General features: G+C 33.8%; 12 protein-coding genes and 3 long non-coding RNA genes across 34 annotated transcripts; 8 read left to right on the forward strand and 7 right to left on the reverse strand.

The window, feature by feature from the left end:
• The first annotated feature begins 4,410 nt into the window (after nt 1–4,410).
• tei (irregular chiasm C-roughest protein teiresias) lies at nt 4,411–362,767 on the forward strand. 5 transcript variants are annotated; one of them, XM_011069762.2, is made up of 11 exons: nt 4,415–4,969; nt 8,567–9,103; nt 129,138–129,173; nt 215,445–215,784; nt 216,258–216,490; nt 245,737–246,078; nt 278,988–279,110; nt 291,813–291,959; nt 295,019–295,291; nt 354,661–354,839; nt 360,640–362,767. In XM_011069762.2, exons 2-11 carry the CDS (start codon nt 9,007–9,009, stop codon nt 360,874–360,876), a joined length of 2,007 nt encoding a protein of 668 aa, XP_011068064.1. In that variant the 5' UTR covers nt 4,415–4,969; nt 8,567–9,006; the 3' UTR covers nt 360,877–362,767. The 5 variants fall into 5 exon arrangements, with proteins under 5 accessions (XP_011068065.2, XP_011068064.1, XP_087272952.1 ...); XM_011069761.2 differs by having other exon boundaries at nt 4,417–5,022; nt 216,255–216,490; XM_011069760.2 differs by having other exon boundaries at nt 4,417–4,969; nt 216,255–216,490.
• Nucleotides 253,184–467,781, reverse strand: LOC147910437 (uncharacterized). 6 transcript variants are annotated; one of them, XM_087416829.1, is made up of 5 exons: nt 466,375–466,749; nt 401,409–401,492; nt 315,805–315,926; nt 311,697–311,866; nt 297,148–298,722 (listed from the first exon to the last, which is right to left on the reverse strand). In XM_087416829.1, exons 2-5 carry the CDS (start codon nt 401,484–401,486, stop codon nt 298,706–298,708), a joined length of 387 nt encoding a protein of 128 aa, XP_087272955.1. In that variant the 5' UTR covers nt 401,487–401,492; nt 466,375–466,749; the 3' UTR covers nt 297,148–298,705. The 6 variants fall into 6 exon arrangements, 3 of the variants coding, with proteins under 3 accessions (XP_087272956.1, XP_087272955.1, XP_087272957.1); XM_087416830.1 differs by lacking the exons at nt 297,148–298,722; nt 311,697–311,866 and adding an exon at nt 253,184–261,747; XR_015548473.1 differs by lacking the exon at nt 311,697–311,866 and having other exon boundaries at nt 313,352–315,926; nt 401,330–401,492.
• Nucleotides 282,035–284,756, reverse strand: LOC105154314 (uncharacterized). 2 transcript variants are annotated; one of them, XR_847173.2, is made up of 3 exons: nt 282,832–284,756; nt 282,700–282,754; nt 282,035–282,622 (listed from the first exon to the last, which is right to left on the reverse strand). It is a non-coding gene; the product is annotated as an uncharacterized LOC105154314 (long non-coding RNA). The 2 variants fall into 2 exon arrangements; XR_015548476.1 differs by having other exon boundaries at nt 282,035–282,754.
• On the forward strand, nt 379,462–405,981 carry LOC105154351 (clotting factor G beta subunit). The gene is made up of 5 exons (XM_087416827.1): nt 379,462–383,572; nt 392,625–392,805; nt 400,559–400,863; nt 402,211–402,362; nt 404,493–405,981. Exons 1-5 carry the CDS (start codon nt 383,479–383,481, stop codon nt 404,661–404,663), a joined length of 903 nt encoding a protein of 300 aa, XP_087272953.1. The 5' UTR covers nt 379,462–383,478; the 3' UTR covers nt 404,664–405,981.
• On the reverse strand, nt 408,917–410,214 carry mRpS11 (mitochondrial ribosomal protein S11). The gene is made up of 4 exons (XM_011069764.2): nt 409,849–410,214; nt 409,396–409,624; nt 409,213–409,278; nt 408,917–409,114 (listed from the first exon to the last, which is right to left on the reverse strand). The coding sequence occupies exons 1-4, from the start codon at nt 410,082–410,084 to the stop codon at nt 409,007–409,009; spliced, it is 639 nt and encodes a 212-aa protein (XP_011068066.1). The 5' UTR covers nt 410,085–410,214; the 3' UTR covers nt 408,917–409,006.
• dpr12 (defective proboscis extension response 12) lies at nt 415,977–710,135 on the forward strand. Of its 5 annotated transcripts, XM_011069766.2 has the most exons (8): nt 469,763–470,501; nt 470,609–470,779; nt 555,284–555,381; nt 591,386–591,576; nt 603,704–603,865; nt 646,058–646,192; nt 679,963–680,173; nt 692,929–710,135. In XM_011069766.2, the coding sequence occupies exons 3-8, from the start codon at nt 555,306–555,308 to the stop codon at nt 693,039–693,041; spliced, it is 888 nt and encodes a 295-aa protein (XP_011068068.1). In that variant the 5' UTR covers nt 469,763–470,501; nt 470,609–470,779; nt 555,284–555,305; the 3' UTR covers nt 693,042–710,135. The 5 variants fall into 5 exon arrangements, with proteins under 5 accessions (XP_011068069.1, XP_011068072.1, XP_011068068.1 ...); XM_011069767.2 differs by lacking the exons at nt 469,763–470,501; nt 470,609–470,779 and adding an exon at nt 415,977–419,578; XM_011069770.2 differs by lacking the exon at nt 470,609–470,779 and having other exon boundaries at nt 469,762–470,501.
• A 163-nt stretch (nt 710,136–710,298) lies between these two features.
• Snx6 (sorting nexin 6) lies at nt 710,299–714,562 on the reverse strand. 3 transcript variants are annotated; one of them, XM_011069758.2, is made up of 11 exons: nt 714,347–714,562; nt 714,161–714,211; nt 713,775–713,990; nt 713,296–713,417; nt 713,086–713,222; nt 712,695–713,002; nt 712,427–712,609; nt 712,186–712,203; nt 711,496–711,559; nt 711,212–711,297; nt 710,299–711,132 (listed from the first exon to the last, which is right to left on the reverse strand). In XM_011069758.2, the coding sequence occupies exons 1-11, from the start codon at nt 714,350–714,352 to the stop codon at nt 711,082–711,084; spliced, it is 1,242 nt and encodes a 413-aa protein (XP_011068060.1). In that variant the 5' UTR covers nt 714,353–714,562; the 3' UTR covers nt 710,299–711,081. The 3 variants fall into 3 exon arrangements, with proteins under 3 accessions (XP_011068060.1, XP_011068059.1, XP_011068061.1); XM_011069757.2 differs by lacking the exon at nt 714,347–714,562 and having other exon boundaries at nt 714,161–714,340; XM_011069759.2 differs by lacking the exons at nt 712,186–712,203; nt 714,347–714,562 and having other exon boundaries at nt 714,161–714,340.
• A 2,144-nt stretch (nt 714,563–716,706) lies between these two features.
• On the forward strand, nt 716,707–719,682 carry eEF1gamma (elongation factor 1-gamma). Its single transcript, XM_011069756.2, has 8 exons — nt 716,707–716,837; nt 716,965–717,114; nt 717,749–717,812; nt 717,897–718,039; nt 718,344–718,646; nt 718,721–719,038; nt 719,119–719,271; nt 719,352–719,682. The coding sequence occupies exons 1-8, from the start codon at nt 716,826–716,828 to the stop codon at nt 719,505–719,507; spliced, it is 1,299 nt and encodes a 432-aa protein (XP_011068058.1). The 5' UTR covers nt 716,707–716,825; the 3' UTR covers nt 719,508–719,682.
• Nucleotides 719,683–720,496: 814 nt separating this feature from the next.
• Nucleotides 720,497–722,155, reverse strand: mRpL49 (mitochondrial ribosomal protein L49). Its single transcript, XM_011069755.2, has 3 exons — nt 721,528–722,155; nt 720,953–721,136; nt 720,497–720,842 (listed from the first exon to the last, which is right to left on the reverse strand). The coding sequence occupies exons 1-3, from the start codon at nt 721,621–721,623 to the stop codon at nt 720,568–720,570; spliced, it is 555 nt and encodes a 184-aa protein (XP_011068057.1). The 5' UTR covers nt 721,624–722,155; the 3' UTR covers nt 720,497–720,567.
• Nucleotides 722,156–740,063, forward strand: east (enhanced adult sensory threshold). Of its 3 annotated transcripts, none has more exons than XM_011069753.2 (7): nt 722,156–722,663; nt 723,640–727,869; nt 728,461–728,536; nt 729,120–729,382; nt 729,525–729,680; nt 729,775–730,097; nt 730,209–740,063. In XM_011069753.2, the coding sequence occupies exons 2-7, from the start codon at nt 723,664–723,666 to the stop codon at nt 731,905–731,907; spliced, it is 6,723 nt and encodes a 2,240-aa protein (XP_011068055.2). In that variant the 5' UTR covers nt 722,156–722,663; nt 723,640–723,663; the 3' UTR covers nt 731,908–740,063. The 3 variants fall into 3 exon arrangements, with proteins under 3 accessions (XP_011068055.2, XP_011068056.2, XP_087271571.1); XM_011069754.2 differs by having other exon boundaries at nt 728,461–728,494; XM_087415445.1 differs by lacking the exon at nt 722,156–722,663 and having other exon boundaries at nt 722,670–727,869.
• Nucleotides 740,064–740,145: 82 nt separating this feature from the next.
• On the reverse strand, nt 740,146–856,367 carry LOC105154309 (hypothetical protein). 2 transcript variants are annotated; one of them, XM_011069751.2, is made up of 3 exons: nt 855,383–856,367; nt 745,582–745,918; nt 740,146–745,297 (listed from the first exon to the last, which is right to left on the reverse strand). In XM_011069751.2, exons 1-3 carry the CDS (start codon nt 855,456–855,458, stop codon nt 744,703–744,705), a joined length of 1,008 nt encoding a protein of 335 aa, XP_011068053.1. In that variant the 5' UTR covers nt 855,459–856,367; the 3' UTR covers nt 740,146–744,702. The 2 variants fall into 2 exon arrangements, with proteins under 2 accessions (XP_011068053.1, XP_011068052.1); XM_011069750.2 differs by lacking the exon at nt 855,383–856,367 and adding an exon at nt 778,956–779,909.
• Nucleotides 800,901–817,862, forward strand: LOC147910438 (uncharacterized). Its single transcript, XR_015548477.1, has 2 exons — nt 800,901–805,855; nt 805,998–817,862. It is a non-coding gene; the product is annotated as an uncharacterized LOC147910438 (long non-coding RNA).
• On the forward strand, nt 839,801–847,897 carry LOC147910439 (uncharacterized). Its single transcript, XR_015544056.1, has 2 exons — nt 839,801–839,948; nt 840,753–847,897. It is a non-coding gene; the product is annotated as an uncharacterized LOC147910439 (long non-coding RNA).
• A 12,240-nt stretch (nt 856,368–868,607) lies between the features above and the next one.
• Grx5 (Glutaredoxin 5) lies at nt 868,608–869,830 on the forward strand. Its single transcript, XM_011069748.2, has 3 exons — nt 868,608–868,814; nt 869,074–869,215; nt 869,517–869,830. Exons 1-3 carry the CDS (start codon nt 868,734–868,736, stop codon nt 869,711–869,713), a joined length of 420 nt encoding a protein of 139 aa, XP_011068050.1. The 5' UTR covers nt 868,608–868,733; the 3' UTR covers nt 869,714–869,830.
• On the reverse strand, nt 869,245–878,415 carry LOC105154308 (uncharacterized). Its single transcript, XM_011069749.2, has 7 exons — nt 874,104–878,415; nt 872,185–872,361; nt 871,488–871,822; nt 871,201–871,347; nt 870,682–870,930; nt 870,357–870,619; nt 869,245–870,253 (listed from the first exon to the last, which is right to left on the reverse strand). Exons 1-7 carry the CDS (start codon nt 874,368–874,370, stop codon nt 869,931–869,933), a joined length of 1,761 nt encoding a protein of 586 aa, XP_011068051.2. The 5' UTR covers nt 874,371–878,415; the 3' UTR covers nt 869,245–869,930.
• Between the last annotated feature and the right edge of the window lie 983 nt (nt 878,416–879,398).

Here is an 879,398-nt window from a genome sequence, read left to right on the forward strand (position 1 = left end):
TTTTTAAGATTTTTTGCAAGAATAATTTCTGATGAAATGTTAAAAAAATTTTTTTAAATTTAAAAATATTTTTTAAAAATTATGGAATGAAAAATTTTAGAATATTTTAGGATTCACTTGTATGAAAAGTTCTGAGAGATGTAAATTTTTCGAATATTTCTGAATAATTCTGAAAAATACTATATTCCAATTCGTATAAAAATTATAAAAAAAAATTGTCGCCAAAGATGATCTTAAGATTCTTTAAGACCTAAAGATTTTAAATATAAGATCCGACGATGAATATCAGTTTAAGGTTTTCCCATCGTTCTTTGTTCATAAGTGTACCGAGTGCAGATCACATAGGATAAACTTGCGGCGAGTATTATGGCCACTGTAATTTTCAATAATTGGAAAAATTGGCTAAATGGAGCGTTTTTGTAAGCATTTTGAAAGTTTATGGTCATCTTTTCCATCGTAAGACTATCTTACTTGAGTTCACTTTAAGCTCGATCTACATATCACGCAGAACGCGGGTCGCAGGCGTACTTTTGTGGATTGGACTTTACATTGCGAGCGTCAGTATTTCGCATTTCGCGCCGATTGTCAGTCAAAAGCAAATTGCCTTCGCGATCCGTCACGTTTCTAATCGGGAACGAATCACACGCGCCGACGAGCGTCCAGAGCGCCAGGAGTGACGTCGTGCGATGTTTGCATCGCCATGCGTCGCATCAATTCGCGCGCCGATCGTAAATCAGTTGCGAAATCTCGATCGCGTCCCGCGGCCGCCATTTGCAGTTGTTGCTTCGTCGCGGCGTCATGGCGGCTTGTCTTTCGTATTTTAGCGCGTACGGTTGTTGTCTCGTCGCGAGAGTGTCATTCCGCGTCTGATTGAACGCAGAAAGTGCTGGATGTCGAGTGTTTATCGCGTCGCGTGTATATGTGTGTATTTGTGTGTTTGTGGAATATGTATGTGATGCTATCTCCTGTGACCATTATGAGAATAAAGATCCTTCGAGACGACCGATTTGGGGTTTAGGCTGGATCATTTCACCTTTCGGTAAACTTCAACTCACTGTCTCTCTTTTACTCTCTTATGCTTTTACTCTTTTACTCTTTTGTTTATCCAATAGATAAATTATCCCAAAGTTTATCTGAAGATGGAACAATCGGCCCTGAGTCAGTCGTAATGTCATTGTTTGGCGAGATCACCTGAGATCACCAGTTGGCTGTCTGTGGCAATACCGTGGTGAGTGAACGTTATATTTGCCTGACTTATATATATCTCCGTTTCAATGTACATAGTTCAAAAATTTGAATTGAATTTAACATTTTTATGTGCCCTAAATAGTCTACTCAAATTTTTTTGTGTTAATTAATACAAGTTGAATATGTTAGAAAGCAACATAATATTATGTATTAAAAAAATTAACATAAAAAAGTAATACTGGCACAATTTGTAAGCAAATTGTGGAAGCATATTTTTTCAGTAAAATTAACATTTATTATATATATACGTTAAATTGACACGTATTTATCTTAGAGATTATGTTTTAAAATATTATTTTTATGTTATTTATTCACTTACTTATAACTTCTGTTACTTTGACACCAAGAAATATTGAATATCAATTCAGTATTTAAATAATGTAGTCACATTATGTTAAATTAACACTCAAATACGTTAAAAATTCAAATAAAAATTTAACAAGGACTTGAATGAACTCTTGAACACGAATACAAAATATTTTTTATAGTATACTCTGGTGAAAATTTTTCTCAGAATTTTTCATATAATTTTTTAGAATTTCTATATAATTTTTCAGAATTTCTCTTTAATTTTGTAACTTTCTCACATTTTTTACGAATTGGAGCATTTCTCAGAAAATCTACATTTTTTTCTCAGAATTTTTCATATGTTAATTATGAAATATCGTAAGATTTTTAAAATTTTTTATAAGTATAATTTTTGATGAAATGTTACAAAATCTAAAAAATTGAAAAATACTTTTTAAAAATTATGGGATGAGAAATTTAAAAATATTTTAAAATTCACTTGTATGAGAAGTTCTGAGAGAAGATGTAAACTTTCCGAATATTTCTGAGTACTTCTGAAAAATGTTCCAATTCGCAAAAAAATTATGAGAAAAATTTTCATCAGGGTAGCTTTTTTATTAAATAGATTAGCTTTAATCGAATCAACTAACTCTTTATCTTCTTTTTCTAATTCTTAGACTTTAGATCACATTAAACATAAATGAAAAGCACAGGGAATAAGAACAGGAAATAACAGGTTTCAATCAATCAGAAACCTTGTATTCTGTATATAGGTTGAAATCTGTTATTCTCTGTTCTTATTGCCTGTGCTTTTGAATTGTGCATTATGCTTTGGAATTAGAAAAAGAAGTAAGTTAAAAAGTAAGTTAAATCGAAATTAAATAAATGGCCATTAATTTTTTGTCTAAATCATCTATCACAAATGAGCGAAAATCAAATATTTTATCCTCAACTTCATCTAATCGACTAATCTACCATTAATCAAAAGAATTTTTATTATCTGAGAGAATTTATGGATCCTCCAAAAATATAGTTTGCTGATTATAATCTCATACTCGATTTGAATACTTAATTAATTATGCAATAGACTATGCATAATGTCGAGTCTAATTTGACACATAGGACTGCAAATTAATATTAATAACATCTATTAATATTAATATTAATAGATGTTCATTCAGTGACGATAGCGATAACTTAATGCTTTTCATATTGATGAAATTACGTCGAGCTTTTCAAACTGAGAGACATGACATCGTATTCTTAAAAAATAGTGTATAACGAAGGTATATTAGAGAAATCTATAATATATAATACATATACTATATATAATACGTATACTAATATTTTTACATTTTTGTATGCGATATTTTTCAAGAATAAGACTTCTATATTTTTATAATACATTACATTGAAAGAAATATTAAATTTTAATGGACATTTTTGTTTAAATAATTCTAAAAGTAAATATCTACACGTAAATACTAAATGCAATATATCGTGAATATATTATTTGATACAAAAATCATTAACTTAATTTAACTATCACCTTTTTTATTGAATAAATGTTTATTTACTGTAAGTAAATGTTTACATGATACTATTTAAACAAATGTATATTAAGATTTATTAAATGTTTTTTTTAGTGTAGCACGCTAGACATTCGACCACCTGAATCAGAGATCAAAGGAACAACGTAACCTAATCTCTTGAGTTAAACAACATTATTTTTAACGCATATGTGTCAAAATGTAAATCAATTCATTTCTGTGCTTAGTTTCAAAATAAATACGTGAACTTAATAAATAGTAAATTACTTTTGGGTCAAATTTAATACATTTTTTAGAATTAAATTTTTGAACTATTATTTTTATTATGAAATATTGAGTAGGAGTAGTGGCAATTTATAGAAATGATTAAACATAACTCAAATTAGGTTATAATGACTTAAAAAACAATGGAATAATTACAAATTAGAACAATTAACTCAAGAAACACAGAAACTGTATTATATTTGACTCAAATTTAATTTATTATTTACTAAGTGTACGCTAGAGACTCTATAACAGTCTGGCCACGAATAATTTTGTCAAAACAAGAGTGAAAAAGAGAAGGGTATATGTAATTATATACTGTTTCTTTCTAATTTATATTATCTTACTTATTCTTATTGAAGTTGATAAAAATGACGAGCTAATCAAGAGTTTGTTATCTCATGGTCAAATTTTGTTATAAGCTCTCCAGTGTATACATTAATGTAGACGTGGTTCATTTTAAAATAAAAAAAAATGGATTGATTTACATTTTGTCACATGTGGAATTAAAAAGAACATGGAAAAGTTAAAAAGAATAAAATATTATTCAACTCAAGGGACTGGGTTACCATTGTTCCTTTCATATCCAACAGAATGAAAGAGAATCGAAAACAATAGAAATAATTACCACAGATGTAAGTTTTAAAAAAACGTTAAAAAAAATATGCCACGCTTTAATTTTACCATTTAATCATTTCATCTGCGAAGATAATGGAACTCTTCGGAGTTGAAGGTTCAAACCACGGCTTCGCGAGCTCGGCCGTCCGGATATCTCGATAATAATATCGTAAGCATCCCTTGATCCGAACGCGTCTGTGATTCGCGCGGTCCCAACTCGACAGTGGTAGTATACACACGTACAGAGGATCGCATAGAAGCGCCTAGGGTGGCGTCGTCCTCTCCGGAGCCGAGCGGGGTCAAGGGGCAACGGAGAAGGGAGGGTGGAGGGCAGGGGAGGGGGAGAGAGAAACGGGTAGGGCGATAGACGAGGGGTGGAGAAGCGCAGCGGGTGGCGCGCGCGGCGCTCGAGAGCGGTGGTGGGGTCAGCGCGGCAGGGGAAACGTAGCACAGTCGTAGCACGCGGGTTGCCGAGAGTGGCACATAGGCAGGGGTAACGGCCACCACGCCGGTAGGGGTGGCAGTGGATCCCTCGAAAGTCCGACGGTGCTTCTCTCTCTCCACTCTCAGTCCCGAGAGCGGAGCCAAGAGAGGCGGGAGAGCGCGACGCGCACTTCGAACCTCGCTCGCTCGCTCGTCGTATCCGCGCCTCGTATATCTTGTATTCCGCGCGATAACGTGCGGACCGTCGGTGTTACGTTTCGCGTTACGTTCGTTACTCTCTTCCGCGTCTGCCGTGTATGCGTGACGTTTACGAGCGTGACGTCTCCTCGCGATCTTTCGCACACGTCGTTCGTTGCGACCGCGACGTAAGCGAGACGTCAAGGTGTTGTGGAATCTCCGCTCCCTCGGGTTGGTTATTCGCTGCGATACCAGAGAGAGAGTGCGTCAAATGATGCCTCACCCTTTTCGCTGTGCTGTGAGAAGGGTGGACTAATCTTGCAAAAGCAGTGTCGAAAGGATTGCCGTCATCGAGGAAACGTCGCTCACGCTGTCTCCTGGTGAGAGGGGATGATGTGGACGGCCGCTGGACGGCCTTGGAGCAGATGTCCGCGTGTGTTTTATAGAGCGAAGGGTGGACCGAAGCGCAACGATTATCGGAGGAATCTGAATTTTCCTGTTACTGCTAATGAAGTATTGCGACTGACAATGATGTCAGACAGACAGAGAGAGAGATAGAGAGAGAGAGAGAAAGAGGGAGGGAGGGAGGGGGAAGAGAGAGCTCGTCGTCAATCGACCTCGCGCTGCACCGACTGATCCGAATCGCAAATCCTTGAAACTTTCCGTGAGCTGAGCTTCCCACTTGAAAGGAACGGCGCGATGCTCTCGGTAGAAACACGAGAATCGCACTCGTCCTCTCACGCGAGATCGATCGTCACGTGCTCCAGACGGCTGCCGGAATTCGCGTGCCGATCGCGGAAGCCCGTCACGTGCCTCTCGCCGCGAAGGAGGGTGGGTCGAGCCGCGTCGGGTTCTCGATTATCCTCGCGTTCGCTACCTCGCGGGATGCAGTTCGATTTTCGTGACGCGCGCGCGAATTTTTCTCGTTCCGTTTTTTTATTTTTTAGTTCTTTTTTTTTTTTTAATCTACCTCCATCACAGGACGTTTCAGTGCGCGCTTTCGAAACACGACGACCAAGCCTGCCAACGATGCTCTCGACGCATCCCACGTTACGCACGGATTACGTTTTATCCTCCTCTGTCCAACCTTTGCTCTTCCCTTTTCCTCTCCCCCCCTCCCCTCTCTTTGAAAAAGAGTGCACGCGAGTTTGTGATTTGACGTGAATGGGATTTACGGGCAAAGTGACAGCTCGCTGCCGGTGACGTACGGTGCGTCCTTAAACGTCGATGATACATGTTGTTCGCGATATCTGTCGTCTCTCTCGTTCTTTTTTTTCTGAATATCATTTCGACCCTCCTGGGCGCAAGGGGTGGGGCAGGGATGAGAGAGAACGTGACACGGGACCCTCGCGCGCATCGGGCGGCCACGGGAACAATCGTAGCGCAGGAACAACACGCGCGTAGACGAGCGGTTCAAGGGTCGTCGGGACACAAAGCAGCCGTGCCATGCATATGCACGAGGGACTTTGTGTACCCAGTTTGCGGCCTGGTGATTACAGGTGGGAATAAACCGATACCGAGAGATACTGTTGCCTAAATACGCGTCGTGACCCACTTCCTCAAGTTTCGGACATCCGCCTCTCCGTTCTGCCGGCGAGGTACCCACTCACCTACCTACCTAAACGTTGCTGGTTTCCCTCGTCTCGTAATGCGAAATATCAACATTTGCACGTAGAAATGTGTGTGTGTGTGTGCGCGCGCAAATACGACGACAAAAGTTAGGCGTTTAATTTTACGAACGACGTGAAATGGAAATATCCCGCGCGAATTTTCAGAACGAATACCGCGTCTCGTCATCTGTTGTTTTAGAATATAGGTTTTGAAAAAATGCCGTGCGAAAAAAAAAGAAAAAAATAACACTCGATGAGATCATATAACGAGATCGAAACGGTTTCTCAGTTATTTCGAGCGATAATACTGATCTCTCAATTGCTGTTTCGTTTTGCTCTACATTTAGTTCGGATGTCCCGATATTATTTTATCTGAACGTACATTACCACGAATATGAAGAACGATAATTTACGAGCGACTTTTTTAATATTCGAAGCACGCGGAAGCGCGTATCGGTGTATCAATCCACAAGTACGACCGACCTGCCGGGACGATCAATTTAAAAGGCCGTCCGTTTGCACGAAACACGAAGATGATTTATGTCCACGTCCGACGCGAATAACGCTCGCTCGCTCTCGCTCTTTCGTACGCGGATTCGGCAGCCGACGGTACGAAATTATCCGAGATATCTCAATTAGCCGCGTAAATCATCAATTGATTCGAAAACCAAACGATAAATGATTCGCGCTGTATCCGCATTTTCCCGACTACGGGATATCATTTTCTACAGAATTTTGCGCTCAATGAAAACGGAGACGTCGCTGTAAATCAGCTGATCGCGATCATCTCGTTTCCGCGCGAGTTGCGATCAGTGATTTCAGACAGAGATTCTGTAAAATCCTATTAAAGATTACGAGTCGATCGAACGTGTTGTGAAATACAATGGCGATCGCAGAGTATTATATATGCGTGCGTATTATTTATCGCGGATTTGAACACTCGTTACACGCACGCGTTTTATTACAATTGGTGTAAATGACGCGTCGATGAAGCAAGTAACTTATAATAAGTATTTCTGATGAAATATTTCATTGCAACGCGTGAAAAATTGCAATATGATAAATACAGTCAACGATATTATTATAATCACGATTCTTTTTTTAAAAATCATTAATTTTCATTTTCATCCATGTAAATTAATTTTAATCTCGGTTCAACTTATCTTCATTTTTTTTTAGTTCTAAGAGTTGTGTTCATTTCTATCAATGTAGATTAACTTTAATCTCGGTTTAATTTACTCTTTATCCTCTTCTAATTCTTAGGCTCGATTGCACTAACGTTACTTCAACTTTAAGCGAGGCTTAAAACTTTCTCCTTCTCTGTCTCTCTCGTTTTTAGAGAGAGAGAGAGAGAGAGAGAGAGAGAGAGAGAGAGAGAGAGAGAGAGAGAGAGAGAGAGAGAGAGAGAGAGAGAGAGAGAGAGAGAATGTGTTGTAAGTCTCACTTAAAGTCAAAGTAACGTTGATGCAATCGGATTTTAGAACTAGAAAAAGATAAAAAGTAGGTTATATTAAATATGATATCTTTTAAGATCGTAATGTGAATACACAACAAATCAAAAGGCTCTAGCCTCAAGCTGGATCTTTAATGTTTAAATAATTCCATGTGAATTTATATATTTGTATCCGAATTTCAGTCTTGAAATACAATTCTAACAAAGAACTAGAGCAGTAATGTCATAAATTAAATTGACAGTTTAATAATATTAATTGATAATTTAATAATATTAATGTTTATAAGCATCTTAAAAGATATTACTAATATGATGTTGATAAGCATCAAACCAAAAAAGTAAGTTAATCCAAGAGATTAAAGTTAATCTATATTAGTAGAAATGGCCATCAGAAAAAGATGAAAAGTAAGTTGAACCAAGATTAAAGTTAATCTATATTAGTGGAAATGAGTACATCAAACTTACCGAAGTGATTTTCTTTTAACATATTAATCCGTAAATCACTGTACACGTACATTCAACAAATATTGTGCTTGGCCAAGTAATCTAAGACAGCGGATACATAAACCAGCGGGGACTAAATCTGGCTCAGGAACACGTTACAAGAAGAAACGACCGACGAGCTCTTTCTTCGCCGAACGGAATTCATCTCGACATGTAGTCGCGTCGCTTACAACGCTTTAGTGTCCAAGTTTAACGAGTGTCTTACGGCGACATTACGCCCAAGGGAATTCGACCAGATTCTTCCAAAATCCGATAATCGGGCTGTGCATTCGGCAGTAGTGAATCAATCCGGTTTACCTTAGAGAGAAAACGTACCATCGCGATCTCTTTTATACGCAGGAGATTAGTAGCGATCGCGTTGGGAAGTCGGGTCGTCGATTTCCTGACGCGGAGCTTTTCGCAAATTCCAGATTCCTCGGTGTCGTCTTGTGTCGATTATTGATTCTCGTGGTCTAGCCTGTGAAGTGAAGATTCGCGCTGCAGAGAGAGAAAGAGAGAGAGGGGGAAAGAGAAAACACGACGATTTGGTGCACGAAGAGATGCGCGACGCGGACAAGAGGTCCGATTTTGTCGCGACGGAACTGCAGCTTCCTCGTGCGGTAGTGCATCGTCGATGCTGAATCGCGTGCTTGGCACGTACGCGGTGGTGGTGGTTCTCGAGTGGACTCTTTCGCGCGGATGACAGCTGGACGTTTTCGCCGCGGGGGTGACAGTGAGATCCTCGAGCTCATTGTCAGTTGAGCTGAGAAGAGACGAGTCTCTCGCGTCGCCGAGAGTTCGAGACACGCCGTCGGTGATATCCGACGAGGACTACTGCGCGAATCGGGTGGTGATCTGTAGTGATGCCGTGATGGGCTGCAGCTCGAGATCGTTCTTCCTGACCACGCTCCTCCTCGTGGCTGGATTATTGTCGATCGCCCTGTTCGCCGAGATATCTTGCGCGACACGTAAGTCTCTGCTGTTATATTTATGGGAATTATCGTGAATAAATTTTGCAATTGATTTATAAAAAATTCACTTACGCACTTTAGAAATAATTGTTTTTTCTAATAAAGAAATAGATATAAAATTTTAAATATTTATACGTGGATATTATTAAAAAATTAGGTTATTTGAAAAATAATAGATATGAAAATAATAGAAATGTAAAAAATTAAATTTGGAAAATATTAAAATAAACGTATTAAAATTATTTATTATATTAATTTTAATTTTTATTTTGTTTTTCTCGAAATTTAATGTACGCTGTTTATGAAAATTCAGGGCATGTATTTAAAATATTAATATATTTGACTTGCATTCGTGAATTTTATGATTAATCAATTAAATACGATTTCATTGTTTTTGATTTAATGTGATTTAATCGGCGTAAAGAATACACGAATGCAAACAATGCGAATATTAGTCGAATTTGAATTTTCATATATTTACGAGAATTGACCTTTGAAAATTTTTATTAGTCGGAGCGATAGTCGGAGCAAATTTGTAATTTGTGAAAGATTGCATTTTATTATAAATTTAATTGCAATTTTGATGTAGAAAATGTTAATGATATTGTTGCTTTTATATTCATTATACATATAATAAATGGAGGCACTCGTTAACTTGGCTTTTCACCCGTTATTGCATCTTCTGCCTTTGTGAAACTCTATCGATATTATCATGTTAAGGGCAAGATGATCATATAATGAACGATAAATGCATAACTTGACTGTAGCGCCGACATGAAAGATTTCAGTTACGCAATTCAATAATGCATGTACGCGCGATAAAGACTTATAATGCGAATTGACCTAAAATATTTTATAACTTTTATCCGACGTAAATTTCATGATGTACGATAAAAATCTCAATGCACGAATAAAATTTCTCTTTTATATAACATATAGTAACATTTCAACATTGTTTATAGTAACATTTATTACTTAATGTCAAGCTTGGTAAAAGAATTAAAATGATAATAGAGAATGAAAAATGTAAATTAAAATAGTAGAACTCGTAAACATAAAGAATATAAAGCTTTGTCCTTTTTTAATGTAATATTTTGGTATGCAACTCTTACAAATAAAAAAATAATGATAAAAAAGAAAATAAATAGTATTAAAATATTACTATAAATTAAAAATTCAATATTTAAATGCGATTTGGTATTCAACATGATAACTGCATATGCATTGATTTTTTTTCGTATATAAAATTTTTGTCGTATATAAATGATTAAAACGAAAAAAAGAATTTTATAATAATTTCTGAGAGAGAACACTTGACATTTCCGCATGTGGTGGATTTTTCAGGGAAGGAATAATGTTAAAATCTGTCCTCTCGATTGAAAGCGACGTCCGAAATTATGGCAGATTACGCGAGTGTACTGCCTCGTATCTTTTTTTTTGTCCGCGGTCTTCCCTCTCGAAATACAATCGCATAATTGCGGGCGATTAGCATTCCGCTCAAGGAGATCGCGGAGATTCCGTCGTATCCGGCCGAGGAAGCCTCTCATTAGACTGCGTACCGGAACTCGATGGGTCTAATTATTTTCCGAGTGCCTGCAAACTCGGAGAGATTCGCGTTTCGGGGGTGATTCGAATCGGGGTCACGCGCATGCATCGATATCCCTTTCTCAGTTTCTCTCTTCGTCTCTCTCTCTCTCTCTCTCTCTCTCTCTCTGTCTCTCGTCCACATATCTGTTTCCCTTGTACACCCTTAATGCCACGTTCGCGCATGTACCGACACGCGCGTGTACAGCCGCAAACTGTTCCTCTGCTCCTGCACGAGCAGCCATTCCTGAAATAGATACGCGCGAACATATTTCGCGAACAGTGCATGGAAGTTGTGCTCGTGTAAGAAGAAGCATGGACCCGTATCTATAACTTGAAAGTAGTAACATTTACGCTCGGCTTTATGAGTCGTGCGAAAATGTTTATGGCTTTCGTACATACGATAAAAGTTGCCGTAAACACTTATTTTGGTTCTCTCATACGACATCATCGAAGGAATGTACTTTCTGTATCCTTGTATATACTGACAAAGATGCGTATTCGTATTGTAAGAGAGATAAAAATAAATTTGCTAAACAGAGAGAGATATTTTTTATATCTGTTAGGAAAAATGCAATATGAGACACTTTTTTTTTTCTCCGTTATATCAACAATGTAAAAAAATATAATTATGCGTATAGAGATTTGGACGAATTCGACCATATTTATTGAAATATCAACATGATCGAATAATACGAAGCTTATACAAATTTTTTGAATTAAATCCGGCTGGCATTTCAACAATTGTCACGCCGGCTTTTGGAAAATGATTAAAATTGTTAAAAAAGAAAAAAAAAAGCATCGAATGAAAAACTCGGGGATATCGCACGTGATGATGAAATGGCCTGTTTAGTCGAGAGCGTACGTGAAAAGATAGGGACGACGCAACGAAATATAATCTCCCCTTCCTTGCTGTGTCGGATCGCACTGGATTGTCAGGGGTTGAGTCCTCGGTGGATCATGGTGGGTGAGGGAACGCGGTCGCAAACGAGAGGAGCGAGGAAAGGGATGACGATGGCTTCTCGCTCAAAGGAACGCTGAAGCGAATGGGATGCGGACGTCGTTGTCACGACCAGGCGTGAGGTCGCTGATATTCCCTTGTCTTTTATTAAGGAGGGCTTCCTTTCTACGTTTGCGCCGCTCATTCCTCCTTTCACACTCTCTCGTTGCTCTGTTTAGTGGTCGCTGCCGATGTTCTTTTCTATGTGCTTCTCTCTGTCCGTCTCTCGTTGTACCAACACCGCCGCAATATACCCCTGCGAATAATGCTATAATTATTTCTCTGTCCCTTTTTTCTTTACTTTTTGCTTTCTCTCCATCTATCTCTCCCTATCTCTATCTCTATCTCTCCTTTTGTCTAGGTTCATCTTTGTACTCTCCACAAACGATTCTTTGCACCCTGTCCGCCCCGCCATGTGTTGCTGTTTTTTCCTCGTGGTCATTAACGCGCAGCAAACCGTGCGATGAATGTTTAATTTCGACTTCCTCCGCGGTCCACGAGAAATTGGTGGATCGCTCGCACAGTATTTTCGCTGAAATTGAAGTCCGGAAGGTTTCGGATTTATTTAGCGATAAATTAAAAAGCCGTATTAATGATAGTATATTCCCGTGCAATAAAATGAAGTGAGCGCTATAAACGAGAGATATTTAGAACAATTAAACAATCGCGATTTATAAAATAATGAATAAATAATTCGCTAAATTTGAATCAGTGGATAATCACACACTGATATCAGTGCCAAGTATGCCACTGGTAATCTGTGACTATCCACTGATTCAGATTTAGAGAGAATATATCAATTTAAAAGATGATTTCTTTTTCAGAGACGTTTAATATTTTCTAAAACTATTATTCTCAATCTTAAACGATGAGTTCATTCGATGATCAAGATTATGCGTTATAAATATTAATTTTAATTTCACTACGAGGGTTGCTATGATACTGCATCCCCAAGAATGCCTCAAAAAATACTGCTTGATATTGTTCTATATATGAGAGAGAGAACTTTTGGAAGATATCCACGTACAACCTCGTTTCCTTCCTTTACTTCTTCGGTTCTTCTCCCAGAAAACTTCCTTGCTCTTTTTTCCCCGACCAAGCGATCTTGTCGTCTCGAATTCTTTGCGTTTATTCTGGACCTCTCTTTGAGATAGTATGTAATTATATTTGTCCCGGTATATAATACAGTGTTTTTTTTCCTCCCCTGTCATTATGTAGGCATTACGTACTTCAATAAGATACGTTTGATTTTACAGAGGAATAGCAGCACATAGAGGCTTCGTTTTGATCAAAAGCGTCGCTTTAAGAGTCCGCGTCCTACGCCACCTTTCAAAGTACCTTTTTTTTTTATGTTGTAATATTGGCTTTTGTAAGAACGCATCCAACCGTTATAGATATATCTTAAATGTTACACGCTTCGTTCTTCATCTATTTCGCTTTATAGTTAGCTATCTTAACCGTGCTGCTTTGTTCGATATTTTTCTTACTTCACGTTTCTTATTAAACGTGGTACAAATAAATACCATTAATGATGTGATCATTTCTAAGATGATAACGAGATACGTTTGTGTTCCTTCGCACCGTGTTCTTTATTACTACTAACTCGTCTGTCTACGATCTCTCTCTCTCTCTTTATGCAACACCATATTTTTACATTCTTTATGTACTTTCGCGGTCTCTCGCTTATTATGCCTTCCTCTATTCTTCTGAGTGGACATCACAGTTTCCACTGTTTCATTTTCTTTATCATGTTCTCCATTTCTCTCTCTTCCTGCCTTTTGGTGCGAGGTTTCCTCTCGCGCGTTTCACTCTATAAACTATATTTCTATTTCGCGACTATTCTTACATTTTTTGTAGATACCCATTACTGTCGTGTATGTCGAGATTTTTCAAAGCGTGACACGGATTCGCAGGTAGTATCCTAGACTGTCTCACTTTCTGGGTCACTCTCTCTCATCCCTTACAAACGTCGCAATAAAAGTTTGCGACTTCTTCGTAACGCGGGCACACCTGCGGTCTCCTCTCTCTCTCTTCGTGTGTTCTTCGCTTTACCCTCGTCCCATATCCGACGAGATTGATAACGCATCTTTTTATAGTTCGGATCGAACGGGGCTTTTTGTCGCTCGTTGAGGCGTCTCGCAAAAAAGTCGGTTCCGTCATCAGCAACGCCGCGGAAATCCGTGTAAATGCGTCGTCGATAATCTAAATGACGCGAAGAAATCTCTTTTCTCTCGGCGGCTACCACATTTCACGAAGAATGCAAACGGGAGAAAAAAAAATTGAGTGAGCGCGCTGGCTACATCGAGCGAATGCGAAAATCGATTTTAGTCGCGCTCGACTTTTATACCGCGTGCAAATAAACGCTCGTTACAGGCGGCAAATTTTTCCCAGTTTCGTGCTTTAACGAGTGACTTATAGGCAGTAAACAATACTTGCGTAGCCACGTTTGTAGCAACGTCACGCCATTTCTCTGGATTCCGACATAACAGCCAAATAAGAAATTATTATCTCTCTCGCAGCACCTCGTCCAGTTTGTATAGTCATGATGAAAGCGACATGTTGACCCCTTGCGAATATATATATTCGCCATATATCTGATTTTGAGAAATAGATATCGAATAATAGTTAAGATAGATAGGACAAACCGAAACTCGCTGGCAAGTTGGTATCGCGTTCCATTTACGTATTTATGGCGAAAGAAACAATGGAAAAGTTACCGTAAAATCTCTTCTAACATTGATTCTCTCTAAGTTTTATTTAAATCTCAAATGAGTACAGTATAATAAAAAAAAATCTAATTCAAGGAGAGGTAAATTTTTCGAGTGTTTCATCACTTCTTATTCATGTTATTCAGTTTTTTCAGAAAGTAAATCTAAGTGACGTATTGTTAAAAAAAATATCTGTTACTATACATGTTATTTTAAATAGTAATTAATTTCAAGAGCTGACAAAATTATGTATACCAATGTCCAATTTTTATGTTTACTAATGCCTCAGTAATGTCCATTAATGCCCTAATAATTTCCACTAATGCCCTGGTAATGCCCATTAATGTCCTAGTAATTCATGCCACTTATTATACTTACAATTTTCTTAAGTAATGTCTAGTAATGTCTCAAATCTGTACACCGTAATTTAGTGACTTATTCCTCGATTAATTTGTTATGATAAAATGATTAAAATCAGACGTATGTAAGGACGTTGACTCCATATCTAAAAAAAAGTTTCGGCAAAAGTTTGACTTGCTGTATTACGCATGTGAACATTCTAGTAATAACTTAATTCTGACAAAACGTTTTATATATTTCTATATTTTTTATTAAAACTAAAATAAATTACACTTGTTTTTCTGTAACATTTTGTTATTTGATCATTACAAAATAATTTTAAAAGATACAACCTTTACTAAGAAATATATATCTAGGTACTATCTGTTTTTTATTTCTATGACGCTTTCATTAATTTAATATAGAGTTCATAGGAGTAACTTAAATCGCAATATGTATCAGTTTATTGAAGCAAATTGGTTACAACATTGCAGTATATTCATATTTTATTTACTATAAAGAAACTATACAGTGTACAGAACCATTCCTGGCATGAAAATGTAGAGATAGGTTCTCTATCATATCAGTTTTTTATCATATCACATTTTAATCATAATAATTAATTATTTTAAAAAATCTAATGACGAAATTGTGAAAATATCCCAACGAATCTCTGAATTTCCCACTCGTGTCACGATAGTTCCCGATTAGATTTTGTACTTTGAAAAGAAAAAATCATTTTGGATGGAATTGTAACGTTGATACATTATTCTGACTATAGTCATGAAAAAAATATCGTCACGTAGGGACAATATGCTATAAAATATTACGAACCTCATATAAATCCTCGTGGCTCTCTGTCGCACAGTTTATCGACTCAATTCGTGGTGTGCAGGGCAGACGTTTTATCGTCCGTTACGACAGATGCAAAATTGATCAAATTGTGAATTTTTTTCACGACCGTTCACCGATCGCGATTACAAAATCATTGACCGCCCGCCACTCTAACGTAACGTAACGCAACGCAACGCAACGCAACGTAACGTAACGCAACGCAACGCAACGCGGTGTAGCGGCGGTTTGCGATGCCGATGCGCCTGGTCTCGTTTTATTGGCGTTGCTCATCCCGGCGTGAACGGGCGATATTACGCATTAGAGATTACGCTTGTGAGCCGAGCTCGGCGTCGGATCGCGTTCGTTTTCGCGAAATCATCGAACCGGGAGCAATCGATACGCGGCTCCGTGAAATTATGAGCATCATCGCGCCGACGTTTTATCCATCCCGAGGATTTATATTTTGAAAAATCCCTCGGCAACGAGCACATCGTATTGCGTAACGCTCCTGTATATATTATTCTTTCGCCATGTGGGATGTGTGAATTGAGATAAATGCATTGAATTGTATATAAATGTATTAAATTCTCTCGATAGTGTACAATATACCCACGTTAGATTTAGTAAATTAAATGGATATCGAATTTGAAAATTATGAAAATGTTTTTACACGTGGAATGTTTTTTCATGTGAGTCTTATCAATTTTATTTGAATCTTAAACATACAAATTTATTTAGGATTCAATAAAAAAAAGTTTCGATAAATCAATACAATAATATTGCGTATGTCATTGCATTTAGAAATAAAGATATATATTTTATAGAAAATATTTTTGCATTCGTTACAATTGGAAATCCTTGTTATTCTTGTTATAGTTTCTAGCGTGCGTAATCAAGGACAGTAAGTTCAGAGTTAGAATTGCAGTTCGGGGCTCTAAGTTTGACGACGCTGTTTGAGACAATTAGCGTCTTTGACGTTAACGACATTAATAATTAATAATCGATATTTCGAAATTTAGCAACTTCGTGCCGCGGCTTCTCTCCGTAACATTAGTAATCGTATTCACGGTTGAGTTGAAATACAATGTGCTCGTCGATCCATACTTGCGAATATATTAATTGCATGCTTTTGATAAGAGCGCAAACAACAATGTTATTGGAATATTAACGCATCAACGAGAGCGTAGGTTATTGTGTGACTGCGGTATTCCCAATTGTACGGTACGATTGTTTATAAAATCCCGCATTGTTACGATTGGATAAGAGAATGTTGCAAGAGAAAAATATTTGCTTTGAACAATGTAAAGTTTGAAAATTGTCGATTTGATGGATTTATTCTAAGAACTAACAATAAGAATGATTTTTAAACGATATCGAAAATCGAAACGTTCTTTGCCTATCTTATTCTCGAAAACAATCTGCCTGTTACTTAGAAAATAAGATGAATTTTCGTGCGTGACACTACTTTTTCATTTGATTACATAATAAAACTGAATTTCCGTTATTATTTTTTTTATTAATCCTATGTGATAAAAATATCCTTGTGTTATATTTCTACATGTCTAATATTTGAACAAGACTATGATTGTGCTTGTTACTAGTTTCTGTGGTCGGCGAGTATAACGTTTGATGATCGACATTGTCGCTGTCAAGTCGCGTTGCAATACAGTTAAATGAAGCACAAAACAGTTCATCTTCCGCTTACGTCATCGCTTTTAAACAATGGACATCTTTGATATTTCATTAATAATCCGTGATAGACATTCAAACCCCAAACACTATTCACTACTATTGTAACACTGTCCTCATTGTCTATTTGATGTCGATGTGAGTGAATTTTCGTTGCTTAACGTATCTATCATACTCTATTGCATAATAACTATAGCGAATTATTTTCATTGATTTAAGTTAATTACACCGGCATTGATGTTAATAGTTATTTATCAAGCATTGACAAATAAATTGAGAATGGTCGCGTTCTTCTGTTAAGCGTTAATGCTTTCGGTTGTCAAATTGGAAAAGAAATTTGGACAATTTTATGTAATTTTGTCATTCTTATAATTCCATTTATGTATAAATGTTTATAACAATGACAAAATAATGTACAATTATATCACAATTTTTTATATATAAATGAAATTATATATAACAATAATAAAATTATATAAAATTGTGTTTCCATTTTTATTCATATATCGTGCAAATTATCTTTCAATTGTTTGTTTTTATGGACATCTCGATATTTTCCTTTCTAAATCTTCTACCACCATATCTAGATACGTAGTCATAATGTGAATCTTATAAAAAGAGCATGTCAGCGAAATACTGAATAAAGTTTCATATTTCGAGATACAATGTAATAGTGATATTTTGGTTACAGAAACATAGAGCGTTTAATTGATTGTGTGAAGTAAAACAATCAACTCTCGTGAAATCTACACTAAAATATTGTACAATTGTTATGAAACACGTAATATTACATACGCGATGAAATAATTGGATGTTTGCGTATTAAACTTCTTTGTCCCAAGTGACATAAGATCAAGTTGAAAATGAATTACTTATCCTGCAGTTACTCTGTTGGGGAAATGCTTTCTCTTCTTTGTTGCATTTAACGCAACACAATACTATATAGCGACACTTGTAAATAAACTTATTAAGATTGTGCGTACTAATTACTGAAGTATATAATTATTGAAGCAATGTTTTATAATTTTCTTATCTGATATCTATTCGAAATCAATAAGTTGCTTTTATTCAAGATAAGATGGCATCATATGACGATGTTTTGCATCTTTTAATAGTTTAGTACTCGTGACCGTGTTTCGAGGAATAATATTACGACATACGATGTAATTAGCATCGTGAACCTACCAGTTTGAGTTTTGCTATGCGAATAATAACAAGGCACATGATACACAAAGCAAATACTAAAGCCCTACACCGCAGTAACAGTCTATGATAGTAATAGTTACGAAATAAACGTATGCTAAATATTTTATTTCTTGTATTTTAACACTTAACTTTTCATATGTTAATTGTGGCACATTTTATGCTTTGTTTTATGGATTCATTAGTCCATTTTAAGAGAACGATTAGTTCTGTTCGATGACTAATTGAAATGAGAATCTTTCTGTGTGTCATCGTTATTGTTTGCAATGTGCTTGTGACTAGAAAGCATGAAGTACTATTATATTTTATAGTTATTATGATAAACGATTGTTACTTTGGATTAAAAATTCATAAATGTGATTCATAAGTATCGATGCTACTTATCGAATCGTATTGTCGACGATATTTTCCGCGATTTATTCATTTGAAGTGGGATTTGGAACGATATAGAGAATGGGACATTATTGTTGTTTTATAATATTTTTACATTTATCTTCTTAGCGATGCTTTGAATATATCTGAAATAGCGTTGTACATTTTTAATTCAAGTTTATCAATTATTTTGAGATTGATAACGTCAAATAACATATACGAATATCGAATTTACATGCAAAATCGAGAAGAAGTATTATGTTGACTATTGATAATATGATTAATTTGAAATAGAAAAAAAGGAATTTAGAATTATTTTATAATAGATTTGATATATCCCATCTGAGAAACCTAGCATGAGGCTTTAATGTTTGCCTTTGTTCACACAGCATTCTCTGTATTTGTATAGCGAGACTTAAGTCAGCAGGTAACGATGAGAGCTGTTCCGTGTGTTATCATGTTACTTTTCGAATGGGGTTATGAGAAATACTGGAAGATACAAGCGGCATTGTATATCGTATCTCATAATTATTGCAGTAAGCGATTAAGGATTTGTAAACGTATCGAAGATACAATTCAACTTTACTATTAAAGTCTAAATTCTCTTACCTTAAGATTTAATAATAATTTTATCTCAAATTATATATTAGGTGTTGGAATTAATTCGTAGCGTTTTACAAGTGATGGGAAGTACTTTCATTAATGTATTTTTTAATGCTCATGTGAAATAAATAACATTCTTTCATTAAAAACTTAAATTAAAGAAGCATAATTTGAAATATGTTCAAACTCAAGCAAAAAGATAATTTGACAATTGAAACTAGATTTAATTTTATAATTGAAGCTGTAGTTCGTAAATATTGTAAAAAAATAATTCATTTATAATTCATTCTCTAAAATTTTTAGAGTGAAATATCCAATTTTAAAGATTGAATTCTTACTCTTGATATTTGAGTTATTTTTCTTCAGTACTGGCTCAATTGTCATTCTTTGGACTTAGATTTCATTCCAAAGATCTTAGACATTATATATTAATTATACATTAGACAGTTAGACATTATTTATCACGCTTCTGCTTCTATTTCAAATGAATAAATTGTGAGAAATATACGTAATGTCATTAATATACTGTTTCATAAATGTTTCAATAAAATTTTTTAAATGAATTCTCGTATTTAAATATGTATATTATCTACTTTAATAATCAATTTTAATTTTAATTGTTAAATTTAAATTATTTAATTCTTTTAATTAAATGGCTGATATTAATTATTTTATTTTTTATAAATAATTGAACCTATATTGTGTTTAAAAGATTTATTTTAGTTTCGATCAAAAAACTATTTAGAACTGTGTCTCAAGATCGATAATTTTTTAACTCAGTTCTTTATCAGAAAGGTGAGAGTGTAAATGCAGAATTTAGTGAGTAGTCAATAAGTAATTTTATTGCATTTGTCTCCGTAATTTGTAAGGAAATCCCAAATAGCGATTCCACTTTTTCTTCTTAGTACGCTCTATCTTTCCAACATTTGGGCGTCGGGATGTCAGTGATTGCGGCAATGTCATGCTTGCGCTTTGCGCTGATAAACGGGACGTTACTTGCGCGTGCTGCAGAAAAGTGCTTTCAGACAGCCGAGGAGATTTACGAGTACGATAGGCGCTTCGAAACGCTGAGCTGATAAAAAGTCCGTCACTAAAAATTTGTGAATTTTCGACCAACTTATGAAAAACGAGTTTTCCTTGTCAGAGAAGGAGGGGGGAGGAGAGAGAGAGAGAGAGAGAGAGAGAGAGAGAGAGAGAGAGAGAGAGAGAGAGAGAACAATAAAATGAAATAGTATCTGACAATAAGTATTGAATGAAATGAATGTCGATATGTCTAATAAGTATCGATGAAAAAACAAGAGAACGAGAAATAAATTTATTACAAAACTATAAGTACATTGTATACCATTGTTTTTAAAATAAGATATGAAAAGTAAGGAAATATTAATTTTACCTTCTTATTTGATTAGTATAATATTGATTGCACATGACTAATTTTATTTTAATATATTAATTTGTGATATTAAAATATGTGATATTAAAGTATGAGAGATGTTGCATATTATTAGTTAGATAGAATATAGTATGGAACTTGATAAGTCCTCAATATTTGTTGTTTGTAATTGGATATTGATATTAATAATTATGATTTATCGTGTAATGTTACCTAACCAGATTGATTTTATTATAACGTTAATCAACGAATGAAATGGTATCTAGCAAAAACAGTAGTATATTTTATAATATTTAACTTAATAGAGAGTTATCAAATTATTAAGTTATTAAATTATTTTAATCAGTCACGATTTAGTTAACTGAAATAAAAATATTAATTATTTGGAAATTTTGATAAAGTGGCTGCGTTTTATTTAAAGAATTGTCTTTTATGCATTGAAAATTTTAAACAAAATTATTGTATTTTTCATATGCATTTATGGACATTTTGAAATTTAATTGCATATTACTTGATTGAACACATTACCTGATTGATTATAACTTAATGCCCATTTCTATCAATGTAGATTAACTTCAATTTTAACTTATTTTTTATCTTGTTTTAGTTGAAGAATTAGAAAAGGATAAAGAGTAAGTTATTCAAAGAGTAAATCAAAAAATAAAAGATTAAATCAAGATTAAAGTTCATCTACATTGGTAGAAATTGACATAAGTCATGATATAATCCATATAATTTTATTGACACGATTTATCGGATATTTAATCAATCCGCATTAGGATTACGTGGTTGTAAAGTTTAATACGCTTAGAGATGCATATATCGTGATGTGTGATCTACAATTTTATCATCGTCGTTATGTTCTAAAGATCTTCATTCAACATCAGAAATCCTTACATCTCTTCTTCTCTCTCGTTCATGGGACTAACGTTTTCTCCGGAAATGACGGCTGATCCGATCATTTATTTTACGCGTGAGGACTCATTTCTCCTGCATTACATCAGGCCGCTGGGCAAGATTTATGTATTTTCGAGGATAGAACGTAGTATCTGCTTTATGACTCGGCAGATGAGCGAAATGGCTTCCCATCCTCGTCGCCGCTTCTCGCCGTTTCTCCTATAGAATCCCGGGGGAATCTTTTCTGGCAACGACCACGTTGCTGTGCACGACTAACGCATCGACAACTTTTAATGTTCCCTTTTGATTTGCTATCTCGTCCTCGCCATTTCTCTCTATGTATTCCGTACAGTTTATCTGTTCCTTCTCCATCTAGCGACGATGGTGTAGGAGAGAAAAATGGGTAGTACATTGGCGTGTCATTCGGCCCGCAAAAGAATTCTTTCTCTTTCTTTCTTCCTCCGCACGAGCAATGCTTTTATATATGTGTGACATACACGACATGGGGAAATCGACATTCTTCAAACGACTGTATCGTTCGCAATTGCATACAGCGGCATTTTGCATTTCCGAATGGCAAGAAAGAGCGAACGAGAATGCGATACGTGATTGTGGGAAATCGACCGAACAGTCGTATACCGATCTCCGGATCGAATGAGCTATACTTGACTTGTCATTTTTGCTGTCATCGAAGAGACGCCAGAAATCTCCATTGAAGTCTTTGAATGTTTGTATTTTCTTTTCACAAATCTTGCAGGGATTTGACAATAATGGCAACGCGTTACTGTTAGAAATTCATTGACATGTTGCTTTTTCATTATTTACTATCTGCGCTTTTCTTGTCGGTGAATTGAACGAATTTTAAAAATGCTTGATAGTATTTATGCAATATATAAAAGCACTTTCAATTTTCAATTGACAAACAACTCTAGTTACATAATCAATAAACTCGAATCGATACTGCAGTTACGCGAAGAAAAGTCACGTCAATTCTTTCGATATATATATATATATATATATATACCAGATAAGTGTGCTTATAAGTTGTGCTTGCGAAAAAGAAATGAAAAGTTTCTGTATTTCTTTGGATTATATATTTGTCAAAAAATAAGCATTAATAAAAAATGTAAAAATAAATGTAGAACATAAAGATGTCAGAAAACAAATTTTGAAATAACTTTAAAAGATAAAGATGCAATTAGTTTTAAAAATATTTTTAGATGTATTTATAAATTATATTAGGTGTTGGAATTAATTCGTAGCGTTTTACAAGTGATGGGAAGTACTTTCATTAATGTATTTTTTAATGCTCATGTGAAATAAATAACATTCTTTCATTAAAAACGCTACGAATTAATTCCAACACCTAATATTATATATTTTTAATGTGTTTAATATAACTAGCTTTTTTATACGATATAAAATAAATTTGAATTACTATTTCGTTCGTTTTTGTACGTTATGTATGAGTCTTTCGATTTTAGAAATGACGAATTCGTGATCGATTTAAAAAATTCAATTGGTTCAATTTGTTCGGTTATTTTAACAATATGTCCAAAAAAAATCGTGCCCACAGTTTTAATAGAATATTCAATGTCGTGGTGATGGAGTCTTGCGCGATGATATAACAGTCACTTCTAATCTTTTGATCCACATTTTCGATGCACGTGAGCGTGTGTACATACATATAAAGCTTCCGCGTAAATTTCGCGCTCGTCAGTATGAAAGTTTCAGTGTTCTCGGTGCACTTTTCATTCTGAAATTTTCATGAAGGCGCATTGATCCGCGAACGATTCATCGGATGCGTCGACATACGTTTTATATGCCGCAACAAATTTTACGCACATTTGTACGTGATAAACGTTTGCAAGTCGTCAGCATATTGTTGCTGTCAGTTTGCTAAAAGCATCGATTATTGGAAGAGTTATAACAATTGCTCGACAATGTTATCGGTTTCGATTGCCTTTTGACCTATCGTTCGCCGTATTCGCGGCAATATTCGTAGAGCTGAACTGAAACGGATGGAGACGCAAACTACACAATTAACGTAGCTAATGCGAATACTTATGGTAAATAGTTGACACTTTCCCTACAAGTTGCTATATAGATCGGCGAGTATCGAACATTAATATTCGCGATATTGGCGCATATATCAGCGTAATATACACAGTAATTTGTAGTGGCACAGGTAAATCGATCCCAAATAAATAAATGAGTAAAATAATTTTATTTTACACACATTTGTATAATATATGTATTTATATTTAATATATAACAGTATCACATATATAACAGTGAGTGCAAAGTATTCATACAGGGGAAATTTTTACAAAATGCCTTATTATAGAGAAAGTAAACATTAATTAGCAATTTATTAATATAACGAGTATGTTCTCTTTTAATGTAAACAAAAAAGCTTCGCACAAAAGTAACCGTATTCGTGATTTTAGAAATTAAATTTCTCGACTGTACAAATAATTTTTTTGGTCCAAATAATACAATTTTTATTTTACTTATTATCGAGATATTATATTTTAATTTTTACACATCTTTTTAAGTAAAATAATTTTGAGAAATAAATTCATTTTATTCTTTGTTGCTAATTAATGATTACTTTTTAAAAATAAGATTTTTTTAAAAAGATGTCTCTGTATGTATTATACGAATATATAATACGAATATATAATATTTCTTGCACTTACTGTATATAGTTAGACATAGTAAACGTTTTCTTACATTTAGAAACGGATGATTCGAATTAAATAATGAAAGCAAGAAACAAGTAATTGCTATATTTTAGAAGGCATATAAAAGACGGAACACTCGACACAATTCTCATTCTTCACTTTTTTCTGCCTAGAGCTTTTGCACATTTCATACGAGCAGTCTCGCCAATCTGCACAGCGTCGAGTATAGGGGCATTATCTCTCTATAATAATGGCGAGTGCACGAATCGATGGAGAGACAAAAGCAGAGAGTCAGTGGGTGGCAAAGGGCGTAAAAGCGAGTGAGAAGGAAGGCGGAAGGGAAAGTGGGAGAAAGAGAGACGAAGGAAGCGAGAGATAGAGCCGGACGCGAGCTGGGCGTTGCATTATCGTTATATTTACGCTCGGACAAGTCTGTTCAATCGTTATGGATATATATAAGCTACACGGTAGAAACGAGCAAGCAGACCTTCCGTGTTGTTACTCCTATGAGATGAGCGTCCTTGCTTGCTTTCTACCCGTTAATGCTCGGCGCTTCGAGCTTTTGAAAGATAATTGCACATAATGTATAGAAGCTCAATTTATAATTAGTGTAATTTAAAATTTGATTTTTTTTGTACCGGTTGCACATAATTTACCCTCTTCTTCTACTCTTCCGTAATAATAAAAGAATTATTTTATTTTTCAAGATGTATAGAATTATTTTAATTAATTTAGGTACATTTTTAGTATATTAGATAATAAACTTATATTTGTTATTTTCAAAATCTTTTGGAGTGAAATATCTCACTCCAAAAGACTGAAAATTGAACCAATCTTGAAAAAGAGTAGAAATATTTTTATTCTTGAACAAGAGTGACAGATTTTCACTCTTTATGGGAGTGAGATTTCATTTCTTTTCTTTTGGAGTAAGATTTCGCTTTTTTTTTTTAGTGAAAGTCACTCAAGAAATAAAGTCTTATTCCAAAAAAGGAGTGAAATTTTATTTCTTTAAATTTCACTCTAAAAGAGTAAAAATCTGTCACTCTTGTTCAAGCAGTGTGAAAAGTTTTCACTTTTTTTAAAAAGATTAAAAAAAAATATTTTTTAAAATTGAGTCCAAAGAGCCCTGACTCAATTTTCACTCTAACAGATTTAGGGAATATAGATATAAGTTTTATATAAAAAAATACTAAAAATCTAGTACATTACTAAATTTTATATACATATTATCGTGTGAAAAATGATTTTCATGTAGTATAATTATATACATTTATTCTTTGCAATTGTCAAGAATAGGATTCAGTCAAGAATAGGAGACAAAGAACCTAAAATTTCGCATCGTTTAGAAATCTCTCGGATACCAACATTTGTTACGTCTGCATCTATATTGCTTTGTGTCCTTCGATTGCGCGCAAATTACATTTTTATTCATTGGAATCTGGGAAAATTCTATTGGCGCACGCCGGTGCGAGTTTACGTGAAGCAAGCGAGCGCGCGTACTTTACCACGCCATGCATGTAAAACGCCTCCTCCCATTGTAAAGTATTTCGGCAGCAGTGTTTTTCTGGGAAATCGAATCAGCAATGGACCGGCGCCGTTTCATCGCCGCCGGTTGTGATTTAACGCGTATCCCGCCTACGCCGGCAGAGCGCTTACAGCATTGGAAACGCTTCATTGTCGATTGTGTGTCGCACTGAAATCGAGCCTCAGGATCTACTCTCCTCTCTCGCTGAATATCGTTCGGCAGTGGCGACGGCGCGGACGGTAGCGGCACTCGAAACGGCACGGCGCATCTCGATACGCCGGAGTATTTGACTGATACAATTGAAACATCAAACATACAGAACTGATTGATCTCCCTCCTATACGACGTAAAAGAGAATGCCCGGTGGAAGTGTCAGCCGTTTAGTCGTGCGCGCGGAATCGCATTTGCGTCATACCAACGAATATCCCCGCGCAATCGAATATGGTTGTTCACCACCGATGGGTATAGTGGTGTATTTTCGTTTTTGTTTCTTCTTTCTTTTTCTTGTCGATTGTTTTATGCGTGATTTTTCCGCCTACGTATGAAAGTTGCACAAACGATTCTTTTATATAGGTAATAGAAACCGATTTAGTAAATTTTGAAAAATAATCTTTTTCTCTGTAAAAAAATAATGTTACACTATATATCATAAAAATTAATTACACATTTTAATTTAATTGAGAAATTAATCATTAAATTTTAATTTTATAAATAGTAAGTTATTATTCTCGTTTATTTTTGTTTAAAAAAAAAAATATTTGAAATAAAAAATTCTTTTCAGACTTTTCGACTCTCGGATCATCCTAAGTGTAAAATTAAATTAAAGGTACTCAATAATTGTTTAACAAAGTAATAACAAATATGATATGAATGTCACTAGAACTCATTAACTGTCGTCAATTGTTAAAAGCTTAATAAGCATAAATATCATTTATCATATTTAAACCAAACGTTTAAAATTATATTGCAATTATATTAAAGATGTCAAATTGCGACGTGCTTATGCTTAGATATTATGAGAGCCGTGTATTTAGTAATATATATTTTTAGGGCAAAATAGTTTTTTTATATATGTATAAATATTCCGAGCGAAATTTTTTCATTATCCTTAATTCCTTAATTCAAAATAATTCTGATCTAGTCCTCTACTCTGTAAAAATCTATAATTTGATACTGTTATACAATAAGATATTTAAATATGGGAATATTTCAGCTCTTTGGAAAAATATTTTAATTTCAATTCTAAAAAGATCTTGCACAAAATGATTTAAAAATCAGAATTTATTATATAATCAATAACAAAATATTCTTGCAAACATGTATATATATATATATATATATATATATATATATATATATAATCTTTGTACGTACCTACTATACGTATAAATACATGAGTACACATATTGCGCATATCCACATATTCATTAAACTAATATGCTTTGTTATATATAGAATGCACATAATATCAGTGCTGATAATATATTTTATTATCTCCGTTCTAGGGCAACTGTCCCAATTACTGTGCCTGTCCCTACACTGAAAGCAAAGATTGGTTGCTGCAACAATTTAGATAGTAAAATATGGCATAGCATTTTTATATGGCTACAGTAATCAGATTTTGGCTGTAGCGGCAAATTTTTAGTTGTGTTAACCTATTCGCAATGTATATGATTTCGATAGGCTAACACAACTAAAAATTTACTGCTACAACCAAAAACTAATTGTTGCAGCCATAAAAATGCTATGCCATATTTTACTATCTAAATTGTTGCAGTAACTAATCTTTTTTTTTAGTGTATTAGTTTGCTTTTGTATTTCGATAAATCATAAAGAAAATTAGCACAAATAAATAAGGAAAAACATTTTTTTTTGTTAAATTAAATTATTAATGCATACGATACCGAAGATAATATTTTATTTTTTGAGTATCAAAGTATTTTAAATATTTTTCGAAAGATATGAGGAATTTATGTGAATCCAATAATACGTATCGCAAGATCACATTTTAAGCTTGTCCCTATTAATGTGTCCTGTATTAGAGCTGAGAACGTTGTGAATGTACTTTGAAATAAATATAATTGAAATATTAACATAAACAATTAGCTTAAATTTATTACCTGTTTTAGTAACTATATATTAAAATGAGTCAAATGTGGATAGACACACAAATTAGGGGCACATTTAATAGAGCCATCGCCGCTTAGAGGATTCATTAATAGGGACAAAAACATGTTTTCTATTTTTGTCAAAAGTATTATAAAGTACTAACATTTTTTTTAAATTAAAGAAATAATTATAAGAAAAAGAAGTAGTAGAAAAAATCAATGATTGCAAGCAGATAAAATTAAAGCTACAATATTTAATAATTAATTTAGTAAGCAAATTGGCTGAAAGATACATTAATAAGGGCAGTTACCTTATGTAATTCTCGTAACATCCGAGTGAATGGCATCGCCCAAGAATCCTCCTCCCTCGTAGAATTGTTCCAAGCATTCCATTATATTCCTATTCGATGAATCGACTACACACGCACCATGTGTCTCCTACGACATATACATAGAGGTTATTGCACGACGGACAAAAATATACGGAGTCGCGAAAGCCGATTTACATTCTGTATTTAGAACAAATGTACGCCGCGTACATACTCGTGCACGCTCGAGGAATATGCATCTACTTATGATTTTATCTATAACAAAATATGGAATGCAATAATTGCAATAATTTACGAATGAATTAATATAGAAAAGAAATACAAATATTCTGGAATTGGTGTACTTGTTTTCTTTGCGGGAATTCTTTGATCAATTTAAAGTCGATCTTTTAATATCGCAAATATAAGTATGTGTCGTACAGTTTGTTTGAACTATAAGACAATTATACAAAAATATTATTAGGCATGGCATCAAAACTCGCTTTGACCGAATATAGTCTCTGCTTATTTGTGTTATGTCAATTTAATTTTACATCTTTCTAATTTTTAACATGAAACGTTCCAATATCTGAAACTTAAATTTAATTTTACATCGTTGAAGTAAAACCAATTAAAAAATAATTGAGAAATTATCAATATTTCTTTAACATCGAACGTAAAATATTGCTATTCTGAAGTACCTATGTAAAGTATTGATGTTTCATACTTGATAAAGTAGGGGAACGAATATAATATCTCGCGATAATATGTAATGACTGAGTCAGTCGTAGAGAAGATTTATGAAGCGGATCGAATGGATCTACGATCGAGAGACTTCTTTCATCCATAAGTACTTGTAATGGACTGTTTCCGGTAACGCGATTGACTTTAATTATGGGCCCCCCGAAAAGAATCGACGCGCCTTGAATGCTGCGGGCTATTAACTTTAATGGCGACGCAAGGGAAGATACAGTTTACAATGAGACATTAAAAATAATTGAGACCGCTAGTCTCTCGACTGTCTTCGCTACGTTGCGCGATTGCATCGTCGTTGTTCGTACAGCGTAGTCGCTATCGCGTGGCATATACAGCGCAACTGCAATACACGTAGGTCGATGTAAATGGGAAGCGAGGCGAAAAAAGTTAATTGCGTGTCAGCATAAATAACGCTCGTTTCGGATGTGCAGCACTGTTGTAAATTTCATCATGTCGCGACCACCATCCCCGCGAAGGAAAAATCGCTTCTTCCGGCCCACGGTAGATTAGGTTCACCGCGCGCGATTAGGTGCATACCGATAGCGGGATTTCAACTTCGCCGGCGGTCACGAGAGTCCTTCGGAACGCTACGTGGTTAGATTATTTTTGTAGGACTTGCGCGAGAGAGAGAGAGAGAGAGAGAGAAAGAGAGAGAGAGAGAGAGAGAGAGAGAGAGAGAGAGAGAGAGCTGCCAAGGACGCCGGTTCGCGAAATTGGTTGTACGAGAAATCAATTCCGGGTTGTGCACCTTGCGTTTTCCATTACTCACCGTGGCTCAATTCTATCTAAATGAAATGGAAACTTTCGCTGTGCCAACGTAAATGTTATCTTCGAAGTGTGCGCAGTTTATGTAAAAGGTAGAGCGCCGTTACGGAATCGTAAAGAAGCAATCGATCATACTGTATGTTAAACGGAAGTGCAGATATACCTTTTATATCCAAGCAGGAAACGTTGAGAGAAGCTTGGAGCCATAGTATTGGTTTAAGAAGTAGCGGTATATTTAACACAATTAATGCATCGATTATATGAAATGAAAAATTCAACCGTTTAATGTATTAATAGTAGGATTAAACCTTTTCGATGCAAATTCGTGAACGAAAATAAATAATTTCATCCTATATTATATTTAATTGAAAGATATAAATTAAAGAATTTTTTTATTTGAAAGAATTTATAGAAATTCCAAAAATATAGTTTATCGATTATACTGTGTATTGATTCGAATGGAGAACTAAACTATTGGAGAATATCACAAAGCATTATATTTAATCCAGCTTGTAGGACTGCAAAAAGTTAATTTTTTAATATTTTATTTAAATATTACTTTAATTATCATTTTTTTAAAAACAATATATATGACTAACATCAGTTGAATTCAGTGTTTCTCTCTTCAAATTTTTTTAGATTATTAATTATAAGTTGTTTAATTAGTATTTAATTCTTTTTAAATAAAATTCACACAGAATATATTATTAGGCAAGATCCATCTCGACTGAATATTGCTATCTTCGTTTATTTGTGTTTAAATATTTCTAATATATTAGGTGTTGGAATTAATTCGTAGCGTTTTACAAGTGATGGGAAGTACTTTCATTAATGTATTTTTTAATGCTCATGTGAAATAAATAACATTCTTTCATTAAAAACGCTACGAATTAATTCCAACACCTAATATATATTTTTAATGCAAGTTTAAATCGTCTTAATTAATTTGTATAAATTTTAATGTAAAAATTATTTAAATTATTTTTATATATTATTTATATATTATAATCATATTTATATAGGAAACAGTAGAATCTAATAAGATTGAATAGTTAAATTTTCCGAATGAATCAGTAGATACAGTAGGTTGAATATAATTACTTATGTTTATTAACTTTTAAAGGGGACGAAAAAAAGGAGTTGTTATGACGATGAGACTTTAATGAGGTATCAAATAAATTTAAAAGCTTTCACTGCAAGCTCTAAGTTAATAGTCTCAGAAATGAACGACGGAGAAGTCCACGAGATAAATATTTTATATTTTTCCCGTGGCAATAGGTATGCAAATTCTCGTTAATGTTCACAATTCGTTTAATTCTCGCTTGTTTTTCTCGCCTCGTAAATAACCGCCATGGAAATGAACTATGTCAAAACTGACGGGAAAGTCTCACAAATTTCCCATGACCGGGTGTACGCATAAAACATGTGTCGTGATAACATTCGGACGATATCGTTTAAACAACATCCTACGGAGTTGCCACGTGCTTGACGATAAATAACATTTGTACCCGGCATCGGTTTCCGCCGGTTTGCCGTTGACACCATTTATTTCTGATTAATTGAAAAGCTCGTGTCACCGTCACGTGTCGCCTGACGACATTGCGCCGTGCAATTTGCCCTGACACACTTTTCGTTTTTTCTTCATCACTTGGCCTTCGTTCCGGCTGACGGGTCGCCATATCGTAAGTTCCATATTTTTTCTCTTCTCGCGAAAATCGCGTCGCGAGTTTTTCATCACATTCGTTTGACTTCGTGTCGTCGACTCGTTTTCGTCACCAAGTCGCGACTTTATTATTAAGGATGTATACCCCTCAGGTAAATTCGGCGTGACACAACAATGAATTATTTAGCGATAGAAGAACTTCGAGGATATCTCTTTATGTCAAACGATATTTTCTCAATCTATTTCAGGTCAAGGATGCAAGTACGATATTCGCATAATCCTTTCGTTACGAAAACGATTTATTTAAAATAATAAAATGAATTCGTTTTGAATAAATAAATTAATTTTTATTTTCTCTCAATTTTGTAGAATTAACGTAGCACGAAGTGTGAAATATTTTTGAGCTTATCAGGTTATGATATAAATAGGTAGCATGAAATCAAGTAATTACGCAGAGAAAATATTATATATATTTTAGCGAAATAAATGTATGTTATAGGAGAGCATCGTGCGTTCAATATTTATTCTGAGTGAGATTACAATAACGATTCGCTGTTTTAATTTCATTTTCTATCTCACGAATCCATTTTTTCCTGCTTTATTAACATAAATTTGAAGTATTAATTAAATTTGCGTATTATATGTGTTTCGATTTTTTATAAGCAGAGTCAAATAAAAAAAAGTATTGCTATATCTGTTTCGGAAATGGTATAGGTGATAAAGATGCGTAGCATTGGAAATACATTAGAGAATTCCTATATATCAAGTGAAGTGGATAATACATTTTGAAGTAAAACAGAGGTACTTAATAATAATTTCAAGATTATTGCTATAATGCACTCGTTTCTCGATTGGTATTAAATTACGGATGAAACTAGAATAATAGCATTCCGCGTACTTGATCATACTTCTTCCGCGCAGTCGTAGGAAATTACGGGAGCTCCATACCTTTGTTGAAACCAGATCATCTCGTAATAGCGATGAAATTAGTCTACCTCTCACAATCAGCTGCACTTGCATTGGTAGAAACTCACGAGATATAAATTATACGTGAAAATGATCTTGACTATCCATTTTAAAGATTCCATATATATATATATATATAAAGATCTAAATCTTTATATATATATATATATATAAAGATTCAATGCAGAATTATGAAATATTTTAATATCTCAATTATACTATTATTATACTGAACATTATTGGGATATCTTTGGAATGATTTGCATACTAAACTTTTTTTTATAAAATTATAGCTAGTATAATTTTACCAAACAATTGTAGCAGTTTTATTAGATTACGCTGAATTGAAACTATAAAATTATTTATTTTTTTTAAAGTGAACAGAATTTATATTCCATTAGAGAATAAACTATTCTGGAAAAAATGCAAAAAAATGTATGTGATTATCGAACCAAATACAGATAATATAACCGATAAAATAGCATTACAGAGACAATATAACTGATAAAATAATATCATGGAAACTAATGCACTTACTATTGTACATATGGTTCACTTACATTCGCTTTGATCACATAGAAACTGTTGCATTAGGTATAAAGACATCTCCGCAAAGATTATGGCGATCATTAGTTAAAATTGGTTAACCGTGAAGTTCGATTCCAATTATGCTGTCTCGTCTGGATGGATATATGATTAATTAAAGTGAAAGGCAAAATTGAAAACAATTTTAATGGTACATGGAGATAATTGACGTACAGATAATATATGAAAAGGATGACAAATAATGTTAGATAGATGTTTTGCATATGACATGATTAATTACTTGTATAATGCTCGTTTCTATCAATGCAGATTAACTTTTCGGTTCAATTTTTTATCCTTTTTTAATTCTTAGAACTAAGAAAAGATAAAGAGTTAATTAAATCAAGATTAAAATTAAAGTATATTGATAGAAACGGGCATAAATAATACCCGTATACTGTTAAATCTAGTATCAAATTTAACTTAATTTAAGCCGTCACTGCTCCTCAATATATCATTATTTTATATTAAAGCAATGATTGAATTTGAAACTATACAGTGTCAATTTGACATTATTGGTGACTTAAATTAGATTAAATTTGACACTATATATTTAACAGTTTACATGCGCCTGTAGTTTAAATTCGGAGATCTATATCTTAATATATTGAGGCTTATTGCGATTGCGATAAATTTAATTCAATATAAGAGATTTATTTTGTTGTATTCTCGAAAAAGCGTTTATTATCGAGCAGAATCCTGATGATAAATCGATTTCACTTTTTGAAATATACTTCTTTTTGAACACACGACGATTTCATTTCGTGTAAATACTGCCGATCAACTTTTGCGGAAATGGAAGCGCACAGAACAATCTGCTACGTTTTGTTGGAAATCGCGCGAATTCCGTTTTCCTTATTGAGAGACAATTGTGTTAAAATTTCATTTGCGCGAATGGATAGTTACGTCCCAGTACGGGGTTTATTGCATTGTGAAAATAAATTATTCGCGGAAAGTGCCGCGGTGGCACTCGCAAAATCTCCCTTCGAGCGACGGTCCTTGCGACTGGATTTCCAGAATCCGGCAGGCATTTTGACTCGTTGTATGGCATCACAAACTTCGTTACGACCGTGTTTGCCACAGATTTTAACTAACATGCGCCATGTCGCATCGCACCTGCAATTCAATCTCTTATCTCCCAAATCATGATCATGGATGTACTCATGCATTTTTCAAAATTTATACATTCTGCATCTTATTAATCATATATGCATTTGACTATATACTTGCACGAGTAATTATTATTAACATCGAGTAATTATTATTACAGTCCTTGTTTTTTCCTTTCTATTATCTTGACCGATTTTTAACTTTGCATTAATACTTACATATTTTAAAAGAATAAAGTAATAAAGAAAAATAATAATTTGTAATTACTACATTAGAATTAAAGTTAATTATTAATTATTACTAAAGTTAAAATAAGTTTTTGTGAAAAGTTCGATAATCAAAGTGCAGTTCCTAGAATTATCCAACATCAGAGCAACACTTTGAAATTATTGAATTTAAAACCAGCTTTGGTTGGTGGGATTACGTTTAATCCTTGCATCATTCTTGCAAGAAAGATCGCGAGGAAGACCGTAAGATGTCTGAATTACTCTTTTGCTTAAATGGAGCTAGTAAATAGTGGGAGGAAATTTATTGCATTGTGGAAATGTCTGTACCTAGACGCGGAGAAGAGAGGAAACAAGTAAAGGCTACGAAGGGAGTAAGACTCATACCATAAAACTGTTGCCAGTTAAAACTATCTATTCTGATTTTTATCCTAAGAGGATAGAATGCAGAGCTGGATCGTTCCTCTTTTTCACTGCGACTGGATACTTGTTTTTCTCTTTTTATGTAGCCGACCATAGATGGTAAAACTAGTAAAAGAAAAATGGGCATCAAAAAGAATAAATTTTTATAGAGACCTATCTATACTAATATGTTAAATGAGATATAATCATATTTAAAGAACATATAATATTTAAAACCTTCATCTAGTGATGTTATTTTTGTTTATGTCTTTCTTATTCTAGAAAAGAAGGTTTTATCAAATTAAATATAGCATCCACTATTTTATTACAATATTTTTTTTAATTTTACAAAGGATAAAATACAAACAATTATACTATATATTATTGAAATAGGCGTTAAGTGTATTACTTTTACTTTTATTTGCAATTTATATTATTTTACTTAATTTTTAACTATACAAAACCTGTGTAAGACGGATCAGCGATCCCGCAACTAATTAGATGAGATCGTTTAAACAAGATCCTGCGTGACAACAAATCGTACTCGGAAATAATTGCATTGTCATCAACGAGAGGTTTATGGAAATTCGTGGCTAGACACTTGGCTAACGGTAACCCGGTATAACGAGGCGCGCACTGATGTTGGACGACAAATTATCGCGGCCTGTTGTCTACGTCACCCGCGTTACCTACGTTGCGAAGGCGAGTAATTTGCATTTAGAAGAAGCCCGTCTCCGGCTGGCAGCATTAATCTGATTTTTCTCCCGTAACCACCGCAGTTTTTAACTGACGCCTGTCATGATGAGCGCATTGCAGAATTTTCCGTTCTGCTCATTTTTTCGTCCTCCAGACATGCACGTAATTATCACGCGGAGATGAATATGAAGGGTTGGAATGCATCTAATAAAAAGATCTAAGATGGCTGAATTATCCAGATAAAATAATTCATGCAAACACAATGCATGAAAAAAATGCAGAGCTTTCTCAATAAATAGGGAATTAATACTGAAAGATTAATTTTGTTCTAATTAAATATAAGAGAAATCCTATATTCGGTCGAAATATATCTTAAGCCGATATTTGTAATCTATTCTTTTTTAAGACTATTTTAACTAATATTTTAAGTGATTATGATATCTTAAGACTGTTAACTGTATAAATTGATTATTATGAATATCGGTTTTATATTACTTAAATACATATTTCTGTGTGAATATATATATATATATATATATATATATATATATATATATATATACCTAGATTTTTGATTCTACTTTGCACCTAAATCTTTATCGATCTTGAAACGCAATCATGAGCAGAATCAAAGTAGTAATATCACTTATTAAATTGACAAGCAATTTAATAATATAATAATTGAGCATCTTTATAAAAATATTAATAATCTGATGTTAATGAAAATCTTAAATCTACGAATTTATAAATTATAATTGTTTAATTTCATTCTCTTTTGATTTTCCATGCATTGTTTATACATATATATATTTATATTATTATTAACAAATTACAAGTGTTATTTTTAAGTATTATTCTATGAAAATTACAAAACAAAAGAAATAACTTTCTAATTCGCTGATAAATACAAGCTGCAGAACACGAAATTGATGACACATCGATATGTTTACGATGGATAAATTTATTTGGAACATTAATTTCTTAATATTTAACGTCACACAGGCAGTACTTAAGAAATTATCTAATTATAATAATCAATAAGAAGTTAAAGTTTATATGTATCGAAAATGAGATCGTTTTGCACATAATTATTATTGCGCGGATAATCCAGTGTCGTTTTTCCGAGTTAATGTAGTTTTAACGCGCGTTTCCCAAACCATGTTCAAGCGAGTAATGAAACTTTCCTGATCAATACCTCTTTCATTTTTCATAGCAGTAGACGAACTATGTTTTCTTGCCCGATTCTCTTTGCAGTACCGCAAGCAGTAGAACTTTTGTCGATGTGTATTGTTCATGAATCTTATGCTATCAATATCTATTTTTGGCATTTACGTTTAGCATTGTTTACATCATTTAACTTCATTTAATTAATGTTATCGAGCTAAGAAAAAAATTTAATCATTGTAGTATCTAAATTTATTGCGAATTACATATGTTATATGTTAAATTATTCGAAATGTTTAACATATTTTCTGTAATTTCGAACAGACTTTCATTATTAAAGACTTAATTAATTAAAGATTTAATTAATAAATTATTGATATTTCGTTCACTGATTAGGTATTAAATTGTATTATGCTTTAATAGATTTTAATATCTCGAAAATAGTATTAAATCAAAAATATTGCTATCTTGAATAATAAATTCTTTATTCTAGACTACATATTTATACATATTTTTTTAGTATCATATATTAGAATTAATCATATAACATTATCTTCTTGTTGCGAAGTTTTTTCTCGTTTGTTGCAACTAATGCTATCCATATCGCAATGTACCAGTACTCTTGACAAAAAGTATGAACATCTATTAAATTTAAGCACACACAGCCATTACTCTGCCACGCACGAGTCATTAAAGATTTTTACTTACGCGCGTTTTATCGCGTTTGTCAGTGAAAAATAGAATCGCATGGCCGCTCGCGTGTGCGGCGGTGATGAAATTTACGCGAGTCTACATCGCCGCTCGTTTATTCGTTCATTCGACTCGCAACTCGAGTTGTCACGGTATAATTTGTCACATTATATGTACCCGCCATTGTAACGTAAATCGCAATATTTATTTGTCGCTTTCGCGACATTTACTTCTTTAAAAAGTGATTCGCGTTATCGAGAAGCGATATTAAAAATCGAGAAAAGCTAATGAAATTGCTTTCATACTGTAGGGATGTTTATAGGATGCTTACATTGTCCGTAGACATACCTATATGCAATAAGATTTGTTAGCACGACATTGTATTAATATATTAAAAAATAATAACAGTTCTAGTAGCATTTTTTTTTCATAGATCTACTGCAGTTACATATAAAAAAAATTCCGCATTTTTTATATTAAAAATTGAAAATTACAGCATAGAACTCTGATAAAACTGTAGTGATAACTGTTAATAAAATTGCGATAAATCACCAACACAACACTTTTTTTCCAGGTGTCGCGCGCGCATGCTGTTTTTTTTGTATTTAAAATGTATTAAAATTGATAATTGATCTCAAATTTTGATCTCAAATTACATGTATTGATAGAATTCGGAAAATATTAACGGGAATTGTAAGCAAAAATGGAAATATTTATCTTTTCTTGTACTTTAGAAAAATGTCATGTTAGATTCGTGAAATTAATATGCTATATTTTCATTTTCCGTTTTTTAGTGTAAAAAAGGCAGAACTTTGTTTTATTTTTATAAGGAACTGTAGAATTGTGAAAATGTTGCTGGAATTGTAATTTTTTTTTATATTAATAATATGTCGTTCTAACTTTACAGATTCTATGGAATATGCAACTATGCTGCTTTGATTAGTCTTTGATACAACATTCAGAAATAATTTTGTATATCTCTCTTTTTTAGGAAATAGTTATTGATATTTCTGTAATTTTAAACTTGAAATATTATTTTCGAAGATTGAATTACATTTTTAATTTTCTTAACATAATATTCAATATTTTCTTTTTGTATACAAACTTTTGAAGTAATTTCAAGTAGATGTTTTTTTAAATAAAATCTTGGATGCTATTTTCTTATAATTTTCAGAATTTGTTTGAATTGATTCGATATTTAAATTAACAAGTTTAAAAGTGAAATATTTAAAATTAAATGTAGAATCAACTTTTAATCTTTATTTGTCAAACGCTACTTTACTTTATTTCAAACTATTCTTTTAGTTTGCAATAAAATATGTAAAAAATAATTTTATTTTTATGCTTGTAAATTTTTATGTTTATGCTCAAAAATTATAAGTACTTTGACATTTTTTGTTGAAAATATTCTAAAATCAGACGATCATGAAAGACAACACACGAGGCGTTTTATACATTATGAATGATTTTGATGTTGTGTATCATACGGAAATAAATTTTTCGTTTTTTATTGCCACCTCTTGCTGCAATTTCTGTCTCTAATTTGCCATGAGAATCAAACAACAAGTATACGTTCACAGAAATGCAATGTGATGGACAATATTGTCTCACGGAAATGGAGAATTCCTTCATCGGTCAAGTGATTTGCCGTAATTGCGGATTTTCGCTTCTCTCTCTCTCTCTCTCTCTCTCTCTCTCTCTCTCTCTTTATCCTTTCTTTTACTTTTACTCTCTCTTATTGCTAGCTTTTGCCCTTCCTTTATCTCGAAAGCTGAATCGTGACACAATAGGGCGACCAAGCATGGTCTTAATATTGCGCCGCTAAAAAATGCCAAACAAATTCTGTAATCGTGCATTTTTTCGTTCGCTAATTCTTTATTTTTAAAATCTTTCTCTCTCTCTCTCTCTTGCTTCCACGGTACTCAGCTTGCAGCGACAATGATTAAAAGCGCGCACTCTGTGAAACGTAATTGGATGATTCTGAATATAATTATAATCTTTTGATTCCTTCGCTGTCCCTCTGTGCAAGGCGCGCGATAAATAAAATTATAATAGTTGGTTACAAATTCCGTCAGAGAAAGAGTTGTACACGGAGTGCTTGTAAATTTAATTTAGTGACATATGCGGTATGCTATAAATTCTAAGCGGTCTGCTTTTGATGCGTAATCCTAGTTATCGGTTTATTGGCAATTCCGATTCCGATTGCAAATGCGCATCATTTCCGCGTTTGTATATACATACGCAGTTGTGTTGCATTGTTTGATCAATTATGTAACATGATATTACAGTTATAATACAATGTAACATTACAATATCATATTGCAATTTATATATTATAATGATTACATGAATGTCAACTATGGATCGTTTCATGTTATCGTGAAATGGATCGTGGCGCATTATATAATATATAATTAATTATATAATACAATTAAATTTTATATATAATATTATACAATATACACAAAAATAATAATTTAATTTATTATTTTATAATTATTTATATTAGTAGAGTAGTTATAATTATTTATATTAGTTCAAACGTAATGACCTTTCTTTCAGATTAAATTTTGGATTATATTTAAGTTCAAGATGAAGAAAATCATTTGTCAAAAAATATTCCGTATATATTTTGGAAATGTTACCTCTAATATACATTAATCAGAACTATAGTGCTGTAACACTATCGAAACGAGTTAATAGTGAGAGGCGACATCAGTATCGAGTAGCGCGACTAAGAAAATGAACCGACAAAGTCTTCCGATATTAAGTGACGCGCGATGCAAATGCAGTCAAAGACCGGTGAGCACTTTAAAGTCCCCTTTAAGAACGCGACATTGACAAGGAGTCTATATATATATATATATATATATATATATATATATATATATATATATATATAGATAAAAGGATTATTTTACGCGATGTCGATGAACCCAGGCTTCGATCCGTTCGCTCCGTCCTCACCTCCGAGCTTGTCTGATATCGACGATATGAGACTGCCTGCATCACCGGCAATTTTTATCGCGCATTTTAACACGCTTCTCAAGATAACGCGTTCCTTAGTCTACCTCGCCATCTCTGCCGTCTTTGGCATGATAGAATACACATTCTATGCTAAAAATTGCACTTTCGACATGCTTTTGTTGGTATTTTTCGATTAACCATTGCCTCATTGTTATTGTCGCTGTTGCTGCTTTGCCAAGAAATTGAGACGAATCGCATCGAAGATATCTAAAACGTGGTGCGGTATTAAATTACTTTCACTAACCGGTTGGTGGAAGAATTATGAGGCACGACGATAAGAACGAGCGGAGTTGCAGAGTGTAGTAATAAACGTGCAAGATTCTCGTCCCATGTCTCTTGGGTGGCAGTAGTTAATTGAGCTCCTTTCCTTTTTCTCCGCCAAAATTAATTTCGATTTTCTTTACCGTTTTCAACGAACGCGACAACGAAATGAGAAAAACGAGAAATTTTCAGTTTATAAAGTTGCTCGTGGATTTTGTGAAAATATATAAAAGATGAATCAAATGCTGCTGTCTAATGTAAATTAATTGAACGTTTGCTTTTTTATATGAAATAATAGTAAGAAGTTAAAAATGGATTATTTGGAATCGGCGTTGTTATAATTGTGCTAAATTAATAACGATATTTTCGTATAATTAATTTATTTATCTTTCACAAACAAATTGATCATACGAAAATATTGTTATTAATTTAGCGCAATTATTACCGATTCCTAATAGCCCATTTCTAATTTCTAAATAGCCATTGTTTTAATTACAAGAAATCTAATTTCGTTTTAATTATTATATAAAATAGATCTTTTTTTATTATATATAACTTTTTATATGAGAGGAATAAAACATTACAATATTATTTTGATAAACTTGATGTTCTGGAAACATTACTTGCATATTTTTTATAACTTTTTAACATTTACAATTAGATCTAATGTTGGATTATTTTAATTTAATTTATTGACTAAAATTTACATTATAATGCGAATTATTTCGTGTCATTAGAAAAAGAGTCTGGTTTCATCAGTTGGATTTCTAGTGGAAAATGGACAAATCACATTTTCTGATTATGTACTAGAATTCGAGATAATTAGATGTCTAATTATGAGAAGACCAGAATTCTGGTTGATATAGTCAGAATATTTTGGTTCGTTTATTTTTAGAAATTTGTTTCCGTATGCCATTGAAGAATTAAAAAAATTTTATTTTTTAATTTTGTAAGAATCTTGAAAAAAAAAGACGATTAGTTGTGATATTTAATTAAAAGATACGATTAAAAAATTTTATCGGACTTGTGGAAATGACCTGATTCTGTAGTTTGCTTCTCCTTTTGTCGGAATTTCCGGAATACGTGAGCACTGTTTGCGAAGTTTGAACGACGAAGCCAGTTTTTCAATTTGCCATACGGACGCTGCGTGCGATAATACGTCGAATTTTTTCGGATGCCAACGGCATTGCAAAGCTTTCCCGATCGAACGATTTCGGCGACGTGAAACGCGAATGAAAAGAACTTTAGAAAACCCGTTAATAGACTGTTGGACGGTTAAAACTTCCAAAGAATTCCATCATGAGGATGGCTATTGAACTAGAGATTTTTGAGGCCAGTAGAAGCGAGAATTTGGAAAGTGCAGTGAGAAATTTAATTTACTCTCTAGTTTTTAGTATAGGTAGGCTTTTTTTTTATGTTATATGTAATTCATGAGATGTTCTTGAAATAATATGTTAGAATAGGTATTAGAAAAGTGTTTTCAAACATTACTTTCACAGTATATATTTTAACATGTAATAGTATTTACTAAATATTTAAATTATAATCTATTACTTTCTAAAAAAAAATGTCTAATATTTAATACCTTACAATCTTTAACTATCACTTTAAAATAAATATTTATACTAATGTTGATTAGTGTATCTACATATTTAAGATTTCCAAGTGCTTTATATACCGATTATTTAATTAACAAAAGTTTTTAATAAAATTTAATAAAATAAGGCATAGGTGAGGACGACTCAAGCACCTAAGTTTTTCCTTCGTCCATTTCTATCATAAATCGTCGTCTTTGACGACGGAATGTTTACGGTCCCCTCGACAGACCTAAGAATTCTTGGCAAGCCGACTAATGGGCTGTTAAATGTCTGAAATTTCGGAAAAACTTTTTGTTGTCGCAGACTCACTCATTTCTCACTCACTTTCTCGTCTACGATCTCCCCACAAAGAAAGGAGAAAGAAGGGTTGCGCTTTGTGCCGCGCACAGGTTCGGGCAAGAATCCACTGGGAAGTTTAGCAAGGTTGATTAGTTCATCAATCAATGACGAAGTGTTTACCGCTTCGGCATCCGATCAATTATCGACTGATCCGTAGCGTCGATCGACGCGAAGCGTCGCGGCACTCTACTTCGCTTACGTCTCGAACGTTTTCGCAATTTTGAGGCGTCGCGAGGTCATTGATTGATCGTCGAAGTCAACTTTCTTCTCTGACGCGTTATCCCTTCTTCTTTCCTTGTCCTTTACTATCGTCTTGTTCGTCCATATCGAGTTAATCGACCAAGTGCACTGTCTTAAGAAATTGCTTCGCCGCAAACATTTCTCGGGACGTTCAGTTATTTTCTTTTTTGACATAACTGCATCATCACGAAAATCCATCTTTTTAACGATTATAGGTATCTCTCTTATTCGATACAAATATATCTTTATGAGAAACTTCGAATTACATATATTGTTCACATATAAATTCTTGATGCTTTTAATTTTTCTGCACGAGAAAATAATGAGATAAACTGATAAATTTTTGTGCAGCAGGATAATTTTTTTGCTTTTAATATTCAGTAAAATTAATAGCACAGTACAGTTTTAATGTACTGTTAAATTTTCAAAAAGTAATGTGAATTAAAACGTATTGTTACAGTCAAGAAATTTCTTTTCTTTATAATAATTTATATACATATTTTTAATTCTGACATAGGAAATTGATTGCAAAAAATCATCTTACAAGAGAAATGAAGGTTTATACGTAGATATAGATAAGTTTTTGTAATATTAAATGTTGATAATTGCGACGTGTTTCATACTAACGTAAGCTGCTTTAATAGGGATTAATTATACATTGAAACTTCTCATAGGAAAATATGGAGATTGAGATAATTTTCGGATTATAAGTTGTAAGGTGGCCGATGGTATCGCATATAATTTGTGCACGGAACATTTCACGCCAATGGCAAAACATGGTTGATAATAAATGTAAGAAATAAAGATATATTAAATATTGATTAAAATTTTTATGAAATAATGTATGTATTAAATTTGTATTCGAATAAACAAGTTTGTTAAGTAGGTATTAAATGTAAATAGAATAATTTTATTCATTACATATATTCCAATGTAGGTATATATGTGATGGCTGATTTAATCATCGAATTCTATATATATATATATATATATCATTTTTATTAGAATTATTTTTATACGATACTTTAGGAATTTTTTATATTTTAATATGTCAAGTATTTTATATGTAGAGCTGACGTGTAGTTAATTAATTTTAGAAGAGAACTTTTTTACAATTTTAAAAAATAAAAAATAAAAATAAAATGAAATTATCGCAGAAAATGGTAACTCAACCTTTTTTTCTTGATTTATTAAAATCATACAATTTTTATCTTTCTAGAGATGTAAAAATGTGGCAATAATAAATCATTTTGTATTTAAACTTCTCGGTTGAGATATAATAAATTTTTATTTGTCAAATTATAAATATAAGAATTAGTATGGCACCTTTATCGAAATTAATTTGAAATGAACCGATATGTTCGACACGTATTTTGCTGCACGTAAATATTTCGCGGAGTTAAGACCGGATTTTGCATAATACATAATGCATATAGCATAAGAGAATTAATTAATCAGAATCTTTCATTTCATGAAAAAAAAATACTCTGATTGATCGATTCTTTTATGCTTTATGCATTAAAACATTATGCAAAGGTCTGTGCTCTTCCCTTTATAGTTGGTACAGAGTCCATGAGTGTTTATAACGTACTGCATGTTGCGTCGTTGTGTTCGGAAGGTCGCTGTGTTATCATATGCGTCGAAGTTCGAGCAAGATGGTAACACGATGCATCCCGCTCTGGATTCCATCGTCGTAATGTCGTCTCCTCCCGTCATCATTCCTGATCATAACGTTATCGCAACAAGGGGATGCAGCATTCCTTCCATAGTTAGGGCCTCTCTCATCAACTTCTGGTTAAGTGAATCGACGATTAACTCGCAGAAGTGCCAACAGTAGTTCAATGTATCAGAACTCTCTCTCTTCTCTCTTTCTCTTCTAAGGCAAACTGTGTTTACTCGTTGCAATTGTAATGGCTGATTTAATCATCGAACTTAACCAGAGAGATTGGTGAAAGAGGTCCTTAACCCTCTCGCCCCGATTTTCATAGTTCAGACGTTTTTTTCCGATCTCTTTTCACTTATTGCAAAACATCTTTTGTGCTACGATCTACGACATTTTAGACTTTCTAATTAAAAAATTCTTTTTTCAATCTTCAAACGATTAAAAAAAAATTAATTAAAATCGATGCACTACAATCTGCGATACAAGCAATAGAAAACGCTGGGTTACAAATACCCGGATGTGGGTAGATAGGGAATGATGAATCAAGTCGCGCTGATTAACTATTGTTTTTAATGATTCGTAGACGTATCGAGATGATGATTATATAAAAAGTAAAAGCGGAATTGATATAACGGAAGGACAATTGCAAATTATTGTTTTGCGATATTTACGAGCGGCACTTTTGAAATCAAATGTATTTCTTACATTACGCTCTGAATCTTTTGCCCGCTCAAATATACCATTTCTAAATCGAAAGTATAGATTACTTTGGGATTATGCTTTATATCGAGCATTTTAATAATAATTGGAAACACAAAGAATAGAAAATAATTATGTTACAGTAAATTTTATATTTATTATTTTTTAGCAATGATAAATTGACAAATGCGTGCCTCTTTGCGTTCCTTTCTGAAGTGTATATATATATTTGCATTATATTTACGCCATTGACAATTTGTTGTTATTTGTACAAGTTTTGTATTGAAGAGTCGTGCTGCGTTATTACCTTTCGAATCGTATAAATAATGACAAACAATGAGGTTGAAGTGCGATCATCTCTCACGAATAATCATTATCATCCCACGTGATTAACTAATTTGTAAACATATATATTTAAATGGCGGGAGAAGCGCGTGAAGCGCCACATGATCATTGTATTTTGATTATTACAGCGCATGCAAAGCGCCACATAATCATTATATTTTGATTATTACAGCACGCGCAATAGTAATTAATCGTATTTTCGCGAATGTTGTGTTGTGGAATCGAGAAATCTAAGAGAAAGAGGAGATCTAGATGGCATTGGGCAACAGTGAAACAACAATGGTATCAACATTATTTACATGTTATTTATGGATTTAAATTAAACGTTGATAGTTTTATACGCGTAATAATTACTTTTTGAGATATTAAATGTACTGGATGTTGATATCGAGGTTGATGTTATGTAGATGTATTCGTATTTTACAGTTCAACATAGTTTGTAACATAGTTTACTCCATTATTGTGCGTTATATCGGTGAGTCAGAAATAATTTAAATCTGAGATAATGGATCTATGAAAATTGTATGAGACATACATAAAAGATATAGACGTATATCGAGCGTATATCGAGCCATATATCGTATAGTAATAGTATAAAGAATAACATCAATAATAGTAAGAATAATAGTAATAAAACAGTAATAATATAAAAATAATAGTAATAATAAAACAATATTTCTTAGGCCCGATTGCATCAACGTTACTTTGATTTTAAGCAAGGCTTAAAACTCTCTCTGTCTCTGTCTCTCTTTCGCTTACGTTTCTTAAAACGAGACGGAGAGAATTTTAAGTCAAAGTAACATTGGTGCAACTGGGTCTTATGCATACATTGCTTATGGATGGTTAGAACACATTAATGATAATATTTGTAATTCTGTAGTATGTAATAATTAAACAACGTATATGTAATTTATTGTGCATATAAAGATGCACAAGTATGAATAAATCTTAAAATAGAACCTGTTATATAATTTATTGGCATATTGAATAATATTTATTATTATTCATCGTTAGAATTACGATATTCGCTAATCATTTGTATAATACATGTTAACAAACGAGAAAGCAATGATATAATACATTTGATGGTGCAGTAATTTTCATAAAATAAGAACTGTGTTTAAATATAAAAATATTATTCTTTATTTTTTGTTAAGTACTTTATATAATGAGAGATTTTCTGGGTTAAGAAAATTATGAAAATGTAATATTTTAATCATTTAATTTAATTTAATTTAATTTAGTTTATTGCTATATGAAAAAGACTTACTGTTAACAGAGTAATAGATATAAAATATGATATAATAGATTATACATTATTATAGATTAACATAAAAATAAATACAAGACAGCAGTAGATAATGTGTATGTAAATGATAATTGGATTATTTTTTAATTGAATATTTAGTATTTTATTTAGTATACATGCAACAGAACATATGTATAATATCTGTAAAGTACAGAATACACGTAATATCTAACTCAAGAGATTAAAAGATAAAATTAATTAAAATATCATCTGATCTGTTATGAACTTGCAAATATTACGCGATATATCATTGCAATGGTTAACTTTGTTTCAAACTTACCATAATCTGACTGGATCTATCTGATCTTCATATTTTTATATTACAATTTACTAATTGATTTGTAGAATTTCCATATTCTTTCAAATAAATTTAAGTATCGTGCGTTGATTGTAAGACATTTTATTAACAAAAAAAAAAAACAAAACTTTAGAAATATTAATACATATATTGATTCTCTTGTAAGTGCTTATAAGAATCTATTTACTTATTTAAATTTTATTATATTTAGGAAAAATAAAAAAAAGGAAAAATGTAAGTGTTCACATTATTCGTATATCAAATTTTATCGCATAACGTACAATAAACGTAATATTATAATGATTGTTTGTGACGTGTACTTTATTCTTTAGATACGGGGAAACGAACGTTATGGCAGATAAATAATTTCCGTCGACGACATGAGTGGTTGGGAAGGAAAAACTTGTGGGGCGGCTTTACAGGTATGGGATACGACGATGTACGAATTTATGAAATGCGCCGCCTCGCGGAGGTTTTACGGGCTCTCGATATCGTAGAGAGGGCTGTGCGAGACGTAATTTACGGTCGCATACGCGTGGCAACGGCGGGAGTAGACAAGTAAATAGTTGAGAAATTTTAGTGGCGGATTAAGGCCCGCAGAAATTGAGCGGCGATGCGATGTCTGAGGCGACTTAGTTATCTGCGGGCGCGGCTCAGTCGTTCGGCGCAAGTCTTCTCACGTTTCCATTATTCTAAGGCCGCCGGCGAGAAAGTTTCCGCCACCCTTCCATCGCGCGGGGGAGGAAAAGTTTCGCAATCAAAATAAGAAGACACGAGTAGCAAGGCGGAATCTATCGGGCTGAGGTTTTTACAGAAGAGAAAACAGATGTACGCGATGCCATGTACGCGGTATACAGTCAGAAGTTACGGAAGTCACGTGTACGTCACCGTGCACGTTATGTCTCCGATGTAACAGGGTTGTAGAATTACGTTCGATCATTCAAACGTATGTATGTCGTGACATAGATTTTAGGATAAAATGGAAGGAATTTATAGAATAGATATAAGAGATTTCAGAATTAATTATTTCAATGTACAACGAGATGAGATTAATGAGTAATAATTTAAACTTTATTATTTAATAAGATTATTCGTTTATATTTATCAAAATTGTGCTTTATTATTAAGGCTTTTTTCAGAAGAAACTTATTTGTTTCCATTAAGAAATCATTGGTAATAATCTTCGATAATTTTGTTAAAAAATCGATTTTGTTAAAAAATCGATTACAAAGAATCATGAATGAATGAAATTGTGTATTTATAGTTTCGGGGCATCCCGTGTATTCAGAGAATAAAGTTACTTCGTCGAGAAGGTGATGGTATACGTTGTAAACCTCAAACCGCGGTACATGTAGGACCACGTAATTAATTCGTTTGTTCTCAAAATCGTTCAGTCGAGGCAGCGGATACGCGCGTATATACGTAAAGGAATACGTATCGTTACTCGAAGCACCCATTTCCGTGGCTCGCTTAATCTACATTTGGGAGAGAGGGTGGTGAAAGAGGGGGTGAGCTTCGAAAGCGCTTCTCTCGTTCGGATCGCGATGCTATTTTAGCTCCTGAATCTGGTATTTTCTCCATCGTAGGTACGTATACGACGTATCTACCTATCTACCCTTCGGTTACCACCGAAAGGAGGAATCGTGATTTGTATCTCCCCAGAATCGGCGGCACCGCGATTGGTCGATCACAGAACCGCCGTGACTGTCGAATAAATTTCCCCTCTGCGATGTTCGTGGGGATAACGGGGATAACGATCCTCATAGAGAGACTGATTCGGTGGATTGAGCGTTGAATTGTGGCTTCGTTGCCGCTTGTGCATAACTCATGATAAATTTGCGATCTCATCCCATTGTGCTCTTCATCGTTGCTCGACATTGACAAGATCTTCCACACTCTTGAAAAAATACGCAATCTTTTCTTCTCATTGGCGTTCTCGTTTCGTTATGAAATTTTTCCTTATTGAGGGAGATATTGAATTTTTTATTCCGAGCTTCTATACAATAGCAGATATGCCAGAAATTTTGGAAATTCTTGCATATCAGTACGAAAATTTGTATTAATATTGAAGGAATTATTGATAAAATTATAGGAAAATAAGATTGATTTTTATTGCAATATTTTATATATATATATATATATATTTAAAATTAATGTGAATAATGAGTATTTTGTTTATAATACTTGTTTAATATATAAATTATTTGCACAAAGAAAAATGTAAAAATGTGCTCTAGAAAAATTGAAACTATGTGAATATGAAAGTGCATAAATCCTATGTATTTAATTTTCCAAATCGATTGTTATTAATACATGGGGGGGGGGGCTGACTGACAGCTCATTCAGCCCCTACAAAACATTTGTTTTTAGTTAAACGAAATGAGTGCAAAAATTTTTTTTGCGGATTTTGAGAGCGCATAAATAGCGTATTATTATATAATAATTTATTCATTAAGATTTGATTAAGCGGGGGCGGGGGGGGGCAGCTAGGCAGACGTGAAAATAGTTTATAAAGATGAACGAAGGATAGGGGAATACATACGTAGAACACCTTGCGCGTATGAGGGTGAAAGAGATAAGAGAGGACACTAAATCACCGCCCTAACTCCCATTTACAATTGCTTCGGTTGTCCTCGTTATCACCTCGACGCTGCACGGATTAAGATTTTTGTCCTAGGGAGATCAGCATTGTTTCCAAAAGGAAGAGATAAACGAAAAATATGCCGTATATTTAACGTTAAAATACTTTCAACACGAGCCTTCGTATTTCCGTTAATTTTCTCACGTAAATCGTTTCAGTTTTTTTTCCCGAGCATTTCTTTTTATTCAAATTATTATTTATTATTTAAAGTAATTTGAATTACTTTGAATTTTTCACGAATACATCTCTATATGAAGTTTTGAAATTGATTATAAAATGTAAACTACAGTTGATCATAAAAAGTACAATTTCTATATCTGTAGTAGATATCTCATGTGTATTTATGCAAAATTACAAATAATATTTACTGAAAAACAGATCATAACTCGAGGATATGTCCACGAATTGAGTTCACACTAATGGTGTGTTAATTTTAAATTTACATGTTTGCGTATTGCGAATGAAGAAAAATATATTTGTCATTCGGAACGACGTAAATGAAAGGAATGAAATTGATCTTTTCTCTCATGAGCTTCCATGCGAGGTCGATGCGAATGGCACAGCTGTCTTTCCAATATCACACTAGCACCGCCTTTCATAATCGTCACCTCAAATACCGCATTTTCCAATTCGTACTGTGGCGACAGCGCACATTGCAACGGCTGCAAACATTTTTCGTGAAAATAACTGAGCCGCAGGCAAGCGGAATCGCTGAAAATTTTAGAGGACTGCCGACCCAGTCGAGCCGCGCTTGTTGAATACGAGTGGATTTACATAAACAAAACAGCGAAGCCACTTTTTTATCGAGTAACGTTGAAAATCTTGCGAGCATGATGTGTAATACGTCCTCGTATCAAATATTTTCTATAGTATCGCGGAAGAATGATCAGCCAATCATGACACGCGCTTATCTCGGACATCGGCATCGATAAACCATCTTCGTACATTCCGAATCCTCGCTCGAGATGCTTTAAGGGAGCACGTTCTCGCAATTTTTCTATGAGTACTAGTATCGTGGAAATATATTGATACTGGCTTACTGGCGTAAAGTTACCTTTTGCGATGTTGGGAATTATTGCAAGTGCAGATAGTTGCTCTTTCTTGGTAAAAGTTGCGTATAATATTTGCAAAGATATTTATTTTATTTGGAATCTTATTTGGCATATACATTTAACTACACACATGCATACGTTTATCTATTTTTGTTGAATAAAATAAAGTTGAATAAAATAAATCGAGAGAGAATAGTCTCATGTTTTGCAATTGGCACGTTATGCAAGTTTCCAGTATAATATGAATATAATATATATATATATATATGAGATAAAGTTAATAATTTCAATTTTTGATATAATGTGACGTTTGGACAATTAAGGAAAAATTACAATCAAAAATTACAATTCCCGCATTACATAATGAATTAAATTCGTAACTGTGCAAAATATTGCAAACATCAAATATCATATATGGAATAATTATTAAATGCAGGTCATCACGCCACAAGAATATTTCAATAAATCTCATTGGAGAAATAATTTACTGCATAATATGTTCTTTTATCGCGGCGTTTACAATATAAATCATGGTACTGCTCGAAATTACGTGCGCAATTAATTCTCAGATATAATATATGTATATAGCAAACACATATATATGTAGGTACATAATTCCAATGTATTTCAGACCGATACGTATTTTCTCGCATTTAGCTGCGTATTGTAGTGCGAGAGAGGTTTCTGCTTCCTCCAATACGCATATTCTGATACCCATAATAATCGTATAATACGATCGTTCAGTTAATTCCACAGGGACAGTCATTTCAAATTGAGCCTATACTTATCATCACGCGAAATATTTCAATCCGCCTCGTCGATAATAATTGGCCGGGATACGGACATTTTCCAACGATAAAAATGACTCTGGTTGGGATTTTCCTCGATTCTCATAATCCGCACCGGCTATATCGATTTTGGAGAAGTTATTAATGATGGTACTTTATAACGTTTTTATATGCTCGCACATTTCTCTTTCCGTACTTTATGTGAGATTTTAATATATACTAAGTTTAATAACTTATCATTTTTATTTTAATTGGCGTTTTTATTATACATACATAAGAAATTTTACAAATTTTGATATTTAAAATCTAATTTTTAAACATTTTTCCATAGCGATTTATATCAATTGTAGTTAGTATTGTTAATATCAATTGATATTGCTACGTACATATAAAATAGATTTTTTAAACTAATACGGAGTTCATTAAGACTTTGAAGTATTAAAAAATACATAGATGTGAGAAAGAAATTTTAATAATCTTCCGCAAAAAAGAAATTAAAGTATGTTACCTCTTGGGTTCTTAAACATTTTCTTTCTGTTTGATATTTTACTTCATTTTCTCCCATGAAGAAAAATTTTAAAAGAAAAATTCAAAGAGATTAGTTAATTGTATTATTATAGATTGTCCGATATTAAGTTGCTGTTGTACTTTCACGCGCGCAATGTCGGATTACATATCGCACCGACCTCGTTCTCTCGTCGACCTCTGTCCCTCGTGATGTATCGATGTTTTTCCGCCGGCGATCCCCAATTACCGGCTCGCCCAACGAACAGCACAGCGGACGGGAATTTTCGCGAACGAGCTGGAGCGAGGATATAAGCGCGTGCACACACGCGGAAATATTTTGCGGCGGAGGGTGCCTCCGCCTGCTCGCTTAGACGCGTATCCCGCGCGGAACAAATGGCCGGCGATATCTCGGGGCTCTATCGCGTCTTCCCTCTTATTTTCAAAATACTTTATTTCACGCAGCAGATTGTACCTATAGAAATAAATCCGCCCGCTTGAGCAGATAGTTGCTGCGATAACTCACGGCGACCCCGTTCCTCTACCTACCCTCTCCTCTGTTCTACCACCGTCGTCATTCCCGAGCGCGCCACCGTTTCGTCGTAGCTTATTCTCTCCAGTTCAAAGTTCTATATTCCACCCGCTTACACCCTCCTCTTCCACCTCGCGGTACCTTTTTCTTGCTCTGGCAGATGCTCGACCTTTTCCACCATCGTCGAACCAACGAACTTCAGCCTCGCGTCGCGCATTTTCCCAAACCCTTTCCGCCTCTTTTCCTCCTCGCTGCGTCTAGTTTTCTTGTTTCCTTCACCATTCACCAATATTTTCGTACGCGGAGAGTCTGGACGGATTTAGGAAATTGCTGGTATTTTTCTCCGCGGTTCCCACCTTCGAATCGCGAAACGACGACTTTTAACTCTCGTATGATTTTGTACGTTTGCTCTATCGAATCAATTTCTTTCCCTAAATCAAGAATTTAATTATTAATTTAGTTTAATATATTTGGCCACTTTTTTACATCTTATTGTTAGTTCAATCAAGGTAAAAACACTATAATTCACTTGCATTTATTGTATAACTGTTTATCTAAAGAAAAAAAAAAAATAAAAACGCGCGAATTGTAATAGATTCGCAAAGAGGTTACTGAAATATTTTGATTAGCCATATAATTTGTATCCTTGTTAAGGTGTATTCTCGTTAAAGCATCTGGGTATTTTTCATGCTATTTGTGGTCTATAAAATATAGAGTCACATTGCAATTTCTCGAGTGAGACACATTTGCGCATAACGATGAAATTGTCAACCGACACACTTCTGTCGGTTACACGTTTTATATAGTACACGCGGTGGCCGTTTTAGGTCAGCGATGCAGCAGCTGGACCACCAGCTTCGTCATGCATGTCCATCTGCGCTTTTGGTCCACGTCAATTGACGCGTGCGTTAGTCGCGTATATATGCGTACGTGTATATATGAGAGAATCGTTGTATGGCTCGAACGTATTTTCGTAAAATTCAGTACGAGAGATTTATGATTAAATTCAACGGATGCGATTTCAGGCACATCCCAGACAAGTTCGTTTGTATTTTCACCGCCACTTTGCTATTGAATGAAAAAACTGAAAATTGTTGATTCGCGTTTTCAAATTAATACGACAAAATAGGCTGCTTGAGTACTCACAGCTGAAATTATATTATATAGTAGAATATGTTACTGTGCTTCTGTAGCTGTAATATTATGTAGCTTTAGTCTTTTCATAATATATTGAGAAAAAGAACTGCCTAGATTGTGCCTGGCCAAGCTCGTCTAGTGAAAAGGCCCTTTCATCCGTAACTGTTCACGCTGTTAGTTCTTCCTAATGAAAACATGAACTGATCGTAGATATAACGTGCACATGTGTATGCAATAATTTATGGGTGAGGTCTCAAGTCTGTTTTTTTTTCATCTCTTTCTCTCTTTTTCTCTTCTTCAACAAATCGATATGGAGAAAGAAACATTTTACTTACGAATAAGAATCTAGATATATCTGATTTATTTAAATAATCAGTCGCGCTTGTATATAAAATTAAATACATTACATTATTTATAAGCGCAATAATATATTTTTTAATTGTACCAACAGTCGTATTTATCGAATTAATCAAAGATTTGTTGCTTTAATTAAGATTTATTTAAATTAATTTTTTTAATGAAAAATAATTATGAATTTTAAAATTAATAACAGGGCGACTTTTTCTCCATATCAATTAAATTATAATCTTATTGTCTCCAATCTTATATCGAATACATAATTCGAATAATGCAAATACATTTATCACGTCAATAAAAAAAATTGCGTAGAATCATGTAGAATGTTATAGAAACGCGATCGCGAAACGGAGATCGCGATCGACATGGGCGGAAGTGAATCTAGAATATTACAGCCGTATTTCTTGCGCCGTTCTGTGGATCGAAGAGTTCAGCTTTCTCAAGTGGAAAGTAGTTCGCAGAATAAAAGATGCCGAAGTTAGATATATGTCTTCCAACATCGAAGGTGATTTGAATGGCGAAAAGATTAGTTGATACATTTTTTAAATTTGGATAGTAGGATAGTAAGATGATATGATATTTTCGATAGAGAGATGAACAGAAACGTTTTCTATTCGTCTCTTCACAAAAATAGAAAAATTATGATGAGTATATCAAAAAGGAGTGAGAAACGAAGAATCTCATAACTGATTCTGGAGTAAACTCACCGCTGCGTGTCTTCTCGAAAGAAGTTCAGCTAGCGAGGATGAGAAAAAGGGAGGAAAGGACGAATGAGGAATAGAGTGACAGAAAGGAGCTCAGACGGAGAGAGACGAATCTAAATTCAAATGAGAACCGACATACTAGCACGCAAGAGCCAATCTCAGTCGATGTTATAGCCTTCCTTTCCTCGCCTCGGTTCTCTGGGATCTTATGCCAGCGTTCGGCTTCGTATCACCGTAACGGCACGTCAATATCAGAATACCGGAACAAGGTTAACGATACCGAGCCTTCACAGATATCCTACACAGAACACATTGGCGTCTGACAGTCACTCTGAAGCGTTGTATTGTGAAGGTGAGGTCGCACCTGATCGAGCTTCACTTTGCGTCGTCGAGCTTATCGATGATATGGACGACACTGTTCATTCGATGTAAAGCGATCGATCAAAGCGGTTGCCTTATAGTCTTGCATAGTAAATGTCAATACCTGATATATAAACTGTCGAAACATATCTTAAAATCATGGCTGTTGTCATTGATACGAACATATAGGGTTATTTTGTTTTATATTATTTATTATTAACTTTATTTGTAGTTTATGATTATTTATTATTAGCTTTATAATAATTATATTACACGATTTATTTTAAAGATTTAATTTCTTTGTTACATGAAATTATCTAGAAGTTTAAACGTAATATTCTATTTATAAATAAATAATGAAAATAGAAAACGCACATTTATAATGAAATTCGACTCAACGATTTTTTATTTTATTTGTGTATGATAATTAATAATTAAAATAGAGTTTCTTGCAATTAATAAAATATTTAGAGTTACATTATATTAATACTATGTATTATTACAACGCGCAATGTAATAAAATTAATAAAATAATTAATATTTGTTTACTACATTAAGATTGAATGTCGAAAGGGAAATAATAAAAATAATACACATATAAATGGAAGGACAGCTGCAGCTTTATGCTGACACGAAATCGATGTTACTGTCACGTTCTTTTTTGACAAAATCCGGATCTAAGTTTGCAACGGCTCAGAATCATACTCTTATATTTGGAACGAGTTATCGGAGGATATCACGTGGTGACGTGACTTTCAGTACGTTATTTTAGCTTCGATAGATTTGCACGTTTCTTACTTGAACAGATTGACTCTCTCTCTGATGATATCTTTTATTAATTTATACTTGATTAAAAACATCTTCAAGAGCAACAAGTTGTATATATAAAAAAATTATTATATAATACATTAAGTTACAAGTTTTTATTAATCTTACTAATTAAGTTACAAGTACTTATCAATCTTGTTAAAATTAAATCACGGAATTAAATCTAAAAATTTACATAAAACATAAAAAGGAACGTTATTAAATTAAAGCGTGAGCTTGTGTCGTACGTAAAAGAAATTACAATCGCGTAAACTATAAAATAGGTGAGACGTACGGAATAGAGCGTCATTTTTAATGGAGAGTTAGGTCAGACGGTTCCTCGATATAAATTTCCGATTCCTTTCTCGCTCAGCTGGCCGCAATGTGCACCGCATGCAAGCTCCAACGGAGTCTGGGACTGGAAAACGGTAATTTCCCCTTTCGTTTTACGCTCCAACGTTTTCCGACCGTGACTATACGCGCACTAAATCGATCGGCGATCGGCGATCTGCGCGTATTTTCGCACTGCCGATCGCTCACGCTTGCGATTTCCGCACCGTCCGTAAAAACACATTCGCGATCCGTCGCGTACGATCGCTTAAAAGCAAAAATAACTCGCCCTGGGTCGTTGATGCTTTCACATCTCCTCGACAACGAGTGCAACAACGGACTTCGCGAGCTCGGTGTGTGTTTTAGCGACGCGGTTTAAAAGGTTATGAGATTTCCGATCTCCCTACCGGTAAATCGAATAATCTTATTTCGCTCTTTTGACGAGGGATAATATAGAGTTCGATGAGGATGTTCTGAGAGAACTTGTTCTGAGTGTAAGGAGAGAAGAAAAGGGAATGAAATATCTTTTACAGAACTACATTAATAATGTGATGTTATACTTTTATAATGGAACAGTATTTCATTTTGTCTTCGCAGAGAAGCTCGGATGTCTTAACGCAAATAAAAGTAGTGAATAATGAAAACAAACGTTGTTTTATAATTATTCTTATTATAAAAGCATCAGAATTTGCGAGCTTTGAAAATTAAATTAAGCATCTTGGTGAAGGATATTCTGATATAAAGTTGATTTGAAATTAGATATTGAAATTGGATATTGAAATGAGTAAAGTGAGATATTATTATCTATTTGCAAACATTCGTGTATAAGATCGATCGATTTCAAATTTATCCAAGTATTTCTGAAATGAAAAAAAAACTTTTATGTGTGTGTGTGTGTGTGTGTGTGTGTGTGTGTGTGTGTGTGTGTGTGTGTATATATATATATATATATACAGGGTGCGTCACCAAAATCTGGACAAATTTCAATTCAAATTTTCCGCTATACTGTGCCTCCGCCAGAGATTGTTATTGGCGTTCAAGAAAGCCTGATGCTTCTAGTAAACAGTCATATTCTCAAAATGGCCGTGATGTTGAAACCAAGTGCGGAGTATAATCGAAGAGCCGCGATCATCGAAGACCTTCGCGCCGGGCGCTCAGCAACGGAAATAATTCGGTTCTTTGGATACCCGAGATCCACTGTTTATGACGTTGTGGCAAAATATACGGCTTTAGAACAGTTCAACGAAGGTTCCAGTATGCCAGCGAGGAAGAGTCACTCGAAAGAACGCACCGCGAGGATCCCTGCAGTCGTTGAAAGGGCTCAAACGCTGATTTCGGATGACCCAAGGCAATCGTTGCGAAAATTAGCATCGATTGTTGGTGTAAGCGAGCCAACAATGCGTCGAATTGCCGAGGAGGACCTTTGATACAAATCGTACACATTAAAGAGGCTCTCTGAGGCTGCCACGACAAGGAATTGTTCGATTTGTCCGGATTTTGGTGACGCACCCTGTATATATATATATATGTTGATAACGCTATGTAACAGCAATGTTTATTTTAAGAATAATAAAACAACTGTTATTTTGCATTATTTTTAGAGAATCTTTACAGAAGATTTGCTTTTGTACGTTTAAAATTTCCAATTAAGGTTTAATTTCGATTTCGGTTAATTTTAAGTTAATTACTTATCATTATAGTAACATTCTTGAAACAAAGTTCCAAAATTTTGTCTAGCGATATTCCTGAGCGCGCATTATTAAGGAAACGTTTTCTTCCCTGCATAATAGTACTTAAGACGTTCTACTCTACTATCATTCGTATCTATCTTCTACTCTCTCTTGTCTTTGTTTCCTTGACTTTGCTATTACCGCGGCGCGGACCATTCACGATGTTTACTCTATCGACCATGGCGAATCCGACGATATATGCCGTCTTCTAATTCTACAATATACGTTAATGTCGGTTGAAGCGAAGGTGCGCCAACAAATCTTCGGCTAATTCCTTGAAAGATATCTATGAAGGGTCAGACGGACGAAGAGGGTGAATCTAGATGGAAACTAATGAAACTTAGGCTTTAACTTCTCCCCCTCTTTCTCAAGAAATTTACGGAATAATTTAGATATATTTTCTAATATTTTACAATTATATATTGTATACACATGGTGTATATGTATAGCAGAGGACATTTGCCATTATTTACTTCATTGTATTCGTTTATGAGAGCACTTTTGAGAAAGAAATACTAAAAGATAATTAACTTTATATCTCTCATCATTCTTCTTATACATATAAAAAGAACAAGGTAACAAAGATGTATTGACAAGAAATAATGCCATTCTTTAATCATAATATGTCATATTATAGCCATCATTGTGTATTATATAATCAAATTAAAATTTAATCAAAGTTATTGCTGCACTGAAAAAAATTTAATCAAAGTTATTGCTACATTGAACAAATTTCTAGTTGAAAATGGATGAATTAGAATTTTCTTAAATTTGTTAGACTTTTAATTAAGATAACCGGAATTCTGTTTGATACAATATTTCTGGTAAAATCTAGAATTCTTATTTTTATCATAATAGTTACATCAATCAGAATTCTAGTTATCTCAATTAGAATTCTAATAGATTTAATCAGAAAATTTTAATTCATTCATTTTTCATCTGAATTACTATGTATTTAATCCAACCACAGATCTTTTTTTTCAGTGTAGCACCGATTGCTATTATTAGCTTTATTATAATCAATAAATTAAGAATAAGACGTCATACAATTCTTTTTTATTTCTGATTTATTGATAAGCTTTATACAATTACAATGAATATGATTTAAAGGTGTAGCAATGTGAATGATATAATACATACCTATATTGTTTTACGCTCTATCAAACTCTGTATATAAAAAAATAACTTTAGTTTGAGCTTTGACTGAAAAATGATCAAAGTTCCAACTTGAGTAGTCTTTATTGTGCGTACGATACATGCCTATATTCCCCTCTTCTTCCCTCTTATAGCTGAATGCGACCGGAACTTGGTCAGCTCTCCGACTGAATTTTCCTACGTCGCCCCCTTTGTGCCATACCCCTTTTGTCCACGATCTTTGCCAGTATTATGAACGGGCTAACTGGGGGGGGATTGGCGACTGGCCGAGAGCGAGATCGAGTCGGCTACAACCACGAACGAATAAAATACGGCTGCGCTGGCTCGCCGCGCCAGGAAGTAGCTTTTCCCTCGGAAAATGGCCTGCGCGAGATTTTCTGAATTTAACGTGGATGGCCGACAGAACACACACACACACACACACACACACGCACACACACACACACATTCACCATTTCTCTCTCTTTCTCTCTCACTTTTTCTCCCTTTCTCCCCCTTATTACTCTCCTCTCTTTCTTTCTTTCTCCGTCCTCTGTGTCATCGCTTGACTATTCGTCGCATACATAAGCGCAGTGTAATACAAACGTAGATATATATATATACGTATGAATAAAATACTTTGTGTATAATATTTTAGAAAGAAAATAAAAAAGTTTGATTTAAAAATATCACATTTATTATTTATAATTATACGAAATAGTTTGTCATTTATTGTTTTGTCTATCAGTGCGTAAATATATGTGTTTTGAAAATATTATAAAATTATTTATTATTATATGATCAGAGAGAGGATAGTGTCTATAATTTTTATTTTTATTTAATATACGATATAACGATCATTTAGGCTTAGTTTTACAACTCATGATTAACTCTTAATCGAGGTTCAACGTATTTCTCATCTTTTTCCAATTTTAGAATTGGAAAGAGATAATGAATAAGTTGAACCTTAGTTAAGAGTTTAATTAATCATGAGTTGTAAAACTGGGCCTTAATATATTTGTTAACAATAGATTATCTATTTTCATTAAGCATGAAAATTTAAATACACAACGTATTTAAATATAACATTTTAAGGTTTGAACATAAGAATTATTATACTTATTTAGTCTTAAGTTACAGACGTAAGTGCAAGTATAAACTTCGGTGTGACTTATTGTCTCTTGGAGACACAGCAATAAGTCACACGTCATACGCAAAAGCTTATGTGTTGCTTACGTCTATAACTTAAGACTAGGTAAGTATTACGACAATTCTTATGTTCAGACTTTTATGGGCTAGATTTACGAATTTCCACAATTTTTTTTATAAATATAAATTATCATTTTTCTTCTCCCTTTTCTCTTTTTTTCTCTTCATATAATTTTGTTAAATATAATATTTATAAACCAAAAAAATAATCATGATACTAGATGAGGAAAGAGATGTGTAAAAACAGTTAAAAACACATTTTAACTAGAAAAAACATTAGTGCGACGTAATAGAATGTATTAGTAAGTTTCGAATCGCACACAACGGGTTCTTAAAAAAATATTCTCTTGCTGCTCGTGCAATTTTGAAAGAAAAATTTTGGCGACGCCCATGGCTACATGTAATCTGCGGACATGGGATATGGGACTCCGATTCGGCCAAAAGGCTCGGCGAGAGGGAAAAATATTATTGCGAACCGCATCCGATTTCTCGTAGTGGTTCGCAGATCGAAGCAGCTCGTTTGTTATAGAAGAAACACGTAGCTATTACGTACTCACGCCGAAAAGTAAAGAAAAATAGTATAAAAATGCGAGACCTTTGTATTCTTGTATTTTTTTATTTTTTCCTTTGACTTTAATTTTGTTATTCCATTTCTACTATGTTTTAGAGACGCGCTTATGTATAAGACAAAGATTGTTTTTGCGAATATTTTTTTAGTTAAATGCACTAATAATAGTTTAAGAAATGAATAGATGCATTTATTTAAAACATTAATGTTACTAATATTATTTTTTTTATAACAAAAATTCTATTTGTAATTATATTTACATTATTTGATTACATTGCTAAAAATGTACGTTATTTGATTATACTACAAATACTATTAATAGAAGTCAATATACCTATAATATAATAAATTTTTTTTTATTTTTCTGCAATTAGTTTGCAGTTTTATATGAATAACTTCTCTACTCTTTTATACAACAGAAAATTACAATATGCAGTTAAAGTTTATGCTTTAAATAAAATACACAGTGATTATGAAAATTCATAAATTTAACAAAAATAAACTTATATGTAGATACATTATATATGTAGATACATATAGTTATGTGATTTTTGTGCATACGTCAATATTACATTTATACAGACTTTTGTTATGCAGATCACAAATTATGTGATCTATATCATGTTCATAAAATAAATTATATTTATTTTAATTATTTGTAAAATTGTAATAAATGATTAAATGAAAGAAAAGGAATTATGATTCGCAGATAATGATTGCATGCATTTTTTTCGGTATAAGAATACGTATAAGAATTATATTAATATGCGTGAATGTAACAGCATAACGAAACAATTAAGCAATAAATTAATATTTTATTAAAAATAAGAATTATTTTATAAATTGAGAAAACGAAAACAATAATAAGTAGCTATACAAATTTCTTCATAAATTATATTAAAAAAATAATTTAAGCGTATAAACTATGTATGCTTATTCATTATTGGGATGTTTAGAAAGTCTTAAATTCTACGATGTTTTTTCTTTTTTTTGGAAAAATGGATTCATTTTAAATAGATTGCAGGAGGCAGATAGTGTTAGTATTTTGATTTTATCTTTACAACGATAATAACGTTCTAATAAATATATCCGCGCTGGCGACCGCGTAATCGGAAAATATTTTCGATTATCGAAACTGCGGTACATTTGCATGGCGCCAGTATTGACCGGAACACTTAATTACTGTAAAATGAATTTAAGTGGTGGCCTGGCAATTGGCGAATTCAGTAGTTCGATTATTAAATTGTTTCCATTGGGAGGCAGAAAGAGAGAGAGAGAGGGGAGGAGAGAGAGAGAGAGAGAGAGAGAAATGGACGAGAAGAGAAATCGAAACTCACTCTCGAAATAAAACTCGCAGAATGTGATCACGTTCGACAGCGAGTGGGATCGTGCGTGCTCTCCGTGGGTGCATTTTTCCGCATACAAGCAATAATATAGAGGAGAATTTTTCGTCGTTCGACAGAATTGATCTCGTTATTATTAGCGCGAGAAACGTAATATCTGGTCTGCGCGTCGTGACTAATCGCGGCTAATTAAATCACGGTGGCCTGATTTCCTTCGTTAACGCCGCGCCGCACGTGTTTCCGGCCGAACGCGCGTTTAGATAGATAGATTGACACTTTAATCAACCGATAGCGTGCAAGTCCGTTTAAACATGCGGAAGCATCGCGGAAATTCCCGCAATGCGCTTCTCGTTTTCAAACGAGGACACGCGGAGTATCGCGTTCCGAAAGAGTAACTTAACACACACATATACATATAAATATATATACATATATATATATATATATATATATATATACGAGAGAGCAGATATGGTTCTCGCGAGAATTTATCGAATTTAACACGTTGGAAGTTTGCGCGCGGATGTTGTCGAGTGCGCAATGTAAAAGATTGAAAACTCGAATCCCGAATGCGAAATGCGAATTAGTGCGGCAGACGGGAAAAATTCTGAGGTCTTCGCGTTCCTGCTTCTTTTGCGAAGATATTTATTACGACCAAGAGATATAATTTTAATTTGAAGCACGTAAAATGTGATGCAAATTGAAAGCCATGTTTGTGGTAAAAGTAAATTAATAAAATAGTTTAATTTAGCGATGTTTTCCATCTTAAATATAAATTTTGTAGTAAATTAATTTTGTTCAGTGTAATGTAAATATAAATTATTCTTGGTAAACATCTAGAATTCTAACACACACACACACACACACACACATTTTTAAAAATATTGATTATTATATTGTCGTTTTGTATAATGCAATTATATTTCACGTTGCTATTTAATTGAATCTCTTACATTAGATCGAATTCACAAACACATTCAGTAAATGTATGGTGAAAGTATGTATAAGACCACAAAAAATTATTACGATACATTTGTCGCCAGATAAAGCTGACGGATTCTCATCTCTTATTGACATTGAATGCGATCCTATTATGTTAGATAAATCAAACTCAGCGACAAACCACAGCTCCGTAGTTTTCGAACGCATACGTCACGCATATGGATATGAATCGTCCAACGAATGCGGAGTGATCCCACGTGGTTAAACAAATCTGAAAATGTGAAAACAAATCTGCTTTGAAGTCCGGGCACGACGGCAGATATTAACTTTTTCAGATTCCCGACGCGCGTCGCCCGCGGTATATTCGAAACACGAGGGCCACCCCATCCCATCCCTCGTCTGCACTCCGGTTAGCAGTATGTATACTCGGTGGCGGCATATATGAGAAGTATAAACTACACAGATAGCGCAACGCAAACGTACCCTTCACCCTCGTTGTTTCCTATGTGACGCCTCTTTCGTGCTCTCTTCTCTCTCTCTCTCTCTCTTCCATTCTTCCCCTCGGAATTGTCTCCCCGCTCGACCTTCCTCCTCACGTTTGCATCATCTCTCGTATATTCTCTTCCCGTACTACTGTCCCTCTTTCTCCATTCGTTGGTCCCGCATCTCCGACGACTGTGCAATGCTCACTCGCGACACAAACAACGCGCACTTCGGAATACTGCATGGCCGATGTAACGAGCGAAGTTACCGTGGCTACAACGCAGTTACAAGCGCACACGTTGCAACTGCGACGATGGTCGACCAGATCTGCGGCTCCCTTTTTACTGTCTCCGTACTATTCTCTTGTACCAATGCAACTGTATACTGCCTACAGGCGATTTTCCGTCTTCTCGCGAATAATCCTAAAACGCGGTGGTCGCGACACAATGAAATACCATATATCATTGTAAATTACATGCGCGAATATAGAATTAGCTGGTTTTATCATGAGCATTTCATTTTACAACGAGTTTTGCATACGCCGCATCATTTTTGACTTCTCGTCGCGCGAGGTCATTTAATTTGTTATCACGATAAATTTTAAACATGATTTCGCGCGATGCAAAATATTTCTCTCAATTATTTGATATCTTGGAATACAAAACGTATGCTATTGATAAAACCTGTTATTGATACTTTTTTTTTTATTTTTATGTTTGTTCCAAAATTTGATCGTATTCGCATAGTTGATTTTCTAGTATAATATTTTTTATCATTTTTTCGTTTGCATGACTTGTTTGTTTCTTTGGCCAACAAATATTTGTAATTAATTTAATTCGTTGATATATGTTAGTAGCGTGCATTCTGTACAGTAAACCTCAAGTAATTGTGTTTAGATTTAATTAAAGCCGCGAGTTTTGCATCTCAGTCTTACTTAGTAACCTGATAATTATTTACGTTATTTACAACAGATGTAAATTAATGAAAACGATGCTGTAAATTAATTAGGAGAAGCCCGGAGACAAAATGGACGCCCTGGGTAAAGCGAATACCTTTTATTTTCGCTTATCTATCTGAGATTGGGCTATGAGTCTCTAGCAGTTGAAAGAATGATCGACCAGCGACGCTATGAAAATACGAAACGAGATATGATTGCGTTCGTTTGTGTTTAATAGAGACATATAGAAAATTGAGTGTTTTCTTGTGATTTTTCCTTAGGTACGTAGCTTAATTATTATCTCTAATTGTTTCTTAATCAGTGTGAATGATTTTTATAAGAATTCTGTGTCTTTAAACGTATATTTGAGGTTAAAATTTTTTACTTGGTGTTTCAACTTATTCTAATCTTTCCAAATTCGCGCCAGATAGGTCCTTTGGGCAAAGCGGGTGGGGGCAAAGCGGATGATCCATCCTCTTTACTCGGTATATGATTACAATGAAAATACTGGGAATACAGAGGGACAGACGACCTTTCGAATGTACGAAAAGCACGTATTTGTTTACATTTCATTTTTGTTTATTTTTTGTCAAAATATGATGATTTGTTCATAATTACTGATTTAATGCAGTCATTGCATCAAATGGTCCATAAAGGCTGCACTACATATAGAGAATTTGATAGTTACTTTTGTGACGATTGAAAAGACCGATTCTAATTTTTTAAATTTCATTTGCATTGCTCGAGATCCATTTGCTTTACCTAGGGGAGGTCAGGCAAAGCGGATGGTTTCTCTTTTTTTATGTTTTAACTAAAATATTAATATTCAAGTTTTTTAATTTTTTTTATTTTATTTCAAAGTTAAGTCCTTTAAGAGATTTATGGGGATAAAAATGTTCCTGATTTCAATTTTAATTGTCATTTTTTTTTCTCAACCTTAACACATCCGCGCTGCTCCCCTCCGGGCTTCCCTTACATATTAGATTTATTTTTAAATTTATATGCATTAATTGAATCGTTCATTTTAAGAAAGCGAAGAATCGACTTATGACAGTTATAAAAAAATTGAAGAGCAAACTTTTCTTTTGTAATAAAGCAGAAACATGTATAACATAATTTCTGTATTTTTCATTTGTACTTTTTCATCGTTGTGGATAAAATATTTATTTTTTTATATTTCTGCATCTTATATTTTCTCATAAATTTCAATCAGTTTGATACAATTTATATCAATTATTTGAATTTTTCACGCTTTTATTTATCACAATTTATTAAATTAAATATGTCGACTGGTACTACAATAATAACAATGACCATCGCGTGTATATCTCATTAATGGTATGTGCACCGTAAAATCTTCTTGGTACGTGTATCGTTTGCAGTATCTCGTAAACTAGGAAATTCATACCTTCGATTTCTCGTTTCATATGTTCCTGCAGAATCAGTATTTTCCAATGACCTATAGAAATACGTGGTATCTAGTATTGTACCGTGACCTATATATAGATGTCCATAGAGCAGACGCGCGTACGTATATAAAGTCGCTCGTAAGCTTCGCACCATCGTGCAGCAAATACCAATCACCGCTCGATGAGCTCGCTCACGTTCCGTTTTTCAAAGTAATCCAGATCATCGAATCGATGCGAGAGGAAAAAAAATTCACGTTCCGACTGTGTATTCCAACCGCGATGGATTATCTCGTCGCGCATCGTTCGTTTCGCGCGCGTTCCCTACGTTATCTAGCATCATTCCCGATTCGTGCAGTCGAGCGGAATTCTGATTTCCGATCGTTCAGATCGGAAGATATCATCGTTTCTGGGACACATTATGACAGCGATCGCTTCGTCTGCCATGCTCTTTTTCTGTGTCTGCGACTAATTGCTTAAGGATGTATGATAAATATTTCAAAATAACAAAAAAGTAATGAATGCGATAGATTATTCCAGATTGTATTTAAAAGTGATATATAATGCTTTACAGACTGATTTTTATCACTTGAATCAGAGGTTAATTCAATAAGTAATGCGGTGATTGTATAGACTGCACAAAAAGAATTAGCTTTGTACGTTTGCTAATTGGCAACACGACGCACGAAAGTTCACGCCGATATAGTGGCAACCCGCCGCACACAAAAGGTCTGTTCGCGTTGCTTGTACTTTTTGTACTCGGTACCTTTGCTTTCTTTCTTTTAAACGCTTGAGTATATATTTATCTTGTTTTAAGGATATAAAAAAATTACAGATTATTTTAAATCGCATTTAAAAGTAATACAACGTATTTTTAACGCTATAATTATGATCGCCAAGAGTTACAGAATAGGGGCCTCTTAGTGACGGTTTAGCATTTGGATCAAGTTATTTTAAAATAAGAAGTAGTATTTTTTAATCTCTTTTCTGCTATAATAGAAATGTATGGAAATGCATTATAAAATAAATGACAAAAATCTATATTTTTCATCATATTAGGAAGATTTTCAACGAGAATATAAAGATGCGCACTCAAACATTATCATATACAAATTAATAAAGATAGTACCACTTGAGTTTCACTTTTTAATTTGGTACAACAGTTTTTTTGATACATACTCTTAACTCCTTTTTATAGTGTACTTTAAACATTTGAGGTAATGGCTGTAATATCTGTACAAGATATTTCAGCCGAGCCAAGAATTTCTGTAAAAGTCCTTCTCACTGCGTTGGCCTTTATACATATATGGCGTATAAAGTAAAATAGATGAACTTCTGTTTTACTTTATACGCGCATTTAAGTTACTCTATTGAAAATGATTTATTGATGTCTGTCCTAAATCGTGAATAACCGTAACTTTCCGGGGATTTCCGTTTCGCGGTATCCCATGAAGGAGACTGTATTGACGAACGTTTCGCAAATGGCGGACGACCAGGGTCATGTTACGTCCTGGCATCCGCTTCGTATTACTTTGCCCGTACGGTAATTCCGACTGACGGGGCCGCGTGTGCGAACGTCACGTTGCGTTCTGCGCTTCGTTTGGGACGGACTCTGATGCACGTTCGTGGAGCGCACTACCTGCCCATACTATGTGACGCGATCGGAGCCGCTCGGGGTTGACGTCACCGGTAACAGATGCACCGTCGCACCGATAACGCCTGTGATATTAATGCCGATGACGGTCTACCGCGTGCACGAATCGCTCGTAACCACCGATAGAGTGATTTGTTCGGTATTACAGACGCCGGTAACATCCGTTGCAATATCCGCGATATTCAAATACGAGTCTTAATAGAACTTTATTGAAACAAATATAAACTTTTGATTTGTTTCAACGCGTACTGTAGACAAAATGTATGTTCTTTTCAAAAAACAAATAATAACAAACCAAGCAAGCTCCTTAATTTACTTAAACAAGTAAGAGAACAATCATAAATCTAATTTCAACAAACATTTCGATTTTAATCATTTTCATTGTAAAAAAATAATCGAGGTAATGTGATAAAAATGATATATTAGATAGCGTTTGATATTATAATATAATTAGTTATAAAAAGCTCGATTAAAAAAAGTTTAATAGTTAGTATGATTCTTTCATTTTTGATACTAGAATTAAATATGAAAGCTTTCTATGTTATTTTTGCAACGTCGAAATTAAAATGTCATATCTTTTTATTATATTATATTTTTATGAATTTTTCATGAAATGATTTGTGTACATATATGACAAAAGAATTTGTAATAAGTTGTTACAAGAATTTCACTATATGAATATGAATTATAAAACGGTGATATATGTAAACGAACAATAAAATATGTTTCTGCGGAAGAAAATATGTTATTCTATTTTGTGAAATTTTTGACAAAGTGTACAAACAATATATTTAAACAACTGATATAATCGGTTTTACATAATTTACAATTTTGACTACAAATATAACAGATGACAGTAAAAACTACTATATACATGTTCTATATATAATGTAACAGCACATTTATTTTGTTATCGATGTGTTGTATAATTTATATTGCACTGGAAACATGCGCGATTCTATTTTGTTACATTAATTTTAAACTGGCATTACATTCTAGAAAATATATTTCTCTCTTTCTTTCTCATTCTCTTTCTCTTTCGTATTCACAATTGCATATATTTAATATATCTTTCTACTCCACGGAACGATTTTACTGAAGTGTCTAAAAATTTAGCTAGATTTAAATTTATGTATAAAAAATAGAGTTATTGAAAGATACTCTTTTTTTTTAGAAAAATAGATTTTTTTTAGATCGTTAAAATAATTATGCGGAACGCTTAAATGTTGATGATAATATTGCAAGAAGTTTTAATATTCTAGCAATCTCGTTTAAGCGTTTTACATTTATTTTGATGGCAAATAAAGTTATTTTCAGCTTTTATGTCGAGCTATTTTTATATTTTAGCACAATCGTTCTTTCCGTGCATCATTTATTACATCATGAATAATTAAAATTTTTATTTATAAGTTCCTATATGTATATTACTTCTTTCTTTTAATTATAACAATTTTATATTTTTTTAGTCTTGTCCCTACTATTAATTTCTTCGAAACTAATATTTATTTTTAACGACATATCTCAAGAAATTAATTACGACCATTGGGCGTGCTAGATTTTCTTCGTAAAAAAGCTCGTTTATAGTTTTGAATCAAGAATGTCACGTTAGGAAGAATTTGAAATCCGAAATCGATCGACTTTTGATAACTCTAGATACAGGATGATCATATTGTCACAACAATAGGAAGTGACTTAGGTAGCAACCCGGGGATGAGTTGTCCGTGGGTCAGAGATTATTGCCGATTGTCGTGACGGCAATATGTTTCGACAAATAAATCTACCAGAGTGGAATGTAAAGTGGGAAGAGAGAGTTGGTTGATCGTTCTATGGGATGAGGGGATGAGAGATGAGAATGCTGAAGCGATGTGTCCCGGAAATCGACGTGGTTGGTGTTAGCGAGGATAAGTCGCGACAAGGATAAGGAATTTTAATGCCAGAATAGCGTCAAGGCAGAGATAGTTTTGAGAGAGACGTTTTTACTTGAAAAGATTTTTCGATTTACCGAGGCACATTATGACGTTGACGAGATGTGATTAAATTTTATCATGTAGTGGTGTATATATCCAGTATATCGTAGTTTTTTTTTTCAATAATCGCATATATTGTTGATATTTTATTTTTGTACTCACGTTATTATTATTCGTGAACGACTAAATATAAGTCATGTTTTAAATAGTATATGTGCAACAAGTTGAGCAGCTTGGAGTTTGCATTAGCATTAAATCTTTTTAATTTGACATAATTAATTAATGCCATAATGATTTGTATTCAAATTTAATTCTTTTAATTGCGATGTTGAGAGAAGAAAAGGTCTAAATGTTTGTGAATTACTTTTATTGTATAAATAAGGATCTTAGAGACACAGTTTAATTAATTACATGTGAAAAATTTCACTGCTTACAACGAGACATTTTGTCACTAAATTATTGGAAATACCTGTTCCATTTATAGCGTTATTGCGAGAAGAAGCGAGAACAAAGCGTTAAAGAAATAAAGGCGGAGTTTGTAATTTCGCAAAACGTAAAAATTACAATGGCGATTCCGCAGAAAGTATTTGCGAAACGATTCCGAGCGCGGCGCAGACAATTTGATCTGTTGTCATTGGAAGGACTTTGAAAATAACGTGGGCGCGGTTTATAGCGCCAACGACGCCGGTGTGGAGAAGCAATTAACGATTTCTAAATAGTCCAATTAAGTCTCGCGATTGGATTACAGCTGCTGCCACGCCGCGCCGAAGGAAAATGAAAATCTAGGAGCGCAATCGGAATCGTTGTGCTGCCACATTCAAGACCGTTCGTTTCCGGCGGATAAATTCCGAAGGAGATAAACGGGCAAGGTTGGATAAAGAAGGAGTTTTATAAGAAACTGCAACTCGAGCTTTAAATGTACGCTACGTAAGTGCTTCCGTGCACATTGGAAAGCGTTTCTGCCTTCAAGCTCGCTCGACGATCGTTCAACGAACGTTTCGACTTCTTCAAAGAATTTCTAGGGTTGAAGATCTCAACGATGACAGTAGTGAAAGCAGCCGTTTAAAGAGCAACGCGAATGTAAATATCGACAGATACGTATATAGGTGTGGTCCATTTGGTGCTTCAAATATTTCGAGCATTTGATTGATCAATCAAGAGAAAGAATTTTATTAATTGATCAATCAAAAAATGTTTTTTTGATTTTATGTAGTCTTACAATATACATTACATAATTCATACATTCTAGTAAAATGTGTCGGAAAAAGTTAAATGTATATAATATAGATATCAATCCCATTTTTAGTATTTGAACACTTTGTCCTCCTTTTAACTGATTTAAACGTCATCTGTAATGTATTCACAAATTAATCAATTTATTTTTCCTTATCTAATTTTTGTTTGTTATGGTAAAGATTTTTAGATTTTTCTTCAAATTAACCGGACCTCGTACGTGTTACAACTAATACGTTACAACATCCTTCCCAACCCTTTTCGAGTCAGGTTTCCAACAACTTGTCGCGCCTGGCCGAGAGTACTCCAGCACGGCACGGCGTGGCGCGGCGTGCCGGTAAGAAATTCGCGGTTCCCGGTGGAAACGAGGCCATGACAAACGAGATATCTCGGTGGCGAGAGGCCCGGAGTGGCTCCGGCGGAAAGGCGGAGCGCTAAATGGAATATAATCAAGATACAGAGTTAGCGAGTGTGTCGGGGACGGCGCAGTAACGATGGCGTTGCCGCATGTATCTATCCGCTGGCGTTACGAAGGTGGTGGACCGCGGGGGTTGCGGGGATCGCAAGGGTGAATGGTGTCCGTGCGTTTTCGTTGACTGTTACTTACGGGCCATTTAGCCGCGATTATATCCAGTCCTCTGATTTAACGCGCAAACGCAGGCTATGTTCTCTCGCCAGACTGGGTAGCCACGTCTGTGGACGCCTATCGGCGCGATGCGTTTCGTGCCAAGTGAAATGGAGGAACGTATTTCACCGATCTTTTCTTTAGCGAAAATTTCATCGCTAGTTTAATTAAGTTAGCAGTTTAACTTTGGGATTATATAGCGTAGATTTAATATGATGTCTACTGTACCAGAAGGTTGTCTCTATTGCTCGGCCGTTGGTTCTTTCTTAGCGCACAAAAAGTTACAAAAGAGAATGATACACCAGGAAAGAGAAAATTTTAATTTTAAGTAAATCATGCGAGAATGAACGAAAAAAAAAAACGTTTTTATGTTAAAATTTGTGTATTTTTTTGTTAATATATAAGAACATATATTTCATATAAGGTTTGTTCGAGTATAAGATTATTAATGTTAATAAGATTGACATTGAAATTTGAAAGTAAAGACTTTTAAAGAGAATGAAAGAAAAACAGAATTTTTTTAGTTTTAATTTTTTAATTTTTTTTAGTATGAAATATACATGTAAATTATTGTAATAAAAATTTTATCGAAGATTAATTATTACAATTAGTAATATCAAATGCTGCAATGTTACATATGATGATTTATGATATGATTATTTTTTTCTTTGAGAGAAAATTGACTTTGGGATTTTGTTAAAGAATATAATTTTCTTCTCCCTCGTGTTACACAGTTTTTTTATCTTTAATTTTTTGTTTTACCTTCCGGCATTCGCGCTATCATATAAAATATAACAGACTTTTGCCGAGAAGCTGCAGTAGAAATTCCTCTTATAATTATTTTATCCGTGCTTATACTACCGGTAATCCCTACCGTACTCAAATTAATTAAAAAACTAATGCATAAGCAAATAGTATGATAAATTTTAATTGTTGTCATATTAACACAGAATTTCAAAAAATGATGATTGTTTAGTAAAGTGCCAGTGTTTCTGCGTCGAAAATAGTGATGATTAATAAAAAGTTTACTAGATAATAACACATATTTTTACGTTCATTACACTTGAATGAAATATATATTTCTTAGTATTTTTTGCATTAAGCTTAATTTTGTTGTACGATTAAAACACAAAAAATTTACAAACGAAATTTGTAAATTATTTCTTCTTATATAATTATTCCTGTCCACGAAAATTTTATTTTTCTTTGAAAACCAGAAAGATTAAGTACTTATTAAGACGAATGAAAATTAATTAGTTGTTTGCATCTAACAAGTATGCTTTGATTGCCGAAAGGAAGCTTCTACGGCAAATTCCAGAATGCGGCGGAATTATTACGAACCTGTATACATAGTTACATAGTTTTGAGCACTAAACGCAAGCGTGTCCGTGGCACGCTTCAACTCCCTCGACTCTGGTTAATTCGAACGCAGTGTTTGGTGAGTCTTGGCGCGAGTTTACGCGCCGACTTAACTTTTCGCAGTACGAGGCAACGGCAGTCGACAGACTATGATTCAGACGACAGTGATAATTAAAGAATTGCTCGGATTAGTTGGGCAGTTTGTCTTTCATCGTATAAAATTGTAGATGCTTATTATCAATAGATAAGTAGATATAATAGGCTCTACTGTAATATCGTTTAAGATTGTGAATACGATAGAGGGGAGGACTAAAATAATAAAAGAATTCTAATAATTTTTTATAGCTAATGTTTATAAGTACTTATAATTATTTGTTACGTATTTTCACAATTCTTTAGATATGTTTTTACTAATTACTTTATGTTTTTTTAGAATGATAACGCTATAATGTTATTACCTTTGTAATAATTTTGCTACTAATTTTGCAAATCATGTTATACTACTCTTTTTTTCATATATATTTAACATACAGATTTAAAAAATTAAACAATATAATATATTATAGGATCGTATATGTGCGATAATACAAACTATAGAAATCAAAATTTTAAACGATCTAGTTGGATCTTAATGCTTGTATGATTCTTATGTGAATTTATATACTACGTATGTAGTTCCTAACTTTTAAAAAATTAATTTGTGTGTGTGTGTGTGCGTGCGTGGTTTTATTTTGTAACATTATTATTAACTCTTAATACATATGATGATTTTTTTATTCTTTACAATATACAATAGATTATTTATATCCCGGATTAATTTTCATAACTTTAACAAATATACAAAAATTATTAATGATTTTTACCCTACTTTAACATTTTTAGAAAGTATTTATAAAATTGTGTATTTAAAAAAAATGTATATAAATTAATTACTTGTTTAATTATAACTAATTACTAATTGTTGCGTCTAGTTTTTCAAAGACACGAATGCTATATTAATGGTTAAATCAATACGATTCTGAAATGAATATCAAACATCGAGCAATGAGATGCTACATTTAAATATAGCATATATGTAGGGATAAATGAAGGCAGATTAAATCATAATAAAGTTTTCGCATATATTTTCAATTCGAATTGCTGAAACGTACCTAATAATGCACATGCATGCATCTCCAGGATAGTACATGTGTTAAGAGTTGCAAACATTGGCCCCCAGAAGTTTTCGGTCTGTAACTTTCTCAGAGCACGATCGATACTTACAAGTATTCTCGGTGATAGTTACCATTTCGCGCAGTAACTAAACTTGCGTTTCCTCTCCTAGTGGAAGCGAGTTGGTTCCTGATTAAACCATGAATACTGAGAATAGGGAACATCGTAGCTCAACCCTCCTGTCTCCCTCGTTCCCCTCTTCCATGTCTCTCACAACTTTGCTGTACCCCGCATAGAATCGCAAGTATCTACATACGTATCCTGACGAGAGATGGTTTGATTTCCCGCGAAAGGACGTCAGAGGGGAAACTGCGCGTACGCGGAAATTTCATATAGCCGACTATCCAGCAGTCGATTTAACTTTCGATGGAAAATTGTGTCCGTATTGTATGCTGGATTACATCGACTTCCAGTGCTCTTGAAAATTTACAGGACGATAACTCTTTAAATGGATCAAATCGACATTTGGCGGTTACGTTTCAAAGAATGGAGTGTTAGTTTTATCGATTCTGATAAGACACGATTTTTTTGTATTTTTCTTTTGTCGATAATTTGCATATAATTTTTGTATACTAATAAAATTGCTGTATGTATATTAGAACAATAATTCAACAACTAATTAAAATTATTTTTCTGTTATTTTTGGTATATCGATAAAATTATTATTTTGTTGTTATTTAAAGTAACAATACATCTTAAAACAATATAATGGTAATTCCACAATTATTTATTATTTTTTGATAGATGTGAATTAACATAAAATATTATTTGATAATAATTTTAAATTATTGTAAATTAAATCCTTTTTCTGATATACTTTTCTCAAGTGAAAAAAATATTGTAAATATACAATAAATTGAAATCTTTAGTTATATAAAAAAATATTTATTATAAATTGAGACCTAAAGAATTGTGAGAAGAATTAAACTCAATGACGTTTTAGTTTCTGAAATTTACGAGTAAAGCGATAGTCTTAAGACATTTATTCCACTTTGTTCCACGATACACTCCAGGATCTGCACATGTTCCATGCGCATTCCGTATTCGTTGAGAGGTAGTGACCCGAACAACCTTAATCCTAAACTGGTTACGACTTCCTAACTTGTGATCCTAGTGCGCCGCCTCACAATCCGATACGTAATCCTCGTGCAGGTTGTAGTTTCCGAGGCACATTTGCAAGGGCTCTTCTTCGACTCCATTCGTTCCTGCTATTTAGTCTGTCGTCGTTGCAGTCTAAACGATACGGAAGGGGAAAAGGAGATTGGTGTGCGCTCGCGAATACGACTTAATATGGCAAACGAGGTAATTAGACATGATTTGAGTCTTAGAGCAATTTGTATTAATTTCTCGGATAATTCCTTTGCGGGGTCGGATCGCAACAATGGGACGTGTCTCATTAGCGAATGTCGCCAAGATTATTTTATGTAAATCGATGCACATCGAACGATGAGAAGACTCGAGAGTTTCTTGATTCCTTAGTGATGCCGGTAACGACGTCCATGAAAGCTAGCTAGGAGGAGCCGAGAAACGTGGCGGACGAGATGCAAGAGGCGCTTGGCGGAAACTTTAAATTGTTCTCGCTTCTAACGGGCATACGAAACATTCCGGCAACGTGTGGTGCGCGTTATTGATGCCGGGAGCGGTGAACTATACGACACGTTCTTGCGCGAAACGTAACTTCGCGGAATGCCTTCTCAACCATGCGCGAGATCATCCCTTGAAGATCTTTTGCGACTCGCAAGATTATTTTTTTTTCGATGCTATTTAAGTTATCAAGAACTAAAACTTGACGCTGCGTCTTTTAATCGAACGACATTTTACTGCATTTCTACAATTACGACAATACTCCGAAAAAAGCCAGAATATAATCATAGATATTTTACATAGGTATTTATTTTATTATGCAATTTTAATAAAAAGGTTGATTTATTTATAAAAATACTTCAGTTTTATTACACTATTTGTATTATTAATTGAAAAGTATCCAAAAGATTCTTTCTCAGATCGTAATTCGATCACTGAAAATTTCTTTTTTGTGGTACCTGTATAAATTTCATATTTTACTGAAATTCTTGTTGACTAGTTGCGACCTAACGACTTATGTCTTTATGTTCCATAGTAACCTGAAAACCTGACCGCTCCCTGTAAGTGATTTTCACACGGTAAATTGTTTTAACCTGTATCGACACTATCGTGAGCCACAGGCTACGGTAAACGGTTTAAAGTACGGCCGCGCTCCGGAATTTATCGGTGGCGATGACAGTAATCTGGATTGCCATCCACCCCGGCACAGCTGCTGACAATAATGCCGTGTCGTGGTCGCGCGCGCATAGTATATATCTCCCGAATTTTCTCGACGTTTATGGATTTTTTACGCAGTAGCGTCCATGCCAGCGTGTACCAGTTTCGCATTAAACCTGTCGCGCGCGGTTAAAAAAAAATGTGAAAAAAAAAGAGAAGAACAAAAAAGCGCCTGCGTATCCCTCGTCGAGAGCGTTGAATCGGGAAATTTATGACGCCGGTAAAAGCCGACGTGGCCAAGTTTACAAAATTAATCCAGATGCGCGACCAAGATTTACCGTCCTTCGTCGCCTATCGGGAATTATGCGCGCGCGAAAATCTAATTAACGTCGTGGACGGTACCATCCTGTTTCGTACTCTTGATTATCGCCGATAATACGTGTTTCTTGGAAAAACGATGGTGATGCAACCTTATCGTACCGCTCATTTACTCTTTATATTATAAAATGAATAATGGAAATTATATCTCGGATATTATGTAAGAATAATTACGTAAAACAATTAATATTGTAGATATATTTGATGTTTTGTTATTTTTAACACTTTTTTTAAATAACACATCCAATATTTTCATCAATTGAGTGTATAAATGAGATTCCGCTTAAATTTCTTTTTTTTTTTACTGTTATTGATTCATTAAGAACGATTTATAACGGTCTGCGAATGAGAAACATATAATATAAAAAAAGAAATTATTGCCTTTAATTATCTTACATAAGCACTTGTGATACTTAAAGGAACAATTATTTTCTCTTTTTGAATCGAACGTGCTGGCGACCCTGTCAGCCCTTATGCACGTTATGTAACTTTCGCTGTTTAAACATTTGCAACGATCGTGATGGTGTTTGCGGATACAACGAGGTCGCGAGGATAGAGCACTACGATGCAATGGAATTGCTTTTGGAATATAAGGTTCCTATGTTACATTAACGATGTCTGACGCAAAATAACTTTGTTTCTCGCGTGCAAACAATTTTTCTCTAATTCTCTCTCTTCTCTCTCTCTCTCTTTTTCTCTCCTCCTCACCGTTATCTCTTAATTTAAATTATTTGGTCGCGTATAAATAGTGCATGTGTATTTTCGGGAAAAGCCCGAAGTCTTGCACAGAGTGCAGAGTATTGCCGCAAATGTGGCTACGACAATAGAAGTATTTCTGTGGTGCTTCCGGCGCGCGCATTTAAACTTCATCACGAGTGACGCGATTCTGTGTGATAGAATGAAGGCTTGTTCTATTATACGAAGGAAAGCGAAATTTTGAAGTACATCCGAGCCCCGAGGCATGATAATATGATGTCACGAAAAATAAATTCCGCTACATAAAAGCGCTATTGTTTATATTATAAATAATGCAATTTCATTGTTGATATTGATTCATCAAGAAAACATTCGATATATATTGTCATTTTCCCTTTGCCTTATTTTGAGAGGATTGAAGCAAATATCAGAGTTATTTGTCTCCTCCAAATGCGAGTTTTAACGGTATTTGTTTAGGCGAGAGCTTTTAAACGTAAATATCCTGTGTGTTCGAAAACGGAAGGAACAAAAGTACGAAGATGTACGGAGCGGTTGAAAAAGGCCAGAATCACCATTTATAGATCAGAAAGTAAAATATGCGGAGCTTTGGCGGAGAATAGCACAAAAACTGGACACTCGTCTTACTCTCTTAATTTATCATGGAGTCCGTAATTACTGCTTGGCCGAACAAGAATTTCTTGCTCGACATGACGTCCTCCGAAGAGCCACAGAGTGGAAAGCCATTCTTATGCAATTTAAAAGTTTTAATGACGTCGAAGCTCGGAGATAGCCAATATTCACTTCGTTCCGTCACTTTTTCCTGTATCGTCGTCAGCTTTCCGTTTTTTCTACTTGTTTTCCTTTGTTTCCTTTCTTTTCTTCAGTGCGCATCGCAGCCACTTTGCTTTGAAAACTTACTCGATTCCTCCGTCTGCCTCGCTATCACATCGAACGTCGTTCAGTATTCATAAAACTTGAGCCATCGTCAACCATCAGTACAATTTTATAAGCGCCAAGTATTAACGCAGTTTCCGTCGATGTCAGTTCGACTGCATAAATTAAGGAAATGTAATTTAAGCAGTTCGCAAACTTGTGATATCGCGAGCAGGGGTAATTTATCATCGGTTCCAACGTCTTTCTTTGATCACCGATGGGAGCGCTTACGGTTCACCCTCGTCGTATAAAATATGCATACGGTAATCACTTAGGGAGCTAAAAAAAAACACATTGTACAAAAAAGGAAAGCAAGTTCATGTTGCAAATTGTTGTGTATTATCAAAATTATGCATTATAAATCGGTGCGTTATAAACTGAATTTGCAAGAGTTGAAAAAGAGTATGATGTTCCTTTTGTGTGTAATGTCTGTTCACATATTCACAAATTGCAATTTGTTTTTTTGTTAAAATGATCCTTGTAGCTTTCTCGATTTTTATTAAATTTGACTTTATTCTCAAGTAATTAAGGAATAAAATATTCAAACATTTCTTTTATAGAACATATTTTCACGTGTTATTTTATCTGTATTTGTTAGACGAATACTTTATTAAGTATTTAAACCGATAATTGATCTTAATTTTATTTTCCTTGGAATAATTTGTTTTGAATAGAATGTTAAATAATAAATTGCCAAAGCAGAATTGCCGAAGACGAATCTGTCGTGGCTTTTTAACGTTAGGAAATATAGTTAGGAAATATAGAACATTTTGATTAGCTGTTAGGACGTCTTCATTAGTCAAGAAAAATGTTGAGCCGTAATTTTTTTCAATAGGTAGTTTGCCTCGTGTCTTGAGTGTACTTATTTCTTACAGACTTTAAAAGTTTACGTCGGTTTGGTGTGTTGGCAGTAATCTAACGAGAGCAAGAAATTTCGGAGAGAAACCGAGGGGAAATTAATGAAATTAATAATCCACGAGGCGTAAGGAACTAGATGTGTACGCACGCGCACGGAGAATTCGCAAGATGAAAAGGGTGTAGAACCAACAGTTCCAGGATGTGGAATAGACGAGGGTGGAAACATCAAGGTTGAAAAGATTTTCCCCTTTAAGTCCATGAAGCAGTCTACGTTCCATGAATTTCCCTTACTTTGATCAGAGCCAGCAGTGTGATTAATTATTTTTTACTCAAAGAAATGCGTCGTTGTTTTGTCTCAACTGCTCTGAGTCATCGAGAGCGCCTCTTGTCAAGTGTCACGCTTGTCATTTGCACATGCCCGCGTTTACGAGTACAACCTGCTTGGACAAGAGGCAATTAGTACCAAGCTAATTCATTTGTGATTGTATTCACAATAATGAGTCTGTTTCCGTGGTTGTACATAATTTAAAGAAAGTTCTTCGACTTTTGTAGTTGTATTGTTGTTTATTAATATACTAATTTCACTATTTCACTAAATTCTTGATTCGTAAATACATCTTAAAATGAAAAAAATATCAGTAAGTCGCTTTGATTATTTTCATAATTTGATAATTTCTTATTATTTTTGAATCAATTTTAGATTAAAAAAAATGTAGATATTAACGTGAATCAATTTTTACCAAAAATATTTAATAAATTGAATAAATTTTATTGTTTATATGATTTTAAATGGTTTTTACTTTAAGAAATTAAATACAATAATTAATTTTAGAAGATATTTAATATCGGAAATTGAATAATTGTGCCAGATAAGTTATTTTCACCACAGAAAGAAAATTGTTGACGATTTTTTTTATCGACAAAAGCATTTATAATAGCAATTTATTTGATCGCAATTTATTTGATCGGACAAAAGTGGAACATTTCGTACGCTAAATCAATAATGCCAGGACGCATTGCGAAGATACAAGATGAGAAAATAATATAATCGCTTATTTTCTCATAGAAAGCGCGTTCACATTATTGAAAATCGACACGAACCTAATATCCTCGCGAGAGCCATTCTTGACTTATTCTCTCTATTTCTCTTCTACGCTTTCTCTCTCTCTCTCTCTCTTTTTCTCTTTCTCTTTCTCTTTACTCGCTTTGATACTCACGTAAGCTCACAATCCCACCGATTTCGCGTGGATTAGCTCGATGCAAAGGCAGCTTTAGCCCGTTGATACGATGCAACTTAAATTACATGTGAGCGAGACTGCGCTCGATCACCGATTAAATCTTGTGCAAGCGAACGCAGGGCGGATCATTTTAATTAAAAGAAGCTCATTCGCAGCGAAGCGGAGAGAACGAGACTAAAGTTAGGATTTGTGGATTTCCGAAAAGTTATCGCTATCCATATTCCTGGAATTATCGCTTAGTGTCGATACGCTCGTGTCATTTTTAATGAATTTTAACATTAGACAAAAGATTTTGAAAAATGCATTTGCATTAATTATACAATGCAACTACGAGAAATTTCTCGCTACGCTGCACTTTAAAAGTTGATGATTTATTATTGTCTGGATTGTGAAAATCGCATTTCCAAATTTAAACAATTTATCAATATTGAATAAATTTGAATAAATTTTCTCTAGACTTTAAAGAGAACATTTTTTTTGAGAGGAAATTGTTTGCAACTTTTAATGATTTTTATTTAACTGTTAGTATACCTAATTAAATTTTATCTTTTTACGTGCCATTAGGGAATTACATCTATTGAAATCATTGATATTATGTTTATTTAAATATATTCTTATCTATCATGAAGCAATGTTTTTGAATTATCATTTATTTTTCGATAACTTTTGCTACATTTTTCCTTCCGGTTGCATTAGATGGCAAAGCAAATCTCAATATTTTAAAAGGAAATTCGCGAAATTGCTTCTAAATTATTCGGTTCGAGATTATGTGATATTAACTTATCCGAATGTGTTCTACGGAAATAGATTGGATCATCTGCTCTCTATAGTTCATGTATTATTATGCAAGGTCCGATTTACCTTTGAGTAGGGGATTACAGAGTTACTATTTTATACTTTATACTCTATTCGAGCGCCACCGATACAGATACTCGATATTCGTCAGGGCTTCAAACACGCTACAAAGTAGCGGAACATTTTCGATTCTGCCAACAAATTCACAAAATTCGATAGAAAAACTGATTTGGAGATCAATTCATCAAAAAGCTTGCATTCATGTAAACATGTCGATTTGAGTTTTCAATTGAGACATATAGAAAATTTTATAAATCACATATGAATTTTTAGATTAATTTTTTCCTTTATTATTATTAATTTTTAATGACGTTTTTGCGAATTTGAAATATTTAATAATTAAGTTAATAATTATTCATCATTTTAATATAAGAATAATATATGGCCCGCACACGCATAATGAACAATCGTAGTTTTCGTTGTTTTTATTGTATTGTTTTATAATTATTTATATACACTATATAAAGATATAGTTTATACATTACACGTATCTCATTTATAGCAAGATGTAGAATTGATCGTTTAATCAATTATAATTGATGAATAATTTTTATTATTTAAGTATAATACATATACAGTTTTAAAAAATGGATGAAGAGGAAGAAAGTAAATTAATGAATTGAATTATTTATATATTGCAATAAAAGTCATGGAAAATCTTTGTTATAAAGAGTTTAATTAAAAAAATTATAAACCGATCGATTTTGATTGCTTTTTTTAGTTTTAAGATGTAATATGCCAATTATGTTTTACATACGATTCTTCTGTTATGCTTTTAATTTAGAATTTTAAATTTATTGCAATAGATTGGACTTAGAATTCCAAGTATTACTCGAGCTTCCGCTCAATATCGCAGATGCCGTTCTAGAGAATACCTAAGCATGCTTATAATCTCTCTCTGCACTACTTATCGATAGTGCCTATACATATATATATAGAGGGCTCCCACTTGACGCGTACCGTTCTGCATTTCTTAATAACGATAAATCTTTCATATTTGCGCCGCATTACTGCATTTACGATCGAAATTTTCTAGATATTGTTCACAAAATAAATAAACGTATCACGGATATAAGATGGTATAAAATATTATAATATTGTATTTATATTATTATTGATTTTTTATGACTGTACGTTATAATATTTCAAGATAAGACGTACATATACAAATTCAAATACACATCATGATATTTGCAAATTGGCATGTTCTTCGCTTGTAGCCTCGTTGGTTAATATTGCAACCTAAAGCAATGTCGAACGGTGAACGACAGACCTTTTCGTATATCGACCTAATGCGCTGCATCCTCCTGCGACGCGTCCTCGTACAGCCCTCGTCGGTTTTAATGCTAGCGACGGAGCGTGTAACACCGGGTGCGATATCTAGGACAGGCGAACGTAGGTAGGTAACCAATTCAATAACGGGGCGTCTAAACACGGACCCGGTACGACCGCTAATGGTTAGCTCGTGACGTAGCGTCAAGTATTCCCTCGCTCTAACGTTCGTTTGCCTCCTCGTCCTCTCCAACCCTTCTCTCGATGCGTCCCCCTCGTTCCCTCTCGTTCTTCCCTTCCGTTTGCACCACCGCAAGCGCAGGTTCCCCGTGCTTTGCCATGCTGGTAGACGGGTACACGTATAACCAAACGGTGTTATGGGCATGTTCTCATGTCAAACCGCAACCTAACGACCTTAGGCGGTTAATGGTGGCGCTTGCTGTTGACCCCCGCTTACCCCTGTTCTGTGATAAATTGCTGTTAATGAAGCCGTCGCGTTTCTCTGTCATCCGCTTTCGTAATTTCGGCTTTAGTCCATTGTTGTTGTTGTTGTTGTTGTTGTTGTTGTCCTATACTTGACTTAGTTACGAAAGCGGCGTGCCTTGTCGGCAGGTCCGGAAACGATGAAGCATATGTGATCGAAACATATGTGGTTTGAAAATAATCCTCTGTCTAATTGATTCTCTGGAAAATGAATAGTCAAAAGCCGTTAAATATGTCACATATGCGTTGTATTATTATCAATGTCGACATGATTATTCATTAATATGAACAAAAACAAATATAATACATTCAAATGTGTTGAATTAATTAGTGATTTTTTAAAAACAATTTCTTTTTATTAATGAGATGTTGGTACATTTTAGCTCAAATTATTATTTTTCACTGTTCAAGAAATTACAGAATAAGATGATAATATTGCTGCACTATTATCAATATGGTATATTTAACATGATGGTATATAATATTTGGATATGTTGGATTAATTAATGGTTAAAAAAAATTTTTTATATTAATGAGATGATAACATTTTGGCACAAATTATTCTTACTTTTCAAGAAATTACGGAGCAGAATTTGTTTCGGACATCTTTATGTAAAAAAAACTGCATGTATACACAGAAAAAAATTAAATCTGTATTTTAAATAGAAGACAATATCTTTTCGCATTATTCGTAACAGAGGTTGCAAGTCTTATTAAATCTCTGGCGCGGAAATATTACCTCTTGGGATTCACCCCTCGTTCTATCTCGCGGATGTCATGTACTTTCGATTTACTGGTCCATCGTTATTTTCCCGGACCGCATTGACTGCAGTCTCTGACGTGGTATTTGCATCGGGTCCGCGACGACAGAACCATCCCTGGCCGCGTTCCAAACAAAAGTACCCTTTCCGGTGCTGCAGGCATCACTTAACGCCATGAGTGTCGTCGACCGTCTAGCTGGAAAGGAAGTGGTTAGAAGGCGCGCGAATTAGAGACTGCCCTCTTACTCTACGATGCTTTTTCTCTTTCTGTTTTCTCTAGTCTTCTCTCACATTCTGGCAAACAATATTCGTACTGAATTGTACTATTTGTTTCAAGGATTGGTATCCTTAAAAAATATCTCCCATGTGAACGCGATATGTTTCAAGTCCTCTGTGAATGACGGTGATTGCTCTGAAAACTTTGCTTTAAATTTTCATATGATTTTGAAAAGTGCAGTTTAAAACAAATGAGAAATTTTGAAAAAGTACTTTTTTAAATTGAAAGATAGACTTTTGCGAATTCCCATTTTGCTGCAACGTGACTGATACAATAGACAGATTCACATCAGACGTGCGAAATACTTTCCTAGTGCAAGTGCTAAATTATTTATTAACGCTAATGTCTCCAGGATGATATTAACTGTAATAATTGTAAAGGATTTTAATTTCAACAATATATATTAAAATTCTTTATAAAAGTGAGGATTGCGGGAAAATTCTCTCTTTAATATACACTGAAAAAAGTGCATATAATTTTACATGAAAATTACATGCTTATGACTGGAAAATTACTTAAATTACTTAAATATGATTGAAAATTTACTGGAAATTGTAAATTACTAATCATATTTAGATTTTCCGGTCGTAAACATGCATGTAATTTTCATATAAAATTACATGCATTTTTTTCAGTGTATTTCGAGATTATCGTGAAATGCGAATAAATAATTTTGTATTATTGATAAAAAAGTGTGAAATAACTACGTTAAATATTGAGTGAAATAATTTCAATCAAATGTTCAGTTAATATAATTAAATAATTTCACTTTTTTAATATTTAATAATTATTATCAAATGGTTGATTATGTTATGTTTGATATACTTATTAAAATTAGAAAAGTAAAATTTTTTTCATTTTATTAATCGAACATTTGATTGAAATTAATTTATTCAATATTTATCAGTTATTATCTGCAGATTTTTTTTTTAACAAGAGAGTGTAAGTAATTATTGTATATTTTAATTATGTACTTAATCTATACTTCTTACTATATTTTATTGTAATTTCCATGAATTTTGGAATTGGCGAACATTTTTTTGCGAAGATACGAGGACGATATTGATGTCACTCCGAATTCATTCCGTAAAGTTCTCCCATAGCACTAACCGATATATTGCAATAAAACGAGGCCACGTACCAACGTTGGTGCAATCGACGCAATTTCGGAAATCTTGGAAATCTCGGTCGCGGCTCGTCGAGATCGATATAGTTGATTTCCTGTTCAGAAGGCTCATCTGTACGTGCACCTGTACCGGAAAGTTTCGGATTTATATCGTTACGCGGAATTCTCGACCCATGCCCTATCAAAAAGTCATCAAAGTGTACGTTCAAATTCTGCCGCAATCCGCCACAAATACCGCGATCTGTATTACTCGCTTTATTTTGTCTTGTGACGGAAATTTTTTTTATTCTTTCTTGCATTTTGTCTGCATAATTCCGTTTTCATTTTATCATCTTTTTACTTAATTATTATAATAAATAAGGTATAGCTTTAAAACTACAGAAAGTTACCTTTGCTATTTTACCAAACTAATGAAAATGATAATGATCGGTATTATAATCGGGCATGAACAGATCATTTATATTAAACTTACAGCGATCTCTTCGCGATCTCTTCCTACCATCGTTAGAATTCCGAAAAGGTTGGTTTCGATCTCGTTAGATAAGCGAAAATGTGTAGTGTATTTGTGGGACGCCGAGAGACTTCTTAGCGCTTTTGATTTAGCATTAGTGTTCTCGACATGATGTCGAGGCTTTGCCAGAAGAGTATGAGAAAGCCAACGATATGGCAGGAGAAGAGCCCGAACGCAGGATACGAAGTTCGAGGGTGCGCAAGCCGAAAAGAGAAAACAAGAGAAAGAGTAAGAAAAGGGAAGGAAGGGAGGGAACGACATCGTTCCTCGTCTGCATCCTAATTACCTCATTTTGCCGGAAACTGCTCGGAATCCAGGATACTCAGCCACGGTTAGGTTTCAGCGCCCGAACTCATCCTCGCGTCCCAGCGTCGGAGAGAGAGAGGTGGTCGCAATTCCTTCCCTTATACGCCGCCAAGGAGGGAAAGATGGAGTGTAGGCCGGCAGTGTAGGTCGAAAAAGGGCGAGGAGGATGGCGGGGATAAGGGACACGAGGCGGCGGAATGGCTTTCATAAATCTCCGTCGTAAAAAGGGGATTTATTTGGGAGGGGATGCGAGGGTGGCCTTTCTCTCCCTCTCCCCTCCACCCCTTCTTTTTCTTTTCTCGCGCGAATCCCGTCCTTCTATCGTCTGTGTGTCGTAGACTGCGCGCGAAAACCGAGCGCGACAGACTATCTCGTTAGCTCCCGCGATAAAACGTTCGTTCATCTGCCGATGTCACTTTTGGCGAAATCACTTTAGAGTCGTCCCGACGATGGTGCGACGCGCGACATTCGCCCTCCGACTTTGCTGCCGCGTTTTCCTTAATTCCCTTCGCCCTCGTCTCATCTCCGGTCGTCGTATCTCCGGATAGGCCGACGCGTTTTTACGGCGAGCTGTATTCAATCGACGTCTTCGACGTCGACGGACAAATCCAGGCCCGGTGACGTTGATGGACGCTCCGCGATTACACGAAATGTCATCAGGCTGTTTTCACTTATATTGCGCATTAGCGATGGTTATATTGTCATAAATAAAAACGCGCGGTTGTCTCGTTTTCCAACGTCACAAAACCATTCTCACATGCATTAGTTAAAGTTGACTAAAGTTTAATTAGGATTGAAGCTCATCGAAATCGACATAATTTCAATAAACTGAATTTTCAACGCTGCAAAAGCATGATTTCTACATTTTTCATGACAACGGAAACGCAATGTAGTTGACACGTAAATGACATTTTGCCACGTTTATAATATAAAAAAAATTGAGAACTCACACATATCGAAATTACGCCAGGTTTGTGATTTTCGTTAATATTTATATAAAGAGTGCATTGCACAACTGACGGATGAAGAACGATTATTTCAATTCGCGCGCCTCTCTGCGTGGGGACGAATTAATCGGAGAGTGACGTATTAATTTTTCGCGACAGTCAAATTTAATGGCTATCCATCCACAAAAAGTAGGAACGACATGCACGATCGACGCACTACTAAATATGTAACGAAAATATGTGCAATATTTTTGTATCGATAATGCTCCCCGGATGCTCGGCGGTAATGCGGGCATCGCGCCGCTGCAAACAATGAATTAATTGTACGTTGTAGTTTATTAAACGTTCTTTTTTCCCCCAGTACGTTTCCACGCTCTCATCACTGTTGTGCTCGTCGATGGTGCACCATCGTAGCATGTCATTTCCTTCATTGGATGGTTTCATTATCTGTTGCACCGCGGGCTACCATGTACGCGGAGTTCAACCGGGGTCACGTTGATAGAATCCGAATATTCCGCGGACCAACGACGGAAGCGCGGTGGCCGAAGGGCATGTTTTTAATATACCGCACTGTGGCTGGTTTTTTGTTTTATCAGTAGAACAGAGAATAAGCGTATCTATGGAAACGAGATCTTATTCATTTTGCTTGCATGATACTTGTCGAAATAGCATTACAATTTTGCGATTGATCTTTTGACGTAGCTAGTATCTGATAATTCGTGCTCGATTGCAAAAAAAAGAGAAATTATTTTAAATTTTGTATACAATATTATGTTTTCTATATGAATTGCTTTTAAAGCACACATTTTCTCTAAAAAAACCTAGCAAAATTAAAATTAAACAGAATTATTTCTGCTTTATTAGAAATGTTGATCTTCGAATTTTGCTAGATTGAAAATTATTCGTAAAGAAATGTTAGTACAACAAATTTTGTTCTTTAATAAATTGTTCATGCTATCTGTTTTATAACAATTAAGAGAGATTTATAATTAAAAATTGAAAGTTTTTTTTCTAAGGAAAATATATACATATTCTGTAATATAATCTTTTCCAAGAGCGAAAGAAGAGTGAATCTAAATTTCTCAAAGAATTCGGAGAACAAATGCATGTGATTTTAAATTATGATTTAAATATGATCCTAACGAGAAATTTCTTGTTTAATAGAAACAAATATGATTTAAAATTTTAATTCACGCACGTTTTCTTTGCAATGATATTTACATTTCTAGAAGTATTTTAGAGAAATATAATGCAAAGTCTTGAAAGAATTTTGTAACTAAAATACTTTAATTAAAATAAATTGTAGGATGTTCGTAATAGTTGCGTTGGAAAATAACAGTGTTAGATTATTTCACGCCTACTCGTCTAATCCGAGTCTTGCTAAAATCTAACAAGCGTTTCAACCGAATTGCAAGCTTTTTTTTACATCGCGGTCAAAGGTTCATTACGTAGAGAACAGGATACATTCCAATTTGTTATATCTTGAGATCAAGCTGCATGTTTCAGACATACAATGCATTCATCTAGATTCTCAATGCATTCTTTCTAGATTTTTCGGCGTTTAGCCACGAATGGATCAGATCGTTGTGCATCCTCACATTGATATCGCGAGGTCGTCTTTGTCGAGGACTTTCCACGACGAGAAAAATCCGTTACGAGGAATGTGAAGAAGTTTCCTCTCGTCGATTTTCTTCGGAATTTTCTTCTTTTCCTCATCCGCGCGAGATAGAAAGTGCTCGCGATTCGAGTACGAGTTAGCGTTGGCTTTCACGCGGAGAATCGTTAGTGTCAGACCGCGAGTTTCCCGCGGCACTCAGAAGTGACATTGCAAGACATCGAGATGTTCGGAAACTCCAACTCGAGCGTCCTTGACCGAAACCTATCTGCTGTAGGCCTCGTTCTCGTACTAGTAGTAGAGAAGACTCTAAGAGGAGTTTCTTCTCTCAGCTATTGGATAAATCGCAAGGGAAACTGAAGATGGGAATACTTCTACAGGACAGGATGGCAGACAATGAGATTCGTCTGCGTACAGAATTGGAAGGCTGCGATCGGATGATAGTCGAAAGGTATAAGGCGCTTGGGAATAAGCTACGACAATTTCTCCAGGGGATCTCCCGCAAGATTCACGTTCTCGTCGAACGAATAAGAAGTGAGACAGAGCCATTTCTTTCCTCATCGCGCAACAAAACGAAATCTTTGCGCATCTTTTAAAACAATGTCGGTCGGCAGCGCGGAAATTGAATTTGTCCTGCACGCGGAATCGTCCTGTAAGCCGAGATGCCGAGACCCTTCGTCCCTTCGAGAAAAATACTCCGCTTTTGCCGGATTTTAATTTTGATTTATATGAGTGCTGCTCTGGAGCCCGACACTTTTGCGACGACACGCGGCGTAGCAAACTTACGAGAGATTCAAATCCGGAAATAGGTATCGCAGCGTTCAGACACGATGTTTGAAGAGCGGGGAAATGATATTCTGACTGAGGAATGCTCTTTTATCGTGTCGGCTTGAGAATTTTTCGTAGCAACCAGAAAATGGGGAATTTACTGAAAGCAAAACCCATTTTTCGTAGTAGAGAGAGGCAAAGAGGGACGAAGAAATACAGAAGAAGACGTGGATGAGAAGCTATCTACGTTACTACGTGGTAGATCGCCCGTGGGCTATGTAACTTGCGACTGGTGAATTGTCATGAGACGCGTATCAAAGCTAGCTGGAGGGGTTGAAGGATAGTCTGTAGTTTGGCAGACGACTTTGGTAAATATATGCGGAAAGTTGTCTGGTAGAGGTACTCATGATTTTGGAAATTGCCACAAGCTACACCGCGAGAACTGGCTAGAGTAATTTTCTCTAACCTTGAGAGGTTGCATACATATGTGCAAACGGCCCAGAAGTTATGATTAATTCGTTCGTTTTCCTTTCATGAACATAGGTTCTCATTTAGAGATCTACTAAATACAAGAGCGAACTCATCGTCAGATCGACTTTTCTCTGTTATTTCATGGAGAGATATCAGCACTGTTAAGTCTGTACTATGATCTGTAAGCCCATTGGAAGATATTTTATGAGAAATTTTTATGGAACGTAATATTTATATAAGTAAAAAATTATTTTTACCGCAATTTCGTATGGCAGTTGAAACCAAATTTATTGCTTTGAAATATTGATATTTCAAAGCCATAAAATTGTTCCTGCATTTACTTACTGTAAATCGAAACAAAACAATTAATTAAAAATATACTTATTTGTACAATGTTGAAAATTTGTTGCATTCTCCGAATTGAAAATGTTTAGTAGGAGGCAATAGAATTCGAGATTTTGTTTTGAAATCGCGGATTTACTCGTGTCAACTCGCTTGTCATCGAATCACCGAGGTGCAATTGTCATCACGTTTGTAGAATCTTGCACGATAATTTAACGCGTTACAGTGATTAGAACGAACGCCGTTGGATCCCGGTCAATCAGAACATTCGGCGCACTCGGTTGGGTAGTTTACAGCAGCTAGACTGCTGGTTACCGGAAACACGGTCGAAGTCGGACAGAGCGAATACTGGCTTTGTGCCAGATTGCCGTAAGAGTGCTTGCACTTACCGGTCTCCACTATATATGGCACAATAGTTTCTCGTTTTATTACTTTATTGGACATGGTAGTCAGTTTCGGACTTTATTATGTCCGATACATCACGCTCTTCTTCTGGCGCTTGTCCTTTTACGAGGTCTTCATAATGCATCATTTACTTGAACAGCGCTTTTTAGATATTGTATTTCTTAAAGATAAATTGTGCGACGTCAAATCGTTTATTCGTTCATAAATATGATTTTTATTACGTATGTAAATTTTTTCATATAAAAGTTCTCGGACTTGCTATTAGTTTTTTTTAAAGCGAAATTTAAAATTAGTAAGCATGCACTTTCTTCTTTAAATTTTTGATTGCCCTGTTTGATTGTAATTGCAAAGTGGTGCTTTTTGTAATTAACGTTTCTCTTTGACATTCCTCTTGATATTTACTTTTATATGTGATACGCTTTTATTGTGATAATCAGAGAGTCATGTGCAAACACGAGTATGTGTGTATACGTATGTGTGTAGATTTATAATCTACCCGGTATTCGGTGTAACTGTGACACGATGAACGGTCAACACCGACAGTAATTCCTAGGATGGTACTCAGTATATTCTGCAAGCTGAAAGCGGCCTTTTTGCAGATGCAACTGGAATTATTAGCATCGTGTGACACTCGTTGTTCTTCTTGTTATACCACGCCATGCTGACTGTCCCCCACTTAGTACGAGTAATTTGTTGTGTTCATTATTTACGTATGTCCGGTATGACAACTTACGGAAATAACTAAAATTCATGCGAATGAACGAGTAAATATTTCCTCAGGCATATTAGGATAATGAAATATTAAATATGAACTGCAAACAGAAAAATGATTATCACCCATAGCCGTGAAACATGTTACGCTATTGATAAAATTAAGTATGAGGAACATTCTTATTAAAAAAAAAATCACCTTTTGATTATATTTTAAATTCTTAATTACTTTTACATATTTTTAGCGCGTGATTTTTTAATTAAAATGAGTTATTTATATAGATTACCAATGTCATTTTATATAGATTACCAATATGAATCTTTATTAAATAAAAGTATTTATTAAATAATACATAAAAATAGCATTATATTGAATTGCATTATATTTGATTGTCAAGATTTTTTGATCATGATTTTTGAAAGATGATATTCTATATGAAAATGGTCAGCAAATTTGAATTTATCGGCATAACAATTTGTCAAACTTTGAAAGATATAACAAGATATGATGCTCGTTAACGATTTTCTATTTGTCCTCAATATAGCTTAAAGATCACATGTTCTGCTATGACAAGATCGACTGATTTGCTAATGGAGCAGATTTAACGAATAATGATTTAACGATCACTTTAACGAAACGAATTACAAAAATCACGTGTATTTGAAACATCCAATGCGCATACCCACACATACACACACACACACACACACAACACACATATATAATATAACCATATCTTACATATTTTTTATTTTATATATACATATATCACATACATTTATCATACAATATAATATTAGGTATTGGAATTAATTCGTAGCGTTTTACAAGTGATGGGAAGTACTTTCATTAATGTATTTTTTAATGCTCATGTGAAATAAATAACATTCTTTCATTAAAAAACGCTACGAATTAATTCCAACACCTAATATTATATACACTATGTGTACAGTCAATCCGAAAATTTCAAGATTTTGTTCTTGGGTCATGTCATAAACATCTACAATAAAAAATTTTCTCGAATATCTGCTTAGCTTCTGTATCTTTAATCGTATTTTCTTAATGCACATCTTTAAAATTCCATTTTAATGGTAATTCGATAATCGGCGATAGTCGCGTCTGTCTCGTGTTCTCTATTTGATGTCTATTAAGACAACGGATTTCATTGCCCCAGGATGACGACGACAACGAAAGTCACTCGGATTCTAACAAAACCAATTTGTGGAAACCTTCGGCCACGTAGAGCCGACTATCTCCCAGGCACGCCGGACGTTGGTGCGACGTACAGACGGCCGGTCGTTAAGTGCAAGGATCACGTAGCTCTTTGATAAAGTTCCGGGTCGTTTCTTTCGTTACGAGCGTGCACGCCTAGTTCCTTATCCGAGGGAACTTTGCGCGTGTACTTATCGAGCGCGCCGGACATGGGGCATTTCTTACCAAGCTGGTCCGCACTGATAAGGCGACACCAAATTTTTCTTGCCGTCAGAAACGGATTCTTTAATAAATTTCAGATATAGTTGACGTATATGATATTTCACACTTCCAGTTGATATCATTAAAGTGATGTTAATGATTAATGATCGAGAAAGTAACATTGAAGAGATATATGTGAAAGAAATTGAAAATTTTATGCAATATAATTCTCGATAAGTTAAAAATAAAAATCTTGCTTTGATATGTATAAATGTTACTATTGAACGAATATTATTTTACTTTTGCAGTATACATATATAGTATATATATAATATATGTAATGTTTAAACCTAATTTTAAAATTTTACTGTATTTAAAAAATAATAGATAAATATATGAAACATTTTGCAAATATTGAAATTAGTATTGTGAAGTATTTTCTGAAACAAAATGATAGCAATTCTTTTTATCGCAATACAAAATTATCTCTATCTAACAGTCGTGCAAATTCATCCTGTTGGTGGAAGGCAAAAATGATAAAAAGATCTACATCTCTCTCTTCAATTTGCAGATATTTTTGTGTTTGTTAACTTCTTTTTTATTTCGACTATCACTGGTGCATCAAGTTGGATTTTGTCGAGCTCGTTTCTGTTGAATATCTTTCGTCTATGGGATGTCGTCTATGGGAAGCCATAGACGACGAAGAGAGAAGCGAGACAACGGCCGCGTTAAAAATTAACGCTTTTCGAGATTAACGATGCCGGGAGGACTGCAGACGCGTCCGAAAATGCGGGCGAATGAGTTACGGACGGGACGTTAAGTCTTGTAGATTTTCATTAAGTGCTAACGCCGCTGGGTACTCTGCTGCAGCCACCCCAATGGCGTGGCAGCGCGTACGGCAGCGCATAAGGGGTGGGGAACTAAAAAATGAGAAGGTCGTATTTTCCGAGTTCAGTGCGTCCGCCCTTTGGTATGTTAATTCATTGCCATGCCATGCTTCCTACCTTCCGCTTTCTCTATCTCGTGCCTACGTCATCTCTCTCTCTCTCTCTCTCTCTCTCTCTCTCTCGTTCTCTTTTTCTTTCTCTTCATCTCAGCATCTCGTGCCGTTTATATCATCGTTCCAATTCTGTAATGTAATCTGTAATAATAGGACATCCTCAGCGATTTCATTAACGGTAAATTCAAAATGCAAGCTTAATTCGAGATAATGAAATGATGCGGTCCGTTTGTCACTTACATCTGTTTTTGAATTTTTCATGCGAAGGCTGTGCTCTCGCTTAAATGCCTGATGTTTACATATAAACAATCAAATAATAATTGGAAATTGTAAGACTATTCTCACTTATTTTTTTTCACATATACTACTGCAATTTAATATATTTATTTTGTATATAAATTTATATTTGTTTTTGTTTTATATATAATAGATCTATTATAACTTTTTAAAAAATTTATAACATTCAAAAATGATGTAAATAATATTAAAATCTGCGTTATAAATATGCTTGAATAGACCTAATTTCAGAGCAATTAATTTCGGTCTTTAAGCAGTTAGACTAGATTAGAAATACATCTTCCTTCTCTCTCTCTCTCCTCCTCCCCCTCCCTCTCTCTCTCTCTTTCTCTAAAAGGTTCACAACTTAACGATTGCCGTTGTTCAATAATTCAAAGTAAAGATTGGTGCAAAGTTTTTAATGAATCGCCTGAGTTTCTTACTGGTTCTTAGGTGCAGGAGAACGTATCTTTTTATCGTGCATTTTATGCGCAAATGATCGCTAACTTTTCCGCGCGTAATCTCGATTAAAATTACGATCGACAGAATTTGTATACCGAAATATGTGAACATTTATTATATTTATATTGATATAAATAATAATATTATTATTATTAATCTTAACATTTACATTTAAGTCTAACATTCGCGCACATTTAATTCGTTAAATACAATTTTTGTGGATTTAATTGTAAGATTTGTGAATACCAAATATTTCTACCGTATAAAATATTGACGTATTTTTATCTGTAAATTTTAATATTGTGTTTTACGTTTGTTATAATGTTATTTATTTTGTCAACATGAAATAACTGTTTATTTAGAATTGTTTGTATTATCTTAAGATTCAGAAGATGCACTGTGTGCCTCCGTAATGGAAATAACAGCATGTATTGCACGCGGTCGCGGTAGGAATTATTTTGGCAACGCGAATTAAGACGAAGCCTGTCCGCGGCTTCGTATAAAGTTGCTTGAACACACCGACCGGTTAATTGACGTAGTTGTAAGAGTATCCCGGAAATGTTGATTGCTTCAGCAAGTTTCTAACGTTCAGTCAGCACGTCAGTTTGTTTCGTGCCGCTGACCAAAGTTCGTAAGAGCGCAGGTGCATGCCAGGCCACGTATAAAATAATAGCTTCAAGAAAGTTTCATAAAGGCGATTAGATTCTACGGAATGTATCGCCAAATCATATTTATTTGCGTTTCTCCTTCGCGTTTAATTAAACAAAAATTGGCAGCAACATTTGTCACAGCACTTATACAACACAGCACTTAATATAATAATTTTACTTTTACTTACGTTATACAATAATGAGAGATATTATTACCTCAGCTTAAGTATTAACTTCAATGATTCTAGTTTTATATCCATTTAGTCGTTTTAGTAAAAGAAATTTTAATCATTTTGGAAACGTGTATATTATAGAAATTATTTCTCCTTCATATTTCATTTGAAATTAATCTAGTAAATATTCATGCAATAATTGTTGAAACTATATATGAGAAATATCTTTATTGCATGCATAGTTCATACGGATCATAGTTTGTACGGAAAAAAATATCTACGTAAAAAGAGAAGACTTTTTACAATTTCGATACGAGAAAAACTTTTCTGTCATTACTGCGATGCGCGATGCTTATATACAGATGTCCAGCCATTCCCGTTTGCATTGTATTAAAAGTCGAATATCGAAGTCTGAAGTTTTTTTTTTGCCATTCATTGCGTATCTAGCGCGCGACGGCCATACGCGGACTTTATAGGACCAACGTGACGGGAACACCGAAACGCTCTTGACTAGAAAACGTCGAATAGCAGCTCACCTCGCGCCGTAGAGCGATCCAAACGAAATTTGACGCTTAACGAAACTCTAGTCACAAAGGCCCGGGCTGTCAGCAAATAGCCTATTCACGGGTTATCCCCGGAATTCGACACTGAGACCCGGATCGCCCCGCGTTAACACCGGATGGATATTCTGCCCGGGTGTTGCCTTAGGCTACTCTAGGATGAAGCTATGCCCATAAAGCTGTAACATTCCACTTTATCCTGCTTTGTGCTTATAACGGCCAGAGTGCTTGTTAGACATTTATAGCGAAATGTGTTATCGAAGGAGGGTCATCTCGGCGCAACGCAATTTGACGCAACATTGTACGATAGGCGACAGAATTAATGCTGCCCGTTAACTCAATGTTTCCTTTCCCATCCGTTACAAGAATTTATCCTTGGATTTTAGTACATCTTCATATTCCCATATATTACTTGTATAAAATTTACGAAAAGTCACAAAATTTGTTTAAAATAGTACATTTACTTCAGCCAGTGTTGAAATAGTCATATCATTATTTAATATATTCTCGCAAATTAATATAAATTAATATAAATTATTTAATAGCAGAATTGCAATTTTCCAAATTTTTGTTGCAACAATTTATTGAATTAGTACATCTCGTATATTTATAGACTTGAAGCTTACAGAGAGTTATAAAATTTGTTTAAAACAATATTTACTTTATTGAAATAGTTAAATTCTTATTTTTGATATATTGTCTAATAATAAAGAAATTAATGCAAATTATTTAATAGCAGAATTATATTTTCTCTTTTAAATTTTTGTCCAGTTTTTGTTCAGTTCTTTCCTTTGTTTATCTCGTTCTTTCTCTTTCCCTCTGTGGTTTAGATCTATATAACTCTCGGCGCTTCATTTATCATCACGATGAAAAAGAACGTTTCGGTGCGCCTCGCCGAAACTTCCCCTCGAGATATCCGTTACTCCGGACTGTGCGTGGTAACGATACTGACACCAAATGTAACCTCGGGACTGCTCCGAAAATCGGTGTACAGAAACGCGCGCGGCGTATCAGAGCGAATTAAATTTCGTCTTCCGTCTGGCGAGATCGTCTTCGTCTCCGCCTTAATGCCGGGCGGTTATCTCGCCGCAGATAACGAAAGCTGACGTTCTCCCGAGATAACGAAAATGTCCCCAAAGTACGGCACCCGACGGTAGATATATATATCCGGTGATGGTACCGACCAGAATCGCGGAATTTGCTCATCTATTCCACAGGGGAGCAGACTTGCGATTGCGCGACGTCGCGGGGGAGAGGGATGGAAAGGAGTGACGCGGGGCAAGAAATCGCAAAAGAGTAGGTCTTACACATACACAGTGGGTGAAGTCAACTGAATCTCGTTTTCGTTCTTCTTTCCTCGATAACCGGGTGCATTTGATAAGGATGTGGGGGCATCTTCGAGACCGTCCAATATTGAGCTGGGTCTGGAACGTGCCTCGAATCTCGTTGATAGCAGTAGCTTCGACTATCTTGTTATTAAAACGCGTAAAAAAAAATATTATTTATCAAAGTCAAATTGGTGGCAGACGGGTGCAGCTAAAATGTAATATTTTTATCGAATCTCTTTTTTTATATTTTATTTAGGTATATATATATATATATAGTTAGTAAACGTTTTTTCTAATGAAAAAATTTCTTTCTTAAAGACCTTACGGTTGCACAGCATCACGTAGATTAAATGAGAAAAGCACGAGACGACATGACTTGAGGATTAATGATACTGAAGTAGGTATAGCAACGAAGATTTGCATAATAAGTAAATGGTAAATAGCAAATGATAAATTGCTATAAGTTGGTAACTCATAATCGAATCGTAAGGTGGAAACGGAAGCGTTCTATGTTTTCATTTACGGAATAATTTTCTGATATTGCAACACGTTCATTGTATTTGTCAGTTTTTTTTTTAAATCCCATAAAACATAATAACTATTGAGATTCAAAAGATCAAAGAAGTAAGTTAGTTATTCATCCAACCAGCTGGTTATTTGGCGTAAAAATAAAGTCAAAAGAGAACGCGATTTTATCTTTATATTCGATTTAGCTCCACTGTGAATAATATGATTTTTACGTTTGTCATTGCGCAATGTTAAAGTTTGTAACTTCACCGTGAATGGTTCTTATAGCCGGCAGTAAACTTTTTAACGATCGATGAGAACATTAACGGACTACCATGATAAGCAGCATCATAAAGAGTGTTTTATAACTGACGAACCGGAAAATTACGACCATATCTAATCGCAAATTATGTAAAAACGGTGTCGCTGTCAGGAAACGCTTATTTGTGAGAGGCAGCTTAATTGATGATGAGAAATCGGCACTTGTCCGGTTTATTATTCCCTACGGAAGAAACATTATAAATGCTAAATCGACGTGTGCTTTATATATCGCGTCTCGCGTGCTAATGATTCCTCGATGACGCGAGAGTTATAAACTCAGCTTGTGCGTACTTATTCAGATTTATCGTCACGTTACAAGTCATAACTTCCTCGTCAGCCGCGTTATTCGAGAATCGGATCGACCTACTTATCACTCGTGCGCTTGCGCCACTGAATATGTGTTCTCGGTCACTGTATATTCATCGTTAACATATTTAACATAATGCGCGATGGGCATCTGTTTCGTTTTACGTCCAAGTTACAATTACATGGAGTGTACCACCATAATTTTAGATTGTAGATATGTAAATATGCTTTAACTTCAACCATCAATACTCGAAAATAACAAACGTATATATTTGCCCCATTTGAGAACTGTGAAGTCACCGTAAAAAATATATATATAAATAATTAACTGTGGAGTTACTGTAAACAAGATTTATAAACAATAAATTTCCTAATGTGTAATGAAACAGTCTCTTTTCTCGCCAGAAAGAAAGATATTTTGCGATAACAAATGAAAACCTGATTTTAATTTGTCTGTGCATAATTTACTCTTTGAGAGGCAGTGGGACGTCTACGTCTCATCTTTTTGTTCTTAGTTTTTTCTATATTTCTATCTATTTTGGAATTTGTATGCGCATATTACTTACTTTTTAGACTCTTAGGAATCTAAGTTATGCAACTTTCATGAAATTACGTTAATTTATTTATTTGCAGTTTTATTATAAGCAATTAAAAAACTTGTTTTTTTTTAGAATGAATTCGGCTATTTTTTTCAATTAAAACATTAAGAAATATAACATCTTTATTAATAAAAAAAGTTATAAGCAATGGAACAAGCAATAAGAAAAGCATTAGAAAAGCTTAGACGAAACCCGAGCATATGAAAAAGGCGTTTAAAAATTTATACCTTATCTCTTTCCGATATTTGAAAATATTACAACAAATAATGAAAAAAAATTTATACAGAAGTCGATAAATATATATCTCGAAATCTTTAACAACCACAGATTGACTTCTATATAGTCTTCTGTATAAACTTTTCACTGTTTGTTGTACAATATTAATTAAAAGAGTCTATAACTCATTAGTTTTTAATTTAATTTCATTATTATTGAAAATATTATTAAGTATATATAACAGTTTAGATAAAATAAAAGGAAGAAGAGATTTTAATTGTAATATAAATTTAGACATCTCGAGATATAATTAAATTTAAAGAATTATATTTTTTTCCGCGAAAGAGAGAGATTTAAATATAATTATTTCTCCAGAGCTGATAACTCTTTTCCTTTTAATTACTTTATCTTTAAACAGATTTAAATTACGCGAATAGTAAAAAGAAGCTTGCACGTTTGACGATTAAATGGCATTTATATAACATTGAGGATCATGATCTACTCTGTATCATGTGGCCGGCAATTAACAAGAAATTTCAAACTTGCGGAGAAAATCTGTTTTCAAAGCGATGACACTTCGAGATATCGGATAATATTTGACGATGAATTAACTGTTACCAGGTTGCCGTGCTCTACATACCGTGTTCTATAGCATCCGCGCGCATCGATTATCTCTGCTCCAATTACCCGTGGATAATAAGCGGTTCGTATCTCGTAAAGAGGCAGCGGCGATCATATCACGTTCTCGAACGCGATTCTAAAGTGCAAATGAAGAGTAAAACCGTTCTATAGAGGGATATGAGGAGGAATCAGATCAGCTGGCTGATTCATGGCGAAATTATAAGTGAAGTGCAGTTCCGTATCTATCGTGCACTTCACGTGTTTAGCGTGTCTCGAGTAAGCTAATATCGACGATTTTCTTGGTATTGCGCGAGCTAACTTGAGAGAGAGAATACGAGCACCGGCAACAGGGTAGCGCTGTTTAGGACAGCTCGCAATCAAAGGAGGTGTCTGCAGCCGACCGACGTCGGCAACTGTATGACGAAGAGGCGAAGGAAGATCCCCGAGTTAAGCACTCGAGACAACCGCAGGAGCTGCGATTTAATATTAACGCGGACGACGCGGCGCGCCGCTCCCGACGGCGTTGATTACACTCCATTGTGCCTCTCTCGCGCCTTCGGTAATCTATATATGGCCGCGCGCGCATCGCCGTGTGATGCATATACCGGTCCGTATATCAAATGTGTCCGTACCAACGGAAGCGGGGACCAGGACCATTCACGCCGAGCGAGGCGAGAGAGAGAGAGAGAGAGAGAGGAGCAGGACGAGGACGAGGAAGAAACAAGCAGATAACGGGGCGTTTCTGAATTTCGGAATTTCGGGCGGATCTCGTTGCCGAATGGACTGGCTTTGAATACGTATTCCCTTGGTCTCGATCCTCCCTTCCCTCCCGTGTCCCTTTCGTGCGAATATTTCCTCCGAAGATACCCTGGGTTTCATCACGTTCGATTTTTCGACCTCGCTCGTTGCGGTTCCGGAATCCTCTCGCGATTTACCTACGAATCATTTTTTGCGATCGCGGAGTTTCGCAAACACGCTGGGTTTTATCGATGTTGTATATATCTCGGAACCATCACATTGAGAATAGACTACGTCGTCCATCTAGATGGATTTCAGTACTTCCGTATTAAACAGAGTGATCTAGAAATCGTTCATCGATGAAAATCGTTTGTTTCTAGAAAATGATTCGATTGAATTGATATTCGCTTTCTTATTTTCTGCCAAGTTATTTCATTGTCCACATGTAGAAAAGAATTATCCCTATTCACAATTATCAACAAAATGCAATAACATTCGCTAATCGTTTACTTATTTGAATGTCAGTTCTTCTGTGGCAGTTGAATTGAAATATCAAGCTTCACTGTCGTGCGTCATGTCGTGTATACGAAGCACCCAGGTGCGTTTATCGAAAATTGGAAGGCAGAAGAGCAGCGGAGAATATGGCGGTGTCGGCACAAGAATGGCGCGTGATTAGTATGTCTTTCGGGATTGATATATATCCCTGGAGAAGAACGTGACCGCGTTTGCAATCAACGTGTCGCTCCTCCGGGCTCAAAATCGTCATCGCCACCTGTCGATTGTGCAATTTGCGTGGTCGCGCGTCAACGCGGCACAGATCGACGACCATCGAGTCGAGTCGAGGACGTGTCTCGATGAAAATTTAATTACTCTTCGGGTTTAGCTAAATTCGTACATTCACCGAGCCAGAAAAGCTCAGTTAATTTAATTAGAGAATTTTGCTCAATTTTCAAAATGGCAAGGAAATATTGTTTCAAATTTTTTTAATTTCTAGAAAAAATTTTTTTTTTATTTATAGATATATTTGTTGTTTGAAATTTGAATATAATTTTGTGAATATAATATCACCTTGGATGACATCTTTTGCGTATTTTATACATAGGGAATAAGAAGATAAGATTTTTATGCTTTGGAAAAATAGTTTATTTTGAGTACTCTTTTTTTCTTATTGTGAAATTCTTGTGTCGCTGATTATAAGCTTAGATAGAAATGTTTAAATTTGAAATAATGAATTGCAATCCATCTATTAATTATTATAGTATCTGTGCAGATATATGAAAAAATTTAAATCATTTAATTTTTTTCATTTGCGCGATGAATCTTTCTTTTCCTTTGTCAATTATTGATATCACGCTTGCGCGGCGTTAACAAGAATGATTTCTCTCAGATCAAAATGGTTATGCGAAAGTGCGGAACGATTACATTTTAACGAAGTTGTTGGAAGTAATCAAAAGATTTCACGATAGTTTTTATAAAACGTTGCAGCGTAACGATACGTTTGGCGGTAATTTATTTCTCGTCAGTGACAGTCTGTTCCAGTTGCTTTTATCGTGTCATTGAGTAAAGTGGGGCATAGCAACTCGGAAAGCAATTGTACAGCATCGCTGCGATTGAAATTGTAATTCCGTAGTGTTTCCTCTTGCGCCTATGGTAATTTTATTCTATTTAATATCGTCATTTAAATTGCAATTAAATATGATACATATAACCAGCCGAATGGAGCAAAGATCGTTTTGTACGCGCATATTTCTCATATATTCAACTGATGAGATAAAGGTATACAGTCCCATTTATCTCAGAAACTGTGTCTGAATATAAATCTTGTTTGCCGAGTAAAGTGTGCGTTTTCAGCATGTACTCTTTGTTCAGTTCGTGGCAATGTAACGTGACTAGCCGCGTCAGCTCGTGCATTACATGAGCGCTCTCTTGATAATTTAGTAGTACGTCCGGCTTTCGCCGTTGGCGTAAAATCCATTAATTTTCTTTCGGACGCGATGAATATACCGGCGTGACGTAAATTAAATCGTTATTCGGATTTCGCGCGGTAAAATTAAATGCGAATTTAAACAAAATCCTCTTTCGTGCCCCGAGCTCGCGCGCGCGTACGTATAGCTATAGATTTTACGTTGTAGCTATGTAATTTAGCTTGACACTTGTATTCAGAGCGTGTCGGATTGCTCATGGAATTACCGATAATTTTATTTAAATCCTGCAGTCACGGATTGGCTCGTCGCCCGACATGATAATTGTACGCTTTATTTTTTTCCAGGGACTTTATTTAATGTTCTTTATTTCGAAGATTCGAATATTTGTTTGGAAGATATTTTTGTTATTGTGTTGATTGATTATATATGTCAAAACTGAATTCGATTACGAGCTGTTAGTTTAGTGGGGCTTTCATTGTTATTAGCAAATTAACAAGTTCACCAATTAGAGATTTCCGAGGGGCGTGCCGAGAATTTTCCTACATATAACGAGGTACTTCCATCAGCGAATTAATAAATGATTCAATGATTCTGGAGCTGCTCCGCGTAAAGTTACGTAAGACGTCGGAGGACTTTTCGCGGCGCGTAAATGTTTAATTGAAATTCTGTCTCCTGATTCATCCGTCCTGATCCATCGTTCTCTTAAACAGGAGACATTTAAAATACACAGATATCTTCGTTTATCAGAAAAGATACTTCCCCATTTAAGGAAAATTAATCACGAAGGATATCTATACTCAGCTCGAGAAATTATTAGTTGCGGTAAGATGACTTAATTGGGTATGAAATGAGCTGCTGGATTATAATTGTGAATTATGAATCGAGATATCGCGTCTTTCGACTGTGCTTTCTTGCAGAATTTTGAGTGATTATTTTAAGAAAGGCAAGTTTTGTTCAACAAGTATCACGAAAGATTTTATCTAATGACTGTCGTTTATAATATATTGTATATACTCTCAAAAATATCGATGTTGATTTAACACCATATGATGTCTATATAATTCTCACTGTGATATTAATATGAACATCAATATGATATTAAATTCACACCATGATGGTATAAATATTAACACCAATACGGTGAGAATTATACAAATACCGCTGTACATTCTAAAAAATATCGATAGTATTAAATTCACATTGATATTTTTTTGACTGTACAGATTTTCTATTTAGATTTCCACTATGTAGTTTATTTTATTACAAGTTGGGTAGACCATTTGTTGGTTAAACTTAACCGGTGCGAGGTTAAGTTTTGCAATTTCGTAAGTTACATATTACCGGCATCGTGCAGCGGATGTTTCGAGGCAGCTTGCTATTCTCATTCACTGCACGATTTGCTGACGGGCAGAAAATGTCCATCGATCAATGGTGTCCGGCCTTCAAACATGCGTTCGTCTATATACTTGTCTTGACGCAAGATCAAAGCGAGGGGACCAGTTGAGTCCTCAGGGTCGGCGACCTCCAACTATTCTCGGCTTTGCTAGAAGGATGTTGCCAGCTAGCTTCGATCTCTCACTGCGGCGAGAATTCTCCTATGGCAGAGACATTGACATAGTGGTACTAGCTCTTGGTTAAAGGCGACTCACCTCTGACCCTCCAAGTACCGTCAGATTAAGGGATGAATACACGTATAGACATTAAACCGGCGCAATGGCCGGTGTGTCGACCGAGAGGCTGAAGGGAGGAACGCCGCCTGATTAGCATTCTAAATTGAAGCGCTGTGGTCGAACGGTCATCGTGGAGCAGGTCCAGTTTAGGTTGGGGGTAATTCAGAATAGACCCTCTCCTACCCTTCCCTGAGCACCAACTCCACGCGCTCTAGACAACTCCATGTCCATATCATCGTCAGTCTCGCTCACTCGCTCGCTTCCATTCTCTCGGTTCTGTCCTTTACGGTTCTCCGCGATCGGCTCATCGGTTAGATCGGGCCTACGCTATGCACCGCAATAGGTTAGACATTTGCATTAATCGGCAACCCTTCGTGTAACCGTACTGGACTGGACTGATACCGATTTCGATTCCGCTCTATTCTACTCTCTGACTGATTGCGACATAAAGTATTCGAGTACTTTGTATTGCTTGAGGAATTGACTGAGCTACGATCACTAGTTTCTTTTCTATCGTTATCGTAGTCCTCTTCTATTAATTTCACTTTTTCTCCTTGTTACGACTTTTGTAACAAGAAGAATAAATTCGTTCGTTTTTTTGTAAGATTGTAATTGATTTATCTTATCGATAACTCTTTTTTTTTCAAATGATACAATGTAATATCTAAATTAAAAATCTATATAAAATATTTGATTTATTATATCAAACGTAATCTATTCACAATATAATGAAGACAAAAAAATATATTTAAATATTTATAAAGATGTTTTAAATAAATAAAAATATTGATTTATAATAAGGAAGAAAGTTATAAACTCATAGTAACAATAATTTGTTTTTATGTTGTGACAGCTAGATTAAATTCATATATATAGAATATTTGATATCAACTATTTGAGGTTGGCTAATTAATCTAATTAGTCATATTTATTTGAAACAAGTTAAAATTGTATATTTAAGTAGATTACGATTTTGTCATATATTATTTGCAATCTTATTTTACAAATGTTTATGTTTATATGGCCATCAATTTATGAGTTATCAATTAAATAAATTCAAAAAGTTATCAATGCAATAAAATACGCTTTTGAATTTTCTCAAGATTATCATAAATTTATTAAATAAACAGGTGCTTGAAATACATATTTTATTTTTTTGTATTTATTGATTTTTTATAATTTTTGCATATTGTGTGTGTCACGTTTTGAATATAAATTTAATTAATTAACTTATTGTCAGTAGAAGAACGTTTTTCTGATTGTGATGTTTGGTTATTGAGATAATGGAGCATAAATAATGCATATAGACCATAGAAAATCAAGAGAATGCGCAATTTGCTACGACATGAAGATAATACAGTCAGTTGTGTGGTGTAATAACCACCAATCATAACGAGTAGGCTGTCTTGTGAAGAGAAATAGGAAGGATGAGACGGAGAGAGACTGACAAATGACCGACGATCCTGTCTTGTAAAAACAGTTGCACTGGCGGCCTTAGTCTCCCTTTCTCCTTTCCGACTCTGCTTCATTCATTTCCTCATCTCGCGGCCATTTTCTACGCATTCTGTAGTCCCCATGGCAACGCCCGCTGCGGGTGATTATAGCCGGTACTGGCTAAAGCCTTCCTTAATTAACACGGACTTAAGCCATTTTCGTAACGACATCGCCTCTCTGGTATACCTTACGTAACGCAGGCGACACAATGTTTCGCACATATGCGTATATATGTATAATTTTATTATATATATTATTTATAAAAATGTATTATCTTTGAATATTTTTTTAACTTATATATTTATTTAATGTTTAAACATGCTTTCTAATGGTTTTCAAAAAATTTGTTTTCTAATGGTAGATATATAATGCGAATGAATGAAATTTTTATGTAATATCCAGCTGCTAAAATGTAAAAATGTTTAAAAATAACAATTTTTTAAAATTTCTTTATTAAAAATTTTTAAAGAATTTATCGCTATGAGATGTATTACTTCTCGTAGCGATAAAATAAAGATGACATAAGTATTTATATTGTTTGTTAAATATATGATAATAGACTTTAGACATTTCTCTATAATAAACATAATAATTTTAATTTATAAGTAATATTAATTTTATCTAAAAACTGAAGACATAATAACATATTTTAAAAGATAGTAAGATATTTTAGATAAACTTGCTATGTAAGACAGAAACAGACTTTTATTTCCGGAATTGAAAAATAAGAATAAATTATCATATTATACAATTGAAATTTATATTTTTATGTTACATACTTTTAGCATTAGATTATTAATACTTTTCTAAGATGTCTATAATAAATATCATTATTGTTAAATTGCTTGTCAATTTAATTTGTGATATTATTCTAGTTCTGTTAAGATTGCATTTCAAGACTTAAAATTAAATTCGGCGCAGGATACGTACATTGAATACGTATATACAATTCACACCTTAGAATTACTTAAGCACTAAAAATCCAGCTTGACTGTTTAAGGCTATTTCCTAGTTATTGCACATTTTTTTAAGTGATGTTTAAGGTAGAATTAAAAAATATTCAATACGTTGTTCGTACGCGCTGCTATAGATGATCGATTATATTTTTTAATAATAATAGTACTTATGAATTTATTTATTAATAGAAAAATAATATTATCATAAAAAAGCGATAATATGATTTACATAAGGTAACGATAAATTGATTCACTTTCTATCTGTATGTAAGAGCCGCATACATTTATTATATCTTCAAATACACACTCAGCAAAAGTACATGGACGCATACATGTATAAAAGGGACCTATAATAAGGTGCAAACATTGCCGTCTGTCTTGTTTGCCTGACGATAAATTTACCTTCCATAAGATTAAAGAGGCAGACGCGTAGGATCTTAAAGAGACGCCGCTGAGTCGATAAGCCCAAAATATCCGGCGGAATATCCTAGCCGAATATGTAGGTCTTTTTTTTGCACGAGTATCTCGTGAATACAAACAGTCGGTTTGTGTAACAAAAAGATAAAATGTAGTATGTCTCGAATGATATCGGTCAGAGATGTAATTTTGAAGTATTACGTAATTATTTCGCGCCGTTACTCACTGAGTATTCGAAATTTCTGCCTTTGTGGCGGTAATTCGCACATGTACACAGGATACGATATAATTAGCGGACTTAATACGTCCGAGTTAACATTTCCAAAACGCTGAACCGAGCCTTCACTCGCAGCTGCCAGCGTGGAGCAACTATTAATCGTCGCTTAATGCCGACAAAGTTTGATTATCAGTAGTGGAAGAGCTCTCTTTCTCTCTCTCTTCCTCCTTTTCCTTGCGAAACTGGGTTAAATTTTGCTTATGGCGCAAAATATCATTTAATATCTTTGTCGATCCCGGTTTTGGAGTGACTGATGATTACGGAGCGAAGACGATTTTGAAAAACTATCGGTGCATTGATCGATCGTAGCGCGGACACGAACACGCGCTGTAATTTCCTACTATGCTCTCCTCGGAATCAGGTTGCACAACCCGTGACAGCTTACGGACAAAGCCGTCGCTCGTTATCCGCGATCGCACTTGCTTATATGCTGTAGTTCAGGATGATATAGGGGCCGTCGTGAAATATCGTTCACGCCCGCCATTATCGCGAATAAGCTCTTGCATATATGGATGTAAGGATGTACAAGGCTAATCGAGTCGAGGCCGTTTGTACGGGACTACAGCTTGATTGCGCTTCAAACGCCTCGTAATATTTTACTCTGTCAAACGTTTTAGTCGAGATTGATGCGCAGATTCTAAGAAGTTCGATGCTTTTGTTATATATTGTATAACAGACACGGATGATTAATACAGAACTTTCTGCAATGTTGTAGCATGCATTTTCACGTTCGAGCTGAATGAAGGGAAATAATATCGTCTTTTAGAAATTTATTAACACATCAAAATTGTTTTAGATTATGTAGGGCGCTTAAATTTTACTTTGAAATTCTTTTAATATCGACAGTGTTGTATTAAAGCATGACTTGAATGGGTTCAGGGTGGCAAATTTTTAGGGGTCTCAAATTTTAGAATTTTTTTTTAATTGAGCATTGAAATAATGTTGTTTACAGATTATTTAAAATTAGTAAATAAATAAAATGATTTATTGTGAAAAAAATTGCTTTTTGTTCTTCATATCGAATCCGAAATTATGAGCTTTAAATAAAACCGATATTATTCTGCATTAAAATGCAGAAAAAAGCATTTTTTATAGATTAATAAATTTATAGACTTAATATGCCTACTCATTAGATTTTTAAATTTTTATATTTTTATTGTTTTTTTTTGCAATTTTTATACTTTGCGTGCGCGTGCGAATAAATAAAACATTTCTTAAATCAAAATTTTTAAATCAGTTTTTAAATTTACCAAGGTGACACATTTTATAAAAGAGCGATCGAAATATTTCAACCCATGATAGATGCAAAACGGGTTAATGCAGCCCCTGATCAATGACGTGACTAAAAATAATATGCGATTTTTTTTATTCTATAAAAAGAGATGTATCACTTCATATACAATATTAACAAATAGCTACTGTATTGAAATAATATGATTAAAACATTGACAAACAAAACATACAGTGCAATATGAACATGCGCATGCAATTCCACGTTGAAAAATACGCGTGCCACTCGGGACTGCTTATATACATTTTATCGCGATGAATTCATGAAACGTGCGATAACGATATCTCGCTTGACGTTTTTCTTCGTATACCTCGTGACGTGTTTCTTTCATGTGGGTGAGTATCCGCAGAGTCACTTGAGGATAGCAAATATGGCACTATCATCTTTATCTGTGTACGGTTATATGTAATTTTCTGTCTTTGTTGATATTTTTTTTACATGAGTATATTTATTTAATTCAGAAAATGCGTATGAACGTAAAACATATAAACTGTTTTTTTTTCTATTTTTCTTTTCAATTTTTCTTAAATTCTTAATTAGATAATAAAGATATTCTTCAATTTCTAATTATCAAATAAATTATATTTTTTATTTTATCTTTTTAATTTACAAATATTCAAAGTCTTTTTTTAATCGATACCTATTATAAAGTTAATAATTAACTTTAACTACTTCTGGAACATGATTGAAATTATACGGAGCGAAAAGAAATAAGGCATTTGAGTTCTCGTGCCTTTTAGTACGTCGCTTTGTGGACGGTGAAGACCATCAGTTATTTGGCCAATGGTTTCAACGGAGTTTAATTCAGCTTTATTTGCATTTTGCTTCTTTGTCCTTCAATTAGAGAGGGAATAGTAGATGTGACCTTTGATTACGATGATCGCGATAGAACACAGAACCTGGTGATCTTTGTACATTAAAAGTTATTCGCCGATGGAGTCTTTCGATGGGGGAACAGAAGTTTCGGGCACCTTCTATTTAAGGCTGGCACAGTGACAGCTCATGAAAGGGCGTACTTTCCACACGGGCATAATTTAATGAGAAAGCTGAATAGCTCAGCGACTTTCTTCCGTCGAGCAAGATTAGCGATAACAAAAGATTACGTAGGATTGGCGCTTCTCCCCTAGGCTAATAAAAGCGTCTTAAGCTATTCAATCGATTATGTTGAAATATTAATATTAATCATTAGCTGGGTAATTATATCGTGGTTATTACACTACGTGATTATTACAAGTTTCCAAGCCGTAGATAAACAGATTGATTGCCGTGAAATGCAGGAAAGTTTTATTAATCGAAACTTAAGATAGCTTTTGTCATGCTACAAATTTTTCTAATTTATCTGAAATTATAACATCAGAAACATTAAATTTACGATTAGACTTACACAAGCCAACAAACTTGGAAGTAAATGAGAAAATGTGATCGCATACATAAGTTATATATTGTATATTCTAAATCAATTTTACATAGAGAAGAAATTACGCGATGCTTTAAAAAATATATTAAACTTAAATATATATTCGAATAATTATAAATTAATTATGTATATCAATGATATTTTTCTCTTAATTTAATATCGAGGTATATACATATATAAATATATAATTGTAGAGAATTGGGCTTGATTGTATTACATTTCTCTCCAGTCAATTTTTCATCACTGACAAAAATGAGATGCTGCGTAAATCATCCATCGCGTTTCTCAGCTTGAGTTTATATGCAAAAGTTATCAACAAAAACTTTAATCTAGTAGCTCGGCTTCCTTAATTAGTTTTTCAAGGAGATGCTCTTAAGAGCTAATGAATCAAAACGTCGCTAACTTATATAAGTCACGCCGTAATTCTCCAGCTTATACATTACGTAAGGTGCGTTTTAATTTAGCGGATCGATCTGCCGATAGATAATTATTTAAGCTGCCTGCATGTCGATCCGTTCTCGTTATAAGGGTGCAAAGCCCAAGGCGATTGGTTGCGTTACGTTGGTCGTGACGTAACTCGCGCGCGCAGTTTAATTAGATAATCCTTTGTCACGCTTGCGTATCGTATTTGTACCTCGTTTGTGCTTGCTTGTGGATTGCAGTTTGTATCTTGAAATGTTGGTACTATGACGTAACGCGAAGTTCTGGAGTCAACATATTTAAAGTTTTAAGCACACGGTCCGCCCAACGCGACGCGACGCGACGTTGACTGTCATTTGCGGCTGCATGAAATAAATGAAATGGTGACAGAAGTAGAAAAGTATTCTTGGTCTTGGCAAGTAAGAAATTTTTGTTGTATCTTTTTATTACGTTATGTTCAACAATCAATAATTACAAATTATGAATTTAAATTAGAGGTATAAATTATTAAAAATGTTACGATAAAAGAAATATATAAATAAATTATCTGTGTATAAATTTCTATTTATACATTGTTAGTATATACAATGTAAAACAGAGAGATTTTATTATTAATGGCTTAAATTAAATGTATAATAATATTTCTAAGAAAAAAAAACAAAGTAAAATATTTCAGGAAATATTAATTAATTATATTGAGAGAGAGAGAGGGGGGGGAGGGGAGAAAAATTAATGCTTTAACAATTAATGTTATGATGAGAATAGAAAATATATTATAATTAATAACATTAAAGTAACTTTATATAAAATCTATACTATTCTCTTTCTGGATCTTGACGTCTAGCATTATTAATATTTTACATATATGACCAGCTTAGTAAAGTTACAGCGTAATAGTGATTTAATATCACTTATACATTCGCTATTCGCTCTTACACGCCACGCATATTTTATAACGAGATTAGCGGACTTAATCTTAGATAAGGGCGGAATATAGGGAGATAGTATTAGGATATAAATCTATATTACCTAAATAGTCCATAAGTAAGCTAATATAGTTCTTACTTAGCATATTATTAAGATTTCCTTTAATTTTATATGTTCCATTGTTTACGGCGTTATATAAATTAAATTAAACAAATTTTAATCAAAAGTATATTTTTACTATGTCGATTTAGTAAATGTAATTAAAAATAAGTAAATGTTGATATGACTCGTAATATACATAGCAATATACATATAAAAATATGATCAATAATGAGCAAATTTAGAATTTTATAAGTGCTAAATAATTTATTTATACGATAATTTTTATTTACTAATAAAAATGGCAATAGTATTAGATGTTTTGTCTGTACAGAATCTTTTTTGAAATGTACATGAAGATTTACATAAATAAAATATTATAAGATATTAATATTTTATTAATCTTATTTAATATTTAATAAACATAATTAATATTAATTATTATGGATTGAAAACTAATAATTCCCTCGATATTAAAAGATGTAGAATATCTAAAGAATACAGACTACGATAATTAAAGATCTATGGTTGCCTTTGACTTGATTCTGCTTGCTATTTCGAAGAGCATGGTTGACCGCGTCGACGCACCGACAGAATTTGAATCACACGGACCCGTGGGAATTTATCAAAGGCCAAATATAGCGAAAACTGTCAGTCCGCGATACCGGCCCGTTCGCCGCAGGGTGCATATGCGCACTGTGGGGCCGCAGATGTGCGTACAGTATAAAATACGTGCGTGCTATATGTACGCACGCATCCGAATACAATCTCACGGGGATAGCGCGTTACACAGACACACGGTAATTTATCCCGCGGAAATGAAAAAAAGGGGTTTTCGCAAAATTTGACGTGGGAATACGCGCTGCCCGCCGCAGACACTTCGACGCTTGCGAGACAGCCTCGCGAACCAAACAACATTGGAGAAAGATTGCTTAATTAAAAAAAAAAATTATATTGTGAAACAAATATTTTTGTTGTATTATATTATATTAATACATCACATGAAATTAAATATTAAGGCATATATCATCGCGAATGTATTAAGATATCGTATATATTCGAAAGTACTGTGTTTAAAATGTTTAAAGTTTAAAGATTAATTTTTATTTAAATATTTGACAGAAAATACATTATAAAAACATCAATATACTTTTCTAAAACTATAAGATATCATAATATTTTTTAAATTGCAATTTAGTTTTCCTTTATTGAGTGTCGCAATGGTACTTTACAGAGCATTGAACCAACATGAATATATGATGTCACGTGGGAAAATTAAATAACAATTTACTCGTTTATTTTTCTGCAAGTTATTACTTCTGCTTTAGTTAATTGTTACTTGTTTGTTAATTTTATATGAAAATTAAACTTATGTTAATTATAAATCAATTTAACATATGTCTCTCCGACATTATAATTTTAGGTGTTTCTACACTGAGAAACAAATGCTATTGATTCAATTAAAATTTATATTACGGACTGTCACTAACATAAATAATTAATTCATGTATATTTTTATTGACATAAAGGCCTTGATTATTGAAATAATAATTTATGCCTTTACGTAAATAATAAAAAATATACATGAATTAATCACTTATGTTAGTGACAGCCCGTAATATAGATTTTAATTGAATCAACAGCATTTTTTTCTCAGTGTAGGAAAAATAATATTCGACAGTATCTATATCTGTAAAGAGGTTCGCTTAAGTATCCGAAAAGCTTTCTTACGTTTTGCAGCAATCGATCTCACATGTTTGACATAAAAAGTCAATGTAGGCATGCAATTTTATGTGCTGTTATGTGCTAATAGGTTAATACCTATCGTTCTCCTTTTTATCGCGTACTTGGTTATGTCATGACTGGTTCTTCGTTATATCGTGACTGAGTCTCGCGTTCCTTTTTCAGTTACTTTTATGGTGTATGTGTACTGCAAAGAGGTACTAGTGCTAGTTCCAGTCGGCTAGCATGACGGATGCCTCTCATCCGTCAGGATCAACGATCCAATCACGTTGCAGAGGAATAAATCACACCTGTTGTCACGTGAAAGAACCGCTTTCATTTGAACGATCCTACGAACATTCGCTTGACAGTTTGTCAATTAATAGTGGTATCTAATAACTCGATAATATGAGAAAATAATTTCCTTAACTTATTATATATATATTTATTAATTTATCTTTATTTTTCAGTTGCTTATCTTATTTTTAATTTTGTAACATTTTATTTATATAAAAATTATAAAATATGTAACATTATTTTTGATATTAAATATATTTTTATATTGGTACAATTAATGAAAGGTTTGTCGTTGTTTATTTAAATTATTTTATTATTGAAAAATATTGTAATGTTACGTTTATTCTACTATCATTGCTCTTGATTATTTCGGTTGCCGAGTGATGGAAAGCTTCCAGACCTTCCACAATATTATAGTTACCTATTTATCGCTGGTGCGCCCCTTTAAAACCTCGTTAATTGCCAACGTACTGACGCCTGCATGCTACCCGTGAAGACTTAATCTATGCGATCTACTTCTCGCGATGAAATGAACCACGTAAGACGTGCACGACAGCGCGTTAATTAAGACGATGGATAGTGGAAGGGCGTACAAAGAATGATACAGTTTCGAGATAGATAAGATCTCCATTTATTAATTGCATCAAAGAAATTTTACCAAACATTGCACTGCTTTCATAATATTACATTACATATTTTTTATATTCTTTTATACTTATTTTTAATATTTACAAAATTGCATATATTCCCCATTTTAATTCATGTATTATAGCGTGATTATTATCGTCCATTTTGCTATAAAAATTACTGGAAATTATTGGAAAGAAATCAGTCTTCGACGAAGATATTGGAGAATTATTGTCGCGGATAATTATCGTTCTTTGATCATTCAACGGTATGTTCGCATGAATGCGAACTATAATATTTTCCGTTTGGGAAACTGTCCGCGATTCCGCGGAAATCATGATAGCTTCGTTTCGAATGCTGATCGTGCGGGGATTCATGAAATCCGCGGTCCTCCGCATTGATGCAAAGTTTCGATTGTGGTTACGCAACTCGATGTCCAGCATTCGGCATATCGCATAGCTGATCATTGATTCGAGATAGATACGCTATTTCTCGCCACATGTAGATCAGCTTTTGCGTTTCCATTCCTGTATTTCCATGTATTTCCTGTACGCCGTATAAAAAGGAATATCGTCGTTAGTTGCGTTTGTTGAGCGTAATGCATAGTTTGAGTAATATTGTGGAATAAGTGATTTTTTTTCAGACATTTCTTTTCAAACAGATCATTTTGGATGCTCAGTAGAACCTGTTCTTCAAAACGAATTCAATTTTAACGAAAAGATAAACGTTATTTAATCTATATATTTAATACATTTATTAATCGACCTGAGAGGACAGTTTGTAAGACATTATCTGTTCATTTTGTCTCTATTTTATACTTCTCATCGTTGCTGTTCGATATCATTTTTTTGTGGATGTATACATTATTCGTAATCGCTTCATTGTATGGATTTTTTGAAAGAAAGTTGCGAATTGAACATCAAAAAATCATTTGATATTCAGCTGTATCTTTTGCGGTATGCTGAAGGGTGTTTGCTGACTGAAAGTATCCGATAGGTTAACCAACGTCACTGGACAAACACATAAAGCGATTAATGAGGCCCTGCGTGCGTAGCGCACTTGTAAGCTGCGCGACTTGAATAATGGATGGGCTGACAAGTCAAGCTCCGCGATATATTCGGACGATCTTTCTCCGTCTTCTCGATTATCTCTCGGTTTCCTCTTTCCGTCCGTTCGTCACGTTTCTTCGTGATTTTCAACCGCGCAACCGGTCCAGTTTCTAAAAAGACAACGAACGTGCGTTTTACTTGAGACCAGCATTGCAAATACGTAGTTCATTTATACGTTTTTCTAATATATTGTATAATTTGCTAAAAAGGATGAATAAAATATATCGTATCTTTACACTCTCATTAACTTATAAATAAATGATTAATAATCTAAACTTCTAAAACACATGATAAATGAATGAATTTCTGCAATTTTAATATCTCCATTCGAAGCAAAATTAATTTTCTTATATTATATATAATATATTATTTTTTCTATATGTTAATATTAATATATAATACGTATTCAATCAATATGTGAAAACATTCAGATTCGAGTTTTAGAAAGAAATTGAAAAAAGATAAAGCAATTCGCCGTGCCGAAGTGCACAATCCAATATCCCCGAAAGGAATATTGCTAATTTAATTTTAATTCTCGCCATTGCTCACAAAAATTTCCCAGAAAGAGGAATTCAATTAAACTTTGCCTTCTTGATTTCAATGTGGTCGATGTTGCATCTTACTCATTGGGTAAACTTCCGGAAGGTAAACTGAATTGTGAACAAATTCGTGCTACAAGTACAAGCTATAAGTAACGTACAACGATTCGAGGTTCCTCGAATCGTCATTGCCAAGCAGATATCAGAGATATCGAATTTCGCTTTAATGGGCATCTCGTGTTCAAACCTGAAAAGAAGAACTGCAGACGGACGAACGGTCGAGTAGATAGATGAAGTAACGGATAGTGTCTTGAAGTTATTTAATTAGAGAAAGGCGACTGGCGTCGCGGAGAAAAGGGCGGAGGTACATAGCAAAGGGTGGCCGGAAAAGTGGAGCTACGAGGTGAGCTTGTATATACGCTGTATATTGGGTGTACCGGACTTAAAACAGAACGTCCTCTCAATTCTCATCAAATGTCTTTGTTGATGTTTGTTTAGTAAAAATTAAATGCTGATGATAACTATTCAGTTGCAGCAAACAACTGTTTGTTGTTTAATATTAAATACACATATGCAATTCAAAGAAAGAATTTTATATTAAAAGAGAGCGACAAAGAAAAGAAGAAAAGGAGATAAAGGTAAGAGAGAAAAAGAAAAATTTTAATTTAGTTAAAATTAGCTAGAAAATAAAGAACAAATAAATGGAACAAACAAATTTTTTACCTTCAACTTTTAGTCTGAAATAACTTCATAAATATATATATATATATATTATTTGTAGTAGAAATGTCATTTTTCTTGGATTAATCTCCTGTTCCAAAAAACACTTAGTACATCCGAAGACACCCTATATACAGACTAGAAGGACAAAAGGACGAGGAAGTAAGGTACGGTTGTATCTACAGTGAGAGGTCGTGCTCGAAGGCGAGTGGAAGGTCTGAGAACACGACACAGCTGTAATGATAAATGAGATTCGAATCATTAATTAACACAGGACCTTCGGGTGGAAGGTATGGCTCCGTGCTTGCATTGGCTTTTACCGCGTTGATGGCTGTCAGCTTAGATTTAGATAACGATAGACCACCATTATTATCGTTCTTCCGTCGAAAATGGCAATTGTTATAGCATCTCGACTGCGAGGAATGTAAATTAACTGATTGGTAATATCGAAAGCAAGAAAGTACAAAAAAATACTTCTCTTTCACAAAATCAATTTTTATGAATCAAAATCTTTATATTATATGAGATAATCCAAATTATATTAGTTAGTATATGAATTTGTATTTGTCATAATATGATTATTTTTAAATTTTAATTTGAATTAGTTTTTAACTAAAAGAATTTTCGAACAAACGATGAAAGTTGGAAATTTTTATTTTTATTATAAGACTACAATATTGTATATAGTTTATAATAATAGGCAAGTTTTATTTCTAATAATAATTCAGATTATAGTTATTTGTGAATCGGATTGTAGAGATTATATTTCCTAAGAATTAATAAATAATCCTTGTTTGCTATTATATTGTTAAATTCGATTCATGTTAATTAATAAATATTTAGATAAATGCTTTTCTGCTAGTAGTTCACACAGACATTCTCTCTCTCTTTCTCTGTTGCATAAGTAATTTTATATTTTATATTATATCACACACGTATCTCCTGTACCATTTATTGCTATCAGTCCAAAAATCGTTCAGATCTTCTTCTAACAAAAGTAAATCCATCAAGGAGTTTGAACGAGTGCTGGAATGAAGCGTGGTTTTCCGCAATTTTCCAAGGTTTTCTAGCTATCGTTACTTTGATTTCATACCACGGTTCTCCGTCTCTTCAATATTGCCCTGCGACACTGTCTATCCCGAGGCATTGTGAACGAAATTCTTATCTTAGACCTCGTCACGTTGGAACCTCTCCAAGAGATTTTTAACGCGACGATTTTGTGCGGACAAGAAACTTTTCGTAAATCACGTATGTTATTGCGCTGTGAAGTTGCGTTCACATTCGTGGATTTAAAGTGCGGACTCCAGAAAACTGCCGGACGAGAACTTTACTTATCCGTGCAAAATTAATAGTATGCGGAAATCATTTTTAACATTTTCGACAGAAACGAAATCATATATTTCCGTTGAAAGTGCTTGCGTAGTTTTCAAATTAAGCAATCAGCATATAGAAATAATGAATTGTGTCTTTCTCACTAATACTCTGATAATATCGATTATGCATGATATAATTTTGCTAAAAGATTGATGTTAGTGGCATTTATATTTGAGAGAACTTTTCATTTGTTTAATACTTGAAATAAAAAGACTAAAAAGAACAGTATTCTCTTTACCGCTTTTCTCTATTATTTTGAAGTTTACATGACCTTTTGTATAATGTATACTATTTTATTATTATTTGATAATAAGAATCCTATTTTTGTTTTAATAGTCCATTTTAAAAACGAATTTATTATAATTTTTGCTATTTACTGAATAAGATCTGGAATATCATATTATTGATGAACGAATAAAATGAATAAAATGAAACGTGTAAGTTAATTTCTAGGTAGTAAAAATATGTACGGTATATTTTAATAAATCCATATATCCAATTTCATTATGTATAATTTATGTCGATCCATTGCATTATAAATTAATATAATATTGGGAAATTTATATTTTATAGAGTAAAATATTTATATAAATTTTTGATAATTAAATCTCGCTGTATGCTGTTGAAGAGTTCAGTTTGCTGTTTCGAATCTGGGGATTGATCATATCTGCTTGATTAACGCACGTGTCATACATTTTCATGTCATAACGCGATAAAAGACGAATAATTTTCGTGACATTCGTGTCAATCAAAGAGAGCTTTTTGGGAATCACACGACCGGCACTTTGTAAAGCTATTCAGTGCGATTTCATCGTTACGACACCCGTCCTCGCCGCTCCCTCCTCCAGTATAAACAGCTCGCGGCGATAGCCATGCGATTTTACGGAAAGTCCCGCATATCAGGATTGTCGTAACCGTCGCGAGCGCGTTCCGGTTTCCTCGGAGACCCGAGACTAAAGGTGTCTCGTACCATTTCTCGCCCCGCCTTATCACGCGCGGGCGCGATCGATCCGGTTCGTCTTCGGTTCTCGCTCATTTATATTCCGCTCGTCTGGCACAGCTTTTGTCTTTCCTAGGTGATGGTACCGGTGCGTGGGTAATCTCGTTGCAACGGCGAAGTTTCACGTAACGATTTGACATTCGCCTTATAAGTACGCCTGCCGTCAGAGAATCGAACCCACCCCCTCATAATGGCGTCAGTGATGAACACGGTTGCGTAAGCACTCCATTCGTTCCCCGGAGGTTTCGTTAATATCAGTTTCACCGGTCGCTTACGTAACGAGCCAATTCCCTGCCAGTGACTTGGGAAGGTTTCCCCTTCCGCTACTTTACCGAGGCAAATCCGGCGCTCGCGCTCTAAGCCGCCTGTGATTAACCCTTCTGGCGCTCCTAAGCGACTACTTCGCTTGGTTTCACCCGGTTTGTGTCAATTCAACGAGAGTAATCGCGGCACATCGATTAGGCTGTTTTCATAATCAGTGATGTAACCAAGCAATTCGCCGACATTTGGAGCTACCCGTTTGCATTTGTTATGACATATCTGATTTAAATGATACAAATTTTTTTAAGGATTATTTATAGGGAAAAAAGAGATTACATTTAAAAATGTAAAATGTGCATTTGAAAATTTGAGCGTATTTAAGTAATTCAAACGTTCCGTACGATGACAGAAAATTCTGTTGTTCTTTCCGATTCACGGTAGTGATATTTTGACAGAAGCGGAAATTTTCTAAGATTATTTAACTCTATAAAGTGCCAACTGTAATAACAATGGTTTCAGGAATGAAACAACTAACTCTGAAGATTGAGCGAATCGAGAACGCGACACACCCTTGCCGTAGAAACAGACTCGTAAAGCGTGGTATTGTCTTCCTGAATTGTCATCCGAGAGCTTATTTTACGGGAAACGTTAAATCTCGCTCCGTACGTCGCGCGTGTATATATACGCCGACAGATTCAGTTTCACTTTAACGATTACAGCGGCGCGTTCGGAATTCTCCATGGGGGATGTTTATGAAGCCTCACGTTCCGGCATATTTATTAGCGCGGTTATTCACGCCCGTGCGTCGTTTAAGCAACGCTTCAATTTTTATCATCGGTCATGCGTGTAATCGCGTAATCGCATTTTACGCACGATCGTACAAATAATTACGGCTACAGTATATACTGTACTAGTACGTTAATCAAACTGTTAGTATGCGTTAATTCTTTGTGTATATTTCACTTGATTCCTTTACAGAACGAGGAACGATTATGTGTTCTCTCGAAATTATCTCCTTTATCCCAGAAATTCTTTTAATTATAAAGTAAAATGAAAAGGAGGAAATAAAAATTCTTCTTACGTTTCTTTCTTCGGAGGAAATCTCGTTATAAAAGGGTTAACTCTCTTGGAAACTGTTTATGGGCGATTTATATCTGTGAGAGAGAAGTACGCGGAGTCAGGCAATGGAAATTTCTTTTCTAAATGTTTCTAAATGTACTTACATATACTTCTTATATTTACTTTTCTTCGGTTTTTTCCTGAGATCTTCTTTTCGCGCGAATGTGTTCCTTCATTACGGTCTCTCATGAGATTTATTTTATCTCATCTGACGTGAGTTAGCAAATATACTTAACGTTTACTTTTTCCGGATGTCCCTAATAGTACGTTTATTGACTTATAATTAACATTTCTCCAAGACTTTTTATGGGTGATAATTTACATACACTTTACTGTTTTTCTTTGAATGTTAATTTGCAAGAATTTGAGATCAAAAATAATTTTTTTCTTTGGCTATTATTCAAATGCAACATATTTTTAACAAATCGAATCACATAGTTAATTTCTGCAAATTAGACATAATTTTGTTTAGATTTTAAAATTAGTAATTACATTATTTTTTATCCTTTTTTTTATATAAAAATTTAGTTTATCTTTTAATAGATAAACATTGCTATGTTATTATTATTATTTACTAAAACTATTTTATGCTAACTTACTTTATCCAAGACTTTATGTTTTTAATACATTTGCTTATTACATATCTATTTAGATTTAAAACGAGTCTTATATATTTTTTACGATCCGACAATTACGAATTAAATAAATAAATTGAAATATATATCTTTAAGCGTATTTTTCTACCTTTTCTACATATGTTTCTACATATTTGTTTCACATTTTGATTTCTTTCAATGTATGCAATTCTTCAACAAACGATATGCAAATGCATTAGAAAATAACACCATTTGTAGTGATATAATACTTGCAATGGAAACTACTGTGCAAACTACCGATATTGGTTGGAAAACACGTACTCTCGCCATTGCATCGACAAATTTTCGCTGTGCTTGGCACGATATTTCTTAAACATTTCAAATAGCGCACAACATTATACGATCTTAGTTTTGTCATGCGAAGTCTTAAAATAGCTCTTTTTTTCTAGTAGAAATTCTCATTAATATTTTAAGATTGTAACTATAATCTTATTTTATGATATAAATAGCACATAAAATTTTATCGTGAAATTTTTGTATACTGTTTTTAACACAAAAAAACAACACGTATTGTTTTTTTTTATCATTCTTTTTGATTTTTTTAACAACAAATATATTTTTTATGTCCAAACTGTATTTATCAAAAGTTCAAGAAATATTTTACGTTTATACATTTTTCAATGCATCGTGTTTCTAAATTCGTACTTCCGCTGATTTATACCAAAATGGCCGCGTCGCGGTTAACTGGAACGCATGCCTTTCTCCATTTTCATCCATATTCCTTTTCGCTTTACGTTCTCCATTCGTAGTTTTTTGCTCTTTATGCCGGTCATTCGGTTCCATTTCGCGCGTTAGCTGCCACACGCGTTCACCACCGTAACATTCTCATCCGCCGAGCCGATTTGGGAATATCACCGTCATGCGTACACACGTGTGCGTATGCACGAGATATGTCACAGCAATTTCGAATGAAGTTTTGTACTTCCAACGATGTAGTTGGCGCTTCGCTATCGTCCGTAAACGAGCGTGCGAGCGAGCGAGCACGGCTTATATGAACATGAAATTGGTAAGCCCTCGGTGTTGCAAACTCGTTATTTTTCTACGTGACTTGACGCCCATGATTTGTCTTTTATCGATTTTCACGCGTCATTCCAAAGCCGATATTTTGCTTATTGATCATCCTGAGAGAGCCAAACACTACAAGCAATATTTATCAAGTTTCATATTCATTATTAGATTTCCATTTGAATTTCCACACATATCGACATAATCTTTTTCGTACATTTCCTATATATACACACACACACACACACACACACACACACACACACAATATATATATATATATATATATATATATATATATATATATATAGATTTTTTAGTATCGATATAGTTTCTACAAAAAATATGAGAGAGAGAGAGAGAGAGAGAGAGAGAGAGAGAGAGAGAGAGAGGACGTTTAAAAAAATTATTTTGGAAATTATTTTAGAAATAATTATTCCTTGAAAATTCAGCAGAATTTTTTCGTACAATTATATAATACGATTTCTGAAATATTATGTTTCTTGTAATATACAATGTAATACATGTACGTATATATTTCATAAATTGAATGTTTATCTTATGACATGGATTGTGTTACTGCAGCTGTACAGTATACTTCCTCACAGCTATTTGTTGTGAAATGCACATATGCTGTTAAGCATAACATAAATATTCCATTATTTGAATGAGATATTAATTTCTTTCTGAAGTACGTTTTGGATTGCGTTCCCTTTGACAGCTTCGCTCAGTTTTTATATATATAATGGATATTCCATTCCAGTGAAACGGTAAATCTGTGATTTTTTTTTTGTTTTGTGTCGATCTGGTGTCAAAGGCAGGACTCTCGTTTCGCGTTTTTGAACATAAAGCTATAAACGCGCTTTTATTGAAGATATTATGCATAATATGTTAGAATAATATAGTAGATGAGAAATACTAATATAAGATAAGAAAAATCAATCTTATGAATCTAATAATAATGTCTATATGCATTAGTATTGTATAAGATTGCACCCAATTAGCGTGCGAAGAATATTTCTGATTTATATTTAATATAAATCGTGTATTGCTATACATATTATATGTTTTTTTTTGCATCTTGTATTTTACATGATTCTAAAAATATATCAGATTTTCAGAGAAAATTATGAAGAGTATTAACGCACGTTGCACATACTTTTAAAAAATTTCTATTTAAATTTGACTATTTTGTTTGCCTTTTTTATAACTATTTTCAAAAGCAGAAATTATTTTCAAGCGTATTATGGCACGCATGAATTCGTCCGCTTTGTGAATTTCATCAAAATGGAATTGTGAGGTCTTATTCACGAATTCACAAATGATCTCGAAATATTTTGAACTAGTTATTGAATGAACTAGTTTTAAACTCGTAATTGTATTGAAATATAATCTAATCAAAATTGTTCATTCTATATTACACAACTATATTTATTCTAATACTAGGCACTTAGTTTTTTAAAGAAAGCAAATATAATAAAATATATCTTTGTATGTAATATATATCCTGTTATTTCTTAATTATTTCGTGAAACGGAATTTCTTTAAAGACGTTACCAATAATTAAATTGGCTGAAAATATCTTCAGTATCATAATTGCTTTATTATCACAGCAGACGGTGTGTAAACGAATACTTTCAATCAATTTACAAAAAAAAATGTTATCGAGTACATTTAAAAAATTTGTATGTAGTTATTTTTAAAATGTATCAATAAAAGTTGTTAGAATTTTCCGTAAATATCTTGATATTGAAATTCTTTAAAAATGCCAGTTGATTCGCTTTACTTTAGTTCAGTATAATAACGAATCCTGTATATGCGCCAAGCGAGCGCTTCAATATCTAAATTTCTCTCGGGGAAAAACCAGTTTTTCTACCTTTCAAAAATGGTCACTCTATATATACATATACATACCCATCACTTTTCACAAATCGTCCCTCGAATAATAACGATAAATCGAACGGGTTCGGTTAAGAGCGAAACGTGGTCGAACATCGTCGGGCACGATCTCGTAAAACAAATCGTGAGTTTCTTTTTCCGGTATCGGCTCGCAAAGTACGGTCATCATACTTGGAAACGGTGTATATCTATCGTCGCGCATATATAGGTGAAATATTTTGCGGCTTCGGAGGTGTTAAGGAACCGTCTCGAGAATATCATTCGCCCTAGTGGTAGTTTCGCTCTCTCCCTCTCCCCTCCCCCTCCCTCTCTCCTTCACCTTTGCCTCTCGATCGTTCGTAAGGGTTACCGCCGTCGTTTGTTCGTTCGTGGGGTGCAAGGCGCTTAAGTTGGGTGCGATCTCTTATCGACGCTACGAGCAGCGCGAGTCTACCCACGTTTCCCTTATCTTTCTCGCTTCTCCTGCTTGTGGAACTTACAACCCTACTCATACATACGTATGATACATATTGTCGTTTGAATGTACGAGCTATACGCTGGCAGTAGCGAGTTCGCTTATGAATGGTCGCTATCGACTGTCGTCGTCCATGTTGTCGTCGTCGTCGTCGACGTCGACATCGTCGTTGTCGTTGTCCCCGATGACGACGTTTTTCATCGTTTTTCCATGTGACTCTCGCGTGATCCACATGATCCTTTTCCACAGATAACCCTCGACGTTTCTCCTCGATGTTACTTGCACGATGATCGATTCTCGCTCGTATGCTATGTTCGTTCTCGAGTCTCAACGATCGCTTCGGACTCCCGAACGTCGTAAATCGAGTGAACGGCAATCGATTAATCATCGTCGTACGTTCTTTCGTTTCCGACTCGAATTTACGGAAGCGAAACTTCGGGCTCACGATTGTTTTAGGATCGATTGTACTAGCAGGTGCGCGATATGTCGAAAGAGCGAACTAGATGAACACATGGGATATGATCTGAAGGCGATTTCTTCCACGGATGTTGATCGTTCCGCGCTGTATATAGAAGGGAGGGAGTAAATGACATAAGAAGCGATTGAACGCTCACGTGTAACGCAGGGAATTTATATTTTGTAATGTACCGTTTGTTCATCTTTATTGGAGCAGTTACTTGCTTACAGTCGCATTTATAATTCTGATATAGTCTGACTATTTAAAGTTTATTGTGAAAGATATTTACTCGTTTTTGTTTGCATACAGCTTTATAATATACCATTATGTAATTTCCGTTCATTTTCTTATATATATATATTTTTAATTATATTTATATCTTATGATTGTAGTTTGCTTATTGTAAATATTGAAGTTTTTAATTCATTACAATAAAAATTTTTGAATAATGTAAAAAGGAGATATATATTGTGTGTTGTGTTTGCGTGCAGTTTATATGTTATGTCTTAAAAGATTTGCATCCTTTATTACGACTTGAAGTTTATAAAAGAATTAAGTAGGATTAAAAAAATGTGTGACGCTAACTTCTATTTACAATTTAAAACATTGTTTTTGTATACAATTTTTGTATTTTTCTTAAGAAAGATAAAACAGAAACAAAAGTTAGTAATCATAGTAATCTCGACATTAATACGTTGTACTTTAATTATTATAAAAATTGTAATAATAGCGAAATGACTGTAAAATGTATAAAATTTCCATTGTCTTTAAAATGACAATATCATTCGCTTCCAAAATCGCTTTGTTAAAGCCAAATATTGTTCTTTTTCAAGTTTGAAGCAAGAAGCTCGTCGATCGGAATCCGACTGTAGGAACTGTAGGAACGTGCATACTTACCAAACTATCGTCTGTTCTCTATAACTAACCGCTTCGAAAAACTCAGTTAGCCGGACGAAGTAGTGAAAGTTTTCCAAAACTTCAACGGCGCGGAACGAGTGAGATTGAAATATATTCGATTCGCTTTTCCTTTTTCTCCTCTTTCCCACTCGCTTCCTTCGTTCTTCACGTCAGGATTCGTTACCTTTATCCCGGTGCTCTATGTCGGATTTGTAATTCGGCAACTCAGAGACCGGACCTGACGTTGAGTTCAAAAGCAGATAAAGTTCAAACGTGGCTGCGTATGCCAGAGAACTAATTTACACGGTTCAATTTTAATGGTTAGAATTCCAGATGAAAATTATCCAAAGTAAAAAAAGCCGTTGATCGTATAAAGTGGAAGAACTTTAATTCCTTTTAAATTGGTAACTTTGAATCTTATTTTATCATAGCCTATTCCAGATAAAGTTAAAGAGTCTTTATTTCTCTCTTTTTCTCTGTTTTTTAACTTATATATATATAAAACTGAATCTATGTATGATTAGCAATATTTTTAATTTACTTAAATGTAAAATAAATAATATAAGGTTTGAGAGATAAAAGAAAGTATAACATTTTATTTTACAGAGATACAAATTTATCTTAATTTTAAGTATCTACACACAAAGAGAAAGAGAAAAAGGGTACGTATATTCTTTTTTAAATACAATTAAATATTTGTTCTAACTCACTACTTATTAACTCGAATTTAATAACATTCCTATTTTATAAGATCAAAACATTTTAAGAAATTTTCTCAAGTAATATAAAGTATGTCTGCATATGTCTATTTATACTATCTTTTTGTAAACAAGCAGAAAATAATAGCGCAAATAATATCTAAAACAGATTTGTATTTTCGTTTATTGTGTGATTATCCGCGATGGATTATCCAAGGGAAAACCGTGTAAACATTTTATCCCAAGTGACTAACGTATAGTAAAGCGTTGGAAAGCTTCCTTCTGCAGTTGATTATATTGCGGGGATACGCAACTCAAATTTTATGTGTGTATGTATATATATATATATGTATAATAAAACAAACTACATCAGTTCTACACATTCAATTAAAGTTAATTGAGTCACATTATTAACTTTATTTCAACAGTTTTATTACATTATTAGTGATACAGATAATACTGATTTAGAGAAAGTTAATTTTCTGTTAGCAAATTGCGTATGTGTACTATATTAATTAAAATAAAAATTATTTCAATTGATATTTTAATTAGCTGCAAATATTATATTCAGAGACTTAAGATCGCGTATTCTGTTTTTAATATCTTTATGTAATATTTATTATAAAATATAAAAAATGCACTTCTAATTTATAATTGCAAAACATTTTTTTTCTAAAATAAATAGATAAATATGAATGAATTTTAAATTTTTCTTAGATTAATTTTAACTAAGATTAGTACATGTTCACAAATTAAAAATTTTAATCTTAGTTTAATATTATGTTTTTTATCTTACATTATGTGTATTAAAAATTTTATGTAATGGTAATGAAATAATATTCACATTACAAGCAATAATATGTATAAATATTATAATAAATATTGATATTAATAAATGATACTATAATACATATAATAGGCAATGAGAAACTATATTTTAATGAATACAAAAAAAATTAAGAAAGTATAAAAGTATTTACAACACAAAATAATGTGTGCATGGGCTTACACATTGATAGGGATGCAAGTGTTTTAATTCTGCTTATCTCTTCTTTTGCTAAGTAAAGAGTGCAAGATGAACACGTGCGAAAAATTTTATCTCTTTCGGAAGAGAGCTTGTATGAAACATTTCAGAGGTGCAATGCTTCTCACAACTATATCAGTCCTAGAGGAATACGAGAGCGCGTAAATCCGTAAATCGGCTTGTTACTCATCGCAGCTCCCCTTGGCAATTTTTGCATGAAGGGCTATCAGGTTGTTAACGTTGAAGTGAAGAAGATAAAAAAGGAAGCTACTGGCACACTATATGCTTCGCAAAATGAGGAAGACAGACAGGCTGTTATTTATGAAAACTAATAAAATTTAAGCTTTTAATCTCAGTTAAAAGAAAATTATGTGACATAATTGCGAAAATGTCAATCTTTTATATATATATATATATATATTTTTCAAATTTAGGATGACAGAAAAGACAGTTTCTTTAAAACACGTTCTTAATTTTCTTGTTTGATCGTGATCCTACTGCGTTAAAATGTTTAGTTGAAAAATATCAAGAACTGCACGCTTTATAAATTTATACAGCAATTAATTGGTTGGCTTTTGTGGTAGGTTTCGAATATTTCGTAGAATTAATCTAGTTGAGCATGCAATCCAGGATGCAGCTGTGAAAGTGCCGCTGCAAGGGTTACATGAGGGCCTCAAGGGCTACAACTCGTAGAATTCGAAAGTTTAGATTGCACCTCCGTGCCTTGGTCCCGACCAATTGGTTTAGTAGTTTCGACCAGTATAACAATGGCGGAAAATGTCGAAATCAGAACGTACTGGTCATGGGAGCGATCTTGAGACATCTCAAACAAACTTTGTTATTCTGTTTGCTTCAACTAAAAACGTTAACATTACAGAATACACGTATATATTGTGCTGCAAGTATCGTTTAATTGTCGAGTCTTCTTCAGAGAATTAAAAAAATAATTTTTGGTTTTTTTCTTTTGTTCTTTACAAATAATGTTTTTTAATAAATTTTATTTTTAAATATATATTTTAAATTCGAATACATATTGATCCCCTATAGGAAATATTGAACTTTGCACAATCGATTTTTTGATTACATGAATTCTGATTGATAAATTTCTCAATCTGTAAAGAATAAGTAAAATTCAATTCAACTTCGATGTTAGTAAAAACTCGTTTTTGGAGTTTTCACAAATGCATATATAAAAATTTTTTCAGCTCTTTATACAGTTTGGAACAATATAAAAATCTGCACTAGAATTCAAAGACTCAGGTTGCAGACGAAGAATAAAAATTTTACATTGCCGACGAAGGATCGATGTTTGAAATTTTGGTGTTTAAATAAATCTAGTGTAAGCTTTTTTTATATATTGAAATCAATAATTTAACTTAAGAGTAGAACATGTTATTTATGTTACAGTATTTCATGAACGTAAATCTCGTACCGTCAAAAATAAATATTTTTTTTATCTGAGTACGAAATTGATAGTGAGTGCGACTATTTACAAAGTAAAACCGCAATATACACTAGGTATGTGTACCTACCAGCTAACCAAAATGTTTTGTTTTGTCCTGTAAATTGTTTTTTTGAAGTTGCGTTAAAATTGTTTTAATATTAATATTTCTTTTCTTTACGAAAATGAATTTAATTTGTGTGTAGAATTTGATCGGTAACAATTATATTTTTATAATTTGCGATACTATAGTGTACATATCCAAAGTAATTTATTAAATTTTGTTATATGTTATTCCTCTCCTCTCTGCTATATTAATTATTAAGAAGATAATATACGCGTTAAATGATCATTTTCTTTCTAATTCATTGTGTATTAGAAATGTAAAAGAAATTCTTTTTCTGTTGCAGGTTTAAGACAGCGACCTACGGATTCTCCGAGAGGAGGTGAGTTTAATTAATCTATTTTTTAAGAAAAAATGACCAATAAAAACGAAAGTATGTCTTTCTTCGGATATTTACTAATATAACTGGAACGATGCTCGCATCGCGATATTTCTGATATTTAATATCTTAATATTGTAACATATATATATATTTTAAATGCAAATTCCGGAAAATTAGCGAAGAATTAAATTTTTTGGAAAAGTGAATAATAATGATATAACATTAAATTATTATTTCGTTTATCAAGAATGTTTCTATCATTTGTGTTCTACGGATTATGCTTACGTTGCAATATTAATTACATTTATTATCACTGTATTAACGTAAAATAATAATATTATCATAATTATTATCGTAATAATGTTTATTATTCATCACGATTATCGTGCCACCGATTGAACATGTAACCATGCGATTTACACCGCCGCGCGCGTGGACTGTGTGTTACATCAAGCGTATGTAATCCGGTGCGCGATAAAGAATACAGATATCGATTCGATTTAACAAACTGTATAGGCATAAAATTTAATTCGGAAATGCGTCCGCACGAAGTACTAAAAGCGCGCGTACTAAACGCGAGTGCTAAAACTCATGATCACTTGTACTACATTTCGATGCGCTCATTAGCGTAATTAGCGTAAGCTATTCACGTTTCTGCGGGCCCAGGTCGACATGGGACAAACGCTGGTATGTTACTTCATTAACTTGCGAACCATAGGACTCTAAACTAAAAATATTAAAGCGTGATTAATTATAAAGCGCATTATTAAATTTGATTCTCGTAATTTTTTATCGTGGCACGCACGATACGCACGCGGGACGTGCATCATATTTCGCAATTGAACATCAATTCTACATCATACAAATCTTTTAATTGTATTTTCTAACTACAAGGGAATAGAGCGTAGCTGCTACTGTGTATTTTGAGCTATTTCTCTCTCTGCATCATATTTCCGCACAGAATCCGCTTTAAAAGCAGTACCATGCTTTGCAATCGCACGCTGCAGCACAAAATGACGCGTTTGAAGAGAATATGTTATGGATTTTGTGACGAGCGCTATGAGTGCTTTATTGGTACATTACGCCTGTACAAACGGCCGCTCGCGTTTTACGGTCAGTCAGGGGTTTCACAGAAGAAAATTGAAGCGGGGTGTTAGCGGCTTTTCGCGTGTTCGTTTCGGTGCAGTCGAAGCTATCTCCACTCGTCGTTAAAACGCGCCAATTTTTCAACTTTCGACTGTGCTGCGTTCATAACGCTAAAAAATACACGATTGTTGTAGGTGCGGCACGCGAATTATTTCCGATGAGTTTCAGTTTGATTTTTATTCGGATCCGTGACATATTACTCTTTCACGAAAACAATTGAGTTTGATCCACACGCGTGTAAACACGCGCTCTACTTCAACCCTAATTCAGATTGCCATTAATCCAGTTGCCGATTTTTATTCCTTTTTTTCTGATTGTGCAATTGTACTCAACGTAAACGAATTTAATTTATAGCTTTCGCACATAGATATATAATTAAGTTCGTGCCACTTTATGCAGATATGCTTACATATGAAATGAAATAGGATAAAAGTGAGTTAATTTTATTAAAATGTTATTATAATCATCTTATATGTTCTAAGGATTTACTGAAAGATAAAAAGTGTAACGATTCTTTTTAATCATGTCTTTAAAAATAACAGGTAACAGAATGAGTGAAGTTTTATCACGACGATGATTGACAAAAGACGTTTCTTTTTTATTATACACATTTTTTATGAGCGGCAATCTATAGTAATGTAGCGCGTGACGTTATTCAAATTGAATCGTTCGTACCGATTCGTAGTCATCGCCATCGTTCGCTCTCGATAACGCTATTTCGCTGATTTCTCGAGTCGCGAACTCGCGTTGCGCTGGAAATTCGCTATTTATCGAAGAGGACTAGAACGTCTCTGGCGCGAGTCGTTAAAAAGTAATGTATTCTGTTAGCGGCACGGAATACCGAAAAGAGGAAAGAGGGATCCTTTTATGCCAGCGGCTTGTACGGATGTTTTCGTCAAAGGACACGCATACCGTATCTTCCCTGTATAGCTGTTCTGAGGAGGGTGGAAATCTCTTGAACTTGGATCGCTCTTGCTCTCTTGTGGAAAGCTAAATTGCCCCCGTCTTCTCCGACGACACCGCTGAATTTTTAGTTCATTTCTGAAGTGTTCCGCTATCACGTTCATTTTCGCGGTCGCCATCGTAGACGTCTGACGAATCAGACGCTCAGCTTAACTGAACGTTCGATATTTCGTAGAGTGTGAGAGTGAAGCTCTCTGCATGTAGAAATACTGTTTAAATTGATGATTATATTCATATATTCATTATAAATATAATCTAAAATAGCTATTTCAGAATAAGAAAAAAGATATACATATATAATAAAATTGTATTAGTTTCTTTCCAAACGAAAAAAAAACATTTTTATTTTTGTTAGAATGTATTATTCCTGCTTTAAAAAGATTTTATTATCTCAGTGAAAGAGATTTTATTTCAATCGTTAGTAATCTAAAAAAGATTGCGTCTATAATGTGTGCAATAGGTATTGAAAAATATTGACATAGATATTCAACTTCTCTAATATACTTGTATACGTAAGTATTGAAAAGGTTTCTTCTACTTGTATGTAAATGAAAGAATTATTTATTTCAGACAAAGTATCATGCACTTAGAGAAAAAACGTAATAACGACAACTAAAAAGGTGACTAGTTATAGCAGCATAATGGACGTAATTGAATAATTTATTTTGTAGTTGTTGAAACTTTATAAAATAATTTATTCATCTATAAATTTATTCACAACTATATACAATAATTCTACATGTAAAACTTGTATAGTTGCTATTTTTATAATATAATTGCTATTACTATGTTTTTCTCTGAATTCACAATTTAATTTGAAATAAATCTTTTTTCATTTACATCAAGTAGAAGAAACATTCTCGTATATATATATATATATATATATATATATATATATATATATATATATATGTATATTGGAAGAATATATCGGAAAGTTGAGTATCTATGTATCAGTATTATTTCAGTACCTATTACATACATCAAAAACATGATTTTTTAGATTATGAACAATCGAGATATCACTAAAATACTGACATTTTCTTTAAAAAGCACAGAAATAATACGTCTTTGAAAAATAAATGTTGTTGTCGTATTCCATTTTAATTGGTTTAGTAAACGGACTTAATTCAGTTTAATCTGTAAATGTGCAAAATGTTTTTAAACGACCTTTGTCTGGTTCGTATTTATTCGTAATTCATCTTTTTCGCGACGTAGACTTCATTACAACGTAATATTTTATTCAAATTCGCGGTAAGATGATATCTGTGAACACCAAACGCAGAGATAAATCCTGTCGAGTGCGCGATCGATTCATTCGCCAGCAGAATGGTTTAATTTAAATAGCAGCGACGGAAGCTTCCTACGTAATTACCGTTACAACTGAGGTTTTGTTTTGTATCTACAGGATGTGCGACACAAGGTGTGCAAATGTCATACTCATTTCTGATGCGAACATTCAATCTTGCTGTAATTAAGACCGAACGATACTTGCCGCTTTGTAAAAGTTGCGATTGTTTTGTGACAATTGCAACGACGGTGAACTTAAAAATTGACATCAAGAAAAACTCGAGTTGAAAGTTCTGATATATATTTTAAGATGCGAGGTTTGTGAGAAAATTAATCTTATTTTCGTGATTCTCTCTTTCAAATATTTATACGCATTTTGTCACTTTGTTTTATTATATCACGTGCAATATAATGATTTTCATCATACGTTAGTAAAACATTCCACGTATAAAAAGCTACTGCAAACTTTAATAGTAATTGTGATTCAAAATTACTTTATAAAAGTTACTGATTTTAAAAAATAACGTGTCATTATTGTTACTCAAAAATTATTATTAATATGAAAAAGTAACTTGTTATCATTATTTGGAAAGTTGTTACTATTCCGTTACTTTTTCTCCGAATTTTTGTAACTCCTTTTTTAGAGTGACATCCAATTGTCTTGGTCACATAATTGATCAATACGAGATCCAGAGTAATTTTAATAGTTGTAGTTAATTGCAACATGGCCAAATATAACATTATCTTTCTCTAAAACTTGTTTATGCACATTTCATACACATGTATTGTATAAAATAACGATAAAAGTAATGATTTATTCATTTCCGTTACCAAAAAAGCTTCTACGTTATCATTAATGTTACAAATAAAGAAATGCATCGTCGTTATCCACTCATTATTAAAAAAAGTAATTATAACGATAACAACATTACAAGTAACGCGTTACTTTCCAGCTCTGCTGTCAATTTAGGCGGATTCGTACAAACATATGTTAGCTTATGTAAAGCCTATAAAAAGTTATATTAAGTTCCATTTTACTCTTAGGAGAGAACATTATTCTTAAAAGTTGAATTTAACGTTTCTCACAGCCGAATTTCTGTCGTCGCAGAAAACTCAGAGATCTTCACTTGAATTGCCCTAATAACGTTATTCAGCTACATTCTATTTTCGCGTAAGACCTTTGACGATTCCCTTCGTGTGTTCGCGCGTTGTATACCTAGGAGACTCGAGTCGCCGCTTTTCACGGTGGGTAACGTTTGAATCTACCCCTCGTATCTAATTCTGTTTAGCGGAGTGACCAAGATACGTTGACGGCGCGACGCCGCACACTGTGCTGCGTCACACCACGTCGTGGCGTTCCCACTTGCGGGAAAGTTTAAATTATCCTGTCCGCTGGGAGGAAGCATTTCTCTTCTCCGCGGGGAAACGACTCGGATTGGTCGAGTCTGATTAGTTCGGTGGTCCCATGCCCATTTTATCCCTACTTTACTTTCCACTTTATCTGTTTCTCTCTCTCCCCCCTCCCTCTTCTCTCTCTCTCTCTCTCTCTCTCTCTCTCTCTCTCTCTCTCTCAATACTTAATTTTCTCCATTATTCATTTTGAACAACCTCAAATTTTATTTAATAGATTTAAATTTAGGCGTAATAAAATCTTGCAAGACAAAATAACTGATTATCTTGTGCTGTACAGAATTTTATAAAAGATCATTTATTTGTATGGCAATACAGCTGTAGAATAAAATTTGTTTGAAGATTCGAAACGATCAATCTCTAAACGCATTCAAGAGAGTATTTTTTGTTTTGGTTACTTATTTAACAATAATCCTTAATTGCTGTTAAATACATATTCTACATATACATTGTTTATTCTTTTTTATATGTATAATTTCTTTCTTTGTAATACTGACATTTTACTATTATACTTTCTGCCTCAAATGTAATTTGTGTCTGAACTTGAGGGAACACTGTCTTAGAGCGTATAAATAAATACATAATTCTATTCTATTTTCTCTCTCTATTTTTCTTTCTCTTTCTTTTTTTTTCTATTATTTTTTTCTGTAGTTTGATAACTAACGTGTTAGACTAAAGAGATTGGCAATAGTGTATCCAGTCAAGATGTTGCTACAACTTTCCTTTCTAATCAGAAATCGCAAGATCTGACAACGGCTGATATTCATTTCGAATTTCCTCACCATCTTTCTCCTCTTTTATCTTTTTTTTTCTCTTTACACAGATCTTCTCCTCTTCCTTTTAATACAGATACGAAGCATCGTACTGCGCTCCGTATAGCTACGGAATAACGGTGTTCCTCGCTTTCTGTTTAATCAAACCTCTTCGACTAACATCTCGATGGTTTCGGAAACCCGTATCAATTCACATAATGAACGCCCGGAAGGTGTAGAAGCGGCTTTATGGGATCTCGAAGCCATCTCCCGAGAGACGCGGTCGGCTTGGTTTAATCAGCTGGCGGATATTCCTACGATATACACAGCAAATTTCGAATCCAGTCTCCAAAGTGGCGGAGCATAATACAAATGGAATTTCTCTAAGTCATCGGAAGTTTCTTAACGCACATATTCGTGCAGTAGGAATAATCACCTGGAAATTTCTTTAATAGAAAATTGCCACAACATTCGTTGTATGATAAATCGAAATATTTCACTATTTTAAAAGCTGCAAGTGATAGAATTTGTCTAAATGGAATATGATATGATGAATGGAATATTTGAATATGTAGAAAAGTTGGACGTATCTCAATTAGAACTACTCATAAATATACCGTGCGAGTAAATGGACGGTATTAATTTCGTTATGTGTACGCGGAATATGAAAATGTGTAATGCAAAATGAATGTCCAGGGAGTCGCCACCTGTGGTGATGATCTGGATTGGGCCTTGATGCGTCGCAAGCGATCGCGTCGTGCCGCTGCCATAAACTATCGCTTCCGGTAAATCACGTTCCATATCTCTCGGCGTTGATGTGTATCGCGCGAATTAATATTTATGGCATTACGTTGACCGTGTCCTCCCTAACGCGCGCTCACGCTGGGATGCGTTCTCCGAGTAAGGGAGGATGGGAGTGTTAGGATTGACACGAGATTGCATTCGTATCAAAATGCGCGCTGCGTAGATGTCAGGCGCGCTCTATCCTTCTCGCTGGTCCACGTCGCTTCGAAACGGCGCGATGTGAAAACGGAAAAAAAAAAAAATACATCGAGACGAAATAAACGAGATAGATATGAAACGAATTCGACGAACCGTAGAGTATACATCAAAGAGTAGCCATGAGGGCGAGAGCGCGAGAGGCGCGAGTTTCCCTTTTGTATGGATTACCACGGTAAATGGGATGCAGAATAAAAACTGCTGGATTACTTTCAGCGATTCATCATGTACCGATCAATCGCGACACAACAGATGCTCATGCAAATTTTAGATCTTGCGTAATCGGTTTATATATATATATATATTTTTTTTTTGACATTTAATCATGGAATCAGATTTAACTTTCGGTTGCAGGATGCTGTTCAATTTTAGTAACTACGTTGTAGTTGTTTTGATACAATACAGTGTCGCGTTGCATCAACTTATGTTTTTGATCAAAAAATTCCATTAGAGGATTGATATCGAAAGTTAATGAAGTAAAAAATGATATCGAACTACATTGTAACAATTTCATACAAATTTATTATAAAAATAATCACAATGTGGCGTGCCGGTAAATATTTTTTATTTTCTTCATTCTTAACTCTGCATAATTTAAAAGTAATTTTGCAATTTTTTCGTGTGACACAATTTCTTGCAATTTAAAAAGTTTTAATCACGCATTTAAATATCTAATACAGAAAATAGACTTGTAGAGACTTGTAGAGACTTGGTATAATCTTGTTGCGATTGAAGTATCGTACAAAGAACGTGTTGTATTAGCGTCGCAAGTAGCGGGAGGTGCAGAAATTTACTTCGAGATAAACGTGGAAGAACGTGGTGCGCGACTATTATTATTCTCATGTAGATCTGCAAAGTTCTGCGGCGTGGATCTGTTGAAGAGCGATAACGAGGCGAGGAAAGCGCACGAACTTGCTTCTCACTGAGACGCATTCTACGCTAATTCGCTCGAACAGCAAGTATCGTCAGTACCAGATGTTAGACGGCGCCATTCGACTGAGCGCCCGCATTTTGATCTAAATTTTATAACGGAAATTATAACTCTAAATTCATCTTAAGTCGACGCGACGGCGCCGATTAAAAATTTTGAAGGTAGAAAAGTCATATAGCGTATTGAAGATGTTTAATATTTCTCAAAAGACATCTTTAAAATTTTTTTTTATGAAAACAGGATTTTATTAGAGACCTTTAATTGAAATTTTTGTCAAAATGAAACAGAATAGTCGAAGTGAAAAGAATATGAAAAATGAATATTGATTGTAGTTGGTGGACGTTGAATAAAACTAAAGATTATTCATATCTGAATAAATCTGAAGAAGCAAGAAAAGATTGTACAGATTAATAGTAATGATGTTACAATCTTTACGATGCCATTCTTACGGAAAAACAGATTACACATTACAAAAACAATTACAGGAACCAGTTAACTTAGCTAGGCATTAAAGTGGAATTAATGCAGTTTCGTAGTTTTATTTGCGCTTTCTTTCGTTTGTTTCGCGACTTAATTACCTCTTGTTTCCGCTCCTTCTTGATAGACATTTTAAATTGGGTTACGGATAAATCTTCTCTCATTTTTACGCTCAATAGTTTTCTTTTAAATAATTCTACAAAAGTACTCAACCAAAGTACTCAGTAACAAAACATTAATTCTTACAATTTTCGAAAAAAAGTAATGAATTTATGATGCTTTCAAGATTTTCGATCAGACTAAAGGCAAGCAAAAGCGGATTGAAAAACTTTGAGGATTGCCTGTCGTTGGCTGCAGTGTTTCTAAAGGCGTAAGTCAGCCTTTCATGCACTCTTCTTCCCCCAACGGCGCAAGTACCGTCGATACTCGTCAGTAATGCAACTCGCGCTATTTAATACCGGACCGACGAAGTATTTCCCGGGACCGTAGGGGTGAAACTCAATTAACAAAGTGGCTCGTCATCGTCTCCAACATCGAAGCGAAATCCGTTTAATGCACTTTATCTTTGTTGCCGCAGCAACGGAAAGCACTTGAAATCCGTTTAATACACTTATCTTTGTTTCTACAGTTTACGGGGACCGTTTTGCTTTTAACGTTTATTAAGTTACTGCGAAAGCGTGGCAAGACGTGAAGCGAATGCGTCGGCATATACAGACGAACAGATAATTTTGTCAACGGCAGAGGTGTATCTATTACATTTTTACACATACGTTTCACGGTCTCCCTTTCACACATCTCTTCCTTTTCCTTTCTTTCATTACGATGTGCTTCACCGTATTGACTTCGTGTAAGACAAAAATCAGTCGACGAAACAAGAAAAAACTTTATGATAAAGAAAAACTTGATGAGTTTGCAGGCATAAACAGGCTTCGAGTTTAGTTCAAATTTTAATATCTTTTCAAATACCTCGCTTGTAAAAATAACCCGTGTAAATGGCTTGGTAATTTAAAGCCAAGTTTTGGTTGAATTGTTTCGTCTATTTTTACAGCGTGAGAATCTCATCGTGGATCGATCTTATACATCTTGTCGCACAAAAACTTGCGAGATTTTCTCAAAGGGCGGACAACAAGAAGGAGAGCGGGTTCGAGCACCCACCGGGGCTCTCGATGGATCAGAGAACTTCTTTGTACCACCGAGTGGATTCCTTCGTCACATTCGACAGGTGCGCGCACGCTCGAGGCTGAAAGTAGACAGCACTTCGCGCGGAATTCCACTTCGACTTTTATCCCGAGGGCGTTTCGAAACCTCCGGAAAAGCTCGAGTCCTCGCTAAGTCCTCATTTTATTCCCCTACTTTTCTCTCCTTTGTCACGATTAATTGCGTCGAATAATTTCTGGATTCCGACATGGTACTCGTTCCTCGTAAGCGACTCGTTGGCGAGATAGACGCGAGTCATCGGCGACGACAACGACTCGAAATTTGCAATTAGAGAGACGGAGTACCTACGGTGAAATCGCGTCCAGCTGGTCCAACCATGGGAACGAACATGGACAGTCGGCCGCTTAATGGAGACAATTTATTATTTTCAACTTCCGAGCAAACCGTACAACGGGTCGCCTCTCACGTTTTCTCTCAGTGCGAGAAAACTGTTATGGTGATGGATCGTAGACCGAGAACCGGACGGGAACGCGGGAGAACGGAGATGTGCAGTGGAATGAAATCGACCAGAAATGAGGGCCGAAACTAGGTGAATACGGGGGTTAACATAGCCAGGGGTGGAGTCCAAAACGATTATTTTACCGCATAATCGTGCACCAGACAAGTTCACTAGTCGGGAAATCGAGAGAACTACTTTCGTCAGAACTACTGATAACTTTGATACGTACCAACCCAATGTCGCTTTTACGTCTTCATTCGCGCTTTGATGCGTTTGAGATTACTCCGATTTTGCTACTGTTCTTTATATGCAAATTTTTTGCGAAATATATCTCTCTCTCTGGTGATAGGTATCCACATTTAGGGTTGCCATTGTATCAAATCCCCGTGAAACATTAATTAATATAGTAATATTATAGCAATGTTATAATTTCCTACTCAATACTATAACTATTATGTACAACTCGTGTTATATTACATTTATATTGTTGTGTTGAATGAGAAATTATAATATTGATGTAATGTTGCTGTTAATTTGTGTTCTCTGCAGGTAATAAGTAACTTTACGAGATAATGTACAGTTATATATATATTCTAATACAAAAGGAAGCATTAACCTTTACAATATATGGGTACACTATAATCCGTCGAATTTTTTCATCTATTCAGAATGATTAAAAAAAATCTCTAAAAATTCATCAACATACTTTCAACTTTCTAGAATAAATATTGAAAAATAATAAAATGTATTAGGTGTTGGAATTAATTCGTAGCGTTTTTTAATGAAAGAATGTTATTTATTTCACATGAGCATTAAAAAATACATTAATGAAAGTACTTCCCATCACTTGTAAAACGCTACGAATTAATTCCAACACCTAATAGTATAATTTATAATTATCGGAAGACCCAAAGAAACTTGCACAAACAGGAATCGCTCGGTCACCAGTGACTCTTCTATGGTATGTAAAAAATATTAGGTGTTGGAATTAATTCGTAGCGTTTTTAATGAAAGAATGTTATTTATTTCACATGAGCATTAAAAAATACATTAATGAAAGTACTTCCCATCACTTGTAAAACGCTACGAATTAATTCCAACACCTAATAATTAAAGTTAAAAAGATTGAATTCGAAAATTGAGAGTCATTTACAAATATATTAAAATTTATATTCTAATAAGAATTTCCTCTCAACGTGAATATACGTGGTGTTTCCTCTTCAACGATAGCGCGCAGCGGAATACCGATTCTCGGATGCTCGTATCATTATCTCGACCATGCAAACAACGCAACCACAGTCGTACATCTATAGACGCTACGGACAAACTACAGAACCGTCCAACCTTTAATGCATCGCCAAGCGATGTTGTTTGTCAATGGCAACGGGACAAGAGGGAACTACAAGTGCGCGCGCGGGCGTGCGTTCATGCACACGGGCACATATGCGTAATACACGTGCCAGAGTTACCGGGAATTGCGAGTCGCAATTTGCTACAGCCGGAATTCGTAAGGGTAGGTCTTGAATACAGCCGCGGGGGTGTGTCGAGCTAATTGGCTGCGGGGGCGAACTGGGCCACCGACGGTTTACTACCGCCACCGGCAGCGTGGCATTTTGTATCGCGTGTCGTGTGCGCGAAGTTTCCGACATCGGTGATTTTAATTGCGCTCGGAAAATCGGTTTGTGGCACGTTCGGGCGACGAACGCGTCGGACTATCGGATCCCTATTTGAGTTAAAAATGACGAAAAATGAATGACGCGCGCGCGAAAACAAACGGCTTTACGTTACGAGAGAATAAGAATGGGATCTCTCGTGGGATTTCTCTTTTAATTTTTATTTTAAGACAAATGGTATCTCCACCATGGTATTGTTTTGTGATTCATAATTGCGCGACTCGAGCCTTTACTCGCGAAATTATTCTAATTTGGATTGTTGAGCGTTGTTATCTACTCAGTTAGTGTTCACGTATGTTTATTGAATTTGTGATATTTAGTGTTCGATTCATATTATTGCAATTTATGCTGGCGGCGTCATGTTATTATACAATTTGCGATTATTATGCGCGTGTGATACACACATTCTGATATTCGGAACTGAATAATTTCTTCATCGGCTCATAGGCTCACCTGTCATCGACATGCAACGCGCAAATCGACGGATATTGAATCGCTGAACTTCATTCGATCTTGCCGATGGGTGAAACGCGGGTCGTACCATGGCGAACGATTTCAATTTCACTCTCGTTATCGATCTGCCGCACGAAACGAGAGTAGGCGTGCATCACGCGGAATTAAAAGTTTATCGCCCGTTTCTGGAATACGTAATAACTTTAACGTATGATATGCCGACTTGCAGCATGCGAAAAATTATTAATTCGGTTTAGGATGGTTTAAAAAAATATAAATTCCGTATTTCTTTTTAAATAATTTCTGGAATTAATTTGTCCTTCATGAAATGTCGAATTGAATAATTTTTTTTATGGTCGAAGGACATCTCTATGTATATATACAATAGAATTTTAATTTAAATCATCGTAGTTTCAAAGAAATTACGTCCAATCAAAAGCTTTTGATCAAGAAAAATTTATTGCAAATGAGTCAAAGGATCCATGGATAAAAGGACTGACGATAGTCGCAGAATACTTTGTAACATACATGTTATATTTTACTCGCTTATTCTGCTACTGGCATATATTCAAGGAATTCCAATACACGTTCGCAATTACGCATGATATATATTGTTAGACGTGCTTAGAATATGAAAAAGCTCGTTCGTATTCATTGCTGGGGATATCGTTCGCTGCAGCTGATAATCTTAACAATATTTGTTATTTTGATAAATATCGGAAATAACAGGCTAATTTAATATCTAAACAAAGAATTATCGGACGTATTAATCTTTATAAAAAATTGGATAAAATATTTCATGTTTTATGGAAATTGAAGATTGATTAGCTCTTTAATTCCATACAATTTCTTACACCATCGTTTGCCGCTGTACACTACAATACACCTTGACATTAACGATCCTCTGAAATTAAGTGCACATGGGTGTTTTTCACGAGCGCGGACGTCGCCGTTAAATATCTCGCTCGGTCATGTCCGGCGTACTTTAGAGAGACGGTCTGAAGGTTTTATTTCGATTTCGCGCTACATTTATCGATTAACGGCTATCTTGAGAGCGGCTGCGGACTACTCGAGTCAATTTGTCGATGGCGAAAACGTAGAGCTACGAAGAGGGAGAAAAAAAAACGAGGCACGCGAAGGGCTAAGAAGGTCGAGAGGCGAAGATTTTCGTACTTATCCCTTATTCTGCGGCTAAGACTGAGTAGGAGCGAAATTTCTGCCGTAAGGACGAGAGTTGTGACACGGAGGGGTGCGATCTAAGGAGCTAGAGGGTGAAGTAAGGAGTAAGGAGAAAGAGAGAGAATTGTGATAGAAAAGAGGGTAATTGGTCTGGCAAGAGAGCGTCTCTTGTCGTCGCTTTTTCAGACAATTCCAGACGGACATTTTAGCCACCGTCGTCGTTTCCTCTCGCCTCTCTAATCCTCGTTTCTTTCGTTATGACGCTTCCGGTTTTGGCCGTTCTTACTACACGAGCATGAAAATATTCTCTTTTGCCTTCAGACAATCTCGTAATCTCTCTTTGAACGGTAGAGATAGATATGCAAATATTGCAGTAGATATTATGAAAGCGGAAATTCCGTCATTTCGAGGGTTTCCGATAATCTTATTAGTCTTCTATAATTTCACGATTTGTGCATTGGGATTTTTGCTGTCGTCATGTTGAAATATAACTGAATTTATAGATGTTGAAATGCGTTTGAGGTAGAAAGAACGTTCTTAAATTCATGATCGTATCAAATTATATCTTGGTCGAAAGTTTCACGATACGGTAATCTGTTAAAAAATACTTTTTATTATTTATAAACACGATTGCAATGAACTTTTATAATTGATTGTTTCTGACCGTTTTGTTTTATGGATATTACGATAATTGTTCGAATAAATTATTTAATATTGTTTAAATATTTTATTTGCAACTCCATTAAATCTTGTTATATTATTCCTTATCAATTCTTTATTTTTCAAAGAGTATAATTATATAATTTTTTTATGTTTCTTTAAAAACACATGTATGAAGAAGTATATTAAGTATGATTGATAAATAGTGATTTATGTGAAACGATTTTGTCATTTTGCGTTTAATTATGACCGAGAGATATCGATATTGTACCAACAATAACTGTACTATGTTTCGAGATTAAACAGCACCGAGTGCAATTGTTTTTGAAATGAGGTCGTAAAGACTCGATTCTGCGTTTTCCAGGCGTGAAAGTACTACTAGCTGTCAATATTATCACCGCTTTACCATCTTCTCTTTTTTTACAATTGAGTTAATGCCTTGTGTTGAACGAGTTCTTTCAACTTCTGTCAAATCATTATTAAATCGTGACATTAACGTCCCATTCTCGGAAAGCTCGAGAGAACCAATAAAGTGGATTCTTATTTCAACAAAAAATTTAATGTTTTTTAAATTATTTCCTAATTCAGAAATATAACAGTCATTAAGTATTACGTTGCTTGATATAAAATCGAATATCATTTCATTTAATTATATAAGAATTTTACATTATTATTATTTTTTTTTAAAGATACGCGTATAACATGAATATTGAGATCTTTATTAAAAGGAATGCAATCGATCTATATATAGGTACATGAATATTATAAATTTTATTAATTATATTATATTAATTGAAACTCCGCGTTTGTAACAGAAGAGATCGGTATTTAATTTCTTCAGTTCAGTCGTTACCTTATCTAATAAAAATAATTTTCATCTGTCACTCATATGCTTTCGTGATCTCCCGACATCGCATGAGATGATTTTTCTTCTCGAATTATTTTCTGCTTTATACGCCATACAATGGCCAGTAAAGTGCCAAGATGAGTTCTCGTTTCAGGAGATCTTATTTTCGAACTTTTGTGCACCTAAATTGGTAATTTCGTCATTGTTAACCTACTGAAATCGGCTAATATCGAAATTTTTTTAACAATCTATAGAAATTTCATTTCGAAACGACGCATAGAAAACAAGCAGCAGAAATAGATTACCCGAACGAGAGGGATTTTCATCGAATCTTTCAAGTATATTGCGAACATTCGAGAAAGCAAACAGCGTTGTTTAATGAGCAACGGAAATAGAAGTAGTTAAGCTATTCATTTTGAGATTCATTAGTCTAAAAACTATGTAATTAGAGTGTTTTTGTAGTAATTAGATACAAAGTAATGAGATAGAAACCAACAAAACAAATAATCATATAAATAATTGTCTTTACTATAATGATAAAATTACAAATTATGTATGATATAGACAATTGATGAAATCAATGACAAATAATATAATGACATAATATATATCATGATGGAATTTATATGAAATCAATAATATTACCGCATGTTTCCGCCAATTAACCAGATGTTTAACAATGCACAATCATAATTTAATGCTTCGTAATGTAACTTTTCATTTTATAATCGAGCCTTATTTGCATATTTTTAACGAAGCTATAATGTGAACGAATTGTATGAAAAGATTGAATTACATGAATCATGCAATAAATACGAGTACGAGCAAATGATAATTCGACGTAATAAAAATGTAACGACGTTAGAATTTATTTCCGTGATATGAAAATTTATGCAGGTGCTATTGATTAATCGTCTCATATAATGGGTAATGGCAGGATGTGACGTTCGACACTGATTCTAGTTGCGATATTTTATTGTGATACGAAATCATGCCGTCAGCATATTTCGTTCGGTTTCATTATGTGCCAGTCTCTTATCGCAGCTAAGCTCTGAAATGTGAATATATAGTTTGCTATTTATAGAGAGGCGTCCAATTGAATTTTCGTGTCTCCGGGCAATTTCATTGGAAAACAATTATTATTCTGACTCGCTACAAGTTGTCACCAAAAACGTTAATTAGATTGTTGATTAATTTAGAACTATTATAGATTCTCATAATTTTTAAAATACTGCACACTGAGAAAAAAATGCTGTTGATTCAATTAAAATCTATCTCTAACATAAGTGATTAATTCATATATATTTTTATTGATATAAAAGTTAGATTATTGAAATAATAATTTATGCCTTTATATCAAGAAAAAAATATATGAATTAATTACTTATGTTAGTGATAGCTCGTAATATAGACTTTAATTGAATCAACAGTATTTTTTTCTCAGTGCATATTTTAAAAATGTAATATTTAGATATAGTATTTTGAAATTTATAAAATATGAAAGGTAATAGAGAAGAGAGGGAGAGGGGGAGAGTGAATGAGTGAGTGAATGAGAGAAAGAGAGAGAATGAGTGAGAAATATGTATTTTATAAGATGCATTTTTATTCTAGAAAATGGAGAAATAATTGTGAAAGAGAACATTTTAGGGTTGAAAAGATTATATTATTTATTTTATAAATAATATAAATAACACATACATATATTGAGAATAAATTTGGCGCCATTGTAATGGTTGCATTTCAAATTATCTGATTACTGAAGTATTAAACGCCGAATTCAATTTATTCATTTCACTGAACACGTTTCCAGAATTTCTCCGATAATGTCAAGTGTTTCACTACTAACGTTTTTAACAATAATTACTTCGATGTCCGATTCCATTCGTTATTTATTCATAATTATTCGTCAGGTACAATTAAAGATTCAATCAATTATCCAGATTCGAAATAATAGAATTCTAGTCATAACGAGATCGACAATTCCAATGTTAATTATCGTGCGCGACATCGCTTAGTATGCACTAAAATTTGATTTGGTCTCGACTCGATGTTTCACTGCACATACATTTAAATTGAGACGTTTCCGCAAGTTACCGGTGGTTATCGCGACAATTTTGACCGTGACTTTCCGCAACGTATTCCGGTGTGGCGCGGCGCCGCATCTTCAAAGCGTCGCGTTGGTTCCTGCCGGGGGCAGTTTTAACGAGAGTTGTTTCGGGGTTGTTTTGGCAATTACGAGGAAATTACGCAGAACAGACCACCGCGTCGCTGTTGTGGCGTTATAAAAGCCTTGTCGGAGGAAGCCTTGCCTCGCTTATGAGCGACGGATTAACGTTCAATTTACTTGTCAATGACGAAATCACAGTTTTCGACAGCACATTTTGGCTCTCGTTTGTATAATATACAAAAGGTTGAATTATATTGATAGGAATTATCATATATTTTTTACGAAATACTATAATAATAATAATTATATTCATATGTTTACGATTAATGTTTATAATAAAAAAGTACGATTTTTGTTCCTTTAATATTCCTTTGTTTTTTATAAATCTATTGCAAAATTAACTTGAGATCCAGAAAAATCATGTTTTATGCCTTGAATGAACTTTTCAAATGAGAGGCGGATGTTTGTCGGGAAAAATAACGCATTGAAATCAACACTTTGTCGGACGCATGTCGAGTATTGGATGTATCGCGATCAGGTTGATTATTTATTCACGATATATTGCCGTTTATTTCATCGGCCATTGTCAATTACTCAGTGCGGTGCCAATAGACAAACAAGTGAAAAGTGGCAATCACATAGTGCTTTCCATTATGTCTTCAAAGAGCGTTGCACCGATATCGATATAATATTAATCTATAATTAGTATGCTGCGATATTTAAATACATGTTCAGCGCTGGATGTACGTTAAACATTCAAGCGTTGGCATTACAGCAAAGTCGACTGCTATTTTAAATTCCGTTAACGCAGCTGCGCTTAAACGTGCGGAATATGGGTCGCAAATGTAATATTCCAGCGCATATCGTACCCACGTGCATTATATTGTTTGTAAATGGCAATCGGCTAAATAACAAACAACGCTCTAATTTATTACGATATTGTATTGTGACCTCGCAGTTTTTTTCGCCATAATCAAAACTAATTCTGCGTGTAGAAAAAAAGTGGAAAAGATAAAGGGAGAGATAAAAAATGTTTCTGTTTTATCTGTCATTGTGTTTATTGATTCCTCTAATAGAGGGATCAGAGGATTAAAGATTATCTGTTATAGGAGATCTGTAATATAAGAGGCGCGCGCGCGCGTACATACAGTAGTTTGTTTATAATTAACTGATGTAGTTTATGATTAATATTTACTGATTTTTTAATAATTGTGCAATTATGTGCTCTGCTTATCACGAAAAGAAAGTACGTATATTGCATCGAGATGGACGTTGGTAATACGCTTTTTCAGTTCTTAAAACGGACAAATTTCTTTGAGAATTTATTTTTACACTCGTTTTGAAACGCGCTTTCTTCTAACATGATGCAAAAAGGCACAGAGGAGACTGTGGGATAAAATATCAACCATCAATCATTTTTCCCGTTATTCGATAAATTCAGATATGTCAAAACATGAAAGCGAGAACGAGGAAGCGAGAGAGAGAGAGAGAGAGAGAGAGAGAGAGAGAGAGAGAGAGAGAGAGAGAGAGAGAGAGAGAGAGAGAACAAAAGAAAGAAGAGGATCCCGTTGTTTCTCCTTTATTTTTTATCCCAGTGATAAATCTCGACAGTACCTTGACATGCTAGCAGATTTAGCGGAAAAAATTCGTGACGTTTAACAAGGGGTCATTTTGCGCATCTCGCTCTCTTACATGAACAAATAACTCCTGGACAACGTCAGAGGTACACTTGAGAAAATATACGAATATTCCTTTCGACCACGTCTCTCGTTATATATCCGCTTTGCGTTAGTAGGTGACTCTGATGAGACGATGAAATCCAGATGCAGACGAATACGGTGTGTTATATCATGTAACCGGCGTATACTTTTTTCTTTCTGAATCTTTCAGATGTACTACTCGCGTTTAGATCAGTAGCTGATGAATAGTGAATGCTGTGTAACAGCTAACTCGCTTCTCAGATTTAATCTAACGCAACTAAAAAATATAGTATATACATATATTGTATACAATATATGTTGTACATTATTATATATTGTTGTACATGTTTATAGTTGAGCAATATTTCAATACCATCGTATCATTGATTATTAAAGGCTTACATTTCACTTAATTACTATACTCTCCGAGATTCTTAGGTGCTAAAAACGCGCAGAGCGACATTCATTTTTTGCTGATTAATAATATGTTGAGTAAAATGAAGTGTGAGTAAAACACAGCAGAGGTGAAAGATTTCGCAACTCAACGAGAGTTCAAAGAGTGAGAACGTATTTCTGTCAGCTCCTCTCTCGTCTCTGCTACCCCTTTTCACCGTCTCTTTGTGTGCCTTTAGGAAAATGTCACCTGCACACATAATGACATAACATATATATATATATATATATATGTATTTGTTAACCGCATTAAGTCGGTTTGAGTCGAGGATTACCTTCGTGTACACACCTTTTGCAAATTCTAAGAACGTTTCTTGACAAGTAATTATTTCCGTTAATTACGAAATTGTTGATTTCAAAATGCAACTGTGACTTTTGCGTTATATTGCAAAATTTATACAATATAATTTATTATAACATCTTTATAATTACACCTATTAACGTAAAAATATAAATGTATTTACATGCATTCTTCATTATTGTGATTTGCTTTTTGGAAGAAAGTAAATTCTTGAATTTCTGAGAGTTTAGCCTTCAGATACTTGTACGTTCCGAATCAACAATTTCATTTACTTGTGTGTCTTTTTTTTTAATTTAAAGAGTTTAGAGCCACGTGCAGGCAGGAGTGGAAAGGGAGTTACTTTTAAACACAATTAAATTTCTCCAGTTCTCCGTTTTTAAGAGTTTGAGTTTTTTTTCTCGCGCACTTTTTTTATTTGCCCTATTTTTTGCCTATATAAACATTCTACTGATTGTCAGTAGACAGAACGGAAGTACACAAACGCCGTTTCTGCGGACTGACCTCAATTATTATTACTTGTTCCTGCCTTCACTAACTAAGATACTAGAAACTACAAGTTGTAATTACATCCAAAGGGGCAGCTCTCTCGATATGCTCTGTACAACTATGAACTCGAAGAGCATTCGTGAGGGAACAGTCATCGGCGTTTGTCGAATAATTTAGGGCGTAACTTCACAGAGATATGTACCATACTATCATACCGGCACAAAACCGTTGCGTTTGTTTGATGTATCATATTACAGAACGAGGTACTCTACTTTGTAATATCCTTGGAGGGATGTGTGTTTCGCGATAGAGTGTCTATTTTTATCAACGCGACCTCATTCTCATGGCTGAGTGCACTAAATGTCACGTATTTCTTATATCATATATTTCTTATCATTTTTCTCTTCTTAGAATTCTCTTGATGTTCAGCATTATTCAACAGGATGCATTAAATGTCTTAATTATTAAATTTTAAATCAAAGATTTAGTTAAAGAATCTTTTATACATATATTTTGTTATAATATAAGTTTTATCAAACTTTCGTAATTCTCACTTACTTGTTTCATAAATTATGAATGCTTTATTATCGGAAAATTGGATAATTCTTATTTCTAATGTCCATAGTTCAGAGAAACTATACGATATCTAGGACATTGCATAAGTGATTAAATAGTCAGTTGCGACGTTATTTTTTATGTATGATAATTGATTGACAGTTCATTGATTATTCGATTTATTATTTATTCACGACGATACTTCGAACATATGACTAACAATAAGTATATCGAACATTTGTTACATGAAGACGGCAACGACGGATTTTTTGCGATGAAGCTCGGAAATTTTAATTCTTTCCTTACATAATATATAACGACATGATGGATTGTCGCGCACTCACTCGTTTGTTCTGTACACTTGCAGCTGCAGCAGAATCGATAGCAGTAGTTTTATCGTAAAAAGTTCGGCGAATTAATGACACGAGAAACGGTTTCAACCAACCTCGATGGCTGAAAGTTTACGACGTATCGTTGAGATTGGCGGTACTTTCTCTTTCTGTGCGCAAGTTCGGCTATTTACTGGATCGATTTTACGCGGCTTGTGATCGTTGACATTGGACATATTTCAATCTATGCCCCAGTTGCAGCGTGACGCGCTTTTCGAGTTTTGCATGCATCAGAAATCTGGGACTGCTGGCGCGCCGTATGACCGTCCTATTTGATTTCACTTTCGTCTACTTTTTTCCAACTGCAGCTGTCGCTTCGGGAAATTGCGAATTCTCGGAATACGGTGTGCCTTGATTGAAGTCTATTTTAAGAGTTCCTATGATTAAATCGCTCGCTGTTTAAATGGGATAGCATTGCAGGATTAAAAGATGCCCGTTGCAGATTTGTTATATACAAACTAGTATGTCCAATAAACTTTGATATTTTTTTAATGGATTGCACGACTTTCGTGCAATAACTTCTGTGAAAGATAAAAGATTAGGTAAAAACATGAATATGTAACTTTAGTATTTTATATTTAGAATAACTATGTATACGTATAATACGTTATCCTTTTTATCAATCACATATCTTATGCATATATCCTAACAGAAACGTATTTATTTTTCATGCAAATTTATCCCGCTGCTGTTGACTTTGAATTAAGTCGAATCTAAGACTTTTAGCGTTTCTCTGCGTTCTTCCTCGCTCACTTCCAAATCTTTCGGTTCTTTTGAGAGCCGATTTTAGTTTCGACTCACAAAAGTTAGGAAGATCCGATTAAGGATAGCGGTAGCTACATGAAGTTACTTGAACGGCATCGAAAGTAGTTACGGCCTGTTCTGGCCAGGCTTGATCCATTGTATCGACACAAAGAGATCTATGTCAATGGATTAAATGATTAAGCCCAGCTTAAATGTCCAGACGTAGTTGAGTCTTGTTCAGTTGTGGTAGGATCTTTCGATCGGCAGCTTCCTTTTGCTAATCTTCAAGATCTGATCGTAAGTGCGATATGGCACGATATGACCCATTAAAAGAACAAACGGAAGCGGTAACTTTTATCGCGAAATGTAATATCGCATTTCTCACGTTTAAATGTTTCAGATAAATTACTTGAAAAAAACTGAGATATATATATATATGTATTGTGTATATACATATATTATATAGATTGTGCCATGGATTTGCTCAACTGATTCGTGATCTTAATAATTTTTACGTTAACCTCGAGAAAAATTGAAAATTGACAGAAAAATTAAGAAACAGAATTTCAGTCACGTTTACGTCATTCGCGGAAAATGCAATTCGGACAAATTGCAGACTTTTTTCGAAGCTATACGTGTTTGACGGGCGAAACTAATGGTATAAATACGACGAAAGTTCTACTTTGCTTCTAGTTCCATCTTGATCGTTTCAGCGAAATTACATTGACGTTGTTCCGACACATGCCAAAGGTCAATTCACACGACAACCGATCTCTGTGTGGTCCACCGAGAAGAACGTGAAACGAATACGACAGCACCGCAGTTTCTGCTTTGTTACCACCCATTCCTTCTCTCGGTTTCCTTCGGAGTTATAAAGTTCACGTAACGCTCCGAAAGCGAACGCTCGTGTATAGAAGAAGACATCGGAAGCGAGGTGCATTGCCCGATTCAATCGTTGCTATACGGAACGCTATCCCTTTGTGTCGCATAGGTGCTTCCTCTCGAGATCAATGTAGCGTCGAGTTCGAACTTTTTCCGACGTAATGTTCAAGTGCGTTTACGGTGAATTCCAGTCTAAAATTACACGAACAAGACAAGTACACAGAAAGAACGATTTTGCTGAAATATTTAAAAATTTAGCTATATATAGATACAAATTTGAAAATAATTTTGCTGGACTATCAAAATAATTACATAGAACTCTCAAACATGATAGGCAACACTTTAAAAAGTTTCGACATTTTAGCAACCAGCATTTTGAATTACCTGCATTATATAATTATTTTAGCTTAATAAAATTATTTTCAGATCTATATCTAAATTCTCAAATACTTTTTAAAAGTATTTAGAAGTTTAGAAATTTTTAGATGTATTGATATAATAGTATATTATATGAGTTCTGGAGTTTACTTCATTATGAGTCCAACATGATATCCAGATATCTATTAGGATCAATTAATTAATGCTGACATATTCTTTAAAGCGATAACTAGACACCTAATAGATTGTAATTGATTCAGATGAGTTCTGAACTGTGATGCGAACATGTACTGTAATCATCGCCTGTGACATCTGCGCAGGATTGTATGATACATGACGCCCCGGACGCTGTTGGACACAGTAGGATTTCTGAAGACCGATGGGATTCCGTGATTCTCGACTATCGCGTGACAAACTAGTCTCGTAATCGTGACTCTGCAAAGACAAAGACATATACTCCCAAGAAAGAACGACTACTTAGCTTGGTCGCTTTGGGTGGTCTGGGCATTTGGAATTAATGGGCAGTTATATTTCACTGCCATTTTCTAGCATTATCAACGTATTCTTCAACGGCAATTTTAAATTGCTTGCATTTATATCCCTTCGCGCGATAAATGATTACTTAATAATCTTTTTAATAAAGGCAAGGCCTTCGAAATTAATTTTAAGAATTTTTCAAGTTATTTCAAGTATTTTCAATAGATGTGTTAAGGTTGTTAATGTGTTAAGAATGTCAATAAATGTATCATATTTTTATTTATATTCTATTTCTTATATTGAATATTATTATTTCAAATATTAATGATGATAATATCAAATAATTTAAGAATAAAGTGCGTGCAAATAATACATATTTGTCATCATACAAATTTTCCTTAAAGTTATATAAATTTACTGTTTACTCGTACCTGTTCAATGTATTAGTCAATCTATACGTATTTCGCTCTTAAACAAATCAAACTTTATTTGCTACCAATTGTTTTCTCGAATTGTTTGTTTCACGATATTTGCTTGTTCACTTTCCTTCTCGTGTCTCGGCTCGTGAGAATTGCTTACTCCCCTACCAGGATGCCGAAGATAAAGTGAATCTCTTAGGATGTGAACTTTCTCGTAGGGAGACGTGATATCGTCAGCGGGTCAAATACTAAAATATTCACGTTTATCGCCTCGACAAATGCGAGCCTGAGAGCTCTGCATATTCTTCAGCGTAGGGGAACAGTGTCAAGACATTATCCCGATTTTGTGCACTCGGATGAATCCTATTTTACCCTCTTTACGCATCAAAATGTGCCAAGTTCTCCAGATATCCGTCATGATATCTGCCTTATTAAGAGTTTGTCGTGTCTGATACTTTTGGAAGGACAAATATCAGTGCCAAATGGCAACGCGCGCAATTTGTTTGCATTATTCTGACGTATCCCGGATCACCGCTGCTGTTTGCGCACAAAGTAACGAAATGCATTTCTTCCACACATCACTCGCAAACACATTTCTGCTCTCTACTGGTCTTATTTCATGTTATCATTGCGAAAATGAAAGTCCTGAAAATGTTTAATGCACTTTGAAAGACATGGCACATAATTTGAAAATATTTTAGAGGGACTTCACTAAAATTAGTAGAGAGTAACACTAATATTAGTATTCAATCATTTATATATATTTATAATATTGAATGATATTATCTTTAGAAATAAAAAGATTCATACTTCATAAAAATATGTGCACAATCTTGTTTGAATTTTAATTTTGCAATGTGTACAATTGATCCAATATACGTACAGTGAAAAAATCGGAATTAAATATTTTATATAATTTTTATTTTGAGATTTATCACTATTTTTTTATTTTATAAAATAACCGAATCCTACCTACTTTGTGATTTTTTTCTAATTTTTTTTGTCTAAAATTGAAAATTGATGGTCAGATTTAAAAAAGGAAACATTTCTGAACGTTAAAAAAATATGAATACAGAATAATCATCTTTTGGTTAATTATAGAAAGCAATAAACTAATACTTATCTACAAAAATATACATAATACACCACGCCTACAATGTCCTACATTTTGCTTTATTGATAATAACGGAAAGCAATAAACTAATGCAATCAACGAACAGCCTACATAACTTTACTGTTTACTAATGAAATCTGTTAAATTCATCATGTAATTATCCATGAACAGCAAGTAGAACATATTGAATACCGTATCATGCAGAATCCGAATTACCTTATATGAAACTTATAAAATATTGCTTCATCCAATCGGCACACTAACAATGCAAATTGCAAGAATAGCTTCATCATTTATCATCTGGATGACAGGCTCGATTGGCGGATTATAAAGTAGGTTTTCAAGAATCTAAATACTCGCCCACGCACATTTAGCCGATAGCATAAAAACATTCATCGCCGGAGATTCGCCTCGTAAAAATTTGCACGCTTCGATATGATGCGATGGTACGGATAATTTTACATGAAGTCAAAAGATCTCTGCAAATACACCTCATAGAATCTATCTGCTGTGAAGATATTTGTTCTTTTATCTACTGCATTGGAGCATTATTTACAACGACGTGTTCTCTCCATGTTTGATGAAAGTCGATTCGAAGATCGTGCAAAATAAACGCATGTCCGAAGGAAATTTGAGTGCAAGGTTTTTCAAGGCAGAATATTCCGATGAGTGCCCCGACGATCTCTTTTTCCTTCCATATAATAGGCGGCTCGCATAGGAAATAGCGGAATATCGTATGAGGCATCTCAGTATGCGAGCCTGTGTCTACGGCATCTTGTCGATATGTAGATATTCCTCGTCGATTTTTCCTACGGATTTTCTACGGGCCTGCAAAATTCGCGTGAATTTAAATTCGACGCGGCCACGTCGTCGCTCGGTAAGACTCGTTTCCGACGCTCGTGACCTCTCGTTAATATTAAACAGATTTTCGTTCGGCCATGACAGGAGTCATTTGCTTGCGTGATATATCGATAAGCGACACGAAAAATTTAAAGTAATATAAAACGGAAGGATGGTTTAGATACTTTAAATGTCACAAGGAGATTTGAACATTTATATCGCGAATTTATTTCTTGCGAATTCTTTTATCGCGACTGCAGAGCCGTAAATAGTTTTGATTAACTTTTTGCGATTCAATCTGTTTTCCGGGAATGAGTGAAAAGATTAAATATTTCGTTCTCAAATGAATCTAATCGACTAATCAAACATGAATTAAAAAATTTTTATTACTTACTTTTATTAACTTTTATGATGGAATTTACGGAGATTTCAAAAATATAATTTTCTGCGTATATAATCGCATGCTGGTTTGAATGAAGAATTATGCAATGCGTTATGTTGAATCCAATTCGATAAAGGACCTCAAAGGTTCTGCGTCGAATGATGTTGTATTGTATGATTCAAATTGTATAAATTTTACATCAAGGAATTTCCACAAACTCTAAATTATGACAGATAGTTATATCAAATTTACTCCGGAACATGATATTCTGCGATATTTGATCATACTTTAATGATTGATCCTCCAAAGTAATATCTATACTAAATACTAATGTAATAATACCGAACATTCGTAATAACTCTCCATATATTCTCTCATTCAAACAAGTGTAGGTAAATTTGGTGATATATACATACGTTTGATGATCATATAACTTATTAACTACAATTAGTAGCAGCGACTCGTATTAACGCGTGAGACAATGTTAGAGCTACGTGAAACTTCGAAATAATACGATTTCAAACTTTTCGAGAGAAATGTTCTAATAAAATTATCCGTGCCTTGCGCGCGTCTTTGCTCCCGATAATGCATTCACCGTAGAGAGCATCGAAGAAATTATCTATCAATATTACTTTATCGACAACGACGATGACGAGGCGATGGTGCTGCAGCACAAATTTGTTTTTCATACCTTTCGATTTTAGCTACTATAATATTTACTATAATAATTCTACAAATTTTTTCAATGAAATTCTTTTATTTGAAATTTTGAAACGCGAGCATTGATTGGAATGAATACCTTTCATACTTGTACCTTATTTATTGTTATCATGCTCGCTAAAAATCAATAGGAAACAAAAATATTATCAATAGAAAATAAAAAGTAACACAAAATGAAATGTTCCAAAATGGAATTAAATAATTAAATTGTCAAAATCTCAAATATCATCTCCAACAGTTAAGCTGAATGATTTTTTAGTTATATTTATACATATCTTGTGCTTTGTACATGACAATTGTCGACAATGCGTGAATGAAACACACGCGAGTTTGTCACGATCTCCGATGCTATTCCTGCATAGTGTAGGGACTATAGAGTGAGGAATTGTGGCCGTGGGCCAAAAATAATTTCGACGTGTTATCCCACAACGGGTCTCCCTGAGAATCACGTCAGCCGGCACTCGCCGTCAAAGGATTGAAAAAGGAAGGCTGAGAGGCCGCGAAATATTTTTCGGCGCCCGACGTCGTGTTTTTTTTCAACAAAGTGTGAACAACCTTTCAATGCGTATACAAACTTTCGTATGTCTAACGGGAGGGCAAAAGATACGCCGTCGCTTCTTCCATCAGAGTTTCCATTCTCTCATCGAAACTGCCACTTTCTTTTATACCATTCCCCATCCACTCTAGATGAAGGAGAAAGAAGGAATGCCTCCATCCACTTTGTTCTTCGTGGAACTCTTTCGACGAAGAGCGCCGCGGGGGCGATATACACGAGGATAGGACAAGAAGGAAGAAGAGTGACGTGGGTAAAAGGTTCGAGATTTAGCGGAAAGAAACAAACAATAAAGTGAAGGAGTCGAAAATATCCTGGAAGGACACGAAAAGTGTGCCTCGTATAGCGCGTAAAGATCTATAGACAAACATACTTGTCACATATGTATAACATGTATACGTGATGTCTTGAACTTACCATATTTCTTTCAACGAATCTGAAATCGAACAGCTTCTTGCCGAAAATTTGATTTGACATGACATAGTAGAACTTAACTTTCAACATTTAATATTTTACTAACGGAGCTTCAAAAATTCCAAAGACGTCTAAGGAAATTCCATCTGAACTTTGATGAAAGTAAAAGATTTTGTTATCTTGGACTTGTTTCATATTTTTAGTCATTCATATGGAAGCGAGCAACATTTCTCCGAGCCACCAACATTGACTCCTTGTCTATAATGCAAAGTGTATTTCACATCTGGGACACCCTATGCAGAGGGATTCACGATACTTCGATGTCAGCGGTTTGTTGCTCGAGGGATCGAAGATGGTCATGTCGGTTACGAAGGTAGAGAGAAGACACATGTGTGACGAGAAGGAAGGAACGTACAAAAGAGAAAAGGTCGATGCTTGGATACATATTTTATAGGGCAATCACTGCCGACCCTTATCTAGGGTTTGCTCGGTTATCTGCTAGCTAGCTTTAGCGCTCTTCATGCGTCTTTACTTATCTTCCATTCCCATGAGACTTTTTGAACGAAATGACTGACCCTAGTCAAGTGGCTCGAAAAGATTTGCGCGTTTATTAATGAACGATGTAATGTTTCCCTGAATGTTCTTTAGCTTATGTTTTATAACTATAAATCATTCTTGCATTATTTTTTATGCGAGAATTCCTTTTATCGCTCTAGATAATTTCAACATTTTTTATAATAATTAATGTAAGATATTTTATTACTTTTTAAAATAATGGAATTGTTGTTTGAAATGAAATCTGTTTTATTATGAGATAATTTGTAAAAGATAATGAAATGGACTTAGAATAAAAAAAGACATGTTTATCCCGGGGTTTACTCTTTTAATTATAGCTGAAAGAATGGATCCTTTAAATGCTTTGAATAATTTTTATGGAAATGTAAATAAAAATATTTCTGTGCAAAAAATTATAAATCTGTTAAAAATATTATGATATAATTTTTATAAAGACGTGTGGTAAAATTCCAAATCTCTAAAGAGAATTTAATTGAATTATATGTGAAAATTAAATTCTTATTACAATCTGTTTTGTAGAATATTTTTGTTTTGACATATTTTCGCGATGAAAAATTTATGAGAATATGTTGTTATGTAATATTTTAAGCTTAATAGCTGTTAAACGAAATGACAAATTATGAATTTACATTGCACGTTTTAAACATTTATGAACAAATAATTATATCTACATATGCCGTACAATGTATGATATAAAAAATATACAAAAATGATATAAATCTGAAAAATCGGGTGTGATAACAGAAAACGCGGTGGCACCTATAGAAGCGGTGATGGAATATTTGCGAGCCATACCACAATTCGCAGCCGCGATATTTCGAACGTGCAAGAGTTTTTAGCGATACTCTATTGAATTCGTGTAGCGCACTTTATACGAATATGTTTGATTTCCTACCCTTGCCGCGTTTGAAAACTTCGCTCGGGAATGTTTGAATGGACCGTAAACGAGAACGATTCCACGGTCTGCCGTGTGAAACTCGGAAAAAAGCTAGCACCGCCTGTCGAATTGACAGAGTATGGCGAGAGAAGCAAAAGATTAAACGCGAGAGGGCGAAAAAGAGGGAATCCACAATCGTCGTTTGGTCAGTCCGTGGCAAAAATTTTTTGATACTCGAACAACTGTGGTTAATAACATCGCAATGCACCATATACACAGTGAAAAAAATATAACAAAGAAATAAATTCCTCTAAAAATAATTGTTTATATATATCATGTTTCTCAAATCTTTTGCATTACAACAATAATTCCCGCGATGTGGAATCGATTGGAGATAGTCGAATTTTTAGATAAAGCCTGAAAATGAGAGCATGCGAGAGAGAAATGCAAAAAACGCAAAAATACGAGAAATGTGAAAATAATATAGGAAAGTGTTACTGTATACGCAAACTGGAGCAGGTTTCACCCGCCAGGTCAGTCTGCTTCGTCGAATCTACATTCCCTGAGGCACTAAGAATATTGCATCTCTTTGTCGATGCACAATCGTCTTTATGCGAGCGCTTCTTCCTCTCCCATTCTTCTTCCTAGCTTCTTTCTTCCCTTAGATCTCACAAAAAGTCGAAGAGGCATATCGCGTAACTTGAAAATCGTTAGCATTATTGAAATTATGCAATCATCGGTTTTTAAGAGTTCTCATATTATTCGATTTTTGTGGAATTTCAAATATAATTAAGAAACGCTGGAGTTGCAAAAATTTTGTTACATTTGTACATATTTTATTTTAACATTATATATTACTTATTATTTTTATGAATTAATTGTTATATGCATTTTTTAAAGAATATTATCTTAAGGTGATTATAAGACGCAATTGTTATTAGTGATTGTTTACGTGCTTCGCGAAGGAGAAGGCTTTGCTTGTTTCCTTTGGCAAACGAAAGTCGATTAGATCTGCGCTTTATGCGCAATCTAGAACGGTTCGCGAAAGCGAAAACACACACACACACACACACACACACACACACACACACACACAATGTCGAACGAGGCTCACGTCTTCGACATGCGCGGTGAAATTAATTCGGCACCTCTCACCAAGTACTTAGACAGTGGAATTAACGAAGCTTGTATGGATCAGCCAACTCAAACGCAATTAACTCAGTAATTGTTTTCCGTAAACAATTCTGAAATTACCTGCTTTGCTTTTCAATGTAGTCTTGCCATCAGTACGATTTGATGTGACTTTCATCTTTGACGTGCATTACAATTATGACGCGTGAAATATTTTCTGTAAAAACGTTATTTTCCATTATACATATTATTATAATTTTATTTTTACCAAACCACAGAGAAACGTAATTGCTATTTACGGACTTATTAGTAAAAAATCATCAGATGCACTTGTTCAAAAGATTAAAGTTGAAGAGAAGCATTTCCTTTTTTTTGCTGTATTTGGTAAGAAGTGCACACGAGGGTGATGAAAAGACGGTAATGATGTATATCTGGTTTGGTAGCCGTGTACGATTAAATGACCGAGAATATCAAGCGCCGCAAAAAGCGGCGGTGGATTTATAATTTCGTTGGCAAGCGTAGCTAGGGCGGAAACCGGCGCAAAAAGTCCGATGTAATTTCCGCTAAAGTAACTGCAAAGTTCGCAAACGTCGTACTGTCTCTTAGAAATTTTATGTTCGACTTACTACATCTCGGGCGTTTTCGCTCATGAGAGGCGCGCTACTGAATACGGATGCTTTTTTATGTAAATCACCGCGACCGAGATAGAAAACTTGCGGTTTGGTGTAGGTACATTGCAAAGGTACACGATCAATAAATTGGCGCTGTGCATGCACAAATAAAAGCGTTTATTAAGATGTGACAGTCCATAAAGCATAGTATCCGTAAAGCATAGCAAGTGCAAATAAGCGGCAATTTTACCGCGAGATATTTTTCCTATTTTTTTCCATAATGTATGCGATGTCGTAAAGCCGTTTGTTTTGAATCATGAATATAAGGATTTAGAATAAAAAATTGATAGTTTGGAATAAAATAAATGTTAAAAGATTTGTGAAAAGAATTAAAGTAGATTTAATTTTATTCGGTATTAAACAAAGTTAATTTTATTCTTCAACTAGTTGAATAGAATAAGAATTTAATCTGATTAAACTCGTTACTTGTACTAACGAAGTTAGAATTAGTCCAGTAATTACTTTTATAATTTATTTACTTTATACTTTATTTGCTTTATATCAAACTTATTTATCAAAGTATAGGCTAATCAAAATGAAGTGTTCAGAAGTTTAAAATGAATTGATACACATTTTATCTCTAATAAAAATCATCACATTCTGTAAATATCTATATTAAAAATTAAGCTAAGATTCTTTTAATATGTAAAGATGTTTTAATTCCCACATTGATCCCGTAATTTTCATTTCAAACTATATATTTAATTTATTATAAATATTAAATTTGTTATAAAATGTATATATTAATTTATTATAAATAATATAGCTTATAATGTTATTATCGAATGTTTAATAAAATGAATAAAATAATTTAGTATTGTTAGAAATGTATCAAATTCTTGTATTTAAAATAGTAATGTAGAAAAATTGCAAAAAATTAATAAAAAGCAACTAAAAAATAACGATTAGTTACTTTTTAAGTAACTATATCTGTGTTACTTTTCAAAATCAGTATTTTATAATGGTAATTAGTTATTTTTTTTGAGAGAAAAAGAACTAGATAAACTGTAATTTAAGATACTTCTAAAAAGTAACCCTCCCAGTCCTGAAAAATAAATATATATAAATATGTCTTTTAGTATTTTTTTATATATTACAATTAATTTATTTTGGCAAGATAAATATGCAATCCACATTTGAGTGTGAGATACATCGGCAATGGATATATACATATAAATAAGTATAATCTCTTGTTAAATATCAAAGGATATATAGAATTCTTTCAGAGCTACTTTCCAGTCGGCGTTAATTCGCCCTTGCAAGAATAAAAAGCTTGGAAGCTGCTTCCGTCTTATGTTAGAATTTCTTCTTTCTCAGGCTAGTGAATCACCTCGATGAAGATTCCAAGGGTGGTCTTCACCCGTTGATGATAAGCGGCCTCTTTCCTGCGTCGCGGCTTCGCGACCGCTCCTTTACACAGCACGACGCAATGCGCTGCCAGGTGGTGACCATGTAAAATGCATGAGGGTCGTGTACGGCGTGTATACGAGCGCCGCCGGCTGGTAACCAAGCCCCTTTCCCCTTCTTGAATGTGGGAATTAAAACGCAATTTCCCGCACAAAGCGGGACAGTTTATGCTGGGCCCTTCTTTCTCTCTCGGTCCTCTTTTCTTTCCACTTTCCTCATCCTCCGCTTCTTCCACTTCACCACCGCCATCTCTCCAGAGCGGTGTCTGCTTAATGAAGCTTTCCCGCGAGGGCTCTCCTTCTTTTTGCTTCGCCGCAACGCATTACACGCCGCTTGCAAGCAGCGCGTTGTTCCGTCGCGAGCGCTCTGCGTTCTTCCCCCGTTCCGCTTCTGTTTCTACTTACTCGCCTTGTCTTTTTCACGACAGTCGTGACTACACTTTCCAACACTTTTCGTCGACTCTCTTAGTCGCACTTCCGTTTCTGCGGTCGTTTACATGAAAGTCGCCTTGGTACCACGTCGAGTGGTTAAAGGACGTTTCTAGGCGGACCATGTACGACCCTTGAGAATGATATTTTCTTCTTTTCTCAACGAGTTTCAACACGCCTAACATGCCTGTTAGTTTGATAGTCATTCCATGACTTCTTAAAAACGTCCTGAAAAACAAGAATTTGTATTTTTTGAAAAACGTTTTGTAGAAATCAATTCCAAAGAGTTTGTTCATATTTTAATATATTTATGAAAAATTAATTATTATTTATTTTTCTTTGTTACTCTGATCTATCAGTTATCTGGATCTGAACTTGTATTATAAACTTTCAGTCCTTTTCATTAACATTAACGCACTTCATACAACTTGACTTTTTTTTTTGCATTTGTGAATAAAAGTACTTTGCATATAAGAAGCATTTGCTTTGAGTATCGTTTATACTAAGGAATGTGTAGAACATTTTATTCATACCCAATTTAAACATAAACTTCTCATTTGAACACACATCTTGACGACAAGGTAAAACCTAGGACTGTGAATAAACTTAGCTTCCTTATTCATGTAAAACGGAGTTTATACTCGCCGTTTCCTGAATATGAGTTTATACTCCACTTTCTTCATACAGCCCGTTGTCTCGCCTCTGTCTCATCCCATTTCATCATGCGAGCGTCCTAAGTCTGCAAGTGCAAACCTCCAACGTGTTAGAAGGACGTGCTAGGAGCGAAGTCAAGAGGCGACCAACGGTGCTCGAGGAAAATCGAGTGAGAATGAGGCGTGTGCGTGTGTGTGTATGTGTATGAAGTCGAGTGAACGGAAGGGAGGATTTCGAGATGGAAGTAAACTCGGTTAAGGGGTCGCCCGCCCTCTGCGAGGGTGCCGTGGCCTGAAAGAATTGCTGGTTGTTGCCTGTTCAGTGGATGAATGCGATTTTCCAAAGAATTCAACCGTTTACGTCTCTTTCTCTCTCCGTCTATCTTTCTCCTTCTTCTTTTCTTCCGAGTATAAAACTGCATTCACGCAACTACATACGGGAACAGGTGTACAGGGTGCTTTCGACGGATTGTCGTCGTAAAGCGTGATAAAGTTGGCGCGTACGAAAGTAAAGTATATGCCATAAACTGTTTCTTAGTTACAACAGTAGAATTTTATGTTACACAAAGTATTGTTTACTTTAATACGCTTTCTATATCCGCTAATAATTACAATAAATTCTTTAGCGCGTGATGTCAAAACTAATTTCTGAAAAATAAAAACAAATTTTCTCGAGTATTTATTGTATAAAAAATATAAGCGACATTAGAAAATATTAGAAAATATATATCTTCAGAATAATAAAGGAACAGAAATAATAATATTATAAGTTCTACTGTCCACTCGGAGATTTTGTCGATTCCTCACGTCGCGTCGCGTTGTTGTCAAAATGACGTCAAAAGAGTTCGGTGGTATCTTTAGAAGTCACGTTTCGCTTCCAATATTTGTATGTCAACGCGAACTTTTGAAAGAAGACGTTTCGAAATGCATACATGTATCATATGCAACGGCGTGCGACTAAACCTGCGTTGGTGGTTCTGTCCGCAAACTCATGCGACGTTGTCGCACGGCATAGTTGCTCGATTACGCTAGATACATCTTGTGTATGTGTGCACACATACACGTGTACACACAATAGAATGTACCGTACGTGCCGTTGGTGCCAGCGGCTTCTCGCGCGTATGTTGTAAAAGCGTAAAGGGACGTAAATCTAGCGTCGACATAAATTCCTTTATCGCAGCCGTCTAGCAGCGAGAGCGCGGCCAGTTTCTTACTTTTCTCCTTACTGCGAGTCTCTATAGGGTTCTTACTATCCTCGGCGACATGCGTTTCCAGGATAACGGAGACTCCATAGCTCCGCCGTGGCGAGCTACGCCGCCGCCCTTAGCAAATATTAGTTGTAAAATAAATCTGCCGAAGTTGGAACCGTGCCCCGAACGATAATCCGTTGTTTACTGCGGGGAATAGAGGTTCCAGTTAACAAAACGACGCGTAAAAATATCGTATTGTCTTCGATCCTATAGAGATCGTGCTCCAATTTTGCAGTTCCCGCGGTGTTTGTTACGTTAAATACACCGGTACGATACATAACGTACTCTCGCGTGAGAAAAATTGGAGCATACCTGATATAAGTTTATTAAACTCTATCCATCATCTTATACTAAGACAGATTTTATATTAAAATTACGACAAGAGGTCTAAGTGTGATTAATATTCTTAATTATGTTATATGTTTTCGCATCTCGGATATCATTTAATCGAAAGTCAGTATCATTACCGCAAACTCTGTAAATTAAATCTAGGAAAAAAGATATAAAAATTAGAAAAAAATCCCTAACGTTTTTTTTTCCAAATTATATTTAAAATTTTCTCAAGATTCGTGTTACTAATGTTGATTATGTGCAGAATTGGCATCGTCTAAGTTTTGTTTTCAATGACTATATTATTCTTACATAATTGCTCGCGTTGGAAAGAATAACAAGAAAAATCTTACCTAAAAGAAAAACTGAAATGGAGAAAGAGAGCAAAAATCACTGCTTTCGTCAAGGCAATCAATAATCAAGCGGATGTTTCTCCCACGCTTATTTCTCCGATTACCTTCGTATTATCTAGAAAGTCGCGGATAGGGATGGCTTTGGAATAGGTGCGGGATACACGTCGCGCCAATTAGCAGTTCGCGAATGTCGCTCGAGCGGCAATCGAGACAACGGAATAAGAGGAAACCAATTATCTACCCGAGCGAGTGGCTGGCCGCCAACGCAGTTGTTTCCTAATTGCGCCAACGTCCGGCCATTGCGCTACGCTCCGTACACACCCCTACGGAAGCGGCACCCTCCGATCGAGCAGGGTAAACTTTGCCCGAATTTGCGTTTGTCCAACGCGTGACGGCAGCTTTTCACAGTCTACGTGATAGGAATTCCATTCTGAAAACGTGTTTTGCCTGAGTAAGTTCCATATCTCCACTTGAAAAGATCATTTATACTTTGTTAAACGAGTAATTTAATCGTATACTGGCAAAAATCATGTTTTTTATAATCGTTTTATATATATATATATATATAAAATATATATATTGTAATAAGATTTTTATTAAAACTGTTAAATTGTTTTCATATTGTATATATATTTTACTGAAACTCTGCATCTATACATCGTATTCTTCTTTAAATTATTTCTCTTACAATAATGTTAGAAAAATGTAGTTATTATCTGTGGATATAATTATTAAAAGATTGGAACTCAAGCCTTCAGGCTATTTTGTGTGTACCACGCGAGCAATTTATATGGAATTTTAGTACCGCCTTAATGTTTCTAATTTAGTTACTTCTAAGAATAATTATAATATTAAAAAGGTAACAAGATTTTCTGTATAACTCATTGTTCTAATTTCTGTTTTTCAAAGTTTTCATTATCAAAGTTTTCTTCTTTCTCTCTTTTATTCGTTTCCATTGAGAAAAGATTTTATTTTTTTTTAAGAGAAAAAGGTGTTTTTGTGTTATTCCATAGTTAATATTTTAAATAAAAAATTTTTTATATCATGTATATATATTTTTTTTGTTAAAAAACAAATTTTTATCAGCCTTTAAATGAAATTTTTTAAGTATCATGTAATATTAAAAATTGTGAATATGTAAATCTAGCAGTTATTTTTTTTTTATTAGCCATGTCATGTAAAATGGAATTTTCTACCATGTTTATCTTCTATTTTTTTCAATTCCTTTCTAATAAATATTAATGATGATAATCAAAATATTTTGTATTTTCTCCAAAAATTCTATTTTCTCACTTTTAGGAAAAATACACAAAATTATTGAAAAACAGATTTTTAGTGGATTAGTGATATCGTTACACGAATTAAGATTCCTAATATGTAACTTATATAAATATGTTTTATCATATTTATGCAACAAATGCGTAACAATCGGTAAATTAAAAAGCATCTATAAAAACACGAATGTCCATCTTGTTTCTACAACATTAAATTGTAGCTGGATAGAATGTAACTTAAAAGTCATCTGGAAAGTTTCGCCTTCGTCCAGTATACATATAATAAACGTCCAACGCAATGTCGAAGATACCGTGTACCTACCATAGTGATAGAAGGAATATGACGAGAGAAGGTCCGATAACGCGATTCGCCGTTCTTATAACAAAGAGCGCTTCTTCCAGCCAGTGCACATATCGCCAAGACTGCACATACTTACATATATCAACGCGAGCCACGTGTGTCCAGCGAGATACGTACATAACATGAATGCCATATGCCCTTGCAATATGTTGGTGGATGATGATATAAGGATAGAGCGAAGAAAGCGAGGGACATACGAGAGCGAACGAAAGAATTCTCGCTCCAAGATCGAACTATGGCCTATCTTCCTCTGACAATGGTGCGCGTAAAACAGGTAGGACGAGAAACGGCGTCTCGTTGATACAGGCTAGGAAGTGAATTTATGGGAGTTACCGAGTATAAGAATAAGGAAAGGCGGCCATCTTGCCTTTACGTCTCCGTTTTATTATCCTATCTTACGATTTGCATAAGGTGTGCCCGATTGCTTTTTCCTTCTTTCAATTTTCCTTATACTTGCAATCCCCCTCGCTATCGTTTGGCAAAATGTCCTCGTTGGTGTTTCGATGTATCACACGCTATGTCAAATATTTATAGAAAACGATAGCATAGTGCGAATTTCGCTTCTCACACGAGAAGTTGGAATACTACACTCTAAATTTTTGGAAGTGAAATTTCGCAAAGAGTGATAGTTACGCCAGTCCGACAGGAGTGAAATTTTCACTCTTAGAGAGTGAAAAATCACTCCAAATGGGAGTCAATTTTCAATCTATGTGGAGAGTGAATACATTTCATTCTCTGGAGGGAGAGGCTGAAATTTCAGTCTGATAAATATTAAGTTTAATCTCCTTACATCTAATCTAAGAATTATTAGGCTCATTCGACGATGTTTTTGCACAAAATGAACGAATATGACAGAAAAAAATGTCGCTCTGTCTCGCGAAACGAGATATTAATTATTAAAGGTGATTTTTTAGATTAGGTTAAGAAATTCATTCCTGAAGGAGTGAAATGAAGTTCATTCCTTGCCGGATTGACGCAACTATCACTTTTCTTGGAGTGAAATTTCACTTCCAAAAATTTAGAGTGTAGATAAAAGTTTCAAGAAAATTTTTTTGAATTAGTTAAAAAATTGCTGAATAATATCAAGTATTTATTTGATCTCATTAAAGTGATCATGTTACATTGCTTTTTAAAAAGTTTAATTAAAATTTAATTAGTTTTAAATTTTATTCAAAATATATACCAACGATTAAATATAAGCACATCTAAGAGATAGCCTCATTGTAACTGTATGAAAGAATTATTTTTATTTGGAACAGCTTTATTTAGAGGTATTTCCTTATTAAGCTATATAAATTCCGCCTCCAGAGATATTAAGGAAGTTTATCTTCCTAAAAGTGTTAATTAAGATTAATCGATCCGTACACAAGATGTTTTCTTATACGCTTGCTCACGATGCTATCATGGTTAATCAAAGTATAATAATTAAGTGTTCAGCAGGGAAAAAGGTTTTATACACGCAACACACATATACGCACGCACACATATAATACATATTACATTAAATCAAATTATCATCTTATTAGGCGTTATCCTTCGAAACTTGATATCGCACATTCCAGTTGCATCTGATGCTCGATGCTGACACACTTATGAACAGCATTCTTTCTCGTCCTTATACCTTTCGCCTTCGTTTCACGTCGAGCATTTTCTCGGTATTGCTCCGTGCGTCTGACCTGATTCGCCGGATTCCACTGAAACGCTCGACTTACGTCTGACATAGATTTCGTTTTACTACTGCGCTCCGTGATCTCTCATATACATATTTGACTCTTCAAGATTTACGGTAAGCATCATCATATAACTCCTGCATATGACTTCTATTATATATTCTACAACGAGGAAAAGGGGATATATTAAAATTGCTTGATTTTTAATTGCATTAAATAAATAATATAACTGAAATGTGGAATATTCTTCTTTGAATGCTCGACAGTTTTCAAGTAATTTCATATATGGTATTTGAGTTGCGTATCTACAAAATGTACAAAAATGTATTACATTCTTCACAAATATCGGCGTTAGCAACTCCATTGTTCAAAAAGTTAGTTATCCTTACAAAATCTCGTTTATATAGAAAGATATCGATTTATACTCAAACAAAGAGTGTTTACCGGAATATGCGCAGTAGTTAAGCAATATCCGTAGCCTAGTTTAGATACACCGTAAAAGTTGGCGCAATCAACGCAACAGACATTTTCGTGAAAGCCGAAGTACGCGCTTGTTTGTTCAGGATTTCGCACCGATGGAAAGGAAGAATGCGCCTTTCAGGACGGCGTGCTGGAAGTAATTCGAAGAACAGGTAACCGTTAACTTCGAACGCGACTTTGAGCGAGATCAAGCGCGCTGTCGAGTATTAATCATGCGTAATCTCGCAGAGTTGGTGCGACTGAACCTCGATCTGGTTCCAATTAAAGGGCCGCGGGAAGCCCTCGGAGGTAAATTGGCACCGGGTGCATCCCCGGTTCGTTGACTTTAATTTCGACATCGGAGCACCTCCCGTGGCTCTCTCGTTCTCTTTCACCCCACCGACTCGGCACTCCTCCTCCGCACTCTCCGCGCCATCGTCCTTTTTCTCGCTTTATCTCGCGTTTCTACAGTTCCGGACGAGTCGGCGACCGCGCCCGGAATCGACGACGTTTACGGAAGGACGCCTGTAATTGGATGGTCCCACTTTATTGACGGTAGAATTAGCCGCCTCGAACGTGCTTCTCGAAGCACGAGACGCTCGGTGCGGTATTCCGGCCGCGATCCCGATTTCCGGCGAATTTCCGAGGACGTTGCAACTGCCATTTTAGAATTTCCGTTTACGCGTGATGGATCTGTCAAAATCGTTCACGCGATCGGTCACGCGCCCGTTCATCACGACCGTAGTTTTCGTCAAAAACTTCCTGAAAATTATCCGTAATAAAACATTATTTATTAAATATTGCACTTTTACGATGCACTTAGCAGATATGCCACGCATGCGACATATTAAGATGTTTCTTCGGCATCGAGAAGGATTTTACTTCCTATTTTGAAATTTGCATTTCGAGAAATATTTTACATTGATGTTGCAGTGAGTGTTTACATAAAAAGTAAAACACAATTGTTCTGTCTTATATATAATTTATAGAAAACGCAAAAATTAACAATTAATAATAGATATTTATTTCTAAATTTTATTGAAATGGAGCGCAGTGACGCTTCTTCATATTTATAATCGTCATTTTCTTTTTATTAGAATCTTATATTTTGTTATATATATCTATCTTATGATAATCGAGATTCATGTAATCAAGATTCATCGAAATTCCTTTTTTGGCAAAGCAGAATATGTATTATAGACTTTCGGAATGAGAGAAGCCGGACAAACTATATTCGTGTATAGACTCCCTTGCATACTCAGCCTCGAGTATGGTAATATCCGGTGGCACCTGATGGAAGTTCCTGTTTTTCCGAAGTCGCGCCCTATTAAAGTTTTCCTGCCTGCCTGTATGTCGGGAACAAGAGTGAGTTCCTAGAGCATCCACGGACCACAGGATCGGATGGAATGCGGCAGGATGAGCGAGATAGAAACAGAGCGCGCAGAACCGGATTGTAAATTAGAATCCCCATAAAGCGTAAACCAGAACGCGGTACGGGGGTTGCAAATGGCGCCGGAGTCTCAGGGGTGGTTTACGTTACGAAGGGTGCGAGTGGGAACGGCAGACACACAAACGTAGCCGGATAGATGGCTCGGGTTGCTCTCCTTCTCTCCTCTCTCTCTCTCTCTCTCTCTCTCTCTCTCTCTCTCTCTTTTTCTAACAGTGCAGATTGTTAGTAGACATTCGGAACTTCTTACTGGCGGGTATTACTTCGCCTTCGAACTTTTGTCAATGCTTTCAAGCGGTCTAGCATTCACCGTTTCGCTCTTTTCTTCCGATTTCTGCGACATGCGGCTTCTCCCTTATTTCTAGGACCATGTAACGATCGCGTATCGACTTTCTTACACGGACGCGTGCGCGCAGAAACCGACAAATCCTGCAGAGTCCGCACATTTCTTCCGACTTCGTTCGTCATTTCCGTGGATTTCTTTCCTTCCTACGTGGATTTTTCTTTCTCCACGGTTTCGGATCGTTGGCTCCCGGCTCCTATCTCACAGCCGGGAATTTCTATTCAGCTGCATAGGAGAAATACGTAGGATCGACGGGAATTTAATTAGTCGAGAAAGGACGGACGGCATTGAAAGATTTCGACCGCGCACGCCAACGTATATGTGCAAGCTTGTGTGCGATGGAAAGATGTTCCTCTCGAGAGCAGACTACGAGGGTCGTAGGCTCGAGGGAAGCGCGATAAAAAGGAGCCGGTGTCATTCTTTTTTTTATACGAAACTCGATAAAAAGCGGAAACGCAGTTCTCGTCGCAGGATAGATAGAACGATATGAGCTCTCGAGCCTCTTCATGAGCGATAAAATAAAGTGCGGCGTAGTCGCTCGATTTGTAACGTTACGAGTGTTAAATTACAGGCCGTGTGATGACAGAGGATAGTCGCCTTTTATGGCGAATAATAATGCGAAGTGCCAGTATACGTGACAATTTCTGAACGGAGAAATGCGTCTAATGTCGATCTCCGACTGTTTTAGGATTTGAACTTTGTTAGTCAGTTTATTCGTTTACAGTATTATAAAAAGAAAGATTGGAGAAACGCTGACTTTACAATCTATAAAATAATCGATGAATATTTCTATAGAAATTGTTTTTCTCACATTTTTACTTGTAACGCCGAGCACGATTTTAAAATCTTAATTAAATTATCATTTCCTGATTTCCTTTTTTTACAAATAGTTCTTTCGTCCTTTAAAATTCATCATTATATTAAATTTTGCAGAAGGTAAACTTTTTGAAACGGTTATGGGACAAAAATTATATAGGTATTATTACGCTGTTGCTGCAATCTGACAGTGTATTTTGCTTCATATAAGGATTGATGTATCGAATAGTCAAGACCATTGTTAATTCTGCTGTATAATACATGGAATGGCGGATGAACGGCCTCCAAGTCGGGTCGCAGTTATACCACAATGCAACTTCCGTTTGTCGCGAACCATCAATATATAAAGCTCATTGAATCACGCTCACCATTCGAGATTGCAGTATTTACCCAACAATACAAAGGCTGCTTTAATCCGCGCCGTCACTTGCGCGCGAATTATGCTATTAACTCTCAAGCCAGTAGTCCTGAAAAATCCGCAACGAAGAAATAAAATATTAAAGCATAATTTATTCATTATATTCTTGCTACTTCCTTTATAGGATAATCATGAACAATTAATTACAAAGTTTTTGATAACATTGTGTGAAATAAATCTTTGGCAAGCAGAATAAGAGTTTTATAATACAAAAGAAGTCTCAGTAATAAGAATATTTTATTTTTTGTGATAGCTTTTTAAATTTAAAAAATTTTAATGCTTACCGATTTAATTAATTATTTCGTAGGAAAGATGGAAGGATTCAAGATTTCTTTGTAAAAATTAGAAGTTTAAGTAATTAGGAAAATCATATAGTGTACATAAACGTTTTTACATGTTACAATGATCTATTTCGATATAGTATTGTTATTATTATTAAACGTTAAATTTATGCTGCCATCAGTTTCATTGGTATATACGATGCTCGCGACGCGTCTTGCCGTGCAATTCATCTGTTTCCGATGCATACAGAGGCCGATATGGATGCCATTAGACGACGATGCGTGATGCTATCGGCCGTGTAAACACGCGTGTGCGCACGTCGACGTGAGTTATGCTCAATAAATCTCCGACGAGGAGCCGTTGATTCAGGTTTTCTTCGGGACGGTCTCGCCATTTTCTGGTCGACCACTTAAGGATTTACGACCGTTCGGATTTGCGCGCGAGATATTTATGCTCTTGTCGGGCTGTCGCGGTTAGCTGCGCCAACAGCGCGCGCGCCGATGAGGCTCGATCGCGACAATTCGATCCGGCTTTATCCACGGTTAATTCCAGGAAGTCTACGCTGCCGGATTGTAATTGAATCGTCACGCATCGTGTAAGGCCATTGATTACTTCCCACAGATTCCCGAATTACCACGCGCACCGATCCCGATCGTCGCGCGATGCCTGTCACGCGTCTGACTTTACTGCTATTAGTCGTTGGATTTACATGGCTCCTACTTGACGATAAAAGATTATTTCCCGAGGAAATAAAATCTAAATCAATTCTTAAATGAAAAAGTTTTTGAACCGTACAACAAAAATGAGTAAGAGATAAGATTTTAGCATGTGCAATTCTTATAATATGTCATCAGATAGAACAGAAGAGAGAGAGAAGGTGATAATGGTATGGATCTCTGCTGATGACGTGGATTCTAAAATTAATTAAAATTTTGTTATAATTAACATTATCTTTTGCAAAAAATTGTTAACTTTGTTTTTAAATGGATGTTAAAATCGTGAAACAATTGCTTCCATGATTGACGTAACTTTTCGTTGACATTTTAACTAATGTTTATCTATTATGAGATATACCAATGTTTTTTTGTATGATTTTTAATGTCCAGGTTTATAACGCGGTTTAAAGGTCAATAAGTAACAAGTTTATACTTTAAATTAATTCTTAAAGTTGTTTATTATTCTCCTATTTTGAGTAGATAAAAAAGTTTGAATACAATTATATTAGATATCGCTGGATAATTAAATGTAAATTTTGTCAGTGGTTCCTTACCAAAATGGATATAAGCCCCAAGATTTTTAACGAGAAACACAATGTAAGATATTGCTTTTTATTAAAAATCTTTGTAGCTATCATTTTAAAATGATTTTAGGAAGTCCCTAAAGGTATCTGCGAAGAAATATTCGTGATTCATATTAATGAGGACATAATTGACGCAAAAGTATTGCTAGGAAAATAAATTTATGAAAATAAATTTTTGAATGATCTGATGATATCTTAACTTATTCATAATTTTCTATGAATCCGAGCTATTTGGACTTCATAAATAGATCTAAAGAAAGATTTTCTGAAGGCTCCACTTTACCACATTCAAATATAATCACATCACAATAAATCATAATAAATCTTTTCATTTAAACAATTTTTCCTATTCTGTGATTTATTTTAATGATTTTAGTGTGTTTTATATTAAGCTTAATCAATAAGTTATTGTTTGAGATATCATTCACTTGAATATAACTAAAAAATAAAGAGTTACACAAAAAGAAAAAAAAATCAAATGAGGATCCATTTTATCACATTTTCTTCTAACATTATGGAATTGAACAGTTAGAATTAAAAGATATAATTTTTTAAATAAAATAGATACGAAAAATAAATATCATTTACAAGAGATCCACGCTGTGTTTACCAATTACAACACGTGATTTAATACGAAAGTATTTTCGTACATTTGAAGATATTTAATGGTTCTTTGCGTTAGTTACGCGTATAACATGGTGCGAAATGTCGACTCTGTACAAACACTTGTAAATTAAAGTAATATACTTTTGTGCTGCCCATGTCGGTGAAAATAGCGCGGCGTACGAAATACGGGAGCCACTCGCGGCTTACATCGCGCCGTGCTGTGCGTTTAATGCATATCGGAAAAATAATGCGCGAGGTACTTGTCGGTTTTTATTTCGCTGTTATGAAAATTGCATTCTACAATGATATAGAATAGTACAATAACAGTAAATAATGCGGATGCTCTGGATACAATAAATAATTTATTTGGCTTATGAACTTTTGTAAAGAAATAATTTATAGTATATTCAAATCTAATAGCAATTATGTATATAAAAATACTTGAAGAAAATTAATCTATTCCTTGTTTCAATGGTTGCTATATTTTACAATTCAGGCCTGTTCAAAATTTAATTCGCGAGCCCACCTCTCCCTCATTTCGTTGAACGAGACAGATAGAAAATAAAAAAGAATAAACGCTAGAGCAGCTAATCACTGAACAGAGCTTTAGTGTCTTTTTATTTTCTATCTATCTCATTCAACGAGATGATGGAGAGATGGGAGCGTTTAGCTCGCAAGCTATAAAGTTTCGGATCTCTTTTACGTTGTAAAGCCTGTATGACAGTAATAAATAATACGAACTAGAAATTAAATACCTATAACGGTCGAAATTTGATTTTTAATGCTTGAGTAATAAACAATTTATATCACGTGTGAGTTTAATACAGGAATTATAAAAGTTATGAACCTTTGTGTAACATTATTTTATGTTATAAATTTTGTATTATTTTACAATTTATTGGATTATAACTCGTATCACTTGTTGTGATTGAAAGTTAAATAAAAGTATTTGTATATACGCGTGTATCTTTCAGTTAAATATCGGTATCTGATGGAATTGACTATTGCGAGGTATCATGCCGTTATTAATAACATTTTTGTTTCAATCAAACCAACGTAAATGACGTTGAAAAATACATCCATTTCTTGATGCAATAGATAGAAAAAAACCTTTGCTTTATGATCCGCGCACTCAATTAAATTTCGTAACAGTATTCCTCTGATTTGTGCTGCATCGATGCACGCTTCGAATGTCACACGCAATATTAGAGTTATGAGTAATATCTACTTTGATGCCACGTTTCTATGATCCCGTCGCCATTTTTCCCTGTGCTCTTTATTGAAAGGATAAAATTCTCATATTGCTACGATGCGTCGTGATTGCCCGGCGTCATTTCATTTTTCCAATAAACTCTGCCAAGAGACGATCACTCGGTCTTTTGCCCTCTTTCTCTTTCATCTTTTTCCCTTTTTCACGTCGCTCTTGGATTATGGCGGGAAGAAAGAGGAGAAAAAGAACGATGGGAAGAAAGAGAGATGCCAAAGAGAGGCTAAGAGGACGGAAGGAAGGAAGGAAGGAAGGAAGCGAGCACGAAGAAGGAGTGCCTGGTGAAGTGTCTCGGGGTCGGGGAGCGATAAGCAGATTATCCATCATGGAGCCTGTCAGATCGTATAGAGAACCTGCCGCGGGTGAAGAACTTGCCTTCCATCCTACTAACTTGTCATAATATTAATGTTCCTGCGTCTAAGCCGGCTATTTATAGGATAATCTAGGGATACGAGAACCGTTCACCGAAGCATCCCGCAAAATTGTTTTGCCTTTCGCACCCATCATAATCATCTGTCAGTTCCTCGCAGTTTCTTCAATTTCATTATCGTCGCAATGCCTTTCGTTTCGTCGTTCAACGGCTTTTTATAACGAGATGTCGTTTGTTGAGTCGTGATATTACTTTACACATAATTTTATCGGCTTTTGATGATGTAAAATACCGATTCGCGACACTCCTACGTTTCCGAACGTAAAATTGGAAGGATAAGATAATAAGAATAATGTGAGCCCCACTATTTCTTCTTCAGAAACAGAGACTGTCCAGAGAGGGAGAGGATCCAATCCAAGTGGAGAAAGAGGGGGGGGGGGGGGGGGGGGGGCAGGGGGGGAAGGGGAGGGGAAGAGGTCCGGTAGCGAACGGTAGAGTCGGAAAAGCAGGAACAAATTCGTCCGTGAATTACTCGCCTTCCTGAATCCCCGCCGGCGGGTACCAACCTACCTGCAATAATTTATTTCCCGTGGAATTCGTTGCATTCTAACGGGGTGATAAATTAAGAGAGATTCAATTGTTTCAAGCGAGCGAGTCCGCGGGCGGTCGCCGTCGAGTCCGAGGACTTCGGAGGCAAGTATATAGGCAGACAGGTCGGCGGACGGGCAGGGATATCAGGGAGAATCGGGCGCAATGATCATTTCTTCCTGCTCTGTTCGCAAATTCGGCGAACTTTATTCGCTCTCGAACATGGATAAAAGGGGATGAGGGAGAGAAGAGAGAGGGGGAGGGGGAGGCAAACTCCTTTTTTCTGTTATATAGCGTAACGTTGAAATTCTACGGCGAAGAGCGGCCATTGTGTCGGCCGATCGATATCGGCTTGTTACAGGAATCGTAATCCCGAGCGCGCACGCGAAAAGACGCGGTTTTTATTTTCAAATATAAAATAACACCATAATATCAGAGGCGGCGTGCAGGAGGTAGCCGGGATAATAATCACCGCACGAGCGAGCGCGCACGAAAGCCGCGGTAATGCGCGGGGAAATATTATGGAAATATGGCACGTATTATTGGACGTATTTACCGACGTTCGTTCGCCGGCGAGCTGCCGATGGAAATGTCCGAAATGTCCGAAAATGCCTCTGATCCCGCGGAGGAACTGCTTGATGTCCGATGGATAGAACTATCCATATAATGTTTACATATATATATATGTATTTTATAGATTAAATGCTTTTGCCGGACATTTTGGTTGACGTGCAGGAATTTATGCGTGCAGCTGCCCTCTGTCAAGTACGCACAAATATACATATAATTATCAGTACTTTTCATTTTGACATATTTGTATCGGCGTATTTTAATGTACATGTCAAATGCAATATATAAATGCGCTCGCGATCAAACAGTAGCATTTCATGGTGCGCAAATGAGTGATACTACAAATAACATAACATTCCAGGCTTTGTAGCAACCTCTGACGTACTGAATTTGTGAAATTAAATTTGTAGAGAGACCCACATGTTTTCCCATAACATATAATACTATTTTTTTATTAACTTTCCGTCTGCAATCTGGATTTTTGATGTAAGCGAAATTTCACTCTTAAATTTCTCCGAAATATAAATGAAATCTGGCATCCCTTCCTAAAATATCTTGTTAAAATATTATTTAGTAATGTAATAGAAATGTTGAAAAGTAAATCTGAATTTTTCTGAAAACATTTTTTGAAAACTTAGAACAGCAAAAAACCTTAGGCTGAATGGTGGAAATAAAAATATGATTACAGACAGAAGATTAAGAAACTTTTGTAGGAAAAGTGGAATTAAAGAACTTTTAGTCGTATCTTTAAATGTTAATGTATAGTATTTTTTAAATTTGATTCCTCTAATTTTTGTATATATTTATATGATGTATTGTATGAAGAAAATATATCTTTGGAGCTAGCTTTTTATAAATATATCTTTGAAAAAGTAGAAGTTCTCCGTTTTCTTGAAGAAAAACTGTGTATGAGAAAGAGCGATGCAGACTATTAATATAATCAATCTCACCACGTCTACAAAATTTATTATACTTTCAGTTCAAACTTCTGACTAACTTAAAATAGTATCTTCCTTCTCCTTTTATACAAAAATCGGTGTATAATATTATATTCTTTAAAATTATCTCTTAAGGTTATTTTATCGAGTTATCTGTGACAATTTTAATAGAAATCATTCAATATCGACTTACGAAATCAATATTAACTTACGAAAATAGATGCGTATTGATCTCGATCATCTGGATAAGGATTTATCATTCGACGTTGCGCCGCGAATAAAGCAATCGAAACGCGACGAGAGTTTGCGCCACAAAGTGGAAGTCCGGAGTCTTGAGGACTCGAGGAATTCTCACAGTGTGGCGTAGAGGATTGGCGTTGGTGCTGTTTAATCGGGCTGGAAATCGTGTTAGACGATTGCGGGTGCTGCGCGTACCGCTGTGTCGCGCTTTGCATTCCCGATATAAATTGGGAGCAATTACGTCGTTTGAAGTGGGCCATTAAGCGAGGCAATACGGGCGAGAAGAAAATCGCCGTAAAAAGGATCGGCGAGGGCGAGAAAAGAGAACAGACACCTTCTCTCACCACTTTACGGAACACAAAGGATGGTAAATAAAGGATCTCGCAGAAAGAGGCGAGAACGAAAGTACGGCACTACCATCTCTGCATGTGTGACGTGCAACGTGCATGCACGTGTGTGCGTTTGTTTACAGGATGTTTCACACAAAATAGTCGTGTATGTTCCTGCAGGTTTTTAAATTCATTATTAAATTTCCATATCATTTTAGCAAATTTTATGTATACAGTTTATTTGTCATAATACTAATATAGCGATTTGTATACAATTTCTTAAGTATAATTTATTGTCACCAATAATTCCATTCTTGCCCAATATTATTTGAAATATTTTATATAACACATATAAGTAGGTCAGTGAATACATATGTACGCAAATGTGTGTCTTAAAGATCACTGAGAAAAATAAGTACGAGAAAGCGTGAGTTTGTTCCTCGTTTTCACGAATACCTGAAATCGTGTCGCGTCGCAACCGCGAGGTCGAGAATGCGCCACGACTGTGCAGGGTAGACTGGAATTTTCAATATTGTGCCGGGGGATTGCCCTGATTAATGAGACGATATGGCTTCCGGAGACGTTGTTTGGTGCTGCATGCGGTAGTGCTGCGTGCGCACAATGAAAGCGTGCGGAAAGACACCGTCCAAATACCCTTGAGATCGATTCGCATACCGCACGCGATTTTTCGCGAAATACGACAGTTTGAAGCCACAATTAAAGGGAAAAGCGGGAGCAGCAAAAAATGTAGGATGCAAGCTCAGGTTCGTTACAAAGAACTTTGAAATTATCCTTTTCTGGTCATTAACAAAAGCTATCCCCCCCCTCCTCTATCTCTTTATTCTCCTTTTTTCCGTATTAATTAAAATTGCATTATTGAAACAGCACTAAATATTGTCAATTAAGTCTCTTTTTAATTTTATTTTTATTTAGTTGCACATCTTTAGTTTTAACAATTTTGATGACAACAGAAAATTCTAAAAGTATTTAGTAAGAAAACGTAAAGTATTATTATACAACTTGTTTAATTTTTAGAGTAACTTTTTTTGTGGAAAGATTTTCTTTTAAAAAAGAGAGTAGGAGGTAATTGTTTTTAGCTATTATACATATATACATTTCGTAAATGTTACATGCACACGAGAATAACAATTTTGATGAAGTATCCAAAAATAGAACTAGATGCAGATTTGAAAATAATTTTATTGAATTATCAAAATAATTATGTAGGAATATATATCAAGCATGATAAACAATTCAGCAAAAAATTTTGACATTCTAGTAATTCTAGTAACTGCAGTTTCTACATAATTATTTTCATAGTTCAATAAAATTATTTTCAGATCTGTATTTAGATTTTTAGAATTTCAACAAACCGTTCGTGGACAATATATATATGTTGGTAGTATACGATTCTATTGATGCATGCACGCGTACGACAACTACATTCAACAATTTTACGTATTGCAACAATCTGGTATGATGTGGAAACGGAATTTTATTTTTGTCATGAAACTCAGGTGAATGCATTATTATGGATGCGTTCGGTTTACTCGCTCACACGCTTTAAGTACTTGTGATCATATCTTTATCGTGCATTAAATGTAAAACAAGAATAAAAGTGATGACAGCGTCAAAAATCGAGCACACAATCTTCATATAGAAGATGTATTTTTGTCATCACAAGTATCAGAAAGATAAAATGAAAGATAATACCGATATATTATTTGCTTTGATATTGCTGCACAAAGGAAAAATGGTTTATAGTGTTATTACGTGCGTCACTTAGAGCGAATAACGCGATGCAACGAGTTTGTTCGAACGTCACGAACGAGCGAAATTATTACATTCGCGTCATGCAGTAAATTCTTTCGACACGTGTATATATGTAGCAAACGTGTGGATTTTATGCACCATTTTATATTTGCAACGTTATGACACAACATTGATCCGGAATTTTATTCCTCTCGCGGAATTCAAGCGAGTGCGTTAGATTTCGCAACTGCATTTTAATTATTGTTTGTGATAATAAATAATGTAATTGTACAATTAAATTACATAATAGGCACAATTGACAATTTTGAAAAGTTAATATTTGGGAAATATATTGAGAAGAATTATCTCGATAATAAATGGTAAATATCGTTTACCATTAGCAATGCCAATTTGTAATTTGTAAATAATTACCCGCCGGCGAATATGATGATCAAATGATTTATGCAACGTGAGGACGCTCGTCGAAATCTGTGGTGTATCAATACTGATTGTTAATTCAACAAATAGCGCTAGGATAATAGAGATCCATTATACAGCGCAAATTCGCAATTTTGAAATGTAGGCGAATATACCTTCGTTTAATCTTGATCGTTCATTTTTTATGACAAAGTTGAAACGAAAAACGAATCGAAATGGATTGCCTTTGTGTCTGAACATAACGTAGACCTGATGAAAGACCCACTTTTCGGCATTTTACAGGAGGAATTGGCTGATCTGACAAAATTGCTTCGATTACTGAAGAACCCAATATTGAACAATCTGACGCATTTTAACATTTAAACGTATTGATAATCGGACAATATGTTTGAAAAAGATCTTACGAAAATTGATTATTGATTGAATTGTTGATTTATTAACTTATATACTTGTGAATTCTACATTGAATTATACGAATGAAAAAAAAAAGAAAAGAATTAATTTGTTATAAAGCAACATCAGTGCAATTTATAATATTGATATAATACGTTTTGCAAATTACATATTTATTAGAAAAAAAAAATTTAACTAAAAAAAATTGCTATACAAGTTCATACACGAAATTGAGGATTGTAGATATTTTTACAGAAGGTTTAGATGTGATTTTGAAAAACGCTCCAGAAGGATAAGGCAAGAGGCTCCGGAATTTACCGTCCTCCTCTTCTCGGAACGGGAATACCCAGCCGTATTCCTGGCTGGGAATATCGGCGAACGGTAAAAGAGGAGCTTTCCGCAGGAGAATTCTCCGATACGAATGCCTGCGGGAGAAAGAGAGTAGAGAAGCGCCCAGCGCCTCGTTTAATTCGCAGCAAATGGTGTTAGTGTGCGCGGCCAGGAACACGCCGAGAAGGCAACCTGTTAGGAAGAGGTCCAAAGAGAGTATCACGAAAAAAAGAGGAAGACGGAGGGGAGGGAAGAGAGGGAGAAAGAGAGAAATATCCGCGATCTGTGAGATTGATTCGTGATAAATTCGAAGGATGTAATGTTGTTTACGTCGACGTAACTGGCCGATATTTCTCTCGATATCTTCCTTCTTTCTTTCTTTCTTTCTTTCATTTGTTCTTTCATCGATGCCAAAATCCAACAACGTTTCCGTTAATCTATTACGTCTGATATGTTGTTGCATTTGGATGACGATATATATATATATATTATTCTTCATAAAATTAGATTATTTGATAGCTACAATAAAAATAATTTAGTTATTATAAAGGAGGTGCAAGATTAACTTGTTTTCAGCCTTGCTCATATATTTTCCGGAACTGTTGAAATTATTATTAATTTCAAATTTAAATTTGAAATATAAGTTAATATGGTACTAATTAAACCACGATGAATGAAACAAGTCTCTCAGCAATATAAGATATTTTATATTATTTTGACAATAATATCTTAAAAGTAAAAAGAGATCAGTATAATCAATTGCAACCGTACAAAATAATATTTTATATTATTTAATATTTAATATTTAATATTATTTTTTATATTAAAAATTTCATTTTAATACTTCATTTCTGTAATAAACGTGTGTTATTGATGAAAATTCGGTACTTCTTATATTGTTTAATTAATTTCAAATTCAGTGCTGTATTTCAGTCAAATAAGAATATATCAAATTTTAATTCATGATACCTTTATTATAGAAGTGAATTATTAGAATAAAATTTTAATATGAATTATTAATTACTATTCATATTAATAATTTGCATTAAATTTTACATCAATAATGATCAATTATTCATATGAAAAATTACTCTAATTACCTCGAACTTTAATTTTCAAATAATTCTAAATAAATTTATGAATTTTATTAAAAATTAAAAAAAAATGACTTATAGCAGATAATAATATCATATATAATTAAAATACTTTCCGATTTGTCCATTGCGTCTATTAAACAACAATCTACATATTAAATAACAATTTATTTATTTCTCAAGATATAATAACAGTTTCCTTGGAAGAAAGCCTTCTATATACATCGTTTCTCTCAGAGGTTTCTTAAAGCTCTAAGCTCATTGTTAGTATCGAATATCCGACACTGTGTGTCTTCACACAGTGTCGCGTTGTACTCTTATTTCTAGCGACGAGTTGCGTGTGCACTTTTTAGGATTCAGCCCCGCGTTCGCGTCGCGCCGACTCGTGCGCCAATTATATCCGGTTCATCGAGAGTAATTCCGGCCGCAGCCTCGCGCGCACGTATGCCCGCGCGAGCGAACGCGCGTTCGTGCGCGGGTAATACCGTCACGTATTACTCTATGTACGGGCGGAGTTGCCCGAAGGGACGACACGTTAATTTGTCTCTTGTCTCCTTGCCTGCGTACCACGAACTCGATGCGATGCGACGCGACGCGTCATATCTCGGTGAGCAATTTTCGATGACGTCGTTGGGTGCAACATGCGCGAAAGCAAAAAAATCATCGATAGATCATTAGCTAAATTCTGACCAATTTCGATTAATTATTTCGACCGGTCGAAATGTAATTGGAAGCTCGACTGTTGCGATCAAATTAATCTTGCATCTACCTATTATATCCATTAAGGCTAAATTTCTCGAATGTATATTTACATTATTTATTTATTAAATAGGATGGATTTGGAAACTTTTCTATGTTACATATTACAAGATTATTAAATTTATGAATTCTCTCTCTCCTATTTTTATACCGTTTTGTCTTTCCAATGTTTCAATAATAAAGTAAAATATTATATATTATAAAAATTATAGTTTTAGTTATTTTATGTAACAGTTTTTATTTCAGTAATTTTATGTAGGATAAGCAAGCAGCAGTAAATATTCCTTTAAACCATGCCTCGTTCTTTCGCATATGTATCGATTTTAAATATGCATTTGCATCCCTACTTGACCTACTCTCAAGTACTTCTTACCACGTATTCGTTCCAAATACAAAACGGTCATACATGTGCTCGATATGAAAATTGCTTTTCCATAAAAAGGGCAGATTCCTGTCTTACAAGAGGAATAAATTTCGATTTACTGTTTCTATTTACGAGGGTATCTTTTATTTGCTACGATAAGGGACTCTTTCATTGTCGCAATGTTTACGCGAAATATTACATAAATTCCCATAAAAGTCTTTACGTTCAACTTAAAAAAATGCAATAACGAAATTATGAGATAATTCATGCATGAAGATTTCTCTCTCTCTCTCTCTCTCTCTCTCTCTCTCTCATTTTTTATGCAACTATACGTGTACTTTGTAATTGCATTTTCTGTACCTTCTAAATTCTTCTAGAATATACGCATTATAAATCTATTTAATATTTCATTCAAGAAATATTGGAGATGTTTGAATAATGAAAATATAAAGTTACACATATAATAAAAATACAAATATAATAAAATAGTGTGTTATATTTATATTATTATTAATATTTACTATTTAATGTACATAATACAGACAATAATGTACATAAGTAAATTACATATGTACTGAATAGCAGCATAATTCTAAATGACATCTATACCTGCGAGAAACTTCCAAAATTTTGTCTTTGAATATCGCACAGACTGCACTTACGGCGTATAAGCCAACAGCCATATTATTCTAGAAGTTCAAGACAGTTCTGATCTTACGGATCTGTAAGAGGAAACGATAGAAATGCGATAGAGGTCGACAAGACAGCGAAACGAGAGTACGAAACTTTGAATGAAGAAAGCGACAGGAATTCCGTAGCGACGGAACGATGAACGCGAGGGAACGACAATGGAAGTCAATCAGATGCGTGTGCTTGCGTGAGGGTGGATCGGTTCGATTATCCGGTACAGAGCCCTCCTAGAGACGATCAGAGCCATTCATATCTCTCGGGCTATATCGAAATTTTGCACTCGCAGCGGGCCGATACGGACGCCTATTTCGGCGTGCAGCTAGTTTAGACGCGACGCGATGCAGCCAGGTTGAGAGCGGGTGAATGTTGCAACGACATTACCGTAATAGGGTCCGATTAAGATGTAAATTCGGGGCTGGGTCTCCCCGACAATTTAACCGGGTAACCGGGCTAATATTAAATAAAATGCAGGTCGAGTTGCGAGGAGAGGAGAGTAGAACATTGTGTGTGTGTGTGTGTGTATGTGAGAGAAAGAGAGTGAGAGAGAGAGAGAGAGAGAGAAAAAGCGCAGAGGGAATGTTATTATGTGAAAGAGAGAAGAGGAGAGAGAGAGAACGCGGATAGAGAGTAGGAGAGTGAGTCGTCAACATGGCTTTGCGCGGTGCAACGCTTGAAAGCGGGTAATTTTCATTTGAGAAATTGTTATTAAATTCTGCCGCTCTGCCTCGGGCGTTAGCCTCTGTCTGCCCTTATCTTTTCCTCATTGCTTTCCGCTTTCCTCCCTCTTCCTACCGCATCACAGGCGGCTTTCTCTTCTTCTCCCTCTCACCAGCGTCTTTCCATTCGCTTTAACAACCTTTTCTCCGTCCGCACGCGATTGCACACTATAATTTTGACGAGCTACTGTCCCACTTTCCATTCTTTCGCAAAAATATCCTTATGCGTAATTACATAATTTTCTGCACTACGACGGAACAACCCGAAGAAGATTTCGCTTAATTCTTATGGTACCTTCCAGCGAGTTTGTAATACGCGTATAAAAGGGTAAAATTTTTCTCGCAGCGCGAGTCCCGAATATTAAAACTTTTCACACGTATTATCTGAATACTTTATTCAGACACGTGACACGACAAACCACTTGAATCGCAATGTCTAGGAAAGAATGGCAGCTACAGCATGAAAGCACTTGTTTTAATGGTCACGCGCGAAGAGACATTTTCACGCCGCGGAATGTTATCTGTGTCAATAAGTTCCTCGCCTGTTCCTCGAGGACAGAGCGTAAGTCGGCTGTCTAAGCGTCGAGGGCGGCGCGGCGCGGCGCGGCGCCGCTTACACGTACACGTCATATAACAACGGGAACGTAATTATTTGAGCTCATAAAAGTTATCCGCGTAAATTCTCCAAGCTACTCGCCCGGGCGCAAACTTTGCCGACTTCGCCGAGTCGTTTATTACGATAGAAACGAATTATGGAATACTTGTAGCAGTTCTCGGATCTTCTCTTTGCTCGCGCGATACAGCGACATCGTTGCGCCCGTCCAATTACTTTCGAAGATACCTCGCCGCTGAATAATTCTTGAGCAAAATAATTTGATGGCTACTAAAAGCTTTTGAAATTTTTCGTGATGGCGAACCCCTTGCCGACCTATCCACCGCACTTACTTGCGGCTAATGTAAAAGTAATCAGATTAGACTTTGATTTTAACTTCCAGTTTCGTCGTTCAAATAGTTCCTAAAAAACGGTTGATCCATCAAGCCACTCTTTTGATCGTGGATTATGAAACAGAACCGTCTAAACAGAACTTGGATTACATGGCAGCAATGTAAATCGCATAAGCAGCTTGTAACTTAATCGCTTAAAGATAGATGTTCGTTCGGTTTCATCAGATAGGATCTCATGGATGATGATTAGCAAACCAATCTTACTGACGAATGCACGTTAGAATACGATAGCTTTTTACAGAATAATCAGAATGTTTAAGTGGAGATACTTTATCATCTCTTCTTACGATAAGAGTTCATTCATTGACTCTATTAGCGCTGATATCAAATATAGATTTAATTACAATTAATATCCAAAAGAGTTGCGAATGTAGGAAAATATATGATGTCTTTATTTAGAAGAAAAGTTGCACTACTCATTTTATCGTTTATATATGTATATATATATATATATATATATATGTCTTTGTTATTTGAGTAACTTTCATGAAGGTGTCTTTTGTTGTGATATATATAGGAATTGAACATGAAACACATATTGGTTAAGATTCTGAATTACAACGATCTTAGATTAATGCGAATTCCTTTAACCTGAGGATGTAAATAGCTGAATTAACAAAGATAGGAATGATGAGTTGGCAGAATGTAACGAGAAGTAATAAAGAAAAGGTGAATGGAACTGTGAAAGGAACGCTGGAAATTAGTATATCGTGGCCAAGATATCTTTGAGTAGTATTAATGGTAATGGGGGGATGGATGAGAACCATATCAGTCCTCTATGTGTCTAAATCTAGTAAAAAGGTCACCTAAAGAATTCTTCTCTGCTATGCTCATCTGCTATGATGTAAGTCAGTCGGATTACGAAATTATCCTTACATATGAGGTTTGAACTTGCGAGCTATCGGTTATGAGTCTGTTGCTCTTACACGGAGCTACACGACATCCCCATCTTTTTCAGTAACTCATGAAAAAGTATAAAGGCATGTCGATTTATTAATTTGGAATAAAACGTTTGAATTGTGATTATGTGTTTTGTTCTCATCGAAGTTAGGATATATTGTATAATGCGAATCTTCGCTCATTTAAAAGTACACACAGAGGAAATTATCATTTCTTGGATTTGAACATAATTTCTTTAAATTAAATAAATTTTATTTGATTTTAAAAAATAATGTTTATGTAATCAACGAAACTTTTTCACAAATCAAAGAAATTTTTTTCTCTAACCGTATAGGAGGATTTCTTTAAATCGGAGAAACCTTCTCTGGCTATACTAAATCCAATAAGACTGATAAAATATAAACTAGAAATTGTTAACTTAATATTATATAAACGCGAGTGTTTTTTAAGCCTCAAGAGAAAACAAAGACTTTGTACATATGTCACACAATTCGTGCACAATTCTAAATAAACCAATGGTATTGAAGAGAAAAAGAACAGACAGATGTACGAATGCACGTTGCTAACACTTGTCGTCGTCTATTTTGCAACACGATAAACTCGTGATGACAAAGCCAGACGTGACAACGGAATTTCTCAGACAACAGTACGTAAGTGGTCGTCAGTGGTCCGAGAAGTCGGGAAGCCTCAGAAAAGTGCAAATAAGATTAGATGCCCCGTAGCCTGGGAGTCTCACCTTTCACCGTTCGTTGACGGGAAACGAAGGCAACGCGAACTCGGTGCTAGATGGAGAAACCGAACGATAGCAGACGCAAACTAATGCTCGTCCGCCGCGGCGTGTTCTCCACGTTCTCGCGAATCGATCTTCCCGCGGCTGCGGGAAAACGCCCTGGCTGTCGGTCGCAGTTGCGACGTGTGCAACGTGCGCGATTTATCGCCGCTGCGCGTCGATACACGCTTTTGCAACGTGCGCACGTGCTCATGACCGATCAGAATGCGTGCGCACTAACGGAACCTACATCAGATATTGTGATACGCTGAATCAACAGTTCCTTTGGATAGCGAATTCTTTGTCGAATTTGATATCGCTCGCTCTTTATCGAAAGTTTCAAAATCCGTCATTGTAATTTTTGAACTTTGTAATTTTCACATTTTAAATATGTTGAAGAATATATATTAATAAATATTAATAAAAGTAATATTGATAAATTTATTTAATATTAATAAAAGTAACGTCAATATATAATTAAAAGAAAGTTTTCGTTTCTGCACGTCCTGAAACTCAATTCATCAAATTTGCTTGCTGTCTCTAATACTAAATAATTTAATAATTACATCTGTATAATGAAGAGCTTTCTTTTATAAAGAAATTTATTCCAAAGTCACCAGAGAATTTGTAATCAAGAGAGAATGAGCGATTTATGATATACTCTGTAAACGTAAATAGTGCTATATATTTATTAGAATACAATACAAACATCTTCGAAATCCTTCATATTAAGCAACCGAAGCGGACATATTCGCTGAAATTAATTGGATTCTGCAGTATTGATTATAAATTTTTTTAACGAATATAAAATACACTTTTTACACTTCACGCACTAATAACATCCAAAATGATTGGACAGAAATTATATTAAATTATCAGTTTTAGATTTTTATTGGCATTTTTATTCAATATTTCTCATTAACATTTCTGCGAAGCGTGCACATCGAATGGTAAAATTTACTCGCGATTCAATTTGTGAAAATTTTGTCGTGTCTTTTTTTTTGTCCCTTTCCAAGAAGAATACGCATCCCAATGGCTTATGCGTTGCGAAAGAAGTTTTGCGTGCAACAGAATCGGCTCCGATGTGACATTTATTTTCAGAAAACACTTCTGTGGTAGTGCAATGCGACTAAACGAATTCCTCAGAGATTCGTGCGCGGAACTATCGTAAAAATATATAACGAAGACAGGAGGCCACGTTATATCCTTGATTAAGGCCAATTTTATCACAGCCGAAGAATGCAATTACTATTTTCACTTATTGCAGCCATGACCGGTTAGCGCATCTTTCGCCGAGGAGCGAAAGTTGTCTCGTGCATGCGCGAGTATCGGTTTTCGAAGTCGTCTACAGATGGCCGTTCAATTATCGGTTTTCGATAAAATTGCTGTGATACATTACATTGCGCCGTATCTATTATGACTCGACTGCACATCGTTTATTCTAATTTTACAGTCAAGTTACCATATCTTCGTCATTAGTCGCATCACGATGGATGACTTGCCGGTTCGATCTACGCATCAAATGATCAAGAATCGATAGGAATATAAAAACTGACGGTGTAATTTATGTTTGTGTGATATTTTTTCTCTCTGCCAGAGTGTAGTAATATATGTGATATTCAAAATCTATTGAAATATATATTTTGGTTTAGCAAGCGTTATATTTTATACTCGATACGCGCGCGCGTTACATTTTATACAAGTTTTATTTCCAATAAATTGAAGAACGGTAATTATTCGTTGCTGTATTTTAACATCAAATGCTATTTAATACTCAACAAATAATTTTTTAAATGTGACATTAAAATAAGAAATTTGAAATCAGTCTTATCTAAAATAAATTTCTTTTCACGTGAATAAATCGTTTATTTTTTTCAAATTTCTTTAAGTTTATTTTACTTATTAGAATGTATATTTATCTTTACTTATTTCATATTTTAAAAGTAATTTTTGTATACACAATCGTCAATTTTTTACTTCCGAATTTATCTTTTATGAGAAATGCATAGTCCGGAGCGTATCTTGAAAAGCAATTCGAAAAAAGACAGAGAAATAAGGAAATAATACTAAATACAATGTATTGTACGTTATCACCCGCATTTGTTTGGAGGTCTGTATGCCTTCGATATTATAGGTACAGTGATTCATATTATACACTCGCGCGGACACACACGCTCCTCCTGAAATCGATCCCGCAGACAAAGGGATAGCCAACGTTACACATGAGTGCGGCGCCATTTCTCGTTACCGTTACCCGCAATTTAACACGCGACTACGATTGCGGCGCGTGACGGCCGTCAATTTTTGTTCGTGGCCGATTTACTGTAGGTACACACGTTACTCTCGGCGTGCGAGGTTTTAAATTCCCGCGAACAGCTCAATTTCCGAACTTCCCAGCTTACAATTAGTACAATAATTTCTGAGCTTTGTTCAGACTCTTTTCACGCACGTCTCTCTTTCTATTTTAGTTTTTTTTTTATACACCTCATTTATTTTACAAGAGGAATTTGTCGAACTCTCTGAATAACCTCGATTTATCTTGATATTGAATGCGACATGATGCGATATTAAATGCAAATGCGCACTGCGAACGGTATAAGTGAATAATCTGTGAATAATTTTTGCTATTACGGTCGCATGAAAAACGTATCGCACATCTGGAAAACAGGTTACATCGTATACGAGTTTCAATCATTAATGCAGTTGGTTGATTCTATATCGATAGTGTTGAATCGTAAATGCGAACATGATTGTAAACAAAGGCTCCGTTACAAAGGCTTCGTTCATTCCCGAATGCGAAGTGCGAATATGAGCCATTGAATTTTCTGTCAACAGAACGGGTGCGCTCTTTATCGCATTGGCTGCCTCGGTAGTCTATATATATATATATATATATGTCTGCCCGATATTTCGTTCCATAGTAGTGACGTTTCTCGCTGGGATTCATTTGAAAGGACTGTTATTTGGACATAGAAAATTTTTACCGCGTTAAACCTTTCGCTGCTAGAACCTTTAATTCCGGATATATTCTTCATTGTTTACATATATTTGGATTTTTCAGTACGTAAAATAATTCAATATATGTAGATGATCATCAATTAGTGGCGATTGTGGCATAGAGAGTTGCGTGATTGCTCTTTGTGCAAACATTCGGGTTCAAATATACCCAGAACACACATCAAATTTTATTGGATCGCCACCTCTCGGAAGATAATGGGAAACCACCGACAGTATTTTTGCATAATTACAACATATCAAGTTATTCTTTATGTAACACATTTATATGTTATATTCGTATACTTTTCTAAATGTATAAATTAAATAATATGTATTAACGTTGTAAGTTGTAAGTTTAAACGTGTAAATTGAGAATAATTTCTTATACTACGTTTAAAACAACAATTCCTTATAATCCGTATTTAAACAACGAAGTGTTTTATTGTGTTATACATTTTAAAAATATGTACACTATAAACGTTATTTATATAAAATTAAAATATATTACACGGTTATACATTTTAAAATAATACAAATAAGCGTGTTGCCTCAAAATTACACACTGAGAGAAATATTTTAGTACATATAATTATTTATTTTCTTGATATGCGACTAACAAAAACTTTCTTACTTTTTTATTTCAAAAATTGTATTCTAATCAAAATTTGGTAATTAAATTTTGATTAGAACAATCCAATTTTTAAAAAAATTAAGTCTTTATTACAGTTACATATTAATAAAATAAATGGTTACATATACCAAACATTTCTCTCAGTGTACAGGAAAAATGTATTAAGTTAACACATTCGGACTTAAGTGGACTTCTTCTGATATACAGCCAGAGAGAAATTCGGCGTTAAATCCATAGATTCTACATATCAAATATATGCAGAATAAATCATCACGTTTCTGATAAGAGACGACAGACTAAAATATGATCATCGCTCAGGCTTGGCTTGAATTAAGACAAATGATTTGATTCCTCAATGTATCAAATACTCGACGCTATTGTTAGTAACACAATATTGATAACGAACATTGAAAGTCCGAGGAACGTACCGTTCTAAACGAATGGTCGTAGCGTTACGGTGTGCAGGGGTTTACTTTCCTTCTTTAAGTAAAGTTATCGGTGTAGGACGGAGTCGGATCGAATCGCATAACGTCACGTCGCGCGACTTATGGCGCTTTAGGTGCTAGATGCGTTGACAAAGCGATTTGCCTCTTGTTACCTTTGTCACGTACGCGAGCAAGGCGCTCGCTAAGTTGCTGGAAGGCCGAAGAAAGCTCGGGGAGCTAAGAGTACGCACGGGGGTGGCACGAAGAACGAGTTTCCGAGTCGCGCACGGCGTGGCGGCGGCTTCCGCTCCCGCTGTTTACCGAGCACGTAATCGACGCCGGTGCCTTTACGACATTCCAAAAATAGTGTAACGGGTGTGACATTCGTACATCTCGCTTGATTCCCCGCGCCTGCGGGGAATAGCAATATGTTTGTGGTGAAACGCACCCTTAAAATGGCGAGCGCATGTCAAGATACCGTATCGATGGAATCAGTCGCGCATTCTTCTTAATTGAACGTAAATAAAGCGAGAGCGTGTTCATGTATTGGTATTAATGTCTTATAAATCTTTACTCTCTGATGGCGAAGTTTAATTAATTTCCATTTTAAATTCGGCCCGAATTAATCATAATTTGATAACTTAAAGTATAGATTAAAAGGGCTTAGGAGTCAGCGCGGAAGATTTTTAATCGGAATTTATTTTTAATATTTTTGCGCATACTTTAAGTTTTTAATTTCGGATTCCTTTCTATTGTTGTTGTAATTTAATAAAATTCATTTATAAAATTTGACTCGATCATCGCTCGATTTTTAATATTTATCACTCATTGTTTATTTGTGATTTTTTTCATTGATCTAATTTAAAATTTGAATTAATTAAGACGCATAAGTTTTCATATATTTTTATTAAAAGAGGGATAATAAAGTTATACGGTAATATGATTCAGTTTATATATGAGTTGAAAATGTTATTTTTCATTTTGTATACGAGAATAATTTATAATAAAGAATTACAATGATATATTTAGGTACTGTTTTATATTCTCCTTGATATTTATACACTGAAAACTGTGTATCTATTTAATTGTATTTAAAACTTGAATTAATTAAGACGTATAAGATTTATATATTTCTATTAAAAGAGAGTAGATATTAAAGTTATACGGTAATATGATTCTGATTATGTATGAGCTGAAAATTATTGTTCATTTTGTATGCAAGAATGATTAATATTTAAAAATTGCAATTATATATATTATCGTTACAATTACATTATATTTACCGTTATATTCTCCTTAATATTTATACAATGAGAACCATATATCCTGGAAAGTTAATAATTACAAAGTTAATATTTTCTCTTTTACATACATCAAATTGCAATCATCAAATTCTTATTCTGTTTTTGATATACAATCATTGCAATTTGATCTTTGAAACTCTATTTATCTATCGAAATCTATTCGTAATCGAAAAGAAGCGAGTTTCTTGTTTGGAAATCACAGCAACGGGATAGACATTATTTTCCTTGCGAATTGATAACGGCTGTATCAAATTTACATAAGCAAATTGCTATTACGCGTGTTAAACAAGATAGGTACGACTGCGCGCTTCGAATGAGAAAACGTACGCTCATTTGCGATAGCAATAATAAACTTCATCGAAGAGGAAGAGGAAGAGCGAGGTGACCCCGACGTAACCCTTTCCCTCTGTCCCCGCGCCCAACGAAAATCGAAATGATTTTTATTTAAAGAAAAACAAAAGCTACGCGCGCCGCATCGGCGTTCTCGCGTAGTAATAACAGCGCTTGCTGTCGGGTCGACGGGTGAATCGAGCCACGGGTATCGGAAAACGCTAAATATCACGTTCGCGTCCCCGCGGCACTCCGTGTTTCGTGTCATTCATTTTATTTGATACCGAACGCGAGAGCGGATACAGTCGCGGCAACCGGCAGAACACGGAAAAATCGCAGATGCATCCGACTGATCGTGACGAAATTGCGCTTCGCCATTTTCCTTAATAAATTTGCATGCGTTAATTACTTCGTTCCATCATCAACGAACGAATATTCGTGCCGCTCGATGTTGCATCCATTTTACGTAACAAGATTTCTTTTTTCGTTTCCTTTCTTCGATTTAGATGTTGCATTGAGATTTTTTGAATGAAAATGCAGAGCATATCTCTCGTCGTCGTCGTCGTCGTCGTCGTCTTCGAATAGAGTTAAGTATTTGTGTTGACGTCAAATATTTTTCTATGTATACCTGTATAATGTAGACGAGCGGTTTTTATAAAGAAATGAAAAATATTAAATGACTAACACTAAAGCATTGCAATAAATGTAGAAATTCGGCAAAAGCAGAGAGGAATTTGATAGGTACGCGGGATTGAAAATGGAGCGAATTCCATTCGTAGTGATGAATAATGACAACGTCAAGATAATTGTACCAACGCGAGAATATTCATTGACACATTTTGGCGTTATATTGAAAATATGATATAGAGCTTTTGAGAGTTATGCGAATACATGGAAAATTGCTGCGCTGAGCGGCAATTTTACCCGATGATTCGGACGATTATCGATCACGCTCCGGATATAACGGCTCGGAGTTGGAAATCAAAGATTTTACTCAAGCCAATCCCAATTCTATTTATCATGCCGTCGCGTCGCTTTGATATGCCGCTTTCGATCCGAATCGCAACCCGACAGCGATCGTAATTCCGCAACGATGCGGACGCGCGTCGGAACGCGCGCGCGTCGAAAAGAGGAGAGGAGAGGAGAGGAGAGGAGAGGAGAGGAGAGGGAGCGGTAACGAGCGATTGCGCATACGAAGAAATTACACCGCGAAATTGCACGGAGCGATAAATCCACGCGCATTAATCGTTACGTCGTTACGAAATAGGAAATTAAGCGCGATCGATGGGAATCGTCGGGCGTCGTCGGGACGAAACGAGACTACCGTGGCTGAACGTCACCGTAACCACGGTAGTGGCACCGATACATTTTTCAATACCCGTAATTTCTGAAGAGTGCACCCAGCACCCGCCACCACCGCCTCTGCACCATCGCATCATTGCCGTTCGCGCCGCCCCGCTGCCGCCGGCCATCCGCGATATCGTTTTCTATAATTCCTCCCCCAACGGTAAATCACCGCGGCATTACCGTTATCGGAAACTCGGGGCCTGATTAATCACGCCCCAGAAAATCCTGTTTTTCCTCGCCGCGAAGTAGAAATTGCCGATGAAATATTCATGCGCGCTTCAAACAGCTGATTTTGCGCAATTTAAATGACGCGTCCGTTAAACGGGGACATATATAGATGGAAAAGCTCCCGGCGCTCATTTATGCTCGATTTTTTTCACCCCCTCTTTTACCCTCGTTATTTCTATTCGTCTCGTTCAATTGGATTTTGATGCAGCGTCTCTACAGAGTGTATCATTCGTTTCGTTCGCTCGTACACGTGCCGGTTAAAATATTCGTCGCTATGAATAGTAATCGGACAGTGCGCCGATATTCCGTGCCGCATATAAATATATTATAGGCATTATACGACGATATTTGTTAACCAAATCTCGTCCGATTCCCGAGTATTTACGCGTCCGGCTATTTTTTTTTCCTCTCAGCCGTGTTTTATATGTACAGCCAATAAATAACGCCTAACGATATATGTGCGTGCGCGCACGCGTTATAACCTCGCGGTAGACGATTTCAGGTGGAAATGTAACAATCTGCAAAGTCTATTACATCGTTAATCGCGGATGTTATTTTCGTTTCCGTCGTCGACATCGCGTCAGGGCGTTTATTTGCTTGCTCGCGTGCGGCTGAACCTTCGACAGCATATAAATCAATCTCCGCGCGATCGCATAAATCTTTGTGGGGGCACAGCCTATATGCACGTATCTCACGTGTTGCGGCACGTTTAATGATCTGTGATCGTATTTTTCAAATATTGCTCATAGGAATAGCGAGAGAGAGAGAGAGAGAGAGAGAGAGAGAGAGAGAGAGAGAGAGAGAGAGAGAGAGCACTTGATGTGCCGGATATTCTTTGCGTTAAAAGCTATCCGAGGCGACCGTTGTTTATACGATGACTGATTCACCCGTAAAAGCACATTTTATGTAACGTCATTCGAAAAATCGAATGGACTTATTTGAAATATGACGTATTTCAAATAAATCAATGTCCGTGTATGTCGTTATAAAATAGGCAAACGCAATACTAAAATGTATAAAATGTCAACGGAGCGTAACTAATTGCTGCCAAAATACATCATTTGAAATTGATTTTACCGATATCAGTACATGAGTATACGTTCAGGGGTAACAGAGGCGCCTGTCCTCCTTTTCTAAATTTTGCCAGAGAGAAATAAATTATGAAAATCACTTTTATGACGAAAATGTCATTGGCCATGCATTATTTGTATACAAAAGTTTGTTGAAGATTGGCTTTACATAATATAATATAGAGTTTTAATAAGTGTAGTAAAAATAAATTTTTATTTCTTTCATTACCGTTGACTGAAATCTTGGATATGTCTATTCATATAATTTTTTCTAATAATAGTATATCTACTAATATATTACATGTTTCAAATCAGTTTTTTTTATTTTAACACAATTCATTATTAGCTTAATATATATTATGAGTTATATTGGAAAAAGTCAGATTGCATTAATCGAAATTCTAGTGGAAAATGGAAAAATCAGAATTTTATAATTAAATTTATATTAAAAAGAATTTATTAAATCTTAATACATATTTCTCTAACTAAACATTTACTTCCAGTAAATGAATATTTACTTAAAATAAAAAATCAAATTAATTCTTCTTGTACCAAATACTTAAATGTGTATATGTTTATATTTAGTAAATATTTATTTAAAACTATTCAAACTAATATTTTTAAAAATTTAATATTTATTTTCAATACATTATAATTCTAGTCAAGATAACTAGATGTTCAATGATAATAAAAATTCTGATTGATATGATCAAAGTCTACTGATTCGTTCATTTTTTACTGGATTTTTCTTCGTGTACGTTTTTCTCCAAAACATTACATGGAACGCTTACGGAATAAATTGGCCATTTCTCGTAAAAGACAGCCGATTTCAGAATCGAAGCTTGTACGAGTATTGGTCCTCTTGTATGTGTCGAACCGGAACCAGCGATTCTTCACTGTCTTCTAAGGCATTCGCTGCAGACCCGGTCGTTATGCGAGATACCGCTGACGGGAAGGAGGGGAAAGGATTATTCCTCTAAATTCAACCGGAGCTATTACATTATATTCAGGATTTACTATCACCTCTTTGTCAGCGTTCAAAATGGGCAAGGTGTGCCCCGCAGGGTCCGGGATTATTTGCGAAGAATGGGAAAGGTGAACCACGCCAGGAAACTAGTGCGCCACACGGTTGCTCTATTCTCGAATAGAACTAGTCGGGTTCGCGTTTACAACGGAAGACGCATTCAATCTGGCAGATGAAAAAGCTATTGAGCCTTGAACTTTTTTATATAAAGGCTTTCTCTCTTATCCTGCAACATTCTTTTCGCGAACCAAGTTTATCCAAAGAAAGGGTTCTGCATTGACGAGTCGCTTATGCAAGATGTATAAAATGTATATTATTACTATATTTTCAAGAAAATATAATTCATCTGATATAGTATTTTTGATGTAATTGGAAGTTGAATAAAATTCATATTATTGTCCTTTGATAATGTAAGAAAGAATACGATGTATTTGTAAATTTTCTTTTGGTACATGAAACCATACAGAGCTAGAAAAATTTATTTGAATTTGAAACTCCTATTTGTGTTTATTGAAATAATTAACTTTGAATGACAATTATTTTGTTTAATCCCAAAAATTTGGCTTGAATGCAAATAATTACTTTTCTTAATTTAAAAAAATTGATCTGATTGGACTATTCCAATGACTACATTTATTTAAATTAAAAAAAAATCTTTCATACTCTAAAAAATGTAGTTGTGAATTTAACTCACGATATATATTTATATAATTCTCACCGTGTTATTATTTGTATTATCATTATGATTTAGATTTATTCATCGGTGTAAATTCACATCTGTTGATGTAAACATCAGAGATTTTAAATCTGTGCCATAATACAATATTAATATCAACGGTGAGAATTTACACTAGGTAAACATCAACCTAGTATTAAATATATATTCATATTGAAATACACAAATTTCTGTATTAAGCTATCATATTTTTAGAGTACACAAATCGATGTAAAGATGTGTGTGTTTAATAAAAATATATAAACAGATTAAATTACGAAATTCTCAATATTTTGTTGTGCTGTTTGATAAAATATGTATTAAGCATTTTATTATTCAAGATATTTGCATTTCACTTTTATATTTCATCAGTATGCAACAATTTTAATATGCATCAGTGTATATTAGTGCGTCCCACCGAATTCGCTATAAGATGAATTTTATGAAAAGTCTACAAATAATATTATTCCGTAACAAATTAGGATTACAACCGCGGATGCTTGCGGTTTGTGTTTTTCGTCAGACTTGTAGATTTGTTCAACCGCGGCGTACCGGCTGCGGTAGCACGGTCCCGTTTAGGCAGAAGCTGCTGAAGTTTGCTGTCGAACTTGGCGAACGGTCGTCACAAGGGATATCCGTCGTCTTTGAAGCGTGAAAATTGCACGAACAATAGGACCATGTTGCAAGAAAGAGATGGAGCGACAAGGCAAATGATGTCGGTGTCGGTAGGAACGAAGGGGTAGGAGGAGGAGGAGGAGGAAGAGGGAAGAAGGAAAGGCTGTGAACCACAGGGAGATGATGCGGTTGGAGGCCGGAAAAGCCGATGGGGGTGGAAAGGAACGACTCGCTTTGCCGTGAAACTTGGTCCTCCGCGCGCGATATACTTTCCACGGAGTTTAACCGCATTCGCGCTCGTCGGCAGCAGATTTGTAATTCGCCGGCACACGTCGTCGCCGACCTTTCTACTAGATGACCTACTTTGCCGGTATTTATTTACGACGTCGTGGGAGGAACTTATAAACGGCTCCGCAGGGACTAGAAATGCGCTTTTTAGTCACTGAGGAAACCGCGAACAGATGCCGGTCGTTGAGAAAAAAGTCATGCGACTAGCGCTCTCATTGCCTTTTGACGGTTCTCTCGTGGATCCACACCAACGTCGTGTGAATGACGATTTTATTAGGTCGTAGCCGAAAGGCGCTTTTAAAATTTCTTTTCTCGCCTTCTCTCGTTGAAAACTTTTCATTTTTTCAACAGTACGTTAAATAAAAGAAAGAGATTATCAAAAGCTAGAAGTTGATGAAAAATAGATCATTTTTTCATGAAATATCTTTCGAGACGATAATTTTTTCTAGTGTATTCCGAATTCGTATTATATTGAATGATCGAAAATGAGGAAGAAATTGCATCGTATGTGATCTAGTTTTAAACTTTAAGAAGAAAGAAGCCTCAATAAATTATTATCTTACATTTATTGTTTTATATAAAAATGTTGTAAATATGTTGATTTCTTATTTAGATTATAATTATATGAAGTATAAGATAATCATTAAATAAGAAAGAAAATTACATATGTCCTGTTATAAGCTAATTTATAATAACGTGAATGCCATTATTCCTTCAGAGTCTAATTAATGCAATTCCATTTTCCTTGCTTTTATTCGTCAAAAGCTACCATTTTCATTCTTATTATAACAATTTCCATTTCTTCGTACCATGAAAAGCAAAGAAAAGTAAAGCTCTTGAAAGCGGAAGTCAGCGATGCGTGCTTAAATAATTCGAGAAAGTTGGTGGGTCTGGCTTCTATTTTACAAGTATTATATATATATATATATATATATATATATATATATATATATCTTACGATATATGTATGTCTATTTTTTTATTTTTATACCGATCAGTCAGGCTTGCATTGAAGACAGATTAATTGTAAAAATTCTTATAATATCTACAGAAAGTTTAGCAATTGTTCATCAATTCTCTTCCTCCAGTTAGAGACTCTAATCCGATCTTTGCTTATTCTTCAATATTTCTCTTTTTTGTTATTAATTAATTTACTTTTGATCAATTTAAGATATTTCCCGTAAATTTTCATCATAATTAATTACTGTCGTGATGATGTAACAGAAATCGCTAAACTGATCTTTATCTCTAAAATACTTAAATCAATAAATAAAAATTTTGTTATGTTTTTACGATATAATTTTACGATATGACTTTCTGTATCATTTTTACAAAATTTTTGAACAACATAATGTAATAAATTATGTCAACAACATTAATACTTTATATTCATAATAAATACGAAAGTGGATTGAAACGTGCAACTATATGTGATAGACTAAAACTACTTGATGGACATTGCGTTGCGACTATGTAGATTTGAAGGAATTTGAATCAAAAGTGAGCATAGAAAGAATACGAAATGTAAAAACGTCATCTGAAAGATTTCGTTTGCAAAGATCCGTTTTTCTTCTGTGCAATGGCATAGTATTTCCTCCAATCTTTACCTTCCTTTATAACACTTTTATTGAAACTCCGTTGTTATTTCAGACAGTTGGAGATAAATTTCATTTACATTGAAATTTGCATCTTTGAATTTACATTTAGTTATAGCAGCGAATTTAATTGAATACTATAGTAAACGCGAGCGCAGGTTACATTTTTGTCACCTTTCACACGTTAACTATACAGTCGTGCTGTAAATGAAATTTTACTTCAGCAACGAAGAGCCTTATGTCACAGCGCCAGCAAACTGCTGGTTAACACCGCTTTAACTTTGATATCATATTCAGCTTTTTAATGACTCACTTAATAGCGTTATCCATAAGTGTGTGTCGCAAGCGAAACGCGTTTAAACGTTATATCGTAAAATGGTATAAGTATTGCAACTAAAGCAACTTCAAAGGAATTACTTATACAAACAAGACATTTAAATTATATATTATAATTTATAATAGACATTATAGCTCCATAATTTAATAAGTGTATTTAAATTTCTTTGTGTTAAGCTACCGTATTTTTTTTTTTTTTTTTACGGAATCTCCTGATTAGGTGAGATTGGCCAGCTTCTCTGAAATTAATGTATATTTCTTATGCGAAATCGTGATTCCTTCTCAGATCTCTTCTTCTTTCATTTTTTTCTTCTGTGTTTGACTCTCCCTTCGATCTTTCATAGCTGATAACTTCTTTAAGTTTGCATTTGAAATGACTTCAAGAACTCCAATGCAGAATATCATCGCATTTTTACAACGATTTGTGTATTCAGAAAGACCAGGAAATTATCTGCTGCGATATTTTAAACTATTTTTTATCGGCTTTTATCAATTATGTCAATTATAAAATACCGTGTGAGAAAATCTACAAAAAAAGTAAAGGCACAAATCAGTCAATGAAATATATATTGTGTCTACTTTTCATATTAGTCATCCAAAAAATAATACAGGTATGATTTTTTAATCATTTTAGACATTAAATGATATCATTAGCTCTCTTGCTATTATATGATCGTGTATGAAGTACAAAAGAGTATAAAAGTATAAAAGCATAAAAGAAGTTATTAAGGAATAATGATTTTATAAATATATGTATATAACTAGAATGAAATAAGTGTACAGAGTTTTAAAATATTCTTCAAATGCCGCACATCAGCAAACGATCCTGTTTGTTATATGAAAAAGCGTTGCGAGAGAACCTTGCGGTTCAGCCGATATCACCTTTACTCGGGGCACCTATATTGTACATTTCATCGGGAACGAGCTTTTCTTCGAGGAGTAACTATCGGACGGGACTTGACTTGTTTCCATTACGTCCGTAACAACGTGTTCTCGCGACTTCGTCGTCTCGTTATTTCCTCCGCTTTCGTTTCATAGGATCTATGACGAGGATATCGCACGCGGAGCTTGCGCAATGGAATCGAACAACGGGCAACGGTGATGATACTGCTCTCCAATTTGCGACTCGAACTCCTCGAATCTCCTCATCCGGAAAGACACGACAGAAGTTTCCCTTCTTCCCTTCCTTCTCTCTGAGGACAACGACGAGATATCTATTAATAGCCGCCCGTCTCTTGACACTGTGTTCTCATCGGCCGAACTTTATAAACGCACGCCGGAAACCTCGTCGCTCACGACGCTCACGACTTGTTTAGACGTTCCGCAAAGTGTTCCGTATTTCGACATCGAACGTTGCGGCACAGAACAATGTCAGAAGCGGAAGACGCCGTCAGAAATGCCTCGTTCATGGTGGAGGCCTCATTTCCGTGTGCATCGCTCTATCGACGTTTTCGAGCGCAGGAACAGTTGCCCGCGCTTGCACGGGTAAATGACACACGCGTTGTAACTTCCGGCAACTGCTGGCGTGTATATACATACATATATACTAGAAATTCTCTAATAACAATAGTAACATCAAACATTTGATTGTCAACATTTTCTATAATTATTTAGAGATATTGCTTGTTAAAAGTTGGTATAATTTAATAAAAAATATGAAAGCTTTTATATTTAAAAACTTTATATTTTTACATTTTGCATCTATTTATTGAAGACATCTTTTTAATGGAAATCTGGAAGTTAAAAATTCAATTATCTGTAAAAAAAAGATGCTAAATTAGTAATTGTAAGCTTTAATTTTTATTTATTATAATTTTAGAGGATTCATGCTTGTTTAAATTATTTTAAATAAATATATCTAAAAAGTAAAAAAGTTAGCAAAAGATTGTTTCAATGCACATTTTTGGTTTGTTTTTGATAATCTTAAAAAATTAAACTCATAGCATAGAGAAGGTTTCAGAAAAATATCTACACTTTTAGCAAAATATTTGGATGAAATATATCGCGTTAGTGTTTCCCTTTGCGATTAACAAAAAAGGCAACTGGTCTTATATAATAATATATTTAATATTATATTATATAATAGTATTATGTGATAATATTTACTATATATACATTAATATTTACTTGAAATATATTTTTTGACATTTCGATATTTTATAGTTAAACAAAATACTTCAAATAATATTTTTCATAGGTCCATCCTTTACATAAATTTTTTTACTGAATTTATTTCAATTTTTCTTCCGCTCTGATTGAAATATTTATATTACAATCAATCTTCAACGATTTTCAATGAACTTTAGTACACATGAGCGTTTAACTTTTCTCATAAAAATGATTTTTATAATTTAATTATTTCTCCTTGTCAAAATTTAGGGAGCCAAGTGCCACCCTTTATTTTCCCTTGCGTATATCCATGAATATAATTTCATCATTTAAATACGTCGTTAAAAAGTAATTGGCAATAACGAATCAATAACATTCTCGAAAATTTGTCATAGCATGTAACAAAAAAATTAATGATTCCTTTCTTATCATGAATTAACGATATTTTTCGAGCATTGACCTCGCCTATGTTGATCGATGCTGCATTGTGACGCGAGCACAATGTGACCCGCCGCAACGACAATTCTATTAGCCACGGGTGGATATACAAAATTTTTTATTCCACCGGTTTACGACGTGCACGGCCGTATTACCCATCCACTTCGTCCGCGTTACGCTCGACGCCATCCTTTCACCTCTTTTCCGTCTTTAACGCGAGCGCTCGTCCTCGCTTTTTCTTCGCCGCGACGCGGCGAGTCGTTCACCACCAGTGCAATTCCCTCTGCGGCGCTAAATGTGTAAGCGATAAAAGTATCTCTGTTGGGAGAGAAACGTGTCGTTTTATGTACCCTCTGCATTTCCTAAAGGTTCGACTAGATATCCGTAAATTCGTAAACGTTTTTAGGGAAGATCTCCCCATCTGAAGAGAGAGAGAAACGTCTTTGTGCATATCCCATTCAATGACATCGGAGAAAAATCTATTACGATTATTATTTTAAACCATTCCACGAACGTGTTTTACCGTATCAAATTGTCGGATTTTAGAGTGTATGATCGTTAAAAAAATTGACGACTAATTACTCGAGCGCAAATAAATAAAATACCGATTTATTATACATTTATTGTAATGCCATATTGAAAATCATAAAATAACAAATTTTATTCGTTAAAAGAGACGAAATAAAAGTGATATATAAACATATCGATTTTTGCTAACTCTGATTATTTTTTTCTTCTTTATTACATACTAATTCAGTTTGGCAAAGGATATGCAGATATTGATTTTTGTGTCACATGGAAAATCGAGTGTCGGTGCGATAACAATTACCGTTAAACGACGGACGATGAGCGCTCGAACGGGAATACGAAACACGGTCCTGTGCAGCCACCATCAGTACCTCATTAATAACGTCAATCACTCGTGGCACCGGTGATTTAGCAGGATCGCACACACAGATATACGACAAGTCTCTCTCTTTCCCTCTCGTCCTTCCTTCGTCTTCTCTTGGAGATCAACGAGCTTTCGCGAAAGAGAGAATAATGACGCTCGACGTTGATCTTAAGCCGAGTTCATCCGCTCGCAAAATTGCGATTAACGAAGACGCTTTTCTTCGTGTCCCGACGACCGGCTAACCGATAGCGGCGAAATTAAGTGCGACGCTTATTTATGCACCCGCAATTGACGGTAACAACCAGAGAGTGTCCGTTATTAAACACCAGCTGGCGAAATTTCCGTCCGGAGTAAACTGCAAGCAGGAGCGTGCCCGCGGTGTAATCTTAAGTGGAAAGCAATGCTCTCCCATTACACGGTGGCTTGCGCTTTAATTAATCTTTCACTGCTATCGGAAACTCGCAACTAGACCTGAAAGTATCCGCTACCGGTCGTAAATAAATAAAATGGCTTCCGATAGCTGGTTCTGACCAGACGGGGCAGCTAGCATGCCTTTCTTACGTGCATCAGATCCCACAAGGGTCGTATCGGAAAGGGAATCTATTAGTTACATATGCCCTGCCGTAGAGTAGAATAAAAGAGACACGTTTGAAATCTGTGTTCCTTTAAATCACGTTTATCAATCGCAATTGTTTCCTAAAGTTAAATCTAAGACTACATTCTGCAATTTATATAATAATTTGGCTCAAAATTGAGTATAAATAGGTACGCTCAAATATTTTAGAGCTTCAACGTTTATTCTAAAACTTACGAAGATCTATTTTCGATGTTTTAAAAAGTTTGGAAAAGAAAAGTTTGGAACAGCATATTGACGTTTCGATTTCACCATAAATTTGTTATACGTATCCGAAAAATTAGCCTTGCTTTATCATTCAGTAATTCAAAGTTCAAAAATCGCACAGCCAGCAGCATCGATCTGGAGTCTCTTCCTTTCCGTAATTTATAACGAGAAGCTCACGTCTGCTCGGCAATTGTACCCTTCTCAGTTTGCTAAAACGGATTCCCACTTGGCATGGGCGACCGGAAACTTGCGCACCGATTATGCAAAATGATCGAACGTAACGGTAACAATTAGATGGAAGTGCTCGTGGGGTGCTAGTCTAGCTAGCTAGCTCGCGAGCATTGGTACGAAGATCGTATTCGTTTCCTCCCTTTTCTCAAGAAGCTTTGGACACCGCAGGGGGTTGATTTCCGGTCTGGCACTGCATGAATCTACACGCATTCGGCACGGAGTCCGGATCGCTGTTCTCTTGGCTGGGCTTCAGAAAACTCGCGGAAACCGTAAGCTCCACTTGGCAAGTGAATCAATCATTCGGTATCTCTCGAATGCTGGGCCTACAACGCGCGTTCCAAGCGATTTGTTCGCTGCAGAGATTTCTTCCGAGTCTGTGACGTGGCCCGCAGCCAGAATGGACCCTTTCTGATGGCTCTAGCTTGGCACTCGAAAGATATATCCATCGTTAAAGATTCGGCGAATAATAGTTAACACTTTCAACAGCGATTGTTCATTATTTTCTGATTGTAGGGGCTATATATCGCGCTTGTATGCAGCATATGTTATATATATATTTTTATCATTACCTATACAAAAAGAACGGCTGATGGATGTAAAAACTTTAGCTAAATATAAATTTGAAAATAATTATGTTGGACGATCAAAATAATTATTATTATAGTTTGTCTTATGATTACCCACAATTCTCTCGCAGAATCTTTTTCATCCGAATCAGGAACTTTATTAAATACTTGATAAAAACTTGATAAAAAATCTTTTCTCAATTATTTTGTCGAAGCATGTATATGATTGTTCACGAAAAAATTCTATAATTTTAAGTTAATCCAAAATTATTGTATTACACGCAAAAATTATTCAAGCCTTTATTCACAATATATTATTTTATTAAACGCTAATATTTGGATTATTTACTGTACATTCGTATATCTCAAGATTCGAGAGATCTGTTTCCGAATACGCTCGCATTTCGACTATCGATTCCTTGGAACAATATCCATATTGCTGTCGGAGGAATAGTCACGCTATCGGGAATGTTTACCAGCGGAAGCCGTCCAATCAGTGCGAAACCCTCCTCTCCTAACATTCGCCGTAGGTCCACTCGATCATACGAGTGGGTCGGACGATGAGGTCCTTCTCTCGGTATTTTTACGGTCGGGCAGCGATGTCGGGACGACAGTGAGTGTTCTACAATTTAATTTACATAGTCCACGTTCCTTCTGCGTCCGTACCACAGATCGCGTTGCTAGATCGAGTCCTTGTGTGTTAGTAACAACGTTACGCCCTCGTAATCATCGGGATCGCACGCGGCTCGTGGAACGCGCGCGGCCGACGCGTTACCGCGGAATTAATCAGTCTCTATCTATATTAGAAGGCATGCCCTGCGGTCAGATTAGAATCCCGACGGATCCGTTACGTAGACGGACAGCTGTGTCCGTTAATGGAGCCCGATCGGTGATCGTACGCCGGCTATCCATGCGATAGTCACTAATTTGCCACATCGAGCAGGATTTGGTGCATCGCGACAGTGAATAATCTCGCAAGAGCTCATCTTGTGAAAGAGCTTTATTGCATGAGTAGCTTATCAATTATATGTATATATATATATATATATATATATATATATATATATATATACATACATATATATATATATATATACAATATATATATATGTGTGTGTGTATATATTTTCCCGTTAGACACATAAATCCGTTTCTCCAAGGATTATTAAGAATAATCAATATTTTTGCAGCAATTTAATGAATAATTGGTTTTATTACTCGTATACACATTGTTTCTAAAAGTTATGTTTCCTCGCAGATTCGAAATGCGTTACCCATGCAAAATTTAACAAAGTAACGCATTTCATAACGCTGTAGATTAAATTTTAATTAAAAAATATATTGAAGATGTGTGTTATGAATAGAATGATTTGAGTAGAATGACTTGAAGTAATGTTGAGATTGTTCCACTTGATTATATAAAAATCATTTTATGCAAGCAAGTTATCGACAATCGTAAGAAATAGTATAGAATATAATCTCTTTTTTTATTGCTTCTGTGTAAAATAAATATCACTGTATTTTTTTCGACATGTACAACTGCGGTCGCGCTACCTGCAATACCGGAGACAGATATCATAAGGTAGATATCAGCGGGAGACGCCGCGGCAGCCTCGACTTTATAATTTCAGATTTTTATGAGGTTTGTCGTGCACGCCTGACATCTGCGCTCAACAGAGAAAATGCAGGATATTTACTGAGGAAGCAAACACGGACACGGCAGGGAAAACACGGAAATGCAAGGAGCGCTGCAAACAATGTGTTACTTCTCATACAAAAAACAGAATTGCGCTCCACATCCGTACTTTTTCTTTTTGCAAGTTTAAAAAAGAACTCTCTCTCTTTTTTTAATGCAGCTGTCTAACTTTTTTTTACGAAAGCGTTTTTCAAAAAGCGTTTATTTTCATTATATAAGTTTCGTATGCCAACGATATATTACATGTTATTTAACTTAAAAATTATGTGAATGATTTACTTATTATTATAAACTATTTATTATTACTTCAGTCATATATAGATTATGAAACGTATCATAAATAAGATTACCGGTTTTATAAAGGAATACTTTATGTAGCCGTGAGTTGGAAAAATCGACTTAGGGATGAATATGATTGTTTGCTCCAAGAGGGAAGTGTCTTAAGGAATGTAGCAAAAATTGAAAAGATTGAATATGATATGCATAAATCCTATGTATTTGATTTTCCATATCGATTAACGCGAGGGCAGCTGACAGCCTATTCAGTTCCCCCACAAAATTTTTGTTTAGCTATAAAGAATAAAATGAGCGTAAAAATTTTTTTTGCGGATTTTGATAGCGCATTATTATATAACTTATTCATTAAGATTTGGTTAAGTGGGGAGGTGAAGGGGGGGGGCTGACAGACGTGAGAAGTCTCTTAAGGGTTGCAGCGCAAAAATCGAAATTGCTTGGAAATAATAGCGCATAGGTCGAAGATATATTTTGCATAGCTAGATATCGTAATTTTGCAATTTTAAATGATTTAGGGATGAATATGACAGTTTGCTGAGAGGGACGTGCCTTAAGGGATGTAGCGCAAAAATTGAAAATATGTGAATATGAAAGCGCGTAAATAGCGCATAATAAATTTGCATAAATGCCTTTACTTTTTGTTGCCGGATGGCCGATGCAGTTATTGCTAAGATTTAAGGAAGTTCTTGTATCGACTTTTGCAAAGACCAAGATATCTTCAGCATTATCGCATGCGCTTCTCGAAATGTGACGGTTATTTACCCTGCGGGATATGGAACCGAGCTTAACTAGGAACAATGCAATTACGTTCGCGCACTGTTTGCGATCGCGGATGAACGAAATTGCGTTAGCTGCTGCGGGATAATATAAAAATTGTCGATGCGCGGTGCGGCATGGAGTTTTAAGGCAACAGCAATAAGAGAGAGCGCAGTTTATAACATATCGACGATGCTTAAAAACAAATGGATTCCCGAGAGCCCCGGGAATGTTTACGGTCGCCGGTGGTTACCGTTATCGTCGTATTGATCGTAACGATTTCTAGTTACCTGCACCTGGCTCAACACGTGAGAGGCGGTCCTTTACGTGCAAGAAGAGTTGCCTCTTGTTTTTCTTGCTTAGTCGATACTCGCTCTTTGCTGGATTCGCTTTAACGAAGCTTTCCTCCTTTTTTTTCGTTTGATGGGCGATAATACTGCGGCTTAGAATAAAAACTGATAAATGACTCGAATCTTATCGCGAATTATCGCAATTGCATATAGTTTTGCAATAGGGATAAGATAACATTCAACGGTACATAAATTTTGGTTTTAAAAAATTTTCTCCAGTGTTTATAGAGAACTTTTCAAATATTCTCTTTTCTCTTAATTACACACATGAAAGAGGGAAAGAATATACGCGGAAAATATTAGGTACTGGAAAAAGTTCGTGCGATTTTCTTGTTAACATGGCAATGAACTGAATTCAGTCGAATTTTAGTCAGTAATTTGCAAATGTAATGCATGAAGTTGATATTAGTAGAAATTTATATTTATGTCGTTAGTATATATGATATTTCCTCCAATTGTTACAATAATTCGTTGTTTATATAAAATTAAAGACGGATAGCAAAAAGTTAAAAATTCATGCTTTCGTGCTCTCTGAGTTTAAACTTGGAAATACAATAGTAAATACAACAAAACGTATTTGTAGTGTGTGTAGGGAAGGTTTTATCAGCGAAAGGACAGCACACAAAAATGGTTTAAGCGGTTTAAGGAAGGCAATGAATCGCTAGAGGCTAAGCCGAATTCGGAACGTCCATCTGCTATTGAAGATGGCGAATTGCGTGAATATATACATTCAAATCCAGGAAAAAGATGTGTGTGCAAATGTTATGAAAATAAAATTATTTTTCAAAATAGTTTAGAGTGTTTGAATTTTTATTTAAAAATCCATACGAACTTTTTTCAGAACTTTTTATGATATATGTATAATATCTAATATAATATATTTATTCCTATATACAATCAATTTAACCTACATGATTAATGACCGCAAAATCACGCTGTTACTTTTATATTCACGGAAAAAAATATTTGGTTGAATTAATTAGAATTCTAGTAGATTGGGAATTAGTTACTTCTAGAATTCTGATAGATTTTGAAAATGGTTATTCCAATCAGAATTCTGATTTAACCAGAAATCTAGTAAACTTAACTAGAATTCTAGATCGTTCATTTTCCACCACAATTCCAGTTAATTCAACCAAATATGTTTTTTCCGTGTTCCTATATAATCAATTTAAGCTACATGATTAATATCCACAAAATCGCGCTGTTACTTTTTCAAATACTGATTAATTATAGTTCATATTTAAAAGGTTCATCCAACATTTATATCTAAAGGTTAGTCCTGTCAATCCAAATCTGTCCAAATTGGCACGGACATTGCGGCCACTAGAATTAGTACACGCGGATCAGAGCGACAATCGGCTCGTAACTGCCACCACGACGAGAGAGTATTACCGAGAGCTTAGCGAGGGATGACACCGTGAATGGGGGGTAAAGGGTAAGGAGGGATCGGCGAGAATCGAAGATAGGAAGAGATACGGAGTAGAGTGGAGATATGCGGAGGGCAGGAACGCGAGCCCCCGACCGAGAATCACTCCCCGTTGCCGTCGGAGATGATCGTGCTGCGAATTCCACGCGAAAGATAGATTCCCTCGGCGATATATACCTGGCGATACCGAATCCTCCCGTTTGCTCCACGTTTGCTTGCTCTATTTCTCTTCCACTCGCCTCTCTACGTGCTCCCGGGACGTCTCTGATCTTTGCTGCTTTGTATACACAGCAAGGTCACCTCCGCATCTACCAACGGAGCGTAGACGAACGTAAAATCCATTTCACTCTTAACATTCGCGACGCTCTCTTCTATGCGGTGCGATTGCCGTCCGTGGCTGCGGCGACATGCGAAAGCCTCCGAGGACCCTCGAAACTTTTCATCAGCGACGGACGGTGCTCGTTTCTCGGATCTGAATGCGGCGGGATGAGACGGGGTTTCGTTGATACGTTCTGGGACCGGATATTCCCGGGCAGCACAAGACAGGTGACTATAATCGGACAAACATAGAATATGACGTGTGCGTTACCGCGGCGGCGAAAGACGCATAATAAAATATCGCTCCTCTTTTTTTTTTCACTCTCAGGCACACTGTGTGTATTTTATTCGTTGCTGCCGCGCGTTCCGATTACGCGCTTTGATCATGTTCAGATTAATTTTCGTTTCGCTTCCATTCCAATATCGTAGCGAAACACGTGATAGAATTCCCTGTTGACCTAATTACAACATTGCGCGAGTATTCGTTGTATTAATTTCTGATCAATCATTTCTCAGTTATAGATAACACAACAAAAGTTGGTAAAGGATCGAATATATTGTATGTATTATTTATGATTATGATATTTGATAGGTTAAATATTGAATTACAACTATCATATTACATCATGTATATTAATTTATAAAGAAGATACACATACACACACACACACACACACACACACACAGAGAGAGAGAGAGAGAGAATGAACCTAGTAACTAGGCTGGATGAGATAATTTTCTTTTAAGAAAAACGGAAAAAGTGATAGAGAAAAATCATCCACTATTTAATATGATCAACTTCATTTTGTGATTGTATTTTTTCGATCAAAAATTTACCGATATACTTGTATTAATAATAACTTTATCGTTATCTACTTTATGTATAAATGTATTATGGTAAAGTAATTAAATGAATTTTTTTCTTATTAGTGTTTTTAAAAAGTAACATGTATTTGCAGAAGATTTATTTCAAAAATAACTTGAACAAATTACAGTAAGTTATCTTTATATGACTAATTTGGTAATGTTATAAAAGACAAAAATATATTAGAAAACATTTAAAATGTCATGGTGATATTTGAGCATTTAACGTAAAGTAATTTTGCGACATATAAAATGTGTAATATCTGACAAAGTATACTTTTTATTAAAAATATATAGGTAATTTCATTTGTTTTAAAATGTAGTTGCAAATAAATCGGTGCATTGTTTTAAAAAAAATGTAAGAATAATAAATTATATTAAATAGTAAAGGTTTTCCTCTACTACTTTTGTTCATTTTGTTTTAAAAAAGGCTATTATTCAACCCAGTTACTAGAATTACGATGTATGTATGAATACAGCATTTCACACTGGTTTTATCGTACGAATATAATAGAAAATGCATAAGCTAAAAACTTTTATGCATTTTTGATAAGATCGTATAACTGAACTCGAGAGTATTCGCACTCAAAGTATTTCTTGACAGAAAAATCATTTAGAATTTTAGTCGAATCGTAACCGAGTTAAACCGAGAGAGAGAGAGAGAGAGAGAGAGAGAGAGAGAGAGAGAGAGAATAAAATTAGTGGTTTGATAACGTAAAGTAGATAACAACTAAAGAGGAACGCTACTTTACGAAACTTGGTTCATGCAGCGCATAGTATTTCGCAGCACGAAGTTACAAAGCTTGCCCCTCGTTCGTAACGTTCGACAAATCTAATGCTTTGGGGATTGCTGAAGTTTACCTGCTCCTCTTTCCAAATTATCGGAATTCCCATAGCGAACTCGCATATTTCACCTTTGATGCGCGATGCGAGAGAATAGCAGCGACGTACGTTGACGGCGCGTATGTGAAGAGAAATTTACCACTTCGTGGCGACGAAAGCCTCGCGCATAGCGGAAAAGGAGTTTATCCGGTGTCACGAGGTGACAAATCCTCTTAACCGCTTTACCGTCTTGCATTGTCGCGAATCGCAATGCATCAACATTGCGCACAGAAAAGCACAAATCGAGCGAATTTAGTGCTCGATCCCTCTCATTGATGATTGACTATAAACAATAAATGCCGTTAATTTCGCCAAATGAGAATGAGGAGACATTGTTCGTAATACATATTGAAAAAAAACTTGTGGTTAACACGAACTGATAGCTTATGTGTGTTTTGCTAATAAATCAATATGCACTGAAAAAAGTTGATTGAATTAATCTGAAATACGTTTAATCAGACTGTTTGATAATCAAATATGAATGATTTATAATTTTGATTAAAATAACCAGATAAATTTAATTTCATATATATTTATATTCTAGTTACGATAATCAAACATACTTTTTACATGAATTTTGGTTGCAAAAACTTTTAATTAAAATATTAGATTATTTTATTGTGATAACCAGAAATTTTGTTTAATTTTATCAATACTTCTTTGATCATTACATATGTCACATTAATCCAATCATGCTCTTTTTTCTCTTATAGTCGTAATAGTCAAATAATTGAATATTATTATATTATACTAATCAAACTTTAACTGATTACTTAAATATTCTGATTAAACATTAAAATATTTGATTATAAAAATCAGAAATTCTGTTTAGTTCCACCAAACTTGTATATTTAAAACTTATGTGTTATTAATTTTAATAATTGATTATTTTTTCGTAGAATAGATATGTATTCTGGAAGCGGCAATTTTGTGTCGAACGATATAATTGTGTGATGGTAACAAGTTTCCTAAGCATGTATCAGTTTCTATCATAATCAAAGGTTCATCGCCTATGTCGTGTCCCCGACTGGATATACGGCGTGGCCGCTGTAAATTCGTTGCATCGTCCTATTCGCAACGTTCCTTTGAGAGGGTCTGACCCATCAACGTATATTTCGCTTGGCCGCCACTTTCACTTTCTGCCATAGCGACGTGCTCAGATACAGATCGCGGTCTGTTGACATCTATTGATCATGACATGAATAATGAATGGATACACCGCCTGAATAATGCATGCATCAACGTCGAACAACATCCACTCGATAGCGGTGTATAACTAGTAGGGTGTACTATTGGGAACGTTGATGAACAGAGGCCACTCGCTATTGGCCAGCACCATGATATCGCTACGTGACTACGCTCGCTACAGGTCGATATATTTTCTTTTGCGTCCAATATAGCTAAAATCATTTTCGTTCTTGTCCTCGGAAGCGATGAATTTCATTTGATTTCCATTGTCGAAATGTCGCTTCCATCTTTTAACCGCTAAATTTTTGTACGACAAATATTTATAGTACGTGAAATCGAATTTTATATGAATTCTTTAAGAAGTCTAAGAAATTCATCTTCGTTATCTTTATTGAGCAGTATATACAATATATGTAAAAAGAATAGAGCTAGCAATTGGTATAATAATATGTAATTATGATAGATAATTTTGAAATAAACTTATTATAAAGTAAACTATACTGTTAAATTCACAATATCAAATTATATTTAAGATATTTTTAATCATTGGTATCACCATTGCTTCTATCTATAGTTCTATCTATAGTATATTAATTTGATTAAAACAATGGAGTTTAACTCAAGAAAATGATTAAATTTGCTTCAGTTTATTATTTACTAAACGCATACGTTAATATGGACGATGCTTATTTTGAAACTAACCACAAAAAGTAATTGATTTATATTTTAACACACATAGAAGTTAAATATAACAAAATATTATTTTACTGAAGGAATTGGATTACCATTTTGCAATTAAGATTCATAATAAATATAATTTAACATTCATGAAATATATTATATTTATTATGATAATAAATCAACGACTGTTTAATCGCAAAAATAAAATATGCTACAAACGCATTCTTTTGTTGTAAAGTTTCGTCTCTTCGTAGCTCTGAAGAACTTCAATTTAATAGTTCTTGAGAAATACGAAGAACTTTAGTTGTCAGCTCGTCTTCTGCGGAGTCTGCAGCTTCGTGAGGACTTTACACGGCTAGTAAAAGTAGAATTGGAGTCCTGTTACTTGCGTAGAGTATTTATTTCTTCTTGATACTAATACTCTTCTAGTAACTTGCATATTTGCACACTTGCATTGCATACTAATTAAATAGAGTTCTAAAATTAAGCAAGAGACCTATCAAAAATAAAATTATTTTACTATCTAGAATATCTCTTTCACAAATAATAAAAAGAAATTAATTAAAGCTGTCATCAATCTCACATGATTGCATTCTTTTAGAACAAGGCTTTTTAACCAGCATACTGTGGCCTGCCACAAAAGGTCATTTCAAAGAAGATGAAAAAGAAGTGAAAAAATTTAGAAATAAATAAAAAATCGAGTAATTCGAAGTAAAAAATATTTTCAAAATTGTGAAAATTATCTAAATTATATTCCATTTCATCTCATTTTGATCTTATTTTAATCTTTATGTTTATTTCTGAATGTGTTTATTTCTGAATGTGTTGGCGATATTTGTTAAACGACAGGCTGACAACAAGCACTCAAGCATGTACACCTAATATTGCATTTCGACAAATTTAATTCATTCTTTAGTAAAAAAGATTGAAAAATGCTGATTTAGAATATTACATACATTAATATATATGTATTTTTATTTTCTGTTCCTATTATTTTCAACTTTATTTTTGCAAATTACTTTATATGTACATATTTAAAACTACTTTATATGTACATATTTATTTTTAGAAAAATTAAATTTTTTCCATGATATTATAAAGATACTTGTTAACAAAGAACGAAAGAACAGAAGCTCGTCTAAAGAAGTATAAAGGCTAACGTTGCAGTTGTAACAAAAGTTCAAAAGAATGGAGTATGTGCTTTAGCCGTTAGGCAAGAGAGAACGTTAATGAAAGAGCCACCGTAGAATTGCCTCATGGCACGCAAACAAGTTGAGCTGTCGGTCACCCTCAACTATACTGGCTTGCTACAGAGGGATTGCGGGACTCGCGGCTGCAGGATGAGAAGGCGAGTCCCGGGAAGAGAGCTCTTAGTTGCGTTAGGTTAGGTTAGGTAGTTGCAGCTATTTGCGGCTCATCGGAACCATAATTAGTTTTCTCCGTGAAGTCTTGGTCGACCAAGCTTGATAGGCAAGCAGTTTTAGGTGAGGGTGACCGAGCGTGCGGAACGACGCCTCCTCGCCGGATGGAAAGTGTCTTTCGCAACGTTCTTGTCGCGGCTTTATCGAATTCCAGAGCCGCGCTAACTCGATCAAGCCTCAGTCTCTTCAGAATATTTACTTTCCGGGGGGGTGTGAAAGCGTGATAAAGGCGGACAACTAATCCCGTTTATTGTTTTACCGTAACGGGCGGCTGGAAAATTTATCCGCCCTTTGAATTTGGGCGGATGCAACGTGTCCCCTCTTTCCAGGTTTGCTCAAGAGTTTAATAATACAATCCGTTTATTAAAATGCATATCTGCACTTTTCGTGTCAGGATTAAGTTTTAGAGAACATTCATATTGCAAAAAGAACGTAAACTCTATGATCGAGGGTTTTATGTATTATAATTGCATTAACTATTTAATTATATATAACTCGACATACAAGTACATTATATCCTAATTAATCTCCCTGTCCGTTCAGTTAATCAATCGCGGCCGGGCGTAAAATAGTTACAACAGTACGTGGTAAATACCGATAATAGTTGAACTCGTGGTCGAAGCGTGGTTTCTTGTCGAGAGGTCACGCGACGGTTTATCCAGGAATACATAAAACCGGGACGCGCTGTCAATGTCAATAATAACAAAAGCGCGATAAGGCGACACGCTGTAAAAGGAGCGAGAAAAAAACTGACGAAAAATGAAATCACAGTAACTTTCTTTAATGGTGGCCACGTCAGAGAGGCTGATGCCATTATACCTCGTCGTTGTTACAGGTTCCGTGAACGAGGCTGGTGTTTTTGCGCTACGAGGCAGGCAAGAGGGTAGCCGGCGTTCCAGGCGAACTACCACCAGCACGACGAGCACAACGACGACGTCCGGCTCGACATTGATACCTCTACCTGACGAAGTAGTGCAACCCGCGGCCCTTTTGGCCCCCGAAGAGGAGTCATGGTCTACCAGTTCTTCCACCACAACCAACATTGCTCTATCTTCAGATATGGCCGACACGTCATCCAATCCGCCATTGGAACTTGTAGTGAAGCCTCATAGTAAAGTCATCTTACCCTGCGAACTGGAAGGAAATTACTCGAGATTATTACTGCCGGGAGCAAGGTAACACGCGTGTTCGAATTAAATCAATCTGTCGTGATCATGTTCGTTAAAACTCACTTCGAAGAGTTAAAATTGAAGTATATCTCAAATATTTTAAATGAAATTTGTCTAAGTGAAAAAAATATCATGTTCAAACTTCAAATAAATCGCATAACATAATACGCAATCGTAATCTCTATCTTTTTTTTTGTAATATTTAAAGTAAGCTTTTATGTCTTTTCATCGCGTGTATGTCTATATAATAATATCCTCTCATCATATTAATGCATATTAATATCCGGTTTCACTTTATAATAACGGTAACTTTTGCCTTGAATACATTACGGTGAAATTATTCCCTTTACGGAAACAAAGTCGCCCCCTGTGATAGTAATGCGGGGATACGGCTGAAGTGTCTTTGTCGCCTGAAGATCGGGCGTAACGAAGTTTGTTAGGTGAACTAATAATGCGGACGCTGCGCTCCTTGTCAGAAGTTACAGAATACGACCGGCGACGTGGCTACACGAAGGTAGTCCGGTGGATATGATCACGATAGACACGAGAACGGAAATGAGCGGAACCGGGCACCGGTACATCGGCGACTCGACAACCGCAGCACTGCACATAGACAACGTCAGATTAGAGGACGATGGTGTGTGGGGCTGCACGCTGGAGGATGACCGGGGGAAGATTCTCTTCGGCAAACCGGTGAAGCTGGTCGTGCTCGGTAAGTATCTCACGATATGCTCTCCGATGTTCAATTTTTTTAAGATGAATTTTTTATTGAAAAATTAAGTCCATATAGGTCACAACTGCGTTCATTTTTCATTTGGCTGTATTTGCTTAATAAAGGACGGTTTTGTCGGTATATTTAAAAATTTAAGTAGATTTAAATTAAAAAATAATTTTATTGGAGTATTAAAATAATTATGTAGGAACTCAAATTAGTTGTTGAAATGTCAAAACTTTTTGCAGTATTGCGTAAGAGATTCTTACGTAATTATTTTGACAAAATTATCTTCAGATTTGTATCTAGTTAAATTTTTAAATATTTTAGTAAAGTCGTTCTCCTCACGTTTATGTTTTAATATAATCAGTATTATGCGTAAAATTTGATTGTTATGCTTATTGATTACTACTGCGTAAATAATTTGTGAATATATAACTCATGAATTATGAATCGTGTTATATACGAGTGAAGGAAATGTCTCAGGTGATGTAGGCACACATATGTTAAATATTTTATATAGTTTTAAAATCGTCAAAGATTTATACATAAAAACGGTTTGAAACATACGTTTATTTATTTTAATGAGTGATTCTCGACATTGATATATTGATTTATAATTTGTGCGCTCGATATTATTCGAATATTTTTAACGATTGCATCAATTGATTACGTCAAAATAAATGTATATAAATCAAAATAATATTCCCTTTTTTATATAAAGAATTTTTATCTGAGTTTTAGAAAAAAATGGCGAATTTTTTGGATATAACGCATTTTTATGTGCGCTCTGAAAAAGTGAGACGTATGTGAATTTTTCCGAAAACGTGATGCTATCTTGCATAAAGCCTTTCAATTTCGCGTGAATGATTAAATTCTCGCAAAATTCCGACTGACGAAGTTTTTTTTAGGAACGTGCCGGATACATTTAGGAGCAATAACATATGAGAGAAAAATTTTTCCGGGACGTATAATTGAGAAGGTAAAGTTTTAGCGTTCCCAACATTGTTCACTTTTACATTTCACATAATCCTTTTTTAAAAACCATTGTCATATTCAAATAATCAAAGACATTTATTATTCAATTCTAAAAATGTTAGAATTATTTTGTCATTTTTGTAAAAGGATAAAAAAAATAGGAATTTTCATTATTCGATAAAACGTTAATTTCAAGGCAATTTTCTAAAATAGAAATAAATTGTAAATATCCAATTTTTCTAAAAAATATTTCTTTCCTTTTAATATTATATTTATACTTTGTTGTGATTTTTTTCAACAATATTTGCTTCATCTATCTTATAACTTAGTTTTGATTAAAACTTGATTAAAAATTTTTACACAAGGTGGATATTGCGCGACTTGCTGCGATAAGAAACTTCTTGGCATTTCTTACTTTTGTTACACCCAAATTTAAGCAAGTGGGTATCGTACTGGGTAAAAGTGTTGCCGTCCTTAAGAATTTTCAGCAAGTGGGTCGGATCTCCGGAAATCGGGGGAAGAGACGTTTCAAGCTGCCTGAGCCACTGGTAATGGCAGAATTTATGCATATTAATTCGCGCCACTTGGACCCAGCGGTCGCATCGCTACGACATGAATATGCATTTGCCCTAAAAGTTTGCCCTAAAGCATTTTATCTTCCATTATTTTTTTCTTTTTCCTTTTCGCTAGATGGACGCGTCATTCGTTCTACCGGCTGCACTTCTACCTCTCTGCGACGAGGTGTATACAAGTTTACGCGAAACAATCGCGCCACCAGTTGACGCGCGCGTGACGCTCTTCGAAAGCTCACGGTCCCCGACTGAATAAAGCTTGCTTCGTGGTTTTGCTCTTCGCTCTCTGCTCCATTTTTAATATCCAACCGCTAAACAGAACGAGGAGCATAGCGAGCTTTTATCTCCCGTGGCGCGGTACGTTCACTCGGGGCGTGACGCGTGTGTAGTTGTACACTCTCGTCGCATACATTTTTGTGCCTCCTTCTCTATGCACCATCTGATTATTCCTGGTTTACAGCGATGTTTATTTTTCGGTTCCTGCACGAGTATTTTGCACTGACAACGGCAACCAGCGGTATACTCACAACTCTGCTTAACACGGCACTTTTTAACGTTAACATAGATGTAGGATATTATTTATACTATATATGGAAAGATTTTTGTGATTTTAATATGATCTTTTTATGAAATATTTTCAAACTGTCTAAATAGACGAAAAAGGATTTTTTGACATTAATTTCTTGCGATTCATAAAAATAAATTTGTATGAGAATGATGACGTTGAGAGAGAAGCAGAAGTCTTTAGAAGAAATACAATACTTGATATTAATTACACAATTAGAAATGTTATCTTATTTGTTAGTATCTGAGAAGTTTAATTCATATATGTATAACTGGCTTATAAATAAACGCTCATGTGATATCGGAAAATTGATTCAGACTGCTGCAGAATAAATTCTGGAAACGTGACCAATTACTTTCTTTCGCTTCCCGATACTTCGACTTATTTCGCGTATCTCAATGAACTGCATTCGACTTCATAAATCTCTAGATTTATATCTTCCGTATTGTGCCTTTCGCAAACCGGTCGAGTAAATATGAAAGAAGAGCGCTAAAAGTTGCCTGCCGCATGAAATATGGCACCGAAATCCGCGCAGCGCACGATAAGACGTTGAGCACACTTAACGTCTACCCTGGCGAAGTCGAGAAAAACAAATCAACCGCGAGTGTTCCAACCCGGAAGCGCGCGTCCAGCACGCCAATGCGGCCAAAGTAAGCTTTCATTGAAATGCAATGGCTTGTATTTCTTTCATACTTTGTTTTGTACATTATACCTTGCCATACACATTGTTCTGTGAATCGCAAAATCAAGATGAAAGATGTACGAAAGATCGCGATTGTGCAGTTACATTAACAATCGAATAACGCAACAAACGTTAGATTTCATGCGATAAAAATGTTTCAATTATTTAATTAAAATTGTATATATATCACTGTCAGTTTGCATTCGTGGAGGATTAATAATATAATTATAATTTACTTATTTTGAAAAAAAAAAACAAACAGAAATAAATGGATAAATAAAAGTATATAAACAAAAAAGTTAAATAATGAATAATTAACGACATATTAATTAATAATGAACAATGTATTAATTTTGTTTATTAATTATGCATATTAATTATATTTATTTCATTCTAACAACATCGGGATTGTTGTGTCGGATATTGTTTCGGCTTTTAGGAGCTCTATCGATTATCAGAAAATTTGAGTCAATTTACGATAAATTTAATGGTGGTCACAATGTCGGACCGATGTGACACCTTTTGACAATAATTCCATAATATACGTGGTATACGTTGATGATTATCATGTTTCTCCGGCTATCAAACTTAGCTTTAGTTATGTAACGCATACCGCATGTTGCTATATAATAGCTGTAACATAAAGCTGTATGAAAATGAGAAAATGTATAAACTCAATTTGTAATATAGAAATTTTAATTGAGTCCCGATATTTTGGTGCACACGATATTCAATTATGAATACTTTGTTTGTATCAGTTTAAACGGCACATTTCTTTGGGATTAATATTGTCAAATGCATATTGACAGAGTCATTATAATTTTGCAATTTATTACTGCTAATTTAAAATGCAGAGCATCAGATCGACGAAGTTCGTTAATCAAAATGCATGACGATAAAAGGGATTACGGCGTACTAACAAATATGAAATGCAGATAAACAGCAATAATTGGTAAATATGATGTTAACAGAAATAAGTTATAAAAGATTATTTAATAGAATTATAGAGGATTAAATAGAAAACTGAGTTAATAAATTTTCTTTATTATGCTTGTTAAAAGAGAATTATATGAATACAAATGTTTAAACGCATTGTTTTTGATAGTATCTCGCAAGTGTGTAATCTCAATACTATTGCATGTCTTCTATGTCGAAAACTGGATCAATTTAGAAAGTGAAACAAGTTTTTATTTATAGATAACTTTATAACGCATCATGCTCTCGAAATTATCATTTCCACTTTTCATCAATCATTGGAATTTCAGTTTTATTCCTCAGGCAAATAATAAGGGAGGAAGTACAGGAGTAACGTCCGTCTGCGGCTGATAGGGACAGATTTGCCTAGCGTTACCTGGGTGCTTGACGTCGAATCCGCGAGTGAGAAAAAGTTGAGAATAATGCACGTTTTATGCGGTTGCCAGGTTCCCCGTATTTTATTCGACAAATAGACAGGGATGTTAAGGCGGTTCATCCTTAACCCGCGCATTGGGCACAGACTATGGCTTCCTCAAGATTCATCTTGAAACTATCCACACACATACTTGCGCAATCTCTCATGCGCCTCTTCAAAGCGCCTTTTATATTTTCTCTCATTGCGTTTTTTTTTTTCATATTAAATCGAGATTCGAATTACGAATGTAACGAACGTTTCTTTCGCTTCCTGTATTATTTTCTACTTCAATACTAGTTATTATTCGTATCGTTCGTATCTTATTCCTTCCGATCTCTCGTTAACTTCCTTTGTATGCGATTCTTATTCTCTTCTCTATTTTTTTAAATGTTGCATATATACATACATACATACATTCGTACATACGTACATGTACACACACATATATATATATAAAATTTATATTTATATTTCTGAAAATAGATAAGTTATACATACAAAAGTTTTTACATATAACACATATATTATGTATATGTGTGTATATATATATTTTTTTTGCGTAAAAACCTTTTGTTTATGTATTTATCTACTTTGATATCAAAGTTGAATTTGCCCGCACACCAAGATAATAAATATAGATTTTTCTACATCTTCCACTTTCTATTTTCTTCGTTGCTTCCTTCGTATTTTTCCTTTTTTTCTCTTAAAGGAAATCCAATTTGCTGCCATCCTTTCCTGTTTGCGCGTGTTGTGGAAAGATCTGACATCCACATTTAGCAGCTTACCGGCACTTGCAATCGTTATCACTCGATCTTTTCGATTTTTCATTTAATCCTCCATCGTTTCTCCCTACCTTCGTAGCTTCGCGCCGCTTTTTTATCCCTTTCTTTCAAGTTGTCTTTTTTTTCTCTTTTTACCTTTTATCTTTCGTTTTTTCTGCGAGCTACCACTCTATAAAGCTGACAAGATCGGTATAAGGTACAGAGAAATCTTGTTGTCTGGCGCGAACAGAGGGCATTCCACTGTCTGACCAATATCGAACTACTCCCCTTTTGGCTGACTATACGCGTGTCTCTCTACTGCTGCCGGCCAATGGCGGAACTCCATCGGTGTACATATAGAGCTACGTCAACGAAATTCGTGGCATTCCGCTCTCTCGTATCGTCTTTCGATTGCGCTCGACGTCGCGGCGCTTTTTGATTCATGTACATATCGATACCGTTGCTGCCTCGAGCATGTTCGACCTCGAAGCGATTCGAGGAAATTGAGATCCTTGTCACAATGTTTTACGATTCTTTCTTAAAAAAATTATGTCCTTAAATGTCGATGAAACGGTAAAGTTTATTTGAAATTTTTGCTGTTCTATATGCGTATACAACATATACAAAATTTATATCATTGTACTATTAGAAAAATTACTTTATAAACTTATGCATGTAATTTTATTTATTTAATTTATTATCAATATTATGTTACTTATTATATAAAAATTGCTACATTTTAACTTATTTTATTTAAAGGAAGTATTACTATTTTAATGTCTCGATTAAAAAAATGCATAAATACAAAAACCATCGGGGACGACTTGAATATTTTAGTTAAATTTATTTTTATGCTTCCGTGACAATTAATTATTCGTTTTCACGAGGACAATTATCACATTCATTATTTTCTCGCGCGTGATAGTGTTCGAAAGTCGAAAGTGCACAGTTGACTCATTCATATCTCTTTTTTTCCTATTTTTGTCATGCATTTTGTTGCCATGCGGCGAAAGGAAGAGTTTACCAAAGGGACCGGCGTTGCTCATTGTTTCTATCGTTGTCATCGCTCAAAAGAGCGGAAATGTTGCACTGTCTGAGTACAAATCCGCGTGTCGTGAATAGGACGGAGAACATTTATACGAGGCGCTCATGATGGTACAGGAGTTATAATATAATAGCAAGTCGTGAGCGTGAAACATGCCGACTGCGTGCAGCTTCGCGTATAAGTTTCGAATGTGGGAAGGATTGTCTCTTTCCAACTGAAAAAAAAAATGTATCGATGCAGTGATTGCACGCTTTGTACGTACGTCGTACGTATATACGAGAACGTGGTCTTTTTGTCACTCGACAATTGGTCGCGAACGTACACGTTGACGCGATTTATTCGTGACTTTGTCAGCAGGCTGGAACGATTAATTAATTTTCGGTAATTTAAATGTAATTGTCGGACGTGAAGGTACTCAAAGCTGTTAAATAAAATCAGTAATGCGCTGTAGCGCGCGCATGAAAATAATTGAGTTTACTGATGCTACGTGCTGTTAAAGTACTCTCATTAAGTTCATCATCACTGTTTGTGATTTATTACATGTTATTTATGATTGATTAGAAGTAATCAACGGCAATGCATTCGGAAAATGCGTCAGTCGGAAGTTGTTTTATGATTCTGTTGTGCTTCCACTTCACGTGTGATGAAGTGGAATCGCAACAGATATGTCGCCCTGATTGTTACGTGTCTAATTGTTGCTATCTCAACGGATTTTGACATTATTCTGTGATATGTGAAGTAAATAAACAATATATTTTTTATGTTATTATATCAGTAATTTATTTGTTCTCATAAATGCAATTTGTTTATTAATATGTAATTATTCGTGATTATACTGTAATTTTATACGTAAATAACTTTTTTATTCTATATATATTTTCTTTGCATGTATAGTATAACATTCACATGTGTGTGTGTGTGTGTGTGTGTGTGTGTGTGTGTGTGTGTGTGTGCGCGTGCATGTGTGTGTAATTTGTAATTAATAATTTTATAATTAATCGTATAAGATTTGTAATTATGTTCGTCATAAGGCTGCTATTATATAAAGTTAAGCTGCGTAATACATTGCAAATGCAGTAAATATTTTAATAATAGCCCAGAATTGCCCCATTTATGTTTCAAGTTCATGATTTAATAAAGTGAATTTAGCGGCTTGCAAGGATTTGCAAAATTTGATGCAAATGCTATTCGCGAATAATTCGCTATGTCGAGTTACGTACTCTCGTAATTCTCCATACAGGCTCAACGCCTTTACACTCAAGTGCAACGTTAATATGCTCTCTCGTATGTGGAAGTCCATGGAGTCAGTGCACGATATGCGACTCGTACGCACACTTAGACAATCATTGTTCCAGACCAATAGTACAAGGGGACAGTGGGACTGGGCTTTAACGCAGGTGGAGTAAATTAGCGCATCAAAGCCCAGCGCCATACTACTACACTGCCCAGTGATTATTGACGCGAGCCGAGTATTGGCCACTAACTACCCATTGAGTAGCTGAAGGTTGCCTCGTAATTAATGGAACAGTCAATGGGAGCATCCCCGAGCTGTCGTCGCATCATGATGTAGCATTCATATTGCTTTCTGACGTATTTCCAACAAACGCTAGTTTTTGCTTCGTCCGCAATGATACGTTGTTTCGAAAGAGTGGTGGCCCAATTACGAAAATTTTATTAAAATCGCTATAGCTCACGTTATCTGCAACTCGTTGAATTTTATAATTAATAAAATTCTGCTGCAGCGTTATTTCAATTACAACGTTATAGTTATTACATTTTATTAAAAATATGTGTGTAAATAATAATTAATGAAATGGCATTTTTTCTTCTGATTTTTTAGCAGCATGATATGCGACAAACGAATCTTTTTATTGACTTTGACAATAAGATTTACGAGGCTTTGAAGCTCTATATGTAAATGTACTGTTGTCCATTTATCTCGTGCTAGTGTTCTTGCGAATAGCAGATTGATCGGTGTAAATTGCATACGCATTATGTACCAGGTAATTGCCCATTTATCTTGAAAGACTGGTTTACAATCGCGTCGCGATACCTGTATATAGGTAGATAATGTAGCTGAAGACCAGCACTGTGTGTCTTGTGATTTATGTGGTGCAAAAGAGCAGCCGTGTTAATCGTGTAATTAAGTTGGTCACTGATTTGGCACTCTAGCTCTCTCATGACATTTCGAATTTTCGACAACGTTCCAAAGTTTGAATTTCAAATGTAATTAATGCCGAATTAAATACTATGCTAATCTCTCCGTACGTTTTATATGTAAAACTGGTCCATCGCGTAATGCGGGATTTCAATATTTTATTACGCAATATCGGCTTCTTTCACGCATTAGCTTCGACAGAATTAAAATAGAAATTAATTATTAACGTCCACGAACAGGATACAATTGTATTATAATCTCCTTTTAATGCGAAAAATTTAATATCGTTACACTTTAAAAATTGTCACATTTTTTTCTTTCTATATATTTTTGTTTATTACTATATTCTTTTGATTTATTAATTTTTTATTATTATGTCAGACTATTTCAAGTATGTACAATTATAAGTATCGAATACAATCATATTGACGATCAGACTGTAAAGTACAACATACACATAGATGAGAATCAAAGAAAGCTATCTTAAAAGCTGCCTTTTCGCTTTTCTTCTCCTTTTTTGTTCTTTTTACTCTGCGCTCTCTCTCTCTCTCTCTCTCTCTCTCTCTCTCTCTCTCTCTCTCTCTCTCTCTCACTCACACCATCTCATCGAACATATTCGAGTGTGTGCGTAACGTAGATGTGTCGGGTAGTCCGTATTGAAGTGGAGTGGCAAGTCAATAACCCCGAGCTTCCGAGCGGCGGTGCACTCGAAGGGCTGTCAGTCGAACCGAAAGCTCTCCTGGCTTTACGACGTTATCGTCCGTGTGCATTTAGCGTCGGTCAGCGATATGCGACGGCCACTGTTTCCGGTGTTAAAGAAAGTGCACTTTGGCCCGTGCTACGCGCTAGTTGCCACGAGCACGACGCGATTAACGATCTGCAATGAAAAGCGCTTCTGTCGCGGAAACGCTTGTTGAGCAAGCGCTTTTTCTACTAGCGCACGGTTAGATCTTTGTATTAAATCGTATTATTTTTTTTATATTGTTGTATCCGTTGATTTGTTATCATTTAATATGTAAGTAACAATTTAATCGTTTATCATTTTTGCAATTCAACTTTAATTGTGGTTTAATAAGTCTTGAACTTTTTTAAACTTTATTTTACGATTTTTTTTTTAGCACACATTGTAATATTTTGATAATATTACAATTATTAAGTTTTCTCTTTAATTTTGATAATATTTATTGCTTTAAGCTTCAATGTGAAGTGATATACCAAACACATTATTAAAAAGTAACAGGAATAAAAAAAGTGTATTTAAAAAAAAATTATGGACCCGAGTTTACCCTATTTAGTTTATTATCGCTTATATAGCTTTATGTTAAAAGTGTTTGCACATTCTTATGCAGTTAGTAGAAATGTTTGTGAGTTCAAAATAATCTTGTTTCTTCTCGATTAGATTATACTAAAATCCGATATACGGCTAAAGTTCGATACAATCGTTACACTTAATATTTCGTGACGCTGTAAGTCTGCCGAAGTCGATAACAAGATTTATCAAGACGTAAGATAATGCTTCTTGATCTTTTGAGCCCGGTTTACTGCACCTTCTTGGAAATAAATGGGTTATACTGGCTTCGTTGACTCGCTTCATCCGGCAACTTAATTAATCGCTTGCGCACTATGCGTCCGCTCTCATGGTGATACTGGGAATGGGTATGCACCGCAATACACATGCCATTGTTCTGTTTTCTGGCCTGCTAGGAACGCGATAATTAGTTGGCTAGGACTGGTCGTTCGGCTGCTTGTTCAGTTGCCGCGCAAACAGCTGCGGAACAATCTCTGGTGTTCGATAGGATTTAATGATGAAGCAAGACCGCAATCCCATTCGTGATCTCTCGGCCGCGCATATTTGTTTCACGATGTGTGATGGTAACGCGGCCAAGTTAATCTACGTTCTCTCGCATTCTTCTTTTTTCATGAATCGAATGATAAGTCTTTAGTTGTTTGAATTTAATAAAGTCTGAAATTTTCATAAAGTTTAGTTATAAATAAGCATAATAATCAAGTAGACATATTATAAAAGATTTTTAAGAATGATATTTAAACTTAATTCGAAATGGGTTACATTTATTGTTTTTTTCTTTTTTACTTTTACAATCAGTCTACACCATTAATTCTTTGATTTAAATTAGATAAAATGAACATTATGATCATTTTTTCATCGCATGAAATTCTTTTTTTTATTTTTACTTTAAAAAAAATTTCTTTATCGATGTTTAGAGACTTCGATAAAAAGAGAATTAAAGTAAAAATAACTCAAATTATTGTACTCAAATTTTTATAGAATTTCTTGTATAATTTCCATAACGACAGGCAATATTATTTGAAACATTATTCATTCTCGGCATACTTATTTTGAAGAGAACAAAAAGTATATATTTTTTTGTACATTCTTGTGTTTGAGATATAGTAAATACCTTTCGCTCGAGGATTGAAGGAAAAAGAAGCGTCATTAAATTATATCTGCGCTGTTTCCTAGCGTTTAATTTTAAGAAGCAAGAAAATCCCGACGCTTTTGTGATATTCCGTGCTTATACGATTCATTCCTATGTGTGAGCTTTACACTTTATAAGTTGATAGCAGAGCTCAGTGATGATGTCGGTTTTATACAACAGATTCAATATAAATGTTTGCCAGTACTTTTTTTTGCGTATTTAATTTTATGAGGTTATTTGAGAACGTAGTTTTATCTAAAATTCAGGATTTCTCACATTAAATATATATATTATATATTATTATATTTCTAAATATTATTATATGTATTAGGTGTTGGAATTAATTCGTAGCGTTTTTAATGAAAGAATGTTATTTATTTCACATGAGCATTAAAAAATACATTAATGAAAGTACTTCCCATCACTTGTAAAACGCTACGAATTAATTCCAATACCTAATAATATTCTTAGTTTTAAACTCCAAATTAATTGTGTATACTACTAGATTGTTAATAAATTAAACTTTTGGTTTTAATATACAAAAACGATTTTTACATATAAATTTATTTACAGATAACGATAATTATTTCTAAAAAATGAACTCACATTATGATCAATAATCGTTCGCCATTAGTCTGTTAACTGTCTTAAATTTCGTCTTGATATTATTTAGGTTCTTTAGATGCGAAGAACTCACGACGGCCTCAATTTGTTCAACAATTTCGAATCGTCCTCGCAAGAAATGTTTTATTGAGCGAACCAAGTTGTAGACAAACAGTACAAGATCAAGATTGTATGTCGGGTAGGATGGAATGTAATTTCGATGCCGTCTAGACGTTTAGAATGATACCGAGACCAAATCCAGCAGTTTGCAGATGGCAAATGCTTACTGAACTTTATTTGGAGTCTTTATTTTGAGAAATAATTGTCATTCAGATATAATATTTTTGAGGCTTCCACGAGTACTTTCTATATAAAGATTATGCGTTTCGCGGATTTTCTCTATCATTCAGGTAATTTTAATATGTTTCTTATAATGATATTATTTGTAACATTGTGTTTGTCGCGTTACTTGCACTTTTTGCACTCAAAAATATATCTTATTTTAAGTGCACAAATTTTTGTAGATTTTAGGCAGCAATGTGAATAGATAGATGTTATATTATTATAACTATTCATTGCTTTTATTCACTTTCGTATTAATATTATCAATCTAAGAGATGACACATATATGAGTAACGCTCTTTACAGCTTTTTCCTCCGTAGAATCGGAACTTTTGTGAAGCTTAAAAAGGATGCCTATATAGATGAGAGCGTATTGAAAAGTCGAGAAACCAATTCGAACGACATAGATCCAAAGCTACCTCTGGTATTGAGTATCTATTCAATCGGTCTCCACGGATCTGATTTCCGTTTATTACCACGTTGCTCGAGCAGTATCACATCTTCAGTTAAGCGAAAAATCGAAGCGGATATAAAAGTAAAAACAATTTCACGGCTGTATTTCATCTTGAAAATTTAATAGACATATATATATATATATATATATATATACACACACACACATGTATTAATATATTAATTCGTAATATTGCAAATAAATTGGTTTTTTACATATTGCTAGTTTGTCGTTCTTTCTCTCAATCGTACTTTTTATAATTTTTATATATATACTGTATATATTGAGCTTCTCTATATTTTCTTAAAATATACGCCCTATAATTCTTTGATTAATAATATATATATACTAATTTATATATTACTTTACTGCGTATTATTTATTTTCTAATTAAATTTAATAATACATAAGTAAAATAACGTAGTATATGTACGCAGACAAATATTGTTCTTTATACAAAAATATGAATAAGGAATTATGAATATCGTAATAATTTGGAAAAAACATTGATTAGACAATACGTTGATTAGACAATACATTGCAGCTTCAGAAATATGTCTTTCACGCGGGAATTTTCACGAATAGACAACAAAACTGATGCATTGTGCACTAGTGGAGAGGAGCGGAATTCCATTGACATATTTCCGTTGCAGGAATTTGACGTAACACTTTCAATAATTTGCGTGTGTGTGAGTGAGTGAAATACAAAATGAACGTGACGCTGATTTTAATTCAAGAAATTGACAAAAATCGCGCATCGCTGTTTAATTATTATGAATTGATAGAATTATTCGTATTATCTTCTCTCACGAAATAAAAATATAACCACAAAAAGTAACGGTTGATTAATCGTATTATTGTTTTATGATTACATTTTTATTTTAAGAGGATAAATCAAAAGACTCTGTCGCGCGCGCGAATGAAATATAATTTTTAAATAAACTCTTTTATAATGAATTATAATAACGGAAACGTCAAATTATTTTCGGATATAGTTTAATACTATTGGAAAATTGATTAGCGTAGACACAATTAGAAGCCAAATTTTGACTACTTTAGAAATGATAAGATTCCTTCGATCTAGCGTAATTTCGATTGTTTATGGTCAAATTCGCAATATATATATAATATATTATATATTAATATATTATATATATATATATATATATATATATATATAAAGATTTCGTAAGTCTTCGATTCTTGTCGCTTTTTTTTTATGCAGTGGATGTGAAAAATTAATTTTACTTAATCATAGATTTTCCACAAGTTTATTTTGTTTGCATTTTTATGAGAAATAAAAATCTGCATATTATTTACTTTACGATTTTATAATCAAATTATTCATATTTGATTATATAAAATAATCTAAATGCACAATTAATTTTATTGTACATTTAATTTTATCATGTAAATAATGTATAACTTTCTCAGAATCAATATGATTTCCCTGCAACTGATATACTCGTATTAATATTATACATATATTTAAGGTGTGCGAATAGTTCGAATTTGAATTAAATAAAATCGAATCCAGGTGGATTACCAAATAAATTCGAAATTTCGAATCATCATGGTTCGATTTCGAATTCATCTATTTTATTTGCTTTATTTTAGTATAAATCCGGGAAAATTTAATTCAAATTTAATTCGTTTTAGAATAAAAAAGATTCAATTCGACCTCACAAAATGCTTGATTCCACACTCCTCTATTATATATATTTATTTCTGATAGAAAAAGACTTGACTATATGAAATAAAATTTTTAAAGAGATATTAATTTCAAGACATCTCAAAACAAATCTAAGATTGCTATGCGCTTGTGTATATACGTGTGTGCGATTCGTAAAAATTATGACATAAATCACGCATTCTTCCATTTCCAAATATCCGCGCCTTTCTCCTACTATCGTACAACCAATTGTCAATTTTTCTCTACGTCGTAGAACTCGCACCCTATCAATAAGATCGCTCTCGAAGAGATTTGCCAGCGGCGAGCGATGGATGGAATACGATGGATGATAAATATAGGGCGGCGTCGAGAATAGGGGGACGTGTATAAAGCACTGAAAAATTGACACCACCCTGCTGAGGTAACGAGCGATCTCTACGAAGTATATAACGTCAGTCGTTAGGAGATTTCGTCCTTTCACCCCTCGCTTTGCTCTTCCCTCGTCTCGTCGGCTCTTCTTACCATCTCTCGTAACATCTCTCCTAGTCGCACATGCCTCACACCCTCTTCGTTTTATTGCAAGTACGTGAGAGATTAGCGAATTAGCCGCGTGCAAAGCATTGCTGATCAAAGCCTACAAGAAGCGTCTCCGGCTATAGGGACCATAATCGTCTTTCTCTCGGGAGGAAACTTACTTCCCATCGTAATATTCGTGTCTTTTGTAAATGCATGAGCGAGCAAGCGAAAGAGAAGGAGACGGAGACGCATAATTAATCATGTAAAAAAGTTAATTTCAAGTTACCTCTGCTATCATGATATCGAATTATAAAATAGAAAAGCTAAAATTAAAAGAGGTTTATTATAAGGTCGATGATTTTTCTCGTTACAAGAAACAATCCTTCATCCTGTTGCTTTATCAATACACAAGTGGAAGCTCGTAACAAAAAACTTTCTCATTCACGCGATCGTTATTGACAGCGAGAAGTAGTCTTGCCTGTCTGCAATAAGAATCCAGATGCTCAGGCAAGATCTTTATTAACTTTCCAGTTGGATCAACACGCAAACTATTTTTCCGTATCTGGCGTGCTGCATGGATAAGATAAAACTCCAGATGGGATAAAACCACTTTCAATTTTCTCTTAATACCGCGGATAGAGTCTCGTGTATCTCGAATTACAGGCAAAGGCAGAGTGTGATTGCCACTGGAGTCTCAGTAGTAAAGGAAAATCATTTCACGCTCCACTTATCTTGCTGCTTTCCGCCTTACTAAGGATAGATCGTTAGCATCTTGTTCTCCATAGAAATATTTTACTGTGATGTTAACTGTTTATCGTATTCATGTATCGGTACATTTTTTAATCTCAAACGCGTTCTAACAACATTTTTTTACATCTGATCAATTTCTACAGCTTTTAATATTGTGACAACGTAACGAAACATTAAATATGAAGAAAAGATTTATCTTACTATATAGATTTATCTTTGTATATGGAGAATTAGTCTTTTTCAAGTACAATTTTTGGAACCACCCTGCATTGAAAAAAGGTCTGATAATAGTTATTAAATATTGGATGAAATAATTCCAATCAAATGTTCGATTAATATAGTGTATGTATAATTTAAAATAATTGTACTTTTCTAAATATTTAGTAAATATTACCAAACGATAATATAACTATTAGGTGTTGGAATTAATTCGTAGCGTTTTTTAATGAAAGAATGTTATTTATTTCACATGAGCATTAAAAAATACATTAATGAAAGTACATACTTCCAATCACTTGTAAAACGCTACGAATTAATTCCAACACCTAATAATTATTTGGTAATATAATAAAATTATTTTTTATTATATTAACCGAACATTTGATTGAAATTACTTTATATCCAAAATTTGGTAGCTATTACTAGATTCTTTTTTCAATATGTTTGTATAACGTGTTAATTACTTTCAAAATTAAAACGCTAATATCATTACCGCTCAAAAAAGATTGCTTCGGATCTCTTTTGATTTTTCCTTGATCCTGCGTCTCTTAATGCTGAATATAAATGCGCTTCGCGTATCTCGAAAAGTGTCGCACGAAGACGACGCAGTAACCCGGACTAGTAAAGGAAAATCATTTCACGCCCGACTTGGCGGTTCCTGTCCTAGCGGGAGTAGTCGATCGTTTCGCGTCTCGTTAGCATCTCATCCATCGCCCGTGTCTGCCTGCCTGTCGACCGCTGGCGGGCGAAATTTCGCAACGTGCCGTGCTGTTCTGTTCCCTCGGGCACGCTCCTCTCTCTTCTCTCTTTCTCTGCCGCCTCCTCTCCCATTCTCATCCATTCATGATCCATCGAGAGAATTCGAGATTTCCTCCGAGGAAATGCGTGCGAAACTAGCACAACGAGACGTGTCGCAATGTATAAAAAGCGCATCGACTGTGAATTTGTCAACGATAATAAAGCCGGGCCTCTTCACCAATAAATGTCGATTGAGATTGTGTGTCGTACGAATGCGGCATTTTTATTGCCTAATCAAATGCGCTCGGATGCCTATATTTATTTATCGTCTTTATAAAATTTTTGTCAAAGTACACGTTACGAGATGTCCTGAAATATAGCGGTGCAACGCAGCGAAAAATCCTCTGTTAATTGCATAATTTTAATTAACGGTTTTGCGTTTCACGAAAAATTATAGAAACATTTCTAATTCTTCATCATTACGCAATTGCAATCATAGTAGTCTTATTAAAATTGAATCTTTTCTTCAGACGGTAATATTGAAAGTTTTAATACTGCTTTTATTTTTTACACAAAAATGGTCTTTTTTATAATGAAAAATATTTACATGGTCATGTATATATCTTATAAATTTGATTGCATAATGGTGTCCAATTATTTATAGATTTATTCTATTTATTTTTCTCATCTTTCTTTGTTCATCTTTATTAATCCTTTGAGGGACGTATACATCCCATCTTTTTGTTCTTAGTTATTTTCATATTTTTGATCTATTTTGCAGTTTATATGCATATGAGTAGTTTTTAGATTCTTAGGGATCTAAGTTGCAATTTTCATGAAAAATTACATTAATTTATTTATTTGCAATTTTGTTATAAACAATTAATGTAAAAAAACTCGTTTTTTTTTTAGAATAAATTCTTATACGTGCTAGAGCTCTGAAAATTTTTATGCATGTACTCCATATCTATAATATATATATTTTTCAGAATTTTCTGCTTGCTAGTTTTTCCGAAAAAAAATTTCGGAACTTTTGGAAAATAGATCTTTTAAGTCTATTTTTCTTTTATTATCTTATTATTTATTCTTTATTTTGTAATTCTGACATAAGAATCGTAATCAGCGTCCTCGAAACCCATAGATGACCTATGATTTCAATAATTTGTTTAGAAGAAAAATGCGTTCTCCTCAAAGGGATTTGGTTAATCCTGTTGATCTGTTCATCTTTATGATTATATACCGTTTAAGTTAAAAAGCTTTACAAAATAAAAAAATTTCACAAAAAAGATCTTACATTAATGAAATTATTAAATATTAGAGATTAAAGTTTTTAAATAAAATATTAGTAAGAAAATAAATTATATTTTGAATTAAATAGATTCAAATAGACAGCAGAATTAAATGTAAGTTTTATTTGGTTTCTATTGGTGATATCATCTGATATTTTTACACAGTAAAGTCTGATATCTTTAAGATTTGAAACATGTATGGCGATGTTTCATAGTCGAGAGGCTGTCGCGGAACTTATACGTCGATACATAAGTTCAGAATTTATTCACGACCCTTCGATATACTTCGCGGAAAGTATCCTCGCAAAGTAATCCGCGTCGAGGCAAAAGATAATTTAGTACTTGTTTTAAGTCAGGCACGATGAACATTTTCCTCAGATATAATAGGGAACTCTGCGTTGGACTTTTATCGTGTGCGCGTTAAAGCGACGAAGTTAGCCTCGAGCCGATAGAGCTGCTCTGCTTTATAAGAAGCAACATTTCTTTCGTATGCCTTCCTTGCTGGGATATTTGCATTTTAAAAGAATCCTTCCCTATCCCATTCAACGTGCTCGAGAGAAACCCTTGAAAAATTCGAAACTGTCAGGCTCGATGTCAGACTACCCCTCATGTCAGTTCACTGTAATTTGTGGCGCCTGTAATAAAATTTCGACGAGTCTACCAACGAAAGTCATACTATTCAATCGTTAACCTTCATTGTGAAAAAATAATATGAGTTATACAAGAGAAAACCGGTGGCGATTCATCTCAATAAATGAGATGTAATTAATAGGGATTTTATCACGGTAGATTAACGCGTAATTAATAGGAAACAAGAACAAGATTTTAACTCTTAACTTTTGCGCAGTTAGCTAAAGAAGTTTGGGTTACCTTCGCAGTATTTTTCTCTGAAAAATTGAATTTTAAATGATATAAAATACGACACTTAAAAAATTCACTTAATATTTTTTTCTAGATTTATTATTACAAAAAATATTTTCTATTTAGTCATGATCATTTATGTTTTGCTTTGCAAATTGATCGTTTTTTAAACTTTCGGACACAAACAAATAATTTTTTAATCGCTATATGCTACATTTATGTTAACAATGAATAAGACAGAATAAATGTGAATATTTAAGTGAATTTATTTGTTCTATTACAAATGATATACAAGAATGACAATGCTAAATAACTTTATATATTCGTTTCTGATGATTCGTTTCTCCAAACAAAAATATGAATTGTATAGGATTCATAGATTGTGGAGAAATACAATGTATTTACCAGTTTCGCATAAACTGTTCAAAGAATTTACAAGCGCCCGCTTTTGGTTGTTTAAAGAATTTGCAAGCGCCCGCTTTCGGTTGTTCAAAGAATTTGCAAGCGCTCGCTTTCCATATCAAAGGAGTGCAGATACTATAGGTACCAATTTTGCATACAACCACGTCCAATCGCTCGCAGGTTCCCCATGTTCGTAATGAAACATTAGACGGTCCTTTTGTACCTGTGCTTCCATTAGCTTTATATCAATTAGCGGATCGTATAAAAGTTAATTGGCGTTTCAAGGGCGGAAGAATTTTTTCGGCTCCCCATTCACGCCGCCATTTGCGAAAGTCTGACGTTCATGGCCGCGGGCAAGAGACAGGAAAAGGGTGACTAAGTAGCCCAATAACGGTAGGGCTTTGCGTTTCATAGTTCACGGTCGGAAGCCAGCTGTTGTGAGAGGAATTTCAGGCCGTCTCGGGCCGAGGGAATGCTCAAAGACCGTAGAACGGCAAAGTGAAATATGGCGAATTTGCCTTGGAAATTATTGCGATAAGTCTGAGTGGCACTTAGGGGTTCCAATTACACACGAGGACGACGTTATCGCAACACGCGACGAAATCCGAATTTGGACGTATCACTAGTCATTGTATGGAGCATCGTTATTCTCGGTGCTTCAGTTGTTGTCGGATCTGACGATCGGCAGATTCTCGAAGATATATCTCAATGATAATGCGACGGATGCATGGAAGGAACGTGTGTGGAAACGACAGCTGACGAGATCCGCGAATATCGTATCAGCAACGAAGCTTATTCGCGACGCGAGCATTGAATATAAGCATCGAAAAAAAAAAAATATTTTGTTACATTGACGATCTGAAGAATGAATAGATCGTGGATAGATTTGAAAAGCTGTATCGCAAATAAATTTATAATTTGACCTAGAAATTTCAGATTGTCACAAATTTAATTGTAACATGAGCAATAATTCACGTCTCAGACAAAGCTGAATTAAATCCTTGATATACGTAAATAGCTCAAATTATGGACTTGTTGTGAATGAACTTATTTACATATTTCTCTTACTGAAACATGGAACTCTTTCTTTCTCCATAGTGCGTTCCTTGTAATACGATGGCATCTACTTATTGATTATGCAAACAGATTGCTTGCAACTGCGATATCGCACTGGAATATCATTGACATTCTCGAGTTAATCATTGTCAGTTTGATTTAACATATTAGAAGATAACTTTGGAATTGAGAAACTTCACGAAAAGAGGAACTTCGTGAAAGTTCCGCCAAACAATTAATCTGTGTCAAGATGCTTTACACATTTTTTCAATTTTTGCGTTATGTAAGTGAATATGCATATGTGAATAATATGTCTTCTTGATATTTAACAACCACGTGAATCCAATTAAATTAAAATCCTCGCTAATCTCGTGTTGAATGTAAAAATATTAAATATATTGTATAAAATATTAGGATAAAAATAATAAATTAAATTGTAATGACAGATCGCTGGACTTTCAACAGCGATGTATCAATGATGCTGGCCAAGATCCATTACTGAATTTTTCGTACGCGAAGACTTGACTTTAAAGCTTAGCGTTCCGAGCGCGATACGTGACACGTCCCGATTAATGTAGACAAAAAAGGAGATTCTGTGCCACGGGAACTCGTTTTCCTTCGAGTATTCACTGTTCGAGTATGTGCACCTGTTGCGCATTTGTTGCGCACGGCGAAACGCAACGGATTATTCTTTTTGGCGGCGCGTATCGCCGCGTCAAACATCAAGCATTCGTATGCAAACGCATTTCACTTGCGTGCAACGACTTCTAAACACGTACTGCTACGAAATTCGGCATTTAACTTATGATCGTGCGCGTTCTTAACTTTCCCTATTATGTTTCATGCCTTTCTTACAAATACAATAGAATAGACAAATCATGAATAAGTTAATTGTAAAATCAATCTCAATAATGATAACTTAAATATCAGAAGATTTTCTGTATATAAAATTTGTATAAATGTTATATATTTTATTTTAAAAATTGATTACAATTTAATTTTCATTTTATTTAATGGAATTTACAGTTAAAATAGAATTAATTTTATATAAACTTTTATATATATTTTATATAAACACAATATAAAAGAAAATTTATATTTTTATTAATATGATATATATATATATACAATATATTAAATTAAATAAATATTTTATAAAATATTTTATAAAATTGACAAATAATACCGTTTTACTGTTACTATTATTTCTATTGTATTATCATAGTTCATTTGAAAAAAAAAAGACATATATACATTAAATATAGCTGAATATATAAACAATATTCATATATTTTATATTAAAATAATGTGCAATAAAAATATGCAAGTATATGATTCATAAAACAAATATAAATAAAAATATTTAGAAAACTAAATTTAATATTGATTTTAATATCTATTATTTTTAGGAAAGCTGAAATATTCATTATTGCAAATAAAAAATATGGTATATTAATTATTATTTTAATCTGAGTTGTTATATCCCGGAAATCTAATTATTCAATAATAAGATTGAAAATAAGACCGTCTATGTTAGATACATTACTTTAAATACGAAGCGCCATTACGATCTGAATGTTAAGATATTGAACTATGATATATTTTCATTTAAATGAATTAATTTCAGAAATTATAATTGCGTGCCGATATGGTAGTCGGACTTTCAACGCAATCAATCTGAAATATTAATAATCCCCCAAATTTCCCAAATTTAATCTTACAAAATTTCTCACAATAAATTTATTACAGTTTTTAAAATTAAATTTGAGAAATTTGGAGGGATTATTAATATTTCAAATTGATTGCATTGAAAGTCCGACAACCACATAATATCGGCACGCAATTATAATTTCTGAAATTAATTTATTTAAATGAATATATGTAATAGTTCAACATCTTAACATTCAGACCGCAGTGACGCTTCGTATTTAAAATAATGTATCTAATTAATTAACTAATCAATTAATTTAATAGTACATTACAAGTCATATGATTTTACGCGAAAAAACGTTCAAACAAAAATATGTTGACTTGGGCATAAAAATGATCTTATTTACAATTATATAAAATATGGTTTTTTAAATATTAGGAACTAATTTAGAAATTAAACTTTTTTATGATTTTTATTAAATATAATATAAATATTATAGGAACATTATTAAGCATCACTGATTTCGTCTCGCTACGTATCTGATTTATTAAGGCTTGATCTTTTAAATAAGCTATCGATGGTTAAGAACGAGCGATCGTTTACACTCTTCCACGCCAAGAAGCATTGACAGCGTAATATACCGAAAGTATACCGTCAACACAGATTAATGGCAGGTCCTAAATGTTTTCGGCGGTATGAGCGAACATTCACCTAACTGGGAAACGTCACGCGCACAGAAAGCCGGAACGAGGATAGCCTATGGTTCGAGATTCTCCTACGATCCGCAAAAAGCGAGCAACTGAAAGAAGGAGCTAATCTTTCCGCACCAAATACAGTGCCGACGAAGAGAATCTCGTGGACGGTGAAGTCGATTGAACGCAGTGATGCGTGCGAGCTTGATTCTACGGGAAGTTTTTCTCCGAAGAAATGGCAGGAAATCTTAGGTATTTATCGGTCGTTTCTCTTTGTAACACGTGTGGGATTGTTTTGTCAAATATGATTATATTCTCCAAAACATATATATATGTGTATATATATATATATATATATATATATATATATATATATATATTTATAAAATTAAAGATGAAATATCAGATGACATTCTTAGGCGAAAAAATGTCTTTAATTATTATGATTCTCTGATATAAAGAAACAGATTTATTTTTGATAAAATTGAAATGAAACTTCTGAATACTAAAAATATTATTTTATTACAAAAAACTGTTTCATTTATTTATCTCCGCTTCTGTAGTTATTTTTGAAAAAGCAAAACTGTATAATAATATCATAAAACTGTATAATATTATCAGATATATATATATATATATATATATATATATATCTTATCATAAAATAGAAAATAGAATCCTTTAATGACTTTAATCGCTCGAAATTATGTTACGCTGCAAAATATAGAGACTATTACTCCGAACGTATAAAGTCGGTGGACGGTTAGTCGTGAGAACGTGCTGCATTAAGCTCGTTTCGCCAGTCATAACGACAACGTAAAGTGCGATTTCACATCTCCTAAATAAAAGCTTGCGCAAAGTTTTACGGTCCCCGACGGGCACTCGAAGCACATCGATGACTCTTCGGCTTATTGACAGTTCTCATTGTTAGTAAGCCGGATACTTATCAACGGAGATATGGGCTAGACGCATGGTCGATTAATTATTGGAAATAGATCTCCGCGTTCGATTGGATTGCTTGCATTGATTTATTCCATTTGTATTTGCTCTCTTAAGAGAGAAGTTTACGAGTCTCGATGTTCGACGAATTTATCGGCGTGATTTTATCGTAATTTTGATCTGCTGGAACTTAATAGACTTTAATGGTATGATTACGTTTTCGATGAAACTGGAGAAACTGCATTGATTGTAAAATCAATGCAATTTAATTTTCCATCATTTTTATTTTGTTTTATATTTATTTCCATGTTCTTTTCTTATTAGCAGCACAAGAAAAATGTTAATTGAATTTTTTGTAAACAATTATTAGGCGAGGTACTTTTTTTATTCATACGTAGCCATCTCATTGAGCTAAATCTGTGAAACGAAGTATCGTGTTTAATAATTGTCCGTTATTGCGTTGTTCATTATTGCATTGGAAAAGTATTTGAGAAAGAAGACGGGTCGTTAAGGCGTAAACGCTGCGGCGTTTAAACGACTTTCAAAAACATTCCACTCTTCTCGCGGAGGCGAAATTACCGAGACTTGCTCTGAATATTTAACGTTTCCTTCGAGTTTCTTGGATACCGGAGAGAGGTGGCGTCTCGAGACAGACATACCTTCCGTCTCGGCATGCGCCAGTATTGCTACGCGCATTTAAGAACTTCCTTGTCCCGCGTTGATTCCTTCATTACCAGAAAGTGAAGTCTTTCTTCCTTAATCTTCAAGTTATTTTCTCTAAGGAGAGCATCGTCCCTTCAGTAATTAAATCAAATTTCGAAAGAATTCGCGCGCTCGCGGCTCTTCTACACACCAATTCTTCTACACAACTTTAAAATATTTTTCAATCTTCAATGCTTGCATGTAACAAGTATTTGTGTACCGCGCGAGTACTTTAATATACTGTGTTAAAGAATTTTCTTTTGCTATTCTATTATTTATTATTACTTCTCTTTACGCAAAGAAAGAATAGAATTACATTTTCTTTGTTTAAAGAAAGAACATAACAGATATCTCTTATTTAAATTGAATGTATTATTTTATGTTATTTTAATTAGGTATGCACATATAGTGAAGTTATAGACTATTATAATTTAATTATTAGCATTATTAATGTTTTGTATTGCATATTATGATTGTTTCCTAATTAAAGGATTAAATGAGTACAGATATATGTTTCGGAAATAATAATTAAAGTTTATCAATTTTAATTAAATTATGACCATAATGACGTCATTCTAATGCCATCTAATGCTATCTGTGGATAACGTAATTATATGATGTAAAACAAATATATCAATTAAATCAGAAGAACTTAACTTTTTTTATAAAATGTTAAATTTTTTAAAATAAAATATAACATGACTATTTGCTACTGTAAATATGACAACAATTTTATTGCGGGCAACACGTTATAGTGTTATTGTAAAACCTTTATGCACGGATGTTTGTAAACGATAAACGCAGTATCGTATCATATACCAAGCAATTTGTTTGCTTTCCTTACACATAACTTTCTTTCTGATCCCAAAGCAGGACGAAGGGCGTGCTCTCGATATTATGAAATTTTACGGACTCTACAGGGCGAACTGGGATTCTCTTGGGGCATATATGGCGCCATATGCTGCGAATGCGTTTCCATCTGCGTCTTGGGAATGTTTTTGGCGTTATGTTTCCGTATTAACACCTGCTGTGAACTTCTTCGTTCTTCTCCGCCCATCCGAAGCGTTCCTGGAACGTTGGTATGAGTTTCAATGTGACTCGTACATTTTCTAAATTCACCATGGCGTTGGGCGTAACCCATGACGACCCAAGGAAAATTTCTTACTGAGACCCTATTCAGAAGCTCCTTTTACAGTGATGGCCAACGTACAATGTTGAATCTTTGGAAGCTTTCCAAGATCGTGAATTACGCGATTATTTCTTGAAAATTCAAGCGTATCGTGTCAACTAGAAAATTTTTAAAAGTCACCTTTAACTTCTGAGCATAAATTTGCCATATTTTTATAGCTTAAACATCTCACAATTAAATTATGAAATTTATATCTTAAACATAGAGTTGTTTAGAGTTCGACTTGCATTAAGTCGAATTCAGACTTATAAATAGATTATAAATAGATAGATTTTAATGTTAAAGTTTAATTGTATACTTCTTTCACTTTCAACTATAATCGACTTATTGGAGAGGAAACTAATAATTCGACGCAATTCGATAGATTTTATTACCGCTATCGTAAAAAGGTTTAATTACGTAATTCAGATCAATGCGAACATTGTTGGATCAAATGCTGCTTAAGCTTTTTTCTTCTCATCTTTTTATTTTAAACGGTCCATATGTTCAACCTTCGAACGTGTTGGGAAAGGATTAAACCCTTTTCACCTCGTTTCGAGCGAGCAAAAATATCTCTGTCCATGCTAATACCCGCTGGCGCGATATTTTGCTGCCCCAATCTAAACCTTTAATCTTTATTGGTGAAATAAGTAAAACATAGCTAACAAACTTAACTACTAACTTACGGGATACAAACACAATAAATAAACAAACAAATACAATAATGTACGTTATTTTTTCAAAATCTTGAATTACTTACTTAATTTTTTTTCCAAAAAAAAGATTATATATAATTTTTCATGGTTTTATTACTAAAATATCAGTAGCATTAGTAATATTCGATGAAAACAACAATTCTCTTCAAAGAAAAATTATATTGTATTACATACCGTGGAAATATAGTGGTATTTAAACGCCATTTATTTTTCTCGTTCTAACAGAGAGATTATATTCATATGTAACAATGTATTTCATATTTCGAGATGTTAAATCTCACATTAATATGATAATTAAGATATCTAATATCATACGTATTAAAACACAAATTTATGCGGATGCGCGAGCAACGAAATACTGTACTTTATGTTACGGAGAGAATTTCATATTTTCAGTAAGATCCGATTTTACAATCTTTCAATGCCCATGGAGCAGCATACGTTCGTAGGGAAACATATAACCGTATTCGTAGAACGGCGCGAGGACCTTTCTTTCCTCCAAACCTTTTTCTTTTCTCGATTCGCGATCGCGTTACATGGTTCTGGAATCTTTCCAAGGAGCCGGCTCCACGATTTTTGAGAGCGAAGATTGAAGCGGAAAGTATATGCAAAGTATCTTTGGATTTTCTGAGATTTTTGATACGTTTTTGGGTCTTCTTGTTACTATCGAGGTACAATATGGACTACAATCTTCTCGTTGTTATGTGAAGAATTTTTTCAAAGTTATACTATTTCAAGTGAGGCATATCTATCGTCGCTTTAACAAAAATGTTTTAAGTAACATGTATGATAATACGTAAGATTTCAATAAAAAATGCTACAAAGAAAATCTCTTTACTTCTTAAGAAAACTTCCAATATTATAAGAATAATTAAACTTATTTAGAATAATTGTGGTTATATTTTCCAATGCTATAAAATTCGATAATCTCAAAATTCCCACCAATTAACAATATCCTAATTGTTAGTTACAATTTCCCATTCAATAATATAACTGTTACATACAATAAGTTACGTACAATATTATATTACAGTTACATTATTAAGTAGGAAATTATAACAGTTATATTATGTTAGTTGATGTTTGCTGAATTATTAACAAATCATACATACTATTACTGACTTTCCTTATTACTGCAATTAATTTAACCTGAAATTAATTTAATCTGAAAAGTAATATTGTATATTAATAAGCAGGATAAATAAAATAATAATATATGACAATAAATAGAAATAAAAATATAACTTATGCATTACAGAAAAAAATAGAGAGATAGAGAGAAAGTATACAATAAAAGATGCTCATTACATTGTAGTGGACTAAACTTCCAATAATACTGTGAAATCAACAAGTATTAAATTCATTTCATTTTTATTATTGCTCATTCAACGTTTCTGACTTTCTAGATTATTAATATCATGTAACATAAAAAAAATTAAAGTACGATAAAAAACCAAAATAAAAAAATTTTTTATATCTACTAGCTATTATCGCATATGTAAAAAAAAAACTCTAGTAAAGTACATAAAATTAAATAAAGTATAAGAATATGATGTACATCTCAATGTACTCGTTATTAATTTTATATATTTAGTTAACAAATTGAAAAAGAACACAGCCTCGGCCATATTATTAAATCTCATGGTATTATTAAATTTTCCGTCATGCCTGCGCCATTTTACTCGGTGCTGCAGGTGCTGCCTGCGCTATATTTTATTACATTAAATCATACTGGAGATACAATTACAATTTCTGTCTTTAGAAAGCTTTGCACGTTTCCTCTTATTCAGCGACCTATTTCGAGAACGTCCCTACCATCCGTCTTGGCAAGGCCGACAGTACGAGAAAATTTAATGAACGTGACTAGATCTTATCGAAGCGCGGCGGGAGTATGGCGAAGTCAACTTGGAACTGGGGAAAGATTGGCAGCGCGCACCGTGTCGCCAGTTTATATAAGACGACACACTGACTTTTACAAATTTTCTCGCGCCGAAAAGCAATCCACTGCAGTTTGCCTTATTCTTTTACATCTCCGTCGAATAAGAATTACTTACCATAAGAGTTACTCTTGTAATTTAACTTTCGGATAAATCGTTACTTTCCTCGAAGCATCGTTCAAGTTCACATTCTTCCATCGTAGGTTTAAATAGCGTTAAATAGCTTTTCGGTTTTCTCTCCCTACAGGATTACAATTTATTACCAATCTTAATGGACGATAAACCAGCAATCTGTGGTACAGTAAGAGCTTGCAAAAAATCGAAACGGATACAACGAGTCCCAAATGAATAGAGCGCGGACGGAAAACGGGTTAAGTTATATAACCGAATTTACTGACGTCTACTTTAGAGTGTTTACGCCTCTCACGAGAATACCCCGGATACCGGACGATTTGCATCGTTAGATTTTAATTACGCATAAGTTCCGGACGCATTTAAGAGTCGAGGGCAGAGCGAAAAAGGAAAGGGGAGAAAAACGGGATAAAAACCTGAGTTTCAAGTACATTAAAGCATCTCGCTGGTTTCCTAGGAGATTCGACGTAGACAAACGGCCGGATTACTTCTCTCACGAAGCGAAAAGCGCGGCCGGATAGAACGGTGAGTTACTCTTTTTTTTTTGTTTTCAAAGCCGACTCCGAGTTGCCAGCCAGGGCTTAATCAGTTGTTAGCCCAACCTGGCCAATTGAAAGTTGGTGAAAATTAAAGAGAGCTTCAAGGGACGGTATCCGGGCTAATCCCTCAAGGGACTCGCGATTCGCGCCGGCGATTAAACCGTGTCGCAAAATGAGAAAAGGAATCGTACCGGGAAGTTACGCTTTCGTATCGACGTTGTCGTAAAAGCCAGTTCGCAGCGTGCAATGTCGCTCTGTAAATTGCGGCTCTCATATGTTGTACTTTCTGCCTCTCGCTGCGTCGCAGTGTCGCGTAAAAAGTCGCCGTACGAACGACTTTAATTTACGTCCACGAGCAACGATAGCACGTCTGAGACTAAAAACTATTCCACGCGTGCGTTTGGTAAATCTGATTAAATGCAACATTGCACTCGACTGTAAATTGCTCGCCTGAGACGTTAACGCTGCATCTCATCCTACATGCTTGTAATATATACTTTATGATAGCCACGTCGCTAGGAAGCGACAACAAAGTTGCTTGATTATAAAATGATTGCGGGAAGATTTTGTTATTTATTTTTCGTACTTTAAATAAATGCAAATATAAAATACTTTTCTTCTGGGCAGAATAATTCCTGTTTCTATGGCTTACGGTGTTCGCCGCAGTAGAATTTTCATTATTATGATAAAAAAAAAACACGATATATTATTATTACTCAAAAAGAGAGTTTTGTTGAAGCATTTAAAAATTTAGCTAGATACAGATATGAAAATAATTTTGTTTGGACTATCAAAAGAGTTGTGTAAAATATTTAAATTGGTTGCTAGAATGTTAAAACTTTTTACTTTTGTACCTTTGTCATCTGTATCTATTATCATCAACGTTACACATAACTATTTTGATGATCCAACAAAATTATTTTGGGATCTATATGTAGTTAAATTTTTTAATATTTCAATAAAATTGTTCTTTCCATATATGTAATATAGTTAAATATGATTTTATTTCACACATGACACAAATTGTGCATTTTTTACTTTACGTTTGCTATCTAAATTTTAACTATTCAAAATTTTATTAAATGGCTTTTATTTTTTAGAGTTTTAAAAAATTTCGATAGTGTCGACCAGCAATGACCATCATGGCAATTAAACGCGTTCTGTTCCAGAGATTTTCGGATACTATCAAATCTTTTGCACGCCGCAATAACTACTCGCGTTCGTCCCGATTTTTCAGCGTCACTAATTGAAGCGGTTTCCGCATGGTTCCTTGTTACAGAGGCACCTCGTGGGACGTATCTGCTGATAGATGGCCGCCGGCTAGATCCTGGAAACCAGTTTGTGCCGGTGAAGGAGGGCTCGGAGCTCACTCTCGAGTGCGCGGCTGAGGGTGGAAACCCACCGCCCATCCTGGCGTGGGGCATGACCTTGTCTCAAGCCACTTTAGACGGCCCAGAACAACCGCCAGACAACCTCACTGTATTGCCCTCAACATCCGGCAGACGCAGCGGAGCTCACCTAAAGGTCTTGAGGGGACATCACAACGCCACTATCGTTTGTGTCGCCCGCCACATTACGCTGATGATACCAATGAATGCCAGCATTCTGCTCGACGTCCAATGTGAGTATCGACAATACGAAATTGCATTAACTGTATTACGTTCAAAATAATCTTTGATGCGAAAATGACGAACGCAATTCGTCTTTTATTTATCTTTTTCTTAAAACTAAATAAATTTAAGAGAGTAATATTTTTCTTTAATAAAATTGAAATTATCGTTTCTTGTTACTCTTTAATTTATTAAATTTCTTAGTAGAGGCACTTTGAGTGATTTTTATCAAAATAAATTGACTAAAGATCAAAAATGGAGTTTTGTCATCTGTTTACTTCTCTGAAAATATTTTTTTTTAATTTTTAATTTAAAATATCTATATAATTAGACTTCTCTGAAAATTCACAACAAACCGGTACGGCAGAATACAAAAATAACAGAAAATAATCAGCAGTTATCATACATATGCATGAGTTTAAATTGCGTTTTGAGATAGAGCCAGTGTGAAATAATTCTACCACAGGTCGTTTTTACTCAGGAATTGACGGGCGCACGAGCCAGGGAAATTTCCGCGATATTAAACCTAGTTGCGCGCTATCATGCCGGAAATGAGTAACGAGTAATGTGTGTTGAGGGCGGCAGACGAGTCGTGTGCCCATCGAAACTGAAATATAAACTTAATTAAGTCTGAATCCGGCGGCACTTGCGACTTGTTTTAAGTGAGCTCGTGAACTGGGAAGAAACGACTCCGTGTTGTATTTGAAGTGCGACGACCGTGTTACAAGAGCCTGCGTAGAAAGAGGTTGCGGTGTCGGCATTGGGGAAGTCTCGGGGTGAGCGACTTTCAGGGGTGACGCCGTGTATTATGCGACGTGGAGGTAGTTTATTTTGCGTCGTTGCGCCTCTTTCGCCACTCTCGCATCCAACAGTCGCGGTCGGAAAGTCTCCCCCGATTCGCTCTCTTCGTCGCCCCTACTTTGGGGAGTGGCCCAAGTCACCGAAAGAAGCTTCTCCAGCCGGTTTCGAGGCAAACTCCGAGGGATTAACGGGAGTTCCGCAGCGCGGACAAAAACCGGTAGAAGCGTGCGAGCGCGCGCTCGCACCACCCCTGCGCTCTTTTTACCGCACGTCGCCTCTTCGGGCGTTTAGGGGAGGCTCGTCGAGGCGAGACCGCGAAGATATATCACCCGAAACTGGTTTCCTCCGCCTTCTCTTCTTCTTCAACAGGAGAAATTCTCGGTCATCTCGTTTTCGCTCCTGTGAGATACAGAGCAGAGCGTATTCGCGATCCTCGTTCTCGATCAGTTTCCCAAATTAAAAGTAAATAAGGAGTGATTTTTCAGATATCTAGTTTTTATGTTGAAAGGAAATACATCATACGTGGAAAATACAGCATTGTGTTGGAAAACGAAAATTTCGAATAACTCAAAGTATAATTCTTGAAAAAATAATTCAGTAATTCTTGGATCTTGCATTATGACGAAGCTATAGTCTTATAAGAAAAGAAACATTACTTTAATTTCAATAATAATAAATTAGGAACTTGTCTGCATTTAGGACTGACGAACAAATGTCCTGTTATGAGCCACAATTTGGGAAACTCTGCTCCAGATTATACGAAGTCTGCCTCAAATTCCGCCGTTGCGGACAGTTCTTCTTTGTGGTAGGTGCAAGGAGAGCCCATTGTACGCCGACATTACTTCGCTCTTTTAATCCTTTCACGCCTGTCCAAACGTCGCGTCGTCCGACGACCCGAGGCTGAACGAGCTTCCCGAGAACTTACTCCACGAAGAAGAAAGTTCGCTGCGAGTCGTTTAACCGCTGGGGAAAAAGATGGCAAAGATATCCGAGACACGTGAATTTTCCGTCGGGAATTTTCAAGGACACCACCGATCGATTGCGTGATTAATGTTGCCGTCTTGTAATGAACCTCGAATGCTCGTCTTGGGAATGATACTTATCTAACAAACTAGATAGGTAACTAGAATTTATTTCACGTTGGAGTATCAGATTTTTCGGAAAATATAATATAAAGATGAAAACGTAAATGGACGAAAAAAATAATAAAATAAAATAAACGATGCACATTTTCAATTTGTTTAATATTCATCGCAATTTTTCTCCTCGCAATATTTTCTTCAACTTGATTTGAGAATTTTCGCGCTCGTCATCGAATTTGCGGTGCGGATATCTAATTTCAAAGACGATACGGGCATGAGCAGTCGGGCTGAAACGTCTTGAGGATGCAAATTTTCTAGACGAACAGCTTGCACGCTTGGCGTCTTAGACGGAAGAGAGAATGCGGGTGCCTTACGGGCGATAGTGATATCGTACCGATCGGCTGTACGTCTTTCTTCTCTCTCTCTCTCTCTCTCTCTCTCTTTCTTTACTTTTTTGTCACGAATTTATTCCAGCCGTACTTACGTACCTCGGCTGTCGCGCCGAGGACAGGACAGAAGAGGTACATTTGTCGGCATCTGAGCGAGCAAATTTTCCGGTAGAACGGTCGCTAAAGGCGCTTGGGATGTCCTGGGACGCCTTTATGATACCGGGGCGAAAGGGGAACCCACGTGGTGACCCACTTTCCATATCGTTGCGGCGCATCGCCGTTTGTCATTACGCGTAATGCAGGCTATTACCGGTTGTCATCGCTGGGTCCCTCCCCGTCCCATATCGAATAAATGATTTTACTTTTAAATCGCACCGCGCGGCCGACAACGCGATTAATCATCGTGGCGCGTTTGTCGTTCCGAGTCGAGTCGCGCGGGCGGATGCGACCGCGGCTATTTTACATAAGTTCGACTCTCCCGACTAAAGTATTCGATTTGTACTTGCCGGCGACGGCCGGAATCGCGATCGGATTCGCTATAAATCACGCTGATTTTTGGCGACATTCGTTATTTGCAACTGACCCGTATACGCGCGGCGGCAACTTCCGGAACGGTCTCCACAGCCCGACAGTGCGCTATGAATATGTAGCGAGCGTAGCCGTAAAATTGTAACCGCAGTTGGATACACGAGCGAGCAAGACAAGCTTCATCTCAATGCTCATTCTAATCGATCTATGCGTGTTCGTTTCGTTAAACCGAAGATTCGCGCTATGAATGATGAAGAAGTTTCGGAAAAAGCTTATTATTCTTTTATGCGGTAATTATCAAAGTATCCTGAAACTTTGTCCATCTTAATTCTTAGCGGATATCGTCGGAACTTCCAACTTCGACATTCTTAGGCTTTTATGTACAAGTTATAAAAAGTGATTAAATTATTCGTTGTATCATAAAGTTCAACAGATATCTAAATCAAGTATATACTAAATAGTATACAGCTATTTTACTTTTACTGATATTGTTAAAATAATTTATTTAATTTAAATAAGTTTGTATACTTTTGATAACACTATATAGATTATATAGAAAGTTATTTTTTGTATGCTCTGATATATTCATTATTGTTGTTTTCATTATTATTGAGCTATACGGCATAAAGAGTTCTAAAAGGGAAAACGATATTCTCACGGAGATGTAATCTCGCAAAGCTTTGTATTAAATCGTCAGTTATGATAACAAATAATAACACTTGTATGTATTTGCACTTGGAATACTGAAGTACTAATTGGCACTTCAGGAATCTCTACATCGTGCCGTTGTTGTCGTACGGAAACACTACTGAGTCGTCCTTGTTAGTTACAATGAGAATTTAATCGCTCTGAAAGAGCACACAAATGCAATAGTATCCTACATAAGTTATGACAAAGCACTGTTTGCACAGTCGCCATTCGTAATCCGATTTCAGCTTTGAAGAAGTAATTGCTGCAGATTTGTCGGGTCAATGTGTCAAATAATTAATGCTCCGTCGACGAGTAACTCTCTTCTGTGCATATATTACGTTCAAAACAATTATTAAAATACATTAATAGATTCTTGTTTATCACAAAAGAAAAAATATTCGATATTTACAATAAATCTATTAAATTTATGACTGCAAAAATACGACTGTTATAGATATTGAATAACAATAGGAAGCAAAAAAAGAATAAAAACTTCAATATTTTTTTATTTGATGATATTGAAAAGTATTGTGCCATGTCTTGCTTACAACTATTAATTATTTAAATACCTGAATATATAGGTTGCTCGAATTTTTTGGTCGAGATTTGTTTCCTCAGCCATGAAGAAGATATGCAAATAACGTAATCATCATGCTTATCGTGTTCGACTTCTGAAACTTTTTTGATCACTCTCAAACGCGACGTATTTGATGCGCGTAACGTTCAGAGAAGGACCAACATTCGTTTAAGTTCGCGTGAAAGTTCACGATATTGGCATGGTACTTCGGTTAATAAGATGCAAAATACTTGGGAACTAGCCGTCGCCAAAGACGACAAGCGGGCGAAGATCAATATGCATTCTAGTCATGAAACGTAGAAGTCTCGTCAAAATGACATAATCTACCTGCAAAAATTACAATCGTATTTACATAAATTTCAGAATGTACGCCTAAGTCAATTTTTATTCTGAAAAAAGATATTATGAATCTTTCTATGTAGCAAATACGAAAATCTCGATTTTTTTAGATTATATTAATAAAAAGTTTGATATAAACTCACAATTTTTTGACATTTAGTACACGTATTTCAATCAAAATGTTCTTTTGTATAAATTAATTAACGTGAGCAAAAATTAAAAGTAATTTACCTTAGCTTTAGCTTTTGTAACATACCTTGATCAGAGACTGTATTTAACTATCATCTAAAATCGTAAAATACGATATGGTATTTTACTTCTAATTTTTAATTTTATCACTATTTGATCAAATTTATACTTTTGTTATATGCTTGCCTTTCATAAAATCCGTTTTATTAAAAATTGTTTTCTTTCTCTTTGTCTCTCTTTCTCTCTCTCTTCTCACACGTCTCTTTTCTACATTGCAAAAAAAAGCATGAATAAATAAATCATGAGATTGAACGTTGAAAACTACTGGCATTTTCCAACATGCAACAATTGTTTTATCGCACCTGTCAACAATATTTACTAACGACAAACAACGAGAAAATATTTTACTTGAAATTGCAATCCCTGTCAACTTTTTTTTCATTAAATCCATGTGTATTGCAACCATGTCGTTGCGGAATTTAGCTATACTCACTGTTATCGGTTTTGGCAGGAAAGATTCGTTACGCGACGATATTGGTGATTCGGGTATACCAATCAATCGGCATAATTTAATGAAAAACTAATGCGGCATAGCCGGCAGCTCTCTCGTACGATGCTTCTTAAATATGCCAAATATCAACAGGTTGTTGATTTTACTGACCGTGTTCCCCGGTTATTTAGTTCACCTTTAGACAGGTACCTGCGTGTGTGAATGTGAACGCCCATAGGTACTTGGCATGGGATACATCTATGCGTGACTGCTTTCAATATCCGAGCACACACACACACACATACACACACACACACACACACACACACACACACACACATATTTACACGCACGTATGTGCGCACGTACATAAATATATATATTTCGTTATATGCAAACATGGAGCTGTTTACTTGTCCTGCAGGTTTTTAATTATTCCTTGCAACTCACGTGCAAACAACTGGAACCGTCGTTGTTTTACAATGCACGACGCATGTCTCATCACTCTGTTATCGGTCATTCAAGCCCATGGACAATCAATTATACCCATTCGAAGCTATATGGACTGTCGCGCGTCCGCAAAACTCGTATATTTGTTGTGTGACGTGCCCGTGTAGGACATGATATATACGTCATGATTAGCGTTTACGTAACACGATTTACGAGATAAAATACAATCCCATTGCGTATGCTTAAACGCGTATTAGTTGAGCTATGAACGGATATGATTACGGACGGTTACAAGGGTCATCAATATTTTATATGACATTTAGCTCACCGATATCATTTGCAATTTGCGCGAGCACGAATGGCGCTCCATTGATTTGACAGGTTGTTACGAATTATTATTACTGCATGTTTTGCTCGTAATGCCAAGCGACTGTATTCCTGACTAATTCATTTCGTGTAATTCGCCATCCATTGGGCTGGATGGCATAATTGTGAGGGCATCCAGACGCGGTAATGAATCTCAAACACGATTATTGTTGGGACACGCAGCGTAACTTCGTTCATTTCAGCGAGTTCCGAACGCAACAATCCATTTGCGTCCAAAAAAAGTAAATTAGAAAATACAATTCGAAGTCTTTGATCTTAAAATTGTATACACCACACTCGATGACAATTAGAATTGCGCGCTATTTGTAGTCACAGTCAATTTAGAACATCGCACGTTTTCGATGACATTAATATCGATGGACATCTTCTAATGCGCAGCTGTCACTTAACGGCTTTAGTTTTTTTTTTTTCACGAGCACTTTTTGCACGACCGTACTTCGCAGAGCGTGTCGCAAAAATTCAATTCCGCGATGCGTTTTGTAGCGCTGTCGTACCGAATTTTACTCGTGCGATATTGTTTTTTTCAAGAGTGCACAAGTTAGCTCGTCGTCGACAATGCACAATTCGACAGTAAATGTTGTATATTTTGATAAAAAAGGGAAATAAATGATACGGCGATATATATGACATACTAAATAATTTTCACGTTCGGCTATTGAAATATCACATCTGTTATTAAATATAATATTATTTAAATGCGTTGCAATAAATGATTTTCAAATAAAATTACATTTTCTATAGTTCCATTTCACAATCATAGAATCTGAAAAGTGATCATTTTCTCTTATTGTTAGTTATTTATACAAATATTTATACGTTATTTAATTTTATAATTAAAAATATTGTATTATTGTAAATAATAAATTTATAGAAATTACATAATCTCATACAGTTATTTATATATATATATATATATATATAAATAATATATAAATATCTGTAATAAATAACGTTATATTGAAATATTACAAACCGCGTGAAAAAGTTATTAGCGAAACAAGATACATTTTAGAATTATTTTATAAAACTATCAGTTAATTGTAATTACAATTCGATCGCTGTAGTTTTAGGGAAAGATAAATATACTCCGTAGAAATGATAAATATTTTATTCCTGTTGAATATTATTATCTATTAAAGTCTTATTTAAAAACTTGCGGAACTAATAATATTACATTAATGTTATAATTTTCTATTCAATAATGTAATTATTATCTACAATATTATATTACATTAGTATTGTTGAATGGGAAATTATAATAATATTGATATAATCTTACTGTTAATTTATGTTCTATGGAAAGTTTATTAAAATATTATTTAATACATATATGTTACGTTAAAACAGATATGTTTATACATGTTAGATGAAATTTCTTCAGAACACATACGAGTCTTTATATTAATATTCATCAGAATATTAATTGCATCTGTCGGCAAAATTACAAATATATTTTCGCAATGCGCTTGATCCGCCGATGCAATTATTCATTGCGATCACGTGTGACGGCAATTTCGCGTAAAAAGACTTTTCAGTTGATCCACAGCAGTCGATCCGCCGGCAAACTAGTAGGCCAAAAATTCGATTGCGGTCACAGTTGGGGGAATCTTATTAACAAACGAGCCCCAAGGGACTTTCTACCGAACATACCACATGTCCGTCATTTCAGCAGGATGATACGTGGTCCGTGAAAATGATGCGATTGGATCGGACGGAGACACGTGTTTAATAAAACTCGTCGTGCGCGAGATCGAAAGAGCCGTGGGCCAGAATCGAAGCCATGGAGAGATCAGCCGGGATTAGTTGAACATGCTGAATCCACTCGTTCTCCGAATGCATGAAAGGGACACCTATAATTACATTCCCCTTACGACGAGAGGGCGCGAAAAGCCTTGACGTGAATGACGCCGATACCTCTTTTTCAAAAGGGGCGAATTGACGAGCTTTTGCTCTCGGCGTTTTCTTTCCTCAGCAATTCCCACGAGGAAATTATTCGCGTACATGAGATGTGGATCGGTAAATAATCGTTACGTTTTTCACTAAATAATATGAAATTAAATCGTATTGATATAGACAAAAGGAATTATCTTGCATTTAATTATATTTTGATTGAATAAGGTTATTTGTACGAGTTACCATTTTAGCGCATACTTTCTTGAAAAACGTGAATGTATTGTCATCAATTACTCGTTACGCAATTCTGCTTGAAGAGCTTCTATGGCAAGTCGAGATGTGGGTTACATCATCGCTGCATTAATTATATCTTCCTGCATGAACGTGATAAATTGATATATTTCGAGTTATACGTTTCATTTTAAGGTAGAAGCTCCACCTCGTTTTCAAACTCAATTCCTTTCAGTTATTTATTTACCGTTAAAGCGATTCCGCGGTTATACTCCGGAACTCCTCAAGCATTCATTCGCGTGTAATGGATACCTACACTTAGATACGTACACGTGTATTCGCATCGAAATTCATATTGCGGTATAAAGAAAGACGGGAACAGGAGAGTGGTTGTACTTTTTTAATGGCTGAATCTGATGTGAGCGCGGAGAAAACTTTCCGCGTGGTCCATTCCTTACACCCCGATTACCGTAACGTTACAGCAAATGCGAAGTGCAGCAAATTAGAGAATTTTTTCTCTCTTTCTCTCTCTCTCTCTCTCTCTCTCTCTCTCTCTCTCTCTCAGTATCTCTTTGCCACGATGCGAAAACACGACGCGAAGGTGGGTTTTTCTCAGACTTCTCTCCACCGCGCGCGTGGCAATTTAGTTTCGAAGGCGGAACTTTACGGAGGATCATCTTCTCTCTTAACATTGCGAAGTATGCAGGTAACGAAGAAGTTACTTCTCTCCGCACTCTCTCCTCAGACCCTTAATAAACTCTGCGAGTCTTTACCGGCTCTACACCCATTTTGCACCTACTATTAGCATAGTTCGTACATGCAAGCGATTTTCCGCCGTTTTCAAATTCATTTGAAACATGTGTAACATATTTTAAATATGAAAAAATTATTTGAAAGATTTCGACGGTATGGATAGAAGAGAGAATATTCTAGCTTAAAATTAATCTTTGTGGATTAAAGCGCTTGTTTTGTTCTTATTTAAATTTGTATGTGTTATCTTTAGACTTTTTAATTCAGTGTTCATTATATATACTTTTTTATTCTAACTAAAACTATGAAAATGTTTATATTTATTGACTGCAATACTTATGTTGCTTGCGTAATTTTTTAATAATAAATATTTAAATACTGTGCTCCGACGGCGTTTAGTTCTCATTAATTATGTTTCTTTTGTTGATTAAAAGTAGACATATATCTGTAATTAATTGTATTTATCATAAAATAATGCAACTTTTGAATTTTTTTATCTACCTTGTTAACAATTCCATTATTCTCGTTTGTACTGTATTCTTTCCATATTTTCACATGATATGTTATTGTATTGGTCTATATAAAAAGTCAGTGAACATTATTCTTTCATTAGAAAGACATTTTGTATGCCCGATAGTAAAGAAATTTCTTTGACAAACAATATAAGTAGCCCTATCGACCGTGTCTAGATAAAGTGCTTACAACAATGGCACATCGTTTGCGTATTCATTGGCAAATCTACCATTCCTTCTGCAATGGCAACGCCCGCGCGTCAATGTCGCCCTCGATCTTCATAAGTTTCTTCCCCTTTTTCCCTCGTTTTTCTCCTTAGCTGTCGTCAGCTGCTTACTCGAACCAAGGTTCCCTCAACTTGTTCCATCCATATCGTGCTTGTAGATACTCTCAATCAATCATATTTAGATCCAACCTGTGCTTCACGATTCATTTGTATGGACTCTTCCGTGAACATTCATGCGTTCGCATAAATATGCTTGGAGATCACATATGTGTGTAATTCACACGCGCTGTGTTTACGATGCAAAGTTTTTCATGCAAAAACAACGGTAAATAACGGTAAATTTATTTTCATTTTCTTGTGTGATACAAAGTGATGTTTTCTTTTAACATTTTTATTCTATTACAATATGGAACATTCATAAAAATATATTTAAATAAAAAAGAAACATATTATTAAACATATAATTAGTTATACCTTCTTCAATCGAAAAACACATTATTCGGAGATTTTTTTCTTGCAATTCCTATAAAAACTATAATATGTTATTGTTTATTACATAATTCGTTTTTTCCATATTTGAGCTAATTAAGTGAAACTTTTAGAATCTATAAAGGATGTGATTTTTTTCAGATATAAAAAAATAAAGATTAAGAGATAAATCAATGTATAGTGAGGATTATTATATGAACCTTACGAGATATAAAATCGTTGCACGTTTTCCAAGTGATTAGGCAGTAACTGAATACTCGAGAGTATTATGCAACTGGTTATCGAGTCAATGAGAAACAGTTAACTGTTTAAACGATACGGTGGATTATCGAAACCGTTCAGTGCTGTGATTTATAATGGCACGATCAACTTGAAAGGATTCTACGATCGTTTCTCGAAGCTAACCCCAAACTTAATCTATCTGATCTACGATGAAAATTCACGCCGCCGTATACGAAGTTGCGTAGTTTAGATACCCCTCAGGTAGATCCCAGTCATTCCGTCGGCGTAGAATGGTTTGAATCGCGAAGCGAAACGTTTGAGGTTGAAGCGATCGGCAGAGATAGCGAATCCCGGATTACTACTGCTATTGCCATTAAAGACTATTTTCCACGGAGATCTGACCGATTTCGCTTTACAATGGCCCGGAGTAACAGAGCAGAAATAACAGGTACTTCCACGTTCGGATGTGTGCTCGGTCTTCCATCCAATCTCTACGTTTATATGTTAATGAACATTAAGATTATAGCTATTTACGTATGCTATATTAAAGGCTATTATCTATTAATACAGAGTCTGGTTAAATATTTAATATGGAAAATAATGCCAATTAAATATTCGGCTAATATAATCAGAAATAATTTTACTTTCCTAAATATTTAATAAGGATTACAAAACATAATAATATAATCAACCGTTTAGTAATACTTATTAAATATTTAAAAAAGTAAAATTAGTTTTGGTTATTATATATTAACTGAACATTTAGCGTTATTTCACTCAACGTTTAGTAGCTATTATCAGACTTTTTTTTGAGTGTATAAATAAATTCTTTTTTTCAGTGCAACAACTTGACTATAACAGATCTCATATTGAAAACAGAGTGTGGTTATAGCCACCAAATGTTTAGATAATATATCTAAACATAATTTTACTTTTACAAATATTTAATAAGTATTACCAAACAATATTATTATATAATAGTAATACTTAATAAATATTTGTAAAATTATATTTAATTATATTACCTAAACATTTGATTAAAATTATTTTACTCAACGTTCGGTTGCTACAATCAGACTCTTTTTTCAGTGCATTGTGATTTAAATGTCATATCAAAATTGTGATGTGTAGAGCAATTTATGCAAGGGCATTGGGATTCAAAATATTATTTGATTTTTAAAATTATAATTAATTTAAAAATTAATGAAAATGGTAAATAGTAAAATTATAATTAATTTAAAAATTAATGAAAAATTATTAGTTAATTTTTCATTACGTAATTACACTAATTTTTTAAAATAAATTTTGGACGAAAAAGATGTCTGTAGAGAAAGAAGAATATTTATATATATAAGTTTATCTAAAATCTCTTTCAAAATAGAGAATATAAACGGAATAACTATGTCTAAGTAAACCAATTTGAATCTTTACGATGATTATACTGTGTTAGTGCATATGCCAAAATTGGCAATCAACTAATTTTCCACTAGCTGGATTACAAACCGCCGTAACTGCTATGGACTATTGTTAGTTTACAAAGCAAAAGCCTTTAGTGATGTTAACAGTTTGCTTCTATGTGTTAACGATCATTCGCCAATATAGGCATGTGCGTTTACACGACTAAAATCTGGTAATTAAGATGCGTTGATACCAATTCAAAACATTTAGCGAAGATAATAGCATTCACCTGAGGCATTTAATGGAATCAAGTGTAACTAATCATGACATTGCAAAATCATAAATTTGTTAGATAAATTGAAAATTTGAGCATTAATGAGTTAATTCTAACATTTCCTTTTCGAAAACGATCGGATTTTGATTATTAAATATATATATTATTTATATGAGGCGCGCACGTATTTATTTTCTTTCTTTATATGCTTGGTAATGTTAAAGTTAAACGTATAAGAAACATTGAAAGTGTTGAGTTACGTTTTAACTTGCACGTCTGAATAGTAGAAAAACTATTGAGAAGTTTCTTCGCTAACATAGACGAAAGCCATTAAAGCAAGCACATTGAAATTAGCGGTTATGTCAATAATGTTCTCTACATTGACAATTTCCTCTATATTGTCGTCCATCTTTCGCACAACGGGTGTGGGTAACGTACCACGACCGCTGTTCGACGATGGATTACAGAATGAGTAGTCGAAATGAGTTAGAGCCGTTAACGACCTGCTTTCACTGAAGAACCGCGCGGGTTACGAACGCCTCATAAATGTCATGTACCGGAAGTCATTCGCCGCCGAGATGTGTAGTATCGATAAATTCTTGTCAAACGATCCAGAACTCTTGATGAAGACCGATGAAGTTAATATATCGAAATATAACGAATTTCATATTTCGAGTGATATTTCAAGCGAACATATAATTTTTGTAATATAAATATGACTATATTTGAAAGAGAAAAATTGTGGAAAGAGGAAATAATCGACAAAACTATTGACGTTCCGTTTATTTCTCAAAGTCATCATTAATCATCCAACAAATACGTTCAGCGCCGTTCAGGTTTATTGAGATACGTCTACCAGCACCGGTCATCGTTAGATTACGGAATGAACGGCGTTATTGCTCCTAATGATCGGCTTTCATCGACTATTGCCGATATGGAGCGAGCCGCGAACGTGACCTGTCCGAATTCATCGGGCAAAGAGAGGCGAGCCGGAAGACGAAGTGTGGCGCAGTTTCTATTATCGACTACGAGTACCTGTGCTGATGGTTTCTCTCCATTTCGCGAAGAGGTAGATTCGGCGTGCGCGCGCGCGCGCGCGCCATGAGTTTCCCGATCACGTCAGCGCCCAAAACTTGGTAGGGTTTAGTACGTGCCATTTCTCCGAGGTACCTGCGTGGTGGGACTTGTAATTGATTTACAAGGCTCGCTCCGCGAATGGCGGAGGAGGCAGGAGCTGGAGTTTCTGGGGCGGACCGCGAAGATGTCTTCCGCTATCCTGTTAAAGGGTCGACCCCTACTGCGTTGAGAATCTCACGGGAAGATCCTCCTTCGAGCGGCTTTTGCGCTCGATCATGAGGAATTAGTTAGGAGATGTCCTTTGGAACCTCAGGCAATAAGGTTTCAGGCAGCGAAGAGCACACGAATGAGGCAGAGATCAGATTATGGCAATACAAGTCGGATATTAATGTTTTCTCTTTTCCTTCCTACATTCTTTTTTTTTTAGAAACAAGGAACATTATTAAAGAGACAATATTAATGTCAATTTATATAGCAAAAAGGGTTTGTAACAATTTCGTACAGTGATATCATAATTTTCTCGTTGCTGTACTATTTCTGTGCGTTTTAATGATCAATTCAGCTATTTAGATCAACCAAAATTTAGAGACATGAAATAATTTAACATTCATAACATAGATTCAACCAAGCATAAAATTAATAAATTGTTATAAATTGAGCAAATTTTATTTTTATATTTTGTAATATCTTGTTTCTAAAATGCGAGTGTTTTGTATGGAACAAAAATCAAAAACGTGTATTTAAAATAAATCAAATTGTATGTTATGCATATGATGTTTTTGAAAATGGATTTCAATATCCGATTCAATAGATGCACCTGCTTTTTGTTGGAAGATAAAATCTTTATCTCTCTATGTGAATATTATATAAATGGAAAAATGTATATATACTTTTACATTATTTAAATAAAACTTAATCTAATACAATTTCGAATTTCTCTCTTATAAAGTTGGCGTAAGAAAAATTTATGATATCGAGTTAGAACGATGATTAAAAATAGCAAGATTATCTTGGATGACAAAGAAACATCTGTAAAATTACAAAAGTCTAGAACAATAACTTTGGATACTTTATCTATTGTATTTCACTTGCTTCAGCAGCAGCAACTTCATTTATATCTTAGGAAATCATTGTTATCAGGGGACGTCGGAATAGCACAGAAAGAAATCTCATCAATCATTAAGCCAAGAAAGGATTCAGTCGGGCGTAGTTCATTGTGGCATTCTTTTTTAACTTCTTGAATAGAATCGAAGTTCGATCTTCGACTTGAACGCACCGCTATCCACGCGAAATTGTGATTTTATGGATACAGTTGCTTTCCCAGAGATTATCGTTATAGTAAATACGACCGACATGTTAATAAATGGATCTGTGACAAGTTACAATTAATTTAATCTTCAATATACATACATTTGCATATACATAAATATAAACCAATTAATGCACTGCACAACTATATTTGCACATCCATTAACATGAAACATATAATATATGTACATTACATATATTATTTAAAAAATATTTAAGTAAAACGAACAGCTAATTAAAACGCAATTTTAAATAATTAATATTTTATTGTGCATTATATTCAACAATAAATTATTATTGTTTAAGATTATATCATATCATATAGTTATTTAAATTTTAATTGTAGACAGTTGAATTGCGATGATGAGAGCCATACTGCTTTATGTCGCGAAAAATTAGTTTGTTATGTATTCTTGAACTTCCTTCTCTTTCAAAGTAGAAACTGGAGCAACGCTGTATTACGAAAGGATCGCAAACTATCGCTGTTTTCTCGTACCGAATCATTATCCGATTCTCGAGTTTGCGCTGCGATTTCTTAGAAGTTGCAGACTACTTCACCGAAACGAGCGACTGCAGTTTCCTGTCTTAGCTTAAGGTCAGGTAGAGATGTTAAAAGCGGGGAATGAAGGTGGCTTGGATAGTTGCCTCGACGTTGCACGGCCATAAGGTATTCTCGGATAGAACGCAAAGTTACGTTACCCCGGCTAAAGGGGGATTAGCGAGAGTTGTCTCCCGGCCAAAAGAGGCCAAGACCCATTACATCGTAAAGTAGTGTGATTCTCGTTCGCCCCTTGATTCTCTTACCGACTCCTAGTCTTGGTCGTATCGGTCTTGTCTTTCGTTCGTCCCAAGTTTCGCGGAAAATACCAGCAGTTGCTGAAACTTGCACGAACAATAGCAATGAGACATGAGAGAGAAAGTCCAATGACACAACAAGAAGAAAGAACAAGAGGCCGAAAGTGCTAGCACCATAAGACAGGAGCTAATCCTCTTTTCCTCCTATCCTCTTTCTCTAACATTCTCTGTCTCTCTCCCTTTCTCCCGTTCTTTTCTCTCTCTCTTTCTGTTTTTCTCTTTCCCGCATGACCTCTTGCTTCTTCACTCTAGATCCTCGATCTGAGCTTCCATTGAAAATTCATTTCATCTGTCGAATCCCATGACCAATCTTCCTTTCCATTTAATCCTAAGATGCCGACTACGATATCCTCTTCGCCGATAATCAAGGATCAGGAAGATCGCTCACAGGCGGAAGTTGACTTGTCCAGGAAAGGGAACACCGAAGTGGCAGCTGACTGCATTACTTTGGTTAAGTGCGCCGATAGTAGGGACGGTGATTTCTTCTTCGTTAAGCCTTGTGATCCGACAATGTACGTACCTCTGAAAAACGATAATTTCACGTAAATTGCATAAAATAGGAGGTACGATACAGCACGATTAAAATAATATTATTAATATACAATTTTGCAATATAAAGATTATATATATCAATGAATTTGGTGAAATAAAGATTATATGTATCAACAACAGATATATTAATAATAACAATATATAAACACAAACATTAATAATTAATGTGTTCAAAATAAAAAGAATAATTAAAATAAAAGTATATTTATTTTTACAATAAAATCATAACCTTTAAGATTTGATTTGAACTTGAAAAAGAATTTAGTTAATTCTAGACTTCATACGTAATATATTCACAATTAATTATACGCAATACAAATATAAAATTATAGATGAAATATTAACATGTTATATTTAAGGGAACTTGTGTTACTCACAATTATTTCAACAGAATCGATAACTACAAAATCAATGACAAAACAATGGAAAATGAAAGATTACGTAAAAAAGAAAATGAATGTGTGAGAAAAAGGAATTGTAAAAAAAGAAATACTAGTCTGTAACAAGATTCAGCATTAGTCATCATGTACAATATCGTTGTTGGTTTTCCGTGAGTATAAAGCGAGACAACAACGTTCTCTAAATCATCAAGTTCTTTCTTTCTGCGTTTCCTTCTATCTTCTGTTGCCTTGAAAATTCATTTTCTTCTTCTTTTTTTCTTTCGCGCGATTCTACCCTTCATTTTTTTGCGTCTCATTTGCGCATTCGTGTATTCCTTCTTTTTTGCCCTCCTGATGTTTTCCATTGAAAAAAGATTTACGACCAGCGATTTAGTGATAGCCTCGTGTCTATTCGCTGTCGTAATGAGAAAATGAGAATGCTATATTTTAAAGTAAGATAAAGTCGCGATTGAACGAAGATGCGAGGCGAACGAGAACTTATACGCCATCCCTGCAAAAGCATTTGCTGCTAGCTTACATAAAGAGATAAAGTAAGTATAACGAGGAGGAACGCGAGGAAGGGCGGAAATTGGCCACCCGGCGCCAATCGGTCGGAAAATTGGGTTACATAAACATCTTTTGCTTTTGTATACCCATCTTTGCTGCCATTTTCTTCCTCCTCCATCCTCGCGCTTCCACCAACGTGGGAGCGACGATATGTACTTTTTTGTCTACGCTCTCGCATCTCATCGTCGGCATCGCGTTGCACGAAATCTTCATCCTTGTTTTCAATTTCTTCGAAATCGAGGATAAAACAACATTCTGCTTTAAATATACATCCGGTCTTAGCGGCCGTCCTTCTCGTTCGCCGAGTATTACATTATCGGAATTCGATAATTTAGAGCTTTCCGCTGCAGGCTGTCTAATAGAAAAGTAATGTGTAGGAAAATTCTTCGCGCGCGCAGGACGCTGCTCGCCAGAAAGGTAAAGATGCCATTTCAATGCAGACTGCATAAAACATAATTAACTGTATATCTTTCTCTCTTTCCCTTTCACGCACTCCCCTCTTTTTCTCTTATCACGATGCAGGCAGTCCCCTTAATGTCATGACTTAATAATCCGCGAAAACTTCCTTATCTCTTCGCTGACTTCTCATCTAATTCGAACTTGTACACGTCTTCTTATAGCTGATGTGATTTTTATGAAATCCAATCGCGATCTTCACGGTGTTTTGCGACGAGAAGGAAATTCATATCCGTTGAAGTTCTTGTCGAATGAAACACTCGAAAATCGCAATGAGAAGCTTCCCATGAAAGAGAAGCTCTGTAGGAATGTACGCGAAGTTGTATGTAAACTTCTTCAAGTATTGCAGCATGCTCATTTGCATCCTACTATCTTTCATGTAACCTTAAGAAAGTTACCTTTCTTACAACCGGTTTACAACGCAAAGGCACTCGAATTTCTGTTCATCACTAGTTCTTCGTATTGTAAAGTATGTATATCTTCGTTTTCAGTTAAAGTACAAAGTAGACGATTTGCTTTTTAACAAATTCTCCTCGCTTACTTGTTACATGTTCTTCATATATATCTGTTAAAAACATATTGTTTTTCTTATTTCAAAAGTGGTACAATTCAGAAAATTAAGTTTCAAGAGAAAAAAGAAAAACTATTTTACAACTTGACAGACAATTATTGAATAATATCGATGAAAAGTATATATTCTTGACATGATCAAATGTTATTTTTATTTTTATATTTCACAAATCGTAAAAACTATTTTTTTTAGTGACGGTTTTTTTAAATCGCCCTTTTTTAGTAAGAATTATTTAAAAACTACTCCTTTTAAATTGTGACTTTTTCTAAAGACAGTTAATTTATTTTTTGATGCTTGATAGAGTAATGTTTCCTAACTTATTCATGATAAGGTAAAACGGTTTTTTTAGTTGAATTATTTTTGAAGCAAGGGAGCGATGTGTTTAAAATCGAAACATGTACGTTATTTTGTACGTATATTAAAACATAACATAAATAAAGAAATGATTTTTCAGAAAAATATAAAAAAATTTATATGAAATTACATGTAATATATTTATCCATCTTTAAATACTGTCTTTAAATACAAATTTTAATCAACGCTTCAGAAATTAGATAAAGGCTGTTGTAATTACTTATATTTATATAAAAGAGTTCCTGTGACGAGACGTGAAAAATAATTGGCAAGATCATCTCTGAGCGCTGGCAGCCATTTGAGCATCGCGGCTTAATAATCATTTGCATACCTTTACCCGGTTCAATGTAACATCGGCTATCTAGCAGCGGACTCTTAACTTTTCTCTTTGTAAACCGGTAGACTTAAGCTCATCAGCTTTGCCAGAGTTCACCTCCCGCTTTTTCGTCCATGGCTATGGACGACCTCGAGAGGATAGGTCTTTATAAAAAAAAAGAAAGGAGAGAAAAGAAGAAAAGTGGTCGCGCACATTCACGTGTATACAAGCGTACCCGGGAAAAGGATTCTCTCGCCGGTGTTGGAACAAGACGCTCGGGAAGAGGTAACCGTGCTAATGAGCTCCGTCAATTTAGCGAAGACTGGCTTATGGGCCGTAAGCTTTGCTTAATATGAAGTAATATCGCCCTGGTTATAAACCCGCACCGTGATTCCTTCAGTCTCAAAGGGAAATCATCCTCACTTTACATTAATCGAGCTGAACCGTGCAACTTTTGCTGTAACTACTTACAAAAATCCTCGTCAAGAAATCTTAACACTGCAATATGAAATATTTCACGTGAAAAAAAAAACGTTGACTTTTCTCTAAGTTTTTTCTTAAAACAGAACATTTTCATCGATGCGAGTAGGAAAAAATGTTATGATTATCCTTTTTTTTATCATACAAGATTTTTTTTTATAGGCACAGAGCCTTTTGGAGTAAAGAGAAAATTTTATTATTATCCGCAAAGTAGTACAACCTTCAGCAAATATTTGAAATATCAAATGCATATCGTAAAACACATACGAATTTGAACATTTCGCATGAATTGCCAAATTTGAAATTATTAATGCACAGTTGCAAAAATTTAAAGTTAAAATAAATTATATACATTTTAATCAAGATAGAAAATGAAAATTCGAAGCTTTTATAATATTGAAATTCGATGATATTAATAATCGCAAATTATTTAGTTAAAAAAATGTAAAATTATAAAAAATGTGATTAATTATTACAGAATTGTTTGTCACAATTTAAAATTTTATATTGTAATATCCGTAAATATATGTAAAAGATAAAAGAAATGGATCTGGAAATACATTATATTACAAAATGATTTATTGCTATAAAAAAAATTAAACAAAAAGTTAAAATTTTGTTTACTAAATATATTTTGCAAGTAATTTCGTTATAATTTTTATTTCGCCATCAAAACAATGACAATTTTGTTGTAATAGCAAAATATATTTTGTTCAATTCAGCGACAAATTAAATTTGTTTTAATATTCATGTTTTTATGAATAAATTTATTCACCATCAACAAGATTTTTACAATTTATTAATAAAATAGTCTTACACTGAATCAATTAATTGATTATGACGAAGTTTATTCATTTTTGTCAAATATATATTAGCATAACGATTTTATCACGAGTTCTGACAGCGGAATATCCCCCCCCCCCCCACACACACACACACACACACACAATTATGCTGGGAAAACTGTAAAAGTATACTAGCCAGTATACTTTCCTAGTATATTAGGAAACAGCGCGCAGTATATATCGCATGTTACATGGCGTGCAATAATATGCATAAAACATTTCTAATTCCGGTAGAGAATACATGTGTCTTTTCTCCCTTGCGTGCAAGAAAATATATTCTTATTGAGCTCACGTAACCGCTCTCCGCGCAAAAAGTCTTTGACATCACTAACGGCTGCTCGCTTTATCAGTATTCCAAGCCGTTACGAGAAACGAAATTCTAATCATTACGGCACAATGCTCGTTAGAATTGGCAGCATTGCTGAAGCACGGCTTCGTACAAAGTCAAACTATTAAACTGAATCTTTGGAACGTTTTAAATTTTCAGCGATTTTTATTTCAAACGAGTTTGTTATACAATATTTGTTGTAAAATATTTTCTCTTAATAAAATAGTTAAAATAATTCTAATTAGATATATACTAGATTATATAGACTGTAAAGAACAGAAATTTTAGACGCATATATATATATATATATATATATATATATATATATTTTAATTTAATTTAATTTAATTTATTGTGTATCAATAAAATTATATAAAAGATATATAAAAATATATGCAAAAAAATAAAATTATGCGAGGCGTTAGCATGACTGCCGTTACAATACCTAAGCAGATAACAATATTAAATAAATGATTTAAAGATGATTAATAATAATGTAAATAAAACAAATAATAACAACAAAATAAAAACGAGGAAGCAGAAGTATATAACTTACTACAGTGAACAAATATTATGCATATGTGTACCCGTATTGTACTGCATATACTTGTACGCACAACACACACATGCACAGGTATACATGTAGAAAAAATGCACAGATAACGAAGATAGCATTGGCAATTTTAGCGATATTAATGAATATTGCAATAAAATTAGTTGCTGTAGAGCGAAATGAGAATAGAACAGGAGACGATTTTATGGACGAAGGTAACATGTTAAAATATTGTTGTCTATTATGTATAATAAAAAAGAAGAATGAGAAAGAGAGAGAGAGAGAGAGAGAGAGAGAGAGAGAAATTTTATTTGCGCTGTATTTAAAAAACAGGCACAGAGTCAATTATGAAGAGAGAAATTCTCCGCGTCTCTATTAGCTCGCTAATGAGTTTAAAACTAGCCTACCGCAGTTGACGTCAGGTTAACGCTCATCTTTATGCGTCTTTACGGTTCAGCTCTCACAGAGTTTCTTTTGAGCTACTTTTTACTATCTCTACCGGAACCTTGACGCGCCAGCCAGCTACTCCATCAGCTCTACGGGGAGCGTATTTATATTTCACTTCGAGGAGTAACCGACCTTCTTCGCTTACACGCCGCTCATTATACGAGTAATTTCACTCGTGCAAGCAGTGCTCGCAGCGTTACGACGGCATCTACTACTGTATTATTCCGACGAATCTGCTGCTCTGTCGTAAATTACAGCGCTTAAAGACGCGTTCCGCTATTCGACGTCTTACGGCCATTATTATCCTTCCGAAGGAGATACGAACGGCACGACGAACGTATATAAGATCATGAAACCGGCGGTACGAAAATGAGTGCGCGTATACTCGACGATCTCTCGCGTCCTTCGCAAATACGAATTTGCAATGCTGGAACCCTATCGGTAACCGCGCACCAGCGAGTTTCGCTTACAATCTCGTCGTCGGGTGCATGATGCACGGTAGTTTAACTATCTCGTTAAAGTGAGGTCAATAACGTTTTTACGCTAGACCGAAGTCACTGCGAGTGGAAATAGACGTTAGGTTGGGAACTAGTTCCTGGTCCAGTGCGTAAGTTTGCACTATGCGCCTCGGCCGCGACTTCGTGCACCAGGCGAAGGTGCCGCACCGTGGAAATTTGAAATTCAGATTAATATCACAGAACGTGGAATCGTTAACGCTCGACATAAAGCCACCCCGGCATTACCATATACACGCTGTCTCACGCATCCGGATGTGTATCCACGATGTTTCGCGGGCGAGACGGTTGCGTCGCGCGTATATTATTCGCCTGTGATATTTACCCTCCTCGGTCGAGTCGACTCGTAGAAGCCGCGGCTTTCAATGAAATGATGTTGATTCTACCGGAAAGTAGAGACACTAGCGTCTACGCTTTCAATAGACCTGTGATTCTGAATTGGATGCATTATTCCGCTCGCCTTTTGAAAACTTCTTTAGGAAAAGGGATGCTCCCAGATTTGTACAAATGAGACACATACACGTACACGAACTGCATAATAAAATATTGCTACTTCAACGAATATTAACAGTAAACTGTAACATATATGTATATAACGAAAAGAGGAGATGAGAGAGAAAGAGAGAGAGAAAGAGAGAAAATCTGGAATAAATTGCCTGAAAGAATGTAAAAAATGAAGCATCTCCTTCCACCAAGAAAAATTTCTAGTTGAAAATGAACTAATAAAAAAATTCTGATTATCTCGACTAGAATTATAATAGATTCAACCAGAAACTTCTGATTTGTTCATTTTCAATCAGAATTTCAATCACAATGCAATCAGATTCTTCTTTCAATTGAAATAATTTTTAAGATATTTTGAGTAACAATAGAAAATAATTATATTTTTCTACAAGACGTCTTTTTTTTTCGAATTATTTAGATTACTGTTGATGTCTGAATCTTTTCTATTCTATACAAAATGCTAGTATACTTAAATATTTGCGTTTTACTTTCCTAATTATGATTTGAGTTATAAAAATATTGGATTACACATATAAAAATATTCTATATCGCAATATTTTATTAAACATATTTTATCGAACAAGGAAGTGTATCATTCAGAAGAAAATTATACGAATCATGTCTTATTGCTTAATACAGTAGAAGCATTAATATAGTAGAAACAACTATACTTTGATTAAAGTTGGATTCTTCTTACATCTAGAACATTGAGTTTTTATGCGTTGATAAGAAAGACATTAGAGGGATTACTGGTTCTCTTGCACCATTATCTTATCTGTAATTGAGCACGTCCATAAGCCAGGCATCTGTTTTCTGTCTGTCACTCAGCTCTTTTTCTAATTAAGACTTTAATTCTTCTACAGTTAATTGTAATATAAATTGGTAACATAAGAAACATCATTATTCTCAAAAGCTTCTAGCGAAATAATATATAGCTTAATAAAGAAAAAATTGTATTCTTATATATTAAAAACTAATTACCAATTAAAAAATAAATTACATGTATATACATATATATACTTGCAAATATTATAATAAATATAATTCTGGAAATATCATAAAAGATTGGAAATTCACACAGCTTAGAAATTTTGCAATTGAAATTTCGCATGAAATGTATTAGGTGTTGGAATTAATTCGTAGCGTTTTTAATGAAAGAATGTTATTTATTTCACATGAGCATTAAAAAATACATTAATGAAAGTACTTCCCATCACTTGTAAAACGCTACGAATTAATTCCAACACCTAATATCAATCAAACAACTTGATCATAAACAAATAAAATTAATCAAAATAATTCTGATATTTTAACTTTTTCACTGATAAATCTGATAAAATGTTTATATAAAATCCTTAAAATTTACAATAATAAAGTAATTTGCGTTAAACTCCAATTTGTGCGATCGATGTGATGCTTGCGTACAGAATAAACTATTAAAAAACTCAGTTCGCAATATCTGTAACACAAACATTTCCCAACGAACTGTTTTCTCAACCGACACCGTCGTGCACATTGTCATTATTTGCAGACGTTGTCGTGCCAAACATCCACGTTCTGCAGGTCCAAATACTTACGCGACACGACGCGACGCTGACTAACGTCAACGAGTTTACATCGGACCGTTTTACCGTGGTCTGTCTAAGTCCCGGATTACGCAGGAACGGTATGAAAATGTTCAGTACAAAATGAGACAGGTCGCGCCCGGGTTCTAAAGTACGATTACGTCTGGGCCAGTGCCATAACATTCTGCTTTTGTGCCGGGATCGACTAGCCGCCAGTTTGTAGGAATCCCCTCCGTTCAGCGGACGGAAGTTTGAAATTGTTGAAGAATTTTGTGCTCTCGTTTGCGGTCAGCTCTAAACTGCGGTTTGGCAAACGTAGCCAAGCTTCCAACAGAAATTGAAGCTAATATATTCTCGATAAGTTTGGATCTTAACATGCTACAGAAATGGGAATAATCTAATTTATGTGTTTGTGCGGATATGTAACAGCATGACGGTTAGCGTAAAATATTCTTTTTCATATTTATAACGTCAAAAATTGAATAATAAAAAATTGTGAATAATATTTTGCATATTCAGGAAAAAGCGAAAAGCGAATAAAAAAACGGATCACTATAATTAAAAAAATACTTTCCAATATATTACTATATTGAAAAAATTATAATAAACATAATTATATGTATATTTTTATATCTTTTGAATTCGCACATCTCGTTTATATCATCGGTTGTTTTTCTACGCAGCTGCTGTTGTGTAAAACCAACTTCGCAAATGAAATTCCTTCGTCATGCGAATTCAAATCTATCTCGTATATACGTACGACCGAAACCACCCCTTCTTTGCGGTCGAAGTTAGTCTCCAGCGAAGTGTGACGTATAATGTGCCATCCGAGCTGACTTTTCTCGCGTGTATCCTGTTGCCGGGCCGCATTAATATCACTGTTAACGTCTACATGCGGACAGCTCTCCGCGACTGTTTCTCTGACTCTGCCCCTTTGCTCTTCCTCTTTTTCTTTCGTTTTTTCTTCTTTCGCACACGCTACGGCGAGTTTCCGTCACCGTTTCTCACTTTTTCAGCCCCCGCGGTGAACCGTCTCGTCTCACCTTCCTTCGCGTCGCTCATCCGACCACCGACGTCGTATATAATTCCCAGGGCTGGTCGAGGATGAGAGATTTCTACGTACATACATATGTGTGAAATGAACGTCGTCCGTCGTTGCGGACGACACTTCATTAAAACGACGGGCTGACGATTTTCCTTCTGTCCGACCGCCGCACCAGCAGTCGCTCCCTTCGTCCGTGAATTAAAATGACATATACCACGTCGTTAGAGAGTCTTTTATCGCAGATTTGTTCCACGAAGTGGTAAAATCTCAATGCGGAAACGAGGGAAAAGTTGGTCGATTTTGTGTAATCTTGAAACGATGATGCATGCGGTCTAAAGACGTTAAATTGTCGGTAACGTTACTGAAAATATGCGGTGGGACATGGTGATTACGTCCATGTCGATTTAAAGGACACGTTTCCTAATCGAAAAAAATAAAATAAAATAAAAATGAGATTGCAGCAGACGACTGTTCGCAAGGTCGTGTTGCGCAGTCTCGGGGAACGCAGGAAAATCGATATCGTTGCGATATTGTAGAAAAGCTGCGATTATTTTAATATCAATTTAGATAATGGCTTTCGAATATTTATGGAAAATCAAATTACTCTCATCAAGTTGAAAGCCATAATCTCCACACGGTTAATTTGATTTACAACTACATGTTACGAATCCAAACTGAATCAATTACTACAGAAAGAGAATAGCATAATCAATTGTCATTACTTAAAAAAAATATGATATTAAAAATGAAGATACACAATGGCCAGATATTATTTGTACATTATTCGTAATAATTTTTCTAAGACAAATAGTTCAATAATAAATAATTATTATACCACATTTTTCGCATATCGTATTTATTTAATAATTTTAAAGGAAAACCTTCACACTTCTTCATAACACATGCTCCCTTCGCACCGGTCGATTTGGTTATACAAAAATGAAATTTCGACGAAAGCAGTAAACAGCGCGCGCGCGCGGTTATTCAATTGCCGTGGACCGAGCCGTCTAGTTTCCGCTCTATTTCTTATATCGCAAGAACTGACGGGGCGCTTCCCGCTCGGACGGCTTCGTGGGCGGCTCACGTTGACGTCTAAAGTGGTGTATTCCCTGTTGAGGATATGGAGGATATAGGATATCTTATACTCCAGAGAACGCGGAGAATGTACCCTCCACGTTCCCGAGTATATTCTATAGAGACTACACCACTGTAACACCAGATTCTAGTTACGTATAATTATACAGCGTATGCGATATACATTTACTACATCTACAACAAGACTTGGTGTAAGGAGTTATGACATGGAGCAAGAACATTGTTACGTGATTATGTACGTGTACCTGTAATGCTCCAGTATAAGTGTGTAAATCGACTGTCCGTATCTTAACAAAAATCATTGTCGCGAAAAAAAACGTAATTTAATGATTGACAAATAATTGAATGCTTTCTTTATAACTCGAGTCTGTCTATATTTTTATTTATTTTGTAGCGTAATACTACAACATCACTATATATTCATCTCTGCGAGATATAACATAACTTGTTTCAAGGAAGTCTAAGCAAGTTTCCGAAAGCTAATAACTATTGTATTCAAGAGAGCGAGCAAGAGAGAGAGTGAGAGAGGGGGGGGGGAGGAAGGGGAGAGCGGCATTAGAGGGAAGTAGTTTGCGAGTGCTTAATCGAAGTTCGACAACAGGTCGAATAAATTTGGTTCGTACGTAGCCTCAAGCAGCAATGCGAATACCTTTGATATCGACATAATCGCTGTTCGAAGTTGAAGTCTTCATAACCCCCTGGGGTCTCTTCAAAGGAGCACCGCTTGCAAGATGAAAAATTCTCATAAAACTTCATAAATATTTCAAGGATTCGCATAAGCGGGCAATTAGGCTGAATTAGGGATCCCCGGAGTAATATTGCTTTTTCAAAGCGGGATCCTTGACTTTCGACAAGGTTAATGGTATTTCTCAGTAGTATTATATCTTCGAGCATAGTGTGCAATTTTTCTCTCTTTCTCTCTTTCATACGAATTATTTTCACACAAATTTATAAATATAATAGTGCAAAGTAGAAACATCACAATATAGTAGTGTAGAAAGAGCATAAAATAGATTTAATTCTATTTTATGCTCTTCAAGCTATCTGTAATATAACAAACACTTTCATTCATTTTATTTATCTAGTTAGCTAAATTAGTACTAATAATATTAGTAGAAGTTTCTTGTAGAATACGATAAAAAATGAAAATTATAATTTTATCGTACCTAATTGTCGAATGTTTATTATTGAATTACATATTTTTCTTTCGATAGAGTTATGCTCGTTCCATATTTTTCCACATGTATTTTATTATCATTTTCTGTATCATCATCGCCTTATTCACTTTAGTAGGAATTGATAGTGTCCTACCATTAACCCTATTGTTTTTATCTATTCTAACATTAACACGCCAGTACATTCACAAGCAAAGTATGCAACACTCTAAGCGACACTGTGTTTCAACCGAAATCTGATTTGCATCGCGACTCCATCCGATGAATGCGTTGTTCGCAGACACAGGTTGCATATCCTCCCGATTACAAAAGTGCACGCGATCCGACTAGCTTCAATTCACGCGCGTCCGTGCTTTGTAGGCGCGTCAGGCTTGAATAACACGGCTACAAGCAAAGCCTCATGCGAAATTGCACCGGTATGTCGGCTGCGTGCGGTTGCACTGACGCTCCACCGACTGATTCGAAAATAACTTGTAGATTTGTGAAATGGCATGCCGGAGAACGCGATAATATCATATCGCGGTATAGTGATGGTGGTTCAACCACATCCACCTCAAACCCCTATGGCGATAAAGTAGTTTTACCCCAGCGAGCGTCGTATTAAACGTATGTCTGGGATCGTGGAGGTCCCACGATGAAAATTCTACCGCTTGTTTCGAATCCCCCTAATGTGCACACGCACGCGATCAAGTGTTTCCATTATTCCGCGCCACAATTTGCATCGCGCTTATCGCATACGTGTACCACTGTCTGTTTACATGGTCCGCGCATACGCTAGCCAGGGTTAAGGACCGTATTATCATTGTGACGTCTTGTTAACTTTTTATTACCGTTGTTTGCAGTTGTTAGCGTTTGCGCATTTAACTTTGCCCGTTTTAGAATTTTATGCCCGCGACTAATTTTTAATCGCAAAGCAATCATACCGTTCTCCAAATTGCTCGCCGAGATTTTTAAATCATCTACTGCAAAATGCAATCTGGCATGCACTGTCGCATACAAGGTACATCAGCCAGATTAATATAGTTTTAATAACAGCGATTGTACAGTACCTGGTAATTATGTAGCAACACGAGAATGCTTGGTAACAAGGACTAGCTCTTGCACTGTAATTCCTTACAGAATAACTGAGCGCGGAAGCTGCGTGAACTTAAGATTACGATTCGGCACTGAAACGAACTCGTTAGAGTTTATAAGATCAGGTGCTCAAGTTTCTCTTATCGTCTGTTATATTCTCTTTTGCAGAGGACAACGGCGAAAAGTTATTCTACTTCGTATCTGTTTCCATTTGTAATGAATGCGAACTGACTAAAATATTTTTTATTGAAAACATAAATAAATTTTCTGGTAAATTTATCTGTTTTATATATATATATGTATATATATTTTATAGTTACAATTAAAATTACAATTGAAGATATGATCTATTACGTTTCAATCTCTTATATTTTCAATTATATATCTTGTCTCCATTTTTATATCAGCATTATACCTGGATCACTGACGGCATTTTTCATGGTATCTTCAATCTCTATTATCCTTTGTATCTTTCGAGCTTGTTTGTCGAACGTTTATCTCTTCCTTCAGGCTTAATAAAATTATGCGGGATACGTGCCACGATTGAACGGGAAAACCGCGCAGCGTTATTCAATGTCTGCCTCTTTGACTGTCAACCCTTTGTGTACCCGACACGTTACGAGGGCTTAATTTTCGCACGTGGTACACGTCGCCCATTGACCCAATAAAGCCGGACTTAAACTTTAATGGCTGCCATCGTAAACCACGGTCGTTTCGATGTGCATAAATTGCTACATACCAGTCGCGGTTTAGCATGGCAGTTGATACAGATGAAATGCAAGATCGGCAGGAATCCGGCTGTTGCCCTCGTTTCATCATCCGGATAATCGTAATGGATTCCGACAAACTACACAAGATTAGTACGAGAAATAATACCAGCTTTTGAGCTGTCAATTGTAAGATTTAAATGTAGCATTGTAATACTCCTGATGATTAAATTAAGAACAAATGAATTATCTAAAGAGGAAAATCTAAAAATCGAAGTTAAAATAATTATAATAAATACTAAGTCATAATAATTAAGTACCAATCTTCTAAAATATATATAATTCATTATTATATCTACTATAATTATCTCGCTCAGAAGTAGTTTATTTAAAGAGCAACGTGAATTCGCCTCCCGATTCTAAGCATCGCTGTACGTAAAACCGATTCTGCAGAGAGTTGTTCGGCACAGATGACACTATGACAACCGACGAATTTTTATATGTTCTCGGTGTTATTCTGCAGCTTGTATTCACACTACACACGGTTCCCGCCATTTCATCGTTCTACAAATATATACAACGAATATTATTGCGTTGCAACGAGAGCCATTCGGCGGTTTGTCGCCTCAATAACGGCGCAGTTATATCGATGATGGTTGTTTAATGATTTGCAATCGGCCGGCGAGTCATGCTTCTTTTTTTCTCTCTCTCTCGTTATACCTCGTATTCCTGTTTTCGCGATCACGGCTTTTTGCGTTTCTTTTAATCGATGTCGGTTTTCTTTTAAAGCTAATTAATATTGTTATCTATATTGTGTCATTTATTTTTATTTACGTAAAAAAGTAATTTCGATAAATGGAAACGGCATACCAAATAACAATGCACACGTTACATTAAATTTGTAAAATTACTTTCACGAATATAAAGTTATATTTAAAGGATTTATTATAAAATTATTTAAAATTTTATGTCTTGAAAATTTATTCAATTAGAAATTATACACGTAATTTCGGAAATTTACTGAAATTCATCTCATCAGTCGTTATTAAATCGCGTATAAGAACAATATGGATTCTACATACACAACAAATTTTAGCCGTTTAATAATGTCACCATATATTCGTGTGTTCTACCTTTTCTACGTACATACGATCACAAAATCCTTTCCCGCGGGTCGTATACAGGTTTGCTTAACGGCCCGTATAAAGTTTACGGGCGTTCCGGCTGAAACAGCGGGAGAAATTTCTTTCGAAGAGATTCATTCTACTGTAAAGCGAGGTCACCTTAAAGGTTCGCGCAGTCCGGTTCGCGCGATTTGCGCCGTTGAACAGTCAATTACTTACTATTACTGTCAAATTTAATCAGCCGATATTGCTAGTGAGAAAGAATATAAATAAAGAAATAAAAGGTACAAAAGGGCGTTATAAAAATTCGAACGCTCAAAAATCTCAAGCAATGAAGAATGGAAGATACTTGCGATCAAAAGAGATATTGATTACGTTTATACGGACACTCTTAGGCTCAGTTCACAACTCATGGTTAACTCTTAATCGAGGTTTAATTTATTCCTCATCTCTTTCTAATGCTAGAATTGAGTTAAACTGAGTTTTAATCGGGTTTAGTAACATTCGTAGTTAGAAACTGGCCAGCAATCACAGTCATTCCATTTTTCAGAGGAATAGCTATGATTGGCCAGTTCCATAATAACGAATGTTATTAAACTTGCTAAAGGTATCCGTGTAAATGTAGTCATTACCTGAAAAAAAAAAGAGTATACCGCGGGATTGTGATAAAAGGATTTTATAGCGGTGTCCATTCTGGAATAAAAGATAAACTAGTAGTTTGCGGGCGCGCTTTAAAGTTCTCATCAAGCGATCGAGGTCTGTAGGACACTTCTGTGTTTCATTGTTCCCTTTGTTTGGTGTTTACGCTGTTGCACCAGGACTACAGTGCGGCGTGCCCGACGGCGTCGGTTACGTCGGCGACTACGATGGACCGGGAACAGAGCAAGGGGGAACGAGGAGGTGAGGTCGTCGGTACGCCGGGGAGAAAAGCTTTCATTAAGCTTGCATTGTCCCAGCACCGCGCTATTATAGCCGAGTGAATAACTTCGAGCCATCCTGGTAGTCATGCCGCCCTTGTTTCTCTCTCTTCTTCCTGCGTCGCTTCATCTTCCGTTTTATCTTTCTTCAATTTTTTCTTTTTTCCATCTCGTACGCCACTCGCGCCACTCCCTTCCTCCGCGTCACACTTCCGATATTCTGCACGTCTCTCCCGCGTTTTCCAGGGACTCGCCTCTTCCTTCTCTCGCACAATTTGACGCATCTCCAATTTATTCTGCGACCTCGGTGGCTGTCCCGTTATAGTCGCGGTGTGATATTAACGAGCTGAACGGCGATATAACGGTAACGGCAAATCGCTCGAGCGGCGCCGGGGTGGCATCGAACGACGTCCCACTCGCTGGGGCGCCAACAGAGCGTGTGGATATTTCCACCATTTGTCGTTGGTATCGACGATAATAGTAGGATCTTTTAACGAATACGACCTCGGCGTCTGTAAAATCTTGACTGTCCCGTTCATTAATTACTTGCCACGACCTCGTATCTATACCTCGTTTGTTCAACGACAATTTTGAAAACCTTCCCTTTCCGCTACTTCTCTTGATCGTTCTCTGCCAACCTCGTTGGTCGTTCGTTCTGTCGCCCTATATACACACTAGCGGAATATGCCGGAATATCCCATCATCCGCTTCCAACGTTGGACGTTAATGACATGGAAGGGAAGCTCGTATTGAACGCAGAAGAGAAAGAGGGGTGATTATCGGAGGTAACGAGAGTAACGCGTCATCTCCAATGATTACGTTTGATTTCTAGAGGCACTTGATGCGTTCAATTACTAACTCTCGGGATTTACATCTTCATTATAACGAGCATTCCGATAACTAACGCTGCTCATTGCTCTCGTTCTCCCTTCTCTCTCTCTTTTTTCTGTCTCCTTTGCGGTATATCTATTTGGTGATGATGTGAAGTTTTGTCGCTGCGCATAATGTTGCTTCGGGGCGGAAAGCTGGTTTGTATTCGGGAAGTGAACTCCGCGCAAAAGCAGGTCACAATAAACTCCCACAATGGAAATAAGCATTCCACGGGTTACCTCCAAACAAACCATTTAAGCAGATATTTATTATGTGAAAAGTATTTTCATATTATTGAAACGTTGCGTACATTTGGGAGCAGTGCCGATCTGTGGAAATATTATTTAATTCAATCAAAGAAAGAACAACATCTGTATTCGGATTAAAAATAAAGTTAAATATAACAGTATTACTGAAGAGTGTTTCATTATTGTTTCTATATTTAGAGCAAATAACATATTTAATATGATGTATGCAAAGATTGTACTGCAATAGAAAAATGTTTAATCTTTTATATCATTCCTTTGATTGAATTTATTATGATGTTAACATATTTTTTTTAATATATAATTTATTTCATATAAATATTTATATAAGTACATATAATACTCTTTTAATTTTTATTCCATTCTTTTTTATTTTTGACTTTTGAAAAGCAATGATCAAAAGTGATAAAGATGGAACTGAAAGACTTTTCTATTTGCTATTGTGAATTGTATCTTCAGTAATCTATCTTCTTAAAGTCTACTATTTTTATTTGAAAATTGGTTATTTTCGTGCACATTGGATTCAATCCGCAGTGGCCGATATCTTCGTACATAGAATCTCGTCGTACAAAGAATGACTTTCGAATGTGTAGAAATCAGATTACGTTGGCCAATACATTTTAAAATTATCGGAAATCTTATTTGAAAATTGCGAAGTAGCGAGTTCACAGACTTGCTATCGTCTGCGAAAGAAAATTGCAATTTGCAATTGCTATGACTTTCTGAATTATTAAACTGTTTTTGAATTTCATTATGAAATTCATTTAGACAAATATTATGCAGAAATAGAGCAAGTTGAGAATGGAACGAATCTTATATTTGTAATTTGCGATGTTATATTTCTTTTCAAGATATTTTGAGATTGCATTTAAAAACAGAATACTGAAAGCGGAATGAAATTCTATTTTGCATTCATTTTAAATTGATCTTGGCAGTGTAATAATACTCTGGTAACATCGTCTATTTTTCTTTCTTTTTTTTTTCTTGTTTCTCTGCAATATCACGTAGTATATCGACGTCGTGGCATTGACACTAATTGCTTAATACCTGTTTCAGATACTCCATCGTTCGCGATAACGCGTTTACCTGGTTTTGGAATTCCGATCGTCGAGGGGATGTCTGTCAGCCTGAAATGCGAGGTAGACAGCAATCCAGCCAGTACTCCAATTTGGCAGCGCGGTAAGTGGCGAACGAAAAAAAAAGGAATGGAATTCGCGCGTGGTATTTCGTCTGATCAGACGATTTCTCGATCAGACTCGAAAGGACGTCTAACTTATTAATTCAATCAATTCTAGAAACATCTTGCGTAAAATAGTTTTGTTTAGAAATATAATGTTTTTTTACTTTTGTTAAATAGTGTGTTATGTAGAATCGAAAGAAATGTTCCTTCTTATTGATTATTTCTATTTGATTTGTTTATTTATTTTTCTCTTGCAGAAATATATATCATTTTGTATGTTTTACATCAAACTTGTTTACTTACTTTTTAGTTTCTGATTAGTTTTATTATATTATAAGTGCGAAAAATCGCGTTTGGATAAAAGTGCAATAAAACTTATTAGTTATACTGGATTATTCGTAGAGATATTGATTGGATATTGTAGATACATTTAGTCATTTCGAGGCACATATACTGATTACAATAAATATAAAAATATTTATAATTTACTTGTCGATTTTTAGAAAAGAAAAATTTTAAGAAGAATAATTAGTTAATATACTAGTAAAAATAATTCAGTTAAGAAATTAAGTCAGTAAACTGATCGTCTCATTATATTTTTATCATTAGCGCTACTCATTTCCTCGCATGAACTCTTTGTTAGTTTAAAACAGATAATTGTAATAAATATATTACTTATAAGTATCACGTTACGTTTCATCTTTTAATTAATGTCTTCTATTTGAATGACCTGGATAATTAACTCTTCCCAGCAGTAACGTTATTCGTATTTTCTAACAGCCGGTAAATTTTTGGCGATTTAAATATGTTCGGTAATGAGATTTTTAACTAGTTACTGCTACAACAAACAACCCTTCATTCGAAGTGAATTTAAACCTAGTAATTTATATTGTTCGTTTAACTAAAACAAACACATTTTAGTTAAGCGCAAATTATTGATTAATTTCAAATAGATTTTATCTTGATAAAATACAAAGATATCACCAGGGCTTTCATGAATTCTCAAAAATCTGATAATCATATTACATAAATTATGATATATAATTTTTTTTTTAATTCCAAGCAAGCTTTACTTTAATAAAATTAAAATCTGGGTATTGGTTGTATAATTATATTCAACACTGTTACCAAAGTTATATTACGTATTACATATACATATATATATTTTTTTATAACTTTATTTTAACTGAAGGTTAAAAGGTAGCAGCAAAAACTTGGAAAGAAATTCAATCTTTTTAATCATTCTTTCTAACATTACTTCGAATATTTATCACTTAAAAGGGGTGCATTTAGTGTATCTACACATATAACACACACACATACACACACACACACACAATTTGCAGGTAGTATGTGGCAGACGGCGAGTTGCAAGGCGCACGTGCATTATTTCGTGCAACTCCCCATTCCCTACTACAGCTAGGAAACGCGTCACGTTGTAGGTAGACACGTTAGCACGGGCACGTGTAACGGCAACGTGAGCATAATTTAATCACTGTAAACAGGCACTTGGATGGGGTGAAATCTGATGCACATGACCCTCGGCGTAATATCGGCTTCGTAGTAACTCTAAAGGAGAGATGTAAACTTATCTGTAAACGCATGCGTCAATGCATTGATAAGCGTAACACGGCTGTAATAGAATTATCGAGTTATCCTCTCGTGTTGACCTTTTCCAAACGGAATGTTCTTGTTGATTCGTGAAAAATGCAACTGATGCGCGTGTCATTGAAAAAAATTAATAAACTTATAAAAATGACTTGATTAAATCATCAATCAATCAATTGTGGGAAGAGAATTTAGTTTCTCCTCATATAAAATGAATGAATTAACAATGTAATTGCGATATTGAAATTGAAAGATTAATTGTGTAGATAATAGAAAACATAATCTGACAATTATATACGAGAATCATTAGTTATGTATATTATTATAATATAATTATTATATAACGCACAAAGTAATAGTATTGTAAGCGACATTCTTAATATACTTTGCAAAATGCATCCCTCTAGCAAGCGAGAGAGACTTCCTGCTATTTTCATACAAAATCCGCTATAACGTAATAATATCGCGGACTCATTCCTCGAGAACAGTCGTAATTCTCGCGTAATTAAACCATTACCAACGATATGCTTAGGTGAGTCAAACGCATGTCGCCGCTCGCGGCATAATAACGTAGTCCTTAGCTCGAGGGATTGAGGAAGACGTCGAGGAGAAGGGAGGTTCCGAAGTTCTGCATTCACGCGATTTCCGTCAACCTTGTCGTCTCAGCCTTGGCGTCCCACCTCCTCTAAATCTCAGGGATCTCGGGCTCGAGAATCGGGTGGGAGGTAAGGTGGTACATCCCATAATCACATTATTACGTACCGCAACGGGCGCGACAAGTCTACCACACAGACGCCGGCAGAAATCGGGACAATGGGCAGCCCCACACCGACGCCGGTCCCTTTCATCCCGGCAATTCTCGCCGGCGCGCTTTCATTCGGCTCCGATAGACAGGTGTACGCGCTCGATATTATTCCCGTCTCGATGCACCACTACACGCTGCAGCCGCGCCTATTGCGGCATTGTAAATTTCGTGCCGGCGTTAAAGGGAGATTCAGTGGTTGTGATGCTCGTCGTGCCGTACGCGAGCAACGTCGAGGAAGCTGTTACGCGGCACGTGATATCGGAGCAGCACGTTGTTCCATCTAATCTGCTCTATTGGCCGGCACTTGTGCGAGAGAAAGAGATAAGACAACGGGAACGACGGCGTGGATATAGATGTACCTATCGTGATTGCGTTGCGATGACCCACTCAAAATAAGAAAGTTATGCAGTTATTGATTAACGATTGATTGCAAGTAATGACTAACAATTTTATTATCAAATTGAAATACAATTTGTGTCATGTATTAGGTGTTGGAATTAATTCGTAGCGTTTTTTAATGAAAGAATGTTATTTATTTCACATGAGCATTAAAAAATACATTAATGAAAGTACTTCCCATCTCTTGTAAAACGCTACGAATTAATTCCAACACCTAATACTTTTCGTATTTATAACTGTACATATATTACAGAAAAAACAGATTATGAGTACATGAAAAATCATGAATAATATTTGCGCGAATATGATGTTTTATTATGCAAACATAAATAACATTTCTCCTCTTTGTACTTGACATTAACTAAAATCAAAATATAAACAAGCTTGTGATAATTTGTGTGTATTAACAAATAAAATATTTGGGATAAATATTGTAAAAAAAAAAGTAATTTTTAATTATTGTAAAGCTTTCTATCCGTTTCTTACAGCAATGATGTAAGAATTTTGTTCTGATATTTAATAACAATTAATTTAATATCTATAATGGTAGCGAAATGATTAATCCTGGTAAGGATGAACAAAATATGATACTGTAACGATGAGAACTACGAAGCTTTACGCTTGAAATGTAAAATAATTCAGAAATTATCATGATTTGTAGCACAATGTTTCGATAATAGCTTTATAATTAATTAAAATCTGTAAAACATTAAAATTTTATTAAAATTTACAAAAAGACGAATGAAAGGTAATATTCAGTCGTATAGATTCATTACCATTTGGCTGTTCTTTGTCGTGGGAGAGCTCGCCGGCTGCGACCGCTTCTACGACCTGATAAATATTTAAAACTGTATAATTTCCTCTTTCTTGTGAGCAATTTCTGAACGTTTTATAGCTTTTAATCTTACCCTTATTTCATATTTCAAGCTTAATCTGCCTTATCTTCCCAATCAAGGTGTTCATTGATTAGAATAAGCGATATAAATCCACATTCCATGAGAAGTTATCTTGATAGCGGAGTAGAAGAAATGAAATTTCAGTAGAGAATGAAAAGATCTAATTGATATCATCTGAAAATTAACATTGAAAAAAATGAGAATTGCGAAAGAAGAAACTTATACACATGGATATCTTGTTATTAAATCTGATAGCATATATTTTACTTGAATTTAAATGGAGATTAGCGATTAATAGTGAAAAGTTAAATTGCATGCGCTAAAATGTGGAGGTAACAAATAATTACACTTTCCACCCCTTGCCACATATCGCTTCACTCTGGTTACTTTATTAAGTTACTGACTTTCATGAGGCAATCTCTCAACTTGATGCTTTCAACCAATAATGAGGAGTAAAGTTGTAAGACTCTAACATTCTTGCTCATTTTATTCTCTTCTAATAATGATGTCCTTTATAATTCATAAAATCGCGTACTATTGATTTAAGATAACGCAATCAAAAATTAAAAATCTTTAAGAGACTGAGCTCTAAAAATATAAATTTATCGGTACAGCTCTAATATCATCTAAAATCGATCTTTATTCAACTGCAATTTAATTTAGATTGCAATTGAGATATTAATATTGAAAATAAAAATGCAATAGAGGAAAAGAGAAAATCTTTAGCGAAGGCAAACTTTTCTCAAAGGAGTAAAGTCTATATCCGAAAAGAGAAGCGTCTAAGATAGCGTCTTTTATATATGTACAAGTTACTCGTGAAAAATATGTAAGTGAAAGAAATGGCGCAATTTCGATAAAGCATATCGGCTGCTATCGGATATCCTCTTTCAGTTTCGCATGTCGAAAGCAACATTATCCATATCATCATTTTCTTCGTGAACTGCGTAACTTTGCGTAATGGACACCGCATAGACACGGACGTTTACATCAAAGGAAGGCGGAATAACGTTTGTTTTAATGAATACATCTTTTGCCAAGAAAGCGCGTATCTTTTCATATGTGAAAAGGTTGTCTGTTCAACAGAGCGATGCGTCATCATATAGATACGAAATGCAGCGGTGCAGTTTTATACGTACCTACTTGAGGCGTGCGCTTCAAAAACTCGAAACTTTTTAAAAATCAATAAGACAGTAAAATGATTTTTAATATTTAACGATAATAAAATGATTTTTTACATACAGTTGATAGAAAATATTAACTTTTTCTAAATGGTAACAGGAAAATATCAATCTTTTTATTTAAAAAAAAAAATATATATATATATGTATAAAAATTGGCAAAATTTCAGGAAAAATTTGTTCATTTTGTACATGTTTTAAAGATAACCGGGCCGAGTAGTAATGTACGCTTCACCGAAAACGTTTTGCGAAAACGTATACATAGCGAAAATATGGAAACGCATGAAATCCAGGACTATAAATTTCACAATACGCGCCGTTGTAGTCACGGTATTAAATTTCGGTTACGTTATATCCATGTCGCAGATATGGCTCTCAATACACATACATAATACTAGCAAAAATCTGTTTATCCATTAAATTCCGCATATTCCACGTTCCGTTATCGCCTAGTCATTAGCATAATTAAATTGCATAAAGCGTCGTGTATTATGAGATGTTATTGCACGAGCCGGTTTGCCACTAATCGGCCAACTATATTTTTATTAAGCCAAATTGAATCCGCTCGGCGTTACCAAATCGTATATTTCCATCTACCGTCGCCATTTCTAAATCTTTTTGGAAAATTAAGGCTCTCTCGCTCGCTCGCTCGATTTGAATTCTGGAACAGGATTTACGGTGTATACATCGCCGTTCGTGGATCGGTAACGACGTTGCTTTTTAGCCGGTGCGGCGAATAAAAGCTTACCGCAGCATAATTTCCTTTATTCATCGTCAATCAGCGGCGGCTTGAGCCGAGTAAGATAGAGGGAACGTAGCCGGACGAAACGGAGAGAACGAGAGAGATTTCTGTGCGGAGTTCGCGGGAGAGACCACTTTCTTGATTAGACCGTACCGTTTAAGCGGGTGAACCCATTACATTCGTTAAACGTATTCGCTGCGCTGGTGAACTTTTCACCTAGGGTGCGTCCCGCCCCGCGTAGAGTATTACTCTGTGCGAATCAGCGGTGCTTTTGCCATGCATTTCTCCGAATGAAAATCGGAATCGCGATTTCTTGCTGTGCGAACAAATCGGGCGAACGCCGATAAATATTTAACCGCGTGCCGCTCTGCATTCCGGAAATAGAGCTACATTGTGCTTCAACTACAATAAGATTATATTTCAGCCGATATCATACGACCAACCGATAGGTATACTTTTTATGCACTCATATCTACTTCGAATTAAAATGCAAGATAATTTCAAATTAATCTTGTTTTCCATCAGTTAGAAGGAGTTTTTTTTTTAAATAAACTATTACATGTATATATATATATATATATATATATATATAATGTATAACATAGAGTTGAACGCTTAATTTAATATAATTTAGTATTAAGCATTAATTATAACATTTCACATACAACGTTAATATCGTTCAGGAATTATATTATCAAAAACGTTTCCTATCGCGGTGTTTAAGTTTCGGTATTCAGAAATAACTGAAACCAAATTGAAATTAGTTATTCCGCTTTTATTCGGATATTATTATTCTTTCAGCAAATTTGTGTCGGTTATATAATCAATGCAAGAAATCAGCTTGCACGAATCCAGTAATGGTCTTCAGGAGAACAGCCGAGCACGGCCGCGTATACGTCGAGTGTTCCATCGAAAAAGCAACCCGAGTTTAACGCGGCCGATTAAATCGCTTTTCAACCAACTTTTTTAATCCACCCTTCCACGTTCGTATTCTGCTCGTTAAGAAACACCTTTTTAATCCCCTTTACGTAGCTTGATCCGCGTATTTACGCAAGACTGCCTTTTCGATCAACTTTATACGATAGGAGTGGAAATTACAATTTCTCTTGAATTAATCAGAAAAGCATGGAGAGGCTCCACTCAAACGAGAAGCTCATTCGCGACGTAGTCCGCCGCCACCACTGCGATGAAGCATTGCCAGGCTCGCTGGCGTAAATCACAATCGTGAATAACAATTTCGAGATTTGATAGAGATTTCGCGTTGCGCTCCATTCACATCTCGAGTGAATCATGATTGTCTTTTCCGTCCCTGCGTCTTGAGTTATTTATTGTCTGTTAAAACTTTGCGCAAAACTGTACTTTCTTTGACGCGTCGACGAAGTCGCGCAATGGAAGTGTCACGAAAATAAAGTGCACGTTTCTACACTATTTGATATATTCGAGGAGTCGAAAGATGTGTGAAAATGATTACGTTAAAAAGATTTAAAGATTTATAGAAACGATATTGCACTTCCTACTTTTTTTTACTCGTATTGTCACGCATTATGGATTAAATAACGCGTTGTATAAATTTTCTTCTATAATTATCTATTTAAATTTTTTATATTATCATTTTCAACCAAATTAATATAAATCCCTTTGTATTTGCTTTGAAAACTTTAATTCTTATTAATAATATGATTTTACATTTTAATGAGGAACTGAGATACGAAATAGTATAATTACCTTCTTGCCATGCAAATGTATATCTATATTAGAGAGTATATAAATGGAACGGTGAATTAATATACAAGTTTTTTCGAAATATTAATAAAAAAGATCTGCGTTATCAATCAAGTATCTAAAAATTCGAAAAATTGGACTGATTGTGTAGTTTCGTTTATCTCGTTATTGAGTTACACAAAACGCTGAGAACAGCTGCAGCCGTCACTTTCTGCTGCGATCAGCCGCGTACGAGTGATAAGAACTATGATGGACGACCTGTTATTACCAAACGTCAGAAGGTACTGCGATTTCCACAAGAATTATTGCCAAATACTGTTCTAAAGTAACGGTTTAGCTGTACGTTTGACGTGCCATGACTTTTTATACCGCGGATACTCTTATACCGCGATAAAAGAATTTAAGCACTTGATAATTGCAGGAGTCTTTAATATTTCTTACAAAAGTTTTATATATATTAGGTGTTGGAATTAATTCGTAGCGTTTTTTAATGAAAGAATGTTATTTATTTCACATGAGCATTAAAAAATACATTAATGAAAGTACTTCCCATCACTTGTAAAACGCTACGAATTAATTCCAACACCTAATATATAAATATTTGTTAATCTTTAATATAAATTTGAGACGACGAATAAAACTTTATGTGATATATGCTTTATTTATGACTTTTTTAAGTACTTACTTAAATACTGAATAAAGTAATAATTTGTTATATAAGACAAATCAATCGTAATTATCAAGATTAATTAAAAATTGAACTTGCATATTACATTCACATATGTAGCTATTTGCGTAGTAACAATTTCCGAAATAAAAGCTTTTTTAAATAGCTGATAATGAAATATTTGGCTGTCAATAGTATTACATTCGTGACATTAATTATTTGTTTAAATTAATATCTGAAATTTGATTTCTCTTCGAGAATAATCCTGGTCTCGCTGTTAAATTAATTAAACTCCCACGTTGCCGATATAATCGTTTGTTCTATGATGTTTCGGCAATGAATATTTCTGATCGCAGATCGCGTTTTGATGTATGTATGCTCCTCCAATTCTGGTTCCGACAGACAATATCTTCCTCGTGTCAATATTACTGTCATGGGCGGGAAATCGTAGTCTTTTATGCGAGGATGTACGGAGGATTGATGAAATAATATTTTTTTGTGTGTGCATTGGCTACGAAATAACTAGATTTATTAAAGTTGTCCTCGTCTTCGTATTACCCTCGTATTACGCCCGGGTAGACTGTATAATTAATCGGCAGCCACGGGACGTGACAGAAAAATCGACGTCCCGTCGTCGTGACGGATGACGCCGCGCGGCTACGACGGGAAGCGGCTATATGTGAGTTATCCTATTAAATATTCAATTATTTCTGCCTTCCACTCCTGACGTCTGGAATTCGCTCAGCGCGACGGCGCGCGCTGCGTCGAGCCAACGCCGCGTCCGCCGGCGGGGCCAAGCTTAATCCCTATTCATAGACTCAATCGAGTGATTTCGAATAAATCCTTCCAGCGTTCCGCGAGATCCGCTGCAATTAAAATACTTTAATATCCTTTGGAGCACGTATCCGCCCCGGGCAATGCCTTCGCCGTTCGCGAACCTTTCACCCAAACTCGTTGCTGCCGCCATTGCCGTCGTCGCCGCTGCTGCTGCTACCACCCATTTCCCAATTTCTTTTAGGTACAGTTACTCTTATTAAACGTCCCATTCCTTTTCGAGAAAGCACGTTCGCCTCTCGTTCAAAGCCTTTATAGGGAAGGTAAGTCAGGCATTCGGACTCTCCCCGATTTACTATATTGTAACGAGTAGTGCAAATAGTCGATTTCGCAATATGGTTTTACAAAGCCGCGATTTTCTTTGAGACTAAGAAATGTTTAAACCACTAAGTTAACATATTATTTTTGGATACGTAACTTGTGATCGTATCCAATGTATTCTTCGGATATCTTAGAGTTGAGAAAACTTTCAAACAAAGATCGAAGTAAATACATGAAAATAATTTATTATGATACTGTCGGATGATTTATCACACCGATACATTGGACGTAGAAACATTTTGCAAGAAGAAACGAGAGCGTCAGCTGTGTGAAATTGCTTAAGAGAAAGTCGATCTTTATACGATCATTATTTGGAAGAGACACAAAGCAAGGATATCAGAACTCCAATGATATATCCAGAATAATTCCAGGATACTGGAATTTCCGAGTTCGAAATATTATTAACTGTGAAGTCCGCAATTTATGATCTTATATCGTTATATCGTTCTTTTTACCTAAAGAAATAATTATCAGTTGTGGCTATTTATAAATATACTTGTTTTAATCAGTATTAAATTTTATTTCTTTAACAGTAATGTTTTATATATTTTTTTATTGTCATTTTGTTGACATGTTTGATATTTTAGTTAAGCGTTTTATTTTAAAATATTAGTCTTCTAATCTTATAAGTGACAACATTATTTTTGAGGAGAAAAAAGACTAGTGCTATATATTTTGAACAGTTTTGAATATTTTATTTATATAAAACATCTTTTTCGTAATTTAGAGGCAGTTTATTTTTACACATATATATATATATATATATATATATATATATATGTATCACGATAAAAGCTTATGCTTTTGACATAGGCACTTGTGTGGTACACGATATACAGAAGATCGGTTTTTGTTCCATGTCGCAACGTCGATTTTTCATGGAGTTGCAGCGTTTAGAAAATCCGGTGTGCATACCCATTCATAAAAGATCACCGTGTGTACACTTTTTGTATGTAATTTGACAGGTGAGCTAATCCGTTACTAAAAAACAGGTGCGAAAACGTGTAGGGTACACATGCTTTGTAACATGATATGCCGCGTCGAGAGAACCATATACGCTGGTCAACACTGCCACTAGAGCGAAAAATCACACAGGTCGATATAATCGCCAATATCGTTACACAGAAAATTGCAACGAAATAATCCCGTTCCAAAATTATAATATATTCTGTTGTTTTTAATGAGCGCAAAACTAGTTGTATTGAATCATTAGTTTGCAAAAGTGATTATCGATTATTAATTATGAAAATAACATATATGCATTTTGTTTAGGGATCTTCATCTTTAAAGATATTTTTTCATCGAGATATAATCAGTATCTTCGTGCAAAAAAATTGTAGCGAGATGAATTTGGATTCATTCGAAAATTATGATTCTATCGTTTTCCATGAGTACCACATTGTTTATTTCAGATTAGTTCATGAAAATAAAATTACAAAAATGAAATTGTCCAAAGAATCAATTTTTATTAATGAAAATCACTGTATATGTTTAAATTAATTAATTATTATTTTATGTCATATTTTGTCGTATTTTGAGAGAATTGAAATTATACAAATATAATAAATCAACTATTACTGTTGTAATTTTAATAAATTATGAAAATAAAATTGTCAAATTATTATTATATAGATAATTATAATACAACGATAGCATGGAATTTTGTTCAGCAATTTTAAAGTCAATTATATTAGTAAATGTAGGACATAATATAATGATATCGTCAATAAAATGGTTAATCACGATTTGGTGTAACAAATATATTCTAATTTTTTTCTAATTACCGTTAAATATTAACTGATTTTTTTTTTTTAATAAAAGAAGAAAATTACTTGGATATTACATAAAAACATGATGATATGTCTTCAATTCAAATTTTATAATTTGCTATAGGAGAAATTTTTCTGTGTTTAATTTTGGTAGAAAATTCTTTGTCCTTCGTTTCAATCTACTTCGAGTTGGCTTCGTTCATTTCCCGGCCAAATTGGTTGAATCCCGGCCGAACTTTCCGGAAATGTACTTTTTTTTGGACTTTAAGTCACGGCCTAGCCTTATTTCATGCGAAACGGCACCGCATCTCACGAAGTTCGCTAGGGATACTATACCCTTAACACAATCGAGCTTGCCTTGGCAACGTTAAAGGTGAGCGGTGTCTTTAGTAGAATAGCTCACCACCCTTCCTGTGATTATGGCCGGCCTATATAAAAGTTTCGCTGCAAAACTCCGTCTGACGATACATAGGATTCGCTTCTTCTCTTTTCCGTCTACTCTCTTTTCTTTCCCGATATTCTTCCCGCATTTCTCCCCTTCCCTCTGTAATCCTCTACCTTTCATGAGTGTGTTTTCCGACTATGCTCTTCCTTTATTCCCTGGGGTAGTTCCACATTCGCGAAAAAGGTATACTTTCAAGTAGCCAATCCGACAGCTGCGTCAAATCCGCGGCTTCACTGTAACGAGGTCGATGGCGGAGGAGAGAAGGAATGAGCGGTAATGGTAGATCCAAAATAGTGAAGAAAGAAATAGGCTACAGCTAAATGAAAGTTTGACGGCAAACGGTAAAAGGAAGGCCAACGAATTGATACTCGTTCTCTCAGAATCACTTCCACATTTATGAATAAGTTGAATAAATATCCCTTTGGATTTTTCTTTTCGAACATCCTTGCCAGTTCAATTTATTTTTTGAAATTCAGCGATCACTTGCATTACTGATAATAATCTTTTAGATATAATAATTAATAATTTTGAACGAGAGACTCCTCAACTTTCCTTCTCTCTTCCGCGCTCTTTTTATTTTATTTTTTTATCTCTATCTCTCAGATGATTGCGAATAAACAAACAATACGGCAAACATTACAATTTTAAATTACTATCCAAGAGCTTTTAATCACAAAAATGATACTCATTTCATAATCAGTATAATTGGATTATTTAATGAAGAAGTTTAGAAGGAATTTTGATAATGATATAAGCGAGATAAAATTGTTAATATCTGTATGAATTTCATCTCTATAAAGAAGCAACTTCTTATGATCTAATTATTTTTGTGTCCAATCCATGCTATTAGAGAAACACATGTCATATTCTATTAAAAAGTCATATTCGCAAACAATTATCATTATATATTCTAAATTTATTAAGATAAAGTTTTAACTTTTTTAACCTGGGCATCGTGAAATAATTGAAATAGATTCTGAACGGAATTATTTCGTTTTCCCTCGAAAACACAATAGAAATCTAGGGAATTATTGAATAATTCTGATCGGAATCTGTTTCGAATAATTCCATAATACCCGCTTCGTTTTTCCGATGGTTGGCGATTAATTTCGAATAGTTAATTATTGAATAATGCATGTACGGCAATTGTCTATGAAAAATGTCGTGAAATCATGAACATCGAGAGAAGTCGCTTGCAGCCGACTCGCTCGGCTGATGCGAACTGCGCGACGACGTTAACGTAAATCCGCGGACCGTGCGTGCTGTTTCCAGTGCGTTAATTCGTATATCCACCAGCTTTCCGCTTGTGTTTCAGACAATGGACCGCCCCCCGTGGAGCAGAGCGATGACGGATGGTTGAACTTCACAAAAATCACTCGGGCCGAGAGCGGCTGGTACAAGTGTTATACGCGGCATATGCTCGGCATTTTCACCAGCATCGGATATTTTCTCAATGTTCGCTGTGAGTAAATCGTTGTCACGCCACTTTGTCGCTTTCAATAGCGTACGTAGAATTTCCCGCGCATTCGAGCGGAAACGTCAAGTTAATAAATGTATCTCCTTCGACAAAAAGAAAAGAAAGAGTGTTCCTTTGAAAAGAATAATTTTTCACAGCTTAACTTGCTAAATTGAAATTTCTACGATACCTTCAATATTAATTTGTATCTTACATTTAAGTAATAGATCTGTAATACAGAACTATCACGGTCGAGAAAACAATATAAACGGTACAAATACTACATAATTTTATATAATTAGAGATATGATTTAATCAGATATTTCATTTATGAATTACTTTTAAATAGATAGAATGTAAAAATACAAAACAACATTTTTTAAATAAAATTTGGATTATCAAGAATATATTTAGATCTTATGGAAATAAATTTGTTTGCTAACTATATTCTCTTTCTCTGCCAAGTTGTATTTCTGTGTAAACTTCTTGTTTTTAAAATTAGTAAATTATCAAAAAAATTAAAATAATATTACGTAATTTTCGAAATATATATAAAGCGTCGGTAGCATCGACGAAAGGTAATTACGTCGCAGTGCATCTTTTGGCTGATGCATTGTCTACTCCTTATGCATTTGATAGTGCTCGAAGAGACATTCTCCCTGATTCGGAATGCGAAGGGGGTCGTCGCTGCAGCCAATAACCGGATACCACAGTCATTTGTCAAGGACGGAAACCACCGAGCCAACCGGAAATTATCCGTGCCCCGTCGTGAAAATTTGCAAATTTCCTACCTAGCCCCATTCCTTCCATCTTGCCATTATAACCAGAGGGCGATGCGCTCCCTGCATCTCAAACCCGCGGCCCTCGTCTCTCTCTCTCTCTCTCTCTCTCTCTCTCTCTCTCTCTCTCTCTCTCTCTCTCTCTCTCTCTCTTTCCCCATCCTCTTGTCTTCTATCTAGTACTCTTCTCTATCGCACCCATCTTCTCTCTCTCTCTCTCTCTCTCTCTCTCGATTTCTCTCTCAATCTCTCGTCTGCTCCTTCGACCGACGATGCTGGATACGGGCTTCCGAGCACCTAATCTCTACGCAATTTAGATGGCTCGAGAGCACCTATAAACCAACCATCCTCCTTCGTGAGAATTATCGATTACACTGCTACTATGTCCTGTTCGAATCTCCTCCTGGATTACTTATCCGCCGGATAACGTCAAGGCGGGTTTAAACCGACGCGCTAATTTCGCCAGCTTGTAGACAGTCTACAGATAGGACGTAGTTTAAAGGGACAGAAGTGATAAAACTAGCGCTATCGACAGGCGAACAGATTTTTCTCGTAACTATTATCAGCATAGATGATACAAACTTACATTATTTTTTATTTATCATGTACATGTTCATATTTAAATATAATTTTTAATTCTTATTAATGATAGAAAAAGACATTATCGCATATTAAATTGTCTCTATTAAAAAAATATTTTGTGATAATATGTGATATTCTATAATTTTCAAATATTCAATTTAACTAAACATCTTGGATGTGCATAATTCAATTAGTAGGAACATGAAAAGCATATCAAAGTAATTAGAGATAACGCGATCACAGACGGACGAGTATATGAGAACCTTAATCACCTTAGTGCACGCGAATCGCATTAAGATTTAGGACGATCACAAGCCGCTGCCGTAGAAGAAGAGACGCAGATCAAATTTGGAGATAACGAAAACTGTCGAAGAGAGGAGTAATGCCGATGAAAAACGTCAAATTATCGGGCCTGATTACCGGGCCCTCTGTTTTCTCCCTTTTCCTTTCCTGTGTTTGTTAAAGCACTAACGGTGGTGTTTGTTATAAAATTCCGAACAAACTACAAGACAAACGAGATATAGTTGAGAGCCGTACGAGCATGAGAGGAAGTGAAAGCCTCCTATCGCATCCGCACCACTTTGATCCCTTTGTTTTGCTATAGGATGAGCTGGAGGATCAGCTTGCTAACTCAAAGGACTGCTACGTCCTCCCATTCCTCTGCCCCCGCTTCTTTCTCTTTCTCAGCCGAATTCCGTTGGAACAGTCCGGCTCTAATTCCCGAACAGAGATACGAGCAGCCTCTGCACACCATCTACTCTCTTGTCTCTCTCTCTCTCTCTCTCTCTCTCTCTCTCTCTCTCTCTCTCTCTCTCTCTCTCTCTCTCTCTCTCTCTCTCTCTCTCTGCAATTGTGGACATAGCACTAGCTGGAGAACAAACAATCGTAGCCGTATAATTCCATAGGTGGAATCGGAAAAGGACGGGAGGGATGAGAAAGGGTAGAAGTTGGAATCGACAGTATGTAACGCGGTGGTGGGGAAAAGATTTTGTCGAATCCAGCACGTAAGGGTAGAGAGATACTGCCCCAACTTTATCTCTCGTACGTGCCGCTGATTTCTGATACCACAGTAGTTCTTGGATATCGATGACGATATCGAAACCGGAATTCAAAATAACGGTAAAGGATGAATGTGTTGAAAATTCTTAGAAAATTTTCACATTTACGGTACGTAAAAGCTATTAATTGTGCAACACGTTTTAACATTTTTTTCTAGCGTTCGAAAAAGATTTATATTTATAATTATGGAATCTAACAAAAAAAATATATGTAATGATAAGTACAAAAGCATTTTAAGTTCAAACAAATAAAATTTGAAATTTTATTTGAAAATATTATATTTTTTAAATGAATTATTATATATTTCATTGCGGGTCATATTCAAATATAAAGAATCTAGGAAGGAAGTCTGGGCTTTCCATAATAAGCCATTACCCAAACTTTAAGTTTTAAGCCGTAAAAACTTAATCAATCACAGACGAATGTGAAAAGAATCGACTATGATTAGTCAATTTTTTACGACTTAAGACATAAAGCTTAGATAATAGCTTATTAAAGAAAATTTATTAAAATTCCATTTCGAGTGCGCTATGTCTACATTGTGGATTAATTTTCGTACATTGTTTCATCTTCCTGTGGCCCATACGTTTAAATTCGACTTTTGAGTTTGCTGCTCATTGAGAGATTTAAATCAATGGGATTTAGATGATCCAGATATGGAGACCGAAGCGGAAGCACTGAACGGTGAAGCGACTGATTCTCGACGGATGGAGGTGCAAATCGGCGGTGCTGTGACCCTCGAATGCGACGGCGGTTGTTGGGGCCACGGACCTGGAATGGATCCAGTAGGTGGACCCGGACCTCTCGCTTTGAGCCGAGTAGTATACCAAGAAGCTGGGGAGTATCGATGCGTCGCGCCGGATCGGAAAATGCAGGACACGTGGCGAGCTCAGTTACCCTATCACATCAAAGTTACCGGTGAGTTACCGATAAAATTTCTACCAGAATAGACTACTAGATTCTCAATGCTTCCACTGTACGGTTTTTCCTTTTCGTACCTTCATTCGCGTATATCAGCGGTGCGCGCGCGTGCATCTGTGGACTCTGAGAAATTTTTTTCTGTCTGCGAGCACGCAAGCCAAATGCGATAGAGATTATCTGAAAACCGATTAGACGTTCACAGTGCGCGTCCGCAAGTTACAAATTGAATTGCGATTCACATGACGTTGATAATGCGCGAGATGCATTGTTGCCGCGATTGGTATCTGACGAACATAACATTGTGCGGCGTGTCGCATTGTACCCGGTTGCATTGTAGGTTGCGGCTAACTACCTTGCCCGCTATCTGGTTCTAAATTTAATTATAACAGTCGACATTGAATTAACCGTGTTACGGTATAACCGTGTTAACGGTGGTAACACATTAATTATCAGCTTAAACTTTTGACGACCTGCTGAGGAGTATGGCAGAACGTTTCTCTTTCTCTCGTGCGGAGTTAATGCATTCCTTTAATCCGTTTAATGTAGTTACGTTTTAGCAAAACAAATAAACTAGAGCTACACTCAAATGGTATAATTTGTGCATTTACATTTCATGTACACTTGTGTACACGAAGTTTGTTACGGTACGTACGCGGTTCAGCGGGTCAAATAAGATACCCCATTATGAAATGCACGAATCGCGTGAAGAATTATAAAGGATATATATTTGACAGAATATCTAAAATTCTCAGTTAATTATATATATCATAATTACATTATATCGAAGATAAATAATTTAAGTACTTAAATATTTGTAATTTAAGCATGTGGAAATATAAAGTTTTCACAATCAAAGTACAACAAAATCAAATATATACAAATGTCCTTATTGAAATTGCACGCACACACAATTTATGTTCACTTAAATTTAACTTTAATTAAGAAAGTTTTATTAATAGTATTTCGTCATGATTAACTTTTAAAACGCAGAAATATTTTCGTAATAAATTTCAAACTTTAAGAATCGCATTAAGAATAGCCTATATAGAGTATTTCATTTTTATTTTACTGATATTTTTACATTTATAAAAATTTATATTGTCCTAAATAAATATTTTAAAAAATAATGCTAATTAATGCGCGAGGCAACACTACAAATATATCTTCGTTTCGAATCGTAAAAAAAAAATACGCCACGTTTTTAATGACAAAAATTCTATAAAATGTAAAAGTGGGAGACAGAAATTTTTGGTTCGTTATATTAATTTGTTCTTTCAGATAAAAGCCGTTGCGGCTAGTATTACATCGTAATTATGATAATATTTTTTAATGGATATGGCCGAATAATAACCATCATAATGTTTTAATGTTACCACGTGAAGCCATACAGCTAACGATTGCATAAAACTTACACACCATGTGTAGAGTAATTAAATACTTTTTCACCGTCACATTACGGCTGGAAGGAATTAATTAAACGATGAGAATGTGAAACATTTTCATTCGTTATTAAAGCTTTCGTAATAGCTTTCAGTATCATTTGCTGTACATCGGACGACGTTATAAAGCTATAAAAATATACATATATTATTATTTTCACATATTCTTCGCGAATTTGATCTCTAATAAGTATTATTTTGATATATTGTGACTGAAATGTTATGTCATATGAATATTATGCAATAGAAATATAGTACAAGCCCAGAGAAATTATTATTTGTTACTATATTTGCATATATACCTATATATATTAACTATTATTTTTATGTAATAATATATTATCAAGATTTTATTAATCACATGTAATATTGAATATATAATTTATTAAATGCTTAATACTTTTAACCGAAATATTCTTTTTCAATAATTATGTACTTTGCTTCAGTAAATAAACTCACATACTAATCGTACGAGAGAAGATTCACTTTTTATTTACTAAGAATACGTGAGACTTAGTTTTTATCCGAATTGAAGTTAAAATCCGAATGCAATTTTGAATCTACATGTTTTTACTTGGCGAGAATCTCGAGAGGTTAAATGGAAGCGCGAATGCTGATAAAAGTTGAGTACTCAGTGCAACACAAGATACTGGTCTAGATGCGCACGTAGCATACTCTTCGGGGATAGTGGTCAACGGAACGTGACGTCGTATAAGGCGAGCAGAATATCAGCTGCGGTTGAGCTAGACTAAGTTGAACGTCTTGAAACACTGCGCTGAATGTTTGAATAATAATAGTATAAACATTTTGCCTACGTGACATTAATCGGTATTATTAAAACGTGACAGTTTTATCCAAAGTCTTATAAAGTATGGAACAAGTATTTGGAAAAAAATTTGAAATATACGCGTAAGCTTCGCATACACTGAAAAAAATACTAAATTTTAATAAATATTTGTTTGAATAGTTCCAAGTAGATTTACTAAAGGTAAATATATATTTATTTGATACAAAAACCAGTACTTTTACTATTATTTTTTCATTGAGTAAATATTTATTTTATTGTAAATAAATATATTGACTTATAGTATTGTTCAAAGAAATATGTGTCAAGAGTTAATATTTTTTTTTTGGGTTGTTAAAATATTGAGGCTGTAAGTAAGAGCTGATTTGTATAACTCCCTACAATTTGTGCTTTTCAGTAATAAAGTTTAACTTTTATAATTTAGCATAGATATTATCTGTTTAAAATACATTTAAACATTCTAGACAATCGACAGAATACGTAAACTTAATAATGACTACTACTTCTGAGCCGCGTTATAGTCGCTACTTTGAAACTCGCGTTTGCAACGCTATGAAAGAAAACAACTTTATGGCGTGAAATGGGAATTGTTGTGTCGTAAAGCAGTCTCGTGACTCGGCATACTCTACCGAGGTGATTCCTGCTCCTTTCTTCAACAAGAGGCCGATGTAGTATCGAACCAAGACTCACAAAACGAGCTGTGTATTGGAAATCACGAAACACAGTCGTCCCGCGGTTTTACCGCTGTGAAATCTCTCCTGTTTGTCTTCGATTTCCTCGACTGGCAACAGTAAAGGGGCACCCTACCCAAAACTGTCATTGTCACAGCTTTGGAGCGTCAAGAACGGAACAGTCATTTGGCGAGAAGCGCGGATGAAAACGACGCGAAGGATCACGAGCGAGGGAAACGGAGAAGGAGGCAAAAGGGGACACGGGAAGAAACTTTGCCAACGTTTAACTTTTCCATTTCTCCTCTGGGGTCTTGTCCTCGTAAAATGGTTCTCGGACATCCTCACCGACACGTCCGCCCGTTCCTGTTCGCCCAGGCTTACGAGGGCGCGCGTTGATCTGTCTGAAGGGTGTGCGAGGCACGTAGCAGCACGCCGCGATATCTCGTTTCGTTTAGCTCTTAACGAGTTTGCGTGGCTCCGGAATGGCTCATAATTTTCATCCTGATTTTGGTCCTGAAAATTTGAATCATGAGTGAAAATTAGTCTCATGTTAATTTCTTACAATTGAAAATTGGGACTAAATACATGGTTAATATCAATATTCGAATTATCCGGATTTTAAGCCTAATTACACATAGTATTATGTTCTATATGAGTAGAGATAACAAAATTATGTTAAATATGAATATTTGGAATTAAGAAAAATATAAAAATTAAAAGGTGTCTAAAGATTCATCAATTTTATATGAATTAATCCTTAAACAGAATATAGTATATAAAAAAATATGTTATATAAAATATAATATAACCAGTTCTACGATAGAAAATGAAATCAGTAATACTATCGGAATGTTGGAACAAATTTTCACAGAAAATCTTTCTCTATTTTAGTGAATTCACCAATAATTTCTTTCAAATTCCACCACTGTTGAAATTATTCTCGCACGAGATTTCGGTCGTATTTTGCGGACGTATCATTCACCCGATAAAGAATCACGGGTGCTCCGATGAATCCATAGACGATAAAAAGACACTCGTCCATTGAAATACGACGACGTTATACGTTCGCGATTGCGAGAGACGTTGGACAGTTTCGTCTCTCCCTTTCAGCCTCGGATACGACTGTGGAAATATCGTGTATACCCGGTTATTTTTCCTTGCCCTATTTACGCGACGATGATAGATGCAGAACGTTTTCTTTCTCTTTTACCTCCGCGCGTATATCCCTCATGACCGCCGCGCGTTCTCTATCCGCTTCCTTCCTTCTACTACCATTCAGCCCGAAGCAATCGCTGGAGCAATCCCGACTTCTTATTGATTGCGGCTCGGGGAACTCGTGCGTGTAAGGCGCTCAGCCGTCGGTCGAACGTTCGCTATCCCGGCGAATGCTTCCTACGTCGTTTCCATGGAAATGAAAAGACACAGAAGGCACATCGAAATTATTTCGCCGTCGTCGATCGTCATCCCGCGCGCCCGCAATAATTTTTCCACCTCACTTTATCATTCGGCGAGTAACACCTCCCTCGGGAGTTGTCCAACGCGCGAAATATAAGTTCCTGCTCATCCGATATCAAAATATTTCTACTGCGATCCTAATATGTATTTCTCTAGGTTGTCGAGCCTCTTTTCGCATTTCCTCAATTTCTCCATAATTCATTCGATCTCGTTTGTTATATTTATGAAAAATGCTCCCAAATTTTTCGACGTCTCCTATGCGGAATGAAAGATCAAAAGTTATTGGAAACATACAGGAAGTACAATTCGCCAATTATGATAACGCGATTTGCTGATTTGACTGAAAAATTTTCGAGTATTGTCGATATTGTTGCGTTGATAGAAAAGTTAATAACTTTTCAGTAAAAAAACATTTTTTTAATTCTGAATTGGAGGACGTATTAATGGGGACAATAAATGTGTAATTTCTCTCTATAACTTCACTTTCTATCTATATTATATTTTCAATTATAATGTATTCTTTAAAACTATATCATGAATTTTTAAAACTTGAACATTGTAACTCTAATATAATATAAATTCGATCGCTTATCATTTTTCCATATAAATGAGTTACAAATGTGCCATTTTTCCATAAATATTAATCCTTCTATCAATACATACTCAATAGATACTTGTAACGAATTTTCAGCAATAAACATTTTTATATTTTTGTGCGAATTTCATTACGCTTCAAAAACCTCACTCTTCGAACAATAAAAAATAATGTTGCACTTTATCTCGTTTTCATTTTTACATTTTTAGTGAAAACTTTTTGTGAAACATGGTAATGATGAAATGAAAAATTATGCATCGACAAAAAAGTTAATCTTTAGAATCGATTTTTTTCATTATTTCAAAATTGCTAATTTTTTATTTGTGTCATTTTTCTATTAACAGAGATATATTAAAATTATACTGTGTACAATGCTTTATGTATTATATTATTGTATTTTATATGTTACGTAGATATTATATTTTTGCTTCTTTATTTTATTCCCCCATAATACAACAAAACAATTCAACGTTTTTTATAATAAAAAAATATAATTGTTTACATATATATAATTAAACTTTTGTTCTCAAACTGATATATACGCAATAATCGTGCAGAGATCTTTTGTTCCTTTTGCATACGTTGTTTCCGAATCGGCCAAGCGTGTAGTGATACGAGAGAAGTGTGGATGGAAACGCATATCGTGCAACTTCAAAGCGACCATCAGTTGAATATATTATGGAAGCGCTGTACGTGCGGTTTGTATGATATTCGGTACCATAGCATACGCGGCATGTTTGCAATAATCTCAACCATACTTAAACGTTTGAAACCACGACACACATTCACTATATATGCACATGCATATTTTTCTACGAAGGAATCCATAATAAAAAAAGAATAATGAAAATCTATGTATGTTACAGATTAATAAATCTTCTCTTAACTGTTTTTACTAAGCAACTCGTTTTTTAATTGCTTTTATTTGTGTCTCTTCACAATTGAAAATCTTAAAATAAAGGAAATATTCCTCTCATTAAAAGTAATCTAGTTTTGAAGAAGAGAAATGCAATACCACAAAAGTAATCTTTTAATGTAATTTCTTTTAATATATATATCTATTTTTCTCGTTTTTTTTTCGACTATATTTTTAATAATTAGCAACTGAATAGAATTTTTTCCTGTTCTTAGCGAGAAAATAAAGCGGTCTTTGATTATTGTCACGGAATACTCTTCAACCTTTGCTGGGAACTTCAATTAATGGATAAAACTTGTCTGAGAATAAAATAATAACGTTTAATTAAAACGAAGTAGAAATATTTTTACTTTCTGTTGTATATTTTTAGAGGTTCAGTTTATAAGCTAAAATTCGTTTTTGTACTCTGCGTTAACCAATGAATTATTGCAATAGCGATTATTTCTGATTTGTTGCTAGGAAATGGAAACTAAATTTAAGAAATCTGTCGCTCAGCCTATCTTTCTAATGTTGATTTTGGCTTCATTAAACGTTCATGAAACCTTTATCTTCACACTTCACGAAACTAAGATAGGATTTTTTTCTTTAATTGATCCGCAAAGAGATGTGTTTGCACTAATGATAGAACTTACATAATGAAACTTTCGTGTACTCTTGTTAAATCGCCATCCAAGTTTGTCGAGTGAATATCACATGTAGCTCTATTCTGTTGTAGAAAATTCAAGCTTCATTAACAAACTAAATGGTGTTGTTTGAATAATGTATAACTGGATAAATATTTTATAACTCGGACAAGTTCATGATGAGAGAGGAAAAGGAAAGAGAGAGAGAATATAAACAATTTTCATGTAAAATAAAATACAGGTAATAAGCTTAATACTTTGATAATTGCGCAATTAATTTTCCATACTTATCTCTCTTATTTAAATCCTCTCTCTTTTTTTTTATGTTTTAAATTTTACCTTTTCATTTTATTACGTTTTTTGTTTGATTCTTTTAGCTTGACAAGTTCTTACAATCTTTATTGACATTTTCGTAGGAAAATCTAAATAATTGTTACAGAAATACGACGAAGTTAAGATAAATAACTAATCAGTTCTTTCGATTCTTATGACGCTCTAATTAGAGTTAATGAAAAGGACAAATTTGTGTTAATGCACGTTGTCAAGCCGAGTTGTTGATCTATAAAATATTTAGTGAAATTGAATATATTTCGAATAGATCAATACGACTTTCAACTAAGACTCAGATAACTGGGATCTTAGGATTCAGGTTCTCCAAGAGCTTTCCACGGTTAACCACTGGAGAGTTAATTTCATGAGTACACAGTGAGTCTTTTGTCCAAGAAACGATCTCATACCAGCATGCGATTTCGTATTTGCATGCTTGATAAAAAGAACCAGTATATAATTAACCAAATGGTTGGATCTAGTCATTACTGGAAGCTACGCGTAAGAAACAAAAACTTGATTGTGTGATTCAAAGAGAGGAGAAAGAAAAATGAATCGCCTCGGGTCAGAAACCAGCTTCATCTCGATTGCTAATATCTCACAGCGTGTTCTGAATTTTTTAAAAACGTCGAATCTATGACTATACACTGCAGATACGCCTCCGAAAAATTCATCCGGCTTCAAACGATCTCGCGCAGAAATTAACTTCCTTCATTATCCGACGGTGTAGATAGACAGTAGATAGACAAACGAACAGCTTCATACTTTGTATTAACGAACACGCTAAACTTCATGGTTCATTAACGTTAACTCACGTGGAGGAACAAAAACTGATCTTGTATAATGAAGTATATTATATACTCATATGAGCATATTATAATATACACATTAATCATCGTTTTTAGGCTGGCATAATACCATCGACGAAAAAAATGTTTGAAAAAAAATTACACGGCTTCCTGAGAGAAATATAATATCAGAAATAATGTAGTTTTAACAAAATCGAAAATAATATTCGAGTTTTTTTACACATTTGTAATATACAATAGAATTATATATATCTTTCTATATGATTGAAATTACTTTAAAAAAAAGTATTTAGACGAACAGAATGTACGTTCGAAATTATATTTAATATCGGATATATTATCTTTTTCACACGAGCTTTTATAATTTTAATTTAATCAAAATATACATAATATCTATACCAAGGACATCGTCACTAATCATAAAAATAATTATTTCAAAATAAAAAATAAAAACATTATTTGCATTTACATTTATTGTCAGTGTATCTGAATACGATATAGATGGCATGGCCGATTAGATTTACATTGCTATGATCGCCGTTATTCGAGCGACATTCGGACGATGGGAAATAACGACCCGAGAGACGCAGCTCTGTACACTGCATATCGGGCTCAACGTGGATGGAGAAGGGTCGGCATGCACGTAACAAAACGTAACCCCGAAAACGATGGTGTACACGGGTCCCCCGAGGGAGCTGTGCAGCATTCAAACGAATCGAACGACATACAATCGTAACCCCGAAACGTGAAAGCGCCTGACCGCAGCTGTAAAAATCCCGCGTTGTCGATAAAAATTGCCTTCTAACGAAGCCAAGCTCGAAAAACACCGAATGAGCCTTCGAACACCCGGGGAAATTCTTTTGCGCTTATATTGAAGCTTGCTTCTCCACCTGCGTACAGTGCCATTCCAAAAGAAACGCTATTTCAAACGGTATTTGAACCTCATATTTCTTTTTATTTGACAGAAACAATTACAATCGATATTGAATTAATAGTGAGAGATATCAAATTTTAAATAGAAAGATTAATTCAGTTAATTTTTTGTTGAAATGTGTGTGTGTGTGTGTTACATTTTTTAAATTTTTGAATGACAATTAATCTGTATATATATCTTATTTCTATATATATATATATATATATATATATATATATATATGTTCTATATTATACAAATTATAATTTTATTGTTATAATCTTGAATTTATACATAATTTACATTCATAAATCATAAATTGTATGTGCTGTTATCACTTATTCATTCCATTATATGAAGAATGAATAAGTGATAACTATATATATAATAGATAATAAAAATAAATGAAATGAATGGGAAACTAATTTCTGTCTTGGAAATTTTAATACTATTATACTTTTAATTATTTATTATTTAATCATTTATTTGTAAAAATATTACATCCGGAAATAGTTACTGAAATTAGTCCTCAAATAAATATATTACTGTATTACAAATAAGTAAATTATATTGGGTGTGTATGTGTACGTGTGCGTTTACAGACATAATTATTTTAAAATAAAGTTTGTCTCTAGTTTGAATAGGAACAACAATAAATAAATTTAAGCAATATACAATATATTATAATTGATATTAATTTCCAATATGTTATAATTATTACTCTTAAACTCTAACTTAAATTATAGCATGATTTACACAAGTCGATTATAAGATTGATTTACACGTTTACATTTTTCTATTCCAACGTACGTAATATTACTAAAAGATTTATCGCTGCAATCACTTCTGTTTGAAGTTGGTCAATATTTTTAAACGACGCTATACATTTGCTTCAATACGTGCAATACAGTTTACATTTGACCAATTGCACTACATTTACATCAAATATTTGAATTTTTATGCATTTTTCATGTTATTCCTTTTAGTTCTAAAGCTGACAATATGTTTCATAATACACTTCTATTTTCTATTGCTTAGATTTATACTTTTTATTTGCAATTAAATGCATTTTCTCATTTTTAAGAATATAAAAAATACATAAAATTGAGTTATTGAAATCCATCAATATGAAGACAAATATAGGAAAGTTGGAATGCTTTACAAATTTTTTTCCATTTTTTCTGATCTTGTCAAGTTAAGGTTAATGTAACTTCGATCAAATAGTTCGGTGAAAAGGGTAAGGTCACCAATACAAAGATAAGATTGAATACTAAACGATGAAACTATCTTTTGCTGCGGTATCACATATACACACGTCTGCTCTGCAGTGCAGATCAGATGATGAACGATGTAGCTGCGCTATTTTTACGCTACTACTTTATCACGGATGCACTACGATGTTACTATATAAAGCGCAATGTGAAAAATTTCCTCTTGATGGTACGAACGATATTTTAGTTGCTCTTCATACTGATAACTGCTTTCAGATCATACGAGATCTATTGTGAAGATACAGCATGTTATCTCCGCGTAACTTGATATTATTATTTAAAAATTTAGAAAAAAATTTTGGAAAAAATTTAAATCTCGTTCTCTGCATCACAAGCATTTTAATTAATATGTATTTTTTTATAATATTAATAAATATAGTTAGTTTTTTCGATTAATTGTATTTTACGAGAAAACAGTCTTTCAATATCAAAATTATTACTTTGTATTTAAATAAAATAAATGTAACGTGTAATTATTACTAGCATTCATATGTACATGAAAAATAAAAAGAAATATAAAATGATATATATCGTATACCTAAGTAGCAAAGAACATTTCTCATATTTTTCTTATTTTCTTTGTATAACATACAAAAAATTTCGCATTCTACTTACTTCAGGAATAACATCTTGCTGTAACAGCTTCTTACATTTCCATACATATAAATGCAATTCGTTACACAATGCAAATCTATTTCTTCACTTAATGAGAACTTTGGAGAAAAGAAATTTTTAGATCTCTTATTTTTATCGTACAAGACATAATAATGAAGGATAAAAAAAGATTAATATACATAGGAGCAATATTTCTTCTTCCAAATAGTAGTAGTCATACAATCATACTGCTATGTGATTTCTAATTCATCAATTCTTCCCTCCGTACGAACTCTGCAGTTCCGACGGTGTTAATTGACTTACGAAATACTATTGAAACAAATTATTTGGTATTGTCGATGACACACGGGAATAAAACGGGGTCTGCCTTTGCTTATGTTCGGAAAGCCTTCGGAGATGTCGGAGGAGAAGGGTGGATGTAATCATCGGACGCCTCGAGGGGATGGTGTAAGGAAACGGGATCTTGGAAGTCAATGGCTCTCTGTCGCATCTCCGTTCTCCCCTGCGACCATTCCCCCGTCAGGCGGGATTACCTTTTTTGTCATTCTTGTCACGTGTATCTCTCCTGATCCATCCTCCTCCTGACTGGGTTTTCTCCACGTCTCTTTCTTTTTCATTTTCATGCAGTCACGCTGGGAAAATTTCCATCCCCCATTCGCAGATCAATACTTCATTAATTCCGTCTTCTGAATATAGAGATCGCGAATAATTATTTAGTCATCGAAGGGATGAATGTAATTTCGAATACCGCAATAACGACACTCGACTCTGATGAAAGTATCTGTGCCTCTTTTATTAGAGGGAACGCAAATTTGTAGGTGTATAATTTACCTTTCATTTCTTTGTTTAAGGAAAACTAAATTATTCTGTCCTATATATGTTTCGAACTCTTTATTAATAACATATCTGTAATAATTTGTATAATTATTACTATTAGATACTACTGATATAGAATCTATATCGGATTAAAAGTTTCATTAAAACAGCATTGTCCAATCTTTAATCTCGTTTCCTCTAATCGTTTTCTAATTTCAAACTTCAACTTGAACAATTTTTGTGCAAAGTTGCAAGGTTAACGGAACCAATATAAAAGATCTGACTTCTTTGATTGTCCTTCATCGAAAACTTTCTTCTTGTAGCTCTAGCGCTGATGAATATTTGATTAATTCCGCCTCCAGAACGCGGAGATTGCGAGCGATCTCACATTCGAGACGCGTCCGCATCGGAATTAAATTTTATTTCACAGACCAGTGCCGTGATTGTTGCGAATGCAGGCGGTAAACGTTTACTTTATTCAAATTTTCAGCTCTTTCCTCTCTCAATTATTCTTTCAACTTCGCACAATAGAGTGTGATGCATTCGAAAACTTCGACGGAATATATATATGTAATGTGTGTGTATGTATGTGTATGTATATATATCGAATTAAATGAATACATAACGGATAAAGATAGATGAGCGCAAGCCACGTAATTATTAATTATTTCAGGGAATATTTTAATTATGTACAAAATTATTTCATTAAGCACCACTAAAAATTCCACTAAAAATAATACTTATTTAATAAGTATATAAAAATAATAAAAATACTTTCTAAAACTTTTAGAATGAATCTCACTTTGTAAAATGAAATCTCACACTTCTAAAGACTGAAAATTGATACAGATTCAATTTTCATTCTTTAGAGTGAAGTTCCACTCTAAAACATTGAGAAAGTATAAAATAATAATTCGTAGTTTTTTTGTTCCTCGGCAATAAACAACAGAGATTAGCTGGAAGCGAGTCAGCACGCTTCTTTACAACATTTATTATACATACTTCCACTTAAAATATAATAACATTTCGGTTTTTTTAAATTTTGACTGCTATTTCCATGTACTAATTCAATAAATGTTTAATCTAATTTAGATACAATTCTGTCTTTTTTACAGATGATACATTTATATTCATTTTTAAATTTAAATTATTGTACGCGATGTAAGTTTAACGATCGCCGATTTACGTAAAATTGCAATAGATATTTCGTCATTGTTCTCCGCTTTCTTTTGCATTGCCCTTCGCGCGTTTATATCCAGGCAACGAATCTCATCATTGTGACAGAAGACGAATAATGGAACATTTATAGCGCCTAAGGAGGATATCACGAGGCTTGCCCTCAATTTCACGACGATAGCGAAGCGGCTGCTGTTTAGTATCTCGTCCAGTGTTACCATCGCGTTGTGGAATGTCGTTCACAGGAAATTTAATTAATGGAAGCAGGAAATTCGTTCGAATTTAAATCGAACTACGTCAACCGTTTTAATCAGGCGGCATAATTATCTTCCCGGCGAGTGCAAGGGAGTTAATGAATCTAATTACAAACCGGAGCGAATAAACATATTTTACAGCGTGAATCGGATAGTTAATAGGATGATAATCCCGTATCCTCTCCCTCCTCTCTTCCGCAATGTGTAATCTGATTTATAGCTTTATATTGCAGGATACTCGCACGACAACCATTAATAGTGCTATACTTACTATAAAACTGTATTGGCAGCTATTTCACTCTGTAATGATCGCGGCAGCAATTTAATAGTCCTGTAATTAACATGCTGAATGCATCCAGAATGTGTTCCACCATTAATGAGCAGAATTGAGGAAAGTTAAACAAAATTCATTCCGGATCTCTTTGCCATACTAATCGAGAGGATCTGGCTATAGACTATGATCTACTGCAGGATTTTCTCTACCATGAAATCATCATTAAATAAACTTAAGTCAAACTAGCGATTTTATTTCACACATTTTTTCTGAAAAAGAAAAAAAAAGTATAACACTTCTAGGAATTTTGATAAACTTTTTAATTTTTGCTATTGTTCGAAAATTAGAGAACTGTATGCTTCAAACAATGCCTCAACATTCAAATATTTATCTTGATAAAATAAGATTGTTTGGAAATTGGATATACAATCGATATTACATTTCCTATAGGGAAATCTCCGGAATCAAAAACTTGTCGTATCAGTAATTGTTCTTAAAGCTTTTAACAGTCCGTCGATAGGAGACGAAGACAGAAACATAATAAAAGCGCTATTAAGGAATCTGACGAGATCCGCTATGCAGATTAATCGTATTCCGTGACCCGCGCCTTGGCTGAAGAATATCGCCAGGGGATATTAGATATGCACGGCGAGACGCTGCGACCATAAATCAATTTGTATCCCGACCGTAATGTGTTCATAATTCATGCTTAGCCTAACACAGCTCTATAGGTGGGTGCTGAAAAATTAATGCAGCGAAAATGGCCGGTATTATTCCGCCCCGTTTCCGCCCAGCCATTGTTCCGATTGCTGCTCGGATATCAGCGTCTTCGAATTTGTTATCTCGCTGAAAACAACCTCGTTAATTACACATTTCTACAAAGTAAAAAGTACAACGACGATAAAAAAATCAGTGATTAAACGTTATTAACAATCAATATACTTATGCATTTATTGTTATATTTAGAAACAGATGCACAAAAATGTATATTTATGCATTCATGCTTGCATTTCTTTACCAACTTTTCTTGATTTTGTTTTTTTTTCATCTTATTTTATATTAGATGTATGATTTATTATTTAGATGGGAATTTTCTGACTCTAGATATGTAATTTATGTGTATGTGTGCATAAAAATGTCACATTTTTGTGAAATATATCTCGTTATAAAAAACTATATTTCTCGCAAATAAATTTTTATTTATTTTTTCTCAGTGCATAATATTAGGTCATTTAAAAAGTATCCGCGGTTTTTTCATTCAAAAATTGAACAAAAAACCGCGGATACTTTTTAAATGACTTAATATGAACATTGATCAATGAAAATTTTACTTGAATAAATGTAAAGGAGTGAAACGAAAAAAAAAATAATTACACTTTTTAAAATTTTGCTTCTGCTAAACATTTATCACCTTACAATAATTTTATATGACACAATTTATAACAACGTAATGTACACGTAATTATTAACTTCAGCATTAAATTACGTTACGACGACATCATTATCATCGTTAATGTCTACGACTTCACTGGACAGACTTTGGCAGACGCGAAAGTCCACAGTCTGCAGCATTGGAAATAAGCACAGCAGGCATATTGTTTAGTATAATATTATCCACTGACCATGATCTCGCTTGCCATGTCGCGGTCGCTTATTCAATAACAAACTCCGCGCGCATATCCGCGTCGAATCAACATACAGATAAGTTCATTCATTCGTATCGTGGATGTGCGCGCAATAGTGGCAGCGGCAACGTTATTATCCGTCCGTGCAACAGCGAACACGGTTAATTCAGGGTTGTTTCGAGAGCGTGAAACGAGCCGCCGCGATGTACCGGTGGGAATTGCGCGGAGTTACGCGCAACTTCACGTAATAGCGTAACGTCCGTACCGTATAAATGTCACGTACGCGCGAGCTGTGTTCCGTAGCTCTTTTATTTTATTTTTCCCTCCTCTTTTTCTTTTTTTTTTTTATCACGCAATACTACGGCGATTCCGATGACCGCCTCTGCGATGCTGCGATAATTTAGTCTGTCAGCCGTTCGACCATCTCGTATTCACGGAGAGCGTTCGACGCGATCGCTCTTCCGTCTTACTGCCGTGATGCAGATTGACCGGATCTTTTTTCCGCTCTTACTTCTCTCGAACGAGAAGCCTGGCTGACCGTTTTTGCGTTCTAGGCGAATCATCGTAGCGTGTCGATTGCTCGGTAAATTGCATTTTCGCCGAAAGCGCCATTAATCTTCCTCTCGAAATGGATGGCGCGCACGTCTATATGTAAATATATATAGGAATATATATAGCTATGTAAAAGGTGTATGTATGTATATATATTGTATATTGTATACATCTATATATAAGTTGTATACACACACATGTGCATGCATATATAATAGATATCCATATATGTTATATGTTATGTTGTATAGTCTGCATTTTCCCATTTTTTTTCTTTATCTCTTCATTTCTCTCTCTCTCTCTCTCTCTCTCTCTTTCTTTCTCGCATGCGCTTTTTTTCACAATTCGTTTATGTTTTAGGAAATGTCAAGCGAGCCCGCACGTTTCCGTCACTTCTAAAAATGTTTCCTTGCTACATCTCGCCGTCCGTGAAAAATATTTCGTCTGTGTAGCTACGCTTGACTTCTTGCGAAATAAAAAGGAGAGAGAGCAATGTGTAACGAAAATATTTCTCGTAGTTTTTCTACAGTTTCCTACTGTCTTATTGTATCCGTATATCGACCAATATCACTATCACTGCTTTTTAATTCGTTTTATAGCGCAATACATTGCATGACTTATCGCGATAGGAAATTATCCGTTTACTGGGCGTGTTAATTTATTCCGAGTACGGAGTTTTTCCTGCGGAAAGCTGCTAATTTAGGTAGAACTATATTTGTTACCAAACATATCGAAAATATTGCTGGATTAGCGTGAGTAATTGCAATTCGGGAAATAATCCGGTGTGAAATTCAGAAGCATTCTGCGCTAAGCACAATAAATCTTTCCGCATGCAACGCGTTCTATTACATTTTGTAATTGATATTGGGATAACGAATGCGAGAGTGATGAATTTTCACGGTTCAATAACTCGAATATTTACAATCAATTTGTCGAATATCGATTCCATCGATTGCTCACCTAGACAAGTTAGATGAAAGAGAATAAAATAGAGAAAAAAATTATATTATTATTTTTCTATTGGTATTCACATAAAATTACGTTAGAGCATTATTTGTATAATAATACGATTCTATACGCATGCAGGTGAAGTTGTCCCTTGAAGCGACATACTTATACTACGTGAAAAAATAACGGACTTTTTATGTTGCATATATATCTGTACACACATATATATATATATATATATATATTTGTATACATGTGTGAGTAGATGTGCTGGATATTATGCACATATGCATGTTACTATCGTGTGTATGTAGATACCGTAATGGCCGTGTATTCGAAGAGCAGAATCCTCGCGGTGAGACGAGCGGAGCGAAGAAAGCCGCAGAGGATCTGCCTTGTGTTCCCAGATTTCATGCAAATTTGATACGGTTGTAACGCAGAGTTCTCTGACGCGTCTCCGTGAGTAGATTCTCATTTGTAAAACTATCCTGTGAAAATGTGTCTCTGATTAGTAGCCGGAATCCGTCTGTGTGTTAGCACAGAGAAATCTTGATATTCTCGTAGCTAAAAATTATTCAGATAGACAACACGCCAGACGAAGATGAACAGACGCTGTCCTGAGAGATTTTATGCAGAAAATTACGGCGAGCTATCATTGCGCTTCCATGAAAGAATTTGCTGAATGAAGCGTCTAAAATCTCTGTTTCATACGCGTATTTCTTGTAAAAAGCAGCGAGATTTTTCAAATAATAATTTTTTCTAATGAAACATACAATTAGATTTTCAGTTGCATGAGAATGAGATGGGAAGAAGTTGCTGCACTGACTAAGTGGCAAGAAAATTTCTACCGCGTCTCGTGGTCGCTTCTTTTTTTTTATAAGACTTCTCTCTCCTTTGCACGCTCGCAAATCTCATAAAAATTCCTATTTTGATATGAAATTCCGCGCACGCATAAAATGCAATAAACATCTCTGATTACGTGGAAACTATCAAGGCCGGACTGAAAGAGAGTTTTAACGACGATCGTCTAGCTGGGTGCGAGCGCAAAATATAGATTGAGTAGAAATTAAATGCTCTTGTATTTAGTTCGCCGCTACGCGCGAAGTAATTGTGTAGTACGGCCAAAGCAGAAAGTTATTATCGTAACAATTCTCGCAGCACTGCAATTCCCGGAGTATTTTGCATCGGCGAACTCGAATCTTCCACTACCGTCGCCTCGAACTTTACGACTTATTACCAGGTTATATTGTGTACACCGTTGCGATTCGCGCACATCGCTGGAACGTCCTGACTTCCATTACTATTAAAATGCCGATCTTTAACTACACCCGATAACCAGTAGTTTCCTAACTCGTAATTTTTCCGATTTACACGACTTGCCTTTTAATCAGAAAAACACATTTATGCTCAAGAGACGTAGAATTTTTATATGCATTAACGCGGTTTAAAGAAGAATTTAAAAATTTAAGCTTTTTCAATCATCTTTCACTTTCGGTTATGTTAATATTCTTTACATGACTAGTAAAAATACAGTGAAACGGATGACTCATGAGATCAGAGAAAATATACTGTAGGTATATTTTCGATAAAATCACGATATAATCCTATCCATAGAAAAATCGCCCCGGGCGAGCTATTGTTAATGAATCTCGTCAGCATCCATGTAGCGTCATATGGTGCTTCACTTGCGATCGAGTTTTAAATTATTTTGCCGACGTGGTAGGAATTAATGATACGGAACGCGATTGCCGTAGAAACGTTATTACACTAGTCAACGTTTGATCGGCGCTCGTCCACGCGGCGAAAAAGTCTTTCCCAGAAAAGTTTTTCCCAGACTGCAACAATCGCGTCGTGACTCTCGGCCGTTGACTCCTAACGGCAGGTTCCGCGTCGTCAAGTACAATTTCCACGACGGAGGAATACGATCTTCGGTCGGCTGTCAGCTCGAAATTGATCGATAATACACAGCGTACCGGCCGCTTGTCGTCGACGGTTGGCTAGCACACATCTCTTCTCGGGGTCGCGTACCACGCTCTTGTCCCGCACACGACAAGTCCACGTGAGCGTCGGGATCGAGTAAAATGTCGCAGTCGGAGGTACAATTCCATTACTCGCGTTTCACACCCGCCCTTCAGTCCGCAATCGCGTTTCCAGCTCCGTACGCGTCGTGTTTCTCAGCTTCGTCTTTTTCCCTTCTCGACCATCACCGACAAGAACTTGCTTGCGGTTTCCTTGGTAGGTTCGTATTAATAGCTTGCAGGCGAGCTCGTTGTCGAGATTGTGCGTATCTCACGCTGAGAAAAGATAATGTTGAATCAGAAAGTATATACGGAAAGTATACATTTGTATTATTTATGATAAATAAATCTAATTTGTTCTTTTGCGTGTTTTTTAAGTTGAAACAATATATCGTTTTATATCAAATAAATAACGAATAATATCTGCTGTATTCATTAAATTTACCGGTGATAAAAAGAATGTTTCTAATTCTAGAAAATTGCAATCTTGTGAGTCTCAAATTTTTACATTATATGTACATCATTAATGTGCTTCTTATTTATGCAACGTGCTAGTAGTATAAGTCAATCGCAAAGTCGCCCTTATTTCCATGTCTAATTTCTTTGAACTCAATAAGTGTATTATTGATAGTTATATTATCCCATATACATTAACGAATAAATAAACTTTTTAATAATAATATATTATTAATATATTACTTTCTCAAAGAGAAAAATAAAAAAATAAACACCAATATAAAAAAATTGCGCGAAAAAAAAACTTAATGTATATTTTATTATATCACCACGATAATAAATTAGAGATTTGCAAGATGCTGGGTTCCAATTTTAAAGCAATAATCTAAATGTTACAATTAAGGTTATCCTTGTGACCACGAATGATATTTTACATAGAATCGAATCAATCGTCGTCGATGAAATTTAGTGGCACGTTCTTAATTGATTTGCACGGAAATCCGGTACAACTCTGCTCGTATCGGTTCCACGAATTCGCTTATAATCCGATTTCACCGTAGTAAGCTGTTTGTTGGCGTGTACACGTGAATCTGGAAGGTAAATCCCGTAGCAAGGAGGTGATCCGCGTATGTCACGATGCAAATGTTTGCTTACTCGGCGAGTCGAACTCGTCGGCTAGTTCAATGCACCGGGAGCGCAGCTGGTACCGGACGATACTTTTCTTCGATATCGAGCGTATATTTCCGTACGAGTCTCCCAAAAGAGGTAAAAAGTCGAAGGGAAAACATAAACTAAGGACGATGGATCAAAATGCAACGAAAAATTGTATTGCAGTCATTTTAACTTATCTCGTTTAAAATCTCTCTTTTAAATTTACTATTATCATGTTTGTGACAACTTTATCCAACCTACTAACGCTAATTTACAAATTTCACTAATTTTAAATAAATTATTTCCTATTATTTTTTGTTTCTATTTTAATGAAAATATATTAAATATATTTATATCACTCCAATATATTTATATCGACTAATCACTAGACTCTAAAAAATCTGAGTGTTGATTTAACATCAAACAGTGTTTATATAATTCTCATATTGATGTTGATATAAACACTAACATGATGAGGATTTAATATCATGGATTTTAAATTCACATCATAATTATGGTGACGTAAGCAGCAGGTTTAAAATTCACATCGGATTACTGTGAGCCAACACGGTGAGAATTAGACATTAATGTATATAACATAAAATGATCATGTTAATATTTATGATATTTATATGTTTATTGAATTCGAAGAGATTGAACATGGACGTAGGGGCGACTTTGCGATTGACTTGTACTACTAGTACGTTGCATTAAGAAAATTATATAGATACTGATCGCATGATGTTAAATTCACACTCATATTTTTAGAATATGTATTTAGTTATAATAAAAATTCATTCAAATTTTTGGATATATTATCTCTTTTTAGTTTCATAGTTATATAAAATATCAAATGTAAATTTATAGATTCAAGAATCTAAACAATATTTAATACTGAATCAATAATCTGAATACTAAATTATTAGAGTTTTTTATTTAAATATTTATAATCTGATAAATGTCAAGATACACACACACATTTAATTCTTATTCAATGCAATAATAATTCGAAGCATTAATATATATCTATACTTGTTCAAACTTTTAACTAAACTAAATCAGTGAATTGTATTATATTATAAACGAATCCCTCCATTCAATTATTTATTTGCAATAATATTTCCTGTTAGACGAATTAATCTAACTCACACATGAATTGCAGAAGACTCAGCTCAATTTTGACGTTGTCTTTAACGATTCGTCATGCACGCAGCATTACGCAAGGTTTCAATTATCCTCGATCTTACGCAACCTCTCATCTCCGATCTCTAAAACCCTTGGTTTTGACAAAAAGCACGTACCTGGATACGTAGAGGTGAGTGCACGCGATATCTGTCACGCGCGTGATACGCTTGGCGGAATAATCAGTCGTGGACCAATTCGGACATCCATCGGATTTCACAGCTCTTCCCAGACTTTTTTTCTAAAAAATGACGAAACATTTTAAAACTTTACTAACGGCACTAAACATATAAAGTAATAAGAATGTAATTACGACGAGTGAAAAATGTATGAAGAACATAAGAATTAAACTAGTATACATTTCTAAACAGAAGAATATTTTTTTTCTTATATATATTTTATCAATTTAATTTTCTTAGCATTGCCTAGAAATCCAAAACTACAGATTTATCATCGTGTGTTGATAACTGAAGAACAATGACAAAGAAAATGCTTTACAGTTCGTGTGAAAATTGTAAAAACTTTCAGTTAGGTCGTTGTTCAATAAACATGCGTGAATATTCGCTCGGGCGGAAATGCAGCTCGATCGGATGTCGTATTTTCCCACGTTACTTTTGACGGAAGTGCATGAAGTATTTCCGAAAGCTTTTATTCTATTGAATATTCAAGAATCGATGAACTAGCTCATAGCGCCTACAGAGCTTCAGCCGTGTCTTCGAAGCTAGGTGATCGCAAATCCGGAAAAGAAAAATAGAGATCACGACACGTGTGTCTACAAAATAAGGACCAAAAAATCACCTATTTCCCGTACGAATCGAATAAAAGGGTCGGCGAGGAAACGGTCAACTCTCGAATTCAGCGCAAAGGAAGATTCTTTCTTCCTTGCATCCTTCTCTATCTAATGTGCATTCTTTTTTCTTATTTTCTCTTCCTCTCTCCTATTTTCCTCTGTCTTTTTCATCTATGAGTGTTTGTGCTAGGTGGATCTTATCCGTTATATACGGCTACAAGGTTAAAGGTGAAGAACTGGCTAGTTAGATATATTGCGTGGGTGTTGAGTTTCTGCGGCGCCATTGAGATAACGGTAATCTGAGAGCTGCCCTCAGTCCAGTTACGAAGAGAGGGTAAAATTGAAAGACTTCTATCGAAAGAGATTGCTCTTCACAAGCTTTTGGTTAAAAATATCTCGACGGAATAGTGAGAGTTGTAATCTTTGTCTATGCGTTATTCATATGTGAGATTTTGCGTTAGATGAATCTTATCCAAAATTTAATTTCGCGTTTTTACATAGAGGCGCACAGGAATATGTTTACAGAGACAATATGTAAATTACTTTGAGTACATATTGTAAGAAAAAGCGTACTATGTATGTATATCATGTAAGTTTCATATAATGAGTAATTAATATCTCACATTTTGTGAATTACGATAGAGAGTTAATGATTGACTGTTAATCTTAGCAAGAACTTGAATTCATATATACATAATAATAAATATGATATTATATCTTACGTTTTTGTTTAAAAAAAAAAAGATTATCTATATTACTATACAAAACTTATCACCTGTGATTTGTGAAAATAAGTTTTCGTATTAAAAGAAGTCGAAAATATAAAATAAAATTTTTTAAGAAAAATGATTTTAAAAATTATATAATAAAATATCTAAACATATGTTACATATTTTTAAAATAATGAAAAGATTATGAAAAATTTACATATTATTCTAGAGTTTGATTTAAAAGTAATATGAAAAATTTAATGGCGATTTAAAACCCGAATAAAAAATTATTTCAATAAAAAATAGAAATGTATTCTAATAGAAATGTAATTAAAAAATAATGAGAGACAGAAATCTCATTATTTTAAAAATACTTTAAATAAATATTTTAATAAATACTTTAAATATTCAAAATGATTTATATAAAGTTTTATTGCGATGCGAAAAGATCAATTGTTCTGTAACTAAATTTATTTATTTGTTTATTACAGAACAACTATAATGTCTGTATTACTGTATGAAACTTTTCCGTAAATACTTAAAGTATTTGTATTAAAAAATTGAAATTTTTATCGCACACATTGCTGTTTAAAATAATTTAATTTTTAATAATAAAGTAGATTAAAAATTATACAAAAATATGTTATTAATTAAAAATATAATGTTATTCACAAAACTTTCATATATATCGATTATTTAAAATACAAATACACTAACACATTTCCAATTTCAATTTACTCTGTAGGGGCTGTACGAGTAACACCTCTTTAAATGAATATATTTCAACAATTTTTCAATATTTTCAGAATAATTATCAAATAGTTATGCATAAAGAAACTTTCATATATATTCACTTTAATCTTAAAAGCAAAATCTTAATAGCGAAATTAGATATTCTCGTCAATTCTGTTACTAACAAGATAACAAGTTAGTAACATGTTTCCTATCACAATCGTTTCATCAAAAGACAATTCCCTAAGACAGATAAAAATTCTACTCTTTCGTTTTGCTTGATCTCGATCGTTGACCTTTGTTAGAGATAGAATCTAACAAAGGTCAACGATTCCCGAAAGATTCGCCATGCTATGATATCGTGTCGATCGCAATCTCTGCTCGAGAGAGGTCTTATCGCATCGTCGGAAAAATCGAAAAAGTATTCCCTTGCTTTTCAATGGCAGTTGTTCAAATTCGCAATACCACCAAAGAATCGTAAGTACTCCTTTGTGTCAACATATTTCAATGAATACCTACTTATGTCGCGCCGTCACGCGGCGAGCGCATTGCAGGGATACCGTAAACCCTGAATCTCACACATCTCCAGAACTTATATGAAATTCTTCCGTAACCATGCATTGAAATATCTCTCAAATAGCTTCTAATATTTTCATTCTAATCCTTTTTTTAATAAATATTATATTTATCCTTTTTCCAATATTTCTTCTCCTAATTCAACGATATTTATTTACATAAACATAAAGCAATAGGAATCTCAGAGACCCCGCGAATTCTCTCACGTTCAATATTAATCTCGATTATAACGACAATACTCCAGCCAATACTCGTCGTCGCGACGCAATGGTTTGCGCGTATAAACCGTCTCTCCTTTGTAATAACAACTTTTATAGAGAAAGTTTTACGGCGGCAAGCTTCCTCTCACAGCTCGGTTCGAACGATGTTTTCGCGAGAGTTTCACGCCTTTCGGGATTACGTGGCGAGCCCTTCGTAATCGAAAACCCATGGCACCGGAATCGCTGGCGTACTCGAACGAATCAGCACCGTCCTTCGGTCTCCGTCGTGCAATGGCTTCACCAGTTTCCCAATAACGACCAAATCCCAATTTGTTCGTCAGTCGTAGTTAGTTGACCACTGACAAATACATACTTAAATCTCGAAAATCGTTTTTTAAAATATCAAAGATATAGAACAAAAATATAGAAAATTGTTGATATTAATATAAAATATAACAAGCATGAGCGCAAATTTTAATGGAAAAAATTATGTGAATATTTTTCTGTTTTATATTAATAACACAGAAAAACAAGAGTCGAGGAAAAATGGCAAGAGAACCATGCATTCGTAATTTTCAAATAGAAATTTTTATAAAATACATTTTTGCGATATGTACAAAATGTATACAAAAATATTATAAATAATCGATTATTGCTAAAAATCTACCGAGATTTCTATTACTTTATGATTTTACATTTTTCCTTTTCCTAATTATTAGCGTGTAATATTTCTCATTATTCGCCATTTGTTAGATTAAAACTTTATTAATTAGAATTAGACGTTAAATAAATCGTCCGTCCCCGTTTTTGCTTTTATTCGATATCAAATACAGTGGATTAAAATACAATTTATTTCAGGCTTACTAGTAATACTTACTAACAATTCAAAGCGAAAAATCAGCATTTATGTCTCTCAATAAATGTCTCTCGATAATCGAAAATATTTTAGAAGTAATTACGACAAAGCTCATCAGATATTTTTGTTTGACTGTTTGCACATCTTGCGCGCAATTTCCTCAAACGAAAGGATCGAGTCTTTTCAATGAGCTGTCAGCATATGATGCGGTAGATGTATTTATTTGGAACCCTTAAGGACTGCTTTTATTACGGACGCTCATCCATTTTATTTCCTTTACGTGACGCGTGCACGATAGGATTGCCTCTGAGAAAGACATTTCTTTTGGATTCTCTATCTATTTTTACTAGTGAAATAGGTAATAAAAGAAAAATGCGGTATACTCTCTGTAAGTTTCGAGATTATCTTGAACCCGCAGCGCATTTACTACTCCCAGTACGATGCGCGAAAAGTTGCCAAAGAATTTACGAAAACATGAATGAGCCATTTATGTAAGAACGTGCAATATTCAAACATCTTGGCAATTATCTAATGCAAATTATTCTCTAAGTAAATTTATTCTTATGAATATAGAATAGAGTATAGGAAGAATAGATAAAACGAAGAGATACAGAGTTCAAGACTTTTAACACTGACTGCCATGTTATCCATATTTGGAATGAGTTTCCGCTCCGTTATCCATTTATGGCTTTATTTATCCGGTTTAGAATAATACTAATAAATATTTAAAACATTTAAAAAACAATATAAATTATATTTAAGTTTATAATGTGTATATGAAAAAGAATTTTATAATATATTATAAATAATAATATTTTAAATTTAGATTAGATTTATGTAAAACAAATTTATTCATTTTTTGTACAAATAATCTATCATTTTGGTTTACAAATAACAGTTTTATTTATTGTATTTGAAATTATATTATTAAATATAAGTATAATAATATAAATATATAATATACAATATATAATAAGTATTTGTATTTATAAAATATAAATATTTTTATATTTATTTTTTTGTATGGTTTATATATTTTATAATCCGACTATGTTATATAAGCAACCGCGTATTTCTTGACTTTAGCTTCCCTCAGTGCCAAAATCAGCGTGGTAGTCAAAATGTTCATGTAACTGTACTGAATTTAATAAAATTGTCTAAAGTGTAAGCTCGAATAAAAATTTTTACAAAGAAGATAAAATGTCAGTTAATGCATCCATTGTGAGATTCCGCAAATTTTTGAAATCTGGTCTCATCTTTAATACTTTTATCTCGGATGAGATTGCTCGGCTTAGCGAGTACACATTTCGGACTTGCGACATGTTAATCTCTCTCTCTCTCTCTCTCTCTCTCTCTCTCTCTCTCTCTCTCTCTCTCTTTGAAAAACATGGGAGCATATTCCTTGGGATATGAATCTTTCTGAAAGCGTCGCGGTAGGAAAGTTTTGCCGTTTCCGCATCGCAAATATCACGTCTCTTTCATTAAGCTGAGGAAGAACCTGCGAAATAAAATGGCATTGCACACCGCAAGTAAACAACAAGAGATCATGAGTGAATTTCAACCCTCTTCCTCTTAATAAGCTTGGTGCCGAACGATAGTTTCCGGAGAGTTTGGAACTTATCAAAATTCACTTTCATTGTCTCCAGTGACTGGGAGTTCATCAGCTTGATGATGATTCCGGTTCGTATTTCGGATGAGATTTTAATTGCTGAATTGCCACTGCCAGAACTTCCTATCTTATCGAAAATTACGACTACAGATACTTTCGATGCCACAAGCAATTGATAGACCTCATCATTCTCTTATTAATATATGCATCTATATACGTATAGCTGTTTGTTATCTCTGCTCTGTGCATTATTTATTATACATTTAACAATATAAATCTTTTTGTGTAGTTAGATTATACGTTTTAAAAATATTTCAGAGCATAATCTAAGTATCCAGACTTAAGAATATTCATACATGTTTATTATATCTCAAGTAAAATCTCAAGTCTTGTCTTCCCAAATTACAACATTACGCACTAGTCAAGAATCAAAAGCTAAGAATCAATTATGACATAGCTCTTAAATCTTTTGTGGCCTAGATACCTTTGGTGTGTAACGACGGTTTTAATGCGATAGCCATTAAGGTCTCCATCTTGACTGAATCGAATCAGCTGGAAAGCCGCAAAATCATGCGAGTGATTATCTGAGGGAAAAACATCGTCGTTCAGGAAGACTCAATTTCAGTAGCTCCACGACGGAGTCACCTTCCACGCGTGGCCATTACGACTCGGATTCTCTGATTCGAACTACGCTGATTGCTATCGATCGGCGCAGCGCGGTGCGATTGCCAGCGTCCGTCCAATCGGTTTTGCGCTTCATTGTCGGCGGAACAAAAGCCGGCTCGGCCCGACACGACGAGCGCGTGGACAAATGTCGACGACGACGGCGGCAGGCGGACGCGAAAATCGTGATTTTCGACTTCCGGCCGTACTTTTTCGATGCGGGCGACAAACCAGTGCGCTATCGGCATGTACGAGGGAAATCCGACGAGACCCCGACGACTTCCGTTGGTTGGTCGGGTGTGTGGAGGGATCGATTCGGATACATCAGTGTGGGATATTGAACTCTTTTTTTTGCATCGACCGCTGCTTGCCATCTCGATTGCGCCCTGCAGTCGTGATCCGAAGGAGTATCCAAGTGTGCAAAGATCGTACGCTTCAGCGTCGTCGTATCCTATCGCGAGTGAATGTATGAGTTTTAAAATTGATCAGAGATTCGTGTGCATCATCCTTTACTATTGCCATGCAGGGAACAGCGAGCGAAATATGCGAAAATTTAAAATTGTGAAATGAATACGTGATGGAATAGAGTGTTTTAATATTAAATGCTGTTTTCAAGACGATACATGAGCTGTATGCGCGTATGAAATAAATTTATCCCAAAGAACGGTTTCCTGGTGCTTTGACTTGCACGTCTTTTAATTATTTATTACATACTTGGTTGACATCACACTGATAAATATTAGATTTACTTTGAAAAGCAGTGACATTACATGATGAGGAGACCGTTAAAATTATTAAAGAAGTACTTTACTTTTTTATTTTTATATTATTGTATATGTTCTCATATTATATTTTAAAAGAAATATGCTGTCATTGTATATTTAACATATGTAGATTTATAATATTCATCTGATGAATTAAATTTTGTATAAATATATTGCATGAATTGTGGATCTTTTTCGCGTAATGGATCTTTTAATAATGACTTAGAATATCGATGGTGTACTCAAGAAAAATATCACAAACCTTGCTTTCATAGAGAGACATATGTTGTAAGTGAAAAATGTGGACGTAGGTATTTCTCTTCGTTCTTTCTATCGTTCACCTTTTGCAAGACGATTCGGACTCTTCGATCTATTTCATAAAGGTGAAAGGAGCCAATAGAAACGTCACGTTTTCTTCTTTATCGAGACGCTTTTCAAGACGTCAAGCCATGTTAAAACGTTGTGTTACATCAGAAGCTTGGGCGAAAGATGCTGTTTCCACTTACGAATGGCTCCTTTGCGCAGGATGTTGGCAGTTGTAGTGCATCCCTACCACCTTGCTATGCGTCTTAAAGGGCTTGCATTTAGAAGGCTACCTCTTCTCGACTAGTTAAATGAGTCTTTCTCGTAGTTACGCAACACGATATCTTTTGCCTTAAAATTGCTTTCCTCGTTACAACGTGCACTCACTTTAAGAAACTTAAAATGTCAATTGCATATATAATTATATGTATGTACGAATTTCTATAAAATCTTCTAATTTTGATTAATTATAACATTTAATACATATATGTGTATACAGATACTTATATTATATTTTATCTCTTTAATTTTCAAAATAGAATTAAAATTTCAGAAGTCTTCAGTTTGTTTTATTTTAAAATAAATATTTTGAAACGTCTTTAATTGTAATGCTTATTCGATAACATGATATTGTAATAATCAATGCACGTAATATAATTTGGACTAGTTTCTATTCTTAGTAAAACCTTCAAAAAAATATTTAAAATTGGGATTACATCGCATTCGAAGTATGAGGATAAATCATAAAAAGCAATTAAATTTATTAAAGCAACTAGTTTTAATAAATATAAAAGTCATATCCAGACAGCACCCTGTGTACGTTTAATAAAGAAGTTTAATTTTATGCTCGTCGTACATCATAAGTGCGGCACGTGGATAGAGCATGTATGTGTTCCATAATGAAAATACGCATAGCTCGCTACACGGTGGGAGTGCAAGGTAATTCGTTCGCAACCTGTTTATATTGTCGGACCGAGACGTCTGCTTATCTGACGAAGGAAAGGACGTACAAGTGGTCCCGGCGGGATCTCAAGGTAGAAGGAACGTCCGCAGTGTGTTTTTCACGAGAGCACTGCCTGCTTTTGTCGGTGAAACCGAGTTTCTTCAAATTTTTTCCCTTCTTTTTTTACTCAAGTTGCAATCTGCGAGCTACTGTTTCTTGCGGTTGCATCAGCGATGCGTCGACCCGGCTTTTATCGAAAACGTGTGGCTTTAAAATTCTGTTCGAGTTTTCCATCCTTTCTATCTGCGCATTTTATCATCCTGCCATTTCTCACTGACAATAATCCGCCTCGCGAAATGCATATTTTCATTTTTATATTAAAGACGTATCTCACTGAAGATAGAATGGAAGATAGGCGCATATCACTTTACAATCAATAAATACAATAAACGCAGTCTGCTGTCACAACGGTTAAATTGATTTTTCACGTACAAATGAATTAATTTAAACTTGACAACGTTGACCAGCATTATATTTTGAGTTCATCCTCTCTATTTTATTTTGTATACACTACTTTATTTTTATTATACACTGATCAAAATTAACTGATCAAATAACAACTATTTTTACTTTATAAGAACAAAGTAAAAATAATGCGTTAATGCGTAAATAACCGTTACCGTTATTTGTGATAAAAAAATAACTCGTTACAACTATTCGTTATTAATTTTAAAAAGTAAGTTACCGTTACTTAGAAAGTAACGATTTGTTGAAAAATCTTCGAGGTATGTACTGTGACATTTTGAAAAGAATGATTTTTTTTTATATTAAACTGTGTAATTAAGCAGTAAGCCTAAAATTCAAAGTCATAATTTGTTGAAAATAAATTATATAATCATAAACATAAAATTTATTTGAAAGTTCGTGAATTATACTTTTAGATAACGTACATTTTATTTAAAAACAAAGTTTCGTTTTGCCATAAAAAAATGTTGAAAATGGCGAAAAACGCCATTTTTTACCCATTCCACTTCAATTTATTCAAAAGCCTGACATGCTACGCAAATTCTGCCAACAATATTGTATTCAACGCGACAAAATCTTCGGGATATATACTATGGCGCTTCAGAGAGAAAAAAAATTTTTTTATGGAATAGTGTTATAGAAATAGTACATTACAATTTATAGAAAGAGAGATAATAGGTCGCAAGCCGTTAGTTAACTCGGATTGTCAACGTAACTGTTCTAATAAATATAATCCTCACATAACGAATGCTTGTCAAAGTCGTCATGGACGTTATGGATGTTATTTTCAGATTATTGATAGCAAGAATATTCCAATGCTAAAATAATTGCATTTTGGGATCACGCGTTTGTCATGTGTGATCGTGCACTGTTAAGTAGTGTTACAACATACGATAACAATCTCTAATGACGATCCTTAGCGTACTTAACCGTTTCTCCTTTATTGTCACTTAGCTAAACACGCGAGCTCGATCAAAGGCGTCATCCATAATTGGACCGTTTTCCATGCTACTGACCAGAGTGCCCACTAACCTCGGGCAGTTCGAGGCTAGCCGATGTTTCTCGATATCGATCGATGTACTCGAGTCAAATGCTGCTTACGATAAACCCAAGGTGCACTTGACATTACGTGACCAATAATCCGCAATCTCTCTTGCCTCTCTCTACCCATATTATATAGATCAAATTGCATTTCATCCAATTATCTAATTGTCTCTAATGATGTACAGAATAGTAACTGTTACATAAAAGTTTTAATGAGTAATCTTTCGCTTGTAGTCATTGCTTTTTGTGATCATTGTTTCATTCAACAAATAAAAAATTCTATTAGGTGTTGGAATTAATTCGTAGCGTTTTACAAGTGATGGGAAGTACTTTCATTAATGTATTTTTTAATGCTCATGTGAAATAAATAACATTCTTTCATTAAAAAACGCTACGAATTAATTCCAACACCTAATATATTAATTGTATGGAAAAAATTGAGTCCTGATAAAATGAGTTGGTTCTCACATGTGATGTAGGTAACTTATAATCTGATGAACAAAAGAATCTCATGAAACATCAAGTTAACGAATAGTTTTTGAACTATATGGGTTGTAACACTTATGCTTTATAATATACAACTATCAAAGTTTTAATATTTTCTAGAAATTTTTCGAAATATCAATCATTCCTCATTCAATCATTTTCTAATTAATTTGAAAAAGAACAGTTTTGATATACAGAAAATGATTATTTTAATAACCCTACTCAAAAGGGACATCAAATGACATAAGCACACAAAACAAACGATTTGAAGATTAGATTAGTATTCTTATGTATAATATTTTGACATTTTAAAATCGAATTTGATTTCCAAAATGCTTTGTTTTCTGTCGCAATTTATTTTAATTGATAGAAAATAACTTTTCCAGTATTTTTAGAACCTTTTATGATTTTTAATATGCAAGCTGATAAAATTAATAATTTCAAACTGGTAGGTTAAAAATACTGCAAAATTGAATTATTTTCTGTTAATAAAGAAATTTATGACGTAATAGAGCAATTTAGACATCGGATTTCAGAGCGTCAAAATACATAAGAATATCATGGTCTAATCACCAGAATAAAAATTTTTTTTGTGTAACTGCGTAATTATTACCTTTATCAATACTTTTCTTTCCCATTAATTGAAAAGTAATGGAATTGAATAAGACATTTCGAAGGATATTCAAAATATGTTAAGTTTTGCTAGACAGATCACAAATTTTACATCTTTAATGCAGTTCAAAATTTAATTAAAAAATTTTAAATTTAATTAAATAATTATTCTATTATTAAGCCCTATGTCTACGATATCTTATGTTCGTTATATTGTAAGTTACATATTATATGTGAAAACTAACTCAATCAGGATTCAATTTTCCATATAATTAGTAAGGATTCTTTAAGCGTTATACTTTTATATATATATAGAGTTCTTAATTTTCAATTATATATATATATATATATATATATATATATATAATTGAAAATTAAGAGCAATTAAACTTCACAGATGCAAAAACAGATGAGAAAACCTTTTCTATTAAATTCAAGTATAATTAACAAATTAATAATTTAAGAATTGGTGTTACAGAGATATTAAGTATCAAGAATTTAATTTCAACTTCTTTTCAGCAATATAATTCACACATGGAAAAAAGGCTGCGATTTATCGTATTCTCTCTAACGGAATTTGTAAATTAAACACCGACGAGCTTTTGCAATATTGTTATATCCGTATAGTAAAAGTAGCGCTATATTTTTATATCGAGAGAGGATCGCTGGCACAGAGGCCGACATTGTTGAAACAGCAGATACCAGATAAGCCTACGTGGTTACTGTCGAGTGGTTGCTCTCGATTCGTCAGATTATGCAACTTCGATTTTCTATATCCAGTTAGAGGAACGACATCGAAGCTCCATTCCTGTGGCTGATCTACAAACTGGGTCAGAATGAATTGTTGGTGTATTGTTCCGTCATAAAAGCGTTAAGTAAAATTTACGTCCACGATGCGGGGATTCTTTTCCACGATGTAATGTGAAAAATAACGCTTTCGCAGCTCTTAGTGCGGTACCTGCGGTTATACCAACGCTTCACTGAGCACTTTATGCATCTAGTACATTCGTGCACATTTCTAATATCTATGCGTATGCAAAGGTTAAGCAAATACTGAAATTAGCTTTCGGGTGTTTAATTTCAAAACCGAATTAATATACATAGAATCGTATGCACCGTAAAATTTTACTTTCGAATCTTCTATATTATTATAGGTTTAAACAAAATTTCTATAATATATCCGTACGTATATTAATAAATATATTCTGCATATTAATAAATATATTTTGCTTTAAAACGATAATTTTATTCTTGATAAACTTTATGTTATCTACTGCAGATATGTTCGATCCGAAGTACCTTTATTACATAAGATCGAATCATGATTGCTTTCCTACCGCAAGGCTCTGCTTAATAACCGACGTATTCCATCCGTTGCTTAATACACATGTTAAACACGTCTATATGTGTTGTTTGCTCGCTTGTCTCCTCAGCCTGAGGCACGACCATCACGACAGAGATGAACACATTGAAGGTGTCAAACACACTACCTCATCATATTCGCCGAACATGATCGTGAACGTGCACTACGTTTTAGTCATCCTAGCTTTGTGTTTGACGACACAAGTTCGTGTCAGTGCGACTGCATTTGTCAGACGCTTGTAAAAGTGCGTCACATCCTTTATAACTACTATCATATCTTGAGATAAAAATATAAGTTTCGCATAATATAAGCAGAAAAATTGAACTTGCACTAAAAATCTTAAAATATAAATAAGTATTCCAAACAATATTTTAGAAATAAGGCGTTAGGTAGTTAAACATATTTCTATTCACATTTGTGAATTATACAAAATCATAAGGATATCAATAAGGTCATATTGATGAAGATATTGATGGTTGATTGAATGAAATCGACTGTACTGCTTTAGTTTATAACGAGAATTATTGAAATAAAATTGTAACTCGGAAATAATAGGAAAATGTTTATATAAACTTTTTTCACTATATTTATTGCCTCCAATTCACACTCTTGGAAATTAAACTCAAATGTTTTGAAACATATATATGTACTTTTTAATTATTCAATTAAAACATTTTAATGGAATATAACGTTGAAACATTTCGCATATTATTACGAATCCAGTGATACAGATCGATCAATAGTCGGACATATACCATCCTTGCTTGAAACATAACTCTTTTCGATGCTGTAATGATCGCAATTAAATAGTTCGAGATGCGATAATGAGAAAATATAAATGACGGCGATATCAAAGCGTTATTGTGATCAAATCCAGATTGGCGGGATAGGCGCAAGCGACAATTAGCGCACCTGTCAACATCATTCGCGGCCGGATGTACCGTCACGCGTATTGTTCACGCGCATTATCTCACGTGGGTCGTCGCTTTATTTCTTGCGGTGCATTGTGACGTTAACGCGGTGTAGCCGGTGCGGCTGGCGTTGATTAGAAAAGCCGGGGCAGTTACAGCACGTTATACGGTGTATGCATACGCCCGCTACAGTTATGGGTCCCAGGGCACTCGTTATACAGCCCATTGATTTCAGAACTCTATTACTCTATTACATGGTGTATGTGTGTGTATGTGTGTGGGTGGGTGTGTGTGGTCATCGCGATTGCCACGATCGACGATCAGTACGCCGAAAAATACATCTCCATGAATCAACCGGTGCTTCCGCGCGTACTCGCTATCTGGGCTATAAGCTGATTTTATCTGCCCGTTTATATATTCCGCGCGGAACCGGAACTTACATCCGACGTAATCACAACCGGTTATCGGTGGCCGGGTGTTATTACGTTACTACTCTTCCGGAGACAACCTCGGAGCCATTAGGACCTAAATTACGACATGACCCTCGATGTATATGCAGAAGAAAGAAGAGGAGGAGGAAGAGAGGAGAGAAAGAAAGAGAGAGACAGAGGTTTTTTTCTGTGAAACTATTTCTTGAGAATCCATCGTTGGAAAGGAAGATGAAGTATCGCGACGGACTTGAAAGAAGTCGCGAAGTAACTGACTTGCCCGGGCGCCAGTTTTACGCAAAGTGACGCGGCTAGAACTTGGCGCGACTTTGAGAAAAGCATTTCCTGCCTGCTGGTGACACTTGCATAGAGCTCGGTACGCAAATTACATTGGCCCCGGAGCTTTTCCATTCGCACGCTCGAACATTGTGCAATGTAATTTTAGCTTCTGTTCCTCTCCCCTTTCCTTCCTGGCATGACCGTGGATTCTTGCGACGAAATCTGATAAAATTAAGGAGACATAATTACACACGGTTACATACACAACAGTTATTTAATTATATATTTTACACTCATATGGAAGTTCGTAGATTGATAATTATAATATAGTGCTACCATAGTTGCTGTAACGAGTTGCAAAATAATTTAATTTTCTATACGTTATATTGCTTCGAAACATCGTTCAATTTCGCATGTTTGATAGCTTACTCCGCTGTTTTATCTACTATCGCTACTATAATTTCATTACTACATGCAATTTTGCACCATAATGTTCAATTCACCCTATTTCTTATAAATAAATTTGGTTCTGCGTTATATTATGTAGGTATAATACACGTTATAATAAAACTTCCTAATGCTCTTAGAAAATATTATATTAGAAATGAACTAGAGTAGTAATAAAATACTTTTATTTTAATTCACATTGCATTTAGAATGAAAGAATAAGTACGTCAACGTCATCAAAAGATACATAAAATACTTACGAATATATATACGCAAAGCATTTATTACTTATATACCAAATGCTTATCACTAGTAGTATACAAGAGTAACAAGTAATTATACAAGATTATATGCTTATTAAACATAAATCCTAATCAATTATCCGTTTACCCAATCGATCGGTTCTACAAAGGCAAATGAAACAGTTCATTATTGAACAGCTCATTACGCGACATTGATCGATCAGAGAACAATTCGTGCATTGAATGCGAATGAAAAGATCTTAAGAAAGTTTACCGTTCGATTCACTATCGTCAGATAGTCTGACAACAAACAAACACGTTTATTCGAGCGTTATCAGACTGAATTTTTCGAACTGAGAAAGTCGTCATTAATCGTTCTTCTTCCTGATTCGATCGATCGGCTCGCGAAATTTATTATGTTTCGTCTTTTTCCTCATTTAGCTCGGGGAAATCGAGTGGAGATTTTCATTTGGCGATACCGCTCGGTAATAATAACAGTAGCCTCTCTCCCTCATTTTCGCCTATCATTCTACCCGGCATTGTCCCGCCGAATTATTATATGTATTCGCGACGGCAACCCATTCCTGTTCTTCGTTCTCACGTTTCTGTCATTTGCACTCTCGTCAGCAGGCTTTTTTCTCTCTCGACGCGTTATGCAATATCTGTCGGCCGCAGATCCTCACGGATCTGTAACTATAGTATATATCTATAGTATATCCTGGGATGACGGATGTGCACCAGGGACACAAGAGCGTATTAATTACACGACAGGATGATTTTAGTCTGGGAGATTAATTAGCATTATTGTCGAAGTGAAGGCTGTATAGATAATTATAATCACATTGAGAGCAAAAAGAAAAGGCTCGATTCTTGCGAATAATCTCGAGCAGAAATTTGACTGCGATAATTCACTAACTAACGTTGACGAACGTCAGGTATTAGCGATACATCAAACTAATATTAATATTTCATATGATCAAATAATTGACTCCTGCATAAATACATGGCGTTATGTTCGTTTTATGCATTCACGCGATGTGTTTAATACGAATTTACTGGCAGATGGATTAAATAATTAATGTTGGTACAAGTAGTTATTCGTTATTATCTATAATATAAAATTTATATTGATAATATCCCTACTTTGTATTTAATTATATACACTTCGAACAGATCAATAATTGTTATAATAACACGATGACTATTATTGTTGTCGAATTGAAAATAATACTTAATAGTATTTTTCATTTATAATAGATGTTGTTCTTTACTTTAAAAATGACACCTCAAATGACAACTCAAAAAAAGTGATTTTTAAGTTATTACTGTACATGAGTTAGATAAAAATTACTCTACCAATCAAAAGTAAACTAATTTAACATCACACTTCGTTCATTAAATAGTATTTGCGCCGTTTTTATTTTGAAATAATAATTTTATTTTGAATATAGTCATATATTAGCTAATTAAGATAGATACAAACTGTTTCTTCTAATTTTTATTCTAGGAGGGTATTCTAAAAAGGATATCGAATTTTGAAGTTTTCTAATTAACATCACAAAATCGGAAAGAAATGTGACTTTTATTCACATTTTTATTATCCATAATATCAAGATTTAAATTTGACCGACCGAAATAATACGCATGATTTACTCTTTTACTTTTATGTTATTACGCAAAAGATGTATTATTTGGAAGCTGTTCGCAAGATTTCTGGAATACAGATATACAAAAAATACACTATTAACCGATTTATGCTATTGCAGTAATAAGAAATTCGATCGAAACAATGCCAGGCGACCAGTAGAATACAAATGGTTCTTACAGCGCGTTGCCAGCTCTGAAAATGAAACGTCAGAGTCTTCCAGGGACAATTTCTCCACGTCCAAACCGGTCGACATGTTCGACAGTAATCTCAGCCAGCTCCGTGGGGTAGATCGCCCACCCCTTTTCTTCCCATCCTCTCAAACTCTTCCTACGGACGAAGTGGCCAATCACGACGAAATCGCGTTTTCTACTGAAAAATTCTGCCGATCATGGCAGTTGTCCCGAAGAATTTGGTTCACCATTGTTCGTCGATGAAAACACCAATTCTGAAATGTTCCGTACAATCTCGACACGATTATGACAGCGGATCCTCTTCTTTTTATCGCTTATTATCTCTGATAGAATTTTTCTCAACCTTCTTTTTCTCCTTGCTTGAATAATTCATCAAATACCATAGTGGTGTATTTTATCAATTTTGTAACGATTAATATTCTATATTTTTAATATAATTAAACGTTCAAATTATTCACATATTTGCGTTTTATTTTGAAAAAATCGTAATCTGCCCAGCAAACTCGTGATATTTTACATTATAATTCAATATGTTGAATTTAAGAAAGAAGAATTGGAAAATACATACTATATATTAATGGCCAAAAAAAATTTCTAAAATGAAAAGAGATTCTTTTTTTGTGATCAAATAACTTTTGTATGATTACAGTGAGATCCCTATTGTCATCAAATTATCGTTAGTAGTGCGACTCAAGTGCAATCTGCAGTGCCTTGTTCCTCGGCAGATCAGGCAAAACCTCTCCTTAACTAGAAATCCGTCTCGTCACTACGGGAACTTCCGGGTATCGTTGTCTGGGAAGTTTTCGTCGATCACAAAAGAAAAACCGATAAAAACCTGCTTCACGTTGAAGGAAAATTACGTACGGCGTCTCGAGCGTTTCATGAATCGACAATTCGTTTCTTTCGACATTGAGATCTCGTGATGCCGTTTCTGCACGACGCCATTGTGTCTCACTTTCCGAGTTTAAAGTGTTAATATCGCAAACGTTTCCATTCACCTCGATGGATAGAAGCCGGACAGATGAAAGAGGGGGGGAGGGAGGGGGTTTTGGTACCTCTGGTGGCTCTGGTTTCCGTTTCCTGCTGCAAGCCTAGTTCCGCCTGTGACGCTCGGTCGCTCATAACTCGCGAACAATACCTCGTCCGGCGCCACGAATAATATCGACAACTCCATTTATACTCGGGCGTTGCCGAAACGGCCAGCCCGGAGAAAATGTCTGGCCATTACTCGGCTCGACGGACGCTAACCGGCTACGTGCTGCAGTAACATGGCCGAATCGCGCCGAGAGTAGCGTAGCCTCGACTTCCGGAGATGTTTGCCCGCGGGTTTATTGAAACTGTCGATCGATACCGCTGATTTTTGTTACCATTACGTCATGAACGGCATAAAAACAAGCGTTAGTCACCGGACGGTAGGACTATGTACTTCCGTGTTTCGGATTTCAACCCCGGAAATTGCTTGAAGTAGCAAATTGAAACGTGGTTGTGGCACTATAGTATTACAATTCTAAAAATCGCTTCCACAGTTGAATAAAAGCACAGATTCATATAAAAAAAATTATGATTTTTTTAAATGGAAGTGGTACAATTCATGTACACGTTTTTCTTTTTAATTTGTTAAAATTTTTCAATTTATTTACTGATATTTGATATTTAATTCAATCTCCGCTCTTTATACGTTCTTAGGTTCGTCCCAGAGTTTCTCGATACATCTGCCATTTCTGATTTATCTGCTTCGTTGCGTAACCAGTTCGCTCGTAAGCGGAATATTGTGCTACTTGAGAAGATCCCCATCGTTCCTCCAACGTATCTTGAAAAGTATCAAGAAAATGGCCGCAAGCTATGCTTTCAACTTGTTTTTCATTTTAACTATCACAGTTATGTGCTCACACACAGTTTGATCGTTTTGCAATCGAGGGAAGCGTAAAGTTACAATGTCAACGTTTGTGTCGTTGTGGCGAAACAGGAGGGCGCATCCAAGACCCTCGTGAAGCGAACCAATCCCGACGCTCTTCTTTCTCGTCCTCATACAACCCTTGAATATACGACGCCATATTTTGGCACTGGCGCAGGTCGTTTTATATATTTCGTATGCATGTGCTGTGCTGTGCAGCTAGGGTACCGCGCGATGAAGGGGAAGCGTACGGGGAGGGGGTGCAAAAGGGGCTGGCACAGAATGATTCTGGAGCGCAACGGGGTCGACGAACGGGCATTTCGCGTATGGAGTTTGGACTCGCCGCTTCACGATGCATTCAAATTGTATTTTTCCCCAAGATAACTTTCGTCCGATATTCGATTTCGCTTCGCAATGGGGAAGCGCCTGGAAAAATGACCAGGATAATATCAAGCGAATTTTCGCAGGCGTCATATATTGCCATTACAGATTCCTGAAAAAGCAAAACACGTTTCGCAACTAGAAACATTTTTCAACCTATATTATGATTTCTTCTTTTGTTCGAAAAACAATTATTAGAATAATTAGCGAAATTTAAAATCGTTATATAAATCGAATCGTATTTATTGTAATAATTTCAACGAATACGAAATAAATGCTAATATATTATGAGTTTCTAATTATAATCTATAATTATAAACTATAATTAGGAACATAATTATAAACTATAATTCTGTATGTATTGTAATTAGGGACTGACAATTAGAAATTCCCCCTAGTAATTAACATGAGATCAAAATATGATACGATAATTTACGTTCAGTAAATCTTAGATACATATGAACCGAATTTAAAATCTGAGCTAATTTATTAACATCTATTGATGAGAAAAGAAATAATATTACATTTCACGATTCAATGCTTCCTGGCAAACCGCTTTGCGACGAAATATCTTGGCGCATATTTCACACATCGTCCCAAACTGTGCAGCGATTGAAACTTCAGCAACACAGTCGGCTCTTCCGGCCTTCTGACATTGATGTAGTTTCAACATTATGAAGAAAGGTCGCACAACATCAGCTTGAAGGCAAGCACAATAATTGTTCATCATCCGTGAATGCTCGATACGCGTACCAACGATGAATAGTCGCTCAATGATCGCGAGTCTATGGAACCGCGAAATATATTAGTCAAACCATCGCGAGAAGTCGCGCATAACCGCGCGTGATTTTATCTCCTGTCATGATGTACAATTTTATTATGTATACAATTCGGCTGCAACAGTCTATCGGCTTGAATCCAACGACGGTTACAAAAACTCAATTACGTCAGGTATTCGCGAGGGAATATGAAATAATAGTATCCAGAAAGTAGTGCCAAGAATTTTTTCTCCGCGTCCCGGAGAGTGGCGTCTTACGGAGAGTACTGGATTGCGGAAGGATGAGGAAAAAAGTACAGAGGCGCATCACCAGGTCGAGATTTCGAGAATGAATGTTGGCAAGCAGGCTGCACTTGTTGGTATTCAGAATCACGGTTTGTATTTTCTTTGGAAGAGATATTTATTTCTTCTTGCCAGTTTACGTTGACAAATTCGTATGCGCGCCAGGACTATAACATACTATAAATACGATCAATATTGATAGATTGTTTATTAAGTTAAATTATGTTACCTCTTGTAGTTTCACATATAATCATCTATTATTTTATTCATTCATATTTAACGATGCAATCAATGCATATAACAATTAAATAATACTGCAAAAATCAAACGTAAATGTATACTTAATTATATCATTATTATCCACGTTATTGTATTGTCTATACAGGTAAAATTATTATTTATAACCTATAGTTGTTTGTATAAAAGTTTGTAGCTAAAGCTTTCATTTTCATGTGTTTTTGTTATATAATCGTTTATCAATGAGGTGCATGAATAACTGCAGATTGCCGTGTATTAATTTTTTAACTAGGGTATGAAATGCACGTACAGTAACTTCGTTTTATAGAATATTGAAGACTCGCGATGAAGCTGAGTTTGCTGTTTGTCATCGAGAATGTAAACATGACATTTAACCATATCACGTTCGCACATATCATCCCTATCGCATTAAACAGTATTCTTCGCGAGACGATAGCCGCGACACGTACTTTTTCCATAAACTTTGCCGACACGTAATAGGCAAAGTTATCACAGTCACGCGTCGATCAATTTCCACTCGGTGTCGGGTTATTGGCGGTAAACTTCCCTGGCTCTCGCCGTACCGAATAAATCGATCGGCTTCGAGATTGCTATGATTAATGCCATTTGTATTCACTTTCGTGTTCATTAAATTGCCGCTTGTAGAACGACATCTATTAGTCTCGGAATTTTTATTAAATATTTTCCGATAATCATTAAATCAATAATAGACTAACTCGCAAAACTTGCGTGAACGAATAAATGAAAAATTTTAGTAAGAATTTTATTTATTCTTTCTGTATTTAAAAAAATTATTATATACTTTATATATAAACCTTGTTAATTTTGACATTTTGGCTACTTAATCATAAAGTATTATTTTTGATTCACAAGTCTATTTGATTGTAGGAAAAAATCAATATTGCGTACAAAACCTTATTAATTATGTGGATTCTTTGGAAATTTTGGAAAATCGATGATATGTGCAAACAAATTTTTGAATAATTCTCTAAAACATATTTTATATTGCAAATAATACTTTGGACATTTTAACTTATTAATAAAAACAGACTTTTTACGCGGATATAATATACTTTTTGCCTATAAAAATAAGATTACAGACACGTGCCTATATTATCCTATAAAATATTTTATTCAATAAAAATATCGTTATTTCTTGTAGTAATATATGCAGTGATAAATAATGAGATGTAAATTATATATCCACATATGACATTTTTAAATTATTACCGATCAGAGACAAATTTTAAAATTTATATAGATAATAAATTATGTTTTTATATAACAGCTGTGTATTACACACAGCGTAAATCGTAGTTATTTTATTTTTTCCTGAGAAATTTAATTATTATATATGTAATAACGTTCAAAAGTTTTTAGCTCATGAATATAAAAAATGTAATAAAAAATAAATTTTTTAATATAATTACTCTTTATTTTAATATAGGTATTGTTTAGAACGATAAATTAATTTTTCTGTGCCATCAAAAAATATTTAAAATTTTTATTCTTAAAATGATTTAATTCTGCAGGAACTTTTTCATTACCCACCCTACAATCTCGATATAACCTCTAGTGATTATTTTTCAAAATTGAAATTTGATTTATGTGGAAAAAAATTTACTAGTGATATAAGAAAACAAGAGATAAAAAATAATTTTAGCAGTGTTAAATAATTTTGAACACAGAATATTTTTTTAGTTTATATACAGACAAATTAACTTATTGTTCTAAAAAAATCTATATTAAAATTAAAGAAGATTATGTTAAAAAATAGAAATAGTTTTTATCATCTTATATGCTTGACACGAAAACTTTTAAATCTTACTACATATAATATGCTATAAATATTACATATACAAAAATTTCGGTATTTTCTTAATGCATATTTCTAGCCACGGTTATGGTTATAAAAAACCCATCTTTATAATTTATATCGCATTGTTGGATCCTCGATCGATCTTGCGGAACGAAATAAAATCCCTTTGAGGATATACGTGACAGTCACAATACGCATTTCTTTCTGCATCTGTAACCGGATTGGCAGAATTACTGATAGTCCCGAGATGCACTTGAGCTTCTCGAATTCTGTATCCGACGCGCAAGCTAAGTAATCCGAATATCATAAGAATATTACACTCGGGAAGCCATGATAGCAATAGTTCGCTATACATACGAATGCCCGTTGCATTCTGACGAGTCGGAAACTCGTTCGGACAAGATTCGGTGCATATTCTTTCTTTATATATAGTCGACTCTTTCTTAAAGTTCCGTGGTGGATAGGATCGTGTATTACATGTGATAACGCTATCATTTTGGTATCGTCAAACTTTCCTACGTACTCCATACAACATTGTCGAGCGTGATATCCCTTATAACGCCATATTGTTTCATTAAAACTTTGCGATTTTGCTGCTATAGTTTTCACTGAAACACGCCGGTGATGCGGTTCCTCTGACTTTTAAATAGAAATACGTGCACACGATGAAATCACGAGATTATCACATTCCAAATGCATTTGTCGTATTCGAAATCCTTTTCTTCTTAGAAATTTGATAAAATAATCAGGAAACAGATTACTAGTAGCCGCGGGACTTCGGAAATTTAATTAAACGCCATTATTTTGCAAATTAATCGATACCGCCATAACAGATTCCCTGCTGACTTACATTGCCAGCCTAATTGCGTTCTCCCTACGGCCCTGTTATTAAATATTAAAAAGTGAATGCACCTCGTTACTCTTTCAACTCGTTTGATGTCAAGCCCAGCAAAACTGTTTTCGGCAACAAATTGCTCGCTTCCGTCACTGCTGCAACGACATACAAGCTTTCGCACCATCTGCCCTACAAGGAGCTTCGAAATAATTAATATCAGCGTATTGACACGCACGATATTCTGCAGTATATGAAAAATGTCCGCAATAATTAATGAGAAGTAAAAGTTCTTGCACGTAGGTATTATAAGTAAATGCCGGTACCTTATTCAGCGTTTCAAAATGTTTTTGCTCTTCGCTAATTTATGAAAGACATTATTAAATTTTAAAATTATACTTAGGAAAGTTCTCAGGAAAATTCGCAACAATTTTTAGCGATAGACATTGTGAAGTGTCATTATTCTAGACGATGTTTCTCGGCTATCAAGTTGTTAACTGTAATCTACTTTCCACGTTCTATAGTTGTGTTCCTATATACATTGCTAGTACTGAAAATCTATAGGATACGTTATGTGAGAACACTATAAATTTTCAGCATTGGCAGTGTATAAAGGAATATGACATATTTAAGGATGTTTGGGCTATATAATATTATGTAAAAAAAATAACAAAGAATTGTGAAAAAAATTGATCGAAATTTTACGAAAAATTTGTTCATGAATAATCCTGAAATCATAATAAAAATAGATAATCTTATAATTTTGATGTAATAGATGATTTTACAATTACGTAGATAATCAGAAGTAATAATAGATAGAATAATCTACGAAATTTTTTATATTTTTGATAATGTTTTGAAATGTAACATATTCTATTATGAAATCACGGCTCCATTTATTTAATTACTTTCGTATTGAAGATACGATAGTATACAGGAAAAAGATGCTTCATTAATAAATTTTTCGCAAAGTAACGTGTAGATTCTTATTCTACTAATATAACGATACGATGTGTCCGAAGATTCCCTGAAGAATAACTATTGGAAGTATCGATATATTACTTTATACAGTTCTAAGAACATAGACTGCTTTTCCATTTATTCTAGTAAAATATTTAAAGAAGGATGTTAAGTTTTAGTTGTTCTTCACCAAAATGAAGAAGTTCCGAGATGTACAAATTATATAGATAGCTAATATGAATTTAATATAAATTAATATGAATTAAAGAGAGAGCTACTCTATTTTCTCTCTTCTTAAGCGAAGTCGAGTGTATCGGTTGTCTTGGGCAAATATTGGAAACATAAGAGAAACCGTGATAAAAGTCAATAGATCTAATACTGTAACATATTTATTGATAAAAAGTTATTAAGTAAGATATCAAAATGTCCTGGAATTTGAGCAACAAGAACTGTATTGTTACAATACATATATTTAGAGATTTTTTTTGAGCGATTGACGAGCAACAAAGAGTCTAATACAAAATAATTGTTTGATTTTGAATTCTAGCTTTAAATAACGAATATGTTTATCAAGTTATATGTATTTAAATACTCATAATACAGTTTCTATTGCTTAATTCCCAAGTTATCTTGATATCTTATTTAACAACTTCTATATTTATTGCAATCCTTCTCGATAATGATTTTTCCATGTTCCTGATGTTTCCCCAAGCGATATACTATTCGACTCCACTTAAATAATTCTTTAATATGATATATGTATAATCTGTTTCATTTCAAAACTTTTTCATTTTGATCAAAAAACAGCCAAAACTTAACATCCTCCTTTTCGAAATGAGTAATAATATCAATTAAATGATCAAAATTACTATCAATCAATAATAAAAATAAATTTATTATTATGATATCATAATCGCAGTAAAATTATATTATAAAATACAAGTCATATTTTATAAAAAATAAATATAATCACAAGATATTTATTGTACAACAATCACAAATTTTATCTCCAAATATTCTGCGATCATATAATACATCAAAGCGTTGAACGACAGCGATTTGCCAATTGTGCCAACTAGTAATGTACAGCCATTCGAGTAAAAGCATAACAATAAAGCTGGATTATTCCGGAATTTACCTATTTTTAGTTATCCTACACATTTATACAGCATTCGTACTCTCATTCCCATATACTTCTCCGACATCGCACAGGCTTTTATAGGACGATAACGCCACGAACGAAGGGGGCGAATATCCACGACCTCCTGATAATTTGTCTTGTTGCCACCCACCCACATCTGCCGGCCTTTGAAAAAGGGTAGGAAAAGTTGGATGCGAACCGATAGCTGGGAAAACGACATATCGTCCCGCGGGACTTGTCCACCTCTTCGCGTTCATGTACCTTCATGAAATCTCGGTTGTTGCTGCCAGTTTTAAGAGAAGCTGATAAGAATTCCTTAGCGGATCAACGGATACGCAAATTCAATTTGCTTTTTTAGTATTCTCTTTGTACAAATGAGATTACTAATGAGAAGTATAAAAACTGTACTTGTCGCGCACGTTACAATCAAGTTTTTATATTTATGTTTGTTTTCTTAAAATATAATCATCTTATTGATATTAACATTTTTTAATTCAATAACTTCATTAATTCCATATTTCTAAATATATAATTATAAAATGCAAAGACTATTATATAATATGTAATATGAATTACTTTCATTTTTCATATTTTTACCAGACTTGACGACAGAATTATTTAAGCGATTTAATTCCTGCGTAATTAATTCTATAATCAAAAAGGATTAATTAATCGATATAATGGGTTGCGTTCCGTGCTTAGTTTTATTATACCTTTTTTTATTATACCTATATATTATTATCGCAAAGTTCATCTATATTAAATTTCGTTCCGCTAGAAGGCAAAATCATCCGATTAATTGACGAATAATTGCGTATTGTGTTTCGCGTGTTTCGTCAACGAGGATAGGGATTTTGCTGTAATGTAATTCACAATCAGTACAATTTATTCTCGATGTAGGGGCGTTTCTGACGATGAAAAGAAGAAAGGCTTTCTTATCTTAGGGAGAAAATCTCTCTCTCTCTCTCTCTCTCTCTCTCTCTCTCTCTCTCTCGACATTGACGCTCGACGCTCGTTCCCATCTCTCTGGAATCGTCGTAATTGGCTTTATTAACCGAGTCCTCCTTTCGTATCCAATTTCAATTATCGTCCTCGGCATTACGCGCGCGATCGCGCGCTCCAAGCGCGCCGAAGAGTTTTTGCACGTCTTCTCGTATTTTAATCCCTAAATTAGAACACGTAATTACAAGGCTCCCTCAGTTTTGCACAAATTGTAGTTTGAATATTAAAACTTTGACGTATAATTGCTCGGTAGTATTATATCGTTGACGTTGCGTTATAGCGTTATATTTTCTGTTATAGATTAATGCCTTTCCTCGTTTATAAAAAGCGTTTACAAAATTTACGCTTTATTTAAAATAATGTTTAATGAACGATATTCATTAAAAATACAGATATTTCACAAAAAATTCAAAAAGATAAAACCGAGAACTTCACGTTATAAAAGATTAAAATAAACTGAGGTTATTACAATAGGAATATTTATAGAAATAACCATTTTATTGCGATTGTAATATAAAAGGTTTTAAAATTCTCTTATTTTTATAAATCTACTTATTTATAAATTGACTTACTTTACTTTAATTTATATTATATTTATATTTTTAGTTATTGATTTATTAAATTTAGAGTACATACTAATTTTGATATTGTCTCTCATGTTCTTTGAGATATCAAGAAAAAAAGAACAAATTAATATTTATGTATACCACATGTTTATATAACAAATGTGACTATTAAATAGACATATTTATTCATTATTTATTATCTCTATGACATTAACTTTGAATTTCTTTCTCGCCGTTAAGAGAAAAGCTGTTCTTAAAATATGCATGTATAAGAGCTTATCGGAATGGATTCAAACGTTATAAATAAATGTACATCATATGTATGTTTCCTTTCCTTTCTCATTCTTTTTATCTCTTGATAATATATCGAATTGAAAAACTGCTCAGTCACATTGTGCGTTATGTATAATACTTCTTTGCTCTTTAGGTGAACTATACATGTATTTCTCATCAGCCAAAGTTCAGCTGATCGAGAATATCAATGATATAAATGCTATTTTAAATGAAAGCAACAAATTAACTGGATGTGTTCTTCAAAATGAAAGTTATATTCTATCGCGCAGCAAAAACGCAAAATATAATACAATCCATCCAAATATAATACATCGTGATAATATGAGGTATTTTATAAATTATGTAGAGATCAATTAATTCACTTGAAATTAAATGATGATCTTAATAATATTATTGTTATGCATTTTATAATCCACGAATATACGTTAGCAGGATAGAAAAATTATAAAACGTAAAGCTTTTTACTTTTTATTATAATTACAAAATGACATTTTCAACATTGGTACGAGAAGCAATGTAGAATGTAGCAACTGCAGCAGCTGATTATGCTGCTTTTTAATAAAATTGCAAACACGTAATAAAAAGAAATTCGTAATACCGCTGTCCGCGCTTCCACCCTAATAAAATGTAAGGTAATGAGCTATTACTATAATACGGGACACAATTGCCTTTTCAGCTCTCCATTTTCCAACTTCCTGGCCGGACGACTTTTTAACGCTTCTCGAAAAGTGAATTAACTCATAAGCGTTATTAGGTATTTAATAAGGGTGCGCTAATGTCTGTGCGGACACACAGGATAGTCGGCGAAAGTACTGACTAAAGCCTGCGGGATAAAATTTCATCTAATAACCCCGATTAAGGGATTAACCTACATTATCCGACAAGTTCGCGCGGCAATGTCGTTCCGCTCCGAGAAATTCCGCGCCTCTCGCGCAATCTCGCCCTCCGCAAAAGATCACTCCCCATTCTTCCCATCTATCCTTTTTCTTCTCTTCCGAAATCTCTTTCAATTGTAACATTTCTCCGTACGGATCGCAACGTATTCCGGCTCCTTTCTCGCGATTGATTTCTTCTACGCGAATTTCCTGTGCGCGAAGACCGTGACTGAGGTCGGGGGTTGGTTCGCGGATTCAAAAGAAAGTCGCGACGATGGCGAAAAGTTAGAGTCCTCGCGTCTTGCCTATCCTACCGTTGGCTTATTCAGTCTTCTAGCTGTTTATTTCCTCGAAATCAGCTTTGTAGCTTTCCGACGATATCGTCCATCGCCGAAAATGGAGCAGGAAATGCAATTAAGGCGCCGCGGGGCTCTATCGTGTTTTCTACTCGTGGGTTGCTACGCCTTTTATCTCTCGTTCTCGTTCGATAACTGAAAGGACGCGTGCTGTTTGATATATATATGATGTATCTGCCAATTCCATTCTCAAACTATTTCTCGTGTATAGAGTCAGTAGCGCAGCATATCCATTGTGCTTTTAGTTTTTGATTTTTAATTTTTCATGTAGCCGCACGTACGTTTTAGTTTATATTGATATCGGGTAGAAAATAATTGAAAAGCAGATATTTCTTTAAAGATAATATAAAACCTGACTTCTTATGAATTCACTGCATATACACTATTTATTGTATTAATATTTTTTCAGTTAGATTTCAAGTGAAAAAATAAATTCTTCGTTTATTAAAGTAAAGAACATCTTTTTATTTGTCAATTTTTCTGTTTGTTTATATTTTTATATTTGTATTTTTATATCTTATCATAATATAATTTTATACTTCAATAATATACAAATACTCGTAAAACTCGGTTGATAAATTCAGTTACCAAACAGTAAACGATAACCCAATAACGAACTCTGCAGCAATTACCTGTAGTTACGCTATTACAATAAAAAAACAGTTGTTCTATAATTTTTTGTCATCCGCAATTATCGTAACTAACAGACCAACCATGCCAAGACTCTAGTATTTCAAACAATGGCGTACTATGTCACACGACGCGAGACGCCCGAAAGTTATCGCCGAACAATGCGGACAACAAAGTGCCAAAACTGGCGGGCCGAGAAATAACGACGCATTTTTGCGAGAAAGCTCTCACTGACCAGCCGATTCCACTGCCCGTTTTACGGCACATTGCGACAACCTATTTTTCTTCCGTTCATAAATACGACTGCGCTTTATATCCTATCATATCGACCTCCGTCGATGTTTTTTCGAAGCAACACCGCAGGTTTAATTGCGTTTTCATACGTTCTTGAGTAAACGGTTAATTAGTCATTCGGTCATCACGACAATGCTGCCTAAAACACGGTCGCTGGAAAATTTTAAAACTTGGTCACCATTTACGCAATACATGTAATACGCGTCGCCACCGCGGCGCGTAAATTTCGCCTCGTGACACTCGTAACTTTAACTACGTGGACGCATAAGTTTTCGAGCCCGCACGGAGCCGCGTAAACGTCGGTGCAGCCGGCTGTAAATAAAATTATTGCCGCTACGAGAGTGAAACCTCGCGACTGAGAAAAGTTTCTCGTAAAACTCTTGCCGGATGGCACTTCGCCTGATAAACGCGACGTTCTCGCGACGTGGCAATTATCCGGACCAGAAGAGAAACGAGGCGCCGCCGATCATTGGCGTGTGGATTGCGGCGGAAAATGTGCAAACAATATATATGTATATAAATATAAAGTCCATTCTGTATATATGTATGTAATACATACTCCCTGCTCTTGAAATCACTCTAAATAATGAAATTTTACTCATAAAGATTGAAAATTAGCCACTCTTTTCTAAAACTGGTTCAATTTTCACTTCTTAAAGTGAGATTCTACTCCAAAGAATTTAAAGAGTACAATTGCGTAGTTACAAGTGATTGTATTTGTATGAATTAGTCACAGTCAAATATTCTCTTCATATTGATCAATCAATTCTTACAACTACAATTACTTACAATACAATTACGCTTAATATTGTATTGGGTCATTTAAAAAATATCCGCGGTTTTTTCATTCAAAAATTGAACAAAAAACCGCGGATACTTTTTAAATGACCTAATATAAATATAATTCATCATGTATAAGTATAACAGAAATATAAAATAATATAAAATATGTGCATGTAAGTATAACTTTTTAAAATGGAGGAAAACGAATATCTCCCTCTATGTCTATCTGCTTTCGATGAAACTGTATGTTATATTGAAACACTAAACATAATTAGATATGTATATTAAACTATGATTTTAAAACTATTACTTTTTGAAAAAGTCTAGGATTAGAATTATTAATCTAATAACTATATATAGTAAAAAATTTTCTAAGTATTTTGAAAATAGTAAGAATATAATTAGAAGCTAACAGGTGCATTTGAATTTGCCGAAAATAAGTGTAAACAAGACGACAACTTTTAGTTCATATTCATAAAAAAGAAAAGTATTTTTCGATGAAAATATCTTCTGCATGCCCGCGGTGAAGTAGTAAAAAAGAAACACCGACTAGAGAGAACAATGCATAAACTTATTAGAAGAGTCTTGCAGGGAGCTCGTACGATGTCCTCGAGGGACCTAAAGATGCAACGGTGAACACGTGGTATGCAAAGATGCTGCGGCGGCGGTAATGATAGTACTTGAAGAAAATGACCGGGATAAAATGAACGGAGCATAATATAAAAGAAAATGGAAAAAAGCTGCATCAGAGATAGATAACAAATCTAAGACGCTAGCTGATCCTTATCCAAGATTGAGATAAAAAATGTTTCAATACTGATAAAAACGTATTTTATTGCAGTAGACATATTTCAGTATATTAATTAAGAAATGTTTTAATTTTTATAGATTCAATTTTTTTTTAAATATGTAAACATATATGTATAAAGGAATGTTTTAATCTTTCTCTCTTGACAATTGTCAATTGGTATAAAAAAATCCACATGTCAATATAATGAAACGGGGAGATATCGAATATAACAGTAAAACATTTACATTCTCACAAAGCGCACTGTCAATAGTGTTTTCAGTGTACAATACATAGTGACATTCTATGGTCAATGTTCCGAGAATTCGGTGATACAATTCAGTGATAAGTGATAGAAACAGTTTTATATCAGCCGCTATCGTCGCACGAATAATTTCACATGCGCGATCATTCCCCAAAGTATCGTATGAATACCGAAACCCATCATATCCCGCTGATAAAATGCCGGCCCCTCGAGTCGAACGCATATCGTCGAAATCGTAGGATTGACTCGAGAGAAAAGAATTGAACGTTTTTCATCGTGTATGCGATGACAGTAATATCGAACTCGTCCCCTCAGGCAAGGGTGAGCCGTATTCGACGACGATTTCTAAGGTTTATTGCGAGGGTACGAATTGTGAAAGGAGCAATAGTTTGTGGGTGTCCTCTTCTTGACACAATTACGAACTCGACCTTTTATTATCCTTCAAGAGGGACACTTTTCGAGGACAAAGGTATCTCTCTGGAAAACAGCGTATCTCTTACCGTTTTTGAAAATGAAAAAAAGTTTCGAAAATTAAAGAGACAACGATTCAAACCGCGCCAATGTTAACTTAGGACAAATTGAATGCTTGAGGACTAACTTCAATTTGGTTTTCTGCTAATTTCTGTTAGCCTTGTTAGTCCTATTCGCTTTTATCCGAAGTGTAATTGATCGCCTTTCGCGTTCACAAGCGAAGAAAGTCATGAGAAATTTTAAGAAGACTGAATACAGCGTGATGACATCTTTAAAGTAGTATTCGTGCGATTTCCTTTGAAAATTATTTCGCGACTGCATTTTGCAAAAGAATATTATTTGAGTTTTTTTTTGTTACATTCGTAATAACGCAGCATTCATAATTTATTTTGGTAATTATCTTCATATTTTGTTTTAAAATTCACGTTAAGCTTTTTAAGTGTATTAACAATCCTATTCATACTTTTAAAGCTTAGCTTGTTAGAATATCTTAATTTTAAATGTGAATTTGAAATTAATTCTGTATAATTAGACTCTGATTGCAGTTTTGGTTGTAAAAAAAAAAGATTCTCTAGTCTCATTACGCCAAAGAAAATTGTTTTGTTAGTTATCATACATATAAAACAAAAACAAAAGCGATGAAAATGCAAAAAATTTATGTGTAGCGCGAAATATAATTAATCCAACATCTGTAGAATTTGCGAATATCATCTCGATTTTAATAAGTACAGAGAACAATGAATAGATAACTGCTGCCACTTGCTAACGCCTTGAAACAATGGCATTGCTTCGCGGACGTTATCGCGACTCTGAATGGGGCGTTGATGCTTATCGCTTTGAAGTACGAGTAACCGAGTGAATCCTCGCACGGATAGCGTCAGAACTTTGCGGGGATGTATCGTTCCCGCCAAGGGGAACGATCGCGTACACCATGATTTCCCTCTCTCTGTTTTCCCAGAAATTCTAGTCCGACGTGAGAGATTGTCGGAAAATATTTTCGCCAGGTCGTCGGCTATATCAGACCCAACCGGTACAACAAGTGGCCTCATGCATAATAATCTCATGATGACTTGCGAAAACCGTAATGTAATTTTAATATATCTCTGTCTTCCTGAAGCAACGCGCGGTCTTGATGAAAAGCTTGGAACATTTTTCCAAGCCAGGGTGATTATCGTCGATCCTTGAGAGAGAATATACATCAGACCAGAAAAGTCAAAAAGACGTCTATTTTTATGAATTTTTTTGTGAAAATTATTAACTTTACTCGACTAATATTTTACACGTATATTAATAAGTGACATAAACTTCAACTAAAAATATTAACGAATAACGTTGACACAAACATTAACACTAAGCTTACGTATATGGTGGTAAATCAACAATAACTATTGTAACTTTTCTACAGTTTATCTGAAACAAGAAACAATAAATTCTCTCGAAATATATTAATAAATCTTCTTTCTGTCATAATCGATTTTAGATATTCTTAATTTTAATAAAATAACTGAATTTAAAAGATACAATTTTGTGTCAAAAAATTGTTTGTTTTCATAAAAACACTAAGAAAACTTTAAAAATTCCCTATATTTATTAGTACAGATTTATTAATACATTTCAAGAATTTGTTGAATCTTTATTGTAATAAATTGTATGACAGTTATCGTAAACTGTTATTAAAACTGTTATTACTTTTGATGCCAACAATTATCGGCATTTGTTAACATTTTTAATTAACAATTTTATATAACGCTCACTAACGCAAAAAAAATATGTGAAAATAGACATCTTTTTTACTCTTTTAAGTGTATGTCTCTCAAGAATCGAAGTGAGATGTAAAAGTTAACGTAACGAATCGTTCTCGACGCGAAACAATGAATTATCAAATCATTGAAAATGTACTTCGAATGTCATCAAATATCACGTTGTTAGATCCCTTAGGAATCCCTTTAGGGAGTTTATCGCATGTCGATGCATGCATGCTGAAATGTGTCTGCAATCTTGCAGTAATCGAGACACATTGAGTAGTTGTTGTCACCCGAAATGCAACGTCGCTGATTTCGAGATTGGAAATTAATGAATTAATTAGCAGGCTGTTGTGCTCGTGAACGAACGTGAGAGAATAATTCGTTTCGCCGTTCTCAGAAGCAATTCCACAGATAGATTTTGAATTGGGCGATTCACAAGTGAAATTCTTTTAATGCCATAGTAAATATCCACTCTTGTCTGATCGTTTCTGCATTGTCTATTCGTCTAATAAGTAAATTTATTCAAACGATACCTCCGGTTTCTTTCCAGTTTGGCACAAATGTATAAGAACTATAAAAAATATTATATTTATGTCTTTTTATTTTTGTTTAAAAATGGTTTTAAGAGTAATTATTATTCCTTCGAATTTTGACTATTATATCTATAAAAGTAGAATAACAATGCGATTTACAAAAACTCCTATATCTTACATTAAATTTCATTTTTTTAAATTATTATTTTATTGTATTTATAGATATGAGGGTGAAAATTAAAAGAGCTTGAAACTGCTCTTAAAACCATTTACGAGAAAAATAGAAAGACATACATATGTTAAATATTTTTCGTAATTCTATTTGTGTCAAATTTGAAAGAAATCGTTGTGTACCTTTTGTACTTGTAAGTGGAATTTGAACGCAGATAGAAGTCTAACTTATTTTATGATGTAACGATAAGACATCACAAAGTAAAATTCCATCGCATAAAAATTTATCGAAACATAATAATGCTTGTTTTCTTTTTTAAAGAAAAGATATTAGTTTGCATTTTTGTAAAATAATATACCCTACAGAAAATTTTCTTTTAAGACGGTACTCGTTTAGTAAATTTAATAAATTGCTATGCAAAGGAGAGATTGCAACAATCTTTAAATTTTAACAAATTAAATTTAAAAAAAATTAAATTAATTTAAGAATATAAATTAAGACAATTTAAAATTGTTTAAAAAGTTGTAATTACATTTTTTTGAGAGATCAAATTACAAAATATGTTAAAGCAATTTTGTACAATCAACTTAATTATCAATTTAAAGAAAATCATTTAATTGGTGATACGATCTCTAAGATTGTCTATAACACTTCCTCTTCTCTTTAAATTCCTTCCTACACCACATAATGTTCGGAAAGTATCACGAAAGCCATCGATAACTGGAAATACGGGCCATCGATCCGTAATTTCTTTAAACGACGGACGATGTTCGGCGAAAAGATTCAAATCCGTGTCGCTATCGATCTAAATTCCGTGGCGGACAAAGTACAACCTTTCCGTTCCACAGCGAACGATACGATGTTGAATCGTCACGAGGAAATTCGTTACTTTGACGATCGTTCCCATCGAAGCTCTTTCTAACGGTGCACAATGAAATGAATCACGTTGCCATTGTAGGCAATCGTTTGCGATTCATTTAACTTGCTAAGAGATTCCTTCCGGAAACGTCGCGGTGCGTTCTAAGTGCAATTCAGGAAAGGAAATTTTCTCAAGGAAGACCCATTTTCGGGGAAGACGTACTGTATGTAGTTGAACACAGCTCACGGATTCTCGTTGTGCTCTTCTAAGCCGGCTAGCGATCGTTAACACTCTCATAATCATTGTCGCCAGTTGTGCACCATGAAACCAAATGGCGTACATACCGACCCTTTCAAACTTATTTACGATGTTTTTCTTCAATTCCGTTCACAATTGCATAAAAATTTTATTTATTAAAATATCTAACTTAATCTTGACATGATCACGCAATTATAAAAAAATACTTAAATGAAACTTTAATAAATGAATATCAATCAATATATGTACACACGCACGCACGCCCACGCACACGCACACAAAACACAGAATAAATAAATATTTCATTTTTTATTAAGGGGCAAAATTTTATGCCTAATAATAACCTTTTGCGAATTTTATACATTTTGTTTATATTTCTTGAATATTTCTTATATATTAATTATTATTTCGTAAAACTGCATTTTAAGACCAAATATTTATAGAAGATGTTGATATTTATTATTGAGAATATGTAAGTAAAAACAGGTTTAAAATATTACAATGAAAAATTATAAAATAAAATTTAATATTTAAAAGAAAGCATGAATAATAGTATAACAATAATAGTGAACAATAAATAATAATTATAATTAAAGAAATGAAAGGATAGTGAGAACAAAGAGAGAACTGATAAGCAGAATGTCTACAAATGCAAATGCAGAAATGCAAAAAGATTAGCAATTAAAATTACATCAACGCTTTCGGTACATAATTTCACTAGAATTTGTATCCGATAATTAACACATTCAATCAAACTCAATATTAGGAATTGTAATTAAATTTCTAACTTCAAATAATTAACTTAATTTAACTTTAAATTATAAGTAAACTTTTAAAAAAAAAATCGTGTTCATTTTTACGAGGCTTTTAGCTTCGTTCATTTTCTGCAGATGCAATCCTGGCACGCAGATCATGCGTAGCATGCACTTGAATAATTCACGGATCGGAACGATATCATTATAGGTGCGTAAAAATATTCAAAAAAAGCTGTATGCTGAAAGAAAGCGCTGCACCACATGCATGAGCTTGATAACTTCTCGTCGCCGCTATTACGCGTCACTATGAAGTGGGGCTAACGGAAGGATGATAAAAAGAGTCGCCCCTCGCCGCAGGGACAAGAACTACCTCCAAGATATTCGAGCAATTTCAGCCGTAGGAATATTCATGAACGATGCCGCGGTTGCTGGCTATACTGCTCCGCTTCTATTCACTCTACTGACGGCTCGGTCGAGGTCAGAAGGCTTGCTTTACGAAGCAGGAAATCTGTGCAGATGGGAGGCCATCTAAAGAAAAAAAAATGAATAGAATGGTTGGGGATGGACGTGGTTTCCCGTGGAGTGGAAAATGAGCCCAGAGGGAGGTCGTGACTGGGGTTAAGCAGCGACATCCGCACTTCAATTAGCTGAAGTGCGTAGACTAAAGAGCTGATGATGCTGTGCAATTTGTTATAGTAACTGCTTGTTGACCAATTGGTTTGAATACTTGAATAAATTACGAGATAATCAGACACACGAGTAGACAATAACTTTTTTTTTCTTTTTGCGTTTCAAGTCTGACAAACTAAATCGACACGCAGTTTATAGAACTGAAGAATGTATTTGCAAATTTGCATATGAATATTATTAAACATCGAGATCCGCTTCGAAAATAGAATTTTTTCTTTTGACTTATTTTTTATACATATATAGTATAGTGTAATACACAGAAATACATAAAATTTAGATATTCTGTATGCATGTACAAAGAATTTTTATTAATAAACACGTAATCGCTTGATTATTAAAAGAATAATATTCTTAGAGAGAGACAGCAGCATCAGAAAATAAATTAACTAAATTATGTGACTTGCTACTCTTTTAATTCATTATTTTAATCACTTGGAGCACTTTTTAATCCAGTCGTAAAGAAAAACTTAAGAAAATCCATACCACCTGAAACTCTGAACCTTATTCTTGCATAATTTACTTTGCGTTGCGAAGTGCCTCGTCCAATCCAGACGGAAATTTTTTTGTCGAGGCGAAGAAAATGAAGAAAATCTTGTCTCGTTCCGATTCTTATGGCGAAGTGCCTCGTCCGATTTTCCGACCCGCAAACGCTAACGCGTAGCTGAAACTCTATATCGACAAACCTCTCGTAGTCGACAAGAGGAAATTCGAACGGTAGTACGAGACAATTTGCTGAATCGCGATCGCCTTGAGGCTGGGAAATCGAAAACCCATGATTGCAATTTGCGCGCGCGAACACTCCGCACGACGTGGCTAAGGGCTGCTCGCATTGTCGTACGATGTGCCAAGTTTCTGCGTTTCGATCTCGTTGCACGTCTCGTTGGATCCTGAAGACGTTTTGAAGCATTTGCACAAATCAGCGGTGCTGTAAACCGCATTCCATCAAACTATTGTTCTAATTTATTATGTTAGATGATTTTTGATTCTTGAAAATAATCGTGATTATTTAGAAAAATGGAATAGAAACATAATTTTAAAAATTATCCTGGAATCGATTCTTGTTCAACATTTTTAATTGCTTATTAGTTATGGAATTTTTTAAATTCATTGTCAAGAATTTAATTTAAAATTTAATGTTCGGCAAGCATAGTATGTATACAATTGTAAACTTTCCTAAAGCCCAAATAAAAAAGTATGCTGATCGACGTATGTTGATACATGCCAATACTGAAAAGTCGTTACGCTATTTCCATGTCGGTTCAACGATGCACATTGAAAAAAGGTCAAAACAGGTATTCTTGTTTACTATACAGCATTCTTATAACTATAACCGGTTAAAAAATGCTGGATAAAAGAAACTGAGAAGTAATTCGTGAATATGACCCTCACAAAAGATTTTTTTAACGTAATATTTCTTTTGTTTTGTCGTGTCCCATTAATATAGTCATCATCAAACTATTCATCATTAATAAGGTCCAAACAAATGAGTGACGGTAAACAGAAAAGGGCGGCAGACGTCGAGGATGACAGTAGTCCTAATCTGTGATCCCTGTCTTCCACCTTCAGGTCGTCCCTTGCACCGGAAGTGTCACCGAAGGTCAGATTTACGACCGGGAACGGGTTCAGCAGGGGTCACTGGACCCCGACCGTACATTTCAGTTCCAGAACTTTTTCGAAATTTATCACGTTACAGTAATATCTATCACTTCGTTGACACTTGTACCAAAAGAGGAGGAAAGCAGATTTATTTTTAATAACATGATTTGTTTAATAATATTTGTTTAATAATATTTGTTTAATAATATTTAGAGACAGTTGTGCAATAAGGGATCGGTAAATATCGCGATTTAAAACATAATATCGAAGAATAATAATACATTGCAATTTCTAAATATTAAATATTAAAAAACCTTTTAACACGATTATAAGTTTATTTATTTCAAGCGCTTTCTATGTTTTCGTACATTTTTGTGTTTTTCTCTTTTTCAAAGATCTGAAAGCTTTGAGGGAAAAAGGATAGAAAATAACATGACAAATCCTATATCTGTCATCATGACATCATTTGTCTTCCGTTAATAGCTGTTTATCTTAATCCGTCTATTAGCCTACATTTACTCTTTGTATCGTTCGATCAAAAACACAGTAACGATCTTTATGTAAAAATTGCTGATCTAATTCATGGAAAATTCTGTCTTCGCGTGCACTAAATACTATGTTGCCTTTACTTAAACTTCGTATTTTTGCGTCATCCATCAAAATACCCATCAATAATCATTTAAGAAAAAAAATAAAGATAGATCGCGGGTCCGTAAAAACGACGCTAGCACAATCGATTATTATGGATTATCGACCTGTGCTTCCTGTTTCTGTACAGTCTTCAATTTACAATAAAGCTGGGATCCATAATAATCAGTTACGACTAAGGTTACCAACTATACTCTTAAAATTTTATGTATTTATAAAATTATATTACTAAGAATTATAAATAAAAATAATGTTCTAGAAATTTTATTTCATTATATATAAATATCTACATTTAATGCATACAAAATTATACTTCCTCTCTCTCCGCTTCCGAATCACCTTTTTTTAAAATGTATACACGTGTATCCTTTTTTTATAATTTAGATATGGTAACGCTAGTCACACGACTAACCATCATGGAATTTTAACACGCCAGAAACACCGACGACAATGATACATGTGCCGAAAAAGCCCTATAAAAGACACTCGCGCCAGACAATCCTAATAATCGGATGCATGCTCCCGCGAATGAAATAAAATCAGAGTACGCCCCGCGTTAACGAGCCATTTAGATGGAAATTTGCGCCGTTAATAAGGTACAAAGCTCTTAGCAAACGCAAAAAGCGACTATCACGCCGACGGAGAGTAGATTTACAGTCATACAACAAGAGGGGTAGCCATGCCAGTTCGACAAAGGTTAACCGTTTTTCTTGTTTATTTTCGTTGCAGGACCACCCATGGTTCATCCACCGAGTCAAACGGTGACGGCGAACGAGGGCGAATCCCTGGACATCATCGTCGAGTTTTGTGCTCGGCCGAGTTACACGAAGGTTCTCTGGATATCGGAGAAGCATGTGTATGTGCCGGACGCACCCTCCCGTGACGGAGTTCGAGCCCTCGCAATCGAGGTAAATTTGCATGTCTCGCTGTATCAAACATTGTTCGCGTGCTTGGGCGCCTTCGTACGGTTCCTCAACTCGCACGAGAGCGTCCGTGAAATTCAGATTACATAAATACACTTGGTCTCTGAAATTATGTCAATTCGATAATTTGCAGTTCATGCTCGAATTCACTGTCGCGTCCCCTTCTCAGATATACGTAAAATTAATTAAACTAAGTTCACAAATTTTGAATAATTCTTAGTGCAAGAAAAGGAAACAGCTTTTTTTTAACGATTTTTAATTCGAAATTGGACACTGATGAGAATAAATCTAATCGAGAGAAAAATTAGTAAAAATTATATTTTCAAAGCGGATCTTAGCGTTTAAATATTGCAAAGTGAATTTATATATATCCCATAGGATTTCTCTTACTTAATCAGATTTAACTATTTTGGGGTGCTGAATTCAAATCTGCCATCAAAAAAATTCCATCAAATATTTAAGATATGGTGTCAATTTTTAAGATATAGTATTTCTAAATAATAGCAATAGTAATACTGGCAATAGTTGTACTGATATTGCAATAGTAATTTTAAGTAATAATAAATAATTATACATACTTATGCTTTTAATAATTAACACGATTAATGATTAACATGCAGTTAATAATTAATACATTAAATGTATTTTTAAGTGAAAAATTAATTGAAAAAATATATTTGAGAAAAAAAACACGCGTTAAGTTCTGAAAGTTTATCATCATTGTAAATTGCAGTTTATCTCTTGTTACAAATTGCAGAAAAACAAGTTTTTTATTGCGAAATAATTACAACCTTCATAATCTGATCAGTTTATTTCCCTCAGTAAAATATATTTTTCTCATGTACTTGCACGTAAACTAATTTATTATTCTTTCCAAGCATGCTTCAACGGTCGTATTTTCACTTTATTTAGAAGAAAAATAATTACAAATATCAAAATTGTGAGCTTTACTTTTATGAATAAATAATAAATAATATACATAGAATTGCGCAAGAAGAACGTTGATCACATATTTACAGTTCGTAAATATTTGTCATTCACATTGTAGTAATATTTGGTATAATAAATTATTCATTTGAGAATATTCCTTATAAATGTAACGTAAAATGATATGATGCTTTGTCACAATGTTTGAAACAACTAATTGATATTTCTATCAATCATGGTATATAATTACATACATTATAATTACATACGTTAATGAAAGCTACGTTGCTTGCTTATTGATTCAAGTCTTTCTCCGTGAGGAGGATGAAATAGCAGAATTTTATTAAAAGCTACGATCTGATTTACTCTGTTTTGCGCGGATGATTTTCTTTTTTTTTTTCGGCAATCTCGTGCTCTCGTGCACTGTAAAAATACCACGCAAAAACGCAATTCGCGCGTTCGCTGAAAATCCGTCGTCTTTTGTAACACGGGGATGACGTTCGTATACTCGCTCGGGGATTACACGCTTCCACGAGGGGCGTGGTTGGTCCTTCGACGCGAAAATTATGTCGCTATCCCCGGCATGGACGTTCGCGTGATATCCGAAGGTATTGCGATGCGACTCGGCAGAGCAGAGAGAGAAAGCTACCGAGAGGAAGGCTTGGGAACGGCCAAGCTCTCGCCTTTCGCTCGCGAGAACGGCGGAGGGTAGCGAGATGAAAGGGATGCGGATAGAAATGGTGACAAGATACTACGAGAATGTATATGCAGACCGGTTTATGCGTATGCATATACGCGCGCTTATTTCATTTCCACAGTCGGCGTACTTCTTTTTCCGCCCGAGCGGAGACAGAATCCGCGCGCGCGTGCGCGCGTGGAGGTAGTCGCATCATAAAGGACGGATTAACCATTTTTCCAGGAGTGCCGGGCGGACACGGACAATGCGACGGAGCTTTGCGAAGGATTTGCCGATGCACCCGGTGTTGCGTTTGTTTTTATTAACGTTTGATCCTATTCGCTATGTGAGCGCGATAAGGACGAGCAGTCCGATTTCGCGGTGCGAGTAACGATTGGCTCGGTCGATTCTATTGAAAATTGCGGACTTTATTGGGAATCACGATGATGCGAGCACAATGTAGTGTCGTGTTTACATTACAGGTAGCGACGTATAATATATCTCGCGTCCGTAGATAATATTTATAAAATATAGGTATCTTATACGGATTATAGCATCGCATGCGCATTATTCTCCGCAGCGTTGATACTTTAAATAAAAATGGTGAACGAAACTAAGCATCAAAGCGATCTACAGAAAAGAAATAACGTATCTATTGGGAAATGATAAAAAATGTAATTACAGTTTCCGGATGGTGAAATTTCTTTTTGATCATCGAATATTACGATAATATTATCGGATATTATTAAGATACTTTTGAGAATATACTTCGTACGCAAAATATTTTCATAGCGCCGCTTACGTATCGATCTTCTTTTCGCGATGATACTCTGTTGAAAGCTATTACGTATCATATAGAGACTTCTCAAAAACGTCTATACTGTATTGAAAGGTGATTTTATTGCTGAATCACATAAAAACTATAGATATAGAACAAAATCGATTGTCAATAATTGATAATTAATAATCAATAAAACATTTATATTTTCGTAATTAAAAACATTTATTAACAAGAAAGTTTATTAATTACTGAATGGCTTTATTGCTATGCTTAATCGAAAAACTACGTAATGAATTATTTATATGAAAAAATTTAAATTACTTTATTATTACTTTATTACATACATCGTAATATTTTTTCGTGAGAAATAAAATGTATACGTACATACGTAATGCAAACAGAAAAAAGTTAACGCACAATTTACAATTATTTTATTGTGTTTAATGTTATTTTACATATGTTTGGATATAAATTAACTTCAAACAAGTTGAAATTGTGTTATAATGGAAAATTTAAAGAGGAAAGCCAAAGTTATTAAAATACAATAATAAATTAAAAAGGGAATAAAAAATTTAAAAGGCGCAAGAAGAAAAAGTTAGAAGAAATGACAACGAGGTAAAGAAATGTTAAATATGTTAGTAGATAAGAAAAAAGCAGAAAGAAAATAAAAGAAATTGGAAGTAAAAAGAGTATGAATGAAATAGGAGGTAGAAGTTTACAAAGAGAATAGGTTAATGGAGATAGAGAAATGTCAAGAAATCTCGATAGAAAAAGCTCGAACAGGCAAAGTAGAATATGTTAGTAAAGGAATACTGAGTAAAGTAAGGGAAACGGACGACGAGATAGTTTGAGAAGGAAAAAGAAAAATGAAAGTTACAGAAACTTAGAATGTATTAGCGGAGAAAGTTTGGACAAACTAAAGAAAGAAAGAGAACAAAAAGATAAGAATGAAAGAACAAGGCAACAACAAAGCCAATAGCAAAACCAATATGATGGCGTGATAAAAAGGAGGTATGCACGATGGTATGGTAAAAAAGACAGAAAGATACATAGAGATATGAGATGAAAACAACAAGAAGAGAAAGACAGGGAGGAAGCAAGCGAGACGCGGGATGATTCGCAAAGAGGGGTGCGGAAATGGAAGGTGGGATGATGCGGACAGAGTTCGTAAATAAAAAATACAAAAAGAATGGATCGACTGATGGGGGAGTGCGAGCTTCCGTCGTGCCGAAAAGATGGAGGTCGGGAGGAGGTCGAAACGCGGGGTTAAATGGAAAAAACTGCCGATTCCTTGCATACGAAAAACTCACAAGACCCCCCTTTGCAGCAACGAATCCTCCGTCTGCTGGGAGTCGACGAGATACATTGCCGTAAGATGACATCAGTTTCGTCAATGTATAATATGATTCTCCGATTCAATTACGTATTCCTCCACGGCCGCGTTATCGATAAAATGAATACGAGAGAGATACTGTTGCCTCGATATTAAAAGGTCACAATGACATTCCGTGTTATTATATTCGATCAGTTCTGTGCGAGTACAGTGATGAGGTCTTCTATTATGTGCATTCTGATTGTATACTAAAACAAGATCAAAAACGAAATTATCGCAAATCGTCAAATATTCCCTTCAATGTCGCAATAGCAAAGAAATATCAAATATAATAGTATATACGATATTTTACGATATTCTGTAATTTAAAAGTTGATAAATGTTTTATGTCTCTTGACATATATGTTTTTCTCTTTTCATTATCAAATAATCATTTTATAAAGCAAAGATATTAATACAACAGTTAAAGCTATACCACGTTTTGGCTAAATATATATTACCGAAGTAATTCAAGATGTTCAGTGTAAATTTAAAGCATTTGAGGCATTTAATATTTAAGAGCTTAAAATGAAATTTTGATGTTAAATTGGCAATAGAAAAGTTGGAACAAAATATTTTCGCAATTAATTTCTGTTTTTCTTGTACTTCCTTTTCCAATTTAACCTAGCAATGTTAATAATATATCTTATATTTTTAAAAAACATATATTAAAATAATAAAAATTTAATATTTATCCTAATAACAAAAAGGTCATATTTTAGAATATTTTTACTTGTATTTAACGACATAATATAAAATGGGAACTTAAAAACCTGAAAGGTATTCGATTGTCTAATGATGAAGGAAACATTGACAAATCTTAAATATAAAATATAAATATTTGTCAAGAGAAAATTTCATCTCATTTTTTTCATTGTTTCGTACAAACCATCAGTGTTGCTCTCCTATTAAGGTCAATTATCTCATAAACCGAAAGTTTCGTAGACCTATGATCGGCTTAATACGATTGATTTTTCCATGAACAAAGAAACGAAGTCGAAGAAAGAGGAGTCATTATAGGTACTAATGCGGAAAGTAATAAAACGTATTTTAAGGGGATAAAAGACGAAGAAAATGGAGAAGGTGGGGAGTCTAAGAAGAAGCAGTCGAAGGTAAGATGGATAATTGAAGCGAGAACATAGAACGATGCCGGAAGTTCCCAGTTTGCTCTTGCCGGAAGTTTTACGTGAAAGTTTAATCGTAAAGACAGAGAGAAAGAGACTATGCCTGATAAGGGGACGACTGGATGGACGTTATCGAATCGCAAGTTAATGAGCATTATGCGATAAAAACGTCTTAGTCTGGAGCATGACCTGCGGCAACCAGATCCCAATGGTTTAAAACGCTATGAAAGCGCCATAAAAACGTCTTCGTAAAGATCTTCGCGAGCACGAGCTTGATACCGTCACTGTCAATTGTAGATGCCATTTTACTTTGGCTCGTTACCCTGCTTCAGCTTGTTAAAGAAAAACTTTCGGAATTCCCTCTATAGTGTCTCGCTTGACATCTTATCAGGGAACAAAGCGATTTTGATATGGGTCAACCTCAAACGAGTTCATTTCTCGCAACCCATGACTGTAAACAGGAATTTCAGTCAACCTTTAGGAAAAATAACATCGTGAGAAGTACATATATATATGTAATCATAAAAATATGCTTAGTATACTAAAAAATGTAATAAAAACTCGCATTCAATGGCAATGTTGGAAAAAAACACGTCAATTTATTTAAATTTAAATATACATTTAAATATATCTATTATAATATATTTTTATATATTCTTGTTAAACAAAATTTGAATTTTTAATATATAAATTTAAAAAGTAAAAGATAGAAGAGATTATATTTAATAATCAAAATAACTATTTTTTAAATATGAATATTAAATGAATAATATCTTGTCTTCCTAATTCCTTTGTATACTACTGAATATATTGAAACTAAAATTCTTCACAACCTTTGGTTTCTTTAGAAATGGAAAACATTCGATAAGGAGCAGTTATTTATATTTCGTTTTACTTTTTTGCAGGACGGCGGCACGGAGTCATGTTACAGGACGACCCTGCGTTTCGAAACGATTCAGTCGTCACATACAGGAGAATGGTTGCTACTGGTCCGTTCGTCAGAAGGGATCGCCGACGCTTCCGTTCTATTAAACGTGACACGCGCTTCCGGTTACAGTCATGCCCACATCCGATCGGCGAGTATTACGTACCTTCTACTTTGCCTGATCCTACAGGCGATCTTGCGGGAATACCGTCGCTGAGGCGATCGTCCGATGGAGATTTTGGCGGAAGAAACTTTGGCAAAATTCCTAGCTATATGGAAAGCTCGTACGTTAGCTTCCCCAATGACGAGAGGAAAAGGGAAGCTTCTCTGTACATAATATCGAAATTCTTTCTCCGAAAGAATTTTCCCCGCGCGATTCTCGCGTCAACGAGACGCACAATTTGCCCGACGTGCCGCGACGCGACACTTGCGTCTCTGGCATAGCACGAATACAATGAAACACTGGATGGGAGTTCTGCTGACGCGCCTTCGGCGCGAATTATTACGGCCTTGGTGTTCCTCGGATCTCGTAGCGGGTCCTCTTGTTCTACTCTAGGACGCGAATCTGGATAACGCGTTTACGAATGTACGATCACGCGAAAGCGCACGGACCGTTGCCATCGTTATGTAAAATCTTAGGCAAGCTTGCGTCCGCTCGAACGAGTCCCCGTGCGATTGAGACACGATTAAAATTCGATTTCTCTGGCCTTATATATGAGAATAGCGGAGGAGTGAGAGAGAGAGTGAGGAGAGGAAGAGAAGGGAAAGAGATCGCGCGGGCGATGGGATACGTATTTATATAGAGTGAAAATTTGTAAACTACGAATCCGCGTTCACGCGCGTGCACCGACAGTCGCGCGATACGCTATACGTGTATATACTTGTATAGGTAATAAATAAATAAGCCGGTGTTTATGAATTGTGGAACGGTGTTCCCACGTGTAGGGATCAGAACGAAACGAAGACCAATTCTTTTTTTTCTCTTTTCTTTTTTGCCACTCGAATTTCTCGCAAATGAAAGATATGAGATATAGCCGTCAAATTGTGACCGAATAAATTCTGATAGATACCGACTTCGAGCCGAACTGTAATCTATTAATATTGCAAAGTGAACTCGCGACGCGCGAGTTCAACAAGCGATACTGCCCATATTAAATAACGAAATAATAAGATTTGTGCCGGCAGGATGGTGTGATGAAAGAAACTAGAGAGCTAATTGCAAATTTTAACTTTTAACGAGGGACATACGATTTTCTGCACGTCCAGGAAAGTGTATGGGGTATGTCAACGGACGGGAAAAACTTAATTGTGCAACGTCAAATATTCCCAAAGATAGGGCGACTAAAATAAATTGTTGTATATTATTTAGAGTAAGTAGAGTTTGATAGTATGTATATAGTGACTGTAAATGCGTAGGCTATCGTACGCCCGTACACGACGAATTATACAGTGACGCTGTTAGAGATATATTTATTATTCGTTGATATATTTTTATAAAGTTTTATTTAGCCATAAGTTCTCGTTCGCCTTCCCCCCCTGAATCTCGTTCGCACGATCATAACGCTCATTTCGTTGAGTGAGGCAGAGGAGCAAAGCGGCGATGGCGCTTTGTGCTAAGAACTTTTCAACGAGAACCTTACAATAAAATATACTATGTCCTATAAACGTCCTAAATTGAATTTAGCTGTAGCTATTGTGAGAAACACAGACATTGTTGTTTCTGCGATACTTTGATCTATCTGATTGGAAACGGAACGTAGCGCGACATAGCGACTCCGTTCCAATCGATTCCGCTTTTTTCGTTACCTTAAGGTAACTTTTTTTGTAAATTCGGTGGTTCCTAATTTTTGTAAAAATAGAATTTGTACTCGGCTTACCGACGACTAATGCTAATCCTTGTCGCCGGTACGTCTTATCCGCGCGTGTGACCGCAGTCGGTACTATCTATAGATACGAAATAAACATACCTGATGTCTTCACGTTAATTTAGTCGACTTCGACGAATCCGAGTTTTTTTTTCAGATCGCTAAGGTGTTACAAGTAAGCAACGTGGTGTAATCGTTGTACCCAATGATGCCTAAGAGTCCAATAAATGATATTTACAATAATCGTAGTGTGTGCATTTATGACATTTCCTTTATCATGATCTACTTTCTCCATTATTTTGTTTCTACTTTAAGCTTTAGACTAATATCTTTCCAGTTTAAAAAGTCAACACTATTTATTTGCGTTATGTAATTTCGAAATTAGAGATTCGTTATTTATTCCATTAAATCGGATGCTAAATTCGCCATTTTCAACAGGTCGTCTGTTTGAGAACGACCAAAACTATGTCATAAGATTGGTCCAATGAAGGAAAAATTTTTTTGGCGAGTAAAAAAATTATAAAACTTTGAAGGATTTCTTCGCAGGTTGTTTGCGAGAAGAACACGAATTGGGTCTCTCTAATCAAATAAGATGAATCTGGAAGTTTCAGGTAAGTTCTAATAAGTGAAAGGAACGGAGCAGCGGATGATTTTACAAAGAAATCAACGTGAAAAATTCTTTCAGCCAAACGTAACCGACTTTACAATCATTTTCTTTCAAATGGTTTTTGCCTGTGGTTTGAACTGCGACATTTGAAACCCAGTCTATTTTCTATTACTTTTACTTCCGACCGTTTTCTGTTATTCCACGAGGTTTATATTTGTTTTTATATACAGAAGTCTATCGCGTGCATTAATTGTTAGTTATAAAAATACGGCTATAAAACGCTAATGAGAATATTAACTGTTAAATCTTAAGAAGTCAATTTCTCTTTTCAATTTATTGATCAGTTTTTTTTAACCATTATAATTGTTTGTGCATTTATGTTTAAATCTAATTAATTGTGATACAAAATGAAATTAAATTAATTAACATAGAAATTACACAAGTTCATTAATCTTGCTCTTTTCAAAGCATTCTGCGAACTGAATGTTCGCTCAACTAAAAAGACTGTAATGAAAATTTTTTTTTATTTGGCATATTACTATCATTTGACAACGTTTCACATTAAGAAATGAGTTTTCTTTTAAATTACATATGCCAGACCACAGCGCACGATATCACACATTACATTTGAAGATGTTCCTCGCTAAATTGTGTCGACGGCGAGAACTGACCGCATTATGTCCCGTCGACACATATATAGACATATGTGTGTGTAATAAATATATTCGTATATGTATTTTAATATACATATATATATAGATGTATAATATATACATATTACGATGAAAATAATTTAATTCGCAATACCAACACACGCAGTGTAGCGAATGCGCCAACCAAGTCACGTGTAACAGTCGCGTTAACTGGCGCATACACGTATATATATTTCTCGGCTTAAATATAACGAGCTTTCGCTACGAACATCGTGGTAAAGGTAGCAGGACGAAAAGGAGGAGGAAGAGGAGGCAGTGGGTTTCAGTTTGCAGGAAGCCTAGGATCGTTTCATCTCTTCCTCCGCGCGCAGCGGAGAACAATCCGGCTTTGTCTCGTGGAAGCGCGTTTCCTACGCCACTACTACCACTTGGCCATAATTTCAGCTTTTTAGATGTTGCCGGCAGATTGAAGAAGCTACGAGTGTTAAAAGAAGCGAAATGATCGCTCGGGTCGTTCCACGCAACGAGGACTTTCAAGTCTCACAATCAGTTGGCCCACCATTAATGATAATTACGCCGTTTGCGAGAGATTCGATTAATCTCGACAATCGCAGTTAGATTTTCACAGAACAACCACCAGACATTTGTCCATTCATCGTCATACTACGTTTCACTGAATATTTCATAGACCTCTCCAATATTTCTTATCCGATCTCTTCGTTTCACTTGACGAATACAAATGACGGCTATAACAATGCGTAACTGATTGTGATGACTGAATGGCCATAAAAGCAATATACGCTCAACGTCGATAAAATAAAAATGCACTTCTTCACAACGCAATCGGCTATTTAAATTGAATAACGTTAAACGTTAAACGTTTGTTACTCAATTTATATCTGTTTCTATCAATATAGTTTTAATTTTAATCTCGATTCAACTAACTCTTCCCTTTTTCTGGTTCTAAAAATTAGAAGAAGATGAAAAATAGTTAAATCGAGATTAAAGTTTATCTACATTGATAGAAACGGATACTAGGCTCATTTCTATATAGATTAACTTTAATCTCGGTTTAATTTATCTTTTTCTCTTTCTTAGAACTAGAAGAAGATACAAAGTAAGTTAAACCGAAATTGAAATTAATAAATGATATCAATGCAAATACAACAAAAAAATGTCTTTTCTCTTTTTTTCTTTTTTAACGGTAATATGTTGTTAATATATAGTTATATAGTTTTTGACATATCTAGATTTCTCTTCTAATAAAATCCTCAATTTTCTAGGTAATCTTTAACATAAGAGAACGGCACATAGAGAGAAACATTTGTAAAGTTCCTCGTAAGTTGTGTTCCTACAAGCCGTATATTCGTGCACCGACGCAGCATCGCATTATCTCGGGAGATTTGAAACTCGTATGGAGAAAATTATGTTCGGGATTTCCGTGGCTGAGTCGGCGGCTTTTTGCGATCGTCCCTATCCTTAATCTTACCAAATCGATCCTGCTAATACATAATGGATCCCTGAGGCTTGTGATCCGAAATTCGTTCAATCGAATTAACAGCGTCGACAGCACTTTTTCTTCTCCCCTTCTTTTTTCTTTCTCGCTAAATTAATATTGCAAGAAGATATAATGCGTAAGACCAAATCTTTGTGCAATGAAAGTCTACCATATAAAGATTTTTCTTTCGCTCTGGAAAAACCGGATAAGATAACTTTCGTAATTTATTATAATGCTTTTAGAAAATTAAGAAATAATATCTGCTGCTTTTAAGTCGCAGATTAACTTAATAATCTATCACATGAAAAAAAGTATATAAAAGTACACGGATAATAAGTATAAAAATTATACATTTTATAATAGAAACACATTCTTTGCGCTTGTCACTGATAAAATTTAATATATTTTTAACAGTATAAAAATGTTGTGTTATAAACTAAAAATTAAAGTTGAAGTTCTTATAATTATCAAGTCGTTTCGCAGATATAAAAGGTATCCTATATATAACAATTCTTAAGAACAAATTCCTTGATTGATTATTTTGAGACAAAAATTTTTAAATGTCAAAAATCGAGATTTTAATAATTTTTGAGTTATAAGTATTTAAAAGTCGGTCATTTAATAATATACGTACACATAAAAAAACCTAATACTTACATATAGAAAATAGGTTTACAGAAATATTAAATAATCTTATAAAAGTAAAAATAATCTTACTATTTTTAGATATGTTTTCAAAGAGAGATGCTATTTATGTCATTCTATCTTTGTTTTTCTAATGAAGAATAGAATGACACAAATCTAAAATCTAAATATTTATGGAAAATTATATGGGAATTTTTATCTCGAAATAATCTGCTCAACGTTGTTACCTTTATCGGACATCTACAGTTTTGTTTATAACCCTATTAATATGGCATGTTATATTAAAGTAAAACGGATTTATTACAACATTAAAATGAATTTAATGAAATTTATATTGAAAGTTAACAAAAATTTCTAATGATTAATTGCTTACTATTGAGATAAATACATTTGTTATTAATGTTTTCTAAAATTTCCCAAATAATTATCATAGTTCACGCTATTATTTATATTCTTGAGTTGTTTAAGCTTGTATAGTAAATGCGAGTTGTCTCTTCCTTCTTTCATGTTATCTTACCCAAGCTTTCGCGAAGCTCCATAAAGAGCAACTTCAAGAATATGCAGTTTAAAGTCTCATGTTATCTTCTCTTGCTCGCGTACGTCAAAGCAGATTTAACAATAAACTCAGAAACGGTAATACATTGCATCATTATTCTTGAACCTTATGTATTATAATAAACAAAATCAAGAATGGATGGTGCAAAGTTTGATGTAAAATACGAGAATGTGCAAAACGCTTGTTCCACGAATTTCAAAATTTTATGCTCCGTTATAAGATAGAAAAATACTATTTTACAACAGATTTAAGAATCTCACTGAAAATCACACGGAGAAGTCTTAGCTGGATAACTTTCTTAGATCGTAAGACACGTATGTTGTATGAGCTGACTTTCCAACGAACTACTTAACGTCAAATTATCATGCGCGTTACATCACATCAGTTAAACTTCACCTACTTATTAGACGTTACCATGTCATTTACCGTCATTGTCAAACTTTACTTAGGTAAAGGTCATTATATTAATTCTTGAAAAGTTCACCGACTACCATTCGCAATTAAACATGCCCCCTCATTAAGAACCGAGGACGAATAGCTATCTTTGTTGCGATATTGCCAACATTTATCTTACCGCAACGTCCTGTCCCCACTAAAAATCAAGTTCATCAAGGGTAGACAATTAACAAAAGCGAAGCTACCGAAACGCTCTCAGTGGCGGCGCTTTCGTTCCCAAGGAGAACGTTCTCGAATAACGCCTACGTGGAGCCAGTAAATTACTCTTAACTTCTCGGAGGGTAAAAATTACGGAGTTGTAAGGCTAGGAACACCCGGGGAGGGCTTAAACCTCCGTCGCCTCGCGAGGGGCCATAATTCTCGCGCTATCTACACTGAAATTGCTCCTTGCCTCGTCCGGGATAGCAGCCACCCGCGGGAATCGCTCGTCATTTATTTATTTTCCCACTTCCCAACGGGACGCGCACGTCAGAAAGCGCAAAAGATATATCCGAGGACATACGTGATCGAGAGTGCATGCGCTGCCACACGCCATCGCTCGTCCATGCGAAATGCAGTTGGGCTGCACCTAATATTCGCAGGGCGATCAATTTGGAAGACAAAGAGCGACAGTAGACGAGTCGGAAATTGTGATTATATTTAAAAAACGTTGGACACTCAATCTTAAGACTAAGAAAATATCAAAAATTTTATGGGAATTAATAAAAATAAAGATAATTATCGTAATGAAATAACAATTTTAAAAAGTAATAATATAAAAATATTATTTTTGATAAATTTCTAATAGAAATTTATAAAATAAAAATATAAAGAAATTTTTTTAATTCTATTAACAAATATTCAAGATTCATTATTTTTATTAAACTTGTTAACGACTGTTTATAGCTATTGAAGACAAATATTTTTATTTATGTCATGATATGTAATATTGGTTTTTTTTTAACATAAATGTATATCATTATCACGTGATTTTGTGTTTTATATAGATGTTTGTAGCATTTATATATATATATATATATATATATATATATATATATATATATCTATAGCTGAGATATTTTTATGATAACAAATATTGTTTAATAACAATATAATCTACAGACGCAATCTTATCTATAAACATAAAACAAAATTTAAAATAAAAATTGTTAATTTTGTTTATACATTATATTTTTCATTACAAACTTGTTTTAAAAATCTTAATAAATACAAATAATAATTACAAAGTTAAGTTAATAGGGTTAATAAGAGTCTAGCACGACTTATTTATTAAATAGTATTTCACATACAAATTCTCAATAACATACTCACGTCTATTTGCAACTCAATTTCCATAAAAGATTGAATCAAAGGCTCCAATGAGAATTAAACATCTTTAATAATAAAATTTATATCAAGTTTCAAAGTAGTCAGTGTAGTTTATGGCTCAAATATCTTGGATATCCGTATCTCTTTATATTTGCGTCCCTATAAGAGCAGGAGCAGTAGAAATAATGCTTGCAAGTACGCGGTAAAATCGCGTTCTAAATGCTAATTCGTCCATTTTCTTAGCTCGTCTCGTGGAAACCGTGAAGGACCTTTGCGTACGTTGTAAGACCACCCGCTGAAAATTCGTCCCTTGGTATCGGGCTTTAGGTACAAGGGAAGGATATACAAGGGATCGGGCTCTCAACTCGTGTCGCTTAGAATATCAAATTATACGTGGTAACATCGGCAAGGTAACTCTCCACCGTTAAAACGTGGAAACTTTATCAATTTACCGCGATACAGGTGAAGTGATTTCTTCCAACGAAAGAGATAGATAGCTATACCATCATTTAAGTAAATGGATAATGAGATAAGCAGAGAATGAAAAATTATTCTTTAAAAGTAAATAAAACTAGTTATCGTTACCGAATCAAAACAATAATAGTTACTGATACTTAAAAGTAACTCATTACTGTTACTGTTATTTAAATGTAACAATTTTTTACTTTTGTTATTTTTCTGTTACTTCTCTAATGCTGAAATAAGATCAGTCTAAAAAAATTTACAATATATTTGTTTAAATATTAATAAAAACAATAAACAATAATGACAGACTGAAATATGAAAACATATCTAAGAAGCGAAATGATTTTTTGATTCAAAATAAAGCTTTCTATATATATATATAACAATACATCAAAGATTGAATTTATATATATATATATATATATATTAGGTGTTGGAATTAATTCGTAGCGTTTTACAAGTGATGGGAAGTACTTTCATTAATGTATTTTTTAATGCTCATGTGAAATAAATAACATTCTTTCATTAAAAAACGTTACGAATTAATTCCAACACCTAATATATATATATATATATATGTATATATATATATATCTAATACTACAAACCGATTTAATCAGATAATGTTTTTTCTTATCTGATTCTATCAGACTTTTTAAATAGGGGATTAAAGATTAAGAGATTGAATATAGGTATAAATAATTATGCAAATAAATATGTTCAAAATATGAGGTAACAATAAATATAATTATAAAATGACCGTGACCGTTACAAAAAAATGTAATTACGTTACTGTTATAGTTATAAAAAAAAAAAGTAACTTGTAACGATAATGGCGTTACAAGTAACGCATTTATACTCATTTCATGAAGATAAGTGTGTACGAAGATATACGCGATATTAATGGAAAGTCCATGCTTTCTCCCCCCATCGAACAATGATACATGATACAAATTTGTTTCCCAATCAGGTTAAGTGCTATTGCGTTTTAATTAATCACAAAAATTGACACGCAGGGCGCAATTTACACCCCAACGGTTCTGAATATGTATTTTTATTCAAAATCTCCATCGGTGTTTACTGATATACGTTTAGCTTTCCAGTTAAATGAAACAAATTACATTATCATTAGGATATTACTCGCATTCCCCTGATATTGTTAAGAGTAAATAACTCATCGTATACATAACGCACGTTAAATAATAAAATATTTTATAAATGGAGTGTAAAATTCATATTGAACAGTGCGTTTCGATTCGACGAAAACCGATAATTTAATAATTCGTATTATGAGATACAACTTCCGGTTTCGATGCATATAAAAGATATTGCATTCCCGCGACGTTTCCGAATATCGCGATACTTTGTGTAACATTATATTAAAAAACTAATAAAACCATCGAAATCGTGCGCTACCAACAGGATACCGATAGGATACCGATATCATTGAGATACGTGGATTACAGCGGAATTAAAAATCCTTTGTGAAAATCAGTGTGGCCATTGCCTTAACGCATCAGTAACCAGGTGATGGCGTCCTATAAAACCATCGCGCAACGACCACCATTATCTCGTGCACACACCGACCGATGCGCGACGCGACGCGACGCGTCGGACAAAATTGCTGAAACGATCGTAATGGAACGCACGCGGAAAGCGCACTACACTTACCCGTCGCACCGTTCGCACGGGGGTGAGTCCAGTGAGTCCCATTTAATTTCGATTTGGCGCGCAGGAGGCACGGGGCGTTACGAAAAAAAGGTTCGAACTCGAAACGTACCATCGTCAGTGAATAACACGTTCGTCGGCGTGCTTTATTCGTTCGCAATAAATGCGCATAGCTCTTCCACGGCAACTGAACTACGTGCTCGCCCGTTATTTTTTTCGGGTTTGCACGGGCAAGTTTCACTCGTGGGCATTATGTTTTTCGAAACCGTTTGCGGAGTCGTGATCGGTTGATTGCTCGTTCGGTGAAGCATGTATAAAAGATGACAGCCGCGCCGATTTACTATTTGATTTTGTAGTTAGCCAGAAAGTAAAACTACAGTTTTCGTCGGACGGAAAATAAAAAGTGCGAGACGAAAACGCGTATGAGGCACGTTCGATCATGCGGTTATTCGTACTTCCCTCTAGTTTTCACCGAAGTTACTCGATACACGTTTTTCACTCCATTCGATTTGCGCAATCATATTCTGACTATCCCACTGCAATTAGAGGTAAAAAAAATATATGATCGACGGAGGTAATTTATATGTTGCAGAAACCAGAGTGCCGGAAATATCGAACCATGAGATCGCATCATTTCGATCCGCGTCTCATTTATCATCGACGCTTCGCCCCATTTGATGAAATTGAGAACAAGTTGTGATGATAGGTCGATCTTCCGACACTCGCTTTCGATGATATTTTACTCGGAAGTAATATTCTACAGGCTCCATAATTCCACGAGATAAGCTTTTGTATCTTCGAGCGATAAGGAACGCGAGGCTTCGAGGTCTCCGATCTGAGTTGACGCTCGCGGATTTATGGTTCACATATACACAGCGGGGTACAATGTTGTATCGCCTCAAGAGTATAGATAAAGGGTAGGAACATAAATCTTTATGGTGGTAGAGGGCCAACGACGAGTGCCCCTCAAAGCGGCCGACCGGCTGCCGGCTCGCATGATTTATTTATTTGTCTCTCGTTAAAGTTATCTGTTCGCAAAAGTTTCGCGACTCCTTTTGTCAAGGAGTCGCTCGAACGGTGAACACTCGCCTCGGATACTTCGGCGCCTCAACGGCCGAACAATGCGCGAGCGTACAAAGGAGAACTTCGTGCTCGCCTAGTAGCATCGCTCTAGATGAAAATCGAGAGGTGTGAACGCGACTCGTATCGAACAAGCGTACGCGACATAACATGGCGACTTGTCGTTTGGAAACTATTTTTTGCTTCTTTGTGCTCGCAAACTCGTATTTTATTATGTCTAATTAGCGAACGTGCACGAGTGTACATAAATTTCATGTGTAGAAATGTGCGACGTTGTGTCTAAAATGTTACAATTCTCAAGTCGGTCACAGGCCTACCACACGTAAAATGCAATTCCTCACTTTTATATTGATCTGCACATAGTAAAAAGCAACAGAAAAAAAGTTATTCCTCTTATATTTTATATTATAAACACAATTATGAATTAAAGATAAATTTCAAAAATTTATACTTTCTCAATTATTTAGATAACTTTGATTAATTTTGAAAAATGGAATAAAATATGAGTACATATATATATATATATATACTTGTATATATAGTAAAACTCCGTTTAAATATCGAGGCAAAACAGTTCCAATAATCGAATGGTTCAGATAATAGAGATTCAATGGCTCTCCTCTCTATTAATATTTATCAGTTCTATAATAAGAGTTAATATTCAGAAAATTTTCTAAAGTCGAGTACGTTAAGCTCTTATTACCCAAACTACGAAAAGTTGTAATTGGAATAAGAATTCAGCTATGAATTTATATATTTAAAACTAAATACAAACTTATTCTTATAAATGAAGTTCATATAAATTCTACTGTATAAATAAAATCAGATAAATTTACAATTAATAAATTGTACCATTCTGTTGTTAATTCAAAATTATGGTAGTATATCGTAAAAAATAAAAATTAATTCATCTCCGAGAAAGATCTACCTAAAATCTCTAAATAACTATCATTTCTACATTCTAGAATATTTAGATTTCTATAATTATATTATGATTATTATATTATGTATTAGGAATAGATTATTATATTATGTATTAGGAATAGATTATTTCATTTATGAATTTGACATTAAAAAGGACCAAAATCGTTGGATCAAAACGTCTGCACATTAGTTCAGAACAAATAAAAAAATTTTCTTACCCACCATTAACCGCGTTGGCTCTCAGTTGGATATTTTCTTCCTTTTTTATTAGATTTATCCTCAGAGCCATATTTATATCTTTATTTCTACATTACTACAGTATCAAAAATCTTCACGCTTGAATAAAAATTACATTTCAATCGTAAATTGCATGGCGCACTGTTTAATATATCGAGGTATGCGTTTGTACAGTCGACCACTTTAGGCCCAGCTGAGAGAATCCAGCGTAATAACGTTGGCGCGTGCAATCCCAGCACGTTTCTTTAATCCGTTCGTTCGTGATACGGATCACGCGACGTGTACGTGCACGTGCACGGGCACGTGCTCGGATACGCGCGAGCGTGCAGCATCCAGTAAAGATGCAAGCGCACGCCGGGAGGGATGAAAGCTCCCGGGATAAAGCTCTCGTTCGCGGGGGACGCGGGGTCGTTGCCGCACTCGTCGTCGTAGCACCGGCACTATTCGAGCGATATAAGCTTATTTGACTTTGCGGAGGTATAATCCATTCCGCACACTGCGTTCCTTGCGCGTTGAACTGAATATGAGTACACTGCGAAAATCCTCCTCTCCTTCTTTCCTTAGCATTGCTTCCTTCCATATGTAATTTTTTTTGTAGTTTCGTTTGCACTTGAAACACTCTCGGAGTACCTTTCCGTGTAATCTCGCTCGTACTTCTGTAACCATAAGGTCATGATAACCTGAATAACCTGACAACGCGCCCGGTGGATTACGATCTCGACACAATTTCGATGCAATTTCAGAAAGCAGCGATAATAGGAGACTCTGTGAGCAGACTCGCAAGCCAATTAATTCGACGTGCAAATATTTTCGGTCGCGGAGCATGATCTGCATCATAATCATATTCGATATTAATTTGCGTAATGTATCGACATCGTTTGTTTGCGTTACATACGATTTTTCAACGCGGTTAAACCATGTTCAATATTGTCGATATTAGAGCTGATTATTTGCGCCGATCCGGAACGGATATTATTGGCTTGGGCTCGTACTGATGAAAGTAATCAGCAACTGGAAATTCTTTCGTCAATTGAATAACAATATGCGCATAACATTTACGCTAATAATTAGCAATTTATTGAAATCCATCGGACATTATTTATTTAGTCTGCAAATATATCGTTTCCTTATATTAAAAGTGATATAATTAAAAAATGTGACTTACGAGTTATTACATTGAATGAATTAGGTAAATATTATTCTACCAATCATCAAAAGTAAACTAACTTAACTTTCATTCGCCAATTGTATTTAAGTTTTTTCAAAGAGATTATTCTTTGTACAAAAATATCGTTTTTGTAAATAAAAAGGAGTCTTCTACAGAGAATATTTAGAGTTAAGACAATTTTGATAATCGAGATTTGAAGAAAAAATTATTTTAATTTGAATTTAATCATTTTATTATCATGATAAATATAAATAAACTGATGATGTTTCAAGTTCTATCCTTTTTGATGAATTATTCCGAATTCGTTATAATTTTGTAGGATATTAAAATTGTTGTAATAAAAAGAATGATTTTTTAATTATGTGAAACGAAAATTACAAAAATAACATTTGGTTAAGTTTCCAATAATATATTTTTTGCGAATATTATTTAATTAGTCAATAAATTTCTGTCAAAATAAAAAATAGTTTTCATTCTTGAAATCAGGAAACGATATGTTTTCAAAACAATGGAGTTCATATTGAAGTGCAGTGATTTCTCGCTTTTTTTGAATATTTTTATTAATCACCTCGTATAGATTACTGATCAACCTAGCAGATATATATTCCATAGCATATATAAATATTCACTTATACAATCGATTTCCTCGCCGCGCCTCTCAACGAGTCGATATTTTGCATCCTCGTTTTTTCACACCGATAAGAATGAAAGTCGGCGATGCTGATTAAGCGATCATCTTTCCAGGCCAGGGGGACTAGGTCGATGTCAAACCAGGTTTGCAATTTATCCTTGTGACACTGAAGCGCATGCCAATGTCACAGTATTATATCTATGCACGGATTCTTTCGGGTAGAATATACACAGAATATCCAAGAGTTTACGTACAAAGTGATTAAAAATTAACAAATTTATCGAACGAAACTTCAATAATAAAAGCAGTTACCGAAAGTTTTCACTTTAATTTCAGAACGGATGTACTTTATTATTATATTTTGTCTTAAAATGTTACTTTAAATCACTTATGTTAAATAAGTGTTAAATAATTGTTTGAATTTCTAAAATATATATATGTTGTATATAGAATCGTCCAATCATTTTGCTACGCGAATTATTCACAACAATAATACGTGCGAGCATTGATATATTCTGTGCAAGTATGCAAACTATCGTTGTTTCTATAAGTTATTGCACGAGCCCAATTGCTCCTGTACAAAAACTGCACGGAAAGAATAATAAATTCTAAAAAATGCCGATATAATTCGTTCGTTTCGGATGCGCACAATATGCATAGCTTAATCGAAACTACGTTCACAAAATCCACTGAGATATATGTAACGCGAGTGCATGCTGCATTGCACTTGATATATACATATACTACACCTGTGATCACATAACACACGTGACCCACTATCTACCGAATCGTAATTTGTTACCATAGAAAAATAAAAAAAATCTTTAAGGAAAATTAAATCGATTTCTTTATTTGCGAATATTTCAAAAGTTGCTATTGCTTATTAATTAATATTACTACTTAAGTCTCCAAAATTGCAATATTGCGATAAAAAATAATATCAAGCGATGCATTTCTTCAAGCTTACTTTGTATCCATTCATGCAGATTTCTGCACAACTTTCATAAAATACAATACCTCAGCCAGACTTTCATAAATTCCAATATGCTGAAGCAAAAAAATTCTTTCGGTCAATCGAAAGCTGCATCCGCGGTTTGCGATCGAAATCAATGGAAATATCACGCTGATACGCGCAACGCGATACATTCGCGAATTCCACACATGCATGTGCGTCAGGTACATGTGTATCGCCATTTAATCAAAGCTTTTTGTGTGTATAAATGCGATTGAATGCGCTCAATGAACCGCTCCCTGGACGTCGCTTAAATTGTTAAATGAATTTTGTTCGTGCATTATATTACCGGTCGAAGCTACCCACGACTTATTATTTCGTTGATGCCGCAGTATACCAGCGGTGAGTTCCATTAACGTTCCCTTAAATACTTTATTGAAGTTAATGGAGGCTCGTGATTATCTCTTAACAAGTTTTATATTTATATGAAGCATCATTTTGCGTTACGATTTGCGAGACGGCCTGGAACATGTGTGTCAAACCGATTAATCCTCCATTACGGATGAATTATGCTGTAAGATTAAAACTGTCTTAACGACGTTAAACTTTTGTTGAACTTTTACAATACATTAATTACCGATAGTGGACGGCAACATACGAGATACGTGTATCAAGCGCGAGTAAATTGACGCGCGTGAAGCAGAACTCCGTAAATAATCGTAAACGGACTAAGCGATTTATTGAAACGAACGTAGATTGAAAAATTTAGAGATCGATATTGATAAATATTTTTGTTATATGTATGTTTGTGTACATACAAGTAAAATTTCAGATTACTATTTATAGGTTTCTATTTTCAATATAACGAGCCAACTGCCGTGCAATCAATTCATGAAAAAGGCAATATCAATCTCAATTTTCATTAAACTAGTTGCTTGTTAAAATAATTCCACGCAGGGCAAGCATTTGCTTCTATAATTTTGCTTGATCTCATCTACTATCCAGTTTTAGCAAATGTTATTAATATTGCAGTTTTACATGAAACAAAAGTTTTATAGGAATTCTATAGAAAAAAATTATAAAAATTAAAAAATTTTATTGTGAATATATTCAAATTATCAACTATTTATTATACTTTAAAATATTTTATCGAGATTTTATTGATTTCGATTTATCACAAGGATATTATGGCGTCGTTCTTATTCGAGAAAATGCTTGATTTCAAGCGCATCGGGTCAATTCCCGAAAAAAAGCCACGGCTTATATATATGTATATTGCACACGTAGCTGACATTACGATGTCATTCTGCAAGCACGCTTCAACGAAATTTAATTTTCCTTTTCATGAATTGGACTATGATTGGCTCCTCTTCCTCAATAGCTGCGCGCCGGGCAAGTTTCGTTCGCCATTTCGTTCACTTCCGGTCATAACCCGATTCGTGACAGCCTATGCAGTCTATTGATACCCCTATTGGACTTCCATATTCCCGACTTCTGCAATTTAATTTTCGCAAGGACCACCACGTTACCTCTGTAGAGTTGGCATCTCGTTTCCAGAATTTCGATATAATTGTGATAGAGTTCTCTTTTCCCCAGAATTCCAAAGTTCCTTCAACCATTAATTCTGACAATTGAGTATAAAACTATTGATCTGAAAGCAAAGTTTGCCATCGTATTTTTATTACACAGAAATAGGTAATAATTTTTCAATTAAGATCGATTTGAGTTGAACATTCAGTTTTTATATTAAGTAAAAATATTAAATAAAATTGTTGCTACGCCTTATACATGTTTATTAAATAAACACATGTTTATAAGTAAATATTCACCTGTTTCATTATAAGATCGTATCATTCGGTTAATAGCTATTTTATAAGTAGATTAATACGTTACTTATTGCTAAAATATGGATATTCTGCCTCACCTAGCTGTTCGTATACAAATTATAAAAATCGAACTGAGGATGATATATATAAAATAACTTCCGTAAAGATAAAATGTAATATATAAAAATATATAAACGAACTGGATAACTATTAGGTGTTGGAATTAATTCGTAGCGTTTTTTAATGAAAGAATGTTATTTATTTCACATGAGCATTAAAAAATACATTAATGAAAGTACTTTTAAAACTTATAAATACTTTGTAAAACGCTACGAATTAATTCCAACACCTAATAAATATACAATTCTGCAGAAAAAATATAAGTAGATAAATAAAAAACTATTTTAAGAAACTACGAATTAGAACAGAATTAAGTACGATAAAATTTTGAAAATTAAATGCTATTTATAATATTTCATTTATTAAACATTAATAAGATGATTAAACTTGATAAGGGTAATGAGTAACTCGAAATTTTTATATAATATAACTCTATAATATAAAAGTAATATTAATGTATGTAGCAAGTATTAAAATTGTAAAAAAATAAAGACTTGTAAAAATATTCTGCACGCTTGCAATTTGCGAGTATGCGATTACACATGTAAAATTATAGTGAAAGTGCTCACACATATATTTGAATGGAACGGCCCTGCGAGAATAAATGTGCGATAATTGTTTTCGGAACTGTGGGCCGTCAAGGTCTGTCTATCTCAAGTGTATCGAACGAAACTTTTATTTGCTTGGCCTCGGTCAGTGACTCGTAATATCTCGGTCCTAGTATCTCGTACGTATAATATCTAATGTTCACACAACTTTACACAGGTAGTGTTCGTGAACGGGCAATGCCATGCTGTCAAAAAACTTCTATCATAACCTTGGAACTAGCTGCACGCCCGTAACACATGGAGGAAGGTAATTTTGAACAAGGAAACTGAGAAAAAATTAAGCTGCGACTTTTTTGCGACTAATTTTTAAGCATTTTAAACAATCTCAAAATAATCTTAAAATAATTGATATTTTCTTGATATTTTATTCATTTTTAAATGCTTTTGGCTATCATATTTTTTCTTGGACGATAATATTAATCGCTCAACATTCATATCTACATAAACCGAACGTACGTATATACTGAGATATAATTTACATATATCTGACTTATCGCGCACTTGACATTATAATGACAAATATATTATTCTAATTAGAAATTTCTCATCATTTTCAAACAAACATCGTTAAGCCCTCCTTCAATAGAAATATCAAACGGAGATATTTTCGGTGTGTAATTATGACAGTGACATATAAAATTAGACTTCCGTGTCTGCCGCGTGCTATCTCATCTATAAGTCACGAGACGAACTTGACCCGGTTACCTAGCTACAGGAATACTTCGCGTAGCCTGCTAATTGTAGGTAAACTCAAACGACATCCTATCACGTAGGTGGACCCCGATAAAAGAGGGGAAAAATGAAGAAGGTGACACGAAGGTGCGCGGTGTTATAGACGCGAGAGCTATATCGTATCGCGAGACAAATAGTAGGTCAAGTTCAACGGAACATGGATGGAGTAATAGCGGAGTTACTCTCGTTTTCATATCCCCGCAGCTCGTACTTGCGATCGCACATGCACCTGCATGACTTGCGGCGTGTGCATGCCCGACTTCCACATGGACATGAAGCACGTCTCCTGGCACGTGCTTTCACTCGAAGTTCGAAAAGCAATTTAGCGTAGTTCCACATAGTAAGAAATGATGGCTATATAGAATCAATTATTTATTTCGTGAATTTTTAATGTTGTATTACCAGGAATTTATGGTTTATTTATCGATATGAAATTAATCAAAAAGAAAATAATTTCTAAAATATTAAATACATTTGTGATCACACTGTAGATATCAAAAAAGCAATGATGATCTAATCTCTTGAATTAACACAATAAAAATATTGAGATTGTGATTTTTAACTTCCACGTGTATTAAAACTTAAATTATTTCATTTAAATTTCATTTTCAAACAAGATTAATTAATTTCTGTGGTTAATTGCTTAATTTCAAATTAAATAATATTCATATTAATAAATAATAAACTAAATTTGAGTCAAATTAATTCTTAATTTAAATTGATTAACTCTATTGTTTTAGTTAAATTAATAATATTGAATAGAAACAGTGAAAATCTATAGAAATAATTAAAAATAATTGACATTAGAAATTTAACAATATATCGGGGAAGCAAAGAAATAAATATCGCAACAAATACTAAAACAATTAACAAAAGATATATATCAACATAATTTTATTATATCAAGCTAATTTTAGAAGAACGTGTTTTACTTCTTTTTAATTGGAGTCTGCGATTAATCTTTTTTTTTTTTTTATTAACATTCATTGAGTATCGGTACAATATGATAAGAGATAAATATCAGAAAATGGTTCCTCCTAGAATTATAACGGCTTACGCAAAATCACGGATCTTTGTTCTTGGATATCAACTAGATAAACGACGCCGAAGTAAGAAATCAAAGATTTAATAGCGCCGAGATAAACATAAGATAAATTTTAAAATGCTAAAATGTTTCTTTTGCATCAGCTGTTTTTTTTCAATTTTTTTGGATAATACAACTTTGTATTAATCACAATTTTCTACTTCTAAATTTATATAAGTGGCACGTTAACAAGAGCATGTTCACAACTCAAACAGCAAAGTGACTAAAATTCAAAGTTCCTTCAATATAAAATTTATTATAAATCAATAATAACAGACCAATAATGTGATATTTATGATGACAAAATTAAGGCATGACTATGACGAAAAATATACATAATTTACATAATATTAAGATACAACTTATTTTTTGTGGAATAAATAACTACAACAAGGAGATAATAACATTATTAATTACTACTTTTCTTAATTAGACAATAATTGTATGTAAATAAGTACTTATTTATTTGCAAGTATACTTATTTATTTGCAATGTTGCCTAATTAAGAAAGACAGTAATTAATAATATTAGCCATTATTTATTCATGAAATATGACTTAATAATGACGATTAAGTGACGATATATTTACAACAATAACATTGTCATAAATATTACGTTTATTTTACGTCATTATTTAGTTTGCAAATATCAAATTACGAAAAATGACTTTAAATCGTTAAATTATTATAATGACGATATTTTGTTCTTTGAAAAATTACGATCTTCGAAATAGAAAAAATAAATTCTGCGATAGTAATTACATGTGATTATTTGCTCCATTCTTGACTCAAATTTATGAAAGTATCATCAAATGTATTCCGCTCGAAAAAATTATTGTAATTACATAATCTATATACTATTATACATATAGAGTGCATTCAGAGAGACACTATTAGCGCAACTTGTACCTATTGTATCCTTGTTTTCTGTTTAATGAATAATAAAGATAGAATTACACAGATAGCATTAATAGTGTCTCCCTGAACGCAATATAATAATTAGTTCGTGGATACCAGGAATAAACGAAAAATAATCTAGAGACACGGTAGTGTCTTGGCGTTAAGACAAGTATATTGTCACAATCATAATTGCAAAAAGAAATAATTTTAATTTGAATGATCATCTTTTATTTGCCATTGATATTTATTTCTGCGTATTCTTTGCACATGTGTACTATGAAATTCCAAAATCGCGGTTGCACATTACCACGAAGATGAAAATTAGAATTCTCTTGGACCCCACTGGACATAATTACGCTATTCTACCAACGTTGCTGCGCGACCTGTTACGAAATTCTCGTAAACGACAGCTCCCGTCTCCTGATTATCCTGTCCACCTGTCACAGCGATTACTCGTAGATACATAATCCGATTGCCATTTGCCGATGACAGGCGACGTACAGAACGTATGCACGTGCGAGCTATGATTACATACGATGACCGTGTTTATTCGTCGCAGTAACCGGTGCCGAGCCATCCGAAGATCTGGAACCGCGATGTACGTGCAATTCACGTAATGGCAATATATACAAGTTCATGATTGCAATCACGATCTCTGACGTTGCTATACATTACGATGTAATGCGTGCGTGCTAAAAGCATCATTAAACACATTACACGAAATTATAAATACAGAAAGAACATTAAATATATATGTATAGTTAATGTATATTTTCAAAATGCCAGATTTGATACACAGTTATCAAATCTAGCATTATATACAGTCACGAAACTAATTGTCCGGACACAGATATTGCAAGTTTATTTTTCGGTACAGTATCACCAAATAATATAATTTTTAAAGAATAATATTAGGTGTTGGAATTAATTCGTAGCGTTTTTTAATGAAAGAATGTTATTTATTTCACATGAGCATTAAAAAATACATTAATGAAAGTACTTCCCATCACTTGTAAAACGCTACGAATTAATTCCAACACCTAATAGTATTTAGAAGTGAGAACTCTCTCCAGTGATTTACTTTCATCTCTAATATCAGTCAAAATTATATTTTTAGATACATATATAAACTTAATCAACAAAACTATAAAAATAATCGCGAAATTAATTGATCGGACAAACAAAAATAACATTGAAGAAAATATATTAAATAATATATTGAGTTTTAATAGCTAGTAGGACCACCTTTAGCTTCAATAACAGCATTTAGTCTGCTGGAATTGTTTCCACAAGTTTTTCGAGTAACTTTAAGATTAATATTTTCCCAAGCTTCCAGAATGATTTTTTCTAATTCCTCATTATTCCACGGATTCGATTTTCGGACTTCTGACTTGAGAACTTCCCACAAATGCTCAATAGGGTCAAGTCTGGGCTCTGGGAAGGCCATTCAAGTATGTTGATCTTATTTATTTTAAAAAATTTCTGTGTACGATGAGAGATATGCTTGGAGTCGTTATCTTGCTGCATGATAAAATTCCGTTCGATTCCAGCTATACGAGCGGACTCTTTTGAATTATATGTACATATGTTGATACAAAATTTGTACGTACATATGTTGATTCATTTTACCGTGGATAAATTCAAGTTTCCCTAATCCAGAAGCTGCCATAGATCCCTAGAAGAGAGATTTTCCACCACCATATTTTAGTAAAAATTAGATTTCGGATTTTAAAAGCTTCTTTGAATTTACGGTAAACTTTTTTCTTTTCATCAGATTCAAACAATTTAATCTTTGATTTATCTGTGCAGAGAACATGATTCCAAAATGATTGAGAATAGTAACTATAGACAGATGAAGAAGATTAGAGAAAATCTCTTTTCTGGAGATCTATGGTAGCTTCTGGAATAGAAAAACTTGAATTTATCCATGGTACAATGAATCATCATATGTATGTAGAAATTTTGAAACGTAATTTAAAAGAGCTGATATAGCTAAAATCGAACGAAATTTTATCATGCAGCAAGATAATAACCTCAAGCATAATTAATTTCGCGATTACGTTTATAGTTTTGTTGATTAAGTCTATATATGTATCTAAAAATTTTTATTATGTATCTTATTTATTATGTATCTAAATGTAAAAATAATGTATAATATATAATTTTATTGCACATAAATTTTTCATTAAAATTTTAGATACTACTTTTTCGATACTAATCAAATATAAATGGACATTGTAATTGTGATGATGATGGAATCGACATAGATTCGAAGTCAATTTGATGATTTTGACATTGATTCAATTTCATTATCATTTTCATTATTATTTTTTGCTGGGAACCGCGTGTGATGAGCATGAGTACAATTAAAATAAAATTTACAGAATCAAAATAGGAACTTTGATGACGAACGTAAAAATTGATGAAAATTAAAGCAATTCACTGTTAATATATATATATATACAAATTAATGTTCGCGAGTGTTCGTCTTCACGAAGTCGACTACTGTATAGTTCTTTATAGCCTTTGATCAATGTACAGCTCTTCACGTAGATTTTCGTTTGCCTTGAAAATTACGCCAGGGTCGCATCAGTCTTATCGGTAAATTTCCGTTGTGAACAAACACACGGGTAATATCGTGTACGAAGTTCACGGCCTCGCGACACGCCACGCATCGCGGAAAGTGATGACAAGGGCGATGGGCGGCGACAAAGAAAGAAATCGAGACGAGAAAGATATGATCATGGTTGCACAACATATAAAGAAGCGTCGGCGTCGATGAGAGTACGACACTTTTTAATCGCCCTTTGACAAAGCCTCAGCAGATTCGAAGCGAGATGTTCGGTCTAACACATTCAGGATTCGACGCATTGACACTCGTTTTGTTCTTTGCAATTTTGCTGACAAGGATTCAGGCCGAGTATATTAATTGTAAGTAAATCCTATTAATTTTTGTTGTATCGCCAGAGATTACAATGTTCCTGCAAGTAATATCGTTTAAAGAAATACGAAACATTTTATTTTTTAAATTAAACACACAAGTATTGAAGATTGATGTCTATGGAAATAACTTAAATATTTTTAACATTCACAAAGGAAAAATATTTATTATTTTCTTTAACTCTGAATACTGCTAAAGGCATTTTCAAGATGGCAAAGAAGTATTATTCTTTTGCAAGAATAAAATAAATTTTACGATAATTGCACGTTTAGAGAGGATAAAAGAATACACTTTTATTCTTGTAATTAAATAAAAAATTGTTTTTCTTAATTCGTTTTAAACACTATAAAAGTTCTTGCAATAATAAAATAACTCTTAATGTAAAACTGTCTTAATGTAAAACTGTTTAATAGTAACTGCGTTACTATTAAAAATTTTTTCTATTAAATTTTTTACTATTAAAATCTATTTTTCATTTAATATTACAATTTTCTTTTAATGATAAATGTACTATTACAAAAATGGAATTTTCAATTCTATATTATCACATTTCTTATTCTCCAACTACGCGAATGTTAATTCACGCTGCAGCGTGCAACTCGAAATATTGTATGATGCCGCTCTGTGTCTTATTACGCGCTGTAATAGTAATAACAAAATGTTCATAAAGCATATGTACTATCATGAGCAGAAGGCTATCTCGCGCACTTACTTTTGCAGCTATCCGTGAAGTGCAACCTAAAGCCTCTTCTGTGGTTCTCAAAGTTTAGGTAGTAAACTTACTTTATCAAACTACACAACGTCTATAGCAAACTCTGTATTAGTCAGTTCACTCTGAGAAGCTTGCCAACTATTCCCGTTGCAATTAATTTTTCGAAAACTTATTGCGTGATGTATTATATAACATACCTTACTTGATTATTACTCGAAGAAGGCTAACAATAAGTTCGAATAGTCGTGTTATTTTAAATAGATCAACTTTTTTATGTATCACATCAGAAATCTTTCTTTAGACAAAATGATTTTTGCAATTTCCTAACAATTTTATCATATTGATGATAATTTGTAATTATAGATAACTTTTCTGAAATCTTGATAAGTATCTTCTATAATTATTAATCAACTTAATATAACTTAATAATAGTTAAATGTATCATCTGACACTTTATTGATAATTTCTTGTAATCTCTTAAATCTTCTACTACTTTAATTGATTGTTATAAACGATATTTTTATTACTGTATATAATTATAATAAAACAATTTATTTTAATTATATATAACTAATTATATATATCTAATTATCTATACAAAGTATCCTATTTCAATTTACCTAGGCAATCTCGAAAAAAAAAGATATCGAAAAATGTTTCAAACGAAAGTGAAACGATTTCGAGAAGTGTTACGAGCGAGACGCACCGTAATATGTAAAGTATTAAAAAGGTTCAACAACTGTCTGTTGACTGAATTGACTTTATTCAATGATGATACAGGCAAGCTTATAGAGTCGGAGATGTGTTATTAGTAGTTTACGAGACTGACTTGATCAGAACTAGAAGGATTTTCACTACGATAAAAGAGGTGGAGATTCCGATAAATTTTAATCAATTACGTGACATTTTTAAATACCAAAAATATATGTGATGGAGATGAAAGAAACTGAGATATGTGAGATATGTGTCGATGACTCTCCATTTAGGGATAAGTCATAAGATATCTGACTGAATATTCAAGGCGAGTCTTAAGGGTAAATAATAAAAAAAAAGGACTAAAAACAATAGGTGAAAACAAATAAGATAAGTAGCAGGAAACAAGATTTATCAGGAATATTTAGGAAAAAAAAGGTGTAGAAAAATTTTATGTTAAAAACATGACATTAACAAAAATGACGTGTAAGAGGGAGATATTTTTATCACGTTGCTTTTTTTATAAGCGGAGGCCAAAAAGATTATCACTTTCTCTTTTTTAAATAAAAATATAGTTTCTTTTACATAATATAATTATTATGCATATAAAAACTTCGAGGTAGAGATATCAAAAATAGTTTGAGATATTTTATACTTCATTCTGATACAGATTGATATAAAATATTAAATATCTCGTAAATTATTGGTTTTTTTATATCTCTAATTTAATACTTCTATATGTAGAATAATTAGAGAAAGCATATTATATAAAAAATATCATATAATTTTATTTTTAAAAAATGAAGATGATATCTTCATATCTTTTCGGCGCCTCCTAGAAAAAAATAACGTGATCAAAATACATCCCCCTCGAAACCGTTCCACTTTCATCTGAAATATCTTCCACATTTTTCTGGATAGATATTTGCCTGGGTAAATTAAAGTAGGACATCCTGTATATTTAATTGATTATATGGGAACTATGTTATCCTGAAATATGAATAAAACAGAATCACTAAGATCTTTTTATTAATTTTTGTAGCATTTTTAATTAAAATTTTTTAACACATGCGTATGTAGACTACCTATTAAATTGTCTTTTTGCTCCTCTTTTCTTCAACTATTTATTATACTATTATTCACAAAAGTTGGAGATTTGCTAAACTTAAATTTCTGTGCGGACCAGTTTCCCAGTGGGAAAAATCAATAAAAAAAAACTGTAATTCTATCAGTACCAACCTGCCATCAGAAATTTAAACATATTTGGTACTTTTATATAGAACAAACCAGCAAACGATTTTTTCGTTTAACCAATAAAACATGAATCGCCTATGATAAGGTTAGCATGAAATTGAAAAATCATTTAGCCAAATGTAACTCCATTTTACATTCCTAAAACCTTTAATGAGGTTATCGAGTCATTTATGAGAAGCGTGTTGGAATGAAACGATGAAATACCATAACATGATTTGTTACTCCTCAACTTAACTAGCATGTGCGCGCTATTCAACGGATGTATTCATATACAAACGACAGTTTAATTATCATAAAAAAGCATTAAATAAATATAATAACTGTCAAGTGAGGTAATAGAAAATACTTAGAGGAAGTTTGTTGCAAATCGACGAGTTGCAAAGTCGGCACAGGAAACTAAAATGTATTTTCCAATGGTTTGAATAGCGGTCGCATATTATTAGATGCACATTTTATGCTGCGGTTCGTTGCTGATGGCGAAATCGGCCGACAACGGCTGCACTCGAGCTTTTCTGTGGGTTGGCGTCCATTTAGCCGGAGTGGAGGTATTAGACGGTAAGCGGAAGTCAATGGAGAATTCGAAATAGAAGCTTGTGGATTACGTTGAAACACCGGAAGTTAATAAACCGAATTTAGTGTTCGCCATTAGCGTAACAAAATTCGCTTCCCACTGCTCGAAAGTGACTTAATGAGACACTGAAGTAAAAGAGAGAACAATAGGACGGAAGAAAATATATAACAAATCTGAACATATATTCTCGAAAAACATTTGTTGAATATTTACTATTTTATTTTAATTTCAAGCATATATATGTTCGGCAAAATTTAAATTAATTTTTCTGTAATTAATATAAAAAAAACCATTTCAAGATTTTTGATTATAATATTAATTATAAAAAAAAAATAATTTAACTAAGATGAACATTTATCTTTAATTTTTGGGACATCGCCTGAAATTATTTTGCAATAGTTACATATTTATCGCTGTTTGAGTATTTGATATAATAGACAACAATCAAGTGATTAAACATTAATATATCGAGCATATTAACTAATCATATTAACATTAAATTATTGTAATATGGCTAATAGACTTGTGATCATATAATTGTAATCCTATTTGCAATCTATCTGGCTACAGATAAAGTACACCTTACTAAATCGTAGATAATATAATATAATAGATTTATAAATTTTAGACTTAGGATATATTCGGAGAAACACTATTAGTACTATTTGTGTCATTTCATCATCGTTTATTAAACAAAAAGGATAATAGCAATGTATTCTCCTCGAACACATTTTTAATTTGATTTTCGAATATTTAATCGTTTAATATAGTAACATTTAGTAGATTATATGATAAGAAATATTATATAGATCAAAAATAAAAAAAAATTATTTAGAGATTCTTTAAACCAATTACAAAATCACAATTTCCTTTTACCAAAACATATTTTTGGCAGATTTTGACACAATTCATAATAGTTTACTTTTAATATCAATCATATTTCTGCTTTTTTTCACCAAGTAGATACAGGAATGGGTAAATATTTCATTCCGCATGTCAAATTTCGACAGCCAACTGACCGGACGATCGAGATAAAATGCATGCACATGAAAAAAGTGATGGAATTAACGCTCTGCAAAAAATTGTCTCCTATGTTGATTTACGTCCGAAAAAGCTCCCGTGGCAGAGACAGCGCGTTGATAGATTATTTGAACAACACGTTCCGGTGCATAATGCAGGTTATATAGAGAGTCATTATCTCATTTACAATTCACTCTTTGGCGAAACATCAGATGGAACATCGGTGCCCGGGTGAATTTATAAAGATAATTATTTGTTTTACCGATACTAAAACGGCCGTTTTTATCAAATATTTAGGATTTATATTATAGGAAGGCAAAGCAAAGTGGTTTATTCATCAGATCGATAACTACCTGCCAATCGTTCCTTCACCGAACAATTACATTGATTGTTATGAGCATTAATTTTACGCATCGTGACTGAATAATCAACCGCGAGATTATGCAACATACCGCGGATATGCAATACAACGTTAAAAATAATTACTCTTCCATACCAAATCGGCATCGTCGCCGAGAATTAAATAAAATTTTGGTAATTATTACCATTCAGCAAATCATAATCAGTATCTGGCGTCCATTAAACAAATTAAATTATTTTCCAAAATTCTATATTCGAAGTTTGTGGCGTATGTTTTATTTATATTTCGTATAAATATATACTTTAATATTACTAAAATATTTTCAGAAATTCGGTTGACTCGTTTTAAATCCAGCGATTTGTAAATAAAAGGTAATCGGTATTACATGGAAAAATATTCCGCGCATGAAATATTCGGCTCGGATACTACCGTTATTTCGGTCGATAAACAAATTACGTTTGCGCGCAAATTACATTGCTGTTACGTCACAGTTTACGACCGCTCGAATATATGGCCGCGTCGAAAATCGAAAAAATGTGGTTTACCGCTAACAGAAAAAGTAATGACATATTTTATGAAAGTACTCGAAATTGAGGAAATAAACTTGGTCGAATGACGGTGCAACTAGTTCCAGGCTATTTAAAAGAAAAAAAAACATTAAGCTGCTTTTTCCCAAACAAAAAGTGAATACGTGTGCAAGATAGAAAAAAAAACGAGATAGAAATTAACAAATAAATTTTGCCGAAAAGATCAAAAATTGAGAAGTACACGACCTCATGGCATAGCTGAATAAGAACTGCTATTCTAGATTTTGTCAACGACCATTCAATGTCAAAATCATGACGGACGATATCAGGAAGGTTCTTAACCCGTTCGAGGCCGCAAAAAGACTCCATAAACTTGTAATGCTGGCAAACTCACGGTTTATTGAAGAAGATACAAGAAAAAGACAACATGAAACATCCATTATTGCATTTTAGTAATACAAACACAAATTATAGAGTTATATTTAATATATATTGAGAGAATTTATTACATTTTTCTCAAGAGATGTCTAACTTAATTCGTTTTTTTTTCTCTCTTTATTATGTAATATAATAAATTATGAAAATAGTACACCGTTTCGAACATTATACACGTTTAACGGAAAACGATTCATATGTCTTGTCTATTGAAAAGGTATTGAAATTGTGGAATTATTGGCTGGCGAGCGAGTTATCCGTAAGATAATAAGTACATTACTTTTAATACGTATTGATAAAATTGAAACGTTTCCCTTTAAAACGCCATCGCGTTAAATGCATTACCGCGCAGATTTTGGATTTGTAACATTTTAAATTGGCCCGGAGAGAACACTTGATATAATTACTCGGTGAGTAGTTTGTAAAGAACTTTTTATCTCATTGGTTTTTCCAGATGAAATATTAAGCCCGAAATTGTTACGACAGATGTGTCCATGGCTATCTCCAGATTTATCTTATCGTTGGCAGAGAATCAATATCAAACAAAGTTTAATCTCCTTATATCTTATATATATAAATGTATTATGCGAACGATCGTTAAGGAGATTTAATTGTCACATGCAATTTAAATTTTTCTCCTTTAATTGTTCCAATCAATCACAAATACGAAGTACACAATACAGTGTACTTATCGCTTGACGATATGACAACTTTTCTTGCGCATTCGTAAGTTCGTACGATTTATTTTGTCAATACAATAAGCGCACTGTGACTTCAACTGCCAAGATTCTGTCGATTTACGGCAATAGCCAAGCTTCTCCAAAAACACGAGAGAGAGGGGGGGGTAGGGGGAGAAAAGAAAGAGAGAGAACAAGCTTTTTTCGACCTTTCCAAACACAATCGACTCGACTGGATAAACGAGGTGCCTCCGCACCAAACCTGGTCACCAAACCGAGGCATTGGTCGTATTATCATGATCGCGCCCTCGGGCTGCTTTTGACATATCTATTACGCGTTTCGGAATAGAGGTGACTTCGAATTCTGTGGTACCAACGCCTCCCTCTCGGCCGCTTCGACGTGCTTTCCTCGCCCGTTATAGAAGAGCGACGGGTATGGGTGGAAATGTGGTGGTGTAGGCGTAGAGGTCCAATTAATCAGTCGGGGCGTGAAATGAGAGGGGGATCGAGGTTCAAGGGGGGGGAGAGGTCGGTGAGAGGTACAGAGAGAAGGATAACCAGGGTTCCGCGCGCGGGGCAGGGACGTCGCAGCGATTGTAGTGACAGATCCACCGTATCTGTCCCTATCTGCTCGAGGCATTAAATCCGTGCGACGCCAAGCGCTGTGCCACAGGAGGGGATCCGCTTGAATCGGTTAACATTTCGGTAAAGCGGCAATTTCGGATTTCAATTAAACACAACACTATCAGACGCGCGGTTGGGCCGAGACAAATTTTAAGAAATTGCATTTTTTCCCAATTCCTTCGTTCAATAAAAAATATAAAATAAGTTATATAAAATATATTTAATTTACTTTTTTTACTTTCAAGAATTTCCAATACATTGCTCGTTAATTGATATATATCGAGGCGGGGTTGTTTATTTCTTTCACAAGCATGCATATATAATTAAATCAATCATAGAGAAGTGCAAATCAATTCCTTTAAACAGAGAAATCAATTATTCTTTTTCTAAAAAATTTGCAAACGAAATTATATAATAATTAGAAACATTCGAATTGTAATTTATTAGTAATAATTTGTACGAACCGAAAGATCTAATAATAAATTTTTGAAAAGACTTTTCCATGTCCTTTCTATAATAGTAGAATCAATTACAATTCGACGTAATTAGTGCAATTTAATTAATATTAATTAACAGCACAATTTATGATTATTAGTTGTGGTATGACGGACTATATAATCGCCAACTACAGCCGAATGTGCTTTCACTATTTTGACGTGACCGCATTTATCGTATTGATGTAACAAGCCTTTCTTTTAATTGATGTTAATAAAAATTGTATTGACATTTTCGAATTTCTTCAATTTGTATAACATATTGATAATTACTCCTTATGATGTTTCAATAAAATATACTGATAAAAATAGCAACTCGTGCATGTACGAAAGAGATTTAAGTAAGAAATTTTGTATTTTTGTAAATAAAAAACAGTAAATATTTCGAAATTTTTTATACGATAGTTTTACTGTTCGTAAATATTTTTTCTATAATGTTTTATAATATTTACACGACAATCATAAATATTAGTTTATAATCTTATAATCCATCGTAAATTTTTTTTAAAGAAATTCTATTATTGAAGTAATTCGTATAACTTTCAGTAAATTTTACGATTAGAATCTGTTACATCTATGCTTAAAAATTGATTGTATTGTCATCTCGTTGGTCTTCCAATTATGCATACATCGAAGTCGCTCTACTCATTTATGCCATGTCACGAACATTAATCATCAAAATAGTAAGGACGATCGATAGCCTGTCAATATGCTCTCGTCAACAAGAGTGCAGATGGTAATTCCCTACGGATCGGAATAATCGAAACATGGTCCGATGACTGATACTAACAGCATTTGATAATAATTGCAATATTTCAGATGAGTCTCGGTTCTTTTAACTTTCCAATCTCGCGAACAGTTTACCCTAATCAATAAAGTATTGAATAAACATAATCGCGTTAGCGATAAAATAAATAATAAAAAACGTAAAGTTCACTTTAGACTTTGGTTTATAATTCGCGACCAAATTCAAGATAAAATTCTACTTATAATTTTACGTCACATATCCTAAATATAAATGTGTATTCTGATATATATTTTGTATACGTGTAAATTTTATTTTAAATGTCTTCTATGTATATTACACGAGAGATACGCAAAATTATAAATAGAATTCTATTCTGAATTTGGTCGCGAATTATAGATCGTTTAAAATGGACTTTTGAGAGAAAAATTATAAAGTAGGATCTCTTAATATATTTATAATATAGCATGATTTATGGATATTATACAATTTTGTCGAAAGCTAATGACGATAAGTTCTTTTGGAAATATATAAATGAGAATGGAAAAATGGCACTAATTGCAAGGAAACGACATGTTAATTGGATGTCCAATTAATGTCCAAATGTAAAAGTGAAATGTTTTTCTCTTTTATTAAAATAAAAGAGGAACGACCAGACGATGGCGCTAAGTATCGTTAAACAGATTACACGGAGTGTCAGCCGATTTGGCGACTTTCTAGACACTTTCTCAATGTGCCGATACTCGTCTTCGCTTCATTTGCGACCAAAAGAAAAAGCAAGATCGAGCGTTTAAGATCGTGTTGCTATCGATTGACGTTAGTGGTTGAGAGTATCGGACGAGTCGAGCATTTGCACCCGACTTTGCAACGAAATAGCTGAGGCAATTAATCGTTATCGAACATTAATCGAGGAAATTCGTATTTGATAGTGGCAGATGTTCCTTGCGGTAGGAGTGAGATGGCACGAGAAGCCAGAATTGTCGGAGGTCAGGACGCGACGCCACGTGAATTTCCATGGATGGTGAGCATAACAAGGAAAGGTGGACACTTTTGCGGCGGCACCATTTTGAATGACAAATTTATATTAACTGCTGGACATTGTTTATGTTCGTAAGTAATCCTCGTTTTAATAATTTATATATTACGAACTGTTATTTTTCGTGTTGAACACAGAAATAAATTTTTTAGCTCATAAATTTTTTAGCTCTAATATTGACAGTTTATCATTTGTCATGGATAATGATTATCTTAAATAATTCAAAAAGCGTTTAAATTCCCTCTATTAATCTTTATACAGGATGTCCCGTAAGTTTTTGCCAATCGCATTTATGTAGACACAGAGAGCTAAACAGAATCGAAAAGTCCTCTATTTTGCAATTTTCGCAATAGTTAACAAGATATTAATTATTAAAAATTGCCGAATATATTGGTCTTGAATAATTTTTTATTCAAATACTATCAATTTTACAGAAAAACTGCAACAGACAAAAATCATTAATTTTTTTTTCTTATAGAATTCTAAGAATTTTTTCAGAATTTTTTATCAACTTTTAGTACTGTATTTTCTTATTTTTACCAACATAAAAATATATAGTATTAAAAAATTCTGAAAAAATTCTGAAAAAATTCTTAGAACTTTATGAGAAGAAGATAAATAATTTTTGTTTCTCGCTATTTTTTTGTAAAGTTGATAGTATTTAAGTAAAAAATTATTGAAAACCAATATTCAGTAATTTTTAGTAATTAATATCTCGTTAATCATTGCGAAAAATTGCAAAAATGATAGAGAATTTTTCGATTCAGTTTAATCCGCTCTATCTATACAAAAGCAGTTGACAAAAATTTACGAGACACCCTGTATATTACATAAATTTTTAAAAATCAGTTTAATTAGAAATTTTTTAGAGTTGAAATAAATATTATATAGAACAAGAAATTTAGATCTGATTTTTTTATATATAGTTATTTCAATTTTATATATCTATTTGAAATATATTAATTTTTGTTTTTATGATAAATATGCCAAGGAAAAGTAAAATTATATAAATAACACTGATATATTATATATTAATAGTATAAACCCAAAATTATATACTATAGCACGTCCTTAATTTCGCTTATACTTCAGTAACAAGTTTTCAAAAGATGCATCTTCATTAAGGGAGTGCATAGTCTCTATAAAGACTAAGTCCTTTATGAAGTAGGCTTTAATTTCAACGGTCGATCTGAAACTTACAATTTCTTGACAACTTTTAATAGGATGTTCGCATATTAAATCTCGTTAAATCCGCCAGAGGCTTGATTATTATCTCAAAAGTCTATCTATGTATAAAGTATTCCATTTGTTGCCCTTAATAATAATAATACTAATTATAAGTTTGATTTCATTTGACGTTTAATCGATCAGACAATGTTAAAATTTGATGTTAAAATTTGAAAACCTATAAACTATTATAAATTAATAGTTTTCGGTACGCTATAAAGAAAAACTAATTTCATCTTTTTTAAATTAATAAAGAAATTATTTTAAAATTTGTATTAATTCCCGATTTTTATATTTCAACAAGATTTATGTTGACAATGTATTTTCAAATATTTTGAAATTTTTTAATTTGAATTATATACAAAATACTGTCAGTGATTATTCAAATTTATATTATATATGAGACACATGTGTAAGTTTATCTCATTTGCAAACGATCTATTTTTTTTTAATTGCTGCTGTACCGTAAAAAATAAATCACGCTCCTCAAAGGAAAAAGACCTTGATATGTACATACAAAAATGATGACATAAAAGTTATTGTAAAATTTAACCGACATCATAAGAATTTCTCTACCTCTTATATAAATAAAGCAAAGAGAGGGGTATGTGTACCGTATGATTTTTATCGCGTTACTGTGTCAAGCGAAAAGTTTCAAATAAAAATAAGCAAAAATTTCACAACAACATTTGCGTAAAATTCGTCAGCATAGCATTTGCTAATTAATCTATTAACAAATATAAACTGTCTCTAATAAAATATATATATATATATATAGATTACAAAAAGCTAGTTATAAATTTTATATATCATACTGCACATAAAATTATATTATTGTATATTTCACTGAAAATATATTTAAATCTACAACTTTTGCTTCCGACAGTATTAAGTTAAAGTGAACGAATTTGAGTGAGTGTTTCTTTTTAATGGAACGCGCATTATAAATGAACCACTATCATTGCGCAGCAGACGAGTTTGCACGGCTACAGCAGCCATGATAGCTTTCGTGTAGATATAATTAAACGCGCGAGCAGACCCATAGTTCGGTGGGCAACAAAACGTACAGATATTGCGTATCCCTTTCGGTCACTGGACAGATTACAGAAGGACGGGATGGGGAGGGCAATAGGGGCTGTTCGGGGGCGACGAGCGGCCGTAGAGAGAATTCAGCGTCGAGCTTTGGCGTTGTAAACCATGATTGCGTGTAGATTACAGACCACTCGGTAATTGCTAGCGGCCATGCAAAACGTATGGAAAACGTTGCAACAAGATGCGAGGCAGAAGGGCGTGAAAATGAAGGTGGCTGTGTCCACTATCGTCTCACTTTACCTCATCCTCTTCCCTCTTTGGTTTTTCTCACCGCTTGGTATCATTTACGCGCAAAAACAGATAACCCGACGCTCACCAGTGATATCTAACGCTTCGCTGCGTCAAATTTATGGAGACTAGATCCCCTTGTTATCGTGTATCGAGAAAAAAAATTAGGATAAAATTCATTGCACCTTTCTTTTGGCATTTTTAGAGACTCTAAATAATACAAATGCAATAATGGATAATTGATTTTTAGAAATATTGTTGTATATATAATTCAAGCTTATTGTTAAATAAAAATGATGTTTTCGTCGTATACAATCATCTCTTTCGATATCATAATTTAATTTCGTGAATTGCGAAAAATTTGTTATCTAAAATTTAATATTTAAAGATACATAAAATTGGAAATATTTAATTAAACATTTATTATCCGAAAAGGATTTTCATTTAGAATATGTGTGCTTATATTTTCACACGTCATAAGCTGTATGTGTAAAAAAATGAAACTCATTAGTAAATAATTAAACAAATTATAACGCGTTGTTCTATCGAACTGATGACGCGGCGACCAATTACTATTAATACAATACGCGCGTTGTGAATAATACGGTTGATTAATCGTCATGCAAGCAGATATAAATTATGTCCTTGTAGCGATACAAGAACTGGCAACCTAGCGACGCAGCATCGATATTTCTCGTTCGACGATATCCCACGGTAAATTAATGTTCAGTAGTACCTTATTACCAACGTCATTCTGCGTGCAACGTTGCGTAATTCACGCGTTCGTGTGCCGATATACTAGTGTCAGGAGAGCCGCACGATTTAACGAGCCGAATCGAAATTAATTCCAATCAATTTACCGATTCGGCGTCCAATTAATTTTTAACGAAGCTAGTCGTAGAAAAAAAGTTATAGTCCCGAATAGCAAATATTATTAATGCAAAATGAAAAAAAGATGCAATTGCGAAGGTATAGATTTAACAACTTAATTAACTTTGTTTTAATTTATTTAAATAGATTTTTTTTGGAATATTAATTCTGTGCTTCATTCCGTTTGTTTTTTAAATAAATAGAAAAAACAATACAAGAAAGGATTCTGTACTAATCATATAGAAGATTGAGTCTCGGTGAAATGAGAGTTAGTTCTCATAAATAATGCAGCTTACGATGTAGTCAACAGAAGACAACCAAGCTCAATTATAAATAGTTTTAGTTATGATGTATCAAATAAAACTTATGTTCACAAAACAAATTTGATACACTAAGCTAAAAAACTATTTTTTAAACTGATAGCTAAAAAACTATTTATTATTAAGCTTTATGTCTATGATATCTTTCATTCGTCATATATATAATATACTCTAAAAAGTAACCAAAAACCAAATCTCTAGAATATGTAAATAGCGCGATTAGTTTATCTTTAATAGGATTAGAAAGTCTAAAACGTATAGAATTGATCCTTAACTTACTTTTATAAAATATCTTTTATCTAAAAACTTTTTAAATTCCAAAGTCTATGTCTGATTTTTTTTACTTCTATGGATGAGAGAAATAAAATTAGCAAAGATTATAATATAACTATAAAATTTAAATATTACATAATTAATCTGGTAATATATTCATTTTTTCACGACTACCTACTTATCGCTTCATAAGACTATGACTTTTTTTAGAAAAAGCTAATAATATTGCATTCTAGGATATCCGCTTCAAAACTTGATTTTTATTATTTATATTAACAACTTTTATTATTAACAAAATTTTCCATTAAATATAGGATGTCCGATTTTAATATGTGTATTTAAATATTTCGAAAAATAGATGAAATACTGCAATGTAGTTTTTTCAGAATGTTTTTTTCAGATTTCAAAGGAGATATATTTTAATTTAAAAAATTTGATTTAGAGTAACAGCATCAAGATAAAATAAAGTTTAATTTTATTTCTTTAACTCATTAAGCTCACGGCTAAACCAGTAAGGTAAACAAAAAATAATAATAGAAAATAAAACCGGAGCATAGAAAAATTTTTGATATAAAAAATATATTACAAAAATTAATTTTATAACAAATTGTTTGAAACTGTTATTAAATATTGAAATTGTTATTAAATATTGATTAAAGAGGGATTACGCCAATCTATTCTGTGTGTGGTTACAAAAGCATGTATAACTTTTTCTTCTTTTATTTTCCGATTATGCAGAAAAATAAGATAAAAATTACGGGTTATTGACTCGTTCCAGTCCATAGCCAGTAAGCTTAATAAAAAAATAACACAATGAAAAGAAATAATTCTATTTTTAGTAATCAATGTATATTTTTGCACATACATTTTTTATTTTATAAAAAAAACAATTTGAAAAAATTATACGTGTTTCTTTTGTAATTTTTTTTCTATAAAATCTATTAGTATAATCGGTTTCTTTCTACAATCAATATTTAACACTTTTCTATAACAATTTGTTACAAAATTGATTTTTGCAATATTCTTTTTATCATATTTGAAATCACTATTTCAAAACTCTTTTTGTAGGTATTTCCATTTTCATACAAACATTAATCTTCAAATTTTATAATTTTGACACAACATTCACTATGTATTATAAGCTGCATTATATGTAAAAACTAACTCATTTCACCGACCCAATTTTCCATATAATTAATGCGGAAGCCTTTGAAAACTTTTAATAAATTAAAATTACCTGAATTTGATATATATGTTTAAGTACACATATTGCTGAGAAACTATATCAGGTCAGAGATTTGATTTCATCATACTGATTACGGGTATTATAGTAAATGTAATTTTGTACAGATATACATATATTCAAATATAATATATACATATGTATATCACTGAAATTAATAAAATCAGGTCAGAGAGATTTGATTTCACCATAGTGATCATACAGATTAAAGTAAATATAATTATGTATATAAATAAATCTGTATAAATAGCCAATAAATAAATCTATATAATTAATTATTAAATATTCATAATACCTGCATTTAGCTATTATGAATATTTGATAATTCAATAGCTTATATTAATCTCATTTATCGCGAATCGATTATAATTTATATGAGAGAGTGTTTTGTGTTTCATCGTCGATACTTCTAAACGTACATACTAGATAGGAGAAAGTAATATCTGCTTAGCTGGCTTCTCCATTTAACTAAATCTTAATCAAAAAATTTTTTGCGCTAATTTCGTTTAACTAAAAAAAAATTTTTTTTTGCGTATTTTGAGAGCGCATAAATAATGCATTATTATATAATTTATTCACTAAGATTTGATTAAGTGGGAGGTCCAGCTAAGCAAACGTGAGAAAGTAATACAGTATATGTTCAATTATGATAATAATTTCTGCGATATATTTAAAGTAAATGTTTCATAAATCAAGCTGCCGATTTATCTTAATAGAACGTTTGCCATAAGAAATGCTAGCTTATATTAAAATTGTTTGTCCAAACAAATCAGCATTGGCTATAGTAGCCGTTACAATATATCTTGTCGCAACGAGCAACGTCCTCGCTGCAATCCGTCTGAGCGCTTGTGCATTTTAATTGGAAGGGCGCGACGCTGAGAAGAGAGAAGCGAGTGCCGGAGATGCATTGAAAGTAAACCGTATAATCCGTGAGCCGCGGAACAATAGCGGGGACTCGACGACGATGGAAAGGTCCATTAAGGCGGCTTTGTAAGGAACGGCGGTGAAACAGGGCCTGGAAACTTAGAAAACGCTCCGCGATAAACTCCAGAGGAGCATGAGAGAAGATGTGCAAGGGGTTACTGACGAAAGTGGGACGGTACGGGCGAAATACAGTCACTAGATGCGGGATGGAGGTGGAGAAAGGGGCACGGATGGAGGGGGTGCTGTAATATTGTTAATTATTCAGAGGTACTATAGACCGATTAATTAACTGAAGCCACTCCGGCCGGGTCAGGCATTCAAGGGAGCTCTGCAGACGCGTCATTCGAGCGGGACAAAAATCCCGGTTAAATAATTACTGACGTCCAAGGGAAAGAAACTGCGAAAGAGCTGGAATTCGTCAGCACTGTTAAGGGAGGGTTGGGCGGGGAAAAAGAAATGGAAGGATACATCGATGGTAAGGAACTTTCCGCCTCGAACATTTCCATTTTCGGTGCCCTAAATTTATGTGATGAATTTATTCTCTGGTGCCGTTTCAATATTAGATAAGGCCCTCTTATGAGGAAATTAAAAGAAGAATAAAGAATACCGTTTTGTTTTCCATTCATAATTTTTACGACGCGAAAATAAAGATTTTTATGAGAGGCGTGTAAGTTGAACATTTCAGAATTTCCAAAATGTTTTCAAAGATACGTGCATTATTCATCTCAAACTTTTTAGTGAATTTTTATATGTGACATAAAACATATAAAAAAAAACACGCATAATTTTTTTATTCAATAATATCATAATGTAATAATTAATAATTTTACATAAATTATATGGAATGCATATTATTATTCTTTTCGTAATGAATTTTTTTTCCAGATTATTATCCTAAAAAACAACAATTGAACAAAATGTAACGCTTTAATTTTGATCGCATGTTTTATACATAATATCTCTCCATTACTTAAAAAATGATACATTTCAAAAAATATCATTTTCGAGTTGAAAATAAATTCACAAACATTATATTTATTATTAATTATTAAAAATGAACTAACTTTATTTAAAAAATCGTAAAAAAATATTAGAATTTAAAAATAATTATTTAAAAAAATGGTTATATTGCTTATAATTCAAAAAGAATAGTTCTTGAAGGATTGTGAAACGAAAATAATAAAAATAATATTTGAACATACTAAAAATATATTCTTTTTGTTAATATTTATTTAATTAGTCAATAATTTTTTGTCAAGTTAAAAAATATTGTTTTTTCCCTTTTCTGAATAATTTAATTTGAATTGTGTTGTTTTCGAAATAAGGGAATGATATTTTATATATCATTCAAAGCCAATAAAAAAATATACATTATAAGATGTCCCATATAAATCATATCATTTAAGAATAAACTTTTGATATTGTTATAATTTTTATAAGATTCTCTATATATATATATATATGTTAAATTAAGCGTGTAATTTAAACTTCATATATTCTATTATATTCTACACTGTTAGAAATGTTTTGAAAAAAAAAAGACAAAAAGAAAGAAGAAATATATTTTCGTTTCAATAGCGTTTGTTAGATAATACGGCGTGTTATATATGTGTTCGTGAATTAAATCTTTCGTTTTCACTTCAATTTCAGTGGTACCAACAAAATACCAATAGGACAATTGCGCGTCACTCTGGGTGAACACAATTTAAGGGCTCCAGAAGTGCCGGCCGCAAGACATGAAAGCGTCATAAACGCGGTGTTGCATCCTGGTCACAAATGTGGCAAGTATGTGGACGATATTGCTCTGCTGGAGTTCGCTAGACCGATCAGTTGGTCGGAAAGCGTGAAACCCGCATGTTTACCTGTGGCTACAGGGAAACCAGGGTACAGCGCCTTTAGTGGCGTTGAAGCTATAGTAGCTGGCTGGGGATGGCTCGGAGAAGATAGAAGCAAATGTGAGTAAATAATTGTCTCTCTTTTCTCGATATCGATTGCATACAGAGTGATGGCGCCTCGAGATTAGCTCTCATTACGTTGATTATTCCTGTATTTTGATCCTTATGGGCAAACGTACTATTTCAATATAAAATTATCACCGCGTACACTACATCCGGATTCCAATTCTCACTATTATATCTCATATAATTCTTTATGTAATATCGTATAATTTAAAAAAGAATTTTTCTTTTAAATATAGGGATATCATATACAATAAGTTTGCGTTAATGGCAGCAACGGTTACGGCTTTTTATTTCTACAATTAATAATAATTAAGATTAAAGACTCGTATCTCAATATTTTTGTACGTAAACACCATTACATAATTCGCGAGTTGTGAGTAAATCTCTGTTAGGGACACAGCGGGTAAAGGTCCTACTCGATCGTCGACCAAGTTGCAAATATCAGGGTCTTCATAAATACCTGAGATATATCAGTAAGCCTGAAGTTTCGATAAATCTTATCACGATAACGATCGGAGCGACACCAGAGAAACACGCACCAAAGTTTCCATAATCACCAAAGTTCTCACAAGCATTGAAGTCCCAGTAGAGTGGAAGTATACCAACTTTCTCTCCATCTCTCTCTGAAATCAATAAAATGGACAAGGTCATTTTACTCACATATAAAACGAAAGTCATTGAGATACGCATTATTTTTACGAAAAAGTTATTTCTGAAATATTGAGTATAATACAATTATACAAATTTTATACATTATATTCAATTATGACAAAAAAATATTTTGATAAATATTTCAATAAACAAAACTGTTTAATATTTTGTATTTAAAATTTGTCTAATTAACATCATATTTTTAATCTTATAATCAACTTTGAATTTATGTAATTAATTAAATTCATTAAATAGATATTAATTATACTCTTATGTTAAAATTGTAAAGCGGTTTGTGTATTATAATTAATACAACAACTAGATTATAACATAGACTAGATGTGCAGTAATTATTATTAATTAAATTCATCCATTAAAATATTTCACGGTTTTTCATGATAAATAATGCTTGCTTACGTAAATAATGTTTTGCGTGTATAGTTTTTCATGCATATGTCAGCAATGTGATACCCATTTATATTTAAACACGCATCTTTATAAAATTTAAATATTACAGATATAAAATTTTAGCGTTATAATGTTATTTTAAAATATTTTCTCCAACACGGTTAGGACTGGAACGTCATTAGGTTGCATATTCCGTCTTAACGTCCGTCGCAACGACGAATGTTAGCAATAATCTGTTGTCTAAAGTCGCAGTAAACAGCACAAATTGCCGTTATATTTTAGACAAGAGAGCGGACGTGCTGCAAAAAGTGGAAGTTCGCGTGGTGACGAACGCTGTGTGTGATGAATGGTACGCGAGTCAGGGCAAGTCATTCAGTGTTGAAACGAAGCAAATGTGCGCCGGCTGGGAGGAAGGAGGAAAAGACTCCTGCTGGGTAAGTGAAAAAGGTGTCCACTGCAAATTTATCTTTCGGTCGCGTGAAACGTTTGCATTTTTGCGCTGCCGCATCGTTGCTCGCTCGGCGCCGCTTGTCAATCGCCCGATCATGGAATTCATGGTTCGTTGGACGGGCACGACGCGAATTTCAATAAATACCCACGCTACCGTGGTAATGCGTATACAATGCTGTTCAGGCATGATAGCCGACCATGCTGGATGATACTGGTCTCCGGTAATTGGATCGTATATAATTGCATTGGCCTCGCTCTGCGGATCTCTAACGTAGGCTGGTATTTATGCGAAATTGTAACAGGAATTGGAGAAGAAGCGATAACGTTTATTAAAAGAACGGAGATTGTTATATAAACTACGTTATTATCTTGATTACTCGATATTATATATATATATATATATATATATATATATATATATATATATAAGACAAAAAGTATTTTTAATACAAAAGTTTATATTTAAGTTAAGGATAAAAGAATGAAACAATTAACATTCAATAATTATTACATCAAATACATTTTTCTTGTTTCATGTACGAGAAAAAAATCATTTTTTTAATAATTAGAAAAATTCATTAAAATAATTTTGTAAATTTTTCTGAAAAAGATTAATATATGGGAAAAATTAATATGTGAATTGGAGACAATCATTCAAATGTTACTATGCGCGTATTAAACTTATCTAAATATTATTTTCCTCTCCTTTTATATTACAAGAAATAGATATACACATTATATATCATGATAATTTATGAGTGATTTTCTTTCCTTGTTAATGATTTCCTTTTCTATTTTCTTGTTCAAGAACCCCTTCTTAACGGGGATGAGATACACATCATCCCCAACACGCGAGTACTAAATTCATGTCGTCAATTGAGCAGTTAATTCAGTAAAGGCAATTTCTACGAGAATTTCACTACGACATTACCAAGTTGATGTCTATCGGAACAAAATGAGAATACCACCCCCGATCTTGTCCTCGATAAGTTTCCTTCGCCGCGTTTCTACTGCGTCCTTATCAGCAATTTATATTTCCTCTAGACGAAGATATTCTCAAGAAAACAATCGAAAACGGACGTATTGCTTCGAGATATATCAAGAAAGAACGGAGTCTCGAAAGTACAATTTTGCTGAAGGCTCCGATGGGAATTGAGATGTGCTAGATTTCCTGTTTACCTCGTTTGCGCGAAAACTACGACTGGCAACTATAAAAATTGATTTCAGGATATATTGGATGTAACGCGAATCGTTGAAGAATGTTATATACAATTTAGCACGTCAAAAGATGATCAATTATTTCTTTAATAATATCAGGTATCTTTTTAATAATTACTCGAGAGAAATTTCGATATGTAATACGATCATTTTTTTTTAATTTAAGCTTGTTTTAAGACTTAATAAATAAGTTAAAATTATATTATACGAAGTAATAATACAACCTATTTAACACAACCTGGAAGGGAGTGATTCTACATGAAACAATAAGCAAAAACTAGAATAAAATTTTTTTTTTATGAAATAAATAAAAAATGCAAGTCATAAATAGACAATAACTTGCATTTTTTACTTATTTTGTTTCTTTGAAGCTTTATTATTAGAAATATATGTTATTTTTTTATATAAAACTTTCGGGAAAATTGATCCTTTTCTGGTTGTACAATTTCCAGAATATTCTGTATCCATTGTTCAATAATAGAAGCATTTTAACGAACTAAACATTCTCTATAAAAAAATGTTGTTTCTCTTCAATCTCGCGAATCAACATTTTTTAATCATAAACAATTAAATATTAATTTTTCCTTGTAATTTTCTATAAAATGAAAGAAAAGCTTAACATATAAATTCTTTAGATTACTGAAACAATATTAATATACTATACGAAATACCGATGACAATAAATGTAGTGCCGTTAAAGGCCTGTTTCCATCTTGAGAATTCCCAGCAACGAGATTTACGATCCGGATCCGTGTGGAACGATACCGAAACCCATTGTGATGGATACTCCCACAACCCTGCAATCCGTATTAGACCAAGTGGAATTTGCACCGCATCGTTTACCATAACCACGGTAGCTTACGGGACGATTGCAAGCCTCCTATATTTTGTTCCAGGCTGACAGCGGCGGGCCCCTGATGGTTGGAAGTTACCCAGCCGGGCCTTTGATGGTCATCGGAGTGGTTTCAACCGGTATTGGCTGTAGCAGATCACGACTTCCTGGCATTTACGTGAGAGTTTCCGATTACGTCCCTTGGATCACGCAAGAAGTACAATCTCGTCGATAAACTTTAATGCGAAAGAAAATGCGAATTTCTGTTTTGCTGTTTTAATTCTAATTAACAGCGAGCTCGGTTGCATGTATAATAAGGCGCATCGCATTAATGTGATTGGGATAATTTATTCAAGTTAGTAAGTCCTTTTAGTTTATGTATCATAATTCATTAATATAAATAGAGAAAAAAAAATCAGCAAGTCAGTTAGCTGATAATTAGATCGTTAAAGTTTGTTACATGACAGCGTTATCAATATTTTATTATACTCGTAAAATATGATTCTGACGGAATAATTTTTATGAATAAGGACGAATTTTAATGCTTTTAAACAAAGTGAAAATGCAAAAAATAAATAATATTCTTTTTTTCAAGTGCCATACGCTATCTCAGCACATAGTTGCCTCCGTCTCATATACCTGTGCACGCACAATGGCTACGTTTACATCGTGTATTTAGACCGCGGCCTATACAATAGATGTTCTTGTTTATCCTGTAGGTTAAACAAAGACATCTATTGTATAGGTCGCGGACTAAGCACATGTATAAACGTAGCTACTGATCGTACACAAGGTATATGGAGACCAAGACATAATAATAGAGCATGGACTGCTCGATGGTGTCTAAGTAGTATGATCGACAAAAATGAGAGAGAGAGAGAGAGAAACCGTGGAAAACGGCCAATCTCTCTCTCATTCTCCCTCTCGTTATATCGTTGAATGGAAAGAGATAAAGATTGACCTTCTCTCTCATTTTTGTCGACCATACTACTTAGATACGATCGAGCAATTCATATCTTTGATATGGAGACCTACAGTTTAAAACTGCGTATACACTTAGCGAACGAACACCGAACGAATAACGAACGCGAACATTTATTGATTGCAGATATATACGTCAAAGCGAACATTCGATTCGTATTCGATTCGGTTCCCTCATGAAGCGATACATCAAAGACAAGATTCGTGCGCGATTTGTGTGCGATGTAGACGTGCAAATCACAATTCACTGTTTGATTGTTCGCCTAAATCATCATTTTCTGTACTAACATTCTGTATCATCCAAGTTCGTTCTCCTGGTCTCTATTCTCCTCCTCTCATGATATATATTTACTGCACAAGTTTAATCATGTAATTATGTGATTTGCAAATAAAAATGTTCGCGTTTGCTATTCATTTGATGTTCGTATTCGATTTCGAACAGTGATTTTTGGTAGAGAGATTTCCCTGGCAAGTATACTATTCAGTGGTTTGCCATTATCTTCCGAGAGGAACTACGAGTATACGAAAATTTTTTAATTCTCCCGGGATATCTTCAGGGTTGCCACAGAAAATGAATTTTGAAATTCCTTGACTTTTCCAGGTTTTCCAGATGAAAATGGAAAATTTTCCATGACTAATGTAAAATATGTAAATTTTAACATTTAGATTTAAAAGTTGTAGGAAAAAGCTAATCTATATTATTAAAAACAATGTAAAAAAAGCTTAGTAACATAATAAAATTTGGGGTGTAAATTCAAGCCAGCATAAAATAAATTAATTTTGGAAAAAAGAATGCAGTTATGAGAAAAAGAAGAAATAAAAATACTGAACAAAATATGAATTTTAATTACTTTATTAAAATCATCTAAAGTGTGTAAATTTTGAATGTATTTGACTATAAATGTCAGATATAATATTTAAAAAATTACAACTACTCGGAATAGGAGCAATTTAAGGAAATTGTGAGCAAATTTCAAAATTCTAGACTTTTTACACTTTTCTCTTGACTTTTCCCGGTTTTCGAAGACCAATTTCAATTTCCCTGATTTTTCCCGGTTTTCCAGATCTGTGGCAATCCTGATTTTCTAGTATAGCAAACCAATACGCTATCTATGCTATACCATACTCGCGCTCCGAGTTTATAAAAATGCATTATTTTATTTTGTATAACATACCATAATGATATTTTATATAATATACCATAATGATATTTGAAATAATTTTACAAAATGTCTCCTTAAATGCAAAAAATCGCGTGAGCGCAGGGGTGATTGAACGTGGAGCTACAGATCGCGAGTCAATCGCACCGAACGGCAAACCACTCGATGCCTCATATTACGAGTTATTATAATATTACGATAAATTTTTATAGAATTTCGTAAAAGTACATAAAAACATGTACAAATACTTCCGACGCTAAATTTATATGAAAAAGGCATAAGATTTCTTAATTTTTCAAATAAACAACGCCATTCTATGTCTTATTATGAATATTGACGAAAAACAAAGAATTTTTAAGGCAAAGAATGCCACTCTACATCTCACTACAAAAACTAAGAATTTCAAAGATTTTGTCACAATCTTATAGTTTTTTTGTACTTCTTCGTAAAAATTTTTTAGCCGAGGTAAATAGTCAGCTAACAAAATAATAAATGTGATAATAGATATGTTAGCAATTTTTATGAAAAATTAATTTCAAAAATATATTTAATTTATATGTAATTATATTGTAATTATATTTATATATAAAATAATACATTAAATTTATATATATATATATTTAAAAAAATATCTATTTTAAAAATGTTATTCTATACATAAATGTAAAATATCTTTCTTCATATATCTTTCATATTTGATAATTAATATATAATATTAAAATTGTTAATGGATAGATTTACCTAAATCTATTTTAAAATAAAAAATATTTAATTTTTAAGTCTGCATATTTTGTAAAACAATCCAATATAAAAAATGGCTATTGGTAACATGTAATGCTATACATGTTATAAATGTACAAATAGAAGTTACAAAACAATTTATAATTTTTTATTTCACACACAATATTTGAATAATCCTTCTAACATATACATATTCAATTCCGATTTAATTGATTCAATTTTGTATACGTATGTGTGTTCAGTAAAATATTATATTAAAAATCATCGTTAAATAATAATTTTTATAAACTATAACTTTTTCAATATCAAAAGTATTAGGTGTTGGAATTAATTCGTAGCGTTTTTAATGAAAGAATGTTATTTATTTCACATGAGCATTAAAAAATACATTAATGAAAGTACTTCCCATCACTTGTAAAACGCTACGAATTAATTCCAACACCTAATAGAATACAAGGATTTAAGATTATTGTTATTAACTGTTATAACCATATAAAAAATGTTTTGGAATGGAATTAAAATTGTAAACAGTATTCGAATAATTATGAATTATGTACATGTTTGAAATATAGGTATAATCACACACGAATAATTTTAACATGAAATCTTTCTATTTGAACGCGATAATAAACGCAGACGGATATTTATTATTCGAATTAAATATTATACGTACAATACTATGGAAATAGTCAAAAAGAATTATAAAGTTATATTCGAATTGGTTCAATAATGTCAAAAATTCGTTAAAAAATGTATGTACTGTTATCCTGTAGACAAATTCTTACAATATGATAAAATTATACGATAATATTATTCATTCTTCAAAAAAGAAAAGAAATAAACTTGAAAAATTTTGATAACTAATAAATTTATAAATAAATATCCTACTTCTTATGTATATATTTAAATGATGAATTCTTTGATCAATTTAAAACAGAATTTTTCTTTTATGCAAAAATATTATGATTTATTATTAAACCGACTGAAGTACAGTAATATCACAAATTAAATTGAGTAGTAATTTAATAATTTGATGCTCTCATAGGCATTTTAGAAAAATCTTAATAATACTAAATAATAATATATTCATATTGAAAATTCAACTTGAACGTTTATTCCTTATTAGTCATGCAAAAATATAATATTATAGGTATTGAAAAATATATATTAACAGTTCTACTTCTCCCAAAGTTATAATCTAATCAGTTTTAGAAAATAGTGTATAAGAAAAAACACACTTTAACATAAAAAATATAATAAAATACTGAAACATATTGTACAATACGCAATCGAAAAATATTCATTTCTCTAAAGAAAAACTATCATGTGCATCATCAAACTATCATAAAACTAATTTATCACGTATATTTATTTAAAAACTGCAAAGCAATAATTATTTCTTGCAAATAAAAGATCTAAAAGGTCTATGTTGTTAATTAATATCCTAGAAATTAACTAACGTCCCATAGTTTTAATTATAATATTAATACATCAAGATACAAGGAAATTTTCTCAAGTATTTTGATCTTTACTCTTAAAAATCATAATTTGTCTCCAATTTGTGTATACTTCAACTATTTGGAAAAATAAAATAATACGCATCATGGAAGATTTGCACAATATGTATTAACATATCCAAATTATAGTAAATTATAGAAATTATATAAATTATACATAAATTATACTTATATAATAATTATATTCTTCTTTGTTTTCGTGGCCTTGGTGGATTCCAACTTACTCTAGTATCATCAGTAATTGATATAATGTTCAATCCTACCATTTGAAAACCTTTTATAGAAGACTGAAATCCGTAACATTTTAGAATATATTATTCAACAGCGCTGATAATATATTACATAATACATGAAAAATAAGAAATAATTTTTAAAAAATACCCACCATTCTACCAGGCCCAATACCTTGTACTCGTATCCTCACTGTATTAACACCATATTCAAGAACGCGCTAAAAATAGACAAATATATTTTAAAGATAAATATATATATATATGTACTTTTTTCTTATTTAGCGCAATATATATTTTTTTGTACATAAATTCTATAATATTCAATATATACTTACATTACCCAACGTTACAGCTGCTTGTTGAGCAGCAACATTTGTTCCTTTCTTAGCGTTCTTAAAACCTTCTGTACCTGCCGAATGCAGCAATAATACTTTGCCATTAAAATTTGTCAAAGTCATAATTGTATTGTTAGGAGTTGATTTGATATTAACAATATGTAATTCCTTATATGGTACACCATTAAAGAATCGATTCGGCGTATCTGCATCAGGAAATAGATGTTCTCTAAAATAGTACAATAAGTATAAAAATGATTTCCTGCATAATCAATAGCAAGAAAGATTTGTTTAGTAAAGCATATATTTAATTAACACAATGGTAAATTTTTTTATTCATGCAGCCAAGATAACACATTGAAATTGATCTAATATAATCTAAAATTGTTATGTAAAACTAAAACATATACAAGCTAGAATGTTACGCTAATTACAAATGAAACTGATACTTACTGATTAAAGGTTGTCTCCGGCATAGTTTCTCCTTCAACCAATTTTTCATATTTTAAACTGCCGACTTTTACTTTTATATTCTTTGATCGAATTTCTTTGCTACACAAATGGGTAGTGTAAATATTTCTTGAGGTTATGATACTCAAACGCGCAAATGCCGAAGTTACTCGATGATCGATTAACACATTTTCCTGTAATCCAGGAAATTTCGCCAACCTTAGCACAGACTTAATCATTTCGATTAATTAGCCAGACGATGTTTTAATATTTTATTTAAGGAATAGTGTCAGGTCAGAGCAGATAAACAGATGCATCTGCAAGTTAATTATTACACTGTTGCCATCTTTATGTTTCTCGTGGAATCACGAAACCTGATACCGACATAGTACAACGCCGCGCGCTTCGAAATAACTGATTTATCGATTCCTGGCGACCTCTCGTATGTAGTCTGACTGAACCCTCGAGAGGGTCAGTCGATATTTCCGAGATTTTCGAATTTTATTATCGATTTGCACGTCAAATTGGCGAAAATTAATTAAGCTTCAAATATTCAAAAATCGTTCTTGCTCAATATTTTATATATTATTTATCATGACGCGCGTAATACATCTCGAAATTAATACAATAAATTAATAAATCTTGCAAACACTTTTATTAAATTTATTACGTCCATAAACGCAAATAATATCTCTTCTTCAGAAACATTACAAATATTAATAAACTGTTATTAGTGTTAATGATAGTAAAATGCAGTCTTTAGTAATTCGCGTACGAGCAGTTAATTAAAAAATAACGTTTACAAACGTTAATAAAAGTTTTGCAAAATATCAAACAGAATTTTATTAAATTTTTAGGAGATCCTAAAATCATCTATTTCTTTAATTCAATAGAACTTACACACATATGATTTACGTGTCATTGACACATTATTACACACACTACTACATCAATTATCGCACACACAAATAAATTTTCTAACTAATCTTTTATATTAGGTACCTAAAACTAGGAATTTAATTTAATTGTTTGTTCATATAATCCCTAATTTAAAAAAAAAATTGTTTTATACGTACAAAGTATAAAACTTGTGTATAATGCAAATATTGTTACGAGTTTACGTAAGAAGTCGATAACAATTTTCTAATCTGTTTCCGTTTTTGGCACAAAGTTGACTAGTTTGAACTACGTATCGCTTATACTTTAATTATTAAAAAAGATTTTTTTTAATTTGTAAAGGTAGTTAGAAAGGTAGTTAAAAAGATACTTATGTGAAAAATAATCGATAAAACAAACGATTTTAGGATCATCTTGACTGTTATGTACTACACGTAGTAAGTTTTTTAATTAGGAATATATGTATAGACCTTTTCGTGCAAAACATTCCTCTAAAGTATGCAAATTGTACAAAACTTTTTGTACAGAGACGAGATTCCTTGAAATTTAAGAATTTCACTGCTTAATTGAATTAGTAAAAAAACAACACTTTTAAAAGAAAGTATTAAATACACCGCTGTAAAACAGAATAAAAAAATTTTACTTTGTAAAATTGCGCGTTCATTAATCTTTTAATTATTAATTGCTGATGACTAGAATAAATTATTATATTTTCTTATCACTAATATACATATTTCTAAGAAATAAACTGATCACTGATAAGAAATGAACTGATCACAATAAAGTGACCACATTAAATACTCTTGTTTCATGTAATGTAGCAGATATTAATTAATGTATTTCATAATTTTAAATATATCCATATAAATGAGAAATAAATCAGAATGATAAATTTTTCATTCTTCAGCTTTCAAAATAACTTGAAAAAGAAACATATTACACTACATCGTAACAAAATATATAATTAATGCACATTGATTACATTTGTGCATTTAATTGTAAATAATATAAACATCAAGTTACATCGATAAAGATAACACTAATTTTAATCTATAAGAGTACTAAAATATATTAGCATAATAGTATTCAATCGGTAATAATGTGATCAAATTTCAGACAAATAATCTCAAATATGAAATATCTTCTCTGTATATAAATAATAGCAATGACAATTTATGCTTCAAATTCATTATCATATTATACAACTTTTGTTATTTATACTATCCATTTGCATAATATTTGCATGTAAATAATACAGTCTAAAAACAAAAATGCTGTTGAAACTTTGATGAAAGAAATTAAAAAAAAGGTTCCCTTCTTAATTTCGTTACATATATATAACGAGATTCCGTAAAATTTAATAAAAATGGATATAGGATTTACATTTCTAAAGTAATATGTACATTATGTGAAAGTAATGTAATAAAGTTGTAACAATTCGATTGTCGTTAACACTTTCGTGTAAATGTTACGTCGAATTATGCGCTTCTCTATTCGTCGCAGGAATTCGATGAGAATTTGCTGCTAATAGAACTATTTGTTCACAGCATTAAATCTGTTGTTACGGCTCTCGATTTCTTCCATTAGTGTTATCTCTCGAATGTCCGAAACAATGTGCGCGATTTCAATAGTAGGGAATTACGTATTAGTTATCATTAGGTAGATTGTGTTACCGCCATTTCCCTTACGAGCCATTTCTGGTTCGTGGCTTTCCCGTTTGTAATAACACATGAATAATGTTGCTACGATAGTATTGTGTTGCGCACAACTCTTGTGTTGCCATACACTCTCTTGTTAGTTAAGAAAACTTAAACGACTAGTTCAATCTCCTATAAATACATGCGCGCGATCGTTTACAAATTTAAATGCAATAGGTATAAATATTTTATACACACAACACACACACACACACACACACACACACACGCACGCACGCACGCACGCACGCACGCACATATATATTATATATAAAATATGTACAAAAAATGCAGTTACATAAATAATCAAACTCTCATTAGCCTCCCACATTAAATTAGCATTATTAAACAGAATTTAATAATACTCTGCAAAACATTAATTATATTTTACGTCTTGTAATATACAATATATTTATTCGAATCTTAATATTTTACAATTAAAAAGTACGACATTACACACGTCAGACATGAAAATAACAAATATTGAAATAATTTCAAGTATTTTAATAGTATAATAATAGTATAATAATTTTTTTCTCTCCAATCGCGAAGCTAAAGCATTTCCGGTAGCAATAATCGCGATATTTTACCAAGAATGGATATTTAAATTTTCATGAGTTTTTAATTGCTCAGCAACGTAACGATCGTTAACAGAGACTAAATGCGCTACGAGTTGCATCGTAATAAATAGACACGAAGGAAACGATTCTGTCCCAATATTTAATAAATTAACGATGCTGATTCGGTGGCTTTGTAGGAGGATTTTCAAGGTGGGCTCTACTTCATATACGATGAGATTGCGTACGCTCAACGTGCTTTGTCTTTCTCTTTCTATTCGCGAGCACTCTCGAATTAATTACGGGATCCCTCTCATTTACGCAGTTATTATGAACCTTACTCTAAGATGATTACTGAATTACCTGGAGAGCTTCGGAGATCTTCCTGTACCTGTCTACACGCGTATCTAATATGTACTTTGCTATATAATGGTAGTTTGGAAGTATAAATGCCTGTCCATTTTCCCGATCAACAGAAATATTTATGAGAACCAAAAAGAAGAGGCAAAGATGCATTTGTATAAGAAGGGCACAAATTCGCGCAAAAATCATTTAATACAAAACTGTAACACAGGATGGATCTTTGCACCATTTTTTTATATTATCTGTTATTAATATCTTATAAAATTTATAAGCGGATTACGTTATTTGAAAAATCGCGTAATACTTATAAAAATTTAAATCGAGATCTTCAGTTTTGCATTCCAATTAAAGCACGCAAGCGTTCAATTAAAGATCGATACATATAACACCAATAATATCGATGTATAAAAATTTGTAGTTCTCAAAACAAGTATTGATTACTGACAGATTAAAATAGATTTGACTTCAATTAAGCGACATTGTTGGATTGTGTGTGATACTTCTTTTCATTCTTCTTCGTGCAACACGTGAATGTTTTCGTTTCACCTCGGGCGATTGCTAAAAACCGATGTGCAAAAATAGGATTTCCTCCATCGTTCGCATATTCCGCCTCTTTCCTACTTGATGTCATTGCGCCACGTCGAAGCGAAAAGTTTTATATCGGATTTAACGTCATCTCAGCGACGGTAGCGTCGACGAGCGAAATTTGGTTTTCAATACAAAACGGGCCTCGGTAGGAATAGCGGGTGCGTCGATAGAGAGAAAAACGGAAGGGGCAGTCGTGGGAAAGTCAGCAAGCATTCACAGCACTCAAGCTCGGTTTATCCAGAGGAATGGTATCGAGTATCCGTTCCCTCCGTTTAAACGTAGTCGGTATTCCATTCTTTGAGAGTCCATGGAGTTTCTCTGATATTTCTTAAAGTAGTCACTACCGTGATAGATCCTGTGCTCCCGGTTTATCCCGCTACTTTTCTCAGAGTTTCCTTCACATATATCATAAGGTTCCCGATAATCCGAAGGAAACAACGCGACTCGAAAGTGCAGTTTTTGAAATCGGGCCCGCATTTATGTGTGTTTCGCATTTTACATCCGCTACTTTCAATATTGAAATATCGGTCAATGGAATTGTACCGGGTATCGAAAGGATGTTGATTACTCAGCTACATATTTTTGAAGTTTATACATATATCATGAGTCGAAAAGTTCAGTATATGTTTGACAATTTTTCAAGTTTTATCCATATAGTTAAAAAATGACTGTTATAAATATAAAGTATATGTAGTTCATAAGAAAAATATTTATAAATATTTATAAATAAAAAAGTAAATGTTTTATTATTTTAGACGACAATCTAAAAACATTATTTTTATCTTTAAATAAAATTATGTTTAAAATCTTATCTCCATACAAAAGAATAATTTTAAAAGTATAAATTTCGTATTTTATTCATTTTTTTCTCTCGATTTATTTTCTGTATATATAGATACTTTTGTGAAATCGACAGAATAAATATAATCGAGCGACAGCTACGTTCAAAGTATCGTTAAAAATAACTGTCTATAGAATCTATAAAATAGTTGGCATTGTTATACATCGTTCTTCCGTTTGAATAAAGCAAGACGATCTGACTGTAAGTAGGTATCTATCTTTTTATGTATCGTTCCGTTTTTATTATTGCATATTTCATCGCCTTTCTTGGACGGAATGCGATAGAATAAGAGAATGATTTTGTTGTGAAAAATGTTAAAATTATTATTCCATTCCCTAAAAGAAATATGATTCGAAAGCTCGCAGCTCCCGAAGTCGTCACTCACTTGGGTCTTATTTACTCATTTGTATCTACAGATTCCAAGTCTCTCTCCCTATTGCCTCTCTCTAAATCAATATAACGAGCATGATTCGAAAGCAGTTGCGTGTATAAAGGATATCAGTCTGTATAGTTCGTGAAGCAAACTTAGTTGAAACAAAATAGTTCTATTCTTCTTTTTTTATTTGCAGCACGACTGGTCTGTACAGTATGAATTCGAGGTATTCAATACTTTATGTACACATATATATCGGGCAAATTACATGTAGTCAAATACCAATTTGTAAGTTGCAATTCGTGTGTTTGCATAATGTTATTCACCATTACAAAGTTGTAATAAATATACTATCACTATACGATATAATTAACTTGAGATCAACCAATTGGCTTTATTACTTGTTAATATGATATTAGGTGTTGGAATTAATTCGTAGCGTTTTACAAGTGATGGGAAGTACTTTCATTAATGTATTTTTTAATGCTCATGTGAAATAAATAACATTCTTTCATTAAAAAACGCTACGAATTAATTCCAACACCTAATATATTGAAGTTATAATATTGTATAATATGATAAATTTTATTGTATACATTAACAGTAATAATACTTCTTAAGAAACGGCTTTTTAGTTAACTATCAAGTCTTAAATTTACATATGTACAGGGTGTCCCAAAATTCGCGACTAAATATATTATAGCAAGAAAGTTCTTAAAAAAAATTAAGTACAAAAGTTATTTGTGAATTTTTATACGATTATTTTTGAGGTAATGAGGATTTAAATGGCTAGTTACAGACTACGTTTAGATAACTATCTATCTATATGAGTCACGCGTGCAGTATTAGTAAACGTTGGTAAACGCACACTTCACATGCTCACTTTAATACTCACAAGTGACAATCTAAACGTAGTCTGTAATTGGCCATATTTAAACCCTTACATCTCAGAAGTTATTGCTTAAAATAAAAAATTTCTAAATAAACTTTTTTATTTAATTTTCTAAAAACTTTCTTGGCATAGTATTTTAAGTCGCGAATTTTGGGACATTGTGTGTGTGTGTGTGTGTGTGTGTGTATGTGAATAAATCTTTAAAGAGGCAAATCATCTTCCTCCCTTTAATTCCGTCTTTCGCATTTAGATATGTGGATGTCGAGACCAGCAAAAGAATCCGGGATGAAAGGGAGTTATGAACCAATCGGGATTCTCCACCTTCTTCATTATTTATTCAACGACGCTTCGTATACGCATACAGACTAAGCCTGAATATTTTATGGTAACTGTGTTACGCGTCTGCGCCCCAGATTGCGATTCGCGTTTGATGATCGTTCTGATCATAAAAATGGTTGAAAGTGTATCAAATCGCTTGCAGAAAAGCACCTGTCACTGGGACTTCGTTCCCAGTTAAAACTACATGACGAAGCAAAATTGGGTGTGAGGGAAAACAAGCTGTTCAACTTAATTCTGTCTTACTGATTCTTCGAAAATAGTACAGCAAACGTATATCCGATTGACCTAATTTCAACCAATAACTGATGTAATATGTATACCTATTTCCTTTACATATAGTTATTTATAAAACTAATGAAACTTTTAGCATACACATATTGAAAAGCTCTTTTATTTCTGTGAGAAACGGAAACGGATAACTTTGATATCTCGAAATAAAACTAATATCCTTTGTTGTTAAAAAATATAACATATTTGTCTATTGATATACAGTCATGTTTCTATCTTCAAGTAAAATGAACTTTCGAGACACAATCTTATTCTAGCTTGAAGTACTTGTATGCAACTTTATGTTAATTATTACTTTTGTCACAGAATGGGAGGAAGGAAGGGAGGGAGGGAGAGAAAGAGAAAATATATATCGTACAATGCTTTGAATACCGATGAATGACAAGCCTAGTGATAAACGTTCAAGTCATTAAATGAATTTTGATGACTTGATTAGTGCAGATTAACGGACGATTTTTACAATAAAATAGAATAAAAGAATTTTCAAACGAGAAAAAAGAGAGAAATTATAAAATCAATAGAATCTCGGTGCTGGCTCGTTCGTGCTGCTTTAACTCCCTTTTCTTACTGTAAACTCACTTTTTTCTTATTCCATCTTTCCCCCTGTTCTTTTATTAACGAGTAATCGCGGCCAGCCGAGACGAGATACCCTTTTTATTTGGCCTAGCTAATGTGTCTGGATATTCATGTATACGTATATGCGTATGTGCATTTAAAAAAATCTGTACGTGTAGAAGTATCCGTGCACGCGAGTGTATGTGCATATTTATGTACATATACTATGTATATATTTTTCCATAAACTATTATATAATAGTTATTTTAAAAATTTATTTCAAAATAAATATCGATGAAAAAATACCCTTTGAGTTAGCCACTTTCCAATATTTCAAAACTTTTTAAAAATTCTTTGCTTGCTTGTTGTATATATACATTTCCATTTACATCTTTTAATAATAATAATAATAATAATAATACAATGTTTTTATTATATAATCTATTTTGTAAAACATTTTAAAAGAGAAGTGTATAAAAAATATTTAGACTTCTAATTTAATAAGACAAATAATCCAATTATCTAATTATCTCCCTATCTAAATTCTTTACGTATCTAATCGTGCTGTAAGAATTTATTTATTGATTTATTAAGATTTAGACATTAGCACTGTTCATTTTTCTCTCTCAATCGGTCTACAGGTCAGAATAATTTACAATTGCTGATCAATGACACCTCGCTTCACTGCCTTCAAATCCTAGTTTGGTCCACACCTGCAGATATGGACATTGGCTACGAGTAGTACCGTCGACGTTCTCTCTGGCACCCATCCTGTCGCTCGCTCTTTTTCTCTCGCGAAGGGTGGACACACACTCGGGTCTCGTCGATCCCCACGAATTCCAGGGATCAATGCGTTGGTGCACCAAAACGCCTGCGCTACCCCTCCTTCGCATCTCTCCATCCCTTCCTATCGTCCCCTCCACGCCCGTTTCACCCAGCAGCAGCAGCAGCAGCAGCAGCAGCAGCAGCAGCAGCAGCAGCGACGGCGGCGGCGGTGACGGCAACAGCAGCGGCAACAGCAATACTATCACAAGCACGATATCGCGGTCAACACGAGCTACAAGACTGCACCCTACTTTTCATGCCGATGGCACAGCGTTAGCTTGTGTAGCCTCGGTGGTAGTCTCGGTATGTCGGTGTAACTGGTTGTGAGTCGGGAGTTTATTCTCTTCAAGTATAGGCAGAGCTCGGTACCTTGCGCTTTGCCATCTACTCACACCCGGTACGCTGTCCGCCTCTTCCACCACCAACGCAATCCCCCGGTGCTCCCACCCCGACGATAACGCTCCCTCTCGCTGTCTCTCCCTCCCGCGTGCGCGTCGTCCGACCCTCGGAAATTCTGAAAGCGGTTCGCGCCTGTGCAACGCGGGGGTGGCGAGGGACCGAAAATCGAGGTGAAAGGAAACTCCGCGGATCCGGCCTAAGGGTCTCTCCTAGGGCTGATGTGTGTCGGCCGTGCCCCCTCGCGCGTACGTCCTACGAGCGCGAAAAATTCATACACACGCGCGCGCGTACGCACATACATGTACTAACCCGTATACACACGCGCGTGCATTTCAGTTCGTCGTGGATACGCGTGTATAATATACGTGTGTCGTGAATCCGTTGACATATTGTCAATATTTTCATTACCTTGAGCAATCATTTTCTCTCGTTGCGAGAAGATCCCTTTTAGCGCCACTCCGGGAAGGAAGGGTGTTCGTGACGCGTGAATCGGTAATCGGGACCGCGTTCCTTCATCGGGCTACGTGACGCTGTGGTGACGTTCGATCGCGCGGTCAGTTCTCCAAGTGACACACTTTCATCCGCGAGAGAAGAGAAACTCACGTCAGCGGGTGGTCGCAGCCAAGAGAACTGTGTAGGATAGTGTGATTATCCTCAAGTGCACGCGACAACCTGCCAACGCGGATAGGAGTTTGGCAAGTGTGACATGCCAGTGCATTATCGTCGAGCTCAGTGACCATCCCAAGTTTTCCCTTGGTGACTCGTGACCAACACTCGTGATAACACATTCCTTCGTATGTCGCCTTAGCCAGTGGATCGCCAAGTGCGGAGTGAACTGGCTTTCAAGTGATCTCACTGCGCTGTGGTGCACGATCGGGAATCCGGAGGCCGGAGGATCGAGCCGCTCCCGGTGCAAAAGGGATCATGTGTCCCCGATTGCAACCCTCCTTCGAGGGTTGAGTCGCCGATTCGGCATCGCCCGATCGGCTAAGACGGGTACGCGAGTGTTGTGTTACAAGACAGGCTCGTCAGCGATCGTCGACCATCCGAGGGCAGCCTTGCCGTGACGCGAGGTGATCTCGCGGAGGGCTAACCGTGTACCACATTCTCGCGCTGCAAGTGAGTCCCAAATCACTGCAATTTCATGGTTCTCGATAGTGACGTAACGTTTGCTCTGTCTCTGTATTTGGATTACGCGATTACGGATTACTAGGTTGGTTATCAACGTCATGCCGGAGAGAATTGATATTGATGGAAGTCTGTCAGATAAATGGATTCAAATCCACGATGTCTTCACCGAGCGATTTTGGATAACACTTGTCATTACACGCGAGCCCATATACATATAGAATGAATAATTCTGTATATGTAAACCTTTCGTTATATTTAACAGTTATTTAATAGACGTTTATATATTTAGCCAGCATACAAATCCAATTTATGTAGAATGTGTCGTCGTTTTTTTGTGTTTCTTTTAGCAATTTGGATTCGCTTTTTCTTTAATAACAAAGTACTAATAGCTTTGAAATTGTCCACGATTAAGATTGAAGCAACTTTTATAACTCTAATATAATTTTTTTTTTTAGAAAAGAATCCACTTTACAGTTTCATCAAAAGATTTCTGTACACAAATGTATCTAACAAGTAATGTACCTAACTAATTTCAAAAAATTTTACATATTGTTATTCTTCGAACGATATTAATTCCAACTTTTCCATATATATTGAAAATATCAATATATGTTCACTTATATGCATTATTGTTTAATCTAAATGTAATTTTGGTTATTAAAGTACAATACATCAATTGTTATCATATAAAAGTAACAGTTTCATTCAAGAATGATAAGTTTTAATAATGCACGACACAATATTACAACAATTTCATTAAATATTAATTTGTAATCGATACAAAACCAAAAAGACCATCAATTTAAGTTCTACTTTAAACGTGAAGCGATCATCATTGCAAATTTCTAATGTCATTATCTCCCGTAAGAAATTTTATCGTTCGCGATTTCATCATAAAACTATTAACCCCCAGGGGTATATCTAGTGCTTCGATATTTTATCTCCAGTCCGCGTAGACTGTTTCAGAAATTGTGGTTATCGAATGGTTAAGTGATAGATTTTTGCCACTTATCTGTTTCCGGTTAGAAAATCCTTGATGTTGAAAATCCTTATCTGCTTTGCAAAGCGATTTGTCACGATTAAAATCTTGAAAGGAATTTTCATCATGTTCAATTCGAGCTACTACAAACCTGATCAAACCCCGGACTCTCTACAGATCTCGGATATCGGCGAATTACAAAGCCTTCTGTCGCATGTTGCACATCGTGTTATCAAGGCTCCTCTCTTATTCAATGCGTTTGTCTTTTTATTCACCGCGAATCGTGAAAATTAATTTCTTTGATTATTAATAGCGGATTATTGGGATCTTCTGCAATTGTTATTAGTTAAGTGGATACTGTATTGTCACAGTAATTACTGTTTTCACAGTTTTTCGAAGGTTTCGTTTTCTCGAGCCATCTTTTTTTTTGAATATTTAACAATTTTTAATTAAATTATACACAATTTAATCGTATATTATTTTGAATATACGAAACTTGTAATTGGCACATATGTACGATAAATTTTATAAAGTATAAACAGCGCGGGAGGGTAATTTATTTCTTGGAACTCAAGGCCACTTAAATCGCTATAAATCCCGACTATACGAGCGCATAAGCCTCTAACACGGCGCGTGACGTGCCATTGATCATCACGCAGCATCGTTCGCGTGGTTAAGGTCTTAATGTTTGCCTGGTGCTGCGTCGATTCTACTGTTATTAACCCGATATGCGCGCACATAACGCGGCAAGATAAGCGGTGCGATTATTAGTTTCTAGCCAATTGCTTATTCTCTTACGATAAAATATTTTATTTCAAAGTGGATCCATAAACCAGTATAATATATGTATGTATTTTTAAACACGCGCGCAGACACATTTTCCATTTCCTGTATGAAAATATTCGTATTTTAATGAATGTTTTAATCTAATATTTATTGTCATTCGTTCTTCGGATTGAATAATCTAAGAAATTATCGATTCAATTACATTGACATTCCTTCATTAGAAATAGAATAGAATTTTTATGTCTCTATAAAATCCTAATTAAAATATTAATTAAAATCTAAAATTAGATCTATTATGCTTCAGTATTATAAATTTAGCATTACATATCAAACTGGAGTGTTAAAAGCTATTTAACCAGTATAATATAAAGCCACTATGAGTAATACAGGTAAAATTATCTTAATTTATAATACTCGTATTAATCACAATCAAATTATCTTAAACTACAAAAAATATTCTATCGATATATTTAGATCTGTATATTTTAAGTCTAGATATTTTCCTTAGTAATATTTCTCACGTTATTTCATACAAACTCTGACAAAGTCCGAGAATTCAAATCCAGAATATCTGCCGTAAATACGATCACACGAGCGGCGCAAGAAGTGTACATTACGAAAGCAGGTCGCTTCGGCTGCTCAACTTAACCGCATCGTCCTTTGAGATGCGCCCTTCTTAATTTGATTTATTACACTATCCGTCGCGATTGTGGAGTTTCCGGATATAACGCCCCGTGAGTCAGGTTACTATAAATTTCAGGCCCAACGCGAGCGGCGGAGTACGCTTTCGCTGTGTGATGTGCCATTGATCATAGCGTGGCTCTTGCGTATAGTTAAGGGCTCGAGGTTTCGATATAGTTACGTTAATTTTACGAGCCACCCCAGTTTTCCGTCCTTCCCTTCCCGTCTCCACGGCGTTTTGCTCTTCTGGGCACAGTAACGCCGTCAGGAAATTACGGCGGTATGTCGACAACTGAGCTCCTCTTCTTCCACCTCTCTCTCTCTCTCTCTCTCTCTTGCTCCTCACTTCCTTTATTCTTGAACCGGATATTTCCTGTTTCTCGACTTGACCCCACTGATAGTCAATATAACACACCGCAAAGTATTCACTTAGGAAGATTATCCCTTTTTATAATCTGTGATTTCGTTCTTTTTTTATATTTATCTTTTGGGATCTTTGCGTTATCTTTCTATTTTATAATTTAATCATGTTTTTCTGTCTTTCCATAATTTATAACTGTTAAAATCTATCCGATAATCAATATGTTTATAAACGTCAATTACATATATGTTGCACACATTTGTGTACCTGTACGTGTACAAGATACAATAAATTATATAATTTGCATAATACATTATTATTCTCCATTATTGTATTCGTTTCGGAAGTTATAGGAAATATTTACCGTTTAAATTAATCGTTTATTATACGTATATTACGTTTCCGCTATTATATTCCAATATGTATTTTTGACAGCAGTATTACGAAGGCAAACGTGTACATGGTAGCAATCTAATATACGAAAATAACGCATATCGTGTACGCGGTAGATACGTACATATAATTTCGATCCGTATGTTGACGAAAATTGTTTGCACAGTCACTGTTACCGCGCGCGAAATCAAACTATATCTACCCCCCACCCCTAACGTAATCTCCGCGTCATGCACTTACCAATTTCCAATTTCCGTTACTGGTACTTACATGCTGTTTCTACCTCGCCTTTACATAATACGTATACTTTACGTAGTTGCGCAAGCTTCTCTACGGAGCGTAGACAAGAAACCTCCTGTCTATACCACACCTCCTGTCACCGCGTGTCTTACGTTTTTGTTCGCGATATCGACCTGTCATTCCTACCTAACTTAACTCTCGCGACAGGACAATGAACATCACTGTCTTTTCTCTCTCCCTTTACCCCGGGATTCCGGGCTCCTTCCACGGGTTCCCTTTGTCTTCGCTTGCGCGACCCTCGTCGCCTTTGGACCGCAAGTCGAACGAGAGCAAATTAGATATCCATTAACGTCGACTGGCGAGTTCGAAGTCTTAATTGCAGTCAACCCTATGGTTGTTTGCTCACGAGCACGACTAACATGCGTTATATCCGCGCTACAAGAAGGATCCTGTCGTGTGGTACCGGGGTGTTTCCTTCCCGAGATTGGTAAAAAGAGGGGAGCAGAGAATATCCTCGTATATAATCTCGAATAATCCTGGAGAGTAAAATCTCGCATTGAGACACGGCTTGTGACGTATGAAAACTGCGTCATGAGAAGTTATGGGTTAAGAACATCGAAAGATGAGCTTCGAGATTGAAATTGATGATGCTGGTGTGTTACCATGGTGAGAATAAGGGGAAGAAGAGTGAAAAAGTATCGCATGTACGCTGAAGACGGTTTTGCAATTGAAGTAGTAATTTTAGATTTTGTCAATCAGAATATAAAATGTTGCAAAACATATGTTGCAATTTCACGATGAAAAAATAACGATCACTTTATACCATTATGTGTAAACAATTCTTTTATATAATTTTCCTGTTTAATTATAATCACAAAAAATAAAATAATCTTATTAATTATTGATATAATTTAAAAACACACATATATATATATATATATATATATATATATATATATATCATTTTTAATATTAACAATCTTTAACGGCTTCACATGTCATGGAAGATAATAAGATAAATATTTCTAATTATTAAAAAGTTCAAGTAGATATTATTCGAAATAAAATCGTAAATATATTGAAATATTCAATATTCAGTTATAACAATTCAAAAATAAATAATTAAAGCTTAATAAAATATTACGCGAGTATTGTCTATGTTATCATTAATGTTATTATTAATAGCGTATAATTAATAATAATAATTGATAGCTTCTTGTTTGTTCCATCATTCATAAAAAGCATAGTGAGCAAAACATTTTGCAATATATTACTGTTTAATATAACTTTCATTAGATTGACTAATGATACCGTGGTGATGCAGAGAATGCATCGTATAGAGTCAAATGAACCGTTTTGTGTGTAAAAATAGAACATTGCTGTCGTAACTAAATAGAGACAAATTGGTCACGTTGATCCACGCGGATGTTGACCAACGAATCGCTTAATGACATTGTCGAGCTATTATAGTCATTGTACGAATTCAACGCCAAATACACAACGTTCTCTCAGCTCAACGGGGTACACGTTTAACATTCGCTGCTACCATTGATAATCGCATTATAGCGACCTATTTTAGATTCGCGGCTAATTCACGATCCGGACAAAAATTGGAAAACCCCTCGTTTCCCGGTGTCTCTCGGCTGCTGCGGAAACAATGGTACTTAATCGCGTTTCGAAAATCGCCGAGTAACGCGGCGTATTAAGCCTGCCGCCTGAAATCGCGGATATTAATTAACGGCTCGTGTCGGCCGCATCTCATCGTCACGAAAAGCACGCGGATGTTAATACGGCAGCGTTAGTATAGCGGCGCGCAAAACACCGGATAACTTCCTCAGCTTAATTAAAAGCAAAAGTTACACAGATAAACGCAGCGCCACGCCACGCCGCACGTCGCACTTCTCTCAAGATTTAATCCCCAGCATTTCTCGCGGTCATTGTCGCAACCTTAACAAGAAAATACCTCTATTACAACTGTAATTTCACTAATTTCCCATCGATAATACGGTGCTTTCGATGTTTTGACACTTCGTACACTCGATCGTTCATTGTACAGGTATTGCACAACAATCCGTGGGTAAAGTAGATGACAACGATTCGAACTTTACTTTAGTTTCCGCACCAATTACTCCTGCCACGTTTAAAACGTGAATTATAGCCAGTCTGAATAATTAAGGATGGATGAGAGTTGGCAGAATGGTGGAGATAGCGATTTACCGACTCGTCAACGAGAAACGACGACAACGATGATGACGAGAACAACGTTCTAATTAAATCCCAACATCCGCTTTTCTTGATCGATGATCTTTCTTTTGCCGCGTCGCATTGCGCTACATATGTTTAATTTATTTACGAAAGTTTGGCTTAATTAGTGTAATATTGTGTTCGACTATTCATTTGGAGCAATGCATTGTTACATTATACTTTGGGTTGCAATTTTGCTAACATATTTCCTTGATTCCTTGGATTAATTTTCAATAATTTTTCATCTAGGTCGCATACATCCTACATTGTTAAGATTAACAGTTATATTAATATTGTATAATATTTAAAACAAATTCATTATTATCAGGTAAATGATATTTCCATTATATCAATAATTATATTATACATAATATTTACAGATAGGTATCAAAAGAGCATAACAACTCAATCCATTGAATTAAATAACATTTTGTTGTTTTTACCTTCCTTGTATCAAAGTAAATCAATCTATCTCTGTGATTGAATTGCTAGTTTAAAAATGAACAACGTTCATATTAACATCCATATTCATTTAGTAAATAATAAACTAAATTCGAGTTGTATTTAATACATTTTTAAAATTATTTAACTTTATTGTTTTAGGTAATTAATAAATAGGAGAGCAATGGCGACTTAAAAAACGATTAAAGATAATGCAAAATGGATATAATATTGATATGAATATAACAATGTAAGCATCAATGCATATAACATTATGAAATATGACAATATATAATACATAATTTATAATAATATTGTATTTAGTGAAAATATTAAACGACTTGAACAAAAAATATTTAAAAAATACATCATACGTAGCAGAGAATGTGCTAATGCTTCTTTTTACAGGAAGTTTCTTTTTACAGAATGTTCATTCATCTCATTTCCTATCAGTTTAATGTTAAGTTAATAAATGAATAAAAATAGATTGAATAGACGACTTAAATCGATCGATCATGAAAGGTATAAAAACTTCAAGGGTCGAAAGCTTCCGAGGAACGAAGAAGCAGATAACAATTAAAAGACGGTGACAAAATTTCATAATGCAAGATAATTTTCAGCACGAAGGACATAAATCCTTCGTACGTTCTTATAAATTAATGTGAATGTCTTAATATATCCCTTATACATTATTCACATAATGACACTCATAGGAACTGTTTAATATTTTTAGTAATAACATTATCTGACAATTCGTGCGCGAAGAAATTAACTGAGAGCACTAAATGGAAGAGCTGTACGTAATAATCGCGCGTTACATATATAATCAAATTCGTCAAAAGATGTTATCGTGCGTATTCGTCGACGTCGCATGTCGGCAACGACGTCATCGTCGGCAGGCGACACAGGATATAGCAGGAGAGTCGAGGTGGGACCATTTACTGAGAATTTCATAGTATGCTTCATTGCGCTAATCCAATTTAATTAGAATGGCCGGATAATAAGCCTATAACGATGCACTTAGCTCATTAATAACGATCAGACTCCGCACGCGGAACAACTCCCGGCAAGCCATCCGCCGTTTTATCGTTCGTCGTTTGTCTTCCTTATCGCACGTATCCTTCCATTTGACACACTCTCTTCCCAGACGGGATATATAATACATATGAGAATTCCCTCACCTCCTCTCTATCTATTCTTTCACACTTCCCTGACTTTAAATCCAGTCCCATCTGAATCTAAACAAGGGTCGCTCAACGGTTCACTAAGGACGACCCTATCTACTTTTGTGTACTTTGGATATCAGTAGCTTCCTCCCACAGACAGCAATTCTGGCCGACGAAAAAAATTCGTGATCATATTTTTAAAAAATTAATCATGTGCAGACAAACTGGTATTTAAAGTTGCATCGTCGAAAATTGAAACGCTCACTCACATTAATTTATAGTACAATTTGTATGATCTTTGAGGGTATTGTATGTATATTTGAAAATACACCAAACTTTAAAGAAGTTATCCGGAAGACATTTTAGATTAGACAAGAAAACGTTATTAAGAAGAACTTCGATTACAACTTTCCCATCTGCGTCTTCAATATTTCTAAGAAAACTGACGCTTTCAGCTCCCGTCCGACGGAAATCGTAATTACGAACGAATTTTCTCGAGCTCCCTTATCCCTTTTCGGTCTTTTCTACCTTTCCAGTTCTTCAGCTCCTTACCTTCTTTCCCTTTCCTCTCAAATCTTTAAGTCCATCTTCTCTGCGCGGTCCCGAGAACATTGGATCACAGGACATGAGGATAATACGTTCACGTACGTTCTATACGACGTAAAGCTGGGGACAGTGATTGATAAGGATACAGCATAAAAGAAAATGCGACGATAAGCAAGCGAAATTCTTCCGAGTAGATCCACGTTCCGCGAATGTCCCTCTGACGCGATCTGCCCACTCGAGAACGTATCGTCGGGCGCGCATAAATCACGAGGATTTATTTGGCATGGCTCTCGTTCGGCCTCTCGACGCCTTATGCAAATGACGTGCCGTGACCCCACGAGACTACACAGGTCATCTTGTTTTTATTGCATGCCGCAAAGGGTAGTAACCGAGGAACATCGTACGGGCTGCGCGCGCTTTGGATGAATTATATAGTGAGTGGCCCCCCCAGGTTTGATATACGAGCCTAGTGTTGCCAGAGCAGTCGTAATGAGTCACATTTTAACTACATCGCACGAACACGTGCACACACGCGTGTTACGCATGCACGTGCGTGTACGTATATTCGCACGCCTGTACGCGGAAAAGGAAGTCGATTTCTCGCACGATACCCGTAAATGCAGAATATTAATTCGACGTGTAGTAATTAATGTCGCGTGCCGCGTCCGCTTTGGTATGAGATATTCATTAGGTGACAGCGCCTATGGTACGGAATATACTATCAGTGTCTGGATAAGCGACAGGGATAATGAACAGCACGACTTTATATAACATAGCGACGAAATTTTCACTGCAATTTTCACCAGCTAAACCAGAAATATTCATCTACTTCCAGATGACGTGCATACACTAAAGTCGCGTAAGCAATATTAATGTAATCCTATTATATAACTTTTCGCTTAAACTTTGAAGACACGGGCACACATTAAATAAATTTACCGCTTTACCCAATTTAGAAAAAAAACATAATGCAAAACATGCATATATTTCAAGTTATCACCAATATTATTAATAATTTAATAATATATTAATATGTATTACCATTGAGAATTATAATTTAATGAAATTATGATATTATCATAAAATTAGTATTCAAATTTATTCCCGGACACTCATCGCCTTCATTATTCATCGTTCTCTCGCGATAATTAGATGAGACAAAATATTTATCGAAATAATATAAGAATCCCTCAAAACTATTCAGCTTTTCTGCGTTTTCATTGGGAAGAACGTTCACCTAATTCTCACATCTAGATCTTGATTTTCTCTCGTTGCCGCAGATATCCTCACGTCAAGGAATCAGCACGACGAATCTCCTTGGTGAATCGCATTTTCTCCGACCCTGTGACTTTTCATCCGAGTTCTATTTTGCATTACGGAGAGAGGAGACGGGAAGTCAAACCTCCCGCTTCTAAGACAGAGCATTGGTTGCTCGAGATCCTTTCCACCTCAGCGAACACTACGGAGATGAAGCTTTAAATTCTTTAAAAGAATAATGTCAATGAGCCCGGAAATCTCTCTTGGATTGGTCGAGATTGACCCTTCGAGTCGTAATCTTCCCCAATTATAAAGATATCGAAAAATTATTCTGAACTTTTACCCTCGACTGTTTAGTGAAGTAGGTTTTACAATCTTAATATTCAAGTAGTTCACCGTTGAAAATGAGCCAACTTAGAAGTATAAGACTTCATTAATTTTATTCATGCTTAAAATAAACGTCTAATTTTGAAACTTTAATTTTGAACTTAGTTCAATAAAACATCAAAAAGGGACTTATTATCAAAAAAGAATTTTTAAATTTATTTAAAGATACCTTTTGTAATTATATTTTAGACATTAAACATAAAATAATTATATGAGACTTTATTAAATTTTTTTTATTTTTTTGAAAGATCACTTGAACACACAGTGAAGCAAAGATCTAAGAATCGTTTTTAATCATAGCAAATCTTTATTAAAGGGACATTTACTAAGATTAGTAAAAATTTACGCAATTATGTTTCTTTGAATTCATTTAAATTATTTATCACAAAATAAAATGATTACAATTTCAAAAATATATTTATGGTGTTTGATTTAAATATTTTTAAGAATTATTTTTTTTAAATCATGTTAATTGTGAGAATATATTACAGAAGAAATAAATTTAATTTCTAATAAATAGAAAAACAATTTTCTAACAAACTTATATCGTTGTTTTTATCAACTCTAAATTCCAGATAAAATATTGTCAAATTTTAAACGTAGAAATTTTAAGATATTTTCGTATATAAATTTTACCTAGCATACCTAATTTTACGTCTAAATAAGAATTGTACCCTTTTGACATCATATAGTGTCATATACTTTTCTTATTCTCTGTATTACAGACCCTAATAAGATATGCCATAAAATCTCATTTTGTCACTACAATTTGCTACGTAAGGATAATAGAATTTCTATTTTTTTTCTTCATTCTAACTAGAGTCAAGCCCCATCGAGTTTACTCTCACACAAATGTCTCTTATAATTGTGGTGTAAGAGAAAGCCAACGAGGTTGACGTTCTTGGCGCGATTTGTCGGAGGTCAAGCGAAGGAGGACCAGCCGACGACGACGAAGGTGGAGCCGCTAAGGCGCCTCTTCCCTACCATTCCGGAACTTTATTTCCCCGAGGATCGCTCCGCCAGAGTTTATCGCTCGAAATAACACAGTCATCGTTTCATACTGCGTCTTTCTTTTTCCTATTTAACTCCAAGTAGTCAGACCCTCTGTTCTCCTCCATCGTCCACTCGCTCTTCAAATTCCTTTCACGATGAACAATCACCCTCCTCAAACACAAAAGATAATTTAGCCAATAGGAATCGTTATTTTCGCAAATAGGATTTCCGATACACCAGTCTGACAGCGCACATGTACACATCGATATGCGTCTCATGGGTACCATGGATTCGGAAGGATAGAATCATAGAATATATATCTTCCTTTTCGGAAAAGGGAAAGTTCGGAAAAGGAAGTATAAAATAAAGGGAGTATAAATCGAAAATGCTCTTTTCTCACAAATAGAATTTGATGGACTCATTTCTAGTTTACCGTAAAATAATTTTTAAATCTTTCTTTTTTTTTATGTAAATTAAAGATTTACTAAAAAGAATTGTCTCTAAACAAAATTAATAATATATTCATGAATTTATATTGTACATATACTGATTAAAAAAAGTATAAAATACTTATATTAAATATCAAATTACATATTTGAAAGATTTTTCTTTCTCTTTCGTCTCTCTCTTTCTCTATTTCTCTCTCATCTACAATGTGTGTCTAAAATAAAATATTCTAAAACGCTCTCAAAAGAAATAACAAAACATTATTTTAAGATGTTTTTATATTATAAGATATAAAAAAAAATGTATTATAAACGTTCTATTATAGAAATTATTTTTATAAACGGATAAATCTTTTTATTAATAAAATACAAAAAGTAATAAAGATATATAATAAAAATACTGTCACAATTTAATTTTATATATAAAATCTTCAAGATAACGTCGTCACTTGTCGATAGTTGCCATCATGAAGTACATAAAAAGTAATGAAGGTATTGTTAATTTGTTCTTATTTATAAAAAAAAACTTTAAGATAAGATTATCATCAATTGTTGTCAGTTGTCGTCATACACTACAGCCCACGTAACTCTACCCTCAACCACGGTTAATGTCAAGCGTAAATTTCATAATCAGATCCCGTCAAAGCAAGTCATTCTTAATGCCAGTAAATCTCTAAGAAAACTTCTGTCGGAGACGTATCTCGTCGGGAAATATTTCGTAGGCGCCCGCAGCTCTGATAAATTTATATCAGTCTTCTTCATAATGGAAATACCCCGAGAACGGAGCAAGACGGACTCTTTAAAAGCATGGAAATGCTTGTAAATAGCCTACTATCCGCTACCGTTCCAACCGGACCAGCAAAGAGACCACGGGATAATATCTCTGCGTTCATTAAAAGGACCGCGTAATTTCGACGCGGTTATGACGAGACACATAGAACTCGGGCGTTCGAGCATATACATGGAGGGTAATGTTTGCGCGTGAGTACATTTAGCGGCCCCAACGCGCCGCATTTTCGACCGGTTTCACACGAGCGTTCGTGCGAGTCGTCTGATGGGTTTAATGATGGAAGGGCCCGCAGAGGCCCTGAGGTGGTAACGACTGTAGGATATAATTTCCTGTGATCCCGTTGTGCATATTTTCGCATCAAAGTCGCGCACAATTTTCCCACAAAAATTCATTAAAACGTTACAGCGCGAAAAAATTCTATATTTTATTTATAATATAAATCTTTATTTTTCTTTCACTTTTGGTCTGTCTAATATTATATTTCTAAAAATTAAATGTCTATACGAAGATGCTTTAAATAATCTTTCATCTTTAATGCTTTAAATAATTCATTATGAATTATACATATATACTAATAATATCACATATTGAACTAAATTGACAAGTAATTTTTAATAATTTGATGCTCAATTAGGCACCATATTAGAAAGATACAGTAATTTAATTACGTTTATAAGTCTGGAAAAACGCAATAATAATTAATTAATCATAATAATAATTATAATTAATTCCTTATAACTTATAATTTAATTTCATTTAATATAGAATTTAATATTAATTTAATATTAATATTTTTCATGTTTCTCGATTTAAATATTGTGCCTTAAAAATTACATGCTCTAATTCCACAGAACCAATTCTCGCTGCTTATTGAAGCGAGATGTAATAATTTCAAAGTAGATATGTCGTATCGCCCTACTTCTGGAATAATTATTACGAAATATTAGGCGAGAGGATCGCAAATTCATTCAGCCATCGCGAGAATCCGCGTTCTCCAAACGGTGGCTAATGGCCCGGCATGAGACAGTAAAGCGAAACCCGACAGAGTAAGCAGGTTCCATAAACGGGGAAACAAACGGTTCAGGAACAATCCATAGCGTGGAAGAGCGTGGTAAAGTTCACGTAGATTGCGAGGTAGAAATAAGGCCGCGAGAAATCTTGGAATACTGCCAAACGAAAAGCTGGCAATGTCTTTTTATCTGTGCGTGAATAGGCGATTCCCCTTTCCGCTAAATCTGACTGATATCTATCGAAATATCAACGATATCATAAATTATGATACGTTCAAAGAAGTTCTTTTGATAAAAAAAAAAAGCATAGCGAGCTATTATAAAAGCCAGAAAAAACGAAAAATAATCGCTCCTCCCTGCAAGAATATAAATTATCTTCTTCAAAGAAAATTCTCAGAACACAATATTTAAATAACTTGAGAAGCGTGAAGAATATACCAAAATTAAATTCTTATTGAGCAAAATTAAACAATAATATAATTGCATAAATTTCTTACAATCTGAAAGTGCTTTTTTTCTATAAATAAATTTATACAATGGGATATAGTCATATATGGAAATATTTTATTTTTTATCAAATGTAACTGTATGATTTTTCGCAAATGCTGCTTACTGCTGTATGAAGTTGCCTTTATTTTGCAAATATTCCATCGCAGAGCGTGCTGCTTTACTTATGACCGCGAATTTCTGACGAACGGAGCAGTACGGTATGAATTCACGGGTAGATGTAACTTTAAAGACAGCCGCTGGAAATACCTAAACGAGAGAATGAGGAAACGTGGAAACGCGAACGAATGAGACCAAGAAGTTAAGGGTAAGGCTTTGCAGGCGCGAGATGTAAGATTCAGAGTTTTAGATGGCACTTTCTGGAGAGAGTGTACGCCCGCTGGCATCTTTTATCTCCGGATACTTCTTCCACGATAGGACTACTTCAGCTTTCAGTGCTATCACTGCTATCCGCCACTATCTTGTTTCTCTGTATCTCTCATCGTCTTTCTATTCGCCGTCTTTCTACAAATACAAGCAGTGCACTGAAGAACCCTAGATAGGCAAGTGGCCTTAACGTTTCCAGCCTCAACTCTCATTTTCGATTCTAAATATCCCTTCCTCCCAATTAAACGCAATTTAAGCAATGAGATGATTTGTATGATCACACTACCGAATTACTTTCGCTTTAGATTATTGTTATCCTGCAATTCTACATTTCATGAAATTTTAATGCGATTCTGCGCAATGAGAGACATCAATAAGATTTTACATTGATTTATTCCGTACTTTCGCCAAACGGTATTCCAACTTGAACACTTTTGTCGTTTACTTCTGTTACAACGTGTTCATTATGTTCTTTAATATATATGTTTCCATTTTCTAGAAATGATCATTTCCCTAGTTAGAAATATTAAATATTCAAGATAGCACAATTACATTTGCAATTTAAATAGAAATTAATCTACCTTGTGCATGTTATGTCGAGATATCAACACATTATGTATCTTGACTATCTATTGACTTTCTTTCAACCTTTTTTCATTGGCGTGCACACTATCCTTATTCATATTATCGCTCGCGTGCTAAATGTAATCTCTCTCTCATATAGAATCCTTTCATAAATTTTAATAAAATATCGTATATCTTCGCTAATTCTAAAGAACATAAATGTAACAAAAGAGGTTCGAATTGCGAATGAACTAAATTAATAATAAATTAATAATACGAACAAATTGATAACGCTTTCATTAATAAAGGATTTCTAAATCTCATCTAAATAAGACATCAATTTAATACGGTTTAATTTTAATATCAAGAAGCTATCTCTGGGACGTCTAAAATTATTCGTTCGATTCGAGCGGATGTCGGGAATTGAAATCTAGATGGGATTTATGGTCCGCGTAGTTTCTTTATTCTTTACTAAAGTTAAATCTCCATTTGCCTATGAACATTTTATCGAACGTTCGAGTGGAGTGGCGATGTGGCGGTTTCCGCCGCCTGTTGGCGAGAATACCTACCTCACCAATGGTATCGAATAAGAGAGAAAATATACGCTACGTCGAACAGAGAAACGGAAGTGTTTTGAGTGTTGTACCGATGCGTCCGATCGTACTTTTTATTGTTCAGGTGGCTTCTACCTAACACCAATACATTCCGTGTACTGCGGCCGTTGTATAGGCGGGAAGAGTTACAAAGCGTGCACCTATATTTTCAGAGCTTCCAATTCGACTTGAATTACTCAAGGCAGATTGGAAGTGGAAAAGCCAACGCTTAAACAGACAGTTAATATCACTCTGTCTGTGAGTCTCTGTAGTGAATCTCTTATGTATCGGCGCTACCTACGATAAAAAAACTTCAGGCAATATTAATAACATGATACTTTCTCTAGTAAATGTTAAATAAGAACGCATATATAAATATAAAATATATAAACCATTGCAAACTCTAATATTAATAAACTTTGCAACTTTGTTATAACAAATTTAATTTATTACTTCTTTGACAATGACTTATATAATTTTGTTATAAAATTCTATTAAATTGTTTGTCGCCATAAGTACCATAATTGATAAAATTTAAATCTTGAAATATAAAAAAATTAAACAAAACAATCAATCTCATTGTAATATATTATTTATAGTACACGTAGTTTTCTTTGTAATATCACATTTCAAAATATTCGGAAACTTTTAAAGTATTAAAGAAAAAAAGATGTGAAAAAAAGAAATGGCAAAGTGATTTTGTATTCGAACAGTCGCTAGTCGTAAATATCGCGCGAAATTTCTGTAGAACGAAGTTTCAGAATCTTCGGTGCATTTCGGTCGTAAAAGAGAAGATGATATCGCATAAGGAAAACGATAATGATGAATCACAACGTCGTTGAAAGCGGCTCTGGAAAATGGTAGGTATGGGTCGAGTGGGGTCATGAGGCACGAGAACGAGTCACATAAGCGGATAGATACTTAAGATGATACTACAGGGAAGTTGAACGAATGATAGAATGGAACTGACGAGCTCCGAACATCTCGTGGAATTCCGGCAGACAGCATTCGGGGCGCGAATGCGGGTAAAGGGTGCAATATACTCCGCTTCGCGAGAAAGGTCGTTGGTACTGCACGTCGGAACACGTCTACTACTGTGCGGTTGTAACGACCTGCATCGATCGATTGCAAGATGCCATCTTAGCGAACGAGTCTGAGACGATGAACCCTCGCGATTTGCATACGCGGCGTTTCACGTCGCTCAACATTGCGAAATGTGAAACTTCTGGCGGTCGCTCTATTGGCTTGCGTTAATTCTCCCGAAAGCGCATACGAACGTGTAACATTTGGAAGCTGCAGTAATTCGCTTTAGCTCTCGGATATGTGAGCAGGGCACCCGCTTATTACGCCGGATAAGTTTCACGAATGCTCGAAGAGCGGTATCGCAAACGATGAGATCGACTTAATCCCAGATGCCAACTGGTTAGCAACGGGAGTATTTATCGTGGAGTGTAATAATTTACGATTTAACTAATTTGGAGAGTTGACATATTACGAAGCAAGAGAAGGTGTGAATAATATGCATTGCAATAAATTTAGCAAAACAGCATAAATATATCTTAAAATTAAAATTGCTGTTGGGAAATGCGAAATGAAGTAAACAACATTGCGTATTGAAATTGTGGTGGATATTATACAGCACTTTTAATTTTAAGATTAATGAATTGAATATCAAATTGCGCATGGTATCGATTTATACAGTCTGGCAATTAAATTTCTATTTAATTGCCAGACTCTGTGTACATTAAAATATTCAAAACAAATCATTTAAATAAACTATTTAAACAGATTGTTTGAAGAACATAAATAACTTGAATATTAAAAAATATATTATAATTAACGCAATGGCAATTGGATATTATACTTTCGTATTATCACTCTTGAATCTCAGTCTATATAAATAGATAATATAATTTCTGTATATTTAGATCTGAATATTTCTATGAATTCCTACTGTGGGCTTATATTATATAAAAAAGTAATATCAATTTTTATACAAAGGAAACATTCCTGTTTGATTCAATTTCGCGATGTTGGTTTTTGTCCTTTTTTACAAAAGATAGATCAACAATCAATTAATTTATTGTTCCGTTTATACATTTGATATATACATATTGTATTATGTATACATCATTTTACACATATGTAATATATGGGTATACATACTACAATATTCTACGATTAATGGAAAGCGATGAATGGAACCGTCCAATACGACCTTCGCTCAACACGACTCGAGTATGTTAGCGAAATGAGATATATCGATGTAGCAATATTGACCCTAGAAACTCCCCATGAAACTCAATTACGCTTAAGTTTCGATAACGCACAGATCGCATACAAAACGCGATAGGAAACACGAAAGGTATTATTTGGAAATTTATATTATGTGAATTAATTAGCATTAAATGATTCTAAAAATAATGCAGTAAATGTATACACAGCGTATCCCATAAAGATCATAGCAACGCTTAAGAATAGATTCCTTAGAACATCAGACAAAAATTCTAATACCAATAAAATATCGAGACTACAGTAGTTTTTAAATTTAAAGTTAGCGAATTGCCTATTTGCGTGTAATTCAAGTGATAACAAAAAGTTTGTTCAAAAAGCGAAAGCTATAATTATTGTCTCTTATTAATATTTATACAAAGATTATATAAAAAGATAAAATTATTGATTGTATATTTTACAAAATTATTATAGACATTATTAGAATTTCAGTCTCAAAATGATCTCAGGTATCTCCGCTTAAGTGTTGTTACAGTTTTTACAACATACTCTGTATAGAAAAAATATAAAACAAATATAATATTCTTGTATTCCAGTAAATTTAATGGTATTGTTATACCACTTGCTATCAATTTCTTTATTATTTACAAAATAAATTTCTTTTGTATCTGAAAAACATAAAACATTATTTTTAATTAAAAAAATTAATTTAAAAAATGAAAAAACTATACCCATATTTAAAATATCGAACATTTTGTCAAAGTATGCAATTTTTTTCATTGCACTATCATGCAACAAGATAACTAATATATATATTGTAACTAATATACTGTAACTAATATATTGTAACTTTAACCACACGAATGCGGATTATTGCCATCATGAATGTGGGTTAGTGTATATTGCGTAAGTTAATTGACTAAAATTTTGCTAAACATTTGTTATCGGCGCTCGAATCAACTCGCGTAATCGAGCACGCAAATATACTCTGGGCCGCGCATTAAATGCCGCTGAGTTCACATACGTACGTACGTACGTACGGCAATCAGCAGCGGTCTATGTGCATACGGAGAGAAAGACAGGCGGTTAACCGATCGCAGATAGCTTTCGGCGCGCGCTCGTGCAGCATAAATCGCCAGCGGATAGCTCCGAGAGCTTCTGCCACGTTCGCTGCGTTCGCATAGAATCGAGTGGATTTTGCAAAACGTCACACATGGCGATACTATGGCGGGCCCCGCCTACGAATCCACCGTCGACGTTCATACTCTCGTTCACAGCAGCTTGCCCCAGGTTTGCCCCAGTTCGTGCTGCGGCTCGGGGCTCACGTTTAGTCCGCTAACTTTACCGTACGGCCCGTCGGCCGTCACGCCTGCTGCAAATGCAATTGAAAACGCCGCGGGATCGTTCGTACCGCACCGACCTCGCCCCGCATACGGATTGTATAACGTCGCAATGATACTCTGGCCATGATACATATGCGACCTACACGCGGGCAGTTGTTTGCAACGATTGCTGTGCGTGATTAAACGGACAATGGATATTATATTCGAGCAACCGATGATACTTCAACTTGTCGTTTTTTTTCAACTTGTGCCTTACGTAAGGTCGTAACTAGAACAGCTCCCATTGATAGAATAGAGACACAGTTTTGCTTCAGGAAGCTTTTAATATATACACACACACACACACACGCGTGCGCGCAATGTTTAAAGTTATCGTTAGAGCTGGACATGTATTTGAAATACTTTTATTTGAAAAAAATAATATTTGTAAGACAATAGTAGTTCGTATTCTGTATTTCAACGGAGTCCATAAAAATATTTTGTATTTTATATTTCAAATACAAATAAGATTGACAATCAATCTTATTGTTTGAATTACAAAATATAAAAAACTTTCAATCTTTTGATTTTAAATACAAAATACATAATACTTTTATGTACTCCGCTGATCATAAAATACAAAATACGCTGTATTGCAAATACTTTTTTAAATTAAAGTATTTTAAATACATCCAGTTTTGATCATGGTATTTTCTTCATTTAGGTTAGGGGAGACCGGAATCAGTCGATTATAGGGGTAAGTAGAATAATCGAGACTACATTAAAAATAAAACACGCAAGATGTAACGCGTAAACGTGTCTGAGCACGCAACAGCGACTGCCGCTAAGTTTGCTGTAACATCTTGTTGCAAACACATCTATGATAGAAGTTATGCCACAATTTTAAAAAATCGTACACCTAAGTAAATATTTTTATTCATAAAGTTTTTGTTTTACAATTGTATATGACTGTCTGAGATATTTGATTTTTACTTAGATAGTAAATGTAATTCTTATTTAATAAAATCCAACAGATTTTTTTTATGCGTCTTTGTTATCGTATATTATTAATGTTTTTAAAAAATGAATGAAAGGGGATAGTAGATTAACTATAGTATGGAAGTGTATGACACATTTAGTGACGACTTTTATAGTAATTACTCAAAATTTTATTCCTTTAAAGAGATTTTCCTCAATGATAAATGCTATAAGTTTAATTCTCTCATGTCTCAAAACTAAGCTCATTCGAAAACTAGTCTCATTCGACGTGTGTGCACGAAATGAACAAATTTTGCAAAAAGAAGCATTGTTTCGTCCTGCAAAGCGAATGTTTGTGTTTAAAATTTATTTTTATAAAAATTTTATTAATATATAACCAAAGATGTAGCTTAAAATATTGTACATTAATCTTTATTTTAATAATTTTAGTCGAATTACCTCGATCCTGAGGCTTAAATCAGATGGAATACATTAGAAAAATGTATTTTTTTTCATATTAGTTATCAGTTTCCCCTTATTATTAAAATATTATCTATATTGTATAAAGAATATATTTAATAATTAATTATCATATATAAATATTAATAAATATTAATGTTATATATAAATGTCAATAATCTTTTAATTAATTTATATTATTAAAATATCTATTTAATCGGTTAATATAATCTTTTTTAATTATCAAAGTTAAAAATTAAGTATTTTTCATATCATGTTTTGTTATTAAAATAATTTTTAACAAATACATTACAATCATAAATTAATAAGTATTATTATAATTATCGATTTCGTAACGTATTAAATTTAACATAATTAAATATAGATTTTTCAGAGATACAGAAATAAATTGATAATTCAGATAATTCAAGCAAATGTACAAAATATTGGACTTGTTATTTTTATAGAGCATTAACTTTCTTTTTTCTCTCTTTTTAATGTACACTTTTTATAATACACTGATACAGATTATTTTGCATTGTACATCTTCTAATGAATCAGAGAATAGATTCAACGTTATATTCTTTTTCAGTTATAGCAAATAAAATCGTGTCTCAAAAGCTTTAAATATTATTTATTTATAAAAAATGTGATTCATTATTTAACAATGAACTAATTAAATTTATAGCTTAATTTATACGGAACTATATGTATCATCTTTTATATATCGTGCATTGAACTACGATCAAATTTCTTATTCTTGTACGTGTATACAATCTTAGAAGAAACTCTCGGAGGCCAATGGGACACTTAAGCTTCGAACGCGAAAATAACACTTCAGCTTCATGTTATGGCTATGTACTAATAATGGTGTGGTCGGCCGTAAAATTGACATTTTGCGCTGATCACTTTGCGCTGCTTCGCGTATATCGTATCGTATAGCACATCTCATGAAAATTCTCAAGGCGATAAAACCTATCGAGAATATCGAAGACTTAAAAGGACGTAAGGCGTAGAGAATAAAATATGTATACGTCGAACTTCCCCGTCGAAAACTCTCAATGCACACCTGCGACAAAATTGAATCATCTTCCGCTTTCTTATCAATATTTATGTGAAATATACAAACTATCACATTGTAAATACCTAACTAAAATTTTAATGATTAATTCTTTTTGTAAATCTAGATTTACAAAAAGAATTAATCATTAAAATTTTAATAGATGATTTTTAATAGATTTTTAATAGACTTTTAATAGATGATTATTATTTGCTATAATTTGTAAAACTTTTATCTTTAAAGTTTAACACAATTTAAATAAATAACAAATTTTATTTATATCCAATATATACGTATTTATATTTTTCTATAAAAGAAGTAAAAAGCACTCTGACATACTAAAGTACTAAGCCACACTATTGTTATCTCTCGTTCAAAATAAAAGAAGTGAAAAGTACTTTGACATATAAAAGTACTAAGCTATTGTCTCTCGTTTGTTAACTATTAACGTGGTTATTGCGAAAATACGAGACATTCTAGCGCGTATTATTTCAATTGCACTTTACCAAGCGGATCATGGTGCAATGAAATGTCTTAAAGTACTTTTGGCGCGATTATAAAACTAGCACAAATCGTGAATCTTGCCTGTTCGAGGCGCTTTATTGGAAGGTAACGAAATGGAATCGAGACACGCGAAAGACAACCCAGTTTACTCTGAAGCCAACCTCGACTTATTGCGCCCTTCACTTCGAGAAAATTCGCTCGCTTAAAAAGATCTGTTGCTTCCGCCGGCTAGAAACAGGAAGAAAGCGGTTTACCAACGAATATCGACGCGAACCGATACAAAAAAAAAAGGAACATTGTTAGGGATACCCGTCACGTTCCAGGTGGTGTGTAAAATAACATGGACGAGACGAGAGGAAACGTTCGGAAAAAGCGCTCCCTCGTTAGCTGCTCCTTTATTTCGATCTAGGTCGATCATTCGCCGTTGTACGAAAGAAATCGACGGGATCGTTACACGACGCGTCGTTACCTACTCGCATGTAGCCAACGAAATCCATTAGTTCGTGTAAACGGGGTACTCCACGTTGAACGCCATACAACCCAAGTCACGAGTTGGAGAGATCGGTGCCCATAAGCTGAGTACTCACACGAACTCGAGAATTTCTGCTGCCTTGGGTTAATCAGGGTTACCTTCGTATCATTGCACGCTGTGAAATTTTCCGATTTTCCTCTTGCAATAATCCCTGCTGTTGTTGCTGGTGCCACGTTGTAATTGTATTGCTGTTTCAACGAGAAAGAAACCGGTGATTATTACGTAAATGTTTATGTTTAGCATTATGTACGGAAACGACATTGCCTATTTATTTTCTATGGTTTAATTTCAAAATATATAATATGAATATATATAATGAATTTGATAGTATATATTCCATTTAACGTAATTAATTTAAATTAATGTTTAATAACTAAAAATGTTCTAGTAAGAAATTAATAAGATGCTGCTGGTTTTAACTTTCTGTTTCTTAATTTCTAGCTATTAAAACATTGAATCATTGTTTAAATTCTTAATTACATATAAACAATTGTTCCTTCCGGAGAAAATTTTTCAATCTTATTCTCTATATTGTCATTTCAACATGAAATTTGATTGAAAAGATGGAATTTTATTAGATTTTTTATGCACAATTGCTAAAATATTTTTCGATATTTTTCATTGGTCATTCGACGTAATTACCAACGTTCCATTACTCTAGCTTCAAATTATTGAAGATGAGTATGCAATAATGTGATTTTTCATAATTTTGCCGATAATCCAACTATATAAAAATTGTTTTCGTTTTAAAATTATGAACATATTGCCTCACGAATTTTATAAAAAAATACGACTCAATACAACTCTAATTAAAATGAAAAGATTCTCATCAACTTTTGTATAATAAAAACATGATAAGTTGATCTTTCATATTTCTGGATTCTTATTTCTTTATATTCAATATACACTATACTATTATTTTAAATAAATCATTCGCGCGCACAAATCAATTCTTTTCTCTTCACTTTATGTATAAAAATATTAAAGTAAGAGCGAGTATTTTACGAGATATTTTATACTTATCTTATGTCAAAATGTAACAGAATAAAATATCTAGTAAAACTTTTATTTCTTACTAATTTTACTTTAATAATTTTATATGCAGGATAATGAGAAGAAACTTTTTATGAGAAAAAAATATACAATTTTATATTTTAAAATGATTGGAGTTTTTGCACTCTGAATATTCGGTAACGGTATTTTTCCATGAAAGTCCAATAAACCTTAAAATATCAGTGAAGAATTTTATTACTTCCCTAAATTAAAAAAAAAAAAAAACTTGTAACATTTATCATAAATTCCAGCCTCTTCCTGTATGTTTCTCTGTAACTTATACGTATATTAGAGTTAGTAAAATATTGTGTTGACATTGTAAAATATACTATTTATACGTATATTAGAGTTAGTAAAATATTGTGTTGATATTGTAAAATATAATGTGTCAAGAACTCGCGGTATTTTAAAATTCTACTCACATTCACTAATTTTTTAAATAAAATAAACAAAAATTTCATGTAAAATTACATAAAAATTCTTTTTATTTTATTTACGAAATGCTACATATAAATCAATTCAATGTATGAGTTTATGAAGATATTTTACATATATATATATATATATTATATATATGTACAAAATGTCTTGTTGCAATATTTTCTTGCTTTATGATACGATATTACAATACAAACACTTCTTTATTCTGATGTAGAAATACATCATCATTCGAAATCGTAAATATTATTAAAAAGAACGCAATATCCACGTTATTCTGTAACTGAGTAAATTACAATTAAATAATTAGAAAGCAAATGATATAAGTCATAAAAACATAAAATAATTTAGATTGCCTTAATAACTTGTTTACAATTCATAGTTATAACAAGTCATCACAACTTATAGTTACAACTAATCATAACACAAATGATGATTACTGTGCTTATCTCGGCTTGATACATTTTTTATATATATAAAATATATCTTGCGCATATATCTTGAATAAATAAAATACGCATAAATCGTAAGGAAGAAATTGTTCCGTATTAGTACCAGCGATAAGCGAATTTGTTTCTTCTATACGCTCGGGAATGTTTACGTATACGAAGGAAACTACCGCAGTCGTTACGAGTCGTTTACTACTTGCGGAACGAATGACCAGATTTATTAATCCGATACAAATGACCGCGCATTTATCACGTGGAAACCTATTTAAAAATTAGGAAAATATCTCAACTTGCTCATTATGGTACCCAGAAGATTCGTTGAGATACATCTCGTAATTTTCAAAGAAATACTTATCTTATCTCTATCTACAAATGACATTAAAAGTTTTATATACATTTGATGTATCGCGTGTCAGAAAATGTATAATTAACACAATATACTTTTTTAAAAATAAAGATCAGACAGAAAAATAATTTTGTTATAAATTAAAAGAAATAAACAAATAGGACTACGGATAATTAAAAATTAAAGAGAGAAATAGTAGGTTGTAAAGAATCTGCACGATAAACGATGCGCAATTAATGCAAAAAAATAATAAATATATAATTTAGTAAAAGTTACATAACATTCCAATGGAATTAAAATTATATTAAATATTATTGGAAGATATATTTACAATTATGGAACTTGTCAAAATATGTAAAAAAAAATTAATAAATAAATAATTACAAGAATATTAAAGAATTAAAATACGAGAATCAAAATGTACATCATAGTAAAATAATTAATTCAAAGCGATTTAAGAAGTCTCAAAAATGTTATAAAGTAAAGTATTGTATTGTAAGGAGATATGCAGAATATAGTAAAAATTAACAAAAGAGTACTTTAATGTTATATTTTATAATTTCTCTTTTTTTTTACTGTTAGCTTGTCATTTATTGTCTTGTTATGATATAATCTAGCATATTGTACGGTGCACTTTGCATAAAAACACTTTGTAACATGCTTCGACAAATACGCTCTACATTGACATGCTTCTACTTCTATTATCGCATATCCACTTAAGTATTGTATTATTCTAGTTGACACTGACGGTAATTAATAGCGATCATGATAATTAATTTATATAATTATTTTGTAATAACTTCAATTATTAACTGTTAATTTTATTTATTATGTTTGATGCATGATTTTTATAGAATTGCATTAAATTTATAACAATTCTCAACTATAGTTCCCCATAGGTATACGTAATTCAAATATTGATAGAAAACGATCTTATATATATTAACTTAGAAGGTTCGTATAGTAAGATAAACCTGACAGTTAATTACTTGCAAGATACACTTCCAAATCTATTAGTACCGAGAAAACAGTACTTCGTTGTCTTACGCACATCCCGCTTATGAACAGGCGAATATCTGCCACGTGCTTATGAGACGTTGGTATGCAGTCCAGTTTCTCATCTCGAGTCGCGAGTTAATTAAGATGAGTTCATAATTACGGAAATTCCATCCCGATGCATTGCATTTCACGTGAACACATTTACATTCGCACGAGTGTTTTATACTATAAGAACCGTGAAATTCAAAACAGATCATTACAAATGCGAATAACAATCATTGATATTTAAATTTTAAAAATATATATTTACGAAGAATATTCTGCGTTTATAAATTAGTAGAAGTAGAAGTCTTTATGAATTAGTATTATTCGCCGCAGCTGAGAAACAAACAAGTGTGTTTGTATGGACACGAACGATTCTCATTAACGGGAAATGGATTTGAGGAAACGCAGAAACTACCAATTACGATACGTCGCATCATCCCGTAGAGAGTTAGACGGTACAGTCGTCGCATACGAATGAGTGCAATCGTCGCGGGATAAGTCGTTAGCGACTTGCTCCAGAAGCGGTTGTATCCTCCTTCATTAGTATGGTGTAAACGAGCTCGCGTTGTCGACGTATGTAACCCAGCCACAAACGAGAGAATGCGTCCACGTGTCTATGAACCAACAGTACCCCGGTCCACTCTGCCGCTGTCATAGCGTAATCAGGTTTATCTCGTGGTTGCACACAGAGAGACAAGTACCGGTTCGTGACAAGCCTCGCGCGTTATATCCTTCAGGAATGTGGAGCACGTGCCGGCTCCTGCAGGGTGATCATAATCGTCTTGTAGACGATGCACTGAAATTAAATGTAGTTGCTGGTGCGAGTAATTTCTGTGCGGATAATCCGAGCAAAAGGTACTCCTCAACCGTCTATGATCACAAGTTGAGATAATGGGATGCAACAACGATGTACACGAGAAGTCATGTCGATATTCATGGCATTTGGATTGCATAATGCGCCAGGGCAGCATAAGAAGCGTTTAACAAGCTTCTCTCATCGTGATTCTCACTGCGCGACGAACAAAGTTCGAAACTTTTCGCATGCGGAATATTTAGAATGTAATTATGGTTGGGTAGACGCTATGTTGACAGGTACGTCGTGACAACTCGAGATAATAAAGTTTCCGTCATGGGAACGAAGGAACAGATCTAGACTGTGATGCTTCCTCTATATCCTATCCTTCAGGAATGTGAAGTTTGTGCCAAATACGGCGACGGATACGGGCGTATGCTTTGAGGCGAATGCCACTGCTCCAAGAACATTTTGCGGATTTGCATCGAAACTCGTTTCTTAAATGAGTGCTTGTTCAACAGGCTAATATAACAGTTGGCAGTTTATTTTCTTGATAGGAAACGAGTTTGCCGCGCAAACTCGGTATATTTACATTGAATTTCCTATCTTTGCGACTTGCATTTATCTATAATTTTTAAATGTGATTGTATATATCTATATATACACACACACACATACATGTATTGCTTTGATGAAATATGTAAATTTTTTTTTACTGGAATTGTATGCTTACTGGAATTATATTGCGCTTTCTTCAATATTGTACATTTAAAATATATTTTTAGAAGCAAAATTACGTATACAATGCCTTATAATTTAAAAGATAATTAAAATTTTTATTATATAATATCATAATCCAAAATAATATTAAAAATTTAATATTCTTTAATACTTTATGTGCTTTCGCTTTTTCCTCTCGTACATATTTCAAATTATTTAAAACATATTTCAAAAAAGCGTTGTGAAATTTGCATTTATGTATAATATTATACATTAATAGGATATTGATTTTGAAATTATTCAGACAAAATTTGAAACCATCTACGATATCTCTCGGTGCAATAAGATTGCACATCCAGATGCTAACTTATGAATTATAGCATTCACAATGGTGAATATTCAACATCCAATGATTGTGAGATTTTCAATTCCCCATAGTGTCATCGTCCTCTCGGATATCATTCGAATATGTTACGATTTTCGACAACGTTATACAAATGTTGGTGATGATGTAATCGCATTTTTATTTCAAAGTGCAACGATGTCCAAAATAGTCCAATTTCTCGTTCCCAGCGGTTTCTGGCGCATTTCAATGTCCATGAATATGTCGGGTCGGTGCCAAATGCTGATGTACACTTTCCAGCATATGGTACAAATACTTTGAAAGCGTGCGATCGCTGGTCGATGACCGAAGTGTACATATATGTTTGTTTACTTTAAACTGCAACAACGTATAAAGGTGGATACAGATACAAGATCGTGACCACATGGAGCAATCTCCTATATATTTCAGTAGCATCGCTATAGGAAAGCTTCTGAATACAGATACCTACTTAAATAGCTATCGTCAACTAACTGATAAACATTTACGGATTAGTTACAGTCTGCTCCGACTTCCATGTATTATAAAATACCTTAGGGTACACACATTATTGACTTCAAGCATAAAGAGTAATAAATTATTATTAAAGATTTGAATACGTTATATATCTATTATTATCTTTGACAGAGAGTTGAAATTTGTTATTTAAATTTATGGCTTTTTAAATATGCAAAAAAGGAATTAATAATATTTATGTATCGTTATTTAACTAAGTATTATTGTGATTTTTAAAATGTATTGATATTTTATCGTAATAGTTTTAACATCACTGTTGTACATTAATTTATCAAATAGTTATTTTCATATTGTCTACAAACGTTATCATTATATTAAAAAAATTTTTAGTTTTTTCCAAATTAAATATTTAATATTAATAATTTAAAATATTTAATATTAATTATTTAATATTAATTTTTTAAATCTATTTATACATATATTTATGTATCAATCATAAGATACATCTTATTCTTTTTTTTCTCCAACATATGACAATATACCTTGTTTGACTTAGAGTATAAAGGACCTATTTTAAAATAACTCTAGCTATCTTATATAAATTTGAGACACGTTTCGCACATAAGAGAACGGTAATTTAAATTTTTGTAGCATCTTTGCCATTACCTACGATTTGCATTTTTTTCAAACATTTTTTATCTCGCGGAAATTGTCTACGTGAAATAAAAATTGATATTAATAATGAACAGCTCACTCTCTACTTTTAATATTTACGCTTAGCGCGAATAAAAAAATATAAAACATGAAAGATTTGTTTTACTTATCTTTTGTTATATCTCTTTGCTGTTAACTATATAGTATCCTTAACAAGTGAAACCGAATCTGTATGAAATTGCGTGCTGAACCAGAAACAGAAGGATAGATTCGATTAACGAAGTTTCTTCTCGACAAACTCTCGATGTCTTTTCTTACGTAAGCATAATATATATCATCCACGATATTAAAAAACGATATTAAAGAATAAGAATGATAGCGATGATGTCGATGATCGTTTTCATTCGTCGTCGTCGTCGTCGTCGTCGTCGTCGTCGTCGTCGTCGTTATCGTTATCGTCAACCAGACTCTTCAACAGTAAATCTCCATTACGCGGCTCGCATACTCCAGAAACAGTAAGTCAATATTCCTTTCATATCGTTAATGTGGTGGTGACAGGCTTACGTACGTCCGCGCGTTTATTCACAGGGGATTTGATTCTCCGACCTACCGCCACGTCCTAGTGCCTTCTCTCCAAAGATGATTATTATTTACGCGAGACGAAAGCACCACCATTTGTTAGGTGCCTCCTCCCCTCTCTCTTATTCCTTCATCTTTACCCTCTCGGAGCGGCCTCGATAACGCTCTATCCAGCTCGTTTTCTCAACTCTACCCTAGCTTCCGTTTACCGCCTATCTTTACACATCTCCTTCGGCACCGGAGATCGAACGCCCCGTATAAGTTTGCTGCCAAGTTGGCAAAGTTGTCGGTGGAACTTGCACGTATTTGCGCAGGTGAAATGCTCTTATAACGCCAAGGAGAAGGAGGAAGCTAGTTCTCGGTGATTGCATTCAATTCGTCGACGACTAGAAAGAAAGTCTGATCGGATTAGAACTCGCTTTCCATCTGCCAGAGGAACGGTTATACTCGGCGACGCCGAGAGCTTCTGAAGATTTAAATGCGACGCTCCGTCGTAGACGATCTCATTTAGAATTTTATTGCCAGCCCCGTGTAAGCTATGCCGGATAGATTTCTCGTCAGATCTGCCTTCTTAAGCCTGATTACATGCACTACGAAGTAGTCGGGATGCACTACGAAACGAGATCATGTTGATTCTGATTGACATATATTAAATGTTGCTTCTTCATTGATTTAATTACGCTAGATAACTTGGTAAAAGTCTCATAAAGGATCGATATTACTTGTATAACTCGCTGATATTTTGCCTACAGTATGTAATATAAAAATCGATAAACCGATAAAAAAATTCCAAAAAAACTCTTTTTTAATCTAGTCACTTCAATTATTAACTTCTATTCGAATTTTTTCATATAACGAACGTGTTCACCAAACATTCAAAATACATTTGTATACGCAATGTATGTGCACGATCAAAAAAAGTTATGTATACATATCTAACATTTTACTTAAAATTGTATTTCGAGAGTATTTTTACATAATGTATTTATCCCTCTTTCAATATTTATATTAAAAATTTTATTACTGCTCTGACCAGACGAGTTTTTAACGTGGTTTCAAACTCACTTCAATATATCCGCGAGACGAGATATATACTTTTCTTAGTCGTACGAAGGTAAACTCCAATCAAGAAACTCGTTTCACGTAAGAACGACTTATGGAATCAGATAAACGTCCGCAAACAATGCTCGTCGTAAATCACGTCTTTCCCCGATATACCCGGTGCACTCGATTTCGTTGCCGGACGAAGAATAATGGAAATAGATTGACGACCTCTCGATATAACGCGCATTCCCACCCTCCGCATCCGATTAACGCCGCGTTCCTCTACCTACCACAACCGCTTTTGAAGTCTTGTCACTCTTTTAGCTCGAGCACACATCGGATTTTCACGATCCGCGTTAATTACTCCTATTATTGTTGGGGAACAACACACGACATCACTTTGTCGAGACCGCGCAGTTAAATCGTTTGAGGGACGAATAAAAGTACTCGGGAGAGAAGAGGAGGGACAAGCGTCTCGTATCGATATGGAAGACAATTAATATCCGTCAATCCAGTGTGCCTCGCCACACCGAATTATCCGTAAAACAATCGTGGCGCTTGACACAATCCTCCGATCGTCGCCTAAATAATTGCAGTTCACGAATTGTGATCTGTCATTCGCGTAACAACACTCGAACAAACCTTACGATTCCACCAGGTATTGCAAGCACGTTGTAACATCGCGACATTTACGCGGAAAGGCGGGTATTTCCATATAGAACAAGCAATTTACATATAGAACAACTAGTTTGCCGCGCAAACGAGTGGATTACCACTTTTGCTTCTTTTGCTATAACGGCACAATTTCATGTGCCTCTTTATTCAATTATCGATCATGTCTTCGAAGTGTAGACAAGACAATAATATAACGTTTCGATTTATAGATAACTAGCACGTTGCACTATATGCGATGTACTAGCCTTATAGAGAAAATAATGTAATAATGTAATAACTTTTAGAATACATATTATTTCAATAGCAAGCAAGGATCAAACTGTTGCATATTGCAACAGCTTTTCTGTGTAGTAAAAGCTCGCATTTATTCAGTCATGTTTGTTTTAGATAATTTCATTTACACAATACACATGCGTCGTAAATTAAAGACAAAATCAATAAAACCGATTGAAAACATGCAACGGTACATTCATATTTTTGACGTCATCAGGCACTTTTGTTCATCAGTGGTACTCTTTTCAGCACTTTACAATTGCACTTGGCAATATCATACAAAGTGCGCTTACTGATGATGTAAAGCAAAAAGGACATACCTATTTATAAGCTAAATGACTTGCATTCAGAAGAATTAACTTATAAATTTATATGATTGCTAGTTTTGAATTTTCCATTGTTTCCGATCACCTGTTTCGATATCATATTATACAGCTGTGCGATGTCAGATAATGCGAAAATCTTCAGTGTGTAAATCAATTGGATTGTTTATTTTGAAAAAGATATAAGTCACATTTTTCACCAAATCAAATTAAAAATAATTTTCAATATCTTTTGATTTCTACTCATATATTTTTTTTACAAAAGAGAACGACGATGCAACTATATATATATATATATATATCACTACAAGCATACAGTTTTTCACGATTCTAAAAATAACAATTTGCAAATCTATGAAGAATATAACTATAATTTTAATAACTATTAAATTTAAATGGAAACTTTAATTTTATTTAATTTATCTAATTTACATTACGCGAAATTATTTAATATGTATCACTTTCATAAAATTGCTTACATCTCATAGAAATTTAATGGAATAGAGAAAAATAATTTTTATTTACACTCTAAAATCAAAATTTGGAGACTGATATTCCTTTTAAAGATACAATTTATTAGCGTACAAGCAATTAGTGCAAGCAATTAATTCTAGCGTTGTTTCAGCGCTGATTCCTCGTTTTCCTACGAAAAACATTTTTGCTTCCAAACTACGTGCACTGTCGGTTAATGGGTCGTTTAACAATCGAGTTTCCCGCGGAATTACGCCACGATAGCTGATCGGTTAGACTACAATGCGATTTCTCTTTGACATGAATTCGAAAATTCATCTCGTATATGATGAGGTTATACATCTAATTCTAAAGACAATTTAGAATAGATTAAAATGCGAATTTGGACAGATAAGAATAAATCTAATAAAATTTGAAAAATCTTATATTTGGCCAACATTTATTTTGGTCAAATTGTATGAATTTAAGATATGTACATAAATTTTACAAACCATGTGCCAAAATGTTTTTTGGTCTCAAAACGTAATCTTGAATAAAACCAGAATAGTAATATCAATAATATTTAAGCACTAAATTTGCTTTGACTGAATATAAGATTTCTCTTATTTAATTTGAGAGAAATATAAAATTATATTCCGCTAAAGAAAGAGATTATGCTAATAATCTCACTATAGTTTCCACAATTAATATTTGTCTTCTTTACGATTTCTTTTTCTCTCTCGCAGAAGTATTGTCACTAATTTAACTTTTGATTTACTGATCTTCAATATAGTTACACTGCAAATACAATTTTAAAATTTCTATAGGTACAAAATTGTTCTCATATAATGGTGAAATCGCTCGTATTCATTTTATTGATTGGATACTGTATTGAGTTTCGGTTTTGTTCATGTTCAACCGAAACGATATGCAAATCGCATTTATCTTGCCTTTGATCCATCACAGTTCATGTAACAATATCAATTGTCATACTAATTATTTTTAAAAAATTAATGTATAACTTATTAAACTTAATTATATTATTTAAGTTCACTTACGTACATCAAATAATATTTTATTTATGATCATTAATCTAATTATTTTTTATATAATGCATATTAATAAAAAAAATATGTTCTATATAACGTAATCACAGTAATAAAAATTTCATTCTTCTTTAACACTTTATATAATTTTCTATACCGTGAAATATTTAAAACATTTCTCACATTATGAAACAAATATAAATAGAAATATCAAAAGACAAATTCAAAGAAAGCTAAAATTATTAACTGTATAAGTATGCGTATTTATTTCAATTCAATATATTACTAATAATACGCTTATAAGAAACACGAACACATAGAATATATTACTTAAAGGAAGACATTATAAATACGTATTAAAATTATCAAGAAATAAGACATGCAAATATAACGAGGCAATGCTATAACTGGTATAGCAAACAGAATGCAGCGAATTATTTTGAAAGGAAAAAGGCGAAGCTATTGCACTTAAAGCCATATTTCGAAGACGTATAATTGAGTTTTCAGTTTCCCATCATTATTGGAGACATTAGACTCTTGAACTATTACCAGAAGCTACCTAACCGAGATCTTACCGACTAACATGTATAAATTGTCGACAACTATGAGTCGCTACAATTTTTGTCGACCACTTATCAGCACCCAACTTATCAGCACCCAACCTAAAGTAGACAATAACATCTTAGCAGTTTATTATATAAATAAGTACATTTTTAATATACGTGCATCCCATGTTTATTATAAATCATCAAATTCATATCATATTTAAAATTTCATTGTCTATTGAAGTAAGGTTTTAGAACAAACAAGTAAAATACTATTTCTTTAATTATGAACTGAATATGATATAATATTATCGTTGCACTTAATTATAGTTAGAAAAGTATAATTATTAAAGTTACGTATAATTAAGAAAAGAATCCCAATTTGCGTATGTTCTCTCTTGTCACTTTCGTGTCCAAAAATTCACGAGATAAAATTTTCCGAGCGCACAGGCATCCAATGTCCGCGTGTCGAGTTTTTTAAATTATATTTTATATTCATCACGTTTCTCTTTCTCTCTGTTTGTCACGAAAATAGCTCGCAAACGGCGAGCAACAAGTTTAGCGACGGTAAATTTGCGTCGTTACCCGGTAATTTCTTCGTTTTCACGAGAGGCGGAAAGAGCGATCGTTGCGGCGTGCGGGTGCGTTACAGACAATAAGTATCTCGTTGACATCGCCATCGTGTCGACTGCAGAACTCGACGCTCGTTGGCATTATCCGTTTGCCCGTAATTAACGTAATGGTCGACATTGAGTGCCCGAGCTGAGCTGCACCGAGCTGAATCGAACTGAGTCGAGCCGAGCTGAGCCGTTTCGAACGAAATTCGCTATCGTGACAACTAATCGAGTTAATAAACCTGCGTGCAACGACATTGCTTCATTAAATAGATAAATCTACGCCTATATAATATAATTATATTATTCCATATATAATTCCATAACGGTGCATTTACTGATCGTCTAAAAAAAACTGATTATAAAACTCCGCTAGATGAGGCACTACTAGCAAAGCCGGATAATTATATGCAGCGCTGCTGGACGTGTACATAAATATCAAAATTCTAGACTGAGAATTTCGATAAAATATATGCGCGCATGTTAGTTGTAAATTATTATAGAATAAATATTTACTTTTCATGTTTATAGTTGCGAAGTATATATCGCTTATTTCGAAAGCACACAAGTTCAATTTTTAAATATTATTACACAAAGTTTACAGACATTTATGTAATATATTAAGAATTTTTTTATTTATATAATCATTTACGTATTTATTATATGTTTTGTACAATTATTTATATGCTTCTTTCTAAATGAATGATTTTCTGTACGTATAGTGAGTGCAAAAAGTACAGAGAAAATACTTTTAAAACAATCCTTATTTTTAAAAAGTAAACATTATTAAAAAAATTACTGATGATTAATATCGAATCGATATCGATATAATGATTTCGACACCAATTTGACGTCTAATTGACAGTCATTTCTTGCTTGGTAATTAATAATTTATTCTTAAATAATAAAATAGACTGAATGTTTCTCAGAACTACATATATATATATATATATATATATATATATATGTGTGTATATCAAAAAATGTATTAATTATAGAAAATATATCATCTTAAAAATAAGTGAAAATTAAAAATTTTATTGTTTGGACACTCAAAAAGTATTCGCACAGTCGACAAATTTAGTTAATAATTCAATCAAAAATACGCGAAGCTCATTTGTTTGTATTAGAACAAAATTATATTAATTATATAAAATTCCTTAATATTTATTTTCTACAAATAAGGCTTTTTTTATAAAAAATTTTTTTACATAAATACTTTTTGATTGTTATCAGTTTTTATCTGAACAGCTAAAAATATTTTGATGAATCAATGTAGAATAGACGTTATTCTTATCAGGTTAGAGAAAATTTCAGAGAAAATTGTAATAAGAGAGAAATGTATTTTATGATTGCGTTTTATTGTTCTAAGTAAATAATATCTTTAGGAGATATCAGTTACTCTTTATTCATGAGAGTGATTGTTACTGCGTGTTGTTTTATATCTTGAGAAATGCTTTAGGGCAATCGATCTTCTCGAAAAAAAAAGTTTATTTATTCCATCGGAACAACTGTACGATGTTTGGCTTTTGTGGATATATGGTTTCGTATGCGTTACGCCTTCCTTCCGCATCCACGTCGGAGGTTTTTTCGACGTGCATCAGAATGATCGATTCCTCTCGCAGTTCGAATGATAAATCTCGCAGAGTACGCATCTAGCAGCTAGCAATCGAACTATGCAAAGATGCGTCGAATTCTGTCTCGTTCAAGAACGAAACCCTATTCTTTTTTATCGAGGATATTTCTGAATAACCCAGAGTGCTGCGACGCGTCTCATCTCTGGCATCTCTAAATTATGACGTTGATATTCCAATAGGCAGAATCGATTATAAGCGATATTGAATTTTCCGACAGCCATGGATCTGGCAGTTGCACCGAGAAACGTCGATTCCACGATACAAACGAAACAGTCGGTGCATATCACCTATAACTATGCCGTATAGCCTGTAGGTTACATTGTAACGATTTCAGTTAGAGCAACGAGAGAGAAAGCGAGAGAGAGAGAGAGAGAGAGAGAGAGAGAAGAGAGAGAAAGGAAAAAAGATAAAACGAGGATGAACAAGTGTTATAAAAAAGTAGTTGTAGAAGATGATCATTGCGATGCGCTTTTATTGCCAGATCAAAAGTGCTGCATTTAAATTTTTTTGTCGTTCCACACACAATCGCTATGAGGAATATTACACTATGAGAGTAATTTACTCGCGCGCAAGCAGATTGTAATATTGATTTCTTGATAACCGGAAATTGGTTAAATGAGCATGAGTTTGAAGAGCGGTTCTATTGCGGTCATGTATGCGACTGTAATGCAAATATCGTCCCATTATTAATGTGCGGACTGCGTCCATATATTCAGTCTATCGACGTTATCCCCGAAGGAATATTCGTTGCACTAACTGCTTACATATGAACGAACAGTATCAATTTATCGTCGAAAGATTATCGCTACGTTTTACCTATACACTTTACCTCACATTTATTCACGCATTTTAATTACTTCATCCATTGTTTTGCCAAAATTAAAACAAATAATTACAATATTTTTAGAGAATTATTTATAAAAAAATATTTTGAAAAAAATATTTAAAAAGCTTGAATTATTAATTAGGAAAGATTATTTAACTTTTAATCTTTGATATGCAAATTTTATATATACATATATACATATATACACACACACACACACACTCACGAAAATGTTGCACTTCAAGAGTACAGCGTGCAATTGTACATCTAAAACTCTGTCGTATATAATTTCTGTATAATTATAATAATAAAAAACTACATATTAATTAATTTCTTGTACATTTCACATACAGTAAATTTTATGTAAAATGTACATATTTTCTACGAAATGCGTAATACACTTTTGTGCTCGAAATTTAACAACCTATTCAATAACATTCGTGCCTTGATATATTTTGCGATGTCGAAGTTCTCCTGTGACGAACGTGTTTATACAGAATCGTTATAGATACATAATCCGATGAACGACTACAAATGTACGCAATTTGTTCTGGATTAAATATTGTAAGAATAACACAACGTAACTCGACGAGTTATTATATTTTATTGTGCAAACTACCGTTTGGCGTATTACGTTGAATTTATACGAATGTGAATACGAAATACGAATGCATTTCACGAAAATAATTCGGGATCAATTCTGGTCTGATTGCAGCCATTTCATACCACATAAAATACCTGTAAACAATCAAGTTAAAATTACTGGTGAATTAGATTTCTTTCTTACTAGCAACACGTAAATTGCATATTGCTTACGAATTATTAAATTAAGTGCACAGGAATACATGCAACTATTTTGATGATCTTATCATAATTATGGATTTCTAATCAAACCGTTGTCGTTATTGTATTATAAATGCTTAACATGCGTTTAAAAATGAAATTTACTTCATTTGCAATGCAAAGTGTCCTAAAAATTAAATCATCTATAAAAGTTCCAGCTATATTTCCCTCGGTGCTTTACTTTCTGTTATACATTATTTATAATGCTAATAACAATGTAACAGTCCAGAAAAAATTTGACAAGTATTTTGTGCAATACTATCATGTCTAAAAATTTTAGGATCAAAAATATTGAATATTTTTGGCGTGCCAATAATACAATCAGAGTAAGAGAACAAAATAATAAAATTTACATATAATCTTGAATAATATTTAATAATTTTAATTAATAAAATTTTAACTAAAAAATTAAAAAAATGAATTAACAAAACCTAATTTTATTATTATAATTTATTATCATAAAATCTAATTTTATTATCGTAATTAATTTTATTCTTGCTGTTTCCGGAAAAGAGAGAAAAAGAGTACAAATTGATAATATTATAAATGAATAAAGAAAATAAAATGTAAACAAATAAAAGTAAATGAATAATAAAATGCAAAATTTAATTATTCTTGAAAAAATGCATACACTTGTGAAAAATTTTTATTTTAAAATTTTTCATTATGTATTCCAATCGTTATTCAAATAATAATTAAGCAATTCTTATTTCAATTTGTATTACTTTACAAGATATAAAATCATAATAGAAAAAAGATTCTGTAAAAATGAATAACATGAAAAAATATAATACACACTTTAATTTACGAAAAGAATAAAAAAAAATGTATTTCTTTCATATACAATGATGTAGATGTAAGTTGATATTAATTAAGCACTTCTCTCATAGCTTGTAGTGCGCACGCTAATTATATTCAATTGTTACAAGCATAAGTCTACACTTTTTAATGTCGATTCCGAAAAGCGGATTTTTTGAAAGATGTTCTGTGGTTAGGTTAGTTAGGTTATGTTAGGTTAGGTTAGGTTAGGTCAGGGTTAGGTTAGGTCAGGATAGGTTGGGGTAAAGTTGGGGTTAGGTTGGATTAGATTAGGTTAGGTTAGGTTAGGTTAGGTCGGGTTAGGTCGGGGTTAGGTTAGGTTAGGTTAGGTTGGGGTTAGGTCGGGTTAGGTCGGGGTTAGGTTAGGTTAGGTTAGGTTAGGTTAGGTTAGGTCGGGGTTAGATCGGGGTTTGGTCGGGTTAGGTCGGGGTTAGGTCGGGTTAGGTCGGGTTAGGTTGGGTTAGGTTAGGTTGGATTAGGTTAGGTCAGGGTTAAGTTTGGGTTAGGTCAGGTCAGGTTAGGTTACAGTTAGGTTAGGTTAGGTTAGGATAGGTTGGGTTAGGTTAGGTTAGGGTTAAGTTAGTGTACTCTTAGAATACTCTTGGGAAGTTGCCTTTTCCGAGAGAAGAGATGAGCGTAAATATTTTTTCCTATTGGGATCAAACCCGGAACCTCTAGCATGATAAACTAATACACTGTCTGCCATGCCATAATCACACTTCATCTATTATTTTCTAGTTTAAAGTATAGGTATATTTAATTATACCAAAAGTCTATATTTAATATATTTAATCAATAATGTTAAATAATACAATTATTTTGTGAAATTTGACGAAAAATATCCATATTTACTGATAATCTAGCTGAATGAAAATGAAAGAGAGAAAAAGAAATTTGTCAACGCCACTTTACTACATAATATAATACATATATATGTATCTATTTCATCATGACGATAAATACTTTACACAACGATATTGTATATATATAATTAATATAGTCATACAGAGCATCAAGGAGTTTATAGATATATAACCTTTCAAACAGCGATATAACCCATATTATTACAAATGGCAATTCATTGTAATATTTATAAACTGTAACATCAATCCTAACTTCATTAAATTGATTAGTGCGTTAAATGAAATTTTCAGTTTATCGGATTGGCATATATATTTGATATGTTTTGATATTTCGTTCAAAATCTAACATAATCAATACAAATTTTTCTTGTAAATAAAACCGCTTGGTAAGATTTTAAACAGACGCTTTAAAAAAGCGTTAATTTCAAAATAAATTTTCTTTTAATATACAAGACCTGTGAAAATTATGCTGTGTGCATCAAGAAAAGATCAACGAAAAATATTTCGAAAAAAAAAAATTGCGATTTATTCCACAAACTTATGTTACAGATTCGGTTTCGCAATTATACAAGTGTAGAAATAAATGAACGACAACTAAAACATATTCCGAACAAAATACGGTACACGCGAGATTGTACGTCACTGCGTTACATTTCGGTCCCGTACTCTCCATTTACCACACGCCAGCCCCCTCGTCGTTACTTACTTTAATTAAAATCGTTGTACGCCGTCATCAGCTGGATTCGACCAAGACCCCGAAAGCAAACCGTGGAAAATACGTGTCACTGAAACGTCATGCCCGAAAAACGAAACGTAATCCGCGCATTGCACGCTACACGGGGTCGCGTGTCCCATTGCGTGGGATCAATACAGCGGTGGCACACAACTATTTCTCTTTTTGTCACCATGCGTTCGTCGGTTTTAAGTACTACTGTTGAAAAGCATTTCTAATGAGGATTTGCAAGACTGATTTCTATTACAAATATAACAACATCAAACGAAGGCGTATTTTCGCGCAAGCAAAAAACATGTGTTTGTCTAACGTAACGAGCTTTTGATGGAATATTTGTTAATCCTACGTTACGTATTAAATTCATTTTTTAAAGGAATAATTACATTTTGTAACTGATATTTAAATTAAGAAAAAAAAGAGAGCAGAGTGAATTTTAATCTAATGAAGTAAAGCGCTGATTTTAAATTGAGAATCTAAATTTTTTTACTTTCTTCTTCACCGATTTTTAATTATCTTAATTACCAGGGAGCAAATATTCCTCTTTATCACTATTTAATCACTATTTTTTTGTTGATAGTTATTTCGTAACATTAAACCGATTAAAATTTCCAGCCCCACTCAACGTAATAAAATAACGATGTATCCGTTTAAATTGAGATGTACATATATGAGTAACGCGATACGCGTTAACTCAGTGAATACAGATATCGAGAATTACATTGAAAGCTTTATGTAACATAGATACAATTCGTAGGTTTTTCTCTCTTATTCTCCTATTTCTTTTTACGTCATGTTATTAATATTAAGGAATGAAGAAAAAGGTTTCCAATTAAAGATAGACTCGAATGGTACGAAACTTCTTTCTTCCGCTAGGATTTAATAAAACTGAATAATGCATTGCTTACTTTTTAACTTATCGCAGCATTCATTTCCGCTCCTACAGAAATGGTGGTTCTCTGAGGAAGCATTTCTTATTGTTAGGATCCTGAATAGAGAGATTATGATCGAGAAGTGAAATGTAAGTGCATGAATCGTTAATTTAAACCAAATGCTCCATTATTCTGTGCAATTTCTATTTTTGCGGATCAGAAAGTTAATCCCTATCTGTATGCAAAAGGCAAATTATCAAATTTATATGTATAAATAAACGAAGCATCATCGAAATTTTTTTCAAATAGAATTGACCAATGCCCTTCCAAAATCCTGATGAAATTTTATGACGTGACACACATTCATCAATCCCAATATTTTCAAATAATTGCCTAAAGTAGAATTTTTGAAAAACAAATACTATGCATAGTATATATGGGAATATGTGAAAGGAGAAATGTAACGACAACGCACACGCAATATCGATGAAATATGATAGCGGAACAAATGATAAATCACTACGAAAGAGATGAATTTGCAGAACTTCTTTCGCCTGACTAGAGGGAAATCATAATTTTTTTCTACTTTCATAGAGCATTATATGCCTGTTATTGTGTCACGTTTAATGCGATATTAATAGCCAAAACGTAGCATGTATAACGAGAAATCAGCATTGAATTACGCTTACGTGACAAAAAAAATATAATATAATTCCGTTAAAAAATTACTTGTATTATGTACTCAAGCATCTTATATTATGCATTTCTCGATAACGTTACGTATTCAGATGTACAAATAGTAACTTTTTAATATTCAATAGTTTAAAAAAAAAAGATCGACGAAGTAAAAGTAAATAGAATCTTAATTTTTAAGATTGCCTTAATATTATTTTAAGGCTATGACGTTTTAATAATGTTTAGCAAAAATCTATTTCGTAATTATAAAATTCTATAATGCAATTATAAAATTTTAATGTGAATTCTTTTGAATTAAATTGTTCACAATTTTATTACAATTAAATATAATGAGAATGTATTTTGTCTTGTCTTAACATCCATATCAATACTTTCATAATTATGCATTTGTAAAAAAAATGTAAAAGATGACAGATTTAAATTATCATTTTCAACAGTCACCTGTCTGCTGTAAGATCATTATATTACTGGCGACCTGCTTATTAAATGAACTGAAAGGGAATTGCGCAAAACAGTATACCATGTGAACTGTGAAATAACTCACAAAATCACATAAACGATAATATGCGTGATAAATATTTTCACAAAGCTCTTGTCCTCCTTTAAACGCATCTCTTTCATTTTTGCCTAGGATTCCACAGAAAACGCTAACCTCGCAACCACCACTGTGCAACCGCCACCGCCATCACCACCGGTCTTTAATACGCGCAAAATTCCAATCATACTTTATCTATAAACATATTTTTGTGAAACATGAATGAAAAAAATGCCGTTTAGTATCGTTTGCGACGCAATGATTTTCGCCTAGGGATAAAAACGATCAGTCAGACATGAATTCGAAATCGAAAAGCGAGGGGAAAAGATATGATTCTCATGGGAAATATGATTTCACAAGTAATCACACTAGCGCGTGTATCCCGTTCTCAAGGAGTTTCATATAAATCTTTGAAAATGTTACTGGAATAATCATACTTTTACCAACGAAAAGCAAGCCACGTAATTCGAACGCAATTACCCATGTGAGCCCGGCGAATCAAATACATTTTTGACAAACCGACGAGACGGCGCGGCGCGACCTCTCATCTTGTAGTTCTTCCACCCCATGAAGAAGGGCCCTCAGGGACTCGATGGAGAACGTCGATCAAACCCCCGACACGCCACTCACATCAGCTCTCTCGACAAATTCCCTGATAGTGACTTCGGTGCGTTCGACGGTATATATGCCTTTTTAACGAGGCACTCCTTTTAACCCGGAATCACGATGATCGATGGTACGGAAAAATGGAACCGAGAGAGTGGGAACGTCGATCATGATTTCGCGAACGACACCCTAACTGGGAGAATCTCGCGTGAAAGACGGAAAGGATTGCGTGGAGATCGCGATTTCTCACGTTGGTAAACGGCGCGGCAAACGATATCGTGGAGGATAATTCGACATGATGCGATATCGCGCGCTGGTGTTTGACGTGACAGAGAGTTGTCGGAAAGCATCAGAAATAGACGCTCATGTGATAAGGGAGAAGCCAATCAAAATAATTAACGTATAATCCGCGGTTCCGTTTGATTGCTCCGATCGGTTATCAAAGCATTGCTCTCTTTGTGTGTTTCAGTTTTCTACGGAACCCGCTGCCAAAAAATTTTTCGCTTTTTTACGGATGCGCGCATCCCTGTCAGATTTTGCGGAAAAAAAGCTTTTACGCCTGACTCAGATAAAGTGCGTCATGATTTCGCGCTGTTAAAAATTGACGCAGCATCGTAGAGCTTTGTGATATTTGCACGTGCAAAATGTTTTGTCATGGGAACTAACTTTGATGGTACAATACAAACGCTAACGGAAATTGCACTAATTTCTATTTCCTACGAAAAATCGCTCTATTTATTACATTATAAATACTAATATATAATAATGTTAAAAATATTCCGTCATGATCATAAATATTATATTACATTATATTATAAATGTCATAAATTATATTATAAATAAAGGAAATGATTCATTTTTTCTTACAAATGCTGTGCATATCGTGAAAAATGAATATGCATGAATATATATGTAATTGGTGCTAATTTCAAAGTTGTATTGATTGATTCGGCGTTTTGCGGATATTTAAAGCGTGCAAAGCAGAAAAATGTACTTATACATAGAAAGATCTTGCTAAAGTAAAAATTTAGTTAAATACAGATCTAAAACTAATTTTGTTGGACCATTAAAATAATTATGTAAAATGTTCAAACTGATTGCTAAAAGTTAAAACTTTTTGAAGCATTATGCATTGCTTGAAATTCCTACGTAATTATTTTGGCCGTTCAACAAAATTATTTTCAGGTCTGTACCGAGCTTTAGATACTTCAGCAAAATCGTTCTTTTCGTGTAAAATGCACATAATTAAAAATTTATGGAATAGTAAATTTCATACATGGTCAGTCTCGGCGCTGCCTTACAATTAATTGTATTATAATTGTCGATTTATATATTCTATAATGCATGAAATATAGACAATAGGAACGAGACAATAGAACAACGAAGGATATAACAATGGTTTTGTATCATATTATGGATCTCTATCAAATCTTCATATTTATCGCGGACACTTTTAACGAGAATTCAGATACGGTCACACACACATTCTACAGAATTCTCATTCATAGTTTAACAAGCTATCTAATCAATCATCGCTTTCATACACAGGAAAGTGACAAATTCGAGTGCAACGCCACTTGGAAGACGATAAAATGCATCGACTCGCGAACCGAGTTGCCAGCCGTAACGCAATTTCGGTCTTATCTCACCCCGTGTATCACATTTCGGCTCTTCTACCGTCACCCTAAGAGGGAGGGAAGTCCCCCGCGCCACACATCGCGTGCGAACCGTCCGAGGAACTTATTGTGGTTCGTGCCACCTTTATCTACCTAATCCAATATTTCGTTTCGTACCTCGTTGCCAGCCGGCTTTCTCCGCGATTTCGCGTGGTTCGCGAAAACAAGCTCGACGGTACATCAGAACGCTGCCGCCGCCGCCGCCGCCGCTGTTGACGATGGCACGGATTCACGATGCACAAACACACACATACACATGCAGTGCGCGCGCACACTTGGTGCTGGGATAACTGATTGGATTTAACAAACGTTGCAAACGAGTTTTGTTCAGGCGCGAATATGCAGGATTCGCGCAAGATAGTGCACCATGTAAAGTCGGCCTTGCAAAAGTGACTCAAAATTTAGCAAGAAAATCAAAACTCAAAATTCTACTTGAGAATAATAATTTTAAAGGAGCTTTATGCATACATCTAATGACTTAAGTGTACTCTATAAAAATGAATCAGTTTATTATCATGACTTCAATGCTACACTTACAACTGTATAATTTACAACGAATATTTACTGTTTTTCAATAATAATACACTGATTCATTCTTAGTTATGGTTTCTACAGACTGAATTTGCAGAAAATCATAACCTCTAAAAGTGAACTAGTGTATTATTATTGAAAAACAGTAAATATTCGGTGATTACATCAGTAATAATGCACTGAATCACTTTTACAGAATAGACAATTCTTTTATCAACAAGAAAGTAACAGAACTCTCTTAATTTTTTGAAAATATTTGTTTCTATAAAATATCGGCAGTGTAACTGATGTAAAATAAAAAGTTGTTTACATAATAATATAAAACAGTACATATAAATATTAATGAAAAGTAAATCCTTTTTGTAAAGAAATTAAATCTCTCTTATGAGATATCTTTCAGCATTTCTATACTAATAAATTTCAAAAACTGATTTCTGTTTTAAAAATCTGTCTTCTAACCAAAAATAAAATTTTTTTAACTATTGATGTGACAAATAATTCGAAACATGTAAAATTTTTAACATCAAAAGGATTAGCGAATTTTCCTTGCATAAAACGAAATTTTACCTGATGCGCATCAATATTCATGACTTTCTATATGTAAGTTAAAAAATGATTAACAATTTTGTGGGACGTTGTTATAATAAAGCCGATGTAAAGGTAATTTCGATCAAGTTCCGATTAAGAAGGTTTTTTTATTGTATTTTTAAGGAAATGTTTAGAAAGTCTTTTTGGAAAATTAAATTTTTTTTTTACAGTTATTTTTTATCTTTTATTAGTGTTTGAAATAGATTAATTATTTTTTAGAAAATATGAATATATACTAAATCTATGATCTATGCCATCTATGCTGTATATTGGTTTTTGTATCGTGTACTCCGGTTTATCTGTAACCAACCGGATTTTTAAATAGACTGCAATTAAAAAATGAAACATCATATTAATCAGAACACCATTATCAGAACATCATTTCCACCCATTATCAGAATTAGAATTATTACATCTTGCTAACTTAATTTTTAATATTTTGGGAGGGAGGAGGAGGGTTCGAGAACACAAAAAAACAGAATGAAAATCAAATATTTTTTTTTTATAAACAAGTATTATCTATTTATTTATTGAACGAAATAAATAATTCTAATTCCGACAATAGCTATAATTATTCAGATTAAAATGAAGTTGTATTTTTTGTATTTCAATTTACTAAAAAATCCAGATTCATACGCAGAAAAAACGGTTTTATTAAAGTGTAGCTATATAAAATGTAGTTATACAGATCTAAAATTAATTTTATTCGAGCAATATTGCAAAAAGTTTAGACATTTTAGGAATCAATTTGAGCGTTCTATATAATTATTTTAATTAATCCCACATAATTATTTTCTGCTTTGTATCTACCTACAATTTTAAATACTTCCGCAAAACTGTTCTTTTCATATGTTTGCATATGATATAAAAATCAAATGGGTCTATTAATTATTCATATTTTTTATGCCATTTATATTTATATTTATATTTTTATTTTTATTTTTATTTTTATTTTATTCTATTTTTTTTATATTTATTGTATTTAAAAATTACTAAATATATCTTTAAACAACGAATAAAAAATAAAAAGTAATTTAAAAAAAATATTTTATTGCCTCCCTTTCAAAAAAAATTTCTGAAATCTTAAAAAAACAACGCAATAAAGTAGAAAACCTTCTTAATTTATCGAGTAATAACTATAAAAATTTGTTAATATAAAATCAATAATTTTTCATTGTTTGACATATGGCAAAAAATTAGAGAAATAACAAATTATATAGTCTGAAATGTTGCTGTATGCAATTGTTGAGATAATTGCTAATTACATTAATCGGAGCTTAATGATCTCAAATTTTCATTCTACATGACCTGGAATTCGTCGGAATTTAAGATAGAATTCCATTACGGTTTTATGCACTTCGTAAAACATTCGAAGTATCAGAATGTACACGTAAACTGTAAAATGTACATTAAAATGCAAGTATACGTTAAAATACGTAGCGTATCACATTGTAAATAAAATTACTGAAATCCTGAAATGTGATGCGAATTATAGGTTGTTCAAAGTGAGCTTTACGGGCATATCTCGTGATCGTTAAAAAAATCATCCCTTCGTACTCGTTGGTAGAATTAATCGCGTAGTCAGATTACATGTTCATTTCTCATCAAAGCAGCGAGAATTCGCGGTGAGCAATCAGCGGGGTGGCTCGTTATAGTTCAAAATTTGGTTCAATTTTCTCCAACTGGTGTGAAATATCGTCAGGTAAACCAACAGAAACGGAAATGCAATGCCAAATTCTACCAAAACCGAAATGTGTTTACTTCGAGATCGTAAAATCGTCGCGAACAACGTAATGACTGATTAATCGCATAAACATTATAATAAGCGGATAATTACTCACCAGTCGATGCTGCAGTCGGTTGACGACGCCGTCTTTTCGCCGCGATCGATCCACTTTGTCCCGGGCATTCGCTCCGTCGATCGATCCGTTTCGCTCCAGACACTCACTCGCGCCGGATATCAGCCGATCGGGGAAATGCCAGTTTAACCTGCGAGTCTTCGCGCCAATTAGCACAAACACGATAATCGCCCGTCGTACATAATCGCCAACGCATCCCCTACCACATTCGAGACGAGTAAATGTCGCAATATACACCGTTCGCCGTTCGCTTTATCGATCCGACGTGACGTGACGTGACGTTTCCCGCGTGACGCACTCGCGAGTCGCGCGACGAAAGATCCAAATTACGCGACGGCAACTTCAGAGCGGTGGCGGCGCGATAACCTCGATTCGCGAAAGTTGGTTAATTTTATCGTCGCGCGCGCGTCTGCGGACTAATTCAATGTCCCGGAATCGGCCATCGGTTTGTCGCAAATGCTTTCGACCTTCGTGTGTACTTATAGTAAAGTTATTAGTACGCGAGACTCGCACTCGACGCGAAACAATTGCGGAACGATTCTCGCGGCGCCGATGGTACTCGGAGTAAATAGTTTAACTGGCGCGACTAGGACGACCACGCGCGTCAAAAGAAATAACTATAAATACTAATCAAAACAGAAATATTATATTTGTCCGTTTTTTGCATACAACAAATTTTTCAAGCATGTAATGCTGCTTGATAGAGTGATTTGCTATAGGATTTTTTTTATCTTGTAATAATCAACAGGCTTGAAAATTTGTTGTTTGACAAAAAACGAATAAATGTAATATTAGTCTAATATACGTACCGACGAGACATAATAGGTACGGTTCAAATGCTTCGAAGCAGTTGATTAGCCAATAGGAAGAAAGAATATCATTAATATCGTTTTTTTTTCTACCGATGTAGTTTAATTTGAATCCTCTGATTAAACTAGCTCTTCATTTTTTTTCTCTAATTTTAAGAATTAGAAATAGATAAAGAATAAATTTTAGACCAAAATTAAAGTTAATCTACATTCGTAAAAACAGACATAATTGACTAATTAAAAAATTCTTCAAACATTTATAGTATTAAGTAGACTAATAATATCCATTTTTACTACTGTAGATTAATTTTAATCACAATTTAATTTATTCTTTAACTTTTTCGAATTTTTAGAACTAGAAGATATGATTTACAATGTTACATTTGTCCTCTTTTACAAATTTTTCAAATGTATTAATTGATTGGAAGACATAGCTTCTCAAATATCTCTATAACCAATCAGGCTTAAAAAATTTGTCGTGTGACGAAAACGAACAATTAACCCAACGCTACAAATATTTCGAAACATTTGATTGACCAATTGGAAGAGAAAATTTTATTAATTGACCAATCAAAGAATGCTTTAAAGCATTTGCAACATCGAATAATCACAGGAAAAAAAAGAAGTAAGTTAAACTGAGATTATAGTTAATCTATATTCATAAAATTGCTGACTTATCCAAGATTAATTTCGATTTGATATGTAAACTGAAATACATATATGAAAATTATTCCATTAGACACATAATTTTTCACATTTTTCAACACTTTTTTCACATTTTTCAACACTTTACTATTTTAACTGTACTTATTATATAGAAAAATATTCAATATGTGATTCAAAAAGATAAATATATATAAATTTCTTTATAATAATCCTTATTATATAATTGAATTGGCTTCTTGTTATTATAACTTAAAGAGTTACTGACTTAAAAATTTTATTTCGATTTAAAGATCATGATGACAAAATTAATCAATTGTTCAAGTATCCTTGATAATTAATAAAACAAAGATTTACTTATTAATAAAATTAAATTTATTCACTGAAGTACAGAAATACTTCAATCACTTGTCACATATTTTGGATTATTTTATCAAAGCACACAAAGCATAAGTACACATTTAATATTATAAAGGAATTAATCATATTAAATCATTTATAATAATTAATAGATATTATATAATAAATATATTAATAGCACATAAGTGTATGAAATCAATTCGTCATTGTTAATATGAGACATTAGATTTAAAAAAGCGATAAAAACGGCAATATTAGAAGCACGTTCCGTTTTCTGCATAATGCGTATTATGTACCCTTTTATCCTTTTTTTATATTCGGCGAACAATAAGGATAAAATGATGTATTATGTGCATCATGTGAAACGGAAGGCACTCTCAGTATGTAGCTGAATTAATATACTCATATTTAAAATAGATATATTTAATAACTTCTATTTGAAATAAGTAATATTACAACTTTAAATATATATATTTATTATATGTTTGAAAATATATATATTTATTACATTTGGTCAAAGCAAAACAAATTTTAGACTGCTATACATAGTCGATTTTTATATTTAAAATTATTAAGTACAGTCTTAAAGTGCAGTCGAACCAATTCGAGAGAATATTAATATTTTAAGACATTATCTAAAACAGACTTAAAATAAGGTCCAATTATGAATAACGTTCTTAGGTCGATAAAAATCAGCCAATCAATATAAAATGGATTAAAATTAAAATTTGATTGGTCAAACTCTAATCTCTAATTTGCAATCCTTAATCTTCAATGCGTAGTGTGACACAGGCTTTACTGTCGTTGAGAATTACAGAATAGAGGACCTAAGGTCGGTATTAGCATCTTAAGACAAGTCTTAAGACCGTCTTAAATAAGAACCGACTATGAATATCTATATAGTATAATTTAGTGTATAGAGAACAAACCTACTATGTCGGTGCGTTCATTTATTTTAATTCGTTTCGTTATTTTCTTGCTCCTGTTTGGTCTATATTTTTGGATCTAACGGAATATACGTATCAGATGCAAGAGCTCAGTAAGTGATTGTCGTTCTGAATGCACACAATAATTATAGGCCTCTCAGGGCCTCTTTCACCAAATTCTAGTTAAATTAATCGACGATCAACTCGCAAAAGTGTCAACAGCAGTTTAACATATCAGAAACATCTCCTCTCTCTTCCTCTTCTGAGACAAACTGTATTTAGTTCTCACGTTGGCAAATCGTGGTGATTGAATTAACCATCAATTAGCGTTAATTAGGATTGATAAAAGAGGCTCTCAATTTCGGTACGTTCAACACGGAACAACTTCAAGATCACATTTCGTTTTTCGCGAATATTTTGCTTGTCAATGGCAGTCTCAGTGTGCGAACGAATGTCGAAGGTTGTTCGCATCGCAATCTCCAACATGCTCCAATATGTTTCCATCAATCCTATTATAGCTCCTACTCACTCCAATGCACTCATTAGAGTGAATAGGAACTATAGCAGGAGCATGTTAGAGCATGCGACGCGAACAAAACTCGAGTCTCATTGCGGAATGTACGCTGGATTGCGAAGGTGCCTTAAAAGTGCTTTGAAAGCGACGACGGTTACAATTTGTTTTCGCGTGGTAGAAGCCAGTCGCGCGCGCGTTGTGTTTATTGTCGACTACGTCACGTCGCCCGCTCGTCCTTGTACAGTCAGTTTCGCGATTCTCGCCGTTCGGTGCGTAATGTTTCCAAGAATTCCGAGATCACATTCTGCGTCTCGTGCATGTTTCGCCAATCAACCGTGAGAAATGAACGAGTATCGGGAGTATCGAATCTAATGGCGCATTATCGTCGCGGGAGTGTCGAATACCGCGTACAAGAGCGATTAACTCGACGATCGTAATTGGGGCAAACGCGTCGTTTCATATTGTCCTTTCAGTCGAAAGCGATCGAACATCAAAAACATGTGGATTGATCCGTGCGCGATATCAATCTGCATTACTCCCGAAATACAAGGATTCCCGAGCGATCCATCGCGTATCATGAAGTTATCGCTGGGTCCGCGACCCGCGTACCGCTGTGAAGTTGTCGCGTACGTGAAACGGTCAAACTGTGCTCAAAACTGGTTGATGCCGGCCGAAATGACGATGTGTGTCGCGTCGATGTGTGTCGCGTTAAGCCGGAAACACATTGAAAAGCACATAGGCAACAGGAAATCACGAATTTCAACCAAATATTAGAAACCAAAGACGTAGACTGAATGGCAGTGCTGTGCGATCCGTGTATCAAAATAGTCGATAAAGGTAAGAGAGAGAGAGATCGTGGAAGACGGCCATGCCATCTTGATCTCTTTTCATTCAACGATGTAATGGGAGAGAGAATATGTTTTATGTATACGATGTGTTTTAAGCCTGGGATTGCCATGCGAGACGCAGCCGGTCGTGATCAGCCGCTTTTTTCCGATCGATTCGTGTATATGCGAATAATCGGAGAAATGAAGCGGGAAAACAGTGACTCAGCTTGCAATGGGTAAATATTTCCGAGAAATGGAACGGCCGACGAGAAAACGGCGAATCAACTTGTGAGTAAATTCAGTCATATTCGCGTGATGAGAGAAAGAGAATCGTTCATTTCATTAAAGATTCAACACCTTTTTCATTATTATGATTTTATACGTATCTCGCTCATCCTCAATGTGTTATTGAAGTAAAAACATCGGAGTTTGTTATTTAACAAAATGGACTTCTTTTATTCTCTGTGCTCTGACTTTTTATGTACACAAACATATCATAAGAAAAGTGATATAAGTCAAAAATATAAAATTGTTCCGGAGAGAGAAAAAAGAATTATATTTTAAAATTACGACATAAATTAACTAGATTATAAATTGCTTGTTTCAAATCATTTAAAAATAATGTAGATATTAATTTTGTATAGTGTTATATATGTTATCCCTAAAAACTATTCTTATTTTAATTTGTAATTTTTCTTTGAACAGTTTGAATTTAACATGTATTACTTTTCCTTGATTAAAGGTCGATAGAATACAATTTGCACGTAATACAAAATTTAAAAAAATTCGACTTATTTATTATTTCACTTGGCGAAAGTATATTGAAATATATCAAAATAGAAATATAAATTATAGTAAAAAAAATATAATATTTGCTTGTACCAAAAAATAGTCTAAAGAATAAAGAATAAAAAATATCCAATTTTATAACTTATAATTAAATATATATAATATATTTAAGATATATTATATATAATATAAGATATATTATATAATTAAATAAAATTGATTTCTTTTACTTTTACGATTTGAAATAATTTTTAAATGCTTTAAATAATTGTATTGGATTTAATTATATACATATATAAAATTAATAATCAATATTATACACACAAATAATAATTACCAATGTACAATATTTCATGTCGCAACACATTGATGAAAAAGAAGACTGACAATACAATTTTAAACATTTGCGCAATTATTCCAAGAAACGCAACATTAAAAAAAAATCCTATTTTACGGAACGTGTAAATTTTAATATCTCTGCATTGCAATTTCTCTGCAACGATATATTTCACGCATCGTTATGATGTGGCGCGATTTGTTTCGGCGTGACCTGTATACGCATGATCAATAAGATATCTGCGATGGCAAAGCTAAAGCTGCGAAACTAAGTTATAAAAAAACACATCGTGAATGATATATTTAACTTTTCAATCCGTATATTTACGAATCGGTAAAAATATTTTATTTGCGCATACACATTACGATATTTTATTTCTGCTTTTATGGTTTTGCAATGCACTAATGTAAGCTCGTTAAGCATTACAATAATCCGTTGAATGATCACATGTGATCAATTAATTACTGAATCTGTTAATTCTCTTGATTGTATGATCTCTTTGTAATTTATCATATTTTAAGGTTATTGACTTCGAAATTTAATTTCAGATGGAATAAATTAATTACAAATAAATTTATCCATTTTGTCTGTAAATTCGTATACTAGCGATATAATTAACGGTATAAACGGTTTAAAAAATCATAAAAATTACACAAAAAATATATTACTAAACAACTAACAATTTTCTTTTGAATTTAGTTTAACTCGTGGCACATAAAATTTAGCGATTGATTACTCCCGCTGTGTATAATAATACGAATGCACGATCATCATGATATGAAACGCGAAAGAGCATTACGCGCGAGCGACTATTCATTGCCAGAGTAATAAATTACACTTGCAAATGGCATTACTTTCGATTATTCGCTCTATCGCTTCCTCAAAACTTGATCAAATTAACAAACGAACAAATTAATGTTCGGCTGTCCACTAGCTGCTGCGTAAACGTTACGCTTTTGCAGTCGTCGGCGTTAGCTGTCGCTATAATAAAAAGAGGAATGATGTCTCCCAACGGTAATTCGTGAATAATTTGCGGGAACAAATCGCGATAATGATCCGCTTTCAAAACTGCAACTGATAAATTAAACAAATGTGCCCGTCCCGTCGATCTGTCGATCATTTTCGCATTGTCTCCTACACGGTATTGATCACCATTCATCCATACGGTATTTTCTCTTAATACGACTTTCCATCATGAAATCCTCTACAGTTTACAGTTTGATAAACGACAACAACCATGGCCGACGAGAGATGATGTATCTCGAGGTCGTTTGGATCGCATATCGCCGCTCGTTAATAAAACGCAGCCTCCCAATTTTGCTTCGTAACGCCGCGAACAAATCACGAAATACCATTATTTCCCGATATACATTTGCATGTTGCGGGTAATTAAATAATCATTTCTATCCACTCGAAAATAAACACCTCGATCTCGTTTGTGACATTATAATCGTACTTTGCTTTAATTCCTATCCGCAAATGTGGAAGCGTACAATGAAAACTATTTCCTTTTTTTTTTTTTCAAAGTTCGAAGTTAAATATAAATTTACAATTATGTTAATGATTATTCGTACATTGCAATTTTATTAGAACATAATTAAATACTAATGCATAATGTATAATTGTGATGCAAACATTATTAAAATCATAAAAAATTATTATGCTTGGATAAAATACTTTGTCCTGTTAATTTATTTACAACTACAATTTTACATGTTTAATATTTTATACACTTATTATATTTTAACGTACTGTTATACATGGGCGAGTTTTTAATTCATCGATTGATCAATCACATTATGCGCAAATGCAATTTTTAAGAAACAAAATTATATTTGCCCATAATGCGATTGATCAATCGATGAATAAAAAAACTCGCCCTATATTATGGATATTCTGAAATGTAAACGATAAAACGTAGAAACGGCTTTGATTTTAACATACCGTTATATATTAGTTTTCCAAGCGACTCCACTTTTATCCACGGTAAAACGAAGGATTTAGTTCGACATATATACAGCGAGGAAACGTAATTGATTGGGGACTCGAATGTTGCTGAATGAAAACGACTTTACATTTCGCCACGGTAGTCTCTCTTAATTGGCTTATTAGTTGTGAAAGTCATGATCAAGCTAAACGACGAGGACTGTCCCTCGGCAATGCTCTGATGTGGTAGATTGAAAGTTTGATCGACGGTTCAGGGGTGTCGAGGCCATCGACGACGGATATATCCTCGTCGATTCAACGAACGATCATTGAAAAACACGGTCACTTGTTCAATTCAAATCTCGTTTTATTCTTCGGGATCGGCTCGGTGTAACACGCGAAGCGGCATTAACGCAGATTTGATCTCTATCGCGTCACACAGAAGAATTTCTAACTACCATCTCGCGCGAACGCTAAAATTTGCATGACTCTCCGTCGTATACTCAGTATGTTTTGATAAAATTTAAAGTCATATTCGGAATGAATGCGATAATTATCGATTATTATTATCAAGCAAATTTATATAAAACTGATGCAATTTTAAATTTTAGTAAAATAAATTATAGAGGCGCATTAATTTTTCACAAAAGTGTGGTACAATAAAATTTTGAATTTCGAATCGAATTTGTATTGATATTCAGTCAATCGATATCATTTTTGTGAGATTTTTTTTATGATTGAAATGTTTTACATTAATGTGTTAACCATTTTTTATTAAAAGTCATCCGTTTTTTATTAAAAGGAATGTAATATTCGACACCTTTTTTATGCACTTGGCATATATTTTTTCTTTTTTAAAAATATATTTTTAGTAGGAATACCTATAACTAGAAATATTGGAAAGAAAAATACTTTCTGTTATATAAAATCAAATTTCTTCTCTTTTTTATTCTCTTGCCAGTAATTGTGGAGAAAATCTATAATTATTATTGAATGATTATTCTTTTGTAATTTTAACAATGACGGAACATGAAATTTTATATGAATATACAAAATACTTATATTATAACTTTTACTTCGTGTGAAAGTTATTTCGAGCTTTCTTCGAGGTTATAAGAGAGTCAAAACAAGTTAATTAGCAATTCGAAGTTTCACCACTTTCTCTAGTACCTATCCGTTACTCTGTTTGATGTAACCAGCCGTTGTATAGGTATGAATTAACACATGCTAATTCTGAACTCTATATAAATTTATTCTGTTTCAACATAGAATGCTGCATAATAGGTAGAAGGTTCTTTTGATATCAATTACTAGAGGTTACTAGAGAATAATTTTAATAGCATATAAGCACAACAACATGAAAATGCTATTTATTATTACATTTTCCGAACATTTCTACAGACATATTAAATAAAATACTGACATTGTAGTAAGCCAATAGAATGAGACTATAAAGTAGAAAACTTAGAAGAAAATATGATGTCGGTGTCTCAAAAAGGATATAAATATTCCTGTAAAAGAATATCTATAAAGATTCTTTTAAAAAAAAAGAAGGAGGAAAATAGTACATATATTTAACATAGTTAATATTTATAGTCTGATATTTTTTAATAATTTTTTACACACTTATTATTTGTGCAAATAATGTGAGTTTCCAAATATAATAATTCTGATTTTAATATTTAATTTATATCATTCATTTCTGCGCATAGAAATAAAAAACCAAATAAAAGTGATCTAAGTACTTCTAAATATTTTATTTCATGAAATAATTACTTCCTTGAATATATCATGGTTTTATAAAAATTTCAATCTTATTGTCTGATGTTGAATATTTGTAACTCCTGTAAAAGCCGCTTATAATTTAATATTTTTCAATATTCATTATTTAATATTCACAAATTTATATTTTCATAAATTAGTAATAGTAAGTATATATATAGTAAGTATATATATATATACTTACGTCAAATTACGAAATGTATTTAAAATTTTTATTTTCTCATATCTGACATGAGATACTGCCAAGTGACTTGAATATTAACATTTAATGGTACCGAGCAAGTAAGTTCTGAATAATAGACATATTTCGAATTATATCATACCGTCTATACAAAGTTCTCATGAGATGGGAATAGAACACGATTAACAATTAAAAGTTTCGTAGCAAATTTGTGACGCTATAGCATACGATTGTGCGCGAATTAATGTCCGGTAATCGCGAACTTTGTTGCAATTTGTTCTATTCCAAATTCAGAAGCTGAATGCGTGAACCAGTTGAACGACGAATATTACAAGTAATTATGCGCACCGTTGAAATATTAAAACGATGTCCGACGCAGTGTTTTCCACGAGTGCGGCAGCAAAACTTTCCAAAATGCGAATACGATAATGTTTCACGTTAACACTCATCTTAATGTTCGTATGAAATATATGTACGTTGCGCGTTAATTCGAGAACTCGTATAATGATTGTCTACAAAAATTTTATTACCTACTGAAACTTTGTTCTTATATAAATACGAGTTTTCTCTATATATAGAATAGCACCCAAATTGCACACGAATATATTTGATTTTTATTTTTTGGTGTTTTTGTGAACGAAATTAACTTTCAGTTTGTTAAACAAAAGTTATAAAAATATATTTGATTTTTTATTTCAAACATTTTTTTTTTAATTGTTGTTATTTCAGTTTCAGCACTTTATTAATTTAAAAACGACTTCTTAAATATTGAGATTTTGTAGCTCAATAAGGGTTTACTCGGCATATAAATAGTAATAGAAAATAATTGATAATAACATAAATAAAAACACATAGTTTTATAATATTTTATAGTATCACTTTATATAATAATAACTATACTAAAGCATTTAATTTATTTTTGTACGCAATTACTTCAACTTTTGCCATTTGATGTACTCAAAATAGATCCGATCAAATAAAATTAAGCATTAATTTGTGTGTGGCAGCATGGGTCAGGAAATAAATCGAAATCGTACAATGAGACACAATTAACAATTAAAAGATCCAGTAATTTCAGTCATGTCAGCTATTAACGGATCGATGTGCGTTAACACGGGACAATCGTGAATTCGTGGAAACTCATTTCGTCTGGAATTCCATGCAAAACGACATGCGAATACGAATCAGTCAAACGACCGTTACAGCAGCGCTCAGAATCGTTCGCGTTACACCATGCAAGTCATTACGAATAGTGAATGTATATTATATTATAGCTGACATTTCTGTCGGTTGAATCTGTGACGTTAAGACTGTCGACGCAAACGAGGACGTCGACGTCATCGGTTCGCGTGACGTCTCGGGACGACGATATAATTTGCAACCAAGCAAGCGCTTCTCTGTATTAACATATTCAAATCTTCATGTTTCGAAGGTACAGTTGTCCCTATAGCTTGACATAAATGATTCATTGTTCGTGAATCAACGCGCATCACTTGTAACGCCAGTTAATCACTGAGAGCTCGCTCCGTTCCGAAATCCGAAGTTCGTCTGTGTGTGAATATAAATTAATTAAAACAAATTTGATATCCGATCGGATGGCGTGGATTGTAATTACTTATAAATGATTTATGCTTATAATTATTCATGTTCTATTTCGACGAAGCCCGATAACATTTTTTCGTATTATGACTTCCAAACGGATTTGTTAATCTATACGTTTTATTCGTCGAAATTTTTTATGAAGACGTAAATGTCGGGAAATTATTAGGTGTTGGAATTAATTCGTAGCGTTTTACAAGTGATGGGAAGTACTTTCATTAATGTATTTTTTAATGCTCATGTGAAATAAATAACATTCTTTCATTAAAAAACGCTACGAATTAATTCCAACACCTAATATAACTTTATATTCTTGTAAAATTATGCGATAATAATTATAAGAATTTTTTCTTCTCTCGCTATCTCTCTCCCCTTCCCGCTTCTCTCTCTCTCTCTCTCTCTCTCTCTCTCTCTCTCTCTCTCTCTATTATTTGCCATATATTTTTTATACAAAATAAAAGTATGTAGCGAATATACATACAATAAAATGTATACACATGATCTAATTGATTTCGTCGAAATAGGAAATATCACAAAAAATTCCTCAACTTTATGCGCTAATATGACAAGTAATCCAGGCATTTTGTAACCGAGAAATCCGCAGAATAGTTGAAATAAATAAAATATATTTAAATTCGAGAAACGTACGAATAAATAAAATATATTTAAATATTTGTTCGTACGCTTTCCGAAGCATCCAATAAATGCAAGTTGGTCAACGTTGTAGGATTAACAATTTAAAGTTTTAGTCTCTCTTCCGGGGATTCGTGCACACATGGGAAAACGGGTGGTCATGCCATAGCGTATATATGTGAATTAACGCGTGTTTATTGAATTATTCAGAGTCTAGTGTTGATACCAGCCGGTGTGGGAAGAGCTCCGACTTTTTAATCACATCGGATTGTTTGGAACGCTCCGGCGGAGAACAAGCGTTCTTTATATCGGGTGTTCAATGTAAATTGTAAGTGATACAAATACCAGGAACTCTCCGACCGGTGATATTAACGTTTCTTCCTCTCTTGTAACCGTTGGACCATATTTTCCATCCCGTCGCGCTCTTTTTACCCGTTTTCACGGAAGAAACACCGCGTTTCTTTATCTTTCTGTTGTATTCCTTGTCTCGAGGTATTCTTTTTCCATTGCCATTTCTTGCCGTTGTTTTTATCTCTATATATTATATACTGAAGTATATACATTCAATAGAAACTAAATGAAAAGCTATCGCAATAGATGACCATTGAAAATACTTGCTCGTCATGTATGCCAACAAACGGTTGCATAACTCTATGAAACTTTCATAAAAGCTAATGGAAAAAAGTTTGATTCACTTTTAAAGGAAATAAATTCGGAGAAATCGAAGATTTATGTACTGACTCGCGCGTATGTGATATACTCTGAAAAAATTTCTAGTTGAAAATGGACAAATTAGAATTTTCTGGTTAAATTTGTTAGAATTCTAGTTGATATTTCTGGTAAAATTTATTAGAATTTTTATTTTTACCAGAATAATATCAATCGGAATTCTATTTCTTCAACCCAGTAGATTTCTAAGAAAATTCTGATTTGTTTCCATTTTTCCACCAGAATTACTATATTTACTCCAACCAGGCCATTTTTCTCGGTTCATATATTTATATATATTATACACGTATACATGTATATATGTGTGCATATATGTTGATCGCAAAGTAAGTACTTTTCATTAAATTGCTTCTAAAGCGTGTTCTGCGAGTTAAAGGTATAAAAAATACGCTCCCAGCGTTTGCTGATCGCCTTTACTGGCAACCATCCTTTGTTTACCTAGAAGTTACGTAGTCGAGGGAAAAAAACGTGGTACACTCTTTGCGAACAAAATTCACTTGTTCGACCATACGATGTGTCTCCAACAGAGAACAATGGCAAACCGAGTTCCTGCAGAGCATAGTAGGAAAAATTTGTCTTGTCCCGTCGAGAATGTGTGACAGTGGCTCGTACGCGTCGCGTCGCGTCGTCGGCACGAGGTAGCCAGAGCGGCGCGCCGCGTGCGGAAATGACGATTCGAGCTGATGAGAATCAGTGGGAAAAGCTCGTGCGGTAGGATTCCCTACCGCATCCCTTTCTTCGCGAACGAATGCGAGGAACGCTACGATGTAATTTCCTGTCAGCGTAATCTCGAGCGGCACGACAAGCACATATAGCGCGTATTAAATGCGATTTACTAGAAATGGGCGGGAATGCATCGTGTCGCATCGGTTTGGGATAACGAAACGTACGGTTGATTGGTTGTAACAAGTGATTGATGCCATTACCGGTTTCCGTGCACGCTCGTGCGTGTGTATATGTGCTCACGTGTATAAATTATCTGTACACATGGCACACATTGCTTGGACATTAGCGGATTACCGTCCACCACGCGACGTATCTCTTTCGACCAGTAAAGAGGGCAGTGGGAGGTTTGGAGGGTGGGTATGTTCTCTTAACTTATCATTCTATTAGCATATCGGCTAGCCTCGTTACGAATGACTGCAGTGATAAATCGCTTGTTCCTGTGGCTCCTTTACGTGTTCTTAACAGATGACGGCTAACGGCTATTCAAGTCACGACGCATACAAAGTACCGCACATAGATATATAGGTTTACATGAGGGTTATTCTAGAATAATCATTTCACATCTAGGTATTTTTTCTATAATTTGCAATAGAATTTGTGCTAACAAAGATATGCCTTAATAATTTTTATTAACAATCTGAAATTAAATAAAGTTTAGTTGAATTGAAGTTTAGAAATAATAACAGATAAAACGATATTTTTAGAGAGAGATCATTGTTTAAGCTATTTGTAGTGTATAATAGTATAATTTGATCTTCAGATTGAGTTTCATCATAAATATGTAAATTTACTATTTTAAATTTGTAAAGAAATGGAAATCGAATTTCTGTTAAAAGAAAATTGATCAGTTGTAAAATGAAATTAATTAAATAATTTAAATAAAAGTAGATAGATTATAATTTTAGAACACTTTGTATGTAGATAAACGCAGCCTCCGCTACCTGAAGATTGAAGTATTAATATTTCAAGGCGATACTGCTTTGACCAACAGTTTAATCTTGTGATCGTAAACAACTAGATCAAAAATAATTTTAAACGTAAAGAAAAATGCTTCCATTCTTTAATTTCTTTCAGGTATATGTTTATATTTACATCTTTCTCTCTCTCTCTCTCTCTCTCTCTCTCTCTCTCTCTTTCTGCTTCTCTTTCTCATTTAATATTATATGCATATTATATATATATATATGATTTTCATATTAGATGAATTTTGGAATCAGATATTGTAGCATTTATTAAGAATGATGACATGTAAATGCAGAGTATACTATTTGTATTTATCATGTGTGATAGTGTCTCTGTGATTCTAAAATATGTTGAAACATATTTCATTTAATGAAAAATTGTTAAATTATGTCTCACAAAACTAACCTTGCTGATTCGAATGTAATCTCTTGTATTATTTTCTATTTTCTTTAATCAGGGAAATTGTTGAGAAATAATATGACAATATTCGATGTGCTCGAGCATTTTCAACCGTTATTGTCTTTTATAATACTCTTAATAAAATTATAAGCCTTTATAAAAGATGTTTTAATATAGGGATATAATATCGGGATAAAAAGGGAAAATGACAATGTATAAAAGCGAAATGCTCTCTAATAAACGAGTATTGTATTAAAAATGTTTTCGTTAAAAGTGCCCTGTATTTCGCTTATAAATATGAGAATATTGTTAATCGATATTAAGCAAATCGTTTTCACAATTCTCTGATACGCAACTGTGTCATAATTCTTCTTGAACGCCTCTCTTTCTGGGAGTGCAATTTCGCCTCGTTCTAGTATCGCTCACGTTTTTCGCCTTCTTTATTGGCGAGTCGTACATGAATTTGCAAATGCCATTGCAGCTGTGAATACGTACCCTCTCGTTCAAACAACATAGAAAATAGTTTGACACCATATGGGTCCCACAGGAAAATTGCCATTGAAGTACCGTGTTTTGTATTCGCAACGGTAATTGTGAAACAATGGCAAACACAAGTTATTTCGGGAAAATTTATAATCTAATTTATAATCTGAAAGGACATTGTGTAATGTTTATTTGATATATTAGACGCAAGTTTTTCAAAAAGATTTCTATAGCAAATAAAAAACATAGCATACAATTTCAATAATATGATATTGAATTTTAATAATATGGTAATATATAATTTTAGTAATATGATTACCATTGATAATTGAAATTGATATCAATATAATTTTGTACAAATAAATTTTTTTAAAAGTTTGTTTGCTTCTCCATGATAAGTAATTATTCTACGTTAACATAAATGTTTTGTATATTATTTCATTGTAAAAATATCAGATAATATAATGTATAATTACTGCATTTTTAACAATATATTTGATTCAATAGTATGAATAAGTTACATATATAATCTACACAGATCTGTATAAGCTATATAATGCATATTATCATTCCTAAATCCGTTTGATACTTTAATGTCCCTGGGGAGTTCATACAATAATGTAGGCATATCTGTATCATTATTTGCTGAACTGTGAAAAAAAAGAATCCAGTTATATATAGTTATCAAATGTTGAGTGAAATAATTTTATCCAAATGTCCAGATGATATAATTAAATATAGTTTCACTTGTATATATAAATATTTAATGGATATTATCAAACGGTAATACTTACTAAAATTTGTGAAGGTAAAATTGTGTTCGGTTGTATTACCTGAACATTTAGTTGAAATTGTTTCACTCAACGTTTGATGGCTATAATCGGATTCATTTTTTAGTGTGCACTATTATTTGATATTCAATTTTTGTCGTCAGTATAACTCGTTATAGTTTAAACTCTAGTTTCAACGACGCGATCGATCGCGGATAAGTTCCGCTTCGGTGTACACCATTGCGCAAGACCAGCTCAGACACTCCCGGCACAAAAGTGTAATACGTTTCCCGATATTCTCCGCATCTATGGTTTAGTACACGCGTTTACACCTGTGAATCTTTTCACGGCATTGCGCGCGAGAAGTAGCCCGATAAATTTTTTGCCAACCAAAAATTTCCGCCAGCGCCGGATATACCGAACGAACCGTAACAATGCCACTAACAGCCGGCGTTAGCAATGGCCGATCGTTGGCCGAGCCAATGTGAATTTTACAATTCATACTGTAACCGATAAATATGATGTACATACTGCACACGGTAGAAATCGTAAAATATCACGACACGATCTGATAATGATAACGAATATTTCCAGAGAACGTTTCCTACTGCAGCCAGCTGCAGTGCGGTCGTGCGAAATTTAGTATTGCAAATAATCGATTAAGAACCATTCATCAAATCAACTAGAAGACAGGATATTGAATATCCGATACTCTCCATATTAAATGAGATGAATAATTCGCACTCCATTTTTCTCTATTTTTTTTCTTTTCTCTCTCTTTTTTCTTTCTTTCTCTCACAGTATGAGTATGTATATTTAAAACATATTTAAGATTGATAGTTCTAATTTCATTATCTAATTTCGATAAAATGTAATTGTATCTTTCGTGTATTGACGTATCACAAATATTTCTAAAATTGATTAATTAGAGTATTGAGAAACTTTTGGATTGTCACGGGACAAGTCCAGAAATAACAGATTTCTTTTGCTTTTTATTTATCAAAAGACGATAAGTAACGTGGCGATCATCGTGGCATTTCAATTTTAGATGCAATGTTATTATATTTCTCACACGAAATATAATTTTCGTGGCGTAGTCGTCGATCACATAGTATGCCAGAAAAGTTTCGTTCGCTTCTGGCTTAAAGTGCTATGCCCAAACAAATCATGGAGGCATGATAGCAGGAAAGTAGCAATAACCATCGCCATTTACAGCAGTGGTTGTGGCTCGGGCTGCTTTATATTCTAACCGGTCGACCGTTCAGACAGTTCGTTGCACTTCACGTTACGTGTTCGCGATAGATCGCAGTGATGCATTCGAACGCAACTATCCTGACAACAATGTATTTGAACAATCATCCGCGATCGTGAATCTTACGCCGCCTCCAGTCAATTGGTGGATATCGATCGATGTACCTACATTCACAATTTTAGGCAATAATAATCAGAAACACAAGCGGAAAGACTGAGGTAATAAATCTCATATGTGGAGGATGAGTCTAAGTATTTTGCTGGCGGCGAAAGAATGCGTAATGTTTTCGTAAATAGGATCTTCCCGATTTTTCGCCTTTCTGAATGGCATTATACGCCGCGGATTTGTGGATGTTGCTATCTTGTCACGCCATAAATTTCGATGTTCCGTCCTTATCTGCCGACTATCGACGTGCACTGAAAGTTCTTTCGCTTCTTCATCCCCAAAAGAGGCGCGATTCTTACCCGTCTTTTTATTTTTCCGGAACTTCGTCGTGCATTATCTTATTTTTCCCGCCTGTGTCGTACGAGGCTTCGCGTTCCGATCTCTCTAAAGTCTTAGGAAAGGAACCCAAAGCTCTTCGAGCGTTTTTTTTTACTTCACAAATTCTTTTGCTGTTTTACGATACCTTACTCTGCGATATGCCGAGGTTTCTTCCTCATATGAAAACAGCATCATATTTCCAAGAAAATTTTATTTTAGCAAATACTTGGGATTAATATCCGGTATGGAAATCGTTTGCAAAGTTGCTGACAAGAAATCAACTACCAAATTTTTTTGTAGTAAAATAAAATATTTTCACCTTAACTACACTGAAAAAAATTTCTGATTAAAAATGAACAAATCAGAATTTTCTAGTTAAAATTAGAATACTAGTTGAGATAACCGAAATTCTGGTTGATACATAATTTCTGGTAAAATCTACTAGAATTCTTATTTTTACCAGAATAATTATATCAATCAGAATTCTAATTATTTCAACTAAAATTCTAGCAGATTTAACCAAAAAATTCTGATTCGTCCATTTTCCATCAGAATTACCATTTAATCCAATCAGACCATTTTTTTCAATATATGAGATGTAAAGACATATATGTTTAGAATTCTAATCTATTGAATAAGCATTTGAGATTAATCCTTTTTAACGATTGATTTTAAGTCAAATTTAAATCATCTAGCAATTAAATGCAATTAAGATGAGAGTAGCATGTAAGCGGATCGGATAGACATACTTTGGTAAGATAGTAAGTTCAAGTCTCTCATAAAGCCGATTGAGAAGAATCATGTTCGTAATCCTTTAATGTCCCATGTTTAAACGCTTGATAATAATAGATATACTTTATCATAAAATAATTTTGTGCTAAGAAAAGATTTATTTTATTGTTAAATAATTATAACGACAAATATATATAAAGAGTATAATGATATATTGTACTTATTAAATTTCTTTTTATTGAAATTCTATTTTCATAAATTATTATTTTGTATAATATCTCTATCTAGTATGTATCATCAAATTTATTAAAATAGATAATTTAATAGAATGGAATAGTAATGGAATAATAGATAAACACATTTTATTAATTGTTTTAAACATAAATTTCGAAAATTGTTTTCTGAATATCTTTATTATTTTTCAATTTTTATGTAATTAACTGGATTGACTTGAAAAATTACATATTGCATAAACAACTTGTTATTATGATGAAAATATTAAAAATTTTATACTGTAAATACATAAATGCGAATTATATACTATTCTATAATTTATAGACTATACGCCGATTCAGTTTTGTCAGGCTCGAAACATAATCATGTGAATTAAAATAATAATTTTATAATTAAATTAATTGCTTGTTGATTTAATAATAATGCTGACTAGCATCTAAAAATCTGAAAATAACTTATTGTGAATAAAACATTAGTCATAATTCAAACCCGAATTTCATGCGGGCATTCTCCCAATTCGATCACCGAGGCAGATGATAATATTGATCACAATAACCAGTATGTATATATATATATATATATATATAGAAGAACGTTCTTTTCAGGCGATGTGAGATAAATAATATTAAATGAAATAGACCGAGAAATATGATTAAACACAAATAAGAGAGAAGAATGCCATTTTCGATCAAAGCGAGTCTTGATGCTTATTGTTAGTAATATTCGTACGTGAATATACAAATACAATTATCAATTCTATAAACTGTGCGCCAATTCGGTTTGTCGGATTTGAAACACAATCATGAACTGAAATAATCTCACAATTAAATTAATTGCTTCCGAATCGGCGCACAGTCTATAGAATTGATAATTGTATTTGTATTATATATCCACATTTGTGAATATTATTAAGCATCAAGACCTGCTTTGATCGAAAATAGCATTCTTTTCTCTTGGTCGTGTTTAAACATTTCTCAGTCTATTTCACTTAATACTACTATATGTTCTTTTATATATTTGCCTTGTATACACACTTACACCTTTCCTTATCACATAAAATAATAAATGTTCGCGATGGTGCACGGAAATAAATCTTCAGTGCATCATCTTTTCATGAGAATAAATGATCTTTCGTCGCTCGGTGCACGTGATATGTGGAAGTGTACAACCGCAACCGTGATGTTCGCAGCGGGCTTTGTGTGGCATACGTGGTGCCGGACGTTGCATCTCAAGGCGCATAAACGGAAACAAGCGAGTTGCATGTAGCTTCCACCGACAGTTAACGTGCTAAACCAGCCCGCAACAACTCTAGACGAGTATACGGTAATCGTGACCGTAGAAGCAGCTTCAGTTCTGTCTTACTTCCTATTGGAGGCGAATGAACAATTCGACTCTTCAAGCGTCGACAAAAACTATTACAGACTCATAGTCTACATCATCAACATGTCGACAAGGTCAATCGTGTCTCGTCGTTGAGTCGTGATAGCCGCAAGATACGCGATATATATGCGCGAGAACGAAAGGCTCCCGTCGTACCTGCACTTGGCACTGGGACAATAGTTCTCAGTTTACGTGCATTGTGAATACGGGAGCTTTTGTCATTGTGCCAAAAGCAGGTATTTAATGCACTTTTTTCGACGATATCAATGGACTGAAGAAAGTACGATCGAGTTATAAAGCCAAATAATGTTCGGCAACGTTGTTCGCATTAGTATCTTCGAACCGTGATATTTATTGGATTACAGGTGAAAATTTTATTTTTGTGTAACGTTATTTTTATGTAACGTTATTGAGCTAACTTATATATCAACAATCGATTTTAACGTAATACATAGTAACGCGTATAAATAATAAAACAGATTATGAAACATTTTAATTAATTGATAAGGCTTATTATATGCATTTAATGCTAAGCATTAAATGCGAATAATTTTTATTTCATTCTAATGTTGATTAAAGTGATCGATTTAAAAACATAAATTTTAGGTTTTTGTAAAATTGTGCATAAATGCAACGAACTGCAACAAACCTTTTTATTATCATTTATTTGTGATTATTACGTAAAATGCTTTTATTTTCATCTAACGAACGTGCGGTTCATAAATCTCCTGCCATAAATTTATAAGTTAATAAGGAACGACAGGCAGAAAAATGGTTTCAAATAGATTTGAATTCTTGTTTAGCATTAATATCGTACCCGTGACTAGTTTTTGCTTTATTATGCATTCATAAATCATGTTTACACCATGTTTTTATCGCCCACTATTAGTATAATTTGTGATAGAGAGAGAGAGGGGGGAGGGGGGTGAGAAAAGAAAGATACCAAATTTATGCCGAGAGAAAAGTGCTTGTTCATAATTGCATAAAATAATTATGATTAGGAGCTCCATTTTATATGTAGTTATAATGTTAGGAGTAACAATTATGTAGTTTAAAAAATATATAATTGACTGAATGACTATAAGTTATAAAGTAATCGGACTCTATATGGCCTAGTATTCTATGCTCTATTCACTGTTTGCAGATAATTATATGGTGAATTTAACAAGATAACATTAGTTAAGTCGTGTTGATTGTCTGTTTGACTCGATTGCATCAGTTTATTGCTCAATTTGTTTATTCTGTTATTGTCAGTGAGGCAAAATGCAAAACGTACTCGTGATGTAATCGGAGGTAATTGCTTTCTATCACTACTAAAAGGTGGTTATTAATTTCCGTCGATCATTTTATTGTAACTCTGTATTTATACTTTACAATACTGTATTTGGTTCATATTTTTGTTATAATCAAAGAGAGGAAACTCTTTGTAAGGTAAAATCAATATAACCAATACACGCATACTGAGTGTACTTGCACACATCGATTATTACGTTTTTTTTTTTAGTGCTTTTGTTACTCCAACTGTGGATTCTAATTTACCTACTAAATATCGTAAAAATAAATAGACAAATGGATAAGTAAATAAGCAGGTTAGTTGTTTGGAAAATAGTTCTATGTACATTCTTACATATCAATAAACACAATATGTTAGACTTATAATCTTATAAAAGTAACATTGTGGATCACTTTATTTTCCATTTTTCTAATATTTTTTTACGAAAAAGAGATAAACATACAAAGGTATACCTACTTTGGTTCATATATCTAATATGACCTAAATACTTTTTCTTATCATCTTCACCTATCTATGTAAATATTTAAAAATGTGTTATATATTTTGTAATGTTCAAAAATGTTTTATGTTTTGAATCTATCAGTTTTTTGAACTCAGCAAAAAATTAAGAAAAGTCGCAAATCTTAGATAAGCCAAATAGAATCCGGTTTTACTTTAGTTAAATTATGTTGTAACTGTAACATATAACTTTTTTCTCATAATTAGTGCAATACGTAAGAAACTATTTTTTGTACGTTTTAAACTTATTAAACTTATTAAAGTAAAGCACCCATCAAATCGATAAAATCAATGAACAGTTTTGACCAACTATTAATTATCTTAACGTACTTTAAGCACGTACTCAGCTGCATAACTATACATGGTAAATCCACGGTACAACATAATTTAATCGCATAGTGCTACATCTCTTACAATAGGCTTATTTTGTAACGCAGGCCCCCATGAGACTACGGCTTAAAGTCTAGAATTTATGCGAACTCGGATCCTAAAGAGTCGATTTGTTATCTTAAAAAATATTATTTTCAAGTTTGACACAGAATGCTTCTTTGAAACAGAAATAATTTCTTTGTTATGTTTGTAAAGATATTATTTATGTCCTTTTCTACAAAGACTGATCTTAGTTATGTGCGTGAAAGACAGTAATAGAAAGAATGATTTTACTGAAGTGTATCTAAAAATTTAGCTAGATACAGATCTGAAAACAATTTTGTTGGGCTATTAAAATAATTATGTAAAACGTTTGAACTAGTTGCTAAAATATCAACATTTTTTGTAACATTGCTCATCATACTTAAGTTTTCTAAATAAATATATTTCCAACGAAATTATTTTCAAATCTGTATATAGCTAAATTTTTAGATATATATTTTTAGATATATTTCAGCAAAATCGTTCTTTCTATGTGAATCCGCTACATATATCGCGAATGCCCTCTCGACAATAATGATATTACAAATCCTCTTATATCAACGTCTTTGTTCATCAATTTGCCCTCAACTCGGTGATCTGTGTGGCGCAGATTTACGTCGGCGACTAGCGACACAAACACGTCTGCACATATATGTTCGCGCAAAGGGACGAGGCCCTTTGTTTAATTCGGTCGTTGCGTAATCAATCGATGACCCGCCAATTACCGGTTTCCGTCTTAATTGGCAAACATGAACGAACGAACGAGCGTTCCCGCGCAACGGACACCCCGGTCGCGAATTCACATCACGTTTCCACCACGAGCCACACCACTAGCTAAAACTCGGAGTTCCTTTCTGTGGGAGTTTGTCAAAAAGCTCACGTGATAAAGAACGCCGATCTCGAGATTGCCGCCTCGAGATTTTCGTGCGGCAATAAACTCCCGATCTAGAGCGCCCTTAGGAGCGATATTGCTGGCGCCTTCGTTTTCGTTTCTGTATTAAATGAAAGCACGTTGCTATTCTGACGGTTATGCCGACATCACGTATTTTGTATTTTTAGAAATAAGTATTAGGTCAAATCAGATATTCTGATAAATCTTATAACGAAGCGAAGCAGTATATTTTGATAAAATAGATTTTTTAAAAATAGATAAGTAATAATTTTATTTTTAATTAAAAACTTAAATTCTGTTACGTGATTAATTATTTTAACTGATGAATAAATTGATTGATTTATTTAACTTTCTTGCTTCTAAAAAATCTTCTGATTATTTTTAAACATTGGCGTTTTAAATGCCACAGACAACGTTCAGTACCATCCTAACAAATGAATTCTTAAATTAAGGGATTAAGTGCTAGCGAATTAAGTTTCATATCGAATTCACGTCTGGCAGTAATTAAAAGCTATTCATGGAATAGCTATGGAAATCTCGTGTAAAGTGCTGGCCGTTTTACTTTGCAGTAATAAGAATTAAGGTGCGTCCCGTCGATTATCGATTTGGAAACTTTTGAATTTAACCACATTCTATTTATGACGCAATCTTCAATCCGAATTTAACTACCCGGAAATATATACACGTCTTTCGCATCCGGTGAGAACATATGCGTTTCTCTTCTTCCTTTCGTCATTTCATTCCTGCTTTAGATAATAAAACACCGAACGTAGACACAGCCGAGCTATAGATGGTAATTTCGAAGGTTTATGAGGAACCCTTCTTTCAAACTTAGAACTGCTTTCGCGCGCGACAAATAAGATCGTAATCCTCTCGGTGCATTTTCTGCATTATGATTTCGCAGCGAGATTTACGACGAGAAGACGGTCCTCGTGAGTACGTACAGATATATGCACGTTTTCGTTTATGTATTCCCATGTACATATACTTGTGTGCATGCGCATGCACATATGTACATGCATGTGGCTCGCACATAAGATGATACGCTCCATGCAGATGGATGTAGGACATTTCGCATCTCCCTTCTCAACAGAGCGCAAACAAAAAGGCTTCAGAAAATTCGCGAAAAGATATGATATCATTATCTGTATGATAATTCGAAAGCACGCTCTCTTTATCAAATTCTAATCATTCATCCAGAAGCAGACAAATTTTTTGCGCGATGTTTGCCCGTTTGTGGAATTTAATTAAGCGCGAAGCGCTACTCGTGTAATGAATTTCTCGTGTAATAAATTGAAAACTATGTGTATTAGTTTGCCAGATACCCCTGCAGTCATTAATTATTACTAAGTCGTAAAATGATATTAACAAAACAAAAGGTTGTTGTTAAATGTTGTTAATCGGGAAAGAATGATGAAATAATGTTTCCTATATGTAATGAGTCACAACATATAATGGTTGATAACAACGAATATCTATTTATTTTTCAGTTCATTCATTTAATGTATATCGAATGTTTATTTAATTTTAGTATATTCATTTAATATATCAAATGTTTATTTAAATTCAGTACATTCACTTAACACTATAATTATAAGATGCTGTGAGCTATGCTCTGGTCCTCGACAACGCCTAGGCCTGTATTTTGTAACTTGTTACGCTGTCGTTATGATTTCATAATGATTGCATAACGAGTTACAGAATTCTGCTGGGGACTTACGTCTTGAATCGTCGGTATTGTGACGTCGCTTAGGAAATAAGACCCTGAGTCATTATAAGACGCTTGTGGGTTATGCCCTGGATTGATCCTTGATAATGGGACTTATGTCCTGAGTCGATATCGTGACGTCGCTTAGAAGATGAGACGCTGAGTCATTATAAGACTGTCACGTCGCGAACACGCGATAACGCCTGAGATCGTTATCTTGGATTGTGTTAAGCCAGAAAATGAAAAGCACAGGCAATAGGAAGATAGGAATAGAGAGATTTCAACCTAACAGAAAGATAGGTTGAAATTTCTTATTCTCTATTCCTATTCTCCATTCTAATCATAGATATCTATACTAGTACTAGATCGCTAACTTCTGAGTTGATTTAATAGTGGCGACAGTATATGTGTTATATATGTGTACGATGTGTGTATGTATTGTGTATGTATGGGCCAAATAATTGGAGCAGCCAATTGAATGAACTCAACCGGATATCCGGCCGTTTACAGTATTTTAGTTTGCGATCTAGTACTAGTATAGACATTCACATCTGTGATTCTAGTATACATGGTTTCTGATAGATTGAAATTTGTTATTTCCTGTCCTATTGCCTGTGCTTTTCATTGTGTTTCCGGCTTTAGACTCGTATAGGTATTCGTAAGTTTACGACGAGAATAGAAGATTACGGTATCACAGTCGAGGCTTGAATTCATCTTTTTCTTCTCAGCTCTCAATGATCATACGATGACGGTCGTTTCGAAATCATCTTGTTGATTCATAGATCACAAGAAGCTACGACAACGAGAACGGCGGTGTAGAGACTGTAGTGGTGCGGTAAATCGTGCGGTGATAAAACCGAGGAAAACTTTAGCTCGCGATCTCTAAATTAAGGCCGAAAGCTTTTTGATATAAAGTCACGACGCATTCCTCTATTCCTCGCATTATTATTACTTGTATTATACATGCACACATGAATAAATACACACGTATGTATGTGTGCGTGTGCGTGTGTGTAACTTATATGAGCCGTTCGCTTCTCGTTTAATTTGTGTCGAGCACTTTTATGAGCTCGTTTAGCCACAAGTAATTAATTAATATTCTTTATGTTAACAATTTTTTCAAATATGTAATTATTATGTTAAATTCAGTGTTAAAATTAAAATATGGCATTCTGTACATATCGTGTAACATAATTATATCAGTTTACTTGATAAATCCTGTGTGGAATTAGTCGACGTCAGATATTTTTTATCAAGATATGAAGGAAGAAGTACTATAAAATAATTTTCTACAGTTATATTATAAATAATATTCGTGATTTTACGATGTTAATTGTTAATAAGACAATAGAAAATAGAAACAATAATTTCATCCGTTTTTCTAATCGTTCTCGGTGAAAAGCGATCACATTATCTATATGAATTTATCGTGACATGTTTTCCTATTAACGCGATATGTGTCCAAACGCGCCGAGATAAAACTTTGTATCCGCAAGATAGAATTTTATCTTGTTACAACGAAAGAGAAGGAGGGAGGTAGCGAGTGAGTCAACGACGGCGACTTCATGCGTTAAATTACGTGTCGCACCAATTCCCAGTGGCAATTTTTCAAAACTACAACATTGTTAGGCGGTTGCCGGTTAGTAACATAATGTATGCGTCAAGGCGCGTTATATCGGTATGCCGAGGCAGACATCGATGCCTGCCGCAAATTGACCTAAATTGGAAAATAAACGCAATACCGCCCGGATAAACGTCGAAGATGCTCGAGAAGGAAACACTCCGATCTATGAGGAGCTATTTGCAGCTTGAATAACGCTCAATAGACTAAGGCACTTTTCTATTCTCGACCTTAAAAGTATCCTCTTTGATGCGTATCCATATGCATTGTTTCGAACAAAAGATTTTTATTGTGCATCTTCCGCGTGCGTCTCGTCCTCCGTTCTAAAAGTTGACGACTTTAGAAAGAGGAACTCGACTCGCGGAACTCTAATGGTAGATTTTTTGTGATCTTCGGAATATTGCTTTAAGTAGAAAGTTTGCGGGTAACCAGTTTCTGTCGTCTAACCGGCGCACTCTGGTCATCGGAGATAAAAGACTACGGAATTGTGGGGCGAATAGAAGGAAAGTTACCCTCCCGTTTGCACGTATACGGTCGTAAGATGTCATAAAGCTATTCGCAAGATGCTAGAATTACGTGACCCATGTCTAATGAGTTTAAAATTACATTTAATATAATATGATAGTTGCACTTGATGCAAATTAACCATATTAATATGACCGCATATTCTTCCTGCTGCAGTTTGTTTTAAGATTTTAGTTTTAATTTAATATAAAATAATTTAATGAAAGATTGCTAAACGTAAATATCTACTCTCTAAATCTGAATCAGTGGATAATCACTGATCAGTACCAAGTATGCTATTGGTAATCAGTGAACTAAATTTGAGATCCCTAACCTAGCTAATCTTTATTATGTGATCTAACTAACCTTATTTTAATGCTTAAATTCAGTGAATACAATATTGAAAGATTGAAATTAACGTGAAAATGTCAACATTTTAATTATATAAAATTAAAATCCAAAATTCTTCCATTTTTAGTTGAACTTTACTAATTATCAGTGTTAAGTATGTCACTGGGTAATTAGGGACTATTCACTGGTTCAGATTTAGAGAGATTATATAAAATGTTTTTAAAATCAGAGATTATATAAATGTTTAACATGTGAACATAACTTCAGGAATGAATTCGGAACACAAAGAGTTCATATAAACATTTGTTTTTTTCTATGACCTTGTTTCCGAATTACAAACGTTTTCGTGTTTCTCCCATTTTCATTACAAACTGAGTTAGTCTAGTTGATTCTATTCAGATATTTACTATCAATTTAAGTTAAGATGTTTACTATTAATTACTGATAAAGTACTATTAATTACTGATAGAAATGTATGAAGATGCTAAGTTCAGTTTGTAATGAGAATTAATGAAACACGAAAACGTCTATAACTCGGAAACAAAGATAGTACAAATGTTTATATGACATATAAATTGTCTGTGTTATTTTTTAATTCATCTCTGACGATATGCCCACATTGAAATATTCTGTATTAATAAAAAAAAACAGTTATGCAAAAATATCGACATAATAGATGTACATACATTAAAAATTATTTCGAGCTACATAAGTTATGGCATCGTGACTCAAAGAATTTAACGTAAACTTACTATCGCGCGAAATCATCGCTCCATCAAGTCCACTGCAGGATTGACGGGTAATTGCACGGACGGTCGCCTGAGTTAAGGAGAGTAATATGCCTGAAAGCTTAGTGCGCGCGGTAACACACGCAGGGGAAAGCTATTCTAATGACCCCCTATTTGTTCCTCACTTCCCATAACGAGAAACGTAGCGTACGCTAGCCGGTGACGATCGATACCGACAGAACGAGACACTTATCTTCTAATGACTATAACAGCCCTCGATGTGTCGACAGCATGTGCAATGCAGCCACCTGACTCGAAATGGGCGCACCTCACTAGCGATGACACCTACGAAAAGTGTACAAACGTTTTCCGTCATTATCACTTTGTTCTTTATTGAGGTTGATGTTGCGCGCTGTATTTATAGATAATTACAATTTGTGACATTTCTTTCCTCGGCGACGTGGCGATAATCTTTCTTATGGTTAGAAATTAGTAATGTATTATTTATCTTTAATACTTTTGAAAAAATGAAAGTGCAATCTAAAATATGAGTAGGTCATGTATATTTTAAAAAATAATCTGTAAACCTACCATAAAGTTGATTTTTTATGATCTGTTATTCAAATCAGAATAGAATTTTATGTAATTTTATATGCCACATATACGAAAAATATTTGAGAGAAAAATATTAAAATATTATCTTTGAATTAAGATATATAAACTTAAAATACATATATTAAAATACATATTTTTTCTTGAAAAGTTCGAGGTCGTTTAATGTATAGGCTTTACAAAGTAAGTTGTAGATTTTTTAGAATAATAATTTCTAAACGATTTATTTTGTGCCATATACTGTTATGTACTGTGCTATGCAACTTTAGTGTTACGGAGCGCAATATAGATATATTGTTACCAAATACTAAGTCTACTATACGTTGTTTCACGAACTATACAATATATTTATGTTATTATTGAAGTAATTAGTAATATGCATAATGATTAACGATAACTGCTACATTTTCCATGATTGCCTGCAGTAAAGCTGATTATTTATGGTTATTATATGCAAATAATCATTATCGAGTCTAATACTTGATATATTTAGCATTATTCGATACGTAATAATTGCTATTATAGGTAATTATTGAGAAATCTGTTTATTATTATCTTACCAAAAGAAAGATATAAATAGAAAAACAATATACAAATTTCAGTTTTTGGTTCTAATATAAATAATCAATATGGAGTCACACATATAAATTGATTTAAAAAATATTTATGATAATTTTATAATATAATTCTGTAATAATAATAATTGTAATGACAATCGCCTGATTTACATAATAATCGGTATTCTATCATTCCTGTATAAATCTTTCATAAATCTTGCCATAAACGTATGATAATGGCTTTCTAATGATATCCTAGGACAATCAATGATTTAGAATTACTCAGAGACATTTATAAAAGCGAGCAAAATAGTTAAAATGATAAAACAGTTAAAAGTTCTAAAATGGTAAGTTCTAAAGTGGTAAATGATATTTAGAATTTTTTCAGAATTTTTTTAATATAGTATTTTCTCATGCTAATAAAAATAAGAAAATGCAGTACTAAAAAGTTGATAAAAAATTCTGAAAAAATTCTTAGAGTTTTATGAAAGAAGAAAATAAATGATTGTTGTCTTTTGCAGTTTTTGTGTAAAGTTGATAATATTTAAATAACAAATTATTCAAGACCAATATTTGGCAATTAATGTCTTGTTAACTATTGCGAAAATTGCAAAATGATGGAGGACTTTTCGACTCAGTTTAATCCGCTCAATTTACACAAAAGCGATTGACCAAAACTGGGGATACCCTGTATATAATTATATTTCGTTTTATTTATATTGTACTATATAGTGTACCAAGTGTATGTGTGCGTGCGTGTGTGTGTATGTGTGTGTGTGTGTGTGTGTGTGTGTGTGTGTAATCATACATATCTACATAGAATTACGTTTAGCTTTTATTAAATGTTTAGATTTTATTAAATATCTTTAAACTGCATTTATAGTTAGCTAATCAATTAACTAAACAAATACAATATTAATAAAATAATAGATATTAGAAATCTTAGAAATATTAGAAATCTTTCACATTTTATCACAGCAATAGGTTTTTGAAAATTAACGCTAATTAAATTCTATGTTATTAAGCAGATAACGACATTATTTAGAGTAAAATTTAAAAATCGTGAAAAGAGTGATTTTATTATTTTTAATTTTCTTTATTTCACTCTTAAATTGTTAGAAATACAGCTCTATAACGACGAGACTTTGGTCAACAGTTCGATTGTAAAAACGAATGGATTTGGAGTATCTCAGTGTGACCTGCGTCCTTCTACCTTCCTTCCTTCCAAGTATCTATCTTTACCTTGGCTGGCATTGGTCCGACACCATCACATTTTGCTCCACTTTTAGTCCAGCGACGTATTACAGCGACACCACTTCCGTAAATTGAAGAAACCCCAAACCCGTTCCGCAAGCGGGATGCCAAGCTACCATGACATATCGATACCAATTTCTAACAAGCTAAAAATCCACTACCAGCGTTCAAGTCCTGTTTCTTCGTAAGAGAACAGATTTACGAAGAATTCACATATTTTGAAACAAAGCTACGTACTTGAGCAACAGATCATTTTTCTGTTAGACTTTATATTTTTTAAATAAACTATTGATTGGCTTTTTTTAATCTTGTTGACTTGCGCGAGGTTTCCATTCAATTAATATCCCTCCAGTCGAAGTCTCCTGTTCATACTATCTGATATCGATAGTTTCGGTAAGTTCGCGGAGAAGAAATCCTGAATGAGGCTCGCACGTGATATTCCGATCGCGACTTTAAATTGATACGTTTCCCAAAGATTTCGCGAAGTCGACGGAATCCAATTTTAGCCGAGTTTTCAGAACTCGTTCCCGATGGGAGTCAATGAGGAATTTTTACTATCACCGCTCGGCACGGATCCACTCGACGGATCAATCGTACTCGACGGAAGCTCCGGCCAGTTATATGCATTCAGGAAGTTCTCGAGCAGAGAAACGAGCGCATTGCATTTACGCAGCTTTCACGTGTACGTCGGCGAATGCGAATACCGACATGACAGGCATTGTCTTCTTCTAAAGCGACCGCCGACGATTATTGCCACTATCGAGAATCGAGCTTTCATGGTTACGGATCTCTGACGTGTTTGCTACGTGCGCGCTCGGCGCTATTCATTGATATCAGACTTAAAAGGTTTTATACCTCGCTACATGCCGTTCTAGTTAATTATTTATGTTAGGTATTAATGGGATGACAGCGAAAGTTTCAAAATTATGACATATTGACAGACAGCAAAATATCGAACAACAATTTGTTTGAAATTATTATTAGTAATTGCAAGATACGTTGTAAGCAACACAACGTATAAAACAACGCATATGCCAGAGAGTTAACTTCATTATCTTTTTTTTTATTATTTGTTACTTAACTTTAATCTATATTTTTATACTGATTTTTTATTAATCATTTATCATTGTATAATTACGTATTTAATAATTTAATACTCGAATTAACGAAGAGAACATTACCGAGAGAACATTACAACGTTCTTGCGCCCAAACATTTATTACATATGGCGACACCCTCGATGTAGTCTTATCTCCCGCGTATTATCTATTCTCCGACCGTTATTCGGCCCTTGTAAATCCCCATACTGTCCGTTTTTGTTACAAGCCACCGTCGTGTCGCGGATCGTAACACAACGCTCATTGCTTCGTTTTGCGCAATGTCATATTTCGTTGCACAATTGCCATCTCTGAACAATCCTGTATATGCATGCATCCCTATAGGTGATTGTTGCTCTCCCTCCCTCTCTCTCTCTCTCTCTCTCTCTCTCTCTCTCCATCTATCTATCTATCTATCTGTAGCCATCTATCTATCTGTTCATCTATCTTCCTCTCTTTGATTTCGTTCGGCGTGCTTGTGTATCAATGTCTGTTCGCTACAGCATTAACAACAGAACGGCAGGCGCTCGTCGCTCGTAAAACGAGAGAACGTGGTTCTCTCTAACTGAACGCATGCATCTGGCCATGTAGGCCCTGGGCTTCGAAAGCACTCATATACTCGAAATTGCGCGTACTATACGGGACTAATAGCAATGAGGGTGCGGATACGCGAATGACGGATTAATGGAGCGAACCGATTTTCAGCGCGGTCTCTCCCGATTTTGATCATCTGATGGTCGAGCTAAAGATATCCTTTTGTTGATTATAAATGGCTAGTGACATGTTATAAAGATGAAAATGATATAATATCAATTTGAATTAGTTTGAATTAAATCTAATTCTTCTGTTTAGACATTCTCGCGGAATATATATTCACAAAAGAAAATTTACTGTGTTGATAAAGCTTTGTATGCTTGATTAAAATAATTGATTTTTTAATGGAAAAATACAAATATAAGTTATGATTCATTAATATATCTCTTTTCCAAATTATTGATATTCAGATAGTGCTGTGATAATGATTTTTTTAATATATTTATTTCATCATATTAAAATTATTTCATAAAAAGTTATTCTACCTTTTTTACATTTTTTAAAATTAATTCTAGGCAAATATGTACAACTTGATATAAACAATAAAAATATTATATATCTAATATAATCTATATTGAATGGCACGAATGCTGCAATATAATAGGAAAATATTGAAAAGAGTCTCAGTAATTATAAGAATGTTCTATAATTATTTTATACATTTAATTATACTTATAATAATGTACGGATAATTCTGTGTAATTGTATGATGCAACGTGGCCCTTTTCGGTTCGCTATTCAGACGAAATTGAAAGCGGAGTATTCAAGTCACGTACTTTTTAAGGCAAAAGTAAGACAAATAAGACAAGGTGGGCCGCATTTACTTGATGATTATTGTGACTATCTAAAACAATTTTGCTTGCACGTGCCATGGTCGAATTACAATATTCTGAAAATTTATATTCCATTTATACACATAGTATTTTTTGTAAAAGATATCTTTATATATTTTTATATATTTATATATATTTTATATTTTTCTCTATAAAATTTTGTCAAAAAAATTCTATGGAGCATTTTATGACGCAAATAATTGTCAGTGAAGTATTTTTTTGTCATAAGAATTTATTACTTTAATAATTTTTTGTAAAATTGTGCGATTTTCTTGTCTAAATTTGAGAACTTTTAAAATTCTATTATATGCAGCCAAATATATTATTACATTAAAATATTTCTTCTTACTCTACACTTTTAGCTGAATTTTAAGAAAAAGTGTATATAGTTTTCATACGTTTATAACAAATTATATTTTCTTACACTTCGCGGGAAACAAGATTTTTTTCGATATTTCAAAATTGCTTAAGAATATAATGATTTTATTAGGATATTTTCTTCTTTGCAACTCACGTTTGAGGCTCTTCTAATCCGATCAATACTCGAATATATGATAACTTCATCGACTAAAGAGGAACGATGACAATCTTTTTTCTTCTGGTAAAAAGATAAAAGATTTTCTTTTTATTCACGATGTAAGAATATATATGGAAGCATGAATGATATATATATTCATTCTAGACTTGCAGACACTCTCCTATATCCTCTTCGTTTCTGCTTTTTGTTAAAATGAATAAATTTAATAGACGATCGACCATCTAAGCAAGTTATCTAACTATTTGTAAGGACTGATTTTCAGTGGAGTCACTTCGCTTTCTTATAACTTGGAAATGTGGGTGGAGGCTTCTTTCTCTCTAGTCACGTATCGCAAAGGGAAAAAGGGAAAGAGGAAAAAGAGTAAGAACGAGAAGTGGTGGAAGGTGGAGCAAGAGATCTATGCGAAGTCCGTATACCTCACGGGAATAATGGAACATCGATAGATCGCGGCACTTTTCCACACACTCTTTCTCAAATCTTTTCGACGAATTGCAACCGGACCCGGTAATCACTTGTTCTAGACGCAGCTGATCCTGAAATTGGTTTTTTATGGCCGATGCCGTTCATCATCTCGATAGTGACCGAGAGGAAAGGATACGTGTCTGGCGCGCCTACTTTGTTGAGGAAGGGCCTGGCTTGAGAAATGTTACTTTTCCAAGTTAAGAAAAGCTCATTTTTGTTCCGTACATCGGGAAAGTTTTGTCGAGTCGGAATTATATCCTATCATATCGTCGTTAGTGGAAACGTTATGAACCATATAATTTCAGGGTTAATGAGAGTAATAGAGCATAAATTGTTGAATTATATATACATATAAATGATGTGGACAAATGTTTTATCTATATTATGTGCACATTGAAAATATCTCTATGCATAAAATACCAATAACTGATTTATGAATGTGAGAAAATTAAAATACCTGAATAATAATAACAATGTAAAAATTTATAATAGTATTGTAAAATACAGCAATGTAATGTTATATAATGAGTAATGTACAATACTTTCAACCCATATTTTCTGCCAAAATTATATCTAAAATTTATAAGAGATATTGCAGATATGAAACATGTTAATATGGTTGAAAATTGATTATACATTTATTTATTTATTATGACATTCTACTTATGAAATATTATTAATTAATTACAACATATGAGAGAGAATTTTCAAAATTAAAATTAAAGCCAATTTAATTAAATAATTACATAAAATTATTTGAGTAAAGAGATTATTAGTACCGAATTTTGTACTAAAAACGTCTCACAATTTTGCTATTGCGCCATACAGTTATTGGATTGACTATTCTAAACGTTGCTGTTTTTCGTTCTTTAAAACTTCGCTTTCTTTATCAGAAACTAAGAAATTATTTTCGTGGAGAGTAAAATGAAGATCTAAACTGAACAGTTGATTTTTTTTTCGTGGTATTAACTTCGAAATTGACAATACAATACACAGCTATTATGATTATCCCCTTTTTTCCCTCAATTTTTATGAGAAACTTTTTGTGAGCTATGTTTTAACCAGGAAGGGAGAGAAGTAATCAAAACTCGTATGAAAAAGCTAAATGGAAAGTGCACGCCATCGTGCACTTACGATAGGCCAAATTGCGTGTCTCTCTCGCGCCGACCTCGTCCTATCCCGACGAGCTGTCTTCTCGTGAGGTTGTCCTACCACTAGGTGACAGAGGGTAATGTATCGTGTGCCCTAAGGGCACAAGACGACCGAGGACAGATTGCGTAGTCTACCGTGTCGGATGCTGGCGCGTTATTCAGGACACCTTTTCGTATGAGATCGAGAAAAAAGTATTTGATGCACGGAGATTGAAATTATTCGCTTGCTTCAACTTTTATCGAGGCATCACTCGTTTATTAACTTTGCATCGAAGTCAAAATGACATCTAATACCATAGTTAAATTGCATAAATTGTGAGACGATGGCAAATAATTTCTTGAGAAATCCGCATTTATATCGATATTTATAATCAAGATTTTAAAAAAAAGTTAGATATATTATAATAAAAAAGAACTTTGCTTATTTTATGTAAGGTAAATTTGAGCTATCCGCGTACAGTGACGTACAGTCAAGTCTAGATTAAAATTATATAAGTGCCAATAGCTAAAATAGCTGTAGATGAGTATCAAATTAATTAAGATTTTATCGAGATATGATATGTAAGATTTTCTCTGTCTGAAATCTGAATCAGTAAATAATCACTGATATCGGCGCCAAATATGTCACTGGTAATCAGTAAATTAAATGTGAGATTCTTAATCTAGCTAATTATTATGTGATCTAACTAATCTTGTTTTAGTGTTTAATTTCAAATTTGAATATGATATTAGAAGATTGAAATTAACATGCAAATATTAGTATTTTAGTTATATAATGCTCAAACATTCTTCCTTTTTTAGTTGAATTTCACTGATTATCAGTGCCAAATATACACCACTGGGTAATTAGTGACTATTCACTGGTTTAGATTTAGAGAGTTAATTTTGCTATTTATGCTTGTTTTTGATTGACTGTTTAATCTTTTATTATGTGGTTAAAAATATTTTAAAACCTTTTTTTTATCCATTCTCTCGATTTATTTCTATGTCTATACCTTCTTATAATAACAGTACAGTGACGGCACATATAAGAATGGTCCGACTGTAAGTGATTGTGCCCACATTATGACATTTATTTGATATCCAGAATATGCTTAAATATCTTATTGAAGATAGAATATCATCTGAAGATGATGACATTTTTCAATTTCAGTAACTCTGATAATGAGCTAAAGTAGAGCAATATTTTAAAAAGATTATAACTGCTTTCGGTAGAGATTTTAGAACCTAAAGCCATTTCAATTTCATAATTTAGTCTTGATTTTTGTGTATAATCAAAATGAGGCAAAGCTTTAATTTTATCTTATTTTTGTGCTAGTTTTATTAGTTGCTGGGAGAAACCTTTTTTTTATTAAATAAATCAGTTTGTCTCTTTTTTTAAAGCCGAATTAGAGCAAAAACAATATTAAATATGAAGATCATATTAAGTTTTCACTACGCAACTAAGCTTGTCGTATGAATATCTTATAACTAAGCTCACAAAAAGTTTTCGTTATAAACTTTAGACTTGCAGGCCGCATAAAGATCTTATCTCATTCATAGTCAAAGCTGAATATGAGCTTGAGAATATAATTTATAAAGTTTTATATTTTTGTTTCTAAATCACACTATTAAATTACTATTCACTACTTCAATAAAACGTATAAAAATGGAGAAAATTATAAAGCTTATATTCATCCTAAGATAGCACTTGTATTTTATGAAAGTAAACATGCCAATCTTATTTTAGAACATGTTTGGGGAAAGAAAATATCTTGAAGTGAGTATTATTCTTTTGCTACGGCAAGTTTGTTTTAAAATTTTCTTTTAACGTTATAGTTTTAATTATGAATAAAAACTGAAGGATAAAGTGATGGAATGTTTCTATACGTATTTGTCTGTCTCGATATTTTATTCTTATTAATTATTATAAATATTGAATAGCCAATTTATTTTTCTCTATCTCTGATCGCCATCTTTATTTACGTGAAAATATCAACTTAATGTCTAATGTTAATTATGATTCTGATTTATGAGTAACTGTCGGTCGCTTAATACATCATATTTATATGAGTAATTAACAGAGCTCAAATGTATAAACTTTTTCTCAGACAATATTAATGATACACCCACTCTTAATCATATTTGCGTCAAAAGTGACATATCTTCGTGTTCATGCCATCGCGTGATTAAGCGAATCTTTAAAGTTATATGCAATTTTTACAACTTCCAACAACAAACAATGGACAACAGTTTGACCAGTTGATAGATATACATCTGGTTTGACTAAAAAAATGTTAGATGATAGATCTTTTTTATAAAATGTCAAAATATTTTTTTACATGTCGGCAATAACCACGATATTTTGCGAACATGACACACAAATCTGTCACACGGTACCAAAGCCACGGGAATTATAATCTATCAAAATAAAAGGTAAAAATTATTTTAGATTTAGTTCAACTATTTTTATTTGACAAGTAAACATTTTGCAAACGAATATGATACAATATAATAAAACAAAGTAAGATACTTTCTTCGATATTTTTGTATAAATCGTGTTTATACAAATTTATCGAAAAAAATTGATTTTAAATACTAAAATTTATAGTGAAAAACTTTATTATTATAGTGAAACTTCTAATTTTTTAAATATCGTATTTATTTTTCAGATCATATTCTTTTGACATATTTTTATAATACGATTTGCGTTTTATAATCGCGATAGTTATCGTGTCTCCAAAGAAATGAGCTAAAGATTTTGATTTTTATAACTTATCTTATTATTTTTTACAAAATTTTATTACTACTTTCATTTTGTCACCTTGTCCGTGCGTTACGTAATAGTGGGGCTAACATACAATTAGGTCACTTTCCAATTACTAGCAGGTCGAATCCACGGAGGGAAAAAAGATATTAGCCGAGCAGTTTCGGTGTTAGATCTTCTTTTTGGCGCAACGCCAACATGCACTCCTTTCGAGCCTGTGAATTGCTTCTGCGTGGTTACGCGGTTTTTTATAATCTGCGATAGCGACGTCTGTTTTGCACAGCTACGTGCATGTGATGATGAATGCTACAATATCATAGTCAGATTCACATATGTATGCAAGGAGTGCAAATTGCTATCGGAAATGTAACTGCACAAAGCAATTGCAAATGTGTAGATGAAAAATTTGAATCAAAAATTACATGTAAAAAGTTTTTATATATTTGTTTAAAAATTATATATTAAGTGTTGGAATTAATTCGTAGCGTTTTACAAGTGATGGGAAGTACTTTCATTAATGTATTTTTTAATGCTCATGTGAAATAAATAACATTCTTTCATTAAAAAACGCTACGAATTAATTCCAACACCTAATATATTTATTTAAAAATTATCAGTTCTTTCAAAGCAAAAGTATAACTGATCGATCAAGCAATAGATTCTATCAAGAGTACTTTCTCACCCAAAACGCTCGTTTTCGAGATTTTATTTTTTTTTTCTTACTTGTTTTTCCACGAAAAGTCGTTTCGCGAGCGAAGTTGCACCGCCATTTTGACCGCAGCCGGTACATACATTTTACAAGATGGAAGCTACTACAGAGGTAAGTGGCATTCCGTGTTTCAAATGACTCGCCGCTATGCCTGGCAAAGACATACAACCCGAGCGGTCCGCACCTTCATTCATCTCCGTTCAAGAACCCGCCAATCCGCCACGGCCGGTGCGGCAACGACGCAATCCTTTAATCCGACCGTAAGACCTTTTCTGTATTCCCACACGAAACTAACCTGTGGTATGTCGAAACTTCCACTTTGTCGCTTGGCGAATAATATCCAACTAACGTATTTCTCAAGACCCATTTCTTAGCGTATACCTTGAATACCTTGAATACAAGACGCCGGTAAGGAGATCAGGTATTTTTATTCAAGTTGGCAAATCGTAAGACATGCAAATTCTGTTTTCCCAAAGCGTGTCGCCTCCGTTGGAAAAAGAGTCTGCATGGTTGCATTAATTGCAATTCTGATTGAAAATGGACAAACCATAACTTTCTACTTGAAGCAAAAAAAGAATTCTCTTCTATTATAATTCTAATTTTATAATCAGAACTCTGACTGATATAATCAGAATCTTCTAGTTTCTTTATTCAGTTTCAACAATGAAATTTTTCTCATTGTAGCTATTTGTTTCGCCCAAGTCACTTTAACGAACAAAATGGGCACATATATTTGAAAGCAAACATATTGCCAAACGTAATACGTTTAACTACATAGTGACATAGAATAAATTCTTTCTAGAGAGTTACTATCTTATTTTACAAGTAATTAAATTCTTTTGGCATTAATTTTCTTTTTTCCTCTTGCTTTATCGGAGCATAAATAAATATCGTGTATACATGATATGCACGAATAGATATCAGAGTACAAATATATTTGCAAGACATGTTCGTACTATCTTCTTTATATCTACCTTTTTTTACATCTACTTTTTCTCTCTTGATTCATAGAAATACGAACATCATATACTATGCCGCACGAATGGATATCAATACAAACTCACACTTGGAAGAATTAAGACACGCTCGTACTATCTTCTTGATTGATTTCAATTTCGTGTGCACCATCTACGTGCCGCATTGTACGCCGCGGAAAATAATTCTGAACAATTCGAACGTTCGAGTTACGATCGGTTTCGGCAAGTTCGCGCCGTAGTTCGCGGTCCGTAGAGGAAGTTCGTTCCGGTACGCCCAATGTGCACGTGTTTCGTATTGGCAGTAGCTTGCTGGAGTATTGCTATAGGTATATATGCGGATCAATGATAAATCGTGACAGAACGATACGTGCCATCGTAGCGGGATGGTACGTACGGCCAACCGTGTTGGATAAAGTTATCAAAAGCAACGAGCGGAGTACGGCCGCCTGACCGGTCGAAGCAAAAAAACGAGAAGCCACCAGTTATTGCGAAGGGTCTCTGTCGAGCAATTCCATCTCAGAGAGCAATCCGCCTCGCATCGAGAGACGCTCCTTCCACAATATCTTTTTTCTTGCTTGTTCTTTTCTTTTTTTCTTTTGCTTTTTAGACCGCAGCGTCGTCAAGTGTAAGGATAGCGTATATATAGTATATACGGTCGAGTATCTTTCTCACGGGATCATGTCATTAATTCAGGATTTTATCGCCATTCTTATTGACCGGATGTTTTTTCTATGCTAACGAAGAATAGAAAAGTCTTGTATTTACACATCGCGAAAATTTGCACGTAGTAACGAGGGAAATGTAGAAAATTCCACATTACTTTCATGTAGCTTGTGTGTTAATCCTGATAGATTAAACCGTTTAAAGAATTAGAGTTAATGTATTGTAATCATATATATTACGTCTTGTAAGTTGTATGATGAAATCAAGGAATAAATATCTCCTGACTCGATATAGAAACTCCAGAATATTTTCGGAGACGTTTAATAAAAATTATGATAAAATTTTCTGTAAATATAGTTAGCAGGCGGAGTCAAGTTAAATAATTATTAAAAAAGGAATCTAAATTTAAGGAATTTAATTTTAAATAAATTTTAGATTTATATAATGTCTAATTATGTTACCGATATTATGGGAATATTTGGAAGAAAACATAAAAATTATATTAATTTTTAAATTATATTAAGATAAATTACATTTACAATACAATTTTGAAAATAGTACAAAATTATTTATTCTTATTTTTTTTAGATAAATAAGGAAGAATGTTTGTTCTAAAAGTAAGAAAACATATTAATAGTAGTTAGCTACATATTTAAAATTGTGCGTTATTAAGAAAGAGTTAATTTAATTTACGATCCCATGCTGGTGATAATACTAATAAATATTCTGCTTAAGCAACGTATGGAAATATGCGAGGCTATTAAATGCGCCATTTTCATTATACTTGCTCATTATTGCGGTCACGGGAGTGGTCGCGTTAGAAAGTGCAAAATATTCTCTCTCTCTCGTTAAGAATAATCCTTCTTCTCTGCCGAGGAAGGGGCAGAAAAAGGAAGGGCAGAATAGTAGGATAGGAAGACCGCAGGAGAGCTTGTCCTGATAAAGTATTATCATTCCGCAAGTTTCCATGCAGGCTCCGTAATGAAATATTCAGCTCTTCGTAATCCCTATTCTACTTCCTGCTATGGTATTCTCTCCGACCTGTTCTGGGGTGGATATACTTACCGCATCCCGTTGCATCGAAAGTCCACGAAGAAACTCGATGCTCTGTTCACGAATATATTATAGAAATTATCAATATCTTGTGCTAAATTATTTACATGTTTAACCTATAAAATTACTGGTAAATTTCAAATAAGGCATTTTCAATATTCTGTTTTCACGTCGCTGTCTACTTGTTATCTGTTTAATTATCTTTAAATAAGTGCTTTTATATATTAAAGTAATTAAATTGGTTATTTGAAAATAAAAAATACAAAGACATGCTATTTCTGAAAGAGATATAAATGTCATTTTTAAGAGAGATAGTATCTATTAAATTATTTTCTTTTATTCACATATTAAACATTTTTTTATCACATATGGAATTTTTAATAAAAACAAACGTTTTTTGTTTAACCTCTCGCTTAAATATGTTTAATAATTTAACTATAAACATCCTTTTTTAATTAAAATTTGAGTAAAAATTTAGAAAATTCAATTGTATAATATTTTGTTATCTAATTAGATATTGACATAAAAAATCGTTTTACTTTTTATTGTGGTAAATTTCACACGAACTTAATTTAGTTAAATTTATTACTTTGCGGAAAAAAATTATATAATAATCAATTTTTATAAAAATGATTTAATCTCGCGATTTATATTCGACTTTCTCAAACTTAATTAGTGAATATTTTTAGATATATGTTTAAGCGTTCATATATATGTAATTTTATATTTAATTTTCTTTGATAAAAACTAATTTACCAAGTTAGTCAAAATATTTACGAAAGAATACATGCAAGAATAAAGAACATGCGGTTAACATAGTTTGAAATAATTCGTGTTTTGTGTTGCGGATCTTTACGGATTAATTTATAGCGCAATTTCGGCCGCTAGGAGGTATACTGAAAAATGTTTAAACATTCATTGTATCCCAAGTTCTAATCCACCACTCACGATCTCTACTTTACTCAGTGTTGGCTGATCGCCAACCTCCGATGTGTATGCTCGTTCTTTTTCGTAACCTTAATAAATCGTAGAAGTTCGTGAGAAGAAAATTTACTATGGCCTATTAAAAGGTTAAAGTAATTTTGATTTTCGGAAGTCTAGGTGCTACATCTACGGTGCGATGTTCTCCTTAATGATTTCTATTTTAAAGAAGTAATCATGATTTTTTTTTTTTATATAACAGATTTCTCTTAAAGCAACACTGCTGTGTAACATGGGTATCGAGTGAATTAATTATCGATGTAGTTTTTATTATTTGTTTTATGCAAAATCAATATTCTTTATTTGCACAAGCATATTGATTCTGAAATTTCACGTTGAATATTTGAATTTTTTTGTTGATTTAAAATACATATTTTATTCTTATACATTATGACGAAGGATATAACGGAATAAACATAGAGAAAAAAATCACTTTTCTTATTTCGCTTTTCCCCTCCATAACTCCCCCAAAAAATGCAATTTCAAGATTAATTTTGGGGGAAATTTTATATTTCAAGGGTACCAACTAATATGTGATACTAATTTGAGCTCGATTGCGGGAGCATATTTCACATGCTTATTCCACTGTGTCCTTTATATTATTTCTTACAAAGTAATCATAAAACATTTAATGCTGAAGATTCGAATGTTTTGAAAACTTTTACAGAAATCCAACTTAATACTAGTTAATTTAATGCAGAAAGTTACTTACACTACTTATTTTGAGTATTAAGAGTACTGAACAACAGTGTTTTTAATACTCAAAGTAAGTAATTAATTATTACCTTAAAGTACAATATTAAATTTTTATAGGACAAGAAATTTATAGACACCTCATGATTTTAAGACATAAAGTACATATTTTAAAAAACTTTTTATAAATTTTATTACTCTTTAATGCCTGTCAATATAGTATTCAATCTTTAAAAGCATATGATGCTTCAAGAACATTTCTGCGCAGTCAATTACATAGTTCGACATGAAGCCTTGATGAACAGTCGGGAATAGAATCCAATTTGTTCAATTAATTGTAGCTAAATGAACGACCATTAAATTTCGTTTAGACGACGAGCAATGCTATTGAGTTTAATTTAACGTAATGTTTAACGTAAACATAATATAATGTACGATCGAAATTGTAAAGCGTGTATACGTTATTAAACTTAATACAATCTTAATGAATTAATATTGAAATTTAAAATAGCATTAAAGGAAGAATTAACAAAGCTTCTGTTGAAATTTAATACAAGTCCCAAAAAATCTCAAAATATTTAATGCCAATTACTGTTGTACCGTTAACGCTTAATTGTTCCCGTTATTTCGTAACTTTGACTTGTAACTTCACTTCCTCCTATATAAACAAACACGAAAAAAGCAACTGAAATTGTGCAAAACTAACATCGACGAGAAGCCCGAAGGAAATCTTCTTGCGAGTTTTCTTCGATCAGTACGCTGAACTATACTGATTCGTCTGCAACAAATATCGACGCCTGCAATGCACCGAAGGCGACCAAGAGAAAATAACATTGAATTTCTGTGAAAGGTTCCGAGAAAGTCGAACTATTTATTATTTTCAAGGGGATTGAGTTACGATCGAACTTAGAAAGAGATACAACTTGAGATAATCCGGGGATTATTGGCGAAGAAATCTAAATAGGATGCATTGCGTTGCTTAAAGGAACCTTACTTTAAAGGAATCGAAAGCGGGAAAGAACTTGAAAAAATATATTTATTATTTTCTTATATTAATATATGTAATTGTATTTTGAGATAAACAATGCAAAAGTAACAAGACAACTACATGAATATTATATTCTGTATCCAAAATATTATTTTAATTTTATATCGTTATTATTATTGCCTTTGTATAACGTCGCAACAGATAAATAATATTATAATTGACAATTATAAATTACATAAAGTAATGATAATTATTTATTAATATAAAGAACTGTGTGATATTATGACAGATATATATATATATATATATATATATAATATATATACATAATATTATATTAAAAAATATCTCATAAATTAGATTTACATATGTGTCAGATTGTGATAATAAAATTAGCTTTCCAGACTATTTATCATACGTCCGACTATTGTCTCGAGAAGAGAATAATATCGGTAGATTGAAACGAGGCAAACTTGAACGATTAATTATTCGAAGTATTAATATCAATCAGAACCGGTAATAAAGAGAATGAGACGTGGGTGGATGCTATTATAGATCAGATTACAGGAAGAACGAGAATGTAACAGGAGCGAAAGAAATGGGCAAAGTGTGTGTGTGTGTACCGACAAACTATTTACTATTGGAATAAAATACAACGACGTGTTTAAAGGGGGCGGGCGGCGGGTGAGGTCATGCAGCTAATTGCCGCGGGGGTATTATTATGAAATAAACGAGGTAGCAAGAAACGCGCCGTAGAAAGGAGAACCAGGGCGAAATTGCGTTCAAGACGAAATGGTAAAGCTGCTGCGCCTGAGGGAAATGGAAGGGAAAAATTACCAACGCGAGTGCGATTCGAGAATCAGACGAGGCCGAGATTGTGAAATTTTTAAAGCCTCCCAATTTCTTTTTTTTTTTGTTTTTTTGTTTTGGCAGCAGGCAACGCCTTGTCCCTGTCGCTCTCTCGTTCTCTCTCTCTCTCTCTCGAGCACCCTTCTATGCTCTATCCTCTCTCATTGCCAACATATATCGGCGGCGTATATCCTCCAGAGAAATAAGCTGAGCCATTTCTGCCACTGATTTCTATGCTACCATTACCCCGAGATTCTCATTCCTTTTCTCTTCCTATGCGTTCTTCTGTACGCTTATTCCCATATCCATCTCTTCTCTGGTGAGAAGAGGAAGGTGAGCTGTTCCCCGTACAGCAAATTCGTTACGAGCTCTGTATCACCGTCATATGTACAGGGTAATCCCGAGTCTAATCCGTGAACGTCAACAAACATATGCTGGCAGCTAATCAGAATAAAGGATATGCTGTGCATGTATTTTTTCGAAGAATGCAGGGAAAAAATTAAGAAAGCGTTTTATTACTGCATTATTATACACATATATATATATATATATATACACACACATATCATTGACATAACATGACACGACAAACATATTGTATATGTTACAGTATATTCAATAATATTTATTGTGTACATGTGTATATACTGTTATAATTGTGCGTTTATATACTGAAATGCAAATTATAAGCAAAAAATTGTTTATCGCATTAAGAGATATAATAATATAGTAGTCATAATAAAAATCAGATATGCTCTGAATTATACCGAATTATAATCTTAATGCGATAAAAAATTGTGTTTAAAATTTGCATTTAAGTTTACATACATACAGTTATTGCAATTTATTAAACTTTTATTCAATACTGAGGCAAAAACCGGTGTATTAAGTCCATTCTAATTGTATAAGTGTAGTTGTAAGTATAGTTGTAATTATAAAGAATTGGCTAATCTCACAATCGAATATTCCTCTCATTTTCGAATGTGATTTGGTCAATTTTTACAACTACTACAATCACTTACAACTACGTTTACGCAATTGTAGAATCAGCTTTAGCGAGACGTCCTTATTCCAACTAATTCTTAGAACCTTGTTTACATTTATGTATTGTACTTTGGAGTATTCAGGATGGATATTAGATTCGCAAATGTTGTTTCGAGAAGCGAGAAGCGTGCGGTCAACGCAAATTGCACCGGCGAGACGTATATTGAAGACAGATGCATTCGTAGCTCGCATCAATAAAACTGGGAATATGCACTGCCAAGAACAAATGGCATCAACAAAGCGACGAATGACGTGAATGCTCGAACAGAGGCATGTCGTTCCAGATGTTGTTTCGGGGTATCTAGAACGACACACGACAGATGAAGTCCCAGAATCGATGTCCGTCGTCGTTAATGGGATTCTATGAGCGGATTAAAATAAATGAGTATAGTAGATCATCCCGTGATTTTTGCGACGTCATATTTTTAAATGTCATATGCTAGAAACTATGTAAAGACTGTAAAGACTGTAAAGACTATTTAATAAAAATTCTTCCCAACGTCAATATTTCGCAGTTAATTAATTTTTATCGAAAAAACTTGTTTTTCTTCTATGTATATAGAATTACTATCTCGATCTACTTAATTTTCATGTTAATTAACGTAAAGAGCATAATTGTTAGTTTGATATTGCTGTACATTGAAGCTTAAATATTCTAAAAGTACTTGAAATTATTCCGTCCGTTTCTCCACTTCTCTCAGAGTCTTTTGATCAGCAGACTTATTTGAATGATGCTGTTCTTCATCTTCAGAATGCTTGGCAGTCACTTTCTATTTCCGTCATATTTCTAAAAATATAAGATATATAACGAGCAAACATAAATTAAATATTACATGCATTTATTTTTGTTTATAAAGAGACGTTTGTATAAATATTTCAACAAACTGTTGTTTCTGAACGAATGGATACATTTTAATGAAGAGATTGAGGTCAGCTACGAGGAAGATCAATACTTCAAATGATTACGTCAATACAGGTCGAGATCCATGAATGATAACATTGTATTTAACAGCCCATTAGCACTCGTAAACAACGTACCATTATTTTACTACGACACATTACGCATACCGCACGATCGATAAAGTCATAAGCTACGAATGTATCAATGCAATTATAGGCAGGTGGAATCGGTATAACTATTATCAGATCTCAGCAATTGTGTCGTGCATGTCTACGGGCGACACAGATACAAAGCAACGAAATTTTGATTACCGCAATTTCGGATTGCTCATCGCGAATTAAATTCGAATGTATCCCATTTGGAACAGTAATGTCTCGGTAATAGCGATCACATATACCTACATACGCGCATAATACTCGAATTTGGGTGAATTTGTTACAACGCTATAGTAGTATACTGAAATTCGTGTTCATAAAGCACAACACACTCTGCAAACATTTGCGCTTGCCGGAGCTGTTAGTGTAAGAGCGAGTACTGGCTAGGAGGCAGACATGCATTATAGCGCAGCAACCACTTTTGGGCAATGAAGTACCTACGGACCACATCGTATGTAGGATAAATGTTTACCAGGTCTCATAACGTCGTTTCTCATTGTCTCCGATATCCTGAAATCCTGAAATCCTGAGTCTCCTTCATTCGATGTGCCGATGACATACGCGCGACCGTGTATTTCACGTCGGAACACTGTCCAAGAAACCGCAAGCATCGTCGGACACGTAATTGAAGTTGTGTTAATAGAACGTAGGTACAATCAATACGATTAACAATAGTTACTTGCACAGACCACCGTATGTATGTTTGATTTAGTGAACTGATGAACTGATGAACCGATTATTATAATAATTTTTAAATAATTTTTAATAATCCGTAGGATACAGAGATAATATTTTTACTAGAAAAACTACCTTGCTTCGAAAAACTATAGTGATTATGTCATGTGTGATACCAAAAAGCTAAAAAAAAATATATATAAAATTTTCATATTTTTATTATGTTTAAAAAATAGAATTAATACGATCTTATTAAGCTTTTAATAAAAATCATTAAGTACTTTTATACTACATCAAAGTTATTAATGCAGACGTACCCAGATGCAACATTAAATAAATCATAAACTTAATTAAATATAAAATAAATTGGTTATAGATTACTAATAATCTTAAATGTAATATAGCTGAAAGCTTCGTTATTTATTTCTAATTTCTTTTTCACTTAGATAGATTTATTAGGTGTTGGAATTAATTCGTAGCGTTTTACAAGTGATGGGAAGTACTTTCATTAATGTATTTTTTAATGCTCATGTGAAATAAATAACATTCTTTCATTAAAAAACGCTACGAATTAATTCCAACACCTAATAAATATTTAGAGCAAAATGTGATCACAATAATGATAATTACAGTAATAATAAAATATTATTTCAATGAAAAATATTAATTAAACATCAATTATTAATTTAAAAAAGAATTATAAAGTCACATTACAATATGGTACAAATACCTAATTGCAGAACAATTGCAATAAAATGTTATTTGCGAGGAGGATTTCTAACTTAAATTCTCGATCTATTATAGACAGATTATTTTTGAAAGCGTGTGGTTTCATTCGCTTTAACATTTACCAAGTTTTTCAAGCAGAAAGTCTTTAGGTGTTACATGAGATAAATGTTGGTAGGATCTTGTCGCTTCAAACATGCTGAAACTCCTTATCGATTCCTTAATACGGTTGCGTCTACTGCCGTCTGTCTGTCTCGGTAGTGAAGCACCGTGAGAAGAAGCACACGACGTTAATAATCCATCAAAATCCGTGACGATGAACCCGATGAATTGGGTTGGCAGTAAATGAGTTGGTTAATTATTCTGGAATTTTAACTATCAAAATATCCTTATTTGATATGGAGATATGTTTGTGTATGTCTCTCTTTTAGAGATTTTAAGATTGTTGAGGAAAATTACAGCAATGTTTTAGAAAGCGAATACATAACTTTTACATGCAGACTGATATAGAAAATTTATTATATTAATTAAAATTAAATACAAAATCTCAGCAAAATCGAAGTCAAATTCTTCTTGGATATTTCAAAATACAATCTTTTTTTATTTAGGAAAAAAAACTTTTCAAATGTAACAATTTTAGTCTTCTATAACCTCAATGAATATAAATCTTAATGCAAAATAATAACCTTTTAACACCATTTTAGCAAAAGAAGATAATGAGAGGATAAACGAAAGAAATGATATTGTTAATTGCATTTTGTCACATATATTAATTGATCTCATGAATTATACCTATTTTGTTGCATATCAATATAAATGGACAGACAAAAATACACATATCACCTAATTTAGTTTCGTGTATCTTGTGACAAAAATAAATTATGAGTATTTTGCCTCGTTTAGCTGCGGTTACCGCAATTGCTCTCCGACATCAATGATCCGGGAGAGTATGTGTATAGAATCCGCGAATGCGTGATTGCACCGGCGCATAATTACACATCGTTGCGCCGGCGGGTCTCTTGATTGAACTAATTTAACCTCCTAATCTATCTAGTCCCACCTCTCTCTATCTCAGCCGAAACCGCAGGGGGCGATACGCGCATCACGGGAAACTCGGCACGAAATCGCATCGATAAACTCTATCGGACAGTTTAGCGATAAATATGAGATTTGCGTGTATTGAAAAGCTCCCAAGGGATGACTCACTTTCCGTGCCCAAAGGATGAAGTTCCAATTCCAAACGGAAATTGTAGGATGTTTGCTTCGTTCACGAACGTTCTTTAAACGATTTTAAAGATTTTCTATTAACGACGGTTTATATCGAGGGCTTGTGGAATAATCGAATTATTGATGCATACGCATTTATTTGACCAACTTGAATATCTTTTCTAAACTAAAATATTTTTAAATGAAGCAGTGATAAAATATCCTTGAATTCAACATTGTACGTTTGTAATTTTACGGAAAAATCCTGATAAAAATTTAGGAATAAAAAATAATGCGACAGGAAAGCATATCGTACGTTCGATTTTCCCACTTGGCAGTCCAGTTAAATGTACATGATATCTCATCATTCGAGTAATCTGCCGTTTATCTATCTCGAGCGAAACATCGTGCGAAACGATATCTCGGTGCAGTAACCTTCCACGAAATCGCATCGATAAACCCCGGGATTAGCCGATAAACGTAGCTCGAACACAGAATATACACAGAATATAACCCAGCGAGCAGCGAATTTCATGAGTGTGTGTGCTGCCGGACTTTTTGTCATTAACAATCTGATTGCGAGTTTGCGTACTTTATGATGACCCGATGCATTCCACACTTGGCGATCATCTGTTATATTTCGTATGTTTTACCATTGAAATTATTCGTCCACGCGTTCGCGAAGTACTTAAGTTTCTTCATGCATTCTTTTTTTAGTGTTCACTCCACAATGGATGCTAGAATCACACATTTTATTAGATCGCCTGCTGTCAGATTTTTGCTTGTTCAATCGCATTCATAGAAATTTACAAATGAAAAAAAAAAACAAATCGCGTATAAATTCACATTAATTCTGAATTAATTGCATGTAAATTTATTGCATGCGAGAACTCGACAACACACACAATCGAGAAAACTAAATTCTATTTTATACTTTAAAAGATAGTGCGTGATAAAAATGATGTTTTTATTTAACTACAAAATTGATTTTTTAAACGATATTCCATAACATTCGGTTATTGATATGTTTATTATTCATATCACATTTCATGACTATTGAAACGTTGCGTTAGTTTTGTTCGTTGATCTGTGGTGTCCTGTCATTTCGAGCGAATGCCATTTATTTTTTTGCGTAACATAAAAATTATTTACCGTTCGTGGTTTAACTGCTAAATAACTACAATAGTGATAATATCAAACGCATGCATCATCGCGCCGTTTTAGTATAATTCAATGTTTGCAATATAATCGATTATAATCTGAATGAAGTTGATCGATGAGAACCGCTGACTCTTAATCTTTTTTTGCACCGAGGCAAGTTAACATTTTAACGAATCGCAGATGCGAGTGTGATTTGAACGGGTCTGCTAACGATATTTCATTAGCTTTAGGTTGCGCTTTAAGGGATAAACTTTTCCATTACCCAGTCACTCGTCACTATGTGACACTTTTAGCGGTGCGTAATTGATACCGCAGGGTGTCTCTCGACTCTGCCTGGCGCTGTCCGCGAAATTTCATTTCATGTCGCGAACATTTTCAACAACGGGTAATTGATGCTGCAGTTTTCATCCGTCGAGCTTGCAAATTTTGTTCGTATCGCGACCTGCTTAAGAACAACTTCCGCTAAACTCGCCACCATCCTGGCTGGCTACCGCGCGTCGTGTCTCGTTAAAAAAGTTTGACGGTGGATGAGAGAAAAGCCCACATACACCTTGGCTTTGGCGCGGAGTCGAATATATCACCGACGCCATGAAAATTCACGGAGAAACTCGGGCTAAATGTTAAATATCCATTAATCTTGCGAGGCAAGATTAATCCGACACATTCTGACCGAGCAAGCCGCCACGGCGTAACTGTTGAAGAATGCTGGCAAATGTTTGCCATATCAATCACCGTGATGCGCCTCCAGCAATGCGTTCGTCGTCAATATTCCGAGTCTACACATAATCTCTTCGAGATTATAACGTTTTGTATGGTAGACAGAATAATAAGCGCATTTATACATAATGCACTGTTACTTATTAAATACGTCGATTCATTTAGTTATTTGTAATACGATGTACATTGGCGATGTTCGTAATTTATTTTATTATGAAAAAAAAACTTAAATTTGTCTCTATTTTTGTAATACAATTTTTCATGATAACTATGTCGATCCTTCATACGTCACATAAAATTAATTTACGTTTTCACGTATTCACAAAAATCAATAATCTTTTTCAGTTTTATATCACAATTTTATACGAAAACATTAGTTATTCATTACTGGTATTTTATTTCGTTGAGAGAAATGTTCAATATTGATACAATATTACTAACATTGAATCCAAATGTAACGTAAAACCTTAAATAACGGCTAACATATAGATTTATATTTTTATTTAAACGTGAAAAAATTGCAAGCTATCGTATTTTTATGTATATTTATCTTACTAAAATATATTGGTATATAAAAAAATATTGTAGAACACCTAAATATGTATAATTTCCAAATTGAAAAAAGTAATCGCGATAAAGGGAGCAAAATGGAGGATAAAATAGATTTTCGACAATTTGTTTGCGGCAACTTTCTCTATCGTCGGAACTATTGCCTTCCCGATAAAATCAAAGTTTCTAGTCACAGGTGGGTAGCAATTCACAGACGGTTTCGATGTTTAATGTTTCGAGCTCTCGTTAAATTGTTCTAAAGCAAATTTTACAAGTTTAATTGTATTCTTTACGACGCGAGCGTCGATTCTGGGCAGGCAGGCAGTGTGTATCGGGGTCAGCGAAGTCAAGATAACATGAAGTTTTCTCTCGGAAAATGGCCGTGTACACAGAGCTCGCAACGAGGCAGGGAAAAGTTTTGTACGTGGCATTTGTTAAGGCGGCTTTACGACAGAAACGCCTCGTTTTCACTGAGGTACCTAACTTTTCCATCGTGCCCGGCCTCGTAGGCAAGCGGCAAGATCGTTAAGTAGTTATTTTGTTCATATGCTGAGAGAGACTGTATAAGACATCATACATACTGTTGGCTCCGCGTTAATTAGTCTGCTTTGTTGACTATTTGCTTATTTTGCATATATTCTAGTATCTTTCATTTCCGTATACTAAGAAAGTATAATGACTCGTAAAAGAGCGGCAATTGGATGTACCTACTGAATGCTTGGTCTATTAGCTATAATTCGGCAACCGCATTTCGATTACAACTGAGATATAATTTATAATAATTTCATGATTATAATACTTGATTAATGTAATAAAATTACATATATATATATATATATATAGACTTACTATGAATGTACAGATTATTTTATTATAATTCGTATATTTATACTTACGCAAATTTTCATCGCGATGTTGATTTTCTGAACTATATCGTAAAAGGATCGAAATTAGCAGCAATTACTGATCTATAAACTGCGACGTGTAGCTATAATTAAATTTCGACGTTACAATTGATGTAGCGTGGCAAACTCATCTCATGCATGGCCTTTATTTAATTATTTGATATAACCATTTGTTGAACGATACCAAACCGTCCAATATTATTGCGGGTTCTACGTTGAAGTACGTCGTCATAAAATTGCGTTGATTGATCTCGTCGAGACGCTTAAGAGATTAACTCTCGCGTCTGCGCAGATAATTGTGTGAAAAAAAGCAATCGATGACGTACGGTCTGTTGATAATACGTGTTCACTATTTTTATATTATCGGCCGCTGACAGCGCAGCTCTTACTCATTAACTGGAGGCAAATCTTTGCGGAACGTTAAAGTACGATAAATCAGGTCGTATCTCAGTTTTACGAGGTATACTTACATATAAGATAAATAGACTTTGTAATCATAGAAACAAAAATAAAGTAAGAATTTTTATTAGTATAAAATTTATCGAAATTATAAAACGTTTTGCTATTATCAGAATTCGAATTCTTAATTTTTAAATGATTTCTATTATTAAACGATTTTTATTGTTGAATTGTTAAGTTTAACATAAGATCTTTTTTTTAACTTCATAGTTATAAAAACGAAAAGGAAATAAGAATTTCTACTAATATAGAATTTATCAAAAGACACAATTGTCATACATCTAAGAATGTCTCAGAATAGCTAGATTTTGATTTAAAAAAAAATATGAGTTTTGTTTGGATAGATATTAATCAATAAATAATTAAAGTTAATGCATATCTTTAACTACTACAAATACGTACAAATTCTTATTATTTTTTTTATTTTTAGAACTATGAAGTTAAAAAAGGACTAAATTTAACAATCAAGAATAAAAACCGTTTAACATTAAAAATGATTAAAAAATTCAAAGAATTTTTTTATTTTAGTACGCCATTTAGTACGGCAAAACGTTTCCTAATGATCTCTATACTAACTGCAGAAATTCTTACACTATAAGATTGCAACATAACAAGATAACATTTTGCGCAATCGAAAGACATTTTCTTTGCAAAGTCATATCGGCTACTTTCCACGAATTGTCAACCTATGCGCATCAAAAATCAGGTGAGAAGTGCTCGTGGGGATGCCATATACGTAGGAGAATACGATAGCCATTTCGCTCGCACGTGCAGTGCAAGCAAGGACGAGTAAGAAAGTTCAAACCAATGTCAGAAAACGAATTCCAACGGAGGGATAAGGGTATCTCTCGTCCATAGAACATACGTTCCCAGTAGAGGGCACATACAATCGTTCGCGGTGTCGTCGTAAAATTTCAATTTTCCCATATCGCGATATCTACAGCTAGCGGGAACGACGTAAGCTCTTAGATACGGCCGCTCCCGCGTGCACACCCGGTATATGACAATCCAAAGCGAAGGTGGTGTGGATCGATACCGAGGAAGAGTCGTTCAATCTTCCGTCTCAGAGAGAGAACTTAAAACGCGCATTATGGAAGAAAAAATCGCGTAAAGCAAAGAGAAGAGCAAAAGATGTTTATGAAATGAAAAAGAGCATATTTCTTCAATCTGACCATCATCAAATTTGTTAATAATAACATATTAATAGTAATGCCGTTGGAAAGCTCTGATGCAGATTTTTATAATAATACATTATCCCTTAATATAGAGAATATTTCGCTTTGAGTTTAACGAAGAGAGAGAGAGACTTGTATCATTCTAATTTTTTATTATCTAAAGATATCCTATTGGATGATATATTTGCCATGAATATTATTGGAAATAAATTCACAATAGCAATTAAGCGACAATCGGATTAATATTCGCGTATGAATTAATAATGATGCAGAATTATCGCGTAGGACAATTAAATAATCATAAAATAAATTTTCTGACAAGGTATTCAGATTGAGATATTCTCGGAATCATTTTGCGAACATTGTTAATTACATTAACAAGTTAATTACTTCAAAGCGTTAATTGTGTTATCATTTCTCGGCACTTAATATTGCATGCAATATCGTACTAGATTTTCGCGCAAAGCGAATACAATCAATATAATCCATTCTAATCCCGATTCTTAAAACTGGAACGAGATAGAGTAAGGAAAATCGTCCTATGATAACTTATCTGAAGGACTCTTTAATGTCCTGAGTCATCAGTCGAACGATCTGCAGCTGTGCTAAGCTCACTTCAAAAAGAGAAGGCGCGGTATTTTTTATCAACCGACAAGATAACTACTAGATGGATCACAAAGAAATTCCATAAAGCTTCGTCGTGTCTCATAATACACGATACGCAAATTAAAGGGTGAGTTTTTTTAAAAGAGTGTTTCTAAAAGTATTTCAATCTTTCGGTAGCTTTGTTAGAATATCCTGAAAGTTACGCGTCATCAACGTCGCAAGAACTTGATAGAGCGAAACCTGTTCTAGAACACTAATTTTATTCGGAGTAATCATAGAGTTGTATACGTATATGTATAGGATATTATCAAGAAAATAATTTAGAAATAAAAGTTACGACATTAAGTATATAAATTTGAATCTCATTTTATGAATTATCATAACATATTCTAACAAAAATATATTAATAATACTTTTATATTACATTTTTAATCGCAAAAATGATATTTTATTTTAAAATACAATTTATTATTATTTTCTTCACATTTCTCTCTCAAAATTATTAGTTCTCATTAATTAATACAACACTTATTGACGGATAAAATTGATATGCATTACCGACCGACAATGCATATCGATATATTATTGTGAATTAAAAATGATATACTATTGCGACTTTTAAAATAAAATCGAAAGATCAACATACAATATTTTTATGAATAATTAATAGAATATATGATAGTAATAATAAATGAATAATTGTTTATTAAGTCTCTCTAATGGACAGACGATCAATAGACTATTGATCCTAGCAAAAGTAATAGGTTTTTGAATGATATACTATGGCATGTAGTTAAGAGTTTTATTTCTGTTTGTGTGTGTGTGAATTTACTTCTCTATATATACACTTATTTCTCTCCCCCCCCTCCTCTCTCTACCTACCTCCCCTCTCTCCCCTCCCCCTTCCTCTCTCTCGTAAATTATTTACTGTATTCAGATACTAAAAGGATCAATATTTTAATCAAGCGATAAATATAGTCTACAGTTGTGAGTGTTTAAAATATATATAGCATAAAAACGGAAAGATACATTTTTCACATTGAAAGTCTTGAAGACAAAGTTCACAAGTTCTTTTTCCTCTTAATGCCAGGAAGCGTTGGAAACAATGCTGCCGTCGATAGTGTGAGAATATCTTCAAGGCATGGAATAATTTTCTTAAAAGCATCACTTTTTTTCTTTTGAATAGCTTGCTCCTAAGACTTACTTGAGAGTCGAGAGAAAAAGAATAAAGTATCATCAACGACTTAATATGAAATTCTCAAAGAGAATTGCTTGGCCAATATTTATTACCTTTTAAGAATAACCGAGACATTAATGTATAGCTTAATTGCAACGTAAAGATTAGAGTTGATGCCTATATGGAACATAATACAGAAACGATGACCTATTCTAAAAATACATACCCAGTAATATAGATATACACACCCATGTTCTATCTATCTTTAGAGGCGAAGCTTATTTAATAAAGCATGATATTATCATATACCGTAATGAGTATGCTTCAGTGTGGTAATTACAGGTTAAATGTACTTGCAAATGATGATCGTCATCATTAGGCGATCGATCGGTCAATACCTACAGAATACATCTACAGAAACCATACTTATTGAAAAATTAACGATGCGAGTTTCAATGCAGTTTCTCTGAATTGGCTGAAAATTAGGGCGGTCATTTAAACAACAATTAATCGACATTTATGTTATTATGTTCTTGATATGTATATATACAGGGTTGGCCATATTCGACGGAAAGATGTTTTTTTTTTCAATCATGGGAAACGTCGTTACTCGATCTAACATCTCTTTCCTATGATTGAAAAAAAAACATCTTTCCGTCGAATATGGCCAACCCTGTATATCTTTTATTAAGATTTTAATAAAATTACCACGATATTCTCGCTTAGGCGAGCGAGATTTGACGATAAATTAAATTAACTTTCAATAATGAATTAATAGTTTGTTAAAATAACTCCTTTTACCTTAAATATATATTTTATGACTGTAAATTTAATTGAGCGATACAAGTATACAATATCATACAATGTCATACATCTATTAAATTTGATGAAGTTTCTCAACATGACTTTATGGTAACTTGGCTTATTGAAGGTACAATCGCTTCTAGCTGCATTTAAATTATATTCAAACTAGGTCTTGTTCGTATTGTTGAAATTTAAATAATACACCATATAATCTGTAATTCGATCGATAATGATAAATTATTTGAATTTTGGAATAATTAGATAGTAATTAATATGCCTTGATTTGTATCAGAGCTCAAACAACATTTCTCGGCTATTACAATTAATTTCATAGAGCATTTATATTTGCGCTCTAACTAGATTCATAATCAAACCCTGAACATAGAGACAATATGATATTATCTCTCTATCAATGCAATCTCACATACAAAAGTGTGTAGCAGAAAAGCATAGAACTTTGTTAAACAATTAGATCAATTAATACAAATTGATCGAAGTTTCTATTTTCGCGTAAAATATTGATATAATAATTAATATATTCTTGCGATGAGTTCATTAATTGTGTTATTATTGACTGTTATTGAAATTAGAGAATCGCATTTTTAAAAAATAATAGAAGTAACCAAAATTGTTATGCGAAAATTATGGCACACTAAAGCATGGCAAATTTAAATTAATAACACTATTATTATCAGTATAGCAGGACAATTTTCGGATTTTAATATCGTGGAATATCGAATGATCGTCCTCGTATTGCAAATGAAAGCGTTTTGAAAATATGCCCGAGCAGGATTATGGTTCGTTCTATATTTGCCCGTTCATAATAATATGAATCCTCGTTTTTGGCAAAAGGGATCAATTGTTCTATCATTACATGCATGACTACGGTAATAACTGCTTGAACATTTTGGCAGAGATAGTTTTCATTGAAATATTGAATCGCCATGAACTGGATATAACTTTGTGGCTACGATTGGATATATTATGTATGATTATTATCAACTGCTTTTAATTGAAAAATACACTTTAATAATGGCATATGAGAAAGATTTCTATCTCGTTATGTTATCATTTAATATTGTCGCTAATAACAACATCTGTTGCAAAATTTTTGTTAATCAGTAACCATTTTACTTCTGCACGCCATCATAAAGAACTAAAGATAGAATGCTGAATTTTATAATCAATTTGAATATATAATTTTTGATTATTCTTCTTCTCCTTTATTTTTTTAAATAACTCAAACAAGAATGTATTATAATGAAATGTAAAGAAAAACATAGATTCAAAAAATATATAAAGGAATATATTTTCCTGCTTGAATCGAGGTAATCATACATTTTATATATATATATATATATATATATATATATATATATATATTACTATATTTGTATCATTTTAAATATTAATGATTGACTGGTCATAGCAATTGAACGATATTAAATGCAAACATATCTCGTAATGTTCTAAATGAAAAAGTTTATATTCGGCAAATAACTACGGTACGTTTGCTAACAATTATCGTTATAATTACATGAGATAGTTCTGTTTGAAATGCAAAATTTTCATTACTATAATTGAGGTTACTTACACGAAAAACGATTGAAACGCAACAAAATGAATTAATGCACATAATAGCAATTTAAAATAATAATTTATCTTTTTTTATCTTAGTAAATATATTCTTTACTTGTACATTTACTTGTGAACATCTTTTAGATATTTTACTTTTTGCTCTAATTTTATTATTCTATTCTATCTTTTAAGCAATTTACAATTTTATTAGCGTATGTCTTAGTATGTTCATTATCTTTTGTGTTGTTTATTATATTATGACATTGAATAAATATGAATTTTAACTTGATATGAATTTTTTACTGATAATCTTGAAATGACATAAACACAATTTTGTTATTGAGAATCTTCGATATACAACATCATAATCTTAAAGGATAAATAATCGAACAGATGATTCATTTATAATCTCATCGTAATTAAAATCGCATAAACGCTTGAAACGTCGGGTGCCGAGCAGCAGTCAGAAAATTATCACGGCGAAAAGCGAATGTCGATGAATACGGACATTCGTTAATAACTGCTATTCTCGCTTTATTATACGAACCGCAATTTACTTATTGGACGTTTAACAGCGGTCACACCGCGATACCCTATACAGCCCTAGAAGAGGATATTGAAGAGATGCTCATGAGGTACTTGCCCGTTGTCCATTTTCTGCTAACAAAAATATCGGATTTCCCATTAAACGGCTCTAATTGTAATGATTTCGTCTTCATTGAATTCTTATAGCAGAAACCAATTCGCTTTTAAAATAACGAGCAAGCATCGAAAGCGATCGGACTAAATTGATGCAATTTTTCGGATTTAAATCTTTTAATTATAATGTAAACATATATACGTCTATTAAAAAGAAATTATATTAAAATATACATACTATGTATTGAATAAAGAAATATTAAATTTTTTGGTATTAATTAATCATTTTTGTCATATATTTTTTACATGATATTACTGACTTTGAAATTTTATATTATCGGTTATTATAAATACAATTTATTATTTTTTTTTTTTATTAAAATTCAAATTTAATATAGCAATTCTATTTGTTTAAATTATTAGGATATTAGTACTATTGATCGTTTTATCGAATTGTACATCGTTAATTCGTGTCAAATAATTCTAGCATTATTTCAATTGTGATGTCCGATCGGTTTACTCTCAGCGATAAGGGTATTGAGTTTCCTATTAAACAGCTCTTTCGATAATGGTTCGGTCAATCGATTGATTGCGCGTGTTTTGTAAAACCAAAAACCTCTCACAAACCCGTTACATACAATTGAATCTTAAATATTAAATTTAGAACCCTGACAAAAATAACGTCTTTAGATATACTAAATGAATGTGCAGTATGTGATGTTATGAAAATGATTCTATGTGATTGAATATAAACAATTATATTCGAAAAAATCTGATAAATACACAAATATCATGCCGGATAAATAACGAAGATTTGCTAATTTGTGATAACATTATATATACTTCACAGTTCACACCAATTCAAATAAATCTCTTTTACGTTTTAGCGATCAACAGAATTATGATATGACATGTAGCTCGTATATTGATGGAATTATTTTGTCGATATTTGTTTATATATTACTACAAAAATATCGGAGTTTTCATTTAGATTATCTTACAGCTGAACTATTGAGCATAAACGATAGTGCACGTTCCTATCAATCACAGCATTACGAAATACAAACATAACGCTGATGTTCAGTAATACTGATCGGTTCGCTACATTTAGCCATATGGAATATGGTAATGCAATTAGTTGCACCATCATGTTCAATCAACCGTTCTATGTCAATGAAAAGCACAGCGTGCAATAATTAACGATTAACCTAATTTTGTAATGTGAACAATTAACTTATAACAATTCAGATGTGACAGGGCTTTGTAAAAATGAACGATAAAAACTTCTTATCCATAAACTTTAAAACGCGCAGTTACATTGGCGCGTAAGTTTTATCTCTCTCTCTCCCCAGCAATTATCCAACTTTAACAGTTATCCACTAATTAACGAACTTTGATCACTGCTCTCATTTAGATGTCTTTATTCGTCATTTAATAATATATGTAGATTTATGGCAATTTCATGCGTGAGAGAGGGTAGGGACTCTAGCAGGATTTAAATAAATTTTGTACATCTCCATATTTAAATAGCGATGCATGTTACGTTTATATCTGGTATATTATTAATTGGTCCATAACTAAATCTTCTACTAACACAATCAATTTCGAACAGCATGAATATATAATAATATCACAAAAGTAAGCGATGACCAATATTGTACGAACAAATAACGTTTGTTCCTTGTGACAAGCCGATACACGACGTTTCACTGTAATATGCCGCCGATAATATCACGTTCGTATATTGCATTCCAATTCACTACATATCGTGTCTCTCATTAAGCGAGCTTCTAATTAGCGATTGGTCTCTATCCTGTTACATTATGCAATCTATCTGATGATTTCGATCATCAGCACTGGCTTTATAACGCGACTGCCGAGTAATTACATTCGTTGTTTTAACGAGAACATTTTAATCATCTCCTACATGTAATAAAAACTTGAAAAAAGCCGAATCATGTTTGTGCGTTTTCAAGTCGCGTCACGCTGCTTACGAAAGTTAAAAAGAATTGTTGTGTAGTTAAAACCTTTAGACGTAAACGCAATAGCATCGCATAAGTTACTGAATTAATTATGATCGTACGATTACTGAACGGAATTTCAACAGGCAATCATGAACGATATTGTAGTGAAAACGGTTATGTAAATATCTTAAATGTGGAATGGGAAATAATCCGTGCACTTCTAACTCAAACGTGACTAATAATAACTCGTACCTATTGTAGCCCGATAAGGGTTAACTAACCGTAAAACGGACGCAACGTGCGATTATAAACGCAAAGTTATCGAAGAGCACCGGCAGTTTTGAAAATTGCTGTGCATTTCCATGGGCTTTCTTAAATCATCGTTCTTAAGTTGTGCGAGTCTTAATTCGTTCACCCTTCTTTAATCCGACGTTATCGCATTCGACGACATGCATATCACAGATTAACGTTCGTGACACACGAGCAAGCCGCGCAGTTTCTGAACGACTTTTAAGTTGACTTCGAAGTTTTCTTCCGTACACGGGGGTGAAAGTTGGGCTCTGACGGAGCACAAAAATAATTTTGCACGATAAAACCGAGCACGCAGGAACTTTTTAGTAAACACCTTCACAACTAGAGTTGCCTACTGCTTTGAGAAAAGTCGTGATTCTCACAGCTGTTCGAACTTTAGTCTCTCCCTTGTAAGCATTCAAAGGATTTTGATTTACCATTGCATCTTAAATATTATCTTTAATACAGTAATATGGAAAAATTGTTGAAATGTGCAGGAAAAAATAGAATATATATATTATAAAAATAGAATATATATATTATACATACAACAAGGATTTGGCTAAAGAGCAAAAATGTATGAAAAGAACAATTTTACTAAACTATTTAAAAATTTGGCTGGATACAGATCTGAAAATAATTTTGTTGGGTCATCAAATTATTTGTGTAACTCTGAAATTAGTTGCTAAAATATCAAACTTTTTGCAATATTGCTCATCATGCTTGAAATTTCTACGTAATTATTTCGGTCTAACAAAATTATTTTCAGATCTGTTTCTTTTTAGGTGTCTTCATCAAAATCGTTCTTTCCGTGTATATACATAAGAGAAAAATACGTTAGACAGTAATATAGAAAATATATCAAAACTTTCTTTCAGAAGTTTATTTTAACGACTTTTTTAGAGACAAATACTTGCAAATTTGGAAAATAATATTTTCAATTAAAGTGCTAAAAGATGCTAACTCAAATTCGATAAAGTAACAAAGTTTTATTCTTAATTCGAGTTCTATTTAAAATTTTAATTCATGGTTATATTACGATATTTAATATCAAGATATTTTGAAATATTACAGCAATTAACGTTTTTTCTTATAGTCTTTTTCATATAAAATATACCTCTGCTACAGATATAAATAAAAGAACACCGCGTAAGAAATCTTCGTTTTCCCCGGCCAGCGCTAACAATGTTCCAACAGAAAGCTCTGCACTCGCGGTTAAATATTGGTACTGCTACGTGTCGGGGAGATTAAAGCTTTTACCGAGCTGCGCGAGTCTAATTGTCTCCAAGAGCCAAGTGCCGTGGCGCGATATTAAATCTTCTTGTTAGCGAAATGCGAGCGTACCGAATGTCTCCATCGGCACTATCGAAGTCTCATGTTAATCGGGAAATATTTCTTGCGTGCTCTATCGTCACCGTCGACGATAATGCTCTCTTCCTGCGGCAAATGTCACCTGTCTTTCCTACGGACTACGTCCGTTACATCGAATGAAACTCGAGCGATGGGTCGTCGAGCGCGGCGCGGTTTGTCAACTTCGGATTCTGTCGTTCGTACAACTTACGACTGTACATGGGAAAGAGGGACGGGGGAGGGTAGGCGGCTTGTAAGTTAAGTTCAGAATCGGGACTTCGGCATTGTCGTTCCCAGCCATCGACTTCGGAATTCGATGTCGTCGGTCGGTAACGTCAAACGTTTAAACGTGGCATAGCGATCGAAGCTTCATTAATGCCGAGTAGATCGATCCGGTCGTTTGACTAATGAGAGGCGATCGACCTTGCAAACTTATACGCGAGAAGGCGTCACCTCGTTTTTGTAGAAAACTGTCTCACATCTCGGACTTTACGAGCGCTTTGGCGAAGAGCTTAACGAAACCTCAAGCGCATTAGAGCAAAGTGTAAATCTCAGAAGACGTAAAAAGAAGAAATATCAAGAAAGTGGAAACCTTTGGGGATATGAACACTGCAAATATTTTTAGAAAGAGTTTTAGAAAGTCATTTATTTGTATAAGATAAAATGTACGATGTATATTGGAAAAATTGTTTAAGTAATATTTTATAATAGCTAATTAGATCATTCAGATCACTTAGATACGTAATTATTCTAGATATTTACAGTGTTCCAGAAAAAAAATGCATATTTTAATGAAATATCAATATCTAAAAACAATATCTTAATATATAATTTTAATGTTTAAGAATATTATTTGATACATGCATATTTTTAGATAAATAAAATTTTCTGATTAAATTTTTTGAAAAGATTCAGACTATTTTTAAATTCATCTCTTTAATAAACTATTTTATCGATTAATTTTAGTTTTCAAAAATATTTACATTTGTTTTCAAAGCGAAGTCTTATCTTTAAATCAAATTAATATTTGCTCAAGAATGCACTGCATTATACATACATACATACATGCTTACTTGCTTTTGAAGAAATACATTTCAATATAAAAATTATATTTGTAAGTCAAAAAATTAAAGAGTAATTTTTAGTTTAAGCTACAAATATAATTTTTATATACAACGTATTTTCTTTCATTGAAAACAAGTAAGCATTAATGCAGTGCATTCTTAAGAGCAGGAGTAAATATTAGATAAAACTCCGCTTCGAAAATAAATGAAATTATTTTTGAAAGCTGAAATTAAATAATATAATTTATTAAATGATCAATTATAATAAAATTATCTGTTTACTATGTGTAAGTATTACGAGAAATATAATGACGAACCTTGAGGAAAAGAAAGAAAATGACAATTTGTATTAATTGAAGTTACTATATATTTATGTATTACATTTATATAAAGCTTTTAAATTTAAATATAATAATTGTTTTCTGTTTTTATATATATTTGTTTTAATGAATCAATATAGAAAATTAATACATCGACGTCACGATATTGTTAATTTTTATTAGGTTTTATTATACAGGCGTTAATTTATTATTTCACACCAAAATACATGTATAATTATGACAATAATAAATGATGACATGCTTCCAATATGATTAATCAAGAGATGCAAATTGAAATATCGTAAAATTGGTAAACAAAATTACTAAACGACAAATGTATGACGAGCTCAAACATTCGTGTACAATAGCGTTATTCTGACACAGTTTGGGAATGTGAAAGGAAATTAAAAAACATGTTATATTTTATTATTCGTGCCATGTTACAAACTGAGCACGCTTTAACATGATCAAACTTTGATTATGTCACTCTCGAAAGGAAGTTGTGCAGAACTTATACAACTAATCTCAGTTCGACGAGGACCGTCCAACAAACTTTTTACGGTAAAAGTGCCTTTTTTCTTTTCTGTGACATATACGGAAAGTCTCGTGTTGTAACCCAAGATTTTTGTTACATCCAAACGATAAACGTTGCTAATACATAACAAGATAGGAAATTCTAATCAGACAAACGTAGTAAGGTCCAAAAGTTTCCGATTTAAAGATATAAAAAGGGTGACAAAATACAATTGTTTTTATTTTTTTCATAATCATCTCTTACTTTAATATAGTTTTTAGAATGATGAATTTTTTTACATCATATTAAGAAAATATTTTGAATTAAAAAAACGATTTATATATAATACTGCGAAGATTTGCGAAGATTTCCTTTTCATTGCCTTATAGCTCCAACTTAGCCTCCAGTACAGATTAGTTTTTTATTTTTCCAAACTTAAAATCCGATTTATCTGTTTACCAGTGATGAAGAAATGATTTCCGCAATATCAAGCCGTTTTAAAGACAAATTCAGAATGGTTTTTAATGATTAATAAAAAATAATAAAAAATTAATTTAATATTCTAAAAAATGTTTGAAATAAAGGGTGATTATATTGAAAAATAAAAATGATTATTTTATTTTGCCTTCCTTGTTTTTGGCATAAAAAGTTTTTTTGATCTTTCTAAGTAATTCTTTTTATTCATTTATTATTTGGAACTTTTAGCCTTTTCAAGAGAATAAAAATAAGGCAACAAGAGAATGTGTTAAAAAACGTGTTATTATCAAATGTTAATAGTTTAACTCTCTGTTTCTGAATTTTTCTTGTACATGGAAAGATTTATAAACAATATATCATATTTATATCATATATCATATATGTATATGTACAAGTATGAAGACAAGCTCATAGACAATTTTCATAACGTACAAGAATGATGCATGGAGAATGATTGTGATGTATTATATCGCACTAAGGGACTTTTAAGTGTTATTTTCTTTCCAAAATATATTGTAAATTGCAGTATAGCGTAGTATAGCGTAAAATTGATCTTCGTTACAATAAACGTCAAGCTGGAGAGATTAAGAAAATTTAAGAAATTTAACAACTGTAAAGTTTAATGGTTATGAACCCCGAAACTTGTTGCCATGAAATCGATGTGTGTTACTTGCACTTCTACTACTAGCTCCTCGAGTTGATTCGAATGGTTTCGTTTAAATCTTGCTGTCGGCTCGCCTTTGTCGAGGACAACGGAAGGAAATAAAGGCAAGCATCGCCAAACGCGATATCGGCCGAACAGCGGTTGTATCGCGCGTGACTCCGCATGTTTAAGTGGCATTACTGTCGTATATATACGTTCGTACGTGTTCCAACAGATTGCAAGTGTCGACTTGTGGATAGGAGAGCATGTTTGCGACCATGGATGCGCGAAAAGAAGATGGAAGACTTGTGCGCACGTTATATTCCCACGCCAACTTCGCTGTGAAAACAATCTTCTTTCTCGTACACACTGCGCAAAGTCATAGTTTATTCTATCTTTGAATAACAGATAGAAGAGAAATCTAAATCGATCGTAAAGACAATTTTTTAACCGCGAGGTCATGCAGCAATATACCATAAGTTATAGTAAAAATAAAAATTTGACGTTATACTCTTCATACATAAAATTATGTGAAATTTCAATGCGAAATTAATAATTTTTGATTCTGTCAGGTTGTTAGGAAATGTTTGATTTTTGTTATATTAAACTTTATTAAACTTTGCTTATAATTATAATTTTGTAGATTTCTAAATTTTCAATAAATTTGAGATAACGTTAATTGAGACTTCAGATTAAAATATTATTTTATGATTATAAAGTAAAATAGAATATCGCAAGAACAATTCGTAAAAAAAATGAACTCAAAATTTGAATTAACAGTGTTAAGAGAAAGCAAATAGATATTAAGTTATTGCGAGAGATTTAACATTAGAAATGTGGTAAAGAGAGTTTAAATATATTCAATTATTTTTCTGTTTTAAACATTGTAGATTTTATTCTTAGGAATTAATATATCATAGATACCGTATAATATTGAAACAACGAAAATAAGATTTATTTATACTTGATGAACAGTTTATCTAAATATATATTCCATCGTTTCGATTATTTTACATTATAAAATATCTGACATTTGGTTTTAATGAATTGCAGCATAAAATAACAGCAAAAGAAACAAAGTTAGTCTCTTAAGGATCTCTTAAAGGTCTCTTAAATTATTTCGGTAGTATATCTTTTTAATCTACAATGACATCTTAAAATGACAAATATTGATTCTTCTGCTTAATAATTTTAAAGAAGAAAGAAAGAGAATAAGCACAAATATCACTTCCATTATGCTCCGGGTTTGCCTTCTAGCATTAATAATATACATTTAGACTTAAAAAGTTTGCTGAAAAGCAGGCGAGGTAAAAAGCCAAGGCATAGCTTTGGCACACTTTTCTTATCGGATCCGCGAAATCGTCTGCGAGATGCGATTTAACCCTGGAAATATAGCACAAATATCGCACACGACCTCGCCGAAAGGCGCTCGCTAGTTACGACGTTTACCACTTTCAGATTTAATGCATTCTAATGTTATACATAATATCGAGGTACACATTAAAAAGGCCGCGATATATTTGCGCTCTGCACATTCATTATCTATACAATCTTACGCCCGCATCTAGCAGCTTGCGTGATACGCACGTATAGATACATATGGAATATTAAACGTCGTTTGCCAGTTCGCCAACCTTAGAGTTATCTGCAATAGCTGCAAGCGACGCTGAAATATCCCTGTCGGATTATCCTACCGTTCTACTGCGGTACCCAAATCGGATTAGCGACGTCAGAGGGTGTCATTAACTTGACCTGCTACTAACTAATTTCGCGCATCTGATCATCCGTAACGATCCGCCAATTACTACTTAGTTTGCGCTCGCCGATTTATCTTAATTATATAGTATTTAAATTGGAGCGATATAAACGTATATCGTGCATTAAGTAACGTCACGCGCGCGGGATATTAAACGATCTAGTCGTTTTTCCGCGTGTTTTATTCCGCGCGTTAATCAGCGAAGTGAATACTTCGTATCGCCGCTTTGGTAGAATATTTGCGTGTACGAAGATATTTACGTCGTGTCGACGTGCATTTGCCTCCGACGTGCCCTGCTTACGAGAGACCACAGGAAAAGTTCGAGCGCACAAATTCGCGGCTAATGTCGAATGTCGTGAAAATCGTTTAAAATATAAGTTAAAAGTTGTGCCCAGCCGGAGTTCCGCCGTATTTCGTAATGGAGTTTGCGCAAATACCACTACTACGTATCCAGAAATCCTGAAAAGCAGCTTAGCCTGTCGATATTTTCCAGGATCACGTAACTACAACTCAACCTTTAATCTCCCAGGGGTGACAAAGGTTATGCCTGCGGCGACCTCGCGAGCTTTTGCACCGATCCAATGCATACGTAAGGAGCTTCGTCAGATGAATGCAACCTTGGTTACTTTCCCAGGCATCTCTTCATTCGAATGTCTGACAGCTTCTCCTTTAAATAAATTTTCTCGCTCGGTTGAACAGGCGCCAGCTATGTTACAAATTACTCTTCGCGTTACATATTTATGAAGAATACGCCATCGCATTTATCATCGCATCTACAACCACTCGGCTCTAACTTGCGCGCATATATACGTTCACGCGTCACATGCTAACTGTGCCAGTTATGCGTTCTCTTTCCAAGGTTCCTTTTACTTACGACCATATCGTAAGATATTTTTTTAATGTTGCAACCGTTACATTTTATTCATCTTCGAAGATTATATATTTTTTCATTCTATTATACATTTATAGAGCAATAGCTGCAGCTACTAGCGACAGTGTTTTGGTATCAGAGTCGTATTAGCTTTGCGTAGCAAGATAGGAGTATATCGATTCGCGGTTAGCGTTAATTTTATGCAAGAACGAAGATGACATCGTAGTTACGCTCCAGGGAGCTTCGTCGATCCAATGCATACGTAAGAAGCGTCACCAAACGGGCGCAAAGCACAGTGCCCTCAGCAAACGTTCCCCGCAGGCCCATTTATCGATTCCATGCCAACGGAAAGCTTTCCATTAGCGGCGTACCAAGGCGTTCCTGTACGTGCTGTACATGTTACGACGATGTGCATTTACTACGTTCGTACCGGGGACTCTGCCTATTGTAGCCGGCCAATCGTTATCGCGAAATCGCGTACAAACGTGTATCCGAATACTTTATACTTACCTCGCTGCTACGTACAGCGATGTGTACGTCCATTATGCGTAATATGCCGAATGACAAATCGATAACGCAGCTTATATGTATGCGCGTTTCCCATTTTATCGCATTGTGCGTGTGTTAGCGGCTGATGAAAAGTAGTACGCCATTTCCGCACGCACTTTGTCGACCCAGCTCGGTTTATGTCAATCGCGTTATTGTGCGTCTATCAACGAGAATTTATTCGAGTAGACATATCGTATCGTCGAACTAAATAAAGTCGCGAAATAAAAATTAAATGACAAAGGATGGACAGAGGCAAGCGTGTACGTGTGTGAATCTGTCGACGATTTTTTAAAAATATTTTTTCGATGGAGGCGGTTTCCCCATTGGCTCTATCGAAAATTAATTTAAAAAATACTGTGAATGTATGCACGTATTTCAAAATCATGCAATTTTAACTATTTTATAGTTCACGAAGAACAAGAGTCCGCGGTTTGTACGAATACGTTTATTTTACGGAAATAAAATGGATTAATATACATCATCTCGGTAGACTAACAGCATATGTCAAGTTAAACGGATGAACTAAAGCTCCTGGGAAACAAGAACTATTATAATGTTACAACGCTATTATACTTTGTCTTCTGAACAACTTTAAATGCTCGGATTTCATGGACCGGAAATGTACGTTCCATTAACAGTTTACGATTTTAGTAAATAATGTACCCATTCGTATTTGTTTCGGCGAAATGTTCGATCCGATGAGTTCCAATCGTGCCGTCCGTGTTGCGATTCACATAAATCTATTAAGCTAGAGAAAGTAGGGTAGAGAAATGTCGCAATTCCAAATCGCGTTCAAGTAAAAAGGATCACGAAAACGCGATGTGAGAAACGCGTTTTCACTTCTCCCGCTTGGAAATAATAGCGGTGCAATGGACTTTATTGCCCTAGGCGCTACACCGTGCAATAAAATGGAATACGCACTTTTCTCCTCTCGCCTCCCGCGTTGCAGCGTATAATATGTCGCACATATAAAATGGTTGACACGAAGGGCGTAAAATTCGTTGAAAATTTTGGAAATTTTGCCAAAGCAGCGTGTTCTTTCTGATACTCACTCTTCTCCTGGCACATAAATCCCAATTATGTTCCTTATTATTTTATTTTTACACTATATTTCATAGATATAAGTACAACGTGAACACGCGTCTGTTTAGAAAAATTTTATATATGGAAGACTAAAGAAAGATAATTAAAAAAAATATACTTCTGATTTGATATTACTCGTTTATCATCATATAATAGATTACATACAACTACTTTTTTGTGATACATACATGTTTAAAAAGAGACAAATTCTTTAAAAAATTATTTTTAAAAGGATTTTTTTATGACATAAGAGCCTATAAATAAATAAATGCTTTATGTCTCGATTTCGCCGTTAAAAATTAAAATGCTTATTAATAATTTCTTCGGTAATTATGACGTTAATATTTTTTGTGCTTGTATATTTAAAAAGTGAGAATTGATTATATCAAATTAAAATTTCATACGATATTCCGTTTTAATGAATAATTACTGGTTTTGAAGTGTTGTGATATTTTTTAATTTTGCTGTGACATTTTAGCACAAACGAACGGAAAAAAATTTGTACTTAAAAAAACTTTATTTTAAAAAGAGTATTTAAATTTCATTTTCTGATTGTCTTATGGAATTAAAATAATATTTCTCTGCAAATTACATTTTTCAAACTTAACAGATTCTAATATTAACGTTTTTGCTATTTTTAATTTATAAACTTTGTATTATAAATGTTTTTTTTCCCGTGGAACAAGAAATAAAGTTTTATAAAAACTCAGAACTCGATTCTCCTTCATTGCTCGTTTTCGAGAGAAACTCTGCTGTTTTTTAGTGTTCATGAAAAAACAATGTGATATTAAAGCGTAAATAGAAGGGAATAATTTACACTTAGAAAAGAGATTTATTTTTTAAAAATATGTTTAATACGTATTTCAGTTCCATGCTGCATATCTTTCATGAAATTAAAATAACATATTTTCTAAAAAACAATGTTGATTTTCCGTCTTTATTCACGTTATTTTCAGAGTAACGTGTGTACACAAATACGTACAAATATTTATGCGCAATTAATTAGTAAGCACATTTCCTATGATGTATCTATATGCGCGTTAGATTTTGTACGATGGGATGAATGGACAGAGCAACATAAGATATGAAGAAACTAACAGGGCGATGCGCGTACAAAGAAAGTGCGCAAACGAAAAGAAGCTGGGAGAAGGAAAATGTAGGGAAAAATAGAGAAGCGCGAGTGAGATAAGAAGAATCTCTGCGAAGGCGCGAGAATTATAAGGAAGCGACCGTGCAAAAGGGAGGAGGAAGGAAGTCAGCATGAAAAGTGTGCTGACTTTTATTACTCGTCGTTCGTATCCGTGTACGTACACTTGCGCATGTAGTTTTCGCATATATATTCTGCTAACTCTGGACCTGTCTCTGTATGTGCGAGGTCTGGGCCGCCTGCACCATCCACCCACCTTTTATATCGCCGAAAATAAGGTGCACGGTCTATCAACCGGCTGTCGCGACCATTGCCGGTAAGGCAAACATGCCCCGCCTTTTTTCCGTCTTTCTCACGAATAAATAATTCGCTCGTGTATACGCGTCGCGTCAAATTAAGTGTTTATTATCCCCTCACGATGGCGACGATAAATTTCTCGAAGCGGTAGTTAGTGCTTCTCGAGGAAGATTCGTGCGCCATTCTACCAACGAACTTGTGCACGTTTACGGAAACGTATCGTACTCGTGTCTCATGCGAATTTTCTCCAATGAATTTCGCAAAGCTCATATTTTTAACTTTTAACAAGAACATCGTGAATCTTGCTGATTTTTTTTATTTTTACTTATATTTCTTTTTTGACATGAATGGTTTCGTTACATATTCATATTCTTTTTTGTCCATCATTCTATCACTAAATTGCACTACTAAATTAATCTATTATACATACATTTCATTCATTATTTAAACCCTTTTAATATACGATATATATGTACATGGAAAGTACATATCATAAAAATATATTTTACAATTAATTTTCTATCTTTAAAGGAAGCAATATATGGACAAGAACGACATTCTAAAAAGGAATAACAAACATAAATAGTAATAAGAATATAAAGACTAATTAAAATACATTAATATAATTTTTTAAATATTTTATCTTCAAATATGAATAATATCGCAATACGCTACTCTAAAATTTTGTGGGATTGTTTTGAAGAAGGGTGAAATACTTTGTACAGATAAAACGCATCCTCTTTTCTGTCATACGTTACGTACATTTCCACACGATTTTTGTAGCCTCCCTCTGCCCACCTCCCTCTCTACAGTAGCAAATCGTCAATTCTATCCGATGCAGTCGCACATTGCGCTTTAAAATTCACGCGTCAACGGTCGATATCGCGATGACACAGATATCTCGCCCAATAAGAGGAGGCTGCATACAGGAGATTCTACTACCCATCCGCACGGACATTGATCCATTTCCGTGACACATCTACGGTATATGATTTCAGCCTTACAACCGGATATCCGTTTCTCCATTACTCCTAGCGAAGAACACTTCGTAAATCGAATTTGGTTATTTACTGTTATCTTAATGAAATAATGTCCTGTTAATAGAGCGAATTGTTCAACATACAGAACTATTTAATGAATTTTGTGGTACTTGAGTTTCAAAATTAAAATGCGTATTTTTAGATTTTAATGTAATTTATTATTATCTCGGAATCATAATTAATGTTATTAAAAAGAAAAGAAGATACGTATATGTAAAATGTTTATTGTCAGTTTACGAAATGATATTAGTTGTTACAATTCAATAATATATTGAATCTTCAATATATTTTTAATTAGATATTTTTAATAGACTATAGATATATTTTAATTTATCTTATACAAATAAAATGTGTAAAAAAACGCGAAGCGCAAAACAGACTTCACTGCCAAAGAATAATATTTTATTTATTTTATCGTTTAATTTAATTCAATGTCTCTTTGCAAATCAAAATACACAATTTAGTGTTGCATCAATGAGTGCCTATCTTCGAATGCTATCACATTAAGGACACTTATAACACAACATGACATCATGCAGGAATTCTCCTTTACATTACATTATGATACGTTCGACCTAATTTTGTTCTATTAATTAGCACTCCAGGACCGCGATTTTCACTCGAAAGCCAGGAAGCCGCGCGGCGTTTCCGAGAGCACTTCATGGTGCATAATTATCGGAGGTACCTCGATGCACCCTCGAAAAGAGAAACATGTGGCTTTTAAAGTTACTATCTCGATTATGATTGATATTTTTTAACATTTATATAGATAGAACATATAATCTAATCTAATTTCCTAAAATCGCCAAACGTTACAATGGTACGTGGGAATGGTAGCTGATAGTAGTAAAAGCGACAGATTTTTCCGACCGCGACATACGCAACATATCCACCGCGTTTTATTGTCGAAGGATTTCGCAGAATCACTTTGACAGACGCGGTCTTTCCATTTTCGTCAATCCGATTGTTCCGCTTAACGTTCGCCGTGTGTTCTCAGCATCTGTGCATATGCAACACAGATAAATAGGAGGATGTGCAAAGCGCTCAGGTGATACAGACTTGTAAACCAGAATTGGCGTAATGGAATAAATCTATTATGCCACTTTGCATATGAGTGCGCCTGTATGTGTTTCTGTAGGAATAATATAGCAATTCAAATTGAATAGAAAAAGTTATTATTTTTACACGCATGAAAATTTAAAATTTTTTTGAACTTTTGATTTAATTTTATTCTTTATGACTCCCATTATTCTCGAGAGATTTTATTTTGTCTTATTGATTAAAAAAAAATTGAATTTTTTATATAACTCATGATTATATTTGATTATATTATATAATATCTTTTTATATTATACAATATACTTTTTTAAAGTATATTTTAGTAATATACTTACAGATATATATATATATATATATATATATATATATATATATATATATAATGAGAAGTTTATTTTTAAATTATTTAGAGCGTTCGTGCGTTTTTATGTCCTCCATAAATTTTTTACATCCTGTTCCTGCTGATTTCATATTCGCTTAATTCCTCTATTATACAATCTGGCCTATCATTTAAATGATTGCAATAGATGGGATCTTGCCCTATAATATAGAACCCAGACAATTTGCATGTCGAGAAGTCAGGCAGCTTTATAAACCCTAGCTAGCATTGTAATTCTCAGCGTAATGCCTTGAACCTGCAGATGCTCTTGATGTAAGTGGAATGCAACAGTGCGTATCACGCGCGGAGTACTCATTCCACGAATCATCATTCCATTCACCAGTGTTCGACTTGCGGAAGTTACGTTTGGAATTTCTACATAGAAACAGAATGCACTGTAGTAAAGTTCGTTAAGGGCGCTGCATGTGACTTGTATTCGTGTTGAAAATACATTATTGATTTATGCAGAATTATCTATATTTTCACGCATCCGCAAGTGCAACAATATAAATATACAAGTGAATAAAATGTAACGAATAAGTAAAATGTAAAAATTAATAAAACGGTTTGTGCTTTTATTTACTCGTATTATTTTTTTTCTTAAGGAAATCTTATATCAAAATTTTATCTTTTTTACATATCGTACATTAATATAGTATCATATTTAATACCATCTATATATTATATGATCGAGATGATTGATAGGATTTCTATACCAATTGTGTATTATATATAAAAATTTAAATTTACACAAATTGGAAATAAATCTAAATTAAAATTGCTCAAAATTACAAATAAGGTTCTCCCTTTTTTTAATATATAAATTATATCTGTATCATGAATAACATCCTCAAATCCAGAATTTTTTTATAAAACTAAATAAAAGTACAGTTCTGAGGGATTAAATGAAAAATATTCTCTTCTATCACAAATACATTAAGCTAAGCTTTACAAAGATTAGCGATATTAACAGAAATTTTCATTGATATTACGATGAAATATCAAATTATTCGAGCTTGAAATCACGTTTTTATGCGTATTATCGACTGCATTATTACATAGCGGGCATACCATATGCATGGCACTCGTCTCTTTGGAGCGCTGGTATGGCGATTATGCCTATGTATATACGTGTAACATACCAAAAGATACGGTATTTGGGTCATTTATGGAAATTTGATAGAAAATGAATGCAAGTATCTTATCAGCTATTCATGTTGCTTTCGTGTTGCGAAATTACATGGAGCTCGTGTCACAAGAAATTCCAAACTGTCGGCCCCAATTTTCTAAGATAAACATTGTAAATCAGGGCCAACGTTAAACACCTGTAATACCATTCATACGTTCACACATGCACGCGCGAATATCGGTGATAGTAACTTACAAAATATATAATAGAGGAAATGAAACAATTAATTGATTAAATTCTTAAAGTTATAGTACAAATTACATGTACGTGTTGATACCGAGGCATAAAAATCAATATTTGAATAAATTCCGAGTTATTGATTTGTAATACAATTTAATATAAATATTATATAAATATTATATAAATATTAAATATATAGTATATTTCAGAAGAATTTTAGGTTGATTAATAAATTTTGTTGGAAATTTCACTTTACAATTGTGTATTCGTTGGTTAACGATACTAAATTTTCAGACAAACAAGCGTTGAAGCTGAAACTTACACGTCACGAAACTCGCGCAAATCCGCGTCATGATAATTGGTCGCCTCTTCATTGATCTCGCATGCCCTGGATTTTGCTATATTGTTTTACGAATGTATCAACGCGCATCGAACGCGTGCGGGAATGGAACTGTTTTAATGAAATTGCCAAATTTGATCAGCTACGTCCGTATTATTTATCTGCATACGAGTTACACAGTTGCTGAAACACGCATTATCGGGACTGGAGTGTTCGGTTAAAACGTCACATCCTTCCGCATGATACAGTCAACGTTATAGCTGTGAGCTACGTTTCCGGATGCGAATTATATTGAACACATGGCGTGTAACGAGCGGTCGTGGCCTCTGTGAAAAACCATCCCTTTGTCGGGAAATCACTTGCTACCTGACGAGCACGCGTAGCATTTATCGGGGACTGTCAGCTTGAGCCATGAGAACCAGCGGCAAAATGCCGTAATGCTGCCACACAACGGATTCAAGATTAGTTTAACCCTTTGATCGTTGCGTTAATTCTACCGGGACAATGTCACCCTATCGCACAGATGTAGGTACAAGTACACATCTCCGAGAACGTACTAAAGCTTTGTCTGTTATATAATATATCCCTTTATCCTTAGAAGTTGTCGCAAAATCTGCTATTTCGACATATCTCGAAGAAGCATAATGTAGAATACGGTATCATGTTATTACGTAATTTTTAAGGATTAAGTGATGCACTGTTCTAAGAAAAAAATGTAAATAATCCGTACTTTTCTCGACAAACCGATAATTTCTTTTGAGCAAAAATAGAACAAATCTTCTCTTCAGACGTCAGCGTGTATGTCATTTCAGTTGTTTTCTGTTAATATATTTTTTTGCTTATTTAGTTTATTATATTATTTAAATTATTAATTGATTAATTATTGGCACAATAAGCTTAATAAAAGAAAAACGCAACAAATTGTAAAATTCTATTAAAATTCCTGTTTTGTTATATATATTGTAAATGTTATCAAATTATATTTGCAGTTAAAATCAATCTTTTCTTATACGTTAAGATATATGTAAACAGCATTTTTTAATTACAATTAAAAATTATAATACATTTTTTATTTAATCTCAATAAAAAAAGAGATACTAATAGATAATGAAATTTTATCCTAAAATTTACGTATATTCCATGCTTAAATTTATCCATTATAGAGTCTCTACTCCGACAAAACGCAGTCTTTAATATATTTAATGTTAAAAATTATGGAGTAATGAAAGAAAGGCAACATTTGCATCATCGTTTATACAGATAATACATTATTAAATTTTATTAAATTATAGCTGAACATATAAAGTGCTTTAAAATGATATACATATCATTTCAATTATTATTAAACATTAACGTTATAAAAATTATACGATATAAAATTAAAATTTTATTATTTCAAATATATGCATATATTGTATATATGTACATTCGCGCCTGTTAATTAAATTCAGCTGATTTATGAAATGTTTTGATTAAATAACGAATTTAATTAAAGCATTTCCAAGCGCAGAAGTCGATTGTTCAAATGATACTTGGCCGGATTGTGCATTCTCAATGAATTATTCCTTTCTATTTGAGGGTTAACGAGTAAGGGTAATCAGGGCACCAAAGCTCACTTCCCTTACGAATTCCGTCCTCGTATTTGCGATGATGTAGGTGTCACTTTTTTCATTCTATCGAAGGGCGAAGGGGAGGATATCGCATGGAATTAATTAAATAAATGGTGGGCGTCGCGTTGGCGTTCATTGGAACGGCGGAAGGGCGCAATCAACGCCAGGAAGGAAGGAAGGAAGATATAGAATAAGGAACGTGGGAAGATTTTCTCTCCGAGAGGATTTTCCTCGTTCTTACTCTGCCATTTTGTCACTTCAATTCCCAATTTGCGGCTCACCGAGTCGTCCATTATCTCTTCTAATGATATTATTAATATATTTTTGTGTGATGTTATCAATATCGCACATCAATAAGCACAATGAAAACACTGAAATTACCATTATTACTGATATACATTCATGTGTGATTAAATCACGATAATATTTCATAAAATTAGTAACTTAGATATGAATATCCTGATAAATTTTCGGCTCTTCCAAGGCCATGAAACGATATTTCTCTGACATTTACGTGTTCGAAACTTCTCTACTGCAATAATTAGGAATTATTGACAAGATGAATGGGAGTTAAAAAAAACTCATGAAAATGAATACGAAGAGTTTTACTTAACTTTTAATGTGCTCCATATCGGCATACCGTTCATATTTCTCAGGAAGAAATTAAATTCTGTGGCGTAAATTTAACAAAAGTGTTGAATTCTCAGATAATTGGCGCGGACGAAAATATGTTAAGTATATCGCAATCTCCGTGCATTTTTTTGTTTTAATTTTATTATGTCACCTTTTCTCAGCGACGACATTAATTTCACCTTCAAACTCTTCTTTTTAATAAACGTTGTACTGCGGTGTTGAATCCTAAAAAGGAAATTGACGTTATCTCGAGGGAATCGCCGATCATTTGTAATCGCCTCGGCGAGAACGTTAAAGCTCCACGCGCTATTGATCTTTAATTTCGCGATTATCCGTTCAACTGCGATCTGAATCAGAGACGCTTTCTTTAGTTTCAACTTTCTTTCAGTTCCTCTTTCTATCTCCTCCGTTTTCCTTCTCTTATGTTTCTCCCGCGCTACTCATTATCGTAATAGAGAATAATTTCTTAGAGCTCAGCCCTGCGATGACTATAAAATTGATCCGCCTGCGAGATTGAGGTCGCCTCGAATCGAATACAAAAGATAGAAAAAGAACAGAAAGTGAAGGCAAAGGAAGAGGGTATTCCGCGGAAATTGAGGAATAACGATCCCTGGGGATGGAAGGGACGAGAAAAATATTTCGTTACCTTCTCAGATTTCCCAAGATTCTTTCGTATTTTTAGATTGACAACTATTAGTCACACTCTGCCAGTGTTTTTTATGCTTGTTCGCCCGGCAATAATATGATTTTAATTGTTTCGCGCGCTTTTGTATATCTCGTGGACAAAATATTCTTCTGATTTCCGAGAAAGATATGACTTGTTGAAGAAAAATCTCTCAAATATTTTGTTTTATTAAAACGAATTATTTGATGTAGGCTTGTCTGATTAGTTAATGATGTTAAAATCACATTATTATATATAATAATATAATATTATATTAGCTATGAAATGATATATGCATAAAGATATGCAAGGCAATTAATTACAATCGCGTTATTGATTTGCGAACAAATATAAACAGATTAGCTAAATGACTAATAGATGTTGATCTAAAAGTACGAAAAAATCCTGGAAAATCCAAGAAAACAAAATATTCATAGATTAGAAATATATTATGAATTTATTTTATAATACATGTAAGTCAGTAATTCTTCTCATCAGTTGTCAATAATTCTTTTTATGAACAGGATCCTATATAATCTGTAATTTCTTCTAAAATTGATATTGCTACTAAATTCGTATTAACAATAACTTTGTAAGATGTAAATTTAAGTACATCACGCGAAAGCATATTTAAAATTATAGAAAATATATTCATATGCATCTCGTGCATTTTATTAACATTACATGCTAAAAACAATGAATTTCTTCTGAAGAGTAATATTTAATTTACTTTATTCTGTCTTTTTATTACAAAATAACAGCTATATCTTACCAGTTTCCCGATTATCACTCTACATTTATTAAATTACCAATTTAATTTATTTAATTTTTTACAACCTTAATGTTTCAAAGATTATTTTGTTATTTACAGCGATATAAAAAATAAAATTTCACATATTTATTATTATTTTTTTCTTCGGAATAATTTATTGCGTTTTCTGATTAACGACTCGCCTGTCTATTTACTGGGAATAATCAGTTTCACGTGTCGTCACCACAGCTGAAGACGCAGCCTCTGGCTCGCTCACGTTCGAGAAACTTTCTACGTCGTTATTCAATCCCCCGATGAGCACGATTAAGAGACTTTTCCGAGCTTAACTTCGAGCCGCGAGCTAGTCAAAGAGATGTTTCGATCTGCCTCCAGCAAGTCTGGCTTTTGCTTCCTCCCTCTCACTCTTTTCCTTCTATCGCTCCAACTTTCTCGCTCTTATATCAGTCGTATTCCAACCGTTTCTATGCAATGTGCCCTTTCTAAAATTAGTATAATTAGCTACAATTCTGAGTGGAATTAAAGTTGGGGATAAGATTACTTCTGTTCTTCCTATCTCATCTCTCGAATGTCGCGCAATGTTTCGCTTTTACTCTCTTAAGACCGCGGCGTAATAAAATGTAAGATAAAATATAATAAGAATTATAAAAACACAATTCTTAAAGGAACATATCAGTATATAATATTATAAATAATTATTTATTCTATGTGTGATTTATTTTATGAAACTTGATTAAAATTAGCGACTTGAAAATTGTGTCGAATATGTATAAAAAAAAATAAACTTTAACAATTTTCTATTTTAGTAAATCTAACAACGTAAGAATATACGACATATAGATATAAATACGATGGACATAAACTTCAAATAAAGTGAATATGATTTCTCTTTTTAAAGATGAGAAAGGAACACTTTGTCTTCGTGATATGAAACTCTTACTATCAAGTTTATATAACTGTATATGTATTTATAGACATATCGAAAGTAAGACAAGTAGAAGTTAGAAATAAACTATTCTTTTCTAAAAAAAAAATGTCTTATTGTCATGCCGACGAATTTGATGAATGTTCTCTGCTGGTGCGAAAGTTTTGCAAAACAGAAATATAGCGGTCTGTCATGAAGGTACATAAATTTGCCACAACCAAAAACAAATCTGAATCTCAAGATTTCAGGAAATAGAAAACTGTAGAATAATAAAACTGCGATTCGTCCATTACTCAACAATTGTCAGATTGAATTAGACCTACATAGAATTGTTCTGTTTTATCAATATGTATATATTGGGTCATCTAAAAAGTATCCGCGGTTTTTTGTCACTAGATGTGTGTTGATGGTCATATATTTAGTGACAAAATACCGCGGATACTTTTTAGATGACCCAATATGTATTCGAAATGATAAAATTTTAATTTTATATTGTATAATTTCTAAATTGTTATTAAAATATCATTTTAAAGCATTCTATGTTCAGAGCTATGTAAAGATAAAAAGTTCTATATAAAGATCTATATAAAAAGCATTTCGCGACATGTAGCACTTTATCGACATTAGGTTCTTTGAGAAATCGGAAACCAATTTTTGCTTTGTTGTTGTTGTAGTAAAAATTTAATGAAGTATCAATTATCTTGTATATGATGTAAGTGGCGTCGCCTTTCGCTTACTTCATAATTTTTAACATTAAATATATTAAAGGCTAAGTTTAAATTAAAGTTATAGAGACTTTATATATAGATAAAATTAAGCAAAAAATATACGTAAGTTGTATGATGAAATTTCATTATTTATCGTATCTCTTTTTCTTATTGTGATTATAAGTCCGCAAAAAATATATTATAATTTTCAATTACTTTTGATCGTATTCACTTTACAATTAAATTTCTCAGGAATAATCACTTAGGGTGTTCTCACACTTCAGCGACGAAAAAATGTTAATTATAAAATATTGTTTAATGTATTTCTTTTCTTTTTTAAAACTGGTTTTTAAGAAATTTAAAAAATGCAATTTCATCGAAAACTTCCAATAAAAAAGCATTATATTAATTAAATTCTTATTTTTTGAAAATACCGTCTATTTAACGTGTTTATTCTTAAAGTGTTTAATGTTTATAATATTTGTTTGGTTTTTACTTATTTTTCTTTAGAAAGTTGTGATTAAATCCATAATGTTTTCAAATAATACTTATAAATCAGAAAGCAATCAATAATATACAATATGTTGTTAATTATGATTTTAATTGGGCTATAAAAACATCCCAAGTTATCGTTTACATAAAAAGATCTTGTATCTATACAAGAATCTTTGATTATTCTTGAATTAATTGTTTCTTGTGCTTCTTATCTTATAGTAACACGTTGCATTCATTTTCTTACTCCTAATATCTCATTCCGATATTTCATTACGTCTCGGCCGTTACTGTACAAATACGCAAGGCAGTATAGAAACAAGTCAAGTTGTAAGTTACTTGTATACTTTTCTTGTTACGTTTTGTTGCAAACACATAACTTGTTATTTGACTTGCTTCCCTGCTGGTTTCGCATAAACTCGTCGCTCTGCTGCGGATGCGCGAAGCCAGTAGAAGGACGAATCAAGTAGCGAGCTACTTGTTTAGCTTCTCTACCTCTAGCTTTTTGTTGAACTTTGTTTGAAACTGACATGAGATAGACTTGCCATCTTTTACGGGTCTCCTCTGTGGTCTATGCTTTATTAAAACACGCGTTTTCATAAATTGATGCGCCGATAGATGTTTAACTCAGATACGTAACTCAGATGCGTACGATGTACGCAGAATTACGTAAAATTCGGGCATACGAGATTATCTTGGAAATCTTTTCATTTCTACCGCGAGGGAGAACGAAATAATGACGTTTCACAATCTCGGCTGGAGCTCGTTTTTCTCTTAACGAGAAACATACCTTCGTTATCCGCAGAATGAAATGCTAACAAATGGACCTTTTATTTTGATAATACTTTTAATTCATGTGCACAAAAATCTTTAACGCTCGAGTAATCTCAGTATGATATAATTAGAACTATTTGAACGATAGTTTCTTATTTGAGGACGTAATTCATTAAGATTTTTTTTTGGAAAATTTTGTGAACATTTATAGTTTAACATTTATTAAGCTTAATTGATGTATTTTACTATGAAATTCTTGATTTCCGATTTCTCAATTAAAATTAAAGATTCGGCAATTAAAAATATACTAAAGTGAAGAAATATGTTTAACTTTTATAAGTAATTATGAAATTATAAAAACAAATAATGACAAAAAATATATTGTATTCATGTATCTCTATATTTTATTTCCTGCATATAATAATACATACAGTTCTTAAATTATTATAATATACTAATTGCTTTACAGTAATTTCTCCAAAACGTTTAAAACAATTTAAAGAAATTAAAGTATCTCGAATTGGAAAAAATAAAAGCATAAGTATTAACGATCAATGCTCTTTGGATTAGAAGCAAAAAGGTAAGGAAGTTGTAAATCGTTTTCTTGTTTTTTGCCAGAAAAGCTTACTCACCAAAGCAGACGGCCTCAAGAACTGATTAAAAGCCCTTTGAAAAGTTCCTTGATTAAAAAGTCCTCAAATACGGGACACGAGTTATTGAACACGAAAGTTTCCTTACGAAAATGAAAATTTTCATCTCTTTAAAATATAGATTTATATTATTAATGTCTGTCATTTATATGATTTATCACTTATTGTTAGTGCTTTTTTATACTTTAATTTCTTCTTAACTTAACAATCTAATAATGTTAAATATTCTTAATCGGTAACTTTTATCGGCAACTGTTATTATATTTATTTTAATTTATTTTTATTAAAAACACTAAAAGTATTTTTATTATAGATTAATCTGAACTGAAAATATCCAATAAAGTTATATTTATTAAAAATTACAACGATAACTTATCAATCTTGAAATTATCAAAACTGTTTTTTAGCACAATAAAAAGCTTTATTTTACTTTAATCATATAAGTATAGTTTAAATATAACTGGAAAAAGACAAGGAGTCTAAAAAGAGACAAGAATAAATATTCAAATAAAATACTCGAACTGTGTAGCAAGTGAAAGGCTTTAAAGTACTTTAGTGGAACAAAAGCGTATAATTGATGCAAACTCCCAAGCGGAAAAGTTTGTTGCGAGGGTAAAAGCGGATGGCCGAATCTGTCTGATTTGTAGAACTGTTGAAAATGGAACAAACGGCGCGTGCCAAGTTTCCTTTTATACATCGAAATAAAATTAAAGAGCAACATTTGTGAGTCTCGAAACAACGTTAAGCCGGTCATTGACGCGAATACGTATACGTGACAGCGAAACCGTGAATGTGATTTTAGAAATCTGTCTAATGCTGCAGCACTCATGGAAATCAACTCTGTGCCACTTGTCCGATCTTTGATGTAAGATGGAAACGGATCAAAGAGATCTTGTCTAACGAGAATTTGCTGCCTCCATTAGCGCAATAGCCAACCCAGGAGGCTTTCGGAATAAACATTTGCTGGTTAAAAAGGGAATATCATTAGTGTGTTGATAGCGAGTGCTTTACGGTGCACGGCGGCTCGAAAACACTTTGCGACATACGTAATGCCTGTAACAGGTCGCCGCCTTTGGATATTTACAGAACGATAATTCGCAAAGAACTTACTTTTGCAAACGAAAACGCATCAATGACTACCATCGCGTCCTGGGAGAAGAAGTTGCGATCCGAAAAACTTTTGTAATGGAACGGGGCTTCCACAACTAACAAAAGTATATAAAGCACTAGCTCGATAAATAAGTAGCACGACCAGAATTCTCTAACTCGTACAATAAATTCTGCGCTGTTACGAATACCTCCCTTGCGTTTCACGCTTGCTCGGAGTTCACTTTTGACTTATCTCTTAATTAATTAAAAGTTATAGTGGGTACATTTCTGCCGACTATTTGCAATCTATGCTATAGCACCTCGCAGTACACACCAATGATCATCAGAAATATTTTAATATTTATTCAGATACTTAGAAAACGGAAGAAATATACATAGTATAAACCGCATTATAATCTATTCTAGTCTCATCTATTTAAGATTATAGGAAGATATTATTGTTGTTTTGACTACTTTTACTTTTTTGAATATTTTCGTAGAAATTTGTGTACGTACAATCTGGATCTATTTGTAAATCTCTTACACCGATGTAAGCATAATCTTTCAGATTTACAGTAATATACTTCGTGTATTGTCTTTAGATTAAGATGTATAGAGATATCAGAGGTATCTCGTGACGATACACATTTGTCAATTGGCTCACGATTGCTCGACAAACATCAGTAAGATTAAACGTGGCGGTCATGTCCACTTACCACAAGAATCAGACGCAAATCGCGCGAATTATCATTGAAGCTCGAATCCACGCGTCAACAAATGGGCGTTAGTTACGTTCGCTAATATTGACGTAGCGTTAATACTCCAAACCGTGATCTATTATTCCATTAAACAAGATTTCACTCGCGGGAGCGTTTAGAAGCGTGCACAATAATTTCTGGCTTGTTCAGTTGCGAGGCACTCTCGCCGCATAAAAGCCCACGAACTTTTCCACGGTGTGCGACCTCCAGTGAATACTACCTACTGACGCTACCAGGTTAGCTCTCATAAAACTTTTTCTGAAGCTCGAGTTTAAATTGAAAGTGAGATCTAAGCGCAAGTAAAATCGTCCTTCACGTCGGATGAATTTCCCAAGTGGGCGCAAAGATAATTCCAAAAATAAGCGTGTCAACGATCCGTGCCGACATTAAATCGGATTTTGGTTGCGAAAATCTAGGACTGGAGACGTTAAAGCCAGCTGGAATTCGAAACGTCGAAACTTTCGGCCGCATAGCTCACCGGAACAGCAACATTCAGCTTTCGTGTTCTCCGGAGAATTTAATTGTGTGGAATAACAATTTATTCGTTTATCGTGCCGAGCGAAATCTATCGGAAAAAAGAGAAATAGCAGAATATTTTAAACTTTTATTCCAGAGAACGGAAAGCAAATTTCCGTTCGCTAAATGAAACTTGTCCGGCATTTGTAATGCACGCAATGCGATTATCTGGATAAATAGTGATTTCATTGCAATTACGACTTTTATTAAAAACGCGTATTGAGTAAAACGAGATTTTAATGTACATTAGTTTTTTTCACCAACAACAAATTCTAAAATCTAAAAATTTCGAAAAATCGCGAATGTTATAAAATAGAATAAAATTTTATACGATCACACATTTCTAATTTTTTTTTATAATTAAACCAGCATACTCTATTAATTAGTAAAGAATTTCATGGCTTTATTAAATGCACAATCTGTGTGACTAAAAAGGTACATGTTCAAGCATTTCATGAATTTTTCATATTTATGGTTAAGATTTAATATTTATGTAATAATGTCCAATGTTAAATTAAGTATATTAAAAATTAAAATATATTAAAAATTAAACGTACAATATAATATTCAATTAAATGTACAATCTGCCCAGCTAACCGACATATTTTTGACGTAATTAATAAATATTTAATAAATATAGGTTTCAAGATTATTAATATTTATGTTAATGTCATGAATTTTTTTTTATTTTGTTACGTAGACTTGTTCCATTGCATTTCTTATCTAATTTAATATTAATTTCTTTATTTTGCTCTCTAGAATTTATGCCAAAATAATTTAAATATTGTGAATTCTTAACATGAATAAAATAATTGTTAAATCGTCAAACATATAGAATTTGTAAAATGCAGTAATTGTTAAATAGCATAATCAGATAAATGTATATTTGCAAGAATTCTGTTATCAATTCTGTTATCAGTTTTATTATCAATTCTGTTATCAGTTCTATCATTATACAATATAACGCTCCTGTTCTAAATAGATGGACGAAAAAAATAAAGAATGTTTTTCCATTAACGCAGTCAGCAATTTGAAGTTTATTTAATTCATTGAATTTAATACAAATAATAATTGTGCTGTTGAAGTTGCTGATTACCTACTTCAAAATTGAAATTTTGACGAGTCTATTTAAAGTTTTTTTGTGAAACTGATTTAAATAACATATGACATTTATATTTTTCTGATATTTATATTTTTATAAACAAAAAGCATGAAATTGCAAGAGTAAATATTAAATATGAACATATATATTTTAGTTAAAATTAAAAATAGTGCGAAAAAGATATATACAAATGTCGTTTAAAGGTTGTGTAATTTATATTTTTATTTTTGAATGAAATTTTTTTTGTATAAAATTTAATTTGTACTTTATCGTGTCGTATACAAACCATGGAATACATATAAATATTTTACATCATATACATATAAATATTTTATTCGTACTCTGCTATCATTCGTCACGCTATCACCGTACTAACCTCTCATGTCGTATTTGAGCATTAATTATAACTCGTTTAGATTACATCTAGGAAACAGCATAAGCAATGTGTGTCGATATACATAATTCTTTTGCGTTCACTTCATCGGGTTCTCACCATGACTTCACATCAACCGTGAGGTTTCGTCGGGGTAATCTCATGTATGTTTCTCTTTCCATGTTACCATATGGTACTTGGTACCTTCAACAGTTGGTAGACTTCAACAGTCCAATTAACTGAAGAATCAGTCAGGTTAACGATCGTATGAAAGAAATACGTTTTCCTGGACTCCGCAAATCTCTCGTATTTAATTAGCACGTGCAGCCCGAGTAGTAGTTGTGCGTTACGCAATTCTCGAACGAATAAGAGTGTTATGCGAGTTAACGAACGAACGAGCTTAATTCGTTCGTTTGTTATGGAATATAATGTAAGGTATTAATTTTCTCGAAGGAACGATGTCTTACGCAATCTGAACTCGTTAACATTCTGTCGTACATTAAACTTACCTTCTTCTCTATTTCGGAACTTTGAAAGTACGTTTGAAAATGAAAAGTTTGCATCAAAAAGTATTATATAATTTAATAGTATAGGTGTACGCATTCATATCAAATTGAAGAGAAAAATCACAATATTATACATAATGTTCATTTATTATCAATTTGTTGTTAAATAATGATTTCAATTGTAAATTATCACATTATTATTAGACATAAAACGTTTAGTATTTTTTACTTTAATTTAAAACAGTGTCTTTATTTCTTTCCTATTCATAAATTTAAAAGTAGTCTCATTAATGTTTCTTTACTATATAAAATTTGAGTCTTTTTTGCAAAAAAAAAACCTTTGTTTTTCTCAAACACATTTTTGCAAAGAAAAATAATAGAATTCCGTATTAAATATCCTTGAAAATGGTATTAAAACGAATTTTGTATAAAAATAAAGTGAAGAACAAAGTTTTTTATCTATTTTTTTTATCTATTTGTGTTTTCGAACATTAACTTATCACAGCTCTTTTTCAAAAATAATGAGGAACATCAGCACTGTTCGAAAGTTTGAACATTGAAACGAGCAATCTTGTTTGAAGTTCCAATGTCCACGTTGAAGAAAACTGGCGCGATGTCTATCGATCAGAATAATTTTGAATTACTCCGTCGCTGCCAGGAGTTCGCTGTGAAAATCGAGATGTCAACGACATACTTTGCCGTTACGAACTACGCGAAATTAGCGGCGCAGCGTCAGCAATTTTCTGTTCCGTACTTTTCTCACGACGCGTGGTACATTTCTCATTTTCGCTGCGTTCAGTGGCGCAAATTTATCGCTCGTGCAGCGCAGCGCAACGCGACGTCGAGCTTCGCGTTAGCGGGCACCGATGGCATCCCGCGTAGCTCCGAAATTGTTTTGCAAGCGTACTTTGAAAAGCGTGCGATATCGCGTACGTCCAAGAGATCTGATGCGTTGCACCGAACTGCAAGCCGCTGCGTTGCACGTGCCAGAACAAACACACCATGCGAAACCCGTGTATTTTTTGTGCAACGCAACTTTCAATGAGTTAGTGGCAAATATATCCATGTACGCGTTGTAGCAAAATCTGTCCGCATATTTCGGACAAAATATAATATAACATCGGTATTTTTAATTTAACACTTTATTCGCATCTGTTTTTTATTGTTGGATTAATCAATAATTTGCATTATTTCTTGCAAACTTTAAATCGTAAATCGCTCAATATCAAATATTGTTTTTTCCTCAAATTTCAATTTTGTATATATTAGGTGTTGGAATTAATTCGTAGCGTTTTTAAATGAAAGAATGTTATTTATTTCACATGAGCATTAAAAAATACATTAATGAAAGTACTTCCCATCTCTTGTAAAACTAATAATATTTATCGATTTTATAATACCAAATGAATATATTGAAATTATCAGACATAATTTTAAAAGTTGAAGTAAATACTGAAAAAGAAGTGTTTAATTTTAAGATATTAAAATATTTTGTCCTGGTCTCAAGAATAAAGTATTTATAATATTGGGTCATTTAAAAAGTATCCGCGGTTTTTTCATTCAAAAATTGAACAAAAAACCGCGGATACTTTTTAAATGACCTAATATAATATTTTAAAATTAAACATTTCTTTTTCGAGTGAAGAGAAGAAGAAAATAAAAAGAAAGATAGAAAAAGAAATTGACTCATGTTACGAATTATATATTATTATAAATGGAAAAAATGGCTTTAGCAGAAAGCTTTTTTATTGTAAAAAATACAAAATAGGCTTTATGACAAAAACTCGCTAAATTCAACGATGTCTGCTACGCCAGGCAAAATTTATTCTCAAGTTGAACTATACGTTTCCATATGCACATCAGTAGAGACATGAAAATCTTATTTTCTCAGTTGAGTTTCTCTGCGTTATTCACGTTGGTAGCCAACTTTTAGGTGCATGATAAACGAAGTTTTCTTCGTACGAACAAAGTTCCTCATTCCAAATACATTGTACGCGTATTTGTGTGGTAAAGATGGGTATATAGAGTTGTTAGTTGAAGAGTGCAATATTAATCGGATGTTTCGCTTCCAGGAGGACTTAGAACCTCGCGAGGATGCGGGACCGGCTCTCGTGGTACATGGTCTTCTTGATTCTGCCGACAATCCTTTTGGCCAGGTCGCTCGATAAAGGTGAGCAAAGAATAAGAACCTTTTTTCTTCTTGAAATAAGAATTAATATTTCGCAGATGATCCTCTTATTTTGAACATATATAAAATAATTGAAATTCATGCACGGAAAGAATGGTTTTGCTAAAATTTAGCTAGATTTGAAAAATAATTTTATTTGGAACAAAAATAATTGTAGGACGCTTAAACTGGTTGCAAGAACGTTAACATTTTTTTGCAGCATTTACCAACATTTAATTCTACATAATTATTTTGATAGTCCAACAAAATCATTTTCAGATCTAGCTTTCATAAATACTTCAGCGAGATCTTTTTTTTTTTCATTTTTTGTAGTAAAAATATGAACATTTGCTTATTTATTTATTGCGCCTACATTGTTTACAAGAGCTAGAAAGCAAATTACATGACTTATCTTAATGCGTCCAATATATTTTTTATTTAATCATTCAAAATTGTACGAAGATAACAGTCACAAAATATTTTCCACATCATTAAGCGTTAAAATGAGATTTGAACATAAAATATATAATTATATTGATTAAAATAAAATTGCAAGGACGTTTTATCGTTGCTATTGTCAACGTCATTAATATCTTTGTTATGTAGGGAAGATGAAAAATACCAAATAACAATAATGAACACGTACACGTTATTAATTAAATGAGATAGGATATATATTTCATCACGTGAATGGCATGATAAAACATGGAGCTTAATAAATTCCTAGTGGCATTGTATTGTTGAAAAGTACTAGGAGATGGCCCTTTCTGTGTATTGAATGATGGGGCATTATAATAGCTCGACTGCGGTTCATAAAGGGAGCCTTTTAAATTTTGTGAAATTATAGAATGCCGCTTATATATCGTGTGAAGTGAATAAAGCTTTCACTTTCAATTGACGCGGAAGTCCGCGAGAATGCCTTTTCATCGTCCATGATGGAGACATCAATAATACTGCCTTACCGAATATAGCGTAATTACAGTAATTTCTAAGAAATTTTTATGTTTATTTTCGAATGCTTTTTACGCTTTTATATATCGAAGAAAATTGAAAAAAGTCAGTAAGAAGATATTTCCTCGCGCGAGCGCTCTTAACGTAAAAGCTCCTTAACGTTAATCGCAGGTGAAATTTGAATGAGGCGCTTGAAAAGTTAACGCTTGAATTTACATTTCGTGGTACAAGTCGCATTAGGGCGTATTACGTTCATAAAGTATTAATCGTATCTAAGAGAAGCAATATCGCGAGCAATCTTCTAATAATTACTTCCTTGCCAATTATATCGAGGTAGAGTGCAAATGTATATTATTTTATATCGCGTTCGATGCATTACTTTAAGATCGAAACGCCAACTATTTTTTTTTCAACCTTTGATATCAAACGTTTAACGTGCATATAATTATTTTAATTTAACGTTCATTTACAGCGCAATAAATGCATTTTTATCCACGTTACAATTAAAGCAAATTAAAATTCACGTTGTTAAAGAAAAAAAGAAGAACAAAAAAAGAGATAACAATTTACGAATATTTAATTTTTATTTACTCTTTGATAAATTAAATGAAGTTAATTGTTCACATATCAAAAGATATAAAAATTCTATCAATCATTCTTTTCGGTAAAAACTTGTGATAAATGAGATTAATTATTCACATATCAGAGATGTAAAAAAATTTATTAATCATTGTATTTGATAAAAACTTATTACATTTCTTAATTCTCTAACATCTCTATTAGTTTAAGCATAAGCGTTAATATAAATATTGTTATATTTTGGTTATATTCAGACTGTGGACTTACTTGTAAAATTATATATCTAAATGCAGTTTCTGAGAATTACACATCGTGTAGTAACTATAAATATATAGAACTAAAAAGCATGCAATAAATATTTTTCTACAAAGACATTTGGTTTACTTTTGAAAATATACACTAACAATAAAACGCACTGAGTAAATGGTGCTAGATAATTTTTTACGCATGATGAATATGCCGACACTTAAAAGAAGGCCTGTAGAAAATAAGAGAGTCCACAAAGATGTGCCGGCATGCAAGCCCCGGATAATCCTGAAAAACACTTGTAGATAGAAGGCGAAATAGAAAACCCGCAGCTAAAAATTTTATTCTCTCTCGTTTACTTCCCTAGGAAAAATAACTTGCCGTGCGGTGGTAGGCGGATATATATTCGTCTTGAGAGAAATCCTTTTTAGCGCGCGAAACCATCTTGCTGGTTTACCCGTTTGCGCATATGCCCGTGTGCACATCAAACATCGAATTTCCAAGCGAAACGGAGAAGCAAAAATACGAAAATGAAAATGTCATGCACAAAAAATTGAAGTCACAGACCAGCGCTTGCTTGAAATGTTAAATATCCATAACTCAACTAAAATACTTTAAATTTTTACAGAAACTAAGACACACTTTGGAGAAACTAACACATAAAATTATATTGAATCAATGGTAGTTTTGTTATTTTTTAAAAATAAATCTAAAAATAATTTTGTTGGAAATACTTCGAAATACTTACGCTCAAGTTGATTGCTGGAATGTCAAAACTTTTTGCGGTATTATTCATTTTGCTTAAGTTATCCACAATTATTTTAATAGTATGATAAAATAACGTATAACGATATTATCATATACGAAAAGATTTGATTTTATTAAAATACATTGTTAGAAATGTTTGTAAATTTATCCTTACAATAAAAATGTGCAGTAAATTTACAAATCATGTAACGTTTTACTGTGCTTCACAATATTTGCAAATTTACAATAGAAATTTGCTGTGAATTTACAAAAAACTGACGCGCCACGCGTGCGCATTAAAAATTTGCGTATATTTCACCACAAAATGTTTGCAATTTCACAGCGTAATTGTTTAAATTTACAGTACATTTTTGGATAAAAATTTCCAACACTTGAAAATTTACAATAAAAGATTCTTATACAGTATATCTAAAAATTCAGCTAAAAGCAGATTTGAAAATAATTTTATTGGACTATCAAAAAAATTGTGTAGGTAACTCAAGCAAAATGAGTAATACTGCGAAATATTTTGATATTCTAGTAATAAAGAGTATCCCACACAATTATTTCAATAGTCTAGTAAAATTATTTTCAGATCTGTATCTAACTTTTTAGCTACTTCAGTAAACTGTAGTACTACTGTACTTATCACTGTACGTACATCCGCAAACGGCACTTGGAATTTTGTTAGTCGATGAAACTTTACAGACAAAAAATGTGTGACAAAGGAGAGAAAACACAGATATCCACGTGTATCGAAGCGTTTAATAGACACCTGTTATACATAAACGAAAGTGCTTCTAATTAAAATTCTCGGCATTACTCGGCGAGTTTTCAAGTGCAACAAGAATCGCTCGTTTATTCCGAACTCACGCGTGCATGCTTGTACACACGTACGACCACCGTGCGAGTCATTAGCGGTGAGAGAAAGAGGAAGTCTGGAAGCGTACGAGAAAGCTCGACAGTGAAAATATGGAAATATGTGAAAGATGCGATACGTGCGCAGAAATAGCGTGATGCATTTTCCAGTCTACCGCTCGTTAAGTTACGGTGACTGAAGTGAGATTTTCATCAATGCGCCGCGTTGAAGCTATGTCAGAAAAAGAAAAGTGGATGCAGACTCGCTTAATCAGCCGCTAGTGATGAGGGAAAGAAACATCGCCGGGATATGATAAAAAAAACATGTGCGGAACAGTAATACAGAACAAATATGCTCAAACGTGTAAAAAAACGCTGTCTTTCGGTTGGTTAACGAAGCAAGAGGAAACACGAAAGATTCGTAAAAATGACGAAGGGACATTTTCATGAAGAAAAGAAAATATACATGGCTTTGAATATTATATTAGATATAGTGATAGCGCCATGTCACATAGCCATAAAAACGACAGAAATAAATTTAGAAGGTACACCATTTCTGGTTCTTCTATCTCTTTCTTTATTCAGACGTTTTGTGTACAAAAATTTTTATTAATGTATGTATATTGTTATGATATGCTCACAGACGAAGAAAAGAGAAAATAAAAATGCATGTATGGTATTTTTTAAAGATGTTTAGAATGTCGCAGTAGTTATCCATTTATAAACATTTTTTTGCAAAGAAGAAAAAGAGAAAGTAGGAAGAATGAAGGAAAACTAATCTTATAACCGTAGATAACGAATTATTAATCATTGTGTATTTTGTGCCAAATTATTGTTCTTTATCCGTGCAGGCAAAATGCATCAAGTTCATGAATATATGAGAAAGGACAGAACGTGCTTTTAAACGCAACACGAAAACATTCTGTTGTTCAAATAATACATGAATACAGATACTATCGTTGTACTGCTAGACCAGAGTTGTTAGTCAGAGAGAACCAGGAAAACTGGGAAAAATTATGGAATTAAGAAATTTATTAATCTAAGATAAAATTAAATTACTGTAATACTAATTCTAAATTTAAACTTCGTTTCATTTTCTTAAAAATATTAAACAAAATGTTTTTAATTATTTAAGGAAGCATTGTAAATATTTTTTATGATTTTTTAATTTTGTAATGAATGATTAGAAAGCCATTAATAGATAAAATTAAAAAGAAAAATTATAATATCTTCACTTTGCAGAATCGAGATACATATTAATGACATTTCATAAATTATTCGCAGTAGCAATATTATACAAAATATTTACATTTTTTAGTAATTGTGCATTTTTTAAACGCGGAAGGATTTATTACGAGAGATGTTTTCAAAATTATGTAGTTTTAAGATAAAAATTTCTAATTAAGTTGATAATTAGAATAGTGTTTTGAGAAGGTTAAATCTTAATAAGCAATTAGTGTATACATACACAAAAGAAAGATTTAACGAAATAAATTAAAGATGAAGAAACTTAAAATTATATCTGACAAGAATTTAAAAAGTTGCAAAAGTATACACGAAAAGATAAATATTCTTCTTTCAAAAATACAAGATTAAAGTTTCTGTGTTAAAAATGCTTCAAAAAGCATGATAAAAATTTTATTTCATTTTCTCATTTTCCATTTATTAAATAAATGGAAAATAAATTTTATTTTGTATTGTATTTTTTGTTCGTAATTAACAAAAAATTTTAATATTTTTTTCTTTGCTTTTATTCAGTGCTCTTTTCAAGCTTTAGTTAGAGAAAACTTTTTTTCTATTTCGCTAACAATCCTAGAGACAATTAGCGAACAAACGAAAAAGTGAAATACTACTTTTTTATCTGATAAAGATAAATTAAATAACTATATTTTTCTCTGCATATTTTACATTATGGCGAACGAATGATAACTAAAAAATTCAAAGTTAAACGCTCTGATTGTAATTGTTATTATGCATGCCGATCGAATACAATGATTTATATATGATCGCTAAAAACACTAATGCGAAACGCATTCCATAATGCGTGACAATAATAATTACATGCATCCTAGTATTTGCGTACGCATGTCTATCCACATTCTTCACCAATATCCATGAAATTGTTTCCATACCTCGCATGTAGGCATGCGTAATCGTCAACACGAAACGCACGGTATGTGAACACAGTGGCGGCTTGGAATTAGAAAAGGATGTATATTATTATTGTTTATTGATGGATTAATATAATTTTTCTTTTCTTTTATCATTTATATTAATAACTACATAAGAATCTTTTATTTCGAACTTTTGGTTTAAATTTATTTAAGTAAGGATCTCTTTTATTCTCGTCTTCTGTTTCAACAAATGATTTACTTGAAAAAAAATTTAATATACTTGTGTGAAATTGTTCACATTTTATCTTTTTGCTGATATATATTATATAAAGATATATTAGATAATTAGTTCTCAAAATTTATAACAAAGAACTAAAGGAATTAATTAATGAAACATAATAACGGTTGAGCTCCATAAAAATTTCGCATTTTTCTCTACACAGTGATTTATTTTCTGGATAACCGAAAGTAATTTATATTTAACATCTTAATGCTATGCCGTGATATACTTGGGACGTTCAAGTTACATGTTCGCATTCCGGAATCATAGAGAAGAAAAAGTTACGTCAGTCAGACGCTCCATTGCGACCGTTTTTAATCGGGTACGCCCCTTCGCAATACAGTTTTACTCGACGCTATTCAACGACTTCATGAAGGTGTCGCGTTTTTTTTTTTAAATAAGTATAAGAAGAAAGAGTAAAGAAAGGCAGGAGAAAAAAAAAATAAGTAATGGCCGCGCGATAATCAGCAGTGCGAGGAACGTGTACGCTCTCATAGGCTTATAGACATGCAACTACCTGCCACAATAAAAAGAATTTTTCGTGCGTGCACACCGCAGTTCACTAGGCGAAAAGGAAGTATTATTCAGGCCTACGTGATGGCAGTTTAAAAGAGACACGCGATAAGAGCTTGGCTTCTTTGTATTGGTGATTACAATAGAGGAGTATTTTTATCGCTACTATGAAAGTCTTGTTTTCTGGCGAGTGTTATATTATTCGGGGATTGTAATTTTTATAAAAACGCGTTTATTATTATCGAGAGAAAGAATAAGAATAAGAATATTATTATAACAACATTATAATTTTATGTCGAAAGTATTTTGTTGATATTAATGTTTTATTCTAATTTAGGGATTATCTTCTTCTTTTTCCTTCTTGTAGATCTTCATCTGGGTTGATTCTCTTGGCACCAGAACTGCCAGCTATCAGCTGTTCCTTAGAGATTATATTGTTGATAATTTAGGGTTATGTTAATAATTTAGAGATATTATAATCTCTTGTATCGTAGATTACAGTAATTTCACAAATTACAGTAATTTATTACTAGTAGATATCTATTATATTAGAGTGTTATTTCAATGTGAAAAAAATGAAATTAATATTTTAATTATCATTAAAAATATAATTAAATATATAATTATTGATTTAATAATAATAATAATAATTTCTTATGCACGTTTGATGTAACATTCCCGTAATTAAAAATTTTAGTGGAATTTTTAATAGAATTAATAAAGGAAAATTTTCTTTTAATAGGATGAAACCAATAGGGTAAAGTATTTCCCTGGAATAATATAGGCAAGAATTGTCTCTTGATAGCTTAATCGCGTGGAATCGGCATACCGCTTTAAAAAGCTTTCCCCGCTTTGAAATTGAAATCGCGCCAAGCGCATTTAGGTGGCTTCCCTGAAATCGTTACGCCAGCATCCATATTTAGGTATCGGAAATTCTATAAAAGACGACGCGAGAAGTTAATTCGGGTCTACCTCACAGCCGATATTTAACAACGTAAAAAGCAAACTTGCGTACGGCGAATCTCGAAATATTATCTCATTACACAGATAAATTCCCGTTTTATAATCAAATTTAAAGGACAGAGTTTACACAAAGATTTAAAGCGGAAACTTTATTTGTTAAGTACAGAATATTATTAACTGGACTGGAATTATTGAGATATTATTTTTATTATGTATTTAATTGTTCAAAAATTATTCAATAATGTTACATGATATTTGATTTTTTATTGTTGTATGCGCGTCATATAATCTTCAAATAATATATTAGGTGTTGGAATTAATTCGTAGCGTTTTACAAGTGATGGGAAGTACTTTCATTAATGTATTTTTTAATGCTCATGTGAAATAAATAACATTCTTTCATTAAAAACGCTACGAATTAATTCCAACACCTAATATCTAAAAAAATATTGCGATTAATTGCATATGAATTCGCTGCTTTATATTAACATATGTATGTTACGATTACGTATAATAATATTCAGATCATTATGGGATTGATTTTAAAGAATAAATAATGTTTCTTCGCATTGTTGATGACGCAATCGAGCGAAACATAATAAGATGAATAAAATAGCAGGATTAACATCACTTATGCAAAATCTGTTTAACTCTCCGTAATACAATATTTTACAAAAGCTACTGCAATAATAAGGACGCCTTCGATTATCCTCGATATTCTTACTCTGCGATTTTTGTTCTCTTTCTTTCTTTCATATTTAAGGCTATAAATAACTTTTTCATCCTTGATAATATATTATTTTATTATGAAAACAATAATTGCTTTAAACGTAACGTCAAAATTAAATTATAAAGTTTGCAGAAAGAAAGTATTCTCTAATCTTCAGACATACAAGGCGATAATTGCTATAGGATTCCCTCCTATACAGTACTTTTTGCTTATTTATATTGCTTCATTAAATACCGATATTTTCTCAATAAAATTATCAAATAATTTCTGCCATAAGTGATATTAATCTGCGCTACACAAATCGTCTTTTCTTTTCGTAAATTGCGCCAGAATTCTTTCCTTAACAACAAGTTCTTTCGTTTATTAAGCTAGCTGATTATTCCCACGAATGACAAATTACATCACTTATCTATCTCATTATTCAGACGTGCTATTATACTAAGTACAAAGTTTCGGTGCCTAAGAGGTACTTATATCGTGGTCTAGTCGACGTCTGCCCGTGAAAAGCCACCATCCTTTTCAATGGTGTATTGTCGACTCTTAAACGATCCCGTCCGACGTGAACAACCGTCGGATAGTTCAGAGGTACAATTATCTCTGTAAAAATGTAACGAAAATTATTGCATCGGTACTCCTGCTAAGAGTATCCTCGAGGAGCATCATCTTCTCTCTGCTTTCCTGAAAACTGCAATCTCGATTTATTTGGTTCTAGACTTCTTAAATTCTAGGTTATTTTCGTCTCTGGTTCTAAGATTCTCAGTTTCTTAAATAGTAAATTCTAGAATCTTAGGTCCCTGACTCGCATAGAAAAGACCTTTTAAACTATAAATTATCCAGGTTTTCTAGAGATCTTAGATTTCAATTTTGAGATATCTTTAAATATTAATTCTCCTGAATACTATATTTCTCTTCTAAATGAGGCTTTTTAATGCTTGCAACTTGAAAACTGTTAAACGCTTACGTCTTTACTGTTGGTTTTATGCTTTTGCATATGGAAATTGTATCATTTTTATTATACCTATACATAGCCAAGAATATATATTTCCAGAACTTTAAAATTCATTCTCAAGCGAGCTTACATGCAAATGTAAGTCAAGTTTTAACATCGCAGAATTAGACGAGTTATCGAATTATGAAGGAGCTTCTTGTTGAAACAAGAGATTAAAGTTAGTGAATTGAAACGTAGCTTAACAGATGATTGTTATTTACACAAAGAGAACGATTTTGCTGAAGTGTTTGAAAATTCAGCTAAATGCAGATCTGAAAACAATTTTGTTAGATAATCAAAAAATTTTTAGGTAGAACACTCAATCTGATGGCTAGAATGTCAAAAAATTTTGATATTTTAGCAATCAGTTAGAGTGCCCTACCTAAAAAGTTTGATGGTCTAACAAAATTATTTTCAGATTTATATCTAGCTAAATTTTTAGACACTTTAGCAAAATCATTTTTTCCATGTAGAGATAAAATATTATTGTTGACAAGTTTTTTGCCGTATGCATTGCGTATTCTCACGCGAAACATTTATTTTTATAGCTCTTTTTCTTTTTCTTTTTCTCACATGCATAAAAAAGTATTACGAAGATATTATAGGGGAAATGTTATGTCGAATAAACTGTAGCTCATTATATGTTAATGTCTTTACATCGTTCAATGGTCATTAAAGTAATGTCATAATATATTTATAATACTTTATATATATATATATATATATATATATATATATATCAATTATAATTTATAATTTATAATTTATATATCAATTATATGAATTTTGAGAGATCTATCTCATTAATAAATTATTTGCGAGTTTTATGTTTGAGTTAGTAATAGTTGCAAATAGAGACTTAAATAAATTTGCAACAAGCTCATAAGATCTAAATAAAAGTATTATAAAAAAAGTATTATAAATATATAAAAAAATATATAATAATATATGTCTAATATAACATATTATCTATAATAATATATAATAATATGTCTTAACAAAAGAATTGCTTATTCTGATCAGACATGGTTGTAAACGTCCAATCGTTGAATACGAAATGATTTTAGAGATCGAACTGTGTACGTAAAAAGAACCAAGTTTCCCGGGTATAAGAGACATTTCCGTAAGATTATGAAGGTTTCCGCGTTATCGAGGACGCTGCCAGTTTTATCGTGGCGAAAAAGTGAAAAACTGAATCTAAGCGTGCGATGCACTCTTCCGTCTCGTAGCTCCTCCCACGCATTTGACCCGCCGTGAATAAACTGGGCTACCCATCTTCTTTCTCAGCGACACGTGCATACAACGTGCATGTAATTTATGCGAAGCTGTCAAACCCGGAAATGACGTCTTGTACGCTTGGTCTCCGTCCTACGTCGTCAGGTGAACAAGAGAGCAAAATGTTGTACGCGAAAAAAGATGGGAGGATGGCTAAAAAGTATAGCTCTCGCGCTTCGAAGACATTTGCTCCGGCAAATGAGAAACGTGTCCTCCACTTCGTTTGGCTTAAACAACTCGCCGAACAAGTGCTTTGCTATAAAAGCGGTTACTATCAGTGTTAGGAGATCTAAAAGCAAGATAAATTTAGTACTTGAGTTCCAACGGCGTTAACTAAAGTTGGAAAAATCGAACCTCTTTGCTCGCGTTTCTTAATCTTATTCAATCTCTGCAAAATTCTGATAGGCATCTTATTACTTAATTATTTCTTGATTGCTTTTTTCAAAATAATATTATTTTCGAATTAAAAATCGTTTCATAACCAGTAATCACGAGTTATGAAAATTTTTAATCTACATTCGGAAGACAGTAATGTATTGACACATCGTCTCTTTCCACTGGTAATCTCTGGAAATCGCAATTTACGCTTTCCTAAACATTAGTCAGAGTCTACAGTCCTGCAGCGACATATTACAGTTTCTAATATAGCCACGGTTTTGGGTTTAGCTGTTCCCACATCAACGAACTAATTCTATTTCCACAGTAGACTATGTGAGTCAAGATATTCCGACTATTAAAACGATGTGCAAACAGTGCGCGATCAATATATGACTGTAGAGGAAACGTGTATATCCATGAAAGTTCCAGGATATCATGTGCGTGTTTTTGCGATTTAAATTCTAAGTGAACTCTAAACTTTTGAATAACATCACTTGAAATATACGAAAGCCTAGCTTCCGTTACGTGAGATTTATCACAGGACAGTTTCGTGATAATTTCAGCAAAATTCTTTCAGAATTTGTTGCTCACCATCTGAGAACTACTTAGCAATTTTATGAGAGAGAGAGAGAGAAATCAACTTTAAATCGCTGAAAAAAACCTATACGAGAAAGGAAAGGCGATAGTTACTGACATTACCTAGATATAGTCCCTGACATTATATAGAGATTGCCGTATACCTCTATCCCAACATGTCGGCAATCGTCGATGAGTCGTGTGCGCGGACACGAACGCAGCGCGATTGCACATAAAGCGAGATTCGCGTACGAGATGCGTCCCCACGGGCGAGAATATTTTTCGAGTCCTTCGTGAACGTTGGGATATCGGACTATCCTCTCCCCCTTCCTCTTTCCCTGAGGGTGAACCGCCTTTCCCGCGTATGTACCGGTGAGATAAGCTCTCTTCTCGCTTTTCGCGCTGGCCTTACCAACCGACTATCCCTACGATGATGACGGTACGAGGTAGGTAATGCAATATTATTGGAGATCGCAGGGCGATTTCTCATGTTTTCCGTTGGCACACGCACATACACACGGATACGCGTGCTGAATACATGACCGGATGGTTTGCACCTGCGATATGCAAACGAGGCAAATCCATTCCTACTCACAGTTTTTCTTTTTTCGGTCAAATGATATTGGAAGACGACGATATTGATAACACCGCCGTGGATCTTAAATTAAATCTCTTTCCATAGAGATCTTTCTTCCGGATATATATTGAAAAAATAAAATCATCATGAGACATCTGTAATTGCGTTTATTAAAAAATAATAGTTGAAATATATCGAATAATTATATATAATAAATTTGTAAATGTATCTATTATGTCATTTTAATTGCATAGACATGTGTGATACATCTAGCTATGCATAGAATTATGTATAAAATTACAGAGATAGAGTAAAATTGAATATCACGCGCGAAAAATAAATAATTAAAATTGCATGTATTTTAACTACAATATGCTTCGTAAAATATAAATTTTTGTTCAAGATTACATTTTTTTATAATCTAATCTATATTATTTTAACTATTTAAATGATGATATATCTATAATAATACATAAATGTACACATCTACGAATAAAACTTTATTGATTCAAGAATACCATTTTTAAGAAGATAAAGTTTTCTGCGGTGAAATCTTTCTACAAAATACAATTAATTGCGGTACAGTTATGCGTGTTTCTGGCAAGTGTGTGCTAAGAGAGAATTAATTGCACCGTATATAGATTGCTAGGTAGAATTATCTGAGACTGTCGTATATCTAGATTACACGCATAGCCGTCGACGATATATTTTCCATTGCGGTGTCCGTAATTACTATACGAGCAATGTATTTTACGTTAAGCGTGCGCGAATTACGAATTTCTGGCTGATTAATTCACGTTCGTACACGCAAATTTTCGTGCAAAACTAGCGCAAGTTACACATTAAATATTATCTAAGTTTCTTCTCTAATCAGTTATTAGTCATCAGTTATAGACATCCTTTGCCATTCTGAGCATATAAAAGTACATTTTAGCTTGTCATAGCAGCCAAAGTCACATCCGAATGTATTTTATGACTAAATTAAATTCTTCTTCTCTTAAAGTTATTTTGATATGTATTTGATCAATGTATACTGAAAGTAAAGAAAGCTTGTATTTTTTATTATACATATATATAGCATGGTTATTGTAGAATAATATATTAAACGTAAAAAATGCTTTATTTATTTAATTCATTAATTTATTTATATTAGGTGTTGGAATTAATTCGTAGCGTTTTTTAATGAAAGAATGTTATTTATTTCACATGAGCATTAAAAAATACATTAATGAAAGTACTTCCCATCACTTGTAAAACGCTACGAATTAATTCCAACACCTAATAATATAAACTTAAATTTTTTTAAATTAACAAACACGTTATCAAATTTTAAAAACTCTGATATTTTGTCCTAACATTTAAAAAAAAGTTATCTGTATGCACATGCATAAAGAATGGATTTAATCCGCAAGTAAATTTATACGTAGATAGCGAGTGTTGCATGATTGCGACGATGTGGAATCGACTGTTGTAAGATTATAAGAAATATTGTAGCACGGTACAAAATATGCTGGTGATCATGTTTGTCTCGATATTTACATTTGCTGATGCGATGTCATTGAACTGCGCGACTGTCACGCATTTACATATGCGGCCACCCTTATGCGTGGTACCATATACGAATACAATATATTGTCGCTGTTTGACACCTCTGTCGATTGGAAACGATACGAATATATGTCCTACGTGTTTGTTGGCCGCTTATCAGTAAGGGTGGTGGGACACGACGCGAGGTACAATCGTTGCCTCGCTATGCTAAACTTTGATTCCACGTACTTGATATACAAATGTAATCTATTGTGTATACGTGTGCAGCCAGTTCTATTGACCTTTCAGTAAAGTAGATAAGTTGATAATATGTCTATTCCGTTCTGAAAATTTATGTAATTTTCTCTAGAAATCGACATTTAACGATCAATGATTTTTTATCGAATTATTCTCTTACGATTTCCTTTAATTTAATTACTATTTTATCGCTATACTATAATATATCAATTTATTGAAATTTATTGAAACGTAATTCTGATAAATATGATTTCTTTCTTTATAAAAAGTTTAACAATTTTTGCAAAATAGAAGGTAGGATAAACTCTATTAACGTAACAGGCGATATTGCAATTATGTTATCAGACGTCGGCATTTTCTTACAAGTTTCTTAATGAATAATACATTTGGCGAAGGGGAAAGACCCCTTCAAGTTTCTACACAGCGTGTTATTTATCGGTGTGGTCAATAAGGAATGCATCCCTATAGGAGTTTTCACTTCCTTCCTCGAGGACAGACTACAAATGCGAGTGTTGGATACTAATGCGTTTTCGGTACCAGGTAACTGTAAGGTTCCATTATCGTTAGTGCTACCCAAGATTAATGACGTGTAGATTTAAACGATGTTCGACGTTAAACGAGGATATTAGATTCCAATGTTTCCTTAGAAAGTACTTAAAAAAAAGAGAGATAGCTTTCATTTCAGATAGCTTTCGTCTCTAAATGTATAGTATCCTTTAATAACGAGTATTAGAATGATGCGGATCTTTGGAAAGCAATCAACCGAATGTGATGGTTCTAAATCGCGTTTTATGGATTACAGATATGTACTAGTGACAATGTCGCAACTTTATTACCATATTACGAGATATGGGCGCCTATTCGCAATATAATCTTAGCGGTTGTAACCAATTATGGGAAGCAATTCTGATGTTCAGTTTATGTTCGATCGTAAGCGATTCACAATTTCGACCAGAAATGTAGTAATGAAATGTAATGCATGGCATAAATAAAATTTCTTACCAGTGTGACTTCGTATTAACATATATCATATATTTATATTATAATATTTTTGTGGGAGATTTAAAGATACTACACAATACAGTTTTTTAAAGGATATCTTAGAGACGTCCAGAGAATATCCTACTTCTTCCCTGAAACGTTCCTCGGAGAATTGTATTGTGTGGAATGTAAACGAAATACTTGAAATAAAACCAAGCAGTGACTTGCTATTTAAACTCATATATTTTGTCTTACATACAAGTAAACACAGCAAGAAGTATTATTAACGGCTTTATCTTTTTGGGACCCGGCTCGTTTCTTAAAACTTACATATATTACACACACAAACACACATATATTTAGGCATATTTTTATCTCTACTTTCTCGAAGTATATTCTCGAATGTAATTATGATTTTTATTCACACATTATATAAGTACACTGTTAAATATATAGTGTCAAATTTAATTTAATGTGAATCGCCACTGTTCTTACTATATATATCGTTATATATCGTTATTTTTTTACTAAAACGATAATTAAATTTGGCACTATATCATGTCAATTTGGCATTGTATAGTGTCAAATTAATACTGTTTAGTGTCAAATATAACCATTGTTTTAGTATAAAATAACGATATGATTGAGTAGAAGCAGTGGCTCACATTAAGTTAAATTTGACACTTTAGATTTAATAGTGTAGAGTTATACAGACATGCTACATAATTAATTATATAATTAAATAAAATTATTATATAATAATATGAAACTATTTATATATTAGTATTACGACAGTATTTCTGTTGCATTTTGTTTATTCGCGAAATCGTTCACAATATCGAACTGCATTGTAACTGTTACGACTGGAATTTATCGATTACTTACGCGTCTGTCGATCGACTTACAATGAACACGACTTTGTTGGTAAATAGGAGAGTAGGTTATCCTGTTATCCTATTTCTCAACGTTATCAAATGACAGAAGACACATAGCGCACTGTCATTGACATTGTGTATGCCTTGCAATTGTAGTCAATTTTATTTGTTACTACAACTTGTCATTGAGGACATTTTTATTGACTGCATTGGTATTTTCATCGAAAAACGAAGCATATCAGTGACATATTATATTTCACTCATCTAAACAAATCTAACTTCTCCGCTTGTTATTAATTTATTTTATCTTTGTCAATATCAGTTATTTTTATAAATATTGCAAAAGTTAATTTTGATAAAAAAAGACAATTCTATGAGTCCTTAAAATAAGTATATACGTACAAAATGTCACAAATGTTTCTGTATGCCATACATAGCATACTTTGCACTGTGCACGAATATGTCCATACATGGTAACGGTTTGTCAGCAAATTTGATAGTATTTGTCGAAACAGGATTCCTGTATACTCCTAAAACGCTGACTAAGCTCAATCATGATTTTATCAACGTGTTTTCGAAGTTTCAGTACTTTTCCCGATCAGATCAACACCTGCATTGATACAGTCGATGCAGCAATTTCAAAAAGCTTCAGTAGCTTACACAGACAGAATACTAAGAAACATTTCCTCAGAACTCTGTTAAATTGATACGAAAAGAAACTTCGAAATTTTTAAAGAATATTAAATCGATTGACTTGCATGTGTATTCACGAAAAAATGTATTCACGAAAGAATGGTTTCATGAAGTATCTGACAATGTAACTAGTTACAGATCTGAAAATAATTTTGATAAATCAAAAATTAAAATAATTATGTAGTAGTATGTTCAAGCTAATTACTATGGAATATCAAAACTTTTTGCAGTGTTATACTAATTATGCTCGTGCAAAGAAATCACATCTCTTTATGTTTTATATGTTTACACATTTTATGCTCACAATAAAGACATATAATTGTTGTTATCACATACACAATAACCGCGAATAACGTACGTTCCTGAATTAGAGACGCCAATGCGATGGTCCGCGATCTTCCGTAGAAAACTCCGAGGAAAGCCGTGAAAGAGACAGGGTGATGCATTTTTACAGAGACCGCCCACGTGGAAAAAGGCGGATGCTGGTAAGCCACGATAAGCGTTAATGGGCCACCGCCGGGCTTCATAAAAGTTATTAAATTCCTGTCAAAAGCTGTACTTTTACGGAAGCGACCATTAGAAGAGCGAGAAGAGAAACTCACCTGGCACGATCGAGGGCGAGCATCACCGTCCGCGGTCGATCCAAGAACGTATTCGTAAATAGCTTTCGTGATATCGACCAAACTTTAACTACCCGCGGACGTGGAAACGGCAAGTTCTGCAAAAGTTCAAGATGCGACGCGCTTTACGAGACTTTATCCTGCGTCTTGTCGTAGCGCGGTGAGGCATGGCCTCTAAATTCTGCATGTCATGGAAGACATGTTATCTTATCACATGGGCTTTTACAGTGCACGTTTCCTGAATGTAGATTCCAATTTCCAAAGTTTAGCGGACAAAGATGTCGAAATGTGGCACAAGGTTTATTGATTTTAACAATTCTCAAAATAGATGCAGTCTATAAAGAAAATATTAGAATAATTTTGTCTGCAGTATAATTTTATTTTTTAATGAAATGTAAGCTCTCACATATATTATTGAAATGACTTATTCGATATATTGAGACATTTTGTGAATAGATATAAAGAATTTTAATTCTCTATCTATTTCTGTTTTTATTATTTTCTATTTTTAACGTCTTTATTTTGTAAGTACGATGTCAATCAAAAGAGAAATTATTCAGACATGATCTAAATTCTTTTTAGAATCAATCTTCTGTTTTGAAACTTTAGAATATTTTTTTTTGTTGCTTAAAGTAAATGTTATACAGTTTTGACTATAATAAATATATTAAATATAATTCAGATTGGAAAATAAAATTCGTATTTGTGTATCAGATATTAAATATTAAAGACTCTGGGCCATTAAAAATATAAGACCTGTAGTGCACCTAATTGGAACAAGTAATCAGCGCTAAGGCGATAGCTAGTTCGATAATTTACAACAGATTTTGGAAGCAGTCCTTTCGCTACCTTGTGCGACATTATTCTTACTTTATCCCTTGATAAATTAAAGAACCCTGAAAATTTTCGCGCCAAGTACCGAAACTATTAAATCTTAATAAAAAATCAACTATCAGACGCAGGCGCCCACGCTCGGCATTTATACCGTCGTAAATTCTGTGTCGTTTAATATCGTGCATACATCCAAATGACTATGAAAAATGCATAGAAACTCTCTCGCCCACCGCCGCGCGTTACTTGATAAAATATATGTCGGTCGTAATTCCGTATGCCGAAAAAATCCACAGCGATGCAGGTAAGCGAAAGCATGGATTTACAGCGTCAGCTTCCTCGTCACGACATGACGGATTTAGCTTGCACTTATCCTATCTTAAATGGGCTTATCTTAAATGGATTCCAAACGATGCTGTGATGCTTGCGATCAGTGTTTGCCAAGTATGGATGAATCTGACAACGAACAACGTGTTCATTCACCAAATATTTAACAAATACAAGCATACCGTAATCACGTGATAAATTTTATTTATACATATAAGCGGTATCGTGTACGATTGCAAAAAGGATGCAACATTTGTTTTGACTTATCAAATATTTATCGAATACATACGTCCGCATAACATACGTTGTATTTAGAATCGTTCAATTATTTAAGATGGATATACTAATAAATAATTGGTCATGTAACACGTTAATTAAATTCTTCTGTTAAATTAGATAACAATCAGAGCTTTAATTATCGAATGATGCTGATACGCATTGATTTTTTTTTTTACGATTGACATAAATATATCTAATATAACAAACGAGAAATATATTTGCATTAGTTCATTATTTGATAAAATTTATATATTTGACTTTATAAATGAGCATCATATATAAAATGGTTTGAAATGGTCATAAACTTCTTTCTTTGAAACGTTCTTCCTGAGGTTCAGTAGTGCGCAACCAGATGCTGATCCGCTCTTCGGACTGGTTTATTTGCTATCATAAAGTCGATCGTACAAGAAGATATTTGTAAAATAAATTTTATTTGCTCTAGGATTATTTATCGTGATATCTATACGTTTGTGATTTCGTGCCGAGAAAAAAGTCGCAACCATAATCCCATGGGTGGAATTTTATAGTCGCATATGCTTACAGGTTGCTCCACAATAGTACATGTAATTCGGACGATTGCAGTTCGTAGAACTATTAATCAACGGTCTAAGGAGAAAGGCGATGCAATTTGTAACTCGTTTTGTCGTCGTGGACGCACCAGATTTCCTGCAAAGGATGAGCGATAGGACACTAGGGCTTTATCCCAATTACCCAAGTTTGGACGTAAAATTTCATAGGAAAATACGTTTTTGCACCAGTGATTACGGAGAAATATAATATTTACCTACTTGGATAGTGTTTACAGCTTCGTATTAAACGCGGGAAAAATCTCGTTATCTTTGCATGTACCAGATTATTCTCTCTAGTATATGCAATAAAGTTTGCAACTATCGTTAAAAACATATTTTTCACTTAAATCTGCAAAGAAAATTTTTATTCCCGTATCATGGAAGGTCTATAAAAATTATGAAAACTGTAACTTTTACAGTTCAATCACATTTTGCACGTACGTTTTATTAACTTGCATCGTCACGTGTCCAATTAGCCTTTGTAACATCCTATAACACCGTGCAACGACATTGCAATATCGTTCTATTTGCAGCGTGATATTTCGGCATCGAAAAAAATAAAATTACGTGTTTCACAATTCCATTTTCGCGAGCGTGTCACGCTTTTTAGCCGCGTGCGTAATAATCTGGCCGTGACGTGTAGCTCAACGCGCTGACCGCTATCGGTGAATTATTTTTCTGTACTGTAGGCAATGGCTTCTGGTATACTATATATATACGTAAAGACGAAATATGGCGTATCGTATAACAGTTGCACGTATATTGACCAGCTTAATAACGTGGCGGGTCCAGCAGTTACCTTGACTACCTACCGGGTGGTGGAACCCTCAGGCTTAAGATAAAGTCCTGATAGCCGATGGATATAATCGTAAACTCGATATGTAATGTACGGCCGAAGAAATGACGATCTCGGGAGACCAATTTCTTTGAGAAAACTTAGGGAGTCATTGGCAGCCATTTCTAGGCGAACGTTTCTGCTTTTCCTCTGTCAGTTGAATAAGCAGGCAGCATACAGGACGCACACGATTGCTTATCATAACGCGCGGCTTGAATATTCACAAATACGACTTTATACAGAATCGAATTTTAAATCAGGATTGTGCAGGGCACACATTTTTCACACACTATGGAAAACTCTCGAAGACCGAACGACTAAAGCGATTATATGCACGAAGAACATTTTCGGTATATCGCGTGTCGTAAAAGGCGTTACTTTAAGATTACGCTTTATGCATTGTGCGCTTTATTGTTATTATAATCGAAGAGTGATTCAGATCGGATCTGCACGGAAATTTTACATTTTCAAGGGTTTTCTCTGCTCGAAGTAATATATCGAAATAATATCCTTCTTGTATATTGAAGTTGCGTACCAACTTTTATCTCAAGATAAATGAGTGAGTCTAGTAATACCGAAATAAAGCCATTGCGCGATATATTGAAACTGTGCTGTCACAGTATATTTACATCCCCGAAGTATCTTTTACGCCGCGTGTCACGGAAAACCGAGATGGTGAGAATGCAAGTAGGACACTCCGCCTTAAGCTCAGTCAACACAGCCGCCCGGTATTGAAAAATGCTAGTATGATTTATTGCGGTGCTTCATCGTTTATCCTGTCTCTACGTTCTTTAGGCACACAGACGGCTCTAGCGATTTTATTCTCACGGGACTAATCACAATCGTGAACTTCCTAAATCTTTGTAAGTATATAAAAAAAAGTATTAAAATGATATATTACTTTGCGAATTGATGGTGAAAATATTGTGAATTGCGTGAAGTACAATACTTGCGAAAACGTATCTATGAGAAGATATCTACTACAAAAATTTTTTTAATATTGATGATACTAATTTAGAATTTCTTTATTATTTATATACCGATTATTTTTATTAAAGTCATATATATATATATATATACATATATATTAGTTTTGATTTTAGAAGATACATTTTTAATTAGTGTAATGAAAATGAGAAAAATTTAAAATATTTCTCTTGATAATGAAATTACACTGACATACATAAAAATAATTTTCTATTCTAATGATATCTCACACATTATTATCGTGTAATATTTTACTTTTACAATTCTTCAAATTTTTTATACATATATATATATATAAAATACTTTATTAAAACTATAATAAAAGCACATATACTCATGTAAAAAAGTAGCAAAGCTATCTAAATCTGCCTCTATACATTAAGATGTAAATCATATTTGCTCTGTACATATTGCAAAAGTTAAGATTAAAATTTCTTTAATTTCTCTTTGAAGACTGCTCTCGCAAGCGCAAATAGCGTCGCTCATGCACGGAAGCAGTGAGCATGTTTAATCCATTTGTATTGCATTTCTCGTATTTTCCATCTACCATGTTTAGACTTCAAAATACCGAATGTAAAATATAAATACGAAAATATTCTACCTGCGAACCGATATATCGTTATCGATCCATGGATTATTTCAGTAACCCTCAGACGTGAAAAATCCTTTTTGGAATTTTTCTTTCGTTCTAGATGCGTATATCTCGAAATAAAATACAAAATGTATCTGCCTATTGATGGAAAAAACTGGATTTGCAAACAGCACAACCGTTGAGTAAATTCAAGCTAAAATTCAAATTTTCGTGGTACACAATCGAACGATTGGATGAAATGAAAGTGAATGTTTTTTTTTTGTAAAATTTAAAATTCTATAAAATAACATTTAGTATGTGCCGCAATGTAAATTACGCGATGCTTTCGATATATGAAATTTTAACTCATTATTATTTCAGTTATCGCGCGTTGTTGTACAAAATTGGAAAATTATTTTTATTACAAATTATCCATTAATTTAATTTCATTATGAATAATTGGGATTTTTCGCGTCATTTTCATCGCGTTAATTAAGACAAAAATGTAAAAGTAATAGCTCGTGTCCTCATTTTTTTTTCGTTCACCTCACATGAACTTCATTTGAATTATTAATTGGCACATATGACTTCTACCTTTATTCGCTGCTCATTGTAGTCAAAATTGCCGTTTCAAACAAGAGAGGAAATGCTTTTTCGTAAACCGGAAGCGGCCGCAATTACGTGAACGTAATTATACATTCCGGCAAGACTATGCCCATTTTCGTTGGCCGTACTCCTTCGTGTCTAGTCGCCACGGCAAGCACGAATATACACGTTATTAAAGAGGATTTACTACTTTACCGTCTAAAAGAGGATTTGATGGTTGCTTGTGACGGAGAGCCGGCTGGCATCACTCGACTACATAATCACGAGCATTTCACTCCCCGTATTTATCGCGCTTCCTGACAACGCAAAGCCTCGTCGACGTTTGATGCAAGTTGTTATCCCAATTAAAGCGTCGGTAAGCATACGCTTTGCATGGCCCTTCTGACCCTTCGGTTCGTCTTCATGCTTGTTATTTTGATTATCTGTCTTTGCACGTAACGATGTCAGGGAGGAGCTTAATAGAGACGCCAATGATTATCGACATACAAAATTTCCAATAACTTTATATTATATCTTTGAAATGCGTGAATCTTGAATTTTTTATAAATCTTTTTATAATTTATAAAGTAAAATTTATTAATATATATTGTAAGATTATTTAATATATCATTACCATATTTTTTAACCTTTTTTATATTTTTCATACATTTAAACATAAATAACAAAAATTATTTAATCCATTGCTAACATTACATAGACATGTATATATATATATATTTTAATTTGTTTTACCTTAAAATAAAACCGTAAATATTTTACTTATATTTATTTTTGCAATGTTGCAACCTCTTACGTATCGTGTCCCAATGGAAATCTTAGAAGTTAGAAACAAATTTAAAAGACTATTACAAAGAGAAAGGACAAAACTTTTACAAGATTTTTACAAGATTTTTAGATTTAACAAAAATATTAGCTTCGATAAAGTAAAATCAAGTAAACAAAATGATCAACGACAAATTTATTATACTCGTACATCGAAAAAAGAAATTGACATTCAGCAAAATGTATTTTTAATATGCTTAAAACGTAATAATGTAGCGCAGAATCTGATCACTCAAGAATCTGCAACAAGACAGTAACATGGAAGTTACTTGAGGTAAAGGGATGAGTTTCAAAAAAAGCTCTCTGATCGCGCAAGAAGTGTAGCTTGTGCGTCCTCTTTCTGAAAAGTGGCTGCGCGCATCGAGAGTACTCGAGAGCTCGTGGGAAAAGAATACAAGTCCATCCGGTTAAACTAGGCGAAGCAGAAAAAAAGAGTCTGTTTTACAACCTTCTCCTCCCCCCCCCCCTCCTCATCGCTCTCCCCCGATCTTGTGTAAGCTCCCGCATTGTCTTGCGGAAACAAAAGACAGGTAGCTTATGCCCCGCATTCAAAAGCACACAAAGTTCAGTCTCAAGTGCCTCTCGTGCTGTATTTCTTCGACCACCACCCGCGCACCTTTCTCTTTCCGCTCATCTTACGTCTCGGCATACTTTTTCGCTCGTCTGCTCGTTGTCCACTATCTCTGCTAGCTTTCTTTCGAACAGAGACAACTCTTCTTCTTCTTATTTCTTCTTGTGTACGTCATCCTTGGTTTTTTCCTATCTATATTTTTTTTTATTTGTATATTCCCTCTGTACCTTAACTCGCTCTAACTCTAAACTTCATCTTTCTCGCCTTCAAATTTCTCTCATTCTCTTGTATAACTTCATACCACCTTCACTCTTCTCGCGTGCTCGTGCTCGCCCGTCTTGGCGAAGAAGTCTCGTGGATGAAGTTTCGCGTCGCCGCCTTGGTCGAAGTCTTCTTTCTTCAGTGTTGTCTGAAGAAACACCGCAAGTTCTTGTCCCACACTAATAAATACAGTTTCGTGTACTGGGATATTTCCCATAGCGTGCAATATATCGTTTTTTGACAGACATTTTGAAACATGTAGTAAACACTGATCTTTTTCCTCACGAGACTAGTAGTATTTTAGTATTTCATTGCCCTGTTTCTTTCTTCTTGTAATTCTGTCATAATTTGGGATATAAGAAGAAATAATTGATAAAGTTTTATAAGCTATTGCGAATTAATCTTTAATTAATCGTGTACAGTGTTTTCTAATAAAATATTAATTTGTTATAGTTAAATTTAAATTTTGAAACTTTATTTTTATGACGGGCAGAGTCAGGAAGATGCATGTGAAATCGCATTGCTTCAGTCATATTGTCTGCCTTTCTACAGCTTTAGCCGAATCTCATTACTATTCATTAACTTTTAACGTCTAATGGATCACGGTACGTCGTCTACTCTTGCTAAGCCGGACAGAGAAAGATCGTCAATCCGTTGGAAAAATTCCTAATTAAATCTGGAGCGCAGTTAATCAATTTAATAACGTTTCTCACATTATCATTAAATGATGACGCGATGATAAAGAAATGATGCGCTTTACTTTAAATTAAAAGCATTATCAGTTTGATGTAATGCTTATTTTGATGAAGTAACAGAGATGCGAAAATGTCGAATTTCGACTGTTGCGCTAAATCGAAAAAATTATTAAAACCACTGCTATATTAAAGCGAAAAGTAATAATACTCGATAAATCTTCCATGCATATCGCGATTTGGAACGTCAAAGCTCACATAAACATTGATATACGCAATGGAAAAATTACTAAAACCATTGCTATTTTAAATACAAAAAAGTAATAATGCTCGATAAATCTTTCTCGCACTACCACAACTCGAACATTTAAATGTTCGGCTATTATTCCCGTTTCACTTATGTATCTCCATTTACGGAATTACACTGTGCGAACGATACGAATTTCCATTCGTTGATTTCGATTCGCCGTAGGATAAACAGGAATCGTTATTTACTCGCTTGTCGTGTGAAAAATGTGATACTTGAAAAATCAGATAACCCCCCCCCCCACACACACACACACACACACACACACACACACACACGGACGCGAGCGATAATACGCGCGGGGAATTTAATTTCCACATAACTGGTGAGCGCTTATCCATCTATTTCACTGGTTTTTTTTCCGAAGTCTACCTCGTGTTTCCCTTTCGAAGTACGCTGTCACTCACTGGCGAGATATTAAAAGACCGTTCGTCAAATGCAACACGCATCGTAAAACAATCTTGGCCGCTCGTAAGCGAAACTTCATAATATTATCGCGCTTCAATTGCTCGTTATCGTTGCGTCGCGTATAATTATATACCTACCTGTATTCGCGAGCTGGCGTGGCTGCTTATATAGTTAACGTCATTCGCGGTAAATCATCGTTCGCATGTCCCGCGATACTTATATAATACCATTAGCAAGATAAAAGAGAACAAGAAAAAAAGATAGGATTATTATAACGTTCATTACGAGAGTGCGCGATTCATATTTTGTATGAGTGCAGTTGCGGAGGAATACTTGTAACCGACACTCGCATTTACAAGTATTTATTATTGCTGTCGTCGACTCCTTAATTAAGGGTACGCTTGTCTGCTCGTAGTCTCATTTACTCGACGACCGTAACTAAAAGATCAACTTTCCTGTACCTTGAAAACTATGGAAGCTGCTTAACAATAATCCATTAAGGATTGCGTTACGTGCTTACAATGTTTTCACTCTGATCAGCTCTGTAACTTTCGCATCAATTGATGTTTTAAGCACGATAATGTTTAATTAATTAGTCAATTAATAACAATAAATTTATTAGTGAAGATCTATTACTTTATTCCTAGTAAAGAAATTTTTTAATTTTTTATTAATTGTTTTCGCATAATCTTCAAATTGATAATTTAACATTTATGCGTTACATTAAAGAGGTTTTCGCGCTACTTCCTCAATCAATGGACAGTTTATTCGTAATAATACGTAAAACAATTAAAATAATGAAATAAAAAGATTACTAACAATATCTTACATAATTATATAACATACATAATTATTGTTATTATAAATAATTATTGTTAATTTTATATATTACTAAATATTTTCAAAATGATAAAATAAAAGTTGTAAGATGCTCACTTGATATACATATATGTATCGTCCATTTGACATATATTCTAGCTTTTTTCATCAAAGAATATAAATTTCTTGTAAACTGTACGATCAATTTAAATAAAACGAGAACAAATTTAAGTGTTTACTTTAATTATAATAATTTTTTAATTTCTATCTTATCAAGTGTCTCAATTTAAAAGAGAATAACTACAGAATAAGGTTACATGTTCAACTTGTAATGTAAAATTCTATAAATTTAGGATTAAATATCTTCAAAAAGGTATGGTAAAAGTCAATGAAATTTCTTTCTAGATACTATTGATATTATTAACATTTGTATTACATGTATATTATAGACTTATCTTATATTTCATCAAACGCGAGAACCTCTTTAAACGCATAATAAAATAACATTCATTAAAACTAAACAAAAATAACATACGGAAACAACGGTTTTGAATATCTAAAAATTTTGTTAAATCCGAAAATAATTTTGTTAAATCATCAAAATGGTATAGGATGCTCAAACTGGTTGCTATAACATTAAAACTTTTTGTAGCACACTAAGAAACCCATTTAATTGAATCAATCAAGGATTTGTCTGCCCATATTCAAACAAGAAATTAATTGATGCAATAAAATAATTTAGTTGAAGCAAATCATTTGATTATTATAACATTTCACTTGTTTCTGATAAACATTGACATCTGATAAAGTTGTTTACAATAACCAAATGTTTGATTTCAACCAAATTATTTTATTGCGTCAACTAAAGATTTGTTTGCCCATATCCAAACAAGAAATTAATTGATTCAACTAAATGAGTTTCTCAATGCATTGCTCATCATGCTTAAATTCCTTACATAATTACTTTATAATTTAATTTCACGAAATTATTTTCTGATTTGTATCTACCTACATTTTTAAATACTTCAACAAAATCATTTTTTTCTGTGTGCATATTGTACATGAATATTTCTAATGAAGGAAGGAGTGAGGAAAAAATACAATACATTTGTATAGTACAATATAGAATAGAACACAAAGCGAAGCTTTCAACTTGCGATGATTTCGTTTCATTGTTGATACATTTTATTATTCATTTTCGCGCCTCTGTAATATTACAGCCAAGGGAAAGCATTCGCGTTCAATTCGCTTTATTAGCTTTGACTCACCTACTTTCTGGCATAAGGGTTGATAGCTTATCCATAAGATTATCTGATATAAAAGCTAGCTATACCTGCTGCAGAGTCGATGGGTGCACGACCGCATAACGAAAGGACCGAGTAATACGCCCGCGCGCGCATTGTTGCGGTTATCCGACGGCACGCTTGCTTTGCAGTCCATGCGCCACAGCATTAATGAACATTCACCTACGTCCTCTGATAAGAAAGTAAAGCAATATTAAATAATAGTAGGTACACAGTTATGAGATAATCGCTGATATAATAAATTAATAATAAATTCCGCTCGTTTTATAGAATGAGAAGAAAACAGGTCATATGAAATGAGCTCAAAATTAGATGAAAAATAATTTATCATTCGTTAAATATAATATATAATATATAAATTAATGACAATTTTAATTTGATTTAATTATTCTTATTGTTAACCAAATAATTATAAAATTTACACGTTAATATAAGTAACAAATTAATAAAATAAAATATAAATATATAAAACGTTGGAACAAATAAATATCTACATATACATTAGTCTTTAAAGAAATGATTTTAAAATTATAACATAGTGTAGTGTAATAGTTTATAATTCTTTCTCTAATAAAGAAGTAACAGATTCAAAAAGGGTGTTCCATTGAAGTTCATTTACTTGATAGATGTTTATAAGTACGTATGTTTGATTGAGGAAACGTACAACATCATGACAATATTGTAATTGTACTTAACAATACGATAAAATTTGTCATATAAATGCGGTATATTTGAATTCATTGAATTTACGAACGCGCAACAAACATTGTCCAGTTTTACAGTAAATTCTTTCCTTTTCTTTTCTTTTGTGTACATTGACAAGCGAAATAATTGTACCAGCGGACACAACAACGACATGTCTTAATCACCAGGTTTCTACGTCGATTGTGGTAACGGAGAAAAAATTTCTCGCTCATCGAACGACGAAACAATTTGCCTGAATTGATGATTTTTTTCAACCAAAGTACATGTCGGAGAAAATTCATTAGCATGTATTACCAATTCAATGGCCGTAGGTTTTCATTCGCATATATTACGTAACGTTTTATATACATTTTATACACGTTGTCGAAAACACCACTGTTTTTCTGGACAATGAGTTTTTTACATAAGAAGATACTGCGACAATCACCGACTTGTGACATACATTTACACTTGAATAAACTACATATAGTGCGTCGTTGAAAGTTGAACGCAGTTCACCGCGCTGAGATCTTTGTTTAAAATTTCCGTTCAAAGATAAATACGTTTCTTCCATAAGTAGAAAACGGTGTCAAAAAGTACTTTCAAAAGTCCATATATTCCGTGCGAATTATTTACACAGAGAAAAATTTTCTGGTTAAACTATCGAAAAGGTCCAACCAAAATGGTATTGCTGAGGTTATGATAATCAAAAAATATAATGACCAGAAATTCTGTTTGGCCTCATCTAATTGGTTTAACCAGAACATTGTCCTCATTACAGGATATTGTTTAAGTATTAGTCGATAACTCAACTTTTCTCATAAACATTTGTATTTATTTTTAAATAGTGCCATGTGTACTACTAAAATCGTATTCAAATCCAATTATACAATAATAACATAATGCACAAATCATGAGAGTCGTTAGATCCAGGCTCTTGCAAAATTCTAAGCTAAAAGTTCGCATAACACGCAAAGCAATAGCCAATTTCGAAGAGAGAAAGTAATACAGGTCTTGAAATAACGATTTTAATATTCTAAAATTACCCGGAAGAATCGCTATCGTCGGTCACAATTTCAAAAAATGTCTAATTTATTGGTTTGCAACGGTGGTAAATCACTTCCACTTAGTCTGACCAGAACAGCCCGTATCTACTGTGTGTTTTATATGCCTCATTCATCCTCGAACGCAATCGCGTGGGCGAATGAAAAACACAGACACGTATACACCGCGTCTTCTACAGACGGGTCTTTTTCATACGCCGTATGCTTCAACAAGAACATCGCATTTTTCTTCAGCTATCTTATTCGTCGCACCTTTGAACTGAAGAAGAGAAGACTCGAGAAAATATCTTTCTAAAGTGCGTTGTCACGTCTACATATTTTACATGTCGGAAAGAATGTATCGGATTACAACTGAAGCAAATATAGTTCTTTAAAGATGCCTATTATCTTGATGTATCACATTTAATGGCTGCGTTCTGTTATTTACCTCAAATACTGAAAATCTATGGTATGGTACATAACGTAAACTATAGATTTGCAATGCTTTCAGTGAACATATATAACGCATCTAATTATTGAATGAAATAAAAAAAGAAAGAAAACTTTAAAAGTATAATTGACTTTTTTATTATTTATCTTATCAAAATAAATTATTTTTATTAGAATTATTTCGCCAAATTTATTAAAATTCTTTAATATAACTATAATATGAACAAATTTGCAATTTACGTAAACGTATAATGCGCGTAATTTCTCAAACATTTTCCGCTGGTAAAAAAGTGATTTTATCGCTAATTCAAAAAAGTCAACTTAATCATGCTGACGCAGAAGAACTTATTATTCCAATCAATTCCTCATTAAATTGTCAAACAAATACTCGTTGTCATCTCGAGATCGGAATCGACGCGTCCTAATTTCTGGCCATCCATCCAGAAATTCAATCGTATTGCAATCGCGCAGGCTGAATGAAAAATCGAAACACCTGAGCGACGTCGCGTGACGGGAATACGACGCGAAACACGTCGCTCCGAAAATCACCCGTCGCGAACGACCGAAACATAAAAGCCGGGTCAAGAGAACCCTGCGGACGGCTTCGAAGAATACACTGTCTCTCAGATACTCGACGGTCACCTCGTAACTGGGATGGGCCAAGAGAGCTAGTGAATAGTAATCTGCGCGGAGCGCACTGCCTTATAAAGCAAAGACCTACCGCGTTGCGGGATGACGTGTGCCATTTCTATGCAAACTATATGTATGTATGCAGGTGGTAGCGCCGGGCTACACGTTTAAGGCGGCGGATAGGCAGACGTAATGCCCTGATGCAGGCTAGCATTTTGGTTGCTGTTATATATACAGCAACTCCTCCTTGCCGTCTGAAACACCATTGCTTTACCTCTCTCAGGTTCTATTCGTCACCTTTTACGTTCTTGCTCCACCCGTCCTCTTCATGCTCTTACGTCCTCGTCAATTGACGAGACTAACCCTTCGCCTTATCTTTGATCCTCCTACTCGTTTTCTAGTTTGCTATTTTTACTTTCGTTTTGTTCCTCGTTGCAACTTCACACTCAATCGTTCTTTCTCCCCTCGCCCCCCCTCCTTTCTTTCTCTCTCTTTCTTTCTCTCTTTTTATTTTTCTTTCTGACGTTCAACTTCGTTGCTTCACTCGTCGTCTTACTTTGTCGACATCGATGGAACATAGCTGTTCGAACGACATGAAACAGAAGGAAAAAAGAATACTCTGTCAGATGCATGAAGCCGTTTATTGATTTCCTAACGAACAGGAAGTTATCACGAGGTGGACTCTATATTTTGAATTCCGACTGCCGGATGTTAATCCTGACGTCGGAAGGACCAAGTGCAGACCTTTCTGAGATTGAATATTTCCGTCCAATATTTCCGTCTTTATTTCCTTTTTACTATTTTATTTGAATATGTAAGGCTTTTTTTGAGTTGCATTGAAAATATGATAAGGGCCCCCTTTCAGGCAGTGACTCTGTGCTCTATTTTTGTTGGGGGTGACACGACCAAAATCGACCAAACACTAACAAGCCCAGCTTGGCTGTCACACCCGGAAAGAGGGGTTGGGAGGAAGAGAGGGAAAGAGAGAGAGAGAGAGAGAGAGAGAGAGAAAGAGAGAGAAACACATATGCGTGCACGGAGTCAGCAGGGCTAAATTACACGTTCGATAAAATAAGCACGAGGGCACACAAAGCGTGCCCGTGAAACGCTCAGCCGCACGCGCGCGGATTCCTTTGTCCGCAACCGAGCGAACGTGTTTTTCAGGAATTCACGCATTTGGGCGCCCCGATTGCTTTTGCCTGCGTATATGCATCCGCGCGCGCGGCCCACTTGCCCCTTTCACCATAGCAAAACGCGAATTCCCTTTGTTTTCTTGAGGCCTCCATTATGCTTTCAAACATGGATAATCGACTGAAGGCAAGTCGTGCGCAATCGTAAAATGAGTAAATAAAATATTGTTATACAATGAGCAAATGAAATAAGAATAAATTACTGTCGATCTATTACTCTTTTTTTTATGATGCTGTGAGTGCAGAGCGTTTCGTCTATTTATTTGTGTAATCGTTATCAATTTAGATTCTCCAATTCACTATTCTTAAAGCTATTCTTAAAACTCATGCATAGAAAACTTGAATTCAACAATTGATTCAATATACTTGATCAAAAAAGAAGCATTTTTCAACGTTTGAATTTTACAATAGAAAGAAATTTAGATATTTTCGATATGTTCATTGATTGTTAAACTATTTTAATATTTTACTTCGGTATAATAATGTCAAATTAATAGGTCAACTTAATATTAAATAGTATATTAGAACGACAAAATAAAATGTTTGAAATTATAAAATATTTACATAACACATATTTTCAGTAAATTGTGTAAATATTTTTAGTTGAGTAACTAAGTTGACGTATTAATTTAATTCCTATATTGAAGTAAAATATAGTGCAATTTAGGAACATGTTGGAAATATTTAAATTTCTATTGCAAACTGTGAACATCAAAAAACGCTTTTTTTTTCTCATATAGGATTCTATTGTTTTTAGAAACGATTTTAGAGATTTGTTTTTTAGAACTGTCCATTACGGAGTAGTGCAGCATCCAACTAACCAGCGAATAGTAAACTATACGTAAAACCTTCGTACGCTAGATTCGTGCTGGGGTTAATGGAAAGATTCTATCCGGCGTAGATTGATAACGTAGCAATGGAGCCAGTTTTCATTGCCTCGAATCTTTGAAGTATTTAAAACGAAAAGTGAATTCCCCAATGCTCGACGCACACACATACACACACATACACACACACACCCATACAAATCTGTATTCCATAATTTACCTGATAATTTACCGCGGGGATTATTACATGATGGATGCTGAACACAGAGTCCGCTACAATCGTACATTCTGTATTACCGTAGCGTTGTAATTAATTATTTTCATTCATTATGCCGCATACAATGATGTTTGCTAGCATTAAATTAGACAACGGAAACTCGCAGCAGCGAATACCTGATGCTTCGATCTAAATAATTCGCTTCTGGTTAAATAAAGTGTTGAAACTTCGTTATCGTAAAATAAGTGCAACATTCAATGCACGCAAAATTGATTAACTGGCACGATATGCAGAATAACGTGGAAGACTGTAAATAAATATCAGACTATTGTTTAAAATGAGATTAGCGTCAGATTACCATGACCGCATGTGCATGTTTGCAAGAAAAATATCACTTTCGGACTTTAAGTAACTAGCAATGTGATTTATATATTTTTTCCTTCTCGTTTCATTAAATAACGCGTTTTTAACGAAGTTTTTGTTTAACTTCACCTAACTTTACGTCCGGAGATTAAATTTCCCGTTTATTTGCCGTTTCTTTTTACATGCGGTTAAAAGACTTTTCGAAATTTGGCATCCGTGGAAACCCTCGTATTTCCAGTTCCGCCTCGATACTTTGATGAATACGAGTAGCAGCCAAACACGCGCTCGGTACTTTCAGGCTTCCAGAACTCGATTTGCCGCCACACCTATATACAAGATAGAATCGAGATGCAAGGCGTTTAGAATGCCGAACTTTTCCACGGCCGAATCGAATCTCTGGTGAAAGGAAGACCCACGTGAGAGTGGTAACGTGGATGCCTTCCTCTCACGGATCATGCAAGTTGAACTTTCCTTCGTAACATACCTGTTTTCTTGAATTAAAGATATTTGTACGGATACACGTTACCATTCATGCTACATATCTTATTTCGCGCGCACTTAACAAAGCAATGATTTTACACCGCATTGTTACCATTTCGTGATAATAAATTTTCGGTTTTATATGAACAATAGAATGTGTAACGCAAGACAAAATGGTCGGTAATAATAAAGATATTTCTTTTATATGATTAGTTCTGACAATGAGAAAGATTCTCATTTCATCCTGCATCCTGCAGTTTCGATTAAACAAAGAGTCATATTGGAATTCAATACTTTTCACATTTATAATTTTAAATCTATTTTCTTTTAGGAAAGAGAAAGAAAAAAAGAGAAATGCAGTTTCTGATTTAACGAGCGTTATGCAGTTTTAATAACTACTTAATTTAGACAATCATATCTGATTTTTTAACTCAAGACTTATCGAAAATTTGATTTCTAACTTAGAACTGTTACAAGCAGTTGTCGAAGATGTCAATATCTGAAATTAGATTAATTTGACCTATGTAAAGCTTTCCAATTTAGAAATCTGAGAAAAAAATCTTTTAGTTCTTCAAACACACTGAATAAGATTCAATCCAATTTAAATCAAAATTGAATATATATTAGAATATTATGTATGGGATAAGAATAATGACAAGGTAGAATCTTTATGTTCATTGTACGAACATGTATTGTGCTTCTTAAAAGATGTAGATCGGTATTCCCAGTCGGTTCTTATATTTAAGATCGTCTTAAGTAGTCTTAAGATATCGTAAGCCAATCACAGAGCAGCATTAACATCTTAAGACATTACTTAAGATGGTTTTAAGAACCTTTTGTAAATACCAGCCTTAATATCTATTTTATAATTTTTTTTTTTTAAATAATGAAAAAAATTGATACACATTTTATATTCGATAAAATTTGCAAAAATCTCTCCAGCCGAAACTTGATTTGGAAGTTTCTTCTTTTTGGCGCAAAACTATGAGTGTTGAAAGATTCGTTCCGTAGTAATTCCGAGGATAACATGAATAAAGTTTTGCAAATGCGACATGGACCGTCGCGTTTTCGAGAGCGTATCGCGTCTGCGCCCAGCCACGCATATCTTTTTTCCCCTTTTCTTCTCTTTTTTTATACGAACGCGTTCGCATGGCGTAAAAGGCATGTACGTCCGTTATGTATCCATGGATTATTCAAATGAGGTCAGGACGAGAAGCAGGCACATTCGAGCTTACCACACCAGCAGCGCAGTCTCCTTGAATTGTAATCTGCTGTCGAGGGCAAACATCCTAAATCACCTGCGCTGCCCGGAAATAGGTCGTATCCATGAAAATTTTAACAAAGCGTGCGTGTATGAAGGAAAAAAATTCTTTTATTCTTTCGACTGTATCAACAAATACTGTGAATTTCGTCTGTTGCGAGTGGCGAGGTGTGCACTCGCATTATTTAAACGATGCGAAAGATCACAATCAAAATACTATCGCTTTCGATATCGTGGATATGCATCATGTATCGCAATCAAGTAAAAACCATACTATGCAATTTTTTTTTTAATGGACATAGAATGCGGAAAACAATGGCCCACGAGAGTCAAAACATACCTAAAGTAAAAACCAAATTTTAAACCATCACCAACCATTTTAAACCGCACATTAAATTACAAGGTGCAATCATTCTTGATGAATCAATAAAATTTTTATTTTTCATAAATTTATTGGGATATAACCTACCCTGAGCCTAATAATATAAGATCCAGCCTAAATGGCACATGTTTAAATTTATTACTTAAAAACGGTTCTTTATGCTTAGAATATGCTTAAAAAAGTGTTCCATAGGAAGTAGATGAAAAGGGGCTAGAGAATTTGAATCAGCAACACGTTTATTTAATGTAACAAAAACTTGTGACGAAGTGCATATATGAGCCATTTTTATGACAAACTTGCTTCAAAGTTTGTCAGGTATACATTATTTTATATAATATATTATAATATTCGACTTCTTAGCTATGGAAAAATAACAAATAAATCGATCTTTTATAATAAATTTATTGTTTTAGAAATAAACTCTTATTAAATAATGTCCATTTATGTGATTATTGTTATATGACCATTATATAAATAAAGTAATATTATTTGTTAGTTATGTGTGGGACTTACAGAGGATAACGATTTTCAATGCTACAAATTTTATTAGGTGTTGGAATTAATTCGTAGCGTTTTTTAATGAAAGAATGTTATTTATTTCACATGAGCATTAAAAAATACATTAATGAAAGTACTTCCCATCACTTGTAAAACGCTACGAATTAATTCCAACACCTAATAAGAAACTAAAATTGCATTCAAATTATTAGAACTTTCTAAAAATTAAAAGATTAATTTTAGACCAGTAAGTCAGAGATTTGTATTATATTGTATTATAATGTTTAAGAAAAAAGTAAATCTTAAGGAATTTCTTTTTATGATTGATGATCCTTTTAAAACTGACTTATGTAAAAAGATAATATTTAGTTTCTTTGTTACTTTTAATTTATTTTTTATTTAAGTCTTATTATATTCATATGAATGTAAAGACTCAATGTTAGAGTTAAAAATTTTCTTTCGTTTATTTACAGATATTCTATCTAGAAGATACTTTTCATTTTTGTGAGTAAATGGAATAGAAATTATATTTTATTACACTTAGTTTATTTCAATAAATAGAATTAAAAAAAAATAAAATTGATTAGGTGGACCTACTTTGACTCAAGAATTTTTTTCCGTATTCCTGCATGCACTGTTCAAATAATATCGCAAGACGTTATGGCAATGTGCAAACTGCTTCATAACTCGCACGGTACATTTCCCTGGTGATTTACATCGAAGGAAATGAGCAAAGCACGTGAGAATACAGGTCGTCTTCTTAAAAAATTTAATAACAAGGGTAATTCAGAAAGGGCCCAAGCGTGGAAAGTAGTTTCTAATTCACGAGGGTTGGGGTAAAACAAGCGGAATTCAGGCTTGGTTCCGCGTTTGTTTTCTCCCATCGTTCCACCTTTAACTTTTATTTTTCTTTGTCTTGATAAAAAAGTTTGCTGCCGACGGCGGAGCTGGCGATAGCCTCGCTCTGTAATTGCGGCGTCGTTTGTCGAGTTTCTCCCTTGCCAAGACAATCAACTTAATTAAATTACTGTGATTATACCCGCTGGTCATCTTTCTTCTCTTAGATCGACGTGTGCCCTACAACATCCCGTCGGATTGGAAGGCCCTTTGGTTCAGCAATCTCGACGAACTGCAGAGAGTGAACGAGGCGAACGACAACAACACCGTTTCTAATATCACGGTACAACTGGGCGGCACTGCCTTCCTGCACTGCAAAGTTCGCAATTTGGCAGAGAGGACCGTTTCCGATGCCGAGGTAAGAAAGCAACTATGTATAACCCTTTGAGCTGTTGCGAGAAACTTTTAAAAGAAGCGACGATTTTCAACGAATTTTAGGCGAATCGATGTCATAATCGAAGCTTTCAAGTACGATGATTTCTCTGGGATGATTATTGTACCTTTTTTTGGTAGATGCGATTCTCTTCTAGAAATCCTTATTGTACTTTTTTATACCTCATAAAGAAAAACGTAACATAAATTCATATTTTCATGTAGAGCTATCTTGACATCTACAAGGTGAAATAAATTGCAATGTATTGATATACTCCAAGATGCAGCAAATATATTTGAAATAATTACTCATCGATGCGGATATATATGTTTAATTATCACGACCATTACGAAGCAAAAGAAGCTGCTATGATATATCTATATGTACTTCAAGATGTAACTAATTTATTTGAAATAATTATCCACCGAAGCGAATATTTAATTATATATGTTTAATTAACATTAAATATATTATATAATATATTATTCGTTTCTTGGCGGGAATCGAAAAAATATCAGTAGAACATTTATAAAATTCGATAGAGGTATGAAATTGTCATAATCGATAAATTTTCTTCTAATTTTTATTAGAAATATTTTCCGATTTCAACGATTTACTTAGAGTATTAGAATAGAATATATTTAGTATCTTCTTTAGATTTAGGGAAAACGCTTTTATTTCATGATACTTTATTCTAAATCGTTTACGTAGGGATAACACGTATATGAGAAGTTATGCTAATGCCTACGCAATAACAACACGAACGTAGTACATGGTTAATCTTGTCCGTGTAACCGTAGAACAACTCCATACAAATTTATTCATGTACACAAGCGTAATGGCCTCCTTTCGCACATCCTCTCTGACGCTTCGAAGTGGTAAGGCGATCAATGATCGCGACGCATTGAATCCTGCTGAGAGCACGGCAATCGATATGCGATTCCACAGAAACGACGAGCTCGTATTGGGTACAGATAGATGCAGTAATGGCGTCTGCTTCAGATGTCTTTATCAAGCCTCCGACTTTTTCCAAAAGATCAATTTTATCTCTCATCATCCTTATTTCGATTGACCATCAATATCTTATATTAAGATGGAAGAGTAAAAAACGATGCTAGAGACATCTCTTCTACGGGTCACGATTGCATCATCTTATATTTGGCATCGATACGTTAAATCGCTCATAGGACCGTGCAAGATTGATGTCGGCAAAAAGCCGATGACCGCGACAAATCTGCCCCAATTCGAAAGGACATCCTTGTAACGACGACGATTTGGTACGAGAACTTAGAAACTTTCACGTAATAGTAGCGAACTAAACTCACACAGTATTAACCATCGTAGCTTTCATCATTATAGACTTTATAGGATCAGATATCAATGACCAAAAGTCTGTTATTGTTCAATATTATCGAATAACAATGGTGTTTCCGAACTTTCTATTTTAAACCTTCATCTCGACATCAAATCCAACAGACTTTGATGATGTATAATTGATACGTCCACAACGAAATCTCTATAGTTTATATGAAATTTAATTAAATTTTATTGGGGATGTATTATTCCTTTTTTTAACAATAGTATATCTATGTTTATTTCGATTTCTAATTTCGGAAATGTTTATCGGAGCAATTAATTAATTAATTTGTTTACTATTATTTTATATAATTTGACTATCATTTTGTTTAATTATGATTTCTAAATTGTAATGCAAGATATCGCGCTTACATCGCGAAATTTCATATTTTACTGCAAAACAACGAACTCGCTTGTATTTACAAAACGTCGAAATTCTCAATTTTAACGAAATTTAACTCTGATAAATTACAAGTTGAAATAATTAAATTATATTATTAACGAATGTTATTTGATGGTTAGATAATTTACAAACTCTGTTCATATAATTTCAAATGAGAAAATATCAGCTTATGAAGCTTTATGACTCATCTAATTAAACTTCAATAGCTGGAATGGAGGAAAAATAATATCTTATAATTTCAAAATTATTTTCCAACACAATGTAATGTGTGAGAGTAATAAAATAAACGGTATAATATCGATCTGTTTTATGAAAGATTTGTTGGAAAATTATTGAAAAAATTAGTGGATTTTTCAGAGAAATTTTACTTGACTACAAGTAGATCTAAGATAAAATATATATCAATTATATTAGAGATCAATTTATTCATAAATTTATAATTTATAATTTACTGTTTATTTTGATATACGCTATACATTAACAATAATTAGTAATCAAATGATGCTTATTAAATAGACTGAAGGATTTATGATGCCAAAAGAAAACTTTACATTTTTGTTTTGTTATTATTATATATACAGTTTTATTAATTACTGAAAAATCACGTAAATTTCTTTAATTATTAGGAAATCTCTTTTTAATAATTAGGAAATGTCATTTATATTTTTGAAATTTTGTGATAATTTATAAAAACTAGTCCTCTGTATATAATCTTATATATTTTAAAGATAGTAGGAAATATACGTTGCATATGATAGTACGAAGTATACATTACAATATATAATATATTCATAACAGTCAATTGGGTATAAATGTATAAAGGTATAAATGATAATCAAAAATTCAGCACGTTATTTCCGGACAAACGCAACAATCTCAAGAGAGCGATTATTTCCGATACTCCATCCGAGATAAAAAGCGATTCAAATCTCAAATGCTGCGAACGAGACTGTCGCAAATCGGTTAGATAAAATCACTCAGAAATTCCACCGATTGGGTGATCCGCAAATTCACTCATGACGTCGTTGCTTTTAATTCAATTATTTATGACGAATTTGACAGGCTGACCGGGTCTATATATCCGCCCCATCCTGATGCATGGCGTAACTGCATTATCGCGTTAGCAGTCAAACCGGGAAAGATTGATGACGACGAAAAGTCGAACGCCGCGAAGTAATTTTGATAGAGCTTCCGAGCGAATACCGACGTTCTCTGCGAAGCTGCACTACGCTATCAATGTCTGAGAGCATTTTTTCCTATCCATGGTCAATGCAACGCTGACATCGGAAATGTACGAAAACATGTTGCGAAAGGTGCCAAGATAAATATGAAAGAGTCGATTATCAACATCTAGTTGTTGATTTTTTTATAGGAGAAGAATCTCTTTCTTCTCCCCTCTTTTCTCTCTCTCTCTCTCTCTCTCTCTCTCTCTCTCTCTCTCTCATTTTCTTTCTTGCGGCAGCGGTATCGATTCGCACACCATCGCTAGAGAGCAATATTAATGAATTACCCTTCGAAATTCCGATAATTAACGTGGCGCACTTTATTGGATCGGAAAAGCCATTTCGTGCCGAGATAAAACTTGGGAAGAAGACTGAATAAGTCCATGAGATGTGCATGAAGAAATGTCTCGACCAGAAAATAAATTTGAGAGTAAAACGATTATTATTTGCTTTGTTTGCGTACAGTCACTTTAGTCGATCAATCTTTAAATAAACGATCAAATTTGCATTTGAATAGAGTTAATACAATACTATTCAATTTACATTTTGAAATTGTAATTGAAAACTAGCATTACTGATCTTTATAAAAGATTACATATAAAGATATATGATAATGTCTTTAGAAATTTATTTTTAAAAATGCAATATATATATATAAAGGAAGATAGTCGGGATAAAGAGAGAATAAATATGAAATGCATGATTTTTAAGATGTTCGACAATCTTTTTAATGCGAAAATTATCTTACCTTATATGGCTGCATTCTTTAAAATTTTAATACAAATTTTAAATAAATATTATTTTTATATTTACAATTACTAGATTATACTTATACAAAAAATTGTAATTATTCCAATAAACAATTTTCTAGATTATCATAAGATCTGTTAGAACCGAAAGCATCATAATTCGCTCACATTCCCACTGTAATTTTCCCGAAACGCGTAATGAGATTACGTATAAGGGAAATATGAAATATGTGGTGTTGTAAACTAGCGTGATTAGTATGAAATGTGGTTTAACATCGAACGCAGATGCGGGGAGAAGGAAACCCAGGATATCTGATTTGGCGTCTTTGAGGGACATGGGTCCTTTGTCTTGACGATCGTCGTGGTTGAATTGAAGCCATGGATTTGGTCGTCGTAATGGGTTCACTTCCGCCTTCAAACATTAATTTCAACCTCTCTTGTGTGTGTCGTTCGATAAATCGATAACCACAATAAGAGAGGGATCTTGTGAAAGATTAATGTCTTAATGATGATATCTTCTAATTCTGTCGGACGCAATCAACAATTTCACGAAGGTTCTTTTTGCTCACAGAAAGTTTTTTCCTTTACAATTTGTTTTTTTTTTATTCGACATTATTTAACGATGTGCGCTCTCCGTGATGTAATAATATTTCACGATTAACTTGAACCAGGTTGCATGCAGTCGATATATCACGGGATTAAAAATAGCATTCCGGATCCCGGATATCGATGCTTTCATAAAGTCGACCGCCGGCCGTTCCTTAAATCATATGACATGAATTTAAAGGACGCGGATCCGTGCAAGTCACTTATCTTACTAACCAACCAAAGCGGAAATAAAAATATGTATATGATGATTTATGATGGGTTGTATGAGAAAATCGTAGCAGCTATTAAAACTGCGGCTGCTGAAGTATATCCTATTTATCTGATTACAAAGAATAGCATCTAAATATATATATCGCAGATTTCAATAAATCATTGGTTCGAATTTAAAATTACGCTGATGTTGCGGAATTGAGATATTCAGTACGATTCTATGGTGCGGAAGAAAGAATGGTGCCTGACACACACACAGGAGATATCCAGCATATTTCTCTTCCCATTTGTAATAAAATGCGAACTGACATCGATTCCAAGGTGCTGATTTGTAGTTCTCCCAGGGAAACATTTCTCATTACAATTGTATGCGGAAGGCAGCGTGGACGCTATCATTTATTGTACCGAAACTACATGTCCCGACCTCAGAATCCTCACCGATGGACTTGTGCCGACCACTCATCTTGGCAACGAGCAGCGGTAACTACCGGAGTCCGCCGACAGATTTGGGTTATCCGACAGGTCGGTCCATTGTCCTCTAGTTGTAATAGGCTAAGCAAACGCGTCGCCTGCCACACGCGGGCTAATCCGCTGTTTATTTTATTGAACTATTTATGATGACTCAAAGGACATGTATAGAGACACTTGAAATACTCGAACTGAAAAATAGAAAATCTTAATTATTTTGAAATTTAATTTATTATACATATACTGTATATATATATATATATATGTGTGTGTGTGTGTGTGTGTGTGTGTGTGTGTGTGTGTATATTTTTTATTTAACTCTATTATCATACATAACAATCTCGTAAACCATTTTTGGCAAGCCTAGGTTAAAATAAAATTAGAATTTTAGATAGATTTTAAGTATGAAAATAAATTTAAATATTTAAAAGTATAAAATCCGATTACAATAGCAGCATCCATAATTTAATTTTATAGAAGCTGTCGTAAATTATGATCTTGAGATGCCATTGATTATTGCTTATTGGAATTTTAAAATTATCTAATTGTAAGATTAAATTTAAGATAACTTTTAATATATAATTCAATGATGTATATGTGAGAATACAGACTCTTTTTTTTCTCCAAATTATTAGTTTTCTCTAAATCATTTTTGCGATATGAGAAAATTGCATACACTGTCTCGTTAAAATACATCTAATCCTCTCTTTTCCTCTCGCAGTTTAACTCCCAAAGTATATCGGAAGGTGCTACATGGATCGATATTATGCGACAGGTCCATTGTCGCAGCGTGCAACGGCGTAGCTGTGACGTTTCGCCCGCGGCGCACTAATCCGCTCAGGCACGTTAATTTCGTTGGGTTGTTTATTGACTCAGAGAGAGAGAGAGAGAGAGGGAGAGAGAGAGAGAGAGAGAGAGAGAGAGAGAGAGGAAGGAGTGAGAACGTGAGATGCACCGAAACCGCCTGTATGTGTCGAGGGACTACGCGCGCGCTCGCATTTAGTAACTCCATTAACGCGTTAACAATCGGCGGCGAGACCAGCACAGGTTATCGCTGAATCGCGCCCTAGTATAATCGGACGATCTCGCGTGTCCCGAGATAGCGCCGGCAATCACGCTTCGTTCCATTCGAATGGTGATACGAAACGAGCCAACACGCAACGTGGAGACTCTCCCCGTTATCGCTCCACCCTCCATAACGTGTATATATTTTTTTTCGGTTCCTCTCTCTAATTTTTTGTCCTCGTTGTCAACGACCTTTTATGATCACTTTGATCCGATAGCCGAAACAATTTTCGTCGCGCGACGAACTTCCGATTGTTCCTATTCTGTCTGGTATGCACGCACACTCTCTCCGATAATGCGCACAATAAGATTCTGCGTGATGCCATAATTTGAATAACGTGATATGGCGGGTATAATCTTGAAAAAAATCATGCTTCTTGTTTTTTACTCCGCAAAAAAGAGATGATTTTTTTATTATCGAACCAATGCTTTACAATGGCGTGTGAAGATATTAGATATGAAATATATATATTTTTAGCTTTTATATGAAAAGATTAAGTGTTATATCATTTCTCCCATTCTCGAATTAAATACTATAGATGTCGATACCAAATTATCTTTTATTTTTTTTCAATTTTTAATTTAATTATTGTATCAATCATTTCTACTTTTGAAAAATGTTACAAAAAATTCTAATAGAAGATTGAAAATCATATATTATTTAGATTATATAATCATTATAATTTTTTAACTAAATTAGCAGATTACCGAAAACGCGAATTATCTTTATTTCATTTTGCATATTTTGACTGCATTAAATCATTTCTGTAATAAACAAAATTCAGTAGAAAATTTAAATAGGAAATCTTATTTTATATTGTGTGTTATTTTTGAATTAAATTGATAGATACCAAAACAAATTATCTTTATCTTATTTTGATTGTCAAGTCATTTATATTTTTTTGAGAAATTTTGTGTAATAAAAGAAATTTTATTTTGTGTAAGAAATAGAAATTTTGTTTGGTTCAATATCGTTTTGCTAATTTTTTACTAGCAATTTTTACTGACAGTTTCCTATTTTAAATATATTGGAATATTATGTATGGCAAATATTGTTGTGTAATAAATGCGAATAAATTTATGGACTAATATTTAACTTTTGTTTTAAATGACTACTCGCAATATTGAGTCTGTAATACTTTTATGATTAATCGTTTCAATCTAGAAATGTGTCAAGTCGTATGAGTGATAGCAGAGTCATAATTGCCATTTCGTGTTAGATTTATTGAAACAAATATATATATATATATATATATATATATATATATATAAATAATAAAGATAAATCTAATCGTTTCATCTGCTTTGTCAATACAAACCAATACTAGCTTTTATATTGCATTTATCGAATTAGTATCGAACTAGATGTAATACCAATCTGGCGGATATACGAAATTTAACATGATATAACTTTATAATTTTTATCTGCAAATTAAATTGCCCCACAAATATTTTGACCAAAATCAAAATGCATAGTATTATGACAAAGTAGCGCAATGCTCGAAAATAACATTTGCGGTTACACGCGGAACTTTAGACACCAAATACCGCAACCATAACATTTCATGATGTTCGAGTAGCGTGAAACAGAAACTGAAAAGCCAGACAGGATATACCTGACCTAACCCTTTAGCGAGAGATAACCAAGTACTGGTTGTGGTCAGTCACCCATGGAGGTTACACAAACCTAATGTTACTCATTGTATCCTTCACCAATCCGTTTCCGGAATATATTCTCTTTATTGAATAGATATAAAACAGTGAAACGGATCAATGATTAAGAAGGCGTTCAGTTTTATTGACTTTGCTCTTCATTTAGCAGATAATACATTTAATAATAGAATATTTAATTAAATGTATTTTATAGAATTCAGAATATTTTTTATTTTTCAACTGATGTACCAAGAAGAGACTTTACAATTTCATCTTTTAATTTCACACAGCCATCCATTCCTTGATAATTAATTGCTAAAATCCGATATCTAAATACTATTATCTAAATACTATTATCTAAATATACATTATTTTGTTATCTTTTATCTTAAGTATCACAATCTTTTTAATCAAACACTACATTAATTTACATTAATGTCACCTGTATCCAATTATTACACAGTTTTAATTGTTTTAAATACTATTTTTCCTTCGTATTCTCTTTTTTAACCTTCTCTCTAGAAACGACGTCTTATCATTAAAGAAACAATTTTTTTAATTATTTTTGCTAAAAAATGATTTGTAAATAAAGAATCTGTTGATATATTACACTATCGATGTATATATATTGATATATGCCTTTCTAATAGAAGTACTATGTATTCAGTATACAACGCTACATACATTTCCATCTTCCTTAAATATAATTTGCACTTAAATATAATCATCACGAATTTACTTCGAATTTAATTTTAATATGAACGTTGCAAATATGCTCTCTCTAAAGCCAATAATTAATTTTCCATACTTTTTCTGTATCTTATCTTCAGCTTTTTCTTCTTTCCCTTCTTTTCCTTTTCTTTCTTTCCACAATTTTCTTAGAAGTTGTCTTTTATCTAATACTTATGTTTTTATTTTTTTTTTTAGATAACTAATAAATAATATTTAATTAAATTTAAATATATATACAATATCAATATAAATAATGAAATATAAATATATATATCAATATAAACAATAAAATATAAATATATATATTATTATAAACAATGATTATTTCTAAAAATGTTATGTAATATCGGATTAACACATTGAATGTTGCAACAGATAATTAATAGAAAACAGTAAAGAACAAAAAAAAATAATTTAAAAAGTTTTCGTGTGTTTATACAGAAACATGTTTTCGCCCGTTTGTCCGCTTTTTCAAACATGTCTTCAAATATTGTACGAATATACACTGACATACCGCAATATAGCAACATACTTCTTTCAAATGATGCACCGATGGTCCACTGCACGTAAAAGGATGAGAGAAACGCTGACCTACATACATCATACAAACTGCTTCTCTACACGAGCACTGCAATAGAATCGACCTCGTCGGTTGTTCTGTCGAAATCTCGACGACGTAAACTTTCCATGTCGGGTATGCCTTTCATCCGAAACTCTCATCCAGTCTCAAGAATCGTTTGAACCAAACTTTCCTCCCAAATCACTACCGGACGAGACTACAATCGTTTTCGGTTTTGGCCAGAAAAAAAAACAAGATTCTTTTCAGTATAATTTTACTTATTTTGTTCGCATAAAACGTATTTGAAGCGATCAAAGGTAATGCTTAAAGAGAATATAGGGAACAAATATACGCAAATCCAGAAAAATAATCGTCATTGAGGTATGACTGAAATATACTCAAATCAGTGAAATGGTTCCTACATAACCAAAAAATTCCAATATAAATACCATCTAACCAGGGAAGGATTGCGCCAAGATCGTACTGAATCGTCGTTTCGTTCTTCGTTCTTCTGTATTTCTCGTGATGATCTCTTTAATGACGTACTCTGAAATAAATTCAACTTTCATACAGAACACAAAAGAAGAAAAGCAAATCCATAATAATTGGTCTACCGAGAAATTTCACATCAATCTAAAGTTTGAAGCCGATTGAAGTACCTCAAGTGGTTTAATGCTTTCGGACGAAGCGATCTCTTCCGAATGCCTGGAAACATTGAAGCACTAGATTGTAGCCGAGAGCTGGCAATCATACTGCGGCGAAGTTTCGCCACTTGAAATTTCCGAGCATCTTGTCCAGCTTGCCAACGCTCGTGAAAAGTCTGCAAATTAATATTATTATGTAAACAAAATGCTGTAACGGAAATTAGCATATTTATGTCGACGTAAACGCGACTTTGCAATTTCTCTTGCTATTTATCTTGTTTAAAATAGAAAGTTTAAAATAGAAATACATATAATATATTTAGATACATTTCCAACATGAATCTTATGTATTATGTTATTTAATTGTTATAGTTAGCAAACAATAGGATCAACAAATTTATCTTTATATATATATATATGTACATATATATATATGTATATAAAAGTACTATAAAAATTTAATTTTATTGCTATGAAATATGTAATGCGTCATTCCTATTTTAACACTGTTGTTAAATATATTTTAGTATATTTTTGTACTCTTTAGAATAATTGTTCTAATTAGTTAATTATCCGCATGCCATAGTTATAGCAGAAATTAAAAATTGAAAAGTGCTAATTATTTGCGATAAATTCACAAACGCGAATATTAAAAGAGATATTCTTCTCATGATGAAAAGAGAACAATTTAATTTAATTTAATTAAGAATCTTAATTTAATTATATTAAGATTTAAAATTATTTATCTACATATTTATCATTTGTTTCCGGGATAAAAATGTATAAGTTACACGTAATCTGATATTGCGCATTTATATGCTTCACAAGGCAATTCGATAGAAACACCGTGATTGGCCGCGAGGTTTATACCTAATGTTTTATGCATTCTCTTTCTACAATGATCTTAAAGCATCAACAGAGGAAGGAAACAAGCAACCCATCTGAGGAGAATGCGGGCAAGTCTGCCGCATTCCCCTGGAGGTTGAGATCGTATTTCCGGCTCTCACAATTTTACTATTTATGCAATATTGTACTCGGTCCCATCGGATCACAAGATAGGTCGTAGCATTTGAGCAGGGGCGAAGTTACTAAGTACCGCTAAAACCAGTTCTCCATTTCGTAAACTCTGTCGTTCGTTAAGCAGTAACGATTGTAATTGCGGGAAATACGAAAATTATTTGCGGGAAATATAAATGCTTTTTTTACTTATATTACATGTATTTATATTAAAATAATGTATGTTATGAAAATAATTATTTTAATATTCATTTCCAAGAGATAGCCTGGTCTATTATTTCTTTTTATTTGTGTATTCTTTGCTTTTGTGGAAAAATTATAACAGTTTTGCGCACTGAGGATTTAACAATTAAAGTTCTCTAATGAAATTTGTTTATATTAAAATATCAGTGAAGTTAGAGTGGAAGAATACACAACCTGTTATCTAAAAGAGATTTTCTGTTCTCGTTTGACGTCATATTAAAAACAAGATGCAGCAAGATGTGTCTCATCCGTTGCAGATTATAATTAAATTTTATGTCATGTTTACATAACACATAATTGCATTCTTTTTAATACTTTATGTTTAATTAAAATAAATTTTATGATCACATTACTGTTTATATATGCATATAATTGATATAATAATATATTTCACTTTACAATTTTTTGCAATTATATGAAGTAATAAATATGTTTCCATTTCATGTGGTTTAATGTAATGGTCGTTTATCTTTTTCGCTTTATTTGCACAAAGTGTCGATGTATCGAACAGGATTATTTTAATATGACATATCTCCGTACCAAATCTCTTTCCTCACGCAATACATAGATTGCTATTATTTACATAAGAGCAATATTTTGTACCTTTACCATTTTATTATGACTTTTTTTATATCTGTAGAAAAATTATTTTGCATGCCCATCAAGAGGCATTAAAAATGCTTGACGCATTATTTTTAGATGGGATCCGATCGGTTATGTTAATCCAATTTATATCAACTCAAATATATATATATATATATATATATGTGTGTGTGTGTGTTGATATAGTTCCACGTTTTTTTTAGCAATACTTATTTTAATTAAAATCCGATATATACCTCTCCAATACCAATATATATCGTCATGAATGTGTCTACCAAATTAAACAGATCTTTTTGAATATTTAATTTGGATACTAAATTAAAGTATTTTTTATGTTAAAAATGCAAATATAAGTATATTTTATTTCATTATGTTTCATTTTTCATATTTTTTATCATATATTTTACCTATGTTTTATTTTGTTATTGTAAAACTCATAAATAAAAAAATATTGATGAAAATCGATAAATAAATAGCAAAACTTTAATAAAAATTTATAAATAAATAATTAATAAATAGTTATTTGAATATTTATTTACATTTCTGATTGTGTGTGTCAATTAATATTTGTGTTTCAGATATCGTGGATCCGGCGACGTGACTTTCACGTTTTAACAAGCTCGATGTTCACATACACGAACGACGAGCGATTTCAAGTACTGCATCCCGAGGGCTCGGACGATTGGACCCTTCAAATAAAATACGTCCAAGAAAGAGACAATGGGACGTACGAGTGTCAGGTAATGTAACTCCCTACATGAACAACCCTACGGGTTAATTGATTCAATGTATTTTAACAAGTGTTTCTCAACTTTTATCGCACGATGTATCATTCTAAGTTGCTCGTTTTATTATTGTCCGCTGTTTCTCTTTTCTTTCTTTTTTTTCGAAGAGTAAAACTAACGAATCACTTGCATTACGCTGATAACATACCATTTTTTTTCGATTTATTATTATTAATAATATTCGCCGTTGGACTCCCTAATATAACTTCCAATTTACTATCTTTGGATGTACATTTCTATCTTCAGATCGAATGTATATTTCAATAATTACATGCTACATGAAAGTATATGAGCGTATATCAAGTGATGTACAGATGATGTTGCGTATATACAACGGGAGTAATAAATCCTTCTATTAATAATTCCAAACATCACTAATTATGCGCACCGCAATGTATGCGTCATCAATTTGGCATTAAGTCGATGTATATTCAATATCTAATGTTATAAAATATTTATCATTGCAACAAAACTTATCCTCTTTTGTTAATATAACTGATATTTACTGATATTTACAATATTAGTAAATTATTTAAAGAAAAGTGAAAAGAGATAATGTTTGTGAATTGTATTATTTTGTTCACATACGAGACATAAAGTAACCTAATCTAAATTGAAAATGTATTGGACCGGAAAAAAATTTCATGAGGATGCTCTCGTATAAAAATCACTCTAATGTGAACAGAAAATAATTTCGATGTCCAGTTAATGGCTCCGTAATTAGAGAACTAATCCGAACTAGAGAATTTTTTCGTCGCTAGGAAATATAATTACGATATTGAGGACACTAACACGTAAATCCATATGACGTGAGCAATACGGATAAACCGTTCTTGCTGCATATTCATACATTTTTCCGGCTAATGGAACGGCAAACACAAACACTCGCGGCAAATACGTGCGAGCGCGAAAGAAATCGGACAGCGTGAATAACGAGACATGATGCCCATTTGCGTACGCTGTCGAGTAAACTCTGAAAACCTGTAGCAGTCTCTGACCTTTCTAAAGTTTCTTCGGGTGAAGGCCCAAGTTTGGGATAGCAAAGTCGGCCTCTTATGTTAATTTCGAGGTGCGAATATAGTAGCCACAAAACTTTTTCCAATGAACTTAGAAAACCACCGTTTTCGCATTGCTCGCTTTCTCTATCTTGCTTCGAAGTTCGAGAGACACTTCCGGTTCGTTGTCGTAACCAGCGATCTTTAGAGACTTTTAATTAATTATCGGCAAGTGAGTAAAGGATAGAACATTATCCTTTGAGCTCTGTATTTTTTGCGAAAATGTCAATAAAAATGTTTCAAAATCAATCATCAAATTCTCAATCATAAAGATCATAAAGTCGGAATTCATTTAAGAATATAAAGCAGAATAAAATGTAGAATAAAATATCTGTAATAATAGATGCACACAGATATTGTGTATGATTTAATACATTGGAAGAAATGAAATGATACATAAAACGATTAACAACAAAATCCATTTATTATAAAATAACGTTATAATTAAATGATATACAATAATGGAAATTAATAAGTATTCAATGTACAACGTAATATTAAAAGCCGATTACATCATTGAAATTTAGATTGTACTTTTAGACAATAATATAATTATAATGAAGCTAATGAATATTATATAATAGATTGGTGCTAGTTACTTAAATAATTCGTCTATAATGACTTAATCGGAATACAAAATAATTTACGTTACATTGTACAGGAATCTTTATTTTTATTCATTAAAAGTACTTTATGAATTATTTCGAAGCTTTTTCATTTTACGATCAGGCATCCAGAAATAACTCGAACAGTTAATTAACTATTATTGTACTAAAGTTTATTTAAAATTATAACGAATTATTTGAATGATATATTAGGTGTTGGAATTAATTCGTAGCGTTTTTTAATGAAAGAATGTTATTTATTTCACATGAGCATTAAAAAATACATTAATGAAAGTACTTCCCATCACTTGTAAAACGCTACGAATTAATTCCAACACCTAATATATAGCATTGTTAATCGACACCGATATGAACCTAGAACTCAACTTTATCAAAAATAAAATGAATCATAGCGCTTTTGTAATCGGCAAAGAATTGATTTTGAAAATAAATGAATGTCTACCAACTATTGCTGAATAACGCGGCGTTCCATCTATTTGATCATAGAAAGAGAGAAGAGACGAGTGTGATTTTATGGTCCCAATGAATCTCTCGATACCTCATTATGCAACGAGGTCATTGAGCGTGGAAATCACTGTGTCACAAGGTCGATAATACGTGGGTGTCTTCCTGAGTAACGTGTATATTATAACGCTCGAGATGAGTATCGCCCACACAATGTCCACGACGGTCCGTCATTGCGGTTTCTAATTAAAAGTCATGAAGGGATAAACGTCCGAAGCGATTGCTTGTCTCACAATGACGAACCGCATAGTCTGATAACGGATTACTCGTTAATCTTAGCGTGTAACAGTGTCCCAAGCACACACGTGTATCAGTTATTATACCATGCACTGAATTACAATTCCTCATTTCTTGAATTCGCGTAATCGGATTTGTTTATTCCAAATAAAACTAACTATTTAAAGCGACATAAAAATTAATTATAGATAAATTTGCTTTTATACAGATCATATTGCCATAATTTTCGATATCTTTAGTAAGTAAATCGGGAGTAAATCGGAATTTATATTTTGCATGAATAAAATTAAATCATATATGTATGTACGTGTGTAATAAGGAGAGTGCAAAATTGTACCGGATTAAGATAATTGCTTTCTGAAGTTCTTGCTTGAATATGAAGTTCATCACGACTACAGAACTTCGATAATTTGACTGCTAACAATCATATCCTTAATGGAACATGCACTTTTGGAAAAGATCCTTGATTCATTGAACATGATCGAATGTTATCGTTTTTCCTGTTTTTTCCTTTATAAATTACATTCTCTTTTCATAGATCTTGTCTTCGAATAATGTTTACAAGATCGGATAAATGAAGATGACGCTACGCAACAAAAAGCATCAAAGATGGGAAAGTTTCTCGCGAGTTCTCCTATCTCCGTTATTGCTCCAGCAAACATTTTAGCGTGAAAAAGCAGCGTAGCTATCACAAACGACAGATATAGTGCGGTGACCATTTTATTGCGAACGTCGTGGCAATTAAGTGTAATTGAAGATGGAGCGATGGAAAGCTTTGGAAGTAATCGAGACCTCACTACTGCGCGCGTGCAACGTCTGTAAAAATGCGAAAAACGGATAATATGTACTTTCATTGTTTATAATGTATTTTTCATTTTTTTTTTACAAAATTTTATTCAATTAAAATTTAGAGCGTCTTTTTCATTGAATATGAAGTTATTCGACACATAAAAAGTATAAATTGTTATTTTACCTAATTTGGAAAATTTAACAGATGAAAATATAATTAAAATTTTATTACATACTACATGCACGCACAATATGCACAATTATGCACGCAAAATACAGCTCATTTATAAAGATTTTAATTTATATTTATTTTATTTATATTTGCTTATTTTTATTCGTAATTTATGCCACTATAATATTTCTTTATAATTTATGCCACTATAATATTTCTTCGTAATTTATGCCACTATAATATTTCTTCGTAATGAATTTTATATAATATTAAAAAAGTAATAAAATTATCCAAAAATTGCTGCTCTCGTAAATTTGAATGCTTCTCCATAGTTTTTATCATTTTTACATCATTGGAAGATACAGATTTATCTGACGCGCTGAGATATTTTAATTTCAAATCTCCAATACTTTTGCGTTTAATAATTGAATATAGAGGAAACCCCGGGGTCGGTTGAATATAGGGATAAGTAGAATAATCAAGACATTAAAAACAAAATACGCGAGACACGCATAAACATGTCTGAGCACGCAGCAGCGATTGTTGCTAAGTCTGCTGTAACATCTTGTTGCGAACACATCTATGATAGAAGTTATGCCACAATTTTAAAAAATCGTACACCTAAGTAAATATTTTTTATTCTTAAAGTTTTTGTTTTACAATCGTATATGTCTGAAATATTTGATTTCTACTTAGATAGTAAGTGTAGTTCTTACTTAATAAAGTCCAACAATTTTTTTGTTTATGTGTCTTCGTTATTGTATATTATTAATGTTTTTAAAAAATAAACGGATAGGGATAGTAGACTAACCACAGTATGGAACTGTATGACTCATTTAGTGACGACTCTTATAGTACTTACTCAATTATTCCTTCAAAGAGATTTTCGTCAGTGGTAAATGTTATAAGTTTAGTTCCCTCATGTCCAATCTCGAAAGCTAGGCTTATTCGACGTATTTTTGCACGAAATGAACAAATTTTGCAAAAAGAAGTATTATTTTGTCCTGCGAAGCGAATGTTTGTGTTTAAAATATATTTTTATAAAAGTTTTATTAATATGTAGCCAAAGATGTAGCTTAAAATACATTAATCTTTATTTTAATAATCTTAGTCGAATTACTCCCAGGGCTAGTTGAATCAGATGGAATGCATTAAATGTATTTTTTTTTTCGTATTAGTTATTAGTTTTCTCTTATTATTAAAATATTATTAGGTAGTCAAATGTATGTGGTAACTGGTGTAGAATTCATTTTTTCAATAAGTCTTTTAATTTCGTCTGTAAAAATTCGAAACTGAAAAATGAGTCTATTAGTTTACTTATCGCCAGGTAGAACTGTTGAAAAATACGAAACAAAATTGTGCAATACTCCAAACGTCTTCATCGCAATTACATGGACCATGCAAGCCGGAAGCAGCGACGGTATTAAACGCCGGGTTTAATTACACGTCCAGCCTTACGACGGCTACAAAAAGAAATTAATTAAGGCAAACCTTGAGTTGTTACGTAGTACGTAAGTCAAGGTACTTAACTTTTTACGCGTCTTCGAAGGAGTAATGGAAAGCTCGTTTCGCGCTTATCGCAGGCTCCGTCGTAGCCGCAGCTGGCTACGGCTGGGATTGCTTGTACAGCTACAGCTGCACGGAAAGTGGGTCGCCTGTGAGACACACAACACGAGAAGTCCCTTCGGCGCTGAAGATAAGTACTTTCTCACCTTGGCTCGTGTCGAAGCAAACGCAGTCACGATCGTGGGGCTCGTTAAGCTTTCGGATGAAGTTTATGCCCGCGCTGCGAAACGTTGGGCTAAACCGAGATTCTGATAGAGGTCAAATTTGGCAGTTAATCTCAAACGAAGCCCAGAGATTTATGTCCGACAATACGCTTCGTGCGATATCTTACTTTGTTCGGGATTAAAATACGAGCGCTCGCGCGACATTTCATTAATTCGCGAAATTACATTGATCATTAATTACGTAATAATTTAGATATCTCATTCGTTCTTGCCATAAACATTAGATTTCTCTTAACTTTACTTATTACTTATACGAGCCACTTCAGAATATATCGTTATTACTATTAAGGAATATGCAATCAAATTGAAATAGTATTGTTGCTATGCTAATGAAACATGAATTTATTTTACTAATATAATCTGCAAGTCTAAATAGTAAAAGTACTACTGTAATTTAACATTTTTTTGAAAGATAATTATAGTAATTGTCTATAATTTGGTTAATGTTAACTATTTCGAAGTCAAATCAGGCCATTTAATATCCGGCTATCTACGTATCCTTAATTTTATACCATTTCAACGAGCGCTAATGCAAAGCCATCATAATCGCGACTTCTTGTAGTAGTGAATACATCTCTTAAAGATAAGAACTGCGAAAGTAGTTCAGCAGAATCGTTAAGCTCTCAAAAAGGTTCATTATTAAGCTTTCAATGCAACAATTTGTCATAGTTCGTTCAACGAGACTTGTATCAGATACTTATCTGTAAAAACTAATTCATTAGTTTTATCTTTCTGATGTAACGACATGAGTCTAGCATAATATGAGTATTTCTTGCGTTAACTGAAAATGAACGCTTCGACTAATGTGCCGAGTTTAATTGAGCTCGAACCACTGTTGCATATTTTCGCAGTCGGAACTTTCAGAGCGTACGGACAACATGTGGGCACCACTACGTGTTAGAAATTTACGATACGAAGAATATATAGCTGCAGGGCTCTCTTGTGTTCATGCGAGCGAATGCACGCATAATTTGGCTAATAAAGTAGGGATACTACGGAACATAAAGAAGCTCTAGGTGTTTAAAAAGGATTGAAAGAAAGAAAAATGACCAATATTTCGCGAAAATGAGATAATGAAAATTAAACTAACAGCTTAATTTTTAATATTTAATTTGTGCATAAAATAATGATTTAATAATTTCATGAATTATTATTATTAAATATCACGCGTTCGTTAGTGCATTTTCTAATATTTTTATATTTTAGAATTATAATCTATTGAAGATTTACGGGATTTTTGCACATTTTATGTTTAAGTTGCGACAAATTACATGATCTTATCTTACTTCTAATGAATTTTGTTTTAATGGAATTTTTAATCGAAAATTATCTACGAGAACAAAAAACTGAATATTTAATAACTGTAACAAAAGATACAAATACTATTAAGGATATTAAGAACAAAATACTGTAAATCGACATGAGTGATATTTAACAAGGTTTAAATATTCTATAGCAATAGTATAGTACAATAAAATCGATCACGCTTATACATTCCGCCCATTTGCAAATATTGCAAAAGAATCATCGAAATGCATGCGTTTTGGTGGATAGGCAAAAAAAATATGAGGTCGAAAAAATTTACAAATTGGGGGGGTTCTTCCTCCCCTCCTCTCTCTTTCTTCCTCCTTCTATTAAAAAAAAAATGGTTTGTTGGATTTATTTTACAATTTATAGGCAAAAAAAGCATTGTTGGAGTTTGACCTGTGAAACACTTTATTGAGTTACATAACTCATTTTTGTGAATAAATCATTAGTGGCGAAATCAATTTTTCAGTTACCAATATGCCAATTTTTTTTCTCACTTGTTAATACGCAACGTAACCAATATACCAATTTTTTCTTGCATATGTAGTGTTTTCTTTCAATTACTTGAAATAGTCTTCTTGATAAAAAATTTATTAAGTTTTTTAATTAAACATAAATTTTTTTATTATTAATAATAAATAAACTTTACAATATCTAATGTGAAACTTACATACCTTCCATAAAAGTTTATGTATATTTCGAGTGTTTCCGAAATACATCGAAAATATATTATGTAACTGATTAAGAATTGTTTGCATAATTAGTTTAGATTTCCTTGCTGGCAGTCTTTTTTACAATAGATTTCTGTTTTATACGCCAACACTTAATCAAACGTGAATACCGCGTCCGCAGCTGGCGTTACCTATTTACGACAAAACGATACTAACCCGCGACTGGGTTATAAAACTGGAGCATTCACGTTCTGTAGATCCCATCAGCATTCGAGGCGTGTAACAGTGCGGCGGATGAAATAAATCTATATCTCTCCGTATACCATGTAACGGTCGGTGAACTCTGTCACCGTTGAGAGAGAAGAAAAAAAAGAATTGTCTAATCTGATCGCACTTTCGATCGAAAGGGTTCCCGGGATTATCGTCAAAGCATGATGCCAATTTTTACAGTTCGCCGAGACGGAGAATGTGCACCCCTTATGCGCCAGCTGGAGCACAAATAACATAACTACATACAGTATGTTACGTAAGTCGCGATTCCGTTGAAATCGGAACAAGCGTTTCGAAATTCGTGTACGACGAGCGGGAAGTCAGCTGGGAAATATGGTACGTCGGATAGAAATTAACGGATGAGTATCATCTGCTGGCAAACATGATTCGTCGTCTATTACGTTGAAGAGACGAAATTGGCACGAGATGGCATATAGCGAATTTCATGAATTTTATTCTCTCATATATTTAATCCGTAGATACATTTGCGAAACGTAAAACAATGAAAATAAATACGGAGACGATTGAGATTCAGTCTATTAAAAACAACGGGATATCTTAAAAACATTTCCATTGAATTTCGTTTAATTCGTTTTGTGCGAATACGACAAATAAAAATAATTCTGCTAAAAATATATATAAATAAATACAACCGAATTGTATTTATAATAAACATATTATATCCACCAAAAGTAGAATGAGCAAATAGAAACACAGAGGGTAACTTAAATTTCAATCTTTAGTTGAATGATAATTTAATTTAAAAGATGTGTAGAGACAGAAATCCAATTTATAAATTACATTTAATATCATCTTTTTAATCGAATTTAAAAAGGAAAAAATGTAGAAAACTTTTTTCTGTAATAGAGGATATGAAACTGTATTTATTAAAAATATTCAACGAAAATTCATCGGAAAATATTTATCGAAGAGACGGTAGAAAAACAAGATAATATACAGACTAAGCAAATTAACGAACGAGCATCTAACTTTCCTAGTCTTAACTTCAATCTTCATTACATTTGCAGTAAACAACTTAGCACGCGAGTAACCTAAATAACACGGTAATATGAAAACGGATAAGCTTACACACCATTGCGAGGCAGCTTTGCGAAAATAAAACAATAATGGTTTAATGCGTAAGCAATACAACAGTGCGGTACATTAAAGTTGTATTCGAAGATAAACATAGCTACAAAACGGATGATCATACGCCAATATTAATTTAGTAAAATTACATTATGCCCTTTCACGAATCGCAATGGTAATTACCGACTTCTACATATAGTTCGCCTGCAGATATTTGAGATAAAATTGCGGCGAATAAGAACGTAACGTTTACATCATAATTATTATGCTAATTGATCGAATTTAACATCGACATAATATGTATGTAATATTTCACATTAAAGTCATGTGACGTGCAACGTAAATATTGCGTGTCATCATTAGAATTTTCGTAATTGCGTTGTTATTTATTCGTTCCGTTATCATTTATACGCCAGTAATTGTAATAAATAAAGAACAAAAATTTCTTTTAACATAACTCGCTTGTCGTTTGTTGCATTTATCCGCACAAGCAACCATCAACATAACTAAGTTAAGTAACACAAATGTTACGAAATAGGACGAGGGAATGAGAGTTTATGGGATAGCTTCTCGAAAACTCGCTAAGCAAGAGGACCTACGGGAGTTGAGATCGAGTTTCCGCGATTGGAGTTAAGGATTAAACGCACAATAACGCATTTTAGTTGCGCGCGCGCGCCAGTTTTGGATGGAGAAGAAAGGATAACTTTCGCGATACGCGCTTTAACGGGGCGAAAGTAACGAATAATTGAGTTAAGCGAGAAGAGAGAAAGCAATTTCCTCCGAGTTTGCGGACCTTTTGTGAAAACCCGGCATCCCCGAGCATCGACGCACCATTGGCTTCGTACTTTGACGTCCTTTCGTCGATTCGTCCCAGGTTCATATTATTGCACGAGCTGAGAATTTTACAAAATTTCGAACATTCGAGCGTTATTAGTTTTGAAGAATAACAGCGATATCGTCGTCATCGTTTATTTAAAGGAAGATTTATAATCGATAGAATAGTGCAAATTGGAACCGTTATATAACATTTCGAGATCGATAATGACATAAAAAAATTCTTATCTTACTAGCGAATGTTCACATACCACTAAAATGCAGAATCTAATTTATAGTTCCCGATTATGATATTAAAAATTTTAAATTTTAAAACTTAATTATTAATAAATGTGATTCTGAAATTGAGAGAAAATGAAATTATTAATGAAATAATTGATTTTCGAGAAAATTGAGACATACAATGTTACTTCGAATTTTGATTAAATTTAATTGAATCGACGACATATGTGTGTGTGTATATGTGTGTGTGTGTGTGTGTGTGTGTGTGTGTGTGTGTTTGTGTGTGTATATGTGTGTGTATAAAATAAGTATTACAAAATAGATCGTTCAAGAATAAATATAATATAGTTTTTCTCTGAGAGATCTTTGAATAAATCACGAGAAACTTTAATATAAGTATCTAAAATTGATATTTGTCAATACAGGTATTAATATAGTAATAAATACAGATTGATATGATATAAATAAAGTCATTAAAGAGAAGTATTAGATGTATATATATATGATCCTCGCGGTTAACTTTAAATGATGCTAATAACACGTATTTAAATTCCCACATCCAATTATTTTTCCATTAGTAAAATTGACCTGCATTTCGAAAGCAATATAACAATTCACAGTTAAACAATTAATTACATTTTTTATTGAAAATGAACGCTAAAAAGATACATCACTGTTTCACTATTTTCATCGCAATAAATTACCACTGAAGAACCAAAATAAATTTTTGGGACATTGGAGATAGTATTGTGTTGAAAAGAACGTGCTAAAATTAGTTTAAAAGATTTAAAATAGTGATTTCGATGTGATGATAAATCACACTGTGAAGCATTTTTTGTTGCGGTATCCATATGTTAACTAGCTAACTAAAAAGATAACAAAAAGTGATAGACTTAAAACAAATACTTTGATTAAAATGTTTGTACTGTTCCTCTTTTACGTTAAAATATTTTCAAGAAAACCGCGTGAATTTATTTATACACCTAATATATATATAGGTACAAAGATTAAAAACAAATAACAGTTTATATTTTTGTAAGATTTATATTAAATAAGAGAAATAGTCTTATTTGGTTGAAGCGGATTTAGATGCTTAATAATATACATGTGCAAATTGGAAATACAATTTTTTGCAATAAATTCTTTGCAGGTTTTTAAGGTTTTTAGGATACTTGTTAGAAGCATTATTAAACTGACGATCAATGTAATTTGAGATAATAATATTTCAGCTTCACTTTGCGATTGAATTTTACATTGCAAAAATTTGCATATAAGTATTATTAAGCAAAATTTGCTTTGACCAAAAATAGGATAATTTCTCTTATTTGATTTATTTTTATCGGTTTAATTTCTACTTATAAAATTTATATTCTCTATTTAAACTCATATTTTTTTACTCATAAATTAAGCTTTGAAGGAACTTTTATCCACAGTAGTTGTGCTTCTATAGATATAATGGAATTAAAAACAGCGCAATTTTACATTCATATCGCTCCGGCATACTAATTTAACGAAAATTAACGAAATTATAGGACCGCTCACAAATTCATTGTACTCTAATGACGGAAAGCGAGAGCGTGGAAGGTTACTGATTAAATCCGCCTTTGATTCAATTGCTAGACGCGTGCGATAAAAGTGATAAAGGGAACACGAATGGGGAAGGGCGAACAAATTTGAAATTACAGGGTGGCCGCACGTCAATCTTTCATGCTCACCGCTAATTTAAACTTTTCAATCGGACTACCTTGTTACGCACCACGACAATTTCGACGTCTTTAACAAGCGATTCGTGGAATTATTAATCCAACGAGAACGACAGCATACCTATTATATTCCCAGAAATTTTTACTCACGCAATGTTTGTTAAATCGTATGAATATTTTATCTTTTTTGATTAAAGACCTTTTTTTTTATCAATTATCAAGGATATATTTTATATTTTATGATATTGTATTGTAATAATTAAATTCGTTTAAATTATTATTAATCTTTATTCAAAGTTATCTTGTTCCTGCAAAATGTAATATCATTGATTTATAAAATTAATTACAAAATTAATACATTTGGAATTTATATAAATCTAACGAATTTGCGACATACATTGGGAATTGCTTAAATTACCGTAAATGTGAAGTTTTCATCTTCCGGTTATATATTATCCATAATAACAACTAACTGTCCAACATTTTGTAGCATGACAGTTATTATTTCTGTAAATTTTTACTCATCAAATGCCGCGTAATAATTTATAGAGCAAACGTTTATTGTAGACACGTTTATTGCTTCTACAAATAACACGTACAATGAAAACTCACCATAGGCACTATAATCATCACGTATTAGCTTTTTGTACGTGAAATAAATGATCAATTTTCCGTGCGACTTATCATCACGAGAAAGCAGCCGGAGTTCACTGAGTTTTAATATCGTAATGAATAATGAATAACTAATTCCCTACTTATTTCGCTCTTTGATGATAATGGTCCGATCTTCTCTGGTTGTTTAATATCATATTAGCGCGCATTAAAGGTCCGCAGTATAGAGTTGTGGTAGTTACTACATCATTTGAATTTTATAATACTCCGTCAGACTGCGATGCGGAAGTCTTGTGGGAAAAGGAAGATCCTCATGCCATAAGCAGTCCCGGACATTTTCCTGCCTCGTAACAGAATTAACAGTTATGCACTCTCGAGCCTGCATATAATGCTATCATGGTACTGTAGAACAATAATAGCTCGGCGCTGTAGGTCGCTGATGCATGGCAGATGAGAAATTGTGATTTTCCGAAATTAATTAACGCTATCGGTTTTGATCTTGTACAATGTACATCATGGTTCCTTGGCAAATTGAGTTGCTTCATGTCACAGGAAAAATATACGTTGCACGTCGATCATTCAACAGCATGGAAAAAGGAGTCGAATAACTGGGCAGGATGGGCTAATAATAGTGCACGTGCATTATACGAGTTTCCGTCAGAGTAATGAAAGACCTATCATGCGGACCATGTCGATCATGTCCCGTTGCTTTAATTCCTAAAACTTTCACCTATCACATTTGTTTCGACCAGCAAACCGTGATGTGTCCATGCCCTAAATGTTTATTTCTGTGGATTTAACAATTTCAAATAATTCACTAAAAATCATTTATTTTTATCGAAGCAGCATATTTCTTTCATTATTTTTTGAAATTTATTTCTAATTTTTATGAAATTTTTCTGGAGATATAAACGCGTTACATCTGGTTTTATGCGATTTATCTAGTTTATCTTCTGAAACTTTTACACAGTATTTAATACATATAATCGCTTTGAAGAATTATACTCGAAGAATATGAATTATTTTTTCTAAAATTTGTCAATGGAGACACATTATCTCTTTATATAGCGATCAATTCGGTAAAGAAAATCATTAGATTAATAGCGATCGACGCATAGCAATTAAAATACACGGCATAAGACACCGAGTAATTTCATTTCGTTGGAAACGGACGTTTTCCGACACAAACTTAATCCAATAACATCAACTGACAACGAAATTTTATCACGGAACTTACGCTTCATAAATCCTATTATAATAATAGGATTAGTTTGGCGCTGCAGTAATAGCGTGCATGTATGTGATCCGAGGGAGATTTCTTTAATTTCCGTGAGTACACGTTGGCGCGTTGGCGTGTCGGAAGCAACGCTACGATGAAAGAGTAATGAGTCGACAGAACGTATCTCATCCGCAGGAAACAGAAGGCGGAGAATCATTTAACATTTAAACCAGTTGACGAAATTAATTCAGTATCGTCCGTAGTGTCCTTTTATCGCGAGTTTGCATCGCGTTGTTCGCTTTGCGTCCCGCGCTTTACTCTCCGCGTTTTAATTATCGGGATATAAAAAGAAATGTAAGGAGGCACATTAAAAGATATTTAATAAAGTGTGAAGAGAAAACTTGGGGACATTAAAAGGTATTGAACGATCCAATTTTACAAAAGCACACCATTACGAATTGCATGGCAAAATTAACCTTAACAAGTCTCCAACGAGAGATTTTGCTGTGTCTCGAGAGAGAATCTTCCAAGCTAGCGAAATGTCCTTAATCGTTTCATGTTCTGCTCCTAGCTCGCTTGGGACCGCCGTAAAGGGCCTGAACCGGTGATGCAATATCCCGCGATGTTGCCGCATTTTACTCCAGCTCGCTTTTTAAAGACGATAACAGCGACGGGCAAAATATAACCAGCAAAGACTGACTTTGTCTCTCCGCGATGTAACAAATATCGTCATTCTTGTTTCCATCCTTTTTTTTGGAAGAACGAAATGCAATCAGCATCTTGCGTGTCGCTTACTCGATTTGTATGCACAATAATTTCGAAATTTGCTATTTGATTACGTTATCCAATTAAATTTGTAACTTCATTCGCTCGCTCTTATTGTAATTACCTGTTAACTGACCGTTATTTATAGTGCGATGATAAAATAGAAATGAATTGAATCCGAATCAGTGAAAATCGTGATAACTACGCCTTTGCTCGTCGTTCACCTCTGCAGAGCAAAATTGATAATATCGATCCTCAGAACGAAACGGGGTCGACGTCAAGCTTTTCAATAAATCGACCGTTACGAGGGCACTTTTGGCGTCTCTTGGAAAGCGGGGAAGCCCGCTCGAGGCGAAATTTCTTTGATTACCAGGACACAAAGTTGCGTCCTTCCTTCGTCGCTTCTTCTGACCCATCTGCCGCACGGCGTACAATGTCAATGATAATACTTACGACATGGCGGATGGATACGTGTGCAACGTGCATGTATGTATTTGCGACGCCTCCAGGGAAACTTCTGGGACTTCAAAGAGCCGAAGCGCCTCTGTATCTGACGCTCAAACGCAAGTCTCTCTCCGACCGACTTCTCTCCACTTCATTCCATCTTTCCATCTGCCCGCAGCTTCCGCCTTCGTTTCGCCGGCAGTAGCGAGCGTATAACACCATCCTGATGATGGAAGTTTCGTCCGTTGGCGCGGCCTTTACACCTCGTTACGAAACGAGCGCATGAAGTATACACGAGAGTCCCCGTTACATTATTCCATGACTTAAATTGCATAGATTGTATAACATGGTGAAGCAGCACGGGAGAATAATGTACTCCCGTCGACAAAGGAAGAAACTATTGTTGGTGATGAAGTCGGCGAACTGACTGGTTGTGTTGAACGAGTTGGTTTCCTCGAAGCAAAGTATCTCGGGAATATCATTTTAGCCTTTTATCGTATCATAAAAGTTGGCACATTGTCGAACAATAGAAAATAAAATATAGTAGAGATTGCAACAATTGTAAAATGAAATATTTGATGACGTACATAGTTTATAAGAAATACATGACATATAAAGAAACGCTCTCATATTAAAAAGTAATATAAATAGAAGAGATCATCCCAACAATATATATTACATATTTTATCACCACAACATTATATATCACAAACTTTATCTATAATAGTATCGTAAAAATAGATAACATATTAATTTTTTAATATCGAATGGTCATAAAATTAAATTATCGAGTTTTGATACCTTTGATTGCTTTTGCTACTGATTTAATTAAAGCATATAGGTAATGTTCGTTGTCGAATTTAGAATTTAGCAGTTGTTGGATCAATAATAGGTATTCATTGTTCAACAGGAGGAAAAAGTTGAAATTCGCTGTGCAGTACTAATTGGCAAAGTTTCTTGGATCATCAATAACGAAATTTAACCCAATTTACTACTTGTTTCTGACGAAATGTATCTAATTCACGAGCGCAGGCCCATTGCGTCTACGTTGCCGCGCCGCGTTTACATTATGACCGAAATCGCACATAACACTTGATAAACGCGGCCAATCTCGTTCCGTTAAATTTCTTCGCAAGACATTCGGAATGATAATGTCTCGTCATTAAATGTAGCAATCCGGCCATTTGAATGTAATATGGCTGAGTTAAGATGGAACTACGCTGAGAAATTCAGGCAGTGTGAGATCCACAAGCTGCAGAGCAAGTTAGTCGACCGTAAATCCGGGTGCAACCGCGGACTTGCCATCAGCAATCTTTGAGAGAACTTCCCCTAGAGTTTGGATGCACGTGGAATGGTGTGTGGCACAATCTGCGCACGTTGATTACACGTTATGCGACAATGTCTTGCGGCGTAACACTGTTTACGAGTATCTAATATTTATTTAATAATCCATTTAACAAAAATTGATCTTAATTTATTTACAAAATAATAATGGTAATTTGAAGCTTATTTTAATTATTTTGTATTATTGTAATATTAATTAATGAAACATTCGTGCGATTAAATTATACATACACACACACACACACATATATATATATATATATATATATATATATATGTGTGTGCGTACGTGTGGTAATTGTTTGCCGGTATTTAATTTAAAAAGTTATAAACTTTTTTTATTCCATCAATATATATTTGAAGAATTTATATACTTAATATCCACGTATATTTTTCCTCGGTAAATAAAGCACAAAATATCTGTGCGTTTGTCAGAAGAAAAATGACTTGAAGTAACGCATGCAGAAAAGTACGACACAAAAGAGTTTCTCGTAAGACTTAAAAACAAAAGACAATTCCTTTTACAATAGGTACAATTCAGCAACATGTGCTCTTTTCGTTCGCCATCTCACGTATACTTACCTATCTACCTACATACCTACCAACATATAATACACTTTCAAATACGAACTACGCATCCTTTGCAATCCGCGTTATATCCCGGGCCAACGCGTCTTTCTTCTGTAACATTTCTATCTTCTTTTGCTTCCATCAGTAAATTCCTGAACACGGTTCTCTCAGTCGAGCGTAGCCTGCAGCGTTGCTGCGATATTGCGAAATAATTTGAAATGTCTCGCTTCTATCAAAGCGCTGAATCGGATTAAACACTGAAGATGACAGAACTCTCGATGAAAGAAAAAAAAAAAGAGGTATTAAGAGCACAGCATATCTCCGTGAGCAATTACATAATTTATGTACGATTTATGCTTCATCGTTGCGCATTAAAATAAAATATTTCTTTGCATATTGTATAATGCATGCGTGTAAAATAAATATAAAGCAAACGTTACGTTAGCAAGAATATCAAAGAGGACGCCACTTGAAAGGCACTCTATTTCCTGGTGCGATTCAGCAGCGCATGATATGTGTCTTAAGGGTTACTTTTAGACTACATTCGTCCTATATCTGTATACACTCTCGACGGGCACGATACATCTCGGCACACAGTTGCGTGCAATCGGGGATTTTATCCCAGGACAACACGGTGGAGCTTGCTCGCTTCGAGCTTCTCCGGCTTCGCCGTGCTTTAGTATCGACAAGTTCTCACAGATCTTTCTTTTATCCGTCCCGGGAGCTCTCCTCCCTCTTGTCACGAGGTCAATTTTATATACCTCCCGCCGAGGTTTTAAGCGAACAGAAACTTTTCAAACAGGCGAATCCTTGATCTCAGTTGTAACATCGAGAAAGGAGGTACTCGTTATAGCGATCTTATTGCGCCACGTGGAACGATATTTCATGTTGCGCCTGGCGCGACATATTCTTTATCGTAAATCACAGCGCGCCCAGTCGCCTTCGGAACGCTATGAGAAGCGATATGTTCTCACCGATAATCTTGCAACTCAGCGGGAATATACGTGAGATTAATTTAGCAGGTACCCGGAATAAGAAGCGATAAATATTTTACATCTGAAAGAAAGATTCTTTCCGAGAGAGCGCTTTCTAATAAAAATTGGTGCCTCTTATAGATCTATATCGCCGAACCGAAACAACTTTCATGAAAAAATATTTCATCTTTTTTCTCATAACGGAGTTGTATTTTGCGTCATTTTGATTTTCGATCACAGAACAAGAGCACTACGTTTTATTGCGTCGAACAACTCTGCGCGCTTTATAAAACCTGATGAAAGAGATAAAAACTTACAGTGCCAAAGAAAAAAAATATTATCAATACCCGTTCGCGTAAATTACAAAAAGCTCACCAGCTACCCTGTCTATACGCTTCGATAATCACGATTCTAAAGCTGCTACCACAAGTAAAATTCACTCTATCACAGAAAGAAAGGATTTATCGGGCCCGGCAATTCATCTAGAAAGAATCATCGATCGTGTTGTTATTACAGGGAGTAACATTATTTCGCCGCAAACTATTATTCGCGACGTAACATTCCGCAACTCGATCCCACGGAAAATCGCATCAGTCTTTTCGCTTTATAAGAATCACTCCCGACACTAGCGATTCGTACAATCGCGTGCAATCTGGGTTTTATCCCGCGTCGATTCTTTATCCCTCGTCCCGACGCGCCGCTTCTTCAGCCGTTTCTCGGGTAGGAAGAACGGCTTCAACAGTTGTTTCTGTTTTTCTGTGCGCGACGTCGCCGACGTCTCTCCGGGGCACTGATAAAATCGATTTCTCTTTCGCGGTACGATGTCGACGTCGCCTTCAACGACAGCAACGACATCGACAACGACGACGATGACGGCGGGCGGCGATGGCGACAGCGACGAAGAAGATAGCGTAAAGTACCTGCGGAGCTCCGCCTCGATGCTTCCGCCTTTCTTAGCCTTTTTACCTCTCTCGTTTCTTTTTTGGCAAGAAATAGGTGACGGCTTGCCTTAAAACCGCAGTCCGACACCTTGCGCCTTGCATGAATATTTTTAACCGCGAGAAAAATGGAGATGTTACTTAGGTACGACTCTGCTCCTTCTTCACTTGAGTTTCTCCTGCCGAGAGTGCCTTTTGTATGGACGCGAGAAAGATTGAGAGGTGCGAAGGAACTTGTTATGTCAAATAGTTACTTAATGAAATAAAAAGCTCTGACGGCTTTTTACTTGCTTTCGGAAAAACGTATTCTTGAGATTCTTGAAAGGAAAGTAATTTTGGATAATGCGGTTTTTTAGTCAATTCTTCTCGTATTTCCAATATTTAAAAGAGAGCATATTTGCTTGTGTTCTGTTTCTCTCTCTCTCTCTCTCTCTCTCTCTCTCTCTCTCTCTCTCTCTCTCCCCTATTTTTTAAATAATACAATGAATAAAAGAAATATTTTTTGTGGATACGGATGGTAAGATTTCAACAAAGTAAAGCATAATAAAAATATAGCTCTGCACAACACATGCATATGCGTGTGCACGATAAAAGTTTAACGAAATAGATATTGAAACAAAGATTTATATTTAAAGCAATTTTCGGACTAATTATATTGTTTAATTGAATTATTTTAACGATGTCAATAAACTTTGCTTAAAGAATTTTATTAAATTATTATCAGATATAAAGTTTAAAAGAGCAAATTTGACTGGGCTTTCTTTGAATTGTAAGAGATTATAAAGTTAATAAATCTTTCTCTTTCTCTCTTTTGATTTTTTTTGAATTGCAATAATGAAAACAATGAAAATAAAATAATTACAGCAATTCCATTTTAGGGGAAAACATTGAAATTTAATATTAATTTACAACAAAATAAGAATAAGTTCAAGAACAAATAAATTTAAACCATAATAATAAAAATCAAATCAAAAATCTTGTTTGGAACTCACTCCCACGTTATCTCTAGAATATTTAGCCGGTATTATCTTGGGAATCGACCCATTTTTTTTCGTGCCAGCATTACAATTTGAATTATTAAACGCATTCTTTTGCACCATCAATTGAATGTAAAAATAGACACACACATTAGAGAACTAAAGCAACGCCATTTAAGTATTGCTCATAAAGAGACGACTTAAGAAGAAGTTTCAGCAGCCGAGAATTATGCATCTATATATCGTCAAAGTGACACGATATTTACTAAAATTAACTAAACTTTGCTCGTGATTCAAATCGAGAATTTCTACACAGACCAGCTCGCCAGCTCTTTCTCCTGCATAGAGTGCATCGATTGCACACTCCCTTCCTTCCATCTTCACCTCATCCTCTGTCTCTTTCGTCGTTGCGCGATCCAACGCCCTGTGTAATGCGCAATGAGTTTCGAAAATCGACGTAACCTTAAGAATGCAATCGAAGCAACCAAGTAAATTCTAAATAAAATGAATAACACGAGTCTTGCGCAAAGACATATACCGAACGGCCATCCGTGGACGACAACCAGAAGAGAAAGCTTTGTTTTGCGAAATAGGTGCTTGCAGCACTTTGGATTATATTCAGAACTGTCGAGGTGAGGACATGTTTTATAGATAGTCGACCGGCAAGAGATGTTTGCTGCGCACTACGTGGTCCGAGTGCTGAACGAGGTGCATCTGGCACATGCACTTGGTTCGCAATGCATTTACGCGATTAATTTGTTAAACGGATCCTTCATACCTAATTATAGTAACGCTCATAATATTATCTACTGTTTCGCATGCATTGAAAATTGTTTCGTGAATCCGAAATGTTTATTGGAATGAAATATACAATAAATGCACACTCTGAAAAAAAAAATGGGTTAGTTCACTAAATTAATTGTTTATTAATTTTAGAATGTATATATTTAAATCAAATATAATATGTTTAATTTAAATACATACATTCTTCAGCGAGAGAAAAAGAAAGAAATAAAGACAAATTAAATTAATCAGATCACATGAACAATTTTTTTTCTCAGTACATTAAAATCTTTTATATATTTTTTTCTTCAATTAATAGACACAGAAATATTACATAAATTATTTTAAATCATATAACGGAATAAGATATTATCATCGTTTATATTCTTCCGTTATATCTGAAATTATAAATAAATTATTATTTTTATGATAATGCAATTGTAATTATAAAATAAAAATGCATATTTAAAAGTTTTATCGTAATTTTCGTTACTCTTTCTTTTCTTTTCTCCTTTAGGCATTTTATATATTCGTTGAAATTAAAAGTTTAACGGAAGAAAATTGACCATAACTTTTCTCACACTGGAAAGAGAGTCTGGTTACATTAATTGAAATTCTAGTTGAAAATGAGCAAATCAGAATTTTCTGGTTGAATTTATAACTCTAGTTCAAATTCTAATTCTGATTGAGATAACTCGAATTCTGATTAATATGATTACAATCTTCTGGTTTGTTTATTTTCAACTATAAATTTTTCTCAGTGCACGTTAATTTAAAAGTTATAAACGTTTAAACAAATTATTTAAAATTATGATATTGTTCGAAGAGATTAAATTCGCCATAGTCTAAAACTATGGTTGTCTAGCTGGTTAGGTCCTCGTAAAGAGCTTCATGAATTTTGATAATATACTCGCGTACTGCATCTTGTCAACCACTCCCGCATGGCGCGCCGAAAATCATCCACTCGCGTGTAATAAGGGCGGTCGACGCGGCAGCATGGCGCTGCACGCTATCTCATTAATATAGATACCCTTTGATGAGTAGAACCACCAACCCCATGGAAGGTTCTCGAAACGATACTGTCACGCGACATCCTTTGCCATCCGTACGTCGACGTGTGTCTTTGTCCACTATGACAACCGATGCATTAACGCCGTTACAATCGTCGCAGATCAATTGTGATTGTTGTTTGCCGCAATTGCAGAATGCTCGGAAGACATAATTTATAATTGAAATCCATGTAGATACATGATCGAACTTCACAAAGCAATCTAATTAAAGATAACACATTTTGCAAACAATTGATTTATCCACTTGTCTATTTATCTACACAATATTTAGCAGGTAGATTAAAATCCATTGTTTGAAATAACAAAAGTACCAAAAAAAAAAACATTACACAGAACAATTGATGTGATTGTTTTTTTCAATCTGATTGGTTTATACATTTAGATCCAGTAAGGAATTGGTCCAATCGTATTGAAGAATTATGCAATAATTGCAGATCTCTGCTAAACATAGTTATTGGTTTTACCGTAAATGATTTTCTATTTTTGGTTATAAACAGCACTTTGTGGTAAAAATGGAAACTAAATATACTATTATGAAATATGAATATAGAGCTACAATAATATGAACTGTGGAAATTAATATAATCACTTGGCAGTAGTATAGAAAGCAATAATTTAAATAACTTATCTATGAAATATTAAATCAAAATTATTAACGTTCTATATTTGGTTTCATTGACAACAACAGAATGCACATACTGAATAATTAATTGATGCAATAAATAAGTCATATGAACAATCTGTACGATATACTATTTGTTAAATTTACTATGTAAAAACAAATACTAATATTGCTCGGACTCTCGAGATTTAATCAATAGTAAAATAAGGGCAAGTGAAAATATAAATTTCTGTGCGATAATTTGTGGACCAAAGATTCAATTATATTTATTAATTCTTCATTTATAAACAACGAGTTTTATTGGATACTAGATTACATTGAGTACGATTACCTTATTTTAAGTAGTTTATTCCAACTTCAACTTTAAAAAAAAAATTAACATAATCTTGTACATAATTTAAAATAAAAAAGAAATTATTTATTTTCAAAATTTTATTCCATTAAAATTGAAAAAAATCAATACCATTTAACAAAATGTAATAGTGCGATGTAAAAGCGTGGATATTTTAAATTTTGTTGTTGCAATTATATATTGCATTAGTCACTAATAAGAAGGGAAGTAATAATTGCAAGAAAGCGTAAGCCTGTCGTATCTTCCTCGAGAAAAGGAGTTTCTTGCAATGTTACGTATAATGTCATTGAACGCGCTAACTTACGACGGCCTCGACGAATAGAAATGCAGCGAGAGTGTCCTCCAAAAAGGCGGAAAGAAGCGCTTGAATGTTGCATAAGTTTCTCTGTAGATGCGCTTCCTTATTCCAATGGATCGTACGCGCGCGATATTACTGACGATATTACTGACTCGATTCAAGTGAATAGTCGTTAAACTGCGAGACTCTGGCGCAAAGCAACCTCGTCCTGTTGCCATCCTTCTCCCCTTTCCCATTCTTAAGTCTTCTTGAAACGGCTCGGAGTAGCTCTCTCACTTGGGCCGGTTGCCGCCGCCAGGAAAGAAACACAGGAGGCCGTTATCCTCGGATAGTATCTGAGAGCACTTGCGAGTTAATGCGTCTCCGCTCGACTATATACGCGGACACGTCCGCTGTAGACAGAAAGAAAAGTCCCCGTGAGAGGCGAAATGGCGGAAAACGCAATACGCGCGTGTACGCGAGAGAAGACAAAACTATGGATGGGGGTTGAAATTGAAAAAGGGACGGAGAAAACGAGTCCGACTCTCTTTGTCTTTCCGAGTGAAGCGGGCGAAGAACAGGGGAGGAGACACGTTTATATTAGGCGCTCTGGGACTGTATCCCCTTAAACGCTCGGCGCAGAATAATGTAGAAAAGCATATACGGAGTCTGTACGGATCGAGTGAAGTAGTCGCATCAAACGATAACCGTGCATGGAAAAATCCGTCGAACGCGAAGTATTATACTTCACGTGTACTTTGAGTATGCGTGTATTTATAGAAGCATAAAGAATTGTAGAAAGGATATTAAGTCGATATAAGTGAGAGAATTTTACTTTTTTTATAGATATTGGGTTCTATTCTATCTATAACACAAGCTGTATTTCATTTATATTAGCTTTGACTAGAAAACGAGATCAGATAATAAATAACTAGTCTTTTTCTATTATTTAAATACTTTTTATTGATACGGGCTTTTTTTATAGTGACCGGTGATATAATCGTCAAGATATGCGAAGAATATTTCTGAATTCTCTTCATAAAGAAGAGAAGAGATCAAAGGGGATAAAAGAATGGATATTTCTGTTTTTATCGAAAGACAAATATAAGAGAACGTAAAGGAGAGGAAATAATAAAAATAGTTCCTACGAAAAGAAGTGAAATGAAGAGAATACACTAAAGAAAAAGAATCTGAGCCAATTGTAGAGGACAAGCAAAGTCCAAGTAGAGTCGAGACCTTCTATCATTTATGTAGCTGCTATTGGAAACGGAATGACTCATTCGACAACATATGGAACAAGTAGCCAAGTATAAAATGACTATTTTACAGACAGCGTTCTCTTTGAGTGTAGATATATATGTGCGCGAAACACATATATATGTGTTAAACAAAGAATCGGGAAAGTAAGTCGAAGAAAGAACCCGCGACATAGAGACGTAACGAAGAAGAAAGTTCAACGTCACACACAGAGAAAGATAGCAGAAGGGAGAGAAAAAGGTGGAAGACGACGAGAAGTGAAGAAAAGCAAGCGCAGAGCTCGAAAGAAAAATAGATAGACGGAAACGGAGGGAAAAGACATACTGAACGAGCGAAGGAGAAATCCTTTGATGATGCTCGAGAAATCCTAGAGAAACTTAAAACCAAGAAAAGTGCATTGTATATTTTTAAGTCACGCCGCATGTCTGGGATTTGTTCAAATAAGTAAAACATAGAGTTAGAAAATATATTGTATACATTAACGACAGAGGATTTGTTAACGGAATTTATACAGAAGCTTCATGGTGGATGTATTAAATGCTTTTGTTAAGAAATTTCTAACCCTTCGTCACTAACAGACAAACTAACGGAATAACTGGAACCGTAGCAAGCAACAATTTGATGATAATAACAAAACACAATAACAATAGGAAGAACAACGTGTAAATGAATTAAGAACACCAAACAAGAAGGAGAGAAAAGGAAAGAATGGCAGCGTCTATAAGGAAATTAAACAACGACGCTTTGCTGCTTGGAACGCGACCAAAAGGATTCTACTCAGACTAACTAAAACAGACGGCTAATCCGACGGCGATAAAAGATAATGAAAACGGATGGGGGTAGGAATGGGAAGTTGGAAAGTGCGTGTAAACGAGTGCGCGATGGAAATAAAGCGCGGACGAAAGCGAGAAACGAATACACGGTAGATTCGTGCACCAAAGAGAAGAAAATGCCGGAGGAAACTCCGACAACGCGTGAAATAATAGGTGTCTAATTTATGGCGAGCTGTCTACGAAGCTTCGCGCGAGAGAAGTGAACAGAAGAGAGGGAAAAAAAAGCGCATGTATATGCGTGAAACAGACAGAAACGGGACAGAAAGATGGGAAGAATTACTCAGAAGCTTATGTCGAGAGATAGTCAAGTCAACGTGCAATTTCAGACGGTCTAGAATCTAGACTCTAGATCGTATAGGCGGGAGGGCAATTGCAAACGGTGGAAAAGAGGAAATCAGTTTTCCGCGTTTCTCTGCCGAGGGCTCGTGACCACCATGGCTCTTTTGTTTCCCACTCGAATGCCGAGTTTCTACATGCATAAGTGCGTACACACGTGTCTCCCGTGGTTGCAACCTACGGGCGCCTACGCGCGAATGGAAATTGCGGTTTCCCAGTTCAAAGAGCTGCTAGAATCCGTCACGCTCCACGGAATGATTACTGCGTTTGTAGCAGTTGCGGCACGACGAAAAGAGGATTTCGAAACGTAGCATTTTGTTTGTTAGAATTAGATAGGGATTTTCAGCTAACACGCAATGTACGTATCTTGGCGCGTATGAAACTTTCGGACGGCCGGTAATTTCTGCACGAATAATCCAACAAATGGATGTGCACGGGTAAGGAAGAAAAAAAAATTACCCGCGAAAAAAATAAACAAATATAACGAAGCAATAAAGATTTTTGCAAATTTATACGGACTTATTCAATAATGTACAAGATTAAATTATATGTGAAAACGATTTTTCATTTCTTCGCATTGCAGAGACGTTAATAGGATCGTTTGCCAATAACAAACCCTGCGGTTGTGTATCTTTCATCAGTCGGATGGCGAATGCAAATTGCGATTTTTTTCGATCAACAAGTGCACAACTGAAAGTACTGCGGAAACCGCTATATTATTCACTCTCACGGGATATGTGCGCGACCCAGAAGCTGGGAACATCGATAGCATTGCTGATAAATTTTCACAAAACACGATATGTCTTAAAATATTTTATAAGATCGAGATTATGGGAGAATCAATTTATTTTTATAAATGTAAAGATTCCCTTGTGAATAGATACGGTCTGACGGTTGATCAGTGTAAGACTCAAATTGGATATACCATATGTTTGAAATAAGGTCGACGTGTGGATCTGCGCACGCAGATGCGAAACTGGGAATACCGGGTGGTACGCGAGTGGAAATTGCGGTTTCCCGTTCAAAGCACCAGTGGAATCGGCGGCGTCATAAAAAGATTATAGCATTTTCTATCGCGCAATATGAAAACCTGAACGGAATGTTATTTCGATTCCTTATATTTCTACAGATTTTTGGAATATATATAACGCGATCAAATATTGGATATCAAAAGTGGTTGGATATAAAAAGTGAGAAGGCATGTGATTCCATTTTAATCGAATCTCCTTATATTCCAAATATTTCTTATAAATTCAAAAAATACGAACATTGTTATTAGAATTTACATAATTAATGAAAATAATATGTAGTCATCTAGGAAGGAATTTAACAGTTAAAAAAGAAATATTTAATTCACAGACATTTCAATAGAATAGACTTAATATATCATAATAAATGAATTTATTATACCTAATAGAAGAATCTGTTTTAAATGAACTGAAATATTAATCTATGTTTTTTTGCTTTTTTCCTTGCTGGATGATTCATTTATCATATGTAGATGTATAAAACTCCGACAAAGAAATCTATAATTTTTAACGATCGGTATCACGTTTAAATAGTTACGAATAAACGCGAACGAACATTTACGTGTCATACGTAATTATTTTAACAGGTATTTATAACACACAAATAGTAATGCCAATTAATTGCATAATTAATAATTTAAAGCTTTTACATAAAGCGATATCTACTTTGTCTTTATAAATGCTAAATATTAACCTTAAATTTTTATGTAAATAGATAAAAAAACCTAGTAATAGAAAACCGCTTAACATCCATTTTTAATGTCTCCTTAATTGACTATTTTTAATATTTAAAGTAAACTATTAACTTTTTGCATTGAATATTTTGGGGCTTTGCGAATAACATGTTACTGTAATAAATACATAATATTTACAATATGCATTAATATATTATTTATACATATAATTTATATATGTATATACAATAAACAAAACCAGGTTTCTTCCCCCTTTATTCTAATTTTCTATAACCATTTAACCTCTCATGACTCTTCTTTCGATCTGGAACATGCTACTAGAATGGCCATTAGATAGAAACGAAGATGGAATCTTCCAGGTTCAGTCGAGGTGAAGCGAGAATGATACATTATGGTGGTGAAATGTTCCAGTCATGGGAACGCAATTTTTAAAATAGCATTTCTCTCGTCCGTACGATTTTAACTTGGAATCTTTAAAGTCTCCCAAGAGTCAAAGAAAGGAGGAATTCGACGATACCATAGGGACGTGGGTAGAGAGATGCCACGTATACCCTCACGGTTTAGAAACCCTGTCCCCTGCGATCGCGTGTTGCCGAGAGATATTCCGCTCGTCGCTCGTCTTCACGTTGGCGAAATTTATTTCGAGTAAAAACGAACATTTCCGCGGATACGTGATACAGGCTGACGACGGCTCAAATCGAATTTTCGTCTTATCCGTCTATACTGACCGACCATCGTAGCACACACCGCCATGAGCAGTGATAGGATCGTCGTGCGCATTTTCGAAGGGACTTCACTTTTCACATGGAATCTCTCGCCACTACTCCATAAGAGATGTAAGATACTTATGTCACATAATATCCGCATCCCCTCGAAATATGAAAGCGCGCGCTCGCAAGTAGAAATTATTTTATATACGTGAAAAGAAATCTTCCTCGTCTCTCACTAGAAAGCCTTCTCTCCTTTATGTAGTCGATCATGTGCTAGGTATTGGTATTTTCTGATCGACGAACAAATACCTTTCTTCTCACAGAGAGAAACCATTTACCATTACTCTTAATGGTTAAAAAAAATTGCGACTTTCTTAACAGATGAAAGAACATTCGATTATCAATAAATTTTTATGTGAATATGCTATAATTTTTCGGCGTCAAAAACTATAACACGTCATTATATGTATATTTCAGTATTATCAAACAAATTTATTGTATGCATATATCGCATAATATTTAAATACAATGTCACTCTTTTTGATTATGACAGAATATTTTAGCGTATGTGAACACAATGTCGTGAAGTCGATATGCGAATATTTTCTACATATTTTTGGAACATATATTTTAATTCGGAGAAAATTGGAAAATCAAATAATCATTCTGTTTCATATATCCATTTGTTAAAACGGAGCACTGACATGATGAATGGGATGTGTGCCATTTACATTTGATATGACTATAATTGTACAACAGCGATGAATTTTTACTGCTTTAACGAAGCAAACTAAGGTTTTCATCACATAGTGCAGTTTCATTGCATATATATATATATATATATATATTTAAATAAACACTCGCATTCACAAAAATTTCGGATTATACTGCGAGAGGAATCGCGATTTTACTGAAATAATAATTAATTTTGAAAATATGATATAGTTTTTATTTGAAAAAGTTAACTTGGAGATATTATAAATTATAGAAATCAAAGCCTTGAACGAATCTAGCTGAATCTTAATGCTTGTATGATTCTTATATGAATTTATACTACGTATATAATCCTTGGAAACGCGCGCCGAAATGATTTGTCAGTCTTGAAACGTTAACTCTACTAAACTACTGCAGTAATATCACGAGTTAAATTGACTAGCAATTTAATAAATTTTTGATGCTTGTTCGCATCTTCGAAACGAACTTAATAATGAATGACATTAAAATTTATAAATAATTAATTCTTATTGCGAAAAATATTACCTCGGCTGGGAATCGAATTCGGATCTCTTGCATTCTCTCACGGAATCAAACATTAAGATTCAGCTAAATCGTTTAAGGCTTTGATTTCTATAGTTTGTGTTATCACATATATGATTCTATAATATATTATATTGATATTATTTTAAGAACATATAATATTACTTATCTGTCTATAAATTGCATATTTTTCTCTCTATATTTTACTTAAATTTTTGAAATAAATGATACATTTAATTAATTGAAATTGATTAAATAATTCTATTTTGAGATTATATAATTTTTATTTAAATTTACACGGAATTCTCTATTGCGAAGGGAACGGACTATTTATAACCAATACATACTAAAGAACATGCACATCGTCATCCCTATACAAAAATAAATTGTTCTTGAATGGCATTCAGAAAAAGTAGCTATTACAATTACACGTCACGATAAAAACCAACTTTAAATATCAAAGCGCTTTAAATATCGCGCTAGGACTGTAGTTGCCACATCGATATACAATACTACGACCGACCAAAGGTTTAAAGCAGACCTCATCCCGGACATTTCCTAGAAAAGTCTGAGGATGATTTTACGCATAGTATGGCGGTATCTCCTCTTAAATAACCGCAATATCTTGTTATATTCACGTTTTCAGTAGTGCGTTTTTCAGATTCCTTATCGGCTTACTAATAAGTTGAAAATCGACACAGACAGAATTTATCTAAATCTGTTTAACTTCTCGGAAGTCTAAAAATCGCCTTATATCCGCGATAAACTTAGGAATTAAATATTGATGTTCCTCTTTGCTTATGACGATATTCGATGCCGTGTCGTTAAGTTTATGTGATACCATCGCGTCAATTCGAGCATTAAGTAACGATAGTGTTGCGTTGTTTTATGCATGAGACACTTTTAAATCGTTCCGAATTATTTATGAATGTTGAAAGTCATAGTAAGATTTTGCACATTTTTCCAAAAATAATATACCGTATATAATGTAATAATCAATATCGACTATATATTAAATTAACATGTCACATACATAATTTTTATATCAAATACGTCACATATGGACGAATAAAAATCTTTTTACATGACCTAAAAGATGTGTATTAATAAGTTTACTAAAAAAAAACTTCTTTTTAAAAGATACAATAATAACGAACTTACTAATTCAGGGATTTTCTTTTGATTATTAATATGCACTAGATAATATCGTTTTTCTTTTTATAGAATATTTTTATAAATTGTTGAAAAATTGATATTGTTAGTAAACTTAAGAAATAAATTAGTACTTTTTTTTTACATCTATGGTAGTGTTTTTCTCACTCATAAAGCTTTAATCCAATTGAAACAAAGTAATCACTGAAATCAAGTTAATTTCGTGAATTAATCTCATACATAACACGATGCATTGCATCAAAGCGTTTGCGATGACTTTCTCGCCGTGCGTCTATCAAGAAATTACTACTATCAGAACGGTCAGTCACGTAAAGCAAAGTCCAATAGGTTTCCAGATTCCTAACCATGGAACAAACCGAATTAACTCTACCTCGGATTTAACTGGGCTAACAAGAGAGTGGCGGAGTTCAGAACGTCGGCGTGTCGTCGTCCTGAACCCTGCGGGGAAATGAAAATGTTTCGCTGCTCGTTTCACCTTCGAATCACTTCGACGAACTGCAGGAAGCCCAATCCTCTTTCCCGCTAACTCGTCATTGGTACATCCTATGAATACTGGCAGACTTTGTAACGATCCACGTGCGTCCTATATACCAATGACCCGTGCAATACCGATGATTTTCGCGCAAGTGACGAGAGAAGAGCTGGTTTTTTTATCTCATGTCCCCTACTGGAAAGCGATGGCTAAGATAAATCGTTGTACAGCTATCACTAAAGTATTTTAATAACGTGTAACATGATGTTCTATCGATCATCGTCTCACCATGTCTCATCCAAGTCAACATTCAATAACCGATCAGATCCGTTGATAGGACGTATTACTCTTCAAAGCTGTTCTGAACAATTTTATCGAGAACAACTAATTCGAATTTATCATACAAGGAAAGTAACAATCAAATGAATCTCGTTAAAATTCGTGGAAAGAGTAATGCCGATTATTAAAAAAATGAGAATATGAACGTAATAGGGCATTGATTGTAAAAGCATTCGTAATGATAATCTTCTTTACTTTATACGTAGATATAAATTTATTTTTTTAACTTAAAAAGCATGAGAATTTTTTATTATGTCTTAGAAAAATTCCGTGATATCAAGCAATATCGCTTTTATTATTAACTTACATTAAAACCATACTTATTTTATAAATATCGAAACTTATGGAAAGCAGTCTTATTTTTACCATTCATACAACAGATAAATGATAAATTGAGTACATCAATTTTTAAACGTTTATTAAGAATATAGTATTCTGCAACAAATATAAATATCGCTACTTAATATAACTTTTAATAAATAATAATCACTTTAGACCGAATGGATATATTTTAAAATATATTCATTGCAAAAAATTATAACGTATCTGATTCGTTATTTTTATATTTATCATTTGTACATGTCTGAATAGGTAAATTATTCTGATTTTTCTTGAATAAAAAAAAATAGAACGTCTTTATGTCTTTTGCGATGGGATCTTTTCGAGATTCAGAGCACACATAATCGCCTTTGCCTGTTCTAGAAGACACTGTTGACCCATTCTACTCTTTGTTTCGATCGAATATACATCGTACACACCTGCCAAGCGCGATTCCTCTGACAGCGAATCTGGAGCGCGTTAATCACAAGAGCGACGCGCGCTCTCCCACGCTCGCCCCTCTTCGATTAAAAATAAATAGAAAGCCCGGACTCGTGTCAGCGATATAATCGAACGCTCCGTCGACACGTGGTGCACGACGCGTCGTCGACATGAGGTCACGAGCAGCAGCAGCAGCAGCAGCAGCAGCAGCCAGCAGCCAGCAGCAGCAATTCCCGACCGTCGTTGCTGCGCACAATAGAGATGCTCTTTGCGATGGTTGTATTGCTCGCAACGAAAGTGACGAATAAGTTGAGCCAGGCAACCGTTGTTATTCCTCGTATTCACGTTTCTCTTGCTATTCTCTTTACCCACCAGCACATTTTACTGTTTCCACATTAACGCGTCTTACTTCGAGGCTTATACCCGCGGAAATCGTTGAGCAGAAGCATTTTTCGTTCTCTCTCTCTCTCTCTCTTTCTCTTTCTCTCTCTCTCTTTAGCAAAAGCACGGAGGCGGTGGAAAGAACTCATTATGACCGGAGCTTTTATGACGAGAGAAGAAGCTCTCATTCTCGAGCGAATCATACCATTCTAAACAGTTCTGGACCAGTCTCAGTACATGGTTCTCAGAAATTCTGAAGGGATGCATTCGCGAACCAGACCGGGCTGGTCCTTTCCTTTCTCTCCATCCCTTTGCATTCTCCATGAGATTCGAGAATGACGATGACAAGATGCAAAAAGCGGGATATTGTGGCCATCATCGTTGCTTCTGGGGCTGAAATACGTGTTAATAGGACGTCTGTAATTAATGGCCGTAGCACCAGCCGGTGTCTTGAATGGCTAAGAGAGATTTTTATAATAGATTTTCTCGCCAGTTTCTTTAAAACGCTCGTTGTTATAATCATGTTGCGCGGGATTTATTAACGTTACGTCGTAATTGATTAACGTTAGCCGTTGGCCGTTATATTTTCTAGCGCGATATCACCAGTATTTCCGCGACTAACAATTTTCTCTTCTTTCTCTACAATGATACAAGTAAATTCGTACATGTAAGAAGTATCATTAGCTATATATCATGATATACGTACATCTAAAAACTACTTGAGAAATAAACTCATAGCATGTCTACTTTATTCCCTGAATCGCTATGCAAATGAAAAGGCAGGCAGCAAGGTATACCTGCGCACATTGATTATACGGTTGAAGTTCCGTGTGATTTTCACGATAATGCCCCCGACTACATTCAGTTTACAAATGATATGTCATTACCTGCATGACGGGCGCGAGACGTGATGGTGGAAAATAAGAAAATATACGTTTCTCTGCTAAAAGCCGTACAAAATTTTTCCCATCTTCATCCCGCAGAAACGCGTATGTATTTGCGGAACGTTTCGCGCGCTCTCGTGCGGACCCGTCCTCTTATTGACGTAAGTACACCGGCCAATCTGTCGTCTGTCACGTTCGCGTTCGGACGCCCAGGGTATTGCATCCCGTTTCACAGAAAGAAAGTACGACGTCAAGTAATACAGATGGTACGTTAGATGAAACGCCTTGCCTCGCGCAGCCTTTTTCTTAGGACTTCACGTGTCACACCTCGAAACAGGTGCCCAGACCAATTCCCAGAAGTACCTATGGATTATAAATAGCACGAAAGCCGCACGATTTAAAGATAAAAAGATTAAACCGGTCGCTGTGTGCACGGCATTTGCGCGAATCTTTCGCGTCTGACCTATCTCGAGACAACTTGACCCTCCTGGTCCTGACGTTTCTGTAATTAATAGCTTAGATATACCCTGGTTAAGCTCTTCACTCTGAAAGAACTTGCGATAACATCGATCGACATCGACCTAACTTTTATATATATCTATATTATATCTGTATTATATGTACATACATGTATGGATATATCTATGTATATCTATGTGTGTGTGTATATATATATCTACATATATCAGCAAAGCGGCCAGAAAAAATTATGTCAGCTTAACAGCCGACAACATGTTAACCTCACTCTACCATGATTCTCTTCGTTAGAGCCTAGTTTATTTTTGTATTGAACAAAACATTTTTTAAAATAAATTATAAACACACTTTTATCGAAAATGTGTTTATATATTAAAGAAGCTTTTGTTTATTTTAATAATATTTATTCCACATATACATATGTACATTTAATTTAATTTTAATTTAATTTAGTTTATTGCAAAGCTATATATATGAAAAAGACTATATATTAACAGAGTAATAGACATAAAGTATGATACAATAGACTAGAAATTAACATAAACATAAATAAATAGACAATAGTAGCTTGCAAATGGTTAGGCGTGAGTAGAATTGCTGTTACAAAGCCTATCAGTAACAAAACCAGAATAAGACAACAATGCAATAAGAGGTAAACTAATAGCTGAAATCATACACACATATACACACATACGCATACATAAAACTCATTCACATACACACACGCACATACACCAGCAAACACTCCAATTACATAGTCTCGTTTAAATACTGTGAGTGACGCAATGAAACGCAAGGCAACGGAATGAAAGGAGAATAGAGAAGTTTTTAGTAAATCAGGAAGGAATTAAAATAAAATATTTGACAGAGGTGTAGAAGAAAGCGGCACGAAACTTATAGTAGACCGATATACTATATAGCAAACATTTATATGACGTGGATAAAATAATACAATTCTGTATTTATTCGCGATTCCATAATAATTCCTCTCTTTTGAAGCATTAGATAAGTAAATAAAAAAGTTTATATGTATCTTTTTTGTTTATTAAAACTTAAAACATTATTATTGGAGAGATATTAACTTGTCTTTTATTATCAGAATGATGACGAAGTCATTCGTATTTATAAGGGCATGCAATTTAAATCGTAGTGCAGTTATAAATTTAATGAGTTTAAAATTGATAAAGTTTTTATTATAAGATTTATGATTATGTTTAGTCTTCATTTCTTACGGTTTATTTTGTTTTTTACTTTTGTACATTATAAATAACATTTTACTTTCGTTGAACTGGTCTATATGAAAAATAACCAGCCACACAAGCATTAATTTCTGCATAAAATGTCTATAATATGTTAATTCAAGAATTAATATATTTAGAAAGAAAAAAAAGATATTTAGGTATATATACTCTCTAAAATCTTTTGAGTGGAATCTAACTCTAAAGAATGAAATTTCACTCTTAGAAATTGACAATTGAGCCACTCTTTTTCAACTGATTCAATTGTTACTTTTTAGAATTAGATTCCACTCCAGAGATTTTAGAAAGTAGAATAATAATTGGAAAATTGCTGAAACTAGATTGTTATTTTAACGATTGAACAGAATAAAATAAATTAAACAGTATACTGTAAAAGAAATTCGACATTTTTACTAGCATGTATTACAAAAGAATGTATTTATATATAGTTTCTAAAAATAATATCTAAAAATAAATATTATAAAGGGGCCAACAATTCCACTCGTTATATAATATAACCACTCGGTGATACGTTTTCGAAACTATAGTATAACTATAAATGAGAACTAAAAACGCTTTTTAAAATTACTAGCTACATTTTCAACGTTAATAATTGTAATTGCTTTCGAACAATTTCAGGCAAATTCATTTCATGCAAATGGTCATTTATGTCGTTGATATTAATATAACAATATTACGAGAACATAAAAAGAAGCGATACCTAAGCATTATAAAAATATTAAAAAAATGCTAATGCAATCATTGCTCCCTCTGCTGATGCAGCTTTTGTCGCTTTTTTCTGCTTTTTCCCGCCCAATCGTCGTCACGTTGGCATTCATGAGCTCATCGAATTTACAGAAAGATCGATTCAGTGTCCGTATCGAAATTAGAAGCGATGGCACGCGAAAGTTTATCCCTGTGTCGCCATCCAAAACCTCTTGCATGAGCCCCATACAAATTACTCTGCTGTGTGCGTGTCGACTGTTTCGCTATTCACGCTTCACGCTAGCTCGACTCCCCGAAACGGCTTTACGTTCACGAAGCTATCGTCCACGCACCGTTTGACACGTCGTCGAATGTCATTACGTATATCATCGGTCACGAACGTACCACGGCACGCCGCGACACGAGTTATAGCCTCTCGCGCTCTGCGGAAAGCTCCAACGTAAGCACGATCGAGACAGGTGCTTAGTGGTGCGGCATAAAACATACATAAGAGGATGATCTGGCATTATGGTAAGAGAGACGCATATGCCGTAACTTATCTGCGTATCGGCCACATTTTGCTATTCAAAATTGACACGTATTTAAAAAAATAAGTATCATAATATGTATGAGTTCTGAATTTATTATATTTATTGTTATAAGTATTTTTATCGATATTTTCTTGTATTTAATCTTCCAAAGCTGACGTCAAAATCTGTAACAGTTACTGACGCTGGGTCAATGAGAACCATTTCATTTATATCGACTAACTAAAAAAAAAAAAGACTGCATTAATTAACTTCAAAAAATTAAAATAATATAATTCGTATAAATACATGAATACTAAGTTATTAATATAACAATAATTCATATTTGCAACTGTAATATAAAGAATAGAATTGAACGGATTCAATAGATTTACTGTCAGCTGCGGAGGATTAATTAATAAATTGTAATAATTTTCAACAAGTTAATATTAATAAGTTGATATTAACGTTTTACTAAATTGTTAAAATTACGTTTGCGCAAAAAATATAGGTAAATCGCAAATACGATTACAGCTTACTGGAGAAATTCCGAAAAGTTAAGATGCGTAGGCCCTTAAGCGAGATTGACGCACGCTTGTTTACGATAAGCACAGGTCAAAGCGGCTCGTGCAAATAGCACTTTAGTTCGAAACGCGTATATATCGTGCCTCGAGCAGGTGACACTTTCGGCCCGTGTGTTTGACAAGCTGGCGAGGAAAAGAACTTGAATTACGACAACAGACGGCGACGATGACGTCGTCGATTCTGAACGAACCCGCGCTTTTTCCACGAGGCTGTTCTTTGCGATCAAGCATCCCGCGAAAGTCGACGTATGAAGACGTTGTATTGCATTTATGCATTGAATATTTTACGTCACTTTCTAGAAGAAACTGACGTATGAACGTCAATTTTATGATTGCAAAAAGAAGTCATATCGTGAAGAAAAATCAGTAACCGTCGAGGAAATTATATTATAATTATGTTGGTATCGTTACTGTTCTTTTATATGAACATTTTTGAAAACAAAATTAACTAAGAAATAAAAAGACACGAATTGTATGCGAATTATTAGTATCGAGAAAGAATATTGTAATCGAGTCAAAGGAAGGATAGATGGTCATGAGTTTCGATTACTTCCTCTTTTCCTTTAACAGAAAGATTGTTGAATTGTATTCTCTACCTTTTATTTCGCAACAGAAAGGCATTCTCTGCAGGAAGTACTTGCCCATGACGTTAACCCATGCGTTAAATGTACAAAAATGAGCGCGAAAGAGAGCGCCGCGTAAGATAGAACAGGTTTTATTGTGAAAATATAAACTAGTACACCACGTCCGGTGAAACCATAAAGGCAAAGGTTACGAGCAACAAGATCTCAGTTTTCACAAATTATTATTTCCGTAGCTTCATAAGTATGAGAACAGAAACACTATTTATCGGTAGTTCACTTTGAAGATAATAGGAAAATATATGTTTTTTTTTTATTTGAGAGAAGAATGATTTTTTTTTGTAGAAAAATTGACGAGCAATACCTTCGGTGCATTCAGAAATAAAAAATAAAAATTGCGGTAATTCAAAAGAACGGATAAATGCGTTAAACGTGATTTGCTGCCCCAGAAACATTCCAATTTTCAGTACATAATTTACGTAACTATCATACCATACTTAATCGGATTAAAAAGAAAATGAAGAATTTTGAAACACATGTGGCTCCGACTAAATATATGAGGATAGTCGTTAATAAATACAGAATTATTTATTGGTATTCTCACATTCAGGAATTGCAAACAAAATAGCTAATGTACTGTAAAGGTAATAATCCGACTGATTAAACCGAATTTCATTAATCTAATTTGCGCGTGTCCGTTATATGTCAGCACGGTACAGTGTTTTATGCGGCGCATTAAATAAGAATGTTGCAATGAAAAACTTCCGGGGCTCGCTACTATTTTCAAGCACGCGAACGAGTACGTGAAGTAATAGTGCTGCAGACATAGAAATTTTTAATCAACGCACGATCAGGGACGTATGAAAAAGTCATACCTGTGAATTTTCATGATTACGGAACCATTAGTCCGAAGCAACTGTGAAACGATTGCATGAAAAATATTTTTCTATAACGAAAGATATTTTTCATTATTACGTGATTATAAGTAATGCATATAAAAAAGAAGATCGAACGAATCGATATCAAAAAGCAATGAATAAATGAGCAAAATTTATATGTTTAATTTTGCAATATTTTGTAAAACACATATCTAATATATTTGAAAAGAATTTTATGCGTGTCATTTTATGAAAAAAAAAAACATGGACGACAAAAATAACATAGAAAGAGAAATATTTATTAACGGATGTATATCCTTATATGTGCGATGTTGTATTTTAATAAATTCTTAAATTTCATATTTTTGACAAACATATTTTTGAATTTTACACATACATGTTTACTTCTGCAGTGTTGATTATAATTTAGTTACATTTTTATTTCAACATATTTGAAATATTCTATTTCTCTAAGAAACGTGTTTAATCTAAATGGGAATTAAAAATAGAGATTGTAAATACAGTAAATCTCTTTCTCCCTCCCTCTTTTTTCTCTATCTATCTATCTATCACTCTGCACGTTATTTTTATCGCGCATTTTTTATAAAATTACAAATAATACATCAATTTATTCTTTTTAAATATTCCATATACAATACATGCTTTACAATAAATTGCAAAATTGAAAATACCGTAGCTATAACAAGTCTTAATACACGTGAATTAAATGAAACAGTCAAGTGAAGAAGAATTATTATATAAAAGCATGTTAAATAAATAGACCATTTGTCCGCCGCAGATTAAATTTTTTGCAAGATTTGCGTGAATGTTAGGTGGAAACGGTTGGCAAACGCATTAACTCTGGAAAAGTCAATGGTGATAATCACATCTGCCACGAACACGTCGAGCCCTGTGCCCATAAGGAATCTCTCTGATATATTTATGCTGAGGTCAAATGGTCGGTGCAAAAATCATATTTCCGTAAAATGTTTCGCAAAGGAAACGAGGCCTCGGCTGATATATGCCCGAGCCTTACCACTGAAAATCTGGGACGCTCGGCTCTTCTTCGCACAATTGGGAGATTTTCAAACAGCCCGATTCATGACAGACGTCATTTTTTATTCCCACCACTCGGCAGATAAGAGTATCCGCGTGTTTTCGGGAGAAGTGAGAGGAGGAGAAGGGAAGAGGACGAAAGAGAGAGGAAAACGAGCGATACATGAAGTCGATAATCCTTGCCGGAGGGTTATTCCGCTAGCCCGACGCGGCTCGTGTATTAATCGTGAATGAAAAAAAAAAAACCCACAGTTCAGTTCGAAACGCGAGCACGATGAACGGCATTTACATAGGCAATTCGCGACGCGACGGTAATTGTAAACGCATATCCGCGCCAGATGGTCCGCGATTTTATCTTGAAAAGCCGGCAAAAAGGCTCGTCGTCCACTACGAACGAAATTCATGGCGCAACATTTATAGCGACGCTCAGCCCAACGTTCTCTCTGCCGCGAAAAGATAAAATTTCGTGAGAAAAGCGCACACGCGCGCAGCAATATTTCCTTCGCAAATTTATCTGCTGTTATTCAAGCGCGATGAAAATAAACGTCACTCGCGGCGGTGCAATGTGCGGCGCACTCTCCTCGATCGAAATCAACAGGAGTAGAGAAACGCGAGTCGCGTGCCGACCGATTAATCAGAACGCACATACTTTTAATTCGCGCGATTTTGCATACATGTTGACCACGGGACTGTTCATTTGACGCCGCGAGAGGCAGCGGTGCGAGATACGCACAGCTGCATCGTATTTATGGAGTTGGCCGGCAAAGTGAGCGAGTATATCACTGCGAATATGGTATCGCATTGGGTAGCCACAAATTCGCGCTCCGTACTTCATGTGGTGCAAACCCTCGATCATCCTGTAACTGACCTCGTTTACGAAACTGTCAATACGTCAATTATTAAGTAGTTGTACTAATAAAAATTTTAAATACCTTCAAATTTCCAACTCGATTAAAGCGACATTTTATTTATTTGTCTTAGAATTTATGTCGGGAAACATTATTTTTATGTTATTTGTTTTCACTTACTCATAAATTATGTTATTTTAACACTAAGAAACATTAAATATCAATTTCATACAAAATATTCAAATAATTTAACATAATATAATCACATTATGTTAAATTAATATTTGGATATATTAAAAATTTGACACAAAATTTTAATAAAGACTTGAGGGGATCGTTTCTAAGGGTTATAAAATGTTTCTTACTGTACATATATATATATATATATATATATATATATATATATATTCTTGTAGAATTAATTAATTCTTAAATTTACTGGCAGGATCGAGAAGAATTTCTCAAACAGTGAGAAATGGCACAAATTTTTAATCAAAATGCAATAAGGAAGAGATCGAGAAAAATTAATTAAAAAAAACGTGATAATAGAAATATCACTTGATTAAAAAATGCTGTTATACTTAGCCGTGAGGAATGACAATTTATCGCTATCGTTTGTCGTCCAAGTGTATAGCCGAGAGATACGCCGTTTTACCGGACAACAGATTTTTCAAGACAGTTAAACGTACGAGGATTTAATTAACTGGGCTTTCGTCTCCTATTCACGGTTCTTTTGTACCGCGGAGTGACCCATCCACCGCCGTGACAACAAGAGCATCAGCGCTTGTCAATTTCATCCTTTGTCATGCAAAAGCATACAAGACTTTGCGCCACTATTATAACGCGCCGTCCATAGAATATACTGTTTTATTAATGCGATTATACTCCCACGTACTACAATGGCGGGTGCGCGAGTCGAGATTCTCTCTCTCTCTCTCTCTCTCTCCCCTCCCTCCCTCTTCGCCGCGTATTTTTCTAAAAACGAAAAAAATGAAGAAAGGAGGAGCAGCGGAGAACAGCGAGAGCAGCCAGGCGTTTCATGACGTTTCATAACCGCGATGTATACGTGGCCAGAAGGCGCGCGCATATAACGTTAAAAAAAAAAGAAAAAGAAAAAATACCATCAGCCAGCATCCGACTGTATATTTATTCGCGGTGACATTTTTACCGCGACGCCCGTATAGCCGCACGATGCGCAGAGATGCGTTTGCGAGGATGCAGTTCGGCGCGCCGCTCACAGTGAATCGGGAAGAGAAAGAAGAAAGTTCTGCGCGTCAGAGGCGAGACCGGCGCTCGTCCAAGTTGGCAGTGGAACGATACACTTCTCAAACTCGCATAATGCTTTTTTATGAGCGCGGCGTATCTATCTACCTATGTATAGCTACCTACCTACGGAGACCATTGTCCTGCAGCAAACTTTCCCAGAGACTTGCGGAGTTCGCTGCAACTGCAAACTGCAGCATCCCAGCGTACTAAAACGACATACGTATATCCGGCGACATCCCACGGTACTCAGGAAGGATAGAGGGATGGATTTTTCGCGAACAAATGCGCTCGAAAAAAGGACACTGTTGTTTTCCGAATATCACCGAAAGATGAAGAAAACAGTGCAACGATAATATTCTGTTTGCGATGTTTTAGCGAAGTTGTATAAGGGAAATGTAAAATTTGAGAACAGAGCTTTCGGTACATATAATTTAGGTATGCAATATTTTCAGTCACGTTTCGTAATATTTTTTCGGTATATATAATTTCGGTATACAATAATAATTTCATTCATGTCATGACATAATTCTTTTCTGTCTTTTCTGATTGAGAAAACTTAGAAAGATCGATAATATTCTTTTTTTTTTCTTGATTCTTTTCTCATATTGATTATACTGAGATAGTATATATTTTTATCATACATAGTTTTATGCAACTAAATGTCACTATAGATTAGTATAATGAAAAAAATTATAAAACTGAGAATTTTTTAATTATTAACAGAGTGGAACACTTTAAATTTTTATTAAAATAAAATTATACATATTTAATTTATATATGTATGCTATATATTCTAAACTCATCTATTTCAAGATTTTTTTGGTGAAAAAGATTGAAACACTGCCAGGGAAGCACTCCGTTTTACATTGAATATTTAAAGAACTACACTAAAAAACCTGGTATTTTGGGACAACATTTTTGAACAAAGTTGTCGATAAGCCGATTTTCATGTACTCGAAACCCGTTGAATTAATGCTCACTCAGCTTTCGCATTGTGCGTTTGTATACTTTGAAGCATATAATATTCGGCTCTGACCGAAAGTATGTAAAGTATTTTCAAATCGCGACGGTTAGCTAAAGTATTCATTATTTTAAAAAATTAAAATAAATAATGAGTTTTTGCACCGATTTAAATACGTGAATGTGACTGTTAACGAGTTTTGATGCCACAATTGATGAACATTAATTAATTTTTTATTTGTCACAATTTGTTGAAAAGTATATTAAGATATTTGATATTTTTAGTCAATAATATTTTTAGTCTTTTGCATTTGTGTAGGAGCTACTATATATGAGACTGTTTGATATTTCAGTAAAATTATTTTCATTTTATCTTTATGATTTGTTTTGGTCCGACTGCGTATATATTACTGTATACATATTATTATTGTTTACGAAGTTAAAATAAAATGAATTGTAAGAATTCAAATATCACGTTTCTTTCTTAAATTTTCTTTTGGATTCTACAGTTATTGCAAATATTTTATAGAACAATCTCATTGAATTTTGCCATTTTTTAATTAGAATGAAAATGAATTATATAATCTGATTTTTTTTACATTAAAATTTTTTTCGTATTATATGAAACGTTTTATTTAATTTTGTGTGCAAAATAATTCACAGTTGCTGTATTTTTTATTTTGCAGGTCTCGAGAAGTGCAGGGATACTGTCACACTTTGTCAATCTAAATATAGTGATACCAGAGGCGTTTATATTAGGAAGCGACGAGCATCACGTCGACGTAGGGTCTATCATAAATCTCGTGTGCATAATAGAGAAGGTAAGACACGCTACATACCGCATTTGCGAGACGCTTACTTTATGCAGATACGAGCGAGCCCGCTAATAAATGTAAATAACAGAAATTTCTTGCGATAACGCAGAGACTATGCACGCAGTTTTCCTTTTAAACCGACCTCCTTTTCATCTCTCTATACAGTTATACCGCGAAAGCTTGCAAAAGTTTACATAGTATATCACGCGTTGCACGGATATTAACAAGTATTGATCGTTTTGTACTAACTATGTTTGATCATACCGGCGTTTTAAATCATTTACATTTTTAATATGTTTACATTTTTAATATGTTTACACGAGTCGATCGGTGTCGTACACATCGCAAAATTTCATTTTATTATATAAGTATAAAATTGTTTCCTTTTTCATGAAATAAATTACAGACGATCAATTTAACATTTCATTTTCATCTTTATTAACATCATTGCCCTGTTACTTGCTGTTTACGTAACTATACTTGTAATATTGAAAAATACGCTGTTTTAAATATTTATATTAACGGTCAAAATATTTCATTTTTTCCATTATATTTTTTTTTAATATCGTGTTGTATATTTCCTTTATATGGAATTTTTACAAATTCTTGAATCAGTTTACAATTCAGTTAGTTTTCTTAAATAATCTTAGTTAAAAAAAAAAAAAATCAAGACAGATAATATTTCTGAAAAAATATAAATCTCACGTCAAAAATTATCTCTAATCTCTCTGAAAAAGATTATCTCCAAATTTTAAATTTCAATATTTTCCGATTGTGGTAATAACTTGCATTATGTCCACTTAACATTAAATTGGTTATATGAATTTTTAATGAAAGCGAAAGCTTCGGTGATACGCCAAGCGAGGATTGCATTGCAACGTAATTTTTCCATTTCATAAACAAAATTGCAATATGCAAGGCGTACCCCTCGGGACATTCGCATGCGCGCGGGATTAATTATCATCAAGATGCGTTAATAGTAACCAGCTTCGCTGACTCGTTCTCATACGCTCGCGAATGTGGCGCAGTATGACATTAACAAGAGTAATTCGCGCGTATCGTGCTTGTAATCCCGCATTCGTCGTTTCATTCGTTCTCGTAACATTTGACCTACATCCCTGTATAGATTATTAACGTTTCCAGAAAGCGCGCGAATATACGCTGCCGTACTTTCCTTTCAAATATCATAGCATTTCCCGTCCAAGGCGCAGCTCGGCATTCACGATGTACATATGCCTGCGATATTTCAGTCATTTTATCGGATTCTGCCGCTTGTCTGCGGATTCCGCAATATGCAAACACGGCGCCATACTTCCGCCCTTACTCGATATTCGCGGCGCTGTTCAACAACGAAAGAAGAAATCGCGGGACCCGATGACGTTGATTCTATTTTAATTGGCAACTCTATATACCAGATGCCCATTAATTAAACTGATAAATTAAAACCGCTGCGCCCGTGCCCGCGTAACTGTGGTGCGGCCGGAAATTGATTAAATTCGTGTTCCGCTCGACCTTTCGGCTGCGTGCCGACTATCCTCCATTCTCAATTTAACGGGGCGCCACCGAGTCACTTTATTCTTTTATACCATTTCAATACGTATGTATATGTACGTGTTGATGCAAAAGTTTTTCCTTTGGAAGTGTCTAGAAGTCAGATTGACGTTATTTCTTCGTTTAATTCGTGTTCTACTTATGGTACAGCCAATGAAATAAACATCATTAATTCCGTGATTGTAGTTCGTAAAACATTGTTATTCTGAATTCATTAGAAAAATTCGAGATGCAAACAAAGCGAAATGGCGCAGAAATACAGTCTTATTTATGTTTCTTACACTCTTGTTGTATATATAATTCTACAGTACTTTACACCACTTTTATGTAAATTTAAACATTCTGTCGATGCTTTTTCTTCACCCATTATTGTACGAGAATAAGTTATAAGGAAATTAAAGAAAAAAAAAACAAATTACAATACAGTCAAAAAAGATACTCTCGATTGTCCTAAAATAACATCTTCACGTAATAATAGAATTACTCTGCTATTCCATTAATCTGCATAAAATCCTATTAAATATTAGAGAACATTTAATTATCAAAATTTATTTGCGACAAAATTTACTTCCACTACAGAGAGTCGTTATTATCGACTTTTATATACGTACATAAATTATAATTGCATTATCAGGTGTACAATTTTCGAGAACACGTATACGCAAAGAAAACGCGCAGTGCCATATCGATTTCATAGTAAGTAATTGTCAAGCGCAGCCATAAATACTGTTAATTAAACTGATAAATTAAAAGTGTCACGGTACAGGGTATACTTGAAAATTGATCGCACGCATATCCGCGCGTACGGCACGTGTGACACGGATATATATGTAGATGTATGCTTGCATGCAACCGCTCTTTACTTTTCACGCGAACGTGTCGAAACGCCAGAGCCATCGGAATTTACAAAACGCGAGTCTGCAAAAATACATCCCTGGGGATAAAAAGGTAGAGTGCACCGGAACGCCGGAGCGCTCACTAAATAAGGGCGAGCGAAATGCGGGCTGTTTAACTCCGGCAAGTGCAACCAGGTCGGCTTAACTTCGAAACGCAACCGCGCCTCTAATCTTACTTTGTCACGCGACCGCAGCAGTTAACTCTCTCCTTTCCACCGAGACCGAACGGTCGGTGAACCGCATTCGGAAGAAAAGTGTGTGACGTTGCGGATCGTAACAGGCGATACACCCTCCTCCCCTATTGCTCCCCTTCCTATTGCCAGTTTTCACAAGCATTTTTTTGCTAAATAAGCTCGGAAATGGCGATATGTAAATTCAAATTGCACCGATATGTATCGATTAATATAGCGCAATTTGTGTTTTTAACCGCCAATATAAATTCACGCTTCATTGGCTAATACAATGTATGTATCGACGCAATGTATCTAGAATTATAAAAGTGATATCGGACTCGAACTAATTGCGTCACGATCGGTAAACAATTTCATTGTTAAATCCGAGTGAATCCACCAACGCGACAGAAACTACATGAGAAAAAAGGGAATGAAATAATACTCTCCCCGTGCTCGTTTCCCCGTGCTTCTTTCTGCGAATTGGGATTTTTTTCTTCGCATGATTTTGAATCTCACTGATCTCGCGGACGTCGTTTGCATTTTTAAGAACACAAATTACGAACTGCAATATCTCGACGTATATATTTTAATGAAATAAGATTACTGTGAAATACAGTGAAATATCACGCAACTGCGGGGTGAAGTAATTTTTGTATAGCGAAAAATCAACGCACTCAAAACAGGATTTATTTATCAAAGAAAGAGAGAGAGAAAGAGAGAAAGAGAAAAGAAAAATTAAAAAGGAGAAGACAAAAATAGTAAGGTAACTATGCTCTGTGTGATTTACTTAAATTCTGCAATTTTTTCTCATTTTTGTTGACCTTAGAATGGAAAACTCATGATCGGATTCAAAACAGGATTTCTGAATATTAAAAAAATATGACATTTTCAAATATTTACAGAAATGCAGTAAAGATTTGAAGAAAAATAACATCTAGATCATATTAGGTACATATGTACCCAAATATATGTTACTCTCTTTTTTAAAAAAATATTGGAAAAATAAAAAATAAAGTAATCTAATATTACTTTTATAAGTTTATTAACATATTGACATGTTTTTCGACATATAAGAGTACACAAGGAACTGTTTTCCAAACAATTGACTTATTTACTTGTTTACTTATCTACTTATTTTCATGTTCAGCAGATAAATTAGAATCCATTGTCTGGAGTAACAAAAGCACCAAAAAACATTATAATCGATATGTGTACACTGTACACTCAGTATGCCTAGGTTGACTATATTCATTCTACCTTACAAAGGATTTTCTCTCTTCAGTTATAAACAAAATGTTAAGACGAAAATGTAAATTGAAACAGCGTTGTAACATATAATATAAACGGAGCTACAATAAAATCAACTACGAAAATTAATAACCAACTCTTGGTAGAAAGTAATTACTTATGAAACGTTATATCATGACCACGATGTTCTACATTTTGCTTTACTAACAATAACAGAATAATCAAATTAAGCAATGAACTGATGCAATCGTGACAGACGAACAACCTGTTACGACTTACTAGTGTTATCTATTAAATTCACTATATAATAAACGAGTAGGTCACATAGGATACTAGACCATAGAATTTTCTTATATTATTTTGATATTATATATCACAAGACAAATTATTACAATGACATATTACCAACTTAAAAAAATTAGGAAAAAAATGATTTCCCACGAGACTAATATTCGCCGCACGTCGTCGTTAAATTTCACGCGTACATGTTATAGCTTTACGTCATTGGTTACGTTGTACACAATTGCCGCGTCCCAGAGAGAGAGAGAGAGAGAGAGAGAGAGAGAGGGAGGAGAATATAGGAAGATAGGAAGCGAGAGAGAACGAAGAAATACGAGAGAGAACATCGATCGATACGGGCGCGCTTACGTTCGCTCCATCCGAGCTTAAAGAGGAAATTTTGGAATTGCCACCACAGACAAAGTTTTGAACTTTAAAGCAAGAGATAAAGCTCTCCCTCAGCCCCGTATTAGGGGAAAGATTTCATTGGACCACTCGGGTATAGCGTAGATAAAAGTTGCCGCGAATGGGAGACAAGTGTCTCACCCTCTCTGAACTCTCTTTAATGCGTAATGAGTATTCTTTTACTCGCACGAATAACATGTAAATCTTGTAAAAGTTAATGTTCCCGCGTTATTTATCATCTCGCAAGGATATTTCAATTTTTAAAAATTTACTATCGCTATCTTGGTACTAAAACGTTGAATGTCGTTTATTTTCATTTGACGAAAAGATAAATGCTTTACAAGTTGATATGAGATTTCCTTCATTTCAATATCGAATCGTTGAATGATACTGTGATCAATTTTATTGCGAAAAGTATTAATACATTTTTAACTGAACGTTTTACTCAAAAAGTGCTTGAAGCAGATTTTTTTTTATTTCACAACATTCAACAAAAATAAAAAATTTTATTTATAAATAAAAAAATCAGAAGGAAATAAATCACAATAAAAAGTCGTAGACCAATATAATTACAAAATTAAAAGTTTACCAATTTTAAACTGTAATAACTTTGCACGATGATTTAAATTATATCTAAACACGAATGAACTCGTCTATCAATAACATCTTTGATAAGCTGCTACATCTTCGTTTAATAATATTTCAATATACTTGCTAAAACATCAAATTTTATAATTTAGCAATAAGATGCGCATTCCTTTTAGTCTCATTATTGCGATTCAGATATATTCTAATTATTCTACTGTTAATATAATTAATAAACACAAATTTAATAATGTACATAATTCAACAATTGAAGGAAACTGTCGTGAAATAAATATAAGATACTTTAAAAATAGATTATACTACGTTTTTTTCCTTATTTTTACGAGAAATTATAATTGCGATAAATATGCATTGTATACCGCGAGAAAGAAATATTTATTTTCTTCACAACATTTCTCTGATTGAAAAGGAATTAATGGAATTAATATAAGTATCTAGTTTTCAAGTACAGTTGAATCATCGTTTCAATCCTTCAGAGCATAATTATTGTAATGATAATTATTATACTAGTCAGGATGGTCATTTTCCCTTCTCTCATCGAATCGCAATTAATTTTCTTGAGTAACAAAGTTTCTTGATATTATCAACGTAATTTTTCATTGAAAGATATGCGCATAAGACTTTCGTATCATTAATGTTTAAATTATACGTTGTGTAATTTTCAAATTTATGCGTATTGCAAATATGTAGTATTGTATTGCATTTTGATTTATTTTATAGTTTTGTCATAGCATTTTAACTCTCCAACACCATCCCAAAATTTTCGATCATAGTTTACATTCTGAACTGTTGAGGAAAACAGCATATATTTTTTATAGTTCCGGACTGCAAAATCTGAAAAAATTTTTGTTCACTTGTAAAGCCTTTAACGATAAGTTTTTATTATAATAAAAATTGAACTGTATTTTATTTATTTTTTACACATTGAAATCTAAATAAGAATTTTGTGAAAACGTGATATCGACTGTACTTTAAAAGGTACAAAGTGGTGCTGAGGATTAATAGTTTTGCTACATAAATACTAAATTAAAATCAAAATTTTTGAAACTTGTATTATATATTACAAAAAAATACGTGAGGTTTGCTTTAAAACAGTTGTATACAATAATTTCTGCATATTTCCTGTTGTAGCTATTTCGAAATAATATCTAATGAAATGAAAAATATGTAACTAGGAAAGAATATTAATCACCGTATATGTAAAAATTTTTGAACCTATAATCTTTTCATTTTAAATAGAAAGTCGAAAAATTAAAAACTATAGATATAAGTTTGCAAGCAACAGTCTATGCACTGTTTCTGGAATAATTTTGTTTAGGATTACACACTTCTCTTTAATTTTCATCTGGATGTTCAAATTCTTTTTTAGAAAAAATATTTTAAGAAATTGCTATTAATCCGATAATTTTCTGAAATATAGTGCAGAAAGCACAAAATATTTTTCAATCGCGTAATTCTTTAAAATTATAACAAAGTAAATATATTTTAATTTAATTCATATTTTAATTTAATTCATATTTTAATTTAATTTTTTAAACTTGTATTTTTAATTGTTTTAAACTTGCATTTAGTTTATCATATTTTAATTTTATTTGTTAAACTTCCATTTTATTTAATGTAATTTTATTTAAATAATATATATAATGATTTACGCAGTTATATATAATTAAGTTTTTACGTAATTAATTAAATGTACAAATTTCCCTAATACAGTATCAAATATTATATGAGTCGATATATTAAATATGTATTAACATTTAATATTTTTTTTAATGAATTAGTTTTTATTTTTTTATAAATTTGTGCTTATTTTGTACTTTTATATAATATTTATATTCTAATATAAAATTCAAGAAATTGTCAAAATTATTTTGTTATTTTATTATAAATATATATTTAAAAATATTTACTTAAAAATAACACATAATATATAGTGAACACATTATACGTATCATAGTACAATATCATGATATTATTGAGTGTGAAATAATATTTTGCTACCTATATTTTATGTCGACTCGAAATTATTCGAGTCACTTGGGCACAATCAATAAAAGCGTGTCGTACTTCCGTTTCTCGTAAATGGAAAATCGTTAGAGTATATACACGGTGTAACGCGTAAACGATAATCGAACCATTCTTACGATTACTTTTCGATAAAGGAACAATACCTTCTCGCATACAGCAGGAGCATAATGAAGATACCAGTTTATCTTATTTTTGTCCACCGCCATGCTATGTTTTTAAAATCGTACGAAAGCCGCTTACAGATAAGCACCTACACGATACTTCCATTTGCCGATTGGACAAAAATCAATATGTCCGCCATAAGCCAATAGGTAGAATTTTTTAATCGTCGCGAGTGCCAGATACTGCAGTGATGCAAGCCGATTGCATCGATTTGTAGTGATTCATGGCGCATTATGTTCTGTCGACGTTCATACAAATGGAAAGAGAGAGAGAGAGAGAGAGAGAGAGAAATGTTTACACTTACTTAACTGTATTAAAACTGAAGTGAGAGAGAGAAATCACAAGTATACATAAATCCTTTCCAAAAAGTATTGACAATTACGAGATTGATGTAAAACAATAACAGATTAAGAGCGAAGCTTCGATTAAGCCCGAATATTAAGTATTATAAACTTTCTCGATATATGGATTATTATTTCACTAAAAAAAACATTTATGGAATATTTTAACAATACAATTCGTAGAATAGTAGAAAAGTATAATAGAACAAAAATTTTAATTATATATGATTAAAAACAAGAAACAAAACTTGTATATTCAAACAATAAAAAGAAAAGACCTAAACGAATAAATAGATGTATATTTAATAATAACTTTTGTCAGAACATAAAGAGATAGGATAATTCTTTATAAGCTATAAAGTAAACCGAAACGTCCCATCTCTTTACTTTATTGTAATATTAAAAGTTATTATTAAGTATACATCTTATTTGTTCGTGTATGAGTCTTTTCTTATCTTTTTATATATGATAAAATTTTATAGGTGACGATCTTTGGTTATAATCAGCATGAGACAAATGTTTCCGATAAAAATTAAACTATAGATAACTATAGATAATTGATGATGACAACACGCCGTCACCTTATAGATAACGAATCCGAAAGACGACAGAGTAAATTCAGAAAGACGAATACAGGCATGAATCTTGCGGTAATGAAGCACGGCTTGATTAAACCGCGACTTGATAGCACGCCACACAAAATTATGATAGAGCCAATTAAACTTTCGGTAAAATTCTCATTAGCAGCCATGCGGAAGCCAGAAGCAGCTGAAATCATTGCATTTCGCGGAAACCCGTCGCCGCCGGTTTTCTCGTTAAAAATATCGATCCCTCCACGGCCTAGTTTCTGCCGAAGAAGTATCGTCTACGAAGCGAATTTCTTTCTCGCTGAGCTATAAAACGGTAATAAAAATCACGCGAAGCTATCGAAGTCTTCGTGTGGTGACGTTTCATAGATTCGCGTGTTCGATACGACGCGCGGAAGGCCGATACATACATAAAAGTAGGCTCAAGTGAAATGCTTAAATAAAGCGCTCACTTACAATAACGACGAAAGATGGAAATATACGATGACATAGCAATGTATGCAATCGCCAAATAACATGATAGCTAATACATAGTCTTTTGATAGCACCGTTATTCAACGTTTTATACTGGATGCAAACCATAATCTCTGATAAAATTCCTATAGTATATTCTATCTTGTATAAGATAGGAAATGATGAAGTAAATTTTTAGTGTCATACTTTATTACTGAGATACTCTGTAACTCCGAGAATAGAATTTGGAGATTACATGAAAATGGATTGTGTATTATTGTTGTGTGTGTGTGTGCGTGTATATATATATTCTCATTCAGACTTAAATAATTAGAGGAAACTGTAATAATTGTGGACTCTCATTTTTTTTATCTAATTTTTTTTTAATTATATTCAAATCAATGATATTGCAAACGTTAATTTATTAATCTAAGTTTAATATAAAGCGCACTTAAAATGATTAAAACAGTTCATAAAATAAGAAAAATTGTTTAAAGAAAAAAAGATATTGATGAAATTTAAATAGCTTAAATTTATAGAAAATTTTATATTTGTTATCAAATTGAAATATATCTGATTCAGAAGTTTCTTTTCATGAATATATTCTCCTAGCAATACTCTTCCGTTGAATCCTGTCCTCGTAAATGTTTATCACCTCTTCCTCACTTCGCAGATACCTTTAGGGATCTTCTAAAATTATTTTAAATGATAACTAGAGATTTTTACGAAAATAATGCTATGCAATTAATGCAATATGTGAGGTTCGTATTATTCAAAGTTATTCAAGCTTATTTAACTTATCAAAATAGAAGAACAAGGCTTTAAGAATTAATTTGGAATATAAACTTGTAACTTTTGAAATCACGTTAACTTGACATAAAAAAATCATGCGAAAAAACTGTAATATGTCTCGCAATAGATAAATATCAGTTGTTAGTGAAAAGGTCGCGTTAGTCGTGACAGCAATTGTTTCACAACTTCGATACTTATCTAAAGACCAAATCTTTTAGAAGAAATGGTGTGTTATAACAGAATTTTAAATAGAGTTCACACTATTATCCTTTTCTCTATTATATCACGAATGTTTAAGGGTAACAGATATTCAAGAGGAGAGAGAGTTGATAATTCTGTCTCGCGCGAAACTGACGCGTAATGTACGCTGCTAAAAGATGGGATGAGATAACAAGGAAATTTCTTCGTTAATACGGAAAGTGGTCCAAAGGACTAGTGTTTTTTAAAATTAACGATCCATTCTTTTGACACAAAGACTTATGTCGTTAGTTGCATGCGTGGTCTTTCATCACAAGCTAATAGGATTGTAAACGTTGGAGAACAGCCGTTTGTGGCAATCGTAATGTGTATACGATACCGTGCTATTGTATGTGTAATAATTGAGAGAACATGTGAAAGGGCGGTAAAACCAGGCATTAATTTTCACAGTTTCTAGTGGAAACACTTCAAAAGCCCAAGGAAAAAGGGAAGGTCTATCCTCGTCTTTTACACCCGCTCTAGCTAGTCCGTAATTATAATCCCCCAACCGTAAACATCATGTACATGCGTCCGCGTATAGTTGCAATTTACAGCGTTAATTTACATGCACACCTTGGACAAATTCATCAGCAAAGTATGACTACCGAATGCACACAAAGCGGATTGTAATTTAAAAGTTACATTCGTAAAATTTACGCTTAGTATATGAAGTATTTCAGAATTTATTATAAATAATGCTCCATTATAATTGTTACTGATAATTTCGCCGTGGTAATGATTGTGTAATAATTGTGATTTGTATTTTTGCAGCGTCACATTTGAAATGGCAGCATATTTTTTCCAATATGAATTAATATTATAAAGATATATTACTAGCTTGATTACAATTTTTTTCTTTATTTCCATAATAATTGTATACAATTGATGAGACTGTCAAACAGATTAATATTTTTCTTTATAACTGAACACACTTGACGCACAATTTTGTCGAAGGACATAACTCTTTTCTGCTTGCATAATAAACTTTTAACAGATAATGTTGAACGATAAAAGTATCGATTTCCTGTGCCGCGTGCAACAATTATGCTAAATTATTATTGTAGTCAGTAACTTGAAAACATCGCTTAACGAATTTTGCTTAAAATTCCTTTGGCACAACCACCACAGCAAGACGCGGAAGTAAGTTTCAAATTCAATTTTACGTTGCGTCAGTACTTTTAACGAGGAGGTAAAACGTTTTGTGCAATAAGCGCCCTTGTCGTCTCTCCAAGAGGATCAACGTCGGTCCTCTGTAATCTTGACGTGTAATTCTTCAGCAGCAGTAAATTATGATTATATTTAATCATCTTAGATATAATATAACCATAAAATATTTAATCACATCAACAAAACATTCAGTCTCGAAAATATTTTTCGCGTGATTTTTGCATAAAGCCTTTTGCACATTTTTTACTGAAATTTAATAAAATAAAAATTTTTCTAAAAATTTGAAATAGCACTCAAAAATATTTTTTGTACAATATTTCTACCGACGATTTCGTATAGACGTCTTTTATGATGCTGAAAATATTTTCGACGACCAATATCCATCGTGACGAGTGTTATATACAGCGAGTTAAAATATCACGCGGTGAGAGCCTCATCCTTCCAACATTCACTCTTCATAAACAGAGACATATGTGAACGCACGTGTCAGTTTTTTAGAGGCTGATCCATCTAGGAGTATTAGCCTTAAATCTCGAGATAATACTTGAACTTTCAGCTGAGTCAGCCTGAATAAGAGAAAGCCTCTGATATAAGCTTTTTGTCGGACATAAGCTTCGCTCTGGATACGACGGATGACCGAACACACATAGACAGATATATTCTTTCTTTCTTAATAATTCCGTAAGCAGATTAGGAAGTTTTGCAAGGAAAAAGATCGATCATATTTAATTTCAAAGAATGCTGTTTTTTTTCGATTTCTGTTGTGAGATGAAAATAAAAGAATTATATCGCGCGGAAATAGAAGTATTATAAACATCCAAAAAGTACTTTTGGCACCACGATTAAAATGATCATTAAATAATATAATTCAGATGAATTAAAAAAAATATATTATTTGGAATATATATTATTTAGAAAAATATACTATATATTAGAAAAGAAAACAAATTAGTATAAAAAACAATAGATATATTTTGAGCAACATTCCATTTTACAATTATTCTAATAAATATAATTTAGAACTGAATTATACATAACGATATTTTAAACAATTAGAAACATTACTAATTAAAAAGTAATAAATAATTAATAATAAGTAATAAGCAATTAATAATGGGTTATACTTTCCTTGATTTTCCGATATTGACTTCAATTAAATTCTGACACTCACATTTATTATTCATGCTTATATAGACATTTGAGAATAAATAATTAAATTTATTTCTTATACTTATTTATATTATTTATGACAGTTTTTACGTATAAATAACTATTTTATTTATAAAAGTATTTTATATAAGTGATCTCTTATAACACCTTACTAAAGACGTTTTAACGACACGATGCATGGTTTCAGTAAGTTTACGTCAAGCGGCATCTAACGTGCCTTGTAATTCGTCAGCGTTTTGCCATTAATTTGCTAACCGAGTTACACGCCCCAATAAGCGCACCGCCAAATTTCTACCGCGCGATTACGTGCTCCATTAATAAACCTCACGTTAATTAACTGCATACTTAATTAATTAATCTCGAGGCCCGTTTGACGTCGATAACATGCACGACTAACACTTAAGAAACTTGCCAGCCTCCGTTTTGATGCGAGACGTCTAGTCAACTAACGTTTACATGACCGCTGCTCCTTTTTGACATAAGTCAAATTAAAACAGTGCGTGATGAGAGAGACTTCGAAAATTATATCGACGCTCATTTTGTCCCGTCGCGTTTCGACTATTTGCTAGAAATCTTTAACAGTATCCATATAAAAATTTTCCAAAATTTCTAAATCCATAGCAGCATATAGATTACGATCAAAATACTTAATTTGATCCAAATATAATATAGATATATTATCAATGTATGGAAGTTAATATTTATTTAAAAGTATGGGGGTTTTTAACACAATTAAGCGATGAGATCCATATTCGCTCAAAATAAGTCATGGTGCCTAATAATATTTTTGTTAAATTTTACAATTCCCAGTTCAAATAGACTACGCGTCGATTATTTATTAATTTTGAAATCTAAACTTAAGCTGGAACATGTATTATCATAAATTAAATTAACAAGCAATTTAATCGTACTGATGTTAATGAGCATCTTTAAAACACTAAAGAATTTATTGCTAAAAGTATGGATTTTATAATTGAAACAAAAAAATAATACGGATATTCTCTCATGTATCAGATATTTTACATTTCATCACTTTTTTTATAAATAGAATGGAATGAAGACTAAAATAAAATGATGAAATCTGTTTTGTATACACATTATTTATTTGAAGGAAGAAACTTTAATTAATGAAACAATTTCTCATACTATTTTAGAAGCAAAATTCGCAAGTATCAGAAATTTCAGAAAGATCATCGATATCTTATTAACATCATAGTATGTCAACATCTAAATTAAAATGACAAAACAATTAAATTTTCGTCGCATGTTGATTTCCGAATAATACAAATTACTAAGTTGAGTGACATTGTTTGACATCAAAACTAATAATATTTTCCAGATAATCTCTTATTTTATAGAATTACAATTTCGTGCAGCACGACAGTTTCGCTAAATCTGACAGGATCGATTCGATTAGAGAATGCTATTTAGCAAGCGTCACTGGGGGATTTCTAGTTCAACGGCATCTTATCCTGTCTTGAGAATGACTTCTTGACGATAATAGAGCATGCAGAAGCGTCGCGCGATTTCCGGAGCTGCTTGCGACATACATTTCTGCACGTCGCGCCACGCCAGGCGCGCCGGTTGTGCCTGACGTTCATCGTACGACACCGGGACTAATTACGGTGCCTCTCCTATTTAACGGTAAACAGGACGCTGCATAGCGTCTTCGTTCATATCCTCCCGCTCCTCCCTCGAGACGACCCACTCTCAGAATTCTTCGACCCACAATCAAAAGTGGGTCGATGGTAAACGACAAAACATTATCACTTCAATGCTTGATCCGAAGAATAAACGATGGAAGGAGTAATACGATGATGCTGCGAACCTGACTTGGTACACTGTTAAATTTAATATATTAAAACAATGGTTAAATTTTACTATACGGTTCTAAATTTAACCATTGTGTTAGTATAAAATAATAATTGAGTAGGTCGGTGGCGACTTTAAATCAAGTTAAATTTGGTTGATTTAACAGTGATAATGTAGAATTATTTGGGTTAAATCTTTGCACAGACGATCTTTCTTTATTTAGCACATTCTTACTAACGTCAGATATTATTAACGCGATATATTAGTCAGATATTATTACTGCTGTGTCTCTTGATTCAATCTTTATTTATTTTCTTTCTAAGAGACAATACAAAAATATAAAAATAAAAATAAAACTTTTATCTCTAAATATTGTAAATAAATTCTTATTTATTCTCTAGGTTGTCTGTATAATGTTTTTCGAAAAAATAATCTTTTGAATTTTAAAATAGTATCTTTAATATAAATAATTATAAAACTAGAAAAATAATTTTTTGAATTTTAAAATAGCATCTTTAATATAAATAATTATAAAACTAGAGAATAATATGAAAACACATTACAACTTTTATCCCGCTAAATTGGATAATGGCACATTGTATGCATCATATAAAATTTGTTACGCATGAGTGCTTGTATTTGCATACGCGTATAATTTTGTACGTTTGCACGTACGCGCATTGTCGAAACTATTCATATTTCGGGAAGCATTCCGAGCATTTCATTTTTATAGAACGATCCTTAAACTCGTGTCATACTACGTATTACGCAAATTGGATTTGGATTGCGAATTTTTGTAGAACGATCCTTAAGCTCGTGTCATACTATATATTACGCAAATTGGATTTGGATTACGAATTACGAATCGTTGATCAATTAATCTGATTCGCTAGTCAATAATTCACAGTTCCCAATCTGAATTAAATTCGCAAAGCGTAATGTAATATAGGCTTTGAATTCAGATTGCCGCATCGAACGTTATCTACAAAAGCAAACTGGCTTACTTCAGCTGTTGTTCGACTTTAAAGCCATCGTAAAAAAAAGTATCTGAAGTTCCAATCAAATTCCAAAAATATGTGCGTGATATCGTCATTCGCGTAATACTTCATATATGAAGGATGAACTCAGTGGAGAAATATGCGCTCAATAAAAGTGCCTTTATAGTATATAAAATCTACAATAAATGGGACTTTTTTTTATTTGACAAATCTTTATTTCACACTCTGTTTAACCCGATTGACATATTTAAACTTGATATGTAAATACGCGTAAAATAAATAAAATATGTAAATAAAGGCGCAGTAATGTTTTACAAATTTATTACCCTAAATGGCACTAAATTGTTCTTTTCTTGCTTCATAATTATTATTCGCACTTATTTAAAAATAATATATTATTCTTTATTTGTTATAAAAAAATTTATTTGTGTTATTGCAGACAAACAATTTTTTACATTAAAATGATTAAAATAATAAAAAGATGGAGTTATTATTAACATTTCATTAGTAAATTAATATCGGTATAAGAGACTCGTGACTTTCTCGTGATTATCATATGAAATTCATTAGACTATCATTCATGCAATAATACACAAATAATATGTAGATTACGAGAAACTTATTATTATCGTTGGCAATTTGTTTGCATTTCGATTACAAAATTCTGCAAGAATAGCATATTTGTGAGATGAATCGAAAGCAATGAGAAAAATACATAGCTCCGAGCAAATCCGTCTTAACTCGTGCAACTACAATGTTTATATTTGTATCACACTAATGGAAATCACGTATCATAGAACGAATATTTCAGTATTTTTCTCTGTAAAATATAATTTACGAGATTAAGTGCATAAATGGTTTGATGTGGTGATATGAAAAAATACACAGATTTAATAAACTGGAAGGACGTGTGAATTGTGCAACGTGTTGTAACACGATAATGACACAGCAATTTATTATTTTATAAAAATAAATAAAGAACAACAATGAGTTTATAAGTCTATGAGATTTAATTACAGATCAGTTTGTAGAAAGTTCCACAAATCACATTTCTTATACAATATAAGAATAATGCAACGTAAAATATTGTATAAATCTAATAATGTTTGTTCTCGCTTGCCTTTTGAATTCCTGGCTGCGACATTTTACATGCTATCAACGTCCAAATATGCGTGTGATAAGAATCGATTAGAAATTATCGTACGTTTTCAAATGGCCAGAATACCGATTAATCGAATTTCGTTGCGCTGAGTCCGTTTTTTGAATGCGTCTCTTTAATATTATGATCGGTATCGGGAAAACTCGATGTGGAAATTCAATTCTACCGTAACTCGATTTATCAGCGTGCTTCCTCGAATGTACGTAGCCGCAACGTCGAAAAGAAAAGTCGACGACGACATGTGATTAAAGGATCGAAGGAGACTTCTGCCACCGATCGATATGATACGCTCAATCACATGGGCGATCGAGGAATTTTATACTTTTTGTGATACTTTCTCAGAGATATTCCACCGCGCAGGGAACGCCTTTAAATCTCCATTTGCTTCATTGATTCCGAATGCGCGGATTACCAGGATTGCCACTAGCAGCAGAGCCACTCTGCTTTCTTACGTGACGATAATATCAGATGACTCTATGAAATTGCAATTCAAGGATCATGTTAAGTTCCGCGTGCGTCAGCGAAGTGATAAAGTCGCGAATGATACAGTCACCATCAAATTTTAATGTTCGCATTAAAAAGACATGTAATGATAACATAAGAAAACTTACGCGTAGTGGAAAGAACGATTTTGCTAAAATATCTAAAAATTTAGCCAAAATTAGACAGTCAATTTTAATCTCTTTAGATCGACACGTTTTTAGAAAATATCTTATTTATGTATTTAAGAATATTTTTTAATACCTAAATCACGTAAAGGATGTAGAGGTCAATTGTAACGTATATAGTGTTTCAAAATTTTACATTCATTTTTTTATAAATTTCTATAAATTATTTAAATATTAACAATCGGCTCTAGTCTCCTCTGAACTGCGCTTACTGTCAGATTTAAAATGCAATTATAAAATGAAGCTGAAATAACAATATTATAAATTAAATTAATCGACAATTTAATAATATTGCTAATAAGCATTTTAAAACGCGCATTTCAAATTCAGTAGTAAAATGCAATTTATTAGGTGTTGGAATTAATTCGTAGCGTTTTTTAATGAAAGAATGTTATTTATTTCACATGAGCATTAAAAAATACATTAATGAAAGTACTTCCCATCACTTGTAAAACGCTACGAATTAATTCCAACACCTAATATATATAGCTGAAATATGTATTTAGAGTTTACATATAAATGTTATTAGATACCAAGATGCCTTGATCGCGTTGATCCTTTCTTCACTTTTGATTTATTCATATGACTGTCCAGATAAATTTATTATTATACAAAAAATATATATAGATATATTTTATTCTTAAATATTTCGTATGATACTTCAACTCGCTACTGTGGACGTGTAAACACGTCTAGCAAATGACATGCTACTATAAATGCTATGTTTATGTTTACATGACTTTCGACTTTTTTAATACTTTTTAATATTTAAACATAAACATATTAAAGAAAAACTGAAATATAGGTAATAGAATATTTCACACATGCACGATTCATTCGTCAAAAGTATTCAGCTCTGAAAGAGTAAAAATAGAATTTTTACATCTACTATATATAAAAATCTATATGTAAAGAATGGAATATTGAATATTTCGTTTGTATTATATATCGAATGCATCAATACATAAATCTGTCACGTTGATGGCATGTCCGATAAATAATATTTGCCGAGCAGACATACAAGGGATCTGATAAGTGCATTGATCTCAGGTCACCCTCGATAATCAGAAGCGCCCTGTAGGCCCTCCTCATCGTCGTAATCTCAGGGAAGTCTGCACGAGTAATCGTGTGCAGTACCGGGGATGGCTCTACCCCATTCCGGCAAACGACGACGACCCTCTCTTATCAGGGCGTCGAATTGCTAATCTTCACTAAACTCAGCGAACGGAAATCCAGTTAAGTGGGTGTCGCGACCGGCGACGGGGATGGCATACACGGAGAGATCGAATTTCCTTTCGGACGCGGCAAAACTTGGGGGACAGTTTGGCACCCGATACCTACCTTCCTACCTACGATCATTCCTCTGCCCTCTCGCCATCCTCGTTGGCCCTTAGGGTCGCCGATACGTCTCAACACAAGGAACTGAACAACCCATCATCTTCTACATTCCCCGTTCTACCTACTACTCAACGTCCATGGAAGTTAGTTTAGCCCTTATCTACCCTTAGGGTTGCTTAATCCATGATGAGCAATCTAAATTTTGTTTCCGAAATTTTTATTAATTTCAGAATTATTACATACTAATTCCATAATATCCTTCCACATATACACATAAAATCCCTTACAATCATTTTATATTATATGGAAGATTTTACAAATTTTATTACTTGTAAATAAATAAGAACGAATGATTTAATAACGCAAATATTTAATGCGAGATAAGTGTACTTTTCTATGTATAAATCAAATACATTTGTCCGTTTCAATATCAATTACAGATAATCATATTACACACAAGTATGCATATGCACATGCATGTTACTAACTATCCTCGTTTCGTTTCATAATATTCAACTGCTGTAGAAATGAATCCAGCAGACACTGATGTGTCGACCGATACACGACCGATTTCACCCGCTCTCTAACTAGGACTTTTTCTATCTCACGAATTGTTGGCCGGCGTTGGATGCAAGAGAAATGGAGAAGCAGCGCAAAACGAGAGCTAGAGGGGAAGAGAGACAGAAAGAGAGAAAGGGGGGAGGGAGAGAGGGAGAGGCGGCAGACAAGGAGAGAGAAAGAGAGAGAGGAGAGAGAAGGGGGAGAGAGAGAGAGAGTGACGGAAAACCAGGCCGTTTTTCAAGCCGCTTAACAACCGCCCCCGGGGTGTACCGATGCCGTCACACTCATCCCCTTGTCTGTTGCTGCCGCTACTGCTGCATCAAGTTGCAACGTTGCAACGACCAGCACAGCGACGTCCCTTGTTTCGAACGTGTCCACGTTCGCATGTCCGCAGGACAGCTAATAAATGCCAATCATCCGAAAGATTGCCTCTGTTCATACTGATCGTACCGTTCGTGCTGTACAGCAGCCAGCCAATCAGCCTTTTTTTCTCAAACCTGCATCCCCATCTGCGATCTCCTACTAATGCATACAATTACTTACGCCGAGCTTCGTCGAGCGACAAGTAGATTGTTCGTGCAAAAAGTTATACTAAAATCTCCTCCATGAATCTCAATCAGCAAATTGCTCTAAGATTCTTTGGAAATTATTTACAGAAAATTCTTAATATCATATCTTTTTTTCAAAATTAATTATTTATTACGATAGAAAAATAAGACAGTTTCCTATTAATTTATAATCCATATTATAAAAAAGCATAAATGTTATCGGTTTCATCATTCATTTCTTGAAAATTCAACATTCTATTAAATGACCGAAAGATTGAAAAAGCAAATCGCTGGTGCCGTCGTATTGTGTAATTTTCTAAAATAACAACGTCGTCTTGGAAGAAGAACGTTTAATATCAAATGTGAAGATATTCGCGACAGATCATAACGGAATTGAGAATATTCTGAAGCTGAACAGCTGCGATACTATCCGTAAGTGCTTCACAAAAGGTAAATAGCAAGAAATCTGAAGACATTTGGATTCGATCTCTTAACGAAAAGTAAATATCTCCCAGTCAAATCTGAAATCATTGTTAACTATTGATTTTTCAATCAACACATGTTCATTGGCTATAATATAAAAGACACTTAACAAACATTATATCCAGTTATTATTCCATAACACTATGATATTAACGTTTCGTGTATTTAAAAATGAATTACTTTCGTGCACGTATATGCATGTTAAATAATTGAGCAAATAATGATTGATTGTTATTTATCTTTTTGAAATTGTGTATATGGAATAATTTTATCTCTAGAATCATAATATGAAATTTAACTTAAATTAAATCTGTGAAGTTCCGTATAATGTAGTATTATTAAGAAAAGTTTTCGGATATGATATTCGAAGTTTATCTGTTGCTCAAAAAGAGAACCAAATTATTTGAATATAAATGGAAATTATTTCACAGAAAATACATTACTGAGTATCAGGTAAATTGAATGAATGCAGACATGTAAAAAATATCATTCTTAATATAACAGAGAAACGCCTTGAAATATGCTATTATACAAAATTATTCCGCTGCATTTTTCCGTGTTACATTACGTAAGTACGTTTTTATCTTACAGTAGAAATTTGCAATACATACTGCAGTTTATGTGGTAAAGAATAATAACATTAAATTTCATTTGAAAATAAAAAGTTCACAGATTCTCAACAACTTATATAACCGAATGCTAAAAGAACTCTTAAAAAGACATTTATAATTTTTATCATCTTTTCCTATATTTTTTCTTTATATATCTCAATCAGAATTTTGGAACAGTGTATATTTATTTATTATATTATGTGTTTTACTACAAAAAGTTTTAATCCAAATATGTCGCTTATAAAAAGCATATGTGTTGCGCAAATAATGACGAGAACAATACATCAGATACAGAACATGGTCGTGAAATTGGTTTCATGGTACTGTGAGTATTCGATTAGAAAAAAAAAAGTTTAGACCACCTCACAATAGACAAAAATTGAAAGCTTATTGAGAATACGAAATATCCACGATCGCTCTCGAACTGTGTTTTAGCAGTGCATCGTCCTAGTTTTCCGCTGTTGCCAAAGGAGTGTTTAATAAAGTGCACAGGAGTGGCTTCCTCAGAGTTTCCAAATAGCGTCGCAAGCTAGTCGCTTTGAAAAAGCGCCCTGCTTGACCACGGCTTTCACGAATATTGGATATACACATTGTCTCATGGCGAAAATAAGAAACGGATATTCGAATGGCTTCATCTAATCCTCATTCAAAACCGGCATTTAATGATTACAAGCGCTATCGCGGAGAAGCATAATTCCGAATAATTAAATAAATATTTATCTAAGTTAGATAAATATTCATGTGCAGAATGATAATTATTTTGTAATGAACGACCAGAATAAAGTTGATTAAACGCGATTCTACAAAAGGAACAATCATTTTTCTTATACAGAAATACACGAAGAAATATTACATATTTATAAATTTATAGAAAATATAGAAATAGATTATATTAAAAAGTCGAAAATTTGACTAGTTGTCAAATCAGTTATATATATATATTTAGAAAATCTTGACAGCTATTTTTGTAAAAAGAATTTACCTGAAATTTTTCGAAAATATTTAATTACAATTATTAATGTCAGAAAATATATTTAATAGTTTTTAAAAACGCTCTGAGTCTCATGTAAATTTAAAAGGTTATTATTTGAAAAATATGTACGCTTGAAATAATTGATTGTGATCTATGGAGATGAAAGCTAGTCATTTGGCTTAATAACGAAAAGACAATTTTATGGCAACTCTTAACTTGACAGTAGGAATATATGCTCATCTAGTCTTACATGGAATACTTTTCTAACATTGCGGACTATTTGTCAAGACATCAATGATAATTTACGTATCTAATATTTTGTGAACTATATTTAGTATAAGACATTTGAAAGAAAATTTTTCACAATTTGCTAAAGATGGTTTGAAGCAAACCGAAACGTCTAAATACAAATAAGATTGTACCGATAATCATTGTATATCTTTATAATATGTAAATTTTATTTGATAATTATATATATATTTTTTTATGCACCAATTACCGCGCTGTATTGATGCTCTCATTGTTTGATATACCCCACTATAGTTTTTGAAAAATATATATTATATAAGTTACTTAACATATATCTTGCAATGAGAATTATCAAACCTTATAATATTTTTATAAAAGGAACTTATGGAAAATTCGAAGAATACTACAGTTATTAATGTTGAAGAATGCATTTAATAGTTTTTAAAAATGATTATCATGCAAGTAATTCAGATGGTCATATCACTTGGAAAACAGATTACGAATATATTTAAGTTCTAAGATCTCTTAATTTTTTTTTTGGGAATGGAAGCAAATAAAAATATAGGCGACGTCTTAAAAGATGCTGGAATTCGTTGGAAATGAGTCAGATTTTTGGCAAACATCGTCCAATTCATAGAACGATCAATGTACCAACTAACGTTGGAAGCGTTTTAAACGCTGAAAATGATGACATTCACGTTTTCAGAACAGCCTTTTTTGAACTATCGCATTTACAAACGTTTTTTATGCCTTCTTTGCATATCTCACTCAACTAACAATAAATAAAAATCATTCCACACAAATCAAGAAAACGGATGATAACACTTTATTTTGAAAACATCATCACTTTCGATCCAAAACGTTTCCAACGCCGGCGTCCTGAACATTCTATAAGGACAATACTGCCAAAAATTTCACATATTTTCAATAAATTTCCACGTCTTTTAAGACATTGTCTATGTTTCTATTTGCTTCCATTCCCAAGAAAAAATTAAGAATCTTACAACTTGAATGCATTTTGTAAGAGACTGAGCGTTTCGCTATGCATTTCGGTTAAATGCAATCAGTCCTTTCTCATAGTATTTAATTTTACAGATTCATATATTATTATATCGCTATCTATACTAATAAAAGTAATGAGTCTCTATTCACTCACCATAAAATAAAATCTATTTAGATTTTCACAGCTTTCCGATAGTCCCTGTAGATCTCACCTCGAATCTCGTCGACGTAACTAAACCATTTATCGTACCGCTTTAATTCCCTTCCGGATAAGGATTGGATTGGACCTTTTAGCACGGAGTCCAGGTGATATCCTCGTTGTGAAGACGCATGAGAGAGCAACCTCGTGAGTAAAAGAACGACTAGTTCTCTCGAGTTCGAAACGCGAGAAAAGCTTCGAGCAAGGCCACCTTCGTTCTATAAAAGGGTTAAATAAGGCGAAAGGATCTGTATCTCTTTGAAGTGGCGGTAATTCCCCGGGGGTTTAGACAAACGCGGTCCCGCAGTCCCATCGTATCGATCCCGCTCGGAAGCTGCGCTTTTTATTATCGCTTCGTACCACCGGAGGCGATAGCGCGAAGGGGCTTAACTTCGCGCCGTCTCTTCGTATGCCGCCCACAATGGCACGATGCGTCGTAAATAACCACGGAATAATTCCGCTGGCGTTCCATTTGTAACGGTAAATTAGCAAACTACCGTCGAGTAGCGCCGTGGCGTTTTCGCTTCGTCTCACGAAACCAAAGAAGCGAAAACGCCCTACGGCGGCAGTGGCGGCGACACCGCCGGCGGCGGTGTTTCGGTAATTAGCGAGGACATTACCCCGCAATTGCGCGGCGATTTACCCTCGAATTGCTACACGGCCGACAACACCGTCAGAGTTACAGCGTTTCGAGGAGTAAAAGGAGAGGAAAAAAAAGAAACGTGCGCGCAGTACGTCGGACTATGGAGTTGGTACGGAAGCGATATGGACGACGTTACTTCATTCCACCTCTACGCTCTCGGTGCTTCATTGCGATCGTACTTGGTATTTCGCTACATTTCCCAACGCAGCGAATGATATAAAACGATAGCTTCTCTGTCTCCTCTGTGAGCATTTCTATCCTCGGCATTTAAACGTGTTGTCCTATTTAATTTTTAATATGCAAACCTTCTTTCCTCTTGTTCCGCGTAATTTCCGTACGAGAGAAGGAAGAAGCACAAGATTTACATAAAAAGATGGGGGAGATCCTTAAAACGCCTCTCGAGGTAATATTTTTCTTAGCAGTTGAACATTATGTGGGAAATGGAAGTTAACGTGTAACCATAGGTGTGTTAATAATATAAAATTAAATTGAGATTCTACTTGAGAAGTAAAAGCAGCTTGAAGTTAATTGAAGCATGAGGTTTTCCTTGGTTATTTGATATTCCGACTCGGTCGTTGACACAATTGATATTCTTCTGCATTATCTAGCTGTATTTAAATATCAAATTGGAACAAAATATATATAACAGTTTTTACTACAATCTCCGTAAGGACCGCATAAATTATGGACTTGTCGGAAACGTGTGTATTTCGCGTGTGCTTCGAAATTGCGTCGCGTCTGCGAATACGTGAGTGCAGCAGTTGAAATGTCAACTGCTCTTCCTTGTTCGGGAAAATAACAACGCCGGATGCAAACGCGAATGTGTGCCAACAAGAGCATTGAATTATTCTCAGCTGTTGATAAAAACGAATCTCGATGAAATTAGCATACGGTCGACATAGTATGCAAATTTCATGAATTGTTAGTATGAATTCAAAAACATTTAATGATAACATCTTGTCGTTTACGAGCTGATACTCGCGTAAATTTAAAACGGCCTAATCAAATTTTTTATTTTGATGTATATCGAAATGAATTCTCAAGCGCAACGATATACCTAAATTATTGTTTCGATTCGACTATGTACATTGTCGATAAATATATAAGGAAGAAACTTGTCGCAGAAGTTGTATTAGTAATTAACTTTATACCTTCGAAGCTGACGTTAAAATGTGCAACACAGTTACTGAGATTCATTTATGTTAACTAAAAGGCACTAATTAATTTCAAGAAATCAAAATGATATAACTCATATAAAAAAAAATACTAAATTTATTTGAATAACAATAATTCAAATGTGCAAATGTAACACAAAGAATATAATTCAATGGACTTATCGTCACACACAATTCCAGAAGAAAAACATTACTTTCTTTCAAAAAGCGAGATTCAAACATTATCAATTCGAGGGAAACGAATTGAGTATCAACCACAACATCGAATAATGTCACCAGGAGAAAGTTGACGATTCTTCTTACTTTTCTCTGCACAAATAATCGCATTACTCTCGGAAATGTGCGATGCGTTGCGGACGAAGAGACGTCGTAGAAATTATCGGCTTTGCTCGAGGAGATATCGAAGGCAGTTGAACCGTATATTAATTTCGTTCGTCGCTCGGGGTCGTTCTTCATGGTGCCAGGAGTTAAAAGCCGTCTCTCTCTCTCTCTCTCTCTCTCTCTCTCTCCCCTCCCCTCTCTCTTTCTCTCTTCTATGTATACGGATTCAATCCGGAAGCCCCTCAAGCTCGCAAAATAACCACGTGCTTGACAAACTCATGTCGAAGTGCATGCGCGGCAGAGCACACATGTAGAGACCATTCGTAGTGATGTGCAATGTGTGCCATGTATATAAACCCCGGCTATGGCGTCCTATGTGCATACGATAGAAATGTACATAGCGAGTGCGGCAGTATCGCGGAAAGGATACTGGCTGCGCACATAGGCCAAGGTAAGTAACTCGGTTTATCTTTAGCCGAGATCACCGTCCGCTGACGAGTTTTACGGCCGCGTCGAGAGAGACCGCGCGCCGCATTCTCGGGCAAACATATCTTTTCACTTTCTCGAAATGGACTTACGGGAAACGAGAGGCAACGCGGAGGATGCCAATTTGCGTCGCCCGGAAAAAATTACGATCTACCCTGTAGCCATTGCTAGAGTCGGAGTAGAGTGCTCGTTGGACGCGTTCGCAAGCAAAAAGCTGGATAATGTACAGTAAAGGTTTTCCGGTGAAAAATTTGTGAGAATTATATTCGAATAAATCCAATAAATGGACGCATAGTTATTTCTTGTACTATTTACAATAATATTATACTATTTACTAGGGATATCCCAGATATCTGGGAAGTATCCAGTCTTATCCTATTCTTTTATTATCCAGCCGAGTAGCCAGATATCATTAGTATCCAGCATATATCCGGAAATAGTATATTGAATGTTCACGTTATTGATGACGTCAAAGTTGACGTCATAGAATTCTATTCTTTTCAGCTTAACTTCTTGTACAATTCATCTTCTTCTTTTTCTTTTCACGGGAAATAAAGAAAATTATTATCGCTATTTTTCTTATGCTTTCCTTTTATCCTTTTTTTTTAATACAATGGAAAAATTGTACCGGATATCCGGGAAACATCCGATATCCGATCAAATAATTATCTACCGGATGTCCGACCGGATATTGAATATCCTGCTATATTCTTTCCGGATATCCGACATCCAATATCTAGCAATTTTATCCATACTATTTGCAAAAAATTTTCTTTTATCCTATTCGTATTAAATTGTATGTATTTAAATATGTCTAGTAATTTTAATTATGTCTGTTTGTTTAAAGTCATCAAAAACTTTTGCAGTTAAAACGAAATAAATGTATATTCTGATTATTGAAGAGAGAAAAAAATTGAAGATATCGAGTGCAAAAAGTGCAAGAATTTGAACAGATCGATACGCAGTTTTTTTCTTTTTGAGATATTTGCAACACTATCACTGTTTACAAGAAATTTTTCCTTACACTATTTACAATAAATCGTAATAAATACAGAAAAAACTAAGACTAATAAAAATATACAAAGGTTACATTTGAACAGGTTGACATGCAGTTATATTTGTGATATTTGTAACTATTATGCTATTGGCAATGCATTTTCTTTTGCTACTTGTAAAATTTATCTCAATAACAGTAATAACTGTTATTGAAGTAAATTTTATTAAAAGAGAATAATATGCGAGTTTGTATAACGATAGAAAGATAACGTTTTATAATGAAATTCTTTTGCATTGAAACAGCTATTTATGATGAAAACAACAGTGCTGGAAGCACGATGGCATTGATTTTACGTCAACGTTGTCGATAACATTATTAAGGCACGTAACTGAGTGAACTATAAAAAGGATATTGAAAGTTTTTACTCATTAGTATGACAACCAAATAGCATTCACTCCTTAATTAACATGCGTGCAACAATGAAGAGATATTTCGTTATGATTCATTCAGTTAAATGACATTTATTACCAAAATTTGGCAAAGTAGAGATACGAGTAATTCGCGAAGGATTATATCATCTTTCGGTATACATCAAGAAGTTGAATCGGATATTATTATGACATAAACGTATTTACATTTCTGTGCTCGAAACTGGTGTCGCATTATTTTCCTAATGAATGCCAAATGTCGCGTTATGATGTCGCAATGTTTCCCTTGCGGTAGCGATGGACTGACTCGATTCAACAGTGAAGCGAGGTGCAGTAATGACAATTACACTACGAGCGAATACACTTGACACCCAAATGACGCCAGGCGTGAATTATCTTGGAACGCGTTATTTCGCTGCAACGCGGGTCATAAATAATAATACTGTCAGGATACTGAAGAGCACCTGCTAATGACGGTTTTTGTCTTCTACACGAGCAGACGCAAAAATCAATAATGTATAATACAAGGAGTAAAACGAGATAAGATCTCACATTTCTTCTTTATAAGATGTCTAATAAGTACACATTGACGTAATTATTATTTTTATATCATTTCATAACTCCTCAAATTGACGAAATATTCGTGCCTTTATAACTTAATTTGGATACATTGATCTAAATATTTTAATATTTCATAATTTCTTCAATTCCTCCGGATGTTCAAGTATTTAAGAGAGACACTTTTCCAAAATTAGACGGACAATTGTTAAAATTCAAGAAACGTCACGATTCAAGTGTTGTTAAATGCATACTAAAAACGGATTGCTAATTGTGCAGCGAGAGGTAGACTATTTTAACTGACAGAGACGAACTATTTCATTAATAAAGCCTGTGCTTGTGTCGTGTTACTCTATTTATCTCTCGAAAACAGAGTCCGTTGCTGCCCGCTCGTAACAACGTGACACACTAGTGTCAATTGCATCGCCAACATGCGCGTCATGCAACCTAGCAATTAACCCTGCACCGACTCACGCGAACTGCTTAGAATCCATGTACTTGGAAATTCGAAACTGTGTACTTTAAGCGGCCATTAACGTGAACGAGACGTTCGTTATTGGCTTTCGTATTTATGGAAACCGCTCGGCTTTCTTGCACATGCCGAGTGAAAAAAAAAGGAAAACAATTTTTTAAGTATTTTACTGTGTCATCGATCGGCGTTCCGGATTAAACAGCGATTTAACATTTAACCTGCATGAAAGCAAATTCTGAGTGTCGTTAAATCAAATTAATATCTTACTGCTTCAGATATTTCTCTAATTAAAATTCTGTATCGTCCCATCAACAAGTTTCCCAGGTGCCTCAGAATCCTTAAGTAGAATTGGATATTTGAAACTGGCGCATAGTGCATTCATTTCACGAAGTTGAACGAACAATTTACACTTCGCCGATTTACTTAAGATTTGTATTTACGTCAAAGTCGGTTCAATATTTTGTAACTCCTCGAGGAGTTTACGTTGGAAAAGACATAAATAAAACGCCGTTTGGAAACGTATATTTTCCACTCATGATAAAACTTTTAGACGTACAATTATTCGTTTAATTAATATAATGAATTTATTAAAAAGCGAACGGTTGTGAATTACATTATTGAAAAATATTATAACGTCACGCTCATCTCAATGTCGCAATTATCGTGATTGATCGCATATCAATTCTACCGCGTTTTCAGCCTCGAGAGATAGATCCAGCATATCGCGAAGAGCATATACCCGTAAGATATGGCATTAGAGATTCCTCTCTTGAATACTCCATCATGTCAAATAACATCGCATAAAGCACGTATTAACCTATTACTTGAGAGAATAGAAAATTTTCTCGAAGGTACCTATTTTGTAAAATAATTCTGCAATTACTTTGAAAAATTGTATTGTTATTTATTTATTTGTTCATTGTGGTCTGTATATACAACCTGCAGCTTCCTTCTAAATGCCGTAAAATCCGTAACAAAACAGCCGTATCTCTCCTTAAGAATTTCCTCGATAGTTAGATCGCAGGAAAACGTTCTACCTCCATTTCCGATATAAGAACAGCGATGGAACAATGAAATCCGACATTCTTGAAGATATTTTTCTCAGAGACGTCGGCTCCGCCGCGGCAATTGATCCTTCATCACACCAAACGGACAGTACGAAATTTTACGAAAGCTCCGATGTGAAACGAAATTACGAGATTTTTTTCCAGAATAAGAGACACGCTGATCTTTTATAGTGTCATCGATGTACGAAACTGAACTGACTACTGAACGACGAACAATGAACTTTATAAAAATTCCTTTCGTGAATTGAAGAATTTCTCGCAACGGCACGCTCAAAATCAACGCCTGCTATAATTAATTAAAAAGCAATGCAATGGAAAGCCGTATTTTTTCCCTTAGATTTGCGTCTTCACTATCCTTTGTTTATTCTTTACCAATGTTTTTCTCATACTTGGAACTACAATCCCGAAAGTAAAGCGAGTTTCATTTTCTCAGTAGAAGATGAAAGAGGTAGGCGCGCTTGTCGCGCTTTATTCTACTTATTCAACGGATTCGTCCGGATTTCTACTTAGCGTCTGGCGCTCGCCGTCGAGCGCGTTTAAGTTTTTTCCACTGGCACTGCGACGTGATTCACGCAACGATGTCGGCTTATTTTACTGAACGACGTAAACGCGGCCATTCACAAAAAGGAGGATGGAAACTTTCTAGACTAATATAAATCTCCATTGTCGAGGAACGCTTGATTTAGGTGTAGCTACTGAGATTTTATGTATTTGCCACAATTCGTCCATTTCTATTTTACGTCGCGCGTTCGTTATTTATACAGTTGGATTTTTTAAAGAAACAACAAAATTCTAACAATATATTATTAGCGAAAATAAACGATAAAATAATCAATTATTGTACATAAAAAACGCAAATACTCTTTTCGAAACATTGTAAAAAACGTATTGAAAAAACATTATAAATGTACAGAGATTGACAAATTGAAATGTTTGATGATATATTTTTCGTTAACTGCCAGAAATGTAATATGATTATTAAACTTGTAATATGATATGTATGAGTCTATTTGATGTTCAAAAATAACAACAACTGTATTTTCAACCACGAGGATAAAACCATATTTATTAAACTAAAATTGGTAAATTTGTGTACAATATCGCGTAAATTCAACAAAACGAAATCTATTGATTTATCTACAGTAATCTCTACATGTATACATTAATCCCATTGATCACGCGCGATTTCATATGTACGTTTATTCATAATCGATATAACATTAATAAATCATTCACTGTTTATAAATTATAACTATTTGTAATATCATCGCGGTATAATGCAAATTTATGCAAAACCGGACTTGTTCAATCTCAGATGTTTGCATTCGTTTTATTGACATTGTAATTCACATTCATATGACAGAAACTATCGCTTTTCTTATATTATGCATGCACTTTATGCATACCGCTACCAGGGATAAGTAGCGGCGTAATTAGCGTGGTGTTAATAGTTTGTACTACTTGTTTGATACAATTCGCTTTCTTCTGCCGTGTAACTCGCATTGCCTCGTTGAAACTCCACTTTGTCGTCTCGCGAGAACAATAGTATAATTTATATGATTTCCTAAAAGCACAAAGTGAATACAGCCAACGTCTCTGGAGAGATTTATTTGCCTTTAGCGTATAAAATCGACGATAGTGTTTCAAAAAGCTCGCGACATGCAGCATTATTGAGTTAATTACATGATAATTTGCTGAAATATCTTATAAGAAAAAAGAGAAATTTAACATGCAGTATGTCTCATCTAATAAGAATAGCGGAAATATATGAGTCTAACATGGAAAGAATTCAAAGAACAGTTTTTTGTGCTAAAGAATCCAAAAATTTGACTAAATACAGATACATCTGAAAATAATATTATTGAATTATTAAAATAATTATATAGGACTGCTTGTTCCTAAAATGTCAAAATATTTTGCAGCATTGCTCATCATATTTAAACGTCCTATATATACAATATTTATATATGTAATTATTTTGATAGCTTATTAAAATTATTTTCAAATCTATATCTAAAATTTTAAATATTAAAAAAAAAAAATTTTTAATATAAATCCGTCTTTCCCCCTCCCCTTGTATCATAAATCATGAAAAAGATATTAAATAAATATTAAATTAACAATTTATTCAAATAATTTGTATTTTTATTGAAAGCTACATTTTTGAAAAATAAATAATTTTACGTTTAAAACCGTGTATTGTTGTCAATTTAATTTCATTGATAACACAAAGAATGAATTTTTTAACTAAAAATTTAACTAGGTATAAATCTGAAAATAATTTTGTTAGACCATCAAAACAATTAAGTAGGACGCTCAAGCTGGTTGCTAGATGTCAAAACTTTTTGCAGCACTGCTCATTATACTTCAGCGTTCTACATAATAATTTTAATAATCCAGCAAAGTTATTTTCAGTATCTAGCTAAATTTTTTAGATACTTCAACAAATTATTCTTCCCATATTCATTCGAAACTACATTTCTAACCACATATTCATGATGTATTTCTGCAGATCTCTTTTTCAATTTTATTTCTACCTTTGCACCAAGCGCACCTTATTCGTCGACGCAACGACGTATAACAATAATGCGAAAAACAACGATCGTTTCTGTGATATACACACTCTCATTGTATAATACATCGCGCAGTGGCGAGCATTCGTTGCATAACAATTTGAGGAACATATTAAACGGAATAAAATAACGAGCATTTAGCACAGAGGAATGCGTGGCCTCTAACTTCTGACTTGCACTTGCTTTGCCGGACAGAATCCATGAAGCCGAAAATCCTCGGATATCCCGCATCCTCGTTGCTCGTACGCTACGGTTTCGCGCGTCTATTCTTCACCCGCTTTGCGGCTCGACGCCGCTGCCACAATATGCACGCATCCGACGTTACAATAAACGGATGACGAGCAGTATCCTACGTGTTTGGATCCCGCAGCTACATTGGGCGGAAATTTATACGCTATAAGGCGCACACGCCGAATCCATATATCCAGTTACTAACGAGACAGTACGAGCAAGCCGCTAACAGTTGCATTAAATAAATGTGTACGTTATTGTTTTACACTGAGAGAAATGTTATGTATAATTCATTTTGTTAATTCATTTTGTTAATATGCGATTAACAAAAACTTTCTTACTTTTTCATTAAAAAAATTGTATTGTTCAAATTTGGATTGGAACAACAAAATTTTTCATTCTAATCAAATTTGTCGTTCTGATCAAAATTTGATTAGAATAATCAAATTTTAATTAGAATAACGAAATTTTGATTAGGACATGCAATACAATTTTTAAATTATGAAAAAATAAGACAATTTTTGTTAGTCGCATATCAATAAAATGGATATACGTACCAAACATTTCTCTCATGTATACTCATGTAAATATTTACATATTTTATGAAATCGTGCTTTTTTAAGCACAGTATTAAAATATCAACGCGATATTCTCATTTAAATTCTTAATGAAAAGAAAATTTTACAATTGTAACATCCTTAACGATATATTCATAAACTTTTGAAATAGCTGCATACGAAGCATTTTTGAGACAATGTCTTATGTAGTAAGAAAACGATGTTGGCGAACAAATAAGGTATGTTGAGAGAAGAGAGTACTTTGGAGCAGCCTTTATTCTCCGCGCCTTTTACACGGCTTCGTCATCGCTCAACATATTGCGAATTTCCTGACGACGTTGTGGTTGGAAGTTTGCGAGTATTTGACCTTAACAACACACCATTTCACGCACCTATCCTTCCTGTATTCTATGACACGACAGGGTCGCTGTAAACGTGTATCCGGCGTTATAATAAACGTTGATGGGCCTCATCGCTCGCAGCTACAGCTGAATTCCGCGCGCTCGTTTTCAACGAAACCCAACCTATTATATAAACTCGTGTTTTTGCAACCAAATTCCCGCGCGCGTTTAGCCAGAGCCCGCAAAAGCAAATATTAAATTCTCGCAAGTTGACGTTTAATTATTTCAAGATATATCTGACATACTTGTTACATAAACGTACACAGTGTCTCAAAATCACTGTTACGATAACGTAAAATTGCTTCTTTTAAATTATGTAAAGAGCCAGTACTTTTTCAATTAAAATTTATTTCAACAACTTTGTCGTTATACTTCTTAGCATGGATATTAAATTTTGTACATTAATTATTTAATATTAATTAAAATATATCATATTTTTTCTATTTTTTAAATTTAATTTACCATAAATTTTTAAATTTTATTTGCTCGTATTTCCTAATATTAATGATGTTTCAATATTAATATTTATTAAAAATATCTGATTTTGAAACCTAAAATATAGATGAATTTGTAATTTGAACTGTAGTTTAACATAGACGCCAAAGGGAGTCTTCTTTGCTACTTTCATTTTATTTCTAAATAAAACAAACAAGAACATAAGATGCACAGGAAAATATTCCTGGTATATGAATGTTATGTTATATTAAAGCATCAATTTAAGCGTCAATTTTATAATTAATGTTAATGAACATTACGGGGAGGGGGATACATTCCGTTTTCACGTTCACGCGCTATAAACATCAGTTCATCCTTGTTGTCTATCAAATATTAAACAAGGACAAATGATGTTTACACGCGTAAGAGCAAAATGGAACGCATCCTAAACATATCAAAATAAAGCTGAATATAAACGAAGCTAAGTCTTCCAGCATGTAATCGTTTCTGCAAAAAAATAAGCAAACAAAAGCGCCAAGACCGCAAAGCGAAACCTGTCGACGCTCATAATGCCCAGCACAAAGACGCGTTATTCCGCCGAAAGAAATCCTCATAACGAACGTCACAGGCCGCAAAGGCTCGATGATTCTCCGGTCGTTGCCTTTGTGCTGGGAAAAATCCGCGCGTTAAATCTCATGCTTGTCAACGGACGCCATTCTTCTTCTATCTGCTCTAGAGCCCGACGCCGCCGCAATACGTGTTCTGGTATCACAATAACCGGATGATAAACTACGACACCACGCGCGGCAGCGTGACCGTACAAACCGATCCAGGACCAACTCAAAGCCGACTGACGATTCGCCAGGCAGTGGAGACGGACACGGGCAATTACACGTGCAGCGCCTCCAACACCAAGCCGGCATCGATCTTCGTCTTCGTCACCGAAGGCAAGTATAAGCAACGTGTTTCGTACAAAGCGAACTTCCTTAATCAATATAACCCCATCGCGATTGTCCCAGCAGTCTCTTAACTACCTTCTTCGAACGAATACCCGTAATGATCCTCGGACGAACAAAACTGAAAACTTGCTTCGATTCAAATCGATATTTTATAGACATTTGATAGATTATGTACTCGTATTCGAACTATTTTTTAAGCAGATTTTTAAAAAAATTCTCATTGAATATTTAACTACATCGAGATATTTAATATTGAAATTGCTGACATTGCGAAGAAAGATTAGGTACATCAATCATGATTTCATCACGAATACATCGGCTCGACTAAAATTGTCAGAAAGGGTCTGGCTGGAGAAAAGATACGTGATTTCTAACAGAATTTTCTGAGCCACGCGAAGAAAAGTAAATCCACTCCTAAATTAAAAATGTCACCATTCTGATTGAAAATATTTATTCTCCTCGCTATCCAACGTTTCTCTTGTATATATATATATATATATATTTTTTTTTAAAACCTTTTCCATAATTATATATAACGTCACGCACATAAATATATATACTGTAAAGAGATAATACTTTAAACAGAAAAAAAAACTGAGAATCTAATTTGAATCTAACAAACACACGCGAAAACTATACTAATACAATAATAAATATTTTTAGGCAGAGTACAAAGATTTATAACAATGAAAATCGCATTGTCCACGAGGGGACGTGGAAACAAAACATTTCCCCAAATTGCCTAACGTCCTTGTCCCAATAAAAAAATACGTTTATTTGACGGCAACATCCCAGATTCCGCTTCAACACACAGTTCCCTTTTTCCGATGCGAGTATTTCTGTTATTTCCGCGTTTTGCACACGTGGGTTGTACGTGGAGTATACGAGTATACGAGGCGCCGTTACCGCGTATTGTACGCGCGCGTGACATGCACGATGACGTGCGTGCGCATGAAAGAGAACGAGTCTCCTCGGTCCTTCAACGATCGATCACTCACCGCCGCCGGTCACCCTTCGATGTATATATATAGCGCGATTCAACCCCTTTCTAACAAAGGCTTGCGACTGGAGAAGAAGCCCAAGGCTCTTAGGCAAAAAGCGGTCCTTGTCGGCTCCGCGTTGCCGTCGGAAAACTCGCGCGCGCGGTGCTCCGTGATGACTTTAGCGGCGCCCGCAATTTTAAGTCCGCCAGGATCGCTGCGGTAATTGATGTGAAAGGATGAGGACAGAGTCGCGAAAATCTTAATTGGATTACGAGAAACTCGGTCGGCCGGAAGATTTATTATGCGGATATATACAGAGAAAGAGACAGAGAGAGAGAGAGAGAGAGAGAAAGAGGAACGACGTCTCGATCCACGCTTTTGCGGACTTTTGATATATGCATGTCGCCGAGAAATTGTGGATCTCATGCGATCGTAGCTGCGATTAAACATGGAATATTACGTTTTAATTACGTTGGATAACCGGCATATATTCGTGATATGTATGTTAAATTTAGCGGAATTGCTTGAATGTGGAAAGCGTCTTGTTTCTATTTGAAGGTTGTTTCTAAGGCTAATATTTTATCTGTCATACAATAAATTTTTCAAGTGTATTGATTGATACATATCATAACATAGAGAATTTTTAGAAACTTGAGAACTATTTCTGTATAGTCAATCAATACATTTGAAAAATTTGTACGACAAATGAAATATAAGCCCAGCTGATATTTCATGTGTCGTATGACAAAGCTTTTGAAGCTTATTGATTGGTTACAGGACAAAGAAGTTTTTTTCTATCCTATAGCCAATTAAAACACTTAAAAAGTTTATCATACAACACATAAAATATCAGCTTAACATGGCAACGGAAGAAGGAAGAGAGCCAGACAGAGAGAGAGAGAGAGAGAGAGAGAGAGAGAGAGAGAGGAGACGAAGGAAGAGAGAAAGTAAATGGAGGAGCAATTGTCTTGCAATGCATTATTCGGCTTTAAATTAACGAGTGATGTATCGTTAAAAGGATTCTATGTGACGCTTTACACAGCAAAATAGAGCGGTTTCCGTCGAGACGATTGAATGAGAAATCGGTATAGTTCTAGCCTCTTAACCGATAACGCGCGCGGAGTCGACACGCGAGAAGCGGCGAGTCCATCGCGTGCGTGATAAACCGCTATACAAGCGTCCCTTCTGTTCCGCGAAGTACTAAGCTTTCAGGTTAAATTTTGAAGATATGGACTCCATTACCGCGGCACCGACGCACACCGGAATCGGTGCAAGTGTTCGTATGTACGTAGAGAGCCGCGCGGTGCGCAGCCCCGTAATTCACGGCCCCGGGAACATATGGAGCGACGCTTCGCGCCGTAAATTACGGTAAAAGTGTGCATGCACCGCGTTTCGGAGGAGACACGTATCGTCGATGAATGTTGCAAATCTGACGCTCCGTGCGCAACGTTGCGCACCATGAATTTTGATATTCGAGAGACAGGAAGAAAGAGGACGCGCGCGAGCGCATCGCCGTTACTTTTTTTTTTTTTTTTTTTTTTTTTGATTTGCCTCGTTTGGCAAATTTACGACGGGATTATATCACACTGAGCACTCTCCGGGTGCAATGATATATCGATAGGCCAGATTAAAGCGGCCCGCAATATATTAATGACGAACGGCGACGTAACGCCAAGTCCAAATGCGGTCGTCAACGTAGGCGCCGCGACGCCGTGCTATTGTCGAGTCTGCTCGTGATGAAGTCGTGCGATGCCCTTACTATATAATTAGCAAGAGTTTTTTTTTATATGACCTATTCTTGTACGAGCTATTACGAAATCCTTCTCTTTCTTGCTGTAATTTTAAAATGTACACGAGACCGCAGAGACTTTTTTGTCTTTTTGCGGTCTAAATTATTTTTCACAAATGAGTATTTTATCTTCTACATCTAATAATAAATGACGAGTTTAATATAAATCAAAGCAATTTTATTATTTAAAGAAATTAATGGAGATTTGATATAATTTGTTGATATTACATCTAATGTTTCGATTGGAATGTTTGAAGAATTATGAGAAAGATTATCGTAAACGGTCATTACGTTTAGCCTGATACAGGACAAAGGATTAAACGATTTAAAAATTAACACGTTTTTTTGAATGATTTTCAGTACCTTTCCGTTTAAGTCACTAATAGTTTTGCTTAGAGATTCTCAAGTAAAATTCTGATCATAGTAGTCTTTTCATGAGATAAATATGGAAATAGCTGTATATTACAGAGTATATAGGATCAACCGTATATGATTTACTATACATATATACTCCATAATAAAGAGTCAAATATTGTTGCTATATTGCATCGTGACTAGACTTGATAGAGGATCTCTAGCGTGTTTATAGCTTATATTATATGTGTATGTATTTTAAACATATATCATACAATAGTATATAAATTAATTATTATTAAAAAATATGATATAACGATGCTCCCACAATGTGATCATACTGATCATTATATTATACTTAATATCTAATATTTAAACATTAGTACATTTTAGAAAATATTTTATAATAATATTACATGTAGTGTGTCGAAAATAACGTCAAACGGAAAATTCAGTATGAGGCATATTATCTTCTGCGGCAAGGAATGTGAAAAGATTTCAAAGTGAGCTCGAAAAACGAGAATAAATTTCACTTTTGTTTGACATAACAGAAGTAAAATTGTTTTTTTTTTCACTCAATATTGCATAATTTTTTTAAATTTTCGTACGGCAATAACTTCCATTCGGATTACAAAATTCTTTTCATATCCGACACAGAAATTTCATTGAATTACTCGCACACACTCGACATCTGTGTTTCACAGTGAGGCTCGGTTGCGTAACGTCACGACACCGACACATATCTATTTCACTCTCGCTCGCAACACGAGATGGAGGATTAATTATTACGGGCACGTGATAATGAGATGAAATCCCCGCTACAGGGTGCGTTGCCTTTTGACCGAGATTTTTGACCCCGTTGCGAGAAAAGCGTCACCGACGGTCTCGACGGATGTGCGTTAATAACGAATTAATAACAGCTCCTAAAGTATGAATTATTCGGTTATACCCAGGACACCTTGGAGCAGGTACAATTATGTGTATAAATATTGTCCGCAAGATTATTGCATTTCCCGATGTTACGCGGCGCAGCTGTAATGATAGATCGTCGTAATTACCAGTTAGTTATTCCCGGGCCGCTTAACTCATTGTTCCATCCGCTCTCGAGTTATTTTGACCTACTCGTACAGAGGAACGTCGCAAAATCGTTAATGAATACTGTAGAACTTGAGACATCCGGGAAATTCGCGAGCTTTCGCGCGCGACGCGAAAGCCGGAAGAGGGAAATAAGGATAGAAGACTCGGTGTCGCGATAAATTATCTAAACGTTGCGCAACGCCGGGAGTAAATTGGCTTAGCGCGGCGATACTAGATAGCAATCTTGTTAAAGACGGGCGGACACACCTTTCCTACGTCCTAGTAAAGACGGCGGCACGTTAAACTCAACTGCTGAACTGAGCGTCGACGAAGCCCCGCAGCGATTCCCCGGTTCTCTTCTCCAGTTGTCATCAGCTCGTAAATCGATGTTTGCATCTAACGCGTGTATATTTCGACCTTTGTCTTTTCTCAGCTAACCGCGAAGATCACTCGTAAACTCTTATTTTTGCTTTTCTGCCAATTATAGCGCGTATAAATCCACGTTGTCGCCGGCATTCTTACGACGGCTTTATCATAAGCTCCGTAAAACTAGCAAATGACTCATCTAATTTTTATACACTGAGAAAAAAGTTCATTAAATTTTAATGAATATTCCTTTGAATAGTCCTGGCGGAATATTTATTTACGGTGAATAAATGTTTAGATAATTGAAAAAATGATAGTTAAATCAAGTTAATGGTTCTTGTATTTAATAAATATGTGTTTATATTTAATAAATATTCCGCTAGGACTATTCAAAGAAAGATTTATTAAAATTTAGTAAATACAGCCATCTAAAGCCGGTCACACACATTCAAGAATAAACTTGTCAAGTATGTTTGCGCAAGCCACTTGTGCAAATTTACTTGAACGTGTGTAGCCGGCCTTAGACTCTAATTAGTTCTCTTATATATAATATATACATATACCTACAGAATGAGTCATACGTTTTGAAACGTTTAAAAATTTCATGAGCATTTTTCTGGATAAAGAGGAAGAACAAATGTTTCTACATTAAGTGACAAATATTTTATTATCGAAATAATGCGCACGAATAAATTCGAAATAATGATCGAATATCAAGTCAATCGTGCTTATCTATGTATGAAAAATGGAGAACACTTTGTGTGTAAACAAAAAAAGACTCACCTGTAATTTTTATATAAAACATTTGATACTATTATTATGTTCATTATTTCGTCAACGAAACATTTGCGACTTTATGTTCATAAATACATTTGTTTTTCTTTTTTTAACTAGAAACACGCTCATGAAAATTTAAAATATACTTATTCATGTTGAATAAAATACTTTTTTAATTTCAGTTTTTGTTTTATGTTTTTAACCAAGTTATTATTTTTATAAACTACTATATAAATAATTTTATAAACTACATTATTTATGTAAACGTATTTTTTTAGAATAAAGTGGTACAATTTTGAACATGATATAATTCTGAATAAAATAAGATTTGAAGATTTTCGAGGTTTAATATCCTCTACATAATGAGATTAGATTTAACTAAGCTTAAAGGGGAGGTAGGTACTAAAGTGGAGAGAACTAAACTTGAACCTCGAAAATTAAATTCAAAGTTCAGAATTATTACTATTTTCGAAATTGTATTACTTTATAAGTACATATATTGCACAGATAATTTTACGCGAATAATCTGATTTAATTTATTTAAAAAAATTCTGTTAAAACGTAAAAAAGAAAATTGGAACAAAACACAGAAATATATGAGAAATAAGACAGTGTAATATTATTAAAAGAGAAAAATGTATAAGAATTTTTAAAAGAATATGTTCGTTATATTAATAGTAAAAAGAGAAATGGTGGAAAACGGATCGTCGAAATAAATTTGTAGAAAGCAGCTTGGTCTATAACGACTTCATTTTGCACATAACAGCGGCGAATATAATAAAATTAACTTCGCCAGCGGCCAATTTGCTCTTGTTCTGAATTTTTTAAATGATGTTTATAAGCGATACGTATTTTTTACTGATGCTTGGGCATTTCTTCTCGATTTACAAGTGTCGTTCCAAAAATAAAAACTACATAATTTTGCAGAAACATTCTTGATGAATGTGAAGGACTAAAAATTCCGCGGTGCAACCGGGAAGATAAATCTCGTTTCTTGCAAGATGCAAAATAGAGTGTTTTTCTCGCGGCATAATTTATAAAGAGAGAGATAATAATCCGTATTAGATGAATAATATTTATCCATCTTCATCCTTTTAGTTGATAGAGCCGTTTCGTTTCATCATGAAAAATGTATGAGCTAGTGAGAATTCTTATTAAACGGTTCTCGCTACGAGGGGATCGGAACATTAAATCCTCGCCGGGTTGTGCCAGCTGTTTGTCATTAGGTTTTGAAGGCATCTTTACAACCGATGCACGTAGGCCGTAAATGCCGAAATGCACTCTCTGACCCAAATCACGATTCCCACGTAGATTCTGAATCATGCATCTGAAGCATCGTGTTATTTTTATGAACACGCTACGCGATTCAGTGAATATTCCAAATTATTTCGATACATTCTGATTATCGTTTCTTTGCGATTTGTTTAACTGAGAATTTCTATAGAAATTAAAATGAAATGATATAATAAAATGTACGCATAGTATACAAAATTTGTATACTTGTAAATAAATTCTTCCGGGATTTAATGCTAAATTAGCGCTAAATAATAAATGTGTATACATTAATAATATAAATGCACGCAAAATTAATTATATAAATATTTTATAACTTTATATTATAGACTTCGCGAATGTTCCGGAACAAGTCGAGGCATTAAAAGCTTCTTATAAATATATAAGCCGGAAGTCATTAAATTCTGCAATCAATGCACATAATTCTGTAAATGTTTGAATGCACTTCGATTTAATTGACAAAGTTTGTGCAGAATCTTATTCACAGACCAAGAGCTATTCAGTTTCCGCAATCAATACTATTGGCTCCAGTGGATAAGTTAAGCTCTCCGTCATTGTTAGTCAAGCACGCAGTCAGTTCGGTCGCAAAGTTACAACTCACGCAAAAATAACCGATGAGACAGCTACATTATAAATAAAACCTTCCTCCGGTGAGAGAGAGAATCCTCTCCATAAAATGCTCCAGAAAATTCAAATTACAATGTTCTATTTGTACCGGGGAACAGTTTCAACTTTCTTCTGCAAAGAAAACGACGCGTATAAAAGAAATCGTAGAGACATTTTTCTCGTAAGACCGTATTTTTAGATTTTGAGCCATCTAAAAAAAAGCAATTTAATTACAAAATATGCCCCGATATTATTATGGCGTGTTAATATCATGCGGCAATTTTTTTTCTCGTTGCCAAGATAAATTTATTAGGGTAAGCTATACGGGCGAAAATATAAAAGGGCAAAAAGCACGTCGATCGGCCGCAAGCGAGACATGACGATGTTTACGGCGTTAACCAGCCTAGCCGAGTGGCTCGTATTTGCGGTTTGACGAGTATGGGAAATAACTCCGTTTAACGGCGGGTCACTATGCTTCTATTTGAGAGGAAACATCATCACGGTCTTCCTAGGATTGGCGCAAAACCGGAGCAAATATCGGCCTGTGGTTAATTAACCGCGGAAGTTTAATCAGTGAGAGTGACCCTACAACTCTGGATACGAAATAAAAGATAGCATACGATCAATAGCGGGGGTATAAATCTATTTTCCAAAGTTAGAGACAGGCATGGGAAATGATGCTATTCTCAGCGAAATACTGTATTTTTTTATCCCTCGAAATATAACTTGTCTCGCTTGTTTTTAAAGATTAGATATAAAATATACACCTTACAGAAAGATCTTTTAACTCTAAATAAATTAATTTACGATTAATTAATGAGAATCTATTATTGATAAAAATTTAATTACTTTAATCTTTTCATAAATATTAAATTCGTAATTTTTTTATGTATGAAAATTATATTTTGTATCGGTTACACAACATTAATTATCACCAATGTGCATTTTTTCTCGATATTAATTTTCTTTAGATTAATTTTCTACAGACGCAGAATACACGGAACACAGTGGAAATAATTAGAAAATCATTCTATTAACGATTGCAAAAGAGAAATTTATCTTCTCGTAAATCCCATTGTTTATATGCAAAGCATAGATACGAAGATATTTCGTTTATTGTTTTGAGAGACAAAAAAACAATAAATGATGCCACTCTGTACTGTGCTTTGCATATAAACAATGATTCGCAAGAAGATAAATTTCTCTTTTGCAGTTGTTAATAGAATGATTTTCTAATTATCTCCACTGTGTTTTGTCTGCAAAAATTAATCATATCTGTAAAAGATTAATTATAATATAGAGAAAAAAAAATGAGCGTTGGTAAAAATTAATTTTGTGGAACTGATACGAAATATAATTTTCATACATACGAGAAGTAAACTTTAATTTGCGAAGAGTAACTTTGCGTGAAATTTGTTCCTTTGTTATCGATAACTACAATGTTCAAATACATAGATACGCAAGCGCATAGTAGGCTCTGTGTAATAGCAGTACAAAATGCATTTTCGGAAACAAACGCAAGCGTCTTTTGTAAACCAACGAATAGATGAAAGCACTGCATTCACACAATAGACGCCTTTATTCCACATGAAAGGAGAAATCGCGATAGTCTCAGTCTAGAGGTGCAAGCCCTCTGGAAACAAAACATTGACCGTGGGTTAATTAGACGCGAACGAGTTATAAGCCCCTTATAATGCGCGCACGCAAATCAAATAACGTGTGCATCTCTGTCGTTATCTCGCATCGATGATGAGAAAAAAATTGGTCAAATCGGAGGAATCTATATTAGAGACTCATGCGAAAAGAAATCGATGTCCTAAGCACTTTGGAAAAAAATATAATTAGCAAAATACTCTGCAAGTTAAAGAATACATGTTAACAATAATTAGTAATTTATTAAAGTATTTTATTTGATTCTCATTGTTAATAATACTCTCCGTAATTTGAAGTGATTCTTTCTCGATGGAAAATAGCCTTATTTGTTGTAATTTTTTTAAGTATACATTTAAATATCTAACAAATGGATTAGAGTATATTTTGCCAACTAAATCTTTTGCTTTAAATTAAAATTCTGGAACAGCTAGTTGGCTACTGAAGGCTGCTTGGATGTATGTCAACAAAAGTTTTATTCTAGCGTACTTTAAAACATGCCATGACATACTTTATATTGTGACTAACAATTAGTGTTTTACGTATTGTAACCTACTTTAACGTACTTTGACCTGCCGTCAGCAGTAATAAATAAAATATATACTTAGTTTGTTCTCATTAGCAATGAAATTGCTTTATTAATATAATACATTTATTTTGAGAAATATTTATATTACATATTATATATAATATAAACATTTTTATAATTTTATCTGTACATATATATATATATATACATATATATAATTTTTAAATAACGCGATGATAGAGAAAATCTATCATCTATATATATGTGTACGGATTCTATTTAACAATTCTCATATTTCTCTATTATAATTATGTATACTAATTTCAATTCACTTAGATAATAGTTTTTGATAAAGTGAATATTTCCTCGTCGAAAGATTTGCGAGAAACAACGTAGATTAAATGCTAAATTACCTTTCCTCCAATTAACAATGAATTCTTATACTTTGAGTATAAGAATTTCCTTATCCTTTTTCTCTATTCATTAAACGTTCTCCATTTCAGACTTTTATTTACTCGAAAGAAGAAAAAAGATGTAATTGAATAAGAATGGATTGATATTTTAGTCGTGCCAATTTCTTTTAACAGTCACCTAATTTAGGTCTGAAACAAACACTTGCTTAATGTAAATTTAATTGATCAATTATAACTCAATTATGTACTACGCTTTATCTGGAATTTCTATCATCTAGAAAAAGAATTTTGAGAAAGAAGCTTGGTTAAAGTCATTATTATGTTTACAGTTATTGTACAAAATAGTATTGAATCATAATACACACACATGTGTAATAAACATATAATTTTCTTTCTCACAATTATCATTATCACTATTAAATATCTCGATGAATACAACAATTCATTAGGTTGCATACATTAAGAATGAGGCTGATAACGCCGTGATATTGATTGAAAGTTTCCTCGTATCGATACTAATTACATACTTGTCACCCCTTGATTATCTCCAATCTCCGTAACAACGAATTAATATCGGCACACGCTATGACGCACGCGATATTGTATAACACAATTTATAATATACGGCATATATCTATTATCAACATTAATTATTCCGCGGGGTAGCTACGACGCACGGTGTGAGCAACTACGACAGTAATTAGCTCAGTAATCCACGGCACATTCTGTGCAGTTCCACGGAACACGGCGCCGCACGACGCGATGCGTCGCGTCGCGTCGGAGCGTTGGGAAGTAATTTTGTATGCAACGGGAGACGCGCCGGCCGAGTCCGTGGGAGTCCACAATTTCAATTGGAAATTATAATGGAAATCTACGCCCAGAATTTATTTCGGATCCTCCTCCGCGAGTCGCTAATCCGAGTGAAAGAAATTCGCGTTACACAACGTCGATTCACGACGCAAACGATGTTTACGTCGTGCAAGGAAAAAAGGGGAGATCTCTACGAAACCGTCAACTATCACAATCAACTATCGTTCGATATCAATACGAGTCGGGATTTGAAACGAGCGGCAGAAGAAAATGCAATTTCTCCTCTTTATTCCTCGATTCTTTGGTATGTTCGAGTATAACGAACGGTGTAATCCGGTATTACAAAATGGATACATGGACTGATATATGCACAATGTAATCGTCTCTATACAGGATGTTTCTTAAATATTGTTCAATATTTTAAGAGTTGATTTTTTTAATTTTATGATATAAAGAAAAGTACGAAAAATGTGAAAATATGATTTCAAGAGTCTCATTTCAGAGATATAAATTTAAACATAAAATTATTGTTTTTTTTTATAACTTTTAAACGAAAAAAGTTTTCTTCTTTAAAAACTTTTTTAGACCTAAAAAAAGTAAGATAATCGCAATAAATAGTATTATTAACTTGATACTTTTGAAAGAATTGAATTTACAATTACATAGAATGATTAATTTAATTTAAAGATATATCTATTTGTACCAAATTCGATGTCAATATCTTGAAAAAATTAAATATAAAAAATTAATTTATTTTTAAACTGTTTTTCGTTCAAGAGCTTTTAAGGAAGCGATTATTTTTAATACTTTGTATCTCTGAAAATATGTATGTAAAAAAATCAAGATCATATATTCATATCAACTTTTTATCATAAAATAGTCTCAAAAAACTTTTTAAAATATTAAACAGTACTTAAAAAAATATTTTGTATGATATGTATCTTATGAATATCGAAACGTGAAGTCCCGAACGCATTAATTAAAATTTACCTTTTTATTTATCATATAGATCTTTCAAAAGCTAAACTGATTCCACAAAATCGACGAAACTAAATGCTTTAGTACTAAAGTTTAAAAATTTATAAAAAACAAAATCGATCGATTTGGCTTCTAAGAAATTAGAATGCATGTCCGACATAACAAGGAGATAATCACTTAACTGTGAGAGTCCTCAAAATCATTATAAAATTCATATGAAATCTCTATATATAATCCGATAATTACATATGCAATCACGAGAAATCATTGTATAATATTAAATAAAATTGTACATTTTATCAAATGACTTCATAGTAGTGAAAAAAATTATTTTTATAATCGGATGAAATCATATAAAATCATGTAATCTACGGGACGCAATATTTCAGCTGATGATTACCCCCCTCGCGATATAATTTTTAGTTCGATTTCTGTGGCGATAAAAATCCGTGTTAATCCGAGTATTGGAACTCCGAATATTCGAGTAATAAGACGCATGTACCACGCTGTGCTGTACAACTCGCATTGATCCGTCTTGACTTTCGTTCGTCCAATACATACATATATACACACGTAGCATGGTACGTTCAATATGAATAATGGATTCAAATCAAACCAGCCGTTTAGCGTGAAAGCGTGTGCCGCGGATTCGCGTTTGTTTGCATATGCGGATTTAATCTGCGTAATTTGTGTAAGTCGCCTTCCGATCGCTCTCTCGTGCGAGCGGCCGAAAGCGCGCGCGTGACGGAAGACGCAATTATTAAATAACAGGCAAAATGGTAACGGGAGAAAGAAAGAATAGCGGAGAACGAAAGAGAGCTAAAGAGAAAGATAAAGAGATGGAGAGCGCAATCGCTTTATCGCCGGTTGTACTCTCTCGGCTTTAACATGTTGCAGCGGCAACAACAACGAACATGGTGCGCCACGGCGGAAATAACGCTCGACTTAACTTACAAGAGACACGCCATCGTTTCCAACGGGAACGTCCCGTCGTTGTCGCGACCCCTCGTCGATGTGTACTCGATTACCTCGATAACGGGGGCACCTCGACGAATAACGCCGATCGATTTCGGCAACCGATTTACTAACGGATCCACCTGTCTCTCTTGCCGTTTCAGGTGACAAGATGGCAGCGATACAGCGTCGCAAAACGTCGGCAGCGAAGAGGAATCTGGCGGGCGTGCTGGTACCAGTGGTACTCGTCGTAGCGGGCGTCGTTTTAGCGCGATAAGCGTTTTACTTCGAAAATGTCCATAACTATTACGTCATTACTTCCGTTTGTGATAGATAGGATATTACCCTTCCCCTTCCTCTTTTCCCCTCCGGGACTTTATGGTCCGCTCATCCTCCCTTCCTTCTTTTTCATCTTTTCCAGCAACCCCCCAGGCTCATATCCTTTCCTCATCCATTCCTCGCGGGTCTCCTTTCCTCCTCAAACCACACTCCCGTCTTCCATTCCATCTTCCAACCACCCTCCCTTCCCTCATCCTCACTCGTCCCTCTTATTCTTTATTTACTTTAGTCGAAGTTGCCGCCGGCTGGACTACTTAGATATGCGAGATTTTCGTGGAAGATTGCGCGATTGCCTGCTCCAAGTCATTACACGCGACGCGCATGCGACTCGAATTATGTAAATATTGCCCGGGTCGAATACGCCACGACGAGGCGGATTACGTTAGGCAAGGCCTGTCCAACTTTCCGGGGCACCGATCTGCTGATCGTCCGTTTTCGACAGACCAGATTTCAGGCCGGTCGGATGGAAAATTCACGCGGTCAGTGCAAACGAATCGATCGTGTCGCTAACAAGGTGAGACTATATATATCTCGGAAATCGAAATAATTGATTAGGTGGGTTCCAAAAGCACAGACCTGTAGATGTGTGATACAATGCATGTGTGATACAAGTCTATGCGTCGCTCATATCTGTTACAAACACTGCCTTTCCTTTAAGAACATTTTTTACATTATTTATATTTACAAATGTTATCATCCTTACAATTTTAATTCTTGTACTTGTGTGTTGTGGTTCCGAAATTATCGATTTAAAAAAAAAATGACCAAGTAGCGTATATAAACCGAGATTTGATAGTTTTTTGGGAATGTGTCGCTCAAGTGATTTTAAACAGAAATCACCATTTGATACAAATCAGAATTAGAACAGTTGCAATAATAAAATCTAGATATTCGAAGATTATTTGGTATCAAGAAAATATGTGACTGGATTCTTCTTTTATTGCAAAAAAATAACATTCGGCTCAAGGACAAATAACATTGGGGCTCTCTTCGAATAAATTACAAATATAATAACGACTTTATAAGATTCACGATTTTACAGTAATATAAACGACGCAATTTTTTAATTATAAGATAATACGATAAGCATGAAATTGACTGGTTTGTACATTATTGTAAATTAAATAGATAGACTGTAGAAACTATATTCGATATATTTTACAATTTTACATAAAAAAAAATATATTTAATAATAGTAGGGATTAATGCGACAGCATTGCGACTAATTGACCGTTGTCACAAATTAGTTCGAAATCATAAGTTAAAAATCAAATTAGTTTTGCATCGACTATTTACAGCGTGTCGAGTTGTAATAGAAAAAGCATCTCTTTGCAAGATGTTCACTCATCTTGTTAAGACCGTAATAACTTCGTAAGTATTTCAAATCAATCCGAATATACCGCACAATACGACCTCTTTCCATTTAAATCCGCTTGAATAACACGTTCCCGCGAAGTCTCGAAAATTTCTCTTGGGATACACAAACATGAAAAATAAAAAGGACGAATACATCTAGAAAATACCAGTCAAAACGGGAAAATTCACGTTGACGCTCGCGAACGCGATTGCGAAGCGTGCGTTTCTGCTCACGCCACAATCTTACGTTTTTCGTTTCGTATAAAAATTGTTATGAAAAACTGTTCCTTTTTACAAGCGAGAGCGCTCTTTGCGACGTCGCGTCGTGACGGCGTTGCGAGATGGAGATCGCACCGTCGGCGTCGCGTCGCACGAAAACGCGTTTATGGCACGACACGGTGCTGCAAGAGTTTATTGCACGCGGAACAAACGCGAACAAAGCGCGGTACGTACAGCAATTTCGGAGCGTCGCTCTCACGTCATTAAAGACCATCATTAAGGCGTCTCGCGGCCGCGTTGTTACAAGTTATAGAATTGGATGAATCGTCGTTACATTCAAAGAAACACCGGGAAAAAGATTGTGCGAAAAAGAAGTCGCGTTGTAACTTTTCGCAGAATTTATATATTATTACTTTTCAATTAAAACCATAGCTTCACGAATATTTTGAAACAATTTGAATACCAATATCAACGTAAATAACTTTTTCATTGTTATAATATAGCGAATTTGTTTTATAATAATGATTAATAATGAAGATAGCTGCCTTCATTTTGTAATAAAATTGATAATGAAAATAATTGTCTTTGTTATATATAAATCATTGTTAGAAAATAATCTCGCCAATACAATGGAAAAGTTATTTACTTTTAGCCACATTGGCATCGGAAGAGCGTCATCACGTCCATTGCCGAATGTTATTTTATTATATACGAAAATTATATACGATGATAGGTATATGGCATATTTTCTTAACATTATGGAATATACGCGTAAATATTTGCTCGTTCTATATAAGTTAAAGAACCATCAGCTGAATATTGAACAATTTGACATTGTGACGTATGCTGCAAGAATCGAGAGTCACGATAGCTCTAATTTTAAAATTGCAGGCGAATGTTACGTCGTCCCTCTTGTCGTAGAGCACAATTTCTCTCGGTGCTCTTCGCCCTTACAGCTTTTGTTCTTCGACTTATTCATTATTGAACTTCTGATCTATTATTCATCTAGAGTTCTGCAAATAAATGACACACTATTACGTACAAATACATCAGTATGATTAAAAATAACACTGTAAGAGACATCATCATGGCATCATTGAATTATACTAAAGCGTAATGAAACTCAATTATGAGTTATGAATAACGAAATCTACATGAACTGATCTATTATTCTAAACGATTTCTATTTTACGAAATTAGCATTATCATTGTTCTCCACTAGAAGTATCGGAGATTCGTAGTTTTGTACGTACACAAGATTTTTCAAACGGACGAATTCACGAATAAAGATATGCATCATTGAGACGGGTTGTTACAATGCGGTATCGTCAATTAGGCATAAAAGCAGAGCTCACCAGTTGGACAGGCCTAATACGTGGGCTCACTGGAACGACGGCGGCGGAAACGCGTCATACTTGGCCTCGCCGGCGTTATTTTTGAGAGACCCACGAAACCATCACGTAGCGTCGTTTTCTCTCGCCCGAAACACTGTACACATCCGATACGCGTAGCGATTAAGACGATTCAACGGTTCTTTCTGTATATTATCTTAATTTAAGGTGAGACGTGCGCGTGTGGAGATACCAAAAGAAAAGAAAACAAAAGAAAAAAAAAGAAAACGTAGGAAAAGTAGGATAAACGGTATTTTGTCGGGAATCGAATCCTTGCTCCATCTTCGTTTGTGTACTTATGCGTTATTCAGACGACACGTCTCGGGGAAATATTTCCTGAAAAACGTCTCGCTTCTTCCATGCACGGAAGACTGATACGTCAAGGAAAACTCACAGGTGGGAATTCAAGAACATATATGCCCGGCGTTTTAATCCTTGAGGGATGCAGTATACGTGAGATTCACGCAGCCGCAATGAAATCTTGGCGTGTCGGAAACTAAACGAATAAAAGGTACGTAGGATACGAGACATGACTAGATGACGTGGAGAACGGCGGGCCCCCGAAGCTCTCTTTGAGATTCTTCTTACAGACGCGAAATCACATCTAATGGAAATCTCACAAATTTGACACTTGAGAACCACTTTACCGTTGAAAATCACGTATATACGTCGCATCGTCGATATTATGTCTTCGAGAGCGCGGTCTGTATGTGACGCAATCTGTATCGATATAGCGATTTATTGTAGTAAAATACACGATATGCGACGTAAAAAAAAGAAAAAAAAAAGAATCCTCCTGCTAGACTTCCATTCTCCGAAACATGATGGCGAGATCTGCTGCTGCCAGCATCGACGAAAACATACTCGTATATCGGATAAATCGCATGTGTACCACGTTTTCAATCGCAAATCTGTTACGTCTAAGACTTAATCGACGGCGGCACGATTATCTAACACTAGTTTGGAACGTGAAAGTTAGAAAGGATACTATCTCATTTTTAGAATTTTAATATAGCTATCTTTGTTTATAGAAGATATTTATAGAAGTATAAATTGTTGATTCGGGCGAAAGTAGCCTTGTAATGATCGTTATTCGTGAAACTACTAATCAAATTTTATTGCCGTTATTAAGTATACTTTGTTCAATAAACTCATTACTTTTCTTTGGTTCTGTCTAAATCTCTCACCTCGAAAGCGGTTAATAGTTTTACGAGGCAATTGATCATACTCTAATGGCTAGTATAGTTCCCACGGTAGAAACAATAGCGTAATATTTCACAAGCTCACATTCAACAATTCGTTCTGAATTTATCTGCGTTTAATAATAATAAGCGCGCAAATAAATATAGCGCGCATACTGCAGTAATTTTAACGGGCCACGCTTTCTGGTACGTAAAACACATTACACAGATTCGTATGCATGAAAGTCCGTATGAATCATGTGCGTAGAATTCGTGGAATTCCTATCTACATCCTGCAAATCTAAAATTTTAATGAAGTTACCCAGGACATAAAAGTGAAAAAAATTCCTTTTCGAATAATGTCTTCGTATGAATGTTATAAAACTCAAATCCGACCCATATCACATTGCGTGCTAGCATTACTTTATTCGTTATTACATGAGCATACATTGTCAAAGGATTTATCCTGATGCGCCACGAAGGCAGACGTATCGTTAAATGTTTTGTTCTGCCTCGTGACAGAGAATCTCCTAGCGATATTTATAAAACTCTTATTCTGACGTCGAAATACAAATAGTTTTCTCTCTTTCTCTCTCTCTCTCTCTCTCTCTCTCTCTCTCCCTTTCTCTGATCGGATCTATTATCCATTATTAATAGAAATATGCAAAACGCGAGATGTCAATTCTACAGAATGAAATTCTACAGAACGCTATTACTATAGATCTGTCACCATGTCAAACCGTTCGTTTCCTTTAACTTTTGATCGTCCATTCGTGATAAATTTACGGTTACAGCTTTATCACTCGCGCTGTTTGAAATTCAAGCAGTCTACAAAGCGGTTACCGAAATTCAACAAATTTTACGATCCCTTTCCGACAGCTCTCTAATCGTCCCTCGCGATCACCTTGTTACTGTAAGTTAATAGCTCCTTTACGTGTGCTCGAGTCGTCTTTCTAGACCCAAGTATCTATTTGCACGCGTTAGAACGTATATAAAGCACGTATACAAATGTATGTGTATTTATATTATTTATTTTGTTTATTATTTTTATTTACTGTAACAATATATAAAATGGTTTTATTAACACTTCGACTGCCATGTGTATATGTACAATTGAATATACACCTATGTATGTACAGAGCATCGCCAAATCAATTTTAGTCAGTGTCAATTTAATACAGTTTTTACTGTCACCTTTATATGAACCGAAAATCAACTTTTTGCATTGATTTTATATACAGAGAGTTTACTGAAATCTTGTAAAAAATTTCCCTGGGAAATTTTTTCTAGGTATTTTTATTCAAAATTCCAGGTAAAATTAGAAAATTTTTTAATGCAATTTTGAAATAAATAGAAGTGCAAGCAACATAAATAAACTATTTGAAATTAGTAGAAAATAAGGAATTTTCACGAAACTATATTATTCCCTGCAATCTATAGGATAGGGAAGGCTCACCATAAAATAATTATTAGTTCTACTCTATTCTGCTGAGTAAACTATTTTCTACTATTCCCTTAATTTTTTTATAAAACCTGATGAAATACAAAAATATATATGAATGTATGGCTGTACTTGTACTGCTGATTGTCAACATTTTATCAAGAAAAAATGATTATAGAGAAACAATGTTTTGAGAATAAGAATTTAAGTTGAAAATATATAAAATTCTAAAAATTGCCCTGAGACCCAATAAAATTTCATGAAAATCCCTTGATTTTCTCATGATTTTCAAGAATAAAAAGAAATCTAAAAATTCCAGGTTTTCCGTGTAGTAAACATTCTGTATATATATTGTAAATTCTGGAGAGATTTTCAATTTTGCCAAAGACTTTTACTAAAAAATATATTTATTGAAAAATGTATTCTAAAATGAAAAATTTACTTTAAAATTACATCATATAAAAAATAGTGTAGCATTAGGGAACCCATTACAAAAATCCCTGCGGCAGTCAAAGGATTAATAAAAAAAAATGTATAACCTTCATGATCCTCTTTAAAAATACGAACTTTATTCTTCCAAAAAAGATTGAATCGATAATAGAAAATAACATTTGCTCGTTTATATTTTTAGAATGTACTTCGGTATTATAGATAATCTTTTTTATTACATGCACGTGACTATTTCGAGTCACTATTGCAGTATTTTATATATATATATATGTATATATATATATACATTAATTTGTTAGTACGTTATTTCTGATCGTACGAATAGACCTTCCAATTATGATCAGTTATCAATTCACCATTCCAGATGGACAAATACAATTCTGTCAATATACATATTCAATATTAATCCTAGAATATCTACGAACAAAATATATCTCTATCATGACGTTATTTAATTGAACTATTGTCTATATCAGTATTGTCATATTGGCACAATTATTTTTACACTCATACTATAAATACCCAGAAAAAAATATTTTCCTATTAAATCAATAATAATAAACTAAAATATATTTAACTAATTAAAAAATAACGTTTTTCAATAATACAATATTTTAACGAATTTCAACGGCATAAAATTGAAAATTTCCAAGAGGAAAGTGCAGTTTTTTGGCGCTACGAAGAAAAAAATCAGAATCTCTTGGAGATAAATTATTCATTACAGAGTTTTAGTTAATAAAACAGCAACTTTTTATCTCAACTTTTTTTCTATCTCTGTTGAAACGCTAGAGAGAGAGAGAGAGAGAGAGAGAGAGAGAGAGAGAGAGAGAGACGAGGATAACGCTCTCACCCACATCCTTGTCGCGATGCTCACATTTTCGGTAAAGATACAAGCGCGAGACTAATGGCCGATAACGTACACGCATGTATTTATTTATATTCACGCGCGAATCGAAATTCCTATCTACGGGTATTTCGATGTCGAATACCGGCTGATGAAGTTATCGGAATAGCGTGGCGCGATACGCCGTAATGAGAACAATGCGGCGCTCCTCGAATATTTACCAACCTCACGGAATTCTGCAATAGCGCACGGCCGTCACGCTGAAGCGACTACTACGCGAATTCCACGGATTAGCGCGCCGATTCCTCGATTAATTTAATTAAAAATGAATACCCGATGGAAATAATCTCCCCACCCCCCTCTCCCCTCCCTCCCCCTCCATCGGTCGCGACCGCGCACTCTCGCAAAATCTCGTTCGCTCTCGTAAAAGTCGTAGCTCGTACGTGCTCGCAATTATACCGGGATTAAACCAATTATTATCACAAGCGCGACGTTACATACCGTTATCGACTGGCGTTTTCGAGTTCGCGATATTCACATTGTTAATACTAAAATAAGATCGTAAAATTACTACAGCAATCTCGCGAGCGTACATAATCGTATCGTAACGTGGATCGTTGACTTGTCCATATTTTTACGCAGAACGGGCAAAAGTACCGCTTTCATTACGGACAAGTTACGATATTATTTGATAAAACATTTAATTAAAACGACAGTAATAATTGTTATTTAAACAACAAGGTATTGTCTCATTATTATTATTATTTACGAAATTTGAAATTTTACTCAAACAGCAAATACTCTTTATTCCATTTCTTTAATTTTCTGATTGCATCCAAGCTCGCTCGTTTTATTAAGTAAACTCTCATTCTACCGTAATTGGCATAATCTGAAATAGAATAGAAAATGAACGTTAAATTCGCTTCTAAGCTTGGCTTAGCTTGATGCAAGCGATCATAAAGCGAATGACCGTTCGCGGTTGTTGACTTTAATACAGACATCCTCGTCGACGGAGCAATCGATCTTGTCGTATCCCGTCGACGACGAGACATTATCTTGTAGAAGCTGTAAAACCGATCGATTAAAGCGTACTAATGACTCTCCATCAACTCGAATCGATCTCGTGCGAGGTATATCTGTCATTAGACATTAACGAGCTGTAAACTGTACAAACGTATAAGTTCGTACGCCAAATGATATCAAACTGCAAAGCGCGAACATAAAGATACTTTCGTTACAAGAAGTCCTGATATTGACTTTTAGCAGAGAAAGCAATTCTGCAACTGTTATAAAATCATTAAGAAGTTTAGTACCTATTTTCAAAATATTAGGAATTTTTACAGATCGTTCTACTGTTGTCTTTTATATATCTAAAATTTGAGCACAATTTTCTTGTTAAAGTTAATTAATTTTTTGTTTGTCTTGATTCTTATGAAAATTGCATTTTATAATATTTATTTGCAAATTTGATGAAAGAGAGTAATATTAAAATTACATTAAATTTTATATGTATAAAATTTGTTTTTATACATATAATATTATGCAAAAATTTATTTGGACTCACTTATTTGTTTAAAACTTATTAACCTAAGACTGCAGTAAAATAAAGTCATTTTGCTGCATAAAACCTTACAAGCTAAATTATTCGTTTCGTTTTGCAGTTGATTTCAAGATGTTTTCACGGGCTAATATTATATCAAAATTTCTTGAATAATATTGACTTATATTAGCTATTTTTGTTGATAATTTGACAGATATATTTTTAACTGATATGATACAGACAAGATATCCTTAATATTAATCTAGCCCTTAGTTCTTCACTGGATCTCTCTGAATCAGTGGATGATCACTGATATCAGTGCCAAGTAATCAGTGGATAATCAATGGTAATCAGTGAATTAAATGAGATTCTTAAACCTAGCTAATCTTTATTATATGACCTAACTAATCTTGTTTTAGTGCTTAAATTCAATGAATATGATATTGAAAGATTGAAATTAACATGCAAATATCGGTATTTTAGTTATATAATGCTCAAATTCTTCCTTTTAGTTGAACCTCACTGATTATCAGTATGCCACTGGGTAATTAGTGACTATCACTGATTCAGATTTAGAGAGATTAAATATAAATTATATGAAACGGTTAATATTTTCTTTGCTGTACGCGGCCATTCTGGATATTCAAAATAAATGTTTCCGACAAATCTACGCCACGTAACAATTTACTGCGGCTTTGATTACGAGATCGGTGAAAATCGCGACGAAAATATCCGGCCGCGTGAACACACAAGACGGCACAACAAACGCAATAATTATCGACGATTCAGTGCTCGCTCTCTCGCGCAATACTTCCACCTGCAAATCTTCGAAAGGATCGGCCTCCTCCGACAATAGCCCTTTAATGAGTTCCCTTTGCAGCGGGCGGTAGGGCGCACTGTTTGGGTCGTTCTGTTAGAGATGGTCGGAAAAAGAGAGCAAAGAAAGAGAGAGAGAAAAAAAGGAAAAATCTGCGCAAAGTAACGTTTGATCGGTGGAGCGTAAAGATGGCTTCCATGGATTTCGTGGAATCGCACGCAGTCACCCGTGTATTATGTATCCGTCGTTATCTGGCTCGATAACGTAGAAGAGCACAACAAGGATAGGGAGAGAGTCGTAAGAAAGGGTCATGGTACACGGGGGTTCATTTCGCCCCCGGCGGATGTAGCGGGATCTCTTCTTCCCCTAAAGATCTTTTCTCTATCTTCTATCTCTCTTTCTCTACTTCCGTCGACCTCGCAAATCGGCGAAATAGCGGTCTTATAAAAACATCAATAGAAAACCGAAAGCCCCGCGGAATTAAATCGAGAAGAACGCTCTCCAGACTACGTGTCTTTTGTTTCTTTACTTGCACCGATATCGCTGTTCTATTGCGTTTGTGATTCTTTCTTGAAACACTTGTGCTTTTAATCGCTCTCGATAGCCGCGTTTGGCACGGAAAACGATTTGGCATTCGGAAAATTATATTGGTAAACGTTCAGAAATTATTGGTAAATTATATTGGTAAATTATATTGGTATAAATCTCTGTTATTATTAAATTTTGTGCGCGATAATATTTCTCAATTAGGAATTAAATACGAAAATAAGACAAAGACAAAAAACTTATTTCCCAGTTGTCGTTATACGATTGACGTTATTTTACGCGCGGCTATGAACACAAAATTTCATTACAATTATACTATTTATTGTAATTTAAAAAAATAATAAGTAATTTTGACACACACACACACACACACACACACACACACACACCACATCTTGCAAAATTTACAAATAAAAAGCAATTCCGATTATAACAATTATTTTAGTTGATATTTAGTTATTTTACATTATATTGAAAAATAATCGAGTTATACGCCTAATCCAACTACCGCCAATATTTTTTCCCTCCCTAATAGGATTCCAAGTGCGTTTGATTTGAATATCGGAATTTATTCGTGCACACAAAAACTATTTGTATTTGACCTGTATTTGACCTAAAAACTGATTGGATTCGGCATTATATATATTCCGCGAACTCAGTAATTCTCTCAAACCCGGGCAACTGTTTCACGCCACTTTTTATGAATCATAGAATTATTAAAATTAAAAAGAAAAAGAGAAAGAAACTAAAAAGGATAGAGAAAAAACGAGAGAAAGGAAACGTTTACCACGGGAAGAAATATTTAGCTCGTTCCTAATGAAAGTGGATCGCGTGTTAATAACTATTTTAATAATGTTACTTTTAACAGTAGATAGAACGTATTAACGTTATTAAAATTTTATTTAATAACATAAATCGACACAAATGTCGTTTTTTTTACATTCCATGAGTGAACAAAGACAAAACGATACTTGTAAATATTTAAAAATATTTAAAAATAAAAATGTATCACTGAGTGGAAAACACCTAGTATAAGACATCTTCAAAATTGGGAAGTATCGTGTTACTTAAATAACGTGGTTACCATTTTCATTACTTTTTTCATTATTTGTGATTTAGTGACAATTACGAATTTAGTCGTTACGTTTATGGTTATTTTAACCTTCATTATCTTTAGAATTATTCAATAGATTGCATTATTTTTATACATAATTAATTAAAAATATTTTATAACAGAAATTTCAATATCGAAAGAGATTTTGTTTTTTTCATATCTTAGGCTGCTTTTCGATAGTCACTGCCAATACTAAAAATCTGTATAGTATACATGCATATAATGTCGAACTATAAAATTTTAGTAGTAGCAATAAATATTGGAATGCATTCTTAATAACGACATCAAACAAACAAAAATGTGTAATAAAATCTGCGTTTATAATTTACAATCCAATCTCCTGAAGGTATATAAGTACGTATTATATAAAATAAAAATATTAAAGTAAAGAATTATCGATGGTTTATTAGATATAAGTTTAAAGAAGATATAAAAAAAACTTTGCTATAAGAATAACTTAGAATTTTTAATGTTAATTATTAAATAATGTTAATTATTAAATAATATAATTTTCACATTTAATATCTTAAATATTAGATTAACGTTATAAAAAACTAATGAAAAAAGTAATGAATCGTTATATTCTAAGTAATAACAACGCGTTATTTTTTTTTAAATTAGTAACAAAATAAATAACGGACTAACGAGTTACTCTTAAGAAAAAGTAACGTTAACGATAACGCGTTACTTTCATGAAGTAACATCCTAACCCTGCCTGAATTATATGCTGAGGCTGCATTGTGCTCGAAATTGCTCGTCGCATTAACGCAGAGACGGTGCATGAAGAAAGGGAAAGACCGATAGCTTTCTGAAGGTGTTTTACGAAACGGCATTAGTCCGGGATGCAAATTACTCGAAGGGAAACTTCATTAGGAACTTTGCAACGACGCCACGCAACGTGCTACGGTTTCAATCGTGCTGTATCCATAGCACGGGTGAAATTTTAACGCATTCTCTCGACAGCAGTCCGTTCGTCGCGCAATTATCCGAGCGGCGTAGTGTTTAATTCGATATCTCGGCAGGTACCTCTCGACGTGAACGCACGATGAATTATTGATACCGATTGCGTAATAAATTCGCGATTCGCGATCAGTGCAGCGCTTGTATTGCGGGTGATTATATGCACGATTTAATGACAAATGCATACGCGATTCGTAAGCGCGTCCGCAATAATGCAGCGAGCGAGCTGCGTGAACGTTGGAAAACAGCTTTGACGACATGCTGGTATTATGCATATACGCGTTTATTAATCATTGGTCATTATAGACGGTATTTCGCCGGATTATCTGGAAGATGGATATTGTAACGTGATCGTCCCCAACGTAATCCTTCTGCGTAATCTTGAAGAGGAAATATTGATAAAGTAAATTGCGTCTAAAGTAAAGTGACTCCTTAAGAAGGCTAAGAGGGATATTTTACAAAATTCGATATTAATTATCGTAATTACATTTCAATAACAATAAAACATTTTTTTTAATTTTATTAACGAAACACATAAACAATATTATATTATATTTTTAAATAACTAATAATATTTAATGTATCACATGAAATCACGACGAAAAATTACATCAATTTTCGAGATCACATCATTTTTTCACATATTATTTTTACATTTAAAAAAGGAACAATTTATAATCCTCCTTTTGGGACAAAATTTGCAAATGTAAAGTGGGATGGAGAATTAAAATTTGGAATTGTCTCTTCTAATTTTAAACGGTCGATCACTAAGGTCTAAAGGTTCATCCTTACAGAACTCGTTCGTGCCGATCAGTATATTGGCGTCTTCTATTTTTGTTTTTAAAAAAAAGAAGAAGAGATGTATGGCGATCGGCACGATCAGCTTCAGGTCTTTATACGCAATTTGCTTCGTCGAAATTTCCTCTTTGAGTTTGTGCAGAAATGTCGAGCCTTTAAACACTTTGGCGAAAATAAAAGTTGGAACGTTGAATATAAGAACAGAAACGTAAACGAAGTTTCTAGAGGATGAAAATTGAAACAACAAAACGTAAAAGAAGAGTAAATGCTCTTTTACGTTTCGCTGTCTCAATTTTCACCTCCTAGAAACTTCGTTTACGCTTCTGTCACTCTCTCTTTACATCCAACTTACACGCCGATTTTTTATTTTCACCAGGGACAACCGCGCGAATCAGAAATAAAAAAAACGGCTAATAACAGTGAGAATAATTCAAGCGGAAATTCTTGCCGCGACCACCGATTGAATTTTGGAATTCGAGCGATGGGCGACTCTAATCGACGCTGATCTATTTCGAGTTTCCAACCAGATACACCGCGGACGGTGGACGGCCAGCTGGATTCGAGCCCGATTCGAGATGCGAACGAGAGTGATGCAGGTGCGAACGAGAGACCAGGATTGCGGCCTGCCGGGCGGAAGACTGATTGGCCGACCCAGATGCATACCGTTATCATAAATCTGCTCGAAATCCTCCGTAACCGCACGGATATACATTGCGCTGCTTCCTCGCCCGAGCCTGCTTTCCCGCACACGCCGTCTGGAGTCTGTGCGTTCTTCGTACCGTATTTTCGCGTCAAGGAGAAATCGCGGGATAAATTAATCGCGGTTACGTTTATATCGAGCCGTTGGTTACGTTCTCAGCAGAGAAAAGAGCTTTGCAACTGTTGTAAAATTCTTTAATATGGATTGATTCATACGTTTAAATCCAGTGAGGAATTCTAAGGGCAAGATCAATCATAAACAAATTCAAAACAACACTCGTTACACACATACATATTGTATGGCAATACAATATTTAAACATTTAAACAACCGAACAACCGAATAAAAAAATGTTAGAAAATAATTATAACATTTATTTCGGATTTCATATTTATTTCTTATTTGTACGAATAAAAATATGAAATAAATGTGTTATAATTATTTTCTAACATCTTTTCTTACTCGGTTGTTTTCTTATTTGGTTGTTTAAATGTTGTATCTTAAGATCAGTCACATATTAAGGAATTTTGCGACAATTGCAAAGCTGCTTTTTTTGCCGAACGCCGTCATGGCTTGCGTTTTAAATCGCGCTAATTGCAGAGCAAATAAATCGGCTCAGAAAGAAAAATTCAATATGAATAATCATTTATTTTGTTAATATGTGACTTATGAAAACTTTCTTATTTTTTAATTTAAAAATTGCGTCATTCTAATCAAAAGAATTAGAATAAATGAATTATTCATATCAAACATTTCTTTCAGTATTGTCGTCCTACGCATTCCGACGAGAAAAAGGGAAAAAACTTGATATATCGTCGACCATGTCGCATAATAAATTTGACTCTTGATGTTTGAGACCGACGAGTTGGGGACCACATCGTGCAATTTACAAAATTACTGCGCTACAGATCAACGATAAGAGCTTAAGACTGACGTTGGTAGCGATAAAACTAAATATCGCATATCTAACAGCACTGAGAAAAAATAAAAAATTTAGTTGAAATATTAATGAGAGGTAGGGGATCCCTACAAAGCGTGTTCGCAAGTCGAATATACAATCAATTTGCATGTATTCGGGCGTGATTAAATATACGCGCGAATATATACGCGAATATACGGAATATTCGTTCTCGAATGAGCAAATCTTAATGTAGAATCGTATAGAATGGAAACGGTGGATGAAAACGCGGATAACGCGCGATGTACGTCGAGAGATTCAGCGAAATACAGCGGGACCGCGGACTTATTTTCCATTCATCTTTTTTTCAGGTTTGTCTGCTTGCGTAAATACCAACGTAGATGCAAATAGACGATTCCTAAAATTCCATTTCATTCTCGATTACTTCGATATTAAATCGAGTCGTTCTCAGGACGTGACGGCTAATGAAACTTTGAAACGACTTGAACCAAACGTTTATCAGCGGCGTCTTGTTACACCTGACAGGTATCCGAGTACCTAAGAACATTCGTGTCTCTTAATATGTGACAGACACTGCGACGAGTTGTTGGAGGTCTTAAGTTTACTCGAATTTAAAATTCTAGCGCAATGTGCAGATTATAATCTGGAATCTTATTCTTAAAAAAATTGCATACGAAGATACGAAGGAAATATACGTGACATACTTTCTAAAACTGTTAGGCCCAGTTTCACCAATGTGAGATTAACTGTAATCTCGGTTTATTTTGCTGTCTATCTTTTTCTAACTCTTAGAATTAGAAAAAGATAAAGAGTAAATTGAACAAAGATTAAAGTTAATCTCAGTTACATTGGTGGAATCGGACCTCTAAGAGTGAAATCTTACTCTTAAAAATCAAAAAGTGAGCCACTCTTTTTCAAGACTCAATTTTCATTCTTTAAAGTGAAATTTCACTCTAAAGAATTTAGAGAGCATACTACAGTATTTTTCTCCTTTTTTTTTATGCAATATTTTTCAAGACGACTCTGAAGTGCGTTTTCCTATTTTTCATTAAATCTCAATTCCAACGGAGATATCACACTTTTTGATGATAAACGAGTAGTCATTTCAAAGCATTTGAAACTTATCTGTATATAATACTTGAGATCGAAATGTACAATTAAACGTACGTTTAAACTTTATTTTTTTTTTATGTGATTCAAGCGGTAAGTTGAGTGTAAGAGTTTCTATAAATTTTTATATCACAAAACGATTTTTTTTTTATACACGTGTAATAGAGATAATGGAATAAATATACACGGAATTGAGTCCGCGTGCTTATACCATTGATAAATGGAATAGAATCACGAGAATTTCAGAACATTCATCGACGTGTTTTTGTTCGCAAAACGTTCACGATTTGCGAATTTAATCGTCACACACATTTTTCATAGCATAGAGTATGAGTAACGATTGTAAAATAAAAGAGCCACTCTCTCCTTCCTGTCGCGAGTGTTTCAGCGGATATTACCTGTGAAAAATTCATCATACACTACGAACGTACGTAATCGATCAGTGAATATTCGTATATCAAAGTTCATTGAACAGCAAGAATCATCCGCCGTATGATCAGCAGCATTCCCAATAATCAGTCACATTTAAGTATCACATGAATACCATAAATATTCTTGAATAAATGCCTCCAGAATTAGTGTCAGAATTTGACTAATGATAATGTCAATGTGCGAAATAAAGCCGAATTAAAGAAATTGACTGGACCGAATTTATCATTTCTCATATAGGAAATGGAATAAAAGCTATCACTGTATTTAACAGACTTGCGGGAATATATGCAGCATATTCCGAAACATCTATAAATTGCTCTTGGAACTTTACTTTGAAACGCGTAACTCATTAGAAAAAAAAATCGAGACTTTTAGGTAATTTCGAAAACACGGGCGAAGTATTTGTGTGTGGCGTATCTTGTCAGAAAAGCTCTTCCTGTTGCTAAGATATTGAAATATTTTAATTTCAAATTCAAAATTGGAAATCCCACACCAATAGTCAAAGATAACAATACTACAAAACAACAAATGACTAGTTAATTTTATAAAGTAACTCATTTTCATAAATAGAGCAGAATCATCCGTGTCTTTAATAAATTTTTTAGAATTTTGATACACTATAGATCATAAATATATGCATCTATTGATTGTCTAATTATCTGTAATATAATTTATTTATCAAAACTTGTTAAAATCACTCACATCTACAACGAGACACAGATGATACTGTTAGACCGAAGTTGCATGTATTAGTTACTGTTTTCGAAAGTATACGTTCGATTTATCGTATGTAATTTGATACATGCAGGCAACAAAAACGAAATGTGAAAAGAGCGAGACGTTTTTCAGCATGACCAGCGTGACTTTTGCGTACCAACGATATTTTCTATTGCGTCGTCTTTACTGTTCGTTATTGTTAAGATTATTAACTTTACGGTGTAACGATACCAAATTAAGACCGGCGTACGATAAACGGGATACGACGTTGTCCGCATCGCAGCGCGTTTATCTGCACTCACTCATAGGATATTTATAGGATCTACTGACATTAAAGATAAGACGATAATGTACGGTACATTATACGGTGGATTTCGAATTAATTCTTAAAGAATTAAACGATAAACTCTTGCAACTTAATGAATTTCTCAGTATATGTCTGCAATCATGTATTATAGAAAAGAAAATGATTCGATTCAATAAAAACTTACGAAAATACTCGTGTGCAAATTATTTATCTCTAACGATTCTTACTTGATCTACATAAAGTAGACTCCTTTTTTTTAGTCTATGAAAAAGGGACGGTTAAACTATTAGACACAATTTGCACGATGAACAAAAATGGATATGAAGTGCATAAAAGAACATGAAAATACAGATGTTGCTTTACAACGCTATGATGAAAAGTATAATCGCACTTTATTATAAATCGTTTCAAGGTCCCCTTTATCATTGCTGCATTGTTTTGTTTCCTAATTCTAAAACGAACGCATTTATGAATAATTATTTGTCAGACTAGCGTATCGTCATAAAAATTTGGAAAGTTTATATATGAAAATCTAATTGTTTATATTAACTTTAATCATCCTGAGCTTTCATATTAGCAATCCCTCCTTCACAAAATTGCCCTAAACTTAAGCAATATAGTAATAACATGCTCATATGGATATATTCTTATTTATACATATATGTATATATATATATATATATATCTTTCTCTCTTCTATATATATTTAATATAGAGAACCTTCCTTTATATATATATATGTAACAGGCTCTTAATTCGAAGCTGCAAAGGGACTTGCTATATATAACATTTAATTCTTTTTTTATAATACAAATGTGCGTTACGTTCCTATAACACATGTGTTATCCAAACTTTTATAAAACCGCAGTTTCTTACTATCTAGTAAGCAAAACCAATAGTAGCATTTACGTAGCATTTTACAGCTCAATGATAGTAAATATCAGATTTTCGAAGTCACTTTGCAGCTTAAATACAATACTTTATTTCCAAAGCACGATAGATCTAGTAAAATTTGGATAACAAAAAATATATAGTATTTTACAGTACCATTACATTACATTATTAATCTTAAATAAACTGTTATCTGCATACAGAATGTATGCACATAGGTTTGTCCATGGCAACGCTAAAACTAGATCACTCTTCCCGAAGTACAGATAAACATTTCTTGAGCAATTCTGCGTGAGACTGCGAACATAACGTATATATTCTTGATATGTTGCAAAGTTTAAACATAATTTTAAAAAATAGAAAACATTATACTCACTTTAGCATGTTTTATTTCCAGTTCTGTTAGCTCAATGAGATTCTTCTTAAATGCAGCTACTCGCCTGGTTTTAAAATCCATTAATTCTAAAAAATCATTAAAAGTATTAGTAACAATGTCACACTCGGAGAATAATCAATAGCATTTTGTGAATTATGACAAACACGTTATACAATTTAAAAAAAAATAGAAAATAATGTTTTCTTTTATTCCATTTGTCTACTACAAAATGATATTGAATGATTCCAAGCAAATGATGTATAATTGTACCTATTTTCACTTACCTTCTTTTCCTTTATCAGACATCTGTTCAAATTTCTCACATGCTTCAGTTTGTGCTTGTTCCGCCTTGATTGATAAAAACATAAATTTAAAATATTAAAATGTTGAATACACACATTTTTATTTAAAACTTTCAATGCAATTATGTAACAAAATATTCATCAGAGCAAAACTTATATCATTTCTACCATAAAAGTGTTATCAGATCATAAATCATCTAAAGTATCTAAATTATCAAGACAATATACTGCATGCAACCGTCATTCATGCATAATACTTCTGATAACTTCCGTGCTGCAGCAACTAATTTGTGCCAATTTCCTTGTTTAATAAACGTAACGTCTTCAAAAATATATATTTTACATATTAATCACGTAAATGCATTTGCATATAATAAAAAAGTAGAAATCTTGCAATATTTTTATTTATATTTTTTGCAGCAAAGGAATCATAAAATTATCTTACTGTATTTTAAAAACTCATAAATGTCATAAAATTGGTAATATATACTAAATGTAAAATTCCAAAATAGTTTCTTTTATTTATAGATAATATTTACTAAATCTTGATTTTAATTAATCCTTTTGATAATCTTTTGATAACCCGTTTAATGAAAAGGTTGGCAATAAGATCTAATGCTTTTTAAGCACTACAACGGAAAATATATATAGGACACAAACAACATGACACACCTCAGCAACCTCCAGTGCCTTGAAAAGCAAGAAAAATTGAAGTTCTGATTAGATGCTACTCATGACTGTAAACCATTTCTAGTATCTAATAACTGCAGTTCAATTTAGCCGCCATTAATTTAAATAAATATTCATTTATATTTATTTCCTGCGTTATATTTTTGTATGGTATTTCGTTATGATAAATTAGCCGAGATTATATAAATATAAATTTACAAATTACAAAAAAATGTGCACTTACTGCATGAACATCTTTGTTTTTGGCACGAGCTTTTTCAAGAGCACGATTCGCAGATTCGTATTCGTGTAAAGCTTTCAATCTTCTGAAAAGAAGTCTCTTAGCCGCGGCTGTATCTCTCATATAATAACGAAGAGTATCTGATAATTTTAAATCTTCATCTGATGCTACCCGTCCTTCAACTTTCTGCAAAAACAAAAGTATTTTTATAATAGATTTAATTTAATTAAAATAGAAATTCTAAAAAAAATATTCAGAAATGTGTTCTCACTCGTAATTTCTCGAAAGTTTCGGCAATTTTAGTTAAAAATCTTTCGAGTTTTCCAGTATCTGTTGTAGCTAATTGTAAAAGATTAGTGGAAATCTTTATATATGAATCCGCTACATCTTTGTGTTTAGATGTTTGACGATCAGCTAATCTCGTTGCTTCTTTTAAATTGTGATGGTAAGTTTGAAGGAATGTCATTTCTTGATCGAAGAAGTCGTTCACATCTTTTACAGTAGCTGACAAGTAATATTCATCGGTAGTTTTGGAGAACGACTTCACCAAACCACCGAACATTTCCATCTTATTCTTTCCTGCAAAAATAAACAAAACATGGTCTCTAAGCATCTTAATTTCTAGATATTGTAATATTAATTGCAAAATGCAAAAACATTACCTCGTACACAAAGATCTTGATCGTACTCTAAAAAAACCCTCAAATTATGATCATTCCGAAAAACTGGATGATGTGCCAGCCTAGTCAAGAACATTTCGTGCATAGCAACAGTTTTTTTGAACGTGGCTAAGTATTCCCTACAAAGTCACAAAAGTAACTTAATAAAATTAGATCCTGTTTAACATATAATTCATATACAGAAACACTCACGCTTCCAGTTCTTGTTTCATTTTATTAAATTCTTCGCGTGTCATATTTCCTTCACCTTCCCCAAGTTTTTGTAGTTTTTCACGAGATGCATCAAAGTCTGGCCTTGGTGGACATGGTGGAATCTATTATAATATAGTATCGGTATTAAAATATTAGTTCACTTTTAACATTTGAGTGCCAAAAAGCACAATCATTTCTTTCAATTTTGTGTCGAACAATTATTGACAATTATTGCTTTTTTCTTGTACGATCATGTTTTACATTATTAATTTTACATTATTAATTTTTTGGATAATTTAATTCAATAATGGTTAACTAAATCTTGACAATATTGTAATAAGAACAAAATGCTTCAATATAATGGATCTATTGCTGGTACATGTCTGGCACTTCGTAAATTCCTATGATTGTGTCTGACATTCAAATATCAAAATATCTATCAATGTCGGAATAACAATGTCAGAAGATTCCACACATACAATATAACCAGCGTACTCTTCATTTTCCTCAAATCGATCGTGGAGCCACACAAATTCTTCGTGCTGCCTTACAACCAGATTGTCCGGTTTTTGGAATTCAGGTAGAGTTGTTTTCGTATGTACAGTAAACTTGACTTTGTCCTTCTCACTGAGAGCGTCTGAGATGTCTACCTGCAGGGATTTATCCGAGAGGTCTATGGTATCAGCGTGGATTGTCTGAAAGGGTCCCATCAACAGATACAACGGCGCTGAGTGATTATCGAGAATATGACAATAAAGGAGGGGAAGTCAGGAAGGACACACAGAACAATCGTGATAATACGCGTGTTATCAGCAGGCAACAAAAGAAGGAAAATATATGATAAAAAGAGAAACGCAATAAATACCTTCTTAGGAGGAACGCTATTTAAAATGTCGGTGGTGTCACATATTCCGTCCTGCAACATTTTTCACGTATTAGAAAGCGCAAGGCACATTCGAAGGAGGAGCAAGAAATTTTGTAGGTAATTCGTGCCGATTACACGTCAAACAAGCAGACGGCCAGTCACCGATTGATAATAGGTTCCACCTACCATCATGGCGTCGACTGGCGTCGTCCCCTTGACACACAGTGGTTAACAGCAACTCAATTAATAGGATCGTCTCGCTAAATAACGTATGTACAACTGTCGCGCAATGAACAAACAGCAAAGAACGAAGCAAGTCGACCAGACTGTTTCAAATAATCTTCGACATGTTAGATCAAATGGTGGACAATCTCTCAGATATTAACTGTCGAAACGAATACCTCTAGTAGATATAGGGGTGAGTTAAATCAAGATGGCGTCTCTTCCGCTAAATTTAAATAATTTTGTCCGATGCTGACAAGTAGTTTTAACACTTCTTACTCCTAAATGAACATGTATATATGTGCACACATACATGAATTATAAATAATAATTGCACGCTTATTTTGATTGTTGTACATTAATAAAAAACAGGTGATAATGTAAAAAAATAAATAAATATTTGACTTTACGAGTAATAATATGATTTTAAAAATATATCATCAAAATGATGTAAATAGGCAGATTGTAATTTTCTATTAAATTATTTTAATTTTGGCGATATGAGCAAATATATACATGATATGTATTTAATTAATTATTTTGATGCATATTATACCAATTTAATACATCATTCTTTAAATACTCTGCTGAAATTAAGATATATTTAATAGAAAGTTACAATATAGTAGTTAGCTCCCCTATCAAGTGCACGATGTAAACTGGGCAATAAGTGTTATGATAGGAGCATGTTGGAGTATGTTGGAGTAAGCGATGCGAATAAATCTAGAGAGTTTCACACGGCCAGACTCTAGCCAATCAGCGAATATCACGTAACATTTTGCGCATCTCAACAACTCCGATTAACATAGGAAGCTTTCCAGCAAGAGACACAAATTGATATAAGAATCATCCTGTCCTTGTTTCTATAATAAGAAACAAAGACAGAATGATTCTTGTGTTGATTTATGCCTCTGCTGGAAAACTCCCAGAATCGATCGTTAAGTGTCAACCGTGATTAGTCAATTCTGCTGAATAGCAAATGCGATTGGTCAGTTTCAATGTATTGGGTCATCTAAAAAGTATCCGCGGTTTTTTGTCACTAGATGTGTGTTGATGGTCATATATCTAGTGACAAAGTACCGCGGATACTTTTTAGATAACCCAATACAATCAGTTGATTAATTTCACATCTCACGGTTTACTCTTAAGCCCGATCTACAATTACGTAAACGTAGTTTGTTGTAAAGCCGGGAGGATAAACTCTTGCATAATGCATAACACATAATGCAAAACGCATAAGAAAAAGTACCAATCAAAAAATCCTTCGTTTCCTTCCTTTTCATGAAATAAAGAACTCTGATTGATTGGATTTTCTTATGTGTTATATGTTATGCAAGAATCTGCTTCCCGCTTAAGAACCAATCACACTTGAATACGAGGAAAATATCTGACTGTGATTGGTGAATTGTTACAACTACATTTACGCAATTATAGATTAGACTTTATGTATTAAACGCAAATAATGCTCTTGTACCCCGGTCTATATTTTTAGATCTAATGGAATATGCCTATCAGATACAAAAGCTCATTGAACGTTCAGTGAGCGGTCGTTTTCTGGATGCATCCATTGGCTGCGTTCAACGGACTCAACAGTTGAGTGAGCGCTGCTATTGATGTATTCTTTTAGATCATCCAATCAGCATTTTGGATCTGGAACAATACATCAATGGCTACGTCCAGCAGAAAAAGCAGATTTATATAATACATTAACATAAACAATTAGCTTAAATTTATTATCTATTTTAAGTAACTATATATTAAAATGAATCAAATGTGGATAGGCACACAAATTGGGGGCACATTTATAGGGCCATCGCCGCTTAAAAGATTCACTAATAGAGACAAAAATATGTTTTCTATTTTTATTAAAAACACATTATAAAATATCAATTTTTTTAGATTAAAGAAATATTATAAGAAAAAGAAGTAGTTGAAAAATCGATATTGATTACAAGTAGTACAATTAAAATTACAATATTTAATAATTAATTTAGTAATAAGCAAATTGGCTAAAAAACACATTAATAGGGACAGTTACCTTAGTAATATGTACATGATACATGTGTATGAACATGAGTAGTATGTCGATTATTTTAATATTTTTTTATAAAAATATATTAATAAAAAAAAATCACAGTATATGAATATCTACATAGATTTGGGTGCATTTGGGTGAGTTACGCATGAAGTATATAGTGTATCATTTTATCTTTCTTTATTATTCAATGAACAACAAAAACAAACATTGCATAATGCGCTTCATGTGTTATTTGGAACGCATCTTTTATGATGCGTTCAAACTAAAAGTGCCTAATTTCAGATGTGAGGGCGCAACCAGCTGAGAGTATATTCTAGCATCGTGACGTACTTCGCGCGATGCGCGTTTATTCAAGTAGGGCGATCTTTACCGGCCTTCTACTTCCTCTTCTCGTGACTTGATACAATGGCGTCCGGAGTAAGTAACTTTCACGCGGTTTTTCACCGGTTGGCATCCGCGCCGTGAAACGCCAACGCTGGCGACGGAATGTCAGAAAATAAAGCCTACACAATGCGTTATCCGCCCCACTGTGAATTTCTTTCAGATCCTTTACACGTACCCGGAAAATTTCCGAGCCTACAAGGCCCTGATAGCGGCTCAATTCTCTGGCATCCAGATTAAAATTGCTGACGACTTCGTTTTTGGCGAGACTAACAAAAGCGAAGCGTTTCTGAAGAAGTTTCCGTTGGGAAAGGTAAGCCGACTTACTCGCGTTACCTCCGTTCGACTTCTGTAGAAATTTTTTTTTATTTTGTGCAATGTAAAATTAATACGCTTTTTCTGTCGTCACATATGATGACAGACTATAAAATACTTTGTCAATACTGGTACTTTTGGTTTATAACAAACTATCATGAAGTACTATTCAGGCAACGTTCCTTTATTATATTCCAATTGTTTTCATATAAAACATACTGATATACAAAGATGTAGCGAGTCATATGGTATGGTTAGAATTGGTGCTCATATTCTTATAGGAATATTCAATCGTGTATAATAGATCTGTATGATATAAATAAAATAATAAGATGATTAATTTTTTTATATCAGAAACAAGAAAAAGTGAATGAGAAAAAAAAGAAGAGTAGAAAAGAAGGATGGGGTGGGGGTAGGAGCAACTTTTCTCATTTTTAGCTGCTATCTGTGGGTACGGTCAACGCAATGCTGCAAACGCTTTGAAGCGTTTTTTAATTGGTCAGTTTGTAAAATTCTTTCTTCTAATTGGTCCATCAAATGCTTCAAAGCATTTGTAGCGAGACTTTGACCACAGCCTATACACATTATAATATAATAGGACATATTTTTCAATATATATAAAATTTTTTAAGGTCCCAGCATTTGAAACATGCGATGGAAAATATATTACGGAAAGCAATGCAATTGCTTATTATGGTAAGACTTTCTTTAAAAAAAATTATTTATGTATTTTTTTCTTAATATCTGTTTATTTAAACATGTTATGTACCATATTTATAGTGGCTAATGATCAATTGAGAGGGAAAACTGATATTGAACGTGCATTGGTTATCCAATGGTTAGGATTCGCTGATTCTGAAATTCTTCCTGCCAGCTGTGCTTGGGTGTTTCCTTTACTTGGAATAATGCCATATCATAAACAGGTATTAAATTATGGTGTAAATTTTTTCCATATTGCATTAGATATTTGATTTTGCATACATAATTACATGTATCCTCCTTCAAAGGCAAAATTGGCGCAACATAGCCATTCTTTGTAACACAGAGAGGTAGATTAAAGTTTATGCATATAATATTTACATAAAATGCATATGCATTTAAGAGGCATGTGCTTTTATGATACTGTATATACATACATTTATTATTTGATACAAATGCACATGCACATGTAAAGTTATGACATAAAATGCTAATGTAACATTAATTAATTGAATTTATTTCTTTTAGACTGTGGAGCATGCTAAAGAGGATATATATAAAGCACTCGCTGCTTTGAACTCTCATTTGCTTACACGGACTTACTTAGTGGAAGAACGATTGACTTTGGCAGATATTTGTGTAGCTATGACATTGTTACACTTGTATCAATATATTCTTGAGCCGGAATTACGTAAGCCTTACCAGAATGTAAATCGATGGTTCCAAACGGTCATTTATCAACCTGAATCTATTGCTGTAATCGGTGCCTTTAAATTGGCGGATAAGACTATCGAATATGATCCTAAGAAATTTGCAGAAACTCAGGGAAAGGTTAATATATCAATGAAAATATATAATTGTCACAAAAGAAAGATTAATATATAGTAAATTATTATCTTGTATAGAGTTCGAAAAAAGAAAAGAAAGAGAAGGAATCTAAAAAGGAAGCTAAGGAGTCTAAGAAAGAATGTAAAGTTGTAACGGAAAAGACTGCAGCAGTAGAAGATGAAGCTGACGCAACGGAAGAGGCTTTAGCCGCCGAGCCGAAAAAAAAGAATCCTTTTGCTTCGATGCCTAAAAGCTCATTCGACCTTGATGATTTTAAACGATTTTACTCCAACGAAGATGAATCTAAATCAATTCCTTACTTCTGGCAAAAGTTTGATTCGGAAAATTATAGTATTTGGCTTAGCGAATATAAGTATAATAATGAATTAACGAAGGTATGCAATTATTTGAAAAGTATTTGAAAAATTGAAAAGTATACTTAATCATTAACGTGCGTGCTTTTGTGTTTATGTAGGTTTTCATGTCCTGCAATTTAATCAGTGGTATGTATCAACGATTAGATTCATTGAGAAAAGGTGCATTTGCTAGTTGCTGTATATTCGGAGAAGACAATGACAATACGATCAGTGGCATTTGGGTCTGGCGAGGACAAGACCTTGTTTTTACAGTAAGTTTTATAAGAGCACTTAAATGGAATATATAGAGAGTATTTGTGTTAAAATGTAAAAATATTTTCTTTTTCTCTAGCTGAGTCCAGATTGGCAAGTGGATTTCGAATCTTATAGTTGGACAAAGCTTGATTCATCTAAGGAAGAAACAAAGACATTGGTCGAGCAATATTTCAGTTGGGTTGGCACGGATAAAGAGGGACGTAAATTCAATCAAGGAAAAGTTTTCAAGTAAAATCTTGCATCCAAATAAGGAGACAAAATAAAAACAGAAAAATCTATTCGAATGAAATAAATCTAAAAAAAATGATAAAATATCAGAAAAGATTTACATGCGCTCTTTAAAAACCCTGTATTTAAGATAATCACCTGAGATCTCTTTTGCCTAAATACATGTTCCTTTCTCTCTATCTTAATATGAAATTTCTTGTATCCATAGGCATATATTGCTTCATATGTATTTTTAGTTTCCAAAATATATACAAGATTTTATCGTGTATATACGTGTATGTACATATATGTGCACGCACATACGATATATAATATATAAAAGTACATATTAAGATTTATATATCATTTGGAAAGTTTTAAGAAATTATTTATTTTCATCTCGATGGCACAATATTTTTCATTGTTTTTTATTTATCTCTGTCATTCTTACAATTAGTACGAGCTGTTAATTCAAATTGAATGAATCTCGAATAAGATATATGCATGCACAAGTAGAGAAAGATATCAATATTTTGCACTCTAGGTTAAGTTTATGAAAAATGTAATAATTTTATTACAAAGGATTATTTTATATATATATATATATATATATATATATACATACATACATATTTGTGGCAGTGATTTAATTTGGAACTCATATGAAAGATACTGTATCTTGATTTTAATATCTGTATGATATTCATATTGAGAGTTAATTAAAAATTGTTATATATGCAACATATATGTACTTAACACATACTTAACGCATTTTAAAAAGATGTATGGATAATTTCTTTGATATTGTGATATAAACGTGTATTTTCACAGAAATAAATTGGATATTGTTAAAATCCTAAAATTATGCTTCCTATTTTCCCCAATAAGTAAAAATATTTGCATGTTGACAAATGAGGAACATGAGATACAACTCTATAATTGAACAAGAATTACAAATCATTTTTGCAAGACATTAGGATAATTTTACGAGACAATATTAAATATACAATAATATATTTTGTAACAAAGATTCAGTATTTATTATATATTTACAAAGTATAATTTATTATGGAAATCAGTTATTTTTAAAAACCTTTTTTATTCATCCATTCTTTAACACGATTAACATAATCACCTTTAAATTTAATTAAACCTGCAAATTCGTTTATCTGGCTAGTAATTTTATGTCTCGTGCGTTTTTGTACATATTTCTTTAGATCTTGTTCCAAAGCCCATATATCTCCTTGAATTTTAGTAATTTCTGTAATTTTTTTAAGTCCTCTGGGATTTCTATACAAATACACAGGCTGCATGTAATTTTTCGTACGTTCTATGAAGTAGGGATTATCCTTAGGCGAAGCTGTTAAAATAAGAAAAAATACATTACTCCGAGAAATGAAATTTCAGTTTATATATTTTTGATGTAAAAAATGAAACATGTAAATGAAATATAAATCATAATTGTCATACCAGATGCTGGTTTATAGCCAGATGAGAATTTTCCAGTAGTTGGTGGTTTAGGTATAATTTTGTATGGAAGTAAACGCTCTACATATTTCCATTCGTTTTCATCTTTGGTAATCTCGTAATCTGTGTAATTTTCAGGTGTCTTATATTTTGAAGATGATTTGTAACTACTCCATCTCTGTTGAATCTAGAAATAACGATGAAAATGATTTGTGGGAAACTTCATATTTCTTATCATAATCATCTTTGTCATCAATTTGAGTGAATTTTGCATTATTAGATCAGAAATGTTAAAAAGTTTGCATTTTCACCCTAGACTTATAAAAATTACAATTTTCATACACATTTGTAAAAGTAAATAATAATATGTATCACTTCATTTAAGATTCACCGATACTATTAAACAACTTGGATAATTGAAACATACAGAAAATCTTGGGAGAATTGAGTCGAAAACTACAAACAAAATTGACGACTACGCAAAAAATTCTTGAACGAAATTGTTCCAATTATTCCAAGATAACGAAAGAAGGACGTAAAGAATTGCGTGAAATCGTTTAGAGAAACTCGACACGTACCTGAGAGACTCGCGTGATCGTGACGCGATTCAACAACTGTACAGAATTCGAGATCGCGACGAGGTTACCGCATGCGAGAATCCGAAGGACCGCCATTTTGAAAACTTTAGTAAATAAGGGTCGGCGCCGTCGGCGGCCATTGAGATGAACAACGACGAGACGGGCACGGGCGCGGACGCGGACGCGTCCTCCCTCTCCCTCTCCCTCTCCCTCTCTCTCTTTCTCGCCATAACTCGTCACTATTCGTCAGTGTTCGTCACTGCAGCCGAGTTAGGCCGAGTCTGGACTGTATGGAGGTCTGGACCGCTGCGAGTCTCGTATCGCGGGCAACCGCGTGCCAACTCGCGGCGCTATCGTGACATTCGTTTTTTTTCATCAGGATATTAGGCCCGCGCGGGCCACTATTGCCGTCGACGGCGTCGACGATGACCGGGCGACGAGTTAGGTGAATGTGAACGTGAGTTCAGGATTGTACACGCTCGCCAACGCCAGCCAGCGCTCGCCACGCTACGAGCTACGATGTGTGTGCTTACGGTGTATAAGATCCGCGCTCTGTAAAGTACTGTAACCTGTAACGCGGAGTCAGTTAGCGCGCACGTACCGTAGCGTTTCGTTTCCCGACTCGAGTGGTGGAGTTGGAGGCGAGGTGACGCGAGGTGGTGACGCGACGCGGCGGGATAAAGTGAAGTGAAGTGAGGTGTGAACGTAACTAGTGGCCGTCGTTGTCGCTACTCTCCCGGTAGCCGGCGTCGCGACGACCGACGTCGCCCGACAGTGCTCTCTTTCAACCCGCATCATCGTTGTCGAGAGTCGGTGGCGCGACCGTATCGGTGTCTACCATCACGACTGAACCGGGGGTAGCGAAACCAGGTGAAACCTTTAACCCAGTGAAAACTGACGAGACCCGCGGCAGGCAGGGTGCGATCGCGACCAAGCAGAGCAAGTAACGCCTTGTTATCGCGAACGGACTATGCTCCTGGGAAAAGTCGCACACCACGGCCGTCAGGTGGCGGTAGCCGGGAAACAGTGGGACGGCGCATAGACACCCTGCAACGGGACTGTTCTTTCCACGGGGATTGTTGTTCGCGTTTACTCGCGATCATCACGGACCTACGGCAGGATTTTCAGTCCCCAAGGTGAGTACCGTCGTCGGGGTCGCGAGAGGGCCTGCGATCGATCGTCGCTTCGGGCCCGTCGCGGCGGGATACCATCCCGAAAGTTCGAGCCGAGCTCCGACCTTTTGTTTATTCGTGGCGATTTTTTTCATCACCATTTCGCGCGACGATTTCACGACCTTCCCGGAGAGTCCCGAGCGGATTTCTCGGCTCGATAGTTAGCATGTGACGCGCGCTTTCTCGCGAGCGCGAAATTGTCGCGAACGGATGAACGTAAGCCGAGATATCATGCGAAATATTTCAGCCGTGCGAGAGCGGCTCGAACGAGTCAGCCGAGCTGTTGGAGCGCTGAGCGCTGAGCGCACCGAGCGAGGCGCTCCGTGCATCCGTGTGTGTTAACGCAAAGTTTGTCACGTAATTTTTCTGGTCGCCAGGGCCGCATCTAGCAACCCCGCTATCCTCTCTCCTATTTTCTGTCTATTCCGACTCGACGGATTCGACGGACTCGACGCTGCGCCGCGTCGTGCAGCCACTTTTCTAGCTCCCTGTTCACTGTTGCCCTTCCGATGTCTCTCTCGCGCTCTCCCTCGATTATGCCTCGCTAAATCGTGCGTGCGTTTCACACCGCGAAATGGTATCGCGCGCCCGCGCGCACGCTACGGCTTCTTGCCATTGCAAAACGTGGATTTTGACTCGCCATTTTACTTTTATGCTAGTTCATGGATATTTTCATGGATATTTACAAATATCGTATACTCACATAGTTTCTTTTCGTAATTATCGTTTTGTCTTTTATCAAATGTTTTGCTTTAAGTTTTTTTTTCTTTCTCTCTTTCTCTTTCTCTCAATGATTTTTCCATTGAGTCATTCAAGATTGTTTTCTACATGTAGTAATTTTATAAACGATTGCAACTATTGTTGTAATAATTTGCCAAGTAATTTGTCAACAATGAGTTTAGATAGTTGTTGAGAAAGTACAATGTAAATGACGTTACAGGAGCCCAATGTGGGTGGAAGTGAGATGGCATCCAGGGAAAAGAAACCCTTAGCGCCTTCCAAATCGAAACAGAAGGCGAGTAACGATTCCGTCTTGCCATCCAATGAGGTCAAGAATAAGAAAGGCAAGTCATTGCTGAATGTAAAACAGCAGCTTGCGGCACAAGAGATTTTTGATACAGTAGCGACAGGTAGTCAACTTCCTGTAAAAATAGAGGCGAGCTTACCGCGTAGGAATGCTCTTAAAAATCTGAAACGCAAACAGAAGAATCTAAGAGCAACTAAGACAAATCTTATCAAGTCCAAGGTTACCAAGAAAGTGACCAACAGGATAGCTCCTGATATTAAGAGAGGTGCCAAGGGTACGAAGAGAGTTCGACAGCTAGAAGATTCAACCGCCAAGGCAGCAGATATTGCTCAGAAATTTTCGGAAAATCAGACAAACAACGGGGACAACGAAGGTAAAGGAACTGAAACACCAAGTAAAAGTGCCAAGAGTAATCTCAGGACCAAAAAAACCAAATCTGACGTTCAAAATAAGGAAGAAGCTGGTGCTGCGTCGAGTGCTAAAGTCAGTCCGAAACTTGGCAAGAAAGGAAAGACAACGGAAAATCCAGATTCTTTGTCTAAGAGTGCCAAAACAGTCAAATTAACGAACTTGAAGAAGAACAGTTCCAGTCTTGTAAAAGTTACGGAGACTGATAACAAGAGTGGGAAAAACCGAAAGAGCACTGGCAAGGAATTAGATTGCGGTACTAGCGCAAGAAGCAATACTAGTGTTGAAAAATTTCCAAAGACGATTTTAGATAACAAGAATTCTATCGATCTTACCATAGACGAAGTCATTGCTTCAATGTTAAGCGACTCCGAAGTTGAAAGTCAACAAAGCGTTACAGAGAAGGCTGAAGGAAAGGCGAAAAGAAGTAAGAAAATGTTAGTAGATGAAAATATCGCCTGCGACATCGAGATAAAGAAAGAACCTGATACCGACGACACCAAAGGTACATCGGACGGAGAGTCTATAGAAACGGATCAAGGACTTCAGAATGCCATTCAGTTGAGAAAAAGATCGAAAGTCGGATATATCGAGCAATCATCTCAAAGAAGTTTGCGAAATGGAAAGCAGCGTCAGTTGTCAGATTTGGGAAATTCTGCAGATAACGATCCTAAAAAGCGACACAGGATAAATTCGGATGGAACTGTTATTTCAGATAATTCGATCGAACATATCTCGGATTGTAATATAAATATCGACTCTTGTTTTTCGGATCCTGGTTATAATGAATCACAAAATATTGCAGCATCGAGCAAAGAGGAGATTTGTTCCAAGGATGAAGCGTTTAATTTTGAAGAGGATATTGAGACCGGATCGGAATTAGAAAACAACAATAATCGAGAAAACAACAGCGATCGCGCAGACAGGACAGGCGAGACCGGACCTACACTACGTTCTAAAACTAAAGCTAAAACTACGGAATGCGAAGTGACGAGAGACGATGATATTAAAATCGAAGACGTGCGAATAGTGCCCAGATGTACGGAAACGCAAGAAGATTCAAAGAAACTCAATAATTTCGACCAAATGAAGAGGGACAATATTTTAGCCAAATTCACAGACAAATCTAAAGGTCGCAGAAGTAGTTTAAACATAGACATGAAGAAAACAGTCAATTCCTTTTACAGCACAGATAAATCGGACGGCAACTCAAAATCGCAAATAGATCAAATGATTGAAGATATTAAATTAAATATTGCAAAATCCATCGAAAATAAGATCTTTGGTCCGGAAAAAGGTCTTGGATTAAGTAAAAACTTTGACGTGCCTAAGATTGAAGAAATTGTCGCACCACTCAGTACGGAGTCTCAGAAAATGGGACTAGAAGACAATACTGACGAGGATAAGTCCACGGTTACGAAAAATGAAATCACGTCAGAAAATTCAGAAAATTCAGTACCAAAAGTGGCTGACACTGCCAAAGAGATTGAAGAGAAACTAGTCAAGTTTGATATCGGGGAAGCAGAGACACATTCGCAGAATGTTCAAGAGAACAAGTCATCCGATAATGACGGAATTAATGACGTACATAATAATTGCGAGTCTACATGTAATATAAATAATAGTAATGCTGCAGAACAATCGTACAAGAATGTAGATGAGCCAGAAAAAGAAAATGTTAGTTGCAGTACAACCAGTGGCGCCAATGTCAGTAGCACCGAGTCGAAGATATTAGACGAAAATAAGAAAATTACGAGGAAGTCTCCGAGAATCAATGATAAAAATTTTACTGATAGTGTCAGCAATAACGAAACGAGAAAATCGAATAGGACACCAAATAAAACAGTTTCAAGATCGGATAACATGGAGGATATTGTAACGGATATACAAAAATCTACAAACGAAGAAACGATTTCAGAGGATCAAATTTTGGATGATGATATTGTAGGTTTACCAGTGTCTGCATCGATGTCCCCTGAACAAACAGAGAAGAGACTTACAGAAGAACATATACAAGCAAAAGAAACAGAAGAATTAGAAATTGAAATCTCTTTGAACGTTACAGATAATTCAGAAGAAGCAGAAACATTGGAAAGTATATCTCGCGAGGTAGAAAGATTAGTAGCGGAAGATCACTCTGCCAAATCATTACCAATCTTACCAAATATTACAAATGACACGATACGAAATGATGTCGATACAAAGATATTGGAAAAGGAATTGGAGATTGAAAATAACCAAGAAACACCTGAGAACTCTTTGCTATTAGGATCAGTTGTCGATGACACAAACGAAACACCAAGCAAAAGTTTAGACGAGAAGTCTGACACAACTGAACTATTACAAGACAACGATGCGTCTTGTAAAACGGCGCAAAGCGCAAAACGTCCAAAAGTTAACAATAATTTATTACACGTACCAACTACTGTAAACTGTGATTCAAATAATAGCTCTGTAAATTCTTCGTCTGTACAGTGCACCTCTGATCGACTGAACATTGAAACCAAGGAGGACCTCGACCATGATAGTAGTTGTAAAGAATTAAACAAATCTAGCGATATATCAAACACAGACGAGAGTACATCGGAACAAAAACTAGAAGATAATGAAGCTACTCTAATAGCAGATCAAAGCAGTAAGTTCTTGGACGGTAAAAATTCTGATGAGCGAAAACTTCTTAACGAAGAAAACAAGAGAGTATTACGAACTCGTGATAAACAGAAGAAGATTGAAACTAAGCAAACCGCATTTCGCAACCGAGAACACGCCGACAACGTAAAAATCAAGGAAGAATTCGAAACGATTCAAAAAACGCAGATTTCCGATGTATCGAACGATGCTAATGAGATGGTACAGGGTTCGGTGGATGATGCTGAAAGTTCTCAGAAGACAAGAGATATAAATGATTCATTGAACAACGAATTGGATGTCGGCGAACTCGAGCCTCAAGCTCGCAGCCGTCGCGGTAGAGAGGTGAAAAAACGCAAAGAGGAATTATCCAACAGTTCCAAGACCAAACGTGTCAAGCGAGATCTGCGAAGGTCCGATCAACAGAATAAAGAGGAAACCCTGCTGGACAACGAGGTTGCCAAAATCAATGAAAACAACAGATCATTCTTGAGTAAATACGGTAGCGCTAGCGACGAGCGCATGGATAGTTTTCGTGGATTCTTCAAGCAAGATGGACAAAGTGGATTGGTGGACAAAGTCGACAAAGATCCTAATTTGCGCAGCAAATCGGAAAATGATATCGAAACGATCGTCGGCGCAAAGGTCGGCAAGAACGAGGAACGACAACTCTCACGAAATCTATCCGAGAATCATGTGTCGCAACAAACATCTGACAATATAGATATACTGGAGAACGAACGCAAGACTCTCAAAACACCGGAACTCGCGCACAAAGATTCCGATGAAACTTCCACGTCCGGCGAATCGTTCAACAGCGGTACGCCGAAGATTTTGGAAACGCCTGAAGATAAGGAGAGGAAAGAATCCATTTTGCGATTATTGGGACTCGAGTCTTTAGAAGAGGCCGCGAAGAGACAAAATGAACAACAAAAGAAGAAGGAACAGTCATCTTCAGGTACTTTAAAGACGATCATCAGAGTATCGCAAAAGGAGAAAGACAAGGACAAGAGAGGATCGCGATCTCCATTGAAAATGGTTCTCAAACAGCAGGGACGTGGAGACGGAGAGGGTGATTCACCCGAATTCTACACCATTCAAAAGGAGGTGAGACTTGAAATTTTTGCTCGCTCGTATAGAAAAAATGTAACTCATTCGCTTATCATACAATAACTGCATTCAGCAGAAAAAGCAACTTTGCAACTGTTGTAAAATTTTTGAATTATTTTATGATTAGTTTATATTTTATTTAAATCCAGTGAGAAATTAAGGACAAGACCGATCATATTAAAGAATTTTACAACAGTTGCAAAGCTGCTTTTTCTACTGAACGCAGCCATTGTTTCTTACTACATTTATCTTCCTTTAATCCCTCCTTTTTTTTCTTTTTTATTTTATTCTAAAATTGTGACATTGATCGTATTTAATTGTCGATATAGTGATAAATTTTTAATGCGAATTACATGTCACTTTTTACGAGATTTATCCTTTTTATGCACGTATCAGAACGCGTGCGCTTCATGACACGGTTTCTGAATTTTGAGATTTCTGTTTTAATCCTACGTGTAAGAAAAACAAGAATTTAAAAGAGCTGACAATGAGAATTATATTTGAGAATTGAATAGTAAGCTAATGAGTTAGTTAATTTGATTATATATTTTTTATCAATCCAATTATATTTTATTTCTTTTTTTTCAGTTTGGAACCAGTGGTTTGGGAGATAGCAGCTCTGGTGCGAACCGAAAGTTCACTACTAACCACAGACATTCTTGCGGTAATCCTGGTTGCGGGAATAACTAAATTGATAATCTCACTTATTATTTCCTTGGTTACCTTTTTCCAAAAATCTCACATTTTCTTTTATTCTAGCTGATAATTTAGACTAGTGCAGTATAGTAAGTGATTGTTCACATTTCCATTTCGGATAGTTTAGAGAATACTTGATTAATTAAAATCATTAATGTCCCACGTTCATTTTTTTTCATTGTCTGTAAAGTTACTTACTATGCTTAAGATGATTAATAATGCAATATGCACTATGCAAAATCTTTAATGTAGTATATGGTTTAATTGAAAAGCGCGATTATGTTTTGCTTATCTTTTTACAATTTGATATGGAATATTGTGCAACACTTGTTTTACAGACCACTAGTTCCAAAAACTACACTTTAGCCTAATTTTTATAACAATGCATGCTATTTTTTATGCTGTTTGCTTTTCAAATTAAAAGTCACCTGCCATCTTTTGCATTCTCACTAATATCATGTATTTACATTACCTAAATCAGAAGAAAAGTTTCACGTTGAAACGCAACATTTGACAAAATATTACCTAACTTGTCAATTTTATTATCGTAGATGACGATAATGAGGAAGCTACGCCTAAGGATCGTCAGTCGCTTGTTATTCCAGAGAAATCATCTTCTTTCTCTATACATCCTGGGCGCGTGTGTGTCGACGTATGTTGCTATTGTTTTGGCAAGTTTGGTTCTTTGGACACGCCAATGCATCTAGCTCAAATAAAATCTGATGAAAGACGCAAAAAGATCTTGAACATAGAGAGACACCTTACAAAAGATTCGTGCCTGTGCGACGCATGTTATCGTCATGTTGATAGAAAGGTTCGTTATTTCTCTGATGATGATATTTGCAATTTACAAATCTTTACTTACTTACATTTTGTATTATAAATTAATATACACACTAGTATAATTAATTTTAATACTTCTGACTGAAGACTTACCTAAAATCTTGCTTCTTCAGGCGAACACTAGCCCGGCAAACATGCAGCAGAAGCCGCAGAAACAACACAGGCAATTAATGATGTCAAAGTGCTCAGCTCGTGAGTGTCGAGATCCCGCACGGCATCACGTTAAACGCCGTTGGTTGCTCAAGATAAAAACTGCCCTTCAGAATCAGGTTAATATTTGTAACTCGATTGCTTACATATCTAATGTTTGTGGTGAATGGCGTGTCGATTTATGCATACATACGAGAAATATTGTTATTGCAGATCGACATAGACTGGGATTCGAGTCAAAACACCACTTCGACCACAATGTCGTTCTGTGTTAATCATTACGAGAAAATCGGACACTTCTTGACTTGCGCGCTTTGTAAACGCCGACTCGCTCGACAACATACTCACCAATTGAGTATCGCAGAGATCGACGAATTAAATCACAAGCTCAGTCAACAAGGAATCCCCGTCTTACTAGCGGCCGGTACATTTGTGTGCAAGTTATGTCGTTACTTCGCGCAGGTGCAACTCAAATACAGGGAGCTCGAAAATATGAATGCGAATCACAGGATATTCTGCAAAAATTATCGAAAACGGTGAGTATATAGGCTCAGCGTAATCTCTAATTATATGTAGCAAGCATAGAGATAAAAGAAACTTGATCGAAAAAAACAAGTATCTAACGAGGAGTACTTTCCAATGTATAGGATCCTGCGTAATCTCGGAATCAACATCGAAGACGAGGACGACGATTCGTCGCAACAGATGAATCAAGCGAATCAGACTAAGGATAAGAAGAGTAAGAAAAGCATTAAAAATTTGCAGGCTAAAAGTGGAAGCTCTAAGTCTCCGGAACGTACGACAAGCGGTACGTCGGACAAATCAACCCCAGAACCAAACAAGAATGAAAGTACGGTGGAATGCAACTCCGAGATGGATAACGAGAATCGCGCCCCCAAGTCGAACAACGACGAGAATGGTAGTATGGATGTTCAGTATCTCGAGAACACGGTGGAGAACTTGAAAAAGCGCAAAATCCTTGATCTACATACGTATACGTCAAGCACATCGATCTCTTCGCTATGCGACGGGATAATGGCGAATGGAATGACGCTCGGAATGGATGAAGTTACCTTGACGCGATTGCCAAAGAGGCCAAGACTTAGTAACAACAATAACGATATAGCGCCAGTGGTGCAGAGACTCGGTGCAAATCCCTCCATAAGCGTACGAACGCTTTTTCCAGGCGAGGAGGAAATGAATCTTCATGTAAACATCGAGTTCCAGAATGTGCGCGAAGTCACGCCACAAGGATGGGAGAAATGTGCAACGATGATCCAGTATGATCGCGAGACCAAGCATCTGTGGCAGCAGTTGCAGCGACCGTACGGCAACCAAAGCTCCTTCCTGCGACATTTGATCCTTTTAGAGAAGTATTACAGAGCTGGCGATCTAATACTGGCGCCAAACGCCTCGCGAAATGCGATCAACTACTCTACATCGGTGCAAAACAGACTGATATCGTATGAAGGTCCAGAGAAAATGGATGAACCTATAATGGAACCGATCGCGACAGAGTACAGTAATTCGCGCCGTTTGAGCGGTGGTTACGTTTTGGAGAAAGATAGACTATCCGTGCCCGGTACAAGTTTGATGTCCAGACCATTGACTAGCGGCGCGACATCATCGCATTCGGCCAAAATAAACTCACCGCGAATGCTCAAACTCAGCTCGGGGGTGTCGATCATAAAAAAGTCTCCTCCAAATTTGCAACGATTGACTATACCATCTACTAGCGGCAGCGGTAATGGCAGTGGCGATGGCGGTGCCAGTGGCAGTGGTGGTAGTGGCAGTAGCAATGGCAATAATAATAGCAGCGGAACTGCCGCGATAACAAACGGTGGCGGCAACGTCAAACGAAAAGACAGTCCAAGTTTGTCCGCCGTTTATGGCAGCGGCGGCAAGGTGTTTCAATTGTGCGAGTTGGACATGAAGCGAATGCAAACATTCAAACGGCAGAAATTTAATGACAAACCTGTTACCGGCACGAATAACGGATCGTCGACTAGTGGAAACTTCAGATCGCAATACCAAAAGACACAAATTGTCGTTCCCGGCCATGATCAGCAATTTCAGAGACACTTGCGAATGCAGCAAGAGATGTTGAATCGTCAAAGCCGTGGTGATTTTGAGCCACTGATATGCGACATGACGCGTACCACTACTTGCACGAATGAAAACAGCCCAACAACCAGCCAGAATATTCTTCACAACCTCAATCTGCCCAAGTCAATCCAAGTGACAACTAAGCCGACGTCAACAAGCACTCCGATTCCGATTTTGCCGAAAATCCCGAAATCTTTGACGGTAATACCGCAAACTGTCACGAGATCCGCTGAAAAATAAGAATGAGAGACGTAAGTAGACGTTGTGTGTGCGCAGTCTCTTTTTTTTCTTTGTTTCTTCTTTTTTTAAAAGAAGAAAACACAGCGGTAAGGACGAAAGGTCGATTATACAAGATTGTATTTGTACGCTTTTTTACGCGTTGACATCGATCAAATCTCGAAATTGCCGCCAAAGTGAAGTGCTGCAAAATAATAATGAAAATTATGATCAATGCTCTGAGAGCAATTTTTGTTTTATGTAAGCGCATTGTGATGCACTTACTGAGCCTGAACGCTCAAAAACACACATTGATTTTATGTTACGGTTAAGACGGGACAAATTATAGCGATTTATACATACTTGTTGCATCGATCGTGATCACAAACTTGTAGATAGATTAGTAGGATAATTCGAGGAAATTGAGATACTTGGATTCTAACGATATATTATACATATATAACAACCAAAGTTACGCTATAAAATGCATTAATGAAAAACGTATTAAACAATGCTGTTTTCACAGAAAGTGCCTAAAGTGACAGGAGGTAGGTGAAAAACCGTTATTTTACAATCGTTACATTAATTACGTAATTATGCATATGAGATTCGGATTCTCGATGCGATAAACGTAGGTACATACACTGCGAGTCTCTAATAAATATTGGTACAATTTGCAAATAGAGTTATCTTTCGTGAAGAAAAATCGATAGAAAGATCGAAGACCGAAGTTTACAGTGACAATACAAACAGAATAAAATTTCAAAATCTAGAAAGTTTTGTATTATACAAGGAATAGGGGACCATAATAAGATGATCTTGATTCCCCAAGCAGAATCTAATTAAAACGCTTTCTAATTAAAACGCTGTTACTTGTAATTATTTTCAAATACAATTAAGTAGACGCGCTTGTATTTTTGGGATTTTGTAATTTTATTGAAAATTTTTTTCTCTAAAGATTAATTGAAAATGATTTTTTTGCGCAATCAGAAAACTTATATCTTTTTCTCGATTATTTCTCACGAGGGATCGCTTCCTTATTACTGGCTATATCATCGATTTATCGAATGTCCTACACATACGTAGAAGAAATTCATCATTTTAACAGCATTGCATCGATTTTGATTTAAAGGTACAGCTTGCGTCTTTTCTTTTTTCTCTATATTTAATTAATTATAATAGAATCGTAGTGGGAAATGTGTGTATTAGATGAGTAGGCTCCTTTATGATTTATTGCACTGAAAGATTTAAATTATAAAGGTGACGTTATTCAATTTGCTTACTTGATTTTTTTTTCTTAATCAACATATCGAATCTATTTTTGGAAAAAGGAGATTGGTAGTTAGAGAGGAAAAGAGAGCATGAAAATATATATCGAATCTTATCTGGTTGAATGATTGTTATTGCTAATTCGTTCCTCTTACCGTATTTAAAGAGAGAATTGGACATACAATAGTCATGCGGCAATTGCATGCTAGTGGTATATAAGTCATTATATTTTATCTACATAAAAATCCTTTTTGGGTGTTCACGAGAACGACTCGAACAAATGTATATTATACAATATAATATTGGCCTGCTCTTTAGGAGCGTAATGACAAGAACATAAATAATTAAATAACAATTTGAAGGGAAAGCTTTTCAAAGTGTTAAACTTTTAAAGGAATCGAATAGATGCAAAGTGAGTGTAGATTTAACATTCTTATTGAGCTTATTTATTACGTTACTATCATTAATACGCATTGTACATATAGACCGATAGAGTACATTATTCTAGTTTTTAATCGATTTATAATGAAAACTTATTATAATATAATAGAGTTGAAGCGTTCAACTCGTTTGTAGGATTTCGAACGATCGAACGGTAAAAATCGACGATCGAGATGTGCGTGAGACTGTGAGGATTTTCTCTTTTCGTTTCTTTTTGCGTACATCTATCATTCGATATTTGACATTCAATGCACATCATTATCACACTACACTACTCCACTCCGTTCCTGTTACACATATGCGAGATTCTCTTCGCACTGTTCGTATCAAATAATTGGCAGAAAACCTTATCATTCGCTTTATCAAAAACTGAAATATGCCTTTGAACAATCGATAACGTGTCAAATAGTTGTTATAGTTTTTTTATTGTAAGAAATATTTATTATCGATGCAGATTATTCTAATTATGATTGTCTGTCATCATTATTGTCGCAATTGTTTTATTACTTTGCGTTATTCATATACTTATTTGTCTAAATATCAAAATATTTGCCAATTTGACGCGGTTCTATTTGCGCTTGGATCACAGAAGAAAGTTTCACTCTTAAAGATTTTTTAATTATATATAATCAGACATTCACATGATTATGGATTGCTATTATGGATTATTTCAGTGTCTAACTGCTTGCAAGTTAAAAAAAATAAATATAAAACAACTTTTTTACCGTTATTCTAACTATTTACAGTCAACGTATATTATTTTGTATGATACTCTTGTAGAGTAAATATTTGATGATTTTTTAATATATTTATATTGTTTTACTTCTTTTCTAAGATATCACTTATTTGTTAATTGAATCGGTAATTTAATTGTTGTATTTTGATAAAATTATAAAGTTTCTTGTAAAAACAATTCTGTGCGAGAGAATCTTGCATCTGCGAAAAAAAATGATTCCTCTTTGTCCAATGTGTACATAGATATTCTTTTAAAAATTGAAGAACTGTAGATATACCCTACACGAGTATAAATACGCGAAATAAAGTATCCATTTTATCACAAAAATATTCAATATGCGTAATTAACACGTATATACACATACTTCGCGTACACTCGTGTATTCACATTTACATATAAACATAAAACACAAACACATTTAATAAATGTACGCTTAAACGCGTGCAAATGTACTAAAAGCATAGATTTATTATATGTATATTAATTATATATGTATATGTATATACATATTATACATATATTGTATATACGTGCTTTCTTAATATTATAGTATATTATGAATGTTTTCCATTTAATACACAAGTCATCAAATGGAAAGCACTCTATGTCTGTTATTATGTATGTGTATATATATTTATATATATATATATATATAATATTATATACAGACAGTGTACTATATATAAAGAAAAGAACGTGACGATATATATATGTTATATATATGTATATATGTGTATACACACACACACACACACACACACACACACACACACACACACATATATATATGTATATATATATATATAAATACTTTATTTTACTAAGGATATTTTTGATATACCTATATATACATATATTCATATATGTATATCGAATTAAAGAAAAAAGGAAAATCACTGGTAATATAGTGATCATGAATATAAGTATTGTTATATCGTTGTGTAAGGACATCTTCGAAATCGCAAATCGTGATGGAGTGTGTCGCAAAAAAGTATATGTATACATATATATGAAAATATGTGTGTATATATATATATATATAAGTATATATATATATATATATAAAGATATATATATATATTATGTAATTGTAAAATAAAATGAACCAATTGTGACACATATAGAATATTAATATCGATTTATCTATACGTGTTTATTTTAATTTTTTCATCCTTATAATTAATAAAATGTCAGTAGACAATTGATTATAATTTGTCATTGAGAAAAGCATAAATGGATCGCAGATTTTGCATTGCATTCAACACGTTTCAATTTCTTTTTCTATTTTATATAAAATCCGCTTCTTGATTATTGAAATTATTATCAATAATCTGTTTGAAGTTTCGATAAACTCTTCTGATAAAATACAATTTTTTAATATTTAAGATTTATTGTTAGTCTTTTTATATAAATTTTTAATAATTCTGATTTAAATTACGATTATAGGACTTATTACAGAAAATACATATAAGTCTATCTGTCTTTATTTTGATGTAGAGAAAGCGGATCTCATGTTTGCATTCGTAGCATTTGATTTTTTATGTTCAATTTTTTTTCAAAATGCCATAGTGCGTCATCTTAATGTCTTGCGAAACATTAGTGAAATAATAGTGCACGAAATATTATTAGGTGTTGGAATTAATTCGTAGCGTTTTACAAGTGATGGGAAGTACTTTCATTAATGTATTTTTTAATGCTCATGTGAAATAAATAACATTCTTTCATTAAAAAACGCTACGAATTAATTCCAACACCTAATAGAATACGTACACAATCCTTTAAAATTTTTATCAAATATCACGAAAGTGAGACATAGAAAGAAATGCTTATTATTCTTGACAAAAATTCACAATTGTGCGTATATTAAATCAAGTTTCGAGAAATATGACGAAACTTTTCAATACTTTATTGCACTTGTATACTTTATTTTTGTCTTTTATCACTTATCGATCTATTTATCAGTAAGAATAAATTCTCAAAAGCATGCTAAGATAAATCAATCGTCGTCGACGATGATTGGAAATTGTAGTATCCGCGATAATACTAAACTTTCTCATAAACTCTGATACTTGGAATGCTCAAGAGTACCGATACGAGTACGAGTCTACTCGTTATTTGCACGTATTTTGTACTCACGGCACACTCCACACGGCGCAGCGCGACACACATACTGCATACGCCCTGTGATGCGATGAAGGAGGAAGAATTTGCAGATCGCGAACGAACAAGAACTGAGTTTAAGTTTTAAGAGTTCTATTTTTCTGGCGGAAAAAAAAGTGTAATTATTGTAAATGCATGTCAAATGGACGATTTTGACTCTTGGTTACCTTGACTGATCGCTTTGGCATGTCCAGTAATAATCACCATTTAGTAAATTATCTTATTTTATTTTAATTTTTTACATTAAAAAGCAAAATTTCAAATCCTTTTTGTAATTTATCAATTAGAAACAACCATTGTGAAATTGTTTTAGTCAATAATTTCTGGCGCAAAAATAGCTTTCAGATCCTAAAGAGAGAATTCTCTTGGTTGCATACGGATGATGGCTAAATAAATTTCCTGTTTCTCTATTTACAATTAATCAAAGTTGTAACGCTAATTGTCCATCTGCTCGATCTCGATTGCTCGAGTATCCAATTAATTTCACATGTACATCCCATGATCGGCATTGCGTATCCCAAGAGTCAACGAACGTCCCGAGAATGTCGGAGGATCTTATCCTCGCGACGAAAAGTTGTAGAAATACGAATGGATGAAGGTGATGCTACCGGTATTTTGGATTAGTCTCATTGTTCATTGCGAGATATGTAATTGCACAGACCATGAGTTATATCAGGACTAAATGGAGATGTTTTAAAGACGAAGAGAAAAGTTGTCGGTGACGAACGATGAGTGAGATGAACAATTTTGTGTATATATAACGCAAGTCTTTGTAGAATTAGAAGAGTGTGTGTAAAATTATTTTATAATAACATATTTATAACATTGTTAATTATATTCTGATTAGTTTTTTTTTTTTTTTTTGCGGAAGAAATGATTTGCACTATTGCAAAGATACAACGAGTTTGCTCAAATGTGACTGACGCGTCAAACAAATTGATACTGATGCGTATCGATCGCGGTCATGATAGCAACAGCTTCATCCACTCGTCGATCGACTATTTCACTTTTTTGATGACGAGAAAATGTCCCCCACATAAATGATTGGAATATGAAAGCTAGTTGATTCGCGCGATTGACAACGTTTCGGCGTTTTTTTACGCAGAGATGCTTATTCTTTATGCATGTTTCTTACAGTCCGACTTGGAATCGCTCTGCTTTCGTGCTTTCGTCATGAAAAAAGTGAAACGAAAAAATAATATCGCGGCCTTGATAACGAGAGCGGATCTCGAGAAAAAATGCGAGTGCAAAAGCGAATGTGATGGAAAACGGAAATGGTGTCGCGTCACGCAAAATGTTTCAATGTTCTTTGCGTGTACGTGAACGAGAATATTTTTCAGAAAGGTGATATTTTATTAGTGCGTAACGATAAAACTGAAGATAACCGCTGCGCGCAGTCAAAAGAAAGGAAAAGCAATACGAACGCTTATTTGAATTTTTAGGCAGATTGGGCCTCTCGAGGAGATGACGTTTTATTATGTTTTTTAGACGTCGGGGACATGTCGCCGACAATACGTCGCGGTTCGTCACTCTTGTTTCTCTAATCTCGGATAAATTTCCCTGAGAAAACAAAAATGTCAAGGCGACGACCGAAGCGAATTGACGAATTGCGAAAACGCAATTCTCGTCTCTGTGCGCCTCTCTTTCCGATACTACGTTCTCTACTTTCGATCTCGAAAATATATAATCGGAGATTCAGTTTCGAGGTCGAGTCGAGAACAACGGTCCGATTCACCTTTCTTAGAAATTAATTTAAACGAGAATTTGACATTTATTTTCTTCAACTTTTTGGAAAAGAGAGTTTAAGTTTTTATTCTTAATTTTTTATCGAGTACTTGACGCAAATATGGGCTTACCTTTGCAAGTCTTTATCTTTATCGAAAGTATTCAAAGACCATTTGAATACACAGTTTTTCTCAATAACTACATGTTTTGACATAGGATGTGTAAATTACGAATGATCTATAATTGGAAATTGAAAATCTACCGACTAGAAGAAGAAGAAGAAGAAGGATTGAGGACAGACTTATATTTGCGTTAAGAGTATCTCGATAATTGAATTAGGAAAGTTATGGTGCAAAATGTATTACTGTAGAACAGTAATATTGAATTGAGCTGGACGTGATCGAATGATACGTCATCTTGATCTATAAAAAAAAATCTTCTGTTCACATTTTCTCATAATGTAACGTTCACGTTATTCAGAATTAACTTCAGTCCGATTGTGTCTGAAGATTAAAGCAATATGTAAGATATATATCGCAGGGGGATCGCCATATAAATGTAACGAAACGCACAACACTTATAAGACGAAACGGGGTTTAAGAATTTAAGAGTGTTTTTGTGTAACCACGATGTGCCTCGTTTCGATCGTTTGCTCTGCGCGCGACCGATGCCTTTAAATAATTCTTCAAAATATTAAGAGCTATTACTCTGCGATGTAAGAATGTGCACTGCATTGTAAATTTTCACTGGGCTCTCGGGATCGATTTGAACTCGGTATTGCATAATTTGTTAATTAAGATCTGTCTGAGATTTAGCACTAGCAGTACGATTAAGATCTATTGTATTTTAAATATCAATTTTAATCAATAAGAATTACCATTGCATTATTCTTATACGCATTTGCATTTTATAGCGGCAATTAATACAATTTTACTAATCGCTTCTATATAATTCTACGCAAATTTACATTTGGAACTATTATAATATCATTACGAGTGCAATGAAAGCGAATTATAGATACGACGTATAAGAGTATTGCAATGGTAATTCTTTTTAATTTAATGTATCATTAACGCGCAAGTGATCTGAATTGTATTGTTGGCTATCGCAATAGACGACATCCAGTATTTCGATAACGATCCTTGATGAGCATTGTCGATCCCTGGTCTGTTAAGATAAAATGATTGCAAAAGATTTCACGACAAGAATGTCAAAGTGATTAAATAACGACAAGCGAACGATTTTCCCTTTTTGAGAGAAATCTTTTTATTCGAAATAATACTGAGAGAGGTAAAACGGATAGAAATTGGAGGGATCTAAAAATACGATTACGAGAGGTGCACTGAGTGCTTAGAACACAGAACGAAAGAGAAAGTAAAGGACTTTGTTAAGTGTCCGAGTTCTGATCTTGACGCGTCCATGCTCATATACATATATATACACACACACCCACACACACACACACACACATACACACGCGCGCGCGCTCACGTGCGCATACACACATATACATACGCGCGATGTTACTATTACGTTATTTAAATTAACACGTTAACGCTAGTATGATAATCTTTTGTTTATTTAGTTTTTAAGCGTAATAGTTATTATACTATTAGTTCTTCATCCTTTGTGTATGCGTGTACATATGTATGTATATATACACATACATATATATATATATATAGATATGTATGTACATATATATGCGCAAATCTCAATAAAAAGGTAATAAAGAAAAGAAAAAAGCCATCAAAGTGTGCAGCCTCCCATTTCATTACCACTGCCATTGCGATTTACATAATGTACATGATGATAATTATATAATGACAAATAAACAATGTATAATATATACGATCTTGTTATTGTTTCTATGCGCACGTTCTTGTTCTTGATTGCAGAAGGAGGAAAGAAGGAAATTGAATAGACTGCGGTTGTTGCTTTTGCAGTTTATTTGCAATTTGTTCATATAATTGGTAACTGATTTCGGATATAACTAATACTAGAAACCTAAACAACGTATGAAACTTTATACATGTCTAATTATCTTAATAGTGCTAAGGCGACTATTTACAAGTAAACGCATTGAGCCGTTTTTCGCGATGTGTAGCACAGGTGTCGGGAAAGTTATACACATGGATTCCGTTACCTATATGCATATCGTACACATTTTTCAGAAATGTGGCCCAGGCGTCCGAAGGAGGTTTGGATCTGTCTGTGCGTTTGCGTTCAGACTTTGCCACGGAATTGTCTCTACCCACATAGTGTTTCCTCTGCTTTTTCCAACTTTCTTTTGTTAATCGTACTTTCTTTTTCTCAAATGTTAAAAATATCACAAATTACCAAAAATAACATTGTTGATAATGATGACTGGATTGTATGGCAAAATTTATTTCAGCAGCGAATAGTATCATACATGTCTTCAAAAAACAATCTCTTAGGAGAAAAACTTGATACGCGTCAGATGTTTCTCGTGATAAAAGTAAAAATTTGCATACGTGCGAAAAAAGACTCTTCAAACTTGGAGATGCTTACGAGTCGATGGCAGAAGTGACATGTATATGGGAGACAAATCATTCCGAAACATTATCCAATTCCTTTTAGCACTTTTGTGAGGGATAAATAAATTAGACAAAAAAAAAAAGAGGATTGCATGCTTGCTGATAGACCAACGAAATGTGGCTGCGACGTACGCTGATTATCGATAACGAGCACTGATATCGATAATCGTAATAAATCAGCAAGTTTTTCTTCGTGCGCTACTTTAAAGAATAATACAATCGTTGCAACTTGTGTCATTGCGACAGGACATTGTGGAAAAATATTGCAAAGTACCGCGTTCATCAATTTCATGTCGTTTCGTGACATTAGACAATTTTGTAACACAAACATGCGAATAAAAAAAGATTAACATTATGCGGCACGGCCAGAGAAATTTTTCAAACATTGAAACGCGGTAATTTCTATAAGATAAAAATTATTGTCGATGAAAATTATTGTGAAAAGACGGATTAACAAATATATCAGATATCAAGACATTGCACAGATTGCACTATACAAAATCCGTTGAAAACTCCTGAAAAATGAGTAAAGATTTTTGGCCGCAATCTTCAAACAATTGTACGGTATGTATTATACATATAATCGGAACGTTAACGTCATCCGATGCGTCTACATTTTCAAAGAAACTGTATACTGTTTAATTTTTTCCGTTTTTTTTTTTGCGTAATAAAGTAGTTGAGTTATATTATCAACAATACCCGGTAAATAAGATGTTTCTTGAATGTTAAAGCGCATTGGATGGCATTAATGCTCTGTATGTACACTGTGTGTACAACGTTTACAAATAATATAGGCATTTCCTTAACATAAAACTAAACGTTCAATTTAGACTTAAAAAAGTTTCTTAACGCCAAAAAAAATTAATCATTGAATTCAAAATGCTTCATTTAGCATGTCGATAAAATAATAAAATATTTTTGCGCGTTTATACACAATTTTTTCTAGTAAAATCGATAGTCTCTTTTCGATCAACTTTCGCGTTGATCGCCGCATTGATTCTCCTTCGTCAGACATTATCGCACTAAATGCATTGTTCTGAGGAAAGGAGAAAAACTTGGCGATAAATAACGATCGAATGTATGACTATCGAAAGACAAATTTATGACGCGCTCGTTACAATATGCTAAAAAAAAATTCTCCAAGGATATAAATTTGCATTATCATTTGCGAAAAGTAGGAAATTGGAATTTTCCTCTCCCATCTGAATTTTGTCATATCTGATTCTATAATAAGATTAGTGGAAACCAAATTTTGTGATTTTTCTGTCTCCAACTTTCCAATAATATATGTATGTATATAGAATGATTTGTAGAAAAGAAAAGAGAGAGAGAGAGAGAGAGGAAAGCACCAGTAAGAAAGTACAGCTATTGCTTGCTAAGGCGTCTACTCCTCGAACATAAAGAAATATCATTAAAAATAATGTAATAACGTACAACAGCTAAGGCTCGTTGTGGCGTTACGCGATAGCGTGTCTTTCGTCGCGCTTACAAGACGGCTTACGGAGGACTGTGCTCCGGAATGAATTGCACCGCATTAGAACCACCGTTGAAAAACAGTCATTCGCATCCGGGAGTGCCGAAATTTATATTGATAACAATATTAAATTTCAGATTTTTCCACAGAGAAAACCGCATTGCAAAGATTGCAGGTTTTCTATATGGTTAATCAAAGAGAATTCGCTGTAGAGCAATGCTCTCGAACGCAACGCAGAGAAGAAATCGCGCAGAAAGCGCACTTAACACCATTTGATATACATGGAAGATATACGTTCGCGGCGATTTTCATATCTCATCTTTGAATAAAACAGCGGTCAAAGACATTCGCGGTAACATACATTTGCGCTCAGCAAGAAATATGACATTTTAACTTTTAACGTTACTTTCAATGTCCGGAAACGTTTTCCAAGTTTCATATCTTACAGGCGTTAAGTTGCTTTCCATGCGCGTTCATAATTCTGTCTCGGTGTGCTATCTCTCTCGATATATAATTCAGCCTATATCCTTAACGTGTTATTAAAAATCTATCTGTGTATATACAAACAATGTGTGCACACGTGCGCGCTTTGTGTGTGCTATGCCGAAGATTGCGTCGGTACCGAGAGAGTTTATGTCGGTGGAGAACAGCATGCAAGCATACATCTCCATGACGCTTCGGCACTGCGCGAGGTGCTTCAACGTATTTCAGGCAATTCAGGCCGTGGGCAAGGTTGGGCCGAACGACGCGAAGGACAAGGAATCGTCAAGGACATTAGCAGCTTGCTCATAATTACGCGTACAAGATTATTAGCAGTGTCGGCATATAAATTTCGAAAGTTCAAATTAGAACTATATATTTGCAATTAGATTTGTAACGATTTTAATCAGGATTGGTAAAAAATGTTTTAAATGTGTTTTAAACAGTTTAAAAGTCGGTTGCATCAACGTTACTTTGACTTTAAGCGAAACTTAAAACTCTCTCTGTCTTGTTTTAAAACGAAAAAGAGACAGAGACAGAGAGTTTTAAGCTTCACTTAAAATCAAAGTAATATTGGTGCAATTGAGTTTAAAAACATGCTTAATTCATATTTTTAATATATTTAAATATATTTACTTAATATATTTTTTTATAATATTGTTTAAAGCATATTTTTGAAGCATTAAAAATATATTTAAAAACACAAAAAATATATAAGAAAAAACACAATATGTTTTATTCTTAAAAAAAAACATCTTTACCAATCCTGCGATTTATTAAAAAAAGTTATTTTTTTTACAAACAAATTTAATATACAAAATAAAAGAAAAAGTGGGGAGAAGAAGAAAAAGATAGATAGAAAAGAATATTATTCCATGAAAAAGAAAACTATTGTTATAAACAAAGGCATCTTCTTATATTACAAAGGAAAAGTATTAAAAACTATTATATATATTTTGAGTTGGTTGAAATACGTCGTGTCTCAGTGCCATCAGCCAACTAAACTTAACTTTAAATATTGAACTGATATTATTGCATATAAATAGATTAAGTGGCATTTAAAGAACGAAGTCTTGTTTGCCAACATAAAATCGCACTGATCGATCCAAAGATCGATTCTTAATTTTGCAATATCATCATATTAAAACGACAAATGAAAAAAAATTTATTCATGATTCTATGTATATGAGTCGTTGAATTAATAAAACACGTTCTCACTAAAATGATTGCTAAATAAAATGGCCAATTAAAGAGCGGTGTACATTCACTATGTTATTAGGTATCTCGTGTGGCTGCGCGTTCAACATTGAGTCAGTGCTGTAAGTAGATTATTACCAGCATGAGTCAGACTTGCAGGCAATATATGATATGACCGAAATACCGTGCATACATTATGGCGGTATCGTCTATCATACACATTACTTAATATCATCTATTTATTGATAACTAAATTTAATTTGAATTTTTTAAGTAGCAACAAATTCAGATTAAATAATAAAACTTTCAATTACAATTCCAATATTAGGTTGAAAATGTTAGTAACAATCAATTATATTTTCTAATCTTATTAACAGATGTTAATAAGATGTAATAACAGATTATTTTTGTTATATTCCATTTCGAAATTTAACTTTTTGTCATTTAATCAATGAAATTTAAATATTTCTAAATTTTTTTGCACGTTCTTTTAAAATTTCTGTTGCGAATGTAATGTCAATAGATGAATAGTGAAATACCACACGTTCAATATACAATTTAGCCCAATCTATTTGCCCACGGTAAAAAAATCCTTCAGAGTACTTAACGTATCGGCATGCGTTTGATCACGCGTTTTCCATCTACGAGCGCACGAGAGTAAGGCCAACGCGAGATTCACATGTGATTCCTCATCAAGCGATTCTGTGTGTCGTGAAGCTGACATCACCGTCGCTGTTGGCGTCCTGCAGCATCGTTGGCTCGAGATATAGTACCGTCGTCTAAGTTTCCAGACCTGGCACGAGACTGTGGAAGGTCTGTATGTCATGGAAGGCGCGGCCGCAACTCTGATTGTTGTTACGCTCAAACTTGGTAAGATCGAAATGTTCATCCAAAGACTGCAGCTCGGCCAGTCGTTCTTCTAGCGTCTTCGCCGAGTCGGCGAATCTAGAAAAGTCACAAAGCCGATCGGGATCGACTACGTCGGCCACCTCCATCATATCGGTTCCTGGTCTCGAAAGTTGTACGCTCGTGTCGTCGAGATCTCCGACGGGGAAAAGCACGGAATGGCAGTTTGACGCGTTGTCGACTCCAATGCCGTTAGTCGTTGTGGAGGTGCTACTTGTGCTGATGATCGTGCCGTTCGATCGCACGTCAGCCACGCCGCCGCTCAAGCGATCCTCCGGGAAGCCCAGATGGTGATTGCCGTTATGATGTGACACCACTGCTTCTGGCTGAATTTCATCGATATGCGAGAGCAAACGTGGCGTCGGTGGCAAGATGTAGAAGTCACTGAATACGTCGTCTTGCAAGTCCAAGTCATCGTGCCTATGCCGCTTGGAATTGAATTCGTCGTTTCTCGAATCGTCAGCCAACCTACGTTTCATCACAAATAATGTCGACATGAGGATTACTTTGCAAAAATTGCACTTATTCTATGATAAAAATTCGAAACAAAAAAACTATGCGAAGAATTCTTTAACAGAAAATTCACACATACAAAAGTATCGGTATGGATCTAACTTTAAGAGAATTATATAGACATGTTAAATCCATACTGGTATTTTTTAGAGTGCATGCAAAAGAGAGTCTCAAATTATAATTAAAATTCTATTAAAGTAAAATTTATGCGAAATTATTGTATTTGGCCAGTGTCATACCTTTTCCTAGAAGAAGTTTCTTCGTCCGTTACATCGGCGATGAGACTCCCGGCGATGTTATTTTCCTTACTAGCGTCGTCCATGTATGACGCCACTACTGGAAGTGTACCGTAACTCCGTGTCTTCTCGTCCCGATTTTCACGCTGCAGCCGTCGTACCGCGTTATTTATGAGAACCGATCGGCACAGGCTCGCTTCAGGGTCCTCGATCCTCCTCAGCTTGACAGCGGAAATCTTGAGCAGACGACGACGTTCCTCGCGGGCGCGATATTTGGCAGAGATCATCGTGGGTCGGCTCCTGCGGATCACCAGATCCTCTTCTAATCTCATTTTAGAATCTGCAAAATCAAAAAGTTATTTTTACTACTATCTTTGTAACTATATTATCCATTAAAGCTAGGTTCGAGGACTTGAGTGTTTTGTTATACACTTCCAAATACACATATTCTTACATATCGCGAAAGCGATATTTTCTCGCGACGACAAAATCAAATATAAAATACTGTGCGATGTGAAACGTTACTTTATGATAAGAGTACTATACTTTTTTTTATGTACGAAAGAAGTAGATGGAACTCGTGAACTTTTATCGCAACTAATATATTGTATATTTGTAAACAGATGTGTTTACAAATAGTAGACAAATGTCATTAAAAATTATCGGTTAAAAAACTATTGAAACTAGTTTTTAGTAATTCAACAGTCAGTCACTCGCATCAATATCTCTAAAAATATTCAGTGAATCATAATAATCTAAAAAGAATGTCTAAACAACATTGTCTAGATGACCTCTTTATAATGTCTTCGTGACATCTTTTAGGCATGTTGTCTGGGTGTTCAATGCCAATTTATTTTTCATTGAGTAACAATTTCAGCATGCAACAATTCATTTAGTGTATTTATTGTATTTCGCAAACTCATAAAGTATCTCCATAAAAAAGTATTCTATCGAACATATTATTCTTTATATGTTTTAATAGATCTTCACGATCGTTAATGTATCTCATTACTATTTATAACTTAACAGAAATTTTTACACGTAGCATCAAAACATTTTTATGTTTGTTACAAAGAGAGGGTGGAGAGGGGAGGGAGGGAGAGAGAGAGAGAGATTAACTCTAACGTCCCATAACGGTACATGGAGACGGTAAAACACGCAAGCGGCTTTAGAAGGCTGGTTAGCGGTACGTAAATACGCGTTTACGCACTTACGTGCATTGCGCTCGTTTACTACGCCAATGATGGACAAGAGGTCTCTTTTTCTTTTCCCCTATCGTCATCGTCGTCGTCTGCGACTGACCCAGTTACACGATGCTTCCGTCTTTCCATCGCTTCGTTGTCGGAAGGGGAGAAAATACGTGTACCGTTATCACAGCGTTTTATAATCATATCGTCGTCGTTGTCGTCAACGACAATGATGATGACGACAATGACATCGACTTATTTCGCGAATCATTGCGCGAATCGGTAAAATCGCGTCAACGGTTGCCTGCATCGTCGATTACTTTTATTATAGTGAAAATTTCATACGTTTGATTTCTTGAATCTTTAAGATTTCCCTGCTTTTTGTGCATCCAAATGTTTTCGAAAAAAGATTATTTACTCCATTCGCGTGCAAGAGCGTTAATTTTACGACGCTTAAGCCTTGACGTACATTTTCGTAACGTTGACGTTACCTTGGGCTTAAGATAAAATATAGAATATTGAATATCAAATAACAAAGGCATGAAAGGTATCTTGATATCGTTGTATTAATCCTTACGATACCAGGCACAAAACAGTGCCTCATCATCCGAAATCCGCCGTCTATTTTTTTATCTACTTAAAATAATTCAAAAAATTTCTAAAAATTCACGAACATATTTTCACTTCTTAGAACAAATTTCATTTTGGAAAATAATAAAATATAGTATATGATTTATTCGTTGAACTTGCGAGAAATTTGTACAAACAAAAATCGAACAGACACAAAAAATACCTCTTGTTTCTCGATTTCATAAATTTTCAAAGAATATTTTCGTGGACAAATATGTGAAATCTCATTCATCTCATTTATTTCCCAGTGACTGTGAGATCATTTCCAGTTTTCGACGAGAATAAGTAATCGCGTTCGTTTGCGATCTTCGCTAATTCTCAATTTCTAACCGATTCGACACTTTCGCATGAAAATTGTTCCGCCGTTCCACTGAGATTAGCTGATAGTCACGATCATCTGTTTTCTTGTAGAAAGTCTTTCTTAATAGATCTTAATAGATCGCGTACACGCCACGCATCTCAAGAAAGCCGATTAGAACGAGCGTGTCAAGGCTCAGAGATCGATTTTCATTTCATACATCTATAAGACAAGTGCATTAGAAATTGTATCGTTAATTAACTTGCAACATTTCATTTAAAGCTTTTATGACTTACATCGGGTTTTCCGCTCTGTGTCATACATAAAATCTGGAGTAACTGTTTTCTAGGAATGACCGCGTTTGAGTCATTTCGCGCGCGTACCCGGAAATGATCGCCAAAAGCGAGGATTCGCTACGCTACTGAAAGATGTCGCTTCGAGTACTTCCCCGCGCTTACAAAGATGGCCATCGCGCCAAGCTGGTTGCGTCCAAGGAATTCAGTGACCGCCGCACTTGTTGCTAAACCGATCGTTCGTGTCGGAAACTTTTCGATTCTTCGACTCTACGAGAACGACGGCGTGCCAACGCGGCCACGAAAACAATTACGATCGTTTCTCGAAAGTAAAGCTTCAGCAAGCCTCTTCGAGCGATTTAACTATAATCATAAACGACTTTTACACGCGCGAGATTTATATTCTGTCCACTGGAGAGATCAAATAAAATATGAGAAATGCTTAAATTCTGAGACTATGCCAAAACAAAATAAAATTTATATATAAAGATTTATATATTTATGCGAGATTCTAAATGCAAGATAAAGTCAAATAAATAAATAGCGCGTTTCGATCATTCAGAAAATGAGGTGTCTTACCAAATCAAGTCTCGTATTTTGATGTTAGAGTTAATTTGACGAATATATAAAAAGATGCGATTGAAAGTCGAGGGTTATATCACAAAAATCCGAATATTGTTGTGCGATCTTAGGAAGAGAGATTTACTCATTTTTGCAGAATATGATGCGATAGTTAGAGAAAGTAGAGAGAAAAATTCATCTAGTTTTTGTATAACATCGTCGGAATAATTTCAAGTCACGAAGATTATACAACGATCGTCGAATATCGAGTAGTCCATAAAAAAGTGATCGGATTTTGTATAACGTATCTAATAAATATGAATGTGTCTGTGTAAATAAAATTAAAAATTAAATTATAATAAAAATATTTAACGAGAATATAACAAAAAAAATGAAGACTATAAATTTGTCTCATAAATCTTCGCGTCTTAATCTGAGTGAAAAAAGTGACTTGTGAGAAAGCATCAATTAATTCAAATTTTTTAATATCTCACATAGAATCAAAAAGAATTAGAACGGAATAACGACACGAAATTAGGAAAAATGTTTGATTAGATAAGTAGTCTTACGAGAAAGAGAGAGAGAGAGAGAGAGAGAGAGAGAGAGAGAGAGAAAGAGAGGGGGGAGGAAGAAGGGGACGCTGTACACCGAGAAGCGATTTTACGGTCGAAGTGCGCCTAGACTAACTTTCTCCGCGGGGGAAAAACCGTCATGGATACGCGTTACCTAACCTGACGCGCCAAGTCCGCCTTGCAAGCGCAAACTCTACCTTCTCCCCCCCCCCTCCCCCCTTCTCTCCAGAGTTCTTCCTCACCCTTTCCCTTCACGACCATCGCCCGTCCAACTTTCCCCTCTCCCCCAATCATTTAATTACATATGCTATCACATTGTAGTCATCCTGCCGATCACGCGTACATTCCTCTTCGTTACTATTAACCTTGTTAATTTCGCTTTAATCCTATAAATCGTCTTAATGCAATAGATAAATTTTATTTGAATTTAAAAGATAAATTAAATCTCCAAAATTCGAGGATTTATCTATAATGACGTACAGAAGAAGAAATTCTTTCTTTAAAGGCGTTCTAACTAAATTCAAACGTTCAGAGATGATATAACTCATACTTTGCGTCGCAATAAGATCTGAGTCTGTACTTAAAGTTGCTCCACCAATTGGCAGACAGAGGATAAGCGGAATTTTCTTTTGAAATTTTATAATCCGGTTATGTTAAATAGATTCCAATTATAAAAAATTCCAATTATAAAAAATTTGAATTGCATCAGCATGTTTTTTACGACGTTTCGATCGTGAATTGCGATTAACATTGCTTAAAACATAAGTAAAAGTAAAAAAAATTAATGAAATCAAGTTGTATAAGTAATTTTTAGAACTAACTTTTAAATAAGGATAATTCGCACAGTTATTACTAACGCAATATATAATAATGATATCGAGTTGTTAAACTATTGATTGTTCAAAGAACAATACGTGAAAAAATGTGATTCTCGACTACGTTTTATCAAGGAAGAAACGTGTCATGTCACGCACTGGATATTTATCATCGTCGTGTAGTCTTTGGCAATTAAACAAAGCTCAGAACTCGACTAAATTTAGATTCTCTTGTACACACAACTTCTTATTGAGCCATCAAAAGAGAACAATATAGCACATGGTTAATTAACGATATTAATCTTCCAAACAAAAATGCGTTGAATCATATTCAGAAATAATATCTCGCGCACGCGTATTCTCGAGTTATATTACTCACGTATTATGAAAAAATAGAAAAGATATATATTATACTCTCTAAAACTTTTAGAGTCTCACTTTTAGAATCTCACTCTGAAGAATGAAATCTCACTTTTAAAGATTAAAAATTGAGTCACCCTTTTTCAAGACTGGCTTAATTTTCACTATTTGGAATGTTGAGATTCCACTCTAAAAAATTTAGAGAATACATTAAATAAATGAATAATAATAACAAACGTTTATTGACGTGCAAGATATAAAATTATAAGTATAAGTAGAGCACTTGAAAGGGCATCAGCAATAATATTGTTCGTGAGTCTTATAGTTATTAGACCCTATTATATTTGATAGATGAAATCAAATATATATTTGTTAAACTTATAATTATGAAAAATGAAAAATGAATTCAATTATATCTTCATTGAAGTTAAACGGAGTAAAATCTATACAGAAACGAAATGCGACATTAATATACCTATTTTCTAATAGTTTGTGTACTGCGGAATCCAATTGTTTTAAGCAATATCTCTATGTATTCGTGGTATAAATAACACTCTGGTCATACCACTTGCCAAAAGTTAATGGCGATTTAGTAACAATGTCGATTTAGTCACAACTGTTTGAAAGCGGCAGCAATGGGGTGAACTACCCTCCTAAAACCACAATACGAGCTTCGATCGGTGCACAACCGTAAACGATGTTTCTCACTACAACCATGTTCGCATCACTATACCGGGTGAATTTTCATTGCATCTTAACGAGATAGAAACTTGTATGTGTTTCGAAAAATTTAATTGCAGAAACATTAGTTCCGAGGATCGAAACTTTTGCGAAGAAATATATTTACAGTTGCATTAGAAATCTTAATGGCTTTTCCGATTTTGCGTAACTTGAGTTTTTTAAACGAAATGACTTTAAGTTGCGGATTAACGTCATTTTAATAGAACCTAATACACACACGCACATATATATATATATATAAATATACTCAATAATACACACATATATATATATATATATACATATACTCAACATATACTATATATATATATGTATCTCGAGAGATTTTTGAGTGACTGTAATTGTTATAGATATCTAATCTACGATGATATTTCATCCGACATGTATAGACCTGGCTACTCAAGTATCACAGACATCGTGCGCGCGCGCGTATGTTTGTATAACGTTTAATAATTCTTTCTCCACTTTCCACGAGAAAGCTGATAGTAATCGAGCTAATTTAGTAAAAGCGCGATGCAGCGAGAACGGAATGTCCCGCGTTTTGCTACACTTTTGCATCCGGGGAGTGCGCCAGTCAATAGCCATATTACGTATGCTCCGGATAACTCGGATAATCACGTAACGGCGTAGTAGTGTAGGGCGGCAGCTCATAATTCGTGAGCGTTATTCGAGCGTACCCCGTCGTTCGGTCGACGTACGCTATCGATATTCCGCCGAAACGAGAGACGTCCGGCGTCGGCAGCGTCGGCAGAGTGGTGGTAGGGTAGTGGCGGCGGTGGTGGCGGCGGGCGGTGCCATATTGAACGAGAGAGACTCGAAAGCGAGCGGGGAAGAGAGAGAGAGATAATAAAAGAGAGAGAGAGAGCGAGAGAGAGAGATAGAAAGCGATCTCGCGCGGTACTACACGCGGGAATGAACGAACGGCCATGACGACGGCCCGTTGCCCGATCCGTTCTCCGTTTCTCGGGGCCTTGGAAGGAATGCAATGGATAAAAAGAAATCACGCGCTTATAAATAAATCTCGCGGACGATGATCCGCGAGAGTGCTAGCTGTTGGCGTGACGTTCCATCGTATTGTCCATTTCAAAAGGGATTCTTTTTTTCCTTTCCTCCCTCCTTTCTCTTTCTCTCTATCTTTCTATCTATTTTTTATTGTCCGAAGCCACATTAACGTTGTGTTATTTTGAAATGTGTTATTTTACGCCACAATTAAATATAATAATATTTGAGTTACCTATTCAATACCTATTTAAGTAATTAGAAAATAATGTGTGGCGCACGGAAGTTTACTTGAAGAATGAATGCTCAACGTGTGTATTGGAAAATTAATCGTAATGAGCAACGCTTTCAAACGTTTTAAATTAATATTGGATATCCATAATAAGACAGACATTGAAAAGGCATTTTATCTATTTGTTTACATAACTGAAATAATGAAAAAGTTATTGCAGAGTTTAAATTATTTTTTTTAAATGTCTATCTGTACAAACGGATTAATAATTGTTTCTAAAATGTTGAAATTACTGTAATTTCTTAATTTGTAATTCCTATATTTTTTCTTGCTTTAAGAATGGGGAAATTATATAATGATAAAGAGTGATAATTCCTAGACATTCCGTGTAATGAACGTACGCTTGAACATTGGCTGGCTGATGGGTTATTAACTAGCGGTTTCAAGTGCGTCGTAAAGTAACTGATATGCGCGACAGAGTTGAAAGTCAAACGTCAAGAATCTTCATAAAACTTTATCTGTTATCATAAAGGTCTATACACCAATTATTCCTTCCAAATAAATACGTAAATAATATTGATGATTTTGTTTTCAAAGAGAAACATAAAAGAAATGTATATACATATTAAATTACACGATGCACAAGGATCAATACTATTTTTTATATCGTGCATGTTTCTCTTTCGAAACGTCAACGATACAATTTTTTTACAAATCGATATCAATGTATTAACAGCTAATTTTAATATCGTCATACTTCTCTCACTTTTTTGATTATTTAGTATTTACGATAAAATCTAGTTAAGTTCAAAAATTTTTTACGCATAGAATTTATCGTGTATAATTATAAGTCGCAAAAGAATTACTTACTCTTCATGAATAATTACATTATTAAATGCAAATACATCGGATTTTGATGTTAAGCAGATATATTCATTTAAGCAACAAATCTGCTTGTTTAAAAGACTAAATCAATGATTTAATTAAAATACGCCTGCCATCATATCTCTGTATTTACATCTGTATATTCTATTTATCTCACATATCATTGGATGATGTATTAATCTCGTAGAATAAGCCTGTCCAACTTTAACTCTGGAGCCGAAACGTAAAGCTGTTGATGCAAAAAGTCCAATACAGATAAGATTTCGGAAACTGTGAAGTATCAACATTACGTGTCGCATATCAAACTCATAGATAAATTATCATAAATAATTAATTTCGTAAATCGAGAAGTTTCTTTAAAGAGAAAGTATAAAGATTTACACGATAATAAAATTAGCTGTCAATATAAAACGTCGATATTGATTTATAAAAAAATGTCGCTAACGTTTCGAAAGAAAGACATACATTTGATGTAAAAAGTAGTATCGACAGATTATAGCTGTATTTACAGATGTTTCATTTAAGCCGAAATTGATTTTTTATGATTTTCGTTTTCGTCTTAATAATGCTAAATAAGCTTTAATCTTTTCAATCTATTGGAGATATTTATATAGCACTATTATTTTACATTTACAATTAACGAGATATGTATTCACAGCTTTATTTGAAATTGTGTATTATATAATAATTTTTTGAGAAAGAAAGATAGAGAGAGGGAGAAAAAATTCTTAATAACTGATTAAATAAGTTGCGTTTCAAAATGCATAGAAAACTGTAAATGAATTTAGCAGAGACCTAAATAGTGATCTATCTAGTTCTGATTGTAGATGAGGATTCCAACAAGTTTGTTCTAATTACACGCAAGAACTTTCACTCGTAATCGCAAACGATAAAAAAAAATAAATCTTTTCAACGCACTGTAACGCGACGTACATCGACGCAATGCTTTTGTAGCTGTTAATATCTCGTAAAGTTTGCAAAGCGAGTGTACAAATAAGAGCTTACTCTTCTGGAATAAATAAAGCGTATTGTCGCGATCAGCATCCGAGGCGACGTTTACTTAAGATATTTCCCCTATAGTGTCGTGCCAAGCCTCCCTTTCGCGGGAATGCGAGCAATCGATATATCGGCTCTATCACGATAAGAATTTCGTTGTCGTTGGGCGGGTAACGAAGCTCCTATACGACGTCCTGGAATAGAATGGCGTGTCTTTCAGCTTCGCGAGGAAGACGAAGAAGCCGGAAAAGGAACGGAAAATCGTAACAGCTCGCAAAACGAACGGTACTGCGTTCTACATGGAAATGGGTCTGCTTACGATGAGAGAAGTTTTATGTCGTTTTTCGGAATTTTCGAACCTACTCGAGTCTTTGCTAAAATTATCTGATTTGATTAAATCATCGCCACGTCTCAGAATCGGTTGAATTTACGTACTAGTTATTTTCTATTCAATTTAAATTCATTATATTTAATTGAAACTTGAAAAAATTTCTCTTAATTATGTGTAATGTCAATTTTTTTCCTTACGATTTAATTATTATATAGCGATATCCTATTAAGATCTATAGTTGGTATCTTCACTTCTCTTTGTGAAAAAATAGCGATACCAGTGTATTCTGTTATTCTACTGTTTTAGAGAGCGTACATATGTTCTCTTTGAGATTGTATAGACCTGCGCGACTAAATAGGCCGTGACTATTCGAACGACTTTCTCTCACAGTTGCAATAAACGAAGACATCGATGTGACAGAGAAAAAAAATCGTATTTAGAACGAGATTGTGGAATCGCCGAGTTCAGACAGTTTGACTAACGAAAGAATACGCCAACTTCCGTCTTGTGAATAATGGTCGAAACTGCCCTTTTAACATGACATTAAAGCAAAAACAAAATTTTTACGAAAACAAAGACTTAAACATAAGTGTAATGATTTCGTAACCGCGTACCGATAATTGTAAATGTAGTCTAAATAAAAAAATGAAACATAATAATTTATCTCATATTTGGTATAATCACATTGTAATTATACAAAATATGAAATAAATTCTTTTTTTTTTTTTTACTTAGATCACTTTCATAATTATATAAGCATTTTCACGTAATAAATATATAAATAAACAAGTAAGTAAAAATATTTTAGATCGACTGTAAGTTAATAAGATTTCTCTCTCTTTTCACGCAGCCATATGATATTATATTTTACCCGCTAACGTGAGCTTCTCTTTTCCGCTTGTTTTCTCCGCCATTCCCACGATACATCGAGAAGAGAGGATGCAACTTTTCCCTGTTCCCTTAAGATTCCTCCAACATCCATCATTTTCAGATAATTTGCCGTGCTACTTCGTCAGCCAATCGTTAAAACAGTAAAGAGGAAAACGGTAAAAAGGAAAACGTGATTGGTTAAAAGTATTGGTCAAAAAGCTCGTCATAATATTACCACTTTAGTTCTGCGAAACATCGAAACTGAATCGACGATAAAAGAAATTATGAAAGTTTCACGGTACAGTATAGTTAGTGAACAAGTATTTTAATTTACATAGACCGCGTTATTGGTCTTTTGTTGTAACCTTTTGCGATACGTTTCGCGAATTAAATAATATTATCGTGGTATAATAATAGGAAATAATTCAATTTTGTTAAATAAAGAAAAAAATTATGATTAGAATTTAGTAGAAGAAAATAGAGAAATTATACATTGCATAACAATTTGCATTGTCTATGTAGAAAATATTGTAAATAACAATTTGCATTGCCTATGTAAAGAATATTGTAAATAAACAGTATCAAAAAATATTTGTGCTATCATTGCCGATATTTCAACTTCGTAGTTTAGATGCGTGCGTATCAATATAATGACGTATCGCTTATCAGACATCTGGAAACAAAAATACAGATTTGTGAAGCTTTATTTTCTTGTATATAACAGCTGCGTTGTCTTTAAGCTTAAAGATCGCGTAACAGGTTAAAGAATTTAACGAAAGCGGAAATCCGCTCGGATTCACTGCAGCGCGGAATGTGCGTATGCTATTGCGTCGTCGCTAACAGGTTCCGTAACATCAAGAACGCGGGAAAGCAGAGTAGATAGAACGTCTCAACAGACGTCGTTACCAACGTCGACCTCGACGTCGACATTATGGTCGTAATACTTTCTCCGAATCACTGATTTCACGTATCGCACCTCGCGCCACATTATTTGCAGATAATTCACGACAAAGGCTGATTATGGCGCAAATAATCTGCCAAAAAAAGTGCGTCACCGCCAAATCGTCGAAGATAATCCCAACGAGTAAATGAGTAACTAACTTTTTGTAATATATGCGAAGATTTAGATATTCTAGATTTTAATTGATAAATAAATTATCAATTTTAGTTATATAATTTGCCTCTTTTAAAAAGAGAAACACACTATGTTATGTAGAAATATGCTATGAATAATAGAAATTAAAATAAAAGATTCCTATTTTCTGAAAACTCTTCAAAATTGTAATCGTCAACATACTCATGAATTAAATCGATAAGGTATTACATTTCCATGTTTGAATAGTACGCGATGATCCGCACACCATTCAAATGCATGAATATACAGTAAAAATGCAGAATCATCCATGTTTATTTCGAAGCGAGACGAGAGCGCGCGATGGATGTAGAATTACTGATGCTTTTAAACTTTTAATTGATTAATTACGATACACCGTGTAATTATCTAGCGCATATTATTAAATATTACATTCCTTTTAAAAGAGAAACTGACGCAATGAAGAGTTTACTCCAAGATGCCAATAAAATGTTTTCCACTCATATTTCGATATTTCAATTTTTTTGTCACACTACTCTCATTCTCCGCATATACATTTATATAATACCCTTTATTCGTTACGATCAATATCTAAAATTTCTCTTTGGTAATGATAAAAAGGCACGATATATAATATAATCATTCTTTCAAAGGTCGCATTAGAATTGGCGAACAGAACTTATAGATAAACATATCGTTGGCACGTGCGTGTCCGCGATGTGTACGTCGCAGTAAAGAGAGCCGACATAAAAATAACAGACATTCGTCGATTCTCTTGACCAATCGAAGCTCTGGCTATCCGGAACAACTCTCTCGTGACCTTCCGCGAGCGCGCTGGCGCGCGTGTTACGCAGCGTCGCAACGGCCTCGAATTTCGCGGCGGTATGGTACATTAAGGATCATACGTTTACTTTGTTGCCCGCAGCTCGCCGCGCGCCATAAAGCCACATCGATACACGGCAATCACGCTAAGAGCAGATGTTATCCCCACCCGATGTACGTCTTCTCTAGTCCGCTGGCTCTATACAGCGCCAACGGAGATCCGAAACGACGTGGTGGGGACGAATCGGCTCGTGTCGTCGATACTCGACTATCCCCGCCGTCGTCCCGCTCTACCCCCACTCTCGCAACTTGGCGAGGAGTGGGGGACGCTTTGGCTTTGCGCGCTAGCGTGTCGTGTGTGTGTGTGTGTGCGCGTGCGAGCGTGTGACGCGATACTCCGATGTGTCGCGTGTAGCACGTGTAGCGATGGGATTGAGACTGATTGTGAGCCAATACTTTGCTCACGATCGTTGAACGAGTTGCCTTCGCTCACCACAGTCCTATCGTAAATATTTCCGTAAGTCTTGCGCAGCCAGGCGCTTGTCTATGGTACATATGCACCCGATATCAAGAGTAACCTTGTATTCTTAGCGTCAAATAGATATCTCTTCCGCGCTTCTCTCGAGCAAATTAATGTGTGCGGTGTAGATACATAATTTTCACTCGTTATACACTGAACAGAGATCAATGAGTTACCCCCAAAATGTTTGAATGTATCGTTTCGAAACTGCTGTAGCATTCGAGAATTTTGAATTTCTAATATTAATCTCGATATTAATCAGATCTAACGAATTTCATTATTTTTCCTATGCCTAACATATACATATATATGTGTTTTTAAATAAAAAGGTATACATATATGTATATTATTTATTTAAAAAATATATGCATGTATATGTATCTATTTTTTTAATATACATGTACTTTTTGGATTTATATAAATGCATTTATATATATATATATATATGTGTATGTGTATAAGTTGGTAATTAATTAATACGTATGATTCAGTGCATTTTAGTATTATTCAACTTGGCCTTCCAAAATTCGCTTGCCTGCTGTTCGACTATTTCTATCTCACTATAGCATTTGTCACAATATTACGAATATATATCAACCATGCGAATTGTCGCAGTGACAATTCGCTATGTCAGCTCGCTAGTGCTACCGAAACAGTATCGTACAGAATTACACGTCCGAAACATCTGTACCGGCGACCGCGTTAATGATTATATTTGAAATTCCAGCGACACTAAAGCATGGTGTTTCGGCTATCGTTCGCACAAAGGTAATCGTGCCTTCATCGCTCGCTTAGGTCTCGTGCCACACGCTCTCATGTAGGCGTGCGCACGCCGTATGTGTGTCGAGCGAGAGTCGTCGCGCGACGTCGAGACGATGGTGGCAAAGGAGAGGGGGAAGGGAAGAGAAGGGAGGGAGAGAGAGAGAGAGAGAGAGAGAGAGAGAACCGGTGTACAAGAGCGAGAGTGTATCGACGATAAAGGGTAAAACGTGTTTGTAGCACATTAGTGTAGGTAAATAGTAGGCTCGTGACGTCACGCATTCCACCAGCTGGTCAGGAGACGCCGGCGTCGCTTGTCGTTCGCCTTGTTGCCATGCCCATCTTTCTTCGACGATGTAAAGCACCAAGAGCAAGTGGAAAACGAAACGAATTTTTAAGGGACTTTGAAACGCTTTCGGAAATTCTTGTATTAGATATGGTCTGGTACAAACGAGATGCTATATCCTCAGTGAGGAGTGTCTATATAGACTATCTTACAGAGACAGAAAAAGAATTGTAAATCAGGTATAAGAGAGAATAAATCATAGATATGAATTCATGGATGCCTGTGATATCGAAAATCTTGAATTTTTTTTGAAAAAATATATAATTTATCTAACAAAATATAATGTATATATTTTGTTTATATGTAATTTTTTACCGAAAAACATTTAATATTTGACATATTTTGGTTATGGCATACTAGATTTTCTAATCAGTAAGCGATTAATTCTTATAGAATTTATATTAAAAACATCATTAGAGTATTATTAGGGTTAATTATTTATAATCAACTAGACTTAGCCTTTCCTATGTAAAGATGTGACGCACACAGAGAAAAAATGGCTCAATAAGATACAAACTCAAATATATTAGGTGTTGGAATTAATTCGTAGCGTTTTTTTAATGAAAGAATGTTATTTATTTCACATGAGCATTAAAAAATACATTAATGAAAGTACTTCCCATCACTTCCCATCTCTTGTAAAACGCTACGAATTAATTCCAACACCTAATAGATAACAAAAATTGACTGCGTACATGAAACATATGTAATTTTATTCTGAAACTATTTATCTTGAAGCTGTAAGTAATTCTGTCTGATACACAGTGAGTAGAAAAGATTGAAAACAATGAATAGTTTCTCATCGACTATTTTTAACTTTTACGGAGTTAACTAACTCTGATTAGCGACTACCTATTTTTTTCTAGATCATAGTCGAGCAGCTATAGATAATGCAGGTCGAGAAAAAGATCGGTTAACCGTTGGTTAAGTCTTATTGACATTGTTGGAATTTTTTAAATCATTTATCCAAGTCAACGAAGCTTCATTTTAACTTTAAACATGTATAGTGTGGAATGACAGATCGAAAACTAGTGTCTTTAAGGTTTAGTTTCTCAATGTCATGAGGCTCAGTCATGATCTTTGTATGGAAATAACAATGAATAACGATTCCTTTCAAGGATAGAACTAAAGAATTCAAAGCTCCCTAGCATCCCTAGACTAAGAGACAAATCCTAAGCCTTTTGTCATTTTTCAGACGGTCGCTCTCGGCATTAAGTTAGGTAGATTTTACAATATGATATACTCTTACCTGCCAACATTTACACGCCGTTACTTACAAGTCTTTTTTTCGGAAGTGTCGTAATTGGATATTCATTCACTTCATTTGATTGTTTATATAGACATTATTCTTTTAATTGCATTTTATGAAATACAACGTACAGGAGCAGTAATGAAATAAAATATATAATAGAGAATAATATAATAGAGAGATTACACAATTCTCTATACAATTTCAGTTAACGTTACGGAATTATTTCTCTTTTCGCGAAATCGTGTTTCAAACTTGGAAGAAACATCTTTTGTAAAATGTTGATTCGATGAGAGAGAGAGAGAGAGAGAGGGGGGGGGGGAGAGATGAAAACATCATCCATAAACTAAATTCATCTTCTATTTTCGAGCAAGTGTTAAACGGGTTCTTTGTCCCACGTAGCAATAGCATAACCATGAGCGTTTTATTCGATTCCATCGACTGGTGGCGCGTGTCATTGCATTTCTACGAACGCGCGATAGTCATTCCGCACCCACCGTGTTCATATAGTCGAATATTGGGGCTAGGCTATCTCGCGCAATCAGACCCATATCGATAGTCATAGCCCGGCGAGGCGGCACATGCTCGATTCGCGTATTATATCCGTGCAACGTACGTTTCAATCTTTGTGTATGTGCGTGCGTGCGTGCGTGCGGCATGCGTGCGCGCGTGCGTGCGTGCGTGCGTGCGTGCGTACACGCCCGCGCGCTTTTTCGTCTGCCTATCGGCATTCAAATCGATCGTACGGCAAATTACACGAGACTTGTATCTCTCCAGCTATTGTTGTCAGTATTGTCAGTAAATCTCGACAGATCTTCAAATTAATGATCGCCAATTACGGCATTTGCGGCCAATTACATCGGTAATTGGCCGTAATGCTGATAACGTGTGCGTACAATTCTTTCATGCGTTTACGCTCGTAAGATAACCAGCAAAGAAAGAACAATAATGACTAGAAAAATCGGATACTGAATACATGTTATCAATCCTTTTGATATTAAATAAATTGCTGTGAGATATATTTTGCACATTAATTACAGTCTTGTGCAATTTTTACTTATTCGAAGATTACTACACATTCAAAAATAATTTCATTCGTTGGAATTATAATTTTTTTTTATTGTAACGTTCTTGCCAATATCGAAGGGATTAAAAACTATTGAGGCCAAATGTTAAAATAGATTAACGTTACGTGGCGAATGTTGTAGAGAAAAAGTCCCGTACAATCCAATCCTTTTATGATTCCACGAGCGCGAAATCCGTCTGAGTTTTAAACGCGATATCGCGTGATTAAACAAAGTTTCGTAATACCGACACACAAATTATGTCGAAACGACGACTTGATGAATTAGAGAACAGTATTATATATCGTGTTTTTCTCATACGATAATGGCACTCACAACTCGCATAAACATCGAATCGTTCCCTATAAAAATATATTCCTTCGCTTATCAATATTCTATCGACAATATCTTTCGAATTCACATAAATTTTTCAAGAAATACTTTTTTTAATTGCAACATAAATAATTCGTAAATGGAAAGATTGAAAATTTAGAAATAATTGCCTAAGATAAAATGTTGCCGTTATAAATAGTAATAAATCAACTTTAAACATTTAAAAACTTAATAAAAAAGATGAACGTATATACGTTTACAAGTTCTACACGGATTTTAGACGCAAGCTGCCCAAAAATCTTTTTTTCTTTTTCTAATGATCCTATCAGGTATTGCTTTTCTTCGAATAATTCAAGAGTAATTTGAATTGTGTGTAATTTCAACTCCTTTCAACGACTTACTCGCGAGAAGTTGAAGTTTTATGTAGGCAAGGTCTAATAAGTAGAATATAAACTCTAGGCCAGTTAGCAATTCGTTCATGCTCATGCATTTCGAACGCTTATACTATATATTTTCCTCTTCAACTTTAGGATCGCCGTTATTTTGTTGCTACATAAACGTACTATTATTTATCAAATATTAACTGTTATTTTCGTTATCGGCTGCATTGATAAATTATAAAATAAACTATGCAAATGCTGCAATGATATATAAAGGTGTTATCTTTATCAAGATTGTTAAACATATCGTGACAAAAGCATGAGCGTAGCCGCGCGTTACGACTAATTAAATCATGCATTCATTAAATTATAGTCACACGCCAACATGCGCGCGCGCGCGCGCGCGCGTGCGTCCTTCGTTGACCTCCTTTACATCTTGGCAGTGCTGATAATTTCGCAAAATGATGCTTTATTCTAATATTGTGCTCTGACACAATGGCTCCTAAAAGCAACTCTTGTACATTTGTTACAATATGCCATAGACGTATATCGGCAAATATTGCTATCAAATGTCCAATTAATATTTTCATAGCAAAATCTTTCTTTTGACGGCACCTCAGAATGATCATTTTACCTTTCTCTCATCTCCTATCATCCAATAATTATTTACTTAAAAATTGAATCTCTCTCACGATTCAAAATTTAATTAATTTCGATTATTTTCGCAACTTAACTCGCAACGAATACTCGGGATGAGCCACCATTTTTCTTAATTTAACCATCAATTTCCGCGAGAACCAAAAGGAGAATTCGATCGTTTCAAGGCGTGTCATAACCGAGGTTAGGCGCCAATCTCGGGGAACGAAGAAACATGAACGAGGTGTCAGTGATGACGCTAACGAACAGCGAATTTCCGCGAAGATGCATGTCATCGCGTGCCCAGCAGAGAGACGTTGACGTAATAAACGTAGTGTGTTAATAATTATTCCGGTGCGCTTATATCTGTTCGCGTCAATCTAGTCGCGTTTTCCGTCTCTGATACATATTTTGTACGATGCGTAAGCTACGCAAAACGGTATATATATACTTTGAATATGCTTCGGACTCCGCCGGATTGTCTTTGGATATATGCCACGCAACATGAGAGTATCTTTATGTTTACTCGGCTTGTCACGCGACTCGATGACGACTGCTTCCAATTATTATCTTTAAGCGTTTCATTCTTATCTGTTATACATCTGGATTCTTTTTTAATTGGGTCGCTTGTTCTCGAGCATATGCAATTTTATTCTACATAAATTTTAAAGCTGCTGTTCAATACAAAAAAACTCGAATAAAAGAATTCTGAAAATATTAATACCATATTAATTATGATTTCTGAGGAAACGTTATATCTAAGAAAAATAAATTTTTCTTATAAACGAATATGCTTAATAAATGTATCATTCAACGTTTACATACATCAAATCAATAACGATTAAATTCTGCAAAATATTGTGTTTTCTCTAACTAATACTCTTGAACGAACAAGATATTGAAAAAAAGTTTCCCTGCATGGAAAATGAAGTTTGTCGTCATCATTATTTGTGACGAATCGAAAATACGAACGGAAAATACGTTGTAAACGAGTACAAAGTGCAGAAAAGATGTCATATTCATATTACTATCGGACTTGCGGTGCAAGAATCACAGCGTGTTGCGGCTTGAGAAGAAGGAGTTAAGACGCGCTAATCCCCGATGTCGCGGATAACGGGACATCGTTCTAGACAGAGCGAGCAACATGCACGCGGCTCTGGCGCAGACAGGCAGGTAAGCGCAGGTAGGTACGTAGACAGGCAGGTAGGCAGGTAGGCAGGTAGGCAGGCAGGCAGGCAAGAATCATCCTATCGCGTGCCGCGCGCGATTCTACTCGCGGAAGGTCAGTGACAGAAAAGCGGGCGTCGCGTCGCGCTCGCGGGATTCTCCCAAAACAAAGAGTCATCGGCCTTTATGCAGAATCTCCGCGCCGCGCCGCGCCGCGCCTCCGCCCACGGGATATTCGTACACGGGTCGGTTCCGCGGGGGATGATTTGCCCCTTCCGATACACAGTCGCGCATTCCAGGGGTAAATGCGCCGAAGCGCGTGCGCCCCGCGAGCGACGCGAGCCGCTGCGGAGTACGGCGTGGTCGCATCAAGTCCGCGAGCGCATCAGTTGGCAGTCGCTGCTATTTTCGTCGACGGATTCACCGTGGAATGAGATCAGTGCGCTAAATTTATGACGAAGCGCGCGAGTAGCACGCGCGAGCGAGCGAGCGAACATCCTCCACTCCATGCATGTCCTAAAGCGCCGTTACGTTAGCGCTCGTACGTTACTGAGGCCCGCGCCGCGCTTTGGTACTCGAGTACGTCGTTAAATAATTCTCATGCGCGCCTCTGCCAAGTAATGACTCAGGGCTGTATTATTAATTGGCGTGTCTCTCCAAGTAGAATCTTTTATAAGGACGTTTTATAAGGACGTGTAATTAGATGCATATTGAGAGCTAATCAGTACCCTGCTTTTATAAATTATCATTAGATATATATATCTTATTATGTCACATTTTGTTTACGTCTTTGTTTTATTATTCTTCCTTTCAAAACAACCTTATTCTCTCTCTCTCTCTCTCTCTCTCTCTCTCTCTCTCTCTCTCTCTCCCCCTCTCTCACGATGTTGGCTCAGGTAAATTCGTTGAAAGATACCATTTGATATTTTTCTGAGAACAACATCTTTGATGGAACAGAAATACGTGTGTATATGTTTCGTACTAAGTTAACACGAATCTTTCACATGCTAATGTGACATGTTTCCGCTTGGCGCCAAATTCTATGTTTCTGCGAGGCATCATTCTACGCGTTAATCGCAAATTCGAGATAAAGACTTGATTCCGAGTATACTTTTACCAAGTATACTTTACTTGAGAAACTCAATTCGAATAATTTAAAGGCACGCACCTTGCGAAATAAAATTTTTATACAGCACGATTTAAATGCGTATGCATACCTATGACTTTTTTTTTGAGACGATTTAAATGTGTATGACTACGACTTTTTTCTTGAGACTCGAGACTAACGAAATGAGCTTGATAATTATTACGTATCTCAGTATATCCGTATGTTTTTCAAACACACGTCGTGCAATGCAAAGGCCGCGTGATAACTACGCATCATTACTCGTTACGCACGAATATATGGCAGCTCCAAGGTAGCACTCCGAAATAAATATACAATACAAGCGTAACAACGTGTTCATTACTCGCTACGCCCATCAATAATGCATCATAATTTATCGTCGTAGATAAATTTATATTGTTCATATTATTTATTATTGCTTGAATTTTAAATTCACAAACGCACGAGCGCGCGCGTATTTCGTAAAAGTCAATAAAATAAAATTTTTCACTTTTCGTTAATAATTATTCCATATTTTTAACTAAATTCAAAACATTTTTTAATTTGAAAATTTAGATGTTGAAATAAATATTACTATCGCGATTTAAACACTTTCTCGATTACGTCGACTGTGATATGAAGAAATGATTTAAAGTGTGCAAATGTTCCACGTACTACCAATCGACAGGTTAATCGCCTTTAGGAAGACGAGAGAGAGAGAGAGAGAGAGAGAGAGAGAGAGAGAGAGAGAGAGAGAGAGAGACGGTATTGTGCGTAAATATGCGCACGTGCGCGTTATAACGAGCCGTGTAAAATATACATATAAGCGTGTACATAAACACAAATGTACTTGTATATACACACACTCGTAGTTAAGATTAGTGCAAAGGTTTTTCCTCATTCTAGAATCGAGCTCGATTGAATATGAAGATGTCTTTTCTGTGGTTGGACGCTGACTAGAATGCGCCGTTTACGGTTACGTGGATATGCGAATGCCGAGGATGGTCAACGGAGTAATATCGAATTCTCGACAGCTGCACATTATTGTAGAAAATATTATAAGATTATTGTCTTGGCATATCCAGCAAAAAATGAATTTCATCGAAAAAGATTAGTTATATAAATATAAAAACAATTAAATGTGTACGTCAGTGCACGCGTTATGACATTTTTAAGAAAATCTTAATTTTCAAAGAAACTACTAAAAAAAATATATAAATATGCTAAGAACCAAAAGTTTTTTCGTTAGTTCTCCAAGGTAAAATACCAATACTATATTTAATTTTTAAAAGTGTATACGGGTGACTTTTACAAATCGAGTTATCACTTTAAAACGTTCATAGTCAAGACTACCATTATCGTAATCTTATCAGCAACAGCATTCGCCACCGTGTGCAGGATATATATGTGCATATTCCTCGGTCGTGCGTCCGAGATATCGCATACGTCATATAAGCGAGCACGAATCCTTCGTACGTGCAGCAGTTTCATGTCACGCGACTGACGCATGAAGAGCCTATATCCGTGAGATAAAGGCCACGGTTTTGCATAAGGACACAAGCACGCGACATAAATGCCTCGACAAATGAGACACCGAGTATATACCATATTGTGCCGCGCAACTTGCGCCGGACATTTCGTTTATTCACTGTTAAAAATCATGATATCAAATTATATTCAATTCGAGTTATTTTTAATCATCGAGTTATTTCTATAAATCGCCACTGCTCCTATTCAATATATCGTTCAACTCAAGACAATATATTAAATTTTATACTCAAATTTATTAGTTTATTATTTATTATTTATTAAGTGTATACGTTAATTAATTAATATAAATGTTGTTTACTTTAAAACTAATAGAAATGGATCGATTTTGACACGTATAAAAGTTAAAAATAACAAAATGTTATTTAACTCAAGAGATTGGGTTGCCATTGCTTTTCAAATATCTAATAATGTCGTTCGAAATAGGTTGCAGATTTTAATTGCGAATAGTTGAGCTGAATTATGCAGATAATTTATCGACGAAAGATGAATAGATTATAATTGGCCCCAATAATGTTTGCTGGCGCGGGAAATTTCACACAGACTCTTAGATAAATCTACGATCGCAAATTATCAAATGTTTCCAGTAGATAACGTATGTATGTATATCAAATTCTACGATCTTAGTCCACCAGTGAAATCGAGCACCACTGGCTTACACCGACTGTTTAGAGTGTCGGAAGAAGTCACGTCTGTGTCAGTAAATTCGCGCTGCTCGGCAAATATTGTTACACGAACCCCACTTGTTATAATATCCGCTACGTATGCGAGTCCAAGTCTTCGCGCTATCATATTTCGCTCAAACTTATAAACGAATCGGAATCCTTACGGAAAATGTTAAGCCATAATATTGTCAATTCTTTCTCTTTTGTATTTTACTTAATATATTTAATTTTATCCAATTTTTGTGCGCAAAAAGATGCGTCTTTTGGACGCACATTTGCAATAAATAGGAGTTATGGAGATGCTGTACGATAAAATAAATTACGGAACACCCTTTTATCGATCGCGATGGAGGTCTCCGGGCACGAGCACATTTTCCGAGCTACCGATCAACAGAGACGCCACTGATCTTCCTTCGTTCTGTATTGTCTCGTTTGCGTTACACATTTCTCAACGGACGAATGTGCTTTTTAATCAGTTGCGTAGCAACTCGTAGCGGTCGGCGTGTAACTTCGTGCAAGCGTCGTATAAACTTTGTAGCTGGTTCTCTCTCTCTTCTTTCGCGGCGTGTAAACTCCCCGCGCAGCGTGATAATTTAAAAAGTTACGCGAAATACAAAAATCTCATAAGCGCGCTTGCGAGATCAAGTTTTACGAGATCGGTCTGGTCGTCGCGAAAAATCGAAAATGTTGGCGTTCAAATAATTTCGACGTCACCGCGATGTGGTTTACAATATCGCGGGTGCAGTAAATAAAATCTTGACTTTTTTTTCCGACGAATATATTGCGATGAACGGTAATACATATGAATAGCTTTTATTTCGAAGATAGTAATGTGTAACTTCAATTACAGCTTTCAAACAGAAATCCATTTTCGATTATTGAATATTCGTATGTAAATGTTATTATATAAACATTACTTTTGGCAAAGAAATATTGTTATTGCAGAGTTACTGAAATCAATAATAGAAATATGATGAAATTCGACTTCAATAATAATTAATACATGCAAAAGATGACGGAGAGCGAGCGAAGAGTTTCCAAGTTCAGTGTCAATCGCAAACATGATGATGTCATCATAAGAACGATCACTGTTATTAATATCTTACGCATAATTTATCATATTTTTCGAAGAATCATTAAAAAAAAAACGAACAATTCATGTTTATCAAATTTTAATACAAATGAAAAACCGAAGATTCAATGCTGACGATTCAACTTGAGAAAGACAAAGTTCATAACAATGATTGCTAAATATTTTGTGATTACGTTACGTAATCAACAAAGGCAACGCTTTTGTCGTTTACGTTGATGAAACTCGAACTGATATAAATAATGTCACGCGATCTCTCCAATCTCGCTCCAGTTTTGATAGTATTGACGAAATAAAACATGAAAGGGAGTAGCAATAATCAAATCACAAAGAGAAAAATTTTTTTTTAAATTATCATATAACGGTATTTACGTTTTACACCAATTTATTCGTACTCAGCGAATGTATAAGATAATTTGTAATGTACTTGTATCTCTGAGAGGCGCGCGTGAAAGAGAAAGAGGGGAGGACGAGATTATTCGTTCTGTGTGTTCGTTGTTCGCTCATTAAAATGCGCTATCCGCGTACGTATATACGTATATCGATCACAAGTCAACGGGCTCATAAAAATTCATTCGATCCCGGAATAAAAATGCGTCTCGCGAGTTTCGTTAAAGTTTAAATGGGACGCGCTTCTCCATCTCTCGATGCCTATAGTACAAACTATTTAAGCTACGATTCTACGCATCTGGCGATGTTTTGCGGAACACCCTCGCACCTCGAGATATTTTCGGAAATATATTTGTGGCGAACGTTGGTAAAACTTTCTCGATCTGTTCCGTTTTAATTTTTATTCTTACAATTTTTTCTCTCTTTTTTTTTTAGAAGCTCGGTTATCGGCGTAGAAAATCATCTCTTCATTACATCGAATGCGCGTGATTTCTCGACGTCCGCTAGTTTACGGGGCGCACGCAACATTGATGTTGGCTGTGTGCCAAACTCGTAAGAATCGCCTTGACGACAAGACTTTCTAGAACTTGTGATGGTCGGCGATTAATTTGCATTCTAGCATTACGCGGAATATCGGTATGCTGCCGGACAAAAGTTTCTCGCTGGCAAAAGTGACACGCGCGATCGGAGAAGCGATGCGAAATTCCGTCGTATCGGCCGCCGCGCTGCGCGCGCCAGCCTATAAATAATTCCTAATCCAGTGATCGATCGTCTTTTCCTCTCGCGAAGCGCTCCGCCAAGCAAGCGATCGACGGGGTAGCCCTTCGCTTTTATCGTACGAACGGAATCGGAGGATTAAGCCGCCATATGCGTGTCTTTTATGCTTTGACCCTTCGATGCATAATACGTCGCGCATGAGGGCGCAATTTAAACGGTTTTAATTATACGCGAACGCTTTGTCGGGGTTTCGAGACGGCTTTGATGAACTAGAATATCAAATTAATTACGAGTGTAATACAAAACAAATTTACGAACACAGAACGATGTATTAAACATACGTAAACGCATGTATTACTTTTGTTTTAGGACTCGTTATCAATAGCATTGTAAAATAGATTATAGAATCTTTATTCGTTCAAGATATATTCAAATACTGACTCGTAAATATTCTCGTTCATAACGTAATAGCAATAACTTTATTGGAGTGAATAAAAACAATTTGAATAAAAAGAAGATGTAAATACCTAATACTGTCTTAAAGCTTAGATTTAACTATATAAAAATTGCAACATGCATTAAAAAGAGGGAGGAGAAAACAATATATGATAGAAAAATGTATAAAATATATAGAGAAAAATCATAATAATAATAATAATAATAAATTGCTTACGTAGTGATATAAAAAATATATATATGCCAACGAACGGTCAGCTACAACATCAATGCTAACAATTATTAGAAGAATGAAACTGAGAAACAGCTGACCTAAAAGTGATGCGACATAACGACATAAAAACGCAAGGAAGAATGACGTCACATGATAAATTATATTATGCGAAATAAAGGCAAACAAGGGATGTAGCGTACAAACAACATAAAATCGTCGTGTAACGAAGGTTTCCGAATTGTTTCGACGAGTAACATTGAGCGGAAGGAAAAGAATCGCGGCGCTTCTAGGTTAAAGACTACTTCGAGCGGCCCACTTTCTTTACTTTCACGCTGCCGCCGTTCTTCTTTCATAGCATTTGCTGGCCAGAGGCTTCGGGTAACTCGACGACATGAAAACTGTGAGGGGCTCCTTGTACGTAAACTTGCACGCGCACGTACGTGCAAATACAGTGCCGTTACAACCGTCATAATTACTGCTTGGCGTTTAACGATATATTTGTTAACTAATTTGGAATATCTTTAACAGCGTCCACATGAACAAATTTCTCGAGGGTAGAGTCGCCAAGAAGTTTTTTGTAAAGAGCTTCATAGATGGAAATAAATGGAAAATCTAGATTCTCTATTTAATTTTACGTAGACTCTTTAATTTGCGCCTTAGAGTGATAAAGATACGATAAATAATGCGATTGACGCGATGAATCATTCCATTGATATGTCTATTAACGTACTGTAAAATCAATTTGAAATCGATTTAAATATCTATATATGTATGAGAAAAATATTAACAAAGAGGAACAGAATACCTATACTCGTCTTCGTTGTATGCAAGCGCGAAGTGAAACAATTTCTAACGGGTCTTAATTTCTTCGGTCGCGTCGAGGGAAGAACAGAGCAGAGTCTGAAGGTTAAAACTCGCGTTCGCGAGGCAACGTGCGAGCAGTGCCCTTCGCCGGTGCGTTCTTCATCCGAGAATTGTGTCCGGTATTCCGCGAATGAGAACGGATGCATATGTTTCGCATTAATCGGAGAATACGCACGCACGTTTTTTTGTTTTTACGTGAACGCGTAGCGCTCACGTTGTGCCATTTTTCCATTCACGAAAAAGTACAATTAGTGTTAAACATTGAATCACGCGCGGGCGGCGCAGTTTTATCGATTTTTAAATTGTACGTAATATCTAGTTTCACGACAAATAATGGCTGAAAACGCATTCGTCACTTACAAAACAAAAATATATATTTTAAAGTTAAATCAATGAAGGATTGTAGCATAACAATTTGAACAGTCAAAGCATTAGTTTTCTATAAGCACACAACATTTCTACAATATTATATGAATGTCATTTATTCTTTTTAATATTTATATAACATTCTAAGAATATTGTGTCTTATAGAGTTGCGGTTGTATTCGATCGGTTGTACCCGACTGTTTATTCCACTGCTTTTTAAGAAATAAAATTTAATTTATTTGTAAGATGTTTCCCGCTTTTGATGTTTCTTTGTATTGCGGAAAGTTGAAATGTGCCTGCAAAGAACCATACTTTGCATAATCTCACTTCAAGATGGCTACGCCCTGACGAAGTTGCTTCAACTTTCGGGCGATAGTGTACATCGGCCAGCGATCGATGCCGGATGCCATTTTCGAATTCGAATTCCGGCCGCGGACGAATATCAGAGAAACACGCTCGAACCTCGAATTATCCCAAGTTATCCTGGTGCGAATCGACGTCCCAATTCCGTAAGTTATATTATGCGAGCACGTATAAATAACTGCGAGATAGGATTTTAAAAGGGAGTGCGTGCGCTGATGCGTATAAAGCCGATATCTCACATGGAGCTCGAGCGCCGGAAGTGTGTTTACACTCGGGTGTCCGTTCCGTCGTAATACGCGTGTAGCGAAAAAAAAGACTATAATCGAACGAAGTCATGCGATTATACATGAAAAAAAAATTTATTCGATGATTTAACATCGAAAGAGAGTGATCGAGCAATCACGTGTACATTGTAACGCAAAGTTTGATTACGGAAAAAGTTGTATTACTTTGTAAATTAAACGATCCTAAAAAAGTTTCTTTAATGTAGCGCATAGTTACCTTCCTCCTCCCAACGCAATTTGACCTCGTTTTACGATATCAAAAAAAAAGTTTTTCATCTTGGGGATTCTTATATTATTTGCGAGAGAGAGAGAAAGAGAGAGAGAGAGAGAGAGAGAGAGAGAGAAAAAGAAATCAGATTTCATCGGAGATCACGTAATATACTATATATTTATATTTATATATAAAAGTAAAGAACGTTAGAATAATACGAAACATGTCATGTGTGTTATTTTTGACAGCGTTTACCATCGACGATTTTATTGGACGAAGTAATGAATTTCCATCGGAAAAAATATCGGAAGTGACTGGATGCATCGCGTCGTGAAACGTTAACATTGTTGTTTTATACCTCGAGATAAATTCTCTGAAATATAATGGATGGAAATTCACCATCAAGATATAACAATCGTCGATAGAAAAGTTTGGAAATCAATGACTGATATATATATATATATATATATATATATATATATATATATATCATGACTTTTATCTCTAATAATTTCTTGCGTTTAAATATCGATAACGAGAAATGTTATTGCATCCGTATCGAACAAAAGGTCGCTGTACAAAAAGCTAATCTTATTTTCTTTGTCTCTCTCTCTCTCTCTCTCTCTCTCTCTCTCTCTCTCTCTCTCTCTCTAAAAATAACTTTACGTAGTAAAACTTATTACATTACAAAAATTAATATATTTGTATTATTCGATGTAAGCTTTTCAAGTAAGGAATTTCTTCGAAAGAAAATACGTCTCCGATTTACAATGAAAAATTAGAAATTTGCAATATTCATGCACAAAGCATTTCTCACATCCCAAGTTAATATCATCGACAATATTGATTGCATCATAAGTATCGGGAATCGATAACGGGATGCGTCACCTTCTCTTTAGGTATATCGATCATAATACGACCTATAGTACATAATAGTAATTCGAATCTTCAACATTAATGTTAAAATTGGAATATACATGACTTCTACTGCATAACTAATGTAACAATAGAAAAATGCTAGTATAATATTAGTATCCGTTAGTAAAATAAAAATATTTTACAACTCAAGAATGTCTTAATACTCAAACTATTTTTCTCATAATCTTTAATCCGATAATCTTATTCCTCGATGCTAAATCTTCTCCATATATATTTTTTATTTCTTATAATTTTGAAATAATTTAGCAAAAAAATGTAAATGTAAAATTTAAATTTATTGAAGCTAAATAATTTCAATAATTTTCCAGCACAAGGTAGGAATTAATCAGTATCGAATTATTAGTTGCAAATAAAAGATATCGAGACTTGTTACGTTCGCAATGTCCTTGAATGTAAGCGGACATAATGTAGCGTAACACTGAGAAGAATGCGGTACTGTCGAACGACCCATTTTCTATGATTGTAAAGAATATCCGTAACTTTGCTAAAACAGAAATTTCAAAACAACACGAGTTAGCGATTCTCTAAAAAAAAAAATCCTGCTTTTCGACATCGTTATGAATTATGGAAATTTTTTATAGAAATTTTATTCAACTATTTTCTTACCAATTTTTCATATATAAAAAGCTTATAGAATATATTAATTATTTTCCCTATATATGTCTTGATTAAAAAAGTTGTGCGTGTATGTGTGTTTTATGAATTTGTGATAAATGGTAAAACCAGAATAATTTGTATGCGTTTTTCAATCCACATCAAAAAATATTCCATTGTATTATCGGAGACAAAGTATAGCACAATTGCGAGGCGCAATCATTATTTGACAAAATGCTAAATTATAAATTGACAAACCCAGGAACACTCTCGGATTAATAAAGAGCATGTTTATGAATTTGTAATGCTCGGCCGTCGTTATCCATCTATCGAACATTTCACGTGAATAAGCTCACAATCAGTCGGCAGCTCCGCCTTATGTACCAAGTGACAGAGTTAACGTGAACAGCAAACACGATAATAACTGGATACCTTGACGCGGTTGTACTTCCCCCGCGTCGATAATCGATGCGCGCGCCGCGTCCCACGATAAAATCGGTATTAATGCGTTCACGAGTCTCCTCTTGTTTTTAGAAACTCTTGAGGACATTTATCGTATCTTCGCTTCTAAGCATTCGTTGAGATACAAAAATCAATTCAGTTTACAGAAATTCTTCGCAAGAAAAGAAATTTGAAAAGATTTTTCGAGCTAATCAGCTAACGTTCAATGGAACACATCAAAGGAACAAAATATTTAAAGAAAATTTTACTTCCTTCAAATATTAAGTTATTTTAAAACCGTTTTTTTTCATAGAGCTGAATCACCGATCGAAAGAGTCTTGAATGGACATTTATTGTATCTTTGCTTCTAAGCATTCCTTGAGATACAATGAAAATCAATTCAGGTTACAGAAATTCTTCGCAAGAAAAGAAATTTGAAAAGATTTTTCGAGCTAATCAGCTAACGTTCAATGGAACACATCAAAGGAACAAAATATTTAAAGAAAATTTTACTTCCTTTAAATATTAAGTTATTTTAAAACCGTTTTTTTTTCATAGAGCTGAATCACCGATCGAAAGAGTCTTGAATGGACATTTATTGTATCTTTGCTTCTAAGCATTCGTTGAGATACAATGAAAATCAATTCAGGTTACAGAAATTCTTTTCTTCGCAAGAAAAGAATTTGAAAAGATTTTTCAAGCCAATCAATGTTGAATGGAACATGTAAAGGAACAAAATATTTAGAAAATTTTATTTCCTGTAAGTTTAAGTTACTTTAAAACCGGTTTTTCTTATAGAGCTAAATCGCCGACCGAAAGAGTCTTTCTATAATATATTGTTGAAAACAACTTGACAATCTCATAAAGAAACTGAAATATGGTCATAAATTATCTTCATTCTTTTTACCTTTCTTTTCAGTACTTCACAATGACTCCAAGATGACTATTTGTGCAGAATTAACAGCAACACTACGTTCGAAAATACTATCCGAGTATTAGATACTTCAAAAAGATACTTCTAAATGGAATATCTTAAGATCGCAAATATCAATAGACAACTGCGTAACTAAAACTTTAACGGTTTAAGCTAGATCTTTATAGTGCTTAATAATTTTCGGTATGAATTTATATACGCAATACACACACACACACACACACACACACACACACACACACACACATACTGCAAACTGTTCGCTGAAATCATTTTCAGTCTTGAAATGTCATCAATCATAAGCCGAACTAGGATAGTAATACCACAAATTAAATTGACAAGCAATCTCTTTGACAAAATATCTCTTTTTCCTCTTTCTCCTTTTGATTTTTTCTAGATTTGCAAAATATAATATATTTGACGAATAGTAAAAATATCTCACGCGTTCAGAAGAGAATATATTCGCGTGCTTTATATTCAGAAACTTTGAGTTTCGTATCTCGATCGACCTTATTATCGGTGGCTTATCAGCATCGGCAGTGAGGGAAGAAGAGAAATGTATGGATTTACGAAAGATCGCGGGGGTATAACGCGATGTGGCTCGAAAATCGATAGCGGGCAGTGCAATTCACTTAATGGCATCCCCTAAGCAGCCGACCCACTGGACGTGATAAACCGCGAAGGTTGCTAGACTATTTATTGTTAGATACATCGTGTGTTGTGTGCGTGTAGAGATGGAGCGCGGGAAATGCCATTTCAACGGACGATATCCGATACTTAACGAACGAAATGTAATAAACCTTGCGCTTTTATGTTAATCGCAAACGAAAAGAAACGTGAAACTTATGTCTTAAGTTGTCTATCAGATTGCTTTCTCTTTCTTTCTTTAGCTAAATCAACAGTTCGCTGTATCGTAATTGTTGCATTATTTAACTTTATCTGCTACTTGAAATTTGCGAGCGAGTTTGTAATTTCGTAATGCTTAAATTGTATCAATAAAGAAACAGCCATATATCGATATTATATTTTTAAAAATTAGATTTAAATCAAATTAATATTAGTGAAAATTCATCTTTAATTTTTAGAATGTAGAATTTTTTTAACTCTCTGTATAAATTTTTTGGAGTAGAATCTCACTCTAAAGAGAGGAAATTGAGTTTCTTAAAAAAGAGCTCAATTTTCAATTTTTAAGTAAGATTTACTCTAAAAATTTTACAAAGTAAGGAAGAAATTTTAAAATAAGCATATTACTAGACTATACGATAATACTGCATGATAATACAGTGATAATTAAAATCCTCAGGAACACTTGCATACATAATTAAGCTGTTTAAACGATCTTCACATAAAATATATATTAAATCAGCAAAGAGAAGAATATTTCGTACATTAAATACGCGAATAATCGACCCATATTCATGCACATCAAATACTCGCGAAGCGATTTCGGATTTATCGTACATTACATCGAGAAAAAAAGAGGGAGAGTTTTCTACGTATAGACCGTTTGATAAAATAAATACTCTGCGCGGATCAGAGTTTCTCGACTGACTGTCAAAGTACCTGACCAGCCGCGCCCTTATTCGAGTTACGTTCATTGCCACACAAAAACCGCGTTTTGCCGTCGCAGCGGCGTTTAAATATCCAGGCGATATCTTGTCCAGCGTTTCGCGCTCGGCGGGTCAAAGGCGATGCAGCGAAGCTGATTCTCTCTCTCTCTCTCTCTCTCTCTCTCTCTCTCTCTCTCTCTCTCTCTCTCTCTCTCTCTCTCTCTCTCGCTCTTTCTCTCTCTACCACGAATCTCGTCGAGTTAAATTCCACCAAATCACTCGTCGCCGTGAAGCTAACTTTACCTTGTCTGTATTGCGAAATTAAAACAAGTTAGTTCGTAGAATCGATTTCTCTTTATTGGCAAGGCGAAGGATGGATAGACGGGTAACATTTCAGCAACACTGAATATCTTCGACACTAGAAAGTGTCGAAACTGGAAAACTTCTAATGATCGTTTATAATTATATTCGTATTTGTTTCAACATGCTATACTTCAAAATTCTTTTTACGCTATCTTGGAGCAGTTAAAAAGCAAAAAATTCTGATGTACTTGATTTTATGACATTGCCACTATATACATTTTCAATGGGGAGTTTAATAGTAAGTTACCCCCCCTCCCCCCAACTTTAAATCTTAATTCCTGCTAAGCTGCTTGAGCACAAAAATTTAGACCACAGCAAAAAATTAGCAAACAGCACTAAATTTTTTATCTATTCCAATTTTAATTTGCGATGGTGGAAGGTTAATGGGGTTTATCAAATTTATGAAAAGGTCTCGAAAAATAAGAAAAGTATTTTAATAACTATCTACGCTCAATATATCTCTTTTAAAGCATCGAAGGATCGAAGCGTTGAAAATACATTCTATTCATTCGCGTGATCATCGATATTTATATTATCGACGATATGTTTTTTTTTTTGCCTTTGTCGGACACCACATACTATGTGAAAACGTCGGCTGTCGTTCTCTCGTTGATACGAATACTTGGGCAGACATTATTTCCGGGATTACGTTGTTCATCGGCGAATACGACCAGCCGATCTCGTCAGATTGCGGATCGCGATGCAAACCTGGTATCGAGAGTGCAATGCATATCGATCGTACGCGTTTGGCATTGATTCACGACGAGATCATGAAGTCCGCAACGCGAATAGCGAAGACTTTTATACCAACAGCGAGTCTAATTTTGAATAAATAATAACGGATTAATCATTTCAAAGTTAATTCCTAATACGGTTTTTACGTTGAAGATTAACTCTTAATACACACAAATGAATCATTTGTGAATGCACATTTCTTTTTTTTTTTTTCAAAAAAAACTAGAAGCATCAAATAATTAAATTTATGTATAATTTTTTTAAATACACAACCTTCCTTATATATTTCCTAAAGATATTAAAGTACATGTAAGAATTACTTAATAATTTTTGTATAATTATTAAAGTGAGAGAAATCAATTCGGGACACGAATGACTTATAATCAGTGTATTCTCTAAATTCTTTCGAGTAGAATCTCACACTAAAAGTGAAATTTTATTCGTCAGAGTGATAATTTATTCTAAAAGTTTTAAAGAGTAATATGAAAAATCATCGTGTACACCAAGGATTAGTAAATAATAAGGTATTTCTATTCTATTGATAACTCCAAACAATTTTTATACTGTTACAGAACTTTAAAAAATCACAGAGTAATAAAATAACTCCATTGCGTTTGCTCAACGCTACAATTAAAAAAAGAATGCGTCTTTTGTAAATCAAGGCACAAATGGACGTGTTAATTCTTACCGTCCGGAGCAAATACATTAGAGCCGATCTGGACATATCTATTGAAGTGTATCGAAATTTGGTATCGAAATTTATCCAAGTTTTTCAATTTCAATCCCCGCGAGAAACTTTGAAGCGTGATACCAATTGTAAAGAGAAGAGAATCTCGAGGGGATTTTCGTCCGTGATATTGTCGCGATATTTCGTCGGTAAAGGAAAAAAAAAAAAATATATATATATATATATAAATAAGCGCGAGTGCGAGTGCTTGAAGGAGGCCACGGCGGAATTCCCCGATCGCGTCGACGCTGTCGTGACGAGCGATCAGGTGGCAGCTTGGCTCGGCTCCCGAGTGATTGTTCACCGCTCGACGAATACGCGCGTCATCTCGTTATCGTATCGGTATCATTCGGCGAACGTTAGAAGTTTCCCCCGCGAACTATTCCTTACAATTACACGACTTGACAGAATTAAAAGAAAGGTTGAAAATTATCCCTCTATTTTTATCACGGCGAAAACACTGCCGTTTATAATACAATAAACCCATAATATCTCGCGGTTAATCGTTAGCGAGGATGTCCCCCCTGGCGCGCAAGCGAACGGGAGTAACGGAGAGCAAGAGGAGGAGGAGGAGGAGGGGGAGGAGAAGGGGGAGGGGGGCAACGCTCGGTGGCGGACGTGTGGACGGAGGTTGCTCAACTTGACATCGCTCTCGTCGTGACGTCATTGAAAATCACTTTACCTCAAGCACCGAAACGAAGTCGCTCCCGCTGCCCGTTGTCGTCGTCGTTCGCACGTAAGTCACAGACCGCGATGCGATGGTGAGGAGCGAGTGAACGTCAGCGAGAGATAAAGTTATCGAGTCAAAGAGAGAGACGGCCGCCGGTCCTCGCGCACGTAGGCCCCACCGCGGGTCTGGCAGTGGCACGTTGTCGTTCTTTGTTCTTCCTTCCTGCTCGCGCGCGCGAGACTCCTCTCGTGTTTCTCTCCCTGTGTATGCGCGCCTCTTCTCCTTTTCCGTCGCTCTTTCTTCGCGGGTTAGCCGCGCACGTTACGGCTAACGGAATTAATTCGGAGCACTCTAGTTTACACAATTCTCTCTCGTTGTACGTACATATATAGATATATGTATATATATATATATGTGTATGTATGTATATATATATATATATATATTTAGATTTATATGTACAAATATATCTTTATTATTATCTTTATTATTTATATGTCACTAGAAAGGTACACGATGTACACTGTATATATCAACACGGACCAACGTCAGATACGTTCCCGTTAACAAGCGCTACCGCTACACGTGAACCATGCGGACACACGTACAGCGAGATGTATACACAGCGTATATATACACTTGGCCCTCCCCCGCGCGCGCGCGAGATTGTTGCACGTTGTACAATTTATTTGTACACGTACACACGTGTACACGGAGTTGTACCGTGTCGAATGAAAACTCTCGACGTACTCGCGCGCGAGAAACTGTCTAATCTCCGTTATAGGTTGCGCACACGCCAAATGTGATTCTGCTCAGCTTGGCTCGCGCGTTACGTCCGTACGCAAACGATATCCGAGCACGACTGAAGCGAAGCGAACGTATGGGAGCATTGCGAGCCGACAGGCCGACAGCCGACACCGGCCGAGCGTGTGGCCCACGACACGGAGATACCCGACCGAGCGTCGTACCGCTACGACACGAGTTCCGAGTCGTTTTCCCCTCCGTTCTGACCTCTCCTCCTCCTCCTCCTCCTCCCCCACTCTCTTACCAATCCTACCTATCGCACTACCCGCGCGCGTACGGGGCCATCTATACGCTTCGGTCTTCTCTTCTCTTCTCTTCTCACCGCTACCACTTTACTGCATACGTATATATATATATATATATATAGATATATATATATATACACACACATATATATATATATATATACAGAGCACACGTCTCTCCACCTCTTCCACCTTCTCGTCCTCGTCCTTCTCCTCCTTTTCCTCTCTCATCCTCTTTCTCTCCTCTTCCATCGGCTTTTAAAACCGTACGCGTCCTTCGGTATACGTGAGAAATATAACACTATTTTTCCTCGAAGCACGTTGCGACGAGTGGACGATTTGAAAGACATAATTCTTACTTCATTAGACTAATTTATGAATAAAAAAAAAACAGGGCTAATGAGAGAGTGTGGCGTAGTATGCAGAGAACCAAATTTTAAACAATGGCTGCGTCCAAACTACGGAGAAAACTGATCAATGAGAACTCAATGATTATTTAATATTTGATTGGTTCTTACGCTTGTTGTTAGATCTAGCGAAGCACTATAAAGGCAAGAACCAATCATATTAAAGAATGACTATGAGCACTCATTGATTAGTTTTCTCTATTGAACGCAGTCAAGTACATCTAGTACTCAGTTATAGTATTCGTAATATAAAGTAACGTTCGAACGTTTCGACTCACCTTGGAGTCTTCCTCAGCAATGAATAGTCCTCGAATTTTTACAAGTTCCCCCACTCTGCTATCAGTCAGTCACTTATGAATTGCAAAATCCGAAGTGGAATTTCCAATTCTTAATTGATTGGACATTAATAAATGATATTTTAACAGGGAATGAGAAACCTGTTGAACAATAACGTGTGGTTTCTTAAAAACAATTGAAAGTCCACATACAATGCCATTGTACAATTAAAAATGTATCAGTAAAACTTAAAATATTAACTGTTCAAAGTCTGACGTGTCTCTCTCTTTCTCTCTCTCTCTCTCTCTATCTTTTAGATTAATTTATATTAAAAATTGTACGCACACTTTCACAAATATGATTGTAAAATCATTTCTCCAACCTTTTTCGTCATCGTATGACGAATGCGTAGCATAAACTGTACAATAGTCAAAAGAGACCTATTTTAAAATGAAATAAGATGCGGTCTTTTTGTATAGTAGGTACTAGCCAGACCTTCGAATCCATCAACTCGATAGATCGCACTGATAGAAATCTTTTCATGATAATGTTTGCGTTGGAGGAGAGATTGACTGGTTCGAAGGTCATTGATATCTTTATTTTTCAGGAAATGTAAAAGCATTCGATTAACGTAAAGATACGATAGTAAATTCTATTATCATTTCATTTTATTATTCCAAATATTATTATAGTTTTATAGTTTGTCGACAGAAGAACTATAATTTTTTCTAGAAAGATATCGTGAATTATCTACATAAAAAAATATTACAGTAGAAATTAGTTATTGATATTTTAGAAATAAATCTCTTTTTATATACATGTAAATAAATAAATGTTTATATCTAAACTTAAATAATCCTATTCTCGACAAATAAAATTTATTGTTAAAATCAAAGCATTACTTTGTATGAGATTCATAAAATCGTAAATCATATTTACTTTGAGAATTTTGTTTATGATAATTGAGATACCAAATATACATTTTAGAAATGAAGTATGCCACAAATTACATAATGTAGAGTTATATTTTGGATATCAGAAAGAAATCTGAAGAAATATAGCGCATAAAATTGGAAGCACATTCGAAGATTCTTTTATTATCTTTCGAAAAGAATTTCGGAGATTAATAGATGAAGAAAGAGAGAAGGAGAGAGAAGAGGGAGAAGGGAGAAAGCGTATCTAGTGTACTTTCGATCACCGCACGGTCGACGCTCCAACGATTCGGAGTTCCAGTATCCGATTGTTGCTTCGGAGTGGCGAGCATTCAAAGTGTATTCCGCATGTTTTGGAGGCTCAAAGAGGTTCCGTACATTTTCATGAAAATTACTTGCCGATGCCTCTGTAGCTACCTTACATATTGCACGAGCTCATCTTTGATATGTTCATGAGTACTATCTTTGTCAGCTGACTCGAAATTGTCGATCGATAAACGATATTAACGAGCAATAAAACGATTATATATCGTTAAGTTTTTTTTTCCAATAGCTTATTCTCCCACAAGACATTAAACATGCTAATTTTAACGTCAACGAAATTTAGAAAAAAATATCTTTGTTATTGTAGCAAACGGGAAAATGAATATTTGCCCTATATTGTTATTAAATGAATGATAGTATTAACAAGTTTATTAAACGGTAATATATTTTTAATGCACGAAGCAGATATTTAATTTTTCAACAAAAATTGCCTGCATCATATACTGAAAAAGCTATTCGCCAAAATGTGGATTATGATTTCCCTTTATTTAATTCTGAGCGAAATTTATTCTCTCTGATTTTTTTTCAGATAAATTCGATTCTGCCATATTATAAGACTAACAATACAAAAATAATACAAATACAAAATATATAAATAAAACATTTTGCATTGTAAATACAAATACATGTCAATGATTACTACTAGTTCGAAATCATACTACACATAATGTACATATATTATATCATATAATTATTGTATTAAAAAAATATATAATAATGTTTTACCACAAATAACAGGCGACACTTTTATTGCGAAATTTCAATAAGACTGAAATGGCCATTTGAAAATGACATACGTTTATCATTAGAGGGAAGAATTTCGGGCGAAAATATAACGGGTGGATAGGCTAGAGATGTATTTCACAATCGAGGGTAGGTGAAAAGGGTCGGGTTAAAATGAAACGTCGAGCAGTGCAGGGATGGTTTGGCGTTTCGCTTAATGGGCAAGACAGCGAACTATGTTACGCGATACGTATTGCGTTTGCGTAAAGGTTACACCCACGGATCGACGAAGACACCCACGTGACGCGACACGCGTACATACGTGGGTGTAAAAAATCGCGGGGGTGTACTTTGTTAACCAACACCTGTGCCGCCTACCGTTGAACTTTTTGGTGCGCGGGAAATGTCGTCGTTGCCGTTGTCGCATTATCGTTGCGCGCGCTACTCTTTTGATTAAAACTGAAAATGCACTCGCAACGGGATACGTTGTAAATTACATGTCGCGTCATCGTATACGTGTTTAAAAGCGTGCTTAATATCGTCATGATCATGGAGCATTAAGTAGAGAAGCTAACGTTCTGAAGATTTGAGATAACATAAAAAACAGATAGATAGATGCAGAGAGAGAGAGAGAGAGAGAGAGAGAGAAAGAGTAGCAATTTTTAAATTAAAAAATCTGTGCATGAATATTTTTCTAAATATTACTTTATGATAATAATTGTGTACTTTATAGTAATAATTATTAATATATAGAAAAAGAGAGTGGTACAACAGATATTTTTCTATGTATCTGTTCTGTTTTCATAAATACGAAGTCACTGTTGGTAAGCGTAATACATAAATGCGCTAATTTTCTATTGACCTTGCTTCATTATAGTGATTTACATCCTCGTTAGTATAATCATATTCGTATCTTGTACGAAAGATTTGCTTGATTATAGATGATTTTGTCATGATAGGTGTATCATTTCTCGCAATTACCCGATTCTCCGAATCGTTGGTAGATATACGGATATCGATTATCACATGGATTACAACCAACATGCCGAATTAATTTCGATACGCTTATTATTAAACCGCTATCTGCGGTACAATTTATTTGAAGCTTCGTGCTGTACAACATTAAACGATTCGTTTCATCTATATATATGAATTTTATATATATATATATATATATATATATTAGTATTTCTAACTGTTACTTTTCAATTAAAATGATTCCTAGAATTCATACAAAATTGATTTGATTTTTCGAAGAAATTCGAAATGTCATCTACTCCTTTAGCATTCATTAGTTTTTAACATTAAATCGTTGCTAACCATTATAGTAAAATTCTCAAATTAAAATCCGCTTAAGATTAAATAAAATGCTACATCCATTTAGTTATAACTTTCTGATGACTTAAAAATATATTCGGATTTCCATGCGATTACTCATTACTTCAAAATTGAAATAAATGGTATTTTTATGCTGATTTTTAATACACGATTTCCAATGGTGTATTAACAAATGTATAATTTCCAATGGTGTTATAATATTCTGATATATAATTGTTAGAAAGATAGTATATAGAAAGATTATAAGATTGCAATTTATCGCGAGCCGTTTTATCTCTTAATCTATCTCTCAATACTTACATCTATATTTATATATCTGAAAAGCTAATATTATAAATATTTCTCTTAAAATATTGGATCGAGGAAAAAGTTTGTTCGTATTTTAAAAAATTTTTTTGCAAAAGTTTTTTATTTGTTGCGAAATTTTCGTTATAATTATATCATTTGCTAGAGCAAAGTTTCAGCTTTAAGAATCTATTTTTTAAATTGTGGTGGTTGTGATGATTTTTATCGAAGTATGAACAATCAGAATGTTCCTTTACTTAACTCATGAATAACTCAGGAACAAAAAATCATAGGAACATTTTTAAAAAATTGTAGGGAAAGCTTCAAGCTTTCACGATAGTGATAGGTAGTCGAAAATTTTCGTAAATTTTTCTTGGGTACGTGAAAGACCCCCAAAGTGAAAAGAAAATTTTTCATCTTTTTCAGCTAGTAGTTTTTTAAATATAAAAATTACCAAACTCACGGAAACTAAAAATAAAGTAACCTTTCGAAAGTAGAGATTTCCAAGTTTTAAAATCCCCTTTTTTAAATTTAAATTTCGTTCATTTTTGACGAAGATATTGTATATACAATTTTGAATTAAAAAATACGAAGAAACTTTTTTCTCGATTCAATATTATAAATATTTTAAGAGGAAAGAGAGAGAGAGAGAGAGAGAGAGAGAGAGAGAGAGAGAGAGAGAGAGAGAGAGAGAGATCGAAATATATACTGTTTAATGATCTAATTTTGATATATTTGCCGAGCTTCAACTTTTGCTCAAGTATAATATAAATGAAATGGCCTTTTCGTACGAAAGGATTAAAATGTCACTGTGTAAACTACAGCTACGTATAAATCATTCGGGTCACCGGATATAGTAACATGAAAAATAAAAGAAAGTCGACTGATAACCTTTGCTCAATGTAAATTACACGAGTGATCAAATTTTTCTCTGACTATAATTCTGTAATCCTCCAAAGACTTTATACGATTTAAAATTTTAATGACGCAGAATCTTTTATGATCCTATTATGACATTTTACTTCAATAAAGAAATTGCTTTTTAACTCCAAATCGTACAAAGAATCTAAAGACATTTTATGGATGTCTCAATATTCACATGTAATGAAGTATTCTATTATATAATATTGTATAAGTATTTTCTCGATATCAAAACAGAATATCAAAAGTTTTTTTTTTAATCTAACATGCTTATATTACAAAGTTAATCGCATCTATTGAAATGATTCAAATAATATTATCTGAATGCGTCCGCTATACTTCTCGGTATAATTTAATGAGAGATTCAGCGAGGGAACAGGTAAAACGAGAAGACTGAGAGTACTTCAGCGACGAGAAGATGTCTCGCACCTATATTTCTTCCCTTTAGCTGAGAAACTTGGTGTATGTAGATCTAAGAATACAAAAGTCTTTTTACCTCCTTGATTTGCCTCGCGGGATAATGAGTGAAAAGATTATGTAAGTTGAAATAGGACGAAAGTCAAAAATTAAATAAAACATTCACTTATGCTCGACGAGTACTCGCGAGTATAAAGCAGATTCAGCTAGAAATTCTAATACAGAATACTTGACAAATTTTAAATGCCAAATATCTAATACTTGAAACTAATTTGTGAGTAATCATTCTAGAAATATTTGTAAAAAGGACGCGTGTAAATATATTTCTCTATCATAATTTTTTCTGAGTTTTCCGATCATTCAGTTTAGGATAACGCAACTTTTTAGATACTTAGAATTAATGTCGAGATAATGTTATGATCTCACATCGATACTTAACGTCATGTTTCGCATAATTGTACTTAAAACGGACATCATATAGTCAGTCCTGCGGGCGAATACCGCTATGTGCAAACGAGTACCAAGTGAATTTCCACTTTGCACGCTTACAACGCGCATCATTCCCTTTCTTCTATGCCTCCCTCTCTCCCTAAGGCAAGTTTGTCCCACCTTTCAGCCTCTGCTAGTAGTCTCGTGCACGTTTGGTACTTCCTTGCTCGTCCTTGTAAAATATATGCTCCTCTCTAATTGCTTCTATCCCTTCAGCATCTCTAAAACGCTTAACTCTATAACATGCGGAACGAAGATAAAAACGATATGAAACTTATTTCTAGCTGCAAATAGAAAAACACTTCTAATCCCAGAGGAGATTTTTCTCAAAACAGTTATCTTAAGATATTCAATGTTTGACTATATTCTTTACTGGGATGTGAGAATATTAGAAAGAAGAAGCTATCGTGAACTCGGAATAAATCATATTGAAATAATAAATTTCATAAAAAGCTGATAATAATTTTTCAATTTTTTTTGTTGAATATTTGAAGAAAATGTAATTCTCTCTCTCTCTCTCTTTCTCTCTCTCTCTCTCAAATTAATTAATATTATACAAAATATAAAAAAAGATTCAGCGGGAAAATATGTAAAGGCATTTTTATTATTCTTATATCATATATTTATTACTCCTATATCATAAAGCAGAATTATTAGTTATAAGCATTGCAGTATATTAATTTTAACTTTCGCATTTATGTTCGATAGTGACATGTCTACTTTTAAAATTTTACTTTGCAAGTATTTAAAATAGCTTCCATGTAAACGCGTTTATAAATTGCTGCGCAAACTACTGTTAGAAACTCATACCAAATTATACAGATATATTTCGTCTCTACAAATGAAACAGAATCTTGCACAATCCGGAGCAAGATTATCTAAGGCCAGATTAAAAGATTCATCCAAGATAACGAGATAATACGTCGAATCTTTAAATCTGAACAATTTACTGTGAATTTAATGTCGGATTCGATATCGTTTCGATTACACAACGATTTATATAAACTGGCAAGAGTCAATGTGCGGAGATAGAGAGAGAGAGAGAGAGAGAGAGAGAGAGAGAGAGAGAGAGAGAGAGAACCGAGTTGAGGCAGGAAAGTCGACATGAGAGCGAAACGTAGTTGAGATTTTCTCACAGCGTGATTCGGATGTCGGCCTCGGAGCCGCGCGAGTTAGCCGCCTCCTGCTAACCGAGAAAAATTGCAATGTACTCACGAAGGACGGTCGAGGAAGTGGAAGCTATAACTATGGCAGGAGCAGTGGCACAAGCGGCGGTCACCATCGTGGGGATAGAGTCCTCGACGCGGAGCGCGGCGACGCGGAGCGAACGTCGAGGAAAAAGAGCGAACGACTCGGAACTCTCGTCTCGTGTCGTAGCGGTACTCGTTTTCTTCTCGGCCGCGCTTGCGTATCTTGTTGTCGCGAAATTAAATAACCGCAATATCGCCTCACGAAAGAAAGAGAGAGAGATAGTAGGTAAATCGGGCTTCGAATTTCGTGATTCCGAAAGGTACTCGCGGTAACATTCGTTAGCCCAAAAATCACGGACCCCTCGAAGAGACATAATCGACCCGAGAATGAGAGCTCTGTCGAAAATATTCTGATAGCGTTGCAAAACTAGTCGCAGATGGACGGAATGTTGATTTTTTTGGCAAAGTTTATAGGCAGACATATGAACAAGTACTATGATATATCTTGATAATGCATTGTTTTTTCGTTAGAATGTAATTGAATCAAAGTAATTTTACACACACAAAACGAACTTTGCTTCTAATAAATTTAATAATTTTTTTAATTGTCGAAAATTATATTATCTGTCGCTAATGATGTCTTTTATGTAGATATATAAAAGAAGACTATTTCAATTATTCGGTAGCATTATTTGCATAAATAGATAATAGAAAAAATACAAAAGATGAAAAAATAGCAATACTTATTAAAAGTATCAAAACTATTCCACATAAAGTATTTTCTATTGAAATGCTTAATACGCGATTCTTGTCTCCGCGTATTCCATCTGCCACATGAGGGTCATAGACTTTTACCCTACTTTCTCCTAATCGTATCAATTATTACGAACTCTCAGCTCTCGCGTATATGAAATCATCTGCAATATGTAATTGGCGAGATATTATTTGACGTTTCCCTAGGAAAGAGGAGGACTCTTAAATCTGAATTTATGAAAATCGACGAGGTATCAAAACTTTATTTCGAGTCCTGTGTTGTAATATAGAGTCATGCGAGTTATTGACCCAAAGCGAGATGTTCCTGCCTCTGCGCCGAGCGGCAGAGAGAGAGAGAGAGAGAGAGAGAGAGACGCGCTTGAAAAGCAACAAGCTCATATATCGTTGTACTCTCTCAGTAGCATCACGGCATTCGCAAAGATCGAACCCATCTCAGAACGCTTTTGAAAAAGATCTCGCCGAGGAGGGCCTCTTCGGTAATGCAAGCTAGCGAGGTACACTTCGTTATGAAGTGAAGGTTGCGCCGCGGCCACAACTTTCAAGCTGTTTTCTACGGTAAACTTCCTTTCTCCTGTGCCTTGCAATAGCCACGGTGTATGCGCCGACGCCACGTTGTCCTTCGTGAGATGTTAAAATGATAATGTTTTCCGCAAAATGTGACGTACCGCGTAAGATTGATATTCCAAATTTATTCTCCCAATTTACAATTTCGCTTCCTATTTTACAAATGTGGCATAGATTTAGGAGTCACATTTTGAGGAAAAATTCAAAGCCGACTCTCTGAATAAAAATTACCATTATGAATAATAATTATTATTATTATTGTATATTATCACTATTTTTATATTATTTTAATAAATCAAAATACTGCTCGTTCTTTTTATAATAACATTCCAACAGTATAATCGCAAGTATATTTTCTTATAAACTCTTACTCTCAAAATTTTTTCTAAAATCGTATTATGCAGTAACGCTCCACTGTGCACAATAGGTATGTTTTTTTATTTCTCTCTGCACTAGACGGTACTAAAACTTTCTTTCTCGCTTTCGCCAAATACCAAACATGTATCTATTTCATTTTAAATTTCAAAATTAATTCAGCTACACAAAAAACAGACCTAATGATTCGCATTATAAACGTATATGATGTAGTTGCATATAAGCGGACATAGGAAAGCATAAATTATTTACGCCAATCACATATTTGGACATAGAGTAACTGGAAGTTCGGCGAACTCTCTCTTGATCGTCCCGCTTCGCGAATTTGCCCCAGACAAGGCCGACCGCGTTCGACCCTCCCTAAATCGCACAGTCTCGACTGCTTAACCCTTTTAACCCTTCGGCAATCCCGTCGGATCCCACGGAGATGTAGTCAAAGCACAGACTTTAGAACCGCGTGCGCCGTTTATACTTAGAAGAAAATCGTAGTCGTCGCGATTATAAAGTACAGCAACTTTGTCTTCGCTACAGGCTTTTTGAAAAGGATTCCTTGTCAAATTGGAGTATATGTGTTGCGAGATCGAGAACCGCTCGAGGCTGATGCCCCCTTTTCGAAGAGCTATTAAAAGTTTCTCGAATCTACTTGCACGTTTCACGCGAAAAAATAATCGTTATAAGCAAATATTAATATTAATAATTTAATCGCGACGGAACAATTGAAAAAGCGGAAAAAATCTAATACAATATAAATAGAGTTTCTGCAATTAATCCTGACGTTTCTTAAAAAATTGAAAGGAATTATAGAAGTAATTTTTGTTTGATCAATACAAGTTGCACATTCTATAAATTATTATCGATAAACTTTCCGCGCGAGTCATTTATAGTGTCATTTATAACTATAAATCTTGTAAAGAATTCGCATAATCTAAAATTCATATTTTTGATCTATCTATTTGCAGCAAGCGGAGCAACCGCTCTTCGATGTAAAAGTAAAAGGTTTAAAGATTTTAGATTGAGTAGTCATTGCATATTTTTAATCCTTTGGTTTATTAGATTTAGTTTCGTTCATAATTTTGTGATGTTCATAATTCATCTTTATTTCAATACCAATATATATTATTGTGCTACATAAGTAAATAGTATTGTAATAATAATGTAATCTTTTTACGGACTCTTCCAAATTCAACAACAAAAAATCCAAAAAATAAGGACGAATGAGAATCAGCGTGGTAGTTAATACGCAATTTTAAATCTTTATTCCAAAAAATAAAATCTTTATCCCAAAAAATAGAAAATAGGATTATTAAGTACTATTTTCTATTTTTTGGAATAAAGATTGTATTTTTCGCCCTTATTTTTTTGGATTTTTTGTTGTTATATAAATAAAGAAAGTCCCTTCGTATACTTTTAAAATTAAATCTATTATATAAAATACTGAATTAAATTAATTCTGTTAAAATGTGATATATATTGAAACCTATATAACATCGGCACAAAACAGAAAAGAATTTTATACGCTTATCGAGTATATATATATATATATATATATATATATATACATTAACACGATAATTTTTAAAATTTTACTTTATTTTATATGGCTAAAAATATTATTAATGCCACATCTCGCATCGAAATAACAGCTTTAATTACAAATTTCCCAGTATCAATTCAATTCCTCGAAAATCATATGACCACAGTGTTTTCAATATGCAAGCTTAAAGGACTTATTCGTAAAATCAATTTTAGAGCGTGCATAAAACGCGTACATAGAACAATGTAAATTAAGGATTTGTTCGGTGGCCGAATAAATAAGCTGCACGAGTTTGTCCCTGGATACTGTGTAAGATCGACCCCGCAATACGCCAGAAATAGGGATAATTCTCCGAGTGGAATGGACTCCCTCTCCCTTCTTCTCCTTCTCTCTTTCTCTCTCTCTCTCTCTCTCTCTCTCTCCCTCTCCCTCTCTTTCTCCTTCTCAGCGGGTTCGTTCGTCCGGTGGCTCGTGTCTGCTCAATTACGAGATACCCGGTGTGTAAAGCGCCTCGAAGGGAAGGCCACTCTGCACACCGCAGCTAAACTCGTGCGTTTTTCTCTGCCCCCGTATATTTTCTGGTCGTCTCCCCCGTTCCTCTCTACGCCGCGCTACCTCACATCTCGTCGTCCTTCCATCTTCGATGCAAACACAAACGCATATCTTACCCATAGAGATACGTACATCTACACACAGAGAATGGTCGAGTATCATCGAAAGATCGAGAATATTCTTCTCGGGAGCGAAGAGGAATATCGTTTCACGATAGGTAGACTCTGTGTGTACCTATATTTCTGGACTTTTGTTGTAAGAATCATTTTCTTTATAGCCAACGCCATGGATATCGAGAGTGCTAAGAATAATATTAAAGGAGACGCCTACTTACTGCAAGATGTAAATATACTCGACGAATAGCGTTTCATAAATTATATCTTAATATATTTAAATATCACTATTATTTAATGCTGTGTTTATGATAACAATGATAAAAATCTAAAATATTTACGCTCATAAGTCTTTGTACATTATATATAGTCTAGCTTAAAAATTAATGCCAGACAAAGTAAAATCTATGCAATAAAACAAAGCATACAACTTTTTTTTACATTCGTTTATATAATTTTAAATATGCACATAATTAATTTAAAATCTACTGATATTTATTTGTTTGTTTACTTTTTTTATTTAAACACGATTGTAAATCTTTATTAATAATATGATTTCAAAAGTGACTCGTGCAGAAGCAAAAAACGTGAGTGTCACGTTACACTTTTGAAAGTCTGACGTGTTGATTTGCGCGAATAAAATGTCACTCTGCTACATTATCAGTGAATGCTACCGCTTAACACGCACGTATACGAAAGTAATGTTAAAAATGATTTTAACGAAATTGCTCGCAAAATTATTTCTTAAACTAAAATACGATTTGTCCATTGCTTGATGCTCTCTCTCTCTCTCTCTCTCTCTCTCTCTCTCTCTCTCTCTCTCTTTTATTTCTATATGTATCGTAACGGAAATTTCATTCTTAAACAGTTAATGAAGTAATAAAAATTAAAAATATATATAAGGAGCAATGTTAGAAAGTGCATTATCTAATTGATGCTATTAAGAAATGTGAAACTTTCCTTGTAAAATTTCAAATAGAAATGATTAGTACAAGCTTTAAAATCTCGTTTATCATTCGTTTATTGGCAATAATTCAAGGAATGTAGAAAAAATGTTGCGCGTCCTATATAATAATTTTAATGGTTCAATAAAATTATTTTCAGATCTGTATCTAACTACATTTTTAGATACTTCAACAAAATCATTCTTTCATGAAAGATTTAAAGAAACAGACAATCCTCTGGCAGTGTTATAAAATAAATATTATTGTTACAAAAATAATTTGTTCTCTACTCTGACAATATTCATATTGATGCTCACGAAATAAATAAAGAATTACAGTTACGGACATTTTGACCGTTCTATGCATAAAACAAATATAGAAAAAGTGAATTTTTAGATTAAATTAGTTTCATATTAAAATTTATTAATTCCTGTCTGAATATAGTTGGAAAAGTTTAATGCGTTATATATAATAACTCGAGCGAGACATAATATATTTTAAATCAATAGCCAGTATATGTATTTATTCCAAAAGTTGGAAAAAAGTATTTGATACTTTTATTATAACCTTTGGACCGATAAAATACAATTGCCTTTATTGACGAAGTAAATAAATCTAATCTGAATTTACTAGATAACATTGCAGTGAGATGAGGGAACATTTATGATAAGGCGTTAGCTCCTCGCTGGATATGTGCATATAGAATTTTGAGACTCGATGAAAATCGATCGGGCCGCCTTTCTCTTTGCCCCGGCAAAACCGGGTACAGATTGCCGGTGCGCACCATACACACAACACATATACGCACGCGCGCATATCCACTACATATACTACGTCCGCACGTGTAGGTGCGTGTAAAAGAGACGAGAGGTGACTACGTGACGATCGTTGCGTGTGGAGAAGAACGGTAGACGAGCCAGAACAAAAGGCAGTTCTCTCTTTCCGTCTCTTTCTCTCTTCATTTCTCTTTCCCCGCTGATCCTATGGGACGAGACAACAAGAGCGAGAGCTAGATAGATAGATAAATAGAGGGAGAGAGAGAGAGAGAGAGAGAGAGAAAGAGAGAGAAAGAGAACATGGTGCATGATGAGTACGATGCGATTCACAACTAGACTCTACCGTCTCTTTCTATCTCTCTGTCTCTCTTTTTCTCTCTCATTTCTTGCCGCCCTCACCCCGATTCGACTTTCAAACTGCACTCGCTCCACTCTCCACTCTCGAGACGCTCAATATTTTAATTCCTACCGATCAACCAACCCTCTCTCCGCGAGCGAGCGTCGAAAGAAGCGAGTATTCTTCCTGTCACGCACACATACACATTATTTGGGATAACGTTGGCTTGTCGGGAAGTGGCTTTCGGTTTCGACGTGAATGATGGAGTTTTTGTACATTGATCGTTAAAGAAAGGCGTATAACCGTATCGCAAATTTGATCTTTATTTCCATTGTAAGAATATCTTATAATAATTCCAAAGAGATAGATAATAGGGCACTATTATATCATTAATACTGTAGACTATCAACGTCACATTCAATAGAGGAAAATCGCCAGAACTGACATAGGTCTTCTAAAGAGACATCCCCTTATTTTTCGGAAACCAATTATTGTACTTTATCAATGCTGACAAAAAAAACATGATCTGTTGAGATAAGTAAAAATGTAAGAACTCGTAATTCATATGTTTGTTTCTACAAAATCAGCTAAAAACAAATTCTACAAATGTAAAAATAAAATTCTTACTAAAAAATTACAAATACATAAAACGATATAATATTATTAATAATGTAACCACTATTATTTAAACCACAACTATAATTTACAAAAGAATCGTAATTTATGAGAAATCTTCAAAAAAAGAAACTGTCGCTCTATATTTTATGTTTATATTTTTCAGAACAGTATAAAGTATGCATATGAATGAATGAAAAACGGTTTAAATAGAAAAGATTCTAGAAAATATAATATATTTATTTGTCTATTCGGTATTTTCTATAGATGACTCCTATGAAAGAAAAAGAAAAAAAGAATAGGAATATATGTACATTACCGCTTACTATGTCAGTTTTAGAGCCCATTTTGTCAAAAATTGATTTATTTATCTTACAAAAAAATAATTGATTGTTACAAAAATACAAAAGGATATTATAAAAATATAAAAAGATATTATAAAAACTGATTTTTATCTGATTATTATCTGATAGAAGATACTTTCTAGTTTTTATGTTTCTAAAGCTTTAGCTTTCTTTTATGAAAGAAACATTATTCAAAAACAAAGTGTTATGTCAGTAACTGTGATCTTCTATATTTTTCTATACGCGCGTTATATATTAGATAACGTTATCATTGAATTCCTATTCTACACATAGTTAGATTCTGTATGAAGACATTTTATCAAATCACTATCGATAATCGCGGTACTCTATTCAAATCGATAATCGCGGTACTCAATTCAATCCTCGAAAGCTGCATGTACGCTATCACGTATGTTATCGATTACACCTTACTTCGCATAGTTCCAATTCTTCTTTTTGGATTTTGTTTTCTTTCTCTCGTACAAGTATTAAAATCGGCCAACTGCAATTTTGTGTTTGAGATGTTCGATATTTTAATTCCTGCCAATCGACCATGTCGTTCTCTCTCTTTCCTCTCTCCGGCAAAAGGAAGTAACGAATATTCCGGCAGCTATACATCGAATATCGGCATTGACGTTTGTCGAAAATTGATTTTTCTTTTGATGAAGAAAAGTCTCAGCTGTTCCCGCTGGTAGTGGTTCGCGATCTCGTTTCTCGCGAAAAAAATCAAGCGACGTCGAACGAGCCTATCATACGTCTGTGCTTGCAATCCAGTCGACGTTTTCTCTATACGTAATATATATGTATATATATATATATAATATGTATATACATATATGTGTACATGTATAGATAGAGTGACCGGTCGGAGTAAACGTTACATGGAGGGAGGGAAACGTCGCTTTTCGATATCGCTCGAAACTGTTTCCGAAACTGCTTCCGAAACACAAGGCTCCCTCATGAAATCAAATAGAAATGGTATATTTTCACATTTTCAAATAGTTTGCAGTAATTTACCGTGAAAAATGTAGTTCTTTATATTTTTCGTCACGATTCATACTTTTTTCTATACGTATATTTTTTATTCATTATATAATATATAATATATTATTTAAGCAAAATAATTTTTATACAATTAAATATTTTACAGCTAAATTTCGTATTTACATACAAATATATAAATTGCCATAAATATAATTGTACGTAACAATGTATAATTGTATTTATAATTCACGAGAGAGAGAGAGACAAATATCTTTCTACCCGCTAGCTAGCGACGAGTCGCGATCTTTCGCATTGCGTGTTAAAACTTCTATTTATCCAATTTGTCTGTTCGTCCGTGAAGCATTTTAACGCGACTTCGCGTACTCCTTTCAATGCTATGCTCTCCCAGGATTCCATCCGCGCGCCAATTAAGCTACGCCGCCTCCGCGCGAAAGTGCAAAGTTCCTCAGAACACAATGTAGACGGAAGCGGCGCAGGAAACACGAGACGCAGAAATTTTCTACTTTCTACTGGACTATTGCTATACATACAGATATATACGTATCTACAGCTTGTAATTTCCAACCTTTCCCCTCTTGCAGTGCAGTAAAATATTTCGTCGTATTTTTCGTTGGAAAATATAATTGAAGGAGCATGTCAGTTCCTTTCTAAAACGTGTAAGAAGTAACACTCACTCTTTTTTATTCACTTCATTTTCAATTTATTAAAAGTTTCACAATAATAAAAAATACGATTAAATTCAAACTCGAGAAGCGAGCTTTTCCATACGTTATCATACGATAAAGTTTTCATAGTACCTACATGCGTTTTTTTTATAATAATTATGAAAAATAAAAATATGCATACATATGTACATTGTCAAATGTTGCAATAATTATTGCGACAACAAAAAATCCAGTTTAATATGCAATCTTAAATCTTTACGCAATCAAATCTATTAATCTGATGGCAATTTTTTCTTGGATTGATATTTTGAAATTATATTGCTGAGGATGGTTCCAAAGTGAACTGAAAAGTACTATTTTTTGGAATAAAGATTTAAGATTGCGTATTAACTACCACGCTGACTCTCATTCGCCCTGATTTTTTTGTTGTTGAATTTGGGAGAGTCCGTAAGAAGATTACATTATTACCATTTGGAATAATTATTGCTTTGTAATAAAATTTAAAAAAAGCGAAAAACGCCCATTCAATTTATAATTGTGTACATAAAGCGTTCTTTTCCACTTCCTCCAAAATCTTCTTATTCATAGATATGTAATACAAAGTAATATCTTAGAATCCTTTTTAGAAATATTTTCTTCTAAACAAGATCGACGTTAAATTTTAATCTCAGGAAATTGTCGTTAAAAGATTTTCTCGAGACGCGCTTTGCATAACGAATGAAAAGCATTTTCGTAAACAAACACCGAAGTACATGTCGAGCATATACGTGCATTTTACGGTTGCAAACGATGCGGAACATTTACGAGCATTGCCGCAATGACGATTATCCCGGAACCAAAGTTACTCAGGGGAGCATAATGTTGTGTCCGGTGCGTATGAAAAATTATTCATCCTGTACAAGTGGTGAGCAACCGCTGCGCTGCGCCGGCCGATACGTAACGCTGTGCGGTGCATCGCGTTGCAGCTTTGTTGCACTTTACTGGCGCCCACCGCGCGGCGGTGACCGCTTTACCATTGAGAGGAGGACGAGCAAAACATTATCAACCGATATTTTACATATGGATATAGTTTAGAATAAAATTGTTTCTAATTATTTTTATATAGAAATAATAAGGCACAACAAATGTACGTGTGTGTGTGTATGTGTGTGTGTGTGTGTGTGTGTGTTTTATGTTAAAAGGGACAAATTAACGTGAGTTTATGAGAAATAATATAATAGAAAATTGAAAAACTGCTTGCAAAGAATTTATAAAATTTTTCAATTTATTTCTTTTAATAAAGATTTGTATTCTGAAAGGATTGATCTATTATATCTATTATTAGTATGAAAGAGTAATAAATACGTGTTTATATGATCACACGAACAGAGAGAATTCATGAGAAAAATTACAATTTCTCTTTTAATAAATAAAGTGTAGATAGCGAAAGGGTTGATACGATCCTTCGCCCACGTTCTCCGCTCCTCTTGCTGATGCTTCCGCGGTTAATCGGCCGCGGTTATTCGTAAATATTGAAAAGCCTTTTATATAGAGGACTTGACGAGCAGCAGCCGTTGCGTTCCGATCGGCGCCTGTTCCCGTCGGCCCTTCGGGCGACGACCCTTCCCATCATAGGTCCCCCCTTCCACCCTTCCGGCCCCTCGCGCACGTTCACGAGGGGCGGCCCCGAAGGTTCTCAATGGAGCCCGGATTTCGACATTGTCGCCTTGCCGCGGGAGTAAACTTCTTCTAACCTCAGAAGGACTTTCGAGGGCACTACGCTTAACCTCCTGATTCGTATTTTGACGGTCAAAATGATCATGTTCCTTCTGTATATATCACTTTGTAATTTTCTCAATACATTTCCGGCTTTAGAAATATTTCAAAAATATCTTTGAATAGAGAATAACATATTTTCATCATCAAAAAGATATTTCTTATTTACATAGTAAAATTCTCAATAAGTGAATTTCAATAATCAATGGAAATAAAATTTATTTTTCTAATTAATTCTTTCTTTAAACAAAAATTTACAATAGATGTATTAGAAAAAATTAAATAAAAAGATAAAAAAAAACGCTGCTACAAATTATCTGAAAATAATTTGATTTAAATAAAGTTATCAAATAACTTTTCGAGAGAGAGAGAGAAAGAAAGAAATTTTATTTAGCCATTAGTCAATGTTTCATTAATGCATATATTAAATTTCAATGTAGACGACATTTACTTCGAGACTGCTTATTTTCGTGTGAATATTTGTTTTAATATGGTATGTATAAAAATGTAGAGAAAGTGGACAGTATCATCTTATCTGACGTACCTATAACATATTGTCATTGCTGGCGATAAGAAAGTCAAATAGCACAGACATATAGTTGTTTATATATACAACTAAACCGATTTTAATCGTGATTGGACTAAACCAAGTTACACAATTATACATGATAAGTTGGGATAACAATGTCACTAGACAGACTAGATTGAAATATAGATTAAAGGAAACGCAACAATTGATATTTTTTTCTCATGCAGCTCTTTTCTCATAATCATAATTATTACATACAAAGTTTACTTTAGTATAACTCAATATTTTGAAAAATAACATTTTTATTTTCCTTCTTGCAAATGCGGCCGATATAAAAGCTCGCGACATAAAAGTTCCCGAATAGCTCTTGAATCTGCGACGTAATCGTTGCATAATAAAACTTGGCAAACTAACATTTTGACCCGCGACAACCTTCGCCGTTCTAACGTGAGGTTTGATCTCTATAAATCCGATCTCTGTCGGTAGAAACGCACGAACTGAATTCAGAAAGGCAAGCATTGTACAGCATCTCCAAGCAAATCGATAAAGTGGCGTCTCGTTTCGTAGGTATCACCATTACGCTGTCCATCTATTTTTCTCTCACTGGCGCACCTGCTGCTCTTCGCCATATTCGTCGTATATTTTTTCCCTCGATTATATCTTACAATCGTATAATGCCATACACATGCGAGCTAGCTAGCATTGTATTAGATTTTCAAGAGACTTATCATTATTGTTCATCTTATTATTATTGAAAAACATTGTCTCGGGAATAACGCGAGCTCGTCACATGAGAGATACATGAAAAAAAGTTTCACTATTCCAGTCGAAAAGGAAAATCGATCTTGGATAAAAAAATATAACGAGAGAAAGAGAAAAAATAGGGCAGGTTTTACAATTCTCATTTTATGACAAGTTTTGCTGCTCCTATATATAACATTCGTGCAAATTTATCAGCAGGAAGGAGAAGCGATTGGCGTTAGGATTATGTGAAATGGTATAATTTGAATTTGGAAAAGTATTAATATTTAATTGAGATGATCATTTATTTATTGAGATCCATTAGGTAATATTTATAAAGTGTTATGTGACCTCATATTATCGCATAATATTCAGTATTGTTACATTTTACGAGCTATATGAGTAAACTTGTACTGTTAAAAATAGAAATATGTGTTTGCCTAAGAAATAGAAGGAACATGTCTTATTATATAATGAACTCTCTGTCGATGGACACTTCGGCAACAAAATGGGCGATAAAAAGTTTTAATGCAATATAAAGAATACAATGCTTCTTTAATGTCTTAAAAATATTTTTTAATATCAAATTGTTTTATAAATATCGGGATTTAATATCAAATTAAAAAAAAGATTATTAAATATTCATCGTTAGACCTAACACAAAATATACATATATAGTTATTAAAATTATAAACAAATCTGAAATTATAAAAACAAATAAATTAGCATGCACAAGATAGTTTATATGGTACAATTTAGATAATACAAATCCAGTAGCGTATCGAGTCTCGATAACCCGAGGTTATCCATGCTGATCAATCTTCTTGCGTGACGCGACTTTAACTGCGCGAAAAGCTACGATGTCATCGTCATACAATAACGAGCATGTTTTACGCACAATGTCAAAATAATCCGATTATCAAACTATCTCAGCGAAAGGCGAAAGGTGTATGATCCCTTCTATCTCCAAAGAGGGAAGAGATTTTTAATTTTTTTCGTGCGAGTCGAGAACTGTACTTACACAATTAGTGTCAATCTGATATTATATTCTAATGAGATTATTATTAATAGTAATTCGAGAGTCTTCATTTTATTAAAATTAAAAATATCGACTTTCTCACTTTAATAAAATAATATATCTTATATAAATATATATAAATTTTATACTACAGTTTTTCAACTGTTATTCTTTATTCTATAAATTATATTTTATCTTTTACACATAGTTTAAACAATTCTGCATCTTTTTCCAATTTATCCCTTTTTCTTTTTCGTGGATATTTTAGATATAAATAATTTAATATTAAATAATTAAATAAATAAATAATTCTTTTGGTAACACTTATACATAACGACAGTGTAGTAACAACAATTCAATTTCGCATTAATATAATACTTTTTGCAAAGTTATCAAGCTGTATTTATTGTGCTATTGACTTATGTACGGAAACTAGTCGGTTATGTAAACGCGTATGTATCTATATAATACCAACGAGATCGATTAGCATGGATGGCTTGACGGGTTGATGCACTATCGGGCTTACATTATCTGCATCTACAGCTGCTATCGAGTATACCTTTGTTTTACCGCGCTCAATATTTATTTACACAGTGAATCGTAATATATTTATGTTTTAAGCGGTAGTATAGAATCGAGTGTACTCTCATAAAATATTTCATATATAATACTATATACATATATATATTCTACAGTCGTAAATATTTCATGCTGTGCCATTTGAATATCGTAACGTCATAAAAGTACTAATTTAAAGTACCATAAAGTATATTTTGTTTTGTGCATCTCTCTCTCTCTCTCTCTCTCTCTCTCTCTCTCTCTCTCTCTCTTCCTCTTTTTCTCTTCCCCCTTCCTCCCTCTATGTGTGCATGTGCGTGCGCACGCGCGCGCGTGTCAAAATTATTACTTGCCTTTCATTGCATTATCGTATTATGGTATCCCGTGAATGCATATAGCATATATATGTAACGTAGGTAGGTGCTTGAATTTACACGCTTGTGTGTATATATACAAGCGAGCAAGGAAATCGATCACAGCACGGCCAGTCTCGTCGATGATATGCCATGGCACTTGTATGATACGAATTCTATCCTGGATATCACAGCAGTTGCGTTCCACGCATGTTTGAATAAAGATGAATATCTGAACAAAACGCTAAATTCTGTCAAATATTTGATATATTATTATCTATTCTATAACGTTATGTAACACTGTAATGATGACGTCAAATCGTACTTCCAATTTAAAAATTGCAAAAAATTGTTTAAAAGGTTAAGTAAAGCCCAACTTATTTGATTGTAAATATTTAATATTTTCTGTATAAATAAGCAAATGCAAGATCTTATGATATAATAAAACATTTATACAAAAATATTTGAAAAGATAAAAATCTGTGAAAGGATTTAATATTTAATTTCATTATTTTACGTGCATTATTTTAAAGTGCTTCTTTATTTTTTTTTTTTTTTTTTTTGCAGAGAAGGGCATAAAATATACTTAATTAATTAATTATACTTAATTAATTAATAATTAATACACTAAAATTAAAAAAGATTTTTTATTTTAATAATTCTAATTATTCTGCTATGGGGGGTGTATAACAGCACGTTTATTTACGAAATTTATAGATTGTCATTTATTAACAAGCGTTAATTTTTTTATACCGCAATATTTTACTGAGTAATATCGCGTGAGCGTTAACAAAGTATCGTTATATATCGTAAATCGTTTTCGCAAAATGTTTTCACATTATCTATTTATCCGAATGCTTGTACAAGATAATGCCATGATTATCGCCATAATATCTTACGTATTTCTCCAGATACGACAAAATATTAAAACAAATTATTTAGATGATACAATAACAAATGTGGTAATTACTGTGTATTACATATCGGTTGATTATATTGACAAAAAATGTTTGATGGTTTTAATAATTAATTTCATTTAACACAAACGAATTACATAAGTGTATGATTATAATACTGATTGTATATCTCAATAAATTTATCTAAAAAACGCTATATAAATCTAACGCAGCAGTATTTTGATCTAGCACATCCAAAAAGTTGATTGAAAAATGCACCGTTTGCGTTTTGCGTAAATATTAAAACAAAAATATTAAATAAAAATAATGTCATACTTAAAATTAACATATTGTTGTCGATTTTATCAAACTCTACCGTCAATAAAGCATTTTTGCCAAAGTATCCATGATATATGATATTCGAGCTATTTATTTTGAAAACGTATCCCTGATATTTAAGCGCCAATCAACCGTGCGAATCTCAAAGTCCAAATTCATTGCGCTTTTGCAAAATATGTGGCTTAAATAAACGATTTATATATCCAAAGCGGCCTTTTAGAGATTCCAACGCGTTCACAAGCAAAATCCGCAACATAGTTAAATGTGGCGAAAGAGTCTCTCTCTCTCTCTCTCTCTCTCTCACTTGCTCACTGTTGTTCTCTCTTTCGTCCTCTTCATATACAGGGGTGGAATTCGATTTACTACAGTCATCGTGGAACAGTTCAATGCGCGGCGCTTATAATTGTTACTATAAAATCAAAACGTGAGAGAGAGAGAGAGAGAGAGAGAGAGAGAGAGAAAGAGAGAGAGCCCCGCAAAACAGCAGAGCGCACGCTCTGATAACTTCGCGATTCGTGTTTTCCAATAGGTTAGGTCAGGGACTAGATGGTATAGAGCAGCAGCAACCTCCCAAATTGCCATAGATGCTTTAGTTAGATTTTGCATCCGTTCGTTCGACGTGAAACACCGTCGAAATTCCAGGCTGTTAATTATCGCTTCGCGAGAATCAATCAATTCCAAACAGATTACTTTGATGTTTGCTCTCGACAGAAACTGCGTGTAATTCTTTGCACCCATTCAGTATATACGAATATCATTCTTGTGGGAATGGATTTATTAATTTGCCAAGTATGTGTCAAGTATCTTTTCAATTTCATAAATGTGTGAGTTTTTATACAGTATAATTGTATAATATGTGTGTAATAAATTTAATTTTTTACGAATATCTCATTAGTACAGAATAATTATACATTCTAAATTTTTTGGAGTAGAACCTCACTCTAAAGAGTGAAAATTAAATCAGTATTGAAAAAGAATGACTCCATTTTCAATCTTTAGGGTGACAATTCACTCGAAAAGTTTTAGACAATATGTATTGGTACGTATATATAGATAACAATTTTAATCACTTAAATAGATAAATAAAAACAAAAGAGAAATTAGATATTTATTTTCTTCATTTATCTTAGATATTTAAATTTTATTACTTTCTTTTTTGTTTTTATAAAATAATTAGACTTCTATAATAATACATTATTAGGGATGTTATTGAAATGAGTTCATTGTATTTAATTAGTTCGGTTATTTTAAAGTGCTCGAAATTAATATTCGAACGTAAAAGAGTTATTTCCGCTTCATGATAAATCAATTTTCCATTGCTGACTTTTTTTTAAAGATCTCGTTCGAGCATTTTACTACGCGAAACTGCTAACGTATACGAAAAAGATCTTTAATGAAAACAGTGACTTGCAGATAGGAAAATCGACACTCTTCTTAATCTTTCCTTCGCTCTTTTCTAATTTAATTCATTTTTCCTTTCTTCTAGACTTTTCCGTCCTTCTCTATCAATTTTCTTTAAAAACTTCGCAAAGGATACGGAACTCTGCCTCTTTCGAAACCTTTGCTTTTCGCGCATGACCAAGATTTTACGACAATGTGTAACATGTATTAATTTCAACGCTCGTATATAATTATGTATTTCATACTCGGTTACATACCATCATTGTACCACCAACAGTGACTTACATAAGAATTGTGCAAGAATTACCTGGTATCTTCCGTGTCACACAACAGTTGCCGATGTATGTGTTACTTGCGTTATAATTTTAGCGTATACCTTGAAAGAAACCAAGAATAAGATGAATTTGATGATAACGATTCTAATTGTTTTTAACGCAAAAAGTATAATGAATTAAATCGCTGATAATGTGTCAAGTGAGTTAGACTCAGATTGTGTTTCAGTGTCACTTGTTAAACTTAGCTGAAGAGTTATTTTATGATTGCAAATCTATTATTGAATATTACAGCTCAATTAGTTTTTGCCATGTGATAGTTGATAGTGCAGTATCAAATTGTCTGGATAGCAACTTATTCATTGTATCGGCAATCGCTGTGTGAATATTTTTGCATCAAAATTGCCGACGCATAATATTCTTTTCCATGTTAAGAATTTCCTATAAATAAAGACTACATATTAAATTTAAATGAAATAAATAAAGAATTTTTAAGATAAAATATTTGAATTACTATTTTGGTTGTTTTACTTTTTTGAAGTTTCAGCAGTTTTTCTGTTTAGTAGATAGATACAATTTCCGTGATATTGAGAAAAATCTGTTGTAAAAATTGTGTCGATGACACGATGAAAAATAAAAAGTCGGAGCGTTCGTTTGTGCGCATTAAAATGACGACGAAGTGATTCTATGAGAACTGCGCGATAAGCCTAAACTAGATCGAACCGGTCGATCATTATACTGTGACGACGCGTGAAGCACGATATTTGCGTTTATTGTTACCAACTTATGCAATTGATATCCTGGCTTTAATGTACGGAAAAATGTCTAAAAAGACTATTATGATATAATCTGAATAAAATATCAGCAATAATGTTAGAAAATATATGTTATAAGGTAATATGTACGTTAAGATATGAAATAAAAATCGCACACGATACTCTCGAAAATTGTTTAATATTCTTTTAATGTAGACAAGCAAAAAATGGTGTTTAATAACTTTATGATAGTGTTTGTAGGAAAGTAAGAATAAAAAATGATATACATATATAAAACTGCCAATACATATATAGATATATAGATATACGTTATCAAGATAATTATAAGGAACAATTAACTAAATTAAAAGGTGGATACAGAACGTCAAAGTAAATGAATTGCTCTATCTTTATAAACTCCAATATTGCGATTGGTGGAAAGAAAGAGAAAGAGAAAGAAAATATAAAGTTATATACAAATAAATGTACACTTGATGAAATATATTTGTTCAAATATATTTGTTATTTATTTGTTGCACGCTTCGTTATCAAGAGTAGAATTATAATAAATAATTGTTTGATTACATGAAACCTCATCTTTTTTTGATATTTTTTACATAAGCATTGACGCAATTGATAAAAAAATATCGACGCGATTCAGTACACTTGGTGTGCGTGTGTTTTATACTTTATGTAATTTATATGAATTCAGAAAAATATAATCAAATGATTAAATATCACACACGCATTGAAGTGGTAGAAAGTAAAAAGTTTTTAAATCGAAAATTTATTAATTATTTCCACAATTATGATTTGTGATTTACTTGACATATTACGAAATATAAAATAAAACGCGATATGAATGTAATATCATAAAAAAACACATTCAAATAATACATATCCATATAATATGAAGTTTTATAGATGTTATAACCATAATATACGTACATTACAAAATCAACAACTGATTGCTAATTTCATTTCTTACTCGAGAGAAAGGACATTAATCACTTCAATTAATATGTACCCATTTCGTTATGTATTTGCTTAATTTTTACTAATTAGTTATATTGCTCTCTTAATAGATTTATGTTGACTTTCTACAAAATATTTTTTTTTCGTTTTCTATAAAAAAATACATGTCACGCGTGTATTAAAGTGATATTAATAAATACATTAAGGAAAAATGTATTAAATTTTAATAAATATTTATTTGAATATAGTGCCAACTAAACATTTACATACAAATAAATATTTCAATAAAAAATGAATTATTCAATAAAAAAAGATTATTAAATTAATTTTTCTTTGTTTTTGTACTAAATATTAGGTGTTGGAATTATTAGGTGTTGGAATTAATTCGTAGCGTTTTACAAGTGATGGGAAGTACTTTCATTAATGTATTTTTTAATGCTCATGTGAAATAAATAACATTCTTTCATTAAAAAACGCTACGAATTAATTCCAACACCTAATAATTCGTAATAGATATATCTTTATATTTAGTAAATATTTATAATTGGTATTATTCAAACAAATGATATATTAAAATTCAAAATATTTTTTTTAATGTATACATATGAAATATACATATAATATAATATAAATGTATTACATAGATGCCTAAGAACACATTAATATAGAAAAAAGTAATTTAGCATATCATTACAGTGACAATGTTTTGCGATCGGATAATGTCGTAGTAAAAGAGTTAACTCAAGACCTCATTCGCTTTTAACGTGAGCGGAAAGGAGTGAAAGTTAATCTTTAACGCGTTGTTACAAAAGCATAATTGCACAGTTAGCCAATCGAGCGATCATTGTTTTGAAGCGAAATGATAGATCGCATCGAACTATCATTAAAGCCCTTATGCAATCGATTCGCACTGTTCCTTACTTCTTTGCATACTTTACAATTGGACACAGGTATCAATATGTAAACGGAATAGTTGGTAATTACGCTGCTAATTTGTATTATGAAGGCTGCAGTATCTATAATACGTCGATTTGCTTTTACATGATATATTATTAGAAGAATATTAAAAAAGCACATAATATTCTATATATATATATATATATATATATATAAAATAAAAATAAAATTCAAATTTCACAATATTTTTTTTAATAATAATTTTTTAATAACCTTTTTAAATATGCGTCATATAATAAAGAATGTATTTTCTGTTTATAAAAAGAAATTTAAACTTAGAATTTATAGCAATGATAGGTCCAATTAACATTTATAATCACTACAATTTTAGAATTTATTTTTCTTATTAATATTTATTATGTGTTGAAAAACTTCTCTGTTTTTTTTTATAAAAAAACATAATTAAAAATTTTCAAATTACTTAATACTTTCCCTCAATATTTTTATATTTCTACTTAGCAATGAATAAAGATGGCCTATTTTATTAAAATCTTCTACAATACGACTCCATGACTATATATATTTTCTCCATGACATATTTTTTAAAACTCCTCTAGTAGAATACTTTCGAAGAATCGGAATTAAGATCGTTGGTAAGAGATTGCAACGCACTGCGACGAAATTAAAAGAGGGAGAAAGAGAGGGGGAGAAGAGGGGAAAAGGAAAGGAAGAAAGAGAAACAGAGCTTAAACATCCGTGAGAGATGTGTAAAAACCATCGCATACGTCTCATGTGCGATCGTTGAGAGTGGTACTCGTCTTTATTTTCAGCAGCTACACCGACTATTTTTAAGCGACTTTGATCATCTTCGAACGCCTCTCTTTCTCTTCAGAGCTATTCGATATATCGACGCAAAGCTAACTACAAACAAATTCGACTACATTAAATAAAATCTGATGTTTTACAACACAGATTAAACAATTAGATTAAACAATTAGAATAAATTATAGTGTTGATACTTTATTTTCATTTATTCTTCATATGATTATTATCTGACTTAGAAAATATGTAGTTTTCGTTATAAAAATTATAGTTATAATATAATAAATTAAATATATTATAATAAATTAAATTATAACTATAATTTAGGCAAACATATATATTCGTTATGAATCTAATTTAAAGAAAAATAATTGTAGAATTATGCGTAGCGATTTTTATATACGTGTATTATATTTTATAATTGTTTATTTAATTGCATAGGAAATAAAATAAGTTCTTTGACGTTTTCCTATTTTTTTCTAGACTATGTATGTCTAAAGAAAAAGAAAACCAAAAACGTTGTAGAAGTTACTTTTTATACAATTTCTATATATTCTATGTACAGAAAAATTGTTAAAAAATCTGTTTTATTATAAACATAATATTGTATATACAAACATACGCAAAAGCAAATTTTTATTAAAATCATTTTATTAACTACCGATAATTAACTAATACAGAAAGTATGATGATGTTAAAGGTTTGTATTATCGATTCGTTTCTACTCCAATTCCCACCTATCGCATAAAATAGAGTATATAATTTTTTGCGAAAGGCAAAAGCAAAAAAGAAAACGGTTTGCATAGAAGAAGGCGTATTGCATCTCACTATTGTTTACTCTCACGGTAGGATAAAAATCGTAATTACGATCTGGCAATCATGAGCGTAACCGCAAGGTGTAAACGCGAATCTCGCAACCTATCGCGCGCGATTACAATGCAGACTCGGTGGTACTCAGCTCATATGCTGATAACAGTGTTTACAGAATCTGACCCGGTGTTATCTTCGCTAGCTTCCGCAATGTCCACGATTCTTCGCAGGATGCCTCGTGAGGCTAAAATTTATTGAACGGTTTCTCAACGCCACGCACCGACAACCTCACTTCGTTATGTCGTATATGTATTCATACGTATATATGCAATGAAAACGATGTGTGTTTGAACGTCGTGATTATCTGTTGTTTAATTTGATCGACGTCCAAGCAAGAGGTATTATCTTTGGTGTAATTTCTTTAGGTATATACAGTAATAAGTGTTGAAAATTATCAAATATTCGATTGACGCATCGCACTTATATCTTCGAAATGTTTCTTTTAATTCTCAAAATAAATATTTTTTTGCCAATTGCAAATAAACATTATTAGTCTTTTATATTTTTCGAGATCGATTATATTTTTTTTCTGTGATAAATTATATTAATATTTATATTTGATATTAGACACACAGGCAAAAAGAATATATGCTAATTCTTCGACAAATATCATCGGTAATGCTATTTTGTCGTGAGACAAATTTTATCTTCGAGAATGTATCGAGAGAGTAAGTAATTCTAGCATGGCGAAAAATAGCGCATTTAATTATAGGTCATACGCAAGATTCCTCGGTGCAGCTGTTTAAACAGTAGACAGTTAGCAGTCGATATTATACATTCACGTATAATCTTGTATTATTCACTATTATTAATGTAGTAATTAGAAAGGCACATTATCTGTCATATAGCTAATTATTAGACATTTTTTATATTCAATTTATTTAATAACATTATTAAGATATAAATAGAGATATGATTTAATGATCCTTTATTAAGTGGAAAATTATTTTGAATTTACAGGATTACTGAACTTCGTCAGTTTTGTTGCAAAATTTATTTATAAAAAATGATTTTTTCCATCGCGACAAAAGTGCAATATTCCGTGAGCTACTTGTGCTTTCAGCACAATCTTTATACTCACACGATTCATATTTTTCCTTTCTATTGAGAAATAAATATATCCAAAGAATTGTCAAGTTTTTGTAGTCAAGTTATATGTATTATAATTAAGAGAGATTTGTTCAATTCTCTAATATTCTATAATTTCTAAATATTTTACAATTTTTATTTGTAATTATTGAGAGAAAGAGAAAAAAAATTATTTTTTATTTTATAAAAATTAAAATCTCATCACAATTCTGACATATGCTTTCGTATTATTTATTTATAATTATACACGATATTCTCACATGGATCTTGCAACGAGTATCATATCCACGTAAAGGATTACGAGAAATTTCTGAAGCAACGATCTGAAAACGGTAAGTAGCTGTTTCGTCGTAAAATGCCGTTATTCTCGGGTAGAAAATCGCATCGAGCGTCCGGTATGTACGACGCCAATCCTGTAGTCGCTCCAACGTACTTATGACGGCGATTCCACCGATAACACAAGGTCTTCTTGCCATATTCAGCTTTGAATTTCCTAAGTAGGCAAGTATGACTAACAATGTATTACCAAACAAACGGATCACCCACCGTCCGCCCTGTCCTCGGCGTTCTTCCTACACTTTTTGATATATAATATTTGCTTCTCGCTTATTCCTTTTCTTACTTTCTTTTCATGCTCTTGTCCCCCCCCCCTCCCTCTCTCTCTCTCTCTCTCTCTCTTTCTTCACGGTATCTCGCAATTAGCTTAAAGATACTCGAAGGAGAATTACTCATCCGGGCACATTGTTTTCATTGTCTGAAGACTGATGCCACCGACGAACTTAAAACTAAAAAATTAGATAAGTAAGAAGGAAAGAAAGGAGAAGATTAATGTCAGACCATCTTGTTAGATCTAGATTAAAGGCTCGATAGCACATACGTATTTACTCGAACCACACACTGATTACAATGCATTTCGCAGATTATGTTTTGTTTCCAAAATAAAATTTGATTGGAATCGAAGTGCGAAATATGTTAAATTAATAATCGATCTTGCAGTTTTTCATTATTTTTTTATCTTCCAAAGTTTAACTCCAAAATTAAATTTGCTTGATTTTTTCAAATGCATGATTTATTTAAAATCTAAATTTTTATGCATTATCATAATAATTATTTCTGTTTCGTGACATATCCTAAAACTATTATCATAGAAATTATGTTTGAAATAAAACTCATCATCATTTATCTTTATCCATCAAATTCCAGCGTTTCATTAGATACAATATTTTGTCCAAATAAAAGATAAAAATAAGTAAATAATTCTAAGAATATTAGTGAAAAAATAAATCATATATTCGCCGATTAAATAATTAAATAATTTCATAAAATAGAATTTTCTCTCGTTAAAGAATATTACATTAATTAAAATATTTAAGAAATAATGTGATTTATTCGTCGCACGATCTTGTCATGTACAGACAGAAAAACCAGCAATAACGTGTGAACGATAGAAGCATTCAGCTTACGATAAGATAATATTCGTGATTAATCATCGTCGACCAATCTGTGACCTTCTTCGAAAAAGGAAACTTCAAGACACACGGTATGGCTTATTGTATACGTTTCCTTGGAAAAATATTATCGGCGACATAACAACGCATATATAACAATATTAATAATTTATTCTTTTCATTATTATTTCCAAAGGAGATTCGCAAGAATAACATTTTACTTATTTTATATATTTTACTATAACTCTATTGATCATAGAGAAACAATACAAAGGAATAATGATATAAAATCTGTGTCCAGATCGCACAGAAAGTCTGAAAAGACTTCCTTTTTTATTCCTGACTTACGATAGAAATAAATTCCTGTTTCATCCCATTTCTGCTCTAAAAGTATTCCTGAAAGTTCCAAAAGATTTCACTTTTATGTCACCAATTGTCTTTTTCAGATTCAAAGTCTTCTTTTTCTAGTCTTTTTGCATTTCTTAATTTTGTGTAAAAATAAATCATATTTTGGTTTTTATGTAAATTAAACATTCTTTTTATTAAAGGTAACATACATATAAATATATTTTATATATTTTACATATTTTATATATTTTTGAATTCTTTTTTAATTTATTTCGAATAAATTAAGCTAATTTATGTTTAAAAATATGAATATTTTTCGGAGTTCAAATGGGCCAATTGTGCTATCTGAATTACATTGCATTATAATTACTAACCGAAAAATATATTCTATTACGTCATATCAAGTGAAAATTGATGTATCCTCGGCATTGCGAGCAGAATTTCTTCCGAATGACTTTCGTCTCTGTTTAATAATTAGATAGTTCTGCCCTAGTCTGCTTGAGATGACTAAAGAGCGAGGCTAAATGGGTCACTCTTGAGAAAGATACACTGGAAACGTTGGAGGAGAGTAAAATGCATACGTAAAGCAATACGCGACATTGTGTTTCGCGAGATTATTAGTCTGATTAGACGAGGAAAGAGAGACGATGGCGTATGTACGCACACGATGTAACGTTTATTTGCGCTTATTGCGTGCATATGTGTATGTATACGATTCTTAATCCACAGGGAAAACGTGTGGAGACACAATGAGTCGACATCGGCCCTTTCGATAGCTACACGCATGCGTATCATGGACGCGCATACATACGTAAGTTCGCGCGATGTACGAAAGGCACACACATACGCGTTATATGTGTGTCGTGTGTGTTTCGAGAGAGAATCGACCGAGAAGCAAAGCGTGTCCGTGGTACATCGAGCCAGCCAGATATCGGACAATCTGTTTAGAAAACAATGGAAACGCACGCCGCGCTGTGAGTGAATGAATATTCAAGGATTAAGTAACGATTGGGTAAGCCAGAAATCCGGATTATTACCTTACTCACGATTCTTCCCCGCGGGCCTGCGATAGGATGCAAATTTAATTGATACACGAGACGGCTAATAGGGTTCATTTTATCGCCGGAAGATCAAAGAGCGAGTGAATGGTTGCGACAAATGTTCTAACATGAGCTTTCAATTCTTGATCTTTAGATGTTAGTTCAATACTTTATGTTCGATCGTTTACACAACAAATAATGGAGTAAATTTGCGAGTTATTGTATAAAGGAAACACAATTTTTAAGAAAAGCAGGTTTTTAGTGATAAATTTTTGAAATCAAATGAAACAAAAAATCACAAACTTTATATATATACTTTTATCAATATAATTCGAAAAGGTCAAATCATTATTATTGACCTATCCATTTATTTTAACAAAGTTGTATTTATAGTTATTAATCGAATATTCTAGTACTAATAATTGTGTATTTTTTTGCTTATAATATAATAATCATACTTTTAACACTATCAAATAGAGACTATGTACATATTTAAAATGCACAATGTTGATGAAATGCTTACGAACTATGCAAAAAAACTAAATCAACCAAATTTTGAGAATATCGCTTTAAAAAAATCCAATTTTAAATTTCTCAATAATCTGCAAAATCGAGTTATTCGTCTTAAGAGTATCAATACTCAATTCATCAGTAGTTTGAAAACGTAGAAGGTCGAGCAACTCTGATGGTCATTGTATCCAGAAAGAGAGAGAAAGAGAGAGAGAAAACGTCAAAGGCTGCAGAAAGGTTTGTTCGTATTATACACAACACATGGTATAATACACACAAATTTGTCTATAAGCGTGAACAAATGTGCTCGATATAAAGAGAGAAAGAGAGAGAGGAGAGGGAGGGGGGGGGGAGGAAGAAAGAAAAAAAATAGTCGTCCAAGGAATGAAATACCGAGAGAACAGGATCGAGACATGATCACGAGCGCTAAGAGCATTGTCCACCAGCCGCTTCGGTTCCCCCTGCAGACACCTGCGTGACGTCACGCGAGGAAACAGCTGGTCGCTCATCTCTTACCTGGTTTGCAGTCCAACCACTTTTGCATTTTGTGAGAGGGGAAACCTCTCTCACTTGCCTTCCTCGCGATTGCCTCCCTCCTCCCCTCTTTTAATTTCCTTCCCCCTCTCCTTCCAATTCTATTTCTCGTTACATCTATCGTACATCCTGAAATCGCTTTCCAATATTTTTTTTCTCTAATCTGATCATTACTGTTCGCCAAACACTTCATTTAACGAACGTTTGCCAGGTTTGTGAATTTATTATCCCTTCAGTCATATATACGTTTACCGGGCACATTTATACGAAGTAAGCTTAAATAATGCGAGAGATGAGAAAGTTTGTTGTTTAAAGGAAACCTTCAGGGTTTTTTTTTGAAAAGCTTCGTACGGTAGTAAAATAAACAAGTTTTTTTCTGTGATTCCAATATTTTTGAAGTACAGAAATCGCATTTTAGTGAGACATTTTATATCTGCTATATATCTATTACACAGTTATGCGGATTTTATAAATGTACAGACAAAATTTAAAGTCATAAATTTGTATTTTCACATATAGCGTGCTTACAATACATTTTACGATCTGATCTCACTTCCCTATCCCACCAAGTAGTTCATTTTCCATATATATATTTTCCATATTTTTCATAGCGTATTTCTATATCTATCAGCCTTTAACTCGCTCGTTATATTTGTTAAAGAATTCTTCAATTAAAGAAATCTTTGAACGGTGCAGTAGCAAATGAATATGAAGCATAACTGTTTCCCTCTCCTCTTCTCCTTCTCTTTCTTTCCTCGTTTTATCTTTCCCTGAAAGAGACTCCTTCGCCGCTATTCCGACATAGCTTTTCGTCCGAAGTCGTAGCCTTTTTAACCTCTGTGTCTGCGTCTCAGCTGAGGTACAGCTCGCGAAACGATCTTTAAACCGGTTGCATGCCACAAGGAGCAGAAGAAGCGGTGGTTTTATGTCGTTACGTTATCCTCGCGCATTCGTTCGCTCGCTTGCGCGAGATCCTTGCACTTGGCGGAAGAAGCGATCCTCTTGTGATTCCATGATACACAAGCGGAGCATTCATTTTTCATTTCTTAATTCGCTGTGAATTATCGAAAAATCAACGACGTAACTTGGTTTTTTCCTTCTAGAGTGACCAAAAGTTTGAACTGTGTTCGCTAAATCACGAATTTTATGTGATCTTTCTTAATATTCAATTAAAACGCGACTTATTAACTCTGGAACAAAGCTTTGTAATTTCTGTTCAAACACGATAATTCGTGTTATTCTTCTAAAAGACATAAAATTATTAGATTCATACCTTCTAGTGTAACAAACGAAAAAAGTGAATAAATACATGAGAAAATGTAATTCTTTTTTTTTTGTATGGAATACATGAAAAAGAGAATAAAACACACACATTCTTTCTATCTATTGATTAAATTATTTATTTTTCTCATTTCGTCTTTTCTATTTTGTTCGCTTGTTTGAGTATCTGTATAATCTATAAATAACGGATGTACAAAACATCTATTATCATTTTAACATCACTACCATCAAATGTTATTATATTATTGCTCAATATTCAATAATTGACTGGTATCTCTCGGCTGAGAATTTAGTAATCTCGCATATCTAAGCACTTTTATACAAGTCTTAAACTTTAGTCTGGATAGCTATTGTGTCTGATTTGTTTCGACACGTGCACAAGAATGCCCATGTTTCGTGCAGGCAAGCACGCATCTTCCTCGTAAAAATGAACAAGTGAGAGGGGAAGGGGAGAGAGAGAAGAAGGAACGAAGAAAGGACTGAGAAAGATATGTTCTACAGGACCTGTGTCGAGCAAGTTTTAGGTCGCCTTCGAAATATATGCGACGCATATACGATTTCTTTGAGTTTAAGCGTATGACGCATGACGCATGATTTTCTTTGTCCTTTATATATATATATATATTCGATCTCGATTGAATTTCCTTTGAGCACAAAGAAAATTTTCCACGGTCATAAGATATAAATTATATGAAAACGTCTTTATCTTTGAATTCTGTAATAATTCTGCACTGAAAAAAAATTTTCTAAATCTAAGTAATTTTTTCCTTGAACATATTACTTGCAATAAGTAATATATTTTTATATTTAGTAAATATTTACTTGTAGTAAAGAAATGTTTATTTGAGACTATTCAAAAAAAAAATTATTCAAATTTAGAAAACTTTTTCAGTTAATTGTAATATATTTATATTTATAAAACATAATTATTATTTAAATTTTAGGAGTATAGAATATTATTTTTAAATATAAAAAAATTAGAAAATGTCTTATTTAATAAACAGGTTTAATTTAAAAAGATACAATGATAATCTTTTATTCATTACAACAATGTGATACTGTATAGATAGTAGTACAATGTAAATTACAATTCCAGGCATTATTCTATTCTTTGAAAAACCAATATAAAGTAAAATCATAAATGCATTTCTTTTTAATATTTTTTTTACGATTTGCGTACACAGAAACAGATTTTTTACTAACAGAGGAAAAATTTGTTGAATAGAAAAGAGTTTTTATCATAAGTACTTATTTATAACCATTTTCTTCAAAACAAGCTTTTATGAGAGATTTTTTTTATGTGTATTATCCTATGAAAAAAAGAAAAAATACGTAGCATTCTTTCTGTATGTGTATAGTTTCTAAGCGTGTATTACTACTCTCACAGAGCTGCGCGTTTGTATAAGTTTTTCTAAGTTTTCCTACATAAACTTATACTGCAGACGTGAGAAAATATATTAGGCATGTTGATAAATCAGCACAAAGAATTTTGTTATACTTCGCCTACCAAATTCGATTTCATAAAAAATCACATTACTCGAATTATTTGAATATTATATAGCTACATTGCTGCAGTGAAATAATTCTGTAGTTGCATTCAATTAAATGGCGTAATGTAAACCTATTAAATATATAATACAATCTTTATTTTTAATTATTACGTAATTATTAAATATCAATAATATTGAGTACTAATTTAACATTATTAATATCATAAATTCCTATTTTATAGATGTTTTAAACAAATATAACAAATGTACAATATTTTTTATATTTAATGTAACAAATGTATTTTTTTATAACATATGTTTCTTTATAAACTGTTCGAAATTATTTCTTTTTGCTACTTACTATATATTATTTACATTTTATAAAAATTTGTTATATCAATTTGAGATATATACATATAAATATATTTTTTATACTTTGGTATTTGCAATAAGTTCATTGTTTATTCAATTTTGGTACAATATCATTGTTAATGGATAATATAATTTATGATTATAGTACCTTTGTGGAACTAATAACTCGTCATCGAACCGTTAAATTAATCCGAGCGTATAAATTGACACACGTACATGTATTAGTGTAATCTAGGAAGAATGTTTTATTTTAAAGTCATTTATGGAATTGCACCTAAACTAGAACTCGGAAAGTCTAGAGCAGTGTTCTATGACAAAAGCATTATTACTCATAAACTTCGCGAAAGCGATTTTACGTTCTACGCGTGTGAAAAGGTAATTTCCTCACAACATTATTCGTGAATAATCTATCGTTATATCACAACTTCTACCCTCCCGAGGAAAATCGGTGCGATTTCTTTAAACATTTTTACAATAAAACGAGATTAAAATGAGCTTCATGGAGAACGATCCGCGAAGTAAACAGCAAATAATATAAAACAGTTCTTACGTCGTCTAACGCACGCGATACGAGAAAAGCGATTTAGTGAGAAATCGCCGTCATATAAACTGGTTGGAAACTTTGACATTTTGCTTTTCCTAAGTATTAAATTTCACAAAGGTATTAAAGTTTCTATTCAAATACTCTATTACGACAATTAATATTACTAATTAGATTAATCGAAATTTATCTATAAGATTAAAAATGTCACCATATTAGAGTTCTTATGTTCTTTAATAAAAAAATTTAAATAGCAATCTACAATATGAATTTTAGAATTTAGAAACTTTATTTTATGATGATAATTTAAAGATATTATAATGTTGCATTTTACAATTGTGAAATAATTTGTAAAAGATTAATTATTATATTTTAAATTGCATTACAATTTCTTAACAAGATAAAAATTGAATTTGTGTATACATATTTTGTGTGTGTGTGTGTGTGTGTGTGTGTGTGTGTGTGTGTGTGTGTGTGTGTGTGTGTGTGGTGCGTGTGCGTGTGTGTATTGAAGGATAAATTCACGACGTCTCACGAGTGCTACGTTACATGAAAATTCCCCTCGCTCGCTATACCGAAACCAGCGACAAGCAGAGTAGTCAAGGAACGGCGCAAAGGGAGGAACACAATAGAAGTGGCTCAATAAAAAGGATTTCGGTGCAAAGAATTTCCCACTGCATGATTACCCCGCCTGGTCGAGCACATAGCTCTCGTCGTGGATTCCTATTGTAGAAACCATCGTACGCCACGCTTTTTCTTCTCATTGAGATACTCGTTCGATCCGCGAAAAAGGTACAACGCTTTTACGATAATTACGCGTAGGTTCGCTGTTATTATCGCAAGCACAAAATCACTTTTAAATCGTATCTATATCGTATAGAAATTAGAATTTATTACTTAATGATTACTTTTCACTCTTTTCCAAAATCCGTCGTTTTGTCAAATTAATGATTTAAAAAAGGATTTGTCTGTTGAAGATTTCTTGCCCAAGAAAATTGTCAATTTTTCAACAAATACATTATTTTCGTCGGTACAAATAGGAAAAGTTAATTTCCATTAGTCTCGACTTTCTCTTCGTTGAAAAGAGGCAGGTAAAACGTGACAACTCCTCTATATATTTGACAAAGATATAAAAACTCAGGACACATTTATTTTATGATCAAAATATGTCACATATTATTTATTCTGTTTATTTAGGGGTTTATTTTCTGCCTTTTTTTTCCCTTTCTGGGTTTCTACTTTTTATCCTTAATTTTAACCATAATTTCTCTCTATCCTTCTTAAGTCTATGCATTATATTCTTGCGTCGATTGTTAGTCCTACTTTCTAACTCTTAATGTTGTCTTTTCTTCTTTCCTTAATTTCTTTTATTCTGTCGCTGTTTTTTTTTATTATTATTCATATTGCTTTTCCATTCTATCTCTATTATCCTTTCTTTCTAATCTATCCCTCTTCCTCCGCCGCCCCGCTGGCATTTCTCTTCAAACTGTCATTCTTTTCTCATTCCGTTCCTCTTTCACACACTAAATTGTTCTCTATCTCTTTTACTCGTTACCTCAATGGTCTTCTCTGCTCTCGCGTTGTTCTCATCTTCCTGCCTTCGGTTTTGCCTTCTCATTTACACTATCATGACGCGTTCCCCGTTTTTCTCTTTCCCTTCCTCTTTCGCATTCGCTGTTCTCTTGTTTTCCTCTTTTGTCCATATGTTCACTTACCGCGGTGGAACTCTTCAGTTTATTGTATCTTCTTCTCCTTCTTATTCTTGTTTCCGACTCTTTCCTTGCGCGCACCTTTCGATCCATGTTGAGCGGTATTTTCTTTTCTTTTTCTTTCTTCGTCCGACCATCTTTTCTTTCATATGGATCGAAGGTTTATTCCCTCGGTGCTCTAGACCGGTTAAAAATCTCGCAGACCCTAAACGTTTTCAAACAGAAACGCTTCGTGTAGATATAAGAATATCGATAAAATTATTTATTGGTTTTTTTTTTTCAAAATTCTATAGTATTATACGAACAGATATCGCATCATGATTGTATAAATTAGAAGAATTTCATTTCAATCATAATAATTAGAAGATACCATTGCAGTGATTATTAAAATAATAGGTATATTAAATTAAAATGTACATATTTAAAATAAAATATATTTCTTTTAATCTATTTCGTTTTATTTAACTATTTCTCTTTGTTCTACTCCAAATAAAATGATGAAACGTACATAACGTACATTATCATTCCATGTAAACGTGTGTCACATTCGTCGACCTTTGATATCTTCAGGTAATCGGCCTTCGTCGCGATAAACTCTAGCCAGAGCATTCAAGTGAACCAATATCCACCGAAACAAAATCCACAATATATTTATTGAATAATCTGTTGAATTTCATGAAATTAATTTTGTGATTTCATCATAAAAGCAAACTCATATGAATCTTGTAAAATTAATAGTTGGTTTTTTTAAGCAAAAAACTTTGTGTGTTTATTCTAATTACTAGTTATTAGAGAAAGGAGCATAAAAAAGCCGACGCTGGATATTTTGTTTATTTTAAACTAAACTAAGTTAAATGAATTGTTCATTCCGTAGTGAATAATGTGACACACGGTGTATGCTACAATGCATTAATAAAGCAGATGTATGCAGACATATTATTTACAAAAGTAAAAATCAAAGGACCATAAAACAATGTGCTGTGTATTAACAAGCTTAAATTATTAGTTGAATCCGTTACTTAAAAATGAAAGAATAGAATTATATTAAATATCTAAATAAATAGAATTATGTTTAATTTGGTATATATTAATAAGCCTAAATTGTTACTTGAATCCGTAAAAATTGTAGAATTATTTTAAATCCCTAGATGAAAAAAATTATATTTAATTTGATATGTAATAATACATTTCTCATTGATTTCAAACAAATTTTATTTTTTGATTTTTCAGAATAAAATTAAATAGTGCAAATGTATTATATATAAATGAAATTTTTTAGATTTTTAAGAGTATCTGTTCATATAAGAAAACATTGCTTATCAAAAATTTTAATGGCGTCCATGTCAATAGTAGAGTACGACGACCTATGGGGGAGCGTGCTGAATGCATCTGCACCGATACTATTAACACGACGCACTATATACTGTTGAACAGGAGACGCGCATATGAATTGTGTGTGTATGCGCGCGCGCGCGCGCGCGTGTGTGTGTGTGTGTGTGAGCGTTCACCGTCACAGATAAGCACGCGGCAATGTAGTGTTGTTCGTGCGAGCGTCGAGGGACAAAGCGCTTGGCGTTTCTTAAGGAGAATAGTTCTATGTTAAAACTACAGTTAAACGTTTGCGCTTGATACAAATGTAATTTGTGCTGACCGTTAAATCTTAATAAGAAAAAAATAATTTTTGCCAACCATATAATACAGACATAATACAAATTTTGTATTAAATATAATTTTATATTTTAAATGAAATAATTTTATTCTCTTTGATGTAATTATATCTATGTGGAAGTATCGTATATTTCGCAAAAAATGCAAAATAACTTGATATATATAACGCATCGTATAATTAATATCACTTATGACAAATAGTTACAATGGTGTAGTTTTTCTATGATTTTTATAAAATGTATTCTGTCAAATATATTACTAGTTTATCAACTGTTCTGTAGATAACCAATGTACAAACAACATGAAATGAATGTGTAACATTAAATAATTTATATACGGTTACCAAAAAATCGATTATTTAAAAAAGCTGTGTATTATTATACTTTTTATCATCATTACCTTTTATTATATAATGAACATTTATTACATTACAGTGAGCGAGAATTATTCATAGCAACGTTAGTGAAAGGTCATATTAATATTAAATACGTATATCGTAAATTAATTCAAATTAAATTACTATAAGTAAGTGAGATATAATAAAAAGTATGAAATATAATAAAAAGTATAAAAATGCAATAAAACTGACAAATAAATAAAAATATATTTAATTAGAAATTTTTTAACAAAACTCATTTCAAATTAATTATGAGAGAGAGAGAGAGAGAGAGAGAGAGAGAGAGAGAGAGAACAATATCATTATGTTATGTATGGACATGATTTTTCGAAAAATAATCTGTACATACATATTTTTATTGTGCAACTGCTTTTTTATATAAAAAATTAACAAAAAACTGTAGGATATAATTTCAATTTTTCTACTATTTAAAGTATTTTTAAACAAATTAGTATTCGAACGATTTTTAAATACATATAAATACAAATGTAATATATTTTTTAAAAATGCAAATAAAACATAAAATGAAAAGGAAAGTGATGTTGAAGATTTATGTGTAAGAAATTTTCATCAATGGCTGAGTAATAATTGAATTATTAGCGATTTTTAATTACAATGATATGATACTATAAACTTTATACTTTAGCCCGTCATTGAAAGAATGTTAAGAAGTTTTCTGATCAATCTGTGAAATAAACAATATGATAAATAAATAAATAGCACAAATTAATTTAATATAATAAAAAATGATTTACACAACATATTTTCATTTGTGAGCTATAATTGTGAAATAGTCTATATTTTAATGATATTAATATAAATAACATAAAAATTCATATCAATTGATTAATTATTAAAAACTTTTACATGTACATATCATTAATTGCATCGTATTACAATAAGATGTCTATCAAAATCCTCTTGGATAAATTTTCTACTTAATCGTAATGAATACAAAAAAGAAATTTTATTGTTTTGTGGAAGCTCTTTATCAATTAATAATTGAAGTTATAACGCGACAGATGTATGCACGCTCCGTCGATGAGAAAAACAAGTAATATATAGATAGACAGAGAAAAAGAGAGATATTTAGAGATAGTTAGAGAGAAGAAGAGAAAGATAGGAGGGAGGAAAGAAAAAAGGAACATCATGTTATATAAAACATAGGGCGAGCTTAAGTTTACCTAAGAGAGGATAAAACTGACTCGCTTCACAGTTTCGCGCGCCAACGAGATGTACGTAAAGAAAAAAGAAGAAGCATTGTGTTGCGAAGCGTATTCCTTTTCGCTTGCACAGGTGGGTTTACTCTACCTACTCGCCATAAGATACTAGCGGTTATGAGATAGGCTGCCGTAATCTACATCTGTCTTCCTATTAGATTAATTAAATGAAATTCTGAAAGTGTCTCATCAAGGTTTCCGGCATATCATGAGACAATTATCGTAATAGGATAGGATTAATTTTTGAATTTTCAACTGTAAATAGAATTCTGTGGTAAATAGAATCCTATCATAAATCTTGATTAGTAATAATATAATTAGTACAATTAATGATCGGCTGGGTTTGTTAATCTACTGTCAAGTTGATTGAATATAAATAAAGAGATGACTGATGATAAGCATTTGTATTTACTCTATCAATTTTCTAGTACTTTTATAGACACTAAAAAAGATAGTTTTAAAAATAAATGTTAAATGTTATTTATCTATTAAAATTTATACAAATATATAATTTAACTAGAATTTAATTTCAAAATTAGAATTATAAAGTTAAGATTAAGTTTGTGTAATTATTTCAAATTTTTCTTCGAATATTGTCTTACGAGAGATATATTTCGACAAAACAATTTCAAAAGAACTAGTTTGATAATTTAATTGTGCGTTTTTGTTTGCTCGGTTATTTTTCGTCTTATAATATTTTTTTACAATATTTTTGCGCTAATAATTGAAAAAGTAGCTCTAAAACACTCGTTTCTGAAATAGAAGAAATTTTATTATTTAACAATATCAAACAAATAATGGAGCAAGTTGAATTAAACAAGACAAGTTTAACAAAAAACAAAAACAATATAAAATTTAAGACGGAACATTTTGTTACAAAAATTGTTCAAAATGCTCTCTTCTATGGTCTGATTGGGAAACCTTTGATAATTTTAAAACTAAGCATTTCTAGATATATATTCATGCGAAACGAACTTTGTGAATATTTTGATCGATGAGAATATACGATGAGAATATACGATTCTGAGAATATTTGACACCGATTAAAACGCATCCTGTATGTACATGAAAGAGCAATTTCTTTTCGTGACAAATATACAGCAGTCATAAATCCATTGCCTCTTTGTAGCCACAGATGTTCGAGAGAATATATATGTATATGTACATACATATTGACAATGTCCTGTTGCGCAAACCAAGTTTATTCACACGCTTTGCGATATTCGGACCACCTATACGTGACGAATTTTTCTGTACTATTTTTATTTCAAAAAATTTTTTTAAATATTTGTTCCGAGATTTTTTTACGCGTGTTTTTTTTCTAACAAGAAACTTAGATCTTACAGCCTAGTGATATAATTTTTTACATTCTCTCTTCCATAAATCAAACATAAAACATTTTTTTACTTTATATTGATGGTTCTTAAGCCTCGAAAAATTACTCGATATCATTTCTTTCTCGCATTTTTTAAATTGAAGTATAGTAAAGATCTTTTTTATATAAAGAACAAAATTTATTATTTTAAAAATGGAATAAATTATCAATATTTTAATTCTAACTAATATGCACGAAGTATTGTATCCTAATAACACTTGATACTAAATATATTAATTTAGATTTTCTAGTAGTCACATACTCTTTCTTATTAATATCTAAGTACATTAAGATATTTAGCGACTCTCTTCTAGCACACAATATCATTGTAAGCAATACTATATATATAGCGTGAAATTAATCATTTCAAATTAAAAAAAAACTACAAGCCAAAATTCATATTGTACATTAGATGCAATGCTGGATTTATAAGCGATGGAATTTTGCGATATAAAAATAAAAAAAAAACGATACAACAGCTTTTCATTTAATCGCACATTAAATCAATATTGTTTTTCATACATTTTAATGCTATCCAGTAGACTGTAAATAGCGTCGTTTCTTGACCTAAAGGCTGCAAGTAGCTACATGTTTATTTAGGAAAGGATTACCATGAGAAAAGGACATGACAGACGGAAAAGCTGGGAGATAAAGAAGACGATGAGATATAAGCGACGAAAGGTACGGACCGTTAATAATCGTAATTTACACTGTAAATTGGACGGTGTCTGATTCGCCAGTTTTAGTTGTGCAGCGAGACAGGTAACATTTAAGTGACTAATTATTAGATGCAGTCCAGAGAACATGAGTATATTATTCCACAGTTCAACGATGTTACCGTTACTGCTCTTTGCTCAAAATAAATCTACTTTTTAGGCAAAACACTCATAGCCAAATTATTTATACCATCATGCTTGCTTGCGTTACTCGAGGGACAAGAAATACGATTCGTTTTAGTACATAAAAACACGGAATTTGTTTTGCAATTAGAACACCAGAGACCGCGATGTGTTGTGTATCTATCTGTTTTTTGAAAAATTTTATTCACAATATATTACCTTTGATATATCGATTGTTATATAATAAAAATCCTGGGCATACTAAATCTTTTCAATCGATGTATCGGCAAATTCCGATTTGACGCTTAAATTGCTGAAGATATTATTTGCTTTTTAAAATTATACTGTTTTTATAATAATTTTTAATTTTAATCATAATTTTTTTTATCTCCGCTGAATTCGTAAATATTACGAATTACTAATTGATATTTTCTTTATTATAAATCCTAAAGCATAATAGAACCGATATAGAATGATGAATATTTTCATATTTTATTCTTGATTGCGACTGCATTATTAATAATTTTATAAAATATCATCTGAAAAAGATTTGTGATATTTTCATAAAATTTTCACATTTTACATTTAGCGAGAAATGTCATCGCACAAGTCTTTTAAATCTGCGTATGTGTTAATTCTACAGTATATACAGAAAATATTAACTTACATTCATATATCTCATTTACATTTTTTTATTTATCTTATTGCTCATAAATATCTATCGAATTTTAATATTAACTAATTACTTATCGTCTATATATTTATTTGTTTCTCATTTCTATATTTACCGGTTTGTTATGAAGTTCCATTAAACTAGCAAGATTAATGAGATATCGAAATTAATATCGAAATATTTCAATAAAATCGGCTATTATATAATATATGAGTAAAAAATGCTGATCCTACGCAGAGTTGAATCATCCTCGCGCGGTATTTATTTGTAATGCGAGTCGCGTTTGTCGAATAAAATTTGATAGAGAGTTTCCGAAATACCGTCGGTTAATTTTATCAGACGTCGTGAACAAAGAGGTGAGCGGAGGGAAGGCGGTGGCATCGATCCGTTATTCGAGAGATATAAAAAGGAAAAAGGTTGTTCCTCTAAGCTGCATAGTGTTATCTCGCTCGCGTTCGCACCAAATAATGAAGTTTATATTGTCGTCGTCGTTAATGTCGCCCGAGTAATTATTTTGAATAATATCCAATTTAATCGTTGTGTGTTTTTTATGTGTGTATGTTTATTAAAGATTTGTGAGAAAGAGAGGACACAGTTAGACTATGTCAAATGTATAACGAACGAGTAAGACGTCCTCTTAATGCCTTTCCTTTTTTTTCCTTTTTTCGTATATTTATTCCTCATCCTAAAATAATGTAGATGAAGCATGTTGTCGCTTCATGCTAAAATCGCTAATATCGTGCTAAATATCGTAGTAGGTGAGCAATTCGTTTTGTAGAATATTCTCGTTAGTAACCGAATATAAATAATAAATGTAACTTTAATTGTTACTAACTTGAGATAGAAGCAGAGAGAGAGAGAGAGAGAGAGAGAGAGAACCCATAACATATTATTAGGTGTTGGAATTAATTCGTAGCGTTTTACAAGTGATGGGAAGTACTTTCATTAATGTATTTTTTAATGCTCATGTGAAATAAATAACATTCTTTCATTAAAAACGCTACGAATTAATTCCAACACCTAATAATTTGTCTAATGCTGACATTATTTTTAAATGTTCCTGGAACGTTATTCAAAAGATATGGAGATATTCATGAATTTCACGAATTGTTGTGGGGGCTATAAAATAAAGAAAAAAAAAATGATTTAATATTTCATTTGACGATCACAGTGCAAACATTCGCGAGATTAATCGGACTAATGGTCATCTGCACTGCTGATAAAAGCCGGCGTAGAATAAGACCTTGAGTGGACTTATTCCGTCGTAAACAATCGCTGCTGAATAAGTCGGTTCTCCTTCCTGCGCGTCGTGAATACATTTCTTTTGCTCATCAGTTTTTAATTATAAATTAAAGCTGTGGTCGTTTTTTTAGACAATTACATATAACGAATACAACAATAAGTACTCTAGTCTTAAAATCTATCTTTGTTAATTGTTCTTTAAATGAAGTTAAAATATATACATACACATACACGCATATATATTTTATACATATATATAAATATAATGCTTTGAAATATCATAAACTATAAGATTAAATGTTAAACAGTATTTGTGTAATTTAAATCTCAAATAATTTATTTAAATAATATAATTTAAATATATATTTATATATTTAATAAATATAAATATATATTAAATGTGTGTCTATGTGTGTACAATAAAAGACTATTTGTGTGTGTGGAAAAAAATCAACAAATCGATTGGCTAATCCATATGATTCAGGTTTGTGAAGTATATTAGCCAAAAATGTTTTAATGTTTCTCAAAATAATTTTAGATTTATCTAAAAATTGTCTTACAGGTCTACAGTTAAATTTAAAAAATGTTGATCAATTTATGAAACGCCTTATGGAAGAAAGCAATTGAGTAATAAAAAATATCTTTTCAACTTTTTCACAAAATAATGCTCTCTATACGTTTAATTAATTCTTTTATAAATATAAATTCATGGATTAAATATTTAAAGATTATATCCTTCTCTCTCTCTCCCCCTCCCCCCCTCTCTCTCTCTCTCTCTAAGTTACAGCGAAATGGCAATTTCGAATGCACTGAGATAATCGCAAATCACAGCAGGATTATCCTAGAAGTCGCAAACTCCCTCAGCTACTTGCAATTTACGAAACTACTTCATCGAGAGTTCTCTTGTTATTGCTCAACATCATTTATTGTTTACTGTTATTTTTGAGCAATCGGACGAAACAATGGATGGCATATAACCATCTCGTCTTTGACAAATCGTATTCATGAAAATTTCTCTTGTTTTTATCAAACAAACTATTATCATCATATTAAAATAATGAGCATTTGTCATAGCGAACAGCGCACATTTTCATATCCATTATTATTTTCGAGAAACAAGACGATCATTTCATGACCGATTACGGGGATCACAAAAAAAGATCAATTGCTTTTGTAATGCTAGGCTTATTTATTAACGAGAAAGTCTTTTGTTCTTGTACCTAATTTAAATTTATAAGAAACTTATAATGTGTATACACATACACTTCGTTTTAACTTTCTTTACAATTATTTGAGTCATAATCAAACAAATCATTGATAATATATTATCTATGACATTTATATCAACACTGTCTTTGACATTAAAAATCTTCGAAATATCATTAAAAGAAAACATTGAACACTAATCAATTAATCAATAAATTACTGTTTTCTGTTTTCTCGTATATAAATCCTCGGCCATAGGATTCAGTGAAACGTAATTAAATTTATAACGAAACTTGCAAGCGAACATGATTCTCTGCTCGTGCGAGAGAATCGGCATTATCCCTTCTTTGTCGACGGTTCTCCTTGAAAAAATCTACGCAGAACGGAATCGCCATGAGAGATGTGATGCAAACGCATTGTCGTAAGCTTTTCACCTGTCACGGCTATCACCGCCGCGCGGCCGCTGCCGTCATCATCGTCGTCATCGTCATCGTCGCTGTCGCCGTTACTGCCGCTGTTGTTGCCACTGTCGCCGCCCGGTCGTTTCTCTGTGTGAAATCGGGCCGTGTGAGAAATTGGAGAACGCTCTGCGTGTGTGTCTCTCTTCTTCCCTCCTCTCCTCAATGCCAGACCGCGTCACAATTCATTTCCCAACCGGCGCGGTACAGCACGCTCGCGCCACCCGACATTCTTATCCTATCGCCAGCCTTTCTCTGCTTGCCGCTTCGCCCCGCTTGTGAACGTCCGCTTATACATACAATTAAATCCTCTTCTTCCCCCCTCCCTCCACTCTCCTCTTCTACACTACTTTTTTCTTTTTTGATCGATCGCAACTTTTTGATGTATAACAATACGCAATATATAGATAAAGTTTTCTTTCTTTAATATTTGATTTTTTTAAACAAAATTTGATTTTTTTCAAACAAGAATTTTTGTAAAAAAATAAATTTAAGAATAATAAATGACAACGAGCGAAAGTTCTGATAATTTTAGGATTTGTTACATGTATATAACTCGATTTTATATTTCACTTGATTCAATCCAAATGAATTTTTTTTATTCGAATTTAAAAAATGAAATTAGAATTTACAAATTAAACAAACTTACAAGTTCAGTAATACGGAATTAACTCCAATCGAATAACTGTGTATAATTCATAAGAGATATGGCGATTTTTTTACTGAGTGTTACTTTCTTCGAATGTTATGTAACATGATTTGAATGAAGATTAATTTCAATATGGAAACTACTATACTCTGTGTACACATAAGTAACAATTTTTTAATGAAATTTTTATAGTAAATATAATATTTCTTCGACTTATTACCTTTGGTACAAACGAATACATTTTTGAATCCCTAAAATTTAACGGTTTGAATTTACGTAACATAAATACTTTAGTTAAAAATTAGTAATCGTGTCTTATATCAAATATTCTTGTTTAAAATATACGTGACAGACATCTTCTAAATTTAATTATTAAATATACAATAAACAACGGATACTTAAATAATAATATAAAAAATATAAATTCTTTTTTATTCCATGCACATATTTATATTAAAAATAAAAACCTGATTGCTTTCTTGTTTACTAAATATTGTTTTATAGTTTTGACTATTAGTTTTGTTCCTATATCAGTACTTTGAAAAAAGAGTCTGTTTGAATTAATTGAAATAATTTGAATTCTGATTGAAAATAAACAAATCAAAATTTTCTGGTTGAATCTGTATTATAATTCTCCTTAAAATAACTAAAATTCTTATTGATACAATCAGAATCTTCTGGTTTGTTCATTTTCAATTAAAAATTTTTCTTGTGTAATTTTCATTTCAATCATGTAGTTAGACAATAAGGAAAGGTGCAAATTCCAGTGTTAATATTTTAAGTAATCATTGATAACTGTTCTTGGGGACGTTCTTGGCGTTTCTACGATTGGAAGCGTCGTAATGTTCTAACGTTCTCGGTGAAGGCGGAGCGCAGACGCTTTTGCTGAAAGTGAAAGTCGTAGGTTTCGATGGTGCCATGTTAACTTTTACATTCTCTATCTAGGAATGCGCACGCGTCGACCGACTTACAGTCGGTCTTGAAATATATATAAGATGCTAGGTGTTTACGAAAAAGTAATGTTTATCACAACAAATAATACGTTACAAAATTTTAATTAATGATTAGTTCATTATTATATTATTTCAAAAAAATTATAAATTATATTTATGAAATCTCTAATCATAGTATTATCATAGTATTATTCTTTCTTTTGATTCACACGTAATAGGCTTTCTACAATAAATCATTACCTAAGCTTTAAGTCTTAAGCTATAAGAAATTAACCGATCATAATCAATTTCCTTTTCACATTAATTTCTTATGATTTAAAACTTAAAATTTAGATAATAGCTTATTGTAGAAAACCCATAATTATTTAACATTGTATTTAATCGTTTATAATAAGTAAAAATTATTAAATTATTAAATAAAACATATATTAAATAGAACATATCGCTATGTTTTATGTTCTCGCATGTAAGAAATGACAATTTAAGATCACGTTAATGCGTTGTTATACATTTATCTTTGTGTGCGTATGTGTGTATGTATGTATATATGTGACAAATTGTGAAATATCAAAATCATATTTATAATATTACAACTAGTTTCAGTATTATTAAAAATATAATGTTAAAGTATTAAGTATGTTTCATAATCGTTATACCTATTTACACGAACACGCATTTTCAAATTAAAAAATAATATAGTTAAAGTTTTAGAGATATTTTATACCAGTATGTTTAATTTCACAAGTGAATAGTGCAATCTAGAGTGATATACTTATTTTCATCTCTCTCTTTATTAGTTTCAATATATGCGCACACGCATAAATTAATTCAATACACATAAAATCACAAAATTTTAGGCTCAATGAACTCTCATAGATCTAATATGCACATGCTTTTTGATCACGAAGTCTTTTCGGAAAAAAAAAACGTTTTTATAGCTCTATCGAAACTGGAACACAGCATATACTGATTGTCTCTACATATCACTATACTTTGACCTAGAAACCTACTTTCGTGTCGAATTAAGATTAAATTTGCGAAAACAGAGGGTTTGGAGTAAATAAGAACAGATAGTATTTACGCCATATATATATATATATATATATATATATTTTATATATATTTTCTCATTTTTAACATGAGAAAATACAGTATTAAAAAATTCTGAAAAAATTTTTACGATCTTTTATACATATATATATAAAAGATATATATTACGAAAAGATATAATTATTTATTAAGAAATAATATTATAATACGCCTCTCTCTCTCTCTCTCTCTCTCAGAGCTATATCCAGTTGCGCAGTAATTATGCTAAACTTCCAGTTCTGCTAAGCAACCTGTTCCAATTAATTCAAACTTCATTTTCATGACTACGATGTTACTGCCGCTCATAAATGAATAGTGGCGTTATACATTCGTTCGTGGAAGTTTTCTATCGAGCAGAAAACTGTGTAAAAAGGTTCGTGGAAATTGACTAATTGTTTATGACAGATGAAAGCGCGATATTCGCGGAATAATTTTAATAATTAATAAATGCCGGAAAAATACCTAATGAGAGAAAGAGGGGGGGGGAGGGGAAAGAAAGGTAGAAAGGAAAGGAGACCAAAGGTCAGAGAAGATATAGGTAATTTTATCAGAAAGTCTGATATTACAAGTTCCGTTAGAGGACGAATAACCGTGAAAGTAGAAGAAATATTTACACACACGTTTATGTAACGAAAAAACATGTATGTTACTTTACTATTAAATATACGTAAGTCTTTCAACTCTTATTAAAGATATATATATATATATATATATTGAACGAGATTAAGAAATCGAATATTATTTACAATATTCTTATTATTACTATATTTATTAATTTTTTTCCTTATAGAGAAAATTATTAAGAGTCATTAGACGAACGTTATGAATTTCTTAATTATCACGTGCTTATTATTTCAACAACAAAGCTTAAGAGATATAATAACATCACAGCAGATATGGCAGAATAAAGTTATCTCTATACATATGCCATAAAGCTCCCTTTTCGGGATCGACTCGGTTCCTCTCGTTATTATACGAGTTTACGAGAGACACGATGAACGGTCGTTCGTTGACGTACCGGCGCGGTGCGATGGACGGGGAATTGTGCGACGTGGTTAATGGTTTAGTGCGAGGCAGAGAGAAATGGAAAGGAAGTGTGGCAGGAGAAGAAAGTGGGGGATCGAAAATCGTCGGAGCCCGCCGACGGCGTACGACGCGCACTGCGTCGTGCCGCGCCGAGACGCACCGAGACGCGCCGAGACGCGCCGAGACGCGCCACGCGGAGGTCGAACGTATGGAAGGCGGCGCGAAAACAGCCGAGACGACAACCTTGACTCCTTTCGTCTATTGTTCTTAGGATCTCCTCTCCTCGCACGGAGCGACGGCTCTCAAAAGGGTGAAAGCTCGAACGAGGGTAGTTGGTAGCATGATATCGAGATTGAATAGCTAGATATCTTCGCACTCGACCAAATAATTAGTCCGTTTTTAGTTATAAGCTTAATGAATTATTTAAGCGGAAAAAGCGAGTTACGACTGATAGAAAGATAGGTATGTATCAGACGAAAGCGAAATGTTTTGTTGAAAAAAGTATGTTTTTTTTTACATACAGAATACATATTTTTTTCTAAATAAATGTAGTTTTTTAAAAATATATCAGGGGAGTCAAATGACAATAAATGCCAAAATATTGATTACCTCAATTTAACAAGAAAAATAAAGTATCAATAAAATGCTGACACCGAAAAAAGGATTATTAAAATAACGATTGATACAAAAAAGATTTCGTAGATTTTATAATTTGTATTAACACCAAATTTTTATATTTACCCAAGATGTTTATTAACATCAATAAAATTGCTTAATTTAATACGTGATATTATTATTCTAGTTTTGCTCATGATTATGTTTTAAAATTGAAAAAGATTTCGGCGTATGATTTGTAGAATTAAATACAGACATATATATGTAATATAAATGCATACCGAAAATATGAAGTTAAGATCTATTTTAACCGAAAATAGAGTTTCTCTTACTTAATTAGATTTAATACAAAAAATTATAAAAAAAAAACTTACAACTGGCATCGTTAATTTTTTTATTGAATATTTAGAAGCACCCTATACATATTATGATTAATTATAACATTGCACGTAAAAGCCATTTCTATTTAAATGGGACTTGGTAGTTACCAGTATACAGATACCTAATTTGATTACAGACTTAAGATGATTACGCTACGATCGAATGAATTGAACGAAGCTATCGCTCCGGCTATAGCTATCGTGATTGAATTAATTCGATAAAGAGGACGAAACAGTGTATCCTCGTACGACATACATTCGCAGAACATGACCAGCGCAGCGTGTCTGAGCAACGAGGATAGGCGAGGATAAAGACGTAATATCTTTATCGACCACGAAAACTAACGGTGACGGATAACCTCAAGTGAAACCCAACTAGTTCTAATTACGCACACTTTTATGGCGCTCTTACGATCGTATTGTAGACTTAAGTGAAATAATCGTACTCTCTTCTGCGAAGTAGGTTAAAAGAAGAAATTAGCGATTGTGACGTAGTCTAATACTTGCGAAATTTCGCGCAATATTTGCCGAGAGAATTTTATCGAGACCGACACTTGTAATCCTCGACTTTTGTTGAAATCGTCGCAAAGCCGTTAAATCTCTTGGGCAGAAAGTGTGACACTTAATAATACGCGCAATTTCCGTGATAGAACGATGTCTTTGAATTCGAAAGGTGAATTCGAAACACCGAATTGGCGTAGGTTAATTATCGGTAGCGCATGTGTACGCGTAACACGGCGACACGACGTTGACGATGAAATGATAACGATGATGGCGAACTTGTAATTATACATAACGGAAGCCTTTGAAGCTCGGTGCTCGGTGAAAGGCGTATAACTGTGACTAAAAATCCGCAATGCGCGGAGTAGTAGTGTCACGCTAAATAAGTCAGGCCACGAGGACTCGGTTATTGCTTAACTTATCATCGCGAATGCAAGAGAGAAATTTCAGCTGGGTTTAAACGCTTATGGAAATTCGATTCTTCAAACGCTGCGTGTGGTACTCGAATTATCAAATGTCGAGTAAATATGCATAACAATACAGCTGTTTGTCAGAAGAGTGATAGATGCCAATAAAAATAAAATGTTTTATACCCACATATACACGCGCGAGCATCCGGCACGCACCAATTCTCTCGGGCTTAATTATTTCGATGTACGATATCGAATTTCATTTATGTCATAACGTATCTGTTTAGACAGCGTCAATATTTGAAAAAAAAAAATCATAAATCGTTGAGATATCATCCTTTCGAAGCCTTTCAAATATCTAAGGTATATTACATTAAACACAATATTTTACAAAATATATACCTACTTTTCAAAATAAAAGGAACATTATACACGTTATTTTCACGTTACTTCACGTTACATGAATGTCCGAATATCAGACTAACTAATTATAATAGATTGAAATAGATAGCCTTAATCTGTAGAAAAGAATCTTATCCGTGAATTATACGAAACCAGTAGGTAAACTCCTTTGACCTATTTCACGTATCTGCCACAAGGAACAAAACTGACTACCACGTTGTTCCCCCGAAGTTTTACGACGTTTCACGAAAGGGCATAATCGATGGGATACTAAAAGCTCGGGCGAGTAACAGCCTCGAAGTTTCGATGCCTACCAAAAGTGCTCCAAAAGTAGATAAGTTCATGTTTCTTACGTTATTATTCGATATGTTAATAACATTTTATTCCAACTAAATATTTCAATAACTCAATTTAAAATGTTAACTTGTATTTCCATATAGTTTGTAATAATAATTTAAATGTGTAATTTATTTTCATTTTTAACGATTAAAATGTGATTATTGCTTCCTATTGAAATGTATATAAAATAAATAAAATATTTAAAATATGTGTCGGATAATATATTTTCTTTTATTATTATTATTCAATATGTAAAAGAAAATTGTTATAAATAATAAGAAAGAATTGTGGAGAAAAAAATTATGGATTCTACCGGTAGTTACAGTTCGCAGAACAATGTAATGTTCGATATTTAAAGAATTATCTATATCATTTCTTTTATGTGTGATAACTCAATGCAATTAAAATCGCACAGGGGTGAATTAATATCAATGTTCCGATTGACGTGAAGAGAAAGATCACTTGACTATATCAGCAAAGCGAAACTAGGGCCGAAACGAAAGAACAAAAGTATGAGAGCCAGAAGCTAAATCACCTCGTGGTCATTTTTCCGATTATCAGGAACGTTTAATCCGGTCTATATTCACTTTGTCGACTCTTTTCGCACGCGTCTTGTACTCAGGTCGCGCGATAATGCACGTGCGTACGTGTTTACGAGCGAAACTTTTGTCCTTCGTTGAGGGGTTAAGGGCCCCGAGAGCAGAGACGGAGAGAGATGCACTCCGGGCCGCTTCTCTCTTCGATCGATCAGTCGAGCCTGTTAAACGGCGGAACGGCAGCTTAACCACTTCGCCTGGAATAACGTCTCTGACTCGCCAAGCTTATCGCGCGTCGTAAGTATCTTTCATGCGTCACAAATGTTCTCGTTTATACGTATCAGTCATTTTATTTATTATATATAATCACAGAATAATCTAATAAAATAATATAGAGCCTGACACAGTTTTTTCGAGTAATCCATGTTGCTCTCAATCCGCGTTGCACTTCTGTTTAAAGACAGCTTAATTCGTATGTATAATGTATGAATAACTAATAAATATTTAGAAAAATAATATTTGTTATGAATTACTAAGGAAAATATTTTACATTAATGAAAAATTATCGATGCTTCCAATTTCATTCAATTCGAATTCGCAATAGTCTGAATTTGGTTCTAATTTATTTCAGGTTACCATTGTATATAAATTATTGTATAATAATTAATATATTAATATTATATAAAAATAAAATTTACTGTAATAAAATTTAATTTACTGTGTAAAATGATAAGAATTAAGTTATCTGAAAAAATTGGAAGACAATACGATTGCAGTCTACATTTTGAAATTAATTTAGTTGAGATTAATTGAGTTTGATCATAAATTACACACACAGAGGATATTTTAAAAAATAAATAATATAATTTTTCTGACATATGAATTTATGAACGTGCAGCATTCGTGTCGATTAAATTTCAAGCCAAGTGGTTAACGCCCAATACGGATGGATTTCATCTGCGAGGAGGAACACGATAAGAGGGACTCTTTAGAGTCGCCATGCGTGATTGAGAGAAGCCAGCGTTTCGTTTGTTCAAAACGACGCTACGCACTACATACGAAGCACTCGCACGACATAATCGACCTATGTAAATAATCGAGGGGATCTTCGTCGAGAGAGAGCGGTATATGCATATATATATATATATATATATATATATATATATATATATATATATGTATATCGCGCGAGTATAGGTTCGAGTGATAGCTCTTAAATCAATATCTACACTTGCAATTTTCATATTGAGTACGAACGTTTATATAAAAGTTTGTATATCGATAAGCACATTTTAGTGGTACGAGCGCTGCCACAAGTATTTAGACGAGTATATGAAACTAAACTGTAAGAGAGAATCGGTGTTAAAGTTTAATCGTCTGATATCAGACGAGTCAGAAATAATTGCATTGAATATTTCATATTCTTTATATGCGAATGCTGTAGCGTGTGATTTATGAATAATACAGATACATGTGCGAATTCTTTATTCCATATCTCTCTCGAACGGCTTCGAGGTGCTTGCGCGCGCGCGCGCGCGCTTGAGATAAGATTAATATCTTCTTCGAAATAATTGATATCTGCTCCGCTGTTGCCATGGATCACAATAGAAAAGATAGATACATAAACTAGAAACATTCAATAACCGCAAGAATATGAAAGTGTACCGCGTCATCGACAATTCGTACAATGGAATATCGAGAAAACAAATAAAGCAAAATATTCCCGTGAATGATCAACTCATCTTAAACTAAAGAAATATATAACTCTATGCTTTTTGAAATGTTAATTTAAATTTAAATAACAAATAAGTTAAATACGTTAACAAAATAATTAAATAAATAAACAAGTATGATCTTAATTTTAATTAAGATCTCCATCTCATACATTCAAATTTAAGTAAAATGATGATCTCTTAAATTTAATTCATCTTTCATTGCACGTATAATAATGTACAAGAGATACAAATAAACGTTTCGTGTTCTGCGTAAATATACTTATGTAATCGTGCGATCTCAAATGTAACTAAGCTGTTTGCTCAAAAGAGCGACTTATCTTCGAATGAGATTTCGGCCATTTTGTACGACGAAACGTGCAATTACATTTGTGATACACTCGGTCGTGATGCGCGGTAGTACATTCGCAGTTTTCTTAATCACCGCGTCACTAGTGATGATAAGGATATGTTTACACATCGCAGTTCGTAGGCGGCAATAAAATCCGATGAAACTCGCGCCCGGTGCGCTGCCGAGAGGGATCGCTTTACCGCCGGTATGACGCGCCGATCAATATTATACCTGCGCGTTTCATTCTTCGGATGGGAATAATAATAGTAATTAGAAATTCTAACGATATCGTGATGCATTACACGAGCTATCGATACGTGAAGCTAACCTCCGTCGTTTTCACATCCCGGATACTCTGCATCAATGATACTTTGATATTTATATATACATATATAGAATATATGTTTTCGCAATTCTTTACCTATATTTACCGTGATATATTGATATCGATTACTTATTTTCGCCATAGAAATTATACCGCGAATATTGCAATCTGTTCTTCTATTGAACGTATAATAATTTTTATTACTATGTGCTTAAGTTTATATGATTAGTCAAATTGTTATTTTATTGCTTTTCATCGTCCATCGAGTATCAATATTTAATATAGGATCGCAATTACTTCTTTACATTTATACATAACACTATTATTTCTTTTTAACATATTAATACAGATGGTTCTATTGCAAACAGTAATAATAATAGTAATAATTTTGTCACTCACAAGTATCGCACGATCGATAAACATTATAATCGTGTGGAATCGTTACACGTTTTCAAAGTCGATCACACAGCGTTATTTACAACCGCGAAATTCATTGCGTTAATTTGAACATATCATGGGGATTATCGGTAGACACGTAACGTTGCTGTTTCTGATCCCGTTTGTATCCCCATTTATTCAATATTTACGAGAGATAATATGCCCTCTAGAATGAGAGTTAGGACAATTAATTACGCGCACAAGTCTTACTTTCCCATAAAAATCCTACCGCGAGGACTCTTTTTCAATGTTCTACAAATATCCTGCTGTTATCGGGATTATGATCAATGCCAGTGTTGCAGTAACGGGATTACGAATAATGCGATGTAGATATTTGCAGTACCGTTCCGCGGATATACGAATGAATATCCGATACCTAAAGTGAATTAGATTTGGGAATTATTCTCATATTTCTTGTTAGATCTTACGTTTTCATACGATAGTTTTTTTCGTACGATACGTATTTGAAAGATCGTCGCTTCTAAACAATAATACAGTTGTATAAATATTTTGTAGATTGATCGCAGTTATTTTAAATGCGACATTCTTTAATCTCGTATAAATATTGGAATATTGGAACACTTTTTTGAAATAATCTCGAAAATATTTTTAAAGATCGATTTATTCCAGACAACTTTATTCGTATAGTATTCTACGGTTGCAAGTACGATACAAACGCGAGCTTGCAAATTTACTTCGACGCTGCAGAAAGTCGCCTGACGAGAGAATCTGCGCTTTGCAGATTGAAGATATTTAATACGGAGATTTCTAGCTACTCGATTCTAGCTACTCGACATGGTATTGAATTGTCAATGGTGACAGTTAAACAAGATGACACTGAACACCTCTTGTTGATACAAATTCAAGACTCGTTTAAAAACGCAAGTTTATACGTGAAATTCCAATAAAGTCACATGATGAAGATATGGGAGATAAAAAGTTAACGTCGGTAAATTAAATTGTAATTTACCGTTGTACGATTGTAACGTTGTACTATCCTTTCACGATTACTGTAATATTGGTGCTCGTAATTCAGGCAAACAAGGCGTTTCATGCGAACAATTCATTTTTGCAATATTATATCTAAATTACACGCATCGTTTGTCGGGATTATATATCGAAATTCGTATAATTTTAATGGCTGTTGTCGGAACGCACTGTTTTTATCATTGTGTGGATGAAAGGTTCGATAATTGTCTGACTCTTTTATTTTCGGACAGAGAGTTATAAATCGGCATTTGCGCGCCATTAAAAGGACACTCGGAGAGCGGGGATCGTCGATGTGTATCTACGTCGTTGAATCTCGACAGAGTTACACGCCCCCGGGGTTGACGTCATTGACCCAACTTCGGAAACCCTCCTTTTCATTAGTCCTTTCTCGACGACGTTCTCATCTCATCCACTTCTCTCCAGGATCACCGTACAGATAGTCTATTTACTCATTGATTTTTATATCATACACATTTATTAAATAACACAGATACAAATATATTGTGATGATATAAATATTTTGTGATGTATAAAAGTGTTTTATGCTTTTTACGTTACAAAGATATTAATAATAACTAAATTCACGTTCGGCAATACACACGCTTGTATTTAATTAAAACATTGAAAACACCGTATTGAAAAACATCGTTTTATATGCGTAATAACAACGAAAATCATCGTACGTTTTGATACAAACTAATTACAACATGATTAAATGACGAACGAATCTTTATTTGGAGTATTTTTTTCGTGCTCGCTATGATTTACAAGACAAAACTTTTTCGGAGAGGACATAATTCTTTCGTGAATGATCGAGACTTCGTAATTCGAGATCCAACGACATTTTCTACTTTACGAACGCGAAATCAGCGAAATACCGTGAAGTACGCTCGGCCGGCGATACGACGAAATATTTCACGGCATTTTCTTTTGTTCGCCAGCCAACGGTGGATCGAGACGACATGACGGGAGCGCGCCATGAAAAAGGATTCTCTGAGAAAGCCTTGCACTGATGAAAGTACCGTTCTCCGTCTCTTATTAAGATCTCTTGTGTCGGTATTAGTCGTAGCTGGACTACACTGTACATATGCAAAAATACTGTTGTTTACGATTAAGCATCACTTTATAGAATTAAAAAGAGTTTTATCTCAGATACAGAATATATCGCTCAGATTTCATAGCACTATGTATGTGTGTGCGTGTGTACGTGTAGAAAAAAAACTGTTTTGTTTTAAATTTAAAATTTTAAATCTTTTTAAATATCTACGATCCCCCAAACACAACACACACACACACACCTCTTTTTCTCTCATCCTAGACTCTAGACTACTCTAGAGGAATAATAATTTCGTCGCCTTTCGTTTATATATTCATTGATTCAAACATAATACTCACACGTGTATAGCCGAGTTAACCACAACTACCACGAGGGACTTCCCTCATGCTATCTCTTTCTCACATGAGTATCTGCGTGTAGCGCGTGTAATCGTGATTTCATCGAGTCACGTCGTGTTACGTAATTTCGTCGGCCACGGATATCTCCGTTCTGTGTGGCGGCAGCGCGGAAGAACTCGTCGAGAGATCCGAATAAAGGCCAATTCACATTCACGTTAAGTCGACGTCGCGCCGACGTGCGGAAGCGAAACATGTCAGCTCGTATTTATTTTTCGGCATTGAATACGGCACGAGCCATGGGTATCTCATGATTCTTTTTGAACGTATGTATGTCTTTGTTTCTATTTGTTCATTATAATTGATTTCACAACTGTGTAACTAATATATTTTATATATTATATATATATCTATATATATATATAAAACAATATATAACTTATGTTCTATAATTAAATCAATAATTAATAATTACTGCAATTTGATTAAGAACAGATTTTCATTACGGCACATAATTTAGCAATTAATCCTTTTTATTCAATTCAGATTTTATATAAAGAGAGATACATATTTATGCGGTAAACTTTCTATACTTAAGACATTAGCAATTATTCCTTTTTCTTCCTCTCTCTCTCTCTCTCTTTCTCTCGCTGTATAGATTTTATTTCGTTACATACTCGCACATGCTCGCGTTACTTGCATTTTTTTATCCCCAGAAGAATAAAGTTAACTTTTTTGTCTATCCTCGTCTAAATCACCGAGCGTCCGAAAGCGAATTTTCGGTTCGTCGCACGCGTCCTCCGCGTGCGCTCGTTTTCGCGCGTGTAATCATAATTTTCATCGTGTCACGTTGCAACACACACACACACACACACACACACACACATACACACGCACATTACATCAGCAGCCGCCATCGCATTTACATCGTCATCGTCTTCGGACACCTTCGGCCCGCATAACCGGTGTACATAATCGATATCGCCATACCGAAATGCCTTATAACACGAGTTATTGATTCGCAACTCCACCTCTGCATGCCGGCGTGTACGCGCATAACGCAGCTATAACAAACTGCCGCGTACATGCTGACTTGATCGCGTTGGGCATAAATATTATTAAAATTACAGCAGAGGAAGATCGATCACGGAAAAAAAGATCCAATTGATCGGGAGACAGATGGAACGAGCGACGTTTCTTCACGTGATCAACCTTGAGTCTTCGGGATCGCTGTCGGTTACCAAGTATATGTCACGAATGCTCTACGCGACAGCGTCTCTCGCGTCAGCAATTCTCGCAATATATATATTTTTTGTAATACGATTATCTCGCTGCAAAATGATAACGTACAACAAATTAGTTTTGTGAAACAATGCGTGCACATTCTCGATTCTATCCATCGCAAATCCTTTCTTTGTGAAAACGTGATCGAGATTACGTAATAGAATTAAGATGAATATTTAAAGGGGGACAAGGTTTGTCATCATTAAATTTAAGGTGTAATTGCGAATTTAATTTTCAGGGAAAGGAATAAATGGACATAATTCTTCGTTTAGATATTCTTTACTGTTATAATTAAGAAATTTTTCATACAAAACTTGTTAAAAATGTAGGAGTTTTTGGTGTATGTTATAATAAAAATGGACTAGAAAGTTTTTTGAGTGCCTCGCGTTTTCCTACAATTTCGTGACTTCTAAAGCAATCTATTATTTTCTGATGTAATTTTCCTCAGGACACTTTGCTTTATAGATTGAATTTAGAATAGGCCATTAGAAAAATATTATTACAAAATAATAACAATATAAATAACGTCAATTTTCATTTATTAGAATTTTGCATTTATGTTGTTACCATTTTAACATTTCTCTAATAGTCTATTTTAGGTTTAATCTGTAGAGCAAAGTGTTTTGAGGAAAACTAGACCAGAAAATAGTAGATTGCTTCTTTAGAAGTGACGAAATCGTGGCAAAAAGTGAAAAACTCGAAATTTTCGGATTTATCTTCAATAACTCACAAAATTTTTATTTAAAAAAAAAATATTTTTTATTACAAATTAATTTTTTACATCTTAAATATAGTAATAACATTTAAACAGATAACACTATGTCCATTTACTTTTTCCTAAAATACATTTGCAAATTTCAACTGTAATTCGATCAAACCTATAACCTCTTGTAATTTATGACTATTCTCAATTTCAGTTGTTGTTGTTTATCACACTCATTATCACTTGAACAAGAATCGTGTTCTAATACAGTGAACAAACAATTTATTTTACAACGTTTAGTTGTGCTTGAAATGTACAAATATACAAATAAAGTGTAAATAATAATAATAATAGATAGCAATAAATGATAAATATTAAAACAACAATATAAATTGTAGTATAATTTTTTGTGCTTTTAATGCATTGACTATGTCAGTTATTCTTTAATAGTGAACTTTACATTTTGCATTTTTGAGACTCGACTAATAAATAAATATATCCATTAATCTATTTAACTGTTATGAATCATTATGCAGTATTGAATAAATAATTTTCGGAATCAATTGTTTGCATACATATATGATCACTTTTGTGTATGGCGTTCTCGGAGGCGTGAGTACATGTATTTGCTTTCGACTGATGCAAATATTGTGATACAAATTGTGTAACGAAGACGTTAGGCATAGAGTAATATATGCGATTATGTATGTATGTACATGTAACGCGGAATTGCACTCGCGATATGCTCTCATCTATATAATGAGTAACAGGCAATTGCTAATATAATATTGCTGATTGGAATATTGCGAGAAATAAATGTAAAAAACTGCATGTGTTTCAATAAACATTATATCTTACTACTTTATTACGACGCTTTTATGTGCGTGCATCCGCAAATAGGAAAAGATACGGTATCGTTGGAGATAATTTCGAATGATATACACGCGGAAGTACGGTTATAATATTAGTTTTAAAGCAATTAAATTATATGCGTCGTAAAATTTTGGCATCGATTCTAACTATAGAGGCAAATAACTGCGAAAACGTGAAAGTTAATGTACCGGGTGTTATGAAAATATGCGCCATTCCTTTCTATAATCGCTTCACCAATTTGAAAGAGATCTTTCCGCGAAACATTTCGACGAGGTATTATTGACTTTTTAAAAATCAGCAGTTAAAAATGGAATAATATTTTCTGCAAACTAAACTTTGGAAAATAAAATTAAAGTAATATATCAGAAAATAATATATCTTTTTTTTTTTCTTAAAGTATATCAGAAAATAATTCTTTTTAAATCTAGATGCATTGTTTAAAATTTTAATTTGCTGTTGTAGTAACTTGAGTAATTTTTATCAATTTTGTCTTTTTAAATATATTCGTTAATTTTCATAAAATGTTTCTGAATCGCACTAAGAGCAACAATATTAAAATACAGTAGTCTAACAGGATCTAATAGAGCCGAATAGCGTTAGTTTACAATGAATATTACGTATTCCTTATGCGGAACGACCGGTAGTAGAAACAGCCTTGCGGCTCTACTTTCTATTGTGTCACGGAGAAGGATGAGGCCTTCGCATGCCGACATATTTTGACGTTTCGTTCTGCGTATTATTTTTCAGGCGGCAACACGAAGCAAGGCATCCGTTTTGAGGAATTCTGTAAAAGGACTGCGGCGGTAATCGTCGAGATTAACTCTTTCAGAGGCACCCGGTGTCGACATATATATATATATAATATAGAGGCTAATTTTTCTTGGAGTAATGCACGAAATGAAATTGCATTTTAAACAGCCTTTACTCCTCGTAATGCTCTTTGCAGTGCTTTTAAATATTGTATCGCTACAGATTATCAAATAAGTAATTCTTACATAAGGATTTTGTGTAGTATTGATTTTGTAAATACTTCTAAAATTTACTTATGCAAAAAATATCAAAACAAATATATCTCGATTTAATATTTGTAATTTAAAGAAAAAAATCTATATTATAATATAAATATTTACATTTTTTTAATATACCTATCATCTTTTCTGTCTGTAAATTATAATTTTTAAATTTAATCAAATTCTATAAAATTTTATTTAACCTAAATACTCTTGCTAGTGAAAAGAATACTGGAGAACTTAATAATTTGTACGTATAAGATAATAAACATATATTTTAAATTAATTTCTTCTTATTCCGACAGGATATGAAAGATGATTTTATGATACAACCTAGCGACTTTCGTATCGTAGTGTTGTAAATCTTATGGAGAAGTTGCAGTATATTCTACCTGCCAATAGCAAATTATTAATATTATTACTTTACGACGTACTTCGTTTCGTGTACACACAACGTATTATGCGAACCGGCTTCAATCCTATATGTTGATAATTAAATCTATTAACCAATTAACCTGTAAACCGTTATGGAATACGGTACGGAGAATAGATCTGGATAGCTTTCTTGGATAGAATATTGGCACGAGAAATCTCTATCCTCGAATATTCGAATGAGACTCGCATTCTCTAGAATACCTATCGCCCTCTTACACCTGGACCTGTTTTGTTGTCGTCAATGCCCTTCTCTCTTCTCATTCCTACTCCCCATCTTCAACTCATCATTCGTTTTTACATTTTTTTTATTAAAAACGTTTTCACTAGCTAGAGAGCGCACAGCTTTTACGCAGAATACCTAGCACATTTTACATCCCTGCGGCAACCATGAAAATTCATCGCATAGACTTACATAAATATTTCCATTATGGTTCTTTTATCTTTTATCTTTTCTCTCTCTCTCTCTCTCTCTCTCTCTCTTATCTATTTCTCTCTTATCTATTTCTCCTCCTATCTTTGTCCCTTTTGAACGCTGTGGTAGATATTCTTCGACTATCGGTTACGTCGCTTTTAATTAACGTTGTCGCGCGTCATTCGGAACGATTTATTCCAAGTTGAAATTAACGATTGGACAATTGTGACTCCGTGCCGCGAGAAATTGAGAACAGAAGGGGAGGGGAGGAGCAGAAGAGAAAAGAACAGAAAATTTATATAAGATGATTGAAACTTATATATTATTGATATGATAGCTTATAATAATGCTGAACACCTAAATATACAATTCATGATCGTAGTAACACACCCGTCACAAATTGCGTATTCCTTGGTGAATATAAGTTTATTAATTTTAGGTTTTCCGCCAGTATTTTGTGACATCAAAAGTGTGCGATGAAAATTCAATAATAACAGTAATAATAATAGCAAAATGCGATAACAGATACGTTCAGATATTTTAGCAAATTATCATTGTTTAATGAGCAATGTATTTTTACGAACAAATATAATATGCCAAAGATTGAGAATGTATTGTATTATAATTCTTTCAGAAATAGTATATATATTTCCCCCCCCCTCCCCCCATATACATATAGATATCATATTCGTATAGTAAGATTTGCTCCTGTTTATATTTTATTTATCTTATATTTGCAACAAATCGATACAACTCAAATAAAAACCAATAAAAAAATTAACACATTTGCATCGTTTTAGTGCAGCTGAATAATCGAACACAATCATATAACTGCACTTTAATTTTAATTATATTTTTATTTCCGCTATAAAGGATATCGCTAGCCTATGAACTACAAAATGTGCAAGGATCCAGAAAAATTTATTTTCTTATGATTATCATTAATTTCATTAATTATTTAATATCAGAATGTATCGAACGTAACAGATGGCTCGTTTAAATAAGACTAGTATCGGCATTGTCACTGCACGGTGTGTGATTTCTATGCAAAACCGACGTGAATGAACTTCTAAGGTCCTTGGGACGAAAGCGAGACGGAGTTGAAACAATATCGCATTATAGAGCCAGTGGCACGTCCTTGATTCGCCTCAATTAGACTAATATTTCATTGCGTTGTATCAACGCGTTCGCGATCAAGAAATCACTGATCGCTCCGCTTCTCCAGCGAATGTTCAATTCGTTTTGCTGCGATTGTTTAACCCCTAACCGCACAGTCGGCTAGACACAGCCAGAATGATTTCATCGTTTAAAATTAATCGCAATTGAGCGCAAGATATCTGTCCTCTTATCTATTTTTGTCCGATTTGTAATAACCATACCATAATGTATACGATTTTTTTAACGGTTAGGAATATTTATGTCTTAGTGTTAGTGGATCGAAATATCCATTTAATATCTTATTTTTTATTATATATTTTTATTACGTTTCGATTTGTATATTAAACAAATTTAAGGAATTTGTTTTCCTAAATCGTAGGAAATAAGATTAATAAAAGTATTAACGATTTTTCCTCGGAAAATAATTTTGAGATACATATTTTTGTAAAACGTATAACCACTCCAGTAGCATTGATATGTATTTATTTATTCTCATTGCAAAAGCTTTTATTTTTCCTGTAGAGATTCAATGCTTTTCAAGAAAGAATAGGATAATTAATATTAATGCTTGTGACAACAGAAATTGCTTCAGTTGTATCAGATCAAAACATGATTTATAAATCAAACTAGATTTTTAAAACGGCTGCTGTACAAAATAAAGCTTATCCAAATTAAAATTAATTGAATGACAATAAAATTGTACCCAAATTTTTCAGCTTGGCTCATACGTTCTATTGTTACTATATTTGAATAACAATAATTATATAGATTTAAGTGTTTAATGCAATAGCTAGATTGCGATAATTTGGAGAATATTTGGGACAATATGTTTAAACATTCGACAAAATTACATGATCTATGCTAACAAAGAGCAGTAACATTTTCTATTTACTGCGAGTATTCACATAACATTATGATAGCGCTTTATCATTCTAGCAGCGATAAGTAAATTTTTTCTTGGACTTTCCCGAGTATATACACTCGAAACAGACTTGTTATTAGATGTACTATTATGTACTTTGTTGCTATATGGCTGATCAACTGATTGATTCATTTGTCATCATTTCAAACACGAATACTCCGTATCCATAAATAATCACGAACGAGTTCCACTTTCGCAATGTAGATATACATTCACATGTGGCAGTTTCATTTGCACGATGACCTAAATACAGAACAGTCCTAGAAACCCCGGATGTCCTTTTAATCATTTTATAAACTTCTTTAATCGGTTTCGAGATTAATTTTTGTGAACGTAAATATCGAAGATCAGCATATCACATCTATCCATGTTTTATTACAATAAATTTTTGCAATTAAACTTTAAATGTATACCGATTTACTGAAATATAAAGTTCACTCGAGATTAACAAAACAAAGTAATTTTTATTTTTAAATTCATTAAATCGGACAAGCCTTCTATTTTCATCGTTAATTACACAAGAACTGTAAATGCTTTAAGGAAAAGTCGATTTCTAAATAATTTGTTATAAAGAAACGTACGATGAGATTTGTACAATTTTTATTAGAATGGTTTGTAAATGGACACAGCTCTTTTCCTTCGCACAGCACTATTATCTGGCACTTTGTCGCGTCCGGCGCGTCGTTAAAATCATGAAGAAAATATCATTTTCCGCCGGAGAAGGCAACCTGGCGCGTTCGCGTACGCGCGCACTTTTCGTGGTTTTTCATTCCTTTTTTCATTTTAAACTATCCTTTTGATACGAACTTCGGCAATCCGGCTGTTGAAAGTTCCAGAACCATTTATCAGGGTGCTTTTCTTGTTTTTTTTTTATTTCTCTTTTTTTTTTACGGTTACTCGCGCGACCGTCCGCATCTTTTTTTACGTAACGCTCGGTCAAAAGCGAAGTAACGTGAAAGTAGCTCGAGAAATAAATATTCCGTCCGCATGAGGGGATTATGCGAGACCGCGGGTCACGTATAAAAGTCGACGGCCCCGATGAAATCTCGGAAGAAATGGCAAAACTGTTTTCATATCGCGAGACTCCTTACGATTATGTGAGAATTTATAAAAGACAGTTTAACACGTCATCCTCGAGCGTATATTTCTTATATGAAATACCAATACTAAACTATAGTAAATAAACGTATAAATATTTGCAAGCAGATACACACTTAAATCATATTTATTTTAAACTTATAGATAATTCTGTGAAAAAAAAAGGGTAACTCTGTTAAGATCGTTTTCTGAAAAAATCCGAATGATATAATCTTATCTTATCTAAACATAAATTTAATAGTGATTAAGAATCGATCGTTATAATAGTAATAAACGAAAGAATATGTACATTCCTCAATTAATCTACGGATTAATTACAAATTGTTGAACTGTTCGTTAAATTTGCTGAATTAAGACTCAAAGTTGGATTTATTGTATAGCTATTCGTGACAAAAATATATCTTTCGTCACAAAAATTAATATTTTTTTAAGTTTTACATATTTTAAGAATAAATAGTCAGAATGAAAAATGTTAAAAATTGTAGAGGAGTACGATACGAATTATCAGAACCGTTAATAACAGTCAATTAATTACTCAGTCATTTGTATCTACATACATGTATAATTTTAAGTATAAAACTATGAACGTGTAATGTTTCATCAGAAGCACAATAGAAGTAGTACAATGTCGCGTCATTGATTCGTTACATCGTAAACATGTATTCAAATTTACGCAGAACAAAAGGATGAGAGAGAAGCGTCGGTTTCTCGCGGCTCGTCATGCACGTTTGAAAAATGAATGCCTTTTAATCGTCGCCTGAAATCTATATGAGCGAGAGCTCTCGTTCGCTTGCTCTCGGTAGCCATATCGGTGCAATCGCTCCGATACGTTGTACTGGTGCACTCACACAGGCATCCGTCTGGCCATACACAGGGTGAACGTGAGCGCGCGCGCGGTTCATGTACCAGTGCAATGCACAGGTAAGTTCACCTTTGAAGCGAGCAGGTATATGCAATATGCATCCGTGGGCTTGGCGCCGTGAAAGTGCAGGTACGTATATTTGATGTGAAAAACCCGGTTCTAAAAACGAGCTAGCTAGCAGGACACGAACTTTGAGCAAAACATATACGTGCCACGAAATTATACAATATCAGACGATATCTGATAAGTGATATAAATTTTTATTCATGTAGATTTTGTACGTAAATTTTTCAATATTTATGAGGAAAAATTACGAAAGAGCAATCCGTTAAATTAAATTGATTAAAATATAAATTGTATATATGTATACTGTTAGAAATGTTTGTGAATTTACAATACCCTATTTACAAATACAATACGATAAAAATATGCAGTAAATTTATAAACTGTATAACGTTTTGCTGTGATTTTATAATATTTGTAAATTTACAATAGAAATTTGTTGTGAATTTACAAAATTGGAGCGCCACGAATGCGTAGAAGAGAGAGATTTGCGTATAGAGCTTGAGATTTACCACAAAATGTTGTTGTAATTTCACAATATAATCGTTTAAATTTTGTTGGATAAAATCTTCCAATACTTTTGCAAATTTACAACAGAAATTTCTTATGTAGATATTTTCGAAAGATGATTTCTAAAATATAACCCCACACAAACACACACACACACACACATTTTTTCGTATAAGAAATTTATTGCAGCTTCAATACTTGTTATATATACTTTATCTTATATACTTTCTTTTAACTTTTGTTGTAGATAAACATTGATGATAGTCATGACACAGATTGATAATCAAGATTCTGCAATAAAGAGTTTAAATCGATTTATTTATCAAATTTGTACGTCGATATTAATAACGAATGATTTTAACGTTTGATGAATTTTGTTGTTAAATTTAATAATATGATTTCTTGCTCGTATAATTTGACGCGATGCAATAGTAATGCAGTCTGGCCAAAATCGATACGCGCATCAGCCATATACCTATACGTAGCACAGTGCATTCTCGTGAGGCTGTATGGTTGCTTCCTCTCCTGTATTATGCAGACGTTTATATGTATACAGAATAAACTTTATTACAATTACTGACTTGTTCCTAAGTAGAAAGCTTCCTTAACGTATGAGTTTTTTTAATTGACTAGTACCAATTTTTACATGTCAATATAACTACGGTACCGAAGGAATATTGAATGATAGAAATGGGCCAAAATTTATAATTCAGTACTATTATAGTACGGAGTTATTGTACTAAATATAGACACGATATTACAAATATACTAGCGGTATACTATCTCAATACACATTGATTTTGGATAATTTTAGCAGAGAGAGAGAGAGAGAGAGAGAGAGAGAGAGAGAGAGAGAGAGCCATAATGCCGAAAATGTACTAATAATGTACTGACCCAATATGTCCGTACTATTATTCAATACTGATCCACAATGAGTCAGTATCATATCATTGTTTTTTAAATACAGGTACTGAAATAGGAAATTCATTTTTTGGTACAGAATCGGTACTTCGTAGAATTCAATACTGATCTATTGTATGAATTCCTACTTCGAGTTTTTATTTTTACACACAAATCACTATTTGAGATCAATATAAGAAATATATATGTTTTTTTCAAACTCGAAATCGAAATTTAGTATTCGTTGAAAACATAAAATTGCGAGAGATTTTGTATGAATCGCATTAAGTTACTTTATTAATTCTATCACGTTAACACTGTAAGATTTGGAAAAAGAGATGTGCGTTTTAATTCCATTACACATTACAGAAGGTAAATTTCTAGAGTTTTCCACCAAATAAAGCTGCGAATGAAAAATACGCAGTGATATTTTTGTCGAATCCTCTTACTTTTTCGTCGTCGAAATGCTACGAGAAGTAATTTTGCTTTTGTCAAGCGACGCGAAATATGCGACTGTTTTAAAATTGCTTGTGTGGTAAATGATATCCGTATTATTTCGGTAGGTCAATAATAATAATCCGCTATATTTCCCATAATTACAATTGCAACTGTGTGTATTGACAAACGTAACTTGTAATTATTCATATTTTCATTGGTTTTGCGTATGTGACCTATTATCTCTCTCAACGTAATTTTATAAACCGTGGATTATCCTGGACGAATTAACAACGATTTTATTACACATGATGAAGAACGATATTATTACGTATTATTTACTGAAAAATAATTAAAGACGTATATATATATATATAAAATTGAAGTAGAAAATAGAAATGACAATAATATAATGTATTGATACACTCAAAATTTTAGAAAATGTTCTTTTTTTACACACACACACACACACACACACACACACATGTGTTTGATTAAATATATTTTTAAATTTCAATTGCTATTGTTTAATAGTCATATAATAGTCAGCATAATTATAATTTATATATATATATATATATATATATATGTAAATATATATATATTTTGTTTCATATATGTATAAATTTCACGCGCGCGCGCATGTGATTTCCTTATAGCCATTCTAGCAAGCATTGAAACAAAGGACACCAAAACCGCAAAAATAATAAAAAATATTTGCAAGTGAAAATATGAACAGTATTACTAACAGCTAAAATCTCATAATAAAAAGTAGAGTTAAGACTTCAGTCCAAAGGTTAAATAACAAGTACTATATTCATTTGTTATTAAACTAAACTGTTCAAATTGACTACAATTAAAGAATATAACATATAATTGATTCAAGAAGCACGAACTTGCTCATTTGAATAAAAGTAAGCTGTATTTATTGATAATAATTAATGGTCGTTGCTTCCTTTGAAGAAGGTAACCAGGTAACTTGCTATTTGATCACAATCTCTACTGGCCTCTTAAAAATCCAATCTAAAAGAATCGTAAAGGATTGGATACGGCCCTGCAGGACGGGCGGTTCTGTCGGCCAGGTGGTCCAAGCCAAATACCACGATATCGTTCTTCTTGCGGACATTTATGCTCCGTTGTGCTGCCGGACGAACGAACAGACGGACAGGTGTGAATCGTGGTGTCCATGGCGCAATGTGCGTACCGACCGACGTGTCGCGCGCGCTCAACGAGAATAACGGACGCGTGCCACGTGCACAAGTCAACGAAGTAAGAGAGGAAGGAGAGAGAGAGAGAGAGAGAGAGAGAGAGAGAGAGAGAATATTCGCATACATCACTGTTGAAACAAAAGAATCGCATTGATGCGAATGAGACTTTCTCGACAATTATCATTATTATACTCCGTTGATCTCTTGGGATGGGCGATCGTTGTAATTTCGAAAGTGCATAGCCCTTCTCTACTTTTAATACAATCATATTCTTTACGTTTGTAATATAAAGCACGGTGAGGTATTTGACAAAACATTTTTTTTATCCCGCAATGTAGATCGTGCTCTAAAGCTTGTAGGTAAACTGTATTAAGATTGCCACAGAAATTAAATTTTAAAATTCCCTGATTTTTTCAGATTTTCCAGATAAAAATAGAAAATTTTCCATGAATAATATAAAATATGTAACTTTTAACATTTAGACTCAAGGATTGTAGGAAAGCTAGTCTATATTATTAAAAATAATACAATAAAAGCTTGGTAGCATAATACAAATTCAAATCACAGCATAAAATAAATAAATTTATAATTTTGAAAAAAAAAGAATGCAGTTATGACGAAAAAGAGGGATCAAGTAAAAATACTGAATAAAATATAAATTTTAATTATTTTATCAAAATCGTTTAAAGTGCGCAAGTTTTGAACGTATTTGACTATAAACGTCAGATATAATATTTAAAAAATTATAACAATTATTTGGAATAGGAGCAGTTTCAAGGAATTGTGAGTAAATTTCAAAATTCCAAACTTTTTTAAATTTTCCCTTAATTTTTCCCGGTTTCCATGATCAATTTCAATTTCCCTGATTTTTCCCGGTTTTCCCGGTTTTCCAGGTTCTGTGGCAATCCTATGTATTTTAGGTAAAATTACTAGACAATCTCTTTTTTTTTTTCAATTGTATATTGTATAGTTTAGTTAAATTAAATAGTTATTGCTAGTAATCAAGTGTATAGAGCTAATGTCATGTTAGTGTATGTATATCAATACCAGTTTTCTACGATATCTCCATTCAATGTGCTAAAAATAAATAATGGGTTCGCTAAGCTTAGATATTTATTTTTAGATCTCCAGGCAGCGTTCATGGTTACTGAAGTACAATTTCGGTTCAATGCTCAAACGCAGATTTTATTTCACTATTCTCACAATTATGTATTACTTATAAAACTATTCAGCGACACATTAATGAGGTCTATATATATATATATATAAAATCGGATATATATATATATATATATAATCAGATTTTTAAAAAATTTTATCATAAAACATAAATTTATAAAAAAAGTGTTTTTCTTTGTTATGTCGAGTTTTGGACGAATATATAACGACCAGACAGAATGAAAAGTGAGCTAGTATTGCTGTTCAAATTTTGCGAAATGAAAATGACGATGAAAATACTGATAAAAATGCTTAAAGCTATATTGATCACATGCGACAATATGTTTTGGTTGGAGTAAAATGACCTATTTTGATCGCCACTAAATCGATAACGCTAAAATACATATATATGGAATCAGAGAATATTATAATATCAAATAAGCTAGTATTTACGAGTATACAATTTGACATTTATATATAATATAAAATAACGATCAAAATAATGATTAATTTTCTGTTTTTCTTTTCGATCGATATCGCGTGATTAATTTTTTTTAATAAAAATATATTAGAGGATAAATATATTGGCGAAAATGTCTAAGATATAAAAGAGAATTTTAAAAAAGGATTTTAATTCGTGTATTCTTGTAAACAAAATAATGATAATGATAATGATGATGATAATGATATTAATAATGATAATGTTAATAACAATAATGATAATGATAATAATAATAATAATAATGGTAATAACTACGGTGTTCAAAGACACGAAAGACAATAGAAAGAAAAATATTCAAAATACTCATCTCGTTTTATTTCCAGGAAATTTTAATTACAATACGTAAATTTACTACGCGCATGAACCAAAGGGGATTAAAAGTGGCGTCGGTATGTGGAGGGGGAGGAGGGGAGGGGGGGAGTATAGATACTTGCCACAGAGTTAAAAGCACGGCAGATTATGTGCAGCTAACGAATTCATGATGTTATTGTATTTTGCCGAGCGTTACATACTTTAAAACTTTATAGCCCTAATCTATCTGACAATAAGATGCGGTGTTTCTTCTCAACAAAAATAGCAAACGTCATACAGATGAATAAATATCTAATGATCTATATGACGTTCGTTTTTAACCACCATGGAAGAATTTTCCATGATATTTACGAATAAAGAAGGATTCACGACTATAAACATACAATCTAGATGCGAAGGACGGACATATTCTGAAAAGAAAAGACGAATTCCACAAGCACGAGGCAATCTCGCAGTTGCAAGCGTGTGCACCACTGTCATGTGTAACTCGGTCGAGAATGAGTTTAAATCTAGCTCAACGAAGAGACCGCTTTTCTCCTAGGAGCTAGGTATCTCTCTTAGTTTTGACTAAGTTATATCAATAGCACGGAGAATGCGTAGTATATCGATGTATATTTTTTGAAATGAAAAACAAACAGGAAACAAGTAAGTAAAATTAAAGAAATTTCTGGGCAAATAATGTGATAAAATGTTGAGTATTCCTGTGTTAAAATGTTAAAGTGTTAAAAAACTTATTGCTAGCTAAAATATTTTAATAGCAGAATCGATTTCGGTAATAGAATTTGTAGAAAGTTACAATATATGTTATATATGCGATACAATATATAAAAGAATAGCGAATATTATTCTAATTCGCGCATGATACAAAGCTAATGCGAAATACGAAATTAATCGACATCGTATTAGAAATGATTTTGTCACGCTATGTCACTCGTTTCATTGAACGAATGAATCTATATTTATCCACGTAATACATCTTGTTTTTGACATCATTAATGCGCAACTATCTCGACCGCAATAAATCAGTTTTTCGTCGCACATCGATGACGTCGCCTCCGAATAACGGGCGTACAACTCTCGCGAATGTGAATTTCGATTTACTCTCTTGCGTTATCAATCGTATGAGTTCAACCGTGTTTATTAATTAATAAATAAATATTGCGAGTTTTAATTATAAATTACTTTCTTTTTAGATAGTGCGATATTAATTGAAATAGCATCGACTTTGAAAAGTAATAGCTGTATCCTACTTTAAAAAACAATCGTTCGCATGTGACATTATGTTATATTGTAGCAGAAATGTAAGATATACAATAACATAACAACGACATAACAACTTTAACTCACTTTTTTACCATATCAATTTTGTTTATGTAACTTTCATATTCAATTCCTATTTATAAATCCTAACATTGTGCATTGTGGGGGGAAAAAAAACTAAATTTTGATAAATATTTATTTTAATAATGTCAATTAAACACTTATTCAATAAAAAGAAATAATAGTTCAAATCAAATTAATGGTTTTTGTGTATCAAATAAATATAGCTATTATATTAAATAAATGTTTATGGTTGGCGCTATTCAAACAAATGATTTATTAAAATTTAATATATTTTTTTTACGTATGTAACGTTATTAATGATCTATTTCATCACGATATAATTAATTTTCAGTGCTGCGCGAATTAGTACAAATTAATGTAGTGTAATTTCTTCAAACTTATCAATCGAAGAAATAAAAAGTTTTATATATATAAAATTCTTCTCCCCCTTCCCCCCCCCCTCCTTCCGTTCCATTCCTGCCGGATTTAAATTTTGAACGGCGTGCCATCGCTTTACCGATCTCCGTGCACCTTCTACACTAAGGAAGATATAGAAAAGGGAGAAAGAAAATTGCGAAGGTCGTACGCTCACCCTCGAGCAGGTGCCAGTCGTCATCGAGCGAGGCCAATGCCTGTGCTTGATTGGTCTGTTGTTCAAAGTCGAGCATTCCGTTGGTGTCCTTCGCTTTCCTTTTCTCACCTGGTCTCACCGTCGACACACCGATATTACGTCCCCTTTGACTTTCACGGTGTCTCTTGTCCACTGTCTTGTTCACCTTTTGCTCACTCCGATTCAATACTTATTTAATCGTATTCGAGTTCAAACTCGTCGATCGTCGCTAATCGCGCGATCGGCCGAAAGTGTTCAAGATCGGTGAAAGAAAAATTTCACTCTCAATGGATCAAGAATGCTACTCGCGATGATTTCCCCTAGCGAGATGTTAATACCGAGCGAATGAATCTCTTTTGGCGCGAGGGAGTCGAACTACTACTCGATCGCGTGTTTCCCCTTCTCGCTTCCCACTCTTTCTGTCTCCCTTTCTCTCAAAGATGGCCTCACTCTCCTTTGTTTACACCGGGTTCTCTTATCGGGGTTCTCAGCTGCTTCCCCACCCTGCGCTATATATCGACATACGGTAGATTTTTTTTTCCCCCCAAATCGACTCGTGCCCGAAAGGTCAACTCGCGTCGAGGTCCTTGAAGGATTCGTTCGCTTCCGTTTACGCGCTTACAGCGCATTCGCTTGTCAGTGCTGTTCAAGGCAGCACGTGAGAGACGCGATTACGTTTACATATATCCAAAGAAGAGCAAAAAAAAAAGAGACGGGAGGAGGGAAAAGAAAGAGAGAAAAACAAAGAATAAGAATTTGGAAGAAAAAGGGACGCAAGCATCCAAAAATTGAATGACAATGAATAAGTGGTGAGAAAGAAAAAGAGAGAGAGAGAAAGAAAGAAAGGGAAAGAGAGAGAGAGAGAGAGAGAAAAAGAAAGAAATAGGCGGACAGCGCGACGACAAACGTCGCTTACGTGCATTCGCGGCGGTACTCGAACCGCGACTGATTTCCCCTATCACTCCGTACTCAGCTGCCACCCACGGCACCCACGATCCTCCCACCTCCACGCCACCTGCTCCACCGATGTCGACCTCCCCTTGCCTAGTTCCCGCTCGCGCTGCCACCCACCCGCCACCCATCTTGCTCGGAGCAACGATGGAACGTCTGACCCGTTCTAACCCCCGTCATTCCCGCTTCTCCTCTCCTGCGCGCGCGCGCTTCTACCCTTTCTCGACGCGCTCGGCGCTCTCGCCTCTCTCCATCGCCTATATACCACTTCGGTGGACGAAGTGTGTCTCACCCGTGGCAGTGTACCGCATCTACTACCGTTCCCTCTCCCCCCCCCCTCCTTCCTCTCCCATTGCCTCCGTCGCACCACCCCCCATTCCCCCCCCCTTGACGATCCCGGTCGTCTCCTCGTCCTACTAGTTCCTCGAACCTCGAGCATGGTCCACAGCCGTTAATGTAGAGAGAACTCCGCGGAGCACTCGTGAATCCTCTCTTCCACTGTATTTCATGCTACCTTTCTTCCTCAGACATGGGAAAGAGAAAGAGAGAGGGAAAACTTGTTCGCGCCCCAACCTCCTTCGTTTCGCTTCTCCTCGCTCCTTCGCGCTTTTTCGATCTTTCTCTGCATTGGATTCTCTTTTCGCCCTAGCTTGAACGTAAAACCGACAAGCAGTGAACGCGAGAGCTTATTACACGGTCACCTTGTACTGAGAATCACATTTGTCGAATCTATATAAGATGTTGTCCACGAAATGGAAGGCATTTCTTTTTCACGAATATGAACGGTCAGTGATCTAATTAAATCTCATAAATAAATTAACAGCCTAAAGAGTAGCTTTAAAAAAATTCATAAAGTTCATACATTGTATATAATTATGTATTTTCTATAAATAAAAATTTACTATCGAAAGAGTTAATGCAGTTGAATATTATATAATATTTATCAAATATATCTATCAAATATATGACACCTTTTAAGGATTATAAGATTATAAAATTAATATTACAATTTTAATTTTATTATCTTATTATAAAACTATATAATTAAAAACATCAAAAGTTTATGGACGTTGACACCTAATCAACATTTAGATTTTATCTTTTATCGTTTTATCTGCGAAATGGTGGTGCATACAAATCCACAATGAGATTATAATTTTTATAATAATACTAAAATCTATTACTAAAATTTTATGTTTTTCATGTATTTGCGATCACAATATGAGCATAAAAAATATCTTTTTAAATAATTAAATGTTGCCATTTATATGAATGCGCGATATCCATTTTGACAATTCTAATCTAAAATTTTCAATCAATTATTTTTCTTTTGTACATTAACGTATACAATATTTTTGTTAGTATCGTTGTGTGTATCGCATAAGTTTTCATGTACATTGTTACGTATGTATAGTCTCGTATCCGTGTTTTATTCAAAAGTTGTGGAGCAGTTTAAGCTCCTCGCGGCCAAAACGCGTAACTTCATTTATCGGTAACCCTCGGTTCACCCATGTTACGAAGTGAGCAAGGGCTGTGTCCCTAAAGCGCACAAGGATAGTGCGAGGGTGATGCAAAGGGAGCTAAGCGAGTAAGAGATTGGTCATAGAACGGGAAAGGTTGTGAACAAACTACAGATGCAAGAGGATCTCCTGTACAGCTGCCTTTGTAGGCAGCTCCTTCCCTTGGTATTAGCGAACATGTACTTAAAACATCAGAGAAACCAGAAATACACGATGATGTAAATGAAAGTTTACTTATAAATTGCTTTTTTATCAAGTATATCATGATACTTGATCATAGTGATGAAAAATTGCATTTTTTAAAAAAGCGTCTGCTTAATACTAATACTATAAAAATAAAGAAAAATAAACCGGGGCATATAAGCGACAGAGTATAAATATTACGGCATATAATATTCACAGTTTAATTGATTTAAATTAAATTAGAATTTGTTTACAAAATTTATTTGCACCGAGAATTCGATATCGTATAAAATATTTTCCAGAACGTTTTCACAACACGAATCTCTTTTCTCTTGTATAATCAATAAAATATCTTAAAATACGCGTCATCCCATGACTTGGAAACAGGAGAAACGTCGTATATGTACAAGGCCAGACAGAATATTATTGAATGGTTTTCTTTATGAATATTAATATTTTCTTCATATGTAGATGAATTTGCGATACACAAAAAAATTATAATTTTTTAAATATTATTCCAACTTTATAGTACTCATTCAAACTTTGTAGAACTATTTACAGACAGTTTTCTTCCTTCTGTACTAGCCGTCTGTTAGACAAAGAAGGCAAGAGCTATTAAGTTAAAAGCAAGCAAGCAAACATAATTCTTTTGATGAGGTGATGCCATTAATATATGTATAATATATAATATAATATGCGTAGATAAAGTATACTATTCACAAGATAAAGCCTCACAATCAATCATTATATCTTTTTTAAATTCATGATGTCATTATAATATAGCGAATACGCTTAATCTTTGTATAGGTACCTGTTGTTGAATAACCTGTTTCTAGAGAGAGCAAAAGAGGAAAGAAATGTATTTCGCAATTCAAGAAAAATAAGAAAGTCAAAATAATAATAATCATATTAACTAATCTCATGCTAAAAAAAAAATGACATAATTTTTGATCAATAATCGATTAATGTGACGTCAAATTGGCATTATTTTGACTTTCTTGTTTTCCTTAAATAAGAAATCCTCAGCGTCTGACTCGAACTTGTCTGGCGCGAAGTCCGACCAGAGTCGCATTCGCGCGACTAACAATAAGCCGGCGGCTTAGCTTTCAAGTTCGCAGAACGTACCGACGTAAGTCGCGTGCTCTCGAATACGGTGGAGTACGATACGGCCCTGACGGCTCGCGCGTGTCGTCATTTGGCCTCATGCTCTCGCCCCCACGCATCTCTCGCCAAGCACACTATCCTCTCATCGCCGCTCTACGCCCCGCGAACGACTCTACGCCGCTGTCGTCCCGCCCCGACCGGCTCGTCGCTTCCGTCTTTGTTCGTCCGTCTCATCGTCGCGTGGCACTCTCTCCCTTCCTTCTGTTTCATTCGCCATTACGTCTCTCTCTTTCTCTCTTCCTCCTTTCTCTCCCTCCCACCCAGGAGCTCTCTCTCTCTCTCTCTCTCTCTCTCTTTCAACGTACATTTCTCTTTCTCTCTTTTTGTTTCATCTCCGAAACTCCAGTTCTACACATACACATACATATACATGTCATACACACGCGTTTTTTCATACATGTGTGATGGCGCGAACTTTCGACCGATGCATGAGCACGCGTCGGCAGACTCACGCGATCACAATCGCTAAATAGATATCGGATAGAGTTTGAATATATACACACATATATATATATATATATATATATATATATATATCTAGACAGCGATCGAATATACGAAAAAAAGCATGATTAAAATGTTCACGATCAATTTGGTTTACAAGGTTCGCGATCAATTTGGTTTACAAGGTAAATGACTCTGCATAATCAAATATAATAAACTATGTTATACATTTATTATCACTGGTTGTGCGGCGATAACGATTAGATTCTTGAAAGCGTCTCCGACGCGGTGTGTGAGGAATGAACTAAACAAAACAAAGAACCAATAACAGTAACCGTAATAGCTCCGATTTGTTAGATAATCTGATAGATATCAAGGAAAAAGACCTTTCTGTAAACACACAAATGATCCTCGGACAATATGGTCTTTTCTCTCTCCTTATGTATTCTACATTCTACCACATTGTCAGTATCCATAACAGTAGTAAGGGTAAGTCTGTTTTCCCCACTTCGTTGCTTCCACTTCGGTTAGCCTCGAGGACCAGTGGCAAGGCTTCCTTCTATGTTTATCTCCGTCGATCTGTCTCTTGCTCTATATTCTCTCTCTCTCTCTCTCTCTCTCTCTCTCTCTCTCTGAGCTCTTCTGTCTTCGTCTTACTGTATGCGCAAACTCTTTCCCATCCCACCTTGCACGGAGTGCGCGCACTCCATTCCAGATGCTCAACAGTGGCGACAATCTTCCCCACGGCGTCTCGCATACATAATCGAGACAGGCCGACTAAACATTGCACTCATCATCCTCATTATCGAAATCATTTTACTATTCTTAATAAGTAAGAATTATTCCAAAGAGTTATTTCAGTACCCGAATAGTATACGGTTGTCCCAATCATTTTGTATAATGAATCGATCTACGTATACATAAATCATGTTTAATGTTTATTTAAATTTAAATTTAAATTTATTTAGATTTTTTATTAACAATTTACATTAATTAATAATATACATGAAGAATGACATGAAGAATTATAGTGACAATTGAAAATATGTACATCAACGAGAATATACATAACTTATCATTTTTTTAAATTGTTTAAGATGCCTAATCTCTCAAGATTTAAATGGTCATTTTTCTTCGAATATTTTAGAAATAAATTGCCAGAATGATGGTTATACGTATATTATAAACGTACATTTATAATATCGATTATTGCGATCGAGCATACATCATTCGTGAATGTAAACTTCTAAGAACTTCAGAGAAAAAAATATGTCTTCAAGGTTTAACTCGTAGGTATACAATTGTACATCTATTACTCAGATAAGCAAGAATTTATTTGCTTGTCAACAAACAACGGTCTTAAAATACCAGACTTTTGTTATCAGGGAAAATCTTAGCGTACAGCTCGTAGTTATTAAGATTCCATAAACTGAATGAGATCCAAATTGTGTTAGAATCCCGATATCATTCGATTAGCCGCAGGATGCAATGACAGAAGGTTACAGTATCGATTGAGGTAAATGGTACCGCATTTACCACGGTTACTCGAGCATCGTTGTGTCGTGTAAAATCACTAGCCCCGCTCGTAAATGTAGGGTTGAGTTGTTCGGTGACGGTGTTGACGGCGGAGGGGAACAAAGTACCGGGGTGGGGTGGCGTGACGACCGTGACGCCGTCGCTGCACGAGCGTGCGGCGTGCACGCTTCTCCTTTCATTTGTCGGCATGCGTGACGTCACCGTAACGTACGTACGAGTAATGTGTCGTACACAACAGTGTCATCTGATAGCGCGTGCGATGCGTGCATGTAGTGTCCAAATGTAATCGTACATTTTTTTCTTAAATGCCCACTTTATTATTCAAGTATTATGAGGCCTAATAGGATCACAAATTTTTTTTTCTTTTTAAGAATTTTGAAAAGTCTGATATCTCATTTTTCTTAAATACGTAAAAGACAGATACTAATGTATGTATTTCATTATATATATCAATGTTTTCAACGATCATTTACGCAACTAATTAAAAGAGTTTTTTAAGCAAGTTCTACGTAGAATTATATCTTCGAATATACAGAATATATATATATATATATATATATATATATATATATATATATATATACATATATATATAGGAAAGCCTTGACATGATTTCAAAGTAACATATAATATACCAACATCTTGCATAAGCAATAAGCGTTATACTCTTCTGGACTATTTTTTGCAATTCGATTTGTTATTTGCAATACTGCGTTTGGGTGGCACTTCTCATACAGAGGAGAAGCAACAAATGTTACGCAAACTTGATTATCTTGAGCGTATTTTAGCGCGATCGATAATACAAAGGCTGCTTGCCGCGCGTATGTTGTGTAACGGTAAATTCGCTCGTTACATCGTAATGAATTATTATTCTCGGAAATATTTCTTAGTCTTCTATTCTCTCTTTCTCTCTTTTTCTCTTGTCTGAAAATTAATTTAATTGATTTAAATTAATTATATTATTGATAATTTGATTGAAAAGAATATTTTCTCTCATGAGATATGTACTGAAGTACTGAGTATATGTACTGAAGAGATAATAAATGTTTTAGTATTTTTTTCATCGATGTATGTATGTTCACAATATTGTTTGATATTACTTTATTTGTTGACAATATTTTAGAATTCTGATAAATTTATGATAAATGCTTTAACGTTAATTACTGCTAATATATATATATATATATATATATATATATATATATATTTTCTTTTCATAAGTTAAGAATATTTTGTTTCACTATATTCTAAAATTGAATATTAAATTCATGAGTCAATGTCTTCTACTTATTGATATAGTTACATTTTGACATTTACTAATGAATATATGTTGATCATGAAGAATAATTTTCATTTTGTAATTTTATATTTTTAATATGAAAAGAATAAATTAAAAGATTATGCGCAGTAAACAGGTCGTCAAGGAAAAGAAGAAAGTTTTTGAAGTACTGTTCGTTAATGCAAAGTTGCGCAACTGTTGCTTTTGAACGAATATGGTCGTCTTTATTCACTTGTATTTTACTTTTAACTAAATTTTGCGTTACAGAGCATCTACAAGCGATGATTATAAATTTGAAATAAACAATAATTTATAAATGTAAAGTATAACATTTTCTTTGTGTTAATTTAATCAACTTTATACAACTTTCTTCTAATTACGTTTTTATACATATTAATAATGATTATTCTTTGTTAATTGTTTAGGTCCTATATTTAAAAAAAAAAAATAAAACTACCATTTCCTTTACTGTCGTACAAAACATAAAAATATTACTTTACTGTAAAAAAAAATTGTAGAGCCATATTATAATGATAACGTAACACCCACGTTAAACGATGTTCGTATTAAAATCGTTTTAAAATATTTATAATAAGCTATCTTTACATTCATCACTATAGGATACCTATGTTGCCGGTAACATTCTTTTCCACTTTCCATCTTTTTATTTATTTATTAATTATTTATTTATTTTTTTTTTAATATGGTTGGCCTTTGCGAGTTTCGGAGCCTTCTCATTTAATAGACTTAATGGTCGCCCAACCTTTTCCTAGCATTCCAGTTTAAAATAGAAGAGTAACTGGGATCAAACGGGCTGTGTAACAAATGTCTATGGTACAGAGTTAAGCAAACTGGAATTTATCTATTGAAATAATCTCATGTTATGCAAATGAACAAAGGGTAGAATTCGAAAGGGATCGATTCTTTTACCAACCCTTTCAGAGTTGCCTTTCTTGAGAAATAGGATGTATATCATTATTGTCTAGTTATGTTTAAAGGTTTGAGGGATCGCTGAACGTCGAAATTATTATAAAAAGGCAGAATACATTAATACGTGGCATGAGACAGAGATTACAAATATTTGAAATCTTTCCTGATTACAAGCGGATTAATTTCTATCTATTACGACGTAATATCACCGTTGCACAAAAAAATATCTTGTATATCTGCGAAGGTTTTCGCTTTGTAACGTATACCTGTTGCTATTTTCGGACTTTTATTCCGGACCTACCACAACACCTACCCACCTTTACCCGTCAAACAGGGCGTGACGTTCGCACCGGCAGCGGAAGTTTAAACCTCGTGGGCGTTCGAGGGAATGAGAAGAGACCGTTCGAGTCTCCATAGTGACCATGATTTTATCCTGTGACGTCACGAATTACGAAGGAGCATGTGACACCCACGAGAATTTTTCCGAGAGATTTTTATTGCGTCATCACTGCACACGCGCATGTACATATATATGCGTCTCAATAACGTCATTAAGATCCTTCGACATTTCCGATATGACGTCATGTATCACATGTGATTTTATGTACATAGGTATATCGATTTCTTAAGTGGCTCCAATACGATGCCGATATACAAGATGCTGCGTAAATTTTGTGTATGTAAATATTTACGTTTGGTAATAAATCATATTTTTTGACAAAATATTCTTGCATATATTTTTTGATATAAAAATTTAAAAAGTAGTATTAAATCTTGATACTTTTTAATGTTACGTGTAGACAAATATGTTTTATAAGACGAAATAATATGATTATATTAAAAAATTGATTATACTAAAAAAAGGTTTGTGTAAATTATTAAAACAAAATCTTATTTTTTGCTATTTTAAAACATTTCTGTTTTCTCTCATTCTCTGACAAATTTTTTTATCGAGTAGTCAATTATATTGAGAAGAGTTTTTAATACTAATAATCGACGCTATCAATATTATTTTGTAGTCTATCATGATTTATTTATTACCATCAATATTAACGAAATACGCATAACGGATTAATTATTCTTGAAGAATTTTCCGCCTGACGTCATAAGCAAATAAATGGCAGCACGTGCCGCACGGCAACAATCTGGCAGCGTGAAGCGTTTTACGATATATCACGACATTTTTATGATGCCAAACAGCCTGCGCAAGCCGTCTGCCTCCAAAATCAGTCGGCGACTGAAATTTTACGAGCCGGAATGTATTCCGGAAAACGTAAGTTAGTATCGTGCGGACGTTGCCGGCGCCGAATCGATCCGGCGTTTACCTTTCTATTAAATACATGTATGCGTGTATGTATGTATGTATGTATATATGTACATATATACGTACAACCAACAGCCAAAGAGAATCGTTTCTACAAATTTTATTTATGGATTTTTTAGTTAATCCATATCCAACGTGTTTAAGAAAAACTTAATGAAAAATTTTGAACGCTTTCTTTCCAATTATTTTTTAACATATTCAGTATTTTAGTAACTGTCTTATATACTTCTATTTATATATACACTCAACACTGCAGGAAGGAACTGTTTAATGTTAGAAAAAAAAGTGAAATCTCATCGATAAAAGTAGATAAATATTCTCACAGTAAACTATCCCGTATTTCTATCTGCTTATTGGAAATACTGATAGAATATTTTCATAACAGCTATACGAACAGGGTTTCTAGCAAGTATTCAACACGTTTCTAATGATTGTTAATATGTATGTGTATGTTTCTAATGTCTGTAATGTGTGTGTGTTTTTATAGATATAAATAAGATAAAATTTTCTCCGTATTCAAGGATATTCATGTGTCACGAGAGATCTAGGAGAAAAGAAAATATTCCTCATCAGTTTGATGGAATTAATATATAATCAACTTCTAACATAAACTGAACTGTGTGGAGTTATATATCTAATATTGATCAAATATTAAATTATTTAAGATCTTGGCACAAATCGAAGAAAATATGATATAAATTTTTGGAACAATTTCTGAGTATTTATTTAGTTACTTGGAATATTTGTTTCCAAGGAAAAATATCATTCCAATATTTTTCTGATTATTTATTTTATGATTTGGAAAAATACGTCTTGTATTGCATGTATATAATATGATTCGATTCATACGCAATCGTTTGTTCGTAACGACGCATTTCGCACGTGTGTGTGTGTATTTTGTGTGTTGAACATAGCTAGGTCATTGATGGAGGTCAAATTCGATATCGGAATGAGCTAAGGCTTTATGTATACGCACTATCTTGTCCGCGATCGATTTCTCTGTATAGGACGCTGTTTAATCTGCCGATTTCGCGATGTACCGTCGTGATATCGCAAGCGAGTTCTCGAAAAGCGCGATTGCATCCGCAAATATACATAGTCGTGTGACGACGTGACGGGAATCGAAAATTTACATCAAGTAATTGGACTACATACTGACGACATCTGACGAGTATTTCAAGTACTCGAAGTATTCGAACAAAATGATACCGAGAGACAATGCGATGATCATCGATTGCGCGCTTTGTCATAACATTTTTCACTTTTTATTTGTGTTGTATATTTTATCATGTTTTTCAATCTTATTTTTGTTTTATATTCAGTTATTTAAAATATATGAATTTTAAAGCCTAATTTACCCAGTTATCGCACGTTAATAAAAAATATTAAATTTACATTAGATATATATTGCTATTTAATTCAAATACAATTTGAATCCAATATTTTCTAAAATTTATAAAATGTGGCGATTTACTCTTATTCGCAGTTTTTTTCAAGAATGATAGAAAGATTATATATGTCCTACATGTATAAGACAAGGAATATTTGATAATCACCGTAAAACGTACTCACCGTTTCGAATTGTCGAATCATTACCTGTCGGTTGTTCTATTACTTAGTAATGATGATGGATCTGTCGACTTCATTAGAAAAATTCTTCCGATTATGATTCGCAGTCAATAAAATAATGTCCGCCACACTCCCGATTATACTTGCGCGCGATGCGTTAAATTTCAGAGCGAATAAGAAACAAGATTAGATACTAATGATGTAACTGTCGCAAGAGCTAATTTCAGTCGAATAGGTTTTCTATTCACTAATCGTATTACCTTCGGCATTTGTGAGTCGTTTCAATCATAAGTCAACCGAAAAAACAATCCTGATCCGAACGGCGCACTCATTAACGTACGACATGTGATCGCCATGATCGTTAATTTAAATAGTACTTCTGACGCGCGAACGCGATCGAACTTTAAGCCCGATCTATATAAGACTCGCGGAATGCGAGTCGCAGGTCGCAAGCGTCAGCCAATCCGATGCGTCAATTTTAAAAGTGATGCTTCGCGATTGGCTGACGCAACAAACTTTCGTTTTATGTAGATCGGATTTAAAATGTTTACAATGAAATTGTAAGGTGTAAAATTTAATAAGCTTTAAGGAAGTATTAAGCTTAAGGTCCAGTTACTTAAAACTCTATTTATCTCGTTTTAAAGCCGAAAAGAGACAAAGACAGAAAGAATTTTAAGCCTCACTTGAAATCAAAATAACGTTGATATAATCGGGCCTAAACCGTAAGAAATTGACCAATCATAGTCGATTAGTTTTCTCACATTTGAAATGTAATAAAAATTAAAAATATTATTATGTATCGTTGTGCACTTTTTTTTATCATATAAAATATTCTGCGTAACGACGTTGGAACGATAACGATACTATCGTTAAGAGTTACAGAATAGAACAACTGATCAAAAAATGTAAATTTTGTGTGTGTGTATGTGTGTTCGTGAAGTTATCTAATACGATCTCCATTGATTTATCATCTATCGATTGATGCACACAAATCTGAAAAGTAGTTGAGTTGCGAAGTCCACTGAAGTTAGTACCGCGTTGTTGGAACATCTTGAAAACGCGAAGTAATAATGCTTAGCTTTTAAAAAATTCTTAGCTGTGATTGGTTCGTGATACGTCGCCTTTTAAATTCTATTTTTTAACTGCGTTTCATTTATTTTCTGTGAGCAATACTGGAAATTTATAGTACACATTATTTATACTATAGATTTCTCACTCCTAGTGAATATAACAGACCTCAGGCTTTAGTCACGTATGTCAATTGCGTATATAAATGTATTGTAGTATATATAATTCGACTAGTATCGATAATGACTGGCATTACTCGTTCGTCGAAAGTGAATTGTATAATGTGTATACATACATATGTTTCGAGAGTGTGTACAACGCGAAATAACAAGTTGTCGTTTTGTGACGTTAATAAATGCATGCGTATTGATTGTAATTAGTCGCATTATCGACAGTTTGTATCCGCACGAACAAATATTATATATTTTTTGAAAGTGATGATGGGAGTATAAATTAGCGAAGACCGCAGCGTACTAATTAGTGAGTAATTCAATTACTATTCATGTTTATGTGTACGTAGTAGTATAATTAGCATTTTTAGACAAATAATTTTAATCACGTAGTACGTAATACTTATTTTGTTTGACCTCGTTATAATTTGCTTCTTTTTGCTCAATAAGTTTAAACTTGTAAATTGTTGGTTCTATCTATATATTCACATATATATCGATATCTATTTTCTCTTTATATTTGAAAAGGAAAATTATTGTTTCACACTATAAAACATTATAATTTTCGAATAATATAATTTAATATTTCAGTCTTATAGACTAAAAAAATGTACTAAATTTTAATAAATATTTTTTGTTTGAATAGTGTATCAGATCGTACTAACTGAATATATTTACTAATTGTAAATAACAAATATTTTGTTATACGAGAACCATTAATTTAGTTCAGTTATTTTCTTCATTTTTTTCATTTAGTAAATATTTATTTACTGTAAGTAAATGTGAAGTTAGTATTATTCAAATAAATATTTATAAAAATTTAGTATATTTTTTCAGTGTTTTTGGTAAATTTTGGTATATGTACTTTTTTCCAAAAAAAATTTAAATTTCTGTCGAAAAAATCGAAAGATATATTTATAATCTTTCCAATGTAATACTTTTTTTATCGAATACGTGTATTTTTTTTATAAAAATATTTTTTTCATAATATTTGGAGAAAGGTAAAGAAATATTTCGGCTACATACTTTACTGTCATGTTGCATGATGGCGCCACTTACTTCATTACATCTCGAGTAAACATTTGAAACAGCTGATAGCGTGCAGCAGAATACATAACCTTTACACTCCATTTTGTTCTTAAACGAGAAGTCTCAGTTAATTGTAAAAGTATTCTTTAGTACAATAAATCAAAACATGATTCGTTTTGCAGCCAAACAGTTATTTATCAACAGAAATTTTAGTACAAAATTTAATGAAATCAGCAATCTTGTTAAGGTAAGTGAATGTAATATGATAAGAATACATTTGTACTTATATCGTAAATACTTCCTGGCCTTGAGACGTATGATATTTAATATTTTGTATAAAAAATAGCAGAATAAGTGTGTAATTTCTGTATAAGATCTTTTTGCAGTTTGTACGGTATAGAAAAAGCATGAAATTAATACTCAAAAATTATCAGTGGCTTTTTAGTTTTGTTAATAAATATAATGTTATGTATAACATTTATTATTTTAAATATGCTTTTTTCTAGAAAAATAAAGTAGTCGTCTTTATGAAAGGCATTCCAGAAGAGCCAAGATGTGGATTCAGCAATGCGGTAGTTCAAATATTACGTATGCACGGGATTACTTATGATGCTCATGATGTTCTCAAGGATGAAGAACTTAGACAAGGTAAAAGGATTACAAATATTTGTTACAAATGCTATTACAAGTTTCCATGTTTATTAAACAATTATTTTTTGGAAAGAGATATTTTATAAAATTTTTATCTACATATTAAAAAAAAATATATTAATAATTTTTATCTATATATTTTAAAAATAAATATCTTTTTACTATTTATATTATATAAAATAAAAAATTTATATAATTTTATATATTTTCGTAAATCTTCTGTAAAGTATTAATCTTCGTAAATTATTAATTATTGCTAATGTCATATAATTCTGAAATACTAATATTAATTACTTAGGTATAAAAGACTTTTCTAATTGGCCTACAATACCCCAAGTATTTATAAATGGTGATTTTGTGGGTGGCTGCGACATACTCTTAGAAATGCATAAAAATGGAGAGCTTATTGAGGAATTGAAGAAAGCTGGAATCATTAGTGCCCTTTTGGAAAAAGAAGATTCCTCTCAAAGTGGTGTCAACAAATCTAAAGAATAAATTTTGTTTTAAATTATACTGTAAATAAACAACCGTGTATGGATATATCCATCTTGTATGGATAGAAAAATAGTCGCTTTTTGTTATAATAAACATTTTTGTTAATATTAAACATAATTTTAACCACAATGCAGATATAATGCATGTACAAATCAATGTTTAGTCGTAAATTTCTTGACATTAATTCGAATATGAAACTCGATATTTGAAGAATATGTTATAGATTTTTAAGTTCTTTTCGAAGAATTTTTCCAGATGCAGATTTCGGAATACTTTCTATAACTTGTACATGTCCTAATTGTTTGTATTTGGCTACATGTTTAGCAACAAATTCTTTGAGTTCGTTCTCATTAATTTTGAATCCTGACTTAGGAACTATAAAAGCTTTTGGAATTTCGCCATAATTCTTATGTGCCACACCAATGACGGCGACATCTTCTATATTATCATAATGACGAATTATTTCTTCAAGTTCAGTGGGTGCAACTTGATATCCTTTTACTTTTATCAATTCCTTCGATCGTCCTTGCACATACAAACCTGTATTTTGCAACATATAATAATTCACAATTATCTCATTTCGATTATTAAATATAATTATCGTCACAGTCTTATTTTTTCAAAGTTTCTGATGAAATCTTACCATCTTCAGTATAATACCCTAAATCACCAGTCTTGAACCAATCTCCATCCATAGTCTCTGCTGTTGCCTCGGGATTTTTATAATACCCTTTCATTATTTGTGGGCCCCGTATATATATTTCTCCTACTTCATGCGGACCTAAATTTCTGCCGAGAGTGCTTACAATCCTCATTTGTGTATTTGGAACCAAATAACCACAGGAAAACGTCGATGTATTTATGGAATTGATTGAAATAACCGCGGATAGCTCCGTCATGCCGTATCTATAAACGAAAATTGTTTTTCTTATTGTTATATAAACGTATTTGTAACAGTGATCTCTTACCCTATGATAAAATTCATGTTATTAGCGAAACGGGTGTTAAATTTGGTGATAAGTTTTTCTCCGATCGGTGCAGCTCCTATTAATGTTGCTCTTATAGATTCAATATGACGGGATGTAATTCGCTCATTGTATATCATCATCTGAACGATAGGTGGTACTAAATGCAATAATGTGCACCGATGATTTTCAAGCAATTTTATAAATTCTTCCATTGAGAATTGTGGTAGACACACCAATTTAGCACCTATTCTATAATTGATGAAATGACGATAAATTTCAAGTATTAGTTTAATATAATATATTTCATGTGTCATATGTTAAACTTTTTAAGCGTAGTAATTAACCGTAGGACCGTAGAGAGATCCAAGAATTGATCTTATACGACATACGAAATGTCGACCTTATAAAGAAAATATGAAGTCAAAAGTTAAATGATTATTTAATATTAAATATTCGACATATTTAGACATTCACATGTCATAGTTACGCAAACGAGTTAATAGATACATGTTAACATACCGCAAGTAAGTATACAGGATAAGTAATAACCCATAACAGTGAAACATTGGTATTATTAGCGGTACAATATCCTGATGGTGTTCACTTGTTTCTATTCCTCCGAACAATATTGGATTCGTACGTTGAAGAATATTTGCAACAATACTCCTGTGAAATAGTGTTCTAATTATTTTTTATTATTTTATATTTTATAACATTTTATACATTGAATTTTTACAATGTATAGAAACTTATTTATATAAATTGCATTTTTTCCAAAATATTTAATATGTAATCAATATACGTACCTATGAGACAACTCAACGCCTTTCGGCAAACCAGTCGTGCCACTGGAATAAGGCAAGAATACTGTATCTTCGCAATTTATTCCAGTTTTTTGACTAATTGAAAAATCTTCGATGTCATCACGTAGAAGATCATTTAATTGAATCGTCCCTGAGATTGAGCTAGCATTAGTCCCATCGTTTACAATGACGATTGGTAATTTTATCTTCGAATTTTTCTCAATACTTGCTTTAATATCAATATGTTTTGCCGGAAATGTGAAAATAGCTTGAGCGTCCATGTTCTCTAATTGTCTTTTTATCTCATGTATTGTATGTACAGGATTAATCAGAGTTGTCTTAAAAAGAAAAAATTTAAATGATTATTACAACAAGCTTATATAGCGACAAATACTTCTAAATATCTTATTACATTACACTATTTTTTTTCAATATTAATTTTTATCATTTTTTACTAGTTTAAAAAATTTTTTGTTAAACTGTTATTAAATAAAGTTATCTAAATTGTTCCATCATCTCTTAAATTATATAACTACAGTTCTTTTTTCAGCAAATATAATAGATATATAATATTGCATTTTGAACATAATCACCATATCCTGGTCCCATTTCATTGATAGACTTGACAGTTTGTTACAATTTACTAGACATGCTGCATAGTACATATATAATGTTTCGAAATGTAATAATTTTATCTTACGCGTAAACCGGCTTCATTTGCTGCTAGTACGATAATGGCGAATTCTGGAATATTTGGTAAAATGATAGCAATAGTATCTCCCGATAAGAGCTTGCTTTTTCTTAAACTCATTGCTAGTTTGCTGCATGCTTTTCTCAATTGACCGTACGTATATGATCTACCAGTATTTGCGCATACCTAAAATTAAAAAATTAATTGTCTTAAAAAATTGTATTTATCACTATTATATAGGATGTTTATAAACGCGATCTAAGGGTCAAAATTATGACTGAACATTAAGTTTAATAAAGTATTATTATATCATTAAATAAACACAAATTATCCGAATAAAAATCTATATATAAATTAATAAATTATTCGATATACAATAAACAGTTTCGTGCTATCAAAGCACTATTATTAACATGAGAAGTGAGTCGAGCAGCAAATAATTTCCAAAAATGTAACGAATAATTGTGATGATGAAGAAACTACTTAACAATTGTCTCAAAAATTACAAATTTCACATTTATCCTAAGTATACATATATTCGCCATATTTTAAATATTCTTTTTTATTCTATTATTATCTTTGGTCATAACTTATCTTAACTTATCATAACTTGATCTCATTATAATTTGATCTAAACTGATTTTTAGACATTTAGCCACGTGATTTTTCTTTTTTCGATTATTCAATTATTATCTTTGGTTACTCGATTTAAATTGAGACATTTATTGATTAAGATGAAAAAACTTTATGGCCCGTATTCAGAATGCGCTTACAAACGATGTTAGCGCGTTAACATACTATACTTTACGCATATCATAGAATTTCAAAGATAAAAGTGCACTTTTATCGATAAAAGCGCGTTCTATACGGGCTTGTGAAAAATAACAATAGATAATGGTTATGTTCTTTTGTAATAATAATATACATGATTGAAAATAAGAAGTTATTTCAACGACTCTTTCTCTCTCTCTCTCTCTCTCTCTCTTTCTCTTTTTTTTTATCTTGGGCATCTAAAATATATTTGTAAACATAAAATTATGATAATTTTGACAAATTTCGAACATATAAAATTAATTTTTCTGTAGTCAATGTTTCAATAATTATAAAATTATTTTTAGATCTTTTTAATTTTTAACATTGAATATTCGTTAAAACTATTGTTATTTGAATATTTGTTAATGTTCATAGATTAATCAATTTATATGATCTGTGCATTTGTTTGTGTATTTTTATTTAAGATTATTTTTTAAATATTTGGTCTCTATGTTGGACTAACCTATCAAAAATCCTTCTTATACATCTATAAATATTACTTATCTTTGAATTACAACTATATAGAATACAAGTATTAGGTGTTGGAATTAATTCGTAGCGTTTTACAAGTGATGGGAAGTACTTTCATTAATGTATTTTTTAATGCTCATGTGAAATAAATAACATTCTTTCATTAAAAAACGCTACGAATTAATTCCAACACCTAATATATATAATAACAATAATGCACTGCATTACATAACATAAGAAAGATTTTTTTCTACAAATTATGCAACTTTACACTTTTAATTAAATATCCTTGTTTACACTGAAAATGATTCAAACTAGAATCGAAACGGTTATTTTATCATATCATAAAATAAAATTTTGTTATATACATGAACACTTAGTGTTTCATGTTGATATTAATTTCATAGGATTTTATAACAGTTGTATTTATAAAATTCAATCCGTTCTAAAGCTTGGATATTTTTTATTGTCTATATATTATTAAAATAGATAACATTGCAATAATATTGAAATAATTATCTTTTTTTCACTCATCAATATTTATACAAAGACATTATTACGTAATCACTACGTCCACATTACGAAAAATGTAAATAACATATATTCTTTATAATTTTATATTATTTTATTTGCAATACACGTACCAAAGCAGTATGATTTGACCATCTTCCAACTTTTTCCCAGATGAAATCGTGCAAGTAAATATTCTCAAAGCCACTTATATCAGGTAGTCCACTGCTCACTACATTCTGTGCATCGACTTTTAAATTGATCGCAGTTGCGTAGTACCGATGTTTATTAAATTTTCTCCAATGATTTTTTGCCGATACATTGACGATGCATTCTTTAATGCACTGATACTTCAGGATACAAGAAACGCGCGTGAAAAGTGACAGTTGCAGAATCGTCATTACGCGAAATATGTTAATAGAATAAATGTTTTAAGTATATTATGCGCACTGCGTGTTAGCATCGCAATATAGATTATGAAAACTGTTCCGAGTTTGGACTGAATATATAACTATTCCCACTAATTCAAATAATGTAGTGATAATAACAAGCACGCACGCGCGCGCACACACACACACACACACACACACACACACACTGACAGTAATACTTAATATTTTCAACTTTTCCCGCAAGGCGTGATGGCACTAAAGAAGAAGGCCAGATTTTCCATGGGTTCTCCTACACCGTGTTTCGAGCTCACTTTCAGATCTCGAGTTTGATCTTCTTATCACGCCGTGGTTGTAGGGTTCAAAAAGGTATTTATTGATCTTATCAGTTTGATCTTGGGTGGCGTCGCCAAAAATCAGGTCAAGGACACATCGATTTTTTAAAATGGAACTTTTTACAATAATAGATTTTTTTGAATCCTATAACTTTTGTCTGAACAATTTTTCTCTATATATACTGCCGTGTTTCCGAGATAAAAATTTGTACGCTTTATTTTGAACACTCGATATAAATAAATGAATGTACATACATATACATGATCTATATGTATACATATGTATACAGGATGTTCGATGAAGAAACTGTCAAATATGTTCTGAGAGATCATTCAAGCAAAAAAGTTTATATACAGATAATACTACAGATAAAATTGTCTTAATATATTATTGAGATATAGACAATTTTATAAATATTATAACAAATAAAAATGCCAGACATTTATAATTTTTTGTAAATATTATTATCTTAATCATATTAATTGTTTAAAATGTCCATTTTTTGTTTACTGCTTGTCTCAAATCATGTTTGCATATTCAACATAGTTAAATATTCAACAGTTAAATATTCAAGGCATTTTTTAAATGTAATTACTTTACTTGACACTTTTAAAAGTATACAAATCATCTAAAAATTTGTAATGATAATGAATGCCTGTACGATAACCTTAACATCTGAATTTTTAGTAAATATTTAAATTAACATACTGTAGCATATCTAACAGAAATTGATACGAGACTGGATTGTCGTAAAAAAAATTGAGTTACTCTGATAAAATTAAATATTTTATATTTTGATGAGTCAAGTTGATCTATATTTTATATGAACTTTCTGTGTAGAATGACCACTAGTTAGAACATATTCTAGAAGTTCGTCAATTTTCTTATAGAACATCTTATATATTAAAATATATGTAGGCTGCTGGAAAAGTTTCTGCATCTAATACTTCCAGTGGTGCCAACGTTCTGCTACTATCATATCCGTAAAATTAGACGTTTTTAAACTATAATTCAGTTGACAGTTTGTATCCAAGTCAATTAGTTTTGTTTGCATAGTATTTTAAAAGAAGTTATTTTGTGAGAAAATGGAAATTTCGCGTGAAAATTTTCGGACAATGATTTTTTACGATTACAAATGTAATCTAACTCCGAAACAATGCATCGATCGACTTCATTTGGCTTTTGGGGATGAAGCACCATTCAATAGAACTATTTATAATACGAATTCCGTGAAGGTCGTCCATCCACGTCTGTTGTTGTCACTAATATTGATGCTGAGCGTGAAATGATTGAGCGAGACCGACATTGACATACCGCAAGATTCAGGCATCTTTAGGCATTAACATGAAAGCAATACATACAATTTTGCATGATCACTTGAGCGTACGGAAATTTTGCAGTCGTTGGATTCCACACAATTTCACCGAAGCTCAAAAACAGGCTCATGTTAAATGGAGCAAAGAAATGCTCAAGAAATTCAAGGTCGGTCAAATTTGGTCTACAACATCGTTACTGGAAACGAAACATGGATTCGTATGCGCCCGAAAATAAACAACAATCCACTGTTTGGATATTTCAAAATGAACCGAAACCAACAAAAGTTATTCGTTTACGCAATGCTGCTAAGCAAATGATTGCTTGTTTCTTCAGTTATACCGGACATGTGACAACCGTGGCTTTAGAGGATCGAAGGACTGTAAATACTGATTGGTATACAACAATTGTTTGCCAGAAGTCATAAATGAATTGCGTAGAACAAACTGAAATCGTCGCATCATCCTTCATCATGACAACGCCAGTTGTCACACAGCACGTCAAATCGTTGATTTTTTATCCAGTAAAAATGTCGAATTGATGACTCATTGTCCGTATTCACCTAATTTATCACCTATTTTAATGACTTCTTTTTGTTCCCAAACATTAAAAAGAAGATGCGTGGTGAGCGATTTGAGTCGCCTGAAGCAGCTGTTGAAACATTTCGTACACTGCTTTCTGAGGTTACAGCCTCAGAGTGGAAAAAATGCTTCGAAAATTGGTTCGAGCGTATACAAAAATGTATCAATCTTAAAGGCGAATACTTCGAAAAACAATAAAGTCATTTACCGAATTTTTCCAGCAGCCTACGTATAATTGCAATTTGTGACGTATTACCGTACGTACATATTGCTGTTATTTCTTATCAAGTTGGATTTTGAAATAACTTTAAATGACTTTAAAATAACTTTGAATGATTTTGAATAACTTTGAATTTTGAATGACTTTGAATAACTTTGAATTTTGAATGATTTGTTGTTGCATAAGGTATCTAAAAGATTTTTTAAAAGACATTTTTTAAAGATAAGATGTTCAAAAAGTTATCTGGTAGTTTATAGACTAGAATTAAATTTTTTATTTATAGAAATTTTGGTAGAGGACAAATCGTGTTATGTGTGCGCGCGTGCACATATGTCATTATTATATGCATCTACTGAAAGGATTTTTTTCACTACAAATTTGACAAGTTTGTATCAATTTGATAGTTTGTATCAATGTAAAAGATTTATTTTACTTTAGAGTATAATATTGCAATAAAACTATTATTCCAATCTAAAATATAATATATATCTTAAAAAAAATGGATTAAAATTAAAAATTTTTAACTTTTTTAATTTATTGTGACTATTTTTAGATAAATTTAAATTGGGATAATAGTTTTATTTTGCAATATTATGCTGTAAAGCAAAATAAATTTCTACATCCATACAAACAATTTGTCAAATTTGTGAAAAAAATCTTTTCAATAGATTTAAATTTAAATTTATCTACAAATACATAATGAATTATTTAATCCAAAATTTTTAATTTTAATTTATGTAGTTAAAATACATATTATTTCATGTAAGAGACTTTGTTTGTAAGATACAATAATATTTGTCTACATACAGAGTGGTCTACTTAAATCGACTATCTGAAATATTTCGCTTATTTTTGATGAAATTATTTTTTATAAAAAAATTTTTTAAATGAAAGTAGAACGGTTTCGAGGGGAACGTATTTTGGTCATGTTTTTTTTTTAACAATTTAATTTAAATATTATTATATATTTTACACTTTACTCTGACACATATCGACATAAAATGTTAAAAATTAATCGTAAACTATTAACTTTTTGATAATCGTATCCTAATATTTTTATGAAGAGAATAATAAGATAAAAGTTAGTGGAAAGAAAATACATTTCTTAAAATTGCTTATTTAAAAAATTATCCATTTTGCATACATATTTTTTTAAAGCAATTGTATTTTCTTTACACTTGAGTTATTTAACGAGTTATTTGAGTAAAGTGTAAAATATCTCATAAACTATTGATTTTTTGATATCACTATCTTAATAATTTTATATACAGAATAATTACAGGAATTATATTGTACAAAAAAATTATACAATTCTATTTAAAAAAGTGGAGGTGATCTTCTACTTGTTGGCGCCTCCACTTAGAAAAAAAACAACATGACCAAAGTACATCCCTCTCGAAATCCACTTTCATTTGAAACATTTTTTTATATCATCAAAAACAAGTGAAATATCTTAAATGATCGAGTTAAGTGAACCATCCTGTATATTATTACATTCCTATACAAAAAATTTATTACAAACATTCAATCAAATTTAAAAGACCAAATTTCGACTAAGATCAAGCATAAATTTTCTTGTACATTGTTTAAAGAGAATATATTATTCCTGATCGAATTTCTCCGTTCTTCTTCGATATGATATTTCTAACAAACATATCTTTCTCTCTCTCTCTCTCTCTCTCTCCCTCTCCCTCTCTCTCTCTCTCTCTCTCTCCCTCTCTCTCTCTCTCTCTCTCTCTCTCTCTCTCTCTATATATATATATATATATATATATATATATATATATATATATATGCATATAAAAAACGCGAAGGCGAGAAATCTGGGTCAATACGATGCCTTCGGAACACATGCAAGTTCGAATATTAAATCCGCTTAAAACACGAAGTTCTGTAAAGCAAGACAAATAGGTAAATTTATTTCCCTATTCGGATGACATTCACGCAAGTGTGTTGTGCAAATACACAAATCATTAAATTGCGTAACCATTTATCTGTCGCCTCACATTACACTCGCATGCTTTTTATTAAGTTCCATCTCTAATTTTTTTGCTTATAATAAGTTATTTAAGCCAACTAATTTTAATCTTTGATCATCTAAGCGTTGGTTTTTCCTTACCTTTTTCCCTCTTTTCTTCTCTCTCTCTCTCTCTTTCTCTCTCTCTCTCTCTCTCTCTCTCACACACACACACACACACACACACACACAAATTTGATTATAGTATATAAAATTACTTAATGTTTAACCAATTAATATTGAAATAATTATGATTAGAAATTAAACCGATAAAAATGAGCCAATTAAGAAAAATAATTTTAATGAAAACGGATCTCTCTTAGTACTTAATAATATTCATGTGTAAATATATTGCAAATATATTTTTTCTGGTTTTATAGACAGCGCATTAATTCGATTCATCGGACTTGAAATGCAGTTATAAAGTGAAGCTAAAATATTAGATAATCGTCCTTTTTTTGATTAATATTAATTGTTAGAAGAAGATAACTCGAAGAAGGAGATAATCTTAGCGTTCATCGTATCTGGATAAACGATATTGCAAAAACTCTCTAATAGCTTTGCTATCCTCT

The sequence above is a fragment of the Acromyrmex echinatior genome, chromosome 2 (genome assembly GCF_024713525.1).
Source record: "Acromyrmex echinatior isolate Ae372 chromosome 2, ASM2471352v2, whole genome shotgun sequence".
In the NCBI taxonomy this organism is placed as follows: Eukaryota; Metazoa; Arthropoda; class Insecta; order Hymenoptera; family Formicidae; genus Acromyrmex; species Acromyrmex echinatior.

Excerpts from the sequence above, each read along its gene's own strand:
- dpr12 (XM_011069767.2), top strand. The coding sequence starts at position 555,306 with ATGCGGGACCGGCTCTCGTGGTACATGGTCTTCTTGATTCTGCCGACA. Across the intron at positions 603,866-646,057 it reads ATGGGACGTACGAGTGTCAG|GTCTCGAGAAGTGCAGGGAT; the intron begins GTAATGTAACTC and ends TTTATTTTGCAG. Across the intron at positions 646,193-679,962 it reads TCGTGTGCATAATAGAGAAG|AGCCCGACGCCGCCGCAATA; the intron begins GTAAGACACGCT and ends TATCTGCTCTAG.
- eEF1gamma (XM_011069756.2), top strand. Across the intron at positions 718,040-718,343 it reads TAATGCCATATCATAAACAG|ACTGTGGAGCATGCTAAAGA; the intron begins GTATTAAATTAT and ends TATTTCTTTTAG. Across the intron at positions 719,272-719,351 it reads GACAAGACCTTGTTTTTACA|CTGAGTCCAGATTGGCAAGT; the intron begins GTAAGTTTTATA and ends CTTTTTCTCTAG.
- LOC147910437 (XM_087416829.1), bottom strand. The coding sequence starts at position 401,486 with ATGGAGAGAAAGTTGGTATACTTCCACTCTACTGGGACTTCAATGCTT. Across the intron at positions 315,927-401,408 it reads TGGTGATTATGGAAACTTTG|AAAAAAAGTCTGGGAAGAGC; the intron begins GTGCGTGTTTCT and ends GTCATTTTTTAG. Across the intron at positions 311,867-315,804 it reads ACTCACCTCTACGTATCCAG|GATAGTTTTACAAATGAGAA; the intron begins GTACGTGCTTTT and ends ACATTTTCACAG.
- tei (XM_011069761.2), top strand. The coding sequence starts at position 9,007 with ATGGGCTGCAGCTCGAGATCGTTCTTCCTGACCACGCTCCTCCTCGTG. Across the intron at positions 295,292-354,660 it reads CTATCACATCAAAGTTACCG|GACCACCCATGGTTCATCCA; the intron begins GTGAGTTACCGA and ends TTTTCGTTGCAG. Across the intron at positions 354,840-360,639 it reads TTCGAGCCCTCGCAATCGAG|GACGGCGGCACGGAGTCATG; the intron begins GTAAATTTGCAT and ends ACTTTTTTGCAG.
- mRpS11 (XM_011069764.2), bottom strand. The coding sequence starts at position 410,084 with ATGATTAAGTCTGTGCTAAGGTTGGCGAAATTTCCTGGATTACAGGAA. Across the intron at positions 409,279-409,395 it reads CAGCTGTAACGTTGGGTAAT|CGCGTTCTTGAATATGGTGT; the intron begins GTAAGTATATAT and ends GTCTATTTTTAG. Across the intron at positions 409,115-409,212 it reads GTATTGGGCCTGGTAGAATG|TCTTCTATAAAAGGTTTTCA; the intron begins GTGGGTATTTTT and ends TACGGATTTCAG.
- east (XM_087415445.1), top strand. The coding sequence starts at position 723,628 with ATGACGTTACAGGAGCCCAATGTGGGTGGAAGTGAGATGGCATCCAGG. Across the intron at positions 727,870-728,460 it reads TCTACACCATTCAAAAGGAG|TTTGGAACCAGTGGTTTGGG; the intron begins GTGAGACTTGAA and ends CTTTTTTTTCAG. Across the intron at positions 730,098-730,208 it reads TGCAAAAATTATCGAAAACG|GATCCTGCGTAATCTCGGAA; the intron begins GTGAGTATATAG and ends TCCAATGTATAG.
- Snx6 (XM_011069757.2), bottom strand. The coding sequence starts at position 714,220 with ATGTTGCAGGACGGAATATGTGACACCACCGACATTTTAAATAGCGTT. Across the intron at positions 713,418-713,774 it reads AAGAGTACGCTGGTTATATT|ATTCCACCATGTCCACCAAG; the intron begins GTATGTGTGGAA and ends ATATTATAATAG. Across the intron at positions 713,223-713,295 it reads ATGAAACAAGAACTGGAAGC|GGAATACTTAGCCACGTTCA; the intron begins GTGAGTGTTTCT and ends GTGACTTTGTAG.
- LOC105154309 (XM_011069751.2), bottom strand. The coding sequence starts at position 855,458 with ATGCTCGACTTTGAACAACAGACCAATCAAGCACAGGCATTGGCCTCG. Across the intron at positions 745,919-855,382 it reads CGACTGGCACCTGCTCGAGG|ATTCTAAAATGAGATTAGAA; the intron begins GTGAGCGTACGA and ends TTGATTTTGCAG. Across the intron at positions 745,298-745,581 it reads GAAACTTCTTCTAGGAAAAG|GTTGGCTGACGATTCGAGAA; the intron begins GTATGACACTGG and ends GATGAAACGTAG.
- LOC105154308 (XM_011069749.2), bottom strand. The coding sequence starts at position 874,370 with ATGACGATTCTGCAACTGTCACTTTTCACGCGCGTTTCTTGTATCCTG. Across the intron at positions 870,931-871,200 it reads ATCCTGTATACTTACTTGCG|AATAGGTGCTAAATTGGTGT; the intron begins GTATGTTAACAT and ends CATCAATTATAG. Across the intron at positions 870,620-870,681 it reads AACATGAATTTTATCATAGG|ATACGGCATGACGGAGCTAT; the intron begins GTAAGAGATCAC and ends TTTCGTTTATAG.
- mRpL49 (XM_011069755.2), bottom strand. The coding sequence starts at position 721,623 with ATGGCGGTCCTTCGGATTCTCGCATGCGGTAACCTCGTCGCGATCTCG. Across the intron at positions 721,137-721,527 it reads CGATCACGCGAGTCTCTCAG|ATTCAACAGAGATGGAGTAG; the intron begins GTACGTGTCGAG and ends CGTTATTTCTAG. Across the intron at positions 720,843-720,952 it reads TGGCTATAAACCAGCATCTG|CTTCGCCTAAGGATAATCCC; the intron begins GTATGACAATTA and ends TTATTTTAACAG.
- Grx5 (XM_011069748.2), top strand. The coding sequence starts at position 868,734 with ATGATTCGTTTTGCAGCCAAACAGTTATTTATCAACAGAAATTTTAGT. Across the intron at positions 868,815-869,073 it reads AAATCAGCAATCTTGTTAAG|AAAAATAAAGTAGTCGTCTT; the intron begins GTAAGTGAATGT and ends GCTTTTTTCTAG. Across the intron at positions 869,216-869,516 it reads GGATGAAGAACTTAGACAAG|GTATAAAAGACTTTTCTAAT; the intron begins GTAAAAGGATTA and ends TTAATTACTTAG.
- LOC105154351 (XM_087416827.1), top strand. The coding sequence starts at position 383,479 with ATGTTCGGTCTAACACATTCAGGATTCGACGCATTGACACTCGTTTTG. Across the intron at positions 383,573-392,624 it reads TCAGGCCGAGTATATTAATT|TGGCAGATGTTCCTTGCGGT; the intron begins GTAAGTAAATCC and ends CGTATTTGATAG. Across the intron at positions 400,864-402,210 it reads CGGAGAAGATAGAAGCAAAT|ACAAGAGAGCGGACGTGCTG; the intron begins GTGAGTAAATAA and ends GTTATATTTTAG.